This window comes from Neopsephotus bourkii, unplaced genomic scaffold (genome assembly GCF_033783945.1).
Source record: "Neopsephotus bourkii isolate Nb327-2 ecotype Australia unplaced genomic scaffold, CSIRO-AGI_Nbou_v1 NB_230, whole genome shotgun sequence".
In the NCBI taxonomy this organism is placed as follows: Eukaryota; Metazoa; Chordata; class Aves; order Psittaciformes; family Psittacidae; genus Neopsephotus; species Neopsephotus bourkii.
In genome coordinates, this window is record NW_026900740.1 from 641,824 (window position 1) to 1,720,093 (window position 1,078,270).

Here is a 1,078,270-nt window from a genome sequence, read left to right on the forward strand (position 1 = left end):
AAATGCCATGTCCTCGCTGTGGTTGTCCTCACCAGGACACATGGGTCGACACCAGGGACAACGCCGGTGACCATCGCACCTCCCGCAAAGGCTGCAGCACATCCGTGAAGGGCCACGGAGCCACCAGGCCCTGGCGGTTTGGATGCGGCCCCACCGTGCCGCCGGTCCCCACAGGGCTGTGGCGGGAACAGCACGGAGGCCTGAGGTAACGAGCGAGGCATGGCCGGGCTGTGGGTGGCAACAGGCAGTGCCCAACCCGCACCTACTCGGGCCATAGCTCCTCCTTCTGTAGCGTGCCCGCAGGGGCCGCGGCCGCTCGGAAGGGCCCCGCACGGTGCCTCAGAGCCCGGCAGCTGCTCCCTAAGCCCCCCTTACCCTCAGCATCCACCTTCTCCCCGGAACGTCCTCCCTGAGCAACATCCCGCCAACCGGCCCCGCTTGTGGCGGCGCACAGCCCCGCTCTGATTGGCCGCGGTGTGACCCACGTGATGGTGGCGGTAGCGGCGATTGGCTGGCTGGCGGGCGAGACCGGTTTCCCGGGCCGCGGGCTCCGGGTGCCGCCATGGCGAGCGTGCATGAGAGCCTGTACTTCAACCCGATGATGACGAACGGCGTGGTGCACGCCAACGTCTTCGGCATCAAGGACTGGGTCACCCCCTATAAGATGGCGCTGCTGGTGCTCCTCAGCGAGCTGGGCCGTGCCGGCGCGCAGCTGGGCCTGCTGGAGCGGCGCCGGCTCAACCGGCTGCTGCTGCCGCTGCTCCAGGTCGGGGCCTGGGCCTGGGGACGGGGGTAGGGATGGTGACCCCACAGCATATCGCGACATGGCGCTCTCCATTTCCCCAGGGTCCTGACATGCCGCTGTCGCGACTGCGCAAGGCTATCGAGGAGTGCTGCTCGCACCTGGCCAGCTCCGTGCACATCAGGTGGGCGCCGAGGCCGCGTTTCCCCTTCCCCGCCTGCCCGAGGGGGACCCGTACCGGGGTGCGGGGTTAGGGGCTGCGAGGGCCGGACCACCGCGTGTGGTGGAGGGAGGCTGCTCAGCGGGGCAGCGTTCTCCAGTGCTGGAGGCTGAGGAGCATCCCTGCCCTCCCGTCGGGTCTGTTCCCTGTGGGCAAGGCGAAAACACTGCTGCTGCAAACGGTGGTTCTGTGGAAGATGGTAAAGGAGCCCTCTGCATGCTCTGTTACATAGATCTGCCCTGATACCTGCTGAGAAGTGCTCTGGAACATGTGAATGAGTAGTTTAAAAAGGTGCAGATATGTACTTCTGTAGTTGTCTGAGTTGGGGCTTGGGACTAGATGGTTTTTCAGGTCCCTTCCAGCCCAAACCACTCTGTGGTTCTAAGCTCTCATAAATAAGTTCTGAAAGGCCCAAACCAGACACCACAGCTGTCTGCTTTAAGGTTTCTATGTACAGAAGATCTGTTTTGATGTTGTCTAACTCGCTGAACAGCACCAGCTTTAAAAGTCACTCTGGTTTGGGCACCTTTTCGTTATGTTAGAATAACCATCTGTTCTAATAGTGCTCTTAACTGTTTATAAAGGAAAAAGAACCCAACAAACCTGATTCTTGTTAGCCTTATTATTTAGTATGTTTTGGTTTGGTTTATGAGTATAAACCCCTTCTGGGCCTAATGAAGTAGCTGCCACTTGGTTCTGGTTGTGTTTACTCATCTATATCTGAAATAGAAGAATATTTTATTTGATGCATCTTATCAATGCCCTTAAAAATGTGGGTTTCTTTTCCCTGTCTAGGTTAAAACTTATGGCAGAAGGAGAACTGAAAGATATGGAACAATTTTTTGATGACCTTTCCGATTCATTTACAGGCACGGAGCCAGAAGTTCATAAAACAAGTGTAGTAGGTAACTGTTACCCATATGCTGTATTTGATGTGCTATCACTGATGTATGAACATAGGCTGAGAAAGCTGGAGCTGTTCAGCCTGGAGAAGAGAAGGCTGCATGGAGACCTCATAGCAGCTTTCCAGTATCTGAAGGGGGCCTATAGGGACACTACATTAGGGACTGTAGTGATAGGACAAGGGGTAATGGGTTAAAACTGAAACAGGGGAAGTTTAGATTGGATATAAGGAAGAACTTTACCGTTAGGGTGGTGAGGCACTGGAATGGGTTGCCCAGGGAGGTTGTGAATGCTCCATCCGTGGCAGTGTTGAAGTCCAGGTTGGACAGAGCCTTGGGTGAGATGGTTTAGTGTGAGGTGTCCCTCCCCATGGCAGGAGGGTTGGAAGTGGATGATCTTAAGGTCCTTTCCAGACCTAACTGTTCTGTGATTCTATGCAGTTCACTCAGGAGACAGCTTTGGTTTTCTTTTGGGGGAGGTGGAAAGCTTGCATGATCTGATTTTTCTCTTGCTCAGATGTTCCATATTGTAATGTTCTTACACTGAGCTTAACTTTGCTGTGATCAGGTGGTCTGTGAGATTTGCCACTGAAGTAATACCAGATTTACACCCTCCACAGTCGTCTTATCAGTTGGTAGACTGAGCCACTGAAGTGAAATCAAATAATGTGATGTAAGCTTCTGATTATGATGGTTTCCAGTCTCCTCTCTGAAACAGCGCCCTTACAGGCAGTTGTCATAGCAGATGTTTTCCTTTGCAGGCCTCTTTCTACGCCATATGATCCTGGCATACAATAAGCTTTCTTTTAGTCAGGTCTATAAACTTTACACTGCGCTTCAGCAGTACTTCCAGAATGATGAGGAGAAAAAAAATGGAGTCGATGAGAGTGATATGGACCTGACAAATACAGAGGAATTTGAGGGGAAGATGGAGAAAGAAGAACTCGATCTACCTCTAAGGTGATATGTTAAGTCTTTCCCCACTTCTTAACAGAATTAAGTCTTGTTTCAGATTACTTCTGTGCACATCAGAGTAAACTTAAGCTTTGTCCAGATCAAGGTGCTGCTGCTGTTAAACCTTCCAGACTCCACCAGTGGTCATCTAGGCCATGTGTGTGTTCTGTCACTAGCAAATCCAGCTGCAATATTGAGATGCAGTGATTTTTAAAGCCTCAGGCACCCTGGCAGGGCTGGGTGGCTGCTGCGTTTCCTTGGTGCCACCATGTGGTAACACTTTCAAATGACAGCAATTCTGCTCATCATGCTCTCTTGGGGAATCACAAGTTAAAAAGCCAGATGCTGCCTGCAGTTTCCTTCCGTACAGCCCACTGCCGCATGAATTGTGCTAGTGTGTGAGGTGCTGAAGCTGTTGGAGACTTTACTTTTGCTTCCAAGAAGGAAAGATTGCTTGCTAAGGGGAAAGTTAAGCTTAATGGTTTTGGTTTCTCTTGTTGCTCTTCTCCAAATAGAAGAACTCGCGTCTATTCATATCAAAAATGAGAAGCAAATATTGTGAGTTTTCACATGCTAAAGAATTGCTCCACTGTAAGAATAATCCCAAGAGCATTTTGTGTGTCCATAGGTTTGCAACTACTTTCTAAACTGTCTTTGTATAAAATTGTGCTTGTGCGTGCTCTGCTACAGCATGAGTCAGTTAACAGCTCTTGGAGCCTGGCTGTCTGCTGTACTTGCTGGCTTTCCTTGGAATAAACTGGTAACTGCTCTTGCAGAACAGCTCTTTTCTGGAGTGATGTATGTGGCCCAAGTGCCAGTTCATTTCATTGTGACTGTCTTTGGAAGAAGGGAAAAGCAGAGCAAAGCCATTGGAATATGGCAACCCCAAATCTTCTATCTGCTCTTTTCCATTGGGTTTCACATGTATTTAGGGAAATATTCATATTAACTATGGTCTGCAGGTCAAAGATTACAACTTGAAATTTACTAAGATTTCTCCTTTTAGTTTCCTTTTGTGCTCTGAGCTGTGATGCCTCCTAAAGCTTCATAACGCAAAAGTGTGCAGTGTCCAATACAACGTATTTCCTTGTATTCTATTTCAGTGCCCTTGTTTCTAACCAGATGCTTCTTTCCAGGGAGGAAGAGATATCTTGCAGCGGGCCTCTTTCCCAGAAACAAGCAGAGTATTTTCTTTCTCAGCAGGTATGCTAATTCTGACTAGAGTTGAGTAAATGATCTGTAACGTGAATTTCACCTTCAGGCTTATCCACAGTGTCAGGCATGATGTTTTCTTAGATCTGTTAAAGATGTGTTGATAGCTTGCCTGTAGTTGCTCATTATGAGCACTTGGGGCTAAAAGCGCTTTATCTAGACTTGCACACCAGATGATGGTGTCTGATTCTGAGAAGGTCACTTCCCTTCTGACTTGAATTTGGTGTCTGTGAAATGTGCAGTTTTGTTGATTATTCCAGCTGATAAATACAGAATGGAGCAGAAATGCACGTGGGCACAAATGGCAGTAAAAGCACTGCATGCTTGTAATAACTTATAAAGAGAAACAAAAAAAATATAAATACTATAAAATCCAAGTAGAAATACATACAAATATATAAATATAATAAATAGCAAATCATAAATAGAAGATATAAAGATTAAAATAGGTATAATAAGAGATGCTTTGCATACATTTTAAGAGTTCAGAGTAACTTCTCAGTCCTATTAGGTTCTTTACCTTTAGGAGTTGTTGAATCTGGTAGCCTGATCATGGCAAAGCTCCTGCAGCTCCGTGGCTTCCAGTGCAAACAGTGTTGAGGCCCAGGATGCTGTCTGTTATCCTCTTCCCCTCTCTGGTTGATTAGGATGAAGTGTGATGAGGATGATTAGTGTGAAATACATGTACCTGTATGCTTTTGTGTGCATGTGCTCTCTCGCTCTTGATTTCACCAATAACTGGGCCTATAGTCTCAGTTTATCAGATAACTGGCCCCTGGATTGCCCTGTCTCCAGTTGCTTCCAGCAGAAAGACACAATACACATACAAATGCAGCTCTCAGTTGACCCAAAGGCCCCACAGTCTTTGCATGAGCTGGCTTGGGGCCTTCTGGTTGGTCTGGACTTCCTCCAGGTTTTTTATTGATTTTACTTGCTGAAGCAAACCACAGATTCACTCTTAGTTCCCTGATTGTTTTGGTAAGAAGATGTGTGTAATTCCAGGGAGCAATCCGTTGTATTAGTTCTTCAAACTGAAAATTAAACAGAGTTCTTTAAGTACCTTTAAACACTCCTTTAAATAAGCTTTTGTTTCACTTGGTCTCTGTGATCTCTACAAAGTGAATGCTTTTATACAGTATAGCACAAAACTGCCACTGATGTTTCAGCGTCACAGTAGGCAGAGCTCTGTGTTCCCTCCAAGCAGATAACAAACTGACAAACATGTATCAAAATACATTTGTAACCCTCTGGATTGTCACTTATCTTACTTTTGCTTTTCAATTTTCATTCCAGGCTTCTTTATTAAAGAATGATGAAACAAAGGCTCTTGCTCCAGCATCCTTACAAAAGGAACTGAACAACTTGCTAAAATTTAATCCAGACTTTGCTGAAGCAGTAAGTGGCTCTTTCTTCATCCAAAATGGTTGTAAAGGGATTTGTTTGTAAAGGGATGGGATTATTTGGGAGTAATTTATTCTGTACTGAAATATAGGCAGATGATAAGAATGTGAGCAAGTTGCATGTAAATGGTCTGAAGTCTTCGCCAGAGCTCCATTTGACTTAAAGAGTTATCCTGCCCAGGTCCCACAGTGCCAAGAAAAGAATACATAGCTTTAGCATCTCCTTTTTATCTGCACGGCATCTGGAAGCAGTGCTCACAGTTCAAAGTTTCTTCTGCAGTACATGCACAGTGGGAGTCATGCTTCTATTCCCTCACTTAGCACATAAATAAGGAATTCTACCTATGTAGAGGTGTCAGGCTTGGTGGGATAGTTCTGACAGCCACATCTTGGCCTATGGAACGCTACCTGTTAGGGAAAATGAGCCATTTTATCCAAGTTTCACAGGAATTCTGCACAGGTAGTATCAGCATCACTGCAACTTCTGATCGAGCCCGTTCCTGGCCCTGCAGTATTGCAGGGTTGCACTTACTAGGCAACCTTTCTCAGTAAGAAGTTACATAGTAATTATAAACCTCCCTTTGTTTTAGTAGTTCTGGATAGTTAAAGCTGATTTTGCTTCAATTTTTAGCATTATTTAAGCTACTTAAATAGTCTCAGAGTGCAAGATGTCTTCAGTTCAACCCACAGCCTCCTTCATTACTTCGACCGGTTAATCCTCACTGGAGCAGAAAGCAAAAGCAATGGGGATGAAGGTTATGGTCGGAGTTTGAGATATGCTGCTCTGAACCTGGCTGCACTGCACTGTCGCTTTGGCCACTAGTAAGTCACTGTATTGTACCATGCCACTGAAATCCATCTTGTTGCATCTCCTAAGTGCTGATAGATAGCTCTTCTGTTTGTTCTGAAAATCTGTTCAGAGAAGAAGGGACTTTAATTTGATAACAGCTTTAGTTGGGTTGGAATTTTCTTGGAATCTTGATTTGTTTTGGTTTGTTTTCCTTTTGACATTTATTTGGTTTCCATAATAACTGAGCCATCTCCAGCAGGGTAAGAGTTGACATTTGTCTGTGTCCTTTTGCAACTGTTTCCTGAGTATTTAAGTTCTTCATTGCTACGTTTCCGTGACCTCAGAAAGGTCAGTGGACGTGGATGCCTATTTTCAGCTATATTCTCAAGAAACTGGCTGGTTTTCTGTTAACATTCAAATCAGCAGAGAGCTGATGATCTGGAAAAGGGATCATTAAAGGAAGAAAAGCCATCTGAGCTTTTTTAGTTTTAAAATGCCATAGGGGTGGGTGTTACTTTATTGATTAAAGCTGGCTTACCCACCTCCATATATGGTTGGCATATATTGACTGTTGCTTGGAGGCATCACGTAAAAGGGCTGGAGATAGGAAGGACATCTGCAAAATTGAGAACAACATTTTCTACACAGGCAGATGCTTAACATTGCCCTTGTTCAAATAATAGCTTGGCACATTGGCCTGTCCAGGGTTTGAAAGCCTGCTTGAGGTTATAGTTGTGTTTTTGTAGTGGCATGCAGATGTTGTCTTGCTTATTACCTCCCGACTAGAACACATTACTGAAGGGCCAGGAGGAAAATGCAGGCTTTTTCATCAGTCTTTAATGAGAGTTATCTCCTGAGTGCTATATGCATAATTTACATCAATATTCCTCAGTATCGTAATGTTGTATTTTAAGCTCTGTGGGAACACTAATATGTTCTCCCTTTTTTGTTTGCTGCTAGCCAACAGGCTGAACTTGCACTTCAGGAAGCTATCCGAATTGCGCAGGAGTCTAACGACCACGTTTGCTTGCAGCACTGCCTGGTAAGGTAGCTCTGTTGAAACAAGGTTAAGCCACCTTTGTGATCTGAGCCTTTGCTCAGTGAACTGCTGCTGCAGGGCTACTTTTACAATGCTAGCTCATCAAATTACATCAGTAATTCAAGTATAACTGCCCAGCAATGGGGTGAAAGTGCTTCTGGCAGATGGGTCACCCAGAGCACCTGTAGGGGCATCATGGGATGGTTTTGTTGTAGCTCAGGATTGCTTTTTTAAACAGGAGTTGTGATCCCAGAGTACAAAAACCTTAGTACCAAGACACATAGTATTAAAGACACATAGCATTTCATATACTTCCTCCTTTCCTCTCGTCTCTTGGATTCTGAAAGGGTAATCAGCCTTCTTTTGAGCAAACAAAAAGGAGGAGGGAAAAACTTAGATATCTTTGTATTTTGTTCTGTAATGTATATTATTGGTATGATGAATTGGCATCAACGGTATGAAATTCCTGCGTTACTTTCTCTGCATTCCCCTGAACTTCCAGTTCAGTGTTGACTGCCTTCAAGTGTCGCAGCCAAGCTGCACTTCTGATGTATTTTGCTGTGCAGCATCTAATAGAGGTTTCCTTAGCATCACATTAATCCTGAAGAGTGGTTATTATTTCCAGTGGGTTTTTGTGCATTCTGTGCTAAAAGGTTAAAGTGCTGCAGCCCTTGGCTGTCTGCAGTGGGACTTCAACTTCTCTTTCCTTGCTAGAGCTGGTTGTACATCTTGGAGCAGAAAATATTCGATAGCTGTGTCCTGCTGGAGCACTCTGTAAACAAATCTTTACATTTTGGCTTGCCAGTAAGTTCATTTCAATTATCCTTAACTTTATTCCATGGAAAACACATGTGGTGAGGGGAGCGTGGGAGGAGGTTTGGGTTTTGTGGCTGATCTGTTCAAAATACGTAACTGAATATAAGCAAATCTCACTCCAAAATCCAGCTGTTTCTATTCATTTTACTCCTCACACTAACAAAGCAGAGTTCAGTTGCTTTAATGCCAGTGCATTATTGCAAGCCTCACTGTTTTTCCTTCTAATTTGTTTGGTTTTCAGGCAGAAAAACTCTGTGGCTTCTAGCCTGGCCCCATGCACCATTTTGGCCTTAGGCCCATAGCACAATCTGCTGTGGTTCAAAGGGAGGTCCTTATAGAATCGTAGAATAATTCAGTGCTGGTGCCTCTGGCAGGGCTTTGAACACATTTACTTGTAGGGCTCTGTCCCAGCTGTGAGATCTTGCAGCCTTCCCCTTTGATAGTTTTGCACCCTGGATGTTTAGTTCTTAATGTTTGGTTCTATCTCCCCCAAGATCTGCAAGCTCTTTGTTAGGAGAATTGTTCTAAAAGGAGCTATACTGCTGATGCTGGGAGATGAGAGCAGGCATGGCTGTTTGGTGGGGAAGGGGAGGGAAGGCTCTGTGTTTTCACAGCTGTTTCATCGCTGGAGAAATCCAGGTACAAGTCCTGTCATCTTCTTTTAAGACTTCTATGTGGAGGAGTGGAAATTACCTTTCACATCTAACAAAATGGCATTCACATACGTGTGGGTGTGCATAAGTGGGTATTTCAAGAAATGCCTGGAGCAGTGTTCCTTTGTCTGTACTGAATAACATCATCCCTTTTTCTCTGGGATTTTTTTCCCCTTAGTTCAGAACTCTTGCTCCAGTGTAATTTGCAACTGTAGTGGACTCTGTTTGCAGTCTTTCAGTACTGTTGTATATATACATATATATATATATACATATATATGCTTTTTTTCTTCCCAGTACCTTGCTTCCCTGGGAATACAGTCCTTGGTTCAGCAAAGAGCTTTTGCAGGGAAGGCTGCCAACAAACTAATGGATGCCTTAAAAGATTCTGATCTGTTGCATTGGAAACACAGCTTGTCAGAGCTTATTGATATTAGTATAGCACAGAAGACTGCCATTTGGAGATTGTATGGCCGCAGGTATTTTGTTTCTTTTGAACTCTTGGGTTAGCTCACTGTACTTGTTAGCACATAATGCATTATGAGTTATTTATACAGGTGCAACAAGTGACTGTGTCTCTTCAGTGCACTAAAATAAAGCAATCAGACTGTGATTCTGTACAGGCTGAGAGCAATTACTTCCATTCTGTTGTGTTCCTCTGAAATTCATACTGGAGAAGAGATTGAGTTTCCATTTAGTAGTGGCAAAGAGATTGTAAGTTGTCCCTGTGCCCCTGTTTTCAGCATCTCTGTGCTTAGAATGTGTGCAGCTTTTGGTGTGTAGTACTTGATGTGCATGTGTAGTCCAGAGTTCCTGGATAGCAGTTGTTTTATAGTCTTCCATTGTCTCCCAGGTCCTCGGCTTACCATAAAATGCAGGCTATTGTCATAACAAGAACATAGATTAAAAATAGTTGCGTTTATTGCTTGAAAGCTAAAAGATGTTTCTCTTGCACAAGCACCATGGCGCTCCAACAGGCCCAGACATTGCTGAGCATGAACAGCCTGGAGGCTGTGAATGTGGGCGTTCAGCAGAATAACACAGAGTCCTTTGCTGTAGTACTGTGTCACCTGGCTGAGCTGCACGCAGAGCAGGTGAGGTTTATGGCTATTCGTGCAAAATGTCATTTGGGCGAGAGGATGTGTGGGTGTTATTGAGAGGGAGTGCGAGACTTGACTTGTGTTTTGTTCTGACTTTAATGTCTGCACTGGGGGCAAAGAAAATGCAGGCTTTGGCTCGGTGGGTTCTGGCTGTGAGGGTTGTGCTGCAATGAAGGGGAGTGGCGCTTTCCCCGTGTCCATTAATCACAGTGCTCTTGTGTCTTACAGGGATACTTTGCAGCTGCTTCTGAAATACTGAAACACCTAAAGGAAAGATTCCCTTCCAACAGTCAACATGCACAGGTAGAATGTCATTTAGCTTGTAAATCATGTAACTATTATACAACAGGACCTGAATTCCGTTGCACCTGAATTCTTTCCTCTGTATGCCTTAGGCTATACATTGGATAATTTCACTTGGCTCATGACCTCACAGGAAATTGTATGGCATAAACTTTGCTACAGAAGCATGAAAAAGATGCCCTGTTGTTTTAAGACTGGTGAGACATTTATCTCACCCTAGCTTCCTAAGAAAAAGCTATTTGAATAGAAATGTCATTGACGAGAGGAATGTGCATCTGCTTCATGAGCACATATAGGAGTTAAATGCTGTGCATTGATTTGGAGCTTCAAAGTTCTGTTTAATTGATGCTGCTTATCTTGATATACTGCAATCCAGAAATAACTGAGAGAATAGGGTGGAGTTTGTGTAACTCTGGTAAACACATTAACACGAGTCTAAGACAGTATTTACATTGAAGTTTTCAAGATTCTGTTAAATATAGTTTGGTCCTTTTCATTACAGAACTAGTCTACTTGTTACATAGGCCTATAGGGATGCTGGGGAGGGACTCTTCATTAGGAACTGTAGTGATAGGACAAGGGGTAACGGGTTGAAACTTAAACAGGGGAAGTTTAGATTGGATATAAGGAAGAAATTCTTTCCTGTTAGGGTGGTGAGGCACTGGAATGGGTTGCCCAGGGAGTCTGTGAATGCTCCATCCCTGGCAGTGTTCAAGGCTAGGTTGGACAGAGCCTTGGGTGAGATGGTTTAGTGTAAAGTGTCCCTCCCCATGGCAGGGGGGTTGGAAGTGGATGATCTTAATGTCCTTTCCAACCCGAACTATTCTGTGATTCTATGATTTCACTTGTTCAGTAGTGATTCAGAAGAGCTTTTGTACTTAAAATGCAGTCAGATAGGTGGGCTTTGGTATTGAAACATTAACCCAGACCTGAGCCATTTTCCATTGAGGATAGCAATATGGTAAATCCAGTAACTGAACCAGCAGGGTGACAGTTGTGTCTAGACATAAATATGCACAGGGAAAAAGTCAATTCTAACTTGGGATTAGAAAATGAGTTGGGCACAACTTCTAAAACTTGTTCCTGGTATTCTTTGTTTAGCTTTGGATGCTGTTTGATCAGAAAATACAGTTTGAGAGAGCCATGAATGATGGCAGATACCATATAGCAGATTCTCTTGTAGCAGGAATTACAGCACTGAATAGCATTGAAGGCGTGTACAGGTAAGAAATCATGACTCTGCATACACTTGCAGGTGTCTGCCATGAAGACAATGAAAAGTTTAGCAGAATGATTGCTCTGTTCTGTGTGCTTACATGTTCTTCCCTTTCCAGAGCTAAGTGGGGTCATGTTCTCTATTCTGAAGTGCTTATTCCATTAGAGTATTTCCTGCAATAGTGATTTCCAGTCGTTTCTCTGGACACTTTAAGAACTGCAGTAGCACTGCTGAGGTTGGTGTTATTCTAGTGCTGTAGAGATACATGAGTTGTGAGAACACAAAATACTTCTTTGAAATCTGCCATGGTAACTGTGCTCAAACCTAAGCACAAAGCAGATTTTTATGTCAAGCAGCTAGGGGATGGATCTCAGGCCTGCTCTGAGCTTGAGTGTCTTCATGTGTGTCCTGGTTTCTACAGCTACAAAATGGAGCAATATGTTTTTTCACTCACTTTAATGGGTTCTTGTTTCTAAATGAGAAGGATGTGTTAGAAATAGGTAGAGTTAAAACCTGTTGTTTGAGAGCCTGAAAACCAACTTCCTGATAAAAGCAATTTCTTGTTGATGAGGCAAAACACTTATAGACATAACCAGTGCCAATAAGCCAGAAGATCAGTATTCAAGCTGTGGGACCTGATGTTTGTCCTTCTGGAACTGGACTGTTTTATTAATTCCCTGATCTTTAAGTATTCTACTCAGTGTCTGCGTTCAGGGCATTTGTACACATCCCCTGCTGCTGTGTATTTGTTTCTCATTTCCCTGTTCTCGCTCTTTCCCGTTTGCTCCATATCCTTGTTAGTTCAAGCCAATTTTAGCTACTTTACCTCATACCTGTTTTTCTTACAGATAATTAATTGTGCTTTCTAGCTTGCATGCGCTCCCACTTCTGCTGCCTGTTTGGCCTTTGGTTTTGGCAATCCCTGTTTTCTGTCTGAAGCTGTTGTATGAGTGTGATCCTTTCTGCCTGGGAGTTGTCCAGCTGGAATCAGAGATGCCTGTTTTTCCCCATCAGCATGTGTACACTTTGTTAGAACACCATTCTGCAGTTACAAGAAACAGAGGGTCACCAATAAACACCTATTTCACTTACGTTCTGAAGAGCAGAGCTGTATCTAAGACACAAACCCACAATCAGTGATGTTTTCTTTCTACCACGGCAGAAAAGCCATTGTCTTGAAAGCCCAAAATCAAATGTCAGAGGCACACAAACTTTTGCAGAAATTGTTGATCCACTGCCAGAAAATCAAGAACACCGAGATGGTGATTAGGTAAGAATGTTTTCTTTTCAGAGTATTAAAGCCACTTTGCAATGATGAGAATCAGCCATTTCAATTTGCCTGTGTTCTGACCTCACTACTCTTCAGATTACCTTCTATGATTTGGAGGCTTAAAAATAGTTCCATATATTAATCATTCCTCAAAATATTGTGGAATTGGAACCTTGTCATTTTAAATATGTAAACTGAAAGGTAGTAGACTTCAAGCTGCATAAAGACTCACGCAAGGAGAGGGAAACACTGCATCCAGAATAAATAGGAAATAGAAATGCATGTGTGTAGTTGTACCTTTGTGGTGACCTTCAGAGTAGTTGCAGTGTTGTTTAATCCTTTTGGATGTCAATGGTATTTCATCTTAAGGATGTAATTTAAGTTTATTGTATGTGCAGTAATGTAATTCGTAATGAAATCAATACCATTATAGATGGAATAAATGTTTGGGACACAAGTGAAGGTGTTTTATCAAAGGAAAAAAGTTTGTAATTCTTTCCCCCTGTTTTGGTTAGTGTACTCCTGTCAATAGCAGAGCTCTACTGGAGATCTTCGTGTCATACCATTGCCTTGCCTGTGCTGCTGCAGGCTCTTGCCCTCTCTCGAGAATACAGCCTCCAGTACTTGGCTTCTGAAACTGTGCTGAACTTGGCTTTCTCCCAGGTATGTCTGAGTTGTGTTTTCACGGGGCTGTAGGGCAACATTTATTCTGGGGATCTGGATACTGGTTTTACTCCTGTGAGGTTTAAGAATGCAGCCTTTTTGGAATTGAGTTATTGATTCTGAGGAAGTATATTCTAAATGTAGGATCTTATGAGGAAGATAATAGTCAAGTTTCATGTGTATCACTAAGATGTGTAGTTATTGCATATTATTAAGCAGGCAAGCATAAATTGCTCCTGCCTTAATTTCTTCAGTTGTTATTCTTTGTGCTGGTATTTTGACTTTCTAGTAGCTCACTTTGGCATGTGTTTGAATTAAAAATAACACTCGTAATGGAGTTCAGTTATTGTTGATTTTGAGCTGGCAGAGATGTAGTTGTCAGCACTGACTGTGGTAGAGAAGCCATGCTTAATCATTTCAAATAGCAGCTTGTTTCTACTAGTAAGTTTTGATTTAAAAGACGATTGTGGGGGAAAAATACACATAAATATACATCCTTGTCTATAGTGCACTTGTTATTAGAAGCAGATGTGATGTCTGTTGCTCTTCTTTGAAGAAGCTGCTCTTACCAGTGGATTCCAGTATTAGACCAGCAAGTATTTCTCTTTCAGCTGATCCTTGGCATCCCTGAACAAGCCCTGAATATTCTGCACATGGCAATAGAACCTGTCTTGGCCCACGGAGCTGTCCTGGACAAAGGCTGTGCCATGTTCTTGGTGGCCAAATGTCAGGTGGCTTCTGCAGCATCCTACACACCACAGAAGAAGATTGAAGGTAGAGTGAAGAGTGGTTCTCCTCACTGACACTGTCCTGAGAAGTGCAAACCAGCATGTATACTGGGGTCCTGCTACACAATCACCATTGAAAAAACCACTAAATGATATAGCAGTTGTGTTATCTAAATTTAAGATAGCAAAATGAGTTATTCAACAGCCACGATGTTTATAGTGGAGTCTTGTTTATTCACATACTTTCACACCCATGGTTTGCAGCGAAGGCTGAATAACAGAACTGAAAGAGCATGTTGCTAAGACACAAATTGTTTTGAAAAGCTGAGGAATTTGTCATTGAGCTGTATCACTTGGAATTATTATGGTGATCTTATCCTAAATGTGACTGTCCCGCTTTCTTTCCACAGCTTTGGAATCTGCTATCTTGAATTTAAATGAAGCCAAGACTTATTTTGCCAAAGTGGACTGTAAAGAGCAACTCAGAGACGTCCTCTACTTCCAAGCCCGGCTGTTCCACACCCTAGGCAAGACCCAGGAAAGGAACAAATGTGCCATGTTGTTCCGTCAGTTGCACCAGGAGCTGCCGGCACACGGTGTCCCCTTAATCAATGCCTTCAAGTGATGCATTTAAAGATGAGATTTGTTTGTTTTCCTGGGTTGTGGGGTTTTTTTTACAAGTGTCTTTTTATTATATTGGGTATTCCATGTTTCGAAATAACTGCCAATAAATCGTGGTCTTCTGTTGAACAAACTTGCATTTCGTTTGCAATGAGATAAGGGAAAGCATGGCTTTCCACCCATTTCACTTGTATTCTGTACTTGTAATTAAGAATAAGAATTGAACAGGGGAAAATAGACAGACTTTCTTGTCTTTATGATAAACACACCAAGGGGAATGGTGCAGTCACAATGAAGTAATATCTGTTCTTTGTTGTGACACTTTCGGAAGCAGTGCTGGCTTTACGAACGCTGAGGAACAAAACCTACTGGAAAATGTATGCGAAGCTGCTTTGTTCTTGTTTCAAGTGATATAGAATGGGTCTCGTTTAAAACATGTCCTTGCATTTAACCTGTCTACAGTCGCTGTTTACTCCATAGAAACAGATGGTGCTGGCAGAAGGGGGGAAAAAAACAGGATTCAGTTGAAGTCTAATGGTGCAGAGTCCCAGCATTGTTCCGTGTGTCCTTGTGCAAAGAGCAGCTGAGAGAAGAGATGAACAGCCCCAGCACAGCTTATTGTACGTGTTCTCCTGTAGGTGCTGGTGTAATTTACCTGCTCTGGTTTTAGGGGTGAATAAATGAAGATGGTTGCAACTAACTCAATACCTGATGCGCTGCCATTGAGTTCTAGTAATTAGATCTTTGTTTTGGATGTAGATGGGATTGCCCTTTTGTGAGTGTAAACCTTCTGTGGGTGAACCTTGGGGATAGGGGATCCAGTCCTTTCACCTTGTGACTATATAGAAAGTGAACATAATGAGTATAAACACTTGGAGATGCCCTGCCAGGAAGCACTAGATTAAACTGTGGCATTGTTAGCAATGCAAGAGCAGCCCTAAACATGGCTCTGCTGGGGCAGAGCAGCTCTAAAACGGGGTTGAAATAAGGGTAGTTCAGTGCTGGTTTAGTCGTCCTGTTTAAGTTGGATTGGATTGTGGTTGCTGGCAGGTAATCAGTGCATTGATTTTAAAACACTGACTTTATTTCTAACAGGGAAGAGCAGCGCAGGGTTGCAGGAATGCTGGTTTTGGTGGCTCACCCCCTCTCAGCTACGTTTTAATCCGCGTAATCCATGAAACATTTGGAGCACCTACAGTGTTCCAGTAAGTGCATAAACCTGACTTCTAGAGTGGCTTTCAAGATCCTGGTCAAAATAGCAGCGTTTGTCCGTAACACTTGTTTGGAAGCATGGCTCTGCTCCAGGGAGCTCTACACTGGCAAAGTGGTACCCACATCACAAAACAACAGTGTTTGCATCTGCTCAAAGGTTGAAGCTGTTGCTTCAAGAAGGGAAGAATCGACCAGGTGAGCTCAGCGCAAGAACGGGCATGTTCTTGGTAAGGAAACTAACCAGGATTAGCGTGGACAAAGCAAGGGAGGCGTTTACAAAGGGCCGGTGCCAGCCAGGGTGCTCCAAGCTGTGCCCATGGGGCAGCATTGCATCCGTCCCAGCGCTGCAGAGCAGCAACCTGGGCAGGAGCTGTGCTCAGAGGCGGTGGCAGTGGCCTGGTGGTGGCCGCTGTGCCATTTCCAGAGAAGGGGGGGTTAAAAACCAGTTTAAGTGATTATTTAGGAAGCGTTGGGCAATGGCTCAGCAGAGCCCATGGCGGGGGGGCTGGTCAGTTCAGCCCCTTTGGACCCGTTGACCTCATGTTGCAAAGCCAGCGTTTGCACAAGGGCAAAAGGGAAAGAAGCTCCGGCCGGGAGCGGCAGGAGGAGGTCGGGGCTTGTTTGCCGGACACCGGGGAGGAGTGGGACCGGCCGGAGCACCCCCCCCGCCAGGCTGCGCTGCGCGGTAAAGGCGGGGCCGCGGCCGGAGGGGGGTAAAATACTAAAACAAAGCAAAAAAATCCTAAAAGCCCCAAACCATAACAAAAAAACCCACCCCAAAGAGCGGCTTTAGGGGCGGGCGGGCAGGATGCGACTGCCCGGGGGGAAACCTCCCCTTCCCCGGGGCGGAGCGGGGCCTCCCTCCCTCGTCCCCTCCCTCCCTTTCCTTCCTTCCATCCATCCCTCCCTCCTTCCCTCGCCGCTGCCGCCGCCGGAGCGGAACCGAAAGCGAAGGCGGCTCCGGGTCCTCGGGGCCGCTCCCCCGGGCGGCGGAGCGGAGCGTCCCGCCAGGTCGGTGGCCGCGGGGGCGGGCGGGGAGGCCGGGGCGGGCTCGGCCGGGGCTGGGGCTGCGGCTGCGGAGACAAAGCCGCGCCCGGAGGCACCGGCACCGGCGGGTGTGGGCGGCCGGGCCGGGCCGGGGATGCGCTGAGCGCCGGGAGCGGCAGCTCCTTGCAGCGGGGCTCGCAGGGGCCTGTGCGGGCATCCCGGCGGGGCGGGATCCGTGTCCGCATCTCCCCGTCCCTTGTTCGGGTTGCTGCGCCGCGGCCGCCCGGGCCCGGCAGCATCCCGCTGGCCTTTCATATGCTGGTGGTACCCGGTGGGCTGTCAGCATCCGCGGGCTGGGGATGTGACAGGGTGGTGCCTGTGCCTGTCCCTGTGACACCAGGCGACCTGCAGACCCCCATGGGGCTCCCGACCGAGGAGGTGCGGGCTTGGAGTGCGGGCACCGGGAGAGTTAGGCCGTGGGGTTGGGAAAAGGAGGGGGTTTTTAAAGTCAAGGAGCAATGAGAGGTCAGGAGACCATGGAGGGGATGGAGCTGGAGGACTGACCGCGTGCAGGGGACAGGTCTTGTTAGGAGAAGCCACCGGTTTTGTTGCTGTGAGTGCCTGAGCGTGGTTAGGAGGTGGGACGCAGCCCTGTGGCCACGTGCACGGCACAGAGCATAAGGTGCGGTAAGGTAAAGTAGGGACCAAGAGCGGCAGCGGGATGAGCACAGGAAGCTGCTGCGACGGAGCTATGGGCTGACCACACGGCTGCGTGATGCTACGGGAGCAAAAACCATCCCTGGGGACAGGACCAGGTTGTCCTCAGGGCCGAGGGGACTGTGCTGGGAGTCATTTGTGGTGGCTGTGGGTACTGGAGCTTCGTTCATGGCCCCTAAACGGAGGGGTAGCCCCTCTCCTGGGAGAAGGAGCCCATTTCCTCTCCTGGCCCCTCTCTGTGAGCACTTAGTTTTGGGAAAAGCACCCAACAGAAGGCAAGAGCCCATCCGTGAGTGCACTGCGAGGGGGTTGATCGACCAGCGCTGTTCCAGGGAAGGTGGCTGTTTTCAGACTGGGGAGGTAATTTGGAGGAGGCTTTGCTTTCAGCTCAGCCCTAATGCCTTTTAAGTGGTGTTCACAAAGCACAGAGCTGCTCTCATTTCCTTTCTTGTGGGTATTGTAGCTGGAGCTGTTCTTTCCAGGAAAGCTGGGATGCTGGAGAAGGTGATGGTGGTTTCCTGAGTGTATCCTGGCCTGTGCTCAACACCATGCCCTGAGCTTACGCTCTTGTTTTGGGATACTCATTACTTGAGAAGTATGAGGCATTGTCATCAAGATTTCTTATAATCTTGGTAAGGATGTGTTTTGACTCCTACTGAAACCCTCCACTGGGCTTTGTGCTGTTTCAGTGCTACCAGCTTGGCTTTGCAGTTTGTCTCCAATTCTTTCCACTGCATTGGATGGGCCAGGCAGTGCAGGAGGCTCTTCTGTTCCCCGCAGGGGCAATGAAAACCTTTGCCCCTGGGCACGGGGACCTGGTGTTGATGGCAGCTGGGTGTCTGTTTCGAGTATCTCATTAGTTTGGGTGCCCTCAGACTTCTGGAGAAGCTGATGAGAGATATTTTTCCATTAGAAGTCAGGCGGGGATGCATATGGTCTTTGTATACGACAGTGACTAATATATTTCTGGCAAGGTCTGCGCTCGCCCGTAGGAAAGGAAACTGTGATCGATGCCCCCCTTTGCTGCAGATGACACCACTCTTGGCACTGGCACTTCCACTGCTGACAGTGACCACAGGGATAGCAAAATAGCCCCTGGACTCTGCCCAGCAAGGGTGATAACTGCCCCATGCGCTGGCCATGGTTAACTGTTAACCACAGACCTTGGATGGTAGCAAGGGGAGGATCCTCTGTGAGCAAACTCAAGCCTTGGTTTAGGTGGTTTGTGCTCAGTTTTGTTATAAACAGCTTGGTTTTGCAGTGCATAAGCTGACCCCCATGGAAGGATGGAGGGAAGTGTCACTGCTGGAGCTGCCACCCAGTCATATTGCCATAGGAGGGTCCGACCCTGGCACTGTGGCCTTGCTGGAGGGAAGCATGGCAGGGAAGGCAAGCATGCAGGAGCTGGGGCACCCTGCCATTGCTCACCCTGCACTGGGGTAGAGAAACAGCTCCAGGGAGGGAAGGACAGGCCAATGCATCCATATGCTCCCATTTAAATCTGTGCAGCCAGTGTTGGCTGCAAGGTGCCATCCTCTTCCCTCCTGAAATCAGGCAGTGTGATCCCACCCGGAGGTGGGTGCATCCCAGCAGGGACCAGGCAGGGACCACATGCTCACAGCAGAGCTGGGGCGGCAGGAGGGGGCTGTCAAAATCACTTCCCTCGCGGGGGCTGTTTTCACTCCCATTCGTTTCCACTGAGCCACGTGGACGCTGAGCGAGAGGGAGAGCCTGGGTTTCACAGAGCTCTTTTCATTTTAATATCCCTCTCCTTGCTGAATTAGATGCGAGACTGATTGCTTCGATAATCCTGCCGCAGCCGCTGTGGGTTATGTGTGGACTGCAGCCAAAAGCCGTGCCGATAAATCATTCCTATACACCAGGCTGTTCGAGTTCCTGAGGATTTTGTGGGCATGTGCTGCTCGCTTTTACATAAGGATCTGATGGAGTTCATATCAGAATGTGCCACTTTTCCCTGGGCAAACCGGGTGGGTTGGTGAAGCCAGGGCCTCTGGGCTGTATTTCCCCTCTTTGGGTTTATTCCCTTCATTCCAGCTATTTCAGTTTTCCCTCTGGATGGAAATGCAGCTCTTCTCCTCCTCCTCAGCCTTGCCATGTGCTTATTAAGATTGCATTACCATTAGCAGTTGTCCCACATCCCATGGGGCCGTGTTCAACAGTGGGATCTATGATTCTGTGATCCCACATTTGGGTTTCTTTAGGAGAAGGTATCATCTCACAGGGCAATCTCTACAAAACCCCATGCTTGGTCCCTTTGCACACACACCAAGGGAAGAAGCCCCGAGATTTTCCACCCCTGCTGATACTGTGATGGTGCTTGGATGACTTGTAGCCTGTTTAGAGAGTCTGGGGGAGCCTGCTTGAACTCATCATCCCTGATATGTTTATCCTGGTCAAGCCAATTCTGGCCAGGGCACACTCAGCTCTCAAGTGTGGCAGAGGCTTCATAACTCAGTGTTGGTTTAGCCTGGCAAAGTTCAGTATGAACCCTTGGAAATCCAGATGCAGGTGGGATGCCCACATGTGCTGTACCACCACCAGGGACCAGTGCTGCAGCCAGCGATGCTCCTGGGGTGCCCTCATCCATCAGCTGCCTTTTTAGGTGCGGCTGTGGCACACGGTGAGGGCACATGGCACGGCATTCCGGATCAGCTCCAGCTTCGGGGGACAGCTATTTATATGTGTCCACTGGCAGCGTGCCCGAAGCAAGCCAGGCAAATGGCAACTGGCGTCGAGATGCATCCCGGAGGGTTCGGGATGAACGGGGCAAGCTGCCTGTTTGTTTTAATCCATTTTGGGAGTGCAGTAAAACACGCTGCCGTGGCCACCAGCAGCACCAGGGAGGGGATTTTGCAGCCACAATGCCCAAGACAAGGAGCTCCCGGCTCTCCTGCCCAGCAAAGCTCCAACTGGGAGTGGATTCAGCCTTGTGAAACGCAGCGTTTCTGGAATAGTTTGTCCTTGTTGCTGTTCGTTGGCTTATTTATAGCCTCCCCATCCCTTGCGTGTCTCTGCGCCTCGAAACAGCAAGCGGTGCCGGGTCGGCTTCAGCTCCAGGCTGATCCCACTCTGGCAGAAAAGCCTCCGGTTTATGGATTGGTGTTGAAAACAGCAATTAGGCCATTGTGGAGCCTTGAGGAAGGGGGAGAGGGTTTGATTTCTGCACTTGACCCGTGATTTCTGCGGGGCTGATTCAGAGTGCTTGTGCTGCGGGCGCATCACGGAAACTTCAATGGAGATGAGCGGAGCTAATTTTAACTGCCCGCCTCGCTGAGGTGTGGGAACCAGGCAGGAAAACGCCTCAAGCCTTGTTCCTGCTCCTGGGCTGTGTTTTGGGGTGGGTTTTTTTCTTCACTTGCTTCTGCAGAAACTCGTTAACCTAGAAATTAAAACCAGCCCCAGCACCGCGGCAGGGCAGAGCTGTGGCTCCCAACCAGCCAAGCGTCAGAGTGCCCCAGCTGCAGCAAGACGTTCAGGGTGTGTGAATCCACACCGTTTCCTACCCTTCTTGAATTGCTGTTGAAGTAGTTGAGAATCTTTAAGTGTTCTTTGCAGCTCACTGAATAGTTCCTCTTGTATCTCAAGGTTCAGGAACCTGAGTTTTGCACAGGAGGCTGTAGGGAACCCGGAGCAAGGAAGAGAAATCGCTGGCAATGACAGGCTGCGGGAGGAGGCAGTGAGCCCAGGGGGCTGATCCTGCACCCCACACGTGGTAAGTGGGTCCCCGTGCCCCTAAACTGTGTTGTTCAGGGGGTGTTTGGCAGAGATTTGCCTGCTCTGACTGTAGAACTGAGCAGTAAAGCAGGGAACCAAGTGGTATTTATGCCAGTGTAGTGCAGGGCTGGATCCTGCTCCTGTAAAATACCCCTTTAGGACATTTCTGTAGCAGAAATTACTGGGTTGTTATTCCCTGGTGTGTTTAAATAAAGGGGGTGAAAGGAGTGGTGGTGGCAGCCTTGGGGCTGAGGCTGGTCGCTGCCTGGGGTCTGCCCCATGGCAGGGTGGGCACACATCCTGGTGCCATCCCGCTGCTGCCCTTGGCTTTATGGATGAATAAATTAATCCACAGAATAACAACCCGTGGGAGGAAAACCCACTCTCCAGGGGAGCCCACTGTGCTGCTGTGTGTTTGCAGGTCCCAGCACGGCCAGGATGAGGCCGTTGGTCGCACCATGCCATCATGCATCCCCAGCAGCTCTCCCACCCTGCAGCCCCTCTGCTGTGACAGAGGCCGTGACCACCGCGTGCCTGGGGCACTGCGGGACCCCCCGGTGCTGAGCCCCCACCGTCCCGGCATGGCCTCGCTCATCGTGGTGACCGAGTACGACGCAACGGGGAGCGTGAGCGAGGAGGAGGAGATGAACGTGTCCGGTAGCGAGGGCTTTGGGGACAGCCAGGAGCCCAGGACAAAGCTGCACCTCTCCGGCCGAAAGCTGTCCCTGCAGGAGCGGTCGCAGCCGGCCCGCTCCCCCGGGAGCAGCGATAGCACCAACGAGCGCTTCATCTACCCGTCCCTGCCGTACTCCCCAGTGACGTCCCCACACTCCTCCCCACGGCTGCCGCGGCGGCCGACGGTGGAGTCGAACCGCGTGTCCATCACGGGCCTGCAGGTGAGGGGGGATGAACACTGGTACATGTGTTTGTTCCCCTGTGGCATTCCTGCTTGTTTGGTTTTATGGGATCAAACCCCATGGCATCTTGTGGTGGGTGGCAGTGGGACGTCCTGTTCCATCCTGGGCTATAAAGAGCCCTGGGGAGGTGGGACTCAACAGCTCACCACACTTTGTGCCTGTTGCAGATGGCACCAAGGCTGTGTTTTGGGGATGCTGTTGGCACACAGTGATTTTCCTCATCTCCCAGTTAAAAAGAAAGAGAAAAACCAACAGAGATCCAAAGAGAAAAGGGCCCTGCCTGCCCCTAGCCTGCCAGTGCTGCCAGGAAACAGGAAGCAAGCAACTGCTTTGCCCATAAGAACTAGAAATACTCAGCACCAAGTCGCTGGCGTTAAAGCTCTGGGCCTCTCCCCACCACCACGTGCCCCTGGTGCACTCCTGTTCCACATGAGCAGACAATATTGCCCACTGGGCCGTTAACGCTCACAATCAGCTGCCTATAAACACACCAACACGTGGCTGGTGCTTATGGCTCATGGATCAAAGCTGCCCAGCCCCGAGCAGAGCAGGGTGTGAGTTTGCACAGAGTTTTACTGGAGATTGCAAAGGAGTAAAGTGAATGCAAGTGGTTTCGTGGCTCATGTCAGATCCCCCTTTTCTCTCCCTGCAGGACTGTGTGCAGCTCAACCAGTACAAGCTGAAGGATGAGATTGGGAAGGTGAATATGGGCTGGGTTTGGGGTGGGATGGGGGCGTTTGGGATGGTGCTGATGGAATTGTATTAATCTTTAAATTATTATTAATTCTTATTATTATTATTACTTTGACATGATTATTAATAAATTCATTCCTTTAATATTAATTAAAAGCTTTGCCCCTTTCTAGGGCTCCTATGGGGTGGTGAAGCTAGCCTACAATGAGGATGATAACACCTACTATGTGAGTAGTGCATGTTCCCAGAGCCCACAGAGAGGCAAGTGGGATGAGGATGGATCCCCTCTGCTGACTCCCTGCTCGGCTCCATGCCAGCCCCATCCCACCAGCCCTGTTTTACCTTTGCTTTGCCCCAATTCCCATGTTCTTTCCCTTCTTGCAGGCAATGAAGGTTCTCTCCAAAAAGAAGCTGATGAGGCAGGCGGGCTTCCCCCGTAAGTGGCATCAAAGCTTTAGGTTGTGGGGTGCTTTAAGGACCTGGGAGGTTCATTCCCAACTGGACACCCCATCTTTGCCTTTCCCACAGGCCGCCCACCGCCCCGCGGAGCTAAAGCTGCCTCCGAGGGCTGCCTGCAGCCCAAAGGGCCCATTGAACAGGTCTACCAGGAGATTGCCATCCTGAAGAAGCTGGACCACCCCAACGTGGTGAAGCTGGTGGAGGTGAGCATTGGTCACCCCTTCCAAAATCCACCTTGAGTGTGAAGGAGCCAGGATGCTGCGGGGATGGCCTTGGCATGTCCTGCCTATGGGAGACTTCTGTTTTCCCTGGTTTAAAAGGGCTTTTTATTCTCCTCTCCTAAAAGAGGATTTTTTTCTTCCCTGCCCAGAAAGGGAGATGTAGAAAAATGTCACTTTCTTGGAGGAAACAAAGTGCTCAGAAGGGTTTTGAGGAGGAGCTGGTGTTTCTGTGGGTTCTGTGGTGCAGCCACCCTGCCCTCCTGCGTGTCCCATCAAGATCTAAGGATGTGCAGGCTGGAGTTGAGATGGTGCTTCCTGTGTGTTTTAAATATTTACTTCCTTAAAGTACAGCTCTATCTCCATCCTCTTGGGTATTTTCCCCACCCCTCGTGGGTAGAAGCTTAGAGATGAGCAGACGGTGCTAATGGTGCAGATGGTGCAGAACTGAGATGGCTGCTAAATAGAAACCCACCATGTTTTAATTTGCAAGGATTGGGGGGGCTGTTTAATTGCCTTTCTGCTTCTTTTGGCAGGTCTTGGATGACCCCAGTGAGGACCACCTGTACATGGGTAACTGGCCACTGCCCTGCGGTGCTCATGGGGTGTCAGTGGGATGGGGTTTGGCAGGGCGAAGAGATGCTCCTGTGTTTTGGGGTGACTTTTGGGGTTGGGTCTCTCTGGTGTGGCTTGGATGTGCTGGAGGAGCTAATTCCTTCTAATGGTCAGAGAAAATGGGATCCAGTCTGGGTTCAGAAAGGAGACTGAAGTGTCTTATAGCACTTTGTAGGCTTTAACTGGACATCAGGGCTTGCTTGGCCATGGGAGGCACCAGTGTCATGTTCTCAGGCTGCTAGAAAGCGACTTCATTTCTTTAGCTTCGAGAACAAAGCACATGTTAGTTATTCATGGTCCAAATAAGCCACTTCCCAACCTCTCTTGCAGGCTGCAGTGGTTTGCTTGATGCAAATACACGCTTTTAGAGGAGGTGTTTCTCTTCCATCACTTATGTTCAGCCTCTGCCAGCAGAGGAGCGTGTGATGCCTTCATGGCCAAGTACAGCGGTTTGCTTGGGGCTTTGCAGGCAAACTGGGGGGTTTAGTGGGCCACTTCCATGAGGCTGAAGCTGCAGCACTGATGAGGTGATTGGCAGCATCCCCTCAACTGAAAATGGGAGCAACCGAAACACCACGTGCCTTGCAAGAGGTGACATCTCCTTGTTAAAAAAAAATATAAAAAATAGTATTTTTAGCATTTTTGTCATTAAAATAATTGCTTTGTGCTGAGACTGTGCTCATAGGAGCTCTAACCTGGACGTGATCAGTAATCACTTTCTCTTTTGTGTTCCAGTGTTTGAACTGGTGAAGCAAGGGTGAGTATTGGATTCCAGATTTAAACCTACTAAAGCATGAACAGGAAGTGGGTATGGTGGTGGCACAGCTCGGCCACCTGAGGCTGCTGCAGGACACAGAGGGGATGGGGAGGTTCATGGTGGGTCTCCTATGGGTTTGGGTCACATCTCCTCAACCTGGTCACAGCTGTGTACACCCTGTGCCTGCCTTCAGGGCTGTGTGCTGTCAACAGATGGTAGTAAAGCCTCTGAAACCTGTTTTGGCACATCTGGATTGGGATCAAGCTCTATTCTCTGTTGCCTTTGCAGCCCCGTGATGGAAATCCCAACCCTGAAACCTCTCAGTGAGGACCAGGCTCGGTTCTACTTCCAGGATCTGATCAAGGGCATTGAATACTGTAAGTGTCTGCCAAAAGGATGGTATTCCTTACTGTTATTCTTTTCTAAGCACATGGGGCTGCACTTTCTGCTGCTGTGTAGTGCCCTTTCTGGTGGCACATGCTTCTGCACAGGGGTTTTTGAAGCTGGAGCTGGTCATGGTGTTGTCAGAAAGGCTCTGTGGATCCTTTGCTGCAGAGCAGTGCTGCTGCTGAATCCCTTGTTTCTCCTCTGGCTGCAGTGCACTATCAAAAGATAATCCACCGGGATATCAAACCTTCCAACCTCCTCGTGGGGGAAGACGGGCACGTCAAGATTGCTGACTTTGGAGTCAGCAATGAGTTCAAGGGAGCTGATGCCCTCTTAACCAACACAGTGGGCACCCCTGCCTTCATGGCCCCGGAGACGCTCTCGGAAACCAGGAAAATCTTCTCTGGAAAGGTATTTAATAGCAATTTGAGGGGTTTTGGACTGATGTTCTGTTCATGCACTGTCTGCTGCACATCTACCTGTGCTTTCTTTCCTCTGCAGGCTTTGGATGTCTGGGCCATGGGGATCACTCTGTATTGCTTTGTGTTTGGGCAGGTAATGAGACTGAGTTTTCAGTGCTGTGGGTGGTTGGTGTGTGCCTCCCATGTACCAGATACGTGGTGGGATCTGCACTCCTGTTTGAGCATTTTATTTCAATGTTACTTTCATTGTGTTTAAAAGACACTGATATAACAGGAAATTTGGTATTTCCCTGCAACCCTCCTTCAAACACTATGAGATCCCAATGCTCAATTGGCTGCCCCACTGCTGCCTCTCATCAGAGGTCATTGCTTTTCTCATTGCTTTTTTCTTCATGGCAGTGCCCTTTTATGGATGAAAGGATCCTCAGTTTACACAATAAAATCAAGACCCAAACGTTGGAGTTCCCAGACCAGTAAGTGCTCAATAAGCCACCCCCAGCCCTTATTTTAAAGCTCGTTTGAGCCATTTCTGAGCTGCCTGGGTGGAGCTGGCCCTGCTGGGCTGTGGGTTTGCAAAACTCAGGCTCTGAGTCCTTCTGTTGGCCCTGGAAAACTTCCTCTGCATTAAACATGAAGGCAGCATCTCTTGGTTTGCAGTTGCTGAAGGAGTGACTGAAGCTGCAGAGGCGTTTGAGGGAACAGATTAACCTCAGCAGTTGCTGCCTGTTGGGTTTTAGCCTGGATGGAAGTGGTGTTGGGCTCTCCCAGCCCTGTACATGTGGGATCTTGGTTCAGGTTGCACACGAAGGGGATATTTTGCAGCACCCATCCCCTTCCCCATCTCATCTCTCTCCTCTCCTTTCCCCAGGCCAGAAGTTACAGACTTCTTGAAGGATTTGATCACGCGGATGCTGGATAAAAATCCTGAATCCAGGATTTCGGTCCCAGAAATCAAGGTATTGACCCAGCCCCCTGGTGTTGGCTGTGGCTTCACTTCTGTTGGGTTGTCCTTGCTCATCTCTTTTTGGGAGTCAGTTTGATCGCGCCAGGCTAGGTCCTCCCCCTGTGCCCAGGTCCCTGGGCAGGTAAGTCCCAGCTCCTTCCCCTGCTCCGGGACCTGCTCAGCTTTGGGACCTTTGGTGCCTAGAGAAGCCACAGGCAAAAGGAAATGCCCTGAGCACAGTATTTCCTCTGCTACCAGGAAAGTACTGTGCAACAGCCTTTCGTAGGAGATTTCTGGTCCTGTGCCCCTGCGAGAGCCTGGAAGGGGCGAGAAGCTGAGAAAATGGAGACTAAGGTAGGGGGAAAGGATTGTGGGGGAATTGTGGAACCATTCTGTGCTCCTCCTGCAGCTGCCCTGGACGCCTGGTGTGTGGGCAAGGAGAAAGAGGAGCTTCTGCCTTCTGTCGTGGATTAATTCAGGTCCAAGACTAGGGCTTGGTGGGTCTCCCCATCACTATGGCTCATATGTATGGTCCAGAATAAATCATTCTTGGCACTCTCATAGAATCATAGAATAGTTAGGGTTTGAAAGGGCCTTAAGATGGACCTTAAGATCATCTAGTTCCAACCCCCCTTGCAGTGATGTTAGACCATGACACTCTCATCTTACAGATGAGAGTGAAAATAGGTCTTCTTCCCTAAAACCCACCGAGTCTCAGTGCAGTAGGTCACCAGTTGTATAGATGGGGCCAGCCCTGGCTCTGGATGAGCCACACCACACCATTTTCTGCTCCTGGTGGTGCTGGGGTGAGCTGGCTCACCAGTGAGGTGGCACATCTCTCCCCTGCTCCCTGGTCCTTCAGGAGCACGTAGGGGCCGTAGCTTGGGCGAGGAGATGCGTTTGCCAGGCTTGTGTTGTTGGAGTCCTGAAAAAGAGGAAATCGTTCCTGACAGGCTGTGTTATTAATTGAAGTTGCACCCTTGGGTCACCAAGAACGGAGCGGAGCTGCTGCCCACGGAGGATGAGAACTGCACCCTCGTCGAGGTGACGGAGGAGGAGGTGGAGAATTCTGTCAAGCACATCCCCAGCCTGGCCACGGTGGTGAGTATGAGGGAGATGATGGTCTGTGGATGCACAGCCAGGTCCATGCTGCCTCCGGGGATGGTCCCAAGCAATTGGAGGTTGCTGCTGAAGGGCAAAAGCATTGGGCAGGATTAGAGCAAAGACCTTCCCTCTCTCAGAAACAAGTACTGCAAGATGGGGTCTCAGCATCTTGCTGGACGTGGCCAGAGTATTTCAGAGTGGTCCCAAAGGGATCTGTCAGTGGGTTCCTGATCCTCACACTTGCCCTGGCTGCCTAAATACCACTATATTTGCTCAGGGCAAAAGAGCATCTGGTCAAGACCTGCCTGTGTTTGGGAGCTGGTGTTTTGGCCAGGCACAAGGAGCTCCTGCCCTGCTCTGCCCATCCAGCCTTAGGGGCTGCAGGAGCTTCCTGGGATGAAGCTTTTATCTGGGCCATGGTGTGCTCCAGCCCCCGCCTGCAGCTATTCTTGGTGAACTCATCTCTTTTCAAGCTCATATTTTTATTCTCTGCAACCCACTGTGGTGGTGAGAACCACAGCGTAACCCTGCCTTGTGTGGGAAGTGAAATCATTGAGGGTTTTAGATCTAACAATTCCTTTGGATGTCCTTATGCTGGAGAAGTGACCATTCACAGTTCCTGGAACAGTGTTACCTGCCTGTAGACACCCAGGCTGTGATTTGTTGAAGGACAGGTCTCCCTTTGAAGCCCCTTTTCTGCCTTGTGGCTGTGCCCACATCTGGCCCCGTTTCTGGAGCTCTCTCCCACTTTGGTACCCACATGAGCCTCTTCAACCACAGATATGTTAACATGCAAATGTGCCTTGTGCTGCTCGAGCAGGAAGCGCAGATTTCACTCTAATGAGATCACCACTGATGAGGGGGTTTCCCCTTTTCTCCTGTTTGGAGGTGACTTGTGATGCAGTGGAGGATGCCTCAGTGCTCCCAGCCCTGTTTAAATCCAGGTGTGTTTAGCACAGCTCAGGGCAAATGAGCTTTTACTGACTCTTGCCTCTTAAATAACACCGCCTCCAGGCAGAGCTTGTGCTTCCCATTTGCATTTGTTCTTCAGAATTACCCTCGGTGCCTGATCTTTGTGCATCCAACTGCAGGCATTAACACTGAGATTCACGTGGCTTTGACTTGCCCTGTGGGACCTTGCTGGCACATGCATTTCAGATGTGTAAGAGCTCTTGGTGCACTGTGGTGAGCAGATAAATAAGGCACAGAAGGATGAGAAGCAGTATCAAATGGGGTTCCCAAAGCAGGATTGCACATGCTGAGGCAGGGCCAGTGCTGCTCACTGGTTGTTCTCTGCTCCCACCAGCAAAATAAGTCGGGGGATGACTGGGACAAACCCTGACACTCGTTCTGTTCCCAGCAGCCTAACGCAAAACCATGGTGCTTCCTTTCTTCCCTTCTCCCTTTCCAATGAATTCCTCTGCCAGGTAATGATGGGAACTGGGGATTTGCAGGCACTGGGTGCAACAATCAGTAAAACCTACTTCTGGGGGGAGAAAACCTTCCCAAACTTGGCTTTGCTCTTTCCAGCTGCTCACAGCTAGTGTGGCTGTCACCTACATGTTCAGTTGCACCATGGTTTTCAGAGGATACAGCCCAGCTGCAGACTTGTAAACATGTTTCCTTCTGCTTTTTCGTTATAAGAGAACTTTGACTTGTTTTCCCTTGTTTTCGTAATCACTTGGCCATGAGGGTTGGATGTTCCTGTTGCTCTTGAATGACAGGAAAGCATCCTGATGAACTCCAATCTGGTCTTGCAGATCTTGGTTAAAACGATGATCCGGAAGCGATCCTTTGGGAACCCATTTGAGGGGAGCAGGAGGGAGGAGCGGTCGTTGTCTGCCCCCGGGAACCTGCTGCCGTAAGTGTCATCGCTTCACCTCGACCTCAAATGACGTTTGCAGCTTGTCTTAATGGAAACTGTCTCTGGAAATCACTGCAAAGAACAGGAGAATTTGAGCAGTTTGGCTTGAATCTTTCATGTGGGGCTGTGGCTGGGATCTTCACACACCCTCTGTGTGACCTGTAACTGCTGTGGGATGATGTTTTGTGATGTTACATATCCTGCTACTTCAGTAGGCTGAAAGCATCTTTCTGTGGCACTTTCAGCCTGTTACAGGGGAGTTGGGAGGGGATAAGACACATGCTCAGGGTCCCAAAGCTCCCATGATGCTGGTGCCTCTGCTTTGGCTTTTGAAAGTCACTCAGCAACCGTTTTGTTTCCTTTGAAAGCAGGAAACAAGGCAGTGAAGATAATCTGAAATGCAACGACTTGCCCAACGTGGGAGAGGAGGAACCTCTTTCGTGAACATCGACTTTATGGTTCTGTTGAGCAGCTTGGTCCAGGGCACGTTACAAAGTGTGCAGCTGAGGATGAGCGACATCAACAGAGCCTGCACCAAACACAGCATGACACGGCGCTATCTCAGTATAATGCTGGATGTAGAGCTTACATAGCAGCATGTTACCAGACATCTGACTACTTGCCATGAACATCGAGCATCCCCGATCGCTTGGACTGCTGACTTCCTATGGGAAAGGCGCTGGCTGGCAGCAGAGGTGAGCTTGCGTGCAGCAAAAAGAACCCAACAAAGCAGTCAAATATGCATTTGGAACTGCTTTTAATGCCAAATAGTTTCCAGGGACTGATGCCAGCATCCCAGGGGTGTTGTAGACCCATCGTGTAGGTGACACACATGACAGTAAAACTACACTTTGAGGGTTCACAGCCTGCCAGAAAAGTTGTTGCATCTATTTCTTGTCATTCTGGTTTGGTTTTAATTGACATCTTTTTAACTGCATGGGAACAAAGCAAAAAGCCACCTTTCCAGCTTTCTAAAGAATGCCTGCCTTTGTGAGCCAAGCTGTACTAAAGCAGCATCTTCCGGACGCTCAGAAAGTGAGGTTAATTACCTCCCAATGTAATTAATGCCATTCCTAAGGTCTTGGTGTGATTAGGACTTGGTCAGTTGAGTATTTAGTGTATGAAAGGAAAAGGTATTTAAGGGCTTAAGTTCAGTCTGAACTATTTTTGCTGCAGACACAGGAGTAAAAGGTGGTGTTGAGCTGAATGTTTTGAACAGTGGGAGAAGCACTAACAACTGTTTGTTTCTAAGTCTTTTACTTGATCTAGGTAGATATATTATGAAATATAAAATTCAGGGTAAAATCCTTCAGTTCCATGTACATTACATGGTTTACTACACTTAAAATAATACAAGTTATGCTATTTTTTAAGTATAGATTTAGGGCTTGCTTAGAGTTTAAGATCTTAATGAAATACTTAGATTAGGTAGTAATTTTCCAAACTCTTAATCTGGATTCTGGGGCCAATGCTATGTATTTTTGCAAGTTCGTTAGCAGTAATTTGTGAATGCCTGTGGATCAGAGGCTTGTTAGTAAATTAAGTGTATACCTAATTAATGGATTGTTTCTTATGAAGAGCTCCTTCACCTTCAGTCAGATTAATCTGATTATTTTGTGGTGCTTGTAAAAAAAATAATCATCTATTGTGTGGTGGGAGAGATTCCGATGTCCAGATTTGCTTGGACAAAGCTGGAGAATGGCAGAGTATGGATGAGCTGGAGAAGAATCAGGGTTTGCTTGAGGAAAGGGGTCATGGTAAGTACAGTTGTTCTGTGGATGGAGCATGGGACTTGGGGGGTAAGATCTGACAATGTCTGATGTGGTTGAATGAGGTGTTTAAGTGATGGGGTACCTGAAAGAGGGGTAGGATTCGCATGTCCCAAGCATGTAAGGGACTGCTAAGGTGCAATTCTTTGCCCTGAGGAAGAAGACACTAGGGGAGACCTAAGTATTTTGGTTAATGGTAAGACCTCTGCCTGCTAACCCTGACCACACTTCAGGAAGTGACCATCCCCTTGTCTTCCTTTACCTTGGGCAGCGTGCCGAGGTCCTTTTCCCCACTGCAGCTTCCTGGTTGAGACAGGTCTTTGTTAAAGCCAGGACAGCGCTAGCAAGTGCACAGGTGCCTACACAAGCTGGCCCTTACATCTTTTGATCACTTGAATTAATGCTCCCCCTAAACCACAGTTTATTACCAAAACGCTTTGGGGCTGGTCTCTCTCCAAAGCCAGTGACAATGGTTTGTGGTTTAGGAGCAGTACTATGGAGTTTGGAGCCATAAGACATGCACTGTTTTCCTACCATTTTACTCAGAGGCTACGCCAAAGCCCTGCAGCTTCAGCAATGGCAAAACCAAACAGGTAACTTGGGTGCCAGCACTACTACAGTTGCCTGCTTCCCCCTTCCTAAACAGGAATGCATGTGAGGGGGCATCCTCTAACCCTGCAAATGGACTTGTTCTGCCAAAAAGAAACAATTAAAAAGAATCAGGGAATGTGATTGTTTGTAGCTGGTGCATAGTAACGTATGTGGCGTGTTTCTGTTAAAGGTGAGTTGTAGAGATGCTCTGTGCCGCGTATCTCTGGTGTGTGATTTGTCGGGTGCCTAGTGAGGCAGTTTACACTTACCAAACAGGCTTGTCAGGTGCAACGCAGCTTCCGAACAGAAGAAACTGTACCAGTTCCTCGATGCCCAGCCACAAAGCCACTGGGTCTCAGGCACTGCTGTAGCTCAAGTGTCTCACAGTGAGCATGGGCTTGGTTCAGGAGGCTCCTCAAGCTCCAAAACGATTGTCTCTCAGTGCCAGCTCTGGGCAGGCTGCAGCCAAATGCACATCTGTGAAACAAACTCGATGTCAATTGTTCTTGCTGATGAGTGCTGTTGAAAGCATAAAGCGTGGCTGTGTGAGGAAGGGCTGTCTAACTGCATGACCTGTTAGAGAAGCTGTGCTGTATATAGCAATGTGCTCAGTTCCCCAGCGGCTGTTCCTTTGTAGTAGAGCTAGCTTCTTTCTTATAGTGAAGTAAACATTTTGCTTGTGCCTTGGAACTGGGCTCTAGCTTGATTTCCCCAACTCCCTTCCTCTTCAAGCAAGCCCAGTGCTGACTGTAGGCTTAATGCTGGGTACTAAGCCATCTTGGCTCTGAAAGCACACAGGAAAGTGCTAAGGGTAAACCAGGCCTATTGTCTGAATACTTTTCCTTGGTGGTCCTCTCTTACCTATCAGGCAATTGATCCATTTCTTTTCTAAGGTCCTGAACTATTGCTGATTTTTATACTGTTTGTTTAATGACCAAGGCTTGTGTTTCATTCTTACCCCTTTATTATGCATTTAACTTTATCAGGTGTATCAAGTTTAAATACTGTGTATTTACCACTTTTAAATTATATTACCTAAGAAGAAAGGAAAAAACAACCAACAACTAAGTGTTTTTCCACAGAGCTGTTCAAACTTCACTGTACAAGTTGAAATAAATGACATGCAACCAAACCCAGAGTTAGTGGTCAAGTGGAACCATTATCCTTTTTGACTGATCTTTATTAAGCTTTGAGAGCCTCCCTGCTGTAAGAGGAACCTTAAGGTACCTCCCTGCATTACTGAAGGTTGGTGCTCTGCCATTACTGGGGTCAGGATGAGACTGCAGCAGCTCCAGCCACAGCATCATTCAAATTGGGCCATTCACATGTACAGACTGGAGCTCTGATTCTGTCCCATTTCAGTTGAGACACTCAGCACCAGCAGGCAAATAAAGAATAAAACAAAAGGTGAGCCATGCTCAGCTAACCCACCCTCATGTCTACCTCTCAAGCCTTTTCCCTTTTAATGCAACATACCCAGACATGGTGTTAAGAGATCCAAGGTGGAGCAGAAGCTGTTCTCACTGCATCACTTTTGAGAGAACCAAGAGGCCAAGCAGACAGCAGCACTGGCTTTGATAGCCCTCTTCTAATGGTATCTGTGTAAAATGAAGACATTTCTCACTGCCCCTACCTTCACACGTTCTCCCTGGGGAAAAATAAACAAGCAAACCCCAGCTTGCAGGGCCTTAGGAGGGCTGAAAGATGGTAATATTTTATTAAAAAGAAAGTAAATTTTAAAATAGTACCATAAAAATTAGACAAAACAGAAAAAAAAACCCAGAATAATCTGTAACCAGTGAGCCATTTATCACAGCACAATGGCACCAGCCACTGGTTTGTCTCAGTCTGTGGCCACTGGAGCTTGGAGACACGATTAAAGGGTAGGTGCAGGCTCAGCTAAGCATGACAATCCTTCAGGGCAAGGAAAAGTGAGTTGACAACAGCAAAGAGCTGCTCATCCAAGGTTAGGGAACACATGGCAGGGGCCATGTTCACTGCAAGGAAGAATGTGTGCCTGTCACCCTGTGCTCTCTGCTACCAGAAAGGAGGCCTGTCAAAATGAGAATGTCAGAGCAGTCCCCATCCTAGGCTCAGCCAGTGCAGAAGCCTGGCATAAAGGCACAATTCTCCCTCTGTGCTTAGTGCAATTAACCTGGAAGGACAGCAGCCAAGGAGCAGACCCAGTTCTTCTCTCTGGGTGTCAGCTCCAGCCAGCTGAAGTAGTGAAGAGTAGTGAAGAAAAAGTCCCTTTCTCGGGTCTGTTCCCCCAAGGAAGAGCAGGTGGGTCTCACGGCAGGGTCAGAGTCACGTTCACAGCAGCAGTCTGTGCTGTAGCACAGGAAGTCAGGAGTTTGTTCCATATGTCTCACCGACTCCCTGCAAGGATCAGAGATCACAGGTTTCTACTAGAAATAGCTTCTTTCTTTCCTTTCCTTTCCCATAAACCCCCCTGCACTACTCTGACTTTACTTTCCAGTGCCACAAGGCCTTTTGGTTTAGAAATCCACCTTCTGTAGCAACACTTCCAGCAAACACAGCAGCAGGGCCAAGTTCTACGCTTGGTACGCAGTCACACAACCCCACTACATCACTAAATCCTATTGGCCAAGGAGATCGTTTGGGTCCTGGAGGGAGCTGTAGCTGTGGCTGTCAGCATACTCCTCCCAGAAAATACCAACCCATTGAATGAGTTTGCTCAAAGCAGCAAGAACCCCCAAAGCCAAGAAGGAAGGATTTGATAGGAGAAGAGCTGTTGTCTACAGCTCTCCGAAGGCAACTGCCAAGGACTGCAACCCAAAAAAGAGGTGCAGTGGGAACATGAGAAGTTCTTGAACATACACTTCCCTCTCCAAGAGTGGTTACCCAGGAAACATGACAATATTTGTTTCTAGTGCTCTTCCCCGCAACAGCTTTGAGGTCAAAATTAGCTTCTGTAACAAAGACAAAGTTTCCCCAGAGAAGTGGCTCAAAATCCCTGTTTGATGTGGACTTTCTACATCCTGTTTCAATCTCTCCAGATTGGGAAGGAAACAACTTTGCCTTCACTGACACTCACCAGTTCATAATCCTCCACGTATTTGTACTTCTTCTCCCGATAGTAGTATTTCTTCTTCATGCAGTACAGAACAACAATGTCACACAGCACCGTTGCCTGGTGGACAGTGGAAGAGTTTAAAACAATGATCCTCAGAAGTGAGGCACTAACCCACAACTGAGTCCAAGAGCAGATCGGTCACTTACCACACCAAACAGTGCTAAGCCAGAGCCGATGTTAATCATGGTAGGAATGACATCAAATTTTCCTGCCTAGAAGAGAGTTACAAGGGTCAATGTGCTTCTCAGCATCTCTGAAAGCCCTCCCCACAACACCCCCAGGAATTAAGTCACCCACCTTTCCAAACACTATGATATCAAAGCGGATGCCGTACGCTTTGACAAGCGTCCGTGATTCAGTGCCATTACTATCCCTGAAGTATTTTGCAAACCTAGAGAAAAGATAGGTCAGAGCTTAGCTGGAAAATCTTGAGGTTGCTTATGTGATCATGCAACACTTAGGTGTGCTTCCCATCCCAAGAGGATGGGCTGAACATGGAGGCTTGTCTCTGGAAGTACCAAAATGATGAAGATGTAATGCAGGCAAGCACATGGAGGAGAAAAGCCCCAAACAGGTGAATCTGAGACAGCGTTTAGCACAAGCCAAATCAGGAAATTTGCAAAGCACAGGAATGGGAGAAAGCAGAAGGAGAGTCAGGAAGAAACTGCCACACATGAGGATCAGCCCCCCTCAGACAGAGGCAAGCAGGAAGCTGCATGAGTGCAGGCAGCCACGAGAGGGCAGGGCCGGGAGCAGGCAGCACCGCTCAGCCGGGCACACAAAGGCTGCTCCTGGTCCCGCACAATGTCACTCGCAGGCAAATGATAGGGAAGGGGGATGAGAATAAGTGAGATCAGACTTACTCCACCGCACGGATGACTAAGCCAGGAGGAAGCAGAGAAGAGGGTGGAAGAAAAGAGGAACGATTGGTAAGGAGCTGCACTGTGGTCTGGATTTAACAAGAACACTTCTGAACCCACCCCAGCCAGGCTGTGATTTCCTCCAGCCAGTCTCACCCAACACCCCAGTGCTTGCAGGCCTGGCACCTGCCAAACACACGTTTGTATGACAGCAGCTTCCCAGTGAAACCATTCACATTCCATCAAAGAGATCCCCTGTGCTGAGAGTTTGTGGTTCTAAAAGCAAGCATAACCCTGAGCCACATTTCCTCACAAATGGATTTTAGCAAGAGGCCGATCCCTGTTATTACAGCTCTGAGTCTGGATACAACCAGCTACCCAGCTCTGCACTGATGTTTTACTGGAGGTGCTGGATCTATCTGTACTGGCCACAATGTGTTTATGATGGATGCTCCTGGTGCAGAGCCACTTTCCAGAGATTGTTTCCCCGGTTCACAGTAAAGGAGATGCTTCAGACTCCAACCTCCACACTTCAGCGCTCTCAAACCTCCCCCTGTCAGCACACCCTGCAACAGTTCTCACATTGCCATGCCCTGGGAGGCTGGCCCAAATGGCCATGCAAATGCTGATGTAAATATGACTCAGACACTGATGCAATCAGTGTAGCTTCACTGACCTTTCCCCTCCCCTGCTGTTTGCACACAGTGAAGATCAGACCTGCTCTGTGTTAACAGCAGCAGAGAAACTCCCCCCGTTTTACAGCAAGGAGAACGTGCAGCTGTAGGAGTACAGGCACCTCCTAACACCAGTGGCAGACTGAGCCTCAGGGACACCAAGTGACCCTCCACAGCCACTTTACCTGAAGTTGTAGCCAGGTGAGACAGTGTGAGCAGAGTCCTTGTTGTCCAGGCGGCGGAAGGAGTACTTTGGCACACAGTGGGATGCAGCTCTATCAAGGTTGCAGTCCCAGTTGATCTGCAGCGCCATGACTCCACCCTGCCAAGGGGAGGAGAAGGTGAGCAAGTGCCCAGTCAACCCAGCACCAGGCTCTCTAATGACCAGGACCCTGATTTACTGACCCATGTCACAGTGCCAGTCAAACATTCTTTCCTGCTGCTATAGGAGGGCCTTGCACATCACCCCACCCAAACAAGCCAAGTATTTGTTAAGTAGAACTCACTCTAGTCCATCTGGCCAGAGCAGCTCACCCTTCTGCAGCTACTCTGTGTCCTGTGGCTGATGCCATGAGGCAGAGGGGGACAACCACCTACCACTCCTCTTCTACAAAGCTGAGGCCTGATAGAAGGATCTGCCAAATACCTCCACAGCCATTTCCTGGAAGTTTTGCCCTGCAGCTTCAACTATTTTCCCTAAACGAAAGATAGGGCAGAAGGGATCTGTCCGAGAGTCATAGATGCAATTCTTGAGGTAGGTGGAGTTGATATTGGGGAGGATGTTTCGCCTAGAAGGGGAACAGAGAGAGAGAGATCTGTTGCATTTTCTTCCACTCCTCCAGCTCCCCTTTACTGTCCAAGAGCCCAGACAGTGCAAAGGTCCCTATACTACTTACTTGCTGAAGTTGAACTTGGGATACAAAATGTTGTTCTTCACCAGAATGGTGAAGTTCTCAGCTTCCTGCAGGAATGCTGGCCTACAGAACAACAGGAAAAGTAAGTAAATGTGCATACTGTTAACCTCTTCTCAGGAGGGCCAATGCAGAGTAGGAGAACAGAGCACTCACTTGGGTATGTGAAAATCATTCTCCACAGGACACCATGCAAAGACTTCACAGGTCTTAACGCTGCTGTTGTACGGTACACACTCCCCAGTCTGGATGCCTAGAAAGTCATGTTAATGGAGATGCTACCAAGGAAAAATACAGAGGCAGTAGATTCCCTGTGATATCTCCTCACTCCATAAGGTAAAAGCAGTCTGCTCAGAGGTGAAGTGCCAGTACCAAAACCCCCATTGCAATTTATAGTGAAATTTCAGAGAAAGAAGCATCAGATCCTTTTTCTGAGTCAAATCCTCATCTACATGAAACACTGCTTCATGGGCGCAAGGTCTTGAAAAAGCTCTCACCCTGTTTACTAACTCACCAAAACACACATCTATCCAGCGTCCACCCAACACAGACTAACCCCATCTGCTCTCCCCCCAGAAGAAAAACTTGAGCTTCCCATTCAGTTCTCTTAGATGTGAGAGAATGAGAACAAGGAGACTGAAGGGAAATGCTGTTTCCTTCACAGCACAGCACACAGGAGGGAAGACATAGCACAGAGGTATCACAACACACCGGAAGGAGCCCTTGCAGCAGGCTTCTTACCATTGCTGTGAGTGCTGGCATACCCTGGAACACAGTTGTTGTTCACCTTGCACTCTGTTTTATCATCTGGAAGCTGGAAAGAAGCAATAACTACACTAAACTCTATGAACTCTCTCCCCCACACTCCCACCCTGACAAGGCAGATATAAGCAGCTCCTGTACTTACCTCTGGGCAGCGGCCTTGGCGCTGGTTCAGTGTGAGTATCACGTTGGTCATGACAAACACTGTGTTCTCCTCCTGAGCATGCAAAACAAGGAAGAAGTTTAAGAGTGAGCCTGAAAAGAGTATCCAAGGTACTGTGCCAAATGATAGAGCCCAGGTGGCCCCACAGAGGGAACCGGCTTTGGGCAGTGCTGGTGTAGCACTGAAGGAGCAGATTCCTGCATGTATTGCCTAATGCCACTGCCTTTATGTGGAGGAAGGACTGTGGGACTTGCAACCCTTTCTGTCCTACCACTTGGCCCAAATTTCCTCATTCACATATGAAAACAGGGATCACACAGCTCCTCAGGGAGTCACAAGGCAGAAGCAGAAATCAAGCTCCAGCTGCAAGCCTGAGCACAACTCCCACTCTTTCCAATTATCTATTAGAAATTTGACCAGTTCTTGTTGGTTTCTCCAGGGAGCACAGCTTCTATGATCTTCAAATCTGCACAATTCAGGATCTGTTGTTTGCTGCTTCTCCACTGGCATGCAAATAGGATCACTCAGCCAAAATCTGGCTAAATCTGCCACTTTTACCTCACTACACTTCATGCAGAGTGACCCACAACCAGCAGCTTGGCTGTGCCTGCCAACCCTGAACATACTGCCCACACAGCCCAGATTCACACAGAGTCAATCAGTAACTACAGCAATACCTCCTGTTCAGTTCCGGATCAAGTGACTTGCAGGCTATTCTTGAGGTTTCTGCCAACAAGTTAACTTTGAGTTGTTTGCTTTAGAAAGCAGTAAGAAAGAGCACACGTGGTTATTGCTGAAACTCTGTTCCTCAAGCCTGAAAGATTCTCCCTCCTATACAAACACACAGACACTCTTTTCTTGAAACAAGCTTCCCCAGGGTGAGAGGTGCAGATGCTCAACATGATCTGCAGGAAAGCAAAGCTGCTTCATTCTCTCATATCAAGGCCAGTGGAGCCAAAGCTGCTTCAGACCTTGGTGGACTTCGGAAGAGCTGCTTGTTAGAACCCCCCCTTTGCATGTGAAAGTGACTGATACCTGAGGAGGGATGACATAGTCAGCCACATCCCAGACTGTGGCTCCCAAGGCGGATGTGTTTGTCAGCGTTACTCCTTTCACCTTTGTGGTTACAGAGCTGACCACAGAGTCTGTTTCCTGGTAGCCCTTCTCCCACACAAAGACCCACCTGTAAAAGAAGGATTGCAAGAAAGAAACCATCACATAAATGCCATAAACCAGCACAGGCAGTGGGAATGTCTCCCTTTTTTTGCATGTCACCCGAAGGGGTCACAAGACAAGCAATCTCCCTTATGTTCCTTTTCTCAGGGTGGTTTGGCAGGGCATAACCACTGTTTTTATGCACATCCTGCCGGGTGAATGTCGATCACCCTCTGGGATGGCCTCCACTCCAGAGGGGCCCTCCCCTGCCTAAGAGCTTCCCTGAGCAGCCCTCTTATCCCATTTAAGCCCTGCCACCCCCTGCTTGTCACCTCTTGGTGTCGGCACCCATGGCAATCTCCAGCCTCCCTTCAGCCCTAAGACCTGACACAAAAGAGGGGGCGCGGGGGTCCCACCGGTAGCTGCGGCTGGCTCCCTCCCCTTAGCACCGCAACCGGGGGCTCCCACCGCGGAGCCGCCCCGGGATACCTCCCCGGGGCCAGGGGTCAGGCCGGTCCCGCTCACCCGATCACGTAGGCGAGGATGGCGAGCTGCACCGCGCGGTTGATGAGCCCCACTTTGCGGCTCCGGATCAGCACGATGCGGGGGGTGTCGTACTCGAAGAGGAAGCTCTGGAAAGCAGCGCACGACACCATGGCGGCGGCTGCGGAGGCCTGGGAAGGGCGGGAGCGAGAACGGGAACCCCCCTTAACACACCGGGCAGCGGCTGCCTTGGCCCCGCGGAGCCACAGCGCCCCGAGCAGCCCGGAGCGCGGCCCCGCAGCGTGCCCCGGCTCTGGGTGCCCGGCTCCGCCTGCCCGAGAGGCGAGGAGGAGGCAGCGGCTGCCCCCGCTGCTTTCGGCAGGGAAGAGCGGTTCCCCACGGCCCTGACCCCTCCGGGGATAACCCCTGCCCGGGGTACCCGAGGCCTGCCGCTGTTAGCAAGTTTATGGGGAGTTCTTCACCTCTGTGCTGGTCAAACAGGAGTTAAGCATTACCTGGAAGTCTGCTGCTGTCAGCCCTCCTCTGGGCTACGAAGTTTCACAAAGAAGCTGTATATATAACCTCAGGCCATCCTAACATTTCAGACAGCTCAGAGCAAGGACGTAACAACTGCCTGTAAGAGGTAGCAGGAGCATAGCTCAGACAGTCGTTCTCCCATCCACAATGAGCAAATCCTTTATATTTATCATCTCACAGAATTAATCATTGCTACAAAAGCAGAGATCTGCACCACCTAATTCATGCACCTTCCATGATGGCGAGCTGCCCAATGTGATGCTTAATTTTAGAAACATCACCATAACCCTTATAATAGCAGGTAAATCATTAGAAAGAGGTGAAGGGAACTGACAAACTGGCAGTGGGAAATCCAGGGAGTATGAAATCATTAAAGGGACTTTAGGTCAGCTACAAGTTAATAAAACCCTCTACTTATTATAAAAACAGTCAAATCTGACAGGATTAAAAATAAAGGGGGAGAGGATAAGGAGGAACATATGCATATAAATGTGAAAGGAGATTAAAATCAGTCTTAAGTGAATATTCAGTGTAATTCCTTCCAAAAGGAGAGTGAGCTCATGTGTCAGAACCGGAACTCATTAATGCCAACTGTAATATTTTCCCACTCTAGATATATAAGATGCTGCAATATGAATGCTAATACAATTAATGCATATTACCAGTGAAGGTATAAATGCTGTTAGCATAATCTCCCAGCAATATATCTTAAAATATGTGGGAAACAGAATGGCAAACTGCTGGGTTAGCTCAAAGAACAAAGCTTAGATGAAAGGAGGGCAGAATATATACGTTAGCATCCTTCTCACCTTGCTCTGACAAAAATAGAACACATCCAAGTATAACAAAAAGAAAGAACTGAAAAGGGTTGGAGCACAGATTAATCTACCCCAAATATGGTGCTCTTCAGCTGCACTCTGCCCTTGCACATCACTGCACAAAGCAACTCGCGCTGAGCTGTTCATGAGGAGGAGGTGAAGGAGGAAAGGCCTGTTTGAAGCTAAGAGCAAACAGGAGGCCAAAATCCAACATTACAGTTTCCATGAGTATGTATGAAATGTCCCAAAATAATACATAGAGACAATAAAAGCACTTTCCTTGTAATTCCCCAGTTCAAGCTTAAAGGAGCAATAGCAAGAGAACAGCTGGGCCTTTCAGAAAATGCTTCATGTCACTGAAATCATCTAAAATGAGCCAGGAGGCCCTCAACAGTGAGTTATGAAACCATGTGCTCTGTGGCCTCTTTCCAGAGTCTCTCAATCCAGGGCTGCAGGAATGTGGTGAGGCTGAAGCAGAAAGATGCCCAGGACCATGTTTTCAAGCAATCTCTCTTTTGGATTTCTTTCCTTTAGGAGTCATGCTTTGAGATGATTCTTGGCTCCATGTTATTTTCATGGTGCTGGTCACCTCCTGATTCAGCTGCGATTCTGATATGCAGCAGTGCAAAGGTAGGAGCCTGGAATCTCCCACTATAAGGAAGCCCTAAGAACTCACGCCAGAGCCTACATTTCCAAACCATTCCCTCAGAGAGTAAAGCAAAGGCAGAAGAAGAAAGGTCAAAGTATTTGTTCTATGCTGAGCAGTAGGCCACTGTGCCCCTCCAAAGACAGTAGATAAGAATTCAGTATGTAAGAAAACAGAAGATTTTGGGAAGTCACATGCTTTCTTCTCTTTTCCTTTTAAAGATCCATGAAAGGAAACAAAGGTTAAATGTCCAAGGTAATCCTAGCATGAGCTCAAGTTGTGCCACATCCTTACTCCATCTTAAAACTAGTGTACAATCACAGAACTATAGAATGGTTTGGGTTGGAAAGGACCTTAAAATCACTTAGCTCCAACTTCCTTACCACGGGCAGCAACACCTTCCACTAGACCAGCTTGGTCCAACCTGGCCTTGAACACTGTCAGGGATGGGGCAGCCACAGCTCCTCTGGGCACCCTGTGTCAGTGCCTCAGCACTATCACTGGATTGTTTTCCTTATATCTAATCTAAATATCCCCTCTCTCAGTTTAAAGCCATTCCACCTTGTCGTATCCCTACATGTCCTTGTAAAAACCTCCTCTTCAGGTTTCTTGTAGCCCCTTTAGGCACTAGAGCTGCTCTAAGGTCTCCCCGGAGCCTTCTCTTCTCCAGGCTGAATCAGCCCAGCTTTCTCAGCCTGTCTCCAGAGCAGAGCTGCTCCAGCCCTCACAGCATCTCTATGGCCTCCTCTGGAGTCACTCCAGCAGCTCCACATCCTTCTTTTGTTGGGGCTGCAAGAGCTGGACACAGTATTCTAGTTGGGGGTCTCACCAGAGCAGAGCAGAGCAGAGCAGGAGAATCCCTTCCCTCCACCTCCTGGCCACACATCTTTTGGTGCAGCCCAGGACACAGTTGACTTTCTGGCCTTCAAGTGCACATTGTCAGGGTCATGTTGAGCTTCTCATCAACCAACAACCCACTGGTGTGCTTTGGCTCAGGTTCAGCATTATCCTGGTTCTACTTGGACCCACTGGTGCAGCAGCTGCCAGCATCACAAACTTTCACAGGGTGGCTCTGTGACAACAATTCCCAACATAAATTAAAGAAAAAAGCATTTACTGCTTCATCCAACTGCAGAGAGAATTTACAACAGTGATCCTTCCCATTGGGTTTCTCATTTGACACAGCACAATAGGGATAATGATGATGGATCAGCAGATCTGGAGGAGGATTGTCTTTCTGTGTTGCCATCGCCCACCCTAGCGAAACCGAATCGACACCTCACAAGTTGTTTCAACACCAACGCTCCCCCACTGGCACATAACCCACCACAGGAGAGCAGCAATTTTTAGCTGACTCTAGAAAATAACATCCTCTGGCCACAGGACTTATTTCCGTGAGGCAGACAAGAGGAATCTAGTTTTAGCCCTTCAGAATCTAATCTGGAAATATGGGAGGGTGGCAGAAACCTAAATCGGTTTGGAATTATATCCCTTAGTATCCCTTAGTTCTCCCTGCTGAAGGAAGGATCCCAAAGGTTAAGTGTTTCTACCTCAATAATGCTGCCCATATTTGCAGTATCTCGGATAGCAAGGCCATGGGGCGTTATAGGGACAAGGGAACAGGAAGACATGGTATGAAACTAACTGAAGGAGCATGAAACTGCAAAGTTCAATCACAGACAAAGCAGACTGAAAACAACAGCAAGGGTGTGTGAGGAGCTGGCAATGACAAAAGTGTCCATGCGTGAGAGCTTTAATATCATGTTATCCAAGACCAACTCTGAACTCCTGAGCACATCTTAGCATGCTGGATATCAGGTATTTTCCCTTCTTCAATCACTAGAGTGTCAAGAATCATGTGAGCCTTTACTACCTTCCAGTTTCTTACTCTGTCAAGAACACCACCACATCAGCTTATGGATCAAAAAGCAGTCACAAAGCACGGAACAAAGAGATCCTTTTAAATCTGACAATGAAAAGCTGGCAGCACACACAGAATCATAACATTAAACTGAAAGACATACTAATCCACACAATACTACTAATATCCAACCTCTGATAACAACAACCATATGTCTTCTGCCTCAGACATGCTGTCAGGACTTAAAGTGCTGTTTTGTTCTTGACTGGTTTACTTGAGTGATCTCTTAAGTATTGTTCTCCTTCATTTAGATGAGTAATTTGAATGGGAATTTGTTTAGCTGAAGGGACAGAAGGTCAGTTCCAGGGGCAGCAGATCCTCCCAGCTCACTCTGTCATTGCCAATCAGAATTCATTTTATAGTTGGTTGCCTGATCAAGTATTGAAAGAGTAAACTGTTCCAAGAGGATATGTCTGGTGTAAATGCCATCGCCTCAGCCCTCTGCCTTCTCCCATCTCCAGGTACTCATTTGGATGACAAGAGACATCTAAAGAAAACGACATTTTCCTCCTTTCTTTTCTCTTTGCAGAAAAGCCCCTGCTGCTCTGCTTTGCTATCTTGATGTTAACAAACCAGCTCAGAGAAAGCTTTTACTTGATTCCACCCTCTCCTGCACATCCTACTGCAAGTTAAGTTTGGCAGACTTTGAGTGCTTTGAATCAGAGTTCCCTAGATCATGCGATCATTTGCTTCCCATTCACTGCGATCTCATTTGTATTCTCTGAAGGCAGTGAGTCACTCAGAAAAACACACTGTAATGTGTTCTGCTTTCTCCTTGCTGGCACAGACATGAAATGCCCTTTTCCCTGTGCTGAACAGTTCCATAGTCTGTGGCCAAGATGTGTTTTATTGGCCAGCTCTCAGCCTCTGAAGCCTGCAGGACGCTTAGGGTTTATTTGAAAGTTCTCCTCATTTTCCAGGATCAGAGGTTTTCTCTAGCCCTAAAGGGAGAGGTGACTTCACATCTGTTCTTGGTGGCATAGAAGCCTTCTCTCTAACAGCTCAGAACTGACCTGTTAAGTAAGAGCTTTCTTGATCCCCAGCTGAAGCTTTGCTCCCTTGCACCTCAAGTAGTTATTTTCTTTTGGAAGGCTAAAGGCTGTTTGCATGTGTCTATCACAAAATTCCCTTTGGAACCAAGAGAAAATCAATAGGGTTTCCTGCAGCCACAGGCTATAAGCTGTCTAAAGCAGCTTTCCTGACTTGCAGGGCAGCCAGGCTGCAGGTGGAGCAGCATTCTCTACCTGTTCTATTTCTCTCTTTTCTGCTATTGATCTTCGGTAGCTTTAGGACACCGGGCTGGTGGACCTCTGATGTGATAATATTTTACATTCTTATGACATGGCACTGATGTCAAAAAGGGTTTTCTTGAAATATATTAACTATCATTTAAGGATCATTTAATATAACTATCATAAGGATCATTTCTAGCTCTCTCCCCCTCACTCACTTGGGTAGTTCTGAAACCAGCAACTCTGTTTACACAAGTTGGCACTCCAGCTCAGCAGCATGGCAGGGTTTGTGTATGATCTCTGCCAAAACATCCATGCTTGTTTTAGATAGTATTATGCTCAATCTATTCACTGCTCTTCAACATTCACTGTCCTTGCTTTTTAAATAGCTGCACTGAACTACTCTGCCCCTCGTTTTAATTTTGGAGAGATTAGAGACTGACATTTCCTTGCCAATAAACCCCTTGATTGACAGATACAGAGTCAGGCCACCAGGATGTGGTCTGGCATCAGGCACACTCTGCCAGCAGCTTATATTCAGCCAGTGAGCCTGTGCTGCTCACTTCCTGCAGCAGAGATTTCAGCTGAACTGCAGCAAAATAATCTTTCTGCAGACTGGTATTTTGATGTTCAAAGGATTAAAAAATGTGGGGCAAACCCATTCTTGGCATTTTGACCCCAGTGTTAACCTGACACTAAACATCCTCAAAACTACTCCACTGTCTTCTTCCAAAAGCCTTCTCAGAAACTGCTTTGCCTATAAAAATGTTGCTAGCCTTAGGCTCAGAGCTCTGTCAGGTTGGTTTCCAGGTCAGAGGGAACACCTCTTTGGTCTGTGTTTGCACAGCTCTAGCACAGTGCAGCTTTGGAACACGGTGACGGCTCCTAGACAGTTCAGAGAATCACAGAATCCCAAGGGTTGGAAGGGACCTCAAAAGATCATCTAGTCCAACCCCCCTGCAAGAGCAGGGTAACCTAGAGTACAAATAGCGTAATAATAGTTATGCTGTGAGTCAAAAAAAGAGAGTGCTGTTACACAAGAGTTTTGACCTAGATCTGAGGGACCGCTTTACAACATGCTGATAAGCACTGGATAAATGCTTTGTGTAATTATTTACAACTGGAGTCACAGCAAGATTTTTTGTCAAAACTCATAAATCTGCTATCTGCACACAGACCTGAAAGCTCTGATTTGCTTTTAACTGTAATTCAGTGAACTGTGAGGTTACCCAGATGGAAGAACAACACTTTGTTATTTTATTTGTGTTCATTGCTTTGGGAAACTCATAAGTTTAGGTAATTTCAAGCCTCAGCTTCTATATGGTGGAATCTGCTCCAGCTATTCTGTGAATACTTGCTGTAAATTTCTAGGCCTTTCAACACAAAATCTCCTGCAATACAATCATGCTCATTTGGAAAATGACCATCATGATACATCTACACAAGTGCAGCAACTGCAGCTTAAGGGCATGGCTACAAGAGTGAAGGAGAATCAAACATCATTCCAAGTCATCATTCCCCACACCTCATCATATCCTTGCTTCAATGTGTTTTAGGATTTAGGATCCACTTGAGTAGAATCAAAAGATGACCATGAGTGACAGCTTTGTACAGATCTATTTAAATGCACCTTGCTTTATAAAAGGGCCTCTACATGCTACAATAGTGGCAAAATAATATCAACTCTGTCAACATGCGTCCAATGGGTGAGATGCTAAAGCACATTTAATTCTTGAAGATGGAGCTTGCTTTGCTTCTCACACAATCAGTTCCTGAACCTGGAACAATTCCATTACATGTCAGACAGCAAAATGTTCAAGAAGAGCATTAAATAAATGTATTAAATAAATGTTTTAACACTGAGCATAAAAAAAATATAGTGATATCACAGACCTTCACTGCCGCCTCAGAGAATTCCTCTTGTGCTTCCTGAAGGGTATCTCCCAGATGGAAAATTGGACAGAGCAAAGAACTGATCTTGTAAGTGCAGGAGGTATTTAAATTTGGTGGAATATTTAGTCTGTGAAGAACACACACAGTTGTTTAAATTTCAAAGCAAGCTGGAGCAGCTACAGATACAGGTAAGGAACTTCACACTTACTAGAACCTGTGGGAAATGTGCTCAGTTTGTAATATGAGCTTTTGATTTTGTATACATCCCTCACCGGGATCTGGGAATCAACATGAATTCTTTCCTCTGGATATTATCACCAGCACAGTTTTACCTGTGCAAACTAAATACCTTCACCTTATAATGTGAAGCACATGTCTGCTGTGCTGTACTTTAGTGATTTTACCCTAACATAAACCAATGTATCTGAGTGAACAACTCTGTTGCCCAGTGTATGAGAGAAACAGTGTTTTTCTGGGAGGCTCTATTCCCAAACTGTCCTCATTTCTCTTGCTTCCTGAAGGATTAACAGGGCTAAAGAATTACAGAAACTTGGTATTTGTCACTCAAGCAGGTACAGATCTAAATTCACAATCTTTTTTAGTAATGAAGGTGCCCATTTCTACAATCAGTTTTTTCCAAGCACAACTACTCACTCTTCAGAAAACACTGAGGAATGTTTGCACTTCCACGGTGTAATTAAAGTTTGGGAAGTGAATGTTGTTCTTTGTTAGCACAATGAAGTCTTCAGAACTCCTCAGAACAGCAGTCCTAAAAAAGAAACATCAAATTAACTAACTTTTTTATTTAACTTGAACACATGAGTTAATGTTATGCTACTTTACTATTACCTGGAAAGCTGTCAGTAGGAGGAATAAGTTGCTAAGAATAACACATTGAAATGCAGGGAGTTGGGTGGCTCAGGGGATCAAGAAAGATGTAAGTTGTTTTCTTAGTTTTAGCTATAGATTACTCTCTCTCTGTTGCATTTGTTTGTGTGGGCCAAGTCTAACTGGAGTCTCCATATGCAGCTGAAATAGTCTCGGAAGACTTCTCGTCTAAATCTTGCCATAGAATAGTAGTAAGAGCCACTTGACAGCTGATGATTTCTGTACAATGAATTGGCAGTTTCATTGCTGGTCCCGAGTCAAGTGGCCATTTAAACCAGAGCTGTCCAGCTAGCGACAGTGAAACAATGAACCATGTGCTCAATCCTACACGATGCCTCTGGAAGTCAGGTATCAATCACATCATCAAACGTTGTCCCGTCTTTCTAGCAGATTCCCATTCGAGGACCTCCCCTGTAGTGGTTTGTGCCACTAAAATATATAGGTGGGTTGGGATGCAAACACAAGGTAAAGCAGGCTGCCAATCTGACCCTTCCCCAAAAGGGTGATATCTCCGAAGCTAATGTGGCATGAAAGAAGGCATTTTCCCCACAAGCTGCCAGCTGGGTAACCTTGGTCTAGACTGTGTGAGACAATCTCTGCCATATCCAGGTCCTGCCAAGGCTATATAAAAGTAAGAGATACAGTTTTTAGCACTGTTTGTCTAGCATAGGGACTATGCTGAACTGGAATACTGGCATTGCTCCATTTTAAGAATGAGCCAGGAACATCTTAATTTCCATCAAGACAGCCATTCCAAAGAGGAAACCCAGTCTTCAAAGCAGTCACCCACATAAAGGACAGTGCTTCTAAGACAGAGTATTTTTCCTATCATTGTATTTTGAGCAATGCCTCTGCATCAGAGATCTGTGATGACAAGAAATACATTAGCTGGATGACACGTAGCTTCCATGAGGGACTGCTCATGAGTGTCTTCTAAACCACAGCAACGAATGAGACTTGACTGCAAACCAAATTAACATTTGTGGATGACACAAAAGTCACTGATGAGTCTCAGTGTGTAACAGTCAAGACATTAATAACATTTTCATTTTTAAAGAACTGAAAATGAATGAACCAATAATATGAAACTGTCCATAATTCTTCTGCTGGGAAACATCTGGAATCTGATCCAAAGCTCTTCTGAAAAAGGTGCTGTAAAGAGCTGTCCTTCAGCCAGATAATCCAACAACTGTGCCCGGCCTCAGGGAGAAATGAACAATCAATCTTCTTGCTAACATGCAATGGCTTTGTTCAGCTCCTGCCATAACTACGAGGAAGGAAAAGGGGGCCTCCTATATAGCTCATGAAACTTACCTTTCAAAGGCATTTGGACAATAAACACAATCATGGGTGTAACCAAAGCCCAACACTGCTACCTCAGTATCTCAACCAGACAGCAAAGCTTCCTGGGCTCTGACCTTGGTCTTAGGTATTGTTCTGGCAGAAAACAAACACTCAACTTTGCTTTTTAGTGATTCCTTATTTTAACCTTGCCAATGGAACTTGTGAAGGAACTTTATACATCAGAGGTTTGGATCGAACCTCTCAACCGTTATTTTTGGTCCCTGGTAGTGACCAACTCCTGGCACTTCAGAGGAAGGTCAGGACAAGACAGAATGTGTCAACTGTGCCATATAATTAAAGGCAAAATTCCCTCTGTAACTTCCACAGCAAGGCCAACACAGTGTGACATTTAAAACTGACTGGCAGTCACTGAAACTTCATAAAAAACCCTAGGATTTCATTAACTCAGGAAGCTCATGCATATCTTTCCCGGATGCTGTATGAACAATTACAGCCTTCCTGTTGTTGGACAAAGCCTTTTTCAGATCCCAACTCTGTCCACAGGAGAAAAGAATGGCAATTCTTTCAAAGACCTGAAAAAAAGTCAGCAGAAGGAGCTGTAGGAGGCATTGTGGGCTCTGGAAGGGACCTGGCAGTGGAGAAACTGCTCAGTCTCTGCAAAAAAACCCCAAATTAGGGAAAAGATGGGATACATGCATAGAATCATACTTGTATCTTTTAAAAGGAATGAGTTAATAGAAGTGATAATTGACCTAGTTTCTCGCACATACACTTCAAAGCTGCTTCATTTGCTCTCTTAGAGAGTAATTTGCATCATTTCAATTGAAATCAAATCCTGTATAGGCTTTTTCATGCTTTGGCTGGTACAGAATAGAAATAGCACATTTTCATCTTAGAACACTGTACAGTCATGGGGTTACAAAAAAAAGATGGCTATGAGGGCCCTGCATCCTTCTTCCTAGGTCACAGCAGCATTGTTCCATGGAGCCCTTTTCCTAGAGGTTTCTCCAGCTCACTGTTACAGACTGCCAGCACTGAGGTTTTCATCATCTACCTAGAGAGGATGAAGAGATTGTTCTTCAGCCTGACATGGATCCCCAAACACTAGCTGCAGCACAATGTGCAGACAACCAACCTACCCCTATTGTTCTGGGAGGAGGAAGCAACCTCACTGGGAGAAGTGAACCCACAAAGAACTTCTACACTATAAAGCCTTGCAGAGGAAACCCCAAGTTAGGGAACTTTTCCTTTCTGTCCCTGATTAAACCCATCTTACACTGATGCATTTTCCTTGACATTTGAATTAATGAGCCAAATGCCTCTAGTGAATTCAAGAGGAGCCTGTGACATCTAAAACTGTTTCTATGGCAGCTGCATGATGATACAAAGTGTATCAGTGAAGCTATGACTTCACTGCAGAATCATACAGCAGGACAGATTGTTAGAAGTAATTTACTTAGATATTATGAGTGTTAACAGTATGGCTGTGAAGGAAATAGCTGCTTTATGTACATGAGATTTATATGTGCCTAGGCAAAGGGATTCTCCTAAAGTATCATGACTTTGTCAAAATAAATCCTCCTTTTCACATAAAATAAATGCAGATTGCACTTACCCAGAGGGGTTTCCCAGGGATTCCACAGGGCACCATGCCCTGACCTCACAGGTTTTAACAGTATGATCATAATTCACACATCTTCCTGATGGAATTCCTGTAGAGGAAGAAGCTCTTACTTAGCAAAGACAAGAATTTTTCACTAATTAGAGACAGTTTCAATACATCAGTGGATTCCTCCTCAAACGTTAAGACAGGGAGCTTGACATTTCAGATTGTTACAGCTTTCTATAGGAGGAAGCTGTAAGAACTACCCAAACCATGGTCCTGCCACACCTCATCAATCCTTATTCAGCCATTGGCTTGGGTCAACCAACACTGCTTGTCATTGTTTGGGCTGAGGGTGAAGTAATTTCCTTCACAGTTTTATATGCAGTTACATATCTGAGTCTTGGAATAGACTCAGAAACCAACTGTTTTGGTTAAAAGTTTATGTAAATGAGAGTTACTAAAACAAGGATATAAAGGTGGGCAGAAAACCTTAATTCTTTTTGCACTCCTAGAAATCATTTTCTGTGAGCGTTTGGTCTTTACCAGGGAAAGTGATAATTACATAAAAGAGCAATATAAATATCTCCCCTTCCATACCTATGTAAGAAATCTTACTCAGCTGCACTGTAAAACTACCAAATAAGAGAAAACACTGTAGAGAGGTATAGCCCTTATTAATTATTTGGCTTGTTGGAGGTAAAGGCTCAGCTACCTGCAAAAAATAGGAAAAAGCCCTTTCCTTGCCTACAATAATATTTTCCTTCATTATTTCTGCCTTTTCCCATTTTTCACACTCTCTTCTGTATTATGAAGCACAGTAACTTTAGTAGTGGAGTATTTAATTCTTTATTTATTAACAGTCCCATACTTCTGCCAGTGAAAGTCAACATCACCAGGAAGGACAAGAAGGCTGTTCCTGCTCTAACTCCCCATGACAGACATCCACATCCTACCTGGCTCAGACAGGAAAAAGGGAGGAATGGAAGATCTGGCTTTAGACATTGGTGACTCCAGTGTAATGTAATTATGCTAAGTAAGATAGAGACATGTCAGGAAAGCAACCAGATGTATCAATAGAAACTGATACTGGATTGACATTAAGACTTGCCTGCATTGGTAAATTCTGCTGTATCCCAGATCCTGTCCTTCGTGTAAGCAACTCCTTTTGCACTAGTGCAAATCCAGCTGTTAATTCATCTATCTCCTACGGAGTCTGCAAGCGATGACCATACAACTGCTAGATAAAACAGAATGGACAAGTAAGTCCACAATGATAAACCAGGTCAGTTTCTTTCTATCATTCTAGGATAAAATGCCCTGCAAGATAAAAGTCAGCTGGACATTTTCAAGTAATTGAGAACCTTTTTGAGTGAGACACTTGCACCAACCCGACCAAAGTCTGCCTCCGTTTCACTTCTGCTACTTTTGGCTTTGTCAGAAGCAAACTGATATATGCAAGAAGAGAATTTCTATTTTCCCATCCTAAATGATGCAGGCAACCTGAGGTGACATCCTGGCTCCTCAGATGCCATTTTTGAAACACAAATTAACTGCAACAGGGCTTGATGTCATGCCAATACTTTCATCCATGCTGAGTTGTTGCATGCCTAGACTTGGACTTCTACCCCAAACTGTAACATCCTCTCCATGCTTTTTTATGAAAGCTTAGAATACTTAGTCCTTAGCTTTCCAGAGTGACTGGGTTTGTGCTTCATGCTGACTTCTTCAAAAAACCTTGGCCTAACATTTTTACTTTCCCATGAATTGAATGTGTTAATAAAAAAAGGAAGGATGCCTCTGTTTTTAAGCTGACAGGAAAGTCATAGAACTCATCTAACTCATAAAAGCACTGTCAACTTTGAAAAACTACTGTATGTTCAGAAGATACTTTCTACATTACATAAAAGTGATATAAAAGGTTTGCTTTGAAAAACAAGCCATAAGAGCTAGCACCATTTCAGTTTGACAACAGACTGTTCTGAAGGGAGATAAAATAGTATCTGGAGAACAGAAATACAAAGCAGCTGATCAATGTTCCTTTATTTATATCCTCTATTATGATGAGTCTTTTCCTCCTGGAGAACAGTTCTGTGGGATAACCATGTCGTTGGAAACTGGCAGCTCTGAGCAGCAGTAGGTGGGTATAGTACCTTAGTAAGGCAACTTGAATTTCCTGCAGACTTGATTCTGCGTGAGATTGGGATCACTGCTCTCAATGTCCTGGCTTGCTGCCTTCCCATGAGAATGAAACCAACTTCATGAACTTCAGCAGACTTTGTTCAGCAAACACTTATCACGGAGAACAGGCCTAGTTTGGCAGCAAAGAGGAAAATATGCCCTTTAGAGGCAATCAATTATTGCATATTCCTAAAACATCTTATTGTTCCTGAAAGCTGGTGCAAGGCCTGAGTGGCCATTTCATCTGACCCTGAATAGGAGACTCCACAGAGCAGACTCTAATCTTATAAGCACTGGTGTAAATCTGAGGTTATTCCATGGAGTTATTTTGGGTTTTCAGACAAGAAACAAAACTGCAAGTGTTTTTTAGAGGAAGCTTAGTTAACTCTGCCCAAGCAACTCCGCCTTGTTAGATAACATCCTATGCCACACTCTTACCACAATGTTCCCACAACCACATCCACCTTCCAGGAATGGTCTGCTACCAGATCAATGATCCTGTTTGCTGCCACAAAACTCAAAGTACTGAAAGCCAAATTGTAACCAGACAACCCCCGATACAAGAGACATTTGCTCAGGCCTTATGGAATCAGGAACTGCCCAAAGAGCCACATCCTTCAGTTTGCTCACAGAGAAAGCACCGTAATTCCTCCTGGAGCTCCAGAGCTGAGTGCTCACCGCTGTTTATGTCACCTTCTGTTGGTGGCATCATCCCTTCTAAGTACTACCAGACTTTGCCAGGCTGAAGTAACCCCGGGACAATTGCAGAGATGAGGATAAATGGATGGAAGCCAGCATCAAGCTGATCTCCTCCTAAGCCTGACTCTCCATCACCCAACACTCTGCACCAGTGCAAAGAAAATGTAATGCACTAGTGCAAAGAAAGTGTAATGCACTTCTGGACCAGGAAGACGCATGCAGCACTCACTTCACAGGGCTGACAACAGCCATGGAAAGCAACACTAAAGCAAGCTTTTGGGTCACCAATGGCCACAGAAACCTCCAGTTTCTTATCTCACATTGCATGCGACACTGTGCTATTTGCTCTTAAATCAGTTTTGTATCAGGTCATGGGATTACAAGGGGGTGACAAAGTCACTACTTCTCTTAGCAGAGCCAATGCATAGCACATACTTTGGCTGCAGCCTCTTCAACTACACAGAGCCATGCACAAGCCAGAGCTGGTCAGTGTGCTGCAAACCAACATTTGTATCTGGTCCAGGGGATCAAGAAGCATTTGTGAGGCCACCATCCACACTGAAAACACAGGAGGTGAAGCTGTAAAGATGCAGAGCTGTTAAGGTGGGACCTGTAAATCTCAGGCTCAGAGTTTGAAAGACAAGAATATGAGCTCAGAATCCATTAGACCCAGATTAAAAGACCAGGGTCTTGCAGCCGAAGACCCACAGAGAGGCACAAAATATACAAACCCTACAACAAAGACCTAATGTTTTTCTTCCAATCCTTTAGTATTTTAAATCACCCAAGATGCTACCTATGGCTGTAGTTATGACAAGACACTCAGAACCAGACAGGCTTCTTGCTGTTGGCACTGTCTTAAATGCTTTAGCAAACAGGCTTTTGCTGACCACAGTCCACACTGCTGGCTTGGTATCAGTGCCACTTCAGCAAGCAGAATCCTGCTACGGAATAAGAATTGAAAAAGCTGCAAGTGAGAACTAGGAACAGACCTGGGATACATTTTGCTGCTAGAAGAGCCACAGAGAAATCGATTTTTAATATAACAGTCAGACTTACTGTTATGTATACATACACATAGTACTATTTATAATAAGAGAGACAAACAAGATGGCTCAGATTGTAGAAGAAAAGCAGGAATAAGTGCTGTCTTCTCTTCCTAAATGCTCTTGTTTTCACATTAACATCTTTCCTCTGTCTGGGATCTGACCTCAGCAACTCATCTGGACATACTCCTCTTCTTGCCCTTGATGTTCCCATATAAGGTGATCTCTGGCCATGGAGCATGATTTGGATTTGCTCAGGTTTCGTTCCACTCTGATTTGCTGCCTCTATGGCCGAGCTCTCTCAGTTTTGCAAGGCAGTCATCCACACAGCAGTAGCTATAAAGGGAGGAGAAAGTCAGGAGGGAGCAATGAAGCCAGGCCTGCAGATCTAAAGAGCTCCAGATAGTTTATTTGCAGGCTCCATTCCCTTCCTTCCACATGTCGCCTCTGCACAATCCCTTTTCAATTAGCAGCTTCCATAAGCCTTTCGTAAGCAACAGGAAACATAAGCCCTATCCAGAGAAGTGGATGGAACTCTAGGGCTGAACCGTGTAATAAGTCTCATGTTATGTCATCAGGAAACTGCTGTATCACTCTCCATGCAAACTAACTTGGGAATTTGGAAAAATACACAACAAATATATATGAACACTTTGACTCTGCAAGACTTGATCCAGATACTGCATTGCCCCAACTAAGAGAACTTAAGACCAGTTAAGCATCAAACAAATATCTCAGCTACTTCCTGTAATATTTACCCAGGGATGCACTGAAACTATCATCTCTTTCATGTCTCGGAAGATTCTGTTGTGATACAGAGGTCAAGATGTAGAGCTAAGCCTTCATTTTCTTTTATAGACAGCATGAAAATTCAGACACCACTAGAGATTGTAAGTATCAAGCAATAGTAGGCAGGCAGCCTGGGGTAACAGCGTGGCTGCTTTGAATAGCACAAAACTCTTAGAGGAAAGGATCATGAAAACATACAACTTTAAGGACAACACAGGATCCTTGATACTTCCCCCAGGTTGGGAAGTCCCATAGAACTGACCTCCAACATACGGGTTTGCTCCTGCCTTCGATCACTTGAGCTTTCAAATAGGCCAGCAAGCCAGAGCTCAGGCAGTCTAGTTCTAATGATGTTTGGTCAGAGAGGTCTCCTTCCCCAGGAGTCAGGACAATGAGATTTCATGGGTTTCCACTATGACAAAGTTAAACAATTTCACCATCATTTTTTCTTCTCATCTTGGTGTTTTCTAAATCTTTCAGACACCCTTCCCCTTCTTTATCTGTTGCTTCTTTAATGCTACATGAGAAGAGGGGAATGGTCCTTTGCTTCTTAGAAGGTGTGGGGACTGAAATAGTCTGATGTAAAGGAGACTCCTTGAGCAGCACCCTCCCACTGTACCCAGCACAGAGCCCTCTTCATCCTCAGCACTGCAGGCACAACTGCTCTCTACCCCGCACCAAAGTTGGAAGAAAGGATGTGTATGAGTATCTACAGAAACAGTGTTTCTCTAGCCTGAAGTGGTCCCTACTACCTATTAAAGCAGACCTGGCCCAGAGCACCCACAAGAAACACCATTTTCATTTCTCCCTCTGTGTTTTCCACATGCTCAAAATACTCATCAGAAGAAAAGTGTAATTGATACCTGGAAAACATGTCAAAGGAAAGCAGATCTCTTCTGGGAACTTGTAGGTAAATACAACTCCTAAAGGTCAGTATACAGCCTGAAAGCACAAAGGAAACATGATCTGGTTTTAAAGTTCAAATGCAGGAGTCAGGAGATCTGGATTATGTTCCTGGCTCTACCACAGCTTTCATGCACAATCACAAGCAACCCATCTATCCCCTCTGTAACTTAGTTTAGCCAGTCAAAAGCTAGGACACCAATGCAGTGGCACTTCTCAGGCTTCTCATTAAAACCAGTAAATCACTATTTTATGAAGCATTTTCTGTTCCTCGGAAAGAAAAGGAGCTAACCTAAGATAAATGCGGTGCTTAGAATTGCAAAGTATTACATTTATGATTGCTATTTACTGAGTCAAATTCTGCAGTGATTTACAACCTGTGCATTTCAATTGGCACCAATTTAATATGACTCACTGCATATTTTAATCCATCATCTGTGGAATCACATGGGATTCTGAGACTATCCAAGAAGCTAATTGCAATAGCAAAGGCTCCAAAATCCACCTATTTAAGGTCTAAGCATGGGGTTTGAAGGCTCTGAAAAACTTGCCGATCAAGAGATACCCATTTCGTAAACAACACTGACTTTAATATATAGCCTATTTCTGATTGTTTGGTGTGTTGGAAGCTCCTGTCCCTGCCTCACATTTAGCATAGCTCACACTACATATTTATCGCTACTTTGAGGCACGCTGACAACTGATGCTCAACTCCAAGGACATAAATTTGCCATTTGCCCCTGATGAAGCTTGGGCACAGGACTCGCGTCCTCTGAATGTTTTCCCATTTCCAAGTGATGAAGTAACCATTCACCTGATGGATGTATCAGCCACACTTGACATCTCTTTATGCTGTCAAAGACTGCCAGAAGTCTTAATTGGGTAACTGCATCAATCTGTTTGTACATCTCCTACACATGCGACAACAGCCTCCCTCTGAAGAAACCGCAGAGCTAAGTATATACTGTAGAGGGTGAATCTCAAACCTATTTCTGCTGTTCCTTGCATCAAGAGCACTTGTGCTGTGAAGAAACCCCACAAGAGACTTGGCCTATGGAGCACACACCCCAGCATCACCCACAGCCAAGCTTCCCACACAGCATGGACAGGACCCCAGTGCTAAACCCCTGTCTGGAATGGCGCTGGGGCTACACCCCATGTCACAGGCAGGGCCGCTTTGGTCTGGAAACGAGAAAATCCCAATTCCTGCCTAATTCAGGGAGGGAAAAGCGTGTGTTGAGGCGGGAGCTGAGCTTCCCAGAGCCCCACCGGGCTGGCAAAACGGCGCAGCTGAGAGGCCTCACGGCCTGCTCCGCCTTACCTCCCGTGGGGTGCGAGGAACAGCCGCACAAGCGAGAAGGCGAGGACCCGCCCTCCATCACCGATGTCCGGCTCGGCCCTGCCCATCCCGCCGCGGCGGCCGCGCCTCTCCTCAGCCCGGCACCGCCTCACCGCGCCCCGCCGCTCTGCGCATGCGCTGACACCCCCTCACTCTTCCCCCGCCCTCCATTTTCCCGCCGCTCTGGCGCGTTGGCAGACGCACGCCGGAAGTGACGCCACCGCCCTGGCCTGGCAACCGTTACCAAGGTAACCGGAGGACGAGGCCGCGGCCGACCCGGTGCCGCAGGGCCTTGCCGTCGGAACTGGGCCCCGCTGACCCCCCACAGTCGCGGTGAAGGGCCCTGACCGACCTTTGAAGGCTGCAGGGGCAGTGAGGGAGCGGCCGGGTCGTGCTCCGCCGAGTCTGGTGCCAGCTCACCACCTACGGCCCTCACTGAGGTGGTGCCTTCACCCGCTCTCCTGGCAGCGCCTCGCTGAGGCCTCCTCAGAGCTCTTCTGCAGAGGTTTTTGTTCCAGGACACGATAATGAGTGACCAAATCCAGTTCATTGTTGAGAAGCTCAATCAGGAGCCCTTCAAGAAGAACTACAATTTAATCACGTTTGACTCCTTAGGGCCAATGCAGCTGTTGCAGCTGCTCACTGATGTTCTGGGAGAGATTGACCCAAAGGTAAGGATGGCAAACAGAGGTGCTCAGGCCTGCATAGTTGTGGACATCTCATATGGGGTTGATACAGAAATCTGCTTTTATTTAGGTCTGGCTCTGCATCATCTTGTGGCATGTTCAGTTTACCAATGTAGCTTGTATGGAGCTTCCTGGAAATAAATGTGCCTGGCAAGAATCCTTCCTGTCTATACATCCAAGTGTTTTTGGCAAACCAGCAGTATTTCTTGGGCCAGGGATATTGGATGCCTGTCCTCTGGAGAGTGATGACTGTATTTTTCCTTGGGAATCAGGATACAGCTCTTAACTGGGTTCATGCTGCCAACCACTGTGTTCTTAAGTCAGATGTCAGGCTGTGTCTCGCACAACTGGCCAAGAACTGAACCATCAAATTAGCTGTTGCAGTAGATATTGAATCTCTCTCCTGTGAGGTTACCAAAACCATGTAAGATAGAAGGGATCGTTCATACACCTGGAGTGCAGATACATGTGCCCTTGGTGTGCTTGGATATCTGGCTTCTTTGGTGGCAGTGATTGTTTTGTCTGCATAGATGAGGTCTCATGAGCAGGCAGGATGTATTCCTAGAGTAAATTTACCTGAATAAATCCATTAGAAGAGAATTGAAGTTCAGTGCTAAAAACTATGTTCTGTAATGGAGCATCTCACTTCATTGACATATGATGAATGGATAAACTCTTTTAGTTTTTAACTAACATGACTTGGACAAATGGTGGGTAATTAATTTTCTTTTTAAACCATCCAGCATGCTGTTGATATTAGAGAGGAGCTGCCGGAGCAAACAGCTAAAAGGATGTTGAATCTTCTTGGTATCCTTAAATACAAACCTCCAGGAAGTGTATCGGACTTGTAAGTATCTATTTGCCTACAAACCATAGTAAAACATCTTTTACAGTTTATACGGACCTTGAATTCAATAGTTGGGTGTATTTTTGACCTCGACTGCCCGGGTGGGTACATGTAATGCCTTGAGGACAGCCTGTCCGTTTTCCCTATAGGGTGAGCTATAGGGGTTACCAGCCAAGACTGCCCTTCGGGCCATGCTGCAGCGGCTGCTATTGCGGAGCAAGCCAGGAGAGGGTGCCCCATGACTGGCAGGGGCACTCCCTTCCCCATCCATTCCCTTCGGACCAGCCGCCCGAGGCTGGGTTGCACCCTCCTGCGCCTGGTTGTAACCCAGAAAATCCACACTCTTCCCCTTTATTCCTGAAGAATATAGCAGAAAAGGAAGAGTCATGGTGGCCGCTTTAACCTTCTGATGTGTTATGGGGGTTTTATCTGTCTCAGGGTAGCAGAATTGAGACCATAAATAACAAATTGGCATCATGAAGGTTTTGTTCTTTAACAGCATTAAGAAATCATTAGGCAAGTGGAGGAGGAACATCAAAATACTGCAAATTGTTTGTTCCAAGCCAGTGCTCTTTACTTTGAGGTATTTTCTTTTTGTTGTTTTCCTATAGGAGTGCATTTCGCCAAGGGTTAGTGGCTGGAAGCAAACCTGTAATTCATCCTCTCCTACACTGGCTTCTTCAGAGGACCAATGAACTCAAGAAGAGAGCTTACCTGGCACGTTTCTTGGTGAAAGTGGAAGTGCCAGAGGAGTTTCTGCATGATGATACTGTGGCTGACATCAACAAACAGGTACCATTCTTCATGAATGCCAACATCTTGCGTTGATTAATTCAGGTGCCAACAGGAGGAGTTACTGCTGAGATAAGTGAGGTATATTAAGAGCATATTGGAATCGAGGATGAGCAGATTCATGATGAGAAATATGTCTTGACCATCTTTCTTCCAATAACCCTGAAACTGTATATTAATAGGTAGCATCATTGAAAAATTTTAAGCCCATGAAGTACTTGGTGCTAAATAATGTTCACAGCCATGCTGGCCAAGGTAGATTTTTATTTCTTAACTTTTAAACACCTTTTTTCCCCCCTATGGACTATGAAATGAATGCTTTTAACATCATAAATTACCACTTTGAACTAGTGCAGAAAATGTCAGGACCAAAAGCCAATGTCTCCTAATAGTCAATTTTCTTTAAAGCTTAATATTTGTATTAGCCTTATCCCACTTCTGCTTCAACCTTCTTTTTTTTTTGAATAAGTAAAATTATTGCTTCTTCCTGGCTTGACATTCCTGCTCATTATGTTCCCACTTCTTTTGTGAGCATTAAATGTTGATTTTAGATAGTCAGACTGGGTGGGTTTGAAATGTAAAGCTTAAAAGTGAATCAAAGTTATGGCTTTAGATCTGTATTATCTGAGGTACACATAAATTTAATTTTTATCCAGTTTTCTCTGCCTTTTGCTATGTACTGCAAAATCACAGCAGTTTTGAATGTTTGTAGCAGGTAACTTGATTTATTAACTGTGCACCAGCAAAGCTGTGTAGTTTAACTGAAGCTTCACTAAGTCCTTTATTTTTTTTGTTGCCACTAACAATACTGGATGTATAATTTCAAGTAACTAAGCAGAAGTAGCAAAGAGAGAAAAGAATGCAGACTGTATGGGGGTCTTTTTCAGTATGTCACAGTCTTAGTATGTATAAATATCTAACTCCATTATTTCCATTACCTAAGATGTGTTCCTTTTTGGGATTAGAGTAATAAAACCATCTTATTAACTAATGCCCTGCTGATTAATTCAAAACAGAAGCTGGATAATATAGTGCCTTGACATAAGTTAAAATTACAATGCAAATATTTAGATAGGATCGAGTAAAAGAATTTAGCCTAAACAATTTAGATACAGGCTTCCCATACTGTCTTCTAAGAGAAACATTTCAAATATAAGAGCTTGGAAATCTTAGAACATGGTCAAGTTTTATGGGTGTATAGAATCATAGAATGGTTGGAGTTGGAAGGAACCTTACAGATGATCCTTTTGTAGATCATTTAAACAAGATACTCGGGATACTGGCCACCTTCCCATTTGTTTTGTGATTTAAACATTGGATTGGCTGCAGTACTTAATTTAAAAGTAGGCAACTTCAGGCATAAATCTAGTCTTCAGTGAGCTGTCCCCAGGTGCCAGGTATCTTTCTTTCCACTACAGGAACTTGTTCTTTGGTCATTTGATTGTGTCATGCCCTTTGGGTGCACATGGGGTAGCTGCAGCTTTTATTTGGTGAAGGTGAGAAACCTGCCCTTCATTGTGCTCTGGCAAAATGTGCTCTGCCCTGGTTTGACTGTTGCCATTGGGCTTGAAATTTTGTGTCCCAATAAGGAAAAGACTCATTAAAATCCCCTTTTGCAAGAGGTAGAGAATCCATGCAAAGGGAAGCTGCTGGACATCAGCAGTCAGGAATAGAGTTGCTCAGAGACTACCTGCTATTCATTATTTGTTAAAGTATTTCTGTAACACCCAAGTGATACCATGCAGGCCAGTTGAATTTTTACTGTTACTTTTCTGTAACTTGTTCTTCATTGTCCAGTGTGTCCATACCTTATCATACCTTTATTTGCCAATTAATCAGTTATTTTTTCTTCTTCTCAGTAGCCATTTTATTGTTGGGTTTTTTTCATGCATTCATTCATTCATTCATTCCAGCTTATCAGTATGTTGATATTAAAACAACCAGAAATGAGCAGAGCATTCTAGAAGCTGGTTCCCTAGGGTTTTATAGAACAGAATTGCTGCTTTGCTGCTCATAGCTGGGTTGTCTTTGTTTGTACTGGCCAGTGCCATTTTATTTTCAACATTCATATCAATTGCTCTTTCCAGGAAGTAAGCAATGACTTGATCTTCTCTTTTTAGATTTTTCCATCTCACTGAATGGCTGTTTCTGTGGAGATTATCTTTCCTTGTGTCTCAGCTTGCATTTCTCCCAAGTTAAATCTAAATTTATTTCCTATCCATATTTCTAAACTCTTTCTGTCCCCTGTTATTTCTCTACCCACACAGACTTTCACACTGCCTCTCAGTTTAAGATTACTGGTGGGCACTGTACTGGTGTGGAAGTAGCACACTGTCTACTTCTTTCTAACTACTGAACTGCATATATAAATCTCTGTAATATACTGAGGGCATGATTATGCAATGTGTCAAAACTGTTTCTCACGTGTTAAGTCAGGTGTGCTTTTGGACTGCTTTGATGGATTGAAGCTCAGTGCTCTCTAAATCCAAGCCCCATTGCTTCGATCAAGTATATTGTGGGCTCAAACTCTTCCTTTTTGGGCTGATAAATTTATGTATGTGATACACACACAGTAAGAGAGAATAATTTGTTAATATAGCATCATCCCTTTCAGATAACATCTTATCTTCCTGTTTTGAAAATACACTGCGTATTATAAGGTAAAATACCAAAGAAATTGTGAAACTTCTGAGTGTGCCTTCGAGTAGAAGATAATTCACTGTGTTTTTTTAGTTTTGCTTTATAAGTTGACAAGCTTTTGTGATGGAAAAAAAACGTTTAATTCTTGTACTCATCATACTTCTTTTTAAATATTTACTGTCTTAGTAGTAAAGCAACATGTTGATCTGAAAATCCTTAAGAAAGCTCATTCTGCATGGTTTTTATTTCATTTTATAGTATGAAGAACTGATGGAAGCATTTAAAAACCTACATAAGGAGTGCGAGCAGCTCAAAACATCTGGTTTATCTACTGCAGAAATAAGAAGGGTAAAAAAATCTGACAAAATCACACAACTTTTTTTTGTTAGGGTTTTTTTTTGAATGTCAGTAGTTCTATTTTTGTTGGGTTTATGGACTCACTGCAGTGTAAGTTGGAGAGGTCAGAGCTGGTGGGCACTGCAGCTGCCTTTTGAAACTGTTCTCTGTTGGCAAACAGCTTAGCAAATCCTCACTTGTGCTTAGAGCTGAGCTGTCTGAAGCAGATTGGGAACCAAGGCTGCCAAGACTCTGTTCAGCAGGATTTTCAAATATTAGAACTCCCTTTCCTCTGAATGCAAACTGCTACAAAGCTGTTTGCTTTACTGATGCAGGGTAATAATTTCAGAGGGAGTTGAATGAATTAAGAGCTTAAGTCAATAAAAATGATGTTCCTGTGTGGCCCAGGTGTTAAGCAATGAGATTTGCCCTGTTTCAGCAAAATATTGAAAAGTGTGTAAAGCTTTTCAGTAAGGCATACAGGCAAGTTAAGCAAATGTTGAGATAAGGTCTAAATTTGGAGAATTTATTTCCTTTTGTCTTACAACTATCAATCTGTGGAGTCCTGCTCTTGTAAAATAGGAGAATTAACAATTAAATACATGTTTTAGCGCTAGAAAGTGTTTCTTCTAACACAATACAAGGAGTGTCAGCAAACATCACTTGTCTTCAACTTTGTACAAAATTGTGTGCCAGTTTTTCTAACATTAAGAACCATATGTTAGACTGCATGAGGTATTGAATTGATACTGATTTTTGCAAGGTGGTTTCTGTTTGTTTGGTTTTAGTCTGGAGAAATCCACCTGCTTTTATTTTAAATGTTCACATTAATAATGGAAAGTGCAGATGAAGCAATGTCAGCAGAAACAGTGGGAACTGTGGGGGAAGAGAGAAGAGAAAATGGAAGCCTGCATGTTCTGATCATAGATCAATAAAATTATAACCAGTGTATTCAGAGAAGAATTCTGATTTTCATATTAATTTGAACAGAATTTAGTCCAATCTGTATGATACTGTAAATAAATTAACATTTCTTTATCTATTTTTTTTCTGCTTTTTAGGACATTGATGCAATGGAAGAGGAGAAAGATCAACTTGTCAAAAGAGTGGAGCGTCTTAAGAAGAGGGTAATAAGAGAAGTAACACTATTACGTTTCAGTGTCATAGTCTTTGGCTTGCAACTCTGATTTTGGAATGCAAACAAGGATTAAGATAAACATACTCTGTGTCTAGGAAGGAATCAAGTAGCTAATTGACCCACAGAGAATCTCCCTAGGCGTCAGTCCAGAGCTTTTAAGAGTCTTGGGTCCAGAACTTTGCTGTCATTTCTGAGTAGTAACATGTATGGAAAGGAAGTGCTCAGTGAGCTTGTGAAACACATGATCTCTTTAATGTATTTCTCAGCTATCTGACAGTAACATGCACTATTTATCCACTTGCTGTAGGTGGAGACAGTACAAAATCATCCACGAATTCTTGAAATAGCAAGACAGCTTCGTGTAGAAAAAGAGAGAGAAGAATCTTTGGCTCAACAGAAGCAGGAACAAAAAAGTCAGGTACTGCCATACAAGCATACCTATTAAAATAAATATGAATAATGCATTTAAAAAAGTACATCAGGAACAACAATCCAGTGTTTCACCCAGCATCAGAAAATTAAATCCCATTTAAAATATCTATGTACATTTTAAGGGAAGAGGCTTGACCCTGCAAGATCCAAAGACCTCATTCAAAGAACTCGGCTGCTTCAGCTGCCACTGACATCATCATGTAGCAGTCCCAGGATATGTTCCATGACTTACTGTTGTAGCACCCAAAGAGAATTCTTTATATTTATGGGAGTGAGCAAATGTTTCCTTAGATTTGTATCTCTGCATCTGTACTAAGATTTCAAGGGCTGAGGAACACAGCAAGTACCTCAGCTTTCATTGGGTGGGAATATTGATTCAGGAACAACATTGGGATTTAGGTCCCTGAGTTTGACAAAAAGATTGTCCTGGGAAACACTGGAAGCAGTTAATGTCCGAATTCCTCAGCTGTGTTGTCAAAACAAGATTATTTTATAAAATCCAGTGCAATATTGACATTTCATCTTCCCAAATTCTGTAGCATTAACTTCAACACTGTATTAAAAGGGGAAATCCCCATAGATTTCTAGTATTGCAGTCTATGTCTGGATGTGGAATCGATGTGAATCAGTTGGCTGTCAAGCTGCTGAGTCTTTGCTTAAACTTGGATGAGATCACAAGTAAATGAATGTGATGTCCAGCTGATTCCAGTTCTTGATGCACATCATCTGAATCACAAAAATGATCATCAGCTGGGTGTTATCTGGCATCAAGCTTCCCAGTGTACTCTCAGGTTGGACAGGGGATCTCTGTGACAACTCAGCTGCATTGCAAGAACTGCAGTACAAGGATAGTTAGCTGCTGCAATCCTGAGTCTTGCTGTCTTTTTGTTGTTGTTGTTCTGATGTTCAAGCTACTTGTATTTTTGGTTGAAAATTAAGCAATGAATTTCTGCCATATAGAAGAGAAACCACTTGAGAGAACAAGAATCCTCAATGAACACTCCAGAATATTGAGTAAAGCCAGGCCGATCGCTGAGAATTTGTTTTGGCACGTTCCCTTGGGAAACAGTCAGCAGATGTTCACAGTTATCATTTTTTATATTTGGGATTTTTCTTGATACTCTTTTTTTTTTAGGTGTTTGAATATGCATTTCAAAGGAATGAGCTTATATGTGTCCCATTCTCTCTCCAAAGTTGTTCCATGCAGAGCAGAGATTGCAAAGAGCACAGCTCCAGCTGAAAGAAATGCTTCATGCAGTAGTGGATTCAAAACCTGAAGGTAAGTAGTAATCTATAAAGGCTGGGGGTTTACACTTCTCTGTTAGAAATGAAATCAAAATTGGCTGCTGTCAGTAATATGGTAATGCCAGAAGTGGATAGAACTGAAGAGGATCTAAGGAAAGAAATAGCTCATGTAAAGGCACATGCTGGAGATCCTAAGGCTGAATATGCCTTGCTACAAAAAGCCAAGGAAACAATCACAAGGGAAGATGATATCAATCATATTTTTGAGGTCCACTTCTTAAAAAAGCCTTAAACCAGTTAAATACTGAATACTGACCATAATACTTTGCAAAAAAAACCCACAGTTGGAAATACAAAGGGTTGGAAAAATCAGAAACCACTTGCTAAATCAGGAGCTTGTCTTCTCGAAGGTTTTATGCCTTTTATATTTGTAATTGGGTGTTGGTGAAATGCTGCTTCTGAATATTTTTTCCTCAATGAATATACAGATGCATGAAATACTTCGGTTTATTCAGTGTAGGTTTGTTTCTTCTAGTTACCTCCTATAAATACTTTGAAAGTTTGGAAAGGTTTAAGGCCTCTTTCTCATTGTAGTGCAATTTTGTGTTGTAGTTTTGCATGGTACTAAAAATAAAACTACTTTCTAATTAGGCTTTTTTTTTGTAGATCATGGTTTATATATATGTACGCTTACTTATGATTATGTTTGTAAATATTTTTACTAGCTATATCTCTCTATTGAAGCCTGTATATTTAGATATAAATATATTTGTTTACATATGATAATACTTTGTTCTCATTACACTATTGTAGTTGATTGTCTGTTGCTGTATTACATTAATCACAGAATCACAAACTGATTTGGGTTGGAAGGGACCTTCAGCTCATCCCCTGCCACAGGCAGGGACACCTTCCACTAGAGCAGGTTGCTCCAAGCCCTGTCCCACCTTGAACATTGCCAGAGATGGGGCAGCCAGAGCTTCTCTGGGCACCCTCACCACCCTCACAGGGAAGAGCTTCTGCTGATATGAGCTAAGAACTCATCTCAATCTCCCCTCTCAGTTAAAAGCCATCACCTCCTGCCCTATCACTACAGGCACTTGTAAAATAGCAAGATTGTTTCTCCTCATTTTCAGGGATATCTCAGTCTGCAAATCACCTCAGCAAATAAATTATAGTAATTGTGGAGTAAGTTAGTACTATATGATTGTTTATCAAAATAGCAGGTGGGAAGGAGTTGCAGTTACTAGATAAATGCATAACTAACTGTCTCCAGGGGCTGTGATTTGACAATATCTAGGTTTCTGCTGGTTTAATCACTTTGAGGGAAATATAAGAAGGATTAGCCTGGCAGTTTGACAACAACACTGGGAGTCAGGTTAGGGTTCGGTGCTTCAGATGTATGTGATCTTTGGCAAATCACTTACCCCCCTTCAGTTTGTCTCTTGCACTTAGTTGCTAATAACACATCACAGGATCAATAGATGCTTTATGTGCTGTTCATGCAGAGATTAGGGTTGATTTATAGACAAATACTTTACTGCATGTAAAGTAGCGTGGAGGTGTAAGACTCAGAATGATCCTTTCTCAGGGCTTTTCCAGTTGCATTCAAAGTTGCTGTGATAAAAAAGAAAGCCACAGAATGATTTTTATTATACATATAAATTACATCCAAAATTATAGAATCTGTCTATAGATTTAAACTGCACAAAGTAAGTCACTGTCCTGCTCTTTCAGGTGCAGTTAATATTCCCATTGCATCACATAACTGCTTTGGCAGCCGCTTTGAGTTAGAGAGATTTTTCCATCACCACCATGCTGCATTGCTGTTACTTTGCAATTTTACTTTAATTCTTTTATAATGCTCATCAGCTGCTGAACCACAGATTGAACTAAGAGTATCTGAACTATCTTCTCTACTCCAAGGGACCTGCAGTGGGTTTTATAACTGTTCCACTTTTGCAGTAGGTATCAGAGAGTTTATACAACAAAGCTGTGTCAACAGTTCTATTTCAGTTCCTGGGTTTTCTTTTTAAGGCCAATGGAAACTTGATGGGTTCAGTTCACAGAAGCAAAGGTAACATAATAAAAGGCAGTAAATATGTCATTTAATCGCTGAGATGAAAATAAAGATAAAGTTAACATATTTAATTTCCTTATCTTGAGTCCTGCTTGCAGGGGAAAAAGTGTTTGGATGTTCTGAAGAAAAATTCAGAGTCATTACTCAAGAAAACTTATGTTGAAATGTTGCCCAAACAAAGACTCCGGGATGTTATCCTGCAACTGCTTTTCTCTGTAGTAGTTACAAAGACAAAGCCTGTAGTAGCAATTGCAGAATGCCAACTGTGTGTTTGAAATAATTGAAATGAGGTGACCACAGTGCAGTGAACAGGATCCCATTTATTTTAAAAGCTTTGTTGGGCTACAGTTAACACAATTTATTTTCCTTTAAAAACTCCCTCTGGCTGCAGTTTAGTCCCTCAGCTGCCTGCTCAGGTCAGTATAACTTGTGTGCTGACAGTCAGGAGATGCTTGGTAGGTGTGGATTTTCACTGGAATTTAGACTTTCCTTTAAAATGATTTTATAATACTTCAGGTGGTTTTACTTCCAAAGCAAGACACGATGATAGAAGTTGATGATAATGAATAAAAGCTTTTTTGTGGCTTACAGATGCTGCTTTGATCACTTCATCCTATAATTAAGTTAGGATGAAGTACTTTAAAGAAATGAAAAGGAATGCAAGTAGCACCTATTGATGAGTATCATTCGTATGCAATTAGCATCAGTCTGCTTTAGCTAAGCCAGGAAAGTACAGCTTATGGTTAGTAGGTTTGTAACTCTTGGAAATCAAATATTTAGAAGACTTTGTATTGTGTTTTGAAATGCTTTGTGGACTAAGGTTGATCATACTGGTTTCTACAGCAGACTCCTTGGTGGTTTTTCAGTACTACTCAGTATATTTACAGAGAGGAAGTTGCTGTTGATAGCAGTAACATGAATTTAGAGTTTCTGGGATTTTTTTTTGTGGTAGTCTTGTTATTTCAGATATGAACAGCATTTTTATTAGCCCTGACTACTTGTCTGCATAACCTAGCTTGTGCTTCCTCAGCAAGATTCACTTCTTTTTGCTTTGAATATCTCTGCTGGCACAAACAGAAATGTTTAATGCCAAGAATTGATCAGAATTACTGAAATTCTTGATCTTTATTCATTTTATAGGACATGATTGTTCACTTTATTGGCAGAAATATGAAGAAGTGGATGACTGGAAAATCTTGATTAAAAGAATGTATTAAGGTGGTTATTGATGAACATTGAAATGTGTAATTTCTATACTTCATTAAGTTAATATGTAGTAATAGATTTAGAGCACTGAGAACCTCAAAGATACCATTGTCATGGTATATTATAGATGTGTTTGGTAAAGGAGAATGGCTTAGGTGGAATGTTATTTCCACCTTGAAATGATTTCTTTATTATAAAGTCACTGTCAACTGATGCAAGCTCAGGGGTTAAGCACTTTTACACTAACCTGATGTCTCTGATGAGAATTCAAGCCTGGTTGGTCAGAGTCATAGTATTGCTGTGGCTGACTTCTTTAACACCATTGACTCTTAACTGGCACCCTCTTTTGAAGAACAAACAAGGCAGCATAATTCAACATGGGCTCTGTTAAGAGGATTAAAAGGAGTTTGTTGAAGATTTTAGAAAGAGAATTACTCGGGGAATCATCACCAAGTGGATGTGTATCTACTTGGGACATGCAGAAATCAGTGTGGGGCTCTTTCTTTAGTATTTACACTGGACACCTGAAAGAAAACAGCAGATGAGGTCTGGTGAGATAGCCAGGAGAACTAAAAATAGGGGCAATGACTGAATAATGAGGAGACTGTTGATTTGAAGTGACCTTAATCACTTAGGAAGCCAAGTCTGTGCCAGCAGTATGTATTTTAAGGAATAGCAGAATGCCACAGTATTCCTCTAGGATGTCATTATGTGGGACATTTTCCTAAGAAGTGACTCTGAAAAGGACTTGTGGGTCATAGTATAAAATGGGAGAACGGTCTGAAAGATTTGGTGCTATCCATACATTTATTTCTGGAAGAAAATGCAGTGGGAGAGTTATATTACCTCTTCTTAGCTCTGATGTATTCATCACTGCAACACTGTCCATTGACCAGAATTCAGGAAGAATGTTGAAAGGTCAGAGATATTTTTGAAGACCATCAATAATGATAAGCATGGAAAGAATAACTTACAAAGGCAAATTCTGGAAGCTTTTTAGTTCCTCAAGGAGATATCAAAGGGATGATTTTGATCATAATCTGTCAGTGTTTGCATGTGCCAGGCCTCTGATATCACTTCCAATTTCCTTCTGCTAAATAATGGAAGCTGTGAAGGGAATAATTTACATACTCTCTTAGTGAGGGTGGTTGCAGAAAGGGAAGGGAAGGCTTTGATGGAAGTGAATGGCATGTGGAAGTTTGTTCTAGATGTGCCTTCCTATGTGGTCTTAAAGTGTTGCCAGGTAGTTTATAAAATGAGTGCTCTTCTTGCACTGTCCCCTTTTTTTTCTTGGTTTAAAATCAGTTATTGCTGCAAATAGTTTTGATACAGGATGCACACAATTGGTAGCCTGAAGAGGGAAAAGAAGTGAATCAAGTTTTCATAGAATGGTTTTAGATCTATTAGCAGAATTATGCACAGAAAATTGCCTCTTTTCTACATGACTGAGCAAGCATGAAGAAACTCCTCTCCCATCCCTCTCTTTGTAATAATAATAACAAAAAAATCTGAATGGAAAACATGAGTTGCTCTTAGTAGCTCTCCACATGTAAATACTTGGTTGGCAGAACCTTGCTAAAATAACCTTAGGGCACAGAGCCAGGCTTTCTCTGCAGCTTACGTATGTGGATTTTGTAACCATAAGTCAACGCTGAAACATTAAAAACAGAATTTATATGTGTAATGGAAAGATTTAAAGCATGCTTGCTTTTCTTTCCTCCAGCCTGGGAATTTGAAACAAGAATGTTTTTCAATGAGAAAAAGATTAAACCAAAACCTGCCCTACGTTTTGTTCTTTAAGGTTCTGTTAAGCAGCAAATGTAGCTCTCAGGTAGTTACTTCTCCCTGCGTGATGTTGAATTGTATGGGAGGGAAAATACATGTGGAGTAGTTAGGAAAGAAACTACATTAGTCATGGGGGATGTTGACATCATCATGTCTTTCCTCATAAAGATGTCAAGTCTTAACTCGCTTCATTGCTTGCTGAGCCGTCAAGAGTAAGCGTGATGCAGAACCAGCCAGTGTGTAAAAGGAGTTGGTAGGAACTCAGAGGTATCTGAGAAACGGATCTAGATAGTGATCAAGGCTATACCCTGTGGAGGCATATGTCCCCACTCTCATGAAAGCAGTTGTTCAGGCGTGGTTGTTTCCTGAGTGTCATATCTACAACAAATAGAGGCATGTACAGTTTTATAAGGAAACTGGAGAGGTGGAAGAAATGAAGTATAGGCTGTAGATGCAGATTTCTTTCGCTACTAAGAGGCAAGGAAGAAATCAGTTTGATTAAAATATTAGTATTTAATATCAGCATAATTAAATTAATATCACTTTGGTTTTCAACACCAAAGCTCTTGGTTTTACATATCAAACTGTGTTTCTAGTCAGTTCTGAGGTGGTAATTCTGCTTACAGCATATGTGGGAAGCTTTGCTGCATTTGCAGAGGTGGTAGATCTCTAGTGAGACATTAAAATGTGGTCCCTTCTGCCCAGCTCTGTTGTGGGCTGAGGAAGACTGGAATCAAGTTCTTCTGGAAGAAAGAAGTGGGAAATCTCGGTGAGTCCAGATGTGTTTCTCAGGGTATAGCTGTAATGCCATGTACATAATGGCTTTTGCATACCCATTCTGTTAACCCATTCTGAATCCAGTATCAATGCTGTTTGTTTTGCACAAGATAAATGACTTTTCCACAAAGGGGAAAAGATCCTGTGGCAGTGTTGCTTTTCATAAACACGGAAATCAACAAACTAAACTGCTGGAAAAGAGGAATTCCCACTCCTGTTTAGTTTATGTTGACTTGACTTTGTTAGCAACCCTACTTTCCCTAGGGTCTGTTTTCTTCTAGTTCTTGAGGCTTTCTCAAGAGCTAATTGCTTATTTCCCCTCTGGCAGCTAAACCCAGTAGCTTTCCTTTCAGTCTGAGCTGGGAGCAGAGGGTGAGGAGGATCTAGAAGCCCTGGGGGCACATTTTCCTAGGCTTCTATTTTACTTTGCTCTGACCTCCTCCTTTTGTCAGTCAGAGATGTGGTCAGCAGGCTCTGCAGCCTGAGAACCACAAGTTCTGCTTTCACCTACCTCCTTTTCCATCTCTGTTGCATTTTTTTAAGTTGTGTATTGTTGTTACCTGTAGGTCCCTGTATTTACCTGCTAAGAAGGCTAAATTACCTGGTAAGAGCCAAGTCATCCTAAGCATGGTAACATGCAGTGTGCACCAGGCTTGTGTAGAGCAAGACCTACAAATGGAGTTTCTTTTCTCAACAGATTTTTTTTTATCACTACTCAGGAATTTCTTGGTTTTTCTATTTTATTGTTATTTTCAGCATTCGTAGTCTATGAGAGTGTCCTGAGAGTGAATGCTTGTTCTTACAAGAAAAAAATAGTGTGCTATTTACAGGGAGGCAATTTATAAGTGTTCGAGCAATGCAAAAGACCCTTAAAGTAGGCATACATTAAATTCTGCTCATTTTAAGGGCTTTTTAGATGCCAGATTGGAATCAAGTTTTATTTGCAGGGAGACTTTCCAAGTATATACTAAATCTATACATGAGCTAGGCCAAATTAAGATCTCTGTACAGATAAAGGATTCACCCTGAGATGATTTCTGTCTATAGATGAAGTAATTCACATGAAACAATGAACTCTGTAATCTGTGAGTAGCACCAGCTTCAGGATCCATACTCCCCTGGTCCAGCCAGGGAAGTTCTAAGGGGTACAGCATAGCTGTGATATGCTTTGCTGCCCCTCATCAGCATCTGCATAAGCAGCCACAGTCTAGCCCTTCATTTTTAAGGTTTCAGAAGAAGGTAATTCACAAGTAACACAGAATCCAGTGTGTTGATGTGTGTAAGGTACACATCAGGTTAATGGCTTTCTGTGTCAGTGCTGCGTGTTGAATTTTGCATCTGATTCAGCTGGAATTTCATGTAAGAAGCGATTTCCTTGTTTGTAGATGAAAAGATTCTGTCAAGGACTTAATAGGTATATGCTGGAGGTACAGATGGATAATAATACTTATATTATTTAACATCCAGATTAAAAATCTAAATCAAGTAACTACCTGTTTCTTTGAGTATTGAAAAGAATACTCAAGTATTATGCTGTTGTTATCATAATCTGCTACTAAATACTTAATGTATTGGTGAAATCAGACTTAACTATCTGCTATGTTACTTTTATAGACACACTGATTTAATTTGCTTTTAAGGTTTAATGAAGAAACTGGAAGAGGAGATAAATTTCAATACATACCTGGTTACTGAAAAATTACCTAGAGAGCTGGAAAGCAAGAAGAATTCAACACATATCTTACAAAAGGTGGCTGCAGAGCCAGCTATGAGTCAGTCTGATCTCAGTGTACTTGAAAGCAAGGTAAGCTAACCAAGGCCACGCTTAATTTGTATTCCATAGCATAGTCTAAGGTTCTTGTACACTATATCCTTGAGAAAATGTCTAATTCCCAATGGAACATCCCTTCAGTTGTAAACCAGGAGATGTGTTAATTACTAAATGTAAACTCCCAGACAAGTTTCTAAAAATACCCTCAAAGCAAACAAGAAAACAAGCCCCAAACCAAACCCAAACCAACCGTGTCCTTAAATGCTATTTAGAAAATCGTGTTAGCAATTTCCCGTGGTATGAGCAGAGGTGTTAAATTAGCACTAAAGATTTGATTTTAATTCTCTTCAGATTTCACTTGGTTTAAACTCTCTCTGGTATCAAGGGAGTTTACAGGAGCACATAGAGAGCGTTTATGGAGTGGTGAACAATGTTCTCAGGGTGATACATCTACACAATATTGTGTTTTAATGTGCAATGGTTCAGAACTCCTTAGTGTTTGGAATAGGTCTGGTTTAGTTGGGAAGCCCAAAGGAAATTCGAGACTCAAATGCTTACTTTACCTTTCCAGATTTTTTTAGATGTTAAAAACAAATGGTGTTAGAATGAGCAAAAGTCCTTATTTGTAGTATATATCCAAAATGTGCAGAGGTATTTGTTGCCACAGAAGTCCATTTATTTCACTCAATGAAGTTTTCATATTTGCATGATCCTAAATGGAAGATTAAATAAGTAACATTATATTCTAGAAGAATTTATATGAAAGTTAATTATTAGTATTTCTACTGATGCTGAAGATTTATGTTAGCTAGGGTAGGAAGACTAGTCCTACACAGTACTAGCTATGAGACTGTTCAGTCTCAACATCAGCTTCTTTTACCAGCTGTTTTTTACTATCCCTGGGATCTCCAACTCAGGCTCTGCTGTGAAATATAGATAATAAGGAAACAGAGTATTTGTAATGGATCAAAGAATGATTTACCCATGGGTGTGAGGGCTGCCATTCACCATCCTTCTTGTGTCTTGAAGCAAGTGATCAACTTCAGAGTAGCCTGTGCATTCACACACAGAGCATGCCAAAGTAATGCAAGAAAGAAATGCCCACGGGTTTCTTGGATCAGAGGAGAATCAGCAGTCAAGTGTCATCAGGAATACATTCTATTTTAAGGTTAAGACTACTTTTAACAAAAGTAAAGTCAGTGACAGCCTAATGCTATTTTGGATCCCGATCATTCGACTTTTAAGGATGCAGCATTATTAAATGGTAGATGAGGTCTGAAATAATAAACCAGCTCTGTGGTTCAGCCTCCGCTTTCCTCGGGCATGTTTTCTAATCACAACAGTGTTTGTGGTTGCAGTTATTTCTTTCAGCCCCACTTGAAGCCTGGGTTTGCACTTTCCTTTCCAAGAGTATTGTTGGGGTTCTTACAATATTATGGGCAATATTGTAAAAAGATTCAAAGTTGTTTTTTTTCCCCCTCTTTCTCCGTGAGGTCACCTTTTAATTTGTTATAATTTGGAAGTATGCTCTTCTTAATAGATAATAAACCCAAAATAGATAATGTCATCTACTTGGCTGTTATCACAGCATGGCCTTAGACAGCATTTCTTTTTTTAAAAGTCAACCTTCTGTTTTCTCAGTGCCTTAAAAAGGAACTGGATTGCACTGAGCATGCCACAGTCCTGCATTTTCTAACATATAAACCAGGAATTTATTCACACAAGGGAATTCTTATGCCATCTTCAAATTCAGGCCTGTTCTACCACTAATAGCTTTTGTAAAGGAATAGAATTCGCAGGTGGTGGAGTATTTTTAGTCCTATGGAACACTTTATTTGAAATACTTAGGTTTGAAAGTGCACGGATATTGCTCATGGAAATGTCTGGGGAATGCCCAGTGCTACCTGCGGTACGACTTGACATTATTGGATTTCAGCACATATTTACACTGCTTATCAGCACTCATCTAGTTAGCAGAGAATTAAAGGAAGGTTGCTAGGGCTGCGGTTTCCATGGCTGATGAGAGTCCCAGGGTAGCATTAAGTCAGGACTGGAAAAGCTGGAATCAGTACACTGGTGTAGCTGTGATTTCCAGGTGCATTGGGCTCTAAAGCTTCAGCTAGAGTGAACATCAACAGTTTGAGACTGTGGACCAGCAAAGAGACTATGGAGAAACCGCATTTTGGAGCAGTAGAAATAAAGTACAATAGAGCTGGAATATGATGATCTGCAACTCTTCAAAGTATTGATGAATTTGGTATCACTTAGTCTTTGCTTGCTCCCCTTTAAACTTGTGATAAATGGTTGAGTGAAAAGGAATGCTAGTTAATATTCATAAAATGACAGTTTTCATACAGTATGTCACAATATGAGTCTTTTTTCCATCTCTACCGATTCCCTTGCATTTGCTCTCCCTGTACACCAGATTATTTCATTTTCAGGGCCAACATCATGCTTCTGCCTTATCATAAAGGCACAGAACTGGAAGTGCAAAACCGTAGCCTCTTCCTGGCTAGTGCTTAATGACTCACTGAGGTTTTGGGGTTTGTTTCTCTTGTTTTAAAAATGGAACTAGCTGGATTGAAAATCTGGTTTGCAAAGCATTTAATTCTTGGGAGAAGACAAAGAAATAAAGCTCCATTTCCTTAGTTTTCTGCTCTGTCTTGCAGATAAATGAAGTAAATGCACAAATGAATCAGCTTATTGAGAAAAGAATGATGAAGTATGAGCCAGCTGATAGCAAATTTTCCATGTACCGCCAGCAGGTAAGGAGGAACAAAGCGTTTGTTAAGCAGAAGCAGTGCAGCAGTTTCAGTCCCTGATTGTTTTATGTCCTGATTTTTGTCTTTATTTAGTATAAATCAGTGAAATGCATAATAAGGGAGAACAAAAAGCAAATAAATAGCTGTTGAACATATGTATGTTTAGGCCTGAGTCAGACACTTGCTTTCAGGCACATTAGTGAGTTCGTATCGACTGCTGTGCTGCTGTTAGGTGTTGCCCTTCAGCTGCATCCCAGGAATTCTGAAAGCATCATTTTGGAGGAGCTATTTTGGTAAAGCTCCAGCTGTGGACAGATTCTTAAGAGGCAGCATGTGGGCTGATGGCTGCAGCCAGCCCTGGAGGCAAGGCTTGCTTTCAGTTGTACCCCTTTCCTGTCTTTGATCACATGTTATTTTTCCTGTTGCATCTATTAAGAAGGTATTCCTTGATTTCTTTTTTTCATCCTAAGGCTATAAAATAGTCCTTCTATAAAATAGGCTGTCTGGTCTAGTCTGAGTAAATTCACAAGTTCTAAAAAGGATTTATGAACTCTGAGATTTTCAGAGCTTACACAGAAATGTGGTTTCTTTTCCAGGCAGCCTGTACCACTGCTAATTTTAATGAAGATTTTCATGGTGATGCTTATGGTGATGGTTCAAAAAATAAAAAGGCTGAAGTAAAATGGATCAGTGGGAGGCAAAAAATAGTGATAAAATGCATCCTGCAGTTCAGTCACATATGCAATAGGAAATGCACCGTTTTGTTCCGTAAGAGATGCTCTTCTTCCCGAAAGAAAAGCTGCCACATAATGTGCTGGTAGCAGGACCAGCAGGCTTGGGGTATGATTGTGTTCAGTGGGGGAACCACTGCAGGAGTTGAGGTTGCTGCTGTGAGTTGAAAGCATGCGGTGGTCTTTGCTTTGTTCTGCGAGGGACCGGCTTCTGTTTTGCACAATGATCGTATATATTGTTGCGCAGTTTGTCACTGCAGATACCCCGTGAAGCAAAGAGCCGAGATCCTACCCCAGCAGAACTCTGATAGGTGTATTTTTAGACATAAAGCTGGTTCTTTTCACCTAGTGGGAGAAAGCTGCTCTGTATTGTGCTTCATTTCCTTGTAAGGTTTCCCTTTTGTATGAAGAAACCAGCCATGCCTCCAAATTCCTGCACATGCCTCAAAATTAATCTGTTGTGTCGATAAAGATGCCTTTTTGTTTTACTGAACAAAAGTACACTTATGTTCCAAAATCCATCGGCTTCTGATCAAATCTTGGGTACTATGAAAAACTGTCTTGTATAAAATACTGATTTTTAAATGCTCTATCTTTTAGACTCAAAAAGAGGAATAATCTGTAATGAACACTATTTCTGTACTGTATTGCTTTATTCATTGTCTTCCAGCTATTTGCCAAGATTTAGTGGCTCAGATCTGTTAGGATAACATATTTCTGTAGGTTGGAGTAGGTTGGAGTTATAAAAATCTGTATTATGACATTTGTGAAATCTTGGATAACTTTCCAGTTAAGCCATGTTGGTGCATCTTACATATGCACAGAAAGGGACTAAGCAGAAGAAATGGAGCAGCTAAAATGCCTACCTTTTCTTCAATGAAAATGGAAAAAATGAGGTGAAGAAATGGAAATCTAAAATGTAAAATCTATCGACACGAATGTGTGAAAAAGGGTGTGTTTGGGATCTCAGCCATACTGAAGGAAGTTGGGAGCCTGCAATCAACTTCAGAGGAGTTGCAGTTTAACCCACTGTATCTAATGAATAATCAATGCTTTTTTCTCTGCAGTGAGACATGCTCACATTTCTTAATGAAAAACAGTTTCTGACAGTTAAAATGTGGTTTCAGTGGTGCAGTGCCTGAAATTTAATGGATTACATTTTACTAATGCTGAAGGAAGGCAGTTTTCACTTTACTTGTCCATATGCATTTTTAATGATCACGCAGGCATCTATAATGTCCCGGAAGAAGGAAGCCAAGGCTGAGCAACTCCAGGCTGCTAAGGAAGAACTGTCCAATGTTGAAAAACAGATGCAGCAGAAGACCAGCCAGGCCCATGAGTTGGAAGGCTCTGAAGTTCTGAAAGGGGATGAGGTATGCACTGTAACAGAGGATATAAGGAAGAGGAAATCTTTGAGAGATGGATCAGGTTTTGTTAACTCACAATTTTCTTTTAACTTTACATTGCAATGACTGCTCCTACAGTATCCTATCCACCTTTATAGTATCCTGCCACACTACACGGCCTCAGCATTGCAATGCATTGGCCTCTGGGTTTTCTAATGCTCAAAGTCCAAAATGATCATATTTGAAGACTTGTTTTTTTGAAGTACAGCTAATACAGGTGCTGTCCAGTGCTTTTAAATGCCTCCCACTATTTAGACTGTAACAGTGCTTGAGTTTTAGCTATTTTCAAATTCTAATTTAAATTCCTCACATTGTACCTACTACATTGCAAGGTATATGAGGATTTAATGTTGGCTGTCTTGATATTCCAGACTCTGGATCAGAATAACATCAATATCACAAGAGTGTGATGGCAAATAACTACAGAAGTTAACGACTCATTGGTTAGGAGCTCAAGTGAGGAGTAACATTGATTAATTTTATTATTTGGTGTGTAATAAAAATCTGCATTACTGTCCATTCCCTATATGATATCTGATCATAAAGCACAATACCAGTAATATCAGAAATGCAGTTAATCCTGTTGTAGTTTTGACTTAACTTTCCCCAGACCCTCCTGAAGCTCAGCTGCAGTACATCCTCTGACAAGCACAGTCACTGTAGCTCAGGCAAGTCATATTTGAAGCTGTACTTAACGAAGCAGCTTTTTCTTCTTCAGAAGTTTGCACGGAATCCGGCTGCTGCAGCTGGGTACTGGTTTATCAGGAAAATGAATTGACTTTCCTGACGACAGTAATTTTTCTCTGTTTGGATAAAGCCTGTTAAGTGTACTTCCAGGAAGACTCACTAAAGCAAGGAATATTTTAGCTGCATCATTCTTTCACTTAATCTATCTTCTCATGCCCTCCTGTATTGCCTTCATTAGCACTGCCATTTATCAAGAGTAACACTGCTTTCTTTCTCTTTGCCTGTTTCTGTGCTTTTTTAACATACTACTCAAACCAGGGAACGCCTTTTGTAGCAGGAACTCCCTTCCTAATCCCATAGGACATGCCCGCTCCACAAACATCAGTTTTCTTTTAAAGGAGTCTTAAAGAGACTGTGGAAATGGGTATGTGTACACCCATACACCAAGCTTCCTGTGTGATATGGTACCCATGCATATTTCACTCATGCCTCCTGTCTTTCTCCTCTTCTGTGCATCAAGATGAAAAATACAGGTGGAAGTTAATGGCACAGACACTGAACAAGTGTGATGTTGATTTCTCTTACCATGACATGCTATACACATTCCAAGGGTGTTCCAAGCAATAATAAAACAACCACTGCATTAGATTTCTCTCCACTACAAGGTTTTGAGCCCCAGGGGCCATGTTGCTAGGGTTCTGGACAACTTTTTAAATGAAAAATAAAGCCAGAAAGCAGACAGTCTGTGTTTCGTGACGTGATGGGAAAGAAGTGTTTAGCAGATCAACAAGAATGCATTACCAAGACAGCAGCATATGTTTTACATTATCTACACATGCACAGATAATGCATGTGCAGAAGTAATTAGTGTTGTGCCTGTTCTTGAGGAGGATAACATACTCTGATCCATAGAAAGTCTATAAGAACAGGGCAGGAGGGAAACTTTGTGAGGAGGAACCTCATAAGAGGCTTAATGAAAAATTTAAGTGTCTGATGTGAGGCTCAAGACAGAAATGTTTTATGTTTTAAACATAACCTGCCTTCCTTTTGTTCAAATATGTTCTGCTTTTGACTTCTTAAATCTTTCAAGTCTTCATTTTTGAGGAGTGAGAAACAAATGACAGCACTTTGGGCAAAACCATCAGCTTTAAATAAGAAGTGCTTGTCTTTTCATAAGAAGCATTTCCTGGTTTGTCATATCCTTTCTGCACCTTGGCCCAAGGAAGGCAGTACTGTACAATCCATGTCTTGATCATGACTTCATTAGGTAAACTGCAGTGGTATTCACAGGCAGTAGTGTAAAGCATTAAAAAGTGTTTCCTATGGTTAAAAACTAGGGAAGGATTTGAATTCTTGATTATTTTGATCACGTCTTTTGCAAAGGTCACAGTTTCCTCATCTGGAAAATGGAGATAGTGGTATTTAATTATTTCATAAGTGTCTGCTGCCAAAAATGCTGGGAAGGACCCTGGTACTGTACTTTCTGTATCTCCTTAAAGTACATGAATTACATTGCAAATGCATCTTACAGATACAGGCCTGCTTCAGCCTAGGTTTTGAGAAGACACCACTGATGAGACAAATAAGTTGGCACGGAAGCAAAAGTGAAGTGAACGAGTTCTCTCTCATCACTTCACCAGACAACCTTTTCCTATAGGTTCATTTCTGGTATGTTATGCCTTTAGATTTGTGTTTTCTGGTTCAGTGCTTTGTTACTCCAGCTTTGAGCCAATGCTGAAGGAGATCTTGATTAATGTAGTGGTGAGCCACTGCTGCAATACACGTGTTTGATGGGGACACAAAGGGGTTGTACATTCAGCCTTTGCTTTGCCCTCTCAGACAGCCAAAAGCTTCCTTATGCCTTCTTGTTGCAATCACACACATTTAACATTTAGTTCCTCCAGTTTCAAAAAGGAAGAAAGGAGGGGTTGTAACAAATAGCTTTGCTGTCTCAAGTTTAAAATGGGCTTTTAATCCTGCCGTGTTTTACCTATCTGAATGCTACAGTTTAATCAAAGAACTATTTTTCTCCCATTCTCCCTCTTACATCATGGCACTCACAAGACTTGGCAATCAAAGAAATGGTGCCTTCCCAGCTTGTGTTGGTATTTGGATCCCAGTATTTAGATCTCCACTTGGTGAATGAAATGCTAAGAAGATCTCAAAAGGTCTATCCTGGCTCATGTTTTCAGGTGCTGGTGTTCTCCTTTATTCTGTAATTGTAAAAAGGAATGTTACAGCATTTGGGGGGCTGTACACCTAGATAGAACTTAGAGGAAACAGCAGGGAATAACCAACTCATTTACATCAAACACAAAAAAAGCAGGAATAAATTGTCTGTTTCAGGGAGAACAGAATCTTTTCAAGTACTTCAAACAAAGCACAATGAGCATGGGGTAGAGTTGGCAGGTTCCTCGCTGCAGCTGTCAGATCCTGAAAATTAGGGAATCAAATGTTGACACTTAGAAGGCTAGATGGTTCAATTACAAGTGATCCTAGGTAAAGCTGGGGTATTTTTAGCTCTTTACACAATGCATTGTGCTTTTCAGAGCTCAGCATAGGGCCCCAAGGACCTAGACTTTCCCAAGGCATCGGAACAGCAGTGCCATCGCGGTGCTTCGCTACAGCAGTTGAAATGAATGTGCTTTTGAGAGTGCAGCATGGAAAATCCTATCAGGTTGTTAAGACACATGAGGTTTGCACATTCATTTACATAAGGAGTTTAATTTTCTCATCCATGCCTACCTGCCTCCTGGTAAAACAATCTAAAAAGGGTTTCACTTTGCAAACAGAGAAAACAGTTTTGGACCACAGATCTTGCCACTTTTCCTCTCAAACTGTCAGGTCTGTCTGAATCCATCCGAATGACTTACCAAGCTCCAAATTAGGTGGGTGGGGTTTTAATAAAGTAGCTGTAAAGGAGCTCACAACTTGAATGTTAAACAGTTTAAGCCAGGACCCAGGATATATTATTCTATCCATTTGCTATATTTCTCTTAACTTTCACTATGGTTCTAGGTCCAGTTATTCTGTCTATCAAAGGCTCCTTCCACACACAAATAGGAGAGTAGCTGGTAATCAGGGTGTGAGAACAACAGTGGCAAAACTGTAGGGTTCTTACAGAAGCCAGAAGCTTTGTGCTGTAAGAAGTTAACCATCATTTAAGTCAAATGTATGCAGTGATTCAGACGAATCTGTACTGAACTGAATGCTCGTTCAGCACCCACTGGCATGAATAAATCATCCATCTTATTGAGCTGTGCATTTTCAGTGATAACCAAGAATGGGTTTTCATTATAAAGATTCTGATTGATCCAAATTATTAGTGATGGCAACTTTAATATCTCCTTCCGGACTAGAAGCAAGCTCTCTTAGAAGAGATACCCTACTTAATGCTAATGAAGAATTTTCCTGATTGAGCTGGCCAATAAGCAGGCTGTGGGATACTTTCATTTTAATGGACTGAGGTAATACTGCTCCTATCTTTATATTCTAGAAGTTTGTCCTCCTCTGTAGCAGTTATTAGCTATAGCCAACAGTTGCTTAAATTTAGAGCCTCTTAGGAAAAAATGCTGAAAATGTGTTATGATCAGGAACTTTTCCTGCCTGAATTTGAACACTTTGGACAATTTGTACCCCTTAATTGGTCTAGTTAGAAAATTAAAACATCTGTTCCTCAAGTCTTAATAAAAATAGAGATTTTCTGCAGTTACTGGGCTTGTGCAAGTAATTTTATTAAGAAAACTTAATTGGAACCTTGTTTAGATTACGTATTTTAGACAGATTGGGGTTTTTTTATTAATACTTTACTTTTGTATGAAGAATATTTTGATTACTATAACATCATCAAATTGATACAGTGATCCAGAAAATACTATTTTAAAAGATGTGACTCGCAAGTAAGGGATTAATCTGGGATTGGTTCTTTCCTGAAAATAAGCTTAGCCATTTTCTCCTTTAATGATAATCTTGGAATAAGAACCATGTGAAAACATGGGGCAAATGTTAGTTTTAAAATGACAAAATGATGGGCTTATAGTGAAGGCATAAAACGAGGCATTAGAGAAGCTGGGCTTTGATCTCAGCTCAGCAATGCACTGGTGCATGTGGTCAACATGCTTGTATTTGTTCCTGTGGGGTAACCTGCTGTATGGTCCAGGAGAATCCATTTCAGTAGCTGTGGTTCCATCTTGTTGTATTTAGAATTGTCATAAAACTTAATGACTTCCCAACAATGTGATAAGACTTCATCTGGTGACAGCAATCTCTTTCAGGTTGTAATAAGTGGTGAAGCACAAAGTACTAGTGCTGCTGGATCCTTTAGATAGTAACGGAACATAATACAGGGATGCTAGATACCTGCATACTGCAGGGCATTGTAAAAAAGACCAAAGCCCTGTTTTCATTCACTCTGTTTCATAATCTAGATTCCACACTTGTTATGTTCCAGCCATCCATAAAAATAGCCAAGTGAAAAAGCATAATCCTTCCTTGCTTTCATTCGGATAGTTTTCCTATCGCGGGGGCTCTGGCCTGCCTAGCAAACATGGGGCTTCAGCCTTGTTTACTCTAACTGCTAACTCAGTGCCAGCATTTGGGTCTTGTCCAGTCATGTAGTCTTTGAAGCTTAAAGAACTATTTGTGTTAAGTTGCTTGAGAAAGAAAAGCTTTCTATGACATGGCCTTGAATGGTGCCTCACTGCGGGCACTGGCCGATCCCTGGGAATTCTGTAGGTTGAGCCTGCTGAGTATCTACGCAGGAAGAAGTTGACCTGGTCTATGGGAAAATGCCGCTGCTGCTGGAAAACAGATTCCTTTGGGTTAACTGTAAAGTGATATGGCTGAGCAGTGTTATTCTGCTGTGAACTGTGCAAATTATTTAAAAGACCTTTTACCACAGCAAAGTACAATGTTTTATAGCACTTTAGGGGCTTGGCTTTTCATTTACATATAGATGGAAGCAGGAAATGTACAGAGCTTCCAAAGTAATGCTTATGCAGATGAAAGCACTGGTATTTTAGAAGCAGTTTATATTTATTGTTTGGAAACCTACAAAATGATTCTCAGCTTTTAGGCTGAGGGAACCCAATTTTGCCATAAGATCCCTACAAGCTGCTGACTTAAATGGATCCCAGTCTAATAACTCCACCTCTGATTTTGGCCTTTCATATAAAGCCTTCAGTTAGCGAGGTTTTGAGGGGCTGAACCTTTGGAGGAGGTGGGGGCTACAGATAGTATCATTGTTTATACCTTGTTTTGTCTCGTTTGCTGCAATAAAAGTTGTGTGAGAGGTTGAGGTTGCTTTTAGAAAGCCAGAGATTGTGCTGAAAGATAGACAGCATCCTCTAAGTGAATAGGTTTTGCTTGTCAATGTGAGCAACTTGTACTTCACTTTGGATGAAATTTTAATTATATAGTCCTAACTTAATCAACTAATAATAGAACATTGGTAGAACCAGTTCTTTAATCAACAAGATCCTTTGACTTCCATTGTAAAATACATTATGCTTTGAATATTGAATATGCAAATACTCAACCTCCCACTCGAGCTATTTTCAAGACCTTAAAAGTAGCTATAGAAGTGAAGAGAATAACAGTTGGCTTTTCATCCTGGGCTAAACTGACAGAAAACCATTGAGATTTGATAGCTGAATGTGGTCACGTCTTAAGTTTAATCTTTTACATCATTCTTTACTATATTCCACTGGACTAATGAAGTGTCTCTGGAACTACTCAATCAAGACTGTGATTCACTTGAGTTTTCCTCATTTAGTTGGAGACGTACTTATACTTCTGTACTCTCTTGAAAATCACAGAAAACTTGGTATTGTCTAAGCAATTAAAAAAGAAATGTCATTTGTGTTAACTAAGAGGATATGAAACAGAATTGCTATGAAAAAGACTTAATTCTGGTAATACTCTATTCGGGGTGCCAATAATCTAACAGAGCCAGGCTGACAGTAACAGGGCTGCCTCCGCTGTGCAGTGCTGTGGCTTAGGTGACCTTGTCTACCCTTGTCCTAGGTTGTACACACAATGTAAACCGGTGTTCCAAAGCCACGCATAGTCCAATCTGCATAGAGCACATTGAGTAATTTGTGGGTTTGTTCTTTCACCAAAAACGTTTATAGCTTTTGGCTTTAAAAATAGTTCTGGAGCATAGCAAGAGAGAAGCAGCTTTGGCCTAGATATCGCACAGGATGGCAGATGAACAGGGTTGATTTCATTTTGGGCACTGTGCCCAGGACACTTTTTATAGAACATACAGTTACTCTGGGGGTTCTTGGGCTGTGGTCACACCGGTTTGTTGGATTTAGTCTTCGGAAAGGAGAGGCATAATTTTGCACAAAGAAAAATTAATGTAAATTTCAAACCCCCAAGTTCCTTTATGGTTGAGTTTTAAACTTGTACCAGTGGCAGTGGGAGTCCTGTTTTCTCTGTGGGGCTGCCTGTTCTGTGCTCACACCGCACACATGGAACCCCTCCTTACTGAGGAACTTTCTGAAGCCTTTGCTTACATCATTTACTTTAATCAATTGATTTACTTTCCATCTCTGGATCTGACTGCAATTTTTAGTTGTGACTATCATTTGTCTCGTAGCTCTCACATAAAATAGAAGAGCTAAGCCTGTTTGACAGATGGAAAACATTAAGGCAAAGAAAAATACAGCATGTTTGTTTCAACACCTGATATTTCATAGGTGTTAGAACTGGAGCACACATGGATTCAGGTGTAAATTAGCTAAGGTATGGAACAGTAAGGTTATTTTATATAGTCTTTAATAAAAATCTAAATTCTCCATTACTGTAGCTTTTGAGTGACATGGATAGTGCATTTCACTGCTTCTGTGCAAGGACTCTGCTTTTCTTTTCCTGTTTTGAAAAACCCAGCCAATCCTATCATTTAGGTCTGCAAAAGTCAAGGAAAGAAAACAACAAATTCTGACTATTGAGAACTGCCACTTGAAGATTGTCCTTTCCCAGGCCCTCTTCCAATTTTTCTGTACTTTCTTATCATGTTTCTTGGTCTGCAGAGCATTTTGGGGCTGTGCGCTGCTGATCTGGTGCTCTGGTACCAGTGCAAACTGCTGTTACATTAACTTCTGTATTATCTGTGATTCTCACAACATTCTGCAAAGAGTAATTACTTTTCCATCTGTCAAACGGTGATGAGCGGAACGGAGGGCTCTCAATACTGCAAATGGGTGAGCTGGGAGACAGAAAGCAATAGAGCAGGTTTTGTTCATCTCCCTCAGTGAACAAATGCAGAGCTGAAAATAAATGGACCCTGGGAATCCTGAATTCCAGTCTCTGTTCTAAACACTTCAATATGTAGTCCAGATAGGATAATTCTATTTTAGATAGCAACAGCCTGTGATAAGGCTCTGTTTTGCTTTAAATGAAATGATATTTCTGTCTCTCTCTTCCCAGTTGAAACACTATGTTAATAAGCTCCGGAGCAAGAGCACAATTTATAAGAAGAAGCGACTGGAAGTAGCAGAAATTACAGCTGAGTATGGTATCCTCCAGAGGACAGAAGAACTTCTCAAACAGCGCCACGAGGCTATTCAGCAGCAGTTGGTAATACAGGCATTTACTGCTCCCACAGTCCATCGCCCTTCCTTCCCTGAGAACAGCTCTCTAATAACATGGATGTTGTTTTGTTAGATTCTAATGCGTATCGTCCTCAGGTCTCCTGCTGGTGTTAGTAAAAGAGTCATTGGGGTATAAAGTTTATTTCTGTCTGTTGACTATGTGAAGCTGCTGTACTTTATGTTCAGCAACTGTTTCTTACAGGCAGTCACGACTGTCCTGCAGGTTCTTTTTAGACTGAGGGGCTTGACCCTGCTTTTTAAAGTCAATGGTAGGTCTTCACTAACACCAGTTAGAGCAAGGCTGGATTCTTAAATTAGTTTCTGGAATCCACATGCATAGTAAGGGCTTTGAAAATTACCAACAGCAAATAGGATTCAAGTTACTGCTGCAAAATATATTGGAATAGTATTTAAAAACAGAGAGGGCAGGAAGGAAACATTCTAACCCCAGAATATTTAGAAGAAAATGCATTTCACAGTCAGTGAAAAATGTAAAACTGGATGAGGGCTGTTTTAGCCAGAAGAGCAGGAGAAGGATTTCTGCTATGCACAACTGGAAGCATTCAGGGAATAAACAGGCATCCCAAATGCAATGCCACTGTTGTAGTGTTTTCTTCCAATACCAATATTCTTATTATCAAACATTTTGGGTTTATTTATCTTCTGTCCTGTTTGTTATCTGTATGTATTTTGCATGTTGAAACATAAAAGTGTTTGCCTTATTAAAAGAAAATGGAAAGTGTGAACATACATGGGCTAGGCTCTGGAGAGATACTTGCAGAGATGCAGAGTATGATGTTGCGCTATTTCAGTAGCTTTCATTGTTTGATTAAAACTAAGACCAGAACTGCTACCTGGGTAGAAAGAAGCCCCTACTGCTGTCGGACCAGAGCTTGTTCTCATGATTGCTGCTCACTAGAAGAAAGGGGAATAAACAGTGATGAAGTATTTGTTAGCAGCAGGATCACTAGTGCACAAGGGTTATCTCACAGGGAAATCACAGCAGAGGCAAAGCCTTTCTCTGAAGTGGCTGCATGTGGTCACCAGTATATTCTCATTCACGTCTGACCTTTCCTAAACTACCTGTTAGTAAAACTACAGAGCCTTGACTCCATAAAGATCTTCCCACCAGATGACTAGTGTGCAGTCTTTCCCCATAGAATCAAATCTTCTTCTAGCCCTGGGCATAACACCTTGTCAAATTACACACTGCTATTAGAGTCTGAAAAGAGACAAATCTTTTCTTAAACAGATGGTTGTAAAAGGTTTTTGAGGATAATGGACTTGGAGTTCAGAGAGATATGGCACTTTTTAGGAGGCATGTTTTGCTTTTTAACAAATTGTGGATGCATAAATCAACACTCTGCTTTCAGACTGCAGAAAATAATGAGCAAGCGTCGCTAAAGAGCATTACATCAACATATAATTAAATGTAAAGCTTGGGTGATGTAGTGCTAGACTTTGCTAGTAAGATGGTATTAGTGTTACTGTAATGACTCCAGTAATTAGTTTTGCTTGACAGTTGTTTAAAAAACAATTAGCTACGTCTTCAGATTAAACAGCTGCATTTTACACACTGAGCTTCAGAGCCTGACCTAAAGCCCACTTGACCTTGTGGAAACTTTCTGTCCATTTCATTGGGCATTGGATGACCAAACAGTGTTAGGATAGTTGTTACAATGCTACTGTACAGGCACTAGATAGAGTGAGGTTTTCCTGGCAGTTAGATTATTCATCACTTTTAAAATAAACTGATTACAGTACTTCCCTTTTCCCATTTCTTACAGTATTTTGGCTCTCTGAAGGGATTTCATAGAATCATAAAATCATAGAATAGTTAGGGTTGGAAAGGACCTTAAGATCATCCAGTTCCAACCCCCTTGCCATATTACTTGATGGACTCACATTCTGTGTTTCCTTTTTGTGTCTGCAGCAAGCTACTGAAGACAAGAAAGGCATTTCTGGATATAGTTACAAGCAGGAGGAGCTGGAAAGAGTATCTGCAGTAAAAAGTGAAATGGATGAAATGAAAGGCCGGACACTAGATAACATGTCTGAAACGGTGAGTTTTGACTTAAACTATTGTATTTCCTCAATGTGGGTGTCTGATTCCTTTGCATATAAACATGTAAACCCAGGTTTAAAGCTAAATCTGTTGGGTTTTATTCTGTAGCCTGATTTCCAGTTGCCCTTAGTTCTGCCATGTTTTAATTTAACTTCCCACATAGCCATAGAAGCAAGACAGAACTGGGATTTCTAATGTGAAAATATGGCAAAAGAGCAAAAAGCAAAATGACATTATTGGAAATCATTAGGGTGCTTTTAAAATGAAGTGGTGTAATTAAAACAATGATTCTCAAATAGAAAGCTGGATCAAATTTGAATCTTCAGTATAAATCATTTAAAGTGATTCTGGTTTAGCGTTTTCAAACGTTATTTAACCTATGCAGAGCTTTTGTTTGTTTGTTTTCTTAAGGAATTTTTCCTTTCTCTTGATCCACCTCTGTGCAATGTCTTCATCTTCCCCTGCTCCTTAAGGTCTCCAGGTGTCTGGCACATAGGGTGTCTCCTATGTGATGGCTTCTCTATGATGTCCTCACTTGAAATAATGGGAGCAGAATTCCTTGTCTGTGGTAATGACCCTGCTGCAAGATGGGCTCTTTCCCTTTGTTAATTAGGCCTGAACTTTTATATAATTCTGGCTTCATCACACATTTTTCTCTACATATTTTGGGTTACTTCTTCTTTTCACATTCCTTATTATATAAATGTACTATTAGTATCATAGAGTTCTTGTGTATTATTGTCACTCTCAGGTTAAAAAACTGAATAGCATGGTGTCAGAGAAGAAGGCAAGCCTAGCTCCTGTCATCAGAGAACTGAGGCAGTTGCGTCAAAAATGCCAGGTTAGTAGAAGCACTTCCCTCACGCTATGTAAATCAAATCAGAATCCCAAATAAATCTCATTTCTGGATCTCTGTAGTGCTGTACAAGAACATAATCCAAAGACAGCTGGAAATAGCAGAATGGGTCAGCCGTGATTTGCAGTAGACAACTGCTAAAGATTGGGATTCATAAAAGCTGACAGTGCAGACACAAAATCAGGCTGAAGGTTTTGTCCCTTAGAGCAACTCAAAACACTGCACCAGGAGAACCTTTAAAAATCGTGGTTCAAAACTATAGCAAAGTGAGTTTTTCATTTGGTTTCAAAGCTTCTTCTGCATCTCTGAGCTAATGATCTCAACTAACGCTCCCGTTTTGAAACAGATGTGAATCTCTCATCCAAATAGTTGAATTCATTGATCTAAGTCCCATATTAGTCTGTGGGAGCAACAGATTTATCCATTTGTCTTCAAAGTTTTAGAGAGCTGAAAAATTAGAAGTCATTCAGGTCCGCAGCTGCTCTAAGTTGGCTCCTTGCTGTAGAAGTAAATAGAGCAATCCAGTTCTGTCAACTGAACTTCCAGAAGAATTCCTTTTAATGGTTCTATTAAAAGTGTCAGCAAATGAAATCCACTGCAGGATTGCTGTGTACAACTAGAAAGCTGGCTTTTCATAGGTAGCAAATATACTAATCCTTTCTTAATCTCTATTTTTATGATTATTTTGTTTCTTCTTGCAAACACTGCTTACTAACCTAGCACATCAAAGCTATGATTGTGAAGAGATGTGCCCTGTTGTGGTGTGTTCAGCTGAGCTTCCAGTATGCATGTAGAGCCTTGTGGTTTCCCCTTGTGGAATAACACCCATGTGCCTGCTGGGTTTATGTAAGTGTCTGCCAGTGTGCCAGCAGCTGAGGGTGATGTGTGAGACTGAGAGCAGCACCGTCTGCCTGAATGTCACATGTCAGTCACTCGAAGAGTTCTTTTATGTCTCCTTTTGCCCTTTTTACATAAGGAATTAACTCAAGAATGTGATGAGAAGAAAATGCAATACAACAGTTGTGCAGCAGGGTTAGAGAGCAACCGCTCTGCGCTTGAACAGGTAAGGTGGCGGCTCAATGCATGCTCATGAACACTGTGCAACCTGTTATTTTCTGTGGTACAATATTTTCCCTGCTTCCCTCTGGACATGGGAAGCACAAATACATCTTGGGTGGAAATGAGTCAGTGATGATCCAAAGCTACACAAATCATGCCTGAAGCTGCTGCGGACTCGCTACAGTCTCATACATCTCCAGCAACCAATGAACCTGGTGGTACCTAAGTCCATCCACCAACGTCCAGCTTTGATTGACAAGGTGCATCTCCCAGAAATCCTGCTGGCCTAAATACGATCTGTTGGGAAAGAATTTCACCGTAAAAGACTTGTGCTGTAGCACTTTAAGGAAGGGAGGCACTTAAACCAGTGAAGTCCTTTAATGTGGGGATGGTGTTCATATGAATCTGTTTTACCTCACTAGATCACCTCCTGTGAATTGAGCCTGGACTTGATGTTTGAAGACCCCATACATACAGAATAGGTGTCATAATAAAAAAGGCATACATTGAAAGTGTGGGTGGACATTTAGGTAATTTTTTTCCTGCACTAAAGTACCTTTGTATGGCTTAATCCAACAAAATAAAAGAATCCACAGATGAACCTGCTATGAAGCAGACCTTCCATAAGAACTATTTTACAATAGCAATCAAGGCTTTTTTTCTTGGCAGACAAATCTTAGTCATTTTCTGACACATGATGACAATCACATCCCCTGATTAAACTGGACATGAGTAGTGTCAGCAAACTCTTGCAGCTGAACAGCAGAATCCCATTTTCCAGCTCATGGTCTGAAAGTCAGCTTTGGACTTGATGAAAGTGTCTGACCTGGGGTACAAGAATTCCCTTTGGATTATTGGGGTGGTTTTGTATAGACCATTTAGAGATGGGACTAACCCACTGTCTCCATACTCCTCAGTGTAACTATTGATTGCTCATTAGCATACGATTAACATATCTGTAGCTTCTAACATACATTTTGCAGATGAGTACCAGGAAATGCTTATACACAACTGTATTTAGCACTTACCATGTGCTTATAGGAACATATAAGTCTTGGCAGCACTTGAGGTGTCTGTTGGAAGTCAGTCATATTAATAAACAGCCATTAACAGTCATTTAGCATGCCTTAACTGTGACCAAAACTGCAAATCTATTGTCTTTCACTTTAAAAGGGACTTTTGGAAAGCTCAAATTGTATAAGCATCTGAGAATTTTATCAGTTCAGTATTATGCCTGTGTCTGGTCCAGTCTCTTATAGTTTATAGAGCAACACAGGGCATCTCCTGTGGACTTCAGTTTTGATGTGCTTTGAAATCTTATTCTTGTACCACAGGAAGTGAAAAGGCTTCTTGAGGAGTGTGCTCAGGAAGAAAGCAACTACCATTACATTAACTGCATGAAAAAGGTAAGATTACAAGAGTGCCCAAATTGTTCATTGTAAAATGAAATAACTATATCTATATGTTTAATTACCTCTTTCTTTCTAGAATCTAGAAATACAGCTGCAGCGTGCTAAAGAAGAAATGAAGGCATATGTCTCCTCAGACCCACAGGAGAGGCGAAAGGCCATTCGGTAAGTGCATTAATGCCTTTCCTTTGTGTTAACATGAAGGATATTCATAAACTAAGGTTGAAGTTTGGAATTTTCTCACTGGCATTTGAACTGGAGGAGTTCACCTGATAAATTTAGAAACACTATAATAATCTAAAAATAAGCATCTTGAATTCCAGTATATACTGCTGTAAACCTAAGAGTTCTCCCAGACATACCAAAAGATTTTCCCTTCCTGCTGGAGATTATAGGCCCTAGATAGTGGTTTTAACTTGCAGCCTCTGTTGGCACAAGCTCAGAGAAACCCTGCAGGAAGCATGGCTCTACCACACATAATATCTCTGCCAAGTTCCCCCCCCAAGACTCCAGCATGCACGAGTAGGTCTACCACCTCTTGGAAAGCCACCATATGCTCCCCTCAGTTCTGGCCATTACTTGCAAATCTTCTCCTTGTCCTTCCAATATAAGAGCTGTCACCAGCACTGGTACAGGAGTGGAGGACTGTGTGTATACATCATAAATGGATTTTGTTTTACTCCTATTTGTAGTTCTGACTGGAATTAGAATGAATACTGTTCTGCATTGTCACACTCACCTTCATCTTCTCATTCAATTTAATTTACTCCATTGAAGACACTTGCTTCATCCTGTGAGCCTTTTCAGGACCCCTTCTCTTTGCCTGGTAGGGAGAGAAGCACAAAAGGTTATGAACTGAATAGCTTATTTTTTTTTCCATGTCATTTTCTATTTTAAATGATGCAGTCCTGCCAAAGACTGAAAAGTTTCTGGATTAATTATTTGTGCTAAGAAGTCTAAATGTTACCATGTCATATAGATGTTTTTTACTTTATACTGAATGCTAAATATGTTTGTTCAGTGCAGAGGGGACATCAGCTCTGCTTTGTACCCCTCCATATCACACTGTGCATCAACCAGCATTCCTACAGTTTGCTTTATCATTTAGGCTTGAAACAGCCACAGCAATACAATTCCTTGGTGAAGGCCTCTTCTTAGATTTCTGCATATGTATGTCAGGGATGGGACAGATTGTTGCTTGGGATCTGTGTCATCTGTCATGGCTGTGGCTCCTGCACAGTCTTCTGTACAATGTGCCAAAATGCTGCACAAAATTGTCCCATTCACAAAACAAGATAAAAACATGACTGAGTGCAAAGCAAAGAGAGAACTGCTCCATTAGGTAATTGAGAGTCATTCTGCAATGCATTGGAAAGCTTCAGCCTTGCCAGTGTGCTGACATCACAACAGGAAGAGAGAACCAGCAGTTGTCTGTCACTTCTCAGAAGAGATGGAAGAATAAATTAGTGTGTTGAACTGAATGAGAAATTCCAGGGATTCCCTCAGGAAGTCAGGAGGTCTTCCTCTATCACATCCTTCATTAACTATAAGTTGTCCTTGTGCACCTTGCACTGGCTCCAGTGGAGCTGTATCTCATCATAGAATCCCAGACTGGTTTGGGTTGGAAGGGCACTTAAAGCTCATCCAGTCCTAACCCCTGCCACGGGCAGGGACCCCTTCCACTAGAGCAGCTTGCTCCAAGCCCCTGTGTCCAACCTGGCCTTGAGCACTGCCAGGGATAGGGCAGCCACAGCTTCTGTTGTGGCATCCACAATCTCCTGCTGCCTAGAACATGAGGCAGAGACCTCAAGGATGTAAAGGATTAGTTTAATACCCATCACAGAGACCTTCCACAAGGATCCGAGGTGTGAAAATGTTTAAATATGACAGTAAACGATGCAGGAAAAATAAGAGTAAGAAAAGAATCAGAACTACTGATGTTAGGATGGCAGGAGAGAGAATGTGAATGGAGGCTAAGCCTTTTCTTCCATCTCACAAAGTAATGGAAGGCTGTAGGAAATAAAGATTTATCTCATGACAGACGATGAAACAGCAAAAATAAGCAGAAGTATGAAAAGAGAAGTGATTGTGACAAAAATCTTAGTGATGATGTGAATATCCATCAGGATGAAAAGCAGCCCAGCTCAGCCAAATGGCTGAGAGGAAGTGCAGGTCCAGCTTTTATGGCCTTGTGGGTAAAGGGAGGGTCTGCAGTTGTGCACAGACACCAAGTAAGAAATGCTCTGACGCTGATGCTTCTGGAGTGACCATCCCCAGTGGGAGCTCTCACCCAGAAAAGCCACGGAAGCCAAACGCTGGAACTGAGCGTGAGTCCAGCTCTGTCATTCCAGGTATGGCGAGGAGAATGTGAGTGGAGCATTACCACTGTCCCTGTCTCACTGGGGAAATCATCCTCACACAGTGACTACGCACATTTCTGACCTTCTGTAAGAGGTCACAGACCCGTCACATTTCAACATCTCACAACGAAGTTCAATGCAGCAAATTGCAACATCTCAAATGAGACAATAAGATTTTTTTTCTAGACATCCTTTTAGAATGTGAGTGTATTTTCAGCAGACACTGGAATGTAAATGGAGTAAAAATGAACCAGAAATAGAACAGCACTTTCCTAACAATGTATTGAACAAAAAGTGTCTTAATTCAGCCCCCCTTTATTGAATATAAACTCTCTGTCTTGTGGAGTCACTTCTTAGGAATGTGGGAAGTTAATTTTCCTCTCTAAAAATAGAAAGTTTTGTCTTTGTTGATGAAGTTATTAAGTTGCATTCTTTCCAGTCATCATTATAAATAGTAAAGAAAAACTTAGTAGGACAGACATCCAATCTTCTGATGATAACTTTGAAAACTCTGATTAAAGAAAACATAACAACTGTGTTCTTGAGGCCAAATGCGTGTGAACATCTGCTGTGTGCCAGTGGAATTAAGGTGCAGTGTGGCTTTCCATCTCTGCTTTGGTGAGGGCTGGAAGGGATCAGCTGAGCAGCCTCAGGACACTGATTTGTTCTGATTAGAGCTCTCTGAGAGGGAGAGATCATAAAGTGATGCAGCTACATTCCTTGCACGTCCATTCTGCAGGGAGCATGGCAGGCAAGGCCAGGGGCTCCAGGCAGGAACCTGGAGTACTGAATAGAATGGAAGGAAGAGAAGAAACACAATACCTTGGTTCTACTTGGCTGCTCACCACGCTCTAGCAATCTTCCCACTCTGGTGTCATGAAGAGCTTACTTTCTGGAAATTAGGATTAGGCAAAGGTCTTTTTCCCTGAGCAATGTGGAAAGCTCTTCAGATGAGCTGGGTTAGTTTTAATTCTACTAGCAAGCTCTCAGCCACTCGGTGTACCTGTTACCCACCAAATATAACACCTGATCTTTTTTTTCAGGTGAATCAGTGAATTTTATTGTCACATTTTAAAATACGTGTGTAGCAATGTATCTGAATCCTGCTGCTATGGTTTACATAATATGTTGTCAGGTTTCATGTATCAAGTTTGCCTATGTCAGAGTGATCCAGCCACTTGTTACAGACAAAGGTGTTCAGCCAAGATATGTAATAATGAATGTCAACAGTTATGTTTCTAAGCCTATATTTAGGCACCTAAATGTGATGGCTGCTCTCTGAAAGTGAGGAATGTGCAGCGGATCCATCGCGCCCCACACCTGGGGTGAAATGCTATTCCCCTTTATTCCTGTATTTTCCCACTCATTCCAATGCTACATTCACAGCAATTAAAGGCTGCGGACTTGTAAACTGACATATGTACAAGTGAGGCCACTGGCTGACCTCGGAATATCACCGGGATAAATGCACTATCAGAAAGGGATCAAGTACATCTTATCTGAATGATCCTGCTGTTGTCTTCAAGCTGGAAGGATAAAATTATATACCTAGATCTCATATATCAGCAATCATAGAATCATAGGATGGTTTGGACCTGCTATAATGTCTCCCCAGATCATCCCTGCTTCAAAAATGTAAGAGATCTTCTCCAGTATCACTTAGGCACAAGTGGGAGAATCAGAGATCTGATCCTGATGCCAGGGGATTGATATGTTGTCCAAAGACAAAAACGTTTTTTCATGCCTCCTCTATCACTTAGGAACCTCCCTATACTTTTATCATTTTCCACGCCTGCATCATTATTCTGTCCTATTACACAGAACCAAAGAAATTCATAATCAAATTATCTTATCTTTCCTTTAGGGAACAGTATACACGAATGATCCTGGAACAAGAAAACCTTGGGAAGGTAAGAATGAGGTTTTTACCTTGCAACAACATTGTGCAGTGCATATTTTTGTGGGGCTTAGTCCCAAAGGCTGTGGTCAGTCTTTTATAAAAAGCATGTTGCAGCCTACAAAGAAATTCCATTACTGCTGGCATTGGTAACTAATACCCTGAAAAGAGATCATGCTCAGGGCTTGATTTCCTGCAGAGCGTAGCCTGAGCCACTTGCAAAAGATAGTCAAACAGCTTAATGTGACAGCACATTCCCTGAAAACCATTTGGATAAGAAACTGAAACATGGGTATAACAAACTGTGCCAGCTCAGATTTTATGTTGTATATAAAGCAACCTGTTGAAGACAATAAATTTCAAGCCTGTCAGCCTGATCACTGTTGTTAAAGGCCAAGGGATCATCAACGCAGCAGTGTTAAACAAAAGCAGTTGTCCCTTTTTAATCCTGCGTGAAGCTCGGATGAGCACGGATGAGGTTAGGCTTTCCAGCTCACACCAGACAGCTTTCTTTTATTAGTTTCCTCTTTCTGAGTCAGTCTGTGAGCAATTTGTACAGGTTTGGGCTGCCTCTGTTGATAATCAATAGTGGGTTTAATTGTAAAGCACTGATTTTGTTTGTATGTCATGATACTGGAGAAGAGAAGGTTCAGGAGACATTAGGAAGAAGTTCTACCCTGTGAGGGTGCTGAGGCACTGGCACAGGGTGCCCAGAGAAGCTGTGGCTGCCCCATCCCTGGCAGTGCTCAAGGCCAGGTTGGACACAGGGGCTTGGAGCAAGCTGCTCCAGTGGAAGGTGTCCTTGCCCTTGGCAGGGATTGGAGCTGGAGGAGCTTTAAGGTCCCTTCCAGCACAAACCATTCCATCATTTTATGACACAAATCCATTGCAGGCTGCAATTGGATAGTGCAAGAGCTCTGTATGGCAATGGGCTCAGATTTTAGCATAACTTCTCAGATAGAGAAGACAGTTACTTAGTTTAAAACCATTGAAGTACTTGTCAATGCGCACAGAGATCCAAGTCCCAGGTGTTGGTGCATTTATCACTTGCAGAGAGTGTCAGCAACGAGAACAAAATGGTATTTCAGTAGCATATAGAAATGCTTTGTCACTCCAAGGTGCCTTTGTGAGCAGTTCCTGTGGCACGAAACCAGCCCAGAAACTGATAGTTTTGTATCTTTAACAGAAATTACGAGAGAAGCAGAAAATTGTCCGGGAAAATCATGGTCCAAATATGAAGCAAATGAAGATGTGGCAGGATTTTGAGCAGTTAATGCAATGTAAGAGGGAATGTTTTCTGAAACAACAAAACCAAACAGCCATTGGTCAAGTCATCCAGGAAGGAGGTAAAGACAGGCTTGTATTATGAACTCCTGATACCAACATAAAGTGGGCGGACATTGCATTGGCTTCTTAAAGGTAAACCCTCAGTAAATGCTTTCATCATTTCTACAATTTGCTGTGTGTTGTTTGGTTTTGGTGGATGAACAACTAGAGCAGCTCAGCACTCGAGGAAGCTTTTCCTCCAGAACATAATGTGGTTAGGAAGATCTGCTGTGAGAGCTGCTCGGGGGTGAACCTCATCATAAATCTTTGGTGTACAAGGCTGGGAATGGCATGCATCTGCAGAGAGATCAAAGGAAAAGAAATCCTTCTCCAGGGTCACAGAAAACTCCCCTAATTGCTCTGCTCCTTATGCTGTATCACTAAGGTTATATTTTTGCAAGGCCTGGGACCTGATATTGTGTAACTGTGGACCTCCTGGCTTGGCCTTCTCCTTCCCTATTGTCTTTATTCACCTAGTGTGACTGGTGAGAATGGAGCCCCGTTGGCTCTGAGCTGCCCAGACCTCACCGGCACACTCCTCCTCATACTTTCCTTGCACGGCTGAGTTCAAGTGATTGTGCTTCCAGGAGACAGTTCATTGCTACAGCGTCAGGAGCAGGCTCTGAGAACAATTACTTGGAGTCTGAGCTTTTTTCCATTATCTTTGGTGGTTGTTTTTGACAAATGTATTTCTCTTGCACGTTCACCTTCTGCTTTTTCTGAGTTGCCCTTGTGAAAATGTGAACGGCGGTTGACTAAAAGCTTTCTCCACTGAGGACATTTTGAGCTGTTTTGTCAGGGCAGGGTGGTTCCAAAGTGATTACACCACCCAAAGAGGGTTATTGGTGGATGTAAATTTAGCACACAGGTTCCTGTGTGTGTCAGGGTGTGCAGAGCAGGTACCGAGGCAGGGTTGTGTCCCCCTTGGCTTTCACCTGTGAGTCACAGGCAACTGTTACTGCCCTTCATATTGCCTCATGAGACCCAGAGCTGACCCAGGGTAAGAGGAATGTGGGTGAGGCTTGAAACTGTCCCTCATGCTTCAGCATTTCGGGTGAGAGCCTCTCAGCCACAACCAGAGATCGGAAGCAGAGAGATAAGTCTGCAGGCCCAGAACTGCGGCTGTTCTTCCTTAGCCTCTTGGCTTATTGAATTTCCTGATAGGTTTGGGTTTGGTTTGTTTGGTGGTTGGGGTTCTTCGTTTTTCCTGCCTGAAGCAGAATGTCTTTTCAGGACCTAAAAAATAATTCTGCTTTCTTTAATACCTAACTATGAGATCTGCTGTTTTCTGTATCAAGAAGAGAGGATGGTGGTTATATAGGTCCTGGTTTGGCTTTGCATTCAACGTATTTGTTAACAGAACTAAAATAAAACCTGATGACTACATTTTGACTACATGGTATTCTTTTATTTCTACATTTCCTAGGTGAAAGAAGGTAAACTGTCAGTGACAAGAGCCTTGCAGGGCCACAGGAAAAAGGTTTGAATGGGTCATTTAATGACATTTAATCTGGCCACACCAAAGGGTTCAGAACCGCAGGGTATGTGTAAGGAATGGGTCTCAGATCTATAGATTTCCAGGACATCCTCATGTAAGCCCTCCCACGCTGCCAAATAGCTGAAGATAGTCTTTCTCAACAGCTGCACTGAGCTTTCCCAGGACAAGGAGAAGCTGCAGCTTTTAGTGAGTGTGGAAGGAAGGCTGTTGTGTAGGACACGGGCACAGGTGAAGTTGGCCAGGGTGAGGGTTGTGCTGAATGCTTGGCAGCAATAGTAAAATAACAGACAAATACAGATGAGACATGCTGAAAACATGGGATAATCACCAAAAATGGGCAGTCAGGTTACTCAGGAATTAGCCTCTGGTTCAGAGTCACTGGACAGGGCAGGGAGAAAGGGGATTTTTATATACTTTTATATACTTCTATATACTCAAAACTTTAAACAAAACCCTACAGACCCTATCTGACTAAGCCATTAATGCAAAGATGTATTACATGGATGAGCCATGCTTTTGACGCTCATAGCAATGATGTAGAGTAAGATTGAGTACAATCATTTTCTGGTTTTCTGTTCAGAGTTCCCCTAAAAATAGTTGATCTTTCTTCCTTGTAAAAACAGTTTATTGCTGGTTACTCAAAGATGACGTGATTGTTGTTCTGATCTGATTAAGGTTCTGTCATTTGTACTACAGCAAGAAAGGGCACACAGATTATACACTACAGCAGCAGCAGCAGCAAAATGACTTTCTGAGATGAAGCAGAAAATCATAATAACTGTTATGAAAAGAAAATTGGAAAAACTCAAATGCTATTTTTAGTTTTTTATACAAGTGGGCATTTAATAAATGTAACTTTAATGGATTCTGTTCACTGGCTTTTCAGCCTAGCTCATGACTTGAGGGGAGAGTTCAAAAATCACAGTTTTATCTTTACTAACTTGCAACTAAAAGCTTACTTCTAGTTTTTACTTCGTTGTTATTAATAACCTAACTGGTTAACTGATAAGATTAAATGCACTATATGGGAAAATACCAGCCTTTTCCTTGTGAAGGTCCAAATAAGTCAGAAATGTGCATGGCTAAATTCAGGGCTCCAGTACTTACTAAATGTCTTCCTGTTGGAACACTGATCCATGCAGTCTCTCATGAGCAGCTTTGTTTCAAAAGGCTTCTCCTTGTCTTCACCCAGACCTGGATGAGAAGTATCCCAGCTCTAAAACTACAACAGTATTCTGCAGCTTTGTGTTATTTAGTCACGGTGCCTTCAGCTGTCTTGAGCGCTACAGGCATGTTCTGCATGGACCTGAGAGATTAAATAGTTAAAGCCATCAGAAACAGGCATGAGAAAGTACATCTCCATGGTGCATGACCAGCTATTTTACCATCTGGAGACAGATTATTGTGTTTAGATGACTGATACCATTTTACTTCCACTTAAATGATAATAAATAAAATAGGTATTAACTTACCCATATCTAGGATTGCTTATTTGTATATCTTTACTCACATGGATATTACTACTAATAAAGTCTTCTGCACATAGTTCCCCACAATCATAACAGTTAAGCCCTGCTCTATTGTATTTGTGTCTAAACATACTGATTTCCAGAGCTTGCTTAATAACTTTCCTGCAGCGTGATGCTGCTCGCTGTTGTAAACCACAACACAGCAGAAGTATTCAGCCGCAGCTGAGTGCCTAGAAGATGTCTTTGCAATGAGGATGTTTAGATTACTAAGCACGGATAGTGTAGTACCCTGTAAGCAACATGAAATGTATTCTGCAAGTGACTTGCTGCTTCTCCTTAGATCAGTGCTTTGTGTCTGGCCCAGACAAACAGCAACTGAACACTCACTGCTAATGTCCTGGTGGCTGTCCTCAGGAGGTGATCCATGCGGAGCCACTTGGCAGTATCAGTCCAATTCCTAAATCACCACTCTGGCAGTGTTTGGTGAGTCCGGAGCCAGCTTCCAAGTGAAGGCAGATAGATGTATGACTGACAGACCAGGCAGGCTGAAGTGCTGTCACCTGAAAGGTGTCCCCTTGGGAGCAAGGTCGTGACACATTGACACAGCGAGTGTGGGAAGCTGTTCCCCCAGGGTCTTGTCTGGCTGCAAATCTGGTTTCTCCTTTTGGCTCTGTGTTGCTCAGACTTAAGTGAAAAAACCTAAGGAATCTGAACGTGTGCCCTGTCTGTGTTATCATCTCCAGCAGCAGGTTTCGGGCTGAAGGAACGCTGTTAACTCTCCAGCTGCCTTTCTCTATTGCAGTTCAGAATGGAAACAGGATTGACATTTTCATGGACATACCAGTGTTCCAGGGAGGAAGTGTTACACAAATCATAACATTATATCACAAGGTACCACTTGCCTGAGCAACACCCATCTGGGTAGTTGTTTCTTAACAATCAGATTTTGACTTATTTCCAGCTTGTTTAAAAAGTTCTCCAAATTCTCAGTGTCTCTGTTTCTGTAGCATTTAGTTTTGTGGCATCAGCTTCCAAGCTCCCAAGGCAATGGCTTTTCTTCCAAGGTCATTGGGTAGAAAAGGGTTATTTGGTCACAGCTGCGTTACACTGATTTCCATGATTCCAGTTTAGAGACATAAAACCACTGCGAGCCACTGCGCCGTGGTGATGTCAGGCTCTGGTGGTTGAGGGGGGAGCAGACATATTCCAAATAACCAGCAGGAACTGTGAGACAAATCATGTCCTTACTGTCACAAAACCCTCGCTGACTTCAGTGGGAGTTTTGCCAAAATAAGGTCTGCTGGATTTAGCTCTGTATTCTTCCTCCTGACAGAACAAGCAGGAATTAAAGGGCCAGCATCAGATTTATAAGACACAGAGGATGAAAAAAGAACTGTAATTACCCAAAAGAATGACTTTCCTCCAACACAAATCAATGTTTCATTAGACACATTCTAACTTATAACAAAAATCAAACGGTTGTGCAAGTTTTTCCCTGCACAAACAATCCAAGCACTCAAGTTCTTAGCATTATGGTTTGATTTTTATTAGGCATCTATGAAGCTGTCATGCACGGAAGTATTTATACTGTTTAGCACTGAAATACAATTTTATGCATTACCTTGTGTTTAAAGGCATCGCTTACATGTCTTATATTAAAAATATGTATTTTTTTTACCTTTTTTCTGCATTTTTATTTCTCATAGTTTTGAAAAAAGTATGTTTTGGCAAATTAGGAGACACAGAAGCAGCATTTGCTGAATGCCAGGAACTGGAGCTCTTTTCCTGCAAATGGAGCTACTCAGCCCAGTGTCTGTTACACTGCTTTGGTCTGTTATTGCAGAATAACGTGTCATGTTTAGGCTTCTACATTTCATTGTGACTGCTCAGGTTTTCAAACTGCTCATTTATACAATAAGCACTTCATTAGGTCTGTTCTTGAAATAGGATAAAGCAAATCCTGCACATTTTGTTAATACCAGAAAAAATGCTGTTGATGAGGAGTATGGAAAATGGGATCTTAGTTTTCAAAGATAAAATCCTTTCTCTCTCCCTACTTCTTTTCTCTGGAATGGAATAGCAAATATGCCTGCCCCTTAGGGAGCAACAAGAACAAAACCAGAAAGGCATACATCACACACAAATAATAACCACATAGGGAAATAAGGAAGGAATTAGTCTCACCATTTTCATATACATTTTACAACTGGTTCATACTGAAAACAAACAAAAGCCCCAAAATCTCAGTATTTTCTGCAATTAAAATTTGTGGGGGTTCAGTGCCTTTTTCTCACTGGGTTCCTGTTTATTGGAAATAGCAGTTGTAACTCTTAAGGTTATACAATATGAATAATTCAGCAGTTTAATTGGTTTACACTATTGCAGCATTTTCTGGTGAGTAAACCTGTGTTTAGGCATTTCCTGGCAGTTATCAGACAGAAATCACAGAGCCATTAGTGAAGAATTCCCCAAAGCAAGAAGCGCTGATTAATTTGGGAGTCTAAAAATTGAGGCTTTATAAATCACATGAAAACTATGCCTTTTGCTCATCAACTGCTACGTAAAGGATGCAGTGCTCCAAACCAGCAGGCTGCGGACTGCAGCATTCCAAGACTTTGAGGGTTTTAAAGTATTTATAAACCATTGTACCCATCTCCCTTATTCTCTGCTTTAAAGCTTGCCGTAGCATATTACAAAGAAAACAGAACTGTATGAGAAAGTCACCCACAGACAACCTGTTCCACTAATATTCTACATTCATGTTGCATCTTTCTGTCCTAAAGGATTTCTCTACTTCATTTTCATTTTCTACGGGCTGCTCAGGTCTGCATAAGTGAGCCAGGAAACAGAGATCAAGTTAATGTACAGCAGACAGTAATGAGAACTGGGCATTTATTATTTCCTGGGCAATGACAGCATCCCCTCCAAATGAAGCCTCCTTAGGAACGTATCTCCCACAGCTAATAACTAGAAAGCAATCTGAATTCTTCTAACAAAGAGGTGGAGCGTGGCGTACTTTATAGTGGGTTCTTACCGTTGTGCTTCCTATTCTTTTTGTGGTTTTATTTACTATAACCATTTGTATGTGAAATGCATCACTTTAAAATCTATATATACACTGAGGGTTCTTTTCTGCTTGGTTTAATTGAACAAAGTGAAGGTTGATCATAAAATACAACGGGAGGGAAAGGCAGAACTCCTATACTGGAAAAAGCACTATAAATATTTTCCTGGGATCATTAACACAACCTGTAACGCTTCAGCCCATGTAGCGGAAAGAATTATAGAGCCCCTGTACAAAATGGCTAAGAAGTGATTCCAATTCCATCCCAAATTAACATGGCTTTTTCTTTAAGTGCATCAAAAACATCCCTTAGCCCTTAATTCTGTTATCAAAGTTATTTCCAAGCTCTGAAGGGATTCACTTGCAGTGACCTGGCAGTGTCAAACAAAGGTTCGACTTTTATTCTGACACTTCTTGAAGAATTTGATTGAAACTATATATGTCCAGATAACACCCAACAAAGTGCCCCTCTTACGTTTGTTTCAAGATATTTTTGGAAACAACAGAGGCGACCTTGGATGGAGCTGCTTTTCCAATTTAGGACTTCATTTGGTCTAAGAGAGTAAAATTATACTCTTTAATCCTTTTGTGTGCCTGCATACAAGACAGCTTTAGTTTATGCCATTGCCGAATTGTTTTTCTGTACCTTCTTAGCAGTGTTGAGCTGTTTAGATTGTTGAGAAGAATTATTTTAGGTAATCAAGAGTTCCTTACAAATGTACATATAAATAGTCCCCTGATACATCACATGCCCCTTAAATATATTGTGTAATCTAAACCAGCAGTGGTCCTTTATGTAATACCTTTGCTTCTTTGGAACTAGTGTTCATAAATAAGCGTTAGCCTTTGCTTATAGACACAATGAATCTGATTTGAAGCCGGAGCTCACACAGACTTGATGTAAAGTCTAAATGAGGACAGTGGTAATGCTGGTCCTGTGCCGTGATGGGACTGCCACCTGTCCAGATCACAGCAGAAACAGTGTTTGTGAAGCTTCAAGTTTAAAAGCCAAGGTGAGGAGCCAGGTTCTGTGAACATCTACAGTGAGGTTGACTGTTTTCTTCTCACTTGCTTTGCCAGCTGTGCCATTGTATCTATACCATTTTATTACATCCAATCACTTAAGATGTTTTTTTAAGTAGTTTGCACTTAATTTTCTACATAATCAATATCTTTTAATTCATTTGTATTGCTCTCTGTTGTAGGCATACTGCACTCCGTAACGAAATGGAATTAGTCTGTTGCAATAATGCAGTTTCACTGCTGTGAATAAAGAGAATTGTCAAAGTACAGTATTCTCATCATTTCTCCTGCACATTTACTTTCTTCAATGATAATGTTGTCCAGTGTTACCTAATAATCAAATACAAAGTGTATATATATTTCTAAACCTAGAAATGCCAGTGGAAATCTATTTGACATAAGTGGTATAGGCAAATGTAGCTGTAAATGTGTATTGTTTATTTTATTTGATCACAGTGTCAATGCATATTTTCATAGCTCTCTTATACACTTACTATGATTGATGAATCAAGTTCTAACTCTAGAATATCCAGTTCCCTGATTTTATGACATTGTCATGTAAAGCATTTGCGGACAGCTTAAGAGAAGCTGATCCTGTGAACCTGTATATGTGTGAGCATGGCTATATGAGCATACGCATAAACCAGGTTAAAATAAAGTATTTGGTATAGCCCCATTCATCACAGAACCTCAAACTAATTTACAAACAGCCCTTAGTAAAGCCTCTTGACTGTATAGCCACAAAAACAAGCGGTTGCTATTTATAGTTGTTTCTAGATGAACAAACCATAGTATGGAACGGAACAGAAGCAAAACTAAGGATCTAATCCTTGTCCCTGGGCATGCCTAGGGTTCCCAACCTGATCTCCCTGAAAACCACCTGAGTCTTGTCCTGAGCACAAGTTCAGACCCCCAAAGCCTCGTCCTGCCCGAGGTTTGGTTTATTTGAACGCAGAGGAGTGAGACAGCAAATGTGACGGAATTTCCCAGTGCAGCAGTCGGTGTCCTTGCTCTGAGTATCCTCATCTGACCCCTGACACTCCCTAAGGGTAATCCAGCCGTAAAATGCCTGTACATTTGCAAGGTGATAATTCACTGGAAGGTGTAATAGAAAGGTCGTAACAGATACAGATAAATGTGATAACAGAGAAACCTAAAGGCGTTTCCTGAAGGAGCTTGTAATTAAATCATAACAAGGACTTTCAACCATATAAAGCAGCACAGGTACCTCCATTGAGCTAATGGAGTCAGTGAAACTAAATGTGAGGTTTTCTCTTATCTTGAGATCTTTTTATAATCCCAGAGAGATAAATATCAAGGGAAGCAGCCCTAAATAGAATCACTGTGTGTGCTTGTGCATGCATGCATGCAAACAAAGATTAGCTCTCTGTTCGAAACCAGCATACAGCACTCTGGGGCAACGTTTTACTTGTGTGCCCATTCTGTGTATGTTGTCAGTCTTCTACAAGTGTCTACTCTGTGCTATAGCTGAAGAGCATTCACCATCTGAGCTAGCACAGAAATAAGAGGAAATTCAATCTTTTCTTAAACATCTAGAGGAAATGAAGAGATTGTGAATATAAGTCAATCTTGTCTTCAAACAGAGAAGAGGCATGAATGTGAAAGCACTACAAGAGAAAAAGTGGCTGGTTTAGAGCATGGTAAGGGACAAGGGAGTTTGTGCTTCTGGTTTATTACCCCAGGCAGCCCTGGCCAAAGATACTGCTTCTGCTTGGCTGGTGTACACCTCAGTGTGCTGGCATGAAACTGGTTGGAATTAGACCTCAAAAAGGAAGGCAGCAGATTTGTCACTGGAGCATTCAATTTTGCTTTTATATATAAGAACAAATCCAGGGTAATCTCAGTTAATGAATAACCGGTCAATGGTGATAGCTCCTGTTTAGATGGATAAATTTGGCCTTAAAAAAACCCCTGACTGTTGATACAAACATGTACCACAGAGGAGTAAAAGGAAATGTTCAGAATGCTTCTTGCAAAAAAAAAAAAGAAAAATCCTGTTTAAAATAAAAACCCAACCACAACTTTTAATGCAAAGTTAAAATTTTCAAAAGAAAAGCTCTACTTTTGGGGAAAAAAACCCACAACCCTCCCCCCCCCCAAGGATCTTTAATTAATACAAAAAATAAACCCAACTCAAAGAGTTTTGATGGAAATGTTCTCCCTACTAAGAAGACATTTAGGCTGTTACTACGTAATTCCATAAGGATCCAATAAACTCTAGCAGGCTCAGCAACACTACGATATGATATTCTCCATGGAAAGGCATGGACACTGGAGGTTCATAATAAGGGAATTTTTCTTTGCTACAGCGGCTGCATCAGAGCCACTCTTACCTGCAGTAAATGGTGCTGCTGTGATTTATCTTTCTTTGAAACAATCCATAGAGGTACATCCAGTTTTTATAAAAGGGCATTCAAGAAACAGAGTGGTTTGCAGTATTACTGCTTCCCTGATGCACACATATTGAATATCTCAACACAACATTAGCTAATTAACTTGGGGGTGATTACTGGCCAGAGATAAAGCACACAGTAAGAATGGATTAAGCCTGCCCTCTTACTGCACTTGCTATGGTTGCTCCCTGAATACAATGAGGATGTAGGTTTCCAGGAGATTAAATTCAGCAATAAGTGGTACCTGGAATCTAAAAGAAAGCTAAAAAACCCCATTTGCTTGGAGCTTAAATTGCAGGGTGCTGCACAGAGTGTGCTGAACTCTATGAGAGTTTTACAGAAGTCAAAGCTTCTCCAAAACCAAAATCCCTCCAGTAAAATTGTAGCAATAACTCCGATTTAACTGAAAGCGTTACTTGGTATATACTAACTGGGCTACTTAAGTATAACCAGTTCTGTATACTATATTGCTTAAGTAACCAGTTAAGTATACTCTGCACAATTCATCTTTAAAGGCATAGACAGTAAACAAACATTCTCAAAAGGCTGCTTTAAACACAAACTGCACACAGATGCATTCCACACTCACACCTCCTGCCATTAGAGCAGAGCCAGCAGCAATCCCAGCCAATCTGCCCAAAGCAGAGCCATCCCAAAACATCTACAGAAAGGATTTTCTTTTCCCATAGGAATGCTGCTTCATAGCCATTACTGCACTAATGGTAACTAAAAATCAGTCCCCACAGCCAGGTTCCTCCTGTTGTAACCACCTTCATCAGCAAGCTGCTTGTACAACTGACCGCAGGTTATGGGGTTTGGAGGACTAACCCCTCTGAAACCCCTTCTCCAGGCTTGTTTGCAAACACACACTGGGGCCACACAAGTCCACCAGTGCAGTATGTGTAAGAGGCTGTCTGCAGGCTCATTTTTTAGACATAAATTATTATTGTAAGTGCTGTCAACAAGCTAGAAAGGTCTGCACTCACATGAGTGGGCCGGTTAAAGTACAGGAACGAAGCTAGGTCACGATCAGAACACACTCCCACTTAGAGTGCCTGTGGAGCAACCCAGCTGTAAAGAAAACCCAGGCTGCTGGGGAGAAAAGCTATGGAAGACAGCAGCTTTGCCTCCAGAAGAATCCTATCCCAGATAACTTATAAAATTCTCTGCTAGTGTATTCATTGATGGATTACATCAGCATGCAGCAATACACATTATTAAATAGTTGGGGAAAACCAGTCTGTAGCCTGAGAGACTGGGACTGTCCTGCTCCTGTGGTACCACAGTCCAAAACAGATGACAGTGACTGTGAAAATGATGTTTTCAGTTGTGCTGGCACAACTCTCTGTGGGGCTGCATGTTCAGGCTTACCACAGTCACTTGGTGAAAGATGATCATTAACTCAGTTACTCACTTTATAGCCACATACGATTGTAAAAGCACAACCAAAGGGGTATAGAGAGCAACAGGCAAGGAGCAAGGGACACAGAGAATGAGGGGCAGGAGCTTCCTACACTGCCCTCCCTGCCAAGGAGAACATTTTGCAGCCCTGCACCTGTGTCTGCAGTTCCTGCTGTCCCTGATGTGCTTCAGTGATCGGCTCAAGACATCTGAACACAGAGCAGAAAAGTTACAACTGCTTTATTAAAAAGCTCATAAGCAAAGGCGAAATCTCCCCTTCATCAAAACCTTCCCCACTGATGGGATGGTGAGTGATCACAGAGTTAAATAACACAAAACAAGACAGAAGCATGTTTTATCTTCTAAGGAATACTCACCAAGTGATCAGCATGGGAAGGCAGGAAATTAATCCTTGCAACTTGTGATGAGCTCTGGCAGAGGCGAGTCTCAAGAAATGAAACACAAAGATGCAGAATGATCACCTGGGCTTTTGAATTTCCAGGGAATGCTTTTCCCTCCACCAGCTCCCTGTCCTCTCCTCACAGAATGTACGCATGTGTTAAACCAGAACATAAAGTTCTGGAGGTGTCTGCCTACATGATGGTATAAATCAGCCTAAGTCACTTTCCTGATGTAATGTCTTGGACAGAGCCCTTCCGATTTCCTGAACAGGATTTTGGAAGGAGAAAGTAGCCTGCCCTGATTACTGTATCCCATCATTTCTATTGCCTTGCTCATTGTAAGGTAGGACTTCATGGCTTTTATGGAGTGCTACATTAAAACCCAGGCTGATAGTTCACATGAGGTAAAATACAACAACAGGGAGATTGTAAAAATGTTCATGCAAGCAATTGTAGAAAACTCCAAAATACTGGAATCCATTCTGGGTTATTATATAATTCAAGGAGACAATATTTTTCAGTCTCTTAAGCAATGAACATTCAAAATATGTAATAAGCCCTACATCATCATGTGTCTTGTTTATGAGCAGCTGAAAGTACGAGTGCGTGAGTGATCATGCACTCTAACAGCCTGGTTTTTTGCCTTTGCAAAATGAAGACTTAAATGTTGCAAAGGAAATGGTCATAAACAATATTTTTACGAGTAAATGCTTTCACCCTGAGCTTTAATAAAAATATACATAACTAATAGGAATGTAATAATAACATACACAACTGCCAGCAATTCGTGTGGTATCATTAAGATATGCATTAAAATGTCATCTACGATCAAAATGACTGCTTATAGGATGGCAGTTATTAGGGGAATGATTCAGGCACGCTGTAACCTCCATGAACTGAATGAACTAACCTCTTTTGAGTCTATCAGCTCCCACCTAGCCAGGAGAAAAGAGTCCGACCCAAATAATCCATAATTAGATCATCAGCTGCTCACACTATTGATCTCCTGAGATCTGGGGTGGCCTGAGCTGCCCTCATGCTCCAGCTGCAACTCAGAGAACAGACTTCATTCCTGAAAGAAAAGAGGGGTTATTCAAAGACACGTGCAATAATGATGTTGGACATCCATCTTCTTGGAAGTAGCTTAATATGTTGTTAATATATACCCAGAAATCAGATTATGGCCTTGTCAAGCAGAACAGCAATTATGTTGTTGCTTAGATCATCAGGGCTCTGCTTGCTCCCTTTTATTATACCTGCCTGGAAAATGCAGGTGTTGTTCAAATAGATTTAAGTTCTTATTATCAGGTTCAATCTGCCAAAGTCACCACACAAAAGTTCAGTTGCAAAGACATCTTCTACATAAATCTGGTTTTCGAAAGCCAAAAAACTGGATTAGTCCTGAAGTTCTAATTGGATGATTTTCCATATTATTCTCATGTATTGGGTATTTAATGTCTGTTGCCTTTTAAGAACATGATATTCTTGCAATAATTCAGACTGGTACACTCTGTTTCCAAAGCTACTTTTCCAGTGGCCTGTATGTAAATGCAATGGGTTACATATGGTTTTGCAATTTCATAATGGTGTCTCTTGGAGTAAAAATAAGTATTTTAAATTTCAGCAGCCTATGATGTAATTAAATTAAAAACAAAATTTAAAATTTTATTTACATTTTCTTGAGGATATCTGATTCAGAGCCCAGCTCTGATGACTATTAAATCTGTTTGGAAAAGAAAACCTTATTGGATCAAGTACAAATACAACTAATTCCATTCCAAACCCATCTATATTAAATCCTTTCAAGCACTAACATACTGAGGCACATAGAATCCTTCAGGAAGATCAGGAGGCCCTCATACTAACTGCAGGGTTTTTTTTCCTCATTTCTATGGCATATGTTGTATCAGAAATTGCAGTTAAAAGAAATTTCATGCTCAAAATCGAAATCTTTTCTCACATTTAACTCAGCCAAAATTCCTGCAGTGGCAGAATTAAATGTGGGGTTGTTCTCAAATGGTAAGGAAGCTGCAATATGGAACAATGACCTAACTACAAAGACTGCTACTCTGAACGTTTATCATCAGCTTGAGGAGTCATCAGTAATTGTTCAGTAAGTCCATTGTGTCTGCCCAGAATTTCTTACTGTTTTTTTAGAGGGATTTGCACCTGTACTGATCTAGAAGAAACAATCAATCCTTTCTTGTAGAATGCAATGAGCATAGCAGGTGGGGAGTGATATCCACTTACAAATACATGTAAGCAGCATCCTAACCTCAGCTGAGACTCTTTTTCTCAGGACAGATAAAAAGGTGCAGTGCTACCTTAGGGCCAGATCAGGCACCACATCCAAAAATGAAGTTCCAGACTGGTCAGACTTGGAGTGGAGAAAGAACAATGCCAGTGACTTCAGTGTCTTTGTCTTTTGCCAACAGTTTAGTTTTCTTGCAGTAAAAATACCCCTGGAGGAAAAGATCTCACAGTATGTAACTTTTTTTCCTGTTGAGTCATTTGGTTTGTTTATGTGTCCTACGTAAAGGTGTAGTTTTACAGAACGCTTCTGCACGCAGGAAGAACTCCCCTTTGAACAGATTCTCTACCTGTGCATGAGGGAAAGAAATAAATCTGGAGCTGGTGACATTTCAAGGGCAAGGACACAACTGTTTGGAGGAGAATTATCTGATTTGCTTCGTGTTTATTTTTACTTATATCTAGCAATCTGCTCTCCAACAGAAGATGCTTATTTGCAGAAGAGAAGACTGTCTCCTCCTTGGACTGATGCCCGATCTGAAGGAAAGGTGTCACTAAGGACAAGAGGTATTTCTTGAGCATGTATTATCTAATGTAATAAGTGTCTATCTAGTGTTTGAAAAAGAAACAGTATGTGTCATATATGCTAACTAATTACAGATAAATTCTTCATTTCTTCTCATCACACTTCTTATTCCCCAGCTGCCATATGCTATATCTGCCTTCCTCTCAGGAGCACATATTCCAAGGTAAAATATTCCATATGTGGAATTTTAGAATTAATGATTCCCAATTAACTTGTGTAGAGAAGCTCTAGGGTATAGCTCTGTTAATGCATTTTACACATGCTTACTGCCAAGGTAGAGGGCTTTACAACTTCACCAGAAATCTTTTCCTTTTAGAACTCTTTGGAGAAACTTTTCCAGTCCCAGTATCCTGTAATGAAGGTCTGAGAAACTCCAGGTTGCAAACCGAAGTAAAACAGATTGCAGCAGAATGGGTTAAGAAGCAGAAAAGACGTTACTTTTTTGCAGCAACTGAATCACTTAGAAAAATGCAAAAGGGAGAAATCAATCTCCATCTGCATAAGGCTCAACCCTTTCATTTAGGTTCTTTCTGCTGCTGTGATTTTGTCTTGTAAACTCTTTCATGTAAGACATTAAATAATGTTGAGTTACTGGTGTGCCAGCCATGGTATCCAGTAGTTACTGAATATAAACCTGAATGTCAATGTTCCCCAAGTCTTTGCCTCGGTAATATCTTTAAACATAATAGTATCTGCCTGTTGGCTTGTTTTCTCATAGGGAGGGCGACAGGACATTTTGTGTTCTCTTATCTTCAATAGCAATGAAACAGGAGGAGCTCCACAATGCGAAACCAAATCTATTGCTATTAATACAACATCCCAGCCACAGAGAAGAGATGTGTTTATTTACCAAAGCTAGAGATGCCTCTCCCTGACCTTTCCAAAGCTTGTGTGCTTTAGCTGGGAATAGATTCCTCAGAACTGGGTGCTGTATTTAAAAGTATACAGTAAAACCCATACACACACCACCCTCCCCAAATAGTCAGAAGTGTAACTAGGACACAGTCCATATTCAGTCCTGATTGCTTTGCTGGTGCACAGAGATCAGCCAGCTTCCCAAAGCCCACTCGCTTTCCTTCCTGCCACTTAGTGACACATTTAGCTGACTATACCCATACATGGGCCCACTTTCTGTCTGAGGCCTAACATCTCTCTGCAGCCTAAGAAAACTGTCAGGATAGATTTCCTTCTTTGCATAATCAAGAAGTGCTTCAGACTCTGAAGGATTTGGTTGAAAGAACAACCAAAAAAGAAACACAAAACAAACAAACAAAAAACCAGATTGTCTTTTCTGGAATTGACCCTGCTTTAAAAATCAAACTGTTTTTTTCACAGTTTGTTGTATTTAGTGACCTGTCTGTAGAACTTCAAATGATGTCTGCAAGAGTTAAAGCTTGCATTAGCACTAAGGATTCAAACTGGTTTAACCTCATAGACTCACAATCCATTCTATTAAGCTGATACATCTCTAGTATAGAAAGAGCCTCTGAATGCCTCAAGGCTGCACTGGTGCTCCTTCGACAATGCTAAATTTCAGTTGCCCAACTGTCTGGTTGTCAGAAGTAGCTGTCCTGCAACACAGGACAGCTGTCCTGGCAAAAATGAGTGTGGGCTGGCTCCTCACCCATCTAGTTCTCCAGCCTGGCATATTAATTTAAATCACCACTGATTTTGGTACCTGCTCCATCATTGTTTGATATTTTAGTCTAAACAGACTATTAATGAGTTACAGAAGCAGACCTGGGAGCAGGAACTAAAAACCAGGGAAGGAACTGGCCCTACGTGTCTTGATTCCAAAGCAATAATCACTAAACAGTATATAAAAGGAAATCAGCAGTTATGCCAATTCCTCCTCCTCCAACAGAGTAAAAAGAGAAGGCAGTACATAGTCCTAGGAAAGCCCAGCTTACCTGAGAGCCGTCAGATAAGCTCTGAGCATGCTTGCTTAACTGAACCCTCCAGTGATCAAGACTATAGCTGACATCTCAGTCTGGGTTTAAGGCCTGCAGTTGGTTCCCTGCTCCTGATGCAGCTGTGTCATGGATAACTTCCCAGTCCCTGTACCCATACAGTGAGGGAGGATACAGGGATGGAAACCAGCATCAAGATGTAAGGTGGCAGCACGATTTCAGTCTTTGGCAGAAGTACCAGATTTGGGCCAGTTTAAGTTGTATTATGTCAAAGTCTTGTTTTAATTCAATTGATTGTTTTCTAGTCTTTAGATACAGGGTGCTGTGGTTTGACAATGCCAGTCACCTGTAGAATTAGAAACAAAAGCCTAGAGTCCACAATAACTGTCTCTAATCATTGGACAATATTGTCTATAAATAAAGTCTTCTAAATATTATTCTCCACCAACAGCAGCTTGGAAGGCCAAAAAACTGTCTTTCATTACTCTAGAAACTACTTCACACTTTGGAAGGAACTGGTTTAGCAGTGATGCATCCCCTCATGCTCTGACCAACTTCACACTTCGTTTTTTATCCAAATCAAAGTAACAGGCTTTGGGGACCTTGTCTGTATTCCTTCCTACTCAAGTCTGTTCCCATCTGCCTGATCCCCTCGGTGACTTTATAATACTTCTTTTGTGTCACCAGAACTACCACTGCCTCCCAGTCAAACTTCCCACACTGGTCTCTAAAATTGCACTCCCTGCTTTTGCATGTTCAGTCTCTGTATGTGCGAGTGCATGAATAAGGGCTTGTTTGTATGCTCTGAATTTACTATGACCATTTTTACAATTGCAGAACTCCGTACACACAGCAAAGCTCCGGCCCCATGGAAAACTGCCAGGAAGCATCTGATCCTGGTAATTAGGGGAAAGTTCTGTGAGGAACCTGTGGAAAGAGGTCCCTCACCCCACCTGACTCACAGCTGGGGTTTCTCCCTGGCAGCTGAGCTCGGTGATGTGAGAGGTTAGCTGAGAGTGGGAGCAGATTCCTGTGGGGCTTCACCAGCCAAATTCCTATCTAGCAAAAGGTTGCTACAGCAACTCTGAGCCTCCCGAGATACAGAAATTACTGTAATGGCTGCTGAAATGCCTCCCTGCTGCTCGAAGACAGGATAAGGAAAATCCTTCCCTTTGATACAGAATGGCTACCCACTGCCACACTTGACATCAGCTCTATATAAGCACCAGGTTTCCTGAACATGCTCAGGAACTGATGGCTACTATTCCCTCCTAAGCAAGATGCAGTTCCTCATCTGCATGTAATGCAAACATAGAAATAATAAACCTAAGCACTACATAAGGACTACAGTTCCAACACTTTTTTCCCATGGAGACAGTAAGAGAAAAAACAAATCATATGACAAAAGTTAATACACTACTGAGTGGGATGGACAGAATATAGAAACCCATACAAAGCCAAAATATGTATTTTCCAGACTGGAGATTGTGGTTTTCAGAACCACATAGATACGAGAAAACATAAACAAAGCAAAACAGGACAAAACCCCTCATAGCTTCTCAGTGACTGTCCCATAGTTTTCTGGCTGCCTCCAGTCTGTGCATGTTTTCCTCTGGCACTTGGCCCGCTCACAGGTCGTTCAGTCCACTGGACTATGTAATAAATAGCAGACAGAGATGATGCTTTAGACAGAACAAGAACCCTTGTGACCTAAACAGGTCCTGAATCTAGAATGGGGTGGACTGAGGATACTCAGGGCATAGAAACAGCAAAAAGCAGTGTACACCAGTAGTGGAAAAACTTACTCAAAATTGCTCCCATTTCTTTCCTTTGCACTTCTCAGCAACCCAGTTTGCTCTAGAAGCCAAAGATGAAACCATCAGGATCAGTTATCTGAACTAATACCTGTGCTTACCTGAAATAACTGGATGACTTTTCAAATCAGTTCTTTAAAAAAGAAGTCACAACATTTGTACAGCTGCTCAACTGAAATCTGACCATTGCATTTTGGGCACAACAAAAAGGACCAAATTCCTCCGGGTATAAATCCAGTAAAATTGGTCCACTTACCTCCTGGCTGGATCTGGATGCCTAGAACATCCTTCGGGATTGTTCAATTCAAATTATGGCACTAATCCAACCTCCTGCAGTTGCCAAATGCTGTAATGTTTGGTGTCAGCATGCAGCATTTTAGGGGTTTTGACAGCAGCTTGTCCCTTGTTAACATAGTATTTCACTAGCTTCTTACCTTTGGCCAGGCCTGTGAGATTTTGGATTAACTGAAAAGCTTGAGAACACACTATGCTTTCAGTAGGTCAAATCAGAGAAAAACAATTCCTTTTAGTTCCCTCAGTTTAGTGTCTAAAGTGAAGACGACTGTCAGAGATCAAGAAAAGCATATAATGTTTAAAAGAAAACATTTGTTAAGTAAGGATTTCCTGGATTTTTCTGCTTTCTTATTTATATTATGTCCTCGATCTTGTGAAATCACTGTTTAATTTCCAGTATTATTTATGGAAGCCAGCCTGTCACTGTTTCCAGCTCCTACAGAGAACTTTCAGTTTCCAGTTCCAGTACCAGGTGCATAGTCCTGGCTTAAATGACTCAAAAAGAAAGTAACATACACCAAGTACTTCACCCTCTCAGCCCCTGTCTGAATCTTCACAGGTAGCATCTTTTTCTACCTCCAGGCTATTTCATTAGGTTCCTGAGTCCTGGAAGCTCCTCTTCTATGACAATTTAGAACTTGGGACTGCACAGCTTTTTCAGTGCAGCAGAGGTCAACATGCTCAAATGCTTTGGAGCATTTCTGTTGTGCCCAGAAAGAGATCTGAAATATTACCCTCTCAGTCATCAATACAATACTAAATGCCTAAGCATGGAAATAGATTTTAGGAAATGAACAATTTTTATGAGGCTTTGCAGGCTGCCACTATTGATCAAAACTCTTCAATCCACAATAGATAGACAAAGGATAGTGATTTAGCACACTGGATTCTTGCTGTCAGTGTGACTGCTCTGCCTTACAACCATGGTGAAAAAAATCAGCTTAAAGTGTAACCCTCCTCAGCATATGGGTCCTGGATTTGCATGCTGCAGCACTATGTGCTACCATTCACAGCTGCATGAACTAATGCCAAGGAGTTTCAAAATGTTAGCAAATCAGAAATCAACATTTTACATTCATTTTGCATGAGTAGAAATGACCATGCATATGGTACAAGGCAGTATAGAATGAGGTCGATGAAGTTTACGTGACTGCTGTCTAAGGAAGGTTGTTAATGGTTGCACAGGATGGAGCATTCATGAATAGAAAAGGATGAGAGAGAGCAATAATAAGTAACTTATTTAAAACTCTGTTCAGGTGTTCCCTTACCTTACAGCCTTCTCATCTGACACCTCTAGCTTTATGTCACATGACAGAAGACACACGGCATCACTGCTCTGACTTCAGTATCACACCAGCATCAATTTTAGCTGCTCTGGAGCCTCCTAGGGTGACAGATAAAGGTCACAATTGGATAAGGACCCATCTGCGTGTCAGTAGGATGGAATGCTTTTTTGAAAACCCAGGGAAATACATCCTTAAAGTCTTTATTTAGAAGAGAAAGTATTAGCACTGCAAAACCAAGCATGCACTGAAATTAGAAACTTTCAGGGTTAGAAAAAGAAGACAGGAATCATGCAATTAAAGATTAGGGCATATACATGGAAAGGCAACCTTTATTCTGGCATTTTCTAACTTCGGTGTACTTGCAAATTATTCATATTTTGGCAAGGATTTTGTATATGCAAAATGTATGTATTATATATAGAACTGAATTAATCTCTGATATATTTTTGCCTCATAAATAGTTTGCTGTTTCCATGCTAGAATCTACAGCATTAACATATTCAGATGCCAGTAGCTGGATTTATTCTCTTCTTGCTAATCCAGGGGCTGAGCCTGGCCGTGCTCACCCTCTCCAAATTTCAGTCTTATCTAGCATTTTTCCTAAGCCACCCAGATAAAGTATCTCAATGTCCTGAAGTGAAGTGATTCTCTTGTCCAGGGGCTCTGGATTGCTAGGGTTTTATTCCTTCATCTGCCACACAATTCTGAGCTCAGGCACTCAGGCTGATGAACAATGCAATGCTGCACAACAAACTCGAAATAAAAAAGTAACTTTAAAAACACTTCTTGAGCAAGAGCGTGGCCCATCTATTTCAGTGTGCAACAAGCCACATAAAGACCCACACAGTGAATCTGAAAGTAATCTTCTTGTAGAATTAGAAATGGAAGACAGACTGGAGAAGGAGACCCACTCATTCATCTTCTTGCAAATCATGTACAAATGTGACATATTCATTTGCACTTGAACAAGAAGAAAGCAAAAAAGAATTTTCCTATAAATTTTTTCCCCATGAATTTTTGAAAAAATGTTTGAGTTAATAAAAGGAAAAGGAACACATTTAACTTTTATTGCATTCAAATTTGGATTTTACACATGGTTCATTTTCATTCATGTCTTCTTTCTGTAATAGAAAAGTTCTGCAGAAGCAGCGAATCTGCTCCTTGTTGCTCTGTTGCTGTTTGTTATCTCAAAGCCCTCTAATGGAAAGTGAGTTTCTCTGTATTGTGCAAACACTTCAGTCCATTTCATTCTGTGAAAACTGAGGCACATTGAGGTCTCTGATAAATCTGAGAGCAGAGCACAGAGCCCTCAGTCTCCCATCTGTGCACCCAAGCCTCAGCCTTCTCCCTTCTGCCCTCCATATGTGCACTTCCAGCAGACTAAAAAAAGCAGGCAGTGCACTAAGCATGCTCTAACATGCTTAGAGAACTAATGTGTCCACAGAGCACAGCAAACAGATATTGAAGATGCCAAGAGCACTAAACATGTTAGGATCAGGAAATCCTGATTGCTTCCATTGAGAGGCTAATGAAAGATAATAGTGTACATTTGCCGTCGGTAACACAAGTATCACTTCCTTATAACAATATGGATTACTTAATCTGCAAAGGTCAATGAGTTACTCTTTAGTTCCTTCCAAATGCCTGTGCAATGAACTTTGCCATTTTCAATACAGATTTCTTAGCAAAGAACTGGTGGTACTGGTTTGAGGCTTAGAATGCCTCTCAACCTAAAAAACCTTTCATCTCAGTGTATTTCTAACACTGCCCATATAGCTTTAGAACTCTCAGAGACTTCCCTGCGGCATTCATTCACAAGTTGCACAGAAGCTAGCACGAGCTGAGCACATGAGGAGTTAAATTGTCAATTTTTCTTTTAATCCTCTTGCAATATAAATGATTATTGAAGCTGAAACACAAAGAGATTTAGGAAAACTGAGATACACTGTCATCTGAAGTGTGACCATGATTAAGAGCAGTTTGGATGAGCAATTCGGCATTGTCAGGCACATCACTTTAAAAAGGAGAACCTAAGGTGGAGATATTGCAGCTCAACAGCTTATCAAAACTGCATAAATGCACAGAGAATGGTATGAATGCACACAATCCTAATCCTGTGCGCTAAACTACACAGCTGCTGACTCCCCTTCTCACACATGTGGTGCTCCATCGAAACCATGTTTGTGTGGATACTCAACACAGCCTACAGGTTTGGGGGCTGTTTTCTGAACCAGGGTGGATAGTTTGAATAGCACGAGAAATCTCCATGCAGAACCAGGACAGCAGGGTTTAACTTAGCAGGTAGTGGAATGCACAAGCACAGCACAGAGACAAGACTGGGGAATTAGGCTGGTGGCAAGTAGCAGCTGAAAGCTGATTGAATACAACAGATTGGGCTTTCATACTGGCCAGATAAGCAGCAGCTATTTAAATGGAGAACTAACAGTTTTGCTCTTAATTATTTCTAAACCTTGCAGCTAATGCAAACTCAGGATGACATAGTTTGGCCTCAATTAATTATTTGCTATTTCTGTATGAATCCAGTTAAGAGAAAGCTGAATGGTTTGCTGGGAATTTCTGCCTATTGAAAATCGTTCTTGTAAGTGCTTGGCTCCTTTCTCCAAACAGCTGTCATATAAGTAACTGAATATATATCTCCCCAAAATGTTCACTTTCTCCATCACAAGTGGAATGTCCTTCTGGATTGACACTGCCTTGCAAGATAACAAATGGTCCTCCTTCTGGCCCAGTGGCAGGTGGAAGGCCATGAAACCCCAGAGCTAAAATTGGAAACTTTATGCCTTCAGAAAAGGGAGATCCTTATCTCACCAGTTAAGTATCATTTACTTTTCAGTCTGGGAGGTTCTGAGATTGTGGCATTTCTATGTATAGCACAGCTTTTGCTAGAATTTTCTGAAAGGATATTACAGGTTTTCTCTCAGATACTTACACAGTCAAGGGAAAGCTCAAAGAATAAACAATTACTAATAAAAATGTCAAACCTCTCCCAGACATCTCTGAAATGAGAGAGTGACCTTCCAAAATATGTTTCAGCAGACTGCTTTAATGCAGCTACTTCCAAATGTGAGCACTTGAGCTCTGGTTTTGTATCTCCATTTCTATGCACCCTCCTTGATAATCTCTCCATGTAAAGTGCTTAGGATCTCTCATCAATACTAATCCAGTATGGATCCAGGGTAGACACACAATAGCACTTGTGACAAATGGGACAGAATGTCCTGTATGACATTTATTCTGGCTGTGAGAGGACAGACACATAAAGATTATAGCAGCATAAAGTAAAAAAGGTTCACGTAGACAACATATGATCTAGCGTAAAGACTGCTGAATGGCACAAAGCCAACTCATCAAAAAGTCTGATACACATTTTTACTGTCACAGTGAATTTATAGCCTGAGATTTTTATATTCCCTTCATAAAAAAAGAAAAAAAAATCCCACCCTTCAATGTCTGCTTTTTATTTCATCATACTCAGGAAAGGAAGAATGTCCTCTCACCACACTGAAGTGAGAACGAATGTAACCAAGCCTCTTTCCTAATCAGAGTAATTGAATTGATTCTTCTTTGAGCCAAAACAGAAAAAAAGGAAACTACTGGTACTGCTTCAGTTTACCATGGCCTCCAGGCCTCTTTTTTGGGTGACTTAGAAGGAATTAAAACATAAAGAAACAGCAACAAACAACAACTGAGAAATGTCAGCCAGAACAAACAAAAGGATTAACTGGAAAATTACGGTTTCAGGTGATGACCACAACTTTTTAAGCAAAACTTGTAAAAGTATAGGTGATAAGGGATTTAATCAAAAAGCTGGACACATCAATTGGTAACAGTTGAGTTTCATACAAGCCTAGCCACAGGGTAGGACTTTATCTTTCCCACTAGCCAAGATGTCTGTACAGAAAGAAGAAACATAGAAGCAATAGAAGCTGATGATGGCTCAAGCACACCATATTTAACACAAAATGGCTAGAAAATTCCCAATTTCAGTATTCCGAGGCCTTAACAGATGTCACACCTAAACTTGTCTCAGCATACAAGGATATTGAATGCTCCAAGTTTTCTTATGGATGATGAGCACCCACAGGCTTTGACAGAATACCTGCCAGATTACCAGGGCTCAGTGAGTGTGAACGTTGTGAAAAAAGAGGTACTTGCCTTTAAAGGTCAGTCTAAGCAGTGGAGATCTTCCAGCCTTACAGAGCAGCATGGAATTCTGCACTGCAAAAATGAATTAGCAAATGCACTTACCCCTTCCTACAGTTGTCATAAACAGGTGCTACATGAATACAGGCCAGAAAAAATTCATGTCTTTACATTCTCAATGAGATTTTCATTTGTCTTTCTTCTTGGTCTTTTCTGTGACATTTGAAATGTGAAAACTCTTGTATGTGCAGGGTAATCAAGTTCACATTTGGGAATGGTACATGAACACAACATACTGCCCTGAGGCTCAGGCCTGAAGGAATTTCAACTGTGCAGAGATGGAATATGTGAAGACAGAAATACGAGGAACACAGCGACATTGCTAACTGTGAGCATAGATGAGTATTACTGGATTGATAAAAATAGCATGGAGAGGTAGAGGTGCCTGTAAAATGATATGATTTGGAACAATCGTGCTTCACGCTCATAAAGAGCTGTGTAAAGAGCTATACAAGCATCATTCTAGTTCAGTGCTGCCATAAACTCCCCAGATGAAGGCAGCACCAACCAGTACAGCTGGGTCAATGTGGGGCAACAACAATGTTGGCTGGATTCTTTCAGTGACTGCTGCAAAACTTCTGGCTGCCACACCTAAACTATTCCTGAAGTACCTGGTTCTCCTCCTCCACCTCCTGCAGGGGTGATGGAAGCTACAGCCTGGCCCTAATTTTGCAGGCAGTCTCAACAAGTCCAGTAAACAGTCCAAAGCATTCCTGGCACAGTGGAGCAGACATGAGCAAGAACTGGCCTCTAACAATTGCTATCCAAAAGAGACAGAGTATGTTTTCCAGTTATGAATTCTGGATTAAAAGTTACAAACTCCAGATAGACAGTTTGTACTGTACCTTCCATTTCAGCTACAGACGAGAAGCAGATTCCTGAATCTGCAGTGAGAACAATATAGGACAATGTCTGCTAATGTTTTGCTTTCTGTTTGCAGACACTGGAAGAGAATTTGCTCCACAATGGAGCAAGTTTTAACCCAAGCTTCATTTCACTACTCTACTGAAGGCAGCATTACACAAATGTGTCCAAAAAGCACAATTTGGGACAGTGTGTTTTTCACATTTTCTGTGCTGTAAACAAGAAAATGAGATTATTTAATTTTCCACTTTATTTAACCATCCTCTCGGGCCTCAGATTTCTCTTGACTGCATATCACTATATTGTCTTTGAATGTTGTTGCTAAATGCCATTATTTTTATTGTATATATAGGGCAAAGAGAGACAAAATGCTTATCCACTGTCATACAGGCCAGGGACAGAGTCAGAACTGTGGGACTTTTTAATTCTAATCCACTGTTCAATAACAGAAAATTCAGAATCTTCATCTACTATGCACTTGGATTTAACACATTATTTTTCCCAGTTCAATGCATTATGTCTCCAGATGGCTTTTTCTTAGAGCTATACAGCTGGAGTACAAAAGTGTTCTGAAAAGTCCCAACTGAATTTCAAATGAATATCAGAAATAGACAAGGATATACATGATACATGCAGAATGTGTATCTAGGGAAATCACAGAAGATCTAGTTTTCACTAGTTGGTTATACATAAATTATTTAGGCAATCTTAGTAAGCCTGTTGATTAGCTGGAGGCAAAGGTATCTATTTTAGGTGTGCTTAGGGTCAGGATTAACTCATGAAACTTGGCTTGCATTGCCCATGAAACAGCTAGAATCATTTCAGCAACCTCATTCAAAAATTAGGTACTCTCCTTTTTTATCACTTATAATTCTTTTTAACAAAGAGGACAAGATTTTAGAAAACCATGTGATAAATGTCTTACAAAACTACACTAGAAACTATTTAGGGTGACTGGAGAAGAAACAGGACTGGGAGCCAGGAGACTATTTCTATTTCTAGTTCTACCATAGACTGTGTGACTGTGACTTTGAACCTCAGCTCCCGTTTTTGTGAAGGGGGATGATAATTCTTACTGTTCTGTCAGGGATATTGTATCATAGAATTTTCATTAAGGGTTATGAAATACTTGAGATCCTTGATTGGAAGAAGTTGCAAATGCAAATTAATAATCAAGTAACAGTAATCACAGCATCAGCATTATTATCATTATTGTTGTTATTGTTATTATTGATGTTTGTTAATATTCTTAATATCATATTAGAAGCTCAATAGCATTGTTATAAAAAGCCCAACCTGCACATAGCAGGAAGATCACTATAGCTCACTTCTAGGAACAAGAATGCTGCCAGCATCATTTCAACATGGGAGTGGAAAAGAATTCTTTAAGTTCTCCATCTGAGCAATTGTAGGTGGTAAAAATTAATATCTTTTCAGTAATGCTTTGTGCCATAGAAGCAGAAGCAGCTTTCAGAGCTTAACAGTATTTTTGAGATAAGACTCAGGAGAGGTTTTCTTTTCCTAACAGAACTGGGGGGAAGGAATAATAAAACCAAACCACCCAGGATTTCATCTTTTAGAAAGCCAGAGCCTTGAAATAGAACTAGCATTGTAGGTCAGGATAATTTGAGTTCATGTGCAACACCACTGACATATAAGAAACATACGCACAGAGAAAAACAGATCTCTTCTATTGGAAGCCTTGAGCTCTGACAGATTAATTGTAAGAATTCTGTTCTAGGAGTGACCCAACACTACCCTGAGTAATCTGGGAGGTTAAAACCCCATCAAAAAGCTGTAATTTGTATGAAATACCTGTATAGATTGTATCAAATTGTAGAAATGTCGTGAGGAAGCTGAAATGTGGAAAATGAATGTAACATTTATTCCAGTAAAGAAAATGTGTTCAGATTTGGTTCAAGTCACACTAATTAGGAATGGAGGCAGTCCAGCAGTTTCTCTTTTCTCCCTGAACAGCCCATGTTAGAAAGCAGGTGTAAAGACCTTAAGAAAGGTAGGGGAAGGTGACAGACACAGTGGAATTGTACCCATTAATCTTACCACAGAAATATTGCCCTTAAAGAACAAAACCCATGGGGACTGTGGGTGTAAACCAAACAGAGCATTTGGTTTCAATCCTTCATTTTGTCTTATTGCATGAGAGAGGAAAAAAAACCAACATAAAAGGACCACATAACCAATAGAAGAGCTTGTTCGATGGTATACGGTAATTTTATGAGTACCTGAAAAGTGTGTTACTTCACTGTTACTAACATCTGTCTGTGAGTTTGGAGGGAATCCTCCACAAAAAGCACAGAAAGTAACTTCAGCTGATACCGTATCACAGAATGTCACAAGGCTTATAAAAGTAGTTAGTCATGTGCCATTAGTCCCAAACAATGGCAGAAAATGAAGTAATCTCCATGACTAAGAAAAGCTTTTCAGTCTTACATTATTGCTACTCTCCTACATGGAGTGCATCTGGATGTCTTCCTTTCAATCTTGAGAAATCAGAGTATGACTTTCCCAGTGTGATTCAGTAAATATATGGAATGACAGACACCGGTTCCATGGTGGAACTGCTTATGGTACGTATCAATTGTTTATACTATCTTGATTACAGCCTCTGATAGAGTCAAGAGATGAAAAAAAGGAAACAAAATATGTTTAAAACAAGTAATTCAGATGGTTCACTTTAACCAGAGTCTTATTATAAAGCCTGAGTAAATAGGGGAAAGGATAAGAAACTGACATTACTGAGCTACCGTCTGGTTGTCATTGCTGCTCTCAGACAAACACAAATATCAATACCTACAGACTAAAGCAAAGATCTGACAAGTGTAGCTGTTTGTGAGCTTTTCTTGGACATCTTTTCCTTCATCCATCCTATCACAGCCAGGATCATGCAAAGCACTGTGGATAAGTACAATCCACTGTTTTGCTTTTAGTGTACAAGACTTTGATTACATCCCCATAAATATCCATGAAGCAGGAAAGGAATTTGAATTTACAGTGCCCATAGAGAGGGATAGAATGGTACTATTAATCTACAATAATTATTGCCCTACCTTGTACCTGGTAATTTCTAGGACTTGTCTTTAGCCTGCTAAGTACCAGGCTAGCTCACCTCGACCTGACTAATACACAATATGTTGAAGAGAGTAAGTCAAGGTAAACTCTAAATGCCATGTTTGCATTTCTGTTTCTCACATCCTCAAGAATCACAGAAAGAAACTGTCAACTCAAGTTTTAACCCTAAGAAATGAGGCTGTGTTGTGTGTTTATGTGTCCAAACCGGTACTGTTCTCCTGCCTGATAGCTTCAAAACTGAAACAACTTCTTTGCTCAGGAAGTGGTGGCCCATGTCCTAGGGCAAAGTAATTCAACTTTCACTGCATTATTAAGCTCTACTGCTAAGTACTATACAGTATGATCACAGCTATAAAATCCCAATTAGCCGTCAACTTGTTACAGATGTAAAATGTAGGGCAATTTTATAACACCTTACAAAGAACAAATTGCCATTTTATAAATATTGTGTTTGACCACACAGCCCCTGGCAAACTCGGTAGCATCCCCAGCCCGTTCCACAGAGAACAAAATTGAGAACCAGAAGCACACAAGGGATATTTACACAAGAAAAATGGCAGCTAGCTGCCAAATTAATCAGAATTAGACCTTAATTAGATGGAAAATTCAGGTCAGGATGAGATAAGAATTCAAATCTCATGGGCACCAACCAGCGTTTTATTTCTAAAGTTGGTTGTGCATTTTTAAGATAGCAGTCAAGCTGATTTCCCTTTAAGAGAAATGACTGGGCCATCAAATAAGGATAAATTGTTTTTCAGATATGCATGATGGATCTTGGTTCTGATAGAATGTTGCTCTATCCCATACTTCTAGATCTCCTACTGACGTCAGCATGGGACAGACAGAAAGATTTTTCCAAACAGGGAAATGCAGATTATTGTGGCAAATACTCTGCTGGAGTCTTTGGTAACAAACCAAGTGACTATCAATAAGAGATGGAGAAACAAAGGAAGAAATCTACCAATTCAAACTGTGACCTCTGAGATGAGAATCTGTCTCACTGTCTCTTTTACACTCCCAAGGCAGCAAGAAGCTGTTGTGTGCAGGAACAGTGATCCAATTCTAGAAATCTCCCAGCAACAACACTCACCCTTTGTATTCACAGTCTCCTGGTCCCAATCGAAGTCAAATTCTACCTGCTGCTGATATGGTAACACACACTGCCTTGGAATAAAAATTATTCAGAATAAGATCAGATTATCTTAACTATCAAAATTCAAACTAATATTTTCTCACTGATTTTTCTACAAGCTTTGTGTAACTTTTTCAAGTCGGTATTTTTTGCATTTTGCTGTTTAAGCTATAAGCTCCTTACAGGGATAGAGGGGGGAAAAAACCCTCTTGACATAATACCATGAAATCAAAGAGCAAGCTGACTGGAAAAAAACAGTTACTATATTTAAACTGCATTATCCTATGACAGAATTGCAGTTTTAAAACCTTTCCACTTTGATACAGCACATTTGCAGTATTTCAATACGTCTTAGTAGATTTCAAGTGGCTGAAACATTTTAATAACCGTAATTTAAGAGGAATAAAATAGTACTGTAGGAGGAAGAAACAATTCCCCTATTTGTCACTCATGAAAACTTGGATTTGATAGCAGCTGGGGTAGTAAGAGCAGTGAGTTTGGTGGGTTCAACCTAAGCCCCATTAGGCAATTAGCCAGTCTGTAAAAATCATGACTTAATTTGGCACAATGAAGCAGAATAGTATAACTGTCTATGTGCACTGAAAGAGATGCAGGCCTGAAATAGGCAGGTTATTGCAGGTTCAGGTGTATTGGCTCCACAAACTGGCATTTTGTGTACTGCCCTTCATTGCTACATTTAGCTCCAGTAGAAACTATTACTCTTATCTGCAAATTAAGCTACAAACAGTATGTTTTTGTGTACAGCAAGAAACAATTTGTATTACAACCAGTAACTCTACTGTGAATCTGCTTTGCAGCAACAGGGATGACTTAATGTTATTGCAATTTGAAGGAAAGCATCCTGCAGTCCTCTCTCAGGCCAAATTGCCATTTACTTCAATTAGTAAGCATTACAGGAACTGTTTTAATGCTGCTGCTTGATGTGTTGGCTGCTTCTTCTAATATATTACAGTGAAAAAAAGATAATAGGCCAAATGTATGAATGGTGTACTTCCATTATGTGTATGGAATTTTATCAAGGCCAAAGCTGGCCCATTGTGTCATGTTTCCTTCCAAGGTACCACTCTAAGGGGTTCCACTCTGAAAACAAACTGCAACTTCACAGCAAAATAAATTGGTTTCTTTCTTCCTTAAAGATGGAGAATGTAAAACTACCTGCACCTGCTGGAGGTATTAGTCCCCTGGAAGCTTTCATGGTCTTGCATTGCCTAAGGCACAGCTGAGGTGCCATCATTCTGATTTGGGAATACTCTACCACCTTCTTTAGGACATAAGACAATTCTAATTCTGTGTGATATCAAGTGATGCCAAAATTAGCAGGTACTGCTTCTGCTGCGGTATGTACATGGCTGTTTGTTCAGTCTGCACTACACTGCCCAGACCAAGCATCCTATCTGCAAACAACATTCAAACATGTATCTGTCAAATCTTTAATCATTTGGAGGATACCACCTGCAAAGAAATTCTCACATTGGTCAGCTACCTGTAATCTTGCACATACATGGAAAGAAAGGGAAGCTATTGTGAAGGATATACAGAGTATATTCCGCTCTGGAAAGACCTGTAGAACAGTCCTTAATACAGCCATTCTTCTCTCAAAATTCACTGAGCCGTAACAAAACAAAGGACAGAAATAAACACAGGCAGAGCACTATGCTCAAAAGATGGAAAAAAGGGGGAAAACCCAAGTCCTCTATTCTCAATGCACAAGACAACAAACAGTGGAAGTGAAGTTGTCAAGCTGTAGGTGAGCTAGTGAATCCCAGAGAATGCCAACAGTTCCCCAGGATTCACTAGAATGCAAACTCTATTCACTTTCCCAGCAGCATTTCCACCTGTTAACAAGTTAGACTGATAGGACACCATATCTCCTTTATTACACACTCTGCCAAGCTCTAATTGCACATGCCATGGTTCTGGTATGCTTAAAATAATTTTCCATAAGCCTTTTTGGAAACAGGCACAATAAGGAAACCAAGAATGACATACAAAGTGTATCAGGGGGAGAAAGAATATGAAATATAACCCAGGTTTCTTTCTAATGTGAGTTTTGTTTTGAAAATTGCTACTGATGCTTCATTGTATTGCTTTTATAATGATTAAAAGTAATACTTTAAAATAGAAAGAAAACAAAAGGCAGGACTCTCAAGTCCTTTACAGGTGCTCTTGTATATGAAGGCTACTAAAATATGCTTCTATGTAAAAACATTGCTGCGGTAAATGTATTTTGACAAGAAAAGCTTACATATATTGCAGGCTCTGTTAATGTGGTGGAGGAGAAGGAACTACTCATACAGACATACTGTGCTGTCAGTGAAATATGTTAATTCAACTAGCTGGCATTATTCTGTATATAATGACTGTGGAAATGATGTATTTTTTAGATGTTGCATATACACATAATATGGGGACTGGCACCGAGTCTATCACACAGAGGTGTCTGGAGACAGAGGTGTACATGTACATATTTGTGTGTTAGAGGACATTGAAGGTAGGTGTGGGTTATGTGGGCCCACATAGCAACAGGCATCGATCAGCAGTTTTCTTGGCATAAAGTGCGTATTTTCAAAGACATACTGTTTTGTGAGAGTATTAATTTCAGATGCCTGTGCACCTTGTGACTTCAGTTCTGTTTTGGGGATGATAGGATGATGTGTTCATAGAATATCAAGAAAAGTGTTAAAACTGGTTAAGAAACATACAGTAAACTATATGCAACTGTCATGTTGATCCCTGTAACAGTTAGGGTATGTCTATTTATGTGCAGTGTGAGGTAGTGGTAGGAGAAGCAACATAACTGCATTCAAGCCACATGAGGCCACACTAATTAATCCTGCTGATATGCAAGAGAAAATTAATATGGGAAATGCATGGAATAAGTAATTCCCATTCCTGTACTAGATCATCAGACCTAATACATGGATTTTCATACAGAACTGCCCTGTGAAGCGTAGGCATGCTGTGAAGTTATCCTTATCTGAACAATGGCTAAGGACAGAGAAGTCTCTTTTAGGGCACTTGTACTTTTAATAGAAAGTATATACGTGCCACACATACCCTAGAAAATTGTGATTTTATATTGACTGTCCCTTCCCCTTACTCCTTTTGATAATACAGAGGTAACACTAAGATATTTTTCTTTCAAATCAGACATTTGGTTTCTTGTAGCATGGTACTGTGGGTGGTTCGTAACAGTGATGGATATGCAGATTGTATGTAGGATCTGCATTTATGTAAGCCAGCACGCATGTAGAGACCAGCTTTTATATTTGCACACGCATATACAAGAACATCACTTGGCACCGAGAGGTTTTTCAGGGAAGGTGTTTACACTTTGTACTGAATGGCTTGCTATGTGTTGTGCACCTATTGCAGGTGTCGTTACTGTCCATTGGTGCTGACCTCCCTCAGTTTGTATTGTGTTCATTGAAGTTCCTGTGAATTATGTGGTGGGGTGGCTAAATCAAGTCAGGTTTCTGTGTTCTATATTGGTTTGTGGGTCTGTGTCAGTTATCGAGATACTGCGCTGAGGAAAGCTGGTATCTCACACCACACCCGCTGCTGAAATCACACCGTGCCGTTTATACCTCCTTCCGTTATCACTGTGCAAGCCGGGGCTGAGTGTGCGTGTCACTGTTATGCTGGCATGTGACGGGAGCGGATGAAGTTGTGCTGAGGGCATTGCTCAGCACCAGCACAGGCCTCGTCAGAGCAGGGGCAGGACCTCTACGGAACAAACCCTTCGGTGCTAGCGTGAAGGCACGAAGCCCTCACTTCCCTCCTTCACCTCTGGCACACTCATGGCTGGATGAGGCTTCTGTCACTACACGGGCAGAGACAGCCCCACACTCACGCTTTAGCAGGATGAGGTTCCTGTCACAACAGAGGTGGGGACAGCCCCACACTCACCCTTTGGCTGGGATGAGGCTCCTTTCACCAGAGAGGTGGAGGCAGCCCCACACTCACCCTTTGGCTGGATGAGGCTCCCGTCACGACAGAAATGAGGGCAGTCCCCACAGTAAGGCTGACGCTCCTGTCACGACACACGCCGGGACAGCTCCGTGCCAAACCCCTGCGCCGGTTCGCCTATCGCGACAGCTCGCACCGCGGGCGGCGGAGGGCGGGCAGCTCCCCTCAGCAGGCGCGCGCCCCCTCAGCTCCCCCGGCGCGGGTTGAGACCGGGACAGAGGGCGGCCACGACGGTTCACGCCGGGGCAGAGGGGCGGGATAGGGGCCACCCCACCTGCGGGCCTCTCCCACTGCGGACCGAAAGCGCTTCCGCTGCCGCCGCATGAGGTCTGCATCACCCGCCTCCGCCTCCTCCGAACCGAGGGCGGGCGAGAGGCCGCGCTGCGCAGGGCCGAGCCAGGCGCCGCTGCCACCGCCTCAGCGCCGCGGGGAGGAGCCGCTCCTTCGCCCCGCCCAGCGCCGCGAGCTCCTCCAATGAGAGGCGTCCACATGCCGCGGCGGCGAGAGGGGCCCGGGCGGCCCAGCTCCCCTGAGTTACATTAGAGCAGCCGCCGCCGGTGCGCGACTGGAGCGAGCGGGAGCCAGGGGCGAGTCCGGACGAGGGGGGGCGAGCATAGCCCGAGCCGTGACGGCGACAGCGGCCTAGGGCTGGCTGAGGGGGAGGATCGGGCTGCTTGAGGGGAGGGGGCGATTCCGACCCTTCCCGGTGGAGGCGAGAGGCGGGCAGAGGGGCACTTACGCCTTTTTCTTCCCATCCCACCCCACCCCGCCTCCGGAGCCGAGCGCGGTGAGGCGTGCCGTGCCGTTATTGTCCTCCGCGGGGGCGGCTCGGAGCCCGGGGAGGCGAACGGAGAGGCCGCTCGGTCACCTGGACGCGGCCCATCCCCGCTCAGGCACCCGCCTCACGCCCGCGCCCCTGAGGCGACAGCGGCTCCGGGGGCCCGCGCTCTCCTTAGCTGCCCGCCCGGAGCTGGGGGTTGCCTGAAGCCCCGCTCATCCCCACCGGAGAGGCCGCTCGGCTCCCTCGGAGGGGGTGTGGGGTGGGAGGGGGGCGAGGGCTTTTTTTTTTTCCGGCTCCTTCCCCCCCTTCTTTTTTATTTTTCCCTTTTTCTCTTTTTTTTTAATCTTTTAAGTATATTTCCCCCCCCTCTCGGCCTCCCTCAGCGCTGAGGTGGGCTCGGGTGCGCCTCTCAGTCGCGGGAGGGGGTCTATGGTGATAGCACGGGGGTGGTGGGGCAGAGAGCGAGGGGCTGAGGAGGGGGCTCGCCGCCGCGCCCGCTGAGGAGGAAGAGGCGAGGCACCATTTGCTGCTCCCTGCCCCAGCCATGGAGAACGCGCACACAAAGACTGTGGAGGAAGTTTTGGCTTATTTCGGCGTCAACGAAAGCACTGGGCTCAGCCTGGAGCAAGTCAAGAAGCTGAAGGAGAAATGGGGCTCCAATGGTAGGTGAACCGGCCCGCGCCGCCGCCTTCCCCCGCCGCGGGGATGCTGTCGCTGGCACTCGTCGTCTTCCCCTTCTCTTCCATCCCTTTCCTCTTTTAAGCTCATCCTTCCCGAGGCCCTCTTCCGAGGCCTAAACGTGTGTGTATTTGCGAAGCCGGCATCTCTTACAGGACCCGGAATAGGAGCGAGGGAGAGAAGATGGCTGACTTGAACTCCACCTCGTGGGTTTCTTTCATACCCCGAGCTCACAGGGCTGCTTTGGGAAGGAGGATGTCACCTCCGTTTCCTTTCACCTTAACGCTGGGAAATCTTCTTCCAGTCTGAAATGAAGCCCTGTGGGTTGTTTATTGATGATTTTAGTGTGGGTTTCGTCCGTCTTGACCTTCATTTTCCCCTCCTTTTCAGTGCCTTTTGGTCCCTTATTTTACATTTGAGTCGTCGGGGCACAGAATTCGGCCGATGTTTCTTTTTTTTTCGTGCAATCCTTACTGCTTGGCCTTCCCCGTCCCTTTTGAGCTCCAGTGTCAGTTGTACCTAACTGGAAACCTATGAGAAAATTATACGGTGGGCATTTTTTAGCTTTAACACTGCTTTTTTTGCCTCTTGGAATTACTAAATCTTGTTGTAAGGAAATGGAAGGGAGAGCAGAAATAAGAAAATGCCCTTAAAATGGAGGAAAGAATCTGAAATATCTTTAGCCAAGTTTGTTGTTTGGTTTTGTTTTTTTTTTTAAGTGAATGTGGAAGAAAACCTTTGTCAGAAAGCGTTTGAAAAGCGTTTTGAGCCTTTGACCCTTTGTGTGCAGCAACAGCACTAGTCCCACAGCTGGCTGGAGTGATGACTTGGCTGAATTGTAACCCTTGGCACATTCCGGCTAACCTCTAAGTGTGTTAAAATGCAAACCCATCAGGCCTATTCAGATGCTTTAATGAAAAGAGGCACCTTAATGAGGCTTTCAGTATGCCTGTCAAATCCAACCCAGTTGTGTGCAAATCAGGAACGATATCTAGTGGATGCCTTGCAGTGCTCTCTAATGTGTTTCTCCAATGATCTCTTTTCTTTGACATGCTTCCTGGAAAAATCTTCCACTGACAGAGTTACCAGCAGAGGAAGGTAAGTGTGTTCATGAAATCTGCTAATTCTTGTTGATAATTCATCCTTTTGTAAAGGTACACAACTAAATGGCTTTGTTACATATTGCAGGAAAAACCTTACTTGAGCTTGTGATTGAACAGTTTGAAGACTTACTAGTTAGAATTCTGTTGCTGGCAGCTTGCATATCTTTTGTAAGTATAATTTTTTTCATTTCATAGGCTTCTGTATTGCAGAATGACAATGTATAGGAGCTGTATATACTCAAATGACTCTTTCTCAAAAGGTAGAAGTATATGATACAAAGGAAATAGCGATCTCTTAAATCAGTTGCTTTGTGCAGAGGTTTCCATATGCTAGAAACCAAAATTTCAGAGGATCTTTCATTGCATGAGTCATTGGTACGTAACCACACTTGACAGGTATTTTAAAAAGTGCTTCTCATTCAACTCAGTTTGCTTATTTGAGGTGGGATTTCCCAATGCTTTTGTTGGCTTTGAAAACTAACGTTGAGTAAGTGTTTAACTGGACATTCTTCTTGCCTTTGAGTTAATCGTTATCAAGCTCAATGTATAATCATTGGAAGACATTTTTGGATGCAGTGCAGACTGTAAATAGAATTTACATGGCGAATATTCCAGTTGCCTTCCCTTCCTGATAATAGCAAGGTGACAGTTGTTGCTTTTGACAGTGACAAGAATGATGACGGCTGTGATGGCACCATTGCTGACCAAATTTGGTAACTGACCTTTGAATAGTCTAGCCATTTAAATGGAGATCTTGCTTTACATACAGGGTTAAAAGAATAAGAACAATTTTGGCTTTTTTAATTTTAAAAGCATGTTTATGCAATATTTTTACCTAATGGGTAAAGGGTATGTGTTTGCTGAGAAACTGAAAAGGAAGATAAAGCCTAAGTGCAGAAGGAAGATGAAGGCTGTATGTCCTGGGGAGCTGGACAACAGAAATAGAAGCGTGCAGAGCATTAAATTGTTTAAGTAGAAGTTTATAGTAGACTTTGCCCTGGAGTTGTAATTAACTACTTAAGAAAAAATAAATGCTGCAGCTCTTGGGGGGAGTGGAAATTGTGGTGACCGTTTAGCTAAGGGCAAACTAATTAGGATGGTCAGAGGAGAATGTGCTCTGGAGCTGTTATGTTGATAGGGGAGAGTTGCTCTGTTGTGTGTGCTGCAGCACATGCTGTATTGATCTTTCTCCACCAAGAGAGGCTTCAGCTATCCCCACACTGACACTTCTCAAAAGTGCTTTGGATTTTGATATTCATGTACCATCACCAGTTGAATGTTGGTCTTGACCATGGAGATGGATGTGCTTTACTCATTCTTCTGTTTCATGGGGAGTAAATCAGGCTGGCTGTAGAAAATTGAAGGACCAGGTCATTCCAAAGCTTTTTTTCCTCTTCTCCCCCATTTTCCTCTCCCGGAGGGTAAGAAGGGGATGTATTTCTGTACCTCAAGAGGCGTGACTTTCGTCTCAGCAGATAAATGACAGTGCAGAAGGTTGTTAGCCTTTCATACGAAAGTACATTGTGCTGTTTTATTACAGCCAAGTAAGTGGAAAATCAAATTCACCAAACTTTAAGCTTTTATTGTTGAATCTGAGTAAGTACAATACCAGACTGACAGAGGTCATAGAACATACACTGCCAAGCCCTCTTTGAAAACTTGATTAGTATCTGGATTCAGTTTCTTTTGTTCAGGATGCTTAATTTTACTATCTAATTAAGAGGAGGCTGTATTTTAATTTAGTGTGGGATAGAACTGGGTTCTGTGCAACTGGCATGCTGTATGACCTTGGGCTACTGCTCTGCTTTTTCTGTCTCCTATTTGAGAGCTACAGATACCCACTATAAATTGATGTTAGTAGCAAAGATTTATTCTTTTGATGAAATGTTAATAAAAAAGGTACAGTTTAGCACTTTAAAAACCTTGTTTATTTCTGGCTTTTTCCTTGCTCAGAAGGTGATCATTTATTGTCTGTATGAGAAAGAGCATCTTGAGATGTATAGATCACTGTTGCTTTGCAGTGTGGAAGCTTTTCTGGTGACTGTGTTGTGATCATAAATAATACTAGCTTTTTTACTATTGTGTGTAACTGCACAGAAAAAGCTATTTTTAACAGAGATCTGCGTTAGATTTTTGTGCAGAAACATCCCCTCTCACATACAACATAAACTTCTTTGTTCAAAGTGCCTTTTGTGTCCTCTACTCCCACACCCCCTGTCAGGTATGTGTCAGTAAAATAAATCAGACTAACAGCTGAATCTGTGTCACCCTGGCTGATTGGAGGGGTCATATGCTGCGTGTTTGTTGGCTATAGATGCTATGTCCTGTGTTCCTAGTCGGAACTGCTGTTACATATGTGTCTGGTTAGTAAAAGCCTAAAGTATGGCTTTTGAAGAGAAACAATAGAAATAATTTCTTATGGTGAGTAAATAGATCTGTGTATAGGCTTGGACTTTGTCTCAGTGTTCTATGAAGCCTACACAGAAGTAAACCTGTAGAGTGTATCTCAGCAGTTCAGGGACCTTCACAGCCTGACTCGGCGTGCAAGTAAAAGGATGTTTAATTTTCCATGAACTATGGCTTTTAATTCTTGCTGCTTGTGTAGCATGTACTCAGATCTACACTGTTTACATAGAAGAACAGCTTTCTTTGCTGTGTAAATGACAAGTTGCAAGATGTTAATGGTTCATCTGATGTAAAGTTTCTCTTTGGTGAAGTATATATGCTTTAAAGAGTGATTGTATGCTTGACTGTGCGGTCTTATCTTTGAACTTCGCATAGAGTGAATTTTCTTCTACAAGATGCAACATAGACTACAAGCTTTACCCAAACATGAAGTATTAATGCAGCATTCTAAGAGCATTGTGATTGTTCTGGGAATGCTTCCTAGTAGTGGATATTCATGTTTAGATTAAAACAATATATTGTGATTTAGTCCAGAGATGATTATAACCTGTAAATTAGCAGGAGTATAACCTAATCTGTGTTAAAAGGTGAGCAAAGATACTCTTAGAGGAAGTAAGGTGTGCCGCAGAAATGTGCAGGCTTTGCCCTGAAATCACCCCAAAACCTACCTGTTAAGGTCAGTAGCAATGAGTATGTGGCGCAAGATAAAGATTGCCGTGGAACATTACACTGTCATGCTTTCAGCTAAACTCAGATTACTTAATAGCAGCTGAGATGCCAGCTCATGGGGTGAGGAGTGATTAAAGCTGTGAGAAGAGATTGTGATTCCGTTTCACTTTGTAAAAATCAAACTGTGGGTGCTATGTATCTTTTTCATTTCCTTATTGTTACACTAAACACAGGGATTTGTTTATTTTCAGAGATCCAGAGTAGCATGTATCTGATGAGTGCTATTAATCTGCTAACCTGATAAAATTCTTGTACTTACATGTATGGTCAGACTCTCTTGGCTTGTTTTTTTCGGTCGTTTCCTTTTTTTTTCCTCTTCTTGGGTAGCAAATAAAAATCTCTACTGAAAATTGACCTAAAACAGGGAGGGGTTTTTTATGTAGTAATTCCTGGTGTTCAGTGTAAATGTAATGGAACAAGTATTAGGACTACTGAAATAGTTTGCAGCTGCTTAGTTTTAAGCTAACATGTATTGAAAAGAGAAAACACTGAAAGAGAGGCTTCTGAGTAGTAGTTTTTACTCTGTCCAAAATATACGAAATCTCAATTCACAGTATCCTGTGAGAAGAAAGCTCTTAAAAGCAGTCCATAGTTTTACATAACCTGCTTTAATTAGTGCAGGGCTCCTTTCTGTTAGGATGAGGTCTTGCTCACCCAGCCTGCTTCTAAGTTTCTATTGTCAAAAGGAAAACCAAACAAATACCCTTGTTACGTTGCTGACAACAAACTGTTTGCTTTTCCTCTGTTAGTGGTAAGCGGGTACAGCCTGCTGGGCAACCCAGCTCTGTCTTCAAACTTCCATTCTTTAGTTCTGTTTGTTCCTTAATGATAAGTAGTCATCTAAGGCAACTTGCCTCCATAGCTTACCTGACAATACAGTAACTATTTACCTTGTAGAAATGCAGAAAGCTGCAAGGACACTGCTGTTCTAGGTGTTCGCATCAGTAGCCGTCTCATTGCTGGCTGCTTTCTGCACTGTACCTCTGCCCCCTTTTTACCAATAGCCATGAAGACTTCAGTGCCATTTGCCTGTCATTGTGTATAGTATCTTGCAGGTAAACCCCATTAGGCTTTGATTAAAATAGACTTCTGCAAGCCATAGCTCTAGCAACCCTAAAGCAAACACGCTGAATGAAAGCTGCTGCTGAGATTGGCTGTTGGTATGGGACTTTTATGTCTGAATTTTCTCCTTACATTTTCAGACTTGCATTTCTTTTGAGCAATTATCTTACTCTTTCCCCACCAGCCACTCTTTTAAGCTTAAAGGCATGCTAGCTTTACTTACTGACCATACTGTCTGAACAGTACATTGGAGATCAATGACCTGGAAATGAAGCTGTTTCTGCATGTGAGTCTTAAAGTGATAAGGGCAGAAATATGATGGGGCCCTTCTGAGTAGCAGTCAGATAAAAGATACCTTGCTGTAAACCTCTCCAAGGTCTTAAAAGTATACTGGTGGAAACTTTGACAAGGACTCAGTGCCTTTGACAAGAGTTGTCTGGTCTCTACCAGGCTTCAGCATATGATCTGTTGTTACTAGAAACACTTAGTTAAATACTTGTATTCCTCGTTCTGCTTTTTCTTTGGGTTTTACTGTGATTTTGTTTTTACTTCAGGCTACTATAAAATAATAAACCTCATTTGTTACAGTAGTACATGTTATATATCACTAGTATCCTAGATCTAGTGTTAAAATAGCTGTAATCTGCTGTTACAAACCCAGGAACTCTCAATGTATTGTGTTATTTCTATGACTATATTTACTAAAACATTCTAGAACTAGAGCTTAGGTCATTCCACTGCTAGTAATTGCATGGAAACCTTTTAGGGGAGAAATGTGTTGCTGCCTTCCAGCATTAATTAGGTACTTCATTTTAATCTGGGCATAGATTGATAATTTTGCCAAAAAACCCCAAAGATCTAAACAATCAGATCTGTACTGTCGCTGAGTTCATGTGCTCTTTTTGAAATTATGGTTTATTGAAAGATCCCTTGAAAACTCAATTTTGCTTCTCCTTGACATACTTGGATCTTGCTGTCCTTGTACCTACTTTCCTTACCTCTTACAGTTGCAGGCTTTCTCAATGTTATTTTACAAGACATGTGGTCTTCAATCTGAAAGGATTATGTTTTAGCGTTGTGTAAAGCAGATGTTTTATTGCAGGTGCCTTGTGAGTGCCTGCTCTGTTACAAACATCACAATGATCAAATTTACTTACTTTGTTGGAAGCAAAATAGGCTCTGCAGAGTTCCAATAAGGAAAGGGAGGGGAGAAACAGATACTAAGCAGCTTTTCTGATGGCAGTGTGTGACCTTGTTACATGCTAAGGAAACTGGAAATGTACCATTAGCCTTTTGTGTAGCTACACGGGAGGCAGCAGTGCTGGTGCAGAGTAAAAGCTGTCCATGAAATAAAGGGTAATGCATAGAGCGAAGACTACAGCGTAGACTGTATGACTGCTCTAGCAGGTCAAATGGCTAAAGGTGTTACTGGGGATTGGAGATAAGTGGTGTGGGAGGAGGGAAGAAATACCGTGATGTAGAGAGTGTAAGAGATCCTAACTAAGTCTCTTCTCCAGAGGGATTACACAGACCCTTAACATGTTGTGTTGCCAGTTGGAAAGTTTCAATCTTATTAATCATAACCTGGATCTTATAAGTTGATCCTTTTTGTAATAAAAATCTGTTGTTGCATTGCATTTGCTTGACAGTCTGTTTTCTGCTTGAGGCTTTCATGCTGCTGCTCCTTCCTTTTAACATCCTGGAGTGTTTCACAATTGAGCAATAGCTCTGAGCAGCATGTTGGTGGAATTATGGCACTCGCTTTAGTAACGGTTTGCTCACTGCAGTCTTCTAGTGATTCAGAATGCTGTTGCCTGACTACCAGCCCTAATTATCTCAACACGTTGTTCCTATTTACTGTCACTTTCCAGGCTTCCTGTTGCTCAACATGTTGACGAAAAAGCTCTTCCTCCCCGGTCATATAAGTTTGACTTTCAGTAGTGACAGAACACTGCAGAAGCCCTGACATATCCCCATTCAAGTCAGGTGAATGGCAGAAGGCTAAAACTAGAGTGTCATTCTAAAGCAAAAGAACTGAAATAAAACATGTGGAGCCTTTCAAGCAAGTCTTCAAGTTGATTTACTTTTTTAAATCTTTAAAATCCAGTTTTGGGTTTTACCAGCTACTCCGCTCAGAATTCAACTTCAGATGTAACTATACAATTCATTTAGGTGATTCATTAAGATGCTGCTTATGTTTAAATAAGTAGATGCTTATTTTTCATTCTCCTCCACTTAAAGCTGTTTCCATTTGTGTGTCTGAGTTATTGGTAAAGAACAATTAACTTGGTTAAAATTCAAATTCTGCGAAGTTTTAGTATTCTGAGTAGTCAAGACTAATTAGTCTGTATTCTGTATCCGTTGTCACAACTGCTTTCATCTGTGAAGCAAAAGTAGTAATACGTTACCCAGATAAATAGCTTGCTCCTTTAAAAGAAGAGCAGCCTTGGAAATAAACTCTGTACTATTTTACTAAAGATTCTCTTTCTCCTTTTCCCTTGCATATTGCCAGCTCATTCATGAACTACAGAACTACAGCTTGGAAGACTGAGGGGTTTCCAACTGAAACATACCGGGTTTGAAGTTTGCAAGGTGTCTGTGTGAATCCTTTAGTAATTTAAATCATTGTGTTTCTCTTCCAGGTCTTGGCCTGGTTTGAAGAGGGTGAAGAAACAATCACAGCATTTGTAGAGCCTTTTGTAATCTTACTCATCTTAGTAGCTAATGCGATTGTGGGAGTGTGGCAGGTATGCAGCTATTTTTACAATGTCAAATCTCAAATGTTTGGGGTTTCCTTGGTTTAAGAGGAAGGACTATACAGTGTAGTGTCAGGTGCCTCATACAATGCAAGTAATCTGTGTTAATAACTTTAGATTCCCTAGAGTCAACATACCATAAAACTTGTGCACAGAAAGTGTTGACTTAAAGGTAAAATGAAAGCCTCAGAAGTATTGCCAAAGAAGCAAAGTGCCCATCGGTGTGTTTGGCCCCACACTGGTGAACACATGGATGGGGTAGTCCAGAATTGAAGGGAGTAAGTTAAATCTTGCAGAGCCAATCAATTGGATCAGCTTGCAACAAAGGGAGTTTGTCCCAGCTAAGGAGCAAAGGATGGAACACTTGTAATCTAGTTTCTTCTCTTTCCTCTTGAGACGAGTGCTGTGTTTTAATACATTTATTAATGCATTAATACAGTGTTAATTCTTCCTATTCAGTACAATAGTAATTATTGTACCTACTAAATGTACATTGAAAGGCTGCATGGCTGTCAAAAGGCAGAAGCTTCTTCTACATACCATGAAATTTCTCCTTCATTATCAGCTGTGATATCAGATGGCTTTTTATAAATCATACAGGCAGTAATACCAGTAACACATTCTAACACTGCTTGAGATGCCAGAACAAAATTGTTCATAGAACTTCAGGTTGCTATTTTGATTGCTTCAGGCAGAGTATGTTTTTATTAGAATTGTTTTTCTACAGATAAAAGGTTTTCTAGGATTTTTAGGGTAATTTAAGTTCTTTGTGAGGTTGGTTTTGGTAGTTGGTTGGCTGGTGTTAATGTGATAGTTACTTGCCATCTTAGCACATTAGGTTTCATGCTTAAAATATGAACCTGTCAAAAAAAGCCAACAAATTAAGAGGAGGAGCCCTGTTAACAGGTTAAAACATGTTAGAGAGGAATCTACACACTGCAAGCCCCCAGAAGGGGCAGTGAGTGGTATTACTGCACACTCCTGTGCTCTGCTCTGTGCTGGCTCAAGTAAGCTGCCTAACTTGTGCACAAGAAGACTAACCCTGGAAAGACTCCATTATTAGCAGCTTGCTGTGCAACTGCTGGAGCTGGTATGGAGGGAAAAGGTAAAGTCGATCAGGAGACGACAGCATTGCCCCTTAAGTGTCATTTTCTATTCAAATCTTTATAAAGCAATTGTGCAAGAATTAATCTTTAACTTGAAACTTTGAGTTCCAATTCTGTATGTAGTAACTTCAAATATGAAATGTAAGGTAAAGCTATCTATATAGTTTGAGGATTTTCATTTGTAGTTGTATACCTTGTTGTAGGAAATAACCAGTCTTTCTTTTCAGACATGATAGTGTACAAAGAATACATATATATATATATGCAGACACACATGCAGTGAATGAAATTGTGAAACAATTGCTGCAGAGCTTAAATGACTCATTCCCTTGTCTTAATGGGCATGGAAAATAAGTCTCAGTACACAGTCTCCACCCATAAATGTATCTGTTTCTACAGGTACTGGATGTGAGCAACTGAGTCATTGCCTTAGATCTGCCCTCCTCAACCTTTCCTCTCACATGCACTTTTCCCAAAGTTCCATCTGTTAGTACTTTGGTGATCAGCAAGGTAGCCTTACCTACCATAACATCAAGCAACAAGCTGAACAAAGAGATATAGTCTAACACACTGAGCTGGCTGTCCCAGCTGAGTCATAACATTGTTCAGGTTGGGAAAGACCTTTAAGATCATTGAGTCCAACCGCTAGCCCAGCAGTGGCTGGTCCAGCACTAAACCCTGTCCCTAAGTGCCACATCTACATGTCTTTTCAGCATCTCTAGGAATGTGGTGACTCAACCACTTCCTTGGGCAGCCTGTGCCAGTGCTTGACAATCCTTTTGGTGAAGAAGGTTTTCTTAATGTCTAATCTAAACTTGCCCTGGTGCAACTTTAAGGCTGTTGTCTCTTGTGCTATCACTTGTTACGTGGGATAAGAGACCAGCACCCACCTCACTGCAACCTCCTTGCTAGTGCAGCCCTTGATTTCTATAGGTAAAATTCAGTACTGTTAGTCCACTCCAGTCTGAGTATAAGCTGCTTCAGCTGGTAAGATGCACCTAAGACAAGACTATATCCATGAGCCTTATTTCTGCTTAGTGCCCTTTTTTTTCATGTCAAAAAGCATCCATATGTTACATAGAACTCTTTGTGTGGCCTCCCAGTAACAAAACACAGCAGATATTATTGATGGGAAATGCTGCAGGGTTTGAATAAACAGCTTCTAGATTGTAAATGCCCTCTAATATCTGAGTTATGTTGTAATTATTTCCATTTAGCAACCTCGTAAGGAGAGAGGTCACATAATTTTCTGTATTAATACATGTAACTGAGCTGAGTCACCAATATTCATATAATAATGCATTTGAAAAACCAGATCTGGCACATGTATTTTTCCTTGAGGGCTTTTAAAATTGCATGGTTTTTGTTGTCTTTTAGGAAAGAAATGCTGAAAATGCTATTGAAGCTCTTAAAGAATATGAGCCAGAAATGGGCAAAGTGTATCGACAAGACCGAAAAAGTGTACAGAGGATTAAAGCAAGAGACATTGTCCCAGGTGATATTGTAGAAGTGGCAGGTAAGACTCATTTCTGTACTGCATACATGTATTAGCATAGTAGTGTAAAACTGTTGTGGGGGCCTTATCTTAATGATTTGAGGCCCTGGGGGGAGTTTTCAAAGACACCTAAGTATGTGCTTTCCCTTCAGAACAGTCTTGCCTCTCTTCAGCCATAATTACCTTAAATGTGCATTTGCACGGAGGGAATTGTTTTTCAAATTGCCACTTAGTTTAATTGGTAGGTCTAAAAGCAAAGCATCTTAATTGGAGCACAGGTTTAACACTTGTCAGGACTATTTCCTAGTCTGGTTTCAGAGTGTCTTAACTTGCCTGTTTTCTACCACAAAATACTCTTTTTTCCTTGCTTTTCAATACGTTCAGTTTCCTTAGGATCTGGAATGTAAAGACACTTTGTTTTTAGTCACACTCTGCTCTTTATCTAAGGAAAGATAAGGTTTATTCCAACTCTGGCACTTGTAGTAGCAGTGCCTATCAAACTCTCTTACAGATGTCTTCCTCAGTCCTCTCAGCAGGTATGACTAGCATATGGCATCATTGTTTCCTCATCTTTCATAATTCTTTATTGCTTCTTTTGCCTGTTGCTGTGTAGGAGACCACAAATAGAGAACTATGCAAAGTAGATCTTCCTGTTTCTCCAGTGTAAGCATTTGAAGTACCGGTCTTAAAAGACTGGACTATTGCATCCAGCTTTCTAATAACTTAAATTTGCCCTAAGGGGTATATCTTTATTTGGAAGAAGTGCAAAAATAGAAGTATTGTATACTGACAGTTAAACCCCCTTCATTTTGGTGATAATGCTGTACCAATAACTTCTTCTCTTAAACTGGACCTCTCAGTGACTTTAATGTTTCCTATCCCTTCCCAGATAAAACTAGGTGATTCTTGTGGAGTGTCAGGACTGATGGCATACTCATATTTTGTAGGTCATTATCAACTGTTCAGTGAGTGATTGTTCCTTTGGGAACAATTTAGGGTGTACATCAAACTTTCTTTGCGCTAGTGTCACTTTGCTTTTAGCGGTGGTAGCTGTCTCAAGAGGAGATAAATATATACCCTTAAACTTGACTATCCTCCTGTTTTAATTAGCAAGCAGAGAGAGTATGCACTCAAAATGAAGTTGGTGTTGGCTCTCTGCCCAGCTTTCATTTCTTGAGAAACTTTAACATTCATTGAGCCCTATCTGGAGCCTCAGTTTTGTGCATAGGATGATTTCAGCCACAGCAGCCCTGGCTGTGATAGTTGAAAGTGTGAATCTCATGAAGGCTGAAGCTAGTTTCCTCTTAACATCTGTTGGTGAGGAACAAGTACAAATACAAAGTGCTGATAGCTGAAATAAAGGGCGAATTGTGATACCTCGTCACTTACTCAGCTGTTTTGACTCGCTATTGCTGCACTGTACAATCAAATCTGTGAGTTCTGCAGTGAGATTTGATTTCAGCAGCTGACGTTTTTTGTGTCCTTTCTGAGGCAAACAGAACTGTATAAATTACAGATTCTGCAGTAAATGTCTAGTCCAAGTCTTCATCCTGTTTTTAAATGTCAGCAATAGAATGGTAGTTTTGGAAGCAGTTTATATCCTGGGAATACACTGGGGTTGTGTTTTTTGGTACTTTAAAGCAGTATTGGTAAATTGCAAAGTGATGACTATGTATTTTGGGCTGGTTTGGGGTATCTCACTAAAGAAAAATGCTGGATTTTGCTGCTCTGCCAGGTGTCTAGAGCACAGAAAGTTTTCTGGTTGATTCTTTCTATTTTGGAAGAAGTGGAGGGCAGACTTAAAAACTAGTACGCTCATGTAGAGAAACAAATTACCCAGCTTCTGACTGCCCTTCATGGTAGGCGGTCTAGCTTGTGGATTGGCTGTAGAAGCTCATGCTGGTTAAAATATTCTGCCTTGGGGCTGGTGACACAACAGTTTGTCTTAAGCTCTCAGCATATTTTTCTTACATTGACAAATATGATCAACTGCAGCTTTAAGTGAAGGTACGTTTAGCATTGATGTTTGATACAGAAGTGCTTCACTATAATATGAACTCTGATATTGAAACAATAAATTCTAACTTGTAGTTAGACAATGATGATATTTTAATTGTAATCAAGCTCAGAAAAGCCACCAAGCAAGTAGCGAAGAGCAAGACACTATGTACCAGCGTTAGTGTCAAGACCTGGAGGTGAGAGAGACTGTGTGCATGTCTCTGCCTCAAGTGCAAGAGTACTGCGATGGCCTTTGACATGGTGTTTGCAAAAAGATGACCATGTAGGGAAGTGACAGAGCACTTCATACTGGGATACATATCTGGGTATGGAATTCTAGGCAAAGTGCCAATGACATTTGTGTGTCCAGGCAAATATCTTTCAACCAAGTGGCATAAATAACCAGGTGATAGGTTTCTCCCCTATGCTGATACCTAATTTTGATAAACTTTGTAGATCTTCCATTACAACATAGTGTATATATATATATATATATTTAACATTATAACAGCTTTGTTAATTTTAAGTACCTGTATGTGGTTTTGACACAGAAATATGTCTTTGTTGCAGGAACCGGTAGATTGAAATTGGGGGAATGTATTTGTCTCTTTATATTGCAAGAGTTCCCTGAGAATAAGCAGCATTGAACCATTTCCAAAATCATTTGGTATTTTCAGTGGTTTTGAACCCATTAAAGATAATCTGGTTGGCTTAACATAAGCCAAAGACGGTGTGATAATGGTTTATGCTGTTACTTTTTCTTCTGGCTCCTTATGCTGTTCATGGAGTTTGACAGCATTTATTATATAGACTACAGTCTGCTTCATGACCTTCTAAAATAAAGCTCCTGGACGATGTTTTAAGTGATCAGTTCGCAGAGGAAATGGATGCTGGTTTATTTGACTAGAAGTAATAGGGAGAAACTGCCGGACTGCATTGTCACCTTATAGTAAATATAGAATAACCTGAATTAGATGATCCCTCAAGTGGTAGATAACCCAATGTTTTACATGTCTCTTGGGGATCAGTGTGCATACAGATACTGCAGAACGGTCTCTGAGCAATTACTGGTCCTTATGCCCAGTAGTTAAGAAATTCAACAGCAATCCTACACTAAAATGCAGGTATATGAGCGACACTGTAGGCAGTGTTTGCCCAGAGAATGTGCAGGCATGAATTTCTTAACTGTATATGTTTGGAAGAATTTCTTCCATGTCCACTTAAGCAGAGATGCTGGAAAAGATACTGTTCTGTCAATGGGAACTCTCCAAGGTGAGATTGGGATTACAGGTTTGGGCTGTATGCCTTAAATTTGCTTGCAGACCTTTGGTGGGCATAGTTCAGAACTGTAGTGTGTGAGGGTTACTAAGCTACACTGTTTGTTTCTTAGAATTGATGAACTGAAAAAAAGGCCAGATGCTGTCCTCAAATGGCTTTTCAGTTTGCCTGTCTTAAATGGATTATCTTGCTGCTAATAAAAGCTTAAGTTTATTGGGGGGGTGCACTCTAAATTTGTAACTAGTGGCTATCTTAATAAAGAAGTCCATTGTTTTAACTGGGGTTTTGTTTGCCTTGGTTGAAGTAACATTTTTAAACAGAAACTTAAAGCAGCATGGCTTTAATTCATAGAAGTTGTGTATGAAGTCCAGTATACAAATTAGGATAAACTGATAGCAAATATTTTTGTTTTAAAGAAACACATTTGGGAACAGAAGCTCTTGACAATTCTGTTGTATTTTCTGGTCTAAAATGTTTTATTTTAGATACAGTATATCTGACTTTCAGTAACTTAATAAATGAATGTATATTAGTTGCAATCTGTAAGTGACCAAACTGGAGCCATGGTATTTTCTCTTTTCTCTGATATGTTCTTGTCATCTGCTCTTACATCTGTAAGTACTTAATGGCTTTAAAATGCACACAGAGTTCCTAGGAGCTGTTGCTTATTAAATTAGTGTGTATTCCAGAAGACTTAACTTTAAGATTATACCTAGCATAAAGCATGCAAGAACTGCTTTCTGAGGCTTTTAATTCTAACTGCAGAGCACCTTAAGACTTTTCCTAAAGCATAGATGCCTTGTAATTAAGGAAAGATAAATTTTGGGGTGAAGAAGCTTGGGAAGACAGATCCTTAAACTGAACTCCTTCAAATTCCAGTGTGATTATGACAAGCTCTGGGTTCTCTCTGATAATATAAGCAATGAACATTGATATTGAGGATCTCATTCTAAAACATCTGGGTCCTTGCACCTGTGCTACTTTTCTAATAAGTAGAATCAATTTTCAGACTTGGTACTAGAGATGCAGGTTTGGTTTTTTCTAACTATTGAGATGAAAAACCAGTGAAGAGAAGTAAGACCTAAATCCAGAATAGTGACCTACTGGAGACTGTTGCAAAAGCATACTGCTGGGAGGGTCACTTGAGACACAAAAGAAGTTGACTGCAATTTAGTTTTGGTTTACTTGGGTTTTCTTAGTGCAAATTGTTGGGTTTGCACTTATTTTGCTTTTTCCATAAAGTACTGCTTTTGAACCAGAAAAAATACAGAAGTAGGATCAGTGGTTAATAAACACACCTATGAGTGCTGCATAAATCTGAGCTTCAGCAGGCATTTTGGTTGTCAAACACGAACGCATCAGAGGCAGTTGGCAGATAACCAGATGCTGTCCAAACTCCATTGCACCCTCCACTGAAGTCTGGTGAGGTTCAACTGAGGGCACAGCCTAAGCTTGTGTCACTTTGAACACACATTTGAAAACTTGCAAAGCACGTCTCCAATTTTTTCCCCAATTCCTGTAGCATTTTCCTCTGGAGTTGCCAAACTGTTAGGTGAAAACAATGAAACTGTGTTTTAATTGTCTGAATTCAGCCCGTGTCTGATGTTCTATACTCTGATTAGAATCAATATTGCAGCTGGGTTTTATTATAAGCACAGATAGTACTGACCGAAATACTTGACCATCAAGGTAATGTTCTGTTAATACCGTATCACCCTGGCAAAGCAAGGCTGAAAACAACTTGCACTCAGAGTTATAATGCACCTTCCAGGGTTCTTACTGCTTGTTCCTGTGTTGCCCAAATGCAACCTACCTTGGAAACAGGGCTTCAGCTTTGGTGTAAAGATGGCTTTGTTCTCTACTTCATCTGGCAAAAGTTAAAACTTAATTTGCCACTTTGTTCTTTCTGCTATTTTTATAGGCTGATCACAAGAGTTTTAATCTAGAAGACAATGATATAAATAGAACCACTAATTAAAAGCTAAAGGTAGATAAATTAAGATTAGAAATAAGTGCAGACTTACAGACGGGGTCCGTTGGCACATCTTATTCAGTGTTCTGGTGCCCTCTTCAGAGAGAGTGACACTTAAAAAGTGTGTTTGTACAAAACAGGAAGAAATACAATAGGAATGATTCAAGTCTTATGCTCTATTTAATATAGTATATAATTTTTTCTCATGAATGTTGTCTAATCTGTAACATGCATCGTAAAAGCAAAGAATGAATATATTCAAATGTGCTGTTCTGTCATCCTAGCAGTAAAAGCAAATGGTGTTTTATTGGTACAGTTAAAACTGAATGGACCAGTGGTATTATATTTCTTTTCAGAAAAAGCTATATTTTACTGCTTTGGAATGGAAACTCAGACTTAAAACACGCTTTATAATTGCTCTTCTGATTTTGACAGTTTGACACTCTTGGCCTTCTATGAAGGTGTAGATAGGCTCAGTCTCCCTGTTCTGTAGAGCTGCTGATTTTTGGTAGCATTTCATTATACCCTGTTCAGGAAGTGTTAAATGCTTAAAAACTGTTATTACATAAGAAAAATGAGGTTTCTGATAATCTTAATGAAACACAATAGGAAGATGAGATTGTGTGCATGCAAGGGGGGAAGAGGGGCTAAACTGAGCTTGTGTTAAGGAAGTTTAACATATAAAGCAGTTGTGCTGTGACAGCTGTACTTCTGAATAGAAGCAGTTGTTCTGGTCAGCTGTAAGCTTTAACTATTTCTGTCCCCCAGCAGAAACAATGCTCTTTTCTGGTTTATCAAAGTATGTAGCATCACATATGTATTACTTTAAGCCTACCCGTTTTAGTTCTTAAACCTTAAGGTGATGCCCGTACTCGATGCAGGAAGCTTCAGTTGCCTCAGTTTATTAGTAAATGTTCACACAATGGTGTGTCCTCTAATTTAGAGGATAAGAAACTTAATTTGGGCCAAGAAAGGGGACTTTGGAATGACTAAGTCTTCCAAGAAGCTAAAGATCTCATTAGGAGAAGTGGATTAAATAACTGTACCCGTAGTAATATGTAATGTTGAAACAAAGGCAAGAGTTGCTAACACTTAATGTTTTTTTGGCAAAAGAACTGTATTAATTCTTTATTAATGTATTGCTGTTCCTTTTAATGGTAAAACCCCATGCATGGTGTATTTTGAATTAAGGAATGTTTTAATAGCAGTGTGGTAGGTTATATCTGCAGAATTTGATAGTATTTCTACCATAGCCTTATGAAATTAGAGCATCCTGATGGAGCAGATAAAAGACCATAGTGTCTTTTAAAGACCTGGAACATGTAATAATAAACCTTAGCCTATTAAAACACTTAAAAGATGAGGGGTGGAATGACACAGTTTTACACTTTCTTCTGTCTTCTCCATTTGGTGTTTTATGGCATTTTTTTGGGGATGTTTTTAGTCACTTTTGGGAACTGTTGTGTTCCTGCATTGTTCAACCATGTGTTGAAATAGTGTCCCAGTTCTTCAGAACTTACCTAAAACAGAGTTACAAGATGGCAATGGCAGAATAGTTTAGAACTGTACTGATAATCTTTATTGCTAAAGTCCGGTTCCAGCCCCAATCTGCTGGTAGCACATACAGGTCGACACTAGCTTTGGTTAATGATAAACATAAATAAGAAAGCTTTAGGTGCATGTTGTATATGAGCAACCATTCTGACTTGTACAGGCAAAATTACTTTGATTTACTGTGATCAGGTAGATGGGCTGTTTGCAAACATGTAACTTTCTTTGCTGAGAAGATAAATTGTTTTTGTAATGCTTCTGTTGACATAAAAAGGAAGCAAACTTCCTGCTTTTTATAATGTACCTGTTTGTAAACCTCCTCTTAGCAAGTGGGAGGGACCAGAGGCAGTTAACAGAGCTGGTATCAGTGTTCAAAGTACACATTTAAAGTAGTAGTTTCATTTTGAGGACTCTTGTATATATCATAGTGGCTTCTTGAGGGTAAAGTTAATACTGCTTCGTGCATCTCTTGTTACCAACAATTTTGGTCAGAGGACCTATAATAACATTTGAAACTTGAAAGATAAATATGGTCTTGTTGTAGTCTCAAGTTCTTTGTTGATACCCAGATGCAGCTAAAAATGTAACAGGGACTGAAATCCACACAGCTTTAATAAGCTTATTTTGCCTCCAGCTTCACTGTTCGTAGAACTGTGCCTCAGCACTTCTGCCCATCTTCCTTGGTTGTTTAAACCACAGGCTGATCTAGCCTGCAACATGCCAGTGATGCATTTTTGCTGTAGAGGCCTCCCAGTGAATGTCTCAAACCATATTTTGACCAAATTCTGAAATTAAATATTTAGTAATATTGCTGTCTTGGAAACTGGTAAAATAAAAGGATTATCAGTGCTCAGATGAAATACCTACATGAGTTGGTCATTTTAGTCACTGCTTGTCATTAAATGGGGACTAACATTGCTTTGTGTATTCTATATTTGTAGTTGATTTGGAGACTTGAATCCTCCATTTCAAGGCAGCTTTGCGAGGTGAACAGGGCAATTTGTGTGCTGGATTGTCCTAAAGACTAGTTAGTGAGAAAGCCCCTTCCTGGGGAACTGCAGTCATTTCTGCAAGTGCATGCCTGCTTTGATAAGTGGGGTTGTACTGTGCTTGAAATCAAACATACATGTAAATTACTGTACATACAGAGTGGAAATTGGCCTGTAACATTGCCACAGCATTGGGAGGAGTAAGATAAGATGTGGAGAGCTTTGAACTTGAGAAGAAATGCTACAGTGTTAAATGTGATCAGTGAGAATCTTGGCGAGATAAGCTTGCTAATCAGATTGGTAGCTGAAGAATCCAGGATTTCAGATGCTCAATTGTCTGTGTTTTCAGTGAGGGAGTATGGCTCTTTTAAAATAATTGACATAAACTTTAAGAATTCAGATCACAACTGAATACCACTCCAGGTTTGATCAGGGAGTGGAAACTCTAATATTCTGCCTCGGTACAGACTCATGCACAGTTAAATAGAATTGCTGTTTATTCTGTTTTATCCCTTACAGGGACCAGGTTGTTTTAAACATTCCTTTATTGTGTGTGGAATCGCAGTATAAAAGTTCTAAGAGTATTTTGTGCATGAATAAAAGGATTGTATGAATAAAACTAATGATTTGAACCAAACCCTATTCCTGCTCTTTCAAGCAGTCACTTCTATAGTTAGAAGGGCTGTTTTAATCAGTAGTCAAGTGTTTGACTTAAGGACATGTACCTGGGCAGTTTTGAAAGCAGCTTCTTTGGTTTCTTCAGAATAGGTGTAGAAATGGCGTGACTATTTAATATTTAAAAACCCTTTGGTTAAACTAATGAACGAAAATACTTCTGCAACTGACTTGCTATTTTAGATGTAAAACTGGATTTATATCCATTTAGACTGTAGCAGCTCTGTACTTAGCAATGTTTATACATATTCACCTTTTAATTTCTTGTCTTTCAAGTCTTGGGTCATACATTCACTGGTTCTGTGGATTGAAATATAATTGTATTTAAACCAGCCCCCAGTTTTTTCCTGTATTGAAGTGTATGAAAAAAAGCCTTCTACTTTGAGATGAGATCTGCACTAGACAGCTCACTAAAATTTCCTGTGGGTTCCTATCTACCATAGGATGATTTCCTATGTATATTCAGTTTCAGTTATGCTCATGAAAGTATCTTCAAGTCTATAAATGACTGGTTGTCAGAGCTGTTATTTTGCAAAGAGCTGCTTAAAATAGTTCTGTAACTGACCCTGATGTACAGCTTTCCTGCCTATTGGAAATGCCTTGAATATTTCACTCCAGGCTTCTCAGGCAAAGATGGTGATTGAATAATGTGTCCTATCCTAAATTGTTGAGAGGAATGCAGAAAGCTGCAGTATCCTAATAAATTTAACACTTCAGTTCTGATGATTCAGACAATTGATAATGATGGTGGTAGTTTTCATGGCCATGCTGATGCTTGAGTATCAGTTGTCTGTTAAAGCAGGGGTCTCTCCTAGTTTGAACAGCTGAGCTGTTCAGAAGAAATAGGTTGGAAAATCACTTACAAACTTTTCCATATGTTCTGTCCAGTTATGGAATGTTTTAAGATTATTTTTTAACAGCTTTATCTGTGCTACTGTTGAATAAATACTGAACAGTATTGTCAAATGTGGTAGTGTATCTGGGTTGGCTGTAGTTTTCCAGCTGCTTTAAGTACTTTGAGAATGTTTCTGCAGACTGGCAGGGGTTACACCACACTGTGCTGAAGTATTAGCCTGTTGTTCAGTGATATCTAAAAACCAGCTGCTACTATATGTCTGCATCTAAACCTCCTCATGACATCAAGAGAGCATATTGAATAGTTTTGCCATTTTTGGTCTAGGTCACCATTTGTCTACTGCTATTTTCTCTTGCTGCTCAAGGGCATTGTGGCTTAAATTAGTTTTCACATACTATAATGATACAGAAAGGGGATTTGTGGTGATTTATTGGATCCCTTCATATACATACCTACTTACAAAAATAGGTATCTAAGTCTACAAGCAAGACTACATAATCTTTTGCTGATTTTAATGGTTGGGATTTCTTTGACCTTAGAAGAAGTCACATGATGTAAGTTTACTTAACATTTGAAACGGCTCTTAATTCTCTTCAGTGTTTTGTTGCATAGTTTTTGTGTGAGTGGCTGTATGTTCTATGGCTGCAACACAACAGTGGAGTTTCTCATGGCTGTTATTTGTTAATGTGCATTATTGCTGTTAGTTGCATAAGCAGTTCCTGCAGGAATTGCAGCTTGTTTTAATTTTACTGCAGAGACACAGGCTCCATCTACTGAGAAGATCAGCTTTTATGGGCTAGTTGTTCTCCCTTCTCTGTTTCCTTCCCTTACTTTATCATAAAAAGGAAGTTGAGGCTTGAATACACACAGTGCTAAATTACATTAAGAATGGTTGCTTATACACATTCATCAGCAATATTGACATACGGAATGTAGAACCCCCAATATGAGTCAGAAACGTGACTCTCATTAATATGCTTTAGCACAAGTTAATTTGCATGCAGCCGTTTATTCACAGTAGTCACAAAATGGTGGAGCTTTAGCTCTTAAAAACTAGGAAAAGTTAAGACAAGAGGAAGCAAGACGGTGGAAGAATTCTGGGATGACAGAGGTGCAGGAGCTAAACTGGCCACACAGCTCTGGCAATTGACTTCTTTACCCTCTACCATCTTTAGGAGCATACTGTTAACATCCTGTATCTCCTGCTGCCTTGATATCTCAAACACCAGGGTCGGAGGGTTTAGGTTTTTATTCCGCCCAGTGTTCTTTTCTGCAAAGTAGAAATATATATGACAAGGCAAACAGAAGAGTGCTAACTGGGACATGGATTGTGTGGTATGTTTAATAAGCATTACTGAAAAATAAAGCTAGTGTATGACCTGAAATTAACTTCTAACTCTGAAACATCTGACAGTATTAAAGGATAACATGAAAAGAGCAGATTTGCAGAAGCACATCATTCTCATAATTGATGCTAAAGAAAAGGAAATACAACTTCTTTTAGCTTCTACATAAATGTGAATAACATTCTGGGCTTTGGAGAGCAGAGGACTTGCTTTGGGCATAGGGAAAACCACCAGATGACTTTCCAGGACCAGTCATCCTGAAAAGGAAACTTGATGCACTTTAGCTCTGGGGTTTGGGTTTTTATAAATGCATGTTTTGAAATAGATATCTTTCCCCTGATAATGTTTTCCCTTTGCTTTCAAGTGGTAATCATGTGATTAGAAAAACAATCCAGTGATTTACAGCTTCTTCCTTTGAGGTTAGGTAGGGATAGAGATCTTGAGGGCAAATCTCCATTGCTGAAGTATATTGGATACTCAGAAAATTGGAGTATTGCAAACCACAAAGTAGTAATACACTGTTAGTAATCTCAGTCATTTGGACCATTCCTGGAAAATGGTTTTCCTGGCTGATGGAGATAATAGTATGCTTGGTTAAAAATCTCTCAGATAACAACATTCTAACTTTGTCTTGTTCATTTCTTTGTAGTTGGAGACAAGGTTCCTGCTGATATAAGAATTACTTCTATCAAATCTACAACTCTAAGGGTAGACCAGTCAATTCTCACAGGTACAATTTCTGTGAATTTTGGATAATTATGTGCATAATTGCAAGTGCCTTTTCACTGTTTAGAATAATCAATTAGAAACAAGCCTGTAGCTATTCAAGTGCTGTGTTGCATTAAAATGCGATAGATTTCTGATCTAGTAACTTAACTCTTAGAGAGGCTGAATGCATTGCTTCATTACTGGCTTTCCATGTTGATTTTAGTGGGATAAACATTCTTACTGAGAAGTGTAATGCTTTTTTTGGGCTTTCTTTTTCCCTACCCCTCCTGACACACACATCACTAACTTGTGGGAAACTGCAAAATGAAGGATTTCTATTCTAGTTTATGCAGTCTTCTAGGATTGAACATCTTGTCACTGCTCAAAAATGAAAGTATGGAAAACTTACTAAATGTTTTCTGTAACAGTTACCCTTTTTTTCTCACAGGAAGGAATAACTTGAAATTCAGGCAGCTTTTAAACCACTGTTCCTAAAGACTGAGTGCCCTAAAGCCTTATTTGCTGAAATTCTGTGCACGAACGTTCATGTGTTTCCTGGTACCAGCTCTCCAATGCAGGAGCTATATTTAGAGCACTTTTCAGATTTGTTGAAAACAAAACAAAGTAGCAGTACTTCTGAATATAGGAAAGAAGCTAGGAATCAACCAGGCGTGCTATAACGTGGATTCTCTTGGCTGGAACATGAAGATCTGTCTGCCTGTTTTGGTAGCATAAATTAATGTTAACTAGCTCTGAATTTTAAAACAGTAAAGTATTCATAAGAAAACTATTTTTGATCCTCGACTCTATCTTGAAACAGGCTCCAAAGTTTCTCAGTACAGATGCTGAATAGCATAGAACTGATTGAGCTCACTTACGTTTAGCATAAGAAAATGTAGGCACTCCATGTTCGTCAAGCTGTCAGAATTGAAATAAGTAGAAGAAGAAATGAACCAGAATGGGGATTAGTCCTTACTTTTGATTAAATAACAGAATTCATTTTTTAAAGAAGGACTTTCCTGTTTTCAGCCTATTTTAAGTTGATGCTGCTTGAGTCTCCTAACTGATAAAGCACAACTGAAGTCTAAGATGCTACTTTAAAGCTTTTAAAAGTAGGAAGCTTTGGCTCTCTTGGCTTACAAAAAGTAGCATAACTCTGTGATGGAAGCTAATGGCAGCATCTTATGAAATCTGATATGGTAATTAACATCTGTGTTCTATAGAAAAGAAACCTTTATATACCAGTGTGACATGTTTATAGAAATTGATACTCAAGGTCTTTATGGAAGACTTCTCTGAAATCTAAAGAGTTAACAACCAGATGGGTGCATGACACTTAAATCAGGTCTGCCAGTATAACGGTGATGTATACAATCACAGATGTATAACTGTGTAACATTTATTTATTTAAAGGAGAGCATACTTCTTGCAGTGCATAAAGAACAGAAATGCTTGTTATTGCACGAAAAACACACACAGTAGTTCATGGAGTAGATCTTCCTACATTAAGAGGAGGGGTGGAATATCAGCTGCTTACTTTTCCTGTTCCTTAAAAGACATGGTGTGTGCTTCATTTAGTCTAACTGTATAAAATATTTACTTTCCTATTTCCATTAAAAGCCAGCCATTCATTTTTTTTGTCAGCTGAAATATTTCCTGTTTCACTTAAGCAATTAAATAAAATCATTTGAGGAAAGAAGTTTGACAGCCTCCAAAATCTTAGGACTGAGGATTATAACTTTTTGATTCCCTGTAGGACTCCAGACGCTATATGTATAATCTCTTCTTAAGACTATTATCTTAATTTTAGGTGAATCCGTGTCTGTTATTAAGCACACTGACCCTGTGCCTGATCCTCGTGCTGTAAACCAAGACAAGAAGAACATGCTTTTTTCTGTAAGTTACTTGGGTTTAGATGTTTAAAACTTCTATAAAATAATACTGAAGCTGATAAAACAAAAATGTGCAGAATTTCAGGTCTTCACCTAAAAGCTGTAGGACTTTGCTGTATTATCTGTATGCGTGTCTCTATGTATGTGGAACTAAATGAATTAAAAAATAGAAGTAACTTCTAATAAAAGAAGTCCTGAGTGAAGATGTTGCTTGAAACGAGTTTATAGGAGGAAACTGATTTTTGTCCTTCACGAGAAAGTCTTGAAAGCTGAAGAACACACACCTTCAAAGTGCTTTTACGCTGCTTTTCTAAAGTAATAGCTCTTAAGACTGGTAAGAAAGCCCACACCAATTGTGGGGTTGGGTGGCTAAAACTTAGAAAGCTAGTTATCAATAGAAATTAAGCAGGTTGTGTGAATTTCCTTAAAGGAAGCATTGAATGCCTTTCAGATAACAAAATAACTATTCCCATATTGTTGGCAGGCACCTTGAAGGAAATCTTAACTGTTCTTTCTCATGTTAAGTGTTTTCACAGGGAGCCCCTGAGAGCACATCTGTTACTCACAGTAAATACCATTAAATATGGCAAAATACAGTCCTCATAAAAGGAAGTAAAGAAAAACTCACTTAAGATTGCATTTGAAATACATACTGCTTATTCAGCAGCTGGGTTTGACTATGTTGCTTATTGTCGATCAGTACTTTTTCAGTTGTGACCCATTCTGTAAGCAGAAATTCTACACTGGAGTATTCCCTTATGGGTATTGGGGTAATGTCATTCTCCTCATCTTTTTGTGTACCCTAGCTGAAACACAGCCTAGACTTCTGTAGGGTGTTTTTGTTGGTTTGGGTTTTTTAAATCAAATTAAAACCAAACAGAACCCACCACCAAAACCTGTTTATGGCTTGACTATTAAGTTTTCTGTTCCCTTTTCTTTACATAGGGTACTAACATTGCTGCTGGTAAAGCTATGGGAGTGGTTATTGCAACAGGAGTAAACACTGAAATTGGCAAAATCCGTGATGAGATGGTGGCTACTGAGCAGGAGAGAACCCCACTGCAACAGAAACTGGATGAGTTTGGAGAGCAGCTGTCAAAAGTCATCTCGCTTATCTGCATCGCTGTTTGGATAATAAACATTGGTCACTTCAATGATCCGGTTCACGGTGGCTCCTGGATTCGAGGTGCTATTTATTACTTTAAAATTGCTGTTGCTCTTGCTGTTGCTGCTATTCCTGAGGGTCTGCCTGCTGTCATTACCACCTGCTTGGCTCTTGGAACCCGGAGAATGGCCAAGAAGAATGCCATTGTTAGAAGTCTTCCCTCTGTGGAAACCTTGGGCTGCACCTCAGTTATTTGTTCTGACAAGACTGGTACTCTGACCACGAATCAGATGTCAGTCTGCAGGGTATGTTGAACTAACTGCTTCTATTTTGCTTTTTCTCCTCAGCCCCTCTGAATAGTCAGCATTGCTTGAATTCTTTTCATTGCAAGTCTTTGGGTTCTCATATCATAAAAATCTTGTTTTATTTTCCTAAGATAAGCTTCCACTTTTAATTCAGTTTTCCACTGTGTAGTGTTTAAGGCTTTTATCTCTTCCCTTATTTAGTCATGGCCAAAAATAGTTGTACCCTCACTTGATGGAAGGCAAAGTTGTTTGCAAGCAGCTTTCCATTGACTTATCTGTAAACCATTCAGTCTACTGGTAACTATGTAGTATGATTTAATCCCCTGTTTCAGAAAGGTAAGATAGCTACACACATCTTGCTTCTACAGTATAAATGTGAAAGACTTGCCTCATAGCAGGGTGACAGTGATGGGGAAACTTAGCCATTACTACAGTAACTTGGATAGCCTGTGGTATTTTCACTACTGAGTGGTTCCACCTTTATTTGGCTACTTTATCTTCAGTAGCTCTTATTGGTCTGATGTAGATCACTGGTGTTCCCAATGTGCAGTACTGTATGACTAATCTGGTGACTTTGAGGTGTGGTTGACCCTGACACCAGTATTGCCAGGGTCATCTTCACTGTGTGGCATATCTTTAGGTGAGCATAAGTTAGTACCCCTTGTCCCTTCCCCCCAGTATTCATTCTAGTGTCGATGAATTTGGGGCTTTTATAGCTTAACATGATGTGTGTTCAGTTGCCAGTTCTTTCTCCTATACTTGATATTTGGTATAGTAATTTCATGGAGAAAACACGAGGTTCTTTGTAACTGTAAGTGTGTAGTGGTGTAGAAACTCTAGGACATTAAATGTTCAGTCATTGCATCGGGTTAGAATTCCAAATGTATAAATGTTGAGCACTGCACACCTGTGGCAAAAGGTTGTAAGCCTTAAGCACTTTATTCTCACGTGATTAATGGCTTTTTCTTTCTAATTGGTGGTTGACTTGTTCTACTTCCTTAAGTATTATAGTATTCATACCTAAGAGACACAAAGCAGCTGCTCATCAGTATTCTAGAGGAGGTTACTTGCAGTAGAGTTGCATAACTGCCCTAGTCTTTGCAGGGATTTTTTTTCATCATGCAGATGCCAAAAGCAGAAGGCTTCCTGGTTAACTTGTCCTTTAAATGGTGGTGATTTAAAAGCTTAACCTGCTCTAGTCCTTACATTTGAAGGGCTAAATGTTTCACATTTTGTCTGGTGCAACTTGCTTGGTTCCTTGTTAACCTCTTACAGCTACAAAATAACCTTAATGGCAAGATTTTGCCAATGTAGCAAAATCATAGTATCTGTGAGCTTTAGGCTGCTGCTTGGTTTCACTCTTGCTTGGGTTTTGAGGAAGACTGCTTTACAACAGTAATTCTACTTGTAGTTAGATTTTATGTCAGGAGTTATGACTGAGTGTCCAAAAGAACTCTATACTAAAAAGGTTTCAGTCAGAAATGATACTGCCTTAGGAGGAGACTTGAGGGAATGTGTTTTAAGGTACTCCTGCTGTATCTCCCTTTGAGAATGCTCTTACTCTCTTTGTGGATTTCTGATTCATCAGCTTGGCTAGCTTTTTGATCTGTAAACCACTTTGAAGATTATAGGACACTGATGCAGATCAGTTGCAGAACACCTAATTATTAGGCTGTATTTTGTGAAGATGCTTGCCTAAAACATGAGGCAGCACAATACAGAGAAGGAAAGACACTGGCAAACTGGTTTATGCTAACCAATGGGTAAAATGTTCCATTAGGATATAGCATCAATTAGTGATAAATTTTCTTCTCTGCTACCACTCCAGCAAGTCATGGTATGAGTACAATAGCTTCAGGCACTATGGTTTTTATCTCACATCAATCCCAGATGTGGTTTTGCCTGTAGGTCTCCTAGAACGGAAACAAACACAAAGGCAAGATTGAGACACAGGTGTCATGGGGTGCAACTGAGTCTCTAGCTGAAAATAACACTTCAGCCTGTCTAGATGGGGACTTTAGCTGTCTAAATGTCCAGTGCACTGGTAGCTTAAAAAAAAGCTTTATGAAAGACTTATAACTACAAAACCAGGACAAGGAAACAGTGGCTGGTATTAAGGGAAACTGGCCATAGTCTGGCTCTTGCCTAAAATCTCACCTCTGGTATTTGTAAATGCTTTTATTTTTACTTTGGCAAGAGCTTCCAGTTTCCGAGCTGCCCTGTGCTGCTTTTATTGGAGCTGCTGTTTTGAATATACACAGGAGAATCGATTTACAAGTCTGAACCCTAGGAAGAGCTTTGGGCTATGTTCAGGATTGTCCAGTGGGTGTGTGAGTAGTCTTCACAGCTGAAGTTAAGTGTACGTAGTTATGTGGTTTTCAATTATGTGATGTACTTGTGCCACAATTCAGTTCTCAGATGAAATCTATTAAGCAGAAACGCTCTTTTCTGCACTTTGTGCTTCAGTATAAGGGGCTGTTCAAACATATATGGGGTCGAAGTACAGAATGTCATATCTGGTTTTGTCTAGTTTGTGTGTTCAACCTGAGCTTGCCTCTTGTACCTGCTTGCTTAACACCAGTGTTTAAATCCCTATATTAATTATTGTTTGAAAGCAATAATGCTTCTAACTCTTAATTTCAGATGTTTATCCTGGAGAGAGTAGAAGGAGATTCCTGTTCTCTGAATGAGTTTACTGTAACTGGTTCAACATATGCTCCCATGGGAGAAGTGTAAGTGTTCTGTTGGAGTTAAATATGTCTGTTTATGCACTGTTACTTTAGGCTTGAAAAGTGATGCATGGAATATTCAGCAGTGATAGTTAATAAACGAAAGCTTAAGCAGTGAGAATGCACACTGAAGGGCTAGAGGGGAAAGTAACTAACAGTAAAAGGAAGTTAAATTCTATTCAAGTAAACCTTCATGAAACTAACTTAACACAGACTCCAGTATTCCAATGTTTCTTTGATAACCTAAAAGTAAATTAGGGGTAGGTTGAGAGGATTTATTTTACTGAACTCTTACTGGACTGAGATGAGCTATCCCAGTGCTTAAAAGCCTGCATGAATCTGAACAGCTTTTGTTAATCTGTGAACTCAGTGTTTCTATTCCCCTTCCTCAGAGAAGGTAGGAGATTTTTTTTTCCTAGGAATGTGTTAAGGTTAATTCTTAAACTTACTGCAATTTCCTGTCCCCTGCCTTCAGCATTTTATTGGACTCTGCATCTGTACTTGAATAGATGTGTGTTTGTCTCAGCCACTGGTATTTGAGCTGGTGTTAAACCCACTCCCTTAGGAATGATGTGTCTGGTTTACTTCATCAGTTGCAAGTCTCTAGTAGTGGGATAGGTGATTCATCCTGACAATTTTAGGTATTTTTAGGGCTCTCCTTCTAGAAGGAGAGCCTGTTCTTGGATTGCTACAGTTCCTTTTACTTGCGCAGTATTCCATATGCTTTTAATCTCACCAGTTCAGTTTTACTTGCAGAGGAGCATTGTACTATGTATGAAGTAGAATTAAGAGTCAGTTATTGTAAACATTTCAGCCTTACAGAGTTCCACATGCATGCCTCTGACTCCATGACTTCACTGATCTCAGTAGTGATTATCTCTGTTTAATTTTCATAGCTGTTAAACCATGGTGTTCTCAGCAGCTGGAAATCTTAATTCCCCAATTCTCTTTTGTTTCAGAGCTAATTGCTGTCAAGAGCTTATGCTGTCAGTTCAGGAGACAGCATTTACTTAGGCAAGGTGGCATTCTAGCTCTTGCAAAGCATCCATCTATGACGCTTTAGCTGGTCTTGCAAGAGCTCTGGATAAACAAAACAATAAAATATAGTGTGGTGGCAGATGTTGAGTATAAGATGACAGCCATCAATGTATGTTAATGTTCTATTTTTACTTGTTGGAATCAGGGAAATGTGAACAAACATGTTCATCGCGCTGTATTCACGTACGTAAAGAACATTCTGTGAGAGGGAAATGGCCACAGAAAGGCTGTTGCTGGAGCATAAGGAAACAAATAGCTAAATGCTCAAACCTTTAGGGCTGATTTATTTCTGCATTTATGGAAAGCTTTTGAAATCTTGGCTTTGTGAGGATTTTAAGGTGACTGACTTTGAATTGCAAACTGTCACTGACAAAGAAGTTCATGGGGACAATTAGGAGGCAGCCTAGTGCATTGCACTGCCCCAGAGCAGGACCTGCCCTAGATCTGAACCTTCCTGACAGATGTTTTTGTTGTACTTAACTTCAGATACTCCTCCACAGCTGTACAGGCAGCCTACTCTGTTTCATAACCATTAAGCATTTTTGCAATAAATCAGGTTTTTTTCATCACTCTCACAGCATTTGATGTCATTCAGAATATAAAATTACAAATATTTCTTACTGAAAAACTAAAACATCGTTAGAGTGACAGGTATCCCAGGGATGTTAGGAGATTGTCAGACAGCTTCATTCTCTTTGAGTTCAGAACAGGTGAAACCAGGAAGTATTAACTGTGATAGGCAACGTGACAAACTGGGAGCTGCTGGGAAGTTTAAAGAGTTGACATTTTAAAGCCACTGCTTACAGCTGTAGTGTTATATGCAAAATGACACTTGCAAAACATACTTGTGTTTTTAAGATGCATTTGGTTCACATGCTGTGTTATACAACACTGGAATTTGTTTGCAGTACTGCAAGAGACTGAACAAAAGCTTACATAATTGGACACGTTGTAGTCTGTGTTAGGAATTCTTCTGGAGTAGTGATCCGCATCTTTCTACCACCAGACCTTTTTTCCACTCCCTGGGAGCTTTAATGAAAGATGTCATATATGAGTTATGTCTTGCTAATTCTTGTAGGGGGGAATAACAGTATTGAAAAGTCTTGGGTCTTTTATACTTACTCTAGAAGTATGCTAATGTTACAGAAAATGAATTCATTTGCTACCTATCTCCAAATGTCAAAGCAGAGAAGTTGCTGCTTCTTTGTGACATCTAAATGGTGCATTACCTCAGGAAAGATTTCAGCTATTCATCATTAGGTGTACCTGACTACTAGAAAAGAGCATTCCTTTTGTAGCGGCATTTGTGTTATGAAATTACTTAGCTCTTCATTGCTTTAGGAGTGTCACACATAACACAGAGTAATTTTTAAGAAATTAGAAGCCAAATCTCTTTTATGCCTGCCTAGAGGTTGCATTTAATGCATGGCAGTAAATCTGCAGAATATGCAGTAAGGTTAAGGAAGCTGAACTCCTGAGTGCTCCCAACAATATCCTTCTTCTACTTGGAACGGCCAAGTCATGCGTGTACTCTAATACTGCTCTCATATGCCTCTTCACTGAGCTCTTCTGTATTGCTGTATGACTATCACTGGAGGAAATAAGGTTTTGTAATTCAGTAGTGATTTCATTGATCATGTAATTCTGTTCATGACTCTTTGATCTAAACTTCAGAACTCACCTTTTTATTAAACCTGCTTTTCTCAAGTTTTCTTGTTCTGTAGTTCCAAGCCCATAACTAATAAGCATTGTACTAAATGGGAATACAGTAAAGGGATTAAAGAAGAGGAAAAGATGAGATGCTAATACTAAATAACTAATTTAAATCTCCCCCTTTTCTTCCTTTGGAAAGGCATAAAGATGACAAAGTTATTAAATGTAGCCAGTATGATGGCCTTGTGGAACTTGCAACGATCTGTGCGCTCTGTAATGATTCCTCTTTGGATTACAATGAAGTAAGTACATATCCTAGAACAGAGGAGAGTGTGAGAATAAGGATAAATGTTTGTTCTCATCCATCTGTGTAATACCTTCCAGTGGTAAATCCCCTTCTAGTCAAGAGGGAGAGTATTTAGGACCTCTTAAGTGTTAATTCTGGGAACAACTTGTTTGAAAATGAAAGCCAGGCAGCACGTGTAATCTGAAGTGTAGAGGTCACCTGGTGTGTAGAATGCACTGCTGCTTTCTTGCTTTGCCTTGTCTTCTTAAGGTTGCTATATCTTGTAGTGACTTAAATGCTTGATGATAAAGTACTGACATCCTTCTCTGCTCATTTGAAGCCTTCACTTGAGAGTGAAGGCTTGAAACTTCCTACAAATCATGCTCATCAAAGCTGCTTTTTAAAAGCAGGGGAATTTTTTGGTTGCTTCATAAGCCATTGTAAGACTTATTAAGCTGTTTTTTTCCATTGTGAAACTTGAGCATTTGTTTCTGGTAGGTTCCAGGTGAGGTTTAAAGTAAACTCATGTGGTTTTCTTTGCTTTGTCTTAACTAAAGGCTAAGGGAGTATATGAGAAAGTTGGTGAAGCCACAGAAACAGCGCTTACCTGTCTGGTTGAAAAGATGAACGTGTTTGACACAGACTTGAAAGGACTTTCTAGGATTGAACGTGCAAATGCTTGCAACTCGGTCAGTACTCTTCCTTTTATCTGGAACTCATTGGGGAGTGAGTGTTGTAGTATCGTCTGATTGCATTTTTATGCTCTGTTTTCTTTATAAGGTGATAAAACAACTCATGAAGAAAGAATTCACTCTGGAATTCTCAAGAGACAGAAAGTCCATGTCCGTCTATTGCACACCGAACAAACCAAGCCGCACATCCATGAGCAAGATGTTTGTTAAGGTCAGTTCCTCACATAGGAAAGTGTAGTTATGGAAAGGCTGCAGAGCTAGACAATACTAAATTATGGCACAACTGCAGCTTGAAGGTGAAGCAAGGACTTTGTAATTTAAGCAGATGTTGTAATGGAAGGCGGCTTATTAAGCTAAATGACTCTTTTTTGCCTCTGCAGGGGGCTCCTGAAGGTGTAATTGACAGATGCACACACGTCCGTGTTGGAAATGCTAAAATACCATTAACCTCAGGAATTAAGCAGAAAATAATGTCTGTTATTAGAGAATGGGGAACTGGTAGAGACACGTTGCGTTGCCTGGCTCTGGCTACCCATGACAGTCCACCCAAAAAAGAGGAAATGAATCTTGAGGACTCCTCAAATTTCATTAACTATGAGGTAAGTTTAGTAAAATACCCTTTTAGTAGTTCTCTTTCTCTCAAACTGAGGAAATGGGATTCCTTATGTCTGATTACTTCTTGAGGAACTTATATCTGAGAGTTTTCTCTTTGAGTATTTTTGATACCAGAACAATAGTTAGCCGTATGTGTTGAGGGAATGCTCAGTTTGAGAAGAGACTGTATATGGCTTTGAAGAAACTGTTTTCTTGATGCAGTTAGACAGCTAGCTGCAAATTGGGATTATTTTATGTGCATACATAAGGTCCTCAGGATCAGAACACCTTAAACTCTGAAAAATATTGCACTTACTGCATTGTGGTTTTAGCTTTACTGGTTTTCAGTTTGACATTGCTCAACTGCAAGACCTCTTTGGGTATTTTGTGATGAAACATACTTGTCATTTTGTGCTCTGAGGGTTAAGCTCACTTCCCTGCCTCCATACTGTCAGCTGCTAAAGCGTGGTCCATGATAATCATCTTAGCTGTTCTGTAATTTTCCAATGAAATCTGTATCTGGGATTTAGAGGGGAGGGAATGACAACAGTTATGCGAGAGCTTTTGGCTCGTGCTCTGTGCTCCTGGCACTGATTACAAAAAAGAGAGGCTTGACTGCTTGCAGGTTGAGTTTGCAGGGCTGACAACTAGAGCACATTTCAAAACCACAAGAAGTGTGTTTGAAGCAAGATATGTTTGTAAAGGTGGGATCCCACTTCAGATTGTGGCTGTGCTCTGAGAATTAACTGTGTTATCCCATATGCTCATCGTGCAAATGGTACCATGTAGCATTGTGATTTCAAAAACATTCAATTCTTATTTATCTCCTCTTAATGTGTGTATAGATCTGTTACTTCTCAGTTCTTCCCCAGCTGTCTGAACAGTGTTGGAGCAAAAGTGCTTTCAGGATGGTGAAACATCTGTGAAGTAACCCTTTCAGGAGGAGGGAAAGACATCAGAGCAGGAATATCATTCATAATACACTGGTTTTGACTAAATGGCAGGATGACATAGACCTCTGTCTTAATTGCTTGAGGTGGAACCACAGAATATTGCGGATGAGGAATGAAAACAAACATCACTACACTGAGAGATACTTAGCAAGCAAAATGATTGTTTTACTACTGTCAGATGAGAAGCTTCCTAAAACCTAGTGTTCTCCTGTTTCAGACCAACTTGACCTTTGTTGGCTGTGTGGGTATGCTGGATCCCCCAAGAATTGAAGTAGCTTCATCTATAAAGCTGTGCAAACAAGCTGGCATTCGAGTTATCATGATTACTGGTGATAACAAAGGCACAGCAGTGGCTATTTGCCGTCGCATCGGTATCTTTGTGGAAGATGAAGATGTTTCTACAAAAGCCTTTACTGGTCGTGAGTTTGATGAGCTCTCACTTGCTGCCCAGAGAGACGCTTGCCACCATGCCCGTTGCTTTGCTCGTGTAGAGCCTTCCCACAAATCCAAAATTGTTGAGTTTCTTCAGTCTTTTGATGAGATCACAGCTATGGTAAGTAACTGAGCTCTTGTTTGTAAGGCACACACTGTTTGCACCCAAATTATGCCTTTTCAAACGAACTTCTTACTTTGGAAAACACTTGTTTTTACGTTTCCCTGAACACAAAGCCTCAGAATAGTTCTGCACTTAAGGGATTTTTCAAGGTTCAGAACCATAGCCAGTGCAAAATTCCTTTCTTGTCCTGTATGTAAGTGCCCACCTGATTTCTTCTTTCAACTTTAAATTCTTGTTCTAGACTGGTGATGGTGTCAATGATGCCCCTGCATTGAAGAAAGCAGAAATTGGAATTGCTATGGGCTCTGGTACTGCAGTGGCTAAAACTGCTTCTGAAATGGTTTTAGCAGATGACAATTTCTCGACCATTGTAGCTGCTGTGGAAGAGGGACGTGCCATTTATAACAACATGAAGCAGTTCATCCGTTACCTGATCTCCTCCAATGTTGGAGAAGTTGTTTGGTAGGTTGGAAATGGTTTTGTTTGACCTGCAGTAGTGATGATGGACTCTGTTAGTTATTCATTTCCAGTATTTCTCACTAAAACCAGAGAAACAGGTTCTCCAGGTCATTGATCATTGTGATTGTGTGGAAGTCTGTGTACTTCCAGCCTAGTCTTAACTGGAGACTTAGCATACCAGAAAAGATTGACATCACATGTAATACTCTAGTTCAGTTAGTGGCCAAATGCTTCAGAATTACTTCTCTGATTGGACTAGTACTCTAGAATAGGCAAATAAAAACCTTGAAAATGAAAAGATCTGGTATTTCAGTTAACTAAGTCGCAGATATAGCATAGATGTTTGTTTAACCTCAAGTTACAGAAGAATGTCTTCTGTGTCTTTGGAAGGAGTAGTGACCCAATGCCACAGAATGCATTTCTGGTAACAGAATGTAAATACTGATCTCCTAACAGTTTATACCAGAGCATACTTTCTTACATCCCAGAGTGGAGATGTAACACAGTGATTGTCTTGCCTTGTTTCTTGTAAACTTCAAAGCTGTCCTTCACATGGCTTTTGCTGCAGCCTCTGTTTCTGCTGTATTTATTCACACAGGCTCAAAGCCATGCAAGTTACATGCTCATTAAATGTTTGCAGGGACTGGCAGTAATCTAGATAAATGAAGCTTAAGTCACTTGAGCTAAAATGCTGTTACGTTTTTAGTTTTCTGAATATGAATATTCAGCTTGTGGTATTAAATGGATAACTCTGTTTGAGAGAAGTGATGCTACAGATTCAGGCTTAAGAATTAAAAGGACTTCTTTACTGGCACAAGAATAAGCTTGTAACTGGTGGGTTTTTTTATAGTATCTTCTTGACTGCTGCCCTGGGCTTTCCTGAAGCTCTAATTCCTGTCCAACTGTTATGGGTAAACCTTGTGACGGATGGTCTCCCTGCTACTGCTCTGGGCTTTAATCCTCCTGATCTTGATATCATGAATAAGCCACCACGCAACCCTAAAGAGCCACTGATCAGTGGATGGCTCTTCTTCCGTTACCTAGCTATCGGATGTAAGTAGTAATAGCCTTTTTCTTAAGTAAATTTAGGCAGATTTTGTGGGTTTTTTTTGAGATCCACTTGAAAGCAGTTTCTCTGATCTCCTTGCGTGCTGAAATCAGCCTTAGGAAGACAAGCATGTTGTGGGATTGGGAGTGAAGAACCAAGACCAGCCATTAGTGAATGTGTATCTGCATTAGCTGTTGAGGTCCTATGAAGAGCTACTCCTAAACCTGAAATGACAACTGTCATTTTTGTGCTTGAGCAGAACACAACAGTTTGCTGGCCTGGCTGTAATGAGGGAAAATAAAGGAGTATCAATTTGTGGATGTAGATTTAAATGTTAAATACAGCTGTAGTGCTTTAAAGCTAAAGTAAGTATCTATATGGATATTTAATGCACCCTGTCTTCATGCCAGAAGTTGTGACCTTAATTTTCCTAACTGACTCGATAGATCTTAAAGCAAAGCTTAGTGTTAGTTGGTATAAGTACAGATATGTTGAGTTCTGAGAGGAAGGAAGAAAAATTGCAGGTTGATTACTCCCAAGTGCTGTTCTTGTTTGCCTTAACTGTTCTAGCTGTCAGCTTCCATAAACAGATATTAGGAGAGTATTTAATGGTTATGTGGTGGAACAGATTTCTTCCACAGGAGATAGATGAGTTACAATAGATGAATTACAGTCTATTTCTTTTACAGTACTGGAGGTCTTGAGGTAGCAGTTCAAGTGTGGCAAAGGAGATCTTGTCTCTCACAGTTCACAATACTGATAAAGGCACTTTGCTTTCTTGAAGGTTATGTTGGTGCTGCCACAGTGGGTGCTGCTGCTTGGTGGTTTATTGCTGCTGATGGTGGTCCAAGAGTTTCCTTCTACCAGCTGGTATTTGCTCAGTTCAATATCTTGGGGAGGGTGGGGGGTGGTACATGCTTCTTTTCATACTGTTTATTGCAATGACTGTAGCAAAACAATAGGTTACAGAAATTTATATCATGAGACAAGTCAATAAGATGTGAAAGTGACTTCCCATTCTCCTGTTCTAGAGCCATTTTCTGCAGTGCAAAGAGGACAATCCAGACTTCTTTGGTGTCGACTGTGTGGTTTTTGAGTCTCCCTACCCCATGACAATGGCTCTTTCTGTACTTGTCACCATAGAGATGTGCAATGCTCTCAACAGGTTTGTATGACCAGGTGGCACAGCTTATCCAAAGTCCTGCTTTTCTGTGCAGTTTGATTGCTAGCCTATGGACAGCTCAGCTAATGAAGAATGAGTCACATTTCCTTTCTGAATCTTGTAGTGCAAACAAAATGACTCTCTGGGATAACACTTGATCTGTTATCATAAGGTATATTTTTAAGTCTGCCAATTCACTCTGGTATTCTACTAAGCATGAGCAACTGAAATATTTTCCATTATTTCTAATCTAAGCTTAATCAATCAGATTATCCCTCCTGTGTTGGTATAAAGTGATATCAAGGAGAACTAAAATAAGAATGCTGAAGATATGGAAAATAGTTTTTCCTTCCCTAAGGGAGTGTGGGTTTAGCCAATTAATATTAGATTATAAATGGAAACCACTAAATAGCACAATGTCAAGGGTATTTTTCTTCAAATAGCTTAGAGGTCAGTTAATTTAAAAACAAATAAACTTTAAATACTTTAAAGTTACTGAGGTAGCCCTACATAGTGGGATGTTGCTCTATATCTGATGTTCTGGATTGCAGCCTTTAATACAGTATAGCCTAAATGCAGATGAAACTGAAGAGCAGAAGGAAAGGACAGGCATTAAGAGCATGCAAGTCCTTGGCCCTCTGTATAGCCAGTCTTGAAGTGAACTTCAGAAGTGAGTACAATAGGTCCCAAGGCATACAGTAGACTGGGGAGAGTTCTGTTATATGGTACTGTGCCCATCTTTCCCTTATCTCTCTCACGGAGAGGATGTCAGTGTCATAGTGAAAAACATGGACTAGATCAGGAATGAGGGGAACATAAAAGCTTTAAGAAACAAATGTGAGGCTGAACTAGGTCTGCTTTACTAAGCAGCCTTCCAAGGGAGCTTGAAGTTGAAGTTGCAACATATCTATAAACCATATCTTCCTTTCATGACTGGGGTAACTGTGACTTGCCATGCTGCTTTTCTCTCCAGCTAGTTTTCTGATGTATTATATATCCTGTTAGTGTCTTATGGACACATCTGTACCGTGTTTCTGTTGCAGTCTATCAGAAAACCAGTCCTTGATGCGGATGCCCCCATGGGAAAACATCTGGCTGGTGGGCGCCATTTGCTTGTCCATGTCACTCCACTTCCTTATCCTTTATGTGGAACCTCTGCCAGTAAGTGCACGTGTCTTACACCCATCCCTGATTCTTGGGGACAGAGCAAGAACTTGTCTACAGCTTAAGGCGAGGGATGGAGAAGGGAGAACAGATGTAATGCTTGGCTTTCCTTTCAGATTATCTTCCAGATCACACCTCTGAACGTGACACAATGGCTGATGGTATTGAAAATCTCCCTACCTGTCATTCTGCTGGATGAAACACTTAAATATGTGGCCCGTAACTACCTGGAACCTGGTAAAGATAGTGTGCGGCCTGCCACCAAAGAGTGTTCTTTGTCAGCATGCACCGAAGGAGTTTCCTGGCCGTTTGTGTTCATTACTATGCCCTTGGTTATCTGGCTTTACAGCACAGACACTAACTTTAGTGATATGTTTTGGTCTTGACTGACACCATGACAAGTTTTACATTCAAAGAGAAAAAGTTTAACTTAATTTTTTTATTGTTTAGAGCAACTGTCTATTTCTGCTGAATTTTCACATGAACATACTTGCCGGTGATGGAGGTTTCATAATCTAGATTCTGTTTGTTTGTTTGCTTTTTTCTGACTTCAGTGGGGGCAATATATTCCTCTTTTATACACAGTTCAAGTGTCCATTGACATGTACAGAGAACTAACACTATTTTATGCAAATATTTTTTTGTAGATGAAAGCATGTACAGTGTTCTGTTCAATAGTCTATTCATTGTGTACAAAAAAACAAAACAGGTGATGTTGTTTGAGCCAGCGGACACTATCAAACTAAATTGGCAGCAGATTTTAGGGAATGAATGTGTGTCGTCTTAAAACTAAACAAGCATGTAACTGTTTGTCTTCTGCATGATCATCCAAACTTAAGTTGTCATAAAGTCAGGTTTGCTTCCGAAGCAGAACTTTCTGCACGGGGTAGAGAGTGCTGCTACCTCGGTCAGGATTTCTTCTCTATTACTCCCCCCTCTCCCCTCACTCTTGGTTCTTGACTGTCCTTGTTTACACCACTTTCTGTATGAGGTATGCCTAATCTTGCTCGTGCAGAAAACACCATTCCAGGTGCAGCCTGCGGGGTTCTTCCATCCTCTCCACACACATAGGGTTGTTTTCTTTTCTAAGATTATTTATTTGTCTATTGTATTTTATTGTAACGGACCTTATTTTGCCAGTGTTGCCCATTATTCAGGGATAGGGAGGGCTACTTCTGTCTACCTAAATCTAAACCAGGCCTTTTTAACAACCACAATCTGTTTTAATTCAAAAGAGGGGTTAAGTTGGGTTTTAATACTTTATTTACCTGTGTCAAATCCTTTCTTTTTTTTTTTTGTCTCCCCCATCCCCTTTAAGATCACAACCTTTTAATGAGACCTGGAAAAATAACTTGCACTGCATAGCTAGAAATTGGCTTTTCCTACACTTTAGGGCACTAACGATCACTTGTGTACATGGAGTTACTCTGCTGGCCTGTTGTTAGCCTGACTCGAAGTAACGAAGCTCGTGTGTGTGTTTTGTAAAATCTGTAAATAGCACATGACCAAATTGAACATATTGTATAGAACTATTTTTATTTTAATGTGGCACTAACCACCTTCATTATGACGGTAAATGTTAAAGCATGTTCTCAAATTCAGTCCTGTACCAACAACGTGTAAGTCATTAACAGTCCTAACTGTGGTGTTTTTCTCCAATGCCTTCCAACTTTCATCGACTAAAGTGAGTATTTCTTTTCCATTTCACCATGCCAGTGGTGACTTGCTGTAAAATAGCATATGCTGTATACGTGTTGAAGAATAAATAGTAATTTCCTTCATTCCCATGCTGTGTTTTGTCAACCTCTGCTGTGCTACATTATTATCACCACTTTAGACTCTTGTTTGTGCTCTGAAGCTCAAAAATTACTGATTCCAAAGGCAAAGTGTTTGCTTTTGGGTTTAGTGCATTTTAGGGGCTTGTTTTATAGCACCCAGGAGCCTCAGTGCCCCAAGATCTTACAGCTTTTGGTCTTAAGTTGAGATAATATTGGATAAATCTGTAACTTAAGACACTGACAGCTGTTAATGTGTATATTCAGTGTCCAAAACACTCTGGTACTTGTGGTCAGGTGCTGGTTTACTCCAAAGCTTTTTCCTGCTCTGCAATAGGGGATGCTGCTCTGAGCTGACTGTACCCTTCTTTACTCTCTGCTGTCTGCAGTGCTCAAAGTGCAGGTACTCCTCTTTGCAAAACCAGCTTATTTCCCATGAGTGGGAACACTTTGGTCATCTGAAAAGACAAAAGAACAGTCTCAGCTTAAGAGAATTTGAGTCTTTGAGAATCAGACTGGGGTCGTTATGTCTTTGTAGAGTGGCAGGTGCTGTGTTATTTTGGGCTGGCTCATCTGCTTGAATAACCACATTCAGACAGCTTTCTGATCCCTCATCGAGGACAATGATAGTTACAAGCTATGTTCCGTCTTTGCCAGCTGGAATCCAGTGAGCACAGATAATTCTCTAGGTTTCAGGCTTTCAAATACAGATACTAACCTCAGAATACATAGGCCCTATCTGAAATCCCACTGCATTGTGTATACTCGCTGTTTATATAGACTTTGACTTAAGTTGATGCTGAAGTGACTCAGAGGAGCTGGACCTGATGGTGTAGTAGGTGTGTTGCCAAACTGTAAGCATTTAAACCCTATTGAAGGCTCTCTTTAGTGTGGAAGAACGTGTCTTTTTGGCACGCTAAGGTTTTGCATACCACAAAACCAATGGCCAGCACCAGCCATTGGCTGTATTGATAATAAATGAGCAGTATGAGACTTGTCCCTGTTTCTTGCAACAGAAAATAGTAGGTCATGTACCTATTTTGATCTCAAGGAATTCTAAATCACAAGTATGTGATTTGTTGGAAAGGAATACTAGCAAGTTAGTTGTGTGTGCTTCCAGTGTTACTGATGAACATTTTCCAGGGCAGACAGGTCACAAAGTCTTTGAACACTGGTTCTGAGTGAACCTCCAGAGCTTTTTAAAGCCATCTTCCTGTCACTGTGAAGGATTCTGCTTGTACAATCATATCCCTGTGTATTATACTGAATAATCCTGCTCTACACCTCCTTTTCCTCTGTCTCTAAGATGCTGAAGAGGAAAATGACTGTTGATGGTAGAATTCAGTCTTCAACTTCTTTATTGGAGCTCTGTGTTGAAGATGAATCTTGCTGTTTGTGTCGTGGATTTCCATGTGGACATCTGACAGCTCGCTCATTTCTCGTGCCTTGGGTGTGCTTCCATTAGGATCTTGTGTGCCTTGGAGTTTGCCTTTGAAAGCTCAGTGATTGGCTGGATGGAGTGGCATTCATCCTACAGGCTCCTGAGGTTATGAGAACAGTCAGGTTTTATAAGGTCCTGATGAGCCCAAGCACTTGTCATCTACCCTGTTTGTCTCTTATTTCTCCCAGTCTTGCTGTCCAAATGTTCCTGTAGAAATGTAGCAATAGGGTTCCTCAAGATCAGCACTTACTTAACTTGGGTTCAGTGGTAGCTGTTGCTCTGCTTTCAATGTTTCTGCTTTCCAAGTGCTGCCACTATGTAGTAACAGCCTTGTGTGGGCTGGACTGGCCAAATGGTAAGACCTACCATGAGCTTCCTCTTAGGCAGTGAAATCAGCATCTGCTGGAAGCTTCCTTGTCTGGCATCTTGGAGCTGTGGGTCTGGTCTTAACCCTTCTCAGCTGAGGAGGCTGAGGGAGGTTCTTGTATGTGCTTCCAGCATGGGGATAGCATGAGGCAGTGCTTCTCAGTTACAGAAACTATAGAAAACCAGTGCAAAGTTAGTAATGCACTGCAAGGAAATGTGTGCATTAAAATGCTAGTTCTTAATGGTGTAGATCCTGTAGATCATTCCTTAGCTGTCAGTCTATTCATCTGGAGAAGCCAGGAAGGGAGTTCTTGTCCATTTAGGACAAACTGACTCGCCAACATCTTGGAGTTGAAGCTCTCACTTAGCTTCGTTGTTTCCTACGCATCTCCTTTCCAACCTCCTCACTGTCTTAGGGTCATCTGGGGATGGAAACAGGCAACTCCTATCTGAACGTGTTAACCCTGTGACTATATCAATGGAAGCCCTTATTGAAGCAGAAATAACTCAGAAGTTACCCAGGCCTTATCTCTTGGCCCATCTTTTAGAAAACAGCTTTATACTTTCTGTTTCCCTTTGCTCTCATCTCACTGAGCTTTTCCATCTCCACTGTCTTTGGGAATCCTCAGTGTCCTCACATATCACTTACTTTCTAGTGTGAGAGGTGTGTAAGGCTAGCATCAATCATGGGATTGATGCTACCTTATGCTAGGAACACCAGGAAGGATACCAGCTTATGCTGGGAAACCAGCAGGTTTTAGTACTAGAGCAGCTCCTCCTGACCTCAGTGTTCTGTAGCCTGGTCCAGAGCAAAGAAGAGGGTCAGGCAGCTGCAGGCAATTTTAGACAGGGGTTTTTATCTTTATAGTGCCTCAGGCCCTCTCTGCTTTCAAATGTGATTTACAGTGCTGTTTGTGAGCTACGCAGCGAGCGGCTCCTTTTTGCTGCTTTCCAAGCAATAAAAATAGTTCATACTTAGTTCCCTAAAGCATTGTTGCAAATAAATAAGGATGGAAGAGGCTGCAGGAAAATATATGTGAGTTTGTCAGAATGCTACCAGGCTTATGTTTGTAGGGAGGCTATTTTAGGGAAGGGCAGTGGAAAGAAAATGAGTTTTTAATGGGATGATAGAATGCAGTACAGCAGTCCTGTCTCTGGTCCAAGAACACAGCTGATGCACAGAATATACCTGCTAAACAGCTTAAAGATGGTTGAATTTGCTGAGATGAAGGGAGGTAAAACTGATCCAAAGCTGTCTGTCTCTTGCACCTGTCTTGTTTACTTTTTTTGCACTTCTAACCATTAACTGTTTCCCTAATCTCTGCTAATTACATCCTTAATTACATTAATATGCATTCCCAAATCTTAGCAGGAGAGCCTAAATTGTGTAGTGTTGCAGCAGGGTTTTGAAGAGCCACCATCAAGTTGTAGGCAGAGTACTCTTCTCTCCAAGACGCAAGGCTAACCGTACGCTGTACTTAGGGGTAAAGTACAGTAGTAGCTTTATTACATTGTACTCTACCCTTTGCCTACACATTAATCCGTGTAGTTTAATGACTTCTTCAAAGCTTTCCTACTGCTTCCCAGAATAAGCTGCATTACTTGGGAAAGGGACATTGTTAGGTCACTTTGGGGCCAAGCTTGGATATAATGCCTTGAACAGAAACCACCCTTTCAAGTTCTTAAGAACTTGAGCTCAAACCTCGTAGTATAGAACTCGAAAGTAAAACTTAACAAGTGAGGCTTGTCTGTTGCCATTGGTCAGGCAGAGAAAGGCAAAAGCTGTCTAAACATGTCTTTATTCTGTTTCACTGAGGTCTTACATAGGAAGCACTGGCTTTGCTGATGCTAAAGGGAGCTCTGCTGCACTCAGCGCTGCTGAGCCATAATCCAGAGGCCTGGGCTTTAAGAACAAAGTAACCTGAGAGTGTCCCTCCAATGCCAGGGCAGCCAGTTATCAAACTTAACATTCTTTCTTCTGTCACTGTTGATCTTAGTCTTGCTTGTATGATGATACTGAGCATTCATCCTTTCATTAACTGATGCCTTTTCTTTCTTTCCTTTTCAGCAATACTGGAGTAATCGCTTCCTAAACAATTTTGCAGAAATGTAAGGTTGTTTTGTTGCGTGCATGTGTTTTTAGCAACACATCTACCAAACCTTCTGCATGTATTGTGTAAAGATTCTTTGCTTTCCCTAAAACAAAACTCATTGTGTTTCTCTGTGGAAGAAATGTGTGGTACCATTAGGACTTCATTATTACAGATGTACAACCGTGCAATATCTAGCAAACCGAATGGGAAACTCTGTCTCCAGAGGAGTTTGGGTTCTGTGCTGCATGGAGAAGAGTTGGGTTATCCTTGAACAAGGAATTGTGGAGCTGTCAGCCAATTTTCCCATATTTCTGTATGTAAAATGTCAGTTTATACAATGTACAATATCAAAATAATGCATGCCTTCGATCGTAGCCAAATCTTTCTCTGTATTGTATCATCCCAACCGTACTACTCTAGAACAGCTTATGTACAATGCTATCCTATTTATAAAATCCATTGGGAAATAACTTACAGATGAATGTTAAACCATAAGCCTCCAGTTCAGAACTTTGGCTTTTTCTTTTTACCATGTGTGCAAATGGACCTCTTTTGCACTGTAATGTAACTTATTTAAATCTAAGGCAGTAAGACAGATGTTGGTGCAATACAAACTGTCGTGATGCATTTATCTAAAACAGCAACAACCGACTTTAACCAGTGACCACACCTGCATGTGCGACCTTTAGGAGCTGTAAATAAGATCAGTTGTCTCTTTCCATGCTGACAGTAAGAAGCATCACACCCGGTTTCATTTGTATCAGGTAAATAAATCTCTTCTACCATACATACTTTGCGTGTTATTTTATGCACTTTGTTTTCTGCAGGTACATTTGTTCATACTTCAGCGCTCTCTTATATTAAGGCCAGGATGACACTCACTATAGCACCAACACCATTGCAATCTTTCCTCCTAGAACTATGCAGATGCCAGCTGCTCTTCCGGCAGTATTGACCTCCTCGCTGGTGTGATTTCCTCTGTCCGGGGGCTTGTGTGTGTGTTTAAGGGACACTGTCAAGTACTTTGATCACTCGATTTTTTTAAACTGCTCCATTGTTTGTAAAATCCCTCTGAGAAACTCAAAATAAACGATTCTTTCCCAACTCCATCTTAACTTCTTTTGTCCTTTTCTATCTTCTAAATTGCCCCAGCACAAAGCAGTTGTTCCATAGGCGAAAGGAAGGTGAACCAAATGTGTTTGCTACAGTGCAAATCATGAGTAACTTACCTGGAGTACTTCTACCCTGCTGCTTCCCAAAACAGAGGCTCTTCTGCCATCTGCTCACAGGGCAGGAGTCTAAGTTTCCAAACGGAGCTTTAGTTTGGAATAAGAGGCAAGGGAGCCTCTCTGAACACACAACTTCAACAATGTGCTTTAAGGTCGATGTAATGCCTCTCAACCAGCAGCAAACAGCGTTATCTAAATGAGGTGCCATGTATGAGACCCTTCAAACACAACAGTGTGACGTTTAAAAATACAAGGGTTGAATTCCATTGTTGAGCTGCCCTAAAGGAAGGTGGAGGATGCATTAGTGCTTGTGCCTGCTTCCTACTATGGTAGTGCTGAGCTCTGCTCTTCACCTCGGGGCTGAGGCTGTCAGAACCGGGTTCAGCACTCAGCTCTTATCTACAACTGCAGCTCTTCCCTATGTTGTATTTATAGCCTGTCATCAGCGCACACCAACAGCACCAGCAAAAGGCCCCCACTAGGCCAACCAAAGGCTGGACCATCCCATTAACACTACACAGGCACCTGAGCTCAATGACTAAAGGTATCACCCTCATCACCTCCACCTTTGCTTTCATTAGGAGGCAAGAAAGGAAAAGCCAAGGCTGCTATGTATGCAGGTGGCAGAGTCAACTTTCCCTACAGAGGCAGGCAAGGAGCACTGCTTTTTACTGCTGGGGAGTGATACCACCAGCAGCTCCCAGCAATCAAGCTGCAGCCAGCTCGCACCTTCCCAACCAAGTCACGCAGCTCCAGTGTACTGTGACAAGGAGCGCCGTGATCCTGTGCTTGTTGCTGTGCTGCATGGACACCCCTGGCAGAAGTCATGACTTGAATGAGGTTTCTCCTGTCACTGCCCTTCACCATGACTTAAGCACAAACTTAAACACGCCTTGGGACTGACCTGCAGTGGGCAAACAAGCTCCCATCACACCTGAACTCATCAAATGTGTTTCCTTTCCTTCCTCGCTGTCTGCAGCCCGGCTGACTCGAGGCTGTGATGCCAACAGCGATTCATGGTGGAGCTATTCAGCTTTCCAGGGATTCCTGCCAAATACTTGTCATCTCACCACACTGCTAACACCAGTTCCAGTCCTCTCTGCAGCAGCGGCTTTGCTGTGGGCACAGCTCACCTCTGCCTCTTAAGTTGTGGGTACCAAATCCTGTAGCTTTATGAAACTCTGAGCCTCTGGTTTATGGGCACTGCCAGCTTCCTGGGACATCCCACTGCAGGGTTTATACCTTCAGGGAACTGACTGCACAAGAATCAAGGCACAGCCACCAACCCATGAGCACACACCTGCCATCAGGTGCTGGAGACTTCAGCCTCAACCAGAGAGCATGGACTCACCATGAGCTGCTTCCCAAACTGCACACTACTCATATCCACAGCATCCAGACCTCTCGCAGAGCAAAGGAACAGGAACAGAAGGAAACTGCTATGGCATCGATTCAATCTCTGCTCTGCCACACAAGGCACACTGCACGTGGCCTGTCAGAAACCAAGGCCAAGTTTCCAAAGCACCCAGAACCGGCTTTAACAAGTCCTCCACCTCCTGGAGCTACGGAACCTCCCCAAGCAGCCCCAGTGACGTTTCTACTCACATCCCAGCATTGTGTCAACCTGATTTTGCAATAAAACAGCAAAAAACTGTATGTGATGTGCCGAAACGGGCCTGAGGAATGAATGTGTGCACTGCACAGCATCAATTCTGAATCAGGACATGCAACTAAACCAGAGACCTAAACCACTGCTGCTGCCAGTGGCTGGTGGGGAAATCAAGAGCTGTCCTGGCAAGACCAGCTCAGCATTTAGCTCTTCCCTACATCAAACCAGGTTCCAGATGCTCCTTAGGGAGATCTCTACCTAACCCAGAAGGCCTTTCATCAGGCAGACGTACATTGAATGACCAGCAGCATCCAGCCTTTCACAAACCAGAGCTGCTGATCCTCTGATCTTAAATCCTAATGGGATTAAGAGCTCCCCTCACCAGCTGCACAACAGGCTTTGAAGTCTTCACCAAGACACTTCCATCTCGGTGAAAGCCTTGCTGGCAGCATCCCACCAAGCTACTCAGTTTCCCTTTACCTGTTGCTACCAGTGCAAAGGCAAACCTCACTGGGGTTAGGAAGGGACCAAGTCCTGCTTGCCACAGGCAGCACCTCCCTGCATGCTGTGGCTGCGTGCCCAGCAGCGTGGTCCCTTACACAAGGAATCCCTGTAGCAAGTTGTAAACGTCTCTACACTATTTACAGCCAGATGATGGATGTGCTTCCTTCAACTCTGTAAAGCCTTGGAATTTGTAACATGGATGATAAATCATAGCATGAAAGGAGATGAAATCTATGTTTCCTAATCGCCCTTTCCAGGCAATAGAGGCAGCAGGAACAAAAGCCGGAATCTAAGCACACACAGGAAGGGTTAAATCCCTTTTGCAAAAACTCAAGTATTTCCAGCGTAACTGGGCAGGAGGTCCTTAAAACATCTCAGAGGCCAAGATTTCCATGAGGGGAGCAAACACTTGACCTCCAGGTTATGGAACTGGCCATGGTCCAGTGTGACATTATCCTCCACAGAGCAGACACCAAAAGGAGCCACCTCCTCCTTTCCTGCCGACTAAAAGCTGTCCTGGAAAGATGAGGAAAGGTGAAGTCTGTCTTCAAACCCCATTCCTCCTCATGTAACAGCCAGCAGCAACACCAGAATCCAGTAGCTACTCAGGGCAGCTAGAACTTAGGCTAATACTGTTCCCTCACTGTAATGCCAAACCTTCCCCATGTTAAATAGGTTCCTGCATTCCAGGCCACCTGCAACTACCAGAGGGATGGAGACAATTCAATCCATACAAACATATCTTGCTTTCACTATGGACCCCGGTAAGAAAAACAGAAACTGAGGGACCCCATCAAGTTTTACAAGGCAAAAAAAGCCCCTTGGTCACAGATTGCAGCTTTTTACTGCCTTCCTGATAGACAAATACGTATCTGAGGAACCATAAGGATGCAGCTTACTCAGACCAGCGTAAGCAAGATGTGTGGCCACAGATGCTGCTCTTGCTCTGCTGATGTCATCATGCTGGGAAACTATTTAGTATTCCAAGAGGATGAAGCCAAGTTACCAGCTTCAACTTGTCCGTAATGCACGTCAAAGAATAACATTATGTATTATAGACTAAACATTAGGGAAAAAGCAGGAACAAAAAAAAAAATCAGGGAATTTTCTAGTAGCCAAATAGTTCAGGGAAGGAGCTGGCATCTGAACGTCCTTTACAATAAAGCACAGGGCAATGCACCACCTCCCCAGCACAGGAATCATAGAATAGTTAGGGTTGGAAAGGACCTTAAGAACATCCAGTTCCAACCCCCTGCCATGGGCAGGGACACCTCACACTAAACCATCTCACCCAAGGCTCTGTCCAACCTGGTCTTGAACACTGCCAGGGATGGAGCATTCACAACCTCCCTGGGCAACCCATTGCAGTGCCTTGCCACCCTAACAGGAAAGAATTTCCTCCTTATATCAGTCCTTTTGTACTGCCACTTCAACCCAAGTTCTTGGATCAACTGCCAATGTAAGTAGTTCACTTCTGTCAATCATTAAAGTCTCCCAGCCTGGATGTTAGATCTGTGTTTCTGTATCTGGTTATGGTATAGTTGTGTACCTTGGAATCACAATGGCAGACACAGCCTTTGAGAGTTTCAGATGGCTGAGATCTAAGTGAGGAGATAAGAAATGCTCCCTGCTTCTACCCTGCATAGATTCGTTTCCACATCACTGAGCTCCTGAAAAGCAAGGAGGGAAAAATCACAGCACAGAGAGAGGCCTAATGAGGAACACAGTTATCAAAAGGAATAAAAAGTCCTAGTTTATCAAACACTTCTCTATCATCAGCAGTAATAGAAAAGGAAAAATCATCTCAATTAGACAGAAAACATTAATCCTGGCCAGCAGTCCTCAGTTCTGTCTGTGAGCTCTGCTTCACCCGAGATGTGGACAGCAGAATTAGAAATAATGACAGTATTTCAGGTGTTAGCAGCACATCACAACGCATGAGCACAGAGCTTGCTACAGGGCCTGCATTATTTAGGTAATTCCATGCCACATCATAAGCACGTGGCTGCTTTGAGGCTCTGGTACACTCAAGTCTTTTAGCCCTCACCCAAATCGATTTGAGGTCTGAAAAAGTTCAGTTCCTTTCCATCACTTCTGTATCTTTCCTATGGCAGAGTAAGAAAGAATTCAAACTTACTAATGTCCCCTGTGATTTAAATCATGGATTTCAAGGAATCACAGGTGCTTTATCCTTATCCAGCCCAAGACCAGCACTTGCTGACAGGCCAACCCCATACATTACAACCCCCATACATTGAGGCTTTCTTGCCTCACCTGTGAATTGCTTCACACTGGGGAGCTTAGATCACGACACAGTCTGAACTCCCCATTTTTGGCTTTATGATCTCTTCTATGGTGCACAGCACATGATTAACAGACAGAATGAGGTCAGCTCCTTATTATGAGCTAATTGTTCTATTCCCTGAACTAGAGCACCAGGAACTGGAGGGTGCAAGATCTCTGCAAAACCCAGAGATCACACTCTAAACTTAGAATGCTAATGAAGGCTCATTAATAGGCAAGAAGAATCCCTCCAGAATTCTGAAGCTAGTGCTAAATGTACCTATATGATGCATCATCCCAATACAGCAGGTACTTACAGAGGTATCATATGCAGGATCCAACTGAACTTTTCACTGCCAGTAAGGAGCCAAGTTGTCAGGAAAGAGGCAAGGACACAGCTCTATTCATAGCTACCTTCAGGTGTCCTTACACATACTGAACTTCTTTGCTAAGCACACTGATGGTTTCTTTAGAGCACACTCATCTTGAGGTACAGCTTCCTGTCTGTTCTAAAAGAAGAAATTATCAGATTGTCTACAAAGATATTACAGAGGGGCTTTAGCAGAACTGTGGTTCCCAATTTCCTGTTCTATGTGAATGCTTCTGAAAATGCCTAAAGCCAGTGGTGCCCACCCGCAACTAATGACCTACTTAAAGGCATCATTAGAATAGAATGGCCCAGCAGGTTGCAAAATACAGACCACGTACCTCATAGATTTCTCTCATCAAAATTAAATATTATAGAATCATATTAGTATGTCCTTTCTTTAGTGCAGTGACATCAAGAACTCCATTCTTTCATCCACAACAGAGGTTTGGGATGCATCTATAAAGCTGATGAAGCTACCCAGGTTCCAGATGCGGGACGCAATCTGATGAGTGCTCAAGTTTGAGGAGAAAACAAAGAGATACATGTGTATTTCTCTTCTGAAAGACAAGCAATGAGCTGGTATCTATTCACTGCAATACAAAGCAAGAGCAAGAACAGATTCTTCACAAGAACCCACCAGAATGCAATTAGAAAAATGTTTACTCTGACTGAAATGCAGCCTTTTGGTGTATTTGCTTAAGGAAAGAGCAGTACCAGCTCCTGCCAAGCCAATCACCAAGGCAGCAGCAGCACACGCTTTCCTCTTCTTCCCATATAGTCTTCAAATAGCCATAATTCCATTTGATATTCTGGAAAGCCTAAAGCCCACAAAATTCCAAGAGAGAACAAATACCCAGCTCTTTTCTTGTTTTAAATGGATAAACTATTAGACTCCTGCTTTATAAGATGTGACACTGAAATACTTCCGAAACAGGCTATAATAGAAGCAATCTGCTTATTCTTTTTGTTGTGCATTTTTCTAACTGATACAATGCACATCACAGAGGGACAGATTTTACCCTTATCTGCATTATACACCTGAAGTAGGGAGAAGGGTGTTTTTCCCCTTTTCCTCCACCTGATACTCAAAACTATTTCTTAGCTTTGTAAAGAGTCCCTGTGCTCCAGCATACCTGTGCTAACAGGATAAATACAAAAGGAATTCAATTGCCAATATAAAGATAAAAATACCTGGTTTAGTAAAAAGTAAGGAAATCAGAACCTTAAGAGAAGTACGAAGTAATCCCTCCTGCCACACATCAAGCCCACAAAACCAAACCAGTTTCTAGGTTACACAAAGCAGCTCACCCTGGAAATGCTGCTGTTGAGAACCTGAGTATGAAGCAACTTTGCTTCAAAAGGTGAGAGAAAACACACGAATTCCAGTATCACCTGGCAGAAACACGAAGTACATAAACATGGAAAAACCAAGACAAGACGTGTATTTGCATAATTTAACATTGCTACAGGAACGCAAGCAAAGAGGGATGAACTCTTTTTACATCACCTTAAACGTCAGTGCTGTACACAGAATGGGAAGTGCTTTTGAGTCACTGCTCTGAAACCTTTTAGTGGCATCCTGAAATAAAACTGCATTTCAAAATGAACATTCATCTTGAGTCTGGAAGTGATTACAGGGTTTAATAAGGACTGAGGAAGCAACTGTGATTCTCCAACACTGGCTCAATGCTGTACACACAGAAATCAGTCAGCTACAAAAGTGTCCTGGAAGTCCAAGTTTCTGAGTGCTCCAAACTCCTCCTGAGCAGCACCTGTAATGCCCTATAAACAGACAAACTAATTCAAACACAGCAAAAAGTGCTGCTTTCAGCTACACCCAAGCAGCTCCTCCAGGCTGCAACAGGAGCATCAGCCCAAATGGAAGCACACAAACAAGAGTAAGACCTTTTCCACAAAGGAGTACAAACCACTGTATTTACAAACAGACCAAGCACAAATAGCCCTGCACAGAATTCAGATGCTGTTTTCGTCAGGCTTATGACACGCTTCAGATTCTAATGCTTTGGGTTTTAGCAGGCATCTTTTGAAATGAAAGTTGCAAATAACCTCCAATTCAGTCAGTCCCTTACTCTTAATAAATACGAAGCATCAAGAATCTTCATGGTATTGAGATGCATAGAACTGTTAAATGGTTCCAGAGTCTTGTAAGAAAAGAACTTAACTCCTTTGTTACCGCAAAAAAATATCGTTCCTGTTCTTCAAGGAGGAACGGCCCTGGTGGTGTGTTCAAGTGCCAAGACAAGCAGAGGGATGAGGCCATCACTGCATGCCAAACCACTGCTCTTGATCTGCCCACTGTGCTGCTTCACTGTCACTGCCTTCCAAGTCCCCCTCTTCTCCACTTCCCTCCATATCATCCACATCTTCTTCCTGGGTTGCATCTGTTGGACTTTCCTCTTTTTCCATTTTCTGCATTCCTTCCAGTGACTTTTGATCATTTGGATCCAAACTGAGGACAGTAAGAAAAAGAAAGAACTGTCCTAAATCTTCTATTTTCCTCTTTAGTTATGACCTTATTAACAAACCTCATCTTCTTGTCTGCACTTCCTGTTTAACATCATCATAAAGTCTATTTTAGTAGATGATGCAGCTTCATCTCCACCTGACTGTAACACTGAGTGTTAAATCTTTATATAAACCAGTTTTGATCCCCAAGAACGTGCTTATCTAAACATCACACTCCTCCAGAAAACTCTGTCAACTCTTCCACATAATACTAATTATAAAGTAACATAAAAGCAGGAAAGATTTAAATTGCTATAAGTAACTATGTGCAAGTGAAAAGCAGCTGACCCATTTAAGCTATGTAAGTTTGTAGTGGACATAATAGGCTATATTTAAAGCAAATATAACTTGATGAAATCAAAACATAGCAACAGTTAATATGGCAACACCATCAAATAACATTTTGGTTATGCTTAATTGAATCACATTACTTAAATTTACTTAATAGCTCATTTTTTTATATAGTGCTTTCTAGTCTAAGGGAGTGGATCTTGAGGTGCCTGACTATATAATAATTCATAGCCATAAATGCTTTAATCCTTTGGTTGGTTGAGGAACTGCATGTCTAATGGCATATTCAACATTAATACAGTGCCTAAAGTTTGCACATCTCAGTTCAAAGCTTTATGACCAACTAAGTCATGAATGGGATGTCGTTCATATGGTTTTAAGGTAGAATGATCTAAAGGTACCTCTGATGCAGATCCTAATCTATTAGTGGCTCAAGTTTTTACTTAGTGAAGTAAATTGGTTCTTATAAATATACTGCACTCTCAGTCTCTGCTTTACCTTAGGGCAATACTGTACTGGTCCATTGCTTCCTGGTACTCATTGACAGCTACAAGAAAGTCTCCCAGTATTCGGTGCAGAACACAGTCACTCTGATTAGCCAGTGCATTCCTCAGCAAAGCAATTCCATCTTCGTACTTCTGTTCTCTACCTGTTTATATGGAAAACTACAGCTTTAATTAATAGTTTACATACAACTATAAAAAGTCAGAGCATACAGAGTCATCACAGGACTATTTCCTCCTTCAGAACTGTATGGGGGGACAGCAACAATATACTTCTTGCAAGATTAACTCTAAACAATGACTTTTTGTTGCAATAATGGCTACATTCACTATCAGAGACACTTTGGAATGAGAACATTTTGTTTGTAATTGTTTTAAGTGCTGGTGTAATATTAGCTGCTAGATGCAATTAATTCCTGTGATTTTTCCTTCAGGATAGAACTGATAAATCCCTGGGCTGTAACATCACTTCACATCACTTCATTGATGTGATTCTTCACATCAATAAAGCTGCAAAACACTCTTCCACGTAAAGCAGCATGCTTTAAGTAAATTGACATAGAAAAACCAAAGGAACTTACTAAGAAGTTCTGCTTTCTTTACCACAGCTTTAATGTAATCGGGTCTTTGTGTCAGCGCTTTGTCCAGTAACGTCTTGGCTTTCTCCTGTGTGACTGGGTCCTCGAGACAGACTGTTGCCAACAGAGTGAGCGTCTGTGCATTTGCTCCCAGGGTTTTATACACATTATTTGCCATAACCATGGCTTCACGAATACTGTTGGACGCCAGGTAACATTCAATGAGACCTGATGAGATAAAACATTTCAGGTTTTGAGTTCACACTACAGACACTCACCCCTCCTCAATTATTTGCACTTAGTAGCACTCAAGACTTCAAACACCTGACACTTCAATAAGCAAATACAAACTGCAGTGGAGAAAGCAACTCTGCATTTTAACATATTCATTCTACACATAATTGGCTTTATGACTTTCCTTACAGATAGGTACTAAAAAAAGCCTAAATACACCTAATCTTTTTCTCCAGTTCCCATATCTCCAGTACGAAGATATGAATATTTCAGCTGGGCTCTTCAGAACTATTTACTTGAAGCTGCTGTAAATGACAAAATGAAGCTCCCAGTGGAACTAACCATACAGTTAACATCATCATTCCCAAAGTGATCTGCTCAGAACACCCAAGTCTGTTTATATCCAGATTAAACAAAGAGAAGAACTGTCTATTCTCTTGTCTAACCATCAGCATGACACCAAACCAATAGCGAACATGTGAGTAGCTTCACTTCACTCACCTTCATAGCAATCCAGCCTGCAAGGTGCAAGACGTATTGCTTCACGGAAGTGTATAATTGCTTCCTGGACTCGGCCCATGTTCCTAAGAGCAGCTCCTTTCAGCAGGAGAGCTTGAACACTGTTGCTATTCAGCTGGATAGCTTTGGCTCCTAAGTATAAGGCACGAGAGTATCGTTTACTGTAGAAACTATGACACCTATGGAAAGACAAGAGGGGTTGTAAACATGTACTGGCTGTGGTGCCTGTGTACATTCATAGAGGTTTAAAAGAAGAAAAACAAAGGCAATTACAGGCAACTATTGAACTTCCTGCATTTGAAGGTAAGAATACATGTTCAGGGGAAAAAACCCAAACTTTAGGAGCTTAGAAAAAAAGCAGTATGAATATTAACTGTTACAGCTATTTAATATATCATTATTAGTGCACAGATGTGTTAACTCTAATAAGTTTAAGCATACAGAAAACAACCAAAATAGGTATTTATGGATAGTTAAGTTAGCCCCAAAACAGGATATGAAAGCACCTGCTGAACAAAAAACCCTGAATCCACTGTATCAACTGCAATCCACTGCCTGCAGCAAATCAAGAGCTGAGATAAGAAAGGCAACAAAAGAACTTACCCCGATACCACCCAGGGTTCTGCATGCTGATCAGATATATTGAAGAGACGGCAGCCTAAGTTCTCCACGTCCTCTAATCGACCTTCACGTGCCAATAAGTAACCATACACATCCATTCCTAAAGAGAAACGTTTCAAGATCCATCAGCAAGAAATGGAAAGTTCATTCACACCAAGAAGAAACAAAACCAAACGCATGAACACCTACTTTAAACTGTACCTCTACCAGTAATGGTTCCAGATACACACCTTCTGAACTGAAAGGCAGATACAAGCAGATACAACATTCCCCTGCGTGTTTGATTCCATGTAGCTGCTCCTCTAATGTTACTCATCAGATCACTACATTATGTACACGTTCTTTTAGGATTTACTCACCTTTTATTAGGTAAGGATCCAGCATTTGTGCTTGTTCAAATTTTAGAATAGAGTTTTTATTATCTCCAGCTCTGAAATACAGGTCTGCCAAGCTCCCCAGTAAGTCCACATTATCCCTCAGCAATGACTTCTTCTCTAAAGAGCTTAACAGAAAGAAATGCTGTTGTTAATGCCATTTTAACTACAATTATATATAAATATTCATACATTATTTGACTGCATCGTGCTCTTTGAACTCTTACCAAATGGTATTTATTGCTCTTGTGTTGTCTCCAGTATGCACAAAAGCATACGCTTTGATCCACACGGAAAGCCAATCCAAGTTAGGAATACTCTGAATCACGTTGATCGTCATAGAGGCCACTTCAGCACCTTTCACCGACAGTGAGAGCAAGCCTGTGCAGGAGCATATATACATCAATTTCAGCCATTATAAGGTGCTTTTAATACAAATTAATTGTCTGCAGACCAGAAGCCCCATCCCTTGACAAACATAAACAAGCAGCTTAACACTGATTTTATAACATGCATGATGTAGGCATTATGTATTACATGCAACTGCAAGACAAGTTACCTAGTCCCAAGCATAATTCAAATTATAATAGCATTTAATACTGAAATCCCAGCAGTGTGCAGACACCTACCTAGTATGGCATCGAGTGCTAAAGGGCACTGCCTCAGTACTTCCTTGTAGCTCGTAACAGATGAGCGTTCCTGACCTGCTTTCTTGTACAGATTTGCCAACATCATATTGATCTACAAACAAGAGAAATATTGGTAGAGTCAAGTATGAGAAAGGAGAAATCCTCACAACTTTGTCTGCAAGCATACCTTCCTCCCCCCTCTTCTGGGCAAAAGATGAGATTACCTGCTCTTCTTCTTCTTATCCTATAAGTTATCATATAGTACATAATTGAAGTAAGTGCTTCTTTCTGAGCCCAAAGATAAACTTTACATTATTTTGTATTTGCACAGTACACCTTGACATCTCAACATCTTTTTCAAGATATGCTGAGCAAGGACTTGTGACCAGTCTGCCAGAACTAACCTTTGGGGTCCTCTGTCTGGAAGGAATTCCATCAAGAATAGCAATGGCATCTTTATCTTGCTTCAGCATTGTATAACATTCAGCCATTTTGTATTTCACTTCAATTTCTGATGGTAAACACTGAAATAAAAGGGAAAGACTGAAGTACCCTGTTGCTTTAGTCAGGTAAAAGATCTGAACACAGCTTCTTCACTAAATGCTCGCACTGTGTTGCACAAATCTAGTGCAAGAAAGCGACTGATGCCAGTATGAGCCTACTGCTGGCTCAAACTGCTCCTGTCTTACAATGAAAAACATGAACCACACATACAGAAACCATCTCATGTTTGAGACCATATTAAATTTTGCATTAGAAAACACCATGATAGTGGTTTTGGAACAAGTTAGCTTTAAATGTCACATTTATTTGATGTAAATCCACAATCTAAGGTATTTATGAGACCTGTAGATGTAGTGCTTAGGGACATGGTTTAGTGGTAGACTTGGCAGTGTCAGGTTCACGGTTGGATTTGATGATCTTGAGGGTCTTTTCCAACCAAAATGATTCTATGATTACTGAGTCAGACACATTCATTTAGGCAGCACACTGGTTAGTTTTGAAGTACCTGGCTCTGGGGAGTCGTTGCAGCATTCCCAGTTGAAGGTCTTACTTTTGAAGTTTTGCTTAATGCTTTTTTCTGCTGCAAGGCCATCGTATACTTACTCACAGCATTCCTATACTCCTTATCATGGAAGAGAGAGTCGGCATGATACACAAGGAGCTGGTATTTCTGAGATGGTGAAAACAGCTCCCTACAAGACAAGCAAACAGAAAGGCTGAGATCAGCTGCTGCATAAGAACCAGAGCAGTTGTAGTTTTGGCTTCAACTTCCACCTCTTGCTGCTTCTTTACTACACCGGAAAGACCCCTGAGTATCTCCTCATAAAGGGATTATCTCACCAATTTACTTTATCTCTATACAAACAGAGGCAATAGCCACCCCTGACACCTCATCAGCAACAACAGCTTATGTTTAGCTGCTTGGCCACTGCTTTCCCTAAGGGAGCAGCCCGAATCCTCCCCATAACAAACCACATTAAAACACATTTGGTTTGAATGGACTCAAAACTAAAAGCAACCCCGCTCCTCCTACTGCTCTCCTCATCCTAATCCCGATGTTCCCACATTTTACACATCCCCTTTAGAACTCTCCCCGTATGTTTGCAGAAGAGTTAGGGTTTCAGAATGGGATTTGGGCTTCAATTAGGGCCTCAAACCCCATTCAAAACGGAAAATTGCACCTTATGGGAAGGTCCTGAAAAATAATGGGGATTAATTGAGTCAAGGGAATTGCTGTGACCACTGGAAAGAGAAAACTGCCGCGTTAATAGGATATTCATGCTGTAACATGCACCCTGAAGGGTACAGGCCGCGCTGCTCCTCCTAAACCCCGGGAAAGGCCGGGAGAGCAATAACCCGGCACCAGAAGCAGCTCTAACATCAAACCCACGTCCATCCCCGGCAGTGCTCAAGGCCAGGTTGGACACAGGGGCTTGGAGCAAGCTGCTCCAGTGGAAGGTGTCCCTGCCCGTGGCAAGGGTTGGGGCTGGATGAGTTTTAAGGTCCCTTCAACCCAACCCAGTCTATGGCTCCATGACTCCCTGCCTGTGAGACCCCAGCTCGGTCCCGCCTGGCCGCTCCTTCAGCACCACCGGCCCCACCAGCCCACCCCCGCCCCGCGGGAGGACCACTCACGGGTTATTGCCGCTCATGGTGAGCAGAAGGCCGCTGAGGAGCCGCACGTTGGAGTGGAGCCCGGCGGACGCCATCTCCCGTACGTGCTCCACCACGCTCATGCTGACCGCACACACGGGACTGGGCCCGCCACCGCCGACACTCCAAAATGGCGCCAACGAGGGGGCCTCGCCCACCACCGCCGGCAGGTGCCCGCTACGCTGCCGGACGCGCTGCCTGACAGGCGCACAGCAGGCAGCCCCGGGCGGCCTTGCGCATGCGCAGTGGTGAGGCGGGAAAAGGGGCGTGAGGGGAGCGCGTACAGAGCGGGAAGAGCGGCTGTCCGGTATCGTTCTATGGCGCCTGCGTGTGGCCCTTTTTCCTCTTACAGTGTTGTCTGCGGCAGGTAAATGTGACTGAGGTCTGAGAGACAGCGAAGCTCCTGCCTTTAAAAACAGGTAGCTGAGGAGAAAGACCCGTCAAAATGTGAATTTCTTCTGGGACACAGCCAGGGGAAACGCCTTACTAGGGCCATTGTTAACTACAAGGCATAGACTGAAAGGAAGGGTGAATCGGAAACTATTTTTTCCCCTTTATTACAAAAAAGAATGTAAAATATGGCTACATTATATATGTAACTGCTACAGCAAATCAAATCAGTGGGAGCTTTCAGTTTGAACATGCTGTCAGTGCTGTCTGACCTCTCAACAGGTCAACATGCCAAGTGGTAAAACAGGCCTAGTGCAAGTGGCAGAAGCGTGTTGGTGCTGTATGGTGACAGTGGAACACCTATTGCCACAAAGGAAAGAGCCAACTCTGAATAAACCAAGCTTGGATGTGTTACCCTTTGAAGGCATTTTAGTACCAAGGAGCACTGCCCTGCGAAGGCAGACCTGCTAAATAACCAGGTATGTTGCCACAAACTACAGCCCCTGTATTAACCCCCCGTTTTCAGTGGGAATGATTCACTCCGACTGACTAGCATTACACAGTAATGATGGTCTTTTCACCAAAAACACCCACCTCTGTTTCGTCAAAGGCCATCCGTAAGACTTAAAGCAGTTACCACATTAATTACAAGCCAAGTTTATTGAAAACAAGGTAAAAACCACTGCACTCGACAACACAGCGTGAGAGGCGTGTTTTCCATGGACATACAGTACTGAGACTCTAGCCAGTAGAGCAATCCCACAGCTCCCCCTACCCCACAGGCAAACCCATTTCTTCTATTAAATACAAGCCCCATTTTAAATGCCAGCTGCAGTCACTGATAATGAAGCAGCTTGGATCTGAAACAGCATGTTAGAAATCACTTATTAAGCACCAGCTTAATATCTGCTTACATTACTTGTTATCTTTTTGTTCCCTTTAATCCCTCATTGACTGGTTTGTGGTGGGGTTTTGTTTTTCTTTTTTTCTTCATAAGCACTTAATTCTTCCTTGGTACAAAATGTATCCAAAACAAAGGCAAAATACCTAAACACCTTGCTGTGACAATGTTTAATGTTGTTGATACTTTGCCTCTTCACTGCCCAGGACCTGACAGACTCTTGTTCATGAACTGTCTCTTCACAAAGCAGATCCACCACTGCAGAAGGAAGCACAAAGTCAGGCAATACCCAAAAGTGCTTCCCAGGTGATATAAAAGTATTCAACCTCTGCCAAGCAACAAATGTTAAGGCTCCAATTTTGCACATACAGTTTTCTACACTGGTTTCTACTGGAATTCAGGTGAATGAGAGAACAGGAATAGACTCAATGAATTTGTAATGCAGGGAGTTGGAACTAGATTACCATTAAGGTCCCTTCCAACCCAAACCATTCTATGATTCAATAATATAGAATATTATATATAGAAATCTGTAATATCTATAACATATAATACCTATAGAATATATATTATATAATATAGGGCTCTGAATTAAAGCAGGACATTCTACTTTAGCTTATTTCTATTATTTTAATTTTGCTGTCTATTCCAATATAATTATGAAGGGATGCATCAGAAAGCTATGCCTTTGAAACTAAATTAGCCCAAATAATTTCAATACTAAATGCAGTCACATTTGCACATGAAACGTATGAACAGTCAAGAGGACATTCATTGATTAGCTATTTGTTTTTAATCTGGATATAAGACAAAAGAGTCTGCTTCAAAGAAGCTTTCAAATCAGCACTGCCTGGAAGATGAACAGCATCATTCCTGCCTGTGGATTTCCATTTGAAAACCTCGCCAAGAGCAGATGTGCAATACTTTGAAGAGTCAAACCAGACACCACTTATTACAGCCTCCTTTTTAAAGTAATCCAAATTGGCATTCAGTGTCTTGCTGCATTACAGATTACACTCATTGATAACTTGCAGCCTGCTATTTCACTAACCTTGTAAAAGCCGGGAAGCTTGTGCCAAAGTTATCCACACCTGATCCCTCCCCCATGATCTCACTTCTCTCCACAGCAAACCTCTCATTAGATCTGTGATGATCACATTAAACTCTTACCTTACTGGGCTTGTCACTCTGAGGATCAAATACTTTCTCACAAAGGCGAAGACCAGTTTCTTGCCTCAGCTGCTGCAGGTAGGCCCTCATCACCTCTGAAACACAGCACAGGAAAAAACAGTGGAAACTGAGGCAGCACTGAATCAGACTGAACTGAACAGAGAAACAGCTATCACTGCTTACAGCAGGAAGTGAGTTTTCACATCACTCATCAGCTGGCTGAGTTGGTTTGCTCAATTTACACCCATACCTGGAATTTTTATGTTATTTCTATTTTAAGGATCATACAAACTGTTTTCTTCTCTCAGTTACCTTTGCTCATTGTGGGCTTCCTATTCTGCTGGTGCAGCAGTTGACTTGGCCTCCATTACAGGGTTTATCTAATGATTAATGCTGATGCAAAAGGCAGACTCAGATCCCTATTTGTTCTGTCAGATCTATGGATCCAGGGAAACCACTGCCCCCCTCAGGTCAGAAAATAGCTCTGCTCCCCTCGTAAGAACTGCAGATTTAGAACATGCAGTTTTAACAGTAGTATTTCTTATTTCAGTCACAAAAATGCAGCTGGTAAAGTAAGAGCCCAAGGAAGCCTTTGGGGATGCTGGATTAGCCTTACCTTCCTCCTGCTTGTTGGCAGGTTTGGCGTAAATGGCATTAAGTGGAAAGCCAGGTTCCCCGGGGATTGGGAAGTTAGTGATTCCCAGTGTGTACATCTCTTTCTCTCCTTGGCCTTTGGAGTTACACTGGAAGAACCAGGCACACAATGGATTAACAGTTACAAACAACAGCTGATGTAGTGATAGCACTGTCTGTTTTACCTGTAACACATAAAAACTCATCAGGAAGAACACAATGTTTCTTTGGAGATCCACAGACTTGGAGAATCAGTGGCTTTGACAATAGGGAGTGGGGTCAACAGGATTATTTGTGCCACTGGGAAGAGAATATCAGCAAATCCTTTCCCATGTGTCCCCAGAACAGACTCAGTTTTCCTCCTGCACAGAAATTCACTTTTCTTACCTTTTGCAGCTTTTTCAAGCACTCAGAAATGTAGAGGGTTACATAGATCAGTGTTCTATCAGCCTCGTTCTGCAGAGCAAGAGCAAGCAACAGGAATGAGTTTAAGCCATTCTGGCCTACAATTTCCCCATGAGAGGGAAATGCAATTCATGGCATTTACCCAGCTTTAATTAAGTGGGAGGAAGGGAATTTATTGTTATCTAATAGAACTATTTCATTGAAAATAAAAATATTCACAGCACCAACCCACCAAAGAACATCCATATGCAAAGTGTGTTTAAGAATTACCTTAATTTCATAATTTTTGAAGAAAACGTTAGCTTTGAAGTAGTAGATGGCTTCATCTATAATATCTGTGTCCTTAGCTAGCAAAAAGAAATACAGAGTTAAACAATGCACCGTTACAGTACATTTGGTCATAACTTTTACTCACTGAAATACATAAATAAGGATTATTGCAAAAGCAAAACCTTGGTATTCACAAAAAGCAGAAGCCAGAAAGCAGTTGTTGCTGTGTGAAACACCAGGGAGCTCAGACTGTTAACACTTAAGGTTCCTTGTCTTAGCAGGAGTTTGAACTCCTTTCTTCTCCCCCCCACCCCCTGCTATGATTTCTCACTTCACAAATGGCAGTGTTTCAGCAGCTCCCCACTTTTCTACCAGTTGAATAACTCACCAGAGCTTTAACAGCATAAAAGTCTTGCCAGGACACAAAAATGGTTTTAGATAAAGATCACATAAATTTCATTGTCCTTTTCAAAACTAAAGGTGAGGAGCAGAACACAGTTCTGGATGCCAACCACCAACTGCTTAAATTCAGTATTTCCTTTATATTTCCTTTCCCAAATTGAACCACCACATTAATGGGGAATAGCTACTTAATGTGCTGAAGGGGAATCCTGACCAGGCTGCCTTTGGACCCTGTTGGGATGCCTGTAACTTCATCTCAATTTTACCCTAAAGTGCTGCCTAACCTACTCTTGCCCTTCAGAGCAGCCGAGTGTCTTCAGCCCCAGACCCAAAGCCCAAGTTCTCTGTAGCTAAACCTCCACTTCCTCTGACAGCAGACGGTTCACACTACCACGTCCTCCTCAAAACTTACTGATGAGCACAAGAGGAAGCACAAGAATAGTAACCGTAGGCTTTACTGAAGCAATTGATTTAGCTGGAGCGTATTTCTCTGTGTGTAACTGTTTTCTATGATTTGAGCAACTTAAGTATTTGAAAACTTTTCTTCCTTCTCTATAAAGTGCAGTTTGTAGAAATATAAACTAGAAATAGCACTCCATTTCCAATCAACCCATGGATCCTCTCTCCATCCCTGCTAGTGCTGGCTTGGAGCAAACTGAGAGATGATGATAAGTTATATACAGGCAGTGATTTCAGAGGTTATTATAAACTTACTTTCCCGAGGTGCTGGGCCTTTGAACTGGCTTCTGATGGGTAACAGTGCCATGTTCCCAACTAACTTGGTGTCCGAGTCCATTAAAGTGGAGTGGTAAGCCTAGAGATGGCAGGAACAGATGGTTATTAACACTGCTGAAAATAGACATTTCCATGTCTGATCATGTGTATCCCGTGTCTTCATCAAACAGGAGTGAGTCTAGTTTGTTGGTGATGCTTCCAGTAATTTTTCCTTGCACAAACAACGTCTGTTTTCTCTCGCTCAGATCTCAGTACCATTCTGGTGAAGACCACGGAAGCATCATCACTGGCACCACTTCTGATCACAGTGGAGTGAGACAGGATAAAACAGGTACGAGGAGGCTGCCAGACCCCATTCTGCACAGCACTAAGGGAGCAGCAGCCCTGTTCTCCTGCCTCAGTTATGGGGCCATGCATAGTTCATTGAAAGTTAGTTGGCCATTAAATATGACTGTATTTTATTTGCATGTCTAGCTAATAATATTAGATAATAATAAATAAAGTGAGGCTTAACACGTACCCACACAGCCAAAAACCAGACCCTTCTGTGCACTGTAAAACTGGTTTAAGTGGAAAAAAAAAAAAAGACAAAACCCTTTCTGCATGTGACAGATTCTCGCTGGAAAACCGATTTTTAACCACTGATGAGTCCAGCTTTGGGCACTTTCCAAGCATTCCCACCGAGAAGCCTTCACCTCCTCACAGCCTGTGTTTTGTGTGGGGAGAAGGGGATGCAGCCAGGGGCGTGTGTGTGAAAGCAGCATCCCCTAGCAGAAAGAAGGGTGTGAACAACACCAGAGCACAGCGCTGCTTTTGCCACCCTCTTCCTGGCTGCAACCGGGGGATCCCTGGCAATAGGAGGAAGAGGAGGAGGAAGAGGGCGTCGCCCTTGCAGCAGCCTCCCATAAGCAGCAATTCCCCTCTTTCACTGGGATTCCTTATAGCCCCTTTGGTACCCTAGCAGCTGCCCAAGGCCGGCAGAGCCCCTGTCCCAGCCCTGGGGGGAGCGTTCTCACCCCCCCACCCCCCGGCCCGGCCCCACCGCCCTGGCCGCTGCCCTCCCCTCTCCCCGCCGCCACGGGCAGGTTAAGGGCCGGGTGCGAAGCCCCCTCACCGGCATCTCGAAGGGCAGGACGCAGGTCAGCGGGGCCGGGCAAGGGGAAAAGCAGAGAGGAGCTGGCAGGAAAGCTTCCTCCTCTGCCTGCGCTGCAGGAAATGAGGCAGCAGAGGCGGTGCGAGGAGGGGAAGCCGGAGCAGAGGCCTGCGGCGTGCACCGCCCCGAGAGGCACCGCTCCTGTGAGAGCTTTGCAAGCACGGCGAAGGTGCTCGGAAGCGCAACCAGAGGGGGACTTGGTTGTTTTTTCGTTCTCCATGGAATTTCCCCCTTCCTTAGCCTTTGCTGTGGCCAGCACTGCAAGTAACCCCTCCTTATCGTTCCCCATGCCACGCTTTTTTTTCTCCAGCCACCCTAGCATATTCCTTCCTTGCTGGAAGAGGTGAGCTCCTGTCCCCGGCAAGGGTCAGTGCTTGACAAGAGTGCAGGAGAGGATGCTTTGCTTGCAACTGGTTTTCTTTCCTGTGCATTTGCAGCACTCCTGGGCATTGCGTGCTCTGCCCTAATATGCAGCAGCCACAGCCAGCTGCTGGGCACTCGGTGTAAAGAAGTACAGAGTGGGGCCAAACACATTGCGTTTGGTGGGATGCAGTATTTTAAGGTGCACGCTCCTGTTACTATCAAGCCATACCATCCCATATGACCCAGTATGTTGAATTTGTCCCCGGTAAATGACTCATGGCATGATTCAGGAAGAAAAACGTGGGAGATTTGGAAGTGCATCAAGGTAATCTAACTGCAGGGCTGGGGTTTGTCCTTTTGACGTGTCACAGGCATCACTTGTCCTGAAGAAGCACCAGTCTGGAGGTGAGGGAAGCCACCAAAGGTTTCCCAACGTTTGCATCGTTTAATTCAGCCAAATCTGATCCTGCCATGAGTAATGTGATGAGCCTCTGAAGAGCTGATGTTTTTTACACAGCTCTTCCTGGTGACTGCAATGGCTATCTTGAAACTGAACTCTCAGTGTTCACTAATTGTGCTGGGAGTAAGGCTTTAGAAATGCCAAGTATCACAAGGCTGGCAATTTTTGCAAACCTGGCTTTTAAAGACAATTTTAATAGCTCTTAGGTGACATCTTATTTCACAGTTTTGCGTTGTTCCCATTTAAAAGACTTCATACAATCATCCGTGACCTCCACATAAGGATGCAGGGAAGCTCTTTTCTCTAGATATGCAGCATTTGCTGATCTGTTGAACCTCCCTTCCTGTTTTGACTGTGCAGATGCTTATTTCAAAAATAAACACCATAGCAGCATAACCATTTAATCATTTACTTAGACATAAAGAACAACCCTACTGATGAGTAAGAAGAAAAATTACACCTTCTGGACTACAAGCAAGAAACTACAGAACTAAACTCTGTACCAAGTCACCATCACAGCCCAGGCTTAGGTAAGTGAAGTTGTCTTCAAGTATTTAATCCCTGATTTGGTTTCCGTTAAGGGGTGTCCTTGCTCTCAGACATCTGTGGACTGTTCCTACAAAATGACACCAGTTATTCTAGTGAAATACTTGGCTGTGGATATCTTGTGAGGATGGGGTTAATTTCTAATACATGGACTATATATGGATGACATTCACTGATGTTAAGCATTTCACAGTTTAGAATATTTGTTGCTGAACTCTGTTACAATTGTGCTAGTTAACATGACTGCACAAGACCATCACCAAGTTCTTGTTTCAAGTGTTGCACTGTGCTTAGGCTGTTATTGATGTATAAACCACTTAAAGCCATGCGTAAGTTATAAAGAAAACAGCCTTAAGAAAGCTTAAAATCTGGGCTTTTCCAAAGTGAATGTAAAACACTCATCTTCCTCAAGAGGCTGGGAGACAACTATTTACCAGATGCCCCTCTGAAGCTGCCAGTCAGCTCTTTGCCTAACTCAGGTTCAGTTACCAAGTACAATTCTTTCTCTCATTGTAATGAAACTAACTACTTGCTTATCTCCAGTACTATTTATTACAACCTACTGATATTCAGTATTACCCCTTTTGCAGATAATTAAGATTGTTTTCAAGCATTCCTATGCTTAAATGAGATACATCAATATGTGAGGACCTTGTATAGCCCATGCGTTTTATAACACACACACACATAAGAATAAAAATTATTTATTAAAATAGTTACAAGGGCATATAACTCACTCTTCATTATAAATAGTAGTTATCTTACAGATAAAACATTGCGTATGTTTGTGTAGGAGTGGATTTTCTTTTTCACTTTTTAACACAAACAAGGTATTTTCTCCTCCCATATTTGAACATTCAGTTTTTACTCATCCACATGATCTTGAAAGTATTCATCCACAAGAGCAGATTTATCTTCTTCACATTCCTGCCAAAAAAAAAACCAGAAAAGGTAAAACCTGACTTTTCCCCTCATGGCTGCTGCACCTAAGAAACCTTAGTGATCTTAACGGTCCCTTCTGACCTTTCAAGCTTAAAAGACAATACTAATAAGTGTATAACAACTTATATTATGGATTCTTTTTAAGGACCCATAATATCACCTTCTCATCAGAAGTACTTTACCTTTGGTTCTTTAAATTCAAGATCTTCTCCGTACTGAATGGTAAAGTCTATGTGCTGCAGGACTATGTTTATGCTTTCCTCATCAGAGCGATCAAAAGGGAGAAATCGAACCATACCATAGTCATCAATCTAGAGAAGGGATTCAAAGGATGTTAGTAAGAAAATGCAGCGAGTTCTCACTCGCAGTACTCTAAGCTACCTCCTTAAATCACACTTAGATCTTCCTTGTCTGAAAAATCTAATAATATAATCTGAAAAAAATAATGAGTTAAAATAGGCAAAAAGTAAAATCCTCAAGTGCCTGAGAGTGTTTCCAATCCTGTCTTTGTAACAGTCTGGTAGGTAAATACATATTTTTGGGGCGGGGAGAATGATTACAGAACATACAGTATCAGTAACAGCAATGAAGTCAGCAACCACACAGTATGGTTTATATATACAGGACTGAATTTAAAGGTACCAGTTAAAAAGCAATATACCCACCAATCCACATATGGATTTAGTCAGCTTTTTAAACATTTTGCTTTTCAACATATTTGTAGAATCTTCAATCATAGAATACATATCTGGATCCAAGTACCTGGGAGAAACAAAGTCATTGTTAACATGGGGATAATCCTTGGCCACAGAGCAAATGAGTCATTGTGCTTTTATATAGCTGCCAAAAACATTTGCGATCAGAACTTAAAATGTTTAAAAACAGTTTCTGTAGGTATCTGAATATCTCACAAATGTAAAATAACACATAAGTAATTCAGTATAGTCAGTATCAAAACCCTGATATGATCAGCTCTGGTTTAGGTTTCGAAGTACAGCAGCCTGCAATGTGATTCGAAATAAGTTATTCAAGATAATTAGTTACAGAAAAATCCAGAGATAAGTACAAACATGGGGCTAGCTTTTTGATTCTGATAAACTGTAAGCATCCTACCCAGACATTTAAAGCCTATGTTTGATATCAAACAAATGCATCATAGAATCATAGAATAGTTAGGGTTAAAAAAGACCTTAAGATCATCTAGTTTCAACCCCCCTGCCACGGGCAGGGCATCTCCCATTCCAAAAGAGTATGTTTTAACTGTGGGAAGAATGAGACTGAATTTTCAATGGAGCTTGCCTCCTCATATTACACGATAAAAGTAGTTTTTTGGAACTTACTTTTCTATTTCCTTTTTGGCTTTCTTGCTCAGCAAATCCATTTTGGTCATAATGTTAATCTGTGGAATCTCTAAAGATATCATTGCACTGAGAGCTGCCAGAATTCCAGAGATAAACTGAAGGAGTACAGAAATGATGTAGTTAAGCACAGAAAAACACACCACCAATACACAGACACTCAACCACAGACCAAGTCTAGCTAATGAATACATGAAACTTGGATGCAAGCCATGTGAGGAATTATTCTCTGCTGGGAAAGGGAGGTGCTGAGTATCCCATCTGCCATCAAATCTGGATCTGCTACTAAAAAGGGCATTAAAGAAAACCCAAAGCCCACCTCTGGATTCTCACTGCTAGATGGGAAAGCAGGCTGTTCTCCCTCCAGATATGAGGAAGCTCTCATGGAACGACAGGAGAATTTTGGTTGGGACTTCTAGAGGCTATTTTGTTCATACAGCTAAAAGCAGAGGCAACTTCCAAGTCAGATCAGGTTGCTCAGGGGTTTTGCGTGGTCAAGGCTTGAGTAGCTCCATGAACATTCACTACACAGTCCCTCCGTGCTCTGTTCCAGACTGACCATTCTCATAGCACAGATTTGCTTTACATCCAACTGGAATTTTCTTTGTTGTGACCTGTGTCTGAGGTAACTGAAGAAAGCAATCACATCTCCCCCAGCTTAGCATTCTTCCCTCTGGACTAAACAAACTCCATTCTGAAATTACTCAGATTCTTTGTTCATTCTCAATATGAACTTTTACAACGGATTTCAAACGGATACCTTAAAAGATTCCACCATAAATTGAGAATCCACCAGAAAAACTCCACAGACACGGAATTCCCATTGCTGGAGCTGCTCCACCAGCTGTTTCATCACTGGCAGATGTGTGTAGAGCTCGATCTGACCTGGAGCACATGCAGAACATCAGGTACGCAGGGATGTGAAGCCAGGAGGAACAGTACTACACTGTAGTAGTGCATATGAAGGACACCAGAACGCTGATGCCTGCTTACCTGGGCAGTCAAACAGCACATAGTCATCCTCCACGTGCCCGAGGCTTTCCTCCAGCCAGTTGAAGTTATTGGCGAAGTATTCCATGCAGAACACGAGGCCGCCGTTGGGTCCGAACCGTAGGGAATCATCCTCCATCACATCATCCACCTCTATTAACTCGCGGATGTCTACAACAACACGCACGCACGGCGGACTCAGCTCGTTCGCTCGCCGCGGTGCCCGGTACCGGCCTCCCGCCGCCTCCGTCCGCGCTCCCTACCTGCCGTGACCGGGTAGCTGAAGAGCTCCGCCGCCGGGTCCAGGTTCACCACCTGCACGGCGCGGCCCAGCGCCTCGCAGTGCTGCACCATGGTGGAGCAGTACGTGCTCTGCAAGGTACACAACCGCTGTCACGGACCGACCGCGCCGCTATCACCTCCCCGCAGCCGCCCGTCCCCCGCTCACCTTCCCGCTGCCCGCCGGGCCCATCACCAGCTGCGCGTACCGGGGCATGGCGGCGGCAGCAGTGGGCGAGCCGCGGCGGCGGCAAATGTCCGCTCCAGCGCGCCGTAGCTCGCGCGATCCCGTACCGCTTGGGACCGGGGCGGCCCCGCCCCCCTACGGCGAGCCGGCGGGCTCAAGCCACGCCCCGTCGCTCTCGCGAGACGGCGGCGGCGCTGTGGAGGGCGCACGTGCGGCGCGGGGTGTGGGACCCACCGGAGGAGGACGAGGAGGAGCAGCCGCCGCCGCCGCGGCCTGAGGGGCCTCCCGGGTAACGCCGCCGCCGCTGCCCCGGGGCTTCCCTCCCCTTCGTCCCGGTGCCGAGCGGCCTTTCCCCGCCGGCTGCCAGCATCCTTCCCTCCGCTCCGCACCCTCCCTGTTCCCCGGTGCTGCGGCTCTGCCCGCCCTCCCTGTGATCCCCTTCGTCTCTGGTACCTCAGCGTCCTCCGTTCCCTCAGCTCTGCCCCCACCTCACCATGTCTGTGATCCCATTTGTCTGGCACACCAGCACCCTTCTCCCCGACCTCCCCTCACTTTTATCCCCTTCGTCCCTCATTTGGAATCTCCATGGGTCCTCCCAGCATCTTTCCCCTCATTACGACCGTCTGTTGCCTTTCCCTGTGGCCTCCCTATCCCACCTATCCCAGCTATTTCCCCATAGCTCTCTTCAAAACCCAGGCACAGCTTGCGCGACAGCTTGGCTCCGAGGCTTCCACACATATATCCTGCCTGCTCCCAGTGATCCTGGGGCAGTTGCACATTGCAAACCCCTCTCCTGTTGGCCCTCATCTTCTAAACCCCTTGCCTGTAAAAGTGTGCATGCAAACCACTATTAAATATACCAGTTGGTTGAGTTTCGTTCGCATGTTTTGTGGTGTTGGGGTTTTTCTTTGCCCAAACCTGTCCTAGGATTAGATTGTAACTCTTCAGGTACAGGTTTAAATGACCCCTGTTCTTTGCCACTGTACTGGCAGTACCTTCCCCCCTCCCCCAGAGTCCCTGCTGTTTATATACCACTGATTTAACGTGATACTTCACATCTTAACTCAGTGTGTTCTGTAATTCCATGTGGTGTTCTCGCAGATCTTTCTAAATTTCACACTTTTGTGGCGCTTTGGGTTTCCCCCCCCCTTATGTGCTAAAATTCCATGCTGTTTGTTATCTTTTGCAGCCTTTTCCCACGTATTTTTTTATTATGTCTTGACTCCTGTTTTTTCCTCCCTGATTTCTGCTCCTCTTAGTATTGTACTTGTTTTCTCTGGGACCTGTCAGTCTCTGGGGTTCTTCTTAATCTGGGAAAGATGTGAATAACTCTAACCCAGAACTTAGGTCCTGCTTTATTTGGTTTGTGACCTCCAGGCGTGTGCCATGGCCACGGATGTAGCTGAGCCTGTGGTCCCTGACTGCAGAGGAGACATAAGGAGCGGTGCCAGGTCAGATGGCGACTACCCCCTTCGGGTTCTCTACTGCGGAGGCAAGTGCTCAAGGATCAGTTGTCTGTGATTCTGACAATGTGCTGTTTGTGAGGGCAGCCTAGTAGAAACAGTGAGAGCATCAGAGATCCTCTCTTGGTCAGCTTTTATTGAGAAGCCAGACCATGGTTGGCTTGAGCTTTCTGACTGTCTTTCAGCAGTTCTGGGGTCTGAGAGATGGAGGTTACAAGCAGCTTTCTATGCATAAAAGAAGTGTGAGTTGTGCTCAGATTGTGACCTGTTGAACAGAGATCTCTTCCTGCAGAAAGCCAGTAAAGCCTTTAGCACAGAAAACACCTTTAAGCATTAGTAGGACAGTAAGCAATAAAGTTAAGAGTTCATGAAAGTAATTGCTGCACTGTGTTTAGAATTATTCTTTACTCATTATATTTGTAGTTATGTGGATGAAAGTATGGTTTTTAGATAAGGATGTTATGTTCCTTTGGGCTTGAATGCAGTTGCAGGGGGTTAGGAAAGAATCCCTGTGCTGCTTGAAAGTCGGGAGGGTTGGACTGGGTTTGTGCTGGGGCCAAATCCCTCTTCTGGACACTGACAGCTCTTGGTATAAGGAAAGCCAATCAAATCACATGGTAATTTACTGGGAATATGTTTTGCCAGGTAGAACTGGTGTTTCTTTCTGTAGCCTTTCCCAAAGCTGTAGGCACCTCCTGTAAAGTACTACTGAGTCAATGTCTGGTTATAACCATAAGTTATAAGAAGTCACCCCTAACTTTAAAATGCCTTTTTGAATTTAACACTGAATGGAGAAGTTATTTTTGTAATCTATTTTTTTCTCCCTTCTTTCTCCAGTCTGTTCATTGCCAACAGAGGTGAGTTAATGTTATTGTTGTCCAAGTTTCTTCTCTGTGTCTTATGATTTCTGAGAATGAGGATTCTTTCTGATCTTTTCTGCTTTTTCTGAAGTGTGGCAGTTCTGTGCTTCACCCCTGTCATCTTTAGCATGACGTGAGGTTTCCTGTGTGCTAGTGAAGTGTTTGTATTTAGTCATCTTAAGGAGGAATGGCTGAGCTGAATAGCCAGCATACTGTGCTGTATTTGTGATGTATTTTGTAGTTATTCTGGTAGCAACATTCATGTGAACTTTCTTCTCCAGTACTGCGAATACATGCCCGATGTGACTAAATGCAGACAATGGTTAGAAAAGAATTTTCCAGATGAGTTTGCAAAACTCACAGTAGGTAAGAATCTTCTGTTTTCTGACTGATCTGTACCCTCAGATGTATTGAGAAATCTCTGGGCAATTCTCATCTTTTTCCTTTTCCCACTGTATCAAGTATGAAAGTTAATAATTTTCTTAAGAGCCTACCATGCTTTTGGATGCTGTGAAAACCTGTTTGATAATGTCAGAAAACACTGAGTAAACAGTGTGCAATTTCAGTAGTAATGTTTGAGCTTTCTTAAGGTTCCTCCTGTAACCAGTCAGCCATGCAGTTGTTTCCCATCAGAGTTTTATGTCTGTGCAGTGTCTGTGGATGGCTGGAGGAAAGTCATTAATAAGAGGGAACTTGCAGATTTGCATTTGGAATTTCAGTATTAACTGTAAATAATTTCTGTATCTCTGTTGGAATGATGTGAAGAGACTGTATTGAAGCTGTAACTGTACCTTTGAGCTAAGGCTTTTCTGAAGTCTGATTTGCATGAGTACTGTAATAAAGATGTAACACACACCAGTCAGGGGGCTGCTGCACAAAATATCACTGTACCTGTTCTGTAAGGCTGTGGTGGTCTGACCCCTGCCTTTGTTCTCTTTCTTCTCCCTGCTCCTTTCTGATGTATTTCAGAAAATTCCCCTAAGCAGGAAGCTGGGGTTGGAGAAGGCCAAGGAACTGCGGGGGAAGAAGAAGAGAAGAAGAAGCAAAAGAGAGGCAAGGTCTAAATAGTTGATTGCGGTACTGATTCATAAGCAGTTTGGGGCATCCCTTTCTCACCCCCTGGTGTGGACTCTGGCACAGATTCCCTGTGTTTTGGTTGTTAGCTGTGCTTTGACTTTACACAGAAGACACCAAGTATTTTTCTTCCAGTGATAACAGAGTTATTGCAGTGATAGATGCTGATGGAAGAAGTGGATAGGAGTAATAGCAAGTGAAAGATGACTTGCATCATGTGTCTTATTGTTCTGTTGCACTTGCTCAGGGAGCAATTCTTCTCAACCTAGAATCAGCTGGCAAGCTTCCCAGAATAGTTGTTTCTGCCCGTTTAACAACCGTTTATAGGTTCCTGGCAGAGTAGAACAAAGATTGCTTTCCTCTGTTCATGCCTCATGACACTGCTTTTGCCTTTCTAACATCCACCCCTCCTCTGTGTTCAAGTAACAGGATTTGGTTTTATGCTTTTAATACTACCACCTATGACTTTGTTAACAGCTGTGTCTCTTCCTAGCAATACTAATGAAAAACATCTTCAAAAAACAAATTTGGAAGATACATATGAAATAATCTAAACACATTTATCTTTTATCATTGGAGTTCTTTCTGTTTAATTAATTAACATACTTTCCACTCTAAATCCAAATGTTGAGGTTGTTAATATGCATTTATCTGTGGAGTGCCAGTTGTGTCTGTAGTGCTTCATAAATTATGGTTAATAGCCCAGTGAAGTTCAGATTTTAAGCCACATCTCACTGCAGATGTTTTATTTTGGTGGCTTGGTAACCAGTTGTGTTTATTTTGTCAGTAAGCTATGTGGGGTAACAACAGTGATTTACATTCTGTAACTTGGATGCTTTTCCTGGAGACTTCAGGACATTTTATTTCCCATTAATTTAGTGGGTGAGGCGGTATGGTTAGACTTCTGTCTGGCTTTTGGTTCTAAACTAATAGTGTTTAAAATATTTAGGGATTTTTCTCCTAGGATGAAAAGTTTAATGAAAATTTATGCTTTGGTGCTAACTACAGTGGTATAAAATTGACTGTAAGAGAGAGGGTGAGGAGAAACAAGCAAAAACTTAATTAAGACACTGCAGAAATTTGCTGAAGACATTTTAAGACAGAAATTTACTGTCTTAAATTATATCATTTTATAGTAATGTGGAGTTGAAAGTGCTGTATGTTAGAAAAAGAACTGGTCACAAGGGGTTAGTTTGCTTGTCATAAATTCTTTATGTTTTTGTGCTGAGAAGGCTCAAGGACATGAAACTCTGGTTACCCTGAAGTAACTTGATGAGTGTATACACAGTTAAGAGATCTTAATCTGATTTAAGAATCTTAATGAGTGGAATAGAACTTTTGCATGCTTTACTCAGACTAATAAGCACCTGATAACGTGAAGTGTTCGCTTAGGTTGGCCTACACACAGACAGTAAGAAAGCTACTAAATCGTGTGGCATTTTGGCAGTCAACTACTGTAGCTGGCTTCTGTTTCAGAGGCAGGGTGTTTTGTGGTAGCTCTCATATAGATACATGGCTCATGCTGGAATCCTGCACGGGTATCTGCTGTTTAACCCAGTGGCCTTAGCAAGCACATCCTCATGTAGGTGGGCATGTGTAAATTGCTTTGCCTTGGACACAAAACCCTAGGGATGTTAAACTCATGAAAAACATTAAAGTAACAATTTCTTCCTTGGATTACAACCAAAGAATTATTCCTGAAGAGGGGTTAAATGTAGACCAAATGCAAAGATTAGCAAAGTGCAGGGAAAACCCCTCTTTCAGTAATTGCAGTGGGGTTCTGCTGTGCAAGCTGTACTTGAACACACATTTGACATGCATTTATTGTTATATGGGACCTTTCCTAGATAATAATTAAAAAACCTTAATGTGAGACAATGTGCAAAATGTATTTTTGTTTACCAACACAGATGTGAGAGAATGGTGTCTTTGTTTATAGGGGTGACATCTCATCTTACATGCTCTTTAATGAAGTATGACATCATGTAACCTTATACTCTGTTTTAAAGGTGGAAGGGGTCAGATAAAACAGAAGAAGAAGACTGTACCACAGAAAGTTACGATAGCTAAAATTCCTAGAGCAAAGAAAAAATATGTCACAAGAGTATGTGGCCTTGCAACGTTTGGTGAGTTGACTTCTGCAACGTGATATCAGTTGGATTTAGATGTGCTTGCCATTAACATCATCATGGTATTTCTTCTGGTTGTATTACATTGGGTGATCCACTTCCACCTGAGTCCCAGGGTACTTTTAACAGTTCTAAACGTGCAGTGACTTTTCTTAGGGATAAATTATTAATGTCCATATTTCCATGGTATTTTCAAACAAATAGGCTTGTGGGGGTTTTAGCACATTTTGATGTTTAACCCAACAGCCACTTGGTTTTATAACAGCATCTTACTTCACACTTTGATCACAAATTCTGTTAAAAAGGTAGGTTTTAACCTTGGTTGTATTAAGAAGACACGTTGCGTATTTCCTGCATGAGAGTAGCAATCGATTTTCTTGAGGGATCAGTAACACACACTGGCTTGGTGTGAACTGGGAATGAATCTTTGTACTTGGAAACCAGTCTCAGAAATCACTGGGGTGTGTTTCTGAGAAGAACATACTGAAGCACTTCTGGGGAAAAACTTGTTCAATAATTATGAGGTCACTCAGAACTGGAGGTGCTTTCTAAACAGTTCTTTGCTTTTCTAGAGAGCGCACACAGCCTTGACCTGCCTCAGCAGAGGACATTCAGTGATTTTTACCTTGAATAGTTTACTAGATTTGTGGAGTCAGTTGCTTGTATGTCAACAACAGACTTTAGCTTTCAGTGGAAACTGTAGGAAAGCTTTGGCTGTAAATTGCCACTGGTTTTTAAACAGTTAAGGTTTTGGTTTTAAACTTGAGAAAAATACCTTTATGGCAATGACTGTACTGAAACTGCCCATTTTCCCATCAACAGAAATTGATCTTAAGGAAGCACAAAGGTTTTTTGCTCAGAAATTTTCCTGCGGTGCCTCAGTAACAGGAGAAGACGAGATCATCATTCAGGGCGATTTTACAGATGACATTATTGATGTAATCCAGGAGAAGTGGCCTGAGGTAACAAACCCTTTCTTCTGTCAGAACTCCAGTTTTCCACAATAGCCTGTGCCTTTCCAATGATGTTGAAAAAGGGTTTATTCTTTAGCAGCACAGATCAGTGTGCATAATTCAAAGAGCAGTTGTTGCCTTCCCACCTGTGAATTGTTAGGTTAAGGAGTGATTAAACTTGAAGTCAAATGTTGTTTCCTTCGTGCAAGGAACAGCAGATCCTTACACATATAGTGCTGTTACTGTAGATAGGACACTGAGAAAGGCATGTCAGGGTAAGTCCAGCTGTCAGATATCTGTGGCTTCTTTGTGACTGTTTCTAAATGGTCAATGCCTGAGTATTCTTACATTGCCACCCTATTTTTAAAAGTCTCTTAAAATAGTCCAGAATTAAACCAACCAAACAAACCCCCACACACTTTTGCCTCAGCAGGAGACATTCATTTGGGGTTGGACTAAAATGTTGATGGTTAAGACGTTTGGTTGTGCTGCTGCCATCACAAGTGTGTGCTTTGACCCTCCCTTGTGCTGTTTCCTGAGTGGAGGAGTTCTTTCTGAAATAACTCTTTAGACCTGTCCTTATTCAGAGTTCCAGAGGCTCAGTATGTCACTCATGTAGAGTTTACAGCAGGGAATCTTGGGTGGTGCTGTATGCTTCTCCCACACTTCATTACATGTACAGTGGTGAATATTGAAGTGAGACATCTAAGAAGATAATAGACTTAATATGCTGAGTTTTGGCCTTTTTTTTTTCCTTAGGTGGATGATGATAGCATTGAAGATCTCGGAGAAGTCAAGAAGTGATAGTGGAAGACTACCTTTATTTAATTATATGGTTAATAAATGATGTAGCCAAAGTGAGGCTTCTAAATCCCTCTGCTCTGCAGTGAAGCTGTGGAGAACCCATATCCTTGGCATTTTCACTGTTCTGTATAGGCTGCTTGGTTATTTCTGTTGTGATACTTGCCAAAGTTCAATTGGGGTTTTATCATGCTTACGCATGAAATAGATCTAAATAAAATTACTGGTCCTCACTGAATGCGGTTTCTGTTTTCTTTACAGCTGCTTTCCTCTAGCAATCTTACAGGAAAATAATAACCTAAGTCATTAGAAGGTTATTTCCACCTGCTGCCCTTTCTGCTGAACTCAAGTGAATAAGGCCTGTGGTAATGTACAGACTCATACTTCTGATTTACCTGCATAAAACCTTAGAAATTGGAATGGGACAAATGTTCTAAAGGTATGTAAGCACTTAAAGGAAAATGACTCCTGAAGTGGTCAGGCAGTTGGACCAAATCATTGTAGGTCTCTGCCAACTGAAGTACTCGGTTAAGTGAAAACACTGAGGAAAATGCAAATACATCTGGAACATTCAACCTGTTATCGTAATTCCAGACGATTTCCTAACCCCACTGGTCTTCAAGGTGAGGGAATTTTAGTGGCCTTCTGTTTTTAGCATACAGCTAGTTCCAGAGCAGTGACTGCTGTTGGTTTCCCAAAGCCTTGCTCACACAGGAGGTGAGATGGGGTGCTGGTTGTACCTCTCTGCTCGCCAGCTGTACAGCTCCACTCTCCTTACTCCCACAAATGGCCTTGGGCATGGATTTGGAGCTTTCTCTTTCACTGCTCTATTTAATAATGTTAAATGCTCCCTGGCAGCAGAGGCCTGGAATAGACATGCTCCTGTTGGAGTGAAAACTAGGTAAGTTGAAACCCAGGAGGGTGATGCGTTGTACACTACCGATAAAGTTCCTTGTTGTGATTCTTGTTTATAAGCCGATAGGTTGAGTTGAGAATGGGGTATCCAAAGAGATGGTGTATCTCTGTAGCTGTTACCTGTGAATCCAGCAGTTCTCGCTGCTCTCCTGTTAACGCTATTACCGACCCTTACAACTCTTCGTCTTCCCAAGCGGGACTCGAACCCGCAGGTTCACCATTGCGGTGGGCGGGGCTTCTGCCTAACCGCTGCCCGAGGCGGCCACTCAACGGCTGGCGGGGGCGGGACGCCGCCGTGACGTCAGGGCGAGGCTGCCGGTGGGTTTGGCGGGGGGCGCGGAGTAACGGGCCGGAGCGGCGGGGGGCAGGCCCCCGGCCGGGCACGGTGGGGACATGGGGGACCTGCGGCCTGCCCCGGCGGAGCAGGGTCTGTTGGCCCGAGCTGGGGGTGCCCCAGGGCCCCTCCACAGGCCTAGGCCCCTGTCAGAAGCCGCGGGGCCGGGCCCCTGCCTCGGTCGGTTCTCAGCGGCTTGTGTTTGTTATTCCTGCAGCAGCAGCAGCAGCAGCCTCGGCGGGTGACCATGTCCTTAGATCGGAGGCGGTCTCCATGCCGAGCGTCGCAGTCATCAGTAGTTACCAGTGTCCATTGATGCCTGGTAGCGCTCAGGCCCACGGTCCCCTATGAATCCATCAGTGCCACGTTCTGCTCCGCCCCAGGTAAACAACGAAAGTGCAGTTAAAACCAGTGCTCCGTTTTTAATGTGACATTACTCATTGTACCGCTGACAGTTTCGGTTAAGGACCGCAGGTGGTACCACAAGCATGAGGAAGTCACTGAAACAGTCTCTAATATAAAAATAGCTTAAATTAAAACCTCTAGTTTATAACCAGAGATATTTTCCCTTCTCCTTCACACCAAAGTGTGTTCTGTGTGTTATCCTTTGTAGAACAGTAACCCAGGCCTTGAGAACAGCACCATTGAGAAGCAGAGGCAAGAGCTGCAGTTTTTAATTGCAGAACTGAAAGACCGTGATAAGGAACTTGATGACATGGTCGCAGTTCATCAGAGACAGCTTCTAGCCTGGGAAGATGATCGGCAGAAAATACTGACTTTAGCAGAGCGGTGCAACTTACTAAACAGTAAGTGTTGTGTGTATAAAGAATAAGACCCTTTTAAGCATGGTCAGGTGCTTAAACCCCGCAGTAACAGTTCTGCGTTGTATAAGGAACTATTTCCTACCCTTTGGCCTTAAATGTGGTTGTTTTCGTTCTGAAATCAAGACTTCCATGATGGTACTAAAGTGATCTTGAAAGGAGGTCTCATAATTCTCATTTGAGTCTGTAGAATTGATTCTGTGGATTCTTAAAAAAGATAATCTGATGAAATAAATGTGGGGGAAGAGAACAATTTGCACACATGCCGTTGCACTGCAGAGCCCTGTGCCCTGAGGTGCTGCTGCACACCACTGACATCAACTACCAGCCACCCAGCTAATCACCTGGCAGCTCTGAACAGTCTTGTTTGACAGGCGTAGTACAGAGGTCAGCACAGAGTTCACTGTCCAACCTGGGTAGGCAGGGAATCCTGCTTCAGAGGATCCATTTCCAAATCATGTGATTCTAAAACACTGGATTAAATTATTTCTGATGACAGTGTCTGAGCTGTTTTCTCACAGATCCCTTGTGTCCTTTCTTTTCAGATGAGCTGAACAAGAGGAATGAGATTATCAAATCACTGACCAGAAGGTTAAAGTTCTTAGAATCTCAGCAGAGTGACAGTAAGGCAACACTTGAAAGCACACAGCAGAAGTTCAGAGAGCTGTCACAGAAAGTGACAGATGCAACTGCTCACTGTCAGGCTCTGGAGGTAGGAGTTAAGTAATGGTCTGATTTTGCAGACTCTGCATGTACAGAATGCCAGTGGCATTTGTGAGTTTCACTAGTGAGTAAATAGTTCATATTAAGGTTCCTGAGTTGCATTTGTCTATTAGTACAGTAATGTTAGATTAAGGTATAACTCTGATTTGTTGGGGGAAATAAAGGAGGGGAGCTTTCCTGAGCTATGATTTGGAGTTTGCTGTTTGATTGCGTAGTTTGGGGGAACACTTCAGAATCAGCTTGCTTCCAGGAATGTCTGTAACTGTAATTGCAAAAGGCAGTGCTGGCCCCAGAACAGTGCTGATACTTGGTTAGGAAGCTTTAGAAGATTTTACTTACAGCTTTGATTACTGTGATGAACTACAGCATTCTGAAAATGGTTTAGGATGTGAAAATAATGGATATTCAAGGGTTCTGGGGTTTATTAAGTGATTCGGCAGTGATGTGTTTGTCGGGATTATTTTTCCCCTGTATGCAATAAAGTATTATCCTATATTTTCATCTGCCTTATTGGCTTGACCTAAGACATGCAGGGTATTAAGACCAAATCAAGGGTTTTGTTATAATGAACTGGGGAACAACTGTTTTCTCAAATTCTCTTTTCTCCACATCCTCACAGCTTGCCCAGAATCCCACATTCATGATGTTTAAATAAAGTTGTGCCCACATTTTCTGGACAAATGGTAACTGAATCACTGAAGCAGTAGCTGACACTCTTATTTCTGTTCACTAGGAGAAAAATCAAAGTCTTCACTGCTCAGTTTTGGAACTGTCTGCTAAAACAGGCCAGCTACAAGCAAGAGAACAGGAGCTACTTACTATGCTTAAGCTGAAGGTAACATCTGTCATCTCATCAGGTACTGAATGTGGTCAAACTGCAGTGCAGTTACTGATGACTGTACCACAGTAGCTTAGTTGCCCACTGCTGTTAAATTCATAGGCTTGTTTGAAAAGGAAAACTTGGTCAAGAAACAATAAGCTGCTTTATTTTCCTAAACAAGCTTGTTTCCTGGGTTTGATTTTGGGTTTTTTTCCTCTAGAGCTCAAAAGTAGCTATAACTAGTGCAGTAGGATGTACTCTTGTTTGTCAAAATCCGTATGTAAAACAATAACAAAGAATACATTCTATTTCATGTCTCAGGACAAGGCTATACTTGAAACAACTGATCACATCATTGACTTTACATCTAAGTTCAAAATGGTGGAAAGTGCATTGCGTGCGGCAAGGATGGAGCAATTCAGTCTCAACAAAGAAAAGCAAGACCTCAAACTTAGACTAAAAGAACTAGTACTTGAAGCAAATAAGCTGAAAGGTAAACGTTCGTATTGGGCCCCTCATTTAGTGTAGACCAGCATGATTCCTTTTCATTCTGGGGAATACTGCATTTTGTTTTAAAGATGACTTCTGTGAAAAGGTGAAAGAAAATCATAAGCAGCAGGAGGAAATAATTCACCTCAAACAGGAAAACGGCTGCTTGAGGAACGAGCTTGCACTTGCTGGTAAGTGAGGGCAGTTGGCTTTTCATGCCTTAGCTTTTAATAGCTCAGAGACTTCTAGACAACAGCTCACCACTGTCTGTGAAGGAGGCAGCTTCTTATCTCCCTTTCTTGCAGTTTAATACATATGGCTTTGTGTGCTATTGCTCTATGAAAGCAATATCTAGGGCTTCTGCAGGGGCAGTTTATAAAAGCACAAAGTTCACTCAGTGTGATTACACACAGAGGAATAAATGGCTCAGAGGATTCTCTCTTGAAATCGTTGAGATTTTCATGTCTCCTGTGGTATTAATACAATAAGTGGGGGTGGCATTCTCCCTTCTGATGTAGGCTGCATAGAAAATAGCGACCTACTGAGTAGAAGCCACATACAAAGCCTAAAACTTAGGCCCTATGAAATTACCAGCCCACCCACTCCCTCTGGTTTTTGTATGGAAGCAGTATGTTTACCAGTTCTCTTTTTCTCTTGCTTTTCTTCAAGTGCTGGGTTTGATTTTGACTGGTTTAATATGCAGGACTTGGTAAAGTGCAGCCTGCTGTCTGGTGATAATCTTTGCTTTGGTTTTGGGTAGAGAGGAACTCCTCTGTGCTGCAGTGGGTAAGAAAGCCAGGCTGGTGATTGCTGAAGTGTCATTACAGACAAGAAATATGTACCCTGAAAGATAGGTGACCAAGGATGTCCTTTGCTGGGTATGACTTATTTGCCTATGACTTCTTATCTGCCATTACCTTTGCCAAATATTGATTCCATGTCTCTTTATTTTAGAAACAATGGGAAATATTTCTCAGCACTTTTCTATACAAGGCATGAATTAGAATTAATTACTGAATTGCCTTTCCATGAAAGAATGAGAATGTGAAAAAGTAAAATCAGTCAATGAATCAGAATATTGCTGCTGGTGAAATAAAACTAGGTGCTGTGGAAAGTCTGAGGAAAAGACTTAATCTGTTTCGTTGTCTTATGGCTTTTGTGCTCTTTGTCTCGAGGGGAAACAGATCCCACTGATCTCATGAAAATGCTTTTGTTCTGGTTAGGTACCTGTTTCTACTGCTTCAGACATGCATTAACAAATGTATTTGCCTTGTGTCTATTCACTTTTAAGTAATGAGAAAAGTATCTGTGTTTTGAAACAGTTGAGAAAGCAAAGAGACAGGATCAACTTCTGCAGTTTGCAAAGTCTAAACAAGCGCGGACCGACACAGAGCTATCAGGTTTGCGAAAGGTACAGCCCTAATTGTGTTTCTGCTCTGAGACTGTGAAGGCATTTTTCAGTATATCAGATCTGCATGGAACAGTAATAAAAAGTTAGATTTAGCTATGATTAATGAAGGAAAAGAAATCAAATTTGCTGTTTCTGCCTTGCTGGGATCGCTTTGGAACATTATTTTTCCTTTTTGGTTAAAATTAAAACCCCCATGCGTGGTACAAATCCTTTTATTTACATGTTCTTTTAGCTGGTTTTGTATAATTGTATTTACTCAGTCCTACAATGAGTAAATACCACCCTCGTAGCAGTAAAGTGGGGGCACCCTGTTGAGATAAGTTTGTTGGTGCGAGTTTCTAAACAGAGAGTGCTAGGCTCGAGAAGTCACCTGAAGGGCAGTGGGAGTGAGGTGTACTGCCTGACACACATGCTCAAGGTGAATTCAGGCAGTAAAGGGGCATGGGGTACCGAAAGAGCTGTGTTTCTGCAGTGTTTTCACCTGCACCCAACTGAGGTTCTCAAGGCATGTTCAGTTCTTTTTTTATTGCAAATAATTGATGGGTATGTTATCATCTACATCAGCTCTACAAAAACTTCCCCATAGTGAATGCCAAATACCATGATCATCATTCATGTCCTGTAGTTCTGCATAACTTTGAACATAACAACATGTATTAAATCTCATGGTCCTGTAGTTATGATTGTGTGGTTCCATCTTAAAAGAACACTTCAGTCTTCTAACAAAAATATTGTTTATTGCTGCAAACCTTTATTTTCCTAAATACATGTAGAGGTGGCCCCTTAGATTTGGAAGGCTTTGACAATAGTTTGACTACAGGTATGGGTTTGTTAAAGTGTTTTCAGGATGTTTTTGGAAGACAGGCAATGTGTTAGTATCTGATGGCAATATTCCAGCGCTCCAGACTTCCGCTAATGCACATTACTATCTTTAAACAGATCTATGTAAAACAGCAGCGTGACTTGCAGTTTCTTCATGTCAGTTTGGAGAGCTCTCAGGAATTAAGGCAGAAGCATGAAAAGGCAGCACATGAAAGGAGGTAAAGTAGTTTTTTAATGTAGTTTGTTCACAAAGAGACTTCACTGTTCAGCCACAACTAACACCCTGAAAGAGATGTGTGCTGTGTCAACACGGCTTTGCTAGACTCAAACACAGACTTCTGTCAGGTTCTGGCAGGATACAGCTGTCTGGAGTTGGTATATGAACTACCGCAGAGCCATGGCCATAGCCTCTGGTTAATGTCTAGCTTAACCTTGAGTACAGTTATGTATGCTCTCTAAATGCAGTATATCTGACTGTTTTCTTTGTCATACCATTGTAGCATAGGTATGGCATTCTCTGCCCCTGAAAGTAACAGCAAGACAGACACAGTTAGGACTGAGGGAACCCACGGGATATACGAGGAGTGTGGAACTGCACAAGTTCCAAAAAGTAGGGTGAAACCCACCTCTGAGATGAGTGAAGGAGATAATGGACTGTTACAGAATGCATCAGACATGGAGGAAAGTACCTCAGCATACTTAAACCAGTGTCCAAAAGTTGTGAAAGTCTTGGCTGACCTTACAGAAGAAGAAAAGCAGGATGTTGCATCAAGCTCTGATGAGCCAGGCAGCCAAGTATTTTGTGAGGCAAACAACACAAGGCCATTGAGAAACAGGGAGATTTCTGAGGATGAGGTGGAAATCAGAGACCAACAAACCTTTGAGTCATCTTCACCTGAACCTGAGCACTGGCTTAATGTCAGTTCTTGTGTAGATTTGCAAAGTACTTTTATCCAGAGCACCGTCACATCTGTCCAAACTGCTAATGAAAATGAAACCTGGGAAGAGAGAACTGAAATTCTGTTGGACCAAAAAATCAGAGAGACTCCTGCTGCACTGCACAAGTCTGAATCTGATTCCTGTAGTAATAAGTTCTTCATCCAGAAAGATGCTTGGTGGAAGCCAGTATCGGATCCAGAATGGTTGAAGATTTTCAAACCCGTAAAAGGAGATGGAAATGTATGGCATGGAAAAGATGGCAGCTGTCTCAGGACTGCACAAGAGATGAAATGTTCCTGCTCAAAAAGGTTATGTGCTTGTTACGTTTAAGAAATAGAGAGGTATAATCTAAAGCTATGTAGAACCTTGGGTGTACAAGCTCTCAATAGTTTCTGTTATCTCAAGTGATGGTTAAAGTAAATGCTGTTCTAAAATTAGGCTCCCAACTTGAAAAGTAGTAAATTTAAAGTAAGTTAAAATACCTCTTAAGGTATCATGGTTCTATTTTTATGCATTTATTTTTTCTCAGCTCTTATCCCCAGGAGCTGTGTGGGTAGCAGAAGCTGCCATACCCCGGGACTTGCCAAATGAACTGATTGAGACAAATGCAGATTTAAGACATCTCAGGATTTCTTTGAAATCCCAGATGTTGCGTGTAAATCTGGTGGGTAAAATCGAGCTGGACTCTACAGTGATGTTCCTGTAAGGCAAGAAACAAACCTAGATTGTGTGTGATGCTTTAGTGACTGTGTTATTTCTGTTGAGAAGTCACACAGTGGCTGGGCAAGAATGTAGGACATGGCTCTTCTGCACAGGCTGCTTTCCTCACTCAGGGCAGGAAAATGAGATGGCAAGATTTAAAGGACAGCAATCTGTCTGCTTTCTAGTGAGTCCTTGGTCATGGGACTCTATCCCTGTGTTTATGTTGGGCAAGGAAAAAGGGCGTGTTTGGGGGTGAGCAGAATGAGGCTTCTAATGCTGAAAAGTGCCAGAAAAATACTCAGGTGTCTCGGTGGTATTGGAAGGTATCTGAGGTACAAAAGCTGCTTTACATTTATAGAAGTGGTTTTGTGCCTGCACAAGCAAGGGCATTCAGAGCTGGGACTTTCTGTGGATTTGTTGTGCTGGTTCCTCTGTTTCCTCTCAAAGACTTGACTGACTTACAGCTCTGATTTAGAAGGATTTCTGATGTTTGACAGAGATTTCATAGCTGCCTTTTAGACAGAGGAGTAGCAGCTTTTCAACTGGCAGTTGGCAAGTACAGTAAATGAACAGCTGTTCAAACCTGATGAGAATTCCAGCCAGCAAGTCTGCCCAATGTCCAAACAAATTAATGCTATGGAATGGAGCTATCTGATGTACAGATACTTTCATTCTGTGTCGCTTTTGAAACAAAACTGTTACAGAAATTGTTACTGCAGTGGCACCGACCTGCTCAGAAACAAGGTGGATGGGCAGCCATTGAAAAAGAATGCTGTCCTGGCACATTCCCACACAGCTTAGCTGAGCTTCATGCTGTGTGTGGATTCCCTCTAGTTTCCACTGGCCATAAATCATTAATAAGGCTCCATTCCCCATATGTCTACCCTGCCCTTTCTTACCTGCTCCCTCAGCAGCACAAATGACACACACTGCCATCCCTCCAAACCTCTTTTGATTGAATCATGAAAACTGTTTTCAGTTTTTGTCTTGACCTTGAGGGACTTTTAGGGGAAAAGGAACAAATTCAACCCAGGCAATGCAGATAGAGGAGATACCCTTCAGTAAGGCAGGGCAGCTCTACCCCTTTGGGATTTTCTCTAATCTGTCAGGTTTTCTTGATGCCCACATTTGGTCCTGGGGCTCTGCTGATTGGAGACATTGATTCAGTGCAAATCCCAAACTGTCAGTTTTCCAGCCTCTGATTTGTCACTGAATAAATTCTCACCCCACAGATGGGAGGAAGGCAGTAGTAGTGCAGTATTCAGTGTGGGCTTCTGTTAAGGCATTAATGACAGAGAGCAAACACCACATTCCTTCTGGGACTTCAGTCTGGATCCTCCAGTTTTCCATTGCTGGCTTGGTACTGCTGATGATGTATTTTGTGTGTAGGGGAGGGTGCTGGCACCTCCCTGTCAGCCCAGCAAATATTTTTGACATGAGTTCTTGAATCCAGGAGCAGCCAACAAGAAGGCTATTAACACAGTCAAATACCTTAACCAACTGCAAGAGTGGTTGTGAAATACTGGAGCACAGGAGTCGTTTCTGTGCTCTTAGTGACTTCCTTTATGTTGGACTGACGTTTGCTGCCTTTGGATTTTTATCTCAATTCTGGTTTTAAAGGCAGAGTGTCAGCAGTTACCTGTTCAGTTTGCTTCCTTGAGCTGTTGCCCTGCCTCAAAATCAAACCTGTTTTTCCCCCTCCCTCCCAACCTGGGGATTTCTTCAAAACTGGCTGTGCTCATAGCATCTCCTCACATCCCCTTTTCTAGGCTGATACAGCTTATTCCCTTACATCTTTTCAGAGCCTTTCCCTGTCAGAAGCACACCAACATGAGCTTTTCTCTCTTAAAAGAAAGCCTATTCATTGTACCTCAGTGTTTTACAAGAGAAGTGAAATGAGACACAACAGACACTTGTGAGCTGGCATCCCTCACAAGGGCTTTTTCTTAGATTGAATGTCATCTAAAAATAACCTTTTTTTAACAGTCTTGCCTGGTCTGGAATGTGCTGTTCCACCAAAATAAGTATCTAAAGAGTATTTAATGAAATGTTGTAAATTTAAAGTAGCATTTTCTTTAAAATATGCATATTCTTGTGCTCACCCGATCCAGGCGGTGCTAGAGCTGTGCTTCTGGTTTGTTCAGTGTGATGCAGAAATGTTGTCTTTTGGGGAGATGCTCACTATTTCATTTACTTTTGTATGAAGTGGAAATGAGCAGTTGAAAATGAGCACTGCAAAGCTTGAAACTGCTGACAGAAACCAGGGCAGGTCTTTGTATGTGAAAACACAGCACTGGGGACAGAAGGCTTAGTTAGGGTGCTGCTGGGTTCCTGTACTGCTATGGTAGATGATCAAGATCATTTCAAATGTGCTACAGCTTTTATTATTTCTGGTCTTATTTTGTGATTAATTGGTGCTGGAGCTGAGTGAGGGATTTGGCAATGCTGTGATTTAAGGAATTGAAATTGAGAAGTGTTTTTCTCTAGGGTAGAGTGTAATTGAAACTCTTCTCTTACACCTTTGTTGCTTTTTTATTGTGGGAGAGGTGTAAAAGAGAAGTTTCAGTCATTCAGTATGCATATTAAGTGCTAAAGACCTTTTGTATTAGGACAAGCTTGGGATGGCTGCAAGCCAGTGTTCATACAGTAGTAGGTGCAGGGTATGATTTGTTGCTTTAACAGACATTTAAATTGCTTTTCAGATATTCCTAAATGCACTCAGAAGCTAAGGGAAGATGTATGCCAATAGATTGTCTGCTTCCAGCTCCACACTGGAATGGCAGTCGGGCAACTGAGTCTTGGGTTTAATCACAGTTTGCTCAAACAGCACTTTACTGTTTGCTGCTGTATTTGAATAACGCCTCTTTGGGGAAGCTCCCCTGTGATCTCTGAAGTGAGATGGTGACTTTAAAAGACTGAAATTCCCTTGCAAAGAACATCTATAGATATTAATTAGCCTAATGGTTGATTGAAAAAAAGGGAGAAGGAGGAGTACCAGAGTATTTGGAGGAGTTAGAGACTGCCTTTTATGTGCTCTTTGCAAGGTTAAATTAGATACGCAAGCACATGGTAACTGTTCTTAAAACTGGTTGAATTTCAGACTGTTGTCCTCAGAGGTTGAAACTGATCTAATGAAGCTGTTAAACATGGAAACTGCTCTGAGGAGCAGAGTATTCTCACATGCTCCATGGTTTTCTTGGCTCAGAGCTCATGATTATTTATGCTGTCCCATGATATTCCTTTGAAAGGTGAGAAAGGTTGGCGATACTGTTTCTGGCAATGTCTTCATTTTTTTAACAGTGGAGAAAACGTGGATCTGAATTCCTTTCACTTGGATTCTCCCTGTTTGACATCCACCCAGAAAGGAGACAGGCCTCAAAGATGGGAGAAATTCTGTGATGAAGAATTCACTCTGGAGATCAAAAGCTTTTCAGTGACTGAGCCAACAAACAGATGCTGCAACACCGCCATGGACCGAGTCAGTATTTTATTGCAGAACGTACTTCCATGATTGTAAGGGGAATTGTGATGGTAGGAAAGCAGTTGTCTGCCAGTGTGGCAGAACTAGGGTCTGGAATGATGGAACATGAGGCTTAAAGCAACAATGATAAAATACGTCATTAAAATAATTCCATTTTGTCCCTGCCTTGGACAGCGTAAGTGTAAGGAGTTCAAACCAATATTATAGATACTGTTTTATAGATATATCTAATTTATAAATTATAGATATATCTATATCTAGAGATAGATATAAGCTTTTGAAATACAAGGCTTTAGGATAATGAATGCTGGCTAATTGGAAATTCCATTAACCCACAATACCTGAGTATGCTTGGATACAGTTATTTCAGATTATTGGACACTGGGTTTTTGTCTTGCCTGGTTTTCCCCTTTCTCACTGAAGTATTGCTGTTTAGTTGTGTTTGTGCTGTATTGTGTGCGTTGTGCACTGTGTGTGCATGCATGTGAAACTCTGTTAAAAGCTGATACCAGGAAAGACCTCTGTGTTTATTACAAATAACACCACTTAGAGTCTGGAGCAGTGTAATGTAGTACTATTACACTGGAGCAGTGTAATACAGTAGTATTTTGAATAGAGACATTTCAAAATGAAAGTGATGATTCTTGGTGGGTTATAATCCTTTGACATATTCCAAAATGACCGTTTCATAACTTTGGCTCCCTTTCTGTCTCCTCCAGGACACCAGTTCTCCCATAAGTAAGCTGCAGCATGCGCTGGCTGAGTCTCGACAGATGGTTGCTGATCTGGAGCTTAGCACTCTCCTCCAGGCGAGCCCTCACTGCAGTCCAAACAGCAGCAACATTAACACGGTATAGATTGCTCTCCCATGACTAGATTTAGGTGGTCATTAATAGTGATTGGGAACATCCTTTCCCTTGCACTACAATGCTATGAATATCCTCCTCATGAAGGTAAAAATCCTGCATGCCTTAGCATGAAGTACTTGAATTTTATATAGGATTCTTTATGGCTCCTCAGGGCCATGACAGGATTTGATTTTTGCCTGTGTCTAAACAGATGCTAAGAAGAAGTGGTTTTGGAGCAAGCTGTATAAGGGACATTCAGACCTGGTTTATTACATGAGGCATATTTGTGGAAAGGAGGACAGTACAGGAAATAAGTGACATAGAGGATAGGTTTGTGTATGAATTTAAACCAGACTCCTAGCTTAAATAACTTCAGAGTTTTTGTGGGCTTCATTGCAGGGTCAGAGAACATACTCAATGGTCAAAGAAAATAACCTGTACATAGCTGTCAGGGCAGTTTATTTTATGAGCATGAGTGCTGATCAGGAGTTTATCTTGAATATGTGGGCAGTAATAGGTATAATTGCAGGAGGGGTCACTTGTTGGCTTTCACATATATCCTTAAGAATTTCTGCCTTGTTTGATGAGGAGATTGTGCCACTTGTCACTAAAAAAGACTAAACATGTGCTGTTAAATACTACTAAGGAGAAATTAGGTTTTTGGTGGTAAAGCAGACCCAGTGAGAAGCTGTATGCTGAAACCTCAGCTTTCTCCTGAAAGATATGACATCTCTCTAAAAAAGTTGCACCCCTTTTATCCTTAGATGAACTTGACCAGAACAATGTTGCTGTAAGTAACAGACAAAGTGATTTTTATAACATTCAGAACCACAAAACCTTAGCTGTGCTGGGACTGACTGACAGAGTCTAAAGGTTGTGTGCCAGCGTTTGCATAAGCTGAAAGGATATTTTGTTCAGAACTTCATCTGCAGGGTTTCATTCAGCGTGAGAGACAGCAGCAGTGTAGTCGTTTGCAAAGGCTGTCGTGTAGGAGGGATTCCTGAAAAGCTCTCTACAGAACAGTGGCTGCCTGTGGCTCCTGCCCAGCCCCATCAGCTGTCTGGCTCCTGCTTTCCTGGTTGGCACGTCACAGCTCAGCTAAACCGGCTGTCCTTTGGTAGTGAGTGTGACTCTGCTTTACAACCTGATACTGCATTTTTGAGCCTGAAATCGGCTCCTCATTCGAGGTGGTTGCTGTAGTGGATAGAAAATGAAGCAGGCTCGTGTTTACTGCTGGGGGCAGCTTCTGCACCACATCTGTAGAACTTTGATCTACTTTCGGAGTGGTTCTGGGGAAAGACTTGTCAAGCGTGTTTTTAATTCCTCTGTGCAGGCCACATAACCTGTGCTTAAAGCTGGGTTTACCTGAGGCTGGTTTAAACTGTGCTTTAAAACATGTATCAAATATAACCCTTAGGGTTGGATCAGTAAGAATTTGTACGTGTTGGATTCTTTGCCCTCCTTGGAGGAGGGAGAAGAGGGATTTCAAAAGTGTGTCCTTGCTGCTCCCCAGTTTGAGCCTGGCAGCTCTGTAATTTGTGTTATCTGAGTTCTTTGGTTTCCATGTAGTGTTTTTGCTTTACAATGTAGACAACAGAACTTGCAGAAGGTCTTCACAGAACCCAGTTATCTGCTGCAGAAGAAGGAGGTGCTAAGCTCCCATTCTTTTCTCTGTGATGTTCTGCGAGTATGAAGGTATTTTCATCTTGATCTTCTTAACTGGAGTTTTCTGTTCCTCTTTATAAATGCACCTCCAATATTAATATAAGTTATGGACTTCTGAGATGAGCCTGGCACAAGATTCTCAGTGGGCTGCTCTAAATGCATTTCGAATAAAACTCCTGTGAGTTAACAGCAAACAGATAGTAAGGCAACAAGTAATCCCTTTAGTCAAATAAACTTTTCTCAATCACTTTCCTCATCCTCTGGGCAGTCAGATCTTGCAGCATAATTCCTGAGTACCTACACACTGCTTATTGTAGTTAAAAATCCTTCTGTGTGTTACAGATAAAGGGATCAAGGATGTGAACATTGTAAAGGAGAGACTGGGAAGTGTTTTCCAGTGCCATGGCCAAGGGCTGTTTTAGCATATTGTTCCTGGGCTCAGAGCTCCAGAAGCAGAATGTGTTGAATAGAGCTGCATACAAAAAGCAGCCTTGCCCATAGCTGATTGTTTTTTCTTCTTGAATCAGGAAATTTCTCACTCTCTGATTATTTGTTTTACTGATGTGAATTGGATCCTTGCAGTAGGCACCGTGTTGTCTGGTTCTGAGGACAAATGAGTAACCAGATATGGGTAAAATACTGAACACCACGTGAAAATGAATAAGAACTAGCAACAATGGGGAGAAAATGGACAAAAAAAGAAGTCTTCCAGTGCTGACACAACCCAAGCCAAGGGGAGTTACTGCACAACAAGCAGAGTATGCAGCTCTGTGGCACTGGATTTCTTACACTGAGTACCTTTAATCTCATGGAGAGCTGGTGCCCAGTTCTCTCTTGGTACACTGAAAGTGCAGTCCCTGAGCTGTCTCTCTCCTATGGAGCCAAACCCTCTGTGTGCTGGCTTGTAGCACCCGCATGTTCTGCTGTTGCTGCAATAAGTCTGGAGACACTGAGTCTTCTTCCAAAGTGAGTTGGGTCTGCTTAGTGCACGTTAATGGGGCTCTTGTGGGAAATGGATGCTGAGTAGCTGGAATGCTGTACCTTACTCTGCACAATGTTCCTGTGTGGAGAGCTCTTCCTTTCCTGAAAAGAGCCCTCAGGTAAAAGAAGCTGGAGGTTTTATGGATGCAGGCCAGCACTGTGACTTGCATCCTGAAACTACTGCAGTTGGAAAGTTTCAGGAGCAAATCCCCCAAACTGCTGAGGCAGCAGAGGGGGAGCAGACGCTGAGCCTACAGAAACGAGTTCATTTGCCTCAAGTGAGAGAGGTCTGGTGCAACAAACGGACCCACAATTCACTGTGGAGCCACGACAAGAAGTAGTGACTCTGCAGGTCACTGGCTGCTGCATAATTCTGGTTTCCTCCTTTTATTAAAAGGCACTGGATCACTGTGATTGATTTGGTCCAAAGCAGCTTTTAGAGTTGATAGCAGGTCCAGAAATAACTAAATATTTGGCCATTTCACATAGGGAAGTGATAGAATTGATGTGCACTGGGTTTGGGGGTGGTTTTTAATAGCTTTGCAATCATCTGAGTGCAGGTGCACTGACATTGGGTTAATTTCCTGACTCGCTGGGGGGGATTTGTCCATTTCCATGAGTGGGTTGTTTTCCTTTAGGGAGAGAGTGTTTGGGGGAGAGTTGACCAACAAAGCAGTGAGTGAAAGGGGACATTCAGTTTTGGACAAGGTCGTGAGTGCCACTGCTCAGGGGTGGTGACGCAGTGGTTGACTGAGGGCACAAAGATTGATCCCTCTGCAAAACAAATGGGAAAGGTTTCTATTTCCCAACATTGCAGCAGTGTCCCAAGACCGCTGTCATGAAATGCTTTGGTTACCTTTCCTCCTCTTTATATGTGTACACTGGTTTTAGGTTGCTTACAGCATGAAATTCTCTATAGTAAACTGACAGATACGTGAGCACTTCTTCTATTTTAAAGGAAATGTTCCTGAAACTTAACAAAAACCTTCCATTTTCTGCAGCAGATGAAGACCTTTCCAGTACAGAATTAACTTGGAGACCTGAAGATCACCAACCCATCAGCTGCGATGGAAAGTTACCTCATTATTTTCCCATGCTTCTTTGGAGTGAAAGCCTCACAAAGAGATGTGGGGATGTGTTTTATCTTGAAATAAAACATAGACTAACGCCAAGCTCAACAAAACTATTTTTATAGCTGAGAGCTCAGGTTAAACACTGGCTTGGGTTTGAAGAATCTCAAGTGCGTAATTGTTACAACACAGGAACTATTTTTCTTACTCCTTTTTTTATGGTGGCTCAGAAATATTTATAGCTTATGACACAGCCAAATGTTCCTTTTTTTTTATAGCTGATTGTTTTAGCTCTGGACTTGTGGCCATGTAGAGGGAGATGAATAATGTTTATAGGAAGTTCCCAATTAGTGCTGTAGCCAGGAACTGCTCCTGCGTGGTTGGAAGAGGACAGTTGTCACCCATGAGACGGGCACAGCACCGCTTCCATTGGACACTGCTTGTTCTACCAGAAGCTTGTGACAAGATGGGGTGTGTCCAGTGTGGTGGGACTGGGGTTTTGGCTTTAAACTGGTTTTTAATCCTTGGCTATTGGGCAAGATGTATTCCATTACCACAATATGAACTTGTTTTTTAACTAAAAGATCAAATAAGCAAATAGAGGTGGCACCTTTGCTGTATCTTTCTTGCCTTTTTAACATGCTTACACATTTAGTACTTCATTTATGGTGGTTCTTTGGGATGTACAACACCAACTGCTGAAGATGTGAGCTGGGTCTGCAGCTCTGTCCCTGCTTTGGGGCAGCAAAGGGGTGGGAGTTTCTGGCTCTGTCCAAGCCAGGAGTTAATTGCAGCAAAATCCACAGTGGTTTGCCCTTGTTAACTCTTTCCTGTAATTTTCTGCTCTCTTTCTAACGACCCAAATGCCAGGTAACGTGCTCATGGCCTCAAAATTGGTCAACTAATTCTGATCACAGCCGCATCCTCCCTGTCCCTCGCCACCCGCGGGCATTACCCACAAAGGGAGTCTCAGCTTTTCTTTGAGTTTCCACATGCATTTAAAGTGCATTTGATTCCTTTTCCTAAGAGAAGCTTTCCAGGTTCCATCCTCAAATCCTCTGCTGTGGGTATGACAAAAGTCCCCCTCAAAAAGCTGATGCTGGCAATGCTGTGATGCTGATCCCAAAGCTGCCCCACAGCTGTACCATATGCCAGCTCCTGGAGAAACTGCTGCAGCTTCCCAGCAGGAGCTGGTTTAAATGTGTCGAGCAGCAATGAGTGAATGCAGTGAACAACCTGTGCTTTTCAAATGGCAGTCATACAGAAAACCAAGCTGAAGTGATGCGACGAGGATCATTGGAGCCGCAGGGTTGTGCGTTGGGGCTGCCCTCGGTTTGTGCAGTGGGGAATATCGGGGGATAGTTGATTCAGGAACAAACCAATTGTGTTCGCTACGACTCAGGCGGCCTCAAACTCCGCTGCCGCGTTTCTGGCAGCCTTGCGGATCCTCCCGGCAGTGCCTTTGCTGTTGTGTTTTCATACGGAATTACTAAAGAAAGCAAAGCTGCCGCTGGGCTCCAGCCCTGCCGCAGGGTCGCTGCCCTCGCTGCTGCGTGGCTTTCCCAACGGGGCAGCGCTGACAGGCGGGTACCGCCGGGGCCCCGACCCTCCGGGACGTGTCTGGAGCGGGATGAGGGGGGCGCCCTCCGCGCTACGGCGGCGGCGCGGGAGGAGCCATCACCCTGCGGGCCCGTCCCCGGGGCTCCGGGTCCCGGCTCGGGGGTGCGGGCAGGGCTCCACCTGCCGCGGGTGGGTGGGGCCTGGCGCGGCCGCTAGGGGCGCCCTGGTGCTGGGGCGCGGCGCGGCGCAGTGCGCGGCCGGGAGGAGCCGGCGGGGCCGGGCGCTGCTTGCCCGGAGCGCGGTTCCCGGTACCCGGTACCCGGTGCCCGGAGCGCGGCCGCCATGAACAGCATCAAGAGCGTGCCGGCGAGGGTGCTGAGCCGCCGCGGCGGGCACAGCCTGGAGGCGGAGCGGGAGCAGTTCGACAAGAACCAGGCAAGGGCGGCGGAAGGGGGTGAGGGTGCCTCGGTACCGGCTCCGGTACCGGTCCCGACCTGGGGTGGGAGTGGTGGGGACCGGCCCCTCCGCGGGGCATCCCCTGAACGCGGGGCTTGGGGGGGAAGCTGGGTCCAGGGACCCCCCGGTGGGGCGGCGCGGTCGCTGTTTGTCCGCCCGTCCGCCCGTCCCTGCTACCGGTGCGGTGCACGCTCCCCTGCCCCCACCTGCCCCATCGCTTCCTCCCTCCGTGGCCCCGGCCCGGTCCCGCGTGGGTACCGGCCCGTCCCGCTGTCCCTGGGCCGGGCACTGGGGCCGGGTCCCGTCGCCCCGGCGGGCGGCAGAGCCCCGTGCGGGCGGTGTGTGTGTGTGTGTGTGTGCGTGTGTGTGTGTGTGTGTGTGTGTGTGTGTGTGTGCGTGCCCGCAGCCCCGCGGCCTTACCGGCAGGTAAACGCGGCCGTGAGCAAACACGGGAAGTTTCATGGCTCCGGCGGGAGCGCGGCTGAGCCCGGTGCCCGCCGCACCGGTAGCGGGCATCTCTGCATCCCCTCAGTGCCCCTCGGTCCCGGGCCGGGGCTGCCCAGCGGCACCGGGGGTTGTTTTATACCGGGTCTGGGCCACGCGTGGAGTGGCCCCTTGGGGACCGGGGTGTCCGGTCCCAGGGAGGGTGGCAGAGTCAAAACAAGGCCTGAAGTTGTTTGTGTCCCGCGGTGTCTGGCTTGGATAGGGGTGCCCATAGCCCTTCCCACAGCCCCCATGGGGTGGGTGATGCTCAGGGTACCAACACGGCTGTCATCCGGCTTGTGGGATGTTATTACCCCAACGGCATGGGCAGGGATGGACAGAGGGATGGGCTCAGCAGCTCCCCCGGCAAAAGCCATAGTGCCCTCCCCGCGCACGTCCCCAGGCCGCTCGTTTTGCAGGCTGTGATTGCACAGCAGGGATCTTCCCCCTTTGCCTTCCTGGTCCTTCCCTGGGCTGGTTTGTACCTGGAGAGCACCAGCGAAGGTGTCGCAGTCGCCAGGGTCACGGTGCTGCTCGGGCACGCAGGGTAGGAAACGAATCCTGTTGGGTTTGGGGAGCAGCACGAGGAAACCGGCAATTCCGGTTCCTTCTGGACACGTCTCCTGCAGCCGTCCCACCGGGCACCGCTGATAAAGAGCCGCGGTGGCAGCGCTGCCTCGGGTGCCGAAGGGCAGCCTGTGCCGGCGGGGCCGGAGCGTGTCCCTCCTCCCTCTGCCCTTCCGTGGTGTTCTGGGCTTGGTGGTGGGATCTGTGCCCTGTGCTGGAGCTCACGGTCACAGGGATACCATGGGCAGAGCCGTGTGCAGGGCGAGTCGGTGGTTGTTATCCATTGGATCTGAACCCCGGGCTTGCTGGCTGATGGTCACATTCACCACCCAAAACTGATCCATTGGGTCTAAACCCGGGGCTCGCTGACTGATGGTCACATTCACCACCCCTAAAACTGCTCAAAAACAGTCCTAAAGGAGCGTTATCCTAATGTTTCCTGTAGTAATGCTTCCTGTGAGAGCAAAACTTTTCCAATGTCAGTACGTGGGTATTGATTTGCCTTTTATGTCTAATTATAGCAGCTGTGGAGATGGCCGCTGGTCACCTTTGTATGATGGGGACACCAGTGCCGTGTCCCCTCCGTGTGCCTTCAGTGGAGCACGATGCTGCCAAAACCAGGAGCCCCATCTCCTTTCCCCAGCAAAGGCCAGGGTGATGCCCGCAGGTGCAGGCAGGGGTTGTGTGATCCCGGGTGCTGTGAAGGTCACTGGCTGCCCTTAAAACGCTTTTCGAGGTGGTGTGATGCTGCCATCCCCCTTGGAGCCGCTGCTGTGGGAGGTGGGAGGTGGGAGGCTGCTGTCCTGCAGCAGGAAGCAAGACTTGCCCCTTTCTGCAGCCAATTCCTGCTTTTCTTAAGCAAGGAGGTGAAAACTCCATCGAGCTCCAGGAATACCGCATGTGTGACTGCCCAGTGGTGTGGTTTGGGAAGGAGGAGCATTCGGAAGGGAGCTCCGGAGCTGCTGTTTGCAGTTCAGCTGATCCAGCAGCCCTCGCTGGGGAGGTTTCCAGCTCCATGTCCTGCTCCCAGAGCGCTGTGCCAGGACCCGGCGTTCCCCTCCCGGGATTGTGTTCCTGCGGGATGCCAGGGCCCTGGGGAGCTGTGGGTGGGGAGGATCCTGCTGTAATTAAAAGCAGCCTGGAAAGAAAGGGTGGATATAAACCCTGCTCCTTCATTTGGGCGCTTTGATCCCGGCTTTAGTCACCAGCTTGGTACGTGAGGGCTGTGAGTAAGGCGTTGGGGCTGCACCCGTGGGCACCGCGGCCCATGGATGGGCAGGTTTTGGGGTTGGACCCCCCCCATACCCCCATGAAAGTCCTGTCAGCGCTGATGGTGTGCCTGCAGTGGCAGCCAGGACCTGCCCACCTCCAGATGTGCTCCTGATGTGTGGGCCAGGGTCAATGTCCCTGTCTCAGAGCCAGCCACAGCCCAGCTTCACCAAGCAGCCGGCAGGGACATGCATGTCCCAGGCTGCAGCATCGCCCCGTGCCCATCCCTGGTCCCACCATTGCCTCTTCATGGACCTTCTGGCCACCCTGGGATTTGGGGTCAGCGGCCCCAAGGGATTGGTGTTGGTTTGGTGGCACCATGCTAAGTGTGGTGTCTCTGTCACGGCACTGCTGTGGGTGGGCTGGGGGCTGCTCCTGCTCTGTGCTGGATGTAAAATGGCCCTGTAAAAACCTCTGTGCTGAATCACCAAGGTGAAACCAGCCCCTGCAGCAGCTCCCGGGCTGGATTTTGGCTGGTAATGACATTATGGGCCATAAATGCCATAAAACCACCAGCACCAATGGGAATTACAGCCTGGTTTGGGGATAGGCCAGCTGGGTCCCAGCTGTAGTCCCATCCTACCATGCAGTACTGGGTGGCCGAGCTCCTGTCCTAGGGATGTTGGACAACATTCCCTTTCCTGGGGGTCTGGGAGCTGATGTGTTGGGATGAGCCCATCGTGCTGCCCCCGCGCAAGGCAGGCAGTGCAAACCCAGGTTTGGGATCTGAGCAGGATGCAATAACCCCTTTAGCAGCTCTTTGCCTCAGGGTGCGTCTCCAAGCCCTGCCTTGTGAAGCCATGGTCTTGTCACTGTCTGGTGCGTGATGAGCTTTGCCTTCAGTCAATAAAGCATCCCTTTGGCTGCACTGGGAGGTGCTGGCAGCCCTCAGGACCCCAGGAGCATCTCCTCTCTGTCCAAGGATCAAGGATGCAGCCTCTCCATCGGCTCCAGGCTTTCGGGTGGTTGCGCTGCAAGTGCCTGTTCCCGGGCACTCCAGGCTCATTAACCTTTGGGGATAAGAGGATTACAGCGAGTCACCGGCTTAACTCCGCTGCTGCTGTGCGGCCCCACATGGCAGGGTGACACCGGGGCTTCCCCGCTGCGGGAAAGGCAAATCCAGCCTCTTTTCCCGGGCTTATCGCTTTGGGACAGGCTCGCTTTTTGGGATTCATTCACTGTGGTTTTGTTGCTGTCACGGTCAGCTTGTAGGTGCCGCTCTTTCGGGGCTGATTTGGTGCATGGACACCTTTGGCATCGCCTCTTCAGCACAGCATCGGGTTCCTCCTGCATAAGTCAGGAGCACTCGATAGCTCGGCATCGGGTTCCTGTTCCCGCAGGAAGGTGCCTCAGCTCGGAGGCATCACGGCACAAGCAGGGTGTCAGGGCAGGTGCTTGCCTGGGTTTTATAGGGTTCTGTGGCTTGTGGGGCTGCAGGGAGGGACCGGGTTTCTCTTCCGGCGGAGCCGCTTCCTGCCTTTCCAGCTGGGACCTTTTCCCTCTGCCGGTGACGAAGGGCTTGTAGGCGCAGGCACAGCTCCAGCACTGGGGAGAGGGTGAAGCAGCTCAGTGCAGTCCGTAGGGACCCAGTGAGGAGGAGCCAGACCCTCATCAATCACAGCAGCTCGGTAAAACCGACCCCTGTCTGGGTCATCCTATGGAATAAACGTGTACCTTAAAGTGTGCTGTGATCAAACACGTTAAAGTATGGATGATCCTGTCCTGACACTCGCATTGCTCCTCGGTTTTGCTCTGTCTAAATGGGCTTTGTGGCTGCCAGCCCCTCCGTGCCTGGGGACTGCGTCTGGATGGAGGAAGGTCCTCCAAAGCCTTCCCTCCTCCCCAGTTCAAAGGCTCCTTGTGATCAAACAAACAACCCTGGAATGCGGCATCTCGCTGCTGTGCTTTGATGCTGCCGGGGACGGAGTCGAGTTCAGGCTGCAGAAATGCAGCGGTTTGTTTCCTGGGACAGGGTCAAGGAGGAGCATCAGCAGTGGGTCAGTAGTGACCCGGCTCTGGCTTTCAACGGGTTGTTTTGTGGGTAAAAAAAGCCTATTTTGGTGTGTCACAGACAGCTTTGAGGTGTTATAAAATGCAGGGTATTCCCCAAAAGCACCAGCTGCAGGGGTCACGCCGCTCTCTCCTCTTGCAGGCCATCAGCATCAGCAAAGCCATCAACACACAAGAAGCACCAGTGAAGGAGAAACATGCCCGACGTATCCTTTCCCCTTGGCTCACCTGGAGGGTGCAGAGGAGATGCTGTTTCACCCTGTGGGGCCGGAGCTATGGGAGGTTTGGGAGACAGGAGACCCACGCAGAGCTTGGTTGGGGGCTGGCATCTTGTAGGTGCATCCATCAGTGGAGATGCAAACAAGAGCAGTGCAGGAACGTTGCATCTCTTGGGCAGTAAAATGCAGAGGGCCCCGGTGTGCCCTGCAGGGGGGTAGGAAAAGAGATGGGGTTTTAACTGTGAGTGCAGCATCGTGTCAGTGATCCCTGTGCCTGCGGTGCACTGTGTGTGTCCCCTTTGTAACGAGCGTGAACAGGAACAGTCCCCAGCCCAGCCTGTTCCCTGCTCCCATGTGTGTCCCATTGGCCTTGACTGCAGGGAAGGGATCATCCTGGGGACTCACCACGAGAAGGGAGCGTTCACCTTCTGGTCCTACGCCATCGGGCTGCCCCTGCCCAGCAGCGCCATCCTCAGCTGGAAGTTCTGCCATGTCCTACATAAGGTGCTGCGTGACGGCCACCCCAATGTGAGTGTCCCCTCGGAGCATCCTTCCCGCTGCATTGGGGGGGTCCCTCCCTGCCCCTGCTGCTTTTCCCAGGCCATGGGGCTGTGAAGCACTCTGTTGCCTCCCATCTTTGAAACCAACCCGTGCAAAGCCCCAGCCTCTGGTTGCAATCAAAAGGCTTGAACTTCTCCTTCCAAGGCTGGAGCAGCAAAAGGGGCTGGACCCAACCTTCTCCCCAGCTTCAGGGCAGGCGGGTGGGCACTTGCCCAGCTCCATGCCAGCCCCCCCATGCCGCATCCCTCCTGGTTTTCATAGTCATAGAATCCTAGAATGGTTTGGGTTGGAAGGGACCTTAAAGCTCATCCAGTTCCAAGCCCTGTCCAACACTGCCAGGGATGGGGCAGCCACAGCTTCTCTGGGCACCCTGTGCCAGCGCCTCAGCACCCTCACAGGGAACAGCTTCTGCCTCACGTCTTCCTCACGGCCCAGAAAGCAACCGTATCCTGGGCTGCATCAAGAGGAGCGTGACCAGCAGGTCAAAGGAGGTGATCCTGCCCCTTTACTCTGCTCTTGTGAGACCTCACTTGGAGTACTGGGTGCAGTTCTGGTGTCCTCAACATAAAAAGGACATGGATCTGTTGGGACAAGTCCAGAGGAGGCCACAAGGATGATCAGGGACTGGAGCACCTCTCGTATAAAGACAGGCTGAGAAAGTTGGGGCTGTTCAGCCTGGAGAAGAGAAGGCTGCGTGGAGACCTCATAGCAGCCTTCCAGTACCTGAAGGGGGCTGCAAGGATGCTGGGGAGGGACTCTTCACTAGGGACTGTAGTGATAGGACAAGGGGCAATGGGTTCAAACTTAAACAGGGGAAGTTTAGATTGGATAGAAGGAGGAAATTCTTTCCTGTTAGGGTGGTGAGGCACTGGAATGGGTTGCCCAGGGAGGTTGTGAATGCTCCATCCCTGGCAGTGTTCAAGGCCAGGTTGGACAGAGCCTTGGGTGAGATGGTTTAGTGTGAGGTGTCCCTGCCCATGGCAGGGGGGTTGGAACTGGATGATCTTAGGGTCCTTTCCAACCCTAACCATTCTATGATTCTATTCTATGATTCTAATGCTTTTGCCCCCAGGTCCTCCAGGATTGCCAGCGGTACCGCAGCAACATCCGAGAGACAGGGGAGCTGTGGGTGAGTGGGGTGAAAGGAGATTTGTGCCTTCTGGGGAGTTTGGAGGTGGCGAAAACCACTGTGAGCACAGGGAGGGCAAAGCATCACCTGAACAACCCCTCCTCTGTGACCCTGCCGGTGGTGGTGAAGGGCATGGGTGAGAGCCGTAGGGCCGCCGGCACATGTGGGATGTGCTGGATCTGGTTGTATCGCTTCAGACCTGCTTCATTTCCCCTCGTGTCTCTGGCAGGGCCATTTACATGACAGGTATGGGCAGCTGGTGACCATCTACACACGGCTCCTGCTCGTCAAGATCTCCTTCCACATCAAGGTGAGACCCTCTGCTGCCTCCATGCCCTGTCCTGCTGGGGGACAGGGCTTCCCCGGGGGATGCTTCACCCCAGTGAAAGCATTCACAGCCATTGCTGTTTTCTCTCTCCTTTTACAAAGCATCCCGAGTTCCCCCCGGGCCTCGAGGTGCCGGATGAGGTGCTGGAGAAGACAGCAGGGACGGATGTGAACAACATGTGAGTGTCCTGCCGGGAACACAGCGCCCGGTGCGCGCTCACCAGCTCCGTGCTGGCTGCATCCTGCAACAGACCAGCTCCTGAGCAGGGCACCCACCGGTGGTTTATGGGCTGGTTGGATGGGGCCTCATTCCTCCTGCACCCGCAGAGCAGGGAGGAATGGAAATGCAGGGAGCAAACCTGCTCTGGGTGCCCCATCCCTGGCAGTGCTCAAGGCCAGGTTGGACACAGGGGCTTGGAGCAAGCTGCTCCAGTGGAAGGGGTCCCTGCCCATGGCAGGGGTTGGAGCTGGAGGAGCTTTAAGGTCCCTTCCAACCCAAATCCTTGTCATTCTGAGCCCTCACCCTCACAAGGACCTGCAGTGACAGTGAGCAGCTGGAGCAAGGATGTCTCTGCTGATGGGTGATGTGCTCTGGGGTCTCTTTGGTAGCTTCCAGCTGACGGTGGAGCTGTTTGACTACCTGGACTGGGAGCTGAAGCTGTCGGAGTCAGGTGAGGAGGCAGCAGGTCCCTCCCAGGGGCTCTTGAGCAATAGTTTCGCTCTTTGGTCACGAATGGAGCTCGGGAGCCTGAGGTCAGAGGCTCAGCTCCTCCCTCCTCCTGCGAGGAGGTCTCCGAGCTCCTTCCTCAGCTCTGTTCCCCTGTTGATTCCCTATAGAGGTGCTTGTAGGAAAACACTTGAGGAATGTGGTGGGTTTAGCCCACCTGAGCAGTGCAGAGCGTTGTTTTCAGAGCAGCGCTGCTCTGAAATGGGCTCTTCTTTGGTTTTGGTACAACCATGTGAATCACATGCATTACCCAAATCCTTGCTATCTCCCCGAAGCAGAGGATGAGGCTGTGCCTCTTTCTAAATACTCCTTTTCCCGTGCTGAAATTCCTTTGGGAATGTGTGATTCTCTTGGCTCCTTCTCCAGGAATTTTTAGATGGCTTAAAAACGGGGCAGTTTCTTCCTCTGCTGTGAGTCAGGAGCAGGGAGCTGCCCTGGAAAGCGGGGCACAGCGGGAGCCACGGTGCTCCCAGCTCCCCCCAGCTCCCGCGTCTCCTCCTGACCCAGTTGTGCAGAGAATTTATATTCATAAATACTTTAAAGCTGAGCAGGGCAGAAGCCAGAGGGGATCTGCTGGCTGGATTCCTGCCAAGGGAAGGGATCTGTTTCCGAGCCGGGGCATGCGAGGCTGCAGTGTCGGCAGGTCCATCCCCTGCCCTGGGATGCTCTCCCGGCTCCTTGCATGGTTAAATAGAGCAGAGCAAACCCCTTTGCCTTGCCCAGCCTTTACATTGTTTTGGGGTTAGATCCCTCCTTTTTGGGGTTGGGGTACCCAGGGCAGTGCTGAGCACCCCTTTCCTCTGCCACCACCACCATATCTTTGGGTGTTCTTGCCCGGAAGGGGGTTGTTCCCAGTGCAGCAGGGACAGGGCAGGCAGCAGCCCCGGTGTGTATCCCATATCCTGGCACAGCCACATCCCTTGTGGTTAATGATCAAGCAGAGATGCGGTGCCAGCACCTCACTGTGCTCCCCCTCCAGTTTTCAGGCAGCTCAACACGTCGATGGCCGTGTCGCAGATGTCAGCAGTGCAGTGCCGCCTGGCCCCCCTCATCCAGGTCATCCAGGACTGCAGCCACCTCTACCACTACGCCGTCAAGCTGATGTTCAAGCTGCACTCCTGTGAGTCACAGAATCACTGAATAGTCAGGGTTGGAAAGGACCTTAAGATCATCCAGTTCCAACCCCCCTGCCATGGGCAGGGACACCTCACACTAAACCATCTCACCCAAGGCTCTGTCCAACCTGGCTTTGAACACCACCAGGGATGGAGCATTCACAACCTCCCTGGGCAACCCATTCCAGTGCCTCACCACCCCAACAGGAAAGCATTTCCTCCTTATATCCAATCTAAACTTCCCCTGTTTCAGTTTTAACCCATTACCCCTTGTCCTGTCACTGCAGTCCCTAATGAAGAGTCCCTCCCCAGCATCCCTATAGGCCCCCTTCAGATACTGGAAGGCTGCTATGAGGTCTCTACGCAGCCTTCTCTTCTCCAGGCTGAACAGCCCCAACGTTCTCAGCCTGGCTCCATACAGGAGGTGCTCCAGTCCCTGATCATCCTCGTGGCCTCCTCTGGACTTGTTCCAACAGTTCCATGTCCTGGGGACATGCCCCATCCTGGTCTTTTCCCAGCTTGGGTTTCTGTGTGGATTTGGGGATTAGGATTGGGTGGATGGAGGCATCCATTGCCATGTCCCCATATCCCAGCCAGGCCCTGAGGCCCTGCTTCATCCCATATAGACATCCCAAATGAAGGAATTAGAAAGGCTTGTTCTTGATTAATACAAACTGATGAGCCTTGGCCTGCCAGCCATGGAATTGCTGGGCAGCCCGGTGCAAGGGGCCTCACAGGAGTATTTTGGGGTTTCCACAGCCATCTCCCTGGTCCCTATGCCAAGGATGGGGACACCCTACTCCATTCCTGATCCCTCACATCCCATTCCCACCTGGCATTAACCTGCTGGCTATGGCAGCCAGAGGGATCCAGCTGCATGTGAATGAATTGCAGCCCTGGATCAGCCATCTCTGTCCCCCCCATCCCTGCAGGTCTGCCGGCCGACACGCTGCAAGGCCACCGAGACCGCTTCCATGAGCAGTTTCGCAGGTAACCCATGGCTGGGTGCGACGCTGGGGTCCCCTCCTTGCTGCCATTCCCCCCACACCTCCTCTACAAACAGTTCTTCTTTCCCCCCTCCCCAGCCTCAAAAACTTCTTCAAGAAGGCATCGGACATGCTGTATTTCAAGCGGCTCATCCAGATCCCGCGGCTGCCAGAGGTACAGCGGGGTTTCCATGCGGTGCTTGCGTGTGATGCTTTGGAGAGCTTGTGGGATCAGGGTGTCCCCATGGATGGGTTCAGTGCCTGAGGACACAGCAACACAGGGATGGCTGCCTCCCTTCTCTTGCTACGCTGCTGCAGTGGTTCCCGAAACCCCAGGTGATGCCATCACAGCATCTCGTCCCCATAGAGCCCCCCGAACTTCCTGCGGGCGTCCGCGCTGGCCGAGCACGTGAAGCCTGTGGTTGTCATCCCTGAGGAAGCCCCCGAGGATGAGGAGCCGGAGAACCTCATTGAGATAAGCACAGCTTCCACCGTGGAGCCACAGGTGGGGACCCGGGGATGGGGACCCTGGGATGGGAGGATGCAGGCACCCGCAGCCCGGCTCAGCTCAGCACCCTCCGTCTTCTCCAGGTCACCTCAGATCTATTTGACCAAACCTTTGGGCCTCCCAATGGCATTCGGGATGACAGGTATGGGGGGTCCAGTGGTGATGCCGGTGGGGTGGCCACTGCCACATGAGACCAACCTGCCTTTTCCCTGCAGGGATGCACAGATCGAGAGCCTGAAGAAGGAGGTGGATGTGCTCCGTGCAGAGATGGAGAAGATTAAACTGGAGGTAAAGCCCTGTTAGGGAGCAGCCAGTGCGGGAGAGCGGGGTGCTTTTGGGTGCTGTAGTGTTGAAACCCCAATGGGATGCAGCAGGAGCAGCGTCCTCACACCCAGCGCTGTGTTTTAGGCCTCTCCCAGTGCCAGAACCGAGCTCCTGTTGGAATGGGATGGAGGCATGTGAGCCCTGTCCCGTGCTGTCTGTTAGCAGCGGGGTTGGAGCAGGAGGGCAGGGCTTTCCCATGCATCTCACAGCAGCTTTGCCCAAATCACAGCCAGGCACTGGGCTGGGGATGCTGGGGAGGGCTGGTTGTGGCTGCGGTGCCCAAGCCGAGCGCTGGGGGTGCCCTGCAGGCGCAGCGGTACATCACACAGCTCAAGGCACAGGTCAACAGCCTGGAGGGAGAAGTGGAGGAGCAGCGCAAGCAGAAGCAGAAGGCGCTGGTGGACAACGAGCAGCTGCGGGATGAGCTGGAGAGGCTGCAGAGGGTGAAGCAGGACAGCGACAGGTCCCAGCGGCTCTGCGCCGAGGCAGAAAGTAGGTGCCCTGCAGCACCCGTGGGCCGCGGGGTGTCCTCGGCACCGGCGCTGATGCTTTCTCGCCCTGTTCAGAGAAAGCCACCGCCACCGAGATCCGCTACACGAAGCTGAAGGAGAAGCACAGCGAGCTCATCAACACACACGCTGAGCTCCTCAGGAAGGTAACGCTGCTGCTGGTGCCTCGCAGGGACTGACTGCTGCCTTCACCCCTCCGCCCAGCCCTATCCCGTGTTGGTGCAATCATCCTGCATCCAGGGACCTCTGAGCACTGGGTGGGAGACACCCCTTGAATTCACGGTCACAAGCAGTCAGCATCTCGGGTGCCGTGAGAAAGGCATCTTGGAGGTGTCCCCTGAGCCAGAATTAGATGGGAGCGAGCGTGGCTGTGGTGGGATCCCCGCTCTGGTGCTCAGTAAGCCCCATGTCCCCATGCAGAATGCTGACACTGCCAAGCAGCTGACAGTCACGCAGCAGAGCCAGGAGGAGGTGGCACGTGTCAAGGAGCAGTTGGCCTTCCAGGTGGAGCAGGTCAAGCGAGAGGCAGAGATGAAGGTGAGCCAGCAGAGCCCTGCATCCTTCCCTGCCATGGGGCCCTTCCCAGCCTGGGAAACACAGTTTGGGTGCAAGGGGTAGAGGTGGTGGTTGGTGTTGGTCCCTGATCCCAGAAGGAGTTGCCCTGGCTCCTCGGGAAGGTGTTACTCAATGCATGCTGCACTCCCTCTTGCCCGAATCTGCCTTTTCTTCCCCCAAGAAAAAGCCACGATGCAAATTAATGGGTTTGGGTGCTTTCGTTCGCTGAGGGCTGCTCCCAAAATTCCTGCCCTGGGGAAAGGAGGAACCCCCCGAATACCCTGAAAACCCCTCCCACAAAACACACCCGGATTCCCCCCACGGTGCTGGCTGCGTGCCGGTGCCAAGCGGGGCTGGAGCGCGCCTGCAGCTCCATGGGTGTGCGGTTGCAGCTGGAGGACCAGAGCCTGCAGATGGAGCAGCTGCGGCAGGAGCTGGATGCCCGGCGGGAAGAGCTGGAGCAGGCGCAGCGCTCGCTCAGCCACGCCAAGCAGGTACGGGGCTGGGGTGCAGGATGTGCCCCGAAACCCATCACACAGCACCCAGCAGCTCAAGGCAGTGTCACTGGGGCTGAATGTGGGTCCGTCCCATCAGGGTCAGGAGCTGGGCATGTCCTCAGCTCTCCACCCTGTGTAGTTGTTGGGCTCACGCCATGGTGACAGGGGAGTGACGGGGGTCTCCTGGTCCCGCTGGCAGGCAGGCACAGAGCTCAGTGCTCAGGTGGAGGCCCTGCACGCCGAGAAAGAGGTGCTGAGGCGGTCGGTGAGTGAGAAGGAGCATGAGCTGCTCTCCACACGTGGCCTCATTGAGGAGAAGGAGCTGCAGCTGAGCCAGGAGGCGGACAAGACCTCAAGGGAGATACGAGAGCTGCAGGGCAGGCTCCTGGAGAAGGTATGGAGTGAGATGTCCTTGGGGGTGCTTTGAGCATCCCTTGAGCAATGGGATGAGCCATCGCTGGTGTAGCCAGTGGGATGTGACTTGCAGCAGCAATAATGGGATGCTCAGGTCTAATCCTGCGAAGATGCTCTCGAGGGATGTGATGGTGGTGAGGCGATGGTGATAGGGGTCCTGTGTCCCAGCTGTGCAACTTGCTTGTTCCTCACACCCCACAGAGCAACCAGGAGCAGAGCCTGCAGCAGAAGCTGCTGGACGAGCAGTTCATCATCCTGCAGCAGACGGTGCGGGAGGCAGAGGACATCCTCCGGGACGCTGTGGCCAAGCTGGATGATCCACTGCACATCCGCTGCACCAGCTCCCCAGGTACATCCCACTTGACCATGGGGCCTGCAACCCAGACAGCATTGCCTCAGCTTCCCCCAGGCCCTTTTTTCCCCTACCAAATACTACACCCAAGGAGACTGGGCTCAGATTTCCCAGGAATGAACTTTTAGCTCTAATCTCAGCGCTGTTTTGCTCAGATTTTAGCGCTGCTCCCAAGCCAGGGCCACAGGGACCTGAGCTGTCTTGGCTTCCACTCAATGGTGCCCCATGGAGTCAGCACTCGTGCTCATTCAGACACTAACGAAGCTAAACTCATTGCAGATTACCTGCTGAGCCGGGCGCAGGCAGCGCTGGAGTCCACGGATGCCCTGGAGAACGGGCACGCGCAGTACGTGGCCTCCATGGCAGGTACCTGGGGCTGGGGACCGGAGGCATCGCTTGCACCTTGCTTCTGTTATTATACATCCTGTGGTTATTATTATACATCCTTTGGTTATTATTATACATCCTTTGGTTATTATTATACATCCTGTGGTTATTATTATACATCCTTTGGGGCCATCGGCAAACGTGCAGTGCCCTGGTGATGGAGGGATGGAGCGGGTGGGTTTCTATGTGCTCGCTCAAGGAACAGCCTGCAAGCTGACGGGGTCAATACCAACCTCTCCAAGCTCTTGTATTGACCCTTGAGTGTGTTCAAGGGCAGGTTGAAGCCCCCAGGACACGGCAAGCAGTGCCCTGGGCTGGCAGCACCTGAGCACATCCTCTCACCATCAGATGCTGCGGGGCTGGTGGGGGCTCTGGCCCTCTTTGCACACTTGACGGCCGACACCATTGTGAATGGCAGTGCCACGTCCCATCTGGCTCCCACTGACCATGCTGACCGTGAGTGCTGTGCATGGATGCCTCATATTGGGGGTTCTTTCTGCTCGTGGAGTGTTTTGGGGGGCTGCCGTGCCAAAGCATCCTGTGGTAGGGGCTGGTTAAAGGGCAAGTCTTCCCTGAGGGCAGCATGGTCCTATCTCCCCAACATTCCCTGTGTTCTGGTGCCCCTTCCTGGGCCAGGGTTGTTACTTTGCTCATGGAAACGGATTTATCCTCTTCTGCAATAAACTGGATGCTGTGGATGCGTGGCACCATCTCCATAACTGAGGGGAGGAGGAAGATGAGGGTGGTGGGCATGGGATGGAGGGACCCGTTGTCCATTGAGGGACCTGTTACCAACCCATCCTCTCCGCAGGGCTGATGGAGACGTGCCGGGACTGTGGGCAGCAGAGCCTGGATTACCTGGGCAAGCTGAGGGACAAGCAGACCCTGGGATGTGCTGAGCTGGGAGACGTGCGGCGGGCGCTGCGAGGGGTCCTGCACCTGGCCCAGGTAGGAGATGGAGCCCATTGCACCCATCGGGGCTGGCAGGGTGGGATCTCTGGCATGGGTGTTTCCCAAAGGGAAGTCAAAGCAGGCAGTTAATGCAGAAGGATGGTGCCTCTGTTTGTCGAGGTGGGAGTTTGCTCAGGCTGCACCTTGATGGACAGCTTCTTTTTAAAGAAAGATGCCCAAACCCATGGCTTTTATGGCACTTCCCATAGTCCAGAGCTGAAATCTCTGAAGTAGTCCAGGGATGCTGGGTTGCAGTGAGCTCTTTGGCGTGGTTTGTGCCACATACCCACAGGTTATCCATCTGTCTTTTCCATTGAACCACTGTTAATTCAAAGGCTCGTAGCTCTCTGAAGCCCTCTGGAGCTCTGCCCTGTCAAAACTGCTCCTGTGGTTGAGTTTGGTCACCTTGATTTGGGGCATTTCTTACCCTGTGCCGTGTTTGCTGCACATGCACCTTCCCCCTTGTGATGTGCAGGATGCTGCTCCTGCACCTTTATTTATTTAAGGGGAAAAAAAGGAGTTGGGTGCCTTGCTTTGGTGTTATTCCTCACAAATATTTCCTTCTCTGCCTAAAACCTTTTGGTGACTTCTGCCTCCTTCGGCAGGAGCTGAGGCCCAAGAGCTTGGACATCAAGCAAGAAGAGCTGGGGGACATGGTTGAGAAGGAGATGGCCTCCACCTCCAAGGCGATTGAGGATGCTGTCAGGAGGATAGAGGTGAGACGGAGCTGCAGGGTGGACCGTTTTGGTGCCTTGGGGCAGCAAAGCTTCCATCTCTCCTCCACCCTGCAATGCAGCATCCAATGTCCCTCTTGTGTTTCCCACCAGGAGATGATGAGCCAGGCCAGAAACGAGAGCTCTGGTGTTAAGCTTGAAGTGAATGAGCGGTGAGTGTTGAGGGGTGGCACGTGGCAGCCATGGGAGGGTTCTGTCCATGCCCATACCCTCCTGGGTCGTGCTCTGCTCCAAAGCCCCATTTGCAACCCAGTCCTGCATCGTCCTGATGCTGGGCACAACATCCTCTTTAGAAGGGTGGACCTTGGTCTTGCATGTGTAAGCCCATTGTTCACCGCTGCTTTGGGGGCTGCTTGGAAGTAATCTGCAGGCTGGCTGGTCTCCAGAGTAGACCCGTTTTATAACTGGGACACAGCACTGGAGGATACTGAATGCTTCCTCTTGTTTCCCTACAGGATTCTGAACTCCTGCACGGACCTCATGAAGGTGAGTACTGCACAAACTGAGCTGGGGCATCAGAGCAGAACTGTAACTTGCCCCCACTGGCAGCAGCATCAATCCAATCCCTGTCAAACATCAGACCCTCTTTCTCTCCATTCCAGGCCATTAGACTGCTTGTAATGACATCTACGAACCTCCAGAAGGAGATAGTAGAAAGTGGCCGGGTGAGTCTCTCTGGAGATGGGCTGCTCAGCGCCGTGCTCTCTGCACACATCACTGTCACCTTTGCAAAGCCTTGTTTGTCTAAAGGCAATGACCTAAATCTGTGTGTTTTAAACCCAGGCTTGCAGCTCTAATACTTGTTTTATTGATACGTATTTAACCAGGCTGTCAAGTATCACCTGAAGGGCGCAGAAATGCTGCCAGTCCCTTGCTTTATGGCTTTATAGATGAATTTCTATATTGTCATGTATTATACGGATATTTTGTATGGATTTAATGATCTAGATGTTGTTGTGTGTAAGAACCAAGTTAATCCAGGCCATAATGTTCTCCTAACAACAGGGGGCAGCAACAACTCAGGAGTTCTATGCCAAGAACTCTCGCTGGACCGAAGGGCTGATCTCTGCCTCCAAGGCGGTGGGATGGGGAGCCACGCAGCTCGTGTAGGTACCCGGGGACCTCTCCTATGGCTGTGCCTGGGGCTGGCCCCTGCTTCTCCATCACCCAGTAACCCAAACTGTGCCATGCAGCTGAGTCTGCACAGAGTGTTACTGGTAATGCCTTACAGAGCATCCCGGGTCAGTGAAATAGGGGCCGCCAGTTCCTGCTTGCAAAGTTGCTTCAAATCAAATGCTCCATGTGCAAGCTCCTGCTCGGATGGTTGTGGATGGGGAGGTTGGGATTGGTGCAGGGTATCCCTGGGCCAGTGGGGCTGGTTTGGGATAAACCTTTAGAAACATCACCCACGTCATTATGGACACACGTTCCTGCCTCTGCTGGTGTTTTTTACCTATCCAAAGCATCTGCATTTGGGCTTTGAGTAACTGCTTTGTAAATGAGCTTTAAATAATTACAGGCAAAGCTGCTGGTTCGGGCTCTTGGTTTCTAAGGATAGAGCAGGAGCTAAATAATCTGCACCTGGTTTGTAGTGCATGGTGAGGATCTAACGCAATGTCCCTTCTGACCCATACCACAGGGAGTCAGCAGACAGAGTTGTCCTGCACATGGGCAAGTACGAAGAGCTCATCGTCTGCTCCCATGAAATCGCTGCCAGCACAGCCCAGCTCGTAGCTGCCTCCAAGGTGAGCATCCCAACAACGTCCCTGCATGCAGCTCCCCGAGCCTGAAGGCGTTTTGCTCCCACAGTGTTGTCCCATGGATGCTCTCAGGCAGTGGTTTGTTATCCATTGGTCCTGCAGCCTCCTTCCAGAGCAGGGAGGAAGGGAAGCTCTTCCTATTTCAAAGTCAGTCTGTGATTTTAATCCATGCTTTCATCTGCATTAATATTCCCACACCTTGCCTTGGAAATGGAGATGTGTAAAACCTCCTCTCAAGCTGCTTATGTAGAGAAGATGTTAATTATTAATGAGAAACCCCAACTAAGCACCTGCGGGAGCCAGCATTAACAATGATGGAGTTAGTTTGGTCACAGTATCACAGTATGTTAGAGATTGGAACCCACACCAACAGGAAAGGTGGTGATGGGTAGAGGTTTCCATGAGCAAACAGGGAGGCAGGTTGGGGGAGGAGGACCCACATGGGGTTTTACAGCAGATGGCTTTAAAATTAAGAGCATGGTTAAAAGAAGAATAGCTCTGCCTTCACTGATGCTGCTTATCCGTGTGCGCTCCCATGGGAGCAGAGCTGGTTGGTGCCCCAGGGCTCGCAGGGGTCATGTTGCTTGGCCATGATGGGATCAGCAAGGATAAGCAGGTGTCCATCTGTCTGTCCACCCGTTCCACCCCCAGGCTGTCACATCTGAGCTCCATCCTGACGTGGTCTCTGCTCTTTGCAGGTAAAAGCTGAGAAGAGCAGCAGGAACCTGGGCAAGCTGCAGGAGTGCTCACGCAACGTCAATGAGATGGCGGCCAATGTGGTGGCTTCCACCAAGTCAGGGCAAGAGCAGGTTGAGGAGAAAGGTGAGGGTTTTGCAAGGAAAGGGGAGAAACCCCCCCCAAATCCCTTTCTGGCTGTGTTCAGCCAGTGGTGCAGTGGGATATGAGGAGGGTGTGCTCAGTAAGGACCCTTGCTTCTCTCCACAGACACCATGGACTTCTCGGGCATGTCGCTCATCAAGCTGAAGAAGGAAGAGATGGAAACACAGGTACAGACGTGAAGGTGGATTTGGTGCTGCCAGCCTCAGGTCCTGATCTGGGCCTGCACACTGGGGGGGTCCCTTCCTTACCACCTTCATCATGGTCCTGCTGCTGGCGGGGATCACGCCTCTGGGATGCTCAGGACCCAGGGCTGCTCTTTGACTGCAGGTGAAGGTGCTGGAGCTGGAGAAGCGCCTGGAGGGCGAGCGGGTGCGCCTGGGCGAGCTGAGGAAGCAGCACTATGCCCTGGCCGGGACCTACAACACGGAAGAGGACGGGGAGGCAAAGCCAGCACCAGCCCCTAGGAGAGGCATCCTCAAGAAGCCCCCCTTGGCTCAGAAACCCGGACACGGGGAGGTAGGTCCTGGAGGGGGGTAAACACACACTGGGGAGGGTGTTCACAGCACCAGGGACTGGTATTTCCGTGTCTCCCCTCTTCTCATTTCAGCCCCAGCGAGACGCCGGCTCGTACCCACCTCACATCTAACAGGGGCTGGCTGGTACCCATCCACCAGCTCACGCTGCCTTCGCGCTCGTGTGCCTTCCTGCGCCGGGCCCTCCTCCCGCCCGCAAAACTGGAGTTTTCTAAGGAATTCTTTATTTTTATTTGTATTTTTCTTCACTTGATTTTTATCTACTGGGGGGGGGGAATGGGGGGCTCCCCCAGCCCTCTCCTCCTCCTCCAGGTTAATTTAATGTGGGGTTCGTTTGGGTTATATTCTTTTGTAAGGACTCTGTCAATCAGCACTAGAAGTACCTGTAGCTCTCTACTGTACTGCTCGGACCCTTTCCAAGAGCTGTTTTTAAAGTAGGAAACTTGGGCTTTTCCTTCAGCCGTTTTTTAATCCCCCTTTCCCAGCCTGAGGAATAACGGGGCTTCGTTTCGGCGTGGGATCGGCCCCTCCATGCCGAGGGAGGCGTTAGCCTGAACCGGCACACGGAGCAGGGCTTTTGTAAAGGGAAAAAGCAGCTCCCGGCACACACTGGCAATAAGGATGCAACCATTGTGTTGTCCTGTCCTATTTTTTAGCACCGCAGCACTGTCGGGATCAGTTGCGTTCTGTTTTATATGGAAGAGATGTAGCAGAATTAAATCCAGCCGTGGCCAATGGGAGCCAGGGGATGGATGGAGGAGTCTGCAGCAATAAGGAATTACTGATGGGGGGAGATGCTGGGGTTTTGGGGGGAGAGGGCAGAAGAAAAGGTCCTGTCAGCTCTATCTTCCCTTGGAGCTACTACCATGATAGAGATTATTAAAGAAGCAATATTTAAAGTAGATGCTGTGGTGCCTGGTCAGCTTGTTGGTGGGGAGGGGAGCGATGCCAGGGCTATGGCGTGGGGCTCTGCTGCTTGAAGCAAGCTGGCCCTGAACACTGGGGAGCAAAAGGCAATAGTGCCTTAAAGTAATTAGCTAAAGCACAGAGGTAGGTGCATCTGTGTGTGTGTGTGTATATATGGATGTATACATCTGCATAAATACATCTTTATATAGAGTCGTATTCTGTATGTGTGGCTTGTATGGCTCTGTGTGTGTCTATATATATTTATGTATGTTTGCATATTTATAGATGGATAGATACACACATGTATTTGAGCATATAGGTCTGAGCATATACACACGTATACAGCACATAGGTCTGTGTGCAGGTGTATCCATCCATACAGCCCAGAGTGAGCAGCTCCCCGGCTACAGCAGCAGCACCTTAATTCCATGGCTTTCATGTCAGCCTCACTGAAGGTAAGTCATTAAATAACTACGAAGCAGCTGCAGCAGCGTGGGTGCAGGATCAGCCCTTACCTGCAACCTCACTGCTGCGCATCGGGACCACGGGCACGCACCTGCAAGGACTGGGGATTGTGTTTGTTCTGGGAGGAACTGGGAGTGTTTGCAGGGCTGTGTCACTGCGCTGCTGGGTGCACCCATGAAAGGGTAGGTCTGGAGCAGCTGGAGCTCAGCAAGAAGGCCCATGACAGGGTGAATGCAGCGGCCTTATGTTTAAAAGGAGAGTTATAAGGGTCTAACATCGACATTTTCATCCTTGCGACCCCCCTATAACAATTACAATCAAATTGCATACAAGCCACAATAAAAAACCCCCATGATTTTTCATTGCTGTGATTAACAGCAGGCTGTAAAGCAGTTACCTGGAATTTTAATTGCTGTATCTCAAGACAACACATTTATAAGGCATTTGTTATTTATTTTAGTGACAAAGCAGTCTCATGCTACCTAAGCTTTACAGGATTACATGTCACAAGCCAGACCTTTACGGTTTTATGAGCAACAACTACAGGCAGCTTAGAAGTCTCCTTTCTCAACCAATCGTACGTATAAAGTGCATCCCACATGAAAAGGCTTTGGTGTTAATACTGCTCTTACTGGGTAAGGCGAACAGCTGATTGAGTGCTGCAGACTACATCGGCATCATCCCCAGCCTGAAGCTTTGCATCCTGATGTCTTTCCATGAAGCTACGGAGAGCTTCCTGCAGTACTAACAGAGAACTGGGAAAAGGGGTACCCAGCAGTGCTCTTCGGATGACTGCTGTCACATCGAGTGACGACGGCTCCCGAGATGCAGGTGGCCACAGTTGTGCTCCAGTTTGAGTTTCCTTTCATTCAGAAACCTTTTCTCTCTGTACAAAGCAGTGCTTCCCACAGTAGCTCGTCAGCTATTTCTAGACGGTGATGAAGACGTATTTGCTGGGAGACTGACGTCATTCTAACCCCTCTCATCACCACATTTCATAATGGAAAGATGATGAATCAAGAACGTGAACTTTCACAATCTCATTGCCCTCGGTCCAGCCACAGCTATAGTTAAAGAGCTCCAGTAAAACGTGGCCTTAAGAATGATGCTATGGGTAAATGTAACTTGTTTAACAAACAGCACTGCTCTTTCACTGCGATTTACCGAAATGGACACTTAACAGAGGCTGCAGGTAAAACAACCCAGGTCAGAAGGTACAGTCTCCAACAGTATCAGTAAGAAGCAGCTCCAAAGGCCACTTGAAGTGCTGAAGTAATTGTTATAGCAAAATCAAGCTTACTGTCCAGTCTGTGATTGTCTTAACTCCTTATACTTTCTGGGACGTAGTTGCTATCTGTAGCAGACAGCAAAACTAAATCACAACTGCAGTAACGCATATGCACAGGTTTATTTTGAGACCCCATCAAGACATCCTGCTCTACAGCATCCAATTTGCTAATGGCTTTTAAATACCATTAGGTGTTTAACTTGATGTGCTACTGACAAGTTTTCCTCAGCTCCTGCAACACCAGCAGTGGAAAATAACCAAGCACATGTTGCAAGATCCCACTCTTGGCTCCCTTCCACCGAGGTTCGTCCAGTTCATTTGGTCCTCCAGAAGCAGCTTTCAAGCAGTGTGGTATCAAAGCCCTCCTCTCTCCACCCTTTGGCTCCTCAGCCACATCTCCAGTAGCCACAAATGAGTTTGAATGCGAAGTGGCTCCAGTTCAGCAACAGCATTGCTATAGAGCAGCGTTTACAAAACACAAGTGTCTCTTAGATCACTGGGGGAAAACAAGGCCATTGAAATCAAGCGCAGGAACAGCAAATAGCCATTACATGCTCTGGGAAGTCAGGTTAAAAAGCTGCTGTAAAAGTATGTTAAGAGCCCTTAATTCAAGCCATGAACAGCATGTTTCAAACTAGAAAAATACAATGATGTTATGTATCATCTCCCTTACAAACCATCTACCATGGCTGGCAGTGTGAGTTAACTAACACACACCTTATTTATTGTATATATGTATATATTGTATATATGTATATCCTTATTTATTTATGGGGATTATATGATCCTCCACAATCATATTATCTTCCCACTAAGGTGCTATTACTCCAGTGCTGAGAACTGCACCCCTTTCCTCTACAGGATGTGGAAGGCCTCTTTCAACACTAATGAATCCCAGAAATCAGCCCATTTGAGCAGTGCTTGCTAGAATAATGTGCAGCTTTAAGTGCACGTAGCAAGGTGTGGAATGAGCTTCTGTGGTGAGAGGAAGCATTTTTAGCTGTGAAGGAAAAAGTAATTACTACATCATCACCTACAAGAGTGCAGAAAAAGCAGTCTTGAACAGGTTGAAGGAAATAAATGCATTTAGTACTAATAGTACTAAAATAGTACTAAAATAATAGTACCAAATAATGTGTGATAATAGTGATAGTAGTACTAAAATAATAGTACTAATAGTACTAAAATAATAGAAATAATGGTATTGAATAGGTTTTAGCTTATGGCATTATGCATGGTCAAAGCACATCCTACGACTTCCAGCCTCAGCTGCTATTTGTCCTGCAGGTAGGGGGAAAAAGAGAGATTGGAGTTCAAATGAGGTTGAGAGCCCACCAGAGGCTGCCCAGGGATGAGATGTCAACCGCAGCACCACGGTCCCAGGCTTCTCTGAAACTTGGGACAGAATCTCTCAAAAGAGCTCAGAGCAGCACATCTTGGTTCTAGTGACAGGCTCGGGAGGATGAACAGTCGTACCTGCAGAAGACTTGTATGAGGGTTGATCAATACAGAACCAAGGAGGACTCGGATTACAGGATCTGTTTAGGCTTGCATGGCCTCTGAAGCCGCTTCCAAAGGGAAGGGACAAGTCAAGGCCTCTTCTGTGTTACTTTGATTTTGGTTACCCATTACACAACTAACACATGAGGCCTGACCATCCAGGGTTACCTCTCCTTTGCACAGGGAACAATCCCACCCAGAACCATCTCCTGGTGCACAGGAGCCACAGGGAAGTGGCACCCGAATCCCAGGATGGGAACGTGTTGAAGTTTGGCAGGTCCCTTCTTCAAGCTGCAAAACACGGGCGTTGCTGCGAAGTGTCAGGAGAGCCGAGCTGAAGAACTGCACTTTTACATAACAGCATCTCCTTCCCTCGCCCACCTGCACTGAGTCAGCACAGCAAGTTCTCCTCAGCTGTACTTTCCCATCTCTGCATCAGCAGAAGGGTACCAGAGCTCTGTAGCCACCACAAAAGAACACATCAAGACAGTTAAAAAAAGGGTTTTCCTCCATATATTACCAGGTTTTCTGCAGTAGGACTTCTTTTTTATGTTGCTGCTAACGCAACAGATAACACAGAAAATTATATCAGGTCTTTTCTGCCCTCTGACTCATGTTCCTAAATAACACTGGTTGACTCATTTCTCCTGACTTGGCTGGAATCTCAGTTCTTCCTCTTTTAACAAACAAAGTGGCTTCCCCCGTTCCTTTGGCTTTCCAAGCGCAGATTCTGAACACTTCCACTATTGCCAATTGTAGGAAACGAAAACAAAAGCAAAGGGATTCTACCTGCATAAGACAATCCACCTACCTCACTGCCACGATTACGATGTGCAGAACCCACTCTGAACACAGCTGGCATCAGTGACATACTAAATGGACTCACTATATCCAGCCACAAAAAAGATGGCCAAAGACTTACTATGAATAACTAAAGCTATTTTCTTGCACACTTGTGTCCTACATTCAAACTACAACTGGTTTTAGACCATCTCGTGAGAAGCATTATTAAGTATTGGAAAACATTAACATAACTGTAATTAAATGAAGCCACAATGGGAACACGACACCAAGAGAGATATGCTATTTTATTTAAAATCAGACCACAGTAGATTACAGAAAGACTTCTTATGCAAACAAATCCACTGTATGTTTCACAACTTGCTAGGCATATAAAATTGCCCCTTTATGAATAGACTGTCCAGGATTACACAGAGGAACTGTTCAGGTGCAGGACGACTCTACCTCCTCCAAACTCGATGTTTGTGAAGTAGCTCTATATTCAGGCTAACAGAATTGTTGATTTGAGCTCTGTAAGTCATTATTCCAGTTTGAGAGGGCAGAGAAGTCCCAAAAGAGGTCGAGACTGAGGTTGTGGGAGTTGGGGCACTAAACATAATGGTTACCCATGACTGGACTGTGCCCAGGGCTCTGCCTCCTGGCATCACATGAAAGCTTATATCCTAAATAGTCTCTCCATGGTCACAGGTACAAAGGTGACCTGTGTGGATCAGCTGTGCCACAACAACTGACTCCGCTTCCTCTAGGCGACAGCACTGAAGCGCAGCAGAACTCATCCTTGAGTTAGCACCCTTCAATGCTCATCATCAATCAAACAACTTAACCACATACAACTGAATTAGTCATAACTTACAAAACTGCATACAAAAGACTGGCAAAAGTAATGCCATCCAAAGAGAGCATTTTCAACACTACCAACACTCTACAGCCGTGTTACACATTGTATTTAGAAGGTTCTTCTCTGCTCCAATTGCTTTGGGGAAGTATATGCTATTTGCAGCAGACATTAAAAATCCTCAAGACAACATTATAATATATATATATATATTTGGCAAGCATACTGAGCCACCCCCTCTCAAGTCTCAGCTTGCCTATGGCATTTTAATCTATCTTATAAACAGTGCAAATTAGTATGATTCTAACATCCTAGCCATAGCAGAATTTATTTATAAGCTGTAACAGAACAGGAGAAGCTGTTTAAGGGCAACAGGTTGAAAGCACTGACACTTGTCTTGCCCGACTCCTCCAGGTTAGTGTTTTGTAGATAGGATTTTAACAGCTTTCCACAGTCATCCTTCTCCTTTATCCTTAAACATTACCAGCAGTCAAGTATTTCTTTACAGTTTGTGCGCACACACACACACAATTAATGGCAAAACGTTTTCCATGAGCAGCTGGATTTCAGTTATGAGGTTGCTATAACTGAAACATCACATTAGGTACATTATCTATGTTCAAACTTACCCATCGGTGAAGGCAACTATAAGCTTACAAATAGCAGATACAGCCTTTGTTTCTTCTGAAGTATGAGGGTGAGTTTTCTGTAAAACAAAGTGCTCCTGAAGAGCCCTTGAATTAGTTAAGCAATGGCCATTCAAACGATAAAAATGCTATTATCCTAGTATTACAATCACAGGTAGTGATCCTAAGGCACATTAGCCACATGCATATGCAATAATGCATTGTTTTGCTTTCAGACAGAAAAATTGCATTAGCTTTGTCTGTATTTCGCTTGCACAAGAGTTTGTTTCTAGATAAAGTATCCCTGAAAGGTCACGTTATCACAAAAGGTACCAAAAGGAGAGAAAATTTAACAAGTAGTAAAAATATTTCTGGACTACTAATACCAATAAAGTTAGGTACAGAAAATGCAGTGCAAATTCACAATACACTTATCTATCACCTCCATCACTCTGAGGATGTTCAGCCCTCGGGAAAAAAGTTGGCACTTGATAAGTGTATAAAATATACCCGGTTGGTTTTATTAAGTGTTAGCAAAACTGATGTGAGAGTGTTTTAGTTGTTGTGTAGCAGGCTCAAAGTACGGGTTTCTGCACTCTGTCATCATCCTGGTAGCCCCCAGCTGCTTTAATTCTTGCTAGGACACGAATCATTTCTACAGCAGACTTATGTTTAGCATCCAGATACAACAGTTGCCATCCAAATACCAGCACTAATAGCACAGCAAAATTACTTTGAAACGAGTCATAATTAACCATGCTGATACGAAGCTTCAGTGAGAAAATAATACCAAGAAAAGCTATTACACTAGGTTTTAAAAAAACACATCCTGTACCATCACTAGAATACAGAAAAAACACACTTTGCAAACAAATCCAATGCACGTTGCTTCACAAAATTCCCCATCTACGGAAGGTTTCCAGGCTTGCACTGGGGAATTGGTTCAGATGCCAGGAACGCTGACCAACCTTCTGCCCTTTGTGCTCAGAAGGCAAAACACGCCAAATAACCATATTTTCAGAATAGAGAGTTTCCTGTTATGAGCTTCATTTCAGATTAGTATTTGCTAGCAACCGCCACACTCCAGAGGAAATGATTAAAGGACAATCAAGGGCCTTACGTAAAGGAAAAAGAAGAGATCTTCTATTTTGACTGATGCTGTTTGTAGGACAGACTGCCAAAAACGAAGTGCGTTCCAACAGAATGGTATGAAAGTGGTTTAAAGTAATACAGGGGCTATGACAGATTCTGGACTGACTGGTAACAGACTTAGGGATACATTCTGTGCAAGCAACAAGTGTTAAGACCTGCCCCCCCCCCCCAGCAATGCTCGATTAAAACACCAGCGCATGTCTGTACCTTGGGTTTCAAGTCACATTGAGAGTGAAATCTGAGCTCCCCTGAAAAACTTCTTCCTCCAGTGGCAGAAGTCAATAATAGGTTATGTAAGATGCAAACAGCCACCATGGAGTTCAAAAAGCTTCTCTGTTCTGCCTGCTTGCAGAGAAACATTAATCGTAAATTCCAGATAGATGGGCATGCCAATGACTGCAAAACTAGAGGAAATGGGTAAGTTAAAAATAGTTCTGCCAAATGAGAGATTGAGGGATAGAATGAAACTCTGGAGCTTCAAGTGGGCAATTACCTGATATGAAAACACAGTATTTGATTAAGAAATACCCTGCCTGGATTCCTGGAATCACATGATATCAAAAGCTAAGCACCTGTGTAAAAAAATCACTTCTGAATTCAACGTGTGGAGAAGGAAAAAAATCAACATAAAAAAGAGAATTTCAATAGGCAAGGGAATAAAAATGCCTGGTAAAGTTTCTATAAAACCCTAAACTGGCTCTACAACCAGTTTAGTTTAATTTCAAGAGACCAGGATATCAAGCTATTTAGGAGTGGGAGGAGTGGGTACTTCTGTTATGAAAAGTCTCAGGTAACAACTGAAATGTAGAAATGAAACTCTTGTACTGCCTAAAAACCATGCAACGTTTCTGACAAGAGTTTCAGCTCAGCGAGCTCTGAAAACGTGTACCTGGCCACAAATGCCACTGCCTGGGCACACTGCAAAGGAAGCTGATGCGGTCCACTGCAGCTCTGCCCAGTATTCAGATGTGGTTGTTACTATCCAGACACCAGCACTGATCAATAATTCTTTAGAGAGACGAACAGCTCCCAGTTTGCAACACATACATCCAGCTGTGATGGGAATCCATCAGAAGGGGATGCTGATTTCCCATCTCTAAAGAATTCAGAGCGTGATTCCATTTGTAACATCAGGAAATCCACCGCGCACCCTTTCACTATTGGATGGATTCACAAACTTCACACCCTTTCACCTTCCCAGACAAACCTCGTTGTCAAACTGATCTTTAAAAACAAAAATAATCACATTTACCAAACGCAATTGCAAACCTCTGTGCCACAGCTCAAATCTTGTACTCCATTGTGCAAAGAACAGAGGTTTTTCATTGCTTACATGAAGTCTCTGATGGGGAGAAAAAGGAGATATAAGCACCAATACATAAGTTAGGCGCACCAAAATATTCACTGGAGGATAAAGCCAGGATGTGGTGGAAGGCGAGGTGGTCTTTGGGGAAGAGCTGGAGGATACTGTGGTACAAACTGAGATGGATATCCCGGCTGTGGCATTTGACTTGCAGGCTGAACTCCTGGTCGAGGTGGGAGAGGAGGATACGGAGCACCTGGATAAGAAAGAGCTGGTCCTGAACTCATGGCTGCAGTAAACGGAGTAGGAAAGCGTCCTGCTGGGACTGCAGAAGGTGGAGGGGGTGGTATTCGTCGGGGCACGACTGAAGGAGTGTTTGCATCCGAAGTGTAGGAATCTTGAGGTGCTGGTGTTGTCTCGGGTGCTCTGGGCTGAGCCTGTGGCTGAACCTGCGGAAGTCTCTGTCCCTTGAGCACCATTTCTTGGAGCTTCTCAATTTTTACACGTCGCAGGTGAGCCAGTTTACGCTTGCTCTGGTACTCATCAATGAAGGAATCCAGTGGTATTTCACCATCGAGAAATTTTTCTGCCATATTCTGTCAAACATGGAACAAGTACTTTAGAAAATGGCATACTGCAAAGGAATCTAAATGGTTTATATACCCTAAAAATAGCCTGTGATTTTCTAGCTTGCGTATGGAAGATGACTGGCATACTAAAAATTCTGAGGAGCACTCCGAGTTACTTATTACTCAGAAGCACTGGGAGTTAAATATAATTTCCTCTTAAATTTATACTGAAGCAACAGCACCAAGAACATCTGAATCTAGTTCTGAACATTCCCCTTATTATCAGAGGTGGGAACAGACCAAATTCAACAGCTTTCCAGACTGTCAGCTAAGCTGAGTTACAGCTCAGTACTGCTCGCAGTGCCAACAGAAACACTGAGAACTCTGCAAGACTCAGGACAGAGAAGCAGATTACTGCCAAGCCAGGCTTCGTACTTGTGGTTTTGGGTAAATGATGTTTAATTATTAAGACAGGGGACCATACCTACAGTCACAAAGTTCAACTTGCCCTGGGAATGTCTTTTTGTGGTCACAACTCGAGGCCAGTAAGCAGATTTTTTCCCCTGATACTGGTATAGAAAATGTCCTACAGGCAAATCAGCAAGCAAAACCAAATACTTCCATTAGTCTAAAATAGACCATTCTTCAAGCTCTTGTATCGCAGCAAGTGGTGACCACTGGCCCCAGACAGATATGTTGAAATCATAATGGAATGTTTCACCAGAAATGCTGGAGAAAAAAAACAGTGCAGGCACCACTTTTCATTAGGTTACTGATATTTATAATGGATTAATATATACACCAGGCAAACACCATCGAAGAAAACATTCCATACTGATACACTATGAATTTGAAGGCAGTGCCAAGGAACTAAGACAGTTTGGCTTTCTTTTCTGAAAAGGAACATTTTCTCTCTTAAAGAGTAAAAAAAAATACCATTTGGATAAAAAAATCTTGCTGAAACTAAATGGCTTATCACCAAAGTTCAAAGCAAAGATCAGAACATGTTATTTAAAAGACCCTTTTTGTCTATTACGTGTCCAACACTTCACTGCAGCTGTGTAACATTGGAAGTCTTCAGTAATGTGTGTAAGTGGCAGAATTGAAGTGTACTGTCATTAGCAGAATTGAAGTGTACTGTCATTACCTCTGTGTCTTCCTCAATCTTAGCCCCCTCTGTCTGAAGCAGCGCTAGCAGTGTCTCCAGTGAAGCATTACTGGATTGTCTGTCTGTAATGGCACAAAAAGAACAGTAAATGTCAGTTGGCTCTAAGGGACTTTGAAGCTCTACAGCCTCAGCAAGCACACAAATTTCTAAGGCATGTACATACAACAAGCATTGTTCAAGACAGGATGTTCTACAGTAAGAAAATAGATTAAGTAGTTCAGGAATATTGTCAGAACGCTAAAAGCTGAAATGTAATTACAATGATGTAATATCAAAAGGCAAAGCACTTGAGCAAGTGCAGTATCAGATGTACGACACTTCGTGATTCAGTTTGAAATGAGAAAGTTAAATGCAATATTCTGTTTGATTTATGCTTAGTCACTGAAAATTCAAATGGTTTTGCTTTTTAGCAAGGTGAATGAATTTTATCCTAGAGAAGAGTAGGTCAACAACAGACAGGTAACCACACAGAAAGAATCCACAGTACCTGCTACTAGATGTAACAGATGCTTAATAAATCATTAGAAGCATGATCTGTTTCAAAACTACATTACCCTGATTCACACAGCTAAAAATGAGACACCAAAAACCAAACAAAAACATGCAACAGATTTACATTCACTTAGAAAACAGCAAATCAGAGCTGTCACCAGAAAACATTACCTAGTTTTGTTTTCTTTATCTGGTATGCTTCAAAAAGAACTTGCAGCTCCCGATATTTTTCAGTCAAGTTTGATTTCAAAGACTCCAACTTTGGCTGGTACAACAGATTGCCTTCTGCCAGACTGCGGTTGCTGGCAAGAGTCATGTCCTTGCTGTGTTGAACATTTTGGGCCTGGAAATGTAAAAAAATAATGCATGAAATGACAGTGAAAATATTAAGCAAGACTAATGGTTACTTAGATAATGTGGCAGTATCAAAACTTATAAAGAAACTACTAAATTAAGCTCTCTGTAAAAATTAACACCATGGCATTGGACCTGCAAATAATAACAATACTTATGGCCTCTATGAACAGTGGGAATGCCTACTGTTTGGCGGGCACAGCTTCAGCTGTTGAACTCTTTCCCATGTCTTCTTTTTTTTGCTACACAAAATCCATTCTCACAAACTGTATTTTCTTGCTCTACTAATACACTACTTTGCTAGCTTATGTAGAAGGAATGAGAAGGTCTCTACTGCAAAAAGCGTGTTGAAATCATCTAAAATGACAATGGACTGTTGAAGCTCATGGAGCAAAGACTTTCAGAGGAACTGCACTGTGAAGAAGGACCTCTTCTTTCAACTCTGAGCACCTGTAAATGAATCGCTTTCTGAACAGGAATTAATACTGACCTGAAGTCACTTTCCTGCACATTTATCTCCATGTGCAGCAGAGAGCTCATTAAACAGTTTTCTTCTCCAAGCTGGAAACAGTAATTACTTAAGAGAGTTTGTGCTGTGGACAAGGACTCGTTAGAACCCTTCTCCTTGGAGCAGGGTGCCCATGAATGCTTCGCTGGCAGAGCTGCTTTTGGCTGACCAGAACAGGAACTGCATTCCTGCTGCACTGAACTGTCTGTAAGAGGCAGGTTTTGATGCCACAGCAGTGTTACTGTGGAGAAACTAGTCTGGGCACTCATGCTAAGTGGCAACTTATGTCACCAGAGTTTCTGCTAACTCTTGTCACAGACTTAGCAAAGTCTGACCGTTGGCTGTCACAGTCCCGAGAGATCAGACTTCTGCATTCATGCCCTGCTACCTGAAGGTGCTCTGTAGGAATTTTTCTTCATTGTTTAACACAAATGTTGCTTCATCCCCTCCTCACACACCACTTACTATTGCTCCATAACGAATGTTGACAGATAAAGCAACAGTTGCTCTAAAAAGCCCCTTTGAATCCCAGCGGATGCAGTAAGACTGCAGAAGAATGTCATCCCTTATCTTACTAAAATGCAAAACACAAGGACCGCATCATTACTGTACCTTGTCCAGAATATTCTTCCCCAACTATGTTAAATCAATCCTGGATTGATACAAAAAGCTTGATTTTCAGCTTAATCATTCTGCTTTACATATCCTAGCCCAAAGACATTATTCCTAAGGAATAAATGACAAATCTCACCAAACCAAGATTCAGCAAGATTCTGGGTTTGTTCATACACACATGCACACAATTTTATCAAGACAGCCTTTATGAGCTTTGGGAAAGCTGAATGTTTAGGGAAGCCCGTCCTAGATGTCACATCCGATTCATTAAAATACTCAGACATCAAAAGAATAAAAACCAAACACAACCACAAAACACCAAATGCCAGGGGATATCTGGTTTCACATTTTCAGTGTGAATCAACAAGTGGGGTAGTTTTTCCATGGCACAACAGACTGATTCCATTAAGCTGCCTTCAAAATCAATGAAACTCTCGGTATGCTTTTCATGACCTCCTACACTAACATGCCACTTCTAGCACACATCATCCCTGGTTAGCCGTAACAGATCTTACTTATGGACAGTTGTAGTTCAGTGCAAACACAAAGAGTACAGTGCTTTTTCTTCCTTTCACATGCATGGGTGGGTATACAAGAGCCACACCTCAGAAACAGGAAAAGAAGAAACACGAATGAGCTATTTAAAAGCACCAGAAAAGGACAGAATTCAGGTGGTTTTGGCAGCCTGAGCACAGAACTGGGTGCTCAGGTAAAAACATTTCCCAAGCATAGCAACCGTGTCTTTGAAAGCTATCACCTCCTTTCAAAGCACCACTTTAATCTGCTAAATTCAAAACTGGCTCAATGCTAAACACATCTTTGTCCCCAGATACTGCTCTTAAAATACCAAAGTTTTACTTTCACCCTGTTCTTGCTAAATCATTTAAAAAACTATCAAGGATAATCCTGACTCCTAAATTCTACATCAATCAAAATAGAATTCTATTCCAAATCGTGAAAATTGGAGGAGCTGTACTTGTGATGCTGTTTTGTCTCCTCAAGATTCTCACATCAAGCCTAAACAAGCTTCCAGCCCTATGCTTGTGCTCAACTTGAATCCTTTCCAAGCATAAAAAGAAAATCCACCCTTCTCACTTTTAAATCCAATGCAAAATCATTTAAATTAAACTGGTTGCTTCCATTTGTATCTTCTCATATGATGCAATGATGTTAAGAACTGTTGCTTCCAGAAAGCCCCCTATTTTACATTTCTTTTTCTAACAATGAAGGGAACTAAAATACAGGACTTAACAGCTTAATTACTGGCACCCAGCTCCTTCCAAATCACCTGCCATCACCACAAGCTTTATTAACTGGCTGTCTTCTGAACTGCCAGCCAAAGAACATTGCGTGCAAAAAGATTCATGCTTTCTGGTGCCTCTCCTCTTTCACCATTTTAATGAGCAAACTACTTCCTTCAAGCGACTTCAGTTTGATTTGGTGATTGTATTTTCACTGCTTGTAAGGCTCATACTTTCATTTCAAAGCAGTTGCACAGTCAGTCTGGGAAGACCAGTTTTTTGAGTGAACTTTGATCCTTCTGCAGGATGAAGAACATGTGTATTTCCTCTAGAGAGGGAAAAAAGCCAGTGAACACCAGCCTGGAAACCCTGGAAGAGCACAAACCCCTGGAAAAGGAGCCTTTTACTGAAATTATATATAAGGAAGAGGAGAGGGAAGGACTCCAGATAAACAGAATAAGAGAAAAAGCTTCCTTAAGTTAGGTGAGGCTTCTGCAGCGTTTTAAGACATTACTTCTACGTAGTTCGCCTGCCTCAAGCACCATCATGTCTCTCAACAGGACTAAGGCATTGAGGAAGAAGCAAATGCCTAACTTTCTACACATGATTTTTTTGAATACTTTGAAGTCATTTCACATTTGTAAAAATGAATAAACATCAGTATATGATGTACTTTGACTTGTAAAAATAAGACAAAAAATCAGCATTTGAACCTACCTCCATCTAAAGCTGAGTGACACCCTGTCTGTCCGTAGCACCTGATATCCAGCAATTATAGTGTAAACCTAAGTGAAAGTCTTCAAAATACTTGTTTCACAACTGAAAAAGGTGTTCATAATCACACTTTAAGTTACAGTGCTTAAAATTACACAAGACTCAGTGATTCAGCTTTCTCCATATTATAGCACTTCTAAGGGCATGTTTTTTCTAAGCTGAAGAACAAGCACGACTGACATTTAATGATCAGTTCAAGTGTCTTCACTTCCAGCGTTAGTCTGTGTGAGACTTCTTTTAAAAATAGACACTCGAAGAGATGAGAAACTTCACCTGAATCTTACTCAAAACCATGAGAAGCAGCTTCTCAAATGGAACCTGAGGAGCTGGGGAAAACCCATCCACCTGTGCAGTGCCTTTAAATGCTTCATGTCACTGAAATTAAGTGAGAAGTCTCTGGAATGAGTGAATTTATTTCACAACAAATAGAACAGCTATAACCTCAAAGCAACACAACTCAAATACAGGCACGATTCTACATACCAGAACAATCTCTGGCACTGATGTATGTCTGTGTAATAAGTTTTTGGGCAACTGTTCCACTGCATTTGGAAGTCAATTCAGGGAACCAGAAAAGCAAACACTGTGAAGTTTGCCTGAAAAGCCCAACAGGAACACTTTCAACACTGGCTAATTTAAAATAAAACAAGAACGAAAACACTCCAAAGAGTTGCAAAATCATCCAAGGGTCAAAGATACTGCATGACCAGTCTATTAAGATTATCAGTGCAGCACAAAGCATGCCTTCAGCATCCATTCACAGCTCTCCACAAGCCCAAGACAATAGCCAAGCAAGGCATAAATCCAATAGAAGTTATTTTGTTGTCAGATGTGCTGTGCGACAACATTGTGTTATTAGCAGGGAGCTGGTACTGTATCAGATGTTCACCTGCCTACTGGAAGTGCCATGAAAAATGGAGTTCTTAAGAGACATAAGCAAACAGTATGAGATTCTAGGAGAACTGCTAACGAAACTACTGAGGTCACGAGCACTTCAACAGGCAGGAAACATTAATCTGAGAAGAGAAATACCAGTCAGAATCACGAGACACGAGGCAGGGCAATATTGAAAAGAACATATGCTTTTCCTTTAACTGCTAAGCTCTCATTGTGAATTCTGAATGGCACAAATGGAGCAATAACACTGAGCTGCTTATAACAGGATTTTAATGGCAGAAGGATTGCTCACCACTGAGCAGACCACTCAAACCAAATTATGCGCACTGCAAGAAAATGAAGCCATGGACACACAGTGGAGTAACCACTCCAGGCAAAAAAAGTGGTTTCTGCAGCACTTCAAGGCTTAAGATGCTTAAAAAGTGGGTTTCTTTAACAGAAATAATTTGAATAATTTTACTCAAGGGTTTATTTAATAAGCACTTCCAAGAACAGGCAGCGGCAAGTGCTTTGGGAACTGAGATTCTACTGCTTTCATCAACTGTATCTCTCTTTCATTCCACTTTTACAAAAGGAAGAAAAATGATGGATAAAATTAAAAGAGCTTAGCAACATCTTACTGTTTAACAGTTACTCCAAAATAATGGCTTGCAGAAAGAGTTCTCTGTGCCAAATGTCCCCAAGTAGCGTCACTCCTGTTCATCCATAAGCATGTTCTCAGAAGAACTGCCTCCAGAGATGCAGCCTGAGCAAGCAAAATCCCAACTACCCACAGAGTCCATCAAGAGCTGCTATAATTGTAAGCTTGCTTTGGCAAGCAACATGGCAAGTAGTCTCTCCCTAGTTTCAAGGAAAAGTCTTTTAAGGAGCTATAAATACAGTTTTGTGTGGCACCATTTTAATTGCTTTATACCCAGCATAAATCCACATTAGTTTTAGGTTTCTCCGGTCTTGCTCTAGCCTTTATCATGCTCACATTTTCTCTTTCACTTACACACATTTGTGAATCAGGAATGAATTATGCAGTCACACTGGGGAAGTATAAGGATGCACGTTTGGAGTGTCAAATTTACCCCTGAAACAGGAGCTGACAGGTGCATAGTAGGAGAATAAAGACTTCTTTTACATAAGATTTAAGTGTGCTTCTCATCAAGTGGTGGTATACGATAACACACCCTCTAACAACATCTGTTTCGTAATAAATATTAATACATATTCCAAAGTCATTAGATTTGCTAAATTTAGATCTTCTGATTATAGAAGTACTACCTTTAAAAATGACTAAATAAAGGTTAAAGGGTAGGTTTCGATTCCTCGATGTTTACTGTAGAGGAAAGAGACACCCAGAACTGCAATTTGCACTCACCAGGCACAGGCAGGTCACTCATTCCGTGCTTAGCTGGAACAGAAAAATCTATGGCTGCCACCAAGTATAATTCCTAACTTTGTAACTAAATTTCATGTTTGGCAAACAAGAACATAACCACTTGCACAATGTGGTTTTAGGGCAGGAGTGGGAATCCCAAGAAATCTGGGCATGAATTCACATAGTTTTAACTTGGGCTTTCGGCACTGCCCGATCTTTTCAACCAGCTTTTGAGAAAAGGACTATGCCCAAAAGCCCTGTTTGTGCTTTCCAGTGTGCTCTGAAATCCTGGACTGAGAGGAAGGCAATACAATTCTGACTCCTTGATTTCCTATAATTAAGGTCTTGAAGAGCAAACACTTCTTGGCGGTAGAACCTTAGTGGTCAGTAACATAATGTCACACTGTTTACTAAAGTGATGTTCCAGTAGATAAAAGGAAAACACATCACCACCAGCGTCAGGTCACAAAGTCTCCCATTTATGCTGTTACACCAAAAATCACTTTTACAAGCAACACACTTTTATTTCATGAAGATGAAATAAAATCTAAGATCTGTAGATGTGCTGCAGAGATTAACCTCAAAGGATTTTTAAAGAAAAAAACCAACCCTCCTCAATTTTAAAAGACTAGAAGTACCAGACAACTGGCTTCCTTCCTCCTTCTACCAGACAAGATGTTCGTTGTTCGAGCCCACAGGCTTCAAAAACAACCTTCCAGACAGAAAAAGCAGCAGCTTAGCTCTTTGCTGCCACATTTTTACACACCTGGGGATACAGTGTGAAGGACACTGTATATGCACACTACCCCTGTGAAACACGAATGTGCATGCCAGCTCACACATGCAGATACATACACACACCCCCACAGTGACACCCACAAATCCTGCTCAAATGCCACCCAGGAATACATTCCCTTTAAGGTTGGAAGTGCCTATTTTTAGCTATTAGCAAGAAAGCCAAGTGGTTTTCCAAATCCTCCTCTTTGCGAACACAACACTGGGGTTTGAGCTGGGTTTCCCTTGCGACGAGAACAAAGGTTTTTTTCAGCCATGGAGTAATCAGCTTTAGCCAACTTTGTCACTGCAAAGACAAATGACCTCAGAGAAATGACTCAGGAATCACGATTTATATCGGCACACCACAGTAAAATTACTAATTTAAGGACTTTGGAACAACTCTGCAACCTAGATACATGGGGACTGACAACCAAACACCTACACAAGTAGCAGTGAAGTCACCACAGCTCTTTCTTAACGTTCAGGATTTCCCTCTCTCCCTCTTCCTGCCACATGCTTCACAATGAAAACTCAGGACCCAGCAGCACAAACTCAAGAAACGAACAATTCAGTGAAGACAAAACCAGAATGAGGAAGAAGTATTCAACTATGGCCCATTCCTTCCAAGGTGGGTAAATGCGTTTCTAGTTGGGCAGACTCTAGCAAAAGCCTCCCTGCACAATAAAAGAGGATTATACACAGCCATATTTCCACACAGCTTGAATACCTTCAAACCTAGCCACACTTTCCAAGCACCACAAAATATTCCCTCAGGCCCAGAGAAGTTTACTCTACAATTTAAAAGCCTTCTGTTGCCAACTGAAGAGGAAAACCAGAGGGTCAAATTGAGAATATGGTCGAGTTCTGCAGTGAAAGAGAACCTTTTCTACTAAGGTCATGAGGTTTTCTGTCACTTCTGACCTACAGTCTTAAGTGTGTATTGACAAATAAATATCAAAAGAGCCCATTGAGCCAGACCTGGTCATGCACTTTGTCAGAGGTCACATGGAAAAGATCAATACTGCACCCATTTATATCTTTACAAAGTTAAGACCATTCTAATCTACTGGCTTTCCTTACTCAGTTTTTAACAGAAGGGTACTCCTGCCCTCCAGCAAACCACAGTGCTTCTAAGATCTGTGTGTTCCATTTATTACAGCAGTATCTGTTTCTTCAGCAGTTTAAGTTCCTAAAATACAAGCTCAAATGGAAAGCTACAATGCCTGCCCCCTCTTTCAAATCTATTGACATGAAGTTCAAAATACAAACTGCTGCCCAATGCAGCAAGTAAATACCATAAGGACACCTTATTACCTTGACCTTCAGTGGGCCTCTGCATCTGTAATACTTTGACAATATGGTTTGAGGTGACCCAGAACAATTCCCTTGGAAGTACCAAAAGGGCAGGCATCTTAGAGGGAAAGCAATTATAATTGATTTTACTTAACAAACTAATCTTTCTCAAGAACATATTGACACTTTTCCTTTCTTTTCTTAGCGTTTTTGTCCTCTAGTTTGAACTGAAACCCAACCCAACAAATACAAGACCCAGAGAAGTTCAGCACATTTCTTTCCTTAAAAGTTTTCATCTAAATGGTTTCATCTTATTTGCTGTTAGCTGACTACAGTCTTTCAGCCACATATGTGGCCATATAACCTTCAACAGCCTTGCATCACAACTGTTAACACAGTGCCCACTGGTATATAGAAAAACCAGTAAAAGACAACCACAGCAGGGGAAGAAACCGGGCTTCTGTTTCAATCACCATAGCTCCAAAAGCACAGCTTAGAGTCCGATACACTGACAAAGGCATTTCAAACGGGCAAAACAAGCACCAGAGAGCCTGACAGCCCTCGCTGCGCCCAGCATACCAACTCGGGCACACAGACATCTCTTTCATATTGTTCTGAATTAAAGTTGCGCCGAGATCGAGCTCACAAGCAGGACCGACTTTACCCTGACAAAATCCTCCCTCATGGCCAAGGCACAGAACAAGGGCTGCATTAACGGAAAAACTGATCCCACCTCCGGCCCGTCACTGTCTCCTAATTTAGTCCAAACCGAGCGTTTTCTGCCCGCCGAGCCCTCGGCCCTCCCCTGGCACCCGGCCTCCGGGACAAGTGCCCAGGCACGGACCCCCCCCCTCCATCACCGAGGGCCAGCAAACAAAAGGCCGGGAGGGAAGGGGGGACAGAGGGGCAGGCAGCGCTTCCCATAGCACAGAGGCTCCGTATTCACCGGCCGCTCCATGGCGGACCCGCGACCGCCAAGCGGCTCAAGCAGGGCCCGGCTGGGGGGAGTCACCTGAGCCGGGGGGGGGGCGTGGGGGAGGCGGTCATTAACACCCCACAACCCGCACCGGCCATGGACATGGGACAGCGAGCCCCCTGGACACGGCGGGCAGCGCCCCGGCGGGCTGAGGAGGGAGCCGGCCCGGGAGGAGGCCGCAGCCCGGACACGGGGGCGACGCGGAGTGCCCCTCACCTCTTCCATCTCGCGGGCCATGTCCTGTAGCTGCTCCTCGTCGTCCAGCAGCGCGCTGAGCTCCTGCAGGCTCAGCGCCTCCAGGCGCCGCACGTCCAGCGCCATCCCGGCGCGGCTCCCCCGGCCCAGCTGCCCCCAGCCCCGGCCCCGGCTCCGACCCCGCCGCCACCAACCGGAAGTGCCGCCGCGGTGTCGCCCCTGCCCCGGGTGGGCACCGCCCTCGGCGCCCCCTGCTGGGAGGGCGGGCCGGCAGCGTGCGGGGCGGGGCGTACCAAAGGGGCTGGGAGGAGGTGGTGGACGGTACCAAAGGGCGGTAGGGGTGGGGGGGAAGCGTGCAGAGAGGCGGAGGGTGACCGAGGTGACAGGGCTGAATACCTGATTAGGTTAAAACCAGCCCAAAATCACATCCTGCCAAGCTTTGGTGCTGGGTGCATTTTCTTCTCCAAGAGCAAAGGGCGAGAAATGATCTTTCCACCGATGTATTTTATGGTGAATTCAGAGAGTTTAGTCATGTAGCAAAAGCTCTGCATCAATTAAAACATCATAGCTGTATCAGTTAAAACATCATAGCTGCATTCTGTTCTCCTGATTTGTATCTGTTAAGTCACCAACACCGTACTAGGCACTCTGTGGTAACACTTTGGAGCAGTAGTTTCCTGCTTACTACTGATGTTAGCATAGGTGATAAGGACAATTATGCCTAAAACAATTAATTGTGCTAACATAACCTAAGTGGTATGCATCTCTAGGTATGCACGGCCTTCCTGGTCTGCTTTTGTACCTAAGGGATCATGGGTGTGCTTGTTTCCATGTGTGTGTCACCAAGGAGGACCAGTGGCTCATGAGCCAAAGGAGGAGGGTAGGGAATGGCCATGTGGTTGTTGTCCTTTGTAGCTGACTTTTTTCATCTCAGTGGGGAAAAAATCAATGGAGTTGAACTGAATCCATCTCTGATGCAAGGCTATTAAACTGTGATGATGTTACAGTCACATCCAAGAAGTGACCCAGTACTTCCTCCCAGAGCTGAATGAAGACATGACTGCTCTAGCTTTAGTCTTTTGCCCTATAACTAAACTCAGCTCTCCAGCCAAAAAGCTCTCTGTGTCTTATGGCCCTTAGGTAATAAAGGCAAACACCATGACACGGGTAGAAAAAGGCTTCCTGGCCTTCTGTCTGCCTAGTGCAGAGCTGCTGTTCCCCCATGGTGCAGACTGAGCCCATTCAGAGGCAGGTAAGAGCGAGGTGTTTGCGCAGCAGGAAGCTGAGCTGAGCTTGCTTAGGGTGGGGAGGTGGTGATTAGTGAGAGGAGAACATGTCCACTCATCCACGTCAATGCACCTTCCTGCTGCTGCGGTATGTGCTGGGCTCCTCCTTGTGTGGGGCACAGATGAGCCAGCACCCGTACCCCTTGGCAGTGACAGGGGTTTGCATGGCCACTGCAGCCCGACCTTGTTATTTAAAGCCAGTAGATAGCTGCCATCCAACACAGTATCATACACCGTACTTCCACATCGCCATCAAGAAGACATAGTATAACCCAGGCTGTAAATCTGTGCATGCAAACACACCCATATACACACACACAAATAGAGGAATTAGTTGAGGGTTTAAAAGAAACCCTGTCTTCCCAAGAACGTGATTGTAACTCCATAGCATAGCTAAATAATTGGTATGGGGGGAGTGTGGTTTAGAAGAGGCTGACTCAGCTTCATGTTGTGAATCTAGTTTTACCACTGCCTTTTGGTGTGATCCTGAGTGGAGCTCTCAGCTTCCCTCCACTATAATGCCTTTTGCTTAAAAAGAAGAACCATTCAGTCCCAGGTTAGGGTGGAGAGGAAAAGTTCAAACTGAATAATACTTGTAGAGGTTCTCTGGGTGAGTATCTCTGGTGAAGGGCACTACAGTATCATAGTAATTGCACTGTCAATATGCTGTTAGGAAAAATGGTTTACTGTCATCTAAGGAGCTTTTCTGTAACTAATTCTTGTTCTTTTTGCATGGGGCTGATGGAAGTTCACTGCTCTAGACATCAAGGAATGGATTATTTTAATACATCGTAATCAGTATTAAAGTTAGAAGCAGAATAATGCAGAGCAAGGAAGTCATCCCAAAATGCACAGGGAGAACATACTCATTTGTGCTCAAGTATAACACATACTGACAATACCACTTCTCCCTGTGTAGCTATGCTTGGGTGCTGGCGATGTCAGGGATGAGTGTCTATGTTAAACATCTGGCCTGCTTTTGAGTGCTTCAATCAGCATCTGCATGTGACTGAGTTCTCAAATTGGTCAGAAAAGCTGCTGAGGTTGACATACAAGATAATAGGGGTCAGCTGCTTTTGTATAATTATATATTCTATTTGGACGGGTAGGAGGGTGCCTTTCCATTCAGCAGTCTTCATGAAAAACAAAGGGTTTATGACAGCTCATCTCTTGGACAGAATATGGAGGATCACAGATAAACTGGGATTTTAGGCTACAGGGATTATCCACTCGTGCAGTGCTGCAGGCTGAGATTTATCAGCTACTCAGCCTTGGTTCTTATTTGCCCTTGCCTGCCTAAACCCTTTTGAAGGGTGACAGCATTCACAAACATTCAAATAGCAAGCGGGCAGAGTACAGAAGTCAGGGGGTTTTATTACAGGAGAAATGGAACAAAAAATATTGGGAAGATTACAGTGGAAATTACAGTGTCATGGTGAGTAAGGAGTCGGGCTTCAGTCCTGGGGAGAGCTGGCATCCAGCAGAGTTTAAATAAGATGTTAGGTTTTTCGCTTTTTAAACTTGATCTTGGATTTCCTTCTGTCACCTCACATCCTTTTACAGGCACTAGCACTGGAGCCATGCATATTTACTACATTCAGACATATTTTGCAAGTCACCTTCACAACTTCTTTTCTTTTCCTGGAAAAACTGGTTGGTTATGTAGAGACCGAATTTGCAAGGCTAATCTTCAGTGCTTATTAACCCTTATTAGCCTGGTTGCTCAATGGACAGATAAGTCCTCAGCCTTATTTGCAGCTTCATTTCCTTCTAGATATTAAATCACAATCCGTTCTTCTGTTTAGATTTCATAATCCAGATCCCTTCACACACGAAAGCAACCTGCATGTTCAGCATCCCAGGAGGGAACCAGTGGTCCTGCTGTCTGAGAGAGCAAACACTGATTGCTAGTGCTATACACCTTCCTTTTGGGGAGCCGCAGGCATGAGGAGCTGGTTTGCTTACCTGCAAATACTTTCTTTGCCTTAAGCTCATGGTGAAGCTACAGTAGAAAGGCAAATGCTGTTTTTCCTCCCCAGACTTAAGACATCTCCGAGTCTGAGCTGGATGCACTCGCTCTGTTTGCTTGTGGTGTTTCCAGACCTGCTGAAGGCCTAGAAAGCACAGCCACCAACACAAACACAGTTGCTTATTGAGGCAAAGGTTGGTGCGCCAGGAGACAAGTTGTTGGACTAAACACAGCTGTGTTTTTCCCATTATAGTGTTCTCATTTACTGGGTCAGTCAGCCACATACCTTGTCCGTGCGAAGGTGCAGGGTAAATACATGTCCTTGGGAATAGCTAGGACTATAGGAGCTGCTCTTGAACTTCATCTTGGATAGGGTTCTCCAATGTTTAAGACAAATATAGCTGTGGTTATAGCTATTAGAGGGAATGGTTAGAGCTTATTAATAGTGGGGAAACCAACCTGCTATGGGGTATACATATATATATGGAGTATATGAAGGCAACCTTTGTAATCAGTTGTGCTTTCAATGCTTCCAATTCTACCACGACAGCCTTGTGCCCCCCTTTGCGTTCAGGTTTCAGACAAACCCCTTGGAGTTCCCTGTGAAGAAGCCTTTTCCCTGTGAGGGGAAGAAACATTTTCCCTGCATCACTGCCCTTGAGAAGCTCCTGAACAGATTTTGACTGCGTTCCCATGCAAATGTCAACGCTGGGCAAGCCCGCAGCCACAAAATGCTACAGCAGAGGGTTTCAGAGGGAACAGTGGCCTTGTGTCCAGGAGAATAGCCTGAAACACAGAGACTGCCCACAGGCTGCAAGACCCAAGGGACCAGGTGGGGCTAGGAAACAGCTCATGTTCCAGCACTGAGTAATTCCCATTGCTGCACCAAGTTAAGCTCATCTTCAGCACCAGGCTTAGGTTGGCTGACAGGCATCTCTGACCCTCAGTTTCACTTCAAAGAGAAGCTGGAATGATTCCAAAAAGCGGGATTTTCAGTATGGTCATAGGGTTTGTCCTGGGCCAGCAGAGATGTCTGCATTAGGTTAGTGCTGCTGGATCCCCCATGGAGAGTGGAGCTCCCACCAGGCTTCCAGGCTGTGAGAAAACCCTCATGGCTTTAGCATTCAGGAAGATGCATTTGTCACATGCCAACAGCACGACAAAAGGACTTGAAGCCATGAGTTGTAAGGCTCAGTGGAAAAGTAGCCTTGAGTTACCTGGATGCAAAAGAGAATTCAGCACCTGTGGCAATGAACGAAGTCAGGCTCTGTTATCAGCTTGGACCAGTGCCACCAGCAGGGACGATCTGCTGTTTGCAAGGTGCCATTTCAGTTACAGCTGGAGCTGGCCTGGGGATGCAATGCTGGGATTATCACCACAACAGGCTTGGGAAGCAAAGGCTCCCTTCCTGAAATGCACTGTAGTCTTTGCAATAAAACTAATCCAATCGTATCCTCCAATTCCCCTTTATGCAGCATGGCCTGGGAGAGACGCATGGGGTGCAACCAAAGTGCCTTTGCTAGCATCTCATGTACAAACAAACACCATCCTACCAGCGCTTCCCAGGGTGAGCTGCCTTCACCAGGTCCCAGCTTCCAATTCCATCCCCTGCTCCCCCCCCCAGTTTTTCAATTAAGTAGAAATTAATTCCACTTCCATGGCCCATTGGCCACATTCTGCTCCCAGGCACTGATAATAATGCAGAATGAATCACTTGCTGCCAGCGCTGGGTGGAACCCCCAGCCTCGTCATAGCCACGCAGGGCAAACTTCCATCAAGCAGGAATGCATTGCCGCTTACAGAAGGGGTGAGCTGCAGAGTTTGGAGCATGACAGAGGTTTCCTAAGGGGAGGGAGATAAGACAAGGAGAGCTCTCATTCTTCCAAGGCACAGATTTTTATCATATCACAACATCAAGCAGCTGAAAAGATTCCAGTCACAAAGCGCTGTTCTTTGAGAACGGGTTAGGCTGCTTGCCCTTGTGTAGAGACCGACTGCCACATGGCAGCCGGGATGGAAACGAGTTCTTAAACAGGTTATTCCTATGGCTTATGGCCATTATCAGATCCTAAAGGCTTTTACATACCTAATCCTCTGCAGGTTCTTCTTGTCATTCCCTGCAAGGCAGCTAGAACATGGACAGTAGATACACACAGCCATCACCGGAGATGAACGTTACCTTGAAAACCCTGAACGCAAACAACACCCCCACTACATTGGCTCCATGTTGAGTGGCAGAGGTAGTATTTTATTTTCTGAGCATCCCTCCTCAAGGACACTAAAGAGGTTGTAAAACATCACTAAACGGAAACAAAACATCGCCAACAACAGAAACGCAAACCTGCTGAAAAGGAAAGAGCAGCAGCATTCAGATATCAGAAAACATGAGAGCTAAAGTGCTTGAGATAATGCCTTAACTACACACAGTCTGAAGTCTCTCTTCCCCATAGAAATGCTAGTTTTCAACAGCACCTGCCTGGCTGTATAGGTTTCTTCACCCGTCTATGGCAGGATAACACTACTAAGCCAGATCCATTACCCAGAAGGGGTAGGAGCAACACAGTTCTCTCTCTCCCTCATACTAAGTTAATAAATAATATTCAAAGGAACACATTTGAAAGTTCAGGCAGCTCAGGTGGGACTTCAAGGGAAGCGAGCATAGAGATTTCCCATGCAGAAGTCACCAGCATGGCCTGAAGCTGAACAAAGCTTTGGTGGCATTCATAAAGTGCTGTCTTTTAGTATTTTCTGCCTGTCTTTAGCAGTGTTTTCCCTCAAACCAGCACCAGGGTTTGTGAGTTAAAAAGATTCTGAAATAAAGAGGCCAATTTTCAGTGGATGCTGAAGCCAGGCAATTGCACAGTGCACATAAAGAGAGTAAAAAAAACCCCAAAACCAACCCAAACAACAGAAAACCCCAAACCTACCCCAATTATGGTAAAACTTTTCATCCTTAAAAACAAACACCCACCAAGCACCAAGAGCAAATCTGCAAGCAGCATCTGCCTCCTGGTCCCCTGGCTCGTTCCAGCAAGGATGGTTACTACATGGTACAAGCTCAGCAGCAATGGTTGTGAGCCTGAGCCTGCAGGCACTCAGTGCAAAACTCTCCCTGTGCTCAGCCCCATGGGAGTGATCCAGTTTTCACTGAAGCCAAAGGGAGCTCCCTACAGACTTCAGCAGACTTTGGATGGGCCCCATAGACTGATAGTGGGAACAAAACCTTGGTTTACAGTCAGTTTTTCTAACCAGCTACAAAAGCCACCCCCTGAAATTCCTGAAGGGGTTTTCAATCTTCCCCTCCATGCATGCATTTGACTCCCAGTACAGGTAATAGCAGTTACACATGCATATCGATGGGAGAAAAGTCCCAGTCGAGTGGAGTTACTGGTAGTAAGAAAAGAAACCCAGTAGAAACGCTGGAAATCCCTAAAGACCCAACTCCCTCCAATGAATCCGTTTCCCTGTTTAAACCAGCCGGCACCTGCCTGCTGGGCTGCAATGCAGGAAGCTCTATAGTGTGTGTTGGGGTGTGCATGGGTGTGTGAGCGAACGGGTGGCATTCTGCAGCCTGCGGACAAAGCCACCTCCTGTCCCAGTATCCCAGCAAGCATCCGGAGCGCCGGCCATCGCCGCTCTCACTTGTGAGCGCTGCTGTTGTAATCGTCCTGGGCCACGGGCGGCAGGGAATGGTCTATCCTGAACTCCTCCTCCAGCCCACCAGGCGCCTTGGCTGTATCCCCCCGGGCTGCAGGTTGGAGACTGTCTGCGCCGGCCCCCTCCAGTCCCAGGATCTGTCTCTGCACCAGCTTGGAATAAAGGCCTCCTTCTTCCATGAGCTGCTTGTGCGAGCCCTGCTGCACCACGCGGCCCTTGTCCAGCACAATGATGTTGTGTGCCTTCTCCACAGTGCTCAGCCTGTGAGCTATGACAAGCACTGTGTGGTTCTGCAAGTCGCCATAGATGGCCTGCTGGATCTGTGCAGGAGGAAAAGACGTTAGTGCCTGAGCATCAACGGCTCTGCTTTGGAAGGAAGAACAGCAGCTTTGTAGTCTCTTTTAAGAAACCTCTGGACAAGGGGTTTGCTCTCCTTTGGCTACAGAGGACACAAGACTCCCTGCGGCACTACTAGCACCAGCATGTCCATCCCAGCTCTTGCTCTGCAACTGTCTCAGTCCAGCCAGCCCTCAGGTATGCACACAGGTCTGATCCTGCAAACTGAGTGCTTGTTAGATTTGGACCCCAGATTTGGAGACCACGAGGTGTTGGCATGGACTGCAGGTAGCCAATACTGCTCAGAAAAGGGGGCTATTTCCTCAGTGCATCAAGGCAAAGCAAGAGAGAGTTGTTTTCCAGCCAAAAGACAGACAATAGCACTAAGGTCTAAAGGCAGGCAGATGGCCACCAGGCATGTGTCACATTGACACCCCTGGCTAGCCAAAACCAGCTCCTGGCTGGCATTGGGTACCATGCACATGGCTGAGGATCTGCAAGCCAACAAGATCAGATGCTCACACTGCTCTGCTCCATGGGCCAGCAGCACTCATCCTCTGGGACTGGGAGACACATCCTCACACCTCAAGTTTGAACTGGTCTCCTTCACATCGTCAAACAAGTGAGGCCAAACTGGCACTGGCAGAGCTGTCGCATCCCAGCCACATAAACCAGCTCAATTTACATTCCTACAGACATGGCTTCTTTGGTGCCTTAGCTGGGATTTTAGCTCAGGCAGTCCTGTTCTCCCTATTGCAGTACCAATTTTAGGGTCTTCCTCAGGATTCCATCCTAAAAGGCTGCACAGAGTTGCTGTATGCCAGTTAACAGTTCCCACATTTAAAAAGGTCAGAGATCCCCATCTCATCAGGTTTATCAGGCACTGGTTGCTGTGAGCATAGGATTTTCCCTTCTTGGTTGATTATTCTCTTCTTGGTTGATTATTCCCTTCCAATGCTACAGCAGCATTGGAAGCAAATTCCTGCTCAGGAATTAGCATCCTACCCAAACCTCTCATTGCACCATGTCAAGACTAAGCTTACCACCGGCTGGAAACTGAAGCTGCATCCCTTCCTCCAAACCCAGACCGCCTCTTTGGCCCAAACACGAGTGACCTACTCACCGCGTGTTCGCTCTCTGCATCCAGTGCACTTGTGGCTTCATCCAGGATTAGGATGGGGGGGGTTCGGATCAAGGCCCTGGCAATTGCCACTCTCTGCTTCTGGCCACCTGAGAGCTGGGCTCCTTTTTCACCTGCCTCTGTTGGGTTAAGGTAGAGAGGAAAGGGTCAAGTTAAAATCAAGAGGTGCCATCAAGTTCAGCTCCCAGCCACAGCACCAGGATGGTGTCATGCTTTGAAGCAAAGACCATGTAAATGCTTCTGCTCACTTGGCAAACCAACTTAAATGAGCAAAACATCCCTGAGGCTGCTGTCCTTCCCTCCAGCAGCAAGTTCTCCACTGTTGTCCCAGGGTTTGAGGGACTGATGCTCATGGAAACAATGCAGAAGTCCTTGAGATCATCCAAACTCAAACTCCCCCTGCTCACCCATAAACACAAACCATTGTCAGCCTGAGCTGCCCCCTCAAAGCCCCACTGTCACAAATACACCAGCTTCTATTACTCTGCATTTATCACATGTTTATTTTCTTCCTTTGCAGGTGAGTTCTGAGCTTGCCTCCTGATCCCTGCACTGAAGAGTGATGAGACTGCCAGTGCCACATCTCCGTAACACTGCCAGGCACCGGGAGCTGGACTGGGCCGGCTGGGATGGGGAATGCCCATCGTGTTGCCTGGAATGGGCTCAGAAATCCTGCAGCAGCTCAGTCACCCCAAAAGGCAGCCAGGGTGCTGCACCTCTCCATGTGGCTGCCCTACACCACCACCAAGCTGCCACGGATCCGTGTCCATCACTACCTGCCTGACTTCCCACCCAAGGGGAGAGTTTGTTTTCCCTAGGCAAGTGCAAAACAGAGGGATTTTGGTACCTGTGTGGTATCCATCCTGTAACTCCGTGATGAAGGAATGTGCGTTGGCCTTCTGGGCAGCCTGGACCACTGACTCGAAGGAGGCTGAAGTTAAGCCATAAGAAATGTTATCCGCAATAGAGCGGGCAAACAGCACCGGCTCTTGGCTCACCAGGGAGATCTGCAGAGAGGAAGGCAAGAGCAGGGGGTTGGAAGCAGAAGATGCACTGCCTGGTACCACAGATCATCAGCTTTTGCTCCTGCTGGGTAAGACTCAAGCAGAGCCCCACCATTAAACCAAGATACAGAAATTCCCATCACTGTTTGCTCTTCCCAGAATGGGAACCAGTTGCAGGGACAAGGCAGGCTGGAAAAGCCCTCTCTTAGGCTTGTGCTGATTTCCTCTTCAAGGCCAGTAATCATGCTTGGGCTCTCCTGCATCTTTCAATCCAAAATTAGCAAGTTAGGGACATAGCTGCTGCAATCCCTTAATTGCTTAGCAACAGCCTCCCTGTCCTACCTTACAGCCACTGCTGCTTGCTCGCGCATTCAAGGCTTTGTCAAACCTTCAAGACTGGAATAAATTGAAGCCTCCAAATTACTGCTCAGAACTGGGCATGGAGAGAGCCAGTGGGACATGGGCATATTTTAATTGACTTCTCCCCATGCTCCTGATGCCACACCAGGCTTTCTAAACTGAAAGACTCGCTTGTCTTTTAATGCTCCCTCGGTACGGGCAGGGAATGTAAATTAGTCACAGTGACTTTGGCTTCCTCGCCTGTCTCTGATCAATTGTTTGCAGGTTTTCCTGCTGACTGGTGAGGCCATGTGCTCTGGAGGCAAACAAAGCAAGCAGTTACTTGCAGAGGAGATGGAGGCTCATCTGTGCTGAGACACAAACGAGAGCCAAGGGGCCCAGACCCCTCTCTTAGGCAAACCATCCAGCCCCACTTGCTGCCAGGGTCCTGAGGTGTTTTAACTCCCCATTATCTGAGATTTACTTTAAGATCTCGAGGCAGAAAGTGCTGGAGGAATGCAAAACTCTTCTTGCAAACCCGATCTAGATGATGATTAATCCAACAACCATAAACATATTTCTACTGTGTCAGCCAAAAGATACAAAACAAAACATGGGTTTTGTTCTGGTTTCAGATGGCTTCCCCCTCCCCATGAAACCACTCTCCATCCCTTCCCTTCCACCCTCACTAATTATCTGAATTAGTTTCCTGGACCACCTCCAGCTTTCTGGACATCTCCAAAGTTGCCAGATCAACTCCCAGGCAACAAGCATCACTACCATCCATCCATCCATCCATCCATCCATCCGTGCATCCCCTCCGCTCAGGCGATAGCTAGAATACACGTTATCAGTCGCTCGTACCACTGAGTGCAGGTACTTGTGATCGTACATGTTAATGGGATGCCCGTCCAGCAGCACCTGCCCATCTTGCAGAGGGTAGAAGTTCTCCAGGATGTTGACACAGGAGCTCTTCCCGCTCCCCGAAGGACCCACCAGTGCGGTCACTTTGCCGGGGTGCAGGGTGAAGGACACATTCTGCAACAGGGATGGGAGAACATGCTCAGGTCCTGGCTTTTCCCAAGGGAAAGCAGCTTGGACACTAGGCAAGACAGATAGACACAATCTGGCCACGGTGAGCCTCCACCATGGTGTTGTGCTACATCAGCCATCTCTCCTAGCTCCAAATCTGCCTACTGATGTTGCAGGACCTCTAAAACCAGCAGAGCAAGCTAACCTCCCTTCTGCCTCCCCCTGCCTCATGACCTAAGCCCTCTCCCATGGAAACAGTCCAAGGCAGCTTGGCAGAAAGCCCTGTACCACGCTGATGTGTCAATGCCTGAGCAGGGAACAAAGGTTTTATTAATAAATCTCACTCCCTGTAAGGAAGGTCGGCCCTAAACACCCACTGTTCCTTATAATCTGTTTTCCAGCATGCCACTGAGCCTGCCCTTATGCATCTCCAAAAGGGCAGCTGACATTTCCCATGGGATGGGTTATTGGCCATGATGGAGAAGTGATGCGTGATGCCTCGTGGTGGGGAGCACACTGTGCCCACGGGGCTCACCTGCAGGACCTGTGTTGCAGAGCGAGTGCGGTAGGAGAAGGTCACGTTCCTGAACTCCACCTTCCCATCCACGTGGTCTGGGGCCAGGGACCCATCATTCACCATCGTTGGCTTGCGGTCGATGAACTCAAACACCTTCTCTGCAGCTCCCACTCCCTGCATCAGGCCGCTGTAGACGGAGCCAACAGACTGGAAGGGAAGAGGCAATGGTGAGAGCCTCCCATGCAATGGAAGTCAACCAGTGCCACTCATAGAGAGAATGGTTGAAGCATTCCCAAGCCTTCCATCATCTGACATTAACTACAGCCATCAGACACAAGGAAAGAATGGTCTTCCCCCTCTGCAGGGTATGGAAGAGGATATATGGATGCACCCAGGAAAAGGGTATCTAAGAGGATGCTGTGCATGGGTAGACTCAGAGGGGAACAGAAGGAGGAAAGACATGGATTGGGAAGAGATGTGCACCAGGAGACACATGACCCAAAGCTCCAACAAAGTTCTTCACCCATCTCTGCTCAAGATCAGCACCTCCCCAGCACAGTGGCTGAACAGAAGCCATGTACTGCAGCGCATCACTCCAGCCCCTAACAAAGGCTGGCCCATTCCCTAACACACGTGTCTCAGATGCAGAGCAGCCCCAGGCTGGACCCTTTAGACAACTGTTTGGCAGCTGATAAGGCTGTTCCCTGATGAGATATATTCCTAGTGGATTTACCATTGCACTTTCCCAACTACAACTGCTGCATGCTGACACTGGCTTCCCTGGAATAAACCCTGTCACGTCTGCTCTTTTCAGTATTAAACCTAGGGCTGCAGAACAGCTTATTACTGCAACTGCCCCTCCCATCAGGAGAGGGAAAAAACCCCAAACCAAGCCAAACACACCCCAAAACCACAGCCTGGAAACACCACCAGAGCCTGCAGCCATCTGAACAGATGGCAAGAGCTGGGCAAGCTGCCTCCAGCTCTGCTCTGCCACTGCATAAAAGCTGAAGCATCACCAAAACCACTCCTGGCTGTGAGGAAACCTCGGCTCGATGGTTTCTGCCTTGATTAGCCAAGCTTACGCCTTCACAAGGGGAAGGCAGCCCTGGGTGGGCTCCACCATCCCACCCACAATCCAATTGTGCTAATGCGCTGCCAACACAGCGGCTTGCAGCCTATCCCAGGGAATAGAAAGGAAAGGAGAGAAAAAGTAATATAATTAAGTTTTTAATGAAGCCTGAAATTTAACAGGCAGCTTTGTAATCCCTGCATCCTTCACGCCAGGAAAAATGCTTGGGAGGCAGCCAGGACTCTGCCCTTCAGCAGGGCCAGCCTAATCCCTTTGGTCCCAATTGCCTTTTCAGGGGACAGGCAGCACGTTTAGGTTGCAAGGAGGGGAGCAGGGAGCAGAGGGAAGAATCAACCCACTGGTGGGCAAAAGCTACAGCATGAAGGAAATGCATTGCAGGAAAGCCAACACTGCCCTGGGACCTTCTAGAAGATGAACATCATCTCGATACGGGGTAGCCCAGAGGGATAAACCAGCCTCACCTCCATGCAGTCTCCTAAGACGAACTCATAAATGATGAAGGATATCAGGTTTCCACTTGTCATCTGCCCTGAGATCACGAGATGCCCACCGTAGTAAAGGATGCTGACTTGGACCACCAGGAGAGTCAGCTGCAAGCAAGAAAACACCCCCAAAATCAGCAAGGATAAGTGGTATTTTGATGCCTTTGCAATTACTCACACAACAGCCCACAATTTGTGTGCTGACATTTATCCTGAGCCCCAAACTGAGGATCCCTGACAGCTCTGGCAGTGAGCATGGGTATGGAAAATCAACTCAACATAGGCTGATTTAAGGAGCTGGGCTGGCATCTTTCAACAAAACACAAGTCCAGAGGGACAATAGCCAAGGAGGCAGAGGATATGTGAAATAACAGAGCATCTCATGAACCTCTCTTGTGGGCTAACATCCTCACGCATAATAACGGGTACTCAAAGGATGCAGTCACCTCACCACTAAAATAAACTTTCTGCATATGACATTTTGATTTAGAACATAAAATCATGGCAACACACAAAATACTCCTCCTTTGTACGAGCCTCAGAAGCATAACCTCAGCTCTTGCCTGAAATCAGTGTGGGGAGTACCACCTGCTCTAGAGAGGAGATAGACGAGCTCTGATATGACAAATACCAGGCCCTGCCTTTCTTCATCAGGTTCTGTTCCATGCTGCCCGAGTGCTCAGGAAAGCAGTGATGCTCTGGTGCTCCGTGTGGTGTTTGTGGGACAAAAACACTGAGAGAAAGAATTCCTCCTCTATTGCTCTGCCATGATCTGACCTTAAGATCCTGTGCTCCCTCCAAAACAGACTCTACCTGGGCTGCGCTAAATCCTTTGATTGCTTTATGCATGAGCCCTGCAGGAGCAGCTTTTAAAGGCTTCTGCCTCCTTTGTCTTGGCAGGATCTGCACCGACCCAGTTCACATTCCAGCTCCACCTGGGAGCCCAGGAACAGTGCTAAAAATGCTCCAATTTTGCTTCCAGACTTAGGAAGCCATTGAGTCTCCCACAGCTGCATGAGGGCCCAGTAACTCACAAACCCTTTGCCAGAGGGCACTTAGAATGCGCAGAGATAAGGGCAGCCTCGCAGGAGGGTTTTGCACAGCCTTTGTTATCAGCCGATGCAGAAGCCCCAAACCATCTGGTTTTCAACGATGACACAGAAATTGGGGGGAAAAAAAACAGAAGAAACAACCAAAAACCATCCCCAAACCCCATCAGCCTCCCCCTGCCACCACCCCCACACAGAAAATCTGCTTGTGAGCAGAAGCTCAACCAACGCTGTGGCCGTTTCCCAGCCGGAGCCCCGGAGATGAGCTGGCACAGGCACGCAATGCAGCAAGGCAGAGCACGGGGTTTTCCACGACCTTGAGCAGTTATCAATTCCATTATTATTTGCAAGAGAAAACAGGCTGTTCAGTGGCAGGCGCAGCTGCCCTAAGGGGGAACGGAATATACTCGGAGGAGTAGGGAAGTAATAATGAAGAGACAGAGCATCACTGGCAGCGGATATTAAAGCTGGGCTCACCCCATAAAGCTCCTTCCAAGTGGGAAAGTGCCACTGCACCATGTGCATCTGGGGATCTGAAGCAATCCCATTCCCAGCTCCACACAGGGAGCCACTTACCCCGCTGGACCAGACGTAGTAGGTGTAAGCCATGGCCTCCCGCTTGTTGAGCTTGTAAACCTGCTGCAGCTTCTGCCAGTACACGTTTGCCTCCGCTTCCTCGTTGGCAAAGCTGCGGATGGTCTTCATGGCAGAGATGGTCTCCTCAGCGGTGTTGTTGGCCTTGGCCAGGGCGTTCTGCACATCCTTGGAGAGCTTCTGCAGGGAGCAGGGAGCAGGCAGAGCGGGCTCAGCAGGCGCAGGGCTGCCCATGGAGCATCTCCCCACGTGCCCTGGGCTCTGCTGGGCTCGGGAAAAGAAGGCACGGTGACATCTTCCAGGCCGTGGGCAACAGGGCTGAGCACTGGGATATATCCCATGCTTTGTGCCAGGAGGAGAATGGATTCATTCTGCTGTCCCCAAGCAGGGACTTGGCTTGCAGGAGGTGAAGTGCCCTATCTGGGCCCACTTGGGAAGCCTGGGGCAGGCTTCCTGCTGATGGGATAGGGTCAGCCTGGCCCAGGAGCCCTTGCAGGAGTTTCCAAGTAAAAGGGATGGGTCTGGAGACCAAGGGCAGCTCCTCTCACAAGCTCCTGACCCACAGGAGGAGCTGGCATTAGCTATGGGGAACAGCCTTTGGCCCCACACTAGCCCCAGACAGAGTGGGGAGCTCAGCACTGGGTTTAACCCCACTGAATCATGGCAAAACAAGAGGAGAGACTGCCCAAGGACAGGCACATACAGGACATCCCACAGCCAAACTGCCTCTCCTGTCAGACCCAAGATGCTTCCACTCCTGAGCGTGAAGCAAGGAAGAGCCAAGGCCACACTTGTCTGCCCATGCACGTTCAATGCCGCCATCCTGCCCCCACTGCCAGCAGCAAAGCACTCGGACATCAGTCCCACCACTTCCAAAGCCACCCACAGCCTCCACAACGGCTTCAGGAGGGGAACAGCCCAGCACTGCAGCACATCACAGCCACACTGGCTACTCCTGCCTACCTTGTAGTACTTCCCATAGACATCAGACACCAGCATGATGATGGGGAAGCCCATGAAAGTGACGAGCGAGAGCTTCCAGGAGAGGCTGAACATGAAGAAGATCACCCCTGTGGCCTTCACCACGTTGCGCAGGAAGATGTTGATGTTCTGAGAGACCAGGTCACTCACGATGGTCGTGTCCGACGTCAGGCGGGAGATGACATCCCCTGCAGCAACAAGGGGTAGGGGAAGGGGAGAGCAGGGACATGTCACCACTGCCTAGCCACATTCCATGCCAGGGGCCAGGTGGAGCTCCCCATTCAACCCATTCCCTCACTGGGGGTATAAAAGGTGGCGTGGAAGGGGGGAGACTCCACCACTGTGGATGTGAAGCAAAACAGAGGAGCTTGGATTGCTGCATGCAGGAGGGACACCAAGAACGGCCCCAGGACAGCAAAGGGGGCTGTGGCAGCATCCTATACTGGTGTGCACCCTGTAGCACATAGGTGCATGCATGGAGTGTTTGCTGGACCACTGAATGCACCTGCAGAGCTGTTAACTAAATCCCACGTTATATCCAACTGATGTCAGGAGCTCACCAGAGGCTGCTGGCTCTTCTCACCATCCCGGGAGGACAAGCCAGGGCTGTTTGGGTTTATCCATGTGCTCTGCAGCCTAGAGCTGCAAAGGACATGGGCCCAGCTACTAAGGAGTGAAGCTCCTGTGGTGCTTGTTGTTGGAGCTGAATGTTACAGTCAGCAAACATCACCCTCAATTCCTAAATACTCCATACTGCTTGAGTCCAGCTGAATTCCCATGTTTTTGTTTAAGTCCAGGGTTACCCATATCCCGCTTCCAACATCATCTCTGATGTCCTCAGCTACCAGGGCACTGTGCAGCCATTGCTAAATACAGCAACAGCCTCAAAACTAAAAATACCACCAAGACTAAATTAAATGGGCAAGAAGTTGCAGTGTGCTGGGACCCCGCCAGAGCAGCACGGACCGGGACAGGATGAACTGCAAGCAGGGAGAGCGACAGGCACATCCAGCAAGCTTCACATCTGAGGTTTCTGATGCCTGCAGCAGAACTGGAGAGTGGCCACCAGCAAGCACTGACAGGAGGGATGGGAGGAGGAAAGTGAGTGTTTTGGGGATGAGTGGAGATGAGCATGGAGGACTGCAGAATGTCAGGCTGATGGTGGCAATGGGACATCCCCAGGCTGCTGGGCAATAACATCCCAACCCCATAATAGGGGGAAACCAAAGGGAAGAGCTTTCTGCTGCTATTTCTAAACACAAGCACTTGGGTGCTGCCTCTGGCTGTGTGCTGGTGGGGCAAGCCAAGGGAAACACAGTACTGGGATGGGATAGAGCAAATCCAAGGGGAAGAGGAACCTACCTGTGCGATTCTCATCAAAGAAGCTCATCTCCTGAGCCACCAGTGACCTGAAGAGGCAGTTGCGGAGGCGAATGTTCAGTCTTGCAAATATGAGTGTAAAAACGCCGCCCCGGATACCTGCGGCAAATGAGCTAATTGCAGATAAGAAACGTTATAGACCAATGGACACGAAACCCAGCCCCAGCAACACAAACACCCCAATGCCCAAGGGCTTGGCACCACTTCCCAGCCTAGGAAGTGATGGCTTAAACCAGCCCACACCTCTTCTGGGAGCTAGCAGCATGGGGATGGCTGGTCCTAACCCCAACAGTGACAAACTTCCAGAGGGGACACTCCTTTGGAAACCCATTCCCTGGGTGTGTTCCTGCTCCCCCATCACCAGCAGACAGATGTGGAGGGCTATACAACAGCCTCATGAGTGCCACCACATCCTCTCTGCACTGCGGTAGCACAGAGAAATCAAAGCGCATCCCTGGAGTCTGGTAGGGACTTGGCAATGGGACAGCCCATGCCCATGGCCACTGTGAGCTCCTACGGGAAAACCCCAATTCCTCCTGTCCAGAGCCAAAACCAGCCCCTGTGATTACCTTCCTATGGCGAGCAGTGACATGACCAGCACTGCTGTGGAGAAGCGGTCCATGCTCTTCTGCACCACGATGCCGTCAATGGCCAGCCCCGTGTAGTAGGGCAGGAAGGTCTCTCCTACCAGACAAGCACAGGACACGGGGTTTTAGCTCCATGGCACGGGATCAGCACAGGATCAGTATTCCAACTGCGACGGCTTGTGGACAAACCCATCCCCACCACAGAGAGACTCAGTCATCCCACCAGATGCCACAGGAGGTGCAGCCCTCGGTGACATATGGGGATGCTTCATTTCCCAGTGTATTTTATCCCCTATTCCCCTTTTTATTTATCTCATTGCATTTTTTATCCATCCTGTGCAGGACATGCACCCAGCATCCTCAAAACCCAATCCTGGGATGCTGTCAAGCCCCCCCACTATGGCTCCATCCTGGTGAGGATGGGAGCACACCACAGCTCCCCATGTCCCTTCACTCACCCAGCGCAGCCACAAGGAGGAAGAAGGAGGCAATGCCCAGGAAGAAGGCATCTGGCTTGGTGTAGGACAGCAGTTTATGGATGGTGGGACCCGCTGCCTCCTCCCGCTTGTCCCGTGGGGTTCCCCCATCACAGCTCTCCTCTGCCTCAGCACGGGATCCAGCGCCAGGCCCCAGCGCCTCGCGGGAAGAGGTGACACAAGCCAGAAGCTGCCACAGCCCGAAGGTGGCCGCCAGCGCCACGTAGGTCCAGGCAAAGAGCCCCCAGAACCAGGGGTCCCTGATGGTCCTGCGCACCTCCGAGTAGAGCAGCAGCTTCGCCATCATGTAGATGCCCATGAGGAGGCAGACGATGGTGATGAAGGTCCGCGATGCCCTGAGGCGCCGGGGGCCATAGGCTGTGTTGGTGGCCACCCCGATGGCAGCCCCCAGCAGCACGCAGCTGCGGTAGAGGCAGCCCCCCCAGATGTCCAGCAGCGAGTTGAAGATGTTGAAGTGCCGCAGGTCCTGCAGGACATCCCGGCCACTGCGGCCGTGGGTGTAGAGCAGCGTGGTGACCACCACATCGGCCCCGCTGAGCACCAGCGTGCTGGCCACTGCTTTCCAGGCGCGCATCCTTGATGCTGGGCTGGGGTTCACCAAGGCAGCGAGGGGCAGCTCTAGCACAGGCAAGACGTGGTCATGTCAGCTTCTGCTGTGGGGCGAGAGGTGGGAGATGAGGTTGTTATTCATCCTGGGAAGGTGGCAGGGAAAGGGAAGCAAGATGGGAGGACAACCATACCAGCCCAACCTGACCCCAAACACCACTGTTTACTCCTTCCTCTCCTCCTCTGCTGCATACGCTCCAAGTTACCCCATAAAACAAGAAGCATAAACGAAGACACGTTTCCCTCCCAGATTCCTCCATCCATCCTGAATCCCAATGCAGAAATCTGCACAGCTCAGCGGGAATCTGCATCCCTGCTTGCTGTGGTGGGGCCAGTCAGGAGGTCCCCAGCAGCTGGGTGATGCTGGGACATCTGTCCTGTGCTATGGAGCTGTGAACATGTTAAACTCGGATACTTATGATCTGAGAGTCCTTCTCCACCTTTCCTGGCACAAAGCTGAAGCTGAGCACTCAATCTGAACCACGTGAGAGCAGAAGGGAGAGCAGCTTGGCTTCATAACAGACCCCCACCACCAGAAGAAGAATCCCAGGTCTGTCACACCTTGCCCTCTGGAATATTCACTTGGGATACCCCACTAAGCCCCCTATGCTGGCAGCATGCCGCTCAGCCACACAACAAAAACCCCAATAGATTAAAAAGGGGTCAGAAATCCACGACCGCATCCTATGGTAGAGGGAGGCTCCGGCGTGGAATGCCGCCTTTACTGTCACCCATGGGTCTGACTGGTGGCAGGGATTAAACTGATGCAGCAAAGGTGAAACGGTTCAAACCCCGCCTGCTCCTGCACCATGCCCAGCGGTGCCACGTGTGGGCACGAGGGAGGGGCCTGATCCTTGGACTCGTGCTGGCCAAGCAGCCCGTGACGGTGCACGGTGCGGAAGGGACGGCACAAGGATGCCATGCACTGGCCACGCTCCGGCCTCTGTGGCCGCAGCCACCCAAAAGCGAACGATGGGGAGAAGGGCACCTCCCAGCACGGCGCCCATGGCCAAGAGCACGCTCGGTGGTTGGGCAGGTGGGATACAAGGGTAAAAAGTCGAGAAAAACGTGGTAGAGGCTGCAGTGTAGGGAATAACGGAGGTTATGGGGTCGGGAGGGAAGGAGGGAGGGGGGCAAAGCGGAGCGGCGGTGTCAGGGAGGAGCTGGACACGCTTCCCAGGGTGCTCGCTGCTGCCATCCGCTGCAACGCTGCGCGGATCCGGCCCGGTGAGGAAGAGGAGGAGGAGGAGGAGAAAGAGGAGAAGGGCGAGAAGGAAAAGGAGGGGGCGGCCACCGCAGGTCCCCACCACCCGCAAAGGTATCCCCAGCTATGAAGATGGAGAGGGCGAAGACCCCTGCCTCATCCCAGCCTCTCCATGGACGGGATGCTTCTCCCACGGGAGACTCCCGGGAAGGGCCGTGCCCTCCATAGCAAGGGACACACAACCCCCCCATCCCATCCCGTCCCCTCTCCGCAACGCAAAGGCAGCGCAGCCCCGGCCCCTCCGGACGGCTCTTACCGGCGGCGGGAATGGATGGGAATCGGCCAGGATCAGCCCGACCATGCCCGGCTCAACCTGGCGGCGGCGGCGCGTCCCGCGTACAAGGTCGACAGGGGGCGTGGTCTACGCATGGCCACGCCCCCGTGACCACGCCCCCTCGCTGCGGCGCGCTCCTGGCCCCGCCCGCAGTGCCACCGGGACACCCGCTAGGGGGGTACCCGGACCCCCGTTATCAACCCCGATGAAGCCTGTCCTAACGCGGCCACGGCAGCCTCCGGGGTTTCCCCACCTCAGGAAGTTTTCTCTTTGGGAAATTGAGTCATTTTTTGTATGATTTGATTGGTTTTATTTCATTTCTGCAGTTGGACGGGGGGGATACAACACAGGAGGTGGCTTTAAAGACAACCAGGACAAAGAATCAGTATAGTTCCTTCTATTAACCCCTAAATAGAGGTTTAAATTAACTCCTGAACAGGGACTTGACAGGGGGTTAAATGAACCTGACACAGAGACAGGTAATTTCCAACAATTCCACTTTAATCATTATTTCCCCACCCTTCCAGTTCCCACACCAGTGCTCAGGCATCAGTGCATCCAGCTGGGCTACACAGGTGACAGAAGGGCTGATCAGTGTTATCATCCCTGCGTTTTTTGGAGCACCTGGTAACCCTCATCAGTGCAGGAAGAGGCTATGGGATTCCCAGAATTCTCTCCATTTCTGGAGGGAACAGGACAGTCATGTTACAAAGCAAAACTTCATTTTTCTCTGCCTCAATCACTAAAAACATCACGTGCTATTTTCAGCTTTATTGCTGCTAATTAGTGCTTAAAAACAAAAAGCTCACTTCAAGCCATTCATTCCCATGCCCACCATCAGCCCTGGTGCGACTCTTCCTCGTCCAGGTTGACAGTGGGGAGGAGAGTTTAAAGCTGTAGGAAACGTGTGACAACGTGGCTAAGCTGGGTCTAGTGTCTGGTTCTCTCCCCCTTGCACCCAGATGCCTCCCCAGGCATTGATGTGATTGCTCCCAGCATGCTGAAGGTGGAGCTTTGTGGCCTCTTTTGCTGCCAACATGCAAACAAGAACAGTGCCACTTCCCTGGACAGAGGGATGCTCCGAGGGCAAACCTGGACTGGGAAGGGACTGAACAGACACCCTTGTCTGAACCTTCCCCTTCCTTTCTCCCCAGGACAGAGCAGGCGCAACTGCACCCTGGACCCCCATGCAGCTGGGCCACAGGCCTTGGGGACACCCGTGCTGCTGTCCCCAGCCCTGCAGGACCCCCCGGCAACCCCAAAGGCTAACTGGTTTTCTTCACCCCAGCCATGCTCTGCTCGGGGGGCAGGACCGTCTCTATCTGGAAGGACACAAACTGGCCCTTCTTCAGCTTCTTCAGGGAGCTGGCAGTGTTGCTCCTGAACACATTGTCTTCCACTTTGAAAGCAAGAGAGGGCAGGCCCCGGCTTTTCCTCTTCACACTCTTTCGCTCCCGCTTGTAGGCTGTGCTCATGTTGGCGATCACCTGGAAAGCAGAATACTTGGGTTGGGCCTTGAGATGTTGCTTAAAAACCAATTCAACCCTGCCTCGCATGAGCTCAGGGACAGAAAACAGCACTGCAGCATCTGGAGCTCGGCTTGGTAAGCCACGGCTGGGCCGGTGCCAGCACCTGGGGCAAGGGAGGGACTAAGCAAGGTCTCTGCAGCCTTATTCTCACCAACCCCACACTAGCAGCCCTCACATTAAAAAGCTGTGATTTCATGGCTGCAGTCAGAGGAGCTGAGAGCTCTCCATCAGTAGAGGGCAGAAGGGGATCTAGGCTGGAGTCATACAGAGCCACGGGAAGCTTTTATTGCTTCCTGTTAATTACAGCCCAAATCCTGGCCTGTCTGCAGGCAAGTGTTGGTGACCTAGACACCAGAAGTGCCCTTAGACAGGACAGAATGCTTCAGTGTTACCCAGAGCAAGCTCTCACTGCCTGTGCCATGATGTGCATCTCTATTCACAAAAGGGGAGCTGAACTAGTGAGCCTGAGCTGGGAACAGATCCCATGTTCAGCTCCTTGGCCTCCTCTCTCCCATCCCATTTTACTCCTGCTATTGCTCAGCAAGAATAGGGGGATCAGAGAGGACCACATAACCCTGTCCAAGTGCAAGAAATGACTGAGCAAACAAAGCACTTGATCCTCACCCGTGATTTTTTGGCACACAGATTGCCAAGCACGTTACAGGGGACACTGAGGTCATTTATCAAGTCAGAAAACCAAGGAACAGAGACAAAATGTGCTGCCCAAGGTCACCCCGCACATTAGAGACAGGCAGGAGCTGAATGCTGGCCTTTCTGGCCAAACCCAGCTCTCTGTTCACTGGGGCACTGGTCCTCAGCTTCCTCAGTTTCTGTCCTCCTATTTTGGGGCATGGTTACTTTTAACCTCTTAGTTATGTACCGTGTCCCTAAAGGCTTTTTGTCCCTAAGGACAGACTCCTTTGGCTGATCTCAGATGCAGATTACAAGGCAGGGTGCTGGGCAAGCTGGGACACAGCTCTCATTAGCCTTGATGGGGAAAGCCACCAAGCCAGTCCCTTGTATTTCGCCAACCAGCTCTGAGCAGCATCACTACCTGTGGCACCAAACGGTGCTGGCTCAGCGGGTCCAGCTCTACTCCTGCTGCCCTCAGTTCCACTGAGGTGCCACCTCCTCTCAGGCCAGGCCTGGGGAGTTCCAGGCAGTGCTGAACTGGGCTCTGCCTTGCTCCTTCAAGCTGGACACACAGCCCCTCAACCTTGCTGAAGCCTGACAGCTCCCTGCTATGCTTGGTGACAGGAGAAAGCCTGCAGGCAAAGGAGAGGCAGCATTTCTGGATAGGGCAGGGGCTCTCTCCGAGTATGTGAGCAGGCACCATTCTTGTATGGGCAAAGCCCTTCCATGCAGCTCTTGTACAGCCTGGTGCAAGGGACCCTGGGGGACTTATTTAGCTGCAAAATGACTTCAAGGCACCCCAAGACTTACAATTTCTTTCACCATGTTCTGCTGCTCCTGAGCCGCAGCTGTGAATGGCGGGAGGCTGTCTGCCTTTCCAGAGCCAGCCCCCTGCTCTTTAGAGTCCTTGACAAAATCCACCTACAAGGCACAGACATTTGGGTGTTACTCTGCAGCTGCACCAGGGGCAAACCTCCTACAAGACTCTCCCTTGTGGAGAAGTTACCTCAGACGACAGGCACACGTATCTGTTGAACATGAGGAAGAAGGGGGGGTACTTTGTGCTGGAGTTGACTGAGGTGCGGAAATCGAAGAGCACGGGGTCGAGGTGAGTGTCCCATTCACTGGGCTTCTCATTCACCACGCTGCAGAGGGAGGATCTGAGCACCTCTGCGCTGCGGTCGTCCAGGCCTGTGCAGTCTGCGGGGTCTGCAGGGGTGAGGGTCTGAGAGATGTGCCAGTGCTCACATAAATGCCGGCTGACCTGCAAAGAAGGGGACATGCCCACAGGACAACAAGGCAGGTTTGCACCCCAGCAGCTCGTATCCTCCACAAGACAGCACCATCCCTGTGCCGGGAGATGCTCCTCGGCAGAAAAAGCTCCCAAGAAAGTTAGACCTGAGACACTGTTTTGCAATGACTATTCCTGTGCTCGAGGCTTTCCACAGCAATGGGAAGCTCGGTTGATCCTGGGGTAGGGCAGGAATATCATGGACATGATCTCACAGGATGTTTCCCTCGGAGGCTGCAGTGTGGCTGGAGGACTTGCACCACAGAACCACAACCTTAAATCCCTGACAGATTGAAAGCTGGCAAATAATCTACTGCTGGTAACAGGAATGGGGCAGGGAAAAGGCAGCATTAGCTCCTCAACTGCCCTACACATGGCATACTGCAGCTCTACCCCCCCAAAAAAACCCATTATTGGTTATAATTGGTTACCCAGCACCAGACCTACCTCCTCACAGAAGTCCCAGCTCTGACTGGCATAAATGTTCTTGGATGCTCCAAACCTGAACAAGAAGAGGACACGTAACTGGTTTTAATTCCATCAGCTGCAGGGCAGAGCCAGAGGAGTTTGATCTGCACTGGTGATAATGGGGTATGAAAAGGACAGAGACCCTCCACCAGTTTGTGCTAAGGAGGCTGGCATGGCCTCACCTCGCCAAGAGCAGAGAGAGGTCTGCTGGCTCCATCTGTTCAAAACAGCCAAGCCTGCTTGCTTTTGGATGATAAAGCAAGGTTTCCTGCTCTGAATGTAAATCTCTGCTGGCCACATGCATTTTCCACAAGGACAATGTCACCTGGTGACATGCCCCATGTGAGTGCAAAATAAACACTTCCTAGGAGGGATCAGGGAATGGCTTTAAAACGTCTGCAGAGAACTGGGGCACCAGCTCTACTGGCTTTGGGGCTACTCAGAGAACTACTTCTGCCTCTTTCTCCCCTCCCCTGGTAAGAGGAGAACAGGCTCTTCCCAAGTACTTTGTAAAGAGCAACTGAGAGGCACTGCATAGTGTCTCCTGTGTAAGGAAGTGCTCCTGGTCTTGTGGGGAACAAACTTGTGGATGCTGGGTATTTTTGCAGCACACATCCCAGCACTCCCCATCTCACTGCAGAGGTGCAATGTAACCAACAACAGAGGAGCCCACCTGTAAAAAACTGCAGCTAGGGCTTTAGCCACTGATAAAGGATCTTTCTTCTGCAGAGGAGCAGCCTCAACCCACTTTGTGAAATAGTCAGTCACAAGGAGGATGTGTGTATTGCTTTGGCTTGTCTCAGGAAAAGGTCCTGCATAAACAAGCATCAAGAAAAATCAATGTGATGCCGTAATATCACCCGAATCAGGAAAGTCAATAACCCAGCCCAGCAAAACAATCACTGCGAGAACAACCGCGACTCCGCTCTGCAATGTCATTTGGCCAATGCATTTCTGTGACCTTTGTCAGCAAAAATACACCCATTGCAGGCTCAGTTCTGGGAAGGAACGCACGCCCACAGCTCCCATTGTGTGTGGAGAGGGAGCAGAGCCGGTCACACGGATCAGGTTGCACCTTGGAAGGCTGCTGTGGCCTCTCTGGCACCTCCTCACACAGACGCAGCAGCTCTCGCTCGCGTGCCTGTGTGTGGCAGGCAGTAAGTCTGCCACGCTGCCTGCGAGCTGACGGGGAAGCCTTGAAAAGCCTGTCTGTCAGCCCCAAACACCCTGTCAGCCCCAAATGCTCACCGTGAATGTCTAATCCCAGCACTTCCCAGGGTGATTCCGCTTTGACAGGCCTCGCTTTCCGCGATACGTTCTTGTTGTGCTCTGCGTTCTGGCATGTTTCACACATTTTGATCTGGGAAAGGAAACAGACGTGCCAAAGGAGTTTAAACCATGCTGATGGATTCTGTCAGGTTCACACTGGGCAGGTTATGGAGGGATGAGGTGCGCAGCACATCTGAGCAGCTTCCTTCTACCCAATCAGAACAGTGAGGTGCAAGAAAAAGAGAACAAAACACAACAAGCCAACAGAGCTCACCTTTCACATCCTTACCTGACAGCTTTCTCTGACACAATAAACAGTTTCCAGCATGTGGCCTATAGCTAAGACATTTCTCACCCTGGTTGTAGGCAGATACTTATTGCATTTATAACTCCTACTGCCAGCTAGAAAAACCATCAGCCCCAGGATGCAGCATGGGCTGCTCGGACCATGCAACGCAACCGCACTTCTTCAAACCACACTATTGCAGCGCCCTGCTGCAGGGAGCCTTCAGCAATAACACAGGCGAGGCAAGCAGCCAAGGAGAATGAGCAGGAACCCTGAGCTCCTCCTGGTACAATAGTTTAGAGAACTGGGCAGCTCTGGGAGCAATCCAGACTGCTCAAAGGCAGACTCAGCAAGGCTGAAACCATCCCATCTTGCCACACTGGCCAAAACTGGCACAGTGAGTCCTACCCACATGGCTTCCCTGATGCTGGGGGAAAGACATCCAAGCTACCCAGCTGCCTTGGGATGTTCCACCAGTTTCACCTGCAGAGTGACCCAGTGCCTGTTTTAAAGCACCAGACGCTAGAAACAACCCTGTCCCTGCAGCAGGGCTCTTCCAGCTGCTCACTGGGGACTGCCTGAACGTCCTGGTGTCACTGACGCAGGCGATGCTCTCAACTTACCCAGTCCACGACATCTTTCACAATCCCAAGCCAGTAGTACCGGCTCTGAATCCGGTGCACTGTCTTCTTCTGTCCCAGGTGGTTCCCGATGTCAGTGAAGTGGCTTTCCAGGAAGACCTGCCTCCTCCGTTCGGGATCCACGATCACCTCCCGCTTCTCCTCCTTCTTGGGTCCCACGTAGTAGAGGCAGCCACCTGCCAATGGGAGAGGTTTATGCGAAACAAGATCCTCTCACGGCCATTCCACCTACTCAGTCCCAGGGAAAGGGTCATTTTCTACAGCAGGAAAACCAGGTGAGACCCAACAAAGCGGGGCTGTTGTTTGGGACCTTCTGCTGCACCACTGGAGAGGCTGTTACACTGGGATCACCCCTAAACAAGCCCAGGGACCTCTTTTCTGCACCCAGGACTGAGCAAACTCCTCTGCTGCCATGGTCTTCCCAGGTCACCTATGGCTTAGCCTGTGCTGCTACCCCGGGTTACCGCAATGCCCATTCTGCACCCCAGAGGTGATGCCAAGGCACGGAGATAGCACAGGGTGCCCAGAGAAGCTGTGGCTGCCCCATCCCTGGCAGTGTTCAAGGCCAGGTTGGACACAGGGGCTTGGAGCAAGCTGCTCCAGTGGAAGGGGTCCCTGCCCGTGACAAGGGTTGGAGCTGGAGGAGCTTTAAGGTCGCTTCCACCCCAACCAGGCTGCGGTTCCAAGCCCTCCCCATGCTCTGGGGGCCTTCCCTCTGCCCTCACCCCCCTTTGAGGCCACCCACGGCTCTCAACGCGGGCACGCTCTCCTCACGGTCACGCCAAGGCCGCTGTCCTGTGCCCCCCCCCTTCCCCCGGGGCTGTCCCGCGGTGCCCCCACCGTCAACGACGAACTTCTGCGCGTAGCGCTTGAGGTTCTTCCTCTTGATGGAGCAGAAGCTGGGCGGGAAGCAGCCCTCGGCCAGCAGCCGGTAGATGTCCTCGAACTTGCTGCCGTGGCCGCAGGACTCGGCCGACACCACCACCTCCTCCTCCTCGGCCACCGCCAGCGCCGCCTCCATCGACACCATGGGCCGGGCCGGGCCGGGCCGCTTCGGGCCCCGCCGCGCTAGCACAGCACCCCGCGAGGGGGCGTGGTGCGGCGGCGGCTCCTAAGGGACCGTCTGCAAATGGCAACCCTGCAAACCCACCGCTGAACCCCGAGCGGACTCAGCCCCGCGTCCTTCCCTCCCCGTTCAGAGAAGGCAGCGGTTGATCCCGCCCGCCGTGCCGCTGTGGGGCCAGCGCCGTTCGGGCGGCTCTGTCACCGGGTCAGCAGTGACGGGTGACACGGTGTGGAAGTACGGTCCCGTCCCCCTAAAGGAAGGGGTGGAGGTGACGCGGCATCGCCGCGGTGGCGGTGACGCTATCGAAATGACACAAAATCCAGCATAAAAAGGGAGAAAACGGGCAAGTTTTATCTCTCTTCGTTTATTTGTAGAATCGGAATTTGCCGACGCGCCCTCCTCCCGGCCGGAAGCGGCTCTTCCCGCTACACGGCGGAGCCGTTTGACGCCTGGACCCAGACTTGGTGCCGCCGCCGCCATCCGCCGGTGGGAAACATGTCCGCGGGCCGCCCGTTCCTGGCCTGCGCCTGCTTCTTCTCCGACAACATCTTCGTGGGGCGCTACGGGCTGCACGTCCGGTACCGGGACGAGCGGCAGCTCCGCCGCGACTACGGGCGGGTAACGTGGGGGGGGGGGGGTAGCGGGCACCCTTCCCCCGGGCGCGGCGGCCGAGGCCGGGTGGGGGCTGACGGGCCGCGTGTGTTGCAGGCGCTGCGGGAGCGGGGCTGCCGGAGCGAGGAGGACTTCGGGGCCGCGCTGAGGGAGGTGAGCGCGGTTCGGCCCTAACCCCCCCCCCCCACCGCCGGAGCATGGGCCCCGGAGCCTTGCCCGTATCAAAGCGGGATGGGCAGGCGCCCGAGGGAGGGCATTCCCCGCTGCGGTGAGGGCAGTGTTTGCACTGGCAGCACCCTGAAGGTAAACACTGAACGCGTTACTGAGGAGTGCTCCCGGGCCGCTCCCAGGTTTTGGTGCGGGTCCGGTTTGTTTTAACTCGTCCCGTGTGTCGTTAATCGCTGTTAATGGGCGTCTTGAGACGGGATCGCGCCGGCAGGGTTCACGCGAGGGCTGCGGAAGGAGGTGATGGGAAGAACTCTTCCCCCAAGGCGCTCTTTAGGGAGGAATGTGTTTCTTTCGAGGCCACGGAACCGGCTGTAATTGCAGCGACGCTAAGGGGACAGGCATTTAGGGGTTCTTGGCAGGGTGCTGACGGCTCTAAATCATAGCTGCAATTAACATGTCATGTTCTTAACAGGATGTTATGATTAGTAAAGAATTCGTCATTAGAATGGCACGGAATTCTTGCAGACAGAATCAGCGCAGCACAATAAGCACAGTTTATAACACAGCTGAACTTTGGATGTCTGGATCATAAAGGATGCTTTCTAACTTAACTTTCTGATCACCCAGACCCTCTGCAGGTCAGGTCAGATATGAATGCACGGCTTCATGTCTCACTATAACCATCATAATGCAGACTCAAATGTCATATACATCAATGCAAGTCACTGAGTCCTCAGAGGAAGCAGACAACAATGGGGGTATCCCTGGCCATGGAAGGGTCACAGCCCTCACCGCCCAGCACCAATTCCAGCTCAACTTCCCCATTTAAGGCTTGTAGCTGCTGATTTACAGGCACTGCTGTGGGTGCTGTTAGAGCTCCCTGTTCTGTGATGAGATCAGCAGCAGCACATGCGTACCTGGGACCCTCAAGGCCAATAAGGAACGGAGCAGTCCTGGTGCCCAGGAACTTTGAGGCTGGTAGGGAGGGGAAGAAGAAATCTGGTTTGTTCATAGGACCTTCAGGGGCTGGTAATGAGGGGAAGGGAATGAGTATGGGAACCCCCTGGTGACTTAGAATGGCTGCTTTCCTTATAAAATAGTGTTATTCTAAGCACATTGCCAGGGGCTGGAGCACACCATCCTTCCTTCTTCCCCCCCGCAAGGAACACTATAAACTAATCTCACAGAGGGTTATTAAATAGGAAGAACTGTTTGAATCAGGTAGTGCTACAGCTGTTTCCTCTGCAGTGACAGATCAGCCTGTCCACACAACCCTTCGCAGTAATCCCTCCATGACAAGTCCTCTCTTCCTCCCAGCAAATGCCTTTATGTTGGACAATGCTTGTATTGTCAGAACACAAGCCAGGTTCTTAAGCTGGCATTCCAGGAGGTGTCTGAATGCCTGAAAGCTCACAGCTCCATGTGACACATCCAGAGACAGACTTCAGTTGGTTTTTTTAAGCCATCTGTAATGAGAACTTGTCTCAAATCCCTCTGGGGCATTTGGCTTTTCAGCTGTTTATTGGCCTTGTCTTGACTACAGCAAAGCAAAGGCAAACCCTGTCTCCCAGAGGTGCCCGGAACAAAAATAGCTGGTTTAAAGCAATGAGTAAATCCCTGGTACTGTTTTAGTTGTCCCTTTTGATTTTCTAACAGCATCCTCTGCTGCTCACTTGTAGATCGAGGCAGAAGTGACCAGAAGAAGAGGGTTAATTCATCAGTCAGTGAAACGCAAAGCCATCATCTCACAGTGCTACAAGAGAAAACACCCAGAAGTGTACACTCTGCAGGTAGGCAGCGTGTTTGGAATCTGGTTTGTACCCAAAGGAGTTTATTTTTGCTGTAGGAAGCCCTCTTCTCCTCAGCACTGCACGCAGTGCTACAGCTGGGCTGAATGAAAGCTGAACTCCAGCATATTAAACAGGGGAAGTTTAGATTGGATATAAGGAGGAAGTTCTTCACTGTGAGGGTGGTGAGGCACTGGAATGGGTTGCCCAGGGAGGTTGTGAATGCTCCATCCCTGGCAGTGTTCAAGGCTGGGTTGGACGAAGCCTTGGGTGAGATGGTTTAGTGTGAGGTGTCCCCATGGCAGGGGGTTGGAACTGGATGATCTTAAGGTCCTTTCCAACCCTAACTATTCTATGATTCTATATTAAGACTGAATTTAAAGCCTTCATAGAACAGCATGTTCTCCAGGCAAGATTCCACCTGGGCTATAGCCAGATAAGGGTCATTCTGCATTGAAGCTGCACCAGAATACCAGCTGTACTCAGAATACCATTAGTAATTTAAAGCATTATTGCAGCAAACAGGGTCAGTGGGGGTCTAATGAACAGCCACAGAAATGAGCCTTTATGGGCTGAACACACACGTTACCTGTTACTGTCAGCTGAAGGGGGGGACAGCAGGCTGCTTGCACATATGCACCCCACCACAAAGGCAGAGTAGCCCGTCTCTGCTTTGAATATCCTCATGTTTGCCAGACACAAGGCTTCCCAGCTGGATAATTACCACAGGTCAACAGCAATGCACAGACAAGTCCGTGCAGATTTCCTGCCCCATGGTCCTTTAGTGACAAGTTCTGACATTGTCTCTCATGATCTGTGTGGGGAAGTGCTTAACACAGAGCATAGTCACCGGTGTGCTGCGGCCATGACAAGATGCTAAATCTACTAGGAACAACTTTGCATTTACCTATTAGGAGTCCATAATGCAAGCCAGGCTCTTTTCTATCACACCAAGAATACATCTGGTCAGTTACACTTCAAACACATGAACCAGAGCAAGCAGCAACTTACCTAAAGCATCAAGAGAAACACCAGTAACATCCTGTCACAGAAGTAACCCAGCTGTGACTGTCATCAGCCTTGCTCCCTAGGTTCTACCTATTTATGTGCCTGGAGGTCTGTTTCCCTGATGGGAATAACTACTGGATAAACTGGATGGGAATAACTATGGATAAACTACTCTGCAGACTAATTGTGTTTCTGTGTATTTTCATCCTTCCCTTGATGCCAGGATTCATTCCTGTCCCCTGACTTCCTGGAAATTGTGAGGTACTCCACGTCACCGACCGCTCATCTCCATGGCCTCCTGCGCTACCTCGAGTGCTTCTCAGGTAAAGAAAACAACACAAAGCCACAAAGGGACTCTTCAGTAGGGACTGCAGTGACAGGACAAGGGGTAATGGGTTAAAACTTAAACAGGGGAAGTTTAGATTGGATATAAGGAGGAAATTCTTTCCTGTTAGGGTGCTGAGGCACTGGAATGGGTTGCCCAGGGAGGTTGTGAATGCTCCATCACTGGTAGTGTTCAAGGCCAGGTTGGATGAAGCCTTGGGTGAGATGGTTTAGTGTGAGGTGTCCCTGCCCATGGCAGGGGGGTTGGAACTTGATGATCTTAAGGTCCTTTCCAGCCCTAACTATTCTATGATCCCCCTGTGTGACACTGCAGCTTCAGTGCTCACAGCTGGATTCAAGCCCTGTCTGTAACAGCTCAGATGTGATACACAGCTGAGACAAACAGGATGTTATTTTCTGCTTGACGAGCATCCCTGAAGAGGCAGTTTTGTGCATGGTTCTGCTCTGGGTAAGATGCTGTTCTCTGCTTCTCCAGTCCCAGTCTGCTGATGTCTCATCAGAGGCTTCATCCTGCAGCAGGGCTGGGGTTCTGCTTGTACCACAGCCTCACAGGGGAGCCTGCTGAAGGAACAGTTCGCGCCGGGAGCTTGGTTTTCCCTCCCCAAGTGCTTTACCGTTTCAGACAATCCCTGTTGGTTAGTCTGAGCTGAAACTGTTTCTATCTAGATTTCATGCTTTTAGAAAGGAATCTGGGTTTTAAGCTTCCCTGGAGGCATCTGTGAAGCTCCCTCTGTGCCAGAAAAGCTGACAAAATGTGATGGGGAGTTGGAAAGTTGCAAATTTGCTTCCTTTTCTCCAGACAAAAAGAAAGACACAAATGTTGTGTATGTGCAGGGCTGCTGGATTTGTCCAAGGCACGATTTCACACAGCCTTTCCATGCTGTCCTTATCTCAGCTTCTGTATCCTCAATACTGAGTTCCCCTTACACAGACTGTTAGGGCTCTACCCTGAAAGGCAGATCAGAAAGCTTGGTTTTCCCAGAAGGCTGGCACTGGATGAGGAAATCCCACATTCCCCAGATGATCTTGAGCAGCCTCCTCCTTCCACGAGGCTGCATTTGGGTGCCTGTGATGAGCCTTCGATCACTGCCCTCCCTCTAGGCTCTCTCAAAGCATTTCCCTGGCACACAGAGCAAGCATTTGGATCATCCTGGCTGGATGGGGAAGCCTGGAAACGAGGCCCCAACATGAAAAATGAGAAGCAGATCTCAGAGCTGATCCCAGGGAATGGCTCCAGCCCTTTGAGCAGGCTGAGCACAAAGCAAAGCACATGGGTCCTGCGTTCTCCCTGTCAGGCAGCACGGCAGCCAAGAACACTCTCGCCTGTTATTTTCCCCAGCAACCTGTGTCTCCTTTCTCTTGGCAGAGAAGAGGATCTATCGGCTCCCAGTGTTCACAGAGGAGTTCTGCCAAGCCTTTGTGGATGAGCTGGAGAACTTTGAGCAGTCGGATATGCCTAAAGGCAGGCCCAACACTATGAATAACTATGGGGTAGGACTCACTGTCTCTTGCGCTTCTTTAGGGGGAGTGCTCACAAGCAGACTCTGTTCACATCCTCACTTCGTGCTCCTTTCCCTTCCAAATGCCTGTACTTTGAGCACAGTGCAGTTTGAATACAGCCCCCTTGAAGTGAAGGGGTTGATGCAATGTGTCACACAGAGAAGAGGACAGGGGCGTGCAGGGAAAGGGGATGTGAGTTGGTATCTCAGAGCAAAGAGCACCTTGTATTAAAGCAATACACATTTAAATCAAGGAGTCTGTTTTTAAAGAACGCTCAACTTTTGATCTTACTCTGTCTTTTCCCCATCACTTTCCACCTTGATCCTCCTCCTTTTGCCTGTAGCTGGAGCCTTTGCTCTGAAGTTCTTTATCTGAGCAAGCAGCAGGGTTAGGAGAGAACAAGACAGCTCTGATGAAGCAGCAGATGTAGCTGATCAGCTCTTCCCATCTCCTCTCCTCTCTTTGGGACAGGTTTTGCTGAATGAGCTTGGGATGGATGAAACCTTCATCACACCCCTGCGTGAGAAATACCTGCGGCCCATAACAGCACTGCTCTATCCCGACCTGGGGGGTGCCTGCCTGGACAGCCACAAGGCCTTTGTTGTCAAGTACTCACTGCACGAAGATCTGGATCTGAGCTCTCACTATGACAATGCAGAAGTCACCTTAAATGTTTCACTGGGCAAAGACTTCACAGAAGGCAACTTGTACTTTGGGGATCTCAGCCAGGTACTGGGTATATTCCTAGTCTGGACCCTGGTTCTGTTTCCCTCTATCTCCTCATCCCCCCAGTTTCAAGGCATTGAGTGTGTGCTATAAAACAGTTATTAATTTCTGACAGTCAAACCTGCTCTGTTCCTTCCCCCTGTTTAAAAACGTGATGGTTGTACAGGAGCCCTTGTTCTCCTACAAGCACATTACCAGTATTGCATGGTTTAGTGGGAGCTGTCCCTGCCCATGGCAGGGGGGTTGGAACTGGATGATCTTAAGGTCCTTTCCAGCCCAAACTGTTCCGTGATTCTGTGATTCAAGCTTCAAAGAGAGGACCGGCAGCAATTGTACAGAAACTGGGGTGGAACAAACCAGCCCATCCTTTCACAGCTGAAATAGTGAGCATGGAGGTGCTGAGAGAGCAAGCAGCAATCTATTTCAGATGAGACTTCAACCTAAATCTGTAGCCCCTATTTCCAGAGGACTCCTGGCAACAGAGGGGTGAAAGCTCCCATACACTGGTGAAACAGGTTTTTGGTTGAAACTCTCTTTAAATTCCCTCTGGGAAACCAACTGCATTAAACTGCTGCCAAGCCCCCATTGAAGTGGCTGCGTTCCAGAGGTACAGCGAGTCCTCTCCTTGTTGCTCACTGGATGCTGAGGGTGAAGGGGTCACAAGTACAAGTTCCAACTGTTTGAGCATTGTTTTGCAAGGGACTTTCTGGCATGATGCTCTATCCACCTCCCTTTCCTGTTCCAGGATCCTACCCCCGTGCCAAAGTACATAGAGATCGAACACATGGGAGCCCAGGGGCTATTACACCGAGGAGGGCAGATCCATGGGGCGCTTCCCATTGCCTCCGGGGAACGCTGGAACCTCATTGTTTGGATGAGATCCTCTGCCATCCGCAACCAGCTCTGCCCCATGTGCAACAAGAAACCTGAGCTGGTGGAAGCAGAGGGGTTTGGAGATGGGTTCACAGAGACCCTTAAGGACGATGTGCCTGGAACTGTGGATCTCTGTTCCTTGGGGTAGCAAATGGTAGAGCCTGAATTCTTCAGACCAAGTTGCCTAAAGCTCCTTTCTGACCTCTCAGACTCTTTAATGGATGCACAAGTCACGTAAGGAGCACTTTACCACCTTGGGAAGCGGTGCAAACCTGGTCCTGCTGGGTTGGGGAAGCCTCACCTGCTTGGGGAGCTGGAAGAGCTGGTGCTTGGCTCACACTCAGGCTGGAGGACTGCTTGAGAGACACAGAAAGACTTGACACGGATTCACTGCAGAGGCTCTGTAAGTATTTTCAGGTGTACAAGGAGAGCACCCAAAGGTGTTTGGCCTCTGTGAAGACCTCGGTGCCAACAGCAGCATGGCGGGTCCCACTGTAAGTGGGAAAGGGCAGTGCAATAAAGCCCTGTCCTTACCATCCAGGGGAAGAGCTTTTAGTTTCTAAGTGACAGCAAGGAACTGCTCAGAAGTGAGATACAGGTGATTCACAGTGAGCTGCTGGGAACAGCGTGGAATTATCCTCACCAGGGGTTTACCTGAGCCAGACACGTCACTCCCTCAGGAGCAATGCAGGGAGAACTGATCCCGCAGGGTGACCAAGAGGATGTCAGTGCCTCCACGAGCTCTTCTGGACTGAAATTGCCCTTTCAAAGGTAGGGTGAACCTTGCTAAGAAAGCACAAACAGGCTTTGGAGACAGCTTTGGGAGCCACCTGCGACACAGCAGAACATGCTGGAGGAAGGCAGGGGCATACAGTTAGATCTCTTGCTTCAGTTACATGAGCAAGTGGAGGTGTAAAGTAACTCAACCTGGGTGCAGCCTGAGGCTTCTTTTTGGGATCAGCTCTGTATTAGGAGGGTCAAGTGCTTTCCCTGTTTAACTGCTGAAATCAGTGCCTCTACAGGCCAAATTAAAGGATATTAAAGATACCTTTTGTTTTAGAGGCTGCGTTTGGCTCTATGGAACATCAATGGAATACATTTGCTGTACACACACCCCGCTGCATGTAGCAGGAGCTTTTTCATTTATTCACCTGCACTAATTACAGCGCCTGGGCTTTGCACCACTGATAACTGAAAGGGTGAGTGTGAGCTCATACAAAAGGTGCTGATTTGAACCTTCCCGCTGTGTTTTTTAGGGGATGCCATGAGCGCAGAGCACTGATGAGCTTTTCATTAACAAACCCCATTCCATTTGCATCTGGGGAAGGGAACCAGCTGCAGCGTTCGTGCGCGGACCCAAAGGGCTGGCCTCAAGACACCCAGACACGAACTCTTCGTTTCCCTCAGCAGAAAACGTCATCGGTTCCCAACCCGCCCGAATTTAGCCCCAAAAACCCGAAGCTGAAAGCTGAGACCAGCCCGGGCCCGGCGGGCCCCGGAACCAAAGAGCGCGGCTCGGCTGCCGGTCGGAGCCGCTCACGGCGACCGGAAGTGTGTGCGGGGAGCCAGCGCGGAGCCAGCAGCGGGTGCTCCGCTCGGTGCCGGCGGGGCCCGGCCCGGCCCGGCCCTGGTGAGTCCGTGCTCGCTCTCTCCCTCCCTTCCTCCCTCCCGATCGTCCTCCTCTTACCTGCGGCGGGGCCGGAGCGTCCAACGTGGCCGAGGGCACAGGGGAACGGGGGGTAAGGAGCGGGAGAGCCGCGCTCCCGCCCGCTCGCTGCGGTGGTGCCCGATGGGGGGGAGCTGTTAAAGAGCTGCACTCTTAAAGGGGTCGCGCCTTGAGCAGGGTTCTTAAAGGGTCAGCGCACCTGGTGCTGAGCTCTTAAGGGGCCAGCGCATCTTGTGCTGAGCTCTTAAAGGGTCAGCGCACCTGGTGCTGAGCTCTTAAGGGGCCAGTGCATCTTGTGCTGAGTCCTGAAGGGCCAGCATACCTGGTGCTGAGCTCTTAAAGGGCCAGAACACCTCTTGCTGAGCAATTAAAGGGCCAGCACGCAGCAGGCTCCTTGTGTTGGAGCCAAAGGGAAGGGGCTGCTTCTCCCATTGCAGCCAAGGGCTGGGCCCGGGTGAAGCTTTGGGGGCAGGAGGAGCTGCTCACTATGGCCATGAATCTGGTGGCAGGGCAGAGGCAGGACCCCAGTTTCGGGCCATGACCGGCCCGTGTTGCTGCTCTGATGGATTTGGGGCTCATCCGCTTCCCACAGCATCCCCCTGGGATGCTCCATCTGCACCCAGCTCCACACCCATCGCATCAAAGCAGGTCCTGTCGCCATGGCCACGGATGGAGCAGACCCGAAACCCAAACACCATCCTACCAGTGAGGTCCTGGTGCGAGGGATGGCTCCTGGCTGCGTGTCGGTGAACAGCTCATCCTCAGACACTTCCTTGCTTATCCGTGATTGTTTTGGGCTCCTGCTTTGTGGTTGAGGTTTCCATTTGGAAATCAGTAAAGGTGGGAGTCACTTGGGAGCAAACCGCTCCTTGGGAATGCCGAGGTGGTAAACGTGCAGTTAATGAAGTGTGGTAGCATCCATCACAGCATCTCTGGCCAGCTCCATGTGTAACCTGCTTTCTAACAGCAAACTGGGCTGTTGAAATTCATCCCTCCCGTTGGCTTGTGCCTTAAATACTGGGGGATTGAGTCAGTGTTTGGTGTGGGGAGGATGCTTTGTTCTCCTGCCTGGCACCGCAGCAGCCATCACACCTTGAGCTGCCCACCTGTGGGTGCTGAGTCCCCCCCACAGCTCCCAGCCCCATAGGGCAGCCTGTGGCTGCTGGGGTCATCCATAGGGCACAGCACTGCAAACACTGGGCTTAGCCCCCTGGGTGGGACTGAGCCCGATTCCTTCTTATTCATCCCACCTAGGGACAAACACGAGAAGCACGTGGAAAACCTGGTGGGAAACCTGCATGGGGATGGTTGTCCCAGGGCAGGCGAGGGCTGCCTGGGGGTGTCAGTGCTGCCCCTGTGCAGCCCCAGCTCTCCACTGAGGGCTCTGTTTTGTGGGTTGGTGAAACTCAGCTTGGCCGCAGCTGTGTGATGGGTAACCCCAGCTATTGCTGCCTAGTGAGAGCAGAGGGGGAGTGGGGCAGGAGCAGGGCTTGAGGGCAGGTTGGTTCAGGGTTGGGTTATAAGGTGTATGGGGCTGTGGGAGCGTTGCTGCTGGGCGAGGGTGGTCTCCCCATGGCACTGAATCCCTCTGTTCCCCCAGGGGCTGCTGCACCATGGCTCACAGCCAGGCTCGGAAGCGGTCACGGAGCAGGAGCAAAAGCAACTCACGGAGCAGACAGGAGAGGAAGGAGAAGAAGAGGAGGAAGAGCAGCAAGGACTCCCCGCAGGGCAGCAGCTCCCCGCCGAGGAAGCGGACGTCTGGGTGTCACAGGCACAAGTCGAGCTCAGCAGCACCTAAGGAAGGTGGGGGAGAGGCCCGTGACCCCCTGCTTTCACCCCATTTTCTGGGTGCAGCAAGGGCCTAGGGGGGAAAAGAGGGGTTTGGTTCTAGCCACATTGGTGTCTGCCCCCTTGCTGTCCAATTTGTGCCCATTTTAGTCTGGTTCCAACAAGTGCAGAGCCCTGCAGCCCCTTCTGTGCTGGTCTGGTAGCGTGGCTCCACACGCTGTGATGTGGACAGGATGTTTGTCTGGGGGCTTTGCTGTTCAGGCGTGACAGGAACCAAGCTGGGAGGGGGATAAGCAGCATCCCTGCTGCTGCAGGGCCAGGGCACTCAACCTCTTCTTACATACTGCAGAAAAGAAGAAGGAAGGAAAGGACAAAAAGAAGAGGAAGGCAAGTACCTCTTCCTCTGAGCCAGCATCTTCATCCACCAGCTCCTCCTCGTCTTCCTCTTCCTCCAGCTCCTCTTCTGGTGACTCCAGTGACAGTGACTCCAAAACAAAGAAGAGTCGACACAGCAAAAAAAAGCGAGCCAAAGACAAAGACAAGAGGAGCAAGAAGAAGAAGAGAATAAAGAAGAAGTCAAAAAAGAAGTCAAAGGAAAAGGCTAAGGAGGAGAAAGCCAAGGGAGAAGCAGTGCCCGGCCCCTCGCTGGAGCAGTGGCAGAAGGAATCTCTGGTGGACGCTGGACCAGGTAATGATGATGGTTCCCTCCTGCTGAAGCCAGTGCACCCAGGCATCCTGCTGGGGAAGGATGCTCACACAGTGCCCTTCCTGGGACCAGTGTGGGGTGTTTGAGGAAAGCAGGGCTGTGCACAGGGAGGAGCCGCAGGCTCTCCGCCCTCCTGTGAACCGTGGCCACCTTCAGGCCACATCAAGCAAACATAAGGGGCCACATTCAGAGGCTGATTTGTGTTTAGATGTCAGTTATAGATGTGAGCAGGAGACAAAGGTGCCGAATGGAAGGACGCAGTCAGCACTAAGACACTGCCTTTAGGACTGGCTTTGGGATGTGAAGTGGCCCTTCCTCTGCATGGTTCATCACTGAACCCTGAGCACCACCAGGAGACTGGTGCATGTGTGACTGTTCAGGCGTGGTGCTGCGCCCTCAGCAGGAGCTGGCCCCTGTCATGGCTCTAACTGATGTATTCCAGTTTTGACAGATGAACAAAAGTCCCGAATCCAGGCTATGAAGCCAATGACGAAGGAAGAGTGGGATGCGAGGCAGAGCGTCATCAGGAGAGTGGTGGATCCTGAAACAGGGAGAACCAGGTATGATCCCTCAGGAAAAGGAAGATGGGTTCTCCATACACATCCATGGTGCGTGGGTTAAGTCCTGGAGGATGCCCATCCATGGCACTGCAGTACCATGCATGGACCCAGGTCCCTTTGAGCAGCAAAGGCTGATCCCTCCTAGACCCCCTCCAGTCAGACCTGGTGTAACCTCCCCAAAAGTGACGTGTTTGGCACCAAATTGTGCTGAGGCTCCATGCAAGGAGCATCAGGCTGTGTCCCAGGCAGGAGCTGTGGGATGCAGGCACAGAGCACCCTGCTCCTGGAGGCAGGAGGTTTGTTCCTTGTGCTGTGACAAGTTCAGCTTGTCCCTGTTAAATGGGACTGTACAACGGGAGCAGAACAGGAAGCAGGGGGTGACTGACACCTCCTCACCCCACTGCCTCCTGTGCTTCCCAAGCACTTGGCCCCAGTTAGCACCGAGGTGCAGGTGAGGAGGGAGTGCACCCCTTGGGGTTGCAGACAACAATGAACCCAAGTTCATTTGGCTGCCAAATAGAAATGACCCAGTTTTTAGTAAACTGCATCTTCCCAGCAAGCAGCAAACACCGCGCTGAAGAGAATTGGGAATGACAAGTCCAGTCTTTAAATAGAAGGCAGCCTGCGGGGCTCAGGGAGGTGTGGAACAAAGGTCAGTTCCCTGCAAGGCGTGTAATGAAGATAATTAAGTTTCTGCTCATGGCTGGAGGTGTGAGCTGCTTGGGATTTGCTCAGCGAGATGCTCTCTGGTCTGGCCTGGCTCCTCTTTCTGAATGCCTCAGTGCGTCCCTGGGGCAGCCAGGACCAGACCTGAACCTGTGTGAGAAAAGAGGTTTTGTAGAGTTGCTGCTGGTGACAGTGAAGCCTGGGACAGGAATGGGTGCCCTGTCCAGAGGGAGGCTGATTTCTATGGGACCACGTCTGTCCTTGCTGCAGTGTGGTGCCATCAGTCCCTCAAGAGCCATGGAAAAGCCTGACGTGTTGTTTAAGCAACAGAAGTCACATAATAGAACTTCAGGTGTAGGTCATCACTGGCCTTACCTGGAGGTGCAGCAGCTCAGCACTTGGTCCTGGGCACGTACCTCTGTGAAGGAGCTGGTGGCAAAACACTGCCTGCAGGGGGGTCAGTACCATCTGGGAAACAGCGTGGCTGGCGTGGTCCTCATGGTCCGTGGGCCTGTGCTTGTCTTCCAGGCTTATTAAGGGAGATGGAGAAGTACTGGAAGAAATCGTCAGCAAGGAGAGGCACAAGGAGATTAACAAGGTAATGGGAACGTGCTGCCAATGAGCAGAGGGTCGGTGCATCTGGGGGCCAGCTGCACCCGGAGGTGGTGCCTTTCCTCCCTGGCTCTACCAGGACAAACTTGAGCCCCGGCAGCGGTGGGTGCTGTTGGTCCTTCCTCCTGGGGCAGGCGATGCAGTGAGCACCCGTGTCTCCCCCTTTGCAGCAAGCCACCCGAGGGGACGGGCTGACCTTCCAGGCGAGGACGGGGATGCTGCAGTGAGCACACAAGCACCAGCAGTGCTGGGAGCCCATCCTGCTGCCGGGGCAGCCCCAGTGTGAGCCTCTGCCTCTGGAGCATGCAGACAGCACCACGTCAAGATGCTTCCCCGGGGGCATTTCCAGCTGCTCTGTAAGTTACTAACTGGGAAGGAGAGCGACTTTAATGGTGCATCTCCCAGTACACAGCTCCTCCCCTCCCCTTCCTGAGGCCAGCATGGCTGTAATGCCCTTGAGCTCTGCTTGCCCCTTTGAGGCTGGAGCTCAGCAGCAGCCAGGGGATGGCCTTGCTGGTGCTGAGCACCTCAAGGTGCTGCTGCCCCTCAGCTCTGGGCTTTGGCGGGTGGGAGCCAATGCTGTGGCCAGGACAAGGTGTGCTCCAGGGCCACAAAATATGCAGCTGGCTGCTGCTTTTTACCTTCAGGGGCTGCTCATGGCTCCTCCCTTGCTGCATCCGCATGGCCTGTGCTTACCTGGTGCTGCAGGCTTGCAGGCACTCAGCCAATCCTGCTTAGAGAGGAGCAGCCATGGTGCTGCATGGCTCTGCTCAGGCACCTTCAAGTGCCACCATTCACCGTGTCCCCAAGGCTTTACTCAGCCTTTGCAGCTTCACCTGGGGTGCTTTGCAGGGGGGTGGTTTTGCCTTGCTGTCCCTGCATGCAACTTGTGTCCCTTCCCCACAGCACAAGGCCTGGGCAGCACTGGGGCTTTGGGCTTCTTTAGGTCCATGAGCACTGTGAAGCAAACAAACAGCCAGCCTTTCCCCACTGTGAACTCCAAAAACCTACCCATTGTAAAACACCCAGAAAGGACAAAAGGACTAAAGGGCAAACGGGTCCTGCAGGACTGATCCGCACGGTTTCCATGTTCTGTTCATGGCTGTAACCCCATTAAACTGGTCCCTGCTCACTTGGGTTTTGCGACTTGTCTGTTTCTAGAGTCTTCCCCCCCACCATTAAAAAAGCAGACAGAGAAGAGCCTTCCCATTTCTTTAATCTGTGTAACTCACAATGCTACTGTACACAAAGCACACCCAGGCATTGGAACGATGCACTAACAGCAAGGAGGAGAAGGAAGTTGTACAGGAGGGTTTGTCACACACAAGCGAGTCATCGGCACGGTGCTGTACACCCAGGGGCGGACCCAGCGCCCTCGGGCACGGCCTCCGGTGTTCCCCGCTCGCCTCTGTTACCCCTAAAACAAGTTTGTATAAAGAAAAATAGAACTAACATCCTTGGAATATAAAATCGACGGTCAGGGGGTATCAACAGGCAGAGAGGGTGCTGAGGAGGACAGGGAAGGGGACCGTAAGGCTTCTAGAACTAATAGGAAATGCAGCAAACAGTGGCGATACCTGAAGAAGGGGCTGCTGCAGCAAGCACGGCGGTTGTCACCCTTTGGCTCGGTTCCTGCTCTCGGCTCGCGTATCGGACACTGTAAACGTTTTTGGTATTAGGATTGCGCCTCATCGTGACGGAGGGATGTGGGAGCCCAGCAGCCTGCCTCGGAGGGAGCGCACGGGCTCCCTGTACTCTTAAAGGACTTTAAAGGGACAGCGTCAGGTAGAAAGCGTGGCCCGAGAGTGCAGTAATAGAAAAAGCTGCTTTTCGTTATAAAACCTCTGAGCTCCGCAGCAAAGTTTGATTCCCATGGAAACAATGGAGAACAAGGAAAGGCTGAGGCAGCCTGTGCTGCGCGGGCTGCCTTGTGCTCGGGGGTGAGAACACGACGTGGGCTGCAGCAGGAGCAGCGCGACCGTCGCCGGTCGCACCCAGAGCTGCGAAGAAACTTCAGATTGTTTTCATTGCAAACAAGTGGTTTGTAACAAAAGGGAAGATTAGGTCTTTAAACCTGACAGTGCCCCTTTATGGAATATACAGTCATCTTCTCCCTCACTGCATCCAGACGGGTCCTCTTCCATACAGGTGGAAAGGCATCGGGTCACATGCACTGCTCTCCAAAACAGCTCGGAACAAACAGGTTATAAACACAGAGTTAAACTATTGCTATTGTTCTTTGAGTGAGTAGCATGTTGATCTTTGCTTCAGATAGATGAGTGCCAGATGGGGGCGGCTGAGGATAGATTAATGTAGACTGTGATGGACTGAATCGGTGGAGGGAAACTTACTGGCGTGTTTCCTGGTAACTACACCCACCTCCTCTGGTATTATTGCAGCAATAAAGGTCCTGCTCTACAATTGCTTCTCCGTGTTGGATCCATACAATGGCAACGGATGGGGGGCCAGGGAAAGGACCTGGGCAAGTTTCAAGAAGCTCAACAAAGGATGAGGACGGAGGTGCTATGATTGTCAGTCTAACTGGTTAGTAGCCATTTAAAACATGGAGTGATGGAGAGGTGAGTATAATATTGCACTTCTGCATTCATTGACGTTACATTAAACTTGGTCCATAAAATAATTGCTTTGTACATAATGCCTGAAACAAAAAAGCTACATTTTTAAATATTAATAAACCCTGAAGGTTCCAGTCCCTCCAGGCATTTGTGGTTTTTTTTCCTCTACATAAATAAATTACTTTCAATTTTATATATCCACTTTTTATGTTGAACATTTACATTCGCCTCTGTTTTACACTATCTACACATAAGAAAATGTGAACATCTTGTAATGTACAGACCATGCCTCGGTTGTGGGCTTGGAGGGCAGTTGAATTTTGCAAAGGCCATATCCAAATTTACAGGAGTTACTGTGTGATGTGGTTTGGTGACTTCACAGGATGGATTTGTGGCTTGGCTTCCTACTCAGATGGCATCTGTTGGCTAGAACGTTCGGCTAGCAAAAAAGCTGGGACAACTCACGTTGGTTTTCAACCCAGTCAAGCTCTGGCTGTACATTCGGAGAGAGCTGAACCGAGTCGGCAGGAAGGGAAGTCAGTTTTCGGTAACAAAAGTCATCAGATACATTCTGCACTTGAGTCATTATCAAAGAGAAGTGCTTAAACAGTTTGCAGTGAAGGCTGCAGGACGTGGGAGCTGCACTGGGCAGCGGGTGGGCAGCGGGTTCCAGTGCTCCAGCAGCAGCTCAGCACTGTCCCCACTCTGCCTCCGCTTCGACCCTGCAGCGCCACGACCACGAGATGTGCCTCGGGTGTCTGATGGGGTAAGGTTTGCCTACCGTGGCGCAGAGCCAGTGAGCAGAGCAGCGTTCACAGTGCTGTGTATCTCGGTGCGGCCGTCCTGCACTTCGGATCAAAACAGGTAATAAAATGAAGGAGCCAGTCTACAAAATTCTCTGTTACAAATAAGATCCTCAGAAGTAGAAAGTGATATAAAGACAGGGAAGAGTGGAGGGGAAAGCGGGGTTGGTTACACGCAGTCGGGGAGCTCGGTAGGACTATAAAATCTCCATGGGACGAGGCCAGCTGGGGTCTGTAAATGGGCACCATGGGGTGAGTGCCCCTCCGCCCCGAGAGGTGTGTGCAAGGAGGGAACTGGACCCATCCTGGGGCCAGGCTGAGCCGGGAGGGACAGGACTAAGGGGCTTCTGGTGAGCCCTCGCTCTAGGCACTGTTCTCCTCCACTGCTGCTGTTCTGTGCCACTCACCCTGCACACCCACGGCTCCCCTCTGCCATGCACCCACCCTGGCTCGCTCCAGCAGCACACAGACCATCAGCTCAGGCACGTCCACTGAGAAACACACCAGGGGATTTTAAGATATGGCCTTTTCTTAAGGTTGCCTGACGTTGGCACACTTCCTTACAGTCTCCTTACTGCTGGGAAAACTTCTGCACAGATTAGTTTTATCCTTTATAACTATATACATATATATATGTGTGTGTGTGTGCATATGTATATGCACATTATGTATATAATATATACACACACACCCTGGCTTAGCGATAGTTCATTGTCATGCACTACAAACAGTTGGGTGTAGCTACATGAGATGGTAACAGGTTTCCGTTCTAAAAATCATCAGTGCAAAAAACAATGAGGTTTTACAGTTCAGTAACTACAGGTAAAAGAAGCAGATCTGGTTTCCCATGAAAGCTGCTACTGAACTCAGAGAGAACCTGGGAAGAAGAAATCGCCTCAGAGGTGGGTGTTGAGAGAGTCAGACCCTGCATTCTGCTGAGTAGAACTGCAACGCAGTGTAGCTGCTGAGCGCCTTCAGCTGCTCCCCAATACATGGTGGTTACTTTCGGAAAGGATATATAGCGAGAATGTCTGGAGACTTTAACAGCAAAGGAAGTGTCTGAGGTTTGTAACAGCTCAAACAAGATAGCTTGGATTCCTCTTTTAATAGGTCAATGCATTGAATTCCATCGGATTCTAAAAGGTCTCTTTAAAAAATAACAGTACTAGCAGTAACGACCCCACTTTTTTAGGTGTGAACCTTGCCGACGTTCTGCCCCTACCAACAGCATCCACACAGCTTTTAGGCTTTGCCACTGCACGTTCTCCTTGAGAAAGTGGCTGCACTTGAAGCTCTTTGTACAGGTAAAGCTCTCGGTTGCTCTGCCTGGCACAGCCCATGATAAATCCCTTGCCTGGGGCCGTCTGTGCCAGGAAACAGCGTTACCGAAGCCCAAGCCCACCCCGTGCTGGTACCAGCAGAGCAGTCTGACTCCTGGGACAACCAAGAAGTTCCCCAGCCTCATCCCCTGTTCCTGTGGCTCTGAGGACAGCACTCGGTCACGCGTATCGGAGCGATGGCTAACAAGGCGAGGAGGCACGTATTTACAGTCACTAAACCTGGATAAGAGAAGGAGGCAGGAGAGAGTGCGATCTTGACCTGGAGACTTCCTCCCACCACCCCAATTTCCAGCTGTTCCTTGGGCTCATGCTGCACAAACCTGACGCTCCCACTGTAAGGCCTGCACGTTCTGCATGGGAACCATCCCATCTCTTCCCAGAATACCATGATGTTATTAGAGTAGCACCATATTTACCCTTCCAGCCCGTAACACCGGCCTCATCCCCCTTTTCCTTTTGTTTTCTCCTCCGGTGGCTGCAGCCGACAGTCGCTGGCTCCGGCCTGGCTACTTCTGCCCCAAGAGGCCAGACTCCAGCCGGGAAGCTGCGCTCCGGCCCCAGCACCCCGTGGCGATGCTCATGCTTCTTTGGCTGCGTTCCCTGTCCCTCTCCCTGTCGCTGTCGGATTGGCTCTGGGTGCGCTCGGGGCGGTGGCCGGCGCTGGTGGCCGAGGGCTGGGAGGAGATGGTCCGCAGGAGGTGGTTCCTCTTGCGCAGGAACTCGGCCTGGCTGGGCAGCCCGAAGCTGCCCTTCCGCAGCGCCATGCGCGTGGTGTTCTTGGCAGGGCGCGCGCGGTGGTTGTACTCCAGCTGAGCCAGGTGGGCCGCGTACCCCTCCGTGATGAACTGCGGGGTAAGAGGGATGAGGGCAGGCGTTAGGCACCTCTCCACTGACAACCTGATCTTTGCCACGTCAGGTTCTCCAGCAAGGCATGGAACCGCTCAGACAGACCTATGTGGCCCTGGTACGTGGGACAGTTCCATCCTCCTGGCAAACACGACCTCGGTTACCAACAGTGACCAAATTCCCATTGCCCTCCCTTGGCAACTCAGACAAGCTGGCTCCTACCTGACACTGGCTCTGCAGCTTCTTGGTGGGTCGGCCAACGATGTAGATGTGGGTGGGCGGGAGGCTGATGGAGCTGTACACAGAGATGTCCTTAGTGGATCCATATGCTGCATGGATCCTCATGTGGAGCTGCAGGGAGAGAAAGCAACACGTGGTCAGGACATGCTCAACAGACAGGGCTTTAGTTTTTAGAGCATTTGTGGGAATGTCAGCTCAGTAACTTCTGTAAGTTCCCAGCTGGAGAAGGCACCGCTGTGCAAAGCACTAATTAACAGAGCTGGGGATGTTCACAGGCCAGAACAAGAGGAGTTAACAGCGATACAAAAGCACATCTCTGCTTCCTGATCCACAGCCTTCCCTTGATGTCTGTGGGGGGCAGAGACACCACACACTTCACTGCTGACTTGTTAGGGGGGAGAGGTGCAATCTGCAACCCCCTGCAGTACTCATTAGTGGGGAGTGTTCCCCTCCACCAGCCATGCTGCTGCACGGACACTGCTGTTTAAGAAGGGACAGGTAGGAAAATATGCTGCTTTCCAGGGATTTGCCTGCCTCCACTCTGAGCAGAGAGCAGCTCCTAAGGTTTCCTTAGTGGGCTTAGGAGCTGGAGGGGAAAGTGGACACTGGTGCCACCATGGACCAGCTGGCTTTGCCCCCAAAGCCACAGGCAGGCCAAGGAGATGGAAAGGAAATCTCTGACCCTGGTCACAAACTTGTTCTTCTGGAGGATAAGGGAGAGCAGGCAGCAAGTAAGGGCCAGCTTCTTCTACCACTGTGTCTCAGGCTGAAACAAGGGCCCAAGAGAGTTAACGAGGGGCTTCCCTGCTATTCCAGGCCAGGCACAAGTGCTCCGGACACTGGCACTTCCTTCACTTGCCAGGCAGAAAAACCCCTTGTTATATCTGTAGCTTTTCTGAGGCTCTAGGCTGAATGAGGTTAAGAACTCCCAGGGGTCAAACGCTTGGGAAGATGCTCTGTGGAGCCTCCCACCATGGCTGCGTGGTGCGAGGCCATGTCTGCAGCAGCTCCGTGTGCTCTCAGAGCTGCTGGGTACACCACGGGCAGCCAGAGAGCCACCACACAGGTGAAAAAAGTGCACATATGGGCAAGGGAGGCCCTGCAGCCTCTGTTTCATCAGACATTTGGTGTTGGAAGGACCGGTGGAGCATGAAATGGAGCAGTGCTGAGCAGAGATGACACAATTTGACAGCGTAGATGCTTCTGTAGAGCCATAAAAGGCTGGAAATAAAATGAACAGATTAATCTTCTACTGCAGGTCACATCGCTGCCAAGAGACTGGTGCTGACAGGGGCAATTGGACGAGGAGCAATCTAAACCCTGTGCTGTGATCACGTTTCAGCAGAGCCCATCTGTGGCTTACGTCTGTGATGAGGGATTTCAGGAAGTTGGCCTTGTGCCGCAGCGGGTCGTGGACGAGCCCATCGCAGAAGGAGACGATGCCATGGGGGAAGTTGTGCTGTGCTAACCACGCTACCACCCTCTGCTTCTGCATGTCGGGGCGGCCCGTGACATAGATAATGAGGTAGCCGAGGTCTTGCCAGTGCCTAGAAGGAAAGGCACAAGTCAATGGCTTGCAAACCTAGAGCAAAGCCAGTGTAAACCACACTGACTGTCCCACAGCCCTGCTGCTGACCTTACAACGTCGACGGCTCCGGCGCGGACTTTGGGGTCGCTGCCCATGATGGATACACTGGCTGCAAAGGAGCCGTCGATGCTGAACACCACAAACTCTGTCCCCTTTGGCAGGACTGTGATGTAGCTGTCTGCATACGTGTGGTCACCCCTGAGAGGGATAGAGGCACTTATAGGCGTCAAGATCTCCTGCAGTGCACCGCGAGCCCAAAGCAGCAATCAAATCTGGCCCAAGGGATGTAACAGGGATGCCACCACCAATGATGGGCACTGCATGAGGCCTCTGTGTTACAGTGGGGATGGAAATAGTACTCTGGAGCCATGGTGTCAGTGACTCAAAAACACCTGCAGAAAACCATTGCTGGCTTCACCACTGCAAAGATGATCTCTTCCTCCCTCTTCTAGAGCTCAACACCAGCAACTGGGGCTGAGCTGGAGCCCCTGGGCTGTGAACTATCACCAGTACAAAGTTCTGTCCTTCAAGGGCAACTTTATGGTCTTTAAAATACAGCCAGCTGTGCAGTTTTGCAGAAGACCATGAGCCCATAGGTGAGTGGTGCAGAAGGCCTGCTCCTGCAATGGGAGCTCAGTCACCATGCTGTTGATGATGCAGGACTTGGAATAAAACATGGATCTTCCTCTTACAGCTGTAAAACACAAATGGCTTCATCCCTATGGCTGGCAAACCAGGCTTTGCAGCCACCCAACAAGCAGAGCTGCCCTATAAGGGGGGACCATATTCTACAGTCATCAAATTCCTGGTTTGTTCCTCTTGCTAACTAAGCCCCAGCACCCCAAGGTACCTGACCACCATCTTGACAGGGTAGACGCCGATGCCCAGGCGCCGGTTCTCAGGGATGACATAGGAAATCCTGCCACTGCTGTTGCTGATCTCAGTGTCAAAGTAAACCCACTCTCCTGACGGTGGCTGGGTCATGATGTGAATGTCCACCTGGGAAGGCAGCAAGGCTGGGTCAGCAACAGCATCAGAGGCACAGACAAGTAGAGCAGGACAAGCATGGGCACCTTCACCCAAGCCCCTCTGGTCAGCAGCAGGGCTGGATCCTGTTTCCACTCTCTGCACTTCACAGATCTGAGCTGAGAAGCACCAAACCATCAGTTTTGGGTTCATTCCATCAGGCTGGAATGAAACCCAGCCTCGGTGGTGAAGACCTCCATGATGGAACACTGTTCCTGGTAGGGGGCACCACACAAGTCTGAGCAGGGGAACATGGCCAAGATGCAAAGGTAACAAACCCCATCAGGACCAAGGGAGCACCAACCAACACTACTTCTGTCCCTGTCCCCCACATGGTGCACAATCCCAAACCAGACACAGTACCTTTTCTCCTGTGAGTGTGACCATATCTAATGGACCATACATAAACCTTCCAGTTAAGGTCTGGGGCCCATCTTCATTGGCAATGGTGTCATTTATCCTGTGGTTGGCTGTGACGTTCTGCACAAGAGGGAAAGAGGAACACAAACCAACAAAGAGAAAGGTCTGCAGTGATGAACAGCCTCACAGGGAAACACCAAATACAACCAGACAGATTAGAGCGCCTTTCTCCCTCTATCACACTCACAGCTCTCAGCTTCAGAGAGGAATTTGACCTGTGGCAGAGGGGATGCTCCTTGCCCTGCACTGATGGGGTGGATTTGAGAGTACGTGGCTGAAGAGTCAGTTTCAATGGCAGCTGCAATTCTCATACTATTAGCTCTTATGCTTTGGGTTTAAGAGGCAATACAAACATCTGCCAGGGAAATCTGCTGACATTGTTTCAGCTCGAGCAGAGAATTGTCCTTTTGCAGGAATCAGAGACTTTTACTGGGAGCAAAGGGCATTTACTGAGTAAAGAGCTTGCATCAGTGGTCTTGTGGAAAGACATTCCATCTCTTCCTCTGTCCCCAGACAATGCTTTCTGTGTTTTACAGACTCAAGCCACGAGGAGATCTTGCTGGTAAAGACCTTTTGGGTCACTCCTTCACAACTACAGGTAGGATATAATCACTAATCTATACCAGCAGTACAACATGATCCTGTCCCTGCTGTGGACAGTCACAGTCGTGCCCACGCTCACCACCCTCAGTGCTTTCCTGCACCTCAGACCAAACCCCCTCTACCCCACAGCTCTCCCTCCTGCCATGGAGGCAACCCCAAAGCCACCCTTACCCGGAGCTTCACGTGCGTCCTCTTGCGCAGCCACTTCTCACGGGGCTTGGAGGGGGTGAAGACGGACACCTCCTTCCCATCCAGCTCCAGTACACTCGAGTTCTCGTGCCTCATCACCTGCAGGAGGATGGGTTCCATCGAGACATCAGCCACTCATGCAGTGACCCCCTCCTGCCTGCACTGTCCTGCATGCCCCAGGCCAGCACTGATGGGAGCAGTGCCTGGGTTTGTCTGCTGGGTGTTTGCCTTGTCAGCATGCAGGGTTTACAGGCTGCTCCCTTCATTGCAAGGACAAGGGGTTTCTTCTGAACTAGCAAAGCCTGCGGCCAGCACTGACTTAACCCTGGCTGGGATGCAGGTTGTTTAGATTGTCAGGAGGTACAAAACTGACTCAAACACAGCAGGATGAGTTCTGCACTTAGATATCTGCCCTTCCTCCAGGCTTTCTTTAGTCCCTTCCCCTTGGTCTGCAAGGGACTGGTCTCCTTTGAACACGAGTCTTCTGCCATTCTTGTAACAGACCAAGCACCAGCTGCTCTGCCTGGCCTCATGCTGACAGACGCTGTTCTTTCAGTTCATTTCTTATTTCTATTTAAACACATTTTGGACTGCTCTTGCCCAGAGATGACTTTCAAAGGCAATTAGAAACAAGTCCTTAGTAGGGGAAGAAGTACTGTGGTGCTCTGGAAGGACAGCAAGAAGACAGGGGATGAGAAAGACCCTGGTCTCAAGGCAGAGATAAGTTAGCAGAGTCAGGCACTGGAGAATGGGAGTGGGCCAGATTACTCAGAGAGCCACCAGCAAGCTTTGAATGGATGGAGAGGTACCTCAAGCCCCAAGATATGAAGCTACAGACCCAGGTTTGGGCTGAATCCTAAGTAATTGGCTATTTCTTGAGTGGAGCACTCTTTGTATGAGACTGTTGTGACTCTTCCCACTCATGCACAATTTAGGCTGAGTTTGATGGGGGTTTGGGGTTTCACATCAAGGTCTGTGCAAGCACACAGACGGGTCTCCCTGGATTATCACCACTGCTCGGCTGCCACTAGCACTGACATCTCTCTTGTTTATGGTTCTCACACTATCTGGAAGGCAGCACTGAAAGCAAGTTTGCCAACAGAATCATAAATAATTGAGAGCTGCAGCCGAGGAGGCTGGAAAGGAGCAGGGACGGCTCAACAGCTGAGCTAACACAAAGCAAAGCCAAGTGCCAGAGTGGGCAGCACAATCCACAGGGTTGCTTTTAGTTTTGTCTTTTCCATTTCCATACTCAAAGTACCCTTCCCTGGAGGGGTTCATACTTTGTAAGGAAAATAACTCCTCATTCCCAAGGAACTGAAGGAAAAATATTCCTTTTAGGAAAACCTCACTTTAAACAGTAAATTCAAATCTCAGGCCAAACAGACATTGTACCAATCCAAGGCATCAGACTCCAGACACCAGCAATCCCCATTTACCTGTAGCCTCAGGAATAAGGACTAAATCCCAATGCAGTGACGATGATCTGAGTTCCTAGAGACCACAATAAGTTATAAGGCAAAAATGGAGACCCAAACTCTGCTGATCAACTCATGTCAGATGCCTGCACAACTTCTCTTTTGGTTTTATTGTATTTGGTGCTGATTTTCTTTCTACCTTGAGAAGTTTCCTTTAAGTTTCAGACATGAGATCCAAATGTGCACACACAGAGAACAGCTCACTTCAAGAAACAAGTGATGCCACTGTGATGTGATAGGAAACAGCCCTGGGCTCACTCCATGGCTCCCTGCTGAGCCCATCTGAAACCTGCTCTGAAGATAAAACCCAGGCCCAAACTAACCAGGTATAACAGCACATGTCCATGAGGTTTGCACACATGCAGCTCCATTAACAACACAGGTGAGGCACAAAAAGAAGGGGAAAAAATGGATCTGCAGTTGTAAACGGGTTTTGTTCATTTCTGTAAGCATCAACGAGATTTATGGAAGGTGCAGTGGGAAAACCAGCCTAAAATACTGTTCAGCCCAATGGAGATCAGGGAGGGAGGACAACTGTACCTGTCTCAGCAGGAAGGAGACAACGTCTGTGGACTCCCAGTAGCTCGCATGGAAGAGATGCGGCAAAGCGACCGTCGGGAAAGCCGTCAGAGCATCAGGACAGTAGAGAGCGTAGTCAATCCTCTTGGTCCCCCACCACTTGGCAGCAACTAGAAGCGAAAAAGCCTTGTTCAGACAAAGGGGGTTCACATGCGTGTGTGGTCTCCATCACAAATGGGATTGCAAGGCTCTGGCTCCTCACTCCAGGTACGCCGAGAGGCTGCTCCCTGGCTGGTTGCACTGCTAAGAGGGAACAACCAACCCAGGGCTCAGTGTTTGCTCAGACCAAGGGAGGACCATAGAGGGGCACCAGCACTTGAGCTCTCCTTTATTTAAACAAACAGGAAGGCACTGGAGGGCAGGTATTAATCAGCTGTTAGTCCAGACCATGGAGAAGGGGTCAAAGGCTCATGTGCAATGGGAATCCACATGGCAAAATATAAGGCAGAAGCACATCTCCCTGGAGCTGCGGGAGGAAGGATGTGTGTGCTCTGCCCACCACAAGACATGCCCAGGCTATCTCCAGCCCCGCTTTCCAACTCCTTTAGCTTTCACCAACGAATAGCATCCAGATTTGGTCACACTAAAGAGGATCTGAACAGTGGGAGCCCATGTGAGATGCTAAAAGGCACCAAAAGGCAGGATATGTTGCCCATGCTGCTAGGATTGGCAGTCCCCAGCAAGTCCTTGTTACCATCCTGGGTTACCACGCTGCAGGCAGCTGAGACATCCAGCCCAGGCTCTGCAGTGGCCAACAAGAAAAGGATCTGGGAGAGCTGGGACTTTATTCACTGGGATCTTGGAGGGGGAAGGTTATAGACAAGACAGAAGAGTTCCTCCCTCTGGGAGTCAGTGACTCACACAAAAGTGTCCAACAGCCCCTGTCCATCCATGGGACACCACCACACTTCAACTGCCCATGCACACATCCTGTCTGACCTCCTAGCAATGAGCATGGCTCAGTCCAAAGCCTCACATCCCAAAGATAGGGCTGCTTTCCCAGCAGTGAGGAGTCCTCAACCCGACACGCTCTGGCTTGGAGAAGCAGCCATGGAAAGAGAAGATGGATCAGAGCAAGAGAGTAAAGAAGGAGCTGTGTTTGCATGCAGGTTGCAAGATGGGGCTTTCTCAAGCTTCTTTTTTCACTGTGACAGTGTTCCTTTTTATGGACTTCCAGGAAAGCTGCCAGGTATAAGGTATGATCCAACAAACCCTCAGCAATGAGCTGGTAATGAGCACAGATGCTGAACTGAAAAAATGGTCCCACCAGCTCTTTCCAGAGACCTGTACAAAGCTCCCACCATAGAAACATGCAGAGGGTTATGGCATTAGAACATCCCCAGCTGTTAGCCCAGGCCCTAACAGCTCTTGTGTTTCCCAAGAGCCATGGGAAGGAGTAGGAAGGCACTGATGGATCAACATGGCTTTTCCAGAGCACACAGGCACCAGAGCCATTTATGACTCTCTGTCTTCTAAAGTGGCAGCTCCTGGTCATGTTCCACCCTTTCGTTTCTCATGCAAGTCCCCAGCTTAGGTAATTTCAGATTCTTCATAGGAAGCAAAGAGGATTTACTCTTCCATGCTCAAAAGATAGCGGTGGAGGCAGAAGCGTTGTCCACACAGCTCTGCCCAGAAGAAGTCCTGCTCTTGCCAAGCTGTTAGCTGTGTTATGATGGATCTTCAGAGCAAAGTGACAGAAACACTTGTTAATCAGAAAACTGCACTCAGAAATGACAAGTGCCTCGGTGAAAGCGCACAGATTTGGTGAGGGCTTGTGTGACTACTGAATGAGAGAGGAGGTCGACCAGAGCGGCTGCCTCCAGAATACCTGTCTTGATGTCCAGGTCGGGTATCCGAAGAATGCAGTCTGCAGCCTGACTCCATGGCCCTTTGAGCTTTCTTCCCTTCGAAGGGATTTCGTGTTTACGCTGCCTATGTTTCTTGGATGAGGTTTGAGTAGGGGATTTGTGAGGGAGGGCAAGTTGGGACAGAAGGCTAAACCCTCTGCAGTGATTAAGGTGGTGTTTGGTTTCTAAAAAGAATAAAATGAAAAGAAGTAGAAATCACACTTATTATTACAGCACACACATGATGCAGGCAACACCTCTTTCATCCTGCAGAGGTTCATAGTGGAAGGGAAGTGCATTGAGAGCGAGCCATGGTTCTGTGGTGTCCCTCTGGACTTCCTCTGGCTCTCCCTGTGGGATAACAGGGACCACATCCAACTCGCAATGCCATGGCTTCACATTACCACCGCGCTAGTAAGGTCGAGTGCAAGAGCTGCAAAGGCAGAGCCCGGGCTCAGAGGACATGTCAGCACTCAGGAGGTGAAGGAAAGGGCTGTGACAGCCTCGGGGCACGCTGCACAGGGGGTCAAGGCTGGACTCTTCCTCTCTGATCTCAGAAACAGGTTTTGACGGCTGTGAAATGCATGAAGGAATAGATTACACAACCAGGAGCTAAATAATTGGTGAGAGCATGGGGAAAGCAGGGAGACAACGAGCATCATGTGGGCCTGATCCTGCCATCACCTGCCAGAGGAAGGATCCCTCCATTGCATCACGCAGGCCTGTAGGTATTGCCCTGGTGTAAACACTTCATAAGGAACAACCACCCCCCCCTCCCCCCCCCCCCCCATTTCTCATCCTGCCCACTCTGTAGGTGTGGAACAGCACAAAACAAACACCTTCTCCCCCAGGAGCCTTCTTCCCCAAGCAGATTAGTATTCAGCAAGCACTTGGTAAGATGTCTTACCAGGACACACACAGGGAGCGCAGCATCAGCTCTTGGATGAGCTTTGGGAGAGAAAAACCTCATGTGTCAGAGCACAGGGAGTTTATTCCTGCTGCCAAGTGTTGCCTCAAACAGGGCAAGAAGTTACAGCAGCCTCTGACCAGCACCCACAGGAACTAACACTTGTCTCAGGGAGTGTTATTAACCTCAGCAATTGTGAAGTTAAGTCATTCCTAGCTCTGTAGTCTGATGTGCCAGCAATGGAGTATCTCTGACTTTCTGCCGCATCCTGGAACAAGAGTTTGGGCTGAAGTTTGGGGTTTATTTAATTTGTTTGGTTTTCAGCAGTTATCAGAGGTCCCTGAAGACACAGACTGTTCATCTTACACCTCAGCTGGAACGAAGAAGGGGCTCAGCTGTTAACAAAGGCTGTTGTTCTCCGCTGTATCAGCTGGGAAGTTATATAGGTCTTGGGAAAAGTAACAATAAACCCCCCTCCTTTTATTCCTCATTTGGCTCTGGGATATGGGTCATGACTGGCTGACTCTGAGCCTTGCTGCTGGCTACCAAAGAGCTGAATCTCTAACGCAGAGAAATAATCTAAACCTGTTCTTGCCTTTCTTACTCATCCCCATTTCTATGAGCCACATTTAATGATCTACACCAAGCCACATGCCAGCCCCTGCATTACCAATCTGGCGGTGCTGATCCCTACCAGTTCTGCACGACTTACCAATGGCAGCACGGAAACATCCCTTTGGATTAACCCTCATCACGCACAGCAGCCAAATGGTGCTCAGAGTTATCAATCATTACATCTCTTTGAACAACATCACCAGCACAGTCCAACATGCATAACACAGCGGTGGCCCCTGTATTATAATCGAATACATCATCTGTCCCTCCAGGAGATATGATAACACGTGGCACTGACTATGGCAAATCCAGGCGAAGGTGGAATAATTCCAACTCTTTGTTAATGATGGAAAGCATAACCCGGACAGACAGACAGACAGACAGAAGCTGTGTGGCTCTGGCCCGGTGCGTGGTGCTGCGGGAGCGATGCGGGAGTCTCGGAGGAGGTGAAACACTTACTGTTGGCTATGTTGGAAGCAGTGTAACTGTCTGCCATTCCTGAGACCTGGCTGGCAATGCTGATCTCACTGGCTCTCCGGAAGCCCCTGAACTGAGGGGCTGAAATGGGGGTGGACAGGGACGTGTTTTCCATGAAGACGGCACCATGAGACTGAACAACATCTGCTACAAAGTTGAAACAGGGAAATCAAAATATTAGACCAACAGACAGAGGCTGGGCAAGATGAACTCGAGGGGAGGAAGAAGGCAAACAAGGCTGGTAAGGTGCAAAAAAACCCTTTCAGAACTGATTGGAATGAAAAAAAAACCCCACAAAAAGAAACATTTCATCAGAGCTCTGGTTTGGAAAGAAAGCAAACACCACAGCAGGCAAAGAGACGGGGCTGAAGGAGCAGTCTTGGATTGAGAGAAGCAAAACAAGGAGCTCAGAAAGCAAACCCAAAACCCCAAAGAAAAATCCAGGCAGACGCACTCAAGCAGCAATAACAAGCGTGTGTCATACATACAGATGTGAATATACACAACTTCATATATTCACACTGAGACAAAATAACCGAGGTAAGGAGAACAACAAGAAACAGCCTTAGAGAAGGGATATTTGTATTCTTGAAGTGTTTAAACTTAAAGGAACATCTCCAAGATAGAAGCATTAATGCTAAAAAGGAAAAATAAAACTAAGAAAACATTTCCATGCCTGGCAGGGACTACACTTGAACTCGTATCTTATTGCTAATGGATACAGCCAATGCTCATTAAACTAAAGTAAGGGCTATTGAAAGAAAGGAGCCTGGTGCTGAGCACTTACATCTCCAGTCAGTGTTGGTGGAATGGGGAATGCTTGGCCTCTGTGAAAACAGAGCTTCTTTTGTACAGCGTGCAAGTCTGGATATATAGATCCCAACCTGAGTTTTACCAAGTGTGGCCTATCCCTTTAGTACGTAAATACAACAAAGGGAGGATTTGAAGTCACACTCACATAGGCTTTGTATGCGTACTGGAGGGAAATGGACCTCAAATGTTCAGGATTAGCAAACTGAGAGTTGCTGAAAGTCACGTCAAATCTCTGCATTTCAGTTGCCTCTCTATAACAGTGGGAAGGGCATTCATTCACTCCTGTAGATGCTGCAAGGCTGAATTGAGTGTCTGTGGGATATCCCAAGATCCTGCACAGCTGAGGGTTTGTAATGCCAATGCCAAGTACTCGACAGCAGGCAGCACCAGCATGACACTAACATGCGAAAGCAAAGCTAACTATCTTTTTAATGTTGCCCATCTCTGCTGTACCTGAGGAGCAGCATCTGAACTTTATTCCCAGGGATGAGCCAGGCAGTAGATGCCACATGGAATGCAGGTACATTACTTCCACACACCAACATCTTCCACCTGTTTCAGCCAGTTCAGATATCCCTGGATTTAATCCCAAGTATGCGGCTGACACAGGGCGTTGTTTCGGCAACTGGTTTATTTTTAGCATCCATCTTTTTTGCTTGGGGCTACTGATTTGCTGCCTCTGACCTCTTGGTTTGCAGCAGCAGCGTGTGCCCATGTAAGTACTGCTGCAGCAGAGGGAAAGGGGACGTAGGAAGCAGAAAATGTGAGGCTAAAGTGTCGGGAAAAGAGTTCTGTTCTCTGCAGGGAAAATCAGGCCACAAGCTGCTCTGTGTAAAAGCTTCATGGACTGCAAGATCTGAGCCTTAGCAGGAGCCCGACTTGACCATGAGCTCCACACACGCTGTGCCTGAAAGGCTATTACCAGGATCACTTTCTCAGCACTTTCTTCCTCTTTTCACCTTGCCTTGAGCTGCTGGCTGTCAAGGCTCCTACCAGCATCCACAACCCAGCCAGCCCCACCAGGCCAGAACAGCTTTCTTACTGCTGCAAGCACAAGCAAGAGGAGACAATTCAAGCAGAGGGTGCACTCTGAGAACATGAGCCAAGCCAGGAGCTGCATTCAACCCCCTGAAGATCTCAAGGGTAAAAGGTCTCATTCCCATTGCTATATGACCTGGGACCACCCCTTCATCTCTTCCTTAGTTATCCCTTCCTTTCCTTTACCTTGCCTGTATAGATGGTGAGATCCTTCTGCACTTATGTCACATCAAATGGGTACCCCAACACAGCTGTAATGCAGATAATGACCATCAGCTTTCCTGAACTTGGTCAGATGCAAGGAGAGGTTTGGCTTTACCTGTGCTAGGGAGAATTCCAGGTTCAGGTTTAACTAACACATACCAGCAAAGCCTGAACATCTTCGTCTCCCCTAAAAACAAAACATCTGTGGCTCGAATGAGGAAGCAGCTGAAGACACACTAAAGAGTTACAGCAATGCTACCCAGGAGAAAAGGCTGGGCCAAATGTGCTGCTGCCTGGGATGATCATGGGTTCAGCTCCTTTAGCATGTCTTGTCTTCACTTAGCTCTGCCTGAATTCTACCTCCTGTTTTGAGATCCCAGAAGGTGGAAAGTGAACTAAGGACAAACCGGGCATTTTGGGCTTGCTCTTTTTAGCCAGTCTTGCTTTCCTGGGCCCGAGTGGGGATTTCTGAGTACAATGAGTTTGAAACAAAACCACCCAGCCACAACAGCCCTTCCAACACTATCATGCCTAATGCCACCAGAGGAGTAATATTCACTCCTATTAAAGCCTAAACTGTTTCAGCATTACTGAACTGTTCAGTTTAGTATTGCCCATGTTGGTGGCAGGAGTCTGCTCTGCAAGGGGATGAATGTACCCCCACAGCAGCGCTCCCGGGCTCCAGAGCACTGGGGTTATTCTTGTGTTTCTCCCTTTTCCCAAGCTACACACTCTCTATTCCTGAAAAAGGCCAGTTTCTAAGAAAACATGAGGGCCAGGAAAAGGCAGGGCAGGAAGCGTGGACAGAAAATCTGGTTTATGCATTGCTGCCCTCCACCCCAAAGCTGCAGTGACTCCCAGATAAAACCCCAGGACCTGACTTGCAGAAGAACAGAACCCATACAATGTATTTCCTAAGCTCTGTGTACTCTTTGCACCAAATCCCTTGTGCAGCATTGCTCTTGCCATTTTGAAGCCAAGGGGGCTTTCCTGCAGAGTGCAATGACCAGGGTGGGATGCTGCTGCCACACTGGCACAAACTGACCCCAGCACCTGCAACCTAAAGGGAACAAGTCTGAAATCTTGTGCACAGCAGAGGCGGCATCCCCAGCCCCAGCTCACGTCCTGACAATCACAGGGATGCTTTTCAGGCAGCACTTTGAGCCCAGGGTGAAGTCAGATGGCTGGACCAGGCCAAGCAGTAACAAGACTTTCATCAAGACTGGCTGCTCCTTTATGGCACTAGATAAGGACAGAGGTGCCCCTGGTTTACTGCACTGGCTGAAGTGTACTTTGGACTGGGTCTGCAGGCAGACTTTATCAGAACAAGGAAGCTTCAGGAAGAGACCTGGCTTGAGCAGAGCCCTGAGCACCTTCTCTCCCAGCACAGGACCTGCCACTGCTCAGCAGCACACACAGGTCAGGCCAGCGCAGTGAGCTGAGATTGAACTGCACCTGCAGAAGAGGTGACATAAGAAGAAAAATCACTTCTTTTTTGCCTACCTATGGATCTTTAATACTCATTTCAGTGCTGTGCCTTTTCATTTAGGGACTCATTTGTCCAGACTCTTACTAACTGTTTCCCACTAAGTGAACAACACCAGGCCATCCTCTTAATGTACTGCTGGCACTGCCTTAAGTCCTTGGGGTATCTGAATGGCAGATTTCAGTATGTGCTATTTGCTGGCTGAGCTGTGGCACCAAAGCAGGAAATACTGAAAGCATCAAAAATGTGTCAAGTTCAATAAAAATGAGAAAATAACAAACCAGGAAAGGCAGCCAGCTGCTCAGCACAGGCCAAACCCTGCTTGCACTGGAGTCACTGGTCAGCACTGGGCACTGGAAGTTTCCCACAGCTGGGATTCAGCACCAGCTACAGTCAGCCAAGCACTGCTTGGCCACACTGTGGCTCTTGACACACAAGGTAAAAAGCAGAGAAGCTTCTAAAACCTCCATCCTGACAGCAGGAAAGTGTCAGATGACACTTACATGGCGTTTCGTTAGTGACCTCCAAAGTGATCAATTAATAGTACCAGATCCTTTCCCTCTGCGTTGTTACAGAACATCACAGCACAGGCAACATGGCAACTGCATACCTAAAGATCATCTCCATCTTCAAAAGACAAAGGGAGAGACTATCCAGAATAGCCAGCGATGTTGCCATCCTGTATGACCACATAATGTACCAGACTGCTCGTGAGCAGTCAGCTTGTTAAAGACAACAAGGCAGCAGAGCCAAGCTCTCAATGCAAGACACTGGAAAAGGGGTGAGAACGGGCAAGGAAGACACATGGGGAAGAAGAAACTAAAATGAAGTCAAATCTCATTGAAATCACAGATGTAGCACCAGCCACAACCAGGATAAATGAGGCCATGCAGCAGTTAGGGTGGAAAATAAGGCAAAACAAATGCACCAAACTTTGCTTTGAAGTCAAGAAATGAATTTTAAAGAGCCAACACGTTGAACCACCCTGGGGTCTGAAAGCCTCAGTCGCTGTATTCAGCAAAGCCACATGGATTTCCAAACATAAAACACTCAAATGGACAAAATCAGGTATGATAGAGATGTTAATTAGGCTTCTGGCCATGGAGCAGTGTGGCTGGCTGCTGGGGAGTCTACCCTTTCCCAGGGGATCCTGACGTATGTACCACACGAGCAGGGATACCCAAGGACTCTCTGTGCCAAAGCCTCTTTCCAGCAGCACAGCCACCACAGAGGGAAAAAAGCAATTAAATGGCAGAAGCTCCCACTTCTAGAATGGGGCAGAGGTTTTAACCCCAACTTGTTCTTTACTCCCAGACCCAAGCATCATCCCAAGTGGTTATTTCATGTGGCACAGCCTGAGACACAGCATGAAGATTTCAACTCCAGGAGGCAAACAGTATGATCTCCAAATAACACCCCAAGTACCCAACACCACAGACAATACAAAAGTGTAGATTACACACACTCAGCAAAACCAGCACTTTTATTGGAAACATCTTGCCAATTCAGTACGGGAACGGGGATACTTGTTTCCATGAAGCTGTCCTGGTGCTGGAGAGCACCCAGAGGGCTGCTTTCCATGAGGAGGATGGGATTGTTCTGGATTGTCTCAACTAGAAGTAGATGGGGAAAAAAAACAAAACAAAACAAAACCAGAAGGACAAAGAACAACAGACATGTGGCCACAACGTGTTAACATACAAACAGTTGCAACTGAGCACTTCAACTATGAGCCTTCAATGAAAAGACAACCTTCAAATAGCATGAAAGAAAAAAGACATGGGTGACTTTCCAAATAGACCCACATCAGAGAGATTAACTGGTAGCAGAGGAGAGCACAACGATGGCATTTCAACAACAAAAGAAAAGGGAGTCCTCTTAACCAGCTTCTCCAATGAGTCCAATCCATAAACACCCAGCAGATCCAGAGAGATCTTTTTACTACGAGGGGAAAAAAAGTATGCTGTAAGGGGAGATTTACTTGACTCAGACTCACATCCTACACAGTGCAAAGCACAGGAGTAAGCAGGGATGTGAATTTCATTTTACTCTGCAAGTTGGTTGTAATGAAACAGAGACCCAACATTTAGTACAGATGGGAAAATGAACTAAATATACAATGTCTAAGAGGCTTTCTGAATCGTGGACTGTAAAAAGCCAGCTATCTGCACGAGGAAATATGCACAGACAGTGTTACAGGAGGCTTTGTACATAACTAATTATAACTGAGCACCTGAATTTTACATGATCATCAAATCACTTAGCTTAATTATAGCAGCAATTAACTTTCCTGGAGCGCCCTGCAGTAGAGGCTTTGCAAATCGTGGTTAGAACAGTCCTTGTGGGTAATGTGGAAATCAACAGTGAAATTTTGACTCTAATGGAAAGGAAGAGCCTGTTACTTTGGAATAAGCAAATGAGAGGTTTTGTCTTACACAGGAAGAGAGTTTAGAGTTGCTTTTTTGCCAGTTTTATTCATGAAGCAGAGCAGCATCTCCTATTAAAGTAACAAGGCTCAAATCTGGAGAGAGTTTTGAAATCACTCTACTCTTCTCATAGTTGAGCTAATTGCTGTTTAACTCCGCTACGTAGCAAGCATCTCTCTACACATAGGCAACTCAAAGGTCTGGGGAAGCACAGCAAACCAGTAAGATCCCTGCTGCTGCGTAGACTGATAACCAGAACACGGTGTCAATGAGGCTTCTACCTCTGGTTTCAGTGAGAACAGGGGCTTTGAAATGTATTTAAAAGGAAGAAGGTAAGATGTTTAGGATTATTTTTTATATTTCTTTATTTTTAAGGAGCCACTTGCTGCTGATACCTAGAATACACCCAAAAAGCAAACTGCTTTTTGAGTTGCTATAGATTCCCTGAGCTGTTGTACAAACGCACTTGTGGGTGGTTCCATTTTTAAGTGGTGTTGCAGCAAGATCTTTGCTAAATTTGACTAGTGAGTGGGGCCTGCAGAAAGTATTTTATTCACTTTCTTGAGCATGGGGTTTAGTTTATGCCCATTTAACAGATCAGACCTCCAGATTCACAATCACAAGACAAGCTTTCAAGACGCTGATACATAGGAGAGCACTGCTCTGGATTTTCAATTCTAAAATGGTGCAGAGCATCACCAGAATTATTCCGCTCTAGATATATATATATTCCTCTTCATTTAGTCCTGCATGATTCAAATACTGAACAAATGGAAAGCTACCAGGGCTTTGGGGAAAAAAAACAACCACCATATCCCCATCTTTCTAGCTGGTGGCTTTGATACTCTGGTTTGCCAACATGATTTCTTGTGTGTTTTAAGTCTAGTTTTATAGTAGGGACTCTCAGTTATAATGTTGACATTAACTAGCCATTGACTAACAACCTCTAGCAAGGGAAAAATTACAGTGCAGTTATTCTTCCTGCCTCAAAGGCCTGACCCTGCAGGGAAGGAAAGCTTTAGGTGAAGCAGAAAGGTCAAATTTAGTTCTGCACAGTGGTGAGCTTCCCCGAGAGCTCCTTGCAACGAGAGCCTGCACTGAAATGGCAACAGACCATGAGAGTCCAGGCACAGGAGTGAGGTGAAGATGGCAGGGAATAGAATTTACTTTATTAGATCCACTGATGTAATGGGAGCTGAGGCAGGGCATGGTCAGGACACAGTTAACTGTTTCGAATGCAAAAAGGGCATGCACACAGCCACTCCAGACTTTGTTACTGCTGCAATTGGGGCAGAGCAAGTGAAGAGGCCACTGATGGGAGAGGAATCCTAGGTATCTTACAAGACAGTGTCTCATGGGCAACGTGGCATGGGCAAGGCACTGACACCAGCCCACTAATCTACAGTAGCCTGTCCAATTAAAAAGCACAGGTTGCAACCAAGTAAATCATCTCATCTCACTGTTAACTCTGCTGCTTCACTGGCCCTCCATTAAGGTCCTAAACTTTACCAAGTTAATCAGGTTTCATTCAGTCCCAATCACAAGCACCACCTTGGGTGTAAAACTTCACAGAGAGGTCACCACATCATGACTCTCAGCAGCTGATGGCCTTTCTGTGACAAATGAAGGGCATATGGCTCACAGGGCACTGATATTGTCAGAAGAAAACTACTTTTTTCTGGTAACTCAGGAATAAGGCTAACATTATAGGGCCAATTCTCTTTCTTGTCATTCCCAATTGCTTTGATAATTTCATATAAAATGTAGTTATAACCCTTTAGACAGCTAGTAAGCATCCAAAGTGACTTACCCAGCACAGCAGAATTGCCATCACCCAGCGGGAACCTCTGGTAACGGGGAATATTAAAGGGGGGCAAAAGGTAGAACTTCTTCTCCAAAAGAGGCTCAAGGCGTGAAGCAGATGGGTCTGCAGGGTGGAACAGGTTATAGACCTGCTGGCAAGCTGGTCTGAGCTGAAAGACTGAAAAGATGAAGAAAAAAAGCCTTCAAGTACCAGTAGCTTATTTGTTAGAATATAGCAAATATTTGCCTGTAAAAAAGACAGGATTTATCATCTTCCAGTTTAGTCAATTGAAACAGTTCACTACAGTATTTATAGACTCGAGAATTGCCCAGTATTTGTGATATTTGGAAGTACATTTCAACTAAACTGTACAATCAGTACTGGCTGGAGCACTTCATGATCTGCTTCCTTAAGGTGCAATAAATATCACATATAAAGTTTGGTCTTTACCAGTTTGTCTCATCAAATCCTGCATTTGTAGCAGGAGATGCTTTCCCCATCCACTAAGTGAGCTCAGCAGTTTACATCAGGACTTACTGTCAAGAGCTGGAATGACAGTTTTTCGCAGTGCAAGAACCAGACCCAAGGGAGAACCAAAGAGGAAGAAATCAGTGATCTCAAATTCAAACTTTCCAATATTTCCTCCATCCAACATAGTAGAGCTACTGGATCTCCTGGATCCCGGGTCATTCCTCAGAACACTAGAATGTAAACTGGGACAAGAACAGGAAAGAAAGACAACATTTTATTCAGGCTGTGGTTTTGTAGCTGAAGGTTGGATTAGTGATTGACAGTGAATATAATCTCCCTCTCTTCAGTGAAGGAACTGTGCCAATCAACCCACCATGCCTCGGTACTGTAGTTTCACTAGCCAGTAAATTGTCCCCCCAGTTACCCCATCACCCTTTATGCCAGTGCATAATTCAGACTACAAATCCAAGCTTCAAGCGGGATTTCATTTACACACTCCTATCTCCTCAAAATGTTTGTCCTTTGAGGAGTCAAAATCTCTAATCTTCTAGTCAGAATCTGCTACTAGCATAGCTATTTGCAAGATAAAATAACCAGCGAGCCAAAATAACTAGAGTAGCAGGGGAAAAAAGCAGGTTTACAGTGATTCACTCCATTACACACATTACTGCTATGCCTTCTGGTTGTCAACATTTGAGTTCCTTCCATCACCTTATTCTCAAATGTTACAGAAAGCTGCGCTTACCCGCTTCTCCTTTTGGAAGTAGTTGGACAAATGTTATAGGATTGAAAAGGGAAAAGAAAATAGAAAGGGGAAAAGATGAAAATCTGCAAGAGGGTTTCTAATGCCGTTGTGCACCAAGTTTTCACAACAGATTCTATGCATGTGTATGGCACTCACTGGGAATGGGAATTTGGGGTGATTAACACAGTTAATTAAAACATGTCTGGCTTTCCCCACCTCTTTCAGGTGTCAAATCTGATGGCAAAATTCAACCTGTGCGCTGTGCAGTTAAATACAGGTTTAGCAAAGACTTAAATTCACATCCCTTGGACACTGAGGAAGCAGCAGCAGGAGCTCTTAGGTGAAAATCCTGGGAATCCATCCCCACGTTAGGAGGAGGTGCTTCTTTGCAATCTAGATCTGGGACTAGACAGCCAATGACAGATGTGTAACACTAATAACTTGGTTCACAAAAGGGTTTCTGAGATTCGCCTGTTACCACCCAAAAGCAATAAGCTGTCATTTCATTCACTCTCCAGGTTCTACAGATTCAGATGCATCCCTGCTGGGTTCTTGTTATAATCAGAGGTGGTGAGCTGAAGGCAGAGTACCAGCAGTGCCTGAACAGGGTGTTTGGAGACACTTCAAAAAGCATCTGAACAGGTTCTACGCAATATGTAGGATCAATGGATACAACAGCAGTTGGGCTGGATAAGGGGCTTTCTCGCCTGGAATCAGGAACGATGCAAATGTGACAGCTCTGTGGCCCCACATCACACTCCCAGGTGGTTGCAGGCACTTGCCATGTCTCTGTGTGCAGTAGCACTTGCTCATCAAGGCCACCTCTGAAGGCAGTGATGTCCCAGCACTGCTGCACTCATGGAAACCAGGGCTGCTCAGTCCCTACAATGTGTAGCACTGGAGCAGTTGCTCACACACCCTCCTCTGGGATAGCCAGTCAACAAATGAGCAGCTGCAAATACTCATACATTTGAGAAGAAAAATGGGTTTCACTCAGACTTTGTTTTCCTGCTTTGACAAATAACGCATCATTCCCAGAGACAGCACCTCTGCTGAGCACCCCTCCCAACGGATGCTCAAACACGTTCTGCCCATGCCACACTGCTGTGTATTCTCTCAAGGTGCATGTATGCACATGCAGGGCACTATTCTCCCCATTACCAACCCCAGGGAAATGACAAGCTTACTTATGCCAGAGACAGGTATCAGGGAGAGTCAAAACAGGGATGTCAAAAGGGAGAGGAACAGGAGGTTACAGCAGCAACAGCTAAAACGAGCACGTTCCCATTTGTGTGATGTGAACGAGCTTCCCTGCGATCACACTGCCAAGACACCCAACTCTGAAACACGTTTAAAAACAAGCCACCTTCAGGGAAGCTACAATTATTTTAGCTGACAAGACTGCAATACATTAAGTTTGCTGTGTCGAAGGAATGCAAAGTTATTCAGAACATGTTCAGTTTTGCCAAAGACAGGGTAACAGCAGTGTGCTTCAAACGCAGGCACAAAAGGCAAGGCAGATGTGTGGTGGCAGGATGGATGCAAAGGGGGTTTGGAGTATTCCACACATCTTTCCATAGCATCTCTTCATGGGGAATGGAAAAGAACGAGAGCACTCATACTGCTAAGCAATTTGGACAGCTTCTCTCCTTTTACTGGGAGCTTGATGGTCTTTTTAAGCCATCAAAAGAAATGAGAGCCAAGGGGAACTCTGAATCTGTCATGCTCCAAGCAACCTACAGCGCCCCATTCTCCCTTTAAAAAGCAGCAGATGTACTGTGCACATTAATTAAACAAGAGCTTATGGATTTCAGAAGCAAATCAACTCATTTACAATAATACAAGTACAGCACAGCCAGAAATAATGTAGTTGTGCAGAAGAACTGAATTTAAAAATAAATGTGTGACTGTGATCTCCAGATGCTGCTGTGGCTCGCTGGGCATTACCTCAGAGCAGCGGGTAGGTCTGATACAGGAATAAAACTGAGTGTCTTTGGCACAAGCTGAAATATGCAATTGGTATGGACAGGAAGGCCCGTGTGTCTGAGCCCATTAGGAAAACCTGGCTCTGCTCTGCCAGTCTCCTTCACGAAAGCACAGCACATCAGGGCTTAGGTTTTATATGGGAAAATCATTACTTGATGACAGAGAGGTCAAAGGGATGTTCTGCTGATGGCTGTGCTGCTCAGTAATGATGGCTGCAAGCACAAGGTCCAGGGACAGGTCTGGGTGCAATGCTCTGCTGTCATGCAGCAGGGGAAGGGGTGAATCACTGCACCCAAGCCTCCCCTGCACCAGGGAGTGGAGAGGAAGAGGTGCAGAGAGAGCTCATACAGCAGCTTCAACCTGCCCCTTTTCCTGAAGGAATCTTGCTCTTGAGCTGTAGGAAGAGACTTTTTTCTGACCTAAGATCTAAAGGTAGATTTAACAAAAAGTGAAACTCTAAAAGAAGATGAACCATTCCATCAGTGCACTAAACAGCACCAGGACCCCCAAGTGCTGCTGGGAGCAGGCACAATCCTTTGGAGACAGAGCAGGAAGGACCAGGATAAAGCTATCTGAAATGACAAACTGCAATCTATCATCTGTGTCAGAACCACTCCTGAACCAGCAGCTGCAATGGAGAGACTGCTATGAACATTGCATCAGTTAACAAATGTGTTTCTGAAAGTCCACCTGAAGAAGCTCAGGAGGGGGCTTTGATAGTCAGTAACAAATCTGAAACACGACCTTGGTGCCACAGAGCAGACCTGGCAGGGAACAGAATGCAATCCCCTCTCCCTGCTCCATATGGGGGACTTGGATTGCTTTGACAAATAGTCACACAGACAGAACAACCCCCATGCACAGTTGGAGGTTGCTCCGTGAACCAGCTCAGGCTCAGGATGTCTCACCCAGAGCATCCTGCCACCTTGACAGCAGAAACCTGCTCCTGCAACAGGAAAGGGCACTGAGATTCAATCTCACACTTGAAATAGGCCAAAATTAAACGATACTCAGCTTACACCTGCCTTTCCCAAGAACAGGCCAGCCAATTCAAAACTCAGCTTTCAGAGATGCTTTGGGATTAATACAACACTGGGTTCCCAGCTCTGCTTCACCATCTTCCCTGGCATGATTTCTACATTTGCTTTATGACCTCCATCCCACACTTGCAGCAAAAAAGCAGTTACCTGACTGCCTTAACTGTCAAGTCAAGGGCTTCTTGCCATTGTAATACAGATGCAGGAGAGCAGCTGGAGTCTCTCACTGCCACTCAACAAGGGAGCTGTTCTTTTTATTTCTGCCTATACAACACACTGAAATCTATATCCCTCTAATCTCAACTGAACACTTTCCTCCACCTTGCTTATCACAGGATGACAAAGCAACATTTGAGTTTCACGGATGCACCAATCTCAGCTCCAGACTATTGCTGGCTCTGTTCTTTCAACATCCTACCTTGAAAGAAAGGCCTGATGCTGCTTTATCGTGTCCAGTTCGTAGGTTGATGAATCACTCCTTTTCCGTGGCAGCTGCTTCTTTGGATCTTCTCCGTTGCTACGGGGAATATCAATGTTGCTCCTACTGAGGTGTCTGCTGGCTTCCAGATTAGAGCCACTGGAACAATAACTGTTATTCACCGTTATTCCAGGAGACAGGAGGTCGGTGTCCTGGGATTTGAAATATACAGATTTAGCACTCTAGCAGCTGAATCAGGAATATACCCACATTATAACCTTCTTCTTTCACCCTCCTTTCCCCACCTACCCCTAGATCCAGTTGAGGGCAACGCAGCATCTCAGACCAAACACTTCCTAAGAGTGTGGGTGAAGCAGGTGTGAGTGATGCTTCACACCAGAGGGTGAAGCATCCCTGTTCAGAGCAAATGCACCCAAACTGAGGCACATATGAACCTTAAGACATGTGTTTGCCATTAATAAGGAGTAGAGCCTTTGTTGTTTCATGGAGTGATCTCCAGAAAAACAGGGGCCATGAAGATGCTGTGGCCAGAAGATCTATTCCCAGTAGACACTGGGAGCCACCATTACCTGGACACTCACAACGCTCCCTCTCCGGCTGCTGTTCTGGCTCTCAGACACAGTTTGATTGCTGTAGCATAAGGCATCAAATCCCAGGATTCCTCCAACACAGTCCCCAACCAAGCAGACCTGAGAAAGGCAACAGAAGTGGGTCAGGGGAAGCAAAAAAAGCTCCTTATGTTCAGTTCAGAGCTAACAGTTAAACAGTGATGGATTATACCTAGGAAAGCTGCAGTAACAGGATGCCCAGTGCTTTCATCAATTAACACTATTCAGTCAATGAACATCCACACCTACCCTGCAGACTCTTGTTATCTAACACAGCTAATGTGTTCTGGCTGTCCCCACCAGCTGACTGGAGTGCACTGAAAGCAGCACAGAGCACTGATCACACCACTAACTCCAGCCTCAGAAAACCAAGCTTGATTCCCTCCTTGCCAGCTCTCCATGCTACTTCAGGCAAGATTCTCTGTGCTTCTGCTCCCAATTTGTATCCTGAGGAGGTAACACTGTCCTGACTCCAAGGGTATTGCAGAAAGGCACAATAAAGCCCTGAGACCCCTAGATAGGAGGGCTGGGAAGAAGCTCAAAGCGAATAAATCACACTACAGCAGTGCAATGTGATGGCTAGTCCAATAGCTCAGACCCATGAGGGGCTAGATAATCACTCTGCCCACAATGCTACTCTCTCTCATAGTCTTTTATGGGGTGCAGCACCTGCAGAGTCTCAAAAAAGAAACCCACTTCTGTGACATCTCCAGCACGAGCTGCTGAAGGTACTTTAAAGGCAGGAATCTTTAAACAGCCTTGGTTTGCAACAGGAGGAGAGATCGTGTTTACTAACAAAGGTAGCATTCCCGATTTGGAAAGGTGTGTCATGCTGAAAGCTGATTAACTTCACAGCTTTGTAGCTTCATTTCGGAGCACAAGCTCAGGCTTTGCTTGGAATCCCAAAGGTTCAAGACAGAGCATAAACAATAATCTCTCTCTCTCAGAAAGAAGGAAATGGAAGCACAACACTTTCTTATTGCAGCTCAACACTGTCATGTTTCCATCCCTCCTGAGAGATTAATGGAAAAGACAGCTTCAGAAAGAAATTGCTTCACTTGTTCTTCCTTTTATTGTGGCTATAAACAGCCTCTGGCTCACCTGGCCATTGAATGACATGCCCTCCTGGGATCTGATGAACTCGCTGTAGGCCTGGTTGGCTCTGACGATGACTGTGGCCACTGCTTCTTGGTACTGTGGGGATGATGTTGCTAGCAGAGGGAGTGCAGCGAGGGGAATGTGATCCTGGCTGTTGGACAGGCAGCCCTCGTCGTAACTATATGGGCTGAGGCTGGAGAGAGCAAGAGACATTGGAAATATTCAGCCTTACACACAAAGTGGGGAAAACCATCTGCAGAAGTACTGTCACTACTGTAGTTCATTAAAGAAAGCTTCAAGACAGAAAGGCCATTTATTCCACTGTGAATGGGCGAGAGCTTAATAAATCTTTCCCTCACATCAAACGTAAATCTTCGAGGACAACATACTTACATTAACAGAACAACCCTCAGACAAGGAATTAAAGCCTTAGTATTTATTGGATTAATTAAAATAGATCAATCTCAGAACTCTTGCTGCATGATTACTGTATTCACTACAGCTAAGTATGAAATCAAGATTGAATGCCTCGCTAGTACATTAATAAGTGCATTCTCAAAGCATGGTCAGAGCTTTCAGTACGATATGCAGAACATTTCAGGGAAGCAAATAAATAAATCATATAAAGAAAACAAAGCCAAGAGTGAAAAGAGTGTCTGTGATAAAGCAGCATCAACTTACCTGGACACCAGTGAAAATGCTTCAGAGCAGATGGCTGGACAAGGGACTAGTCTGATGGCAATGCGTCCAAGAGCAGCTGGGTAATGTACCCTCATCACTGTGTCAAACACTGTCGTGATGGTGTTGACATCCCCTTGCTTAGAGCTCTGGTCGCCGCTTCCTGAGTCCAGGATGTTCCCTCCATGGAGTACCAAGAGGAGGACATGGATTTTACTTGGCTGCATTAATGGCTGTGCTGATTCATCCTAGGTGGGAATGAAAGAGAGGACAGCAGAAAGGCTTATTTTCCAAAGAGGTTTTACTTGGTCCAAGTGCATTTTAGGCAAGTTTTATCACCTTTTCCTCCCCAAGCTCACACATGGTTGTACAATGCACTATCCACATCAAGTCCTGTCATGGATGGGGCAAAAACATGTGTGAAGCAATATATTTCCAGGAGAAATACTTCCAGGAGCCACGATACAAGGAATTGGCAAGCCCACATCTAGAATGCCAAGCTCAGTCTGGGCAATCTACACACAAAGGTGGTTGCAGTGTGAGGAGGACCAGAAGCATGAAGCCCTTTTGAACAGAGACTGAAAGAGCTCAGCTTGATTTGCTGTGCAAAGTTACCCTAGAATGAAATGCCTGCTTTCAAACACAGTGGAGAGGAGTGAAGAAAGCAAGGGAGGGAAGAGAAGCACTTAAGGCAAAGGACAGCACAGGCACAAGCACAAGAGCCTAAACTGATCCTGAATGAAGCATAGACTGAAAATCAGGTTTCTAAACACAGGAGAGATGAGGTTTTAGAGTAACACCTTCAGGTTTGTTGGCAAGAAGCTGAACTGTCTTCAAGAAGGAATGTGCTTAATTCATGGCAATGGGAATTAGATACACCTGGACACAACAGCTGAGAACCTGACTGCTCCTTCACGCACAAATGCACACACGCAGCCTCAGCGTAATGACTGTCCTAAGCAGAAGGAATGCTGAAAGTAAAACAAAAACTTGCATAAAGCTGTAAGCAGGTGAAATGTGGCAGCACTAAAGACAAGAGTCGTGTGTGTCAGAGGGGAAAAGAAGTAAAAGATGGGTGTTGCTCTCTGTTGGGGTGCTGAGCTCAGCTGCAGCAGTAAAGCACATTCAGCAGAAGTAACAGGTCAGCAAGCGGCAAGCTGCTGGGGAAAGAAGTCGTAGGAAGAGATCAGTCATTGCATTTGTCTGCCTATGGCAGAAGTTATAAATAAGAGTTCAGATTTGCTTATGCTGTCACAAAAGAGGAACTGAAAAGCTTTTTCTACCCAGTTCCTCTGAGTTCAGTCTTTCAATACCCTGTGACCCAAGGACTGGCCAACATCTGGTTGGGAGACTGCTGCATGGACACAGGATAGGTTTATTTTGTCTGTCCAAGTCATTTGCTTATTATGTTGAGTCAATTCCTTGCCTAAACAGGCTACAGTATGGGGGAAAGAGGGAAATGCACCTGAACTCCAGAATGGGTTATCATTAGTGACTGCCAGAACAGCTCTAAGCCCAATCCTGATACCCCAGGAGCAGGCACAAGAGCATCCATTTGTATTGTTTGCGTATTATAACACAGTAGAGCAGTAACTGTTCTAAATATCTATTCCCTACCAGGGCTTTCAGTGTTTACAGCTCCCATATGGACTCCAATCCCCCACCCTAACACCTCTGAGATATGTGAAAGCAGGTACTGGTCTTTCCTCCTGCGCCTTATCCCTTGTGCTAGCAGAGACAACAGTTGAGAACATCACCAGCAACTCCCTGCTGAGGCAGAGGAACAGCCATTGGGAAGGGGTGTGGAAGGGGTGGAGGGCACCAGCATTTTCCATTTGGCAAATTCTTCTAATTTTAGCATCTTTAGTCACCTGTTGTCCTTTGAGTGGTGCCTGAGTCCCAGACAAACCCGCTGGTGGGAGGAAAGCATGCCCAGGCACACATTAGCAACCTAACAACTAGCTTACATTTTTACCAGATACTGTTAAAGCATGTCTTAATACACAGCCCACCACAAGTATTAAAATTCACATTCAAGTCTGTAATAAAGATTTTCCAGACCTCCTGCATGAGAATGGCCTTTAATTATTTAGTACCATTACAGTGTATTAACGCCTGCTCTTTCTACTTCCTCTGATGTCAGTTTACAGCGCCTGCAAAGTGAACTTTTGCCCAGCTGGAGGCATAGGAGGAGCACTCTCAGCACCGCTTTTCCTTTCAGACAAAGGTTTTAAGTGCTCATGTGAAGAACAATGTGAGTCACCAAGCTCAGGTCATCCAGAAGTTTATCAGTAGTCATTTGGAGGCACCCATCTGTTCATTAACCTCTGCTCTTGAAGGAAGTGGGGAATATGCAAGCAGCTGCTGATTAGTTCAGGGGTGGAGGTGGCCATTTAGAACTTTGTTGTAAGATATCACCTGATTCCTGAACTACCTTGTGGTGATGGAGCCTCTCAACCTGAACATCAGTGCAATGGTGGCTAGGAATTTCATACTATTTTAGCAGATTGAACAATTACAAATGCCTGTCTTTCTCACCTTAGTTGGAAGTCTGTTCTTTTTCTAAAATGAAGGCAGAAGGGGGTTGAGTTTGTACAGCCCCCTGAAGAAGACAACAAGTTCTCCACATCATCTTGAGCTCTAAGAGAAATCTTAGAGCTGTGACTTGCTTATCTTGAGGTGGCTACAGCTGTTCCCATCCCATCCTCTCCCCGTGGCCCTTGAGCTCTTAAGTCTCTTACAAAAAAAGCCAATCCATCACAACCTTACAACCTGACACAGAGTAATACCACATCCACCATCTCTGCAAATAGCTGCATTATCTCCACAGCACAGACAGGCAGATACTTTAAGGGTAGGATGAGTACAGCCATTCCTAGATGCATTGCCTCACTAGGACACTGAATGGCAAAAGCCTTTATATGCAAGTCTAGAAAGCCAGTGTGTGTGTGTGTTATTATTTATTATGTTATCCAGAGTGCTGATATAGGCCATGCTATAACTGGCTTCCAGACAAGAACCTGAGCAGCTCCAAAGAGAGAGCTACAGCCATGATATGTCACTTGTACCACTGCAGCCTGCACCTTGGTGTTGCAGTAACGTGGCTCTCCTGCTTCCACATCCATGCTAGCTCATTCAGCATTAGTAGGATAGCTCTACCCAGCAATGCCTCAGCCTGCAGTTTATCCCCAAAGGATTAGTCTTTTTTTCCAGCTGGCTACTTGATGCTGCCTGCAAACTACAGAGCATTTTCTATATGATGTTCAAAAGACAGGGGAAATAATCCCTTCAACCTAGCCATGAAGTACACAGCATGCTGGTGCAGCTCGGAATGACACACAAAGACAAGACAGGGCTCACAGCAAAGGGAGCCGTTTACCCCACACAGACATATTCCAGCAACAAAGAATATCATTACAAGAAACTGAAGCACTTACTTCAATGATGCTGAGCCTCTCCACACTGGAGCCAACGTGGTACTCTGCTGATGTCTCATGATACAAGTCACCTGGAAGAACAGAGGTTTAAAATATCAGCGCTGCAAGATGCTATTTGGCAGACACTCTTCCATAAAGACACTGTTTGTGCCAGTGCCTCTCAGCCTCTTCTGCCTCACATCTCCTTAATTATTTCCCCAAATTGCCCTCCCCTCCCTCCTCCTTCCCCCCAGGAAGCCTCAGCAATGATGGGTCACTTATTTTCCAGCAGTTTCTCATTCGCTTGGTAAGCACTGAGGACATTAGCGAGCTCTCCTCTCATCACAGCAACCCAGTATCATTGCTTTAATAAGGATGGCAACAATGGGAAATCCCTGCACAGTTGTCAGAAGTGATTGGTTTGTGGGAAAATAAAAGGAATTGCTTGAACTGTGCTGGGGGAGCAGAGATCTGATGCGCTCGCACGTCTGTGCCTACACAGGAAGACTTTGTACCAGAAAGTGTCATCTTCCACCGCGTTGCTACACGCCTGAGGAGCTACCTTCCTTTCCAAATGTAGTAACAATGAGCAGAAAATAAACCCAAGGCAGATACAGACAAGAACAAAGGACGGAGCAAGAGGAAAGAAAAGTGAGGAGAAATTCAAGACAGAATATTTCATCATTATACCAGCAAAACCTGGCTGTTGCACAAAGGAGCCTAACCAACACGGACAATAAAAGAGACTCAAGAGCTCTCCATCTCAATTCCAACTGGGCAATTCTTTTTCAGCAGCACTGGGCAGGCATTTTTATGCTCTGTCTCAGCTTCTCCTTTTGTGAGATGAGGATAACAAGTTTTACCTTTGTCAGAATGTGGCTGTAACAATTGCTTGGAAACACTGTGAAATAGCACATGCAGTTTTGATTTAAAAGAAAGTTACCTTGGACATCATCGCATTCGGGGGTTTCAATTTTATCCATCAGATCATTGGAACTCCACTTGGTTATTTCTTTCGGGAACATTTCCTCATTGTCAGACAAGTCCTCTTTAAAACAGAACAGATTTTTTGGAGTCACACACACATATATACAGACAAGAGCACAGAACAGGATTTTAAATAAAAGCAAGGCCCTGTAACTCTATGTGGTCTTAAGAACATTTGGATGGCTCATGTCGTAATAAAATAGGTATTTTACCAGCTTTTGTGATACAGAAACCAAAGCACCTTTTGCAGAGTACACAAAATGTTCTAGTTGTATGTTTTTAACTAAGAAAACTCCCAAAGCAGAGAAAAAATAACATGGATTCTAATGCTACCATTTCAGGTACCAAGTTTGATGTTTTCCTTGCCAGATTTCCAGACGATGCTAACGCAGCCGGAATGCTCCTGGACAGGAGAGGACAAAGCACCATTCGCTGCTGGGATCCTCCCAGTTCCATTTGAAAGCTGTAGTATGTCTTTGGGGGAGGTAGTGACAAGAATCACTATTGTTAATAGGATGGAATACCTAAAAAGGCATGAGTAATAAAGGAAATGTGAACTCCCCAGGCTATCTTTAGCCTGATTTCCTTAGGAGATGAGACTTGTTTGATCACACCGAGTGCATGTGGCTGCCCTTTCCCTCCTACCTCAGGATCTTCTGAATCCCCTGGCTCAATTCAACCACAGCTGACAAAGAATAAGGGTCCCAAAGATATTACATTCCTAGAAGTGTAATTAAAGAGATGTATAAAGGAGAGACCCTATAAAACACCCTACGGTAGTATCCAAACATAAGCATGATTAATAGCCTTGCTCTATAGCAGACATCAGAGGATTTGAGACAGGTTTGTTTATTGTTCTGTGCTTAGTATTTCTCTCCTGAAAATTCTGGGCTTGTAGATTTAATAAAGAGCTATAAACATAATAATAACAGCAGTAATTGCGATGTCTTGATGATCTAAAAGCTACAATCTTCAGAGTCCCAGACTAGGATTCCCCCTTTTTTCTTGCTGTACAGTTGCTAAGAAAAGAATTGGTTGGAAGAATCCTAAGATGGGGAACAAAAAGATTATGAAATGTATTCATCTTTTCAGCAGATATGAGCAATAGCTTTAAATATATATATGAAGGGGACTAACTTTACATCAGCATGTCATTTCCTTTTTCAGCTACAGCAAAAACTGAGGCGATCCCCATTTCCCTGCACAAGGGAGTGTGGAGCTACCTGTTTGGAGCAAGTGGAAAGCACAAGCATGCAACACACATGCTGGCAGAGAATTAAGAGGAAGATTGCACTCAAAGCTCCTCCAGCAACTTAATCTAAATATTAAACTTATTTCCTTGAGAGGTTTAATTACAGCCCTTATTGCTGCTCAAGGGATCACTGAACGGGATATTACTCCCGTTATTAGCATTTATTACAGGATAGATATTAGATATTACTGTATTTGTCACTCTCTTTACCAGAGTATGCCAGTGAATGAGTGGGAAGCCAATGACAAGACATGTTCTCGGGCTCAGGTTACTCCCACTGCTCTGGGAGGAAATGTGTGTGTGTATGGGAAGCACTTCTGAGGAACTCTGCTTGGTGTTGACTCACATCCTGATCTGTGCCAGTTCCCATGGTACCGACCCCAGAAGCCTCTCCAGCAGGATGAGCAGCAAGCAGTGGCTTCATCCCTGCTCACAGACCTGGAGCTGGGGTGTTTCATCTGCAGGCCAAGGGGCAAAAAGAGGTCCCTCCCAAAGAAAGGGCTGTGTTGAACAGCACACACATCAAGGATTCGACTTGGAAGCCAAAATCCCATCAGGATAGGCAGATTTGCAAACCCAACTGTGTGGATTGCAGAGGACAAGCTGTATGTAAATAGATGGAGATGCTGTGTGCCACCAGAAGAGGAGCTGCTTTTTCTGTCAGCAAGCTCCTAGAAGTATTGCAACAGAGATGCTGATACCAACTGTGGCACAAGGCTCATTTTTGTTAATCCTCCTTCCTAGGCCTGTTAGGAGCATGTCAGGGTCTCCCTGGATCCCAGGCAGAGCTGTCTCTTTCTCAATTTTATTACTGAGTAATTAAAAAGGCAAAAAAAGCGGGTGGATAGAAATGATGCTGTTTTGATGACTCACTCCTCTTTTCTTGCATATATATTGCAGCAATAAATCCCTTACACGGGTTTTGTAGGTGCGACGTAAGTTAATAAATAAGAGACACATAAACTAAGTTGGCCCTTTTCCCTTGCAGGCAAGAGACACATTCATCCCCTGACTTGCATGCATCCCAGCCCTTTAATCTGTTATTGTACAACTCACTACTGCACAACAGCATGCTGCTTGCTGCCCCACAATGCATACCTAAATACTGGATGTGAGAACCCTTCTGGAGCACGATACTGTATGTTTTCTGAGACTGAACTTTAGCTGAATGTCAGTGAAATTCTGCCTGGCAAAACTGGGGCGTCATCTTCTTACAACTGCATTTCACAGAAAGGTCACCAACTTCATCAGCACACGTTACGCATCTAACTTAGATTAGCATTACAAGCCCAGAGAAGAGTCCATCTGTTGTCAGTAGAGACAGAGCCCTTCAGGCTTAAGTACGCATTAAGTACAAGATATAAAATGAGCGCAGTGGAACACAGCTTCTTCTCACATACATGCACAGAGAAAGAAAGAAAAACCAGAGCTTTCTCCTAACACAGATATTCAACATTGCTTTGAGAATTCTGGAGGCAACACTGACTAATTCTGGTACCTCGTTACATTCACTACTGTATTTCTTGGAACGGGAGAATAAGGAGTTAAGAAAGGCAAAGTTGGGTCTCTTCAGGCCCAGACAGGACAATTAATCACATGCCCTACTGATTAAGGAATAAATTAGAAAATTAACCAGCCATAAGGAATCAGAATCACAGGACACACCCACAGCACAATCACTATGGCTGGATTTTACCCACATTCATTTGCACCAAATAGAACCCAGCTCCAAAGGTTAAGACTGTTCAAGATCCCTTCAAATAGATCACACCGAATCCGAATGTCGCTGTGTTACATGTAAGAATCTGCTGGGTGATGCTGAGGATGCCTGAAGAAGCTGCACTGATGCTGCACGTATCTTGGTGAGAAAGGAAAAGACTTCAAGCAAAGCAAACAGGTCTCGCTTCCTTCCCCTCTCACCCCCCACCCTCATGCCTTCCGTTCTCTTACCCCACCATGTCAGGAAACAAACGCTGGTTTAGGGTCCACATACCATGTGCATCAAAGAATTCATCATCGGAGCTGTCATCTGAATCTCTGGCAATGCTCTGCATCCTCCACTCTGAGATACTATGGCGTGAGGGACTCGCTGCAAAAAACAAACCAGCCTTATGCGATACGCAACACTGACAAGACGGAGAGTTCCCAACATGATCTTTGCTGGAGGAAGTCCTGTGCTCTCTATGAAAATCGGCTGCTGCGATGTTAAAAACACAAAACCCTGATGATGCTGGTGTGATGTCAGTGTACTGCTTTACAGATCCTGTTTGTTTACTGTTGTGAGAACCTGACAGCGAGATGCTACATTAAAGCAAGCTGTTTGTGCCACTCTGATGCTATTCTGAATGGCAGTTATTTATAATTGTTAGGAGGACGTGCAAAAATCAGCTGGGTTTTAAAGTTTGCAATTAGGAAGGATGCAGGCTGGCTGGAAGCTTTCTCCATGCCTCTGAGCAGCACACAAACCATGCCTCTGCTTCGCTAACTTTCGGGTGGGGAGCTCAGCACAGCAGCCTGGCTAGAAATAATCTGTTTTCTGGAAGGAAATTGCTTCCACACAAATTGGATTAGAGATCTATTTAAACTTTAAACTTGAATGATTTAAACAACATGCTATCCAACTCCTTCAGAGGGAGCTGTCAGAGCGGCTGTCCTGATGGAGAGAGGAGAAAACCCGACGGTCCTTTCGATTTGTGTTTGCCCTCCTGCTTTCACACCTACTTGCTCCCTCTCATTTTCCCCTCAAGAGTGCCCTGCACTAAATATAAACCTATTATGGCTTTTTGCTTTTTCTCTTTTATTTCAGCTACTTTAGGAATGAGCCTGAACTCTTCTTGGCTGAACTTGGTACCGAACAGCCAAGAGCTGAAGGGAGCACCGCCCGGAGCACAAGGAGAGTGACAGTTTCCCCCCTCGATCACAAAGCACACACAAAGCACTTGCAGCAGCCACCAAACCTAAACACAGCAAAGCCCTGAGGAGGCTGACAAATTCTCCTTTAGCATATACAAAGATGCTGGAAGGCTCTGGTTGCTGTGACAGCTGCATGAGCCATTTCATGCTATTGTTGCAACAACATTAAGTATATTAAGTGAAATCCTGATTTTGCCACCCGGTTGTCACATGGAAAGAAGCTGAAGCCCCTTGTGCAGAGCCATCTCCACGCAGCTCAGCAGCCCCCAACCACCCCAGCAGCTACCTCTGAGGGAGCAGCAAGCAAGGAGGTTGGCAGCGCAGAGCTCACTCACGCTGGAGTGACGTCAAGGCACTCGTATAATAGCTGCTAAAAATAGAGCACGTAATAACATATGGGATGGCGACAAGGGTCGTGCTGTCACCACAGGTCTCATGTGGGATGGAAAGAACCAAGATCTTGGTGGTTGCTGTTTTCAGCTGGAGGTAGCGGTGAGCCGAGGCAGCCCTCCTTGCTGCCATGTGTTAAGATGCTGCCAGCGTGAAGGAGGATTAAAATATCTGCGTGACGTACTTCCCAGCACATCACAATTAATTTCTTTCATTACTTCTTCTTGTAAAAACCGAGACATTTGAAAGAAAATTCATGCTTTGCTGCCAGTGAAAGCCTTTGAGCGAAATCCTAAGAGGTCTGAAAACTGCAGCTTCCAATGAACACATCAGCACTGGAAGAAGGGGCTCATAACAAAAAGCGTAATAAGAGATGGGCACATCAATATAAAATCCTGATGCAAGGAAAGGAGCCGGCATTTGTATCTTTATACACTGATTTATGAAGCATCTGGTAGGTTCTTCCCTGGGGCTCACGCCAGTGAGTCATTGCAAGGTAAAACTACTGCTCATCTCTCATTCACCCCGCCGTGGAATCAGTAATGGAGTGGTAAATAAAAATGGAGACTCAGCTCTCAGTATTTAATGCATATGAGAGATGGAGAAGCTTCAATCACCCAAGTGTTCCCCTCCACCAGCACTGCAGGAGATGCTGCCCCTTGGGGCTTTCAGAAAAGTCAAGATGTTTTTGCCCTCTTACTGTGAGAGCTGTTACCCTGCTGTAAGAGAAGGGGGAACTGCTGAGATTCAAGCCTTCTGTCTGTACCTCACTGGGGATTCACCCCTTTGTACAGAATGGTCTGAGGAAGGGAAAGTTTATTCCAGCAAAAAAGGTAACTGACAGGGTGAGGTGAATGACAACATTCAGGAGTCAAAGCTGAGTCCTTACAGGGCATCCATAGAGGCAACTTTAACAGCAAAATCCCCAAAGCTTCCTGAATGGTGTTCAAAAGGAAATATAAACCTGATCCATGGTCCCATCTAATCCCAGGCTGTGAGGTTTGGTTTCTGAACAGCTCTGCACATCATCACCAGTGGAAGGCAGGTACCCTCAACCACCTTTTTGGTGGAGCTAATGGGGGGGCTTTGCTGTGTGAGCTACACCACAGCACCCCTGGAGCCAAGCACTTGCATTTGAAATGAACAGCATGTAGTAATGCATAAGTCTGGCCAAGGAGCACAGAACTGATGTGGTAGCTGCCTCCTGGAAAACCAGAGGCAGTTAACAGGGACCCACAGCCTGGCCAGTTCTGACACAGCAGACATCCAGAAAGGGAACACCACTGAAGGACCAAGCCTTATAAAAGCCACCAGTGGCTCTTGGGTAACAAGGACGAGCTCTTTTTGTGCCACTGTTTGTCTTCTGAGACCCAACGCTGCCAGCAAGCAGCTGCTTGCTCTTCTACTGCTTTTTTTATATAGTTCCTCTGCTTTTGAGATTAGCAAGAATGGGATGCCTAGAAACACTGCCAGACCTGTAATGGGGTCACCTGAGAAGACTGAGCTTGCAACACCAGCAGAGAAGGCCTCTGAGTTAAAAGGAATCACAATAGATATATGCATTGTCCCAGAGAAACCAGGCACACGGAGACATACTCCTACTTCCCAAAGCCCAGTCTCTATGCAGCTAGAAAAGCAAGTCATCATCAGCATCTTACCTCCTCTCTTTGAAGACCGTGAGGACTTGGAAGAGGTTGACCACTGCTTGGTGAGTGATCTCCCAGAGGCTGTTTCACTGTTACCAGCAGCATCCTCTGTGTCAGCAGGTGAAACTGTGTTGGCTTCAGCATCCTTCTCACCAGAAGCTTCTTTGACACCGTGCTGCTCAGCATCATTTTCACTGCAGAACTGGGCCATCTTCTGAGCCAGCATCAACTGTGCTTCCTTCTCCAGCTGCCGGATATCCTCAATGGTGAGCCCATACCATTCATCCTGCCAGCACCACGCCTGCCGATGGGCACGGACCATGACCTTCCGCAAGCCTGCAAAGCCAAAATGCCTGTCACCAGTGCTAGGAACTGCAGGAAATGATCAGTCCCTTCCCAAAAGCTCAACACATTGTGGCAGCAACATCAAAACCACAGTGCTATAAACTACAGTATAGGACCTTGATGGTAAATCAGTCACTTCATGTACTTTATCTTAATTCTTATTTTATTAATTCTTAATTCTTATTATCCACGAGAGTTTCAAGTGTTCCTTGATGAACACTGCATAGTTCACTGCATAGTTCACTATAATTGTTACATGATGGAAGCACATCCCACATGAGCAGTGATAAGCCTAAAACTCCTTGGAAACCTGGTTTCTGCACCTGGTTTCTATATATCAGCAAAACAGCATCACAAATATGAGCTTCTGAGATAGTGGGATGGGAAGCAAAGTAAGGGAGGGAATAGAGATGCTTTATTTTGCAGATAGCATCTGTCTTCTGCTGCATGAGAAAAATGGAGCTGGCAAAGCCAATTTAAAAACCTTCAATGTATCACATCTCTGAAAGGAAGAACTGTCTCAATATCAACATCCAATGCTCCTGACTGGGCACAGAAACTTTCCACCAAGACTTAAACTTATTGACTAACGTCATTGTATGACCAAGGCTTTTCAGAGTAGTCAACTTGGGATTTTCAACCAATATTATTGCTGAAAGGCACATGATAGGTCAAAGCTCCACACTAGTATTTATTACTGATGGGAGCACACAGCAGCAATGGTGCTTTTAAAAGCTTCTATAAACACTGACAAACTAATCCTCAGGAGCCCTTCTGGAAACAACAACAACAAAAATCACTATTGTCCCATCTTTAATGACTAGAAAACTGAGGCAGAGATGGGTTGAAGGACATGCCAAACACAGCGGTGGGATTATGGATCCTCTGATGAGAAGCCTGGAGCAGAAATACACTGCCAAAAAGCTGGCAGGCAGGGTACCCATCCTCTCACTCTAATGAAGAGCACAGCCAAAGACCACAGGACACAGCACCACCACTGCTATTGCAAGACAGAGCAATCAACAGCCTACGTTAAAACCATTTAGGTGTTGGAAGCTGTAGATGAAGCTCTCTAGCATGGCCAAAGCTGGATGGTCCCACTCCACGCAGGGTTTCTAAGGTATTCCCAGCAGCATGTGCTTCCCTGTTGTACAGAAACATTAGATATCACCACTGTCATGGTTTCTATGACGTTCAGCCTAAATACCCCATTTGTTTTTAGCATTCACCCTTTTTTTTAACATACAAAAGCTTATTATTATGCATTTATTTCCTTCCAGGTCTGAGCACTTTACTGCCTGCTCTGCTCTTTGGTTTCTTCTTAATGCCACCAGCCATCACAAGTCAGGAGGATACAGCCACGGAGATCAGTAGCTAATGCAATGGACCAGCTGAACCTGAACTTCATTTGCACAGTGAAATTAAAGCTATCAATATTTTATGCATTTCTCTGCCTGGCTTTCAGAAGGGAGCTCCATGTAGGAGAGGCAAGTTTGAGCCAGCAGACTGTGACCTTCTGGGGGCAGAAGAAGGTGTCTCGTCAACTTCATTCTGCTCAAACTTAGTTGAGATTCAGAGTTATTTCCTCCACCAGATTACTTTTTGCAGAACTACAGAAGAATGTTTTAGCCTCTTCACCTCCTGTTATGACAGACAATCAGCAGAGCTGAAAGGAGAAGATTAAACCTCCCATCACATCCAAACTGAAAGCCGAGAAAACACTTCCCTTGCTGTAATTCAGCGCCCAACACCGCAACTGTCCTTTGGGCTTCCACATAACCAATGCCCACCTCTACCTGGCTTGAAACAGCTTGGAAACAGTCTGTGATCAGACACAGGAGGAAATGCTCCCCTCGCTCTCATCTCAAGGCTTTCTCCATTCCAGGGTTCAGCAGTCTCTGCTCGTGCTCCTAGATCCAGCCTTGATGACTATCAGTGCACCAGCTACTGCACATCTTTGCTTTAATGGACTAAATCACAGGGAACATGAAAAACAGTTGAGGGTAAAACTATCCTGAAGTTCCCCTCTGCCTTCTTCCACTTAATCCAAAAAATCACCTGCACTGCTTCCTCCCAGCCCTCAGACCTCCCCATCTGCACTGCTCGCATCACTTGGATCACACATCCCAAATCACCCTTCCTTAAAGCCCTGTTTGTCTGAAAACAGGATGGCATTACAGAGCTTCATGGCTGTTGTACCTCTATCACTCCAGACGAGGTATGGAGTCAAAAAGACTGAGACTGTTTTCCTAGCCTCTGGCCTTCACCTGGGGTGTGTTGGAGATGCTGCATCTCTCTTTAACACAGGGAAAAAGCCTGGAATAGAAAGAGGCTGTCCAGGTACAAAAGAAATTGAAAAATAGAAGTCATGGCTTTCAGAAAGAAACCCTTTACTGATAGGGATGGAAAACTTGAGCAGTCCCTCAGTGCACAGCAGTGAGCATAGCTCTGAATTAATAACCTTCAGACTGCAGTGCTGAAGCCTTCTACTAAGCAGCAGAGACCCAAGAGGACACACTGAGTGCCCCCATGCAGCTATATGGATCCAAGACCCTGCTACAAATGACTGATCTCCCCTGTCCAGACACTGCTTCCCCCCCTTGTGCAATGGAAAAAAAAATAAATCAAGTTTTACAGCATTGTTAAATCAAAATGTTAGAGAAAAACAAGCTTTTTATTTGAAAAGTGAAAAGGAGAAGGCGGATCAGACCCAGGAAACAGAGTAATTGGGAAAAATAATCTCTTTTTAACAGATTAGAGATGCCCACTGGGACAGTGCTGAAGGTATCTGTGATCCAGATGTCTTGTGCTCAGCCCAAGAAGTCCCTATTCCACACACTGTGCTTCTGAGCCATGCCTCATGGCTGGCTGCAGCCCATTCGGCTGTGGGAGCTGGCTGGGGAGGACAGGGTGGGTACAGCATCCCACACTGGTCACCTTATCCCAGGTTGGACAGAATGCAACAAGCCCAGTGAAGGTGAGGCTTGGGGCTCCATACCCCCTCTGCCACCTCCTGCAGTGGGATGGGTGCTCCCTTCTCACCCATGGAGCAAAACAAACCCAGTAGTTTGGTCTCATAAGGAGGTATCCCTGGTGTGAAGGAGGAGACATCAGAGAGGATTTTAGAGTGGGTTTTGTTCCCCCTCCACACAGCCTGCACCACGCTCATCTGAGCCTTCTTTCCCAGAACTGGAGGATAACTACACAGTCTCAGCAGGCAAGTCACACACTGAGGTCAATCAGAAATAATGAGCAGAGGTTTTATATCAGGATGCAGGTACCAGCTGATTTCAGTAATATCAGTAGTTAACAAGACTATTATTTCTCTGGAGTGCACAATGCTTCAGCTTAAAAGAAGAAAGCCAAGGAAACCACACATGCACAAATGTGCATGTGCAGATTGAGTTCAGAAGTACCCTTGATTGTGGCATTGATTTAATTATACCATTCCCACTGCGCTGTGCAGAAGGATCACCCCCGAGGAGTCTAGCAGGGTGCAAACATTTAAATCACTTGCCTTCCAACTCAGCACCTCAACAACTTGGAGTGCTTGAATCCGTGAGGTGATGACTCTTGTAAATAATTTGCTGCAGGCTGGGGTGTTGAACTTAATCTTACAGAAGGAAGCACAAACGACCATGAGACAAACCAGGACAGAAAGGGCTCTTTAGCTGAATTTAAACAGCTTTTGTCTATAGTTTGGGTTTGTGTTTTCAATATGAAGTAAAACCAGTACATGTAACAAAAACTAGATGCAAAAAAAGCCAAAACATATTGAAAACCCCAAACCCAACTGTTATGATACCCATCAACTATGTACCCAGTAGTAACATCCCAAAGCATTTTTTAACACACTCTTACAACTTCCTGTCAGATAAAGGATGCCTGATTTTCCCTGTGCAACACTATTTCACTGACAGCTACTACAGACCCCATCAGTCACTTTGTCAGTACAGTTCTGGTTATCTGAGTATATCTGATCAAAGACAACCTGCAGTTATAGCTGCTTGCTTCCCTACCCCCCCTTGCTCAGACCACTCACAAAGAAAAGCCTGTGGTCACACCCACATCATGCTAAATTGCAACCTGCCTACCCTTGAAAAGACAAAACTCTACCTGCAGGCCCCAATGGGCAGTGCCCTTCTTGATGAACTTTCTCATTAGAGCTTTAGTGAAGCAAAAGTTCTGCAATAAAGCTTTCTGAATCCACTTCCACTTCATCACTGTGCAACAATTTGGGCATATTTAGCCTAAGACACAGTGGCTTAGACAAAGCTCTGGCTATCGGGATGGGAACACACTTTGCCATAGTGTATAATCAATAATCCATACATAGTCAACACACTTGTGTAACAACAAAAGAACCAAAGCCCACGTGCACCCTTAGGAAGCAAGTGGGAGCAGAACATTATGCAGTGCCAGTCCAATTAAACTTAAACTCTATGGGAAAGGAGTAAAAAAGCATACAAATATTACAGCCAAGCAGACTAATAGCCCACAATTTCAGTCTGTGTCTCAGGCTGTCACAGCACTGAGTAACTGCCCAATTAGTCATCAGAAAAAATGGCTCTTGCATTCAGTAAGCCTGAGAACGTTTCAACACCATCCTCCAGAGTTACTCCCTATGTGCTCAGCAGCCTTTCTCCGTATCACCATCCATCCATCACTTAACTCAGATGAGTTCTTCATTCTACCCATTCGCTAATTTTAGTTTGAGCTGTAAGTACTGCTTCACCACCTTGGGCAGAGTCTGGATCCTGCTTTTGGTTTCTGCCTTTGTTTTCTTGCTGGCTTAGTGACCCTGCCCAGAGTGTGCTAATGCCCTAAGAAACAATTTGCAGGAGTTGGGAGCAGAGGAACCAGGAGGAAAACGCCAAGGAGAGTCTGGGAATGCCATGAACAACTCTGGCACCTGAGGGCCACTGGTGGCACAACACACAAAGTTCTCCATCTGCTTTCTGCCAGGAGTTGAAATCCCCAGACTTGGATCAGCATGTAAGCCTGGGCAGTCACGTTGCAGCCCACATCTTTTCACTTCAACATCCTCATACCTCGTTGTCTTTGGTACATGTGCTAAGGCACTTCTCCAGCTCACTAATGGCTTTCCCATGGCTATCCCACTGCACAGGGAAGCTACACATCTTCTGTAGATATCCAAAGCTTTTGCTTTCATTTTTCACTCACTCAACTTTGTCTTGCCTTAAAGACTTTTCTGGTTTTATGCATCTTAACCACTTTGAAAAACAGTATTTGCCATCATTATAACAGAGTGGAAAGTCTTTTGAAAGGCAGACAATGAGCTGGCTCGAATCTCCACACAGCCTCACTCAAGAGGAAAATGGCAGGCAATCTTTCATGAAATACAAAAGAAACGTTTCTAAGGGACCACAGTTTAATCTATGCCAAACACCTCTGAACAACTGAAGAGTCACATGCTTCTTTTTAATTTAACAGATACAATGGAGTTGTTATTCTGCCCTCATGTTTTGCAGTACACACTAAGTTAACCCACGTCACCGAAGCACCAAGGGAGCTCATTGCAGAAAGCTAATTGTAACACAGTCTATAAGAGGTAAAAACTTCCATATGTGGGTAAAGTAAAACCAAGGGAGCTTTAAGAAAGCAGCCTGTGATTATTCAGTGGTGAACACACTATTCTTTCTTCACTGCTCTATCAGTGTTTTCCACATTAGTGCTCAGGAGCATGGTATGACTGAAAGGAGCTATAAAATTACGTACGCCAGCATCAGGCACTTCAAAGAAGACCTGTGTCTAGGAAGGACAGCTGTAGAGGTCATGTAGGAGGATTTACTGTGCACAGAAAGCAGGTAGTATCCTTTACACAACCTTTCCTTGGCCTATTATTTGCCAGAGGACAGCCAAAGCTCTGTGGTTTTCCAGAGATGGGAATGACTTTTTAACTCATTCTTTAGGCCATAGATCCTGTCTCTTGTGGCAAGGCTCAGAAACTACACCAGTTGTGTTATAGATTTTTCTGCAAAGAACAAATTGCTGTCAGCACTGCCACACCTGCACCATCTCCACTGAGTTACTTCTGGGACACAAACAATACCTCCTTAAAAGCATTGACCCAAGAATGATGTCTCACAGCAGCACGTTTACTCACAACTGAGAGCTGTCAGTAACCCATGGTGATCACAGCACAGTGAGGTGGGGAGCCCTGAACACTGCGACGTGGGGGACAGAGAGGCATGGCCACTCCAGTCATATCACAAGGCAGGTAGAAACTAGGGATGCTCCAAGGAGTGGTTTCTGGAATCACTCAGGACTCAGAAGTGAAGCTTTTTTCTTCAAGCAGCCCTTCAGGATTTTGTTTAAAATAAGGAAAACTGTCAGATTTTGAAAGCGATCTGGCAAAATTTAACAGACAAATGCTTATCTAGAAAGGATTTAGATAACAGATTTAGAGAATGCAAGATGTTGCCTACACAGGACTTGAAACCCTTCCAGTGGCTACATGTGGTTTGGATTCATACATGCCACAAGTAATAGAATAACACGGGTTTTTTTCTGAACTGACCCACAGCTCTGCAAAGGAGTTAAAAATCTCTTCACAGCCATCTCTTGGGATGTGAGACACTGCACAGACCTCACCTTTGAGTTTCAGGTCAAAAACAACATTAAGGAGTTGACAGTGAACAGTGCAAGACTATAAATGCTCACCAACATCATGGATAAACCGCTCGATTTTCGACTGCATCCCCCAGTATCTGAACTCGACTTTACACAGTTTATATGCACACATGATGGGGTATTTCCCAGGGTTGTTCTTGTACTCTTGAATCCAGTCTTCTGAGAGGGGGCCTCTTTTAGTCTTCACTGATTTATACAGCTTAGGATCCTCCTCGACTTTATATTCATGAGGAGGGATAGGATCTTTAACAATATCGATAGGGTCTACAGAAAGAGAAAAAAACAGTTAGACATTTCTTTTTCCCGAACAAAATACCATTTTTAAGGAGTTCTTTCTGTTTCAGTAAGCACCAGAAGCATTGCAGCAACTTCGTTTCATTTTAATTACACTTGAACATCTGATATTTAAATTGTTTATACATTGCTGCTGGGCAGTGATCAGCTCTACCAGAGGAACTAGTATGCTGTTACAGCAAACAGAGGCTCTGCTCCTATTAAATGTGCTTGCCCACAGTGACAGCAGATCTCCAGCACCCTGGCAGATCAGCACACTCCATCCTTCCAGCTCCAAAAAGATCTTTTGCACATTCCATCTTTCAGCTTTTCTAATATCACTCACAGTGCTACAGCTCTGTCTTGGCTGAGATGGTTAAATAAACCTGCCCTGTCTTAGACCTGTTATGGAAAAGACATTCCCCACTGCACATCTTATCTTTGGAGTCCATCAAGTGAGGTTACTGATAACTCCTCACATGCCACTGTTAGACCAGATGTGCTACAGGAGGCAGAAAGCTTAACTTCAGTGCTAATTAACACTTCGATGATGGAGAAGTGGAAACTGCAATAGGAGCAGAGTGAATGAACACAGTTTAAAGACCTGCAACCCCACCCCAGACCTCAGGAGAAGCATCTGAAGTTTGGATTGAAGGGCAGGGTCACACTTCCCAAGAAACAACAGCTCTTCTGACACTTCTCAGTGAGGCAGCATGACTCAAACCTATTTGTTCAGTACTGAAAGCCCAATCAGATAGGCTGAAGAACAAGGACAGTCAAACTGAAGTTCAACTCAAAGTTAAAATCACCTAACACTCAAGTAGGACTGCACGGGGTTACTGCCATGTCCCACACACCAACAGTGCTCCAGAAGCCAAAGCAGCCACTAGATGTCATTCCTCAGGGCTCAGGCATAGCACAGGACTGCCAGAAGCCAGCCTGAGCTCAACACTTCTCCAGCCTCAGCAGCTTCAGAGCAAGGGATGCTTTTAGTCTTGCGTGGCTGTCACTGCCATACAGCCAGGTCTCCAGGGAATGCCACAGGCATGGACCACGATGGAGCAAGAGAGAGGAAGAGCTGACTCTTGCCATTCTCTGCCTTTTTATGAGATGTTTCCTTTTGCCTTTTCTCATTAAATCCTTACATATATAAGGCTTATTAACTGAATCTCCTAAAGACAGCTGCGAAGCTGAAGCATTAACCTGCATGAGGGCAAGACTAAAAGGGGAGAAAGCAAAAATGAAATACACCTTCATGTTTTAGAAGTGCAGATAGGAATGATTTTCAAATAGGCAAAGGAGCTACACCATTATACAGCAGTATTTTCCTCTTCTGAAGTTATTTCTACTTATTATCCCCAAGATCATTAGATGACTTACTTCCCTCAGGAACTGCACAAATAAGACAGGAAAGCATCAGCTTCAATTTACAGATGGGGATTCAAATTATTTCCATGTGATTTACATCAAGTCTAGAAGAGAACTCAGGTGTCCTCACTCCACTTGATGTAACCCTACCCCCCAGGCTGACACCAACAGTGGTGCAGATGTATGTTGAGGGGGGGATGGATGGGATATACTAAGCAAAGAAAGAGCAGAATAAAGGAAAACATAAAAGAAAAAGGCTATTCACCTAGAATGGTTTGTCTTTTTTCGGCAGGAGAAAGGTTGAACACGTTGACATGGTCTCCTGGATCAGTTTTGTAGTAGGTCTCAATATCAATAGAGAACTTCTCCACAAAAGGACACGTATACCTGAAAGCGAGAACAATGCAGCTGAGTGAATCCTGCTTGGCTTGGCAAGCAGAGAAAACGCTTTCCTAAGATGTACAAAATTAACCTCAAATCCAAGCCAGCCCTCATTCATGTTTTACTTCTGATATGCTTAAAATAATGACAGTAGAGATTCAAGAGATTTTCTTTAATAACTTCTTTAAGACAGGAGCTTGCCTCAGGTACGTGGCTTCACTGGAATAGCTCTGGCTTAGCATAACCCCAAGCCCAGAGCAAAGGGGTGTGCTCCCCATGAGATGTTACATGGATTACAGGTGAGAAGGTACCAATGCACCCCACACAGTTACTGCAGACTGGGCACCCTCGTTGACCAAGAGATAACTTCCCAGCTGGTAACAGGCAAGTAGAAAGCCCCAGGGGATCACCAAGCTGTGTCACTTTGCAGAGACACTGGCAAACCCATGCAATGTCTCCTCCAGGATATTCTACCAGGACAGATTGCTTTTAAAGGACCACTTTGCAGCAAGGAGATAACTTTTGGGTCTATTATTACTAACAAGTTGTCTTAGGACACAGCTACTAATACAAAGACACCCTGGAAATACACCTCTACCCAGAGGAAAGCAGAGCTCTTGCTTGGAATCTGTGGCACTGTTGCAGCGCCAGGTTTCCTGGCCAACTGATTGACTCATGGGCATTTCAAGAGAATAGATAAAAAGCAGACTGGAAGTGGACTTTAATCACTTGAAACTCAGACAGCTCCATTATATTTAGTCACGAGCAACTGCCCATATGCAGACACTGTCTCCCCACCCTTCCCCAGACTAACGATACTTGTAGAGACCAGCTAAAACACAACTATGAAACCTGATGAAAACAAAAATATCCATGAAAGCCTTTTTATTATGCAAGTTGACAGCAATATGAGGCTTCTAAACCTAGAAAAGAGCAAATGCTCTAAACCACAGTAATTGGCATAAATGCTATTTATTCCATGGTATCTGAAGTCCTTCCAGGCAAAATCAGATGAAATGAGCAGGTCCCAGGGGACTCCACAGAGCCTCTGGCTCTCTTCCCTTCTCAGGGTGAAAACCATAAGATGTAGGTTTGTTATTTTCTAGCTAAATGACAGTAAAGACAGCTCCCAGAAAAGAAGCACCAAATTTATTTATTAAGCTTTCTCCTCTCACACTTTCCCCCCATCTTGAGCAAAAGAATCCTGTCTTTCTTGACAGTGTTCAACATGACAACTATCCCATTACTGTGTACATTTATAACTTCACTGAGCTAGCAGATATCTGCAGTGTTAAGGAGAACATGCAGTGCAGGATACAAGCCTAAATAAAAACTATTCAAGATTTCCCACGCTTTGATGGACAAAACAGCTCACATTTCAGAGCCACCAGCCACAAGAGTCTCAAGCACATAGGCAGTCAGCCCAGGGAACACTCACACTCCTGACATTAAGCACTGTGTAAGAATTTAGGACTCGAGCCCACTTTCTCTAAAGGACATTACTGCAGATGGAAGAGATGCCACTGCCACACAGAGCAACATCAAATGTTCTCTCTAAAATAGGGAAACAGCTCTGGACATTTTGCTAAGCTTACCTTGTCCTTGTATAAGGATATGCATTCCATGATTCCTCTTCGACTCGCAGAGCTGCCTTGGGCAATATTGACCGAAACCAGCTGGGTATGTGCATACCAATGTGGTACACTTTGTGAGTATACTGCCCATTGCCTCCGGGTCCATCCACGTATGGCCTGTTCTCCAGGATCTCCACTCCACTGCCTTCCCCACATGTCTCCTCTCTGCTCTTTTTCTGAAAGGGAAAATACATCAGGAAGTTAGTCCTTTCGGTGCGTCTTAGGTACCAAGATTACAAAGCCCCTGAATGCTGGGGATGGTTTCTAGGACTCCTTTTGAGCAGAGCTTCATAGAGACAGCATAACTGTAGCAGCACCCTAGCTGTAAGACTACCAAACCTAGAGATTATAAAGGAAAAGATTCAAAAGCTCCTCTGGCCAACACAAGAACAGAGATTTGATTTATTATGGATCCTGTAAAGAAACTGGATTTGGACACAAAGAGACAGTTTGCATGGAGACCTAATGACACATCAGTTCCAGCTCCTGTAACAGGTTACACACCGCTCTTCCCCACAGAACACCAAACCTTGGCTCCAGCTGTGAACCACCCAACAGCACAAAAACCTTTTGCATCAGCAGGTGACATAGCAAAGGGGAGTTTGTCCAACCTTGTGGTGTGGTATCAGCGTGAAGGATCACACACACACACTCGGTGCAACATCACAGCACAGAAGACTACTTCATGACCTAAACCCCCAGGACTTGGGGACTTGTTGCTTGTGGTCTGGCATGGCAGCAGCTCTCCAAGAACAGCTTGGATGCTATGCTCTGCTAATTAAGATATTTAGAAGAAACAACCCAAGTTTGCCAGAATGCACACAGCTCCCCCTGGCAGCCTCCAGATTTTGGCTTCTTTGTAGGACTGTCCCTCATTGAGAAAGCTGGCAAAAATACCTTCAATAATAAATACTGATTGCGGTGCTTCTAAGAGGAGCTGAAGGCAAAGCAAACATTTATCCGTTTCTAACACATCTCAGCAGATTGGATGATATGGAACCTCCTCCATTTCCAAACAACAGATTACCATTGTTAGTATTTTGGGTTTATTGTTTGTACTTGAGAGCACAGGACTTTCAAAATTCAGAACAAATCAAAGGGATTTGATGCAAGAAGCAACTGCGAAATAGAACACAAGAACAGCTCCTCAGTTTTGGCATGCAAACAATACAAAGGATAACATGGTTTAGCAGAAAACGATTAATAAGATGCAAGAGATCAGCTTCTCATCTTTTGAGCGCAGGCTGATAAACCAACACAGCTATTTAGATGTAAACAGCCCTCTTTTTAAAGAGCTTTCAAGCAATTTGAAGTTTAAACAGCCATAACCAACAAATCTCAGTAACTGACAACCTAAATAGGCATTTTTCCCACCCCACAAACTGCAATAACCCTGCGAAAGAAAAGCACTGTTTTTTACAGCTGATTTCTACCATTCAGCTGGCATTCCATTAAAACACACATCCTCTTAAAACAAATTACTGCCTTTCAGTTCTTATATAAGCACTGACCAAGTCCTGTGCAAATATTTATGACAATAACATTAAATAATCTTGATGACCCAAAAAACTCTGGTTAATTCAAAGGTCTCGGCAAAGGCAGGAACCCAGCAGGCACAGTGAATGTGTCAGACAAAATAATAGCACAGCATCTGCTCCCAAGAGTTGATACAAATTATGGAGATCTAGAGCTTTATTATATGGCAGAAGCACGTGGAAATCATAACGAGGGGAAAGACGGGTTCTCCTCGTGCCAAGTTATCACATGGAGAGTCGTGCACCAGCTGGATGTAAAACTCCATTCTGGGTTGCACGGTTACCAGCAATTCCAGTCAAATCTGCAAGTCCTCATCTGGGACAAAAACCTATTGAGGAGGTTTTGCAAAAGAAAACCACAGCACCAAGAGCACTCGGCACGTCCTAGGGCTGTGCCAAGCACGACTTACACAGAAGTGGGTACCCCGGATTCAGAAACACTTGTACTGAATCAGAAAAGCAAAACACTGAAGATTTAATGGCCACGGTTGATAGGAAAATAGATAAAAATACCCTCTAGGCTTTCTTTCTCAGAATGCAATTTCATACTCTTCCTGTCAGAGCGACATCTGAGATATGCCTTATGCCTTGCCTTCCTCTTATGGCTCTCCACCTCTTGAAGCTCTCCAGAGGGCTATGCAAGGGACCAGTGCTTCCATAACCATAAGTCTGAAGGTTCAAGGTCCTTTGCTGCTGATTCTGACTTCAGCTCCCATTAAACAGATAAGCAGCAGCCAGGGAGCTCTTCTGCAGTACGATCCCTTTTATTAAAGCCCATCCTGCAATGCCATGTCATCCTTGCTTAATACACTTCCCAAATCCCCTCTTTTCCTCTGTTACCTGATGGATTGAAGATGGATCAAAGCAAGAGGTTTCTCCTCAACTTGATCCATTTGAGAACACTAAAGACAAGGATTCAAAGCAAAGCCAGGCTCCCTCATTTAGACAGTTTGGGCAAAAATCTCTCCGTATGAAGGCGGGTTCTCGTCCTACAGCTAGAACCCTGCTGAACCCAGAGGATCGGCCAATTTTCTCTTTACATTACTTCCACAAGCAGGTTTTCTACGTGACCTGGCAAAGCTAACACTCAGCTTCTCAGAGCTGTCTGATCGTGGGAGATGTGATGGGTGGCACGGTGTTATGGGCCCAACACTTTGCGAGGGAAGGAAGGAGGGAAAAACCCAAATTAACTGAGACTGTGGAAGTCAGTTCGTGTCCTACTTCTCATTTTTGGTTATTTTATTCACTTCTATGCACCTGCAGGAGACCATGAACCCTATTCTGAGAGCAGGGCATGCTTCCTCCTTCAGGCTTTCCAGATGACCAATCCAGCCCTCAATCTCCTTCACCCAGCTGAAAGCTTTAGGCAAATGATCTACGTAAGATACAACAAGGAACAGCAAGAACATTTAATTGATGAATGTGAAATAAGAGCTGCACCTTTGCATGACAGAACCATTAGAGCTGCAAAGTTTATATCCCAACCTATCTTTTGAGCCAGGACTTGTGAGTCAGGCCAATTTATACTCAAAACACAACATAACATCTTGCGGGAAGGAGCAAAGAAAAACTCCACGCAATAAACCCACACAAAGCTGTTTCCCAGCCCTGCCTGCTCTCATACTCACCAGTTAGCTTGCTGAGAAGGCAACAAGCCACAGTGAGGTCAGGAAGGACCAAAAAAGTCAGGTTAGCTGGTAAATAGCACGATTACTAACCAGTCACAAAGACAATAAGAAGATGCATTTCTCAGACAACAGAAATCAAGACATCAACCACACACCCATGAGAGACCAGGATGATACTCTGTGTAGAAGGGGTATCGGGAAAGTACACCACTTATGGAAGCGAAGAGCGATTTGCTTTCCAGCCATATAGCCTCTCATGTCTAGTGTGACTCAGCTACAGCATGGAGAGAGCTTATTACAAGGAACTGGTCTGTAAACAACAATTAAAAAACAACCATCGATTAGGACAGCATTTGGCTTGAGCAGTGCATGCAAACCCTCTCCAAAGGGGTTGTCTGCTGGAAGGGGCAACTGTGCAGACATTTTAGGGTCAGTCTTGAACGTTTCAGCTTCATAGACCCATGCCCCTGTGAGAAATGCTTTATTTAGCAGATTACCCCTGTTGTTACTACTTGCTGTTAACTGACAACAGTATCTTCTCTCTCTCTAAATACCTGAGGAACGGTCCCCAACAAAATCAAAGAGTAGCTAACAGCCTTTATATGCAAGTTATTTAAGCTGTAATCACAGTAAACCATCTTATACTGTATTACAACAGGAAATCCAGCCATCCTTCAGAAGTCCCTCTCTTCGGCTGATGACACTCCATGTTCTGCACAGCCCCATCAATAGCTTTCCAGGACAGATGGTGACACAGATCCCTTCCAGCTAAAGTAATAGCATTAAATCACTCATAACAGGGAACCCAGAGAAGCAGATGCACCATGATTAGCAAGAATGCCAGTTACTTAAAGGCTTCTATTAAAATAAATCTCTTGGCACAGCAGCATAGCATGGGACACAGCACATGACCTCACCATAACAATCATAGGTGAATAATTCCTGTGAATGTCATGTAAACACTGGGCTAGCCTAACCCCATTTCTCATCTGCCCTTTGCAACAGGAGACAAAAGGCTGTAAACAAAGCCTTCCACTAGCAAAGACAGGTTGGGCAGTTCTCAGATTCCATCCCCTTTCCCAGGCAGAAATGAGACTTGCTATCAGTTAACAACATGGAGCACATCTTGCAAAGCCTCAGTCCAGCAAAGTTCATCTGGCTCAGATGAGTGGGACCAAGTGACTAAACGCCACTTGTACGTGGGTACAGCTCAGTAAAGGAGTGATGGCTGATGGCAACAGAAAGCCCCATAACTTGAGGAGCCTCACTACAGCTGGAGGAATGGCATTCCCACAAGAAGAATGCATAATGCTGGACAAAACAGCTAAGATATGCCTTATTGGACTGGCTGGAGAAATACAGAAGTCAGGCTCTGGAAATTAAACTTGCCTTGCAGCATTTTGCAGCACAGCAAGTGGCTCTGGGGTTTAGTTTCTCCTAAAAGTTTGGGGTTTTTTTATTGTAACTCACTACTGTGAGCAGCGCAATGGTACTGCAGAGAACAGTGAAGAGAGGGTAGCTTGCATGGTGGTCATAGGCGAGCCAGGCATTGTTCTAGCTTATCAAATAGATTATAGCTATAATCTTACCTTGTTTACCACTGATTACTGTTTACAGTACAGCCCCTCAACCTAAGTAAGTTAGAGAGTGATTACAAAAGGTTGACTTGCTTTAGCTTCATGATGAAGTTTACTGGTGCATGACAGCAATGTATTTACACAGTACCAGTTGCCTACTTCGATGATCCATGTGAGTTTTGATTTGAGATTATTCAAATTATGAAGACTGATAGCATTATGCTTGGTAGACCTATTGTCCATGGATAACAAAGACACAAATCACTGTCTCTAAACAACAACCAGAAGATAGGAAGATAGATATTTTTTCCCTTCAGCTCCCATTTGGCAACAGGGTATTTTGATAGTCCAGACAAATTCTTCTGGGAAAAGCCATTAAAATAACACTGAAGTCTTGGGATATTTTTTTACCCCATTTAGACACAGATATAGATACAAGAAGTTTACAACCGGTTGATGGTTTCAGTTAATGATGACAGCAAACAAAGGCATCTATGTAACCACTGAACAAGAACATGACAGCAAATATCCCCAGGGGATCCTGCTAACATACTTGCTCATGCTGCTGTGGCAAGAAAGGCCAAGAAAACATTCTCTTTGGCCAATTACTACTTCTTTATTGGTTTGGATATTAAGGCTACCACAAATGCCAATTAAGTTCCCAGAAACAGACCTGTCCTTTGGGAACCAGAGAAAGCCTAAATTGCCTCACGCGATCCACCAGACAACAAAAATGCCTGAAGCTGCTTAGGATAGATGACTTCTGCCATCGTTGGATAGGTTATTAAGACCTGGTTTCACTAATCAGACCCATTTTTAAACCTTTTTCTCTTCAGTTTTAGAAAAGAAGTACAAAGGTAAAGGTTGAGTTACAAAGTTTAGGCTTGGAGAGGAAAACTACTTGTCTTGCATACATTAAGGGAAAAATATTCCCAGCTATCTCCAGCTGGACATTATTGACAGAGATTTCACTCTTTAATTCATTTTCCAAAGTGCTGCCTTCTTTCCATCACCAACTGCTCCTTGACGTGCTACAGGCAGCAGCCTGCCAGCCCTCATCATCTCCTACCTGCAGGCACTGTGCAAGAGCAGAAGCTGCATTACTAAGAAGGTACCAGTTAGATGATGACCTGAGCCTTCTACAGAGATGCTGGGAGAGGTTATAAGCAAAGCAGCCCGTTAGCCTCAGCCATGTCTCTGGGCTTATTGTGGTGATGCCAGCATTCAAACACCACAAATAAACCAGCATGACAACAGATGCACAGTTTCAGCCATAGCTGCTGCAAGCCAGAATTAAACAGCACCTAAAAAACAGAAAGCCAGAGACAGAGATACTGGAAAACACCAAAAGATGCTGAAACTAAAGCATGGTTTATTCTTAACCCATTTTCCCGTGCAGGATTTCTGTACATGGATAACATGTACAGTGATGATGTGCATGCACCTGGGTGTATCCGTTCTATCTTCAGCTGCCTCTTGCTGCGGCATGACTCAGCTCTGGGTTCTGTTAACCACTCCTTTCTGAGCATTCAAACTGACATCTAATTCATTACGAGCAATCTGCTTTCACCACTGGTAACCTTCTGCCTGCTGATACAGATATCTGATAGACCAGGCACCATTCATAGTCAGTATTTACTGCAGGTAACCAAAAATCAGGTCTTTGCCAACAAAACATCTCACCCTAAAAGTACCATGAAGTCCTACTTCCCAAGCTGGTTTTTATTGGTTTTATCTTCTAAAAATGTGTGCATCAAAGACCTGAAACACTCAATTAAAATCGTATCACCATAATCAGGGTGATACCTAAGCGAGAAGCTTTTTTTAGTGTGAGAGAAGGGAGCAGAGGGGATGGCACTATTCCACTTACAGAAGCCAAGAAGGAGAACTTCTGATCAGATCAAATCCAACATAATTTAGTCAGTGCATAAGATGCTCTAAAAGCAAACAGGAAGTTACATGAATTAAATTAAACATAAAAACCAGGCTCACAGTTATTAATGCAGTAGAGAGCTGAAACGGAACATCACACACAGCTTCGTGCTGTCAAAGGACACACTCAATAGCTGAGTCCTCTCACGTTAAGGATGATGGAATTCTGAAGGGGGGAAAGTAATCTGAATACACAGAGCTGCTGGCAGGGCAAGTCAAGTATCCAGATCTTTCAAACCTCATTTCAGCATCCTAACCATGATGCGGCAGTCTTCTCCCACTGGGCTTGAGTAGGGACCTTTACCAAAATACAGCTAAACAGTCCTCAGACAGGAAAGATGTAGAACCTTCTCTACTCCACTTTTGCAGGAGTTAAGCACAGTCCTAGTGGTTATATTGGAAAGACAGTGTAAAAGGTAGCCAGGAGCTAGGAACCCTGTTACCCCAGGAGTGGGTTTTATAGTACTTTTGAACCTGCACTTTGTAAGGTACAAGTTGGACTGACAGCCCTTCAACAGCAAAATTGCTGGAGGACAGTAAAGGACTTTTGGGGTTTGTTCTTGTTAACTTAAAGCAGGGCTTTCCGTATCTCATCGTGCACAACTAGGTTGGCACTATGTTAACAGGGAACCAAGTCCAAATGCAACAGGGCTTCCCACTCTCTCCAGCAACACTTTTCCTGCCCTTTCAGGAGTTGCGGACACCTCAGGACCATGTTTCTGTTTACACCATGTGCACCACATTACAAATATAGGCAGCTTCAAACCAAAGCATCTGTTTCCATGGCGATGGGACTGCATCAGCAATCCACCGGGTTTAGCTTAGGCCATCTTCACTCAGGCTTGAACACTGCACACAAATCATTGCTGTTAACAGCAATGCAAGTGATGTCACTAGTAACCATGGTGCCCACAAGCAGAGGTTTCCACTTGCCCTTTGTGCTCCAACACGCCTCCTTTCACGCATGACAATGATTTTAATCCAATTAATGCTGATAAAGAAAAATAATACATGAAGGGCCAGTGTCAATACTTCTTTAGCAAAGGAAGGTTCATTTGAGTCAACAAGATAACGATCAGAACATGAGGCTTTACAACAGCACTCTGAATCCGAGCCTCATTGCGGTGTACACATTGGAATGACCTGAAACCCTGGGGAGAGGGGAAAGAAATCTATTCCTCATCAATGGCTTCATTAACAAAGGCAAAAAAGCAGCTGTCCTAAACATCCTCCTTCTAGGTTTGTATAGTGTACAATGTGCAGTGTTTCAAACTCCTTCCCCCAGACACTGTGCTTCACCAGCAGAACATAAAACCCGGTCTTAAGTGTTCCTAACATCCAGTTGAAAACAAACAAAAGGAGTCCTAAAATGAGAGAGAGTTGTAAAGTGTAGAGGGAAATTAGAAGAATCCCCATCCTAGTAGAAACCTGGTCACAATGCTATGAACAGACTGCCCCTTTTCAGGCTGCTGTATCAGGTGTCCAAGGAGTGCAGCTTGATCAATATAGAGATATTTGACATTTCACAGAGACCTAAAACTTTGCTGACCATGAACACAGTCTCCTCTACATCCACTCACTTTACAGCTCAAGGACCCACCCTCACATCTCTGCCTGACACTGCGTTTGGAAGGTCTGCAAGGAGCTGCCATCTGATCATCCCCCTGCCTGCAGCAGGGATATTATGGGGCTCTTCCCTTAAGTTTACCAAGCAAGAATTGGGACTATCACATAGGAATTGCTGACCTTTTGCTGTATGCTTATCCCATTATACAATCACTGCGTAATTCTGCCTTCAAGGAGATATTAAGCACACAAGGAGAAAGATGAAGATGTCACTCATGAAGAATCTTCTTGTCAGAGAGAAGCACATGTAGAGCTGCTTTCTGATGGGAGGTACATTAGTGTCCAGAAGATAACAGTCCTGTTCCTTCCACCCCCTCACTCTCCCAAGAGCTGTACGAGGTGAGGGTCACAGCTCTTTGCAGCTGTAAGAACCTTCTGCTTCTTCTGGGTTTCCAGCCCCACATACTGCAAGACTCAGCCAGCAGAAGCAGAGCAAAGCTGAGCATGGAAGAGGCCCTGAAGAAGAGCCAATTCTCACCCCAGAAAGTGCAGGTTATCTTCATCTGCAGCACCATTACTCTTGGCTGTTTTTCTCATGATGTAAAACACATCCCTAAGAAAAAGCCCTAAAAATTAAAGGCAGGACAGGTTGTCAGCAGCAGACTCGCACAAGACAGAGCAGAAATATAGGCAGCATCAATCTGTACAGATGCTGTACACCCTGCGTTATCTAGAATCAGGTCTAGATATTAATGAAGCTATTTGTACAAAACCAGGACATTTCGGGGACGATCAATTGTGCAAGACCATAAAAAATTTACAGCATTAAGAGAACCATTCCCATGGCCACTCATTAATCACTTTGTCTTACAAAGACACCCTTACAAAGTTACACTCCTACAGAGCCAGGGCTGGATGTGCCAGAGGCACATGAATTAGGAATCACTTTATTATGGAGATACCTCAAACTTGTTTACCCCACATGCTCCATCTTTCAAAACGTCTACTACACTTGCAGCTCAGTGTTTCATCTTCCCTTGATTATTTCCTTCCCTGGCTTTAAACAGATTTTTCACTGTATTAACTCTTCCACAGGCACTTTCTTTGAGAATTACTGTCCCCAGCTTAAGGGAGGTAAAGCAAGTTGTCCATTACTGTATTGCGAGCTGGAGATGAAATTTCAACTCAGGGTGTTTTGGATCAATTCTCTGGCTATATCCCTTAGACTTTAGGAACCCAGTGCAATTATTCACTAACAATAGGCTGTATGCTACAATACTGGAGGACGGGCTTAAAGAAATCCTCATGGTTTTCCTAATACTTAAATCATTATTTGCCTTCAGGTATTTGAAGAAGTGAGAACCTAATCTGCGTCAACAGCAAAGACTTTGTCCACATGTCAGAAATCTTCTTTCACAGGAGTAAAAAGGGAAAAAGGATTTTTGACAGTCACAAGCTCAGTGGAATTATCAGTGCTGCATCCCGTATTCAATGAATTAATTGTTGTGGTATAACCTTTATAGCTTCACTCAGTTTTGCTAGAGAAAGAGAGCACGTGTGAACTGCCAAGGCAACACAGTTCACAACTCTAAAATCAATCTCCTTTTCACCAGTAACAGCCAGTTGAAGAACTGCTCCAGGGTAATGACTTCAAAATAAAGAAGTAAATGCAGAAAAGATGTTTGCTATTTTTGTCTGTTTCCCCAAAATGATAACCCATCACTGTCACCTGTGCAAATCAGACTGCACTGAACGTACTGGTACCACCCTTGTTCTCAAAGCTAAGCGTCTCGCTCTTGTTTCAGATGCCAACCCTCATGATCACAAAGAAAAGGTTACGAAAACCAAAGGAGGGAAGGAGAACACAGAAGTCACAGCTTTTTAATACTGCAGCATAGAATTTGGCAGAAAAACTTCAAACCAGGCTTTTGCTTTTAGACTTGTGATTTCAGGGTCTCGGGAGCTGTCAGCAGGGTCACTTGCTTTTAAAATTAAAGCATATATGTCTATCTGTCCAGATGGCCAAGGCATCTGCAAATGAAACAAAAATAATCAGCCATCCAGTTCTTCAGTGTCCAGAGATGAAGGGTTAGTTTGTTTTCCCTCACTCAATCAATCCTTCACCATCTGCTGAGCCTGCTGGCAGTTGCCAACTGTAGCTAACAGTTTAAGGGACATGGCTTTTGCACCCAGGTATCAGGACATGGCCTCAAGAATTACCATCACAAGCACACATTTATGTCTATTCTCAGAGGTGGTACCTGAGAGCTATGTGCAAATGAAGGAGAAAACAGGACAGTGCAGGGGTCTGGAAACTGAAATGATGGATAAACCATCATCCTTCAGCAAAGAGGGAAGTGACTCAGGGTACTCCATCAGCATCACAGCATCATCACGCCTGGAAAGACGCTCTGATTTTTCAGGGAAGGCAATAAACACAAAGCCCTGAGGGAATGTAGAAGAGAGGTTCATGTTCAAAGATGAGAAGAGCCCTCAATTCCCAGGATCCTGCCCGAGATCAGCAGACAGTGCTGAGCAGATGGGCTCTTTTTAACAGATTGCCTCAAACAGGGGCCAATCCTTCTTCAGTCATGGACCCCTGAAGTGCTGAATAACATATTAAGTGTTATTAGCTTATAAGGATGACACAGCACCTTAAAGTAAGTCTAATCCTCAAAAGGCAATCGCTAGGTCCAGAAGAATACTTTTAAAGGACACCATCTTTGAAGGAAGATCACAAGTACTGGGAGAAAACAGTGTGGAGAAAATGAGGACCGGAGTTATTTACAGGAGAAATAGCAAGCTATGGACTCTGATACAAAAATAACATTTAATAACAGGAGGAATTCTCTCATCTTATATAAGGGTCAGAAGAGCAATAGTCTCTCGGAATCTTATGGCATATGGAACTACAGTAATGAACGTTATTAAGATGGTAAATGGACTGACCTTTGGCTAATACCACACTGATCTCTCTGACAAGCGCATTCAGATCTTGGAATACAAGCCTCTGTGAGATAGAGACTTTAAAGTGTGGGCTGTTTCTGGGGTGAGTGGAGGTGTATCTAAAGGTAGGTTCCCTGAACACATGAGAAAAGGAAGCGAGTGTTAGAGGAAAGCTATTGAGACACAAATGTGCAGCTCACTTAGAAGAGGAGGAATTAAAGGATTTTAATAAGATCTACTTAATGTATATCACAGAATGGGTCAATCTTGTGTGCACAACAGGCTTCAAAGTCCTCACAAAGACAGAAATATTGCACATGCCTTTGATGGGACTGATGTGCAGAAACAGAGAAGACATCCAGGACAGAGTCCTGGGTTCAGCGGTCCTGCAGGAAGAAAGAAAACCCTACAGATGTTTACAGTCGTCCCCTCCATAACTGGTTTGTGTTTCATGAAACTCCTTTCAGTGCTCATCTCCACCTGCTTTCTGCCTATGTTAGGAGAGGAGCCTGCAGTTTCCCCAGGTCAAGCTGCAGCTCCAATGGGCAACTCTCAAGGTCGAGTATATCCAGAGATCTGTCACCCTTGGAAGCAGGACAGGATCTGAAATGGGTGTACTGATCCCTAGGGAAGAGTTATACCACAAAACTATTGTCTAGAAAAGCAGTACAATGAATTATTTCACTGTTTTGAAATATTTTGCCCCTTTTATGCACCAGAATAAAATCAGGTCACAGCAGGAAGGCAGATCACTCATTCCGAGCTCAGATATGAAGATTGGTATCTTTTAATTTGGATAGAAAAAGAGACCAAAACTCTTTTTCTATGAAGCAATATGGAAAAGCTAATGAATGCAACATGGAAAAGCGAAGATCTAGCTGCTGTGTGTTTAATGCAGCAAGAGCTCCCAACCTGAAGAGACTGACAGCACTGCATAAGAGGTTTCCCATGAAAATATAGATACTGATAGGCTAAAATTTAATAGAGAAAACCAATCCAGTTCAGATCTGCTGGGCTGCAAGTGAAGGGTACATTAAGTCCTTCGCTTTAATGTAAGATTAACTTATTTATGGAAGAATTTAAGTGCTACTTAAAGTACTGAAACCACTGTCTTTGTAGATGGTATTTCAGAAGGTAGCAGAAAGCAACACTTAAGAGATCTGTTGCTCCACTTCCTCACATAATATTATTATTAATAATAATGATAATAATAACAATAATAATGCTGATGCAAAGCAGCAGCCACTCACCTCAGTTTTCACAACTTTATACACCAGCCTGGAGAACTTTAAGAGGAATTACAAAGCAACACGGGCACGCACACAGTGATTTATTGCGTGTCTGGCCTGCCTAGTGGAGCAGAGAACCAGAGAGGCTGGATTGTACACTGCACAATGTTAACTCTCCCAGCCAATAAATACAGTAAATATGAGTACAGCCTGTCCCAGTTTAATGGAAGGATCCTTTGCTACCTGGGTGTGATGATTCAAATCTGGTGGAAATTTCTGTTAAGACTTCTAAGGAGGGATTGTTCTCTTCTGAAAGGAGACAAAAGGACTTTCCACTGCAAAGACCTCCATGAAAACACCTTTGAACAATGACCGTAGCACTGCAGCTTGAGACTGAACATCCCTAGCTGCATGGCTCTGAAGCACTACTTCCACAGAAAGGGTTCCCAGAGCAATTCCATGGGCTTCATCAACCAGGTGAGAAGGTCCTTCTGGAAAACTTTCATTTGGAGGATGCTGAAATCTAGGAAAATTATTGGATTGCTCCTTGAAGAGGACCTTTAATACCAACTGGTTTGGAGTTTCATGGGAATCCGCACTCATGAGCTCGATGTTAAATCAATGGTCAACTTCCAAGCACATGCTTAAGGCTCTCAAAAACCCTTGAGGAGTAATTGTGACATCTCCTTCTTACCCTGTTGGAAAACTGCTTTTTACAGAATGAGGCTGACGAGTGTCTCCAGCAATAATGACACCGTACCCAACCAATGCCTTTGAAATGAACCTTTTGCTTTTAAGAATCACTCCTCTCCCCAGGAGCTACTCGAAATCATTCTGTTCCATGTTTCAGTCAAAAGACTTGAGAAATGCCTCAACCCCGCTGCTCTACACAGATCTCTCAGCTTGTTCCCCTAAGGGGGTTCAACATGCAGAACTTGCTTTTCCTGTGGCCCCCTTATGCGCTTCACAGGAGAAACAGAGACATGAAACCCTTCCTCATTCTCTGGTAAGAATGGAAGTCATGCTCCCCACTGCTCTCGCCCCAGTGCCTGCCTCAAAGACAAACCCTCCACTTTTAAATCAAACTGAAGGAAAAGATATTTGATAATCATGGCCCAGGGAAAGCTCCCACTGAAGCCAGCAGGGACCTTTCCACCAGTTTCAGGAAGAGCTGAAGCAGATTGCTAGCCAACATTAATGAACAGAACAGAAACTCCACATTCTACCTAAATGGGTTTTCTGGGTTTATTATTTCATCTTTTCTAATTTGAGACTAGTATTTTCAGTATAAAGCACACCTAAACTTTCCCTCTTGCTCTACTTGTACACATAATGCAGCCAAGTCAATTGCTTGGCATGCACTTCTCCAGCTAGCCCGGATCTTGGGCTACACGCAGTGCTCCTAGCTTAACCTGGAACTCTCTGAGGGAGATCAGAGACCTGACCTGACACCAGCTATTACACCTGATCTAAGAGGAAACCTTACTTAGCTGCATATCAGTGCCCTAGAAAATTAGAGCAGGGCTGGATGGCTCCATTCAGAGGGTAATTACTAAAGTAGTTTCCTGGGCGAGGGAACTTCCCCTTGAATGACACTCTAATGGCTTATCGCGTCGTTTGACATTAAGATACTGCTAAGATCACTGTCAAGTGAACAAAGTGGAATCCAGTGTTCTGCATAAATGAAACAAATAGAAGTATTTTAACTCTGAAAGTGAACAGCAAATTCAGCCCCTGACCAAGTCCTCCACAACTCACACTGCCCAGTTAAATACTCATCCTCCATTAAATCAGGTGGGCTCCTCCTTCTCAATCACATCATTCCCCTGTAAGCTCTGCTGCTTGCCGACAGCTTCTGCGTAGCTAACACACTGCTTCCATCAACCTGCTTTGTTCAAAGCAACTGAGGTGTCAGGGAAAAATACACAAAAACGAAGCCACCTAAGAAAAATGTTTACTCGTTTACGCTAACATTTAGGTTAAACACAGAAAGATGCCACATTTGTGTCAGAAAAACGAATTTGATTGTTATTACTGGAAAACACACCCCACAGACTGTGTTAATAGTCAAGTCCAAGTGCATGAGTCCTTAAAGAAACACAGTTGGGTGGTCAGGGATGAAATGGGGAAATGATTTTGCTTTAGTTTAGGGAGTTTGGTTTTTTTCTCCCTTTACTCATTTTAGGTTTTAAGCCGAAGCAGATCTTTCTACATCACTTCATCCTGCCATAGAAAGCACTTCTGCAAGCTCAGTATCAGATGCGTGCGCTGCTGGATGAGCAAAATTGACTTTTATTTAAAGCGTGGGACAATGAAATAACACTTCAGATTCATTTCCTTTTATAAATGCTCCTGGTTGGATTTCAAACACCAAGAGAATGTGGGCACAGAGGATTTGAGTTACAGAAACCCCAACATTTTAATTAACTGCTTTATTGCAGACAGGGAATTCAACAACAATTCCCACCAGTATTCAGAAGCCTATTAAAATAATCTCAGTTTTATGCCTAAACTGATTAGTATCTATTTCATAGTGGAACATAAGTGAAGAAATATGACATCTAAATACCACACACACTCCCCCCCAAATTCAAAACTGTGTCTTTGCTTTACCCTCTCAAATTCATATAAGGCTGTTTCTTCCCAAGCCTTTTGTTTGCAGCTGGAACTGAGATGAGCAGTAACCATAGTCTAAATGGGAAGCAGTAGCTGCTTAAGCCCTAGTTTGGTGACTGGAATGGGTTGCCCAGGGAGGTTGTGAATGCTCCCTCCCTGGCAGTGTTCAAGACCAGGTTGGACGAGGCCTTGGGTAATATGGTTTAGAGCGAGGTGTCCCTGCCCATGGCAGGGGGGCTGGAACTTGATGATCTTAAGGTCCTTTCCAACCCTAACTATTCTATGATTCTATGACTTCCAGGTGGGTACCCACACACACTTGGGCTCAGTGGATCCTTCCACAAGCCGTTGTTTCCTCAGGTAGGCCAAACAGAGGCTCTAATTTAGGGATAAGAGGAGACACATCATGAAGTTTGTATCACTTTTCCCCCTCTGCTCCTTTAAAAGCACCCAAATATAACACATTCAATCCTGCAGCGATGCCCCACTCTTCCACACAGAGCCTCGTGTTCCCCTGCACTCATCCACATGGGCTGAAACATTACTGACCTGTATCATGTAGAGCTGCGCGATTCGATACTCGTCCACACTCATGGGCAGAGGAATACGATATTCCTTTATGAGCATTTTGAATACAAAAATCCTTTGTCCGCTCAGAAACACAATCCAGAAGTTTTTAGTAAAGGCTCCTTAAATAATGGCAAGGAAATGCATTGAGGATCCCTGAAACAGAGTGGGGGTGGGGGGGAAGGAGAGAAGCAGTTATTTTCCATCCTTATTGCAGAACATCCTATTAGGACCAAAAAAAAGAGCAAACAAGAGGCAAACATTAATTTCTGTAATAGCTATAAGCTTAACAGCAGACAGGAGAATCCCTGGAGTGCTCCCAGCCCCTTGGTATCAAATTGAGCAGAATCTTTTAGTATAATTCTTATTTGCTTCAGGGGATACCATCAAAGCTATTACCTTCCTGACCTCTGCCACTGTACCAATCAGACTTTCATATGCAATAGCATCTCCATGGAAGAGATGGGACAAAAGCTCAAAATGAATAGGCAGACCTTCTGTTGCCAGACAATGAAGTATCTCTCCAATGTCAGCAACGCACCAGAGTTGCATCCACTCAAAGGTATCAGGTTTTATCTTCTCGCCTTCATTCAGCAGCAAGAAAAGGCAATAATTAGACTTTCTCGGTCCTCAGGAACACCATGATGAATAAAGTAATTTGAATTCTAACAATAAAGACAGCAGAAATGTACTTTTCTTCCCTGCTTTATTCTGGATTATTGTCTTGGTAGGATCCCTTCTCTTTCACCTCCAAAGTATTCCACAGGCAAAACCCTGCTGCCACCGATGTCGATGCCAGACTCATTTTTGCCCTCCCGCTGCATGAGAATACAGCCGAAGATCAAACTGCAACATCAAAAATCCCACCATACCTCAGCTCAAAGCAATTTAATAGAATTATTACTTAAGGATACGGGAAATACAGCATTTACTACACCAACAGTTAAAGCAGTAACTTTGCAAATGTTCTTAAGGCTCCCAATGGGCTGGTGATAAACACAATACAATCATTAAGGAAGGGAGGTAGGGAGGAAGAAGACTGATGAGGAAGAGAGGACACAAGGAGTAAAGCTGTCTACCACCACGCCAAATCAGCCTCAGCAGGATCTGGTGACCTCTCCTGGCACACAAAGTGCTTGCCTGGTTCCTTCTCATTGCCAAAATCTACCTTTGTGCTGTGCCTGCTTATTGGAGCTCTTCAGACACAACTGCTGGAGTGAACACAGCCCCAGACCCTAAGCCTGGGGAAAGGAAAAACAGAATACAACCAACCGACTTAGCTAGCGGATTAAACCATGGTCTGGGAACCAGGAAGCCACTGCTCTCAACAGGACTCAGCACTATTCAGGGTTTCCACAGCACTTCATCAACCTTTAACAAGGTCTGGAGAGGTTAAAACACATGCCCATGGTCACGGACCACCCCTTCTCTGTACCTGCTCCAGCACCTCAATATATCTCTTGTAATGCAGGGCCCACAACTGAACACAGGATTCGAGGTGCCGCCTCACCAGTGCCCAGTACAGGTGGTCAATCACTCCCTTAGTCCTGCTGTAAGGCCGATCCATCCCAGACTGACTCTTCTGGAATAGCAATTGCTCTGGTGCTACATCAATCTATTCTCAAATTCAATTCTCTGTTTCATTTTATGCTGTCAGAACAATCTCCGTGTGAGAGTGGGGGGGTTAAAGAAATTTTGCCATGGTGGGAAGACTGCATTTCCCAACACATGCAGGATTTCCTTCATCAAGCTAATTCTCCACAACAGGTAGAGATAATCTCATTAGGTGGGTTTTAATTAGTGTCATGGCAAAGAACAACAGTAACCACCTGATCTCAAGCACTGGCCCCACATCTGCACTGATACACCAATATGATGCTAGGATCCCAATCCCCGGAGGTAATGGCAGTGGGAGACACAGCCACACATCTTGAGCAGTTCGTTATGCTTTAGAGACCTTTGAAGATTAGATTTAAAAGCTCTGAAAGTGATTTTGCTCCCACCATAAGGACATCAGTCACATCTGCCTTCGCTGCTTGCTAAAAACAGGATATTCCTATCGATTGCAAGAGATGAATAAAACAAAAAATAGAACCTTAAAAGCAACAAAATGGCAGGAAACCAGTATCAAGATGGGAAAAAATGTGTTTATAATGAAGTGCCAGACAGGCAGTAATTCAGACAGCCAAGACACAAGAGGGTTTCTTTTATGACAGGCTCAAAACCCAACCATTTCAGCCCCAAGCAGGCACAGAGCAGTGGGGAAGTGCCTGGCACGCAGAGCTTGTCTGGCCACAGCTGTGGCTCCTGGTCCAGCTTCCTGCTTGGCTTTTAGAGGAGCTGAGGTTTTGCTGTGAAGTTTCCCTTCAGATTTCTACTTCCCTGTGGTCGGTCAATGTTTAAGAGCAGTGTTTTGGCTCAGCCTGCAGGTCTCCAGGAGGAGCAGGTCCTGGTGATGTGCCCATTGGAAAGGTAATGCTCCCAAAAACTCCAAAGGCAGCTGTCCACTACTGCAACCAGGCCCCAAAAGTTGGGTAGAAAACAACCCAGGAAACACACTGGGCAATAGCAAGAACCAAATCACAACCTTAAACCAAAGGGGGCAGCAGGAAAAGGCACCTGGGATCAGCAGCCCTGACCCTGAAGGAGGGACTTTTTAAATTGGACTGGTTAAAAAATCCAATGAGAATCATGATGAACTTGCAGCTTGGGCTGCCATTGAGCTGAAATAACCTGCCCCAACCCTTCCCAGAGCAGTGGAACCCAGCTGGCAAACCATGAAAGATGAACACAGGGTTTCACCACATTCACATCCTAGGGGACACCATGCCAAGCGAGACAGTGACAAAATCACCCCTTCAGACAACTCACTGAGGACAGTGGCCTCCTTCCAGTCTTGGGACTGGAGGGAGGCTCAAAGCTCACTGAGGCTGTTTGCTGTATTGTTCAAACAACACACTGAAGTTTGCCTGCAGACGTGATGGCTGCCATGGAGGGAAGAGAAAGCCTTTCCAAAGCAATGGGGCCATGACACAGCTTTGGAATATGGGTGTCAGAACAGCAGCTGTGGCCCTGGCACTTCCCTGCATCCAGTCCATCGCTACAGGCAGCCAGAGGTGTTTGAACAGGGATACTCGATGTGCTGGGATTAGCAAGCATCCTTTTCAACAGGAGGCTGGAAGTTCAGCTTGGTGCCCTATGGGCTTGCCAAACCCCTGTGGCCACACAACCAGGCCCGGTGGCAGCCCAGGGCTGTTTGCAAACCCCAGTGTGCAGCCGGCTTCTCCCAGCAAGGGGAAAACAATGGTGATGCAGGACATTTCTAGGCTCGCTGCTGTTCCTGCTACAGCCAAGTGGCACATTTGTAGAGGCCGTTATTCAATCCCTGCTCAGGGCTGTAGTAACTGTGAGAGCCAGGCGCAGGATTTTATACCTCAATTATCTCAAAATCAGGTTCTCAAAGCATCATAATTACGCTCCAGAGTCAATATCCTGCTGCGATGAGTCAGGTCCACCTCTGAGCTATTGCTGCAGGCTGTCTGAAGGCACACGCACGATGTGCTGCGTTCACTTCTGATTTCAACCGTTTCCCTCGCAACAACTTTAAGAAAGTGCCTTTTCTTTAAAGTGAGGGAGGATCAGGAGCTGCAGAAACTGAACACACCAAGAGACCCAGACAAGTCTCTCCATGAGCTTGGTGGTTGGCTGGGTTCTCGCTTTGGGAGCATCAGCGCCAGCCTCCCCTGTACCAAACAAGGTAGCAGAGGACTGATGACAACTGACAGCTTGTAATTAACAACTAAGAGTTAAGCATGAAGGGTGTTTAACCTGTGCCACTGGAGTCCTGGAGGTCAAATCCTGGCCAGGCTTCACAGGCTGGCCCAGAAGAGTATTACAGCAACAATCCTGGCTCCTTGACACATCATTTGGGTCCAGTGCAGGAGAACCACTCACACTGGTGGGTTCAGGCTACAGAAGGGCTGTTCCCACCCTGTTCCATGCTGTGCTGTTATAGCTGTCACTTCCACACCTCATTTCTGACCAGCTCACGTTTCCTGTGTCCAGGCTGCTGAGCACAGGCTTTTTAAGGCTCTGAAATGAGCTGTACCACGGCAGCAACAGCCCACCCTGTGTCACAGCTGCTATTTTCCATTTTCAAGAGGGAAAAAAAAAGCCCTAGAAATAGAGAGCAGCTATAATGAGCTTTTTCTAGCCTCACAGGAGGTTCATTTTACACTATTATAAAGTTAAAAGACTCGCCCTAGGAAGGAAAAAAGCCCATCATGGAGGTGGGGCAGAGCAGGCAGCAGCAGAGGCAGGTACCAGCCTCAGGTTTTTATCAACCACTCCCTGTTGAAGGCTCTGCTGCCTTTTGAAGTTGAGGAAAATCTCCCCTATGAAAGATCAAACTCATGAGCTGAAGATCAATACCTTTGGCTCAGCTTTTGAACAACCTTCTTTGCAATATTTGCACATAAGTGAGAAATACAAGATAATTACCAAAAACAACTGCAAGAAAACCGAGTCAAACATGCAATGGCAAAGGATGAGCAAAGGCATTACCTGGAGACCTCACCTACCTCCCTAAAACACTTTCCTTGGGTCCTTTACATCTCCTTTATCCCCCAAGAAGTTGCCTCCTTCAAGAAAGTGCTACCAAAGAGACGTGAGCATTGATCCCAAGTGTATCAAACACTTGGGCTTTGGGAAGCAACTTCAGGCTTAGCAGCCCAGCTGCCTTCCCTCTCCCCTGCAGAGTTCCCTGAAGGCAGATACGGGCCCCCCCACAACTGGAAGCACCGCATACAGAGTGCGCTTGGATTTATTTATGCTATTGGAAGCAGCATCATAAACGTGAAGCAGATCCCTAGGTCCTAAGTCAGCATTTCTAAAGGCAGCCTCGACACTCACACCTTGATTAATGCGGCATTGCTGCTGGCCCAGAAGCCTTGCTCAGCTTCATCTCCCCAGAATATCACTGCTGCAAAGACCATTCCCTTTCTCTGTCACTCAGATCCCATTGTCCACAGTGCCACCAGCTCTCAGGAGAAGCTTTCCATCAGCACCTGCAAAACATCACTGTGAAAGCCTCCTCAGCCCCTGCTCCCCAGCAGTGCCTACCTGACCCTTGGCAAAGGCTGCAGCACACGTAGCCTGAGATCCATCACACGGACCCGCGCAGCCTCGTAACTGTCCTGCCCACATCCTGCTGCTGTCTACATCGGGAAGCACCACGGAACAGAGAGGAACTTCTCGTTTTGAACGCATGACACTTAGCACGGTATCAGCTGGAGCACAAGTCTCCTCTGATCACATGAACGACTGTCACTACATAAAGGTCAAGGGGAAAACGTAATTTATGAGTGTTTTCCAATCAGATGAATACTGAATGTTTGTATTTTACCATGCCCTTCTCTCCCCTCTCCTCCCAACCCCACCAAAGTGAACCTGTGCAGGCAGTGGGACTGTTTCAAGCAGTGTTCATGTTGAAAGGTTAAAAAACCCCAACATCCTTATTCAGTAACTTTGTGGCTACCATTCTTTGCCATAACACTCGACACTACACTCAAAACTGCCTCTCTCATACATGTGTGTGCAACAAGCTGAAGAGACAGAATGAGTTTTAAACCCAGTAGTTTTCAGGGTCGTACTTTCTGAATGGCAGCTGAACAGATTTATAAACTCATCAGGCTTGGCAAAACAACCAAAACTCCTTAAAAGCTCACAGTTCACACACTCAATACTCAAAGGCTCCTGCGTCAGTAAGTGATGCTCATTGTAACCGTACAGCTTAATCGTACATCTCGTCTGCCCCACCTTTCTCAAATGGAAGCTTTCATGCAGATGCTTTCACACATCCAAGTTTCACGACTGAGCTTAGATGGCATCTGACAGTGAATCTGCCCTCCCTGCAAAGCCACAGAGTCCTCCCCATGCTGGAGTAGCTGCAGCATGCGTCTGAGGCTGGCAGCTGAGCCAGGAATCCCTGTGCATACCTACAGGCTGCAATGTGGTCAGGGATAAAGGAAGGGAGGAAGGGGAAAACGCAACACGCATGGAAATCAGCTTTCTCGGGTGCAAACCTCAGGGCAAACCTCAGGGATCTCTCAGAGGCAGCCAGCACTGCAATGGGCTGAGGATGAAACACTGCTCGGTAAAGGCAGACGCAGAGCGAATGAGTTGCATTTACAGTACTTGATCTTTTTCCATTATTAGACACAATTTGACGTCACTTATAGAATTTAAGAGCTCATTGTAAAGCAGACGTTTATTACAACAGAAGAATGGAATCAGTCCAAATGCAATATAGCTACACTGGAGCTATTAAATCTTGTTATAGTTCACTGGGCAGCCAAATACTAGCTTGAAGCAAGGAGAGGGAAGGGGGGGTGAGGAAGAGAAAAAGTAGCACCACACCAAAGCATGCACACATACATCACCTTTTCTCCTTGAAAATGCCATGGTTTTCCATACTTTCCTATTATGCCTTTGACATCTGGGGAGAGAACTTTACTTCTTTCTGCTTTATAGGGGATGCTGTGGTGCAAAGCAAGCCAGCCCTCTCTATTCACATGGTTACTTCACGGGGACCAGGTGAAGTCCCTCAGCTGAACTTTGGCTGGAAAATTAACATCTCAAGTCCTGCCATGCCTGGAGGTTATGCAATAATGAACTAATAAAGAAGCCATTAAAAGAACTAATATGCAGACTGAAGTCACTGATGAGTTCAGAGGGAAAAACGAACCAGGCTCTAATCCCTTCCCTGATGCTGGGGATCAAGCTGAATATTAAAAAGAACACCTCTGAAATGAAAGGTTAAACGTTTCCAAGTAGTCTGTATGAAAAGAGCAGCCACAAAACCCAGTGTCCTGTGGCCTTGTCCCAGAGCCAGGCACCAACATTGAGCTGAGATAAAGGAATTGGGCAGACCTGGCTTTTAACAGGTTCAAATGTCTCAGCATTACAGGCTGGAAACAGGCAGACATTACACACACACATATAAATATGTATAGATGACATAATACATATTTTATAGACATGTATATAGGCATTTATATACACATACATGGGGAAACAAAAGCAGAATTGACAAAGTGCAGCACATTGGCTGAAAACAGGCTGAAAATTGCTGCTGGGCATGTAAAGACAAATCTATGTAATGCTGCAGCCTGCAGCAATGGATAGTGTTGTCCTTTCATTCCTGGCACATCCATTAGCTGAAGGCCACTGCCATACAGAAGCCTGCACACTCTGTGGGCAGCAGTGGCAGGGAGATGGGATGCTGGCCAAGTTTATAAAGCAAAACAAACATACCCAATTTCCAGGGTTGCATTGACACTTCACATCTCCAAGCGCTGCAATCGTCCTTCCTGATGGGATGCAGGAGGAGAGTGAGCAGAAGCAGCTTAGTGCAGTCCCCACCCATTAGTCAAGGCTTTGTTTGTATTAAGTAGTAAAAAGCCAACAACAAACACAACCACATTGGGTTGTCCCAGTGTGGAAGAATCCTTTTACACAGCTCATAGCAAAAACACTGGCAAGCAGCAAGACATGGGAGAAAGACCAAGGGTGAACCAAAGTCAAGGATGACCTCACCTATGCAACTCAAGACCCTCTTCTCCATCCCTTCACACCATCCCTCTTCCCTTTCTCCTTTAGTTGCTGCACTGGAAATTAGTGGGTTTTATTACAACAACAAGAGCAGGAAGTCATGAGAGCTCCACTCTTTAATCTTGCCAGTAACTATGCATGAAAAGAAGAGACTGAGGTGCAAGAGGACCCGGCTGAGCACAAACCCAGCCCAGACCTACCATGCTCAGGCTGACTTTGAAGACAAATGGCCTCAAAGCTAAAAACTGCTCAGGAAACAGGACTATTTATTTTTCTTTTTAGAGAAAAACTTAGGAATGAAGACAAACACTTCAAGCTGCAGGAACAAGGAATCTTGGAGCCTCCACATTGTTTGCAGACATAAAAGGCTTTTGCTGTCTAACCTCAGTTACCCTCACTACAGTTCAAACCCTGGTCTTCTTGTGCTTATCTCAGGAGAGGCAGCAAGCGGTTCATTAACCACCTTCTTCCACAACTCCTCTTTTTCATGTTCAAAGACACATGTGAAGCCTCTCTCCCTTGTCTTTGTTCTTCACCCCTTCTCCCATTGATCCACATCTCTAAGACTGATGCGAACCACAGGAGTCCTAGAGAACAAGGATAACCTCATTCCTACAGCTCTTGTTCATGTTCCTCTGCATGATATAAGCAGCTGATGGCCACTCAGTCTGAAACTCATTGCAGCTCCCACAGAATGGGAACCACACCAGTCATTCCCCATCTTATAGCTTATTCATGGGTCTCTGCACTCATCTTTTCCAAATTACAGCCCACTGCAAACTATTTCTCAAGATTATTCTGATTTTTTACCTCCAAATACTTGCAGATGCACTAAACCTGGTTTTGAGACAGAAAAATGCTATTTTGGGATTGCAGTCAACATTGGACAGACTCTGGATTGCTTCCTCAGTAACTCCCTATTCAAAATGAAAGGAGACATCAACAGTTACTCTACTCTTTCAGTAGTTACATTCTAGATGGAAATAACATTTTATTACCTCATTTATGCAAATATCATGTGGAAAAGGAAATGAACATTCAGAGCTGGATTAAAAAGACTATTTCAAGGAGGGAAACACTATGATTGTAAAGTCAGTGTAGTAGCACTGTAATACTTCACATTGGTTTCATTAGGCTGAGATTCGCCTTGCCCAAAGGCAAAATAGGCATAGAGGAAATAAGTCCTTCTGCAGCAGAAGAAACTTGTAATGACACCTAAAATTCTTGCATGGGAAGCAGCACTGAAGGTTGATGAATGATACTGCAATTGAGACCGAAAGGAAGAGGCCGTTTTGCACAAGAGCAGTAAATGTTTAATACCACCGTTTCGTCTTCCCTCCGTAACACCAACAGATTAACCAGGTTTGCGTGGCTGGGCAATTCCTTTGGAGTTTTGATCTTGGAAATGATTACACTCAATATTTTATAAGTGCCTTTGAAAGTTTTGTTTCCTTTTTAATAAAGGAAAAAGAATGGCTCTTGGACTGCAGCACGATAATGAAAGTGCACAGATAATCAATAACAATTTTCAGTTCATTATTCAGCACATTTGGGGCTGCTCTTATTCCTTCCCCTCTACCACTCCGCATCCCGCATACAGAGTGATGAAGCGTTTTTAAACCACCAGATCTCTTGCTTTTGCAAATCACCCTTAATGGCAACCACAACGTGAACACTTGGCCTCTAATAACACCTCCAGAATTCACAGGTTTCATGGGGGCTCAGCTGAGCGCACTGCACGCTGAGCAGAGGAGGCCAAACTGAACGTACATGGAGCTGGCACTGTTGATGGGGCCAGGACCTTTGCTTTGCCCCACATCCAGCTGCTGCACCTCTGAATCTCAGGACCATTGCAGGTTTTCCAGGACCTGAGGCAATGTATTCATGGCATTGTGTTGTTAGTGGTAAGGACTGAACAGTGCCGTGGTGGTTCTGCCCAAGGACAGAAACATGTCCATGTGCTGCTAGAAGAGGAGGCACCATTCAGTCATATGAGGATTAAATCAGGAGCCTTCTGGAAGTAGGAGAGTCCTCCCGGGATGAGGATAACATCTGCCTCTGCCTTCCCACTGGAGAACAACAGGGGCTGAAGTGGTTATAAAGCCCTGAAGGAGAGCAGCTTTTCTCAAGAACCATACAATATTGGTTCATGTAACTACCAAAACCCAAGAGTGGCCCAAGCAGCCGAACCCCAATGCTGCAAGAGTTATTTTTCCATTGTGCATCCAGGAGGGATATACATCTTGGCACATTTCCCACAGGGTTTATATAATGACAAAGACAATTCCTGGTGGTAATTCTTCCTCTAACAACATCGTGACTCACTGGAGCGTGGCTGCCAATGTTTCCCTATGTTACTGCCCAGTCATCCCCAGGGGTGACATGCCCAGGACCAGCATCATCATCCTGGAAGCTGCTGTCACCACCGTGCTTGGCAAGATGAGAAGCCCTGAAGCAAGATGAAAGCCTGAAGCTCCATTTTTACTTCCCTGCATCAAGTTAAAGAGCCCCTTTGCAGCTGGGGGGTGTCTCACATGCTTCTTCCAAACTAGGATGTAATGGCCAGTTAGGGCAATGAGATACCCCATGGATACTACCAAGTGTTAATCCACATTCCCAACTCCCACCCCCCCTGGGAAAACACACACACTCCCAAAAAAACCCTAAAGGACAGCCTATCATTACTTAAAAGGTAGCCAAAGCTGGAAACTGAATCCAGGACTTGGGAAGGAGAAAGGTAAATGGATGAATCCATCAGACCATGCTCATTCCAGGAGCATAAGCAGAGGAAAAGCAGCTATCACACAGAGGCAATTCTCTCTCAAAAAATCAAAACCTTTTAATTACAGAGTGGAGTTGAGTTGGAATGTGCCCAAGAAATGAGAATCCCCACTGTTATTCCCAAACTCCCTTAAGATCTTGACTTTAATTCAGCCAGAGACTTGGAAAAAAACCACAGTATCTATTGGTGCCTTCTTTTTTGTTTCTAAAGAACAAAGTTTTTTTCAAGGCAAAGGAATGGAGCTGGGCACTCTGGTACACAGACACAGTGAAGGAGACAAACTGAACATGTATTTTGCAGTTAGGTACAGGCTGGAGAGACAAAAAGACACAAAACTTGGGATGCCCTGACATACAGCACTGGAGGGAAAACAGAAGTCAGACCACATCTACACCTTCAATGCAAGCAAACCCCAGAAATGAAGTTTCAAAAGCTTCCACAACAGATACCTGCAAAGCTTGTAAAGTGCTATTAGATAAAACCCCCAAACAACAAACAGAAACCACACACACATTTGGCTTCACCTTCCTGCTATTTTATGTCTTTTTTAATCACCTCTTCAATTCCTCCTTCGAATATACCAACCACCTTCTCACCAGCCCTGATGCTGCTCTGCCACCACGGCCGTCCATCTCCGGGTCTCCCACAACACAGAGAAACCTTCAGGAACCCCAAGGCAGAGGAGACCTGCAGTAAAATCAATCATCATCAGACACAACACGCAGGTGCCGAGACAGAATCCAACCGGAGGAGGTTGATGACACCGCAGACAGTGACACTGTCACTCCCAGGAGGGAAGCTGCACCTTTGTATACTTAACTTCTCTACAAGCTTTTCTGAACACAAGTACAGCGTGTTTCCACACAGCACTTATAAACTCTCCTCTAAATTAAAGTCTTGCATTTGTTTGGTTTTCTCGACAAGCAATTCAATTACCATCTCCATCATTTTGTGGCGAAACAAGATGTGATAGAACTGGGAAAGAAAATGGCACAGTGAAAGGACCATGAGCACCTCCTGGATACCCTAAGTCAAAACCTGCAAGTCCCACCAGGGCAGGCTCTGAATAAAATAGTAGTCAATGATGAATTCACCACAAGCCAAGGGTCTGGCAAGAGAAGAGGAAACAACGCTACTAAAGTGAGTCACTCAACCTGGGTAAGCACACACAGGGTGGCTGCTCCAGACCTGCAACAGCAGTGGTGCCCGGCTGGTGCACGGCAGCACTCATTCCAGCCATCTCATTGAAGCTCTTGGTAGATGCATTAAAGCTCTGCCCTGGCCTCAGGAGCTGGGGCACCTATCGTTATCCATCATCTGCAGGGAAACTGAGGTACAGAGAGAAGAATTAATCTGGTCCAACATCCAAGAGGGAATCAGTGACAGAGCAGATTCAGGAGTTTCTGGGTCCAACTTCTCCTGCAGGAAAAGACCTGGAAGCTTCAAGAACTTTTCTGGTTTGTTTAAGTCTGGGTAGACCCGGGTTTGCCTGACCCAGTAACTTGAATGAAGGCTGGCAGAGCTGCTCAGGCAGCCTACCACCATGGGCAGCTTCACAACACTTGGGATAAGCACAGCCACAACCAAATACTCAGCCCTCCCTCTTTTAGAGGGTACACATCTCCTGACTGTTTCCATAAATGACAGTGGAAGAAACTAGTCAAGAACAGAAGATGCTCAAACCCTCACTTCAAGCAGTATTCTCAAAGCCCTGTGCAAATAATCCTTGCCGTGGATTACATTATTAAATGTAATTAAGTTGTGCTGTGAACCCAGTAGTGCCATTAATATCTTGGGAATCGCAAAACAAACTCATTTTTCAGCTGTCAAATCCACATGACAAAACTCTGAAGCAATTGCTTTGGCCTTTTATTTCTATTCATTTTGCTGTTGAACCCCTCCCATAGCCTCTCCCCACTGGGTTCAAAATGCCAGGATCCAGCTCCACTCCACTCCTACCCAGGAAACTACTCTTTATCCTATAGAGCATTTCTGGATGTAACAAAGCATTCAACAGCCACAGAACACATACTGTGGTTTCAGCCCAACGAGGCAAGCAGAGAACATCCCCAAGGGCAGATTTCTCATGTTGCTTGAGGACTCGTGTGAATCCCGTGTATTTTTATCCCTCAAATTAAATGGGATTTCAACTGCCTTCAACCACAAATCAAACTTCCCAAGTCAATCAGGGTGTCCTATAACAAGGTGCCATTCTGCACATACGGGACAAAAGAAAAGCAATTCAATGAGGATCAACACAAATGAAACAAAATGGTTTGGGACATCCGAGGCCCATTCAAATAGGCCTTTCTCCTCTGTTGCCATCAAATATCCAAACTATACCTTTCTTGAAGTGTCCCTTATAAAGAGTGTCACAAAAGCAAGTCCACAAAGGGCTACAGCACAACATTCTCCTTTCATAAGACGCACCATCAAATGGAAATCTCGTTCCAGCCTGACAACAGCTGAGGAAGCAAAACATGGAGCAGAAAGCATCAGACCCCATCAGTTCAGGTTTCAGGGAGAGCTCTCAAGGCCTTGACCAAGTGGTGCAGTTTCCTGGCCTGGCTTTACAATTCTCACTATGGTCTGGCCAGTTGTTTCACACCTTGAGAGCTTCTCCATCCTCACTTCGCCTGTCCACTATCAGATAGCAGCAGTGTTGCACAGCCTTAGCAAAAGCCACACATACCCTTCATTAAAGGGCATTACAGCTGTGTTTGTATGAGACATAAATCTGCTTTATAAACAGTGACCTGATTTGGGATCTGGACTTTCTTAGATGGCAACATCAAGAGCACACGTCTGTGCTGGCCCCTAATGGCAGCACCAGACCTGCCTGATCACGAGAGGCGATGCTCACCCTCCTTGTCTGCTGCATCTAAAGCTTCTAGAACTGGCAGGTAGAAAGCCCAAAACCACCAAAAGCTGCAGGTTTTGGCATATCCAGAAAGCGGTAGGTAAAGGAGCCAAAAGGCTTGAACCTGACCACAACACAATATGAAGAAAAGGACTATTATTCTAAGTGATAAAAGTTACCTGCATCCTACAGGTAATACAAGTGTCTGAGGGACAGTGAAGTTGGGATAGTTTAGTCCAAAGTTCCCTGCAAAAGCTGGCTCAGAGTCAAACCAGAAATCAGCAGCTGAACCGAAATGAACACCCAAGTTCTCACAGCAGGCACCAGACCCTGTTTTCTCATCTCATTTCTATTTTTCTAGTTGCTGCCAATTCAAAATGCTGTAACAAAAAGCCAGCCCATTAGACTTGTTCTTAGAAGCCTTCAGCTCTTACAGATGAAGCTTGTATTATCAACAGAGTCCATAAATTGCAGCTGAAGTACGCAGAGGAAGCAGTGATGACACAGCCCCAGTTGAATCCGAGTCAGGTCGCTGCAGTCAGAGCAGTGTTTTTCAGCATGTTAATTAATTCTTCAAAGAATGGATTAAGGGGGGTTCTCAGTTAATGGAATGCTTCAAGGAGACAAGCTAAAGGGGATTGTCCATTTTATTAATACAGCAGTTGAACAGCTATTCAACATCTAATAACTTCTCATTAAAAGTCAACTCTCCCCCTTTTCCAGCAGATTACTTGCCCATTTATCAGACACAATACAGCTTCATTAGCCTAAAGTTCAGTCCCTGCTTTTCCACAGCTTTGCCTTTATTTTGTTTGTATCACTAAGCTAAAATCCGGAATGACAGCAAAGTCCAGAAATCAATAACACAAATAGTGCAGTAGTCTTTCACAAGCTTTAGAGGGGATTTGGATGCAGCATTCCCAGCGATGCCAACTGTAGCAGCATATACAGTCCATCGCTGTAGGAGCCACACAGGAAACCCTTGGGTCTACCTACACAATGCTCCCAAACACACAAGGCAAAGGGTTGTCTGTGAGCTGCACATCATCAAGAAGAGCACACAAATGATGCCTTTTCCCAACGGCTTTTCCACCCAAGTACTACTTACTCAGCAGCTCATAGCCCACCTGGAATTGGAGAGTGCCCTTGAAAAGAAGATAAACGGGAATTTCTACTCTTACCAGAAAGTTCCCACCTGAAAACTCAAGGTCTTTCAGGTTAAGCATGATCTTCACAAGCAGACACATTGTTCTGAGGCTAAATTCAACCCATGCTGATGCTCTGCAGACCTCAGAGTGGGGCAGCTGATCACGAGACAGCTACTGCAGCTCAGGGCACAGGCAGGACAGGAGGGGCAAGCTCTGGGGCTGGGCACCAGCAACATGCAGTCCTCAACACCTCTGGTGAAACATCCACCTAAGATGCCTTAGAAAGACAGGAGACACTTAGAAGATAAAAGCTCCTTAAGGCCAACCTGAAAAGAAGTGAATAAACCCAGGAAAGCCCTGTGACTTCAATAGGAAAGATTGAGCATTACCAAGCAGAGAGACACCATACGAGAGCAGTACGGCAGCAGTGTCTGGCCTCAGACCTCAGCACAGAAGGACTCTATCTACATGGATTTCAGCACAGGACCAGAGCTCTAGGAAGTCCACAGAAAAGATAACAGAAACTGAAAGAGGTTACAACTAAAGCTAATAACACCCAAAAGCTAAAGCAAACAAAAACATTCCAGCCCATCAGCTCTATCTGCAAAGAGTTATTCACGCTACTCACAAGACCGTAACAGCCATACGCACAGGCTTTAATAGAAAGGGATGCCTTTCCTCCAGATCCTGCTCTTGCAATTGTAAGGAATGAATCTGAGCATCAGCAGAAGCGGAAGGTCAGGATATACACAGATCAGTTTCTAAGAGAATATCTGTCACGTCATGTGAGATGAACATTTTTGGCCACGTTGGCAGAAACCAGACAAGCTGCAAATCTACCCAAAGAAACCAGTCATGGTAATTCAAAGAGAAGCAGAGCCTAAGCAATGGCTGCAGTAACAATCCAGCCTTGTAGTGACATCCTGCTAGCATCTTTTATTACATACACCACTGCTAAAGGTTGACCGTGTTGCTCAGGTGAGCGATTTGTGTGTTCAGTTTCATGTCATGCAATTAAGATACAAGCCAAGCTTGTTCCACACCGATGCCTTATGGCTTCATCCATGTGATTTCCTAATGTATTTATCACCCTTCACCTCTCTTCAGCACAATACTATGGAGAGTCCAAACTGTTGAAGTCCACTGCACTCAACAGACATATTCATAACACTCACAGTGCAAGTAGGGCACCAAACCATGATGGGATGGAGAAAGATTAGGGAAACCAAGATTAGGGAAACCAAGACAAATTGCCATTGTGCATCAGCTCCATGGTCCATCTCATCTGATGTGGTGTCTGGGAGCTGTGACACAAGTGTTTCAAAGGATGCCTGTAACTCTCACAACCAGTTACTTATATCGTATCTGCCCATGTAGGAAGCATCCAAACCCCATCCTGCTCTTACGTTATCTCAGCATAACACACGATATAAACCTCTGTTTCCCACCAGGAGTAGGAATACTATCCAAGGAAGAGCAAGGCAGCTAGAAGGAAAGTGAATCAGAGTATCATTATTGGGGAACCGAAGGATTTTAGATCTGAGGGCAGGCCATCAGCTCCCACAGACTGACAGCTCCACTGGGATGCAGCTTACATCACAAGCTGGCCAATGTCCCTGACCTTTATTGGAGGCTATTGGAGGTAATCTGAAACGTGAGGTTCACAAAGTAAGAGGTCCTTAACGACTCTCCTAGTTGCTTTTCCCTTGAAGATGACTGCTGTATACCACAACCTATCTGCCCTGCTGATGTCTTCCACTCATACATCATTACCTTTTACTGCAGTTACACAGACAAGAGACCAGAGCAGAGAAACCACCCCCAGCAGGATCAACAACTATGTACATCCAGGACCTTATCCTCTCTGTTCTCCCACTAAAAGAGAAGCCAAGACCCAGCTACCCCTCCTTCCTCAGGACAGCACTATTCAGCTTGACCATTTTAATATCATTTATAAAGATCAAAACCATCCAAAAGCTAGTAAAAAACATAACCTCACTCCACGCTAGAGGTGGAGAGGTGGGAAACTGGCTGAACGGATGAGATGCTTCCATGGGCTTCCATGGCTCTTCCCATGGCATGAGCCAGAACACAAGCCAGCTCCTGCTCCCGCGATGAGTGAGTAACTGCAGCGGCTGCAGGAGTCAACAGTTGTAAAAGAGAACTTATTTGTGTGACTAAAATGAGCCCTGGTGACTCACAATGGGCTGGGGGAGCCTCGCTGATGAGTTTCATTGTTATGCAGTCACTTTCCACCCTTAATTTTCAAAAATACCCTGAGTGACAATAATGACAATAGAGCATAATAGCCGTAATTAGCTAATGGGAGAGAAAACATCCAAGCTCCAAACTAACCAGAATTGCTGCTGCTAAAAATACAGCACAAGAGATGGATGCAGTTGATCCCTGTTGACCACTGAAATTAGAAGAGAAAAATCTTGAGGAGATGGATCATTCTCTTCTGCAAATTCAGCAACAAGATCCCAATAGCCCTGTCAGGAAGAAAGAACATGAGCAAGCACTGCTCAGGGGGCTGGCTTCCAGGATGATTTACTGCCAAATACATTAGAAGCATCTCCCACTCACACAATAAATAGGTCTAACTGCATCAAACCAAGCAAATCACTGCCTTCTCAAGCACAGGTTAACGCATGTTCTTCCTCCCCAGTGGTACTAAAGAGGAAAAAAGGACAATGGCAAGCTTTGGAAAATGACTGGTCAGTGAAGTGATGGCTCAATACATGCAATGTGTAAAGTTTCCCTTACATTTTACACAACTGAAACCATTCAAAGCGACTGAAAGCACCAGCAACACCGAGAAACCAGCGTGAAGCTTGCTCCACTGTCTTGGTCAATGCAGACTTGCTAAGCCAGAGGTCAAACTTAGGACAACAGCTACTGCTTCTTAAAGCACTAAAGTCGGCTGGAATCTTTATTTAGGACTAAAGTCCAGTAGCTTTCCTGCGCGTAGGGGATCGCATGGAAACTATTCCCTTTGTGGAGTTTATTTTGAGCTGAAAACATTTTCCAGTTTCATGCTGACAGACAGGCTTGTAACTACGCTGTGTTACAGCACAGTGACTGCGCTTCCAAAGCCCGTCACAGGGGAAAGCAGGGAAAGCTGAATCTTCCTCTTTACACTATTTGTCCCCGGAAAAGTTTTTCCACTTCCATAATGAGGTCCTGTGCTCCTTTAGCACAAAAGGACCCAAATAAGCAGAGCACTGTTACGTATCCCATCTGCCATCCCAGGCAAGGTGAGATAATCAGATTAGCCAAAGCATAATAAACTGACCATATCTGGAAGAGAAGGAATTAATTTTCTCATATTCCTCTGCCTAGCAATCACCTCTAACATTTTCTACATCATGGTATCAGGCTCCCAGACACAGAACTGAGCTCCTCTGGGATTCAGGGACAAATACCTTCGGCCCCTCTGGAAACCCTGAATTAACCTGTCACATTTACTGGAGCACCTCCCATACAAAGATAGGCTGAGAAAGTTGGGGCTGTTCAGCCTGGAGAAGAGAAGGCTGCGGGGAGACCTCATAGCAGCCTTCCAGTATCTGAAGGGGGCCTATAGGGATGCTGGGAAGGGACTCTTCATTAGCAACTGTAGTGATAGGACAAGGGGTAATGGGTTAAAACTTAAACAGGGGAAGTTTAGGTTGGATATAAGGAGGAAATTCTTTCCTGTTAGGGTGGTGAGGCACTGGAATGGGTTGCCCAGGCAGGTTGTGAATGCTCCATCCCTGGCAGTGTTCAAGGCCAGGTTGGACAAAGCGTTGGGTGAGATGGTTTAGTGTGAGGTGTCCCTGCCTATGGCAGGGGGGTTGGAACTGGGTGACCTTGAGGTCCTTTCCAACCCCAACTATTCTATGATTCTATGAAAATGATCTGCTAAAATGACATGGTAAAAGCACGCAGTAATACCCCTACTTTCATCCACACCTTCACTGTAGTTCTCAAAGAGCATTCTTGTGAATAGCCACAGAAAGTCCCCAGGGAGAGGCTCTTCCACTCTCCTCACCCAAGCCAATACTCATTGTGTGCAGGATTGATTGTAAGTGCAAAGAGGATGATTTGCTGGTGTTCCACTCACACCAGCGGTAAGTTCCGCTCACACCAGCTCTTAGCACACAGTAAGAGCGGCTCAGCACCTCTTACTTCAGGAATGCTGCCAGACCAAGGGCAACAGAAGCATCCAGGAATAAAGCTAATGAACAGGAGGAGGCTGTAAAGATCCCACTCAAGAGAAGGGAGTGAAATGCAAGGGGCATTATTTGTACCGAAGGCTGAAATCCCACCTCAGCGCCTTCTCTATGGTTTGAGGTGCCTTAGGACCAATCCTTATCACTTAGAAGTCCTACTCAAAGTGGAAGGGGATTAGATAACTAAATACATTTATACCTTCAGAGTTCAGTTCCTGTACCCAAAGATGCTTACAGCATCTGCCATCTGTACCGAACACTTCTTTGGAAGCAGGTCTCTAAGCCGCTATGGCAGATGAGCACGCACGAAGTTATGGTAACAAGCAGCACAACCCACTTAAAGCTCCTCAACTGTGAAGGTGATTGACAGGATTTCCAGACTAAAAGCCTTGTTCAACACAGAACCATCAGCAAGACAATACCACATGCTTTTTTATATTGTGAATGGCAAGCTGCTGGCTTGCAGGAACACAAGGTGCCTCCGTTTTCCCCTTAAGACACCTCTAATCTTGAATGCAGCGCTAAAATGTCTCTGCTGCCCAGCTTGGTGTTCTCCGAGTTGAGAAATACTGGGAAACAGAGAGCTTTGATTCACAGTAAGGACAGCTGAAAGATGTGTCAGCAGTTTTTATCTGAAATGCATGTAGCTTTGCACACAGAGCTAGGAACAGTCCCAGTCTCTTTAGGGGTTTTAGCATGGTACCTATTCTGAAGAAGGTGGTAGAACAAACCTTTCACTCAACAGAAGAGTCCTCCTTCAGGTCAACCACAGAAGCCCCTTCCTGTGCTTCCCAAACCAACAGCCCCATCCCTAGGACTGCTATTGCCACGCACACCAGGAACTGGTGACTGGAAGGTCCATCCTCAAACCTGCCTGGTAATGTCAGCTTCTGGCTTGATCATCTCACCTCCAGGGGATGGAGAAAGCACCTCTTGGATTGCCATTTCTATAACTGGCCCCCCTCATGTCAAACACCTTCTGCCCCCTTCCCGCAGCACAAACCAGACACAAAATTAGCACGAGCTAAGCAACAGAGAGTGACTGTGCTGCAGTCAGGAGGGTTACTACACACCACCCATGACATTTCCATAGAAACCACAGTGGGAAAGAGAAAAGCCTCAAAAAGCTGACAAGTTAAAACACACATGGTGAAAGAAGTAACTCTGGTGGGAAAGAGAGACATGTGCAAGATCCTCCCCAGTCTTCCAGCAGCTTGGGCATTCAGAGGTAACACAGTTCACACCAAAGGGATGCCAACAAAACTCTCTGTCAGATCTCTCAGGCTGCCTGATCGGAGCATCCATACTTTCCCAGCAGTGCTATTTTGGAGGATAAACTTGTTTGGCATTATAAGCAGCTTGCTTCCCTGTTACTTACGGGGGTGTTCTTGCTGTCGGTGTCACTAAACAAAAAAGGAACTTTCTTAACTTTTCCTTAGCCTTCCAGAACATAACATTGTCCTCATTAGCAGGATCATTTAAACAAATCAACAGTGGAATGTGCTAGAGAAGTCATTCTTTTGGTTAAACAAACCTCCCTTTAGAGAAAAAACACCCAACAAAAAACCACATTACCACCAGTAACACACATTTTCCACTGTAAACTAATAAGCCACCCCCAGTAAAAGAAGAGCTTAAATGTGTTCCATTACACACTTGCCTACTCCAGAGACGTGGTTTTGTGTGACATCAAAGAAAGAGAAAAGAAGACAAGCAAGAATGTTAAGCAACAGCTTTCCAGTAATTTGGGATGCTCTGCTCTTGTTCGGGAAAACTGGTCATATTCCAGAGCTTGGCAGAGGCACAAACATGCACGGAAGGAGCCTGTTTGCTACAAACTGAATCATTCAGTGAGATGCCCGATCTCCAAACCCTTTCCAGATAGAGGAATAGCATCCACAGCTTGCTCGGTGCTAAGCTCAGTTGACTACACACTACAGCACCTCTCTCCAAACACAGGAAATAAAAGCCAAGCCAAATTCCAGAGGTTTGGAAGCAAACCTGGCCATGAACACTTTTCAAAAGGTCAGAGATGTCTGGCTCAGGTTCACAGCTCAAAGAACAACAACTTTTAGCGTGACTGCCACCGGGGCTGTACAAAACCTCCCGTAACCAACGCTGTCTTCACACAATGGAAAGCAAACTTGCCCACAGTGGCACAACAGGAAGCTGCTGCAGCACTTAGAAGCTGTTCTGCTCAAACAGCCCACCACAAATCAGCTCCAGGAGCACACACACTCAAAGCACGTGGAAGTTACACCCAGCAGCTCACACTGCTGAATCTCTGCTATTCCCTCTGCTCAGCTTATCCCAGCCTACAAACAGTGCGGGTCGTCAAATCGGGAGCTACAGGAGCAAGACTGCAATGTGTGCATCTTGCTCTCCTATTATGGTTGTGATTTTATGAGCTGATTGCCCCTGTTTTTCCCTTTGGTAAGCCAGACTTTCTCCACTGGCATCTTTCATCCACAGCACATGACTTTCTGCTTAGGAGCAAAAAAGCCACAACTGCTTTTTGGGGCTTGAAAAATACTTTAGTCTGATGGATATGTTTTTGCTGGAATTCGTTTCTAAATATATACTCTACCTACAAGAGCTAAAGACACTAACAAGTCAATACATTAAATGGTTTATCTCATTAGGGGTTTTACAGCTACTTAATACAGAGTTCTGGTAACTGCTGCCTGAATATGTTTATTATTCTAAGTCTCTAAATAAAATAAGATCTGTGTAATTGCATAACTTTTCCTTTCAGATGCATAAAAATGCCACGCTCCAACCAACACCATCATTAGCAAGGAACTAAAAAAAGACCAGCAGAAGCTAAAAAATACAGTAAATGACATTCTCAGAACAGCTTTACTGCTACCATATCTTATAGAAATCCTATCTAAAATTCACAAGGGGAGGGGGGGAAGATATACACAAAAAAGCAAATCTGGACAGGAGAGAGCAAACACGCTATGTTCTCCGACAAGAAGGATAATAAAGCGCAATGGCAGGCTAGAATCTGACCTTTAAGGGTCAGTCCCATTTTCCGTGTGCTGGAGCAGAAGCAGGGAGGGAGGAGAATCAATTCACAAAAGCCCATCAGTGTTTACACGGGTAAGCAGTGAGAAACGGTTCTTGTACAATTCTCACATTCCTTATCTGGACCAGAAGAAAGTTTTGCATCACTTTGTTGATATTTTGGCATTTAAGGTTCTGCACATCTGGGAGTTTACGGCTCTGAAAACAGACGGGCGCTTCCACTGCACAGAATAACACACATTCCTCCCTCTCCGGGTACACTGAAGGGCACAGCAGCTCAGTTCACACAGGAGCGTAAGCATTTCTAGAGCCAGTAAAAACAAAATGCAAAACAAAGCTACAAATATAAACCCAACCTGGACCGGGAGCTCGCTGTGCAGGGAACAACCCGTCTGTCCTTTAGCTTTGCTTACCCTCCTGAACAAGAAGTCATTAAAAGATGCTGAGATGTGGAATCAAAGTTGGTACCTGGAGTAAGGAGCTCGTAGCCCACGTCTTCATGCTCCCCAACCAGGAAGGAATCCAGTATTTATTAATATGTGGTCATTAGGAGTCCATGTTAAGCAAAACCAAACAAGCTGCAAACTTAGATAAACTTTATACAGCTTAAATAAATAAATGAATAAAAAGGAGCAAGTGCCACTGCTTTTTCTGCTTGCTCGTTTCACTTGGAAAGCTTGGAACATCCACAGGAACTGCCTCAGTATATCCCAGCGCATACTTACTGTTCATCCCAGGCAAACTTCAAGCACCACCCTTTGCCAGAGCTGGCTGGGAACATCACCCTGTGGCTGCCCACCTCTGGGCTGAAACCCCAGGCAAGGACAACACCATGTGGGGCAGCAAACACGGGTCCTGTGCAAGGTGCTGGGCACTGGCTGCCCTCCTCTAAAACACTGCTTATCTCACCAGCAGCAAAGACTTCCTTCATTCTTCTGGTCTGAGGCTACTTTCTATCAGACTTGGGAAGATGAAAGGAAAGGAGATAGAGAGGCACTGGTACAAGCACAAGTAGTGAAAATGCCAGAAATCCAATCAAAACAGATGATAAAGGTTTTAAGGAATCCACCTGAGAGAACAGGAGAAATGTTTCTCTTCTAACGATGACCTGTGAAGAAAAACTCAGTACAGGGGAAATAAAACCAACTCTCAACCAAGTAAGCATTTCTTCCATCTATTTCCATTTCCTTCGCTATGGAAGGTAGGATCACCTTCAGCGCATGTTTGCACTCATGACTCAAAAATCAGAAATACCCCTATAATTTAAACCTAAAAGAGGGATTTGAGACACTGTAGACAGAAGATGCTCCCCTTGAAGAGCAAATGCAGCAATACTGTAATTCTCTTTGAGAAGCTGGGGGTTTCGGGTTGGTTTTTTCCAGGGGTTTCTGTTTAATGGTACGCTTCTGCTTTTTACCTTTCTGCCAGCTTCCCTAGAAGAACACAAAACAAGCCTCTGTGACTAATGCTCAGCTTTGCCAGCTGACAAAAACCACTGCATCACCACACCATGGTTAAAATAAAGAGACAACTACAATTTATCTTTGGGGGTGGAGAAAACGTGAAGCACACACTGGTCCCTCTGCTTTCCCCCTCATCCCTGAGCATCACCCTGCACTGACATCCTTCCTAACTCAGGGCTGGTGCTGCTCCCTTTGCTTTGGGGCAGCCTCTACAGTGCAAGGATGCCCACGGACCGGACAGAAAAGCTACATTAAGGCAGAAAGAAAGAAAGAGAACTGCCTCTCTGCCATACAGGAACCACTGTGAGAAGTTGCCATGGAGAAAAGGGAACTGCTGAAGTGCCTTGAGGTACATGGTGCCGAGAGACATGACAGCAAAGCCAGAGGGAATACAGAAGCAAATGGATTTAAGTGCTCCCACAAACTTGAAGCTTCCAGACAAGAAATTACCAGTAATTACTAATAATATAATTTTCATGCAGCACTCATCAGCATGAACCAGCTCTGTCCTCACAACAAAGAGGAACAACAAACGCAACAAACAGTTACCAAATTAGCTTATTGAGATCTCTGGGATTTTGTTGAACCTTCCTAACCATCAAAATTGGTCTGAACGCACAAACATGATTATAATAAAGAGGCCCAGATACCTTCTGGACACAGCAGCATCAGATACAACATCATACTGCAGAAAGCACACTCCGAGGAAGCTGTCTTCCAAGGGAGCAAGGGATGGTTCCCTGGAGTCACCAAGGCTGCTCCTTTGCTGGAAGAGCTGCTGGAGAAGAGGAATTTAGGAAGCTCTGCCTCCAGTTTCAAACACGCTCCTCTCTAACAGACCACACTCTTACCACATGGCAGAACTGGTTAAGCAGACTGTCCCAACCACAGCCCATGCAAAGGAAAAACCACCCCCAAACCAAAAGAAACACCTACAGCACAGTTAAGAGGTGCTGAGAGCTCATTTTCCTCCTGTGTCTATCCCTATTTCCCAACAAAGTACAGTCCCATAAAGGAAAAAGCCCAGCCACAAGCAGAGATCAGATACCCTCTTTGCTAAGATGCAGGTACAGGCAATACTGCCTATGAACCAAAGCAGCTTCATCTGTCCAGCAAAACCTGCGTATGTCAGAAATCTAACCCCTAGGAGGAAAAAATCACAAGGCCCCTAGGGATGGTCAATGAAGAACATGGAATTGTTTCATCAGGAAGGTGAGGCATGTCCTGAAGAGAAGAGAGGTGCAGCAGGACAGAGGAGGGCATCATCTCAGAGCTGGGATCCTTTGGAGGCTGCTGTCCCCAGCTGACAGGAGCAGCAGCCAGCCCAGGGCACAGCTCGTTCCAGAGACATTTCCAGCACTCAGAAGCAGAGAACAGGAGCTATCCTCTGTGACTGCCTCTACTCCATTTGCACAGTTTCAAGCTCTATAATGATATGGTTCCTGGAAGAGCACTTCTAACTGAATTAGGGACATCTTGTGAGCACGCCCTTGGCAGCAAGAGGACTGCGATGTGGGAAGGCTCCTGACTGCATGATCCAGGCCCTCTGTAATTCAGTTACATGCCCCTTTCAGCAGAGGTGAGAGGCAGGTGTTTTTAAAGCAGATTGCTCCCAAGTTTGGGTTTTGTATTTGTTGGGTTTGGTTTGCTCTGTTTTTTTGCTGTACACACACTTTTATTTCTCTAAGGGAATAAAATGAATTGCTGTTCTTTCTCCTTTACCAAGTGGTTGTGCTGCTGAGAAAGCCCTCATACTGCAGCAATACTCAAAGAAACAGCATGGACTCAGTTTTCCTTCGAACAGGAAGGACAGAGGCTCCAAAGAAGCTTCACCCTACGTTAACCAGGTTTGGCATTGCCCAGACACGCTTGCTTAAGGAATTTTTATGCAGTGGAAGAAGAGATTTTCCACAGCGACAACACTTTACACAGTTGTCCAAACTAAAACACCCATTTGACAGCAGATTCTGCTCATCCTTGGATTCATTCATGCTCTGAAACATGCCTTTAAAAGGAGGGTTTGTTGTTCTTTTGCATGAAGCAAAGCTGTGTTAAAGTGTTTGTTTCTGACGGAACAGGGAGGCAGACATCGGGAGGAAGCAAGCTGTGTCTGAAGAGCAGAATTCCTGGCAGATGGGTCAAGAGCAGCAGCTGTGTTCACAGAAAACACATGAATCTTTACATACTCTGGGCTCTCATTCGGAAAACATCGCAAGAGACAGTGTATGACAAGGGGAAAAAGGGCTGGTTTTGACAACAGGCACCAGGGTAGTGTTCTCCAGAGCTTTTCCAGTGGGTGCTGCAGACGAATGTCTCACTGGGCAGGGAAAAGGTCAGTGTTCATAATGAAGCTTTACTCATTCCTGACAGCACCATGGAGAAATACAGACCTTTACTACAGTGTGATCCCCATATGCATCAGGACAGCCCACACTCACCCCGGTCCAAACTGAGCCGCTGCTGCTCCCAGTCTTTCATTTCCTTGGCAGCACTGTGGCCCTGTGCCATGCTCCCTGTGCACACCATGAGCACGTTTCTCTTCTCCCAGAGGGAGGATAGAGTGTATCTACACAACACACAAGGGATGTGAAAAGGGAGAACCAGAAAGGCCCATGTCCTTGATGTGGGGCAGGTGCATAGCACAGGGATGACCAAAGAGGATTGAACCTGAGCAGCCAGAGCCCAACAAGCCTGAAATGACAAGAGTTCATGCTTCACACACCATCAACCAGGTTTTACAGTGCTCATTACACACCACTTTCTGCAGCCAAGGCAAAAAGCAGCTCCACAGCTTCTCTGCAAGCTCGGTAAAGGCAAAGGGCTGCTGCTGGATTTACTAAACTGTGTCACGGAAAGAGCTACAGATACCTTATCATCACTGAAATGTTACAGAGATAACGTGTGGTGTTTGCTGCCTCCTGGAAACACAGCTAAGGGCACTTTCATGCTTATTCTGCACCGAAACCAATGCATCAAATGTTTTACACTACCAGAAGTTCCAAATGCCCATCAGAAACAAGAGCATCACGTATTCTGAATTGCCTGGCCTCAGCAAGCTCTCTCCAGCCCTTTTTGCACATCATTGTAAATGTATTATTTTCCCCAGGTAGGGCCAGGGAGACCCAGGAATTATTAACAAGCAGAGCAAGTAATGAGTTTACCAAAACCCTTATGCGAGTTAGGCTTCAAATGCTGCCCTAAATACACTACCTGCTAACAGTAATTAAATAAGCAACAACGTTGTGCTCTCAGGAATTTTTCATTGAAGGACTGGAAAGCACTTTTGTCATGCAATGATGTAAGTGAAGCTTTGCTCTTTCCTCTTGGTGAGGACAGGGAGGCAGCACTCCATTTCCAGAGGAGCACTCCATAGGGGAACAAGCACTCTTGTTTTTTCCTTTACAGCTCAGATGCATAGAGGAACATGAAGTGTGATGTGAACATCTGGCTTAGTGAGCGCACACAGGAGTGCTGCAATAAGAGGAGGAAGAGCATTAGAAATAATCGTATCAAAGAAAGAGCCAGTCCTATAAGCCTTTTGCAAGAGAGCAAGCTAAAGATTACTCCTGAAACAGCAGCCTGCTGTAGGGAAGAAAGCAGGGCAGCAGAAGGGTAACTCAGTCAGCAACGCTGATTATAAAGGAAAATAAATCATCATTCCTATTGCATTTCATAAGATTTCCCTACTGAAAGCACCGCTTCAGGCTGGTAGGAACAGCAGGGTTCAGGAGGAGGAGACCACCTCCTAGTGCCTTGATGAACTTCATCCTGCACAGCAAGCCCTGCAACAGAAATACACTCACCTGGGCCATCAGGCGAGGAGCTGACAAGCAGGAGAGCTGTTTGCTTCATCACATATTCAACAGGGTCATCTCTCCTCAATTGTTATTCTGAGGACTCGGCCCTTCAACTATTTGCTATTTATGCACATTGTTCATCCCAGCCCGCCTCGCACTTGTAAGCATTCACAAGCCTTCAGATAAGACTTGCTCTATTCATAAATAGCAGGGCTCAAACAGAGAAAGATCCCAGCATTAGTCAGAGCTATTGAGAGAAGGGAAATTAGATGGAAGGTACAGAGAGAAAGCCTGAGCATGAGTGCTACATATTTAAATGACATTGACATTTCTTCAAAGCCTCATTAGGTTTTTTATGGCTGGGGGGGTTCTTTGGTTGATTATTTAAGCTACAGTTGCAAAGGTAAAATTCTTACCAAAAAATGATCAAGCAGCTGTTATTGGCACAGTGGGAGAGGCAAAGGGTAGGGAGAGGCTGAATACCATATAATTAATACCCAAGATTACTGTGGAACAAGAAAAGTATGACTAAAAGGAGCAGAAAAGTCAACCTTGAAAAAGAACCCTACACAACAAGACCCCATGCACCCAACCCATGGAGTTGAGATATTAAACATATCGTCACAAGAGCCAGACTGCACAGAACAAAGGGCACAGAGCTGAGGAGGGACCCGTGCAATGTGCTCACACCAAGGAGCAATGCCCGGTTCACTCTGTACTCCTGTGCGCTCAAAGAGAAGGGGTGGAAGACACACAGCTTCTGCTAATAAATCCCTTTATTAAGAGAACTTATCACAGGGAAAAAGCTCTACCCACTGGAAAGCACACTTACTGAGCACAGCAACTAATAAATACCAAGACACCTCAAGACATTTATGTTGTTCTATCTTTATTCCTTACCTCAACAGATAAGCTATAAACTGGCAGGTTTATTCTTAAGATCCCCCCCAAGTGCCATATAGCACTACTGCTTTATTGCTGTTTCAAGGATTCCCCCCCACTCACAGGCTAAGAATTAACTTGCCACTTTAAGCCCCAAACCTGTGAAAACACACCCGAATAGACAGCTTTCCTGTACGTGAGGCTACAAACGTAGGTAGGGAGCACGATCCTATTCTGTGCTGCTTAAGGAGAAGAAAAACAAGAGTGGAAACCAAACACCAAACCTTTAGAGAAGTCTCTTCTTGCTCCACCAACCACTTGGACTGAAACCAGCTTCTCAAAACCAGGCTTTGTCAATCCTTCTTTTACATGAAGCAAACAGATCCACCTGCCGCGTTGCACCGCACCACAGCCACTTTTCATCCCAAAGTGCCCATTCTCAATTTCATCCTTTGCTGTACATGGGCAAGATAACCTCTCCTGAGGCTAAAACCTGCACAGAATAGTTACAGGTTGAAGAACATGCAGGAACAGCAAACTAAACCCAGCATTTCTGACATTGCTGCGCTGGTGAGTCATCAATTAATGCCTGTTTGTCAGCTCCTGTAACAGCCAAGATCTTCAAACGCAGCTGAGGCCAGCAGACCCTTGACGGAGATGAAGCCAGGCTTGCACCAGGATGCCCAGAGCCAGAAATGCCTTTCCCCTCCTTTAACTGTTAACCACCAACAAAAGCAGGAAGGGATCAGAGAGGAACTTCAAGTGACAACATCCTTCCCTCCCGCTTCTCTCCCAACTGCAGACTCCATGATGAGATGCTCAGTACACAAACCTCAGCAGTATTTTAGCCAAACCCAACCCTTCCAGTCAGTTCTGTCCTGGGGAAACAGCTTTTCCATCACAAAACCCCAGGGTTTATTATGGTCCCTGGTGCAGCCTCACTCCAGATTCATCAAATGTCAACCACTGCTCAGCCAGAAGCCCTTTGCTATTGGTCGCAGGTCTAGCAGATACCCAGACCCCAAGTAACAAGAGCAGAATTGCACTGGCATGGAACAACAGAGGTGACACAAACCTCTTGAAGTGGTTCAGGGGATTCATTTGTGATTCATTAAGATCCTGTTGGCTGGGATGCAGAGGGGAAAACTCGGGGATGTATTTGCATTTAATGGCAGGGACCACATACTAATTTGCAATCTCTATGTTCAAGTGTGGCAAATATCACCTGTAATGGATATATGCTTTATTTCCCTTATTCTCACTTTCCAGTTTTGCTGTCCTATGGTGACCCACTGTGCCCTTCCTATACTTTCACATTCTCCCCTACCATGAGCTCTTTTGGAACAAAGTTTTGCAGAACAATCAAATCTGTTCCCTGCTGAAGCCACCCAGCTCAGACTCTTTTGTCAGCATTTAACTATAACAGTAACCGTCCACAGCTCAGAGCGAGGATAGCTGACAAGACCAAAAACCTCAAGTCAGCAGGGACCAAGAGACAAGTTTCTTATCCCTAAAAACAGCTTCCACACACCCCCGTTGCCTTGCAAATTTAGAACAGCTAAAAAAGAACCCCACAAGGGAAGTGGAGCTTGTTCAGTGGCCAACACGGCTCTCTCCAAGTGGGATCAGAGGTAAAGCATTCAGAAGTCACATTAACAAAGCAGCAGCCTTTTGATGCTTAAGTGACTTAATGCTTTCGGAAAAACAGGAGCTGGGTCCATCATACGCTATCGGAAAACTGTGTTTCTGCTGCTAAAAAGCTCGGGGCTCTAGGAAAATTCAAGTGACACGGTAGGTTTTGAGCAATAAAACCTCACACTGAGCAGCTTGAGTTTTCCTTTGCTAATTACCAAAAAGCCAATGTTGGCAAGGAATACGAGATGCTTATCCAATGGATTCAAGAGAAGATTGCTCATTTGTGTGCGTTCTGAAAGGGCAACCCCTTCTGCCTCTCCTCTCTCATTGTTATACTTAAATACATTAATATTTTAATCTTCTAAAAGCACAAGCAATTTCTCTCTTCTTTAAAAATAAATAAGGTGGGGAATGGGATCATTTTGAGGAAGCAGAATCTAGAGGAACATTTTAATGTAGCTACAAACATATTTCAATACCTTTAAAGCATACAGAAGGTCCATCCAAAGTCATAAAGGACGAGCAATTTTGGATGACGAAAGCAACACCTTTTAAAAGGAGCACAGTTTAAGGGGATAAACCTGCAACCACCTACTAATCTCTGAGAAGACAGAAGAGCAAGCAGACTTCCATCACTTCAGGGAAATATTTCCTTCCATGGTTTGCAATAAAAAGATACAAGATAATAAATAAATAATAATGATAAAAATAATAATAACAAAGAGACAGAAGGAGGCAGACAGACATCTGGGTTATGTTCTAAATGTAATTAGAAGCCTGACAACAGGACAGAATAATGTCAAACAAATTACAAGCAATGTGTTTTCATTCACAGGGTGACAAGTCAACAGGCAGGCAGTTAATTTTAAGACTGATTATGTACCAACTCCTTAAATAAAACAAACACACTCGCATACACGTATAAGCAACCGGGAGGCCAAACACACAATCGATTTCCCTTCAGGCTGAGCATCTCAGTTGTATCTGAGAAACAGAGACTGTATTTTAAGGGGGATGGTTGGTTTGTTTTACAAGCAGCTGCCATTCTTTTCCAGGTGCTCAAGCCAGCATGCCTTATACCCCAGTCTTGGAGCTGCTGAGCATCCTCAATCATCACCAAACACTGACACAAGCATAATGAAGTGCATTTATAATGACACTACAGAGCGCAACTCCCGCTCGCAGTCCCTACTGGAACATCTCCTTCCTGCACAGGGGCTCTTAGGCATCTGGTTTGGGGTGGGTTTGGTCACGGTAGTGAGGTGCAACCTCACAGCCAGAGATATACACCCTTAATGCAGGTAACTGTGAAAGGAGAGAAGCCTTCTTTCCACCAAAGTGAGATGGCTGTGCCACAAAGCTTTTCAGCATGGACCAAGCCTCAAAGTGTTGCCTACAGCAGGTTACAGATTGATCAGGATAAAAGCAGCTACAAAACACTCCACAATATTCCCCACCCTGAACTTTAAAGTCCCACAGGAGGGACCTTAATGCATGTGAAAGGACCTGAAGATGACTGACAGCAATCCCTGGGCAAACCAGAGTGTGTTCTTACAGGCAAGCAGTGGCTCTCCCCACCATGCCCAGGCAATGGGTTTCCCAGCATGGAGCTGCATCCCTGCTCTAAGAGACCCATTCTGCTTCCCACATCAGGACCTTGCAGGGACCAATTTACACAAAGCTTCAACTTTGCACTTCCAAAGCAATTAAAAAAAGAACTAAAAATTATCTTAACCTCCCAAATAGCAGAGGAGGAAGATGTGCAGCCTGAGGAGAGAGTGGCTGCAGAGGGCAGCTCTTCCTCTTCTTGCGGCAGTATAAGAACCACCTATTTGTTTGAACGATGATGGCTTCATGGGAACACCACTGCAGAGCCAAAAAGATGCCAGCTCTGATGTAAACAGAGGGGAAAAGCAAACAGACTTGGTGCAAAGCGTTAAGGCAGCAACGGGACATGGTGATGGAGACGCCAGGCTGCAAGGAGAAACAATGCAGCAAGACAGAATGACAGATGAAGAAAGAAAGGTTACAAAAGCAGAACAAACTAGAAAGGCACTTATAGGATAATAAACCTTGCCTATGTTTCTAATTATATCTGTAATACTTAAAGCTGAAAGGATTTTAGAAGGCCCATTTACTTTTCGTCCTCTGTGCCATTTTCTGCCGGCGTCTGCCTCAAATGCCTGAAGACAAATGGCTGGTTTCAGTATCTAACGTGTGTAGCTGGGGTGAAACTCTGCAAGGGACAGGGCTGAAGTGGCTAAAACCCCTGCAGTGGGGCAGGGACAAGCTGGGCAGCCCCCATGTACCTGTCCTCAAACCTACCAGTGGAAATGCAAATCCAGCAGCACCACTGCAGTCACTCCAGGCACCTTCTGGTGAAGGTTTTAATGAACCAGAAAGCCATGGAACAGCACCAGACTGCAAGTTAGACATCAACTCCAAATCCGTTGAATAAAGAAATACACTCACACTTTTGGATGGGCTGTGCTGAAGGCTGGCTGGAATGATGACAACCCAACAGAACTGTGTCTGGGCAGGAACAGACATGGAAAGCAGGGAGTCACTTGTTAAATTTCTCTGGACTCTTCAAGCAGTTCTTCAGAGCTTCATGGTAACCGATGAATACATCGACAAGCTTACAGCTGTGAACAACTTCGTTTAAATTAGACCTCTGAAGCATGAACTGGCCCAGACGGCTCAAATTTGAAACAAAGTGGGAATAACAGGCAGTAGACCAACCAAATAAAGACATATCAATTCTAACTGTAGAGCTATTCAGAGTGAAGTACTCTGGAGAGGAAAAGAGACGTACCCTATCTCCCTGGGAGCAGCAGTGCTCGTCACTCTATGGAGATGTAGCACTCCCAAGAATTCTAATGTCAGACTTCAAGTCAACCCAAACTTCAGCACACAGAAGCGTTAACAGTCAGCCAGGACAAACATCACAACTGGAAGCATTTTAAGTCTGGAAATACACAAACATGATGAGAACTGCAGCAGTGCTACCAATACACTCTGAGGATTAATGTTCCCCTTCCTTTCAGACGGTAACATCTCAGCACTCGCTACGTGCTGCATGATTCAAGAGCCTGGCACGTTTGCTGACACCTGAATCTCTGCTAATACGTGTCTTCTACCCAGAAAGAGGGGGAAGGGAAAGGCTTTTGGAAAAGAAAAATTACACCAGAGATGTTGTTATAACAGTTCAGAGTATTTCCAGTAATGCTTCAGATGCTGCAGTGAGAGATCTTACCCAACAGCTTTCGGAAACAAGGCGGTAATATTTATCCTCATCACCTTCCCCAGCTCAGTATGCTGAAAGCACACAGAGGATGAAAACCACACAGTCTTGGAATAGTTAAGTGTTTCAGGGTATGTGTGTTTGGTTTGGAAGCTTTTTTGTTGCGTTATTTAGCTAGTGATAAGTGAATCAAAGCAGAAAAGCCCTCTAAGAGCACAGCCTTTGTAAATCACACCAGGCTTTGGTGAGAAGGAACAAGGAGCAAGGAGCAACACACTTTTACAAAAGGACAAAACTGCTCCAACATACTAAGCAGATGTTCCTGAGATCTCTAAAGCTGAAGAGGCTGAATCCCAGACTCAATATGAACAGCTTGGCCCAACGCTCAGACACCCCACAATTTAAGCCATGAAGTCCCTAAGTCCACCACCACCCCCCAGCCTGGCCGCACTGGGAGGTTTGGTACGTCAAGAATGCACCTACTCTTGGGAAAGGCTCTTTCAGCTTATGTTTTCTTAACCAAAAGCTTACAAGCAAAGGGCCTTGGGGCTTCTAGAAACAGCTAAGAGTCAGAGCCCAAACTGAGGACAACCAAGAGCCAGCTTGAACCCTGTATGGAAGTGAAGTGGCCAGTGGCAGCCAACAGCAGTGTGATGGGGCCAGAACCAAGCAGCCACTTCCCGCAGCTGCTGTAAAAAGCATCAATGTTCCCATGCTGCACCTGCGATTACTTTAAGCAATCAGCCTTAGAAAAACACTAATAATAAGTGAGGCTCTTTCTTCCTTTCTCATAACAGGACAAATTCTACTTAACCTTCCTGTCACTAAAGACATATTCCATTTAAGAAAGCAGCACAGTATCAATTTAGCAACTGAGCAAACAATACCTTCACGTTGCTGTGCCTGTTAACCTTTGATTTACAACGGTGGTTGTGTCAGTTTTGTGTTTTAAATTAAGATACTTACGTCCTGAAGGGCAACAAAGTTCACTCTATTAAATTAACATCTGGTATAAATAACACACTGCCAGAGAGTCAAAAGAACATTTACAAAGCGCTAAAACCAGGTGACTGAGCATCAAACAGTCTTCCTTTGGAAAAAAGATAAAAAGAGTAATAAACACCTGAAAACTAGCCTCTTTCTTTGCAAACATTTCTGGTATAAGAATACTCAGCTCCAAATCATTTGTTGTGGTTGCTGTCAAGAGGGACCTGAGGAAGATGGTGCATGCTCTTTGCTGTGCTGCTGATGCGGAAAGCTACGGCTTCCATGGGCAGTTTGTTGACCCCACATATAGGTTATAACACCCACCCAGCTCCTCAAGCAATCTGCATTAATAAAAGGTTTCCAAGACCAGTCCTTCTCCTTCTGCAGCCCCAGAGGAAGCTTTACACAAGACTCATGGAGACCAATCCTGCCCTCTCTTTCCCCCTTAAGTTCAGCAATTTCTTATGCTCTACGGGCAAGGCTAACAGGAGACAACAGTGAGCACATCATACAGCTCTGGCTTCCCTGCCAATGGGAGCTGTACATGCTCAGTGTAAAGGTTGTGTTTCTTTATCCACAGGAACCCATGGAGCTCACAGTTATTACATTCACTTCTACAGCATTTTAAAAAGGCAAACGAAATAAAAGGCAGAAATTATCTTCTAAAACAAGCACTTTTTTTGTGCTAAAGTCTCTGGTGAAGAAACATAAAACACAACTGCAACAAGAGCTCCGACTGCTGCTTTAGACTCTAATGGCTTCATAACAGTAATTAAGGCTTCTTCCTGACTTCATAACTATGCCGAAATGCATTTATCAAAAGCACATTACCACAATGGACACATTCACTCTTTCTGCAGTGTTCCGACAGCTCCCTTTGGACACTATCAGAAAATAAAATCTTATGTGGTCCAATTAAAGCAAGCATAAATCCAGATCATTTCTCTGTGGCTGTCGTGTGTTGAATGCACTGCTCCGTCAATGTTTTAAACGGAAAAGTGGGTAAGTGCTTTGGATGCAGTAAAAAACTTCCTTCCCAGAACAGCTCCGGGATGCTGAGTCTTTCTTAAGAGCCACAGGAAGGAAGGAGTGTTATTTGGGAGCTTTGTTTTTATCACAGAAGGAGGAGAGGTTTTGACAGCAGAGAGACTATTGTCAAGTGCATTTGGACTCACATCAAGTCTCTGCCTTGACAAATTGGACTGGGAGTCCTCCCGCAGTGGAAGCGCATGAGAAAACATAGCATGCAACGCAGAGCCGTTTCTCCGCTTCAGTGCAAAGCAGGAGGGAATTACAGAGCTCTCTCCCTCCCATCCAATTGCCTACAACAGGCTGCAACAAGCACAGCCCAGCAGCGCTCCGCAGGGATGCGTTCACAGATAAGCATCTTCCCACTGGTCCCTCTCCCACACAAACCCCACTACTTGATTGGGAATACAAATTGCTGCTGCCAGCTGAGCTCCAGGAGAAGCGGCACATGTGTGAAGCTCACACTGTGTAATGACTCTACCAGAAGTGCAAATGCAAGTGGGTGAGTATTGGCATGAACACTGCAGAACGTAGCTAAAATTAGGGCCAGCAATATGGAGAGCCCATAATATCCTCCGCACCTGGGTAGCTCAGTGCACTCCAGCCCAAACATGCTTTTACTGGAAGAACAGTGAAAAGGGGAAGATGCAAAATACACACGACCTTCCTCACCGTTTATTCCACCAAGAGAGGTTTTGCATTGCCATCCTGCAACAACAGCTCTGAAGGTTTTAGGGTGGAGATAACTTGGAAGACATCACCGTTTCTTGGGCACACAGAAGCTTATTTTAAACCAAATAGGTTCTCTGCTCTAACAATGATCATCAGTCTTTGCCATATTCTGCTTTTGCTATGCACTTCTCCCTCCTATCTTTGAACCACTACCATAGGGAAAAGTTGGCAGTTTAAGTATAGAATTATCAGTATTTGATCAGTATTCAGGCCAGAAGTAGCACTTCACATAAAGGATGCAGAGTGCTCAGCATCCCTTACCAGTGAGCCTGTGTCTACTCCTTGTGTGGATGGTTTTACCCTGATGACTTCTGACTGCTCCTTAGTACAAGGAGAGCTGTGGGCAGCAATCTGATCAGGACTCTTTACAGCAGAGTTCTCCCCCCCCCACACCAGGTTCAGTTTTCTTTCCAAAATCACAGCATTTCTCTAACAGCATCTAACAGAGAGACAGGCAAAGCACCAGGCAGCATTCAAAGGAGCTCTTGGGGTTTTTGTGTCAGGGTTGCAGGGGGTGAGGAGGAAGAGATGTTGAGAAACCTTCCAGAAACACTGGGGATGAAAGGAGAGCACTAGAATTGGTTACAATAAATGAAAAGCATAATTCAAATGCTGACATGTACTTCACAAAGCTGTTGTTCAAACTACATGGGAAGGAGCTGCACCAACCTCCATTTAAAGAAGAAAAAAAGAAGAGGGGGGAAAAAAAAAGCTTAGGTACAGCATTATCCAAGAGCTGTTCCTGAGACCCTCATCCAGAAACAGACTACCACAGCCCTCATTCAATAAGGAACTGCTGTAACAAAATTACCCCCTGGGTGCTAATGGGCTCTTAGTTATAAACAACCTCTTTAAATAGGGGAAAAAAAGAGTGCATTATAAAGGAATTTGCCACACGTTTCCTTCAATAAATCCTTCCTCCATTCAGTGCTTCCCAACAAGAGCTGGGCTGCCCACTATTATCACCAGCAATTCTCTCCCACCAGGGAAAAAGTAAAATAAAGACTTTGGACCATAAAAATATCTCTTTCATCATAGAAGAAAGTTACTGTGAGCCTTCATGTGCCTGGCTGAGATCTGTGCACACTGATGGTCCTCTCTCCATCAATTGCCTGCAGAGGGAGAAAGGAACAAATACTGACCATGTAATGGGTACCCAGAGACTCAAGGGAATCACACTCATTCAGTTTTATTTATAGGAACAAGTATTTTATTTATTTGATTTTATTTATACCAAGAAGAACAGGTCCAAAGGCTCCTGGCAAAAGCATCCCATTAGGGCAGCTGGGTAAGCTGCCATCACGCAGTGCCAGGTATTCCCCTTCTGAAACACCTCCTCTTGGCATATGCCAGAAAAAAGGAAAGGGAAAAAGAAGAAAAATTCCCTGCTAATTTCCAGAGCTCCTGACAGTTCCTACCTGCTTGGTTTGTCCTCTGCCAGCTCCATGTCACTGCCAGCTCCGTATTTCTTGCCCAGTGCCCTACTCCAAAGCCTGTCTTGCTCTTGGGCAGCCAACTTGCTTTCTAGTTGGGTCAGAGCAACGGGAATGGCTGCAGAACCCCAGGAAGAGCTACCAGTGCCACTGTGCAAGGAGTGCACCCAACAGGCTCCTACCCAGAGCTCAGTACTGCAAACAGCCTTGATTTCCAGCCTTTGCCTGCCCAGCACACATGCCAGAGACAAGAGAGGATGTGCCAGCTCCCCCACCAGGACTGCTCACACGTTCCAAGTGCAGGTGGTGATAGAGCAGGACCACATGCCACATACCATGGCACTGCATTTCCAGCAGGGCAAGCACACAGCAGCATGCAAAGCCTCCCAGCTGTAAGAGCCCGCAGCCAGAATTGCTCCCAGTGAGGAGCCTGAGGGAACAGACACTGCCCAAACCACTGTTCCCCCTTTGCAGGGCTCTTGCACCGCGTTCCTGAACAGGGAACACCAGGAGGAGGTCAAACTGATCTGCAGAGAAGTGGCTGGGACTAAGCTGGAGTGGTCAAAACAACCTCCACAGGGCTGGGCAGAGCTGCTAAGGCAGGGAGCAAGACTCATTATCCTTAAGGAAAGCCCAGCCAGAGAGAGGAGATGCTTTTGTCCTCCAGATGCATAAGCTTATTCCTCATAAAAAGTTTACATAAACTAAAGGAACTAACACTAGTAAAGTTTTATCTCTTCCTATACCCCATCCTCAAGGGATGTCCCAGCAAAGCTCTGCAGGCAGCCACATCAGGAGCCTGGGATTATGCTGCATCCCATCTGAAGGGGGGAAAAAATCCCTGCCGGCAATCCAAAGCATCACGCAGATACTCAGGACACATCCAGCTCCGAGTCAGGGAAAGTCATCCATGCCTGTAAACTGCTCACACCCTTAACCTCTCCAGAGAAGTTTTACAGCTTGTAAAACCCGCATGATTCATTTGGAAAGAAACCACAGCCTGTGCTGCAGCCACACCAGCGTAAGGATTCCCATGGAAGAAAGGATGCCTGTGTAAACCGGACTTTGGGGGGATATGTAAAGAGCACTTACACGTTTTAGGGCTCAGCTACAACACAAAAGAGGAGCAAATAGAAGGTTTTCTGCCCTACAAGACACTTTATGCAGAGAAAAGCACCCTGCTTTATTTATACAGAGGTTTTCCTTTCAGCGTGCACCACTTAGCTGGCCATTATCAGCCCAAGACCAACAGGGCACAGGAGACTAATGAACAGCATGAGCAGGAAATACAAAGATGCGGAGCAAGATTTAAAGGGCAAATGGTTCAGGCAGTCTTGTATTTTACTGAAGGTAATTCACTGTGTCTTTATACTTCATTTATCAAATTATATCTGAATTGGTGCAGCCATCCTGGTCTGAGAAATCATCATGCATCTTTTCCCTTCAAAAGGGGAAATAAATACTTCATCTGTAAAGCATTTTGCATCAGAGGATCTCGAGTCCTCCCCTGGCACTTTGCCTCATAAAACCACCCAGGCAGATAGCTACTTCCCCTACAGATGGCCTTCAGAGGTGCACAGAAGTGAAGTGTTTTGCTCCTAATGGCTTGGGCAGTCCCACAGCCAGATCTCAGATCTACACCTCCTCCCCCGAGATGCACCTGAGCCAATTGCTACCCTTAACGAGTGGGATTTTATAGCCTGTTTTTCTAGTGCTTTCCTTGTCACCATAAACAGCCCCGTGTTTGCTCACAAGTTGTTGTTCCATTAAAAACAAATACGCTGCCACTCCATGGCAGTGGAATTTGCTGCAGAAAACCATCAAGAGAACAGCACTGCCTTGCCAGCCACCTGCACCACCTCCCCCTTTAACTCAAACCCAGAGGCATGTTACAACTGCATTATTTCAACGAAACAGAATTATTTCCCCCTGTCCCAAGACATAAAACAACCACGTTATTATGGCCATAGCCACCCTGATTTAGTAATTAAAACAAAAGACACACACACAGTGATAGGAACATAGTAAGTAGCACAGCACTTCATTACAGCTGGCACCGGTATTTATGATCCTTGGAACCAAAGATGGGCTTGAAAATTACATGCCCAAATGCGTCACCTCGAAATTACAACTTAATCAGTCAATATTTGACACAGAGCTTTAAAAAACACTGATCATCTTTTGCTTTTTTCCAGGGTGAAGAAAAGCTCTGAGAGATAATAAATCATTTATCGTATCGGTGGAAACAGCTTACAAAGCAGGATTTGCAATGCAAAACGTGAATCATGAAGCATCACCTTCACCCCTCCTCATGCAGCGCTGTTGAACACCTTTTCTCCAACTCACCCACTGCCTCCTACAGCAGGTCACTGGCAGGGATAGTCGCCCATTGCTCCATCACCAGGCTGTAGGAAAGGCTTCATGGTGCTCTCCCATCTATGTGAGGAATGAGCTGATATGCAAGGCAGCCACCCAAGAGCTGCAACTGCTTTGAAAGCTCCAGACCATGCTGTACGGAGAAGTTAATCTAGTAAAAATGCTTTGGACACGTAGCCACAGCCCAAGTCGAGCTCCTCGCCAAGACTGACGACAATGTGTTATTAACTCAAGTTTAATTATATCCACAAACATGCATTTCTAGCTGAGGCACACAACCGCGTCTCTCTAGATTTGTTTGTTCTTCTAGTGGTCCCATTAAGGAATTAGTTTTGTGTTCACTTTCATAGCCCAGACCACACATTTATCTGCTATTAAATTGGCTCCTGTTTTGTTTCCATAGGAATTTTCCTGGTTCCATATTAATTAATTTATGGCAGAAACAGACAACACTACACAAAGGACCCTCTAATCAGTGGCTAATAAGGGCGGCTGCAGCACTGCATTTATCTAACACCGGTAAGATTATTTCAAGGCAAAGCACAGTTTCAAAGAGCAAGCTATTGCTTCCCCACCAATCGAATGTAAACATTAAGTACATCTTAATCTTACATTTGCAATGCTTTACGTTAGGTGACATCAACTTCCAACACGGATCAGTCCCTTTGGAAAGAAGAATAAGGCCATTTGCAATATAGACAATGTATTTTTCTCCTCAGAGGTATTTTGCAGGAAGAATGAGTCAGCAGCAGACACCCAGCCAGGTCTCTACAGCCAACCAACAACTACATAAGCTTCAGAGGGGAAACCTCCCCACTCTCCAAGACCCAAGTATTAGACAGTCACGTTGAAAGGCTGCCCACTCTCCCCAAACAACCCAGTAACCTGACTGCCACAGCAGCAAGGCAAGCAGCTCTGAATATCTTAGCTCTTCCCACACTCTTCCAAGTGCATCAACCATATGTGCAAGTGAAGAGCACGCCCTCCATTCTAATGGAAGAGGCAAAATTCAATTCATGACACCAACCTTTAAAAGTCAGCAGAGACTGCAGAAATGGCTCAGTCGGGAAAGTCTCCTTTCTGAAAGCTTCCGTGCACTATAATGAAGCAACTATTGCAAGCGTTTATTTATTAATACAGAAAGATTTATTTATGAGAGATCTGCAATCAGCTTAACCTCTGAAAGCACAGCTTGATGTGGCTTAGCCCCTGGCCAGAGTTTCTCATCTGTTTTTACGTCAGGAAGCAGCATCCATTAGCCCAGGGGTTAGTGGAGAATAGCCCAGGCGACACCTCAGCAATCAGACTCCAGGCTGTCAAAACCCAACCCCACTTCTATGCCATGCTTCAATATGAAAGAGGGAAAGAGGCAGATCTGCAGGTGAGGAAAGCTGGTAAGAGGCACAGTTCGGGGTGTGTACGGTGGCATTCCTGACAGGAGCTGGGGGATTGACACTTTCCTTTAAATCAGCATGGCATGCAGTTATGAAGGGCTGTTATTGTGCGGTAAGTTACCCAAATCCTGCTTTTCTATGACAGGAAGACCAATGTCTGATGGCTGCAGCATATCGACACATCTGCTGGGCAGAGCATCTCCCAGAGCTACCAGCAACAGGAGGCTTGGCAAAAGCAGAGCCACTTGATGTAAAGGAACTATGCTATAAAGTTAGAATATTTATTCATAATATAGGCTAGCTTATATTTAAAAGCAATACAACGTCCCAGGCAGCTATTTAGATTCGCAAGCAGCAGCTATTGAGACAACACTAAGAAGTGGGGAGGGGAAGCTTTCCCAATGGATTTGCTACATTCTTCCATCATGATTTCACAAAACCCGAGCAGTCAATAAAAGCATATTTTAGGTCTTCAAGGAAGCAGATGCAGAATACTGCCTCGACTCTCCCCGTTACAAGAGATAAACCCAAACAAAAGTGTTGCACAGTTCCCAAGCATCAGGATCCCAGCCCTCTTCATCTTGTCCATCATCACTAGCCGTGGTGACAACAGTAAGACTAAATACAGCTGTCTATAGAGATGGCAGGTACTGCACCAAAAACCATGAGCCTCACCAACATAGAACAACAGCAGACTGAAAAGCTAGGGTAGTTTTTCCACCAGCAGTAGTTGGGATCATGCAACTGCTTCCTGCTGACCCACCTTATGAACTTCCTGCCATCCTGTCCAGGGAATACGCCTTTGTCTCAGAGCACAACCTGCAGAAAACACCCCTTGGCTGCTATGTGCTGCTGTGGCCTCAAAAGAGACAAGAGCACTCACAGAACCCTTGAGAGGAGGATACCTGTGGAGCAGGAACCTCCTTGGGGTGCTGGGGAGCACCTTGACCACTCAGGCAGGAGCATCTCAGCCCACATCCTCCCCTTCCATTTCACGTGGTAGTTTCTCACCAACACAGCTCCTGATTAAAGCTTTGCACTGGCATCTGAAGACTCAAAGCCAAATAAAAAAGGAGCCCTACAGTTCTTAGTCTGATTCATGCTTTTTTAATGCCTGGAGTTCCTACCATGTGGAAAGCATCTTTTGCAGGATACTACTTTGACCGCTGCTGTTCATAAATGTAAAAAAGACTCGCTAATGCTCTGCTAAACTTCTCACAGAAGTATTTATATTGGCACCCCTCTATTTTTTTCCAACAATAATCTAATTCATGGGCCTCTTATCTTAGCTATGGAACAGCATGTTAAATCCAAGATCACAGCTCATTTAGATAAATGGAATTGGGCACATCCAGCGAGTCATTCCTGCTGTGACATTTCTACTATTGACAGAGTTATTTCCAGGCCCAGCGTGGGCAGGGAACTGGGAGGACTTGGAGACTTCAGCACAGGCACTGCCCCTTGCTGAGGATGCACAGAGCAGCCAAATTCTCAAAAGGGACTCTGCCTGGGCCTTGTCACATATTAATAAGCATTCTGGCAGCATTTCCCAGAAATAACCTTCAACAGATACTTCGAAACATAATCCATCAAAATAAACCTCAAAACAGGAAAAAAAGGAACAACTTTTCTTGGTAGGTTGTGTTCTAGCCACGCAGAGAAGCATTAGGAGACAAACTAGTCACTGGTCAAGAGGACACCTCAAATTAATTTCAAGGTTATTTGCTTAGTTCTTCCATAAGCACAAACAGAGCTGTCAGAAAGTTTCCCTTTTCTAATTCCTCCTTGCTCTCGAGGAGCTCTTGAGAATACAGCTGAAACTTATGGGCCTCTCTGGGATTTAAGAGCACCCAGTGGAACCTAAGCACTTAGTAGGTGATGAGCTGAAGTGAGCCTATTACTGTAGAGCTTAATGGTTAGATCATACGGAATAGATTAAAACTTACAATCACATAAATTGAAACTTCTCCTTCAGTACTGAACAGTTCCCGTTTTCTCCAGGGCTCCATCCCCACACTCCTTTCTAATCTGAATAAATATGGTATTTGCACACCTCCCCTTTGGCTTTTCTTACTTATTTTTAATAAACACAACCACTGGGATGATGCAGAAACAGCAAAGTATTCTCTTTAGATACTCCTGATCTGCATATTGATTTCAACTCGTGATTCTTCACAAACAAAACGGATACACAAGAGAGTCTGTCAGTACATCCTCTGGGGCATCTTTCTCTGCTCCAGCCAGCGAGCCCATGCACAGCCATCAGCACAGACTTGTCCTGCAGAACATCCTGCCTCAATGAGGAGTGCTACGTTTTTGGACAGTTTCCACTTGAAGCTGTGAAGCTGAGATGCAACCAGAAGTGGTCACAACCAGGCAGCTGCACCCGTCACACCACTTTTAGCGCTAGGGCTGAGGCGAGGTTATCTCGCTGATAACCCACAGCCACCCTGGGGACATCTGTGCAATGTGCATAGCCACACATGCATGTTCCAAAGGACATAAACCAAGACTTGGCTGTAGCACGTAATTCCCCAGCACTGCCTCAGAGCACTGTGTGAGCCGTGCTTCGCTCAGCCTGCAGAAAGAAAGCTGCCCTTCATTTAGAGGGATGTATGTGCTTTGTGTAAGTACATGAGTAACAGCGTGCTACTGCCCGTTGACAAGTGTATGTCTTCCTGAAAAATCATATTTTTAAGCCAAAAGAAACAGTTCTGATTGTTAAGACAAGAATCTCTATACCATATAGCCCAGAAATTAATCATTCCCACACTCTACTAACACCCATCGTAGCATATTGATGTGCTACATAGCCTGCCTCTGGAAAATTATCTGCTTGGATCAGTCAAAAAGGTATGCAATTTAAGATCCTTTTACTCAGGCAGAATCCACTCTTCAACCCTTCCCTCCAACAATAAAGCATTTACGGGATCTGTCATAACTATTCAACGCATGCTGCTCATCAGTCTGGTTGGAGAGGGACAGTGAGGGTTCTACCTTTAGTCCTATAGGTCCTATAGGAAAGAATCTCAAAGCAGGGTAGTTTCATCAGATAAGGGTGTATTCTATGCAGTAAAAAGAAGCTAACATCACCCTTATCTGCATTACATCGAATACCTCTTGCTTCCAAAAGCCCTTAAGGCTGCAGAGCTTTCAGTTACCTTTTCTCCCTCTGTTTCCACTGGCATTAATGCTCTTCCTCACAAGTCTGCTGCCAGCCCCTGCACGTTCTCTCTGGATATCACAAAGTCTCAGCTTTGCTGACTTTTTCCACTGTTAGAAGGACACTTATCAGGCTAAGCCCAGATTTCTCACCAGCAGAGTTTTGGATGACTAATCAAAAGACTGAATATATTTTACAGATCTAATTCTCCCTTCACTATTTATACTAGTGAATGTCACTTTGACACTATTCTGGCTTCCACCTGCAAGAAACTTTCCAACTTCAATTGCCTTAAAACGAACATGCTCTCATGAGCAGACAACAGTGCTATTTGCTCCATCCTTCCTTCTCCCAAGTTAGCTTCAGCTGTCACCAAAACCACAGTAAGCATTTTCCTTCTGAAGAACTATGTGTTCTTGCAGTTATATTCAGTGGACCAGAAGAGTCTGGCATTGGAAAAAGAACTACCTGATTTCTTGGACTCACTGCAAGAGAACCTGTGTTGGCCAGATACAGTTATTACCACCAAGAACTCAGTTAAATTAAAGATGCTCTAAGCAATGAGTATTGGCTGTACAAATGGTGATCAAGCATTTACCCACCACACATAGAGCTTTGGGGCTCTGCTCTTTAAAGGTGTTTCTTCCTGCAGTTATAAATAACTGCAAGATGCTTTGTGAGTTAGCATAAAGGTTTTCAGAACTGCCATCCACGAATCACTGCCACTATTTTAGTAAATGGGAAGTCAACAGCTCTTGAGAACCTTTCACATTTGTCTCCGTTTTCAGCTTGTTCAGATCTGAAAGTACATTTCAGCTTAATTCAGGCTGAGTCAAGGTCAAATCTTCTATTTTCACCATGATTTCCACTGCCTTCTTTCACCTATATTCCCTGTAATTTCTATTTCTATGCCATGTTATAAAAAGGGCAATATGGCCTGCAAAAGCAGTTCCACCTTAGACCTACTTTGAGATACTGAACCCAGGAGTGCCCCTTTTATGTGAGGGAAGAGAGAGCTGCCGTGTTCAGATGGCTAATCCTTGTATGACAATACTTTGACATTGCAGAGAACACTACCTCTGGGGAGCAGCTAGAGAAAAGCACAAAGAGACAAAACAGAGACAGTCTTCCTAAAAATATGCTCAAGGCAACAGAACATTTCTACCATGATTCCCATCTTTTGGTTCTCAGACCTCAGACAGAGAAAACATCTCTAACAACTTCCAAGCAAGCCAGGTCTCCATCCAGATCTGCCTTTAAGCACCCTTCTCTCACTTCATTAGTTGCCCCTTCCCATTCCAGCATTGAGGGATGGTAAAAGCAGGTCCACAAGCACAAGCCTTGTAGTCTCCCCTTCAGGAAGGGTGAAATTCCCATTTCACAGGAAGGGCACCAATGGGAATCTTACTGAATGTCACAGTGAATTGCACAGCATCTGCTCTATGCCACGCTCAGGACAACCTTCTCGATAGAGCTTTTCCAGGAGGGGTTGCTCATCAGGTCTTATTTTTAAAGAATCTGGGCCAAGCCATCCCTGCTGTAGCTTTAATGACGTCAATGAGCTACAGCAGGGGTGAAATTGGGCCATTATTTTTTATGTCCATATGTCATGTACCCATTAAAGGGAAAAATTGCAAAAGAAGATCAAGGAAGAAAAGAAAAGTTATTGAATCGCAGACTATCCTGTGCAGAGATTAACACCTAGGTGTGGAACGTTACTCTCTTGTTCCTGATGTATGCTTATAAATATAACAGTTTATGGAAAAAGAAATACTTCTGCAGTGTCAAAGCACAACGAGAGTTCTGCAGTGACAAATTATATCTACTTTTTGTGTCCTGTTCTGATGAAAAATAACCAAGAAACCTTCACCAGGAAAAGGCCTCTTCAAAACTCAGAAGTCAGGCACAGAGTTGCCAGTATCTGTTAGTTTCTCCACTGTAAACTAGGATTAATCATACTCTGCATATCACCACCCAGTAGTGAAGCCCAATGGACCTTGTTGTGAGCTCATTTCTTAGTAAATCCAACCCATGATTATACAAATATCTAAGTAAATCCAACTCATGATTATACAAATATGAAATCTAAGTTTAAACCTAAGCAGTGTTTGCTGTCAACAGTCAAAGCCTCAAACACCGACACGGAAAGGGACGTAGCTGAGACCAAACCTGCCAGATGCAGGACACCAGCTGTGAACAGCAGCAGTAAAAGCCACCACAACACACTGGGATCCTGTGCTGATTTTCAGAACCCTATCACTTGCCTTGAGTGCCCCAGACCATGAGGTGCTGCCCTGGGCTGCAGGCAGCGACTACAGCCAAACCACAAGATACATCACAGCCACTGACACCTACAGCCAGAATATCTCAACTCCATCCTTAGAAGCCCACTTAACTGACATTTAAGCATCTGAGTAACTGTATTCACACGAACATAGGTAAAATTACTCACCAATATGCTTGTATAGTCACACCAATATGCCTTTGAAGCTAGCCCGCACATTTCTCAGAGTGGTCCAGGAACAGCACCAGATGATAGAGTTTGCCGTTCAGGGCCTCTCCTCTGTACATAACTTTGATTTCAAAGCTGACTGGAAGAGTCCTTTGAATTCTTCAATCCTAATTCTCCAAGTCTCAGCTTCAGTCAAAGACTGAGTCTTCTTGGAAGGGCTTTTTAACAACGGTTTTCCTTTTGCATTAATGGGTTCCATTTCCCACAACAAGCTAGACCAGTTTGGGTTTGTTGCCTTATTTTTATTTCTCTCCTCCCTCCCCCCCATTCCAGCACTGGAATCAAAATAACTTGAGATGGAAAACGTGTGACCTCGGGAGCCTTTATTTACAGTATCACAAACCACAAGGGAAGGATCTGTCCAAGCTTTCCAGCTGGAATGGGAACAGCAGGGAAAAAACGTGCCCTCGTTTTTGCAGCCGTGATATTTAACACATCACAGAGGAGAAGGAATGGGGAGGAGGCAGGAGAGGTATAAGCAAGTAATGATGCCGTGGAAATATCAGCTATGCAGGTAGGTTCATGTGATTAGGTCTTTTCTCCCGAGGAATAAACAGAGGTACATGCAAATGTAATTGCAAAACCAGCCTGACACATATTTAACGGGGTTACTTCTTGACTTTTACATTATACAAGACTGTAAAATAGAGAAGCCTTCTGGACTTTCACCTGAATTCATATTAGTGCTGTAATGATCTCTCTTCATGCCACCATCCCCCAAATTACAACAGACTGTCAAAAACAAGCAGCCAGAAGCAGTGGAATCTTCCTCAGACATTTAAACAGCACAGAGGAACACAAATGAGCAAGGTTTAGATCTACAGAAAGCTACTTGCAGCAGGAAACTGTCAGTTAGTTTGTGGTTACAACCACACCAGTGTCACAGCTCTTTCCTCCCAGTTAAATATATATGACCAAACAGTTCCTCATGTCTAGTGTTTCTATGGTATAAGGAGGAAAACAACAGGAAGAAAAACCTGCCCATACTTCCACTAGAAATTCCATAGCACCAGGCTGTACAGGAGACACTCTTTTGAAAGGGGATCCTTCTGTACCTTTCCACTTATGCCCCAGACTGTCAGGTCTAACTCAGTTTACCTGTAACATCCTCGAAGACCCCATTTCCCCTCCCTTATTTATTAGCAGCTTCCCCTTCTCCCTGCCTGGCACTGTCACAAGTGCCACACTAACCCACAACCTTTACCCATCAAGATAGGGGAAAGCCGCAATTCTACTGCTCCATTACGCTATCAAACAGGGTTCCTCTCCTTGCCAGCACAAATGCAGCCATCACCCAGCTCTCTAAAGTGTTATCAACCTGATCTAACTCATTGTAAAGTGTTTTGCAATATAGGCTCTAAAGGAGCCAACATCAGGATAGATCTACCCACACAAGGGGTACAATTCTCACATCATGGGGTCACACAGCAAGTCCCCTGGTAAGCACAGGACACAGAATATTAAGAGTCAGCCCCAATTTGTGTCCATATAAAAGGACACAGGGTTCTGGAAGGGAAAAGCTTGTCACATTACACAGCCAGGGGTGGAAAATCACAGCACAGCGTGACACAGGCACAAAGTCAGGTGCTACAGGCAAGGCAGGGAGCGCTGGAAGGGCATTAGATGGACCCAGATGCAAAGCAAACCTGTGCTTCCTTGTGACAAGTCACCATACATTCCTTCAGTGAGGAGCACAAATTGTTTAGAGGGGACAGCACAAGACCTCTGTCCCCAGCCTGCCTCAGATCTTACCTAAGGCACCCTGTAATTCCACCTGCTTTCACCACATCTACTTTCCCTTCTCACATATATTAGCCTCCTGCCCAGTGTCAGTCTCTGACTCTTCTTACAGATACCCTCACTCCTCATCGCACCCCGATTCCTGCAGTTGCAGGACTGGTGGAAACACACAAAGGCAGTGCAGTGGCCCTGGGCAGCTGGAAATGAGGATGCTGAAGGACCAAGCAGCAGATACCTCCTCATTCTGCATCCCCCATCTCCCCATCACACTACTTCTCCCAGCGGCTTTTGGCTAAGGTCCCCCACTGCAAATATCACAGGCACTCAGGGCTTGTGTGCACACACGTCCCTCACATTCTGCTCCCAGCAGAGGCTGAGAACACTTCCCTGGATTTTTAAACAATTCTATGCAAAACACTACCAGGCATGACTTGCAGAGGACCCTCCTCCCATCATTTTCACTCTGCCCAGCAGTTTGGATTTAAACCCTCCAGGTTTGGAAAAGCAAAGGGCTGCACAGGGAAGCTGGTAGAACAGAGGGGAAAATTACCCTGTGCCTACAGTGTTTTCCTGGACATTGCTATTCAGCTTTTTCTGTTTTCATGAAAGCTGCATTCCCTGACAAGGTTTAAAACCCAATTCTTCTCCCTCCATTCCTTACCTGTCAATCCACAGCCATTACTGGCTCTCCAGTGACGCAAGCTGCACAGATTCATTTGTGTGAACACAATTCTGAAGGCAGTTTTCCCTCACCAGCTCAGGAAATTAATGACCACTTGGGCACCTCTCTTACAGAGATCTCAGCCCTGTTAAGTCCTTCAGGCGAGTGAAACGAGTAGAGCCACAGCCTAGGGGCAAAGCAAACCCTAAATATTGCTAAGGATTGCATTTCTTCTTTGCTGTTACCACTAATTCAGAGAAACACACTCTCCTCTACAACAGCTTACAGGGGGAGCGAAGGGGGAGTGCGTGACCTAAAGCAAGGGAGGCAAAGCTCTTGGGACATAGATGTTCTCCCTCAGCACAGGAGCACAAATCCACATGGCAATTAATGCCTCTCCTCCGTAGAGCTGCTGACAGCAGCTTTTGTTCCCAGAGAGACCTGTCCACAGCTCCTTCAGAGAGCCCCAGTGGGCAGAAGCCGTCAGGCTCTCTCCTGAAGAAATCAAGTGCCCCACAATGGGACAAGCTGCAGCACTGGGAGCAGCCTACCCAGGATGGCCTTTGGCTCTGCTAATCCTGAAGTAAGAGGCTTCAGGAAGGGAATTGACATGGGGAATGGCAATGTATTCACTGGGAGCCAATTTCCTGACATGAGGTTATTAAGGTATTCAAATGACCCTTAGTTTTCAAGGATTTCTGGTCAAGATATTGCATGTTAATACAGAGCTGGTGTCATTGCAGCTTCAGTGCAACTGCTGCGACCCTGAGGCATAAACCCAGAGAAAATGAAAAGATGTTTCAGTCTGAGAAGTGAACAGCCTCCGATCCAAACTCATTTATACTTTCTGTTCTTCCCACAAATCTGTTGCTCTTAAAGCAAAAACCAGCAATAGGAGTTTCAGCATCCAGCAGGAGAAATGCAAAGATGCTATACCACAGCATTACCGCAAAAGGAAACATTTGGCGGAGTTGAAAGTTAAAAACACCCTTTCTGATACAAGAAAAAAACATGGGAATGGTGAGGGATGTACTGGGGGAAATAAGATGATGCAAAACTACACATTCAGCCTAAAGCTGACACCCCATCTACTGAAAACCCCTGCTCAGCCACTCATTTTGGAGGCAGGTTTGACACTTATGCTGTGCATTCCTAGAATCCACACAGAAGAGGTCTGATGAGAGCTGGACACATACACAACGAATCCACAGGCAACACTCCACAGGTGACAGCACAAGGGAGTAGCAGGTACATACATTCATTATGAGCATAAAATCTCTTCATATTTACTTAAGAACACCCCAGGGTACTTGCTTCATCAGCTACATTCTACATTGCACATCAATCCTTTTGGCAATGTAAAGCAAATTAAAAGTTCAGAGGGAGGAAAAAAGGTAGAAATTAACCACAATTTTACAGTGGCACCAGAGGCTGCGCACTGCTTATTTCAACACAAATAATATGCAACAAGGTTAAGATTTTTTTGGGGAAAAAGACCCACATTAGATTTAAATATACACAAAGAATTTATGTTAATTGCACATCTGCGCAGCCATTCTCCCTTTTAACTTATTTATTTGAAAGATTCTAGATAAACAAGGGTGCTGACTATGCAGGAGCAAGCAAAGAGCTTGAGTTTTCATTATGAAGAGGTTTATTACCAACACACACATCTGTGCAATTTAAGCAAACCATGTCCTTTGACTGCCAAGCCTCATCCAGCCATTCTTCCAGACTCCATTTTATCATGTTTCCCCCGAGCACTATTCAAGTGGAACCCAAGGTAAGGTTAATCCCCTCTCTCACCAGCAGCAGCATCCATCAGTCTCATTACCATTCTCCCTAGTAACATCTAAATGTTTTTTCCCTATCGTAGGAGAAAAAGAACAGCCACCCAGCTGAAATGCCAGGACCTACCTTCTGCAAAATCTCTCTCTAGATGCTTCCGAATGCAGGAGGGAGTAAAGACAGCATTGCTGGAAAAGGATGTCACTGTTGGTCCACATGTGTCAACATCCTAGAGGAAGATAAAACACAGTCACTTAACTGCCATGGGAAATCAACAGCAAGAATAAAGCTGCATTCTTTTCACAGCTACACCATGCTAATGGCTCCTATGCAAACAACATAAAGCTACCACGTTTTCTAATTGCACATCAGAGTTTCTCCGCAGACATCCCTCCGGTATGTCAGAAATTCAATACGTGATAGTAGGCGGCAGTGAGCACCTCGGGGATTTAAAGCGCGTTCCAAGCCCTGAGTCATCGGCATCTCCAACTCATGGAAATTAAAACAAAACCAAAACAAAGCAAAAAAGAGAAAGAAGAAAACCCACTCGCACGCGTTGCTCTGACCACCCTCATCTGCTCTCTGTAAATACCGTAACTCTCCCCTCAAGTATTTCCCTCATCACACACAAAAACCATCACATTGCAGCGTTCCTCCAGTTAGCTCCCCGGAGACCAGGCAGGATCCCACATTTGAGGGTGGAAACAAACTGGAGCTGCCTTTATAAACCCCACAAGTCCTTCCACACCTGGAGGAGGAGTGAAGAGCAGGCACCTCCCATGGCTGCTGCAGAGGATGGAGCAGCCAGGCCTGAGGGATGGCAGAGATGGGCTGGTGAACCAGCAGCACCCAGGAGGACAGACCCAGCTCCCTTCCCACACAGCTCAGGAAATGCCAACCCCAGGCAGCCCATTTACAGTTCATTTCCCAGCCAGCAGATACCTGCTTTCCTCCAAGGCTGGTTTTTGTCAGGAGGGCTGAGAGCAGAAGGAACTGAGAGCAGGCAACACAGTGTTACCTGCCAAGCAGCTTACACGGGTTGCTTCGTTATGCCAAGCAGCATGTTGCCTTTCTAAGAGATTCCTTCAGGCACAGACTCATCATTACCTCCAATCTCTTTTTAATGCCACCTTTAAAGCACCTGGTTTGCACTTCAGGGCACACACATGTGCTATATCCTCCACCCCAGCCATTGCTCCACTCTCTTCTTGATGTGGTCATGGTTGAATGGGGCTTTGAGCAACCTGGTCGAGTGGAAGCCCCTGTGGCAGGGGCTTGGAACTAGATGAGCTTTAACTCAAACTATTCTATGATCCTTAGACCTCCCTGAGTATATTCAAGTTCCTTTAAGTCTTCCTTCATTTCCTGGCTTATCCCCTGTTTGTCTGCCCCTGCTGTCCTCCAAGCAACAGCCAGAACAGAACAGCTCTCAGCAGCACAAGGTCTGACCGGGTGGATGGAGAAGGGAAAGCTGGATAGAGTATGTGCAGCCCTTCCCCTGCCAAGTCACCCAGGGCAGGCAGACAGCTTCAGGAAGTCAACAGAGATCAGTAGATAACTTGACCACACGTGCATGCAAGGGGGACTGGGCCTCAGCAGCTCCCACACACCCCAGAGAGCCACCCGCTCAGAGTAAAGCTGCCTTTAACTCACTGAATTCCAAGGCTGCAGCAATATTCCCTTCCCCTTCAGGTCAGGAAAGGAGCTGTGTTTTGCACCAGAACATGACCTCAGAGCAGCCTTCCAGTATCTGAAAGGGGGCCTATAGGGATGCTGGGGATGGACTCTTCATTAGGGACTGTAGTGACAGGACAAGGGGTAATGGGTTCAAACTTAAACAGGGGAAGTTTAGATTGGATATAAGGAGGAAATTCTTTCCTGTGAGGGTGGTGAGGCACTGGAATGGGTTGCCCAGTGAGGTTGTAAATGCTCCATCCCTGGTAGTATTCAAGGCCAGGTTGGACGAAGCCTTGGGTGGTATGGTGTAGTGTGAGGTGTCCTTGCCCATGGCAGGGGGGTTGGAACTGGATGATCTTAAGGTCCTTTCCAACCCTAACTGTTCTATGATTCTATGCAAGTTTGGGTCCACATCCACACCAGAAAATGCAAATTTGGGTCCACAACCACACCAGAAAAAGCATCTCCTCAACTGGGACCTGCATTCAACCCTAAAGACCAGCATCCACAACCAAAGGGTTATAAGAATACACCAATATACTCTGCTCTATGCTTGGGAAAACCACTGATATCTTCAGCTGTGATACACTGCTCCAGTTAACAGATAGATTTATGTCTGACCAACAGCTTAATGAAAAGCGACCCCTCTACTTCTCTACCTTCCTGCACAGCCATTTAAAACAATAACAGTGCTGGCACAGGTCAGACTGATCCTGGAGGAAGAGCAAACGTGAGTACCATTTCAGGACCATTAATCTCAGAGACCTCACCGGGAGCAAGCAGCCGGACAGCTTAAAAATATATTTAGTCCACAAATGCTTATTAGCGTCAGCGGCTGATTCAGAGCTGAGCCACTCGCATGGAGCGCAAACGCCACTTCTGCTTTCCCAGCCTGGGTTTACAACAACAAGTGCTGGGTATCAGGTTGCTCAACGTACCTCAAAACCTCCTGTGATGCAGCTATGAGATGTGGATCTAAGCTGAGCTGGAAACCACAGGTCCAGTTTGTAGTCCTATGGTGTCTGCGCTGACTCTTAAAGACGAGGGATTCCCACGTGCCAGATCTGGCTCACGTACAACTTTCCACTGTGGTCTCACAGCAGCCACCACACGGCTGCATCCTCATGTGCACCATGGAGAGGAAACACTCCAGCCAGACAATGGTATTAGAGCATTTCCTTAGCTTTGCTGGGGCACTTTGAGAGGTGAAAGCACCACGCATGAAGAGCCAACCTGATCCAGCTATCCAGGACGAGCCACAAGCCAGTATTTGCAACACACATACATAGATGCAGTTGTCTTTCAGACTCACTAGACGCCAGTCCTTGATGTCACCCAAATGACTGCCATGTGCTACAAAGCCAAAGCTTAGTTTTCTTTCCATTTATTGGCTATCATTCTTGTTCCAACTATTAATAAAGACCAGATCATAAATAAAATGGGCACTGCAAGCTCACAACAAAATTAACAGTGAAAATCATCACTGCTTTTAAAATTACATCTTGACATCAATCAAAGGAAAATATCTGATTATTTCAGAGATATCAACCTGTGTCAAGAGTCTGAGGGTGGGCTTTGGGGCAGAATTAACCCACTAAATTCCTAAGGAATCCTTTAAGAAAAACCTCTTTCCAGAAAGGGAAATGTAAAGCATTTCTTCCCCTGCTGTTCTACACAATGCAATGATTGGAAGCCCAAAGGATTTTCTCTCTAAATCACCTATTCAAATCTGTACGATGGAAATACATTCAAATAGAACATTTTAATCTTGCTTTGCATTTCAACTTTTAAAGGTTTTTCAGGAAGGCCTTGTTAGTCTTTTAGCCATTCTACCCCACTGAGCTCCCAGTAAACAAGAGCCTTCACATTACATTTCTTTTTTAAAGGGATTATATATATGTATGTTTTAAAACCAATATATAGATGGTCTGGTTGTCTTAGTATTTTTTACATGTCATACAAAAATTCACTCAGCAAGGCACTCGGATTTGTCACTATCCAGTCTACATCTGCTTTGACAAGTTTCTGTAGATGCTGAACAATATCCACCTAAAAAGAGTATCCACCATACCCTAAGCACATAAATACAGGCTGACTCCATTCCTTTGGTTTTGAGGAGTTCAACACAGTTCCCAGAACTAGCAGGGCTGGACCCATAAAGTGTCTCAGTGTTCAGCTGACCCATTGTGGGAGCAATCTCAAAAGCCTCACTGGGCAGCTGTGCCAATCCAGAGAGCAGACACAACACCTCCTCAGTTTAAGGAAACCAACCTTCAAGCTTCCCACCAGCTTTCTCCTTTTCTGTTTCAGGGTTGGGGCTTTTCTCCCTGTGTTTCTAGGCTGGGATGGGTGACAAAACAACTTCTCTTCCGTGACAGCAAGTCTGAAACAATTACTCCAAACAGAAGGAGCGCTCTACACGCTTGCTAACAGTACTGAAATCAAAAGTGGTTAAAAGCAAAAGCACTTCTGAACAACAGAAACTGAAAGTATTGCCTTTGGGAAATGTAAACACCAGCATCTTCCCTAACTGAAAGAAGCAGATCATTAATGGAGCCTAGGACACCCTGACACATTTATAAAACCTCTTCTTTGCCATAATCATAAACAATTCACCTCGACTGCATTCCCAAGTCAGAGCTTTCAAAAATCACTGCAGTTTGCAGAGGCCTCACTGATGCTATTCTTAATTTACTTATTTTTAAGGTGTGAGAACAGATTACCAATGCAAAACTCAAACTCAAAGCTTGTCAGTTTTAAGCCTCTTTTAGATTGGTAATAATTAACCCTATCTGCATTTCAGAAACATTTTGTGATAAGTGGTAATCGAATACACAGCTAAAACTGCTTCTATTTTAAATTTATACTACTGGAAGGCAGGAGCCTTCAGCATTATTCATCAAGGGACACATTTGTCCAAACCAAACCACCAGGAAAAGGCCACCCAACAAACCAGGAGTTAATGCATAAGCTCCCAAAAGGCTAGAAGAACATTTTTATTATGGGTGATTTGCAAAGGTGAACATGACAAACTTGCTTCCCTCAAAGCCCTTCAAGGAAGGTAGGATCTCTCCAAAGAGGTCTCTGGGCATCGGAGCAGCTCAGAAACCCATGCAAAGGCCACTTTTGGCTTTGTAGCAGCAGACAGCTCATCACACAAGGCACACAGCAGCACCCCACAGTTATTACTACACAGACTGATATGCAAATACATTTTGCAAGGAGGAAGAGGTGCCACCCTGCAAGAGGAAAGCGGCTCGTATTCAGCACACTCAAAACACTACATTACCCTAACAGAACTAGCAGTTACCTTTCCACGCAGGAGGATTAATCACAAGATGCTTTCTGCTGGCTTCTGAAGGCTTCTCTGCTTAACTCATGTTACAGTCCACTTTTCACTCCTTGCTCCTAAGATGTACCACCACTAAAACACTTTGGTGGCACAACAGAGCTCCCACCTCACCATTACCTGAACACACACCTGGGGACAACTGCAGACCAGAACACACTGGTGCTCTCTCACACCCAAGAGCAGAGTCCTGCTGAGCAAAGGCAATTGAAAGCAAGACTTACACGCTGCTTCTGCAGAGTCAGAGACACAGACAGCACTATTGCAGGGATAAATGAACAGACAACACTGCTCCTGGAGAACACTACAGCTGCTTTAGCTCAGCCTACTGCTTTTTGCACAACCTGCATTAACAAATACTAAGCCTGAACGAGTGTCAGCTGTGGTCAAACACTGCATGCCCGTGGTTTGGAAGCATCAGCTTCAGACCACAAATAGTCACAGGAGTCCTGTATCCACAGAGAAGGTGTTTTCTGTTCTGTTCTCTTAGCCACCTGAAAACATGAAGGGAATTTAAGTGAGCAACTGAAAAGCAACAAACCAGAGAGAAAGAGATTCAAAACCCTGCAGAACTCTAATCAGAGGAACAGGCTCTGGGACGTGCCAGGAAATCAATCAACATGCAAAATACATGCAGCAGTTAACTAGAAAATAGGAGCAGCTCGAGAAGGCTCCTAAACCATTTTCCTCTGTCTGATGCTTGTAGCATCTGGACTCTCCAAAGTGCCTCTGGGGTTACATTCCCTAAGGAGCACAGTGTCCTGAGCTCACTGGAAGCAGCCAGACCCAGGGGGAAGGAAGAGAAAGCAAACAACAAAATGTTTCCACAAAGCTGCCTGGGCTCTGGAGCTTGCTGTACCAATAATGAGCTTTTCCTTTGCAAAGCACTCTCCCTCCTTTCTTAAAAGTCATTATTGCCTCGTATGAAATGGGGGACTGGGGTGTGAGGTGTTCCAACCCATTGCTATCGTTAGGCTGCGAGAAAAATACATTTAGAAAACCACATATGCACCCTTTATGTTATTGGGTGGTTTATATATATATATATATGTTGTAACACCTGTGATTGTTATGAACCTCACACCAGCCTATGTAAAGAGGGAAGAGATCACATTTAACATCACATACCGACAGTGGCAACGTTCCCCACAGGCTCCAGGACACCTCACCTCCCCAGACAGAGTATCCTGCCTCCACACTGGGATCCCAGGAACTGTACACGGCAGCATCTGCTCCGCACCGGCATGGTACTGGTTTGAGGTAGGCAGTTATGTTTTGTATAAGTAAGTTTGAGGTTCAGATCACAAAAAGCAGCTTTTATAACACCTATTTAGAGGCAAAGTCCTAACTGCCCTCTGAGAGAAGTAAAACCTACACAGTGTTTTCTTCCAGGAGCACAAAAGTGGAGGAGGAGAGGGACAAAAATAGCAAAAGCCTCTTGGTGGGTTCATCACCTGTGTGTGCTAAAGGCACTTCATGTTTTATGCACAAGAGTGTTATCACCCCAGTGAAGATTCCTAAGTGAATGAGCCCGATGAGGTCCCTACAGCCTCCTTATAGGAGCACCTTTTCCCAGATTTCACTTTAATGCACCCATTTGATTTCTCTTCCTTTCCAGCCATTTATAACCAGGTGTATTTCCAGCAGAGAACACCCCATCACTTCCACCTTGCCCTTTCCCATATAAATGTGGCAATTAGTGGAGAATCAGTCAACTATGCAGCACTTCACCTGAAATAAAGCTCAAGAAATAATACAACTGGTGCTTGACAGCCAGGGAAGAAGCACAGTGTGTCAGCAACATGCTTAAAGAGGGTTTGAAATCCATTCATAGACCCCGATGGAAGCCTGTTCTTGTCAACAAACCCCACAATCCATAATAATGCTCAGTACTGGGCTTTTATCCTCTGTTGTATCCGAGCTCATCTGCTGATCAATGAGGAGTCCCATGGAATAGCACTCGGAATTTCAATGTCAACACAGCAGTACTGTGGTAATGATTGAAAATATTTACATATTGCCTCATTGATCGTGGGGTGTTCCTTTCCCAACCATCTGCCTACTGGGCACTCTTTAATGTTCTTTTGGTTCTAAGGCTCTAAATAGCTATAAAGCAGGTTATTTGAATATCCTTATGGCTACCATCCAGCATCCCACTGAAAAGGCTCTCCTGTTTACTTCTCATCCAGAACATCAGCTGCAGCATTAATCAATTTCATCCCATTGCAAGGACAGGAAAAAAAAAGGCATTTTCTTAGCAAGGACAAATCAAAAAGCCAACACACAGCTGCTCCCTGCTCACCAGAACCAAGAGCCAACTCACCTACAAGGTCTCATTTTTAATGTGACTCAAGGGTGTCATCATTTTGACAACAGATGAGTCAAATGGAAATATGTCACTCACTTTGCACTCGTTGCCAGCCTTGAGGTAAAGGAACCCAAAAGGGCTTTTTTTTTTTTTCCACCTCCAGATGGAATATCTTATCATAACAACAATGCTAAGCCCCTGGGCTCTGTAGTGCGTGCCTGTGTTTATACTGCCTTCAGTAAGTACTCAAGTTACAATAGTGTCAGACTGGTTTGGGTTGGAAGGGGCCTTAAAGCGCATCCAGTTCCAACTCCTGCCACAAGCAGGGACCCCTTCCACTGGAGCAGCTTGCTCCAAGCCCCTGTGTCCAACCTGGCCTTGAGCACTGCCAGGGATGGGGCAGCCACAGCTTCTCTGGGCACCCTGTGCCAGCGCCTCAGCACCCTCACAGGGAAGGACTTTTCCACAGTATCTAAGCTAAACCTCCCCCTGTAGGTTTAAAGCCATCCCCCCCTTGTCCTGTTACTACATGCCCTCATTAAAAGGCCCTTTCCAGGTTTCTTGTAGCCCCTTTAGGCACTGGAAGCTGCTCTGAGGTCTCCCCAGAGCCTTCTCTTCTCCAGGCTGAACCAGCCCAGCTCTCTCAGCCTGTCTCCATAGGAGGAGAGGTGCACTGCTCAAGTTACCCACAGTTCAGGCCAGGTGCTGCCCTACAGACTGCAAGGATAAAGCTTAAATAAGCACCAGTGAGTGCCCTTGCACCAGTGCACCTAGAGACTCACCCAGCCATCATTCACAGCAGGTTCACCTCACCTGGCTGAACCTCAGACATTCAGCAGGCCCTGGGGTACCCACCTGGGCTGAGAAACAGGGATTTAACCTCCAGAAACCCCAAACAACAGCAAAAAGCACCTCTCTGTGAGCTGCTCTGAGCACCAACATGCTGCACTCCCCCAGCACAAGCAGTTCCAGAGAACTTTTGTATCCTTGATCCCATGGTTCTACATAAAACAATATTAAAAAAGCTGATCTGCACGCATCCTTCTAGGAAGTTTAGGACAAATAAAATATACAGGGAAGACTGACATGTACACAATCTACAAGTTTGCTGCAAGAGATCTTTGCAGAATACTTGACAGGAGTATTAAAAAGGTGGTTCTCAAACAGAGAAAGGGGCTTTTTCAGTGCCTCCAAACCTCTTTATAATCAGAAACTGCTTCTCCTAGCTGCTGCTGCTATTAACTTCATTTAGGAAGAATGGGAGGTCTAAAAGTCAAATTATTCCCAGCCTTTAAACCAGAAATAAGAATACTCTCAACACAGTTTCCCTGATTTTGGTAACGATGTTTAAGATAAAACATCCTCATTTTCAGTTCTACTCTGATAAGGAACAAACCATGAGTTCTGTCAGCTAAATGACTTACAGACAACACAGTACAGAGTGCTCCAACATATCTGTCTTTGGTAACACAGGTGCTCCGTTATACAATGAAATCTCCCCTTTATGTCAAGCTCATTTTTCTGCTGGGGCAACTGTATGAAGGAGAGAAGGACAGAAGGATAATAGAAGGTGGCCCTTCCCCTCCACCCTCTTCACACAGATGCATCTGTAGATGTGATCTGGCTCAACCTGATGAGGTCCACTGAGCATCAGGCACAGAAAGAAAAGCACCTACAAAACGTAAGGAGCAGCTTTCCTTACGGCTTTGCATAAATAGTTGTTGCTGTTAGAAAACAGTTCATAAGAACCTGCAACTCTGAGAAGTTTCATTATCCAGAATCTTCTCACCCCAACACAGTGATGCTGCATTTCCAATACTACTATTTCTCCAAGCAGAGCATCAGGCGGCGGTATGAGAGCGCGCACCCTCAGTAATCACATCAAACCACCTCCTGCTCTCCTAAACATAATGACAGATTAAAACCAGGGAGGCAGAACACCACACAGAAGCTGTAGTAAAAAGTTTGCTCTATCAGGTAGCTTGCCCAAATCTGCTCCTCCCTCTCACAGAGGTAAGGTGTTAGATAAATGTGCCTTTCTGAAAACCCTATTTATAGGCATTAAATGTAACCACAAGACAGCATTAAGAATTATTGTGTCCTCCCCAAACAGACAAAAGACACACCGTGTCCATGCTAAACACATCTTTGGGGGTATTTGATGGAAGATGTTTACCATCTGTTGAAGTTAAAACTTGAAACAATACATTACACTCCAGATGCAGGTTAGACAAATAATGGGTCCCGAGAGTCTGGGTAAACACCACTTAGGAATATAGGAGAGAGAAAACAAAAGCTGTCACGCTCTGCTTCTCCATCAGTTTGCTTTGGTGGATCTAAAGTCTAAGAGCACCATGGTCAAAAGACTAACAGCCCACCTGGAGATAAAGAAGACAGCAAAACCAGAGACAGATAACTCTTGCACTTTTACTATCCCTTCTACTGAGCCAGGATCTGCAACATTTCAGGTGCCTGCTACTGGTTTACCCTTGTTTAAAGCAGAAGTGATCCTCACCTTTGCGTGTAAAGAGCAGTGAAAGTCAGCCACGGCGAGTGGTACTGAGGAGATGAGGATGGCAGAGAAAAAGCAAGCGAGAGGCCTTCCTCCCCCTTCTGTTCTTGTTCACAAAATATCTCCGAGCTATTTACATACTCGCATCCTGAACTCCCCCTCCAGTTTCACAGTTTGCAGTTAACTCTGCATTCTGCTGCAGATAACACATGTTTAGCTTCCAGCATGTTTAGGCTAGAACACCCTCTGAACGTAAGGCCAGGTCTCCAAAGCCACAGGGGGAAGTCCTTCCAGATGCAGAGCCTGAATAGAAGATAACAGACAGCAATATGAGGCTCCATCTCCCCACTGCCCTGAAGAAATCAACCTACCCAGCGAAGCAGACAACGAAACAGCTTGGCAACGCCTACAGCTGGTGCTCAACCTCAGATCCAGTGAAAAGATGTAAATATTTAGATTTCCATTTCATCTGAGATGATAAATATAAAATGTCTATTTCCTTCTTCAAGGAAAAAAACCCCATAACATTAAAATAGGTAAGCCACCCACAGAGAGAAAGTGGTTCTGCAGTGTTTCTACCTTTAGAAGGATATTTAAGTTATGGTATTGATCTTGAAACAAATTACCATCACAAGTGAAGTTATTCCCATTGAATTGTCTTCCTATGTATATAAAACATACATCACATCAATATATAAATACGTACATAAAACTGCTTTGCTGTTCACTCCAAACACGAGTGACTGGTGGCAGCCCATTATTTTACCTCTTAAGAAACACTCACGGCCCTTCAGGGCTCCCTATGGAGTGGTAACTCTGACTCCAACCCAAATCATCTAAGAACAGCCCAGAGCAACCCACCAAGTCCCAAACCAGATTCGTTACAAGTAAACCATTCAAGGCACAGCAGAAGCTGGGCTGCTGTTTACCAGGGCTGTACTATAAAAACCTGAAGTCCTTCCGTAACCTTTCAAAGCACATAATGGAATTAAGGCCCCACTACACATCCAGAGTTAAGCCATGCAAACACCAAACTTCTTTAGAGCTGGAGATAACGGGGCCATGCCCAGGGAGTTCCAAGATACGCCAAGATAAGTACTCAAGGTGCTGATGTGACTACACACACTCCCGCCCTCCACACTAGTTATCCTGAAACACCTTCTCAGGTCATTGCTCTGTGGGTTAAGGCTGTTAATGGGCTTGAATTAGTGTCCTGAAGCTCAGGGATCGTTATGTAAGTGCCTGCAATCCAAACAAATCAGAGCTAACTTCCCTGTCCCATACAGGAACCCCTGCCCCGATGACAGATTATGAAACTTCCAGCTGCTCATTCACTGTTATCTTTCCCAGATCCCCCCAGTTACACTGCAAGGATCAGATGTGCCTTCCCAGCTAGTGGCAAACAACCTCCCGAGTCATTACGGGACCATCCAGACCTCTGCTCCCCCTCTCCATGACGAGACTATAGAAACTCTTAGAAAACCCCAAGCAGAAATCCCAGTATCTAGTCTCCAGCAGGAGACTTTGCTGTTTAAAGGCACAAAGAACGATGAGTGGCACTCACTTTTCCTCCTCACATCAAGGGAGTCTCTCCTATTCACCTGATCTCAGCTGCTTTCCTGCAGAGGAGTCTGAAGGTTCCTGCTTACAGAGTCACAGCACACACCAACCTCAGCTGTCCAAACACAACAAAGTCAGGGCTGTAACAGCCACGCAGAGCCCTCGCTGTCCAAGACACCCAGTGCTCAGGGTTGGGATTTCTGCGAGAACACTCTGAAGTGCACAAGGACACTCATTTCTGGATGGTGCATCTCTTCATAGAACCATAGACTCACAGAATAGTTAGGGTTGGAAAGGACCTTAAGATTATTCAGTTCCAACCCCCCTGCCACAGGCAGGGACACCTCACACTAAATCATCTCACCCAAGGCTTTGTCCAACCTGGCCTTAAAACTCTGCCAGGGATGGAGCATTCACAACCTCCCTGGGCAACCCATTCCAGTGCTTCACCACCCTAACAGGAAAGAATTTCCTCCTTATATCCAATCTAAACTTCCCCTATTTAAGTTTTAACCCATTACCCCTTGTCCTGTCACTACAGTCCCTAATGAAGAGTCCCTCCCCAGCATCCCTATAGCAGCCTTTCAGTATCTGAAGGGGGGCTATGAGGTCTCCACACAGCCGCCTCTTCTCCAGGCTGAACAGCCCCAACTTTCTCAGCCTATCTACATACAGGAGGTGCTCCAGTCTCTGATCATCCTCGTGGCCTCCTCTGGACTTGCTCCAGCAGTTCCATGTCCGTTTTATGTTGAGGACACCAGAACTGCACACAATGCTCCAGGTGAGTATCTCCAAATCTGCCTGAGCAGGATTTTCTGGAGGCTGCTTAAAAGCCAGCAGGAAAAATTAAAACCCACCATTCTAATTTGGGGTCCTCAAGCACCAGCTCAGAGAGGAGAAGGCAAGGATCAGCCTTTCCTACAAAGGGTTGCTGGAAGAGAGGCCGCTGCTCAGGGTGCCCACGTCCCTTCTGCCCAGCACACTGCTTAACCAGCAGAGGTGTTTACCTTCTGTCCCTGCCCTCCGTGGCACTGCGGCTGCAGACTCAGAGCACTGGTATGTGCCCTCCTGCCAGGCACCAGCCTGGAGCACGCAGGAGCAATGACCCCGACACCTTTAGTCCCGAACTCAGGAGCACCCTGACAGGGCTGGCAGCTTCACTGTAGCTTTCCACACCGTTTACTGGCCTGGGCTGTGTTAACCACCAAACCCAAGGTAACCAGATCCTTGTTATATCCTTGCATATAGGAGCCCAAATGCAGGAGGAGATGTTCATTTCCCCTCCTGGCTGGTCTTCCCTTGCACCTCTTGGCTTTGCAATGAAAGACTATTCAGGCAGCTGGGACCTCCTCAGGTGTGCCCAAGCTCTCCAGGGCAGGTTTTAGCCCTGTTACTTCCTGCTCTTTCATGGCAAATCATGCGGCTCCCTGCACCCACATATGCTCAATAACTATTTCTCTCCACTTGCCTAAGCAACCTCTTATTTCTCCTCCCCTTTGAAGCTTGACCCTGTATAAAACACACTCATGAAAGTGGGAAGCAGCTCTGTCCCCAGATACTGCCACCTCTCAGGAGCATCCTTTGATCCCCAAAACCACCCTTCAAAAAGAAAGATGCCTTTTTCCCAACTGGTTTCTAAGCTCTCCAGAGGGATGTAACAAAGCATTTTACTGTGAGCTTCTAAGGAGATAGATACCTATATTTAAACTAAGAAAAACACCACCAATACAGTCACGCTGTCAAAACCCCTTCCTATGGAAAACACACAAGGATGACTTCAGGAGCTCCACATACTGACTTGGCATCGTGCTGATTCAAGCTCCATGAAGCCATGGGATCTGACTTAGCCCTGAGCTCAATCATTTTGTTCTCCTCACATTAAGAACATGTAAATATCACTCGTTACTTTGTTCATTTAAAATTTCATAGGAGTCTTGGCACGGGCACCACGAGCAGGGAAGCCACATTCCCCTTGAGTTCACACAGCCTCCTCTGCCCCGTACAACACTGTGGCACTTGGATTTCCTCCAATGCCCAGGAAACAGAGTTAAAAATAAAGTGTTTTATTTATTCTCTCCTTGCCCCCATTAATTCCTCCGTTTCCATTCGCACTGAATACTACACAACGTTTTTGTCCATAAGATGCTTTCAGGCTCAAAATTAAACCTAGAAATATCTTACTGATTTGGGGAGACAAAACAAAATGTTAATCACATCACCCCCTATGTCAGCATTCATAAATTAAAAGGTATCTTCACCATTTAGAGCAATTGGCTATGACAAAAACCATGGCTTTTAGATGGTGTTTTCCTTCGAAGAAAACAAAGAGCAGACAGGCACTGACGCCTGTTCCTCCCCTCTCCCTGAAACATGGCATGAGTCTCGAATAAGAGGAAGCCTAAAAGAACATCATGTGAAAAAACCCTGTTTCTCAATGGATCATGCTGGTCCTAGAACAGGACATTACTATGAATATGCATGAATGGCATGAGTCAAACTACACCCAGGAGTAAGCACCAGCTTTCGCTCTCCATCTTCTGAAACCTCCCAGTCAGGCTGCCAAGACAGCAACTGAATGACAAGATTTTTGTTTGAAGGGGGGGGGAGATTAATGTTGGTTTGGATTAATTGGAGGAACCTTAAATTAGCTTCTTTCGATGTGCTGCTTCTCTGTTTGGCCAACTCAGAGAAGCAGGGACAAACCGAGACTAGAAAGAGACTATTTCAATTCAAAACCCCTCAGCAGCACTGTCAGTTGTAAGTTTTGAGAATTTCTCTTATAAAACCCATCAGGACAAGGTCTTTCCAAACTGGTTGCTGTCAACTCAAATGAGAAGTTAGATAAAACTCCCACGTGCCAGATGGCAAATCACAATAAATGCTCGGGCTGTTAGATGCACAACAGGCGACAAACGCATTGAAATACACCATCAGAAGCAAACCTAGAATAGAAAGGGTATTTTAATAACAAGTTATCACCTGGGGGGAAAGATCCTTGTTAAGCTCCTCAGAATCAAAAGTCGTGCACTGAGAGCTTCTTACTTTCCTCACCACCCCATGTAAGCATAAGGAACAGCTAATAACTTACGTAGAGTTAGGTTAGGTATAGGGCTACCAGCAACGAGAGCCTCGGAGTTCACTCTTTTGACATACTTATAACCCTTTCTGCCAAGTTACTTAAAAATATATTGTTAAAGGATACCAGGGAATTATTTACTCAAACCACTACTGTTTCCTCAACGCAGATGCAAGAAAAAGTTGTATTAAGAAGATAAACAGCTGCTACTGTATGCTGTTTAAATGGTAACAAAAGCATCTAAGGGCCATAAAGGGAATAGTAAGGGAATTAAAAAGCATTTTTATGCATGAAGATGGCTAACATCCGTACATTCATTAAAGTGGTATCAACCATGTTTTTAATTAAAAGTTAGTGACAGAAACTTAAATATGATTAATGAAACCTAGCAACCTACCAGCAGCCTGCTCTAGCAAAGCAAGAAGCACGAGCTGCATATCCAGCCCTTGCTCCTTTCGCTTTCCCTCTCGGAGATGCTGCCACAATCAGAACACATTGCCAGGACCACAGAGCAGCGTTCCTGTGAGAAACAGCAAGCCAGGACAAGTCTGCAGCTGTGCTTTCATGCTTGGCCATGCTTTATTCCGTATATCCCGAGGAGGCATTTCAATTACCGAGCAGCAGCACAGGGTCACAACAACGAGGTGGTTACCTGTCAGAATAACCAGGCATACAGCGATCTATTGACCATTGCAGGCATGAGGTCTGCCAAAGGCCGGGAGAAAGGCTGCCCTGCAAACAGCCATCTCCTATTCACCAGTGGAAAATATCCCTCAGAAGGCAGTGCTGAACTCTGTAACGCAGTCACTCTTCTTGTGTTACTCAGGAGCACAGCGCAGTCACGACAAAAATAAACTACGTGATAAAAATACAGCGCGAGGAGAAAGATGTGGGCAGGGAGAGGGAATTAGTATGGAATAGGAGGATAAGGAATCCTACAGGCCATAGGCATTGCGACGTGCAATCAAGCCATCTCCTGTTTAAATCCTGATGTCTGCAAAGACTAATCTAGTGCCATTGTCCTGCTGAACCGGTGTCATGTACAGAGCTGAGCACATGCAGATTATGTCTTCAAAAATGGGGTTTGGCATCATATTACCCACTCAGCTGCTTCCAAACACACAGAGCCCATAGGAGATGGAAGCTTTCACTTCAGAGCAGGTACTCACAGAAGAAGAAACTTCTTTTTGCTTCAATACACAATTTAAATAAACTTTGCCTCAATCGTAGCCTTTTAACATGAAATGTGACAGGTTTGAATGGTGTGGATGAGAGAGGGCTCTGCTAATGATGCTCCGGCTGCACATCGAGTGCACTCCTCTGGGCTCCTTCAGTGGAGCGAAAGGGGCTGGGGAGCAGGTGAAGGAAGGGATTTAACCCTCCCGCAGATGGAGAAGCTGAAGTTGCTCATGCTGATGCCTGCTGTCAGGGGGCAGCAGCATTCCACAGAATGGAGCCCAGGGTCATTTGGGAACACCAGACAGGGCCCCGACTGTCAAGTGATAGGGAAACCAGAAGGGATGGCCAGGCCCAGAGGAGAGGATCCCCTCTTACAGCCCATTATCCAGCTAAAGAATGGGCAACCTGCTCTTTCTAAAGCAAAAATTCCTGCTCCTGCCCTCGCAAGGGAATTATGGCTGACTTCCAGTGATGCTCACTGACCACAGGGGAGCCTCAAGCCCCAAAAGCCCACACGGTTCTTCCTTAGCCATCATCAGCCAAATTCCTCCTTCCATGAGGCCAGGGCAGGTCTCACCTCTCTTCCCCTACCAGCCCTGGGCAGTGCCTTCCTGCCCTCCTCCCAGCACAGGCCTCATCCCAGGGCCCCCACCACAGCGCAGGCCTCATCCCGGTGCCTCTGCCATAGAGGAACACCTTGGAATTCAACCCTGGGAGATGCGGTAAGGGAGGAAGGAGGACGAGGAGGGTCGCGGCCAGGATGAAGGCTCTCCCTCGGGCTGGGCTCGCTCTGCCCTCACACGTACGGCGCCTGAAGGCAGCGGCACCGCTCCCTGACATCCAGCACGGCTCCGTGCACCTCCAGGCACCACAGACCGAGAATCGCTCCCTCCGCCGTGCCAAGGAGCCCGGTGTGGAGGGGCTCCATCAACCCCGGCACTCAAACCGTCACCGAGGGTAGAGGGAAAAGGTGTTTGCTGCCTCCAGCGAGGGGGGGCACCGCAGCCAAACCCCATCACTTCACCGCAGGGTACGTTAGAGATAACGAACCTCTCGTTATAACCCGTACAGCCGCGCACCCGCCGCTATGGCTGCGGCGTCCGCAGACCCGTCCCTCCCTGTCATTCACTCCTCCATTCGGGAAACTTTTACCAGCACCGCATCCCGCTGACCGCGGGCGGGACGACCCAGCCCGCCCGCCGCGGCCCGCAGGGGCCGTTCCTCCGCCGCCCGCCGAGGCCCCGCCGAGCCTCCCCGCGGGCCCGGCCTTACCCCCCCCCGTCCCTCCCCTCACCTCACGCTCCCCTCAGGCCCGCGGCGGGCCCTGCCCGGGGTGCCCGCCCCGCCGCCCCCCGCGTCCCCCTGCCACGCACCGGCTGCTCCCGGCGCAGCGGCCGCGGCTCCCGCTGGTGCTGCTGATGCCGCGGCGGCTCGGCGGCTGCCGCTGCCTACGGGTGGCTGCCTGCCGACATGCCCGCGCTCCGCTGGCATAATCCCCGGCGAGGGTGGGCCGGGCGCAGGCAGCTCCTCACCCGCCGGCTCTGCCGCGGCGCGGGGACGGCGGAGGCGGGGGGAGGTGAGGCGGGCGGGCCGCCGCAGCTGCGGGAAGTGGGGGGGGCGGAGGAGCGGGGAAGGCGAAGAACCCCGGCACCGGCTCTGCCCCGCGCCGCCCGGGCAGCTTTATCCGCCCGCCCGAGCCGTGCCCACCGCCGCCGAGCCGCCACTTCCTTCCCCGCGCCGCGCCGGGCCGGCGCTCCCGCACGGCGGGCGGGACCGGAGCGCCCCCTGCCGGCTGCGGCTGGGACCGGCACCGGGGCCGCGGGGAGCCCGGCCGGAGCCGTGCCCGCAGGAGGGGTATTATCGGCTACCGAGTCACAGCGGCCCCAACGGGCAAAGCCCCGGGCCAGGCCTGCCCCGGCACCTTTTGCAGCCCGAGCGCACTCTGCAACGAGTGGAAAACAACCACTAAGGGGTACTAGAGGGGAAAAAAAGCAGTGAAATTTGCCAGTTTTCAGCTTTTTCTTTCTTTAAGGGTACATCACCTCAGTGCTCCTCCTCCACTCCGGCTCCTGGATAGAGCAGGGTAATTCCAAACTCCCCAGCTGATGGCTCAGTCTCCTGCACCTGAAGCATCAGCGGCAGAGGCTCCATTTATAACTTGCATTTTAGAGATGCGGACCTTTTCCAAAGGTTAAATCTCTCAGTGAGGGAGCTGTAATGTTTATCATTACCAGAGGAAACAACACATGTCTCATCAGAGCAGGCAGGCAGACCAAAGCCTGAGGCTCCAGGCAAAACCCAATGGATTAGGCAAGGTAACAAACACCTACAGAGCTGGGAGGTGGCAGGTGTAAGAAATCTAGAGGAAGGCGATTGAAGTCCTGCTCAGGACAAGCACAAGATTCTGGGTCTCTAAAAGTCCTTATTTGTCCCCAGTTTGTTGGTGTTAAGGTGAAGAATCGTTAAAGGGATTAAAAAGCTGCCCAGCAAAGCGCAGTCACGTTCCCAAGGCAAACACCCGCTTCCGCGCTCCCTTCTGATGCGTGCGGTTGGATGTTGGGCAGCGCTGAGCATTCCGGCCTCCCACTGATCGCAGCTGGAACTGCAGCTCTGCCTCAGCAACCAGGCCAAAGGCACCACGCCGACAGGTCAACCCACCACCAGCCCTGGCTCCGGCTGGCCTAGAAGTGCATGAAGAGCAACACTTCGGCTTTTTTCCCCTCTTCCTTCAGTGTTAGAATAGAACAGAAATAGCCTGAAGAGCTCCAACAGATGGAGGAGGGCTTTTGATTAAAAAATAAATTCTGACTCACAATTTGTAATAATAAAAAGAGGACATGACTACAAACAGCATGGGAATGAGGAAGGGGAGGTAACAGCAGCAGCAGCTGAACTGAGTTACCTGCTTCTTTCTAACATCTGTCAGGAAAACTGTGCTTGCTTGTGCCGTTGGTGTTGTTTTCCTCCATCAGCACAACAGTGGACTCCTGGAATTGTCCTGTGATGGATTCCTTGGAAAAATCCTGCTAGGTAATTGATACATCTGAAGAACACTTCAATCTGAACCTGTTAATAACTTTAAATGGTGGGGAAACTTCTTCAGCTGAACAGTAGAGCTGCAGAGGGAAGTCAAGATTTGGTTTTCCTCCTTCAACTCCTTCTATGTAAAAATTACAAGTAATATGGAATACCATCAAAATTGTACAGCTACTGGTGCAGCTGGAAATATATTTAACTCCAAGTATTCAGGTCCAATTTGTACATTTTAAAGGGTAAAGACAGCAACCAATATCCTTGACTTCCCCTCAACTCTATGTATTAAAGGAACTGCAGGGCGGAAGTGGCTGCAACAAAATATCATTTTTGGGGTAAGCCAGTTCATCAAATACCTTAAATGACAGGACTCTAATTTTAGAATCAGATCTTCCCAAGCTTCCTTTATGACAGCTATTCTGGCCTTATAATCACATCACTGGTGGCTAAACATCTTGTACAAGGACAGAAGTTGAAACACACAATGTGATTAAAACCTACATTATGGCTGATGTAATATTCCAGAACCTATTAATGGTTTGGGGCAGGAGGAAAGAATCTAATTAAACCTTTATTTGATATTAAAATACAAACTATCAATGTTGGACAGTCAATCAGCAGTAGGCCAACTAGCAAATATGTATTGTTTTCACCCAGAAAAATGCATGTGTGTTCACAAATACAGCTTGGATTTGATTCAGGAATGGAGGTGACCAGAACACTGGCATGGCACAAAACCCAGCCTGTTTCATTAAAACAGTAACTTGGGATGAATAGTTGCAGTCCTGGAGAGGTGGCTGGAGTCGAGATGGGAAGGCTCCCATGGATCCCGGTACCTGCAGCAGCAAAACACTACTCACTGCAACTGTTGGGAGACATCAAGTCATTTAGATCCATATTTTCCTAATGCAGCCAGACCAGCAGAACACACACTTCATTCTGCAGCCAACCAACCATAGCGAAAGTATTGCTCACAGTTTTGTCACAATGAAAGGTACCCGTGTTATAGGGTTGAAATTAAAAGGATTTACAACATAACACAGTTCTCTTACACAGGCAATTCAGGTTGCTTTTTTGTATTAAAGATCAAAATTTCCTATTGGCTAATATTTACATCATACCATAAATACTTATAAAATGGGGAGGAAAACAAAGTGCAAACCAGTAACACTCATTTTCTGAAAACAAGCTGCCTTTTAGTTTCATATTCTTCTTATAAATTCAGTATCACTATTTAAAAATAATTAATATTTCTAAAAATATTACAATACAGGATAAACATTGATTTTCCCAAGTGTAACAAAAATATGTTCAAAATATAGGTGGCTCCAAGTACAAAATATTGCTGTTGGTAAAGGGTAACATGGTTGTAAAACTACTACTGAGGGTTTAGAAAAATACAAAACCATTTGCATTTACTGAGTGCATAATTACATATTAGTGCAAGGGGGGGAAAAAAAGCATATTTGCATTCAAAGAGAGAATTGTCAGAGGTTTGCAGAGGTATGTAAAACATGGAATCGTTTCAGAGTCATGCGTATTGACCCCAAATCTCTATTAATCCTTTCCAAGCGATCTTCCAGAGCTTCCTAAAGGAAACAGTTAAAGAAAGGGGGGGAAAAAGGGATTTAATAACATAAACCAAAATGCAATGATCATTCAAAAATGAAGAAACTACTGTTCCTATATTCCACTGGTATCCTTTACTAGCATTCTGTTAGCACCCACAAACTAGAGGCAGACCTACAAACCCTGTATTATTTTTATGTATGTGTGTGTATTTGTGGGTCTTTGGCTTCTTTAAAACTGTTTTAGGTATTTTGGGTTGTTTTTAAACTTTTATGTGACTTCTAGACAAACTTGACAAGAATTAGGCCAGGCTGATAATGAGGGAGACACATTTAGGAAATGCTGCAGCGAGGGGTAACACTGACTCGCTGGAATGCACTTGGACTTTCAAATTGGTTACAAGCCCTAGGATCCCCATTTAGGAACTGCTGCAGTTGTAGGCTTTGCAGAGACCTCTAGAACACAACTGGGAGATGCTTGTTTTCATCAGAAGAGCCTGGAGAGGTTTCTAACGAATGGCCTCTCCTGTATTTCACCTACACTACTTCTTTTTGCCTTCTTGCTTTGTTCTTTATGCTTTCAAGTAGACAAAACCCCAACCAACCACTAAACTTTACACTTTCCTCTACAGCACAACAGCTGCAGGGATCCGTTCCATAGTTACTGCCTCAATGTATTGCCTTCACGTGCCTCTTAGTGTTATAGCAACAGACTATTCTTGTAGTAATTTGGAAAATGCATCCCATGTACAAACCCCAGAAGATAGCAACAGTCTTATTATGCAGAATATACACTATGTACTATTTATACATGTACATACACACATACTTTTTCCTTAAATGCCATATTCAGGAACACTTCTCAGTGGTATGGAAAAGTTCCCACAGTAATTGAGCTTACTACAGTGGAACTTTCATCTACACTCCATATTCTTAAATTGCGGGAGAGCAATAGAAGAGAGCAGTCAGATGTAGAAGCTTTTTCACCTGATTTAATCTTGCTTGCAAGGTCATTCTTCCACCAGAACAAGGTATTCGACTCAATGCAGCCTCAATCTAGTAACAGAAAATACTTCAGCTGTAAATTGTAGTTTCAAGAGCCAGTATAAGCCTTCCTAACTCATTTTACAAAGAGAGAGGTGAGGTATATAGATTACAGAGACACATTCAGTCTTGTTCTTAAACACAAGCATGCTACCATAATACTGTGCTGTACCACACAGATACAGAAGTTAACATTCATAAGCAGACTCTCCCAAGAGTCATTTTGAAGTGTTCAAGGCCAGGCTGGATGGGGTTTGGAGCAACCTGCTTTAGTGGAAGGTGTCCCTGCCTGTGGCAGTGGGATTGGAATTACATGAGCTTTAAGGTCCCTTCTAACCAAAACCATTCTAGGATCCTATGAAGGGAGCACTTGTACTTGCCAGAATAACCTTCCTTATTTGAAAGGCTAGTTTAAATCATTGGCCATTAAGAAGAAAATCAAATTCACTTCAACCCTTCACTTCAACCCTTCCATTCACCCTGTGCTTATGTTAAAATGACTCTCCTTTAAGGAAGTTAGGAACAGAAGATAGGTTGAGAAAGTTGGGGCTGTTCAGCCTGGAGAAGAGAAGGCTGCGTGGAGACCTCATAGCAGCCTTCCAGTATCTGAAGGGGGCCTATAGGGATGCTGGGGAGGGACTCTTCATTAGCACCTGTAGTGACAGGACAAGGGGTAATGGGTTAAAACTTAAACAGGGGAAGTTTAGATTGGGTATCAGGAAGAAGTTCTTTCCTGTCAGGGTGGTGAGGCACTGGAATGGGTTGCCCAAGAAAGCTGTGAATGCTCCATCCCTGGCGGTGTTCAAGGCCAGGTTGGACAGAGCCTTGGGTGAGATGGTTTAGTGCGAGGTGTCCCTGCCCATGGCAGGGGGGTTGGAACTGGATGATCTTAAGGTCCTTTCCAACCCTGACTATTTTATGATTCTATGGGAAGTAGAGCAGGGACTGATAACGGCCCATTCCCAGGGTAACACTGGAAATTACGCATGAATTCCAGCCATGCATTGCAGGGTGCACAGCTACACCCCTCACCTCTCATACGACTACTATGTTTCATTACAAATTTAAAATAAGAATAATCTTTGCCTGTTGCTTTTCCTGAGTCAGCTCATCAAAAAGCCTTTCTGTTTCAGCCAGAGTCCTAATCCTTGCTGTGTATTTGAAGTCCCCCTCGCAAGCAGGCAGCACTGGCTCGTATTTCTGTGCTACGCTCTTCTCGTCCCAGGCTGTCGCTGTCTTCATTCCAGTATTGTTGGATTCAGCACAAGAGCTGTGTCTGACACCTGAGTGTTGCCTTCCTATCAAGAAAATAGGGGTCTTTTTATTCGTTTTGTAATTGTCTGTGAAATTATTACATAGAAGAGAAAAATAAGCTAATGACAAGAAAAACAGAGTGACATTCGAGGTACATAAAGTAAGGAGAATGACTAGCAAAGCCTTGTTAAAGGCTCCTTACATAAAGTAAGGAGAGTGACTAGCAAAGCCTTGTTAAAGGCTCCTTACATAAAGTAAGGAGAGTGACTAGCAAAGCCTTGTTAAAGGCTCCTTACATCTAGCAAAGCCTTGTTAAAGGCTCCTTACATAAAGTAAGGAGAGTGACTAGCAAAGCCTACAGCAAGCTTCCCAGAAGAATGGAAAACATTTGTACAGATGATCTTTCAAGTGATCTTTATAACACAGCACATTTTTTGGCTAGCAAACCGATTACTGTACTGTGCCAAATAGGAATAACTTTGACTATTACAACATTTCTAAATATCACTAAATATCATAGTTGTCATGAAAACACTCATCTAAATCAATGCATTAATAAAAACAAAAGCAGAACATTGTGACAAGATTTACAAAAGTGAGAAAAGATTTGGTTTAATCAATCATTTAAAACATCTGAAACAACTGCTTTTATTATAGTTACTCTTGGCTATCTGTAATGTGATGTTTAGCAACAGAATGTTGTTAGTATCTCTGAGTACGTACATCTTTATACAGATCCTACTAAGATATGAACTGCGTAACTGAGTTAAGCACAGGAAAACATACTGCCCTTCTTTCTCCATTTCATTATTGCTGTTGTTCCATTTTGTTTGTGCATACACACATATACATAAAAATGAAATCCTATATGAATGGTACTTCTCTGTCTACAGAATAAGACAAGATTTAGAGGGTTTTTAAAAGCTGGACTTGATAAAAGTGACAGGTTTCTATTTAAGCAGCTATTACCAATAGAGAAAGCTTCCCCCCACTTTGACAGATTACCTTCTGTATCATCTAGTGAGAGGAACTGGAGCCTTTTTCTTGTATTATTGTGCTGTAAAGTAGATGTAGGACCAGCTTCCAGGTCATCTAGAAGTATATCAAATCTACAGAGCAGGAAGCACAAAACAATCACTAGCTAGAAATCATGTATCAAGCAATGCAGTATTTTCTACTTTTTCACCTTTTGGTTAAATAAGCAGTTTTTTAATAAAAACAATTTCTGTCCCACAGCAGTGCAAGTCTTCTGCTTACTGCTCATAGTACCATAGCTCAATATACTCCTATTTGCACCACTAAAATACCCCATTTGTGTGACTTTCTTTCAGAAGCAGGCCAAGCTCCCATGTTCCTTGACGGGGTTAAACTTAGCTGTATGTTCAGATATCTTCCCATGACTCATTTTCTGGGACTTTTAATGAACACGAAAGAGCAGTATTAAGCCTGCATAAACATACTGCTGCTATAGTAATGTTCAGAACACAACTGTATTCATAAGCCTCGTACCTTGTCACTGTGTTTTCATTCTTGCTAAGCAAATGGCTAAATCCAGGAGAGAGGTTTTCTTTTGGAGATCGTTTTGGGCTGTATGTCACAGACACTGGTGCCAACATTATCTCTCTTCTTGCTGCAAAAGACAGAGGATGTTTAACTACCTTGAACATCTCCCAGTGCAGCATCTCCCACTCACGTGATCAGATGCTTACATCTTAAACAAATGCTTTTCAAAGCTGTCTACATGTTTATTTAAATTAGACAAAAAGTGCATCACAACACAGAGAAGTTAAAATAAACTTAAGAGCTCTCATGTTTTCTACAATTACAGTCAAGCTTTTACTTTTACTGTTAGAGTAATGCAGAAGTTCTATCTTTATGTTTCTTTCTTCTAAAGCAGCTTCTCATTATTTGATTCTACCTTTTGAGTAATACAAACCAAACTTCAGAAAAGCACTGACTTGGAGTATTTGATTTCCTGTTTGGAGGAGGAAGGGACGATGACCTCTGGCCAGAAGGGGAGCTGTACCGTTTTGGTCTGTGCTGGTCTTTCCCTTTCTCTGGGGATCGGTTAGCAACTAAAGAAGATTCAACAAACCCAACAGTTTGACGTCGATTTGATGTTTCTAAATTAAAAAGAAGAAAAAGACTGATTAATATAATACCTTTTTAAATACAAGAAACCACAAATATTCTGTACGCAGCTTGGACTGTACCAAGACTGTACTAATAGTCTGCTTGACATCAGCATGTTTTGCTCAAGTCTTACTCCTTGCTCATCGTACTCATGAAAGATGGACTAACTTATGAAAAAGGATGTTTTGCAGCATGCATGGGGAAACAATGCTAAGTAACGCTGATTTAATAGAGCCAGTGGAAAGAAGGACAAAAACATCTTTTGGGAAAGAGGGCTGGAGTACCTGCCTGAACCAAGAACATAGGATTTGAGACAAACTCAGCGTTTTCTAATTACAAGGCTTTCTAAATCAAGGTAGTTAGAACAGCTCAGCGCAGTCCTACAGTACATATGCCAGCTTTCTTAGTAACATTGTGATACAACACCATGAGAACAAAACTATAATGGATGTACAGCCAGCCAGGGCATTGCTAGGACTCCATTAACTGTTTATAAATACTGAGATATTCTTAGAAAAAGGACATTAGCTACTCTCCAGCTTGAGACTTAACAGCAACCTTTGCATTCCCTCTACGTTAAACAAGTCACTTAGCTGCGTAATATTGAATTTTCTTAGGAAAACTCCAGAAGTCTGCATGCTAAAACTGTTTTGATCCCGTCACTTCAGCCTGATGGACTTGAATGCCAAGAATAACAAAAGCAAAGGACATGCGACCAAAGCAAAGCCAGTAAAGACAAGTTCAGGAATATGAAAATTAAAGTTACTAGCTGATGCATCTTCTTTTTCTGTCTGTGTACCCCAATCTTTAAATGCTTTCCCTTCTTCGAGTTCTTTAAAGGCTTTTATAATTGGTGCTTCTGACATCTCCATTTCTTTCTTTTCTGATGTGGTTGTTGAAGAGTCTTCTTGTGAGGAGTCTTTCTCAGGAGGAGAATGGTGCCTTAAAGAATATGAGGCAGTGGAAAAGAAAAGAACTGATCAAGTATTGTTACTTTATTTCATATATCCAAACAGTAGCTCAATAAACCAAAAAAACGGAGGAATTTGTTTGAGATTTACAGTCATCAAACCAAGAACTTTAAGGGTGCTTTTTAGTTTTAGCCAAGGACCTCAGAAGATTGTGTTACAGCCAGTTCAGGTGTGAGTTAAATTCAGTGATTTGATATGTTCTTAGAATTAAGTATGTCTTGACAGAAGCTTTATAAACTTCTAAGTAAGAAGGAAAACCATTACATTACATCCTAAACTACACCTGAAGCTTCACACCGGTGGAAAGCTACAGCCGACTGCTGCAGCTCACATCCAATACAACAGAGCACACAGTGTCCAAACCCAGAGTAGAGTTGGACAAAAACATGTAAAGAAGGCGGCACAATATGCAGTTGAAGCTTTCTGATTATTTCAAGAAAGGTACTGAAAGCTGCTCCTTGTTTTGCTGGTGAGGAAGGTGATTTCGTTCTTAAAGAATTGTAGAACATCTATGACATGGAGAATTTTTTGAGAGTTTTATGTAACAAGTAAAAAACTCTAAAAATACAAATCTAGTCAATTCTGCATTTCTAAAAGTGTTGGATACCGAAGGAAACCAGCTCACCTGGAAGGAATATAGGTTTCTTCTAGTCTGTTATCTTTGGAGCTTTCCTGGACTTCCAAAGGCTGGCCAGTGAAGATAGAATACTCTGCTCCTGGTATCAACCACTTCCGCCTGCTGACATCAGGAGTTGCCAACTTGCTGTGGGAACAGAACACTTCAGAATTAGGTTTTGAAGGTTTTGATTCCTTTTTTTTCCCATAAATCAGTCTTGCAACACATCACCATAAACTACTTGTATCTTCACACTAATGAAAAATCAGGTTCTCCCTCCAAATACTGCTGGTTCAGTATATACAAGTGGACATCTACATATTGCATTATCTTTTCAGGCTTCATATGATCAGTGCCGTACTGGGAGATACCAAGAAGGCTATAACCAAGTAACAAAGAAAAACCAAAGGGGGGCAAAGTTTTCCAGGTCTTTAAATCATTTTAAAATCCCAAACCAACAACAACCACACATAAACACACCACAGGATGGAACTCAACTTTAATGCTCTTAACTTAAATCCACAGTTCAAACTATAGTATGCATTCTAATTCCTCTCAAATCCTAACTAATTCTAACTTCCATTCTCTCAAGATACCTGTACAAGCTGTATGTAGAAATCAGCTCTTCAAAGCAGTGACAAACACACAAGGAAAACCTCCAGTGTCCAATTGAACCATTAGATTCTATTCCCAAGGTCTCTGTTGAGCATTGGAATCTGTATTCAGCTGAGACCTACCAAACACCCATCTGGGAAGACTAGAAACAGTCTGCCACCTCACACATACATTATCCAAAGTGTGTATTTGTTTTGAATACTTTCTTGACATGTAAAACCTCTGGATTACGTCAAGGGTTTAATCCAGTTTGGCCTACGGACTGATGTGATCTTGATCCATTTTTATCCAAAACACATTAAAAAGTAGTCTAAACCACATGGTCTGCTTTCACACGGCTGGAATATTCACTTACTTGGCACAAGAGGTTCTGAAACGACTTTCAGTAACATGGCGAAGTTTCAGCATGTTTTCATGTTCTACCTGCTTGAGCTGAGCTTCAAGTTTTGAAATGGTCCTAATGTGGAAGTAGCAAAGGTGCATTATAAGATTATTTAAATGACATAAAAGATACATCATATTTCTTGGAGTCTACTCTTCCAATCAGATATCCTTCGTGAAGCAGAAGAACAAGAGCAACTACTACATTTTTATATCTATCTAAATACACATATAAATATGTATTTGAATTCTAAGGTAGGTAACCTAGCTAGAAAGACAGGACCAGGAGATACTGATGTGGATCAAAACGTCCATCTTGGAGGGGCTGGGGAAAACAAAACCAGAACATTTTTCCTCCTTGAAATGCTGTACTTATGCAAGAGGCTCCCTGACTGGATTTAATGAGTGGCTCCTGTGTCACTCAGGTAACCACCGATCTGCTGCTCAGGCTCTTCACAGGATTTTCATCTCCCTCACTGCAGCTCACATCTTCACTGAGCTAGCCCTTGGCAATGCAATACAGTTTTAGGCATTTCCCTCTTGGAGAACAGAAATACAGGTTTTTGGAGCAGGATATAAAAATCTCCTTTTCCACTGAAATTTCCCCAGCCTGAAATGGTTCCTAAATAGCAGCACTGAGAATCAGGCAGGAAGAAAATAGAAGTGCCAACAGAAATACTTCAGCTGTCCTTCATACTACCTTCATTCCCTCAACACTCCCAATAAAAATTGAAAGCAGAGTGGTTTTGGCTTGTTTCTATTCCTTTCTTAAACTCTTCCTATTTATTCTTTCTATCCTTTATTAATGCCTAGGAGCCATAATCTTAGCAAACTCCTGTCAGCATCCTCACTCCTGAAAACCAGAAGAGTGATCGGTTAGCTGAAGATGAGGCTCCTGAGAGGACAACTGTAGACTAAAGGCTTGAGCAGCAGCCTGGCTGGGCTATCTGAGTGACAACCATCAGAAAGGAAGCAAATCATGGGAAGCCATTGTGATTGAGGAAGCAGAAAACACATGTACCTAAATTAAGATATTTACAGTATGCATGAAGTAACATAAAACAACATGAAATGATTCATAAGATGTAATTAAACTTGTAAGAGCTACAGATTTCATAACCTAGGAGTAAATACATAGATCGCTGCTGGCATTTCATATTGTTCAAACAGTAAGAAGACAGTTTCATGTTTACCTTTTCAAATCAGATATCTGTGTGTTTGCATCAAGCAATTTGTTTTCAGTTGTATTTAACGTATCCTACAAGTACACAAGGAAAAAAGTAATAAGCTTAGAAGGCACAAAGTGTATTAAAAGAAAATCACCCGAGTAACTACATCAGTCTTGAAAACAATACATTAAGTACACCTTCCTATTTGAAAGGGAGGGAGGCCCATTCAATTTGATGGCTTTGACTCTGCAGTATTTTTGCTGTATATCACTGAAAACCAATACATCCCAAACTCCCTCCTTTTCCCTGCAGGGCTCTGAAGATGTAGTAAGAAACTATCAAGTAAAACAAATATGGATCTTTCCATTTGATCTTTTTCAAAGTACTTAGGTTAATTCTATGGCACATTATCACACATTTCAGATGCGTGGTTCTCTAATTAACTAGTGTGTACTTACCTTTACTCTTTCATGTTCTTTTCCAAGGGACTCATATTCTCCTAAAAGCTAAAACAAAAAGAACACACAAACTCACACTGAGACCATTTACAATTAACAGTTTTGTTCACTGCTGTCATCTGAATTGTTTCTTTACCCATGCTTCAGGGGATAGAGAATGTACTTCAATACTGTTTGTTAAGTGCTAGCATCTTCTAATTGGAACAAAAAGTTACAGACAGAGCAGAACAACTGAACTACTTACACAATGTATTTCTAATGCTCAAATTATTTATCTCTAAAGAACCTGAAGGAACTGATTGAACTGGTAAAATTATTCACTAACTTTAAAGCTGACTTTGTATTTTGCAATCTTAGGTGTAAAAAAGGAGTTAAAGCATGAAGTAGCTTTTCCAACTAACATTCATTTTGCCAATCCTTTTAAACATTCCATAAAGCTATTAGTGAAGAATCAGAGAAACAACTCCTTTGATTCAGTCTAAAATCATACACAATAAAGAGTTCTAGCAAGTTGTGGTGACTTATGGGAAATTCAGTCCATCCTCAATAACCTGAAAGGGAAAAACAACCTTCTAAACCAACTCCCTGCAATATCTCTAAATATAAAATGAACTCATAGCACACAGAGTAATAAAATACCTGAAAGACTACGAGAAGTGTTACCAGGTATACCTTTGTTACCTTAAATATCTAGATCCATAGTATCACCTAACACCTAGCTTACTAAGTAGTCAGCTGAATAATTTCTGTTCTCCTAATGGTGCCTCAAGCCTTCACAATGCTAAACTCCAAGTAGTTTTACAAAGCAGGAGGTGCTGTGCTCCTGGACCCACTGTGTAACTGTGACCACCGCCGCCCCCTTGCTTACTTACATTTTGAAACATTTTATTTTCCTCCTTCAGCCTCGTGTTTTTATTATCAGATAACTTGTAAGCTTTCTCAAATGCTTCCTCTAGATCTTGAAGCCTCGATTTTAGCCGACTGATGGTGTTATCCTTCTCCTTATTGTTTGTGCGCATCTCTTCCATGCGTTCCTGCAACCCTTTGGAATTATGACTGACCGTGTAGAAGCGGTCTCGCCAGTCTGCCTGCAGGGAAACACACGTTCTTGATTATGCTCCCTGGAGGTTTTGTTTTCATTTCAGTGCAAAGCATAATCTAAATTCATCTGAATAGAAAACAAGGGTACATCTGTATACGAACGCAAGAGTTATGCTCATTTCTGTGATGTAGAAAGAACGCAAATGAATACTAAAACCCCCAAAAGACGTTATTTATTTTACAGGAGCTAAAATATGTAGAGGTTAGGCCTCTTGTTTCCCAGCATGGAAAAATGTCTCTCCGGGTGTCTAGCTGGTGACAAAGTGTCCTGTTCTTTGACCAGTAAATGCAGCTATGCAGCCATAGGCAAACTGGTCTGAGCTGGTCAGAACAACTGTATAAATATCCTTAGAATCGTTTTGCCTCAGTGCAGATGAGATGTGTTTTTATCACAGCTCTAAGAAATCACAGAAAGTAATTAAAGCAAAATAAATATATTAAAAAAACATAATATCTAAAGAGAGACATCATTAACACATCACAGCATTTCACTGTTAAACTTTGTTTGATCCCTGCTAACCTGAAAAGGCTGTTCATAAGCAAAAGTGATGATGATTCAAGTCTAAGAAACTCAGCTAGGAAAGTCACTGGTGGAACATATTGGCTGATTCATATATTAAGGAGGAAGGTTGAAAATAAAAAGATGAAGATACAGAAATATGTATCAGCTTAGTAATGAACAAGTGCATTCTCTTACCCTTTTAGTTAAAAAAACCAACTTGATTTAAGAACACATACTTACCACCTGCCTTTCCAGCATAGCATTCTTATTTTCAAGGTCTTTTATGCGAGCACTCGCTTCGTTCAGAGCTGCGTCTAATTGGTCACACCTATTCAGAACATACAGATCACAAAAAGCTCTTCTAACTTTAAAATAAATATAAATTTTATAGCTTGCTTTCCTTCCTTAAGCATCCCCATGAATTTCTGTGCCTGACTGTGACCTTCTCCCATGGCCTTTGCAGTGAGCACACAGCGTCTCTGCTCATGGTGGGCAAGCAGCAACTTAGAAACACCTGCAGAGACTCAACGTGGCTTGGAGCGTAAGAGCTGCAGACCAAAAGCAGCTGAGATGCATCAGAGCAGAGCTGCACTTCATCTAGCTGCTGATGCTGTGTGATAATTAATAGCTGCAATCATCTTTAACTCAATAAATGACTGCTCAGGAGTCACTTCTAGTAGTTAGAACACTACTGCTGGAAGGGAAGTACAAAAGAGTCCCAGCTACCCAGATACTGCTTCAATTATTCCAGAAGGCATTGATTTTGTAAGTATTTTAGCTATCTAAATTGACAATAGTTATTTTGACTGGCAAATAATTTATACAAAAACTTCTCTATGTAGCAAAATTCAAGCTATGTCTAAGGGAATATTTAGGTGAGGCACACAGACTACAGTAGTAATATCTGGTCAAAGAGCACTGACTGGCAAACTGACTTTATAAAGCTACCAATGAACTCAAGACTGTGGTTTTGACATGAAAGATAAAGGATGATGATGTTCACCAGCATGACAGGCGAGAACTACTTTACAACACAGATAGTTCCATTACAAATTGCTTAGGCCAACCTCTACCTGACAGCCCCTCTTGAGTAAAACTTATGGTGGCTTCAGCAAAAAGCAGGTCAAAAAAGGTGTCTGGTCCAAACATCATGACTGCTGACTAACAATGATTTTAAAGTGATCTTAAACAGCTCCATTAAATAACACAAGATTTATAGTTAATAGGAAAATATTAGTATCATAGATGCACATAATCTTCAGAATTGAAGAGTGACAAACTTTTCAACCTATTCTAAACAAGTATATTCAGGTTTGGAAGTGGAAGGAATCCCACGTCACAGAGGAAGAGGACAAGCAAGGACAAACAGTACCTGTCAGCAAGGTTTTGATTGATTTTCTTCAAGTCTTCGGATGAAGCAGTTTTATGGCTTGCCTCCAGCTGCTGTTTTAAGCTGTGTATCTCAGCGTCATAGTAAGCTCGTAGATCAGCTATGTGCCGAGCATGTTTTTCCCTCAAGTTCTGCCTAATCCTAGTTTCAAAAGAACAGAAAAGGTTTCCAGCTATCCACATGACCATGCACTGCTGTATTCATTTGCACATCATGAACTCTGCATATAAATCTCTCTTATGGAACTTTGCTGCATTCAAATTAAAGAAAGCCTCGCCGTCTAAGGCAGTGGTGTCAGATACCCAAGGCTTGCACAGAAGTCTCCCCATTAATACAAGTATTATTATATACAAATACAATACAAAGCTTTACTCTCTCTTCCCTCCTTTGCTATGCACTAGAAACTGCATGTAAAATTTTAACAGGAAAGCTCAAAACACTGAGTTATCTTGAACCATGACCCTGACATAAGCTCTGACACATAGAATATGCCATGTCTGCTTGTCCATGGGCAACTCACAAGAGCTTCAATGGTGAATGGGGGATACTGATGTTTCCTGAGTACAGTAATTCTGTGCTTCTCCCACCATTTGCCTCTAAGACAGAAAAATACATCCCCCACAGAACTTGGAAATTCTCTGCCCGAATTAACTCCCTCATACAACCTATGAGGGAAGTATGGATTGTTATTTTAAGGTATAAAAAGACATAACCAAATAAAACATAGGAAATTGTTTTGCCTTCCAGTTAAGGCTTTGACATCCAAGGAAGACAGAATACAAATACTGTGCCTTATGATTAAATAGTATGGTCTGAAGAAGATTAAATAGAACAGGCTAAAGAAAGACAATTGTAAGAAGTGGGAAATGACGCCACCTGCACTTCAGAGGAGAAAAGGAAAAGAGCAGCAATGTGCAGCTATGTTCTAAGCAAACAGAACTCGTATTCTGGTCATTTCACAAGTACTGTGAAGGTACCAACCACTACTTACTTACATTACAACCAACATTACTTACTTTGACATTAACACAGGATCTTCAACAGATGTCACTGAAAGGCTGTATTCTGGCAAACTGCTGTCAGCACACTGAGCCGCAGAAGATGGAGTGAGAGTCCGTGTTTCTTCCTCCTCAGTGTTGACTAAGTTATCATTGTCAGCATCCGTATATGCCACTGGAAAGGGAGAGCTGGTCCTGTTTTCATTCTGGAAGGGGTGATTTCTCCAGAGGTCCAAACGTGCAGCTCTGCTGCTGGCAGGATGCTTTGGAGAATCATTTAACTGAGATGAATTACTTGTCTGTGAAAAAGAGTCTGTGTCACAATGACTTGAAAAGCCGGGCTCTGCCATAGAGTCTGGAGAAAAAGCAGCAGTCTCTTCAGGAATATTGATAAAACAGGGTCCTGGGTTCTGCTGCCCTGGTTTCATGTGCAGGGTTGGGTCCAATGTCAAGATCTAGGAAAGAAGTTACAATGCTAAAAAGAACTGTGATTTCACTTTTGTTCCTGTAAATGGAGTTTATCTGAAGACATCAGTAATCCATGTAGCGTATTGAAGGAATTATAATGAATAACCACAACCATTTACTACAATTACTATAGTAATTTGATATGACAAGCCAGAGGAAGGGACAGGTAATAGCTTAGATGATGATGCATATTCCCAATGTTTGCAACTTGAGTTTCTAAGTTTCCATTAAGAATAAAAGACATATCTAACACTGCAGTTGTCTAAAAATGCTTTGACCTTTCAGTTATGTAAATAGAAGGACTTTGATGTCTGCCTGTAGGTTGAAACAGTAACTTTGTATAGTTATGAAAAATCCCTTCATGGATTATATAAACAAGATAGCCACATAGAAGCATCATTACTGGATTTTTACAAGACTGAAAGCTGTATAAAGAAACAGATACGATAAAGAACAATTACACAACCTCTGCCTCTTCTGTTTCACGGGTGGAATGAACTCGTCCTGTGGGAAGCAGTAAGAAAACCCTGTTCCTGTGACTGCAGTTCCATCTGCATTTCATCAGCTGCAGCCTCGGCGTAAGCAGGCTCATCCTTGCACCATTCTCAAGGTTGTGCAGCAAAGATGCTTGTTTACCCAGGGTGTTTTTGGAGGTCTTGTCAGCTGGATCCCTTCCCATTCTGGCTCATCACGGCTGCACAAATTGCTGTTCCAGCATAAAGCTGGAGGTGGCAGCAGGGGCCAATTAATGAGAAACCAGCCTGTAACTTACCCTATCTTCAAACTGAGATGTGAAGTAAAGAAATCAATGTTACCTCAGGTGGGTGACTTGACTGGGAAGAAGGCATAAAATTCTGGTCTGGCAGCTGCTTGTTTTCCCTTTGTCTTTTATGATAAATATCCTTCAATGATGACAACTTGGTTTCAGCAGCAGAAGACAACTTCAACAGGGAAAATTGCAACATTACTATTCCTGAACACAATTCTCCATCCCCAAGATAGATAAGGAAGTTATGGGGTGACTTTAGCTAATAAAGCAGTTGAGAACGGGAAAAGGCTTTATTCAGCATACCCAGTTTAAAAAAGGTCTTCAGTGAGGGACATACACCTTTGATGTACTAGTTTTTTTTCAACTCCTATACACACAATTTCTTGCAAGTGACAAAAGGTCAGTCAATTGCTAGTGATGTTAGTGGGGTTAAATGAATAATGAAGGAACAGAATATGAAAGCCTGAGTTAACAGAAGAGTCTCACAAAGAAGCTGGCTTCTGGAGGGCTGATACTTTACATTTACATACTTAAAGGGGAAACAAAAAGCCAAGACAACAAGCAACTACCAGCCAACTTTTAACACACAAAGTTTACCTGCTCTGGTGATGCTTTTGTGGAGAAAATATCAGCAAACTCACTTCTGAAGTTCTCTGGTAAAGGGTGATACATCTCCTTCTCATCTAATTTCCAGTATGAAAGTCCTGGTAGAAAGAAACATTGAAAGAAAATAATAAATAGAAAACTACAAATTCCAAGCTCATGGCTATAAAATAGGAATCCCAAAATCCATTAGTAAATGTTACTGTGGCAGCTTGCAAAAATGCTGTATTAATTACGTGCATCTATTACTTAAGGAACTCACTAAAGCATTTGTTACCAGAAGTTAAAAAAATCTCAATGCAAAGCACAGGCAACATGATCAGCACCACATCACACAGCATCAGTAACCACAGCTATCAATCAGTGAAAGCACACAGGTTTACTCTTTGATGTTCAAGGGACAAATCCTCATTTACCATAAACTTGGGTATTTCTACTGATTTCCAGTAGAGCATTTAAAACTTGTATTACCCTGGAATAATCCCAGGCAGCCATTTGATACCACAAACTTCAGTTTGCTACTCAACAGCACTCTATAACATGCAAAGAGACAAGACTACCAGGACTAAGAGGGATGGCACATGAGGAACAGATACAGTCTTAACCCCACTTCAATTTCTTATGTGTCCCTCTCTCAATGGGCTGTGCAGAAGCAAAAAATATACAGTATGCAGGGCTGCATCTCTGTGCCCCTGTTTGTTACTCAAATGAATCCACCCTGTCACAATCAAAATATGTGAATTAGTTGTTTGCTTTCACAAAAAAAAAAAAAAGAAACAAAAAAACCCACATCCCCCCCCAAAAACACAAGTCCCCCAAAACCCCACAAAGAACCAGCACCAACCACCCCAAAACAGTGGAATTAAAACCATATCAAAACATTAAAAAAGCAATCTCCCTCCATTAAAGAATCAGCGCATTACACACTGCATTATCTCATTCTTGTTTATTCACACAATTCCTTCAATCACACCCCTGGCTTACAGGAATTCTGCCTCTATTGCGAGGCACTCCTGTGACTACTAGACCAATGATGCCAATATTTGAAAGATTATTTGATACCACATGATTTTAAGAGTAATTAAATTATGAAACAGTTTTAAAGACAAAGCTCAGCTTTGAAACATTGAGGAATTTGAAGAGAAAAATCGCTGCACATCCTACATCCGCCAGCAGTGACACACAGGAACTCCATCAGTTCGAAACGCAAGAGGAAGAAAAGCAGGATTATACTATATCAAAGTTTAATAGCCTGTCAGCCCACAGACCCTCCTCACCTCCCCAGGGTTATCAGAAATGCATCCTAGGAGGAGTTTTAAAAAACAAGAGTTCAAAAGAAAAGGAAATGTAAGTACAAGAAGTTAACTATACCTGAAGCTTCGGACACTAAGGAATTTGGACTTTCATTCGGTTGATTGAGGTAAAAAGTGTAAGGTGGCAAAGCAGCATCAGAAAGGTTTGTCTAAAATCACAAAGGAGGAAACAATTTATAAGGAAAGTCACAAAGCAAGGGGGGGCAGGGAAGGCAAGGGTACAACTGTTTCAAATTGCATGGAAGTGTTGTTAGTCTTTTTAAGCAAAGGGATTATATTTCATTATACAGCATGATCCAAACCTGTGACATTTATATTCAGAGGAACCACAAGCAAAAGAGGAACTAAACTAAGCCCCTCAATTAAAAGACACTGATGTTTTCTAAGTCAGGTGCCTGTTGATTGTGGAGCATTTCTGAGATTAACTGTTACAAAAATACACATTTTGTACAGTCACCTAAACTTCCTTGCTCCAGGTGCAAGTTTATAGAGGGGTGACTTACCAATAAAGCATTACTCTTTCCTCCTCCTAAGATTGGAATTGCTTATACTGAGCTGTTATGACTCCACCTACCACAAATCTACAGGTAAATGCTGTCTATCAGCACTCAAGACACACAAGAGACTACATACTCCTCATCACTCCAAACTTCCTAAGCAACCACCAAAGGTAATCAAAGAAACCACTTTGAAAAGAGTGGGACGAACACAGGGGATAAAAATGGACATAAGATTTGCCACAGCTCTCCTCTTCCTTAATCAAGGAATCACAACACGGTGATACAAGAGCAACAGAGTACGTGCAGCTAGCTTTAAAACAGTCATCTCACATTGCTCTTTTCTACCATACATGGGGCTTTTTGTTCCATTACAGAAGCTTAACAGCCATGCTCCTTGACAAATTTATACAGCTCATACAACTGAGGACTAAACCAGGAGAGAAACCACTGAATTAACAAAAGTCAGTAAGAAAAAAAGAATTGGAACTAAAGCTTTTCGAGTTTTTGCACAAAGCACCAGCTCACCTCAAGGCTATTTTGTCCCTCTTAATGTTTTATTTAGGTATTCTCCTTTGCCTAAGGAGGAAGAAAGGAAAATGAAGGAATAGCAACTGAATTCTCACAAAGAAAAAGAAAGATAAAGGTTTTTTCAAAATCTGAGTTTGCCACAAATTTCCTTATGCATCCTCCTGTAGCAGAGAGAGAAAAGAAACAATCCACAGCAGACAAATGTGACTCCTGGTTTGAAACATCCCCTCAGAGGAACATATTGTTTCCACTGATAATGGAAGAAGATTAAAGAGAGCAAGCCCAAACAGAGTAAGCCACTCTTAACTCTTTCTGGATCACCCTCAGAGTGACCACGGGAAAGAAAACAAACCCTACCTTGAATCAACTGATTCATACTTCCTAGTTCTCCTAATCTTCTGTAAGTAGAGCCATTAACAGAGTTTCAATTATTTCCTTAATATTAGCATAAGGAGAGAGGTTTGTGACAATATACTGGAAGGAATGCTAAAGCTTCATAGTTACATGTATGATGATTACTCACACAATCACTGTGCAGAACAACCTTTTGGATCAGAAATATGCGATTAAGCTTTCCTCCCCAAAATAATGAGGTGTGTGGACGTACAGAATTATTAACTCAAGAATATGGGAAAGCAGAAATCAAATTCTACTCAAAAGAGGCATTTTGAGCTGCTTCAGCAGCCACGGCAATGGGTGGTACTACAAACAGTTCTAAAGTGGTGGCATCACAAACCTGAAATCCAAGATCCTTCAAAAAACTTACAGGGCACAATAAATGACCACGACCTGAAGCTTCAAATGAGAATGTAACTACTATCTCTATGAGGAAAGAACAAGTGCTACCCAGGTAAGTGAACACAAAAATTAGGTAAGGAACAAAATAAGCCAAAATATGTAAGTAAAGAATGATACAAGTAAACTCTGCCCACATGAACTTCAAACATATGAATAGTAACATCATACTCAAATGCTTTAAGCAAGTATGAAAGCATGTGCTGAATCAGAAACCACTACAATGCTGAAAAAATACCAGGAACAAGAATCAAACTGGAAAACCATAAAGAGACTTACATTCTGATGGGGTAATTTCTTTGCCTGCTCATTTTCTTGCATAGAGTTCACACACACTTCATCTGCATTTATTCTTTTTGGTTGGTTTTGTTTCAGTTTTTGTGCCCATGATGTTAAAGATTTACTAGAAGAACAAACAGACCTTAAGTACATACATCCTTTTCAGCGGAGACATGATCCCTACAGGAAATTTCTTCTTCAAGGTGGAACAGAGGCACTAAAACTCCACTGCCTTCATGCACTTTTGAGAAGCAATATGAAGTGATGAACGCTGAAATAGTTTAGGGTTTTGGTTTGGGGTTTTTTTAAGGTAAAAAACCAACTCAAACCACAAAGAAATCACTGAAAAGCGCTAATGAAGCACACCCACCAGTAAAATAGCTTTCCTTTAAAAAAAGTCCTAACAAAGAGCTTCAGACAACTATGTTTTGGTCTGTTCAAGCAGATACCAGCCAAAACCACAAAATTAAGCCAAAACGTAAATGCAGGCTCTTTTCTTGCTAGTATTTTTTACAATCAAGACGTTCCATTCAATTCTGAAATGTTTCCAGTTACCAACAGCTATTTACTGAATGGTGACTGCCTACAATAAAGTATTTGGAAAGTTTACCACTTACCTAGCTTTTTTTCCACATTGAGTTTCATCAACTTTATGTTCAAAATTGGCAGGAAAAATTAAAGCATCATTCCTTCCCGATGAACAATTTTCCTCTCTTTTTTTTGGTGAAAGTTCCCTTTTATTTTGAACACTGGCTACAGCTGCATCACTCTGCACTATTGCTCCATCACTCTGTCCCTGGGATGTTTTCTCCATGTAGTCTATGCACTTGGTAGTGTTGTCAAGCCTGCCAGGGTGCAGTTCGGAGGCAGAAAGTGTACCGTACCCACTGTTCATTGAAGCATCACTTCCAAAACATTCCTGATGCAGGTCGGAGGCATTAGGCTGACTTTCTGCTTCATTAGATCCAAGTTGACTGACAACACATTCATGTTCTTTAAAGATTTCAGAATGCATCCCCATCTGACTGCCTAGTGATGAAAAAGCGTCTGTGAGCTTGGTGGGCAAACTTCTGCTCCTGCCGGTGCCCCAGTTGCTGCTCTGCAGTTTTGCCAACTGCCTTACCTCATCCTGAATGAGCTGTAGGAAAAGAAAAGGCAAAATGCCTAAGAGAGGATATCACAGGGCACGTTTAAACTTTGATGAGTCTTCAATTCATGGTATTAGTGACAGAATTAGAGCACTTCTCTGAAATGACTCAGGTTTTTCAATATGTAGACATCTCATGCATAAAGTAGGTCTATGTGTAACAGTAAAATGTCCATGGCAACAATTCTTAAATCCATGCAGTGAATTACAGGTCTCACTAGTCATTTATTAATGTAAAAACCATGCATGCATGTGTTCACTACATACCTTCAGAACTAGAGTTACCTACCAACCAGCTAAGGCAATATTAGCTATCCATATATGTCATTAGCAGTGGACAAAAGCCTTTTGCTAAATTTAGGTGTAAAAGACTCTGTGTGTTAGATATACGTTTTAAAGACTGCAAGGATGCTTAATGGAAGTATAAACCATTCCTCTATGATGCTAATAGGAATAATGTACCTCTGTAAGATTAATTGCACCAAACCTGACTTTAAAATATCAGATTTACATAATATGTTATTTATTCATATAATAGAGATCTGCATTTGAATTATTCTGGTATCTGATGGAGGGGAGCAAACCTCTAGTTACGTCACTAGATTTAACAGTGGTTTAAGAATGTGGAACTCTACTAATGCTTTTCACAGAACTCCAGTGCATTATTCATGTGCATAGCAGGTGGAAAGCACAGACTGGACAAAAATCATTTGTTCTCTTAAAGTAAGCAATAAAAAGTAAGGCTTAATTTCAGAGGAACCTACACATACACGGGTCAGAACCAGGCCCTGGGTTTTATTAACTATTCATTTTCACCCCCCAAAAAAAACCAACCTAAAAACCTACCCCCTTAAACTACCCCAATCTTCCCCCCAACAGAACCCATCCCTCCAAAACCAAAACAGAATCTCCCCAAATCATCCCCCAAATAACACCACCAAAAAACCTGATGCTTCCACCCAAGTGTCAAAGTTTTCTGCCATAAGCTTTGTTACTGGCTCATGATTTCAACCATGACTTCAACAATAATTTGTGATTGTGTGACTCAACTCTGCCAAAGGAGGGAAGGGAGAACAAAAGGGAAGAAACAGAATTGCCAGGAGAAAAAAACCCAAACTGATGAGATTCAATCTTTGTCATTAATGCCTTGGGTGGGAAAAGTGAAAGGCTACTATTCCAACTAAATAGCATTTTTACTTCCCTTTGCATGGTCACAAATAATTCCAAGAGAAAACAAGACCTGGGGGAAATAAGAGCACATTTCTATAATTTTGGGAATACAGGTAACTCCTTTTTCCTTTTAAATCTCTTCCACAAAGTCTGATCTTGGGGTGATCCACAGGTGGTGGCAGTTCACCATTACCACACTTGGCTTCTGATCACAAAGCCAAGGACTGACCCCACTGATTCAAAAATTAACTCCAGGTCTTTTGATTCCTATTTTCACATGGATTAAGATGTATTTTTAAAGCATATTGCTCTTGAAGCACAGCATAGAGCAAGCCTTATCTCAGAGTCACACCAATGTTAATGCAGCATCTTGTTTTTCTACCCAAATAGTAGATTATTATTTGTTACAGAATCACAAACTGGTTTGGGTTGGAAAGGAGCTTAAAGTTCATCCAGTTCCATCCCCCTTCCACTAGAACAGGTTGCTCCAAGCCCTGTCCAACCTGGCCTTGAACACTGCCAGGGATGGGGCATCCTTTAGTATTCTTATTAGAGCATAGTGAGCTGCCTGGATTGCAGTATTTCTCAGTTTAAAGTTTGGAATAGCCCCCTCTGTTTTATATAATGCACTCATATAACTGAAAGCAAGTTACAGCTGTTGATGTTATATTTAGTGTGGCAATTAGCGCAGTTAGTAACTCCCTGCTGATACCACAAACTCAACTCTTCCAGAGGTAGCCTTTCCTATTAAGACACAAAACAGCAAAGCCAACACAATGGTTTAGTCAAAACTATGATTAGCAACAAGTGAATCAAACCACTACAGTAGGAGGAAGGAAATACAAGGGAAAGGAAACACTGGTGGGACAAAAATAACCAGATGGGGGGGGAAGGTGAAGAGGTGAATGGGGAGAACCAGGAGATAGGATAAAAGGACAGTACCTCTTGTTAATTCAGTTCAGGAACTGTTGATTACTACTAGTGTAGAGGGCATCAGGGAAGGGAAGGGAAAAACAGCAACCAAAATGATGAAGATATTAAGCATTATATATTTATAGAATCATTGTCTCATACATACATAGACATTTCTTTTGTTTTAATGGATAAATATGGTTCAGCAAAAATGTGGATATTCCCCTGGGTCATCTTTTCATTCTTAAAGGAGGCTGTTCAACTGAAGGGTGAAATAAGCATTCAAGTTTTACAATGAATGCTTTCCTACACTCTAGACTGTCTAGAAGAGTTAATGACAAGATACGTAACATCTTTGAATGAGGAGAAAACTACCATGTCTCAAAATTAGAAATGATATCTATCGTCTAACAGTTAGTTAAAACCAGCTTATACCTCTAAAATCCAATTATCCTATGGGCATTCTGAACTAAATGTTTGTGAAAACAAAACAACTGAAAACAAATAATCCCAGAATATTCACTTCTGGAATGGTACTTACAGTTACTTTGTTAATTACCCAAGGCTGTCTCAAATAAGCATCCTTAAACGGCATTCCAGTTATCCACTTCCATTAACTACCTGTCTGAATATACTTACAGGAAAAGACAAGGGTGCCAGAGCCCATACTGCATTGTTTTGGAGGGCAATGTGGTGCAAGGGAAGAAAAGTTCAGTCTAACCTACCTACATGAACAAATCATTACTTACTTGGATTTGATGGTGGAACTGCTCTTGCTGGGCAACTATTTGTTCCTGACATTGTTTTTCTACCAGTCTCAATAACTGTAGCCACCTTGTCTATTAAATCACAAAGTACAATAATTAAAGCACAGTCATATTGCATCTCTAGCTACAATACAGTTTTGCAGTCTTACACTTAGGTGTTGACATAATACAGTTTGATAGCAGCACTGTGGTTTCCACCCCACAACACACACAGCCCCCTATCAATGGGAAGAATTCACTATGGACACATTCCCTCAAACTCCTTCTAGACAGCAATAAAACACATCACTACAATTTAAGTTTGGTTTAAAAAACACAAATGAAAAAGAGAAGAGTTATTCTATTAAAGATTACTTAAAAACAGAAACAGCTGGCAGTGAAGTACAATTTTGGAAAGGTTGATTCCAGTTCAGTAAATTATGCATCATGGTTTGGGACCATGGTCAGTGAACCATTTTTTTGCTCCCTTCAGCAATGTAGCTGAAGGCCATAATGCATAACTGTTTAGTGACAACAAAAAGAGAACGTAAAAGTCAAATCTATAGGGTTCCTAAAATATGGTAAAATCTGATTTTTAAAACTACTTTATGCTAATCTTTATGGAGCCTGATACTTGAAGCACAGGACACGGGACATAGAACGTATGTGCCTCGACACAGACACCTCTGTTCCTTCCTCAGAGCTGTTAAAGCACATCCAAATTAAGCATCTACAAAAAGACAGCTCCATGGACCACAGCCAGAAAGCTCCGACATTGTGCAAGAACAACCCATGGTGTGGGAACCTCGTGTTCATTATGGGGACTAAATATAATGATAAAATTTAAAGTAAAAAAAAGACAAAAACAACATTAAAAAGCATTCGAGAGAATTAACTCATTGAACCCATTTCATGACTTTGGGGTTGTTTTAAGTTGGGAAACAAACTGATCACATTGCTACAAATGGAATAAGTAAGTAATTAAACTAAAACTGAGCCAGTTTTAGAAAGAAAACTTCTGATTTCCAGTTATCACTTCAGGCTAGTTTGAAGTGAGACAATTTTAAAGGTCTACATTTTATTCCACTCAAAACTTTGCAATTGAAACTCTGGAAAAAATATTCACATCTGTCTTGTAATACTAAGATTAAAAGCTAAGGGAAAATTGCAGTAAAATCTATGCACAAGATTAGTTCATACATTGTAAAAGGATTTGTCCCATCATGAGGAGTAAACACATACATCATAGATCTTACTGCTAAACTGTATCATTTGTCTTCCAAAATACAAAGCTGATATATTAATACAAATGTCTTTAAAAATAAACCTTAACATCAAATACCTCACAGCTCTTCACAATTTCTGAGTCAGCATTTCCAGCGTTCTGGAGATCTTGCACAAAGGAGGCAAGCAGCTCAACAGAACCAGGCATTAATGAGGACCTGGTATTCCCTGAGTAACCAGAAACTCCATTGGGATTGGATGAAGGACTTCTAGTGAAACACGAGGAAAAGGATTTCAATTATTTATTGTGCCAGTTGCTCGATATAGTGGCCAAAATAATACACTACATATGCAATGAAGCTGTACAGAGTTACACACTTAATTTACACTGTGACCCTCATCATGCTGAAAAGTAACAACTGATCTGTTCATAGATGTTTGTCAAGAAAATGTCCCAAGAATCCACAGGATGCCTCATTCTTATCTTACATACTGTTAAAACACAGCTTTCCAAGAAGAGGCAGCATAACCAGCAGAGACACTACTGCTCGCTAGTGCAAATGTCAATAAATCCAGCTTTTCATCAAACCCATGTGCTTCCTTATAGATTCTGATGTTAGAAGTGCACAAATATAAGCTGCTGTGTAACAATGATTCATGAAGGCCAGGAGTACTGCCTTCTTCTGAGGAGTTACATATGCAGTAAGCAACTTGTAACCCTCATCTTAATAGGTCAGTCAAGAAGAACCTCTCCTTATCATCGCTTAGACTATTAGTCCATATTTGCCCTTCTTATTCAGACTGGGAATAGCCTGGGCATTGAACAGAAAAACAACTCCATATTTCTAAGCTGCTGGTCTCTATCAATGCATGGTCTCAGCACAATGCATGATCATTCTAAAGAATGAGCTCTTACAATTAGTGCAAGACAGGTTCCCAGCCCAAATTCTACAAGACACGAGGCAATGGAAGTTACTAAGCTTTTAAGAAATAATTAACAGTTCTTTCAGTAAAGCTTTTCTCATTAAATATTACACCTGTAAATACGAAACAGCCCAAAATACATTGCAGAGTATTACATATTATTTCACCTGAGTAACAACAATATTGTAACAGCATACTAATGAAGGATAATGAAAATAATAACAATATTTGTCAGGAATTTCTTCAACACATTACCTGTTACAATGCAAGTGACAGACAGAGCTGTGGGTATTTCTGACATCAGAGTCTGCAGAAGATGAAGGGATTTCTTGTGCAGTTTTCACCACGTCACAGTTTTCCATATCTTAGTCCCAAGTACGATGTTACCCTGAAGATAAATAAATATATAAAATATAATAAGCACCACCATCTGGTTTTTAAAAGCCATTTGATTAAAGAATCAGAATTTGATTAAAAAGCCAAACCACCCCAGAAAGTGCTGGCATTCCACAACCAACCTCTCTTCCTTGCCCTGTGCTATGCCTGCAAACAGGGGGTATTTAGTCAGCTTTCTACTTGCTGGGACCACTAAAAATCAAGGAGATTCCCAGCTGTGCATCACATCTAGACCAGGCTGTAAGTGGTGTGTGAATCCAAAAAATTCCAGGTAGAACAGTGTTGCTGGGGTTTGGTTGGTTGGTTGTTTGAAATCTGAGCTCTCAAGACTTCTGTGAAAGGGCCTTATTATCAATGCACTTAAACCTGCTGAACAGGGATCTGTGCCTTCCCTGCAAGAAGCACACCCGCCAGAAAATAAACCCAAGACTGACTTAGACTGCAGCTGACCATTTCTGCATGTGATATTTGGCTTGCTTTCTTCACAGAACACTTGTTTTACCGTTACTGTATAACATTAACTCAAAAAGCTGTTTTGAGCTACACCTCTTACCAACTAACAACAAAAACCCATGTAGTCCAACAGGAATCCCAGAGCAGTTAAACCCAGCAGCTGGTTAACTGAAAGCATCATAAATAAATAACTACTAAACACTTGTGCGATGCTCTCACAGCACTCAAAGCAGCAGTTCACAAGAAATGCTGTAAAGAGACTAAAATACTCCTCCAGTTCCCATACTTTCACTGAGAAATAGTTGAAATACATTGCTCAGTCCTTCTATAGTGCTTATTCCAGCGTGTTCTACACCCTGGTGAATTCACTCTGTGTTCTAACAGTGAAGAGAAACCTTACAATCATGTCACGGATGAAGAAGAGACATTAAGAAATAACATCCAAGTGGCCTGTGATACTACTAAAAATAAACCCCTGCTGCTTTAAAGAAGCACGACACCTTCAACACAACCATTCCTCTTTAGAGGGCTTACATTTACATGCTATTGGCTTTAACATTACTTTTGAGTACACAGAGATATCACACTAACAGACAGGTCTGGAAGCATAAACATTTATTTCCACCAGAAGGAAAACCAATGGAAATCAGCCTGATTATTGCCTGTTCTAGTGGACTTTTACCAGGAATGTTTCCCAGGTACTCACTCAAGCTATCTCCTTTGGACAGGGCTGAAAATACAAGAATGGGAAGGAAGTTACCCAGATGCACATATCCTTTGGCAAAGCTTCTTGGGATAAATGAAGGGACGGGGGGGGGAAGCCTTTCTTCTTTCTCTAGTGGTTTTAAGTGAGGAAAACTTGAAGGTTACCAGGCACCTAGCAGGACAGATAAGAGCTGCGAGTGTCTCTGGAGCAGCTGATGACAGTGGAGAGGGCTACCTCAGTCTCCCCAGGATGCAATCATGGGTGGCCTATCTCAGCCGCACAGCAGATGGGTGGGACTTCGCTGTGATACAGGCTCGTTTCATAACCTCATTAGAAGTCTGCTCACAATACGAAAAAAAGCACATTAAGTGAGCTGCAACTGGGCTGAGGAGCACTAAGCTGACAGCTATTGTTTCCATAGCACAGAATAATCCTTATACGGCAAGTCCCTACATAAAGGAGTAGGATAAAAACCGAGCTGCGGGGTATTCTGACTCTTAAGTGCGATGTGGATGCGAGCAGCGGGGCCAGCGCAGCCCGCGTGACTGCAGCTCCTCCTGAGCAAGACCCGACTGCCCGCGACTCCCCGCAGACCCCTCAGGGGGGCACGGGGCGCCTCGGTCCCCGCTGCCCCGCTGCCTCGGACCCCCTTTCCCCGGCTTCCCAAGGACTTCCTGAGGGACCATGAGGAGAAACAACGAGCCCCAGAGCTTTGAATCCCCTCAGGAAACGCTCCCGCCCGTAAAGCCTGGCTCCATCACGGGACCCCCTCCCCTCACAAGGGACCCCCCTCAGGGCCGCCTCCCCTCCATTAGCGACCTCCTCCGCACCTCTGCTCCCTTCTAATGGATCCATTCCGTTCCCTCTCTCTCCCTGCCCCTCGGGCTCCCCTCCCAAGCCGCCCCTTACCCTCGGCTCTCCCCCTCACGATCCCGTCCCCTCAGCAGCGTGTCCCCCTCCCACCCCCTCACGGACTCCGCCCCCACCACCCCCTCCTCTCAGGCTAAGCCCCGCCCCTACGCTCCCATTGGGCAGTTGCCCCTCACGCTCCGGGATGTTGACAGCGCCGCCGCTTCCGATTGGCTGGCGCCCCTGTCACTCATCGGAGAAAGGGGCGGGGTAATGGAGGCGGCATCGCCGGGGCTGGGACGCGTCCAAGTGCAGAGGCGCCGCGGGCTCCGCCCCGACAGCTGCCCCCCCACCCTCCCGGGCTCGCTCTCTTCCTACCCGCATCGCTGGGAGCCCGCGGGGAGGCGTCCGCGGCGGCCCAAGAGCGGCCTCCCCCGGTGACCGTTAGGCGATAAACAGGCGCGGCCGCCGCCTTCCTCCCACCGATTGGCGGCCGAGTTTCGAACGCGGTGGGGCAGAGGGCGCTCCAGGCAGAGCCCGGCTCGATGATTGGCCACCTTGACCGCACAAGGGGCCGCGCCTTCCGCGCTGATTCGCTACGTGGAAAAGTACGCGCGGCGCCGCGAGGGGATTGGCCAGTGTGGCTACGCGCCGCACGGGCTCCCGGGATCCGATTGGTAGCCCGCCCGTTGCGCAGCCAAGTGCCGATCAGCGCTGCGCAGGCGCAGGGGGCGCGGCGGTGTGCGGAGCCGCAGAGGGTGCGGTACGCGTGCGTAACGGGACGGACCTGCGCGGTGCGGGCGGAGGCGCCTCGAGTCGCCTGGAGGTAGGAGGCAGTGGCGGGGTCGGGGTGTCCCGGGCGGTGGGAGCTGCCCCCGCGGCCCGGTTCGTAGCTGCGGGGAGGCGGCGGGGCTGGGAGGGCAGCGCCGCAGTGACCTTGAAGCCGTACGTCGCGGTGGCCGCTGTTTCACCTTGTTCCCGGCCCTGCTGACGCCGTGCTGCGCGGTCTGTTACCGGGTGTGCGTGCGAGGCTCCCAGCAGGGCAATAGCGGTTTAGTCAGGGGTATAATACATCGTTCTCCGTGGCCTTGCCAGACACCGGTAACGAGCTCTCATCTATCCGTGTTGAAAAAGTGGGATGTAGATCTTATCGCTGGATTCTCACGGTAAACTCTGCTCCCCGGTTCTGTTCCAGGTTTTGTTCCAGAGCCGTGTCCTCGTTTCTGTATGAATGTTCCAAGTTTATTTCATTTTGCATCCTTGCTGAGAGAAGTCCGAGCGCCAGGCTGGAGACCATGGATTCTGGCGCAGAAGCATTTGTCTCTACCCAGAGCACCCTTACTTCAGGCAGCAGGGAAGAAAAACTCTCTCAATCTCCTTGGACTAACTGAGGCAGAACTAGAAGAGCAGTTTGTGAGAGGTAATGGCCCAGGAGGCCAGGCCACAAATAAGACAAGCAACTGTGTTGTCTTGAAGCATGTTCCATCTGGGATTGTAGTGAAGGTAATTGGTTTATTCCACAAAGTCACAAATTGGCATCATGTCTTCCAAGTCTTTTTTAATATTAATGCATCATCACAGTGCAGATGTCAGGGAGGAAAAATGTTATGTAAAGAATCTCATCCAGAAGCAAGTTTTGGCTATCAGAAATACACTCTTTTGTTGTAGCTTTCAGTGGCAGCTCTCGCATTCCTGTGCCTCTTGTGAGTTAGGATGTCTTCCTTAACAAGGTGATCAGATCCACTTTGCAGATTCTTTTTAAGCATTTCTCTTGCCTGCTTCTTGTGGATTAATACTTTAAAATTAATCTTTGCTTCCTTATCATAAGGAGGAGACATTAAGTTAAACTCAGGAACAGGTCTCCAAGGTAAAATAGGAGCATTGAAGATTAATGCAAAAGCCAGTCTAACAAGTTACAGTAGCAAAAGAGGAGTTTCTTTACAGTAATGGCAGGAATGCATAGACTGAAAGGGAAAGCAGAAGGATAAAGAGATTAAAGTTCCAGTAAAAATATCCTATTGTGTTTCTTCAGTGTCATCAAACAAGATCAGTGGAGAAGAATCGGAAGATAGCCAGAGAAATCCTGCAGGAAAAAGTTGACCTTTTCTATAAAGGTGAAGAAAGTGATGTTTTTAAAGAGAGGAAAGCATTGGAGAAGAAAAAGAAGGAGAAAAAAAGAAGAGCAAGGGAACATCTAGAAAGGAAAAAGCTTTTTAAAGAGATGCAACAACTGGATAAGAAATGAACTGTGTGAAATACAGACTTGCCTGAGTAGGGTAAGGGGAACATTTATCATCATACCTAAACCCAGGTTTCAGACTAACAGATGAAGTTAGTTTGATGTAGAGCTCCCTAAGCACTGCTGAAAGACCAAGTAGTGACCTTCCATTACTGTAAAACTGAGGTGATAAAAGCAGTTGTATTTTTGCTTCTGCCTGCCATCATCGCATTAATCACATTTAGCAATCAGTTTTCCTGCCAAGTTCAGAAGATGCTAAAGCAATCCTTGTTAAAAAGGAACTATAAACCTTCCACCATTGGTAATGGAGACCAAAAAGTGCAATAGATTTCTTTCTGCCTGGATGACACCTTATGATGCTTTGTAAGAGTTCAATCACTTGGGGAGAACAAGCCTAAAACCAACACTCTCTCCTGCAAGTGAGTTGTGTTCTTCCAGTTCAAAGGTAAAATTGGGTTATTACAGCTAAAGAACACATCATGGAAGCTGCCTCCCAAGGCAATGGAATCCAGTTCATCCAAGCAGTGAAGTAATTAACTTGGCCTCAATATACTGTATTTTCTGCACATATCCATAGCTCTATGTGTTAGACAGCCCAGACAGCCCAACTTCCTTAGGATTTAGATTGCATAATAATTACAGTCACTTATTACATTAAGCTCAGGCATTTTTAGTATCTTCCCTCATTTCAGACAGTTTGCAATGTTCTGCAAATACAGCTGCATGTCCTTTGTTACTGTCACTCTGAAGGCACTAGTGAGGAATACTTTCCCATTTTAATCCCATTCACAACTCTAGTTGCTTAACCAGAGCTTCCCTTTCATTTCTGGACAGCACCTCCTCACTAGTTGCCACCAAGTTGTGGCCTTCAGCACAGATGGAGAAAGCTTCAGGAAGCCAGACCACAGTATGTGTTTTGAAAGGAGTGGAGACAACTGGCAGCTGTAACCACCTTCCAACTGCATCCCACTGTGCCAGGGATGGAAACTCACCAGCAATTCAGGGGTTCCCTAATTCCCTTCTCTGTTCCTGAATCTGAGCCTCCTGCATGAAAGTTACATTTTTAGCTGTTGAGAGTTCTTGTGCATGGAGTATGAATCCAATTAAAGTGACTGTACAGAGTTTCAATACAAACTGTTAATGAAAATAAGCTTTATTACGTCAAGTAATAAATACATACAAAGATGCAAATAACAGTTTTAGTAATTTATCCAGAATTTTCTTTTTTTTTTTTTTGGCAAACTTTAAACTGAAATCTCCAGCCTTAATGTAGAAATTAGCTTTCCAGGACCTTGTTATTATTTAATAGGTTTCCCTATTTTCCATATAACTCATGCACTTTAAATGGACTTCAAAGCACTAACAGTCATGCAAATGTTTATGCAAAACGAACAAAAAAGGGAAAGTAAGAGAAGGGGAAGGTTATTTCTAAGCAGGGTCTATGCTGTATGACAAAGTGTGACTTAGCAGACTACAGGGGACAGCATGCTATTCTGCATTCATTAAACAAAATCCTCAGAGCTTATGTCAGACTGTGGAAGACTGACAGTTTGGGGTTAAGTGAATACAGGCAAAGGAAAAAACCAAAAACCAGAATGAGACTGTGGCTGGATAAGAAGAGAACTGAAATAGAGCCTGGGAGAGAAAGAGCATTCCTCTGCATGCAGTTCAGTTTTAATGTTTTAGAAACATTTTGGAGGGAGTTTTAATGTCTTTACAAAATGCAAACCCTCAGGAAGTTGAAAAAAATCCTTGTTTTCTCATTCTTAACTATACATTTTTCGTAAGGGTGAAACAAGAAAGGCAAAACATTCAAAATAAAGGAATTTGTCTGAATGTTTCAAGAGTCAAAAGGAATAAGTGTTATTTTTCTTCATTCAGAAATGGAATGAGTGGGCTAGGATCTTGCATTTCGTTCCGTCTCAGCCAGGCATTCCCGAACTAATCCTCTGGCATGGATAATGCCTGCAAAAGAATTGGACATGTTTTCAATCATCTCGTTCCAGTCACACTTGCAATGGCACTGCAGAGAAAGGTTGAGGTATTTCTGTCCTAAATTGCCAAGGCTACCACAGAAGAGGGGCAGACCCCTCACTTCCTAAACATCAGCTGCTTCTTTCCCAAACTGACACTATAAATGGAAAAGGGGCTAAGCCAGGAATGAAAGCATGGTAAGATCTGCAGGTCTGCAGTGACAGGTATATCCTAACGTGCAGTGCAGACCTGTTAAAAAGCAAAGACATAACAGAAGTGGGGGTGGGGGGGAACCACCTTGCCCACCTGTGAGTTATTTTGCTGCAGTGGAGTGAAAAGTAAAATACAAAGTTATCCAGGGAGTCATTTTAGCAAGCTCTGAGTCTTAATACCTTGGGACAGTTCTCTGAGAGGATGCACCTAATTCAAGCCCTCATAATACTGCTTAAACCCAAGTTGTGTCTCTTGTAAGAACGATTTTTTATGGTGTGTGCAAAAAGCTCCCTCCTAACACTGGCTCAGCTCCCAGTGTAAGTCATCACCACTTCACATGCTGCCACATCTACTCTCATCTGATAGACATAATGTGGAATTTTTCACTACAGGGCCTGTTGCCTTCAGTTCCTGCAATCTGGACCTCCATTCTTAATCCTGGAACTAAATCTAGATTCATGTTCACAGAGCTGCTGAAAGAACAGGGCCCGAGATGGATTTTAGAGATGAGAGACAAGACAGGTTTTTCTACTACAAACAAGGTTATCTTTTACTGACAGGATAAGATAGAAAGTGATTTCTCTGCTCAGTCATGTTCCTTAACAAGGTGGAGAAAGGACAATAACACAAGAGATGAAGTTTAAACTCTATTTAAAGATAATGGATTCTGTTTCTGGAAGGCTGCTACTCCGTATCACAGTAACAGCCTTTACACTCAAAGAGTATTGACTTGGGACTTGACAGGCACAAGGCTTTGCAGAGGGTTAAACTGACACAGACAAGTAAAGCTGCATCCTGCAGCTGTGGGATGCAGAATTTGTGCATCAGACCTGGATCTGGTGGCAGGATGCCCAGTTTATGCAGCAGATCTATCCTGAATGATGAACAGTGGGGAATTTGGCCAGTTTTAGAGGTCAGTAGTCTCTGTGCTTAGAAGCAGGTGGAGCTGGGGATGTGGCCAGGGAGGCTGCAGTCACATTGGGCTACCCCCAGTCACTTTTACTCTCACACTTGCACATGCTCCTTCAACCATCAGACTCCCAAAATGGAAAGAGAGGTATGTCTGTGACCAAAAGATGGCAGCAAAAAGTATGTAATTGGGATTCTTTGCAACACTGGCAAGTCACAGTGCCAGCACTGAACCTGAAACCCACCTTAGGCAGCAAACTGAATACTCACTATGAGTAGCAGCAAAACAAGTTCTGAGCAAACTGAGGATGTCTACATCTCTCCCGGTCCCTCTCAGGTTGTCCCCATTAGCCTAGTGCCATTCATGATCTATTAATACTGACTCAGGCAATGCAATAAAGAGACTCCAGCAACATTGATTTTAGCTGGGCCAGATTCCACTTACCACTCATCAGCAGACTTTATTGCATCCTTTCCCAGAACAGCTACTAGCCACTTTATTGCATGTCATGGCAGATATATTACTCTCCCATAATGGTTGAGCCTTAAATAAAGCTTCATAGTCTTGGGTAAATGAAAGGGGTATTTGCAAGGTGGTGAAGTTAGTCTGCTACAGTAACATTCCCATTCTGGCTTGAAAGCATGTGCCAAACTCAGCACAAGCACCAAGGAAACAGTAATTACATTATGCTGGCAAAGGACAGGGCTGCCAGCACAACTGTTGTCCATGGCCTTTCAGGGTAATTTCAGGAGCTGGGGCAGTGGAATGTCCCACTGCTCCTTCAGAAATATCCCTCTCACGTCCCCTGTAGAGGACAATGTCAAGCTGATGTCAGCAGAGGGGCATGCAGGGGTTTCTTTTACACTGCAAGGAAAGGGCATTTATTACCCCTTTTAGCTGACAAAGCAAAGCTAGAAAGACCTATCAGCCAGCCCTAAAAGCTTCTATGTCCCTCCCTGGTGGGTTCTTAATGACATCCATTGACAACAGGTAACAGTGGAGGAACAAATGTGTATGTTTGACATCTCAGTCTGCACAGCCCTCCCTGGCAACCTTTTATTCCCTTTTTGTAGCTCTCCATCAGCCTTGGTGTGAAAATGCACTTTAGTAAAGGCTCCTGGGTCAAGTACATGGATGATGTACACGAGGAGAAGTAAACAGTGCTTGGCCATGTATTCTGGAGACCAGAAAGGGAAAATTGAAGGGGCAAGTCAGTCACCAGCAACCTGAAAGCACGTATCCATTAGACACCCTATGGGTCTAAAAGGTGGCTTGAAATACTAACTGAAACTCCCTTTGTGCACATGAAAGCCATTTTGTCACTGGTTTATCTATCAAATGCAGCACAACTGGAGTATCCCAGGGTTTCAGTTGCTCATTAATACACCCAGTTTAATGATGAGCTCAAAGCAGCTGTCTCCTTTCAAAAGAACCAGTTGTCATGAAGCTGTACACAAGCCATCAGTGCTCCAAGTGTATGGGACATGCTTCTTTTCAAACAGATTTAAACATTACCTCTTTTTAGCCTTTCCATCGCGCTTTTACTCCCAGCGTACGTGGGCCTAATCTCTTTTCCTAGTTCTTCTATGATAGCTAGAAGTTCTGCATATTTGCTTTGTGGTACTTGGCTGCTGCTGGTCCCCTGTAGTTGAAAACAGATTAATCTCAATCAAATACTGCTACAAACAGAACAATTACAACAAACAGCAACTGGGAACACAGGGAGAAATAGACTTTGAAGCCACTTTTTAAGACATTAAAATTTCAGGTTTATTACAGAAACATCATTTGCTTTTTGTGGTTGCCACTACAGCTGGACACAATGCTATGTGCCCTTCAAAAATCAGGATCAAATGGGAGCATGCAGCTGCAAGAGAGGGACCCTGGGTGAAACCAGAGCTAAAACAGAACTAAAAGAACTGCAAGCTGGGAATTGCTTATTTAACTCTGGTTTTGCTGCTTCAGTGTTTAGGTGTACATTTTGTGGGGAAGGCAGGAAAGTGAGAAGCAGAAAATGCAAAACTGCCTGCATCATAAGGGAAATCCTGTGAAGTCAAGAACATCTAATGGGAAGTTTACAGCTGGATTGCTGGAGCAGCCCACAGGACTGTGCGTGACACACACTTTATGGGACTAAGTTTTAGGGTATAAATTTACTGAGGAGAAACGTTACAGAAATAGTCATTTTTTAACAAATAAAATATGTTAAGAGCTCTTGTATCTCAACATAACTGAAGACATGTTTCACAGTGACTCAGACGGGATGGGACTAACAGTTAATTAGTAACCAATCTCACTCAGCACTCTGCTTAGTCTAATTTGATCCCAAGACACGTGTGATGAATCAGTGTGCCATTTCGGTTTGATTTCACATCTTGGTGGGAGGGAGGAACACCTCAGATTACAGGCCCCAATCCAGGCCAGTATGCAGGGTCAGTGATCCGATTAAAGAGAAACAACAAGCAGAGATGTACCTGCATCCCTTGTGTGTAGCCTAGAGATGGGGGTCCGTAGTCATTTATAAGCTGTCTGTATTGCGCGGATGTTGCCATACTTGTAGAGGGAGAGTGAATGCTCCCAGCTGGAGAGAGAAAAAGAGGAAAAAACACCCTGTTATTATGTAAAGATTAATTAGTCTGTTACATTGGGACACACTTTAATCACTTTTTGCTAAAGCTGTGACCTCTCACCTCTGTCTGAGCTCACTAATGACATTTCACAGGCATGGTATTTGCTAGGAAGAGCATGGTTAAATTAGCGCTTCTCTTATGTTTGCTGTACATTTGGAAACAGCACAGCCTGCAACATTATCAGTGCAAATTGTTTGCCTAAAAGTGAAACAGAGTGTAGCATGACAGGTTGTTCTGCCTAGACAAACTGTAAATATTAAGGAGCCCTATTTTGGCAGATATACATTCCACACAGATGAGTCTAATGTACTGTGCTATTTTTACTTTTTCACTGCAAGTTATCTGAAAGTAATTTTGCAACTCAAAGTGTCATCACATGGTCAATGCAAGTTACCCTCAGTACTATTTTCAGCCAATGCCAAAACTATTCACAGGGAACAGTCAGTTGAGGTAGATCAGATCTGCTGCTCATTGTATGACACTGGAGGCGAGGGCTGCTACCTTTATTCCTCTTTGTGTGATATCAAACATTTTTAGCCAGACAAATTGTGCTGTGTAAGAAAACCAAAGGGAAAATAACATCACCCTGGGTTACAAAGTTATAAAGGATTCTGTTTGGATCTACAGCGTTTTGAGTCAGCTGGGACTTCCAAAAACAGACTCTAGGGCAACCATTGATGAACTGCTCCACAAATGAACCATCACAACACTTCTTCCCCCTCACACCACAACACTAAGTACTGGGGGCTGAAAAACCACCTTCAGATTTTTCTTAGGGAGCTTAATTACGCTGCCCATTTCCCACCGGTGCTGGAGGACCTCCTGGCTATGAACTGTACCTCAGGACTAAGGGCATGTTACACCATTCAACTTGCTTGCTCTTACAGCCAGAGTGCCCCTGCATCCACTGATGCTGCTGTCTTTGCCTGTAGGCACAGACACAGACTGCCTGCTGTCTGGAAAAATCTTCCCCCTTACAAACACTCCTTTGCCGAAAATTCCCAACTGTCTTTCCTATGAGGAACAGATCTCATTTACCAGCCTTCATTTAAATCTAAATTAAACCGATGCTAAAAGTCACTGGGGCTTAGAACTATGTAAATCTCTAGGCTTTGTTTTAAAGTTGCAAGTGATTTCATTTCTGTTTTCCCCTGCTGCAAAAGGGTGAGCCAGCAGTTACACTGCATAAAACAAGGCTGAACACAGTGGAAGAGTCTCTTGCCCTCAGTTGGGAAGTCTCTTTCCACTTCAGAACTGATCACTGGTTATCACTGTGGTGGTGTCTCCATTACAGGAAGAGAGCATGTTCTTAATTTTCACTAGTTAACAGGATGTGAAATCCTAAGAAAGGCAAACTGAGCTGGTCACTAGGTCACCTCAAAAAGGCAAGATTTCTCTTTGTCTTTCGCTAAGCTGCTAAACCTTATGGCATTACAATCTGCATTTCTGGCCAGGTTTCCCATGGAGCCCATTGTCACATTTTGCTAAAGCACAGCAAAACCCAGGGAAACTTAGCAACACACCCTTAAGAGTATGGCACCCTTAGTTCTCCATTAGTTCTTCACATTGTTAGCTCAAACTGGTAAGATTTCTGTCTGCAAACTCAGTATTTCAAGTCCAGGTGACTGAGTTTCAACAGTTATCAAACATGACACAACAGCAAACCCCATCTTTCCTCCAAGGACTTCAAAATGCTTCAAAACCATTAATGAGCCCCTTGTGCTGCAAGGTAAGAAGCTTTAATTACCTCAATTAAGCAGAGAAAGACTAAAGTGATTTTTCCTCACATACAGTAAAACAAAAGGGCCATCCTGCAAAGACTTGTTCCTGAACTGTTGCTGCAAGCAGCCACATAGAAGACCTGGGAGCTCCAAAGTGGCTCAGAACTTAGGCCAGGACTCTGATGACCAGGCTCAGGAATCCTGCCCTACCCACTGAGCAAACCTCAGCTGCAGCAAACCAACAACTTACCACCACCGTGTTGGTTAATGACAATGTATTACAGACAGTTGAGTGAATGTTTCACATTATGTTGATTTAAGCGATTTCCCATGCTGGGTCTGTACAAAGTAAAGCAGCAGGGTACATCTAGGTAAGAAATAAACCCTATTAGAAGGCAAAGCAACGAATCTAGGTGCTGACCAAGTAAATTCCACAGGTGTAGAAGCCAGTACCACATGCCTTCGCAGTGGACAGTAGCTGCAAGCTTGGACCCAGCAGTGACTCAGTCAACACTTAATGACAAAACCAAACAAGAACTTTCAGGAGGCAACCACGAGTAAGAACCTGCTGCTGGAGGACTGCTGCTGATGTGAATTAGCAGTGAGACGGGTAGAGTTCATCCCTTCAGCAGCCAGGGGTGCTGTATTGTCTACTGTACCCGCCACATATGCAGAGCTGTGCTGCAGACACTAGAGGCCATCGCTGAGTACGGCATGCCCTGCCAAATGACAGATCGTGGTAACCATGGTGAGTTTACCCGTTTCTTTGCAGTCTGCATCAAAAATGTAATAAGACATAATGCCATGCGCCGACCACTTTATCAGCAGCAGCAGGCCCTGAGAACAAAGAAAAGGATTTGACTTGGCCATGGTACCAGCCTCCGTACACCCATGTCAGAAGTTGTGCCAGTCAAACTCAGCTGGGAGGGGGGAAAAAACAAAAAATCCTTGATTTCACCTCAATTTAAGATGATGCAATCATGAAAATGAAATTAATTGTGGGGGTATGAGTATCGCAGAGGGTAACGAACCTTGAGCTTTGTGACCTATCACTTTCTCTGTTAATACCACTGAGAAGCCCTGGGTTTTGGCTGACTATTACTCAATTAACCCAAAATCCAGCTGCATTTGAGTATCCCATACAGCTCAGATTCAAAAATCACAAAATAAAGATCGCCAGCTATTGCTATTATAGTGAGCAATAAAAATTAGGCCAGGAAGTCTCACAGTCAATACCCAGTCAAAAAGCAGTGTGATGATTAGGTATTCACTAGAGAGAAAAAAGGGGGGGGGGGGGGGAGAGCTAAACTGAGGCTCTCTCACGGTGAAATGACAATGGAGACAAGACAGTTAAGAACTGACACAATTGAAAAGGGAGTGTGCTTGGTACTGAATTTAAGAGACATCCTGTATCACGTCCCAGATTGTCTTAGTGCTTGCTGCTGTTTAAAACCTCAATTAATAGACACACTTTCCTCCCTCCACTTTCCTAATTAAATGTACACAAACCCTTTTCTCTACCCATTTATTCTTGTGCCAACAATGCCTTTCATGTCTGCATTCAAACAGAAGACTGCCAGAAGCATTCCCCCCCCACAAAAATATAGCTATTTTCTTGTTAATCAATATTAATCTGTTTTAATTGGGTGGGAGGGTGTAAATACAGAAAACAGAAATGAGATTTCTGTGTCAAAATCTCTTCCTTCCAGCAGTCTCTCTGAGCCCAAATTAACACATTGGGAGACAAAGGATCTCACATCAATCTTTGTTTGCCTAAACTCCCACTGACCAGGAATCTTCTCAGGAATTTCTGGTAGGTTTGTAGGGATCCCTTCAGGTCCTATGCTACTGTCTCCAAGCCTGAGCAATGATACCAATTTGCTGATCTAAGTTTTAATTCTTGATTCTCTTGCTGCTGCTTGCTGTAAAGGTACCTGAGAAGGAAGCAGCGGGAGCAGAACAACAGGGCACTCACCTGATCCACTCCCAGCAGATCCCATGGCTTCCACCCAGCTCAACTGCCCCCGTCTCTCTCACAAACAGCAAAGTAAGTTACTTAACTCATCAAGTTACTCACATAGAACTGACTTTAAACAAGCCAAGAGCCAACCTCAGTGGATACGTGCTTCTATATACCCTGTACTTTCTAAAGTCCTGTAAAACTGTGTAAGCAAACTCCTGCCATTTTACAAACTCTTCCTACACATGAACATTACAGCATGTAAGAGACACCTATAAGCCTGGAGTTTATCCAAGGTACACAGTGTAGTCTGTGGAATCCCACGGCTTCTTTCGCAAAGTCTACCTTGTTTCACAGTCTCTTCACTCTGGGGTTGCCTGCAACATAAACCTTCTGCCATTTAGATGGCTACTGGTCATCACCTCTTTGCATGGAGCCTAGTACCGTTACTGCCTCTGCCACACAACTGCAGGACATTCCTCATCTGCTTCAGATGATGGCACCTCAATTCCTGACAGTGTATGGTACAAGACAACCAGGCTGGAATATTTTAACTGAGAAGGATATAAATTTCTCTGTCCTAAACCAGACAACTCTGCAGGAGAACACCTGAGAAGCTGCTCTGCCAACACACATCACGAGGTATCTTCAAGCACAAAGGGAGAGGTAACATCTTCAACCAGCACAGCCATTTCAGCAGCGAGTACCTGAACACAGCCTGAATCACAGCTGCAGTGTTCTGGCTGACTACAAGAACATTTGATTCCTTAGCCCTCTATGCACTTTGGTTTAAGTTCAACAAGAACTCCCTGCCATCCATGGGATACCACATGCATGTCTACACAAGCAAATCTACTGCATAGCCAAGCCACGCACTACAGGAGCTGCCAACCCAGAGCGAAAACAGAGAGCCCCCTTTTCCCCCAACCCTCCAATAAATGTTTTAATTTAAAATAACAGACCCTGGTTCTCATTTGCACAAACCATTCCTTACAGCAGTGCCTGTGAAAGTTCTATTTTCACCCGCTATTTCCCCCTTAAACAGCCCTTGTGGTAGAAACAGACCTTTCTTTGAATAAAACTATTTCCTTTTAAAAAAGTCCAGTGCATGCACACATAAATATGTTCTCAAGAACTAGGACATTCCTTATCTTAACAGCCAGAGGCCTTGCTCTTTTGATCTGTCACACTCTGGACTTTTCCTCTAGTACTGTCGTTCTTTTTTATCTTTCCACGTGGGTAACGGTCATTTCTTATGTCTCCTCTTCCTACCCCCCTGCCTTTTCTATTAATCAGAAAACCAGAACACAGTCACATCCCCTTCTTTTCTATCTTAAGACACAGGACCAGCAAGTTATTTGGCACAAATAAAGGATCCAAAGAGGAAAGCATCTGGTACACGTACACCGCACATAGCTGGGGTGCAGGGAGGTATGACTTCAGATTAGTCTGGTCCCCCAGACCAAGTGTCCAGTGCATGGCTATGGTTCAAAGCCATCCACCCTTTGATTTGGACCCTTGTGTTCTCATTAAAAGGGATGGAGCATCAATGTTGCACAACCAGAACAGAGCTCCTAGTTTACTTTCATCCAAAAGGAACCGAGTTAGCATGAACCAAAACCACTCTGCAACTCAACCACCATGTGATGGGGGGGGACAATGAGGAGACCTGCTGGCTGTGAAAACCAGCCCTTTGCTCTAAAGCCAAACACTCAGGTAGACAAAGTCAAGAATGCCAGTTTTCTAAATGTACAAACAAGGCCACCTGAAAATTGCTGATTCTGAAATACTCTCAACGTGCTTTTTTTTTCCTAACTTCACATGGTCTTCAGGAGATCAGGGAAGCAACAAATTTCAGTTTGAACTAGAGGTGGGGGAGTCTATTTCCTAGAAATTATCTCCTCTGCTAAGGCATGAACACTTTGCTCTCTGCTCTGCCTACAAACAGTACTCTTTCCAGTACTCCCACTCCAAAAACCTCTCAATATGGACAACAACATCAAACACAAGCTGTCTCTGCAAAGGGTGACGAGCAAGCCTTTTGCTCATGCAAGTCTGCACTGCAGTCTTAATCACATAAGGAATGGCCTAGTGTGGTGGGTGTCATTTCTCAGGACTGACTGAAATGGGTCTCTCCAGTTGCAAGCTACAGCCCCAGTCACGAAAACTATCTTCTTTTCACCTCTCCACTAGAATTTGCTCTTCTCATCAGAAAACTTGTGGTTGCTGGGGGTGTCTCAGGTGCACACCAGCCCTGCTGGTCCTCACTAAGCAGCACTTGCTATACAGGTCACCACTCACTTACGTGATGCTGAGACATAGCTCCTTCCCCTGTCAAGAGTCTGCTGGAATTTGTATTTTCCAGTTCCTACATACAACAGGTTCTAAGCTTTGCTACAGGAACAGGATTTTGTCTTGAAACCTGACATTTCTGCAAGACTTAGAAAGAAACCAAAGGAAAATCCCAAGCTGTTTCTGATGGCTTCTTTATCTTACAATAATTTTTCTCTCACCTGTGCATACTCTGACCAAAACAGGAGTACTGGTGAATATCCACAGAGCTAGAAACACGTGGAAACAAGGAGACAAACTACAAACCAATTCACAGCTGGTGTAAACCTCTCTGGTTCCACTTAAGTCAATGGAGATGATGCTCTTACACCTCAGCGCAGCAGCTGGCCCTCTTACAGAGATATAGTTAAACAGTATGAAACACAAGACAGATGAGGAGGAAACAGTACTTGCAGGATTCAGTAAGATAAAGCAAGAGAATCCAAACAAATCAAAATGTGGCTGTTAGAAAGGGTAACAGAGGTTCCCCTGGGACGCTGAAGGGTCAGGTGAGGCTGGGAAGCTAGAGCCATAGCATGACAGGTCATATCATAGAATCACAGAAGGGTTTGGGCTGGAAAGGATCTTCAAGCTTGTATATTCCAACCCCGGGCCACAGGCAGGGACACCTTCCACTCAACCAGGTTGCTCCAAGCCCTGTCCAGCCTGGCCTTGAACACTGCCAGGGATGGGGCAGCCACAGCTTTTCTGGGCACCCTGTGCCTCAGCACCCTCACAGGGAAGAGCTTCTGCCTAAGACCTAAATCTGCTCTCTCCAGTTTAAAGCCATCACCCTAACACAGTTAATGTCAGGTCCCCAATAGAGCACCTTTTTACTGACCAAAGAAGGTGCTTGTGCAGGACACCAAACAGGGCTCCCCAACCACACGCAGTCTGGAACCGACATCCTGGGATGCTATGCACAGGGACCCAATTCCCAGAGCCCAGGCCCTCCATAAGGTGACTGATAATTCAGACAAAACTATAAGCCAGGCTGCAGACACCCTGGGCCGAGTGTAACCCCTTCCCTGGGCAACGGGGAAGAGAAATAGGCACCAAATTCTGCTGCGACAACACATTCTCCTTCCCTCACCCTGGTGTGAGGCAGAGGAGTCAGCACCCGGATGCTTCCAGCATCCTGAGTCACTTGCAGAGCAGCTGCATTTTCCTCACCCGCAGTCATCCCCAGAGGTGCCGACAACCCACAAAGGCTTCCTCCCTTACTTCCTCCCCCCAGACAGCTCCTCTCCCTCTGGACTTCAGTCCAGGCTTCTGAGACCCCAGACACGCTCCCATGCGAGAACAGAGCACAGCCGCCCATCAACCACAACAGCTACATCACCCTGATCCACTTACTGACCACAGTTTAAACATGATTTTGCAGAGTGGCCACTCTCAGCCTAAACTTGAAAGGAGTTGGCTCTGCAGCAAGGACGCAGCTCCCGGAGCTGAGTCGACACTGCCTTTCCAAATTCTCCTGCACCACAAGCCCTGCACTGCAGGGAAGCAGCGTTACCTCCCAGAGGAAAATCCCTGTAAGATCCACAGCTGCCCAGAGCCCTCCTTCGGCCGAGACCAAAATATTCAGCATTCATACAGAGAGGTTTCTGCAGGGCTGATTTCAGGCCAAAAGGGACAGATTTCCTGTTTTTCCTCTCCTCTGCAGGACGGGGCGGGGGGGGGACGGACACCTTCACCCCAGGTTTGGAAGCAAACCTAGCATTTATCCTCATAGCTGGGAGGGCATTTAATTTAAGCACAATATAGAAGCAATCTCCTTCAATTCAGAATTAAGCTCCAGAAAGGAGGGGGCCATTTGCAGTCATATCACTCTGAATGCGATATGTGCAACTGCAAGGACTGCTTTGTCTAACTCCCTTGGCCTTAGGCCACGGTGCTGGCAATACCACTAGCTAGAGGAAGAGCTGGTGCGTGAGGATAATGGCAGAAGACAGGGAGGGAAGAGAGAGCCCATTTTGGATTCAGAGGAGGACGTTCTTTCATTGAAAAGATTCTGGGGGTGTTGAGGATGATCCGAACTCAGAAGAGAGGACAACTTAGACAGGAATAGTTCCAGTATGACAGCAAACTGCTGCTAACTTGCCATTACGGGGGGGGGGGGGGGAAGGGAAGGAGGAAGGGGGGGGAGATAAAACTGCATGAAAGAATCTAAAGCGCTGATCGCAGCCGGAGCGTTAGAAAGCACACAGGCACGGCAGCGAGAGGGCTCGAGACAGAAACTTCACTGCTCAGCTCGCATTGTGAGCGGCATGTCTGAGCCGGGATTCTGCAGCCCTCGCTCGAGGAGCAGCCAGACCCGGATCCCCCCCCATAGCATGACCTAATCCCCACCCCTCACCCACCAGCGCAAAATACCACCTTTGTTTTCCCTGCGATTTTACGGCTGTTCCGGAGAGCAAGGCACAGGTTCTCGGGGGAGCCGGCAGGAGAACGCTTTGCCTTTGCTGGGCTTTGTTTTGTTTCTCTATTTCCTCCGGTGACACTTCTGCTTTTTGTCAGGAATCCTTGGCACATCCCCTGCTTCCTGACCCCTTTCGCAGCGCAGCGCCCGGGCCCGCGGCACTCCCCACACGTAACCCAGGCACACACCGAGCCTTCGCACGCTCGCAGCCGCACCGAAGCTCAGCGCCACGCAGGATCACGGCATCTGAGGCGCAGGGACCTCGGTGCATCCACCAGCTGGCAACGGCTCCTTGCAGTAAAACAAGACCGCTGCTCCCCTGGTAGCTATAGAGTAAAGGTGCATCTTGTCGATCCCTTTCGCTCATCAATCTCCCAGCGTTACAACCACAAACGGCACTGTAAAAATCACCCGGGCACTCTTCCCTCTCTCCTCAGCCCAACTGCAAAACTTTCCCTTCTCAAAAGGGGGAAAAAAAGAAACGAAAAAAAGGAAAGAACAAAACCTGCCTGATTGCTGTCTGTGGATGCTCTGATGCCAAGCCTGCAGGCTGGGGCTGCGGGAAAGGGAGATGGAAGGGTTATTTTTGAAGTCGGAACCAACTTCTCCATTTTGGTTCTGGTTAATACCAGCCGACGCGCACGGATTAGCCAGATCCCTTCCAAATATCCCACAGCGAAGCCAATTGCTGCTGCGGCTTTGTTCAGGCTGCACCGATTCACACAGAGTCCCCGCCACGGAGACCCAGTTGTACAGAAAACACCTCAGCACAAGGGAAGAAACACTCGCCTGCTGTTACCTTCGGGAATTAGGGAACGGAAAATAAAACGGGGGGGGGGGGGGAATGTAGTAAAAAAAAAAGTTAATGCCATCAAGGAAACTTTTTAGTGAGAAGTTGGAAACATTCCTGTACATATCCAAATAAAAGGAGTCGTTTTTAAAAGGGCTTTTGGAAGAAATAAAGAGGAATTCCTGCTCTTCCCCCCCCCCCGCCTTCCAAAAATCACCAGGGAGCGCAGCGGGTTCGCCTGCCCCGACTGCTCCGCGGAGCCGGGAGACTCTGAGGGGGAAGCGGGGACCGAGGGTCCCCTTGAGGCGCTTGCGGACCGCCCCATCGGCGGCGGCCGCAGGGCCGGGGTCCCTGGCGACCGTTTCGCCTGAGGAGAGCGGCCCGGGGCGGCCCCTCTGCCTGAGGAGAGCGGCTGGGCGGCCGCACGCGTGAGGCGAAGCCAGGCGAGGCACGGCGCGGAGCGAGCGGCACTTGCGGCGTGCCGCCAGCAGCGGTCCTCGCTGAGGCGCCGGCGGAATATTCCTGATCCAGATCAATCAGCAGCCCCGGGGAGCCGAGCATGGAGGAAACCCGGCGGCCGGAGCCCCGGAGCGGCGGCAGTGGCGGCGGCAGCGCGCGGCCGGCTCTGCACCCCCGCGGACGAGCGGCGCGGTGCGGGCTAACGGCGCCGGCGGGCGCTGGTTAATGGCGGCGCGGAGCCGGCGCGGAGCCGTTGCCCGGCCATACCGGACTGGGCAAAAACTCGAGTCCGGGGCTTTTCCCCCTCCCTCTGCCCAGGTGCCGGTGCGGCACCGCGGGGCCCCGCCGCACGCCTCCCAAACTTGCCACCCAGTTACCGGCGCGGACTTACCCGGGTTGAGGGGAGTCCCGGGGATGTGGGCGTTCAAGTTGGGCTTGTAAGACATTCCCAGAGACATGGCCAGCGGGAGGAGGAGAAGCGTCCTGAAATTCAGTGAAGCGTCTCCGTGTCTCCCAGACACTTTGGGTTGTTTACAGCAGTAGCAGCACCGGCAAATATGGCCGTCAGTTATATTGACACCCACAATGCAATATATCATCCATACATCATGAGGAGACGCCGATCCAAAAACTTTGGGGCAGACGAAGCAGCCACCCGCCGCGGCGGCCGGGCGCCCCGCGCACCTCGGCGCGGAGGGGGCGCGGAGGGGGCGCGGCGGCGGGGGGTGCCGCGGCCATCCCCTCACAGACAATGGAGCTCCCCTCAGGGACGCCGCCGTGAGAGGAGCCGGGCGGGGAGGGGAGAGGAGGGGAAGGGAAGGGAGGGCGGGGAGCCCGGCGGCGGGAGGGGGCTGTTTTAATTGAACTTCGGAAAGTTTTGGCACAACTTCTCGTTTATGAACGGCTCTGCCCGCGGCCCCGGGAAGGGGGGATCGCTGACGGCGGCCCCTGCCAGAGGGGAAGCGCTGGCGCGTCCCTCAGGGTGGCCCGAGTGTCGCCGCCTTCCCGCCTTCCCCCTCACCTCAGAGGCGCCGTTCACCGCCGGCTCGTTCCGCGTCTCCCCCCGCGTCGATTTCGATGTAAAATACCTGTTGATATTAGGGTAAAACGTTATTTTTTTATACCCTAGATGCCGCCAAGGAGAAAAAAAAAATCTGGTATTTTTATTTATTTATTTTTATTTCAAACCACCGTTCCTCTCCGCTTGGAGGGTGAAGGTTAATGTAGATCGCAGCTTCGGAGGGATTATAAAACACAATATGAATCTCGTTGGTAATCGATTCATTTTCTGCTTGCAAACATCAATAATCCCCCCTCTTCTTCCGAAAAAATGCAGATTTACAGATTAAATTACGAATCTTTCCAGCCTGCATCTGCCACTTCAGAACTCATCCTTTTCAATGCAAAGCACTCAGGTTTGCTCCTTCTGGCAATTAATCCTCTCTAATCGTTAAATTACTCCAGATTGATACCAGTGTAACTGCTCGGGACCTGCACAACCCCTCAGCCCGAGACCCACAGGATGAGACCCACATGTGTGATCTTCCCACTGTGAGATGGGTGAGGTCTTGGTAGTTGTGTTGCACATGCTAATTGATGTCGGTGCAAGGCAATCAACTGCTCTTAATGCAGTGACAGCAAACACAGGGGGCCTGATCCTGCTCCCTGGAAGTCAGGGGTAAAGTGACACAGATTTAAGCCCATAGGATCACTATCGCTGGGCTGCTCTGCAGAGGGAGGCAGGTAGCATCTCCCATCCCAGACACACGGTGCAATTAGATGTTTTCCTCCCCATAAAGGACGATTGAAGCAGGGTGGGAGAAGAGAACCAGCCTTTGACCCCCCCATCTCCTGCCCTAGCAACTGCATGAAGGAAACATCTCAAAATGATGTCTGGTACTGGATGAAATACCTGATCTTGTTTTCTGCTTTATCTCCAGTCCAAGTGCTATGGTGGCAAAGCCCAGTACAACAACCGATCCATGTCCTGCCTGTTAAGCGACGGGACCTGACAGCCCCAGGTATGGAATTACATGGTCAGTGACAGTATTTTCACATGGGTGCTTGAGGTTTTAACTGTGTCATTCATTTACTAAGGATTCCACTGGTAAAACCCCCAATTCCAGCGCTGTGTGAGCGAGAACTCTGCTTCCCTAAAGCTTCCCTTCCACATTTGTAGGTAAATGCCTTTCTGTTGATCCCTGGGAGGCCAGTGAAGTCCCTGCAGGAGAGGGCCATGCCGCCCTGGGAGGGGATTTTCCACTGCCTTGTTTACAGTCACACCGAGTGAGCATGAAATGGGAGTGTTCCAACTTCTCTGTGTTTAACACAGCTTTACACCAACTGCACACAGCTCTGCTCATGGTGAAGAACAGGATCCCCCGTGTTCTGCTTGGGTTTTATAATGACAGCTTCAAAATGCAGTGTTCCTGAAAGGAGGGGGGGTAAGGAAATGATTCTCTAAAGGTGATCCTTTCTTCAGCACAAGAACCTCAATGACAACCTCACTGCCTGGCCTCAGGCGCTCTGTAAGCTTCAATTGACTGGACTAGCTGCCTCCTAGGGTGTTTTGTGGGTGCTGGGCTTGGATAAGAGGTACCTCTGTGTTCTTCCTATCTCTGTGGATTCACTTGAGTTGTTCTGAACCAGGTGCAGCCACAAGAATAAAGCCACCATTGTACTTGGGCCCTGGACTGTGCTCAGTAGGGTGAGCAGAGATTTGAGATCCCTCGGAGGCACTGCCTGCAGTTTGAATGGGTTTTGTGTCACGAGCATGGCTTGCACTGCTCAGAATTGTGTTCTGCGCATGCAAACCCTGTACTGAATTTAACAGCTACAGTCCTAGCAGCGTGCAGGCTCCAGGCTGTTCAAGTCACAGGTCCAGGCTCTGCAGACCCATAGCACAGGCTTGTTTACTGACAGCAAAAGCAGCTCTTGATCACCAAGTGGCCAGGTCATAGAGCAGGAAATGCAGCAGAGCTGTTTCATCACACATGAGCCTTCTCCACACTAAGAGATAACTTCAAAATCAATGTGTGTGCTTATGGTTTCCAGCAAGGTCAACAAGAGGTGCCTGTCTCTTCAGCCACCTGCAGACATAGATGATGTATTTGCCAGGTACAGAACCTCTTCTCGGATGTGTGAGATCTGCAACATCCACCCTGTTCCCCTCCTCTTTCCTTTCTGTTCCCTCTCCTCGTTCAACTTCCTCACCTCTGCTCCTCCCAAACCACTGCAAATACTCAGTGTTTCCACAGAGCCTCCCATTCCCTGCTTAGCCAAAGCCCTGATGGACCTCAGCGAGGTTTTCCCTTCCCAAAAGTCGGCACAGATGGATGCTGTACTCTGGCGAGGGTGTAAGGAATACACATGCAAAGTGAGTTGGAAGGCACTGCTCTCCCCAGCAGAGCTGGGGGCCTTGGGCCATGCCTTAAGTTAAACTTGTTTGTCCCCTTTTACCTGAAAGTAAAGGGAAATGGCATCAGTGTCTGCAGAGCTGTGTGTAACCCTCCTGCAGAGTGCAGAATAGGCTTGTTCCTTATCATCTTGGATTAAATCAGCAGTGAGAGGAATGAAAGGTGACACAGAGAGACCCAGGGTTTTCCTGGCATCTTTTTGACATGTGTAAAGCATTACATTTGCGCATTCATTTCAATGTAATTAATTGTTGCCAGGCTTAATGAATTGGGTGACTTGGGGATGTGCTGAATATCCTTTACCCACCACAGAGATACGTGGAGTAGCAAGGGGAAGTTTGTTCCTTTTTCTAGAGGGAGGTTATATCAAATACCCCACATTTCTAGGGGTCCCAGCATCAGAGATACATCTGCAGGTTTCTGAGCTCCAATTTAATCTGCAGGTCTACAGACTGCCCTCTCATGCTAAAACTAAGAGATCATCCAAAATGGAAGTGAGGAGTCTCTGGTAGGCCTAGGCTGAAAATGAACCTTTTAAAGTCCTGAGTGAAGGCAGCTCAGCCTCTCTGAGGAGCACAAGTGAGGGAGATGCATGTCAGCTCTAATAAACACCATTTCAAGAGGTGCTTTGTAGAGCTGAGCACCTTTCTCACTGGATCATAAGGAGCCAGCACCTCCTCATGCTTCCTTCCCTGGGCCCTGCTCCAGGGACACCTCACATGCTCCTGGGGCATTGGCACAGAGGGAAGATTGTGCATTTTATCCTTCTTGGCACCATGCTCCCTTCTTATCGCATTGCTACAGCTCCTTACATTCCTGTCTCTGCTCCCTATAACTGGCTACCTGATGAGGGTACATGGTTTCCCCTCCTGCTCGTTTTGTTCCCTCGGTGTCCCTCCACCACCATCTTTTTGGCTGATGTTACTGCCCCAGCTCACCAACACACGTTGGAAACACTCAGTCCTGAACAGAAATGCACATTCCCCAGCTCTACCCTGTTGCCTTTTCTCCTCACACCTCAAACTCCCCCTGGAAGCTCTGGATTGCTCCCCCCTTCCCAGGAAACATCCCTCTGCACCCTCTGCAAGGGGGCTGCGGTCCAGCGTGCAGGAGGCAGAAGCAGCAGCCATGAGCCAAGCCCCAGTGCCTGGCCCACATCAGCCTTGCAGTGATTTCAGATGGAAGTTTGGATGCTTATTCCGGATGGGCTCTCCCCTTAAATTCTCCCAGAGAAACTTTTTTCCCAGCCTAGCCCTGCTTCCCACTTTGAGATGGTTCCTCCCAGGCCAGATGCCGTATTATCTGGAGCGACTTTCCCTCCCAGCCTTGTTTTCCTCCTACTCCTGAGTCCTTTGTCTGGCTGCCAAGTGGAACAGCCCTGCCAGGCAGACAGCTGCTCAGCATCGCCGCGCGGGTGCTGCCCTATGGGCTGAGGAGCCGATTCCAGGCTCATTCCATCTTTGAGGGGGACGTTCTGCCTTGGAAATGGCGTGTACCATAAGGAGGGAAAGCAAAGAGCACCTGTAAAGCTGTCCGAAGAGACCGGGAATGTTTACGAGAGAGGCCCAAATGCTACTCTCAGTTTACCTTTGCGATAGCGTGAGCAGCAAGCCTGCTCTCTCCTGCTCCGGCTGGAGGTCTCCCTGGAGGACCACCGAGCACGAATGAGAAGTTTCCAAGACCTCAGCCACAAAAGCACAGGCCTGGGATGTCTCTAATGAGAGTTTTCCTCTCTGCAGTTTGCCAGGCAAACAGGCACCAGGCACCAATATCAAAACCAGCCCGGATTCCAATGAAAACCAGCAAAGAAAATAAGAGCAGAAGGGAAACAGCTTCATTTTGCTTGTTAAGAACAGACAAATCAAGCTACTGAGCACCCCTTGGCCAGTGGGACAGTTCTCCCGAGCACAGGGTGAAGCTGGGAGCTTGGGATAAGGGGCTTCTCCTTCCCCCCTCTCACTTGCAGGGATGGGTTATTGTATTATCCCCACATTGCAGGGCTGCCCTGCATCGTCTTTCCAGACAAACGAGTGCTCCACCCCGCCTGATCCCTTCAGTTTGCCTGCAAGGACTCTTCTTCTTGCCCTGCGGGCTGGACTCCCGCTTCCCTCCCACTCCAGATCCCTTGAAGGCCGTGCCAAGGAGGGCGGCCCATGCACAGTGAGCTGGCACCGCTGCGCCCAGCCCTGCCGCTGGCTCCGGGCAGGGGATACCCCACCCTTTGGCTGGGGCAGAGAATTGCTTTGATCCCAGCCCTGTCTGGGAAAGCTCCTGGGCCTGCTCTGTGTCCGGGAGCAGAGGAACGGCAGCAGAGCTGAGGAATGGCAGCAGAGCCAATGAATCACAGCAGAGCGAGTGCTGGCTCCAATGAAGAGCTTTCCTTGACACACAGGCTCAGATGCCCTCATCAAATCCTGTCCATGCCATATGGAGTTTCATTTTGGAGGGGTACATGAGGGAAAAGGCTCACAGGAAACCTTCCAAGTGCAAACCAAGTGCCACCAGAGCAGCGACATACCCCTGGAACAAATAATGGAGAGGCACAAACATCCCTGTCCCTCAGCCTCATTGCAACACCAGCTGTAAAGCCTGGTGGGAGCATCCCTAATTGGTTTGTTACTGGTCATTTAGGCAAAGGAAGTGGAGGAGAGAGTGGAAGCAAAGCGAAGCGCAGGGCTGGAAAATGGAAATGACTGTGAGGAAAGGAATGTGGAGCTTTGCACCAACGGGGTGGGTGTGGGAGAAGAGCGCAGGGCAGGGAGGAGACATGGCAGTGACACAGCAGCACAGCCTGGTAGAGAGCAGGGCATGGCACAGGCAGCTCCTCCGTGATCTCTGATCAGGCAAAACTGACACTGCTGGGCACGGGCATGGAGCTTTGTTCCCTCACCCAGGGCAGAGGTTTCGCTCTCCCAGGGGACAGGGAGATGCTCAAAGCATCAGGGCTTGCAAATGCTATTTTTGGGCAGCCAAATAATCAGACTCTGCCTGAATGTCTACCTGAAGGGTGACAGCAGGAGCCTACTGCCCTGTAGTACTCCTATGGACCCCGACTTCACCACCTACAAAAGCAAAGTGGGGAGACCACAGGGTTCCCCCAAGTTTCTATGGAGCAGACACACTGTGGGTTTCCCCCATGGAGCCAGTGGCCAGCCAGCTGCTCTGATGGACTCTGCTTGGAGGCTCCACGTGTGCACACAAAGGGAGGGACAATCCGGATGTGGAGGATTTCCAGCCCTGGCAGATGCTGGTCACAGGAGATAACATCCTCTGTAACTGAAACTGCAGTCTTGAGGCAATGGAACACAGCACAGCTGAGGCAGAGCCAAACGCAGAGCCCCAAGGCCTGAAGCATGGTTCTCCTGCCCAAAAGGGCTTTTAGGAGGCCAAGACATGGCATCCTCCCTGGAGCATGTGGGGCTGGGGCATGCCTTGCTCTTGCCAGGGAGGAAACACCAGTGTTTTGCTTGAGTCCACCCTGGGAAGCAGCAAAGGGGCAGTGGGACACACATAGCTCTTGCATGCCCAGGCTGAGGACTGGGGGCTTCCCACAAAAGGGGCAGGAGCTGTCGCCAGGAGCATCCCAATCCTGAGCTCTGCCTGCTCCCAAAGCCCAGTTCTCTGCCATGGAGAGGGTAATGCTGGGGATGGTGTGTGGGGCAGAGCCACAGGCTCAGAGCTTTGCTATTCCATTGCTTATGTCTGTTTTTATTCACTCCAAGGAACTTGAGGGGAGATCTTACCCAGGAGTAATTAAATCACTTGCACCCTAGTTTATGATGTAACTGCTGTCTCTCTGGCTGAGCTGATACAGATCAGTTTCATGCTCTGCAATTCATTGTATGTTTAGCAGGCGCAGTCAATTCATCCACCTTATAAATGTGGAAGGAAGGAACATACAAACCAGACCTGGACTTCCAAAAGCAGCTCCTGAGCTGCCTCGCTGGCATTTTGAAGGTATTTTATTTACAGATTGGACAGGAGCCAACCAAAACCTCTCTGAAGACGTCTCTCCCTTACTTGCAGAACAAAGTCTAGTGCTTTATGAAAATGAATAATTAAATGCTGAGGTTTGGGCATCTCCATTTAGTGCTGAGAACTTGGCAACCTCCCTGCTCCAGATCTGGGGGAAACGAGAATGAGAGTCAATAGAAAATGATTTACAGAAATAAGATGAGATTAGTCTGTTTATCCCAAACTAACTCTGTGGATAAAGGGAAGAGATTTGCATGCTGTGCATGAACTGTGAAGCAGTTGATACTTTCCAATCTTGATACAGTTTTTAATATAAACTCTCCTCCCTTTTTCAAGCTCATCTCAATTGGCATTTGGAGACCATCGTGGATCTGCTCTTTACCAGCAAAGCCAGTTTAATCAACCAGTCACAGTAACCAGGGTAAGTGCCAGGTATTTAAGAGGATTGAAAGATGCTTGGGTTATTACAACATGACTTCTACCAGGGTGAAGGACCCTCAAATGGAGCAACAATGAAGATGTTTAATGTATGCAGAAGTCTTGCTGGAAGGCATTCCAGTATAAACAGCGGAGGTAAATGCTACAGCAGAAATTAAAAGGGAAAAATACCCAAGGTAGTTGTTGATTTATTTTACATTTCTTTTTCCCCAGAAAAGCCCTCAGTGCAGAACTGGTCGTGTCCCCCAGTTTGTCATTGGTGAGAGCGTAAATCCTTCTGAATATCGCTGTAATGTTTTAGTGCTGGGCACTCAAAGTTCTGCCACTTGGTGGGAGCAGAGCTGGCACACACCGGCACTGTCTGCGCCCAGGGACACCCAGTGCAGTCTCACACTGGAGAACAAAGGCTTTAAGGTTGGCAAAAGGTTGTGATTTGGGCTGGCAATAAAAAGGACACACACAATTCATCTTAAATGTTACACAGCTTTGGAATTCTGGCCCGTTGTACTGTTAAAGGTGGGGGCTAAAGAAGTCCTAAAAGCCAAATGCTACTTTACAATAGCTTATCCTTTGTGCAGAGGAAGCCTCACAGCGATAGATGTTGCGGGGATGCGGCACAGCCCCTCCATAGCATCACTGGGAGATGCTGAGGCAGTGAACACCTGCCTCAAAGTCCAGCAGCAGTGGGACTCTATGCTAGTGACTGAAAAAGGAAACAAATGACCTGGCAAATAAGGACATTATGTGCCTGCAGTGAACCTGGCCCAATCCTAGGCATCCTCTCCAAATCGGGAAGCAGATACATGAGCATATACGAATGGAATCAGGAATGCCAGTAGAAGTGTCTCCTTACCCTTCCCGGTGCAAATCAAGTACAGAACCGCTCTTCCATAGGTGACCTGTCTCTAATATTAAAGTTATGCCCTAAGTTCAAGAACACGAACCAAACTTAGATGTTGCAAATAAAAATAGAAGAGAGGTTGGCGCAGGTGCTTAAGCACCACAGGACTGTTATAAACAAGGACATTGCTTAAATCAAAATCTTTAAGTGAAAGACTCTCTCTATGAGATTCGGCTTCAGCTTAAACCTGTCCAGTTCCTGTTCTTGAATCTTACACCTGCCTCAAGCTTCAGTTGCTCATCTGGACCCATTAAGAAACAGCAAAGTACATCAAGTAAATTCTTACTTTTTATTTAGCACACTTTAGCATACGCTTTCAGGGACAGTCTGCCCTCAGCTGTAAGAGCTGTGGCTGAGAAACTCCAGCATTTACAGTCTTTCCTTCCCTCCATGTTAAAAAGAGTTGGTGCTTTCCAAGCTCACTGCACAGCCTGAGCAGCAGGTGAGGCCAACACTGCCTGCATGTTCCACACTTGGGCATGGTTGTGGTACTTTACTCCTTCTGCCAACCCCATCCATCTCTGCCATGAGAGCCCGTGACAGAGAACCCCAGATGGCACTGACAGAACACCTCTGTTGCTCTCCATGTTCATGGCTCAGGTTTGCACTGACCACAGAAGCTACCAGGAGCACTGGGTGCCAGTTGCAGCTGGGCACTTCTTGCTGTGACTCTCCCATCAATGGGCTTCACCAACCACTTAGGGAGTAACTGTATGGACACAGACCTTCCCAGAGAGAGGGGAAAGGCAAAACCTGTGTGACAACAGCAGGAAGCTTAGGGACTAACCAAGACAGGCAGTGCAAGGGATTTCTCATTAGTCTCTAACTCCGATACAAATACATATGTTTGTATCTGACAATTCAGAATATGCTCCATTGCTTCAAGAGTAAGAAAGTTGCGTTGCTGCCATTTTGCACATGTGGACCTTATTTGCCCAGGGAATACTCAACAACAGACACATCCTCCCTACTCTCGAATTGCCACCTTTCCAGGGGGCTTTCCAGTGGGAGTTAATGTTTAATATGGACATAGCAATCATACTTTTAAATGTTAGAGTGGGCAGGTCCTGTTGTTGATGCACTTAATCCTAGAACTTGTATAGTAGGGGCTCACTGAACACCCCACTGGAGATACTCAGTGGGAGAAATAGAAGTGGATTTTAGGATTAGAGCTTGATATCTGAAAAGAGTAAAGAAAAACATGTTTCTAATAGAGGCACAGGAATTGGATGCTCCGGTCACTGAAGGACATCAGGAATCCATTTCTCTCACGAAAATGCATTATACACTAAAAATACATCCTAAACCCACATTGCATCAAAGGGTGACGGGAGACAGACAACTGAGAGTTGGGGAAAAATGATGACAACGCGTAACGTCCACAATGCACGCACACAGCTCTCAGAAGGTTTATATATGCTCTATATATATTTCCAAGTACACACAAAGCGCCTGTTTGGCAGGTTGAGAAAATAGGAATACATCTTGGGAAGGTCATGAAGGAAAAACAAACACAAAAGGAAACCAAGAGTTATTTACATTCAATAATTCAGTAGCCTTTAACATCTCTATATACATACTCTCCCGATATATGTACAGACTGCGACGGGATCTGAATGAAGCTCGGTTCCAAATGCAACAGAAAGATACAACCCCCCCCCCTTGGTAATTCACTTGACAAATGTTTACAGGTTGCAGAGCTTTTCTTCATTTACAAAGGCAATACTGCACGCTGAGAACTCCGAGTCCTTACAAGAGGTGTGCTCCCAATGGACTGCACAGAGATGGGGAAAACAAACTGAAAACTCGCTGAGCAGAGAGCGGTTTAATGGGCTGTAATTGCAGTTCCTGTGCCAGACACGGCTCAGGTATGAAATGATTTAACAAGTCAAAGTTTAGCTGCTGTGAAGGGACAACTTCAAAGAGAAGACTCCAGATTTCATCCCTTCAGTTCCCAGGTTAACTTAAATCTGCACCTTCCCCTCCTCCAGCACAGTTCCAAAACTCAATGCAGTACAGGAATTAGCTTTGCCCCTGTTAGGACACATCTACCCTTTGTAAGTCTGAAATCCATCAGGTGGTGATTCATACAAAGCAGATCAATGCCCCACAAGAAGGAAGAAGAGAGACCGTAATTTGCATGATGTGACAGTCAAGTCTCTCCTCTTTCCTCCAAGGATGTTTGTCTACTGAGCAATGCTGCAGGATACTGCAGAGCTGTTCCTTATCCCATCTCCAGTGCTATTTATATCCCTTTTCTCCCCCAAGCTTTATCAGAGCTCACAGGAGGAACAAACGACTACCCAGAAACCACACCCCAACCACCGAGCAGGGATTTTCAAGAGGAAAAAAGTTTCTGTAGCTTGAAGGCTCTTTTCTGTTTGATGTTAACCTTTGTTAGAATGCTCCAGAGCTGTGGGTGCAGCTGTGTTAGTAACTGAATGACAAAGCCAAGGCATGGATGGTGGTGACTGGCAGAGAGCAGGCAAAGGAGAGCAAGTAAGGGAACAGAGCTCTGGAATGGGAATAGTTCTTATGGATCCTCTTTAAGTGCTGTTGGATTTTTCCTTCCAGGGTACACTAGTCCATGGCGTTTTAAGTGGGTGCGAACAAAGAGCTATCAACACCCATACCAGTGTGGCTTGGTTATCCATACAGGATATCCCACTCACTGCTCATCCCAACAACCAAAGTTAGTCCAACAGGCTGGAAGAGCACTGAGGAACTGAAGCGTATTTAAGTAATGACTTACTTTAAACCAACACAGCACTGTTTTGTGAACCTACCACTTCTAGAACCATCTCTCTGAGGATTAAGACCTAAGTGTCACATTACCATCTGAGATGGGGAAAGTTCCTACACCAAATAGTAGTAATTAAAGAGAGAGAGAAAGCAAAGCACACACAGAGCTCGCCGTTACTGGCACTATGGTTCACTCTCTGCTGCAACAGCAATCTGTCAGCATCCCATCACTCTTCCTGCACTGGATGCCAAATACACCCAGTGGGGGTATGAAACCCATGAGTGTCCTCCTCCACACCCTCTCTGTGGTCTGGGTTTTCCAGGGTACAGTCGGCTCCTACTGGCCTTACAGCACTCAGGCAAGCTTCCCCTCCCTCCTGCAAGATTAAAACCCTTCCAAACACCTACTGCCTGCAGTGCAAGCACTGTACAGAGGTGGAGCAGGTGCCACAGCAAGGAGGAACATGCTGATTTATTCTACATCTGTATTTAGTGAGCAGCATGCGCTGGGATTCATCCCCTCCAGCGCTCCAGGCTGGAAGCTGAGGAAAGCAGGCAGACCCTCTGCAACAGCACCCTTCGGTGCCAGCCCAGGCAGCATTAACAGAACCTCAAGTGCAGTAATTCACATAAGGGGCTCACTTCAGCCTGAAGCTGTGGAACTTCTGGCTCCCTTATTCCCTCTTCACGACCCTTGAATCCAGCTCACCCTTACTCAGGTGAAATACCCTACCTCTATGGTGCATGTGCTGCTCTGTCAGGGGAGCCTCCCTTAAAGCATGCATCCAGGTTTAAGCAGAGTTGACTTCCTGCCTCATTAATGAGCTCAGCTGAGACATCAGGGCTGTGAGACAGAAGCCTGGTTCAAGCAGACTGGAACATGCCAAGTCCTGTCAAATTCCAAATTGTACAGACTTGTTAGTTCTTTTTGGAGTACAGCGATTGCCTAAACAAGACTCCACTTCTTGTTAGTACAATAACTTTTATTTGACATCTACAAGATCATTATCTTGTAGGGTTTTTTTTTTTTTGGACAGGTTTATACAATCTCAATTTTTCAATAGTGCAACCTGTGCAAGCAAGAAATGACAAACATTGTCCTTCACTTTCTTATAAACATCTACTATTATAGGCAAAACAAAACTTACCCATATTATAGATAAGTGACTATTCACATTTGTACATTACAATTTCTTTTAAACAGCTCCAGATAAACTCTACAATGTCTTACAACATATTAAACAGTATTCAAGTTACTGGGTAACAGAAACAGCACATACAGCGGAACCCTCAAGTGTTTCCCATTCTCTAATTTACAGCTCAAGTAGGTTTCATCTTACAAGTGACAAATTAAATTACGTTAATGAAGTAAAAAAGAGAAGATTGTGTGCGAGATGGAAGTGAATTTGCACTTCAGTTTCTGTCACCACCTCGGAGTCAGGAAATGCTTCAATTGAAGGAAAAGAGGCATCCAAGCCGCCTTTGCAGTACACAGGAGGAATACCATTAATACATTAAAAAGGAACTAAGTTTAATTTAAGATGTTTTATCACAAAAAAAGAACATGTTGTAGACTCAAATATATAACCCCCAGGAGAGAACCAGAAAAAATGCCACACCTGGGTAGAAACACTATAAAAATGCAATAACCAATGCTGTACAACTAAGATTGTGTTTCTCTCCGAATTCCTGTCTCGTGTGTTCGTCCTGTCCATGCCCGTTTCCAAAGACATGCACTGTCAAACAGAAACTGGGAAGGAACCTGAATGCATGATGTGCAACCTCTAGGTTTCATGCTTTTAGAAACTTATAAATTGAAGAGAAAAAACCCAATATATATTTTTCTATATATATACTCAATACATGCATTCAAGGATATCTCCCACAGCAATGGCATTGATGCACTGCGTTAAACCCTGAGCACTGTATGACAAAAATAAAGCCTGCTTGGGGATTTTCAAGCATTTTCAAACAAATTGTGGTTTTGTAGCTTAAAAGGCCAAAAGTAAAAGCAAACAGGAAGCACTACAGAGAGCATAAGGAAAGACAGATGCACCACCATAAACAACTGCTGGCTTTCAGTTCTACCAACCTTTTAAGATCTCTTTATTCCCAAAGTATTTGAGAGCACACAACTGAACTGAAAAAGTTATATTTCTTTGGAATCTGTCCCTGATTTTTATGCAAGTGATATGCTTTTACAGCCTTTTCCTCAAAACACCAAAGTCAACACCTGTAGTTTGTCCTCTTATGCATTGTTGAAATTGGAGATGCTCTGCGGGTGATGCTGCTGCCAGATCTGCTGCTGTTGTACTGCAAGCTGCTGCGACTGGTCTGACGTCGACAGGAGGTTTACAAGGGGTGATACACAATTTGCAGGAATGATCAGACCTGGAAACAGCAAAAGATCAAGTGTTTTGTGAGCATGCAGACAGTTGGTTCATTAAAACCTCGGGCTGACCATTCCACCACTGCATTTGTGCAACAGTCACCAGTGAGCTCCCAACGTCTGATCAAGCACACCTACAGGTTCTGCTCCTCAGTAATTATCTTCACAAGGCACTCAATCCTTCAGGTCACACAGCATAGAAAGAAGTTGCCATTTTGCCCCTGAAGACAGAGCTTCCTCTTACATCACTTGCTGGCACATAAAATGACGAGTCAGCACTTTTTGCTTTCCTATCTCTCAGGACTTACACCACCGTGAAAGTTTAAACACGAAGTACCTAGTTTCAACACAGAATCATAGAATAGTTAGGGTTGGAAAGGACCTTAAGATCATCCAGTTCCAACCCCCCTGCCATGGGCAGGGACACCTCACACTAAACCATCTCACCCAAGGCTCTGTCCACCCTGGCTTTGAACACCACCAGGGATGGAGCATTCACAACCTCCCTGGGCAACCCATTCCAGTGCCTCACCACCCTAACAGGAAAGAATTTCTTCCTTATATCCAATCTAAACTTCCCCTGTTTAAGTTTGAACCTGTTATCCCTTGTCCTATCACTACAGTTGCTAATGAAGAGTCCCTCTCCAGTATCCCTATAGGCCCCCTTTCAGATACTGGAGGCTGCTATGAGGTCTCCTTCTCTTCTCCAGGCTGACCAGCCCCAGCTTTCTCAGCCTGTCTTCATATGGGAGGTGCTCCAGGCCCTGATCATCCTCATGGCCTCCTCTGGACTTAGAGCTGTTGGAGCAGGAGCTGCCATGATGCTGCACATCCGCTTAAGTCTACATTTAAACAAATAGGGATATTTCAGCCTTCAAGGTACCCACTGTGAGGGCTTCACTAAGAGGTTAGCAATGAAACCAAGATAGAGTCATCCTGAAGTCACCCTAAAGTATTCATTAAATGCAACTTTCAGTAGCTCAAAACACAAGAAGAAAACCCCAACATTTTTAAGGGCTTACTGTTCTTTGCCAGGAGTGCTGGGGGGAAAAGTAGAGTCCTCATGGTTTCAAAGGTAGCTTGGCTGGAACAGACTAAGTATGACATTTTTGTTCCTAGTAAATCAGAAGAACTGGGAGAATAAGTGTTCCAAGGGGGAGGAAAAGCACCCTAACAACTTCCTGCTTCTTCAACCTGTCTGAATACTACAAATAGATATATATCAACAGCTGTGCTTCTGCCCCTCCCCAACATAGACACTTGAGGTGCCTTTTCTCTCATAAGCATAGAATCATAGAATAGTTAGGGTTGGAAAGGACCTTAACATCATCCAGTTCCAACCCCCCCGCCATCTTTATAAGGGTCTCCTACTTGATTCTCAACATGGAGCAATTTGTAAGTTCCAACTACTTTCTACTGCAAGGTGGAAATAAAGAGCAGACGAGCCACTTACCTACAATCCTCTGCCCATCTTCTGTTCTTAGACGCACGATTTGCATTTTCACATTGGTACCACTCACAGAGGCTAGAACGCCTTCTACTTTTGTCCAGACGCTCAATACTGAACCACACAGGACGTAGTAAGTCCGACAGCGGAGTCCCACTTCACAAACTAACCCCAAGCCTGCCTTCTTACAATTGCCTCTCCTATGGTAGAGAGGAAAATAAGCTTTCAAAAGAATTCTGCAAAGAGAAACCATCCAATTCCCTTCAGATTGAGACTTCAAGTTATTTAACGTGTATTCAGAGTTGAGCAAAGGCTGCAAGTTCACAGTGAGGGAAGGGTACTTTATCTGCAGCATGCCTCTAACGGTAAAGCTCTGAGAATTTGAGACCACGTCTTCAAAGTGTACAGGCAAGTGCTATGAAACTAAGGTCTGATCAGTACGTTTCAGAAACTCCAATATCAACCTGAAGCTTCCACCCCTTACATGCTGTTCCTCAGGAATTAAGACATCAGCTGCTGAGTTCAGACACATGAGAGGCAGCACAAGAGCTGCTGTTTCTGACACACAGCTCATCTCCATGGGAAGTATAAATATTTCCTCCCCAGATAACATCTGAACTATCCTACCACAATAATACAGCACAAGCTAGTTTCATTATACTTCTACTGGAATGCTAATGTATAAATCACACTCATCTATTACATATATTAGTACCCTAAGGGCAAGTGCAAAGCTTCATGTTCCACTCAAAGGTGGAGTCACTTGACTGGTCATAGGACAAGAAACACAAGATTTCACATGAGTAACAGAAGGACAGAAGTAGTTTAAGTGAACAGTTTAAGTACCTGTGTGCATACAAATACTAACCAATAAGCATGAGTGCAGGTATCTGCAGAAGAGTTGTACTGCTCCAACCAGTGTGGCAGAGCATCTTCAGAAGGGACCTGGAAAAGTCATTCAAAGGGGGAAATCACAACAAAGTAAAACACATCAAGACTCAGACAAAACAAAAACACACAGAATTGTGTAAGTGTTAAGGTATCTTTGCCACCTCTAATAACGCACTAGAGTATTTAAAACACCAGCTGAAGATTCAGATTCATTGCTTAGAACACTGTACATAGCTGCTTATTTAAGAGCATGTTTGTACACCTTACATAGAAGTAAGACTTCTCCCCTTGCTAGACCCTAACGCCCCCCTCCTTTTCCATTACTACACCACACATTGTTTATATTCAGAATGCTTCAGATATAGGAACGCAGAAACCACATAAATCTGCTTAAAAAGACCCATTTACAAGCTCCACTCTGGAAAAATAAGCCCAGTTCTTGATTTGCCAAAATACATAAAAACCAGAAAAAGAAAGTCCTTATATTTCTTTTCAACCTTTAAGTTTAAAACCAACATAACTTCAACAGTTACCTTCTTATATTTCTTTTTCAGGTCTGCACATGTTTCTAGTTTGAGTTGTTTCCCAGTATTTGGTCTGTATACTAAAAAAAGCTTCTTTTTAGGATTCACTTCTTTTACTAGGATAGCAGTTTTCTTGTTATTTCTTATCTGGAAAGAAAAAAAACAACAACTTTAACATGCTGACAGTATCTGCCTTAAGTGATTCTATGTTGTGCTCTTCAGAGTAATAGCATGTGTGTGCGTGATCGGTAAGACAACCAGTAATAATGACACCTTTAGAAGACAATACCACTAAATCTACATTAGCCTCACAACTCTTCCTTGCACTGGAAGCATCTGGTTTCTTCATGCGGGTAAGTAAGAGCTATTAATTTGGGCTCACAATCCCATCAGAAAACACCTTGAGCAGCTAAAAAGGAATGCTTTATAATGAGTGCTGGAAACAAACTTAACATGAATTCTAATGTAACACTGAAAGCATTCTGCAGAGCTGAGCAATAGTTAATTTGAAGAGAAGACACAGTGCATTGGGTTAGCCCCCAGAAACCTTCTCTAAACATAATCAAAGAGAAACAGAAGAATCTTACCTGTAGTGATAAATAAAATCCGTCATCTGGACCTGTCTGTTCTGCCCAGATCTTAGTTGCTTCATCCCAAGACATTCCTCTCTCCACACTGATCTATAGAAGCAAGCCACGCAGGGGGATTTGAATAGGAACAGACTGTAACAGTCACAGACACAGGAACTAAAGAACCACAGAACCAAATATTGCCCAGTGAAAGGCCAGGAACCTCCCCTCTCTTAGCCAACTGCCACCTTTTAAAAACCCTATTGGCAAGCAAATGTTATTAGTTCCTACAAAGACGACAGGGATTTAACTTACTGTGTACAGTTCTACATGTCCAGAGGTAGAATATCCGGGAGTTAAAAACTTCTTAACATCTGCCTTTCTCACCTTCTCATCTCCAGAGCCCAAATCTTAAAAGGAAAGGACAGAGTTACTCCGTTTCTCTGCTCTTACTCAAGCACAGAAGGGTGCTGATGAACTGATTTACTCACCCAAGATGCCCATATCGTATCTTCCATTCTTTTTAGCATTTTGGATAACTGCACTTAACGTGTCAGAAAAGTACTGGAATAAAGCATTCTGCTGATGGACTTCCATGCCAAGAATTCGGTTCAGAAACTTCCCTATGTTGTTATAATCTTAAAAAAGAATAAGAAATACACATATTAGGTGAACAGAGATGAAGTTTGCTGACAACAAGCTCTCCATCAGTATTCAAAGTCTTAGAAAGAGGAATTAAATCTGTCTGTTTAAAAAGGAGGAAAATGTTCTGAAGTTTTCCCAAAAAGTCGCTTTTTAGATAGTTACAACTTCAATTCTATTGCTGGGAACCCACTGTCATGATACACGATATTCCTAGCAGCAATCCAGAGATCCATTAAACATACAAATACCTTTATCAAGTGTTAGTATTCCAGATCTGTCTTCTACGTTTATCAAGCCTACGCCAATCAATCCCTGACGGACATCTAGGAAAAGAAAGATGTTAAATCACACCTGCTTTGCCATCTAAGAGTACAGAAGTGAAGGGACAGCTTGGTTAGCAATCTTGTTTCAGGATCTAAGTCTAAAACTTCTGACACCCCTCAAAACCATTCCATGCAATTTCTACCCAATACACCAATAAGCAAGACAGAGCTTTACTTCTGCCCTTCTGAGAAGCACAGGCAGGGAAAAGTACTAATGGCCCTGTATATGAGGCCACAGAACAAGATAACTGCAACAGATAATGGGAAAGTGAAGAAAGTGAAGTTAAAATGCCTTCAGTACTCCAGTCAGATACAGAATATGCCTCACACTGAGAGCTCCTATATGTTGTTTCATACATGACTTCAATATTCAAACAACACATGTAGGATTAACATCCAGTGAGTGCCTACCTGGGCCAGCTGATCTCTAGAATGATTTGCGTTTCTGCATACTGGAGATCAAAAGGGAGCAATTACACCCAGTTAATTATAGTTACCTTTGAAGAAGTCTCCAGGAAAATCAGGAGGAGGCGAGACCATTGGCGAGTCCAAGTTCACAATGGATTTCATAACAATCTCTAAAGCATTTCTGCCATACTGCATAAGAAAAAGAGAGTTGCTCTAACAATCTGACCCAGGGTTTGTGCCTCAGCCCCAAGCACACACGGTTTAACAAGTATTTGTAATTCACAATGTTGCTTTCACTGCAGCAGCAAAGGAACTGGTTATTATAGCTCCCCAGTTTTAAACTCCACTCTATAAACAGCCCAATCTTAATTTGTAATTAGAATTGCTAAATTAATCTTTGAGTTGTGACTGAAAGAACACAGACCATTTACTTAAGACTTGGATTGTTAATACAGAAATGTACACACATTTGTGTTCCATTCCTCTGCAAACAGAACTAAGAATGCTTACTGCTATGCCAGAAAGAGGCCTCCTATCAAGAAAGTAATACAGTTAAAGTAAAACACTTCACAGGAGATGAAAGGAATCCCTCCTCAACACGTCATTTGTGATGTGTGGAATAACACAGCATGAACTTTCAGACTGAGGAAGAACCATCACCTTGTTGTCAAAATTGAATCTGCTGAGGTCTCGAGTTTCTGTAGCCCGTCTGTCCCCATGGGTGAGGGCTCCCTGTAAAGACACATCTTTGTTATTAAATCAAGTGTTAAGAAAAGGAAACCCAAGTTCTGTTTTCTCTAATGAAGGATCAGGTTTCTTGAAACAACCGTACCAAACTCTCCAGTCTTTTTGCAACGATAGATGCAAATCTCTGCTCTCCTGCCAACTCAGAAATGAGGAACACGTACTCTGGAGCAGTCACTTGGTTGGATCGGTGAGTTCGCCCTGGATAATTAAGTAGAAGCACACACATGACAGAAATTCCACTTCACTGCATATTTCCAATAAACTATGAATTGTGAGGAGCAAAGAAAAAAGCCAGAATTTAATCCCACTGAAAATCAGTTTCTGCTGTAATACAGCCAACAGCAGGTTGTACAGAAACGCTCTACAGTTAAAGACACCTGATACCTACCAAAACCCTGAGCTGCAGTGCAAGTCTGTTTGCTAAGTTTGTTTCAAAGCTTTCAAGACTATCAGCTACAACTGTAAAGCTGATGCTGTTCATGGGTAAAGGAGACTGGAAGGGTCCTTAAGTCAATCTTATTTTCTGTGATTTAGCAGTGAATTCAGCTACTGAGTTTGCCAGGGAAAGGAGACAAAAATGGTCATTTACCAAACTGCTGTATTGCCCTATCCGCGCTCCACGGCAATTCCAGAGTCATGTGAACCCTCCGCCTCTGATTCTTAGCTCTGCGGTCTGCTTGCAGCGATATACCAGAGCTGGCAGCCTCCGAGATGATGGCAATGTTCTTTATCAAGAAAGGAGTTGTTAGTTAGCAATAAATGCAAAAATCAAGCTTCAGTTTTCAATGTCTAAAACATGTAACAGTACAATCACTACTAACTCGGGTCTGGAATGGTTTCACTGTTATCTGGACTTCCTATTGCAAGAAGGGGGAGGAGAGAAGCCTGGTTCCCTTTATCAGAGTTCAAAATGCTAACAAATTTGAGTGAAAGGAGTGGTTTTCACTTTACTTTTCAGCAACACCTTTCGGTGCAAATGAAGAAAGGCCGCATGCTGCAGTCCTGCCATTCCAAAGGGCAAGTCCCTCTGATGTTGCTTGCACTTCAGAAAGAAAGGGGGAGGGACACGGGGAGCTTTGCTCTGAAAGCAAGCAACACGCCACACAAAATGTTACTGCTGACACTATAAAGAAAGAGGATACAGCCATTCTAATACCTGAACACACCTGCCTTGAAAGAATGTACAGGTTTGGGCTGTGTACAAGTCACAGGAACACAAGCATTCACTCTGAAGTGTAAAACCAGCCCGTATCATGCAACAGCTACATTTACTTGATTTGCCCTCTTGTGGTAGCATATCCCAAATGAACCACAGGAAAGGTCTGTGGTTCCTCCTCCCCCTTCAATTCTACCATTATTCCAGTCAGTATTTTCTTTCGGAGTGCAATACAAAGGACAACAGCTGTCCCTCTTCCCAGCATTACTTCTCAATCCTTGATAAATTAAGCAGCCTCCATGTCTGTCCCCAGCCCCTCACCGAAAGCTTTCTCATATCAAGTCAATCAGTGGTTTTCCCCACGTCTCAATTTCACTATTCCCTCCTGGAAGCAGAGGTACACAGTACTCCAGCTAAAGGAATCACAACAATGTGGAGGGTTTATCTGCTTCTTAAACAGGCTGTTTAACAAGACCAGCTTAAAGCTTTCAGTTTGGTACATGTGTACACACCTCAAGCACAGGCTTCTGTGGCCACCCAAACTACAGCCTGGCCTTTAAAGCATGCTGCAGCCATGTATTAGCACTACTCAACGTACTGATTGAAAAACAAAATACACAACAGTGAACAGAAAATGCTGTCTAGTACTTAAGGGTACCAAAAGAAAAATCACTGTGGGATAATGGTGGAACCAACACTTGAACAACTTAAATCAGTGTCACAACAGCACCTGGCAAGGTTTTTTAAGTGCTATGTAAGGATTACCTTATCTCCATCCATGAACCTCTGCTTCTCTGTGATGTTCAGAATCTCAACAGGCACATCAAGTTCAGATCTCGACTCATAAGATATGCTGCCATCATCATTGCTCACGACTCTCCCTTTGCGGCCCGTCATCTTTACAAATAAAAGGGAACACAAGCTTGTTATGGCAACACCAAAAATTATTACATGACCAAGAACTTCAAAAATGATGCTACTGATTGCCTTAAAATAGATTAATTTACTCCAAGTGCAAAACTTCATTAGAGAACCCTGATCATTTTTGGTTGATGGCATTACCTGCTTTATGGAACATTTATTTAAAGGTAACTCAGGGAATCAAAAGCTTAAGGCATATCTATGTTGAAATTATATAGCAGTATACACTGCTGTCTGTAAGGGATTCACCAAGAGTACTAAAACTAAACCGACAGCTGAGACTGTCATTGCTTTTAACAGAGTCTTTTAAATCACAATGATATTTCTACATGATAGGCAGCTTACTAAAGACGTGTTTCTAAAGTTATTGAGAAAAATAGTAATTTAAGGCTTTTCACTAACACAGTTTTAATCTACAGGTTCTTAATCTTCATTGCCTAGGAAGATGAACTAAAGCTGCCTTCTATGTTATATACACCAGCTTCAAATTGACTACAACTAGAGATACACACTACTCTAAAGCAAAGCAGCAGCTAGTATGATTTACCCAAGTAGAAACTATCACTCTCAGAAATAACCTGTTAACCTATTTAGAGCTCTTCGCTGTATTCTAATATAATCTTCAAGTTTCTCTTTAATTCAGAGGCATTCAAAGCAACCTATACTTAGCCCTGTGAGATTACTAAAACTGATAAACAAGTTCTCTTTAATAGATATGTAGGACACACAAAACCTTGAAGGAGGATTTAGTGCAGCCAGGTAACGTATGCCTGGCTGTAGAAAGCAAAACATCAAGTTTTTCTTCATGTGAACACTAGCCTACCTCTGCAACATTTTCAGGACCACCCAGTTCATCTATAAGCTCATCCAGTGTATTTGGTGGAAGATCTTCAGCCAGCTTTTCCAGTTTATCAAGCAGTTCTTTTTTCATTTGCTGAGCCCTTTCGACAGCATCCTGACTTGTTACAAAGCTGCTGTTTGTGTTACTGTTGGCTGGAATAAAGAGAGACTCTTTAACAGTTAGAAATGTCACTACCTAACTGCTAAGAGAATCAGTGTCAGAGAAACTTATTCTTACCTGACGTGTTGGTACTAGAGGTGGTGGTACCAACGGTGGAAGTGAAACAGCTAGGTCGTTTTGATCCGAGACCAGAAGCTAGTAAGGCACTTTGAATAGAATCTGGGTCTATGCTTTTCTTCTTTTTCTTGTCTTTATTCTTCTTATGCTCTTTTCTAATTAACCAGGGATCTAGAGTTAAATAAAGTTATTTTTAAGTTGAGCCTTTACAGGAAAAAAAAATAACCAACCATCCTTTCCTTTGAAAAAGCCCATTCTCATTACAGAAGTCAGAACTCCAGTGTGTAAAATCTACTTTCAGAAGATGCAAATCAACATTCTAGTACTAATTCCAATCTCATTAGAATTAAACTACATGCTTATCAAGCACTTTGTTTCAGCTCATTGGAACGGTTAGGCAAGATTTTATGCTTACTATCTGCAAATACAGCTACTTGCTTGATGAGACACAAAACTGTCTTACCATCTTCATCATCTTCACTGGATTCATCTCTGAACGGGTTGAAGTCATCATCATCTCCAGAACTCAAAAACCTGGAGCTCTCATTGTCACTTTCTTCATTGTCTGAAGCATCAGACTCGCTTTCACTCTCATCAGAGCTGCTACCTGCAAGGCCACCTGTTTTGCGAGCTTTTTTTGCTTCTCTGCTTATTTCTTCACCTAATTCCATTGTCACCCCAGAAGAAAAGTTCAGTTAGTTTAGGCCTTGTAGCTTACTTCTGAGACTTGTTTTACCAATACTGCAAACACACTAGAAGAATATTCACCTTCTGAAAACAGAAATGTTCAAAAGAATCTAAGATTTAAGACCTCTGTTTTTATTACCACCTACTTTTCAGTAAGAACATAATCAGTTTGGGAAGGGAGGTGGTTTAGGCACCCCTTTAGGAAGCCTCAAAGGAAGCGATCATTTGTGTAACTGCATCAGAACATGGTCTGACACATGCAAGTCATCTAGGGATAAAGTCCCATACTAGATCAACCCAATTCAGAGAAAAGAAGTAACCAGATTTTACAGATTATAATGCTTCAAGAGAGGTTTAAAACAATCTATTAATGGAAGTTTCTTGTAGCACACTTTTTTCATGAATGATTATACCCATATTTGCACTCTTATTTTTCCCAGAGTTCACTCTTAGGCAGCTCTAAAATTGCCATTTTCTGGCATTAGTGTAGGAACTTCAGCATTACCTTTCCGTTTCTTTATTTTGTTCTCCTTACAAGGGCTGTCTCTGGGTGAATTGTTATTACTTTGAGCAGTCAAGTCAATTCCCAACAAGCTGAACAGCTTCTTCCTGTCAGGAGCTGGAAAGTGCTTTTCAATAAGAGACTGGAATACTCCTCTGCATAAGAAAAAAAAGGATCCTTCAGTCAAATTTGCATTTACTTAAAGTAGAAACCTGTAAAATGTCACAGCTTGCTTAGCTTCTCTGAAGAATTATTCCTTGTGAATGCTATTACACAAGGAGGCTGTACGATTATCACCCATATTGCTGTATCTGTCACCTTAAAAGTAGGAGACATTTATTCTACAGCACTGTTACTTATAGTTTGCTGAATAAGATTTTGGTATCAACTGGTGTTGCTACTGCCATGTTTTTATTGCTTCAAGTTTAAATGACAGATTAACTTAATAAATTAAGATCTTCAGCAAGGTGGTCTCAGGATTGGATCTGGCTCATCTGATAGAAGAGGGAAGACATGATTGTAACTCATTTTGCACTGTACACTTGGCAAACCTTCCCCCCCCTCCCAGTTTGAGAACAGGACCAGCTGTTCACACCTGAGAACACCATTTCAGAATGCCAGCAGAACCAGGAACTAGCCAATGGTTCCACTTGAGCAATACTGTCAGATTTATGTACAGGCAGCTTAAGCACTTTGGTACTAAAGGTACCCCCAAGTTTCTGTGCACTGGTGCATGTTTTATACATGAAAGGACAAACACTAAACTGGATTAAGGTTAGTTTTGTAAAGAACAGTTCTAAGACTTCAAGGCTTACTTTGCTGTAGAAACAAAGTCATTCAGTTCACCACCACCTTCCTCCAAAGCTTCTAATGTTCTTGCTTCTCCTGTTGACTGCAGGCCAATAACAACACACTGAAGGACAAGTGAACACAAAACATTGTTAATAAAATCACTGACTTGTAAGTTTATTTTTGCCTGAATTTCTGCTCACTGAATAGCTTCAATACCATAGAGTACAAAACCATGCTACTATGTCTACTACTGTGTCTGAAGATACTCTATTATAAACAACAAAAATCCAATTGCTTTACATTTAACAAAGGTATATAAATATACCTTGATCAACTTACCTTCCCATTCTTGATTTCTTCCCGAGCCAGCTGCACCACCCTCTTCACTTTAGATGCTATGCAAAGGTACTTGAAGAACCTCTGGTGAGCTGACCAAAACTGACCCCACATGGACTTCTTCATTCGTTGTTCTGCATCAATAAGATCGGCCGCTTGCTGAAACCTCTCTCTAGCACTGACCCACTGAGGAAGAAAACGTTAATGGCTTTGCATGTCACACTTCAAGGCTGCACAGGTCCATTGTTTAACAGCCAAATAAAGACAGGAGTTTAAAGTTACAGTGCTATGGGACTGAAAGACAAGGAAACTCAGAATACATCAAAAAAGCTCACAAAAAACATAGCTAAGCTTAGTAAATTCAGAAGATAATTACTCTCATAATGAAAAGCAGATACATTTACATTGCTAACACTGCAAACATACACAGTATTTTCTAATTATCCAGTTTCTCCATGAATACATTCCAGTTAAGGAAACAAGCAACACTGCCCATAATTAAGCACAAAGCAAGAGCCCAAGAAGAGAAAAACCCCACTGCCTTCATTTCTACAACACTGTGTTATAGCAATTGTTTCCAGATTAGGTAAAGTAAGCCTTCGACACAAGCTTAGCAATTCTTCTAAACAACATCCATAAGAAAGTGCTGTTTTAAAGCTGTTATATACCTGTCAAAGATAAAGTTTTATTCTGGTAGCCATACAACATGAATTAAGTCATGGTAAAGGTAAAGACCCTGCTTATTTTAACCTTTGTCCAAGGAATAATTATTTTTATTCTACGAGTCTATGAATGTGCACTCCAGAGAAAGACATTCTGCTTAGCATATGGGCAAAACGATTAAGAACAACATGAAAACATAACCTGCAGGTGAACAAACATTAAAAGGGAATCAAAGCTTCAACGCTTTCGATTTGATCTGCCACGTGATTAAAACTATCACCCTGCGCTGTTTAACTACAAGCACCACTCCACCATACTACTGCAATGCAGAAGAGCATGCAGCCTGTCTAACCTTTTGCAGCTTGTTCTCAGCTCAGTTGCCTAAAGGGGGAGGACTGGAGTACAAAAATGCAACTAACAGGTGAGCAGCCTTATCTTAGGCTGAAGTACTACTTAGAAGGCAGTGGGTTTGGTAGATACTGGAAGATGCAGCTTTCATAACTCAGAACAAGAATTAACAGCTTTTGCCAAGTCCTGAATGGAGAAACCTTTACAGTGAGACAAGAAGATGCCATGCCTATCTCACAAAAGGCTGTTTCAGGAGCAATCAAGTTTAAACCAAGTAACTTCAACCTCTCAGAACTCGATACAAAAAGCAAATTCAAAAGTGTATGCTTACCAGTTTCACAGATTTATTGTACATTTTAACATATTCCTGTGAAAGCAGAACTTCATCAATTTTGAAAGTTACACCTGAAAAACTCAACTGTCTTGCTATGTACATTCCTCTCAGCTTCATATCCATAGCAACTATTTCCATGGCACCGACACCTCTAAAATAAAGGAATAAATTAAGTCAATATTAGAATTGTCAAGAGCAAGGATTTAAAAAAAACAAAACAAAACAACACCACAAACCAAAATTACTGAAGTGCTTTAGAAGAAAACAACATGCTTAAAAATGTGAAGGAATATGTTTCCAACATCATTAGTACTGCACTGTTAAACACATCCAATCAGAGGGACTTAAAATTTAGCCTTCATGTAAAACTATATCCCTGCCTTGTGGTTATTAAGTGTATCCCAAGAAGTATAAACACTCAGTAGTTACTTTTCCCCTAGCATGCATTAGGAGACAGTACTTTAAACTGCAATTGGATAATTTTGTTGGTTTAAATATATATATAAAACAAAATCTGGCATTGCAATTTTATAAACTCCAGTGAAGACTTAAAATAATAAACTGTATTAAGCTATTCAGATTTATGGTGGCATGAAAATAATTAAGCTAGTAGGTAACTTAAATCCTCTTCAACAGCAACACACCTTCAGCAATACCTTGAGAGCACAAAGTCAACTGCAGAGCTAACTTACAAGCTTGGGCTTGTAATTTCATTATTGCTCATTTAATACGTGCCCAGTAATGGAGACTACACTTGTACAGTCTAGAAAAGTCGTGCATCACATAGATGCTACACAAGAAGATGCATACTAAGCCCTACTGCAGCACTCTGAAGTGTTTAAAATTCCTTTTAAGTAGGCAAAACATAATATACTAAGATGCTCACCTACAAAAGAATGTAGCAGCTGCATTTTCTATTGACCTCTCACATTTAGTTCTTTTAATAAGCTCTGAAATACAAAGCACCTTGCAACAGCATGCATAATCTTCCTGAACTAGGTTCTTATGCCAGAAAACATAAGAGCAAGAATTCTTCCTGTTCAACTGCCTAAGCTGAATGCATAAGCATTAGAGGGCTTCTGCACACTGTGAAACATCAACTGAGCATGCTCAGCACACGCAATGTGATTTCATGATGAGCAAAGTATTTTCATGGCATAACACCCACATTTTAAGAGGCTATTTTCCCAGCAAGCATCTAAAGAGCTCAAACTTTTCTAAGTGCACGAGAAACACCCCGTTTTTCACTACATAACATAAACTGACTCCAGCTTCTAAATCTAGCAGAAATGTAAAGTTATTATGTGACAGGACAAGTTTGCAGAGGACTAGGAGTGAGTGAAGACAAAGGAACTGGAAAGCATAGTCAACCATATGTGTTCTTGCTATAGTTCTTTGAAACATTACCTTCTTTCAACAGCCTGAATAAAATCACTGAATTCCCTAAAAGGAGTTCCTTCACCCCATATACCAAGACGATTCATGTATGCCATATTTCTTGGCTCAGATGCACCTAGGAGAAGAACACACTCAGTACTGGTGCCATTAAAAGCATACAGAGACATTAAATGCAAACCAAGTAGTACATACCTGTGGCACTGGCATAAACAACCCTGGCTTTCGGAAGTTTATTCTGAAGTTCCAATACAGCCAGACCTGTTTTTGTTGGTTTGGAGGAACCAACAGGACACAGATTCTTTGCTTTATGACACTCATCGAATACAATCTGAACTGTAATTAAGGAAAACACTTGGTCCCACAGCTAAACCAGAAATCTGGTAATCACAAGAGGTGGCAGCAGTAAATGATAAACTCAGAAAGATGCTAGTCATATTTTTCACTAAATGCCTTGGGAAAAATATTTAGCTAGGAAGTACTTAAGAGCACAATTACCAACACCTGAGTTCTTGAAGATGTGGTCAATATTCAGAATTATAAGAACTCACTGGAGAAAATTTCAGTCTAAGCTTAAGGTTCTTAAATATCACACTTGTATTTTACGTGCTCCTTACAGAGACAGCAGAAGCTTCACTCTGGTACCAGAGTTGTGTGGCAACAATACAATGGTAGTAGATCTGGCACGAGGTTTGTAAAGCTTCAAGTCTAATGTCAGAGCATGCACACGATCAGTTACTGTCAGGAGCAAAGAATACCACTAAAAATACCAGCAAAATTAGGGATGTGAGCTTAAAGAGCAATTTGGTTACAATCAACTGATCTCCAGATAAAGGATACGACTCCATCGAAGTCTTCACCGCACCAGTGCAGAAGCTGCTTTAATCTGGTTTTGTATTTACCACCAGACTGACTTTCACCAATAAGAGAAGAGTAGGTAGCAAAGATGACCCCTTTCTTCACACTTCCATTATGTTTGGAAGAAATTTTCCCATACTTGAACTGCAATAAAAAGATAAGAAATTACAGGAATTATTCAGAAGAGATCCTACCTACGACGTGATTAAGGGATGCTGGTGGTCTTAATGGAAAGGTGCATACACTTTGAACCACCTGTATCCCTACATCATGATGATGGCATGACTGGCATATGGTGATGTGGTTAATGGGTTATGCAGGGCCTTACTTAAATACGTACTTATGGAAGACTAGATCTGAGGCCTCAAAAGATTAACAGCCACATTCTTTGACTACATGGTCTCCTTAAATACAATTAAGATTTTAGTTTCAATGCATGCTTTAGAGCTAATAGGTCAAGTGTATTCATAGCTAACACCATAAATGACAATTTCTAAAGCTTTTTAGTATTTTAGAAAGTATTTAATAGCATTTTAGAAATTAAGACTTCACAAAGCAAAAATACTGACTTAAACCAAACTTCAAGTTCAGTAAATTCAACCAGTAATCACACTTCACAGTTTAAGTGGCTAATCCTGACAAGAGTCACCAAAAATAACTGCGCTTGCCACTGCTGCTTTAATAAGTTACTGAGGAAGCCTATTATTCAAGTATTGCACACAAAATGTAGTACATATAAAATATGTGCTGGGAGACAGAAAGGAAAAAATGCAAATGCAACAAAATCTAAAGATTTAAAGAATACTTCAGAAAATACTAGTAATAGCAACAGTGGCTTCAATAGTATTTTAGAAAACATCACATGCTAAGACTTAATCCTACAATAGGGCCTATTTACATGATTAACTTCAAGCACTGTTTGGTTCTTCACAAGATTAAAGCCTGTCAAACAAGACCTACACAGCAAATGTATTGAAATTAGTACATTCTTGCTCTTAGAACAGTCAACATGCACAACTCGTCACACAAGCGTACCTAAAGTTTTGCCTCAACTGTACATAGTAAAAAGTTTCCACACCTTGTTTAATGAATGAACCAATATGTTTTTTGCTCCAATATCTCTCAAATCTCTCTCAGCATCGTATTTCAGATCATTTGACACGCTAAACCTGAAGACAGAAAGCAAAGCATATATTCTGTAAGTTACAGCAGTTGGTTCAGAAAGCACTTGCTAGAACATGTCAGAAGACAGATTACACTGAATTTAAGTACTATAGTCACTACAGTGTCTGCTCTGACAAATCCTGACACACTTACCAGACTGCTCTTTTTCTGCCTAACAAGTAATTTTCATAGATTATTCCAGCTATGGTCCTTCCTTTTCCTACACCAGCACCATCACCTATCAAGAATCCAGCTCTGTCTCCATTGGGCAGGAATGTTTCATGTTGCTGTAGGAGAAAAGAACAAAAAACTTGTACCCATTCTCCAGAACACATCGCTGTGGATTGTCAGAAATAAGCAAACATAAGAAACATCCTATTGGATGAGATCGGTGGTCCACCCAGCCAAGCAGCCTCCTGACAGCAGAAAGAAGGGATTTTATCTAGGGAGAGCATATGAGCTTATGGACTGCCTTATGTGATCCATTATTCCCTTTAGCACCTACAACTGCTGTAAGATTTGCTGTATACAGCTGTAATTCTTTTAGTGTCTACTACTACACTGATGCCTTTTTTTAACCCACTCATATGCCCCTCCACAGCCTTCTGTGGCACCAAAACCCAGACACCCACTGCCTACGTAAAGATGTATTCTTCTATCAATTTTCCTAGCAGTTTCCCCAAGTTCTGCTCTGTTCTTGTTCTGTGGGATTCCACTGCCTTCTTGGTTATATCAAACTAGATTGCATGCCTCTCAATTTTTCTCCTCTCTAGATCAAAGTGCCCCAGCCTCATCAGTGTCTTCTCATGAGGCAACTTATTCCCTCCTGTGACCATTTTAGCTGTCTTCTAACTTCACCACCTTCTTCCCTGACACAGTGCTGCCCACACATGCGGGCCCACTGAAGTTTAATACAGCAGCAAAGTAACACCCAATCTTGTTTTCTATGCCATCCCAGTGATGCCACTGTTGACTTTCCTGCTACTGCAGCCATTAAGTTATTTCAGAGGAATAAAAGTAATGACTAAGAGGTCCTTCCTGAGTTTTAAGACAGTCTGAGATCAGCATCATGGAAGTGGCTTACACAAAACTTTTCTAGGTGTATCACCTCACATTTATCTGAAGCTTACCTGATGCCTTCTAATGCAACTCAAACCTTTAAGCTCTTCTTACTTTATCTCCTTATAAAACTGACATAGCTGCATTTGTCAGAGAATAGTTTTTCTTCTTAAATTCTATGTTAGCTTTTAAGCTGTGCTAATGTCTCCCATACCTGGGCTGCGTAAGTGATTGCTTCAAGCTGCAGAGCAGACAACCAGCCACTATCAATTGTTTCTTCTGATATTGATGTCTGGTACCACACATCAGGAGGAGTTACACTGGATAATGAGCTGGTTTCCACTACTGGGTCAGGGTGACGTAGACCAATTTTTACTGGTTGAAAAGGAAAAGGGAGAAGATGAAAACATAGTACTGGTATTATACTTACCAAAACAAATTACAACTGTCTGTTGCAAAGGCAAGAACCACCACATTTTGGTGCAATGGTATGTCAAGACTTAAGCTGCATCATATAAAGGAATACATTAACCTGAATATGAAGAACTGCTATGTTAAATTTGTTTCTATTTTCACCACCTTCCCCCAATTTTTACAGAAGTAGATGAAATTCAGTTAACAGAAAATTAAAGTATTTGTGTACTTGACATGTCTGAGAAGAAATGGTTTGAACCTTGTCTTCCCAAAAGGCCAGAGGCAGCCTCAAGATGCCAGAATCACAAAAGCAACATTCTTCACACTATTTATATAGAGCTGGTTTTAAGCAGTATGAGAAAAGATTTAGACCAGACATGGTTTATAATTGCTGACAGAGCTCACCAGTGACAATAAAAATTAACCATTTAGCTACAAACTCCATGCAAAGTTTTTTGCCTTGTTTTTACAGTAGGTCAGCCATGTACCCACAAAACAAGATATCACCTTTTGTCACTGACTGCAATAAAGAGGAGGAAAAATAAAGAGGAAATGGCCACTAACAGCAGTAAAATACTCACTTTTTTGTTTTAAACAGCCCTGAAGTAGTCAGGAACAATGCAGGAAGAATGTGCTTAGGGTGGTATTACACCAGAAAACTCAAACTAGATTCTTAAGTGACCACTTAATCCCTTTGCAAAATTTCTTCTGCTGAGGCACAAACCATCTTTACATGGGTAAAGAAAGAGCTCACAAATCATGTTTCTGAAGCAAGTATTGCTCAAAGATACGCTAAAGAACACCTTTTCTATTAAAGAAATGTGCATACCTTCCAAAACAAAGCGCTATAAAAGAGAAAAATCTCCTAGGAAAACCCACAACAAATTCAGGCCATTTTCACTTGATTTGGGTAGTAACCTACCTGGTTTTTGGTGCTAGTAACTACAGAAGAGTTAGCAACAAACTAGCTCACAACACATTTCAGCCTTTTGACATAAAAAAACACGAGGTCGTACGTTTTATTGGCATATACTCAGCGTAAGTTTCTGCATGGCCCATTTCTTCTTCATCTTCTTCCTCAGGTTCCTCCTCTTCTTTTACTGCTGGCACTTTCTGCAACAGAGAAATACCTGCATTAGTCAAACAGCACATGGCTTATACTCTATATTCTGGGAATTAACACATGAAATGAGCACAAACTTGCACTTGAATGTTTTAACACATGTACTACGTGAACCAGTGAGCAGCTAGGAAAAGTACAGACCCAACTGCAGATATTACACTCTGAACAACCCTTTAAAGACACACAGGCAGAGAACTTCCTTTCCTTTACAAGCAGAGGAAAGTATTCCAAACTCACATAAGCAGAGCAAAAAGAAACACTTCTTACAGCATATTAAATCCAAACTGACTTAAAGAAAACTGCCTTAAAAACACAACAGTTAACAGCCAAAACCCAACTTTCAAGTGCTCCCATTCTACATTCATTATTTCACAACTTCAGGGAACAGCTACAATAACCACAGTTCTATCCAGGACTCTCTGAAATCTGAGTGTTATGCATTTCATATTATCACCTTGATGAGTAAGTTAGTATTTTGAAGTATTCATACTCAAATTACATCTTAAACTGACCAGGTCAGCCATGCTAGAGAAAGTCTTCTGACTTCCTCATTTCTAGTTACATGAATAGGGATATTTTAAAAGAAAATGTCTTAAACCACAAATTGATATGCTTATCAGCTCGCATTGAGCACACCCTTTATCCACAAAAAGAGGTTCTGTTAAGGACAGTAATTTCTTGGAATTGTCATTTATTATACAGATAGTCAGCTCTACACAGCTATTAGTTTTAATCATTTAACCAAGTATTCCTTCAGTGGAGACACTAACCTTATGAACAAACAGATGCACTCAGTAACTTCACCACAGAAAAGGGAGATATGAGTAACTACCAAAATTAGTCACAGGGGGTTGTGGCCAGTAAGATATACATTTGGCAAATTAACTATTTGTACTACTTACCATAGTAGGGGAAAAACTTCTCATTTTAATATCATTTATCCATATTCTTGCTACCTCTTTTGTGGAAGCCTCCTTCTTCATGGCACCATTGCTTAGATCAGCTACAAAAGAAAAGCGGCGTTTTATAGGAACTGCCTCCAAACATTGACTCCAATTCACATTCTTCTCTATTAATAAACAGTAAGAGAAATTTAAAACATCTACTGTGTTCTTAAAGCATCACTGTGCTACTATTTTTGTCCAGATTAAAAAGTATCTCGGCAAGGAGATAAATCCTGTTACTTCTTTGACTGAAGAAGCTTCCCATGCAATACCACTGCACCCAGCAGTGACATTGTGACCAGCTGTGTGTTAGTAACACTCCATCTTGTGAGCCTTTGAAGTTTCATAACAAACCAGAAAGTCCAGTGTTTCAACAGAAATGAGATTACCTGATCTAGTGGCATTTACCACCTCAGGACAAGCTACAATTATATCTGTAAAACAAAAAGTCAACACTTTGGACTCAGCTATTCAAAGTTTATAGCAGGATCTTTCAAGAAGACAATTTCTTCACTTCCCAGTCCTCTGTCACATTTGGAAGCATCTGGCAATAGGGCTTATACCGAACTGAAACAATTTACACAAGGGTAGATGTAAAACACTGAGAGCAGCTGTCAAATTTCCATCACATTGAGAGTCAATGCATGTAATAAATTTAGCATAATGGTCCCTAACGATTAAGACAATTGCACAAATAAAGTTGCCCTCAAAGAAGCTGCGTAATTCAACTTCTTAAAATTTTACAACCTAGAACTCCTGCTGCCTGAATTATGTGAACAGACCATGGTGCCTTCCAAGAGCTCATCTGCCCTTGACATTTCTACACGCATTTGGGGTTTTGTAACCACAAAGAAAGATCCAAAAACACAAGGACACAAAGAAGAACAGAAATGCAGTTCTAGAAGTTGCACGCCTCCTTTTCACTTAATACAGAAGCTACAGATTCAACTACTTTCTGCAGCTGTGCCACTACAGCAGCTACTGTGCTGTTACCTACTACTTATTGCTCCTGTGAGTTTTCATTAAGCACCAAGGTGTAAGTCAGTCCTATAAAAACTTCTCCCCCTCCTCTTCCTCACTCCTTCACCCCCACCCCAGCTTCAGTTGGTGTCTCAATTTTGCCAACCATGCAATGAAATAGAGCCACATCCTTCTTCTTGTTTCAGTCCTAACAGACAGCTTCATCTACTGCATGCTCTATCTGCATATGGAAAAATAGGTTACTTCCAATCCTGCCTATAAGACCAGTATATCTTGGAGACAGTGAAAAAAGTACTAATTTGTCATAGTTCCACAGCAACTATCCAGCAGAACAGAAAGTGATGTAGACTCAAGATAGCTACATCAACTTCAGTAATGTTCACAAATTAATCTTACCAATTTGCCAACTGCAGTCTAAAAATGTAAATCTTCCTCATTCCTTACAGTAAATCAAGAGCTTAGTTATTTTTAAAAGCCTTTCTGTATTACTTCACCCTGAATGCTAACAGTATTCCAGTTAGAACAGAATTTGTCAGGTTTTCTGGACCATTTCATTTTACTGTGATATTCTACTCATCAATGAAAATACAAGACATGCAAAGACCTTCACTGCCTGTTATTTCATTATTTGTCTGAAAAAATATGAACTAAAAGGAAAACTCACTTGCTGCAGTTGCTACTGGCTGGGCAATATTAGGAGGTGGCTTCAATTTCATGAGTTCATTAAGACTATTGTTCTTTAGCAGATCTTTCAGCTGAATCTGGTCCTTTGAAGGTGCAGTGGTCAAGGCATTGCGAACTGCTGGTGCTGCAACCGAGGGACGAGTAGTTGTGCTGGTCTGAATGATTTTTGCTACAGTGATAGTCTGCCTTGTGGTTGTAACAGGTGTTGTTTTTGTCATCACTAGCGTAGTCCCCAAAGTTGGAAGCTGATTTATTTGATTCAGCACAAAGGTAGTGGTGGATGGTGGTTGCTAGCAACAGGAAACAACAGGGAAATTTTCAGAAGACAGTGAAAAAGAGCAGACTTTAGTAGCCTTTCATCTAGAGGACAAGGAGTCACCAGTTTTTAAAACACTTGTAATAAGAAATGTCTTCATATAACATGCTGAAGATGTTAAGGATAATTATCTCATGGTGCAACAGTCTGAGCACGAAGTGTCTATCAATACACTGCTACACGTGGTTTTGCATGCTATTTTCACATTTTAAAGGAAATATAAAACAGGATGAAGGATTCACTGCCTAGGTACAAGACATGACCACTGCAGGTACAGGGACCCTATGCTGAGAGTTTCAAATACATACACTCTCTGCACAATTGCTAAGCTTTCACAGTCTCAGTACAAGCAGAACTGAGATGATGGCAAACTGGCACCTTACAGTCGCACCTCCCTCATTATATTTTACTAATACACTGTATTGGGTTTATGTGGCAAGGTTAGGTTGCAGGGGTGGCTTCTGTGAAAAGATGCCAGAAGTCTCCCCCACATCCAATAGAGACAGTTCCAGCCTTCTGTAAGATGAACCCACAGCTGGTCAAGGCTGAACCCATCATAGCTAGTACAGTGTTTTGGCTTTAGTGTGAGAACAGGTTGGTAAGACACCCATGTTTTAGTTGTTGCTGAGCAGTGCTTATCCCCATCAAGGACTTTTCAGTCTCTCATGCTCTACCAGTGAGGAAGTGCAGAAGAAGCCAAGAGGCAGCAGAGACCTGACCCAGACTAGCCAAAGGGGTGTTTCATACCATAGCTTGTCATGCTCAGTATAGAAACCAGGGGGAATTACCTAGAAGGGACCAACTGCTGCTCAGGCCAGGCATCGGTGGGTGCTGAGCAGTTGAATTGTGCATCATTTGTGTTTATTGGGTTTTTTGACTTTTCCTTCTTAGTTTTACATTCTCTCGCCGTTACTTCACTTACCATTATTATTATTATTAGTATATAGCACTTTAGTTATTAAACTGTTATCTCAAGCCATGGATTTACATTCTTTTGATTCTCCTCCCTGCCCTGCCCAGAAGGAAGGGGGGTTGTGAGTGAGCGGCTGCATGATGCTGAGTTATCAGCTGGGTCTAAGCCACAAGGCATATTTAAGAAGGGAGGAAGAACTACTGTGCAATCAACAACTGGGAGAAAGGAGTGAGACTAAGCAAGAAAACTCTGAAGGCTCCACTGTCAGTGAGGAAGGAGGAGGTGCTCCGGGCTGTCCACCTGCAGCTCATGGAGGGCCCCATGCCAGAGCATGCACGTCCTTCAGGCACATCATGACCCTATGGAGAGGGGCAGGTTTTCTGGCAGGGCTTGCAGCCATAGAGGGACCCACATTGGAACAGTCTGTTCCAGAAGGACTGTGCACCATGGGAAGGGCCCACAGTGAGGCAGTTTGTGGAGAAGAACTGCAGTCTGGGACAATGATCCATGTTGGAAAAGTTTGCGAAGGAGCTGCTGGAGCAGGGAATGAGCATGAGGAGGAAGCAGCAATAAATTTCCCCAAGTAGAGTGTTTTGACTGTGACACTAACTGCTGATCTCCCTGTCCTTATCTCGGCCCACAAGTCTTGCACCATTTTTCCCCCATCCAGCTGAGGACGGGGGAGTGAAAGAGCACCTGATGTCCCACCAAGGTTAACCCACCACAATAACACATGTAAAACCTTGAAGTACCAGTCCTTACCCGAACATTTAATAAGGCTGGAGTCGATACAGTCTCTGGTTCTTGCTTCACAGCAGCTGTGGCCTCAGTCTCCAAGCCTAGTTCTAAAGCACTAAGTGGCACTGACTGCAGAGGAAAGAAAGTAAGCATCAGGAAACTTTAATATTAGCAGGGAAAGAAACCTTAAGAGTAAATATCCACCCACAGAACAGGGAAGTCAACAGGGAAGTCCTCAACTGTGCCCATTAACAAAGGCTTCACAGAAAATAAAAGATCAGCAAGAGGTCAATTTCACATCCAGAGAAGTTAAACATACAACACTTTGTTAGTTAACTGCAGTAAAAATGTAATTAGTTTTGTGATATCACTGTTAAGCATATTGCTGCTCCCACTCTGTGGCTGAAACGGTCAATTATGAAATAACCGAGTGCTGTCATGGAGCTTAAACACTGTATTGTATTACACTTTTTTCACACATTTCATAGGAGAACAGTTAGACTCCAGTGATGTTACAGTTCACCATGGATACATGACAGCAGGCCACCCTTTAAGGCTCACAAGTTAAGTATATTTATGTTTATACTGATGTAAACAGTGCACTTCAGATTGCTTTTTTTTGCATAGAAGTTTGAAATTAAGAAGGCATTTTCCAATCTCAGTGCTATGAAACAAAAAGTTTATGAAAACTCCACATTCATTAACTATTTGCCATGGATACTCCCCCCAGCCCCGCTCAGCACAACAAACAGGTAGAAGCTCTTCTGTCCTATAGCAAACACCTATGTTCTTGTTTTAACCTGCTGAACAGCTGGAGTTGGTGCTGGAGTTGCAAGAACCACATCCGGAGAGTCAATATCAAACAGGTCATTTGGACTGATTCCACTCTCACTCAAAGCAGCAAGCAACAGATCTTGTCCTGGCTCCACCATCTCTAAAAGAATCAGAACCACAAATACCAGTTACATTTTGTTCTGACTTTGTGCACACACACATACTCACAACTGAAGTTCCCCTTCCTGCATTTACGGGCGTATGCAATGTGCTCTCTTGTATGCACAGTTTCACTTTCCGGATTTGTTCTGGCTCTTCTGATCATTTGGAGATTTTCCCTCTATTTTGTTTCTTAAATCTTTTCAATATACCCACCATATTTAGAAGCAGGAAGAATTACATAGTTTACTGCAGAAGATGCTATCATACCCATAAGCTTAAAAAGAAAAAAAATAAGCCTTTTCTGGTCTTTGCTGCACCACACTTTTGAGCCTTACAAGAACAAGAGACAGAAACGGTGAGACTGTATTATGCTAATGCCAGAGTCTTTGTCAGTGAAACACACTGCACGAGGGAAGCACAATTAAAACTCATTTAGTTTATCTTGTAACAACAAGTTAGCGATAAAAAGCTTATAAGGAAAGCTTTTCTTTCTTGCTTGCCCTTACATTAGGTAGTAATTCATTCATAGAGGAAATTTTGTTTTGCATAGTGGAAAGAACCAATGTTCTATTATTGTAGTATGTTAACTACATATTAAATAGGACACTAACATCAGGTCATAGACTCCTTTACGTGTAGGACAAGCAAAATTAACTTCAAAAAGCTATTCTAGACGGTGTAAAACCTTGTTAAAAAAGCCAAATACTCTGTTTTCAGATTAAGACAGAACATATTTTGTTTCCTTAAGAAGGAAGCTCATTTCTGTTAGTACTAAGACAAAAATTACATGAGGCCACATAACTTGAGTGGTTACTTATATATTCTATACCTCAATAAAGATTTATTTCCCTTCTCCTCTAAACCCCCGTAACATCCACTGGTAACAAAACACCAAAACCTAACAAAGATGAACACCTACCGTAAAGGAGGCAAGAGGACAAAAATATTTATTGGCATTTTAGATACACTCATTCAGAGACTCCAAATCAGCATTCGCTTGCTTGTCCTCCTTTACATGCACAGCTAAGCCACATCCAGCTGCTTGGTCACACACATAACTCATTACAAGAATTACCTGTTCTGCCAAATGTGCTAAGTTAAGCCCCAGGCACATAATTCTTATTCTTCCTAGTTCTAGTCTGTGCAATAGTAGGGAGAAACATTCTTTCAGTGGACTAATACCAAAATGGTGGCACCACAATTGAAGCAGTGGATGTAATGTACTGGGACAAGGGGAAGACATATTCTGAAGCATCAAAAGACTGCACTACCCAAAAGAATAGCAAAGCAACAAGCAGTAATTGGTGGGACTGCTACTGACCACACGCAATCCCCCTGAACACCACTTGCTGTGTCAAAACTAGATTCTACTTTTTTAAAGGCATTTGAGGTGATCACGTAATTACAAACCAGACCATTCTGCCAACTTATCAGGCACAGAAGATATTAAGAAATAAAGACATCTAGCAGATTTAATTAACATGGCAGCTCCTTCAAAGGATGTCACCTCCCACTAGTCTATCTCCTAGAACCTTGAATGGGTCATAAAAAATGAGTAAGAACAGACTGTCAGCTCTACCTTGCAGAAAGATTACATGTCTCATCTCAAAACAAGGGGATCTCACATATATATTAATTGGGTAAGATAAATCCTTAATTTTCAGACTTTTTCAGCTAAGTTTAGAAGCTTACAGCATTGTTTGCTGATTAGTTTACAAAGATTAAGACTGCAGATAGAGTTTTAGCTCATCATTACTTTTGGTGTTAAGAACTGAGGGTACTGAGATTAATTTGTCCACAAAAGGTGAATTAAGACAGGTTACCCCTTCAAAACAGCAGCTCCAAAGCACTTCACGTTCATAACCCTACAGTGCCCATTTGGGAAAGGGGCATGAGCACTCTTGACATAGTGCAACACCTTTGCTCTACATGGTCAAATAAACAAACCTGTCCAAATGTATCAAGGAAAGAATGCCAGTTATGAAGTGTTTTAGTCTGTATGTAGTTTTGATGCCACCAGCTCTAAGAGAAGATAGGATTAAAATTTGGTTGAGAGATAAGTGGCTCCACGGAATAAAGGCATGGAAAGACAGAAATTTGGGGTGCTTACTTGAAAGAGAGCTAGCACCAAAAAAAATTACTCAAGATAACTTCTACTCTACCCTTGCAGTGTGTGAAGGCCCTTCTGTGAAGTTGAGACTCAAAACAAAACCAAGGCTAGAAAAAAACACGCCAACACCACACAAAAACACATCCTCCCTAACCATCCTAGAACAGTGCCACAACCCAACAACTGTGTTTCAAGTTTAACATAGCTGTGATAATACTGAACTCTAGGTTTTTAACCTTTAAAACCGCCACGGATAGCCTGAGATTGTTTCACCAAGCTCAGAAAAAAAAGTATTTGTAGCAGTAATAATTGCTCATTTCAGCTTTTATGAGGTACTGAGTGATAGAAATTAGTGTAGGAATTCCTACAATTCCAGAATGAGTACCTTCGGTTTAGAAGCATCCCTTTCCTAGCATGGCTCTCTTCACATAAGAAACCCCCCAGCTGCATCTCTCACACTAACCCCAAATTTAACAGTCTTAAAGCTCAGCAATTGTTAACAATCCAGCAAAAAGCAAGTAGAACAGCAGCAATAGTTTATTTGTGTCATACAGTTTGGACAATGGAAGTTTGACTAGTTTCACTTATTTTGTTTCTGTACACTAGGAACAAAGCTGCATTGTTTGAAACTGGAACAAAAGGAATTTGGGACTTCTAGAATTTTTACATTATAAGTCACTGAATACTTCGCACCAGTTTTAGGCTTTGTGAAACTTCCAAGCCCCACTGCTGCCTATCCCCGGTTTTAATGCAGTAAGGAAATTAAGTGAGGAGAAATAAGTAAATACAGGCAAAGCTGCACTGTGATAGGTCAGTTTATTTTTTGTGACATACGCTAGTCAAGCCTAAAGCGTTATCAAGCTAAAACAGCTCCATAATCTTACAAGGTAGGAGGCTCCTCAGTTAACACAAGTGAAAGCGACTTTATCAAGCTCTGCAGCTCAGCTTTGGCAAAACTATATAAGGACCTGTTTGCCGCATCTTTAAAATCTCCAAAAGAAATTACTTATAAAAAAGTTGTGAATATTACAAGCTGTTCCCTAAGCATTTCACCAATCCAAGGACTGTTGTGAGCATGCAGAATCTTGCAGATAAGGTTGTCTATGTTTAGTCGGGCTGCCCAATGTCACTGATCAAGATTCAACCTGTTAGATAAAGCTAACAAAAAATATGTATTTCTAGAATTCCAGCAGCAGCAATATTTCAGTTTCTTTTGTATCAATCATATAAATCGCTGCCATTTCAAGAAGGGCTATCACAATGCATCAAGCATTTCCATAAGGTGCTCTTCTGCTGCAGAATATAGCCTAAAACTTTGATAAAGACAGCTTTGCTACCACTGCATGTTATGTAAATAACTTCTGATTTAAAGACACAAAACCAAAATGCCATGTTTAATAGTATGTCATGTATCCATGCCAACCTGACTCTCTCCCTCCCTCCATTTTAGCTTTGGTACAAAGAAGCAAAAAACAAAACAAAAAAGGGATTCTAAAGCACATGCTAAGCAACCCACTCTCCATTTCCCCCAAGGAAAATAATGGCAGAATCCTAAACAATGAAAAGGCTTTTGATTTTTAGGGGTGAGAGTTACATGTTGTAACACTGTATACCTAATGTGCTTATCTAAAAATCTTCATCAACTCTAACATCACAGCTTAGCTCAGATCGATCACAATCAACCACGCACAGCTCTTTCCAAACCCTTTGGACATCTGGCCTCTGTGGCACACCCAACATGCAAACGTGGGTTTAAATGGGACCAGTGCAGTTTAGCAAATCCTGTTTCTCCTTTTACTGGGAGGGATTTTCCCACTGGCTTTCTGAGGAATACATGTCACTTGACCTACACTGGAAGCCACTTAAAATACCACACAAATACTGAAGTTGTAGAGAAAAGACACGTATGACCCCAACAGCTTTCTGCCTAAACCACAAGCTACTATTAACCTAAAAAACTGCCATCTCCATGCACAGCCTCTCACAACAGAGGTGTAAGGGCTGCTAACCCCTAATCCCACACAACAGGATTCTCTGGATATCCAGATGGGTTCTGCTCATCTTGCAGCTTTTGGCTCCAGAAGGCAACCTGGGAAACAATAAAATAGGAAAAAAGCCAACCCATGCTCTTCTAGTCCTTTCCAAGTCACCATCCAACCACAGTGTAAGGCACTAATGACTGAACTCACCCATCCTTACAGGCCTTACCCTCAAGCCTAATAGTCAACATGGCATTTGAATGTACAAAATCTACTTGTGATACACAAAACCCTGTAAAACACACAACAGTTTTGCATGCACTGGCCACCTCTCTGAAGTCAATGCGTGTAAGGTAGTTCAGGATGCTGCAGCACTCAACTCTGCCTCAAAGCTCTCTTTACAACTATTCTATGAAATTCACAGCGGTCAGGATACATGGACTGAAAATGGGAAACTGAGAAGCTTTTAAAATGTTATATGTAATGATCTGGCTAAAATTCAGCCTTCAGACTAAATGGCTGGAGGTCAAAATTTAGGCTCTAGTGAAGGCTTTTAAGAAATAAAACCCAGAAGAGGCACCAGCGGTATCTGAGCACTTTTACCCTCCCTCGATTTTGGCCTGGGAGTCTCTTCTAGGTATATCTCGAGGAACAAGAAACACATTAACCATACTGCTGCCCACTCCAATAGCTTCTCAAGTAGCTGTTGGTCAGTTTTGACATCAAGGAATTTGTCTGGATAGCAAAAAGACAAATTGCCCGCATTTTAAAGACTATAATGACATTCAGAAGTAACATATCACACCAGTTCAAATGTCATTCTGACATAGCAAATTATTTGCTTTACATCATCAACTACAGCTTTTCAATTGGGGGGGGGGGGCAAAAAAAAGCTTGCAAAACATTCATGCATGCATTTAATTCATTTTAATCCAGAAGCCACCTACATGCCCTAAAGCAAATCAATGCATCGCTGAGTTAATTCTTAACTCCAGAGCAAGTAATGGGGAAAAAAAACCGTAATTAGAAGAATTATTAGCTTGAATAAACAACACAATCTTAAGTCACCCAATTCATCAACTCAACTTTTTTAAGCATTTAAACGACTGGCCTGATCTTTAGCAGGCAGCAAACATCTAAAACAGGCTCTGTATACCTGCTAGAAAGTCCAAGAGTTGTAATTTATACCCCCAAACACAGTGTGGAACCTGCTCAACTAAAAATAACAATGAAACAACCGATAAAAAGATAGACAGAAACCTCACAAGGCCTCTTCCTATTCAGACTGTAAGGACATTTTTATGTTAAACAATTACTCACCCTAGCAACCTCTGTTTGAGATGCGCTCGTTAAGAGTCACTGGACTTTGAGGCCGGGTCTGTCGCTGCGGCGTTCAGCCCCACCGGGAGCTGCGGGGCTCCGGCCGGGCGCGCCAGCCCCGCGGAAAGGCAGCGGGAGGGTCCCGGTTCCCAGCCTCGCCACCTTCCCCACCAACACGTGTTACCGACATAAACTTCCGGGTTGGGCGAGAATTGGCTGCGTAATTGTGTCCCATGCGCGACTTTTTGTTTTCAGCCCTTCATGTCTTTAAAGATCCCTTTCACAACGCTAGGATCCCGGAGAAGGGCGATGGGGTTGAGGCTCACGGCAGCCTTTAGAGCCACTCCAGCACCATAAATCACCCCCCCCCCCCCCCCACACACACCGCCTCGTTTCACCAGAGCGGCTCCATTTCAAACGTTAACAATTACCCCCGCCGCGGAAAGCCCGCACAAAGGCGAGCGCCGCGGACCCGGCGGGGAGACGCCGCCGTCCCGATGCCATTTTACCCGAGCAGGGCGGGGGAGCGAGCCCAGCCCCACCGCCGCCCCCCACCCCCGCGCCGCCAACCGCTACCGAAACGCTTCCCCACAGCAAAGGGGGCTCCGCCGCCCGCCCAGGCGGCCCCACCGCTACCCACACGGCCTCGGGCACAAAGTTTATCCGACTCGCAAGCAAGCGGCGGCCCAGCCGGGCCAGCGGCGCCTTCCCCCGCCTCACCGCGCCGCACCGGGCCCACCGGGGACCCCCGGCGGGGACGTCGGTGCGGCCCGCCCCAGCCTGAGGGGCCAAGGGAGGCGCGGAGCCCACTGCCGACACGGCGGCTTCCCCTTCACACAGCACCCCCCTCACACACACACACCGCGGGGCCCGGTGCGCAGCGATAGCGGCGGTGTCTGAGGAGAGAGAACCCCCGGGGGCGCCGCAGCGAACCCACGGCGCAGGGAGCGGCCTGAGGCGGCCGAGCAGACCCGCAACCAAGCGATAGGGCGGAGCAGGACTCACTCTCTCTCGGTCGCTCCCGGTCCTCCCGCGGCCGCTCCTAGAAGTGTCCGCCGCTGGCGCCGCCGCCCGCCGCTTTCTAACTCACGGCCGCCATCTTTGCCCTCCCTCCCCTCTCACAGGGAGGGGGAGGGGGGGAGCGGGGCTGAAGGCCGCCCGCCGCGCCGCACCACGTGACCAACACCGCACCTCCTCCTCCTCCTTTCCCCCCCCTCCCCTCCCCCCGAACGACGCGCCCCACCCCTCCCCACGTGATGCCAGCCACCGCCCGCCGCTGGCGCGCGCTTCGCCCCACGTGATGCGCGGCCCCTCCACGCTGGCCTCCCCAATCACGTGGCCGCCGCCACCGACTCGCGCCCAACCCCCCCTCCTTTCTCTCCCCCGTTTCTCCCCCCTCGCCCCCCCCTCCCCCGCTCCGCTCCCGCCGCCACCGGACTGTGGCGCACGCTCCCCCGACCGCGTCACGTGACATGCCGCTCCTCGTTCCTCCCTGCCCAACCAACAGCTCCCCGCCCCGACACCCGGCGTATCCACCGTCCTCAGAGCGCGACGTCCCCCGCGGGCGGGCGCTGCCCCGGAGCCGATGGCGGCGGACCGGACTCGAGGCTGGCGACTTGGGCCCGGTTCCCGGTTGGGTGGGGGAGGGGAAGGCGGAGGCGAACGGGGCTGCGAGCGGTCACGTGATCCCCGGCTTCTCCAAGATGGCGGCTGCCGCGAGGACGCGACAGGCGGCACTCTCGCGAGAGCTCGCTCTTCTCGGGGTATCGTGATGACGCGCCTTGTGTCCGTGCGCGGGCGCGGGCGCGGGCGCGGGCGGGGGGGGGAGGGAAGGAGAAAGAGGAAGGGGTGGCGCATGCGCATTGCGCCATCCGTCTGAGGCGGTGCGCGGCAGTGGCGGGCAGCCTCCATCGGCTGAGGAGCAAGCGATGGTGTCGGAGCCTGCTCCCGCCGCTGGACGCGGCCCCCCTCGGTTCCAGCCCGCCGTGGCTGGCGCTGCTGTCCTTGTGAAAGCACTGCAGGGCTCTGGGCTCTGCGGGATGCCTACTGACCCCCGTTCCCTCGCAGGCGCACGACTCGCCAGTGTCCCCCTCACAGAAGCAGCGCCCTAAGGAGAACGAGAGGTGACAGCGGTGCTGAGGGCCATCCCTGCTGAGCAGCCTGGTAATGCCACACGTGCAATGTGCTGGCACATGAGTTTTCCCTCACAAATACCTTAAAAGTGGCTAAAGTGACATTTTCTGCTGCAAAGAGCTAGTTCTACCTGAAAACCCGATGACTGCTTACATTTGCTTTGACATTTAGGGAGATCTTTTAGCAGTTAGGCCCTCAGACTGACAAGATTCTTGCTGAAAGGGACATTATTCCATTAAAATATTTTCCTAGATGTGTAGGAATATGAAAACGTGTAAGAATTTTAGCATAAAATTGAAGCACACACGAAGTGTGGCACTCATGAAACCTGCTTAAAACGCTCCGTGCTGCTTGCTCAGTTTATGCAAGTTTACTTATTTTCTTGTTCGGCAAACCTAAAAAGGATTAAAATAACCAATAATGGATTAGGCGGATTTAGACTAAGCTATTTAAAGACAAAGCAATGTTAATTAAACTGACTTAAATCATACAGATTAATCAGTGATGCTTTAGATGCTAGAAGAAGATGAGAGGAGCCTGGCCAGAGATGAGAAGAACAATTCAAATGGTGGCTGATACCTTCCTCTAGTGCTTCAAATAGAGGCACAATAAAGGACAGTGTGTGTGTGCTATAGCTAACATTAAAGGCACATAAGCAGCTCTATACAATCGGGACAAGAAGGTGATGTTTTTGGTACCTGGAGCTGAAAAGAGAGTTAACCTGTCAGGCCTATGAGCAGAGTTCATGACCATCCTCGACAGGGAGAGATGAGTGACAACACCACTTCCCACTGGTGTGAAATGCAGTGTTACCTGCAGGATACTGTTTCCACAGGACTTTGTGTGTGAGTTAATGATCTCAGTGAATGAGATCCATGTTTTTAGTCCCTTAGTCCCTTTTACCATAATTAGACACTACTGTGAACGTAATTATATTTTATAAGCTGTGAAATGGGATTAGCCCCTATTGCCATTTTATTATATGACTATAAGTTGCCTAACGTAATGTGCAACTGTTATCCTTAGGGTATGAATGTGCTTTTTCATGGCGAGGTACAGCGGTCAAAATGCAAAATGTCAAGATTTCATCTTGTTAATAAGAAATTTCTGTAAATATTGTGATATTTGTGGCTGCCCCATCCCTGGCAGTGCTCAAGGCCAGGTTGGACACAGGGGCTTGGAGCAAGCTGCTCCAGTGGAAGGGGTCCCTGCCTGTGGCAGGGGGCTGGGACTGGATGAGCTTGAAGGTCCCTTCCAACCTAGACCAGTTTGTGATTCTATGATTTATGATTTATTTTATTGAAAATGTAACAGGAGCTGTGGGAGAACTACAGCAAGAACTTGCTCTCGAGTGGGAATACATAACCAGCAGCTTGTTGGTCTACTTGAGAGAAATAGAACTTTCTTGAATTTAAAGGTAGCCAGTTCTAAAACTAATATATATATATTAACAGTGTGAAGTGTTTAGGCTGGAGGGATTTACTCTGAAGATTTCCTTTGCTTTCTGAGCAAAACCAGCACTTTGCTCATTCGCTTTTCTTCCCTTCCCCCTGACTTCCCATTTCCACATGAAAACACAGAGCCCACTGGAGCTGCTTTTACAGCACTATGGGAGATAATATTTAGGTCACTGGGTTTTAAAGCCTATGCCAGTGGGAATCATCCCGCTGTCTCCAGTGCACAGGAGCCAGTCCTGAGTCATGGTGACCAGCAGCTACAGCTGGACAAGTCCTTTTTTGGCAGGGTTTATGCATGATAACATTTTAACTTCCCCTTGGTACTGCCTTTTTGGTCATAGCTCCCTGAGACAAGGCAAGGGGGAAAGCTATTTGGTTCATTCTTGGTGCTATCCCAACGCGCTGGCAGCAGGGGCCGGCTTGAGCTGATGTTAGAGCTGACGTTGTTTCCTTTGTTGCTCCAGGGAAGGGAATTAACTTCGCTGGCTTTGCCCTCTAGCGGCGACCCGCACGGCCTCGGTGCTGCAAACCCTATTGCTTTTGTTTAATGCACAGCTATAAAACGGCTATTAAAAATATCCCCAAAAGCTGAGTAAAAACACAGTAAAGGTGTTTCCAGAGCTTTCCCATGACATTAGGAACAGCATTTCTCCATTAAAATATAAGATATTAAGATGTAAGGGAGAAGTTCTTTACTATGAAGGTGGTGAGGCGCTGGAATGGGTTGCCCAGAGAACTGGCAAATGCTCCATCCCTGGTAGTGTTTAAGGCCAGGTTGGATGGACTCTTTGGTGACATGGTTTAGTGTGTGGTGTCCCTGCCCCGTGGCAGGGGGGTTGGAACTAGAGGATCTTAAGGTCCTTTCCAGCCCTAACTTTTCTGTGATTCTGTGATTACTGCAAGAAAGAAACCATCATTAGTAATTTATGAAGATTTTTTTTCCAGTCACATCCACGCTGTGTGAAAAGGACAGTGGGAACTGGGGTGGAAAAATAGTCCCAGTGTCTGCCTGAGGGCTCTGATGCCTTCTGGAGAGCTCAGGGTACCTGCCCTGAGGGAGGAAGTTCATTGACATGATGCACAGGTTGTTCACAAAAACATGTTGCCTTCCCATAAACTGTATGTGCCTCGTTAGCAAAGACAAAGACATCATAAATTACAGCAACAATGCAGAGCTGGGTTTCTTTTTCCTTTTCCCAAAGTGCCTGTCTCAGCAGAGAGCTATCATGACATGGGGAGAGGGCAGACTAAAGCATGGGGCTGCTTCTGCTGCCAACCCTGCAGCTGCAGCCTCCAGCTCTCTCGCTGCGAGGGCCGTCCCTTCTGGGCATTCCTTGATGAAGCTGACAGTGGTCCTTCTCTTTTTGTGTTGTTGTTAAGGAAAATTACAGTTTTCTGTTGTTTTGCCATCCTGAAGTAGCTGGTTCCCCTGTAACAGTAGCCCCTAGGTCAGGACATCCACTGGCCGAGAAGGAACACCAAGCATCTCATGAGCTGTGTGTACTCCCACCATAAAGCTGCTTAACTCTCTGGAGTCCTGCTCTAATTTCCATGCAGATGTGCTGGACCTGCCCCGAGCTCCTGGGCCGTCCTAAGGACGGGGTTGGGGTTACAGCAGAAGGGGTTGAGGCTCAGGCCTGAGCATCATCTGTCCTCTAGGCAAGGATGGACTTCAGACTTAAACCCCATCCCGGGAATGCCCCCCCCCCCGGACCGCCGGTGCTCGCCACCGCTCCGGGCCGGGCCGGGCCGGGCAGAGCCCACTGCAGCGGGGCGCCAGCTCCACGTGTCGGGGCTCTGCCGAGGAAGGGCGGTTCCTCCCTGAGCTACCAATCAGAGCGCTGGTTGCCGTTCGCACGAACCAATCGCCGCTCGGGGAACGCACATTTAAACCCTGTTCCCGGGAGCGGAGACCACCTCAGTGTGACAGGGAGAGGGCGGTGTATGGCTCTGTGCACCAATCAGGGGGCGCGGCGGCGCTGATCAGCACGTGGCTAAGCCAATGGGGTTGCCGAGGGGAGAGCGGCGTCTCCCTGCGGAGCAGTTGGTTTCGGCGGGGGAGCTCCTCGGGGACCGGCGGGGCAGCCCGGCTGCGGGGGGCCGCAGGGCGCCAGGCCGCGCCGCCGCCGGCATGGCGAAAGGTGCGCGGAGGAGCGGAACGGAACGGAACCGGGCGCGGAGGGGCTGTCGCTGCTAGGGTTGGGGCCGGGCGGCCCGGGGAATCTCCGCGACGCGGAGGCTCCTCCCGGGAGGTGCGGGGCGCCGAGGCCGGCGGGACTCCTCCCCCGCGCAGTGTGCGCAGCTCGCCGGGAAGGGGCTGGGCCGCCGCGGCTCGCCCTGCCGCATCCAGCCCTTTAAACATGGCGCAGGCCGTGGCGGACGGGCGATGACCGCGGGCGGCCGCGCCGGACATGGCTCAGGCGCCGATCTTCCCCCCTTGCTCCTAGGGAGGAACATGCCCAAGGCCCGGGCGGGCGGCGCGGAGGAGGCGAGACCTGAGAGCGCCGAGAGGAAGGGCTCCGGCCGCCCCCGGGCCGGTGGGGTAAGCATAGGGGGGGCAGAGTGGGGCGGGTGGCTGCCTGGGGTCGGCTGCGCTCTCCGCTTCCCTCCCCGGGGTGCGCTGGCCGCCCCCGGCACTGTGCGGTTCCGGGCACAGGCGGCGAAGGCTCCCCCCGTCTTTCAGAAATCGCTTAACCCGCAGTGGACCCGAGCTCTTTCCGCGTTTGCCCGTGCCCCTCGTAGCTACGAGCATCCAGGCCCCGGGCTTGGCAATTTCCCTTTGACATCTCTCCCGTTCTCTGTTACGAGAGGCTGGCCGGAGGTTGGTCGTCCCTTCTGATTTAATCCTCTGTTGAAGTAACTGTGGCCATGGCATCTACTGCTAGAGCTCCTCAGCAGCCCCTCTGTGCTCTGTTGAGCTGGGAAAGCCTGTCCTCTCGAGGGTCTCCAGCCTGGCACAGACAAAGACGTGGCAGCCGCGTCTCAGCGCCAGGAGCACAGCAGGCAGGGAGCTGGGAATGCGGGAGAAAGCCAGGCTGAAAAAATACTTGTTCGTTTCCTGTTCATGGTCTTTCAAAGCCAGAAGGCTGTGCTGGCAGGTGGACTGCTGCAGTTCATGCTTCTGGCATTTCTCGGAAAATGCCCTTATTTAAACTCCTTGCTAAATCTTGACAACTTGGCAGTGGAGGGCTTGCTGCTTGCAGTTGTTAAAATGGAGTTTTCATAATGTGTCATCCTTCAAAGCCCCATTTTTTTTTTGTATCTGTTGTCTTTTATAGGCCTTTCAGAAACATTGGGGGTCAGGGAGTGACCTAATTTGCCTTTTTCCAGGCTGTCCTACTGCGACTGTAACCTTTAGTAAAGTTCATTTGCAGACCAAGATTTGAGCCTCTAACTGGTCTTATTTTGCATGTGAATTGTGTACCCCTTGAGTTTATGCATGATTATGTTAATTATTAAAATGATCCCATGTATTCTGTGGTGTGCTTTGTTTACTTTTTTAGTGTTTATGTGACTATACTGGAGCACTTGTTTAGTCAGCTATATTGGAGCTATTTTTTAACTAATGGGAATCTTTGTGTGCTTTTTTTGAAGACATGAATGCATGTTTTTGTTATTTTAACTGGCTTGCAATGTCCGAAAATTGCTTTTAGTTGAACCAAAAGATAGCCAAGAGAAACTCATTCTGGCCAAGTTGCATCTGCTTGTGCAGAGGCTGAGGTTTAATGGTTGAAATCCCTGTCACCTCCATATGCTGCACAGCCAGATTCAGCGAGGTGGCAGGGGACTGTAAGAGCAAAGGTGACATGACTCCTATACACTTTCCTAAACTTGATACCCCTCTCTCTTGGTGCTCCTGGAGCCTGAGCCAGTGCACAAACCCCTCTCTCTGGGGTGTCTGACTATGCCAGCGGGTTTTACCATTCTCCTGGCTGGACATAGGCATGAGGACTCTCTAAAGCTTCTTTTGCTGTGAACAACTTTTACACTTTATTTTGTGCAATACAACAGATTAAAAGCGCTGTTAATCTCCCAGCCCTCACTGGGAGGTGTCACTCAAGGTAGACTCTGTAAAACTGATTCCCGTCTTCTGCAGTGCTAGTAGGGCATATAATTAACTGCTGTAACATCTGACACCTCTTGAGAGCCTTTTGGTAAGCTCATAGCTTTCTGGCTATGAGAGGTATGTTCTAGGCTTGGGTGATTTTTGCTGCGTTATGTGTATTTTTTTTGGCTTGCACTCTTTGAGGCTGCCTTCCTCCTGAGGAGCTCTGAGTTGGGGTTGTTTTTTAGCACCAGAGTTCATACTGTGAAACACAGGGTGGAGGCTGGAATTAGTTGTGACTACCCCCTCCTGTCACATCTCACGTGAAAGTCCTCTTGGACTGGGAGTTTGCATTAGTAAAGTGCTCTGAGTGTTTAACACTGTTCTGTTTTCACTTAGTGGAAACAGCAACAGCAGTGAGGATGATGCATTAAAGCAGTGTAATATGCATCAACACATCAGCTCTCTGCAGTGTGTTGTGGATACCAGCTCCAAGTTCTCAGCATCTCTGTGACGTATTGATTTTTGTATGGGTCTGTTTTAGGAGAATGTGTTTATCGGTCAATCCAAAATCTACAGCTACCTGAATCCTTCCAAAACTCCTGGTGCTCGCCCCCCGCTTCAAGAAGAGAACTCTGTCATGTATCACGAGGTGAAATGTCAGGGCAAAACACTAAACAAAACCTGCAGGAAAGGAAATGGTAAGATTGATTTTATTTTTTTTTGGACTGCTAACCCTGTTAAATATGCTCCCTCCACCCCCGCCGCTGGGTAACTTAAATGCGCAGTCAAGAAGGCCGCGCAGCTCCACTGACCAAGTTGCTTTCCCAGTCCTACATCTGTCAGTAAACTGGGATTCTACCAAGATGAATTTGTCCTTACCCTTCTCAGAACTTAGGTCAGGGGTTTATCAGGCAGCTTTCCTCCTGTCTTTTGTCTGGCTGTGTTTGTATTGTCTCTCTGGCGGTAAAAAAGCTAATGATTACATTGTCAATATGCCCTAATCTCCAGTTCTGTCGCTACTCTGCTGCTTCAGGTCAGTGTTTAGCAGCGTATCTGTATTTTTTGGTTTATTACCTAAAACTGGTTTATTCAATTGGTTAACTACTTTATACTAGTTCTTATAAAAGCAATTTAAAATCACATCAGGTATGAGGCAGAGGCACTTACAAAAGAAAATGCTTACGTTTTTAGAATGAAATAAAGGCACTAAGAATGAGGAGCACACATTGTGGATGCTGAGTACCAGGCTTTAGGGATGCCTCATTGTAGTGACTAGAAATGGGAATGTTCTGTAACTTTATGGAGGAGCTAAGAAAAAGGTTGGCTTGTGTTTAAAGGTGCATTTAATAACCTTGGTAATTTGTCAAAGCATTTTGACGCAAGCACTTTTAGCAAGCAGATATTTTAAGTCCCACTCCACACAGGGAGTGAGAGGTTTTCTGGAAACTTGTGGCCTTTAGCTCCAAATTTAGGTCCCCAGTTTTGACAAGAAAGTGATGATGGCTTCACACAGCTTGTCCCACTGCTGTGGCCTCACAGCTGTGTGTCATTTCTCCAGGGAGATGGAAGCATCTGTCTCAGCAGATGGGTCTGTTAAACCTGGGGATTTGCCTTACATAAAAACTTTAATTTAGCTTTAAATCAGGCTCATCTACCTCTAAATCAGTTAAGTGAGAAGGAGGATGTGGTCATGTAAAGGTAGGATACATGCAACCAAGCGTTGGTTGTTTGCGGGGTAGACTTCTTATAAGTGCCAACCCTTGAGCTCTAGTGTATTTTGTCTGAGAGGTGTTGGCCACTTGGTACCAATATCTGCATCTATTGATCGGCACAGTGTGAGATCCAGAAAGGCTTTCTCTCCTTTGCCACTGCGGGATGTTGAGTAGCTCATGGCAACTTGTCGTTTAGTATCTAGAGGCACTGGGTGGCAAACTGCAGTTGTCTCAAGCACTGCACTGGAGGTGCTGCTGCATGTTCAGGTTTGGAAAACAGAGTTGCAAACCTAATATGACAAAGCACCCGAGTTCTGTTTCACCTTTTCTTTCCTGACCCCTCCACCTTCTGTACTATGTGTGCTGTAACAATGACTAGTTAAAAGTTGAGTAACAGCCTGTTTGTGTTCTAGCAGAAAGTGGTTGTATCATTCCCTTCCTCTTTCTCCTGTTTGATGGAACTAGAAACTTGGACTAGAAAACACTGGAATTCATTTAAAGCAGTCTGGTGTAGTTGATCCCAAGTTCAGAGCCTTTCTTTGTTTTCCCATCAGGAGGAAGAAAGAAGAGTGGTGATATAATTGAAGGTGCTATGAAACCAGAAGACCAGAAGGATAAAGAAGGTGGGTGCAATACTTCAGTGCCCTCCTCTGATCAAAACCAAGGAACTGTAGAAACTCAAAAAACGCCTCTGCCGTCAGACTGTGCTGATGAGGTGAATGCAAAGCCAGCTCAGAAAAAGATGGTTAAAGCAAAACGTGGACCAAGGAGAAAGTAAGTGACTTCTGGAGTTGTAAATGCATTTCTTCTGTGTGTCCTTTTGCACCAGGAAGCTTGGATCTAAGTTTTTCCTTCAGGAGCTACAGTCGGACCTATAATTAATGTTACTCTTGTTGCCTTTTTGTAAGCAAAGCAAATGATTGTGTTATGGGGAAGAAATCTTCAAGGTGGCTTCTTTGTTTTCTCAAGAATAGCATGTTTGAAATGTAGAAATTGTACCCAAAGTATTTCTTTACCTTGCAGAGGACTTCTGATTTTCTGGCAGGCAGGGCTGGTGTATCTTCAGTGAAATACTTGCTGGTCACCTATAGAAAAAGAAATTAGTGACCTATTAAGACCTACTTCTCTGTGGACAGAAACAGAACAGTTGAGGGCCTCCTGGCTGAGCAGATGCTTGCTCCTGATACCAAAGCACTGTGACTGAACATTAATGAGATCCTTTCCAAGCAGTTTTCATAACCTAAATTTTAGTGTGCCTTCTGGCAAAGCATTTCATTCTTGTTATTGAAGACTTAGTACTAGAATAACAAAATAATGTGTGGAAGAGAAGAGGATGTAGCTTTTGACTTTAAGTTTCTTCTGATAAATACTGATCACCTTTCAACATAATAATGAAAATAAGAATTTCTTACAGCTACCTCTGTCATAGAGGTGTAACTTCACAAATAGCCTGAAATATGTTTTCTATTTCTCTCATCCCTTAGAACACAAGGAAGAACACCAAATCGAAAAGTAACAGACTATTACCCAGTTAGAAGAAGTTCCAGGAAGAGCAAATCTGAATTGGAGGTAGTGTTTCTTGTTAAAATAACATTACTTGTAATATTGCTGGTTAATGGAACACTTGAGAAAGGATGTAACTGTCTGTAAATGGTATCCACTGGCCAAATACAAACAGTGTTGTGGTGAAAGTATTGTAGAGAACAGAAAACATGGAAATGCTGATCCAGTTCTTCTAGGACAGAATCTAGATGCTTGTGTATTTTGGCGGGCAGAAATCTGTCTCTTTGCCATTCAGTTTTGCTAAAGATATGGGATGGTTTGGAAAAACTAGTGGATGTTGTCTTTTCAGCTCTAGAATGAACTACAAAAGCTATCAACTATACTATGGTTTTGTTTGTTCTTGTTTCTTCTGCAGACTGAGGAGAGGAGGAAAATAGATGAGCTAATTACAAGTGGAAAAGAAGAAGGAATGAAGGTAACTACAGTATGTTGCTGTTAATCTGTTTCAGCAGAAAATAGCAGAACTCCTTCTCGGAGCTGCTGCAGTTCCTTGGTAGCGAGATGAAAGTGCAGCAAAACTGAAGCACAGTGTCTTCCTTTCTGGATGGGTGATACTTGTCTCTGAAGAATATGTGCAGCCTCAGTCATAAATATATTGAGAGGGCTTTATAGTCTTTACTGAAAATGCACTCGCTGCCTTTGGTATCTCATTTCTTGGGTTTGTTTCTAGAAATGGGTTTGATACAGCATCTTAGTTGTCATGTTTACACACTCTGTATGGTAACAAATTCTCTTAGCACATTGACAGCCAGTTGTTGTGGGTCTTCATTTTGGCTCTTGATAATAGCAAGGGCAGGAATAGTGAAGTACACTGGTGGATGATCTTTCTGTTCCTCTAACTTGTTAACCTGTGTATGATGATGGTGCTGCTGAAATGAACAAGCTGCCTCAGCTAATGGTTAGTTCAAAAGAAAAATAACTCTGTATATGGTTTACTTAAAGTGTCTCTTAGTTCTTTGATTAGAAGACTTTGTATCAAAACACTTGGGAACTCAACGTGTAACACATTTCTTCCTGTATTTCCTATTTTAATTCCTGTATTCCCAAATTTCTTCCACAGTGCTGTGCACTGTGCTTCTGTGGCTTTGTCTGCAATACCCTGTGGTAGCAATTTTGACTGACAAATCCCTCACTCCCTAGTAAACAGCCTATTTGCAATCGTGTAAATACTCTCTAATTTCCCAGCTGATTTTCTTTTCAACTTGACAGATTGATTACATCGATGGCAAAGGGAGAGGAGTAATTGCTACTAAAGAATTTAATCGAGGAGAATTTGTAGTTGAATATCATGGGGATCTCATAGAGATCACAGATGCTAAAAAGCGAGAAGCGGTGTATGCTCAAGACCCATCCACTGGCTGCTATATGTACTATTTTCAGTACCTCAGCAAAACGTACTGGTAAGCTTCTCTTTCCTGAAGTGTGATAGTTGAGTGATTAGAGGCTTTGAATGCTGTGAAGTCTTCTTGGTTTCATGCAAAAAAAACCCAAAACAACCAGGAACCATGGATTAGGAAGTCTTTGGGTGCTGTTTCATGGTCCAAGAGCATTCTGTATCTCTGGGCTGAAAGGAATAGGAGGTGACTCAGAGACCTGTTCTCTGAAGTACAGCACAAGCTATAGGGAGAGCTATATCTGCTTGGATGAGACTTCCATCTCTGCCATGGACTTCTGCCGAAATTTATTCTCTGTAAAATTAACTACTTTTCCAGAGTTGCAAGGAGCTTGTTTGAAAAGCAGCGTGGACAAACTCTGGAAGAGAAAGATGTCCTTGAGCTGTTTGTGACTGAGTCTTCTCCTTTCTCTAGTGCCTGATACCCATCCCATGTGTGTGTTTTATCCCTCTTGCTGTTTCATTTGCCCCAGACTCCAGTTCTCTCAAAGCAACTACTCAGACTGTTCTTTCTTCTTGGGCTGATGTTACTGGTGTGGGTCACTAAACCCGTGTATTAATTATTTGGCAGTACCCTATGTTCTAAGTACCTGGCTTGTAGTCTATAATGATAGCTGTAAAGAAGGGCACTAAAGATTTGGTTTCCAGTCCCTTGAAGGCTGGGCATCTAGTATTTAGACATTCACAGCCTTCTATGTGAGTAGAGACTCTTGCTGGCTTTACTCAGCTTGGACACAGCTTTCCTAAGGAGAGGGTGTTTAAGGTGTTTCTGGTGGTGTGAACAGTTGAGAGCTGCTTGGAAACAGGCAGCTCAAAGACACAGTCCATAGTTTTTGATTTTTCAGGGTTTTGTGCTAACTTAAACATTTCTGGGAGCTTACCTACATGCCATATTATGTGCAGTCTGTTTAATCATATAAATATATTCTGTTTTTCTTTTATTGTTTCAAGCCTTGTGTGGATTCCTCATTCTTTATCTGATCTGCACTTTGGGTTTTGGCCACATCATGACTGTGTGATATGCAGCAATCCTGCATTCTGTTCTTGTTCTTTCAGTGTTGATGCTACAAAAGAAACTAATCGCTTGGGAAGACTGATTAATCACAGCAAATGTGGCAATTGTCAAACAAAGCTTCATGACATTGATGGCGTGCCTCATCTCATACTCATAGCTTCCAGAGACATTAAAGCAGGTGAAGAACTGTTGTACGACTATGGAGACAGAAGCAAAGCTTCCATAGAAGCTCATCCATGGCTGAAACACTAATTCTTCATCTTAGTTTGGGTTTTTTTTCCTTTTGGACTGAATGGGTCCACTGGCTCTAGAAGGAGTTAGTGGATGGCTTTTTCCCCCCCCCATCCTCACTTCCCTCAGCTTTCTTAGTGGACTGCTTATGGTGTTCCAAGCTCCTAAAAGGCTACCTTTTTGCTTTGCAGTATTTAAATACCTATTACAGTTTTCCAGGCAGGCTTGAATAATTGATCTTAGATTGCCAAACCTTTTTATATCACAAAAGGAAACCCTTCCTAAAATTTTGAGTACTTCTGCATAGTGACCGGTGCCACTTGAGCATGCAGTCAAAGACTTCCACAGAAACTTAACCACTTGGGTTATGCTTCTGCTTTTGCAATGAAATCTCGTGCTCCACTTTGTGGGGTGATGAATTTGGCATTAGCTTTAGGACAGCAGGTGTACTTCTGTACTCTGACTTGTACATCCAGTGGCTACACTGCTTGTCAGACTGCTTCTTACAGCCTGGTGCTGACAGGCCTCTCTGAGATGGATGCTACTATCGTTCTCAAATAAGTTGTGATAAGGGACCCAGTTCTTCCAGTATCTCATGTTGGCAGTCAACTTTAAATGCACTGGTGCTGAGGGGAAATCCATGGTCAAATTGGCTGCTTTCTTTAGAGAAATGACTCCAAGCCAAAGGAGGATGGATTTTAATAGGCTGGGTTGATACTGAATAGAAGTGTGAAGTTCTATCTTCACAGTGAGAATCAATGTTTGACATGACTTGTTTTCCACAATTGAAGAAGGTACCTTTTTATAGCTGATGGCTGGTTCTTGGAGGTGTCTTCCAGAGGATTTTTAAGAAGGAAAAGCTCTCTCCAAAAATTTTTTTATTACTTTCCTATGCTAATTAGCCACATCAGAAGCTATTTATTTACTGTGAATGCTTGAAGTAGAGCATAGCGCTTCCAAAAATAGGAGTCATCTTCATATGCAGCTTCAAACTGTAATAATGGAGTTGATGCAATGAAGAAAGTAGATTCCTTATTGCCTGGTCCTGTAGGTCTGTCAGCATGGTCCCACTGTCTTAAATGGGAGTTGAGTGCTCAGCATCTTGCAGATGTTTGTAACATTACTGTTGGAGAACCAAATCTGTGATATAGGCGGGCAATACAATGCGGGTCCTTTATGTTAAAGATGAATTCTTACCAGTTGGAATTTTTGCCAAGGCAGGCTTGGCATGTGTGTAGATGAAAATGGCTGTGAGCCATCAGCCACGCTTGCTGCTGGAAGGGGTCAGCAAGGGATCTGTGGCTCTGTTAATGTCTTCTATTCCTCACGTCTTGAAGGCTGCTGCTGTTCCAGCTAATGCCCTCTAGGACAATCTTAGATGCTTGCCTATGTGATAGGTCAGACAGCAACAACATCCTGGTTGTATGCTCCAGCAGCAAGAGAGGTGTCTTAGTGATGTATTTTTTAAATTAAAAACTTGAAGACAATGTCTCTGTAAAATAAAGAATATATTTATTATTGATGAAGTGGCTGCTATAGTACCTGTCTCCATTGCAGATCATTAGCATTTTAAAAGAAAGCTGTGAAAATCATTAGCCATTAAATGCTTTATATTATTTACTACTTAATACAAGGTCAGGGCTGGCCTGTGTGTGTGCACCATTTCTGAGGAATTAACTGGAGACCTGTTACCTTACATATGAGTTACAGATAAGCTTCCTTGGCAGACTCATTTGAGTTGGCACTGACACTTCCCTGGTCTCGGTCTCCGGTAGCAGAGACTACAGCAGTGTGTACAGGATCCTCCTGTACTAGAGCACTTCCCTTTAGTCAAAATTGGAATGAAATGTGTTTTTTCTCTTTATTTTATTTAAGCATTTTCCTGTTCTCTATCAGGTTGAATAGCTTAAAGCCTCTGTTCTTCCACATCACTTTTGTAAACGAGAAAGGGGGAAGATCTCTCCCTGTTTTATATAATAGGAAAATTGTCTTCTCTGAAATGCTTAACTGGTAATCAAGTAGCACTGCATTGGAAGATGGTAATAAAGCTGATGTTGCACTGCATATGTATCCTTTACTTTTTTAGAAACTGATACATAGAGATCACATACATACATATATATATATATATATATATATATCAAATACTCCCACTTGTTTTATAAAACACGTCTTAAATGGTAAACTGGAAAGAATAATTTCAGCGTTCATTACTGTCTCCTTCCCCTAACTGCAGAGTGGCCTGAGGCTACAGCAGAGTGTTCTGTGCCTCTGTGGAAGGCTGTTACTTTTGCACAGCTCTGTGTAATTTGTGCAGTTTATTACCTGAAGTTGTTTCATGAAGACTTCATAGAGCGATTGGTGTGTTTGGGGACATAATTCCCCCTCCCCTTTTAAAGGAGACTGGAAAGTGCATCCCTGGATAAACCCCAGAAGAGGATGGAGCTCGGAGCATAGGTAAATGTCTCTTTTCAGCTTGGGGGTGTAGCCTGGCTGTTGCTGATGCATGACTGGGTCTCTTTTTCTTTTCTTTCTCTAAGCACAAAGCCTGTGCTAAGGAAATGCAGTAACTTCCTTCCCTGCTTCCATGCTCTAGAAAATACCTGACAGGGACACAGCCAAGGCTTATGAGTATTCTGAAGATGGCAAAATGACTTCAGCAGTTCTGTGCCCCAGCTAAACCAGCTTGTTCAGGTCAGACATCTGTGATGTTGCTTTGCTAATGTACAGTTGCTAACAAATTGTTTTTGAAAGGAGTCCACAGTTCTGCTAAGCCACGTGCACGTTGTGCATCTGAGCAGATGCACAATGATGTGTCCTATATTTTTCATGCTACTCATGTATGAGAGGGAATCAAAAGATTTCAGAGCCTACTTTTACTTCTCAAGAGAGTCAGATTGTGGTTTGATACCTGTCACTGCCCTTTTTATGTCTGTTCAGACTTGTTTGCTCTGGAAATTCTACTCTTCTAAATGTGGAACCTAATTGGTATCTTTCATGTTTCTTTTACTACTCTGTCTCATATGCTTCACTAGGGATAAATGTCATTATTGGGGCTAATACACTGCTTGTGACAGTTGACTGAAAGATCAGAGCTTATAAAAAAATACAGCTGTGTACCACAGGGGCACTGTAGCTGTCAGAAATGGAGTGTTTGGTGCATCTGTTCCAGTTTGAGCGTGTCCACACCTCTGAGAAGACATCAGTGCTTCCTGTGGGCAGAGCATGATGCAGCAGCATTTATTCCCTTACTATGCTCTCTGCTGCTGTCTTCCATCTTGACCCCAAAAAGCCACTCCTGCCTGGGCAGGGGTTTTGTTCTTGCAGCCCAACTTCATCTTCGTTTGGTGAGGTGGGTGTGATAGGCATCTGCTGCCTGTGTATTGCCCATCTGATGTAAAGACACACAACAAAAAGCAGTACTGGGGTTTTCTTCAAGTGGTTCCCTTTGTGTGAAGTAACTTTCTGCATAAGAGCAGTGGAGGCTGCAGCCCAAATGGCTTCCTCTTTCCCAGTACTCCTCTGTGAATGGTGTGCGTCTCTTAACAGTATCTTCCTCCTGCAGGATCAGTTGGGCTGAGCATATTGTTAAGTGGACAGGAAAAATAAGTGGTAGAATGGTTTGGGTTGGAAGGGACCTCAAAGCTCATCCAGTTCCAACCCCCTGCCACGGGCAGGGACACCTTCCACTAGAGCAGGTTGCTCCAAGCCCCTGTGTCCAACCTGGCCTTGAGCACTGCCAGAGGTGGGGTATCCACAGCTTCTCTGGGCACCCTGTGTCAGTGCCTCAGCACCCTCAAAGGGAAGAATTTCTTCTTAATGTCTAACCTAAATCTCCCCTCTGTCAGTTTAAAACCATTCCCCCTTGTCCTATCACTATGTGCCCTTGTAAAAAGTCATCACCACAGGCTCTTTTAATAAGAATAAAAACCACCTTTGTATAAACATTTATTTTCTACATGTGTGAAACATCTGGCAGGAATCTAAGAAATATAAAATGTGTCAAACAGTTTCTAAAAAAGCCAAGTAAAATCTATTCTGACAGAATATTGTACAACATGATTGTGATGAGATCGCTTATTCTTTACAGTAAGCGATGATTTTCCTTCCAGTCATTAACTCCCCCAACACCCTGGTGGCTCTCAGCAGCTCCAGTTCTGCGCAGGAGTGGCTGAGTTCTGGAGGATGCTCATTTTCCATGTTTAAAAGAGAACCTAAAAAAAAAGAGAAACAAAACTACAACAACAAAAAGGAAACAACAATGTACAACTGGAAAAGGAGGAACAGCCCCTGAGGCGGCTCTGTCAATGTGTTCTGCTATTTTGGGGAACTTTAGGGATGCGGCCTGAGCGCGCGGGTACTGCATGTGGCTGCCTTGTCCAGTGAGAGCCTCCAGGGCCAGGCAGCATGTTCCCACAGCACAGGCTGTGTGTGCTAGCAGGGGAGGCCAGGGACACATAGTTTTCCTCTGAAATGCTTATTTTTCCTAGAAAAAAAAAAAGTGAGGCCCCACTGGCCTGGGTGGAGGCTGCATCCTATGGAGTGCTTTTTCCACAGGAAAGGATTTCTCTATCGGGTTTTAATTTTGCAGGGAGAGGAGGAGAAAACAATAAGCAGCCAAGTAGGCTAAAGTTCAGAATTCATCCCTGGATTCACCAAGCATGAAGCTTGCCCTATTCTGCCAGAAAATAACATGCAGACACAAACTTACAGCCGTTTGATGATTGTCTTTTCCTCGCTGTCCTTGCTGGGGCCGGAGCTGCTGCCCCTGGCTTCTTTTTCCAGTTCTTCGGTTTGGTCCTTTCTCTGCTGGATGATCCCACTGGGAAAAGAAGTGGGTTTATTTAGTTAGTTATACTGGCTTTGTGCATAGTATGGTATTGCATCTAAAACCCTGCACAGGATGGGAGCAGCAGCCTGGCCTATTGTAATGAATTGCTTTTATTTTCCCCTAAGTACTGTAACATAGTTTTGCTTAGGCTGTGCTTTTAAAGAGAACACTACAAAGGTAATGAGCTCACTTCTCCACATAGGAAGAATGGCAAATATCATGAGTATCATCATCAGATATCATAAAGAGGAGTGACAGGGAAGTGTAATTGTGTGTCGGATTTGTACAAAAGCCCAAAGATAACAGTAGGGTGCAGAGGCAAATCATGAATTTCTGCATGGGTGAATCTGTGGCACCTTCAGTGCAGCCCTGAAAGCTCCCACTATGTAGCAGGGAACAGATGGGAGATTCCCAGCTTCCCTGCAGGACATCTGCCTGTTCTTCTTGCCATTCTACAGAGAAGTAGATTCCGTCATCTTACTCCATTGCCACTACACTCCTCGGCAAGGTTGTAACTGCCTCTTTTAGGCAAAAGCTTCAGTTCTACCAGGGGCTGTTTCCCTGGCTTGGAATGGGGATAGGTTTTACTGGCTGACACACAACACTGTTTTCACAGTGTGCCAGTTTGCTGTCCTGAGATGACCTCATTTATCTCGAGAGCTGAGTGGACCAATGCTTGTGCCTGCAGTAGCTGAAGGCTGGAAGTAGCAAAGCAACACTCGTCTGGACCTTGGAAGTACAAATACAGGAGAGTATCTGGAAACTGGTGTGACATCAGGCACGGGATGATTCTGGGACAGATTCTCCTCCTAGAGAAATGGGACTATAAGCTGTTTGGAAACTGCAGACCCAGCTTCTACTTAGAGATCGTGATTTGAGGTGCAATCCCCAAACATCAGTCATTTTCAATCATTCTGCGTAAGGACATCAGTTACCTTGTGCTATATACAATTTATTTCCAATATACACAAGCCATTTTAGAACATATAGTTATGCTCTTCCACTGCACAGCTACTCTTTATGGCCATACAGTTATAATTAGGATTTTATGTGCATTTTTAAGGGGAAGATGGTTTTTGGTTTAAGATGTAATCTTGTACACAGAGATAACCATGTAGAATTAGTTGAATTGAAAAGCAGATCTTGAGGTGCACAGCACTGTGGCTTATATCGCTCAAAACCTGAAACATTCATACTGTTAATGTTTAACTTGGCCTGTAACACAGTGTGTAATGTAGCTGGGAAGTCAAAGCATGAAGCCATTGCAGTGGGCACACGGGAAAGGCAGGCAGTGGAGCAGGGGGAACAGTGTGTTGTCATGCTGTGAGAAGTCCTGTTGAGCAGTTTGTAAACTTCTTAGATTTAACTTCTTGGCTTCACCTGCCTGTTACAGACAAGGCAAAGGGTGGGTTATTGTATCTAACAGGGTGTTGCTGAGGCATCTCAACTGAGATCCAATGCACTCAGATGTTTTGTGTCTAGATGAAGTAGCTTCTTGCCCCAAAGAGTTGATAATACAGATGAGGAACAGAGGATGGGGGAGAGCAGCCTTAGGGGGTGAAGGAATCTGTAGCAAGGTCCTTCTTGCATCCCATCCTTGGGCTCAGACTGATTCACTGATTTGGTTTGCTAGACCAAAACCCTGATCAAAAAGTCCTTGTTTGGCACAGTTCAGGTACCTCACACAACCCTCCAGTGGCAGTCTTAAAACAAAAAAAAACCCACAGCTTATATTAAATGATGGTGAAAGAGCTTAATATTCTTTCTAGATCAATCCATACACAGCGTAGGAGCAAAGGAACAGTAGCTAAGCTAACGTCCCCCTTGGTGAGCTGGAGGAGGAAGGAGATTTTGAATAAAGAGATGGAAACCCCCGTGCTCTCTGGTACGTGGCGTTAGACAGGAAGAGTGTGCATACAATTGCTGTCACCGCAGGGGTGAATTCATGTGTGTGAGAACCCAGCTTGTGTGTGGAGTGGGAGTAACTTATAAAGGTTACAGGAGCAGGCAGTGAACTGTGCAGAGTAAGAGGGAGTTGATTTTCAAAGTATGATGCATAGAGACTTTGTTTCCCTGTTTTCCTTTACTCATTCGTAGGGTTTTGGGAGCACAGATGTTTATCACAGCTGGACAGTGCCCAGCCCAATCTGAGTGCTCACACCTGCAATATTAGAATCATAGAATAGTTAGGGTTGGAAAGGACCTTAAGATCATCCAGTTCCAACCCCCCTGCCACGGGCAGGGACACCTCACACTAAACCATCTCACCCAAGGCTTCTTCCAACTTGGCCTTGAACACCGCCAGGGATGGAGCATTCACAACCTCCCTGGGCAACCCATTCCAGTGCCTCACCACCCCAACAGGAAAGAATTTCCTCCTTATATCCAGTCTAAACTTCCCCTGTTTAAGTTTTAACCCATTACCCCTTGTCCTACCACTACAGTCCCTAATGAAGAGTCCCTCCCCAGCCTCCCTATAGCCCCCCTTCAGACACTGGAAGGCTGCTCTGAGGTCTCCACGCAGTCTTCTCTTCTCCAGGCTGAACAGCCCCAGCTTTTTCACCCTATCTTCTGATCTTGTAAGTTTATAAGAATTGTTATTAGTTCTTTTCTGACCTCTTATAGCACTGTAGCTCCTCTTGCACCACCAGAAGCTGAGCTTTCAGCTGGTTACGCTCCTGCAGCACATCTCGCAGCTCCTGCAGTGTGAACCTGGGGCGATTGGGGTCTGTGAGGTCTATGACCATTTTATCTGGTCCAAGGCTTTGCTGTAAAACAAACGGTGGTGGTCATCACCTTGTGACCTATCAAACCCAAGGCACTCATAGAGTAAAACCTCTTAATTTTATGAGCATGCAGTAATTCTTAGAGCTAGTAGGATTTCATCAGAATCCTGATTTTTTCCAAGCAATTAATTAGAGATTTTCCTACTATTTTTGTATTCCCTTGGTGACTGCTTTTCCCAGCCAGCACAGGGCCTGACTGTGACGGGCTCCAACCACAGCTAAAAGCAAAGTCTCTGTCCCAAAGAATTTGCAATCTACTTTGCCAAGAAGCTGCTTTTATCTGCTCTTCTGATGACCAGAAAGGCTGAGCAATCTGTCTAGTATCACAGCAAAACTCTGGCAGAGAGAGGTAACAACTGAATTCTCCTTTCCTCATTTAAGACCTTTGTGGCAATGGCTTTTTGGGTCACAGACACCAGTTTTTCTTTCAGAGAAGCAAAGATTTAGTGTTTGCACCTACGGCAAGCTGGTTTTATGGGACCAGTGCTGCGTGAGAGCTGAGCAACGGTGGATTTGTGTGCTGAAAGCGTGTCTGTGTGTGTGAACTTCACTAGCACAGCACCAAGCAGTTAGTCACAAAAGTGAAACAGAAGTGAGGGATCCACAGTGCTGTGCCTTGCCACAACCCTGAAAATCTCTGCTCAGGAAACGGCTTCAAGACCTCCGAGAAAGACCAGAAGTGAACTTTGAGACTTGTGCTGTGGTAAAGAGCCTGGCAGTCACGGCAGCAGTACTATCTGACCCACCTGGTGTCAGGATGGGTTTCAGGACCTGCACCTGGCCAAGGGGACAGACCACGACCGTGTTGTGCCACCTCGAAGCTGCAGCGCCAGGGCCAAGGCGCCGGTCCATGCAGTGCAGCACGGTGTGTGTAGCACGGTGTGTGTTGGACGGTGTGTGCTGCACGGTGTGTGTTGCACGGTGTGTGCAGCACGCTGCGTGTTGCACGGTGCGTGTTGCACGGTGTGTGTTGCACGGTGTGTTGCACGGTGGGCACCCACCTGCGGGGCGCTCCCCCGGTCCGCCCCTCGCCGCAGCTCCTCCAGCTCCCGCCGCAGGCTGTCCCGCTCCAGGCGCAGCTGCTCCTCGGCGAGGCTGCTCTCGCTCACCAGCGCTTCCAGCATCTCCAGCACCCTCACGATCCTGAACTGCAGCCGGGCCAGGGCGGCGGGCACCCGCGGGCCGGTGCTGAGCTGCAGCAGGTCGCGGCCCACCACGGAGGAGATGTCATAGACATCGCTGGCCGTCAGCTCGAACGGGCTCTTCTGCAGAGCCCTCTCCGGGCCGCCATCCTCTTCCTCCTCCTCCTCCTGCAGCTCCTCCTCCCGGCCCTGCTGCATGCCCGGCCGCTAACCTCCTCCCCGGTGCTCGCCCGGGCCGGGCCGGGCGCTGCTGCCGGCGAGCCCCGCGGGCAGAGCGGCCCCTCCCGCCGGCGCCGGTTTCCATGGAGGAGGCCGCGGCCCGGCCGCGCTTCCCGCCCTGCCCCTTCCCGCCCTGCCCCTTCCCCTCAGGAGACGCCGCCTGCTCGCCCGCCTTCCGCCGCCGGTGAGGGGAAGCTCGGGCCTTCGGCGCCCTCGGTCTGCACTGGGGTGGGCACCGAACCGAGCAGGGAGGGGAATGCACCGGGGGTTCCTTAACGCCACATTCGCCGGGCTCCATGGTGGAGCGGCTCCTGCGCGAGGGACCGGGGGATGGCGGCGGCGCCGCTCCAGACGGGACGGGGAAAGGGGGTAAATGAGCAGCGGCGGGAGCCGGTCCGCTCCGCCCGGCCTCTGACCACAGCAGCAGGGCGAGGGGGCCGGGGGTTCCTTCAGCGGGGTACGGGGTAGGGCCCGCAGGGGAGGGCCGGAGCGGCGGGTCCCCTCAGCCTGGGGCGGATTCAGGCTCTCCGACATGTCAGTTGAGATGAAGTCAAACCACAGCGCCGTTGGGGGTTTATTTAAGTTGGTCCCGCTTTTCGGGAGTTCGGGATGAAAATACCGGTGAGTCTGTATTTTTATGTATTTTATGTGGTTTTCCCCACTAGACGATGAACGACTGGGCGCCCATCGCAAAGGAGTATGACCCGCTCAAAGCCGGGAGCATTGATGGCACAGATGAGGAGCCCCACGACCGTGCCATATGGAGGGCTATGCTGGCACGCTATGTACCCAACAAGGGAGTTACAGGAGACCCTCACCTCACGCTGTTTGTAGCAAGGCTCAATCTTCAGACAACAGAAGACAAGTTAAAGGAGGTGTTTTCCCGCTATGGAGACATCAGAAAGCTCCGTCTGGTTCGAGACCTGGTCACGGGGTTTTCCAAGGGATATGCGTTTATTGAGTACAAAGAGGAGCGAGCCCTCCTGAAGGCCCACAGAGACGCCAACAGGCTGGTTATCGATCAGCATGAGATCTTTGTGGACTTTGAACTGGAAAGAACTCTCAAAGGATGGATTCCTCGCAGGCTTGGAGGTGGTTTTGGAGGCAAAAAAGAATCCGGGCAGCTCCGGTTCGGAGGACGGGACAGACCTTTCCGAAAGCCCATCAATTTGCCAAACATGAAGAGTGATTTCTATGGAGAAAGATCAGCAGAGAAAAGAAACTGGTCTCAGGAGGGATCAAGGGACTGGAGAACAAGGGATCGAGACCACGACAGGAGCAGAGACAAGCGGTGGCCAGAAAGGGAGCGGTCGTGGACTTGGGGTGAAAGCGAGAGGGACTCCAAAGAGGAGAGGAGCAGAGGGAGGGAGAGGAAGGACAGAGACAGGAAGGACAGGGATAGAGACCGGAGCAGGGAAAGAGATTCCAAGAAGCAAAGAGATGATGACAAGCACCGGTAGGTGACAGTGTCTTGGCACTGGGCTGTGTTACCTGCTCTTACATCCACAGCGTTCCAGCTGCAGGGGCTGTGAGCAGTGTTCCCAGACTCCCCTGCTAGAAGCTCTCTATAGTTTGGCTGCTGATGCAGTTAAGGTATGTGTTGAATTGTTCTTCAGAGGAAATAAACTTTTGTAGTCATATTTTTGAACTGGTGAATGCTGTCAGAAAGGCCCCACATGTGTGGGCATCCCTCTGAAACTGAGTGCACACCCCAGCTGATACCCATCTGGCTGCCTTGTTAGGGCTCAGGAGAGAGCTCCCTGTTTAAGTATTTATGTGCCAGATGTCCACAGTCATTCAGTGAGACATGCTTTTGATGAAACAGTCACTTGTTGGAGAAACAGTAATGGAACAGCAACAAACTCAGCTTCTGAGAAATGTGCCCCAAACCAGAAGCTGAGAAGTGATGTTATTTTCTTGAGCACAGGTGAGATCCTGAGTAGTTCTATGTCCTTAACTAGATCTGCAACGTGAGGGAGAAGCAGGTAACAAGAAATTTGGGGGTTTTTGTATCATGGGAGAATGCACTTCCTTTGATTAGAGGAATGTACTCTGCAGAGGAATGTGCACTGCAGAGCAATGAGCAGGTCAGGTTCCTTATCAGTCCATGCACTTGCCTCACTGCGGGTGGTTTCCTGCCTGCACAGGGTTTAAATCCTGCTCTGGAAGTGGGGCTGGCTGCTGCCTGTAGTGGAATTGGGGAAGCAGAGGACAAAGCAGCTCCTTTTTCAGAGCCTGGGTTTGTACAGAGACCCCCATCTTCCACTGAGAAGCGCATGGTGCATTCCAGTAAAGGTGTTCTTGGTCATCATAAGCCATATCCTAAATACTTGCTAATGTATTTTAAACTATATTTTTTTGGTCAGCCTTTGAATGACCCTGTCCTAAACCTTGCCCAGTTTGAGGCTTTATTTCCACAAAGAGTTGGATGAGCTTTTTCAGGGGAGGGAAAACAAACCCATATATTGCATCCCCAACGAGAGACAATATTAACTTCCCACAAGAAAAAGGATTCAGGTCTTGCAGAAATACTCAGTTTTTCAGAAATATTTATTAAACTGTTAAAATGATTTACTGCCCAACCAAAAAAAACAAACCCAAAACCAAAAAACAACCCAACAAAGTCAGTGATCCTGCACGCTGCAGATGGGATGTTGCTGCATCCCTCACCCGACAGGTCCTGGCTCCTCCTCTAAAAGCAGATTTTACTTGAGAAACAATACATAGCAGAGCCTGAAATCTTTACATCCTCTTCCCTACCTGCCATCCTTTCTGATGGCACTTGGAGTGTGTAAACTCAGCATTTCAAACATGAGGATGAGGAGGGAAGTGGTTAACGGCAGCAGGTCAGCTGTAGCTGATTTTGATTCTGAGGTACCAGGCTAGAGATGAGTGGGGGAAGGTTGCACTGCTCAGTGCTGCTGTTGGAGACTGGCTGCAGGTCTGAGGTGGCAGCAGTGCTGTGGTGTACGGGACGAGCTTTACGTGCAGCAGGCCAGTTGTCCTGTGTAATGCACAGCTGAGATGCTGGGACACCAGTTCAGTCTCTGTGTTTCTGTTACCCTAGCTCATTGCTCTCAGCTGATTGTGGAAACAATGTGCTTATTCAGGCCATGTATCTCTTGCATTGTTTATGATTACTGCATCTACTCTAAATGAGCCAAACAACTGTAAACTATGCTAGGGAGAGGCTTGATGGGAATCATTCAATATTTACTTTAACTGCCTGATATAACTGTAGTGTATTTATTTTTTTCTCTAATATGGAAGTGAAATCGAGATCTGAGCAACTTAAGTTGCTAAATGAAGGCATTCCCCCCACTTAAGAACTGCTTTTCACATAAGGGAGGAAGTGCTGCTGTTTTACGACTACATCTTCTGCAAGCATAAAACTTGAGATACGTTACCAAAACATAACCAGGCAAAAACTTACCTGCCTAATCCTAGTGTGAGATGCTACCAACACTATTTCAGATGCAGATGTGTTTCATATTAAGACCATATATCCCCTGCCACACCAGGGTGGCACAGGAGACACTTCACCTAAACATAGGAAAGGTCTGTGTTCGAAATGACAGGGTTATGGTTGGGAGTGAAGCTGCATCCAGCCCACCCTTGCAAAGCATGGTTTCCTGGCACAGTTTCACTCCAGATGGGCTCACACACACTGAAGAATCCAGAGTCTTGGATCACCTTGTATTAAGAACAAGTGGCATGTGCTAAACCCTTGTTTCACTATCACCTAGGAGACCTTTGGGACTCCCTCCTGCATTCAGTACCTGGAGTAGTTGGAGCTTTACTCCAGCCTGAGCGTTGTCTCCTGTTGTTAGTGCCACCCCTGAGAAGAGGCTCTTTACAGAGCAGATGTAGTTGCTGGGGGTGAAGTCCCTTGCATTAAGCTACATGCACAGAAGCTGCCTACAGCCAGCTCCTCACCAAAAGCACGTGCTCCAGCACACAGCCAAGGGCACAGAATAACCCCAGCACCTCTCTCACACAGCCATGGATGTGCTCACCCTCTCCTGCCTGGTTGGGTGCCTTCATGGAGTGTGGTGCAGAGGCAGGGTGAGAGCTGACACCCAGCTGTACTGACAGTTACACCACGTGGGGCTCTAGTGTCATGCTTTTTCTAAGTACAACCTCAGTGAGCCCCAAGGGTCCCACAAGCTCATTTGCAAAGCAGATCTAATTCCCACCTCCCAGCAGTTCAGCTATGCTGGGATTTTACTGGCAAGTTAAGGCCCTATAACCACAGGTTACCCAGACATCAGCCACCACCAGCAGAGCAGCCTGCACGTACAGAAGCAGTGTTGAGATTAGTTAGAGAAAGCATTTTGAGCTGGGGTCATGTCTAAATCAGTTAAAATAGCTCATGTCAGCTTGCTGAGGGTGTCTTTTACTCTCAAGTTAGGCAATCTTATCTACATAGAGAAGTGGAGTGTGACTTCATTAAAAACCTGTCTGTGGGAAAGAAAAGAGATCTAATCCCTTGACAGCAGCTGCCTGCTGCTCTAGGGGAAGTCCCTGGTAAGAAGGAAAGAATTCAAGTGTTTGAATTCCTCCTTGTAAGCAACTTGTTTTCCATTACCACTGCAGGCCTCATGGCAAAACGCAAGGCACGCTCACCTCTTACATCAGTTTCTTCATGCTTTAGGCACTATAAGCAGCAGGGAAATGTATGCGCAGTGTCCCACTCAGGGCTACTCCAGTTTATCTATTTGTGGTGGGTGGATTTCCAAGCGGCTCCCCTGCAGAATGCAGATGTCAGCTGAACGTGACCTGCTGTGGAGTGGCAGCCATGTGTCCCTCTTGAAAAGGTTCTTACCAAAAGAAAAAGCAAACAACCAATAGTGTTAACAATCAGGGTAAAAGAGTCTTTGCCACTAGATATTGTACACTGCAAACAACCTCTAATAATGGCACAGGTCCTTTTTTGGTTTAAAGAAGCTTGTGTTACTGTAGTTAATGCATGACCAAGACCATAGACTTGTTATTCAGCACAAAACAAGTCGTCTAGAAGCTTCGGTGTCCCAAGGCATCAGCGACTGTTCACTACAAAGCTTGGATTCTGTTTCCAGCAAACAGTCACCAAGCAAACAGTGAGGAGTCCCTCTTGAAGCGTCCATCTCAAACACACTGAGGTGCACAAGGCAAATGAAAGTGATGAGCTGCCAGATTTTGGTTACAGAAGCTTCTTGTTACTGGAGTGTCAAGATCTATTGTGGTACACAGAACACCTCAAAGCTTTAGTCACAGGTGCTGCAGGGCTTCTTGTCCTTGCTCAGTGTAGGAGTCATCTTTATGTGAATTTGACCATTCTCCGAAAGTATCCTGGAAGTGGACATTTTTCTGTGATGCCTGCATGCGTTTCTTATCCCGATAGAAGAAACTAAACCTTCCAGGGAGGGAGGGGAGGGAAAAGAAAGAACACCGTTTACCATCTTGAAACCACTTCAAACACCCGCCCCGATACACAGCACAACAAAACAGCAAAGAATCTGTTTGCATTGGCAAAACTCAAGGCAGTGAAGCCCGATGGGGTGCATGTCAGAATGTTATTAGAGATGAAGTCATTGCAGTCTCAAGCAGTTTGGCTATGGAAGCTTCAAATAAGCTCTAAATGCTGTTGACTCTACAAGGTGCAGGTAGCATTTTCAATGTGTATTCCCCCTTCCCCAGCCCCAAGATAAAGAAGCGACACGATACATGTTAGTTTCTTGGCATAAAGAAAGTGGTATCTTTGGCATTAAATCTGGATAATTTACCAGACAGCAGAAATAGATCTTGTTTTTAAGGGTGTCAGCAAGGAAGTTCGTAAGATAATACAGCCTCCACTTTTTGTTTCCAAGTATACAGAATCTGATACATAGACTTGGTTCCTGCAAACCCAAATGAGTAAATGCACGTGTGTGCACCAGAGTTTGCAGGACGAAGGCTCTAACCCAATGCACACGAGTGTGCACGTCATTTCCTGTCACACAGCTTGGGTGCTCTAAGAGAATGACGTACATGAACCAACAGCCATTTAATACAACAACAAACTGCTAGCTGACAACACAGCTAAGAAAATACAGCCCCCAAAATCCTTAGTATCAGTCTATTTGTAAAGGATGAAGTTACTTGACCAGGCAAATTCAGTGTTTGTCATGAGGTCAGTACAAGAGGTGTTAGTGTGGTGTTTAGGTCAGCTGAGAAATGCAGAAGTTGTGGTCCCAGCTAGCAAAGGTTTGAAGTGGCTGCAAACCCATTGGGTTTAACAGGGCCGTTAAGGAGGTAAATAGTGGTTGGGTTGCACAGTACCCAGCGAAATGCAGTTGTGAATGACACAGAAACTGCTAAATGCCTCTGCAGTAAGAGACTATGCAAATATAAACTCAACTTTGACAGGGTATTAAAGATGGCCCCAGCCTCAGCATCCTTCCTGCACACCCCAAGCCTCCCCTCAAGTATCACAACCTGACCATCCAAACCACCTCATGTGGACCAGGGAGTTCTGCCTTCAACATCTCTAGGCAAAAGGAGGCTGTATTTGAGTGTCAGGTTTAAGGCAGCTTTCCTGAAAAAATACCCCATCATACATGCAGGGAAACATAATAATATCAAGAATATTAAGAACAATTATTATTTTTCCTAGAAAGCAATACAAAAAGCTACACAAGCGCAATGCCAGATGGCTAACGTTGCTAGCAGGACCTGAACTTCTACATTTCCCGGCTTCCAATATGCAGCCTTAATAGTAAAATGAGTCTTTTACACTTAATTAACCGTCATTACAGGAGCTTATAAATTCACACAATGCTATATCTTTTCAGGGCCAGATCCAATTCCAGCTGATAAAGGAAGTGTGTAGTCACTGAGGCTTTCTGCTGAGCGTGTCTGGTCCTGCCTGCTCAGCCTTGCTATTGTGATGTCCACACAAAGGACTGCTGTATTAATGCAGTAAGTTTCAAATGTCAAAGTTCAGTAATTTTTCACTTTATCATTAAATTGAGTAAGAGCAAAACATGCTTGAAAATCTCTGCAGGAAGCAGAAGGCTTTCTAATTCCTTCTGAAACAATGACAATTGTTATCATGCCTTGGAAACTCTCATGGAGGAGGTTTGGAAAAAGCATGTCTATGTAGAGAGGAAGGGAATTTAAACACTGTGTTGCTGCTGTCAATATAAAGATCACTAAAGCAGCAGTTCTACCGCAAAGAGACTGTGTGTTAACAGCTATCAGTACATCTTCCAGAGACAGCCAAGGATGAAATAATAGAATTGATTATTGGGAGTGTAAACTCTGTTCTGAAATACATAATTAGAGACAAAATATACAGTGCATAGAGAGACATGGAAGCAACAGCCTATAATTAACACTGGAAATTAATATAGATCCCAGCCATTACATTCTGTAAATCTAACAAACTGATTTGTGACAAGTCATTAGAGTGACAGGGGTTTCTTAAACAGCAGTGGTGTGAATTGTGAATAGACACGCTGAGTAAGCAAAATTAACAGATGCTGGTTAAAAAAATCACATATTGCAGCAACTTCCTCAGGAGTAATGACTGGTTTAGCATGGTACATTAGGGCAAAAGTGATCAAATGTCAGTACTGGAGGATTAGCATGGAGAGGACTACGATGAGTTGTGTACTGACTGGTCATTCTGATTGGCACTTTGTTCTTCTGTGATCCCACAGGCAGCCGATGAGAATGCAACCAGCAGTGCATGTTAACACGGGGTCATGCAAAAGGAAACCACAGTACCAAACAGTATTACAAAACAATTCCTACAAGGGACACAAGTCTTCTTATTGGCTGCAATGTGGGATCGTCTGGAATCAATCCAGCTGCTACCATGGGCATTATGGCTGTAAAGATCCTGGTCAGGAAAGTACAGACACAGAAGAGGTAAGACTGGAGCAAGGCAAAGAAAAAGCATTCCATTAAAAAGAAAAGAGGCAAACATGATACACGGGGTTACTTTGAATTACCACACAGGACATGTTACAGGGAGAGGCGGATCTGCATCACCCAAGACAGCTCTCCTCAGTGAAAAACCCGTATTTAGGAAAAGCAGTCATTGTAACCATTTCAATTGCTTTTGAATTTCTAAAAGATACCACTTTTGTGTTGCGAGGCAGCCTGCAGTCTGGGTTGGGTTTCATCAATGTATTGCCACCTCTAGCAATGCAGAGCAGAGTGCGCATTGTTCTTCCCAAGAGACAAACAGGCACGAACGTAATGAGATGAAAGATGAAGGTGTATGTTAAGAATTACCAAACAGGACTCTGCTGTGACTACTGGGTATTTGCACAGAAAACAGGGTTAGGCAGGACCAGCATTACAGTTAACCATTTTACAAAGGTTACACTTGATAGTTTCCAGTTAAAAACCAGGATTGCAGGTGAAATACTGAAGTAACCTCCTATGTGAGCTACTTGGTTAAAGGGCTGTGTATCTGTTCCAAGAAGACCTGCATTATTGCATCACATGCAGAAAGATGCCAACTGCAGGCAACTAAGTACTTATTTGAAACCTTGCAGCTACCCTGGCAGAAACACTTTCTAGCTGACCACAGCAAGGCTGTTTCTTTGTCATTCAGCACTTCCACTATGCATTATACAACTCATGCAGCTTCAGGGTTGAGAGCACGCTGGGGGGGTGCTCTGCGCCCAGCCAGCCCCACACAAACCTGCCAACACACCTTCATCCATACCTGGGACACCCTCTGTTTCCTAAGGATTCTCCTCAGAGCTTCTCCCTTGTGCCAAATATTTTTTTGAACTGTGGACTAATGTCAATTAAAGATTAAGTTGCAATCACAAGAGGCATTTTGTGACCAAACGCAGCTCTCCCCCAACACAGTCACTCTTAACTTCTATTCTTACATTGGAAATGAACACAAACAAGCAAACATTGTTGTATCGTTAGCAGTAACTAGGACTTCTATTTTTACACGTGGCACGGTCTGTGAGCTGCAGAAATGACACAGGCACATCAGCTTTTGTAGACTGCAAGAACAGGAGGAAAACTTACGGCTGCTTCGGGCATTACATCAGTGACAAACAAGCATGTATACTTAAAAGGGAAAACAAAACAGCGTTTTCTGCTCAAAACGGAAGGAGCATTTTTAATCCTTGTACTCTTCCTCCTCAGTGAAGCCCCCTGGTTGCATTGTTTCATCAAAACTCTGCCGTGTGATGTGGTAGAGACAAGTGTAGAAATCAAGCAGTCTGAAATCACAGCTCAGAGTTTGCCCCACATGTTGATTTGTGTAGCTTCTGTTTTCCTTCCTTTATGGAGATGCAGCACAGAGTCACCTGAGCACCCCTTAGATGGCTCAGGCTGCATGTACATATGTCTTATTCCCCAAGATGCTGTGTGGTTAAGGAACAAGGGGCACATTACCCAGGCAAGCATAAAACTTCTCTGGAGAGGACAGCATCAGTGTTTCCTATTTTTGTACTTGAGCTTTTTGTTTAATCAGGAGGAAAAGTCTTCTCCTGGGCTCACAAGTCTTAAGCAGGGGAAAAGCAACTCTGCTTTCATTTATAAAGGCACTCTGTGTGCAGATATCAGCCCTACAGGTTTTCATTGCATCATTAGGTGTGGAGGGGATTTATGGGCTAGTGTTACCCCGGTAGTTGTATGGCAAGGGGCTAACAGCACCCAGCCTGGGAGAGGGGAGGGAGCTCAGGAGACAGCTCACAGCAGGCACAGACTGCAGGAGGAGTGTGTAACAGGACAGATGCTACACTTGGGTTCTTTGGTTTTTCCAGCAGTGAAATTTCTTGTCTTTTTAAAGCCCATGTACAAGTACAGTGTTGACAACACACACAGGGAGGAGGGAGGAGAGAAAAGAAACCCACACCAGACAAATTTTATCCAGACAGGCTGCAAGAATAAGACAAATCTAACACCAGCCTTCAGGTTACTTAAGTAGAGTTTTATCTTCCCTTATTTAATATGATGGCTAAATGAAGAGAGAGTAGACAGAGACAGAGCATCACAGCTGAAGAAAGTAATTTCATCTTAACAGCAGGCTCAGTATGTGCTTCCACTGCCTGGCAGGAAAGGACTCTTACCTTTTCTGAAAGGGACCCAACCATGATTTTATGGGTTATTGTGTGTGGGTTTAGTTCTATGCATTTAACACAGAATCTGAGAAGCAGAAAGATTGGGCAGGTGTCTGAAAACGTGCACTGACTGATGCTGAACTGGTTTGCACCAATAAGTTAACTGAGAGAAAGAAAGCACTCAGATAAATGGTTGAACACACATGCCTCCTGCCATGGCTCCCTGTGTTGCCCACACGTGTGCAGAGGGCAGAGTCAAAGCTAACACCTCCTTGGTGTGTGCTCTGCCTTACAATGTCTGTTTACATTTTTATGCTGCCTTTGCTTCGTACATCAAGCATGGAAACTGCCATCTATTCAAACTGTGTCAGCTGAAACCAGCCACCCCCCTCAATGGGATAAGCTTTAAAAAGTACTAAAATACTAGAAGAGAAGCTTTACAGTGGAAATCTCATGAAATGAAGTATTACCATTGTCACAGGCACAGGATGGAAGTCCAAACTCAAAGTGGTTTTTCTAGTCGTGTGAGAGGAAGGGTTCTCTCAACAAACACAGCAAAAATAATCAGAAGAGCCCTCCTGACTTTATGGTGTTTTGGATCAGAGCAGCTCTTCCAACGGAACTTACTCTCACAGGGCTGCTGCTATTATTAAACAAGGACGGAAGGTTCTGGACATGGGGGCAGGATGGAAGAGCTTTTTATGTGGCAACAAAGGGCTGTTCCAGAGATCATTTATGCAGTTAAAAAAGTTAACCTTCCAGTCCCACAAAAATCCAAAAACTTGCTTGCAAGGTTACAAGACTTAATTTGGAATAAATAAGCATACAAGGAGGGAGTTTCACCATATAGATGGATTGGCTATCACTGATTTTATAATTGATACAAGTAAATGCACACCTCTGACAGTAAGCTTAGGTTTTGGGCAGCAACATGAAGTACTTCAGCAGAAGAAGGTGGGGTTCTTACAGCCAAGGAAGCTGGAATCCTCTCCAGCAGCAAATCTGTTCAGCAAACAAAGGTTTTTGTACTGTACACTTAGTGCAAGTCAGGCTCTAAAGGCTTAGTTAAACAAGGAAACGGGCACAGCAAGGTTGTGAGGAAACCTTGTTCTGCAAACCCAACTGCCATGGTTCTGCCACTGGTGTTACTCGTGAACAATGCTCTTCACATGTCTTCCGAGCATGATGTGGGCTTCTGACACTCCATCACCTTAGGATCAGTGTGTTAGAGAACTGGGACTTGCACCTGAACAGGAGCATTGTGCCTGCAGTCCTTGCACAGCTGAGATCCAGCACTGACTTCAGTTTTGGGCACACACGACAGACTGAGAGGTGCTCTGGTGAAGACCACATCAGTAGCACCTCTCTTTAGAGTATGACTGTGGCCTAGACAAGATACTCTAGGAAGATCAGTGCCTATGTTTAACAGCTCATACCAGCTATAACAAAACACTGCAACACAGGCTCTTTGGGTTAGCCTGAACAGTATAACTATGAAGGAATCACTAGAACTGGGGTGGGCACAACAGCTTGGCCACAGAGACAAGCACATGGAGCACTGCCTGACTCCCCACTGCTGTCTGCACTTAGGGAGTAAAAGGTGCCACAGGAGATAACCTGAGACAAAAGTTGTCCCAGAAACAGGCAACAGTTTTGGTCAAAGCTGACTGCTGTTTGCTGATACCTGTCATGTGCTCCCTCAGTGTCTCTCCCATATACATTAGGGATGTCATTGTCTTCATTGTTAAATTCTTTAAAACTTTAAAACCCACAAGAAACACTTGTTATGTGCAGACTATTTCCAGTATCCTTAGAAAATAGGCTACTTACAGTCGTTTGATTCCAGATTCAGGCTGAGTTGAGGGTTTAGGCTGAATTATGGGTGTAGGTTGAGGGGATCTCATTTCTTCTTCTGTTTCCTCACTTGAAAGAAAGAAACAACAGTGAGTGTTCTCCTCCCAAGCCATGGAAGCACCTTAAGTTCTAAAATGAAATCTGAGATAGTGCTGTTGGTGAAAGTATGTAAAAAGATCTGTTCAAAGCTCATTGAAATCCATGGGAGATGTTTCCATCAAAAGAAGGACAGCACCTGAAACTGGGTCTCCTTTCAATATTGTCTTTCCATCTGACAAGGAGAGGGACAAGAGGAATGCATTGAATAAAAGTTCTGAAGTGTTCATTTTAGACCCATTCTTGTCCTCATTTTTGCATTCAAAAGTGTTAAATATTTGTAATCATTCTAAGGTTCAGGGGAACCTGGGAATTAGGGAAGGACATAGTTTTTCCCACTATGAGGAACCAGATTCAAACTAAAGCCATATGCTTGCAATCTCTACTTTAAGCCTTTGTAGACATACAAGCTTGTTGGACACTTTCAGAGCACATTTGTTGCTTCTAGACCTGCCCTGTGGCTCCTCTGCGTCTAGCATGCAACAGCAGAGGAGATCTAACCTACCTTTTGTAGTATAAAAGCTCCTCCTGAAGTAAAAACACTTTAGATTTCAATTCATTCCTCTCATGAAGGACATCCCGGAGCTCCTGCAAGGTGAATCTTGGACGATTGGGATCTTTTAAGTCCAATGCCATCTTCTCTGAGTCAGAGAGGCAGTCGTCATTGTTGGGTTCTGCCTAGGAAGTGAAACATGGGCTTTAAATTCACCATGCCTGAGCAGTTGGGAGTATTTATCCGTCTGGTTCCCAACTGCCTTTCAGCATTATTAAATCCTCTTTTAAGAGAAACACATCAATTTTAAGAGGAAAAATAAGGAAGGAATTAGTTTTTCCTGTGACAGACTCTCAGCAAGAAGAGCTCAGTGAGCTGAGGAGCTAAGTACTGAAATTCTTAAGCAGAGCCCATTTTTTATAAGCCTGATCCTACCCTCTTTTAAGCTCATGTGTTTGTGAAATAGCTTTACTGTTTATTGGTACCTGACTTCAGGTTAACCTTGGCTAGGCTAAGGTTGGTGCAGTATCAATTTCTACAGCAGGGATTGCAGCCCTTGTCCTGCAGACAGAGCAGCAGAGCAACGTGCACTTGTCATTTGATTCACCCCATTCATCCAAACACACTTTAAAAGATTGGTGCAACCTAATAAGAGGCTCAAAGGAAATTACTCAAACACTTTCTTCACCCCTCTAGATTAGGGTCTGAGCTGATGCCTTTTCTTTCAGTTTGCCCCACATCTTTGCCCAAATAAGCTATTTTTGCTAGATTTTGCTCAAATCAGCACAGACTGAGCAGCCTGTATCCAATGCAAATGTCTTGACTGAGCCAACAAGGCATGTCCGTTCCAGAGCATGCAGCTATTCCAGCTTCCTGCTTGCCACTGCAATTCCTGTTTAACCATCATCCTGGCAAAGAGAGTGGGGATGGGCTCTAATTAGAAGAGATGCTATTGCCATGGAACTGTTGAGTTACAGAGAGGTAGAGAATGCATCCTTTCTCTCGGAGACTGAAGACACTTTCACTCCTGCTGGCTCCAGGCCGAGGCTCTGCAGCCCCATATACAAAGCTGGGTGTCCTGGCTGAATGAACAGCAATGAAACAATCCTTTTCATTATTAATACAGTGCTTGCCCAATTCAGCAGTGACATGTTAACACAGAACTGGCTGTCACATTCCAGGGGGGACCAGGGGACCCCATCAGCCTTTGCCTCTGCTTCTCGATGTGTATTCCTGCCTACTACAACTGAATTGGATGTGTCACTCTGCTGCAGTCTATCAGGCATTTATGGTACTGCTTGGTACTGGAGCAATCACCAATGCATCCGGTCTGCATGGTAGTGCTCCTCTAAGTTCTTTCATATCATGATGCCCCTTATCCTATTTTGTACCTTTCTAAGAGAAGCATTAGAAAAGGAAAATACAGCATATTTGCTTTACTAAGGCAGAAGCAGTGTCATATGCACAAAGGAAAAATAGTAGGAATCATAAAGAGGACTAAAGGATGCAACAGATCAGGGATGCATCCTTTTCTCGGGAAGCTCCCCTCAAGTTAGAATAAAGGATAGTTAAGGTGCTTTCCAACCCTGACTTTTCAATAATTCCAAGTTGCATCCCTGCTGCTCTGACCTCAGCACCAAATCAATTTGCAAATTTGTCTCTGCCTGTTCCTGCAAGCACTTGAGTACCCAAGCAGTAACATTTGCTTTTCACGGGCATTTGCACTGGTAACACTTCACTGCACAAATTCTAACAGGAAGCAAAACTTGGGTTCCTCTAAAAGATGCCTTCAAATATGTATGTGTTGATTTGGTAGCAATAGACCAGCTTAGTCCTGAGAGATCAAAAGTGCCATAAGCACTGCAAGGACCAAGTGTGCAGGTTCTGCATTGCCTCTGGGACTGCTTTTGACACAGTTTTGTTTCTACTGTGGTTCACATGCCACCACCATCACCTTGCACTGCTCCTGTGGGACCCATCAGGGCTCACATGTTCGCATGTTCAGCAAAGTTTAAGCTACTTGCCAGCTGCTTATCTTCTGGAAACCCCAGACTGTTCAAGGGATGGGTTTGTTTTCCTTGGAGAAAAGGGCTGATATGTACAAACAAAATGAGGCCAAACATACCAAACATGAGCACTACTAAACCACTGTCTGCCTTCAGTATGGACTAACAGCGATGCTCCAGTGATTTGGGATTGATTCATGTTGTTTTTAATAGAACACTCTCTTTTGAAGCAATGATTTGTTGATAGCTGGTGAATTCTGCAGCCTCATGTGTGACCAAAACACTGCACTCCCAAGGCTGTATGATGGGTAGCCAAGTCTAAGGGGAGAGCTGCTCTCTAATGCAGACATCCCACTGCCTTCTGTGAGACCTGTTCCCTCCTTCAGGAAGGTCATCATCCACCTTATGGAGCCTTTCCTGCTCTCTGTATGTCACACCTGATCACAAGATGCTGTCCTCAACTCCCACCATTGCCTCCGATGTGCATCAATCACATTTATCCAACAAGGTACTTGAGATGAATTCCAAACCTTTTATAAAGGCTGTTTACGAAGTGATTTAAAGTGCCTCTTACCTTCTCTTCCTCCCCATTCTGGCTGTCCTCACCCTGTAGTTTTTCTCTCAGTCTCCCCAGCTCTGCTCTCAGGTTGCCCATCTCCTGTTCCTTGGTTTGAAGATAAGCTTCTAACTCCACCTTCTGCTCAATCAGCGCCTTCCCCTGAGCCTCAACAACAGTGATGCGGTGCCGCAGGTCGTGGTTGATCTTCATTAACCTGTTCTGTTGCTGCTGAAGCTGCAAAATATGGATGCAATAAGTCAGCATCCATTCAGTCATGATGGCCAAGTCCCAAACATCATGTTAAAGGAAAACTAGTGGGTTCCTGTTGAATTTCATCTGGAAAATTCTCCTCCTTCCTTAGTCCCATTGTTTTTTAATATCTAATTATCTACTTCAGTTACAGTCACCAAAACCTAACTGGTTTCTAGAGTAAAGAGGTATTCTGATAAATATGTTTCAAAAGAGCAAAGTTCAGCGATAGGGATTATGGAATTCTGAATCAAATCTTAACCCAAAGTAGAAGAGAGAAAGACAAAACAGGAATCCTTATATTCAATATATGAGTACTTCATACTCCAGCTTTACTTTTTGCTCTTAGGCTCTCATAAGGCAGGCTGCAACCTGCAGGCCACTGCATGGGCAGCACCAGTGTGACAGGCCACAGCACTTGCCAGAGGCACTTGGCTGGAGCAGGGATTACCTAGGTCTAGGCCTCGCTAGCACAGAGAAGTCCCATGGCCTCAGGAGATGAGGCAGCGTGAGGATGGGAAGCAAAATATGGGTAAGGAGGTCATTCCTCCTGACACAGAAAGAGCCAAGACATCATGTGATTCCCATAGTCACAGTGGAGTCTGTGATTCATCAAGACTAAAGCCTGATCTCTTGTGCTATGGTCCCTAGGGACACCCATCCACTCTCAGTGACCTTCTGGCCAAAGTAAGTGACCTGGGCTGGGCTCAGGCCCTTCCTCCTCTCCCTTCCTGTGCAAAGAGGTAATTCACGTTGCAGCCCTGGTGTGGGAGTGCGTGTGTGGAGTCCAGCTGCCAAACTCTGCAGAGAGTACGTGTAAAACATACAGCAGCTCACTCACCTCAGGGATTCCTTGGTAGAGCTGAGGAGGTTTGCACTGCCAAGGCAGAGAGAGATACAAGAAGCCAGGGTAGGTTCCCTGTCCTGTTCCCATGGAAGGGGAAAGCTATGAGGTCCTTAAGGAAACAAACAAAACAAGCTGTCCTTCCCCCATCTTCCTCTCGTTACACTGGTTTCCAGTCACTTCCAAGTGTGACTGGTCCTTCTGGACTCAGCAGAGGGTGTGTGTCTGCTGCCTAATGGTTTTGGACACTCCATAGTTATGCTGGACACTTCAGTTACTGGACTAATCATCTGGCATTGCTTACAAATCCTACATTGATTTAAAACTAAACCCAGGCTATGGAAGTATGGGTGAGGAAGAAGAGAAATAGGAAGACTCGGAGCCACTTACAGCCTCTACATCCTCATTTTTAAGTCCGAGTTCCCGGTCCTTTGCTCTGATTTCATCCCTCTGTTTATCTACCACTTCCTTCAGCTTCTTCATGACTTGCCGCTCTCTCTCTGACATTCCTGGTTAAAAAAAGAACACAGGAAAAAAACTGAGGACAATGAGGAGCTGCTGAGACTGGAACAATAGCGAGAAATATTTAGGTAAAGACCCTGGAAGTTGCCTGCTGGTAGAATTACAGAGATGCTGCTGGAAGATGCTTTAAGGGTTACTTCAAGGGTAGCAGGGAACAGAGATGACACAATCCACTCCATAAAGCCACTGCACAGGAAGTCCTTAAAGAAGGAACCGACAGTCCTCAGAAATATGTATTTATAACAGTGGAGTGACATGGATACCTCTTGGTGCCTCTGCAGTTTTACTTCAGTGTTTGCACTATGCCCCAAGGAGCTCGGTTATTGTGTGATGATCTGTAGAATCAGCTGGCCAGGACCCTGATGGGGTAAAAAGATGGTCTGGATCCTCAGCAAGCGCTAACCAACATGTCACTGCTGTGGACTGCACTTAGGTCCAAACCAGCTGAGGAGTAGCTGGACTAGAATGATTCTATGTTAAAACCCAGTTCAAAAGGGAGATGAAGCGGGACCTTCAGAGCATACCTCCACCCTGAATCTAGAGCAGACATTTAATCTGAATTATGGTCACACATTTTCTCCTCATATTTTGCAACCCTATTGCATTCTTCTGTTATTTGCTATAGATAATTGGGAACCGGCACTGCAGTGATGGGCTTGTCAGAGCAAAACCAGAGATGATTGAACTTGGCGAGATAATAAATCTACTTCCCTAACCTTTCCTGGTAACTGCACAGACATACAGTTCGATGGTCCTAAACTATCACATAAAATCATGTAGCACAGCATCCCATAGGATGGCTTTAAAATGAAAGCCTGTGACCAGGGCAGTGTGTAGCTGCTCTGTCCTAAGTTCAGTCCAAGCAGGAGCTCAAATCCAGGGTCTGTTGCTGTCTGGTTCTATAACCTTTGGTAAATAGGTAGTTACATGGGTCCTCAGCTTCCTCTATTTAGGAACTGCAGGTGGTGACTTCACTCACCCATCTGGGGTGGCTGGAAAGCCACTTTCTTTTTACTATATTAGAGCAGTTCCCACATAAGAAATATGCTGCATACACATCGAATGTATCCAGCCAGTCAAGCCTTTGCTTTCTAACATCAGCTCATCAGACTTTCTGGTTACGTTGTTCCCTTCATCAGAGGTATCAAAAATTGCTCCCAAAGAGAATATAGGCTGCATGCCTTGAGAAACTCTATCTTACAGATCACCTATGTCTGGAACTGATGGATAAGACAGTAAAGCAAGTAAAACTTGAGAGAAGGAGAGAGAAAGGCAGTAACTGCACTCCTGCAGCAGCTGTGAGCTGCCATGCAGGCATAAAAAAAGCACAGCACTGCAAACAAGGGGAACAGTAGCTCTGATCCCTCATTGCTGAAGGACCAGAGCTATGGTAGAGCAGAGAACAGGAAACCACTCTGCTGGAAAGAGAATTGGTGATCATGATGGCTGGGAATTCAGTGTTCCTCTCAAACCCCAGAAGAGAGCTGAGTTGAGAGGCATGCTGTTCATGTTCTAGTATTACATTCTCATCTCTTAATTCAGTGCTAAGTTTGAGTGCTCTGTTTTGGGACCCTGGTCCTTATCACCTCTCTGCTCTAGGTTCTAGTTCTTTGCAGGGTGAATTTAATTCTTCACTGAGTAACAGCTCAATAGCCACCAGGGAGGACAAGTAGACACTGACACTGCTGCTTAACTCAGCACAGGTCTGGTACCTCACTATGTGCACAAATCTCATTTACAGTTCCTGGATGCACCCTCTGCTGGGGCCTAAAGCATCAGCTGTATTTAAAAACAAATAAAGACCCCAAAATTCTACCCTGAAGTACAGAGGGACTGCAGTGAAACTTTAGACTGGTGGTATCACCCCAGCAGGAGCTAGGAATAGTGAGTGCAGCTATATTCATTAGTACTTGTGAGATGTTTTGAGATCTCTGGAGAGCGGGTGCTATTTAAAGAATAAAGTACCATTTCAGTGCTGACTGCTTTTCCTCCCACTGTGCTCATTTTTTATCCTTAACATTTGGTGAACCCAAAAGCCTTCAATTGTGTGCATGGATCACTACATTATCATTTTTGTTTCAAGAGGAGGGGAAAAAAAAGGTGGGAAGTGTTTGTGAATCAGTCACATCTTCCATTTCCTCAGGCACTGGGTAAGAGGGAGGGAAATCACTGAGTGCCCTAAATGTAAAGTCATTATCTCTAAATGATTCAAACTCTAGCAACTACAAGATCTGAAAGGGCACACCCAGCTGGCTTCCTATGGCATATCCTATGAGCAGCTTCCTGTGCACTGCTGTGATCGCAGCATTGTTCAAGCAAGAGAAAGGAAAGCAGCTGGGGGAGAGGAGAAGTTAAAAGACCGAAAAAAATAAGGAAAAACAAGATCTTTTATGCTCAGAGACCCATTTACTGTTGTGTCACATCTATCCCAACAAGCCAAAGTGCCAGTCAGGACCTGTGGCCCTGTACCACTACTTAAATACTCAGACTAGAAGCTTGCCTGCACTTTTGAAAGGGAGTTGTAGGTTCCTCAGCAGCCCAGCACAAGAGGTTCACGCAACCATTGACATCCTGCTGCCCGTCTGCATTGCCACAGCCAGCCTGAGGCAGCAGCTCCCCTCGCTGCAGTGGAACAGCAGCCTGCTTGTCCTGTTTGGCACACATTGGGTCAAGTTTACTTGTGGCAATTCACTAGGGTATTCCAATCAGTCAGCACCATCAGTTTGAGCTTGGGAGGAGCAGCATTAATGGAGGTTGCAGACTCATCTTTCACCCCAGCTGTGTTTTGTATTCTGCTACATGTCCTTTCACACAAACCCTGCTCTGCGCAGTGCAGAACACTCCTGTTCAGATAGGACTGCCTCTGCCTCTCTCCTAAACACCCTCATTATGCTACAGCCAGGCTCTGTGAACTGACGTGACTGTTAATTCACAAGATTGGATCTCAAAGTCTTGCACATTCAATCACTGGCCTCTCTTGCCTGTGCTAAAAATAACTCCTTTAGCTGCCTGGTGAGTAAGCAGCAAGCTGTTAATCCCAGGGGCTAGCCACCGAGGGGAGACATGATCACAATACTAAATCATGCTGAGATAGGAAGACTGGAGTCTGGTCACAGTTAGCCCAGCTAACAAAGTATTTAGCTTGAAAGCCTGCCTCTGCCTCTATGTGTATCAGATCAAATGATGGAGACTGAAAAAGGCAGCGTGACTGCTTTTGACATTATCCAAACGAGTCACCTGGGACAAATCTATCCCCATTCATTAATGACAAAATGCCTAAAAGGAAAACAGTTGGGTTTGATATCACAGGCCCCAATAATAAGATGAGGTTGCTATAAATTAATATGATTTGATTGAAACTGATAATTTTGTCCAAAGCATATCAGTGAACCCAGAACATGATCTCTGGAATGGGTTTATAGGTTTTGTTTGTGTTATCATACTTGGGTAGACAGTAAAAATAACATGAAAAGCATGCCTGGCATTTGCTTGGCTGGCTGGATGTGAAGAGTATGGCTATATTTAAATACAAGCACATGAGCTGCAGTGAGTGAGATACCCACTGGAAGGAAAAAACCCAAAGACAAACCAAAGGGGAAGCTGGTTCTTTATAATGAGATGTCAGTCCTCATGGTCCATGACTCAACGCTGCCATCCTAAAATGCTGCATGGAGTTTGTGAGGCTGATGCTGAGCCCTCTCTTTGTCAATAACTGACTCGTAAATTTAAAGTGTTGCATTTGCTTTTAAAAAAGTGGAGATTTTGAGGTTTAACAATTTTAGCTTTTTGAAGACTCCATTACACTCCTCCCCAGGGTAAGTGCTCAGCCTCTGGGAGAAACCAAGTGCAACCTCCGCAGTGCTGGGTAGGGTTTCATCCACCTGCAGCAAGCCTCCATCTAATCCCAACCTCCAGCATCTGGACAAGGACACCTAACACTTTGTTCCTAACACTTTACTGGGGAGCTACAATGGCTCAGCTGTGTGCTTTTGTTTTCAGCCCAGCCAGTGACTTTGCACACTATGCACAGGGTGCTACACTGTGGAGGGAGCTAGGACTTTACTGACCATCAGAGCCTATTGAAAGTGGAGCTGTGACTTGAAGCGATGGACCATGGTCCTGTCCATGCACACCCACTTCCACACTGACTCACCATCACCAGCATGTTTTGCTGTTAACATTCTCAGTTGTCTGCCCCATCTCTGGGCTCAGGGCTGCTTCACCCCCAAACCTGCACAACACCTCAGCTTAGATCTCAGCAAAGTATGATGAAATAGACTTGGTACCTAGCAGCCTAAATGATGTGCTAGGAACTGGGGAGCAAGTAGACATCTGTTCACCTGCTCTGGGGAAAGAGCTATTTGCTGACCTGCGTGGAAGCTTGAATTGCTGCAGTGAACTCTACCTGTACTTTCAACTCAGAATCTTGGATCTTGGTTGGACAAAGCCTTGGGTGAGATGGTTTAGTGTGAGGTGTCCCTGGCCATGGCAGGGGGGTTGGAACTGGATGATCTTAAGGTTCTTTCCAACCCTAACTGTTCTATGATTCTATGATCTTGAACTTCATTCTGCCTCAATAAAGAAGCTGCTCACAAAGTGGCTGTTTCAACTGTTCTGGATTCATCCATTCCCTGTCTCTTCACTTACTCTAAATTGCTTTTAAGTACCAAACAAGTGAGGGAACACTAAAGGCAGGTACACCAAATAAAACCAATCACTCCTGTTATAGGAGATTTCTCCTAGGATATCTCCCTCCCTATGGGAGACTGATATAATTCAGACTAAGAATCTTGATTTGCTGCTTTACAGTCACCCTGAATAGATCAACATTTGCACTTATTTTTGTGCATAATGGTGTGAACTAAACTGCTGAATGGATTATTCCATTTGCATTAGGAATCACAAGGAGGGCTTAAGAATGGGTTTTGCAAAGTGTTAACTAAAAAGAAACAAAGTGATAGACTAAGAATTGAAGCTAGGCTTTAGTTTCACAGATGCTCCTCTGCCAAACAAAAACTTGTTCAGGCTTTTCTTTCCCTCCTATTTCCACCTCTTATCATGTCTTTGGTGTCACCATGTCATCAGAGATGTTCTATTAGGTAAAAATCCCAAGACTACAAGCCAAAAACCCAAACAACCTCCCCAAACCCAGACCTCCATTAATCTGTAGGAAAAGAGCCAGAATATCCAGCCAAAACATTCTGATCAAGTATTGCTTTTTTATAACAAAAGCACGTACTGCACTTGAAGTATCAAACTTGCCTTCATGCTTCTGAAATTCCTCTTCTGTGAAATTAATGTCTTTGTGAGACAAGTTTGTCATCAGTTGTTTATTCTCCTCCTGCAGCTGCGCAATCTGGGTAAGAAGGTCCTGTGCCTCCCCTCTCCAGACATCCTCCACCAGTTCTAATTCCTAAAGGGTAGATCAGGACAACACATTTAAACACGTGAAGAGCCTTTGACTTGACTATTTACAGATCAAACTAGTCACAATCCTACTATGATTCGTATAGAAAACAGTTAAAGGAGACTAGAATTCCTTAGGAGACATCTACTTTTCTAATGCCAGCATCAAGGCATCCACACATGAGGAGGCAATTCCTCATGCGAGCATTTCTGACATGCACGTTTCCCACAGAATGGTTTCTTAGGCCCCATTTTGCTGCAAGGGCCAGGTTAAGGGGACTGCTGTGTTAGAAAAGGCAACTGAATGTGAGCAACTATTACCTCCTGCATCCCAGGAAGTAGCACAAAAGCTGTTATAAATGCCCCAGAAACATCACACAGCACAGCCCAGGAGAACCAGCGCTGCTCCTTTTGAAAGAGCTGCATCTCTAATGCTGTGTTATGAAACACAAGTGTAAAATAATGAGAGCAGCAAACCCAGGGCTCCCAGTCCACATCATAAACACAAAGCTGCTGCTTCTTATGTAAATTGTTCTACATAGAGTGCCTTGAGTGGCATCTGTGTTAGCAGCAGTGAGACCAGTCAAAACAGCTCCCATGTGTCGGGACACTGTGTGTCAAGAGCAGCTGTCACCAATCCCTGTAAAGGTCAAATTAGGACAAAAAGTATACAGTCCTCAAGGAAAAAGGGATGTATTTAGAGCTTTAGGTGTTCCAAAAGCCTTTGCTATAAATCACACGTGTGCAGTGAGGGGCATTCTCTGCTCCATTTTCATGTATGTGCTTCAAACACAAAAGCTGCATGCAGATCACTGGAGCCAGGCTGAGTCACTTGCTGACTTGTGCATCCAGCCAGCATGTCCTCTCCTACCTAACAACAAAACACATGCAGACAACAACCCTGCCAGGCACAGCTCTCAGCTAAAATAAGCTCTGCTGAGAGATTAAAGGGTAGCTTTCTGCCCTGAATGTATGCTCTGATAATGGGAAATCCTGTTCCTATTGACTGTGGGGTCCAAATGCCATTTTATTGTGGCATTTATTACTGCATTGCTGTGATTCTAGAACACTTATTTAAGAGTTATGCAGAAAACACTGTAGCACTGTATATGCTGTCAGCTTAATTATCAAGAAGAAAACCTTTATTTTACTTTAAACTCTTTATCTACAGAATATAAAAGCAAATCTGTAAGGAAATGTATATTGCCAAATAGCTATTTACAGTGCTGCTGCCTATTACAACTCTGTAGCTAGAATAACGCAGTGACCTACTTCAGGTAAGAAAACAGTGCATTCATCAGTTATGAGCGTTCTGATAAAACCAAAACAGAACCAACACAGAAACCCAAACTAGCTAACCTTCTATTGCTAATGTGTGGCTGCAATGTAAACACACTGCTACACCACAGTGTGCCTGGGCAAGCTTTCCTATTTCTTGCTATTGAAGAGCCCATGAATTGGAGCAGAAATTCACTTCTGAACCCTCGTTAGTAGAAGCATGAAGCAGAGAAGGCAGATCTATGGGCTGATAGGTGCCAGGCAGCTTGGGAAACTCCAGAGAATGCTAAGCCAGTTTTATAGGCAAAACAGATTTACAGGTAAAGTGTAAGTGCTAAAATCCTCATAAACTGATGCCTGCAAGGACCACTAAAAGCTCGTCTGGATGACTTTTGGGCCATAGCTACTTCTCAGTCTTTGGCTTTTTCTGCTTACCAGTACATGCCCTGCAGTCAGTCTTCAAACCCTTGCACTGGAACACATGTGATGTGACACTATTGCAGTCATATACAATGACAGTGGGTGTTGCTGCTGGACCCAGGTTGGTACCCACTTCACCATGCAGCATTCTGTAAATAACTGGGGTAAAGAGTTCCTGCTGATTGGCAATACAGAGACCACAGCAGGGAGATTCTTCCCAGAGGTGATGTGCCTTCAAAAAACCTGGCAGCAAGGGCTTGGGAAGAGCTGATTTAACTCCAGCTGCAGCAAGGGACCAGCACAACAGACACCCACTTGCCTCCAAGTTGGAGCCATCAGAAGGACAAAGGCAGATTGGGTACAAGTACTTGTACTTCTTCTCCAGACCTTCCCACTTCGTACTCTGGAGGCTCTTCTACATTAAGGATCTTCTGCCATCCTTTTCAGAGACACTACCCTGAGATTTCCTCTGCGAAATGTTGCAGGAATTATCCTGGATTTCCCATATGTTAAATGAAAGTCCCCCAGCTGGCTCTTTCTAAACCGTATAAAACTTGATTCAAGTTAAAGCCAACTCTCAAAGTTTGAGGTCTCTCTTCCAGCAATTCTCTATCTCCTCTTTATCCCGAATCTGTGTGTGCAAGCAGGAATGGCATGAGGCAGACGTGACATGTTAGCACAGTCAGTAGAACCACTTCTTTAAATCAGTTCTCTGGATGGTTTAAGGAGTAGATCTGACACTTTCCCTGCAGTAAGTGGAGCAGCTCATGCTGTCCTGACATATGAGGGTAACAGGATATGGGAAATGATCTTGGGCTTTCACGGGAATAGGGTCAGGGAACACTGTGACCGCTTCAGATCAAGCCAAGGGACAAAATGCATCAGAGGATGGAGTGGGAATCTGGGAGAGTGTTCTTCCCTGTTCTTCAGCTCTAACACTGCTCGGAAATCACTCGGTCCTCCCATCTCTCTCCTGTGATTTGCCTACCCGATGAGTGTGCCAGGAAAGCTAGACTGCCAAAGCATTCACAGCTCTAGGAAAAGTGTATCACGGTCAGTGACTTTTTGTGGCCTAGCAGGAAGCAGCGCAACCCTCTCATCAGGGGAGAGGGATGGAGCAGGAGTCCTGAGCAGGGAGACTCAAGGGGAAGGAAACGCAGAGGTTGGGAAAAGGGTGGAGAAAGGGAAGGAGGAAGAAAACTTGCAGGAGGGAAGGAAAACAACAACACACCCAAACGCTCAGCGGCGCTAAGGCAGCATCCACACAGAGCCATGAGCCTGCCCTGGCCGTGCCCACTGCGTGCCCCGCCTGCACCCAGCGGCTCCGCGCATCCCGGCCCGCACCAGCCGCCCGCTTTGTTGTCCCCAGCGGCTGCAGCCCTGCCCCGCCGCCTCGTCCCCCCGCCCTTATCCCGTACCTTCTGGTGCTTCCGCTCCTTCTCGATGCGGTCCATCCTCTCCAGGCGCAGGCGGTCGAGCTCCAGGCGCAGCTCCTCCATCTCGGGGTTGATGTGGTTGCGGCTCACCAGCACCTCCAGGATCTCCAGCACCCGCACCACCTTGGGCATGAGGCGGGCGATGGCCTCGCAGCCGTGTTGATCGATCACCCGCTCAAACTCCTGCCCCACGGCCGAGGCGATGTCGTACACGTCCATGACCGTCAGCTCCGCCGCGTTCTTCTCCAGGGCGGGCGGCACCCCGCCGCCGCCGTCCATGGCTCGCCCGGCCCCGCGGCACCCTCATAGGCAGCAGCGGGGCGTCCTCTTCGCGGGGCACCCCCCGGCAGCCGAACCCCGCACCCGGGCCGCGGTCCCGCGCAACTCCCGCGAACTCGGGCTGGCCCGAAGGTGCCGGGTGGGGGCGTGTTTAAACTTGGCCGGGAGGGGAGCGGCGACGGGAAGGAGGGACCGAGGGAGGGCGGACGCGGCCGCGCCGCCACCACCGCCCCGCCGCTCGGGGCCAATGGCAGGCACCGGGCGGGCCGGGCCAGGGGAGGCCCCGCGCATGCCCGCGGCCACCGCCGTGCCTCGCCGGGCTGCGGGGTGTGCGGCCCCGGCGGTGGCAGCGATGGTTCTCGACGGGAGGAGCCAGGGTGACAGCCGCTGCTCTGCGGGTGCTCCCGGCTGGTGCCTGCGCTGAGCTCCGTCAGCGGCGGGATGAGCCGTGGTACCGGCCTCTTGTACCGCTCCGTCGTGCGGGATGGCAGCCACGTGTTTGAGCGGGACAGAAGTCATCGAGGATTCGGGATCGATGGTACCCATCCCTGGAGTGGGCGCACAGGGAAGTACTGCAGTTCCGTGGTGCCATGGTACCCATCCCTGGAGCGGGCACACAGGGATGCACCGCAGTTCCGTGGTGCCATGGTACCCATCCCTGGAGCGGGTGCACAGGGATGCAGTGCAGTTCCGTGGTGCCATGGTACCCATCCCTGGAGTGGGCACACAGGGATGCACCGCAGTTCTGTGGTGCCATGGTACCCATCCCTGGAGCGGGCACACAGGGATGCACCGCAGTTCTGTGGTGCCATGGCACCCAAGAGCATATGCAGCACCAGAGCTCGAAGCTGCCAGGACAGGAGCAGGGAAGATGCCCCCAAGCTCCAAGCGAGGAGGAAGGCAAACAGATGGCTGCAGGCTAACGTCGTGGGGGGAAGAAGTCATTCTGCAGGACAGGCATGGGTCTCACCCACAGCAGCTCACTCATCGTTAGGGGCTTTTAGGCACTCACTCCGCAAGAGCAGAGTAATAGAGTCCTTATGCCTGCTTAGGGTGTCAGTGGAGATTTTATACACACAAGTGGTTTGCTGGCACAGACCCACTTACAGGGGAATTTAAACTAAACCCAAATGTATCTTTTCTGGGTTTTTTTTCAGTATTTTTCCTCAGGTGTGACTGCATTCTTAAATGTTCTCTTGGTGCTTAGTACGAGGTGGTCCAGATGGGACATTATGGATACATTAAATGTTCCCCCAAATAATTGTAGGTTCCAGTCCTGCCACTTGCTGCATGCAGTGTAGAAATAATGCATTATAGTTTGGACAAGATACTCTGGGTAACAACTAGAAGAAATAAAACTGGAGTTGCAAAAGCCAAGCTTTGACTGATATGTGCAGCATGTTGTGGCTGCAGCATTCATCCTCTGTTTGTCACACAAGGGAGGGAAAAACACCAATACAAGTGAATAGGAGGAATGAATGACAGGAAATGCAACACTGTGACACTCAGAGGAACTTTTTCAGGCAATACTGTTAACATCCCCTTAGGTCACAGGTTACAAAACTTCAGCCTTCCTCCCATACTGCCAAGCGCTCACATTCGTGGAGCTGGGCTGCAGCGTGACAAACCAGCCTCCAAGCATCAGAGTTTGATGTTCAGTTGCCGAACTTATAATAATCAATGACAGCCTGTGCAAATGTATCTAACATCCTTCATGAAGTTTATTGCCAAAATTGATCGCTGCAGGGTATTGCACAAAGTTCCAGAGAGTGCAGTAGGGTGAATAACAGCCCATCCATCCCTGTAACAGTCATCCTTCCCTGGCAAACAGCACTTATGGGAGCTTGGGAAGGGGCAGCAGCATGAGCAGAACATCTGGAGAACACTCTGCAGTACCTCAGGGGACAGATATGCTGTGAAATCATCATTTTGTCCAAGTTAGAGATGAGAGAAAGACTTCACGCCACCAGAATTCAGTATAAATGAGTTCTCATTGTTATGTGTAAATGTACATAGAGGGAAAAAGTAATGATTCGGAGAATGTGCTGATGGGAAGAGTAAAATCCCTACTGAGACAGATGGAAAACCAGCACAGCAGTTCATGCTGTGGGAAGCAGCAGGTTCTAGCTTGGCTCAATCCAAACTCACTGGAAACCATGGAAGTTTTCAGCACCTTGGCAGGAGAGGGCTCTTGCCACTCACATACATGACCTGTAGCTCAAGTTCACCTTTCTCTCACCAGCATCTTTCCTTTCCATGCCTGGAGCCTGCACTGGCACATCCAGCTCTGCCGCTTGGACCTGGCAGCTTGAGATGAGCAAACTCACTTATGTTAATCAAGTAATTGGATCCCATTTGTCACACAAACACAACGTCTGAGCATTATACCCAGGACTACAACAACTGGCACTCACTTGGCAAGCCCAAACGCATAAATACTGCACCGGAAAGCCAGATTGTGCTTTAGTCTTTAAATCTCTAAAGATAATTAAACCAGCTAGTCATGAAAACAGACTCTCTTCAGCTCCAGCATGGCCTTCTGTATTGCCGACTGCAAGTGCTAATTGACAAGTAGCATTTAAGCATGACAACGCAGAGAAGACTTTTTACACCGTGATGCAGGAGCCTGCCTTACGCCCGGACTGTGTTTGCTGCGCGCCCACAAGCTGGGCTTCCCCGTTACCTCCTTGATCGTCAGCTCTTTACCTAATCCCTACCCTGCTGGAGCAGGTTTGGGTTTCCCGGCCTGCAGCACCAGCAGTCTCGGCCGCACAGGACAGCGGCGACAGCGGCGACAGCGGCGACAGCGGCGACAGCGGCGACAGCGGCGACAGCCACCTGAGCCGCGTCAAGAGACTCCCGCGCTCCCTCCGCCACTCCCCCGCTTGACAGACACCGTCCAGCCAATGGCGCGCTTTCTGACAGGTTCTGATTGGCTTCAGGCCCCCACGGCCCCGCCTCAGCTCCATGCCCATTGGTTACTCCCTCACATGGGCTCCGCCCCCCGCGCCGCGCGGTGTGTGCCTCAGGGGTTAGGCGGTCCCTCTCCGGTTAGTCCTTCAGCGGCCGCCGTAGCGCAGCCCGTACGTGGCAGCGGGGCTGTGCCGGCCTATGAGCGGCGGCCCCGTGCCCCGGAAGGGGCGTGTCGGGAGCCGGAAGCTCCCCCTCCCCTGTCGCTGCCGTCGCGCCGCTCGGTGCCAGCTGCCGCTGGGCTCCGCCATGTCGCCGGTGCGGGCGGTGCTGGCGCTGCTGGCCGCCATCGCGGCCCCGGCTGCCGCCTACTTCGTCAGCATCGACGCGCACGCCGAGGAGTGCTTCCTGGAGCGGGTGCCGTCCGGCACGAAGATGGGGCTCATCTTCGAGGTGGCCGAGGGGGGCTTCCTGGACATCGACGTGGAGGTGAGGGCCCAGCGCCGCTGCTGGGCCGCGCTTGTACCCCGCCGCCTGTGATGTGGGGAGGCCGGGGCAGCGCCCGGTGTGGGGTGGACAGCGGTGGTCAATACCGTCCGGGGAGTTCCGTGTGGTCCCGGCTCGTTGTGGGGGCTCCGTGCGTGCTGACCGGGCCCCCCGCGGTGGTTCGGGCGGTCTCGGAGCAGAAGAGGAGCCGCCTAGACGGGCTGCGTTTCCTAAGGCCGCTTGTGCCGTTCCTGGCCCCAGGAATGTTGTCGGGAGGTTTCCTGCGTTGCCCGGCTCGGTGTAGACTTGTCATGTTAACCGCTTTGGCGGGAAGAACGAACAGGATTCCTGTGTATAAAAATGCGTTGCTTGTTCTGGGAGCAGCGTGTTTCCCCTTGAACCGAAAGGCGTTGTCTTTAATCGGGGTGATTGCCATCTTGAGAGCTGTAGGTAAGTCCTTTTCCTCAGTGAGGCATCAGATCAGGAGAATAGTAAATAAGGATTCCTTTCGTCTTAGTGAGCAGCAGAGTTGTTTGTTTGGGATAACTTAAAAGTGGGAGAGTTGTTGCTGGGAGTGAGTATAATGGCTTCAAAAGACACATGGCTCTAACAGGCAGGAAGAGGAAACTGAAATCCCATTCAAATGGCTCCGGTGGAAGCTCGGCAGCAGAGTTTGGCCTGATGAAATGGAAGGCTCAAAGTCGCAGTGATGCTGAGCACTCATACTCAGTGCAATAGCCCGTTTGGAATGGTCACTGCAACAGTGCACAACTATGTGCCTAAAGTAACACTACTGTGTGGGAGAACGTCTTTTCCTTCAGACATCAGCAATGAGTATTCTTCTGCAGTTGTTCCTTTAGCAAACAGCCAGGGCTGTACATAACTTGTGGTTTACTTGTTCTTGAATGCTTCTTATCTCGCCTGTGTAATCTTGGACAAGGAGAGAGGCTTTTGCGTGACTTTCTTTACCAAGAGATTTATTACAAAGAGTTATGTGCAGGAAAATGCATCACTGCCTTTGAGCTGTGGGAGGGAAAGTATGAAGAGTGCCAAACCAGATTACACATGGTGTTGGTCATTCTGACTGGGTGACTTTGGCACATGCATGCAGTGTTGTAAGGCGGTATTTCAACCCGCTGTATTTCAAATGAAACATGTGACACTTTGTTTTCCCCAGATTACAGGGCCTGATAATAAAGGAATTTATAAAGGTGATCGAGAGTCCAGTGGAAAATACACGTTTGCTGCCCACATGGATGGAACTTACAAGTTTTGCTTTAGCAACAGAATGTCCACCATGACTCCCAAGATAGTGATGTTCACTATTGATATTGGAGAAGCTCCAAAGGGGCAGGACATGGAGACAGAAGGTGAGGAAGACTTCTGGAAAGGAATTAGCTCTGGCTTGGGAGCTATTCCCTACATGCATGGCTTCTGGACTTGAGTAGGAATCTCAGAATTGCTGTTTCTTCAGGTTCTCTAGTTAGCTGTTCTGTTGCACAGCTAAAATTTGGGTGTTTAAAAACCTCATTGTATAGTTTAATGCAAAAAGTCACCAGAGAATCACTTGGCCATCTGCAGAAACTAATGCCTTCCTCCTTTAGTCTTTTCATTAGTTTCATTCTGTTTCTAGTTTGCTCAGCAGTACATAGGCTCCTACATGCCTTAGTTGAGCTCTTTGATAAATATGCCAATATAAGTTTTTTCTCTTAGCTGTGTAAATGAGTGTTTTATCTGCAGCCTTTTGTCCTGCACTTGTGTTCATCTCTTACACTTTCCTCTAGGTGGTGGAGATACCTGGGATGGTATGTGTACTGCTTTTTGAAAGCTCATTAGCATCTTGTCTTTGGCATATGTTTATTCACTAACAGCTAACGTTTGCTTTTCTCTGTAACATTGGTTTGTAGCATGAGAATGTCTTTAATAAACTACATAGAAGGTCTGATTCTGAGCAATGCTGAGCACCTGCAAGCTTCCATCAAGAGGTTTATATACTTAGCAACACTTGGGATCAGGTCCTTGAACTGTCTCTGACAGTTTGTCTTAAGGAGGTGGGAGTTTTGGGTGAAATTAAACACTGAACATCCAAGAACATTGGATATTTTAGACTGTTTGCTTTGTATTGCAAAAGTGGATGTTGAGTAATCAAGGACTTCTGGAAGCAATAAGCTTCTTTTAGGTTATGAATTATCAGTAATGTTACAAGGGGAAACACTTGAAACTTGCCATTTGCTGTACAAGAAATAAATGAATGTGGGTAACAAGTTAGAAGGGTTTATTTAGCAATCACTGGCTAGGAAGGCAGTAAAGTCTTGTTTTTTATTTTGGCAAGTAAATAACTGCATTGAGTGCTTGATATCACTTAAAAAGTAACAAATCCCTAACTTCTGATTTATTCTTTTAAAGACTCAGCTATAGCTGTTATTGAGTCTGGATTGGGCTGCTGCAAAGAACAGGAATGCAGCTTTCATTTTTAAGGCACTTCTGGAGTGTATTTTTTGGAGTGGGTTTAAGAAGTCCTTGTGAGTGTAATTTCTTCTCTTACTAATAAACTGCACTTACTGCAATGACCAGGGAAATAAGGGATTGATGATATTAGCAAAGTGAATGTGGTTTACACAACTATTTAGGGTTTAACTGTAACTTGTATGAGTGCTATTTTCTGCTCCTCTTTTTGACTGTTCCCCATGGGGTGTGTATTTTGAAGAGCTTTATTTTCAGATTGTGATCTGAAACAATTTATAAATAAAGATATAATAAGGCAGCTTCAAAGTCAGGTGTGTCCCTTCAGTGGGAAATGTGTTGGGGTTTGTGACTTCTTTTTAGGAGCTGATGGCCCAGGGCATGTTTGTGGGATGACGTCTTGAACCTGGTGCTAGAAAACTTTGGAAGTGACTTGAATAACGTAAAAGGGGACAGTTCTGTGAGCATGAATGTACTTAAAAGATCCTGTGATTGACAGGCAAATCACTAAATCTTAGCTCTCTGATCCTTCCATTTGCTGAGCTGTCTTAAGCTAGTTTTCTGTTATCGGTTTGATGTTTTCCTCCTCTTCTGCTTTCACAACACACCAGAACCTGAAGCCAGTCCTGCCCTCTGCCAGGCCCCTTTGGCATCGTTTCTGCTGAATGCTGTGCTTCAGCTAGACTGGAAGATCACAAGATGTGATATGTTGCTTCAGAAAGTGATCTCGTTTTGCCAGCATCATGATCTAAGCTAAACTCTGTCATTCCATTTTTTTTGCAAGCTTAACAACTAGGAAAAGCTGTGATGTTCAGATAATTTGCTTGGAATATGTTGGACAATATTGGCAAAATAGATACTAGTGTATGGTATTGATTTTATGTGCTCTTATGTTCCATTTTTTTGGAAGAGTATTTCTATACTGTAAATCAGTGGTCTGTACTGATTCTAAATTGTGTCTTGTGTTTTCTGGTCAGATATGGAGGAAGATGCTTCCCCACTTACTAAATACCACAGGGACATGTTAGGAGAAGTGATGCTGTGAAAACTAAACTGTTCCTTTGCTGTAAGGGTAGAAAGTTTCAGCTGTACAGACTTCATTTTTCTGCCACAGGAAATGAAGTATTACCTGTTCATAAATCCTAACAAACTGTTTTTCTATGCCAGTAACACCTTTTCTGATGCTTCTGAAATTACTCTGCAGCTCATCAGAACAAGCTAGAAGAGATGATTAATGAGTTAGCAGTGGCCATGACGGCTGTAAAGCATGAACAGGAGTACATGGAAGTTCGTGAAAGAATACATAGAGCAAGTACGTGTCTTTGGTTTCAATGCTTTCTCCACTCTCAAGTGTATTTATAGAATGTGGCTTAAAGCAAGTCCATGAAAGCTATTTCAGGAAAAGCACTTAGACCAGGTTCTGAAGGCCCTGCCCCTACAATCCTGAATGTAGCTGGTGTTGCAGTTGTCTGTAAGTTGGCTCACCCCTCATGTAATGAAGATTGTTGTGCACAATATCTTTGCCTAATTGGTGCAGATTCTCCAGCTCTTTGAATGGCATGCTCATGCAGATGTGGGCAGTGCTGGTTCCCAGGGATAGACTTTGGTTGAACTATACTGCTTCATCCTTGAAGTAGATGTGGCTCAATAACTGAGCCAGTATCTGTGTTAAATACTTCATTGAGATAGAGCAGAGCTATTGTTCTTTCCAAGTAAGGTGTGGTGAACTCCAGTCACTACTCCCACATTCTAAAATACAGCTGTGAAGTGGGACTCCAAGTGGCGCATTAGGGGAAGCCCAGGGAGAATAAAGGGCAAATATTTGTAATGTGAACACACAACATTATCCTAAAGCATTGGCCCCTCAACTTTTTGAACCTACAGATAGCTGTTTGGAAGTTACAAGCTTCTGTCTGACCTCTTTGAAGGTGGCAGAATAGAGGTGCTGCTGTCTGTGTCCAAAGCTGAGGTTGGTTAGAACATTTGCTTGCATAGTAAGCTCTTTGGAAAAACACCCTCAGCTCTCAGTCTCATCTCTAAGTCTGCAGAGTCTTTCTAGGCCACTTGCAGTGATGGGATACAAATACCTGTGGTTTATGTGCAGTGTTCTGATGACAAAATGTGTTTTAAATGTACTTTAAATGCTTTGTTACTTACTACTTGTTTTATTTCTTTTCTCCCCACAGTTAATGACAACACAAACAGCAGAGTGGTTCTTTGGTCATTCTTTGAAGCTCTTGTACTAGTTGCCATGACACTGGGACAAATCTACTATCTGAAGAGGTTTTTTGAAGTCCGAAGGGTTGTTTAAGAGTACTTTTCTGGTCCCGGATTTCAGTTCACTGTCTACCAAACATCCTGGTCACAAAAAGAGTCATTTACTTTCTGAACCCTCTTTACTGAACTGTAAAACTTACTTGCTTTTGTTCCTTCCTAGTTAAAAAAGGATTGGTTTTATATATCTTCTGTAGCATAAGCTGTGCTGAAATCTTGTCACTTAATTGGCATAACTTTTTTCACTTCAAATCTGCCTACTCTGTGTGCTAAGCAAGGTCCAAGCAAGCTGCAAATGCTGTAATCCACTGTAGTAACAAGCACCATTGATGTCTTTTCTAACTCTTTGCCCTGTTTTCATGAGTACTTGCAGTTCTATCTAAGGAAACGGTACAAGGCCCTAACATGACTGTTTTGCAACTTTGACATCTCTAACCCTGCAGTAGGTGTTAAAAATGGGAATAATCCCTTTTTTGCTTATGTAAACTGCCAAGAAGAGTGATTGGAACTTTATTCTGGTAATGAATAGAGGATGGATGACCACTTCAATCTAGTGTTCATGCCTAGTTGCTATTTAAAAGTGTCTTCAGTAACCACACTTGATGTAATCATTACATCAGGTTATTCCCAAAGTTCTAAATTAACTAGTCAATATGAAAAGATATTTTATCCTCTCATGATCGCATGTCCATCAGACGGTTTTGTTTTACTCTTTCACAGGTTTTATGTCAAAGCCAATTGCGTGCAGTGTCTTGGCAGACCATGGTTAACCCTTTGGTTTTTGCAGGCCCAAAGCTTAGATGGTTGGTGCCGATGTGGAATGCGTTCTTGTTCAGGAAACCTGGATTCCTGGTGCAAAAGGGTTAATGATTCTGGGAGTCTATTGCGATGCTATGCAGCCCTTGTCTTTAAGTTAAGGCAGCCTCTGCCCTTCTCTCACCCTGATGCTATAACTACCGGCGTGTTTTCTTTTCCAGGCACGTGTAGATTTGGTTTTGTACAAAGTTCCTTTCCTCGTTATCTGATGATTGGTTTAAAACATAAAGCAGCGTCTGACGTGGGTGCTGAGCCAGGATTACGTTGTGACTGATGTATATTAGTTGTAATCATTTTGGGGGGGGCGGGCTGGGGTCTTTTCCAGGGGGGAGCCTCTACAAGTAACACACAGCAGTTTTGTACGATTAATTTAAGATTTGTTACAGGTTTTCATGTTCCAGGTAAAGCTTTTCCAACCTCGGGCAAACACTTGCAGCAGTTCCTCAGATAAGGTGGCCCTGACACCTTAGCGCGACTGTTGTGTGCCAATATTTTTTGTGTAGAACGCGTCAAATTGAATTCAAAGGTGTACATTTAAAAATGGCTCGTGAAGGGAAATCTGACCCAGGTTCGAGAATAAACAAATTCTTTAAAAAAATAACTTTTTTTTGTTGTTGTTTATTTTTAGTTTGTGTGAAGAAGTACCTTTTAACACAAAGCTTTTGTTAAGGTTATCAGGAATTCATCCAAACTCCAGCCCGCGTTGTGGGCAGGTAGAAGAAATGGCAGCTGATTCTGAATTGACTGCTTTGCTGCTGGACTTCAAGCTGTTGTCACAGCCCTTCTGATCTCCGGCAGCAGTAATTCATAGCATCCCAGATTGGTTTGGGATGAAGGGGCCTTAAAGCTCATCCAGTTCCAAACACTGCTATGGGCACCTTCCGCTAGAGCAGCTTGCTCCAAGCCCCTGTGTCCAACCTGGCCTTGAGCACTGCCAGGGATGGGGCAGCCACAGCTTCTCTGGGCACCCTGTGCCAGCGCCTCGGCACCCTCACAGGGAAGAATTCCCTGTAATCCTTATATCTAATCTAAATCCCCCTTTTATCAGGTTCAAGCCATTCCCCTTGGCCTGTCCCTACAGGCCCTTGTCCCAAGCCCCTCTCCATCTTTCCTGCAGCCCCTTTAGGCGCTGGAGCTGCTCTAAGGTCTCCCCTTCAGGAGCCTTCTCTTCTCCAGGCTGACCCAGCCCAGCTCTCTCAGCCTGGCTCCAGAGCAGAGCTGCTCCAGCCCTCGCAGCATCTCCATGGCCTCCTCTGGCCTCGCTCCAACAGCTCCACGTCCAACCGGGATCTCCCCAGAGCGCAGTAGAGGGAGAGAATCCCTTCCCTCTGGCTCGGACGGGGCTCTCGCTGAGGTAAAACTTCCCGGTCCTGGCTGCTTACAGCGGCTGGCAGCGGAACCAATGTGCTGCGGATCGTGTTTCCGGGAGGCCCCGCCAGAGCCGGACCCCGGCGCTGAGAGGGAGCTGCCGTGCGGCGGGCACGGCGCCGGCGCCCGGCAAAGATGGAGGCGGTGACTGAGGGGAGCTGGGAGACGCTGCCGGTGGCGCTGAGCCCGGGCGTGCTGCGGGCGCTGCGGGAGCTCGGCTTCGCCCGCATGACCCCGGTGCAGGTGAGCGGCCGCTCCCCGCTGGGGAAGGGGGAACTGGGCGGCAGGGCCTGAGGGAGGGGGGTTCGGCCGCAGGTCGGAGCGCTCAGGCCTTCCCGCCAGTGGCTCCGCTGAGGTGATCCATAGCGCTCTGGGGTGCCCTGTGGGGATTCGGCCTTGCGAGACCTACTGCCGCCGTTCACCTGCTCATGTGGTGCTTCTGCGTTCTCTTTGTTTCAGTCTGCGACCATTCCACTCTTCATGAGCAATAAGGATGTCGCTGCAGAAGCGGTGGGTGATTTTTGCTGGTCGATTCGCTGTTTGTTGTAGCTTGCATTGGGCTGAGGGAAGGCTGACGCTGCTTTCCCACTCACAGGTCACGGGCAGCGGCAAAACGTTGGCGTTTGTAATCCCCATACTGGAAATTCTCCTCAGACGGGAAGAAAAACTAAAGAAAATGCAGGTAAGATGAAATTGCTCAGTCCTGGGTGTGATTTAATGGTGTGCCAGTAAGACTGGAGGTCTTCAGGGAGGGTATCACTATGGAAGATGGCACACACGTAAAGCGATGGTGTGTTCAGTGCCTGGGTGTAACAGTAACAACAAACTGCTTAAAACTTGAGTATAAATATTGGGCTGCTTTCTTGGCACTTAGCTACTTACTCGACATTATCAGAACATCAAAATGGTTATCAAAACACTTTTCTGAGCTGTTAGAAAAATGGCTTAAAGTACCGAGTACAACGAGGTACTGAAAGCAAGTCTTTGAATGCTTTTGAGTGTCCATTATAGTGTATAGAGAACTTGCACTGTTGTTGGCTGTTAAGTATCATTATTGGATTCTGCTCGTGGTGCAGAGGCATTTTGGACATTGCTGTAATGCCTTTTTCATGTATATTTTGCGTTATTCTGAATAGTTTATTGTACTTATATGAAAATATTTTGTCTAAAACTGGGATCATAATTGTGGCTCATATTTGCTTGAAAGGGAGAATTTTGTCCAAAACTTTCTTCTAGGCTGTTATTTTTTATGCATTCCTGTTGGTTTTATGTGCAGGTTGGGGCTATAATTATCACACCAACACGGGAATTGGCTATTCAGATTGATGAGGTGCTGTCGCATTTCACAAAGCACTTCCCCAGGTTCAGGTTAGTGAACTGGAGGCTTGTCACGACCACTGTTCCTTTTCCTTTGGGCTTCTGTCATTCATAAACCAGTAAAAAATGACCAGAGTCTTTCTGTTTTCTTGTTTTAGTCAGATCCTTTTAATTGGTGGTAGGAATCCCATGGAAGATGTTGAGAAGTTTAAAGAACACGGGTGAGTTGCCTGTCAGTCATTTTTGTCATTGCCTTGGAGATGTGGCTTCCTCCTTGTCTGTAGGGTTTTCAGTTAGGGTTTTGGTCCTGCTGGTGCTGAAATTTGAAGGTACTGCTTAACTATGCTGAGGAAATGATGGATTCTTTCCCTTGAGGGAGATGTGCCATCCTGAGACAATAGGAAAGGATCGTATGTGAAATGAGGGCCATTTACGTGCTGTTTGGGTGAAGGACAGCATGCAGTGTGGTGAGCTCAAAACTGTCTTCACTAAATATTTCAGTTCTTTCCTTCCTGTCGGTGTTGTACTAGCAGTAGGCTCCAGTGAGGTGGGAGTCTCTGCTGATGAATGTTTCTGAAGCTGGTGCTGATACTGAGGATGTTTTGAAGCAATTGTATTTTCTATGATGAAGCTTTTTGCACAGAGGAATCAAAGATTTCTCCCAGCTGACAGTTCCTTTCCATAGTTACTGATTATATTCTAAACTTCTATTACTACAAATGGTCGGCTTTCACTTGAGCATTGTTTCCTCTCAGCTTACTGCCTGAAAGGCACTGACATCTGAATACAGTTAGAAGTGACAAATGGAATTGTTTTATTGAAGAATGCAGTCAAGTTTTGCACAGGTTTGTGCTGTGATAATGCTGTTGGCAGCTCCCCGAAGTCCTCACCTTGCACAGTTACAAAACTGCTGCGTGTCTTGTTCACCAACAGTGGGAACATCATTGTAGCTACCCCGGGCCGCCTGGAGGATCTGTTCAGAAGAAAAGCTGATGGGCTGGATCTAGCAAGTTGTGTCAAGTCTCTTGATGTGTTGGTATTAGATGAAGCAGACAGACTTCTGGATATGGGCTTTGAAGCAAGGTATTGAAAGCATACATTCCAGTAACACTTTTGAAGTTTTAGATGAGTTCATATACAATTGACGTGAGCGTGGCCTGTGATGACCTCTAAAGTTAGATTTGTTAAGTTTTGTTCTTTTATCTCTCTTTGCTCCATAGACTAGATAAAGCTGTTGCTGGGGGGGAAGAGAATCAGAAGGAGCAGATCTTTCATGAATACAGAGTTTAAAAGTTCTTCTTTTCTGATGTATGTTAGCTTGAGTATTATTTACACATCAGAATGCCTTAAAACGCTTTAACAAATAAGCTTTGATGTCCCTTTTATCCTTCTTTCAAAGTTAGTTAGCTCAATAGAAGATTGGCACTTGATAATGAAATTTTACTTTGTAAACTCTTACTTCCAGTGATTAAACTTCTTTTTTGAGGGAAATCGTGGGACAGTTATTTCTACATGTGCTTACTTGCAGTTTAAATGCCATTCTGGACTTTTTGCCCAAGCAGAGACGGACAGGTCTGTTCTCAGCAACTCAGACTCAAGAGGTGGAGAACCTGGTGAGGGCAGGTCTCCGGAACCCTGTCCGCATCTCGGTGAAGGAGAAGGGAGTGGCAGCAAGCAACACACAGAAAACTCCAACACGCCTGCAGAACTACTACATGGTGCGAATCTCTGCTTCGTGATGGTTTCTTGGTCCCTCTCCTTTTCTCCTGGCTCTGTCCATAAGTCTTGCCCAGATAGGATCACATTAGTAGAGGAATTTGAAGTCTCCAAGATACAAAGCCTTTATAGGTTCTCCAAAGATCAATCACCAAGCTAAGGAGAAGGATCTAAATTAGCAACTGTGTGGTTTTCTGCTCTGTGAGTTTTGTTTGGCTGTTGTAACTCCAAACTAGCTGCGGCGCTGTAGTTCCTTGACCTGCTGCTAAGGAATGGGGAGAGATTTTGGCAGTTGCTGAGGGATATTTGAGATACTGCTGCGGAAGGGGTGTTGTGGCTGGGGATGGGAAGACTGGGAGCCAAATATTTGTATTTAAAACAAGATATGTAAGAGTAATATTCTGCAGGAGGAACTATGGGAGAGGTGATCCATCCGTGTTAAGAAATTACACCTGTGGTCATTTGTTAGTGCACAGTGAATGGAGGAAACGGGCAGATTGCTTTGTATTGAGTCCATTTATTTACCTCTTTTTTCTTTTGAACTGTGCAGATCTGCAAAGCAGATGAAAAATTTAATCAGTTGGTGCATTTTCTGCGGCAGCACAAACAGGAAAAACATCTGGTCTTTTTCAGGTAATTCTGGGTTTCACTGTGAGAACCCTTCGCTGTTTTAGTACTTAAATTCCAGAGCTGTGCCTTGTGTTTGCAAGGACGCAACTGTTTTAGAAGCGGCTAATTGTAATGGCTGTCTTGTACAATATGGTGCCTAAAAATAGATTGATCATTGCTTCATGTCAGGATTTGGTTGAATTTTATTAAGCAAAACATGAATTTGATATGCATTTTTAAAGGAAAGCATTAGAGATTATTATATGTTAATTATAAAAGCAATGCACATATATTATAAATAAAAATAAGCCATAGTATATATTCTAGGAAGGTCTCTGAGGCTTTAAAATGCAGCATAATCTCTTACCTTCATGTCTGTCTGTATCAACACAGCACGTGTGCCTGTGTGGAATACTATGGGAAGGCTTTGGAATCCTTAATTAAACAAGTGAAAATAATGAGCATTCATGGGAAGATGAAACACAAACGGAACAAGATTTTTACTGCATTCCGGAAGCTCCCGGGGTAAGAAAATGAGTAAGAAACGTAATTCCCAGCAGCAGCAGAACTGCTTCAAGTAACATGTGGAAACTGTCAGTCTCTGAAGTCTTCTATTGAAATGACTTTCAGCTGTGGTGGACACAATGGTGATTTAATAAGAGGACTTGTAACAGGGCATTGATTTTTCCTGGTGATGTAAATCCCATTCCTTTTCACAACGTTGTGTACAATTTTGGTTGGTGAAAGCTGCAGATACCTTGGGTATTTTGTCTCTTTTCAAAACCCACGTCTTGTTGCCCGTTCTCCAGTGTAGATGCAGAACACACAGCTGGAGGTGGGCTGGCTCTTCTCAAATGACAGATTAATGAAACCGTGCTCTTTCTTCTTCCTAGTGGCATTTTAGTTTGCACTGACGTGATGGCCCGTGGCATAGACATCCCAGAAGTACACTGGGTTTTACAGTACGACCCACCTAGCAGTGCAAGGTACAGCTTCGGGTCTTACGAACCTTCACTCAGCTTGCGGTCACGTTACTGTCTTGTTTGGATATAAATCGGGTACATGCAACAAAAGGCTCTTTTCTATGTATTTTAACTTCCATTGCTGTAATTCTCCCCACAACATGCTTAAAGCTTCACACTAATGCAGATCCCCCTTGCTTTAGCCCTAACAGTCCAATGGGACTGCTACATGTCTCTCTTACCATTTTTTACTTATTCCTCTTGGTTTAAGAGTAAAGCATACAGCACTCTGTATTTTAATTCCACAAGATTTGCCCCTCTGCTGTCTATCACTTCAAAACCAGGCTGAGGCCCTCCTGTAAAGTCCTCTCTCTGTTGTTTCAGTGCCTTCGTGCATCGGTGTGGTAGAACAGCACGGATCGGCAACGTCGGCAGCGCACTTGTGTTTTTGCTTCCCATGGAAGAGTCTTATGTTAACTTTCTCTCAATCAACCAAAAGGTTAGTAGACTTATTCTAAGGCAGGAAAGAGCAAGGGAACAGACTCACTGATAGGAGGTTAGGGTCAAAACTGTAGAACTTAGGGGGATATGCATAGGTAACGCACAATTAAGAAAGACAAGAGCGGCTTTTCTGATATATTTTAGCATACGCTCTATGCTTGATTATCATTATTTACACATGAGAATGGCTTAAAACCCTTTAACACTCTTTAACTCTGATAATTTCACGTGTTTGTGTGATTAACTGTAAACCTTCTCTGGAGCCTGCTAGTGAGAACAGAGCTTGATAAGGGTGAGATGAGCTTGTGGCCTGTCTCCAGCTGTGGTGTGTGAACTGCCCTGCTGGGGTAAGACAAGGGTGTGTGGGGCTGAATGCTGAACTCATGTCAAAGTGATCACACAGAAGGGGGCTCAGAGCTGGCTGAAGATGAGCAGGGGAAGAAGTGTGTGTTCAAAGCTTCACAGCGCGTTTTAAATCATTCCACTGAACTCCTTTGGTTTTGTGTTTCTTGTCTGGTTTTCAGTGTCCCATGCAGGAAATGAAGCCACAGACAAACGTGTTAGATCTTCTCCCCAAACTGAAGTCAATGGCTCTTGCTGACAGGGCAGTGTTTGAGAAGGGGATGAAAGCGTTTGTGTCGTACGTTCAGGCTTATGCCAAACACGAATGTAATCTCATCTTCCGAATAAAAGGTAATTCCCAGCAGGGGCTGACATCTGCTCCTGCTCTTTTCAGAACAGTATTTGGTGTGGGAAAGAACACAGTGTTACTGTCCACAAGCCTCATCTCCTGATTCCTGGTGTCAGATTTACTTCCTGCAGCATCAGATTCTGACGAAACTCCCGTTTTCCCAAGCAACTTGTTTCTCTTGTTTTAAAGAGACATAATTTATGACATAAGCATAAATAAAAGTGATTTAGTATTGTTACTACTATCAAGTCTAGAATGCAAACAATACAGTAAGATAATGTTTGCAGTTTTCTAATTGTGACTTGCTAAGTTAAGCTGTCTTTACCCAGTGGGAAACTGACTTTATAAATCCTTACTTTCACAGATCTGGATTTTGCAAGTCTTGCCAAAGGTTTTGCATTGTTAAAAATGCCAAAGATGCCTGAACTAAGAGGAAAATGTTTTCCAGACTTTACTCCAGTCACTGTTAATACAGACTCCATTTCATTTAAGGATAAAAATAGAGAAAAACAGAGACAAAAGCAATTAGAACAACAAAGAAAAGACAGAGAGGAAAATGGAGGGAAAAAGAAATTCATCAAGAACAAAGCCTGGTCAAAGCAGAAAGCCAAGAGGGAGAAGAAAAAGAAAGTAACAGCTAAAAGGAAGCATGAAGAGGTAAATTGTGTCCGTTCTATTGAACTGCCTGTGATCACTGCAGCATAGGGACATACTTCCCATGGCAGAGCAGCCGGGGATCTTAGTTTGATGTAGCTGAAGAATGTAAAGTAACATTTTAGGACCCTGACAGGCAAACCTTATAAAAGAGAAGCTTCTTAAAGGCAAACACTAAAACAACTTCTCAGCACTCTGATGCTGATCAGTAATGCTGCCTGCAGAGGTAGCATAGCTTTTTCTTTCTGTAAGGTCCAGCAGTATGGCACAATGGTGGACAGTACTTGCTTTGGGGGTTTAATTTGCGTTTTTCAATTCTCAACAAGAAAAACTGAGAAACCTAACGGTGGTTTCCTAGGTATAAATCAAATATTGTTTCCTACTTGGATAGTTCTGGCGTATCAGAGTTGTAAACTTTATTGTGTTCAGCTGTATGGAATGAAAACCTCTTGGTGTGTGTTTAGTGTTGCTTAATTTGTTGGTTTTCACCTGCCAACAGGGCTCTGATATTGAAGATGAGGATATGGAGGAGTTGCTGAATGACACAAGACTCTTGAAAAGATTAAAAAAGGGAAAAATCAGTGAAGAAGAATTTGAGAAGAGACTAACAAGCAGCCAGAGTAGGCTCAAAGCAGGAACTGTTGTTGACTTAGAGTCTGAAGGTTGACAGTTTCTCTAACCATGCTTTTACATTAAAATACTGCCTATTTCAATAAAACTGGATCTTTATAACAAAACAGTGATGCAGAGAACGGAATTGATCTAATTTCTTCGTAAGAGACCTGGAGCCCACAAGGACAAAGAGAGAAGCCTGTAGTTAAGAACACAGCTAAGAGAACTGCTCTCGCATGGTGTGGCCAAAGCTGCAGGTTGCCATTAGCAGCCTCGTGCCTGTTTTCACTTTGCTTTTTTCAGGTATGTACCCCAGAGCAGTAAGTAGCAGCACACCTCACAGTGAGGCTGAATCCACCTTAAGGTGTTTTATTTTACAGTATCAAAATACTCCACCCATCTTTCAAATAATTTATTTTAGATCTTTAGAAGCTGTAGTAACTTTCTTTTTCAACAGTGGTCCACCTATATATAACATGTTGCTTTAAAAACTCAAGAAGGCCAATAATTACATTAATCCTTATGATGTCCTCTCCGTAACTGTGTCCATTTAACTTGTATCATCCTCCGAGTTCTTACAACTGTGACAGTCATTGAAGATGATGCATCCTGTACATAGAGTCCTCTTTGTTACAGATAGAGTTTAATAAGTTCATCACTGACAGCTGAGGGAGTTAACACACCGAGGTCTGTAAACAGTAATGTAATGAGTGATGGTGATGTGTAGTCAATCCACGGATGCTCCTCTGTTAGGTTCTGATTTGTTTTCAGAGTGTCTGCTTTGTACTAGAAGGAAATGGAGACAGTTGGAAATTAAAACCTCTCTGGGGCAAGAGTGGTGCTGTAGTCCCAAGCAGATGTTTGTGGTAAAACTGAAGGAAGTCAGTTGCTTTAAAATGAGGCACGGGCTGGTGCCACCTTGGTCTCAGCTGTTGTATCTTACGTATAAAGAACAACTGGTAGTGCTGAAGTGTGTTACCTGTTTTTAGCCCCTTGGCTAAGAAGTAATTTGGATTTCTCTTACCTTAAACTTATCTGGGACATCCTGCTGATTCAGAGGGAAAAGCCTCACAAACTTGAAACTTTCAGCTACCACATAAAACGGCTTATTCTGTGCTTTGGCACACACAGCAATTTGATTAGTGCCAATCTGTGGAGACAGAGGGAAAATGACACTGCAGGCTCAGTGCTAGTGTGACATAATACTGGCCAGTTTCCAACCATAAATAGATGGTTACTGGATAATGTCCAAACAGAAGAGTTTTTTCAGAAAGCCCTGAATTCTTCAAAGAAATCAAACTTTAAAAGTCTGGAGTTTACAGAACAATGTAATAATCCCACAACCTCCTACCTTGTTGATAATGCCACCACTTTCAACTACTCCTTCAGCACCAACTAACACCAGGTCCACTTTCTCCATAATGTAGCTGTTCAAAGGGAGGGAAGAAATCCAATACTTACTGGGTAATATGACAAGTGCCTCATTGAATTGAGCTTCCGATTTATTATAGTTCTTTCTTATGTTTTGGACTTATACTGAGCAGTGGTCATTTATCAAATAGCTTAAGAAACCCTCAAATGATAATGTGTGCAAATGAGGGAAAAAGTAGCAGCTCAGTTCTTTTTCTACAAGTGTCCACAAGGTCTACACTCAGGTCTGACTCCTTTTGTCACTCTGACATGCAAACATCAAATACTTGCTTTGTAGCAGACATGTTCTCCTAATGGTGCACCTAAAGGTGTAACTTGTTCAACTTGTTTGATGACTGTGACAAACCAAGTCATCACTTCTGTGATTTGGACAAGCTTCTAGGAAACTTACATCTAACACTCTCAAAATTATGCTGAAAAATAGTAAGATTTAATGATCAGACTTTACCCAACTGCAGCATCCAGAATCACAGTCACGGGAATGTTCAGCTTTCTCAGGGCTTTTGCCATTTTTTGCCTATGAAAAAAACAATGTTTGAAGCTTAGAAGCCTTTTCTTTAAAGACAATGCTAGAAAAATATTGTCTGAAGGCCTGAAACCCTTGACTGCCTATGTTCTCTTGCTGGTAGTTTTGGTTTATGATGTATCTTCTAATAGAAAATCAGTTATTGTGTAGAAATTGAAACAAAGAGATTAGAACAAACCCACTCAAAGTAAAGAAAGTTTGTTTTACCAGTCAGGAATTACAGCTCCAGAAAGATGAGTCAGGGAGCTATTAAGATGACAGAGTACCTGAGCTGCCTCAGCTTGTCCATCAACAGGGTATTTAAGAAACGAGACATAAAGCATGGGCTGCAGTGCTAGGAGCTTTTACAGTGAAGCTGGAGAGTCTATGTACTTTGACTGAACATCTTTGTTAGCAACATGCATTACGCAGCATGCAGGATTTACTACTTCACTCACACAACCATGTGTGCTTTGAAGAGGGAAGGCCTGCTTTCCTGCTATCACTAATATACTTTATTTAGGATCTTCAGATGACATTGCTAGCTGAACGTTTTACTTTGCTATGATTATTTTAGCCTACTTTTGAAGCAGCCCACTAGAAATCAGTTGTCTCCCATCTCCCAAGGAGGTTGCCTGGTACTGACTGAAAGTTTGTAAAGCTCTGAGGAAAACCCAGATAATGTTGTAATTGGAACATTTAGTATGGGAATCATTTGCCAATATTGGGGTTGTTTTCACTTGTCCAGAATAATGTGTTACTGGTGATGGTTACCATTCAAAATGCTGCAGACAGGCCTAGCAGCTTAAGGTCTAGCAGACTTGATGGTAGCTGTTAACCAAGATAAAACCCAAAAGAATGAGTACTCACCCTGCTTGATCTGGCTGTGACTCGGTGACATAAACGCTGAATCGCTTCTTTGCCTCAACAGCTGCTTCTAACACTCTGAGGACCACTCTAGAGTAGGCATGTGTCAATATTCGCTGTCAGAAAACAAAAAGACACCACTTTCTGTTGAGCTTTAAGAAGCCCTTGTGCTAATGGTGGCATGGCTTTTACTTCACACAGGTGACCATCAATGTTAAATAATAATGCCTGTCACATGTATTCTACAAATCATAGCATAGAAAACTACCCTATGAGCTGCACTGTATGTGGCCAGCCCTGATGGAGTGATGATTGAGTATTTTAAATTGAAACGTGAAGCTGTGACTCCTCAGCATCTCTTAGAGGTAGAACAAGATAGATCTGGATTGCATGGAAAGTGAAGGGGCAGGGGAAAGATCATAGAATCACAGCAGGGTTTAGGTTGAAAGGGACCTTAAAGCTCATCCATTTCCAACCACCTGTCACAGGGACATCTTTCACTAAACCAGGTTGCTCCAAGCCCTGTCCAACCTGGCCTCGAACACTGCCAGGTATGGATATCACAGCTATGTACCTGCAGAAGCCACCACTAGCCAATGCTGCTGTTAACAATAACCTTCACTCTCCTCCCCTTTTGTTTTCCATTGCTGCAAGAACACCAAAACAAGAGTGACCCTGGCTCTGCCTACTCACAGCACCATCTCTGATGAAAGGATGACACAGCTTGGCGATTTTATTCCGAGAGGCAGACACTTTCGTCAGGAAGATCTCCCCGCGCTCGATCATGATTTCCTTGCACTTGGAGTAGTCCTGGAAAATACAACGCTAGCTGCTGCGGGGCTGTGGTCCCCCATGCAGGCAGCACGGCGGGACAGGCGGCAGCCACCCTTACCGAATACTCCAGGGAGGTGAGGCTGATGAAGCGGAGGAAGAGCTCCCCACCGGAGGACACGGCCACCGAGGAGTCCACCCGGGACAGGGTGTCGATGGCAGCCAGGAGGCTGCTCCGCAGGCCCTGGATGGTCTCCCCTGCGGACAAGCAGCGATGCCCGGTGAGAACCCCACCGACACGGGCCTCGCTGCGGGGAGACTCGGGGCAGGGCCGGTACCCTGGAGCTGGGGTGGGGGGAGCCGGACCCACCTCGGTCCTGCTTGAGGAAGCCCAGCAGGGCGCGGATGGCGGCCACGGCAGAGGCGACATCGGGGTCGTCCCTCAGCTGCGCCCTGAAGGTCTCGATCAAGTCTGTAGGGAGCGGGGCGCGTCAGTGACCTCCCCGCCTTGCCCTGCCCCGCCCCGCCTGCACCCCGCTCCCGTTACCGTTCGTGCTCATGGTCGTTCCGTTCCGTTCCCCTACCCGCCTGGGCGTGGCGCCGCCCGAGTGACGGCGCACGTTTGGCTGACGTAACGCCGTGCCGCGGCATCATCTCCGTGCGCCGGGAGCAGCTGGTCCGGCGGCCGGCGCTATGAGCGCGGGTGAGGCTCCGGTGCCCGGGCTCCCCCGGGGGAGGCGGAGCGCCGGGGTTCGCGGTGCTGTCACCCGTGCGCTGGGGCAGCCTCCTCTGCGCGGGGGTCTTCGGTCGCGGCTGTCCTCGGCGTTCGCGCGGAGCCTGGGGTGACGCTGCGGTGTTGTCTCTGTTGCAGACGATGACCTGAGCCTGCTGGTCGTAATCATTGACACCAACCCCATCTGGTGGGGGAAGAAGGCGCTAGGAGAAGCTGAGGTACGTGCTGCTGGGGGCGGTATTATTTGTTTAATGTTAGTAAGTAGGCAGCAGATAAGCCTTTGATTTCTAAACTCTGTTGACATTGTCTGCTAAAACAGAATTTATGGATACTAGAATATTCTTTAAAGTAGCTACTCAGCATTATGTAGTCAAAGCTTTTTTCTAAATTCTTCCTGTTAGGAAACTTTCGGCATCTTTGAGTTCTTTTAATGGCAGTGATTTAAGAGTTATGAATTACTTCACTGTAAGTGTTACTGCCCTGTGTCAGCTTTCTTCTTCCTTTTTTTCAGCAGTTCACCCTATCAAAATGCATCGATGCAGTGATGGTGCTGGGAAACTCACACTTACTTATGAACCGCAACAACAGACTTGCTGTGATAGCAAGTCACACACAAGAAAGGTAGAGCTGCTTCTTAACAGGGTGAAGACTTACAATACGCTTGTCTGTATCTATCTCCTGATTTTCTTCTGAAGTACATAATTGCAGTCAGGTTTAAAATGCATAATATATCATTGTCTTAACGATCTACCCCTAAGTGCAGACATGGCATCTGTTTGCCATCTCTTAGGGGCCTTGAAAGGAGGGAGGTGAACGTGGGTTTTACTCCATTTTGAGTTTGAGGATTACCTGCTTTATATAGTCTCTTTAGTGTCTAAAGTATTAAGATTATTTGATATTATACTGCAGAGTATTGCTGTCTACAGCTGAGCAGTTTATGGATATTTTTCTTACAAGGTTAAACCATATATACTTTGACTTTCCTCTGTTTCAGCCGTTTCTTGTACCCTGGGAAGGGTTGGACTGCTGCAGAGTTCTTTGGAGATGGTGGTGGTTCCGTGGAATCTAATTGCTCTGGCAGCAAGGATGGAAAATACGAGTTGTTAACAGCAATCAATGATGCAATTGCAGAAGAGATTAAAGACCTCATGACAAAAAGTAAGGCAAAGAAAATTCTAGGCTTAATATGCGGAATTGCAAAACACTTGGACTTTCAAGGAGTTGTAGGAATTTATTTTTGCCATGTGAATTTGAATATGTTTCAAGGAGATGAGTTTATAATGTGTGACACTTCAGGCCTCTGCATCAGTGCCATTTGCCAAAGATAAAACTTGCAGTATTTGCTATGGTCGCATTCAGCATCTGGTTTTGTATCTAAAAGTAACTTCTGCAGCTTTCCTTGTATTGCAGGTGACATGAAGGGCCAGCAAACAGAAACACTGTTAGTAGGATCACTCTCTAAAGCCCTTTGTTGTATCCTTTCAGTCACAGAATCTTCAAAGCTTTTGTGTGTTTTCAAGACTGTTTCTTACAATATTAGTTAAGTTTTACTATTCCTGTCCTGTAATAATACTCAAAACTGAAATGTTTGCCTAACAGCTGTGGGTCAGGCTTATTAAAATGCATGTTGGTTAAGGTGGGGAACATGTGGCATGGATACTGGGATTGTTTTCAAGAATTGAATGTAGATTCCTTAATGTCAGCTAATCAGATATCAACAGGATGAACAAAGATGTGAAAGGTAAAGCCTCTTCTCCTGTTTTAATACTTCCATAAATACTTGAATCAGACATAAGTAGATATGTACATACAAACAAATATACATATGGTTTGAAATGTCCCTGTTTCCAAAATTGGCAAGATTAGGTACATGTTTATCCTGATCATTCCACGGGGACCACCTCCTTCCCTGATCAACATCTCGGTGCTTTAGAACAATAAGTGAAGTGGGTCTGCTTTCATGACAAGCCTGAATTAGTCCACAGATGCTTGTCACTGGGACTATAAACCAGTTTCTTATAGGTATTTTAATTGAGATGTTAGATTTAACATCTTGGATGTTAGATGCTACAGAATTAAAAGGGCAAACTGCAGGCAATAGAAACAATGTGCTCATGCATTTCTTTTTAATATTTAGGCAATCAAGAAATGAAATCAAGGATTTTGGTAAGGACTTTCGCTGACAGTTTTATTTCAGTCTTGAAATCCAGTGATATTATGTAGGCCAACAAGTTTGAGTTGTTTTATTTAGGTCATAAAAGCAGCGGAAGACAGTTCATTGCAATATATGAACTTCATGAATGTGATCTTTGCAGCACAGAAACAGGTGAAGCTGGCTTCTTTGTCATATGTATTATATTTTATTAACAGCCACAGATTAAAAAAAAAAGTTCATTTCTTTTATGCATGACATCTCTTGTTGCAGAGTGTTTTGATTGATGCTTGTGTATTGGATTCTGATTCAGGTCTCCTACAACAGGTACAGACTCCTCTCCCTGTTCCCATTTGCTGTTTATATTGATTCACAGATACTTGATGCTAGACAGTTTGAGATGTTCTTAAGCTCTCTTCTTTCATTTGTTTCAAGAGTGGGTATGGAAACATGTTCAGTGGATCTGACAGTTCCAACATGTAGGCCTTGCGCAGTGTGTGGGTATTCTAAATATCCTGGTAATCATAAACCAAAACAAGCTGACCATTCTCTGCTTTCCAGGCTTGTGACATTACGGGTGGCATATATCTGAAAGTGCTCCACATGCCATCCCTTCTGCAGTATTTGTTGGTAAGTCATTTAGAAAACATTTAAGTGCTTTTTCCCGTGTCAGATGTGAATCTTACTGGCTTCATTGACAAGGAAATACAACAGCACCATTCTCTTTTCATGCAGTGGGTGTTTCTCCCTGATCAAGAGCAAAGATCACAGCTTGTCCTTCCACCTCCCGTTCATGTCGACTACAGAGCTGCATGCTTCTGTCACCGCAACCTCATTGAAATCGGTTACGTGTGCTCCGTGTGCTTGTCAAGTAAGCTTATAAATACTGAAGGGTCTGATTCCTTACCTTCAAGTGACCTGTTCTAGTGAAAGCCTGTTCTTTTCTTTTCCAGTATTCTGCAACTTCAGTCCTATTTGTAGCACATGCGAGTAAGTGTTTCTTCTTCTTGTCCCAAGGGTGGGTGTGGAAATATGTTCCATGGATCTGACAGCTCCTTTTTCTAATGCTTTTTTCAGGACTGCTTTCAAAATATCATTGCCGCCTGTCATGAAAGCCAAGAAGAAGAAATTAAAGGTGGCTGCGTAACTACATTATGTAAATCCATCATTACCTCCTCCAGGAATTATGTAAGGTGGAAGATGCTTGAAGAACTGGTGATATTGGATCTGAGAGAACTGTATGCAGTGTTATTGCTTGTTTCTTAAGGGATGAATACCCAAATTGTATGTGTTCTACACAGCCCTCTAAGTAACAAATCACTGTATTGCCACGTAACTTGTGCTGGTTTAAATGTGAGAGGAGCCAGGAGTTACAGCCTGCTAAGACACATACCCTGGGAAGGAGAAGAAGGTGTCCTGGCCACTGCCAACGTTTCACTCCTCCAGGTTATGTCCAAAGACAAGAAAACTGGTTCTTTTTGTGCACTGGTGTGAAGGTAAGAATGACCCTTTCTAGTGCATAGATCAGACCCTGAGCACTGTGTTGTTGAGGGACTTCAATCTCTTGCTAGGTTTTGCTAGCAATGTTTGGCCTGCCCTACCTGTGCACTCACATGTGTTCGTATTCCTTTGGCTGTACTGTCTCTCCTAATTGGATATCTCTTGTGAATAAAAAGGTGTCCATTTGTTTAAAGTAACTTCAGTAACTTCAGGCAGGCTGGTTGGTCTTTAAAGTTGTTTTGAAACTGGAAAAGGTAATTCTATGCAATATGGCAGTTCTTAATACATGGTACTGCAGCTGGCATTTGACAAGTAAGAATGAAGGCTTTCGCTTTGGTGGTTTTGGGGCAGAACACGAGGGTGTGCTGTGTGCTTCTGAGCATCACTTTGGTTTAACCATTCTCCTTATACAAAGCAAAGGTACAGTTCGATGTTTGAACCTGCTGCTTGTAACTGATGTTCTCCTGAAAGGAATACTGTTCCTGCTGTATTCCTGTATAAAGGAACACTGCAACAGTTTCCTACACTGAAAACCACAGATACTCTTTCTCCCCAAGGTGTGTAGAGGAATTTACGTCATGTCAGCGTTTTATCAGTGTAACAACTACAATGCCGGACCTTTCCTGGATTGCTTTGGTTGACGGCTGTATTATAATTCACTTTATATAAGAAGTTTGTAATAAAACCTTTTCCAGTGTGGGTAGATATTGCTATGATACCGGATGGTTTTAACTGTATGGTGTAACACTGAGATCTGGCACTGGTTGAAGCGCCTGAGGGAGGATGTGTCCGTGTGGAGTTCGGGGGGAGGACCAGGCGCAGCCGTGTCCGGGCTCCCTCCGCTGGTCCCTACCATGATGCGGGGACCGTGGCCCAGCCCGCCCGCTGATTACCGCCCGCCCAACGGGTTCCGCCGGTGGCCCCGTCCCGCCTTCCCGTGAGCCGGCCGCGCTTCCCGCCCCTTCCCGTTACCATGGAGCCGCGCGGGCGCCGCAAGATGGCGGCCGGGCCGGAGCCGGAGCCGGCCCCGCGGCGCGGCCCTCCTTAGGCGCCATGGAGGCTGCTGTGCTCCCGGCGCTGCTGCTGGTGCTGCTGGCGGAGCTCTGCGCCGGGCAGCGCGCTGGGGACCCCGGTGGGTGCAGCGCCTCCAGGAGCGGCGGTCTCTGGGCTGCCGAGGGAAGGGGGGTAAAAGGGCGGGCAGGGTGTGGGGAAGGGGTCTGAGGGGGGAAGATGGAGCCGCTTGTGTTGGGCCTGTCAGCCTTGGTACGGCCTGTAAAGGAAACTATAGTGGAACTCAACTTGGAGCCCTACACTTGAAACTGTCCACATGCAGAGAACATTAGTTGGTAGTAGGCATATCACACGTAATAGAGGTATAGTCCCCATACCATTCATAGCTGCGAGGATTAAAAGTGGAAACTGAAGTCAGCAAGAAATGCTAAATACATTGTTGTCTGTCCCGTGCGTGTATCTGTATGGACCAGTAAGTGCTGCAGCCTCCTGCCATAAAGTTACTCTACTGAGGATTTATTTACTGAGCATCTTGGCAGATGCAGACTTGTATAGAAAGCTACAGTGAGCCCAGTGCTCTGGCCCTTTGCATGAATGCAGATACAGGCCTGCATGGGGCATCACAAGATAGCTTTGTTCTATTTGTGACAATTTACAATGTAGGAGGTAAGATCTAAATATGTTTTGTAGATGTTACCTTTTTCACTTAACCTGTGTAAAGACTTGCTTCTTTCTTTCTTTTTCTTTTCAGTCTTCCAGCCTTCATTTATCCATATGTCAGGGCCCAGAGTCAATTTTTTGTTTCTTGGAAATCCTTCAGGTGTTCATTTTTCTATACATTTAAGCCCTAGAGATGAAGAGACAGGTAAGAACACCCCCCCCCCCCAGCAGTGTGTAAATAAATGTGTGACTTATTCATATCTCCTGACACTAAAATTACTGGAGAAATGCACTGCTTTGAGTGCTTTGATACTTACTGAAATAGGAACTCCAAAGGTCTTTGCTGATGAAGCCCTTAGTCTTCTGTTGACTCCTTGTCGCCTGGGCCTGAGAATCTGCCTGCTTGAAGGCACAAGAGGAGTTTAACTGTGCTGCTGATTGCCCAGCCTGGTCAAAATGACAGTGGAATGCTTTTGATTTTGATACAGGAATATTGCAACTCGCCAACTGCAATGGAAGTGAAAGCGCTGGCGATTGGAATTTAAACGTAACACGTGGTATGGTATGTAAAATACTGATTCTTGCCTAAAATGGGAAGGACTGGACTATTATATGTTAAGGGCTAATGAAACACTAGCAAAATGTTAACGTACCAACAACTCAGTTTGAATGTCTTGCCTCTGTGTGCCCTTCCTGTAATTTGCTGAGGTGCAGCTTTGGTGTTGGTTTCTTCTTGCCTTCCTTCTCTCCAGAACTGCCTGCACTTCCTGGTTGTCTGTAGCATTTAAGACTGTTTCAGATCTGCTGGAAAGAGGTAATAGAAATAAAAAGTAGTCCTTTCAAACAGCATGAGCTCTGGAGCGTCTGTAGTCATTAGGCTTGTCTTCAGTGTTATGTTGTACGTAATTCCTTAGGGATTTTATTAGCTCTGCAGTTATCTGCTTTTCAGCTGAAGGAGGCTGTAAAAACTGAAACTCACTTTTCAGTATTTGTTCTGTTCTTTAGAACATGTGATTTCTACAGTAACAATCTCTGTGTGTGCCTCAAAGTTGTGTGCGCAGTTCATATCCTCTCTCTATTTGCATATTTCAGTAACAGACCCTTTGTCATTCTGCTCTCCATATCCAGTTTTATATAGGAAGCATGTCATTGCATTGTAGTGCTGACAAAACCCAGTGATAATGAAACTTCTCTTTCAGCAGCTGAAGAGCAGCCTAAATAAGAGTAATTGAATACAAGCCACCAAAGCTGTCAAACCTGATTTTGCATTTCTTCCAGAACATTTCCAAACTGACTGTCAGCTTGTCTAGAACTCTGCAGCTGTGTTTGCCAAATGCCACTGACTGCTGCACAGCACCTCTTTGTGTGGTCGAAACACTCCAGGTTTTAGCTTGCCGTGACTCGGTGATGTTGGCGCATCTCCTGGTTCAAGCTGAAATATATGCCAACTCTTCCTTTACTGGAAACGTGTCAGGTGAGTGTTTACACGTGCTAAAGAAGAAATGGTATTTTGGTTGTTCTATTTCTCTAAATATGAAAAAAAGAGAGTACTTTTGGATTTGGGCAGCAGTAAGAGATGGTGAACAATCATCAATAGAATTCAACAGAAGGTTTGTACACAGAATAAATTGCAATGCATGTGGGCTCTTTGGATTTCTGTCCATCTAAGCTGATTTTATCTTCTTTTTAAAATTCTTTTACAGAAAATGCCACTGTCATCCCAAACCAGGTGTTTCAGCCCTTGGGCTCTTGTCCTTGTGACTTGACAGCTGGAGCTTGTGATGTTCGTTGTTGCTGTGACCTGGTATTTATTTCATATTAAACTTTGAAGTGTTTAAAACATTTCTAGGTTCTTTCTATAGCCTGGGGGGAGAGAGAGGTTCAGAATGGGATTCAGACTAGATAGGGCTAGAGGGCTTGTTTTTGCTGTTCCAGTGTTTCTAACAGTAAGTATGACCTTTATCTACTAAACTGGTTTGATTCACCTGCAAGTGTGGCTATAGTGCCTATGGTAATGCAGTTGCTGTGCTAAGGTGACCTTTCTTTTCCCTTTCAGGAGTGTTCACCAGACTTGAAGCAGTTATTCAATGAATCATGTTTCACTGGAGTCTTTGGTGGGGATGTAAACCCACCTTTTGATCATCTGTGCTCCTCTCAGTCAATGGAATATGTCCCTGATTGGTTTCCTTTCCTTTGTGTACAGTCTTCTCTTAACAACACACCATTTCTTGGCTACTTCTATCATGGCTCTATGTAAGTCAGAAGGAATTTATTTTCTCAACACATGCATTAAGCATGTTACTGAAAATAGAAGCTGGTTTTATAATGAAAGTTACTTTGAAATTAGAATGTTAGGATATGAACTTTAAATGCAAATGGAGAGATATCATTGGTACTGTATGAAAACATGGGACATGAAAGCAAATGTGTATTTATTGGTGTGAGATAGAGGTTTAATTTTTAAACTTGCTTGCAGTTCTACACCCAAAGTTCCTTCATTTAAGATCTCTTTGCAAACTTCTCCTGGGAAACTTTTCATTGGTTACAAGAAAGGAGATCCAATTATGACAGAAGAAAATGAGTATTTTACCATTCCCCAGGTAATCACTTTGTGTTTATGATATTTTGGTTTCTCTTTCTCTGATATTCTCTGTATATCACACTCCTTATGGCTGTGTAATCAGATTCTGCGACTTGCTGTTTCAAGTGGAGGAATATATTTTTTTAAACCTAAAAAGGCCCCAAATCATTATTAAAAGTAAACATTATCCTTCCTGATCTCCCTGTTCATCTCCCAAAATCATAATGTCTTCATTATTGCAAGAGGTAAAAGCAAGCTTGGCATCCCAATTAATAGTTTATCACTTATCATTTCACTAACAGTCTTCAAATGAAAACCAAGAGGCTAGAACAATGTCCAATGTCCTCATTTCTGTTGAACCCTCTGCAGCAATCTATGGCTGGACAGTGTGTTGTGCATGCCCCTGTGGCATACCTCCAGGACTTTGATGTCAGATGCCTTACCAGTCTAAAATCTTATGAGGAAGGACTGCCCCATCACGTCAGGATAAACAGTGGTACTGGAGGTATGCTGCATAAACCTGAACGAAAATGTGGTTTATGTTTCTCAGAGCTGCTAGAACAGAACAAACCCAAGGGCTTGACATAGTAGCTTCGTATAATATCTCTGTTACTTGGTGGCTGTAGCTCAGCATTTGGGGATGGTCTGTTTCTGATGACCATCTACCAACTGTCCCTCTATTTCTCAAGGTTTAGGATATAAAAAATAGTGGGATTGGCTTTTGTTTTCCATTTATCTGTTTCTGGTGACTCATACTGGTTATGGCCTGAGGTGACAGAACAGCATCCCTCCTGCTGTTTTCAGACTGTTGCAGAGCCCTTTTCCTGTCAAGAGGGTGCAGTATCATCATTTTAGAGTTAGTGAGAAATGGTTACTGTCTACATTACGAAAGCATATACTTATGACGTGTCATTCTGCGGTTTGAGATGATTACCAGCATGAAAATAATGTATTTTATGTCATTGTCTAATTTTGTTCATCTCTGTTACCTTTGTAGTCCCAGAGATAACTGTGCTCTCAAAATACAGAGTTGCCTTGGTCTTTTACCAGTATTAATTTTCTACATAGTTTTCTACTCATTGTCATAACAAGGATTCCACTTGGGATGTGTAAAGAGTGTGTCTGTCTCATTAGTCAGGAATACTGCAGTGTTTGTTTTTCATTCTCAGACTTCATCCACCAAAATGTTGTCTATAGGAACATCACTGACACTGGCAAATTCATCACAGAAAGCGGTATGTCTCTTCCATTTCATGTTTCTTACCTAACCTGGACTGTATAAGAAATAGATTATTTTGATGCCTAGAACGTCTGCTGCAATTCTTAGGAGGTATCTTGCGTGTTATTGTGTACTCAAGAAGTAAACTGTTTTCCTTACTGTGAAGCAGCAAGTTCTTAATTTACCCTAACTTCATTTAAAGTTGGCTAAGAAATCAGGTGCTTTGGCTTATATTAAAGTAATTTTTGAGAAGAAAAAAGACTAAACGAATCTGAAAGGTAGAAAGAATGCTTTAAAAAAAAAAATCCCAAAGAGCACAGAGGTGGGATGAACAGTGTAAGCAGATGGACACATGTCTGGTTTGTAACCTCTTGTTACAAAAAAAGGCCTTTTGAAGGGCCTTTGTCAGCCAGTGAAGCAATTATTTGATGTAGAACAGTGGTTCCCACTCGGTGGGAGGATAATGCAGCACAAATTAAACTAATGGAATCCAAGCTAATGCATTTTACTGGGCACTGATGGCTGCCTGGGAGGGATGAGATGAAAGCAGGGGGAGAGCAGAGAGCAGCATCAGCTGGTGAAGTCCAGTGCTGGGCTCTTCTGGAGAGGTTTAGCTACACAGGGACCTGGAATCACTGATGTTAAAGCATTGAGAAGCTAAGGGATTGTACTATTGCAGTGTCCTAATGAGACAGGACTTCAACAGTGAAATAGATTCTCAAAAAGAGGAATGTTTTAATTCCCAGGCTTTCCACAGCTTTTTAACATGTTCTTTTTCAGCTCCAGTAACACACCTTTCTATGCTTTTCATTATGGCCTTTTCTTCTGACAGAAAGCCTTCCTGCTGCTGAGGTTTTATGTCAAAATGTAACATTTGCGGAGCATTATACGTTCATTTGGAAAGGGAAGAACATAGAGCAAGTAAATGTCACAGTCTTCCTCGGAAGCTTATGTGATGGAGGTATCATGAAAATTCTCTTACAGTTTTTGATGGGTTTTTTGCTTCAGCAGGGAAGTTCTGTGATAAAGTCTCTTATTTACTAGTAATAACTTCAAAAGGATTCCCCCTGGACTCTGGAAAGAAAATTTAAGGGGCTGGTTTTCATTAATTTGTATTATTTGTGTTACTAATGAAGGATGGACATTTACATCCTACATAGAGCATACTTTATGCCAATTTACACCATACTTTATGCCAATTTAGTGCATACTTATTGCTTATTTACTTATTTAAAAGTAAAGTCATATTTTTTCTTTTACCAGAAATACTGACACAGAGATTCACAGTCCAATTTCTAAGCTTAGAGAGCACTAATACAACAGAACTGTCTGGAAATCCAGGTATTAATACTTCATTTTGCCTCTTACAAGTGAAAAGAATTAATACGGTACAGATTATTATCAGTGACTGTGTTCTACATGTGGTTTATATGTTATGTTGCTAGCCCTGACCTTCCTGTCTCAATGCACTGCCATTGTAATAACTGGGATTGGTTCTGAGGCTTTTGTTGTATAGATATTGATTACTTAAAGTGAAGGTATTTCTACTGTAATGGAAATGGCTGTTCATTTACTTCAGGAGTAATGACATTTATTATTAGAACAATGCTAATGCTTATAGATTCTTATACAGTGCTCAGGATTTACCTTTCTATGTTTAGGTTATCAAGTTGGAAAACCAGTGAGAGCTGCAAATCTGAATGCTTCTGATACTTCTGGAAGCCTAAACATTTGGCAGCCAGGTACTGGCTTGTGAGGTTGCAACTTCAGCTGTAGCTAATGCTAAAATGTTGTGGGTGTTATCTTTTGGCTTTGGTTGGTTGTGGTTTTTTGTTTCTTTGGGGTTTTTTTCACTTGTTTCAGTTAAGAATCTCTGCCAAATATTGCTTTTCTGGACGATTCCTTCTAGAGTATTCCCTAGCCTTTGTCCAGAAGTCAGTGGTAAGCCTCTAATGCTTTCTTGGGATGTTTAAGTTGAATGAACTTATATCTGTTTTTGAATTATACCACTTGTGTTTTGCATTCTCCTGCTTGATATTTTTGCACAAAATTGAAAGCTAGAAGTTGAAAGGTTGACAGAGGAAAGCTCAGTAAGATGTCTTCATTTCATAGCTGGCAGAGGTTTATGTACATCAGCAACTCATACACCAGTTATATTTGGGCTGGATTCACTCTCTGGGTGCACTCTAGAAGTTGGAATTGATGAAGATTGCAGCCTTTTAAGGTGAGCTATGTAGGTTGAATTGTTTTTCCCTACATTTTAAAAGGGAAATTATAATAATGGCTGCATTTGGATCTCTCTGTATTCAAATGAGGATTATGTTGGGCTGGAATGCTTTGCTCTTTCTTCCCCCTAACAAATGACTCAATAGTTCAAGTTTGGTTTTGTTGAATGATAACATCTTTCAGAGGAAACTGACCTTATGGTATGATAATATTGGAACCCAGAGTGATCAACAGTACAGATATGCTTTTTTGTCTAATCTCACATTCTCATTTTGCAGAGGAAATGTAACTGAGAAATTGAATTCATTAATACAAGCTACTCATATTGGAAAAAGAGACAATTCAAGTCACAGTGAGCCAAATGACTGGGTGGAAATTATACGTAAGTGAGGTTTGGGGGGGTTTTGGTACTCTAAATATGTACACACGATGAATAGAGCATCTCAAAATCAAAATGTAACTTCAAATGTGTAAAGATACTGGGTTTTTGTGTCTGCATCCAGCCATACATGCATATATGTGCGTGCACACACACACACGTAACTCAATATATACATGGATGCTGCACTAATGTGTATTCCTCTAGGAACCTGTACGCATTGCCTTCGTTCTCTGATAATAAAATACTCTCTTATGTGCATTTTACAGAGAGAAAACATTTTCTGTATGTGTTCCTGTTTGAGTTACCAGTATTTCACTGGACTATAACAATAATATAATTATGGAAAGTATATTTTCCATAATACATTCACTTATATAACTCCATTCTCCTCCATAGGTCTTGATCCATTCAATTCTGATACCAATGTGAGCACTGGAATCTTCAAAGGCATTTGTGCAGATATTCCTGCAAACCTGAATATTCGCATAATCTTTGCTGAAGTGGGTGCAGTGCAAGGGATTCCCCAGCGAGAGATTCTTGCTGTGCAGATCAGGTAGAGTCGTGTCTCTGGCTCTTTGATGGATGAATGTTTCATTCTGAGCCTTGCTTGCCTCACACATCCAGGTTAAATTTTAGAAACAAAAGCATTATTTTGTTATTTCTGATTTTTTTTTTTACACACCTTTTATTTATGCAGCCCAGATTCCTTTGATCACACCAGGTTTGCCTTGCTCCCTCTGAAATGAAAATTGAAGAAAATATTAATGCTTAAAAGTGGATAATCTTGCTACTTCAAAGTATTAAAGAAAACCTAGAAGCTGCCAGTAGCAGATACATGCAAGGCATTCCATCGGAACCTTTTAAACTTGTCACATGGTGGAAGTGACAGCATTGGCCTGTGTTCTGGCTTACCTCAATGCAGAGCTCTTGAAGGCTGTGGTAAATGCTTTATTCTTTCCTGAAACAGAGAATCTTCACAAAGACTTCACTTTCTCCCCAGTCAATCCCAATCCAATAAACAAGATTCTGTTCCATTTTACTTCATTTCCAGACCTGGCAAGTTCTCCCCCTGTATGGTGATGTAGATCCAGAGATCATCAACCTCCTCCTAAATACTGTGTATTTTGTCCTTTCATGGTTATTTTTAGGCTCTAAATTTCCATTTACAGCTCTCACATAATAGTCGTGCATATTCTTACAGTTACTCAACAGTGATATGGCAATTCCAGTGTGGGCTTACCTGTGAAAACACCAGCTTTCTTCCCATCACTGCCGCTGTTCAGTTTATAAAGGTGCCAGCTCAGCCACCCATTCCAATGACAAGGTAATTTCTGTAACAACACCGATACTTACCATTATCTTAAGCAGATTTAATGTTAATAACGTTGATCAAAAGGTTACTGACTTTGGCTGGGTGGAATAAAGAGAGCAAGAAGAGCTGGTTCAATGATTTATTAGGTAACAGTTCTGACAGTAATAATCTTCCCCAGGAGCATGAAGAACATAAAGACCTGTAAATGACTCTGGGAAGCTGCAGTTTGGTTTTAGCAGAAAAGCTTCTGCTTCTTCTGTTTACTTGAGTGGAAAAAGGGTGCTGAGTGCAGTATCCATTGTCTGCAAATGTTCATCACAAAATGACTAAAAATGATTGAAATGGAGCAGAGGGAGGCTCCTGGTTTTGTTAGAGAAAAGTCAAAAGAATAACGAGAGGTTTGTGGTTTAGTTTTGTTTTTCCTGTAACCTGGATGCTTTCTCTCTTGTTTTCCCCACTTGTGCTGTCCTTTGGTGCTGTAGTTAATACAGCTGGGTTTTATATTGCTGTTGTTAATACACGTGCTTTTACGTGTGGTGTTTTGTTTTCTCCTAGATCTCAGTCTAATTATTGGAGAGAATTTGACTGCAATCGAGATGATGTGTGCTGGCCCCAACTTTTTTATCCAGTGACACGGTTTTACACAGGTAAAAATACTGACCCGTATGGAATGCTGTGAACTGGCTGCTACATTGTGCAGTTCAGTCTGAAAGGATGCTTTGTAGTAGAGAGTTAAAATTTCCCTTTTAGAAAGCATGGTCCAAGAAGTCAGTTTAATTTTTTTCCTTGATAACGCATTCATTTCTTAGACTCCTGGAAAAGGTAATTGCTGCAGGTGTAAAACTGTGCTGGATTGTGGCTTGTGGGAGACTGTAGATTTAATGTCTGGCCTTTCAAAGGGCATCAAAGCACCTGGGCTCTGTACTGGGAGCTACATGGATTGAGGCAACTGCCATGCTTATTATTTTAAGGACTGAAGTTACACAAAGTATGAAGTTTGAGAAGTGTGAAGCATCTTAGTTCTTGCTTTGTGCTGCATTATTGTGTTCAGGTTCTACATGTACTGTAATCTGTTTCCTTTGGGTTGTTGTTTAAAATGTAGCACTCTTATGTTTATACTTTTTTTTTCCTTTCTATTTTGCAGGCGAACCATATTCCCAGTGTCTTGCTAAAGGCCTGTCATTGGCATTCCTTGTTTTACTTGCAGCAATTATGAGTAACCCTTGGTTTTCACGATTTTGGAACACTTGCTTGGTTTAAAAATGTTGGTGTAAAGAGACCCGCTTTTGTTAATATCTTAAGTACTTCTGGGTAAAATTTATGGAGAAATATTCTTGAATGTTGTAGACATTTTATATAAACATGTAGAGATACATAAAATGAATAGTCATATGGGATACAAAAGATGGATGTGTTATTTAAAGCAAAAAGTAACAGGATGATGTTTAAGCTCTAGACTCCAAGTCTGGAGGACAGTGGTGGTGACTGCAGCAGGGTGAGCTCTGCGGGCCCAGGCCAGCCCAGAGTCCACTGCAGGGTCGGGGTCCTCTTCATGCATGGATCTGTCTGCTCAAGCTTGTTCTCTTCTCTGGGTGTAGTGGGTCAAGGTGGCAGTCCCTTCCGCAGTAAACCCCTCATGCCACCTGGTGTGGGAGCAGTGGACAGATTGTTTACACTTCTGAAGAGTAATAATGCCTTAGATGTTTTCATGTCTTGATCTGTAACTCTCTGTTCCAGTTAATGCTTTGCATTGGCAATCCTTATGTGACCTGGGCTGTGCAGGGTAAGAAAACATCTCACAGAATCACGGCATGATTTGGGTTGGAAGAGACCTTAAAGCTCACCCGGTTCCATTCCCTTTCCACGGGCAGGGACCCCTTCCACTGGAGCAGCTTGCTCCAAGCCCCTGTGTCCAACCTGGCCTTGAGCACTGCCAGGGATGGGGCAGCCACAGCTTCTCTGGGCACCCTGTGCCAGCGCCTCAGCACCCTCACAGGGAAGAGCTCCTATCCCAAGCCTGCTTTCACCCTATTGCCTTCCTATCTCCTCCTTTACCGCAGGAGGCCGGGCTCCGGCAGCCTCAGCCCCGCCGTCGGTTGGCCGCGGCGGCTCCCCGCCCCCCGGAAGCAGCTGTCCGCGCTGCCGGCGGCGGGCAGGGCCAGGCCGCTGCGCTCCGCCATGGCCGCCGGGCCGCGGGCTCCCGCCGCACACCGCTCCGCGCCGCCCCGGTGCCCGCCGCGCTGAGCCGAGCCCCCCCCGCCCGCCGCAGCCCGCCATGGGCTCGCTGTTCCGCGGGGAGCCCATGTGCCTGGCGCAGCTCTTCCTGCAGAGCGGCTCGGCCTACGAGTGCCTCAGCGAGGTGGGCGAGCGTGGCCTGGCCGAGTTCAGAGACGTGAGTACCGGCGGCGCGGCCTTCTGGGTTGGATGAGGGGGGTAAAAGGACCCTGAAGGGCCCAGCGGCGTGGGGGAAGCCGAGCACCGAGAGGCGCGGTTGGGTAGGTAAAGGTCTCATTCCCATGGCCCGATGCTCCATTCCCGTCTGACTTGCAGGCGTTGGGGCTAATCCTGGTACTGCATTCGGGTGATGGAAAGTCAACGTGGAGCCCCAGACGCTGTAGACAAGGCTATTTGGGCATACTGTATTCCCCCTTTCTTCCAGAAGTAGCTTAAACTTGGGTAGCTTTTTGCAGTAGGATCCCGTGGGAGAGCCCATTACCCACTTGAAGCCGCAGCTGACCTTAGGCTGGATGTGTGTGTGTACAGCTAATAGATACGTCCAGCCCACTGACAGCTCGATAGAAATATCCTGGCTCTCTGTAGGTTTTAATTCAACATCACAGGTTGCTGGTTTGTAAACCGTGTCTGTTCCTGGAGGAGCAATTCACCTGGGTGGAAACTGCATGCCTGACTAACATAAAATTGGGTCGGGTAGTTACTAACATTGTTACTGTGTTGTCTCATCATAATTATATGATCTTTGCCTGCTGACTGAGACTTTGGAATTTCATCCAAGCTATCTTCAGAATAGGTTGCAAAATCATTGTAGGGAAAGTAGGGAGAACTTAAATTAACAGCTAGTTAGTAAATATGGCAGGTAGGAAGAGATGGATGTGTAAGAATCATTACGTGGGGTTATGTGTAACATTTTGATGCCATTCCAGGTGCCTGGCACACTGTTTATTCCAGAAATAATGTATTAGTGGTTCTGATTTACAAGCTGAATAAGTAGTTGGAGACAATTCATGCTTGTGATATAGAATCATAGACTCATAGCATAGTTAGGGTTGGAAAGGACCTTAAGATCATACAGTTCCAGCCCACCTGCCATGGGCAGGGACACCTGACGCTAAACCATCTCACCCAAGGCTCTGTCCAACCTGGCCTTGAACACCGCCAGGGATGGAGCTTTCACAGCTTGCTTGGGTAACCCATTCCAGTGCCTCACCACCCTAACAGGAAAGCATTTCCTCCTTATATCCAATCTAAACTTCTCCTGTTTAAGTTTGAACCCGTTACCCCTTGTCCTGCCACTACAGTCCCTAATGAAGAGTCAGTCCCTCCCCAGCATCCCTATAGGCCCCCTTTAGATACTGGAAGGCTGCTATGAGGTCTCCACGCAGCCTTCTCTTCTTCAGGCTGAACAGCCCCAACTTTCTCAGCCTATCTTCATATGGGAGGTGCTCCAGTCCCCTGATCATCCTCGTGGCCTCCTCTGGACTTGTTCCAACAGATCCATGTCCTTTTTATGTTGAGGACACCAGAACTGCACCCAGTACTCCAAGTGAGGTCTCACAAGAGCAGAGTAGATGTGCATAGAAAGAGTCTTACAAAACTTAACATTTCAAATAGATTCCAGGTAAATACGTTGTAGAATTTGCTTGTAGAAAGGGTTTTTGTTACTTTGAAGTTGTTAAATGGTATTTTAAAACTGCTGGAAGAAGATTAGGAATGGTGTCTCCAGTAGATCTCATTACTTTCATATTTGAGTAAAGCTAGCAAAGGCATTGATAATTCTGCTGTGATAAAACCAACCTCGCTACTTTGTGGCTTCTTAATCTTTTTAGGTTTTCATACCTTCTTAGCTGAGAAGCACCCTGTAGACACAGAGCACATAGAATATCTGCAGAATTGGCTCCACAAAGTCACAGAAATAGCTGTGGGGTTTTAAGACCTAATAAGCATTTTTTCCTTTTCCTTCAGCTTAACCCAAATGTAAGTGTATTTCAGAGAAAATTTGTGAATGAAGTAAAGAAGTGTGAAGAAATGGAAAGAATACTTGGTGAGCTTGATTTTCATGTCTACCCTTTCTCATCGCTGGCATTATTAAAGTTTACATTACTAGAGTGGAACTGCAGTGAAGGTTTCAGCAACAGGTTTTTAATCTTCCCAGTATTCCTGATCTGCATACTCTAGAATCTGATAAAGTTTTCATGTGTATGAAAAAATACCTAAACTGCACTCAAATGTAGTCTTTATGTAGCTTTTTTGGAGCTGGAGATGACTTGTTGGTAATACTGAATTGGATCAGAACATGAAAATGTATTCCTTAGCTTGTCTTGATCTGCTGCAGCAGTTTTGAGTGTTACCTCGAGCTGTTTATGTTGGAAGTGATCTCTTGGGATCACCTCATGAACCTCCAGCTGGAGCAGGTTGTCCAGGGCTATGTCTGGTGGGATTTTGAACATGGAGACCCCACAGCTCTTTGCAGCCTGTTCCAATGTTTTCCCACTGATCCCTGTTTCCTGGGTTTGTGAGCTGTAAAACCGATTTACAACCCAACATGCATGTGCTGAATAGGGATTGGGGTGATTTTTAAGCTCAGAGGTGAAGAAGAGCTGTTAATAGTGCTGCTAATGAATAATTGAGACCATTTCAGTATTGACTGCTTAAAACTCTACTGGGAAAAGGGAACCTTTACTGTGGATATTTCCTTGACTATAAGATAAAGTCTGGTTTTCATGTTCTGTAACACAATACTGTTGAACTTCCAAGCACCCTCAAAAGTTATTAATGATTGCATTCACATGGCAGTTAATGAATAGAGAAGAGGATGTGGAACATTACAGCCAAGATACAGATTTCTTCAATATATCCTGAGGAAAAGTTGCCATTGAAGGATTCTTTTTGTTGGAATCTCTCATCAGAGTCATGTGCTGGTCATGCCAAACCATCCCAGTAGCTAGTTGCTACATGCCCAGTGGGAGCTGCATTTGTTGTCAAGGTTGCTTAAGCTTCCTTGTTTGATCAATTTTTATTCCAAACATGGTTCAGTGAGCAAAATGTCAGTCTCTGGCAGATGGCTAACAGAAAGTGCTATCTTGCAGCAGCAAAGAGACACTATGAAGTGGTCAAAGCTACTTAAAAAGTACTTGTGGTTGGAAAATTTCAGTCAGAAGATTCTGAAGATTGCTTACTTCTGCAGACTTCCAAGACAGAGATGTGCTCTGTGTTTTATTCTTGGCCCCTCTCTTTTGAAGACCACAGTGTGTGTTGTTGCTAAAATCAATGAATTAACTAGGTTGGGCCTGATGCTGCAGTGCCATCGGCACCATTGAGAACAGCTGGAGGTCAGCTCTGCAGCACTCTAGGAAGCACAGGGCAAAACAGTTTCCTTTCTGATTCTGTTTTCCTTCTCACTCCAGGCTATTTAGTACAAGAAATTAAAAAAGCGGATATTCCACTTCCTGAAGGAGATGTTGCTCCCCCTGCCCCTTTGCTGAAGCACATTCTGGAAATCCAGGTAACTTGTCCACGCAACAGATGCCAAAAGTGTAGCTCTGGATCTTGGAACTTAATTGCTTTCTATCTTATGACTTAAGTTAAAGGGGGGGTACAGGAGCATTTGCTTTCCTCTTTGTCCAGTTTCCTTTCTTTCTGCCAGTGTGTTACTGCAGAGACTGTGAGGGTTTGATGCTGACACAAAGCTCCTGTGAAAGGGTCAAAGCTGACTCAGGGGGTTTGCGGTTGTCTCGCTCTTTTGATGGATTGGTGTATTACACTGTTGCTGGCTGTAGATGCAGTCCTTCCACCTCATTTATTGCTTTGGGACTTACCTAAGACTCTTTTCATGCATCCAAAATTTCCAGGGTGCGTGGGAGTTTTGTGTACCCAGGGCTCTGCTTGTTTTGCTGCATTGCTAAACCTGGGGCTGTTTTCTCTGAGTGCTTTTCCTGGTATTATGTTAGCAGTAGAAGCTTGTAAAATGCAGATATAATTTCAGCTGATATTCTTGTTTTGCTGTATTTCCATTAAAATAATAGATAGGTGTCTTCCACCCTGTACTATCTGAAGTTCTAACTCCAGGTCTGCATTACTGAGCTTAGACACATATTAGGGGCAGAACAGAAGACTTAACAGATGCCAGTGGAGGATTAACTGTACTCAATACAAAGCAATCTTTGGCAGACTGAGGAATAAAACCTATGGAGCTTAAACACCCATCACTGAGGCAAATTAACATGTGCTTAAAATTAATTCTCCCCCAATTTCCAAAACAGTGGAACTGATTCTATGTCATTTTCTGTCCGTGTCTTAGGAACAGTTGCAGAAACTGGAGACAGAATTGAGGGAAGTGACTAAAAACAAAGAAAAGTTGAGGAAAAACCTGCTCGAACTGACAGAATACATGTGCATGTTGGAGGTTACACAGCGATTTGTCAGGAGAACATCTGAGGTACTGCTCCTGTTCGGCAGGGATTCCGTGTCGTGGCATTTCTGTTGCCTACTGTTAGTAGTTAAGTGTGTGATTTGATGCTGGGCTTTACAATGCTATACCTCATTTGTTATTTGTGCTCAGTATCTAGAGATGGCAAGGTTCTGGGTTAAAATGTGCTCATGTACATAGTGAGGCAGAGGGGCTTTGTCATTTCTCTGATGAATCATCTGAATGTTACTGCTGATGCCAATTGCAAATGAAGGTGTATTTGTGTTATTTTGCTGCATAAGCTGTGCCAAGAAATTAACCATGTAACTTTTGCAACACTATCATTGCTAAGAGCAGTGCACTTGAGATCCCAAAATATCTCTGTTGTCTGAACTGAACACAGGGAAGGGTTTTATGGTGTTTTTTTTTAATCGAAATAATTAACTTATTTTGTTCTTTGGAATAATAAATGAATGGAAGTTGTTGTTTTTTTTCTTTCTGAAAGCTTTGAATGATCTTTCTTTTGCTAGTATGAATCCCAGTTACATATAAATTATGAAGAATTTCCCTCTGTGGAGAATGAGCCATTGGTGGATTACAACTGCATGCACAGACTGGGTGCAAAGCTGGGGTAGGTACGGGTCAGGCTGCATACAGCAGGCTGTCAGTGTGAGCTGTTCCAAACCTGCTTGATGAGCTGCTGGAAATAATGGGCTGTTTCTAAAAGATGGACTGTAGTGTGAGTGTTGTGATTTCACATGAGCCAGACCATTTTAGACAGGGTAAAAATCTGACCCAAATGTACCTTTGTAACAAAATGGGATTATTTGAAGAGCTTAATATAGGAGAGCACTAAGAACACTGTCACAAAACTTCCATCAAGCCGAGTATGTTTGATAAGGAGAATACCTAAGTCAGTTCTGCTGCTGTTCAAACTCTGTTCTAGGAAAAAACACAGTGTTTTAATCACTTTGCAGCTATAAATGTAATGTTATCCATCCCTGGCAGTGTTCAGGACCAGGTTGGACAGAGCCTTGGGTGAGATTGTTTAGTGTGAGGTGTCCCTGCCTATGGCAGGGGTTTGGAACTGAATGTTCTTAAGGTCCTTTCCAACCCTAACTATTCTATGATTCTATGATTAATGATATTGCCTACTTGCCTTTAAAATGATGTATGGATACTGCTCTCTACAGCACTTTTGAGAGAGTATCTTACCCAGAAAAAATTAAGAACCTGACTATCAAAGAAAGAAATAAATATGATTCTAGTTCTGTGCTCAGTTTTACAATCTGTTTCCAAATAGAAATTGAGTCTATTTTATATACGAGTTTCTTCCCATTTAAGGTGATGCTTCCTTCATTAGAGATGGCAGATGTTAAACTAGTGACTGTATGATCCTGAATGACGATGTACTCTTGGAGTTTTAATTCTTCTTGTGGAGTTTAGGTTCTTTTTCAATTTTCTTTTTCCACAGGTTCATATCTGGCTTAGTTCACATGGCAAAAGTGGAAGCATTTGAAAAAATGCTGTGGAGAGTCTGTAAAGGGTACACTATTCTTACATATGCAGAGCTGGATGAGTGTCTGGAAGATCCAGATACAGTGAGTAAATGTTACAACTGCCGGTTTATGTTGTTTGTACTTTCAATAAGATTTGGGAGAACTGTGCTCAGCTTTGCCTACACTGAATATGAATTATTTCCCAGTGCCCTTGGAGAGAAGACTATTTTAAAGTACTAGAACTTGTGAGACCTCAAAATTAGAGGTCTTGGTGCCACCATAACTATTGGAATGGCAATTCAATTTATCAAGGCTCAGCTTGATGAGTGCAGAACTTTACTGTGGAATAGCAGTGACTTTATGGCTGGCTACCTTGATCAAAATACATGGCAAAAACGGCTGCTTGGGTATTTATTAACTAGGTCTGTAAGGACCTTTTAATAGTCATTTTGCTTGTTCATTCAGTAGTTCAGGAAAAAAAGGTTGAGTAGGTTTGGTCTTCTATGAAGTTTTCTCTCTGAACTTCAGGAATTTGCTTTCTGTGAGTCAGCAGTTAGGGCTGCCTAATCTGACACTTCTGAATGCTTCAAGCCTAATTTGTAACATTTTAACTTGTAAAGACTTTTCTCTTGCTAATAATTCTGAGATGATAAAAAATAATCTCTTATTTTCCCTGAAAATGGTTTCTGGTTTTTTTTTTTGATATAGCAAAACCCAAGGTGTTCAATTTTTTTATCTTGATCTTCACTAACTTGGTGGAAAGTTAATGCTACTTACACAACTTTTTCTAATTATTCAGATTTGTTATTTTGCTCTGTATGATGTTAGAGGTGGTTAAATACAAACCTCATCAAAACAAATTCTTTGGGTTTTTTTAGGGTGAAAACACAAAATGGTTTGTTTTTTTAGTATCCTATTGGGGTGAACAGATTGGCCAGAAAGTTAAGAAGATTTGTGACTGGTAAGAAGTAAAACTTCATATGTGTAATTTCTTTATACCTGAGTTACTTTTTTTTTCAGTTTCTCTCCCTCCTTGGTTTTTAGTGTTGATTTTTAGGCAAGCTTTCTGAAGTTAAATTTGTTGCCCCTTTCCTTGCGTCTAGCTTTATCATTATGCAATGTAGAAATAAATGTATGAGTCATTTTAGCTGCAGTCCTTATTAAGCACAGGCAAAATACTGGCTCTCTCAGTGGAATCTGTTCCATGGTTATTAAATGGCAAGTTGCAGATTTGACTAGGGCAAGGGGCTGGGTGATTTGTTCTGGTTTAGTCTGTTTATTTAACACAGTCTTGTTTTCCCGTAGCTATCACTGTCATGTGTACCCCTACCCAAACAGCATGGAGGAGCGCGGGGCAGTTATTGAGGGACTAAATGTTCGTATTCAGGATCTTCATATTGTGAGTAAATAACAGTGTTCCTTTTGCTGTACTTACTGCACCACAGAAAACAATATATTCATTAAATATATGAATATGGTTCTAAAATATATCGGCTTTGGATCTGTATATGACTATGTTATGTCCCTGGTCTGGTGTTGCATGTATCTGTTGAAGTTCAGGGTACTTGGCCTTGCCTTCTGTTTTAAGCAGTGGTTAGTGTACTCTCTTACAAACGTAATCTGTCACTGGACAGATAGTAGGTGCTCTTTCTGTGCACCTTTCACAAAACCACTGTTACATTTTCAGTAAAATCCTTTTGGTTTTTTTTGTGGACAAAGGTGCTGCATAAAACTGAGGATTACTTACGCCAAGTCTTGTGTAAAGCATCTGAATCCGTCTATACATGGGTTATCCAAGTGAAGAAGATGAAAGCCATATATCATGTACTCAACCTGTGCAGTTTTGATGTCACAAATAAATGTTTAATTGCTGAGGTTTGGTGTCCAGTGGCTGATCTGCAAAGTCTGCGCCATGCGTTGGAGGAAGGCTCAGTAAGTCAGCTGAATGCACGCTGGTGTTAAAACTGTTGGCTTGAAGTCATTTATTTTCTTTCCTTATCTGTAGAGTTATTTCAAAGGGGCTAAAAGTCAGTCATAGGGGTTGGGAGTGGTGTGTGGTTGTAGTATTTTTTTCCCTTGAATAACTTCTGTGTTGGACCCAAGTGTGACTGGGCTCGCAATGCTATTTGGAGTCAAGTCAGAGGTGCAAATTCCCTTGTGTTGAGTGCAAGCTCTGTTGTCTTGTTTTATAGGAGAGAATTTTTAGTAACAAATCTTTTGTTTTATAATACTGAGTGATGAGTCCCATCTGATGTTTCATATAAAGTATGGATTAGAACGCTGCATAAGCAGTGTTATCAGAGGAAAAGATTAATCTAAGTTTTTAGGCACAAAATGATAAATGTTAAACTTGGGGCTTAATTTAAGGATGTTACAGGATCAGTGCAACTGCTAATAGAGGAAGTGTGTTCATTTTGATTAGATAAAGCATCCACTGAGGTTTTTATATAAATGTCTTTCTGCCTATAACTAGAGGAAGAGTGGAGCTACTGTTTCTTCATTCATGAATACCATCCCAACAACACAGCCTCCTCCAACTTTAATACGCACCAATAAATTCACCTCAGGGTTCCAAAACATTGTTGATGCTTACGGAGTTGGAAACTATGGGGAAGTTAATCCAGGTTGGTCCTTCTGAAATGGGAACTGTGAGCTATCATTACTGCTCTCCTTGTTAAGTGTTTAAATACCTTGCTGAGTTAGACACTAGTAAAGGCAAAATGGTGACAACCATACTACTTATGAGTAGCTGTTTTAAAATGAAAGTAGCTCATCAGAATTACAAATGGTCTCCAAAAAGTAAGATGAGATTCTATTTTGATTAGTTATTTTAGCACTAAAGATAATGATAATAGCTGTATAGTGTTCCTTTATGTATTTTACTTTGGGTGAGATAAGCTATTTAGGAGGAAAAAAAAGTTTTGGTAATGGCTGTTGAGCTTACTGAAGCATGGAGCTTATCGCTTGAAAAACTGCAACTTGTACAGCCCAGTTAGTTTAATGTCCTTATGTAATTTTGTAGCCATGTTGACTCTGTCATACTGTACATTATAAGAATGTACATTATAATACAGAACTGTTTATTTGGGGCTTATTTCCTGGGCTCATATTGCCATCCTCAGAATTGCCAGCTAGTGCTCCACTGCGGAGGTCTTGTTACTAAGGGATACACAGTAAGTAAGCTTTAAACCAAGTTACATTTATAGAAAAGGTCTATTAGTAGGGGGTGAAATGTCTTTCAAACTTAAGGCTGAGAAATGTTTGAGAGGTTAAAGTAGTTGAATTGCTTGGGCATAATTCAGAGAGCAATGTCATCTGCTGTGCTGTAGCACCTGAAATCTGTTCTTTTGTCATTCCAGCTCTCTACACTATCATCACTTTTCCCTTCCTGTTTGCCGTTATGTTTGGAGACTTTGGGCATGGCCTGCTAATGTTCATATTTGCACTTCTGACAATACTGTATGAAAACCACCCTCGATTACAAAGATCACAAGATGAGGTAAAAGGAATTAACAAATAATTGACTTCCCATCCAGCAAGATAACTTCAATTTTGAATAAGTACTGTGTTTCTGAAAAACACTATTTATAGCATATGTATTAGACTGGGTTTTCTCTTGTTGCAGGATTTCCTGTGTTTGATTGCTCAAGATTAATGTGATACCTTAACAAACTATTCACTTTTCTTTGAAAGGGCAGAAATAATCAAGTTGCAATGAAAGACTGACAAAGATTAGTAGATACTGTTGGACTTACCTTTCCTTCTGTTAGGGCTGCTCAGTGATGTGTTTTACAGCATGTGATTACAGTGACTAATGTTGAGGATAAAATGATTATTCAAATTTCATTTTCTTGTTTCTGAAAATGAGTTGTAGTTTGAAATACATTAAATTTATGTAATTTTTGAATCATACAGGGTTGGGATGCAGGAACACCTGCATCTCTAATTAGAATTATATTTAATTAAGAATGGTTGCAAATGTCTTAACTTCTTGAAAACTAGTTTCCAGTGAAAACACTTTCCAGGAAGGAAATGTGGATTAAGAAGTGTAATGGTGCCAATGAGGAAAGTCTCAGTTTGTCATGGGAGCCTGCATGGGGACTTCAGTTCTCTGCATTCAATTTAACCACACCTGCCTTTCAGAATATACTTGCTGCTTGTCCTGTTTTCTAACACATGTAGACCTTTATGTGTAAATCAGTCATATAAAGCTGTGAAAGTGGGGAGCTGAATTGCACTCATTTGGTGGCTGACATTGTAAATTGCATATTCATGTACATAAAGCGAAATTCTGTGTTGCATTTTGGTTGGCCTCTTCTTCATATTCCTTAATGACTGTTCACAAGAGTTTCTAGAAGTCTTTCTATGGCAAAAATGTGTTTCTCTTAGAAATGTTCAGATAACAGTTGTTCACATGGCAGATGATGAACTCTCCTTTTATCTTCTTTCCAATACTTACAGATAATGAGAATGTTATTTGAAGGCCGATACGTTCTTTTATTGATGGGGCTGTTTTCTGTATACACTGGATTGATCTATAATGACTGTTTTTCAAAGTCAGTAAATCTCTTTGGTTCTGGATGGAATGTTTCCGCAATGTTTGAACAGAGGGTTTGGCGGTGAGTAGCAGCCTCTGTGTGCTATACCATTAAACCAAAAAGGTACTTCCTGCACCAGTTTAATCCTTTTGCTCACCCCTTTAAACCATCCTTATATTGCGAGTAGTAAGGTAGCAAGTTCTGGTGCACTAAGGGCTACGTGATAGATAGCTTAGAATAAAAAAAGGCAGGAATAATTACTAAAAAAAAAATCAAATTGCCCATTATCTTAAATTGGGAAGTCCCCAGAGAGCACAATTTCCTGCAAAACCACTACTAGAATTTGAATATTTAATTCACTCAGTGTATTGGGTCAATCTTGTATTTATCAGTGCTGCCTTGCTGCGTTTACAGATCACCTGGAACACTTTCTAGGGTAGTATCATTTAGTATAGATGACAGTCAGTCTTCTCTGGAACAAATAATGCTATATGCCAGCTAATAACTTCTAATGATTAAAAATTGCAGCTGGGATAGGATCTTTTAATGGGTAGTAAGAACTTGCAGCTTACTTTATGAAGTGGTATTTCGAGGGTTTATTCAGTCTCTAAATCATCCTAGGTGTGTTTTGCATCTTGTTTTTTATGGTCTCACAAAAGTGTTCTTAGGAATGGCTGCACACTTCAGTAGTATTGAAAAATCCTAATAGAAGGCAATAGAGCTTTGTTTTGTGTATTCTTTTTAAGAAGTGCACTGCCTCCTGTGCTATTGTCTTTATGCTGATGGTTCTGTTTCCAAAACAAAACCTGTTATTTTCCAGGAGAGGTTTGTATGCATCAGACTGTGAAAGGAATAGAAAACACAGGGCTAGTTTTGGAGAAATTTATTCTAGGTCCTGTTTCATGAATAAACAACCAAAGAGCATTAGCATTTACTGTAGCGAAATCCACAATTCACAATGAAATTACCCATCAATCATTAATCTCTGCAGTTTTTCTTGACAGTTAAGAAGAAAGTAGGCTATGTGAATTTTCAAACCTCCTTTTTCATGAAGTGGGATAACCTCAGCATTGTGAGGTGTCATGACCCTTTGGTATTTAAGTGTTCACAGCTTGCATCTCATTTTGCCTCAAAACAAACCCACTGACCTTGGTTAAAATGTGAACAGCTTTATTAGAGTGGAAATGCATCCACATGGAAAGGGAAAGAAGATGCCAATTATTTTTGGGTGTTAGTGAATTTTATATGAAAGCAAATTGTGAGCTTTTTAAATGAAACTTTCCATTCTAGGGGAATGAGGAATAAAATCCAGAAACTTCCCTTTCAAAGACAGTGAGTGCGAATTAAGCCCAGACTGTGAGTTTCTAGAGATTTCTAGAATCTGTTGTTTTTATTAGCTGGGCCCTTTGTGCCTGGAAATCTTTTTATTCTCTTAAATGTCTTACAGTGGGTAAGCAAGTCATATCAAGCAAAGCAGGAGCTATGTGATGCTGACTGAAAGTACGTGTCGTCACTATGTTGAAACATGTCAGGTCTGATGGTGGTTTTCTTTCTCTGCAGTCTTGAGGATCTGAAGTCTAACCATTATTTAGCACTGGATCCAAATGTTTCTGGTGTATACAACGGAGCTTATCCCTTTGGAATTGATCCGGTTAGTTCTATTTGTTTAAATTATCCATTTGTGGTGATCAGCCATTTGTAAATTAGGCTTTGTTATGTGTATGAGGAGGATAAATCTAACTGGAAAAAATACATTTCTGCTTGCATTTTCCAGTCAAAAAGAGCTTTTCCCTTCACAAGTCAAAGATTTAAATGCTTTCACAAAACTGAAATCTCAGTTGTGATCTGCATTTGAGGTAGAATTCTGGTGTCCAACAGAGAAAGGACACAGTTTTATTCCTCCTGTTACACTGTTCTTTAATGCTGGTTTTGTTTTCTCTTCTTCAGATCTGGAATCTGGCAAGCAACCGTCTCAGTTTTTTAAACTCTTTCAAGATGAAAATGTCTGTGATTTTTGGAGTTACTCACATGACGTTTGGAGTTGTACTGGGGGTATTTAACCACTTGTAAGTACAAGAAGTTAAGATAATATTAACATAGTAGCTTTTGCCAAGTCTTGGATTGTAACCATTGATCTGGTAAGAGAAACTGGAACAACTTTAAAACTGGCATAATAGTATTTATGAGGTCATCCTTCACATAAATTAGATGATGTGTCAGTGTTATGCCAGAAAATCTGAAGACATTAACTAATACAAGATTCTATTTCACTTACTGCTGAATTGAGATCCATGCGTCTGAGGTCTTGATTTCCACTGAAATACTTGATTAAAATGTCACTGAATATGAAGAAATCAGTTCTGGATTGTAATTTCAGTCCTGCCGTTTAAAAGTGCTGGGTACTCTTCTGTTTCATTGAAATCATGTTTGTAAAACTCAGTTTTCATTCCCCCCATCCCCATTTATCATTGCAGGCATTTTCAGAAGAAGTATAATATTTATCTGGTTTTTCTTCCTGAACTTTTATTCATGATGTGCATCTTTGGCTACCTTGTGTTTATGATCTTCTTCAAATGGTTGGCGTACTCTGCAGAGAACTCTACGTCTGCTCCTAGTATTCTAATTCAATTTATTAACATGTTCCTGTTTACTGGTGATGAAACAGAGCCCTTCTACACTGGACAGGTTAGCAGTGTATTACAAGCTTCTGAAGACCCATGTCCCCTGTGCAGATAACACTTTGCCCGTTATGAAAGGCTGAGTGTCTCCTGGGAAGGGGAGTGTTATCAGCCTAAGGGGAAATTGAATACACATTATGATTCAGCAACATATTTATACCCTTTAACTGATTGTATGATTTTATGTAGTGACTTGTGAAAACACCTGTTTCTAGAACAAAATCTTCCAGGTTAAAATTTAGGCTAGAGAACAGAGTCTTACACTTGTAATTCTGGTGCTTTTCTATTTGCTGTAAATAATCTTACTAAACTGAATATGAGTAATACCTTAGTATAGAACCCAGTCCTGAAGAGTACCCTAATTAAAGAGTCTGATTAAGTAAAACACATATATGCATGTTCAGTTTGGAGAACATGCTCACTGAAATCATTAGTATTTTTCTTAGGTTCAAACAGGCCTTTAAAGGAAAATGGGAAGGCTTTTCAAACTTTTGAATCTGAGCTAATCTCATTTTTTTCTTTCCCCCTCCAACAGGTTGCTCTGCAGAGGTTTTTACTTACTATTGCTTTTCTTTCTGTTCCTGTAATGCTTTTTGGCAAACCACTTTATTTATATTGGTTGCAGAGTGGAGGCCGAGGCATTAGAATGTACAGGGTAAGTAATGAGAGACACTTGCGTGTTTCTTCAGTGTAGAAGAATTCAGCTGGTGTTGTATTGCATGGGATGTCCTTACTAGAATCATAGAATAGTTAGGGTTGGAAAGGACCTTAAGATCATCCAGTTCCAACCCCCCTGCCATGGGCAGGGACACCTCACACTAAACCATGTCACCCAAGTCTCTGTCCAGCCTGGCCTTGAACACCGCCAGGGATGGAGCATTCACAGTTTCCTTGGGCAACCCATTCCAGTGCCTCACCACCCTCACAGGAAAGAACTTCTTCCTTCTATCCAATCTAAACTTCCCCTGTTTAAGTTTGAACCCGTCACCCCTTGTCCTGTCACTACAGTCCCTAATGAAGAGTCCATCCCCAGCATCCCTATAGGCCCCCTTCAGATACTGGAAGGCTGCTATGAGGTCTCCACGCAGCCTTCTCTTCTCCAGGCTGAACAGCCCCAACTTTCTCAGCCTATCTTCATATGGGATGTGCTCCAATCCCCTGATCATCCTCGTGGCCTTCTCTGGACTTGTTCCAGCAGTTCCATGTCCTTTTTATGTTGAGGACACCAGAACTGCACACAATACTCCAGGTGAGGTCTCACAAGAGCAGAGTAAAAGGGCAGGATCAGCTCCTTCGACCTGCTGGTCACGCTCCTTTTGATGCAGCCCAGGGTACAGTTGGCTTTCTGGGCTACAGGCGTACACTGCCGGCTCACGTTCATTTTCTCATCGACCAGCATCCCCAAGTCAACTTGCAAAGTTTTTGACTGTGACATATAATGCAGCTGTAGTCCTTTAGCTCTCTTTTTGCTTTGCTTGTAACTACTTTAAATTTCAAACCCAACACTGGCAGTCCATGTGAAGACACGACACGTTTCCATTTTGTAGAGTGGCTACAAGCTCGTTCGAAAAGAAAGCGAAGAAGAACTTTCTCTGTTGAGATGTCATGATGTAGAAGAAGGAAGCAGTCATTCAGACAGTGGGCACAGAGAGGTGGAAGGAGAGGAGGTACTGTTTTTACTGAATCTCTATTTTGTGTGTCCTTAAAAGCAAGTTAGAAGTGGGAAATCAAGAAGATAACCTGTGTACTGAGTCCCTGGAAGTGTTCAAGAAAATCAGCTGAGCTTTTACAAAGACCTTAATGCCTGAATGCAATTTACTTTGTTTTGTGTGTGCTGTTTTCTCATTATTGCTTGGTATATTCAGACTGCTGCAGTAAACCACAGCCTGTCTGAAGTGGAGAACAGAGGAGGGGTTTATCTGTATCTATAGGCTTTGCATCTAAGGCCAGTTTTCTTAACTGAAAGAGTGGGATAAAAATCACGGGGTTTGTATGATTTTATGGGTTCTTAAAATTAAGGCAAGAGGATGGCTGCCCAGCTCCCTGTTAATTAATCTTGGCTTTTCATTCAGACAAAAGTCTTTCTGTGTCTGCAAATAACATCTTGTGATGAGGATTACTGCTCCAAGGGGTTGGGAGACATGGGCAACATTCCACAGCTGTTGCTGTTGTTTAGTTTGAGCAAAGTTTTAAAGGTCTTAACTGATTCCACTGAGTCCATGTGAATTGAAAGACAAAAAATTGCTTCAGTTTCCCCTTGTGCAGACTATGTATGGGACTTGCTTCACTGGGGTAGTAAACTCGTGCTTCTTATTATAGAAAATACAAGAATTGTTTGCTTAAATAAAACGTGTCATTGTTCCATACAAAGTAAGCATTGACATTTGCAGTATTATTAGTCTTGGAACTCTTCGTTAGCAACAAATATTGAATATACTTGTTCATACTTGAACAAGTATGAGTTTACAGTATTATATTTAGTTATTTTTCTGTCAGTAGCACTGCTAATGATGAATCCTGGTTTTAAAGATGCAAAAAATTGACATGGTAAACTTACAACCTCAATAGAATGGGAATTAGAAACAGGGCTGGTTTTACTATTTAGAGTTTTCAAGTATTAGATCATATTCCTAGTGGAAAACATCAATTGCATTCATTTTATCTATTCACAAAGTTACTGGGGAAACTAACTGGAAAACCATAGCATGTAATTTTTTACTGTTGCCTGTGTAGTTGGCATCTCAAACATAGCTGGTCTGTTTTTACTTGATACGAAATCAGTGTATTACCCCATAATGGAAATTTTCTTCCATGTATATTAAGATTTGCAGATCAGTGTTTTTGTTCTCTCGTGTTGTACTATGTTGTTTAAATGGATACAAATGTATTTTTATGTTTTAGTTTGATTTTGCAGATATTTTTATGAATCAAGCAATTCATACCATTGAATACTGTCTAGGATGTATTTCTAATACAGCCTCATATCTGAGACTCTGGGCATTAAGTCTTGCTCATGCACGTAAGTGGGGGGCTTTATTATTTTGGTTGGTTGGTAGTTGGGGTTTTTTTCATGTCTTGATTTTTAATGCTGGTTGCAGGGAGGCTGGCCTGTTGAAGTGAAATTATCTATGAAATGATCTTTTTCTTAATTTATAAATACTCCCTCTTTAAACTAATCATGATCTGTGGAAAGCCCCCAAGCTAAAATTGTGACACTGTTTGGAATGTAGTGGTTTGCTTCATTGATTGCTCTGTGCTGTAAAGAGGCCCGTTATCTGAGCACAGTATTTCCTCACATAATAGTGAACCAGTAGTCACAGAAACATTTCCTGCTTTCCATTGATTGACTACTTTGGAAGCATTTATGTTGTCTTAGTGTCATGGTTTAAAATCTTGCCAGCAGTGAATCTTATTTTGAAACTGAGATGTACCTTTAAGTATTCCAGGGGAGGGAAAGAGAAGGGCAACTAACTTGGGTGTGGGGAAAAGGGGATGACTGCTTGTAGTTCCCATGTTCAGCAGATCCTGTAGTACTGTTTAAACTGGAGTGCAGGTCAGAGTAGCTCACTATGTGTGTGTATCCAGTATCAACACTAGTTAGGAAATCTGGTTTTTTATAGAGTTATCAGAAGTTCTATGGCAAATGGTGATGAGAGTGGGTCTCCGTGTGGATACAACCTATGGTGTCTTACTGCTGGTCCCTGTTCTAGCCTTTTTTGCTGTGCTAACAGTTTTTATTCTTCTGGTCATGGAGGGGCTTTCTGCTTTTCTCCATGCTATACGACTTCACTGGTAAGTTCATTTTCTGTTTATACCACTTTAGCATATACTGGCTTGTTTAAGAGGGACTTTTGTGTCAAAATATTAGGTGCCTTGTTAAAAATAAAAACATAAATTTGAACAGCTACTGTAATGTACTTATTTAATTATATTAAATAAACAGCTTATTAGTTGAATATGATCATTCCTCTCTAATATTTTCAGTAAATTCAAATATTATATTGGCTTATGATGCATATTAACCTCAACCACATTTAGAGTTCATTTTGGTGCAGACTGTGAGTGGATTTGATATATACTATTGCAGTTTTTTGCACTACAGAATATTAGTCATGTGGGTAGTTTTAATTTCAGTTTGATTATATCACAGAATGGCTTCAGTCCATTTTATTTGGTTCAACAGAACACTTGCATATATTAGTCAGCAAGACTTTTGCCAAAGTAGGCCTGCCGACCCTTTTAATCCTTTCTTAGTCTTAAATTCACGAGCTGCACATCCGAGTGGATTCAGAGAATATTTAGCTTGAAACCTAATGAAATCTACAGTATGGGAAAAAGCAGAGCTATATGCATTATAGAGTATTGTCCTTATGATACTGTGTATTTGTAAAGCACTTAACTGCAGTTAACTAGAATACAGATTAATAAGAAGTACGAAACAAACCATTACAGCACCATGTTGGTGTGTTTGGGTCTCTGAGCAAGTGAAATTTGCCTGGGACTGTGCTAGGAAGCTTAAGTAGCTGCACAGAAAGCATGAGTGACAGGATTAGGATTGGTTTTGTTCAGCTTCTTGCGTTGCACAGTTCTGTCCCTTGACAGCCAGTCTTTTTGGATTAATCAGAGGCTTTTTTTGTCGTTTTAGGGTGGAATTTCAGAACAAGTTCTACTCTGGTGGAGGATACAAGTTTACGCCTTTCTCTTTCAAGCACATTTCTTCACATTTTAATAAAGATGATGCGGCATAGTTTGGCTGCTGTCAGCAGAAATGGTTGGAATTGTCTGCAAATAATCCTGTGATTGGATCTCACCTCTGAATGGTTTCTTGTAGGACAAAGTGTTTTCCACTGATTGCCTTATAATGCAGCCAAATACTTCGGTAATACATACCTCCAATAGGAATACATAGCGGAGCTGGAGCATCTTGTAAAGTATATAGATATAAAATGTACATTTTTCTTGATAAACTAATGTTGTAAATTAATTTTATTCTTGGAAAAAAAAAGAAAAGTTGTTACTGCTTGTCCTAAATCCAGTGTAGACGTGTCTTTTTTTTTTTGTTGAGGCTGTTTATTTTCTTGAATGGCTACTTTTACATTACCTGAAATACTCGTCGTCACATTAACCATTCGTTGCTATTCACTCACTTAAGCAAGATGCCATCCCATCTACTTAAGGAACAGCACAGCGTGTTTTTGGTGTCAGGATTATAGAATGTAAATTTATACATATGCTGCCCTCTGACCCTACTTGAAATTACACTGAAAACGTTAACTTTTATCCTGTGTTCTGCCCAGTTATTACTTTAGTTAACAGCACAGCAGTGTTTTATGGAAGAAGGCAGGATTGGAAGCAAACCCCTTACTTCCCTGTGCGGAGAAGCTCTTACATGCTGTTCCCTAAAGCCAGTTGGGTGCAGTGCATCAGATCTTGGTGGTTAAAAGCCATAGACCAAGGCTTTTACACTGTCAGTTGCGGGCTCGAATAAAAGAATCCAACTGCCTACTAGGAATTTTTATCCCAGGTTCTATCGTCGGTGGGTCTCATGCAGCATTCCTACTCCTAGGCATGACTTTTGTCCACAGACTAAAGGATGAGCCTTCCCCCGTGTAAGGACGTACTTAACAGCGTTACCTGATGTTGTTGAACCAAAGTTTATACCGTGGAAAGGAGTGATTTTGTACCAGTGTGAACATGGGGATATTTCCACGATTTAACAGCCGTTTGTTTCACACGAGTTCCGAATAAAACCTCCTCTGCGCTCTTTGTACCGTGCCCTTTCCCCTGCGCCGGGCAGCGCTGCCATGAGGAAACGTGTCCGGAGCCCCACGTTCCGTCCCGCCGGGCGCGCGCGCAGCCTGAGGTAAACGGTCACCCGCGCGGGGCCGCCTCCTGAGGCGGGCGGGCGGGCGCTGCCATTGCTCCTCCCTGCCCTGTTGCTGTGGCCACCGGGAGGCGTCGGCCGGGCCTCGGGGTCTGCTGCCATGAGCGCGGACGATGTGCGGCTGCAGTGGGTGCGGGACCGAGCGCTCGCCGCCCTGGGGCTGACCCAGCCGGCGCCATTCGAGGAGCTGCTGAGCCGCGGCCATGGCGAGGAGGCGCGCACGGTGCTGCGGTTTTTCGACCGGGGCACCCCTGAGGGCAGGGACGAGGAGAGGGAGGCAGGCGCGGTGCTGCTGCTGCTGCGGGCCGAGCGGCGCGGCGGGGACGGTGAGGAGGGAGCGGGTGAGGTACCTGTCCAGCTCCATGGGCCCCCGTTTGTCCTGTGTGCTGAGCCCCAGCCCATAATGAAGACATTATTCCTGTCCTCACTCCTTTCCCTCGTTTTCCATCCCTTGGGCAGTGTCCAGTCATGATCTGTTCCACCCATTTCCAGACCTTTCTGATTGTGCCCTGGTGGGATTTGCGCCATCCCCGCTCCAGAGTGGTTGTATCTTGTCTTCCCCCCGTTTTGTGTGCGTGCAGTGCAGGGCACACAGACCAGTTTGCAAGAGGCAAGGCGCAGGTCACCTCTTTCCTGAGCAGGTCACTGAAATGGCGTCCTCTGTGATGCTGGAAGGAAATAGGTGTTATGAGCGCGTGAGGCGTAGTTGTTGGCGGCCATGTTGCCACAGGGGCTAAATGTGAATATCTAATGTGGCTGTCTAAAGCCCATCGGGCCGTATCTGTAACATAAACAGCTTCTTGTTCTGGGCAGCACATCTGACTGTGTTTTCTAAAGTGTCTGCCTCAGGATGCTCCTTTGAAAGAATGCTGCCCTAGTTTGACTCTTTCCAAACAGATGGGAAGAAAGAGACTGCTTGGGAAGAACTAAGTCAATTCACAAACACATCTTCCATCCAGTCCGTTGTCTGTGACCTCTTTTACTGGCTTTAGAATTTCAGATCTTTAGAGATTAGTTTTATTTAAATAAATAGAATGAACATATTGCTTTTAGTAGGAATGAATTAATTTCCCTTGCTTGAGAGTTGCAAGCTCTTCTCTTCCCTCTGATGCAGTTGGAAGTGGTGATCCTGTAAAGCGTTAAGGTTGGTCCAGTGCTGTAACCACAGTATTGCAGATAAGCCCCTCACAAAAAAATGGAAAAGAATCAAGGAAAAGGGGTATCAGGAGATGTTCTGTGGCAGAGAGATTCAGTTTTTTGCTATACCTGGTGTAACTACCACAAACTTCTGAAACTTGGTACTTGCAGAAGCAAAGAGGCATGACTTTGTGTTTTACAGCCATAAAACCATTTTGTTCATACTGCACCAGAAGGGTAGGACTGCGGGAATTAGATGCTGAGGTCTGGGGTGGGTGTAGGCAGACTGAAAGAATGGTACAGTTCAGCTTCCTCCTTTGCACCTCTGAATGGAGGCGGCTGCAATGCTGCAGGTTAACCCTTAAAAGCAGTAAGACAGGGAGAATTATTTATTGCTTGATAATGATATCAGCACACAAAGGATCCAGATGGGGATGCAGTTATGCCGTTTCCACTTCAATGTCCAGAAGCCTGTGCTGAAAGGGGAGGAAGACATGATGCACGTTCTGAAAGAGCATAAAATGAAGTTCAAAATTCTTGACTGGCTCTGGGATTCATGCTGCTGTTCTTGGGTGACAGCGTCTTCACCATCACTCCTTAGGCATGACTTAACTGTAAGCGTTTTCCACATCATAGATCTGGCATGACAAACCCCATAATTATTTGCATTTCCTTTTGCAAAGTGGTTTTGAAATGTGTTAATCTACTTGTTTTGTCATTTTGTGTTGGAAAATGCTAGTAGGGATATTCTAAATAAAGACCAATTACCTGTGGAATGCAGTAGAGTCACTTGCTTATTTGGATTCAGTTCTTCAGCAAAAGTGCTGTCCTGTGGTAAAATGTACAATTAACACCGAGTTTGGATGGCTGGTTTTGAAAGCCGATGCTGAAGATGGAAGAAAATGCTGTCAGTTTGAGAAGGAAATTGGAAAGATTCATCTTATATGTGTGGAGTATCTGTACTTTAACAATTCTCTCGTGCTGTTCTTTGTTAGAGATGACTCAGAAAGGCAAAGCATCTCTGCAATCTACAGACAAAGAAAGTGGATCAGCTGTCTCTACTGGGTCTGAACTAGAACAAAGATCTACAACTCACCGTGTGGAGCATGCATCTCAAGTAAGTGTTGCATTTCACTCTGTTCCTTTGTGAGTATGAAGATGCTGGCTTTCTGACCCAAATGAAACTGGTGGGCACATTGCACTGGAGGTACAGTGCAGAGCAACTCAGAGCAGAACAGAACATTTTGAAAGAACAGGAATTTCCATTCAAAACCAATAGCCTGTATTGTAACCTCTGACGTTGTCTGACAAGGTGTTGCAAAGGTAAGGTACCTAGCAAAAATCAGGCTTCTGGTGAGAAAATGCAGCAATGAATTACTCAGGTGTCACATTTGCTCTTCCCAGAGCTGCTTGTAAAAGAAATGTTCCAGTTAAAATCATTGCTAGATAAAGACATCATGAGAGGAGCACGTAAGAAACTGTGAACGGAAACTTTTTTACCTCTTTTACATAATTAGCTGGTCAGGATGGAGTTTGGAACTAGGTTTGGTTTATGACTGAGACGCAGGTGGAAGGGGAATAGGCACTTGTACATTCTGAGAAGGGTATGGAGGGGCAAGCATTTAAGTGTTTTTTGGTTTCCTATGTTTCAAGCACTAAAGCTTTTAGTTCTCTTGGTCTGGAAGTCAACATTGTTTCTAAAGGTGATGATTTTTACTGTTAGCTGAGTGATTTTTTAGAATGTCATTCATTTTAGTAGTTTTCTTCGACAGCGATGTGAAGATCAGGGATTTAAACTAATGATCTGTCCTTTTGCTTACAGCAGGCAAACAATTTCTTACTGTTAAGAAATGTGGCAGCAAACAGGAATAGTCAGAATTCTTTTTCATTTTCTGTTTCAGCTACAAAAGGATGGCAAAGTGTGTTTTTTTGTGGCTCTTGATGAAATTCCTGAAGAATTTGTGTCAGATTCTACTGTGTATTTTCTGAGGGATGCAAATGGTATGTGCCTGACTCAAATTCCGATGCACAGCAGCAGTGTGTTTTGTTCTGGTAGTTCATAAACTCAATGACAATAGTTACTCCAGCATCTGGAGTAGCTCTGTTTCTGGTCTCAGTCAGACCTCAGTATCTAGCTCCAGCCCCATAGGAAACAGCTTCTACACTAAAGCAAACAGGCATTTCCACACTTATCTCCAGGAACTCTCAACAGTATGTTAACTTTAATGTAGTGCTCGTGACTGGTTCCAGCATAAACGTTTAAGGGAGCTCACCAAGCATCAGTATGAGTGGTTTGAGGCTATGGAATGGACATTATGCTTTCTGTATCAAATAATCAGATTTATGCTAATTGTTTGTATACTGTTTAGAAAGTGTTACTGAACCTAGTGACCTGGCTGAAGCTAATGAAGTTCTCCCTGAAGTGATACAGTTTGGTGTACTGACCAGTGATTCTCTTTTGATGCTAAAGAATGTTGTCCCACAGGTAAGAGTGTTACAGCTTTTATATATGGAGTGTTTCTGAGTGATTTTCCTATTTAGTATTCTGCAGACCAGATGAACTATGCAGAAGAAATAGTAACATTTAATGAGTGACTCTCATAAGCCAAATAGAGTTTTTGTTAATCCTTATTTGATATTTTGTTCCCAAATTTTTGTAAAAATGTGGAGATGGGCATTATTTCATTGCCTGGCCCTATATGAGAAACATTTAAGAGTGTTTTTTAATATGAACCATCTAATCTGTTGTACCTGTTTGAATTATAGATGTTTTCAGCAGCTCTCTCCTATGGTCAGCAGCAGACTGGGGAAACTTCGTTTCATCCAGATAGTGAAAACACAGATTCTGAAAAAAGGGATTTACGTGAGACTAAGTTTGCAGAAAAGAAAGACCAGGCTATGGAATACTGTAAAACTCAGATGAGGAACAAGGTTCAAATGGATGAGCAGCAGACTGCACAACAAATTGCAGGTGAGTGTTCTGCCTGTGCCAGCACTCTGGTCTTTAGAGTACAAGACAGTAGAAAGAGGTTCACTTAGGAATGGCTTTAGAGAGAATGACAAATATCTACGGTTTCTTGGGAAGCTCCAGCCCTGATTAAAGTTTCTTTTTGCTGATAACAGCAGTATTTTTACTGCCTTCAAGAATAGCATGCAGAAGAGAAATGGATTAAATCAGTGATAGTTTTCCAAGCAGTCTGGAGTAGAATAGGAGAGAGGGTAGATACGCCTTATTGCTTACCAATGTTGCAGGAACTCAGGCCATAGCAGGGTATAAAAAGTTGGAGAGAATGAGACTTCCACATGTTGTTTATCATCTCCTCTCTGACAGGGGCTACTGTCATGCCATTACGGAGAGTGTGGTGGACAACAATAGGCAGATTAATAATCTTCAGCAAAACCCTGATCCTAGTTCTTAAGAGTTAGAAAATGGTTTAAGGTTTGAAAGCGGAGAGCTTTTCATCTATTTCTAGGAATATATTTTAGTTTGCTCTCTGTTAACTGTCAAGCAATTGGCTGTAATTTACTATATTCTGAAGTAGGCAGAGCAAGGGGTGTGTTATCTATCCTCAAGTAACCAACAAAATGGAAGGCATAACCCGTTCCAGTGCTACTACTTCATCAATTCTGACAGACAGAACAAGACAGTTAAATCTATGTGCCTTTTCTTCCAGTAAGAGCTATTAAACTGGAGATGCCAACTGTAAATCTGACTAGGGAAGTGACTGTCCTTGCCGCAATTCCAGAAGTGGTTAGATCTCTAGAAAGTTGTGCAGTGACCTGGCAGAAATTAGTATCTGCAGCTCTGGAGGAACAACTGGAAAAGGTTCCACAGGTAATGTTGCCTACAGCACTGTAATGTTGCCTATAACACCAAGCTTCCTTTATTCCCAGACATTACTTCATTTCCCCACATAATCTCTTTGAATGATTGGTGCTCATTTCTTATCCATCTTTGTTTGATTGTTAGGAAGCCGTTTACTAATTGATGTAAAGTGGAACAAAAGTAGTGAGGAACTGTGTGACTCTGAGAAATAGAATACAAATAGAATATGAAGTAACTCAGGGCAGATCCTACCCATACAGGATAACTGCACATTTATCTGCACTCTTCTAAAGAACCATGAAATATTAAAAGCTGCAGTGATGATTAGTTTTTTTAAATAGACAACTATATTTTTGCTTGGAAAAAAATCATATCCCTCTAAAGAAATTCCAGTTGTAAGGTTGTGATTCTACAAACACTTGTGACTAATGCCATTACAAATACTCAGGGATTTCATGTCTACAAAGTTACTTGTGCGTAAGCTTTTTACAAGCATAGACTCACCAGCTCCAACTCACAGTTATACCTCCCATGAGCAATTCCCTTCTGTATGTGTAAAACTTTTGATTTCAAGGATCTTCAGTCTGTGTTGTTTGCAGGGTTAAATCATATCAGTTTTTTTCTCATCATATAGCGTTTTGAAAGGAAGGAACAAAATTCCTGGTTAGAGGATTTCACTCTGACATAATGGTAATTTGGAATTTGTATTCTATTTCACATTTAGGGCAGTGGTCCACTTGCAGAAGTTGACTTCTGGCGTGAAAGAAATGATACTCTAAGAGCTCTTGCTGAACAGACAAAGCTTCCAGAAATGCAAAAAGCCTTGCAAGTGTTACAGGAAGCTGAGTCTGAGCATATTGGAGATTTACAGAAAGTCTTAGGTGACCTCAGAAAATATCATGCAGAAGCTCTAGATAACGTTAAGTTTCTTGCAACTCTTGAACACCATTTGAAGGTATGTATCCTGAAGAAAACTTTGTGGAATTTAACTGTAGTTACCTGAGTTTGGTTTCTCTGATGATATGATCACCTCTTGTTTATTTTTTACTGTTTATCAGCAATAAAGATACACTCTAGCTTTTTATAGTTAATACAAAAAAAGGCTTGCTTATTGTGTTTGAGTTACAGTTGATCTAATATTTGAAGCCCAGAGTTGTGAGCAACTTGGTTTGTAAATCACAGCCTTGGGAGAATTTGGTAACATAGCTGAACTGGGGAGAACAAAGATTTCTCTGCTCCATTTTTGAGGTAGCATCTGTCATGGATTACAGCTGATGTCTCAATTTTTAAGTTTAATTGCAGATCATCCAAACATCTTAATGAAAAGTTGAGCCAAAACTGGTTTTGGACATCTTTTACAGAGAAGAGAGTATTAATGGGACAGAATCTAAAAAGCATTTACAACAATAAATGCATATTTGCGCATCCTTAACCATGTGTGTTACTTAGTCACCAGGGTGTTTCCTTGACTGGGTTGTTCATTTGATAATGTCCCAGACTTTCCTGACTTCAGGTATCTGTAGAATAAATGTTGGTTTATAGAATATGGATTTGTAAATTTTCCTGATGTCTTATTCACAGTATTGATAATGCATTTAACAGAACTTAACATATGGCGCTGGGTTTAATGTTGTCTTGGACACAATTCCTTCCCTGATGAGTGGCCTGAGGGTGGTGTGGATTATCTCATGGCATTACAGCAAGGATGAGCGGATGGTTTCCCTCATGGAGCGAATTGCATGGGAAATTGCAGAAAGAGTGTACAGAGCTGTGGATTTACACACACTGTTTAAGTAAGTACTGGGTTCCTGTTTAACTAGGAAGTATTAAAAGCTTTGCCTGTTCTACACAAAGTGCAGTAGATAACACTTTCATCAAATAGGTCTCAGTGTTTTTCACTATCTGAAGTTGTATTAGAAGGTCGAAAGTGGATTTATTTTGTAATTTTCCTAAATTACTGACTCAACCCTGAAGAAATAGGTGCTTGTCCTCCTTTGTTTCAAAAGGAGATAAGTCAGTAAACCCAGTACAATTATAGTGGTAAAAAAGTGGCATAAATTTCATCAAAATCAGTCCTAAAATAATACCTCCTTTCAAAATTGGTCACACTGAAAATTAAGACCTCACAGTTATAAGTTTTTCCTGGATCTTACATAATTAGAAGCTGCTAAACCAGGGTATATTCATCTGGTTGAGATACCGTTTTCCATCTATAGTCTTTCTATGTATAGTATCTTAACTGCTCTGATTTGATTAATAGAGAAGATATAGCTGCTGCCAAAAAGAAAATAGCAGACGCCAAAAGCACTCTTCAACAATGGAGGAAATGTTATTTTGCTGTTCGTGCCCAAATTGAAGCATCGAGAAGAGAACCACGCTGGGAATTTGACCAAAAGCGTTTATTTGGAAAAACAGATTATATGGCTTCAGTCTGTCAAGATCTGATTGATATTTTGCAGGTAGTAATATAGACAATAAATAAAGAGATTGTGTGATCGCTGTCTTATTCTGTAGAGGAGATTCTTTTATACTGTAGTTGTTGAAATTTTAACAGCCTTTAGTTTTTGTGATTAAGACCTGAGCAGTACCTTATATTCCAGCAAAGCTGCACTTAATGCTTGAGACAAAATAACTCTTCTCAAGCCACTGGCTGAGGAAAGATACTACTGTGTATGTTGCTGTTTACCAATAGAGAGACTTGTAACAAGTGTTTCACAGATTTGCAGTTTTGATGGTTTGCTAGTTTAATGGTGTAATTTTAGATAAAATAAGCATTTAAATATACTACAGTATAAAATTTGACCTATATGAATCAGTACATCAGTTGCAGGATAACATATGAATGGAGATCTGCCATGTTTAGGGTCATTATGAAATGTAAATCACAGCAGGAATTGATCATTTTCTGAGCTGGTTTGGTTTATTTTAGGGAAATAGTATCAGAAAGACATGTTAAATGGCAGAAAAACCACCTCCATTAAAGAGAACCTTTCTGGTATGCTCTTCTGAATTAACAGGTCACTGAAGAGTTTTCCAATATATTTGGTCCTGAACTGAAAGCTGCCACAGGGAATCCAAACCATGTTGATGATCTGCTGACAAGGGTAAATGAGCTAACTAGGCCTATTGAAGAACTGTCTTTTGACCCTTTTAGCATCAGAAGTGCATGTGGCTGGAAATCAGTTATGGAAGATTTTAGAGAAGAAGTTATAGTAAGTACCATGTACTGTGGTTCCCCCTGTTACTTCCTATCTACACATTCCTTCTAGAACAGCAACATTTTCATTTAAAGAGAATGTAAGTCAGCCAAAAAAGAAGACTCTGTGAATAAATACATAGATGAAATGTAAGGAATTTGACCAGTTTTTTAAGTCAGTGTCCTGTTTCCAAAGTAGTTTTGCTTATAGTTTTACTTCATCTTGAAAATGTGAAGGAGACTTCTGTTCATTGGCAGAGTTGCTGCAGCATGAACGGAAGCTCCATATGACTTCCCTGTATTCATGTGTTGACGTGTCCTCAGTCATGGCCTACAAAGAAAGGAAACTTTCTTGTCTGGATTCATTCAGTCCTTCAGCCCTCAGCTAAGAAAACCTACAGTGTATAAATGATTACATTGTTTTTTGTGATTTATATACCTGCCCAGCAAACACACTGATTAACGTTCACTTCCTGCAGTTTACTGGAAAGCCATCAGTTTATTAGTAATTTATAAGACAAAACATAGTAATGATATGCTTGACCACTATTATAGGCAAGTATTTTTATTTTGCTTTCCTTTCTTGGTTTTGCAAGAAGAATCTCTGTGTAATAGGATTTCTTGGCCTTCTTGTTTAGGTTATTGAAGAAGAGACTAAATACTTTATTGATGAATCTTTTAAGACCCTGCGATCAGCAGAAGCTGCATTTGATGTACTGTTGAACTTGAAACACATCCGCTCTCGTGAAGCCATCAGTAAGAAGATGATGATGAAGTTCAATGATATTTTGGACCAATACTGTAAAGAGGTATTGAATTTGAAGATTTCTTATGTAGTACATGCAACCCTTTACCTAGTGAAAATGAGAAATCTGTGTATATGTCAAAGTACCTGTATAGTGTCGTTTACTATCAGAAAGACTGAAAGGTTTTACAAAAGAAACATAATTGCTTTCACTTTTGGGAGCCTGTTGAAGAAACAGTGTGGTTAATTTGCTGAACTGGATGTGCATATCTGTGTATGGGAACCAAAAGGTATTTACATTACTCTGAATGCAACAAGGCTTGGGGCTATTCCCTTACTTGTGCACAGTAGTGCCACAGTAGTCCTTCCTGAGGAAACAGATCTTTCACACCCTACAGTTTTCTTGTGATGGACAAGTCCATAGTATGACCAAAAGGTGTCAGAGATAACCGTGAAGGCAGAAATCATTTCTGTCATGTTGAAGCGTGTATGTTGGAAGGCTTTTCATGTCATCCCATTTTTCTTGATATTTCATAGAATATGGAGTTAATAAAATACAATCTTACAGAAAACACTGCCACAGTAGCAGTTCCACAAGGTACAGAAAAGAAGACATTCTCGGTAATACAAATTAATACAAACAAGAGATGCATGAAAAGAAAGAAAAAGGAATTGTTTTTATGCTGCAGGTTGTGCAGGTTGCATGCTGACCATGGACAAGCAAGTGTAGAAACGATTCTTTGCAGTGTTTTATTCTCTTCTAGGTTGAAAGCATTAACCGTATCTTTGTTGAGAACCTCAAGGACCCACCTTTGTACAAGAATCATCCTCCAGTGGCTGGAGCAATATACTGGTCCCGGTCCCTTTTCTATCGGATCAAACACACTATTATTCGATTTCAAGAAGTAGAAGAGTTGCTTGCTAGTGAACGTGGGAAGGAGGTATGTTGGTTCTTTTGAGATTTAATGAAGGAAGAAGTCCTTTCTTCATACATTTCTTCTAAAGATGTGAAAATGCTCTTAGTGGGGTGGAGTTTCAAGAATATCTTTGCACACAGCAAGACATATTGGACATGAAAAGATGATTGGGACCTTCCCACTGTTTCCTAGAGAGATAGTGATGACAGAATTCAAGAGCCTAAATTCCCCATTGCCAGCATTAATTACAAACATTACTTGACCTCTTATTTAATGAAAATTAGAAACCATCCTGAGACACCATATTAAGACAGGTTACTTGAGCATTTCTCATGGTCTTTGAAATGAGTCTTTCTTTTCTAGGTAAAACAAATATATCTTCAAGTGGCCAAGAAGATGAAAGAGTATGAAGATCAAAAATACAGTCAGTGGAGAGATGAGACACAACAATTACTCCCACCCTTACTGAAAAATTCTCTGCTGACTGTCAGCAGAGGGGATGCAACCAGTATTAATCCAGGGACTTCTGAGCAGGTGAGATATAGGAAGATAGTAAACCAGCCTTCTCTGCAGGGGAGAACTGAAACCTGTCTGATGGCCAGTGAGATTGTTCTAAGAACAATGTTTTAAATACGGTTTTTTGAAAAGAAAGCCTCAGAAGTTCTGAGTTCAGAATTATTTGTGGTCCTTTGTAAGATGTAGTCACTGAATGACCTGGCAAATGGATGATGTTGTTTGTGCTCTTTTGTGCTGTAATTACTGTTAATTTTGGGGTTGGTGCAATATCTTTGGGACGTTACAACAAAACATGGGGCTGAAGTTAGTTAGAGGTAGGTAGGTAAGTAGTGGTAGTTTCCCAGCAGAGATCATGCAGAATCCTGTTCTAACTAAACTTCTGTCTGACCTTGAACTTCCACTGGGATTTCTGTTGTAGCTGGTTGCAGCAGTATGTAAACAGGTGATTTGGTTTGTTTCTTGTGGTGAGCTTTCACTTAAGAGGTAGCTGTGTACTGTTTCTGGAACTAGAATTCTAAGGCTGCTATTGAAAAGTAAACGCATTTCCACAAGCTCTGAATGTCGGCGTGCTGACTTTTACATATCACCTTATCAGATGTCTCCAAGAGCTAATCTTCTCCTTGCATTGTAACAGTTTGGTGTTCCTCTCCTTTCTGCTGCTCTTTCTTGTATTGCAGGGCTCTGTGAAAGAGGAGCCTATCACAAAGAAAAGCGTCCACTTCATAGTGAATTTTTCTCCCTTAATCCATGAGATTATCATTGAAACAAAGTACATGGAACAACTAGGGCTTCCAGTCCCAGAAATGGCAAGATACGTGGCATTACAGGAAGACAAATATCTTAGGTAAGGCTGTTACAGAGAATTTGCTCACATACAGACTTATGGCAGTGTTTCAGGTGATTTTACTCTAAATCAGAATGAACTCTGAAACTTCAAGTTTGGAACTATGAGAGCTCTTAGTGACTTTTTAAAGGGTAAAATTACTAATGAGCATGTTACAGTAATAAGCTTTTCTCTGGCACTGTCTGCATCCTTTACCCTGTAGGACTATGTTATACAAATTAACCTCTCATCAAAATCAGAGCAAAACCAAGGAAAGTAATTTGTTTTGCTATGAATTGTTAACGTAATTTCAGTTTCAGCTCACATTTAAATTTACTGCTGCTTTCTTCTTGTATAGCCTTGGATAAGTCACTTTTGTCCACATTCTTACAGGCAGTTAACACACACAGGTGTCCTGATAAGAGCTCTAGCTGGATTTTAAAGTTCACTTATTGAGTTCACTTCTGTGCTTCAAAGTGAAGCTGTCTTAAAAGCTGCTTCTGAGTTGGGGCAGGAGAGGTTTGGCTGGCTGCTATAGGAGCCATAGGAAATTTTCCCTTTGTTTTTAATAGAAAATTAATTGCATTTATAGCCAATACATGTTCAGTGTTAAATAAACAGATTTTGCAGATTTTGCTTTATGTGGAAGTCTTGAATGTTGGAAGTGATCTGAATTCAGAGCTGTATTTCCAGAAAATCATGATTTTTGTTTTGTTGTTGTTGCTACACTCCTTAGGTACACAGACAGATTGCAAAACATGCTGGATCAGTATCACAAATTAATGGAAACACTGAACGAAGCAGAAATCAAGCTTCTTGATGACCATATTAAAAAACTCTGGGAAGTATTCAAATCAGGGCACAGCAGACTCAATTGGAACTCCTTAGGTAACAGAGACTGTTTTTAAATGGCTGTAGATACCGATTTTCAGTTTACAAATCTCTTCAGTTCTGCAGTCTATTATTTATGCTGTGTGACAGCAGTGTATCTTTAAATGGTGCAACCTATTGCCACGGTCAGAGTCAGAATAGTAGGTTAGATAAACTCTCATCCAGGAGAGTATTTCTTATGTTTTTATTGTATTAAAAAAACTGTGTGGAAAGGGACAGAGACCCTTAGGTAATAGCTGTGAGGGATATAGATGAAGGATTAGATGAGAGATCATCTAATCTATCTTTCTGCAGAGCATCAGTTCATTCTTAGACATAAAACCACATCAGGTTGTGGCAATTTTGATGCATTGGTAAATATTTGTTAAAAGAAAGGTTGTGATTTATTTCAAGGGATTGGTGACTTTATTTTCCGATGTACACAAGCCATCAGGACGTTTGAATCACTTGTCCATCAGATTCATAATATTTCTGAAGACATAAGCAACAGACTTTTGTTCTTAGAATCAACCAGTCTCTTTAAGTTCCCACTTTCAAAAAATGGTGATAAGCTTCCTGGTAAGTCTTTCTATTTTCATTTCCAAGCTCTGAGATGTTTTATTTTGCTCTGTCTGCTAATTTCTGGTTTTAGTTGCTACAATAAACCCTTTTAAGTGTTGCCAAAACTAGTTACAGCAGCATTTCATAGCGTGACAGGGAAAGCACAAGCAGAGCTTCAGTACTCTAAAGCTGATGGTGTCAATGAGAGAAATGTAAAGATGAGTATAAAATAATTTGATTTGTGTCTACCTTGCTTTTGGTCACTTCCTGCCTAGTTTTCCTTTTATTTCATTATCCTTCTTGTATGCAGTAGTGTAGTCTTAGAGCTGCAATGTGCATGGAGTGCCAGCTCCCTCTGGGCTATCTGAACCAAACTGGGTCCTTCAGATAGAAATTGTAGTGAGGTGCAGAAGTCTCTCTGTCACTTGAGTGAGTAGGTGATGGTTCAGATTTCTTTCAATGGTTTTTAAGTCTTACAAAGGTTACTTTCACATCTAATGGTTGTTAGTAAATAATTCCTTTTAAATCAGAGGGCTGAAATATTAATAAATTAAGCATTAATAAGTGAAGATATTTTTTATCAGTATACAAGATCACTTTCCTATTCACAAATCAAGCCCAGCTCATGATTCCAGCATGCAAGTCTCTTAGGTCTTTTGCAGTTAATAATGCTATTTTTTGTGTCTTTTGCAGAAGCAAGAGAATTTTTTGAGTATGTTATGTGTGAAAGAGCAAAAGATGTGGCACACATGGTTAGAAAGTATTCTGCAATCCCACAATTGCTAATAAAAGTGGAAGGACGAGTCACCAACACGAACAGTGGCAAATCTCCAAAATTAACTTCCTATTATGCATACTGGGAAAACAGGATTTATCAGGCATTGACACAGTTAATTGTGAAGTAAGTCAGTCGTTTGCTTTAATGGATTTTCAGTCTTTCATCTTCAGGTTTGTCTGGATGTGTTGATCAGTATGTATGCTGATACTCTGTTTGAACACCTCAGTGGTTTGCAGTTGGAGATGGATTTGTGTTTGTATTGTTTCCCCCTGTGAAGAATGTAGAATTGATAACAAGGTACAGGAGAAACCCAAAGCTTTCAGCCATTTCTTATGATCCATGTCTTTATAATTGGTCCACGCTCAGCTGACTTCACTGTGCTGTGTTAGCTGGGCTCTTGCAATAGAGTTGACCATAGTCTCAGGGTCTTTTTGCATCAGGGTATCCTCATTCCTTCCTTCCAATAGCTTTATTTAACTAGTCAAGCTTTTGTGTTAAATCAGTATTAGCGGGACAATTTTGCTATGATACACAACAGTGTTTCCAGCTGAAATCAGTGGTAACTGACTTCAGACAGTTCTGCTTACGTATCTAAGCACGTACCTGGTAATTGCAGTCTCTGTTGAGCATTTCCACTGAGGGAAGCACCTGGTTATTACAGACTTTGACATGACCTTTCTTTTCTTTTCCTAGGAATTTGCAGTCTTTCAATGCAGCTGTTCTTGCAAATGTGCCACTGTTCCAAACAGAAGCTATTTTATCTGTTCCTGAGATAACCTTACAACCTAATGCCAGTGAGATTGACAAAATAACCATAAAGTGTATCAGAGACTGTGTTGAGGTCACTAAGGTGATTTTTGATAAAGATTTACTTGTTGCCAGAGTTTGCTTGTTATTATAACGAATAAATCTTGCTTTATGTTTGGGCAAGCATAAATCTCAAGGGAAGATTCATATTGCTTTATCTTGAGATCAAAACATCCAGTACATTGTTCTAATTTACAGACTGTCCTAATTTTGCAAATTGATGACAAAGGAAAAAAAAAGCCATAAGTGCGATTTTTATAAGGCAAGATTATTTGTTACTTTGCAGCAGTTTTGCCACTGTAAGGGCATGATTTGATTCTATAAATCAGCATACATCAGAAGGAAATACTTTTCAGATTGCACTGCAATCTGAATCTAGTGTTTCTTTCTGATGTATGTATAATAAAGAATGTGAGTAGCTTTCACTATATCACAGCTCTTCTTGAAAGCAGCAGAAAACCAGAGCAGAAGTGTTGTGAGAAGGGCATCCAGGACACATCTGGGACAGCAGGTTTACAACAGATGAAATATCTGGCTTGCTGGCAAAGATGTAGCAGTATTTCCCTGTATAAGTATGTTCACATTGAACTGCTTTCCAGAAAAGAAGCCAAATATTGTGGCAGTGTTCCTGCCTTGTGCTGATGGAGAAATGATTCCGCATGTCATCTGAAACCAGTAAATTTAGATTAAGTGTCTTTCCTATGCTCAAATTTGCTGTCCTGCTCCACTGCTGCATCCAGCCTTTTTCATCTAATACCTATTTCTCTGTGTCATGCTACCCGGTTGATCTGCAGAGATTTTAACAGCAGACTGAGTAATGCATGGAAAGGTTTTGTCAGGATTAAATTAACTCTTAAGTTTATGGGAAATGTAATCTCTTTTCTCGCTGCCAGAAAAACAATTGATTTGGGAAATCATTTACACCACTTCCTACATAGTCTCCTAAATAATGGTGAATTTCTTCACTGAAAAGGTTGTCAAGCATTGGGACAGCCTGCCCAGGGAAGAGTTTGAGTGATGTGGCACGCAGGGACATGATTTAATGGTGGACTTGGCGGTGTTAGGTTTACTGTTGGATTTGATGATCTTAAAGGTCTTTTCCAATCTGGGGGATTCTGTGACTCTACGGGTGATTGACTAAAATGACTCTTTACAAAGTAACTTTTTTTCAACCCTGTCTTGAAAACTCCAGCACTTTGTACGATGGATGCATGGTACATGTATTGAATGCCCTCCTCAGCACGTTGAGGAAGATGAAGTTATCACTTTCAGCTTTTACACCGACATCTCCCAGAACCCTCTGATAATTGAACAGGCTGTTCTCATCATTCAGAATGTCCGCAAACTCCTGTCTTCTCTCAACAAGTATTTGAACCAATGGAAGAGGTACCACCTGCTGTGGAAGGTGGACAGAGACGCAGCCATGGAGAAGTTAACTGCAGAAAAGCCTGCTTGTGTCACCTTTGATGACCAGTTTCAGTACTATTTGAAGATAGCTCAAGAAGTGACTCAACAGCCCATGATTAAAGATGAGCAATGCATCAGGCTTCAGCTGGCTTCTTTGGCCTGCACAGTGGAGGAGAATGCTAGAGGCTGGGTGATGTCACTTGGAAAGTTGCTTAATGAGTCTGCAAGACAGGAACTCTTCAGTCTTCAGGATGAGATTCAGGTAGGCGTTGTCAGCTTGTTTTTATTATCTTTATCACATGGACTGAAAATGAATCTGCAAGTTATTTACTTGTATTTGACTCATCATTATGATTCTGTCTAATTGCTTTGTCAATGTTGCTTCTGAAACTATTTTTACTTTTTGCAGAGATTAACAGAGAATCTTCAGAGACCTCCTGATTCCCTGGAAGATTTCAAAATTGTCCTTGGTGCAATTGCCAGCATCAAAAGCATGTCCTTCAAAGTGGAAGTGAAATATTTGGACATCTGGGAGAGATACCGAACTCTTGCAATGTGCAATATTCCAGTAAGTGCATGTCTCTTAAACCATTTCAGATGTGAGCTAGGGGCACAGATGCCTCTCATGTGAACGAACAGTTGTTTTCCTCTTAAGACATTTCACAGAATCACAGTATAGTTGAGGTTAGAAGGGATGTCTGGAGAATGTCTGGTCCAGTTCTCCTTCTCCAAACAGTATCTCCACTTTAAAATGGACACATTGCATGAGTTTAAATCTGATTCAGATAACTTCAATGCTGATTTTGTGTTTTGCGCATTTATGATGTGAGCATCCATTCCTCTCTTTTTGGTGGCAAATTATTTCTTGTGAGATATGTTACCTGTTTTGTTTTAGGTAGCTAAAGAAGAGCAAGACATGGCCAACAAGATTAAGGAAAAGTGGGATACCCTCTTCTATGAATCATCAGTCGTTGATCACAACCTTGGAGGCATAAAAAAAACATTCACAAAGGTAACTTTTGTAATTAATCTTGAGGAAATTTAGAAATGCAAAGGAAAACCATTTAAACACCTTTCTCTTCAGATTACACAGCAACAAGTTGAGGACTTCAGCAAAGAGACAGAAGATTTCTTCCATAAATTCGTGACTGAGGGGCCTGGTTCTGTTGGGGAAGATCTTGGTAAAGGTAAATTGATTAATGTGTGAAAAGTGGTGTCTTAAAGATACTACTAGTCTTCAGACAATTCTTCAAATGTTATCTAAACCAAGGAAATTGTGCTTTCCTGATTAACATACAAACTGATCAACCAGGAATGTGAAATCTTCAGTGCTATAACTTGTACAGACTATATACAAATCCTGGCTTATTTTTTCCCCATGATCCCTGGGATTGTTTATCTAAAAAAATTCCTCTCCTTTCCCAGGATTGGAGCTCATGACCAGTTTTGAAAAAGAACTGGAAAAACTGGAAAATAGATGTCAGGAACTGCGCAGTATCGAGAAACTTTTTGACTTGCCAGTTACAATGTACCCTGAGTTAATGAAAGCACAGAATGATGTGAAAGGTCTAAAGCAGGTCTATGAAATTTATGCATTACAAAAAGTAAGTATTGCACATACATACAGTATACACAGGTGCAGACATGAGCAAACACACAGAAAAAGTGGGGAAGAGAAGAAGAGGCTGCATTGTCTTCCATTTTTTACCAACCTTATCCTAAGCCTTTGCATAAAATTACCTGTGACCTGTAATTGACTGTCGCCATGAAATGATTGTAATGATGTTAGTACAGGACTAATAATGTCTCATAGTGGATCAAACCCACATTTACCAAATAGGAACAGACCTCCCCTTGCCCCTACTAATTGTTGGGTGTATGAGTCTCCTGTTCATTTCAGTGGAACTGCATTTGGATACAGGATGTGTACAGGTGACAATGGGTATCTCAGGCTTTAACTCATCTTAACTATTTCTGATGAGTTTTATTTTTCCAAAATTAAAGTGCCCTGTAAAGTGTGCTCTTAAGTATGCTTTTCCTCTTCTCTGTTTCCTTTTGATTGTTTCTTATACAACTGGTTGTGTTTGGCTATGAATCTGTCTTGGACAGGAACCTGTCTCTTCCTCTATAAATGTTAATACAGTTACATCTGCATCCTGACTGTGGTCTCTAGGTCTTAACTGTAGTGGAAAGATATTTTTTTTTGGTCAGAACTAAAAGGAAATGCAGTTTTTTAACTCCTATTTTAACTCCTTGTTCCCAGGCAGCTAAAGACGAATGGTCGCAGACACTCTGGGTAGACCTTAATGTCCAGATTCTTCAGGAAGGAATTGAAGGATTTCTTAAAGCCTTTCGAAAGCTACCCAGACAAGTACGTGGTATGCCAGTGGCCTTTCACTTGGAAACCAGAATGAAGGCATTTCGAGACTCTGTTCCTTTGTTGCTTGATTTGAAAAATGAAGCTTTAAGAGAAAGGTTTGCTTTGATTTATTTAAATCATTTTATATATATAGGAAGATTTTTTTCTTCTGTTAGAACTTTTAATTTCAGTCACTGTGGTCATACCATGTCCTGTAGCTTGAAACTTCACTTCCTGCATTATGAACTTGTGTCATAGCATGCAAATTGACTACAATGACTAAGATTCTTTGTGTATTCAAGATACTGGTTCTTGTTTAAACAGCAGTGTGCTAAACATGGTTTCAATATTATATAATAAATTACGTTTTTTTTCTATTTTCACTGTATCATGGTGGTTAGTACAGTTGTTGATGTGTCAATTTAAAACAGGCATTGGCAAGAACTTATGGAGCAAACAGGAATACATTTTGAAATGACAACAGGAACATTCACTTTGGAGAATATGTTCGCTATGGAACTTCACAAATACTCAGATGTTATCAGTGAAATAGTCGGAACTGCTGTTAAGGAACTTGGCATTGAGAAGGTAATGTGAGAAATGAGAATAAAACTAAAAAGACATAGATGACAACAGCCTCAAAAATCTGTGAGATTTTTATATTGACATGGCAGCATGTTCAGCTGTCTTCAGGGAGCTGCTATGATGTAACTGATGGCAACTAAGATCAATAGCTCTGTTAGTAAGCTCCCACATGGCACAGACTTGTAGCTATCTTGCCTTTGGCAGCAGTGTATTGGATTTCTGTTATCACAATAAGCAAGTTTGGCCTGTGAAAAAGTTTCTGAAGAAGGATCCATTCTGTTGCCATCATCATGTTTTGAAATAGGCCTTTCTTTATAAATCAGTTAGAAAATCTGGGAGAAAAATTTGCTGAATCATTTAATTTTATGCTAAGATTATATTCCTGTAGGTTTTGGAGACTGAAATGTGCATCTTTTTATGCTCACATGCAGGGTGTGAAGGAAATAACAGAAACATGGGAAAACATGAAATTCACTGTACAAGAGTACTTCAAAGGCACGGAGAAGCGAGGCTTTATTCTGGGCTCTGTAGAGGAAATTTTAGAGACTCTTGATGACAGCAGTGTCAATCTTCAGAGTATTTTGGGCAGTCGATTTGTGGCTCCTTTTTTTGCAACCGTTCACCGCTGGGAAAAAACTCTGTCATTGATTGGTGAAGTAATTGAGGTAGGGAAGAAAATGATGGACTAAATAAAGGATGTGTGTTCCTTATAATCAGGGTTTTCTCCTGCATTTTCTTCTCTGATGGCAACATTTGATTCTTAGATCTGGACGGTGGTTCAGAGAAAATGGATGTACCTGGAGAGCATCTTTATTGGTGGCGATATCAGATCACAGCTTCAAGAGGAAGCCAAAATATTTGACAGCATAGACAGCCTGTTTAAAAAGGCAAGTAACTGACTTGACTTGTGATTAGCATTACTATTTAGTGCATTTTGCTTCCAATTCCATAGTTTGCTGTAGTCTTCTGTGTCATTCGTAACACTGAGAATGGTATGTTATAATGAATTGAATATGAGTTTGCGGAACTCAGATATATGGTTATGCTTGCATGACTTGCGATACAGGCTGTTTCTTTTACAGTAGCATCTCCATGCTCTCAGCTTTGAAAGCATACTATCACCATGTTTGCATACAACAGAGTAGCAATGGGAAAACATATTTAAAACTATTTCACTTCTGTAAGAACCTACACTGCTTGTGCAGCTTGAATGCTTTTTCACTAGTTAAATATGATTTAGTATAACCTATTGCTGTTCAGTATTTTCTAAACTTTCTTTTCTATGTAGATAATGGATGAAACTGTAAAAGACCCAACAATAAAAACATGCTGTGAAGCCCCAGATCGTCTGTCAGACCTCTATCATATAAATGATGTGCTGGAAAAATGTCAGAAAAGCTTGAATGATTATTTGGATTCCAAGCGAAATGCTTTCCCAAGATTTTTCTTTATATCTGATGAGGAGTTGCTTAGTATCCTTGGCAGCAGTAACCCGCTTTGTGTCCAGGAGCATATGATAAAGGTACAAAGTCTGTCTGCTCACAGTGTCTTGTGGTGCTTTAAGAAGTTTAAGAAACTATACTGTACATGCTGTTAAGGGTGCACTAATATTTATTGAATACGGAGAGCATCCTGGCAGCATCTTGAATGAGGTTCTGAGTAGCCAAATCAAATGTGATCGATTGACTCTTCTTGCTCTGATAATGCACAGTAGCAGTTATAGAAGAGGAAGGTTGGTAGAGATGCATTCAAGATGCACCCAAATGATCAGTCATTATAGAACCTTCCTGGGGAAAAAAATCAATGGGCCAAGCCATCTTGTTTACTCTGCAGTTGATGTATCAGCATACATATATCAGCATTGTATTTGATTACTTAGGAATCATTTCTCTTCAGAGTCCATGGAAATTTTCTTTCACAATTGAACACGGACTAGACACACATCTTTGAAGCTTTGTTTCTGAAATGCCAGTGAATTTTCCTGTTGGTGCATTTCAGATGTATGATAACATAGCCTCTCTGAGGTTTGAGGATGGTGATAATGATAAGAAAATTGCAGCAGCCATGATTTCTGCTGAGGGGGAGGTGATGGAGTTCCGGAAGGTTGTACCTGCTGAAGGCAGAGTGGAGAACTGGATGTCAGCAGTGCTGGAAGAGATGAAACGAACAAACAGACGCCTGACAAAGGAAGCTATTTTTCGATACTGTGAAGACAGAAGCAGGTGAAACAATCAGTGTCAAGGATAACACAAATACCTCATGTTACTATGAGCCTGTAGAGATAGAGAAGAATCAAGACTTAATTTTTCAATGTTTAAACAATGTAGCCTGTATTTCTGTGTGTGGAGGGAGACGGATACGTGCAAATGCAGTATTTTAGCTGACCAGAAAGAACTGTGGTATCTGTCATATATGATTTCCTAAGTCTTGAGTTATTTTTAGTGTTGTGTGCACAAGTATGTTTTTATCACAATGAATTCCACTTGGCCATCTTTACACATGGAATAGGCGACTTTTCTATTAGAGCATTTTCTAGGCTTTTGAAATACTACAGTAAACCTTGACAGCATTCTGTACATACCTCTAAAGTTTGGCTCATGTTGTAGTCCTTAGAGGGTTTTTTTGATGTCCCAAGTAGTTAATTAGAATAAACAGTAGCTCAGCTCCCTCTCTCCATGTATTTTCCATAGAGTTGATTGGATGTTGCTCTTCCAAGGCATGATGGTGCTGGCTGCTAATCAGGTGTGGTGGACTTGGGAAGTAGAGGATGTCTTTCGGAAAGTGAAGAAGGGAGAAAAACAGGCAATGAAACTTTATGCTCAAAAAATGCATAAGCAGATTGATGACCTGGTTGCCCGCATTACAATGCCTTTGAGCAAAAATGACAGAAAAAAATACAACACTGTTCTCATTATTGATGTTCATGCCAGAGACATTGTTGATACGTTCGTAAGAGACAGGTAAACACTCCCCAACCTACTGAGAAAATGCTAAAGGCATGAATTGTAGTCCCATCCTTTAACCTCATGTGAGCAAGTCTCTCTTTTGTAGCATCCTGCAGGCTCAGGAGTTTGAGTGGGAAAGCCAGCTGCGATTTTACTGGGACCGGGAGCCAGATGAGCTTAACGTGCGGCAGTGCACCGGCACGTTTTCTTATGGCTATGAGTATATGGGTTTGAACGGACGTCTTGTGATCACCCCACTTACAGACCGTATTTATCTTACACTCACACAGGTATATTTCTAGAGGAGAGTTTTTACCAACAAGCCTTTTCAAAATGCACTTCTGTGCAATCCCATAACTTCCTGCCACTTCCTGTTATCTCCAACATGAATTCTAATGTGTTTGAAATCAATTGTGATATCTTTCTAACCAGATTTGAGTTCTCATTATTTTGGGTTACTCAGAGATAATGTAGAATGCATTCATAGGTAAAATTTAAGGCTTCTTGTACCTAAGGGTTCCTTTGTGATTTTGCAACCAACCTAATACAAATGTAATCTTTCTCCAAAGGCGTTGTCAATGTATCTGGGAGGAGCACCAGCAGGGCCAGCAGGTACAGGGAAAACAGAAACAACCAAGGATCTGGCCAAAGCACTGGGCTTGCTGTGTGTAGTGACAAACTGTGGAGAAGGCATGGATTTCAAAGTAAGAGTTAAAGATCTGTGTTCTCTGATAAGGTGCCAGTTACTGCTTTTTTTCAGTGCCCAGGATAAGGGCATATTCTGAACTTTGGCATAAGTACCTCCCTTACTGATACCATGCTGCTTAATAATGAAATATGGTAAAAATTGTCTATTTTTAATAAATTCCTGAAGGAGCTTCAAGTGCTTTCAAGCAGGGGAGCAATGACTAGATGATATGTGTTTAAACTCATCACAGGCAATCTGCAGTTGGCAAATAATTATTGCAAGATATTGTAACAGATTGCTGCATGTATAAATATCCAGAATCATTACCTGGTCATTAGAGTTTCATCATACTTGTTGATGCTGAATGTTTTCTATTTCATTGCTGAGAATTTTGTCTTGTTATTCTTGTTTAGGCAGTTGGTAAAATCTTGTCTGGTCTCACCCAGTGTGGAGCATGGGGCTGCTTTGATGAGTTCAATCGTATCGATGCTTCTGTGCTTTCAGTCATTTCTTCTCAGATTCAGACTATTCGAAATGCTTTAATGAATCAGTTGAAAATGTTTCAGGTAAGCATTAACAGAGAAGAGTTAACTGTGAAGGCTGATCTTGTTTTTGAGGCCAAGATTCAGGCTTAGACCCCATCATTAGATCAAAGGGCTGCTGGTTCTGTGATTCATTTGTGCCGAATATGTCAAACTCCAGAGTGTGTACTCTCTGTTTCAGAGACATTAAATCCTTGCTGATTTCCTAATCCTTTGCTAGGTTCTTCCTTTAGGTAGTGGGATAAAAGTAAGATAAACAGGATAATAGGAAGTAAACGGGGTAATGGTATAGTAGTGATTAGGGAGAGGAGTAACTTAATTTGATGTTTATTGGAATTCAGAACTCTCAAACACAAAATTGAGTTGAGAAGTGTGAAATGTCTTGATGTTTATATGGAAGATCCATTCATCCCACTGTTTCTGTCTGGATGACTATCTCAAACTAAATACTTCAACATACTGTTCTAAGTGGGTGCATGAGAATTGCTGGTTTTCTCTTTAAGCAAATAGAACTATTTATTTTAGTCTAAATACACATTGTTCTAACATTATCTTATGCCTTTAGTTTGAAGGACAAGAAATTAGCCTTGATAGCCATGTGGGCATTTTCATTACGATGAATCCTGGTTATGCTGGTCGGACCGAGCTCCCCGAGTCTGTAAAAGCTTTGTTCAGGCCTGTGGTTGTTATTGTACCAGATCTTCAGCAAATCTGTGAAATCATGCTCTTTTCTGAGGGGTTCCTTATGGCAAAGGTAGGAAGATTTTATTGCTACCCATACCCATGTACACAGCAATGTATGCATTGTTTGGATGTCAGTTACACACTTGTGATTATCTGACATTAATCTCAAACAGGTCCTTGCCAAAAAGATGACAGTGCTGTACAAGCTAGCAAGGGAACAGCTTTCTAAACAACATCATTATGATTTTGGACTGCGGGCCCTTAAGTCAGTATTGGTGATGGCTGGAGAACTGAAAAGAGGATCCGGAGACCTCAGTGAGGTAGATTTGCTGCTTTAGGTACCCTGGGCAGTTCATCTTTTTCATTAGGAAGAGGATGTGTTTACACATCTGCTGCAGGTTGTTTGCATTGGAAAGAGGCATATTGGTGGTGTCATCTTATTTCTCTGTTCTTACTGAGTTTTATCATGCCCTCTGCCAGCAAGATACCATCAGAACTCAAAGTAGGGAAATCTATAGAAAAAGAAGTATCTTATTTCCTGTTAAGTCTGGGATGCAAATAGCCAGATGCGTATTTCTGGATGAATAGCAAAAGCTGGTTTTTGAACAGTGGGTGCTCCAGTTGTTAACTATGAAGCTCAAGTAGTACAGTAAACTTATAAATGAAAGGTTTTCACTACTTCATTGCTTTTTATGGCTTTCTGTACACCTATTTGCTATTTGTGTATGTATGGTTGTGACATCCAGGTGCCTAGGGAAATTTTTAACTCAAATTTCCTCTTCAAAACTTGGAGGCAGATGAGGGAAACTCCTCTATAAAATTATGTGCAGATGCACATTGCAGGTTGGCAGGAAATTGGGGTCTAAATGATGCTCTCAAGAGGACCACAGAATTTGGGTGTGTTCACACCCAATAACATTTAATGTTATTTAAACATCAAATCAGGGAAGCTGTGGTCTGAGTCACTCCAGGCATTTGGCATTTAGTTAATATGGTAGAAAAAGGCAGTGTATTACTCTTTGCTATTGGTCTGCTTAATCATGAAATAACCAGTGTTTCTACTAGTAACTGATGCCAAGAAAACATTCTCAAAGCTGTACTGAAGTAATCAGGAAATAGTTGTAAGAGGCGTTTGATGTTACTACGTATTAGCTAATTGGTTAGCTATTTAGTAACGATTGATTTTGCTATGTTTTGTCTAGGAAGTTGTACTGATGAGAGCTCTACGAGATACGAATCTTCCTAAATTTGTGTTTGAAGATGTACCTCTCTTCCTTGGCCTAATTTCTGACCTGTTTCCTGGCCTGGATTGCCCTCGAGTCCGCTACCCTCACTTTAATGCTGCTGTAGAACAAGTGCTAGAAGAAGGGGGTTATATTGTTTTACCAGTCCAGGTACAAGAAATATTAATTGCTTGAGTTTTTCTTGTAAGCATTAAGCTGCATATGCACTGCTGGAATGGGTCCAGGAAAGCTTGTCTGGTGTAGACCTTCTGATCTTGTCCATAGAAGAATTATTGGATCTATTGAATCCATATTTATTTTTCAGGTGGATAAAGTAGTTCAGATGTATGAGACAATGTTAACTCGTCACACTACAATGGTAGTTGGACCTACTGGAGGTGGCAAGTCAGTTGTCATTAATGCTTTGTGCCAGGCCCAAAACAAGTGAGTATAGAATTTGGTGCATGGAAATCAGGTTGTAAGATGGTATAGACTGCATTACTCAGCCCTGTATAGTCATGACAGGATCAGTAGCTGACCATAATATTTACTTGGGTTAAGAATACAACGTGGTATTGTGTCATTTTAATATTGCTTTTCTTTCTGTATCTTTAGGCTGGGATTATTGACAAAGCTTTACACACTGAACCCTAAAGCTATGAGTGTGATTGAGCTTTATGGGATCCTTGACCCTACCACCCGAGACTGGAGAGATGGAGTCCTGTCAAACATATTTCGGGAGATCAACAGGCCTACTGACAAGAAAGAGCGGAGGTGGGCAGCTAGATACCAGCGTGATGGTTTTTAGATACTGAATTTTAAAGCTTTTATTTTCTTTTTTAAATATTTGATACCACTATTTAAAAAACAAACGCTAAATAAATAGAAAGTATCCAGGGGTCTTTCTGCCCTCTCTGAGTTCCTTCTTCAGTAAGATGGCTTATAAAAATGAATGGGAGGCTTCAAAACAGCTGGACTGTCATTGTCACCATTGATGGCACATCTGAATTCGGAAACATGTTAGTAAGATCAGAGATTAGTCAGTGCCTCTTGGCTCCTGTATCCCCAGGTACATCCTGTTTGATGGAGATGTGGATGCTCTCTGGGTTGAAAACATGAATTCTGTCATGGATGACAACAAGTTATTGACCCTGGCAAATGGGGAGCGGATTAGACTTCAGTCACACTGTGCTTTGTTGTTTGAGGTAAATAATGACTGTACTGCTTAATACGTGGGAAGGGTTAGAAACAGATGGGTCTACAAAGCCTGACAAGCTGGTACTGTAGCTGTTCTTTGTTTAAGTGTATGATTGTTTTGTATGATTGTTTTCTAGGTTGGTGACTTGCAGTATGCGTCTCCTGCCACGGTATCCCGCTGTGGAATGGTCTTTGTAGATCCGAAAAATCTAAGATACATGCCCTACTGGCAGAAGTGGGTCCAAAAAAAAGAAAATGAGGTGGGAATCTGTGTACTTGTTCAGAAAGAATTAAATACGGAACTGTAGACAGCTGCAAAGGAAAACCTTTGTAAAGGCAGCCTGATTTTCTGACAACAAATCTCATCGCTAGGAATGCAGCAGAGGGCGGAAGACGGTTCCCAGCTTTTCTAACTTCTGATTGTTTCTGAGAACCAAGAAAACAGTTTACCTAATTGCCAAAGAGCTAACAGTGAGATTGCTTAGGTCCCTGTTTCTTATATTTGGTTTGAAAACTCAAGTCCAAAGGGAATTGAAGACAGCTTAGTTGCCTAGCACCTGATGAATGCAGATCCTCACCTGCTGAAAACCCAGTCCATACAACAGTGTCATATTTCTTCATGTGACCATACTCTGTCTTTGGTAGAAGTGATCCCTTCAAGAACAATCGTACTTGATCAGTCAGGTATTGATGGGAAGCTGTTCTGTCAAAAATCTGCTTTTGAGGTTTCTGTGTGCTGAATTATTGTCCTTTTTGTTCCCTCAGCAAGAGAGAAATTGTTTGAATTGTCTCTTTGAAAAATACGTGCCCTGCCTTATTGATTTGATAATAGAGGGAATTGTGGATGGCAGACCGGGAGCAAAGCTGAAGACCATTGTTCCTCAAACAGATTTAAATATGGTAAGGAAGAGAGAATAAAGGTTGAAAAAGTTTATCTAAAAAGAGAAATGGAAAGATGGAGAGAGTAAAAATCTCCCAAAGAAAGTACAAGAGTGTCTCTGCTGAAATGTTATTTGCTAGTGATAAGCAATAATAACCAAGAGACAAAAGAAGCAGTCAGTTCCTACCAGTGCTTTTCTGCTGACAACAGTAGATGCATATCAATAGATCCACCTGCAGGGAGAAATGATCAGCAAACACTCAAACAGCTGAAAACATATCAAGAGTTTTCATGCATCTAAGTGACAATTCTGTTTAGAGTTTTGCCTTGTTTTATGACAGGTGGTGCAGCTGGCTATGATGCTGGAAGCTCTAACTGTGGTACAGCATGATGATCCTGATGTTCTGGAATGTTTTTTCTTGGAAGCCTTGTACTCCTCCTTAGGTGCTTCTCTTCTTGAAGCTGGGAGAATTAAGTTTGATGAAAACGTTAAACGTCTTTCCTGCTTGTCTACTGTTAATGATGACAACACCCTGGCTAAGCCAGGGGAGCTGCCAGGTAGGATCTTGTCATAATTTATTCTGAATCCCAGTGATTGCTTACATTAGAAAAGTATTAGTTTCCATGAAGGCGGAACATCGTTCTTCCTTCCAGCTAAGTTATCCTGCCTACAAAATACACTTTTTGAAGGACTATCAGTGAAAACTACATAGAGATACTGACACTAGATGAATCTCAGCTACTCATCTGTCCTCACAGAACAGTAATTTTCTATGCCAAGCTGAAAAGATACACACTGAAGGGAAAAATAAAATGTGAAAGGAAAGCCAGTGGAAGGTGCTTAAAAATCAGTAGCATGATCCAAGTGCTGGACTAGGAGAATTTTGGTTGATGTTTTACAGAGTTAAATGACAAGTAAACAGAACACAGTGTTACCCATCTTCATCCAGAATCTTACCTTGCACGTTTGTCTCAATCACATTATTTTCTTATGAAATATTTCAGTGTCCTAGAAAACTTCCAGTTGCTTAATGGTTTGCAGGTCAGCTGCCAACTTTGTATGACTTTCATTTCGATGCATCTAAAAAGCAGTGGGTACCATGGATGAATCTTGTTCCTGAATATATTCATAACCCTGAAGTGAGATTTCGTGACATTCTAGGTGAGTGTAAGATAAAATACAGTGAAGATATGCCTGTAATTTATTATGTGCTCCCACTGAGTGCGTGGCACTTAACATGAGACACCCTCTTTCTGTAGTGAAGGTCATCTGCTCAGGTTCAGTTTCTTGTGATGGCACAAATCAATTTCTTTAATGTTCTTGCAGTAGTAGTTCAGCAGGAATAGAGTTGATATTTACAGCACTATGTAATAAAGAAATGAGGAAAGAATAAAAAGCTTGTTTCAGTTAATAAGGCTTATTAGGAGCTATCAATGCCTTTTACAAGCATGAATAGCACCAGATTCACAGTCTGATCTAGCAGAAACTCTTGGAAAAATGTCAGCTCCATGGTTCAAGTAGATAAAAATTACACTCATAAGGCTATTATTGGTTGTTTCTTCAAGCACTGGATAATGGTGACAGTTGCTTTTCACGGTTAAAGACAAATTGAGGCATGTTACTTTATAGTAATGCTTCAGTAAGATCAGGTTAACTTCACTGACACAAATAATTACGTGATCTCTGAAGTTGCTCCAAATGGCAGGCTACTCACATAGAAAGAAATTAATCTCGGTAGAGTGCTGGGAGCATGCTTATGATCCAAATAAATCCTGATTATATACTTGAAATAGGGATTAAATGGAGCTTAACCAGTCCATAACCCTCCTTTATGGAAGGTAACTTCTTTTTTAATATATCTATAGTAGAAAAGATCCCAATGATAAAAGATGAAAAGATGGATGAGCAATTTAAAATTTCTTTCCACATTGTTAGTGAGTTGATATTTCAGATCATGTCTCTGTGCAACTGCATGTTAATAACTTGAGAGTCTAATCCAGCACTATTCTATAAATATAAATCCCCAGCTGTACTGCATTTTGATTTAACCTGCTGCCCTATTCATCTTTTTCAGTGCCTACAGTGGATACAACACGCACTACTTGGTTACTAGAACAGATGCTAAAAATAAAATGCCCAGTTGTTCTTGTAGGTGAATCGGGTACATCTAAAACAGCAACTACACAAAACTTCCTAAACAATCTGGACAAAGACCTCTATGTACGTATGAGGCAGCTTGCCTTGTTTGTAAAGCTTCCTTTTCATTCTTTGTGTGTTACATTTCCATTGGAAGGCCTGAATCTGCGCGTAGCAATATTGACTTGGGTAACATGACTGCAAGCTCCGGACCCAAAGCGCATGATTCATTTGAGAATTCTTCAGGAATAAAGATATTTTATTCTCTTCTAACATGTACAGATTCAGTTTTAGAAAGGAAATGTATATTACTGAAGTGCTAAGATTGTAATGACTTTTCCTTGTCATCCATAATTCAAGTGAACAAATGGAGAAGTGTTTCTTGTATATGTAATATAAAGAATATTTTTGAATGCTCTAGCTAAAAAAAAAAAACGAAACAGGTAAAAATCCATTCTTATCCATTTTCCCCCCCTTTGCAGCTACTGCTAACAATTAACTTCTCTTCTCGTACATCATCATTGGACATTCAGAGAAACCTGGAGACAAATGTAGAGAAACGAACTAAAGACACTTATGGCCCTCCAATGGGAAAACATCTCATTATTTTTATGGATGATATGAATATGCCACGGGTAAGCTGCCAGTAGTTTGCAAGGAAGTGTAGAGACACTTGGGGTGGCATTGACGTGGTCCCTTCATACTCAGATCAGATGAGATTCATGGTATGTGCGTACCTGGATTTCAGCTTAGGACCTTCAGAACAGTTGGATTTGTGTGCAGTAGGGGGTGTTTCTGTCTGTAACAATATTTGTCCCATATGAAAGAGAGATGCTGTTGGGTCATTTGTTTATGCCATTAAAATAGTGTTTCTGTGGCCTGATACTGGCTGCAAGTTATGTATTGTAGAAACTATGCTTTTCTCTTTACAAATGAAAGAGTAGATGCACATTTACCTTGGAGAAGAGGTGCTTTGCCTTTAGGAGACATTGGGATGAATGTTCACAAATCAGTGCTAGAGCTTTTCAAAATGTTCTCCTGAGTATGGAGCACAATATTTCTACATTTATAGCAGTAATTGGCATGCTGATGCACTGTGCTCTAAATATCTTGACTCTTTTTTATCACAAAGGTTGATGAGTATGGCACACAGCAACCCATTGCCCTGTTGAAGCTGCTGCTAGAAAAAGGTTACATGTATGACCGTGGTAAGGAGATGAACTGTAAATTCCTTCGAGACCTGGGTTTTATTGCTGCCATGGGGAAAGCTGGAGGAGGTCGGAATGAAGTTGACCCTCGATTCATCTCACTCTTCAGTGTTTTTAACATAACTTTTCCTTCTGAGCAATCACTGAATCTGATCTATGCCTCCATCCTCAAAGGCCACACTGCGGTAATTTCACTATTTGTAAAGGACTGCTCAACAGGTTTCTGGTTTTAAATAGGTATTTCTGTGGTATCACAAGACCTGAAATCCTTCGTTATCAGACTTTCTTATATTTAGAACTTCATGCAAACTTTCCCCTTCCTCTTCTCTTGCTCAGTGGGTTAACACTTTTGATGAATTATTGAGTAATATCTAAACATTTAAGTCAGTAGATAATTTATAAACCTGGTGATTTTCATAGGTTGAAACCTGTGAATGATTTGGCTATGGCTCTTGTAACCAAATATACAAAGGTCAGCAAACTCTACCCTGAATGACAGGGAAAAATGTAGTGTAATGCAGCACAGTGCATTACTAGCAAGTAATTTGCAACAGTTAGAAAAGAGCAGTTTATCTTTTGCTCTAGAAGTACTGTGGAAATTCCAGTCACTGATGTTCTTTTCAGCACTGTGCAAGCTTGGGAATGAAGATGGAGGGTGCCCAAAACATTGAACTGCAGAATGTTCATAGTACATAGGAATATGAATCTCTGAATATGTTTGCCCTCAGTTACTTGCAATACACCAAGCAGGTTTAAAAGCTGGAAAGCAGAATACGTTTAATAGCACTGAGTTCTCTCTGGGCAGTCTCATGAAAACACCTCTTTTTTTCTCATGTTTGCAGGTATTTAATGAGTCTGTATCAAGCATCTCTGACAAGATTACTGCATGTACTTTGGAGCTTTACAAAATGATTATCTGTGACCTACCCCCTACTCCTTCCAAATTCCATTACATTTTTAACCTGCGGGATCTCTCCAGGGTCTATAATGGACTCGTTCTTACAACTCCAGAGAGGTAAGAAGAGAAAAATTGCCTTCAGTGGTCCTAAACCTATTTACATTGGGTAACTAAGAGCTAAGATGAGGTAATTTGGTACATGAAATCAGTCACATTTAGTCACTTTTCGTTATATCTTTGACACAATAAGAAAATGTTCAGGAACATCCTAAATCATGGTCTTGCTTTTAGATAAACACTTTCTTAAATAAGATATTCAAAGGTAAAAATGCAAGAAAATGAGTTATTATGAAAAGGACAACCCCCAGGAAGAGAGTAATAAAGTCAATCCAGAGTTTGGTCAGTATGATTAACCATATGGCCTTAGGAATCATGTCAGCTCATTTGGTGCAGTCTGATATTTCGATGTTAATTCAGGTTTCAAACAGTGACCCAGATGGTGAGAGTCTGGAGAAATGAGTGCCTCAGGGTTTTCCATGACAGGCTGATTAATGAAGCAGACAAAGAATTGGTGAGTAATTTCATTTAGTTTTTAGTAGTCACTGGCTATTACTATGGCAACTGATTCGCAACAGCAACATTACCAACTGTTGGACTGGGGTCTGCAGTCAGACTGTCTAGTCCAACCACTGTGTTGCTCCATTAATCTAAAACATGGGTCATGGAGTTCTCTTTTCTAAAATAAAGTGGCTATTGCAGACTAAGCAAGTAGATCTGCTGAAGGAATGGAAAATGTCACTCAGTTTGCCTGTCCAGGTAAAGTGGTTAGCAGTGGCACAAGTGAGAGAGAGCAGTGCAGGGGAAAACTCAGGAAATCACTTCAAGTCAGTATTTTACTTTAGGAAGGTTATATCAGAATGTGACTATACAATCAAATAGGAGTAAGAAGGAGAAGAGCCGAGTCCTTAAACAGTGGATTCAGTTTTGGCTGTTGGGCAAATTGGAAAATGCTCTGAATTGTGTCTTAAAACACAAGAGAAAATGATGCCAGGTTTATACCTTGAGAATTAGGGGAGGAACTGAGGTAAAGTTTACCTATATGGAAGCAAGTTTCTTCACAAGTTGCTTAGATGAAAAGAGGTAGATTAAGATGGCTGCAGGTTTTTCTGCTTAATACCTTCTTCTTTAACAAACAAAGATACATTTCCAGTTCAGTCCTCACAGCTCAGAATATATTGCAATTTTCCTGTATTTGTACATTCATTCAATCTTACAAGATTTGTGACAAATCTTGGTGGTGAGACATCCGTGAATGCTGAGAAAGGAGGTTTATTAATACAATTTTTACACCAATATATGAGAAGTTGGGGTTCTTTTTAACAGGCTTCTCTTTTTCTGTCTGAAACTTGTGCAGACTATTGGCTTGAATGGCTCTTAAACTGCCTATTAGATAATTTTAGAAATCATACATAGAGCACAATAGGAGGTTGTGGTCTTTAGATCTTCTAGTGACAAGAATCCCCTTGAAATCAGTCAGTGTTTGGGCAAGAATCTGCATTATCACCTTCAAGTGTTACTGGATTCAGAATCATCTGCTTTATCATGTTGCCTGACTCATTTCATATCCTTGAAGGTACAAGGTCATATAAAAAACCTGATTGAAGAGCATTTCAAAGATTCCTTGGAGCAGACCATGAGGGATCCTATTCTTTTTGGAGATTTCAGAATGGCCTTGAATGAAGGAGAACCTCGTATTTATGAAGATATCCAAGACTATGATGCAGCAAAAGCTCTCTTTCAGGTAGTGTGCATCAGCTTGGAACTGTGCCTGATTCTGTCTCTGTGCCTGAGGAATGGACAGGATCGTGCCTTAAGCTGTAGGAAACCTGTTCACTTTCTGTATGCACATAGTATTTTATGTGCACTGTTACCCATTAGGGGTCTGCAGTAATGAAAATTGAAAATCAGCTACAGAGTCAGCAGTGTTTTCCTATAGTTTATTTTCCCTGAGGAAGGGGAAAGGAATAATTCTGCTAAATGGGTTGTTGTTTTATTAATGTTACTGGTTCATTGGTCTCCTAGTAACATTCTGTCCACCTTTCTCTGCAGGAGATTTTGGAGGAATATAATGAAGTTAATGTTCACATGAATCTGGTTCTTTTTGATGATGCTCTGGAGCATTTAATCCATGTACATCGCATCATACGGATGGATCAGGGGCATGCCCTGCTCATAGGAGTGGGAGGCTCAGGAAAGCAGTCTCTGACGAGACTGGCTGCCTATACAGCTGGATGTGAGGTTAGTGACCCTGCATTTCTGCAGTGAAAGACAATAAGGAAAGCAATACTGTGATCAAGATTAAATTGCCTGGGAGGAGGGAAGTCAATCAAGATAAGACCAGGCTGGCATCTCTTCCCTTTGGAGAAAAAAACAGGGTGAGATGATTGCCAGGAGGTATAAACTGATGAGTGTGGGTGATCTGGGCAGGAAGCTGTCAGTGGCTGAATATGGGTATTGGCACTGGGGCAGAAAACAAGGATGGGTTTGGCACCGAATAACTAATAGTCCCAAACTCCTGCTTTTGCTACTTACTTGTATTACAGCAGCATTCCAGTGCTGCTTGAGGAACCTGGTCATGATTTATGCTGTAATGTTTTAGCTAGGAAATGTTCCTCTCTCAGAGATACTTTCAGTATCATACAGAGGCTTGGAAGGGAAGAACAAAAAAGGAGGCTGAACACAAAGCAATTTTGAAAATGCAATCCTGCAGGGATGTACAAATATCATTTAATGTACTGCATAATTTTCCTGATACTTTTACATTTACTGGTGATAGGGGCAAAACCCAAACCCCTAAGCCAGTCTAATTGAAATTCAGTTAGCATCATGTCGGGTCCATCTATTCTTCTCAGTAGATATTGCATTCGTAGGTATTTGAGATCACCTTGAGTCGAGGATACAGAGAAAGTAATTTCCGAGAAGATTTGAAGAGTTTGTACCAGAAGCTGGGTATTGAGAACAAGTCAATGGTCTTCTTGTTCACAGATGGTCATGTAGCAGAAGAGAGCTTCCTGGAACTCATCAACAACATGTTAACCTCAGGTGACTCAAGCAGCCTCAATTACTCTCCATCAGTATCTACTTGTGACTCATAATCTCAAATGTACTCTTGATCCAGCTATTACTGTTTCACCCTGTGTCCTCTGCTGTTTAAGTTTCACTTTTCAGTACTACCTGAAATGATCTTAGCCTTAATAATGGCTTTTGAGCATCTCCTTACAGTCATTAATATGTGTCTGCGAAGGCGGTAGGGTTAATTCATGCTGATCATGATGCTGCAGAAGTCAAATTTCTTCTAAGGCTTAGGTATAGCTTCAGCTGCACCCTTTTGCCCTATTGTCTTTTGAATAGCTTTCACCTGAACTCTAGCAAGTGCCTATATATATGTCCTAAAACATCGTTTGGTAGCGTTTACTGTACGCAGCAGCTGAAATGAACAGCAGCTGGCAGTGTGTGACCACCCTCTCTCCAGAAGTTCCTACACAGTCTGATTTGAAAACAGCTGTGTTAAATCTCATCCCCTTCCTTGGGCTAGTTTTTCCTGTTCCTGGTTTGCTTATGTCTATCATAAAGTAACTTACACAGTATTTGCCACATGATTGAGAGAAAGAAAATGTGAACTGATGGTTTGGGGAGTTAAAAGCATTCTACTTTCTTGTGACACTTGATGTATGTTGCTGAAGCCCAAACATAAATGAATGAATTATTCCTCTAAATTGCCTTGCATAGTCCTAAATGCTATCTCACTATTTTCCATGGGAGTTTAAGGGAGGGGGAGAATCACAGAGCAATTAATAGGTTCATTCAAACTCCCAGAATCATTTTTGCAGAGCTAGGTTTATAATTTGTGACTCTGGTTTCTCATCTGCCCTATCCCCAGCCATATGGTTTTCTCTTACTGGTTGTTCTCACAAGCATTCTCTTGTCCTTATGTTGCAGGAATGGTTCCAGCCCTTTTTCCAGATGATGAAAAAGACAGCATACTAAAACAGATCGGAGATGAAGCTGCTAAAGCTGGCGTGAGCCCAGCTAAAGAGAGTGTCTGGCAATATTTCCTAAACAAATGTGCAAACAACCTTCACATTGTCCTGGGAATGTCCCCAGTTGGGGAAAGTCTGAGAACATGGTGCAGGAATTTCCCAGGTATGAACTGTACACACTCTTAGTGCCTTCCCTGTGAAATTCAGGTTTGCAGGCAAGAGCAAATCTTCAGTGGACACTGGGAGATGCCTGGCAGCTAAAGCTAAGCAGACCATGTTCCATGAATAAGGATTAGCAGTGCTTGGGTTTTTTTCCAGTTAATTACCACATATCAGTAAGCATTATTGATTAGCATTTACCAGATCGGTTCATTTTCCAGCTGAACAGCTAGAAATCAATTGGTCATCCTCTGAACTGGAAATACACAGCCCAAGTCTGCAGCCTTTCTTCTGCAGTTTACAGAAGAATGTGTGGCATTAAATCCTTGTGAAGAGAGGATGGTGGTAAGAGAACCATTATCCAAAGCCAAGAAAAGAGAATGGTGAGAGGGACACCCACTGAGAGCAAAACCACCTGAGCGACCCGAGGTGAACTTCAGCAGGTGGCTGAAAGGAGGCCTGGGAAACTGAAGATACATGAAAGATGGGTATGGGTGGGAAGCCATTAAAATACCTTGTTGCAGCTCTTGACTGCATCCTGTAGGATGGTACAGCCTAAGGAATAGTACAATGGGATTGGCAGGACACAGGTGAAAAGTCAGTTGTTTACTATCAAAGTATTGACTTTGTGGTAAATTTTCTAGCTAAGCAGGAATCAAATAAGATAGATTCTGTAGATTCTTGAAGCAAATAAAGAACAGGACTGCCTATTAGAGCCCAGTTTTACAAAGGGGTTTTTGACATAACACTATCCTTTATTTTAAGGCCTTGTCAACAACACTGGTATTGACTGGTTCTTGCCCTGGCCCCCGCAGGCCTTGCATGCAGTTGCAGAATCCTTTGTTGGTATGTAAAATGTCAGTATTTTAAGCCACTAACCCTTTGGATAGCCTAAGAAAGAGATTCTTTACTTTGCAGTTATTGTAGATTTCATGATTTGATTTCCCATTGTGCCTGTTACCCTGAGTCTAATTGGCTACATGCAAAATCCCAGGCAAAAAATGCTTCTGGGTTGAAGTTTCTCACTTGCTAAACCTTCAAGTTCCCAGCACTGCAGACAGTGTGATCTACCAGGAGGCCCAGGTTCACTTCTGACTCTGCTGTGATCATGGTTTTTGACCCTAAAAGCCGGCTTTTTTTGCGCTTAGCTTAGATGTAGATAAGAAAGATGATAATTGGCATACTCATAAAAAAAAACCAAACCAAAACCCAAACAAACCTTTGAAATTTGTTATTGATTCTGCCCAATTGTAGGAAATAGCTCACACATACCATCAGGTTGCTCCAAGGCAGTGATTGAGCACATGGTCCTGGTGCATGAATCTGTAGGAGATTTCAGCAAGAGGTTTCTGCAGAAACTGAGACGTACGAACCATGTTACACCAAAGAATTACCTTGATTTTATCAATACTTATGCAAAATTGCTGGAGGAGAAAAACAAGTTCATTTCGGGTAAGGTTATGTAGATGTTTTCTGCTCTTTATTAAGTGATTGAAATACTTTAGCAAGAAAAGAAATTGTGGTGAGAACCCCACATATGACCCACATTATACAAAAATTGTTTTCTCAGTACTATCTCAAATGCTGTGCTGGCATCTGGCTTTGACATTGGACCAATATCCTGGCCGCATGTGAGTGTTCAGACTCTGTTGAATGGTGGGCTCTTCTCAAATTCTTTTGTGCATGAACCTGAGCCAGAATCTCCAAACCAGACAATCCTCTGCCTGGGGAGGAGTCTGGTTAAATCTAATACCAGCTCAGCCCAGCTCAAAGCTTCACATTCTTCCTCAAGCAGCAGTTCTTATTCATACTTCAATGGGCACTGAAATAAGTGAAGAGGATAAAACATGAACAGTGTAATATGGAAAGCGACCTGTGGCACAGGGCCACTGTGGCAGCTTAAGAGACATTAACAGCATCTTGTGTGGGAGGCTTAGGAAAGGAAAAATCTCTAGGAGTCATTTTCCTTTAATAACCAGGGTTTGCCTTGCTGCAGAGTGCAACTTTAAGGATGTTTTCTGTGTCTATTGCTGTGTGCTAGTACATAATCAACGAATCACTATCATTTTTTCCTTTTTTCTTACCTAGCACATTGTAAACGGCTGGATGGGGGCTTAATCAAGCTGAGGGAAGCTGGTGTACAGCTGGTTGAGCTGAACAAGAAACTTGCTGAGCAAGAGATTGTGCTAGCAGAAAAATCAGCTGCTTGTGAGGCTTTGTTACGAGAGATATCAGAAAACACAGAAGTAGGTGGGTGGTTTACAACTACTGCAGTGTTTCACAGGCTAAGCAAGACTCACCTAATTTGGGTTTGGTTGGGTTGGAAAACCCTCTGTGAGCTCCAGCTGCTTTAGAGGTAGCACTTTTGTTCTATCTGTGCTGATCGCATGTCACGCTAGAAGAGTAGGTCCCCTGTCTTGCTCAGGTTGCCATCTTTGCTGTGTATTTGCTCTACAGGACTTTACACAACTCAGTACTATGTTTGCCTTCCCTTCCCTTTCCAAGGTGTAGGGTATAACATGGGAAAGAGGCATTAGCAAAAAAGGGACCTTCTGATTCATAAAATTACTATTAAAGGAAAAACAGAGAGGAAAATGGGAGAAAAAGAGTCGTGTATGCTGTGTTCCTGACCCCATAATGGAACTGTAGATATTGGCAAGCTAGCACAAAGAGGCACTGCGTTGATGGCGATTCCTGATTTTTAGCCCAAAGTGAATCTATATAGGTATATTAGTATATGTTCTGTATATATATATGTATATATGAATAATCCATTTACGGTCCTGCCTTTACAATTCCTAGCTGAGGAGAAGAAAAAACAGGCTGAAGAGAAAGCTGTGGAGATGGAGGAACAGAATAAGATTATTGCTTTGGAGAAGGCAGCTGCTGAGTCAGCTTTGGCTGAAGTCATACCTATTTTAGATGCTGCCAAACTGGAGCTTCAGAAGCTTGACAAGTCTGATGTTACTGAGATCAGGTGACTCATTTGGATGTACAGTAGCATAAGTTCCTGGAAATTCACTGAGAGACCCTTCTTTGCAGGGTCTGAGCCTTGGCCTCATGTTTGTCACCTGCATGTGAAGGTTGGGACATCAGTTGTCCAGGTGCTGAGGTCACAACCTAATCCTCTGATTCCTAGCCCAGGACTTCCCCTCAAGCCTGTTCTTCCAGTTCTTTGGTGTCTTTCCTGTATTTCTCTGCCCAGTGTCTGAGGAACTAGAAACTGCTATGTCTTTTGCCTGAGCAGTGGTTGCCAATCCCCTTCATTTATCCTCTGTGTTTATTCTGTGTGAATAGGAACACATACCAGTTACTTTTCAAGGATGCCTTGATAGCATGAAAATGTATTTCTGTGCTGAATTAACTTCTCCCTGTGTGTTTATAATACAGCTGGTATTTGGGCATAGATGTAAAAGCACCTCCAGTACCTGGCTCTCCCTGAAATAGCAACAACTCTTCCTTCCCTGTCACATTTGTTTAGCTTTATTTCTCTCTTAGAGCTCTGGATTCTTCCTGTACTGCTTCTCCTGGTGGACAGCTGCTTCACCACCCTAGGGAAGAATATAATGGCTCAGGATTTTAGGTCTTCCACTGTTGAAATCCTTTAGAATTTCATTGATCAAATTGTCTGAATGCAGGAATCTGTTCTGAGCTTTTGACTAGTTAATGATTTCCTGTGTGGCCTGAGTTACCTTTTTCACTTTGTATAAGTTGTCTTACATATAGCTCTTGTATTGCAATGACTCTGTTAACTGGAAGTACCCACGTCTGGCATGCTTTGTCTCCTTTTTCTCTTCCACTGTCTCTTTCACCTGTTTTCTAGATCCTTCGCAAAACCCCCTGCCCAGGTGCAGGCTGTTTTGGAATGTGTTCTTATAATAAGAGGTTACAAAGAATTAAACTGGAAAACAGCCAAAGGAATGATGTCTGAGGCAAATTTCCTGCGATCCCTGATGGAGATAGATTTTGATGGAATTACACAGAGCCAAGTGAAAGCTGTCCGAGGTAAATTACTGATCTGTGGACTTGGAATGAACTTTGGATCTTGTTCATATGATCAGCCATGTCGGTGGCAATCCTTCCAGTGTTGTTTGGGAGGGTGGGATTCACTTTGTGCAAAAGGACAGCACTGTCTGCAATGCTGCAGGTGTTGCACTGTTGGGATGACTGCAGTTCTCAGAGTTCAAAGGCCTTCTGTTACGGTTACATCCAGTTTGTACCTTAGCTAGGGTCTTACACACTCTGGTTTACAGCAGGCAAGAAACAAACAGGATGGGTAGCTGAGCAGGCCAGCTGTCTGACTTAGTGGACTTAGTAGAATTACGACTTCGTCTACATGGTGGCAGTTAAAATGTGGTAAATACAGAGTGGAAAGAAGATCAGCTCCATCTAAAGCTTATGGGCCAGACTTTGCACATGCTCACAAGGGTGTAATCCAGAGTAGTTCTACAAAGAGGGGCATTTTGCTCTTTGAAAAATACTGCATCTGACTGATGCAGATTAAAAACCCCACGATCCTCAGACTTGCTGAACAGCTCCTGGATGCACTCCCTTCATGGAGAAAGAACTTGAGCAATCACTAGCAATTTTGTGCTTGTATTGCCACAGCCCTGTAGCTTCATCTTAAGGTCAGAGTCTCTTTAATATTCTAACAAATATTTCTTATTGTCTGTTACAGCATTGCTTGATATCACTCATAGGGAAAACGGATTCTCTGAGGATTTCTACGCTATAATTCAACTCATTTGCAGTATTTTTGTGGTTTTAGGTGTGTTAAAGAGTCTTAATACTACCTTCAATGACATGGAACAAGTTAGCAGAGCAGGACTGGGGATGTTAAAGTTTGTTGATGCTGTGATGAGCTACTGTGATGTAGTTAAAGAAGTCAAGCCAAAGAGAGAAAAGGTAAAGTGTGTGGAGTGAAACTCAGAGGAGAATGAAGCATGATGCTCATGAGAAAAATAACACCATTTCTCAGCCTGCCTTTTCTTTGAAGTGCTTAAAAAGAGGTGTTTAGGAGAGCTATTGCAGTAGGAGTGAGGCAGGTCCTCAGTTATAAATTGCTGTGTGTGTTGTGTCACAATGCTGGGACGTGGTTTCCCATCCATGCCACTGCGTGAAGGAGGAGGAAAAACCATGTTTATTTGGAATTTCATAATTTAACATGTTCATAAAAACACAGTTTAGAGCTGCCTACTGAAAATAGACTTCAAAACACATGGCATTTGAACAGAGCAGAGCTCAGTAGTACACAGTATCCATGTCCCTTAAGCAGACTGATTTTTTAGACTGACGGGGAAGTCAGCTGTATTGTCAAAGGAAATCTAATGTCCAACGGATGATGCTGGGAAACTTTCTTCAAGAAAAGGTTGTTGCATACAACTGACTACTGAGAAAGTGTATTCACTAGATGATGAGCCTGACTATTTTGTGAGGCCTTAATACTGTCATTATTAAGCAGACAAACCTCCCCTTTTGTCACAGGATGACAGTCCCACTGACCTCCAATGTCAACGGGACTGTCACGTGCTTTAATATACCTTGTGGGTACAAAACTCTGATTTGTCTGCTTTGGAACTATAGTATCAGACCTTGATGTATATGTTTGTGATAGGGAGAGGTGAGTGAGAGACAGTGCCAGTTATTTGGGTTTGCACTGTTTACTACCAGCACACTTTGAAATATATGAAATAGGCAAAAGAAAGCTGAGAAGTTCAAACTTCTCTCCAAAGCCCTTCTTTCCTCTGATACTCTTATGTTCCTTCCTCGTGTGATGCAGGTGGCTAGGCTAGAACGAAACTATTTTGTAAGTAAGCGGGAACTGGAAAGGATAAAGGCAGAGTTGACCAGAATTCAGGAGGAGCTTAAAGCTTTGGGGGACAAATACCAAGCGGCAATAACTGAAAAGCAACAGTTACAAGAAGAGGCAGACATTATGCAGAGAAGATTATATGCTGCTGGCAAGCTCATCTCTGGCTTGGGATCTGAGAACGAGAGGTAAGTCTGGATTCAGAGAGGAATATTTTGACATCAGAGGGTCATATGCCAGGGATAAAACTGACTCAGACTGAGATGTTTGTTTCTAAGGACAGCTAATATCTGTTCTAAGCTAAACTCAATTAGCTCTTGAAAAATAGTAACAGTGGTGTGGAAAAAAAAGATGAATTCAGATTAAAAGGAAGAAGGTGCAGATCAATTCAGTGTCTGTGGCCATCATAACAGTGAGAGAACAATTGACACTAAATCTGGGGGTCTGTCTCAACCTACATCTAAAGAGGCAGCAGCTGCAAGTTCTGCACATAAACGCCATCTCCCAGGTACAAACTGACCCAGGATTCCTTATAATTCAGGTGGAAAAAGGAATATGAGGACTATGAAATACGTAAGGTGAAGTTGCTTGGAGACTGTCTACTCTGTGCTGCCTTTCTGAGCTACGAAGGAGCATTTAGCTGGGATTTTCGTAATGAAATGGTGTATCAAGTGTGGCAAGAAGATATTCGCTCACGAGAGATTCCTCTCAGTCAACCATTTAAGTTAGAAAGCCTCCTGACTAATGAGGTGGAGGTTAGCAGGTATGTCCTGACAAGAAAGCCACTGACCACTGCATGTGACATTGTAAAGTGGGAGTCTGGCTCTGAATCTGTAGCATAGACTTGGCATTGTGGGTGGAGGTGCACAGAGAGAACCCCTTTTGTGTTCGTGTCTCAAAGATGGCAAGGAGACAAATGATTCTTCTTCTGGTTAACAGAGGTATTTGTTGTAACAAACTTGTACTTTGCACTCCAAGGACATGGACTGAACTTAGACACATATAATCCCTTTTTAGGAAACTTTTAAGGGGTTATCTAAAATATGTGTTCCTACAGCCCAGCAGGAGTCTTTTGATAGACTTCAGTGAATTTGGAATTAAACCCATGCCCAAATAGCCCAGATTTCAACTACTTGAGGGTTACTCACCAAACGCAGGTGTATTGAGTAGTGTCGTTACAAATGACTTAAGACAATGAGTCAGTCTGAGCTTTGACACTGTTCTCACAATCACAGACACTATGTTTCCTTGTGTGTCTAATAGTGTGCTCAATTAATAGCATAATTTTACTCACAAATGAAATGTGCTGCTCTGCCATCAAATTCATCCATTCACCCCAGCCCAATCTTTGACCCATTCTGTTCCCAGATGGGTTTCCCAAGGGTTGCCTCCAGATGAGCTCTCTGTCCAGAATGGCATCCTGACTACATATGCAAGCCGCTTCCCACTCTGTATTGACCCACAACAACAGGCATTGCATTGGATTAAGAAGAAAGAAGAAAAAAATAACCTGAGGGTAAAGATAAATGATCATTTTGCCTCTACTGGTTGTTCTAAAAGCTGCATAAATAACTGTCACCTTGAATGGGGAACTGATGATGTACTGACAGATGTACTGACTGTTGTGTCTCTAAAATAGATAGTGAACATCACTGTTCATGACATTCAGTTCTGTGGGATGGATGGTTTTTTTTGGATCTTGATTAGCCTTACTACATGCTATACATTACTCTACATTACATATACTATACATTAGTATAACCAAAAGCCTGGTGCAAATTTTGTTTTATCTCAGCTGCAGGATGGAGTTTTTGTGTAGGACAATTAACACAGGCAGAGGCACAGTTGGAACTCTGAAGAATAGTTCTCCAGCTGGAAATTATTTTCCTGTCCATGGCAGGGGGGTTGGAATTAGATGATCTTAAGGTCTTTTCCAACCCTAACTATTCTATGATTCTTGATAAAATGATATCAGGATAAAAAACACCTCTACTCTTTGGTACCAGTGCAGTTTGTATCATCTATAAAAGGAAAGACTAAAAGCAACAAAGAGCAAACTTGATTAGTGCTGGCAACTCTCGTTTAAAATGATAATGTTCATCAAATTGAATATCAGTTCTCTTTTCATATCTTCCTATTATTCTCTTGCAGATGGCTTCCTTTAATGACCCAGATTTCCTTAAACAACTAGAACTGGCCATAAAGTATGGGCACCCTTTCTTGTTGCATGATGTTGATGAATACATTGATCCTGTGATAGACAATGTCTTAGAGAAGAATATCAAAGTTGTACAGGGACGGACATTCGTTGTCCTGGGTGGCAAAGAGGTTGACTATGACAGTAATTTTAGATTCTACCTGAACACCAAATTATCAAACCCAAAATACTCTCCCTCCGTGTTTGGCAAAGCTGTGGTTATCAATTACACAGGTAAGCAAAAGTGTGCGTTTAGTAACAAAGTAGTGATTATGCTGTAGTGCAAATTGAGGGCCTGGGTGGTTGTCTGAAACAAAAACTAAAGAATTGATAAGTCTCCTTTATACTTAGCATCTGATTTAATAGAAAATCCTTCTCACTCCTCTCTTCTAATCTGAACCTGAGCCAAGTATCTCTTCTTGCACCAGTCAGGTTAGGATGCCTTGGTAGAATTAAGATACAGAGTTGTTAACCAAGTCACTCTGTTGCATTGCTGTAGTTTTATGGGGTGATCAAGATGAAAGCTCTTGTGTGTGTGTGTTGTGTCTGCAGTTACACTAAAGGGTCTAGAGGATCAGTTGCTCAGCGTCATTACGGGTTTTGAAAGAAAGGAACTGGAAGAACAGAGAGAACAGCTCATCCAGGAGACAAGTGACAACAAAAACTTGCTACAAGTTCTCGAGGACTCTCTCCTTCGGGAACTGACATCTTCCACAGGAAACATGTTGGACAACTTTGACTTAGTGCAAACCCTGGAAGAGACGAAAACCAAAGCTACTGAGGTACCAGCTCTAGGCTTCTTGAAAGCATATCTACTAATAGAGCCCTGTCTTTCCTTTTAAATTGTGCTCCATCTTTCACCCTTGAAGCTAGGACTTAATCTGAAAGGAAATTGAGAGTTTTCTCATGAGTATGTTGCATCTTTCAGTCCTGGCCAAAGAACCAAACCAAAGCAGGAAAGTCCTGATCAGGAGCAAAGTAATGGATGTTTTCAGTTCTAAAGCAAAGAGCATATGATACATTTCTTTCAGCTTTGAAAGAATCTTTGTCTTGTATTAGATCCAAAATGAAAAATTAAGATGTTTAATTTAAGGTGTCTTGGAGGAAGTTGAACCTCCATCCTTGGAGGTTTTCAGGCTGTAGCTGGGCAAAGCCGCAGCTGACCTGATCTAGTGGTGGTCATAGTCCAGCTTTGGGTGGAAGTTCGAACTAAAGAACCCCAGAGGACCCTTCCCACACTATTTCCTTGATTATGTATAAATCTTTGCCTTAAATATGCAGCATGGGATTAATTTTATCCAACTTTCTATTTTTACAATTCATACTGCTTCTTTTGGGTTACCTGCCCAGATTCCCTATATAGGCCACAGAGAGAGGCAGGCACTGAATAGTTCTGCTTGTTGTGATGTAATATACATGCTGTATATCAGTGCAGTAATTCTGTGTGTATAAAATCAATGCATGTCTAGGTGATTGAAAAACTGAGTCTGGCTGAGACAACAGCAGTGGATATTGATCGTCTTCGTGATGGCTACAGACCAGCTGCCAGGAGAGGGGCTGTTTTATTCTCTGTTTTGTCTGAAATGGCACTTGTCAACACAATGTATCAGTACTCACTGGCCTCCTTCTTGGAGGTTTTTGGATTCTCTCTTCGGAAATCCATGCCCAGCTCTGTTCTCCCAGAGAGGTTAAAAAACATCATGGATACACTGACTTTCAACGCCTATAACTATGTCTGCACAGGTTAGTATGATTTAGTGATGGGCTGATAATGTGTTATGAAAATGCTTCTTAAAAGCCATCTCTTCAGATGATTTATGTTAGAGGCAAGTTACCAAACAGTGAATTCACAAATGTTTAGTTCTCAGTTATGCACTTTGCTCCCTGCTATTTACTGTTTGACTCTACATGTTACCATGTAACTTGTAAAGAAGTGTTTTTCTTAATACAGTTATAGTAAATCACTGCTATGGATCTTACACCCCTGGATGTAGCTCACAGGTGCTGTTTTGACTCTCTAAGCCTGTAAGCCCCGTGTTTGATCACCCTGATGCACATTTAAAGATTGCTCCAATTCCACAAGTTTTAGCATCTGATTTTTGCAAATGTTGTCCTTTTAACTTAGGCTTGTTTGAGAGGCACAAGTTACTGTTCTCCTTTAATATGACTGTCAAGGTAGAACAAGCTGATGGCAGAGTTCCACAAGAAGAATTTGAGTTCTTTTTGAAAGGTAAAGTCAATATTTGTATATAAATCTAGAGCTATGTGGAGCAACAGCTAAAAGATCTTTTAAAGATGATGGGGTTTGAGTAGATACGATTTAAGAGCTATAGCACCTAGAGAAACTACTGAGAACTGTGCTTGTTTACACAAACTCTACATTCTACTACTTACATTTTGTTTGCTTTGTTAACCAGCAGAGAGGCTCATCTCCCTCTGCAGATGTTGACAGATCTCACATTAGTTAATTATGAGGATGTTACCTGAGAATATAATCTTTAGTTGTTTTCTGTGTATAAATCATTTTAGAAACATCCGCAGAGCTAAAACTCTGGCTTTTGCCAGCACTTGTACGATGCCATCTTTTCTTCAGCAGATCAGTTTCACCTTACAGTGCTTCCAGAAACAAATTCCCAGTTGGCTCCTCTGTGCAGTGGGACTGTGTGTGTGGTCATGCAGTGGAGAATTTATGACGTGGGCACTCACTCTGGTTTCTGCATGTGACCAGGCAGTGTTTCCCTGGAGAAGAATGAACGGAAGAAGCCGTATGCTTGGCTTCCAGATCAAGGCTGGGAGGACCTCATGTGCTTGTCTGAACTGTTTCCTGAGAAATTTGAATCTCTTCCAGATGATGTGGAAGGCAATGCAGATGTATGGAAAAATGTACGTGCTTTTTTTGCAACCCTCTTCTCTTTCCTTGTTTTTCTTCTGGTATTAAATGTGCAAGTATGATGCAAAGTGCCACTGCACTCGGCAGGAGGCATGTCACCACTGGCTTTTGCTGTTAAGGCCTTGCTTTTCTTCTTGACCTCAGTTAGTGATTGCTTTATTTCCAGAAGAATTGAGGCCCTTATTATTTAAAAAACAACCCCAGAAAATCTTCCCTGGTACACTGGAGATGTTTTATTTCCCAGTCAAATGCCTTAGTTGTTTGTCCTGTTGAAGTCAGTGGAATTTTTGCTGTTGATTTCAACAGTCAACATTTCACTCATTTTTGTGCTGCAAATGTGGACTTTGATCTCATGGCAGTGAGTTCTATAGGCTGGTTACAAACACAGACTTGCCTTTGTTCTACCTTTAGTTTCATTCCATGTCTTCTTGTCTTACAAGAAGTCTTTCTGTGAGCAACCTGGTAATGGTTTTTGCTTTCGATACTCTTTTTTGTATCTTAAGAGAATTACTTCACATAAAGGGGAAGGACAGGTGTGTTTCTGGACTTGAATACTTTGTACTGAAAATGTTTAACGTTATATTCACTTAATGCTTTCTATATTCACTCCATCTGTTAATATTTCTTTGCAGCTGACTGACTTTCTTCTTTGATCTCCTCATGTCTCTTGTTCCTCATTCATCAAGCTGCTTTTCTCCACTTCCCTGGTGCTTCCATTGATTCACTGGATTCATTTGCGTTGTCTCCCATCTTTTCTTGCCAGTGGTATGACACAGATGCTGTGGAGCAGATCCCATTCCCCATGCAGTACCAGGATAAGCTCTCAGACTTCCAGAAGCTCCTACTTCTACGATGTTTCCGGGTGGACCGGCTCTATCGGGCAGTCACGGACTATGTTACTCTGACAATGGGTGAGAAGTAAGTCACTCTCTTCGTCCACATCCAGACCACACTGGTCAGATACTTCACACAGAAACTGTAAATGATTTTGTAATCTACCTAAGCAACAGAGCATGAGCAATCTCTGTATCATTTCCATGCACAGTTTGCAGTGAGCCTTGATGTTTGTGTTAAAGTCACTGCTGCTCTCATCCAAATCAGCAATTTATTGAGCTTCTTTTCCTACCAGGTACGTGCAGCCCCCAGTGATCAGCTTTGAAGCTATCTTTCAGCAGAGCAGTCCTTCCTCACCAGTTGTTTTTATCTTAAGTCCTGGTTCTGATCCTATCAGTGACCTCATGAAACTGGCCGAGAGGACAGGATTTGGAGGGGATAGACTCAAATTCCTGGCCATGGGACAAGGCCAAGAAAAGGTAACCTCAGCGAGAGGGTAGGGCCTGGTCTGTGAGTTGCAAATCCTGCTCTTAAAGTTGTGGGCCTGTTCGCATTTCCTTTCCAAAGGGGTCTGCTCCATTTTAAAAGGAATTACTCTGTGGTTCAGACACAGTATGATTTGCCAGCCTGGGAATAATGCTTCCCTGCAATGTGAAAGGGGGCTATTGGTTGATTTTATGGTTTGGGTAAGGATAGATTCCAGATGATATTGTTTGTTAGAAAACAGTTTTGCTGAGGAGATATTACTGTGCAGCCTTTCAGAGGTTACTCAGTGACCCTGTGTCTCTGTGTATGGATATGAGTTAGCTGACTGGAAGTCAGTGTTTGGTATCAGAAAGATATCCTGCTGCTTTTCTGTCTTTCCTGTAGCTTTCCTTTTTGCCATAGGCACTACAGCAGGGATGTCCTTAGCATAGCAGCTGACTGAATTTGCTGTGATTTCATCAGTGGGAGAACTCTGTTAGAGTCATTTAAATCCTTGCTTCCTGGGCTCTGATGTTCACCCTCTTCTGGGCCATGCACCCTCCTGCACTATTGTGAAATGCTTCAGTGCTCTGCATGACTTTTAATTTCAAACTTAATGAAATAAAGAAAGCATCTCAGAGCAACTTCTTGTGGTGTTGTAAAAGGCCTGTTCTCAGCAAGGAGCATTCTGGTACACCTGCTAAAGCTAACTGAAAGGCTGAGTGCTTGCTAGCTGGAAGAAACCCACTGCACTCACCCATCAGAGTCAGTTTGCTCACAGGATAAAGGGAGAGTTACTCACAGGTGATTCTTTCCCCCTCTTCAGATCGCTCTGCAGATGCTGGAGGATGCAGTGGTCAGTGGAGAGTGGCTGATGTTGCAGAACTGTCACCTCTTGGTGAAGTGGCTCGTCAATCTGGAAAAGGCCCTGGAAAACATTACAAAGCCTCACAGTGACTTTCGCCTCTGGCTGACTACTGACCCGACCGAGGGCTTCCCGATTGGAATACTGCAGAAGTCCTTGAAGGTACAGTGCAGTGGGGAAACCATGGGCAGGAGGACGCGTCTGCTGCTCTTAGCAAAACAGAGTGGTTTTGGGAGGCATATGACTTGAACGCAGCGTGTTGTCTTGGGCTGTATTACACTGGCTGTTTGTCTTTATAAGCCAAATCCTTTTTCACCATCCTCTTTATCTTATGGTGATCTTTCCTTTGGGTGAAGGCTGTTCAGCAGGTTTATTCTGAAGCAGTTGTTTCAGAGTAGAGGTTTGTGAGTAAACCTGGAAATGTGACAAATGCTCTTCATAGAGTCAACTGCTGCCACAAGTGAGGAGTATCTGGAGAGACAGAAAGAGCCCCGTCAGCCCTGATGCTGAAGTGCAGCTGAGCTCTGTCTCGCCTGGCAATAGTGCCAGTGGAGCAGACGTTCTAATAGGATAATGGTTTCCAGCTGCTCCTCCAGGCTGCAGCATTCATCACAAGCAGCTGAGCTGATTACTTTGAAGGCCCAAGCCATGATGCTGTCCTAACGCTCAGTTCTGTGGCTGCTTCAACTCTGTTGTGCTGAACCAGTCTTGGAAACATCATTACTTTATTTCACAGATTTGAAAGCAGTGGCATGAGAGATCCAGCCAGTATGTGCTCTGTGTGTCAGCAGAGCGTACTGGAGCGTTCACCTCCAGCAGTGCTTAGTGCTGCAGTGGGGAGGAGTGGGCATGAACCTCTCTTTCAAGAGTGCATATGCACACTGTGAGCAGTGAGAACAAAGGTTTCATGGCACTTAGAAAAAAGCTGCCAGGAAGCTGGGTCTGCCTCAGTTTGCTCATCAGTAAAGCCCTGTTACAGACTGTTAGTGGCAGGTAGGAGACACCAGAATGTGTAAAGTACTGACATGACAGTAAATTAGATCCTCAAATGCAACAAATAATAACATCTTTCCAATAGCATGACTGTTTCTAAAACAATAGTGAGTTTATGTTTACAGATGTGTGTTTTCCTTGGTAAATTCTGTGAGCAGATTCTGTGATTATAAAAGGTTCTGTTTCATTTCTGTACTTAAAAAATACCCATATTGATAATACTTTGGGAAGCTGCTCAAGATTTCCAGGCTTGCACTGCAGAGCCTGGGGAGTGCGGTGCATTTACAGCTCATTTTCCTGAGGCTCTCCAGGGATTGACAGCTTCCCGAATCCTTCTGCTAGGTTGTGACAGAACCGCCGAATGGGCTGAAGCTGAATATGAGAGCCACCTACTTCAGAATCCCTGAGGCTGCCTTAGAGCAGTGCCCACATCCTGCCTTTAAACCCTTGGTCTACGTCTTGGCGTTTTTCCACGCTGTGGTTCAGGAGAGAAGGAAGTTTGGGAAGGTTGGCTGGAATGTTCTGTATGATTTTAATGAATCTGATTTCCAGGTAAGACAATGATTACAATGGTTCTTACACTCTTGAGTTGCTCTGACTGCTTCTGCAGACACAGAGTCTGTCCAGCTCTGATCTCTTCTCACAGGAACATTTTGCTTCATGTGTTTGCTGCTGCTGTGCAGTTAAGCAGACACCTGATCTTCTGTAATACCAGTTTTTGCCACTAAAATTTCATCAGATTCCAAATCCTTCGTATCTACATTACCTCTCTCATAGGTCTCTTTTCTTAAGAGTATTTATGCTTTTTAATGATTTGAGAAGTTAAGTTTTAAAACAAGCACTATGTTAAATAAAACCTATATACATGTATAGCTCATTTATGAATCTTACCTTGCGTATTCCAACAACTTCCTTAGGTCTGCATGGAAATCCTTAACACGTACTTGACAAAAGCTTTCCAGCAAAATGATGATAAAATCCCCTGGAGCAGTCTCAAATACCTCATTGGTGAGGTGAGTGCCTGCACTGTCACTGAGGAGCACTTGATGGTGAAAGAATGCAGATAAATGATGTTTCCTTTCTGCAGGGGCTGTATCCTCAAGTAAAACTGAGCATCCCTCCTGGGCAGTGCTGAAACTCCCGTGTAGCCCTGAGCAAGTCACTTAATCTCATTGCCTCAATGAAATAGGGCCACTGTGTGTAGCTGCACCACAGGGGAGTTCTGGTGCTTAATTAATTTTGAATGAGAGATCCCTTGGGATCCTGCTGGAAGGCACTGAACAGCACAGCCTCCCAGTGTTACTAGTTCAGTGTGTGTTGCTGATGGGAGCTGTACACGTGTTCCCAAAGCTCTTGCCATGCAGTATGTGAGTGTGTTGTGTCCTGCAAGTGCAGTGTTGGTTCATGTACGTGAAATCCTGCAGAAAGCTGTTATTTTAGGCACTTTCAGTCACAGCTGAGTGTGAGCCAGGTGCCACTGCACAGAAAGCTCAGAGAAGGGCCATTAGAAGTGCCTGGAGCTGTGCTCTCCAGACTGAAACACTTGACAGGGGGTAGAGGAGATGTACTTGGTGTCCCATGGGAGACACAGTGTCACACCACACAGTCACTGCAAAGACAAAGAGCATTTTGGCCTTTAACTGTATTTGCTGCTCCAAAGCCAGCACTGTGGCACTGCTGCGATCCATCTCTAGGTGATGTACGGTGGGCGCGCAATCGACAGCTTCGACCGCCGCATTCTGACCGTCTACATGGACGAGTACCTCGGGGACTTCGTATTTGACACGTTCCAAGTGTTTCATTTTTATAAAAACGCCCAGGTTGGTTATCAGATTCCACAAGGGACTGGAAAGGATGACTTTGTTGGTAAGAACTGCTTTTCCTGCCACATAGGTTAGCATGAATAAAGCCATAAGGTCTATTTCCACTATACGTTCTCTCCATATGACATTGCTGCCTGTGAGAAGCTGAAGGAACTTCAGGCAGTGTGTGTATACGTGGTGTTCTAGCCCACTGGTGAGACTGTTCTTGCTTTATGTGAGCAGTCCCTATAATGCGAGCTTACCAGCGAGCTCCTCATGTCTTTAAAAGAAGTAAAATCCCCAGTTAACAGCAGGTTCATTTTGTTTGATACCTTTCCAAGGGGTTAAAAATGTTTATTTGATGCTTGCAGTGTTTCAGTCCCAGCTGTAACACTTCCCCAGGCAGCACAGCAACTAAAGTCCCTGCACTGTTCTCTTACGTGGTACCTGTGGTGTAATTATGTCTTTAGGAGCATGTTTGTTGTCTTGCAGAGGCAATTGAATCGCTGCCACTGGCCAACACTCCAGAGGTGTTTGGTCTTCATGCCAATGCTGAGATCGGGTACTACACACAAGCAGTGCGGGATATGTGCAGTCACCTCCTGGAGCTGCAGCCTCAAACGGGTGAGCTCTCTATGAGTGGTTGTGTAAATGAGAAACAGGAGGTGGCTGGTGCCAGCCTGTCACAGTCCACCTCATGGTGCACGCTCCACGGGGATGGCAGGATGGTGGGGGCACAGAGGGAAGGAAGGTCTGGCATGGAGCAGGTCACAGCATGCCAAGGGAGGCTGCTGCAGCAGAGCGTGAAGCTTTGAATGCCAGAAGGGAAGTCAGCTCTCAGAGTTGCCCTAGGGAGCCCGTGCAGATTTAGTCTGACTGAACCGTTGTGGTTTCAGGTGACACTGGCACGGGAATCAGTCGAGATGAACACATTGCGAATGTTGCTAAGGATATAGAGAACAAAATACCACAAGTGTTTGATCTTGACCACATACGGAGACGTTTTGGACAAGACCTTTCCCCTACGACTGTGGTGCTGCTGCAGGAGCTGGAACGTTTTAATAAGCTGATTGTGTGCATGGCAAAGTCGCTGGCTGAGCTACAGCGTGTGAGTAAGGACACAGCTACTGCTGCACCCAGCGGCTGCAGGCAGTCAGGCCTCAGCCTCTCCCTGTCTTTCCAGGCCTTGGCTGGGGAAGTTGGGATGAGCAGTGAACTGGACGATGTGGCTCGGGCTCTCTTTAGTGGGCAGATTCCTGGCATCTGGCGGCGGCTGGCCCCAGAGACACTCAAAACACTGGGAAACTGGATTATTTTCTTTATAGACCGGTATAAGCAGTACAGCACATGGGTAAGTGAGCGCCTGCAGAAAGCCTTTTGTTGTGTTAATCTGCATGAGAAGCTGTACCCACTGCTTTAGGTAAGTTACTTGAACTAATGGCAGTCACCGCCAAGCACCATAATGATGTGTTCCACCACAGACTGGCCTGGGAGAGCCTCGGCCCCTGCGCTGAGCATGAGGTGTGGTGGGAGGACCACAGGTTGTCTCTGTGATTGCAGGTTCACGAGCGTGAGCCCAAGGTGATGTGGCTCTCTGGCCTGCACGTTCCTGAATCCTACCTGACGGCTCTTGTTCAAGCCACCTGCAGGAAAAACAAGTGGCCCTTGGATCACTCCACCCTCTACACTGAGGTAACCAAGTACAAGAGTGCACAGGACATCAGCGAAGGGCCTGCTCAAGGTTGGTGTTGTTATGATTATTTGGCAAATGTAATAAAGTAGTTGATAGGTGAGACAGAACTTGCTTGGCCCACTGAGTTACTCAGCTCACACCTCCACAGACAATACTCTTGGGTTTGCATCTCATAAGCTGGGCTCTGGTTTCCATTTTCCTGCAGGGCCTCTGCAGGCACCCAGCACTATTTCCTTTCCCAGCTCTTTCCACCCATGTGCAGGTATCTGAACCTGCAACCTCTCCCTTCGTTGCTCTCTGTATCTGCTTCTTTCTAAGGGCTAGGACATCACCAGCCATAGCAGGTGTATAAAGCTCTAGTTACACCACAAGTAACGTATTGAAATGTGTTTAAACAGAACGCACACAGAGTTAGGTATGATGTGCATAAATGTAGCTTTATGAAACCTCTATGACTAATGCTTTAATTGCTAACTATAACAATCTCTGGCTAAAGAGGCCAACCAGGCACTGCTGCTGGGTACCAGACCTGATAGGGAACAGAGCAGTTAAAAATGCCAACCTGATAGTTGGAGCCAAAACAAACCCCTCCAGTGTTAGTTAAAGGTACCTGGTTCCATTTACACAAGGTGTTGCACTTCTGTCCTTGCAGGCTGCTTTGTTTCTGGGCTGTTCCTGGAGGGAGCGGACTGGGACATGGAGCACGGCTGCCTCATCAAGAGCAAGCCCCGAGTCCTGGTGGTGGAGCTGCCCATTCTGAACATCATCCCCACGGAAGCACACAGGCTCCAGCTCCAGGTACCTTCCTCCAGGGGCACAATGGCTCCTTAACTGCCTCCGGTTTCACACCTCACCTGCTGGCAGTGCCTTCCTTTCACTCCCCCTTAGCACAGGCAGCCATAGTTTGTCCTTAGCACTACAGTACACAGCCGAACACATCTCCCTGTGTTAGCTGTCACTGGTTTTCTCAGAGTCACACTCAAGGGGGTTCCTACATTTGCTGCCTTTTCTCCATTCAGGCACTCAGGGACTGGGACACTCACACCCCCACTATGCTCTTCATTATTCCGCAGTCCCTGTCAGTGACACAAAGGACGTTACCTGGGTGTCAGCTATTTAAGGCTTAAACCAAAGAGAATGACACTCGCCTGCCCCTGATGCCCTTCCTGTGCCCAGTTTCACGCTGGACTTCACGCCCTGCTCAGTGCCCTCCTCCCTCCATGCTCTTTCAGAACACGCTCCGGACCCCCGTGTACACAACCTCCCTGAGACGGAACGCCATGGGCTTCGGCCTGGTTTTTGAAGCTGACCTTCACACCACAAGGCACATTTCCCACTGGGTGCTGCAAGGCGTCTGTCTCACCCTGAACGCAGACTGACAGCATGAAGCAGCACGAGATCGTCCCCACAGAATCCAACCCGTTAGGGGTGCAGAAAAGGTAATTATGAAAGGAGGCAGAGGTTCCTCCCCACGGTGTGTGTGTTGAGTTAAGCCCATGTGACTTTAAATAGTACAACGGAAAAAAGCTCTTACTGTCAATAAATGCATTTGAAGAGGGAAGTGTTTTTCACCATTTGCATTTCCTCTCAGAAAGGCTCCATGCTGGGCTGTGTCCAGGAGAGGTAATGAGTTCAGTCTCGCACACACACAGGCCTGTAGGGTTGTAAGGAATGTTTTTAATTGCCCAAAGCATCACTTCTGCTGTGCTTCGAAGCGGTGCCGTCCATCATCCTTGAACAAGCAGCAGGGTAGATCAGTCATACAAGACATGGCCATAAAAATACGGCAACAACAGCCAGAAAACCCAACCCACTGCTGGCCAGCGCAATACACGTACAGTAGTAACACAGAGTAACACTCTTGAACCAACCCTTTTCCAGTAACACTGCTTTTCCTTATCCCTCCCCACCATTCCCAGAACAATTCCCGCCACACAACCAGCCAGGCACAACACTGAGGAGTCTCTTGGGCTTCAGAACAGCAAGAGCCCAAGTCACCAGGGAGCGTGGGGTGGGCCCAGGAGGCCTGAGGGCTCCATCTCTGCCTGTGCGGGCTCATGGACAGCGCCACTGTCATCCTGCCCGTGCCTTTGGGAGAGCCGGCAGGCAGGGATCCACAGCTCCTGAGGGACACACACCAACACACAGCTGCAGGGAAGCTTACAGGGGCAGACTAGAGCTGGGAAGGGGAAGGACAGAGGGCAGGCAGGGATCCTTCATCAGCTTTCGCTGGGATTATGCGTTCCAAATATTTAAAGGCACATCATAAGCTTAGCAGCATTTGGGAGCCATCGTTTCCTGCTGCTCCTGCTCAGAGGCTGCAGACGAGAGTGAAGCAGAGGTGAGCTGCAGGTGCTGATTGCAATTTAAGAATGGTCAATTTGTGCTCCTTTCCTCAAACCACAGCTCCCGCTATGCCTTTCTTTCCTAGGAAATACATGATAAAAAAGAATCAAGTAGTCTAACAGCCACTGGGTCTACCTGTTGCTCACTAGAAAGGAGTAGGGGAACGGGGGCAAGTGCAAGGCAAGTCCATCCCAATCCACAAGGACAGAACTCCGGGATGGCATGTTCTCCTCCTGTAGGAATTCGATACATCACTCAACTGTTAAAATTAAGACACACATTCAAGAGGGACAGCTCAGTTCCCAGGCTGGCAGAAGCCAGCACTGGCTGACAGTGCCCAGAACAACACTCAGGGTTTTTGGGAAACAAAAAATCACCCCTTTAGAAAAAAAGTGCAGGTTAGAGCATAAAGACCCATTTCCATATTGGACAGCCAGGTACGTTCTCTCCCTGGAAAAGGAGCTCTGAGCCAGTATGGAAGGTGCTACAAGTGCAGTGTGCTGACAGTGTGAAATGTGTAATGGAGCCATTCAGTTAAAAACTGAAACAAACCAAAAGCACCCCCAAACACCCCGTGTTCATACTCTGAGATCATTAACCCTTTAAAAGAGTGCTTTACCCTCACCCCCCCTAGTGTTAAACAAAGCCACAAACCAAAGTATTTGGGACTAATCAAGTAATGCTCACTGGGACACTCAGGACTTTGAGACAGAGAAACTAAGAACACAGTTTGCAGCCAGGTGCATGTGAAGAAGGCGATGTCCTTCGCTCACTTCAGTGTGCTTCTGCACGCTCTTCAACACTAGTGTGAGAAAGGCTTTGTCATGGAGGTTGGTGCGAAGTGCTCATGTGAAGCCAAAGGAGCCCCTGGCAGCTGGAACGCTGGCAGCCGTTCTAGTTAGGTTTGTTTGCACTAACAGTGATTCACAGCGCAGCCCGCGCCTTCGTCCACACGAGTGGGTACAACAGATGGAGCGGTGCGCAGAAGCAAGCGGTCAGGAACCCGATTTGGCCACAGCATGTAGTAATTATACACCTTGCCATGTGAACACAGTCCTATTGGGTTTCATTAGAGGAGAGTAATCTATTAATGATGGATCTGGAAGAAGTTTGGCATGCATGGGGCATCAAAAGAAACTTTACTGCAGGTGCTAATTATCCTACAGGATCACAGTGCATAAACAGCAACAGAACAGAGCATTGCAGTGGTTTTACTCAAACAGTTCTGTCTGTCCCTGAGTGCTTCCTGACCACTTTGCTTCCATGGACCTGATCCACCGCCAGTGTTTCCACCTCCGGCTGGGGCTGGGCTGGCACAGCGTGGTGGATGCGATGCGCCACCCCAATGTGGGCCTTGTGCGGCTTCTCTCGGGCTGGGCTGTGCGACTCACCCGGGGCACGGTCTGAAGCGATGGGTGGAATAACCAAGGGCCTCTCCTTAATGAGGTGCACCTCTGCCGTCTCCCTGGCCAGCAGGAACGGGGTGGGATCCGGCATGGCATCCACGGGCTCTCTCAACAGCAGCTTCCGGCTATCCGACCCTATTCTGTAGGCCTCTTCGAACTCGGGGTTCAGCGGTGTCGACAGACTCTTCTTCATTCTGCGCCGCGGGGTCTCGGGCAGCTTGTCTTTGGGGGGGGACGGCTTATAGCTGGACAGCACGGGACTGCCAGAAGGGGTCCCCTCCGAAGTCCCACTGGAGCTCATCAGCTTCTTCTTAGTCGCATGCAGCTGGGAAGTTAAGTAGGCAATAGTGCTGGCCCTCTGCTCTAGTTCACTCGACAACATATTGAGCTTATGGCTTTTCATTTTCAACTCTTCCAAATACTTCTTTTCTCTCTCTTTAATGGTGTTTTCCAGCACCATTATCATCGCGTTCTTTTGTTCGAGTTCTTTCAGTAATTCACTGTTTTCAGCCTCTTTGGCTTTCAGCTGAGCTTCCAAATCTTTGCACTTACTTTTGAGTTCATCACTTCTTGAACTGCCATTTTCTAGAAGAACAGGAAGAGCAGAAGTGTTTCGAGTTAACAACAGCCACTAGGAAAAGCAGTGCAGTAGGGTTCCTGTTGCCATCCCAAAGAGTAACTTCAGCTAATGCTCTGAAAATTACTGCCTCTTCAGAAGCAACTGACAGCTTTAAAGGAAATGGTGCCACTCACCATGGTTTAATGGCGTTGATACCAAGTGGAGATGTGTTCTGGGGAACAGGGATTACAGAAACCATGCCTGAGCTTGATCAAAACCTGAGCTATTTTGCAAATCCTTTGCTTATTAAAGAGGAGCTTCTCCCCCTGCCAATGCCAGACTGCCTGGAAAGGGTGGTGGAGCTGCTGCCACAGCTCACCAGGAAGAGGAGCTCAGGATTTAGCTTCATCCCTCCACAGGCAGCTGCAGCCCGTGACACTAAGGCTGACACTGAGGACACATCAAGAACAGGCAGGCTGACACACAGGGTGTAATTACAGTACCAGCTAATAACATATCACTCTTCTGCCCCTAAATGAACATCCTATGTTCCCTTGCAGCATGCAGGGAGCTAACTAGTCTGGTAAGAGAGAGGAGTCAGCAGTTCTACACTCTGTTCTGGCTCTCTCAAAGATTTCCTGTGTGACCTTGGTAAACAACTTGTGACATTTACTTCATAAATAACAGTAAGTCTGGAAAGTAGAAAACTACTGTTATACCTTTGGAATTTATACAGTCAGCATCCCAAGTGCAAAGTATTCTCACCTCCTTGTGATGGAGAAAATACAGACACTGAGGAAGAGGAGGAAGTTTAACATGAACATTAGAAGGAAAGTGCTGTGTGTTCCTTACCTGACAGGTCTTCAGTCTTTACAGTCAGCTCATAGGTTAAATCTGAGGAGAAAAGTTGGGGTTTTTCGTTAGAACATCATCATTACCCCATGCACCACCTGGAGAGCACATTTACAACGGCACACTTCAATAAAAACACAGGGAACTCTTCCCCCCACTTGAAGCCACAGCAGGAGAGCCACTGCACTTGATCAGTCTGTAAAACAAGTGGAGCTATCAGCTTTGAAAATAAATACATAAACCTTGACTTCATGATCATTCACAGATACACGCCGATCACCCTAAACGCATGCTGGTGGTGGGGGCTGCTGCTGAGGTGTCACAGCTGGAGGAGGGAGCAGTCACCCCATTCCTGTGAACAGAATTAAGCCCTGAATGGGCTGAGTCCCCTCCCAGGTACCTGTGCAGTGCTGCTGCAGGCGCCGGATCTCGGCGTGGAGGCCCTTCAGTGTGTGGGCGTGTTCTCGCTGGAGAAACAGCAGGTTCTTCTGGGCGCTCTGCAGCTGGTTCTCCAGGTTGGAAGTCGCCATCCTGACATGCAGTCACCCTGCCAGTGAACAGAGGTAGGACTGCATCAGTGGGTTATCTTGCATATATGAAGATCCTCTCTCTATTGCCAGGGTCAGCACGAATAGCTGCATTCCACTATTAAAGCGCTAGGAGGCAATCAAGCAAATACCACAAAAGGTTTTTCTCTTGCATGACTATTACAATTACAAGTGCTCTAAGTTCATAGAAAGCCTCATTTATACTCCAGGCCAGAGCAGTTTCCTTGCAGAACAGCCTTATAAAACTGGGCCTTGGCTACGGCAGCGCTCACACTCAAATAAAGACAGGAATGGTAAAGTGCAGGATGCTGAGGGGCCCCTGTGCTGCAAGGCCTCTGCTGCTCCTGATAAGGCACCAGCAGCTAGGGTGGAAAGGCTAAATTCAGTTATCACTGTAGTTCTATAAGAACAATCACAGTATTTAGGTTACACAGATAAGAATCAGGACTCCTGTTGCCTGGGAAACCGTCTGTGATGGCATTGCAGCCGCGGTCTGTAACCATGGGACCACGCGTTGTGCATAAGAGAGCTTAATTCTGTCCCATGGCTGCCCTTACCAGGCTCGTCTCACCATGACAAGTGTTATCCTTTGGGCTCTTTCTGGTACCCTGTTTTATGACAAACATCTGATTCTACAGGTTTAGTATTGGTAGAGCACACACTCGCAGTAACACACTGCTGTCAGTCCTGGACAGAACGCAGCCCCGCTCTGTTCATACTTCCTACCCCCAAACCAACACCAGACTTATCTCGACATGTATTTAACTGTAAAAAAATCAGGTGAAGGTGTAAGAGACTTTCAAGGAACCCACTTGTGCGCAAGGGGCAAACCAGAGCACTCGGTTACTTTATAACAGAGACCAAAGATTAAATCCAGTGCTCAGGCACTGGTGCCAACCTGCGCTTAGTCGCATGGAGTGGGTCACTTTGCAGTCACCATCGTTAGCAAACAAGCAAAAATCATGGACCAAAAGTATTCTGAAAGGAGGTTTCCAGCCAGATCAGCAATAAACGAGTTGTGTCACAGGCTCCTGCTCTATGACGTGTTGAGAGCGGCTCCACTGCTGCCACTGTGGTACCCCCTCACTGCCCATGCATTAAGGACCATCTGAAGATGGACCTCAGAGTCCACACCGACTACTGCGAGGCACCATTAATTATAGGTACTGATGATACCCGAACTGTGTTACATTTCCAAAGTGACATCACCTTGTTCCCAAACCCGATTTCAGACACAAGCTTTACTGATTCATCCACTTTCTTACATGATCATTCTACTCTTACCACTGAGTATGAGAGCAGGATAAACCCTGCAGGAGGCCATGCCCCCCTCCCCCCCCCCCCCCCCCATTGCTGAGCTCACACTGTCTGGTACAATGAGGCTCAGAGGGGAGGTTTCATCAATAAATGTATTTTCCACATGAAACTGAGCACTGGCAGTGCCAGGTGAAAGAACAGCCAAAGCCTTTACGCTCACAATGGTTACTAACGGTGCCTTTATGCCTGTAACTATCCTCTGAGCAGATAAAGGCTTCACCACCAGCAACAAGCAGTGTTTGTAACTCAGTCCTTGCAAATAAAAGTGTTGTTTAAAAACCAGTTTCTAAGTGTTAGAAAAAGCAAACCAAGGCTGTCACTATGAATCTCCCCTATTGGTACTTCACTGTGATCTCCTGCATCTCAAAGATCACACTAGGAACAGCCTGCTCTGAAGGGAAAAAGAAGGAAATAATCAGAGGCAGGCTGGTTTTCCAGGCTTAGGAAGAAAACAAGAACTGCCAGCACCACAGCATCTGGTAGGTTAATGAGTGAGAGCAATTCCATCAGCTCACTAGGAATTCTACCTGCAGCCCCTCCGCATCACGCGGTTTCTCTCCTCTGAGGATACAGGATCAGGGGCTGACTTTCCCACAAGCCTCCCGCAGCTTGCTGTGCTGGTGCAGCCCCGTTGTCTGCCCATCTCCTGCCTTTCCTTCGAGGGAAAGAGAAGCTCACAGCTCCCACAGAGTTTACAGGCAGCAGCTTCAGTTCACACTGACCCTACCCTGCCCAGCCATGGCTTTTTATACCTTTTTATATGTTACATCCTTTTTATGAGGCCATATGAACACTGTGTAATCCCTGCATGTGTGCTCTGGGGAACAGCCAAAACCATCTGCCATAAGCACAGGGAGAGGGGAAATTGTCTTACATAGACAGGTGCTTTTGCTACAAAACCTGCTTAGAATTGCACAAATCAGTATTAACGATAACATATTCCCAGCCCCAAGTCAATTTATACCTATTTTACATCAAATCTGGAACCACAAAATTAAACCTAGAATCAACTTCCTTGTTTATTTAGGCCAGGTGAAGATCAAAAGACACCATGGAAAAACTACAAACTAGTTTTTAAAGCCAAAACATTCACAACTGTCACAAAGTTAAACCATGCACGGGAACTTGAAAAAGCCATCCCAGATTAACAGCCACCCTTTAATTCTGTATCCTCAAGTTTACCGCTAGTGAAAGCTAGGAATTACAGAAAACGTTGAAGGTCAGTCTCCAATCTTGTCAGCAGCTCATGGGATACGATGAGACCTACTGACCCCCAGTCTCATAAAGCTCTCAAATGGGAAGGGACTCAGCAGTAAACCCCCAAACCAAATATAATTAAAATGAAATAATAGTTGCTTTTAATACAAGTCAGTGAACATTTCCCCACCACTTCCCTATGCAGATGCTTTGACTTAGTTCCAGGAAGATTGCTTAGTGGGATTTACAGCTACTCTAAGTTCCTTAACAATCCTTAACCTGCTGGTTTTTGGTGTGTAGCACGCACAGCCACAAATCATATCTAAACCTGCCTGTAAAACAGTTCTGGGAATGCACTGAATTGATTTCACCTGCTGCTCTCTGAAACAAGGAAGCACGTGCAGCCAAAAGAGCAAAATGCAGAAGTCAACTAGCCCTTAACAGCCTCGATGAGCAATCTCTGCTCCCTCACCATGGAAATCCATGGGACAGCTCTCCAAGCAACCAGTCTCTGGCTGGATTCCTACAGATAAATTAAGCCAATGCTGGGAAGCAAGCTGTAACTGCATAGACCACAGAGCAGTTGGATCACTATGGCTCCTCACTTTTTCCCTTGTCTCCAGAGCAGCTTTAAAAATCAAAATCCAAAGTTTGCTCTGCTCACACAATAGGGACTGTGCAATGCCAAGTTGGCAAACTCCTGTGAGGAATGCGGATGGTATTTGATAGGGATGATAAAACATTAAAATGGACTTGCAGTCTTTAGTGCCGTGATGGTAACACACCTCCTCTTCTGCAGGAAGACTTGAGCTGAGCACCAGCAGCGTCCAAACAGCTATGCATGTTTTATCTGGACGGGATGCTGCGTTCAACCCCTACAACATACAGACCTTCTCGTTTCACCACCACCTAATGGTTCTAGATACAGCTCAAAGACTGAGACTTGAGGCTTCCAACAATGGATTCAAAATCTCTCTTTTATACAGCCTAGGAAGAACAAATGGAATGAGTCAAAGAGCATTCTCCTGGGAATGTTAAGTGCAACACTTTAATCCTTGCTGCACCTACCTAAGCCCCCACCATCCAGTGAAGCGGAGAAGGTAACAGAACATTCTTGCAAGCTCACTTTATAAAGGAACTGCTCAGTCTCCTCTAAAAGTGCACATTCCCTTAAGAAGGGAACAAAAATCAATCTTAAATTAAAAATGAAAAATACTAAACAAGAGCTTCCAAAATGCAACTTCATTTCATGCTCACTGTAAAGAGTTGCCACCATTTTAACACCAAATTTCGCCTTGCAAAGGATGTGCAGGCTCCAGGCCTGTTCTGATCCTACGTATTTGGATAGAGTTCAAAATACTCCAAGGCAGTGAGCATCTGGCTGTGTGTTAGGTGCCTCTGCACAGAATCAGAGCATCTCTGTAACCCACTGCGAGAGAAGAGGAGGGAGATGCTAATCTATGACTTTAGAGACAGTCCAAAGGAAGCTACTGGAACAAAGCCCAGCCAACCACAGTTATTTAATGTTTTCATTCCTGCTTGGTATCCACTCAGCAAAACAGAATAACCTCCTTTTACATGGATGGGGTGGCTATCACCTGAAAAGCTGCATCACCTCCCTGCTAACACATATCCAAGTCTTCTTGAAACATGTATGGGCAGGCAGACATTTTCTTCTTGACTGGTATTTTGCCAGTGTCAAAATATGTCAAAAGCTGCCCAAATGATTTTTGCATGTATACAAAATAAGAGTTTCAAAGCCCTCTCATAAAAACCTTCAGTTTCAGCCAGTCCCTGTTCTAATGGCTGTCACTGAACTGACCAAACACTTCCAAATGACGTAGCTCTGATCATAAAACGCCCATCTGACGGACACTTGGCTGTTCTTTGCTTAGGTCAGCTCTCCGTCTCCAGAGGCATGCCATCCCCGAAGTGTGGGTTCAGCTTATTCCAAAGGACACAGTAAAGGAAACCCTGCAGTCTCCACACCAACTCGAGGGCTTTGCTATCCTTCTGCTCAGACATTTGCTCTCAGTTCCCCCGAACTCATACCATTATACTTCTACTGCTGCTGATCGGGCAACACCACAGTTTAATCACAGCCTCAGATTTATGTTCCCCCCTCACCCATCTGTACATTAGACTAAACCACTTAAACTAGTTCAATATTTCTTGAAGTCACGCTTTTCTGTGTGCTAGGCCTACACAACCACCTTCACAAGGTCTTTCCCCTCCTCCAGTGCTCCCTTACCATAAATGAGTACATCTTCCAGCAACAGCACTCTTTCCCCGCCTTCACTGTTCAAGTATAACAATGCTGACGTGTAATTATTGTGTAATTACTGTTTTCATATTCTTTCAGTTTGTGTGTTTTAAGCCAAGCAAAATTAGCAGTTCTTTCCTGGAGACAACTGAGGGGAAAAGGAACCGTGCCACTCTCCGCCCAGAGGAAGGGGATGAGTTTGCTTTCTCAGCTCCTTTTCGATGCTATTTTACTCCCTTGTTTCTCTGCCTGGCTTCCCCTTTGTTTTCTGCTCAGGGATCCTGCAGGCTCTTCACAGTGAATCTCTGAATGTCCCTGAGGAAGCACAGGGTTTACTATTTTAGAAAGAGAACTACTTTTTGTTACTCCTACAGCAATTGACATGGCAGCAGGAAGAACAATTAAGTGGACACTCCTGGTAGCAGTGATTAATTCTTCTAGATGCGCTAATGAACAAGCTGGTACTTTGCCCTGAAATTGCTGTTCACTTACTGTTTGTCTACCTGAAATCACAAGGACTAACAGGAATGATTCACTCAGTTTTCCCCGTCCTTGAGGCCACCCAACCCCAGGCTTGAGATGCTGAGATCACTACTGGGATAGAGACTTTTGAGAAGCAAATCAGATGGTGCTGCAGTGACACCTCACACAGATACAGTTGTTCTGACCCTCATGGGCAAGGCTACTTCGTAATTTAGAGGCACAGGCTGGTTCTCTTCTGCTTTCTCACACACAGTCCTGATGAATGGCCTTTATTTTATTCACTCCTCCATTCTGAGGATAAAATAGGTTGATATTTTAATATAAACCTCCATCAAAGACATAGAACACAGACTACACCCCAATAACATCCAGTCAGTTACACTATTGCAAAGGCACATTTAGTCTTTTTAGTAAAGCCAACTGCTTTTGTCAGAGTAATATTCAGTTCCCCCTGACTAACACCGTGTCAGTGCTACACACAAAACTAACTGAGCCTGACTATGTATTTGTCAAAGTTCTCCAGCTTCAGCTAAAGCTGAATCAGGACTTAAGCTAGTAAGGTGGCTGTGAGAGGGTTTTGTATGAGGGTATGTTAAGGCCAGGTTGGACAAAGCCTTGGGTAATATGGTTTAGAGCGAGGTGTCCCTGTCCATGGAAGGAGGGTTGGAACTTGATGATCTTAAGGTCCTTTCCAACCCTAACTATTCTATGATTCTATGAGTAACATGTGAATTGAGTAAAACCAATTGCCAGTTCCCAAGGCTTGCTGAAACACAAACCAAGCAAATTACTGCACTGCTTTCACATGAGAGCCTTGAGCATTTCTTTCCCCTGCAACAGGCAACCAACCTGCGAGCACACATTTAGACAGCCAGCCTAGCTGTGACTGTGTCTCACCCATTCCACCTGCATGCTCCGAGCATGAACTTCCTGCTGCATTTCTGAAATGCTCCGAATCCACCTTCCTGGTCACTCAGTGAACCAGGTCGGGAAGGGGTGGGTGCTGCTGAAAGCCAACCCCTTTTCCCACGGGCTGTTTTCAGGTGCTGGGCTCAGGCAACACTGGGGAAAAGTGGAAAACAATAAATAACGACAGTAAGGTGGGCAGGGAGGAACCCGCAGAACTGCTCCCTGCACCAGCACCGGGCTCACCAGAGCTGCAGCTCCTGTGGAGAAGTGACTTCCAGAGCTTCCCTGGAGCACTTGTGAAACACAGCAAAAGGCACCAAAGCCTTACAGCTAAACGAATCTGTTCTCCTAGGAGAATCTACAGAGAACAGCCACTGTAACAGCAGCTCTGCAGGCAAGTTTACCAGGCTGAGGAGTGTGCTTTTCTCTAATGCATTATTCTGTGCTGCTGTTTCATAAGCCATTGATTTTATTATTTTAGAACAGCAACTACAATCAAACATAGAAAAATTGCTCTGCACTTTGCTAAAGTAAATGTTCCGAGAGCTGATGACAGAGGATATTTAGTAGTGGTGATGACCTATGGCTAAGTCCTTCCTTAAGCAAATGTAACATATTTCTTAAGTAAATAGGATGCCAAGACAAAGAATTTCAAGGAGGTGCTTTATACTCTTACTTACATAACCCAGGCACCTCAAATGGAGACAACAGAACTGTACACAGCTTGAATCAAGCTTTGCAAAGCAAACCAGCACAGGTACTTTATTACTCTGCAACCTGCTGCTAATGGCATCACTCACACGAATTTTGCCAGGCAGACGGACACTTCCTGAGCTCCACACCTCTGCTCCACAAAAACACCAGACCCTGCACCTTCTGTGCCCTCCCTTGGAGCACTGACTCAGATTACAAGGAGCTACTGTTCCTGGCGCCTTTCCAGAGGCACCTATTATCCTGTTGAGGGAAAAGCATGAAATTTAACAGTTTTCAGCCAAGCAATATCGTTAAATAACACTGATCTGAAATCCTGTCTCATCCAAATAATTAAGACCAACAAGCATCAAGGTATTTTAACATCAGGCATAAACCAAAGGTTTTCTGGGAGTGAAATGAGAGGAAACATGCTTCTCAATAGCAGGCAAGAAACAACGATCGAAATAAAAGGCTTTTTTCCAAGGGTTATTTAAAAACACCTGCACAAACAGCTTGAGAAGATCTGATGCACTCTGAGGACATTGTTTTCACCAGTATTTTGTGATAGTAGCAAACAAATGCATTGCTCCCATTTGTAGTACCGTGCCCTTCAATACAATAAGAAATGAGTTGGTAGATCACCATAAAACACTATTAGATGCAATTATTCACTGATCACATGGAGATGCTGAATAACACCCATCATCACACTGCCAGACATCCCTGTTTATAGGAAGCCAATTTTTGTATCACTTAACAACAAGCAGAGACTAATCAGGCACACATCCATGAAAGATGCTACAACCATAGGGTGTACACAGGATATATAAAGGATGCCAGGCCTTGTCAAGTGAGTGAAGGAATCAGAGGCGAGGTACAGCAGGAAGTGGGGTAGGGGGTTACATTCAGACTTGGCTCACTATTCATGATCCTCATTTCCTTTTCCAGATATCACATTAGTGCACCAGAAGGGAGCAGAGAGATTGTTTCGGCTGCTGCAGATGCAAAGGAAACCAGAGCTGTGGTGATAACATTTCTGCCTGAACAAAGGGCACCCTCCCCAGCGCAGCTCCAGGAGCTCTGGGCAGCAGCACTCAGTACCTTGTTCCCAGAGACTGTTCTGACAATGCTGCTCATGGTTACACGATATTAGCTTATTGCAGCATATTCCTACCAGTAACAACAGTGTGGAAGCTGCAGTAAGACATGGACTTAGGTCTGTGCTTCTCTTGTTTCATAGCTACCCACAATGGTTTATTGTGCTGCAGCAGACACCAAGGAGGCTGCACAAAGCCAGAGCTGAGACCTTTCATGCAACTATCTTCATTCAACACAAATATCCTTAGATTTTTTTCCCTTTCCTCATATGTGGCTTTGTTTCCTAAACCAGCACTAGGAAAAGCCATGCCCTTGGTTAGTCAGAACATACTTATTTCCCTGACAGCATCGGGTTATCCAAAATGCTCATTTTTTGGTAAATCACTGCTCATCAAAAGCCACCACTGTTAGTTACCAACAGACACACAGATACATACAGATGCACAAATATACACGGAGAGTGTCACTCACCAGCAAAACCAATTCTTAAGCATTATACATGGTTTCAGAAAGATGAAGGTGTTTGTTCCCTGTGCAAAGTAAATCACAATTTGCTACATTTATTTAAACTTCACTCTGAGAAGCAAGGTTCAAGGTGAGTAAGATGAATTCCATGATAGTGCTCTGTTTACACAAGTATTCCAATGCATTGTGAATCCTGAGGCTATAAAAGCAATCCTTCAAAGTTTTGCCATTTTAAAACACCGGTTTTTAAGCCATACAAAAGAAATGAGACACTTCAAAATGAGACAGTAGCAAAAGTAAACTTGCAAACCGGTTTATCATAACTGTATTCCCTCTGTTATAGTGTTTATAATGGTAAAAAATTATATTACAGTGCACATTCTGGAATAATAGCATTGGGAAGCTTTTCTTCTGCCTATTTCTGTTAAAGGATTGCTAATGTAGTAGATCTGGATGAACAAACGTATTTAATACCTACAGACTCCTAAATTAGGGCACACAGAGGAACAGTTTGATTTACAAGTGACAAATGTATTTTTTCATTTATAAATGACAAAAATACATTTACAGAAATAATTTAAAAGCCCTGAGAGTGTGCAGTCATACCTGAAACCTGCACTAAGGGAAAACAGCTTCAAGGAATGAAGTAAGATGCTATTCTAGAGTCTGAAACAACTTCTGGACTGAAAACTACATATAGCATTTGGATTGGTCATGAGACTTCCATCTTTCCTAGAGGGATGGGGAAAGGAAACTTTACAGGTACACTAAGGAGAAGTATAGTAATAGGATGAAAACAAGCAGGCATCAGTTTAGCCAATACTCATCTTTTCTATTGAAGCAGCTGATGCGTTCCTGTTGTGACCTCCTGATCTTTGTTGTTTCACTGAAAATAACTGCGGGAACATCAGTACAACCAAAAGCTTGGAAAACTAACAGTATCACAGGCCTGCCATTATCTGCTTACAAAGCACCTGCTTTAAATAGAACAAATCAAAAGGCAAGGTGCAGTTTAAGAGCATAAATGTCTCCCGCTGGTTCAGTCATAATGAAGCACCACAAAATTACGTTCACTAATGAGTAAGTTACATGGAAAAAGAGACTGTATTTACAGTCACGTCCTTTTGTCCTTCTAAATTTAATTTCATAATTTGTATTTCAAAAGCATCAATAAAGCTTTTTAAGCTTAAGCACCTTCCCATGTAGACAAAGCCAACAAGTACCCTGGATGCTTCTTATGCACCTGCAATGCAGATCAAATCAGACAATTCCAACCTCAGCACTGCCTCAGCTCCTGAGCTTTTATTTACCTTCACTGTCTCAGCTTTACAGGATTTAATAAGGCAAAACCGCATACCACTGTTGTCCACAGTGGGAACGGCCCCTCCTTCCTCCCCGCCGTCCCACCCCAAGTCCTGCGTAGGGAAACAGAACATCTATGCGGCTGGAAGAACCTCCATGTCTGAGGAGGACCTGCACTCCTTTGCTGCCATAGCCACAAGAGACACTCTCCTCAGAAGGAAAAACCTCGTCTCAAATGAGGACTACATCCTACCCACCCCAAAACGTACAAAACGCATCCATCCATCCATCCATCCATCCATCCCTCCATCCATCCATCCATCCATCCCTCCCTCCCTCTTGCAGAGAGATGCAGAGCAACTCATGCAAACAACACTGCTGTCACTTTCTCAGAGTGAACGCGTACCCTACAGAAGGCAGGGGTGAAGGCTGCGATGCTCACCCTGCCCCAGCGGGTGTGGCGGGGTCAGCAGCGCCGCCGGTGCACCCCTGCCTGCGCAGACGGCCGCGGGAGGGAGGCGGCCGGGCGGAGCGCTCCCTCCTGAGCGGGGAAACGTTCACAACCAGGAACCAAAGGACCGCCCTGAGCCAACACAACGGACAGATGCGGGCCAAGTGCGAAGCGGGATAACCCCTTTTCTCCTCCGGTGCTTCGGAGACCAGAGGAAGGGAGGGCCCTTTTTGCTGTTAAAAGAGGGAAGGAGGCACTCTGGTGCAGCGCCAGCGCGCCGCGGGCAGCAGCAGTAGTAGCAGCAGCAGCCCGTCCCGCACCTCAGCCGCTGCAGTACCGCGGGCGGCCCGCCCGGGCTGCCCCCGCCCCGCCCCGACGCGCCGCACCGGCCGCTCTTCCCCTCTACGACCCAGCACCGGGACCGACGGCGGAGAGGAGCCGGCGGGGACCCCGATCCCCTGCCCGATCCCCCCCTCTGTGCCGCGCAGGAGATGGAGCGCGGGTGCGTGAGGAGGGGAGGCCTTAGCCCCCTCAGGGAGAGGCGATGCCGCTCACCTGTCCCGCGCCCAGCCCCGGGGGTCGCGGTGCCGTTACCGCCCCGTGGCTGACGCAGCGCGGCGCGGAGGCTGCCGTGCGCCGCCCGGGTCCCGCAGCCGGCCCGGGGCCGCGCCTCACCTGCTCAGCGCTCCGCGGCCGTGCCGAGTCTCCGCCACCAGCAGCGCACAGCAGCCCCGCGGGGCCGCACTTACCGGCCGCGGCGGGGACCGGGGGCGGCGGCGCAGGCGCAGGTACGGCTGCGGCAGCCCGGCCCGTCGCTATGGCAACGGGGGGTGTCAGCGCTGTCACCGGCAGAGGCCTTGTCCCCGCCCAAGGGCGGGGCGCGCGCAGATACCGGCCGGGTTGGGCACGGTCTTGTGCGGTGTGGAGGGGACTATCGGGTCGTGTGCACAACGGTGTGCACTGTCGTGTCGTGTGCACAATCGTGTCGTGTGCACAAGTGTGCACTGTGGTGTGCACTGTCGTGTCGTGTGCACAATCGTGTCGTGTGCACAAGTGTGCACTGTGGTGTGCACTGTCGTGTCGTGTGCACAAGTGTGCACTATGGTGTGCACTGTCGTGTCGTGTGCACAATCGTGTCGTGTGCACAAGTGTGCACTATGGTGTGCACTGTCGTGTCGTGTGCACAATCGTGTCGTGTGCACAAGTGTGCACTGTGGTGTGCACTGTCGTGTCGTGTGCACAATCGTGTCGTGTGCACAAGTGTGCACTATGGTGTGCACTGTCGTGTCGTGTGCACAATCGTGTCGTGTGCACAAGTGTGCACTATGGTGTGCACAATCGTGTCGTGTGCACAATCGTGGCTTGTGCACTATGGTATGTGCTATCGTGTTGTGTGCACAACAGCGTGCACTGTTGTGTGCACAATCGTGTTGTGTGCACAACGGTGTGCACTATGGTGTGCGCTTTCGTGTTATGTGCACTGTCATGTGCACTGTCATGTGCACTGTTGTGTGCACAATTGTGTCATGTGCACAATGGTGTGCGCTATTGTGTGCACAATGGTGTACACTAGTGTGTGCACAATTGTGTGTGCTATCATGTCATGTGCACTATGGTGCACGCTATAGCATGCACTATCATGTTGTGTGCACAACAGTGCACTGTCGTGCACAACAGTGCACTATCGTGTCATGTGCACAATGGTGTGCACTATAGTGTGCACTGTGGTGTGTGCCATCGTGTCATGTGCACTATGGTGTGCACTATTGTGTTGTGCACTGTCGTGTGCACTATGGTGTACACTATCGTGTCGTGTGCCCAACAGCGTGCACAGTCATGTGCAGGGTCTTGTCATGTGCACAATCACATCTTGTGCACAGTGTTATGCACAGTCACGTGCAGGGTCGTGTCGTGTGCACAGTGGCCGCAGGTTGGAAACACCATGAAGCTCATCAACTCCAACCGTTCCCCAGCACCGCCAAGGCCACCACTAAACCGTGTCACCAAGGGCCTCTTGTACACATTATTTGAACACTTCCAGGGATGGCGAGTCCAGCACTTCCCTGGGCAGCCTGTTCCAGTGCCTGGGAACTGGAACATACATAAAATCATAGCATGGGTTGGGTTGGAAAGGACCTTAAGAACATTTAGTTCTAACTCCCCTTCAAGCTCCGTGCAATGAGTGCAGGTCCAAGTGGAGCAAGCTGCCAAGGGTGGCACTCCTGGTGTGCCTATCTCTGCACATGGCACAGGGTGCCCAGAGAAGCTGTGGCTGCCCCATCCCTGGCAGTGCTCAAAGCCAGGTTGGACACAGGGGCTTGGAGCAAGCTGCTCCAGTGGAAGATGTCCCTGCCCATGGCAGTTATTGGGACTGGATGAGCTTTGAGGTCCCTTCCAACACATACCATTCCATAAGTCTATTCACTGTGGCTCTGCAATATAATTTCTGCATGAACACATGCATGTGACCTTAGACTGCACATCAGCTGGGTTAAGCCCTGAATGTGGAGCCATATGATATAAGATACTCCTTGCACATCTGTATTTCCTGCAGAAAACCATGTGGGAGATTATGCCACATGCCATAGTCACTGTGATTATAGTGCTGACAGGTGCACACAAGTTCAGATGAACAGTGTGTGTGCTGGAAGACATGCACAGGAATTCCCATACTGCTAAGGAGCACAGAAAGGTTGGTACAGTCGGGATTTGCCCATCACAAGGACATTGCACACATAGGAACAGCCCAATTGCATGCAGATTTGCACACAGTGTCTTTTCTGTGTTTATAAGGGAAAGAAAATGCTTCATTATGAGGGACTTCAAAATTAAAGAGAGAGAAGCTTGATTTCTTCAAGCAGCCAACAGGAAAAGCTGATTAAAGGTTCTGAAAGTTAGAGATAATAATTTTCCCAGGAAAGGGAAGTATCATCTGCAAGAGAGAGAATATTTCACACCTTCCCCGCAATCAAATTCAGTGCTAAGCTGCAAGCTGGTGGCTCTGCCTACCTTCAAAGTGATGCTGCTGTGAGGAAACTGGAGGATGGATTCACACATGCTTCCCACCTCGAGACAGGGAATATGAAGCACAGCGTAGCCTAGAAGGAAATGTTTTAAAGAAAGCTTATTAGTTCTTAGTCAAAGCTAAAACCAAAGATGTCCAGTTTTGAATGGGGATTTGGAAGTGAAAATGAGATTTAAGTGTACTTGCAGTGATGGAGGAAGTCCTATGGTGTGAAGGAGCCCGCTGCTGTGTTTCACCAGAGTGATGATGTGAGCAGTGCCCTCAGCCTAGGATGCAGTGCTCCTTGGCAGTTCCCAGTGCTGTGGTTCCCACCTTTGGGATGTCTCTGTGCTGGTTTGCAGCATCAGACAGACACAGACCCAGAGAACAAATCACCACCTGTTCGTGGTTTTCCTCCCATTTTATCTCTCCACCTTCTTACATAAAATGTGGACTGTTAATTTAGGATCATGTGATCCCATTAGGTGATGAACCAGACTGAGAAGTTGATTCAGTGAGGACTTGTGTCAAAAGAGAAATGCATTTGCCATTGAATCACCCTGTTGGGGAACACAGGAGGATGTTACATTCAGTATGGATCCCTAATAACATAGCACAGATGAAGGAAACCCCCCACTGTTGCTGGAGAGAAAGTGCTTTATATTAACAGGCCATAAGATGTGACATTCATACAACAGAAATACATCCCTGTACCTCATGTAAGGAAAACGTGTTGGAAACAAAGGGGTGGAGATATATTCATTCAGAAATAAACTGAAATAGTCCCTAAGCATTTTTCCATGTCCCCCCTGATTTCTCTGAAGTTTTCAGTTCTGTTCTGTTTCAGCCTGCAAGTGTCACCCCTGTCTGTCACCCTTTCCAGGGCTGCTCCATTGCAGCAGCAGCATCTGCTGCCCCTCTCCAGGTGAGTGGCCCACTGATCTGACCCAGTTCCGTCATGTTTCAAATGGGAATATCTTGGTGTTGCAGGGTGCTGTGAGCATGGTAATTGTGTGTCATCAGTATTTAGAAGTCCTGGAGCCTGCTGTGTAATGCAGTTAATTATAACTCAGCCTCTCTGTGCAAAGAGGGGCTGGAGGAAGCTCTGGCCCCAACCACAACTCCTGAACTCTGGAGATGGCCAAGGGATTTCTCCCAGAATTTCAAATCCCCAATCCATCAAAGTACCAATGAAGGGCTCTGAGATATGAGCATTTTGCAGTGAAATCTCACATTGTTTCTGCTCCACCAGAATCAGAGATCACAGAAAGCTGTGCCATTACATGTAGCAGTCCTTAGGCCCTATGTTGCTGTGGGTTGTACTTCCATAGGGGAATTATCAGTGCTCCATGCAGTTACAAATTCCTGTCAAAGTGCAGGCATCCTGAAAAGACTGGCCCTAAGCAACCATCCCAGGGGCAGACAGAAAATCCGTGGAGAAACTGAGATAAAATCCAGACTTCTTGACTCCTATGATTTGACAGGATAAGGCAGAAAATCCAGCAAGGAGGCTCCAGATCTGAGGCCCTGAATCCTGGACTTCAGTTCAAAGACTCAGTCCCTTCACATCTTATTCTTCAGCCATATGGTCAAGCTCTGCAGAGTGGGGAATGCCTTACACAGGTGGATTTGCCTGGATTTGATGGGATGATACCATCTGCAGGGACTCGTTGCTAAGTGGAGAGTGGCAGGTTGGCCAGTCTGTCTCAGGACCGGGGGAAGGATTGCTCTGCTCCCTGCTGCACACTCCTCCATGCCATCCACAGGCTGGCCTGGCTGCACTGGAAATGTGCCACGTTGCTGGCGTGAAGAATCTCCAGAGTTTATATATAGGAATAAATCAAATGGCTGCAAAGCCTGGGCAGACAGTGTGACACAGCGTGGAGGAATGAGGGCTCCCAGCAGCAGCAGCTCTGGCTCTTCTGCTTTCTGTGCCATCTGGGGATGGAGAAAGGGACCAGGTAAGAGAATGAGTGGCAATTGGTGTTACTTGGTGTAGGGGCCATATATTTTAAAAGGCCCATGCTAATTAGATAATGAGAGATGAGTGCAGGAAGATGTGAGGAAGAGGTTAGGGCGAGGCTGATCCTGTCCTGTCTGTCTCGGATGATCTGCCTCCTACCCCTCCTTTATGGGGTCTTGGGTGTGCTCCCAGGCTCTACTAGGAGCTGGGAGAGGGATTTTCCAGGATGTTAGAGGCAGTGCATCTTCCCACTCTTGCTGGCTCTTTGCTTTTAAGGTTCCTTTGCTTGTTCTGTTTGTTAAAGAGCACAGATTAAGGGGACAGAAAAGAGCTGCAGAGCTGGGAATAGAAAAGTTAAATCACCTTTCCATGTCACTGCATACGGATGTTATTCCTCTTTGCCGTGCATCCACAATATCAACATGCACAGCTGGCGTGGTTTTGTTTCTGGTAATGCAGCTCTAAATCCAGACACCCTCCATTCCATAAAGCCCAAAGAGTTACTATTAATTAGATCAGTGTGGCTGAGATGAGAATCTGGGATTACCTTCTCATTGACCCCGTCAGGAAGGAGGCAGGCCTGGAGTGGCTGTCTCTCCTTGCAAGCAGGTTGTGCAAGTCCTCTGCCCTGACAGCAGTGTGCTGAGGGTAGGGCAAGGGAAAGTTATAGGGCAGAGTCTTCCCCAGAGCTCAGCACACAGTGGGGAACAGCCAGGATGAAATTCAACCAAAATGTTAAAATCTGAAGGGTGATGGAATCCCTTCCCTGTTCTAAAAGGGGGATTTTGAAAATCAGAACCAAATATACACAAGTGTGTGTATAGAGACTTCTATAATGATCCTTCTTGAGTACCTCTGCAATCAGATATCCTATTGTAAAAGCGTCAGTTGAAATACTCAAGGCCTAATTCTGCTCAGTGGCACAGGCCAAGCCAGCATTCCTACAGGGCTGTTCCTGAGTGCTCTCTTTGGTCCCTTCACTTCACGTTACCAATAGCCTCTAGGATAATTAGCAGCCATCAGACGAGATCTAGTTCTTAACAAACTTCTCCCTGCACTGGAGAGGGAGGGGACAGCTCAGTGAATGGCAGGAAAAATCAGTGTTAGGGAGTGAGGACAGTTCCTATTATCGTCCTCTGAGAAACAGTGACATTACCAAAGATTTATTTACAGAAGCTGGCAGAAATAAGGGAGATGCTGTCAGCTCCTTAAGGCAGAGACTGGGTTTATTTAGTGTTTTCCCTTTATTTGCACAAAACTTAGGCCAGTGGGGTTGCTGGTGCAAGAGGAGGCCTCCTGCTGCAGAACGAGTAACATCTGATGACAAGTGCTGAAACTGAGGCTCAGGCTTCTATTGAGGAGCAAAACTGGAGAAAGCTGGTCAGGATCCAGGAGATGCCTGATCCAGCCTGACATCCATGGCTGGAGGAGCAGAAGGTGGGAGCAGGCTGTTAAGAGACGTACAGGTCTCCGCACTTGGAGTGCAGAACACAAAGAACCTCCTTGCAACTCTGCTGCAGTGTGGTTGACCATTAATGCTGCAGTGCTGAGTAGAGCGTGGTCAGCTGTTATCCCAAAGGTGACAAGTTGGCCTGCATTGCATTAGTGGTCATTTACTTTATAGTGGGATGCTCAGGAGCATCAGTGGTTGTTTTTAGCACAGGAGACAGGCAGCCAGAAGGGTTTTGCATCCCTGATATCATACATTGCCCAGAAAGCTAATTTAGTGCAAGCTGCTCTTATCTCATCCATTAAATGTGCAAGCGAATTGACCTACTCCCTAAACTAAAACATTGCTACAGCTGCTGGCTGGGAGAAGGCATCAGCCCCTTACTCAGCTCCCTTATCTCCACTTTACCAACCAGTCTCTTAGAAAATCCATTATTTTTCAGCATTAATTCATGAGATGGCTGTTAGCCAGAATTCTGTGACTGTACAAACAAGGGCAGAAGCAGTCCCCACCTTTCAATCATATCATGGGCCTTTCCCAGGAACCTGGGGAGTAAGGGTTCCCATTTCAATCAGAAAGGGTGTGATTAAGGCCCGGAACAGCTTCCAAAAAGCTCTTCAACTAGGCAGCTGAACACAGACAATCAGTCCACAAAGGAAAAAGGGCAAGTTGTGAACAGCCTATAAATAACATCTTTTTTCTAGGGCAAAAGAAGACCTGACAGCTGCGTTTTGTTTTGTTTATAAGGATTTATATTTGTATATATATGTATATATATAAATAAAAATCTAATGTATGTAAGTAATTACTGGCAGGTTTATATATGTATGCCCAGGCTCTGCCTACTGTACTGCATCCAGTATCATCAGGAAAAAGGCCAGTGACCTTTATGTTCAGGGAGCAAAATACTCCTACAGAGCCTTGTCTGTTTTGTCAGACCTGCTAGATGTGCTGTAGCTGTTACCATGCATTAGCTCCCGTCACATACATGTACACCCGAGCCATGACTGCTTCCTTTCAGGTCAGTGATAAAGCAGCTTTGGAGAAGCAGATTTGCAGTGGGAGATGTACCCTTGGGCCAAAGAATCGTTAAATTATCAGCATCAAGAAGCCTACTGCAATGTGAGTTGACAGTTGTATGGTACTAGGCTGAGGCTGTGTTTACTCTGCCTACATTGAACTTCTTTTTCCTCTGAGTAATTTCCCATCATTGCTATCACATGGGTTTATTTCCATGGCAGACAGAGGAAAAGACAAGTCACTGCAGTTGTCAATAGCTGGATCAGTACCATCATCTCAGCAAGCTGATGCCTGCCTCCCCCAGCAATACAGGCAAACAGGTGGGCAATTCAAAATCCTGTACCAAAGAGTAAAGTCAAGCACACAAGAAAGTACCAGGCTAAATGATTGCAGGGGGTGCAGAAAGTCCTCCACCAAACCAGCTGTGCTTTATAATGCTGCTCTATACTCAGATGAGTCTGATTACCTCGCACACAACCAACCCTCCGCTGCCACAGGTCCTCTACTGACTCCTAATAATAAGCACTACTCATGTGAAGAGCTTTATACCTGCTTAAACAGAGTGGGAGAAATACAAGATTCCTTTTGCTGATGGAAGAGTCAAGGCATGAAAATATTAAATAACCTGCCAGAGCACACTGGGATGCTGAGCTACATTGCCTGAGGGCCTGCCTCATATTTTAAGAGAGATGATCTCTATTCCTGTGGAACAGAACATGCTGTTAGCTAGGGAAGTGCAGATGCCTATAATTGTCTTGCAAAGAAAAGGCCTTTAAATGACCAGGAAGCAGCTCAAAGACCTGAGCTTGCTTTATGAACCTAAACCACGTAGTTGCCCCTAAGTGCAGCATTCCACCTCCGTACAGCTCAGCTGCTCCACAGTCTCTAGGTGAGGAAAAATGAAGGGATTTGATTTTATCTTCCCTGATGGTGATTGTTAATGGCTTGCAAATTGGTGTCACATGTGGCTTCTTTTTCTTTCTGCATGCTGGAAGCCAATTAGATGTTCCCCAGTTATAGTTTTTCTCCCTGTATCTGGGAGGGGTTTTGTGCTTGTCTGTCTAGGAGTTGTAAAGATGTCTGTGGTTTTATTGCTAGATTTTCACAAACCTTGGGTTTGTGTTTTGTGATGATTGCTACTGTGAGGACATCTTAGAAAAGATCGTGTTTCTCTTTGAGATTGTGTTTCGCTCTGTTGATCTTTCTCTTGACATTTCAGGGAGTTTGGGGATAACTGGTAAAACATGCAGAGTAAGCAAAGGGGATCTCCTTCACCCCGCATTGCCAACGTGGGGAGACACAGGATGTTTTCATTTATTAAATTAACATAGGTTTGTGTTGGTGTGAAGCAGTGTCTGAATAGGGCAGGGTGTGCTGTGATGTGAACAGCCCACACCAGTGCCTTTTTCCCTTTCCTATCAGAGCTGCTGAATCTTTCCCCATCCTTCCTGTTTGCTCATCCAAACCTTATGAAATACCCCATCCTTGGGGTGATGGACAGATTGTGCAGATGTTTAGCTGTCACTGTTTCAGACCTGGTTTCACACTGGCAGGATTGTGTTTCAGATTGATTAAGCAAATGATATGCAAAGAGGAAATCTCTCCCCTCTCTTACCTGAGGCTAATGGTAAAGCTGAGAGGTGGAGATGCGCTGGCATTTGGCTGCTGGAGAGCTGTATCAGTTCTCTGTTGTTACTAATCAGGGAAACTTGAAAACTTCATCATCTTGCCTTGAAGATGCAGAATTGTTTCCATGAGCTTGCTGAAAAGACCAGAAAAGGCACGTAGGAACCTGCAGACAAGAAACTTGTGGTCAGTCTCAGCTCATATCTTTTTATCATGTTCACTTTCAAAGGACTCCATAAAACCTGGGAACTATTAAAGAACTAGTGATAGAGCTGTAAATTACATGGTAGTGTCCTGAAAAGAGCCAGTTTCAGTATCTGGAAAGAAGAAAGTTAAAGACCATTTCCTGTATGAGCTGTTGCAAACACTCAGACCTTCTGATCGATAGGATGAGGATGGGAGCAGCTTAGGATAGAATAATTTTAGATGTTGGGAACTATGCTGTATTATTTATTATCAGAGATGACTTGGTTCAAGCACTGGTAATGACAGTGCTGTAGTCACTCAGTCTCAGCCTTAAATAAAGTATTCATGGGTACCATTAAAGAGCTGTTACTCACATCCTCAGTGGATTTTGCAGGGATGAACTCTGAGATAACACTGGGATGAGAGGCTGCTTGACCAACTGACTGGAGCCGTTGGGGGGTTTGGGGTATGGGTTTTCTTTCTGTCCCTGTCTGCTCTGTGACCTTTAGCAGGGCAGTTCCCTTCTCTCTGCCCACCTCCAGCCTGGCCAGGACTCTCCGGCTGTACAAGTCTGCAGTGCCTGGAACAGCAGGCCCTGGATGCTGGTAGAGGCTTCTTGGCAGCAGAGGGATGCCAGTAGCAGATAGTCACCAACCTGAGTCATCAGGTTTGCATGAACACAAAGCTGCTCCATCAGATACAGTCTGTGCCCTGACCACCCCTTCCTGTGAAAACCCTGCTGACAGCAGATCTGTCCCTGGTGCAGGTTCTTCCTTGGGCCTCCACATATGTCTGGGGCATGAACAGGGCCAGGCTGCAGGGAACTTTCTGAATAAAACCAGAGGAGATGGAAGGCTGTGTATTTTGTTTTGTGTTTTTCCATACGGGGTATGGTGGTTTGGCATCTGTCAAGTGAACAGATTAAGAACAGATGGGGAAAGATGTGAAACCCCGTTGATCTCTGAGGGATTATTTCAGAAACACAGAGAACAAACTCATGCTGGATTCTGGCCCCTGCTCTTACGTCTTTTCTGCAGGCACTGCCCACAATGTGCTTTGTGCTGATCAACAGTTCCTCTGCTCCTGTGCCTTGGGCACCTCTGGTCTCCTGCCCCTCTAGTGGGCTGACCCCTTCCAGCCTCCACCATCTCACACCTTACCTGGGGACTTGTTTGGGGTTCCCACCCCAGAAATGGGGCTGTGAGGGAGAAGGGCTGCACCCTGCCCTGCATCCACATCCCAAAGGCACACAGACCCTGATCCTCTTCCTTTGGCCATGCTGCAAGCAGCCAGCTCGTAGCTCCATTTCACAGCTGGTTTATCGTGCACCTTTAAAACAAAATCAGGTCACAACCTCCACAGAACACATCCCTGCTCCAATACTATCCCTATCCAGCGTATCACCACATGCATTTTGTGCTTGCAGCCAGCAGAGGACACTTGCTTTCTTTGTAAAGAGCTTGCGCTGCATTTGGATGCATCAAAGCAAAAGAGGGAAAGCTTCAGGGCTCGGCCACACGTGGGCACTGGAACAGCAGGAGATGGGCCTGTCCCACGCTGCTTTCTAGCCCCAGGGCTCTCTGGTGGTGCCTTTTTCCTTGGCCTTTCATGAGATGTTTGGGATATGCCTGCAACACGCTGTAAATCCTGCAGGCTGGCTGTGCTGGGGTCCCTGGGACTGGTAAGTGCCTGTGACCCCCCCAGATCTATTGCTTTGGAGTGCATGACTCCATGAGTGGCTGGAGGACATATGGGCTGGCTTGGCTTCACGAGCGATGGCAGCAGCAGAGATCTCAGTGCAAAAGGCAGAGCTTTGGCAAACATGAGGTTACCAAGCTTGAACTGAGCTCTCTGTTGCAAGGGCTTGCAAGCAAATGAGATTCAGTCTGGATCAGAGGTGTAACTGCAGACATGGCACATTTGAGATTCAGATTGAGCTCAAGAGAGCACAGCAAAGCCAAGCCAGGACTAATCCCTGACCTCTGCAGCCTGTCTGGCTGCTCTGATGGCCTGGAGGAACATTAAAGCCCCCTCGCTATTTGGCTGTGCAGCTGTGGGGTGGCTGAGCCACGCAGAACAAGCCAGGGTTGGAGCCCACAGCCCCACTGTTGCTAACACATAGGCTGAGAGCAGTTTTGTGGCAGTGGATCAGCAGGATGAGAAGCACCCAGTGCAGCTTAGCCCTTCTCAAGAGAGCCCACGTGGCCCACAGACCCCCTGTGCTGTGTAAAATCATCACAGTTACATTAACCAGTAAGCACTTACTTCTTTAAATCACCTATTTAGGGACTTGGGGACCCATATAGAGAAAATGGAGTCAGAACAGCTTAAAGCTATGTACACTGTGTCTATAAATACATACCTCAGGTCCTGAATGATGCAGTTGTAGATGCCCATGGTGCCCCAATGAGTCTGGGTTTTGGTCAGCTGTGCTCTCATTTCCCCTTCTGGCTGTCCTCTGTATTGGAGGGAAATACAGATTTTACTCCTGGACCACAAAGGAAATCTTGGTCTTAAACGAGCCATTGAGCACGATACCTGGAGCTGTAAAGGCAACACAGACAAGTGCGCAGAAAAACATACAGTACTCTTGCCTTTCACCACAAATGAGGCTCAGTATAGCTCTCCTGAGGAACACATGAAAAAGGTAGAGCCTTCCAGGTATGGAAGCAGCACTTTGTGGGCTGTGTGGTGCTGGAGTTGAGCCTGAACATGGCCTGTGGACTCTGCACCTCACTGGAGGCTCCCATGTCCACCCTAGCTCTTGCTGACATTGCACGAGTAACCATAGCTGTAAGCCATCAGGCTCCTTCACCTCCCATTGATCCCAGACTGCCTGTAACCAGGACCAACTGTAGGAGATGACCCAGGAGGTCCACAATGAAACTGCCTCCATCCCAGAACCAGCACAAGCCAAATCTCTGGCACAACACTTCCAGCACAATGGAGCCAGTGCTTGCTCCACTGAAGCAAGCTGAAGTTCCCTGCTCACCACTGGGAGGATGAGGTAGAGCAGATATATATATACAGGCCAGGGTCCATAGCATAGGCCAGACCCTGCCCCGGCCATAAAAGCCCCACATTGGGCTTTAAAGATTTGTTAGCTGGAATTAAGCAGCTCTCTGGTCCCTTCCTGGTCACCTCAGCTAGATGTAACAATCCCTCCTAGCCCATTAACAAAAGGAGCTGGCAAGCTGAGATTTGATGACTGCCTAAACAATATGAAGAGGTGGTGATTTGCTGGCGATGTGTAAAAGCAGGCAACAAATCAGCTGGCAACGTGCACTAGGCTGAAATTAAATCAAAGCAAAAGGCAGATGACTTTGAACGGGCTCCAAAGGTCACAGAGAAACAAGCAAAAACTGACAAAGTTCACAGGAAAACAGAGCAAGCAGAAGGAGCGCTGCATCTTCTTGGCTTGGGAGCTGTTGGCATCCGACTTGCAGCATGTCTGAGTTAAATAAATGTATCTGGAGGGAGGCTGGAGGCGTCAGAAACAGAATTAACTGGTGCATAGAAGCCTGCCTGTTACAGCACTGGGGAAAGTGTGCGCAGAAACCATGGTTCTGAGCAAGGCTGAGTTGCAGTGAAGCTTTGGTGTCATGGGGATGGTGATGCTGGAGGCAGGCTCCAACAGTGGCTGCTCCTTACAGTGGGTGCACTGGGTTATAGCTGCAGGACTATAACGGCTCCATCAGTGCTTCAAGGTGTCCCAGCTATTCATTAGTCACAGGAAAGGACCTACTTCACACCATGTAGAGAATGGCTACTGTGTAAGAGATTAATGGAGAAGCAACAGTACTCCAGGAGTACTCTAAGGCCAGTAATCCTTACATGAGGCAAGGTACAACCACTAATGTGAAAGAAGCAAAAAAGAACCTTTGTATTGAGGACACAGAATAGCAATGCATCAAAGTCAGGGGAAAAAGCACTCTCAGCTTAGGGCAAGGAACTCAGAAGCCATGAACAGCAGGGCAACCTACCCATGGTGGGATGCCTAAGCAGAAGGAGGATATGAGTTGGTACTTTCCTAATTACAGCTTCTGCTTATAGCTATGTTTTCATCTTTTGGCAGCTTGGTTGGTGCAGCATTTAATTATCCCTGCAGCTTGGGGCTGGTAGCAGATGCTTTTCAGACACCTAACAGGGATAAAATAAGTAGAAGTGCAAGTATCCCCTTCTCTCTTGGCCTTTAGCAAGGGCAGAATCCAGCCCCATAATATCTCTTATGCATTTGCTTCCTATGTATTGCATTAGGAAGGAGCTGTAGTAGGCTTGGAGCAATGAAGCCCAGTGGGAAACACGTAAGGGAATGGTTTACATCAGTTCCTCCCAGTGCTGTGACATGAAGAGTTCAAATCAGTGCGTGAGTCACCAGCTCCCAACAGTCCCTTAAGGGGTTTGAGCTCCTGTGGGCATCAACTTCCTGCAACCAGCAATCTTCAACCTGGACATCAGCAATACAGCAGCCCACATGGCAAATCAAGGGCTTCTGATTGCCCCCAGCGAATGGCACTGGGCTTTTGGGGCCCATAAGAGAGACTTTCAGGAAGATCCCAGCCTCAGGCCTGTTGGAAATGGTTGGCTTTTGTAACGCAAAAAACCCCTGCATCCTCCAAACCTGCTCAATGCTCCCTGCCATGAGGTTGTGGGGGATACACAAGCTTCATGTGAGGGAGGCATTGTATCTGTCTGGTTTGGGTGGAGGAATGGGTGGAGGAATGCTGCTTCCAATTCCTAGCAGGAATCTGGATGTGTCTGTGCTGGGAAATTGCAAAATAGTACATTGTGCTAATTAATGCCAAACAGGAGGGCTTTGAATATACATCACCAGAATAACCTTTAGCAACCACTAGATGCCTTCCATCCACGAGTAGCTCATAAAGAACATTCCTATTTATTACATGGCAATGGAAATACATCTCAGGAGCAAATTGCCCAGCGCAACCATAACGTCGAGTTAGGATTAACCAGTCTAATGTGCACAGAATGAAACACCACTCGGTCATTCATGCTCTGGGAGTGCTATGTTCACCACTGGCAGCTCCTGCAGCACTAACTAAAATACCTCTGATCCAATCCAACAAGTTTTTTTCCAGGTTTGCTTCTCCACAGTGAAACCGCAGAGCGTGCTCTATGGAAAGCTCGGCGAAGTCTAGAGTTACTGTAGGTTGCAGCGGTTGGATTTGATCCTAAAACAATGAAACCCAACGTGAAAAAGACACAGATGGCTGTCGCCTCTGTGCTGTTTGGAGTGGGGTTTGGTTTCTAGCCAGTCAGCCCCATGCCACAGTTATGCAAATAAAAGCAGCAAAGTTCAATGCAGTGGTATACACATCTCTAACAGACTGTTGCAATGAGGGATAGAATAGTTGAGTGTTTTTGAAGAGGGAGGACAAAAGGATCACCACAGCAGCTTCAAGGACAGAGGATTTAAGGACATGGGGTCAAACCTTGTGTTCACTTCATGCAAAAGAGGCTTTTGATGCACCTGGATACCTTTATGCTCATGAGCATGTAGAAGCCTAAAAGGCTGATGAAGCCTGAAAGCCCTTCTCTGCAGGCCCCAGGGAGCTGGTTGCATGTCCTGTCTATGTAACATCAACTCCTTGGGATGGAGGCACTCATGTGGAATTCAGACATGTGGGTAACAATTAACAGCAGCGAGAGGCACAAAAAGGAAGAGCTTGAAGGGAAGAGGAATGAGAAGAAGGCATGGGAAAATAGTTCAAATTGTCTTGACTGAGAGTGCACCGCCAAGGTCTAGACCTTGAATTCAGCGTGGTGTATGGGGATGTAAACACAACTGCATCCTCTTATCCTTATTCTTATCCTGCATCCTCTTATCCCAGGGCTGGATTTAGCCCTGTGGTGAATTTCAGGAAGAAACAAATGGGTAAGATTGGGCTGCAGTCTGCTGTTAAAAATGCTGTTCTCCAGTGAGGCACAAGTAACAGCAGATTTTGATCTCTCATAATTAAACTCTTAATCAACCCCTTTTAAAAATGCCTGATGGTTCCCTTCTCAATCTCTTGTGAGGATGGAGAGGCTTAGAAATGTAACACAATTCTGTGGTTCAGTTAAACATCAGGCAGGTTTCAGACTATGCTTTACTAGAACCAGATGAATTTCTAAGCTCCAAATCCAGCATACAGAATGCTGATTAAGTTTGATCTGGTGACCATCTGTCCTTGTGTTTGTAGTATGAGTAGCTAAATGAAATTCTGGGGAAAAAAAGGGTTATCTTAAATACACACAGGATAAAGCAAATTGAAGAAAGCCCCATTCACTGTTGCTATGTGAATCTTCTCAGCAAGAGGGGAAGATTAGGTTGGTCTCTGAAGTTACATATGCTCAAGTTTGCTTCTTTTTTGACTCTTAGAAGCTGAAACAGCAATCTGTAACTTTTGCTCTAATTGCATCTTGTGAACTTCCCTTTAGCTGCACACTCGACCCAGGCAGACAATAGATTGGCTTCTGGTAATAAGAAATGTTTCACTGTCAGAGCAAGTCACTATCTTGGAAGGTGTAAATTGGTGCAGCTCAATGCAATTTCCCACCCCTTCCAACTCGCCTTGGGCCAGTAATCACCACAAATTGTCCCCCCCTTTTCATACTTCTATCTTGCTATGTATCTATCCATCTTTTCACTTAGAGCAAGTGAAGACAATTAAATTATGATTAATAGCTCGATAACCAACCAAAGGCCATCAGAGAGCTGAGGGAGTAGCTGCCAGGTTTTTTTCCAATCATAATGGAAATTTCATGGAGAAAACAACCATGTGAGGAGTGCTGGCATCACATAATGCCCTCCTTTGGTGAGAGCCAGCTAAGAGGCTGGGCCCATCAGCAGACTTGAATACAAAGGAAGAGAAAGTATTGGGAAAGGCAGAAAAACAGCACAGTGGGAATCACAAATACAGGAACAGACAGTGCTTGTAAGGCTTGCTAACAGAAATGGTTTCTAACATGCAAAGGCACCAACTCCTGGTCCCCAAGGCCCATCTCATGCCACTGGCTTCTTCGTGTGAAGAACCACAGGGACTGCAAAGCAAAACCAACTTGAGTCTGTGTCCTTTGCCAGTTTTCCCCAGCTGCCCGAGGGACTTTGCTCTTTGAAACAGGGGGTATCTGTTCTTGAAAAGGAGTTGCTCACATGTCAGCGAGTCGGTCTGTGTACCAAAGGGAAGATGCTGGGGATGGCTGCAGGGCCTGGGCTGGGGAGCAGGACAGCGACACCGGGGAGGCAGCTCAGCAATAACCACAACAAAAAAGACCGGCTGAGATTTGAAGAGTGCCTTGGGTGTGGGAAGCTCTGTGCTACCAAGGGAGCTGCCTGCTGCAGGCTTTCCCACTGCTTACCCGAGCCTGACTTGATCTCCTGGTAAAAGGGAAAAGGCTGCAACTGTGGTGCTTTTATGGGGGAAGAGAGAGTCACACAAATCCCTTGGAAGGGGCATGAGGGGAGTTTGCCATGAAGAGCTAAGCAGATACGTTTGAAGCTCCATGTGTGTTGGCTTGCCTGCTCTGGGGACTCCCTGCTTCCACAGGCACATGCTCCTACCTATTAATGCTCACATTAGGTGCTCATTTCCAATGGCTGGGAGGGAGGTCATGTAGGCAGTACCTGTGCAGATTCATCTGGCTTTGATAACAATAGTGCTCAAAGTCTGCAGCTGACACAAGAAAACCCAATCATTAGACTCTTTTCCACCTCAAACAACCCTAGGAAAAGAGCACGTTGTCTGGAGTCCCTGGGCTCCATCAGTGCTTTTCTCTTTGTGCTTTCTTTTTCTTTCTGAAGTTTAAAGACACGCTTGTTTTTCTTGCTAATTCTTTCCTCCCGGGTGCTGATAGGGATCTCTGTAACATGAGACCAGCTGGAAGACATTCAAACTGCTTTCTAAACGCTGTTATGATAGAATGTGGGGGACGTGTCTTTGAAGCTGCTGGGCTCAAGACATGTCCCTGATTCAGAAGCAAGAGGCAATTAAGCTCCTTCTCTGGAGCAAGATTGGAGCCCCTGCCTATGAAAACACAAGTCACTTGCTGGTGTCACCACTCACCAACCTGCGGGGGAAAGAAAACTTAGGTAGGTGTTAGTCAGCTGATGTTTCTGCATCCTGGGAGGACAAGGACATTGGGCAGAGCCACCTCCTGGTGCAAGGGAGGCTGCAGTGGATCCAAGCTAAATAGCCCTGCCTGCTGGAAGAACTGTGTGATTGCTCCATCTCTTTCTCTGCCATGGAAGGCTTGTTTCTGACTCTCCCCTTTCCAGTCCTTTCTGCAGCCTGGGTTGAAAATCCCCATGGAATGAGGTTCCATCAATCCTGTGGGAGACAGTTCCATGAGGCACACACTGGTTATCAGTACCTTGGCAGAGATAAAGAAGGCAGACACAGACAGAAGTCCTCTAGGGAAGAAACACGCAGCCTATACAGCAGCTATAATATTATATCACTGACTCAGTCCTAGCTCTACTGCACTGTGCAGGGGGAAAAGAAAAAGGGAAAAGGGTTTCCTCAAGGCCTGGCTGTCAGAAAAGCCCAGCAGTTACTGAGTGCTGGCTCTGTTTCTGGCTTCGGTCATGGCTACTGAGCCTGTACAAGTTTCTTCTTCAGAGCAGAGGAGCCTGATGGGGCTCTGGCATGGTGGGAGGCTGACAAGCCCTCATGAAAGCTATTTGTAATGTGTGGGGCCTGGGAAAAGCCAGCCAACAGCCCCGAGGAACTGGAGAGGAAGAAGCTGCACATGGGCTCGAGGAATCCGGGTCTGTTGGGCTTCACCTCCCTCCCCATGTTCCCTTTGTCGATGCTCCCTGTGCAGACATTTCCTGGGAACGCTGCACAGCCAAAGTTGCATTTTTTATACTATCTACACCCCTTCGCAAAATCAAAGGGGGGTGTTTGGGGAGCACAGAAGTATAATATGGAGGCAACTCTGTCTTCATAAAGTGTAAGCAAGTTACCAACCAGCTTTATCAGACTCCACATCAAATCATACAGTCCTCTAAAACATGCAGTGGCAGTAGCATCACACTGCCTGCCTGGGGCCAGGCTTGCTCAAGCTTCCCACGGCTCTGCTCCCTCAGCTCCATCATCCTGTGCTTTCCGCACGGTGTGAAGCAAAACCCAGAGCAAAGCAAAGCAGATGCCTCCTGGCCCTGGGTTCTGTGACAGTGCCACTGCTCTCATCACCCTGTACTTCCACATCCTTCCTCTCTCCATTCATCTGCTTGCTCTTGCCTTTTCCATGGTTTTGGAGCAGGAATGGTCTGGGTTACGTGACTGTAGCAGTTTCCTGGCTGAGGGCTCTGAGCACTCCTGTATCTACATCTGTACTGGACATTGCCCTGGGAAGAGATAGTGTGTGGCCATTCTCTCTCTCCTTCGGCTGTGGGCAGGCTAAGCAATAGCCTCTAATGCAGATGCATTCGCTTTGCCACTGAGGCACTGCCTATGGCAAAGACTTAGGAAGGACTCCCCTCACTGCATGGATTTAATACAGCTCTGAGGAATGAGGAAATCCTACTCCTACTCTGCAGGATGAGAAGGCACTAGGATGCCATCACCAAAGACATCTCATTGCTGTGAATAATGGCATCTGCAAGCAGAGAAATCAGACAAAGAGCTTTTTCTCTTCCTGGTTTCTCTTGGCTCCACAGATGAACAAAAGCAGGGTGATGACAAATCCAGTGCAAGACAGTGCAGATTTGTAAAAGAAAAAGTTGCCTCCTGACCATCCAGTGGTCATCCGTATGGATACTGCCTTATGAAGGTAAAGGACAGTGAAAGAGCTTCAGGGGATTGAAGTTCATGAGGACTCCATATAAGAACTGATGCCAGGTTAGCTTCAAGGATGCAGCTGAGACCTGCCAGCTAATTAATTTGTTAGTTATTTAAACAACTGACTCAGCCAAGGATGATCCCACCCAACCGTGACACCTGCAACCGGTACGATGCATGGAACAGGATGAATGCCTCCAGATAAGATCCAGGAATGGTACTCGTGCTGCTCTCCCTGACTGGGCCTCTAGAGAGACAAGTAAAAACAGCAAGCAGCAGCCCAGGTTGAGATGCCCATGGGGAATCAAACAGAGGGAGTGTCCTGGCAAGAACATCCACAGGTGAACATGTCATAAGAACACCCAGGAACCGTCATGGACAGGAACTGCCCTGTCCTGAGCTATGCTTAGCATCCATCTCCCCCAAATCACAGTGTGCTGAGTGATCCTCAGCCCCACACAGGCAACTGTAACCCTTCCTCCCTATGCCAGACCAAGTGAGTGCCCAGTGAGTCCTACTCCTCCTAACTGTGGCAACCCTTGGCACCAGGAACGTGGAGCAGCCTCCAGAGTTGCCACCCTCAAACCCCAAAGTGCAGGATGTGTTTCAGAGTAAAAGCAGTTTGAGTGGTGTCGGCTTTGCTTGTGTTTGTTTCCATGGAAAAATGTTACTTTAATGCGAGTCATGGGAGTAATTAAGGGATAAATACCAGCACTGCAGTTCATCAACACGCTGCTGCCATTGCAACAGCAAAGGGAAGTGTACGCATTCCTACAGGGATACAGATCCAGCCAGGGTGCTGGCAAAATAACTGTTCCCATCCTTTGGGCTCTGGCAGTCTCCTCTGGTCTTAGTCAGGCTGGTGTCAATCTGGAAAAGCCCTGCTGAAGTGATTTACCAAAGAGTGAGTGAGGTTGGTTCCATTTAAGTCAGGACACACAAGACAGAGGGATGAGTGCAGGAACCCAACATCATAAACTGGTGGAAGCTCAGATGGCTGTTGTTTGTTAAACTTGACAGTAAAGAAAAACACATTGCACCTTTGTCGATTTCTTTTTTCTCCTTCAGGATGTGCTGAACAAAAAGAAGAGGCTGCAGATGTTCCTTGTAAAAACACTGAGCTGAATAGCAGCTGTGACAGCATTGTTTTACCCCTGTGTGATACCAGGGCTGTGCTAGAGCAGGAGGTCTGAAGCCCAAGAGCTAAATCTGATGTGCAAGGCAGGAAGAGGAAGAGGGACTTGCACATTAGGGACCACTGATACTTTTGAGACCTGGACCACCCTGCCATGCCCTAACGTGAAGTTTTTCTGAAGGCCAAGAAAACAACGCAGCAAAGCAGGAATCTGGTACAAAGGAGCATCATTTGGGCATGGCCATTTAACATGGCTCCAGACTGTTGGTGCTCATCAGCCTGTATTGTCCTGCAAGAGATGCTTGCAGCCTCCACTCCTTCTGCCCAGCAAGATAGGGCATCACCAGCCCCTCAGGGCTGCTATGGAGGTATCTGAGGAAAGACTTGAAGAGCAATGTGTTCCAGGAGTGCTCTGTATTTGTATGTGTTCATGGGGAAAGAGTGTTTCCCAGCTGAAATCCACACTGAGAGCCCTTCCTTTATATTCCTTTCTCCTCAGTCTCTGCAGATGACTTCAAGCAACACAGTTTTCCACTTTCTAATAGGCAATTTAAATGCTAAAGGGCAGCTCGTCTGCGGAGGGCAAGGGAAGCCAAGGGAGCTGTGACAGTTTATGCCAGCTGAAGCTTTGCCTTTAAGTAAATGTTTTCAACTTTCCACTAAGGAGACTAAAATAAGCCATAGCATGAAACATTAAGAGCGAAGAATGAACACTGGAGACCAGAGGGATTTGGGAAGTGAAATGAGATCCATCTTGCTGGCACACTTCCCCCCCCCTCCCCTTGTCTATTTTTGGAATTCAAAAAATTCCCCCAGTTTTGTCTCCTACAAACCAGCCTTTTATTCAGTGACCAGCAGTGAGCAGCCTCCCGTTTCACAGAGAGCAGGTGAGCTTTGGCAAGCCACCATGCAAACTGCAGAGCTGGAAACTATTAATATCTTTTACTGCTGGAGGACGGCAGGGCTTGGCGCAGGTGTTATTTGCTTTCTTTAACAGGCTTCTCAGCTACATAAGTTGCAACCAAGTACTGGATGAACAAGCAGATTTGTAGTTAGTGAGCACGTTGTGATCAACCTGACTCTTCTCTAGAGTGCTCTGATGTTTGCCATGACCAGGTGGGTTTTACTTAGGGAATTACAGCCTGGTTTGACCATGAGGCTGTGCTAGGTCTGGTCATAGGACTGAGTAGGAGCCAGCCTGGTTGTGCTTTAGACAGACTCAGGAAACCTGGGCTCTAACGCCTGGCTGTGGTATTAGCTTTTGAGGGGACCTCAGCATGTCACTTAAAGCCCAGTTCTCCACTTGGCTTGCACCCTACATTTTCCACTGACTTTAAGTGGAGCAGGGGATCATTGTTGCCTATGAAAACTGAGCCTCCAAACACTTCAGTCTCCCCATGTCTAAAACAAGGAGAATATTTTGAGATCAATGGATAAGAACACCTGGGAGTGCTAATACCTGTGTACCCTGCCAAGATACTGGGAGATTAAGCAAATATTTTGAAGGGCTGTAAGATCTTACAAGGCAGGTATGGGGCTGTTTAGTACATCCAGGATATATTTTTTCCCACAAATGGGAATAACTCAGTCAGACAGAGGGACTAAGATACATGGCCTTTTTTGGTTTGGTTTCAGCCATGCTGATTTGCTTAGGGAAAACTAAACCAAGAGTACCTGCAATACCCCTGACTGAGAGTGGAGGGACTCTGAACCGAAGACAAAGACCACATCTGTTGGTGCCCTAAGATTTGGCCTGGCTATCACCGAAGAAGACAGAGCTGAAAAAGTAAATGATTTTGGGAATGCTTTGGCTGTATAGGTTACAACTCCAAGTAGGGTGCCACAAAGTTGATAAGGGTTGAGAAAACATTTGTCCTGTAGTGGGAGACTCCATCCACTCAGTTTGGGTCAGTACATCCTAAGGAAGATAATAAATTAACTGGAATGAGTGCACTGAGAATAAAGTGAATGATAAAGAGGCTTTAAAAACATGACCTGTAAGGAAAGGTGGAAGGAAGTGGATTTGTTTAGTCTGGAAGAGAGAAGAATGAGGGGAACATGATAACAATTTTCCAATATTTGCAAAAGGGATAGCAACTGTTCTCCTGAATCTTGGGAAGGGCAAGAAGAAATCAGCTCAATATATAGCAAGGAAGTTTTAGACAGGACTGTAGGAAAAGCCAAGCACAACTAGAAAGCTCTGGGATGGGAAATGGGAAATGTCCGTTGTGGGAAAGTTTTAAGAACAGACTATAGCCATTCAGATGCAAACTTAGGTACTTTACAAAACAAACCATGGTGTTTGCAGATGCAGGTACCAGACCTGTGCAGCGTGGGCAGACTGCTGCTTACACAAACCTGTTTTGAAAGCCACCCAGGTGTGACAGCACTGAATGCCAGGTGATTAATTCCAAATTAAATAAATAGAGCTGGTGTGGGGGTAACAAACAGCTTCTGTCTCCAAACTTGCATTTCTTAAAAAGCACTAATGACAAAGGAAATGACAAAGAAAGGTGACTGCGACACTGACCTCAACAAGAGTTGTACAGCACTGGAAGGGTGTCAAAGCTGGCAGATCACAGTATAAATAGTCTAATACTTTGTCTGGCTCAGGTAATGCAGACTTAAGTGGATGCACTTCATCTCTGTCTATTCTTCCTCTCACCTTCTGTGCCTGATGAGTAAAAATGGCAACTTCATGTGTATTTTTACACTTCTAATCACTGGCCCAAGTCACTGCTCTCACAGCCCTGTCTTCTTGCAGGATGGGAAATCGATCCTGCTGCACTGCAGGATGGAAACAGTTCAAGTGTGTCACCTCGCATCCCATCCACTCCCTGCAAGACACCACCTCCTCCTGGGCTGAGTGTAGAAATGCTGGAATGGCACAATATAGATGGTTCATGGCCAGTGAACACGTCTGCAGGCACAAGTGACAGAGGCTATTCACTTATCAGCCCATGCAGAAATCTGCAGGCATCTCCTAACAACCAACCCAACTCCTTTTGCAACACCTCATCCCTTATTAAATACAGACATCTTTGCCTAAAGAGCCAGCCTTGAATCTTATGAGTGCTATTGGCACAGTTGTTTTGAAATGAGAAGAGGATTTGCTGGAAGTGCTGTTCTCTGATTGTGTCCAAAGGGAAGTTCCAGTTTCCTGATGGGAAGAAGCAGAAGCATTTAGGCTGAGAGAAGACTGCAGGTTTCTGATAATATTTGGGTGACACCCCACACCCAGTTACATTATTCCTCCCTCCAAAATCTCCTGCAGGGTTGTTTTTTGAACAGCACCTGGAGAAATCCTGCTAGAGGATGGTATCACAGGCCAAAGACTGAGTCAAAACCACCTACTCATTTGAACGAATTAAGCAGTCGGAAAGGATTGGATGCTCTGAAGATGAGAGCTGGTTGTGTAGCACTGCTGCATAACAGACCTTTTGAAACCTCTAGATCAGAATAATGATAATTCCAATCTTGTAGACACAGCTTTGCTCTCTTCCAAAAGCAAGGCAAGGTCCACGCACAGCCAGCTTCTTTGTGGGACCAGAGATCTGTTTTCCACTGATATGAATTAGGATGTTCCCAGTTTCATGATATCAACACAGCAGCATGGGGCGGGGGGAACCCTGGTGACTGCCTGGCTGTTCTTGTCTGCCTGCTAGGAGGGCTCTTGTGTCTGGGCCTCGCTGCAGGGATGCCCTGGGTTAGTTCCTCTTCCATTTTCCACTTTTATTTTGCCTAGGAAATCTCTTGTTAGACAGGGCTGAACGTCCTTGAAAGCTCCAGTTATAACAAACAACCAGGGGCAGCTCTCGGGCGAGTGCTGTGCGAGGCAGAGGTCACAGCTGGAAGTGCTTTTAGGGGAAATTCAAAATCACTGTCAAAAGCAGTTCTCTCTCATTTTAATTGTAATTGGTTAATCTCATTTCATTTGCCTTGCGGCGATGGCTGTGGAGCTTAGGAAACTCTCGGGGCCCCTGCTCTGCTCTCAGTTATCCTGGGAGCAATTCTGAAGGCTTCGGCAAAGTTGCTTTGGATTTACCCCTTGTGCCTCCATTGCTTGAAGAAGACAAGAAGGGAAGGAATGGATGCGGGAAATGGATGTTCCTTTTACAGAAATTAAGACAGACAAGTGGTATTCACTGATTTAACTTTCCTCCTGGCCCCTCTGCTGAATTGCCAGTGGCTGACGCAGGGAAAGTAGGGATAGGATGGTTCTGTGCACATCACTCCCTTTATCCTTTCTGGACCTGAAGGAGAGGGATAGGCAGGGCTATGGCTGGTACAATTGGGAAGGGGTGAATACGGTCCTAGGATATAAACATGCAATGCCCCATGCACTGGCAAATTCTCTATCAGGTGAAACCAATCTCTGCAGTGCACCCTCAGCATGAGGACAGTGTTTATCCAGTGGTATCTCACCAAATCACAGAGCGCACAGCCAACAAATCACTTGGGATTAGCACAGCAAGACACTGCAGGAACAGACGATGGGTTAAACAAGCTGTGCTGTGCCTGGTAAAGAGCTTGGCAAAGACCTGATTGAACACGTCAGGCAGCTTGTCCGTGGCCCCTGTCTCCCCACCCTACCCTCAGCACACGTGTGCAGTCACATGGAATTTGCTGCTTTGACTTGCAAGCAAGTCAAAAAGCTGTCGAACAGCCATCACATCCAACACCACTCATCATCGCCATCAATTGTTCTCCAAATGAAACACACCGCATCGCCAAACTAAATGCTTGGGAAGATATTTTTCCACTGGACATGCATCCAAAATAAATACAGGAAAACCTCCTTCTCCAAGTACTTCTCCTGATTACTTCTCATTCGAGTCATTAACAAACCCGAGATACACACACAATAGCACAAGGCTGATGAAAACCTGCTTCAACAGAGTGCCCCGTTTATATTTTTTTTCAAAGATGAATCCTTTTTGTTACTCTCAACCTATGAGAAAAACATCCCTCCAGCCTACCCCAAGCCAAACTGATGTGCACATCTTCACATGTGCATCCCTTGCTAGATGGATGCTTTTTGCAGCTGGTCATTTCAGCCGTGAAGAATGCTCTGGTGGGAGCTTGCCATGGTTTGTATAATCCCACATTTACTGTTATGTCTCTGTCTGCCCTAATGTACCAGCTCTGATGAGACCCTGTTGCTGCAGCTTTAGGGTTTTGCTGCAAGCTAACACCATGATCCATTCTTGTGACTAAATCCCACCCCACACAGAAGCCCAAATTTGCTGCCTTGGTGTGCATTGAGTAGGAAGAAACTATTCCCTCTCTAGGAGCTCGGAAGAAACCCCACATCTCTGTGTATGACTTCCTAAAGAGAGATCTGCCACAAGCATAAGGGAAGGAGAGCTTGGAACAACAGCCATGTCTTTCCCTCATTGACTATCCCTTCACTGTACTGCTCGGTGTTGCTTCAGGAAGGGTCCTCCAGGCTCATGGAGCAAGACGTGCTCTTCAGGCCGGAGCTTAATTTAGCCAGGATTTGATTCCAAACCACACACAGCCCGTTAGCTTCAGTGGGTCCCACCCAAATGGCCTAGGTTCACTCAGTCCTCAACCCAAAACCCAGACCAGGCTGCGAATGAGACCTTCTCTCTCTTTCCCCTTGCCCAAATCACTGCCTGCAGTGGATGTCTTGGAGAGCCTGGCCTGCACTTTGAGACCATAATGAAACTTATGAAACATTCACTCAACCCCAGAAACCCAGGGAAGGCAAAGGCAAAGGCAAATTACAGGCCTCTTCTTCCTGCCTTTTGTGTGCTGGCATTGCCTTTGAATGCGCTAAACGCTGTGGACAAGAAGTGTTCTGGTTTGCAATAAAGCTTCCAGCCAATTACTTTGGGGATCATCTAATAAATCAGTACCCACCTCTGCACTTGTCCCCATTTCAGTGTGACAAGACAAATCACAAGAACTGGATGCACTGAGCTATGGTGCAAGCAGATGGGACTCCAAGGATTTTCCCAGGCTGCCTCCCAGGCATACCAGACACCAGTCTGGATACTTGTTCCTATGCAAAGTACTGGGCAGCCCAGAGCTCCTTCTGGAGGTGACAGCACCAAAGTGGAAGCCATTTGTTCTGTCTACCCTGACCTGGTCAGGCAGCAGAGCTGCTTCTTGAAGTTGGGGTGGGAGTGTTTAGATGTGGAACGTGCCAGAAGCTGAATTTAGGATTGTACCACTGCTTTGAGAATCCAGCATCTCCAGTCTTAATGCAATTCACTTTCCCCTGAATTGCCTCCTTTGCAAAAATGCTTGGCTTATTTCTAACAAGCCCTCTATTTAGCTGTGAAAGCAGCCTACGGCTCAGCTCACTGCTATGCTGTTCCTGGGATGCTCTCTGCAAGTGGCTTGGAGCTGGTGGCTGGCAATCATGTATGCTGCAGTGTCACAGCCCTGGGGAGGTACCAAACCAGAGCCCTCTGCCAAAGGGGCTGTGCTGTCCTGAGCTGCTCTGTATGTGCTGGAAGTGCCTGGAGCAAATGGAGCTCCATCCCCTGCAAAGGCAGAGTCACAATCAGTGCCTGGAAAGAAAAGCCCTTTCTTCTGGCCATCTGGGTGCGTGTCCTGATGAGCCAGCCCTCAGCCTGGCAGAGCTCTGCTTCACATCGCAAGTCTGGCTTGGGAATGAACCATGCCTGTGCCCCTGCTCACCCTGACCAGCAAAGGCTTTGGAGATCTCTGCCCTCACTTCTCTTCTCCCCTGTGGTTATAGAGCATAAATTCTCCCCTCAGATGAAGGTCCTGCTGTATGATGGCCTCTCAACAGTGATATTCATACCCGATTTGCCTCAACCATACCAACAAGGTGAAGCTGCTGGTGACTACAGGCTTTCAGGGATGATGCTCTAGCTTGCCTGATGGTAGGCATGGCTCTACCTGCACCTCCTGCTCTGCTGGTACCAGCCTGCAGGAGATACTGTGGCAGCCCCTTGGCCCCCCAGCACTTCCTTGGGTGAGCTGTCTCTTGGCAAGAGGCCTTGGGGACCATGGCACAAGATGACAGGGACCTAGCAGAGAACTGAGACGCTTTCAGAGAGAGGCCAGCTTTCAGGAAACCTCCCAGCCCCAAGACTTTCTTCTGTGCAAATACCTGACATTTACCAGCATAGCCTGAATTTTAGGTTCCTCCCCCTTCCCTTCTTGCTCCACAGCTCACTGCTGACATTTTAAGAGCAGTGATCCTGATCTTGCATGATAAGCTAAACCCAAACCTCCTGAGGCTGCAGCCCAGAGAGCAAACAGCTTCATCTTTCACCACTTGGAAACCAGGGCTCTGAAAGCAGCCTTCTGGGTGTACAAGTGCTGTGCTGAGCTACGTAACAACTACAGCATAACCAAGACTTCCCATAAGCAGCAGCCACCAGCCGGACTGAATGCATTGTTCAGACTGCTGCCTCACATCAGGGCTTACAGTGATGGATGATGCTTCATAAAAAGCGGACGGAGGAGGTGGCAGCTGTGACTGTGGTTGGTCAACTGGTCATAACTGCAAGGCAGGGGATGGAGGGAGGAGAGGGCTGGAGCTGCATTGTACTGCTTCATCAGGGCTGGCACCCCTGAAAACCAGAGCTTTGGAGGAAACTGGGCTTTGTTTTTCCCCTCTTTCCCACTCTCAGCATTTCTCACAGAACAAACCCCTTATCTCCTGGCCAGCTCTACCATTGGAACACTAATCCTTTGGCTGTGGCAGTGGATTAAGTCTCAGGCCCTGAGCAAGCTCTTCCAAGGCACAGTGAAAATGGTGTTTGTCAGGGTCTAACCCATGTGCAGCTCACAGCTGCCATGGTTGTGAAATTGTGCTTTTTCTTTCCTTTCTTTTCCTATTTCAAGCAGCCCATATAAAGCAGGGAGAGCAGGGCTGTTCCGAGAGACTATTCCTAATGATCTGAAAAGAAACCCAATATTTTTCTTGGCTTGTAGAGGGAAATGGTTACCTTGATTGAAACTTGGTTCAAACACACGTTTCAGACAGTAATGAAGACTGCAGATACGAGACTTGCATAGGCTCTGTTACACAAACCTTCATAGAGGGCTTTCTTCCTTCTTCTTTCCCTTCTCCACCCAAGAATCTGCCTGGTATAGCTAAGGATGAACTCCCATATCTTGTTGGGAAAAGGAGCTTTAACTCAGGTGCTAGGTGTGAGCTACCTTTTATTCTTTGCCATGCTGACAAAAGGTTAATGAAACAGAGCTGGCATTTCATCAAGGCCAGCACTGAAAATTAGGGACAGAGCTGCCATTAAAAATAACCAGATGCATGTGCTTCTATCCCTGACACACCGGTCTTGAAATATCTCTCTCTTGGGCTGTACAGCTTCCAAGGAATAGCAGGAAATTGCAATTGTTACACTGGCCAGAGAATGGATTTAATTTGTACTGTTTTATCCTCCCTGTTGGAAAATATCCCCTCTTTTCTTCCATGCCAACTCAACAGAAAAGAAAAAAGAACCAGCAAACCCAACACATTTCTCTCTAAAGCCTTCCATGCAGTTGGATCACAGCCTGCCATAAAGCATGCATGCTTCCTCTATCAAAGCTATGGATTGCTTGCCTTCTGCAGGGCTTCTTGCAACACATCCACATAGATCATTGTACATGCACATTCATAGCAGTTAAAGTTAGTTTGCTACAAAAAGGGCTGCTCCTTGGGATGAGAAAGAGCTGGTTAAAGGGGTCCAGTGCATGTGCTTTGACCATGCCGGGCAAAGCCAGAGGATTACTTAAACAGCCTGCAAGAAAGGAATTAAGCTGACATTTTGAATACAGAGGAGGAAAGAAGATACAGTACAAGTAACACATCGAACTGCCTAGCAGCAGTTGTCCAAGCAGAGGCTCAGGAGCTCTAGCTGGTTTAGATTAGTTCAGCAGGCATCAGTTTCTTACTAAGGCTATCACATTGCATAAGTTAAGTGAAAGAGCTGGGCAAGTCATGAGCATGTACACAATGGTGATGTTGCTTCAGCTGAAGGGCGATTACTTATTGAGCAATCATAATTTAATTGCATTTGATCACATGTCTGTACAAGAGAGAATCTAAGTCACCTGTTTTCCTTATGTAGGTACATCTGTGGGCTATGCAGGTGGAATCAGCCTATGGAAAGGTAGGTTGCTGGCCTGGATAGATGACAAAGAGCTGGAGCTTTATCAGGGCTGAGCAACAGTAGACAGTGTTGTCTTTAGGAGGAATTTTGCACTCTTGTGACATCACAGTGGGAATATATTTGGCCCTGTTAAGACTGGAAAGATGATTGCAGTGATTGAGTTACAGAGGCTTAATGAATTACTGCTCATCAGCGGAGCTGCGGTAACTGACTTTGCCTGTCGGACACACAAAATACAATGTGTTAGCTCACGGCTAATTTCAAGCACAGTGAGGCATAATGTGGTTACCCAGAGCAGAAGCTGGCCTGAACCCATAGGTTAAAACCTCTTTACTTTTGGAAATGTACCTAGTCATGTTAATTGGCTCCGGCAGGTTGGCTTTAACAGCTTATCTGGCTCCAGAGCACAGTGATCTTCCTCCAGGAGGACTGAGAGTGGCTCCTGACTCAGACGTGCAGTCCTGTTCCAGCCAAGCTCTGAACCCCCATCAACAGCACAGTCCCTCCATCTGCACCAGAAGCAGTTTATTACTGACTCAGGGGGAAAGAATGGTAAGAACGCAGTGAATCGTTAACAGCACAAACCTGGGAGGTCTGCAGGAGGTCAGCAAGGAGGACAGCAGCTCTGCAGTGAGGCCATGGGAAAGCACTGGAGCTGCTTCACCAACCCCAAGGTGATGGGACTGGAAGCAGATTAAAGCAGACTGGCCAGGCATGGTGAATCACTGTGGTGGGAGCCGTTCCCTCTTTGAGCAGTGACTGCAGCCAAGAGCTGAAGTGACTCATGGTAGCAGCATTGGCTGATGGTGGGAGGCAGACAGAGGATGGCACAGCCCTAATCAATGCCTGCCATGGGGCCAGGCCACATCAGGTCTGATAACACCCCCCAGGGCAGGAGAACTGCAGGCAGCAGCATTCTTGCTGGGGCTGCCATTGCCAATGTTGTTTGCTCATTACTTAAACAGTCTTTCTGGCTGTTTCTTCTGCCTCCTAAAGCTTTATTTTCTCTTCCCTACAGAGGAACAGAAGCTTCTTGAAAACCTGCCTCTCCAGCTGCCTTCAACCCTACCCTCTCAATGCTGAGTTTTGAAAGAGGGAGGATGTGGAAAGGAGAAAGGGAGAAGAGAGCAGGAGAGCGAAAGCAAAGCAAAGAAGCAGGACTTAAAGGGAAGAGAGCAATTGGGCTGCTATGCTGGGGTCTGCAGCACCAGTGCTCAGCACTGAAATCAGGCAGTGATGCAGCAAGAAGAGGGTAAGTGGGGAGAGGAGATCAGAGTCCAGCAGCAGGGCTGAGCAAGGAGATGGCTGTGGCTACAAGACAGTTAAGCCTGATCATACAGTCAAGCCTTATTAAGCTGTGCCCAGAGATCCCCCTCCTTCCAGTGTCACACACACAAGCTGTGGCTTACAGTTGAGAGAACCACCATGAGGGGATGCAAACCCTTATAGGGGCTCTAGCTGCTATTTGTGTGATCTCTCCTCCTGTGGGGCTCCTGCCTTGACAGAGCCTGCAAAAATGCTCAGAAATCCCAAGCACCTTTATCACAGTATCACAGTAGGTTAGAGATTGGAAGGGACCTCAAAAGATCATCTAGTCCAATCCCCCTGCCGGAGCAGGAACACCTAGATAAGGTTACACAGGAACGTGTCCAGGCGGGTCTTGAATGTCTCCAAAGAAGGAGATTCCACAACCTCCCTGGGCAGCCTGTTCCAGTGTTCCGTCACCCTCACTGAGAAGAAGTTTCTTCTCAGGTTTAAGTGGAACCTCTTGTGCTCCAATTTGTACCATTACCCCTTGTCCTTCCATTGTTTGCCACTGAGAAGAGCCTGGCTCCATCCTCGTGACACTCCCCCTTTATATATTTATATACACTAATAAGGTCACCCCTCAATCTCCTCTTCTCCAAACTGTAGAGACCCAGCTCCCTCAGTCTTTCCTCATAAGGGAGATGCTCCACTCCCTTAATCATCTTAGTTGCCTTTATAATGATCTGGACAAAATTTACAGCAAAAAGGCCCAGGAAGACCTGTTTGTGTGGTAGGTTCACACAAAGAACAGTTAATCCTGGGCTTTGCTACCTGTCACAGTGCATTGCACTTCCCTGCAGCTGACCCCCAGCATGGAGCAGAGCTGCTTTCCCCAGCAGCAGGACTGCAGGAGACATCTGTGTTTGTGTTCAAGAGGGCTCTTACCAAAGCATCAGACAAACAGGGAGCTCTGGGAGGTGTGGGGTGGAGAGTAGGCAACTGTCAAACCCTTTTATAGCTCGTCCCACAGGAATTTGCTTTCCTCCTATTTTTAAGTTGAAAAGGATTGAGTTTCACTGCAGGAAATAGTTGTTCTCCCTCCCACCCACCTTTCTTTTTTCTGCAGCATATTGGAAGAGCAGTCTGCTGTCTGTCTCAGGTTTCCAAGAATCAGGCAGTCAAACTGGAACCAAAGCATTCCAGTTATCTGCAACCAGGGAAGGGAAACAAGAAAGGCTGGAGAAGAGGTGTTCCTGTCTGCAAATGCTGAAAACTTTAGTGTATGTATTGGTGAGATACACTCTTCCCTGTCCCTTTGATCAGGTTGAGATTGCAATTGGGGTGTCAGAAGCAGCTTCTGTGAAACCCTTAGAGACAGTATGTTCATACCTATGGAAGCTGCCCTGCCTTCTTCCCTAATAATGTCACAGAAAGATCTTGGGAAGGAGAACAGTGACCTGCCCTCAAAGAATCTCTTCTGCATTGTATCACTTGCAGAGCTGGACATTTGCAACAGCACTCAAATACAGACCTAACTCTGTGTTCCTGTTGAAACACACACTTTCAATCAGTGCAATGCTCTTAAAATCTACGCATGTCTGAGCTGTCCTAAACATAGAATCCTAGAATAGTTAGGGTTGGAAAGGACTTTAAGATCATCCAGTTCCAACCCCCCTGCCATGGGCAGCGACACCTCACACTAAACCATCTCACCCAAGGCTCTGTCCAACCTGGCCTTGAACTCTGCCAGGGATGGAGCATTCACAACTTCCCTGGGCAACCCATTCCAGTGCCTCACCACCCTTACAGTGAAGAACTTCTTCCTTGTATCCAAACTTCTTCCTTATATCCTTATAACATTATGATACAGATTCCTCCTGCCATCAGACTCAAACTTGCAGTTCAATTCCCAGCCTACCACCTGGGATTTAGAGCAGGAGGCTGGCTAACCAACAACAGCCTCTTGGATGCTACCTTTTGATCCTCAGAATTCACAGCCCAGTGATTTCTTACCCCCTCCTTCCCTGTTCTGCTGATACTGATCAACCCTGTTCATCAGACACAAACGCATCCTTCCTTCTCTGGGCTCGAGGCAAGGCACATCTCATTTCTCTTGCAATGACAGTAGAGACAATGACTCTTTTGTAGGTGCTTCTACATGCCTGGTGGAAAACCTATTGGAGACTAGCACAGTTATATCAATAATCTCCTGTTCATTATTCCTTCTGGCATAGGATTTGCCATTACCTCTCTAGCACAGGCAATGTTTTCCATTCATCTTTTCTCAGCCAGGTGTTTGCTCATTTGCAGCAGGGAGCTTCAAAAGAGACAAAGCTAAATTGATGGGAAACAGAAGGCCAGGCTGCTGCCAAAACAGGTTTTCCACAGGGTTCTCCATAGCCTTAGAAATGGTTATTACAATGTCTTTCACCAGTGGTTCTACACACCTGCTAAAGCCTTGCCTTTGCTTTCCTTGGACCTGTCTTTCTGATGACCTTTGTCGGGCACATGTTAGTTAAACACTTGTCAGGTTCACATCATCCCAATGCAGCCAGTCTTGGGTAAGTAACTCCTCACTCCACCAAAGCCAAAGAAACAGTGTACAGGGGAGATGTTACTGGAGTAGGATAACCACCTCAAACCGCAGGACTTGATATTGTGCCTGTAGAGTGATGCTAGTGTGGTTTCAAGTAGATTGAAGCATGGGATTAAAGGCCAACAGCTCTTTCTTAGCAGCTCTGTGCACAGAGCTCCTTGTCTAGTAAATGTATCCACAGGCAGGGAGACCTACCTGCGAATGACTTTGTGCAGCTCAAAGCACATCTGTGCTCAAATGTGTCCCTCAGCAGGTGGTAGTGCTGTCAAGTGTATAGACTGAAGCAAGTGTCTGCTCATAACTCCACAGCACAGAACTGCGTCAGAGACTCATCCGCAGAGACCTGTTTCAGGGAAATTTAAGTAGCTCTCATTATGTGTATTAGAAAAGCACTTAATAACCAAGTATGTGCATTTCCTAGACATCACACTTAAGGATTAGGTTATTATAACCAACCTCGTAACTTTCTGCACCTCTTCATTGTGTGATTTGAAAGACTGAATACCTGAGCACACACAATTCAAAGTATGAATTCACTTTGCCTGTGTCTGTATCCTTTGTACACTGGCTTACCCTAAAAGGGTCCTACATTTCAGTCAGTGTAAAGAACCACATTCCTTTAGTTTCCAAGGTGTTTTATTCTCTTACATCCATTCCCACTAGCTTCTGGCTCTGTGAGTGAGTGAGGATGGATCCAGAGTTAACATTTAAGCAAAATACGAAAGGGCATATCAAATCTAATGTGTAGCGCTTCAGAGACACCCTCTCCTTTCATGTTACATATCATTCTGGCAGACATGGCTACCTCCTTAGACCTGGGTGTTTCATGGACATAAAGCTTGAATAGGGCTAAACCTTTCAGTTTTTGTTAAGGCAAATCTCACAATGAGACTTGTGGCAATGAAGTTGCTGACGTCCAGCCTCCTGTAAAATACTTTGTACTTGAAGGCTTTTGGGGACTGTCTGCTATTACTAGAGCTACAGTACTTCCCCTTTTCAGTTACAGGAGGGCAAGTAGGATGCTTTACTATAAAGGTAATATGGCAGAAACTTGGAGTTCTGAAACTGAGCAAGACACTAAGGAGATCAGACCTGAGTTTCCAAAACAAACCCGGGTGGTAGAGGGAAGATGTGGATTAGAGCAAAGTGAGAGTCCAGCTGGGGAACAGACCACAGTTATCTTGGAGGAAGAGAGAACTTTTCCAGCCCTCTCACTGCAAAGCTTCACAGATTTTGGACTAGAACTGCCTCCTTCCTCCTCCATTCCCATGTGTACTGCCTGTCTGGGACATTATTTCAGCTCAGGTCCCACTAGGTTCTCTCTGCCCCCAACTCCCAGGCTCTGGTAACAGATATCTCTGAGGCAGATGAACCCTCCACATCGTGGTTATTTCAGTTCCTTCTCTTTTGTTTGCCTCTAGGAGCCAGTAGAGGCTCCTGGAAACAGCTCACCCAGCCTGGTCCTCACTAGGCAAAGACCAAAGTCAATTGTTGTTCCACCACAACAAATCCTGGACTCTCATTAGGAGAGCAATACTGCTGCCTTGGTCACAGGGATTCACTCAGATAATCCTGTGCAGAACCAAGAGCTGCTTGGCGTGATTCACATCGTAGTAGAACAGCAAAGCCATGCACATATGGAAAGAGGTTCTGGGAATACAGTGGAGGATTTGTCAAGTTAGAGAAAAGAGGGGAAATGCTGCTGCTGGCCACGTATCTTCATCCAGAAGTTATTACTTTGTAAATACAGCTCCCGCTCCTACTGTATTTGTGCCCCTTGGCATCACAGAAGAGCTATATATACAGCTATTGATCATGCCAAAGTTTGGGGAAGGTCTCCTACAGCCTGTCTTAAATGTGGGCTGGCACCCCTGATGTGCAGAACAAGAATGTGCTGTTCCCCCACACAGGTCTTAACATTTCAAGCCAGACAGAGGGAACAAATGCCCACAGACCACCAGGAGAGACTGGCAGGACCTCATCTGCATGCCTACAGCCCCAGATAGTCTTTCCATGAACACTTCCAGCATGCAAACGGCTAAAGAACATTTTCATCCTTGGAACACCACTGTGGCAGGAGGCTCTGTACTGAGGAGGGACATCCGGGCTGGGCTCACAGCAGTCTTCAACCCTGTTCAGCTTGTTTTCCTTTTGGATGCAGGAGAAGGTAGGCAGTGAGGGGCTAGATCCTCCAGTTCAGAGCAGCTACACAGTTCAGCTGCATCAATGCAAGCCCTGCCGAGGGAATGGGAACCCCAAGAGATTTATACAGGCACTTCAAAGCAATTCAGAAAGCAGCTCAAGGGTAAGAACATACCTGTAAAGATACGGGCAGAAAAATGGGGTTTTGTGTGTGTGTGTGCAGTAGATTCATACTGATAATGCTGTCTGGATTTGCAACTGTCTAGACAATGGGAAAATGAGCATCATGAAACTGGATAGTTTTGTGAGATGCCCAGCCAAATATCTGGGAAATATTTTTGTAATGGTTCTCCTCAGAGGGAGATATGAGCCTGAGCCCTCCATTAGAGATGCAGCTCCCTCCATCCTGGTGAGGGACTGAGCCCGCCAAGCCTCATCTGCCATGCTTTGCAGTCAGATGCCGGGTGCTGCTGTGGAGGAAAAGAAGCCCACAGCACAAGCATGGCAAATGAGTTTTCCGGAGGCTGGAGCTGCTGCTTTTCTGGCATGGAAAAGGAATTTCATGCTTAGAACTAGAGGCTGGGACTACATGAGCAGTGGTTTACCTCTGCAGACGAACAACTAGAGGCCAGTGCCTCCCCAGCCTGTTTTGCAGCTTACAGCAAGGACCAGATGATTTCTAGGCTGCAGGGTTTAGCTGCTGTTCTTTGTGGGGTAAAAACTCATAAGAGGAGGCAAGACTCATTCCGAGCCTGTTGCCTGGAGCCCTGTCAGCACAAGGCTTAGAGATGCAGAGGGATCTCACCCAGCACAAGAAGATGCAGCGACCAGGATTGTGTGCTTATGGCTGAGGCTGGGAAGAGCTTTGTCTCCATGGCATCTGCAAAAGTCCCTCCTCAGAGCTGCAAGGCCAAGTTCTATCATGGTGCTACTTGCTCCTGTAACAACCCTACAAGCACTGGTTGGTGGCAGTGACCAGCTGCAAAGATCAAATTGGGTCTAAATTCTAGTTTCAGTCCCCTAGAAGCTTTCTCTCTAGTCCTGCATTGCAGCAAACACAAGGTTTGTGGGATGATGACATCTAAGTACAAGAAGATTGAAAGGAGCAATACACAACTGATAAAAAAGAAACTTCAAATCACATGCTGTATTAATGACTCTGGACAATACACTAGCACCTTCCCTTGCTTCTCTGAAAATCATCAAAAAAAGGCAGGAAGACCAAACCTCACCTTTTTAGAGCAAAGATGTTATCTTCCCCGGAAGGAAAGAGCTGTCAATTCATCTAAGGACAGCAGAGTCTAAGTAGTAGCTCAATGTTATTGAGATTGTCAGCCAGGGAACCTTTGGCTTGGTTCAGCTTGTGGGAAGCCTTAAGAAACTGCTCTAAGCAAAAGTTGCTACAAGAACAAAAAGTCCCAGGAAAAGAGGAGACAAAGACTAGCCCTGTGTGCTCAGGATTTTAAACAGGAGGGTGATTTTACCTGGAGATGAGTGCAAAAGAAGTCTGGAGAAATAAAAGCCTCTGTCCCCTGGTTTTATGTCAGAGGAAGATAGTAATGAATACCCTTCAGGTACTATGGAGAGAATTTACCTATGTCAAAATGATGGCACCAGAAAGCTAACATTTTTGTGCAGAAACCTCTGGTTTTGTTTGACTTTTTTGAGCTATTTCCTTGCTCCCATCTATCACAACACTGACTGGGTAATTCTCCTGACCTCCAGTTTTTGTAGAACTAATCTTTCGAGTTTTGTGAAGTTGATCTTGGCTCATGGCACACACCCCACATCTGTTTTCCTAGGCCTTACAGTCTGACTTGGAATGATGGCATTTTAACTTCACCCCCCCACTGTTACCATCAAGTTTAAAAGCAAAACTAAACACTCCCACCACACCACGGCGTACCTGATGTCTGGAAAAGCACATGTCCCCTCACCTCCTGGTACTGAGCAGGGAAAGGTTGCTGTAAGAATGCTGACTGCTTATTTATTATTCTTTAAGATGATACAGTGTGAACTGACAGCAGAGGTTAAATACAACTATTCTGCATGAGTGACTTTTCAAAGCTCTCCTTTTGGTTCTTATCCAAGATCCTTTGGAAGCACATCATTAAAGATAAGAATGCACACAGACCAGTGGGATGTGACATACTCTTAAACTGGTCATGTTGGTTTTGCTACCTTTTGAAATCATAGGCCTGAGAAGCTGCACATCCCTATTCTTGGGCAAATTGCAACACACATCCAGGAGATTTTGACTTCTGACTATAAGGCCACTGCATGTTCCAAAGTGACTAGCAACTTGGCAGGATATGGTCAAGCAAGAGCATGTCTGTTGGGGAGGTAGTTAGAAAAGCTCTGCTGGACTTCTGAAGATTCATGTCCTTCAGTTAAGTTTGCTAGATACTTCTGGGTTGGATTTGCTCTCTACCATTCTGCATCTGGTAAGACAGTTAATAAATACTTCTTTCGGCATCCTCTTTCCTGTGGTATTTTGCTCATTCTAATTCTGCTCCGAGGCAGAACTCAGAAATGCAGGAATGTGAAAGTTAGAGGGAAGGGTTTTATCCCAGATGTGAAACACTAAATCTGGACTCCAGTACACATTTCTTTGGCTTTGGGAGTCAAAGCCCAAAGCCCAACAGAAAAGATGAAGGCCACACGTTAAAGGCAGCTCCATGCCAGGGTAACCACCTTTTCCCTGGCACTGCAAGGTTCTAGCCATCTCCGTTTGGTTAGCCCAAGAGCAGGACGGCTGCAGAGCTGAAATGGTGACACACATCCAAAAAGAAAAAGCAGAAAAAAAAGAGGAAGAGAAATGTTAAATGCTGCTGGTTGGTAATTATTCTGAAAAATGAACGAGGGAAATGGCTTTCACAGGGGCAAACCACTCTGATTTGTAAAAAAGGTGAAGTTTTTAATCTCTTACACAGAGTAAGCTCTCTGGTTGCAATTAGGAAACGTTAGCTCAGACTGGCATGGAGAGAGCTTCCTTGCCAATGTCTGAGTCTTGTTTTGACTCTGATAATTCCACATTCTGCTTCTAAGAGACAGCTCACGTTTGATGTTAGTGTGTCAGTATTTAAGGCTAAATGCCGACCTGGCATATTCTGACCATCTGAAAAAAGGGAAGGAGGGAGAGCAGACTCTTCTTTCACTGGCAGGTTCATTGAAGATAGTAATTCTTGAGTTTGGGCTGCACACTTTAAGCCTTGTGGCTTTTGCCATCATACTTCACAGGGATGCACACAGAATACTACACTGGGTCAAGGAGCAAAGGACCATCTTTCTTGCTCCTGTCCTGGCATTCCTCCTCTGGGCTGGCTCTGAGCTCTCCAGCCCATTGCAGGGTGTAATGGTGGGGTAAGAACTACTTAGTTCCTTATAGTTCCTCACTGTATAAGAAATCCTGGGGTGAAAAGCAATCGCTCTTTAGAGTTATTCCTCCAAGAGGCTCTATCTAAACAAGGAAAACTATCAGGCACAGCAGCTGCATTTGGACATCTCCCTCTAGATCTGTTCTTGGCTGGAGCAAGGAAGAATTTGGAAAGATGGCTATTAGGCTGACATTTGATGCACTTTAACACAGTGTAACACATCAGCCTCCTTGGAAGTGAGCCCTCCTCACTCCACCTGGTCCAGAGTTCCTTCTGTGTCCCTGCAGCAGGTGGCACTTGAAGTCAGAATTGCTTCAAGCCACACTGCTACTTGTGTAGACTGTTCCGCTCCATCTTACTCATTCCCCTTGAATCTCTTCTATTCACTCTTTCTCCTTGTACCCAAAATGAAGACCCTTGGGAAAGTAAGTGCATATTGGAACAACTAAGAGGCTCCAAAGTTCCAGATTTTGGAAAAATCGGGAGCAAAGCAAGAGCAACACATTTACTACAATTACCTTAGTGTAGCATTATACTAAATACCAAAAGCAAGAGAGTTGAACATAGCTCTTTTTAAACTACAGATGGGCTGCATTAACCACAAAGGAAACTCAAGAAGAGCTTGTGCCTGGAAGTAATAAAAACCATTTGCATAACATGCATGGTGCATTCAGTGCTAGCAGGAGGTGCTGAACGAGTCCAACAGGCTGGGAGCTTTTGTCAATGTGAGTTCAAACCCAGAAATCCTCTCCCAACAGTGGCCTGGAAGCACCTTCTCAGGGCAGAAGGTACATCAGTCTCCTAAGCACAGAGTCAACCCAGTTTTCAGATGACCTCTGCAATGAATGACAACCATTTCTGAGATGCCAGAAGTAGATACACAGAGGAAATCCATATGATTCAAACAACTATGAAAGGTTTTACCTCCTAAACCGTCTGAAATCAGGGCATATAAATGCCCTAAGTGATGTTAGCAGAGAGCAACAGCACAGGCTGAAAGCTGCATAACTGCAGCGACAGAAATATGCTGGCGTAGGAAACCCAGTCCTGCTCTCTGCACTAGCACGAACGTTGCCAGCACAGTTTCTCTCCACCACTGCTCATGCTTGCTGAGGTTGCAGTAAGTCCTAACTACTCTCCTCAGTCAATTGCTGATGGCTGGAGTCAAGAGAACTGAAACAAAGCCATCCCACAAGTCACTCTCATTTATCTCCTGTCTCACCCCTTTATTTCTTCAGAGGATGACATGACACTGCAGTAACAGGATCATCCAAAGCCATGTCCTCACACCCTGCTGCCACGTGTAACATCAGGGCACAAATCTCCTGTAACACAAGTAATAAAGGTCTGCACTTTTTGGAGCAAGGGGGATGTGGCTGAGATTCTTCCCTTGCTGACACACCACAGTGCTAAGCTGCTGCGGCAGGCACCAGAAGCAACAAATGTAAAGTCAAAGGCATTATAACCTAAGAAAAGGCTGAAGAAACCCAAACTGAGATGTCATAATAGCATAAGCCAGAATTCATTACCCTTGTAACCAAAAAGAAACTACTGATATGCCAGTTTCCACCCATAAATAGCTACAGCTGAGGGTCTCAGTTTATAAAACGTTGAACGACTTACCATATGTTGCACTGAATGGTTTTGGTCGGAAGTCCACAAAGGATCAGTTAGACAGCAATTTCTCCTGTTGAGACAAAAACCAAGAGGTAAAAACTGCCTTGCCAAACCCAGAAGATAAGCACAAAGGCGCATTGTTTAAAATCACAGGGGAGCAGAGTGTGCTGGAACACATAAGGAACAAAGCAAATACAGACTCTTGGGGTGTTTAGACTACAGCGTGTCTGCCTTTTTCCAAGTTGGGTTGAATGAAAAAGCAGTTTACAGAGAGTTCAGGATTCCTGCAGACATGCCAGAGCCTCAGCTGCACAGTGAGCTGTTTCACCTGGGAAAGTCAGCTCCATTACAGGTAAAGGGGTCCAGGTGTTTACAAGGCAATGAGGACCCATAGCTTGAACACTGAAGTAGCAAGGAGTTGGGGCTCACAACAGCTAGCCCTTAATAGTGTTTGCCCCCATCTCATGTGCTGATACCCAAGCCTCTTGGCAGGTGGATCTGCACTGCCTTTATCTGGGATAGCTTTATCCCTGAAGACATGATGGAGAAGGGCATGGTCAGCAGGAGACATCCCAGGTTTTCCCTGGCCGTTTTTCTCTGTCAGGGATTGCTTAGTTCCTGTGCCCTCAGCACCTTATTTACCACCAGAAATAGGTCTCATATTGAGGTTTTAAACTCGTAATTCCCTGGACTAGAACTGATAGGTGGAGCTGTGCGAGGGGCATGGAGAAACAGTTGGGCCACCACAGATTGTCCACACTGGTTGCCAAGTAGCTTAATCCTTGCCCTTAATGGGAGAGGCAGTTGTCTTTTAAGGACTCCAAAGCAGGTCCTATTTGGAAAAGGGGAGAGCCAAGGGTGGACATGAAGCTGGAAAAATGGACTGTGGCACAAGCTTTCTCACTGGCCCGATGGAAAAAAGCCAAAGTTCTCCTTTCCCAAAAAGACCCCAGCAGTTTGATTTCATTTCAGTTTGCTGTTGCAGACCTGCAGCCCACAGCCCCATGTACCCTCCACACCGAGTTGTGAAATGCACAGAGTGCTATCCACTTAGTACATGCACAGTAACACACAGCCCTCAGCCTGCAGGGGAATTACCGTTGTGGGTTACCAGCTGAGACAAATTCATTTCCTCGCATTTTACATGCAAGAGTGGAAAATGATGCTTAAAAACCACATGAACCAAAAAGAACAAACAGCAGGGTCTGAAGCAGTGGTGCTCCAAATTGCTGAGTAGCTCTGAGCATGGCCATCATCACTGCAGAGAAGTGTACTAGACATCAATGCCCCACTGTTCCTTCAGGATCCAGAGCATCTTCCAGGCCCTTCATCACCTCCAAAATCAGCATCCCTAATTTCACAGTGGGGCTGTGGTAGGTCCCTACCAGTGATTGGTGCCTACTGTAGTGGTATCTGAGACTCAAATACCTTCTGCCTTCACTTCTCTTCCCATTTGCCTGCACAGATTTCAGGTTCTCTAGGGCATGGCTTATCTTTTACCTCCTGGAACTGGAGACAGCATTCCAATACTTACACGATGGATGCCAACATCAGCCAGCAGAGCAATGGGAGGAGACTTCCCCTTGCAGTAGTTACTCCCACTTTATCCCAGCAATAGATCATTCTCTGGGGCATACCCTCAGGGTATTTGTCATGCTTGTTAAAACAAACAGGAGGAAGTTTCTTGAGGCAGGTCCCCCACTTCCCACCTCTGCCTTACCAGCTCCTGAGGGTCCCAACCCACTGGTTAAAAGGCAGGAGGGAAGCAAACAGCATTTGCTTTGTGTGACACAGAGGGCTGAGGAACTTTGGGAGATGAACAGTTCAAAGTAAAAAAGCAGTGCAAAAACAGATTGGGAAACTACTGTGCCGTGACTATTAATGAAGCGATAGAAAATATCAGTCACTCCCCAGCCTCTGAAGCTTGCTGCGAGAGAAGAATTAGGAGAGTTTATGTTCCAAGTACCAGGAAACCGCAGGGCCCTGGTGCCTAGTTCTCAAAAGAACACTGAATCACAGGGAGGAAAGCAGAGTGCTGCGGAGAGCCAAAGGCAGAGTTTAAAAATAGCAGCTTTCAGTTTTGTTTCTTTTTTCTTCTTCTTAAGTGCCTGGATATAGGATCATGTCAGAGGGTGGATAAAGAGAGCAGACCAGCCCCTGTGGAGAGAGAAGCCTTCCTGAATGCAGTACTTCTGGTCAGGAGGGGGTGTGGGCTGTTCATTTTGAGCTCCAGCTCACCCCAAAGGAACCAGTCTCTCCTGGTCCTGTTGTCCCCCCAGCCCAAGACAAGGGCTCTGTGAGAGTGGGAACTGGGCAGCTTAACTAAGCCCATCTGAAGCCAGCACAGATGAATAAATCCAAGGGCTGAATGTGTGATCTAGGCTGAACCATCCCCTTCTGGACACACACAGGGCCTATTCCCCATAGCATTAAGGACACTTTTGAACTGCTGTGCAAGGAATGAGATTTCCTGACATGTCTGTGCTAATGCTCCGGGTCTGTGTGCAGGAAGAAGTCGTGTCTGGCTGCTGTACCCTGGCAAACGTGCTAAACCAAGAGAAAGGATGTCTGAGTTCTGGTGCTGCTCAGATTTCTCCAATCCCTCAGACTGCCCTATGCTACTGGTACCGTAGACAGACAAAGGAGACAGAGAACTGTCTGCTGAAATGGACGGTAAAGCTTTAGGTCATGCAGTGGAGTATCAGCAATAGCTTTAAGTCAGAAATGGACAGGGTCTGCAGAAAGAAAGGAGATCTGCTCATCCAAACAGATCAAGAACCAGATTTATCCTTGGGTAGCTGATCTTTGAAGGCAAAGCTTGCTCCTTGCAGAGAGGCATGATGTCCCTTTGAGCATTTGCTTTGTCTGTGGAATGAGAAGAAAGGCACAGCTGATGCTTTGGGTAAGGCTGTCTGTATCTGGCTCCCCAGGGAAGTCTCATGTGCGTTCTGACTCATTGCTCAGAGGATGCTCTCAAATCTAGAGAATAACCCATGTAATAAGGACAGCAAGTTCAAGGAGCCACATAAAAAACCTTTCCCCAATTAGCAAGCAGACACACAAACCCTTTTTCCCAGCCAGCTCAGGGGCAAAACAGTCAAGTTTTTCAGTGTAAGCTATGATTCAGTTGGAGGGCAGGGGAAGAGAAATACTGGCTCTGTCACTGGGTTAATAGTAGCACACAAATCACTTAAACTGCTACCAACACATTGTCAGATTGACTTGTTGCAAATTCAGTTTCTCCTGTACTGGCAAGGGCTTCTGGGCTGTGGCACAGAGAATGACCAGCTAGCACACAAGTCACACAGCATTCACAACACTTCAAATACAGTTTAAAAGCTAAAACCTAGTACGGATGATGATGCTGATCAAGTACTAAAGGACCATTTTAATGTTAAAATATGCAGGCAAAAAAAATCCCAAAGATCTGGAATCTGAAGTATTTCCTTGCGAAGAAGTTTCCTCTGGAATGTCATCTGTTCCTGCTGTTATTTGAGATAGGTAGCTGACACAACCAACTCCAGTGACCTGTGTGGCACAGAGCTTTTTGTTCCTGTGGCTCATAATACGGCCTAGGAACCCGGTAGCGCCACAGGCCAATGTAACTGCCTTGTCATGTGCAGACTGTTAGGCAGCAAACTTCAAAGAAGCTGCTTGCATGGAGTTAAATAGCCCCACATGTCTAGGGATACTCTGAGACCCAAAGTAACTTGCCCTTGCTGCCCTTCAGAAAGACCAAGCCACAATGTACTAGGAGCACATCTCATGGTGCAGTGTCCTGCCCTCCAATTAGGTCTGAAAGCTTTCAAGCACAACCTCAGCTCCAGTTCATCCAGTTCTTCCCCCCCTCCTCTTTAGGCTTGCAGGTACAAAAACTCCTTCAGCCCAGCTGGCCTGGGATTTTCCCTTTTCCAGCTTTCCATGGGGATCACTATGAGTGCAGACAAAAGCAGTGTACAAATGCCTTATAATGGAACCCTCGTGGTAGAAGAACTCTCACTAAATTGCCACTCAAGGGACTTTCTTGTAGTTTCTGCCCCTATAAGAGACATGAGCTAGTTGGAACATGGTACAAAACTGGCATCCTGGTATAGGGAGGCAATTCAGAACAGGAGCAGGACTTTATATGATGCTCCCCTCTCTTAAATGTAGACATAGCAACAGATTAGAAGAACAGGTAATTTTTCCTCTGAGAAGAATATATACCAGGCAGCATTAAAGAAAAGCCAGGACCAAGATGAATTAACCTGACCAACTACAGTAAAGCTCCTGTGAAGTACAGGCAACACCAAGCAGCACATTTTCTCTCTTGTGGCTGGAAAGACAAATTTGCAATCAAGCTTTGTTGCGAGAGCTCAAAGCAATGTACTGCTGCATGTTCAGCTAAAACTGCATCCTCCTAGCACAGATCCCAAGACTTGTACTCTTTAGCCCTCAGTTGTGAAGTAACAGCAAATACACACACTCAAGCCTGGGGAACTCTCTGTTTTTCAGCTGGAAGACTTCAAAAAGTTTCACAAAGGGAAAATGAAAAGGCATTTGGATGTTCTCTAGACAAAACCTTGTTGTTTCCATTCTGCAGGAAGTGCTGATGCTTTTAAGACAACCAACCACACTCACTGAGAAATGGCACAAGACATCTCTGAGCTTGTCTCTGCCAATGCTTTGACCTTGCCACAGCAACCAGCCAGAACTTGCTGGAAAGCTCTCAATACTTGGGAAAATAGTGGCACCATTCTATCATCCCTCTTCCAAAGCAATACACGAACATATTGTACTTCTGGAACAATTCTGGCTCCGGTTTCATTCTGGGGCTATAAATGCAGACAGAGTGGAGAAGGGTACATGGGAAGAGTAGGGGAAAGCTGGCAGTAATGAGGGATGCTATTTTTTTCAGAGTCCAATGTAGCTGCTACAAGGAACAAGCCATGCACAAGGAACACTGCATCGTGCTCACACTTCCAATGTATGCCCTGGACTGAAATTCAGATGGATTTTAGTGCCCCTTAGTGCTGGCTGCAGGGCAGATTTTCTTCTATTTGCAGAGAACAGCAGTTCTCTCACCTTCTGAGAGAATGATGTCATTAAGATACCTTGCAATAGAGCAGCAGGAAACAGAGTCTCTGGCACAACTAAAAACATCACAATTTTCAAGGAACTATTTCACTTTATGGAAAGGATATGGCTGTGAACATGCATCTTGTTATGATGTTGCTATTCTCTGTGTATCAGAATCAAGGGCTACTCTGAAGTAGCCTTATGCATTCTGATCAGTGATAGTCCATGAACAATCCTACTGAACCTATAGATTTCTCTAGGAGTTGGGGTTTGATCATAAAGAACCCTACCTAGGACATTTAATCACAACCTGGTCCCAGGATAATCAGTGACAAAATCCTTTTTGCAGTAGGCCCAGTGGTTTGGATCACATAATGCCAGCAGACGCTTGATGCATCTGTCTTGCCAGCTCCCAGGTTCATGCTTTCCTTCTTTTTTCATCAAGTATTTGAAGCAACATCATCTCATTCCTCTTCTGTTTCCAAGACAAAAATCCCCTTGAGAAACCTTCTCTGTTCTTTTCCCACTTACACTTCCAGCTGGTTTTTGCCTTTGCATTACTATTTCTGTGCCAATCCAGGTCAACTCTGAAAATAACTTCCTGGCATTTTTAATAGCATTTCACGGTGATTTTAGATGGAATTGTGAACCTTTCCAATAAAATGCTTGTGACTGGCCAGGGAGACCATACAAAATCCTCCTGCTTCTAGCCCTGAATTGGATGAGAGGCTCAAACATGCATTTGCCAGGTGACACAAACTGTGTTTTCCACATATACATGCATTCAGATTAGCTCCCTGCTAACAGCAACTCACTAGCTGTAAAAATGGCTATAAAACTCCATCATCAGGTTCTTTGTGAGCCAAATCTCTGAAACCTTATACAAAATGACTGCCTATTGCCCAGACCTACAGAACAAGACAAAACTACTGTAAGGACCTCATTTCATTGTCACTGCACTGAATAGGTTGAATCAACATTAAGGCCCCAGTGTTAGGTCTTGCAAGGCAGACTCTGTCCTCAGGAGTTCAAGATCTAAACCAGACAAAGCAGAAAACAGTCCTAAGCTGTCTTTTCTTATGCTGGAATATTTTAGATGAATAAAGCTGCAGGTTTTGGCAGGCAATAGCCAGCTCCAAACAATTTGCTTTGTATCCAGACTGCTTAAGAGATACCAGGGTGAATTCATCCCATTGATTTTTGTTTGGGAAGAATCCCAGGTCTCCGATTGATCTCCATTTTTTGATTGCACATTGTAACTCTGCCAGACAAATACCCATCCAAAACAACAGCACTATCTCTGTCAGATCCTTTGGGAGTTTCCATTAACGTCAGTGGAGTTCAGGCACCTTCTGTCCTTGTTTCTCCTCCAGGAGCACGTGGCCACCATAAGCCAAATGAGCAACAACACTTTACAACACACACAGGAGCAAGCCTGAGCTACCACAGTTATGACTTGACACCAGCACAGTCCACACCTGTATTCTTAACACAGTCTGGAGCCCTGTGAGCCTCCCTTGGGAGCACAAACCAGCTGCTTGTGTCTAATCTCTGCCTCAGTTTTAGTGGGGAATTTCCTCTCTGCACTTCAAGTGGAACAACATTTTAAGCAAAGGTATTCCAGCCTGATGACTGAGGAGGCAAGTTAAGGGAAGGTCTGCAGTAGCTGCAAATAAAGCTCCCTTACATTAAATATTAAGCTCAGGGTAGTAAGCCAGACAATCGCATACTGAATTAATAATGTTATTTATTCCATTTAGTGGAGTATGGAGAACACTTAATCATTGAAGCATTTGAGATCAGAGCTAGCATCAACAGCTCAGCTCTAAGAGTGTTTTATGGAAAACAGAGGTGGACTGAGTAGCTGGAAGTGAAGAGAGTGTGAATGTGTGAAATATAGCAGATTTGGTGATAATAAAGTTAAATGGCCTCGATTGTTCTTTGGATACTAATGCTCCAGCAGCACTTTGTCTTAAGAAAGCATAATAAGCAAGTCTCCAAAGATAAGCTCGGATTGGAGCCTGTGTAGGATCTGGAGGCACTTTTCCTTTTCTAAAATATTTATTATTTAGGAAAAAAATCTGCTCAACCATAACAAGAAAATGTCACAAGGAATTCTGAAGCTCTCTATTCCCTCAAAATTTAAATAAGTAATAAAAAGATCTGAAGATAAAAAAAATATGCTGATACAAGTGTCTGAAATCAGTTTGGTTTTTTAGAGTGGTCAACCCTTTTTCCATGCTTAACACTGGAAATTAAAGGAATATTTGCAGTCAGTTTCAGCAGTAGGAACTCTACCTTTTGAAGCACAGGGCTTAAAATATTAAAGAGCTACAATAGGACACCCAAGGTATCTCCCCCCTCATTACTCTTTCATTTTTCTACTTCCTAATTTTGGGCTCTCTGACCCCCATCTTTTATAGCCACATGAAGAAATGGCCTCCCAGGCATCATGCAAGAAGCAGCATTTTCCCCATCACTCAGCAAGAACACCCTATCAACTACTTACACACATTTCTCAACCCTAATCACCTCCAGTTGCTGTGGGTTCCGACATTTGGTCTGCTGGAGAAAGAAATAACCCATCTGCCACTTCCTGCAACTCTGATTTCCATGCCTTTCATGGAACAATTTCATTGACTTCACAGGAGCCTATTTGGATTTACACTTGTGTAAAAATGAGGCAAGAAAACCCGAGCCTTGGTGTGGAATAACAAGTTCATAAATGTGTTCTGTATCTCCAAGCATCTCCCCATCTCCAAAGGTGAACAGCTGTTGCTATAAATCAGACAGTCTGAACCAGCCATTAGAACTTCATCCAGATGATCCGTTCAAAACATACAAAGGCAACGGTTTGGATATAAAAATCTACCCTCATGTCCTCAGGGACACCTTCTGTTGGAGAAAATCCTCATAATTCAAAGCTAAAATTAGCTCACTTTAGTGCTTTTTCAGGAGAGTCATGATACTCAAGAGTAACATCGCCTTGTAAAGGCCTGTTAGATGACTTAAGGGATCCTCAACATCTGGCAGTTTGGTACACACTGCATTGGAGACATCTAGTGTCTTTTTCAACTTCTCTGTGGGTGTAACTCTTCACTATTAGCTACAAGGGCTGTATCTGGTTCAGTTCTCACCAACCATTCTCTCTATTTGAGTAGGAAACACTTGCTAAAGCATGGAAACAGCTGGCAGAGTTGGCTGTAGCTTGTATTAACAAAACACGCTCTTGTTTCTGACCACAGACCGGCCTTTAAGTTCCGACTGTGACTGCCAAAGGCTCTTCTTAAGACTTTTGGATGAGACCACATCACCCAAGATGTGCAAGTTGGCTGTGTTAAGGGTTGGTTCTTGTAGTATAAAGCTTGCTGTCAGGAGGGATAAAGCTTTGTGTAAGTAGAGGGGAACAGGATGAGCAGCCCCACTTTATTAGCTGGGAAACTGAAACAAGAAGATGAAGTTATTGGCCTCTGGCCATTTCCCAGTGAGAGAGAGACACACATATATTCCTTTCTGAGGGAAACACTCTAATTAAAGCAGGCCAATATGCAAGCCTTATTTACACACCACTCACCAGCAGAGTAAGTCCAACCTGGGCAAGGCTGCTAGACTGAATCTCATGCTGTTGAGGATGGTAACCATACAGATACCTGTGCTCCAGGGTCACTTTGGCACCCAGGTTCCCTTGGACACTAGGAAACCTACATCATCTCCTGCTCATTAATACCTCTCAGCTCCTTGAGTACATAACACATCTTCTCCTCTCAAACATACCAAGACCATAAAATGCAGCTCAAAGGGGCAGGATGGTCGGTTAGCACTGCACTGACCACTGAATAATAACCTATTCTGAAAGTGTCAGTTTCCTCCACCTTCATCAGTATTACTGCTTGATACTTCAAGTCCTGAAGGGGGAGGCCAAGTAATGTATCGCTGTTATGTTAGGCTTTATCATTTGTCTTACTAAGGGCAATCGAGAGTTAGACATAACATGAACATGGAAAAACCAATGAAACACAGACAGAGCTTTACCTTGAACCTCCAGACAGTCATACAGAGTAACAGGCTCAGCTCCTTTCACTCAACTCCTTATGCTCTTTTGAGACCATGAAAAGAAACTTTATGATATGCTGTAAGGGATGAAGTATTAACTATCAAAAACTAGACTGAAGTAACCAAGAGCCTGGATTATTTTCTCTTTGATGTATGCTTATGTAAATTCAAATACATATTTTTAAATGCAACCTTTCTTCAATTCTAGCAGAGCTTATTAAATCTATTTGAGTGAGACAAGCTAGGCTCCATGTAACGCCAGGAACTCCCCTGACAGTTTGCCTTCCTATTTAACATGATACTCTGTGATTACACATACCAGAGCCTTTCATTCAAGCATTTTCATTTACAAATACTCTTTACATTTTTTAACGCCCCTGTGGACAGGCATCAAGAGTCCACTTTGTTCAAGAGTAATCAATTGAAGCAGGGAGAGGCAGTCTGGTTTGCTCCAGATCACGCACTGAAATACTAGCAGTTTGGAAAACTCTTTCCTTGTCCCTCTTTGGTAGTCACTCAGAAACACGACTTCCATTAACAGCAGATACATTCTCTTAATGCTGGGCCAAATGCTCACAGAAGAGAGCAAACTCAGTAGCAGCAAGTAGGCCATAGGAAGCAAAGAGAGATTAACCTCCCCCAAACCAGGCACAGTGGGGACACCCATCACTCTTCCCTTGCTAAGTTCACTTACCAAGGAGCAAAATGCTCTCTGTGGTGCAAATCTGTCAGACATTTCTTCCACATCTCCTCCCAGAGCCGAATATCTTTTAGGGGAGAAAAAGTACTGCTAAATGGCATCAAGTCAGTCTTGTTTTCTTACACACTATACGGCAAACTGCACACTTCCATACTATCCTGACTCCTCCAGAAGGAATGGCTGCCTATTGCTCAGGCTCACCCTTTCTTTTTTTAACTTGTTAGGCCCATTATTTCTGGAGTTTTTAATGCTCTTTAAGAACATTATTTACCCCTCTCACAGTCCCAGAGATGAGGCCTAATTAAGTCCAGTCTCTAGGGCTGGTGGAGCTGCGAGAAAGCAAACCAGTCTGATCAGTACCAAGAAGCACATGTTCCAGGGGGACTCTTACTTGAAAGCATCCACAAGGCACAACAACTCTTACCTGAGTGTTACCACAAGGCACAAAACTCTCTTCTGCTGAGCCTCCAGACAGTCTCTACAATCTCCTAAACACTCAGAAGTGCTTCAGCTATTAAACGTAGGTCTTAAAAGCAATACCTAAGAGACTCACCTTCAAACCCAAAGAGCACACAGCCAAGTACCTTCCACACAGGAGCCCAACTCCCAGTGACACCTTTGCTTCACACCTGCAGGACATGAGCTCTCAGAGTGGAGCACAGCTGCCTCTATCAGGCAGGTAGATGTTTTCTTTGTGGGATGCTGCCAGGAGCTTCAGGTGACACAGATTTAAATGATGGGCAAGCCAAAAGCTCTTCAAGCAGAAATTAGAGACATCATTACATGTCCAAACCAAGTTGTATCTTCATTTCTTCTTTGTAAATGGAGTGTAATTATACACGTGAGGAAGCTCTTGCTCTTCCTGACTATGGAGAGCACCTACCACTTTGCACTGGAATTACCCATGAGAGACTGTTCAAGAAGCCTCTCTAGAGAGGTCTAATTTAGATAAATGAGGCCCAGCTGTGCTAGTTTAGGGCGACAGAGCAACAACAGCTCACAGGCATTGATGAAAACACCCCACCTACCTTCTCTTTGATTGGGTTTTATAGTGGGACAGTGACCTGGCTGCAGAAAAGAAAGCAGATAAAACTGAAGGTGCAAGTTGCATCTGTAGGAAGTGATCCAGACTGAGAGCTGGGGGATAAAAAACCCTGGGGATAGCTTGGAGTGAACCCTGCACCAGCACTTATGTTTTCAGGCCTGCTCTTCACAATGCTCTAGTGGGATAGACCGAAACCTGCCATCCCTCCATGTAAATAAAGCGATTTGTCATAAGGCAAACAGATCCCACTCTTAAGTAGTTCCCAAGAATATGAAGTGACAATGAGGTGCCTAAGAAAATAACTTTCCACTGCCTGGGAAAACCCACTCATAAGATGCTAACTTCACAGCTGGGATCAATACAGGCTTTGAAAGAAAACAGGGGCCTGAAAAACTCTGTGTATGGTCTGAACAAAGAGAACAACGACAACAAATAAAACTGAGGTAGTTTTTAAAAGTCTGTGTCTTACCTTCAATTATCAGCTTAAAGAGAAATTGCTGGAATGGTTACAGCCACCCAATTGCTCTGCGGGAATCTCATACACACTTGGCAAACACAGGGAGCTGTAAATGGATGCTTGTAGTCTTTTGCCCACGCAAGGGATCATCTTTGCAGGTCGGGTCCATCATGCATTCCCACAAACTCTTCAGGTGCCATTCTCTGGCTGCTCCTTCACTGAAAAGATGACTTGGGCTTTTTTTGTGGCCAAAATGGCCTCATAGAGAATTTTTACATTTGTATTATGCCTGAAAGGTTGGAGCAGAGAAACATAAACCAGCAGCCTCCAAAACCCTGGGGCTTCACAGCAAATTTATACTGAGGCAGGATTTGCTGCAAGGTTTGAACCCCCAACCATTTGGACACACAGCTTTCTCCTAACATTTCCTCCGTCCTTTCCCTTGGGCTTGTGAGAACAAAGCGGCCCATGTTTGACAATTGGTCCTTGCAGATTCATTAGGTGTGATGGTGGAGTCCAGTGATGGAAACAATTCATCCAGTGGGTCAGTCCCCCTTTTCTGCAGAGCGCCCAGCCTGCAGGCTTTCTCTACGATTGACTATGATGAGTTGGGCAGAAAATGTGGCTGATTTTAAGGGCTATGTTCCCACAAACCCAAAGTTATGATGGACAGAGAAGCAGCAAGTTCAGTTAATGAAGAAATCACTGACCACTCTTACCCCCTTGTGTCCCTCCACTGACTCCAGGGCAACTGCAACAGCGTTGAAGGAAGACTCATCCATCTAGGGGAAAACAAGGCTTCTTTCAAATCCTCTTTTATTTACTCCAGTCAGCTGTGTTGAGTGTATCGATTCCATCAGCTATTTCCTTAACCATAAAACCAGATGTGCACCGTCACGGCCCATCTACAGGGACTGAATCCATGCCATTGCAAAAATGCAGAATGAAAATAAAATATCCCAAGAAAGCTGAGATAAGCTGATGTTTGGAGGTCTCAGAGTTTCCTGGGTAAATTGCTTTTCTTTTGAGTCCCATTTATTTTCGTTACCTCCAAAGAAATGCTGGTTTAGCCACATTTCTTGGAAACAGTGTTGAGATCTAATGGGTTGTTACTGATGTGAATTCTCAGGGGAGAAGCTGGAGTGTAGGGGGAATGTGGTATTATCTTTGCTTCTGGGCATCAGCAACTTCTGCAAGCAATGTGGTGCAGTACATGTCATTCTTCACTGAGGCAATTAATTACCTTGGTCTCTAATGAGAAGAACTATTCAGCTTAAATAAACCACTGCAGGCCTTTGGACTTAAGTTAGCTTCTGGGTATCTGGGCAGATGTGTGAATTAGGGAGGCTGCATTGCTCCATTTTCCCCTGTTTCTTCTCAGACATTGTTCAGTTTGTTTCCACTGTACTTCTTAGGGACACTGCCAACTGAGGCAGGTCAGTGCAGTCCTTGCAAAGAGTCACCTAGGAAACGTGGTCTGGCTTCATCTCAGCTTTAAGTACCAATTACCAGCTCTCCTGTTTCCCAAGAGAGCCTAAGGAGCAGAGGAGAAGGATTCCCATGGAGGGTTGAGATGAGCTCTTCATCTGCTGAGTCTTTCCTCCATCACAGAGGATGCTGGAGGTGATACAGGTGGGGTCCAAACACCCACAGTCTAACCTGCAGAGCCTGCCCAATGCCACTCTTGCTGGGATGAAGACACAGGGTGAGCAAACATCTGCACTGCAGGACACTATGCCTCAACTGAGCCCGCAGCTACAGAGAGGAGTCTTTGTACAGGAATGGGGTGGGATTTGCTGGCTGAAGAGCACTTCAGCAACGCAGCTGCAATATGCTACATGCCAGACTCCAGACATTCCTGGGGCAGCTTTCCAGAATGTGAATAAACTTGGGATGTATGTATAAAATGCCATACAATGTGAACCCTGAGAGGCCTGGCAGTTGCATGGCATTGCCTTTGTAGACATATAGCCTGAAGGGATTTCTCCAAGCTCAGGTGTCTCCTTCAATTCCAGTATCCATGTGTGCTGATGGATTCTTGCTCTATATTGGAGAAACTATCTCATAATATCACACCTCTCCAATGCACAAAGACTCATTTTTGATTGCATTGTCCCTTGATTGCTACCACAACATAACAGAGCTGTGAAATACCACAAATATGAATAGGGAGGCAATGGGAATATGACTAGCCTGGGTTACTTAGGAAGGTCTGAGTAGGCTGTAGCATCTCTGAGTTGGTCCATCCTGACGTCCCAGTCGCAAGGGTAGACTCACAAATGATTCACTGCATAGGGAAGTGTTATGAATTATTTAAATTCAGGAATTACTGCATAGCATGCAGGCCATATCCTAATGCTTACCTGAACAGTATCTGTCCAGTGTATATACCAGCTCTATATCCAGGCCTGTGCCATTCTAACGTTGCCTGGAGGAAAAAACAACACAGAGGAGAAATAAGGCACCACAGGTAACAAATACACAAGAGAGACAAAGTGTAAATCCCTGACAGCCACTTAGTCTCTTGGGAAAGATTGCTGCCACATAGATGTGGTTTCCTCTGGCACAAGGTGATACTCCAGACCTCAAAAGAGTCAGAGGGGGTCTTTCTGCTGATACAATGAAAATGCCCTTGCGTGATTGAGCCCCACTAATTAAAACCAAAAGAGAATATTTTCCAATGACAACTTGCTATTTTTCCTCCCTTAAGGGAGTTGTCTGACATCTGAAGTGCAGAGCTCTACACAGGCACACACATAGTCTAGAGGTACTTGTGCCCCTGTTGTAACTGTTACAGTTGCAGAGAGAAGGCAACAGGAACAACCAACTCTGGAAACACACATAGCCAAATGCTGGGTTTGAAAGCAGGAAACTCTCACCTGGACTGTTCTGCTTCTGACCTGTACTTTACACTGCACTATTTCATGTGTTGTTCTTTCTCTTCCCCAGAGCAAACAGAAACCAGATCTTAAAACATTCACAATGAATTTTCAAATGAATAACATGTGAGGCTTTGTCTAAAAGGTGAAGTTGTTGTAAAAATCAATGTCAAAGGGAATGCTTTGCCAATTCTATTATACTTGTTCCTCTCAAACTGAAAAAAATAAAGAGAAAAGAGAGAAAAAAAGATGTGGGCTTATTTCAAGCCCAATAAATGTTTCTCAGACTAACATCCCAATTGTGTAAATGTTCTCATGGCTTCTTATGCCAGCTCCCCTCAAGGGGTCATAATTAACTCTAAATAGGGTTACCTTGTTTCAGAATCACTCTGATGTCAAGCAGTGTTTCTGCCTAGGTCCACAGATTTAAAGTAACGTTGTGTCCATCAGATGGCATGAAGTTGTCTCAGAAATGGGAACCATAGGTCAAAATTTAAACCCAAATAAGTGTGATTGGACATGGCAGCTGTCTAGAAAATAGTCAGTTTCATTGAGTTTTGGGCAAGTTTCATTTTAGGATTGACCCAAAAGGAAAAGAAATGAGCAAGATAGAAGTATAAATGGCTGAATCCAGGCCATGGTGGGAAGGGCTGAAGGGCACAGCAAATCCTTGTACAGATGTGGCAGCACGAAGGTATGTGGGCCTTAAGATTTCCTTACTGGGCATGATCCATCTCTTTTCTGTATTACCTGGTGTGCACCATCCTCTCTCAAGCTGCACACAGAGTGAATTTTTGGGGGGGCAATAATAACCTTTCTGATCTGCACTGGTAGAGGACAGTTCTGAACTGTGATTCACATTGCTGGAAGGTGCTTCAGTGCAATAATACAGACAAAGATTGTAAGAGTTCCAGTCTCTGATCTGGACTTGCATTTCTGGCTTTGGCATGGACATGGACATGTCATCCGTGTGCTTTGTGGACAGGAAATACATGCCTGCCTGGCAAGGCTGATGTGAGAGTCGTTCCGTGGTGCTGAGCCTGGAAATCCTTTGACTGCAAAGGGGCAAGAGCCCCAAGCATAGCAGTAGGGAATACTGTCATACACTAATGCACACCCTAAGGTACACTACATGTAGTTTAATTCCATACAGAACCAAGACATGGGAATGTCCTTGTTTCCAGGTATGGCACTTGTCCAAGTGCTTGTAATAGACTGTTAACAAATCTTCCCATAACTGGATGAAAATGACTAGGAAGTAAATAGCAACACCAATAACTCAGGTGCAAAGGCAAACTCTGAATGACCCTATCTTCTCTCATACAACAGAAATCTCTTATAAACACACACCCGATACAAAATCAGTTACAGAAACACCCTGGAAATCTGTACTTGGTTATCTTGAAACTAAACCACCAGAGGAATCTGGGTAAGTTTTTGCTTAAGGACTATCATTACTGGCACTTGATCAGATACAGATAAGCTAGGTTTCCAGCTTATAGAGAGAATAATGCAAAAGGAATTGTAATAGATTAATTTCACATGTTTCATTTCAGGACAGGTAGGGGTTTTTTTGAAGCACTAAAGAAACATTAACATAAATCTGTGTTATAATAGCACTGTAATTTATAAGAAAGTTTTAAAGCTTCTAGTCCTTGAGTTTTTGCAGTGTTTAGAAGGTTTTTTTCTCAATATGGTATAAAGAGAATAGGATTCAGAAGTTGTTGAGCATGTGTTTATTACTGCTTCTACCAAACACTTGATTACACTCCTTGGTTTGTCCCTCAAAGGAGAAAAGGGGGGTTCAAAAATGTATTTTGTGACATTTTAAGACTCACCTTTCTAATTATCTTTTCAATAAATGTTGGTGTAATACAAATCCCAAACACAACTGGGGCCTCTCCATAAAGTGCTTGCACTAAAGCTTTTACCGTCCCTACAGACAAAAGGACAAAAGGCAGAAGCAATCTTTGCATTTCATGAGGTGAAGTGTAACAGGGAGGTTCAAAGCTTTATTCTGGATTCTGTGGGTACCTTTTGCAAAGGGTAGAATGTAACCTTGGAATCCCTTCAGCCTCCATCCATATTCTTAAACATGTCATCTGTTGCACAACATTGATACAGATGGGTTTCCTTGGAGGAATGGTTGCTCTCTGCAGATATTCCTGACAGGACAGCAGCTATCCCATTTCTGTACAGCTCCATGCTTATCTTGCAGGTGATGTATATAAAGTATGAAGCTGCTGGTCATTTTCCTGCTGTGGAAGAGGACAACAGCTGTGAGCAAGAAGTAGAAATCAGGAAGTGGAAAATTGCATATGACCATGAAAAACAGCAGTTGAACAGAGTGGTTTCCAGAGAAGGGTATGAACAACACAGGAGCATGTTTTGACAGGATGTGGCTACTTGGAGTAATGTGATAGATTCTGAAGGAAAAACAGCTTTGCATTTTGGAATAGATGTCAAAACCAGCTCAGGCAGTATCAGTTGTTACTGGCACAGCTGACCATGTAAGACTGAATTTCTCCAGATCTTCAGCCCAGCTTAGGCACCATAGGAAGAACATTAGGCCAAGTTGGAAAATGAAACAGCCTGCAAGGAATGGTCAGATCTGTGAAGTGAGGGGCTTGCCAAAATAAGAGATCAGGGAGGGGGGGGAGCAGAGCTGTGCTACAGCTGTTGGTGTTTCATAGGGGTGCATGACAAATCTAACTTACAAGTGTGTTGTAGAGGTGGGACCATTACTACAAGTCTACTGCCTCAGGGAAAAAAAGGTGGAAGATCCTGGAAAACAGAGTATGCTGCAAAAGTAAAAAAGAACACAAACCAGCATCTAAGATGCTAGAACCAACCCATTTATGAGTGCTTCTTCCTGGAGGAATCACTTCAGGAAAATCGGTGTTTATTACTGATGCCTTATAGACTGTGTGCAAGTCCTCCAGCACCTCATTTTCTCATGCTGAAACTGCCATGTGAATACACTTCTCACTGGGATACCGAAGACAAGTGATGTTGTTAAAACTCCTCTGAATCTGCAGAAGAACATTTCTAATGAATGGAGTTGTATCATCAGGATGTATGATTAAAACCCCAGTAGGCAGAGCCTACGTTGGAGGGGACAATCCTTACAACATCCCCATCATGCCTCCTTTTCTCCAAAGGTCTCTGCTGATGCTGTAGAAGCAATAAAATACTTTGTAAATACTGCATGGTCAATAACTAAAGCCAACTGCCAAAGTACAGACCAACACATCAGCTGCAAACACTCCCCCCAAATCACAGTGCTTTTAAGCTATTGTGTTTCCTGTTAGAAAGGAATCATACCTAACTCTACCTAAAATGCTGCTAGACAAGAGGGAAGAGATACTAAAACCCTTTCAGACATTCAAGTATTAGAACATGCTGTAGTTTTATTAGGGAAGAAACACACAATGGGAAGAAAATATCCTTGCAGTACCTTTTCACAAGTTGACTGGCAGCCCTGAAAGCCATTTCCTTCCACAAGCCCAGACTGATGTTACATCTGATCTCATGAAAATAACCATAAGGTCTGACTTACCAAGATGACTCCACTGGCTTTAAGCCTCAATGAATAACATAATCCCTAAAAATAGTGTTAGAGTCTGCAAAATCAAAACAAAGTTTGATGCAAATACAGTCGTGCAAGTAAAAATGAAAATACTGAGTTCTCCATTAGGAAAACACATGTAATAGACCAGCTTGGGGAAATCTGTTTGAACACCATGAACTTTGTGGGTATCAGGATGAAAAGCAAGCTTTTTTAAGGATATAATCTCATTTTTACTGATTGTCAGAAAACTGGAAAGTTCCTTACAAAAAAACCCTTTCGGGACCTGGCTATAGATACAGGGATTGATTTGCTCTTGTGACTTCTTTCAACTGAGCTACTCCTGCATGGTGGTGATATTCTTCTCCTCGGATGCCCCTGTGAGCCAGACTGTGCTGCCCTTTCTATTGTACAGATGGGAACAAAGGCAGAGGAAACGGCCAGATTTCCAACTGCACTTGTTTATGGAAATTAAAGGATTTGTTGAAACACAGCTCAAACATGCCTAGACAGGGCCTGATTTCCTTCCAGCTCACTCCAGTGGGAGGCTCCTAAACAGCATAAAATGCAACACCTGAATGTTATGATGAAAGGTTAGAATGATGTATTGTAGAATCTGCTGGCTACTGTGATCCCAATGGCTTTCCTGTGCTCATCCTCACTGTGATCTGGAGTCATCAGCTAACCGCATGGAATGGCTGCAATTCAGTCTGGCCTCCAGGCTGAACGATGCAGCTTGTAAAATACAACAATAAGGATGCCATCAACATCTGTTCCTGTCCATTCATGTGTCAGCAGCCATACCACATGGGAAGGTGTCTTGAGTGTCTAGCAAATGGTTTCTGTGTAGTTCTGGGGAGGAATCTAGCTTATTAGGTTAGTCCTTGTGAACTCTGAAGATAACTTAATAGAACAGGGAGTTTTGATGAAGGAGCTCTGCCTCTGCTCTGGATGGAGCTTGCTGAAACATTTAGACATTCCCTTGATGACTTTCTGGACTGCCCCTTTAAAAAGAACAAACACCTCAAGACAAACCCAGTGTCACTCTCCTGTCCATCATAGTGCTTACAGCCCTTCAGAGAGACTATCCAGAGGTGTGATTATTCAAGGCAAACCTGGCCTGTTTCTTAGTTGCACATTCTTCTCTCAGTTAATATTTGAACACAGGCTTAGGGTTAAGTCCAAGAGCTCCCTCAGTCATCCCATTCTGTAGTCTCAGACACAACTTAAAGAGGCACAGAGCACCCACATGCGGGTTGTTTCCTGCATGGCAGATCCCCAAGTGACATCGCCAGCTCCCAGCAGATGGAGATTTGGGGGCGCACGTTCTACCAACAGAATGAGCAGCCTTTAAGAATAAGGCTTTCAAATATGATTAACAGGCCAGGTAGTCTCTAAGCCAGAAGAGAATAATCTGTCTCTGTGAAGTCCCTTCCTTTCCAGCGGCTGTACTGGCTGTTGCAGCCAAGGCAGAATGAAAGATGCTTTGCATGGCTTTCAGTATTTACTCTCACAGGAAGCACAGTATCCTGTCTGGCTGTTGGTATGCTCACCACCTGACTCCAGCATGCTCCAAACAGCAAAGTCTTTTTACCCGACTGGAATGCGCTGCAGTTCAAATACCAGGAATAAAATAAGCAAGAAGGGCTGCTCTATTAACTGGGAGGTCAGCACACTGCTTCCTTAAGGGTTAGCACTGAACTGGGCTCTTTCTGTTGCAGCCAGGCAGAGAGGTTGTATGTCTGAAGCCTTGACTAAAAACCATGGGGACTCCTAAAGACCTTGTGGTACCGCTGATCCTCCATGCTACAGCCTTCAGAATTTTGTTAGGGTGGAGAGTAAAGAAAGAAGCCAGATCCAGATTGTCAAAGGGAGTTAAGATCTGCCTTACTCTGTAAGACAACAGATGGTGCTTCCAACCAATATGTGTGTGATTCTGCGGTGTAATATCATCAGTAATGAAGAGCAGCTCCACCACCTTTGCGTTTGGTACTGATGCATTTGGCAGTATACAATGCCTGAGCCTGGGTTCTCCATTCACAGCATGTTGATAGACTGGAAAAGGTTCAGGCAAGATCCATGAGTTGAATTAAAAGGTTACAAAACAGATTTTAAGCAGAAGCATCCAATACTGCAATTTATTCTCTTTGTTACAGAGTGATCTTGCATTCTGTAGAAGCAGCAATATAGGGACAAAACTGACCATAATCTTTTCATTCTGGCAGACAAAAGGTATAATGAGATTTGGTGGCTGGGGATTGAAGTGAGAATTTAGAGTAGCAGTAAAGTGAGTATTTCTAACAACTGGAACAATTTACTCAGGTAGCAATCAACTCTTCACTACTGTAAACCTTTGAAGTAACACTGGACTCCTCTCTCAAGTTCAGTTTCTCGTATTCAGTTCAAAAGACATTGACCTGGAATTGATTTTGATTACTATGGTCTGCATTATATGAAAGATGAGAACTGATGAACTCAAGAATTCCCTTTATGCTTCTAGAATACCATGAATCTTCCTAGAAGTGTGGAAACCTGATTCTCCTTTATTACAGATATTCACTGACTTTAAGATACTTGTTACTAGCTCTGCCTGCCTGACCTGAAACTTACTGCCTGATCCCAGTAATGCCTCCCAAGGTGGTGGTTCATTGCTGGAGCCATGCAATTTTTTTCCTCTTTAACTCAACTTGCATTTTTGGAGTTGAATAAACACAGGCAAAGTTCACAGGGAACATGTGATCTGTAACTTCATACAATAGCTAGCTGTAAACCCTCTGTCTGTGTTGATTCAGAAACCAAGAAACCCCCAAGATACATTTCTTCAAAACCCAATTAAAAACTCCTCCAAACAGCACACAAATGGACAATCTCAGGTTGCACATAGCACAAATCCAACCTGGCATTTTAATTCCTAATAAGCATAGCAATGTAAACACAACCACAGACATTGTTTTCTAACTGGGAGAATGTACCATGGGGTAGTTACAGACCCCTATGGAAACATGCAGACATTTGGTTGCCTAGCAAGTGAAGGAAGTGGAAAGCCCTCTCTCTCAGCTAGGACATTCATAATTAGGCTGGCAGGGGTAGAAATAAAAGCTCTAGGGGCAAACACAGGAATAATCCCCGATGACCCAGGAAAAGCCAAGGCAATGCTAAGGGGAGGGACATAGAGGTATGCCTTACCAATGCTTTTTATTTGAATATTAGCTTACCACAACTCTATGTGTGTGAACAGCTGAATTCTGAGTGCCTGTAGGAAGGAGTCAATGGGAGCACCCGCACATGGAAGCTGCTGTGTGGCCTTGTCTCCATGGGACATGTTCTTGATGTTTGGTAGGGCCCAGGAACTTCTTCAGGCAGGACACCACAGGGCAGACACTGCGTTCACAAGAGACTAGAGTCCAGTCTGCTCTAGTGCAGATGAAAACATCAGCAAAAAGGCCCATTTGCCATGTGGAGGTGAGACCAAAGAGATATGCATGTGTCATAGCACCTACAAAACATCTTTCCTGATGGCTGAGTAGCAGAATGCTTTGGTTAGCTGGGTTTATAAGGCAGCACCATTTGTGAGTGTGGCCTGGGTCTCTGGAGGAGAACCTCCTGGGGGCTCAGGCACAGCTGTGTCTGAGCATTAGTTCATACCAGTCTTTCAACCCTGCCTTTGCTGTGAGCCATGGAGAGCAAGTTCCTGCACTGCTGGCTTTTGTGTCTCAATAAACAAAAGAATCTAAATGGACAATTTAACTTTTACTACCACTGGGGCTAACTCCAAAATACAAACGTTGTAGTTTTGATTTTGTTGGTATCACAAAGAAAATGCTCCCTTTTGCACACAGCAAGCAGTTCTGCTTCCACATTCTCACACCTTCATGCTGATGTTGGCCTCATCCTCTTGGAGAAAGGAAAATAACAAAGCCTGGTGCAAAGAAATAATATGTTTTCCTTCAGGTTAAATGGTCAAATAGATGTGGGAAAAGGTGTCATGGACTTGCTTGTGGAAGAAACAGTTTTCTGAGACATCATCCCCTTCCGTATTGTGGTACTGGTTTCCACAGAACAAGCTTTTTCCATCCCAAATACTACCCCTAATTACATCAGACAAAGCTACTGCTGGACTATGTTGTCTTCACACAACATTCCTTCTCCCTGGAAAAGCAGGAGGAAACCTGCCTATACAGCAAGAGTCAATCACATAGCACCACTCCAAGCATTTCCTGGCCTACTAGTTTCTCCTTCTGTGCTCCCACAACTGAAGGGTTTCACCTCATAGCGCCTGGGTTTGGAAGGGGAGAGGAGTGTAAAGTTGCTTTGATTTAAAGATTGCTCTGATTTACAGGGGCTCTTAGCACCATGTTACACAGCTTAGCCAAGTGCATGAATCTTGGATGTAACTTCAAGAGAATTGGGGTTTAATCTGAAACCTTGAATTTTGTATATGGAAAACAGCCATGCATTTTCAGGTTGTTTTTTAGGATGGGATGGTGGAAAGGCAGATGAAATTAACTATAATAATTAGCCAGTTCTTCTGTTGGCTAAATGACCTCTATACCTAGTAAGTGGTTTTTGCAGCACTTTTAATCCCTGTTTCACAGTTACTTCAGATCAGCAGTTTTCAACCCTCCCAGTTTATTTTCCAGTGCAAACACAAGGCTTTAAATTGTGGAATTTGACCTGCTGATATCTTCTTACCTCTCACAGACCCCCAGCAATAGTCCATCACCTCCCGTGCTTCTCCAGAGCACAGGGGTAGAGCCCCTGCTCAGATAACTGCCTGTATTTTTGTCACCAGGATTTCTGCACAGCTAGGACTTTTCCGTGCTTTTAACAAAGGAACACAAGGTGTGGTGGAGCAGGGGGAAGGGATGTTTGCAATGGCTCTAATCCACAAAGATGGTTTGCAGCTGCATTTCACATATGATTTGGGGTTTGGATGAGGTTTTGACAGAATTTCTCCATGAATTATGCAAGAGGCTGCTGGAACGCTGCAAGTACACAGAGGCACAAAGAGACTTGTTCAAGCAGCCTTCAGACAACGCACTGCCATCTGACACATGAACCAAATCAAAGCCCACTCCAAAAGGCACACAGACTTACACTAGGGAGGGAAAGTGAGAAGTGGACCCCCAGTGCTGTGGGGTGCTGAGGAGGGGACATGAGGCTGCCTGTGTGAGGTGCTGCAATGCAGCACTAGATGGTGCTGTATTTTAGAAATAACTTAGCCTTTATATTGGATCCTGGCTCCTTTCCTAGTGAATGCAGGCTCAGAGATGTGGCAAACACAGATGCTCCTTTTAAGAAACGTCACTGCTCTCTCCAAGGAAAGTATGGATTTTCCTTTCTGTGTGTTTATAACATAGGAGTTAATACAGACTATGGATTTGTAACTGATGAGTTGCCAGTTAAACTCTCCAAGTGCTGCTGTTTTCCTTGGGTGTGTGATGGGAACTTAAGGGCACTGTAAAAACAGTGTCAGGAACAATGCTGTGTCCATGTTTATCCTTCTCTGATTTATCCTCTTCCTCCAAAAGCCCAGCAGAAAAACTGTGCTCCCTCAGCATAGGCTCAGAGGATTCAACTCTGCCAGCAAAGCTCTGGCCTCCACAGGAACACTCTCACTCTGGGGAAGTGGGTGGCACTGGGCATATGATTGGTGCCAGGAAAGACTTCAGTGGTGCTTTTAGAGTAGCATCCATTGGATTGTCATACTGCCACAGGCTGCACGATGTGAGGTGCTGGGCCCCTGTATCCCTGATGGAAGCATTGTCACTTGTCCTGTGGCTGTTCAGAAGTGACACAAAGGTGGGCACCAGGTGAAAGCAGAAACCTTTGAAAGTAGTGGCCTAAAAAGTTGCATGTGAAAGGAGATGGGCTGCCTCCAGGGTTTACTCCTATTGCTGTTTCTAATCACACTTGTGCTGGGTCTGTTTGGTACGTTTCTGAAGATGGTGGGCACAAATTCAAAGCTGGCCACTCCAGCAGGCATAGCAGGTGCTCCACAGTTGGCTGGATACAGCCTAGGTTGCAATGGGCAAAGCCTTCTAGGAGCTTTCCCCAGGGTAGGAAGGGCTTAGAGACACCTGCTTATTCCAGTCAGTCATCCAAGGAAGCAGACACCCTCTCTTCCCTCCTAATTCCAGTGCTTGCTTTTATTCCAGGCGCAAGTGAGTTTGGTTTCCTGGCCACAGACAGGGCAGTCAGAGCCAGGAAAGGGTAATTAATGTCAGGACAGATCAGGGACGCAGTGCAGCAGAGCTCACTTGGCAGGAGCGCAAAGCAGGGAGGGGGAGATGTCTTTTGGAGAGTCTGCAAGAGGCCAAACCAGCCAAATTTGCTCTACATTGGACTGAGCCAGGTTGTTTACCCAGCAGCCGGGCTCTTCAAGGGGTCAAATTTCTCTATAGGGCATCAGCAGTCCAGGCACAGGTTTTTGGAAGGGAAGGATGGGGAAAAAATGGGTTTGCCTCTTTTTACAGGGAGAGCGTGTGGATGAAATGGTGAAATAGTTCTAGAAGGGAAATATGAGCCTGTACAGAAGGCTGTGTAGGATGGAGGCTGGCATAACCAGTGTGTCTGCAGGGATGCTCAATAGCTGAGTGAGAACAGGCCCATCTCTGGCTGTGCACTGAGCAGCCTGTCCCATCATACAGCATGGCAAGGTTTAGCTTGGCAACAGAGGTGGTGTCTGGCTGCCAGAGCCTTGAAGGGGAGTCAGGAGCTAAGGAAGCACCTTTCCAATAGGCTAATGCACTCATGCTCAGGAGGCTGCTTTGTAGGAGTCAGCAGCTAAACAGAGAAGGAAGGTCTGTGATGACATCTGCTTCAGAGCCTGCATAAATTCACCATTTTCAGGGGGTCTAAAAGGATGGGGTCTCCCACCTCAGGTAAAACCTGGCTATGGCACGTGCTATGCTCCAATGCCATGGGAAGTTTGGGAGCTAAATGAAATCAATGTGCCTAGGAGCCATCTGAGATGCATCCTAGTGCTGTGGGAATTACAACTCTATAATAGACTCCAGTGCTCTCAGCAAGAGTTGTTTCTTCTTATCCCCAGGTCCCTGTGGCATCTCTAATGTATGTCCCAAAGGCTATGTATAAATTGGAGCAGGGATAAGCAGAAAGATGAGACTGTCTGCAGCAGACAGCAGGGCAGCAGAATATGCCCTGTCATACCTGAGGATGCTACTTTGAGAGACAGGTTGAAGGGAGTTATTCAGCTCCCTGGGAAACGGCACTGGAAGGGGCTGGCACCTCTCACAGATCACGGAGAGAGGCGCTGTGAGGCAGAGCTTATGGCAACAGGACCTAATTCTTAAAACCTCTCCCTGCTTTGTTCACAACTACTTCTGATATGGAATAGGAATCAGAGCCCTAAGCTCTCCAGACTTCGTCCTCCCCTTACTCATCTGTCAAAGGGGTAAATTGAGGTGCACTATGCCATAGTCTTTCTCACTCTTCATCCCAGGCTCACACTGTTCTGCCTAGTTCACCTACCTCTCAGAATTTTGTCAGCTCAAGTTTTGTCTCCTCAGACTTACTTGGCTGTGTATTATTTTCACATGGAATTCACTGCATTTCAGCACATTTTAGTAAATTGGACAAAAGCCTCTACAAAAGCCCTGACTCTCTTCTATCTCTAATTTTGATTAATTCTGTGGCAAGGAGAGCAGATTCATAGACATTCTCAACAGAAGATCTGTCATGGGGAGGCACTTGGGCCTCTCCCCCTGCAGGTTACTGTGGGGAAAAGTCATTTAAGTTTGCTACTTCAAGCTTCAATGCTGAAGGAAACAACTCTTGATCCTAAACTGCAATAGCCCATGACTGTGAGAGACTGCTTGAGGCTGGGGCTGCCACACTGGGGTAGCTGATGTCATGCTGGATTATCCCCTTAGATAGCCAAGCTAATACAGCCCATCAGCTGCCTGCACAGTGACTTTTAAATCTCATAGCAGGAAAGCCTGATGGCCAGGGGGTACTTTTAAGCAGAATACAGAGGTAAAAATCCTGCTTTCAATTAATTGCATCACAGGGAACTGGAGGGCAATTTGGATTAAACTATTAAGGCTCTTTCAGTCAATTCCCAGGGGAAGATCCAGCAGGAGTGAAGGATTCAGCCAGAAATGGCAGGAGTCAGGGGAACATGGAGGGGTTATTCTGCCCTGCATAACATTCCAGTTTCACTATCATCTGGACTCCACCAGTGCCAGCAGTGGGGGGAACTGGGAAGTTTAAGGCAGCTGACATGAAACCTGTTGTACACAGATGAGGGAGTCATTGTAGAGTGATCTATTGCTTGCTGGGGCAGAGGTTTGCTATGGCCAGGCTGTCCTGCCTGGAGATCCCTCAGCAGAAGTAGAGCAGTGCCCTCCTACCCTCACTACCCAGTTTGTGTGTGGCCGAATTTGACTACTCATAAAGTAGCCTCTGTTTTAGAGGATCCAACTTCTCAGACTCTCCATGGGCAAAGCCAGGATTTTTTGGGTTTGCGCCTGATGCTGCCGATGGGATCTGCCTTCTTGAATTATAAAGTATGTGCTACTGGCAGCTAGAAGCAGTCTCCTCTCCCTACATAATGCCAAAGACTCATTTATTCTCTTCAAGTTTTAATAAAGCTCCACTGTTGTGAAGTGTTAGAAAGGGCTGGCTTTTGTTCTAGAACTACTGATTAGATGGGGTTGCTTGAGCTGCCTCACAACTCCAGGCTATGAGGGCACCACTCAGCTCCTCTGCATCTCACAGCAAGGACAGCTCTGGGAAGCATCCCTCTCACTCCCACCTGTATGCCTAGATAACCAGACAAGTGATTCACTGGGCTACCTGTCATAAATCAGCCTAGAAACTGAGGGTTAAGTGTGTGCTTTTCTGTCCCCAGCTCAACTTCCCCAGACACAGTGTACATACTTGTCTCTGGACGTGATACAGCAGCTTTTTCTGGCAGAAACATGGAGGTTGGTGACTCAGGACGGCTCTAGAAGGGTCTTCAGGCTGTAAAGCAGCCATCCTGTGTAGAGAAGACAAAAGCAGACAGAGACAAGAAACCCCAAACAAGTATTTTGTGAAGCAAAGCTGGTTTGTTAGTGGTATATAATTAAACAAGAGGCTCAATCCAGACTACATCCAGAGCTATGGCTAGGAGTGAGTAGAACAAATCTATCCAAGTTCAATTTACTAAAATAATGCCCCCCCCCCCCCCAGTAGCTGGAAATCCTCTGTATCTGCATTTTAGTTGTGTCATTTCTCTGACTTCAAAAGTCAATGAATGCCAGATGTCCCTGACTCTGCTTTCCAGCAAACAGGTATCTTTTAAATGAAACACAATTTGCTGCAAAGTTAGTTTTGTAAAAGTGAGAAGGGGAAGGGGAGAAGGGACAAGAAAACCCCAAGAACTGCCAGCACGTATCATGTGCAAAATGAGTCTGAAGGAAATGGGGGTCATGCAGCTGTCATGGCAAACAGCAACACATTGAAGCCGTGGCATGGAGCAGCATGGAGTTCTAATGAGGAGGAAGAGCAAAGCCAGAGCCACTATTTTATCCTGTGCTGATATTCTACAAGAAAATGATCACAGAGAACATTTATTGCCCCCCTCACAAGATCATGCTTAATAACAAAGCTACACATGTTATTTACTACAGTGTTTGCCTATTGCATAAGCAGAAGTGCCTGGATCCTCACTGCATGCTGAGGTCCTTCCTCTCGGGCTGGCTGTGCATTAGGGAGGTAGGTCTGGAAGATCCTAGGTCAGTGTGCACGTGTGTGAGAAAGATACAGATGCTGAGGGACTGCACACATACATGGACTGCACTGGGCATAAACTTAACTACAACCATATGGACAGACATGTTAAACAAACCCCAACCCATCAGGTTGCTCCCTTCCTTTGCACACAGCCCCTGCACAGCTAATGTACCCTATGAAACAGGTCTATAAAATTGCATAAGGCAGCTTAAGCCAAAGTGGGCTGCTGTGCCCAGCGGACTCAGTTTCATATTGGAGGACTGGCTAGCATGTCCTCTTGAAGGTCCTTAAGGATTAATGTCCATAAGGGCTTTTTCATAGAGGCTGAACCCCATCCATGTAAATAAGCCTGGAAAGAAGCATATGTGCTCATAACAGAGAAAGCTGGCACAGAGAAATAGAGAACAGTGGAAAGAATGCAGAAAGATGTGAGATGCACAAAGAATGGCAGAGAGGACAGGGAGTCCCTGAGCTGGAAACAAGATTCCAGAACTGCAGGGCATTAACGAGAGACACTCATAAAGGAGCAGTCACTTCTCCTAGAATTAGAGGTTTCCTGCCACCAGCTCTTGAAGCAGCAGCATGTGCTGGTTGTAGGAGTTTCCCACAGTGCTCCCCACCTTCCTCTCATGGAAAGCAGGACCTGTTGAGCAGCCCTGCTGCAGAGAGCACTCTTACAGGGGCTGGTTGTTCCCTGCTTGCTCACACTTTGCGACACGTGGCCTGACCCACTTCAGCTTAGGCACTGTTAGAATAAGTGTGCTGGGAGCCATTTCTTTCCCACCCTTCTTCCATGTCTATGAGTTTCTGTTGACTTCAGCTACCTCCATGCTCCAAAGAGGAACAGCGGGGAAAAAGCAGATCCTAAATGTAACTTTTATAAGACATACAGCATCTGCTTTTATTAGAGTATGCCTGGGGGTCCAGGTGGGGAAACTGGCCCTGACACAGCAAAAGCAGGAGTTCCAAAAAATCCCCAAAACACAGCACAATAGAGAAGGAAGATACATCTTTATCTGTCATGCACCGTTTTACAGTTACACCCTGTGGGTGCACAAGATTAATTGTCTGGGTATGTTTGCCACATGTGAAAGCATCCCAGCAGCAGTCAAATAGTAAGATGAAGCTACTGTGTTTTTATACTGATATCATTCCCTCCCTTTCCTTTTTACCTCTGAAAACCAGTAAAAACCTGCAAGGAAACAGGGGGCAGGGTACATGGGCAGGGTGACAAGAGGACACATTCCAGCTGACTAATAGGAGAGGCCTCAGCAACCAGGAGCCCAGCGGGTCCCAATGGAAAGCAGGGGTAGCAGTTGTGCCAGGGGACATGGCAGTGCCTTGAAGTGGCTTGGTGGAGAGAACAAGAGCTGATATTGCATCAGCACACGCTCTCCTCCGGGATGAGGAAGGAAGCGATACTTGTGATAAGAGGCAAAAAAGAGAAGAAGAACAGGATGATGTGGTTTGAAACTGAATTGTGCCCTCCACAAACAGAGCTGCAGGGGAGATGTGGACAAGAGGCTCAGGGTTTTCTAGGAAATGCTGAGCCATTCCAGCTCTGTTGAGAGGCACAGAAAAGGGAGACGAAAGCCAAGCAAGTGTCTTCGTCCACACCACTGGCCCCAGCAGCAACCTGCACAGCCCTCCCTGATTATCCACCATGGCAGAACCTCTCTGCTCCCTCCTACCTGGCCGATGGCACTGGCTCAGCTGGGAGACTTGCAGCCTGGGTTTGGCTTCAGATGCTGAAAGGTTTGTGTGCCACGGTGCTGCAGGGTCCCACGCCAGCAAAGTCCACACTAGGAAATCAAAGCCTAATCTCCCTGAGCTATTGATGAAAGAGCTGGAAGAAAGGGGTTTTCTTCAGCTTGAAAACAAAGTGTTCAGGCAATTTCATCATGCTGTTACAGGTCAAGCTATGGTATCAGGCAACATGGCTTGCAACACTGCTGATGCAGTACAGAAGGAAGCAGGAGGAAATGAATTTCTGATATGTTAATCACCCACCAAAGGCTTGGAGCATCAAATGGGCTGTCAGTAGCCATTTCAGAGGGAAAAGAGCTCCTCAGCTTCTACTGAACCACAGTCATGTGTTCCCAGTGTTGAAGCTGCCAGGGAAAGGTGATGGGTAATGCCACCCAGACCCAGCTAGCACTTGCCTGCCCTTGTAATCAATTGGCTCATGTTTAGTGTTAACTCTGCCTGAAGAAAGCCACTTGCAATATAGCAGAGGTAACATCTGGCTGGGAGGTCTTTGGAACAAGTGCATTTGTCTCATCCTTCAATATCTGTCTAGGGTCTCACTGCTATTGAGTTCAACAAGACACATTCCCAGACCTGTCAGAACCTGTCAATCCTTTTAATTCCAAGGTTCAAGCATGACTCTGGGATTCTGAGCCTGCTCTGGCAATGGTAATCCCCATCCAGTAAACCCCACATTATTTCTAGGTACAGCTGCTGCTGTGCAGTAAGTGTAGCGATGACTTACATTTACAGACGAAGCTGTTCTTGCAGTGGGGAAGTTAAAGGGTGTAAAACTGATTGTACAGCAGAGATCTACTGCTTCTCTTCTCTCAAACAGTGGCTGGTAGAAGTTCCTCAGCTCTCATCTCCTGCAGCAGTTTATCATCTCACAGTGCACCTGAACTTCCATAGAAAAAGAGACATTTTGGTCTCTAGTAATGTCAGAACCTTCATCCACAGCATCCCTAGCCCAGGCAGAAGATCCACAGGAAAAATGTTGGCAACATGTCTTGCTGCTGGGCAGAAATGAGGTAGAACCACCCCTGCTGCCAGCCTCTAAATGCAAAGTCTACCCATTTGCAGAGACTGAATAAGCACAACTGATGTTTCATGTAGGAGTCCTTCCCCTCAACTTCCTTCCAGGTCACTCCTACAAGACAAAAGCAAATGAAAGATTCTGATTTCCTCCCCAAGGAGTGAAAAACCAGGGAACAGGCATGACAGAAAGAATTTGTTAAATACTACTACACGAAAGAGCCAGCTCTGCTCCTTACTGACCCATGTGTAACTCTCCTACAGTTAGCTGGGACACATGCATGAAAATGAGGAAAGAATTTGGCATTTGGGCTTTGAAAAACATCTGAGAAAGCTCCACCCTACCAGCATTAGTTTTTAAAATCCATCAGGATTTCCCTGGGGCAGTAAATTACATTATCTTCATTTAACAGATGGAGGGATGGGAGCACTCATAGCCCCAAGGTAACCCCACTTTATTGGTGGAGCTGGGAAAAGACCTGCATCCCCCACAGTTCTGAAGAGCTTTCATTGCCAAACTATTTTGCTTCAGCCTGAGCCTGGTGTCCTGAATGCTTTCTCTACTGTCTTTTAGCTCTTTTGACTTGATTTCACTTCTGCAGCAAGCAGAACTGTGAGTGTACCAGCCACAGCATCTCCATTTCAAATGGTTTGGCTCTTCTTTCTGCAACACTATTTCCTGATTCTTTTTCCAGTCTGCAGCTTGCTGAGCAGAGGATTACGATTCACTGAATCAGGCAGAGGAAGGTTTTCTCCAGGCTGGGCTGCAGATACCACCTTTTCCCTCTCAGCTCAGGTACCCAGCTGCTCTGTGTTCCTGCCTTGTACTGGAGACACAGAAACCTCCCTAAATACTGTGCCTGTGCGCAAAGGGATTGTTTTGAAATCAAACCTTCTGAAGTGTGTCTTGAGCCCAGCTCCGCTTTGGACACACTGTTGAAATTTGGATTTAATTAATTCCACTTGAGTTTTGAAATGGTGCGATACATTTTTCAGAGGTGCCCCCCCCCCCCCCCCATTTCCTGGATCAGAGCCTCAACCACATTCATGGAAACACTGAAGGGAAAAAAAATCCCTAGCAATAATTCACCAAGTGGGAACTGAAAACATTTGCTGAAGAAGGAGGAACCTCTTGGTCTTTGGATGCTGGGAATAATTCAACCTCTCCTCCCAATTCCCTGAGGCTCAAACAGCCCTTTTTCCGGCAGAGCTGTGGTTATTTGAGCAAGCTGCCCTGGGGACAAGTGCATGTTACTTGTAGGATTTGGGCTGGAAAGATCAAGCACATGGATTTGTAGGCAAGAAGGGGTTTGTGCTTTAATAACTGCCAACAGCCCCAAGAAGAGCACAAGCTTGCAGGATGAAAAGTCCTCCTTGGCAGAATTCAACTCAAATATCCTGGAAGCATGCAGGGAACTGCAGGCATCTCTGTCAGCATCATGTCCTTCAACAGTACATCTTGCATGCAACAAAGGCACCAGTCCAGGATTCATACAACCTTCTCTTTGCACTTCTCCCCTATGCTGCTGGTTGGTTGGAGATGTCTCCCAGTGTATCATGTGCCTTATCAATACAGTTCATACTGCTCAATAAGCAGTAACTCTCTGCCCTGCACGTGCAGCTGTGCAAACAGTACCACGAAACATGGTATAGAGCTGCCTCCAGAGACATTGTAGGAGATTTCCAGGACACCTGGATCTTTGGGAAGAGGTGCCAAGATAAAATGCAAACAAGGATGCTGCCATGGTGACCCCCCAGTGTCCCGCAGGTACAGTGGCTCTGTAAAACCTACTTTGATTGTATGAAAGCCTCATGCTGGGGCACTGGAAGGTTCTAGTGTTATCCTTCAACTTCTCTCTTCTCCTTAAAAGATGGTGTCAGATTTCTGGAAATTCCTTTCTTCCTCTGCCTCCCAGAACAGAATTCCAGGCACATCACAGGGGCTTGGAAGGAGGCTGGAGAAGGCAGGAGATTTCAACAGGGAAATTGTACAAAATCTATGTCATTCTGCACTTCCCAGCAAGTTGGATCCTCTCCAAGCATCCAATGACCTATGTCCACTGTGGATGGAGAGGAGTCCCTCTTCATTTAGCCCCACCTCTAGTAACCCATTTCTCTGTTGGTGCAATAGAGGTTCACATTCCCATGCAGAGGCCAAATACATAGAATCATAGAATAGTTAGGGCTGGAAAGGACCTTAAGATCATCAAGTTCCAACCCCCTTCCATGGGCAGGGACACCTCACACTAAACCATGGCACCCAAGGCTCTGTCCAACCTGGTCTTGAACACTGCCAGGGATGGAGCATTCACAACGTCCCTGGGCAACCCATTCCAGTGCCTCACTACCCTAACAGGAAGGAACTTCTTCCTTAGATCCAGTCTAAACTGCCCCTGTTTAAGTTTGAACCTGTTACCACTTGTCCTATCACTACATCTTGTAGGGCTACAGGAGTGGTTCCAGTTCCTGATGTTCAGCTACAGCATTAACACACAGTAACTACTGCCTGAATACTCCCTGACAAACACCAGACACAGAACCTGAACTTACTGCTCTCATATTATGGACCAAAAATCAAACCCCAACTCTATTTACAAACAAAGCAGAAGAGCTTGTATGTAGAAGTATGCAGAAACTAGGTCTGGATCATCAAGGAGCATGGCTGCAAATGGCCTGTAGGTTGAAAATGGCTGACCAAAACTAACCTGAGCTAGGAGTCAGATTCTGAATGCCAGTAGTGACTACTTGGAAAGCACTCAGAGCACCAGAAAGCGTTAATGCCTGGTCAACACCCAGACTCCATTATTTAAGCTGTTAGGTAAAAGAACTGCCAACCTGCATGGAAAAACCCATCCATTTCCCATTTGTCATGTTTTCTCAAATCCATTCCACATAAATCCAGAATACACATGAGACAAAGTATATACTATTGGCCTCAATTCCTCTTTAAAAATATACAGCACGACCAAAGACAAACCACAATCCCACAACTAAGAACACATTTCAGGACAGATGCATTATACAACTATACTTTACTGCTAAAAAAGAAACAATTTCACCAATTTGTACTCCTGTGTTTAGTGATAGCTGGATCTCATTCCAAGATTCTCATTGCCTTTAATGACTGCTGACTCTAAAGCAAACCAGCAAACAAAGACTGGATTTTATCCAACTTACCGAACAGCAGACCTATGGTGCCCATAGGTTTTAAACCTGAGTGCCATGTGGTGATGCAGACAGCATATAGCAGGGGAGTCTGAGATCTCTCTCTCTTGAATGACCACTGTCTGTCTCCAACCACTGCTAACCCAGGTACTGGGTAATGGAGCAGAGATCTTTCTTCCTCAGCAACTGAATCCAATAGTGTAAGATAAAGAGCTGCCTGATTCAATTCCTGTCAATTACTAGGGATGGGTAGAAACTTTAACGAAACATTTTGTCATCAGTAAAACACTTGTTCATTGACAGAGAAGACATTTAGGTGAAAATTAGCACCTTGAAATGTAAGTGGAAGACAAATTACCTTCATTTTGATCAACCAGAAACAGAAACAACCCATTTTGAAGTAACTTTAACTCAACAGTTAAAAACAAAGTGAAAAAAAAAATGGAAGTGATTTGAGGCTTTTACTTGAACCAAGATGCCTCTTAAATGTCTTGGCATGAACAATGAATTTCCCAAATCTCTTTACACTGTTTATTTCTAAATACCGGATGTCTGGTTTGCTCAGAGTGTGTGTGTGAAGCACTTGCCTGGCTTGTCTGCCCCAGTGTCACAACCATAGCACAGACTTCAAGAACTCCTGGCACAGGGAGGAAATGCAGGAGACAAAAGAAGGGTAAAACAGAGCATGGCTCATATTTGAAACTGCTTTTCCAGTAATAGGGATGAGAGTTCTCCTCTGTAGCAGTCCTGGGGACTCTAAGCCACTTGCTATGATGGCATAGAGTGACAGAAGGTAATCAGCATGGGGTATACATGTGAAGACTCGGTTTTGCTCCTTAGAGACGCCAATGGTTCTGCATACACCCGGCTGGGTTTCTTCAGACACTGTTGCTGTATTTCTGGGGACAGGCTTTGTAATTCAGCATAAAAGATTGCTTTCTGTGTGTGAGCCCTGTAGGACAAGGCACTGGCTTCTCACAAAGGGTTTGCCCAGCACACTCCCCAGCAGGGCAACACTTGTACTAGCTAACACTGGGTAACCACGTGTGGTGTCACGAGGCATGTTATTCCATCTGGGTCCTTCCAGCACCCTGACTGAAGAATCTGTGCTAATTACCGGTAATCAGTTCCAGACTCATTTACAAGGATCTAATCCTCAGCTTCACAGCAGAAATGCTGCCCTTTAGCTCAGATAGCGAAAGATGCTGGTCATCTGCCATTGAAAAGGCAAGACTTGGCTGGGCAGGGAACACCAAAGCCTTTGTCTCCTCTCACATTTAAGAGAAAAGCAGTGTTTTTGCTGTTGGGCTGCTGCCAGAGCTATTTCTATCAAGTGAACATACTGTGGACAGCAGACCTGTGCAGTCAGGAGTTTAACATGCCAAAATGTCTCCCATGATATTTGGGCTACTAAAGACACACAGCCCAGCCCAGCAGGTTTCCTCCAGCAGCTAAGCTGTCAACCAGGGATGCCCCTTACTGTCTGTGCATACAGGCTGGCAGCACAAAGGACCAGGCATACTCTTGAACTTAAACCACAGAAAGACCAAGCCAGCATGACAGTAGACACAAAGAAGAATGTAATTAGTGGTGGATTATAAACCTCTGGCTAGGTACCTGGAAATGCTTGCATTGTGAGAGAAAGCAACAGCCTTGCTGATGGCATTTGGGCTTAATTTAGGTCACAATTACAGACAGGGTGCTCTGAGCTGGCAGGGGTCAGATGGCAAATCAAAAACAGGCTCCTATTTGTCTTGACTCCTGCTGCTAGCCTCACCTTTCCAGCCCCACAGCCCAGACAGAAGCAAGCACTGTTCTCCCCTGGCCAGCTGGTGAGCAGCGTGGCGCAATTCATGCTTACTCTGCTTGCACTGTGTCTGTCCATGGAGGAGGGAAAAAAAAGACAACATAGTAGGGTTCTTTTGCTCTAAAGAGCATTTTTAAATGAAGAAAGCCAAGGACATCTCCAAATGCATCAAGGGGAATGTGCAGTCAGTTGCTGCGTGGGGAATCTGAGTTGAAGACACAAGCTCTGCATACCCTTATGTTCAGAGAACCCAGAGACAGACTTTTGAAGAGATTTCAGTGCAGTTCTGCACCTTCAACTCACAGCACAGAGTGTTTCTTGTCAGACAGGGTAACGTCCAAGATCATGGCAGATCCAAGATCTTTACTGTCGCGCAGGCACATGCCAGCGAGTTAAGAATGAGCAGTGAATGCAGGAACTCCATGCCAGTCCCAGAACCACACCATGCCAACTGCATCTACAGCCAACAAGGGGCAGGCTTGCATGTGTCTGAGCAGCCTCCCAGCCTTGACAGGGAGAGGAAGGAGCCATGACTCATAACTGGAGAGCACATACCTAGGAGAGCAGGGGAGAGACTCCAGACCTCTGCATCCCACCACCAGGTCCTGCTGTCTCTTCTGAAGCATCTGAAGACCGTTCTTCATCCTTGCTTACGTAGGATTGAGAAGCCACAGCCTGAGCAACTCAGGAGGCAATCCTGTGAACAGAGTGTGGAAGGGACATTAACAGGAACATTAATAAATGAACTGACTTTTCAAAGAGCTGGATGGTGTTTGAAGTGTTAATAGCTGAAGGCTACTGTATGATTTAAAAGCAAGCTGGTGTGGACACTGCCTGCCTTTGTTTGAGGTCGTTTGCATTTCAGGCCTGCCAGCTCTCATTCATCTCTAGAGAGACATATTTAGCTGTCACTTGAACTGAACCCTGACTGACACTTCATGCTGGTTTTCTCAGGAGTTTGGTGGCTGGTCAGTAAGTCCTGGCAGGAAAGCAATACAAAAGTAGCTGCAGAGGTTGAGATCTGATCTAAAACCCCTCTGAGTCCCTGCAAAACATTCCTCTGGTATCAGTAGGCTTTGGATGGGGGCCATCACAAACAAGACACATGCTAGAGTACATCACAGTTATTTCTATCCAAGAGAGCAAAACAGGTTTCTGAGGGGAAATTAGCAGCTGGAGAAGCAAGTGGGGGTCTGGTCCCCTGGGTTTTATCCTTGGCAATAGCTTGTGCCCCAGTAAGTGCTTTCCTGGGAAACCCTGCCCACTCTGCTGGCAGAGGGATCTTTAAAACAATTAGTTTTACTAGTAAAGCTTCACAGACGCTTGCCCCAGCTCTTTTCCCTGCTACTCAGACCAAACACACAAAAGCATCTCTACTAGTCAGAGCCACTCTGCTCCTGGTGGACACAAATTTGCTGCAGAGCCCCGTAGAGGTCATTTGATGCCTGTGAGTTCACAGTTCCCTAAATAAACCACTGGTGCCAGAAGGCACATCTGCTCTATGTGCACTCACCAGCAGACAGGTGAATTTCTGTACTGTCTGAATAATCCAGATTCCTTTTCTTTTGCTTGCTGTTGGGGTTTTATTCCTATAGCTCCATTTTCTGTGCTTGCCTGAAAGCCATCAGGGCCACTGAACACAGTGAAAAGAAAAAGATGACTTTTAGGGAAGTAAAAAACCAAGGAGGAAATAAGAGGCAGAATACATCCTACACTGTAGGCCAAGCTTCTCTGTGTGTGGTCATCTGTTGTTTAGAAGATGTGCACAGGTAGGACTTCACCTGGACAGTCCAACTTACACCTGCAGTTACTTGACAAATCCTCCCCTAGATCAGACTTGGTTAGGGAGAGACCATATAGATCATACTGGTCAGGCCAGTAGATGGGAGATAGCTGGGAATCTCTTCATTTCATTTAGTATGGATGATGACAGCCTGAATGTAGGCTTGGATCTTGTTATAAAGGGAAGTTAAGATTGTGAAAATAAACTCGTGACAGTTAACTCCAAGGTGGCTTTTGGAAAGATAACACAGTTGAGAGAATGACCTGGTCTGTTATGAGCAGAATACTAGCATACATTCTTCCTGCTGCAGCCACTCACACCCTTTGGCAACAGGCAAATGCAGCTTAAAACACAATTAGGTTATTTAAAAGCTGACAAGCCTCAGCTTTTCTCTGCCAGCAATTTGTGAACAACAAATTCAGGATAATCCTACATTTTATTCACCCAATAATTCTCAGTCTGCAGATCACTTCCAAGCAATTGCATTGGGGTTGGGTGTTCAAGTCCCAGGTGCTTTGCTGTGGGCATGTAAAGGACATCAGTTCGGTTTCTGAGAGAATCTTTGTGGTGTGATGACTTGCAAAGCCACTCTAAAATACACAGAAGTAGTATTATTTTAGCCAATCTAGAAAGGCACTAGAAGTAATCCAGTTACAGGAAGGAACAGGGCAGATGCCAAAGCCTGTCAGAGGAACAGGGGGAAAACAGATAAATGCAACTTATGTGCTATAAAAATAGATCAATAAATACAATCCTTTTACTGCTTTTTTCCCCCAACCTGCTAAAATATGCAATTAGCTCATTTAAAACTCAAGTGCTGGTGGCTTACATGCAAATTGCTCCTTGTTTGCTTCCCTTTAATTCTGGAAGCTGAAGTTGATGGAAAAATCACCAAGAAGTTTGATGTGTCTTCCAAAGAGGCGTGAATTTCAGTAAAACCAAAGTGTTTTCTGAGAAGTTTTCAATCTTCTCCAGCTCCCCACACCTCCCAGACAAAGTTGGGAAAAAGGATATTCGTGGTAACATTTCCATTTGGATAAAGAACATTTCATTAAGGAACAGAATGAGGCATTGAATAAAAAGCTTGGAGCAATTCGAGTTGAAATCCTGGCTCCGTGTATTTCACAAATTGCTTTTCTACATCTCATTTCTTCTTTTTCCGCATTTCTGAAGAAGAAAAAGATATGCTGATATAAAGGACTTGGAGGGTCCCAGGTTGAACCATACAAAGGTTTGGAGGGTCCCAGGTTGAACCATATACAGGTTTATAGCTCCTGGGTGCTTAACAAACTGGGGCTTCGGTTGTGTTAAATATGCATTACATTTATTCCAAACAAACTCCATAAATCAATCTATGTAATAGAAACCAGAAAAGTTTATGCAAAACAAATACAGAGAGTCATAAATACTGAGTTTTAGATGTCATTTTTGTGGCTGGTATATTTCTAGGGTATGTTTTTACTGTTCGTGGGATAAATTTTTCAGCAACATTAAAACCTTTCCTCCCTTCCATTCTCTATAGGTTTATCCCAAAGAAATAATGAGGGTACCTCTATAAACCAGCAGTTATTAAATCCAAATGGGCACTTCATCTTACAGTAGCTTTCAATATAATCTATTTGATCTTTCAAAGTAGTTGGAAAATTATTTCAAGGGGAACTTTCACAGAGCAAATTAACTTGAAAGAAGAGAACATTTTATACCCCAAAGAGGGAGGAAAGCAATTTCCTCGGTTTTTTGCTCTTTCTGGATTACCCTCAGCCCAACTGCAGATGCATGTGTTAGGAGTGGCTCTCTCTGTGGCTGCTATTGCATGATCTTTAGCAGTGGTGCTCATGGAAAGCAGGGTCACAGACTCATGGGCCCATAAAGCTACAACCATGACACGTTCATCTTTGGTGAAGCTCCAGATTACAGAGGAGAGGGGAATGAGCAGATTCATGGAAACTAAAAATAGGTTGTTCAAACTGCAATTAAAAATCTACCTCTTAAAACTTACCCTTGTGTATTTTTGGAGGGACTTTATTTCCTGCCTGCTACAGCTCTTCAGGCTGCTTGTTAAATCAGTAGATAAAAATAGCACTGGGGCCATTCCCTGGTGAGCAGATCCAGCACTCGCCAGTTTTAAGAATCCAAAGGTTAAGGCATTAAAGGGACACAGTGAGAGGTGAAGCCCTAGGGCTGATGGGGTACCAGTTGTTGGGTATTCCACCAAGAACTAAATACATCAGTTGGGGAACATGATGTTTCCATTCTCTCTCCAACAGTCCATTGTTTCCCTCTGGATTCATTCAACTCCTGCATGCATTAAATGCCTTTCTGAGCAAGTTCCTCAAATTACCAGCAGGACATTAGGAATCTCAATCCATCAGCAACCTCCGTGTGAACTGTGTTCATCAGTCCAATGTATAAATGCTTATTTTATGTCCCCATGAATGTGAAGGCTGCAGGAACCAAGCAGAAAGCAGTCTTGAGAAGAAGATTTGGGGACACAGGGGTGAGACAGAGCCAAAGGAAGACAAGACAGAAGTTTTCTCTGAATGCCAGAGGATTTGGGAGCAGCAGGATTTCATCCTAGGCCTGCACTGCACCATTCCTTACAGCACACCAAACTGAAGGTTTCCATCTCCAGTGTCTGCTGTTCTACATTCCCTTAAAGATTAACAAGTTTACAAGAGGAGGGCTGGCTTCACCTTCCCAAGCTCTATAAACCCCCAGGAGGAAAAACTTCAGATTTTGAAAAAAGGATTTCCTTAATCTGTTCTTTTAGAGATCAGATATTTTTGTTTCATCCTTTTGGAAAGGTTACAAATGGTACATCCTTAAAGCTTTTCTGTAAGTTCATTTATTCTACTGTGAAAGGCATATAGTACTGGGAGTCATAATGCAAGATCTAAACCAGCATCCACCAGGTTTTCTTCCATAGCATGGTAGGGAAGGGATGAGGAACACTTTGTCCTTATTTTAGAGGTGAGGAACTTCAGGCATGATGTGAGTTCAAATATGTGATTTGGCCAACATCGTAAAATAGCCAATGGCAGGTCCCCAAAGCCTCGTTTTGGTATCCAAGCAATAAATACCTATCCCACTTTAGTAATGATAGGGATGCCTTTGAAATCTTTGACCTTTCAGTGCTGGGTGAGGCTGTCTCTACAGGCAAGCAGATGATGCTCCTGATGAAAGCTTTATACCCCACTTAGCAACCCAGAAACCCTTCTGGCAGATGTGCACACTGAGGACATTGCCAGCACCCAGGCACAAAAATATAGGATCTGCCAAGAGTGCAAATTTTATGACCTCTCACTGGACACCTACTTCCTCCAGCACCCAAAAACCTGCCCAGAGCCAACAATAACCCAGCTCCAGACAGGGGCTACCCACTGGCTCAGGGCTGTGCGAAACCTCAGTTCACCTTTAACCACCTTTCTCAGCACAAGCAGCCTTTATCCAAGTGAAGAGCCATGCCCTGGCACTTCCCTCTGCGCCAGCGACAAAGCTTCCCTGTGCTCTCTGTAACCTTCCAAGAGGGACAAAATCCTCCACTGCTCCATGTTTAACCAGGCAGGTGGGTTTAGCTCAGTGGATGCTGTGTTCCACCTCAGAGGCAGCTGGATTTCGCTTGTTTAAAATGGGAGTGAGAGATGGAGACTAGGGAAGGAAGTGATGCTTTTATGATGTGTTTCCTGAAGGGGTGTTGGAAGCCTGAGTCACATAAGAGAGTCTCTTGTTCTCCTCTCACAATTAAAAGTTAATTCCCCAAGCAAAGCAATTTGGAGAGTCTTCGATGGACCAGAACTCACCCAAAGTGCCCATGTGGGCCAAAGTTTTGCAGCAAAGGCTGGTGATGTTTTGGGATGGGAGTGCAGAGGGTTAGGGGTGTATGTAATACACTGGAGATGTTCAGTAAGTTGATTTGCCATGTTCTAAAGCACAGGCAAGATGTGTAGGAGGAGGGTCTCTCTCATGTAGCCTCTGGCAAGCTGCTGGAGGGAGGAAGCATGCTCCTGCAGATGCAGAGGAGCTGCTGGAGGACAGAACACTCCTCCCTGTTCTGGCAGAGGCTTTACAGATGCTGCAGCCAAGTCACGTTTAACAGCCCCATGCCTCAGTTTCCCCAGCTGTAAACCATTATAGGGATGTTTTGTGGCTGAATACAGCCCCACACTCACCAAGCAAGCAGAGCTCTTTGGACAGATGATCCCAAGGCGTATAAAGCATTTACTTGAGATTTTTTTTCCTGTGCTTCTCTCTGATCTTTGGTGCTGTCACCTAAATAATTTACAATGTGAAGAAGGAAAGAAAAGACCAGAAGCAATCACACCCAAGCATCCAGCCTCCTCCAGGCATGGCCCAGGAGTTTTGGGGAATGAGGAATGTACTCCCAACCCCCTCGTCAGACCTTCTGCATGATGACATGCAAGTGCTTGTTGATCAGTTTATGGATCTGGGGTCTGACAGACTTTGAAGTTAGAGCTTGGCATCCCCAGTTATATGCTAGGACTTGAAAGGATCAAAGCTGCCAGCATTTTTTGAGGCCTCGTGAAAGAGCTGAGTTGGTAAATGGGAGCTAAGAATTCAGGGTTGGCTCCTCATCTCCCCACCAGCATCGTGAGCATGAACATACATTCTGAGGGCAATCTGGTGGCCTTTCCTTGCCTACTTAACATGCTACAAGCTGCAGATGGAGGGCACGCCACAGCACTGTGACACATGGTGTTACTTATCTCTGTTTCCTAGCATGAAGGATGCATTCTGCAAGCAATTCTAGTGCAGGATTTCCTACGTGAAATCCAGACCTTCAACAAAGAGGCACTAATGACAACAAAAGTGTTAAGTTCAGCTTTTAGATTCCAGCTGGAGCTTGCAGATGTGGCAGACAGGGATAAATACCTCCTGCTTTTTCATGGTTTAGGGATTGCAGTCCTTTCTGTTATAGGGCCAGATCCTGGACAAAGGCTGTTTGGTGTCCTCATCCTTATTAAGTGAAAGGTTTTGGGCTGAAAAAGAGGAGAAAGAAGATACAGAGCAGCTCCGAGTTCACAACTGCCTCTTGACAAGCTGATAGTGACCCTCTTTCATGTGAGACATCTGGGACACAGATATGAGCTGCTTCCAGCCTGATGTGGCTGGAAGGGGCAGAGGGCAGAGCCCATGTGAGCAGTTTTACAACCTGTAGCCTGAGCATCAATCTACCGGAGCATCAATCTACTAGCCTACATGACCTGTGTCTAGTGCACAGGAATAAATCAAACTCCTGAACATGACTTTTCTCTGATTAACATGTCTATTCTCTGGGATGCTCTTTGAAATCGGAACAAGCACCCCCATTAACTACTGTACAAGCAAAGTGGCTGGTGGACAGAGGAGCAGCAGGAATGCAGGCTTGTCAAATAGCTTTTTGATAGCCCAGACTTGCTTAGCTCAGAAATGCTTCCTGAGTCCCAGGTTCCAACTATGAACCCAGCCTGCTCCAGTCTGCCCTCATCCTGGAGTCCCATTTGGGAACACTGCTCAGCGTGTCAGCAGACCAGACCCTGACCCTTCACTGACTGAGGAAGAGCCCTTCAAAAGTCCAGCTTTGCAGTTTTGCAGTGGTTTATGCATACAGAGCTCCCAAGATCATACCATCAGCCACCACCAGGAAGATACTTGCATATCAAGAGCCTAATTCTGCAGTGTCATGTGGTTTTCCTGGCTTAATCCATGTCAACCAAGAGCTGTGAATTCCCAGCCTCTGCAAGCACTAACACAGCCTGTACATGAGCCAGGTGGTGCTCACTGCATCGCAGGGGATCACTGAGACACTACCAAGAATGCCTTTGGATTTCACAGGACACCTCATGAGTATGGCTTATCAGTATCTGTCTTAAGTAGGAAGCTGTTATAGGCTGTAAAATTCACATCACATATCCTGTTACTGGGGTGTTATTCTTGGCCCAGAAGTTGAGTTCAAAGACATTCAGGTCTCATGCCTGAAATTCAAGACCACCTCTCTGTTTTCATTCCATCCCATGGTGAGGGGATCAAATTCACCCTTTGCTGTGACTTACTTTTTTCTGACTGGAAAACCATTAAAGGCTGACATGCTGTTCCCAGACATGTCACAGCTCTCAGCTCTGTCTGGCCTTGTTGCAGAGAGGCCTAATGCTTTACAGTGCCCAACACAAGTCCAAAGTAGTTTGCTTGAGAAAACTGATTATAATAAGTCAGACAATATTAAAACCAGGAAGACTGTACTGGTCCAAATAAAAAGTTCCTCTGAGAGCATTCAAAGATCATATTTAGTTTGAAAACAGAGCACATACAAGAAACAGAATCTGCTCAGGCAATTATAGGGCTTAATACCTGGATACAGCAACTGGGATAATGACCTGCCCATTTTAAGATGGCTCCTAATCTGACTCTGATATTGGGAGCTGGGGATGAGTCTCCACCAGGCTGTTGTTACCACATACTGCAATGTATTCCAAGGAGAACTCAAATGCCTTCACAATTGTCCAACAGTCTGACAAGAAACTTATGTTTGCTCTGCATTTGCTTCCTTTCTCCTTCATCTCACCTCTTCCCCCTCTTCTCTCCTTTTACTCTAAGCACTCTGGTTTTACCATCCCAAAGTTCACCTTTCTTTGGCCTTAAGTCTTCAAGGAAACAATCAAATTCCAGCAGCATCACTCCAGCCCTTCCTGATAGCTTCTTTTCTCTTTCTTTTCACCATTGCCCTGAAAGCCATCTAAAGAACCCTCCAAAAGCTCTCTACAACTAGAATGGCATCAATGCTGGGTTTTGAAATCAGGACTTAATTTATACTGATGTGCATCATAGCTCCTCTCCCTTTCATCTGAAAGCTCCTTCTAATACACAGTTTGCTGGAAAATCCTTGAAGAATACCAGATTTTGGAGTCAGAACTGAAATCAGACCTGGTTTCACCAGGCACCATCAAATGAAAAAGGTCATTCAGCAGTCTTGTGTGATTTAATAAATACATATAATTTAACTGCTTGGGTTTCTTATTAGTGAACTTAACTGCTGTATCTTAGTTTACTTGCCATTGCTTAACTAAAAGCATTCTTGTTCTTTCTGAGCAGCCAGCAGGTGTACATGTAACTTTATGTCAACATCTGATTACTACTTATTGCTCATTTAACCCAGCAAAAAGTAAAAATTGGACCATGTCTCAAGCAAAATAAATACAAGGAGAATGCTGGAGTTGGGAGCAGAGAAGGGGGTTTAAAAATCAAAACAGGAGAGGTTTTCTTGACTGTTTTTTCCAAGAGCTGTTGTTATAGGTGTTTCCTGAGGAAGTGACAGACTTCTCCCCCCCATGAGTCTCACCCTCTAGGTTTTATTTTAGGTTCTGCTTTAAGCACAGGCAATGCAGCACATTGACAGTCATTTCACTCTGCTGCTTGAATAAACTGATAGGAAGAAAACCAGACTTCTTTTTACTCTTGTTTAGTAAAACGCAAAACAGGGCATAGAGGTAGTAGTGTGCTTCATTTCAGGCAGGTGCCTTGCTAAGCTGTGGCCTCCACAAGCCACACGAAACCATCAGGTTTTTATGTTATGCCTCTATTTCAATGCAGTGCTTTTGCAACTAGCAGCCATCTGGCTGGGGGTGGTTTTATGTTCTACATTTTCACACGTAGACTCCTAAGACCTCTGCTCCTTCTTTACAGGAGCTGTTCCAGCAGCAAGATCCTACCTGGTTTCTGCCCTTCCTTGCTATAAACAGACATTCTCATTGTACAGCTTTTGCTATCCACCCCCATCCTCTTGCTTTTCAAAAACCAGTGTGCCCAGTTCCCCCTTGCCTTCACACACACCTCTTCCAGACACTTACAGTGCAATATTTAGCAATGGGAAGTTGCTTCTCTGACTGACAAGTTTCCAAGCTGCTAAAGGAGAATGGCTGCAGGAAGGTGGTGTTTTCTCCCATGGGATCAACACCCTTCCACTCAACTGTACATAGAGGGGCTGAAGCTGAATCTTGCTGCTTGAATACCCTGAGTAGTGAGAGCTCAGAGACAAGCTGTTGCAAGGCTCAAACTTTGATTTTCATGCACAGATGATTTAAGTTTAGCTGCAGGATACAGGCCTTGGTGCCAGCTTTATGCATGTTTGGAGGGAGATGCCTATGGAACTAACAGAAAGTGTCAACAGTGCACGGAAGCACTAAGCTGTAAATCACTGTAGAAAGCAAACCTCAGATCTTCACTTTCTTTGCGGACACATGAGCAAAGTTGTCCTCTGGTTTTACATTGATACACCTGCTTTGAGTTCAGTGTAGTGACTCCAGATTTACACCAGCACTGCTGAAAAACATTAATCCCTACCTCAGCTGAGGCTGCTGGTTAATCAGAACAGGGGCAGCACATTTTGGGCAACAGAATTCCATGGGTTTTTACCATTGTTCCTTAGCCAGCATTGATCAGAGAACTCAAACGGATTGCCAAGCCCTCAAAAGATTTTAGTGTGAGCGATGCAGACCACATGTGCTGAATGGTAAATAGCTCTTGAGGATGAGAATAAAAAGGTCTTTATAGTCCGAGCAAACAAAAGTAGATGCCAGAATCTAAATGAAATAGAGTTTTCCAAAAGCCTGAGGCTACCAAGACTTCAGAGCTGAAAATGTAGCCTTGCTTGTTTCTTAGAAAGTCCTAAAGTCACATTATCAGAGGTGACTTTGTCCTATTCCCAGCAAAGCAGCAGTGTCCTTGATTCTCTTCTCATTTCAAAGCACCCCATCTGAGAAAAGTTGTCCCCATCAGGTTGCTTCAGCCTCCTATTAAAGTCAAGTGAATCTGACTGCTTTGTAAGTGAGTAGCCAGCAGAGAGGAATATTGCCAATGAAGCAAATACCATTTATTACTGAACAGGGTTATATGGAATACAGCAATCCAGTCTAAGCCACACCACCAGAAAGACAGTCCTAACACAGAGAAATCTTTGAAATACTCTGCTTTTCTGTTTCAAAAATATGTACGCAAAAACAGCTGAAGGAAGGAGGGAACCACAAATGTGAGGACCAAGTAACAGCACATGGGCTGGAAAAGATTCCAATTTAGCTGCTATAAAAGGACTGGCGCTGCTGTGTCCATGTGTTCATGTAGAATTGTTACACAAAGACCCTTGGTCCTGCTTCAAGCTGCCTCAGAAGCAGATCCCTTCAGATCGTTGAGGCTTTGTGCAGAAGACTGCCTAGAATCTTAACCCAGTTTGCAACTAAGGGCTCCTGCAGGAGTAAGTCCTCAAGGCAAAGGTGCCAGTTGGCCCTAGGACGCATTGCCTCTGTGCAGGCTGATGAATGCCTGCAGCTTTGAGGTTAGACAGATTTGGTTTGTTTAAACTGAAGTTTTGGCTGCTGCAGCATAAACCCTACTACTGCTCCTGCAGTTCTCGCAGGCTGTGCAGGGCTGCTTCCCCTGCTCCAGCACAACTGGTGGTGTTCCTGCCAGCAGCTGCTGCTGCTGTGCTTCCTCCAAGTGCTTTTACTCTCTGCAGCATTGCTGATGGCTCTACAGCACCACTGACATGGAGCAGAATGAAACACAGCCTCCCTGCCTCCTCTCAGCCCAACTCCCTACTCTGGCCCACTGCTCAGTCTTTTCCCATCTCAGCTGTTTTCCCAGTGCATTAACTGGCACTACCTCAACTGAGTTCAGTGATGCTGCTCCCAGTTTACCTCAGTATGAAGGCATGCATCAATCTGTGCAGCAGGTCTCTATAGTTTTGGCAAAACAGGCCTCCGTCTGTAGTGTTCATCTTTGCTCTGGAGGAGCAGAGAAGTGACAGTAAACCAGCCCAAAGGAGAACCAAAGTGCATCTAAACATCACTACCACATGAGTTGGGTCAGTAAGCGACTTATACACCCTGAAACACTGACTTCTGTCTTTGTTTAGGTCATTCAAGAAATTTCCTGAGGAGGCATATCCACTCTTTACTAGAGAACTTGCTTTATGTGGGCAGGGACAACCCAAATAAGGCACAAGACAGGACATGGAAAAATGCAATGATGCTAGAGAGGCTGGAAAAGACAACATGATTCTCACAAGGGAAGAGATTTTAGGTCATCTGTTAAGGCTGGGGATATGTTTCGAGATCAGAGATGCTTTGGCACTTGAAGCTCATCCTACCTCATACAAACCACACTGGTACCATTCTGAGAATGCAGACAGAAGGCCCATGTCACATTCTCTGTCCCTTTCTCTGCAGATCCTTACCCAATACACAAACCAGCAGTGTCTACAAGTTCAGAAAGCTTGTAAAACAGCACCAACCCTTAGTACTTTTATAGCCCTATGGGTGAACAGAAGTATGGTTCACCTTGGGCCTCTTTTCTAAAGAAATTCTTTCCAGTGCTGTTTTACAGGTTTGCACAGCCTTGCAATGAACAGAAACCCCATAGCAAAACAGGCATTTCAAAACCATGCTAAGCTACTGTGAAGTAAATTAGTGACTTACCAGCCAGGCACCCCCAGATATAATGGGGTTTCATTTGAAGAACAAATGAAAGCAATGTGCATATCAGCCTCTGAGACTACAAGGGGCAGAAAAAAACAGAGTCTGGAAACTTTCCAAAGTGCACAAGGTTAAAGAATCTCTGCCAAACAGCTCACAGGAGACATCAGTCACACCAAAGAAGGACCAGCTCCTAGGGAGAGCCAGACCCACACCTAGCTACCTCTGCATGCAGGCTTCCATCAGAGGGGCAGGTTGAAGGCTCCATTAGAACCATAAACTTCAAAGAAGGGGAAGAGATGAGTCAACAGGAACACTGAAGGAGCCTGATGGGGCCACCAAAGGACAGAGCAGGGTGAGCAGTTAGATGGATATTGCAATTATTGGCTTATAATGCTTCATACTCTATTGAACTGTGAAGTCAAGTGACCTTTTCCTAAACCCCAGAGGCAGCATTGCAGACTTCCTTTCCAGTATCAAGTCTAACACCTCAGTGCAACTTAGGAATTTACCACTACCTATAACTTCTGTCAAACCCCATTTCATGCCCTACCAAAGATTAAGGTGTGATAATATCCCTTAAAAACTGGAAAAAAAACCCAAAACCCAACCTTACTCACCAGAGGTTCCTCCCAGAAAGGTGCTTCACCAGAGACAGCATTTCACAGGCTACAGTTTCCTCAAATATACAGCACTTGCCATGGCAGGAACATTTGACTAGAGCAAGAATCTTTCCAGAATGCCTCCACAGAGGAATGGAACCAGTTTTCTTACTGACTCAGCCTCCTCCATCCACATCTCTTCTCCTGTTTGCCATCTCCTTCCCTTTGTTCCTGCCAAAGAGAAGAGCAAAGGATGAAAGCAATTAACTAGCTGAAAGGGAAAATAAGTAACAGCCACTGAGGGCTTCAAAGTGAAGCAAGGAAGTCATTAGTGGAACAGCTGAGAGGGAAAGGCATCAACAAAAGGCAAAATGGCACAAAAAGTCAGATGAAAGAAGTAGGGAGAGATAACAAACAGTCTATTAGCAGCTTCAAGGCTGGTTTTGGATGTTATCCTCCAGTTATTTCTTCCCACTCTGTCCCTGGAGGAGTGGCTTTCCTCCAAACCAATTTAGTTTCTGAACTCACTGCTGCTCCCTGTCTGCATACAGAGCCCAGATCTAACTGTTGCTTTCTCTCTTCTGAGGCCACTGGAAGTCTCAGCATTCACCTTCTCCAGACAAAACACCTGGATTTCAGCTGCACAACCCAGTCCCGGAGAGGCAGTGACTGGAGGACAATGTTCTTCTCTTGACAGCACTGTTTGCAGTCCTGCCCTGCAGAGCCAAAGGACTCAATGACTGTGCTGAAGAAGGGCCTTTGGAGAAGAAGAACAACTTGACATGCAATCCTGCTAGAGGAGTGCAGAGGGAGGCTTGGCTGGTGTCGATTCAGAACATGAGACTGTAATAATATTTGCCCTCGGTTCAACCTCATATACTGCGTACAAAAGCCTCTGTTCGGATAAAGGAATGGCCGGGGAGACGTGGACTGAGAAGAGCCAAGAAACTCAAAGCAAAGTCTCAATTCTCTTTGTCCGGAAATCTAACTGTTTTGGAAAGAAACAGAAACACACCAAAGGTAGACAAGGGAAGTGCAGGGCAGATTTCGTGCTGAATTTTCTCAGTTTTCCTTGACATCATTGAAGAAGGAGAGAGCAAATGCATGTGTGTTCCACAGAAAGTGTTCAAAATATGCATTTTTTTCCCAGTTCAGGGAATCAGTTGGGCTGTCAGATCAGTCTTGGGTTCCTGGATAAACAAAATCAGAGTGGTTTTTCATAGCCTGCAGGGTGGGAAGGAAAGAACCAGCAGAATCTAAGCCTTACACCGCCCCAATTCTGACCTAGGACAAGCCACTTGCTCACATGGCTCAGGAACAGTCATGAGGGAACACGTGCACTGCTTTTGTAGACACCCAAATCAGAATACCTTCAACATCTCCCTGACCTCCCTCTGCTCCATAAGTTCTGAGGGTTGTTGTCAGTACACCAAATGCCAAGGCCTGTCATGATATCTGGCATTCCAGAAATAAAATCAAGCTGATTGTCAAGAGAAGTATAAACCTGGTCCAAGGCCAGAGGGGCATCAGGATATAGTAAAGTCTTTCTCCATCCTTGACCTAGACCATGTTGCTTTCAACATAGCGTTCTGATAACTGCCCTGGCAGTTGTTTTTGTAGCTAATGAGATAGATGATCCCCTGAGAGACATTTCAGCTTCTACACGCTACTAAATATATTAAGAACTCAGTTTAGTTATATGAATGCTGGTAGACAAACTTGCTGGGCCATAAAGACCGGTACAGACATGCTGAGGCATCAATAGTGAGGATATTCCAGTTGACTCTGTTTTCCCAAGCATGTTTGAGAAGGTCCAGGCAGACTTACCTGCCCCAGACTCCTTTTCCTCCTTGAAGTGCATTTAGCCAGATGGCAGGTTAGTTTCAACTCTGGTGAGCTGCAGTCATTTACTAAAGAGAGAAAGTGAATGAACCCTGCTCACTGCTGAATTGCTGCAGGCAAGTAGTGTTCTCTACTATGCAACAAGAAAAAATGTGGCACAGAGAAGTTCCAATGACCAGCTAGTCCAGCCACCTGAGAGATCCCAGGCTAGTGCTCTGCTACATCATGTTGCCTTTCATTTTACTTACACACTGATCTGCATCCTCATAAGTCAAGGCCTGGGACCTAAAATTCTCCCCTGTGTTTCCTGGAGTTTGAAAACTGGATGCAAGCCCTGTCACCACAGCCTGTTTCTACATAGCCTACTCATTTGTCTTGTCTGTAGCTTTTCTCTTTTGATCTCCAGAGCTATTCACAGTTCAGTTGCTTTCCAGAGATGACTTGCTGCAGTTTCCTTTGGTTTGAACTGGGCTTTGAAACTAGTGACCAGGATGTACCACACTTCTGCACAAGATCTTGAGGAAACAGCAGGGTAATTCATGAGACAAGCTACTAGTCTTCAAAGGATAACATCTTTTCAGCAGAAGTCCCTTTCCTTCAAAGGAAAATTTGCCTTTCCCTTGTGAACTTGTATTTTAATGTATATACATGTATTTATTTTACACCCACCACGTCTGTGGCATGATTTGTGTGTGTGTAAAAGCCAAATTAAAGCAATTGCCTCTAAGTGTTGGAAGAAATGTTGTTTGAAGATGACTGCTCCCAAGCCCTCTGCAGTTTAAAGAGGGATTGTAACATGCTTTATGGAAGCAACCAGTAAGGGCTGGCCTCCCACAGGAGGAGGGGAGAGCATGCCAGCATCTGACAGAGGAATGGAACCTGTGGGGACGACTCTGGCAGCAAGGTGTCTCCATGGAAAACAAGCTCAAACAGATCATTAGAAAGGCAGGACTGTAGTGCTGGCCTGGGAAAACTATGGTTCTGCCTTGACAGCTGATGCTGGACAACTCATTTCACTGGCCCCCTTTTGCAAGTGAAAAATACCAGAATGACCCTAAGTTGCCCCCCACAAAACTTTTCAATGCTGTCCCCTGCTGTTACATAGAGGATTGAGGAATGGCCTTGGATACAGCCTCCAGGCTGATCTGTCTCCTTCCCATAGCAAGGCCTTCTGGGCAGCAGACTGCTTGCCTGAGCAGACCGGGGGGCAGACAGGAGAGCTACTAACGTTGTGTGGTCTGGGCTTGCTTGGGCATTGCAGTATGCTGAGGGTAGCCTCCAGCTGTGCTGCAGCTGTGCTGCTGGTTACAGCCACAGGCAATGAACTTGGCCTTGGAGGCCGCCAAGAGGTGTCATAAACAGCGGCTGATATTGTCCTGACCCAAAAGACTCTAAACTCTGCCCCCATCACATAACAGGACACAGTTCTCAGAGGATGGAGTAAATAGGAGTAGTCAATGTGAGGCAAACAGTGCTTTCGCTACAACCAGGTGAAGATCAGGAATGCATCTGCCCTGACCTCTACATGCTAAAGGCCATGAAGAACCTGGAAACGGCTTGGATGTGCATTGCAATGATCCCAACCCCATCTTTCCCTCCACATGTTCCCTGAAACAACTCTCTCTTTTCCTAAGGAAAGCTGCATCCTTACACAAAGCGCCTTCTTCTGAGTGCCAGGACAATGAAAACGGATCACAGCTCTGGCTGGAATTAGTCCTAAGACGAGGACTCAGCCATTCTGGAGCACAGATGGGGTCAGGTCAGGTTTTTCCCTACAAACAGGAGAAGCCATGTGGTTTTCGTATAATTTGGAATATTTTCGTACAGAATGAAGATTGATTAGATGCCTGGAGTTCCCCAGAAACAATGCTGATAGTGTTAGCAGCCTGCACACCACAAGAACCCATTCATAAAAACAAAAAATCCTCATTTTTAAATTTAGGTGGGTTTTTTTTACTTTTTTGTTCTTGGAAAAAAACAGCTGATTGGGTAACTATCAGAGTTCCTCTTTCATCACCTTGTCAGAAATCCCACAGGCTCTGAATTCCTTTAACAATCTCAGTTAAATTGTGACCTGCCTATTCTAATAAATAAACCTTTCCCTGCCTGCTCCAAAAGAAAGAAGCTGGAAACAGCCAAGAAATTGCTCCCCCGGTCCTTGCTCTGAGATCTGCTAACTGAGACATCAAAGCAGCTGGAAAACAAAGGTTGTGCCTGTACAATCCCTGGGCATTAACCTCTCTCACTCTCTCTCTAGACTATTTTCAAACAGGGCAATCAACTTTTGCCAACACAGTTCTCCCTCTGAAGTTTTAGCTATTCATTATAATCTTCTATCACTGAGTGCGTGATGAAAGAGCTGCTGTCTTTCACCCTGAGGTGGCCATACCTTAGGGACAGGTGATGTACTCTGGGTATACTTTGTGCAAACTCTTATGGACAGACAAACTGACATGCCAACCAAGTTCCAAACCAAAGCCATGCTGTTCCAATAAGGAGTGAAGGGTTTTCTATCTTCATGTGAGCACTGACAGATAAATCTGATACCACAAGCTGTGAAGGACACTCTGGAACCAGGTCAGAGACGTTACTGCTGTGGAGAGTAAATTAATAAAGGAACTGCCTAAAATTCATAGATCATGAGGGTGCCCTGGGCAGGTAGGAAGTGGTGTCACCTTAACTGCACTGGGTAGGTGCTTTGCTAACCCTGTTTGACCTGCAGGGTTAAACAGTTACAGCCATGGGAGCATCCCCTCTCCATTATAGCCCCAATATGAAAGATGCAGCTGCTCTCTAGATAATCTAAACATTCCAGAGGAACACCAGGGCATCTGCATGATGGCCATTCTGTGCTCTGCATTTGCCATGTCCTAAACTGACCTAAACCAGAAAGCTCTGCCATGGAGCAATGTCTAATTCACAATGAGCCCCATCGATAATATTTCAGTTACATCCCAAGAAAAGATAGTGCCAGGTCTTCCAGGGGGCACAAAGGCTCTGCAGCACTTATGTAGCTGGTTGCACAGGATAACACCTGTGTGTGTGTGTTATACAGAGCAAACAGGATGCAGAAATGAATGTTACCCTTGGGCAAGAACAGATCAGGTGGTATTTGTTTTCTCCCTAATTTGCTGGCACAGTTGTTCTGCTGGTGAATAGCCCCAGCAAAGCCCCCTGGCACATTTTCACTCCTCTTTAGCTCAGTCTCTGAACACCTAACATTCAGGAGGAGGGACTGAAATGAGACCAGGCTTCAATGAAAAGGTGGCCCCTAACACACACATTTAACTGCTCTATGCACTCAACACATGATTGTGCCTAGCACAACATGCTGCTCCCCAAAAGGGTTTGCAAGTTTCCTTGTAGAAGGGATAGTGGCAAAGTGAGAGACACAGCTCATAAGCTTCATTTCTCTACAGCTTCTGCCTCCCCCTCAGATAGGACAGTTCCATTGAGCCAGATGCAAAATGTAGCCTTAGAATAGCTGCATGTTAGTGTGTGATGTTCTCGGCCATGTGTGACAACATGAGCATCTGACACCCTGGCTCCTACATTTAAGATTAGCCTGTTTGTCCAATGGCTGATTAGAAGTGACCCTGATTTCTGGCAGGAGGAGACCCTCAAAAACACACACTGGAAGGACCCCATTTATCCTCCTACTCCAGCACAGGTCCTGGGGGCTTGCCTCACCTTCAACCTACAGTGATAACCCATTTACTGGGTGTCCAAATCCTGGGTAAAGAGGCCAGCCATCACACTCAGTCTGGGAGGCACAGGCAGCACCAGAGCTTCTCTCCAAAGCTTCCTGGCAGGCTCTGACTTGGAGAATAGGGAGGGAAAGAAAAAATAGCGAAACACCCTTTCCCCTTTCAGAGAAGTGTGCTGGAAATAGGTCCGTCTGCCAGCTCCTGCAGTGTAGCTGCCAGGCAGTAGTACTGCTTTGCAGTCCAGGATCAACAAACTACACATTTGTAGCATTATTGCTGCCACAAATTAACACCCTTAAACAGAGTCTGCTGCAGCTCTGAGAGTTGTCTTGGGAATCAGGACAATCACAGCAACTGATTGATGAAGGACCCACAGAAAAGAGTGGCTGAAAGGAACCTCATGGATAAGCCAAAATCTTTCCTGTTGCAGATAGAAAACAAAATATCTGGTACCCAGATGGATGGAAAAAGATGTGTAGGAAGGTAATGGACCAACCAGCTGAAGATGGAGCCCTTTGGATGGACTGCTTGACTACAACAAACAACATTGCTCCAGCAGGATGCATTGTGGGAATGGGGACTGGCATCCACCAGTCTGTGAGCATAAACAAGCCCACTGCCACCTGAACTAGAGCCTCCAACTTTCTTCATCTCTTACCACCTTGTCTCTCTCTCTGCCTTCATATCCTGACATGGTACAACCACCTATTCTTCACTGTATCCTCCTATGTCCCATACCAAGCATGCTCCTCCATTGCATTTGCCTTTTTCAGAAAAGCAACCCCACAGAGACTGATGCTGAGCAGAGCCCATAAAACCCAAATCCCTGTAATTTTCTGCACACTTATTTTCCCAATTAAGTCAAAGATGCATTAGACCATGAAAATTAGCATAAATTTGACTATATCTACTACATCTACACTACTAAATATGCACTGTGCAAATGGTAATTATTGTTTGTTTTGGATCTAAACAGTGTTGTGGCAAATGTGGCCACTCCCTCCAACCTCAGCAGCAGCAAGTGACCAGTGACTTGTGTTTTACCAGTGATTCATCAGCCAGCAAGGAGGAACAGACATAACCAAACTCTTGCGGCAATAAAGTCAAGATGCTTGGAAACACTTTGCTTTCTCTGCACAGAGCTGTAACCCAAGTCCTTACAGAGAGCTGGAGCAGGCTCCAGGTGAAAGGCTTTAGGCATGGCAATTACAGAATGAGATCTGCTGTCAGTATTTGCAGAGTGATCTCTTCATGGTGCATAGCAAAGGGCAGCGTGAATGAGAGGATAAGGATTCATTGTGACCAAGGGGTTTCTTCTCACTCTTGATTCCTGTGAACCTCTCAGAACATGGATACAAATGGACGATACAAAGTGCAAATTTTGAGGTTTGACCAGTTCTTCTCTTCTGGGACAGTACCTTTTGCTGGTCCCCGAAACTACTGTTGCAGACACAGTGCATCATGGAGGGAACTCTACTTCCTACGACTGAGGATGATAGTGTTACATATTCCAGAAGCTGTTACTGCTGCAAAACTTCTTGAAGAGAAAACCAGATCATCTCTTCAGACAACATCTTCCATCTAAACCTTCTGGAGTTGATACTTTGCAGGGAAATTCTTCATCAAGAGCTTCTAACACTGTAGAATGCTATCTTCCCCTATGTTTATCTCAACAAACAGCTAAAGATAGTCTGGCCACAGAGGTGGCCAAATCACCCCATCACCTTACCTATGTACCATCATGGTTGCTGAAAAGCTGTGGATGGCTCCAAATCAGGGTTTATTTTTAGGTTTCCAGACTGTATGTTCCTGCCAAAAGAGCCTGGTCCAAAGTTTATTCAAGTCCACGATAAAAATGTCTAATGGAGTGAATGACCTTTGGATCAGCTCCAAAGAGCATGCACTGATATTAGCACTGGGGCTGGCTGGGGATTCCCTTTGGGAAGGCTGCCCAGTAAAGAGGCAGTTTTCACAAAATTGAAATTTTCAGGGAGAAAAACATCCTGATTTTGAACCCTCTGTCCTGACAATAATGAAATAAAACCACACTTGTATTCTTTCTTTTTTTTTTTTTTTTTAAATTAAGAAATCAAGAAGCAGTTATTTTCTTCAGGGACAGTTGGAACAGAATCAGAAAACTGTTTTGGTTTGAATGTGTTCAATAAAGCATTAAACCCTCATTTCTCCATAAGGACACTGCCTCAGTAGGGTTGTGGTTTAGATGGCTCCCCTTTCCAACAGGCTGTTTCCTGGAGGACATCTGCCATGATGCATAGTGGACTGTAAGGTCTGTGAGACATGACAGCAGCATTGTGCCCCGAGAAATATGGGTATTAAGTTCCTGGATGATAGCTTCCAGGAGGAAATACAATTCAAGGCCAACTTTCACAGTTGAATGGAATTAAAGCAAAGTTTTGGGGTTAACTGAACTGACTAAACTGAAGCATGTCAATCTGGAGCATGACAAAAGATTTACTTTTCATCAAAAACGCCAGAGTAAAACTTATTGCCCTCTGCAAACCAGGATGTTTTGAAATTTTATTCCATGAAAAACATGGAAACATCAGTGTTTCTTCACAGCCAGAGAGAGAAACAAAGGTTTAAAGGGAGTAAACCTCCCTTTCACAACACTGCAATTAGTAAGAAAGGAAGAAAAGTGAGGAAGAAAGGAGACGTGAGAAGCTTGCTGCTCTGTAGCTGCAAAACCCTCCAGAAACAAGTACCAAACATCCACCCTCTCTCAGCAGCTGTCTGCCTTGAATTTCCAGGATCCTTTCCCAGGATAACAGGCAAACCTCCAGGATGGAGAAATTAAAGAATTGCCAGCTGGTAAGAGATAGTTTTGAGTAGCCACTTCCCAGGATGCTCACCATGGCAAGAACACATTTCTGGGGCTTAATAGGCTCTCTCAGATCTCACTTGACCTTTACTGCACTGTTACCTTCCCTGGAGTTATTCATGGTTCAACTAAAGGGGGCCAGAATTCACTCCACCCAGTTGACAGGCAGTGTGAAAGTGGCATGTGGAGCAAGCACTGGGAGAATCACCTTTTGATCTCACTGAAGGTGGTCCTCAAACCAGGTCATGCTTGAGAGAACTGGCAGGAGCACGAGGAGAGGCTGGGCTGCAGCTGTCTGTGTTAGGGCGGTCTCCAGTTCAGAAGAGTATTTGCCTTTCTCTTGCTGCCAATTTTGGAGCCTTTCTAAATACCACACCTAAATAAAATGGAATAAAATAAACGATCTTCTTGAGGCACCCCATGCCCTTCCCCAGATTCCCTAAGAACATCTCAACATCCAAGGGCTGCAGGGATGCATCGAGGAGGGAATTGTTAAAAATAACCAGTCTAAGGAAGAAAACAATTTATGCTGGGTCTGGAGCAAAGATGAGGTTCCATTTCCTTCTGAGAATCAAATGAACAATGTCATCCCAGAGGCTGCTCTGCAGTCATTAGTGACTTCTGCAGCAGAGCTTGTAAACTGCAGCAGCAGAGATGAAGTCAGGACATGGTGTGGGGGGGCAGCCAGCCCCTTCCCTCTCTCTCTTCCAGTGACAATACTTCACAAGCATCCCATCCCTATAAGTCTGTCCCTTGATGTTCAAGGTTCTGTTTCGCCATGAAGCATGAAACTTAATTTGCTCTCTATTTGGCAGGATGCCTTTGTCCTGTGAATAGTCCTGAGGCCCAGCACAAGTTGAGGTCTATTCCCTGAGGGTCATATGCTCACAGAGATATTTGCCAATTCCCAGCAGGCAGAAAGAGCTTTAGGTATTTAGGCACCTTTTCTGAAGAAGGTGCTCGACCAGAGGGGGATGGAAGGTAGATGCAGCACTAACTAACTCTGAATCAAGTGTGGTTCAAAACACAGCTCTTAGGAGAGAGTAATGCCACTCACCTTCGAACTGGACCACGCGATGTGTAAATGTCAGCTCTGGCATATATACTACGGTGTGGTATTTATAGTGCCCTTTTATTATTGCTATTATTATTGTTATTATTTTTCTTTTTACCTGGGGACTGAATGTTTTGGGACTGTGGCAGGAGAGGTCTGTACATCTGGAAAGCGTCAGATTTAACACCCGAAGTCATCAGCCCAGGTCAGCTAAAAGTACATGTTTGCTTCCAGCAGCAGCTGTGCAAACTCCTGTTGCCTTGGTTGTGCAGGGCTTATGTAAAGATTCCTCACAGACAGTGCCCTCTTTGTGAGCCCATAGCTCTGCTGATCCCTGGCAATTCCAACCCCAGTTTCAAAAGAAATGGGCCTAAAATGGCACAACCACCGCAAACAGATGTATTCCAGCCCCTGTCTAAGGCAGCATTCATTTCATCATGAAAAGGAAAACATCATAATTTAGGGTCACACGTCTCCTGCCTGTCAGTCAGGCACTGCCAGCTATTTTTACGGCATCCCAGGGTGTTGTGGCAGTCTAGAGAATAAGTGACACACCTTTCCAAAGGCTGTTCAGAACGATAGCACTCAGTGGGAAGTTCTGAGCTCCAAGCTTAGCTTTTGTCCCTGATTTCTTTTCCCTGAGCAGGCTTGAAATAAAATCTGTGTGCATTGCACATTTTTTTTTCTATTGCACATTGATTTTTTTTTGCTTCATGGACTTGCCCTTCCTACTGCTAAATCTGTGTCACAGGTTCAGTGTTAGAACTCATGGTGCTGTGGCATGTGGTGGACCAGATGTACCATGAGAACAAGCTCTCTCACACCAGTGGCCAACAGCTGAACAAAACTACACATATTGTTAAGAGAAGCCAAACTTCACTCACTAACTTCAGTAGCATTCAGTTGCTTCTGTTTTACATTGCGATGGAGTTTGGCCAATTTCTTAAACCTAAGAAACAAAACTGTAATTATAAACAATCTAGTAAACTATTGGGCGCCTGAAAGAGGCACAGAGACCATACAGGAAACAATCCCAAGCATCTCTGCCTTATAGCCAAATATTGTATCTGCAATGCAAACAAAACACCTCCATACCTACAGCTCAGCACAAGTTTTGATCATGTAGTAGCTCTAGGGTTCAAACCACTGCTCATTAAAGTCAACAAGAGTCTTTGCGTTGAGTTTAATGAGCTCTGAGTCAAGACTGGAACATACAGCATTTTAGCAAGAATTCAAAGTGGAAAAAACCCAACTCTGGTAAAGCTCTTACCCTGGTCTTTCTGAAAGCTGAATGCCCAAAGGGGCTGTGCTCCTCTTGCTGTGCAGCTTCAGCCTCCATGGGTACAACGCTCTGCTGAGCCCCTCCTGAGGGTAACACAGCTCCTCAGGCTGAAAAGCCCACTACCAGACTTCATTACAGTAACTGCCTGACAGTTAATACTACAGTGCAGAGAAAGTGCACAGGAAAACACAAGGGAGCAGAATCCAGGTGATCAATCACCGTTTTCTCTGACACTGTCTTCACGTGGGTTGTTTTCACCGGAAATATACACCTCATAATTACCCAGATTCCTTGTTTTTTCAACATCATTTATATGGCAAATGCCATTAGTTACTGAGCCACAGTGATTTAAAGCTGAAAACCTACTGTGACCTGAACCAAAAGACAGATTAACTTATCTGCTTTAACAAGGAGTTGCTTGAAGTCTTGTAGGAAATACTGTATGAACTGACATTTCATATGGCCAGTAATTGCTTTTCCTGTTACTTTTCTATTAAAGAAATACAAAAGGAAATGGGAGCTGTGTGCATCATGAGGTCTGGGTTGTAGTGCTTTAAATCACTTCAAGGTAATTTAGCTGACAACTCCAGTGGTCTCAGCCCAGTTGTCAGGGGACAAGAGACCACACTTGGTCATGTACCAGTGCTAAAACCTTGATGGCAATTAGGTAAATGCAGGGAGCTTTGGCTGAGCAGCCTGAATCCCATGCCCAGGGGTATTGTTTCAGACCCATCTGTTCAGCAGCTGGGCACAGCATGGTCAGACCCTGATGAGAGGTACCTGTGTCAGTCCCTCTGTACAGGGAGGTCAGTCTCTGTCTCTGATTAGTACAGAAATCAAAAAAGGCTGAGTAGATTCCAAGTGACACAGGGTTATTCCCGGGAAGCCATGGGGAAGTCTGGGTGTGAGGGGGTCTGCTAAGAGATTGATGGCAAGGATGAACAAGAGGGAAACTTTTCAGCAAAATGACCTCTAGCAATGAATGTACTGAGTTCCAGCATCTACGGACTTAAGAAGGCTCAATTCTCAGCTCCCATTCTTTCATTAGGAGACAGGCTGAGATCATGAAGCAACTGGTTTTCAGTGGGGTATTACACTAGACATAGAAACCAAAGACTTTTAACTTGAAGATGTCCCTAGGACAGTGAGCTCTGACTGATTTTTCCTTTTCCGTTTGTGGACTCAGCACCGATGCAGCTCCTGCACAGTGAATTTAAGCTGACTAGAATTGCTTTTCTTGGTTTTCTTCCACAAGTGACAAGTTGACAGCTGCTGCTCTTGGAGGAAGACAGTATTCCAATCCTCAGGTCACCATATGGTGCACAAAGCATTTCTTTCATGTCATATGTGATTTAGAGCTGTAGGAAATAAGAGCTAAGAGATCAGTGAAGCCATCTCCCCTATTGTCCCTCACATGTCACTGTGTCATGCCTTGTTTTCATCATGCCACATCTCAACAGGCAATCTGAGAGCTGTGATTGTTCTTTCAAGCTTTATAAATGTGCTAAATGCAGTGGATACCTGGAGAAGAAACGTGCCAGTGACTGCTAGACATTACAGGAAAGAATAATCTGGCATAAATCAAAGAGACACAACACTATCATAACAGGCTAGCCAAGAATATGAACTGTAGGAGTCCTTATAATGACACATATCTGTTGAGTAAAGAATTTCATCTGTAAGCTGTTCAATGAGGCTTTACATTCTTCAGAGGAGTTTTTGGTGTGCTCTTTTCTTCAACAACGCTTAGAACAGAAGTGTCCTTCCCACTGTGGTATTTTCTCTTGCTTGTCACAAAACTAACCAGGCTAGAAGAACAGAAGTATAAAACACAGATTATATCTAGAAATTCAGGAGAGTTAACAAACCAGCAGAGAGCCACCTAGTCTCCACTCTAAATGGAAGAGTAACTGGAGGAAAGAACATTATGTGACTTAGCAGACAGTATTGCCCCACACAGTGTTTCTTCTCCTGCTCCCATTCCTTCTTCTTCAGGCTTGAATTCCTCCAACTCTTCTCCTTTGTAGAATTTCACTGCCAGGCTCTATGAGTTATATTTTTTCATAGTAAGGGGTGATGCTTCCTTTGCAAACAAAAAACCAAAGCCTTCCATGAAGGTGGATTTGATCTTGGTATTTTTTCTTCAATTATAAAAAGGGTTCCTTGAGGCTCCACAACCTCAGGTAGCCTAACTGAGCTAACTCATCTGCTGGTTTTAATTTAATAAGCCAGTTCTAAATACATGAACCTATCAGAAAGTGAGAATGCCCCAGGCAAGGTTGGCACTAAATCCTCTACAGACCAGAAGTTAAATCCCTCCAGTTTTCAAGCTCTTTGTGTTTCAAGTTACCACAGTGGCATCAGTGCTATGCACCCTTGGAAGCCTGACCTCTAGACTTGTAGTGCTAAGCAAGCTGTAGCTGTTCACCAGTGATTCTGAACATGATTAGATCTAAGCAAGTAGATTCATCTTTGACCAGTAACATCATTATTAGCTCTTCTACTTTGCCCCATAGATGAAAAGGGAGGCAGCTAAGTCAGACCTCACTCTAAGTAATTAATCTAATAGAACTCATTAGTGTTAGCAAAAACCATGCTGTAAATGTTTGTTATCCCAGAGCTGCAGTGAACAGGCAGAGTCTGTTTCCAGCTGGGCTGTTTGGGGACAGCCATGACCACGAGTGTAGAGCCTGTTTGAGACTTGCTGTTCCCAACCTGAAGACAGAAACTGTGAGCACTGCTGGTCATCATCCACAGCAGGGAGGGCAAGAACTACACAGAGACACTCTCCCTTCTTTTTTCCTAAGTATAGCTTTTAGTCCCAACGAACAAACCAAGACAAGACTCTGTCTGGATCAGAGAGAGATCAGTTACCCTCCAGGTTGAGTGTTAATCCATCCCTGCATTCACTTTTTGGCAACAGACTTCACAATACCCTTACAGCCTTAAACACCATGAGGTGTAAGTACAGATAATCTCTGAATGCGTTACTTGCACCATAAAACAAGGCACTGGTCTTATTCCCATTCTGCAGTTGGGCCCAGAGGCATGGTGGACTGCAGCCAAGAGGGGTCTGAATCTCTCGAAGTTCCTGCCACTGCCTCCCAAACAGGCAGACCATTTGCTAGCACTGGGCAAAGCTTCAATTCTTTGTTTCTGAGACCTTACTCAAATCCCACCACAGTCCCTCCACACGCCAGTTCAGTGTGAGAACAGGCCCATCGGGGTTGCAGAGCCTTCCCTGCAAGTGGGCAGAAGGGCCATGTAAAAATCAAATCCACATGACTGTATTTACAGGCAACCAAAGAGAGGGTTGCTCTTCCAAGAAAAACTTTTCCATGTAAAAGAATTCTTAATCTCCCCTTTGACTGTCATTGTTGAAATGATGGCTTGAAATTTAAGACCCTATCGGCGTCTTTTCTGTTAGCTGTGATTTATGAACGGTTTCGCTGCTGATTATCCTCCAAGATTACAACCCAGCAGCCCTGACAGACAAGCAGGGGAAATTTCACAGGGTAACAGGCAGGTTCTTCTCCAGGGCAGTGAGGAGGGGAGCTGTGTTTTGACTCAAGTATGTAACAGTATCAGCAAATGCCAACTGGACTCAACAGGTAATCAAATACTCGGCATGTAGCACCCTACTCAAAGGCAAGCAGAGTCAGCAGAAGTCTTTATGGTGATTGCTCTGTACTTCAGACCCTTTGCTAGGTCTGTGATACAGCATTCAGTTATTTTTTTGCCTTGATTGTGGCATAAACTGTACAAACTGCAGTCAAATGTGAGAAAGCAACATCTTCGTATAACCTTATGCATGTTCCCCTTTACTTCGGCTGCAAAGTCTAGTGTCTTGCCTGGGCAATGCACTTACATCATGCCTAGGATGTTTAAAGGAAATTTCCTTCCTTGATTTATGGTGAAGAACAGGCACTCCTGATCCCAGAAAGGACAGTTTGTAGATTTCATCACCATTTCCTGCTAGACAGCTTGTTCCAAGTCATTGCTAGAAGAGACTGTTTATCTGGAGTGCAAGAGGGCCAGGGCAGATGCAGCCATAACTTGAGGGAGATGCATAGTATTCCGGTTGCTCCCCCAGTGCAGGACTGACACAGTGCTAACAGGAGACAGGAACAAGCTACAATCCCTTGTAGTCACTTGGCAAAGCCATACCTGAAGATACTCAATGAGACCAGGTACCTCTTAGGAGAAGCTCTCAGGAGCAACCACCTCTGTTAGTTCGTTCCCTTTTGGGCTGTGGCCTTCACTGGACTAGACAGCCAAGACTCACAGTCCAGGTTGAAAAGATTTCTGATGGGGGCTTCCTAAATAAATGAGTAGATCTCTCGGAAGGTGATTTTATCTCTAAAAAAATGACCTCTGTTTTTCAGGCAGAAAGGTTCCTTTGATTTGAACTCTGTCATTCTGCCCTGCAAAACGAATTATTATTGGCCTGTCTGGATTGGCAATCCATTTCCAGCATTCTGGATGTGTTTCCTCTCTTTATCCATCATTGGCACTTGTTCAGTGAGCAGTGGTATGCCACCTTCATGTTTTGGATCATTTTGGACTGAGGTGAACAACTCTGTGAGCTGCCAGGCAAGGGTGATCTGGGCCTTATGTACCTAGGTCCTACTCTGTGGTCACATTCCCCCCAGTGATGCTGCTGCTTTGGTACCTTTCAACATTATTGTAAGGAACACTGCAGAGAGGAAAGGCTGCACCTCTTTGGAGGGAGCTAAAGAGCATAGTTACATCCAACTGTGGCCCAAGCCATTCTTACTGGGACAAGTTACGCTGTGGGTGTTCTGCAGGATCAGGTTTGACAGTGAACCAGAATGGACATTCCTAGCATTCTTCCCATTTTGCCACCCAGCCTGCTTCAGAAAAAGTCCTGATGTAGGTGTTTGTATCCTGTCTCTTTCTTCCCTCACTGTATTTATCTTTCAAGCCTGGCAGCAGTGAAAGGAAACTTAGCACGTGATGCTGACATTCTGCCATGTCTGTGGGACGGCAGATCCCTAAAGTATTCAAATCTAGCTAAGAGAATAGCTAGGAAAACAGAAGGCAGAGGACTCATCAAAGCATGGAGAGTCTTGAATCCCAGTGGATTCAAGGAGGGATACCAGCTTTTATCCAGAAGCAGGGCTGTGCACACCAAGAAGGCTGTCTGGGTTCCTGCACCTACTGCCCACAGAGTCCCTCTTTCTCTTCTGCTGTTCACAATGCATCTTACTAGTGGGATATTCAGCCTGTTGGATGCTGTAACACAGTCATGCTGGATACAGGAGCCCAGACAGAACCTGGACACAGGGAAGGAGGGCAAAGAGAAGGTTGAGGTTGCTGAGACGCTGCAAGGGGATCCCAGCAATACTGTCAATAAGAGGAGTGCCAGATGTGAGTGCCAGGTGGCCAGTAGCAAAGAGGAACAAACATCCAAGCATGTGCACAAAGTCACAGCCCTTAACTGAGGGCTCTCTGAAGACTACAAACACCTGCGCACATTTTGGTTTGTGAAGCCTCACCTGGAAACCTCAGACACAATTGAATGGAGCTCAGTGAGCCAGGATGCAGATTGCACTGCATCCCTGATGCTCTGCTCATTACCTGAGAAGAGCTGTCAATGCCACCAGCCTGGCACATGGGAGGTCTCTGGTCCTGAGCAGCACCAAGCCCCTGCAGCTCCCAGCAAAGCACAGGGCTTTCTTCACATATATTTCTTTGTCCACATCAAGACTGGGCCTGAGGACTGGATTTTATAACAAAATATACTAATATAAGAAAGGTTAGAGTAGCTTCAAGAAATGTGTTCTCCATAAAGCCTTCTTTAATCGATGTTGTCAGAATTACACTTCTGCCTGAGAGTGAACAGGGACTGTAGTGATAGGACAAGGGGTAATGGGTTAAAACTTAAACAGGGGAAGTTTAGATCACACTGCTGCCCTTGTAGCACTGTGTTTGCACCTGTTTGCCTATACTCAGCTGCTTCAGAAAACTTCCCTCCAGACTTTTCCTTCCTCCTTGTCCCACCACACACACAAGGACCCAGTTTCCCTATTCCCAAGCCAAGACACAGGAATGTACCAGTCCCTAGTGATTCCTCCCAGCAAATGAAGAATTGGTGATCTAAGGAGGGTTTCAGTAGAACAAGGCCCCAACTGAAAATCCTTCACTTGTTTTTCTCCTTCAATAGGGCACGGTGCAATAGTTATGTCCTGTTTAATTCTACTACCCCATATATAAACCTGTGTCTGCATACTGTACCCTTCACTGAGTTTTCATTCAGGCAAATTTTCACTGGCCAAGAGCTGAATACTGTGTCTTCAGGAGGATTTGTGACCAAAGAGCAAGCCAAGTTCATCACAGCTATCAGGACAGCATTTCTCATCACCTGCCCACTCTGTGCTTTTCACAGGAGAGCTCCATCTTGCATGTGCAATCCACTAGCAACTTTAAACATAAACAGGAGCAACAGTATCACCACCACCATAATATGTGCACACACATGCCCTGCAGAACTACAACATCACTATAATATGTGCACACACAGGCCCTGCAGAACAACAACAGTAATAACAGTACTACCACACATGCCCTGCAGAACCCAGCAGCAGCAGTTCTGCCAGTTTTAAGTGAAGTCAATATCTCTGCAAATGCTTGGAGATGCTCAGCAGTGCTTAGTGTTTCAGTTTCTTAATGCTCAGCAAACCCTAAACCATGAACACCCACTTCTGTACTGAACACATGTATTGTACTGAAATTTACCTTTAAAAATACATCATTTAGCTCCTGGAAAAACTGGATTGTAGACCTTAAAACAAGAAACAGACAAAAAAGTCTCCCCTCACCTGCTCCCCAAGCTAAAATACACCTCTCTAGGAGTAAAGGATGTGCACTTACCCCTGTCCACTGTCTCTTTGTCCTGCTCCTGTTTTCTTCTTGGAGGAAAGCAGCTCTGAAAACACTCCTTCCCTTTGCACGTACAGTCTTGCCAGTTCAGGAGAGGGGCAGGGGAACGGGGCTGGAGGGGAACTGCTGTGCTGAATGCCTGAGTTCACAGTGCTAACTGGCCAGAGAATCCTATTACGTGATAGGTAGCAAGCAGGGGCCTAATTTATGGAAATTTTGACCTTTGGTCCCCTTTGACATTTTCAGATCAGCTGTAGCCTGTGTGAGACATTAGAGCCCTTACAGTGAGGGGCTCTAAATCAGCCTGTGTGGCTTCTGGAGCCGCTGAGCGGGTCAGAGGTAAGAATTCACTGAGGTTCGTGTGTGGGCTGCTCGGTGCCTGTTTGACATTTATAAATCAGTGACATTCCTCTGCACAGCTCAGTGCACACAGATCGCTTCAGTCACTCTGAGGAGGGCCCCTCGTTTCATCAAGGGTGGGGTTGGGCATCTTTGGCCTTTCCTTTTGACTTGAGCAAGAATACGTCTAAACAAACGCAGCTTTATGAGCTGTCGAGTTCACCTTCCACCATAGAGGGTGACCTGCTCCCTCAGGAGGATGGAGTGCAGGCCGTTTCACAATCAACCCTACCTCCAAGGACCCTGTGCCATCTTCAGGGCTCAGGTATGAAAGCCTTCATCACGAGGTGCAGTACCAGACCCCTCACATTTTCATCAGCTGCCACAACAAACATCATGTTTCACAGGCTCCAATCTAACTTGCTGATAGATACCCCTGCTGATGGCTGGGGGGTTGGAACCAGATGATCTTCAAGGTCCCTTCCAGCCCAAACCATTCTATGATTCTACGATTCTATGTTTGTTGGGTTCACAGCACTAAGCCACGGTCCCATTCTGCTAGGTGCTGGGCAAACAGCTCATGAGGAGGCGGCTGTGAACAAAGCTCCACGAGGCTAAGCTGCATGAGTGGGCCTGCCCCAGATTTCTCACCGTCTAGACTCTATGTAGAGAGAAAACATGATGAGAAAAACATAACAAGGCTGTGGACAAGGTAATGTTAACATCAGCCAGTTATTGTGCAATAAACATCCACACTGTCTTCAGCAAGCCTGACCTGTTTAACCGCTGCTTGCCTCTCCAAACCCTGAGGGATGATACGGACTCTCTATTCCCCTCAGCGCTAGCAATGCCTCTGGCATACCTTGTTCCTCCTGGCTAGCGGCTGTGCTGGTACTTGGGACGCCATCCCATTGTGTTTATGGTGATCTCAAACACAACCTTAGTGGTTGTGGACCGGCACCTGTGGAGGCAAAGATGGCTTTTGGGGCTGTACTGAGCGTGAGGTGGAAGAGCCGCCGTGACGATATGGCCGCCATGACGGTATGGCCACCACAGGGGTTATGGCGGGCTTGCACATCTCAGTAGCCAGCGCTGCCGTGGTGACCCACTGCCTTGGTGATGCCACCCTTGGCCACCTCAAAGGAAAGAGGGATGATGGCTCTTGAGAACTCTTCCTTCATGCGTTCACACCTTGGCACTGAGTGGAAAAGCTGCTTTGGGGGTGAAAGAGGGCAAAAGATTAAAACTGAGGAAAAAATCACACAGAACTGAGAGAAAAATTACACAGAAATGAAGGAAAAGAAGCAAAGATGAACCTGGACAGAAGAGAGGAGTTCAGCAGAGCAAACCGGCAGCCCTGCGATGGCGAGGTGATGGCAAGGCCCCTCTCCCGAGGGCCGGGGGTACCGCAGTGGCCGGGGGTTGCCTCGGGTCTCCTCAGGGGGGTGCCTGGGGGTGAAGCGAGCGAGCGGGAGGGCGGGCGGTGCTAAACGCGCTCCCCGCCTGGGAAGTGCCTGACAACGCGCGGCCGGGGCAGAGCTGGGGGGCCGGGGGAAGGGGAGGGCGCTCCCCGGCTCCCCTCCCACCCTCTCCGGATAAATGGGCCGCCGGGAGGCGGCGGGCGGGCGGACGGCGGCAGCAGCGTGTGGACAAGAGGGGCTCGCCCGGTCCCGTCCCCCGCCGCGCCCAGCGCTCCCTGCCGGCGGGGCCGCCCCGGGCTCCGCAGCACGCACCCAGCCGCGTCCCCCCGCCCGGTGGGATCGGGCCTTGCTTCCATTGCCCGGGGGCCGGGTACGGAGAAGGCTGCCGGGGTAGCCCGGTCCGGCCGATGCTGGCGCTGCTTCCCGCACCCCGGGCTCCGGAAAGCTGGTGGCGGCGATCGGGGCTCAGGGGGGGCCCGCCGGGCGCCTTTCCCCTTCCCTCCCTCCGCGGCGGGCGGCGCGGGAGGATTTTCTCCCGCTGCAGCCCCCTCGCTGCCCCCCAGACATGGTAGGTCACCTACAGCTGCAAGGGATGGACGAGAGCCTGAAGGAGAAGAGCCGGGAAGGCTTGCTGGACAGCCCGGACTCGGGGCTGCCCCCCAGTCCCAGTCCCCCTTTCTACTCCCTGTCGCCCGGTGAGGGCCGAGCTGGGGGCAGCGGCGGTGCGGACCCCCCGGCCCCGGGGCACCGGCGGGAGGCCAAGGACGGCAAAGTGGTAAGAACCAAACCCTGGGCACTCGGGCCCTGGGTGGGAGACGGGCTGGAAAGCCCTGGGGTAGGGGCAGTGGGGAAAGAGCCTGTGCCCGCTGACAGGGGGCCCCGGCTGTGTCCCCCCCTCAGTGCCTGTTCACCTGCACCCATAGACGAGGGCTTGCTGGGCTGCTTGTGCCCCATCGTGGCTGCAGTCTGGCGTTGGCATCACTGCTGGTGTGCCCAGGCTGACATAAGCGTTGGTAGTTTGGCTGGGTAAACTTAACAAAGGTATGAGAGTGAAACCCAGGTCTGAAAAGGCTCCCCTGCCTATCTTAAGAACAGAAAGTGTACTTCCTTCTCAGTGACATTGTCCTGCCTGGCAGATACAGGTTGGAGCTGCATCCATCTGGACTGAGACAGGCTCCCAGATGTCCTTATGCATTGGCATCCCACATTTGTTTTGTCAGGAGCGTGGAGCCACGTTTACTGGAGTTCTTCCTGAAAGAAAAGACAAAATTGCCTGTTAACTTGGGGCAGGGGATGGATGTCTGTCCGGGAAGTTGGTATGGAGATGTGGTCTGGGGAAGGCTGCGTGCCTGTGCCCTTTACTGCAGTGGGGTTTTGTGGCATGCATCTGCATGAAAGGTTTGTGCGATGCATGGCCAAGCAGAGCAGGGTTAGTGGTCTGTAAGCTCAGACAGCTGGCAGGAGCACTGCAGATTTCAGTTATCCTGAGTCAGTGCCAGTGAAACAGTTGACTGTGGAATAGGATTTGGGTAGATTTACTGTGACTTTTATTCTGCTTCATCTTGTTTATCCCTTAGCTATAAAAACTGTTTTTAAAACTCAAACTTCGGAGCATAAGCAATGGTGTTGGAGGTTTTTGAAAGATGATGAAAGTTCTTCCCCGAGGATCTTTCAATTTTTAACATATAAAAGGCATTTGCAGTTGTATCCAGCACAGTCAATGGACTTCTATATGGAATAAAAACTACAGCATAAATCTTTCCATGGGAAAATTTTATCTATGTATGGATTAGTGACAATTCAAACTTCTTCCCAGTAGACACATTTTTCAACGGCTTCTCACACCCTCATTTACTTGTCCAAGTTCTAAGGCTGTTTTAGCATGTTATTGAAAACTGCCTTTTACTCCCGGGCGTGCCAAAACCTTCCCCATGAGCAGCGACTCCCTCTCACCAAATTATGGTGTATAGGGTGTGAGGTGTTAATTATGCAAATCAGATCTCAACCTGATACTGAGCCTTACCTGAGGATGCCTGGGAGTGTGCCGTCTTGATGGGACTGTTTACGTACAAAGAGTTGCCCACACGCCTCTGGTTTGGCAGGATCAGGCTGTTGCTATGTGTTTGTAAAATAAAATGTAGGAGGCAGATGAATGAAGACTGACTGGACCAGAAAACAGCTGGGGTGGAGGTGTCTGCAGAGTTCTGTAATGGGGATATGACTGCCTCCATTCCAGTGATGGGACAGTTGGCCACCACTCCTCTCAAGAAAGCCCTTAGATATCAAAGATGAAAGAGCATGAGAAAAACCAATTTCAGCTCTTGGGCTGTTAGGGCTGAGAGTTTTAGTGCTTGACTCCTGTGGGAAACTAAGTCTGCATAAGGCAAAATTAAGTTTTCCAGTTTAACTTGATCATAAATGAACATTTTACACATTTCAGAGGAACTCCTGCTGTAGATTTTGTATCACATTGCAACAGGAATGTAATAACCATGCTGGTAACAGTGGTGCAGGACTGTGCTGTTTACCTCTGACTGTGGTACAATGTAATAATGAACTAACTAGGAGCTTTCACTCTATTTGACTGTACAGAATTTCATTTCTCATTTCCACCCTGCAAATACTGTACTTGCAGTTGTTATTAAGAAAGCAGGACAAACATAGCGAGCTTTGCTTGCTTCATATTCCAAATTTCAGTCTAATTAGCTTTAATCTTGCCATTTAACAAGGACTTGCAGATCTATGAGCAATTATGCAATCCATGAATGCGCTTCTGTTTAACTCCACTACTCTGCTGTTCATCAGAGCATGCAGAATTGGCAAATCAATAATTGCAGCTATTTGCACACCAAGCCATGCCTTTTTTAATTGCCTCTTATATTAGTGTTTGTTTTGCTTATAAACGTGACAGAGCCAGGAATGCAGCCTGTACTCTTTGTGCTATAATACTATAAAACCATGCATAAGCTCAGTCACAGCCAAAGTTCTAGTACGTACAGTTACAATAAACTGCTGTCAGGTGAAGAAAACAACATTCCAGATCTGTGGGAAGTATTTCATGCTATTCCTCACTGCAGACCTATCGGAACCACCAGTCTGAACCCAGTTGTGTTCTTTCGCAGTCAGCTATTTTGTCCAACTTCACAAATAATGCCAAAGAATTTTCCTGCTCTAGGACATCTCTTCTTGTACAGACTAAAATGAGATTGTGTGCCCTTATCGAAGGCTTTCCTGTCTGTAAAATGGGTGCTCTCTCTGCTTTGTGTTATGAACTGTGACTCCGAAAAAGTAAACTCTCTCTTCTTTAATAAGCACAACTTTGTTTCAAAGACAATGTACCATTTATTCACATTTAACCAGCCAATTTGGCTACAGCTTTGGGATCCAAGAAAATATGAAAGGCAATTTAGGGTCAGAGTCATAAATACCACAAGTTCAACACCATTTAGGGACTTTTTTCCCCCCCCTTGTATTTTACTTGCAGTGCAGGAGAAATTGGCTTTTATTTCTTCAAATAAAGTCTACGTAGGGAATTTGTCAGTTGTTTTGTGCTTAAGCACAAATACCCCAATGAAAATAGAAAGTGACTTTTACCTAGTTCTGCTTTTTAAATCTGAAATATGATTAAATTGATTCTTAAGATTTGGGTTACTGAATTCTCTGGGCATTGAATGCAATGCTGGGCCAAAAGGAACATAAATACAATTAAATACATTTCTAATAATATTAGAAGGACACAGAAAAAAGTTGTTGCTGGAAGGTTAGGGAATGAAATTACATCAAAGTAGCCAAATCTGTTTAGCATTTTCCCAGTTGTTGCCCTGGGATATAGTTTTAGGCTAGAACTGCTGAAATAAGTGCTTTGCATTCAGTAGCATGACTCCTAATGGGTATCAGGGGAGATCAGGATCACATTCATCTACAGAACCATCATTCATGCCTTCTTGAAGCAGCAGACTTCTTGCCCCAACACTGTCACCATTGCAACAAGTTCTGCCACTGCAGTGAGTTCCTTTTTATTTAAAAGAATTATTTGTCCTTGCAGCCTGCCTCATTGAGCACTGACTTCTGCAGGACTGTATCGCAGTGGGTCAGCTGTCAGATGAATGCCCATTTCTACTTACATTCAGGAGCTATGATGGACAGCGGTATGGTCCCAGAATCAGTCTTGCATGGTGGGAGGAGATTACAGCTTCATCTCAAGTGCCTTGCCACTTGGCACAGCCTTCATAGGCATGGTCCCAACAACGGGGTTCAGGTCAGTGTGTGTGCCAAACCTGTTGGATTTATGGCTGACATTAAAGAAAAAAAGCCAAACTCAAAACACCTCTTCCTGACAATCCTGTCATTTTGAAGAGCCCTTGGGCCACAAAGCCAGCACCTCATCCTACATGGAAAGTTCTCCAGGAAGTGGGACCATTTTGTGGGGATTAGTTGGGGAGCATGGCCATCAAAGGGTTCCCAGGCAATATATAACTTCCAGCCTGCCAAGACCTGCAAGGAAAGCACATGTGAGAAAGGCTCAGCACCCCCAACATGAGCCAGCCTGCAGCCGGCACACGGAGCAGGGCACATGCCTCTCTAAGCACACGTGGGTCCCAGCAGCTCTGGGGAAAGCCCAAGGCTTGGGCAGGGAGTGAGGCACCCATCTGGCTGCAGCCTGGCATCCTGACCTGCTTCAGAACCACTCCTGTGGGGCGGGATCCTGCAGGGATTCTCGCAGCAGGGGTTGGTGGTGGTTTCAGTTTCACGCCTTCATCCACTGTCTAGCAAAGGCAAACCCCACCTGGCTGTCCCCTGTCCAGTTCCAAATGCATACCTGCTCCTTTTCCTCCTTGATTCAATGCAAAGGAGGGGAAATGACTCTGTACCTCACCTAATCTGCAAACAGTGACAGATGTCCCTTCTGGGAAACAGTCATAGGGGTCTCAACAGCTACCGTGAAAAACTTGGCTATACCCAGGGTGGTGTCTTCTAGCTCCTTAATTTCCATTGTATCCCTGTATAGCACTGAGGACAATAAGCAAAGCAGCACTCATTTCCCACTTGAAATAGAAGAGGGAGATAGGCAGGAAGGATGCAAGTCTTTGAAACAATAAAGCCCTGCTTTCTACCTCAGGTCTGCTTTTACTGTTATCACCTCCAAATATAATCTCATCCGGCTTTAGTATAAATTACTTGTCATGTGCAGTACGTGAAGATATTGGGAAAATAAATCATCTGTTAAACAAATATTGCTTATCGGCTAGAGCGGAGAATGTGGATGTGTGTCAAATAACTCAGCCAGATCTTTCACTACAGCCGTAAATAACAGCTGAGTAAAGTGACATTTTCATAGACCTGACATGTTACCATAGTGGGAAAACGTGGTGAGAGATTTGCTTATGCCCTAGCTAAGTTAGGAGCTGGGAATTTGGGAAGCTGTATCCTGTCTACAGCCCTGACACTTGGAATACCACTTCCCCTTACAGTCCCTCCAGAGCTAATGGCACATCTTAGTGCCTTGCCCATAATGACCATAGCGAAAGGAGTCAGTCAGTTCTGGTCCATTGTGCTCACTGGGGAAAGGTTTCTTGGGGGCTTATTTCAAATCACGTTAATTTTCTTTCCCTTTTGTTGCTTTACTGCTTGAAATTTGAAGCTGAAGAACAGCCAGCTTATTTCAGGTCAGTTTCATGGCACTTTCTTCCTCACCTTTGTTTCCTATTTGATAACTGTGCTTCCATTCTTTTAAGTTACCCCCCAGTGAAAAATACCTTTATAAACCCCACTGACTACACAATTATGAGGGGTCAAATAGCATTATATTATTTTTGCTTTTCCTCAGAACTCTGATCTAAATCCACCTAGGAACCAGTCACTGAGATGGCTCTCATGGATGTGTGTCTGTCCTAAAGCAAGGGCCTCCCACACCACCATAAAGGAAGTGCTTTTGGTTAGCTGTAGATTGAATTTCTGTGCAGCAAACGATTTTATCTGTGTTTATCTATGGACTACTTGAATAAAACAGAGTTTAGCTGCCCAGGCTGTTACATGCCTGAAAGGCATCAGAGTTAAGACAGAGGGAAAAATGCAGCCAAACAAGAAAGCACTTCAACTTTTTAATAATACAGTAACTCTTTGCTGGTTGGAACAAATTATCTACCAGAAAGGACATAAAAACTGTAGCATTTCTGCCACTCAGTTTTCACTTTGGCTCTGTTTTGATGCCATAACATGTATGCATGGGACTCACTTTTTGATCTTCCCAGTGTCTTCCCTTTCATCTCCTCAGCCTTCCTGGACTACCAGGCTCCTCCCTGCATGAAGACAACAGTGTTATGGTGGCTTTTGCAGAGCTGCATCTCCTAAGTCGCAGCACATCTCCATTTACCAGGGACAGATTAATCAGGTCCCAGCTGTAGCCTTCCAGCACAGCAGCCCTGTGAGATAGACAGACACCGACTGTGGATCCCTTGTGGTTACCCTGTCTAAAGACATGGGAGTTTCTCCTCACCATCAGTGACCCCCAGTAGGGTACAACAACCTCTGCTGCCAGCCAGCCTGTCTGTGGTGCAGGGCAATAAAGAAACTCACCTTATTTGTGCAGTGTCTGGAGATTGCCGAGTGATAGCTAGAAATGAGCCGAGGATCCTCATCTTCCCAAGGGAGCTCAGCAGTGCAAGGTTGTTGTTCTTCAACCATTCCTGTGCAGAAGTTAAAAGGATTGAGTCAGTACCTTTTTTTTTGACAGGCAGAATATTGTTGTTTTGTTTTTTTTTTACCTTAAAACAGATACAGAAACAGCAGCTCAGACTCTTGCCAAAAAGCCACCTTTTGACACGTGGTATGCATATAACATTTCAGCCCAAAAGACAAAGGTTTTGGAAAGCTCATATCCCCTTTTCCTTGATTACTCCAGGTGAGATGCAGGAGCAGACATTTCAGAACATCAGTGGAGGTGAAACAAAATGCCTTTTGGTTGCCTCTATATAAACCTGTGCTTACTGTTCAGTGACCCTTTCACTCCATGCAAGCAATTCAGTTGCTTGTTTGGTGAGCAGATTGCAGGGTTTTACAGGTGATATCTATTTTTAGACTGCTTCATAAGTTATTTACATCTTCCACTTTCAGACTTCCAGGTGACTTAAAGGTTTCTGACCTGCAGCAGCTCACGGTGCTTCTCATGGTAGAGAAGTGTGAATCCGCAACAGTCTCTGACATATGATAAAGGTTGCTTCTTTGGCTTGCCAGTGTCCTCAATTGTTCCACCTCTCTACATTAATCAAGCTAAGCCTGAAGGTCTGAAGTTGATGCTTGTTTACAGCACGTAAAATGCATTATGAAATGCTTTTTATCACCCTTCCCTGCCCAGAGAAAAGTAAACCCACAATGGAAGTAGTCTCATCACCATTCCATGCAGAACTAACCTGGAGATGACTTAATTCTGCTCTCAGCACATTCAGTGGCAACTTTTTGACTCACGATTGATTTCAGCCATGCATGACAGAGCGTCTGTTTCTCCATGTGCACTGGTATTGTTCTGAGACATGCTCTTGTTTCCTGTTCCCTGCTGTGGGACTTAGGATTTCAACAGATGCCTTTGCCTCTGTACCCATGCTTTGCCTGAGCAGCACCCTCAGCGCACAGGGGCTCTGAAGCCTGTTTCTGTATAAACACTGAGGGCCAGATGCTAAGCCACAGGAAGGACCTTGCCTCCTGCATCCTCGTCTCTAGGGATGTTTAGAACATGCTTAGTGTCAGCCTCTGTTAGCAAGAAGCGTGAAGGTTTGTTTGCCTAGAAGCACTGAAATAACTTCTTTGAAACTGCACTGTACAGATACCCTCTGCAGAACCGCTGAGAGATCTGGATTTCTCTTGTGTTCTCCAGCAAAGAAGCTCATGGTTACCATCCACCTGGGTTTGTTATTTGGCATTCTGGCAAGTTGGTCTGGATCTGAAAAGCAGCTTAATTCACAGGGGTTCCATTTTACCCAATCTTCACTTGTCCCTGGCCAGGAGGAGTAAGGAAGACAGATACTCCCATAGGCTAAACACACAGTCAGACAACACTGGGATGCCTATGGCTCAGAGCAGTGCCTCCCAACCCTTTTCAGGTTATTTAAGTTTGCAGTCAGTTTTGGCAGCATGGCTTGAAAACATCTGTTGTGTAGAAACTGGGACTGGAAAGCCTTCCCAATTCTGTTCTGCCTCTCCACTGTGTTGGTGATGGGTACCAGAGTGTGAAAATGTCTTTGGTGGCTGTGACTTATTTTGCCTGTTACAGGGAACAGCAAAACACCAGCTTTGCTGGTTACACTCTAAAGAGAACTGTTGTCCCTCCCCAGCCCAGGAGAGGGTTGCAGAGGCTCCCCAGAGTGCATGAAGAGAGCAGGATGTGCAGAGCCCTCCAGGTGCACGTTCTTAGGATCACATAAGGAGGGTGGAGCTGGGCATGGACTTGGGTGGGTGCCCTCTGGAAAGCATCTGGGTGGTGCTGGAAGAGGCAGTGGTAGTTCAACAGTGGCAGCTTTCCCTTCAGAGCCTGTTGCAAACCTGTACCCTGGTCAGCAGTATTGTCTTCAGGGTGCAATATAAAAGCCCAAAGCACTTTAAATCAGCATGAGAGTCATGGTTCATGGTAAAAATAGTTCATTCAAGTATCTTCCAGTAAGAGGTATTCATACTGTTAGGTCTGCTCTTCATGTTACAGGACAAGATCCACCTTTCTGCCCTGTGCAAATTCCTGAAAGAGGGACATGTATCCCCAGCCTTTCTTCCTTTACCACTGAAAGCAATCCACATCTCTTTGCAGGTGAACCCCCAGAAGGCCAGCTTGTCTGCTGATCCCAGAGCCCATGAGTGCATGTGCACATGGTATTTGACTCCTGCACACAAATGAATCTCTCCTCACATACAAGATGTCTTTAGAAAGAGCTCTGGCCATGTGCAGGCTGTTAAAAGCTGGAGGTCTGCACCCTTGTGAACTAAGGCTTGGCTGTTGCAAACAATTCACATTGCAGAAGCAAAGAGCTTTATTTACGACCAAAAAGGCTGCCCTTGGCCTCCCCTGTCAAGAGTGTTGAAAGCAATCTGGGAGTGAACTTTGCCTTTTGGACAGTGTTTGGTAGTGAGGGTGAACATATCTTCCCCTTCCCCCCCCAACCTATGCAAATACTGTCCTTTTTTAACAACAGAATAGAACTATTCAATCAAAAAGAGGGGTTGGCCATTTTACTTTACAGTTGAACACAGCAGTAAAATACAGAGATATTTCAGTATGAAGAGTAAACAGCTTTGTGGCTTTGGGACACAGAACTAAAGGGCTTGGCAAATTCAGATGGAGCAGTGACATTTTTTGCCTTAGCCTGAGGCAGAAAGCCCAAGCCACTAGAGAAAAACAGACCTCAGCTAGCAGGAGCTGATGCTGTTGGGCACTCAACAGAGCTTTGCCAGTTAGCACCAATTTGAGGGACAACCTGGCAAGCATCTGGGGACCTGTGTGTTCTCAGAGCAGGGTACAAGCTGCAGTACCTCTTATAGAGCACTGCTGGTAGGAACCAGCTCCCATGTTCCTTACTGTACTACCCAACCACAAGATGCTGGGGAAGGTGGAAAGGAGTGGGATGTGAAGAGGAAGCAAATACAAGAGCAGTATCCTCAGCCATAAGTGAGTCCTGAGGTGATCTTACTGACTTACACTGATGAAGTACTGCTGGTATAAAATGGAAAAACCATGAGCTTTTGAGCCATGTAAAGACCTTTCAACCCTGCACAGAGGCTTCCAGCCATCTGCTTTAAAGAGATTCTGTGTCCCTGTATGTCATAAATTGCTTCCAACAGAAAAGTGCTGGCAGGGACCAAAACTTGCAGTGACATTTTTCCACGAGGGCAGGATTAGGCTTAATTAGCTGCTGGGCTTAGTCCAGACACCAGACACAGGATCCCTATATGTGGGAAAGATGTTTAAGATGTTAAGTGGGATTACTCATTTTTGTGGTGGGCAGAGTAGCCTAGGCTGGACTGTGACAGTGTGTCAGAGTAAGTAACTTCAGGGTGTAATTAGTCTTAAAAATCCAATTTTTGGTGTCAGGAGTAGGAGCAGCTCCATTCATTAAACCCCCCTGGCTTGCTACTCATTTCCTGCATTGCAGAGATTACAAGGTGCCCAGTGTCTCACCCCACAGTTGTGCATAGGTAACTAGAATGTCTCTTGGAGCATGACAGCCACTTTTGAAATGGAGAATTCATCAAGGGATATATCATTTTCAGAATATATATATATATATATATATAAGTATATATACACACCTCACTTAAGTAAACCTACATCCTTTAAGTCAGCAGACTTAGGCTCTATGTGTTAAATCAGACTTTGAGCACTTCTCCATGCTGCTGCACTTTGAGTCTTTGCAAGACTCTTAACAGTGAAGGCAACATCAGGGCTAAAGCAAACCCCCAAACAATTGCAGTTTCTATGAGAAATGAACAGATAGGAAGAAGGAAGGGCTTAATTTCAACAAACAGATACTGCAGCATGGAGTGCCAGAGAACTGGGCAGAATCACTTACCTGGGTGATGTGCTGAGCAGAGGGAGGTGGAGAGGGTGGCACTGGGGGGTGCTGAGCAGCTTGCTGTGTCACATCAGCCCTGGGAGCTGGAAGAGTGTAAATGGATACAGCTGCAGGTAGATCAGAAAGTCAAGACATCTTAAATGCAAATATTTTGTGTGAGGATGGAGGATAATGGTCCTGTTCACTGCCTTAGGGCTGTTTTTTGGCAAGTTGACTTCCTTTAAGGGTGGGGAAGAGTGTGATGAAGACGTCCTAACCTAGGGCCCTGCTACAACACTGAAAGGACAGGGACTGCGAGGGGAGCTGAATGATGCTGGGAGTGCAAGCAAGGCAAACTTAGCTTGTATGGAACAAAGTTGGTCCTGATGCTGCCAATGTCACGTCTCATTGCCAAAGAAGCAATCACCTGCAGTGACTTCCACAAGACTCTCAAAAGACGGAGTTCAGTGCTGGCTGCTCAGCTGCCATCCACAGCACATTATGAACCGTGCCAGCCTCATCTGTTGTGTCCCAACACTTTGCTGTGGTTTTCTTCCCTGCAGATGCCTTACTTGCTCCTGAACCCATCCATGCCAGAGATGAGGCCTCGAATGTACCCTGTGTTTTTCGGAGAAAGCATTGAGGTGACCCCTGAGCCCTTGCAGGAAATCAGGTACAGATGGGATTGGGTGGGTACGTGGGATTTCTGTCTTTTTCCTGGTGCTTTTCCTTCTGCAGAAAAATAAAGTATGTTTACAAATGGGAGTCACAGTTATTTTGATGGGAAGGGGGGAACAGGGGTGAGAGTAATGCCTGAATTAAAGGCACTGACAGAGGCAGAGGGGAGGAGGCAGGAAATGGAGGGAGGTTTTAAGAGAGGGCTTTCCTTCCAGGGCTAGTTCAAATCCAAGGCTGATTGAAAACCATTACCATCTGTAGACTTGATAGCCTCGACTGAATAACCTGATTGTCTTCATCCTGTTCCCTGCTGACTTACATCCTCAGTAGGAGGCACATACTTACATCACCTGGTTTTGTTAGCCCTAGCTACAGAGAAACCAACCTTATATCAGCCAACAGAGGTAGAATGAGCTCCTCCTCATGGGATGGTCCCTTAAGCCACTAATGGAGACGTTCTGAGCTCCTGTGAGACTGGTGCTGAGGCCAGTGTATGAACGTTGGTCTCTATTCCTCTATGCTGGTGTGGAATGTACTCTGCAAACAGCATGGAGCAGTTCCACACAGCTTGGGGCAGGGATGGTGTAAACCCAGTTCCCACCCCCTGCAACCTATGCAAACGTCTCTCTGGAAATGTACCCCAGTAAATCTCTGCTTGCTGAGGAACTGCCAGCGGGCATGTTTTTATGGTGATTACATCGGAGTCTTGTTCTGTGTGTGCTGAATGACTTGCTTACACCCTCGCTGTGCAAAACACATTACCAGCAGCTCAGGTTACATGTGGTGCACAATCAGTCACCCCCCTCCGGCTGGAGGTAATGACAAGCACACACCCAGCTTTTAATCTTTCTTACATGGAGCTGCACATTCCTTGGCTGCTGCTTGCCAGAGGAGCATTTGGGGAGCAAGGGAAAACAAGTGGAAGGCCATGGATTCTAGGAAAAGACCTTTATGTGGCCTGGTATCCATACATCCCTTCCGGATGCCTGCAGACGTCCCATTGTCTGCATCTGATAGCTGTTAACATGACCACTTCGAGACCAATGGACAGCCATATCCACAGCATCTCTTTGCTTTTCCTGCTGTTTGACCATTGCTTCAGCTTTCTGTAGGCTCCAACAAGCAACCTCACCCCCATCTCGCAGCCCTCTGATTTTAGCTAGCTTGGGTGTCTTTGTGCTCTGATGGCAAGGCAGTATAAAGAAAAATAGACAAACACACAACTGTGACAGCTCAGCAAGTGTCCACTACACCATGCTTCTGCTGTCTATGAAAACCTTATTTAGGGCATTATTTTCCTGCCAAGCCAGATCTTGCATGGACAACAGGCTGTGAAAGCAGCAGCAGTCATGCTGTGTTGAGAAGTAGGTTTCCCAGACCCCAGTGTGACATCCCATGGCCACAGTCTACCAGCAGCATCTATTCAGCCTGGTCAGTGGGGCAGTGAAACCCCCCAAGCGTAGCACTAGCAGTAGGAAGTGTGGTGAGACCTACCATGAGTCAATGGTCAGGAGACCTTTGTTTTGCAGGGATCCTCAGCATTTTGAGTTGATGCTGCATGGCTGTGCTTGTTAAAAACTGTCAGGAAAAGGCTGGATCAGGCATTTTGCTGGGGTTTTGAGCTTTTCCTGCACACTCCATGGGTTACTGTCCAATCCTCAGCCTCTGACCTACCCCAGCTGAGGGGTTTCACCACCTCTTGGTGTGCTTTGCTAACAGGGTGTTGGCTTCCAGTATTGCTCACAAGGCTGAGTTGAGGCCCCAGTGGGGCCCATGGAGGAAACCAGAGGAAAAAGGAGGTTGCTTGGAACCTGTGCAGCAAGGTCTTTTCTGCCCTGACATGACTAGGCAGGCTTGGTCTTCTGTACATAGGCACTGCAGAAACGCTGTGATGGATCATGGTATGGTGGTATTCCACTAAGGTTCACCAGCAGGAAGGAGTCCTCTTGCACCTCTGCTTTGGGTTGTAGGGTGAGCCCCAGTGTCTGTGCAGTAAGAGGTCATAAACACTGCCAGCTCCAAAGGGTTAAAGAAGAGTCCTGCCTGTCTTGCTGCCTGGGCTGAGTTCCTCATACCTCGCTGTCCTCTGTAGGTGCAATTCCGAGGTGAAGTACGACTCCGAGAAGCATTATCGGGATGACATTTTCTACGGCCCCATCCCCACCGTCACCACCTACAGCGAGACAATCATTGCTGCTCCCAACTGTACCTGGCGGAACTACAAGTCCCAGCTGATCTTTGAGCCCCGCCAGAAGCCACTGAGGTTTCAGAGCACGACCATCATCTTCCCAAAGCGTGCCAAGAACATTTACCGGACCACCCTCAACTACAGCTTGGGTTGTGCCAAGCGTTGGTTTGCTTCCAGCGTGCAGCTGGAACTCTGTGAGGAAACCAGCCCGTGCGTCATCTACAGCGAGACCCTCTGATCCGCCCTGCCGCTGGCAACCGTGCGACCTCAAGGAGGCTGTGGCCTTTGCTGGGTCTCTGGCTGGGTCTTCACTGATGGCAACTGAATACGAATGGCTGGAGAACACGTCGTCGCGTCTCGGGTGAGGCTGAACTGGCTGGGAGGAGGCTTGCAGGGCATGGGATGGTTTTGATCAGTGAGAGGCTGGCTTGTATTTTGCGACGTTCCTGACGTTCATGATCTGGATTTTATTTTTGTTGTTTTTTTTCCAAGCATATCTATTTTTGACTTGTGTTTAGATGAAATCAAGATGACAAAGGACCCTGTTACCCGTAGCAAAGTGCTGCCTTGTGAGTTCTTGTCTAGCACATAGGTGAGACTCACTGTAACCTTTGGAGCTGTTTTGGTCTCTGCAAAGGGAAGACCAACTGCAGTGTCAGCGTCCTATCTGCCCAGCGTAAACCAAGCCATGTCTCTTAGAGTTTAGATGCAGAGGAAATGGTTCTTTCTATCAGTACATCATAGCTTGCTCCACAGCTCATCTCGGAGATAGCTGCAATATTATGCCACTGCAGTAACCACAGGTCTGACTTAACGGGAGGAGTGGGGACTGTCACGAAGAGAAAGAGGAAGGAAACAGGCACATGATGCTGTTGCTAGCAGTTAGATGTTTATATACCATAGCAAGGCACAGCACAACCAGAGGTAGGAGAAAGGCTTATATCAATGCACAGCCACCTCTTCTGTGAACCCAGCCAAGAGTGTGCAGGGGAGATGGAGGAAACTGAATAGCTGAAGGGTTTTTTCCTAAAAGTGCCCAATTGATTCAGGAGCCAAATACCCTGTATCAAAACTACTGTCAGCCCAAGCGTGCCATGCTGTTTGTTGTCTTGAACACAACTTACAGGGATCTTTACATACTTGCAACCCTCTTGAGTTTCAGGGTATGGCTTATTGCAGAGAGGAGTGTAGTACAGAAAGATGCTATCTAGCTTCAAAGAAGCCAGTGCAAAGTCAACTCATGAGCAAGGTTGTAGTTTGCATACCTGCGCGGTGTACACAGCTTCACTGACTGTGCAGGAGCAGCCAAACTTCCTCAGTGTAGAGCTTGAAGGGCTGAAAAGCCCAAATCCATCCCGGTTTTCCTTTAATAGGTTGTAGCAATCAACAGGTTCTTCACAAACAGCTGAGCTGTCTCTGCAAAAGGAGCAGGGAACACCTGAGAGAGCAGGAATCACTGCAGCCATCCTAAGGTAAACCATTCCCCCACTCATGAATCACATCTGCTATCTCTTCACTTTGGTAGCTTGCTGAAAGCCTGCAAGAGCCTGGATTCCCACACACACATATATATATATAGCCTTTGAAAATAGCATGGAGTTGTCTCCAAAAACCTTACCAAGAAGTTTTGCTTGCTGCTCAGAAGAGCCCAGACTTAGAAAATAACCACACAGCTCCGGAAATTAATTTCCAGCTTTCCCTCTTCTAAACTTTCCATTTTGTTCCTGACTTGCTGTGAGTCTGATTGAGTTATTTCAGAACACAACTGAACAGCCAAGTCAGAAACCCTATTAGCAATGTCAACAAGACGTAGCTGATTGCCCAGAACAGTTGACGCAGAAACCCACAGAGATTTAAAAAAAATAGAGCTGAAAAACCTAAAATAATAAAAATTAAACAGTGACTTCCATCACTTTTAAATAGTTTTTCCATCAGTTTCAAAAGGCATTTGGTAAATGGGACCAGAACTGTGACCTTTATGAAACAGAGTTCTCTTGTTTAATGTGGAGCACAAGTTTTCCACCAGAGGTAAATGCAAGGTCTTTATATACAAACTTAAGTCCTGACTGCTGAAGCATTGTTGGTACTGAAAGATATGTGCTCTGGCAGTGATGAACTCTGCCTCTATTTGGGAGTTAGGAATTGTTAGGGAGAAATCCCTCAAAGGATTTCCAAGGCTTCCACCTACTGTTGAATTCTCTTCAGCAACACAGAAACAATACATTTGTTATCGCTCAGTTCTTTGCTGTCATTGACTGTCAGTGTCAAAGCTTGGAAAAGCAACATCTGCCTCCAAAGGGATTATTGTGCCTGAAGCAAGTCTTGTCCCCTGAGCACCAGCAAACCTGAGTGCTGTGGAGTTAGTTTAGGCAGCAGGGCTGTGGAAGCTAGGGTCAGTGTGATCCCAGTGCAGTGCACGTGGGGATGCACTTGTTAGCTCATCTATCTATATAGAGGTCTATCCTGTTTCACCAGGTGCTGGTGAGTGAACCTTGTGACCAGTGGAAATACTCATCTGCCTCTCTGGGTACATTGTGGGGGCTCTGGAGGGCTCTTTCCTTGCAGCTTGAGAGTGTAGCAAAAGGGTTAGATTTCCAAGCTGAGCAACAGCGTAATCCAGCTTCAAAAGCGGGACCAATACTCATACCCAGGAGATCCCTGCATGTTGACAGATTAGATTGCAGGCACCTCCACTGAGTAAGTATGGAGACAGGCTGACCTCAAAGCTGAACCTCAAAGCTGAAGGGATGCCAGAGACTCCCTGTTCTGACCATACATCAGGCTTTTCTTCTGTTAACAGTTGAATTATTCCCCTGCTCCAAGCACAAAGCTGCAGTTTTTGATCAAACTGACCTTTGAGGAGGACAGGTTTTCCCCAGAAAATCTCTTTTATCATGGCCAGCTGCAGGCTCTGCCCGCTTTGACCACTCTGAGTTTTGCTTCCTAGACATTGGCTGCAATAGAAAAAAAGAATTCAAAGGAAGTCCCAAAACCACTGTGCAAATACAGGGTCAGTGGAGAGAGACCTGAGCCACTGCCTGGTCTGTCACCATGCAGGGGCAGGGGTCTCACCGGTGGATGTGACCCCTGGGAGGGTGCAGTGGAGAGCTGCATCCTTGGCACTGCAGGTTCCCCACATGTCCAAGCCAGACCTCTTTGAAGCTTTGTGCTTTGTTTTCTCTGCAAATAGACTAGAAATGACCTAACATGCTCCTGCTCCTTTGAGCTTAAGCAGCTTCTCTGCTATTGCCATGTCAGGAATAAATAGAGCCGCTTGGGTTTCTAGGCTGCTGAACACACTTTGAGCTGTGTAGCCATGGACAGGCCATGGTGGGCTCCCACCCTGGACCACATCCAAACTGTGACATTGCCAAGTGCCTGAGATCTGTAGAAGTATTTGAAAAATACCTTCTTACATGGTGTCTCCCATGGGCCCATCGCAAGCTGCTTTTCTTCCCAGTGAAAGCTGGCATTGGAAAGGGAATTTGTTTTTCCTGAGGACAGGAAAACCACAGAGGGTCACATCTTTACCCTTGCCTGGGGCGCAGATCCCACCCTGCTGCCCACCCTCCTGCCCACCCTCCCTATTGCTCCTATCCCTGTGGCTGGGTTAGGCAGTTGTGGAAGAGCCAAAGTTCATCTTGCTCATGAGTGGGAAAGGTGATGACACTTTTTGCTTAAATGCCAGAAACTGAAGTTTATGTGTGTTGGCAATTAAGAATCACTCCAAGCAGCCAAGAAGTGCCTTACCTGTAGTATGTTTGTACATCTAAAAGGAGCGATCAGTCCCACCAAAGAGGTGTTTTTCTTCTAAATGGAGTGTTATTAATCTCAGCAACGTATCTTTGTTCATGTCTGTTTTCTGAAAGGTGCAAGTGATTACTTTAGACCATGGCAGTGCTGCTTAGAAAGGTGAGTTCCCTTCAGCAGCTGGGACTGTGGCTACAGGATTTCTCCCAGGATCCTGGTGCTGCTCACAGTCCTGTAAACCTGATGGGTAAAGGCAGACTCTGCTTCTGGGAATTATTTCCCATCAATAGTTATTTTTGAGATCAGAAACTTTCCCTTTTGGCATCTGTTTTCTAGGGGAAGAAAGTTGTTTATTTGCAATATGGAAAATCACTGTCTCAAAGGTGTGGGGTTTGCCCTTCATCCCTTTCATTCCTGTGATTGTTTTGCCCTTGAATGCACCCAAGCATGCTTGGGGCTGTCTGCCCGCATTGCGGTCATTGCATTTGGGGTCATAAAGATTGAACCCCAACTGAATACTGAACTCTGAATCTGTGGAATACGTTGCACAATCCGCAGAGCACAACTTTGACCAAACAGTTCCCTGCTTCTCTTGTCTTTTTTGTTTTCCTTTGTTGTTGTTCCTAAGCCAGCTCTACTTCTCTCAATGTGAAATACAGACAGATTCGCACCCTAGGTGCATACTTTCTGGGCATGATGAAATGAGGTTTGGGTGTTGATAGCAGTGTTTGAGTGAGCTGCTGGTCAGAGAAGTGAATGCTGTTTACTATTTATGTTGAGTGAGTCTTAAAAAAACAGGAAAGGTCACTAGAAGGTGAAAGAGCAAAAGACTTTGTAGAGCAAACTGAAGAGTAAAGGCTGCATGAATCTGATCTGGAGGTGAATGGTTCCGTGTGTGAACAGTGTGTTGGATATTTGGCCATTGTACTTTTAGCCTGCCTTTTTTCCTGTAGGAAAGGGCATCCTTGTCTTCTTTAGAGCCAAAACAAAATCAGAGCCATCCTATGTCACAGCCATTCAGTCCCACTCTGAGTAACGGTGTCCCCCAGGCTTGCAGGGGACTGTGCGTATCAAGGACACATGCACACAGCTGTGCCCCTGTGGAGATGGGGACCCCTTTATAGGACATGATGTATCTTGATGTGGGATGTTAATATTTCTAAACCCTGCTTCCTGAGGATCACCCCATCACTCACAGATGGATCTGTTCTGAACATCTCTATAATCATTGTATTTTATAAGCCTTGGGAGGCACTGATTCTTTTTCAGATACTGTGATGGCCATCAAAATGAGCAAAGTATCCTGCTATGTGAATCGTGACCTGAAGATGGGGTTGAAAGGTGTCTGAAGGTTAGAGAAGGAAGAAGAGAACATATAACTGGTGGAATTGCATAAGGATGTGTCATATTTTTATTTTTGTAAGTCTGATTCTCTAAGTGCTTGTAAAGTACTTTACTGTTGTATATGTGGTGGTGCAGTAGTTCACAATATCCTTTTATTTTTGTATATTCCCCTCTCCACAATAATCCCTTTCTGTTCAACTCATAGAGAATAATTTAAGAAGACAAAATTTATATATCATAATAAAATGCTCAAACTGTCACGCTGATGTACCTGGAGTTTCCTTCCTCTTCACTTCCTTATCCATTTACCTGGTGCCTAATGCCCCTTTCCCCTCCAGAAGGAATGTTTTTGGTGTGTCCCCCCCAGCCCATGGATTTCAGCCCAGCTCCCCATGGTTTGGGGGGCAGTGTCTCAGTCTGTCAGTGCTGTGATGTGTAAAACCTGCGCTGTCACATATGCCCAGGGAGAGCTGGAAAGCAGTGGGCACAAAACTCATGCTTCCCACAGGGCAGTTTTACCTTTCAAGATTTCATCATTTCTTCACTCTACATTTCCTTTTTCTTGCCTGATCCTGCTCCACCAAGCTGTGAAGCCCTGGTGTTCAATCTAGGTAATTCCTCTCCCAGCCTTTCCATGACCTTCCAGGGCAAGAAAGCCCACATAATGCGTATTTCATATGCAGATATGCACATCCTAGTACACTATCAGGACCCCTGCTAGGTCCTGGCTTTCCGAGTCATGAAGGCAGATGGGTTGCATCAGGGCTAAAACCTTGCCTAGCCACGAAGTGTGTTTTTTAAAGCCATTGCTGTAAAAGCCTCAGGCTCGCCAGCCAGCTATTAGTAGAGCTCTCAGCTGTATTCCAAGGCCTAAGATGTCTGCAGGGAGAATCTGACACTAATCCTTATGGAAAAATCATACTGGATTTATAGGGATGAAGTCAATAGGCTTGGACGAAAGCAGCTGTTGAACTCTAAGGAATGGAAAGGAGAAGGAGAGCCATGTTATGCAAGAGGCTTGCTTCAGGTGCACGGGAAGTGCCCATATCCTCATCCCAAGCTTTTTGACACAAATCAAGGCTGAACTGCTCCTAGGATGAAGGATGGGAGACACACTCATGTTGAAGCACCTGAAGAAACACAACAGGAGAAGGCAGGGAATGCGTAGACTGGGTGAGTTCAGTGATTGAAACCCAAATGCCAAACAAAGGACACGTGCATCCACTCCTGTTATTTAAATAAAACCTTAAACCAGGAATGCTGTCCAATGAAGATTCCTGAGGTGGCAGCTAAATCCTCAGCAGCAAAAGCAGTATTAGATGCAGGATATGTGTTTTGGCAAGTGCGCTCAGATGAGCTAAGCCCTAAGCTAGTGGCTTTTACTGCGCTATTTGGATGTTGTAAATTTAAGCAGATGATGCTTGGTATTAGTTTTGCTCCTTGGATATTTCAGAGAGTAATTGCACATATCTCTGAGGGATTACAAGGTGCTGAAGTTATAATGGATGGACTTCAAATTTAGACTAGACGCCTTTATGAACAGAAGGAAAGGTTTAGGCTGCTTTTACAGACAGCAAGAATGCCGAGCGTAAAATGCCAAAAGCCTCACCTAAAAGAAGTTGCTGATAATGGGCAACTACAAATTAAGTAACAATAAACCCCCACATGCCGGGATCCCCATTCCACCCAACAAAGCAGAGCTGCAAGGGAACAACAGATGCCTTCATCAGATTTCATTCCAGGCCTATGTAGAGTCAACAAATAACACAGATTTGCCAAAGAAAGAAGCTTACCTGATGCTGGAGCAGTAAAAACTTCTGCCTGCTGCCAAGCCATCGGCTTGAAGCTACCACATGCAAGTGTGTGCTCCCTGTGCTCAGCAGATGGCAATGTCACAGCCTGGACATGCAGAAGTCTCTTTGGAAGATTCTGGCAATGCCAAGCTGCAGGGAAGCTTAATGCCCTGTTATATTGTCATGAATCCATACCCATGCAAAGGACCCACCAGCATCATGCCTGGACTGATGCATATCATGGCACTTGCATGAACTGCATCTCCTGTGGCACAGGATGCTGAACTGTCACTTAGACCATGTCTGTGGGGAGCAGACATGGGGTGGGATGGGATTCTTTCACAGCAGATATGCCTTGAGGTCCTTCTGTCCCCAGTGCAGGTGACCCAGTAGCTCCAGAACTACCTCCCAGGTGACTAAACCCACCTGAGATGCTCTAGATGCAGCTCTGCAGCCTCCTCTTGCCCCATGACGCATGTTCAGTGCCCTGGGGACACCTGAGCATCAGCCATCGAGACTCCAGGGTGGCTTCATGGGCCTCTGGATGCTTGTTATGGTGGTGGGTTGGTGGCTTCCATCCCGACTGCTCTCTGCAGTGCCTGCCCAGCCTCTAAGTCTGTAAGTCTGTAAGATAAGTCTATTTAGGGCTGATGTGCAGCCTGTTGCTTGGGAGAGCGACTCCCACCACAGATGCAGCCTCTGTAGTTACCCCCGGCGCAGCAGGAAGGTGGCCTGGCCGTGCAGGTTTGCCACCACATTGACCATCCCCAGCTCCTCTGCCTGGTTCTAAACAGGTCTGGTTCCAGAGCAGAGGAGCAAGGGCCTGCCCCAGGGCTGCTCAGCTTCTGCTGGAGCACTGAGTCCCCTTCCCCTGGCAATGAGCCCAGCCGCAGCAGGAAAATCAGTGCAGGAATGGCTTGTTCACAACTAGGATAGAGGGTCCTGGAATTGCTTTTTTGGGGCGTAAGGAGGGAGTTTTATGAGCTCTATTTTCTGCTTCTAATAATGCTATTGGATCTAAACAGTTCCACGCCTCAGAGTCCAAGACAGATGGGGAGTTCACATCTATGAGGATGAAAATGCTCATCCTGCCAAGCCTTTGATTCCCCTCGTATCCTTCCTACCCTGCAAACAGGCGGACAGCACATTGCTAGCATAAAGATATCCTCCTCTCCAGCTAACCACCTCCAGATTCCTCTCCTGAGCCCAGCGATTAGATACTGCTATATACATAAACATACAAATCATCTCCCCAGGGCTCTTCCTGTCTCACAAGCAAACCCTGAGACCAGCTCATTGAAATACAAAGGGGATCAGGGCTGCTTCCAAGGTGACTGCTGCAGTCCCTGCACCTTCCCAGAGCACCAGGCTCGCACCCTGGCCATGCAGCCTCCCATCACAAGATGCCCATCACCTCCTAACACCCTGTGCATGGCTGCAGGTGACAATACCGAGGGGTTGCATGGACTGGGAACCTGTGTTGGCACTGGGGTGTGCTGTGGGAGTGGATGGGGATGTGTACACTTGCAGAGGGAGCATGCAAAACCAAGCCAAGTGCAGGGCAGTGGAGGAATGAGCAACACACACAGAGGCGTGCAAACTGCGTTCTCCCTTTGATGGAGGGTTGTGGAAACATTACCTTCCCCTGGGGCTCTGTAGTGAAACAACCTGATTATTCATGAGCCAGCTAGAACCATCAATCCCTCATTTATCATTTTCAACATAAATAATCAGGGCAGGAGAGGAACACACCAGCAATTATAGATGTAGTGCTGAAATCTGCCCATTTCATTTAAATATACCCTGCTTACTGATAAGCAGCGATCCAACCGATTCCTCATCTGAATCCTCAAGCACTGGATTATGCAGGACACAAGCCAGCACCCTGCTCTGTGCTTGTGAAACTCCATTTGGCTTTTGCATGGGAGGGCAGCAAGGAAAACACAGTGGATTTTAAAAAGCACATTTGCCTTGCTGACAAATGCCTCACGAAATAAAAGCCTTCCAACCCCCCTGCCATGGGCAGGGACACCTCACACTAAACCATCTCACTCAAGGCCTTGTCCAACCTGGCCTTGAACACTGCCAGGGATGGAGCATTCACAGCTTCCCTGGGCAACCCATTCCAGTGCCTCATCACTCACAGAGCACTGAGTACAGGGGATGGTGTTAAGTACCAGCATCCCCGGTGCCAGTGGCTGGCTGGGTGATGATGAACATCATGTTAGGGACCTACCAACCTGCTGCGGCCAAGTAGATGGCCTTGGAGGTGCCGAGCTGGAGTTTTAGCTTCAGGTCCAGCTTCCAGTGAGACATTATGGGATAGCAGCATGTCAGTTCTCTAGGAGCATCCTTGGCTGGTTGAGCACAGGCGTTACCCTGCAATATAGATTGAACCAGAGGAGATAGCACCCAAAGCCACACAGATTCCTAGCTAGTATCTGGGGGAGGAGTTGAGCGTCCTGACAGCTCTGTCCTGAGCCTGTATCAAAGTGAAGGTGGAGCGGAGCAGGGAATGGTGGAGCAGCACTCGCTCTCGGGTACTTCGCTGAGCACTGCACTGCTTTGCCTCCATTCTGCCCTTGAACTTTGCAGCTTGGGCCCTTTCTGAGTCCTCCAGGACTTGTGAATGATTTGGCAGCACCAGCCTCTGTGCGAGCCCCAGCGCACTGCTAATGAGCCACGTGTTCCGAGGGCCTCCAGGCTTGGCACCGGCTCCCAGGACCCCTTGGAGCCCCGCTCCATCAGCCACAGCCCAGCAGAGCCAGCGGCAAAGGGACCAGCTCAGCACTTTCTGGACCAGCTTCATCTGCAGAGGAGCGGCTGCTCTGGGGGCAGGTCCTGCTGCCCTCCCCACGCGCTCACCCCTCCAAAGGTCTCTCCTCTCAATGCACTCAGAAAGGGGTGGAAAATACCACATATGCTTTCAAACACTGCCTAATGGTGAAAAGAACATCTGGAGAGCAGCCTTACCCCCACAGAGTGCTCCATCTCCACATCTCGGTACAGGAATCGGTCCAAAGGGATCACGCTCAGCCTGGGGACAGCAGGTACCCAAGAGCCCTGGAGAAGCGGGTGGCTGGATAAAGCCATACTCACTGCTGGGAGCAAAGGGAAGAGGGATGCTCAGCAGCAAGGTGACTCCTTGCCTGTGCTTGTGCCCTCTGTGCTGGCCCATCTCCCCCAGGTAACAGGGTGCAGGAGAAACCCCGCTTCCTTCGAGCCTGTTTCCAAAGAGGCTCTTCCAGCCAACAGTAACACACTTTGCTTTACTTCCCAGCATGGCCCGGGGCAGAAAGCAACATCTGGACCCAATAAAAAGGTTGCCCTCCCCCACAAAGAGACCCAAGAGCAACCTCTGCTATTTGGTTTCCAACCTCTGCTGCTTGGTTTCTCCTGCACCAATGGACAGAGGAGGCAGCTCCAGCCCAGGGGCTGTTGCTGGTTTGATGGGGAGCAGGATGGTCCAGCAGCCCACAGGGACTGGGACATCAAAGATGGGTCCAGAGGGGGTGAAGCTGATGGGGCTCACTGCTGAGAAGCCAGCAATGCTTGAACTGGTTGTGACTTCCCTAGAGCCGGGGTTTAAGGATTCGTTCTTCCCTTGAACAGAATGACGCTCGGTTTTGGTTCCAAAACCATGAGCGCTGGAGATGGCTCCAGGCCAAGGCCCAAGATTAACGTCCCCATGGGGAAAAGCTCTGCTTTGGTCCAACTGGAATGCAGGCCCAGACCTGGCACCCATCTCCAGGCACGCACCGACCAGGCTCCTTGCGTCTGACCCCTGGCAGCTGCTTCGCGTTCTGGAAAGGGATCAGGAAGGAACAGCAGCAGCAAATACTCCTGGATGCTGGCAGGGCTGGATGGGGACAGCGCAGCCACAGAGTGGCCTTTGCAAACAAACACCCAGGTCAGTGGGGTCCAAACCTCTTCAGAGTGGAGGTCCTGCTGGAGCTGATTCAGGGCCCATCCCATCTGCTGACAGCACAGTCTGGGGAGCGTGTTGAACAGGGATGTGGTGTTTGGGAGCAGCCTTCTGCATGGTGTCCATCTGCATCTTGCTCTCCATGGAACCTTCTCTTCCTGCTGTGCCAACAGAGGCAGGAGATGGGTCCCCAGCAGCCCACGGAGGTGCACCTCTCCTGCAGGCACAGTGGTCTGTGCTAATGCTGACCTGCACTGTGGAGCAATTGGCTTCATGAGGGCTGCACTCCCATGGGTGAGACCCTGGACCAGCCCTCCTCAGGGCTTCTGCTCCCTCCACGAGGTCCCATTAGTAATGACAGCTCCAATACCCCATGGTTACTATGGCTGGACAGCACAGCTGGTGCCATCGGTGTTTCCTGCCCCTGGCACTGAGTTTTCTCCATGCATCTCGTCATCAAAGAGATTGCAAATGACCAATAAATACAGAGAGGAGTCAGGGGAGCAGCAAAAATATCTGGACCGAGATCAGTCTTTACTGACAGCGCTGCTTTTCCTGAGTGAAAGTACCCTGCGGAGTTTCAAACAGCGCCCGACTTCAAAGCAGAGCTCTCCAGATGGAGCTTACCACCACTGCTAACACCCTGCGCCTCGCCAGGGTGCAGGAGGAACGCTTGGATCATTCCCAAAGCAGGGGAGCGCACCGGCCTCCTCAACCAGGCAGACTCCAAGCGATGTGTGAGCGATGCTCTCGCCGCGGTGTAGGTGGCAAAGCTGACCTCCAGGCCACAGAGAGAGGAGCTGTTCCTGTCCTCCTTGGACCAGGTCGCCTCATCTGTCGGTGGTTACACCGGGGCTGCTGTGTGCAGCAGGCGGATGTGGTCCCTCTTTGGATGGGATCCGGATGCTCTCCTGTGTCGGCATCACTGCTGGGCCAGCAGGAGGGAGCCTGTGAAGCCGGTGAGGCCGGGAGGGCAGAGCCCAAGCCTGATCCGCACTAAAAACCTCGAAAGCAGCACAAGGACTTTGCCTTGAATCCCGCACCCTGTGCGGGGTGCGCCAACCCCAGCCCCAGGCTGCAGGGGCTTTGTCTGGGAGCTCTTCTGTGTTTCTGGTTTGGTTCGTTGCTTGTGAACATCCTCTGAGCACCTGCGCTTCACTGGGGCTGGCACAGCTCGCTCCACACACAACTGCTCCCAGCTCCCATTGGTGGGGAGTGATTTACGAGCACTGCGCTGCCTGGAGCCCTGACAAGCTCTCATTGGGGTGATTACAGGAGGCCAGGAACGAGAGCATAAATAAACCTGACAATGAATCCAGCTCTGACCCGTGCACGCACAGCGACACTTGTTCCCAAGGACCTCCAGAGCCCACCTCTTCCCAGAGGGGCACGCAAGCCAAGGCAGAGCTCAGCCAGCCCAAACACCCCTGCCCAACGCCCTTCGGTGTCCTAGTGCTGATAAGAGCCAGGCATCCCATCAAAAGCCTCTCTATTTTCCTTCCAAGCTACTCGCCAGCCCCACTTGTCTCATCCCCTGCCAAGATCAGCTCTTTACCCTCTGCATCATTATCACAGAGCATGTATAATTTCACAGCAAATCCCCAGAACTGACGAATGCCTGGATGGATTGCAGTTGTCAGGAGAGTATGAAATGCTTCCTGCTGTAAGGAGACCAGGAATGGTGACCGGCTTTCCTGGCCAAAGGCACGTCAGACCCAGGCAGAGGCTGAGTTGAAGAGTCCCTGCTCTGCTGGGTGCTACCAGCACATGGACTTTGTGTTCTGGCATGTTTTATATATATATATATATGTGTGTGTATATGTATGCATGTGTATATATATATATACACATTATATATATATACACATATTTATATATATATATATTCTTTCCAATCTCTCCCTGCTCATCACTGGGTACCACATCCGCATCCCTCTCCCCATCACCCACAGGGCATATGCAGATTGCAGGGAGGATGCTGAAGCAGCACAGTGCCCTGGCTCACACAACAAGGACAACCTCACCTCATGCTTGTTTTTCCTCCCCATTCTTATAACTCAGCCTGGCCCAGCTAAAAATCTTCCTCTTGCTTTAATTCTTTCCAAGATAATCCTCATAATCCCAACAAAACATGAATTTATCACCAGGAGAAGGTTGCAATGCTCCTCACAGCCTCTGTCCAGGGCAAAGGCAGCAGGGACCATCTTCTGTCTTCCCTTCCCCATTCAAAACCTGCCTGCCATCCCCTCAGAATACAAGTCTGGACTCCTGACCGTTCTAAAGCCATCTGCTTTTGTCCCTTTTCATCTCTTCATGTGACAGTGTTCAAGTAGAGCTGAAGTTTTCCATCACTGAATCCTAAACGTTGGCCTTGACTTTAGAGTTTCCCCACCTTCTGCTTCTTCAGCATCAGTGTGAATTCCTGACCAGGGCTGCTGCTGTCAGCCCTCATCAGCGTTTCAACTGGTGCAAGAGGCTGAACAGCTTGGCTCTAAAGAAGGCAAAAGCCTTTCTTTCCAAGGAGGATTTCAGCAAACTCACTGGGTTTGGAGACCGATCTCTAAGAGCCAGCAGTACCTGCCCAGGGCTCCGTGATGGGAGCTGGTCACTGGAGGAGCGCATGGAGACAGGCAGAGGCAGGTTTGGTTGATGTGGGTACGTACCTGGAGCGATGGTGTCTGGGAGATGCAGAGGGTGGAGGGTGATCCTTCACCAGCACAGGAGCCTTTTGGGCAACCCCACGGCAGACAAAGCGGTCACTCAGCACTGGGAGCCTTCCTCCAGGACGTGCAGCAGCTCAGACCACGGTGTCCACCTGGAATGCTGAGCTGAAGGCAGGGGACACCCCGCCAGGAATCCTGCTGTAAAACCCACTCCAACCGACAGCCCTCACTGGGTGACATTCAATGCAGCTACTCAATCTGCCCTCACACAGAGCCATACCCCTGGCTCCCTGTCCCCATGTTCGTCACCTCACGCACCCCACAGCAGTGGTCAGAGCTCCTGGAGCATCATCCCGAGGGTGCAGATGCAGGCGGGGAACTTGGGGACCCATCAAAGTCATCACACCCCGCAGTCAAACCCCATGGGGTGGATGGCAGAGGCAGAGCAATCTACACCTGCAAGTAGATAGCAGGGCTGCTGTTCCATTAGGCAGCGGCTAATTGGCCTCCCCAGTAACTTCCTGCAGGGCTCGTGTGGGATCACCCATCACCAGAAGAACCATTTTTAAATCATTTTCTTTTAAAATCCCACTTAAGTTGTATTTTAAGCTTCAATCACAGTTGAACAATGTTTACCTTGGCTGCTGGTCGGGGAGCAATGAATCCAAGGGGTCCCCCAGCATCACCCCAGCTCGATGCTGGCACGCATGCAGGTATCCCTTGGTTAGGGGCATTTAGCAAAGGGATGTGTGGTCCCACAGCCATCCTTGGGTACCACCAGCTTCTGCAGTCCCTTGGGAGGGGGGCCAGGTACTTCCATCAGCCCCCTTGCCAACAGTGCCATGGGATGGTCACGGTGCAGCCGGTGAGCACGCACCACACAACCAAAGCTGTATCGGCCGTGGGCCAAGCGAGCCGCACATCCTGGGGTACCCCAACACTGCTGCCACCATCCCCTTGCCCCCTGTCTCGGCCCTTTTTACCTCAGACACCCCATCAGTGCCCCATTAGCACAGGCATCCCCAACCCACCCCACAACCCCTCTCACCACCGTCCACCCGCGGGAGCGCGCTGTGGTTTTGCTGCCAAAGAGGTGGTTTGCGTTGGTTTGTTTGGTATCCTTTATTCTGTGACCAGGAGGGCAGCGTTCGGACACTGCTGCCCGCACCGCTTGCTGCTGGGCACGGCGAGCAATAGGACAGTGAACAAAACCCCTTCGCCTCGAGCAGGGCAATCCCTCCCCTCTGGAGCAAGCTGCGGCACTATTTACACCCGGCGGTTCCTCCATACAGCCCCAGCTATGGTACAGCTCACCTCCAACAGCTATGCACAGGGTGTGCTGCAAGAGATGCTCCCCCCTCCTGGTACCGTTCAGGTGATTAAATCATCCAGTAACTTGTTTGCCTGTTACAAGTCACAAACCCTAACTTTAAACATGGGGTATTTAATAGCCTGCCATGAGGTTTTGGGATGCTTGGGGATGCTTTCGTCTCCGGATGAGGGGTGAGCAGGGGGGGAGCAAGAGGCAGGCAGGATGGGGACAGCAATTCCCCCTTTCCCAAACCTGTGCTCCCCCAGCCCATGTGTGAGCAGGGAAATGGGGGCATCACCCCACAGCAGATCCCCAGGGCTGGGTGCATCCCCACTGAGCAGCTGTGAGCCTCACCCCGTTGATCTCACCCCAATCCATTCATCTGCAGCAGGAGGATGCTCCCTGCTCCAGCACCACAACAAAGGGGCTCAAAGCTGCCTGATGGCAACTGCCCTGTGTGCTCCTATGGTGTCCCCTGCTGTAGGAGGGTCTGTGGTGGGACGGGGCATGTGTGGAGAGAGCAGATGATGGAGATGTGCAAGACAAAGCGCCAAAACCAAGCTGTGCCGTGGGGCTGAGCTCCAAGCAATGGAGATTCCTGAGTGCAGGACCAAACCCTGCATGTGTCCCTGCATGGCCAGCGGCTGCTCCCCTTCTAGCCCAGTCCTCGTGTGATGGGGACACGCAGCACAGAGTTTGGAACACCAGAGATGCATCAGAAGTGATCCCAATGAGCCGGGTGTGAGGCTGATGGAGCCTGGCAGTGGCTGGGGGTCACCCCACAGCAGCCCCATAGCACTGTGGCCCCCTGCAAGCACTGACGGTGGATACCCTCTGCCCAACCACCCACCCACCAGCACCGAGCCACAAACCCCACAGGGACCAAAGCAACCTCCCAAGCATCTGCAAACCCCTTTGGCAGCCTCACGGCACAGCCATGGGTATCAGTTCTGCTCCAACCCTCACCCTGCACACACGCAGGACATGGTGGAAACCAGGAAACAGAAACACGGCTGCATCATTAGCACCAAGGGTGGGACAAGCTCCTCACCTGCATCCCATGGCTCCAGGTACCACCACGGGCAAACGCTGCCTGGCATTAACGGGGAGAACAATGAAACCCTGCTCCAGACAGCTGGCTGGAATCTGTGGTGCTTCCCGATGTCCCAACGTGGTGTTGGTGTGGGATACCCAAACGCTGCCCTAGGGATATGGGGCGCTCCGCATCCACCTTCCACCATCACCTTCCTGGATGTGTGCAGACAACAACGCAGCACACAGTATCGCTACTGTGCCAAGTGGGAACTTTATTCTTTGTTGTGATTTGTTTCGTTCCTTTTCCCTATTTTTTTCCCCAAATAGGTGAAAGGAGGCGGCTTTGAAATGGGTCAGATTTGGGATTTCCTTTTTTGTTCTTCCCAGCAAAATCTGCACCCCGCAGGAAGAGCGCTCTGACCAGGCACCAGCTCTGGTTACCTTGGGCACGTCAGAGCCACGGAGCCACCAGCAGCCAGAACCTGGGAACGGAAAAACTTCCACATCTTTTGTGCATGGACTCGGAATTCTTTTTTTTTTTTTTGTTTCATTTTTTTCTTTAAAATAAAAAAGAAAAAAAGCACAACAGAAAAGACACAAAAACCGTGGCTGACCATGAAAAACCTGTACATTGTAAAAAAACCAACAACAGGGAACAACCGAAACAACAAACCCCAAACAAACAACAAACACCAGCATTCGCTTGGCTTCCAAATCAGAATCAACCTGGGAACGATGCAGGGGGAACAGAAAGATCCAGGGACCCACGCGTCGGGTCCCTCCGGGGGCCTGCAGCACGCCTGTGCCAGGCTCTGGGTTCCTCTAGTGATGAACAGGATGCAAAGCAGTTAATAATACTTGTATTATTTTTTTTAACCTTTTTTTTTTGCCATATTTTTCCCCCCAGAGCAAGAAAAGCAGAATTGAATGAGGAAAAAGAAAAAAAAAAAGTCTAATATTTGTTCTTTACCCATGTAACTGCAGATATGAGCCAACATCATGGAATGAAAACAAAAGAACGCAATGCGGAGCATTCGTGGGTATCACAAAAATACAATAAAAACTTCTTTTGTCCCGTTTTTCTCCTTTTTTTGGGTTGTTTTCGTGACGTTTCCGCGGTGAAGTCCCTGCCACGCCGGCTCCTGCCCCTGCTCCCGGGCCGGGGGGGGGGGGCTCTGTAGAACCAACATCTACAACCAGGCAAACGGCTTCTGCTGAGTCAGCAAAGGTGTGGGTGAACGGGGGCCCTGCAACCATGGCAAGATGTCGGTTTGGTTTCTTTTAAGCTAAGTCCATACATTCTCCTGACTTACGGATACCACGGATGGATCAGCGTGACCTCCTCTTCTCCTTAAACCCTTCCACACAGCGCACGTAAGCACAGATCCTTTCACAGCGTGCGGGACGCTGCCGTTTCCAGTCCTTCCTCGCGTAAAATAGTGACAGAATTCACTGAAGGTATCAAAAATATACCCTGTAGACCAAATACAATTTACAATTGCCTCTTCTCACCATTCACAAAACAATGCACTTAAAGCCACCGGGCCCCTGGGCGGGCAGCACGCGGGGACATCCCTGCCCGCTCCCATCTGAGCCCGCCATCGCTTCCACCAAAGGGACCAGGAACTGGTGTGTTTTTAAGAAGTAACTCTTCATTCCCCCCGTTCCTGCTCACCCCGGCCATGTCTGGAGCCTGCCGAGAGCTCGTGACCAGGGTATGATGGACAAACAGCCCTCGGATGAGCCGGGGGGGGGAGCAAACCGGGGCGTTCCATCCTATTTCACTCCTTAAACCATGCTCTTGTTTGCGTGAACCCGCTCAAGGTTTTGCATTTCCGTGGCACAGCCCCACGGCCGGGATGCAGGGCAGCATCCCACAGCCCCTCAACTCCATTCCCACGGGAGCACGGGGGTCAGTGCCCAGCAAGGCTGCCAAGATCGAAGATGGGTTCCTTGGGTTTTGTCTCGTTAAGGCTTATTTTCTTCTTTCTTGTCAGACTGAAGAGGATGCAGAAATTTCCAGATGTTGAGAAAGGAAAAAAAAAAAAAAACCCAAAAAATGAAACAAAAAGAAAAAATAACCCCCAAATAAAAACATTCCCCAAACTGGCTGGGTTGGGAGGGGAAGGAAGAGGAAAAAGGAAAAGGGAAAACCCAAACAGCTCTGCTCCTGCATCTTCGCTCGTGAGAGCCGGCGGGGCCGGGGCGGTGGGCGCTCGCCCCGCGCGTCCCCATTCACTCCCCGTGCCCTGGGTTTGGTCGCCGTCTCCCTGCCCCTGGGCTCGCTTCATTCACTGTCCGAGAGGGTTTCGTACTGGGAGCAGAGCAGGGGCTTGGGCTCCTCGTCCCAGGCGTGGTGCTGGCTGCCGGGGGTGCCCTGCGGCAGCGGGGCGGTGGGAGCGGCCGTCACCACCCCGCTGGGGAGCCGCATGGTGAGCGGGTTGTAGGGGAACGGTGTCGAACCTGCGTGGGGAGAGCAGAGCAGGGTCAGTGCCAGCCCCGCAGTGATGGAGACGGGGCCCTGGGGACAGGTGCCCCCCAGCCCTACCTGCGGACGACGGCCGATCCTCCCAGACGCGGTTGGTGAGCGGCGTCCTCCGGTTGCAGTCGCCCTCCGAGTGCACCGAGGAGACGGAGGGCGGGCGCTCGCCCGAGGACAGGCCTGGCGCCGGGGACTTGGCCTTGCGGCTGTTGGGTCTGGCAGCGATCTTTGGCTTGCCCCCTCCTCCTGCAAAGAGAGGCGCCCGCTCGTCACCCGGCTCAGCGGGACGGGTGCGGGGTGCAGGGGTGCGGGTAACCCAGCGCTGCCCCTTGAGTGGCTGAGGGAACAGCTCAGCCCAGGGGCTGGGCACTGCGGTGGGCAAGGGCCATGGGGTGAGCTCTGCACAGGGGGCATGGAGAGGTTTGTGCCTCCTGCGCCGCTCTCTGCTTTGGGGGTTGGTGCTACCACGGAACGAATCTGGGGCAGCCGTGTGGCTTTGGATGGGCTGGTTCTCTGTGGGGTCTGCTCCCAAGCGATCTCATGTCTTAGCCCACAGATGGGGGTCATGGGACGGGAGCTCCATGTGCTGTTGTGCAGCCGGTTTGCAGGAACCCCCCCCCCCCCCCAAGGAGCTCCAGGGGTGCTGGAGCCCTGAGCACATTCCCTGTTCCTACAGTTTACATGGCCAGGATGGTTTTTAACTGTTCCTGCAGCAAAACCCCTGGTGACGTTCAGCCAGCTTTTAAAAGGTTTCAAGGGGAAAGGGTCTCTGCTGGGGACGTTATCCCAGCTAAACCGGGGGGAGCTCCCAAAGGGGGAGGGATGGATGGGCTCTGCATCCCACCCTGCCTGCCCGGGCAGCCTCCGGGCATGGGGAAGCAGGGTTGGAGGAAGCTGGTTTCATGCAGGAGCCAGGAAAGCTTTTCTGCAACAAGCTGAGGAGTGCCTGGTGTGAGCTGACCTGCAGGAAGCAGCACGTGCGCCCCGAGGACCCTGCTCCTCAGCCTCGGGGGCTCTGTGCCCTTCTTGCCAAGGGTGACCCCAGCACTGGCTGCTGTGCCCTGTGCTGGGTGCTTGCAAGAGGCAATCTGCCCTCAGAAGGCACGGGGGGACGAACGCTCCCCCATCCATCCCTCGTCCTCCTCCTCTTCCTTAACCGGGGTCTGCAGATCAACCCTTGAGCTCTGCTCAAGCCTCTCCTGAGGCTGAGCAGACCCCGCCGTGGTGCCCAAACAGCTCTGCAAGCCCCATAGGGGCTCACTGGGCAGCTCACCCCAGCCCTGCTCTCTGCAGCTCTCTCCTTTCTACACTTTGATCTCCCTTAAGCTCCATCTCTTGCCCCAGGCACCCCCAGCTCACATCCAACCCTCTGTCCCAGGCTGCATCCAGTCCCTGTTGTCCCAAGCCTGGGGTGGGGAGGGAAGCACCACCCTGCCCCATGTTCCCCACACTGGCCCCTCTCAGCTCCTTCCCCTGTTTAGGGACCAGCGATCCCACCCGGGTTTACGGACAGTTCGGGGTGGCTGTTTAGGATGATGGCTTCCACCTTTTGAGTGTGGTTCCCCCCCCCCCCCAACCCTTGTATTGTGTAAAACAGGAAAAGGAGATATTAAAACCCAACAAACGGGGACAGGAGCAGTCAGTGGTTTTAGAGGAAGCATCAGCACCTTCTGAGACCATTAAATGAACGTCAAACAAGACCAGGATTAATCAGCGGAGTCACAAAGCTCAAAGCTGGGGCAGGGAGGGGAGAAAAGAAAACCAAACTGAACAAAACCGAGGGGAGGAACAAATCCACCCCCCCAAGGGGAAGTGTAAAAGGCTGAGAATTAATAACACAGAGAGAGCGAAGGTGGAGAGGGCTGCAGACCTGGCAAGGAGCGCACGTCCTCGTTTCGTCCATCAGCAGGAGTTATGGGCATAGCAGCGGGCAGGCTTGCACTGGCATTCAGAGAGTTAAAAGCATTGGCACTGAGAGGTGAGCGCTCTTCCCACTGCTCGTCATATTTACCCATTAGGGCTTTCCTAATTATTGCCTCCAACCCCATGTTGGTACTGGAATTCTCTTGGACCGACTGGCTCCTACAACTGATTAGCCCTGGGAGATACGGGAAGGGGAGGAGAGAGGGGATGGGAGATGGGGGGAGCCAAATGAGAAGAAAGATGGGGGGGGACGGGGAAAGGGGGAGAAAGGAGACAAGGGAGAAGGGAAGAAACAAACAGTCAGCACATTCTCGCAAAGCAACAAACTTTGTCATCTTGTTCTTTAAAGCGCTGCAATGCACCCGTCCTCCTCCTCCTCCTCCTCCCCGCTCCATCCCGCCCCAGGGATTGGCAGGGGCTGGCGGTGGGATGGGATGGGATTTAGTCTGGGATTTGGGATTTGCAGGCAGGCAGGGCTTGGAGGATGGCAGAGGGGAATGGGGCTGTCACTGAGCACAGGGAGTGACTGTATAACTGCAGGAAGAGAGGGTGCTGCGCTCCCAACATGGGGGCAGACGAGGGTCACCTGGATGTGGGGTCCGTATGGATGCACACAGCTCAGAAGTCAGTGTGCCAGGAATTCAGAGGCTGGGGCTGTTTCCCATGGAGGAAAAACTCAGGAAGGAAGAGAGGGCACCCCAGAAACCACTTGACTGGAAAGAGGTGACTGGATTTGGCCTTGGCATGAGAGGCAGCAAAGGCAGGCGGCCCTGGATGAGGGCACACAGCCTGCGGAGAGGGGAGAGCCCTTCTGCCCCCCTTTTCCAGCCCCCTGCCCATCACCCAGCCCGCTCCCTTCCTCCCCCCAGGCCGGTGGCCCCCGGGGGCTATGGGACAGGATGCAGAGGCAAGTGGTGTGTCGGCGTGGTTGTGAGTCTCAAGCCATGCAGTTATGGTGCAGCACCGCACAGGGACCAGAGGGCACTAGGTTCAGCCACGCCACCGTCATTCCCGATGTGGCGGTTACAGGGAACAAGCAAAGGGCAAAATACAGACATGAAACCAGCAGGCTGGCGAGGAAAGCCCCACTGCCAGCCCCCCACCCCCCCATCCCACCCCATCCCAGGGGTGTTTGCACTGGGATCACTGCCCCTCGGCTCGGAACGGGATGGATCCCGGTTCACTTGTCTCTCTGTAACAGGCAGGGTCTCTCCTGGTCCCCTCCTGCAGACCCTGTCCTTAGGTTCCTTACACTCTGCCTTTATGCCTTCCTCCAGCACAGCAGGAGTGGGTTTATCCAGGGGATGCTCTAAGGAAATTGGGCCTTAAACCCCAAATTCTGCCTGGCTGCATCCTCTCATCCCAGCTGCTGATGGGAGCCGGCTCCTTCTCCCAAACACACACCAGTGAGGGGTCTCACACCATTGACATGCCTGGCTCTCCTACCACACAAAGTCCTTGCCTGCAGCACCTCTTTTCCTCGGTTGTGAGAAAGCTGCTGCTGCTCCTACTTAAAACTAACAACCTGAAGGCATTCCTGATGTAGGAAAGTATTAGTCATTAATGAATTAACTACCAATTAATACTCCTCAATGGAGATTCATTTCAGTCATTTGAAAGCCCCCTCAGATATGGGCAGCAGGTGGCAAGAGCTTGGTCACCTTCACTCTTTCTCCCTCAGGCTGGTCTCAGGGTAGCCCATGCTGGCCATCCAACTCTACAGGGCCGCTTTCTGCCCTTCTTTGCCAAGACCCCTTCCTTAAGCTGCTCCCTCTCTTCCTTTCCCAGCTGAGAGCCATGGGCCCAGCAGTGCCCCTGGGGAAACTCCTGAACCACCGTTTCAGCTCCTACAGGGTGGCTCCCATGCTCAGCACAGCAAACACATCTCCATGGTTGTCTGGGGAACCATCCTGAGCCCTCTGTCCCTGAGAGCAGGGGGCTCTTTGGGGTCTGGGGTACAGCCCCAGTGTTAGCCAGTGAACCCCCCGGTTAGGCAGGCCGGCAGGTTAATGCTGGTTAGGGTCAGGCACTCACTGAAGCCCACCACGGCCGCCTGCAGCAGCACTCAGAAACCACCACCAGAACTGCTCCTCCAAACCATCAGGGTCCCAGGTGCCACAAAGCCCATCTGGTGGCACCAGCAGCACCACCACGGTGAGACCTGGCCACCAGCTGAATGGTTCCTCCCAGCTTCTGAGGAACTGGAGTCAACCCATGCTTGAAGCACCTCGAGGACTGGGCACGCTGCTGGACTGAACACCCCTCCATCTCCCATGTAACACCTCCTCTTGGTCCTCAGCCATTGCCAGTCCACACGACACTCGGTTCAAGGCTACTGGGTGCTGCTCTCATCCCAGTTTGCTTTTGCAACAGGCTCAGAGCCTGCTTCCCACCCTCATGCTCTCTTCCACCACTGCTCTCCTACACATCCACGGGTGACCACAAGATCCCATGAAGACCACGGTGCTCCCTTCAAGTATGAGGTCCACCTTTCTATAGTTTAACCCTCCGCTGCCATCAGATGGACAACCCCTGCTTGACTTTTAACCTCTCCTCCAACTCTGTCATGATGTCCAAGGAATTACACTGCACTGTCTCCAACTCAACAGCAGGAAGTTATGGTGTGTCCCAAGGTTTCAGCCTCCCAGCAACTGTTATAATCAGTATTAACAGCAAAAGGAAAAAAGATGCATATGTCTACCAGTCTCCTGCTCTCTGTGCTGTAAGCCCTGCAGGGAATGGGTATGGTACAGGAATATGGGAGTTACCTGCTCCGGTAATCGCTGGCATATTGAAAATCTCTGTCCCAGGCTGCCCAACATCTGGAGAAAAACAAAGAAGCTCTTCAATACAGAGAGCAGCATCTGCAGAGAGCGACCTGCAGTGCCAGCCACAGGATCCCAGTGCTCCCTCATCACAGCACCCAGCCTCACAGCAGCCCACCTTCCCCTGGGCTGGAGCTGGGGCTGTGGGTGCTGGCTGGGACCAGGTCCTTTGGGAGATCCACAGTGGACATGCCTGGCCAGCTGGGAAGGGGCAGAAAAGCAGAGCCCAGAGAGTGATGTCTTGTGCTCAGTGCTGACCTCTCTTCCTCCAGCCCTTTGGACCGCACATCAAACCCTCTCTCCCACCTATGGGATTTCCAAAGGCTCAAATCCCCACATCCACGGGGCAGGTCTGGGCAGCGGGGAGGGCGAGGAGGAGGAGGAGAAATGTTAAATCAATATTTTCCCTCTTAGCTGAGCTGTTTGACTTGGATTTCACTTTCCTTAGAATAACAACAATTCTCATCAAATAAGAGAAGTTTCCTATTTCTATGTATTTTTCCTTGATAAGGGAAAGTGTGGAAGGTCACAGGGTTCAGCCACATGTCCCCAAAGGGGCATAACAATACTGTTGGCTCATGGTAACATCATCCAGGAGACGAGACAGCTTGGTCCCTCTTATCCAATGCAGCTGTTGTAAGATGGATTCAAACTGAATTAGTATTGACCATATAATGCTGGGCTAAATTAAATTATGATCCCATCTACTCTATTAGCGGTTAATGAATGAACGGGATGGATTTCTAATACAAGCCAGCCACGTTAGTCTTACAGAGCTATACCAATATTGATGTAGGGCTTAAAGTCATGCTGGGGGGAGATGCAGCTCAAGGAGGAAGGATTCAGCTTGGCTGGCCATTCATTAAAGTATCAATTGCTCTTAAGTCTCCTCCATGCTCAGCTCATTATTTCCTTCCTATTGAGGTTATGTGGTGCGGGTGGGATTGACAGCCCTAGAGTAAGGGGAGCCCTAGAGCAAGCTCCAGCATCGCTCATCCCAGGAAGCATCTGTACCTTACACTTCCCAACAAACTGTGGCACCAATCAGAAAGCTGGCTGGCAGCTCTCTTAACACATCAGCATCCATTCCCAAATCTCCTTTGCTTCATGTGTCCTCAAGGCTTTTTGCCCTGGTGCCCTGCATTCGCATCCCCACATGTCCTTACTGTACTCCGTCTCGTTTTTGTTGGTCGTGCTGAGCTTCTTGATGATCTCCTGTTTCTTGGACTTCACCATGGCAGAGTTGCTCTCCGTCAGCTTGCTGAAGAAAGCTGGAGGCTGAGTGTTGTTTCCTGGGGACTTGGACCCCATCCTGCAAAAGCAAGAGGCCATCAGAAACCTCTGCAGTGTGCAGTTCACAATGCCCTGCTAGACAGACTCTAACTTCGGGGAATCAGCAGGGGAGCTGCTGAGACATTTGGGATCTCCAACTTTTCTCCCTATTGCAAAGGTACCACGCAGTGTTGAACCCCCCTATAGACAGACAGCAACCCGGGATGTGACACTGCTTTTGGCTGCCAGAAAAGCAGCCTGGACCACGGCGAGCGTGGGGACGGGGTGAACATCCCTGCGCTGTCCGCACCATCCCGTCCCCTGCCGTTACCTCTGGTCCATCTGCTCGCCCTCGCGGTACAGGATCGGGTACGTGGCGCTCTTGGCGTGCTCCGGTTCTCCCACGCCGTCTGGTGGAGAGACCGGTTCGATGCAGTTGTCCGCGCCGCTGCCGGCCGAGGCCTTGCTCTGCTCCGGGGACCTGCGGCGGGGACACGCAATGGGCTCATTGCAACAGGCGCTGTCCCTGAACGAGCAGCTCGGGGTCAGCATGGGGAGAAGGACTAGAATAGCGTTCCCACAGCAGGGCAAAAGGCCAAACCTTCCGCACCCCATGGTGCCTTATAATGGGAGCAGGAGGGAGAGAGCAGCTTGGGCATCACGCACTGCAGGCGTGCAGAGCAGCCCTGAGCCAACCATGGCCCTGATTCACAGGCATCACACCAAAACACAGCTGCCCAGGAGGGATGGAGGGGCCAGTCCTGGGACCTGCTGACTCAGCCAAGTGTTCCTGGCTGGCAGGGTCACAACCCTTTGAAGGGCTGTGATGTTAACCCTTTGGGGATGCAGCTTTTGATCCTCCATCATGTTCGTGGACCCACCACCTCCCATCCACCTTGTCTGCTGCTGGAGCAGTCTGAAGAGGACCGGTGCAGTCCCCTGGTGCCTGCCTGTGGCCAGTGCCTGGGAGACAGCCAGGCTCAAATCCATGAGGAATTCTTCACGGCAAGTTCTGGGAATTTACATCTTTGTTCTTTCTGTGGTTTCTTTTTTCCACTGCTGGGTGGCCAGGGCTGGGCTCTCTCCCCTCATGTTATAAAGCCAACTCTGGCTCTTCCCAGCTTCGCCTGCTCCTAATAACATTTACTGTCAAGGAACCACCAGTTTGGAGACACCACTCTTTCCTGGATGCTGTTATCAGTACCAGGATTTGAAAAGTGACTTAAAAGAAATACAGGTGGTGCTTGAAATGGAGAGCTGCAGTTGACAAGGCACATGTATGGAACAGGCTTCTGATTCACTGAGAGAAACAAAGATAAAATGAACTGTAAACCAATGGAAAACACCTGCTTTGGGTTTCTGGAACCACCTGTGGTCTGAAAGGTCACTGCATCTTGTGCCAGGGACTGAGGACTGTGACAGGACAAGAGGCACAAACCAAAACATATGAAATTCCATCCCCATGGAAGTGTTTTTACTGTGAGGGTGCTCAAGGGCTGGTGTAGGTTGGCAGAAAGGTGTTGAAGTTTCCATCCCTGGAGATACTCAAAACTCCACTGGCCATGGCCCAGGAAAACCTGCTCCAGCTGAGTCTGCTTGAGAGCAGGGCATTGGGATGGACAATCTCAAGAGGTCCCTTTCAACATGACCTATTCTGTGACGCAGGCCAGATCGGGAAAGGGATCATACATGGTCTCTAAGGGGGTCTAGAGAGCATCTCCAGGACAAGGATGGCAGGAGACACCACCACAGGGGAAAAATGCCCAGATCAGAGAGCAGTTTTACACTGTGGGCTGTGTAAGCAAGCAACCCATGCTGGGGAGCATGAATTCAGTGATACCAAACACCAGCCTGCCCTATGCACCCCCTTACTGGGGGTATCCCTGGTCCATCTGCACTCAGACTGGCACAGCGGGTGGGCAGAGACCCATCTGCACCAGCTCTGGTTGCACTCTCTGAGCTCACCTTTTTCCCCCTTCATTCTGTGGGGAGATCCTGGAGGCCACTGGGTGCTCCTGCTGCTGCAGATACACCTCGCTGGGGGCACGGCGCAGGTCCAGCACGGGGCACGTGGCCCCGGGGAAGGTGTACACCGGGGCCTGGATGTGGGAGTTGAGCTGCTGCGGGTGGTGGCGGGTGTAGTCCTGTGTGATGACCTCCTAGAATGAGAAACCCAGGTCAGAAACAGGGTCATTTCTCTCTCTTGCTTTGCTGGGCTCAAATGAGGGCTTGCTGGGGATGCAAACACCCAGGCTGAACATGCTGGATGCACCCTGCTCTCCAGCCCCCAACCAGAGGTGCTGAGGTCTCCAGCATCACTCCCAGCCCTTCCCTAGCAGACATGCTACATAACAGCTCTTCCCTCTTCCCTGAAGCCCCAGTGGGAAGGCGAGAATGAGGATAATTACACTGATGTGCTGGGCCAAGGTGACCACCCGCTGGTTCATGCCCTTGATGCTCTGGCTGGACTGCACGGGCTGGCACTGGGGCCCATCGGGCTGCCGGAGGTGCTGCAGGTGGGCTGCTTCGGGAGCTGAGGCCTTCAGCGAGCCTGAGAGGAACAAAGAGGAGAGCCAGTGTGAGGTAACATCAGTGTCCTGATCTCTGGCTCCCATCCTGGATCAGCACTGGGGCACAGTGAGTGAAAGCTGGCTGGCAAAGCCCCTCCATCCCAGCTCAGGCTCTCCTGTGCCATCTGGCACTGCCAGCCCCTGCCCTCACCTTGCTGTTTCTGCCTCAGGTCATGCTCCCCGTGCCCCTTCTCCACATCCTGCAGCAGCTTGGCCCCTTTCTCATGGGACAGGCTGGGTGAGCTCACGGGACTCACTGCTTCCATCCGCTCAGGGCTGTAGCCTCCGTGAAAGCCTGAGGACAAAGGGAGAAGGGAATTAAAACCAGGAGCTCACCTGGCTTTTCCCTAGTGCCGTGGCCAGCATCACTTGTGGGCAGAGTCACACGTTCAGCAAAGGGGGTTGAAAAGAGATGAGGGAAGACCCGGCAGGTCACACTGCAGGGACCCCTGGAGCCACCTCTGATGTGAGGAGACAGCAGACTCGCACACTGCGGGGGCAAAGCATTTTCTTGACCATTCTCTGCCTTTTAAGGCCTTTGCATGGACTCAAACCGCATGAGAACAGGCAGAGCATCAGACCACATCACCTTTCAACAGAGGCAAAACTGACGCATGGATGAGTTATACTCCACAGAGCAGGGGCGGAGGAAGGAGCCCTGGAGGAACCCACACTGCTGCTCCCCAGCCCAGCACGTTTGGTAACACTCATGACTTATGCACCCACAGACCTTTACCCTCCTAACACTCGGCTCCTAGAAACCACCCACTGCAGGCAGATCTGGCAGGCGGCTGACAGCGCTGCTGGAGGCTCCCCAGTGCCACTGACCTTGCACACACCTGGGGCACAGTAAGGGGAGAACCTCCCTGTGCCAGGGATAGGGATGCAGCATCCCCCATCATCCCATGTATGCCAGCTCCAAAGGGATGCTCTGGAAAGGTCCCTAACCAGCATGAAAGTGCTGAGGAACACCAGCTCCCTTCTGTAAGCTCATAGCTGGAGAAAAGCTGCCCCTCTCCTCTGCAGCATGACAACACTCAGCTGGAGGAAACACTGATGCCAGGGAAAAAGGCAGAGGAAAAGCTCAGCCAGGCAGCACACTGTGGCCAGAGGTGTGTCCTTGGACCTGGAGCACGCTGATAGAAAGGGCTGGGAACAGACGTGACCAAGTGGTGGGATGGGATGATCGGGATAAGCCAATGAGAGCAGCTCTCCTCCCTGGCCATGCTGCTGTGTCCTTCCAGCCTTGGGTTAGAGGAAAGGGAGCTGGACAGCAGCCCTCAGTGCTGGTGGCCAAGGCAGATGCTTCAGCTTGAAGATAGGATCCCATCAAATCCCCACAGGCTGGCTGTTGCTCCTGCATGCTGGTGGAACCATGTTCACATTACCCTCTTGTGCAGCATCCAGCACTGGGACCCTGAGTGAGGTCACTCCAAGTGAAGGGACCCCATCTCAGCTGCACCATGCAGCATCTGAGATCCTGCACTCTCAGCGCAGGGAGGTGCCTGCCTGATGGCCAGGAGCCCTGTCCTGCTCACACTCCTAATTCTCTGCTTTGCTGGTTTGATTTATTACCCACAACCACTCCTTCCAGACTGCCTGGGAATTCCGAATGATGGGGAAATCAGAATTAGCACATTGCTATTGTCTGTAAAAAGCAATACCAGGAACTGAACGACGTTTGCAAAACAGGACTTGGCAACGAGAAAAACTAAAAGAGGGTGAGAGGAGGGAAGATCCTTAAAACACACATAAAGAAAGAAGCCTGGGATAACACAACAACCGGGAAGCAGCGGGACAAGAACACTGGCGGAGCCGAGGGAGCCGAGAGCCAAAACGTGCAACTAAAAATAAGAAAGCATGAAATAAAAGGGGTTTCAGGCCACAGCTCTCTCACCTCTCCCCTCCAATTCCTTACCAGCACCAGTGGAGTCGTTACTTAGCGAGCCTCTTTCTCGCTGCCCCTTATCACAAGCCATTTGGCGCATGATAATCACATCTATGAAGTTGGCCGCTGTCGTAGTGGTCTTACCCAGTGCTCGGAGCTCCTGTTCCTGCACTGAAAAGCGTTTACTTTGACTCTTTTCTCTACTGTGCTGCTCAGGGCCCGAGGCTGCATGCTGCTGGTCCAAAGGGTGATGGTGCTGCTGGCTTTTCCCCTGCCCTCTGCTATAGTGATGAGAAGAACCGGGTCCAGAGGCGGGTAAAGGTCTTGACTCCATGGCTTTAATGGGTGAAGGCGACTGTTCGAGGTTGGCTCCACTTGGCAGCTTTGAGGTGAAGACGTTGTCAGTTTGGGGTCGTTCTGCCTTGGCTTCCCGTGCCCTCGAGGCCTCTTTCTGCAGGATGGCCGGGTCCATTGGGGTGGCATAGCCGTCCGCTGAGCTGATGGAGGAGCGCAGGGTGGAGGCCGAGGGGAAGGCAGCAGAGCGGATCGGTGATGTGGTAGTGGTGGAGGAGGATCTGGAGGCAAAGACAAGGCAAAGATGAGAGAAGCACGTGGAGAAGGAGGAGTGCTGTGCTCAGCCCTGCCTGGCCAAGGGGCTCCCAGGGCTCCTGAGTGTAGGGCTGACTCATGCTGGACAGGTAAGGAGGGCTCAGATGGGGCCTCCATCACTGGCAGTGGCCTGGATGCATCTACTGGAGAGAATAAACCCATGGACAGCTCCCAGAGACCTTCATTAACTCCACTTCCAGCAAGAGGAGTGATACCCATTCTGGGCACAGGGAGGCTCCTACCAGGAAAAGTGAAGGAAATTGGGCACCAAAACCTGCCTCTCCCCACACAACTTCCCTGCACACCCCAACCCTGTTCCCACTGATACTGAAGGCCAAAACAACCCTCGCTCCATCTCAGAGGTGCCCATGTGATGATCACTCATTAACCACCACAGCTGTGCTGGTGCAGGAGCCATGCTGTGGGGCCATACCGCAGGACAGAAGGGGTGGGGGTCTCCGAGGAGATGATCTTCATGCTCGTGTTGTGGAGCACGCTGGGGCGCTGCTGGATGGTCTCATGGGTGCGGGGTGAGACGGGAGAGTGCTGGTGGCTGTGAGAGTGTGAGGACGAGCGGCTGCTGGACTGCTCCGTACCTGGGGAAACACAAAGACCGGCTTCTTCAGCCCCGTGTTTTACAGCCCCAACCCCACTTCCACCCAGCACATGCCCCCAGACGTGGTGCCAGGCTCCCCACCCCAGCCTACCTGGCCTCCAGATGGGTGCATGCTCCACCGTGGTGGATGCTAGGATGGATTTTTCACGCTCCCGCTCCCGTTCTCGCTCCCGCTCCCGTTCCCGCTCGGACACAGACGATCCCGATTGTTTGGTCATGTGTGTGGGGCCTCCTGAAACCCGAATGAAAGGCAGTGAAAGGGCTGCAGACACAGCAATTCCCAACCTAGGGAACACCACCTGCTCTTCACACTGCTGTGTCTGCAGAGCAGGTAGGGAATGACTCCATCCAAGGTCACCTGCAGCAGCACAAACAGGGCAACCAGTATGACAAAACCTGGGCAAACCATGGAATAGCTGTGCCTTTTTGGGAAGAAAGAGGAAAAGCAAGGAAGCTCCCAGCAGGGAGGATTAGAATGTTTGGTGGGCTGGTCTCTGAATGAGAATGAATTTGGGCTCCCCCTTCTGCCCTGGCAGAGTCCACTGCCCTGGACTGGTTAAGGGAATCCTGCCCAAGTGCTTTCCTATGGGAAATGCAATCTGCAGCGTTACCTGGGGAGAGTGGGGAGCTGCTGTGCCGGCTGCCAAAGGTCTGGGGGGGCCCGGGGATGTAGGTGATGCGGTCCATGGTAGTGGCAGAGGTACCAGGGGTAGGGGGCACGAGGACAGGCAGGTGCGGCACTTGGGACAGGTCGATGATGCCTGGAGAGAGAAGTGAGAGGACTGTCAGGATGCTGCTGAGCTGCTGCAGCTGGGCTGCATTAGAGCAGGAAGCAGTGCTGGGAGTGTCCACCCGTCCCCATTGCTCTGGCACAGCACAGAAGGTGTGAGCACATACAAGGTCCCTGGGTGCTGGTTATAAGGGGAGGAGACTCTTCTATGGGCAAATCTGTGAGCATATCCTGCTGTTAGGAATAGTGGGGAGGAAAAATGTTGAGCTCTATCCCTGCTAGAGCAAGGGGGCTGCAGGCAGCATCAGCTGCAGCTCCCCAGCATGCTCTACCCTTTGCAGAAAGCCAGACACCCCTTTGGGACAGTGTTTTAATCTCCAAAGGCCAGCAGGGCCAGGCTGGGAAGTGCTCCTGTGACCCAAGACCAGAGCTGCTTCAAGCAGTCTGTAGTAACTAAAGATGGCAAAAAGAGCATCAAGTTCCCTCTGGCTGTCCTCCATGCTGACCAGCCAAGTTCCTACACTGCTGCGTGACACCCTGCTGCCGGCTCGGCCCTTGGGGCTGCTCCTTCACCCCAGATGCCCCCAAGCCCCCGGATGGTGCCGTGCCAGGAGGACCTGCTGCATAGTTGAGGGCGAGGGAGGGCTCCCGGGGTGACAAGCCGCGCAGCATGTCCGCCCGCTGCGCCATGGCCGTGGCTGCGGCGTTGTGGTGCATCTGCTGGGATGTGATGTAGTCGTTGATGATGGTCTGCCGGTTCTCCATGGCGGCCGTGTCCGGGTAGCCCCGGATGAGGTACGGGGGGTAGAGGTGGGGGTATGTGGGGCTCGGAGCCAGGTGCCTTGGCAGGTAGTAAGCAGCAGCTGGGAGAGAAAAGGATGCAGATGTAAGTGGCTTTCTCCAGAGACCTCACGCTTTTGGAGTCTGATGAGTTAAAAACCAATTCCAAACAGACTGAAGGGTACCTGCTTCCAGTTGGATTCCCCTCGGGATGGCAGCGGGGTCAAAAGCCAGCGGGATGTGTCCTCGGTACAGGTCGACCCCACTCACACCACGGAGCAGGTGCTCATATGGGGAGATGGGGTGGTGGTGGTCAGCCACGGGGGCATGTGGAGACTTGGAGTTGTTGAGCTCTCTCGATGTGGGGGTGATCTTTCTGTCCTGGGACACCGGCTTCCCGGCAGTGATGCTCCCTGCAGTGAGAGGGAAATGACTCAGAGACTGAGCACTGTGGCCAAGCCGCGTCCCTGAGGAATGCCTGCAGCCAGCCGTGTCCCTCAGGGCCCTCGCTGACCTTGAGGGACCCTTCCCTCCTCCCCGCACCACCGTGCCCTGTTACGCCACCGAGGCTGAAGCAGGCCAAGCCCCAGCTGCATCCAGAGAGAGAATCCTGTCCCAAACCACCCCTCCACCCCAATGCATCCACGCTGGGCAGTCTGTGAGCTCACCCTGGCCTGCACAAGCAGCTGACAGCGAAGCCTCGCTGCTGTGCTCTTCGGCACAAGGAGGTCACCACTGCTGGGCAGAGCTGGGGACCAACATCTGCCAACATCTGCAGGCTTCCCCCAGAACGACTGACCTAACCAGGAGCACAGCGGAGGCTGCAGCAAACGGACACACCAACCACGGAGAGCCGGAGGTGCCCCAGATAGCAATGAATGATGGGGATGTGTTTTGGAGGAGCTCTGCGCCGCACAGCCCCATCTCTCACTGCTTGCCGGGGAGGCACGTCCTCACCTCGCTTCTCAGCAGATTGCAATGCCTTGTGCTGCACGCCCCCAAATCACAAGACTCCTGGGTTAGGACGAGTATTTGCAGGCAGGAGATGCAAAAGGCCCCAGAGCAGTTACCCGTAGCTGGCAGGCTTGGTAGAACAAGGTGTCTTAGGGACTGGCTTCAGCACTGATCCTGCCCACAAACGTTGCCATGAAGCAAGAAGGGGTTTTGTGCTCTGGATCTGAGCTTGCCTCACCAGATCACTAAGCCAAGCCCAGCCCAGACACACACTGCTCCCAGGGAGCCCCCCTCTGGGCAGATGACTGATGCCAGGGCCATGAGCAGACCCTGCCTGGTGCAGGGAGACAGCAGATCCCACAGACCAGCTGCACTGCCCGGATCCACCGGCTCAGGAGGGATTAGATGTTCCTGTAAGCAAGGCACTCAAGTGCCAAGGTGATGGATGAGGCACAAACACACAAGGCAAACACACACCAGACTGTGACAAGTGTGAAGATCCCCTCACGCAATGCACCAAGCGCTGCTTAATTGCCTGCAGAAAGAAGGGTACCATGGGACAATGCTGGGATGCTGCTTTTCAAACACCACCAGCTTCACCAGCCACGATCCAACTGTCCCTTTGGTTACCATGGTGCAGACATGGGGTGCCCTCACTGCACCCCAAGGAAGGGAGCTGAGCCCCAGCTGTCCCTGGCAGCCTCCCCAGGGCTGTGAGTCAGCCACTGCCACGGGCAAGAGTGGGAGCAGGGTGCTGGGGAGAACGGGTTTGACAGGCACTGGTTGGAAACAGCTCGGGCAGGTGGGGTCAGCAGCCACCTCCTGCAGGCCTTCTAGAGATGTTAGCATCAAATAAAGGCTTTGCCAAGTACCTTCATGCTGCCGTGGTGTGGATTCCCGTGTGGAGACCGGAGACCCTCTGTGCAAGTGGCTGCCAAATGCCGTGCTGTGCCCTGCCTGGTGGTCCTCATAGGAGAGGGCACTCTGGTGGGGCTTGCCCGGCTCGGGTACAATCACAGGAGCCCCTCTGGCGATGGAGCCACCCGAGTTTGTCACTGGGCTTGGCCTGTTTTTCAGGCTCTCTTCGTAAGCTCTCTCCAGATTCCTCGGGTCTTGGATGACATCCAGTGAGTGCACAGAGTGAAAAGTCCTGCCGGGACTGCCGATGATGGACCGCACATCGTGCTTTTTGGTACTCGAGGAGGAAGAGCTGCTGTCGTACTTCAGTGGGGTACCCTGGGGACAGGAGAAAGGGGGGACATCAAAGGGACGCAGAGCAGAAGGGGATCCAGCAACCGCATCCCACCAACTTCCAATGGGATTCGTGCTTCCTCATTCAGTGGGCCAGTACCCAACTTTACTTGGTCAAATGGCAGCAACCATCAGCAAAGCAGAGAGAACAGCCCCACACAGCATGGGGCAGGGTGGAGCGCCCATCCTGCATGTCTCGGTGTGCTCCAACAAGATGATGATGAGTCAGTGCTCAAGGCTGGCTGTGCCCATCACGCCTCTCTCCTACACACACTGCGAAATGAAGTAGGACTACAAGGTGCCATGGGAACCCTCCAAATATTTGGAGCCCAACAGGACACAGCATGCCATGTTCCATCCTAACTACCGGCCTTGCTGGGTTGCCACTTGCCCATAAAGGGAGGAGGACCAAGATTATGTGCACCCAGAGTCCAACCACCAAGGGCAATGAGTTGACTCTGGCCTTAAACAAGAGCCAAAAGCATCCCCTTCCGTGTACACGTATACATAGAGCATTGCATTCTTAATGTGCCAGGGGATGCTGAGCTCCCTTCCCTGGGTTTTGTATTTATCTGCTAGGAAGTGTCATAGGATGATCTGGATTGGAAAGGACCCCATCAAAGGATGTGGAAGAGCAACCTGTACCTAAGCAGAGACTCAGTTCTGACCAGTGATGTGTTTGCAAGCCGGAGCCCTTGCACCTCCCTTTTTACCTTGGGAATGGTCCCCAGGGTCTGTGTGAGGACAGCAGCCTGAGCAGGACCAATCCCATGGGCTGTTTGCCCCATCCTCACCTGCGTGATGGAGCCTTCCTTCAGAGGCCTCGTCAGAGAGATGTCTGGCGTCCGCCTCAGCTCCTCCCGCGGGATCTCATGGATTGATCTTCCCGCTTCTTTCACTGTGGCCACCAGGTCTTCATGGGCTGGTTTCATTTTCAGAGGTGTAAGGCCCTCGTGAGACCTGACCTTGTAGGCATCAGATAAGTCCCTCGGTGGAGTGTTTTCCCTCTTGAGCTGTTTGGCTTCTCTTCTGAGGTAGTCCTCATGAGCCTCCACGTAGGACCGAGGTATTCCTGCAACCCCCAAGCAGATGATGGATGCAGAGGGTGCTTCAGAGTTCAAGGGGGTCTCAAGTTAATGCACGTAACTCAGGGACTGGTACCCAACCGAGTATACAGAGCAGCTACATCACTAATGCAGCTGGACCACCTCACATCTACCACCACTTTCCAGATGGATTCTGCACTAGTTTTAGCCTGCCTTCATGCAAGTCACCCCTGACTTTGGTGAGAGCTTAGGCTGGTAGAAGCTGAGCAAGACTGAGAATCTCTGGGCTGAGAGTGCAGAGATGTGCAGCTGGACTTTGATGGGTTCAACCTTGTTTCCTCCTAGCCTGACAACAAGAGGCCAAGCATGTGAAATACCTCCCCACATTACCTCTGGCCATGGCCATCTTCTACTTGCAGGCTTTACCTTGTGTAATTGAGCCCCGCATGTGATGCTGCTCCTTTAGGTTATGGGGACTGTGTCGGTCTGGAGGGATTGCTCGACCCATGAGACCTAGAACAGATCCAAAGGAGAAAGCTGGCTTGACACAGGAGTTCACTGACAGCAAATACACAACAGTGTTACCAGGGACCCCTGGGACAACAAGGAAAACCATCAACAATTGCTGAATTATTTCTCTTTCAAGAAAATGTGATTCCCTTTTTTAATAGCCCTGACACTGGTCTGCCAGGGCAGGAACCAAAGCCAAACAGGCCAGTCTGTGTCCCTTGGTTTTCCATACTGGTCAGATGCTGTCCTGCTGGGATATGTTGCAGGGTACCAGTGAACCACTGCCAAAACACAGACATGAGAAAGTGTATCATGTAGGCAAGAGGCAAGATGGTGTCTCTGAGAGTCACTACTAACACAGCAAGGGTGAAGGTTTCACCCAGGCCCACCTTCAATGTTGGCAGATAAGCTATCACGGGCTGATAAACCCCGGCTGATCCTCCCCTCCATCATATCGTAGGTCCGCTTGGTTCCTGTGGTCTCATGCAAAGCTCCTGAGCTCCTGCTGTCTTCTTTGGGACACTGAGAAGCAGCAACTCCACCTGGGGAAGAGAACACCAAGATGCACCATCAGGAGCATGGGAATTCAGCACCAGGCATGGGAGGGTGTTCACTGCTGCTTGCATGTGCTGCTGGAAGGTCAGATCCCATCCCAGCACACCAGCAATGCCAGAAACATCACACAAGGTTGGCTTCCAAGAAATTCAGCTGGTGTTTTCTCCCCTCCCTGCCTGTCTCAGACTCCAGATCTGTGCCTTCCGGGTGGGTAGGAGCATCCACCCTGTTGCACGCTGCTCCCTCCATCCCTGGTGGGGAAGCAGCAGGACAGCCCGCAGCCAGCGTGGCGCTGGTGGGAGCAGCTGCGGTTCCACTGGACTTGGCCCTGTGGGTCTGGGGATCTCTATTTCTTTTTCCCCTGTTTGTTTTGGTTTTTGCTAGACACCTACTGTTTGGGATCCTGGCCAGCCTTAACATTCGCCGAGACACTCCCTGGGTGAGAAAACCAGGGAAAAAGGGGGAGAAGCAAAGCTGGGAACGATTCCTTTGAAACAGCAGTGAGCCCAAATGAACCGGGAGAGACAGTGAGGACTGACGGAGCAAGCACTCGTGATGGGAGATCACCAACTACCTCCTCATCTGAACCTGGAGCAGATTCTGCTGCAGACAGTGGACAACTGACCTAACTACAGCCTCCACCACTCCCAAGCACAGCCCTGCCCATGCCAGGCAGCATCTCGCCCACCCTGGCCCATAGGCATCCATCATGTGCAGCGAGCTGTGAATTTAAGCAGCTTCTGATCCAGCTGAATGCCTCCTGGTTATGTAACGAGCTCCAAGAGGGAATTTTGGCTTGGAAAGATAAAAAACTCTGCCCATCATCCCTGGCCAGGCTGCCCTGCCAAGGATTGCCAGTGACTTGGTCGTCCTCTCTGTGGGCAGAGAAGGTGGTTATACAATTAGAGAAAACGGGGAAGTTAAAAATACTCATCCCACTGTGGACAATCAGGAACAAAAGTCCTCCTCAGAAAACCAGTAATTAACAAAATGGGATTATTACAACTTCACACCCGCTACTGGTTCCCGCAGCCAGCACCCACTCAATCCAGAAAGTGTTTGGGGCTGCAAGAGGGAGATCTGACCCTGAACCTTCACTTCACATCCATTCTATAGGAGAAATCTGGGGGCGACACTGAGAACCAGCCAAGCACCCTGCGGCAGACACAGGGCCATGTGCCCGCACCCTGTCATCAAGGCACATCTGCTGCCAACAGCCCTTCTGCAGAAGGGGACGCGGTCCCGGCACCCTTTGTGCCACTGGGAAGCAGGGGGGGTGCGAGGGAGAAGAGACTAAACAGCAAGAAAAGCACTCCGAGCCCACGTCCCTTGCCTTGCAGAAGCCATCAGCAATCATATGCAGAATGAGAATAACCAATCTAGCACAATTCAGCTTGCACATGCTACAGGATCTCGTCTCATTACAGCTCTTTTATTTTAAGCACCCTCATGACACTAAAGAATTTGCAATTTTTTTTCTGCTTGCCAAAATTCATAATCACCAACAATTTCAGTTTTCTTATCTAATTTTTGTTTAACTCTTCCTCACCGGGCTGTCTGGGGGAAGGAGAGAGGCAGCAGGGCTGGCAGAAGCACACAACATGACTCAGGATGCGATAAACGCTGTCAAGCATGTAAAAGGCTGCCTGTGGAGAGGAAGGAATGAATTCCTCATGTGTGTCCAAAGCAGGCAGGATGAGGGCCATGGGTTCAGGCTGCAGATGAGGAGACTGGGGCTGACACCGACAAGTGCATACAACAGGGAAGGGTTTGGTCTGCCCATAGTGGGATCCCAGCTCTGGGCACAGGGAGTCCTCACTGCTGGGAGCCTTCCCTGTCTCTCCCCTGATAGCACCACTTCTGAGATCAACCTCATTCGACTCCAAGCTCAGCAGAGGAGTTTAAAATAGCTTCTTGCACAAACAAGTCCTGAAATGCTTCCTGCGTCCTCCCTGGTCCAAGCCCTGCCAACTGTCCCAAAGGGCACCCAGACACAAGTCTTCACAGTGACACTTCTTATCTGGGCTAGAGTTGACAGTGAATGCAGGCAGGCATGGAACAAGCTGGTTTCCATGTGGTGGGTGAGAGGCATGGCACAGAGCCCTGTCCTGAAAGGCCCCTGTGGTCCCAGGGCACACACAAAGGGGCATCAGCCAAAGCCTGTGAGTTGTCCCCAGTGGTCTGATCTGAACTCTCTGCTTCTGGCCCTGGATGAAACAACGAGCCTGTAGTGAAACCAGCTGCCTGCACTTGTGGGCAAGAGGAAAAGGTCTCCTGCTGGACAGCCTCTGTGTGCAGGACTGACCACAGGGCCTACCAGGGATGCTCTGGCCCAGGGAGGGATGCAGCCATGCTGGGGAGGGAGGCTAAGGGTTCAGGCAGTACAGCCTGCTGAGGCAGGCAAGCACAGCAGAGGTTAGGATCTGTTCCTCAGTCACCTCCACATTCAACCGAGAGGTGACACACAGGAGGACAGCCATCCCTGTGCACACCAGAGCACATGCCGTATTCTACCCCAAAATGACATGGGGCTGCAGTGTTTGTAACTCAGCTCTTCCCAACCCCAGCCATGGGCAAGGAGGAGGCCAGCTCCACACCAGTGATGCCCCATGCAGCACACAGCGAAAGGCAAGCACAGAGGAGCTGTTTCCAGCTTCACTAGAGAGGAACATCTAATTATCTCTGATGGGAGCCACCGGGACACACGGAGCAGCTCTGATGGCCAGTGCTGTGATCAGATGAGCAGGCGCAGAGGAGGCAGGAGCAGCTGCTGAGTGCTGCTGTTACCACTAATGCAGCCAAGCACCAAGGCAGCCCATTAGCATGCAGCAGGGCTGAGAGCTGCAACATAGCTTTTAGGTCTCTCTTGAGCCCCCATGAGAGCAGCCCAGCATGAGGCTCACTTGCAGGGTTTGCTTTGCCATAGTCTACTCCCCAGCTGGGCAGAGTTGGCCTGTAACAAGTGACACTGCCTGTGACGCAGCGCTGTCAGGCCCAGGAGGATCTCTGCAGGGCAGGCCCGCACTGGGAAAGCTGTGCCCAAGATGTTGCAGGTGAGAATCTGATGTGTGAATAAACCTTTATGCCACACGACCTGACTTGCCTCCAGCTTGCAGGTTCTTGAGTCCCACCTTGGCCTAAGAGCTTGGGGATGGTTTCCTAATGTATTTGTAGAGTCTCCTGCAGAAGGTGCTAGGGATGAAGGCAATACCCTCTCCTCTCTCCTAGTCCTCAAAACCAACGAAAACCAGAGACATCATGCCCCTGCTGGCCATAAAAGCCACCTCCAAGGCAAGGTAACCACACAGGACAGAAGGAAACCCAGCCAGGCCATAGACAGGAGGGGTGGGAAGGGACAGAAACGATGCTGGAAGCAAAGACACGAGGCTGGGATGTTGCACTTTGTCAGCCTTTCCTCAAATAGCTCCCAACTCCCAGCCACGGCAGCACAAACCCCTGGCGCCTGCCCTAAAAAGGCAGAGGATTACGACTTACCCTCGTAGGACAGCACGTGGCCTTTCTTCCCTTCGTAGATGACATGTCCTTTGGGCACAGCATCCTCTCTTGCCTTCTCTGCTCTGCTGGGGCTGTCTTCTCCGATTATCCTGGTAATGGTTCCCTTGTACAGCACTTCTGCCGGGGTGCCCTTGGAAAGCCACCAAGATCCATATTTAACAGTGTCACAAGCAATTAAGCAAGCGCGCGCGCAGGGACAGGCTGTTCCCCGCGGGAGGCTGAGGGAGGGCGAGCGCGCCCAGCCTCCGCTTCCTGGCGCAGCCAACAGCGAGGGACCTGCAGCTTCATTATTGATGAGGATGCTAAGGAGGAGCGGTAAAGAGGTACGTGATGGTGCGAGGCTGCTGGGAAGAGGCAGGGGGGCTGAGGACAGCAGAGACCTCCAAAACAGCAGCTCTTTTCACCATGCGTGTTTTGGAGCAAGCTCCCTGCATCGCTTCCACCCTTGGGTCTGGGGAGACAGGGCACCTCCCTGGTGACAAAAAGGACCGCTCAAGTGTTAGGGTTTTCCTACTTGCAACCTGTTTTTCCTAGTGCAGCCTACTTCCCCAGCCTGGTAACGGAGACACAGAGATGTCCTGCCTGCCCAGGGCACATCTGCTGCCAGCAGGAGTGACCTTCAGAGCGCTGCCTGCACACGGGAGCTGGGGCTGGCAGCACGCCTGGGTGAGATGACAGGCATCAGCAAGAGCAGTCCTGGAGCAGGTCCGGGACAAAACCTGCTGGTTGGCTCTCCAACAGAAACAGTTCCTTACACAAACTGGTGTGAACCGAAACCTCTCCTTCCCTGGAGGTACACACAGACACGGCTCACAGACACCTGCCCCCCTTTTAATGCCCTTCAGAACACTCAGAACTGGATGTCCTTGAAGACATTGCTGGTGATAACACCCCTCTGCCATCACCTGCTGGTGTGAACCCTCAACAGCCACTGCAGGGTGATGGTCCCACACTCCACTGCAGGGAAGGCAGAGCCATGCTGTCAGAGAGAAGCTTTTGACTGACATCTGCATACTCTGCTCATTTAACCCCACCAAGCCCCAGGACTGATGCTTATGGGAAGGAAGCCTCAGGGAAGGGATATCCCAGCCAGCTTTGCTGGTGCATCCAGCTCGTGCCAGTGCAGGGTATTCCCCCACCCCAGCTTGGAGATGCTGCTGGTACCAAGCCCTAGAGCACCAGCAGTTCCAAAACCCTGCCAGAGCTACCAGGACATGCCAGCATCCAGGTTCAATGCTCTGATAGTTCACCCTTGCAGCACACCCGGTAACGGCTTTCCCAGCTGGCTCTCCCAGCCCCAGGTAAGTCATCTTCCTTCCGTGGACGTGCTCAGAGGGGATTTGAAAGCAAGTGATGACAGATGGCTTCAGAGCAGAAAGCATATATTCAAGATCTGCTTTCCGTGAACTGGATGACTAATCTGAGATCAAATATCAGCTCTGGGAGCTGCTGCCGGAACAGGGGGCTCCTTCTCCCCAGTGGGAGCGGAACGATGCAGGCTGCTGGGCCAGCAGGAGAGGCAGGTAATGCCCTGGGTCTGGGCTTGGTACCTTAATCCCAAGCCAAACAAAGGAATCTAGATGGATTAATGAGCTGGATGCAAAACAGCGTCTCAACAAACTGCTCATCTCTTGAACTCTGGCACGTGGTGCTCAAGACCCTTCCTGCCCACCCACTGCTGCCCATAGCTACTGCAGGGGCATATGAGAGGATGAAGCACAGTGTTTGCTCTGATGGGCTGTTTACAGCCCCCAAGGAGCTGCTCCTGGCAGCTGCTCATGCAGGGCACCAGGCAAGTGAAGCCTTTGCTCTGGGCCGGGATGCAGGTCCATGTCCCCAGGGCCCAAGGGAACACGGCCACCCTCCTTGAAGGAGGCAGGCAGAAATCTCAGCGTGAGTGGCTTTAAATATCTGAGTGATGGCCAGATAAAATCCCCACAGGAAAAGGATTTTTTCTGTTGTTAATGCTCTCCGCTCTGTTACTGTGTGAGCAATAACTCACACTGCAAAACACCACTTCCCGCTTGCCAGCTGCTCTTCTGAAGATGGATGGTGGAGATTAAGGCCAAACTATCTTCCTGCACAAGAGAGCCTCTGGGCAGGACCTTCAGTGCAGCATGCTCAGCCCTGGCAGGAGACCTCCCTACCTTACACGCACCTTGGATTCAGCTCCTCTGCTCTGCTGGCCTGGCCCTCCACCCATCTCCTCCTTCATTCAGCTCCACTTCCTTGCACTGACAAGATCTGTGCTGCTCAGCCCTGTGCCACGCACTCAGTGCACCCCACAAGCCCCAATCCCCGTGCGCAGCACAAGCTGCAGCCACCAGCACCCAGAAGGCAGAACCCACCAGAGACAAGGGACCTACATGCGTGATGGACCCTCGGTAGGTGATGGGTGACTCCGGAGGGGGTCTGGATGTCGGTGTTCCCTTGGTGATGCTCCCTCCTGAGGCAGAGCTGAGGGAAGTACCTGTAAGACACAAAGGCAGTGAGCTGGGGGCTGGATTTGCTGTTCAGCACAAGAACTGTGGGGCTGAGACAACTGACTAAGTGCAGGATTCAACTCAGCCTAAGTGAGCTGAGGTTCTGGAGGGAAAGCTCTCCAAGGAATGCCAGTGTTAACTCCCATGCCTTGCAGAGCCCTTTCCACCCCATTCCCCAAGGGACCCAGCCTTGCAAGCATAGGCTGGGAGGTAGGAAAAATGGGCATTTTGAGACTATCAGCTCCCTGCTGCCTTTGTGGAGGGGCCGGGCAGATTTATGAGCCTGGGAGAAAGCACAGCCTGTCTCAGCCTCCCCTGATGGGATCAGAGCAGATCTCCAGCGAGATGCGGCTCGGGGTGGTTTGAGTTCATTTGTGTGGATCCGTCCTGGGCTGGAGGCAGCCCCACTGCACTCAGGCTTCTGACTGCCTTAGTTGTGGGGCTCACAAATCAGAATCTGCACTTAAAAACAACACCTTTGCATTTATTTTCTTCTGCCTAGCTAATGGGGAAAGAAACATGGGGGGGCTGTATTTAAACAAAATGTGGTCCCTGCCCAGCTGCAGCAGCACCAGTGAAGAGCCTGAAAAAAATTAATGGGATTTAAGCATGTCTTGCTTTGTCTTAAGCAACAGATTTGTGGGTTGAACGTGAAACCTCCACGAGGATCAGTGCCCAAGAGCCTGATTTGGGGAAGAACTGTACAAACCCATCTGCCACAATGCTGGAGAGAAAGGGTGAAGGGACCCCTCCTGCTGTGCACAGCCCCAGAAATCAAACCTGAAAGCACAGGGCAACTGCAGCCAGCGTGATGCTCACCAGGCTTGGCACCGCCAGCATCCCTCCCATCCCACTCCCCGCGCTTCCCGCTCCCGACTCCTCACCCCGCAGGATGGAGCCCTCCTGGGACGGCTGCAGAACCAGACTCTCTGGCTGGCTGGCCTGGCTTCTAGGAGAAAGTTGTTCCTGCTTTACTCCAGGAAAAGGCACTGGAAAACAACAGCCATGTATCAGTGTGGGTGCAGGGCAGAGGGTCGCAGCCCTCTGCTGCTTGAGGCACCTGTGCCGGCCCTGCACTGGTAACTCCGCGGTGCCTTTGCCGTCACCACCACTTTGGGATGAACTTCACCAAGGATGCAGCAATCGGTTGAATACACAACTACTGATGAGCAAAGATCTTTCACCTTGGCAAAGGCACTCCCTGGTGCTGCTGGCACCAGGACCAGAGCCAACACTGAAAACCCAGTAGTGGTTTATAACAGGACCATGTGCACAGTGGGGAATAGGGCCTGTATCCCTCCTCCCTCACACTTAGTCCTTCACTCATCCCCTCCTGCTGTTAAACACTTCCAAATCTGCAGACTAAACGCTTTCTTTGTTCATTTCAGGCCATTTACTCTTTATCCTACTGGCCTGGGGAGCAGCAATATATTTCCTTCCTTCGATCACAGTATTAGCTGGAGGGTATTTATAGGCTGGGATGTGTCCCTGGCTGAGTTGCTGCTTTCCTATACTGCACAAATTTAGCTCCCTGTGTCTCTGCTTTCCTGAGGGACTAATCCTTTCATCCTCTTAGCAGGTCTCTCTGCACTTCACTGCTGTGTTCTCTGCTCTTCTTTCCTGCATGCTGCTGGCAAGCTCGCTTCCCAGAGCTCTCCAAGAAACCACTCACCTCCCAGTCCCTTACCCAGTTTCTTGGGATCCATGGTCAGCGGCAGGCCCATGGTGATCGAGCCAACAGGGACCTTGGCGTGCTCGGAGCTGTAGGGTGCATGGAGCTGGATGGGCACGCCCTGCAGAGCGAGAGGAGAGGTCAGGAGCTGCTGCCATCCCTGCAAGGCACCTCCACCACTCACACCCAATGCCCTACCTGGGAAATGGATCCAACGGGTCTCTCCAGCACGGAGGGGTGCTTGGTGGAGGAGATGAGGGGAGGAGGGTTGGAGATGCTTGCTAGTCTCTGCAGCCCTGAGCGAGAGCTCTCATGCAGGTTCAGTGGGATGGGGTGTCCTGCATGGAAAACACAAGTGTCAGCAAGAAAGAGGGCAGGCAGAACGGCTGCAGCTACCAGAGAGGAAGGGGCGAGGGAAGGAGCAGGGGCTGGATGTGATGAAGTGGCCGGCTGTGAGCCTGCACTGGGATCCAAGCCACACGATCGTTTTGGAAAGGACTGGAATAGTTTCAACTGCTGCCTTGTCCCCTGTGCAGCCAGAGGATGCGCTGCGCCCGACCCGTCTGCCCTCCAGCCAGAGCAGGACAGCGCAGGGAGGGCTGAAACCTGCCTGACCCTGCACAGAAGCAGCGTGCGGAGCACCCACAAACCAACCACATCCCTAGACCTGCCCTGGCCAGAGCTGGGAGACCTGGCTGCCACCCTCAGACCGCTGCATGAGCAGCGAGGGAGCTCCATGCCAGGCCAAAGCAAGGAGTTAGCAGGTTTTGGATGAATCCTCTTCTCTTACCCCCCAGAGAGCTGCACTGATTTAAGATCAGGGGCTGTGACACTGGCTGCAGCCTCCACCCTCAGCCCCAGCGGAGGCCAGAGGGCACACAGTACACGGTCAGTGGCTGTTACTTGCCTGGTGGGTTGTACTGAAACAAGTGGGGCTCTGCCTGGGGAGAGGTTTTGATCACATCCCGGGAGTAGGAGAGGACGGGTGGCCAGCACGAGGCAGCCATGGGCTCCGCACTCAGCTTCTGAGCCTCTGCGATGGAGGAGAAATGCAAAGACTTTTCTGCAAGGGAAACAGAAAGCAAACAGCTCGCTCAGCAACCTCATGGGCAAGCATTCCCTGCAGGCAGGGAAGCCACAGCCAGCACCCGACATGGGAAATGGCTTCAGCTCAGTCTGAGCTGGCCATGAAGGCTGAAATCACCAACCAAGCTAAACAGAAGCCTCAGTATCACTGCCTGGATTTGACAGCATTTATTTTACTGAGATGCTTAAAGCAGAGTGGGGAGGGCAGATGTCCATGCTGGTGATTCTGCTGGTGCTCCCTGCCAGCCTGGACCTCCATGGACATCACACCCAGGAGAGACTACATTCTGCATGCAACCAGCCACTGGGATGAGCCCAACATCCTGCTACTTGCTAGGGCACGGTCACATGCAAACCATCCCTGGGCAGCCTGTACCTGGGCCCACAGGTCTGCATCAACCACCAAGGCAGGGCTGGAGGGAGTAGTGAGGATCCTGCCACCCCCTTCATGAGGTTAAAACCAAAAGGTACCAGTGCTGGTGTGGGAGGTGTGGGGTGCAGGCAGGCACCTGCACACAGCCAGGCACAGGGTGCCTGGGGAGCCCCAGTCCACTGCCAGGGACCACAACACACTGGGAACAAGCTCATCCCCACATCACATCATGATGCAAAAGCTCAGCCGCTCCTAAAGGATGGCTGCTGGCTATAAATCATTTGTAGGCTGCAGGAAGCGATCAGAAATAATGGTATCAGGCTCTTGGACAGCAAGGGGATAATGTGCTGATGTTCTCTGAACACCTGGGACAACCACATTGTACAAGACTGCCAAAGGCAAATGAAGATCAAGATGGGCTCTGCAGGATGACCAGATGCTCTATGGGGAGCAGGCACTTGAGGGTCCTCTGCAAGGCACTGGGGTAGGGGGCAGGAAAGCTTCCTGAAATTATCTGGCTTGGGATATACTGGATGCCAGGCTGGGTTCACCCTGGCAATGAAAAGGCTGAACAGAGGCCAAGAAGTGCTTAATAATGGAAGAGCTGTGCTGGGGATGCCCGAACCCTGCCATGCTCTGCAGGGTGCTGGGGAAAAGAGGGGCTCCATCTGCACCAGCTCCATCCCAAGTACATCCTCATGCTTTACCGAGCAGACAGATGAGACAGCCTTTTCTGGATGGATTAGAGCAGGTTTGGTGGGATCTGTTCGTAATCGATAACCACTTAATTCTGCACTGCCCTTCTTGCCCAGATCCACCTGTGTAACGTCTGCATTGACCAGAAATGAGAACTGGGCAGTAAACAATAGCAATCACAAACGAAGCCAGCCTTTAACCATCAATTTTTGATAAAAATAGATGCCTCAATCCTGCTAAGCCTAATAATAGGGCAAGTAGATTATCAGGGGCCCAATTTAATGAGGCTTTACTGCATTATCGTTATTAACGCTCGGTGTGCTCAGAAGCTGAGAGATTATTCTTGTCCCCTTCACTGAGAGAAGAAATCCATTATCAGCACACAAAGGTGTCCAGGCACTCACACCTCTGCAGCCGGGCAGGGCTGGACCTTGGCTGCAGCCTCTTCTCTCCCCATGTTGGATCCTAGCAAGGATCCTTTCGTCCTGCCAGTATGAGGGAATACAGGCACATCCCCCAGACTGACAGAGCCCCTGGCACATCCACGCTCCCTCGTTTTCTCCCCTTCAGCTCAGGCTCCCTCACCCCTGCACAAACAGCACTGGGATGTCCCGGCTGAAGATGCTCTCTGATGCCAAGGCCCTGTCAGCCAAGGCTACATGCACACTGGATGGCTCTTGGAGAGCCCCATCCTCCTCCTTTCCCCACGGGAGCCATCCCCTCCCCTGCATGCCTCCCTCCAGCCTGTGAAATGTGTCCAGTTCCTAATTGCCCCCGCATTAGAGGGTGGCTATAACTCAGCCAGCTTTTGATAAAACAGCACTTACGCGGGGAAGAGAGAGTTCCTATTACCGTTTATCAAGCCCCTGGAATGGGAGCGAAGGAGTCAGAGTTTATATGATCCGTCATCCAAATTAATGCTCTTGGCTCCCCGTCGCCCACAAAGGCCAGATGAAACACGACTAAATCAACACAAAACATACCGCTGGCTTCCAAACCGCCGATAACCAAAGATGTGCCCCACGGCGGCTCGGCTGTGGGGAAAGGGATCCATCCGGCTGCCTGCGGGTGAGATCCAGGCAGGGCTGCCTCTGCCTGGCCCTGCGATTAGCAGCTCATCTTGGGAGGAGGAGAGGGCAGTGCTCAGGAAGGTACGGCCGGGGCTGGCTGCCCTCCAAGCCGATAGAGCCCCAGCCAGCGGCTGTGAGGCAGCCAACGCCTCGGCCAGGATGTGTGCAAGACTTGGCTTTGAAGCGGATCCAGAGTGGTGAGGAGGATGTTGATCTCTGGAGCAGTTGCAAGAGTTCAAGCTCTCCTGCTGAGCAGGGGAGGAACGGGAGTACCTGCTCCAGGGGAGCTGAGCCCTTGCTAGCAGGCAGCAAGGGGCTGCTCTCCTGAAGGCTTTGCCTGTTTAACATGAGGTGGTGTGGCTGCATGATGTCCGCGGTCTGGATGCTTGCCACTTCATTGGGATGCCTCAGAGAGCAGGGGAGGGAAGGGACATACACACATTTGCCAGGACTATCTGGCCATCTCCCCTCTGATCCTTGATCCACAGCTGGGATGTGCTCCAAGAAGCTGAGACAGCACTGAGCAACTGCTGAACTGAAATCAGGGCTTCAGGGGATTTGATTTCTCCCCTTGAGGTGATTCATCACAAACCTGCTCGTTTTCAAATGGGAGATGCACTCCCATTACAGAGAAGAGCTGCCTAAGATTCGCTAGGGTCCACATGTAACCCAGACCTGCTCTGGTACCCCGTACACATGCACAGCTATGCAGGTCTTGGACATCACAGAGCTGGAGGCCAAGACCTGCTGAGATGTTTGCAGGGGTACAGGGAGGAAGAACTGGTTTCATTAACATGCACAATTCAGAGGAATACAGAGGTACGAGAGAATAAAATGTTTCAAGCCAGTGGTGCTTTGCAGGCAACAAAGCCATAAAAAAATCCACCCAGACATCAAACCCTTGCAGATAATAATGGTGCCAAAAGGCTGAAGAATGACATGGTTAATTTCCAAGCCCTAAATCCCCCCTCGTACCTAACACACACACAGAGATTTGCCTCATCTCCTCATCGTCATGCTATCAGGAGGAAGCTGCAGCACTGGGACACCAACAACGCTTACTACCTGCTGCCAGGGGAGAAGAGCTGGAGGGGAACTGTTCCACCTGGGCAGCAAACCCAAGCACAGCAGGCTGAGATCAGCTGGAGGTGGGACTTCATGGGTGGCAACACCAGGACTCTGTAGAAACTCCCTTCCTTGCCAGGTGAGCAAGCACCTCCCTTGCTTATACACAAAACATCCTGGAGGTGTGATGCACACATGGCAATATTTATCGTTTAAAAAACCCCATTTGGTCAAGTGCCAGCAAGCAACTCTTCCGGCAAGCACATCGCTCTGTGCAGAGGGACATGACAGCCTGGGGAATAAACACCTGGGCCTGGACACTGCAGAGCAGGCTGCTGTGATCCTGCCTGCCTGCCTGAGGGTGAACTCACCCAGCCATCTTCCAGCAAAGATCACAGCCCAGGTCCAGTGCAGATCCGCCTCATCACTGCAGTATTATCCACCTTCCACCTCCGTGTATTACAGCTGCATCCATCCCCATGCAGGATCCAGCACTGGGGGGTATTGCACCCTGCCCAACTTCCCTGCTCCTCTGATCATGCTGCTGGTGACAGCACCTCCACACACAACTGAACCACAGGCTGGCTATGAGGGGTAGGGACACAGTCTGAACTGGAACAGACTGATGCTCGGATTAAAAACACATTTAGAGGATGGTCTCATTAGGACTTCCCGTCTCTCCTTAACCTTGATCCCCAGGTGCTCAAGCTAATAATGCTTCAGATACTCTACGGTGGGAAACTCTGAATTGCTCATTAGGCAGCCAAACCACATCAGAGCTATTCCGGGGAGAAAGCACTGGGAATCTTTACAGGAACCTTTGGACTCCGAGTCACAGTATTAGCATTGATTTTAAATGAAATAATGGTCCCCACTGAGCATTAAAAGCATTCTTTATAGAAAGCCAGCAAGGTAGAAAAGAGCCATTGTACCCAGAGCCCTGGCATGCCTCCAGGCCTCTCTGCTCTCAAGTGAATGGCAGAGCCGCTAATAAAGGCAATCTTCACCTCCTCAGCGCTCGACACTAGCCCCGTGTTTGCTGTAGGCTCAGTGAGACATCATGTACTGTCTAATGAACATGGGAAATTAGCCATGCCTCTCTCGTCCTGCTTCAAGATGCTATTAAAGAGCTTTCAAGGCTTGAAGCAAGCTTTCACCTAAGAGGAGGAGAGCTGCTGGCTGCGTACACACTGGGTGCTGCTGTGCGGATGAACACGCGCACGTCCCTTACCTTCCTTGTCACCAACAGCGGGGCTCCTGCTCTTTCCCCTGGGGCTGCTGCTTGGCTGCTGCGGCTCCTTCTCAGCCTGCTGCTGCTGGGACTGGGAGAGCTTGCTCGGGGGTACGTCCTCACGGGCAGACTCGTGGGCTTTTGTGATCTGCTGCTGGTAGAGGGCCAAGGCGTGGGGAGGCACCTGAGGCTTCACACTTCCACTCTGCAGGATCCCCTCCGAGAAACCCTCGGAAATCTGCAAAGCAACACGAGTTGGTGACACTTGGCACGTGCTGCTGACTCCCCTAGCAGTCCTGGAGACATCAAGGTGTCACGAGAAGCACCTGCCCCACACCAGCACTTCAAGTCTTACCAGCCCAACAAACAGGGCTTCCGAGCTCACCAGCCATCAGATAGGCGTATAAGCTCTGTGCTGGTGATGCTACAAGAGAGCCTCACACTTCCCATGTTTAAAACCCCTGATTTATAGTTAAGTGCTTGTAGCTTTTGCCAGATGTTACACTACAGCAGCCACATCTTAAGCTTTAATATGGGAAATTGGAAGAGCATCAGGAATGGATCCTCCCTGAGTGCTCAGAACCCAGATTTCCTCCCTGCCCACCCCGTGCTGCTGCTCCTCTGGTGTAGACCCTGGGGATACCAGGGTGCTTTTGTCACAGCCTAAGCAGAGCCTCTGGATGAAGAAGAGCGTAAACACTTCTTAGGTGGTATCCTTCAAGCACGTGAGATGAAGAGAAGCAGAGGGAAGGTGCACCCTTGCTTTTTAAAGCAACAGGAGGCAGCAGTCATGTGGCAATGAGAAGCTTTTTCTGTCCAGACCTCCCACAACTTTCTGATCAAAGAGCTCAAGGGACATCCAAATGCTGCTGGCAGAGCTGCTCCAGCAGCTGGGAACACACTCGGCACACAGAGCACCTCGCTTGCTAGGGAGCTCACACTGCCCTGCTCTGCACAGACTATGAGCTTGGCCATCCACAGGGATGAGCACGTCCTTCCAACCCCGCCACATACCATGCAGGCAACACAGCCTGACAGAAGAGCACGCAGGAGGCACACACAGCCACTGTGCTCCCAGTCCCAGCCCTCTCTAATGGGGTACTCACAATGGGAGGGATGGCAGCAGCACGCTGCTTCAGCTGCTTCAGGTCCAGTGGCTTCTGTGGCGAGGAGTTCAGCCTGGCATCGCTGGCAGTGTTGAGCAGGCTGGGCCGGGGGGACAGCAACCTGGACACAAAACATGCACGTCAACCAGGCAGTGCACATGTGCCATTGGTTCCCCATGCCCTGCACCCTTCTGTTTTATGCTGCTTAGCCTAAAGGACACCCTTTTCATCAGAGAGGCGTGTGCTGGACCACTGCTCGCTGCTGGGCTCCTGCAGGATGATCTGTCGTGCCACTCAAAGCACATGGGGACCCACTGCTGCTATGGAGGTGTCTCAACTTCAACCTTGGTGGGCTGCAGTGTCCCCAGGTCATTTTGGTCTATGAGGGCAACACAGCCTAGCCCAGCCAGGAGATGCCCTGGGGCAGCTTTGCTTTGGGATGACAAGTCTGAGAGGAAGCAGAGCGTGGGATCCTGCTTTCCAAAGACAACCCATGTGGGGCTCTGTGCTCAAGTAAGATCATTACCTCTGGCTCATCCCCAGTGCTGACTATTTCTACCAAATCTACTTCTGTCCACAATAAACCCAAAGGAGAACTGGAGCCTGAAGTTACAGAGTAGTAAGGCAACCAGTTCAGATTTCATGTGGGCATCACGCTACCTCGCTGGAGCTCACACGTGGTGCTTTCCCAGCACTCAGGATCAGCCTCATGCTCCTCTTCAAGGACTATCTTTTAACACAGTGCTAAAACCTGGGCAACCAACCACATGCACATGACTGGGGTGCTCAGATCACTTGAAAGATGAGAGGCTGGATTTGGATGGGATTTGATGCTCAGCCCAGCGGCTCTGCAGCCCTGCACCCCCACTACTTGATCTTTCCCTTGGCTATTTGAGTTGCCTCAAACAGCCAGCCAGCCACACTGAGCCCCTGTGCAAACAGTGTGAGCATCTCCACAGTGTCACTGAAATGGGGTAAGGATGAAGGTGTGTGAAACCCACGGGTCAAACCCTCAGTGCGCCCAGCTCCTGAGCTCATGCTGAGACCTCAGGGACCACGTCTCCCCAGCCCATCTCTGCTCTGTTTGTTGAAGCCAGTTCATAGTTTTCAAGCTTTACGGCTTGATTTGTTTATTTTAGCTGTTATTTCACTGCTCTCTTCAGCCTATAAATTTCAAGGTCATTCCATGCTCACCCTTGGATGAATAAACAAGTGTGGCAGGGCCATGTGCAGGGAATCAACTCATCACGGTGCTGGGACTGCCCCCAGCCCCTGCTCTGCACAGTGGTCAGCACCGGAGGGAACTCACCTCCGGATTGGGACCAGGATGCTCTGATTAGGCACTCAGGGGAGACCAGGCAAGAGGCAGCAGATCTGAGCTGCTCCCCAAATAACTGATAAATGCAACATGGGTGCTGTGAAGCCATGCTGGGAGGGACACAGGGCTCCTGCAAGACACCCCAAAGTCTGCGGAGACACATGGCTGGGGACAAGGGCACTTGGCACTTGCTCCTGAGACATTCGCTCCATGCTGAACTGGTGCTCACAGGAGGTGACGGACCCAGAAGCGCTGGCCCAGCTCCATGTCCCTGTCACTGCTGGCCCAGGACAGACGTGCTCAGCACTGCTCTCCTCACAGCAGCTCCTGCAGGACATGTAGCTGAACAGCCTGATGCTCCAGAGCGGGGCAAGCAGGGTCCCACCAGCCCCCAGCAGAGCACCCACCCCAGCAGCAGCTCTGTGCATTCATAGCGCTTACAGAGATGCATTTAAGCACACTTAAGATCATCAGGTTTTCTAAAGCCCTTTGGGATCCTGAGCTTAGGAAGCCAGGGTAAGTACCAAGCTCATCAATATGCAAATTGCATAATTTAGTATGTCCCTCCCAGCAGATCCTGCGCTGCACACAGGGCTGTCTGTTGGGTACTTCGCTCTGGGAGTCACCAGATGAACAATCCTCATCAGCTCATATCCACCTGATGCCAGCCCGGGGTCTCCCAGACCCAATGGGTCAGAGCATGGGTGATAGCAGTGGAAGGGATGGGAAAAGGATTTGAGCAGGAAAGGGCTGGCACATGGCTGAGCCTTTGTAGTGTGGAAATGGACCCTCCAAGGCACAGAGCTTTGAGGGTGACCAGACACTGTGTTCTCACACCTCCTTCACCCTCCACCATGGACAAGTGTCATTGCCAGACAAGCCAACACACTGACACACGGCCTGAACACGATTCCTTGCACACACAGTGGTTGTGCAAAGGTGACAGCTACCAGATTTCCCCAATGGGCTCCCCCAACCCAGGGCCACAGCACCAACACGATGCTCGCCCAACACAGCCCTTCTACCTATGGCTGCGCCAGTGACCAGGACATACAGTGCAAGGGTGGCTTCATGCCACACTTGGTGGTTTGATGCTCATGGGCAGGCATCTCCTCTCTGCACTTCAGGTCTACAGTGGTTGACCATGCACGGCCTCCCTCACATGCCCCCATCTGGCGTGGCCCCTGTGGAACCGCAGTACCGACAGCACCAGCAGCAGCCCTCGTGCAGCACACTGCACAGAACCACAGCTCATCAGCTGCCTTCCCCAGCTCTGACGAGCTAAGGCTCTGCCTCCTTACCTCGGACTTGTCTTTGCCAGCGTGAACCACAGGACTCAAGCAAGGCTGCCCCAACATCACACTCCAACCCTACCCCTTCCCCTCTCACCGCAGGGACAACCCCAGTCCCCTGCTGGGAGATGCTGTGGACAGCTTGATGCCTTCACCAGCGCGGGGAAGCGCTCCCACGCCGTGCCGGCGCGCGGTGGGCGGGCGAGCATCGGGTGATGCGGTGATGGGGCGGCTCACGTGGCATCCCGGCAGCCTGGCCCTGCTCCGTGCGAGTCACACTGCAGCAGCGGGGCTGCGGTACCCGCCCGCGAGCCCTCGGCTGCGGGGAACATCACCAGGAGCATCAGACCCAGCACTGGTGTGAACTGCAGCATTGCCGTGCTGCCTGGCTCTGCCATCACCCGCGCTCCATCACCACACTGGGTAAGAGGAGTGGCCCGGGAGCTGTGGGATGCCTGTTTAATGTTTAACACTCCTGGAAGCTGGTAACTGTTTGACAAGTGAGATAGGCGCTGACTCAGCGAGGAGCTGGGGATGAAAAAGTCGTTCCCCAGACTTGCTCCTTTGCTGCTGGGAAGTCGGTCCAAGCTGCTGCTGTCCTGCTTTCGGCTGGGTTAATGTTAAACGCAAGGAGCACAGCCCCGCTGGCCTCACTCTCCCTTTGCTGGGAGGCTTTCTCCCATCTGGGAAGGAGGAGAGGGCGGGGAGGGGTGGTGCTGGACTCTGTCCACCGCTGGAGAGGAGCACTGCAGCCAAGAGGCCTCAGCCCTGCCATGGGGCCGGGGCCAGCAGCACCCGCACCGCCCCTCAGCATCATCAGCACTGCTTCCAGCTGCTCAGCAGCGAGGGGCTGCTCATTCAGGGCAGCGTGGAGGATGTTCCTGCACAAGGAGGACTCACCCGCTGGCTCCCACATCAATTACAAGGAAAGCATGGAGAACACTAAGAGTGGTGGAGATGCACGATGGCTCCCAACTGCCTCATCCTGCTGCTTTCCTCCGCTGGTTTTCCAAACAGCCCCATCCACAGCCCTGAGTACAACCCACCTAGCCTGGCAGCACCCCCCTCACCAATAAACTGCCCCCTGCAAGCCCATGGCAGGGATGTGGGATGCAGGATGTTGGATGCAGGATGCCAGCCTCCAGTCCCAGCTCTGAGGCGGGGAGGGACTTTTCCCCGTGTGCAATGGCAAAGTCAGGAGTCCCATCTGGCCCAGGAGCCAGCACGGATGGAAGCCAGAGCCATTACAAAAATCAGATACATGTATTCATATATATTCTATAAAACCAGGAAACCTTCCCCCTATTTATGAGGCTCTGGGTGGGGATAGCCAGAAGAGAAGAACGTTTCTCCAAGGAGGAGGCCAGTGTTTCACCTCCTTGCCCCAAGAGCCATCCATGAAGGGTCAGAATCACCCTTGGCTGCTGGCTCCAGGGGCGGATGAAGGGCTCAGGACTGCAGTGGCTCAGGTGAATACCTGGAGGCACAGCCCCAGGAAAGCTCACACAGCCCACACCATTCCCGTCCCTTTATGGCCAGGACAGGTAATTCCCCCCTACAGATCCAAGCAGCATCTCCACCAAGGGAGCAGCTCGCTCCCTCTCTGCACTGGGAACATGTCCCTGACGTGACTTCTCTCCTGCCAGCACCGACTCGGAAGCCATTCCCGACCCTGGATGCTGGCAAACCAGCCCGTGCTCTGCACAACTGCTGTCCCCAAGGGCACGTCCCGCTCCATTGCGTCACCCAGACGGGCTGCCACCGGCCCTGCACCCAACAGCAGCCCACGGCCATTGCCCAGGAGCACCTGTACGCTGGGACATCGCACTGCCCGTTGTGTAATGGCCCCTTTGGAAGTGATAGCCAAAGGGTCACCACCACGTAGGGCACAGCCAGGCCTTTGGCTGTGGGAGCCCCTCAACAGTGATATTCCCAAGCTCAGGAGAGTGCATGTGGACAGTGCAGCATGTACAGAGATACTCGTCTGGCCCTGGGCCATGCACTTGCCCACCTCTCTCCCCAGTCCTACCTGCTCTTGTCCACAGCATCCTGCTCGTCCATCTCATCCGCGCTGCAGGTCGCGCTGGAGTCGCTGTCAGGGTTCACCCCGGAGCCTTTACTGCCTTTATGGCTCTCCTTCTTCTCGACCTTGGGTGTCCCCTCCGTCCCTGCTGTCCCTGCGCCACTGACGCTGCTTTCTGCCTTCTTGTCATTCCCCTTGTCCTTCTCCTGGCTGTCTTCGCTCTCCTCCTTCTTCACCTCGCTCTTGCAGGGCTCTTCGCTCACCTTCTCCTCCGGCTCCTCCGTTTTCACCACGTCCACCACCAGGTCCTCCTGCACCTTCTCCTCGCTGCTGGGTGGCTCAGGAGCTGCCTCCGGCTGCGGGCTGGCAGCAGGAGCGGGGTTGGCAGCGGGAGCAGGGGGAGCGTCGGGGGGTGCTGGAGCCTCTTCCCACTTGACTGCCGGTTCTGTGCCGGAGTCACCTCCCGGCCCGGGTGGTGCCTTGGCCCCGTTTTCGCCTCCTTCTTTGGCTTCAGGCCTCGGCGAGGGAATGCTCTCGGTGTCGGAGCTGTTATTTACTGCAGCTGAGAAAAGGGAAGAAATAAAAATAAGGATCAGCCCAAGATTCTTGCTTCCCATATCGCTGCCTCCACCCCCTCCCTTGGGAGGAGAACGCCCTCGTTCCTCCAAGGAGGAGACGATCCCAGGGCTGGGAGAGCTGCGCCGGGATCCCCGGATCCAGAGCCTACGAAGCAAAGGGAGGTTCTGGGGACCTCTTCACCTGCCCAGCACAACTGCTGTTAACCCCTACCCAAACACAAACCCACACGCCCAAAAGCCTGGAGATGGAGCAACTGGGAAGCTGGATTTTAATGGAAAACCCTGGCTGCTGGCTGGATTTGCAGGACAGGACCTGCTCCCTTCTCACCCTCTCACCCATGGCTCTGGATCAGCCCTGCTCCCCCAGGACCAGGCACACTCTGATTGCTGACTTACGTTGCCCATGTCCCTGGCTCTGCCACCCCAGGGCAGCTGGGGACCATCCCAAAACACTGGTGTGTTTATTGTTATTTAAGCTGCCAGTGCAGATGAAAGGAGGTCAGGGTCAGTGAAAGCAAAGTGCTGGCAGTGCTGCAGGACAGGTTAATTATTACATAGAAAAGATCACTCTCAAATCTGCCACCAATGGCTTAAAATGAGCTGGAAGCACAAGCGTCCATGAACTGCTGCAGATGCAGGTGATGCCAAGAGATTGTTTCTAATGCTGGGCAGATTGCTCCCTCCAAGCCTTTGCCAGACAAACAGCCAGGAGCCTTCCACAAACCCATTTCAGCGTGTCCTCACTGAGCAGACCTCAAGCCCAAAAGCTTCTTCATGTGCATCCCTTGACTTGCCTCTCTTCATAGCAGCACAGACAGCTTTTAAACAGTGGTGAGATGAGTGGCACAGAGAGACTATGTCCCAACACTGTGTCAAAGCACATTCATCCTTCCTTGGCAGGAAAAAGTGCCCGACTCACCAGGAATCTCAGCCTTCTCCACCCTTTACTCACTTGCAATCAAGCAATGAGGTGTCCCATCACCCTTGTAGGGATGAGGTTTATGGCACGTTTGGCCGAACTCTCCCTGCCAGCCACTCAGTGCTACGCGAACACCACACTGAGACATCCAATGGTGGCTTGTTCCAGGCTCAGCCAAGCTCCAGCCCACTCCTTCCAGCTGCTGAATCCACACTGGTACCATAACCCCCACACCGAGTCCTTTCTCCCTGGTCAGCCGCATGGTCCCCTGCCTCCAACCTATAACCTAAGCATCCCCAGATGTCACCCACCCTGCCACTTCTGTGCCTGTGCTTTTCATCCCCTCTGCTTGCAACCTCCTTCATCTCTGCAGCCCACACCAGGAGCAGAACAGGAGACAATACTTGGAGCACACAGCTCCGGGCATGTCAAGAGCTCTGTCTCTAATCTCAAGAATACGTTGTTTCCTCTCGAGCACTCTTACAAAGAGCAATAACCACCTCTTACTTTGTGCCTCTGAGTCATGTATCACCTTGCACAAAGATTTACCTGGAATCTGCCTCGTAATGAGTCACTTGCCAAGATGATTTGAAAAGATTTCCCATTTCGAGTCCCATTAGCCTGGGTGCTGAGGCCAGGAACCAGCGTGGTGCCAGAGTGCTGGTTAAGTTATTAAATTACTTTGACAGAAGTCAAATGGGGCTATTGTTGGAAAATTATGCACATTTTCCCCAAACTCCAAACTGCCGTGCTTTCTAAGCGATAAATAGCTGAAAATTGTCACTTTCAAGTTGTTCCCTTTCTTTGGTACGGCTGGGAGGGAGGAAAACGCTGCCTTAAAAGGGTAAGGAGGAGGAACAGACCCACCAAGATCCATCAGCCTTGCTGGTGGGAGACCATAGCTTCCCCTGCCTTTGCTGGCAGTGCTGGCCTCCAGCAGCAGCAATGCCCGACAGGACAGGGATGGGCACACACAAACCTTGGTGGGTTATCCCTCCTTGAGCCCATAAGCTCCTCAAGAGCCCACAGTGGTGGCTATCTAACCCTGCTGAGTGTGAAGGGACCCTTCTTTGGTGGAAAGCACCAAGAAATGTGATTTACAAGAGCATCCAAGCATGCTAGGCCCTGGTAAGCAGGGAGCTTGCAGAGAACATGCTGATGGAAATCAGAAACCAAAGGGCTCCCAAAAATAACCATCCAGACAGACACAGGAGGAGGGCAGCGATCCAGGACACTCGTCACAAGCGTGCAATCCAGAGGCAGCCAAAATACCACGAGTACCTCATGCTCCGGGATGCTGTCACGTCGGTGTGGCTTTGGGGTGTCACATGTGACCCCCTGCGAGCACTGACATTTGCAGCCCTGGAGAGGCTTCATGTGCTGCCTCTGCTGTAACCATGCAGCAAAGCCAAGAGACCTGAGCTCACCTTCCGCCTCCTCGGCCATCTCCTCCTCGTTTCCGCTCGTCCCTGACACCTCCATCTCCTCGTCCTCGGCTGCGGGAGGGAAGGTGGCTTCTTCGTTTGGAACAGCGGTCCCTTTTTTCTTCTTCCTCTTGGCGTTCCGTTCTTTCTCCTGGGGACGAGGCAGAGAATGGTGAGAAGGAAAGCCCATGAGGAGCTGTGTGGGAGCAGAGAGCCCCGCTCCTGCCCAAAGGGCCAAGAGAAATGCCAACACTGCCATTGCCCTCCCCACTGCCATTATCAGCCCTTGGGACTAGCCTTGCCTGCTCAAAGCCCAGCAGCCTGGGCTCATCATCGTTCAACATGCAGTGGCCAGCCTGGCTTCACGCTGAGCTCCAGCCTCAGGTGTCACTGAGCCTATACAGCAGCAATGTCGTGGACAGGAGAACAAATGACACATGCAGAAGTCACCAGCACAGGCCTGGCAGAGCCTGGTGGCCCCGTGTCCATGCATTACACGCACATGATGTGCTCATCTTGCACATTTCCAGGTGCTACCTGCAGCTACACAAACATGAGAGGCCAGAGCCTGACGCTCATCGCAGATAACGAAGCTGATGCCCCACATACCCCAGCCAACACTTTCACTCACCAGCTTTCACGGCCGGTGCTGCCAAAGGACTTTGATTCCCATGCTGGGAATGGTCCATGCAGCACAGCAACACGAAGGTGAGCTGCATGGTGCCCCCGTCCTGCCCTGAGACAGACCCATCCCTGCTCACTGGGGCACGTGCCACAGCCATGAGGGTGCAGACAGCTGCTCCCTCCCACCGACCCAAAGGAAAAGTCTCAGCTTTGCTATTGTTTCCTGCTCTTGTTGCTTGAGTAAATATTACCAGTAGGAACAGGCCCATCATCTCCGGCTCTCCCTGCAAACCCCACAAGAATGACGCGTGTAGGATGTTTATTTACATGGATGAGAAGATAAAGCCATGGTGGAAACGTTAACTTTGCTGCTGGACCTCTGTGCTGGGAAGAGCTGCTCCCCCCTTCCCCTCTCTTCTCTCCCCCCCCTCCTCCTTCAACCCTTTAGAAAACTTCCAGATAAAACAAACAAATACAACTGCTTTTTGCTTGGAAACGCTGCTTGCTCAAAGTCTATTTTTATCAAGCTGGGCAGGAGAGAGGGGAAAAAGGCACTTGAGGAAGGGCTCTGTGGAGGCTCAGAGCAGCAGTGGGAGGAAGGCAGAGCTCCGTGCTGCCCTCACCCCATCCCAGCGGCGATGCCCTGGCAGTGCCGGCGTCCGCGCCTCTGCCCCAGCCCCGATTCAGCACTCGCACGTTTCTGTCTGAAGCAGCAGTTCCCCATCACGCTCATGTGGTGACAAAGCGCTGACGTTACTATGGCAAAGACTTCTCTGCCTCTTACTCATGGGTCTGTGACTCAGCCGCGGGCAGGAGCAGCTCCTCGCTGGGGATTTAGCTGGGAACCAGCCTCTGCCTCAGCACCCTACTTGGCCAGGGCCTGGGGGCTGTCAGCGAGCTGCCCTGGAGGCACTGTTGGTCCCTCTCCTGGCAAGCACTGCTGCTGGTATTTAGGGAAATGATGTGAAATCCAGGCAGCAGATCCCAGCTACATCTACAGATACGTTCAAGCCACCACCTCTTCTAATGCTAACAGCACCAGCCCCCTCGTGCAGGCTTGCTCCTGGCACCCAGCCCAGGAAAGGGGTCCCTTTCTGCCTCCGTAATGAATCACGGGGCTCCCACAGCTGACATGGGATCCTAACCAACACTGCAGCAGACATAGAAGTGTCTCTGTGAGCACTGCCTAGGACCAGGCATCTCCTGTCTCATAACATACCCTCAATCTAAGCAATTACCAGCAAGGGCAGGGGAAGGTGCCAGGACCGTTTGCGATGAGCATTCTGATGCTCACTTTGTGCTATACCAGCCCACAGGGTCTCTACTCCCTACCTGACACCAGGTACTTTTGCAGGAGCATCCAGGACTTGATGCTACTTCTGCAGTCTGCCTCATCAAGACCACTGAGGAGATGGGCTGTGCACAGCAAGGGCACTGAACTCAGCATGAGGGGTTCTCCATGCCTGCTCCTCCACGCTGCCCTCCCGGGTACCAGGAACTCAGCCAGCCCCATCACGCTGACTCCCAGCCTGGCAGGGATGGGCAGCTCTTCCCTCACCACCCAGGCACTGGCCACTGCCTCCCACCACTCTAGTTCCCTGCCCATCTCTCTGGTTTTCTACCTCGCAGGCAGAGCAGCCACCCCGACAAATTTGGTCTCTCCTTGTACTCACCATCTGATGTGGCAGCAACACCCAAAACAGCTTCCAAACCCTCTTACTGACACGGAGACATCAATATGGGTACCTCCCATCAGCATCAGCCGTTCCTAAGAGCAGGACCTGGCAGTGCCAGACTGATGTGACATAACGATGTGTATCTGAGACTGCACCAGGACTAGGTCTAACCAGAGAGTGACTCCTATGCCCTGCCACAGAAGCAGGCAGCAGCGATGGGAAGAGGCAGTGGTGACCCCACAGGCAGGACTTCTCTGCCACCGTGCTGAGGAGGGTCTCAGCTCCCCATCCCAAGGCCAAGGCTCTGCACCAAGGCAAGGCAGACTTGTTCACCCTCCAGAAGAAGATGCCACCCGGCTGTCCTCCCAAAGCAGCTTTGCTGTGCAAAGCCAGCACCACTCAAAAAAGCAAGGAACTGAAGAAACGCTGCTCACACTGGTCCAAAGGATTTGTCCTTCAAGCAGGATCAGCTTAGGAGCAACTTGCCCATCTTCGCTGCGCAAGCCAAAACAAGCCCCAGCAATCACTACACTAAAGTGATAATCACACCGCCAAGAGGTCACGGTGAAGACAGTGCCTGATCTGCAACCCCTAATGAAAAGAGCAGCTCGAAGGACACTGTGCATCCCAAAGCTCTGCTTTCCTCAAACACTGATACTAGAGAGCGCAGCACGCAGAATCTCAAGGCTAAGTGACGCTGATGCCTGGGCCACAGCTGAGTGCTCGGCAGTGAACCCAAGCCAAAACACACAGTGGGGCAGATAAAGCAAAGCCTCAAGGTAGCCTGACCCTGCCCCAGCAGTAACAGGCTGCCTGTCCCACGGTGCAGCCGGCTGGCAAGGACACCCTGATCCATGGAGGTGCTTGAAAGGGAGGAGGGTGAGGATCTGAAGCATCCAGCTCTGTTGAGCTAGGACCAAAGTGGAATTTCCCTCCTCAAACAGGCTGGACAAGGGTCTTGTGAGTGCTAAGCAGCTCAGGGAAGAGGGGAAATAGGGCTGTGTGTGCTGACACAGCTCCTCAGCCCCTGCGTGCTCTTTTCCTGGATAAGAATCTCTCCAGCAAAAGATGGGTGTTCAAATTAAAATATGGCACATAGGAGTGTACGGACCATGAGGGCTCTGGAGAGGTGGAAAAGGAGCATCACCATGCCACACCACCTTTGCCCGTTGCAACCCAAACCCTTCTCCATCCTAATGCTGAATGCTCCCTGGATGCTCAGAGGAAGGATCCCCCCATCCCCAGAGCTCCTTGGGCTCTGGCCAGCACACAAGAGGACAAGGGGCCTCTAAAACACACAGCCCCATCCCACCTAAGACTGTCCCAGCATGGGGAATGGGGACATCATGCTCTGCACCACACTCTGGGGACAGAGGGACCCTGCCAGGCTCTGCTTCCCATCTCGCACTGGTCACTGCTCCCTGCCTGTCTCTGCAGCAACTCCAAGTCACCTGCACACTGCTGAAACCCAGTGTCACACCCACCTGGACGAGGAAGCTGCAGTATTAATGAGCCCCATGTGGGAAACGAGTGAGATCTGCTGATTAAGTTTACCCTCATTAAGCGAGAGGAAGAAAAGCAGAGCTTTTCCATGCTTCTTTCTGTGCTTCTCCGCACAGCATCAGCAATAGCTGGTGGTGGTGAGGTCAGGGAATAACCTGGGAATGTCATGGAAGAACTAGGAGATGCCACGCTGCCTCACCACATGCTCCCTCCGCAGAGGTCACCGATGACTACTGGGTATAGGATGAGATTTGGAGGCTTGGTTTGGTTGGGAATATATTTAGGAGTCAGGAAGGAAGGTCTATGGCAATTTAATCTCAGTTGTTCTTTTACTTTATTCAGCTTTCTGGCATCTGCTGTTGCCACAAAACAATAGAGCACAATAAATAACAGCTGAACGTTCATTGTTCTTCTCCACAACCGAATCCCATAGCCTCCAATGCTCAAAACCTAAAATGATGATGCTGATATAAACTGCAAGTGAGAGTGAGCAATTAGACTGGAGAAGTCTAGCGGCTGCCTTGGAGGGACGGATGCAGGGAAAAATGTGGCTCTGCAGAAAAACACTTCCGTGATATAATTTCTGCACCATTATGAAGCGGAGCAAATGAACACACACCGGTTGCACTGCCAGTTAAGCTGTATGAGCTGATTTCAGATTCTCCCCAGTAATGAACAATGATTTCTTTCGGATGGAACATTTTCTATTCCGAGGGCTTGATGCACATTTCATCCCGGCCTTTCTATCGGTTTGGGGGTCTTTTATGCAGTTTGTTTGCTTTGTTTCTAAAAACAATTGGGTGAAACATGGGAACACAGGAGTGTCTGTGCATAGAGAATTAATAAAGAACCGCCGATGCCTTCTCTTTCTCTCATTCCTATAGACTGACTAGGATATTAAATTCCTGGGTGAGTCATTGAATGTTTTCCTGTCTGTCTTTTTACTCTTGCTGTAATAGCTTGCTTGGAGAGATTCCTGCATTGAACATTGTCCTTTGCATTTTCAAAGCACCCCTTGGGGTTTAGCCATGTGAATTCTATTAGCTAGAAACTGGGAACCCCAGGATACTCTACAAATGAAATAATTATAATGCTTAAGTTGCTCTTAGCAGTCCATCCTATCTCCAGAACACCAAGCAAGCCCCTCTTCATTCACACTCTGCACCATATGCTAGGAAAGAAGCAGCATTAGCCCCTTCGGAGGAAGAATCTGAGGCACGGAGGGATGGGTGCATCTGCTTGCAGCCCCAAAGAGAAGCCACATCCATTTTGGAACCAGCCTTTTTGTCCTAAACCACTGAATTCCTCTGGGACAAATTGGCAGTTTACCAGGTAACTGGGGTACCTGCAAGGCACTGATCTGTGTGGCCTTGCCAGGGTGGAATGGCACAGCCTCACCAGCAGCAAAGTATCCGTGCAGCCAGGGCTGAGCTCACGTCCTGGATTAACAAGGAGCAGCCCCGCTCCTCCTGCTGCTCCTTATCTCCCCGCGTACCAGCCACACTCCAGATGCCCAGGCATCTCCCACACAGCAGCTCTCCCTCCTCCACACCTCCCAGGGACAGATGGGTGGGCAACCCTTTCCTGCACCACTTCCCGCTCCCCAGAGCTTTCCCTCCAAGATGATGAAGGCCCCCCTTGGATGTGGGAAGCACGCAAGCACTCGCTGGGTGAGATCTGCACTGCCTGGTGTGGGCTGCGATGGGGCACTCACCATTTTCAGTTTGTGTTGCTGTAGGATCTCGTCCAGGTTCTGCCTCTTCTTGTAGTTGAAGTAGAAGTTTTTGCACTGTGACACGGTCTTGGAGCCCACCATCCTGGCAATGGCCGACCAGTTCCGCCCATGCTCAAGGAGACCTGTGAACAGAGAGCAAGGATTTAACACCAGATACACTCGCATAATGGCAGCATTATCCACACAGGATGGGAAACATCCTCTGCACAAGCCAAACTCCACAGGAACAATATGGTCACCAGCACCCGTCTGAACGGCTTCGTAGGTCATCCCCTGGCCTACAAGAGGCTGTTTGATTTTCCAAGAGGGAAAAAAAGGCACTATGCTAACCATCTCTGGAACAAAATACGTCCCACAGCCACGTCTCGGCCAGCCACCAGGCAGTCAGGAAGGTGAGCAGTGCTCCCTTCCCTTTGGGATAGCTGCAGGAGGCATTGGCATGACCAGGACAACTTAGGACAGCAGCTCTTAGTCTCCAGCATGAAGCAAAGGCTCTTCCCACCCCCCTGTGCCCCAGTGATGACACTGAACAGTGAGAAGGCAGTTCAGGGGTTGGAGCATGAAGTCCTCTTATGGATGGGGAGGAAGATCCCAGGCAGGGAAACCCAGGTGATGCCCTGGGCTGGGAAGAGGCATGCTGCAGGATTAGTGCTGATCACAGGCTCAATGAGCACAACCAGCTTCCCAGGTCAGGCACCAAGCCAAGGGCTGGCAATCCTGGCCAGATGGTGCCACCCGAGCATGAGGCTCCTGCCAGCGCTGGGGCAACCCAGCAGGGTGGAGGAAGAAGAGGAGGAGGAAGGAGCAAGTCAGCACCCTGTGTCCTTGCAGGCTCTGCAGGGGTGTCCTGGGCACCCCTGGTCCTGCAGCTCACAACCACAGCACACAGGGAGGCACAGCGGCACCCTGGTCCCTCCATCCCAGGCTCCTGGACAAGATCCAGGTGGGCACCATCCAGGCTTGCTGGGAAATAAAGCCCCATTGCCGGCAGTCCTTCCTGGTGCATGGCTGGTGCTTCCCATGGTGCCCATTGGAGCCGGAGCTGCCACCAGCCTGCCAGATGCTGCCAGTCCAGCTGGGTCCTGCCGGTCTGGCTGGATCCTGGCTGCCCACATGATGCCACACTCAGGCCAAAAACTCCCCTGAAGCTCCCCTGCACCAAAGCATCCCTGCACAGGATGCAGAGACTGAGCCCAGGGGCAAGGTACTGCCACAAAAGGTGACTTCAAGATGAAAACCAGCAGGGAAAGAACCTGCCAAGGGCATCACCCTCTTTTGTTAAGGGGTTTTCTGCCCAGAAGCCACCAATCACAGAGCCTGGGAAGAGGCACTGCCTGGGTATCTCTGTTGTTCATCCCCAACCCCTCCCCTGGCTGCTCTGATGCTTTGGGCTCAGGACCACGGTGAGTGCCATGTTCAGGCTCCTGAATGCGGCTCTGCCCCAAGCACCAGCTCAGACCTAAGTGCCAGCCCAACCTCTGCTCCAGCCCCACAACAAACCCACCCTAGGCCAGACTGATCTCAGCACAGACACAAGCAATCAGAGCCAGACGGACACACCTCCACCAGTGTGTGTGAGCCCTACACCACACACCCCAGGAGAGATGAACTCCCCCCTCTCTGCTTCCCACATCCTGGATACACTCAGCAGTACCCAGCACAGCAGGAGTTAACATCCAGCCGGTGCCTGTATCCTGCCCGGTCCCAGCACCAGGGCTTATCAAATTGCATGTAAAGAGGCAGGCATCACACTGCGCTGAGCACCACAAAAGGCTGTGGCAAGCCAAGAAACAAGTTTGAGCTTTAACTCTGCAACTCCCAGCCTCGCTTAAGCCAAACCCACGACCTCCATCACCCCGCTGGCAAGCTGGGACCTCTCCGATACAATAATAAACACAGAAAGGGACGTCCGGCCACCAACCATGACAGATAACGAGCCGGGGTGGGAGTCCTCCCCCCACTGTTGCAGAAAGCTGCAGGGGAACACAGGACAGTCCCCGGTGTCACAACCCATCGCTGCTGTCCAAAGCAAACAAACAGCTCAACCCCTTTTTGCTCATCACAGCGCTGGTGGCCCCGCACCAAGTGTGACAGCCGGGGCGTCACTCGCTGCCCCCCAGGCAAAGCCCTGCAACACTGGCAGCTCCAGAGGGCGAGATGCTGTGCCACCCGGGAAGCGGGATGCGGCACAGCACAGCTCGGGGCTGGAGGGTGATGGATGCCAGTGCAAACAGTCCCCAGCACGGTGTGACCTTTGCAAGCCGCGGGTGATGCCAGCTCCTGGCTGCCCTTTCCCCTGAGATGCCTGCAGCCACGGGGCAGGTGGTTGTGTCCGTGCTGGGCTCATGAAGAGGAAGCTGCTGCAGCCCCTGCCTGCGGGACCCGGCAGGCAGCCCAGCTCTTCCCTTTACATGAAACCCAGAGCAAAACAGCAGCACCTGCACCCACACTGCAATCATCTGGGGAGGGACCGACCGAGACACCCCGGGACCTGCCAGTACGCCCTCAGCTTGCCAGGTACCCTGGTTTGCTGAGCTCCACCAGCACGGAGCCTCTGTCCCCCACCCCCAGCCTCTGTGCCGTGCTCCCCAACCCGCCTCGGCACCGCTCAGCCCTCGGTTCCGCAGCGCAACTGAAACTATGACTAACTGAGTTATCAGATCTTAAGGCAGGCTGCGCTGGCTGGGGCTGGGGCGGGGGCTCCGGACGCAGGGGCTGCCCGCAGGCACGCAGCTGCAACGCAACCCCTGAGGTTAACCCCATCCTTCGGACCCCAAAGCCGGGACTTACGTGCTCCGGGTCGGGCTCCGGCGGGCAGGGAGCGTGCCCGGAGCGTGCAGCGGGCAGGCTGGGAAGGACGCGGGCGCCGGGGCACTTCTTCAAAGCCCCCCCGGGCACGGCAGCCCGCTGCGAAGCGCTGCGAGTGCTCCGCTCGCACCCTCCCCACGCATTTTGCTTTCGCTCCCTCGCAGCAGCCGGAGATAGAGAAGAAAGCAAAGCCGGTTCCTTAAATCCTGGGGGCGAGAGGATTTCAGAGCCATGGGCGGCCGAGAGCGGCGAGCGAGTGGGCTCCGGGGCTGGAAACCAGGTCACAGGCGGAAGACTCCTGACCCCGATGGCAGAAGTTGGTGGGAACACATGCTCCGGCCCCAGCGCTCTTCCCTCCGGCGTCCTCTGCGCTCCTCCGGCTCGCCGGAGCTTTCCAGCCCGCTGCAGCCGCGGTTGTTTAACGTGGATGGAAGCGCCTCCAGTGTCTTCTCCCCGACCTCACCTCCTCGCTCAGGGCTACGGGGAGGCTGCGCGGCTTCAGGAGATGCCAGACGTTGCCAAGAAATAACAATAATTAAAAACAAGAGGGAAAAAAAAGGCAGGAGCAAGGCAAAGGGGAGGGAGCAGCCGGCTGCGCGCCGCGGCTCCGCTCCTGCCAGCCCGGGGACGGGGAGCCGGTGCCGTCGGTATGTGGCGGAGCAGCGAGCGAGCTCTAATCTGTTCCTCTGGCTGACCCAGGGCTCGTTGCATCTGAATGTGACCTCTAGACAGAGCATTAATAACGAACGTGGCGCTGACCCAAGCTGACAAGGGGTGCGGCCGCTTGGCACCCGCTCCCGCCTCCCTCTCTCACTTTCTGTCTCCCTCGCTCTCGTCTGAATGTCAGCGGCAGGGGGAGGGATCCAGGAAAACAAAGCTTGGCTAATAGTTTCCTCCGCTCTCAAGTGAATCAAAGGCGCTTTTCTTCGGGGATGTGCGCGCTGGCGAGCCCAGTGGCACGCTGGCGGGATGCCGTGGCACCCTGGCACACCTCGGTCCTGCTGCCCCGGTGAAGGAGGGATAGGGAGAGGATCGGCATCGGTCTCACTGTGGGTGGACTGGGGCTTCTGCTCCGGTACCAGGAAGCGGGGGGTGGAAGGGAGAGAAGCCTGGAGAACATCTTGGAGCGCAGAGGAGAAACCGGAGGGCAGCAGGGGCCATCAGCTCGTGCCCCATCGGCTGTCTGCAGCGTTCCAAGGGTCTCCAGCACGGCTGCCCTGCTCCATTCGGGGCTCGGCAAGGGTGGAGGGAGTCCATAAAAGGGTCCCTTAATGGGCGCTCATGGATTATCAGATCAAGGTTACACGGGAAGAGCTAAGCGACCCCATTCCCCTATGCCTGACAGTACCTGGTGCAATCCTCTTGCACCCATGAAACCTCTTGGGAGCAAGGGTGGAGGCAGTTCTCACTATAGCACAGCCAAACACGCCATAACCCCATACTGGAAGAAGATTGGCACTTTGGAACCCAATGCATCCTGACACCGTGGTTGGCACTGCTAAGCTGAATTAGTGCACCGCAGCATCGCTTTCTTCCACTGATCTCGGGGCACTCTGGAGCACGTGGGAGGACCGATGCCTAAGGAAGGTAACTTCTCCAGGTCCATGGAGTCAGTGAGGGCAGAGCTGGATGAGCACTGGATTCCTAAGGAGAGCAGTGAGGACAGGGCGCAGAGGGAAGCCCATGTCCTTGCAGGCACTGGAGGCATTGCCAGAGGGACCATCATGCAGGCAGCCAGCCCGGTGTGATCTTGCTGCAATGATGGGTGATGCTCTTCCTTCCTTGAAACCAGCCCATCATGCTCCTGATGGACCTCTCCCTCAGTGGCTGGATGCAACCATGCTTCTGACGTGCTTCGTGGCCACGAAGGAGCTCACAACAGTCTTCACATGTATCACGCCACCTCTCCATAGGGAAGCAGTGCCACCAAATGAGGTGTGGACATGGAGTCGGGACCCCTGGCCAGCTCAGCTCTAATGCTGTCTTCCTGTTCCGCTGGCCCTGGCTGGGGACCCTCAGTTCCCACATCTCCCCTTTCTGAGCATCAACCTTCTGCTGCATCAAGCCTGTGCCCTGACCACAGACCTGCCCAGCTCTCTCCCTTGTACCACAACCCTCCTTGTGTGCCGTGTCCCTATCCTTTGACCCTGGGAGAGGATGGGAAGCCTCCTTCCTGAGAGGTGCCATCCCCTCTGGTCTGGCTGGGGCCACTGGAGTCTCCAGCACAGGGCAGTGAGCACACGTGAAGCAGCTGCTCCTGGCGGGCCCAGCTCTCTGCCTTCACCTGGTTTGGATATTATTCCTGCTCCCTTATTGTTGAAAAAATAACGCTCAAAATTAAAATGTAGGCTGTAAATTATAGTAATTACCCAGCAGTTCCCCCTGACAGGCCTTTTGTGTTTCATTCACTGACACTCACTAAGCAAATCCTCGCAGTTTGCTCCTACACGCTCGAGAAACATTCAGCCAACAGCAGCACAAAGCACAGCTCTGGGAGAACAGCAAGCAGGAGCACTACAGACACTATCCCGGGATAACATCCTGCCTGAAGAGCAGCAAAGCCCCAGCCTGGGATGTTTGGGATGGGACTGCAGCTGATCACAGCTCTTCCAGGACAAGCATTAGGGTCAATTAATGCCTTGGATGCAGTTGTGCCCTTGTGGCACACAATCCACCCCATCCCAATGATTTCCACCATGTCAATTGTACAAACTCCATGGCAAACGCATGGCTTGCTCAGAGTAGGCAGATCCTGTATTCTGGGAGGCTGTGCTCTGAGCTCCCCTTGCACCCAGCCTGGGTGGAGAGCACCCAAGTGGGGAACCTCAAGGCACATCCCACCCCAGGGCCAAAGAGAGGGACAACACACAGCGACCAGCACAGGCTGCAAACCACCTTCTCCCGGCCACACTTACTACCATCAGCAGGTTTTTACAGCAGTAAGCATCTCTGGCTGGAGAGGGAAAGGCTCCAGCATGAGCACAGGAGAGATGAGGGAGGAAGGTATGGAGCTGCTGGTCCCTTGTGAGAGCAAGAGCTGCCCTGCCAAGAAGTGATGGAGGAAAAAGCAAAGACCCAACAGACCTGCCTCTCCCTGCCCTTCATCCAGCAGCTTGTCAGGAACAACAGTGCAGACCCAAATGAGGGTTGGAGGAGCACACAATTGTGTGTGTGTCTACACACGCACTCAGGCTCCAGAAGGATCCTGCACCATGAGACAGTGTGCTGAAAGGCAGCTGCGTTCTAAAGGTGATGGGAGATGCTGAGGGCTTTTGTGTCAGTGGGGTTGGGTGTGTGTTAATATGAAGAAGTATATTTTGTTTTAAATAATCCACTTTAGTTTCATGAACAGAATGAGACTGGAAAAAAAAAATGGTTTGGGTCAGTCCAAACCTCATCTTGCTGAGCTGGTTGTTGTCAGCACTGAAAATCAGCCCTTGAAAGAATATCTTCTGTATCCAAGGAAATATTTTACATATACCCAAAATGAACTATTCAGGAGCCTTGATGGGTTATTTAACTCTCTGTCATCAGCTTTTTACATTCATGCCCAACCCTCCACTGCCTCATCAAGCTGAATCCATCCCAAAAGGCCCAGGAAAAGGCATAAAGAGCCAGAGGCTGGCCTTGCTGCAAGGGCATGAAGCACAAAACCTCCTCAGCAAGGCTGGGAACACCTCAGGTGAGCAAGGAACTGCCATTTCCACACTGCCTCGTTACAAAGAACAAAACCACTTGTTAGATGCCAAGGGGAAAACCCAGGCTTGGGCGAGAAGAGAGACCAGCCTTTACAGACGAACAAAGGTCACGCCGGAACCTCCCGGTTCATCAAGTTCAGCCCTGCAACACCGGGTGCTTAATGGAAACCTCCTGCTTTCAGGATCACGGCGGCGGTGCAGGGAGGCAGTACCAGAACACACTCCCCTGTCATTACAGCAATCTCTGCACATTTTGACAGACTGGTGAATCAAAGTTTATTGCGTAATGGAAGTGTCATTAAGCAAGAACTTTCCTCTCGCTAGGTTTTCGTTCCCCTAGTTAACTTTAATAACACGGTACTCCCCTTTATTGTCTCTTCCGACAGACACAGTCCTGCCTCTTCCCGCTTGGAACTCTCCATGCAGCTCTGTGACTCTGGAGCAGAGCAGACAACCCTGGCATCTCACTGTCCCACGCCTGTTTGCCCTTACAGAAACAATATGGGGTTTAATGCCATGCATGAAAATGCCAGGGGTGAAGAGCAAGGCCGGGCAGATCTCCCTGTTGGTGGGCGCTGGGAGCAGAGAACACCGTCCCCATCGGCCCAAGCACCCCAGGGTGTTAGGGCTGATGTTCCATAGGACTCACATCTTGTTCAACTCCCTGAACCAGCCGCTGTGGGCTCAGGCTGCTACCAGCACCAGGGAAGAGCTTTTAGCAGCTGAGTCCTTACAGTGAGAAGAATGCTGCCCATGTCACTGTGCTGGGTGCCCGCCGCCTCCTCCAGCCCCTGAGGTTACCTCCAGTTTGCAGTTGGAAAGCCTCCCTGCACCGGTCCCTGGAAATGCCAAATAGAGCCAGTTTGAAGCATTAAAGCGTCTGCTTCCTGGCAAAGGGGAATTTGGCTTCTCTGCACAAGTCTGGTGTTGCAATCTCAGTTTCCCAGGTTGTAACGGAGGGGGAAAACATCAGCAATCGGGCTTTACACCAGCAAATCTCCCTGCCTCGTCCTGGCCCCTGGGCTGGAATAATGCTACGTGCTCCCACACCTCATCCTTCCTCCACACAGGCTTTGGCAGCTGGTTTTAAGACTCCTTAAGCGCACCTCCAGCATAAAACAGCAAGAGGCACTTTTAAACAACGAGATGAGATCTCCAAAACAAAGCAGCGCCCGGATAAAATCCTCCCAACGACCCTCCCCTGCTCAGCACCTGCTCGCCCCACTGCCTGGCCCCGGGCCAGTTGGGTTGATTAAAGTCTATCTATTAAGTTTTGTGTCTATAGAGAGCGGCGCTCAGCGACGCGCAGGATTGGCACCGGCTTGTAAAGAGGCTTGGAACAGCTTAAAGGAGAGTGAGCCAAACACTTTGGGGTATTCACAGGCAAAGTAATCCAAGCCCACGGCTCCCACCGGCACCTGGGCAGCCGGCGCTCCACAACGTGTAATCACCACTGCAGCAGCAGGTGCATTTTCCAAGGCGAGCCGAACCTGCTAACAGCCCTGTTTGCCTCTGCCATCCCCACACGGCACACTCATTTCCATTTTAATTTCCCATTTACAAGCCTCACCGGGCCAGGAGTGCTGGCAGCGATGCGAGGGGGATGCACGGGCTGGGGACACGAGCTCGACAGCCCATCAACAGGACGTGACTTTGGCAAAGGACCGAAAGCCGCGCAAAGAGCTGGCGCAGGAGCGGCACGAGGAGGGGAAGTGGCAAGAAGGGCTCTGCTACACTCAGCACTTTTCAAACATGGTCTCAGCAAAGGCTTTGAATCAGCTCCAGGATGTAAAGTCACCCCACGCTGCCCGCAGCCCGGCACCGTGAGCTCCCCGACACGTGGTTGTAGAGTGCTGGGGCTCACCATCCTCTCCCCAGGCCCCGAGCTCTGAGTGCTCTGAGCATGTCTGGAACACATCACACCACCAGCACAGACCTCTGGAGAGAGGGGTGAAGCTGCACCTTGTGCTACGAGCACCAGAAGCTGCAACAAGCACCAGGCAAGGCGCATCCCTGCTTTCCTGTGACCTCCCTTGCAGGACACGCCAGGCTCCAGCTACAGTCCAGACACCCCTGGTGTTAGCACAGGGCTGGAGAGGCTGGGCACACCATTGCCTGCCTCTCCCAAACTCCTGAGTCTCACTGGGAGCAAACCAGCAACAGGACAGGCAGAATCCAGCCCCACAGCTCAGGGCTACCACCCTGCACCGACTGCAGCACTCGGACACCATCCATCCCTGATTGCTGGGTTAGCTCCAGCAGAACAAATAGCAGCAAGAAAACAAATGGCTCACCTTTTTTAGCTGTCTCCATCTCCTCCTCAGTCCAGCGAGAGCTTTCATTCATCTCCAGAGAAGCTGGAAAGGAGGAAGAAAAAGAAAGCAGTCAGTTGTGAGTGGGAGCCAGCAAGCCTGGGGAGCCCAGAGATAACCAAATGCCCAAACCCCATCCTATGCCCTGCTCCCTACAGACACAACAAAAAGCTGTGTGGTGCATAAGCACTCCTGCAGGGAAGGCTGTTGCGGTGCAGGCTCTCAAGTCTTCTCCACACCACAGTAACCTGTGCACAGCTCCCTCCCTGGGACGTGTCTCAGTGATGCAAAACCTCTACTTTGGGACTGGAAGAGAAGCCAGATGGCTTGAGGGTGGCAGCAGATTTCCTGCTGATTTGGTGCCACGCACTCTGGCCCGCCAACAACAGGTACCAAAGACGGAGCTGGCTTTGGCTGTGTGCTTTGGAAGTGGCAGACGCAGGGAGGGACCATCACCCTCGGCACAGACGGAGGAACAGCATCACCACCGTGGTGACTGGCTGACCGCATCCATCAAGGGAATTGACCGTGCTTGACCGTGCCATCACCAGGCTCTTGGACAGCTCAGAGTGATTTCCACCCATACTGAGGGCTCCCCCAGGGCAGCACCCATCACAAGGGGATGTGCTGCTCGCGCCGGGACAGGGATGTCAGCACCTGAGGCTCCTCCTCTCGCCCATCCCAAGCACAGTGCTGGGGACACCGAGGCCCTGCATAAAGCCTTCACTATGCAACAGTCCTGTTGGCAGCCTGGCACTAGAGCGAACCGTACAATAACAAACCAGGGTGTGAGTCAGAGGCAAAAAGCAACTTGGTAAGGAAACAGATTTCCGGCTCAGTCTGCCAAGGGGTTATTACTCCAAACAACAGGCGAAGCATTATTTCAACAGTGATGAGAGATGTTTTGACAGTGTCCTTTCAAAATGGAAAACAGGCTGATAGGTTCAGGACAAAGGATATGGGTAAGGAGAGAAGGAAGCATCTTCCAAGAAGCTCAGTAAGAAGCCGAGACCCTGTGATAGTACAGCGCGGGCTCTGATGCCCTCTGCACTGGGAAAAGGCATCTCCTTCACAGCTGGCTGAGCACAACTGCAGGTGCCACCTCCTGTAAGTCTATGCAGGTCAAAGCCTTCCCCTAGAAATGCCTTTTCCCCTTGGGATGCTGGCCAAGAGGGAGGGAAATGGAGACCGGGCCGCAGGCAGAGCCAGGGCCACGATGCTGGTTTACGTAAAAGAGAGTGTCCCCAACATGTTGCAAGGCCCCTCGCTCAGCTGGAGGATCCCTGTTATTGTATGGGAAAGAAATGTCAAAGAAACGGCCCGTTTGCTTTGATTGATGGTATTTACTGAGGTTGCTCAGTTATGAAACAGATGCCTACGGGGAGCTCCGGCACGCTGCAGTTAAACCACAATACGGTTTTGTGTTGTTTTTTAATGTTCAATTGGTATTTAAAATGCAATAACTTTCTTAGCCAACCTAAATTAAAGCTCTATTAGAGAGACATGAAGTGAAACCAATTGCTCAGATATGTCACTGGAATCGATCCATTCCCTCTTCCCAACTTAACATGGTCTAAAGTCTTTTTCTCTGCGTTTGCAGTGAAGTTTATGAAGGACTTCGAGATGCTGGGATAAAAAAGAATTCCCATCTAAGTTCCTGCCATTATCTGCTGCTGCTTTGCAGCATTGCTTAACAAGTTGGAGAGGGAGAGCAGGGCTCTGTTGTGCCGGGAACTATTTATATCGCCTGTATGAAAACAGCGCTTGCAATCAAGGCTTCAGCCAGTTGTCAGCAGAGGAACAGGGAGGCGAAACACCTCCGGGTGATTTATAGCACACGGAACAGAACAAGCAAGAAACTGCAGAGCAAGGAAACGGAGAGGAGTCACCCTGCTTTTATTTTTACCTGCCTTTAGGTAGCACAGTAATAATTTTGTACTTGGTAAGAGTAAAGTATAGGAAAACCAGTCAAATTCCTTGATGTAAGGCTTTTGTAAGTCAATACATGAGCTGTTTCCCAAGGTGGCCACTACGGATGCTGCAGATGTGAGAGGCAGATGTACCTGATGCGGGGCTGCGGATGCTGCCATGGATTCCCATCTACCCTGGGACTGGCAGCATCATGCTCACAGCCATGGGTTAGGGGGCCTTGCTAGCTCTGCTTGCTAGCCAGGGCACTAGGGACCAGCACAGAAAATGCTGCTTTTTGGGCTAAACAAGTGCAACCTGAGTGCACACGTATGATGTCAGCCATGACCCACTGCTGCCCTCACAACGTCCTTCAGCTGCAGAGATGGGATGGGACCAGCCAAATTCCCAAGGCCAGGGGGTCACAAACCCCACAGGCTGCAGCTGCTCGAGCTCCAGGCAGGTTTGGAAACAGAGAGGGCAGGAGAACTGGCAGAGACCAGGGAAGCCCAGGATGGCAAAGCAGGCTCCTAGGCAGAGATCAGGGGTACTCAAAGCCCAAACTGCTGCAGAGGGAAACACACCTCTGGGTGCAGGAGGGACACAAGCCCTGCATGAACACAGCCAAAAGTGCTTCTGAAAACCCTCTTTTTGTTCTGCAGTACTTCCTCTCTGAGGCCATAAACCACACTAACAGCCAGGACAGGCCAAGCTTGCAAATGCCTCTGCTCTATCTGGGTGAACTGGGTGATTTGTGAGATGGAGAAACTTCATTGTTGCTCCCCAAAACACGAGGATTCCATGAAGGAAAGCCCTCCTCTGTGAGCAGGGAGCAGAGCACAGGGATGCCCCATCACACCAGAGAGGACAACCAAAAAGCTGTGCCAAGATCTCCCCATCCCCATGCCCACTGCTACCTACCGAGCTCCGCGCTCTGCTGCGGGGCAGTCGCCTCCTCGTTGTTGGCTTCGTTGGCCATGGAGCGGGTGATGCGGCCCTTGCGCCTGCCCTGGCTGTTGGCAGTTTTCCGACCCTTGGAGGTGACCGTTTCCTTCTCATCATTGTCTTCCCCGGATGTGTCGTCGTTCTTGTCCCTGCAAAATCAGGGAGGAAAGGGGAAAAACCCCCATGGTTGGTCTGATTTTTAGGTCAAGCAATTGCTCCTTTGCACGTGTTTGGGGATGAGGGGTTTCTGCTGGGTCTTTAGAGGTGGGGGGGAGAGCAGGTCTGCATTTGTTTTGCACACGCAGGCTCTTTGCCTGGCTGGGATTGGCGGTGGGGTGATTTGTGGTGGGGCTTTCTTTCTGCAGCTGGCTGCAGCTCCACCACCAAGTGCACGCAGAGACCTGACAGAGACAGGTTTAATACCAGACCATTCAAATTCATCCCTGCCTCCTCCTCATTTATCTTCCTGAAAGGACCTGCTGGTAAATGTCTTTGCAGCCTAGATATAATGAAGCCAGATGTTCTTTTAAACCAAGTATTAAGCCCATTACAGATAGCTAGCGGTCTGCGTGCCAACCTTTCCCCGCCACGGCTCCGACACTCCCTGTTTGGTGTGAGGGAGGCAGGGCTGGCTGAAGCCCTTCATCTGGGAGCACTCACGTTGCCATCAATAATGCTAAAGGTGAAGTGCCGCGCTCGGCTGCGCCCAGATTGCTTCTCTGCCTCCCAGAGGCTCTCACAACAGCAAAACAAGCTGGAGGATCAGAGGGGCTTTGCGGGTTGATTGGGTTTATATACATAAAAGAGCTTATCAGAGTTGTTTTCCCAGGTTGGGAGCAGCTGGGACGAGGAATGAAGAGGAGAGCTGGCTCTGCTCTTCCCTCCCTGCGGAGGAGGTGCAGTGGGCACACATGGTCCTGCACAGGGTCAGGCAGCCCTGGACTATGTTAGGTCCAACCGCTGCATCCTAACGCTGCATCCCACCACCACATCCCCAGCCCCTCAGCAGGCAGGGAGGGATTGTCCTTACTTTGTCAGTTCTTCTTTGTCGTTCTCTGTTTCCTGCTTGTCTTCCTCCTTCTCTCCCTCTTTCTCCTTCTCTTTCTCTTTTTCATCTTTATCTTCCTGGCCGCTCCGGGGCATTTGCTGCTGCTGCTGCAAAACAAGGGACATAAAACAAAACAACCCCTCAGTGCTGAGGCGGATTCATGGCAGCACCTGGGCCAACCTAAACAAACGCCTCGAAACAATGCTGGGGGCAAGTGGCCAAGAGGAAAGAGAGCTGCAGGCAGAGAGCACAGCAGCGTGCTTGCAGAGGCCACAGAGGCTGAAAGCTTTCCGGGGAGACCAGGGGGAGTCTGGGCTCCTGTTGCAAGCAGTGGGACAGCCCCAGAGGCTCCCCAGGGGCACGCAGCGAGCAGGGAGGTGAGAACAACCCCCTGTTCCCTGCAGATGATGACTGTCACGATTTGCAATCACGATTTGCAGCTGGTGGGATTCATTTTGCTGGAGCATGAGGGAGATGGGGGCACCAGAGATGCCCTGAGACTCAGCAATACCAATGCTGCGATCTCTTCCTCAAGCATCTGACATGATCATGCACCCCAACTGCTCCAACTCTATCGCCCGGGCCACGGTACCCGAGGGAGGGACACGGTGATTATAATAGCTCTGGATTTTGTTTCAACAGCTGCAGGAAGGAGGATGCTGGGGAGGCCTAGTTCCCCTGACCTCCCTTCCCTCTGGCGACTGGCAACCGAGAGGCATTTCATAGAGAAGTAGAAATTAGAGGCGGAAATGATTTATTAAACCATCCTGCTCCTGGCTGCTTGCTCCAGGAAACCCACCCTGGGCTCACCCAGCCCCTGACCAAGCTGCAGGGCTTCCACCATCCCTCGGGAGAAGGGTCGGTGATGTAATGGGGGGAAATTGCCTTAAAGTGGATTTATCAGCAGAAAGTATGGTCCCAAGCGGCCTGGTCTGGCTGGCACACAGCCATTCGGCAAGTGTGGATGAGGTGTCCCTGCCTCCCTCAATCCAGCGAGATAGGCCTGTCCCTGATACGAGAGGCTGTCCCTGCAGCAGCGGCACTGGGTGCAAGCTAAACCCTCTGCCCCCAGGGGCTGTTGCTAAAACGAGAAGCATGGAGCTGTCACAACAGGCTGTGGAGCAGTTGAACGAGCAAGCTGCTCATTCTTCCAGGCCCTGGTTCAACACAAGTCCTCAGAACACAGCGCTGCCATCACTGAATCCCTGCGGACTTTCAGTTCCTCCTTGTATGGGGGAGGCAGCTGTGCCACCAGGACACAGCACACGTGTGGCAGGCATGGCCAGCCCCTGCAGCACCCCCATGCCAACACACGTGCTGAATGCCCCCACATCAGCTCACACCCCCAAGGAACGGCTCCGTGGGATGCAGGGCTGGGAAGATCCAGGGGAGGGGGAACCAGGAACAGTTCACGCTCGGTCACACACAGGATTTTCCAGTCCATAGATCTCTCAGGCCTGGGGAATGAGCTGTCTCCTGCAGCAAATGGCCAACAACAGCATCGTACCCAGTGTGCCAGGCACTGCCATCCCCAGTCCCCAACCCAGGCAGAAGGAGGCGGATCAGGATCCTGCCTGGCTGCACACGAGCAAGGGGCATTGTCACACATGAACCTGGTGACTCCCTGAGTCACACCAGGGTGAGCCCTGAGCATGGGTTCAGCCCCAACAAACACCCATGGGATAAGGGTTGTCACCTCTGAGGGTCGGTGGGGAGCAGTCACCACCCATCCCTTCACCAAGTGCTTTGGCAAGGGAGAGGAGCCCAGGGGAGCTTTGCAGTGTTTCTATCACCCCATGGTGAATATTTTCTTCTGAGGGATGGGGATCCCTGCATCCTGAAGATCCCATGTCCCTGGGGTGGAAACCCAGCCCTTCTCCAGCTGTGACTGTATGAGCCCCTGCCCCTGCACCAGGCTGGCAGGGGCTCCCAAGGGAAGCTTCAACATCATCTCGTCTTCATGCTTGTTTGAACCAGGGGGCTGTCACCCCAAGCAGCCATCACAGCTCCTCCCCAGAGGAACAGGTTGGGAACAGGGATCTCCCTGTGCCAGCCTGCAAGAGCAGGGGTGGAAAGGCAGGGAAGAGGTGCGAGTGGCCATGGTGGTTCACACTGCAGTGTGGGTGCTTCCCTAGAGAGGCATCTGCTGAGCTCCAGCATGGCAAGGACTGGCAAACCCCATGGCCTGGCTTCAGTGCATCCCTCTCCTTTGGGAGGTTTCAAGCCCAGCCTGCTAGGACATCAAATTAGGGCTTTTCCACTGCAGAGGAGCATCTCGATCCAAGGATGCCCTCTAGTGATTGCCCTGCTCCAGCCCAACGGGTGCCCGACACCAGGAGTGGGAGCCAGGCACACACAGCACCCTGTGCAGTGGGACAGGACGGGTTGGCTCTCACCTGCCAGGCTGAAACGCATAAACTGGGCAACGCCATCACCATGAGGCCATGGCTGGGAACACTGTCCCCAGCTCCACCCGTGGCTGTGCTCATGTCTGCATGTGAAGGTGGCTTTGAGCCAAATGCTGCTTTGAACCCTGGCAAGCACACAGTGATGGCTTGCTTATTCCCTATGCTAGGGCTTGGTTACGTGTGGGGCACCCCCTGAACACCCCAGGAAGCACCTCTGGGGACAGTCACGCTCACGAGTGACACCTCACATCCCACCCAGGGCTGGAGGCTGAAGGGCCGGTTGAAGCCCCAGGGAAACAGGCACCATGGGGTCCTGAATGCAACCATGTGAGAGCTCAGCTGCAAACAGCACATGCAGGAAGGAGCTGGGACACCCCACAGGGACCAACCACAGCAGCTGCCTCAGCCTACCCATGCTACCTGCTCTACCCCAAACCTCAGCCCGGTCAGCATCGGAGCCGGACCATGGCATGGCACAGCACTGGGAAGCCACAGCCGGGATACAATGGGCCGGCCGGTCCCCCGCTCCCGGCACACGGGGAGGCTATTCTTAGTGCTGGACACGGACCAGCTCTGGATGATTCAAGGGACGGGACGCCATCCCAAAGCGTGACAGGCCAGGAAATGCTTCCCCAGTTACGAGCCGATGTTTCCCTCTGATTCACGCTGCCCCGGTTAGAGGTGGACCAGCAGGTGGGTCAGCTCTTAGCGGACACACCAAAGCCCAGCACCAGAACTGCTCAGCTCCCAGCCAGCTTCAACCTCTCCCCACCTACATCCCTGCCCCCCTGGGGATGAGGCACCCTGTCACCAGCAGGTACGTGCTCCCCACCTTGCACAAGAAGGGGAAGGGACGTGCCCGAGGCCAGGGAAGATGCCTGTGGCAGAGGGCAGGGCTGTCCCTCTGTCCCTCCCTCCCAGGTCAGACGCTCTAACTGCTGGACCACCCTTCCTCCTCCTCCTCCTCACATCGCTGCTGCCTGTTTTTGCTGCCGACACATCCTGTTTATTTAGAAAGGCCCCAGGACAAAACTGCACAGGGGATGAGCGGCCGATCCTGCTCCGAGTCCATGGGGACGGGCCGCCTCCTTCCCTGTGCTCCGGCATGAGCTGATCCCTAATTACAAACACCTGCTCTCCTCTATCCCGACTTCCCAGCAGCCCTGGAGCAGCTGGATTGGAGCGGAGCGCTGCCAGCATCCCGGGAGTACCGCGTGTGCCGGCCACCCCCTTGCCCCAGCACCCAGCTCCCCGCTCCCCGCCGGAGCGACACTCGCCCTGCCCAGCTCCACTGAGCACGGCACAGGGATTTCAGCCGCTCCGAGCATTCTTTCAGGGGACACCAGCTTCCAGGTAAGTCCCGGCCAAGGAAACACCAACTCCCTGCATGCCCAGCAACGGCTCTGCCTGAGAGAGAAGCCCCGGCAAGGAAGAGGTGCAGCTCCTCCCACTCTGTTTACTTCCTCTGCCGAAGCACTGCCTGCTGCTGGAAGCAGGATGGGAGGACAGGAGGAGGTGGGGAAAAGCAGCTCCCCAACCTTCACCCTCCCCAGCCCTGATGGAGACACCCGGTGCCTTGGCACCGAGACAGTGAAACCAGCCAGAAACCCCTTCCCATCCAGCAGCGTGTCCCCCTGCACCCACAGCGCCCTGCTCACAGGCTCTCCCCGAGCTCCGGACCCTCATCCCCATCCCAGATCACTCACCTCCCCGCTCCCCGGCTCCCGTGCGCGGCCGGTCCCCGCCAGCCCCATCGCCGGCTCCGGGCCCCTGCTCAGCGCCCAGCCATCCGGGCGCGCTGTGCCTTACATTCTCCGGCTCTGAAGGCTTCCTGACGATTTGCATAGTTAAGCCGTAAACTAACCACAACATTCCTCTTACGATTTTGCAATCTGCTGGAATAACGTGGTCGCTCTAAGTCGAGTCGATGAATCATCATCTATAAACCACAGCTCTCGTCACCGGGGCTCTCAGTGCTGGCTGCAGCCAGCGTGATTAATCCACCAGGATGCCAAGCTTAACCTACGGCACAGGGATATTTATTTTCCAAACTTGCAACCCTCCGGAAAATGCCTGCTCCTGCCTTCCTCACCCCCTTGCCTGTGAGATGAGCGGGACCATGCCAGAGCCCAGCACACAAACCTGCCCAACAGGCATTCCAGTGCTAACCACCAGACTGTGCACCTTGCAAACGGGGGCACTCACGGCCCCCTTCACTCCCTGCTGGGCAGCACCCTCAAAATACACACCAGAACACCACTGTTACCAGCACAGCTCAGCTCCCCAGCCCTGGTCCTGCTGGGGGCCTTCTCGCAGCAGCTCCCCTGTGATGTTTAGCTGAGCTCGTCCCTAGGAGCCTTGCTCCCACCCCAGGACAACCAGCTCTTTCCATCCCTGTCCATGTCACTTGCTGTGGGACAGGCTGGCAGGGAACTGGCTCAGGTCACAGTGATGGTGCTGAGCAAGAGCCCCCTTCCAAGCCCAAGTGCCAGCTGGGAATGAGAGCTCCTCTCTCTTACACCACGTTTCGAGGCCAGCCAGGGAATGTCATTTGGTGGCCAGCAGGTGCAGCACATCCACTGCCATCATTATGGGCTCTTCTTACAGAACATGACACACCACAGAAACCACCAACTCCTGCTTGCTCCTTACATCAGGAGGGAGCAAACCATGGGCAGAGGGAGCCGTGTGCGCCACGATGAGCCATGAGCAACTGGTTTTGGTGCTGCACAAACCCATCCACCGGCACCACAGGCAGCAAGCTCCAGGGGTTTTGCTTGGAGGCGGCTTTGCACAGCCCTTGCTACAGGCTCGCAGTGTGGTGATGCTTGATAACCCTCTCCCCACCATGTCACACCGTGGCACACCTCGACAGGGTCTTCAGCACGAGCCCCATCCCCTGCAGCAGCCAGGAGCGCCCGCTCGCTGCGTGCAGGGTGCCAGCTCTGTGCTTCTCCCGGGGTGACTTCAGACCAGTGGCATTTATGATGCTCTGCAGGGGCACTCAGCTGCGGAGCAGGCTCAGGCCGAGGTCACTGCACGCAATCAGGGAGTTGCAAATTAAAACCAGCTCTAGATAAGCCCAAGACAAAAGGCCTGCGCTAGGCTGGCCAGGAGCGCCTGGGGTTTGCTTTGCTGCTTCTTTGGGAGCCCCAGCAAGCTGTGATGGCCATGTGTGTGCACGAGAGCCTGCTGGCATCCCCCTGAAGGTCCCACAGGGTCCTGTACCAGCATCACCGGGCAGGATGCACTGCACTTTGCAGCACAGTCGGCAGGATTTGGCACTTGGGTCCCCACAGGACACTGAACAGAGCATCTCTGCCAGGAGCAGCGCTGGTATAACACAGCCACGGCTCCTCCACCACCCACATCCATCCTTCTACCTGCTTTCAAACTCTCCCTCTGGCAGGGGAGCCAGGACACAGACTCAGCACCAGCCACCAGGCTGCCCAGACACCTGAGGTCTCCCATGGAGCATCCTTCCCCTTTTGCTGATGCCATAGCAGAGAGGTAGGAGCACCCACCACTGAGGTTTGATGCTGCGTGGCCAGTTACAGCACTGCTCCCTGCATCTCCCTACCCATCCCATGGATGGATATGGAGCACCCGAAGGATGGCTTAGAAATACATTTATGTACCACATAACTAACTCTCGGGGCCCAGTGGCTCTGATCCAGTGGTCTGGAACGCCTCAGCCCTCGCTGCCACCCACTACTGCACAGCCTGGCTTCTCACGACCATGCATGGCACCCTCCACTCATGGGAGAAACCACAAAGCAAAACAAGCCGCTGCCAAAACAACAAGGAGAGGAAGAGGAATGTCTGCCGGCGACTTGGCTTTGAGCGCTTCCACCCGGGGCTGGGTTCGGTGCGGAAGCGAGTGGAAAAATCAAAGGGCCAGGGTTTGGATTTGATAAGACCGATAGAGAGCGTGGGGCTCGCTCGGCACACAACCAACCGCGACGGCCTGGAGCTGGGCTGCTCCTCTGCTGGTAAACAATAAACTCCCCAAGACAGCAATCACTGCATGGCAGACATGGAAGAGGCTGGTGCTGTGCCCAGCATCCTGGAGGCACTGAGCAGGCCCCGCAGGCCACAAGACACGGCCGGTGCCAGCAGCAAAGCACCGGCAGCCGCAGTGGGGCTGTCCTGCTGTGCCGTGGGGAAGTCCTGTGCTGCCGGGCCTGGGGGTGAGCAGCGTGCTGGGGACAAGGAGAGGGGCTGGCTGTGTGTGACTGTAGGGATGCTGGACCCTGGGCATGGCACAACCAGAGCATGGGCTCATCTCAGGCAGCACCAAGAGCCCCCTGGGCAGGGGCCCCTGTGCAGCTCAGCGGGTGCTGGTGCCTTCCCACCGCTCGCTCCTTGCTCTCAGTGATTGTTACAGACCCTGCTCACTCAGCTCCCTCCTTAAACCACCGAGGGCTTTTCCATAAGAGGAAATGTTTCTTTTCTGGGTCGCTGCTGAGTTTTTTTAACAAGTGATTTGATTGCTCGCGAAGGGAAAATGACCCGAGGGGAAGAGAGTGTAATGTTTGGAAGCACTGGAGATGAGCCCCTGCTCTGTCCCAGGCGGGGAACATGTGTTTTCTCTTCCCTGTGGTTTGCTTTACCCTGCTCCCCCCCTGCTCGCAGCTCCCCGGCCGCACGCCGACCCTGCTCTGAGCACAGCCAACAGAGGAAGGTGCCGGGTCAGCAGCTCGTGGGATGCAGAGCAGCATCCACACACGCCACAGATGCAGTGGGGGCAAAGCAAACCCTGTATCCAGAGCAGCCTTCTCTGGATTTTCAGCTGTGCTTGCTTTAGAAAGCAACTTAGCAATGACACAACCTACTTCCCGTCCATTCCCAGTCAAACCTGGATCACAACAACCAATAGAACAACTCAGCCCAAAATCCAACTGCCTCTTAGCACTCCCTGTCTCGCTGGGAAGATGCTGCACTAACAGCAGGGTCACTAATGCTCAGCCTGGATCCCAAATCCCTGTCTTGAGGAGTACTCACATGGGTGCAGGCTCGCCAGGAGGATGCATCAACCTGCTGCTGGAGAAACACGAGTCCCAGCTCGGGAGCCAACCACAATGGGGGGTTCACGTCACTTTTAAGTGACTTGTATTATCACTAACTCAGATGCAATCAAGCTGCATGGAAGAGCCTGGTTGTGGTGGTCAAAGGATCCATCAGCAAGAGGTCCATCAGCAAACCCATGCCTGATGCCTGTCCCTGCTCTGAGCACGCAGGTCTCTGTGCCGACCCTGCGCTGCCAGCAGCCCATGAGGCCGTGCTGGGACCTGGGGACCATCGCATCCTTCAATTCTTTTCCCAAATATGGCCACATCATTCTCATTCAATCACCCCCAAAACTGCAGCTGGGATTTCAGGAATGTGAGTTTCCATTGTGTTTGCCTGATTATGCTGCCTGGAGGGGCGGCAGGGCTTTGGAATGCTGCAATGCCCTTGAAATGGAGGAATGGGCATGATGCACCTCACAGGGAACACCTGGGGGACAGGGTATGGGAGCCCAGATGGAAAGAGCAGGTGCCAATGGCAGGTTACAGGATCAATATTAGCTCAAACTAGCTTTTCTCACACCTTCCCACCTCTACGCAGGCACCCTGATGCTCCACAGCATCACACAGAAGCACCCAAGGGATAAATACAAGACATTTCTCCCCATGAGGCTGCACTCCAGCAGGACCAGGACCACAGGGTCTGACCAGATGTGATGACTTCTCACGGGTCCTGCAGCCTCAGCCTGCCTGAGCGGGTTTCCCCAGCCACAGCAGTGCTCTCACACTGCAGATCTGGGCCTGGCCACATGATGAGCCAAATTCAATCCCTGGTGTCCCGGCAGCGAGCTCAGCCTACACACGACAGCAGGATGGGGCTGACCTGGGGGACGGGACAGCGAGCAGGGCACCTCACAGCAACATCCCATCACAACGCACCCTGCCACTGACATCCCAGGCAAACTGCTCCACAAACAACCTCAGTACTCTTTAAAACAGCACAGGCTTAAATGCTTGCGGGATATATTTACAGGTGTTTGTGGCAGTAAAGTTTAGCAGCCACATCCAGGCCTGTTTCAGGGTGAGAGGCTGCATTATTAACCCAGGATTTTATGACAGGTTATCTCCCCGCATCTGAAAGAGAAGCTGTCGAGTCCTTTGTCACTAATGAGGAGCCACTCCCTTGACTGATCACAGTCAAACACTTCCCAGATATAAATACCCTTCACCTCATTATCCACTGTAGTCAGTGGAGCAGGGGCACACGCATGATGTGCAGTGTAAGAGGCAGCTCGCTGAGCTCCAGACCCGATCCTTGCGGATGGAGGAGAGGTGGTGGCACAGCAAGGCTGGACCTAAGGGGGTGCTCTGCTCCTGCATCAGGGATGGGGAGCATGGAGCCATGGACCTGTGGGCAGGCAGCACCCATCTGTCAGTCCGAGCCCTGCCAGCCAGGACAGCGCTTCCATGAAACAAGTACTGGGGTTGTTTATACAGCTCCAGGCTGGGGCTGTTGATCCGCGTCAGCGAGGGGAATGGTTTGTGTTTGGGGAGGGCGGGACAGCGGCGGGACGGATAATTCCATTTGGGTTTTGGCAGGGGACGGGAAGAGGGTGGGCCTGGGAAAGGCTGTCAGCCCTGGCAGGGACCGCGCCGGCTGCCCGGCCAGGTCACACCACAGGCCCCAGCCCTGCCGGTACAGCTCTGGCACTGCTCCCCAGTGGAGAAACAGGGGGTCTGGGTGCCATGGAGTGAGTCCTCGAAAGCATCAGGGCCCTTTCTCCCCGGGCTACATGAGCACTGTCTGACAGCAGCGCCAAGGGGGACAGTGTGACGGCACGTCCTGCTCCATCCATCCATCCATTCATGCACACATGACTTCATCTGAGTCAGCCCAGGCGGCTCCTCGGCCGCCCATCGCCGCTGGTGACTGACCCGCTGCTGGAGCGGCTTTTCCTGGCGGGATGACCACCCGCCTCCATCAGGGCACTGCGTGGGAGCTCCATGGATTCTCCCCTGGGAATTCACCAGCACTGACACAGGGAGCACAACTTGTGTGCTGCAGCGATGTGGGCACTGCTGCTCCAGAAGCAAAGGGAATATATTCTGGAATCAAAGCCCTGCGCTGTGCACAGAATAATTCTGCTGAAATAAAGGCACTTTTCCTCCAGCACAGCTTCAGCCCAATGCTCGCACTAGGGCAGCCCTGCTGAGCAGCTTGCCCAAAGAGGAGACACATGGCACTAACTGCCTAGCTTCCATTTTCAGAGCACCCCAGATAGGTTTGGGTTGGAAGGGACCTTAAAGCTCCTCCAGCTCCAACCCCTTCCACTGGAGCAGCTTGCTCCAAGCCCTGTGTCCAACCTGGCCTTGAGCACTGCCAGGGATGGGGCAGCCACAGCTTCTCTGGGCACCCTGTGCCAGCGCCTCAGCACCCTCACAGGGAAGAGCTTCTGCCTAAGAGCTCAGCTCAGTCTCCCCTCAGGCAGGTTCAAGCCATTCCCCTTGGCCTGTCCCTACACACCGTCAGAAAAGTCCTTCTCCAGAGCTCTTGTCAGCCCCCTGAGGTAATTTTTGGTGCCCCCGCTACAGGACTAGGGGCATTTGCAGAGAAGCTCTCTGGAATACCCTAAACAATGACTGCAATAGCCCCCAAAGGGGCTTTCATCTACACAAGGGCCTTTCAATACGGGCTCATGCAAAATCATGCAGATGAATTAATGACATTCGTGCTGATTATTGGATCAGATTGTTCTACCATGACACAAACCTTTTTATTTTCTTTTGTTTTCAGTGACAAATTACACACTTGGAAGTTAGCCCTCTTCCCAGTGATTCCCCCCTTGCGGGGTTCAATGGCGTTTTCCGTACCTGAACACAGTGGATTAGTTTAGAAAGGCTCTGTATACCAGGAGCCCAAATATTCCATCAGATGGGAACACCTTCCACGCACCAGCACTGGGGCAGGCGCCATGGCAGGACCACGCACCCTGCCTCAGAGCAGGCGGCTGCTCTGTGTTCTGACAAAGTGGAAGCAGAAGCGGGTGAAGTCCCTGCTTTTGGCAGGAGATTTTCAGCACTAAGTAGCAGCTTTATGAGGAATATCCTTTGCCAGGGGACCACCAGCCAGGGAGCGATGGGATTCTTACTTTTTAATGGACTTTTAATAAGTAGGCCACAATGAGAGCCTTGACACCAGAGTAGCTTTGTTTCTCCATGTAATTATCTCCACTTCGCTCTCAAGCTCCTCCAAGAGCAAGGAAGACCACCAGCCTCTCCATGAGGAAAGCAGTGAGAGAACAGCGCAGGGCCACTTGAAATGCTGTTTGTGCCAGACCCCATCCACTCCTCCCATCTGATCTGAAGCCCACCTTGCCTGCCCTCCTCTAAAATCAATTATAGCTCACTTCTGGCGTTTAACTGCTTGAACCCTTATCAGCAGGAAAACTTGTCTCCCAGTGCTGCAGGAAGATGGTTCACAGCCCCACTGCTCCCTGTATGCTGTCCCACCATGTCTCCCATCCTGCATCCTGTCACCATCTCTGATGGCAGAGACTGGGGAGGTGAAGGGAGATCCCCTGGCGCTGGGGCAGCCCAACACTGCTGCTCCCCAGCACAGCTCTGACTCTCTATGAGGCTACATGGGCAACAGCCTCCCCTCCGCAGCATCATGCCCTTCCCAAGCCTGCTTGCAGGCTCTTCCAGTGCTCCTCTGCTTGCAGCCTTGCAGGAAATGGATGCAAGCAACATACAGAAATACTGGAGGTGTCACAGCACTAAGTGTGCATCTCAAGACCCCCCCAAGGCCTCTGTGGGAGAGCTGGATTCTAAGCTCTGCACTTCTTTCCCACTACTATTCATGCAAACAGCCCTTGGGTCTCACAGCTTCTCTGAACATCCCACCTTCCACCTGAGCATTGACTCAGGGATCTGATTCTTCTTTCAGAGTCAATAATGATCTGGTTGAGGTCTGCTGCAGTGGACGTGCAATCTGCTCCCTTCAGTGCTCAGCAGCCTCACTCTTAATAACTTACTAATATTGCAGTTCCCTGCTTGCAAAAATAGTCCTGCCTTTTACTACGGTTGTAAAGTAAGTACCATGGGATGCAGTTAAGTCCCTGCTCCCAAAGGCTGGAGCTGAACGAGGCTCCAAACAGCAGCACACAATCTCCACTGCCCAAGCTGGACCAGACTCACAAGCAAGGGAAAACACCATGGGAAATACTGCAGCTAGCGATGCTTTGGATACTCTTAAACCCCAAAACACAAACAGTACCTGCTGGGTGCAGGCCAAGGCAGGTCTGTGGCCACAGCAGGAGGTAGGCAGATGCAGAGAGCAGCATTAGATTGCCTCTCTCCCTCCACACTTGCTCAACTTCGCATTGAAACCAGAATTTGCTATGCTAAATGTCTCCACCACTAACAAGAAACAAATGTGGCCTCATGTTCTAGTTGCTGTGATCTAACAAAACAGACCATGGTAAACACTATAAAAATGTACTGGAGGGAACCACCCTGTGTTTGCTGGGAGAGGGACTGGATAATCTAATAGGGCTTTATCCATCTCTAATGTGTCTGAAAGAAAGAAGGGAAAATTGGGCCCTGTCCATGACATTCGTCATGTGCTAGCTATTCTGATGTCTTAATGCTGCAGAAATCAAATTGGAGTGAGGCTACCTATCTGCCTCCCAATCAGGACCTCGACCCAAGTGCTGCTTTTTATGGCCATGCAGCGTGAGGAGCCGCTGATGTCAGTGGTGGCACAGGCCAGGCCAGTTTTTCCATCCCTATCTCCACGTTATCTGGAGAGATGCTTCCTTTGTGGTCACCCCACTCTCCTCATGACATGGATAATTGTTCATTCATGGACCTGGGGATTGACCAGCGGGACCTTCCTCTGGCTGAAAGCATTTGAAGGGACAAGGCACCTGCCCAAGAGGTTAGCACTTATCTGGGTATCGTGGTAGCAGCAGCAACACTGGCATGCTCATGTCTAGATCTCTAACTTGGCCATGGTAACGGCCAAGGGTTGATTCAGTCACCTACCCCAGCATCTCATGGTGTCCTAGGTACCGGCCTGGCCTTCATCCAAAGAGTTAAGGGTCTCCTCCAGCTACAGCACCAAACCTGCAAGCCCTCAAGAAGACCTCAGACACCCTCCAGCACTTGACAGACTGATAAGCCTCTGCTCAGGTGGCCACCAGAAGTCATTCCCACTCAGCTCATTCTCCTCTTTGCACAGGTGCAAGGCAGGAGCCCCATCCCCATCAGCACACTGGCTGCTGTCTCAGAGTGGAGAGGGAAGAGGCTCCACTTGGTTCCTGCCCGCAGCTACAGGCTGCATGGGCAGCCCTGTGCTACTCCTGACACACAGCCAGGTTTTCTGCATTCACTCCATCCCCTTCCTTTTCCAAGCATCCTGGGTTTGTTACTTGCTTTCTGAAAGCTACTGTGACCTTGGCACAGGAAGGGACAAACATCAACCACCAGAAAACAGCACGTTCTGAAAAGCTACACAGAGCAAAACCACAGCCCTGTTGCAGCCTGCACGAGACCTCCATCTGGGGAGGGGAGGAAAGCAGCATTTGGGGTGCTCAGAGAAGGTGCCGCTGAGAGGCTGCAAGTGCAAAGCAGTGGGTTCCTCCAGCTCTTACCTGGCCCTTCCCGCGCCGCCGGTAGTTCCTTCTTACAAGGTTCTTGTAGTTCTCATTCTTCTTGGTCAGGTAGTAGTACAGGACACAGTCTGCCACCGTCTGCAAGGACACAGCGAGTCAGGGAACAGCAGCTCCCATCCCATCGCACTATCAGGGCGCAGACTTCAAGGAGCAGCGCTTGGGCCCTGCCATCGCCAGGTCTGCTGCTGCTTCTGAAGATCTGCAACCCAAACACCTCCCTCCCAAAGCCCTTCCCTGGAGCTGGAAGAGGAGGGCAATGTACACTGTCCTTGTAAAAACACTGAGCTCTTCCAAGGGACAGACTGCGGCCATCCCACAGGCATGCTGAGATGGAGATGGGTGCAGAGCAGAAAGCACCCCATGTTGGATGCTAAGCAGGGGAAAGGGCTGACCCCAGATGACTGCGGCAACTAAAGGCAGAAGGAGGAGAGTCACCCTCTGTCAGGGTTATGTGAGGCACAACCTGCCATACAACTGTCAGCTGGTGTTATGTCCAGATGTTAAGCTCACTGGCTTGAGCTCATATGACTTTCTCATGGTTAGATTGGGATCCTGGCACGCAGGAGCCACCGTCCCAACTGCAAGTCCAGCAGTTGGCTCTATGAGCAACCATCCCAGATCAGACACATTAGGAAAACATGGAACCATTGCTGGGACATACCCAGATCCTGAGCAGCAGAAGGTTCCACACTGGGAAAGGTCCTTTGCTGAACTGTCCTGGCACCTGAACACTGGTCTTGGGCTACACTTTCATACCCAGGATCTGCATGAACAGACCCATCACACCCAAGAGCAGGGTGCTGCTGCGTGCTCTCCCTATCCCTGTGCAAGGAGCGGAACCATGTGCAAAACCAGACTGCAACTTTTAAAGTGCTAATTGGATCTCTTTCTAATCTAGCCCTGATTATACACACACACAAGAACACAAAAACTTACAGTCATCTGTTCCAAGGGCTAAGATCACTATTTTTTTTATAATGCAATTTAAAAATCTATTAATTCATTACATTGAGCCATACTTTGCATCTCTCTCCAACAGGATAATGGATGTGTTCTGTATCATAATTACAGCCTGATTTACAAATGAGTACAAATAAAATTAGAAGACATTTTACAGCTTGGAACACAGGCTGGATTGTGAGCATCATCCAAGTCCCACCGCTTTCGGCTTCAGCAAGTGGGAAAGGCTGGAAAGCGCCTGGGATCTTACAGCAACAGCAGCAGCACAAGGTTGCTGCTGGCCTTTGCTTGCTTGCTGCTTTGGCAAGAAAAGTCAAGGCCTTAGGAATTATTTCCCCAGCCTGAATCCTGCAGAATCAGAGAATAATTTAGGGTGGATGGAACCTCTGCAGGTCACCTCCTGAAAGCAGAGGGGTTCCCCCAGAGGAAGTGGACACTGTGTAGATCAAACACTGCATGAGATGGGCAGAGGACGCAGCTCTCAAAATGTCTCCTGCTCAGGGGAGCACCTGGTCCATCACTGTCTTTGAGGCTGTTTGTCCAGGATCTGCCCATACAGCCAGTTCCACAGAAGGTACCTGGCCTTGCTCAGAACAGGAACACAGACCTGCTCTTCCTTCAGATCTCCTTTTCAAACCTTTCTTCCATCAGCAAAAAGGAAAAGTCCCAGAAGCACAACACAGAGGCTTGGGAAAGGTCAGGCCCTCCTGCAAGCTAAGCACGAAGGGGAGGTGTGTGTGCCTACATGACACCCACCCAAACTGCCAGAGGAACCGGGACTCAGCCCACCCTCAGCATCCCTGACCTGAGCAAAGAGGGGACCCCTCTGCTTTGTGCTGGGCAGCCGCGTACCCACCCCGCTGTGTGACAGCCTGGCTGGTGCAAAGTGCTCCAGGAGATGCTGGGAAGCAGCTCCCCAGGCGGATCACGGAGGGCTGCAACGCCTACATGCCAGGCTGGATGCGTTCACACATCTCCCGGCTCCAAACTCCCTGACGCTGACTCAGTCCCTGGTTTCTGCAGGGAGCCAGGAGGCATCTGGACCATGACCACCTCTGAGCCACCACCACCCACAGGTGCCCAGCATCCACTGGCTGCTCCAGCACCAAAGGGAGATGTGATGGAGAAGAGACAGCGTGAGGCAGGTTAAAGCCAGGCAAGGATGCTTACCTTCCTGTCCAGAAAGGATGCAATCAGGCCGAAGTTCTTTGGATGCTGCATGAACCTGAGGAGCAAAAGGGAGAGGGTTAGCATGGGCTCCGGCTCTGACCCTCTTGCAGCTGGGCTGCCCTGCCCTGTGTGCCTGGAGCAGCAAGAGCAGCTCCCTGAGGGACCCAGGGGTTTGAGAAAATATGTCTGCTGCTCAGCTTCCCAGAAAGACAGGAACTTTATATTTAGCCCACTGCAGCCAGGCTGGTCAGCAGCTCCGATGAGCAGATGTTCATCACAGGGTGGGAGAGGGCAGGGGGGCTGCTCCCAGAGACACCCGAGCCCGTACCAATGGCAGGATGGGCACAGAGCTGCACACATGGTTGAGGCTTCAGGATGTGGCAAGGAAAGGGTGAAGAATTGCCATCGATGCCCGAGCATCCTGCAGCATAGCTGGGGGTGCCCCTGCTGCTGAGCGGGACCCCAGGCCTGCCTGGGCTGTCAGAAGCAGCTGCAGGGGACAGGAAGGGAAACCCAAGCCCCAGGAGGAAGCTGCCACGTTGCTGAGTTGCTCAAGAGATCCCCAGTGCCACAGTGGCTGTGAGGAACGCTGCCTCCTGCCCAGCAAGCAGAGGAGCTGTCAGCAGGCTCCCCCCTGGTTCCGGCAGCCCAGGAGGGTGCATCACCCGCTGCGGGAAGATGTCCCCAGGCACAGAGATGTCTCCTCCAACAAACCCCTTTGCTTAGCTGGTGGGGAAGCACCTCAGGCCAGCGAGCTCTTGGCAGGAGGTGCTGGTGCTGGCAGGAGGATGGTTAACCACTGCATCACCAAAGCACGAGGAGCCTGGTGAGTGGTGACTTTGCTCCAGAGCTGCCACCAGCATGGGCTTTGCCCACAGGAGCAGAGTGGCCAGTGTGGCACGGGTGGTTTGTCAGCTCTCTGGTGCTACCTGCTCTATGCCCCATGGAAATGGATCAGAGGGAAGAGGTGGGTGAGCTGTGGTCTGGGTTTTTAACGGGGTCACCAGTCTCTATCCCACAGGCAACTGTGGCCTTTCTATCACTTGAAGGGTAAAACTCACCCCCCCAGATATAACACAGACACCAAGAGAGATCCCCCCAAAACATGCGAATGAGAAAAAAGCAACCAGAAATGCTGGGGGTGAGGGGAAAGATAAGAGCTGGGCTGCTCAGACAGGCTGGGATGAGAGCACAGAGCTGGAGAGGCACCCAGCACAAACCAACAGACGGGGTTTTCAAGGCCATGTTATCAGTGATGCTAACACAGCCTTGTGAGCCATGCAGACAACAATACGTTGTTTTTCATAAGCCAGACTGTGTCCCCATAACAAGGATGGATGTTGTGCTCTTATGGTGCCCAGCACAACAAGGCCTTGGTGCCTGAGCAGGACCAAGGGGTACCAGAGCCTCCACCAGCAAACCACAGCCCCCCTGGCGATGAGTTCTCAATAGAGAGACCTGAAATCCTGCCCAGAAGCAAATCAAATCAGACTCTTCCTCGTGGTTATGTTTTGACAGCTACGATAGTTCAGGCCTGGAGCTTGTCAGCCTTGCAGTGCCTGGCTGCTTTCTCCAAGAGCCCTCACCATGAAGGCTGAGTAAAAGGTTACATCAGGTTTCCATGGTCTCAGGAAGAGGCCAGCTCTGGGTCACAATCACAGATGACACAAGTCTGGTTCACTTTAAAAACCCAGGCTAGAAGCAACAGCACACCAGGCAGCTCAGCTACCCGCACACTGGGATGGGGGCGGGAGCTGGGCCAGGGCCCATGGCCCTCCTTACAGCTCCTAAGTACCAATCTCTTCAGATGAGCTTTGTGAGAGCCCTGAAATCCTGCTGTATTTATGCCTCAAGCTCTGCATCACCCACGGTGATGACACAGAAACCACCGTGCACAGCAGGATGCATGAGCTGGGTGTGGATTCTTCCAACCCCATTAGGCAGGCACGGCCCCGCCATTAAAGACCAAGTAATTAGTCTTTGCGTCATTTGTGGGCAAGCCTTGCTGTTTGGGGTGTCACATTTTAAGGCTAATTAGCAATGAGGATTCTCCTCTACCAAAGGCTTGGAGGCGGTTTGCTTGTTTTGTTCTCTTTCGGTCTGTCTTGGCAATTAGTTATTTCAGCAGCAAACAGGAGTCGTCACAAGCAGGGACAGGAGGAGGGTTCCCGGACACGGAGAAGCTTCCAGCATGGCTGGCTGTGGGCCTGCTGTTACCCATGGAGCTACCCCATCATCGTATGGAGGCCAGATCAAGGAAGCGCTGCTGCAAGGGATGAGGTGGCTGTGATGCACCCACATACCTCCACATCCCTCATGTTCACAGCAGTGTTTTCACACACACATACAGGACATCTGAGGTACCAAGGATGCTCTGGTCCTCCAACCTGGGCCCCCACTGGGCTACGAGATACAGGGGAGTCTGGATGTGAGGCTAAGCTGGGACCCACAGCTTGGCTGACAGCACAGTGGTACCCAAGGGAAGGGATCAGCAATCCCCCAAGTGATCTCAGTTGACAAAGTGAAGCTGTTCTCCAGCACTGCTTGCAAACAGGAGGAAGCACTGCAGCCAGAGTTTGCATGTGTCTGATATGGGAATGCATCCATGGAAACAGCAGCTGGTGGCAAATCCTGCAGACAGCAGGATGGAGCACCGAGGGACCGGTACCAGCTGGAAGCTGCAGCCTGAGGGGGTCTACATGGGGGAGTTGGATGTTGACAGCCCTGAGAATCCCCCTGGACACCCAGTGCCTGAAGGACAGCATGCAAACCCAAAACCAGATGAGCGTATGGAGCACCGGGTTTCACTGGCGTTATCCTTCAACTGGCTGATGGGGATGCAGAGGCAGAGAAACTTCTAGTTCTCCCCATGAGCAGCAGCTCTGCTTGGGCACACAATCACACCAACCATATAGAAAGGCCTGAGGTTTCTGTGCAGGTGCATCACTCTGTGCCCAGGCCCAAGGCAGCACAGACTACGACTGTATTCCTGGGGGAAATCTGTTCTCCTTGGGAAATCCACATCTCAGTGCACTGGGGCCCTGGCCAAAGCATTGCATGGGTCCTGTCCACACTTCCCAAGGGCTACACCCAGAGATGTATGGGCTGCACTCACTTTTCCCGGAAGGTCTCCTTCTCCTGCTCGCTCCACATGTTCATCACCTGCCGGTCCTTGTAGACCTTCATGGGGTCATCCATGAGGCCGTTCATGTTGATGAATTTAATGCGCTGCTGGTCAGCATCGTAGAGCATGGGTGGGATGACAGCGAGCTGGCGCATCTGCTTCTCTAGGTTCTGTGGGGAAAGCAGAGAGAACAGTTGGTCAGCACCATGGGCCCGTGGGGACTGAAGGGGACAGATGTTCGAGAGGAAAGGACGGGCGGAGGAACAGGAGAATTCAAAAGCAAGCATCAGACAGCTTTATTGCTGGAGTAATTGTAAATGAAATGCTGAAAGAGGCTATTGCTGTCAGCCAGGAAATAATGAATGTTTCAGTCTGAAATAAAAGGCTTTAAGATACCGTGTGGAAATGTCTGACTTAAGCAAAAAAGCTCCTGACCATGACCAAGACAAATCAGAGCAGAGGTAGCACAGGGAATGCAAACCCCAAACCCATGGCCATATGGAGGGGTTCAGCCCCCCACCCCAAATCCCAAGGGAAGCAGGTCAGCTCTCAAAGCCTGTTGAAAGGGAGAGCAGAGGAGATGTAGTGCTTCCCTTCCACAGGAAACCTAATCTGGTTCTAGGAGGCTTCAAGTGTCACTGCAACAGGGCCATCATTCCTGTCTTTCCTCTCACTGCAACACCCCGGGACATAACCTGACGCCTTTATTCCATCCTATTCAAGCACAAAGTTCATCCAGAGCCCTGACTGCACACCAGGACAGGACAGACTGGGCACACTGGTTTCCTTAAGTATTTGCAACAGAGTGGCCAATGTGGTGTCTCATTTCTGCTGTCCCTTGCCTGAACGCTGGGACTGTCCCCTCAGCTGGTCCCCTGGCACAGGGGCATGCTCTGACCACCCTCTTCGCTAGCAGCAGCATCCCTTTGAGTGCTGTCACCTGCAATGGCACTGGTCAGACATGAATTCCAGCCTTTAACCCCAGAAGGCCAGGTCTCAAGTGTTGTTATGTTAATCTACAGCTGGATGCTAGCTCCTGGGAGGACAGTAATGTCCAATCCTTCCTGCAACCAGGCCTGCCCAGCACCACTCTGCTTCCCTGCTGTGATTGATCAGACCCATCCTCCTCTTCCTAAAACACAGCTCTCTGCACACACAGGAACGCTTCAACTCATCCCATCACATTCCTTGTCCTCGCTGGGACACCTCCCATTGAGCAACCATCTGCTCAGATGCCCTGGGGGTGTCATCTCATTGTGGGAGGTCAGGACAGCTTGCAGCCAGAGCATCTACCCTGGCAGCCGCAGAGAGCCCCAGCCAAAAGGAGAAAGCCAGGACAGGCAGAGGCAGCAGGCAAGAGCACTGCCTGCAGCAGGAAGGGTGTCAGGGTGCAGAGACACCCTGCAGCAGGCAGCCAGACCTTGCTCCTCTCCAGCAGCATGCTGGGGCAGAGAGCTGGCCTCTGCCACCAGCGATGCTCCCTGGCTCTCACTTCCCTGCTCCTTCCAACCCTATGGAAGGGCTGGAAGCTCCTCGGAGACAAGCACAGCAGTGCCCTGTGCTCAGCAGGATGCTAGCAGCGTGCCGTTCAGCAGCACACTCACTGGGCAGGAGGCACACTTGGAGGCAATCCTCTAACGCTCCTCTTGGCCATGACCTCTGCAGAGCTGTGAAATTTCTCTCTGCTTGCGGGATCCCTGTCCTCCAGGTCCTTGCCTTCACTGGCTACAGCAAACTGCCCGGGAACCAGGGCAGGGAGCGACCCGTGGTGCACAGGCTGCAAACATCTCAGCTAGTGCTGGGCAAGGGCTGCTCTCCCCTCCCAAATGCAATCCATTCACTGCAGCTCGCTGCCGTGCCAAGAGAGTGGAACCCTTGTGAAACCAGATCCAAACGAAGCCAAGGTCATGGGGATGTTTCAAGATGAATGGAGCACTCCCAGAAGATGTGGGCCAACTGGCTCACGTACAAACCATTCATTCCATAGGATTCCCCTGTGTCGAGCCACACAACCCATTCAAAACAAAATGAAATGAAACAGAAAAACCCCTCCACCCGGCAGCCAGGGTGCTGGCCCCCTTCCTTTCCCTTCCCACCTCCAATTCCAGTTTAAACCAATGGTCAGGAGGTCATTGTGGATGCTACCCAGAAGACCAGCATCCTGAGGTTTCAGGTCCCAAAGAGGCAGTTTAATGCTGACAAATCCTACCCACTGACCACCAGCTCCTGGGGTGCTTTGCTCCGTGTTTAGGTACTGCAGAACCATTGCACAGCCCTGTTACCTGTCTTGGGTGGCTGGAGAGATGCTGCTGGGTATTAAATGAACACCTCACTTTGGATCCTGTCCAGAAAGCGTATTAGGCATCACAGCAACCTCCCCAGCCTCAGCAGGGCCTGAACTGAGTGGGATTTGTATCTGATTTCCCCATGGGACCTGGCAGTGCGCTCTTGTCTTCCTCAGAGAAGAGCGGAGTGAGGAGTGAAGAGGAGGAGAAAATGGACAACCCAGTCTCACCTCTTGTTCTGAGAGCCCGTCGATGATTTCTGACACCTCATGCTCGCTGCGTGCAGCTGACATGGAGAGCCCGCCGCTGCCCCTCTGTCCTACCCTGCTGGGAAAGGGCAGTGAAACACTCAAGACACTGATGCTCCATTCCATAAGCAGCAAACCACATCTGTGACAACTCAATGGCTCTGTTGTCTCCCTTGCTGACCTCCACCATGGCCATATCCAACACCCCACCCGTACCACCTCATCCCATGCTGCAGGAATGGTGCCTGCTGGAGCCCCATGGGCTCCCAAAGCACTGTTCCCCATGATGCCCAGGTTTAGGGCTCACAGGACAAGAGCCTCAAACCACCTTCCTTACCTGTGCTGACCTCCTGGAATGCTACAACAGAAGGCATTTCATACCCAGCCATACACTTCCCCATATTTTATCCTGCTCATCGAACCACAGGAGCAGTGGCATCAGTGTTACCACCAAGCCATTAGTACCGATGCAACTGCATCTGGTTTGCAAATGCTGTGGGAACTTTTAAATCAAAACCAGCCACTGACACCCCCCTCCCCAGTATCATTCAATGTAACAGCCACACGCCCCATGGAATTAAAACTTCTCTTATCAAGCAGGTAGCAAATTTAAACATTTCTTTCCCAGTACCATTTCTCCCCATCTCTTTAAGACAAAATAAAGCCACTAACTAGGAAGTCTGGACCCATCTGGCTGTTAGTGGGGCATAAGATGAGGTGTTGGGATAGGGGGTCTGGGTTCTGCACTCATCAGCTGTCCCTGGGCAAGATCCTGGGACTCAAATGGGAAGGATGGAGAGTTTTCAGCAAGATCATGGATTCATGTCTCCTCCTGGCACAAAATAATGTGACTTCAAACTGTGCTTCCAATGAGGAGCAAAAACTGGACAGGGGATGGGGGAGACAGAGGACATTCTGCTCTCTTCCTATCGTTTGTAGTCATTTCTGTAACTTCTACATGCTCTGATCAAAGCATACATATGTATTAAATAACCAACATGATCAAATGCATCTGCAAGTCTGGTACATCTTAGTTTGGGCCCACCACTACGGCAACAGTTAGCACTGTCCTAGCCAGGTGCTAACACAAGAGACCTGCCCCTTGCTCCAGTGTGCCGAGCCAGGAGGTCAGCAGCAGAGGGGACACAGGCAACCACATTCCTGCCATTCTTCCTTCTCTTTTGGCCCTGTGCTAGGGAAAAGGTGGCAAAGCTGCTCGTCTGCTGGGTCCTGCTTTGAGCAGACAGGGAGAAACGGGACTGACAGCCACCCCAGCCCGCTCCTCCCGCCAACAAACCCCATGCCCATGCCCATAGAAAAGAGAAAGGCTGTCTGATACCAGCTCAGCCCCTTCCTACCGCTTCTCCTCTAACCTCTGCATGCGCTCTTGCAGTTCCCGCTGCTTCCGGATCTCCGGGAATTGCTTCTCATAGTACTCCCGCACTTTGCTCTCTTTGGCACGGCGCCGGGGGTTATTCTCAATGCGCTCCACTTTCTTTTCCCAGGCCTCCATCAGCTGGTCATAGCGCTGGCAGAACTTCTGTTCCTGAAGGGGCAGAGGGAGAGGGGGAGCTCAGGAGCCTGCCTGGGAAGGGCAGCTCCTCCAGGCCTGTCCCTCCATGGCTGCTCACGCTGAGCGTGAGTCATGGTGCTTAAAGGAATATGGTTCATTAGGACACGCTCCAGGGCCTGTGATCAAACCCAGGGTGAATGCTCAAAACAGGCCATCAGGCACCCTCAAGGCTTTTCCCTTCCAGCCCCAACACCTTTGGTGAACCAGGACGCTCCTGCAGTGTGGCTGACCAAGGCCATGCAGCGTGGTGATGCCATCAGCTCCTCCACCATCCTGCAAAGCAGGAGCATTTCTCCAGCTGCTGCTCCTCCTTTTAGGCCCAGGAGCAGGATAAGCACATCCCCACTGATGGCAAACCCAGGCTCTGCATGGGGTTTCCATGCCAGGTCCTTCTGGGTGACATTCTCATGGCCAGCCACCCAACACAGGTCCAGCACTGCACTTCTCCCTCATATTTATAGGACTGGCCCGATAACCATGACATTGAAATATCACTTAAAACACCTGCCCAGACAAGCCCCTAACTGCTCCTGCCTCCTCTGGCCACTCTCTTCCTGGAGGAGAATGCCCACATGCAGGCAAGGTCCACACCAAGGAGACAGCAGTGACAGAGTGACGGTGTACATCCTCACGTGAAGGCAGCTGGGTGACCGGAGGGGGTTTTAGGGTTTCATTCTGAGTGAAACGCATGCCTTGTAGGCCCCAGATCAGGAAGTGAAAGCAGATGTCACTGCAAAACCATCAGCGGCAAACCCCAGGTCGCCTCCCACCCACCCCGTTCTGCTTTCCAGAACAGGCAGCTCGGGACCAGCACTGGAACAGGCAATAACTGAAGCGCAGCAACACATCCTGGGATCCCCATGGCCCTTTGGAGGCACCTCAACAATAACGTGGGGTGGACAAAACTCCTCAAACCCGAAACCTGATGCAGACTAACATTCCCTCCCTCAAATAAACTAACTCCCATTTGTGCACCCAGAGCCAGAGGCTTTCCTGCCCCACACGCATGCACAGGAGATGCTTGGGTTTTGGCTAGAGGAGCTGAAGGAAACAGCCAGAAAATGAAAGTGAGGAATGAGAGCAAGAATAAAAATGGCCTAAATGCCACCAAGGGAAATCTCACACTATAGGTAATGCCAACAGCTCGGAGAAATCCCAGCTGCTGCATTCCTACCCCTCCCGAAGTGATACTCTCAGCCCCCTGAACACAAGAGCTCCCACCCTGCCAGCAAATCTGCTCCAGCCTCCTGCTTTCAGAGCATCGCATTCGGAAGAGGCTAAAAATACCCTGCAAAGTGTATGAAGGCTGGGTGCTGGGATGCAGCGGGTGCTCTGTGCTGTGTGCCAGCCCGTGGCACAGCCAGGGGACAGCCCAGCACCAGGAGGGCTTGGCCTGGTGAGAAGCTTTGAAAGGTCCTTTGCTCCCCGTGGGAACGAGCTGGTGCTGGGTCCCGCATCGCTGCCGCTTGGCACAGCTGCCAGGCTGCTTCACTGCTGGTTCCTTTGCTTCCTTTTCCTGCGCTCTCTGGGACAACTCGATGAGAGCTTGATGCAGAATTCCTCTTTTCAGGAACTCGTATTTGCAGATAGAAAAAGCAACATCAACGTCACGCTGCTGACTTCCCCAGCAGCAGGGTGGGCAGGACCAAAGCTCCCCCACTCACACACCTCAGCCCTGCAGAGCGTGGCTTTGTTATGGACTGGCTGAGCACTTCTGGCTCGTATCTGCTTTCTTAAAGCCCCTTCCCATCATGGGGCAAAGAGATCTTCCCTGCCACACAAGCTTCAAACCCCACCACAGCGGGGCTGGGCTGCAGCATCCCTGTCCAGTGCTTTTTGGTCCAGCTGGGATACAGGCTCTCTGCAATCTTTGCCATCATTTGAAAGCCAAGATTACAGGCACCTTAGAGCACTGTGCATTCCCCAGATCTTCACAGCTCAATCACCAGGAGAAGCTCCTGGTCAAGCACTTTAGGAGTCTATTCCTTCTTCTTTAAGCATCCTCTGAGCAGCCTTAAGCGAGTGTGTCCATTCCTGAGCAATCATCTGTGCCAGCTTTTAGCATCGGTGCTTCCTCTGCCCCCCTTCCCGCCTGGGCTCACCAGCCCATCCATCAGCCTCTCAATCACACAAGTAAGTGATGGCAAGCCAAATCGGACTTGACATGCATGTCTAAAAATGGATGAATAGTAACGCTGCCATAGCAGCTGAAGGCAGTTTGTAGGCTGTGCCAAGCCCGAGCCCTCCCGCAGCCCACGCTCTCACAGCTCCAGGGAACGGAGCAGCTCGTCGGAGAGGAGGGGAAGAGTGAAGGTAACAGGAGGAACCAGTCCAATCCCTATACAAGCCCCACGGTTTTCATTCCCTGGCTGGTAGGGATAAATGCCTTATACTCAAAACATCTCCCTTTGCCCTTCTCTCTCTGCAGCATCACCCCTCTGATGGCAATTCCATCAACCAACCTCAGTGGAGGCAGGAGGAAGGAAGAACACATCCTCTAGTGGGGCTTCCAGGGCTAGACCCTATTGAGACCAAGCTCTGACCCTGCTCCAGCCAGCCCTGGGCAGTGATAACACCCCAGAAAGCAAAAGAGCCAGAAAGAAACACTGGCACGTAGATGGGCTTTGCTAAAAATAGGGTCTGCTACAAAACAGGCAGAAAAATAGCTAAGCGAACCCATTTTGCAAACAGAATCAGCAAATGCATTCACTTTGCAAATTCAGCAACCGTATGTTGCCTATTTTGTAGAATAGGCAAAATGCTTCCCTAAACTGAAAAATCCCCTTTCAAGGACACTGAATAAACTGGCTGGCAGAAATGCACCTATTTTGCATGACAGGCGACTTCAGCGCACGCCGTATTTTAGGAACCGTGCTCCTGCAGCCTCATTAAACCTTTTCCCCCAGCTCCTTGATATTCACAACAGAAGGGCTCACTCCAGATTTAGCGCAGGAACAGGCTGCTTCAACCAGAAAGCAGCTCCTGGGCACTTCCCTTTGGGTTCTAGCAAAGCCACACGGTGCTTTACAACCCCTGCTTTGAGGAAGGGAATATCAATCCGCTTCCCACAACAGTCCTCAGCAGTGGCAAGCGAGGCGCCCTGAGCAGCACCCGTGCCCATGCTTCATCAAGGCCTGTAGCCCCCTGCTAGAAACCTGGGAGAAGTTTCATCATGGATTTGGACACATAAGGGAGACACAACCAAGCCTTTGGAGTGCAGGATCTGTGGCTTTTGGAAGACTGCTATAAAATGGGGGGGAATGAAGCATGGGAAAGGAAAGGAACATGCCTTTTTCACCATAAATAAGAAAATAATGTGATTGCTGGCTCAGAAATGTCAGCATTGAAAGCTGCTTTTAAAGGCAGGGCCTTCAAACCACTTCCCAGGCTTATTATTCTGAATTTTTCCAGCAATTCCTCCAAGCCAGAGCACTTGTGTCCAAAACCAGCACTGAAGCCATTGACCTGCACCACTGGCAATACCAGCGCCTGAGCCTGCTCCAGAGCAGTGAGACCGAGGCAGAAACCAGTATTTGCATCTTCCACATAAAATGTGAAGCCCTGCGTTGAGCTGAATCACCCTGCATGGAAAAATCCACCTTCCTGGTGGGACCATTGCCTGCTTCTGGCATTTGGTTCCTTCTGCAACTGTGGCTGCGGCATGCCTGGCAGTGCTCAAGGCCAGGTTGGACACAGGGGCTTGGAGCAACCTGCTCTAGTGGGAGGTGTCCCTGCCCATGGCAGGGGGTTGGAGCTGGATAAGCTTTCAGATCCCTTGCAACTCAAACCAGTCTGGGGTTCTATTTCCCCTTCTGCATTGGTTTTGCCTCCCAGCTCCTGCTGGCAACTCCTGCAGGCAACAAAAATGTATAATTCTGTATATCCCACTTTAACTTTCTCCTCTATTTACCTGGCACTTGCAACAAATGCCTCTGAAGTCTCATAATAAACTCCACCTTACCCCTTAGTTAACCAAGAACCATCTTCTTGAAGGATGCTGGAACTATCCTGCAGGCAAAGCCGCCTAGAAACAAACCGGTCCAGAGCTGGAGTTCTGTTTTAAACCACGAATTCCTAGAACATTGCCCTGTGGTCAGCTGGAAACAGTCAGATCAGGCTTCAGACCATTTATTGGAAGCAGAGTCAGCTCATTTCACACCTCTCTTTGGGTTCAATTACTCACAAAATAGACATTTATGTTGTGAATAGTCTCACTGAGATCAATGAAGGGCTCGCTGTGATTAAGCCAACCCCAAGTGTTGTCTCCACAGGGAGGCAGGTGCTGCCTGCAGCAGGATCAGGGACCTCTCCTTTCTCCAAGTTATTTTAAGCATAAGAGATGCCACAGCAATGCAGCAAGCAAAGCACTGAGCTCCAGCACCTCTCTGCTGGGAAATGTCCTTTTCTTTCTCACATAATAAATTACGTTGCTTACAACATGTAAAGTCTAAGGGAATCGCTTACCCACTGCTTGCGAGCATGATTTCTCCTCTTAAAGTACAAAATTAACTTCTTCCGCATTGCCTGGTTTCTGTAAAGAGAAAGAAAAGATGAGAACTGATTAATGAGGCAGCTCAAATCCAAAGCCTGGCTCTCCCCACTCCCAAGGGAGTTTGCAGTGCAGCTTTCCACCTTAACTTGGAATTGCATCGACTTCAGAGCAGCAAATGTGGTTATCTGGGGACCTCACCCACATCTGTTGGTAAAGCCAGGACTGAAGTTGAGCATTACATCCATACACTCCCAGTTCTGCAAACCTTTACCACGTGCTGTATTTACCAGGCTGTTTCATGGCTAACTTCACATTTTGATGTGCAAAACCCAATGGGGTCCAAAGAGTTGGGGGGCTGAGGCCAAGCTTTGCATGGCAGGAGGTGGCTTTCCAAATAAGAGGCCACCCTGTGCCCCTGTCCCCAGGGCCAGCAGTGATGGAGCTGTCAGTACACGCACCCTCCCAAGGGGTTATGCACCCTGGGGGCTCCAAGGTGCTGATAAGGAGGCAGGATTGCAGCAGGGCTTGCATCACAGATCTCCTAACTTCTTGCTTTCTTGGAGCTGTGCCTAACACCACTGCAAACAAACCAGCCCCTTGCAGAATGAGGACCTCAAGAGAGAAACTGGCCACTGCAACCACAACCAACCCAGCGTCTGCCCAGACACCCCCTGGTCTCCTCTTCCTACTTGCTACAGACAGCATGACATAATTGCTCACAGAGAAGCAGCCCCAAAGCAGAAGGGAGCTGGAAAGGCTGCATGAGCACCCAGAGCCTAACACAAACCCAGTCTCCTGCTGTTGTTCCTGTTACTGTTATCCACAGCAATAAAATCTCTAGGTAAAAGGTAGAGACCAGGGGCAAAGGAGTTTCCTTAAGTCTCTTATCCCGATTAAAGGCAGAGCTGCAGTGTGTAATTACTGATCAGGAGCTTAACAGCCTCATGTAGGCACGTTCTGCAGGATTTAGCAGACTGAAAAGACATCCCTGCTCCTTCCTCATTCCCCTCCCTGCCTGCCTAATGGAGAAGGGAGAAAACACCCTCTTCCCCCATAAATCCCTAAACCTCAGCAGCAGCAAGGGTTGGGAAGTGGCAGAGGGTCTTAGAGAGAGGACTGGGGGCAGCACTGGCTAAATTTGGGGATGGAGAACGTTACAGAAAGCATCACAATTCTTAGTTTATCAAGGAGGAAAAATATCAGGCTTAATTCTAGTTCTTAATAGTACCATTTGGATTTTGTAACTTCAGTCTGCCCCTCTTCATTAGTCACCAGAGGTACGGGATGCATACAAGGTCACTGACCACTGCCTGGGCTGCACACCTTCATTCCCTCTGACTTCACCTTCAATGCTTTGGTGCAAAAATAGACCTTCCAAGGCAGCGCTAGCAAGTGGCACTCGTAACTCTCCAACAGATGGAAAACACCAGCTACCCAGCTAGAAACAGACTCCAGGATCCCCAGCTCAAGCCTCTCAGCCCCAGATCTACTCCCACTTCCAAGCAGCACCAGCAGAAGGCACAGCCAAGTGATGGGGCTGATGCCTCCTGCAGGGCAGACCTGGATCCACAAAGGTTTTCTGATCAAGCCACACGATGATCATGTGTGGGATGTCCCCCACCAAAGGGGCCAGCACAGCCAAATCAACCCCTGTCCTCCCTACCTCAACCTGGGTGACACTCAGCAGCAAGGGGGGGGGACGCTTTGACACCCTGCTGCTGGGTCTGTTAGCAGGAACCAGGAGGGTAAATGAAGACAATTAGCATCTCTCACACAGCTGATGGGTTGCCTTGAGTTTTGCATCATGGCTGACCTTGAAAGTGCTAATACAGGCAAAGATTTAATGGCTCCACAGCTGCAAAAATCAGGACTGCCTTGAAAGCAGGTTTATGTTTACCACCACCAAGGCTGAAGCAATCAGAGTGAAAGCATTAAAAACAACAACAACCACCCCCCCTTATGCCCTAAATGTTTTTGCCACTTCATCTTTGGGGTTTGTTGGTTGCTGTTTTTTGCATGAGGTCAACCTCTCAAAGGTTAACACAATCTTGGTAAATATAAATCGGCTTGGCAGTTTATCTTGCTGCATGTGTTGCTGTTACTTGGAAACCATTTGCAGAGAGGTTAATTCGGGCCACCGGTCTCCAAAGCACACACTGTGCTCCCTGAGCACATCAAAGAGCCCAGCCCAGGGAAGGTAAGGGCTGTCTGCTGGAGTCTTGCACAGGAATAACCCGTGTGGAAGAGCACATGGGAAAGGTCACTCTCGCAGCACATCAACCACCCTCCATCGTCCTCCTCGGCAGCCTTCATCCTCGCCTGCAATGCTGCTCTCTCCATGGATGGAGACCTGAACACGGGGTGAGGAAATGAGGCAGTTCACAGGCAGGAGGAATGGAGGGAGGCTCCTTAGACAAAGCAACAGTGACTCTTGTGGACAGTTTGAAGTATTGCTGGGGCTGGCACAGTCACACTGCGCTGGGTCAGGAGGACATGCGGGCTCTTTGTGATGCTCAGGCAGGCTGGGGTGGCTGCAGTGGGACACGGAGCCTGCCAGGCGTCCCATTCCCATCCCCGTCATCAACAATGCATCTAATCATCTGCATCTCTGCCCTGGGCTCCTCAGCTCCCTGTGTACCTATGGGGAAAGAGCTTTCTGGTGGGCTCAGTTTCACACAGCGCTCCCCAGCACTGCAATGACATGGTCAATATGTATTTCCCACTTGCCTGCTGCAGCGCAGCCCCAGTCTAACCCTTCCCTCTGGAGGCAGCTCTTCTCCCAAGTCAGGACACCGCATCTAGTTACACTCTCCATGACAAAAGCCATTCCAGCCCTCTGGTCACCACAGGAGCTTTTCCTCCTCCTTCTCTCCTCTGCAGGGAAGTGGAGAACAGCCAATGGGGGTGACACAACCACCACAGCTTCTCCAGACCTTCACTCACCTTGTGAGTCCCTGCAGACCCCAGGCACAGTCCCCAGAATGGACTCAGGGACATGTGGTTTTCCCTACATCAGAGTCCCATTTAGAGTCTGTGGTGGCAGAGGCTCTGAACAGCATCCGGTCCCTCACTTTGGGGGCCAGCTATCAACTGGACAAGTGCAGCAAGAGCCTCAGTACCAGCCATCATCTGAAATGGGGCACAACTCATGTGGGGAGACTGGGGCAGCCCCACAAGCACCCAGCACTTCCCCACAGGCACTGACAGGAAACGGGGATCAAGGTAAGGTAAAAGGTAAGGTAAACCAAGGTAAACCAAACCCAGCAGCGCAGGAAGCAGGATTCAAACACCATCTGTAATGTGGGGAGTGATGCTGCAAGAGCTTTTCATCCTTGCACAACCCTAACTCGTGAGCCCCACACCTGAGCGTGGTTCTCAGAGCCATGGGGAAACCTCTCCCACTCGGAGCAAAGCAATGGGAGCCCCGTGGGAGCAGCCGCTGCCACCTCAACCGGCTGGGCACGAGGTCAGGTCTGTGTTCTGGCTTTCACAATGGAGCCAGTCAAGGGGAGAACCCCTAACTGTGACTTGTGAGTTCCTTGGCTCGGGTCCACACGAACGACTTGGCTGTGCTCTCTAAAGTATGGGTGCGCACGCATGCGTGTCGGTGCAGTGCGTGCACACGTGTGGACCCTGCCAGAGCCCTGGGATGAGACTCCCAAGGGTACAAAGAGCCGAGGCACACCTGGCTGAGCCTGCCTGCAGAGACCTTCAGCCGGGGCAAGGCGAGATGAAAGGAAGCTTGCTATTTGATCAGAACTAATCAGGGGTATTTCATTACACAGGAACGTCTTTCATCAGGCAGCCAGTGCAAACAAAGTAGGGATCAAGCCTGCGAAGAGCGGCGGGGAAGGAGGCAGCGAGCAGCTGGCAAAGCCATTGTACAGCAAGATTGATCATGCAGGCGAGGGTCGGAAACAGAGGAGCCTCCTGCAACTCCAGCCAAACAAAGCACTGCTGAGAGACTGGAGAGCTGCAAACCATGGGACACGAGGAGAACGCTCCAAGGTGAAACAGGAGGCAGTGGACAGGGTTCAGAAATGGTTGTGTCCCCTCCCCCAGTATGCCCATTCCTGATGCCAGGATCCCAAGCCACAGCTCAGGGCAGTGGCTGATCCCATCCCATCTCTTAGCTGCAAGACACCCTGCAGAGAGGGCAGGGAGCAGGTCACGCTGCTCACGGGTCATCGCACTCATTCATCTGCTTGCTCTGGAATGGCCGGAGCACACAGCTCCAGCTGGTAATACACTGCAACCTATTAACCCCGAGGCAGGGCACATTCCGGGAAAGCCGGCTGTTTGGAGCAGTTTCCCTGCAATAGTCACAGATGCTTTCTGGGGATGAAAAGCAAAGCAGATCTTTAGCTGATTTACCCCAGAGACCTGCGCTGGGATGGACTCAACCCCCAGCACCATTAGTGCCTGTGAGAGCGGAGTGCTGTAACTCTGGATGTGCAGCCAGGAGGGCTGTGTTTGTGCCCAGAAACAACACCCAAACAGAAAGAAGCCATTGGAGGCCTCCCAGCTTCTCAAATCATGTCCTCTGCAGGTCCAAAATGCACTCAAAGCCATCACTATAACTCACTAACAATTATAATTCATATAACTAATTTGCACTGTTAATTCACCTGGTGGCTCACACACTGACGCCAGTGAGATGCTCCAAGGAGGAAATGTCTCAGCAAACATGGGTGCTTTGGTACCAGAGCCTGCCCTGGCCAGACCCCCAGCACAGCCCATCCAAGTCCCCATGGTGCCACCTCCTTGGGAAGATGCTCCTCCTGAGCTGCTCAAGTGAGTCCTTTGGGCAGCAGTTCCACACTCCTTAACATGAGATTGGAAATGAATGTCCATCCCCTTTAGCACTATGAGATTAGGACCAGAACAAGACAAGTCCAAGTGCAGAAGCACTTTGGTGGCCACCTTTGTTTTCCCTGGAAGCCCAAGCTGACACTGCAAACTCAAGTGCTGCAAGATAGCCCATCCAAACAACAGTACTTGGCTTTTTACTGGCAAGAGAAGGCAGCAGAAGGTTGCAGTGTGTGTCTCCATCATTTAGTAATTCATCACAAGGTAATACTTCTGCCCTAGTGCATGCCAACAGAGAATAAAAGAGATGAGAAACCTTGAATGAGATGAGCGGGGAGCTGCTAGGTGAATTTCTAATGAGGAAAATGTCTACAAGCACTAATAAAAAGACCCAAAAGAGAATGCATTAATAATGACAGGGTTTGGAAGAGCATTTGTGCTACATGTCAGGCTTCAACTATGAATTTAGAGGCAATACAGTGCTACTAAAACCCCTAAACAGCCAGTAATGAAAAGATCACTTAAATTTTCCAGAGTGACAAGTGATTTGGAAAGCCAGAGCTGCTCTGCTCTTTGGGGAGAAGGGTAACGGGGAGGATATGGAAAAGAAAAAGATACTCAGACGCCCCTAAACCTCTGAGATTCCTGACTTCAGGCTTTTATTCTGCAAAGTCTCCTTATTCACCCCGCAAATCAAAAGCTATCAGCTGCAGAGAGCAACCCAGATGTGCCAACGGTAACAGCGCACACGGCTTTGTTGCTGCTGGATGTGGACACACCAGGAATCAAATCACACCAAGCTCTTGATCTGTTTTCACTGTACCCTCAGGCCCTGGTTCTCCAACACCCTCGAAGCATCTCGAGGGGATGCAGCCTGGCTTCCCCCCAACATCTCTCCATTTCAGTGGAAAAGCAAGCAGCTCCGGAAGGAAAGGTTTAAAGCAACCCCTGCGGACAGCACCTTGCACGTACTTACCCTGGGCTTTCAGTTTTCCTTCCCTGCGCTTTGTCAAGGCTCGGAAGCTCACATTTCGCTTTCAAACACAAATCCCACAGACTGGGATTTCAAGATGACTGCTTCAGCAAAGGGGGGAGGAGAGTCCTACCGGGCTGCTTTTCATGCCTGACCGAGTAGGAATCTCCTGCTGGAGAGATGAAGGCCCCCTTGGAGAACAGACAGGTAGGCAGCAGGTGATTGAATTGATCCTGCTCATGTGAACAACATCTTGTCATTTCTCAAACACTGCGAGGAAAGGAGGTTCACATCTCTGGTGCCAGCAGCCTGGAGAACACGTACAATCACTGCCACGGTAGGGCAGGAGAGCTGCTTTCATCCTTGTACATCCAGCTGGCAAACCACTGAAATGAGAGACCCAGACCAGACGCACTGGTGCTTAAGTGGTGCACAAGCATCCTCTGCATTTGCTGCTGTGCTTCAGCAAAGGGCCTTTGCAACTTCCTCGGGTGATGCAGAATCACTCAAGTGGCCTCCAGTTGTGTCTGGGCCTTGAAGGAACTTCTCAGTCCATTGTAAAGCCAAAAGGAAGATCCAAGCTAGCTATGGGGGCAAAGCTCATCCCTTCCCTATGAAAATGAGGGCACTAAACGCTGTCTTGCTCTCTTCTTTCTTGAGGATTGAGTGGCAGAGCCTTTCCCTCCAACAAAGCAGGTATGTCAAACAGAAGGGCCACGCTTCCATCACAGCCAGGTCAAGTCTTTGGAACACACCACTCAGCGGTGCCGGAGCTCACGTGGCAGATGCAGCATACAAAATTAACCATGTTAGCTTACAGCCTGCACTCACAGGTGAAACAAAGGGACCCAAGCAGACAGTAACAGAGCACAGCGAGGCAGCTAAATAGGACTTAAAAGCTTTTGAAGCTGCAAACACTGGAATGAACTGGGGCATGAAATTAATTTTAACTGTACTGAATAGGAGACAGGCCATAAACCTCCATGAAAATAAGAGAGAGGCAGCGTTTTAGTGGGAGTAGAAACTCTCCCCTTAACTCCCCAGTCAGCTCTGTTAGCATAAGTGACTCACCCCAGCTGAAAAGCAAAGCAAACAAGCAGGAAGAATTAAACTAGTGTTGCAAGGCAGAGAGCATCGCTGGAGAGAAATCGAGGAATTCTGGCTTTGTGATATTCAAATGCCTTCCCACTGACACTCACACCCAGCTGAGGAAAGAAATCCACCCCAGGAAGTGCTCTGAAAGAAGAATAAAGGTCTTTGTGAAAGGCGACAGCCTGGCCATCCCCCTGTGCCCAGGTACGAGGCTGCAAACCAGCTTCACGTGGGAGCAGTGGCTGTTTAGCACTAAATACAGTGAGGTTTTGTGGGCACAATCATGACCTGGATGGTTTTCCAGCCACCTGCCAAAAGGCTTTCTCACCATGGCTAAATCTGCATAAGGTGAAATTGTTCAGAACAACCTGCATCCAACTACAAATACAACCTGTGGTGTCCTGGCAGCTGTCCTTCTGCTGCTCTAATGCATCTGGCTGATGCCTCCCAGCACTGCAAGGGTTTACTCCATCTCCTGCTGAAACAGCTACCTTCAGGCTATAGAGCAGAAGCTGCTCTTCTAGTGCAGAAAGGCACAAACACATTACGAACAAGGAGAGAACAGAAAGTATCTTCAAATGCAGCCCACAGAGCAGCTGTAGGTCACGAACATCCAAGCATGACTTGGTCAAAACACTGAAGTTTAACATCTTCTCCTCTTGCTCAACGTCCCTGCGTTATTATTTACTCGGAGATCTTGATTTTGCATCTTCCTCCCAAGCATCCAAACATCCTTTTATGTGCAGCAGGAACACCAGAGAGAACAGGACACACCGATTTCTCTGCACATCCGTCAACAAGTAGCACACTGCAGTTCAGACCCCAGGACCTCCAAGAGAGGCCCATGGTCCAAAGCAGCAGACATCTGGAGCCCAGATCGCTCGAGGACCTTTTGCTGACCTAGATCCATAAAGTCACTCTGCTGGCATCAATAACCAGCTGAAGGCAGCTAATTGCAAGGAGGAGATGGAGGCTTTTCATTAAAACATGTGGTTTCCTTCCCATTTTTTGCAGCATTAATCACAGTGAACATTAACCCCAAACCTGCCTGCTCCAACCTCTCCTGGTCTATCACCACCAACTACAGCCGCATGGGAGGGCTGCCCTCTGTCCAGGGTTAGGACAACCCTATAGATGCCTACAAAGGAAGCGATGGAGTACCTGCTCTGATGGCATGGGAAGCTGGTTTGATGGGGTTTCCCTCCTGACCCGTGCAGTCAGTTCCCTCTTGTTTGTGCCCATCTTCCAGGCAGCAACCAAGAACAGGAAATAATCTAAATCACAGGAAAATGTGATCACAAACCCACAAATATTGGCAGGGGAATGGTAGTGGGTGAAGTCTGGATCTACTTTTAACGCATTCTTTCAAGGGCAAAACCAGCAACTGGCTTGAAACTGCCATCTTCAGTGCCTGACTTGTGATGGCCATGGAGGCCTTCAAGAGAAGAAGGGGGTCAGGGACCCTAAGAGATAGTGACTGCCATACACCATCAGTGCCAGGGGTGACTTACAACCAGCAACATGGAGAGCACATCCTTGGCCCGGCCCCTGGTGCTGTATGAGGTGGTTCATCAGCCAGCAATAACCTGAACTGACAGCAAAACAGTCTTCCAAGAGCAGGGAGCTGCAAGCTGCAGGGAGCACAGACCCACTGCCAGGCATCACTGCCTGTCCCTGTAGCAGAAGTGTCACCTACTGGGTGTCCTTGCCCAAGACCTGGGGCAATGTCTGCCAAACCCAAAACACTGGAGTGAATGCATCAGCAACAGAAGGAAATGTCTGGAAGGAAAAAGCTACCGGGATTTCCAGCTGCAGGAAAAGCCATCATTTCCCATCGATTTCTCCGTCTGCTTGCCCTCCCCATCAACCCCCAGGACATGATGCTGCCCTGCCCCAGAAGCGCACGGCATAGCAGCACCTTGTGTTTACACACAGCATCCAGGCCAGCACTGAGTACCCCACCAGAACCCTCCTATTTGGGGTTCCTAAATGGGGAATGCCCAGCACCAGCAGTACGAGTGCTCAGGGATCCACTAAGGAGCCCTGAAGGCACTGGAAGGTTTGGGGTGACAGTGGGGTCTGAATGCTTCACAGCGAGTGCATTGCCTGGATGACACAGGAAGCTCTGGGTGGAGCAGGAACCGAGCGGGCAGCGAGCAGCAGGGTCACGTCACCAAACCCTCCTCCCCACAGCCCTGATGGGGATGGAGAGCACCTACACCCCAGCAGCAGCACAGAGGTACATTTAACTCTTTCCCCATGATCCCCAGGCATCAATTAACACACCAATGAAGAGCACAAGATTATTAACAGGTTATTAAAGATGATAATCACCAGCTGACCAAGCCTGGACCAAAACAGACACACTGCAAGCAGCTCAGAGCAATCACTGGTTCATTCAAAGGCAGATAAAAGTTTCAAGAGCTGGTTTGACTATTTAGATTTCCAACAATAATCACAATTACCGCTACTCTCATTATCTGATGTATTTCTCCTATGCTCAGGAAGTCACTGTGGTTATTCAGTGCAGGTTGATGATTAAATCGTGTATTGAGGTGATAAGTCAAATTAGATGATTGCTGAGTACCTTTGACACAGCCAGTTGTTATTAGACATTCAAGAGGTGTTTCACAAAAATCTAACTGTAATTGCAACTTTTCATTTTACCTCATCTTTCCTGCATGCAACCACACAGACACACGCACACCAGCAGCTGATTTATACTTCAGTATGCACAAAACACAGCATAAAGCACCCAAGGTGAGTGTTCTCTGGGAAAACACCAAGAGATGGACCAGGACCCACATCCACCCCACCTCAGAGCATCAAACAGCACCTTCAGCATCCATCTGAAGCTACAGCTCCCAACTGCTGGGCTACTGGAGCAGGTTTGTGCTTCAGACACCCAGAGCAGTAAAACACCAGCCCTAAAGGGATGCCTGCAATTCCTCAGCAGCTTTAATCGGGGTCTGGGAACGAGCTAGCATCCCTCCCGCTCCAGCCTAATGCCCAACCTGACATTTAAAATAGCCTTTATTGCCAAGTACTTACATTTTAATGTTTTCATGGTATTGCCTGGTGTCTGAAGGCTGGTTGTATAATGGCTGAAATAAAGAAGAAAAATGAAGGCATAAATGATACAGTCTGACATTTAGAAACTTAAACCCATCAGCATCAGTGCAGGTCCCTGTATCCCTGAGCCGCGCTAGCCCAGGCGCCCATCCCTGTGCCCCACATCCCTGCTCCCGGCTGTACTGGAGGGTGCTGGCTCCCGGCAGCGCCGCGCCGGTCCTGGTGCATCCCAGCTCATCCCGGCTCATCCCGGGGGAGGGCCGGCAGCACTCCAGTGAGCTGGCTCACAACAAGCACTGTGCGACGTGGTCCGGATAAAAGCGGCGCGGCCGAGTACGTGCTCGTTATCCATGGGCTGGGAAACGCAGTGCGCTTCGGAACATACGGCACGGGGGAGGCGAGGGGAAAGGGGGGCTCGGGGAGCGGGGAGAGGCAGCCTGTGTGCTGCAAGTTGTTATATCTACGCGGCAACAGCCTGCCTGAGCTCTCCTGGGGAGCCAGAGTGGGGAACTGCAGGCAGGACAAGTGCTCATCACTGCCTTCCAGCAATGCCAGGGGCAGGCTGGTCCCCAGGCATGTCGCTGCGGTCCCCCAGCACCCATGTGTAGAGTGATGCTCCTGTCTGTCCCTCAGGAGGGGCAACGGGCTCCAGAAGGACCCATGGTTTGCCCTTTGGAGAGCTCAGTGTCACGACTGTCTCCAACACAAGATGCCAGCACCGATCACATGGCTTCTCTGCACCCCTCACCCTCAGTGGGGATGTGACAGGGCCCTCTATGGGGAGTCAGAAGAGCTGGATCCATCCCTGGTCACTGCCCCTGCTATAACTCCCATCCCATCCACAGGGTGATGTACCTTCAGGGAACAGGTCAATGTACAGAGTCCCACATCTGGAAGGGACACATGCCACAGAAACCATGCTCAATCCCACCCATAGTGATTAAGAGCTCAGGCCATGCTCCAGGAGCTGCCACCAGTTATGTCTATATAAGCAGGCTGACAGGGTGCACAGGATTAAGCCTTTCACTGCTATTCTAGTCATCAGTGAACATGCCCAAGGCTGTGATAATCAAAAACTTGCCCTGGCCCAACCATCATCAACTGGGCACTCAACGAGCACAGCTCCTGTCCAACCATAGGAACACAGCCCAGGTCTTCAGGCAGTTCATCCAGAAACCTTCACCGAACAAGCAGTGAACTATCCACCACCTAAGGGGGATGTGTGATGGCCAGGTCCTGGCAGAAGGCAGCATCCTGGCCATGGCTACATACAAACCAGCTCACCTTCCTACTGTGGTCATACGGCTGAGGCTTGAGGCCCCCTCAATTTCATCTCAGAATAAACACAGGGAAAGAGAAAACAGCTGCTCAACATCTGCACAGCCAAGTGAGCAGCACTGGAGAGGACAGGACCTGCAAACACAGGTGGGTCCTTTTCCCCTCCAGTTTGAAGCAGGTGTAATTCTCACCTCCTCCACAGCATCTCCCCATCACCATCACAGGTGCTTGGCAGAGGAACTTGTTTTTCCACACAGCCAGCTTGTCTCTATAACTGCCCTGTAAAAACAGATGCTGCCTCCCCTTTCCCTGCTGGGATAGCCACATTGATGCGCACAGGAAGGAGACTGGGTGTAGCTCTCCCTACTCTCCACAGCCCATCACCGCTGCATCTTGGCACCAGCGGCTCCATCAGCCGCTTTTCCTGGCTGTCCTTGGACATGTCCCTCATTGCTGGGAAAGCACACATAATCCCTATGTGGAAAAGGCACGCAGAGGAGCCTTGGCAGACAGATGTGAGATGAACTGCTGCAACCCAGGAGGACTGCTTGGGCATCTGCTACCCTGATAGGGTACAGTGGGCTCTGAGTGTGCCAGGGGACACCAGCAAGGAGACAGGCAGCCACTCCATGATGGCAGAGCCCGGGCAGATGAGAGGGACAAGTCAGTTCTCCAGAAGAAGACCTCAGTGTGTTCCTCAGGGGCATTTCTATCACAAACCCTCTATCTGCCAGTCCAGCTCCAGGCTCAGAGCTGGCTGTGCACTTCATGCTTGGAAGGCTCAGAGGAACACAGACATCTGTCGCATCACGCAGCAGGTCTGCGCCATGGAGAGATGAAATCAAGCTGTGGGTTTGGAGCATCACATCCACAGTCATCACCCTGGAAAGGCTTGACCACGGGAATCACTGCGTAGCCTTGACCAGTGACTGCTTCTTGGAAGAGGAGTGCAGGAGCTGGGAATGCTGGTAAATAACAGTGCCTCTTCCCTCTGTGCTCATAAAAATCACAGCAAAGAGCCTGGTGTGTGGTGAGCCACAGAGACCTCCTCCTGGCAGAAGGTGTTAGAAGATGCACATGTGGACATCACAGATGCCCTGATGCCACCCAGCTCACCACATTCTTTTCCACTACTACGGATCTATGATGTATAGAAGCACCTAAATCCTTAGTTAGCAAACCTAAGTGCTGACAGACAAGCACTGGAACACAGTACTTTAAAAGAAATGCCCAAATATTCACAAGTAAGAAACTCTGGGATCCAAACCCAAGATCCATGTGATGCCAGCATCTCACAGGGATCTCTGTCTGCACAACCTGAGCACTGTAACTCAGCCCATGCAGCGGAGCAAACCCAGGATACAGCTTCTACCTACCCCATAGAGAACATAACCTCGCAGATTAAAGAGTTAAGAGAATCTTTATTCTCAACAGGGCAGGGACTGAGAAACAGCCCCTTCCCTCAGAGCCATCCCCAACCTGCTCAGAATGACATCTGCCTCAGTGAGTAAGCAGGAGCAAAGCTGACAGGTCAGATGGGTAAGGTGATGTTCAAAACACAGTGTTTCTCCAGGGTAAGGGACATGAAATGTATTTCTCTGGGGGATGACATACAAGAAAAACATAATTGCAGTGCAAAGCTGTTACTGAAAACCACCTTGGATTTACTGAAAGCTCTTTACAACTGAATGAAAGGTCTCAACTGCTTTCCGGCCACTGTGGATCTACGGCCAGACTACACATCTCACTGACACCTCTCCCTGGGGAAAACACGGGGTCACTTAAAATGGTACCACTACACCACAGGGATGAAAGGAGCAGTCCTGGTTCACTAAATCACAACCTTCTCCTCACCTAGAGGAGAGTCCCAGCTTCCTGGGACCTGAACCGGATCCCTGGGCAGGGGGTGATTCCCACCACAGGCACAGGGGGAAGAGCCCAGCAGACAGGCACCAGCAAGAAGAAATGGGTGAAGGGATTCAAGGACAAAACTGATGATCCTCTGAAGAGGATGGGACCTGAGTGACACCTCTAAGATAAAAGGGGCAGGGCCAGACCTTGTAAAGTCAAAGCAGGGAGAAGCCAGGAATCATCAACAAACACTTGCTGCTTCCTCGAGATGTACAGCCCAAGGACACCAGTTTCAGTGAAGAGGCTGTAAGCCTGAAAGCTCATGGGGAGCTGTTTAAAAGGCCAAAGTCAGGAATTAGAGTTTCCCACCAGAGCCATCTCCCAGCAGCTTTCAACTTCATGGGAAACCCACGACACAGACACAAAACACCTGGGTAAATCCCTATTTACACTACATTGGACTACCTTCAGAACCCTTTCTTCCAGCTAATGCTACAGGGAGCCTCAACAGTCCCATCAATGTGCTCAGGTGATGGATTTCTTTCTTCATGCTAACACAGCCCCCCTGGCACAACCTGCTGCCAGCAGGGCAGGAGGCAGAGCCCCACCGCAGCCCTCAGTAACAGCAGCACGAGGAGGGGACGCAGCCATGGCTCCATCCTGCCAGCAGCACCACCTCACCCTGCTCGCAGCTGTGGTTTGCCAGTGCTGTGGTAACCTCTGGCCTCTCTCTGCCATGACTAAACCCATCTCCACCGTGACCTCTTGTCTCACACCATCAGCCCCTGGAAGCTGCCCCGCTGCTGAGCTCATGTGTATCCGTCACAGCACTGCGGCTCCAAAGCAAGAGCCAGCGCCCACAGCAATGCCAGACCCTGCACTCTGCTGACAGCCACCTCTGCTCCTTACAGAGGTTTTGCACAGGATTAGCACCAGCCTGCTCAACCTCCCTGTAAGAGACTCCTCGGATATGTCTGTGCTGAGGCTGATGGACAGGGGTGCGCATTGGGCAGAGCATGCAAAGCTGCTTCCTTTCCAACTCAGATCTGACTATTCATCCTGTCTCACAGAGGCTGTTGGCAGGTCCTGGGTGCTGTTTTGGCCAACATAACAGGGGGGCTGGGCCATAGAAAGTGTCTGGGCAGCCGGATGAGACATTCTGCAAGGCACACACAGAACCCAGCTGGGGTTTTGCAGGGTGTTCTCCCCAGAGGTTTCCCCTGCCCTCTGAGGGTAAGGCAGGGCAAGAGATGAGAGGGGCCCACTGGGTGCTGTTACGGCTCCCCCCTGTGCAGTGTCAGCACCCAGGGACAAAGCATCAACAACCTAAAGAAGGGGGAAATGAAGGGCAAAAAGGAGGGGAAGGAAGGAAAAGGAAATGTAAGGTATATTGATGAGGAAGCACCAACCCCAGGCACTGCCAATCTTCAGAGCAGAAAGAGAGCAAAGGGTTCGACCCCGGTGACTCAAAGCAAGAGTAATGAGTGCTACCTCCCCAAACAAGGAAGTGGGCTTCGACACGTAGCAGTGAGCACTAATTCCCTTGTGACCTCTCCCTTACACACCCAGGGAAGACAGCAATTAGTACCACCTCCACAAGGCAAGGCAAATTACAGCTGCCCAGGACTGTGACTGCTCACTCCCACCTCACACCCCATGGCTGGTGCAATGCAAGAGATACGTCTGTCCCCCTTGGATGCTTCCAGCAGCATCACTGCGGATGCACCTTCTCCAGGCACCCTTCTTCAGGGCTCAGCCCCTCGGGGGCTCTTTTCAGGCACCCCTCCAGCAATCAATCACTTCATTTACAGCTGGATTTTGCTGGATGAGGATGCAGCCCCTAATGGGCAGTTTATTAGAAGTTGTTCTTCCCAGCTGTCCTGTGCATGAGGGAGACAGGAATAGGATGTGTGTGAATCCCAGTACCTGCAGATCATTGTAAGCACAGTGCTTACAGAGCACCCTCCTCTATCTGCAGTGGGGTGGGGGGATGAAGCCAATGAAGCTAACAGCATCCCAAGTGGAGGCAAACTGTGCTGGAGCCCCTTCCATCACCCAGCTCTGCCACAGCACCTGAGGATTACCTAAGGGTTAAGGCCCTCCAAAGAGGGCTGTGTGTCTCTGCCTGTGTTTCAGTACTCATCTTCGCTTCCTGCCTTGGTGCTGTGCCAGTGAGAGGTCCGGGCCAGAAGTGGCTTCCTCTGACAGCTCAGACACACACACAGGGTGCTGTGCTCACCACCCAGGGACCTCTGAAAGCCCGCATTGAGAGGTAACACTCACCAGCTCCACCTGAGGACCCAGTCCTTCCAGGATCCGGTGGGCAGCCTCTGCCTTCTTCTGCAGGGAGAAAGGGGAGAGAGAAAACCAAGTTATTTCTGCCACCAGTTACAATCACAGCCCCTGCTCCAGCCCTTCCCCTGTGCTAAAACCCCTTCCCTAACCTCCCCAGAGCTGCCACAGATCCCACCCTGGAAGTGAACGGAAAGGTTCAGATCAGCTTCTGGACCTGCAGGAAAGCCCCACAGGCAAAGGGCTCTGGCACTTGAGTTATGCTGACTTTAACACATCTGAGCTCTGCCTGCGGAGTGACCCGAATCCCCAACCCCATTGGGATGACTGCACCCATCACCTCTGTATGGCTGCCCATCAAGGAGGAGGGAGGACGAGCCAGCGCGCAGGCAGAGATGCCCTTTCTAGGATTCATTACTTCACAAGCATGTGATGTTAGACTTGAGCTGCCCTTGGCTCCTCATCTTGTCCCTCCCCTTCTCTGCCCCCTCCCACCCCCAGCCAAGCTACCTAATGCCTATTAGAGGTAAAAAACACCACCAAGGAACATGTGTCAGGGGCTGTGCTGCCGTTACTAATTAAACAGGCCTGAAAAGAAGACATGGGTTGGCTGCAGCAGGAGCCTAAATAAAAGATGACATTTTCAGTAAACAGCACTTCCTTAAAGAGCCAGGGTTTAAGGGGGGGAGTTACTGACAGGTCTGATACATCCAGATCATGATGAGCCACAGGGCTGAGCTGACAAAGGCAAATACCTGCCAGCAGCAAGGCTGAGGAGATGGATTTTCAGAGGTGTTTGTTCAATAAAATAGGTGATTTTAGCTATTTTGGGATAGGGAGGAGAGAAAATCCACAGCTGCCTATAACAGGGTGAAGGAACACTGGGCAGAGCTGGGCTTCCCAAGGATTTAAAGGGGAGGGGGGAAACCCCTTTCTGGAAGCACAGTCAACATTTTAACCTGGTCAGCACCAGAGCCCTGGAGGGCTGAGCTCTGGGGCTTTGGCAAAGGAAGGGATTCCAGCTCCAGGGGTCTGGCTCCCACTGCTCTCAATCTGCTGCAGGGGCTCACATGGCCAGCAAACACCCCCACAAAACCAGCTTTATGTCACAACACCACATGAAGTGTCCTCTGTGGTTGCCTGACACGTAAGGGGAAGAAGGGACCTGACCCACAGGGGAAGCGAAGTGATCCCAGCACCAGGACCTGTCTGCAAACCACAGCACTCACACAGCTTTAGTGCCACACGTGGCCTGGCCACCACCACGAACCAGCCCAGCTCATGAAACACCCCATCTGCTATAGAGCACCTCCTCTTCCACTCAAGACCCCTTCCATGAAGAGGATATCCCACTAGGATTGTCAAGTCCCAGCTAAGGCAGCACCCAGGTCTGTGTCCTCAAGCCCTCTTCAGCTGATGATGGGGCAATCAAACCCCACCAAACACAGCCTGGCCTGGCTCACTCTGAAGCATTAGACATTTCTGCTGCTGTGCACCTGATTCCATTAGCAGGAACAAGCCAAGTCTGCCCAGGGTCTTGCCCCTTGGAAATATTCATCACATGGAGAACTCCCAGCCAGAGCTTAATAGTTTGGTCTCCACGAGCTGTAAAACCTGCTGAGCTTGGAGAACATCAGCACTGTGGCATTTGAAAGTCTTAATTAAAACCAGGGGTAAGATTTTTCAAGGGGATCATTAAAACTGCTACAAAATACTCTGCCTTTGCTGCCAAGAGGGCGATGGGGCCAACCACCACCGCTTGCTGGTGAGGGGGAAGCATCGGCTTACCCAAATCTTTTGTGATGCATACCTAGGCCAAAAGCAATCAGCAAACCACTTAATTGCAGTCAGTGTAATTGTGGGTAGGAGCAGGTCCCACCATAGGCCTGCTCTCCTGGGTACCAGCCCTGTGAAGGATGCTCTGGATGGTGCAGCCTGGAGCCGTGGCTGCTGCAGGAGCATGTGTACAATGCGATTAACTCACGAAGAGGCTGAGTATGTTCAGCTGCTGCATTTGCCATGTTTAGACAACTTAATGAGACAACCCGGAGGCAAATCACCACAGGCAGAACATGTGGTGAATCAAGAAGAATGACAATTTGTCTTGCATTAACCGACTGTAATATAGCCGTCTTCCCGAACGGAAGATCGGAAGGAGAAGCTATTCCGAGCACGTCATATCTTTGTACGTACACAAAGAAATGCCTCGATCTTGAAAGCTGCCCAATTAACACTTGACACCCACTGTAATTGCTGATGCTCCCTGCTGCATTTATCAGCTCAGAGGAGGACTGTAATGGGCTGTCTGAAAGGCCATGCAGACCGAGGTGAGAGCTGGTGGCTGAACTGGGAAGGACACATCAACACCCAGCAGTAGGTTCCCATCAGGCTGGGGCGCATCCCGAAGGATGGACAGATAGAGGAGACCTTGGGGACCCTGCTAGCTAGAAGCCTGGCTAGAGAAATCAGGCAAACCTCAAACTGTTCAGGTGCAAGGGCAGCCTCAGCACCTTTGCTGAAGACCATTGGCTGCCCTGTTCAATCCTTTCCTTGCCAAAGGGACACCTAGGACCTGGTTCCGGTACTGATTTCATTAGAAGTATGACTGGTGATTGACCCTGCAGAAGGAACACAAATGGTTCATCCTATGCGTGCTAACCCCACCCATTCCTGCAGTGCCTGTTATTTAACAAGAATAAACACATGGGGAAGCAAACCTAAGCCATTACTTCTGGTGAGATACCTGAAGCACCCCACAAGTTCTATAATCCCTGTGCAGCTCCAGAGCAAGCACCTAATGACCCCTTTTCCCGACTCCACAGAGTCCTGGAACACTGCTACAGCCCTGGGAACAGCAGCGTTTGCAAAGGGAGTGAAGCCCTGGGACTGAATTTTGCTCCCATTTACATCACAGTCACTTTGCTCTGGTGCAGTGGCTCTGGGTCTGGCACCAGCAGGAGCAATCCTTGGGCATGTCCTCACATACCAGTCCTCTGGCTGCATCTTCAGTGGGATCGAGGTCTCTCAAGAGGTGAGGCTGGAGTGTGAGCACTGATCCTTGTCCCTGCAGGGCCCATGGGTGCAAACACAGATCCACAGACGGGCCAGGCATCAGCAGCTACCCCTAAAGAACCTCCCTCCCCATGGGCAGGGGCACGGGCAGAGGCAGGCAGACCGCGCTCTTACCCCATCTCACGCTCCTCCAACAGGCTTGCAGCTAAGGAGATCTTTGCCAACAACAAAAGCCTCCCTGCAGACTGGGAAAACCTCCATTCTCGCCTAAAAAGCATTTGGCTTCCAAAGTAAACTCCAGCCCCTTGTTTTCCCTTTGAAGCAACTTAAAATAGGATTGGGAGGGGGAAGCAACTTCCCGGCCATGCGAGCTCCCGCGGGGATGATGAGCTGACCCCACGAGGCAGCGGGAGCATCCGAAACCAGAGGAGGGAGAGGCTGGGATTTTGCGTGGGCTCCTCTTAAAGCCAAGTTTAAAAATGGAAGAGGAGGAAACACGAGAGTTATTTTGAGAAAGCGGATCTGAAATTAGGAGGCGGCATTTTCTTGGCCTGACTCCAGCCATGGCTCCATGCAGCACAAAGCTGCTGCAGCTGAACCGTGCTCCTGGGGTTATTTATAGCAGCCCGTAGGCAGCAGCGTTGGGGAGTGGAAGGGTTTCTATTTGGGAGCAGGCACGGAGATAAGCAAAGCCCTTCGACAGCCCTTCCCTTTGGCCCTGGGAAAATTCCTGTCTCGGCAGCATGATGTTCCAGGGAGAGGCACTGCAGGGATGGCGTGGCAAAGAGGCAGCTAAAACCCAGGGGGAGTGTGGCTGAAGTCAGCAGAAATCATGGAAGCCCTCAGGCGAGACACCTTTCTACACAAGGCATAAAGCAAACAGTCTGAGGGGATGCAAAGCCCCTGCCTCTGCGCTAAGACCTGCTGGGACCAAACCCCAGCACCTGGCTGTGCCGGTTCCATGGGGAAAGGTTTTCCTTCCTACAAGCACAGGTACTAATTCTTTCCCCTTTAAACCTCAGCCTCCTCTCTCCAAGAGCCAAACCACCCAGCAATTTGCTGCCTTGCCCACAAAGCAGGTGGGACAAGCCCCAGTGCCGTGGGAAGGGAAAGCAATGCTCTTCCTTCCCCAGCTCCCACAGCCAGCAGGGATGGCCACCACCGGCGCTCCCAACCCAGCTGTGGGAGCCCAAGGATACCTGGCTTTGCCCTGGATTCTTCTGGAACCCAAGTGTCCCTGAGCACCAGGGGACACTGGTCAGAGGCTTGTTCAGAGAAGCTGTGGCTGCCCCATCCCTGGCAGTGCTCAAGGCCAGGTTGGACACAGGGGCTTGGAGCAAGCTGCTCCAGTGGAAGGGGTCCCTGCCCGTGGCAGGGGTTGGAACTGGATGAGCTTTAAGGTCCCTTCCAACCCAACCTGTGCCTTGACATTCCACCACTGCAAATGAAGGCTTAGCACTGCACAGAAGGCTTTTAGAAATCAAAGTCTCAGCTCTGGAGCAGTTATGGCAAAGCTCTGCTCACCCAACCCAAGGGGCCAGAGCTGTGCCCCAGGGTCTGCCTTCCTCCTCCAACAGATTTGGGTTCTTTGCACTTCTCATCTCTATTTCCAGGACCTGAAAATGCAGGAGATGGTATTATCTGGTCTGGGTTCATCATGGACAATGCTTCTGAGTCAGTGCACCTACTGGGAATGCCAGATCCTGAAGCGGACCTCAAAACCAGACATCAGAACCATCATCCAGTGCTCCTCTAAGACTACTCAAAAGCCCATTTTGCATCACCAAGCCAAGACAAGGCAACCCCAGAACAGAAGTTACTAGAAACAAAAGCACAATGAAGAAGGCCCTTTTGGCAGCCAAATCCAAAGTGCCCCCACCCCAACTGCCACATAAAATAGGGTATGAAAAAAAATCCCTGCACATTTAAAGCTCGAAAGCATTTCCACTGATAAGGCTTTATTTACTGCACCAGCTCTGTGCTGACGGTGCAGGCCTGATTCTTCCCTTTCTAATGTAAATCAGGAGTTCATAGAAAATCAGAGTTATATAGACATTAAATCCCCATGGGATCTGAGTCACGCTCAGTGCCTTTCAGTAGTTAACGGCTAGATTATACTTTGCAATGCTAAAAGTGTTCATTTATTTATTCCCTTATTTATGGATGGGGCATCAATGCTTTCTGAAGGTATGCGAGGAGGGTAAAACGGATAGCTGGGAACACGCTCCGCACAGACACAACAGCAGCAGGGGGTGGAAAAAGTTCAAAACAGCCCTTTGAATTCCAATTTTGCAGCACAATGCCGAGGTTGGAGATGGATAGCTGTGCCCTTTTGAAGGAACAAGCACCGAGACAGAAAACGAATTAAAATTTAATCTTATTGATTTCCACCAACTCAATCCCAAGAGCGAGACAGACGCTGCTGCCGGCTTCCCCTGCCTGCACTGCATCAAACCCAGTTTTACAGAGGGCTGACAGCACAGCAGGGATGGGCTGGCGCGGCTGGAAGCATGCAGGGGTGACACAGGGGGACCCGGAGCAGCCCTCACCACGCTGCGGTGGGTCACAGCACACAACCTGCCCTCCCTGGCATGATGGTGGAGGGTGAAGTCACACCGTGTCCTGACGTGACCTTATCCCGCTCCTATAAATGAGCTCAGTGCTCCAGAGGAAGGCTGACGTGCTCTTGTTTGCAGCGACAGGTCTGACACAAGGATGAAGGCTGCTTTTCATCTCCTGGTCTCTGAGTGGGAATCCTGCCTGGCTCTGATGCACAGCAGGTCTGCAGAGAGCCTTCAGTCACCCGGATCTGGGGCTGGAGATGCTACATGCAGGCTCCACATTGTCACAGTGGTCAGAGAGAAGGCACCAGCGTGTCTGCATGCCCGTGTACATGGTAGCTGATGGTGGCTTTGGGCACACAGGGGACTTGGAGGAGAATCCACCCAGCTGAGTCAAGGTGGGCTGCTGGCACAGCCAAGGATGCCGCCGTGCAGCTTCCTCCAGGACATGCTGACAAGGAGAGGCCAGCCAGCCCAGCATCCCAGGAGAGGCATGGAAAGGGATTCAGAGCAACAGGAATGCTGCCCTCCACCCCGTACTTAGCATGGGACCTGGAAATTTCCGTTGTAAGCACAAAAACATCTTCAAGCCCAGGTATGCTCAATCCATTTCAAGAGAAGACGGATGTAAGGAATCCCAGAACGGCCCTGGGGAATAAAGCCACGGCTAAAAATATACACAGATGATCTGCCCTGGTTATGGGGAGCTGAGGTGGAAGAAACCTGAATTCTCTTGACACAGTAACACATCCCAGAGGGGCAAATTAAAGCCTGCACAGAAGCTGAGCCACACAGATACCTCCTCAGAGGTGCCTGACCCAGCAGGGATCAGCTTCCTCACACAGCAGAGATGCTACAGGTCTCTCACATGGATTAATTTAGATCCCCCGTGCCTCCATCACTGTCAGTCTTTAGAGCATGCAAGACGCCAATCACAACCCAATCTCCCCAGGCAGCTCTGCATAACCATGCCAGCATCCAGAGGGGATGAACCCATCCTGCATCCAAAGTGGTCCTCTCAGCTCCTGTCTGAGTGATCTCAGCGACTGCAGCACCCACCACTGTTTTCAAACATTGTTCTGTCTCTTCAAGGACTAAAAGCACTTTTGAAAATAGGACTGGGATGCTTCTGAAAATGCTACCCACTGTTTTTTCGCAGTTTAGTCTATGGATAGTACCAAAAATGTTAACTTCCACTCTCATGCATCCTGTCAGAAACAGCACGGTTTGCACTCACAGTTGAAATCCTGGCTTGGACACGTGTATGTGTGTTTTTATATGTTATATTACAAACATCTCCCAAAAGGTACTTTTTTAGGGGTGCAGAGCTCATCTTTGGAAACCATTAAAACAACTCTGGTAGGCACATACCCAGGGCAGAAGGCACCTGGATCTTGCGTATCAACTGCCTCATTATAATCCAAGTCTCCAGTGCAGGTTCCAATCCAATCCAGCCTCACAGGGCAGGATTTCACTGCAGGCTCTCTCCGCTCTTCCCCAGCACAATCTGTACAGGCAACTTTCTCCTCCCAGAAACCAATTACTTGTCCAGCAGTGTAGCAGGAGGGGATTACAGGTCACGTTTTCCACAATTACCCTCTCCAACGCCAAGGAACTTTTCGCCTCGTAGGCGTTAAGTAGGTCACAAGAGGGAAAAGCAGCGTGATGGGCATTTAGCATCAGCCAACCTGAACCTGGGAGAAAATGGGATCCAGGCCGGCACTGACCCGCATCCCAACCCCTCATCCCTCCGCAGCACAGCGGCGAGAGGAATGTATAGACTTCCCAATGAGCCATAAGCTAAAATTAGAAGCCATTCACCCCTGCACAGCCACCGTTATCCAAAAGGAAAGTAGGTCACAGAATGGCTGGCTAACTCGATTTTCCGGCGCTCCGAGCTGCTCTGTCCTCACGTTACCTCTCCTCTCCCAGGCCTGTTTTTGGCGTCTCCTTTGTTCGGGGTATAACTGCACACAGTGTGCGGCTCCGGCACAGCCTGGCAGGAGCGGTGGGAACGGGCACGGCAGCACCCGTGTGCTCGGGGAAGCACAGACCCGTGGTTCATGAGGAATTCAAGCAGAGCCAGGCAACAGCCCCTGCATGAAGCGCATCACCACCTCCCACCTGCTCCGGGACCGGCACAAGGGCTGGCTGCCTGCCCCTTCCACAGCACTGCTCTTCAGAGATCACTTCAGGCTCTGCCAGCTCTTCTGGGGTGCTCCCTCCCGAGGCCTGAATATCCACTTCCCATTTGCATCTCTTACCATGCTGCCTCCCTCCAGCAAGCCACAAGCTGAGCGAGGCGAGTAAATCGGGATGCTCTTCCCTCTGTGTGCAGGCTGGAGCCATCACAGCCGATTTTCCTGCAAGCAGACCTTGAGGCATCCAACTTCACTGCTCTGCCGCAGCACAGAAGAGGCCAAAAGGCTTTAAATGTGGCTCAGGACCTTCCCCACTCTAGATCAATGTGTCTCTGTCTGGCTCAAGGCCCTTTGCTCCTACCAACTCACCTGGCAATTGCTAAGCACAAGCATGCCTGGGGCTCTCCCTGTGTCAGAGATGGCTGGGTATGCCCCAAGCATCTGCTGCCACCAAAACCACTCAAAGCAGTCTGATGTCCAAGCACCAGCCACTCTTTTCCACCCATGATCCTGACACTGCTCCCTTATCCTTTCCTCTTCCTGCTTTCCTCCTCCTGGCCCCAAGGGTGAGAGCAGCCATCACCAAAAGGCATCCCAAATGTGTCCAAGGCAGGTGAGAGGCTCTAAGTTGAGCCTGGGAATGGCCTTTAGGACAATTGCATGCTGGATCCCGCCTCTGCTACTGGAACCACAACAAAGGCAATGCTGTCAGCACACCCTGCCCCTTAGAGCCCACAGCTTGGCATCTCCCTGCTGGGGTACTTGAAAGGGTCCTACAACAACCACCAAGCCTCAGCCATTACAATTGGCCACCCAAGGATCTGCTGACTGCCCATTCATTGCTCATGTCTTCTTCAGAGAAAGCACTTCCCTCCAGCCTGCTAGGGTTTCCATCAAGCAGAAGGGAAGGGCTGTTTGGTTTGAGTTCCCTACCCACAGCCAGGCTTGCTTACACGCTACTTGCAAGGGGATCTTACAAGAGCAGGGGCAGAGCCATCATTCCCTCATCCCAGGTGAATCCAGACACAAACACAGAGCCAGATTGGAAATTATGCAAACACTTGGTGTCAGATGTGACCTTCCCTTGCTGAGCACCCACCTGGAACAAGTGCACCCTGTTGCGAAGGTTAACAGCAAAGTCCTGCTACCAGACTGGCTTTGAGGAGCAGCACAACTCAGAATGAAATCAGAGACAAATGATGCCACCAGCTCTGGGCACTGCACGTGACAGGTCCCAGCTATTATGGCACTTCCAAGGAGAAATGCAGAGCTCCTTGTAACATGGTCCAGGTACACGAGTGTCCAAGCAGGACAGGGCTCAAGTGAACAGGAATAAAGATGCTTGAGACCTCCTTTCCCTGACCCCAAGCCCTTGCACAGGAGGCACAAGCCATCTAGCCCAGGGCCCCTGGAGCAGGCACTTGGTGGTGTATGGGGAGAACCCATCCCTGCCCCTAAAGCCTTGTGTCTGCAAAGCCAGCACTTGCTTCAAACACATCAACCTCTTCATCCCCTCGCACAACAGACCGTGCTGGCATTGGGTCTCCTGCTGCTGAGGAAGAGAAGCAGATGGAACAAGGAAAACCAGGAAAATTGCACTGCCTGGGAGCGCAGGGTATGCAATTTTGTTTTCTGTTTCGGAGTTGGGCACCTGGGTTTCTGCAGCTCCCAGTGAAATCGCAGGCCTCACAATTCACAGCAATTAGTGACTGGTAGTTTTCCTTTTATGCAAAATCATCCTTTTTATCCAACACCTAAATGAAAATGAATATGCTTGATTATCTACCAAAGGGCCCAATTTCCTACCATCGCTCCAAAGCACACAGCAAAATTCCTGTCTCCTCAGGCTGCTATTACAGGCAACGGCTGAGTGCAACAAATGAGTGGTCAAGGCAGAGATCGAGAGCCAGGGATGCTGGACTGACCTTTGCTAACACTGTTTACAGCACCAAATACACACAGATCCAGCCCTGGATGCATCCATGCCCTTTCTGCTCCAGCCGGGGGGGCTCAGGAGCAGCCAGGAGAGCTTGCAGCTGGCCTACCAGCATTAGAGCATCATGGATGCCCCTCTACATCCATGCAGCTCACCCCACCACAGCAAAACCCACGCTTTGAGGCAGCTTTCCACCAGGTTCACTCCCAGAGGAGAGGATGAAAGCAGCTATTTCACAGACAGGGCTCTGAAGCATCTCCTGAATGCATCAAATCTAAAGCTGATTACAGGAAACCCCCCCGGGCAGGTTCTTCAGAAGACATTTGTGCTCGAGCCACACAACAGAGCGAGCTCCTCAGCCCTCTGTTGCCACCATCACCAACAGGGCTCCATCTATCCCCCTCCCACGGGGCTCTTGCCCAGGGGAACCCCCCATTTACCCTTTACCGGCCTCCCCGTCCCCTGCCCACTGCCCCGGCACCGTCGCACGTGTGTACTTCCAAGCTTTCCAGACTCACCCTGTTCTCGTCGTAGATGATCTGCACCAAGCTGCGATGTTTGGACTCGATAGGAGGCGGGGAGATGGGTTTTTCAGGCTCTGGTGGTTTGGCTGCTTCTTCCTCCAACTGTTGCTGTGGAAGGAGAAGGGGGAGGAGGAGGGTGAGTCACAGTGAGAAACGCAGCCGGCCCCGTCCACACGCCACTCTCTGCGGTGCCGAGGCAGAAACCGCCATGGCAGGAGGCTTCCTGCGAGACACAGAGGGATGGGGACAGGGAGGAGAGCTGCCCCATGGCCCCTGCCACGCAGGCGCAGCGCTCCCTGCCTGGCCACCAGGCCCCGAGCTGCTGGGGCAGTGCCTTTTCAGCATGGAGGATGAGGACCTGCCTTGACCCAGCCTCCTGGGGAGCATTCAATGATTTTACTGCAAACCCTTTAAGGGAACCACAGCTCAGGCCTGGCTCCCTGCTGCTACCTGCCCCTGGAGCTGCTGCTGTGCTACAGGGAGCAAGGAGCAAAGCTGCTCTCCACCGTCAGCTCTGTCTTGTGGTGCTGTGGTTGGAGGAGATGCCCTGGGATGACTGATCTTGATTAAATGACTCGTGCACCGGCTGCACCATGCAACCAAATGAGCCAGGAACTACAGCAAAGCAGCAGTAACGCCGTGAACCCTCACATCTCTGCTCAGAGCTGGCCAGACAGGCCATGTGGCATCCCTCCTGGCCAAGGTGAGAGATGCAAAGTGCTCAAGAGGGCAAGCAACAGCTACAGGAGCTCCTGCAGAGAGAGCACAGTGCTCAGACACGGGTCGTCAAGGCATAAACAGCACAAGAACTCAGGCTGCAAATGCCCACAGCCATGAACACACGGTGCAACTCTGGCTGCCCCAACAGGTACAGGAAGAGCTGCAGCATGAGCCACCTTCCAGGCATCAGGCGGAGTAACACTCATTCCTCTCCTCCCTTCACACAGAACAAGCTGTCCTCAGCAGAAACCACCAAGTCCTGGCTTCAACCAGATAAAGCCCGGTAGGTGTGGATGCCCATCACCAGGGTGACCCACCCTCAAAGACAGCAGGAGGGTTTTTGAGGAGCTTGTTTTGTTGGCTCTTCTGCTTCCCTACTGCCTTCACCGCACTGCCACAGCTCCACATTTCATGGTATCTGCGCTCCGAGGTGCAGCAGCTGCATGCAGAAATACCCCCTTCCCCTCCCTGTGCCTGCCTGTGCTAGGACAACACAACCCAAGGGGTGCCTCAGCCTAAGCTTCACTCCCTGTCACAGCAGAAACAGCCAGGAGCTGCTCCATGAGCATGCCCACCATGTCTCCACCACACGTGTAGTAAAAGGCACCCAGCCCCAACCAGCTTGAATGCTACCCACGCCCTTGGAAGGTGGAAAGCAGAAGGCAGCAAATCCACATAGTTTGGGTTGGAAAGGGCCTTAAAGCTCTTCCAGTTCCAATCCCTCTTCCATGGGGCAGGGACCCCTTCCACTGGAGCAGCTTGCTCCAAGCCCCTGTGTCCAACCTGGCCTTGAGCACTGCCAGGGATGGGGCAGCCACAGCTTCTCTGGGCACCCTGTGCCAGCGCCTCAGCACCCTCACAGGGAAGAACCTTTTCCTAAAGCCTAATCAAAATGTCCCCTCTTCCAGTTTTACATATGCACCTTTGGAGATCACTGATTGTGTAATGGGAGCCTCGCAGGCCATGAGAAGCTTTAATGATAAAGGAGCAGACCTAAGGAACGACTCCCGAGCATCCCTGCGGTCTGCGGGTGTATCTGACGTATGAGCTGCATCACCATCTCTCCCGAGAAGACACCTGAGCCCTCCGGGTGAGCCTGAGGAACTGCTCATCCGGAAGAGGAAATGAGAGATTCCTCATGGCTAGGAAGGGAGGGAGCGTGCAGGCTGCGCACGGCAGCTGCGGGGCAGCACAGGCACAGCAGAGGCAGCGGCTCTCAAACCGCCTCTGGGTTTCTCACTGCTCGGTTCCCAATCTCCAAAGCTCTGTGGGCTGTTTTCCCTGCAGGCAAAGCAGCCCCTGGTGAAGCAAGGGGGGAAATCAAGCCTTGTGCTAGGGAGAAAATGCAGCTGGGACTGAGCACAATCAGCTTGCACCAGAGGTGAGCAAGGCACTGTGCTACCGGAGACAGCAGTGTCTGGTGGCCCAAGAAGAAGGTGGGTATCTATTCCTCCTTCAGATCATCTCTGCTCCTGCTGACAGCACTAGGGATGTGGGATGTGGTCCAAGAGAACACTTAAGCACCAGATAAGTCTACTGGCTTGGCTGAGGAAACTCACACCCCTTAAATGAAATGTGTTTCAAAGGATGAAGCAACCCCATGCTGTGGTCTGTCGTGTCCCACCTCCCCACATGTGGACATCTTTTTCCATGCAGGAAAAAGCATCAGCACAGAGAACAGTGAGATACAGACAAAACCACATCACCACTGCTAGCCAGACTGTGGAGTGGGCCCTGCCACAGGCAGGACAGCCTGGCATCAGCATACCCACCTTCAGGTCTTAACCTCGAGGTTACTCCAGCCATGTGTGAGGATGGCCAGGAAACAGCCAGCTTGGACCATTTGCAATGTGGAAAGGGATTAAACTTCTCCAGCTCTGCAGGGATCCATCCTTTCCTGCCCACAGAGCCACACCACCGCAGCACACCAAAGACTCCAACCAAGCCCCAGAGCTCTCTTCCCCATCACAGCTGTCTCTCAGGTGGCCCAAATCGTTGTGCAAAGGGGACAAGAGCTCTTTGGGAAGCCACGGCTGAAACCACAGGTTCCAAAGCAGGTCTCAGCACTAGCCCCAGTGCAGAAGCAGCACTTCCAGGCACCTGCCTGCTCTTGCTTAGTGTCCTAAAGCATCCCCATCACACAGCCTTGCTTGCACGTGATAAAACTCCAAAGACAGAGCCACCAAAAGGGATCTGTCAAATCCTCTGCTTCCCTTGGGGGAAATATTTGGGTAAAAAAAAGACTATGTCAGAATCTTGGCTACGTTGTTCTGAAACCCACAAAACTCCTGCGAAGCGGTCGGTGCGCTGTAAGTGATTTCAGACAAGAGGCTTTGACGGCGTATCAGGAAATGCAAGTTTGCCAGTAAGTGGAGGCTCATTAAAAGCAGCTCGTTAAAAGAAAAAATACAAATCTAATTATAGCTGAAATACAGTAGAGAATTAAACTCCACTCTCTGTGGTGTAACACTGTGCCGTTATTATAGGAGGGATGCTAGAGGGAAGGATGCAGGCAGGGGCTACAGGCAGCACACCTGACCGCAGCAGGTTCAGCCTACGACAGCTATGCCTGGGAGCTGTGGGAAATGGCAAAGGAAGATAGGTCAGGGTTCCCAGACACAGACAAAATGGGTTTCTTAAAGATCTGCCACAAGAGCTAGGCTGGGACTGTGACCTTTATAGGAGAGAAGCAGGATGAGAGATGAGTCTTGACGGCTCCACACTCTCTCCCTCCCCACTCCCAACAGCAGCTGCCCATGAGCCTCCTGCTCTTCCCAAATGAAAGACAGCACAGCAATGCTGAAGGGATGCAAGATGCCATCATTAGCCATATCCCTGGTTCCTACAGCATCCACAGGCCAGCCCTTCTCCAAGTGGAGGAGGTGCCCTGTCCAGGCAAGAGTCCCTTTGGCTGGTCCACACACTACAGAAAGGCCAGAAGATCCTGCAGTGCTGGCAAGTGGTGGGTGGCATTGCAGGAGGACCCTGTCCCACACGTACCAACTCCTGTGCTGAGGGGACCTGCATGAGGAAGCCAAGGTCATTAAACACACACCCCCCAAGTTGCCCCACTGCCTTATGCGGTACCTGGGTACCAGGATGCTTCACCTGCCCAGAGGAGAGGGCTTCCAGCCACAGGGCATCTCCGAAACCCCCTTGCAAAGAGCCAAGGGGAGAACAGAGGAAACTCAGCCTTGAGACAGATGGAAGGAGACGCCCTGGAGCTCTTCCACCCATGCGGCTCCACCTCCATCACCAGGTGGGAGTGTTGTACTCCTGGAGAGCCCTGTGCTGAGCTCGGTGCCCAGGGAGGCTGAGGCACCGCTGCAGAGAACAGCCCAGCAGTTCATTTCTCCTTCAGATCCCTGGTACTGCTGCCAGGAATAAATGCATAAGGATTATCCCTCCCTGTCAGGAAGAGAGGGAGAAAGGACTCAGCAAGAGATTTAAGTGCATATGGTGCATGAATGAGCGGGGGATGGCTGGTGGAGGTGGCCTTCTGCCAGAGGTGTGCAAGGCTTGGGGAAGGTTTCTCAACTTGCTGAGATGTTTGCTTCTTGCAAAGTCCAGGCAGAGCCTTCCCTGCCATGCCTGGAACAAGCAGAACGAGAGAAACGGTGGATTGGGGCTGGCTGGGATTTATAGTTTTCCATACAAATGTATTTAATTACCCTGAGAAGGCCTCCCAGAGACAGAGGGGAAAAGCATTAGGATATTCTGGCTGCGTACGATACCTCCCCTGCTCCTGCAGGAGCAGTCTCTGTTCCAGGATGATTGCTTTCCCTCGCTCGTCCTTGCCCTGCACTGACAGCTCAGATGCACAGATGGACAAAACGTTCCTGGAGCATCTCAGACCCCCCCCCCCCCAAATGCTTCTTCCCAGATGTGCCAGCCCTGCGCTAGGGAATGATTCTGACGGAGGGGAGAGGAGCCCATGCTGGAGGGCTGGGACCTGCTACCAAACGACTTTGCCACCATGTGCCAGAAAGAGGGAGGGGATGCTTTTCCTGCCAACAGCCACTTTCACCTCCTTCCCTACTCAGCAGAGCATTTTTGTGGGGAGGAAGTATCATAAAATTCGCTCAGAAGGAAGAAATAAAGCAACCAAAGCAGCCAACAATAAAAACCCCATTTCCTTACGGAAGGACAGCTTCAATTTAACAGCAAGGAGCATGTGCTGCTCTCGTCAGCATCAACAGCAGCTCCTCAGCATCTCTGGAGTCAGGCAGGGGATCGGCAGAGCTGTCAGTGCCCCCGGCTGCCATGAGAGGGACCTTCACTGCTGCGCCAGGAGCACATCCCACTCTGGAAGCGCTTCTCCACAGTGGGAAATGACCATGGTTTGCACCTCCGTCCTCAAATACGGGTTACAAACATGGACCAGCAGCCAGACTGCCACGTGAGGCAGGACACCAACACTCTGTTGTGTTTCCTAGGAGGGAGAGGGGAAGGGCTGGCTTCTCCCAGCTCCCACCAAACCCAACAAGAGGAACCTCTGTGGTTTCCATCACTCCAGATGTTCCTGTCCCCTGCAAGCTGTCACACGGCTGCTTCCTTGCATCCCCAGCACAGCTGCTTCTGCCCACTCTTGGCTCCCTCTCCCTAAGCACACTGATACCTCTGCACATAAAAAGCAACACCAAAAAAAGGCCCTTCATCTTAAATAAACCGTACTGTTTGAAAGCAAACCCAAACCATCCTGCTTGTCCTGCAGGAAAGAAAGGGAGACTATCTGCTATGGGGAAATGCAGATCTGATGGGGAGGAAGGTCAACTGTACGCTCCTCCTCAAGAAGCACTTGCCCCATCCAACAGCCCAAGTAGAGGCTTTGTTCCATTCCCAACTTCCCACTGCACACCCCCAGGGACAGGTCATACAGGCAGTTTGGGAATAGCAGCCATCAGGGAGTTTAGGAACCGGGTCCAAGCAAAGGCAACGGAAGAACGGAGGCAGAGGGAAGTGATGTGCTTTAGGAAGTGAAAGCCTTTAAGTCTGTGGGTTTTTCACAGACGTCCCCCAAGGTTTTGTTATATTAATCTCTTAATGGGTTTATGGTAATTGTACACATGCCAACAGTGAGCAGGCGAGCCTTCTGCTGGGGAGTGCTCCTGTGCAGGGGTAAAGCACCACTGAGAAGATCAGACTCAAATCCCTGGCTCAGGCACAGCCCTGACTGGAGCTGGATCAGATGCTGCTCATGGCTGCAAAGCTGCAAAGCCCTGGAGAAGAGAACTGGATGCAGGAAGGGCCATTAGGCCATTGCCACAATGTTTTCAACAGCCCAGTACTACAACAGTGGCAGCAACAGCACTGGAGAGAGACAATTGCTGGAAAGGAGAAAGAAAAGACCTTGTGCTAACACTGGGCTGTACAGACAACTGGGGCAACCCAGGCTGCACTTCCAGCTCTGCCACTGACTGCTTGCATGACCGTGGGCAAGTCATCAAGGACAGATTTTCCTCCCTTTAAGACACTTCAACATGCAAAAGAGCCCACAAGCTGTGTTTCCAAAGCTCCCTTGTCTTGCAGCTACCAGCTCTAGACTGCTGGCACAGCAGCAACTGCCCATGTCACGACAGGGAGCACAGACACAGAGCATCCTGATGGCACTGCCACTTCCCCTCTACGGCCATGGCTGGGCCAGGACGGGGCCTAAGGCAGCACGCACAAGTGAGGATGTGTGCTCCCCTCCAGCCCACAGCCTCTTACCTGCTTCTTCTTCAGCTTGGAGATCTGCTGCTCCACCATGGTGATCTCGCGGTCCACGCGGTCCATGTTCTGGATGAGCTCCTCCTTGGAGAGCCGGGCGGGCAGCAGGTCCAGCTCGGCCTCGGGGTGAGCAGGGCTCACGGGTGACACGGGCTCCAGTTTGCCAGGCAGGCCACGATCCTGGGGAGCGTAAAACAACCAGGTCAGCACTTTCTTTCCCAGGAGACTTTGGATGCCTCTCTCATCCTCCCACGTCAGCTGCCACAGCTCCCTGGCCCATTCCCAGCCCTCTGAGACACACACACCCCTCAGAAAACCTGCTAGACGAAGCAGTTCCAGCTGCCAGATCACATCACCGCACTGATCCACAACCTCCAGCACCTCCAGGGAGCACCAACTTAGTCTCCCATTGACGTGGCAGGAGCTCTTCCTCCTGCCAAAGCCTCGGAGGCTCTGTCAGTGCTACCCGCATTGCTATGGATCAATAAACCCATCCATATTCAGCAGCTGCCAGCAGCACTGTCCCTTCACATCTCAGCAGCCAGCTCAAGGCTGCATCTTATCCACAAAGATGAGGTAGTAACAGACACATCCTCCTCTGGCACAGCCATGGCCATCCTGGAGAGAAGAGCAGCATTAACTGAACTGAACGAGAAGGGGCCAGAAGGGCCGGACTCCCACCTCCTTCATGGGGGTCCTCCTCCATCTCATTAAATACGGGGGGAGCTCTGAATGCTGGATGTCAGATGCATCCATCCAAAAACAGAGAAAGGGGACAGAGGAGGTCAGCTCAGATAAAAGCAGAATGAACTGATCACAGTCAGTGTTCTTTTTGCAAATGCCAGGTAAGGAGGCTCCGAACCCAGCAAGACCCTTCAAGTCAGAGACTGGACAGATCAGCATAACCTCCATGGCCATCACAGGGAGCAGCTCTAATGACCATGAGCTGGGGGCAGAAGAGGAACTGTATCAGAACATTCAGCTTCACTTCCAGCACTGCAATCACTTTGCTGAGCCCAATAAACCAGTTATGCCAGAAGCATCCCAGGACCACGCTGCCCTTCCCCTCCCCAGCTCCCCACCTCCTGCAAACACAAGCTGCGTGCCTGGATGCCCAGCACTGATGAACACACCTGGGATGAAGCAGCTCTTTAACAGCCACCAGGTAAGGATCACAGCACACAAACAGCCTGTCCTGACCTGGGACTCTCCTCTCTGGCAGCTTCCCAGCACCTTAATTAGAAGTTTATCTATTCATGTGCTTAGCGAGAGGATGGATTGCTTTCCTGGAGGGGCAGGAAGAGGAGCTGTGGCTTGGTTTGTAACTGTAAACTGTGGCCAGAATGCTGCAGCTGCTGGGAGGGGAGGGGAGGGAAGGGAAGGGGAGGCCAACAAGTGAGGTTCACACAACTTCCCTACCTTCATTTCAGCAGACAAAGCCAATGCTGTTCTGCACCCACTGGTGCTGAGTCTCCTCCCCTCCATGCTGACACACAGCCACCAGCCAGGGCTACCACCAGCCTGCTCCCCGGGCTGGTCCTCCTGGGGATGAAGCATGATGAGCTCCCTCCTGGGGATGCTGCACCCACAGTCCCACAGACCTGGCTGGTGGGGCTCTGCTGAGGTGACCTCTGCCCTGTTCCCCTCCTTAAGGGATGGGCAACATCGTCCACAGCAAAGCTAGGACAAGGAGAAGCAAAAGAGGATGTTTCCCAACAAAACAGCCATGTCCTAGGACACCAGCATCTTCCATTGCTCTTCCTTCTTCCTGCTAAACCCTGTTCTAGCTGAAGGAGGCATCAAGCCACTGCTGGGCGCAGCCTGGAGGCATTGACACCCTTCCCACTGCTGCCATCAAGGGACAGAAAGCAAAGGAGCAACTTGAAATCCCTTTCTCAAAGTCCTGTGTGGGGCTCATCCAGCCCTAAGAGCACAGAGGCACCAGCAAGCTGAGCTGGTTGTTTCCAGCATCAGTTCAGAAGAGAAACTAGAAGTATTGCAAAGGTTTCTGGAGAATCCCAAAGAGCCGATGAATCAGGTGGTCATAAAATCCTGGCCAGATTAAGACATGGGAATGGGGAAGTGGCAGTGGCTTTTTCTAAAGAAAAGCAAGCTGCCTGCCAAAAATGCAGGAGAGAGACTTCTCTCTATGCACATGAAACAAAACATAGCATCTCACATCTGCCAATATACAAGACAGGGCATCCTTAAACCCCTGCTTGGCACAAAGCCCTTTGGAAACCTGCTTTCTGGTACTTTATCTTCTTACCTTGCAGAAGATGAAGTGAAACAGCAGCAAAAGCTGAGTAAGGGAAACAGCTGCAAGTCACAGCACAAAAGCCATCATCATCTGGTATTAGAGATGATTACAGCAATAGAGAGAAGCAGTGCCCCTGGACCTCAAATAACCAGTCCCTGTCGTTTCACAAGCACCTCTCTAAAGAAGACGACAAACAGCAAGAGGAAGGAAAAACCAAACCTGAAGGTATAAAGAGAATCTTCGCCCACAGTGATGAAGTGCAAAAAGCAGAGCTCAGGGGTTTATGCAAGGCACGAAGAAGCCCTTCTTCTAAATCACCAAAAAGGGTTGAAAAGACATTTGTAAAGAGCAGAGTCCATCTGGGATGGACTCTAAGGGATGGAGATATTTCACCTCGTGCTCTGTTTGCTGGCACTCTCAAGAAGCTGCTCAGAACATAGTGCTCTGCTTCAGACAGTACCATAGCCAGGCCTGAACGAGTGCAGTGGGAAACGTGAAATTCTCCTTATTAACGTGAAGTCACAGACCTGGAGCCCAGCAAGAGCCGGGAGAGCTGGAATAAATCTGCTGGAGGAAAGAAAACAATTACTGCATTACTCCAGTCGGTATTTGCTCAGTAATTACACTGCTTCCATGTGATTTGTTTTTATACACGGCTAACAGCTACCGTAGTTCCTGTTTATCCCTGGCCTTATTCCGTGATTTATATGATAACAAGGGTTGGGTGAGTGGGGGGCAGAGGCTGCATAAACCTTCCCACAGCAAGAGGAGATGCTGGCACTGAAGAAAACAATTATCACTGAGGAGTCTATCAAAGAGCAAGGCCAAGCTTCGGGGGTGGGTTTCCTCTGCACGCTTGTATTCCTGACACAGATACCATTAACAGAGCAAGCCTGCTATGTGCTATTAGGCAGTGTCTTTAAAAACACGGGGGAAGCAGGGGAAAGGAAAAGGACATGCCAACTGCCTGCCGATGCCTTCAAGAGCAAATAAGCCCTGGGTAAATTCAACATCCCTGCCTCCAGCCACAGCAGCAATTGGGTCCACAAGAGATGGTGCGAACACCAACCCCAATCCCAGGACATGCTGGAATCTGCAACAGACCATTGCCTTGTCCTTTTCTTGCATTACTCAGCCACTTGCAGTGCTCTCAGGGAGCAAGTGGGAATTGGTGGGATGGAGAAGGGTGTCCATGCCATGCATTAGCCCAGCCTCTATGAAGGGCAGTTGTCCTCATCCAGTTCCCACCTTCAGGAGACGGCAAGTTGGTGGCTCCACTCCATCTGCACCTAACTGTCACTGCAAAAAGCATTTTGGCCTTTCTGATCCCTTGACCACACTAACTGCCTCTTCACAACAACACTGGTGGAGCCTCAAAGCTCCCATAACCCCAGTCAGTGCCTGTGCATCACTGGTGCATACAAAGTGAACAGAGCCACTTGCCTGGGATGACCCTCAGGATCCCTATCCCAGCACCACGATGTCTGCCCTATGTACCATCTCCTGGTCTCTCTCTGCCTTTCTAAACCAGATCATGAGTGATGTTCCTCCAAGCCCAGGACAGAGATTCAGAGATGCCAACGTCACCTCTGCCCAGTCTGTTCACTTTCCAATTACCAGGCAGCAGCAGCGGTTTCTGCTGGAGCACCGGGAGGGATTAGGAGGTGTTATCACCCACTCACACATCTCACATCCTCACGGGATGGAGGAGATTGCCAAAGCAGGCAGGATGGGCCAGGGCTGCTCAAATTAATTCCCCTATAAGAACACATGAGCAAGAAGTGGGCTTGGGATCAGGGTGAGCTGCTGCAAGAGTGCCTCCCTCACCTGCGCACAGAGCCAGTGCACATCAGTGAACTCCAACTAACACCACTCCCAAAATCCCATCCATGTGAGGCTGTGCTACACGGCAGAGACACAGCAGCTTGTCCTCCCTGTCCTGTGGAGCAGCAGACGCACAGCCCCAGGGCTTTCCCACACATCCTGGGATGAAAACCAAGCAGGAGAGCCAACACCCCACACCTCCATCCACCAGGGTTTAAGGTAAAAACATGCATGTAAGAACTCTTGAATGAGCCAAATACAGACCAAAGCAATGTTCTTAACTGGAAAAGTGACCAACGCGTTCTGTCGCATCAGCAGCCCCCTGCTGACAGCACTGACATGGGGAAATAGAGTCCAAGGGCTGAAAATCAACATGCCATTTCCCCAGGGAGACACAAGTACAAATTCAGAGCCTGAGCAGTGAAAAGTACATCGAGTTATCACAGTTCTTTTGTTCATGACCATCTGCTGCACTAATGGCTCCTTCAGCAGCCCAACCCTTCAAACAGGGCTTTAATTCTTCAGCACTGCTGGGCTCTCAGCTCAAAAGGCTGCCACAGTGGGACACAGATGAACATGTTGGTGGATGCAGTGTGACTCCCACAGTGCTGTTCACCATGAGCACAAGGGTGTTCCCATACAAGCTAACAGTGCCTTAGGGATGCCATCAGGGAGCAAGGCATCGCCCACCTCCTTCCTCCATCCCCACGCTCCATGGCACGTACAGGGATTGCTTTCACTGGATGCAGCCCAGTACGTGCTCTCGTGGGAATTCACGAAGCTGGAGCCCAAGGAGCTGTCTGAAGACAAAGCTGATTTTGAGGTTTTTTTCCCTAAATAAATCTGTGACTTTATGAGCAGGCCTACGAGATTCCTTTCCCCTGTATTCCAGCTGAATTCCATGCAGCCAGGGCAGAAAACATCCCAACAATTCCTAAGCTTGCACGAAAAGTAGGTCAAAAACCTTCCCCAATGTTTCAACAGCTTGAAGCAATTTAATTGCAAAACCAGTACCAAATGGTGACCCTCCCTCCCCCCCTCCAGCAGATTCATGAGAGTGGCAAAACCTCGCCAGTTCAACGCACTAACCAAAGCCTGGGATCTGGTCTTGCAAAACCTTCTTGTGCTTAAAAGAAAGCACTCCATAGCGTTACACTGAGCAGATGCTGCCTCTGGACCTCAAGATGGGAGGAAGCACCAGGTGAGGGTCTCAGAGGTAGCCTAGAATACAGATCAAATCCAGAAAACCTCACTCGGGCAAACTCCCACCGAAGCCGAAGGCACCGCACAGACAAATGGATGTTGTGCCTTTCATTACCTTCTTGTGTTTCCCCATTAGTGGATAATAATTGCATTGAATGCTCATGTTCCCTACTGACTTCCCAGGAGTGATGAATTCTCACCTACCCATCTACTCATTACAAAGAGGAGCTAATCGCTCCCCCTCTCATTAAGAACTCCCCAACGCTGCCTCTTCTGCGCTGCTGGATCTGCAGCTGACTCCAAGTCAGTTAAAGCGTTAACTGCCGGGACTGAGATTTTTCCATGCTGAATATTTCCTTCAGGCATTTCAGGCTTTTCTTTTTCCTAAACAGTAAATTTGAGCCAACACAACTCTGCTGCTTCCAAGAACAAGCTCACAGGAAAATATGCCTTTCTGCAGCGTTCAGAGGGATGCTGGGAACCTTTTCTCTGAGCACCTTCGGCGCAGTGGATGCATCTGGCAAGGCTATTCCCTGCCAGTGATTTGCCTTTTGTTAACTCTGAAAAGGTGTCCAAGTCAATACAGAAAGAGAAATTAATTAAAACCTCATTTTGGTGCTTGCCATAGGGAATGGCTTTGAACGCAGCGAGTGGAGCGGGGTCCTGGGGAGCTCCAGGTCAGGTATCGCGCTCTGCCTGTGCTCCTGCAAAGGGCAAGGTTGAGCCGGAAGGATCTTACTGGCATGTGTGGAGCGCTCTGGGCAACAGCAAGGAGACCTAAAAGAGCTGTGAGTAAATGCAGGGAGTCATTCGGACAGCAGATAAAGCCTGAGACCACCCACCAGATGATAAGGAAGAAGTAAAGCAGCCAGCAGTCTGCTCAGCAAGAGATGGAGGGTGTCCTGGGCATGTAAAGTGAAGATGGTGTGCTGATGCTCTCAGCAGATAAGGAGGAGAAGTTAAGGTTATAGCCCACAGAGCAGCAAGAGCTCCCACTCCTCCATTTAATGTTTAAGATAATGCAACTTAATCCATCCACCAGAGCATCATCCCACCTTTGCTGACGTTGCACCCAACGATGCGCTGCCCAGAACATCATCACCCCTAGGACACCCCACCTCAGCCCTACATCTCCTCCTCCCTTCCCAACCCAAACCCGTTTCTTTAAGCGAGCAGGGCTTCTAACCTGGAAGAGAAGCAGCACAGGAGCCCCTCAGGTCCTCCCCTCCACCAGCCCTTGCAGAGCCAGGCACAGGAGGACATGGCAGTCCCTGGCAGGCACAACTCTGCTCACCCTGTGGCCGGAGCCAGGAGGAAAGCGTCAGTGCCTTGGTTTGAGGAGCAAAACCGCTTCCTTGAGGAATGGTGCTGGCTGACGGCATGGAAACAACCACCAAATTACAGTGCTGGGGAGGCAAAGGTTGGCGTGAAAAGGCACCAGGCACATAACCCATCGGCTTGAGAGCACGTCAGAACCCTGCACCAGGATACTCAGAACCACTGCCCGAGGGACTAAGACATCCCTTGGGTTTATGGATGACAACAGGAGGGGGCTGCCCCGAGCTCCCCAAAATGCTCAAGAGGCCTCACAGCAGAGGTGAGTGCTTGTCTGATGTCTCTTTAAAGGGAGCAAACTGTGAGAAATGCCCCCAATTACATTAAGAGCAAAGGCAGGGAGGCAGATTTCCAACTGCCCCATTTGGTGCTTGGGGTTGCACCTCCTGGCTCCAGAACCAGGTTTTAAAGGCAATGGGGGAGCTCGCTGCAGAGCTCCTCCCAGCAAAGCAGCTGTGCTGAAACCACCCTCATCTTCCCTAGAAAGTGCCAGCTTCAAGCAGCTTTCCCAGGAACCTCTGAATAATCCCCATGGACTTCCACGGAAACGTGGGATGCAGCGACATGGCCACATGCAACCATCACCCTCTCTTGTTTCCTCATCTCCCCCTGGGCCTGCTGCTCAGGGAGGTTCTTTAGGGAGACCTTCCGGGAGGCAGGAGGGGTCTCCTGCAGCAGACTCCTTCCAAACTTCCTTCAGCAGCCCTGCCACCAACCCGACAAACCTCAGCAGAGCCCAGCACTTCCTCCATGCCTTTGGAAGCTTTAGCCTCCCACCGTGTTATTTATAGGTTTTGCAACACCACCCATCCTCTTTCCACTGCCACATGCAGTAAAGCAAGGATTGAGTCCTCTCAGCACACCAATGGGGCAGGAATGTAGCATTAAGACCCATGTTAATCTCAGCAGGCATATTCCGTCTGATCTGAAGATGCTGGCACAGTCCCTGCTGGATCCCAGCTGGTCCTCAAGCCCTGGATGCCATGCTAAAAGCACAAAGGAGTTTGCCTTCTGTAAAAAAGACCTCTGCAGGGAAGAAGACCCTTACTTTTACAGTAGTTCAACACTCCAGTGACCAGCACATATACCATCACACGAGTCACACAGCATCTGCATTGGAATGCAGAAGTGGCAGCCAGGCAACTTCATCCACTCACGTCTGCCTCCATGGAGCATCACAATAACAAATACTGTTTTATCCCAACTAGCACAGCCAAAAAGCAGGCAGCAGCCAAGCAGCATGATTAAAGACATTGCAGCATCACGGGCTGCAAACATGGGGCCAGATCCTGAGCCAGGCTCAGCACCATGCCTGTCCCTGCGAGCACTGGGACACACAGGGCACTGCTTGGAATGGCTGGGAAGAGCGTTGCTCTGCTCAGCAACCTGGATGGGCCCAGCAAACCTCCTCCCCTCCTTACAGAGGGTGCTCCAAGGCTGGTGGCTGCTGTGAGGGCAGGAGGAGGCGAGTGCCAGGGAGCAGGTCCTGCACTGCACCCCAGGAAGCTCTGTCTCAGTCACTGGGTGACTCCAGGTGCATCCTCCATCCAGCACATGGACAAGCAGGAGGGAGGGAGAATCCACCAGGGCAGCTTCGGCAAACCTCACTTATTTCAAGATAAAAAACTGAGGGGAAATGAGAAGACAAAAGCCCTTCTCAGCCTGGTGTTATCAAGCAGAGGAAATGAGACTTCTAAAGCTCCCATTCAGAGAGGAGTTGGGGGGGGGGAGAGAAATCCCACTCCAGACGCACTTGAGGGAACAGCTTTTGAAATGGAAATGTCGCTCTTCAGAAACACTGAATTTTCCTCCTATTGCCAGGGAGGAGGAAGGAGGCAGAGGAGGGAGCAGGGACTCCTCAGCCATGCAAATCCAAGCAGGGTCCATTCAGGGCAGCACCGGGGCTGCCCTGTTGAGAGGGGATTTGTCAGGGAGTTAATCAGGACCAGCACACTGTATTAACAGCGGCAAGCCGCCTTGAAGGGGCATCACATTTAGAGGGGAGGGAAGGGAATGAATGAAGACAGCTCTATTTAACCACCACCGCCACAAGTAATACAGACCTAGAGGCTGCCCGTGCTCCCCTCTGTTCTCCCTGCACAGCCATCACCCAAAATCATTTTTCCCCAAAGAAATCCTGGAGGCTGAGCTGCATACTGAGAAGCAGCTTGACTGATGGAGAAAGAAAACACAAGCAAGGCCTACGATGGTTTGAGCAGCGGCTGAGATGTGTTGCAGGACCATCCCAAACCTCTTGCATGTGAGAGACACTGCACCAAGCAAGGATCTCCAGTGACTCCCAGCACATTGGGCATGGACTGATGTGCCCCAGCACTGAACTCCTGCTCATTCCCAGCAGCTCCTCTTCTAACTGTGCCAGCTCCAAACCCACAAGTTACTGCACCTATAGCAGCCCAGGGAGTTCTCCTCACCAGCTGCATGCCACCACTTCATTGCTCCGATCTCTTCAGCATCACTAAATGTATACGTTCACTCTATATAGTATATAAAGCAGGACATCAAGTATCTCTCATCTGTAAGAACCAGAAATTCTATGTCTGCAAAAAAATGGCAATACCCCAAAGACTTCCCTTGCCCCAAAAACCTTGTGAGACAAGCTCAATTTTATCATTAAAGTCTCTCTGTTCCTACCAGGACATCTCAGTACACACATGCACGTCTTGTGAGGCCCAAACACGCACACGAGATGAGAACTGCGAGGCAGGGGAGCAGACAGGGGTCACTGCTCAACCTGACCTGTGAACTTCACTGGCTGAGACACAAAACCAAGCCACTTTTACATCCGGGAGCCAAGCCAATCCGACTTCCAGTTTGAGGTGGCGGCACTAAAAACTTGTTTAAGTGTGAAACAAGGCTCACAGCTGCTGAGACGCTTCTGAGAACATTTTAACCAACATAAAGAACAGGCATCGGGGGGGAGTATTGCCCTTGAAACAGCTCCTCTTGGCTTTTAACAAAGCTTTTGGTGGTCTCATCCGTCCCCAACACACCACTGAAGCCTGTTTAACTGTTTAACTCCCTCTTCCCTTTGGCATCTCCCCTTTCTGCAGGAGCTGGCTCTCCATCCTGCAAAGCGCCATCCCCAACACATGCATGGGACATGATGGGGACTGCATCCACCACCCCCTGGACACCCAGAACATGAACCATCCATGGTCCCAAGCACCCCAAGACACACACACAGGGACGTGGGGCATGGCCCTGTCTGCCTGCAGGCACCCCTGTGCACTGTAAGAGGCAGGTGTAGCACAGAGCAGGGCACACTGCTCTGTGCAGTATACATGCTGACAGGGGAGCAGGGGTGGTGCAACGCAGCCATCACCACACCATCCATCAGAGCCAGCCGCCGGCTGCGCTCAGTGCTTCAGTGTTCCAGTAACTGTGCAGACACATGGAAGGGGAGCCTGGACATTCCCTGCTTGTCTGAGGAGCCATTTCCTTCACTGCTCTGCCTGTTGTTCCACCAGGATGCTGCAGGCAGGGGGGCAGCAGTGCCGGCCATCCCCACTACCATGCTCATCCACATCCCCATGGCCGGTGGGGCAGGAAGGTGGGAGGAAATAACGTGTCCCAGCAGCAGGAAACGCAGTGCAGGTCAAGCCAAGCCCTCAACAGGCCCAGAAAAGCACATGCAAAACGAAGCATTTTATGGGAGTTTCGGATTTATTTGGAGGGGGGTTTGCCCCCTGTTCAGCAGGTAAAGATGGGCTGAGGGTGCAGGGACCATTGTGGCATCTCAAGCATGATGCTCCTTGAGCATCATTCAGCGCTGCAATCAGAGCAAGACTGACCAAGGAAAGACAAACACCAGCAAGAGGGCAAGATGAAACAACCCCCTAAGACCCAGGGCAGGAGCACTGTTCCTAATGGCAAATGGCTGTGGAGACACTCAAACTGCAAACCTCTGCCCAGGCATGAAGCACCCTTGCCTCTTAATGCAGAAAAAACCCCAAACATCTCAGCTCCCATAGCAAGAATAGGGCCACAGTGAATTTGTTATTATCTGTTAGCAAAGCAGCAGCTTCCCACCAAGGCTGGAATTTCCATCTTGGTTTGGCAGGCACAGGGCTGTGAAATGATTACTGTGTTTACTTTTCCTTTGCTAACTATAAAATCCCATTCCACTGCCCTGCCAAGAATGACTGAAGCTAATAAAATTCAGGCATTTGGAAGAAAGCAATAATAAACCTCCCTTTTGGGGCCTTTATGATGAAATTTCCCCCACTCCAATCAGCTATTATGCTGTATTCATGAACACTAGTGATGTCTCCAAGTGCACCCAGATTGACTCAAATCAATATTTAGCTTTGCTCGAGACTGTAAGCCCTTTTCTGTGTGGCTGTTGAAGGCACGATCACTGAGCGAGAAGAAGCCTTTGAGAAAGCAGCTCACAAGTATAGGAGGCAGCAGATATATCTATATATATACATATATAAGGGGGTGTGTGTATATATAAAAAGAGTAGGATTTTCAATTACCTAAAAACCTATGAAAAAGTATATATATGCATGAAGCATTCATGGATGCATGAGTTTACAAATCCCTCTCCATATATATTGAAGGGCATTAATACAACACACAGTATGTATTTATATACACATACCTGCCTGTTCTTGAGTAGCTTTTAGTGCTTGAAAGACTGGAACGTTCCTGTGTTTACATCTGCCACTCTGCCTGCTGCCGAGGCAGAAACACATTAGCTGCTGGGGGCAATCTGCTCTACATCATACCTGTGATGGCTGGCACGAGATAAAACAACACAGACATGAAAACCAGCCTGAAATAGAAGCCTGCGCTTGGTTTGGTCACATAACCACGTGGGACGCCTTGATGTGCACTGAGCAATGGCTCTTTCTTAAGCAGGCACGGGAATGACAGCATCCAAAGTGGAGATCAGAAGGCAGGAATGATGACTGCTGCTCCTCAGGGAACAGGGCAGGGAAGAGAGAAATCAGCCATGTCGCCTGTCAGGGCAGCCAACGGAGCAGGTCGTTCAAAGCATGCCTAAGAAGCATCGCTGTGCAGGCAGAGGAGGTGATGAAGTGCTAAGACAGAGGAGAACCCCACTGCCAGCGTGTGCTGGAGCAGGTGCTGTGGGCTCTGCACTCCCAGGGGAACCCCTCGGGATGTGGCACAGACAGCATGCACTGCACAACCCCTCCTCTGCTGCCTGGCACTCTTAGAGGACAGTGCTCTGCTCTTCCTCTGCATCCCACAGGATTAAAGGGGCTGCCAGTCATTGGCCAGGATGAAGGCAAGCAGAAGCTCTGCTGAACACCAGCACACGCAGAAGCTGCTCGGTCAGAGCACTAAGATGACCAAAGACCAAGTAGATCTAGGTCAGAACTGCGAGGAGGTGCTGCAGCTCCTTTCATCCTGCACTGATTCTCCCCCACTAATTCCTGCTGTCGATTCAGCAAACCAGGGTAGGACAGAGCACATCGCTCCTGCCTCAAGCCAGCTCTGCCGCTGGGCAAAAGCCCATTTCCAAGGGCACGGGGAGCAGGCTCCGCTGCGCTCTCGCTCCTTCCCCTCTTGGAAAGAAGTGCCAAGAATGAGAATTCAATGTTTCGAGAGCAGCAGAACAAGCCAAGGGCCTGTCAGCCTGTCCTAAAACAACCCTTCCTCCGCTCGCCGAGCGCACAGCCAGCATTCCTGACGCACAACAGCGTCCATCACCCCTCAGGCCCCCCCATGCAGCACAAAGCTACAGAGCGTTTTGTGGTGGAGCAAGCCAGAAATCCCTCTGAATGTTCTCTGCCTAACACGCAGCCAAAGTGTTTTTCTGTTTAAAAAGCAGATTTGGGTCCAAAAAGAAAAGGAGGTTTTCAGCGAGTGATTATAACTGGGCCCTTTGGCACTCGACAGCTTCTCTGTTGTTATCGATGCTAAGGGTGTTGTTATGAGATGAGGCTCCGTGAAGCACGGACGTGAAGTCACGGAGCTTTAGCAAGGGCTGTTGCCATGTTCAATATGTTATTACAGCTCCATCACCACAGGCACAAAGAGCAGCAACTTGTCTCTGCCAAATCCATCTCTGAAATCGCTCCCCCACGCCAGCCCCTCCAGCAACGGCAGGCAAACACCATCGATTGCTGTTGCATCCCCTCCACGGCATTCCACCCGGTGCTGGGAAGGAAGGCGTTAGCATGAAATACCCTCCTCCTCCTAACACAGCACACAGAATTAATCTGATCGGTGTCACAACTCACTGGCTTTCGTTGTGTGAGTCAGAACTGGGGATGAGCTGCATTTCATAAGCGTGGAAAAGTACAGCACCAAAGATGGGCTCGGTGCTGTAGGATCAGAGAGGAGACAGCCAAGTGCTCCCTGCAAACCCCTCGCCGTCCCCAGGAGGACCCTTGGCAAGAAGGGGTGTGCAGGGATGTGAGCAAGGAGGGAAGATGAGTTCATCTGCACGATGTACGTGCTTGTGAATCAGTAACAACCTCCCACTGCTTTGCTGCCTGCACTAACAGGCCAAATCACACGGAAATGGGAAGAATCTCATGCCCCATCCCAGAGCGTGCCTGGATCCCATGGGAGCTAGAGCAGCACACCCATACCCCCTCCAAAAAGATGAGGGGAAAAAAGAAACCCAGAGCAGGCTGAAAGCAGAAGGAGAAAAGAAACCAGCCAGGACATTGCTCTTGGTACCAGGACTGAATTCTTCCCTGGAATTTTAGCCCAGGTGGGGTTTCTGTTTTACCACGAACGTGCAAAATGGCTTGAGCACAGGCAGCCAGCAGCGGGGGCTGGCACAGCCCTCTCACCTGGCACCATACCTATACTTTGGAGCAATACACGGGAGATGGGTGCCAGTTCCTGCCACCCCAATCCCATTTCCCGAGTCCCACCATGAGGACTGACAAAGTCAAAACCAGCAAACAAGCTTTGCTCTCCTCTATTTCCAGGCCATAACAGAACACATAAGAATCCTTGCTGCTAAAGGGAAAACTGGATCCACATAACACATGCGAACACTCTGTAGATGGAGAGGGAAAGCCTGCATGAAGCAGCACACCCAGCTCACAGCGCTGCCCTGTCGCAGGCAGGTAAAGCCGGCAATATGCCTTCCAATTACAGGGGTGAGGGACACAGTCAAGGGACTTTGTTTCCCTCAAGCACATCAGGTGAGATGTGGCACTGCAAGAGCCCTGTAATACTGACTGAATGGAACAGAAAAGGCCAATTATGTAAATGATGAAGCCGGCTCCCGAGGAGCAGCCAGCCTTAGCACGCTGCTCTGCGCTGCTACGGCTTGAAAGGCAATTTAAAAGGCTGTTTGGGATGTCGATCACCACAAATGAGCCGAAGAAGTGTGAAACAACCTGTGCTAGAGGCGCAATCCCTTCTCCCGTTGGTCTTCCAGCCACGCGGAGCCTTAACCCAGCTCTGTGGCTTGGGAGCAGCTTCGGGAAGGTCGAGCTTCGTTTTGCATCCTGGATGCAAGCATTTCCACAGCCTATGAGAGCTTTCCTTGCCACATCTGAGCCTCTCTGACCGTAGTTCTTCAACCATAGGAGCTTCAGCTGAAGAAGGGAGTAAAACGAGTGGCTTTGTTCCTTGTGGTGCTCCTTCCCTTTACTCCCTCGTCCCAGGGCAGGCTGGAAGAGCCAAACATCTCACAAGGACTATACAGTGCCTAACAGCGCCTGGTTTTCAAATGAGACCATCACGAATCCATGCACGGGATGGAGCATCCCATTCCAGATACACCACTCCTCCGGCTGTTTGTTCCCCTGGCTTCCCATCCCAGCCTGGTGCATGGCACAGGCTGCTGACAAGCCCACACAGTGATCTTGGCATGGGCCATGCCATGAACTCCCAGGCATGCCACAGGAGCCAGACTGCTTGCACAACCCCAAAGGTGTGTGTTCACACACACACAGGTGAGCAGGGGGTCCATGCACTCACACTCATCCTCCTGGGATTCGAAGTGATCTCCAGAGCAGGGAGGGAAGCAGGGGAAGGGAGAATTCCAGCTGGAAGTGTTTGCACTGTGACAACGTGAACAATGCAAATATTTCAGCTTTTAAATATGTTTGGAATGGCAGAGAATGCCAACATCTCCCTCAGCTTCCCAGAAATAGCTCTGAATCACTGCTGCCCCAATGCTAAGTCGTCTCCCCCTTTCCTCCCCCAGGTAGGCTTTTGCAACCAGATTTTTATCAGCACAAGTCAAGAGCAATGAGTGACCACACAGCAGATGTGCGGATGTTGAACACATCAGGAGGATCATCCTGCAACCCCTGAACTCTGCAACCCCACACCACCCACTGCTGATGGGTGCCCAACTGCACCATCAGCACTGAGACCACGGGGAAGCCCAGCCTGCTTCCCAGCCAAGGAGAGTTAGTGAGTGCTGCTCTGTGCAGGGGAAGGACAACAGCAGGAAGGATGTAGGTATGTTTGTACCCACTAAATCCTTCATTTCATTGCTCAGACCTAAGGTTAGAGCCACCTCCATAGAAGTCGCATTCAGACTTTGCATTAACACCCTGCAGGCCTTGGGGCAAGAATTACCCTTCTTGTGGCAAGATGAAGGGCTTGTGAAGCCTCGCACTGGCACAGAGCTCCACATCTCACTTGGGTTTTGGATAACCCGGAGCGAGTGGCAGTGCGTGCGCTGGCACTATCAGTGTGTCCTTCCCCATCAGTGCTCCTGCAGGATCCCTCTTCCTGAGTGTTCCATGGGGCTTTCTGGCAGCCACCCCCTCCCCACCAGATGTGACCACAGCTGGCCAAGGGAACAGCTCACTCTCGTATGGCAGAGGGGCATGGCCAAGGGAGACAGCTCTGTGCTGCCCCTGGGGCCCTGCTTGCCATCGAAAGCCTCAGTAATGGGCCCAGAGCTTGTTTTCCAAAGTGAAAACCACCCTCTGGTGGGGAAGGGAGAGCCCAGGGGGATCAATGCCACAGACTCAGAGGCTATGGGAGGCCACGTGCCCAGGGACAGCCGATGCTCCCAGCTTCATCCCGTTCTCCAGTCCCTCCGCACTGTTGTCCCATGGCCATAAATCCCACTGGAATTCAGGCCTGGTTCCTACAGGAGGCAGCCCAGGGTGCAGGAACCAAGACGCTGCCTGGCTTTGCCCTGCTCACTGCCCCCGGAGCACTCCGCTCCTACACATCCCTCCGGAGCACCGCGGCTCTCCCAGCTGAAAGCACTGCTGCGTTCCCACCCCCTGCTCCCTTCCCCCAGTGCTGGATTACTCAATTAGAGATTATGCTTCTGCCAGTTACCTCCAAGCCAACTGGGGCCTCTGCCAAGGTCAACACAAGCTCCAGCCAGTTTCATTAATAACTGCGAGACCAACCCACTGGAAACTCTGAGAGGTTAATCCCAGCAACAGATCAATGTTCCCATAACAAAGCCATGGAGCAGGAACGCAACTGGTGATTTACCATGCACTACATGCATGATCTACATGCACTGGGAGCTGTGGCACTGCCCCTCCGAGCACCCCTCCCCATAGCAGAGTCCCCATCCTCCTGCTCCTCTCCAGCAGCACATGGATGGAGCAGCTACCAGGGAATGGCAGTACCAAGGCACTGGCCACAGAGGAGGAAACAGGGCTCCCAAAAGGCCTTTTGGTTGTCGTGGTTGCTCTGCCAGGCTGTGGCCAGGTAGGAGCTCTCGGGCTCCATCCCACAGCCTCTCTTCCTGGAGTTTATTGTAAATTGGGCTCTGGAACAGCCAGCCGGTGTGAAATTTGGCATGCACACTGCTGGCTGCAATGCATCATTAAAAAGGCATTTTAAATGTGTTAATTCCTCCTTTTTCAATTAACTGCTTTTAAAGCTACATTAATGTGCATCAAAGTAAAATAGCCTTTGCCCTAATTTTTGCTTTGCCTTACATATTTCCTGGCCTTGGTGCTGTCTTTTCCATGACTCCCCCTTCCCTTTTCTTATTCCATTTTTTAAGGCTGTAGCACGACAAAAACACTCATGCAGAAAGGGAAGAAATTAAAACCCTTCAACAATGCACAGCAGAGTCCAAGCCCTAACAACACATGGCTTCTTAATAGCTTTTTTCCATCAATAGTTGTTAATTATTTTACAAAAGAGGGAAGTGGCATTGTCCCTTGTGCAGATGGGGAAATCTGAGATACAGAAAGGGGAAGAGACTCACCCGGTGACCAGGGGCCTGCCAGGGCAGATGGCAGCAAGGTTCAGGTTTCCTAAGCCTCCACCCAGCCCCATACACATGGGATTACATGGTTCCTGTGAGCGTATTCCTGCTGGAGCAATAGGCTCCACGCAAGTGCAGCCAGCCAGCCCTTGCGAAGGGACTAAATGCAGATCACTGACTCACATCCTATAGGAAGGAGCAGCAAACCACATACGTGGTGGAAAAGCGCTCTCAGAAATGGGAAGAACAACAGTGGAAGCATAATGGGAATAAGAAGAGATGGAAGGGGAGAGGCAGGATGAGCTGAGGGGAAAAGCAGGCGCTGCTTGGCCGGACGCACCACGCTTACCATCCCCACGGGGCAGGATCGCACGCAGCACCAGCCACACACGGATGCACGGAGACAGGGATCATGCAGATCCATTCCTGGCCTGCTCTGGAGCCGTCTGGTTTGCTCCTGTCTGCTGTTACGTGATGCAGGTCCGTGACTTGATCAGAAAGAAAGCAGAAGCTACCGAGGGTCCTGGGAACCAGCTCCTGCATCCCTGCCAAGAGCACACCCGGCAAGCCCGCACCACAGCAGCAATTCCAGCAATCTGCACATCCAGGATGCAGTGATTGAAAAAGCAGTCCTGCTTTAGCCCTGCCTGGTTATTCTCAGCCAGCTCAAGGGAGCACCTTCTCTGAGGCACAGAGCACACGGGGAGGTTTAATTCCTCCCCCAGCAGACTGAGCTCACCTGAGCCCTCCTTGACCATGTCCAGCAGCAGGAGCAGGACTACAGCCCTGCAGCAACGTGACAGCAAACCCTTCTGCAGGGAAAAAGATGCTGAAGTGCAGGAAAACAGGCAAGAAAAACACCGTTCTGCTCCCCAGCTAGGAAAGAAACACCAATATTTGAGGATATGAGCAGCGTGAGGTTTGAAAGGAAAGGTAATATCTTTTACTAGACCAAGTGAGACTTAGCTGTAAAGCTGCTGCTTTTGAAAAGCTCACTGCCCAAAAGCATGTCTGTTTTCTCCAGCCATAATGCACTGCTCTAATAGAAGACATTACCTTCTCCTCGCAAACTAAGCCTCGCTTGGAAAGAGGCTGCAGTGATTTCAAACAGCGAAAAGGGGCCCAGCTCACCCTGTGTTTGGGAAAGGTAGAGAAGTAATAGAAGAACCAGGAGATCTGCTGCTTCTTGGGGAAAACAACTCTGGAACCTGTTACCAGCATCTGCCACATAATTGCTTCATCTGTGTTCAGAGCACAGATTATGCATGGCCCAAAACAAAGGCCTTGGAAACGTGCAGGAACGGTGTTGGCTTCCCTTCCCTGGGCTGAAGGTGGGTAAATCCAGTGTAACTGGTAGTTACCAGGAACATGCTAAACTCATGCCCCACTACAGACCCAATTCTGCACCTCAGCTCCATCGCTGCTCTGAAACCTGCAGAGGCCAACAGGTATCCAGTGACCAAGAACAACAACCACTGGTGCGGCACCACCGTTACATCCCCTGGGACAGTGCAAGTGGCATCCAGAGAGGATAACCAAACCCTGCCCTTTCTATTGGAGGGGTTTGTGGAGCTCTTTACTGTGCAAAACTCAGCTCAACCTTCAAAATCCTCACGAAAAGCAGTCCCAGCACTGTTACTCGGATAAGTTAATTCAGTTCCTCCCCACGCAGTGACTGCAACGATGTGGAATGGGGTAAAGGGTAAGTGAACAGCTCCTCGGATCCTCTGCCTAAACAGCCCCCAGTGTGTTTAGTAATACTGGGCTCACATGGTGCATCTCACCCAGTGCGTGCAAAGCTGCCCTAGATAAGGCATTGAATGACTTTGTCAGGCACTGAGTCAGCAGCACAGATGGAACAGCAAACTCCTCTCAGCTCTGGTCACTAGGACACATGTCCTGCTGCCATATCTGTGCCACCGCTTCAGGACACATGTCCTGCCACCGTGTATGTGCCACCACTCTGGTCCATGCAGATCTCTGGCTCTGCACTCACCTAGAGCCTGCAGAATAACACTAGGAACCAAGGACATGGTGAACAAGCAGGAAAACACAGCGCGGCTCAAAGAGGAGCGTGGGCCGGTCTCCGAGGGATGAAGCAGAGTGGGAACTAGCTGCCAGGATGGGCTGCAGCATGACGTGGTGCTCTAGGAGGTCACATCAGGCAGAGGAGCTGTGCCAGTCCTGGAGCCCTGCATAGCCTCTCGGAAGGTCGTTATCAGCTGTTCTTACATGGTGATTTACACCATCAGGGCCCAGTGCCAAACCAAATGGTTGCTGGCTTAGCATGGATGCAAGGAGCAGTTTTACATGTATAAATAGCCCAGATATGCAAGTGTCCAGAGCTTGCTGCCAAAGACAAATTTCACCTCTTTGCATTTCCTCTGGACCAGTGCACCCAGAACAGCTCCTTGAGCACACTGGGGCTCAGGGCAATGCAGGAGCTTTACCACAATCTTAACATCCACAAGCCGTTTATAAACTAGTCTGAAGGTGATTGCTGAGGAATAAAGCCATAAGACTGCTGTTAATCCAATTTCCCAAGCTGGAAAGGCAGATACACCTTCAGAATGGCTGTCTTACACCCCAGACTTGCCTTCTGCTCCCAGCCACCTGAATGGCACCAAGATCATCCCAGTCTCGGAGTGAGCTCCATCAAACCACTCTGGAAACAGCCCCTGCTAGTTTTGAGCAACTAATCCCAGCTCCATTTAGGCTCTCCCCAGCCAGAGACACCACGCTTTCCTTCCTTCCAGACTCTGAAATTACAAATGGCTCCACTAAAAGCACAATCTCGTCTCACTGAATTGTATCTCACAGCTCTCCCTCTCCCTCTCTTTCATTAACAAATGTCTCAAGCCCCATAAAACACATGTAAGCCTTGGAAAGGTGTCACAGATCAAGAAGCAAATGCAGCCCCTAAACTGACCAACTGATGCCTCAAGAGCAGTTTTGCCTATTAGAAACAAATAGCTGAGACAATACGTGGTTTTCTGCTGGGAGGCAGAACAGAACTGCTGATGGGAATAATGTGCAGGCAGAAAAGCTGTCCTGGTTTCCTCACTTCTTTGGGGAGGGATATATCTGATTTCATGGCCAACAGTTTATGTTCCCCATCAGCCACCCAACGCAGCATCCCCCAAGTACATTCTATGGTTCAGAGCCATCACAACACATCCTGGTGGCACGGAGAGTGTGCTCCTGGCTAATCATAGCATCACCTCATTAACACGCATCTCAGAGGGAGCAGCAAAGATGGAACACAGAAGGGCCACAGCACCTCAGAGGCATCTTTTCCAAGGCAACACCCCATCAAGAGCTGAAGGAGAGCAAGCTGACATGTTTGGTGTGTTTCTCATGGTCTCAGAGTTCAAACATGGACTGCTCCATCCCTTGCAGCATCAGCTCACCATTCCCAATCGGCTGTTCCTGCAGCCCTCTCCTCCAGGCCTCCTTTGGCATCTGAACTCTCCCAAAGCTAAAAGTCCTTCTCACTCGAGACACCTCAGAGGGATCTCACATACAGCCCACAGTTCTGTACAGGTAAAGAGATGTCTGAATATCCACACTGCACTCCCAAGCAAGAGCTTTCTTGCCCATATGTTATTTCAATCTGCTCCCACAGCAATACAGCAAATCATCCCCATCACCCTGGCTAAGGATGCAGCTTCCTCTTCATTTCACTGAGGGCTCAGACATCTCAAGCCCAGCCTGCAGCTGCATTAACCCTCACAGCACTGGAGTCCTCCTTGGCAGCACAAACCAGCTGCTCCCAGCAAGATTTTCCTGCCAACCAGGAACGTGTCCAAGCTCCAGGTAAAAATCAAACACAATTTACCCCAAGAGAGCATTAAAGTAAAACCAAATAGGCACACAAGCAAGGGATTTATTTTTGCAGCTTTCATTCCATGTGCAGAGGGGACAATTGCAAGTACACAATTTGCTTTGTTAAATGAGACAAGGGAGGCTTTCCTGGGGAAGATTGCATTAAAGAATCACCAGCAACCGATTCAAACCCTTCAAACACCAATATTAAATAAAGAGATGTGAGGAATGAGAAAGGTCAAGTAAAAATCAAATCAGGGCACGGGATCCAGAGAAGCCTGATGTGGCCATCCCCAATTCAGCCTACAGGAGCTTCAAAATTGTTCTGGTGCATTTAATAGCCCAGTAAATGCAAGCCCATGGCTATGACAGTTAAGGGGAAAGCTGACAGGCTTCTTTTCCCCATAGTACTCACCCCATCTCAGTGACTATCATCCAACAGCACCAAGCACTGCTTGATTCATCAGGAACCTCCATCTACATTGATTTCAGCAGCAGCTCAGAGCCTCAGAGGCTGCTCTATACAAGCCAAGGGGATCCCAAGTCCCAGACCCCACACCCCTTACCTTTGAGAGATCCTCTGTGCCTCCCTGCTGGCTCTGGTTCAGGAGGGGCGAGTGCCGCACCAGGGGGTCCTGCAGCAGATCCAGACGTGGCCTCTTGGTTTCAATGAACTCCAAGTCTGAGGGCTTGGTCAGGTCAGAGAGATAGGAATGAGCCTCTGTTCTCAGGTGCAACTCCTGAGATCTGGGGATAAAGAGAAAGGAAGGAGCCTTTAGAAAGCAAACCACCTCTGTTCTGTGACTGCAAGGCACTCGAGGAGGACAGAGGGCTCAAGTGGAGGCAGATGGCCCTGGAACTAGGATGCACAGCTCCATAGCTCGGCTGCTGGGCACAGTGCACCTCCTGTCCCTACACCAGGGCTGAGTGAACAAGGCTGCAGGTCTGAGCCTGCCCTGTCATGCCAAGTGAGTTAGGCTGGCCAGAATAAGGCCAAAAGCTCACAGAATCCTCCAATCTGGCCCATATATCCCTCTGTGGCCAGGCAGAACTCCCTCCTGCCACGTTTGGCTTAAGGGAGCCAATGGTACCTGCACCACTGTTTATATTTAGCATCTTCTATAGGAATAGCAAAGATTATATACTGGGGAAAAAACACACCCTCCTCCATGGCTAGACAGTAGGGATTTATTTTTCCAGGATGGGGGAGGAAAGAAAACAGGCACATGTAGTCACACATCCCTGACACAGACCTGGCAAGCCGCAAAGGCACATTATCCAGTGATAGCAACTGCACTGACAGGCCACGCTGGGCTCAAGTATCTTTCACCTGGTAAGTGTGATGCAGTTGGAAATTGGGGTTGGTTTTTCCTTCTTTTTAAACACATGTATAACTTTTTTTTTTCAGCTCTATTTTTCCAGCAGGATTCTCCTGGGGGAACTGTAAAAGGATCCTACAAAAATACATTAAACCTTTTACTATGCCCAAGGATCGGCTCTGCTGCAGCAGCTCCAAGGGTGTGTTTTTAACACTTCAGGCAGAAGTGTCTCTTAAAAACATAAACCTGAGACGAAGCACAGAAGATTCAGAGCTTGTGAACAACAAATAAAGGGGTTTTTTTTTCCTTTTCCTCTTGAACAAGATTGTTAAAGTTCTCCTGAGGTGCGTGGGGAAGGATCCTCCCCAGTTACCAAACCCTGACTAAACAGCGTTACAAGCTACTCAAAGGGGAGGAAGATGGGGAACACATTTTGTCACGAGCAAGGATGGGAGACAGGGGGTCTTGTGCATGGCTTGATCCCCCCTAACTGCAACTGCTGATGTTGATTTTTGCCTCATTAAATATCCCAGAGGGGATGATGAAGGGAAGGACCCAGAGCCCTCTGAAGCCAGCAAGTCCTCCCCGCGGCTGCGACTGCACTGGACCACATCCAGAGATGGAACTGCAGCGAAGGCCACCTCGAGCAAAGCCCTCTGCAGTGCGACCACCTCATCCCTGCTCCAGGGAAGCGAGATAAACCACATGAGGATAAAAAGCCCTTATGGAAACATCAGCAGCAGGCACAGAGCATGTGCTCACCACACTCTGCTGCTGTGGGTTTGGCACATGTGGCCAGCACTGGGATTCAGGGCAGCAGCTTTGCTGCTGACACACAGAAACAGAATCTGGCTCAGCCTCTTCCTCCTCCCCACTAACAGGGGATGGGAGAGCAGAGAGGCTCCGGCACTGCCTTTTTGCCACTCCAAGCTATGAGAGGGCAAACGCACAGCAAACAGCTCCTGAAGTTGGCACTGATGCACAGCCCGCTTCACCTGCACGCGCTTTCACGCTGAATGATCCTCATCTTTTCCCAGCAAGGTCAGAAATACCCCCTGGCACCTCTCAAGTTTCCCACTGGCTTGTCCCAAGCCCTGCCCGCAGCTGCACGCCGGCATTCCGGGCTCTGCTGTAAACCCAGGAACAATGAGCAACTGTTGAGCTGGGCAGGTGCTAAAATATCCCAACACCCAGGGCTCTGCTGTGCCCAGGCAATTAAAACTCACATGGAGCTCTTTTCACTTCTTCTCCCTCTTTGTTTTAAGGCCGTATTACCAAGAAGCTGCTCACGGACGCTGGATGGCTCCGAAATCTCTGCAGTTGTCAGGAACCCGACACAACTGCCCTGCTCAAGGAGAAACCGTCTATTTCTAAGATAAGAGCAACACTCAGCTTTACAAAGGCAGTCACTTAGAGCGAGGCAGGGGCCGTGGCGGGGAAAGCAGCTGCAATGTTATAGGGTGCTATTTTATTTCCATTTCCACATCCATTGGAACAGCTATTAACTTTATCCACTGGAATTTCCAGCCGCTCCCGAGATGGCTTTGCCTGACACAACCCCCTCAGCCTGTCCTGGCTGCAAATACAAGTGCTTGAAGCCTTCACACCTTTCACTCTTTGACATCCACACCTGCAGCGAGCTCTTTACAACAGACTCCTGTACGGCGGTGATGCTGCTCCCTGCCTGAAGAACCTCCCGTTACACGAGCCTGGGCTTTTGCTGTGTTTTCCACATAGCTCCCACCTGGCTGGTTTATTCCAGAGGTTCCTACTTTGCTGAAGGGAAAGAGTGGTTTTAATTGCATGGGAGTTACATGTGATTAAGTGAAATCAGCCAAATGCCAGCGTTAATTACGAAGTGGGATGGGTTGGTCTTCACCCGCAGTCCTTTGCCACAAACACAGAACTACCTGAAAGCAGCGTGAGCGCTGCTGACGCACCAGGCTGGGTGACCAGGGCTTGCCCTGACCTCCATCCATCCACGGACAGCTCTGCTTTGGGCAGGTCCCAGTCCAGAAGACCAAGATAACCCAAGATTAGACCTCTGGGTTATTACTGATCTGAGACATTCATTGCACCCTACCACTTGCATTACTCATTCACTGGGGCAGCTTCCTCAGCAGACTCAAGCGGCGTGTTAGGAAGGTATGAGCAGATGTAATCCAAAGTGTGGGGCGCCTGCAGCTCACTCCAGCAAGCAATGGAATCCAGGAAAACATCTATAACATCACCAGATCCAGCGGAGTATGAGATGGGCTGGAAAAAGGGGGTTGAGTGCTGGCTGGGTACATACAGAGGAGCATCTCTGCTGGGACAGAGGAGCAAATGAGAGACCCTGAAGTGCCCTGAGGGGATCTAAATGCATCTTACCTTTATCATCTTCACTTTGCTGAAGCCAAATCACAGGGAAATAGGCAAACACAAACACTGAGAAGCCAAAGAGGACTTTCCCACCCCATTAATGCACCTCAGGAACTCACCGCCCAGCTCTCCAGAGCAGCACAGCCCTCCCTTGCTCTTCAAACCTCCCCATCAGCTGAGCAGCAGAAGGTGGCAGCAGGAGGAGTAACCTCCTCCTGCACCAAGGGCACAAAGCAACAGCAGCAACTCTGAGCCTGCCCCCATCAACTTCCCAGCAAGGGCACGTTTCAAGCTTTCCTCCCATCCACAAATATTGTTCCCTACATCCTGGAGCCAAACAGCATAACCAGGCTGGAAAACTGGCTCTGTCTGTCTCCTGGAACCAGAACCAAGACAATCACCTTGCTGCAGCTGTGTATTTCCTCTGGATGAGATGGTTTGGTGGGAAACTGTCTCCAAACCCAGGTTTTTTACAAGTCTCCAGCCCCCACAGGTACAGACAGATACAATGCTTTTGAGAGCAAGTAATACAGAAAACCACTAGTGTTGAAGTGAATTATTTATAGCCAGCGCCAAGATCTGTCAGAGGTTTCAGCAACCCCTTTACAGTTAATGATAGCCAGCAGTGGGAGACTGGGCAAATTGAGACCTGTTAAAGAGAGAAACAGGAGGGTTTGTAGGAGCAAACCTGCCACCAGACAGCTAGAAAAACACCTACAGGGCCAGCTGATATATTCCCTCTGTCATACAGGTGGAGAGGGAGAAAAGCCATCATGACTTAACAGGAATCCATGGGAAGAACACCCTGTCTGGGTGGGGAAGGTGCAGCTCCCACACCCTCAGACACGTCTGCCAGCAGCAGGATTGAGCCTTCCCAAGCCAAAGGTGTGGGACAGCCTCAAGCAGGATGCTCAGCTCACCAAGGACTCCCAGGTCCTTGCAAGGCCTGTGACCAGGCGGTCCCTCATGCCTCCTTGTGATGCTCTGGTCGCGCATCCCCACACTAGGGCAGGTCTCTGTGCCTGAGCCACCTATGCAACCCCCTCAGCCAACTGCTTCAGAGCCAACTGCAACTTAGAAGAGAGCAGATGCTTTATCTGAAACCTGCATATGGAAGATCCCCATACACGGAGCCTGAATTATTCATGGGCAGGACCAGCAGAAGCTCTAACACTGCCACAGGACAGCACTGCCTCATTCAAGACAAGGAGGAGGAGTATTTGTGTCTCTCCCCAGGCTCCCCCACACGCTTTCCGCAGGCATCCAAAACTTGGACCCCATAGGAAAGCCTTCTTGGTAGTCCTGGAAGCCCTCCCTGAACTAATGGCTTCAGAGATATACCTGCTGCATATGTTGCATCACTCTTCATCAAGGACTGTAGTGATAGGACAAGGGGTGACGGGTTTCAACTTAAACAGGGGAAGTTCAGGTTAGATTTAAGGAAGAAGTTCTTCACTGTTAGGGTGGTGAGGCACTGGAATGGGGTGCCCAAGGAGGTTGTGAATGCTCCATCCCTGCAGTGTTCACAGCCAGGTTGGACAGAGCCCTGGGTGCCACGGTTTAGTGTGAGGTGTCCCTGCCCCTGGCAGGGGATTGGTTCCAACCCAAACTGTTCTACGATCACCTTTCCTCCCCTGCAATAAATCTGGTTGAAGATCAGACATGGGAAAGTTGCCTCATTCCAGCCAAGGCAAAGCTCAGGTTTCCCCTCACCACACTGACCCACTCCACAGAACCTAATGCCTTCATACATCTCTGTGGCGCCCTGGTCACCCTCCATGCTACCCATGGACACGCCGTCAGCCTCCACCAGAGCAGAGGCCTCTTGCAAGACAAGGCTTGTCACCAAGTGTCTACACACCAGCAGCTGCCCTTTCCTGCCACTGTGTTCCCATGTTCATTTATGGGGAGGGATAAAACCCACAGCTCCCAGACCCTTCCGAGTGGGAACGGACCCGAAGACTGCAGGATCTCACCGCACCACTGCTGGCTCCCGACGAAAGGGTCACCTTTAACCAAGGAAACTTAACTAAAGACCATCAAGAAAACCCGACTGGCCACGCTGTTAACCCGGGAGCAGTTGGTGCCATTTGGCCCAGCACAGATGAAGACCGAGAGCTGCACGTGATTCCAGGGGCCAGGAACGCCGCCCCGGCTCCCCAGCCAGCAGGATTCATCACATTCAGTGAGCACAGTAATTAGCCCTGCTCTCATGCTATGCTGCACATAACCATCGCGGATGGCTGCAGAAACACAGCAGCTGCTTAACACATCCTAAATGTCAGACTTGGGATCAGCACCAGGCAAACTCCTCAGGACTGCTAAGCAGAGAGGCTCTGGAGAAGAAGCACGGTTTCCCAAAGTGGGAAACAGTCTCCTATGAAAACAGTGACTCATCTTACTCTGGGTGAAGGTGGAATACACTGTGTTAACAGGCACAGTGCTTATTTCCAGCCGTGTTTTCTGCCACAGGAGCCATTATCCACCCCAGCATTCCTCACTTGAAAATCCTCACACGTATGAGAAGTCAGGAAAACACGGTTCCTTGATTTCTCAGAGCCCTCACCCCGCTGGCACCTGCCATTTAACACTCAACCCAGTTCTCCTCACTTCTTTTGTGGACCAAAATATATATATAGAAGAGAGGCAATGAAAAAAACCCTAATCCTTGTCACCTTGCCAGGACATTCCTCTGCAAGTATTCATGGTACAACTTGTACCAACAGCAGAGCCTGAAATACTTCTCCTCGCTCCTGCAGTCCAGTTGGCACAGCCGAGCGAGCTAAGGGGAAGTCTGTGGATCCTTCCAAGAAAAAGCCTGCTACCAAAAAACCCATCAAGGAAAGCAGCACATCCCTGCAGACAGACACAGCCAACTTTCCTACAGCGACACACTCGCAGAGGTTCAGGTTTTCCTGCCTCCTTCCAAGGCAGAACTGCTGCAACAGGGAGTTCAAGTCTCTACCCACCCACCAAGGGGTGACAATGACTCTCAGGGGGGAAGTACTTGGAGAAGGGCTATTGGCAAGCCCCCAGCACCTCCTGCAGAGCTGGGATGCAGGATAAGCAGGGGGCACATCACCCCCAAGGGAGGAGAGCCCACCATGGTGGGGCACTTCAGGAACTGGTTCTCCCAGGGGACATGAAGCTGCCTGAGCCTGGCATCCAACAAGCTTCTTGCTCAGGGAGCCCCAAAACGTGGGACCATCTCAGCACCCCATTCCTTCTGGTGAGTGACCACTCAGCAGCTTTCTGCCACCACCTCCTGATTCATCCCTACAACACTGTGCCCAGGGTGAAACACTTCACTGCGTGCTCCCTTTTCACCAGACCACAGCTAACCACTACCTGCAGGCTACAGCAAAACTGCAGCCAGAGAGACACAAAACCTGCAAAGCCGTAGGAAAACCACCTAAGCAAGGCTGAATGATTTCTGCATCTCAAATACCACCTGCAAAGACAGCAAGGTCTGCCCAAACTGGGGGACAAACCCATAAACCAGCACAAAGCGAATCCCTATGGTTTTCCAGGGTAAACAGCAGCCACCACAGGGCAGGTGGGATCAAGAAGCCTGATCCCTCTCCACTGAAACAAGCTTCAAGGGCAGGATTGTCTCATACCCACCACCACTGTGTACCAAGTGGGGTATCAGGCAGGGAACCATGGTAAGAGGCCACCTTTCAGACACTGTGCTTTCCCCTATTTACCCTCCTGTGCCCACACTGAGGACATTACTTTGCCTTTGGTCAAAGGAGGTACTGCCTGTGCCCCAACCCCTCATGCTGAGAGCCAGCTGCCACTGCTCAAACCCATCAATCCCAGCCCAGGAACAAAGCCAAAGTGCTTACAGATGTGCCAAGGGGACTCAGCTGCACTGATTGTGCTTTCCCCACCCTCCCCTGCCCAGGCTTTGCTCTGTACCTGGCAAAGCCACAGCCATGTTTTGGGGTGGGCACTGGTGACCAACCCACCCTGCTCCACACGCTCCAGCATCTTCACCCTTGAGCACCAGAGGAACACTCAAGTGAGCAAACTAAGCACCCTAAAGGCTCCATTTACACCACCCCAAGCACTATCCTCACACCACAAAGATGTCCCCATAGGAAAGACTGAATGTAGTACTTAAAGATGCTCAGAATCGGTAGCTGGCTTTGCAAAACAGACTAACACCTCCCCAGCCCCAGTGCCACCCAGTCTGAATGACTTCAATAATTAATTACACTGGACTGACAATGTCTGCAGACCCCCCCCAACCTGCATCCCCAGACGCCCCCATTTTTAATGAGTCCCTATCCCAGCATTCTGACGCCCCCTGAGCTGAACTTCAATGGTACTTTTAGCTTTACTACCCGGTATAGCTCTTGCAAAAGTTCGATTTTTCAGATGTTACCGGTTAAAGGGATGAAATGTAAGTTGAGTCTGGTATTTTTATAGCATGCCAAACCTTCACCATGCAGGTTGATAGCAAAGTAACCACGGCAAGCATTTGGATGTGCATCTAAGACCTGACAACCTCAATTAACATTTACCCACATTCATGTGATTGTCAACACAAGAAATAAGTTTGGAGAGTCTGAAACGTTTGTAAGCCAAAGGGAGATGCCTGGAAGACCACAGCACGTTTGGCAGGTGGTAGAGCAGACACCAGGGCTTGCAATTGGGTTTTTTTAGTTACATGGAAGAACCAAGATTTATTTACTGAAATAGCACATTGAGACCTTGAAACCTTCCTTTACTGGAGAGCAGAACCGGTTCTCCATGTTGCAAACCGTAAGTGGTGTGAAAAGCAAAACCAGGCAGGAACATGTTGTCGGGTTCTCTTTACCCGTCTCCCCCAGATTTAGCTGAACCTGACCCACTTCCAAGTTAACAGTGTTACTCTGCACTGAGAAATCAAAGCGCTGAGAAATCAAAGCAAAGCAATGTAACACGCTGCAATAAATTACACAACATCACAAGTGACATTACCCTCTGTATATGCAGGTGCCACAGGCACAATCCGGAAGAGCACATCAAGGAAGGCAGATGCAAAACTAACTTTGGAGGTTGCTTTTTGCCTCCAGATTCCCAGGGTTTTCTGCTGAGCACCAAATCCATGCCACTAGGAAAGGAGGGTCCTGTCTGCAGCTATGCCCTTATGCATCCAGCACCCCGAGGTGTTTCTCCTCTCCCCTACCAGTTATGATTTTAGAGAACCAGATTCATCTCTGACTCTGCACTGGTTTTATTCTTAGCCCAACTAAGGAATAAGCATCAAAAAATGCTTTGCATAAGGCTCTTATTTCGCTTCCAGGCCATTTTTGTCCAAAACCACTAAGCATCAAATGCAGAAGAGAAACTGTGAGAGCAGCATTTTGAGACAAAACAGAGAGTGAGAGTGATGGCCTTCAGAAGAGATCAGCCCCTGTGCTGAAAGCATCTACAGCATTTCCAGCCACACAGCACTTGTCTGAGTAGCACCCAAAAACACTGCCAGCCTCCCACGGGAGGCTGTGAACGAAAACAGGGACACAGGGAGAGCTGTGAGGAGAGCAGGCAGGAAAAATCCGCTCAGAGAAAGCTGTGAGGGGAAAGCAGGAAGAGAAATGAAGCCAACGAAAGCAGGGAGGAAGAGCAGTAGAAGAGGAAGCGGAGATGAGCAGTGGAAAGGAGCTCTTCTCACTCCTCCCTTCAGCCTCGGGAGCCACAGCCCAAACCCAACCACACAGCTTTATTTTCTACTCTGAAGAGAGCCAATGCAACCAGTTACAGCAATGCATAGCCCCACAGAAGTGAGAGGGGTGGGTTTGTTGGTGGTTTTAGGATGCCTTTAAAGTGCATGAAGAAAGCAGAAGGCAAAGATGCCACTGGCACTAGCACAAAGAAGCTAAACTGGCACAAAGGCTGAGCACAGTCCGTACTGATAACCATTGCCCAAGTCTCTCACAGCTCTCCTCCACACCACAGCGCTGCACTAAACATTCCCTAATGCAGACAGGATGCTCATATCCCAAGGGAAGCAGGGAGCTGGTACCTTTCATTGCCTGGCTGGAACTCAGACAGCAGGGACGGCCTCCGCCGCTGTGGCTGCATGATAGACCCGGGTGGGAGGTGGGAAGCGAAATCCCTGGAATGATGCTGGTACTCCAACAGCGCAACGTCCTGTGGGAACAAACACAACAGCTCGTGAGGCTGGTGGCAACTTCCAAGCAAGCATAAACCTTGATAACTGAGAAGAAACCATACAGATACAGCGCTTCCCCCTCCCAAAGGGTTCCCAGTCACCCCAGTCCTGCAAGGGTATTGGGATGGTAGCTCAGCCCTGGTCCAACCTGCCTCCAGCCTGTTAACTGGGGACCCCAGCAGTGTCAACTGAGGCACTGGGCACGCACACAGGGATTTCTGGCATCCAAAAGTCCTGATGAAGAACGGGTAAGAAGAAAATTGAGAGTCAGAGGGTGCTTTCAGCATCAATCCACAGGGCAGTACGGGGAGAGAAAGAGAGAAAAGGAGAAATCACAAATGTTATCTTGAGTGTCCCTTTAAACACAGCTCCCCAGGGCTGAGCTCAAGGGGTTTGAAAGGACACTTTGCTACTTATTATGTGTACATCTCTTTTGTTCCTTGACCCTGGGAGAGTACAGTACAGTATGTTCCTGATGTTAATTAAATCAGGATCCCTCCTGCTCTGTGGCACAGACTGAATCCAGCAACAGCATTTTAGCAGCTACATTCAACTCCTAGCTTTTATTTGCAGATAGATACTTGACCAGAAGACTAATCATCTCATTAACTGAGACCTTGGGCAGGGGCATGGAAAGCCCTGCCACAGAATATCCCTGCTAACACTGACACACGGTTGTGTTAGAACCGATCCCACCTGGGAGTCTGCTTTGAACAGTTCTCAACTGGAACAAGAAAGCTCCAACTCCCTCAAAAAGAGGGATTTCAAAGCCTAAATAAAATAAATCCCAATAAATAAAACCCCACATGCAGCTGGGGGTGTGGGCAGGGCTGACAGCCCTGACAGCTACAATTGATACTATTTGATCCAATGAAGACTGACATGCCCCAGCACTGGGGAAGCAGAAGTGCCCCAGCAAGGTGCATGGCCAGCAAAGAAAGGATTCTGGGGCTTAAGCAGCAAGAACCAGCCCCAGTGACCCCCCCTCTGAAGTGGTAAGTGAGCAGAGCAGCCCAGCACTGGATGCCATGCTCTCCTCCACCTGAGGAGTAAAAGGGATTATCAAAGCCCAACATCTCTGGCCACTAGATGGTAAAACAAGATGTTTGCATGGGAGCTTTCTGGAAACCACAAGTTGTAAGCACTCAGTGCAGGGCAGCCAGGAAAGGCAGATTGCCTACCCCACGTTCAAGCTGTCTGGCACAAAAGCTGGAAATGACAAATATGAAATGAAGGAGGAAGGAGAATGGTGGTGTCCAAGGGACACTGCTTCTCCATACACCTAGATAAGCGCACCAGTGTTTGGAATCAGGTTCATTCCTCCCCAGCATCAGGCTCTGACCAGCCTTGGGGAACAGCAGGAACCTCTGCCAGCCCCACGCTCCTGGTCTCCACCTCCAGCCTGCCCAGTCCAGCCCTCAGCCTCTGGGGCAAGGGGTGCCTGCACACAGGTTCTTGCAACACGAGAAGGGCATTACTGAGACAGCCTCTACTGATCCTCATGGGGATGATCCACTGGTGTAAATCCAGGCGTTAAGGGAGGATGCTACCCCATGATGCTGCTTCTCCTTTAGCTATATGCCATTTGTCCAAACAATGGTGGGACAAACTGAGAGGTGTGGAGTGAAGGAGCCCATCAGCTCCTACAGCCAAAGCAGAATCGCTGCCTGCAGCGTTTCCCCACCTTCACACTCATCCCGGTTCAAAACAAAAATGGCAACGCAGCTCCCGACATCCACCTACAAACCAAACACACCGTGTCTGGGGAGACACCACAACAGGCCCACAACCAGGACCATCACCTGCTGTGGGTGTACAAACAAGAATTACCCGTCCGGGAGGCTCGAAGGCTGTGCCCTTGAGAAAAGGAAGAGAAGGCTCTTGCATGTCCCAAGAACCATCTGTTCTTCCTTTTCCTCCTACCCACACTCAGCTGAGCTTTGCCTTTTCCTCTTCATCCCCATCAGAAAACTGCTGGTGGAGCTCAGAGCCTGCTGGCATGGTCTGAAGTGACAGGGAAGGCTGCTATTCCCTGCTATTAGCCATGGGCTGGGACTGCAGATGTGCCACTGAGGGCAGTGCTGGTGAGCACCAGCTCCTGCCTTCCCAGCCATCACCCACCTCACTGTGACCTGCTCTGCTCTGCTCACACCAGGGTTTGGTTCTACCAGAAAACATAACCTAGAAATCAACGAGGAGGATTAAAACTGGTGAATCCCTGTGCCCTGTGGTGAACCGTCAAAGGAGGCACGAGAGCCCTGGCTGGACGTAGGTGCATTCATGGCTCACCAAGTTACTACAACTGGCAACAAACACAAAGGCTGGAAAGGTGCAGGAGCTCCCTTGGGAACTGCCTGGTGGACTTGGCAGTGCTGGGTTAACAGCTGGACTCGATGACCTTAAAGGTCTTTTCCAACCTAAATGATTCTATGACTCAGAAGAGGCTTTGGTTTTGGTTAGCAGTGTTTTAAAGACGCATGGTGGGAGGCACCTTGCTGCCCTCCACATGCAGACACGAGGGAGCAGCATCCAATGGGTGCCATGTGAATTCCCCACCACAAAAGCACACAAATGGGATTTATTCCCCATCCTGACCTCAAATTTCTGGTACATCCTTGGCACCTACAAGAGACCTGAAATAAAACAACCAAAATCCTCTCTAGCTCCAAGGTACATGTTGTTCCTTTACAGAGCAAGAATTACATGTAATGAAACAGAAATTAAGGAAGCAGAAAGACCATGGGTAGTCAGGGGCTCTGGCACATCAGCAGCTCTAGGGGGCTGGAAGGAGGATTTGCAGCAGTCAGGGAGAGATGCAAAGAGATGAGCACCTTTTTTACTTACATTGATAGAAATTAAGCTTCTTTCCTCAGGTGAAGGAGCGAGAATGTTCCCAATACAAAACCAAAGCAAAGCAATCAAAACCACTTTGGAAGTCTCAATATCAAGACCTTATTCTCCTGATAGAACAGCAGCTTCCCAAACTATAACCTGGGTGAAGGGAACTGTGTCCCCTCTAACCACCAGCACAAGCAGCATCACCAGATAGACACCAAGAGTGCCATAAATCACCTGGCAGAGCAATGCAGCCAACATTTAGATAAATAAGATGCTGAAGAGCCCAAAGCAGCCTCATTATAACACACTTCTTGATGCAGCAGAACGAAGAGGTTCTCTGGGGCCCAGCCAGAGGTGCCGACAGCATCCTTTGCACCCAATGAGGGAGGCTGGGCGCATCCACACTGCCCCTGCCTGGGGGTGCTGCTCAGTGAGGGCCCTCCCAGCCTCAAGGTCTTTTTGTGTTACTTGATTTGGGAACACTGAGAGCGCTGTCTTCCTCCCCTTCCTGGTAAATCCTCTGACCCTAAATAACCCGAGTCTATCAGGCTCATTAGATACACTCATCAAACTGGCTGAAGCCAGGAGGCTGAATGCAGTGCTGCAGAAAAGCTCTCGGCAACACAAAAACAGACCTGCTGGTTTTCATCCCCTTTTTAACAGCTCTAAAAGCTTCCAGCCTGCTGCCTCACCTACCATGAGGCCTCCAACATCTTCTGTGCTGTCCCCTGCCCCGAGCACAACCCCGCACTAAACTAATGACTGCTCGGAGCCCTTCTGCCTCTCACTTTCTGTTCTGAACACGTGCACCTGCTGGTGTGCTGCATTTCTCCTTCCCCTGCCTGCAGGTGCCCAGCCCAGGGTGCCTGACCTCCAACGAGGAGGAGAAAAAGCAGGTTTGAAAGTGATGCTGGAAGTGATGCACTGACCTGCAACGCATGGAGCCAAACATTAAACCACAGCTAACGGCAGCCCTGACCCTGCTCCCCCAGCTCCAGCACGTCCATACGGATAAGGCATCTACTGACTGCTGCATCCAGATGGCATTCCCACAGCTGCAAGAATTATTCCCCGAGGAAAAGACCCCAGAGACACGAGGTTTGCAGAAAGGAAGCCTGGAGCTGGTCTTGCAACAGAACAGCGAACTGCTCCTCCTCTCTTCCTCCCACCAGCACAAAAACAAGCACAAACACCCAGTGCTTCTGGCTTCCTTGGAAAACAGCTCTGGAGCAAACCCATGGAGACCTGGAGCACAGCCAGAACAGCACCTGCAGCACAGCCTGAGCAGCCCCAAGGACTGGATCCTTCCCCTGTCACTCACCACGTCCCCAGCCGAGCACAGAGCCAGGAGCTCCCCGCCGGGTTTCGGTGCGCACAGCTCCACTTCAAAGCCACCAGCTCTTGCTGTGCAGTGACGGCAGCAGCAGCGCTCCCGGGGTCCCACCACATCCGCCAGCTGAGCAGCACCAACACCAGCACCAGCACCGCCTCGAATCGCAGCATCAGGCACAGGATACCCCTCACCTGCAGAGCCAGCCGGGCACAGCTCCAAGGCGCTGTCTCACGCTGTCCTCGTCACCTCTCGCACACAGGCAAACAGGCCAGGGCACTGCTCCCGCTCCCCGAGGAGCAAATCCCAGCTCCTCACCACCTCCACCAAGGATTAGGGCTGTGAGGAGCTCACCCAGAGCTGGATTGCAAACAGTTTGTGTTTCTTAACAACGTGCTATTTCTGCTGAAGCACTCCCAAGCATTTAAGTTTAAATGAGGCCGATTGCTAATGGTGTGGTCCACTAGTGAGCAAAAACCAATGCTGAAGCATCCCTATTTATTTCACTGTTGATAAATTGTCCCTTATCTAACTTCAGAAGAGGTTGCCTGGCCTGTTTTGCTGCTCAGGAGCAGCCCACGTACTGCATGGGGACCTTTCAACCACAGGGAATTACTGGGTGAGGGCAGCAGTTTGGTGTCCTCACACACTATGGCACTGGTGGAACACAGAGCCAGAGCTGGGCACTTTACAGTGCATGTCCCACACTCCTCTGGTGCCCCCAACAACATTCCACTGGCTGTGGTGGATCTAGGGACCTTGCTCTACCCCACGGCTCACCTTCAGCCTCAGTGTCCTGGTTTCCATTGGTACCTCCCAAGAGAAGAGAGGTTAAGAAGAGCGCTGCCCACACCAGCCACATGCTCCATCCTTTTCCTCCTGCTTTTCTGCCAGTGTTTCCCCAGCTCAGAGCACACCTGCACTCCTGATGCCCACAGCTATTCCCTATACAGTGACAATGGCCAGAGGGGAGGCACACACAAACCACAGTGACCCAACACAGTGGCCAAGACTTGACCACACAGCTTTGGACTGCAAATCCACTCTATCCCGCTGGGAAGCACATGGCAGGTTGAGCTTCCCACCCTCCCAGAACACACAGCCAGCACATCTCAGCACGAAGCCTGCAAGGGATGTGGACCATCCAGCAATGAGTCTGTGCAATAAGCTGTTGCCTGGGCCCCTCAGTGCAACCCTGGCTGCAGCAGGAGGGCAGGGAGGCAGACCAGATCTCCAGTCCAAGGTGGAGCGGCCAAAGTGGCTTTGCCAGAGGCAGGGGATGGTCCCCACCACTGCTCTGCACACCCTGCACCTTGACAAAAGATGTTGCTTTAAATCTCTCTCAGCCAGCAGCAAGCGTGACCTATTTCAGCAGTAAAAGGAAAAGCTCTGTGGTGCCTGGATACCCCTTGGCACTGGCAGCACAGCAGTTGCTCATCAGACCGAGAAATGCACTTTTTAGCCTTTGCCTGGAGAAAATCATTTCTCCCAGAGCCATTTCAGGTAAGAGGAAAGGGGCAGGTTCAGCAGAGCATTACTCCAGGCAGTCCAGACACAGCACGGGCTGCATACAGCCCATTGCCCTCAGCCTCAGCAAAGAGGAGCCATCCCCTGCTACAGCAAACCTCCCACTGAAGTGTAAAGGAGGTGGTTATTGATCAGAACAGGTTGTCCACAAGTACACTGCTGTCTGTGCAACTTCCTCCCCAAAGCCTTGGGAGGAGCTCACTGCAGATGTAAGGAGGAAACAAAAAATAATCCATAAAACAAATGACAACTCCTCCACAATCAGCTCCACTGTTGAAGATAAGGTCAGTAATAAAAACCTGGCTGAATACACGCATTTTATCTTGCCTACGGGGATGCAACATGTGCTGAAAAGACAAATGCCCTTATTATTCCAACACAGTCCCGTTGCCATCCATCTCTCAGAAGCTGCTGACTTGGCCTTTTGTTTTAGGAGGTGACCACACTGCACGTGGCCCCTTCTTGGAAGGCACTGATCCTGCTGCCATCCCTCCGCTGAGGCCACGTCTGCTGCCAGCACCATTAGCATCTGTGCCAGCTGCACAGCAACGCATCCTTCCTGACACCCTTTTCCCTGCCCCTCGAGCAAAGCAGGGCTGTTTAGCTGTGCCATCTGAATATGCCATTCATGGAGAAGCAGTCACGTCTCGGCTGTTGTGGCTTCCCAGTCATCTGACCAGAGCCGGGTGCTGGAGCCAGCCCCAGCCAGAGGTGCCCGCAGAGCAGCACCACATCCATTACAGTGCTGCTTTTGAGCCTCCCTCCATCACAAGACTCGTGTCCCACTCGCATCCAGGCGCCTTTGAGCCGGAATGACCCGTCTGCCCTTCCTCCACTCCCCACGCCTGGTGCTGCTGCGCTTCCTCAAGTCACTTGTGGTCACAAACACCCACATGGGGCGAGCAGCTCCTCACACAACCAACCCAACACTTCCACCCTACACACACGCAGCCGTTTTGCTCATCATCCTCTCTCTTCTGCCGCAGCCCCCCACCGCCTCCCACCACACACAACCCCACAGCCTATCTGCAGGTCTGTGTAGGACCCTTTCATCCTTCCACATTCCCTCCTCAGCTCTCCTACACTTCCTTATCCCTCCGCAGCAAATCCTTGAGGTCAAATAACCCAGCTGGCTCAGCATTGAATAAACGTGGGCACAGTGACAACCAACAAAAGCCCCCCAGTCTTGAAGGTGTCTCCAGAGGCTGGTGAGACAACGTGCATCAGGCATACAGGCAAAGGCTTTGCATCTCCAAAAGTGCCTTTAGTGGGTCCCTACCTCTGCCAAACCACATATGCAGCAAAAGTTCTTTCTTTCCCTGTGGATTTATAATCTTGAAACCAATCAAAAGCAAAGCATCACCCCCTGCATCAAATCCCATCCAAAAAGACATTAATGAGCAATCATGGACGTTTACAGTAGCTTGAAGAAAAAGAACTGCGTTGGATAAAGGCTGTGTATCCTAGGGAAAATGAGCTTTAAATCCAAACTGCTGTAAGCCAACTCCTTGGCAATGGGAGAGAGACCCCAGGGTAGGGAATTAGTTGTCCTGTTCCTTCACCTCCATGCTCTCCCAGTCCCACAGCAGAAAGCCAATCTTCCCAAATCCTCTCAGAGCCAATGCAATCCTTCACTGGAAAGGCTCAGGAGCGAGGCTGTGCTGAGTCCTCGTGACAGACCCAATCGGAGTCACTGTTTCCAAGATATGCTTTTGATTTTCCCGTCATTCCTTACTTAGCACATTCCCTGGAGCACAGCAGGCAGGATTAGGGATGTGAATCCCTGGCACGAACCGGGGGGTGCTTCAAGCGGGGGGGCTCAGCTGTGCAGCTGGTACAGAGCCTTTTCCTTGCGCTCGGAGGTGGTGCACCATAAACTCTTCCGCTCTGCAAGCTCCTGGAGCCCTGACACAGGCTGGCATTCTGCTCCCAGCACATACGAGTGTGAATCGTGACTCCAAGGATAAACCAACACTGCAGCGCTTGTAATGTGAAACACACTGTCTCTCTGCAGGCTTACCTGGCATCACTGCGGGCAGCAGCGAGCTCCTGCCACCTCAGCAGCTCCCATCTCCTCACTGCACCTCCCAGGGCAGGACGCTGGCTTTAACAAACCCTGCTGGGAGGAGGAGCCTGGGCAGGGAAGGCCCTCGGTTCCCCCCAGGCCATCGTTTGGCTAGGACACCAAATCAACACACAAGGCTGCACTGACCTCTGGTCTCTGGTTCAGACAGACAAGGAAGTTATTTATCACAGGCCAAAAACACCCAAGTGAACAGGCTGGGACGCTCCTGCACAAGTGCTGGTGTGCATACAGGGAGTTTAATGAAGGAATTACAGAGCTGTTCCCGGGCACTGGAGAAACCATGGTCTCCGAGCTGGAGCATCTCAGCTGAAGTGTGTGCAGGGAATGGGGGCAAACAGGAGGCATGCAGAGCACCTCTTGTTTGGCAGGGAGGGGATTATGCTCCCCCACGGTGATTCAATGATGACAGAGCACCAGTTTCACACGCATGTGCACACACTCCTATCTTATCAATCCCCAAACCTCTTCAGGATCTCTAATAGGTAAAACACTAAAGCACCCCGAAAGCAGAAGTTGTTTTGGCACAGAAGCTGTGCCCTGACCCTCATCATCTCCTGCAGCTGGTGCTGCCCTCTTGGAAACCCAGCCTGTATCCAAAGCCACATCACTCCTGCGGCTCTGAAAGGTCAGGGAACTAACAGGAGGGTGACTGGTAAGGAGGGCACAGCAAGAAACTGGATCCACACAGGAGGAAGAGCAGGGAACCCTTCTGTCCATGTGCTATGCGGGAGGATTGATCTGTTTACAGAAAATACCTGCAGCTTGCCTGAAAATGAACCTCCTTCATGGAAAAGTTTCATTTGAGAGAGCATTAAGTTCAGACACATTAGAAGGGGAAGAGCATTAGTAATGTGCTTTTTCACCTTTAGCTAAAGGTCATGGAGCATTCAAACAATTGCTCTGTTTCCAAGCTGAACATGACAGGGGCCAACTAAGCACCCATCAGCACAGCTAATGAATGTGGAAAACAAAAGCATTTCCCCTGCACTTTGATCAAGAAACACTCAGTGCTCTTAAGAAGAAACTGATGATTATTGGCGATTTTAGTTTTAGGTAAAGAAAGTCAAATCAAACAGAACATTTCCATCAAGATTCCTTCTTCCCTTTAAAAACACAAAAAAAAAACAGTATTTTCACTGGCTATTTCTTGGTGAAATGGAGTTATACTGAAGGCCATTATAAAATCTCACCCCATTTCCACATCCCTGGGACCAGACGTGTCTCAGTGAGGGGGAGGAAGAGGATGACAACATCCCGATACAGTTGGGGACCAACCTACCCTGTGGAAGAGCCAGTTCGCTGCATCACCCATCAGAGCTCACTCTGGATCGGAGCCACGGGTTCACAGCCCTGCCCAACGCTGGCACCTAAGAGTGAAACCAGGCAGGCAACAAACACCCTCACTTGACCACTCCTGGCTCTTCTCTGCCAGCTCCAAACCCAGCAGTACACCTGGAATGCTGCTGGGAGAAGGTGTCCATGTGCACAAAGCACATTCCTGCTTACTCATTTGAAATGCATCTTTTCCCCCGTTTTGTTGGATATTCCCTTGGGGTTTATGCAGTGGGGAAAGAAAACCGCCCAAGCCTCCTGCCCCTCCACAGCATCCCCTCTCCCTTGCCTCATCTGTGAAATCAAACAGCTGCAATCCTTTAAATCACTTCTCATGAAGTGTCTCCGAGCCTAAAATAACGTCACGGCTCATTTCTGGGCTCGGCATTCCTGCCGCGCCGATCCCTGGGCGCGACCGCCACACTTGGAATGGGATCATGTATGTATATGAGAACAGCATTCACAGCCCTGCTGCCCTCAGCCCCAGGAGCTGACCCAGGGCGTTCCCAGCGCTGGGATAAGGATCCCCAGGACGGATTCCCAGCTCTCAGGAAGGGATGTCCTGGACTGCAGCAAAGCAGAACCAGGATCTACTCAGACGCAAGGCACGCTGGTGTCAGGTTGGTTTTGGCCTCTTTTGCTTTCTTCCAAACAAGCTCTCACTGTGCAAACACACCCCATGACAAAACTGACCTGGCCAAGACACGCAAGCAAATACCACTGCCTTTTAATATTAAACAGCGCAGCAACTTCAAAGCAACTGGGCTCTCCTCTCCCAAGCAATCCCACCAGAGATCAGCTCCAGCCCCAGAGCCATGGCCGGGTTCCAGCCCACGGTGCTGCCAAGCAAGAGCCACGTGTTTGCCAACAGCTGAGAGCAGCGGGGCAGATCATGCAGGGACACGCTCCATGGAACGCTCTGCCCTGCAGAGGCAAGGGGAGGTCCATGTGGGGCTGGCACACTTGTGACAAGAGGAGCCTTTCAGCTTCCCATGCAGACAGATCTCAGCTCAGCCCCCTCCTGCATCCAGACACCTCTAAGGTATCACATGGCTTCAGAAGATTACATGTGCCTATAAAAATAGCTGCTAGAAGCAAACGCCAGCAGCTTCTTCCAACATGAATACGGTAGGATAAAACCAATGTGCACTTTAGCCAGAGAGCAGGGCAGGCTGGAGAAACCCTGAGCTCCATCTGATCTGCAAACAACTGCCCTGCTTGGTTCATCCTGCTCTGACACTAAGGGGAAAGCAAGTGGGGTTTGCAGGAGACAAGGACTCAGCACCCCAAGGCCAGGAGCCTTTCACACTCTTCTAAATTCAGTCTTCACTTTGGGCACTGAGGTTTCTTGGGTTCGTTTTTAAACCAAGAGCTGCAGATCTCCCTCACCTGGGCACATCCTCCCATGAAAAGAGACCTGGGATCTTCTTTCTGAGACAAATGCTCTCGTTCTGTCCCACCTCCCAAACAAACACGCTCGCTCTGGTGGAAGCAAAGCTCCCATAAATGGAACCAGGTCAGCATGTCTCATAGCCTGGATGAAAAGCTTCTTTGTGCAGAAGCACGCAGGCCCCGAGCGATGTGGATGAGCCAGCTGAGGCAGCCAAAAGCTTGTCCTGCGCCCTCCTTAACACTTGTGTTTCAAAGCCTTTCCCAGCTCCAGCTCTGCTGAAGCCTAAAGAGGGCAGATGAGGGAATTCCACCCCTCTGCAGTCACTCCATGGGTTTCCAGCTTTCCAGTCAAACCCTAAAATCATCACAGCAGGAATTCTACCATTCAGTAGCCATCACTGTCAGAAACACAACCCCGAGACAAGGTCTCCTCACTAACTTGTATTACAAGCCCCTTCCTTGCTGTGGCCACCTCACTAAAACCCACCAAGAAGCAGCTCCAAAGAGCAGCCTTGCAAGTGTGTGCCACACTCCACACCTAATAAGATTCATTTAAGCAGCTTGAGCTGACTAAAGCTCTCCACTAAGGAGAGGGGGTTTTCTGTTAAGGGCTTAAACCTAAAACATTCAACCATTCAGGATGAGCAAGCACAGGTGTGAGATGCACAGCACATAGAGGAGAGGCTGGATTGGGGTGAATTAACCTGTGCAAGCTCCAGTGGATTCAACAAAACACGGGCAATAAATCACCACCAGCTTATGCCTTGATCCAAGAGGAGACAAGAGGTCAAGGGTAAGAGGAGGGAAAAAAGTAGGGAAGGATAAAAAGGAAGAAGAACAGCAGCTCAGTTTTCTTCTTGTTACCACCAGCCAGGAATGCCACATGGAGGGACAGGTCTCCTGACGGAAGAGCAGGTTCTCCCCCAGCAATCTGTATGGAAGTGAGGAGCGCTCCCCCATGGGTGTGAGGAGCAAGGATCAGGCTCATGGTAAGGCCACACACAGGAGAGGATGCTCATTCCTTTGTGATTCAAGGCCATGCCAAAGAGGGCTGGAGGCCAAGTGCTCCTGCTCCATGTGGATTACACCTTCCCTTTTCCCCCCAAAGCTGTTTTCTGCATCCAACCAAGGGTGCTCCTGCCAGGAAGACAAAATGGACCTGGGTGCTCAGAAGTGATGAGCCAGAGAATGATGAGCACCACCAGGAAGAGGCTGGAAAGGGTGAGAAAATATGAAAGCACCACATGGAGAAACGAAAGAGGATGCCACAAGAGAGGAATGATGAAATCCCGCACCACAGGCACGGAACCAGCCTGATTTCTGCATAACAGCCCCAATGAGGGTGACGTGCCACGCAGCCCCTGCCCCATGAGGCCAGGGAAGGAAAGCCTCTTGCCTTACCGCATGTGGTCGAGCGATGGGAACCGGGTAGGACATGGCGTGCGGCGCGTAGCGCGGCTCGGCGGCGCGCCAGCTCTGCGTCACGGGCTGCGTCGATCCAGACATCTCGGAGGGGCTGCTCCCAAATCACCGGCCAAGGATTAGGAGAGGCAACGAGGGCTCCTCGGCATCATGTGTGTGCTGTCCACGTCACACAGCTGGAAGCAAAGAGGAAAGCAGCAGGTTAATACTCAGGCAACCACGGTCCCATGAGACAACCCAGCAGCAAGGCTTGGGTGATCACCAACACCTGACTGCCCTCAGCTCCCCAGCAGTCCCACCCTCCACTTGGCAAACATCACTGACAAGTTTCTGCTGTGGATTACTCCCATCACAGGGAAGTCCAAGTATAAGATTAGCCCAAAACCATCCCACCCGATTGCCCTGGAAAGCCTTCCCCAGCACCTGCAAACTGCCTGTAATTCATTTGGGCCCTGCTGAGCCCATGTCTCCATGTCTCTTCAAGACATGTTACTTTTCTGCAGGTGACTTAGTTCCCAAAACCACAAGCTAGAGTCTTGGCATTTCAAAACAAGGTCCAAAGGCACAAGATCCCTCCTCAGCCCATCCCCTTCCCCATCCACACCCTCACACACAGAATCCCAGACTGGTTTGTGTTGGAAAGGACCTTAAAGCTCATCCAGTTCCAACCCCCTGCCACGGGCAAGGACACCTTCCACTAGAGCAGCTTGCTCCAAGCCCCATCCAACCTGGCCTGGGAGGTTTGGGGCAGTCTCTAAATCTTTCACCAGCACACCAGGAGCAGCAGAGGAAGCTTCCAGTGCCACCTCTCCCCACACTCTCACGGCCCCTTGCACAGGGAACCAACGCAATTTCAACTGAAGGAGCAGTTGGTGCGGACAAAACCCAAGCAGGGGGTGGGAAAGGGGGAAAAAAAGAAGCATAAGCAAAAAAAGAGGAAGTTTTTCTTTTTCTACTTTGTTTTCCTCCTCCTGTGAGACCACAGATCAGCCTGTGCTGATAAAGCACTTGCTATCTGCTGCAGGCAGGCACAGGGCTGCCTCGCTCAGCATCCACGCTCTGCTCCCCAGCCAAGCATCACATCAAACCAAGGCAACGGTCCCCGCAGGCTGGCCACGACAGGCAGAGCTGCAACAGCAGGATGGGAACAGCCTGAAGACCTTACAGAGAGGACAAGTTCTACAAAAACAACACTTTTCAGTGTTTAGACCTAAGGAGGATGGACGTGCAGAGACACCTCCATGCTCCTGCTGAGGGACAACCCAACCTCTTTGGACAAAGGTGTTTTGCCAAGTTCCATATGGGAAAACACAGAGCTAGGTTTGGTTCTCAACGCAGGAAGAAGGGGGACAACCATGTTCCCCCAGCCCTGCAGCCACACATCACCCCCAAGCCCCAGGACACCTCACCTGCTAGACCTCATCCCGCACAAGGAAAGCGTCCCCATGCGGAGCTCAGCACGCTCGGTGCGACCCACCCCTGGGTAGGAAAACCCCAGCACACGCAGGGGAATTCAGAGGCACCCAGAAGGCACCAGGGTGTATTTACACTTCCAGTGTGACTGCCCCACTTCCCCTCTCGCTTCCGACTGCATGGGATTTTAATGGCTGGTTCCCACCCAGAGCTGGGGGCTGCGCAAGGAGCAGCGCATGGTTCAGCATCCGCTCTGCTCGCCCGCAGGGACACACCACCACCCTCCTGCAGCCCACATGTGCTTCTGCAGGGGCAAACCCTCCCTGCAGCAGCCAAGGGCGCGAGCACGATGCTCTCAAAAGCTTGCTGGGATCTGCAGAAGTTCAAGGTACTTTCCTAATAACAGATTCAAACTTGGACAGCTTGGCTTGAAGCCACCCAAGAGTTAATTAGCACATGTAGAGATCTATCTATCTATCTATATGTGTGTATATATATATATACACACACACACACACACACACACACACACATATGCCACATGTATATACACACACTCCGTGTTGGAGGTCCTAGAGTCCTTGACAGCTTTCAGCAAACCAACTGTTTCCCTGGAAGCTGAGCACATGGACGAGACCATGCCATGGTAGGTGTCTACAGTGCAAGTAATGGGATGGTTTTTCTCTATTTAAACTCTTCAGATCAGCAGTTCAGCTTTAAACCTCAGCACTCAGTGCAAAGACACATGGTTTCAAGCTCTAAAGCACTTTAAAAGCTTTCATGCTTCTTTCTTTGCAGCAAGAAAAAGTTCACTCTCTGGCAGGATATACACACATGGTGTGAAATCAGAGGGGACAACAAAACCCTCCTGTACCGCACCATGCTGTGCTGCTGGTGTGCACTAACCACACGCTAGCAGGGCAAAGCAAGGTTTCTTCCTTACCAAGGGCAGCAAAACTACCTTTGCCTCAACAAGAAAGCCAAGAGTCAAAACTCATGTGCTTGCAAACAGGCAAAGCACTGCCCAAGCATCCCCACACCTGCAAACCACCACCAGCAAGATCACAATGCACGTCTAAGGCCCTGGATGCTCTCCACTGCAGCTGGACTGGGGCTGGAGCCAGATGAGGTCACTGAAGCACTGGGGCACTCCTATGGGGAGGAGGATGGTCGATGCACAGCCAGCAGCAGGGCTGCGGGTGCTCCCAATGGGGAGCAGACTGGGAGCATAACATCTTGCTGGGGATGTACTGGTGCTGCTTGGCCATCTATCCCCAGCAAAAGAACCCAGGGTGCCTCCTCATCCACAGCCCTTTATTAATTACTCTTAAGGGAGGAACACAAACAATAGGAGCAGATTAATGGAAATCAAAGAGTGCAGCCAGGCTCTTTAAATCTCTAGGATCGAACTGTTTGGGCCCTACTTTTCCTCAACTGATTGTGATGAGGAACAGACATTGTCTCACAGGAAAAGTATTTCCCCCCCCTCCGGTTGGAGTCTCCATCAGAGACTGGTTTATCCGCAGACCTGTGTTAGCCATTACAGCACTAGGTATGAGCAGATTTACAGTCTCTGATTAGGAACAGGAGAAGGCTGGAGGTTACCAGCAAACCCAGCACCAGGGCTACAACATGAAGAAGCCAGAGGCCAAAAGGCTCCTGCACCCATTTATTTCCACCTATATGGGAGACTCCCAGGATGCTGCCCCACTGCCAAAGCCTTCAAAACATCCACCCTACTCCACAAAGCAAACCTCTTTGCTCCTCGCATTCTCCTCTTCATGTGCCATTTACTGCCTAAAATCATTTCCCCATCACCTCTTCTCCCTAATTTACACCATGAAAGCACTGTACAAGCCATGGCAAGTTGCTGCAGGCTCGCTTGCACACAGAGGAGCTCTGCCTGGTCTCCTGGCTGCCCGAGTGTGTGCCAAGCATACATCAACCTGGGCACAGCCTGTGCTAATGGGGGCAAGCAGAGCTGCGTCCACCCCCGATACCCCACAGTCATCTACAAGGTCACAGCCAACATCAGGTAGGCACAGGGCTGTACACCTCTGTGGGGGTCCCTTATTACACATCCTCACCACAGCTAAAGCACGCATTGATGCAGTCAGGACCATGCAAAACCCCTACATGTCTCAAGTAAGGCTTTGCATTAAATTGAGTGGCAAAAACACCAATTATCATCATTCAACACACTTGTTGCTCTTCAGAGTTAGAGCCAACCCTCCTGATCAGCGCCACGCTCCTCAGGGAGAGCAGGATTCCCAGGGGAGGATTTAGATCCATGATATAAATACAGGCCATTTGCTGTAATTACCCCCCAGGCTTAGTTCATCTGTCTGAAAGGTGACAAGAAGACGACACTCCCAGCTCACAGGTAATACCAGCTCATGCATCCTCAGAAGAGATTTACAGATCCCAGTGAACACACACTGCTCGAGTGCCACATAAACTGGTTTTGAAGCAAAGACACGCTGAAATAAGATGAATGCAATAGTTTGTTTCGGTCCAGAGTAATGTTACTCAACCTGTGGCCTATACCACGGAAGACGTTAGGAGGTAGCCCACAAAATGACTGCAGAAGGCATTATTGAAAGGCAATAACTAGCACGACTAAGGCAAATAAGCAAAATGCTGCCAGCACTCACCAGGGCACATTTAATTGAAGAGTACTGATGATAAATCTAACGTTTAATTACTTTAAATGATGCAAGGGGAAAGACGCACTAAGCCATCTTTACCTCAATGTTAAGTACATGACAACTTTCCTCCTCAAAGAGGTGCATATCCTCCAGTCACCTTGTGTAGCTTGAAATAAGAGTGAAGGAGACCTGTATTTATAATGCTTCATTAATACCAAACTATAACCTCCAAGGGACCAACCACCCCATGGTGCTTCCAGGCACACACTTGTGTGCAGCACAGCAGAAGAGCGTGTTGCCTGTCAGCAGCCGACCCACGGCCAGTTACGGCACTGACATTGCCAAACAGCTCTAGATCAAAACCAGGCCTCAAGAGCACTTAGATTTACCCACACTTGCTTTAAAGGACCAATGGAAGGCAAAATAATGAAGATATGATGAAAATGGGTAAAGAGGCATTCCCAAGAAAGGCACCACAACATAACAGTAATGGATTTGTCTAATCAATATGTGCGTGAAATTTTCTTCCAAGACAGTTGACACTACACACAAATATCTGTATGTACTGTACCTAGTAAGTCCTTTCAATAGGAAAGCAGGCTGGCTGCCATAAATTTAGGGCTCTATTCAGCATGACAAAGACGACCATGTCAGTGTCTGCAGCCTGGGAACCCACAGTAGCATTCAATCACAGCAGGGTACAGAGGTTTTAAATTAAAATAGCAGCACGGGGTCAACAACAAGGATCAGGCACATCCTGAGCCCCCTGACATGGAGGAGAGGTTACTTCAGCCCCAGGGGTCAAGGCTTGTACCTGTGGGTGATCTTAATGCATGTTTCTTGCTTCGGAAGTGTATGAAAGCAAAGTTGGATGGCAGCGCTCCGCACGTGATTGTCAGACCCTATGGCTCCTCAGGAGCACCTCAAACAGCAGAACCCAAAGCAGCTCTTGCCCTGTTCCCCAGCTCACCCGTTGGCAGCAGCTCCCCTCCCTCTTCTCCTTTGTCCTGATGACTTCTGAACTGGATTAATCTCCCAGCCTGCCTGACAGTGCAGATGCACAAGCCATTACAGCAGCAGACCTGAAGGCAGAAGGCGCTCTGCAGCCCCACGACGGAGCTGCCCAGGGCAGGCTGTTACCCTTGTAAGAAGGTACAAGCAGTCCCTAAAGCCACAGAGGGGATGGCAGAAGCTCAGGAGATGAAGCCTCTCGTCTTGGTTTGCTGGAAACCTCCAGGCTGCATCAGCTCTCCCACCACAGCACAGCTCCATGCAGAACCAGTTCTGATTCCTGATGAAAGGTGACTCGTCTGCCCTGCTCCTATCACTGCCCAAAGCGGCAAAGCAGGATTTGCAACTTGTATTTCTCCTTTCCAGTCTTTCCAAGCTATTTTGGGCACAGGACCCATGTTTAGCTCTGCCCTGAGATAACCTTTGCCAACGTTTGTGTACAGCATTTGGCACCATGGAGCAAGGTCAGAGGGTTGGATTCTGCCAGCCCCGCTCCCAGTTGCGTTTCCAAAGGCTGCTCTCAGCAGTGACATGACACTGATGCTTCTGGCATAGAAAAGTACATGTTACCTGTGTCATTCAACTCCTCCCTCGCCCAGATCCCCACTCTCAATGGCATAACCTGGTTTCTTGGGAGCAGAGGAGATATCCGCACCACCAGCCCCAGCACGGACAGCCCTGGTCAGATGAGGACTTGCAGTGGATTTCACACGGTTTAACTACCTCCCAGCCCTCGGCAAAGCGGCTGCGAGTGACCTTGTGACAACTCCCAGAGGGTACATATGTGCTTAAGTGAACAAGACTGACCCATTTCTCTGCAGGAGCGCTCGGCTGTCACTTCCAGCTGCAGGGACATCCTCTTACTAACGTACAGGACCCATACACTGAGTGCCAGCCTGGCCACGGCTCCAGACACAGGTCAGCATCAGCATGGCTGGCCCGAGACTCTGGTTTTCAAACCCTGCCTTAACATACCTTTCCCTTCAATCCCCTATTCCCATTATTGAATTTTCCCCCTCTAATAAATTAAACTAACTTAGACATCTTCTGGTCTCCTGCTTTTTGCAGCTGAAACAACCCATGGATCGTCTGGATGGCAAGCTCATCAGCAGGGATGTGATGGCAGAGCTGTTCCCATTACCCAACAGCATAGCTGCTCCTGTGCCAGGGCACCCACAGCCCTGCAATCCCATTCCATGCTGCTCCATTGGGAAGTGGAGGGAGTCGGCATGCACAAGGCCACACACAACCCACAGCTACTGACTGCAGTCCCAATGCCCAACAGGGACACTTCAATAATTAAAGATACTGACAAGAAACAGGCGAAAAGAAAGCCACACTTCAGAAAAAGGGAGGTGGGATTTGGATCCAGGCACAGGCCATTCATGGAACAAAAGAGTTATTTTAAGTCTAGGCTGGAAATAGAAAACAAATTAGACCATGCGAGCCCTTTGTTGAAGATGATCTGCAAAGACAAATGGAGACGCCTGGAGAGGAAATGAGAAGAAACCCAAACATGAAAACCACCTGGGTACTGCAAAGGGAAACAGGGCAGGGGCCTGAGGAGGAAAGGAAAGGAAAGGAGTGACCACCAATGCCAGAGCACACATTAGGCAGCCAAAAAGGAGGCAGATAAGAACCAGTGCAGGGCAGCAAAAGCAAACCAGCAGAACTGACTACTGAAAACCCAGGGATGGAAAAAACACTGAAGAAAACGGCCCTCTTTCAGGTGGAAACCCAGCCCAAAGCTCCAGACACAGAAATGCACGAGCTGAAACTAAAAGCACAACTGCTGAGGCACGACAGACTGTGCAAAGCCACAAACCGAAGCTTCCTCCTGCCCTATCCAAACCCTTGTCTGGCAGCCTGAAACACTGCCACTCTTCCCGCTGTGCTGCCGCATCCACCCGGGATCCAGGGCAATTCCAACCATGGGGCACTGCAGCCAGCCTGTGCCAGGGCAATGCTCCTTCTCTCCCCACTCCCAGCCCTCCATCACTGCACGCACTGTGCAACATCTCTTCCACTTCAGTCACCCTCCCTCTTACATTAAACATGGGCTTGAACATAGTAACTGTTACACAGCACTAATCTCAGTAATAAGCACACACAAGCAACTTCAAATCAAGGGAAAAAAACCCTACAATTCCTTGCAGAGGTGCAATAATGGTACAGTAACCCTAGGACTATTCCAGCCGCTCCCAAGTCCATTAAACAGCACATTAACAACCATGGCTCTAACAACACATCATCACTACACCCATTCCCAGCTCCCAGGAGCTAACCTAAACCCCAGATAAACAAGGCTTTTAAAATGCAAGGGAGCTCACAAAGCACCTGGGGTGGGAGGGGGGTGTATATATAGTTTGCACAGAACACACTGCTCATTTGGTTTTCAAGCCCTTCAGTTCCTATTACCAAAGAGACAGGTCCTCTGATGTCTGGGGCACGTTCATGAAAGCTCGGGGAGTCATCGCCTTGAGATCCTTTTGTTGAACAAATTACTCAGCTCAGGAGTGACATTTCCCAGTATTTACATCCTGAATAAAAGAGTGAAATTCATTTTCCGGAGCTGCTCGGATGAAGTTCTTTGAGGCGGATCAGCGCTGCTAAACATTTTCTCCTCTCGCATGTTCCCACTTTCAAAGACGACAAAACATCCTCGCCTCCTAAATGATTCCTTTTCTTTCATGATCCTCTAATGATTCAGGAGTCTCAACTTCACATGGGAACCTTTGAAGAGCACCGACTGCCAGCATGAAAGCAGAACTATTGTGACAAACTGCAGGATTTAATGCCTTCCATAGGACAACATGTGCAAAAGGAACAAGAATTACCCTAGGGAAGCAAAACAAAGCCTGCAAATAAATGAAATGACCTGTAAACCAAGGTACTCAAAAATATATGAGATGCTGTGCAGCTGTGCCATAAAATATCCCTAAAGAAGGGAGTCACCTGGGAATGGAGCTGGTTTAAACTAACCCATTCGAGCCCAGGTTTGCACTGCACCCGCTGTACTTACCCAGCACACCCTCAGATGCAGGATGGCAACTCACGGAATGCTGCCTCGATGCTCTGTCAAATACCAGCTCTGAACCCTCCACCAGGCCTTTCTCCTCGCATCCCCTGGGTAATCACTGAGCAGAGAGAGGCAGTTTTCAGCCCAGGTTAATAACCGAACTCCAGCCATTTGCTCCTGCACGTTGCTGCTGCTTTCATTTCTCCCTAGGAAAACCAGTGTGAAGTTCAAGCTCACCGGTGGCCCGGCGAGAGGAGCTGCTCATTAGTTCACAGCAGATCAGCCGGAGAGACAGGTCTAAGCGGTAGGAGCCATTAATTGGCCATGTTCTGCTTTCCTTGTCTAGGTAATTAATAGCTTCTAGACAGAAAGTCAAAGCCTCTCTAGAGGCACCAAAAACCCTTCAACATTTGCATACGATGTGTAGCACCTCGCAGAGCAATCTACAGAGGGAAAGGGGACAGGAGAACAGCACCTCCACCTCCGTCCCTTTCTCAAGCACCCCTCTACACACACCTACAGCCTGGCAAGCAGCAAGTGCAATGGGAAGGGTTTCATCCCTTTGGCATTCACAGAGGAGTCTCACCCTAAAAAGGAGGCTTGCACAGCCCCAGCTCCCTCCAACTTCATTCAGAGGCAAATGGCACTTTGCAGGAGCCAAGCTTTGGGTTATGTTTCCACAGACAGGCTTACGAAGCAGATGGGGATTCCTGATGTGTTTAATAACTGAACCTGCAAGTGGGCAAACGGGATTTCAGCACTTCCCTGCCAAGCTCAGCCCTGCTGGCAACAAGCTGTCCAAAGCCACCAGTCTGCCTCCAGCAGAGCAGCAGTCCTGGACACTGACTGAAACCTGCTTAAATCCTCTGGAATTTGCCTTTCCTGGGCTTGCAGCAATGGTTTTCAGCCCGTCATTTAGAGGCTTTCTGGGAGCCTGTGGACAAGCTTGAAGCTTCGAGTCCTTGAAGGGCAACTGAAATTCATGCTATACAGATGAGACACCTAGAAGGGTCCGCTCTTCCACGGGTAATCAATCAGCATCAGCAAGATGGGGTCAGAAGCCTCTGACCTTCCTGCTCCGATGTATGAGATAGAGGGGAGAGTTTTGCTTTGCTTCCCAGCGAAATGCCCAGGCCCTGGGCTACCAGCCCTGGGCTATCAGTCCACCCTGCTTTGCAATTGGTGAAGTCAAAGCTATGTATTAATAATAATTACTGCTACTTAAGAACAACCCTCAGCTGCACACATCAAGCTGTTCCTCAGATGACTCACTGGCCCCAATTCCCTGCTGCTGCTGTGCAGGCACAAGCAGGTACCTCCCATCACTCTGCACCTACCTGCCCTGGGGCTGAGTTTTCAGATGGTTCCTCACCCTCCAAACCCTTTAACCACAAAGCAGAAACAAACACAAACCACGAGGGAAAGGTCTGACGCAAAGCAATCCCCATCATCAGCTGGGAGGCACCTCTCCTGGGCAAACAGAAGCTCAAACACACTCATTTAATATGGACAAAAACTGGCCCGGACAAAAGCACCAGGGATTCTAGCAGAGGGAATAGCAGTCATAGTCCCAAGGTCAATTATTGCTTTTGTGGAGCTATGGAAACAAATTACAGCATAATCATCTTTCCAGAGTCCATCTGGGGAGCACTTAAGGATGCTTCCCAGCACCTTCATGCAATGAGCTTATAACCTTGATGAAGGCCTCAGATTTAAATTAAGATGCACTCTGGTTACTCACAGCAAGGAAAGAGATGGCATCTGAAATTATCTCTGCTAAGGTGATGAGTTTCCCTGGGTATCAAGTTGATGCAGGACGGCTTACACAGGGATAAGGAAGAGGATTACTGTCCCCAAATCTCCATCACCTCTGCTTGGGCAGCTGAACTGCTCATGAAGCAACTGCAATTAACAGCCCACTATTTTCATGGGAGGAGCCAGAGATGGATTTCACTTAAAATAGCTCTGGTGCCTGTGAGGACTCTGTACTGAGGTACAGACAGACCCATGGTACCAGGAAAAAAACCCACACTTATTCCAGGGAGGAGGCAGCACAGAAGTGAAGAGCTCAGGAAAACCCTGGAAAATGAAGCTCAGTGCTCTTTAAACAGCCAAGAGGCAATAAGGCACTCCAGGGTACACCAGGCACATAGGAATCATTCCTCTGCACGGCTGGTTAGTGTGTGAGTGTTCCTGAGGTTTAGTTGGGATGGGGGGAATTCCTTATTTATTCATCTTTTGAGCCACAAGAGCAGGATTCGCACCAGTGGGTACCAATCACAGCTCAGTAGGCACAAACACCAAACTGGAAACACAGCAAGTTTCTGGCTTTCCCTTAAAATCCTATACTAGATTAAGTGGAGAAAGTGTTTCTGGACACATAAACGTGATCATTTGTCTTAATATCCACCCTGTAACATTAATACCAAAGTACGATGTACTTTACAAACTTATGAGGAATGTTTAAACAAGGAAACCTTGAGAAAAGAGATAACCCTCCCATTTTTAAGTTGTAAGGGAATTCTTATGGATGAACTGAACTGCCCCTCTTCCCCCTGTGAAGCTGCTGCATGCTTCACCCAGGAAATTCACTCTGCTTTAATACAACAGCAGCAAGAACTGCATGCCCTGCAAAAGGAGCAATGTCACCCCCCCAGCAGCTGGGAAACAGCAGGTTTGCTGTCCAATCACTGCCACACTCTCCCAGTGCTTCCAGAGCCTCCCAGCAGCAGCTCCATGCAGCTCACGGGATGGAGATGACCCCAGTGGAAGGTTGCTGACTGACTGAAGCTGGATATGGAGCTCCTCAGTCCTCCTCCCACAGCTCTGGTTTAAGGGGTGTGGAATGGCTTAATTATGCCCCTCAAGGCAGGAAGAAGTCACTTGTCTTTAAACACTCAGACTTTTATTGAGTTAACATGTTTTAACAAGGTCAAGGCTTGAATGGTAAACTCTTACCCAAAGGGAAATGCACTGCTCCCCCCCCCCCCCCACAATTCATCAGCATCACCTCTGGTTTATTTCTAGAGCCCTGAGTAAGACTTCCCAGATAAAGAAAAATCAAGGAAAAATAACTATTTAAGTGGTCAGAAAGGGTAAATAAATCAAACCTTCATTTTCTTCACCCTACTGCAGTGCCACAGAGAAGCACCCAGCACTTGAACACAGCACCCACACACACCCCCTTGGAGGGGGCTGCAGGCAGGGTGCCCTCATCTCCTGCCACATAGAAGGGTAAGCCCTGGGAAACCCGCTCAGTTTAAATCACTGCAGCCTCTGCAGTGGAAACAGCTGCAGAACAGCTGGCTGGGAACTGAGCAACTGGGCACAGGCTACCGGAGCCAACCCATTGTCCCCACATCTCCAAGGACGTGGCTGCTTGGTAGGGAACCTCTAGAAAGAAGCAAGTATTGCAGACAGATGCTAAAGGTACAGACAAATAAACATTGCAGACAGATGCTAGAGGTAAGCAAATGAACAGTGAATTGTTTAACAATGTGGAGGGAGAAAGATAAATTACAGCCTTCCCCAAAATCACCTCCCTGCTACTCCAGCTCAAGCCCAAAGACTTCACTAGTTTGTTCCTACATCAGCCACTAACAGGGCAAAACCATTCCCCATACCCTGTGAATCCCCATGCGCTTATTTACAACCCCAGCCTTGCTACAACATCATTCTTACAAGCTCAGACTTCCAAGGAAAAGCCCGGCATCAGTCTTCAACCCTACCCCATTCACCAAGATCACAGAGAGTAGACTGAGATGAGCTCTTAGGCAGGAGCTCTTCCCTGTGAGGGTGCTGAGGCGCTGGCACAGGGTGCCCAGAGAAGCTGTGGCTGCCCCATCCCTGGCAGTGCTCAAGGCCAGGTTGGACACAGGGGCTTGGAGCAAGCTGCTCCAGTGGAAGGGGTCCCTGCCCGTGGCAGGGGTTGGAGCTGGAGGAGCTTTAAGGTCCCTTCCAACCCAAATCAGTCTGGGATTTTATAATCATTTACCCATGTACAGCACAAAGTTACTCGCCAGGCAGGAGTGGGGACAGATGAAAAGCCTGCACATTAACAGCCCTTCCTTCCCTAATTTTACCTGCTTCCTACAGCCCGATGAGAAGGGCAGAGCAGACACGTCTGTCGCTCAACAAATCAGGTTTTAGTCATTGTCCACTTGAGCATCCCTCAGCAGTAGTTACTGACCTGAGCAGGAGTGACATCAATCGCACACAAAGCAGTTTTAATTCCTCCATGCAGGAGTTTGTACTGGTTTGACTGCATCTGCTTTTAAATCAGGGCTGCTTAAACTGGAGCAGGTTTCCTGCTGTGATTCACATATCCCATTACACAGCTCAGCCCAGCAGCCAGCTCTGTGCAGCTCCAGTGAATGGAAAGTTGAGCAGTCCATAGAAAAAATGCTTCTGTACACAGACAAAGGAGGCAGACTTAAAAAACCACCACGTCCCCTGTAATCTCGTGTATGCACCATTTACCTTTTCATTTTGGTACTTTCTTGGCTAAAGAAAGGTAAATCCAGGTTGGATGAGGCTTTGAACACCCTGCTCCCGTGGAAGGTATGGGGGACAGGGGTTGGAATAAGTGATCTTTAAGGTCCTTTCCAACCCAAACCATTTCATGAAAATCCAGGAAGACAACACACCTCCAGACACAAAGCAGGATGCAGAGCTTAGCCTGCACCTCCTCTTTATCAGGACAACCTTCCCCTCTCCTGCATCCTCCCCAGCCTCTTCAACTGACTTCATCTTTGGCATCGTGTGCTTCCACACAAGTCCTCCTCCTACGGGGACTTTCAGCTCCCTCAGCACAGCCCAGAGAGGACCCCACCTGCTCTAGCGGGGAGCCAGCTCAGCAGGGATCTGTGTAACAGTGATGGCATTACCAGGGCTCTGCTCTGCATCAGCGCAAAGCTCTCCCAAAGCTGCTCCCAAGGACAGCGTCCGCAGGCACCCGGCAGAAGCAGGAGCATCACTTGCTGGTTCCTGGATGTGCCAAGCACAAATGGACCCATTCCTCATCGGGGGGGAGAGAGCATTTTATCAAGGTACTCAATACCAGGTGATGACGTTACACAGGCCAGTCATGCCAAAGCAAACAGGGTCCGTCCCAGCAGACAGGAGACCCACAAGGTAAACACAGCAGGGCCAGGTCGCTGTGAGGAACACACTGTACTTCTGGGGCTTCAACATACCAGGAATAATCTGTAACAAGGTACTTAAAACTTCAACACACCTAAGGCCTAAAACTGAACTTTGCAACTTAACACCACAGTGTATTTTATTAGCTAGGTGCTAATGGCGGTACAATACATCAGGTCACGCTTTAAAACTCACAAATAGTTTCAAAAGACTTTAATCAATCATTAAATAGGTGTTTTAATAAATGGCTAAATCAATCATTATGAGCCATAATATTAAAGTAAGCTATTGGACTTCATAATAATCTGCAATACCTCTAGCTGAGGTTCTCATATCTCTGTAAGACATCATGATGTTAGACGTGAAGGACAAAACACATTATCTATCATTTCTTAACTCTTTGTACGTAGACTTTAATGTAAATATAGTCCATACATTGTCACACTTCATGTAGGTGATGTTTAAAATACAGAGGAAACATTGCAGAGCACTAAAAAGTGGTCCTCTGGGATGGCACTGGAGAATATTTAATAAAGTCAAAAGCTGCAGGCTAATTTCCCCTGGGAGTTCCCATTTAGAGCCTGTCGCAGCAAGAATCCATCACAGACAGCACCAATCCACCCACACCAGAGAGAAAACCCACCTCTTCTTTCCCCACTGCCAGCCACACAAGCAGTCTGTGTGCTCTTGCCTCCAATGGGGGGCAAGCCAGAAAGCAGACAGGCGAGGTGACCAAGCAAGCCTCACATCTTTAGATGGAGCTCATAACACTAAGGTATTTAGTGTAGCATTCCTCAGTGGATGGGGAGGAAAGAAGAAAAGCTATCCCACCCCCATCCTCCCCTGCACGGAGAGCCCAGATGTCTCACCTGAGCTCAACCTGGGGCTGCTACGTGTCTGGGAGAGATGGGAGAAGAAAGAGCCAACCGAGCAGAAAGGGAAATACCTCTTCAACTCCAGCAAGACAAGGTCCCTGCCAAGAAACACACCTCCAGTTCCTCATTTGCTTTACTGAGAGAAGCTAAAAACAATAAGCAGCGGCACACAGCTGGAGCAGATGGTTTTAATTCTTCGCTTCTTACAAGCAGCAGCTCTTCCCCTCCTGCTCACCCACCTACCCTCTGTTGGCATCCAGCGGTGGGAGCATGATGCCAAGAGATGGAGCACAGCCTTTCCCCAGTGCCAAAGCAATCCCTTAAACTCCCACCCCAGTATCCCTGGGATGGGCTGTGATCAAGCCCTTCTGCTTGCTCCTCATCATTCATGCCAGGTAACCTTTGCAAATACTCCTTAGCAATCCCCAAAAGCCAGCCAGGCTGCGAGAGATGCAGGAATCCTGTTTAATACAGACTGATGCACTAAAATAACCCACCTCCCGCGGCACCGCTGTTGTCTTTGACACAGCAACCTAAAGGTCAGCTGTCAGGAGGTATTCAGATTTCAAAGTAAACCCACCAAACTAAACTATTTTAGGTCTGTATCACTCCCATGTGTGCGATGAAGTGATGAAACACACCCCATCCTGTCTGCTGGTTGAAAAAGATGATTTCAGGTCACTGTCCCTTATGCAATGAGAGCTACTCAGCTCGGATAAGATCAGCCACTAAGCAGGATTACAGATTTATCTTCCCTCAGCGGTGTGATCTTCCACTAATATTTATATCACCAAAAAATAAAACAGAAAACATTTCCAGAGCTGCTCTTTGAGTCACCAGCAAGGCACAAAATGCTCACGCAGCAAAAGGCAGATCTCTTAACTGCAAGGACAACACAAACCGCAGAGGGGGAGCACAAAACACCACAGCCCTGGTGTCAACAACAGCATGGGAAAAACCCAGGCAGTGCTGAGACGCTGCCAATCAAACCAATGGGGCTTGGTCTGGAGGGCAGATGTGAAGCATCACCAGCTGACTCATGCCAAGGAGCCAGGATTTGATGCGCTTCGCTTCCGAGGGTACTTCTCTATACCTGCAACTTCCAGCTGGGCAGCACATGCCTGCATCAGGACGTTAGAAATCAATACAGACACAGATAAGACACCCAACCCCATCAGGGGATTAAGGGTAATTTCCATATTCTTACACCCATCCCAACACATGCTCCCTTGGGCCAGCACTGCCTCCACCAGACACAGGGCAGAGGCAGCCCCAGGAGCAGCACTGGCAGACAACTACCATATAACCTCCTGGTACGGGTGCAAAGCTTCAAACCAACATCAAAGTTGAAAATAAGCTTCCAGAGACCACACCTACAATGCATAAGCCTCTACACCTAGCTGCAATTCTAGTGATTTTGAGTGTGGATCACAAGTGTCTTCCAAAATGATGCTAGAAATTCAAACCTATACATGCAAGTATAGGTATATACACCGTTTAGGGATGCGGATGAAGACTTCCCCGTTTCCCATCACCATTTGCACAAAGACTTCAATCTCATCTCACTCATCACTGAACCAGACAATAGGGGACTACTCCATCAATGACATCACTGATCACAGTGCTGATTACATCATCATCCACAAGAGATTATGCAGCTTTCCAGGTGGAACCAGCAGCCTGGGTGAAGGACGCCATGAAGGACAGATGTATTTAAGAAGTCTCATGTTGTTAATTTAATGGCAGGATTTTCAGCACTATCTTTTGGAAATATCAAGTACATGGACACAGTATTTTCACGTGCTGTTGCTAATGTCAGTGAGCCAGCATACGCTTATGGGAATATTCTGGCTCCTGGAAAAGTCACACACACACTCATGGCAAGTGAAGGACGCCACAACTAGGAGGCCAACACTGAGACTTTGCACAAGTGTAACCAAGAACATCTTCATCCCTGGTCGCAGGGGAACAAACAACACAAGATTTGCCAAGAGCACGATAAGGAATGTGAGTGCTGAAGCATCTCCCTCCAGGATGGGAAAACCACTTAGAAACGCCCATTTAAATGGCTCTCAATGGAAGATAGCAAAGTTTAGTAACAGGAACTCAAACGAGAACCAAGCACCCGTTACAGAATCTGGCACTATGTGGCTGGGAACGTGCAAAGGACAGCGTTGTGCTGTCCCCATGCCACACACCAGCGCTGGATCTGTCACGGGTAACTGCTTCTTGCTCAGCCTTCCCTCCTCTGCATGGGCTATTTGCAGCAACAGCATTAGAGCAACCATCAAGCAGATGCTTAAAAAAAGCAGAATGACGTTCAAATGACATCTATCCATAAATCAGCCCAAACCACAAACATCTGAAGAAGATTTTCACTTAATCCAATTTACTGTAATCTCTCTCTTTATTTAAAATGACAGAAATGTCAAAATGGGACTTTACTCCTCTGTCAAAGCATCTCATGGTAAAAAGGAAAATAAGCAGGCTCTCACGCGCAGCACCACTTATTAGGTTAGAGATGTCAAAACTGTACTTTGATTCTCACTATTAGCAGTCACATCCACATGCTGTGCCCTTCTGTTTCACTTCATTTCCCCCAAAAGCCAGCACAGAACATATGCTTGATGCCAAGCACCATCTAAGCTAAAACTCAAGCTACCCATTTCTTACTGCTGATGACCCTGCACCCATCTCTGCTTGAGGGCACGCAGACCCTCCAAGGGTTTCATATCCCATCTAAAACAGCCTTATTTACTAGCAAACGTCTCAGAAAGAGCATTTTGTTGCTTCCAAAGCATAAAACAATGATCCAAGACTTAACAACACCAACCTTCGACTGCTCTCTCCATCTCTCCATGTTAATCAGCAAACAGGGTAATCAACTCACTACCGGCAGCAAAGCACGCGTGTGTCCATATATATCCATTTCTGTCTGTGAGTGTGTATCTCTTCCCCAATGGTCACAAAAATTAAGCCATTATCCAAGAGTCCAGGGAAGTGAAAGAAAAATACCGACTGTCAGGAGCAGGGTCTTCATGCATTATTTAACAAGAACTCTGTTGGCAAAACTGGTGTTGTTTTTATATAAAAGCTAATAGAAATTGTACCTCCAGGTGTCAAAACACTGATGGTAATTCCTGCTGCCTCAGACATCTTGATGTTTCAATTTTAGCAGTGTGAGGAGCCTGCAGGGAATCCAAGAGGGTAAAGTGCTTGTACTCAAAGAGAAGCAGAGAGAAGGAGAGCCCTTTTATTTCTTTATAAAGGGCTCAAGGGAACAGTTCTACTCACTGGAATTATCAGATCTGGTTCCCCTGCTCCTTCCCTTCCTTGAAAGAGGAAAGAGCAAGATAGGCTAACAAGGAGTGATTGTATCATGTCGACAGGGAACAAAAAAAACCATCAACAAGGCTGCTGAGGAGAAGCAGTAAGACAAAGATGAAGTGAACGGAAGATATCATAGGGATGCAGCAGCACAAGAGCAGCCACCAAGTATCAGGATGCTTAAATGATGGAACAGTGATTTTAAAGTGGGGTTTTGGGGTGGCTTTTTTGAAGTTCATGCTTAAAAGCACAGCAGCACATTGGACCCCTCTCCAGGTCCTCTCTGGTACTAACTTCCAACTGCACTTCTTCATATCCACCCCTGGTGCAAGGAAAGATCAGAGCTGAACCTACTCACACAAGACCAAAGCCAACACCAGGAAGCTTTAGATGTGCTGACACTGGTGCACCCTGGGCCTTCACGTACTCATTTATATATGAAGCAGCTACCTGGTAGCTTTCCTTTTAAAACAGGATTATTAGTTCCCCACACCAGCAAATGGAAGCATCTCCCAGATCTTCACTTGTCCTTGCAGATCTTCACCAGTCCTTGCAAAGCACTGCAGATGCTGGCTCATCCACAACATCTCAACTGCCTCCTCCATCCTCTTCCCTCTTGTTAACCTTTTCACAGCTTCCTCCTAGGCTCACTTTGTATAAACCCACCTCTGAAACCCACTGCTGACAGCAGTGGCTGTGTACAGCACCCTACAGCATGAGTACACTGGGGGATGAAGCTGTAAAAGCAAACCAATGCTTCTTCCCAGTGCAGGGCTTTCTGCCAGGGGCTTTTAAATGTACTGGTTTCAAATAAAAGTGATTGTCCATCTCCCTTGCTTTCTCTCTCCACTATTCACACACCTTCTGCTGTCCCATAGCTCTTTTTTGATGCAGCAAAGGTGGGATCATGCAGAGTGGACTCAGCCCAGAACCATGATGGAGCAGTGAGACAATCAGAGCTAAAGATGCATAAAGGGTCCCCTTCCTGACCACCTCTAGTACAGCAAGCTCCAGCCAGACTCAGAGCTATAGCAAAGGCAGGAGAGTGGATGTGCACAGCCCTCAAGATCCACACTCTTGAACTACAGCTTCTAGGACAACCCCAAGGACCACCTCATGGTCCAGGCGCATCCATTTCCATATTGATACCCACTATAGAAGGGGGGCAGACAAGAAGAAAACAACAGCCCAGGAATCCACAAGCAGCTGAGAATGGCTTTCAAGGGGGAGAAAAACAACTCCTCCAGGCAGCCGCTCAGCTAGAGAACACAAAGGTCCTGGAGATAACCTCCATTGGGTCAAACTCTCACAACCCCATCGTAAAAACAGCACTGAGGAAATTCCCAAGGAAAAGCAAACAGATGCAAGAGCAGGCTTGCCTCTGGTACTCATCAGGTACTGGTACTCAAGGAGTACTGCTGCCAATCCCATTGCACCTAAGGACATGCCCAGCCCTTCACACACAAACTCCTTCCAGCCGGCACCCCACCGAGCAGCACAACCACCCCCCTGGACTGGCATCCAAAGCATCCCAGCCCTTGCACCACAGGGACCAGCACGCTCCCCTCCCACCCGGACCTGCATCCTGCCCGGTTCCCCCCAGCAGGCCCCCTCCCCACACACAGCCCCTGCCCAGGCATCACTCGCAGCTCACTAATGTGTCAGGGACTGGTGGCCATCCCTCCCACCCACCCCAGAGAGACGTTTGTTGCCTTCTTGCTCCTCCAGCCACATCTCGCAGTGCGTGGTATAAACTTTAAGAGGCAATGACCTCACTGGAGCGGGGAAGAGCGAGGCGGGGGAGCTGGCTACGTGCCACCTTCTCATTTTTCACATTAAAATCATAATTTATGAGAGAAAACCCATTTATTCCTCTAAAAGAGGGGAAAAAATTATCCCATTAGAAGCACCAGGCCTGCCTTGGAGTGCATCACTTGTACAGTGGCTCCTGCAGCAGCGTCTACTTGATGTAGGACCCCCCAGCATCCCTGTATCCCTACTTCCAAGGCATATCCTCAAGACACCTCAGTACTCAGGGAACATCAGGCATCAGTGCCAGCATCTCCCCTTGTCTTCATTAAGGCCGACTTCCGCTGCACATGCAATTCCAACTCTTAATTTGTAACTCTTCCAAACAGGCAATTAAATAGGCAAACCATAGCTGGTGATTGGGATTTCGGCTGGCCGGGATGAGGCCATCAGGGCTCTGCAGCGAGCAGGAACTGCAAGGCATGTCATTAATTCTGCCCAGACATGTATCACACCCTAATTCTGAGCGCACATCCAGCATGTGTGCGGCGCTGCGGAGATGCAGGATACACGAATCCTGCATACTCACACATTTTATATGCTCGTATTACTTATGTTATAGATTCACACATGCATTACTCATAGCTCTTAAGAACAGAACATACAGTTCATCTTGGCATGAATCCCAGAGGAAGGGAGAAAAAAACACACACAGAAAAAGCCCTGCAGTAACAAATCTAACTCGCACCACGTCCAACAGCATCTGTGGTAGGAGGTAGAGCTGTATGATGGATCATCAAACGACTGACATACTTTGTGCAGCACACCCCTGTGTCTCTGATAACAGCAGGACTGACTGGCGTTTCAAGGGACACTTCCTGACTCAGTGTGCCACCACTCTCCCAAGTTTTTGCTATGAAACTATGGAAAAAGCAGCTTAATTCTGCAGTATGAGCTTAACAACCCCTCACGTGCATTAGTTCCACCCGTGCACCCCTATATGCGAACTTAGGGACCAAATATGTCCATGTGGGACTGTAACCGTCCCTAAGAAGTGCAGTATCTCAGAAGTTAAGTATTCTAGCCAACACCACACTGATCTCCAGAGCATGCTGACACAGCAGGAGGGATATTTAAGCTGCACACACCACACAACAACAGCAGAAAGTCAGGTTAGCACAGAGTGAAAACGTAACTCCTTAGCAGGACACTGGGCAATGAAAGAAAGCATTAGATAAAATAAATACATCACAGCACACTGCAGCTTCTATCCACCTTTATAACCTCCACAGCAAGTCTGCAGCATTTCAAAGCATTCTCCTTCACAACTCCTCCAAAAAAGGGCTTTGTCCACTCTTAGGAGCTTTATACCCAGTGTCACAGATTTAAAAGTCAGTTCTAACACTCCCATTTCCTCAAGGAGAAGAGCGCAGGAAGAAGCAAGGCAGAGCAATCCCAGCCTGGATCCCCCCCGCAGCATCCCCCCTCCTCAGCTGTGACCACAATGCCACGATCCCTCCTGGGCAAAGGATTCCCAGCACAGCAGAAGCATCCTCCCCACTACTAACAGGAGCACGACCCTTCCAACCAGCAGAACCACCCAACCCCTGAGTTTTGCGAGCAGAGTTTACCAGCACTAACTCCCTTGATGCGACAGCCAGCACGAAAACAGCAGCTGCAAACTCCCACCAGCCTGCCCCAAGTCAAAACACACCACGCACTGCTTTTCAGGCAAACCCAAATTACAGCATCATCTGCTGACTGCTCCCGGGACGAACAAACCCACATTAATTACAGGCTAAACTTTGGAATTCACCTCTCAAGAGCACGAAAACATCAGCAAAACTGCTTTGATCACACTGACAAATCCCTCTCCAGCCGACGGAGCCATGTGCGAGACCAAGACATTCCGGGCAGAAAACAACACCTAAAACTTTTTTCCTCTCCTTTTTCCTTGTTGCTGCCCTCTCCCTCCCAAAAAAAACCCCACACACTCCAGCAGGGCTGCAGGGATAAAATCACCTCGGAAAGCAGCCGGAGCTCACTAAACCCCACACTTCACCTCTGCCTGCAAGCGCTGGCCACCTCCAGGCAAAAGTGGATTCCCAGCCTCCAGCGCTAAACACTGTTTCTGTGTTGCCCGGCCAAGTTCCAGTTTTCCAAAGCAACTTCTTTCTGCTGTGGCCTAGTTTAAGCTCTCCAGACAAAAACGCCACCAAAACAAAAGCAGCCCAGCCAGCCCAGGGAGGGAAGCGGAGGGGTACTCACCTTCACAGCATCCCCGCATCTCCTCCTGCATCTTTAGCAGCCACCCTCTCAAACTTCTAAATAAATAAATAAAGAGAGGCCACACAGCCTTAAAAACCAAGCTGGAAATGAAATGGAAAGCCTGTAATTATTTCTCAATGCTCCTGCCAGTCTCAGCCTATAAACACAGTGGATTACATAAGTCCACCCCTCCTGTTTTGAAGCCAAAAGTATGAGCTTTTCCTCCAGCTCTGGCAGCAAGTAATAATTCCTCGTCGGCATGGCAACGCTGGCTGGCTTCCAGCAGACAATGGGCGAGTTGAAATACTGCTACGGCCTTTTTATAGCTTAGCTCTGAAAAACCTCTAAAATATTAGCTATCTGATGGCTAACCCAACTTGACAGCCTCGCCTCCTTTAACCCTTCCCTTCCCGCGCTGCTGCCCGGCATCATCAATGTCTGGGATCACCGGTGGTGATGCAGGGATGGATGTTGCTCTTCCCACAGATGACACAGGGGGACAGGTTCCTATTTAATGGATGTGTTGACTTCACCAGTGCAGCACCTGCAGAACCTGCCACAGTCTGGGTTCCCTCAGTTTTGTTTCAGTGCTACTCAGCAGGTACGCTTGCTCTGCTGCACACAGGGCTCTCTTCTCAACTAGCTTAGCTAGAGAGAAAACAAACAGCAAAACAACGCTTGTGTGTGCAGTTTTGTCATTGCCCCCGCAGTGATGAGGCCTGTGGGGCTCTGGGTGTGATTTGCAGAGCGGCAGGGAAGCAAGATGCTTTACAAACCCTCTCTCAGCAAGTCTTGGGAGAGCTCATCCGTCCTTTCAGGACGCACTGCAGGGATATCCTGGGCAAGCAGCTGAACTCGAGATGTCCTGTATCCTGTGCCAGTACAGGGCAACCTCCCATACCCTTTGGGCTTATTCTGCAGCTGAATGAGTTAAAGCACTAAAACACCCCAGCAAGACTGAGGACCAGCAGCAAAACTCAGAGGGGATAACACTGAAGACATTATTCAAGTCCATGGTGTAGTGAAGACTGATGAAGTTAAGGAGCCTCATGACCGAATTCTAACCAATCCTACCAAAATGAGCAGCTAATGCAAACACGCAGCAGCTCCCAAGACCACGCAAAGTTAATATTTACCCTTAATACACACACAAAGCTGCCCAGGATGACCCTGCTATCTCCAGACCCTGACCACCTGAAGGCCAGCAGGTCCATCACACCCATCCCGTTTAAACCCCCGAGCAGGAGCTCAGCGAGTGCCGCTGCCATGTGCTGGCTCACTTGCAGCTCTGAACACAACTCACCCCAAGGGCTGGGAGATCCTCTGCCGTTTGCTGAATTTTTGCAAGTTAGCGAATAAGCACAGAAAACAATAGAAATTAAAGAGAAAATTAAGGAACAGAAGAGCCAAGGCCACCACAAATACACAGTCAGCTTCCTTCTCATCGCTCAAAATAGTGCTGCCAGCGTCCACGATCAACCCCCAGGTCTGGCAACGGCTCTGGGAAAGCTCCTGCTCTGCACTGGTGGCTGCTGAGTCTCCAGGGCCAGCCCTCCGCACACAGGCTGCCCCAGGATCTCAGGAAAAGGCTTGAATGCACGGCCCAAGGGAGCCTTTAACACTCGAAAACCAGAAGGCAAACAAAACCCCAACATTTCTTTCTAAATCTCATTAAGTCAGAGCGCATGATTATGATTGTTTAATGTGCAAAGGTGATAACATTGCTTGGAGCTCTAGTTCAATTCATTATTTTATGGGGATAAACATACTAGGAGACACTAACTGCAAAGCATAAAGGTTCCTTGGTACCCGTCCGGCTCGCAGCTGCCCAGCCTTTGCTATGAGGCTGCACTTCCTAATGCCATGGAAGAGCCCAATTCTCACAGTACCTATCCGAAAGAGAGTCAAGCACTCACCTTAGCACCAGCCACGATGCAGCAAACCCTGGCAGATGCTGGTTCTTATAGCAAAGTGTCCAGGATTGTCAAAAGCAGCAGTTGTTGCCACTGATTATTAAATACACATTGTGCTACCGCAGAGCCACACACAGGGTAAAGAATCAGAACTGGCACAGTGCATCTACCTGTGTCCCATGAGCTGAGAATGAGCTGAAGTTAAGAGATGTCACCTAAAATCCCCTAATGCTGTTTTCCCAGATGAGAACGCAGGGATGCATGCCTGAACATCTGCGTTTTCTAGGGGAGAATAATTTATTTCTTACATTTATTGGCCAATTTTCTGGGCTCCACCCCATAAACAACAGGCAAACAAGCCACAGAGAAGGGAAACCTCCAACTTGTGGAGGGATGGGGTCTACCCTGCCCTCCTAAATGCTGCAGACACACAGCCTCAGTTCACCCTCTGTTGCTCCAGTGAACCTCAGTGGGCTTTGTGGACACCCTTGCAAGCAGACCACGTTTAATGCAAGGAGGAAATTCTTTCCTGTTAGGGTGGTGGGGAACTGGAATGGGTTGCCCAGGGAGGTTGTGAATGCTCCATCCCTGGCAGTGTTCAAGGCCAGGCTGGATGAAGCATTGTGTGGTATGCTTTAGTGTGAGGTGTCCCTGCCCATGGCAGGGGGTTGGAACTGGATGATCTTAAGGTCCTTTCCAACCTTAACTATCCTATGATTCCATGATTCCACAGCCTCCTTCACAGCTTCCTATTATCATGATGACATCTAAAAACACAGCTACAGAACACGCTAACCCTAACCTGAAAAGAACTGTTAGTGTAAAACAAAGCTGATGGTGGGTGCGATGTGGTGTCAAGCACTATGTACACTATGTGCCTGCAAAGATGCGGCACCTCCAAAGTGGGCATCAGGAGCCACAGGAAAGAGGAAATAAAATCAGAGCTAAAGCACGTGGAGACACCTTGCAGCCCTTCCACAGACCAGCCTCCCTTCTCCGGGCAAGGAACATCCCCACCATGACCCCAGCCACGTACATGTGTGATCCAAGATGGGGAATAACAACTTACAACTACAAAGCCCTGCTGAAACTTTAAAATGGCATCACGCTACACATGCTCTTCCAGCTTAAACCCTTAATTAAAGAGACTATTCTGTACAGTGCTGGAGCCACTCCAACTCCCATTGTTAAATCTAAAATAAAACCCTGCAACCCCACAGCATCTGCAAGACATTAAAACATTCAATACTGACTTCTTTATTCAGCTTTAAGACATCATTCAATGGGTTTTTCCCTCTCAAACTCCAAATCTAAGGATTTCAAAAGAACAACCAACAGCACCTCACATAGGATGCTTTTTCTTCTTTTTTAGATGAACCTTCTTCAATAATATCCTTGACCTTTAACGATTCCAAAGCAATTAATTGTACACTTGGTCATGTACAGCCTCTGGACAGACTGCAAGACCAGGATGCGTCCAACACTGGGTGTCAGGATTAAGTAGACTCTAGCATGGAAGCCAGCTCCAAATACAATCCATTCATTCACAGGGACAAAACAAGAAATAAGGCAGATCTGACCATGGAAAATCACCATGAGCACCAGAAAAATACAACAGAAAGACAACTTTGGTCATTGCTAGTAAAGCCAGAGCCACAAGACTGAACCTTGTTGTTATAACCTCTGTTATTCCAAGGTGAGTCTTCACTTTTGCTCTCTGGAGAAAGAGGCACTTGCACCCAGCCTCTGCAATGTCAAGGGGAACCTATATTCACTGCATGGAGAGCAGGATTTCAAGCCCAGTCTCTGGCAATATCACCCGTTTAGCAGCCTCTACCATGCCGGCAGACCATGACAGACCTCCATGTTTCCATAAAGCCCATGTAACTTTAACAATACTGCTCATATTCCTCCTGTAAGCAGTTCCACAGCCACAGAAACATTTATTGGAGTGCCAGATGGAAGAGAAAACCCAGAGATTACCACATTACAGTGCAGCCCATGGAGCAATGGATGCCTAAGGTATTCCCTGTAACAGAGGCATGCAAGAAGGTGACTGGATGAAAGAGGCAGGTCCAGAAGGCAGGTGGACATCCCCAGTGAGCCCAGGCTCAAGCGTGTGGCTGGGTTCTGCTCTGCCTGAGGTGCACCTTGTCCCCAGGTATCCTGGGCTGCATCAAAAGAAGCGTGACCAGCAGGTTGAAGGAGGTGATCCTGCCCCTTTACTCTGCTCTTGTGAGACCTCACTTGGAGCATTGTGTGCAGTTCTGGTGTCCTCAACATAAAAAGGACATGGATCTGTTGGAACAAGTCCAGAGGAGGGCACGAGGATGATCAGGGACTGGAGCACCTCCTGTGTGAAGACAGGATGAGAAAGTTGGGGCTGTTCAGCCTGGAGAAGAGAAGGCTGCGTGGAGACCTCATAGCAGCCTTCCAGTATCTGAAGGGGGCCTGTAGGGATGCTGGGGAGGGACTCTTCATTAGGGACTGTAGTGACAGGACAAGGGGTAATGGGTTAAAACTTAAACAGGGGAAGTTTAGATTGGATATAAGGAATTCTTTCAGGTGAGGGTGGTGAGGCACTGGAATGGATTGCTCAGGGAGGCTGTGAATGCTCCATCCCTGGCAGTGTTCAAGGCTAGGCTGGACGAAGCCTTGGGTGAGATGGTTTAGTGTGAGGTGTCCCTGCCCATAGCAGGGGGTTGGAACTGGATGATCTTCAGGTCCTTTCCAACCCTAACTATGCTATGATTCTCTGAGGAGCCTGCCCGGGGAGAGGCACCAGGTCAGGGACCGGTTTCCCCCAGCAAGCAGCCAACTACACCTCAGTCAACTGCACAGGCGCTTTCATCTCTGTTCAGGTGATAACATCTTATCTGGGCTGTGTCCACGGGCACTCCTGCCTGCTTGCTCACAGCAGCTCTGCTGCGCCCAGGACATGAAAAGGGCAGCTTGGTTCTCTGCAGCAGGTCCCACAGCTCATCACCCGGCTCAGCCATGCATGCTCTCAAGTTCAGAAAAGTAGGGGAAAAAATTAAATCCCAGAACCAAATCCAAAACCCTGACCACCAGCGGGAGCAGGGGTGTGTGATCAACTCTCCCCCACTTGCCAAGTCATTCTGTGGCCACAGTAGCAAACTCATGAGGCAACTCAACCCTTGTGTGCTTGATCTACCATACAGCTCTCAGGCTCCTACACCAACAGCTAGGTAGCCAGAGTCTTCACACACACCCCCAGCACCAGGTACAGTGACACACAGGGCATACTTGCCTCTACTAGTGGAGCCTGCAGCAGAGAAGCAGCTTTACGTGGGCCTAGAAACAGGCTCCAACATCAGAAATGCTGCCAACCCAGGCAAAACAAGGCAGCAGGCGGCACGTATGTAGGGGCTGAAAGATGCTGGGTGAGTAACACAAAGGGAGGAGGTGGAAAGAGACAACTCATTCAGATCTATGCACTACCAGGCAGTGCCCCTCCAATGGGATCAAGGAGGCCAGCAGCAGAGTGTGTCCCATGGGCTGAAGGAGCCCACCGCAGCAGAGCAGAGCTGAGGTTACACACACCCAGCACTGGCACATGGCAAATAGCTGTGAAAGGAGAAAAATCTGTGCTAGTAACAAGATAGCTTAGAGGGGGGAAAGAAGGGAAAAAACCCAACCAAACAAAAAGCCCAACAAAGGGGAGCGGGGGGAAATATTTCATCACATCTTTTAGAGAAACAAATTAGAAGGAAATAAAAACCAAACCAAGAATCTGATCCCAAGCCGTGCTATGCCAGTAAGTCTTCTCTAATTGTTTCAGTGAGCTCTGGACCATGCCCTTGCCAAAGGCACTGCCTGGGCTATTTAAAAAGCATCCACAACTAGTCCTCCCAGGCAAAGCACTACAGCATGCAGAACACCATGAACCTTCCTAAGACTTGGGAGACCCTTGCAGAGAACACAAGAGGCCACACGGACAAGCAGGGCCCACAAGCAAAGCAAGAACATGGTGAATGTATTCAATAGCAAACTTACAGAACAGAGCAAATCCAAGAAAGACCAAAGAACACCCAGCTAGCTCAGGCTGGATCTGGAAACAGGAGAGCACGATCAGCAGAAGTACAAACCACACTTGTGCAAGCCAAAAGGCTAGGTACAGACTGAGGACAAGTGTCCAGCCACTGACCAAAAGTGGTAGTCACGGGGATTCTGAAACCAGGCTGAAAACTCAGCATGTTTCCCATGCTTTCCTCACTCAGGAAGGGGTAAATCCACAGCCAGCCAAGCTCCACACCAGCCCTCTTGCAGAGGATTCGACCTTCCCTTATATGCAGCCTGAAACAGAAATATCCTGTCGAGCACAAACCCAAACAGAAAAGCAAACCAAGACGAGGGCTGTGCCCTGGACCTGCAATTCAGACACTTCCCAAACACACACCACTGCTTGCTGTTTATTTTCAGCTGGAGCTTCCATTCCACATCCACTCACAAACTGATGTGCCTTTTAAGATCTCCTGTCTGCTGGCTCTGCCCACTCCATCCTCAGCATTTAAAATAAGCAAGCTATGACAAACACTGGGTAAACCCAGCCACTATGAATACTGCAAAAGCAGAGAGTGGCTGAGGGGTACTGCAGACTAGTCAGATGCTTCAGTATTTTGTCCCCAAGAGCTCGGCCAATCCATTTAGCAATGGAGCAGGACTAATAATAGACACAAGGATACACAGGAGATAGATGTACACAAGACAAAAATAAACCCAGCCTTGTTATAATTTTAATACAGGAGCTAAACTGGGAAATGATAAATGAAGCCCGTTTCCACAGTTGAGGCAAGAGGAAGATTTAACTCCCAACACCCCCAAGCAAGCACACACGTTCAGATCTGGATGGGGGATTTCAGAAAGCTGAAGGACAGGATGAGCATTACTTATTTAAGCACCACATTATTTCAGCTTACACCAAACAACCCAATGCTTTACTCTTTGCCAGGGTAACCAGAAGCAGGTTTTAAGCAGCTGTGCATGTTCTCAGACATCAAGTACCTGCAGTTGTAGGACCAATATCCATCTCAAGAAGTTGCTTTCCGTTCCCTGAGCTGAACAGCACTCATTTTGATCCCTGTCAGTGATGGCAAATTAAAGCTTTAGTACACTCATACACAGCTATAAATGCCATTTACATTTGTCCTTGCTGAGCGTTAGCCTGTCTCCATTCTATATGGTTAACCACAGCCCCTGCCTTTGCTTTATAGAACAATTTATGGTGTTTAACAAGATTATTTCCCCATGGAAATTATGTGAGGGACAACTCTTCCCTTCCCATGGGAATACCTCAAAGATTTCACAACTTAAAGCCCTGCGTCATCATGACTTATACTTGTGTGTATACAAACATCTCCTGTATGACCAAATGAGGACAGACGCAGGGGCTGTGAGCCAAAGGAGAGCTTCCATCCTCGCATCTGACCTGCAACCAGGTGTCTCCAGCCCAGGGTTTCACCCAGCAGCTCCCAGACACTGCCCATGCCACCACCCTCCTCAGCAAGGAGACGGGCCAGGGCAGATCTTTGATCACATTAAAGCCCTCCCTCTCCTGAATGACTGCTTGACCCTCTCCTCCCTTACAAGCCAGCCCTGTCCATGGCGTCAAAGCTCAATAAAAGGTCTGCCTGGAGGCTAAGGACCACAGGAGCATCCTTCTTCAGGTGACTCCTGCCTGGAGTTGGAAGGAAGTCCATGCTGGCAGACCATTACGAAAAGGATGAAGGCATAAAGAAGTGCACAGAAATACCATCCCCATCACTAACTTCAGGACAGGGTCAGGTGCTTTTAGACAAGACCTAAGACTCAGACTTCTTTCACTGAAGTAAGACTGGACCAGGCTAAATTTCAGTGCGTGTTTCCTCTGCTCAAGCCATCCTACTCAAAAGGAGCAAAGAGTCATGCTCCAGATGGGAGGAACTTTTATAGGAAGCCATGGATATCTGCACACTTTGCTGCAAGTCTTTCATCATGCACACAAGGTACAATGCTATCTAGTAATCTGAGGAAACATCCACGGGATTTTCAACCTCCTCTAGAAATGGAGGTTCAACAGGAAACCACAAATACACAAGGCAATTAATTTTTCTTTACCAAATGTTTCCAGTCATGTCGCAATTTTAACAGTAAGCAAACTATTTGGGTTCTTTCCAGCTCTTGTGCAACGATGTTCCTCATTTTTCATTCTATTTTCTTAAATAATCTCACTGAGATTTAAAAGAAAAGAGTTTAACACAAGTTAGGAAGGCAGCGTGAACAGAGCATACCCTCCCCATTACATACTTACCCCCCCAAGTTGTTTCCGTATCACATAGCAGAGGTTTTGTACAAACAACCAAGATTTTTCCCAGCTAAAAATACAGCCAACAGCCAAAGAAATAAGAGCAGAACAGCGTATCTACCGACACAGCAATGCCAAGCTATCTGAACCACATAAATAAAAGTCTCATTCAAACATTCCCCCCTCCCACCCTTCCCAGCACCATTCCAGGAGAACAAAGAAACATTAAGTCTTACTTTCCTGGTGTATATTTGATCAGACCTTCTGTTAACACAATATGACAACGGCAATGAAGGGAAGAATATCACAGCTAAACAACCGTCTACCATTCCCCTTCCTTCTGCCGAGTCCTTGCTGACGCAAGGATGGAGCAGCTGCTGTCTGTTTTTAAACAGCTCCATATTTCATAAGAAGCTGCTGATTTCTGAAAGGACAGAAAACCCAGCCAATGGCTTACAAAATAAGAACCAAATGAAAGCAATTCAGGACACACTATTTAAACATCGTGTCCATTTGCTCAGCTTCCTTTCGACATACCACCGCAGCTGAAATTCCTAAGGCGAGCTCATCCTCTGTCTCAGCCTACTCCGTTATCACCACGAGCACAACTTTTAAGTATTCATCTGAAACAGAGCAGAAGACACTGGAAAATCCCTGCCACAACTCTAGATCAGGAAAATCTTGACATATGGGAGAAAACAAACCCATGTGTCCAGCTTGATGCAATCACAGGAACTACTGCAGCAAGTTAACGCCACCCTCCCCTTGCTGGCTTTATTGCTGAGGGACACTGGATCAACATCAAATGGCTATTTGGGATGGAAAAACTCATTGAAGGACCTAACCATACACCCTGAACTTTGGAAAACTTACCAGCAAAAGATATGCTCATAGTAGTTATGGGATACATCAGATACCTGAGAAACCCCTCGTCACTACTGGAATTCCACACAAAGGTCCTCCTCCAAATCTGCATCACAGGATAGAGGTCACAGCGTATTAGGACCTCAAAAGAAAGGAGCTTAAACCTTCTCTGTTCTGACTGCAGCTCTCACTTTGGCTGTTAAAAGCAATGGGTTAGAGCAGGCAAGTCCCTCCTGAAGGGCTCCAGACGCCTGCTGGCTCCTTTCTAGTTAATAGCTGCTGTAAGAATAGCGCTTTTTCGTCTGTTTGTGTCATGTTGATTAGCTTAGATAAGGACTTGGGGAAGGAGCAGGGAGAAGAGAACATGCAGGGGGAAGAGGATTTAAAAAGAAAAAAGAAGGCTTTCATCTGCTCTAATAATTAGCAGGTCATGCTGAAAGTGATCAGCATCCCTTTAAAGCAACTGTGCATGAAATGTGCAGAGCCCTGCTCAGGTCACTGAGCCCACGCAAGTCACTTAGTTGTATCAGTCACCAAGCCCCTCTGGCTTTCTAAGCTCCTCTGGCTTCATCAGGGCTCTGGCTAAGATCCTTCTTTCACATTTCCACTCTGGGACAAGGCTCGCTGATCTTGCCACTCAGAAGGGCAGTGGGCATGAAGATGCCAAAGCCAACCAAGAACTAATGAAAGGCTTGCAAAGGCCCTTCAGATTCTCTGATAAGGAAGCACAGAGAAACTTACTGTAAAGCATTTGCTATTCCCAGAGAAAGCAAACTGGGTGCAAGAGCCTCCTGTTAATCACCGGGAGGTTTTCCCACCAACAAGGAAGAAACAGACTCCAAATGTGACACAGATCTTCCATAATTCATCACCAGAGCTGCTGTCCCAGGCATCCCTCTGCAATGCACATGTTGATTCCTGCAGAATAGATGTTGGGGATCCAGCTGTGAGTCCCAAAGACCTTGCCCCTCTCTCAGACAAGCTTGAATACTCACTGAAGACACTGTCTGGGACTTAACATATAAGCCCTGGTGCAAAATGAACCAGGGCAGGGAGGCATTAAACCAACAACTCTGATCACTTGCGCTCTCTCTCCTCCCCACACTGCCTTCAGGAAAAGCCAGCGTTCACCTCCTGGAGGGGTAGGACTAGTTTTGCTGGAGCACATGTCCTTTAATAGACCTGTCCTCCTCAAAAGGAGGTGAAAAGATGGTTATGACAATAATAATTCCTCCTCTGATGTACTCACATACTTCTATTAAGGACCCATTACCTCAAAGGTCAGTAATTGCCAGTCAGAGCCAGCTCTGCCTTGATAACCCATCTTCCAAATGCACTAAGTGCCTGACCGTGCCCAGGACACCAAGAGACTATCCTCAACACTCTGTATGGAAAGAACAAACTTTCCGTGATGGCTGCGTCTTCACAAGTGTCTTTAATTTCAGGAGCTTTCCCTCACTTCAAAATCATTCTTCCACCTCAGCTTAACACTTATCCCCAACCCGACACACACTTCCAAAGCAGCCCTGCTTGAAACAGGCCTGGAAGGATGGAAATTAAGAGATTAATTTCAAATAAAGCAATGGGTTAAGTCATTGTAGTTAGAGTTACCAGATGTGCCATCAGGCCCCAGTGCTTTACAAAGGCAGTAGTCTCCCCAGGCAGGCAAGGGGATGGGAAGGACAGAGGATAGTCCCTATGACATCAGTGTGGTACCTGGGCTGGTCTAGAAGGGCAGGAGCAAAGCAGAAACCCTATGTGGGGAAGGGGAAAAAACCCATCATATAAGCAGCAGAGACTGAAATCACCCAAACTCCCTGCATCCATCTCAGTAAAACACAGGACACCGCAATAGTCTCAAGAGCATCAGGAAGGAGCCAAAGCAAACCAAAGTGCGAAATACATCCCTCCGTGGTACCAACATCCGAGAGGGGGGGAGCTTCCTCCACAGGGGCAGTGTGGAGAACCTCAGTGACAAACCTACGGCAATTATTAGGAAAGCATCATCCATACATAATTTTTAATTTAATTTAATTAGGCCCCCTGCTAACTTCATTACTTATTTAACAGGGCTGCTCATTCAATTTACGTTGCTACTGTTGCAGATAACTGCTCTGGGCCCCACCTCAGTGGGAATACACACTGCAGGATGCATTTGGGAATGCTGCGGCCCCAAACCCATGCTCCCCTGACACTGAGCACCTCTCCTGGGATGGAGGCATTCACATGGATTTGATCAAAGCTTGGATCAAAGGTTCTATGCCTCCAGTTTTTTATCCTCATGCGGAGAAGTCCAGAGGAGCTCAAAGAGGAAAAAAAGACTAAAAAATCCCCAAACCCAACAGATTTATCACTGTTAATGCTTGTGCACACCAGCCAAAGCAGCAGCCTCCTACACGGTTGCCAGATACTTCTTTTTCCACCTAAGAAAACACTACTCTGTGGGGTTTGGGGATATATCACTCATCACCCAAGAGCATCCTTACAAAAACCATCGTCTCCAGCACATGACACAGAAGGTCAGGACAGAAATCAGAAAAGGTCTCACGCAAGCAACTGCTCTTGCAACACTCCTGGAGCCAGGGAGGTCAGGAGCCTGAAGCTGAACCTTTCACGCCAAATCACAGCCAGAAACAGAGGATCCAGCTCCCCAAAGCCTCCGTGGCCAGCATGTACATCCTCCTCCCTATCGCTTCAGACAGGCACATCCCTCCGGGTCTGCCAGCCTGCCCGCTCCAGCTGCTCAGACACAGCAGCATTTAGGAGCCTCCTCAGAGGACTGAGTCAGAAGCCCCAGTTCCCTTCCTGATCAGAACAGATGCAGTACCATGAGCTGAGAAACAGAAAAGAGGGAACAGCACTTCAATCAGATCCCTGCAAGAGCCTGCAGTAGGTAAGAAGATACCTCAATCTGCTTCAGAAAACTCAGATAGAAAGAGCCCTGACTGACAGGAGTAAGAGAGTGTGAAATGCTACAGACAGTAGCCTGAAATGAGGTAATTCTGTTGGGACTTTTGTTTGTTTGTGGGGGTTTTGTGTATTTTTAATTCATTCCGTTCAACATTTCTTCCTCTAAATCAAACTGCTCCGAGTGTTCTGAGCATCCATACAAAGAGATGAACAGCTGGCCAGCAGGAACACCCTGAGGCATCATTCCATCCCTTGTGCAACAGCCCTGCTAGTGCAGAGGTGCTGCACACCATCATGGGAGCTGCCTGCACACCCTGAATGAACGTCATCGCCTCGTGCAGTATCTTGGAGACGGTGTTGTGACAGCCACTTTTCAAGCTCCAAATTGACTCCAGACCCCACAGTCAGCCCTCAGGAGCTCAATATCATTTGCTCCAACCAACACACAGAGCTTGTATGAAGCATCAGTTCAGGGGAGAACCCTTATGGACCATCTCCAACTGGCACTTTGGAACCTGCTATATTCAAGGAAAAGAGATACAGATCCACTGGTAGCATCTTTTATTTTGAGGTTTCCAGGTAAACAAGAGGACAGGAATCACTGCCACAAAGATGAACAATTCTGTCACGAAGCCAACACAGTCAAAGCTGTAATAGCCACAATCACTACAAAGCCTTTAAGGAGAACCAGCATCAGAAGTGATGAGTCTTCCAGCTAGATCTCATAAAAACAAACCTTTGTCTCACTCACAACCCCATACTGATCACGAACACAACACGCTCCAAATTAAACCTCACGCCAAGGGAAAGCAGAGCAGATTTTTGGTTTCATGAAGCACACAACCTCCCCAAGAGCAATATGAACCATTCGCCTGCTCCTCACAAATGAAAGTCACAAAACAATTTGCATAGCTTTAGGGGCCATGTAAATGCTGGAGATCCTCTCAACAGGGAAGGGGACAGGCTCACAGCAGAGCCACCTCTGCCAGCCTGTCTTCATAGAGAACAGTGGCAGAGGCTAATAACTGCATCTGAAGGACGAGGCTTGGCTATCAGGCCAGGGATGGGGCTGAAGTGGCAATGCCAGGATTATTCCACCCTTCACAAAGCGAAGGGATCACATTAACTCCATCAAAACAGAGCATCTCAGCAATCCTCATTTCCTACAGCAAACAGTTCGCAGCGGCCTCTTCCAACCTCCCCCAGCAGGAAGTGGAGAAGGTCTAACACCTAATCACTGACATTTAAGGTGAAGCTCCAGTCATCAAGTTGACACCGCAGCAGGGGATACAGCTCACAGGTACACAGTTGCATCCTCCCCAGAGAGAGGATTTCAATTTACAGTTTAAAAAGAAGAGAGGAAACTAACCTACAAAAAACAATCATCTTGATCTGGGATGTATTTATCCACACATACCATGTGGCCACACCATAATGTGAACACCTGGGTGGATTACGTGTTTCTCCTTCACCAGCAGCATCCAAGGCATGCTCACATCTGGAATCCTTTATGTTTTAAATGCTACTTCTGCCTTCTCCTTGGTGCCAAAACGCCTTAAGGAAGCGGCACATGCATGGGGGAGGAAAGGAGCAGAACAGTCAGTAATGTACCAAGACACTTCAGATATCAACATGATGAACGCAGCAGACAGCTTGAGGAGCAGACATCCACTGGTGTGCACTGTAGGCAGCAAATGAGGGGGATGCCATGGTTTTTAAAGAAGGTCACAGTAGGCAAAAGTTACTGTTCTCCTGTGGCTTAAAATAAAAAGCACACTCACATCACTCCCGAGTAAACCTCATGTTTGTTGTTGCTGTTTCTTTGTTTGCTATGGAGAGCTCTAAAGCCAAGCAGCAACATTTCCTGGCCAGCTAATGCTATTCGCTTACAACTTACAAATCTCAGCTTGCATCTGGATTGTTCTGTGGCACAAGAGTTGCAATGAATTTCATGGGCGGCCCCTGAAGTGCTCCGCAACACAAAGCACCAAAAAGTGACACAGAGTACTCTCCAAGGCTGCCCTCAGCCAGCCTGCTGATCAAGGTCCTTTTAAAGCAAGAACTTCATAACGTGTCTCTCTAGCTGCTCGGGGAGACAGCATTAAAACACAAAGGCACACAGCTCTCATGCTAATGTTTCCATCTGCTCAGAAGCTGCATTTATTTAAGGACAGAATAAAACCGAGCGTGCTCTGCTGATCCTATGCACAGACACTTGGGTGCCTCAATCCTTTCAGGCATCCCCAGAGATTGCCAAAGCACCCTTGGGGACACGCAGATAAACAAACATTAAAGGAAGACGCATGTCAAGAGGCCCCTCAGCGGCTCTGTGAGAGATGTCTGGCATAAGAAGCATACAGAGGGCCATGAAAAATGCCTCTGCCTTCAATCACATCTGGGCTGACGCTCAGACAGGCTCATCTCACACAGCCTGCCCTTTGCCCTTGCTCTAGTTACCCTAGCAAAGACGGGAGTGACCCCAGCTAGCCTTTCAGCTCTTTGCTTTCAATGCCTAGCCTTCAAAGAAACCTGACCCAAAGTCCAATGAGGTTAATGGACAGGCACATGTTGACATCAGTGAGGTCCCTGGATAAGGCCACCACAGTGTTTGCCTTATTCTTGGAATCAGCACTACCTGGAAGTCAAGGAACAAAGAGGTTGACTGTCTTGCTGTTCCCAAGAACCAGGCTGACTCCTGTACACAGCCTTGGGCAGGGCTCAGGCAAGAGGGCACTGATACTAGGTGGCTTTGTCCATACCATCCATACTGTGTTTCCCCACAGCAAGCAGCCAACACAGCCAGATTTAGAAGCCAAACCCTGGAGGAAAGACACCAAGTTGTGGGGAGACCTGCATACAAAGCGTTGAGCTGCATTATGGCTGTGTCTCATCTTGTGTGCCACAGCACCCAAATTTCCAGTCCCAAACTTCACAGACCTGGTTTCCTCAGAGAACAGGGGTTTCTCCCAGCATCTGTCCACCAGTATCAGCAGACATGACCTTGTTTGAATGCAGCATGTAACATTGGGACTGGCAGCAGTCCCAAATACTTGCCTCGTAAGGCCGGAGGTTCGCAGAGCAGCTTCGTTATTTACTTTTAGTTTAATTCTATCCAAGGTGATTTTTGGGCTGTGCTCCAGAGACATTTACCTCTTTACCCTGCCACAGACATAAGGAACCCAGCTATTCCCCTAGCAGAATCAAAATCATCTGCACCATTAGTAAACCCAGGCCTTTGATAGCAGCTCCCTGAAGAACCTCACATGACATAAGAGACGGGAGCTCTGAGAGACAAGCTCTCCTCTGCTCCCATGCCAGAACACCTGTTTATTTGGATGCCAAATACTCAACAGAAAGCATGAGCCATGCTTCTCCCCCGCTTCTTTTGAAGATGATGGATGCATCTGGTTGGGAAGCCGAGCAGCAGCACTCAAAAAGGCTTTTTCTAACACCCCCGTAGCCCACAAGCAAGACATGCAAATCAGTCGCTAACAAAGATCAAGTCCTCATTAGACCTGAGATAGGAACGGCTCATACAGAACAGCAGGTCTGAGTATTTGTGCATTAAAGCTACTTTTCTGCAGCACTGAAGAAGAAAGAAACAAAACAACCCAAACAAACAAAGCGCCTAAGGCAGTCCCAGGCAGGACATGCAAGCTCAGTAGACTGTTCATGCTTAAAGGGAAAGGAACAGTGAACCACCCTGCCCCCTTGTATATAAAACACGTCTTTCGGCACGCAACTTGGCATAGAGACTCTGCTGGAGACCCTCAGCACTGCGTAACGTGCCCCAGGCTGTTGGTATGAAAAGGGATGATGGTTTACTTGGTGTCAGCAGAGCTTAACAGGCTTCCAGGTGTATGTTCCTCTGCACCCGCATCTGCAGAGCCTTCGCACAATGCAGGCAGCACAGCTAGGACAGTTCAGTCTTGGATCAGGCTGTACTCAGATCACCCACCAGCAGCTTGGATGCCAGAAGCTTTAGAAGCTTCTCAGAAAGCAGTGCCTTGCTAAGAGGAGCAATACTGAGTCTTACTCAGTTTTAAACAAGCCACTGCACCAGTAGAGCTCCACTAGTGCCACAAGACCAGGAAGAACATGGTGCCATAAGTATGGCACTAATTCAAACACCAGTAGAGACAGATAGCAGCTTGCATGGTCTTCAACCAGCCCTCAGTCTATCTTATAATGGTCCTGAAAGAAAACAACCATGCTCTGTTAGGAGCTAGAACAGAGCCTAAGGAACAAAAGCATGTTACCAAGCCACAACACTCGATTTTGGCGTGTTCACAGCACTGGGTTGATACCACCTGAGCAAGCTTTTACCCACAGACACTGCCAAGCTCTGCCCCACGCTGGCTCTGTTTGCGCTTCACAGTGGTGATGTTGTCCAGCAGCAAAGACCAGGCGAAGGTCACCAAGGGGAGGGAGGGAGCTCTAGAGAAAATGTACGGCATTGTTGGGAAAGCAGCAGGAATGTGGCACAAAGGTAACTGCTACAGCCCGGGGCCGCCAGATGAAAGCAGGATCAATACTCCACTATGTTGTTCAACCCATTTATTAGGTGGGGGAGGTGGAGATAAATGAGTGCTTGCGTTGCCAGAGGGTACACTTTCACCCCAATCTGAGTCAGACAGAGCTGAGCTCCTGCCCGGCAACACCATCCCAGCCAGATGATTTCAGCCTTACAGTTCACTTAACCACAGAATATAAAGAGCCAGTAACCCAGCAGTCGATAATGGAATAAACCATAGGTCAGTGACCAGGGGAAAACACACCATTTAAAATGATTCCAATACTGACACGCACAGGAAGCAGGCCTGTGCTTTTATTTATTTATTTTAAGCAGCCTGTCTGCTCTGGAGCCAGCTGCTAAAATTACAAGGCTGGATTCTCAGAAGCCTGTGGGTAAACTGCGTAATGCCAGCACACACTCACACCACAGCAGCACAGTGCCCGTGAGCAGGGCTGAGCACACATCGCCCATCACCGCATCACTGAGCCAAGGCTGGGGTACCTGAGCACAGCTCACCCAAGCTGCCTCCTTGCAAGAGGGAGAGCACAGACCTGCTCAAAACACTGAGCCAGAAGCCCAGCCAGGCTCGTTTATAGCTCCATTTCCTCTCAAGGCTGCTTTTCCCCTGGAAAATGCTGCAGTGACAATTTGCACCTTAAGATTAAAAGATTGCTATGGCTCTCTAACAACTGAAAACAGCCAGAGACACTCTGTTCCCCTCCCAAGTCCAAGGAGCAGTTCTTCCATCTCACATGAGCAGAGCGAGGGCAAGGTGACACAAGCCATTGCACAGGCACCAAGTGAAGAACATTTTGGCTGGAGTTCACACATTACCTCAAAGCAGCCCTATTTCTTCAAAATAAAACAAGACAACATGAATTCAGCAGGGCAACTCAGACACTAACCCTGGCCAACCTCTCAGCCCCATCAAGTAAAGCAAAACCAGCTGCACCATGTGCACCAAAGAGAGTTTCCAACCTTTCAGATCAACAGAAGTACTGGGTACGATCTGATGCTTACACCCCATCACACAATTAAAGTTAAATCTTAACACGTTCAGACAGCAGGGTCTCGATGCCAATTCATCCTATTTGCAGAGCTGGCTGCTGCGATCCCCTGGCCAAGCTCCCTGCACTGAATGCAATCCAGAGCACTCTTCATCCATGCTGGCACCCGTCACAGCCATTGCTCCGTGTGCCTTCACCAACCTGCCCATGCTGATGCAGGCACCATTTTGCAGTGGCAGCAGAGGGAATGCAGAGCTGAGATTGATGACTTTTCCAGAACACCAGGGAAATAAATCATGCTGTTCCCAAAAATCGGGGGGTTTTCCTCAAAAATACCTGCTTGCCAGAGGGAAAACCTTCAAGGATGAATTTAGTGCTTAACAAAAAGACCAAATTAAAAGGTCTGGAAGCTACATGCTCTGTTTCTCCTCCAGCAGGAGTGGAATAGAGCAGTGAAGATCAGTGGAGCAGAGCTCCTGAATACCGCTGAGGGGCAAGCAACCAACACCAAGAGCTGCAATACAGTTCAGCTTCCCACCCCAGCCTTTCCTTGGCACCTTTCTCTCTAGCACTAACAAGCCCACCAAGATTCCCACCAGCAGGAGAGGCACCTTCCCATTAAGGACTGGACTCTTGCCACTGACTCACTGAACATGTGCCACCCTGTGCAATGAGACATCTCCGGCTGCCCAATGCCAGCCTGCCCAGGGCTTGAGCCTGCCACAGCCTTCCTTCAGTGTCTGTCCTTGCCTCTCATCTGCTTGGCAAATAACCAGCAGGTAGACAACGCCCAGCTAGCAGTTTGCTTACCAACATGGTAAAAACCCTCTACTTTCTACTTTTTTCTTTACTTTTTGGTGTTTTTTAGCATCAGTGAGTAACAAAGCCTTAATCCAGGCTCAATAAAGCACTGCAGAGCCTGGCTCAGCTCACTCCGGCTACAAACAAATCAATAGCTTTCTTCTATCTCACTGCTCTGCTTGGGAGGGAAAAGGGGCCACTTCTTTCCCAGCCAAGACATCTGCACAAGGCATCTGTGTGCTGTGAGCCAGGACCCCTCACGGGGAGAGCTGAAAGGAGATGAAAGAGTGCTTTGGCACAGCAGAGCAGGCTCCTCTCGCCCTCATCTCAGCTGGCACTGCCAGCACGTTTCATGTGGGAAAGTTTTCAGCCCCAGTTTGGCCCCCCAGCCACCACTGATTCTGTACTGGTTATTCACAGTGGGGTGGAAGGAGCTGCTCGGAGCAGGGGTTCAGATACTGGCTGTGGGACTGCACAGGCCTCCTGCTCTGCCCAGGCAGCTGCTGACAGAGCTGCTTATTCTGCACATCCATAAGCTTAAAAAATGAGGCTCAGAGGCACTGAGGAGGAAGCACACAGGAAAGCCAGGCCTGGATGCAGGAACGCTGCGGTGCAAATCAATCAGCTGCTCTCTGCCTCCCTAACAGCAAAGGGTCCAGACGTCGGTACAGAGATGAAGACCATCTGCAGAAACCTAACACAGCCAAATATTACAGCCCCACAGCAACACCTCAAGCACATCAGTGAGCACAATGCTTCCTGCCCCCCAGCTTCTTCAGCAGACCAGCCACCAGCTACCCCAGTGGTAAGTCACCAACCCCACAACTTAAAAACAACAGTTCACACAACCCCTTATTACAAACATCAGCAGAGCTGTGTCAATTAGATTAGGCTCTGCCTTGTTATCCATCATGTTTACGGTACATGTGAATGCTTTCTAAAGAGCAGATGCTTTTCAAGTTTAATAATTCAACTGTTTAGAATTGAGCACTGAAAGACCCTGCACACAAAGAACTAAATGCATGCGCCACAGAAGCCTCTTTGTTGATTTTCGACTTTTATTTTTTCCTTTAAATATAAAAGTACCAGGAATGCCAGAAATTTTCACTTCTGAAGAAATGCCAGACAAAGGGGATGTCTAATGGATGGAAAGCATCTGGGGAAGGAAAAACAAAACCGAGGCGATGCTCAAACATATTCCTGTGGGACAACTTCTGAAAACCACGTGAATAACTAACAGAGGCTTCCCTTGACACAACAACAGCAAAAGCTTCAATGGACAACGTCATCCGGACTTGATCTCTGCTGCCGATCAAGTGCCATGCAAGCAGGAAACAGCTGACACTCAGCTCAGCCCAATTACATCCAGTGCCCGCTCCATAAAGGGCCTCCTCTTTACTGCAGGCAAGTTCTCACCTCCAGCTCTGCTCTATTCATGGGCAAACAGCCTCTTTGCCCCTTGAAGGCAACAGCAAAGCTGGGTTTGTGCACTCTGTTCCAGCCCATTGGAACAGAGCCGGGATGTCTGGGGGTGTCCGACCCACACTGCCTCTGCAAGGATGCTCAGCAGCACAAGCACCGGGTGGGAAGCCACAGCACCCGCCACGGCTAATCTTGGCCCTGATAGTGTCTTCCTGAGACACATCACACAAGGTCTCCAAACCTCAACCTCTCCATCCGTTAAAGGAGAGCGAGCAAAACCTTGCCACTGACTGGAAAACACCTCTAAAAAAGACTTCCCAAGTGGGACATGCAATGTCACTGCTATAGGGGACCCTACATGTCCCACAGAGACCCCCATGCCCGTAAGTGCCCCAACAGCCATGAAGTTTTTTAATCATTTTCATTTGGCTTTATTCATTTTTCATAATTTATAATCGCTTTTATTCACTTTTCACTGAATTTCGTCAGTTTAATTCATTTTTATTTGGGTTTTAATCACTTTTTGTTCACTTTTATTCAGGCCGGTTCATTTTTTATTCCCTTTTTAATGACATTAGGATGGGTCTGGGCTGTTGGCGGGGCTCAAGGTGGGGATAACAAAGACCTGGGGGCATGGCCTCTGCTGCACCAGGGGCTAAGGCAATGGGCATTGTGCCTTTGGCCTTTGACCCCTGACAGCTGACCCCCTGGCCCCTTTGACCTAAAGCCTGACCCCTGACCTTTGCCCTTGACTGTTGAGGCTAGACCTTCAGATTCTGACCCGTGACCTTTCACCCTGATCCCTGCCCTTTCACCTCCGCCCTTGGTCTCTGGCTCTTGACCTTTGACCTTTCACCCATGTCTTTGACCTTTCTCGCATCTTTGCCCCCTGACTACCTTTGACTCTCACGCTTTCACCATGACCGCTGACCTTTTCACCCACTGCCTTCAGGCCTCGGCGCCTCGATCCTGACATCTGACCTTTCACCCATGGCATTTGACCGTTGGCCTTATGCCTTTCACCTATGACCTCTGACCTTTCGGCTCCAGTCATTGAGTTTTGCCCTTACATTTAAGACCTTTGCCCTCTGGCTCATGGCCTCCAACCCCTAGCTTTTGGCCTTTAGAGTCTTACCCTTGACCTCTGACCCTGACTCTTAACATTTGACCTTTCATCCGTTTGCTTGCCTCTTGCACTTGACCTTTGCCCCCTCATCCATGACCTTTGATTCTGTTTGACCTTTGCCCTCTTACTCTTGACCCCTCCACCTTTCACCCATGGCTACCCTTTCTCCTATTTTTGTCTCTGACCTTTGAGCTGTGAATTTTTGAACTTTGACCTCATCCCCATGGCCCCTTGACATGTTACCTTTGACCCCTGTGGTGGGTTTTCCCCCTGACCTATGACCCCCTGCAGCACCTCCTGTCTCTGCACCCACCCTAAGCACAGGCCCCATGCACCCCGCACCAACACCGAGCCCCCACCCCTGCCCCACCGCAGCACCCACCCACAGCCCAGACCATGCCCCCATCCCTCATTGGCCTGACCCCACACAGGACCCACCCCTACAGCAGCCCCGCCTCCAGCCGAGACCACGGCCACAACCACACCACAGCCCAATGGACTGCACAGAGCACAGCCCCCAGCCCTTTACTAACACTGGGGGGCTCTATGGGATGCCTACAGGGGCTGTGGGGCTCTAGGAGTTTCTGTGGGTTGCTAGGTGGCATCTAAAAAAACAAATGTTACTAAAAGCTACTAAAAAGCAAAGAAATCTGAAGGAAAAAAGATGTATAAAAACCGCAAATAAATAAAACTGCGTAAAGCCAATAAAAAGCAAAAGAGAAGAACGTGATTGCAAATCACCACATCCCCAAGTGCCCTGCTGAAATTCCTCAAGGGATAGATATAAAGAGCACAGCAATGGAGATAAGAAGTATACTCTCAACCACTCCAGTGTAGCTGCAAGACCCAGAACAATACGTACTGTGCTGTCAGGAAATCCTCTCCCTTTTCTATATTCATGCTGTTCCCAAAACTCCTACCTGTCATCCCCTCTAGATGCGTGCAAGCTATTACAGAACTTGGGAAGCGCAGACAAAAATCCCAGCACATCCAATGAGGCTGATGATTTATCCACCCGATCCCATCTCCCCCACTTGCCTCCCAGTAACAAAGACACCTCCTGGCACTGCCTCCCACATGCAATACCCAGTGTTTGCCCTGCAAGCCCAAGCTCTCAGGTCTGGAACTCCAGTACTAGGGCATGGAAATACATAAGATACCAAAAGAAGCAGCCAACATCAGGCACGATACTCCCCGTTTCTGCACATAGCAACTGCATCTGAAGGAACTGTGCAGCGACAACCACCTACATGAGGAAACCCCACTGGCACAGCAGAGCAGCCCCCCAGCTCTTGCTAGTGATGAGCACAACTCACAGTGCACAGAAACCTGGTGGGTTACATGAGGAATTAAAGCACTCAAATCCTAGTTGGGGGTTTCTCCCCTCACCTTCCTGCTCTCACTGAGGATGGCTCATTGGGTACCCACAGAGCTGCCAAAAACACGGGCCTCAGCAAGTGATGCTGCAGTCCTGGAGCGATGCCTCCCTGCAACGCAGATACCCGGCACCACCACAGCCTGCTCTAACCCCTCCACAACCCCTCCTGAGCTGGCAGGTGAAAGCAGTGCACACCAGAGATAAAAAGGGTAAATCCAATTTACCCCACAGGCACCTGTCCTGCAGACAAAGCCTGCTCCCGGAAGCCAGGCTCTGCCTCTCAGCGCATAAAGACGGGTCTAAATCTGTCTGTAATAGAGCTTTTCAGGCTGACTGAACAGTAATGTTCACAAGCTGCTCCCCTCCAGGGAATACTGTATCTTCCTCACTGCATTACCCCAATCAGAAAGATCAGTGAGCAGCTCAAAGGCAGCGGTGGAAGAGGCACCGCTGATGCGGTTCCTTTTAGAACCTATCAGAATATTTTCTTTCCCCCTCTCCCTTTCAAAGTGACAGATTAGGTATTTCCACAGCGCTTTGAAGTCTGGCGGAACAATTCACACCAGTGGACCAAACACCCCTTGCTCCTCATCCCTCTCGCTGTGCCAGGTACTGCAGATGGGGGAGAAAAGCCTCTTTGAAGGCCCCCTAAGAGTCACCCGAGGCAAAGCTACCTCTGCAATCAAAGGCTGAACTCCCAGCCAACGGGGAGCGATTTCTCTTCATCACAGCGAGCTTTATTTCCATTCCAGCTTCTTTATTTTCAGAAAGTCTCCTGGAACATTAAGTGTGGTGCACCTCTGGTCCAAAAAATCCTTCCTTGGCAAGTGCCTGGTTCCCCTGTCCTGGCAGACACTGAAATGAAATGCAGCCTTCCCTGTTTATTTCCTTCTTGCTGTGGATATGTACATCCTTGCTGAGCTCTGGAAACAATTTGGTAGCTGGGGAAAAATAGAGGTTTCTAGCTCCTACATAAACAATGGCTGGTGACAAGAGGGGAAAGACAAGGGCAAGGGCTGGGGAATTCCTTCTCTCAGTGCAGCAGATCAGGCGACAAGAACAAACCCAAACAGATTGAAGTAGCCAAGTATCAAAAGGGTACTGGGGAGATCGGCTGAGGCATCTTTCCATGGCCAGGCACAGCGCCTCTGCCAGGCAGCTTCCTCAAGGAGACACAACCACGGGTGGAGTTTGCTGTTCCATGATCCAGATGCCTCCCAGCAAACAGGTGCTCAGCACAGACTGGTATCGGAAAAGCAGAGCCCACGCTGTCAACTCACCAAGCACACCTCCACTGGTTTCAGGTCTGAATGCAAAGAGGAAGAAAAGGGGGGAAACAAACAGCTCTCCTCACTTCCTGCACCAAAGGGGAAAACAAGCAACTCAGTCAGTGCTTTCTCCAGCCCAAAGCACAAATTGATAGGATCAGGCTGATCTAATCCAGAGGGCATTCCCCTGTAGATTATAACAGCCCCGAAGTAGGTCATGCTTGGCTTTGAGTTTCTCAGCAACTCCGACTGACAGATTTCTAGAGTGCGTGTAGGTGCGAGGGTGCTCTTCCCTTTCCCTGTAGTAGCTCAGGGTGCAACACTCATAACCAGAACCCCAAGGTGGGTCACACAGACTGAAGCCTGGATGTCTGCTTGAAACAGCAAGAGACAGGGTTATTCCAGCCCAGTGACCCTACTCCCAGTGCACTGAGGGGAGCTGCCAGTTGTTCATGGCCAAGGGCACTCCTCCCGCCTGGGGTTTCCATGGGATTAGGGCTGGAATACCAACCAACACACTGCCTGCATGAGGGAAGCAGGCATGGGTGTTATCAGGGACACCACCAAGCTAAGCTCGCCAGGGTGTTTAAACTAGGTCCGAAGCAGCACACAGCGATATTCTGGTGTGCATACAGGGTCCATTCCTCCTCACACACTCCATTTCCACACCAGCTTCTGCATAAGGAGTTCATGTGGACACAGCTCCACTTGTTCCTGCTTTAGGGATGTGAGGCAATGCTGCTTCTCCAAGCTGTAGCTGGCTCTAGGCTCACCCTCCACCCTGCTGCACATTGCAGGCTGGAACAAACCCAAATAACCCCCAGGAGACCTCTGAACCTGCATTCCACATACCAATCAGCACTGCAGGTCACCCCCATCCCACCTCAGCACTTTACCTCTCCCCTTAGCACCTGAACACAACAGCCAGGCACAAGGCATCACAATCAACGTTTGCAACCAGATCCCGACAAACGAGCTATAATCACAGCAATGATTTTGATCTGTGAGGACATGAGATGAGCACATCCCTATTCTCCCTTCATCACTCTAGGACAGCTACAAAACAAAACCCACCCATACAGAACTGTGTTATATCCATGCACTCAGAGCCCTTCCCATAACTTTCATTTCAGATCCTCCCAGCTGTCACAGCACTTGCCTCATCCTCCAAGGACTACAAATGCCGGCTTTCTTCAGGGTCCTGGAATGTTTATGTGCAGAGCAAGGAACAGAACTGCATTTGCTGAGGCTATGAATGATTTATCATGGCACTGAATGCGAGAGGAGCGGGGTCCCAGGGCTCGCTGCACGACCGGAATCTCACAGGCAGGCTGCATCTGCAGAGATGTTTGTGTGCACTCTTCAAATCATCATTAACCATCAGGACCCTCAAGAGGAGCATTTATTTCCTTGGGATTGTAAGGGAGATGGCTGCTGAGAAAACAGATGGGCAGGATTTAGCCCCATTATATCCATCTGTCTTGTTCTGCTCTCCCACCCCTCCACCTCCCAGTTCAGTTGGGTACAAAAACAGAGATAATAGTGAAAATTAAAGAAATATAAAAGCAGGGGGAGTGCAGGACATAGCACAGGCCAAGCGTAGGTCATGGCTCTGGCTGGGTGGAAGCACATGCAGCTATATAGGGCAGGTTTTATATTCCCAAATACTTTCCCCTCCCGGTTTTAGGTGCTCATCCCATTCTCCAGATGATTTGCGCAGCACTGTAAATGCAGGTGTTATAAATAAACAGAAATATGCCCATGCTGGCACACAGCTTTCAGCTAGGAAAACAGGCATCAAGTATTCCTGATGAAACGGGTTTGCATTTCCCAGCAGTTCTGTGCTCTCCGGAGACAGGGCAATTAAACACAGAGAGCAGCAGCCCAGCCTTGACTCCAGCTACAGGAGATTTGTCACACACTGGGAAGAGGCAGGAATGCCACCCCATGGACCTCCCCCAGCCAGCTACACAGACTGTAACTTAATATTATGCCTCGTGTTAAGGGTGCAATACCAAGAAGCAACCACATTTAATACAGCACTCTGTCTAGGGATAACGCAGGATGGAGCCAGCCATCAATCACTCTGCTGCTCTTTCCTTGTAGGATTACACAGGCCAACTCCAATGCTAGGAAGTATTTATAAAGTGGGGGCTTTTTTTTCATTCAGTTCTAGATACCTCTTTTTACAGTCACTGTATTCCGGTTTCCAAGTACTGTATTTCCACACACATAAGCCTCACCTCATTAAAACAAGTACTGCTCCCTTGAAAAACAGTCCTCAGACTCCCCACAACTCCCCCTCTCTCCTTCCCAACAGCTATGCATCTCACCAGCCACCCAGCAAAGGCTCCTGCAGCCTGGCAGAAGGAACCATGAGCAAGGAAGAGGCAAGAGATGCGGAGCCCTGGCGTAAACCTCCCCTTTTCACTACACCCCATGCACTGCACTTGAATCATTTCCTCCTTCCTCCCCAGGCAACCCGTGGATTAGATGCATGAAAGCAGAGCAATTACCCTCTTCAATTACCTTAAAGACTCAGGAAGAATAAATCGTTTGCAATGGAGAGCCCTCTTGCCTTCTCCCCACGCAAAGCCAAACCCTTCCTCCATCTACAGCTAGCCTACCAAAATCTGCATGCTCTGCAGAGCAGCACCATTACTAAGCAGTCACCTTTAATTTCCTTGAAATCCTCCAAACACAGCATCGTGGCTCAGATGCAGTTATCTGCCGCTTGCCTTTGGAGGCTTCATTTCTTCTCTCCCCATCTCCAACACGCAGCCCACATCACACAAAACACAAGCAGGAAGAGAAGGGAACAGTGAAACTTGTCTGTGAAGCCATCTCTTCATTTCAGGCTTTTGGATGTGGAGCAGCACCAGCCTGGAAAATAAACCCTTGCTCCCCGCACACAGCCCATTGCACTTCCCAGGGCTGTTTGGGGAAACAGCACCAGACATCAGCTGACACTAGCAATTACATACAAATAGCAGATACAAGGTCTGTTATCGATCTGTTCCTAGAGGGAAGGACAAGCCATCCAGTCAAAAGGAGTGTCACGTTATTAAATTCTGAAAGGATAATAACCCAACACATAGGGCACAGCTGTTACCGGTACACTTCAGCCTTCGTTTCCAAGCCTGACAGGGAGCAAGATCAGAGCAGAGACAGGCCTAGAAATTGCAGGAATAAATTAACATATCCATATCCAAATTATTGGGGTAAGGAAGCTGCAGTTCTGCTGCCAGGAACCAACCTCCTGCTGCTGACAGTGCCTCCCAAAGCTGCCTTCAGCTTCTGATAGCTGGTACCACAGTGCTGGAGCAGGAAAGCAAACACTTGGACCTCTCCAAGCACTACAGTTTTGCCCTGGAGCAGGAGTTTTAACAGCCCAAAGACTCGCAAAACCCCATGGAAAAGGCCCAAGGGAGGATGCTACCTCCTCTAGTATCCAGAGGTCAATATCCTGGTGGAGAACAGCAACAGACAGCTCTGTGCAAAAGGCTGGATCAATTCTGATGCAAAAAGAAAACATGGCTCAGGTAAGCAAACAAGCCATGGCCTTTCAACATCAGCAGCTCACAGGAATGGGAGAGTTTAACCAAGCTGCTGCTCGAAAGAAAAAACAAAGGACCAAGAAGAGTTATCGATTTTTATGAGCTTGGAGTCAAGAGACCCATAAATTATTCACAAGACAACAGAGATGGCAGATTTCTTGGACATTTCAGCACTGCACCACATGGAATTACGAGCTGGGATCATTTGGCCAGACTGTCCCACAGTCGAGCCTTTATAGCCAGTAACAGTGATCTCTGAAACGGGGGCCTGGATGTGTTACAGGCCATCACGCTGTTAACAGCTTTGCAGAGCATGCCAGGGGTTACAAGCAGAGCCGGACAGACAGAACCACAACAGACAAATGGTCTCATAGCATACTATGGGGATTTTCCACCCCCCTGCAGACAACAGGTCTCCCTGTCTGCATTAACCAAATGACAGACGTAACACCACCAATTAGAAACTAAATACACCCGCACCCCTGCTCCAACAGGCTTGGCCAAGGTATCAGTTCCTCCAATCATCCTGGAGAGGGTGATGAGAAGAGCCCTACAGACACCAGTTTTCACCTCAGATATAAGCTTGGGCAGTAAAACTTAAGAGCTCTGCAAGGTATTTCCAGCTTCATCACAAGCCTCAGGTGCTGCCTCTGGCAACTCATCTCTTCAGGCCCCTTTGTAAAATGGAACACAACAGTTTTCCTCCCATGGTGAGGGAAATGCATTGATGCACCCAGACAGAGCAGCAGAGGCCAGGAAGCACCTCAGATCCCCATCACTGCAGCCAACACCAGAAGACCCTGAGATCTGCAGCACTTGGAACAGCAGGGATTATCCCATCACACAGCCAGGAAAGCAGTGTTGCTGTGCTGAGCCAGCCAGCAGCACACAGCCACAGCCTTCCACAGGCTCCAGTAACACCAGCCCCTGGTCCTGGCTGAGAACTGGGGAGTCTCTGGCTGAGCCTGAGTGACTGCAGAACACGCACAAGACCTCAGGACTGGGAAGACTCTTGTTTAAAAAGCAGAGGATTGGAATCTTCATACCAAGATAAGTTTTTAGGAAACCTAGCAGAGGAAAATCAATATTTTCTTTTGTTAAGTAAATCTGGCCGCTGTGAAAACACTGGAGCAGCAGCTTAGGAGACAGATTCTCTGCTTATCCACCCCATCAGAAGCAAGAACAAAGGCAGCTGCCCTTACCCACCACCCCTACACAAACCTCATCGAGGATCCCCAGCCTTTAACTCCCAGAAAGGGAAGCATAAATTTCCCTGTACTTGTGCAGAAAGAGCTGCAGGCTTTAAGAAGTCATGGAGGGGAAATGAGCCATTTCTCTTTACTACTCCCAAATCCCAAGCACTTGGATGCCTGGCCAGCTGCCCATAACAGCACCCAACCCCAATGCTGAAGACACCCAAAACCCTGCAGGTCTCTGCAGAGCAGTGTGGGTTTGCAGCACAAACCCTGCACAGCAAACATGAGAAGTGCCCATTATGAGAGGCACACTGATGGGAAGGTTTTCGTGCTGAGCCATCTCACACTAATGGCCCCACAGCAGGATCTGGCAGGCAAAGGCAGCCCCCAGATTTAGCCAGCGCCACTTGAGTTTCAGATGGTGCAGAACAGCACATTGATCCATTTATCGCCTGTAGGTTGCCATGGAGACCACGAGTCATTCCCCACCATCGCCATCCCCCCCCATGGACCCCCCCCACTGCTTTTCAATTGATAGCTGGGCACTGGGGAAGCATTTGCAGCACCGTGGAAATTAAATCCACACTGGAGGAGCCAGGGATTCAGAGCTGACATGGCCAAGGGACCTCAGCTTGAGGCAGTCTGTCCCGCTCTTCCCCACTGAGCAAGTCCAAGCAATGATTCACCACCAGCCTCTCATGGAATAAGTGTTACTGGAAATTAACAATAATAAAGTGGGATTTTAATGCCCCTCCATGGTTTCCCTCTGATGATAAGTGTTCACAAGCACCAGCAGCTCCCACCGTCCCCAACCAGCGCTGTACCCAGGAGGACGGTTTTCTGCTCTTCATATCCACTAAGCAGGGATCGCAGCTGATCCTCCACTGAAAGGAGCACAGCATTGAGCACACACACAACTGCTCTGCAATACAAGTAGCAGGATGGCAGTGGGTGGATCATGCAGCTGAACCAACTGCAGCAACCAAACCCAAGCTCAACCTCCAGCCAGCTGCTACTGGGAACATCACTCCTTGGTCTGTGGAAGACATGAGATCCAACAAGTCTGGGAGCACCAGAGCAAAGCCACACCTGAACCCATCCCATAATCCTACCCTGCAGATCACATTTCCCAACCTTTCTCCCAGGAAGCAGAGAAAATACATGACCTGCCTTTGGGGCAAACATCCCGATGTGGCACACAGCACTGCCTCCCCACACCTACACAGGCTCCATCACCACAAAGTATTTCAGGTGCTGCTGCTCAGCAGTCATTTACTAGAACCAGATATTATCACATTTCCTTCCTCCCACCCCATGTGGGATGAGAAAACACAATCAAGACAACCTAAGAAAAATCTTCACATCTCACTGCTTAGGTTTTGGCTTTTAACTCTACACACAGCCACTCGAGCAAGTCACCTGCTTCGACAGAAGAGCTCATCCCATGTCATTTGTTTGCATCTCAAGAAGGAGCTACTGTGCAGGTGCTGCTCTTCATAACGGCTCATTCCCTGCATACCCAAGCGTGAAAACTTGGGGCTGGTTCACCCAAGGCTTCAAAACCACCTCTTTTAGGAGGCCAAAAGGAGATTATCTTTGTGCCATGCACACAGGGAGGGCTGGTGTCAGCCCCCTCCGGCAGGATGGGCTGCTGGTAGAGGAGCCCAGCAGCCAGCACCCACCCCAGGCACTGGAGCGTGAGGACATGGGGCAGGCTGCAGAGCACAGAGAGGCAGCTGCAGGCTCAGAGCCTTCAGGGAAGCTCAAGTGTAAATACTGCATGTGCCCGGAGCCAGAGAGCTCGGCGAGGCCACGCGTGGCATTTCCTGAAGGTTACCTCTAACAAGTGCTGTCACTCTGCCACCTTCCACTGTCTGCAGAGTCCTTCTGCGGGAAGCATGGCGCTGCATGGACCTCTGTGGTGCTGTCACACGCTGTGACAGAGACAGCTTAAAAAGTCACTTTCCTCCCACACAGCACAGAGGAGGCAGGTACAGGACACCAGGGAGAGCAAACCCACCAAAATCTGACAGTGGAAGGGCTCCTCTCTCCTTCCCAATGCCTGGTGTAGCTGCTGGCTGAGCATGGTGTACCTGCCCCCTCTGAAGCATTGGATGGGAAGGTGAGAGCCACAAATCTGGCATACTGGGTTCGACCACAGCTCTGTGCCATGATGCTCAGGCCAGTGTCCTCAGGCAGCAGAAAAGGTGCTTCACCCCCTCCTTCCATGCAGAGGTATAAATGCTGTGTCCCACCCTGTATCACAGCAAGCAGTCAGCAGAACTGGAGAAAGCACCAGACATCTGTCTGCATTTATCTACTGCCTGTCCCCAGATTGATTATCCCAGCCCTCCCCACTCATTTGCTTTTCCCCATTCACCAGGAACAGATCGGCATCTTTACCTATTCCCAGGCCTTTTCTGATCTCAGAGTCAAGTTTACTTATCACTTTAGAGCCTTTCCAGCCCCATGCTTAGAGCCCACTGGTGAGGTGGCTCTGCTCTGTGGTTCTTCAGACGACCTGCCAAGCACAGCCGAGAAGCTTGCAGCCAAGCCATGATCAGCACCAGTGTCTCAGCAAAGACAGCAAGCTTTCCAGCACAAGCTGCCTTGCTAAGCTTCTGCAGCCCTCCCTTTTGATCCCTTTCTTCTTCTTTACTTAGAGAACCACTCCAAACAGCACTGGAAATAAATGATTGCCAGCAGTACCCGGGCAGATAACAGGAACACTGCAGTTGTGTGCAGGGAAGAACTCAGGAGATCTGTCATTCTGGGAAGCTGGGGAGAAAAAAGCCATGTTCAAGGCCTCTTTGGTTACGTAAACTTCATTTCCATGCCTTTTATCACTGATAAGATAAGCCATTGCTCAAGTTCAAGTTCTGTATCAAGTAAACCATGATAATCCTCTTAGGAATTCCCCATGCCCCAGCTTGAACAGACCTGCAGAAAAGAGCTTAAGGGGTTGCCTTCAGCTTAAAAAAAGAAACACAAGCACACAGCCACAGACTTATTTATAACATAGGCAAATTTGGGGCCTAGTGTAGAGTATTGAAGGCTTATGCGGGTCAGCCTGAATAAAGGGATCTACTTCTGTCCTAGTTCATAAATGCTACAAGCTACTACTTGGTCATGCAGCACACAGCTGAACAGCAACCCAAAGCCTTTGAGGGGGATTTCTTGCAGTGATAAGGAGAATCAGGCCCTTAAAAAGCAATGAAATCGATTCCCAACCAAACCCACACACTTTGTTTACCACAATAAGAATTTCCCAGGCAGCTGTGTTTTTTACTTTATTACAGGACAGGACAATTTTACACCCTTTAATGCTGGTGGTAGAATTACTGTGAGTTTAAGCAATTACTACCCTGCTTCAGGTGTAGGATTTAAAACACACTAAGACCACCTCCTCCTGTACTGCCCTGTCAGGACATCCAGATGCGAACCGTCACCATCTATATTTAAGACGGTGATGCAATCCATTCTAGCAACTGGAGATACTTGCTAGCCACTTAAATATGCACCCACACACACAGCACTTTAACACAAAAGGCCATTTCATACATCTCTGATTGCAAGACAGATGACAGCAACAAGCAGACACACAGACTCTTGCCCTCCCCTCTGCTGCTCAGCATCAGGACGCAGATTACCTGGGCCAGCAATTCTATCCCAGCATCTTCCAGGGAACCAACTTAGCCTAAAGGCAATGAAGGCCAACCTCTGAAGCTCAAAACTTGACTTCACAGGGCTGCATGTGGACATCCCCTTACAGTTCAGCGACGTGCAGCCACATGCTGGAAGGGCAGAGCCTCAAACCTTTCTAAGCCTGAGGCTGCCAGAAGATCAAGGCACAAGGCCATTGGTAGCACCTGAAATTGGTGCTTAAAATGTAAATTTCCTTCAGGTTGATCTACTTCCTCAACCCACAACTGCTGCTTACTCACTTCCGGCTACCAAGACTTTCATCCCTCTGATAGTCTCTCTCCATTATGGTCTTTTTCACACGTCTGAGTGTTTTATGACACTCGAACTAAAAGATGCTGCATATCAAACAACACACATCTCCTCTCCACCAGCAACTTCAAGATCTTTCAGCACTGACTGACAACCCACAATATTATGGGAAAGATTGCTCTCAGATCAGCTCTGCTGGAAAAGCTCTTCTAAGGTAGCAGCTGAATTCAAACCACACACCAATTAGCTCAGGGGGATTTGTATGTTTTCCTTTCAGGAAATCTATCTGAAAACAAAACAAATAGGGGGAAAAAATGGTTTAAATCTCATTAAGAGATCTCAGACTGTGTCACAATCAAGCCACATTTTCCACTGAGGAAAACAGGAGCAAATCTAACTAGTTTCACCCCACCAGAAGGGGCTTTGACCTTAAAACCCTCTTGCTGTGCCCCCCCCACCTCCATGAAGATAAACTCAGAGGTCCAGAGCAGCTACAGAGCTGCTCAGCATCACGCAGCAAGCAAACCACCCGGGTCCCTCCTCTACCTTTCCCACAAGATGAGGTTTTCCATGCTGCTCTCCTTAGGTTTTTGCCTCTTGCGCCCCAAGGCCACATGCAGATGACCGTGCTTTTTCTGAAGCCAGTGCCAATGAGGCCACTGCATTCGTTATCCAGCAGGATAATGACAGAGTGCAATTCAGTCAACAGCAAATCCTCCCCAGGGAGATGGCCTCTGACCTTCCCTGAGCTGGGGGATGAACATAGACAGCCAGATCTCAGACAGGCGGCAGAGCTGAGTGAATAATTCCTAATGAATCCTTTCATCTCTCCTTTTGTTTTGGGGAAGAGGGGGCTGGTGGTGGAGGGAAATAGTTTGGAAGCATCCACCAGCAGAAAATCATTTTCTAGAGCTACCCCAAATCACTGTCATCCGAATGACATTTTTCATGGCTTCTGCTCAGTACAGGGTGAGCACAAAACACACACTGCTCTCTGCAGAGATGCTCCCAGTGCAGCCAGCCCATCTGGGAGAGGAGAGCAGGACAGCCAAAGCCACAGCAAGAGCAGGGATACTCCTGGAAACCTAGCTTAAAAATCACCCCTTAGGCAAGCAAAGGAGAGTGAATTCAAGCTACCCGTTCAAACCCCATTTCTGCCAATGAAATTCAGTTCCACTGACACATTAGCAAACACACTAAGGACAAGAAAGTCCATGAAATAAGGCACGCAGAAAGCTAGGGCCTTACCTCCCCCACTACCAATCTCCTTCCATTTTCCAAGCCACAAGCAGGATCACAAGCAGATTATTTTTTATTTCCAACATAAAGAATCCATTCTCATTTCTCCTGTGTGAATACAGCTGCAGAATTCAGTTCTGCAGTATCTTCCGAATGCTCAGTGTCACCCAGATGTATTATGGTAAGTAAGGGTGGAAAACCAACTCACAACCCTGAGATCCCAGAGCTGCTTCACAAACTTCCAGTCGCCCCTGCAGCACGCAGGCCCATGGCCACAAGCCACATCAGTGTGACAGTACCACTTTTAGCCAGGCAGTTTTTATCCCCATCTCTCAATTAGGCCTGAAATCAGCCATATCTGAAGCTGTCACTTCCATCCTGCTGCACTGGCTGGAATTTACCCTCAGCAAGCCCCACCACATCAGCATCTATGTTTTATATTGGGAACAGAAATCACACAGAGGGACCACAATCCTGGGATGCTCCCCACCCTATTCCCAGGCAAATGAACTGACGTGAACCCACACACTTAAACAGAGCTCAGCTTGTGTATTTATATAGATGCCAAATCCCAGGGATATCAATGACAATCTCTTCTCCAGTAAAACCTGATTACAGCACTGGACTCTCTAAAGCCCCCCAGGCCAACCCCAGCATCACGGGGGACATCCCAGGGAGCAGCCAGTGAACCCCTCCAGGCACCCAGCACAGTGGGGGTTGCAATGCCAATGATTAAGCAGATCTTCAAAGGAAGAAAAACAAGAGTCTTAGTCAATGACTGACCAGCCTAATGGCTCAGGCTGCTCTCCTGTGCTCCTCTCACACCACATTTGTTTGCTGGGCTGCTCAAGAGGCTTGGAAGGGTCAAACACGAGGTCATCAACCGCACTGTGATTTCAGCTTCACTGAGAAATAGAAAAAGCTGAAAGCACAAGCAAGGAAGGTCCCAGAACTTACAATTAAAGCTAAAAAGCCACATAAATGCAAGTCCTTTAAGTTCAAACACACCAAAGACAGCATCAAAAAGCAAAAAATAATTAGGATCTTGTGATTTTTGAAGCTCAGAGGTTAGCAATATTTAGTAATCCACCTAAAACTGTGACCAGCCTCGAGGACCAAGGGCAGCTGTGGAAGGCCAAACCTTGCTTTCAGGCTATTTTGGGAAGCACTGCCAAGGTTTATCCCAGAAACTGCTTTCTGCCTACTCAGATTTCTCAGCTGAAGGGATCACATGGTATTTAGGTGGACTGCTGGAGACACTTGAGAATAGCAGCGCTGCCTGCTGCTATCTGCCTGGCACAGGATGGGTTTTAATTGAGGCTGAACTCTTCAGTCCCCGCTGCAGTCTGCAGCTCCAATCACTGAAATAATAATTAAACCCAGGAGGAACAGTGCAAAGTAGCAATGCCTTTAACTGGTACATTCAGATGAGGAAACTCAAAGATGTATACAGACATCTTCAGGATGTGCGGCTCCGTTTCAAGCCTGAGGATTTGACCAGATTTTAAACAGCAGAAGTCAGGGTGGCAGAGATCTGGCAGTGCAGTACAGTACAGAAACAGAGACACAGGAAAGTATTCAGTTCCACCTCACCTAGTCCAAGGAGAAAGAAATCAGAGCAAGCGTTTCACATCCAAGTCTGGGACCTTCCTCCCATGGGAATCTGAGGGATTATAAAAGTAAGAGGGAAATGCAGAGCAAGAGATGCTCCTGAGGCATCCATCTGGTTCAGAGCCATTGTCCCAAACTCATACAGATACAGGACAGAGAAACCACCCTGAGAAAGTGCTGTCTGCAGAGGCTGCGGGTGGATCAGACAACACAAGTCCTGCTCTGAAATCCAAGGGGAGAGCCTCAGCCTGGAAACAACTCTCCATTAGGTTAATTAGTCAAGTTTGATGTATCCAAGTCGGTTACCATGGGCACAGGAACTGACGAGTAATGCTTTACACAGAATTCCCTGTGTGCGGATGGGAAATCCACATCCAGCTCCTCCAGGCAGGACCCCCCAGCCCAGGGGACACCCCAGGCTGTGCACAAAAACCTCCCACTCCCTTGAGCTGTTTACAACCACTTACTGGAAGAGCTTGTCCATAGATCATAAGGCTGCTAAAAATAGCACCAGACAGCAACCAGGTTAATGACACCGAGAAGATGCATTTGCAGGCAGAAGTAAGCAGAGCACATGTGGAATCTGCCTTTCACCTGGCTTTTGGTTGGTTGGGTTTGAGTGGGGGAAGAAACAAAAAGATGCTGTTTTCCCTTAAGAATTTGAACCCCACTGGTCACAGAGTGACAGAAAGCTGCCCATCAACATGCCAAACAGGGCCTGGGAAGAGACCACTGTGTTACAGCATTTCCCCAAACAGGCAAGTGTATTTTAAGTGTCATTAGCTACATCATGATCAACATCACGTCAATCAGTTACAACTCTACGCTGCAGCACACATGCACCCGTGCACCACAGCACTACTGTCACTTCTAGAACAGCAGATTTAGAAAAGAAGTGGGAGAGAAACAGCAATTTGCAATTCAGCAAAGCTCCTGTAGCAGAGTGGTTTGAAACTCCCTTGGGAAAGGACCCTCCCCTCTCTCTTGCTGCTCATCAAGTGCCTAACTGAGCCACAGAGCACAGAGGATGGCATCTGACCAACTTTCCTCTCCCCTGGACATGCAAAGCCAACAGCACAAAAACACAGACTACTTGAGTCTCCCTGGGAGCACGAACAGGAGTCAAGGAACAAAGGTAACACAGCCATAAATAACACAAAGCAGCAACGGGCACAGGGAAGGTGATGTGAAAGACCCAAACTCTGCCACAGCGGAGCACTCCCAGCCACAGCTGTGAACCAGGGAGCTGATTTCCAGCCCATGGAAAATGAGAAAATGCCACAGACCTTCCCAGCTGCCCCAAAAAAAGAACATAACTGCTAACCAATAGTGCCTGACTCCAATCACTGCTGCTGCAGGAATGCAACAAAAACCCCGTGTGAGGGTCTGTGTTACCTGTTGCAAGATTGGTTTATCCCCTGCTAAAGGGAGACGCATGGGAGATGGCCGCACGCAGGTCTGTGCAGAGGTCTGAGAGGAAAACCTCCCCATTGGAGCACTTCAGGACTGTGACATTTACACAGAAGAGAGGTCTGAAATGTAATCAAACTGGAAATTACAGCCACTACCCCCTGATTTCAGGCTGTCTGTCCCTTGGCTCCCCATCCCTCCCTGCAGCACACATACTATCCCCCAAAGTGGTGCCAACTCAACCAAAAGCACGACTATTTGGTGAAGACATTCATTCAGCTACTCGGGGTCAGAAATAACAGAAAGGAGAAGCACTGTGATAAAAGCATGGTGAGGTGGCAAACTTTTAGCCTGCACTACAGCCAAAGCCCCCGTATCTCAGAAATACAGCCTGAAAGGAGTCAGCTAGATGCTATGAAAAAGGCAAGAGGAATCACCCTTGTTTGACAGCCCCAACCCCATTAAGGGATATAATTCAGCTTCACCTTTCTTAGCAGGTTAATGTTGAGCTGCTACTTTTTTCCCCCCTTCGTCTGCAGATGCCTTAATTGGTTGCTTAATACAGATTTCACTGTTATGCTTATCACAGTGCTGGGAGCTGGCTGTGTGACGGGAGAGCACAACACAGAGAAGAGCCATTTGTCTCTGTAACTAATTGTTCTGCCTCCTCGACATACACACCAAATTGACTTGGCAAGACTGCAAGGCAAAGCTGCTCTGTTTATTCAGACTCTTCTTCTGCTGGTTGAGCAGCTTCACAAAGCAGGCTGCAATGGCCAAGACAGCAGAGGCAACTTCATCAAGTTTATGCAAAACTGGAATAAGTAGGGGAAAAAAAAAGGATCAGGCCCCAGGTTAGCAGCGTTCCTGGCAGTGCCCTTTACAGTAAGTATATTAGCTTCAGTTACCTAAGAATTAATTGGCAAAATACTCAAGAAGTTCATAAAGGCAAGTGTGAACACTCACTTATTTCTGGCTACAGCCTCCTTTACCCTAGGGCTCAGGCTCCATAAAACAAAAATAAGTACGTGTAGACTGCCTGATCAAAACACAGGGGAGTGCCTGCGTTAGCCAAACACATCTAATGCCTCAAGCAGCAACCGGGTAACTGAAGCCTGAAGTCGTGCACAGACATGTCCTTCCTGGAACAGCCCCACGCCTGCACGCCTGGTGCCTGACTCGGCACCCATCTTCCAACTCAGCCAAAGGTTCAAGGTGTTTCCGCATAAAACAAGGAACTAGAGCAAGACAAACACAATAATACATTGTGTGGGGAATAAAACCTCCTGCCGAGAAGAAATCCACAGACATTTAAAAAGCACAACTGAACAAAGTGCAAAAAAAAATAAGCCACAGATGGAGCTTGAAGTTCTTGTCTTACTGAAACAGATAGCAGAACTCACACCGTCTCTGGCACGGGAAACAGGAGCAACCCGGGTGCCTGCATGCTTGTGTGTGCCTCTGCAGCACGTCTCCTCCACCTCTGGGCAAACCAAACTCTGTTTCTCAGCTTTCACTGGCTCTTGGCAGAGTAGAAGGACATTCACAGAAGTGCTCTAGATTTCAAGAGCATCAATCTCAGCGGAGAAGATGCAAACCTTAGCATTCTACAGCCAGAGAGCCAGAACAAAAACACAACCCTTAAGGTACATGCTGACTTCTCTCTTTGCTTTGGTTTCATAATGCTGGAGAAAACCCAAAATCCTGCAGTGCTGCTCAGTCCACCACCACACAGCCCTCAGGAACGCTGCTGGCAGCTGGCTGGGTTCTGGACCAAAACCGCAGCAGCTCTTTACGTGCATTTCTAATTGTGGCATCTTAAGACACGTATAGGCACCAAAAATCAAAACCCCAAAATTCTTCAGCAGCTACGCTGTCAAGACAGTGAAGCAAAGCCAAGACTAAAACCTACAAATGAAGAAGAAAAAATAGAGAGGAAGAAGAAAAGGGCTGGCTGACACCTCCTGTACACGCTGTCAGCAGGATCATTTGCTCCAAAAATAAAGATGCTCAATGCATCTAACTGATGACATGACAACTGCTTCACGGCCCCAACACCGGAGTTGCATAAAAACCTCTGAACACCCAATTACCTTGCAGCTCAGCAAAAACCAAGCCCTTGTACTCCCTCAGAGCACGCAACAGACACCGTGTGCTGCTCCCTGGTAGGATTTTCAGCTCTTCACATCCACTCAGGCTGCAGAGAAGCCTTTCAGCCTTCCACCCTTTGCCAGTCATGCTCAGTGGCTTCAGCCACAAGCCCACAGCAGAGCTGCTTGGGTACCTGGGCCACATTGTGCAAAAACATCACCACAACAGCAGCTCAGGATCCCAAACGCCTCTGCAGAGCACAGAGAGGCAGAGCTACCAACCCAGGCACACAATGTCCTGCACAGCCTGGATACTCTCAGGCTGCCTCATCAGCACCTCCCAAGTGACATTTAAAGACTAGAAAGCCTTTAGTAAGAATATTGAAGGCTTTTTCCATTCCCAGGTCAGAGAATTCTCCCAAAACACTGGACACAGATTCCTGTAATGCAGACTTAGCTGCATTTTATTTCTTTGACAGTTTTTAATCACCTCTGGTCTAGCATTTGGAAATTATTATTCACACACACAACAGGAACAAGGCTGCAGGGAAACATGAATTTCACCAGCCTGCCTGGTTTTGTCTGTGGACACCACCTCACATATTACCAAATCAAAACAAGCCGTCCAACTTCAATGTGAGGGGGAAATGAAAGGGCAGACCGGTGACCTAGAAACGAAGCCAAGACTTTGGCATGAGCTTGAAACTCCGCAGCAAAGGCAGGGGAAAAAAGAAAGCTGTTAAGTGCTTTCAAGATGAAACTTAAAAAGTTTATTAATGGAATTATATGACGTGGTCCCTACAGAAAAACAAGGGCTTGATCAAGGGAGCCTTTCCAACAGGAAAGAGTTTACCAAGCAGAACTCTAGTGCCAAAGAGGGGACATGGTTATTTACGGTTCTGATGCAGGAAAAACACCCCCAGGCTAACGACTGGAGAAACTTCCTGGAGTTCACAGCTCCGATAGCAACCACCACCACTGTTACACACCCAGGATTTACATAGCACCTATCGTGAATCATGACACTAACAGCCAGGGCTTGAGGAGTCAGTAGACAAACCTCTAGGGCTTCAAGCAGTGGGATCAGGAATGCTGCAGTCACACGTCTCAACACTGATCCAATGCAAACTCACCCTGCCAGGTGTAATTGGTTCAAGGAGGGTGTTAACAAGTTACCTTTGTCCCAGCACGTTCCAGGCTTGATGGGGTAACCTCCACATCACCAACATAAAACTGACACAGGACCTGCACTGCCCATAGGTGAGGTTGACAGGAGAGGCCATCACGTGCCAACGTCCAGCCTGGACTGTGTGTGCACCACCAGGGCTCAGCGTAAATCACTGGGGACTTGGCTAAACCAGCTCCTTGCAACATCAGGCCAAAGAGATCACGAGGCCTCGGCAGTAAACACTTCTGCAGAGCTGCAGAGTGCTTCTGCTCTATGAGCCAGGTGCTGCCACCGATAAACCATGTGCGAACCCATCCTCCTGCAGCGCTGCGTGTTCATCAAGTTTGCAGAGGCGAAAGACTGAGCTATTTACAAAGCGATCAAGTACCGTGCAGCTGAGACCTGGTCCTATAAAAATGGAGCTGTTGGGAGGGATTTTACAAGGTTTTAAAATATTTTCAGAAGAAAGCCAACTTTCCATTGTTTGCCACAGCTTGTTAAAGGCCCACACATCCCACAGCACAGACACCCTCCACCCTCTGCAGCCAGCCCTGCACAGCTGGACGTACAGGCAGATTTTCAGGAAGCTTGGCTTTGCCTTGCCATCCTGCTCACTGATTCAACTCTCCCACCACATCCCACTGAAACCCAAGCCCAGGGCCCAGTCCTCCACCACGGTGTGCCACAATAATCAGGCCCCAGCTCTTTACACAACCACCTAAGCCTCCAGACCTTACAATTACATACTCCCCAAGGAGGATGAAACCTGCCCTCCTGGGAGACAGCAAGTTCTCCATCCAGGACTGATCACAGACAATGGGATGATTCGCATCAGGAACCTTCCCAAATCCTGTCATCCTCCACCCACGGGCTTACACACTTCTTTCATTCTGCCTCTCCAACGTAGAGACGCAGAAGAACACAATACAAACCACTCTCCTGCCCCAACATGCACAGGACAAACTTCAACTGTGTTGCTTAGGAAGCTGGTGAGATGCATTCATGTACCAGTGCAAAGCACCAGCCTGAAGAGGATTTAAACCTGGGTGAAAGACAGCCACAGTACTGGAGTGTTTCTTCAGTTTACAGCCAGTTCCCTGCACAGGCAGGGAGAAGCACACTCGGATGGTTAAGGGTTAACTTCCCACATATTTGGACCGAAACTGCCTTTCTGAGCACTGCCACTCTGTCCAGTGTTACGCTGGGGAAACAATGCTAAATAAAGATTACGCTGAGTGGTATTATGTAAATAATTCTCTTCCACAATGAAAGGATAAACCTAGACTGCTTGGTTAGTTATTAACCCGGGAGCCAGCGCCGCAGAGAGGAAATCCTGCCGGCTCTCCCTCCCTCGACACACGCACCACCCACCGGGAGAGCCACAGCCGGGGCTGCAGCTCCCAGAGACAATACCCGACCCGTCCCCTGCGGCCCCAGCACTGGCACTCTCCCTCTGACCACTTCCCACAGGAGGAAATCATTTGGGCCCCACGACGTTGCCTCCTCCCAGGGCAGCCCCACTCCTCTTGGCCTCACCACTGCTGTTGAGACTGGACTTGGCCCTCTTCCTGCTCCTCTTCCCACCAGCAGTCCAGGACATGGAGGGCTCCCTGACCTTTGATGGGAGCACTCTCCTTGCCACATCCCTCCTCTTGAAAGCCTTTCCTTCCCCTTGCAGGCTGAACCCACTGGAGTCTGCCCTCGCCTGCACATCTCCCACCCACAACAACGTACTCGACCTTTCTGCCTCCACTTCCCCCTGCAACCTTCCTCCTGCCTTGGCCTCACGTCTGAATGCTTTATGTTTGTCATATGATTTTAAATCTGTCAACAATTCATCCATCTGCTGCCTCCTGGGTTTTTAATGCCACAAACCTTTCTGGGATACAGCCTTGCACAAAGCTGTCGGTGGAAAACGAAGACGTACCTTGTCCAGAAACCAAACCAGCTTTGAAATCATTTCTTTCCAACGTGCTGGGCAGTCTCAAAGAGTGGCTTCTTCCCACTGCAAGCAGAAAAGCCACGATGCTATCCAGTCTAAAATAAACATTATGGGAGCGGCGATAAGGGGAAATATTTCAGCTGACTAAGAGCGATGTGGGTTCAAATCCAAGCGTAAGCTGATATTGCCTGTAATTTGTTCCTGAGCCAAAAACATAGACTGGGAGTAAAAAAATGGAAGGCATTAAACAACAAGCAGCGACTCTGGAAAACTTCAGCATTTCCATTTATGTTACTATATTTTTAAATAACCTTCAGTTTCACGGATCATAAAGTTAATTTGGAGTTAACTTCCCTTCTCTGTAAGTAGACAAAGCTGCTATCCTACACGTTCGTTAATGTTTATTCAGTGCTCCGCAGCTATAAAGCGCTTGAGAGCACTAACCATTATCAACATCCTCCATGCCACCCAGCAGGCACATAACCCTGCCGATTGCTTTTGCTCTCCCCATCTCCCCCTGTGCCCCAGCTCTCCTCCAGCCACTGTGGTAGCAATCACAGCCATCTAGCTCCATCTTTACTGCTTTTCCTCCAATGCCAGCACCTCTTCCCTGCAGGCAGAACTCCTTTCCAGACCTCTCCAAGCCTAATCCAGACCAGCAGCCAGGCACGCACTGTCAGCAGCAGAGTCCGCAGCAATCACTGCCTCTTCCTGCCTGGCCAACCACAACCACATCCCATCTCTCCGAGCTTCCACCATGAAGCTGGCAGGGGTAGCACCATGTGAGCACTGCCCACTCACCAAAAACACCCCCTCCTTGCCTTTAATAAGGGACAGCCTAGAAAGCCTCCAGTAGCCAGAGGCAGGTTGGCAGGAAAGGAGAAGTGGTGGCCTCCAGAAGGGAAGTGACAAGTGGGGTAGGCAGCAGGACTGGGGGTGAAACCCAAATTTCTCAATTCCCAGAAGAGTCCTGTTGCTGCCTCATGCACAGGTCAGGGTTCACTTCCCAAAACTGCCAAATCACTCAGCTCCTCCTGCTCTTGTCTCATCCTCCCCTTCCTTCCTACCCAATCCCTCTCTCACTCTGACCAGGCTTTTGTGGGCATATTTATGCTCTTTGTTTTGGAGATCCAGTTCCCCTCTTCAGTCCTTTTTTAGGAAGCATCTCTGCTCCAGCCAGGCTCATTAAGTGAAATGCATTTCCATTTTCTACTGTGATACACAGATCTATCCCTTCGATGTGACAGGGCAAACTGGAGACCCTGATACCTGTGTGCCAGCACAAGTCCAGCCATAAATAGCAATCCTCTACCACTTTCCTATGTCAATACGCAGCAAAGGCCCTTCAAAGCCATGCAAGAGCCTGTACCACAGCATCCTAGATGAAAATCCATGACCTCATGGTGCCCAAATCCTTAGGCAGCTGCAAGAGCCTCAGTCACTAATCACAGAGGCGACTGGGTGCTGCTGTACCTCATTTCTAGCTCCATTAGAGCTGACCCTGCTCTCCACTGACATCTCTCAGTGAAGCCACAGCTCCCACAAATGCAGCTGCACAAAGATAACAGTCCTTTTAAGAACACAATGCCCTAGATTTCCATCCCCAATCACCCCTGCATCTAGCCCATGGTCTGCATTTGGGGGATCACTGCTTGCAGGCACAAAACCCTGGAGGGAACCAGTACTCTGCCACTCACAGTGAGCAGGTAAAGCACTCCCGGGGAGAGACTCCTCTTCAGCAGCTCTCCAGCAGACTTGCTCTGACACACTGAACTTCACGTAACCTCCTTCGCCTCAGTTTTCAGACCTGCCTAGTGATCTGGTCCGAATGAGACACTGGGTTAGGGATGGGAAGCACCGCACCCCAAACAGGCCCTCTCAAACCCATGCCCCTTTGCAATTGCTCAAATTAGCTGCCCAAAACCCACTTCTGAAAATTTACCAGTTTAATCCTCCTTTCCTACCTACTCATCTAGAAACTGGGGAGATCATAACTTTCCTCGTCCCCAAAGAGCTGAGAAGATGACAGTATCTCAAACATGTAAATTATGGTTGGCTTCACACAGGTTTCTCTCAGGATGACCTGAAAGCAAACAGAACTGCATTTCAGTAGAGGCCACTAACAACCAGAACCAGCAGCAGGAAGAACCATCAAGCAGGAGCCATCAATTTACAGCCATGCTGTGGAAGATGAAGATGTCTCCTATGACCCAATTGCAGCTCCAACAGTCCAGAGCTGCCATGGAGATGAGACTGGTAGCCCTCTTGACACATGCAGCTATCAGCACAGCTGCATGCACGCCTTCACCACCAATCATAACAAAACTGCCTTCACCAGACTGCAGCTCCTAATTACAAGACATGAACACAGGCTGAACCAAACCCTCTTTGGATTTAGCGCAGGATGGCTCCAGGGACTGGTACAACCTCCACTTGAGGCTACTTGGTTCCAATCCAACCACAGCCATTAGCAAGTGAAAGGTATTGCCAAGCAGCAGCTGCTCGGTGGCTTGCACCAAACAAGTTTATGGTTTCAGTCCAGATCCTGTCACAAGAAACCACCCCAGTCACCTCCATGGTGCTCAGAGGTGTGAACCCAGAAGCATCCACCCACTTCTCCAGCACTGGAGACACCAGCCTGGGAGGTGCTCCCATGCGGGCCCAGCACCAGCTCCTCAGCGCCAGTCCTGACCTCCACAGGGTTTTCAGAACCAGGTATGTTTTGCAATTTGGCAGAAACACACAACTAAATAACAGAAACCACCACCCACATGAAGCCAGAAGAACAAAGTACCAGTGTTTTCCTGCCCCAGACTTGTGCATGCCCCATCTCCTCTCTCGCACCAAAAATAGCTTATACTTTTTCCCTCTTGGCAACAACAAACCGAGGTTTGAGTGCATTTGCTTTCAATAAACTAAACGCATTTTGCAAGAGTTTCTCTCATACTGAAACTCACCCAACTGAAGTTATAAAGTACCGTCACACACAGAACTTCCCTCCCATGGCATCTTGGGACTCAGCCTCCAAACACTGTGAGCCTTGCTTACCATATTCCACACCCAAGGCATGGCCTCTGTGCAGAGCTGGCAGACCCAAGCACATGAGCTATATCCCCCAGTTACCCAAGGAGCCAGCAGTGAAATTCAGGGAATTAAGTACAACCTCACTAAAGCCATCCAAGAAAAAACAGCTTTCACTGGAGCCCTCCACCAGTTTTGCCACCACTTTCAGAAGCGATGGAAATACTCACCCAGCTGTCCCAGCTCACATTCCTTGCCTTTATGAATCGGTAGTGTTACCAAACCTTTATCTGTGAAGCACATGGCAAACTAAAACTTAACCTTGCTGATAAAACCCCTACACTAACTGGAAAAACTCTCACCCCAAGCAGCCAAAGAATACCAGCAGAACAACATCACATCCACCACAGCCAGATTAGAAAGACCATATTCAGCAAAACCCTGACGTTTTCAGGCATTCAAAACACCAACCTTTGCTTCGTGCAAATACTGAGGGAGAGGTCGCAGACAGAGTTCAAACCATAAATGCCTGCGAGTAGAAAGGGCGGCGTTAGGAACTCCCCATCGCACAGATCAGCACTGTCCTCTCGGGCGAATTCTTGAGCTGACCCAAAACACAAAGTTCAGGGAGCAGACCCAGCCTCCAGCGCAGGGAGAAGCTCCCGCAGGCTGCACAAGCAGCGACATCCACACGGTTCAAAGGGATGAAAGGAGGGACTGGGTCAACACAGCCACCGGCCCCAGGAAGCCCCAGCCCCAGGAGGGCTAGAGTCCTGTAGGTTTTGCTGCTTCAGTGGCTTTGGCAGCAGCCCACATGGCAGGCAGCTGCCTGCACCCACTGCAGCCTGCTCTTTGTGCATTGTCAGGGCAAGGGAGCAGGAGGGAGGGCCGAGGGAGAAGAGGGAACAGGAAATCATAAGAATCGGCAGTCACTCCCGACGCTGCAGCTGGCCTTCAGGGACACATACACTTGTTGCCTGCAGACACCAGCCCCGCTACCCACCGTAAACATTTACCCAGCAGCCGCTGAACGCCACAGCGCCAGCTCAGCGAGCTCCGTCCTTCCCAGCGCCGCCGGGCCCAGGCTCCCCCCCAGCGCGCACCGGCACGGGTCGGGGCCGGGCCCGCATTAACCCACCCGGCCCAACGGCGCCTGGGACTCACGTTCGTGTGCCAGCGCGAGCCCACCGGCTTCCAACGCGCATGTGGGGCCAACACGGAAAACAAATCAACACCGAAAGGGCAAAAAAACGGTCCTTGGGGTGCACCCCCCAACCCGGTGTCCCCTCGAGTTCCCGCAGTGCGGGGCTCTCCCCGAGCACCCCGAACCGCGCAGCTCCGCGGGCAGCGCTTTCCCTTGCGGGTAAAACACAAGAAAAACGCCACAAAACCAGAAAGTTTCTCGTCAGCGCCCCGCTCCCGCGGCACGTTTCGGCTTTACATAACGGCGGCCGCCCGCTCCCCACCTGCCGGGAGCGGCCCCTCACGGCCCGGCCCCCGCCCCGATCGCAGCCCCACACCGGGGGGGGCCCGCTGGGGGCAGCGCCACTCCCGGGGGCACCTCCCCGCTCCCCACAGCTCCGCTCTCCCCCTTACCTAATCCCGCCGGCCCCATCGCCGCTGCCGCCGCTCCCTCCTCGCCTCACCTCCCGCCTCAGCGGCCGGCGGGGCAGCGCCCGGCGCGGGGACCCGGCCCCGCCATCTGCGCCGTGTTTATAAATCCAGAGCCATGGGGCTGCTCGCCGCCCGTCTGTGTATGTGAGCGTCGCTCTGTTTGCCGTTGGGTCCGCCCGCCCGCGGGGCCGGCCCGGGCCAGCCCCTCCGCCGGCCCAGCAGCGCCCTGCCCTGCCCTACCCTGCCCGAGCGCGGCGGGAGGCGGCGGCGGTCCCTCAGGCCGCCCCACAGCCGCCCCGGCGGCCGGGCGAGGCGGGGCGAGGCGGGGCCGCGCCGCCCGCGCGCCTTAAAGGCGCCGCTCGCTGCAGCCGGCCCGCGCCAGGCAGCGCCGGGCACGGGGTAAGGGGGGCACCGGCTGGGGCCGTGCTGGTGCCGCCCGCAACGTTTGAGCCCCGAGCGGTCGGGCCCGGGGCTGTCCCCCAGCGCCACGGTGAGGAAGCCTCGGTGCTTCCCCCAGAGGAAGGCCGGGGGTCCCCCGGAGGAGGCCATGGTGCCCATCTCAGCCAAGAAGGGGTGCGCAGGCAGCCAAAGGAGTGCTGGCTTGTACCGGCAACAGTGGGGCTGGGAAGTGATCATCCCCCTGTGCGCCGCACCGGCTGGACTCTTATACCAAGTATTGAGTGATAGGGACAGAGGTGACGGCCTCAAGCTGAACCAGGGGAGGTTTAGATTGGACATTAGCAGCAAGTTCTTCACTGAACGGGTAGTTAAATACTGGAACAGGCTTCCCAGGACATTGCTGAATCACCGTCCCTGGAAGTGTTCAAAAACTGTGTAAATGAGGCCTGTACCGACATGGTTTAGTGGTGGCCTTGGCAGCGTTGGGGTAAAAGTTGCACTTGATGATCTTAAAGGTCTTTCTAAACTGGGTGATTCTGCGATCCCCAGCCCCGGACCAGGGTCTGCGCTGCATGAAAAGCTTCCCTGAGGAGTGATTTTGGCAAAGCAATCTGAGCAGGTGCCCACAGGAATTGGGTGCTGAGGCCGCCCCGGTCACTGCCACGCCATTCCCCTCTTCCAGTTTCACACCCCAGCTTCTGCTTTTTACTGATATCCTGCTTTTTCCTTCTCCATGCTCCCAAGGGGGATGAGGATGCTCATGGCCCCTCAGCCACCATCATTCCTGCTCTGCCATTCTGGGTCCCCTGCCGTGAATGATGCACAGCCCCACAAGGCTGGAATAGCTCTTGCAAACTCCACTTCTCCCTCCCCGCTGCAGCAGGCAATGTGGGCAGAGGGGGGTCCCCTGTGACTCTACCTCCCTGCAGTTTATTTCTCTCTTCCTGCATCTCCATGCGTGGCATTTTCCCTAGGATGACAGGGTGGGCAGTTCATTCCCAGCCCCAATAGAGCCGCACTGCTGCTGAGCAAAGGGACTCTCCCAGGCCCACACTTGGTCTCCTCAAGTCACCAGACCGGGTATGCAAGCACAGGCACACACCTTGGTTCGAGTGTAAATGTGAGCATAAACATCAGGAGCAGGAGGCAAATTGTCTTGAAGGAGCCCTGACGTGCTGGGAGAAGCAGAAGTGGCCCTCCCATGCCCACAGCAGCTGGGTGTCAGCGGCATCAGGCAGCACTTCCCATGAGGTTCAAGTGCGTCTCACAAGCTGAGCGTCTTGTGAATCAAAGCAGCAGATTAAATCTTCCTCTCAAAGCTGTGTTTATCATGGAAGATAAAGGACTGGATTTATCCCTGTTGCTCTGCTCCAGCCATTTAGCATTTCTTGAGCTGCTTCTCTTTTCTGCCTGTGACGTTTCACTTAGTGAATGGAAGGCAGGTCCTGTACCACAGCAAAAAAGACTCAGACATTAATTTTACAGGAGCCAGGAGTCAGGCTTTTGGATTCCAGTGACCTCAGAACAACATTATAACCCAATGTATTTAAAAAACCCTCAGGGTTGAGCACACTTTCCAGCAATGCTGAATATCCTGCCAGTGCACAGATGGATTGTTTGCCCTTGTTCCTACGGTCCAGAAGGCCATGGTCCCAAAGGGAATTGCTGGGCTGGTATCACAGCATGAATATGGGCTTTTCACAGTGGCATTGCTCTTATAACAGTGGGGAGGATTTCCTTTTGCATGCCTGGCCGTCTGTAACTAGCAGCTACCAGATCCCACTGGTGTTTATAAAGCCATTATCCACAACCACTGCGCTCAGAATATCCCAAATAATGCCCAAATTACCAAATAACACCCCAAAATAACAGTTGTCCCAATGTTGTAGGCTAAGTGACTTAAAGAGTTGGTCAAGACCAAGCAGTGAACCCCTCCGGCCAACATCCTGTCTGTCTTCATCACCCTCATCTTAACAATATCCTGATGAGGAGCATGTGACTCTCCTTAATGCAAGAGGCTGGATATGTTTGTATCTTTCCCATCTCAAAGCAAGAACAATGAGTTTGGCTTTAAAATAACGGCCTTGCAAACACCAGACAGCAACAGTGCACTCTTTGCAAAGGGGTTCTGGCTTTTGGAGCCTTGAGGCTTCTTGTTTTCCAGCTTTTTTCCCTGCGATTGTGGAAACTGGAGGCTTCTTGTTCTGGTTAAATCACAGATGAGGTCATGGCAGCATCTCAGGGCTCTGGAAGCTGCAGCTTCATGAAATCAAAGGCTACAGTGAGCATCACGGAGCAGAGGAAGAGCTGGCGCGGGTGGCTGTGCCGCAGCTGGACACGTACACACACATTAAACACAGGAGACAGAGCCGGGCTGTCGCTGTGATCACAGTCTATCTGTGCTGCGAGGCTGCAGATAGCTTACACAGATTTTCCGTAGCATTTCACTCCGAAGCTGCTGTTGATAGCTATTCCATCAGATAACATGGTAATGTGAGGCACCTCTGAAGCATCCAGCAGCAAAGACACGGATTTATCTGAAGCGGAACACTGGAGTCCTGCCCCACATTCTGGAGGTGTTTCACATTAAACTTGCCCCATGCCCAGCGCAAATGCAGGAAATGGGGGTGTTTTCTTGCTTGGGTTCACCTAAACTCCTCCAGGAAAAGAAGCGAGATGCTAAGCAGGAGCTCACTTTGAAACCACCCTCCCATGGAAAGCTCCAGGGAAAGTAATTACACTTAAAGCAAGCAGCCTTTAAACTAAGTCATCCTGTAATTGACTTTATCAGAGCATCAGCCCACTAGGACCAGTGGGCTTGAAAACCATAGTGACCTCCACAGCCTTGTGTGACCCGTGCTTATTAGCACGGGGACAAGGGGTTCTAAGACCCCCAGCACCATGGAGGGATGTACAGTGAGGGGAAGGAGCAGTAGAGGGTTTGCATCCCTGCCCTGCATGATGCAGTGTGGCTCCCTCCAAAGCACCTTCCCACCACCCCAGTGACCTGCCTTTACTTGATCCAGGCATGAGAGGAATTTGGTGGCACTTAGGTGGTTGAAGGGCTGGAGTTCACCTAGGGGAAGCAGATCTGTCCCAGAGGATAAAACCAAACCAAGATGAAGGTCTCTGCCTGGAGGAGGAGGAAAGGAAAAGCCAGGGGAGCTGGCTGGTGGCGGGGGGGCCGTGCACAGGCCGCCACGCTGTCTGCAGGAGATGGCTGCTCCTGCCTTTTTCCGTGCTTGCCTTCAAACTGGCAACGGTTTATGGAAACAAATGATGCAATGTGAATATCCCAAAGTAGGTGGCACTCAGCTACGTGCTGAGAGGGGAAAAACTGAAGTGATCCTGGATGGTGACTGTAAACTGGGAAATGATGTAAGCAGCATCAGGGCTGGCTTCAGCCCTGAGGCATGAGGGTGATTCCACACTGTGCACCCCGCAGTGAGGAAGGGACCCCCCTCAGCATCCCAGCATGCTGCAGCTGCAAAGGGCTTGTGCTTTTCCAGCCAGACCTGACTGTGGCCACGTTTGGCCTCTCCTTTTCCTTGGCTCCCTCTCCCAGATCGCTGCTCCGAGTGGTCCTGAGCATCTCCCTGTTCCCTCTGCTCTGCAGTGGGTTTGGGTTGGGTTTGCAAGCCCCATGCCAGGGCCCAGCAGTGGGGAACATTCCATCTGGCCACCCCAAACCACCCATCACCAGCAGGCCTGGACTCACCTCAACTCCTTACAGGTTGTGCTGGGGCTGCCTGTGGGTTTTAACATGTTGAGGAGCAGACAGGACCCCAAAAGGGTCACATCTTTCCTGAAGGGATCAGTTTTTAAATGTAGGTAGATACAGAGTGATTTTAAATTGAGCTAAAAGCAGCGAATGCATTCATGGTGTGAGTGCAAATGTTATTTTCTGCCCTGTGATGGGGACGGGCAGCGGGGCTGTTTGCAAACTGTTGGAGCTGAATGGACACACATGCTGCCTCCCCTCATGCCTGCTGTCCTGGCAGGGAGAACAGGCAGGGGCAAGCAGCCGCCTCCTGTCCATGGCACACTGCTCCTGGCAGTGGTGCCTCTTCCCGAAGGATCTGTGGCTCCTTGGCACTGCCAACTGCTATTAATGCCAGTGGCTAGAGAGGGCTACCAGGTTATTTCAATAAATGGCACAAAATAATAATGGATGCATTCCATCCAAATCTGTTTGGAGAAGGAAATCACTTAAAAATAAAATACTCAAAGCCACCAATGGGTCTCGCTGGGGAAGAGCCTTGAAGAAGATGCCCTGTGCCCTGCCAGCATCCTGGCAATGAGGGCACTGGACATAGGAGCACATCCTGTGCTGCATGGAGGACAGCAAGCTGCAGTCAGGTACCCTCATCCAGCACGGCACCCTACACATGTAACAGTGTGTGGTGGTGGCAGCTACTCCCCTGAGACAGAAAAGGCAGATGCCCCTCACCAGGCAGCTTTGTGCTTTCCTCTGGTGCCAAATAAAGATGCCTTGTTATGGCACCAGACATCGAAATGGTTAAAATGAGTGGAAGAGCAGAGCGGTGACTAATGCTCTTCAGTAGAAGCTGGCGTGCTCTCTGCTTCCTACCCACAACAAAAGCACTGTGGCCCCACGGCTCCTCACACATCCCAGCTCACTGTGCCTTTGCACGGCACGTCACCCCGGCCCCCTCCAGTGCTGTCCCCAGGGACAGGAGGTGTGCAGGGGATGCTCTCCCACACATAAGATGCATTGTGACCCTGGGGCTAAGCCACCAGGGTGGGGCATGAATTTGGAGCAAGGTGCCGAAGACATCCCCAGCAAAGCCAGTGATGGGGATGCTGACAGGCAGGGGACAGGCTCAGCGCTGGTCCCATGTGCATTTTGGCCTCCCAGATACACACCGCCAGCAGACAGGTCACTGCCTCCCATGGTGCTGGGGCAGCTCACAGAACAGCTAACTAGCCTTTACCGCAGAAATAAATGGCCACAGCTTTATTAAATCAATATTAATTCATAATCTTTAACAGACAATTACAGTTATCTCACACACAAAACTACCCACCTCTTCAAATCTCCAATCTGACAGGGTTATAATTAGCTTATTACTGGCCATACATCTGCTAATAACTTTTCCCCCAGCCCTGTGAAGTGAATTAAGGAGCAGTAATAAACCATGGCTGTTAATCCATTTATACTTCTTATGCTTTTGTCTAGGCACCAAATGTAAAGATGCATTAAAGGAGGTTTTCTCCTTCCTTTCCTCCAAGGTCTTGCTACCCAACTCCTGGCCAATTGGTGTGTTTTCATGTTGTCAGCCCCATGCCTGGTGGGGAGCAGAGGGTACTTTGGGGAGGTCCAGTGGCAAGGCTGTGAACCCCAAAAGTATCCCATGGGAGGGAATAAAAGGCAGGCAGGCAGGCAGCAAACACAGGCTGGCTTTCTGCTGCACTCCCAGCACTGCTGCTCTCACTCCTCTGCCATGGAGCACTGCCAGTGCTGGTCATTAGCAATAATGAAAGTGAGATAAGACGCGTTTGGGGGTGGAGGGAAACGCTGATCTGAAACGATGGCCAGTAATAAAGGGCAGCGGAGAGGCACCCTGTGATGTGACCAGATAAAAGCAGATGGCTGGCTGCTGCTTCTAATTATAGGTCCCTGCTAATGAAGAGGGCGCTGATTAGACTGACATTGTCCTAGGACATCCATTTCTAGAAGGATCTGGTGCTAGGGCTCAGCATGGGTGCTGTGATGGGGGTCCCACTGCCTATCAGGAACTGCCCCACCCTGCCTCTGCCCTGTTTCTGCCCCACCATCCACACCACCTAATGGGGTTTGCTCCTAACACGGGGACACTTGGGTCCAGGGGACTGTGGGGATGCAGGGTAAAACACAGCACTGATATCCCCATGTGTTCGGGCTGTGGCGGACAGGAAAGCCCTGAGGTCTGAGGAATGATCCTCTGAAGACAAAAGGAAGCTCCTTTTGAGTAAGAAATACAGTTGAGTCTCATGGGTGAATAATTTATGCTGCTTACTGTAATAAGACAGAAGAAATAACCACATTCAGTTCTGGTTTCATCATATTTTTGGCTATGAGTAAAACAGCAGAAAATGATGAGGGCTTCCCACAGCAAAGCCAAGCGCCTGAGACTGAAACTGGTAGCCAGGCTGCTTCTAACCAGAGAGTTGATCTTTTGCATATTTTTGGTCTTGTTGGCACCGCTCGTCCTCCATGGAAGAGATCTGAAGTGTATTTGTAATGACAGCTCTGTCTCTCTTTGCTGAGCTCAGGCAGCGACGTGGGAGCCTTCCCAAACAACAGTGGGAAAGGGACCCAGCCTCATCCAGCCTGCCATGGTCTGGTGACGATGACATGGCACACATCAGTCCCTGGTGGGGCTCAGGGACCCCTTCACCAACATCATTGCATCAGCCCACAGCATCACTCTGTGCCTTTTCCCTTTTTTTCCCATTGTGGCCTTTGGGGACCTGATGTGGCCCTGGAGCAATAACTCCAACGGGATGGGATAACCCACTGGCACGGGATGCCGAAGGATGCTCTTCCAGCCTCACATCCCATGGGGGTAGAAGGGTTTGGGTTTCACCCTCAGAATATGAGCTGAAGTCAGAGCAGATCTAGAGCTCCTTCTCGCCCTTCCAGTGCTGTCCTTGCAAAGCAAAGGCTTCCCCACTCTGGGTGTGCTGCTCTCTGCATGAGCTGGGAAATTTTGTTTGTGGAAATATTTCATTTTAAGACATTTGGTATTTTTTTGAGACTGGGAAGAACTTATTTTCCTCTTCTGTATCCACTTAAACACCAGTGAGAGCCCTGCTTTGAGGTGGAGAAGCATCCTTTAACAGGAGACAGCAGGCTTCAAGAAGGAACCAGAAAGATGGGGCAGAGATTTTGCAAGTCCTGCAGACTGGAGAGGGATGGTGGAAATGGGAAGCTGCAAAATCAGATAGGATCTGGCAAAATCAGGGGGGATAAAATCCAAAACTCAGCAAAACCAAACTGATGCTCGGGAGTCAGTCCCTAAAACACTCCATATATCTTTCAGGCAATGACCCTTTCTGGGTGAAGTCCATGGGAATGACCGACAGGGCCCCAAATTGGTATTTTCGATGTGGCTGGAAAAGCACAGAAGCAGACGGGGTTGTGGATGAGGTGACACAGGATGAGGAGCTGGTACCCATGTCCCCAAGGGGTGGCTGATCCCGGCTGGGAGAGCTGGGCTTGGTTAAACAGGAGGGATCCTGCCACTGTCAGGCACTGGCTATGGGCACCTTCCCGTGGACACGGAGATGGGCAGGTGGCTGCAGATAAATCCTTGCATGGTGCTGCAGCAATTCCAAGCTGTGCTTAGGAGAGGAGCAGCAGTTGCCAGGGCACCAACCCTTTGACATCTGCATGGGCCTTTGCTCACTTAGTTCAAACAGAACCTCACCAGGGCTTTTTTCTTCTTCTTTTTCCCCTCCTTTCTCAGAGAACTCCACTTTTCTTCTCCCTCCTCCCCAGTCGGAGACAGCCAAACAGGGGGATAACAAATGAGCATCTCGCTCACCTGAGGAGCTCAAGCCGCAATCATCCAGCTCCTTGTAGCTCCAAAGAGCCAGGAAGCGCCAGCGTGCTGGAGAGGAGATGTAATTAGGTGCAATTCAAGAACAGCTCATCAGCTATATTTAACAAATGGGCCCATTCCTCAGCAAGCAATACACTGTGGAGGGACCAGGCTCCCCAACCCCAGTTTTCCAGCACTGGAATGGGCAAAAGCCGTTTGTGTCACTTTATTTCCTATGTTGCACTTTTATTCTGTAATGGTTGTTTATCCTGTAAACATCTCATCCGAGCAGGATCCAGGGTTCTTTAGCGTGTAGAGTCAATCCAGAGTCACTGGATTGAAGTTAGTTGGAAGGAGAAGAGCACAATAGCCCCTTTTATCCTAATCTTTCCACCCGGAACAGATGGGAGAGTCCTGCCCTAGCCCTGATGACGTGCCACGAAGGACACGGTAACAGAGGAGACACTGTGCCTTCTGCTGAGAGAGGGGAAAAGAACGTATGTGTGTGCAGGCACGGGAGCATTGAGTGGGATGAGAGCATCAGCATCCAGCTCCACCAGCTCCGCTCCCTCAGCCCACCAGCTGGGATCAACACGAGGGACCTGGAGAAGCACCAGGAGAGCTGGCACGCTCGGGGCGCAGTGCTGCAAGGCTGCTGTGGGTCATGGTGACTCGGACTTGTTCGCAAAGCAGCCTCTGTTTTCCATCTCAGCCACTGCCGTGCTGGGAGCTGCTGCAGTATCACTGCCAAAGCCTGTCCTGAGTTCTCGTCCCAGATCACATCTGGGGACAAGGAACAGAGAAGTTCAGGAGCCAGCCACAGCCCATATAGGAGGCGATGCTGAATCCAGGCTTGCCTGACTACAAAAACCTCTTAAATTCACAAACTGCATTGAAGTACCAGCTTAACTGCAAAACTCACTGCGGTAACCACTGAAGCGCCCTGGAGGAACACTCATATTCTTCTTATTAATGAGAGTCACCAAGCAGAGAGAAGATTTGTGCGTCAAACTGTGGTGATGCTTTCCCATCCATCACACCCCAGAAGATGAACCAGGGATTCCCAGCAAGATGCTCAATAGCTGCAAGTAACAAACCACGCTGGTGGCCAGCAAAACACCCCCATTCCCTAAAGCGACACCCCAAGTTCGAGGATGTGCTGACCAAAAGAGGTACTAAAACCCCCAAGGCAGAGTCCTCTGGCCAGAAGGGCTGGGTGCTTACTTCTAAAGCAGTGAGTCCATGGAAAGCAGGGCATGATTCCTTCCACGGGGAAGGATTAAAGAGCTATTACGGAGATGCAGGCTCTGTTCAGGCTCACGCTAGGCTCCTTGTGAGCAGAGGGTAAAGAGCTACTTATGCTGGAACATAAAAGCCAGGAGACAGCAGAGCGCTATAAATAGGGCATATAAACTTTCAACTGACAAGGCTCTGATTTTGTTATTGTAAAAAAAATAGGAGAGAGGGAGAAAAAGTGCCTAGGTGGAGCTGACAAAGAGGGGAATACATGCAGAATACGGGTTTGTTCCCAGTAACGCGCTTATTATAAGTCAGATGTAGTTAGAGCTATTACTTTAGCTTCAAATGAATGGAAGGAGAATAAATCCGCCTTTGTGCAAGGCTGCCTTCAAATAGCATCTCCCTCTAGCAAACCTGCAATTGTGTTTGCATGAGACATTTGTTAGAATAAATGCAATTGAAGAAGAAAAACAGTTCACACCTACGGCAGGGGAAGGCTGGTGGTATGAATGGCAACCAGCAGAGGAGGAGGGTGAAACAAAACGGGCTCTGTCGGCAGGGGGCAAAGCCTGCGGCACTGGAACGGGCTCTCTTGGGTGGTGATCCTCTGAGCAGTTCAACCCCGGTCCCCATCCCCACGTGTTACATCTTTAAACCAAACCTGTTTCAACTGTTTTCCCAATGGATGGTGAGATTAAACACAGGTTTTCTAGGGAAAGGATGGAGCACACTGGAGGTGGGGAGGAAGCATCTTCCGCAACTGTAAGCAGTCCCGCC

At 46.5% G+C, this 1,078,270-nt stretch overlaps 34 protein-coding genes and 4 long non-coding RNA genes across 91 annotated transcripts; 20 read left to right on the top strand and 18 right to left on the bottom strand.

Annotated features, from left to right (window-relative positions):
- Positions 1 to 515: 515 nt before the first annotated feature.
- ANAPC5 (anaphase promoting complex subunit 5) lies at positions 516 to 15,334 on the top strand. Its single transcript, XM_061344570.1, has 17 exons — positions 516 to 766; positions 847 to 926; positions 1,758 to 1,867; positions 2,626 to 2,824; positions 3,955 to 4,021; positions 5,324 to 5,425; positions 6,062 to 6,252; positions 7,181 to 7,262; positions 7,974 to 8,063; positions 9,026 to 9,207; positions 9,687 to 9,822; positions 10,057 to 10,131; positions 11,233 to 11,354; positions 12,510 to 12,617; positions 13,133 to 13,280; positions 13,892 to 14,054; positions 14,419 to 15,334. The coding sequence occupies exons 1-17, from the start codon at positions 563 to 565 to the stop codon at positions 14,631 to 14,633; spliced, it is 2,274 nt and encodes a 757-aa protein (XP_061200554.1). The 5' UTR covers positions 516 to 562; the 3' UTR covers positions 14,634 to 15,334.
- Positions 15,335 to 16,720: 1,386 nt separating this feature from the next.
- Positions 16,721 to 33,151, top strand: CAMKK2 (calcium/calmodulin dependent protein kinase kinase 2). 6 transcript variants are annotated; one of them, XM_061344526.1, is made up of 18 exons: positions 16,722 to 16,852; positions 21,152 to 21,278; positions 21,702 to 22,176; positions 22,850 to 22,897; positions 23,064 to 23,117; positions 23,275 to 23,326; positions 23,419 to 23,552; positions 24,104 to 24,140; positions 24,918 to 24,939; positions 25,228 to 25,316; positions 25,538 to 25,737; positions 25,828 to 25,881; positions 26,148 to 26,221; positions 26,617 to 26,704; positions 26,950 to 27,045; positions 27,664 to 27,792; positions 29,556 to 29,656; positions 30,028 to 33,151. In XM_061344526.1, the coding sequence occupies exons 3-18, from the start codon at positions 21,739 to 21,741 to the stop codon at positions 30,101 to 30,103; spliced, it is 1,692 nt and encodes a 563-aa protein (XP_061200510.1). In that variant the 5' UTR covers positions 16,722 to 16,852; positions 21,152 to 21,278; positions 21,702 to 21,738; the 3' UTR covers positions 30,104 to 33,151. The 6 variants fall into 6 exon arrangements, 4 of the variants coding, with proteins under 4 accessions (XP_061200510.1, XP_061200511.1, XP_061200512.1 ...); XM_061344527.1 differs by having other exon boundaries at positions 30,031 to 33,151; XR_009724071.1 differs by lacking the exon at positions 30,028 to 33,151 and having other exon boundaries at positions 16,721 to 16,852; positions 27,645 to 27,792.
- A 566-nt stretch (positions 33,152 to 33,717) lies between these two features.
- P2RX4 (purinergic receptor P2X 4) lies at positions 33,718 to 40,750 on the bottom strand. Of its 2 annotated transcripts, XM_061344531.1 has the most exons (13): positions 40,640 to 40,750; positions 40,167 to 40,315; positions 39,522 to 39,669; positions 38,469 to 38,540; positions 38,303 to 38,375; positions 37,718 to 37,814; positions 37,547 to 37,627; positions 37,297 to 37,438; positions 36,836 to 36,972; positions 35,414 to 35,507; positions 35,263 to 35,328; positions 35,078 to 35,173; positions 33,718 to 34,398 (listed from the first exon to the last, which is right to left on the bottom strand). In XM_061344531.1, the coding sequence occupies exons 2-13, from the start codon at positions 40,295 to 40,297 to the stop codon at positions 34,366 to 34,368; spliced, it is 1,170 nt and encodes a 389-aa protein (XP_061200515.1). In that variant the 5' UTR covers positions 40,298 to 40,315; positions 40,640 to 40,750; the 3' UTR covers positions 33,718 to 34,365. The 2 variants fall into 2 exon arrangements, with proteins under 2 accessions (XP_061200515.1, XP_061200514.1); XM_061344530.1 differs by lacking the exon at positions 40,640 to 40,750 and having other exon boundaries at positions 40,167 to 40,416.
- Positions 40,751 to 54,758: 14,008 nt separating this feature from the next.
- On the bottom strand, positions 54,759 to 57,748 carry LOC133207524 (uncharacterized). The gene is made up of 3 exons (XR_009724065.1): positions 57,400 to 57,748; positions 56,546 to 56,624; positions 54,759 to 55,229 (listed from the first exon to the last, which is right to left on the bottom strand). It is a non-coding gene; the product is annotated as an uncharacterized LOC133207524 (long non-coding RNA).
- Positions 57,749 to 58,154: 406 nt separating this feature from the next.
- Positions 58,155 to 99,198, top strand: IFT81 (intraflagellar transport 81). Its single transcript, XM_061344532.1, has 18 exons — positions 58,155 to 58,595; positions 59,354 to 59,457; positions 60,069 to 60,249; positions 63,148 to 63,237; positions 64,287 to 64,352; positions 64,671 to 64,781; positions 65,990 to 66,074; positions 73,529 to 73,692; positions 76,329 to 76,424; positions 78,379 to 78,525; positions 86,677 to 86,826; positions 88,774 to 88,902; positions 89,657 to 89,746; positions 90,738 to 90,824; positions 92,155 to 92,226; positions 92,309 to 92,394; positions 96,454 to 96,499; positions 97,673 to 99,198. Exons 1-18 carry the CDS (start codon positions 58,452 to 58,454, stop codon positions 97,853 to 97,855), a joined length of 2,031 nt encoding a protein of 676 aa, XP_061200516.1. The 5' UTR covers positions 58,155 to 58,451; the 3' UTR covers positions 97,856 to 99,198.
- Positions 99,199 to 113,728: 14,530 nt separating this feature from the next.
- Positions 113,729 to 131,158, bottom strand: LOC133207567 (uncharacterized). Its single transcript, XR_009724079.1, has 4 exons — positions 130,520 to 131,158; positions 117,205 to 117,320; positions 115,634 to 115,685; positions 113,729 to 115,480 (listed from the first exon to the last, which is right to left on the bottom strand). It is a non-coding gene; the product is annotated as an uncharacterized LOC133207567 (long non-coding RNA).
- A 514-nt stretch (positions 131,159 to 131,672) lies between these two features.
- ATP2A2 (ATPase sarcoplasmic/endoplasmic reticulum Ca2+ transporting 2) lies at positions 131,673 to 176,431 on the top strand. Of its 2 annotated transcripts, none has more exons than XR_009724074.1 (21): positions 131,673 to 131,965; positions 133,062 to 133,079; positions 133,170 to 133,252; positions 139,924 to 140,028; positions 142,521 to 142,659; positions 153,953 to 154,033; positions 155,822 to 155,907; positions 156,849 to 157,313; positions 159,957 to 160,045; positions 162,933 to 163,035; positions 163,577 to 163,708; positions 163,800 to 163,922; positions 164,092 to 164,310; positions 165,476 to 165,811; positions 166,056 to 166,276; positions 167,124 to 167,326; positions 168,106 to 168,191; positions 168,353 to 168,486; positions 169,527 to 169,644; positions 169,764 to 171,331; positions 175,298 to 176,431. XR_009724074.1 is itself a non-coding variant. In XM_061344567.1 (21 exons), the coding sequence occupies exons 1-21, from the start codon at positions 131,848 to 131,850 to the stop codon at positions 175,309 to 175,311; spliced, it is 2,994 nt and encodes a 997-aa protein (XP_061200551.1). In that variant the 5' UTR covers positions 131,674 to 131,847; the 3' UTR covers positions 175,312 to 176,431. The 2 variants fall into 2 exon arrangements, 1 of the variants encoding a protein (XP_061200551.1); XM_061344567.1 differs by having other exon boundaries at positions 131,674 to 131,965; positions 169,764 to 169,884.
- Positions 176,432 to 182,736: 6,305 nt separating this feature from the next.
- On the bottom strand, positions 182,737 to 189,911 carry ANAPC7 (anaphase promoting complex subunit 7). 2 transcript variants are annotated; one of them, XM_061344601.1, is made up of 11 exons: positions 189,732 to 189,911; positions 188,602 to 188,788; positions 187,997 to 188,116; positions 187,593 to 187,704; positions 187,191 to 187,344; positions 186,949 to 187,091; positions 186,572 to 186,689; positions 185,951 to 186,147; positions 185,219 to 185,443; positions 184,633 to 184,783; positions 182,737 to 183,787 (listed from the first exon to the last, which is right to left on the bottom strand). In XM_061344601.1, exons 1-11 carry the CDS (start codon positions 189,830 to 189,832, stop codon positions 183,598 to 183,600), a joined length of 1,698 nt encoding a protein of 565 aa, XP_061200585.1. In that variant the 5' UTR covers positions 189,833 to 189,911; the 3' UTR covers positions 182,737 to 183,597. The 2 variants fall into 2 exon arrangements, with proteins under 2 accessions (XP_061200585.1, XP_061200586.1); XM_061344602.1 differs by lacking the exon at positions 189,732 to 189,911 and having other exon boundaries at positions 188,700 to 188,788.
- An 869-nt stretch (positions 189,912 to 190,780) lies between these two features.
- Positions 190,781 to 196,408, bottom strand: ARPC3 (actin related protein 2/3 complex subunit 3). Its single transcript, XM_061344504.1, has 8 exons — positions 196,401 to 196,408; positions 195,770 to 195,980; positions 194,635 to 194,734; positions 193,519 to 193,595; positions 193,231 to 193,299; positions 192,827 to 192,953; positions 192,211 to 192,305; positions 190,781 to 191,298 (listed from the first exon to the last, which is right to left on the bottom strand). The coding sequence occupies exons 1-8, from the start codon at positions 196,406 to 196,408 to the stop codon at positions 191,236 to 191,238; spliced, it is 750 nt and encodes a 249-aa protein (XP_061200488.1). The 3' UTR covers positions 190,781 to 191,235.
- A 1,461-nt stretch (positions 196,409 to 197,869) lies between these two features.
- On the bottom strand, positions 197,870 to 201,216 carry GPN3 (GPN-loop GTPase 3). The gene is made up of 8 exons (XM_061344606.1): positions 200,916 to 201,216; positions 200,731 to 200,839; positions 200,471 to 200,638; positions 200,238 to 200,362; positions 199,460 to 199,575; positions 198,785 to 198,881; positions 198,302 to 198,430; positions 197,870 to 198,104 (listed from the first exon to the last, which is right to left on the bottom strand). The coding sequence occupies exons 1-8, from the start codon at positions 200,961 to 200,963 to the stop codon at positions 198,042 to 198,044; spliced, it is 855 nt and encodes a 284-aa protein (XP_061200590.1). The 5' UTR covers positions 200,964 to 201,216; the 3' UTR covers positions 197,870 to 198,041.
- Positions 201,217 to 202,310: 1,094 nt separating this feature from the next.
- Positions 202,311 to 208,451, top strand: DENR (density regulated re-initiation and release factor). Its single transcript, XM_061344608.1, has 7 exons — positions 202,311 to 202,425; positions 203,234 to 203,253; positions 203,538 to 203,622; positions 204,226 to 204,309; positions 206,340 to 206,456; positions 207,282 to 207,421; positions 208,172 to 208,451. The coding sequence occupies exons 1-7, from the start codon at positions 202,320 to 202,322 to the stop codon at positions 208,214 to 208,216; spliced, it is 597 nt and encodes a 198-aa protein (XP_061200592.1). The 5' UTR covers positions 202,311 to 202,319; the 3' UTR covers positions 208,217 to 208,451.
- A 927-nt stretch (positions 208,452 to 209,378) lies between these two features.
- Positions 209,379 to 224,854, top strand: CCDC62 (coiled-coil domain containing 62). Of its 2 annotated transcripts, XM_061344604.1 has the most exons (12): positions 209,379 to 209,446; positions 209,689 to 209,845; positions 210,076 to 210,268; positions 210,829 to 210,995; positions 211,740 to 211,841; positions 212,148 to 212,319; positions 212,405 to 212,506; positions 213,638 to 213,726; positions 214,666 to 214,766; positions 219,490 to 219,667; positions 220,390 to 220,521; positions 222,109 to 224,854. In XM_061344604.1, exons 2-12 carry the CDS (start codon positions 209,810 to 209,812, stop codon positions 222,193 to 222,195), a joined length of 1,359 nt encoding a protein of 452 aa, XP_061200588.1. In that variant the 5' UTR covers positions 209,379 to 209,446; positions 209,689 to 209,809; the 3' UTR covers positions 222,196 to 224,854. The 2 variants fall into 2 exon arrangements, with proteins under 2 accessions (XP_061200588.1, XP_061200589.1); XM_061344605.1 differs by lacking the exons at positions 209,379 to 209,446; positions 209,689 to 209,845; positions 210,076 to 210,268; ... (4 more) ...; positions 213,638 to 213,726; positions 214,666 to 214,766 and adding an exon at positions 214,779 to 215,795.
- A 1,160-nt stretch (positions 224,855 to 226,014) lies between these two features.
- HIP1R (huntingtin interacting protein 1 related) lies at positions 226,015 to 244,908 on the top strand. The gene is made up of 32 exons (XM_061344603.1): positions 226,015 to 226,229; positions 230,722 to 230,785; positions 231,183 to 231,325; positions 232,431 to 232,487; positions 232,717 to 232,797; positions 232,917 to 232,993; positions 233,424 to 233,485; positions 234,521 to 234,661; positions 235,589 to 235,646; positions 235,742 to 235,817; positions 236,010 to 236,147; positions 236,234 to 236,292; positions 236,366 to 236,438; positions 236,783 to 236,966; positions 237,041 to 237,129; positions 237,404 to 237,520; positions 237,931 to 238,032; positions 238,235 to 238,429; positions 238,651 to 238,798; positions 239,081 to 239,167; positions 239,537 to 239,644; positions 240,000 to 240,136; positions 240,745 to 240,855; positions 240,967 to 241,025; positions 241,329 to 241,359; positions 241,476 to 241,538; positions 241,879 to 241,979; positions 242,513 to 242,618; positions 243,332 to 243,455; positions 243,579 to 243,640; positions 243,801 to 243,989; positions 244,081 to 244,908. Exons 1-32 carry the CDS (start codon positions 226,137 to 226,139, stop codon positions 244,117 to 244,119), a joined length of 3,174 nt encoding a protein of 1,057 aa, XP_061200587.1. The 5' UTR covers positions 226,015 to 226,136; the 3' UTR covers positions 244,120 to 244,908.
- Positions 244,909 to 249,237: 4,329 nt separating this feature from the next.
- VPS37B (VPS37B subunit of ESCRT-I) lies at positions 249,238 to 264,286 on the bottom strand. The gene is made up of 4 exons (XM_061344609.1): positions 264,132 to 264,286; positions 255,286 to 255,457; positions 254,602 to 254,684; positions 249,238 to 253,481 (listed from the first exon to the last, which is right to left on the bottom strand). Exons 1-4 carry the CDS (start codon positions 264,234 to 264,236, stop codon positions 252,984 to 252,986), a joined length of 858 nt encoding a protein of 285 aa, XP_061200593.1. The 5' UTR covers positions 264,237 to 264,286; the 3' UTR covers positions 249,238 to 252,983.
- Positions 264,287 to 269,592: 5,306 nt separating this feature from the next.
- On the bottom strand, positions 269,593 to 284,205 carry ABCB9 (ATP binding cassette subfamily B member 9). 2 transcript variants are annotated; one of them, XM_061344610.1, is made up of 12 exons: positions 284,181 to 284,205; positions 282,016 to 282,704; positions 281,540 to 281,654; positions 280,953 to 281,083; positions 279,573 to 279,778; positions 278,592 to 278,789; positions 276,946 to 277,074; positions 275,410 to 275,598; positions 274,707 to 274,880; positions 273,347 to 273,506; positions 272,482 to 272,618; positions 269,593 to 271,342 (listed from the first exon to the last, which is right to left on the bottom strand). In XM_061344610.1, exons 2-12 carry the CDS (start codon positions 282,626 to 282,628, stop codon positions 271,004 to 271,006), a joined length of 2,391 nt encoding a protein of 796 aa, XP_061200594.1. In that variant the 5' UTR covers positions 282,629 to 282,704; positions 284,181 to 284,205; the 3' UTR covers positions 269,593 to 271,003. The 2 variants fall into 2 exon arrangements, with proteins under 2 accessions (XP_061200594.1, XP_061200595.1); XM_061344611.1 differs by having other exon boundaries at positions 282,016 to 282,707; positions 284,181 to 284,199.
- Positions 284,206 to 291,824: 7,619 nt separating this feature from the next.
- Positions 291,825 to 298,571, top strand: OGFOD2 (2-oxoglutarate and iron dependent oxygenase domain containing 2). Its single transcript, XM_061344613.1, has 7 exons — positions 291,825 to 291,999; positions 292,090 to 292,146; positions 293,841 to 293,951; positions 295,180 to 295,279; positions 296,668 to 296,792; positions 297,273 to 297,530; positions 298,273 to 298,571. Exons 1-7 carry the CDS (start codon positions 291,877 to 291,879, stop codon positions 298,546 to 298,548), a joined length of 1,050 nt encoding a protein of 349 aa, XP_061200597.1. The 5' UTR covers positions 291,825 to 291,876; the 3' UTR covers positions 298,549 to 298,571.
- A 1,370-nt stretch (positions 298,572 to 299,941) lies between these two features.
- Positions 299,942 to 305,530, top strand: ARL6IP4 (ADP ribosylation factor like GTPase 6 interacting protein 4). Of its 5 annotated transcripts, none has more exons than XR_009724083.1 (7): positions 299,952 to 300,030; positions 301,667 to 301,869; positions 302,204 to 302,542; positions 303,003 to 303,120; positions 304,315 to 304,384; positions 304,569 to 304,754; positions 305,305 to 305,530. XR_009724083.1 is itself a non-coding variant. In XM_061344632.1 (6 exons), the coding sequence occupies exons 2-6, from the start codon at positions 301,680 to 301,682 to the stop codon at positions 304,623 to 304,625; spliced, it is 774 nt and encodes a 257-aa protein (XP_061200616.1). In that variant the 5' UTR covers positions 299,942 to 300,030; positions 301,667 to 301,679; the 3' UTR covers positions 304,626 to 305,530. The 5 variants fall into 5 exon arrangements, 2 of the variants coding, with proteins under 2 accessions (XP_061200616.1, XP_061200615.1); XR_009724084.1 differs by lacking the exon at positions 305,305 to 305,530 and adding an exon at positions 303,677 to 303,772 and having other exon boundaries at positions 304,569 to 304,635; XR_009724085.1 differs by lacking the exon at positions 305,305 to 305,530 and adding an exon at positions 303,677 to 303,772 and having other exon boundaries at positions 303,012 to 303,120; positions 304,569 to 304,635.
- A 1,591-nt stretch (positions 305,531 to 307,121) lies between these two features.
- PITPNM2 (phosphatidylinositol transfer protein membrane associated 2) lies at positions 307,122 to 439,435 on the bottom strand. 12 transcript variants are annotated; one of them, XM_061344618.1, is made up of 27 exons: positions 439,133 to 439,434; positions 422,228 to 422,327; positions 371,603 to 371,776; positions 355,986 to 356,200; positions 354,275 to 354,396; positions 352,399 to 352,632; positions 345,382 to 345,705; positions 342,414 to 342,509; positions 339,125 to 339,229; positions 338,203 to 338,273; positions 334,769 to 335,013; positions 334,091 to 334,280; positions 332,951 to 333,070; positions 332,361 to 332,572; positions 328,241 to 328,416; positions 327,710 to 327,880; positions 324,937 to 325,086; positions 319,915 to 320,076; positions 317,915 to 318,118; positions 316,048 to 316,196; positions 314,012 to 314,128; positions 313,181 to 313,297; positions 312,642 to 312,790; positions 311,840 to 311,989; positions 311,567 to 311,750; positions 310,186 to 310,314; positions 307,122 to 309,962 (listed from the first exon to the last, which is right to left on the bottom strand). In XM_061344618.1, the coding sequence occupies exons 3-27, from the start codon at positions 371,678 to 371,680 to the stop codon at positions 309,624 to 309,626; spliced, it is 4,209 nt and encodes a 1,402-aa protein (XP_061200602.1). In that variant the 5' UTR covers positions 371,681 to 371,776; positions 422,228 to 422,327; positions 439,133 to 439,434; the 3' UTR covers positions 307,122 to 309,623. The 12 variants fall into 12 exon arrangements, with proteins under 12 accessions (XP_061200602.1, XP_061200598.1, XP_061200599.1 ...); XM_061344614.1 differs by having other exon boundaries at positions 319,915 to 320,079; XM_061344615.1 differs by lacking the exon at positions 439,133 to 439,434 and adding an exon at positions 427,245 to 427,345 and having other exon boundaries at positions 319,915 to 320,079.
- Positions 439,436 to 441,345: 1,910 nt separating this feature from the next.
- On the bottom strand, positions 441,346 to 468,674 carry MPHOSPH9 (M-phase phosphoprotein 9). 4 transcript variants are annotated; one of them, XM_061344627.1, is made up of 24 exons: positions 467,926 to 468,668; positions 466,626 to 466,758; positions 465,565 to 465,715; positions 464,226 to 464,315; positions 460,865 to 461,385; positions 460,248 to 460,371; positions 458,204 to 458,294; positions 456,827 to 456,933; positions 456,276 to 456,401; positions 455,011 to 455,447; positions 453,977 to 454,135; positions 452,845 to 452,932; positions 451,874 to 452,089; positions 451,002 to 451,049; positions 450,568 to 450,632; positions 449,349 to 449,450; positions 448,388 to 448,525; positions 447,558 to 447,733; positions 446,617 to 446,781; positions 446,168 to 446,288; positions 445,664 to 445,767; positions 444,491 to 444,702; positions 443,348 to 443,416; positions 441,346 to 442,381 (listed from the first exon to the last, which is right to left on the bottom strand). In XM_061344627.1, exons 2-24 carry the CDS (start codon positions 466,730 to 466,732, stop codon positions 442,280 to 442,282), a joined length of 3,519 nt encoding a protein of 1,172 aa, XP_061200611.1. In that variant the 5' UTR covers positions 466,733 to 466,758; positions 467,926 to 468,668; the 3' UTR covers positions 441,346 to 442,279. The 4 variants fall into 4 exon arrangements, 3 of the variants coding, with proteins under 3 accessions (XP_061200611.1, XP_061200612.1, XP_061200613.1); XM_061344628.1 differs by lacking the exons at positions 441,346 to 442,381; positions 444,491 to 444,702 and having other exon boundaries at positions 467,926 to 468,672; XM_061344629.1 differs by lacking the exons at positions 441,346 to 442,381; positions 443,348 to 443,416; positions 444,491 to 444,702 and having other exon boundaries at positions 446,685 to 446,781; positions 467,926 to 468,674.
- Positions 468,675 to 469,892: 1,218 nt separating this feature from the next.
- MTRFR (mitochondrial translation release factor in rescue) lies at positions 469,893 to 472,603 on the top strand. The gene is made up of 2 exons (XM_061344639.1): positions 469,893 to 470,277; positions 470,807 to 472,603. The coding sequence occupies exons 1-2, from the start codon at positions 470,002 to 470,004 to the stop codon at positions 471,017 to 471,019; spliced, it is 489 nt and encodes a 162-aa protein (XP_061200623.1). The 5' UTR covers positions 469,893 to 470,001; the 3' UTR covers positions 471,020 to 472,603.
- On the bottom strand, positions 472,151 to 487,214 carry CDK2AP1 (cyclin dependent kinase 2 associated protein 1). 5 transcript variants are annotated; one of them, XM_061344634.1, is made up of 4 exons: positions 486,815 to 487,214; positions 476,585 to 476,691; positions 475,626 to 475,752; positions 472,151 to 472,978 (listed from the first exon to the last, which is right to left on the bottom strand). In XM_061344634.1, exons 1-4 carry the CDS (start codon positions 487,020 to 487,022, stop codon positions 472,911 to 472,913), a joined length of 510 nt encoding a protein of 169 aa, XP_061200618.1. In that variant the 5' UTR covers positions 487,023 to 487,214; the 3' UTR covers positions 472,151 to 472,910. The 5 variants fall into 5 exon arrangements, with proteins under 5 accessions (XP_061200618.1, XP_061200621.1, XP_061200617.1 ...); XM_061344637.1 differs by lacking the exon at positions 486,815 to 487,214 and adding an exon at positions 485,132 to 485,323; XM_061344633.1 differs by lacking the exon at positions 486,815 to 487,214 and adding an exon at positions 484,269 to 484,353.
- An 11,643-nt stretch (positions 487,215 to 498,857) lies between these two features.
- On the bottom strand, positions 498,858 to 530,790 carry SBNO1 (strawberry notch homolog 1). Of its 3 annotated transcripts, XM_061344641.1 has the most exons (34): positions 530,595 to 530,790; positions 529,590 to 529,866; positions 524,045 to 524,178; positions 523,269 to 523,373; positions 521,258 to 521,567; positions 520,002 to 520,046; positions 519,571 to 519,671; positions 518,562 to 518,658; positions 517,346 to 517,506; positions 516,226 to 516,359; positions 515,987 to 516,077; positions 514,891 to 515,052; positions 514,246 to 514,381; positions 514,063 to 514,168; positions 512,653 to 512,806; positions 511,314 to 511,496; positions 510,998 to 511,095; positions 510,186 to 510,337; positions 509,457 to 509,654; positions 508,994 to 509,164; positions 508,739 to 508,908; positions 507,760 to 507,891; positions 506,428 to 506,563; positions 505,924 to 506,036; positions 505,752 to 505,823; positions 505,181 to 505,280; positions 504,609 to 504,683; positions 504,207 to 504,353; positions 504,031 to 504,125; positions 503,734 to 503,826; positions 503,156 to 503,293; positions 502,600 to 502,676; positions 501,738 to 501,931; positions 498,858 to 500,286 (listed from the first exon to the last, which is right to left on the bottom strand). In XM_061344641.1, exons 3-34 carry the CDS (start codon positions 524,174 to 524,176, stop codon positions 500,144 to 500,146), a joined length of 4,221 nt encoding a protein of 1,406 aa, XP_061200625.1. In that variant the 5' UTR covers positions 524,177 to 524,178; positions 529,590 to 529,866; positions 530,595 to 530,790; the 3' UTR covers positions 498,858 to 500,143. The 3 variants fall into 3 exon arrangements, with proteins under 3 accessions (XP_061200625.1, XP_061200624.1, XP_061200626.1); XM_061344640.1 differs by lacking the exon at positions 529,590 to 529,866; XM_061344642.1 differs by lacking the exons at positions 520,002 to 520,046; positions 529,590 to 529,866 and having other exon boundaries at positions 530,595 to 530,789.
- Positions 530,791 to 535,092: 4,302 nt separating this feature from the next.
- On the top strand, positions 535,093 to 545,205 carry KMT5A (lysine methyltransferase 5A). 4 transcript variants are annotated; one of them, XM_061344662.1, is made up of 9 exons: positions 535,093 to 535,320; positions 535,627 to 535,721; positions 537,769 to 537,925; positions 539,494 to 539,562; positions 539,641 to 539,713; positions 540,424 to 540,508; positions 540,858 to 540,917; positions 541,712 to 541,902; positions 542,952 to 545,205. In XM_061344662.1, exons 1-9 carry the CDS (start codon positions 535,182 to 535,184, stop codon positions 543,160 to 543,162), a joined length of 1,080 nt encoding a protein of 359 aa, XP_061200646.1. In that variant the 5' UTR covers positions 535,093 to 535,181; the 3' UTR covers positions 543,163 to 545,205. The 4 variants fall into 4 exon arrangements, with proteins under 4 accessions (XP_061200646.1, XP_061200648.1, XP_061200645.1 ...); XM_061344664.1 differs by having other exon boundaries at positions 539,497 to 539,562; XM_061344661.1 differs by having other exon boundaries at positions 535,096 to 535,320; positions 539,497 to 539,713.
- A 75-nt stretch (positions 545,206 to 545,280) lies between these two features.
- LOC133207597 (uncharacterized) lies at positions 545,281 to 551,382 on the top strand. Its single transcript, XR_009724087.1, has 3 exons — positions 545,281 to 545,835; positions 549,742 to 549,857; positions 550,939 to 551,382. It is a non-coding gene; the product is annotated as an uncharacterized LOC133207597 (long non-coding RNA).
- RILPL2 (Rab interacting lysosomal protein like 2) lies at positions 547,077 to 552,203 on the bottom strand. The gene is made up of 4 exons (XM_061344667.1): positions 551,760 to 552,203; positions 550,589 to 550,740; positions 547,853 to 547,963; positions 547,077 to 547,355 (listed from the first exon to the last, which is right to left on the bottom strand). The coding sequence occupies exons 1-4, from the start codon at positions 552,096 to 552,098 to the stop codon at positions 547,331 to 547,333; spliced, it is 627 nt and encodes a 208-aa protein (XP_061200651.1). The 5' UTR covers positions 552,099 to 552,203; the 3' UTR covers positions 547,077 to 547,330.
- On the top strand, positions 551,602 to 560,067 carry SNRNP35 (small nuclear ribonucleoprotein U11/U12 subunit 35). Of its 2 annotated transcripts, none has more exons than XM_061344666.1 (4): positions 551,602 to 551,623; positions 552,785 to 553,575; positions 558,932 to 559,058; positions 559,802 to 560,067. In XM_061344666.1, exons 1-3 carry the CDS (start codon positions 551,609 to 551,611, stop codon positions 558,951 to 558,953), a joined length of 828 nt encoding a protein of 275 aa, XP_061200650.1. In that variant the 5' UTR covers positions 551,602 to 551,608; the 3' UTR covers positions 558,954 to 559,058; positions 559,802 to 560,067. The 2 variants fall into 2 exon arrangements, with proteins under 2 accessions (XP_061200650.1, XP_061200649.1); XM_061344665.1 differs by lacking the exon at positions 551,602 to 551,623 and adding an exon at positions 552,438 to 552,488.
- RILPL1 (Rab interacting lysosomal protein like 1) lies at positions 554,652 to 577,795 on the bottom strand. Of its 3 annotated transcripts, none has more exons than XM_061344658.1 (8): positions 577,326 to 577,795; positions 574,066 to 574,216; positions 568,672 to 568,790; positions 567,204 to 567,422; positions 564,636 to 564,808; positions 564,011 to 564,103; positions 559,896 to 559,983; positions 557,372 to 557,514 (listed from the first exon to the last, which is right to left on the bottom strand). In XM_061344658.1, the coding sequence occupies exons 1-8, from the start codon at positions 577,620 to 577,622 to the stop codon at positions 557,509 to 557,511; spliced, it is 1,146 nt and encodes a 381-aa protein (XP_061200642.1). In that variant the 5' UTR covers positions 577,623 to 577,795; the 3' UTR covers positions 557,372 to 557,508. The 3 variants fall into 3 exon arrangements, with proteins under 3 accessions (XP_061200641.1, XP_061200642.1, XP_061200643.1); XM_061344659.1 differs by lacking the exon at positions 559,896 to 559,983 and adding an exon at positions 560,821 to 560,895 and having other exon boundaries at positions 557,385 to 557,514; XM_061344657.1 differs by lacking the exon at positions 559,896 to 559,983 and having other exon boundaries at positions 554,652 to 557,514.
- A 3,009-nt stretch (positions 577,796 to 580,804) lies between these two features.
- On the top strand, positions 580,805 to 587,173 carry TMED2 (transmembrane p24 trafficking protein 2). 2 transcript variants are annotated; one of them, XM_061344643.1, is made up of 5 exons: positions 580,805 to 581,021; positions 582,196 to 582,388; positions 582,803 to 582,823; positions 584,686 to 584,793; positions 585,668 to 587,173. In XM_061344643.1, the coding sequence occupies exons 1-5, from the start codon at positions 580,842 to 580,844 to the stop codon at positions 585,790 to 585,792; spliced, it is 627 nt and encodes a 208-aa protein (XP_061200627.1). In that variant the 5' UTR covers positions 580,805 to 580,841; the 3' UTR covers positions 585,793 to 587,173. The 2 variants fall into 2 exon arrangements, with proteins under 2 accessions (XP_061200627.1, XP_061200628.1); XM_061344644.1 differs by lacking the exon at positions 582,803 to 582,823.
- Positions 587,174 to 588,021: 848 nt separating this feature from the next.
- DDX55 (DEAD-box helicase 55) lies at positions 588,022 to 595,128 on the top strand. Of its 2 annotated transcripts, XM_061344645.1 has the most exons (14): positions 588,022 to 588,182; positions 588,399 to 588,449; positions 588,535 to 588,621; positions 589,216 to 589,307; positions 589,415 to 589,477; positions 590,190 to 590,339; positions 590,785 to 590,974; positions 591,523 to 591,605; positions 591,975 to 592,106; positions 592,475 to 592,567; positions 592,928 to 593,042; positions 593,569 to 593,737; positions 594,100 to 594,392; positions 594,889 to 595,128. In XM_061344645.1, exons 1-14 carry the CDS (start codon positions 588,075 to 588,077, stop codon positions 595,054 to 595,056), a joined length of 1,794 nt encoding a protein of 597 aa, XP_061200629.1. In that variant the 5' UTR covers positions 588,022 to 588,074; the 3' UTR covers positions 595,057 to 595,128. The 2 variants fall into 2 exon arrangements, with proteins under 2 accessions (XP_061200629.1, XP_061200630.1); XM_061344646.1 differs by lacking the exon at positions 588,399 to 588,449.
- Positions 595,129 to 595,398: 270 nt separating this feature from the next.
- Positions 595,399 to 599,150, bottom strand: EIF2B1 (eukaryotic translation initiation factor 2B subunit alpha). Its single transcript, XM_061344650.1, has 9 exons — positions 599,123 to 599,150; positions 598,946 to 599,047; positions 598,697 to 598,833; positions 598,498 to 598,614; positions 597,808 to 597,920; positions 596,881 to 596,949; positions 596,353 to 596,428; positions 596,026 to 596,151; positions 595,399 to 595,787 (listed from the first exon to the last, which is right to left on the bottom strand). The coding sequence occupies exons 1-9, from the start codon at positions 599,133 to 599,135 to the stop codon at positions 595,632 to 595,634; spliced, it is 909 nt and encodes a 302-aa protein (XP_061200634.1). The 5' UTR covers positions 599,136 to 599,150; the 3' UTR covers positions 595,399 to 595,631.
- Positions 599,151 to 599,176: 26 nt separating this feature from the next.
- On the top strand, positions 599,177 to 603,098 carry GTF2H3 (general transcription factor IIH subunit 3). Of its 2 annotated transcripts, none has more exons than XM_061344648.1 (13): positions 599,177 to 599,278; positions 599,447 to 599,526; positions 599,820 to 599,929; positions 600,303 to 600,466; positions 600,719 to 600,781; positions 601,020 to 601,049; positions 601,446 to 601,474; positions 601,560 to 601,634; positions 601,734 to 601,787; positions 602,022 to 602,090; positions 602,196 to 602,331; positions 602,414 to 602,450; positions 602,538 to 603,098. In XM_061344648.1, exons 1-13 carry the CDS (start codon positions 599,269 to 599,271, stop codon positions 602,605 to 602,607), a joined length of 927 nt encoding a protein of 308 aa, XP_061200632.1. In that variant the 5' UTR covers positions 599,177 to 599,268; the 3' UTR covers positions 602,608 to 603,098. The 2 variants fall into 2 exon arrangements, with proteins under 2 accessions (XP_061200632.1, XP_061200633.1); XM_061344649.1 differs by having other exon boundaries at positions 599,179 to 599,278; positions 599,823 to 599,929.
- An 825-nt stretch (positions 603,099 to 603,923) lies between these two features.
- On the top strand, positions 603,924 to 613,741 carry TCTN2 (tectonic family member 2). 2 transcript variants are annotated; one of them, XM_061344651.1, is made up of 18 exons: positions 603,934 to 604,092; positions 604,723 to 604,836; positions 605,120 to 605,193; positions 605,910 to 606,105; positions 606,335 to 606,435; positions 606,688 to 606,884; positions 607,108 to 607,231; positions 607,582 to 607,717; positions 608,382 to 608,447; positions 609,264 to 609,392; positions 609,695 to 609,772; positions 610,093 to 610,173; positions 610,544 to 610,655; positions 610,936 to 611,039; positions 611,436 to 611,592; positions 612,241 to 612,363; positions 612,907 to 612,998; positions 613,496 to 613,741. In XM_061344651.1, the coding sequence occupies exons 1-18, from the start codon at positions 604,014 to 604,016 to the stop codon at positions 613,609 to 613,611; spliced, it is 2,079 nt and encodes a 692-aa protein (XP_061200635.1). In that variant the 5' UTR covers positions 603,934 to 604,013; the 3' UTR covers positions 613,612 to 613,741. The 2 variants fall into 2 exon arrangements, 1 of the variants encoding a protein (XP_061200635.1); XR_009724086.1 differs by lacking the exon at positions 613,496 to 613,741 and having other exon boundaries at positions 603,924 to 604,092; positions 612,209 to 612,363.
- An 854-nt stretch (positions 613,742 to 614,595) lies between these two features.
- Positions 614,596 to 632,740, top strand: ATP6V0A2 (ATPase H+ transporting V0 subunit a2). 2 transcript variants are annotated; one of them, XM_061344652.1, is made up of 20 exons: positions 614,596 to 614,743; positions 616,552 to 616,630; positions 617,994 to 618,091; positions 618,887 to 619,024; positions 619,525 to 619,625; positions 620,469 to 620,595; positions 621,372 to 621,454; positions 621,799 to 621,892; positions 622,213 to 622,425; positions 622,967 to 623,117; positions 623,853 to 623,992; positions 624,955 to 625,112; positions 626,592 to 626,682; positions 626,979 to 627,097; positions 627,506 to 627,716; positions 628,245 to 628,364; positions 629,257 to 629,376; positions 630,611 to 630,728; positions 631,330 to 631,501; positions 632,355 to 632,740. In XM_061344652.1, exons 1-20 carry the CDS (start codon positions 614,627 to 614,629, stop codon positions 632,455 to 632,457), a joined length of 2,553 nt encoding a protein of 850 aa, XP_061200636.1. In that variant the 5' UTR covers positions 614,596 to 614,626; the 3' UTR covers positions 632,458 to 632,740. The 2 variants fall into 2 exon arrangements, with proteins under 2 accessions (XP_061200636.1, XP_061200637.1); XM_061344653.1 differs by lacking the exon at positions 616,552 to 616,630 and having other exon boundaries at positions 614,637 to 614,743.
- An 867-nt stretch (positions 632,741 to 633,607) lies between these two features.
- On the top strand, positions 633,608 to 687,833 carry DNAH10 (dynein axonemal heavy chain 10). Its single transcript, XM_061344656.1, has 78 exons — positions 633,608 to 633,934; positions 635,726 to 635,847; positions 636,632 to 636,731; positions 637,100 to 637,215; positions 637,497 to 637,701; positions 638,405 to 638,565; positions 639,281 to 639,511; positions 640,159 to 640,349; positions 640,817 to 641,015; positions 641,574 to 641,768; positions 642,391 to 642,561; positions 643,262 to 643,438; positions 643,778 to 643,948; positions 644,608 to 644,774; positions 645,490 to 645,641; positions 646,038 to 646,202; positions 646,878 to 647,085; positions 647,656 to 647,812; positions 648,962 to 649,438; positions 649,586 to 649,744; positions 650,072 to 650,188; positions 650,261 to 650,363; positions 650,602 to 650,780; positions 651,440 to 651,651; positions 651,967 to 652,123; positions 652,552 to 652,785; positions 652,885 to 653,007; positions 653,409 to 653,642; positions 654,119 to 654,342; positions 654,811 to 655,080; positions 655,172 to 655,355; positions 655,635 to 655,769; positions 656,167 to 656,319; positions 656,861 to 657,049; positions 657,153 to 657,299; positions 658,182 to 658,373; positions 658,528 to 658,646; positions 658,818 to 658,976; positions 659,272 to 659,407; positions 659,537 to 659,659; positions 660,165 to 660,299; positions 660,621 to 660,837; positions 661,322 to 661,441; positions 662,355 to 662,500; positions 662,899 to 663,051; positions 663,549 to 663,809; positions 664,467 to 664,639; positions 665,000 to 665,093; positions 666,156 to 666,323; positions 666,632 to 666,820; positions 667,453 to 667,624; positions 668,522 to 668,725; positions 669,487 to 669,567; positions 669,976 to 670,173; positions 670,810 to 670,971; positions 671,524 to 671,698; positions 672,545 to 672,726; positions 673,490 to 673,626; positions 674,501 to 674,718; positions 675,072 to 675,293; positions 675,899 to 676,046; positions 676,682 to 676,961; positions 677,280 to 677,509; positions 678,197 to 678,470; positions 678,853 to 678,957; positions 679,456 to 679,610; positions 680,381 to 680,535; positions 680,747 to 680,930; positions 681,743 to 681,943; positions 683,117 to 683,326; positions 683,692 to 683,787; positions 684,469 to 684,640; positions 685,069 to 685,200; positions 685,473 to 685,684; positions 685,760 to 685,927; positions 686,137 to 686,317; positions 686,922 to 687,067; positions 687,502 to 687,833. Exons 1-78 carry the CDS (start codon positions 633,694 to 633,696, stop codon positions 687,646 to 687,648), a joined length of 13,758 nt encoding a protein of 4,585 aa, XP_061200640.1. The 5' UTR covers positions 633,608 to 633,693; the 3' UTR covers positions 687,649 to 687,833.
- Positions 687,834 to 687,926: 93 nt separating this feature from the next.
- Positions 687,927 to 691,997, bottom strand: CCDC92 (coiled-coil domain containing 92). The gene is made up of 3 exons (XM_061344654.1): positions 691,833 to 691,997; positions 691,433 to 691,474; positions 687,927 to 690,606 (listed from the first exon to the last, which is right to left on the bottom strand). Exons 1-3 carry the CDS (start codon positions 691,960 to 691,962, stop codon positions 689,831 to 689,833), a joined length of 948 nt encoding a protein of 315 aa, XP_061200638.1. The 5' UTR covers positions 691,963 to 691,997; the 3' UTR covers positions 687,927 to 689,830.
- Positions 691,998 to 790,581: 98,584 nt separating this feature from the next.
- LOC133207598 (uncharacterized) lies at positions 790,582 to 804,206 on the bottom strand. Its single transcript, XR_009724088.1, has 3 exons — positions 801,241 to 804,206; positions 799,125 to 799,292; positions 790,582 to 790,759 (listed from the first exon to the last, which is right to left on the bottom strand). It is a non-coding gene; the product is annotated as an uncharacterized LOC133207598 (long non-coding RNA).
- A 5,972-nt stretch (positions 804,207 to 810,178) lies between these two features.
- Positions 810,179 to 826,038, top strand: RFLNA (refilin A). The gene is made up of 3 exons (XM_061344668.1): positions 810,179 to 810,690; positions 821,011 to 821,120; positions 823,218 to 826,038. The coding sequence occupies exons 1-3, from the start codon at positions 810,481 to 810,483 to the stop codon at positions 823,549 to 823,551; spliced, it is 654 nt and encodes a 217-aa protein (XP_061200652.1). The 5' UTR covers positions 810,179 to 810,480; the 3' UTR covers positions 823,552 to 826,038.
- Positions 826,039 to 840,511: 14,473 nt separating this feature from the next.
- NCOR2 (nuclear receptor corepressor 2) lies at positions 840,512 to 1,000,713 on the bottom strand. 9 transcript variants are annotated; one of them, XM_061344678.1, is made up of 46 exons: positions 1,000,525 to 1,000,713; positions 988,469 to 988,596; positions 979,342 to 979,522; positions 958,170 to 958,349; positions 951,735 to 951,848; positions 941,558 to 941,614; positions 936,125 to 936,177; positions 926,172 to 926,238; positions 921,508 to 921,680; positions 920,117 to 920,210; positions 917,593 to 917,771; positions 914,478 to 914,532; positions 912,327 to 912,425; positions 899,238 to 899,362; positions 898,184 to 898,356; positions 895,337 to 895,399; positions 886,516 to 886,658; positions 881,002 to 881,149; positions 878,084 to 878,639; positions 873,445 to 873,565; positions 872,339 to 872,576; positions 867,725 to 867,880; positions 867,016 to 867,155; positions 866,833 to 866,938; positions 866,030 to 866,134; positions 865,029 to 865,132; positions 862,642 to 862,792; positions 858,981 to 859,133; positions 858,508 to 858,594; positions 857,830 to 858,107; positions 856,657 to 857,020; positions 855,016 to 855,243; positions 854,668 to 854,913; positions 853,932 to 854,081; positions 853,412 to 853,552; positions 853,138 to 853,300; positions 852,240 to 852,670; positions 850,359 to 850,502; positions 850,046 to 850,188; positions 849,603 to 849,796; positions 847,969 to 848,118; positions 847,532 to 847,677; positions 846,309 to 846,362; positions 843,629 to 843,715; positions 841,684 to 841,863; positions 840,512 to 841,598 (listed from the first exon to the last, which is right to left on the bottom strand). In XM_061344678.1, exons 1-46 carry the CDS (start codon positions 1,000,627 to 1,000,629, stop codon positions 841,423 to 841,425), a joined length of 7,329 nt encoding a protein of 2,442 aa, XP_061200662.1. In that variant the 5' UTR covers positions 1,000,630 to 1,000,713; the 3' UTR covers positions 840,512 to 841,422. The 9 variants fall into 9 exon arrangements, with proteins under 9 accessions (XP_061200662.1, XP_061200658.1, XP_061200661.1 ...); XM_061344674.1 differs by having other exon boundaries at positions 843,488 to 843,715; XM_061344677.1 differs by having other exon boundaries at positions 920,117 to 920,213.
- Positions 1,000,714 to 1,078,270: the final 77,557 nt, after the last annotated feature.

What these genes read in the sequence shown, in the direction of transcription:
- ANAPC5 (XM_061344570.1), top strand. Translation starts at nt 563, where the DNA reads ATGGCGAGCGTGCATGAGAGCCTGTACTTCAACCCGATGATGACGAAC. An exon ending in AGTATTTTCTTTCTCAGCAG is followed by an intron (nt 4,022 to 5,323) that starts GTATGCTAATTC and finishes TTTTCATTCCAG; the next exon opens with GCTTCTTTATTAAAGAATGA. An exon ending in CCAACAGTCAACATGCACAG is followed by an intron (nt 10,132 to 11,232) that starts GTAGAATGTCAT and finishes TTCTTTGTTTAG; the next exon opens with CTTTGGATGCTGTTTGATCA.
- CAMKK2 (XM_061344526.1), top strand. Translation starts at nt 21,739, where the DNA reads ATGCCATCATGCATCCCCAGCAGCTCTCCCACCCTGCAGCCCCTCTGC. An exon ending in GAGGCAGGCGGGCTTCCCCC is followed by an intron (nt 23,327 to 23,418) that starts GTAAGTGGCATC and finishes CCTTTCCCACAG; the next exon opens with GCCGCCCACCGCCCCGCGGA. An exon ending in ACGTTGGAGTTCCCAGACCA is followed by an intron (nt 26,222 to 26,616) that starts GTAAGTGCTCAA and finishes TCCTTTCCCCAG; the next exon opens with GCCAGAAGTTACAGACTTCT.
- P2RX4 (XM_061344531.1), bottom strand. Translation starts at nt 40,297, where the DNA reads ATGGTGTCGTGCGCTGCTTTCCAGAGCTTCCTCTTCGAGTACGACACC. An exon ending in ACTATGTCATCCCTCCTCAG is followed by an intron (nt 38,541 to 39,521) that starts GTATCAGTCACT and finishes TTGCATGCTCAG; the next exon opens with GAGGAGAACACAGTGTTTGT. An exon ending in TCCAGGAAATGGCTGTGGAG is followed by an intron (nt 36,973 to 37,296) that starts GTATTTGGCAGA and finishes TCCCCTTGGCAG; the next exon opens with GGTGGAGTCATGGCGCTGCA.
- IFT81 (XM_061344532.1), top strand. Translation starts at nt 58,452, where the DNA reads ATGAGTGACCAAATCCAGTTCATTGTTGAGAAGCTCAATCAGGAGCCC. An exon ending in TGGAGCGTCTTAAGAAGAGG is followed by an intron (nt 64,353 to 64,670) that starts GTAATAAGAGAA and finishes CACTTGCTGTAG; the next exon opens with GTGGAGACAGTACAAAATCA. An exon ending in AGTGGATTCAAAACCTGAAG is followed by an intron (nt 66,075 to 73,528) that starts GTAAGTAGTAAT and finishes TTTGCTTTTAAG; the next exon opens with GTTTAATGAAGAAACTGGAA.
- ATP2A2 (XM_061344567.1), top strand. Translation starts at nt 131,848, where the DNA reads ATGGAGAACGCGCACACAAAGACTGTGGAGGAAGTTTTGGCTTATTTC. An exon ending in TGGCAGCTTGCATATCTTTT is followed by an intron (nt 133,253 to 139,923) that starts GTAAGTATAATT and finishes TTTCTCTTCCAG; the next exon opens with GTCTTGGCCTGGTTTGAAGA. An exon ending in TGATATTGTAGAAGTGGCAG is followed by an intron (nt 142,660 to 153,952) that starts GTAAGACTCATT and finishes ATTTCTTTGTAG; the next exon opens with TTGGAGACAAGGTTCCTGCT.
- ANAPC7 (XM_061344601.1), bottom strand. Translation starts at nt 189,832, where the DNA reads ATGAGCGTGGTGGAGCACGTACGGGAGATGGCGTCCGCCGGGCTCCAC. An exon ending in AGCACTCGATGCCATACTAG is followed by an intron (nt 187,345 to 187,592) that starts GTAGGTGTCTGC and finishes GCTCCTGCACAG; the next exon opens with GCTTGCTCTCACTGTCGGTG. An exon ending in AGAGCAATAAATACCATTTG is followed by an intron (nt 187,092 to 187,190) that starts GTAAGAGTTCAA and finishes CTTTCTGTTAAG; the next exon opens with CTCTTTAGAGAAGAAGTCAT.
- ARPC3 (XM_061344504.1), bottom strand. An exon ending in TCCTGCCCTTCGAGATGCCG is followed by an intron (nt 194,735 to 195,769) that starts GTGAGGGGGCTT and finishes TGCCATCTCTAG; the next exon opens with GCTTACCACTCCACTTTAAT. An exon ending in TGCCAACAAGCAGGAGGAAG is followed by an intron (nt 192,306 to 192,826) that starts GTAAGGCTAATC and finishes GCTGTGTTTCAG; the next exon opens with AGGTGATGAGGGCCTACCTG.
- GPN3 (XM_061344606.1), bottom strand. Translation starts at nt 200,963, where the DNA reads ATGCCCCGGTACGCGCAGCTGGTGATGGGCCCGGCGGGCAGCGGGAAG. An exon ending in CAGCTACCCGGTCACGGCAG is followed by an intron (nt 200,639 to 200,730) that starts GTAGGGAGCGCG and finishes GTGTTGTTGTAG; the next exon opens with ACATCCGCGAGTTAATAGAG. An exon ending in TGTGCTGTTTGACTGCCCAG is followed by an intron (nt 200,363 to 200,470) that starts GTAAGCAGGCAT and finishes CATGTGCTCCAG; the next exon opens with GTCAGATCGAGCTCTACACA.
- DENR (XM_061344608.1), top strand. Translation starts at nt 202,320, where the DNA reads ATGGCCACGGATGTAGCTGAGCCTGTGGTCCCTGACTGCAGAGGAGAC. An exon ending in TCGGGTTCTCTACTGCGGAG is followed by an intron (nt 202,426 to 203,233) that starts GCAAGTGCTCAA and finishes TTCTTTCTCCAG; the next exon opens with TCTGTTCATTGCCAACAGAG. An exon ending in GTTTGCAAAACTCACAGTAG is followed by an intron (nt 203,623 to 204,225) that starts GTAAGAATCTTC and finishes GATGTATTTCAG; the next exon opens with AAAATTCCCCTAAGCAGGAA.
- CCDC62 (XM_061344604.1), top strand. Translation starts at nt 209,810, where the DNA reads ATGAATCCATCAGTGCCACGTTCTGCTCCGCCCCAG. An exon ending in GCGGTGCAACTTACTAAACA is followed by an intron (nt 210,269 to 210,828) that starts GTAAGTGTTGTG and finishes CTTTCTTTTCAG; the next exon opens with ATGAGCTGAACAAGAGGAAT. An exon ending in GCAACACCGCCATGGACCGA is followed by an intron (nt 219,668 to 220,389) that starts GTCAGTATTTTA and finishes TGTCTCCTCCAG; the next exon opens with GACACCAGTTCTCCCATAAG.
- HIP1R (XM_061344603.1), top strand. Translation starts at nt 226,137, where the DNA reads ATGAACAGCATCAAGAGCGTGCCGGCGAGGGTGCTGAGCCGCCGCGGC. An exon ending in AGATCTCCTTCCACATCAAG is followed by an intron (nt 232,798 to 232,916) that starts GTGAGACCCTCT and finishes CCTTTTACAAAG; the next exon opens with CATCCCGAGTTCCCCCCGGG. An exon ending in GGGTCCTGCACCTGGCCCAG is followed by an intron (nt 240,137 to 240,744) that starts GTAGGAGATGGA and finishes CTCCTTCGGCAG; the next exon opens with GAGCTGAGGCCCAAGAGCTT.
- VPS37B (XM_061344609.1), bottom strand. Translation starts at nt 264,236, where the DNA reads ATGGCGCTGGACGTGCGGCGCCTGGAGGCGCTGAGCCTGCAGGAGCTC. An exon ending in TGGCCCGCGAGATGGAAGAG is followed by an intron (nt 255,458 to 264,131) that starts GTGAGGGGCACT and finishes TTACATTTCCAG; the next exon opens with GCCCAAAATGTTCAACACAG. An exon ending in GATAAAGAAAACAAAACTAG is followed by an intron (nt 254,685 to 255,285) that starts GTAATGTTTTCT and finishes GTGCCATTACAG; the next exon opens with ACAGACAATCCAGTAATGCT.
- ABCB9 (XM_061344610.1), bottom strand. Translation starts at nt 282,628, where the DNA reads ATGCGCGCCTGGAAAGCAGTGGCCAGCACGCTGGTGCTCAGCGGGGCC. An exon ending in TCTTAGGAGACTGCATGGAG is followed by an intron (nt 275,599 to 276,945) that starts GTGAGGCTGGTT and finishes CTTCCCTTCCAG; the next exon opens with TCTGTTGGCTCCGTCTACAG. An exon ending in ATGCAGAGAGCGAACACGCG is followed by an intron (nt 271,343 to 272,481) that starts GTGAGTAGGTCA and finishes CCTCCTGCACAG; the next exon opens with ATCCAGCAGGCCATCTATGG.
- OGFOD2 (XM_061344613.1), top strand. Translation starts at nt 291,877, where the DNA reads ATGTCCGCGGGCCGCCCGTTCCTGGCCTGCGCCTGCTTCTTCTCCGAC. An exon ending in TCGGGGCCGCGCTGAGGGAG is followed by an intron (nt 292,147 to 293,840) that starts GTGAGCGCGGTT and finishes GCTCACTTGTAG; the next exon opens with ATCGAGGCAGAAGTGACCAG. An exon ending in CTACCTCGAGTGCTTCTCAG is followed by an intron (nt 295,280 to 296,667) that starts GTAAAGAAAACA and finishes TTCTCTTGGCAG; the next exon opens with AGAAGAGGATCTATCGGCTC.
- ARL6IP4 (XM_061344632.1), top strand. Translation starts at nt 301,680, where the DNA reads ATGGCTCACAGCCAGGCTCGGAAGCGGTCACGGAGCAGGAGCAAAAGC. An exon ending in TCTGGTGGACGCTGGACCAG is followed by an intron (nt 302,543 to 303,002) that starts GTAATGATGATG and finishes GATGTATTCCAG; the next exon opens with TTTTGACAGATGAACAAAAG. An exon ending in GGCACAAGGAGATTAACAAG is followed by an intron (nt 304,385 to 304,568) that starts GTAATGGGAACG and finishes CCCCCTTTGCAG; the next exon opens with CAAGCCACCCGAGGGGACGG.
- PITPNM2 (XM_061344614.1), bottom strand. Translation starts at nt 371,680, where the DNA reads ATGCTCATAAAGGAATATCGTATTCCTCTGCCCATGAGTGTGGACGAG. An exon ending in TATCCTTATACAAGGACAAG is followed by an intron (nt 354,397 to 355,985) that starts GTAAGCTTAGCA and finishes TCTCGCTTTCAG; the next exon opens with GTATACGTGTCCTTTTGTGG. An exon ending in AGCTGCAGAGCCAGTGTCAG is followed by an intron (nt 309,963 to 310,185) that starts GTAGGAGCCAGC and finishes CTTACCCCGCAG; the next exon opens with TTCATCACGGAGGGGTACGC.
- MPHOSPH9 (XM_061344627.1), bottom strand. Translation starts at nt 466,732, where the DNA reads ATGGAAAACTGTGACGTGGTGAAAACTGCACAAGAAATCCCTTCATCT. An exon ending in CAATGTGGAAAAAAAGCTAG is followed by an intron (nt 460,372 to 460,864) that starts GTAAGTGGTAAA and finishes TTGTTCTTCTAG; the next exon opens with TAAATCTTTAACATCATGGG. An exon ending in CAAAAGCATCACCAGAGCAG is followed by an intron (nt 456,402 to 456,826) that starts GTAAACTTTGTG and finishes TCCCTGTTGAAG; the next exon opens with TTGTCTTCTGCTGCTGAAAC.
- MTRFR (XM_061344639.1), top strand. Translation starts at nt 470,002, where the DNA reads ATGAATGTTCCAAGTTTATTTCATTTTGCATCCTTGCTGAGAGAAGTC. An exon ending in CATCTGGGATTGTAGTGAAG is followed by an intron (nt 470,278 to 470,806) that starts GTAATTGGTTTA and finishes GTGTTTCTTCAG; the next exon opens with TGTCATCAAACAAGATCAGT.
- CDK2AP1 (XM_061344634.1), bottom strand. Translation starts at nt 487,022, where the DNA reads ATGATATATTGCATTGTGGGTGTCAATATAACTGACGGCCATATTTGC. An exon ending in GCTACACACAAGGGATGCAG is followed by an intron (nt 475,753 to 476,584) that starts GTACATCTCTGC and finishes TTTCAACTACAG; the next exon opens with GGGACCAGCAGCAGCCAAGT. An exon ending in GATGGAAAGGCTAAAAAGAG is followed by an intron (nt 472,979 to 475,625) that starts GTAATGTTTAAA and finishes ATTCTTTTGCAG; the next exon opens with GCATTATCCATGCCAGAGGA.
- SBNO1 (XM_061344640.1), bottom strand. Translation starts at nt 524,176, where the DNA reads ATGGTGGAGCCAGGACAAGATCTGTTGCTTGCTGCTTTGAGTGAGAGT. An exon ending in TCCTGGAGACTTCTTCAAAG is followed by an intron (nt 504,684 to 505,180) that starts GTAACTATAATT and finishes TTCTTTTCCTAG; the next exon opens with ATGTCCGTCAGGGATTGATT. An exon ending in GACATGTAGAACTGTACACA is followed by an intron (nt 503,827 to 504,030) that starts GTAAGTTAAATC and finishes TTGCTTCTATAG; the next exon opens with ATCAGTGTGGAGAGAGGAAT.
- KMT5A (XM_061344660.1), top strand. Translation starts at nt 535,182, where the DNA reads ATGGGGTTGCCGAGGGGAGAGCGGCGTCTCCCTGCGGAGCAGTTGGTT. An exon ending in AACCTGCAGGAAAGGAAATG is followed by an intron (nt 537,926 to 539,493) that starts GTAAGATTGATT and finishes TTTTCCCATCAG; the next exon opens with GAGGAAGAAAGAAGAGTGGT. An exon ending in AAACGTGGACCAAGGAGAAA is followed by an intron (nt 539,714 to 540,423) that starts GTAAGTGACTTC and finishes CTCATCCCTTAG; the next exon opens with AACACAAGGAAGAACACCAA.
- RILPL2 (XM_061344667.1), bottom strand. Translation starts at nt 552,098, where the DNA reads ATGCAGCAGGGCCGGGAGGAGGAGCTGCAGGAGGAGGAGGAGGAAGAG. An exon ending in GAGCTACAGTGCTATAAGAG is followed by an intron (nt 547,964 to 550,588) that starts GTCAGAAAAGAA and finishes TTCTTTTCCCAG; the next exon opens with TGGGATCATCCAGCAGAGAA. An exon ending in AAGACAATCATCAAACGGCT is followed by an intron (nt 547,356 to 547,852) that starts GTAAGTTTGTGT and finishes CTTTTTTTTTAG; the next exon opens with GTTCTCTTTTAAACATGGAA.
- SNRNP35 (XM_061344665.1), top strand. Translation starts at nt 552,450, where the DNA reads ATGGCGGCGGCGCCGCTCCAGACGGGACGGGGAAAGGGG. An exon ending in AGACGGGACGGGGAAAGGGG is followed by an intron (nt 552,489 to 552,784) that starts GTAAATGAGCAG and finishes TTTCCCCACTAG; the next exon opens with ACGATGAACGACTGGGCGCC. An exon ending in AGAGATGATGACAAGCACCG is followed by an intron (nt 553,576 to 558,931) that starts GTAGGTGACAGT and finishes ATATCTTTTCAG; the next exon opens with GGCCAGATCCAATTCCAGCT.
- RILPL1 (XM_061344657.1), bottom strand. Translation starts at nt 577,622, where the DNA reads ATGGACGGCGGCGGCGGGGTGCCGCCCGCCCTGGAGAAGAACGCGGCG. An exon ending in AGGAGCGGAAGCACCAGAAG is followed by an intron (nt 574,217 to 577,325) that starts GTACGGGATAAG and finishes TCTACCCTTTAG; the next exon opens with GAATTAGAACTGGTGGAGGA. An exon ending in GGAATTTCAGAAGCATGAAG is followed by an intron (nt 568,791 to 574,065) that starts GCAAGTTTGATA and finishes TTTTTTAACCAG; the next exon opens with GAATGTCAGAGAGAGAGCGG.
- TMED2 (XM_061344643.1), top strand. Translation starts at nt 580,842, where the DNA reads ATGTCGCCGGTGCGGGCGGTGCTGGCGCTGCTGGCCGCCATCGCGGCC. An exon ending in TCCTGGACATCGACGTGGAG is followed by an intron (nt 581,022 to 582,195) that starts GTGAGGGCCCAG and finishes TGTTTTCCCCAG; the next exon opens with ATTACAGGGCCTGATAATAA. An exon ending in GCAGGACATGGAGACAGAAG is followed by an intron (nt 582,389 to 582,802) that starts GTGAGGAAGACT and finishes ACTTTCCTCTAG; the next exon opens with GTGGTGGAGATACCTGGGAT.
- DDX55 (XM_061344645.1), top strand. Translation starts at nt 588,075, where the DNA reads ATGGAGGCGGTGACTGAGGGGAGCTGGGAGACGCTGCCGGTGGCGCTG. An exon ending in CCCGCATGACCCCGGTGCAG is followed by an intron (nt 588,183 to 588,398) that starts GTGAGCGGCCGC and finishes TCTTTGTTTCAG; the next exon opens with TCTGCGACCATTCCACTCTT. An exon ending in TTCTCTCAATCAACCAAAAG is followed by an intron (nt 593,043 to 593,568) that starts GTTAGTAGACTT and finishes TCTGGTTTTCAG; the next exon opens with TGTCCCATGCAGGAAATGAA.
- EIF2B1 (XM_061344650.1), bottom strand. An exon ending in CTTTCATCAGAGATGGTGCT is followed by an intron (nt 597,921 to 598,497) that starts GTGAGTAGGCAG and finishes GTTTTCTGACAG; the next exon opens with CGAATATTGACACATGCCTA. An exon ending in TCACAGCCAGATCAAGCAGG is followed by an intron (nt 596,950 to 597,807) that starts GTGAGTACTCAT and finishes TTTTTTTCATAG; the next exon opens with GCAAAAAATGGCAAAAGCCC.
- GTF2H3 (XM_061344648.1), top strand. An exon ending in TAAAGACCTCATGACAAAAA is followed by an intron (nt 600,467 to 600,718) that starts GTAAGGCAAAGA and finishes CTTGTATTGCAG; the next exon opens with GTGACATGAAGGGCCAGCAA. An exon ending in ACTCTCTAAAGCCCTTTGTT is followed by an intron (nt 600,782 to 601,019) that starts GTATCCTTTCAG and finishes TCAGCTAATCAG; the next exon opens with ATATCAACAGGATGAACAAA.
- TCTN2 (XM_061344651.1), top strand. Translation starts at nt 604,014, where the DNA reads ATGGAGGCTGCTGTGCTCCCGGCGCTGCTGCTGGTGCTGCTGGCGGAG. An exon ending in CCACCCATTCCAATGACAAG is followed by an intron (nt 612,364 to 612,906) that starts GTAATTTCTGTA and finishes GTTTTCTCCTAG; the next exon opens with ATCTCAGTCTAATTATTGGA. An exon ending in AGTGACACGGTTTTACACAG is followed by an intron (nt 612,999 to 613,495) that starts GTAAAAATACTG and finishes TCTATTTTGCAG; the next exon opens with GCGAACCATATTCCCAGTGT.
- ATP6V0A2 (XM_061344652.1), top strand. Translation starts at nt 614,627, where the DNA reads ATGGGCTCGCTGTTCCGCGGGGAGCCCATGTGCCTGGCGCAGCTCTTC. An exon ending in AGACTGGGTGCAAAGCTGGG is followed by an intron (nt 619,626 to 620,468) that starts GTAGGTACGGGT and finishes CTTTTTCCACAG; the next exon opens with GTTCATATCTGGCTTAGTTC. An exon ending in GTTAAGAAGATTTGTGACTG is followed by an intron (nt 621,455 to 621,798) that starts GTAAGAAGTAAA and finishes GTTTTCCCGTAG; the next exon opens with CTATCACTGTCATGTGTACC.
- DNAH10 (XM_061344656.1), top strand. Translation starts at nt 633,694, where the DNA reads ATGAGCGCGGACGATGTGCGGCTGCAGTGGGTGCGGGACCGAGCGCTC. An exon ending in TCTGATGTTACTGAGATCAG is followed by an intron (nt 671,699 to 672,544) that starts GTGACTCATTTG and finishes CCTGTTTTCTAG; the next exon opens with ATCCTTCGCAAAACCCCCTG. An exon ending in TCAAATACCTCATTGGTGAG is followed by an intron (nt 683,788 to 684,468) that starts GTGAGTGCCTGC and finishes ATCCATCTCTAG; the next exon opens with GTGATGTACGGTGGGCGCGC.
- CCDC92 (XM_061344654.1), bottom strand. Translation starts at nt 691,962, where the DNA reads ATGGCGACTTCCAACCTGGAGAACCAGCTGCAGAGCGCCCAGAAGAAC. An exon ending in CCTGCAGCAGCACTGCACAG is followed by an intron (nt 691,475 to 691,832) that starts GTACCTGGGAGG and finishes TTTTCTCCTCAG; the next exon opens with ATTTAACCTATGAGCTGACT. An exon ending in AAAGACTGAAGACCTGTCAG is followed by an intron (nt 690,607 to 691,432) that starts GTAAGGAACACA and finishes CTGTTCTTCTAG; the next exon opens with AAAATGGCAGTTCAAGAAGT.
- RFLNA (XM_061344668.1), top strand. Translation starts at nt 810,481, where the DNA reads ATGGTAGGTCACCTACAGCTGCAAGGGATGGACGAGAGCCTGAAGGAG. An exon ending in AGGCCAAGGACGGCAAAGTG is followed by an intron (nt 810,691 to 821,010) that starts GTAAGAACCAAA and finishes TCTTCCCTGCAG; the next exon opens with ATGCCTTACTTGCTCCTGAA. An exon ending in GAGCCCTTGCAGGAAATCAG is followed by an intron (nt 821,121 to 823,217) that starts GTACAGATGGGA and finishes TGTCCTCTGTAG; the next exon opens with GTGCAATTCCGAGGTGAAGT.
- NCOR2 (XM_061344669.1), bottom strand. Translation starts at nt 1,000,629, where the DNA reads ATGTCTGGATCGACGCAGCCCGTGACGCAGAGCTGGCGCGCCGCCGAG. An exon ending in TCATCTACGACGAGAACAGG is followed by an intron (nt 941,615 to 951,734) that starts GTGAGTCTGGAA and finishes TTCTCCCTGCAG; the next exon opens with AAGAAGGCAGAGGCTGCCCA. An exon ending in GATGGAGACAGCTAAAAAAG is followed by an intron (nt 886,659 to 895,336) that starts GTGAGCCATTTG and finishes CTCTGTTCACAG; the next exon opens with GTCTCCTTGAGCATGGGCGG.